Raw genomic sequence first — 1,153,433 nt, 5'->3', positions numbered from 1 at the left:
GTTAAAGCCACCTACTTGTGGTGTTACTGTTATAGTACCGCTAAGAAATTAAGATAACTTCATATGTGATGCCTACCTGGGAACAAATGGAGAAGAAAAGGAAAGAGAAACTGAATTACTTTAAAAGCTAATTCAGTCTCTAAATTTCTGTGGTCCCTTCATTGTCCTCCTTTCCTGAGATCCCACTCCCCAACCCTCTCCACCCTCCATGTCTATCACTGCCAAGGGTGAGAACAAGTGTAAACTGTAGTTTACCAAGGTCAGCTCTGTTCAGAATTTGGAAGGCGGTCTCTTCTTACCTTCCCACATCCTGCTGACTAGATATTCAGTCCTTGTCTCTGCAGCAGCCCAGGCAGCCTCCACCTCCTCACCCCTCAGCTCCCCAAACCTTTTCACCTCGCTGTCAAAATCTCTTTCTGATATCTCCTAGGCACTAAGAGATTCAACATCTGATTAATTCGCACTGAGGAAAAAATGACCTACTAGAGAATTTGCTTTATTAAAAGAAGCTTAATAATAAAAGAAAATATTTAAATGTGTTGATTTTCAAACATATAGAAAAAGGAAAGGGTTTCTGGCTACTTGGGAGAAATAATTTTCTACAAGAAACATTACACATAAACTGAGAGTTAAGGTAGCTTAGATGAAGAAACTGCTTTTACAATATCCGTACCAATACACAAGGGTTATTTTAGTCTCAGTTCTTTTGGTTGCTAGTAACAAGGCTTTACTCCAGTGACCTCCAGAGATAGCTGAGGTTGTAGGATGTGCTGGAAATATGCATTAGAATTGTAACTGTTTAGTGAATTATTTTTTAACTGATTGCCAAGCACTTTCCTAAGTACTAAGGATAAAACGATAAATGTCAGGGAAATTCCCTGTAATCGTATGCTTATATTTGAGTAGAGGAATCAATGAAAAATTAAATAAGAAAATGGGAGAGAGAGAGAGGAAGAAAAGGGAAGGCGGGAGGAAATGAAAATTTTCAAATAATAGTAGGTACCATGAAGAAAACAAGACACGGCAATAGAGAGGTTCAAACCAAAAACCAAACCCATTGCGGACAAGTCAGTTTCTACTCATAGCAACCCTAAAGGACAGGGTAAACTGCCCCATAGGATTTCCAAGGAAAGCCTGCTGGATTTAAACTGCCAACCTTTTGGTTAGCAGCCGTAGCTCTAAACCACTAGGCCACAGAGAGGTATGTACTCTAATTATGTGGACAGGCAGGTGGTTTTGAGAAGGTAGCATTTGAGCTGAGGCATGAATACCAAGAAGTCAGCAGTGGGAATATCCATCTGGAGGAAGTACACTCCAAGCAAATAAAACAGCAAGTGCAAAGGCCCTGAAGTGTGAACAGATGTGAGCTCTCTAGGAGACAGAGGAAAAGAAACTATGCAGTAGTGTTTACGGGCCAGTCAGACTGTCAGTGTAGCTGAGCTCATGGAAGAGGGAGGAGGAGTTGGAAGTGAGGTCAGAGAGGTGAGGAGGAGCCAAACAATATAGTTTTGCCTTTGTTGTACCAACCAAAGAAAAGCCATTGGCTGTATTCTGATAGTTAGCTTCAATGTGTAACTCCCCTTCTAAATTTAAGGCTTTGTATTTTATTCATCTTTTTATCCTCATTACAAAGCTTTGTTGTTGTTAGGTGCTGTCAAGTTGGTTTTCAATGACAGTGACACTATGTGACAGAGGAGAACTGCCTCATAGGGTTTCCTAGGCTGTAATTTTTACTGGAGCAGATCGCCAGGTCTTTTCTCTCTCCTGGAGCCATGGGCGGGTTTAAATGGCCAACCTCTGGTTAGCAGCTGAGTGCTTAAATATTGTGCCACCAGAGGTCCTCACAAAGCATAGTAAGAAGCATAGTATTCATTATATATTGGTGCCTGATAAATATTCATTGAATTTATAAATGAATAAATAAACTATATTCTAAAAATGATTGCCTCTAATTCTCAGTGGGTTTTTTGGTTTGTTTGCCTGACAGGATCCACTTCTCCCCTCTCACGATAGCACTCTGATTTCTTTCTTTGAGCTGTGATCCAAACTGATTCTAAGCCTATATGGGTTAATGGAGTTGGAGGTGGCAGAGGACTTAGTCCATTAGATCTACATCCTCCTGACCACAGTGGCTCAGGGATAAACATACGGTCTAAATGAGGGCAAGGAGAAATCCCCAGACTTCAGAAACAATCGGAAAAGAGGTACTCTCTTATGCCAAAGTGGCTTTGGCACCATTTAGGGAGAATCTTTCTGAGAAGAAGGCATATGTCAGTGTAGTCAAGAGGTAAAGATGGATAAATTTCTGTTGATGTTGTGTAAGTCCTTAAATACCCCTAATACAGTCATGACTAAAGCTAGATCTGGACCTGGGATGATTCACTTATATAAGCTATACCTTTTGTGGTTGGCTGAGTTTTTCTCCCAATCAACCGGAAATGTATGCATTAATACACATGAGTTTTTTCTTTTTATTGTATTTAGTATTGATTTTGAATTTAAGGAACAAGATATTGATTTCAATCTTAAGAAATTTAATAAAAAAGGCATATTTTAAATGAATCTATTCTACTTACTATTTGAAAAAAAGCTTTATTTTATAATTATTAAACTTAAAGGCATATTTTCTAAATACTACAATAAACCAGAGACTTTTCTTACAATTTTTAATATAAAGATACTTAAAAGAATGTTTTATATAAGGTTTTGATATCATATTAAATAATGAGAATGCCAACAGCTTTCTCATGGTATTATTAGAAATTCATAGGAAATATAGCCTCATAAAAAAGAGAGCTGGAAATAAGATGTTTCTATTGAGAACCCTGGTGGTAGTGGTTAAGAACTACGGCTGCTAACCAAAAGGTCAGCAGTTCAAATCCGCCAGGCGTTCCTTAGAAACTCTATGGGGCAGTTCTACTCTGTCCTATAGGGTTGCTGTGAGTTGGAATCGACTCAATGGCAATGGGTTTGGTTTTTTTAGTTTATTGGAAGTTAAGGGACTCTGATAGAAGATCACAGAGAATCTTAGAAAAATAGCTGAATGAAAGAAACACGGTTGCTTTTCCTATCAGAGATGTACTCCGTGTAATACTTGGTTTCATCGTGAGCAGGGTGGTCAGCACAGAGCTTAGGCCAAGCAACCAGCAGGTGCTCATTGACGCATAGATCCCAGAAGAGGAGAAAGTGGAGTGCCTGAGAGGTCTAAGTATAAGCGTCAGAACCCTAAACTGAAACAGCAGGGAAGCTTAAATGGAAGACCCTCCTGATCATCTTAAGTGAGAAAGCACAGCCACCCAAGTGCTGGGATTTGGCAAGGTGGAGAAAGGGGAGAAGGTTGCCATCTACAACGTCATTTTATCTGAGTTTACCTCATTTATTTAATTCTGTGTCAAATCGCAAATAGTACACAGAGAAAGAACACTGTCTGTTTTAGTATGACAGATATTCCCAGGTAAAATCTATACCAAAGAAGCTGGTGGTTTACAAAATTGTTAAACATGGTAACGACTAAAACCCTGTTTGGAAATGGAATTCCAGTTAAAATAAAATTCATGTGAGTTTTCAAAATTTTCACAAAGGTTTTCTACATAATTTAGAAGAATCTCACTCCAGTCTTCTTGCAATGACTCAATTTTGTACTCAGATCACACACACAAGCCTCTACCACAGCTCCATTCCTCCACTCAGCAATTATTGAACACCTACTGTTTGCCACACACTCACCTTGGTGCTGGGCATACAGAGCTAATTACAGCATAGTCCCCACTTCATGGAAATACAGTAAACTCTCAAGGACTACATACTACTTTATTCTGTAGTAGATGCAATTTAATGGATTCGATCTGTATTTGGAATGTATCTGAAACTCTGAGTTGGAATTGATTCGATGGCACTGGGCTTGGTTTTGTTTGTTTTATCTCGAGCTCTACTGAAGATACAGAGACGACTTCATTTAGAAGGATATCAATAACACTGTAAATAGCTGTCACCTTTGCAAGCAGAATTGCTGGGGCAGTACCGAGGTCCTCATTTCCGTCTTTCAAACCTGCCACCAAATTATAGGCTTATGGATAATTTTTGCTTATGTGATTTTTTTACTTTATCAAATATTAATAAGTATATACTAAGTTTACATTTTCACATTTTATGACAGTTAAAAGCACAATATAAAATGAAATCTAAAGAAAGGAAAATCATAGCAACAAAGAAAGTCTAGGTTACTCCTGAGGATCTAGGTTCCGTCTTGGGGTGACACTTACATGGCATCGGATTTATTTTCAAGTGATGAAATACAGCGTCGAAGACTGAAATAGATCACAGCAAGGAAGTTTGATTTCCTCCCCATCAGGGCTCCTACATAACCCATCTGTTCAAGACCAGGACTCAATCCATCTCCTTGATACAGAAGCTGATACGTTCAGTTACAACAATATTCCCAGAGCAATATTTTCTAAATCTGTTGTACTGGGTTGAAAGATTTAGTTCCACTGAGTGGCACAAATAGCCTCTGTACACAAAATGCATCTAACTACTGAAACCAGAAATTCACCAAACAAGTGAAAAGAATCATATGGCCTCCCGATGCCATGATGCCTTCAAAATGTTCTCAAAATACTGCTTTGAATACTTCTCTTAAGATGAAAATGTCCCAGTTTTCTTTATCCTTCCCATTTGTTTAACTTTTAAACAGAAAATGCACACTCTGGTCTTAAGAGTCCAGAACCAATATTTCTGTGAGCTTATTTAAGTAAAAGAGATAATCTAGTCTATATTTTTAGTTTTCTCTCCAGTCATATCAGTCCAATACTTCTACTAATTAATACCGTTAGATCTGTGTTCCCCTAAAATGTATGTCAAACTGGCTAGATCATGATTCCCAGTATTGTGTGGTTGTCTACCATTTTGTAATCTGATATGATTATCCTGTGTGTTGTAAATCCTACCTCTATGATGCTGATGAGGCAGGACTCGATCTACAGGATTAGGTTGTATCTTGAGTCAGTCTCTTTTGAGATACAAAAGAGAGAATCTGAGCAGACAGTAGAGGGACCTCATGCCACCAAGAATGAAGAACCAGGAGGACAGCATGTTCTTTGGACTGGAGGTCCCTGCACTCAGAAGCTCTTCAATCAAGGGAAGATTGATGACAAGGACCTTTGACCAATGGAAGACTGATGACAAGGACCTTCCCCCAGAGCTGACAGACAGAAAGCCTTCCTCTGGAGCTGGCACCCTGAATTTGGACTTCTAGCTTCCTAAACTAAGAGAGAATAAACTTCTGTTTGTCAAAGTTACTCACTTGTGGTATTTCTGGTACAGCAGCACTAGATAGCTAAGACAGAATTTGGTACCATGAGAGTGGGGTGCTGCTCTAACAGATACCTAAAATGTAGAAACAGTTTTGAAACTGTGAATGGGTAGAGCTCAGAAGAGTTTTAAGGTGCCTAATAGTAAAAGCCTAGATTGCCTTGAAGAGACTGTTGGTGGAATTATGGACATCAAAGACAATTCTGGTGAGGATTCAGAAGGAAGTGAGGAAAGTGGTAACACCAGAGACAGTGCAGATGAAGCAACAGCAGAGAAACGGTGGCAGCAGAGCCAGGAGACCGGTGTGAGACAGCATGGGAGCCAACCCACAAAGTGAGAGAGTTGAGTGCCTTTGCTCAGGAGGCTTCCTGGTGAGGTGAGTGCCTTTGGGCACTTATCAGTAGAGCTACACTTGCTGATCCACAGAGCAAAAGAGCTGAGTGCCTTCTGGCCGAAGTTTACTGGCAGAGTGGGGTGCCTCCAGACACTTATTAATAGAGCTAAAGAGCTTTGGAACACTTGCCCCAGCAGGGCAGATGGGCAGCGAGACCCAAGGGGCTGAGAAGCCAGGAAACCAGGAAGAAGCTGAAGAGACAAGGAACATAGGAAGCAGAGCTGCCTCAGTCTCAAAGGGTAGGGCAACAACCTCTGGGGTCTCAAAGAGAGGAGTCATGGCCTCTGAGGCTTCAAAGGGTGGGGCCACAGCCTCCCAGGTTTCAAAGAATTAGATCTTCCCAAACTCAGGTCCAAAGTGTGGGACTGCCTTTCACAAGTGCTGGCAGGATGGGGCCAGATTTACTATCCACAACTGAGGGGGCAGGGCTGCAATGCCTAAGGGGCAGAAGAATGGGGCCTGCCAGGTCCAAGGAGGTAGATCATCAATCAAACGGACTAGGAGAATCAGGCTACCTAAATGAAGGGAGCAGAGTTGCTGTTCCAGTGGGCATGGAAGGCAGAGCTGAAGCCCAGAATGTGTTCTGTTAAATTGCTTGGTGCCTCTTATCCCTTCTTTCCCTCCAATTTGTAATGGAAATGTCTGCCTTCTGCCTATTCTATTATCGTACTTTGGAAGCAAATAACCTGTACTCTAGATTTCATAGATGAAAAGGATTTTTTCCCTGGGAGAATTTGGACTTGGAATTGATTTAAGATTTTTGCTATAATAGAGTAAGAGAGCCCTGGTGATGCAATGACTAAGAGCTGGGCTGCTAACCAAAAGGTCGACAGTTTGAATCTGCCACCCGCTTCTTGGAAGCCCTATGGGGCAGTTCTACTCTGTCATAAAGGGTTGCTGTGAGTTGGAATCAACTTTACGGCACAGAACAACAACATGATAGAGTGGAATTTACATGTGGTGAGGACATGAATTTTGGGAGGCCAAAGGGTGGAATGTTATGGATTGAATTATGTCCCAAAAAGTGTGTGTCAACTTAACTATGCCATGGTTTCCAGTATTGTGTGGTTGTCCTCCATTTTGTAATCTGATGTGATTATCCTATGTATCGTAAGTTTTAGCCTCTGTGATATTAATGAGGCAGGATAAGAGGCAGTTATACTAATGAGGCAGGACTCAATCTACAGAATTATGTTGAACCTTGAGTCAATCTTTTTGACATATAAAAGACAAAGAGGAGAGGCATCTCATGCCACCAAGAATGAAGAACCAGAAGGGGAGCACGTCCCTGACCTGAGAAGCTCCTAGACCAGGGAAAGATTGATGACAAGGAACTTCACCCAGAGCCAACAATGAGAGAAAGCCTTCCCCTGGAGCCAGTGCCCTGAATTTGGAGTTCTAGCCTCCTGAACTGTGAGAGAACTTCTGTTTGGTAAAGCCATCCACTTGTGGTATTTCTGTTATAGCAGCATTAGATAACTAAGATAAAATGCTTGAATATAGCTGCTGCACAAATCAAGCCTTGTCTTGTATGAATTTCATACTAATTACCAGCGTGCATCATAATGGCCCACTTGTCTTCTGCTCCCAGCCAGAACTGAGGACAAGGATGAGATTTTCTTCATCAGTGTATCCTTAGAGTAACACAGTAGCCTCCATAGAAAAAGTAATCACAACACACGAACAGTGGGGACTCCGTAAACCACAGGTCAGAGTTTACTATGCTTCTAGGAAAATATTTTAGAATAACTCAAAGAAAGTGTGTGAAGTACTAAGAAAAAAAAAAAAAAAAAACTGCCCCGATTTCAGTTAGTCTTTTGACAACTTCTATCGTTAGATGGGAAAATGTGTTAAAATAGTTATTTAGAGTTCAGTGCTTATTAAACAATGTTCCGAACAATTCCAAAAACTATGATGTCAAGTAAAAGTAGGTAGGTAATTGATACTACTGTACTCTGCTCTTAGAAAAAGCCCTGGTGGTGCAGTGGCTAAAGCGCTTGGGTGGGTTCAAACCCACCAGGCGCTCTGTGGAAGAATGATGTGGCAGTCTGTTTCCATAAAGGTAACAACCTTGGAAACCCTATGGGGCAGTTCTACTCTGTCCTGTAGGATCGCTATGAGTCAGAATCGACTAGACAGCAATGGGTTTTAGTTATACAGTCCTGTAAAAATTGACATGGAAAGATGTCATAGAACAGTACACAAGACAATATGTATAGCATTTCACTTCATAAAATTGTACATCTATGTGTATGCATGCAGAAATGTCTGGAAGATAATGAGTAAAATCCTGACAGTGGTAATCTTCGGGGGATAAAACTGTATTTTTTCTTTATTCATTTCACTATAGATTGATTTTTAAAGTAATAAATATGTGTCATTTTTACAATAAAAGGCTTTATTTCATTTTGAAAAATATAAATGCTAAAATACAGTAAATGCTATTACTTATCAAGCTCCTACTGTGTGCAAATACTGTTCTAAGAATTTAACACTTATTTCCTCATGAATACTCACAATACCCAATGAAGTAGATTTTTAAAATCCTATTTTCAAATCTGAAAACTGAAGATCAGAGAGTTAATCAGTTGTTCAAGTTTGGACAACAAGTGGTGGAGTTGGGGTTCAGATCTCAATGGCGCTGTTCCAAAGACTATACATGTTTAACCATCAGACTATACCGTCATGCAAAGACATCAATCACACGTGCCCTCACACTTGTGCAAAACTCCTGGATCTTTTTTGATGTTAAAATTCATACAATCTAATGGATGATACAGCACCCAGGAAAGATAATTCAGTCTTTTGTTTCATAGTTTCAGGGCCAAAAATGTTATAGCTCTGCTTCCAACCTAGAAGCCAACCTAGAAGCAGTGGTTAAGAGCTTGGCTGCTAACCAAAAGGTCGACAGTTTGAATCCACCAGCTGCTCCTTGGAAACCCTATTGGGCAGGTGTACTCGCTATGAGTCAGCATCGAAGGCAGCATGTTTTGGTTTGTTTTGTTTTTTTCCAATCTAGAGAGTCTGACAACACTGAGAATTGTATTCAGTTCTGAGTGCCCCCTTGGGAAGAAACACTGACAATCTGAAGCGTTTCAAAAGAATAAGAGAACAATCATAATGGTAAAATAACACAAATGCTTGTTCTACACGAACTAAAACGGTTTAGCAGAAGAGATAAATTAAGGGAAATCACACAATTGTCTTCGAATGTGTGAAGGTCATTTGTAAGGGTGGGCTAGCTTTATTCTCTGTGTCCCCAAGGGTTTGAAATAGGACCATTAAGTACAAATCATGGAAAATAAGCACTCATCCTTACATAGGCACAAACGTTTTTTCTCAACACCTATATCACGAGAAGTGGACTGTTTGCTTCAGTTGTGTGCCTGTTCCCAGCATAAAGAAGAAGGTTGAGAGATTACTTGAAGGGGTTGAGTGTGCCAACTTTTGGATCGCAGCCATGAATGACACTGTAAAAATGACGGTGGGTTTAAGAGTAAAATTGTTCCATCTACTAGATATACCTTGAGGACACAAAGAGTCATCTGAAGAAATCAGTGTTTTAAAACTTCACCCTAGGAAATACCCGTCAGCGGACAGAAAATAATCCTCACTCTGTTCGTGATGAGAATGTCAGAAAAAGCACACTTATTTTTAGGTATTTTAATTTTTCAGGCAAGAACCACTGAGTACCAAAACTGTACTTTACTGTCTTGATTAGTATAACTTTGCCACTATACTGTTTTTATTTTATTTGATTTTTGCAACTGTACTGTTTTCATTAAATTTCTTTACTCTTCCAGCACTGCCCATGGGTTTGCATTCTACGAATCTTTGAATCTCTAACTCATCTTGCTGTTTCCACCAATCTTGAACTGTTGCATTGTGATTGTTACACAATCCTAGTCAAGTACTTATATTGAAAAACCTGCCTTAAACCTAACTTCCAAGTCTCAATAGATCTGACCTTAATTTTCCCCCTCTGAGACCCTGCCAGCTTTGCATGGTTGTTCTCCTTTGTTATGGTAGCAATAAACTGAACCTTGTCTTATCAGCAGACATTGTCGGTAATGTTTGCAGAGCCAGCTTTTGACAAAGGCACCTAGAGAAGAGTAGCACAAATAACAATGATGACAGGGAGAAGGAATTCGAAATTGATATATAAACCCAAAAAAAAATACATAAGACGAGATTAAAGTAATAAGGTATGAACAACTTGGCAACATCACAACGAAGATGGACACTAATGTTCAGAAGAGCAGTTCAGGGAGTACGTATTATAAACAGAGGAAACAAACCATTAATGTGCGCGCGCATGCGTGTTTAGAAGAAAATGGAACTAGTGATGTGGGATTTTGTTACCTAACAAATAAACAAAACTCTTATTCTTCCACATGACAAATAGAAGTACTGATATTTTAATCCTAAAATTAGAAGCTAGACAAAAAAAATCAGACATGGAACATGCCAAAGGCTGTGAATAAACTTTGGTAATGGGCCATGCCTTGACATTTACTTTTGTACTTGCTCTTTACCCTTTCTGCGTTGGCAGGAGTGCAAAGGTAGGAGTGGGGGGAACGGAGCCACAGGCCCAGGATGCTTATTGTGTCAAAACTTCATGGAATCGAGCTTCAAAAGCTTGAAAAAAATAGGAAGATGTCTAAGTGAATAAAATTTTCTTTCTATTCAATGGTAAACAAAGACATGTCTGGTCTTTCTCACTCTATTCACCATTCTGTTTTCCCTGAACTACTTTTGCTTCAAACCTTTAAAGGCCCAGATCTGTTCAGAGTTCTTAGAATTACAGCTGAATAAAACCCAAAGCCTGAGAATGTAAGATGTGTATGCTCTGGGTTTGAGGTGAGAAAGCATGGGTCAGAAACACTTGAGGTGAGGCATCAAAAGATAAGTTTCAGACAGATAATCAACAAAAGGAAACAGAATTGGGAGAGACACCAGAGAGATTCAATAACTAAAGACAAGATCAAATCACCAACAAGACGTTGGAATAACACCTGTATACAAGGCAAGATATCTGTAATGTTTCAACTAGAAACTAGAAAATAAAATTGGGAAGGGAAAAATGTCGTTATTCATTATGGGTATATTATAGAAGGACAGATAAAGTGATTATGAAACAACCCAAAGGTGTGGAGTTAGTGTAATTTAACACAGTAGATATGTATAGAGCAACCAATAAGAAATAAGATTGTAGAATATCATTGTGAAAAATTCTGGAATCTAATTATAAGATATATAATACTTCTGTCAAGGCTATTTTGGAGTATTTTACAGGAAGAATGGTCATTCCCATTCTTAGAAGAATTGTGAAGGAATAAAGAAAAATAAAGCACCAGGGCATGAAATAGCAAAAAAGATGAAAATAAAAAATTCTGGCATATTTTTCTTAGATGTAAATTTTACCATGTGATTATAGACTAAAGCTTGTTGCAGAGAAGAGAAAAAACAGACCTACCTTTAGGCAAGACCTCATAGAAAAGGGGTAATGGCAAATGCCAAGGCTGCAACTTACCATTGGCCTTGTCCTGCAGAACCACGTGCTTATGAGATGGCAACTTCCCTGGAAAAAATGGAACCCATACCCAGTTGCATCTGGCCTCTCCCTCTGTGAACAGGGAGAAAGAACTTGGAGAGTCTTCCTCAACAAACCACTCCAAAAGCAATATACATCCAGCTTCTCTTATGTATAGCTGAGTGCGTTCATTCATTAAGTATACGTTAAGTGTCTTCTATGTATCAGGCATTGTTCAAGGCACTGGGTATATAGAAATGACCCAAATAGAAAAAAATCCCTGCCCTAATGAAGCTTACTTTCTAATGGAGAAAAACAATATTTTATTAAGTAAAAATGGTGATGAGTGCTATTGAATAAAGTAGAAAAAGTAGTTGAGGGTGTTATGGACTGAATTGTGTCTCCCCAAAATGTATGTCAAATGGCTAGGCCATACTTCCCAGTATTGTGTGGTTGTCCTTCATTTTGTGATCTGATTATCTTGTGTGTTATAAATCCTAACCTCTATGATGTTAATGGGAGCCCTGGTGGTGAAATGGTTAAGAGCTAGGATGCCAACCAAAAAGACAGCAGTTTGAATCCACCAGCCACTTCTTGTAAACCCTATGTAGCAGTTGTACTCTGCTCTGTAGGGTTGCTATGAATCAAAATAGACTCCACAGCAACAGGTTTATTATGTTAGTGAGGCAGGATTAGAGGTAGTTATGTTAATGAGGCAGTACTCGATCTACAGGATTATGTTGTATCTTGAGTCAATCTCTTTTGAGACATAAAAGAGAGAATTGAACAGAGAGGAGAGGGACCTCATCACCACCAAGCAAGAAGAGCCAGAGAGGACCATGTCCTTTGGATTCAGGATCCTTGCGCTGAGAAGTTCCTAGACCGAAGGCAAGATTGATGACAAAGGCCTTCCCCCAGAGCTGACAGAGAAAAAAGCCTTCCACTGGAGCTGGTGCCCTGGTTTCAGACTTCTAGCCTCCTAAACTGTGAGAGAATAAATTTCTGTTTGTAAAAGCCATTCACTTGTGGTATTTCTGTTACAGCAGAACTAGATAACTAAGACAGTGGGTTTGAACGTGCAGTTGTAAATAGGGTAGTCAAGAGTCATCGCTGATGAGGTGATATTTTAATAATGATTAGTAATTTAGCCACCACTCAAGAGATTTGGAAACTAACCACTATTACAGGGTTTTGAAAGAGGAGTGTCCCAACTGGAATTACTTTTTAACAAAATCACTCTGGCTACAATGTTGAAAATAGGGAAGCAAGGAATCTAGTTCAGTGCCTATTGGAATAATGTAGGTAGGAGATGATGGTGATTGGGAAAGCAGGAGTAGTGGTACTCAAATTACAATTATAGTTTTGAGATGGACCCAAGAGGATTTTCTTGACGTGGGATATGAAAGGAAACAAGGAATCAAGAATATTGTTTAGCCTGAGCAACTAGAAGGATAGAATTGCCATTATAGTATTTCAGGAAAACAAAAGTAGGCCCTGAAAAAAGATCATATACTTGTTTTGTATTTCATACATACTAAGCATGAAATGTCCTTTAGAAATCCAAAGAGAAATGCCAAATAGACAGTTGGATATATGAAGATGAAATTCAGGGGAGAGATTTCAGGCTGGAGATAGAAAATATGGCACTCAGCTTGAATGTCCCAGAAAGTAAAGACTAAAAGAGAGGTTTTATGTAATATTCCATTAGGGTGTATATCCTATGAGTGAGGGGCAAGAGGAATGAAGCAGAAAAGAAGATTAAATTTATGAATATGATAGGAGGTCTGCCATCTTCAAGTGCAATGAATTATTTAATCAATGGGATGAAACCTCAGAGAACGCTGAGTCTCATCTCCAGCCAGTAGTAGCGCCCCTGACAAGTTACACAGCTGTGGGTGGCTATCACAAGCATAAGTCTCCAGGTGCCATTAATAGAGAAACCCCATGCAGGAGGCAAGAAACAAAGGGGGCAGGCTGAAGGCAATGCAGAGCTGGGACATAAAGAGTGAGTCCAAGAAGATCTGAAGGTACACAAGAAAAGCTGACGTGGACAGTATTGAAAGACATGATACAGGATTCAGTGTATCAACTCAGTGAGGGTGGATAGTAAGTTTGAATCCTGAGTCACACCATGATTTAGAGGTCAGAAAGATAAGGAACAAAAATAGTGAAGAAAAACAGCTGGGGGGTGGTAGGATGAAAACCAGGAGAGTGTGGTATCTAGAAATTGAAGAAAGGATTTCAAGGAGGAGACTGTGGTCAACCGTGTCAAATGCAGCTGATAGACCTTTAGTTGATCTAAAGATCTACTAAAGAAGAACTAATCCATTGGATATAGCAAAAATGTGAAGGTCATTGGTGACTTTGACAAGAGCTCTTGTCCTGCTTGGAGTTGAAGAGAGAATGGTAAGAGAAGAGCTGGGGAAAGTACTTACAGCAACTCTTTCCAAGAGTTTTATTGTACAAGGAAAAGGAAAATGTCTGAAAAACGTTTATAGTTAAAGGAGCTTTTTTTTTTTTTTTAAGGTGAAAGAAATTATAGCATATTTGTATGAGAATAACCCAGAAGAAAAAATTAATAAAGCAGGAGAGGAGAAAATTGCTGAAGAAATATCCTGGAGTAGGTGAGAGGAGATAGGTCCTAGCACATACGTGGGGGAGTTGCAAGAGTAGTTTACCCATATTAACTGGAGATGCAGACTAGGTGGGTAGTCAATAGTGATGGAACTTGATGAAGTCCTCTTTGGACTTTCTTAGATGTAGAAAGCAACACTGTAAAATGGAAGCGACAGAAGAGGTACTGGAAGATCAAGGAGAAATGAAATCTGTAAAACAGTCCTATAGGAGAGTAAGAAAAAGACAGTGAAGCCTGTGAGAGTCAGAACTCAGTGGAACTGCCTTGTTCTTCTGGGTCTCACGAGTTTACTGCCTTCGAAAGGGTACAGTCTTACCACTTGCCTATCACTTTTTTTTTAAACATTTGAGTTTTCCTTCTCTGACAGGTTTCCATCTTACACAGGTTCCAGCTTTCACATGTTTCACTGTAGTATGACAATGGGGTGGCATTAACAGCGCAAGGGAGGACTATATGATAGTTATAGGAACACACTCTGGAGCCCCAGAACCTGATTGTGAATCCCCAGCCTCCATCAGTTTTTAGCTATGTGACCTGGGAAAGTTAGCCTCTCTGATCCTCCCTTTCTTGATTTACAAAATGGGGATAATAATAATACATTCTTCAAAGAATAGAGGACAAGATGAATAATATAAGTGGAGTCCCTGGCTGGTGCAAATGGTTAACGGATTCAACTACTAACTGAAATGTTGGCAGTTGAAGACCACCTGAAGGCACCTTGGAAGAAAGGCCTGGTGATCTACTTCAGAAAAATTAGCCATTGAAAACCCCATGGAGCACAGTTCTACTCTGACACACATAAGGTTGCCACAAATCAGAATTAACTTGATGGCAACTGGTTCACAGATATAGATTTGTGCAGGTAACAGAGTAAGCATTTTGAATGTGTTAGCTGCCATTATCAATGTTGGAGTTAAGTGACCACGAATTTAAATTCAGGAGAAACACTAAAGTTTGACATTTATCAGAGTCTCTTAACTCATTCCTCACTCACCACCCTATACAATTAGTCTTCAAGTCCTGTTAATTCTAATGTTTAAAAAAACACACTCAACTATTAGGTTAAATCATATCAAATTTTGCTATTCAATTACTGATTTTCTATAAAATCAACATATAGTCCAACCTAATATGTTTCCTAACCTGCGAAAGAGCCAACTCTAAATGATAGAGCCAAGCCTTAATAGTCTGGGGTTCATGTAGTGTCTTAGTGACAAGTTTTTTCAAATGCCAAGGTACGACTGCCTTCATAGCCTGTTTTAGTCATCTAGTGCTGCCCTAACAGAATACCACAGGTGGAGGGCTTTAACAAAGAGAAATTTATTCTCTCACAGTCCAGTAGGTTACAAGTCTAAATTCAGGCCATTGGCTCCAGGGGAAGACTTTCTCTCCCTTTGGGCTCTGGAGGAAGGTCCTTGTCCTCAATCTTCCCCTGGACTAGGAGCTTCTCAGGCACAGAGATCCCATGTCTAAAGGACACGCTCTGCTCCCGGTGCTGCTTCCTTGGTGGTATGAGGTCCCCAACTCTCTGCTTGCTTCCCTTTCATCTCTTCAGAGATAAAAGGTGATGCAGGCCACACCCCAGGGAAACTCCCTTTACATGGGATCAGGGAGGTGACCTGAGTGAGGGTAGTGGTAGAATCCCACCCTAATCCTCTCAACATAAAATTACAATCACAAAATGGAGGACAAACACACAATACTGGGAAGCATGGCCTAACCAAGTTGACACATGTTTTGGGGGGCATACAATTCGATCTATGACACAGCCGTTCCAAGTCTTTCTCTATATCTATTCTTATTTTATACTAGAACCATATGATAGTTACACACACACACAAAAAAATCTTCTCAAAACTTTCTTTTAAAAAAATCACTAGCAAAAAAAAAAGTATATTCTAAATTGAAGGAAGAGGCATCTAAGTTGCAAGAAGAATGAGAGAGAAGCTCTCAGAAGCTGAAAGGAAAAGTGATTGGACCCACTGGGTAGAAAGATCAATTGAGGCCTAGAGGGAGAATAAGGAGCCTCGGCAGGGACCATCCCAGCCTCATGCTTGAAACTGATTTCCCTGAAAAATGGCACAAAAATGAACAACGAAGTGTAGGAGAAGCAAAGGCCTGAAAGCAAAACCAAAAAAAAAACTCTAAAAGTAGTCAACACTCATAAAAAGCTCAAGTCTGAGAAAAAATGACTTGTATTGTTTTCCTACAATGTGTAATGCAACGGGATCCACTCAATCAAACATTTGTTCCATCCTGGAAACTTCCATGTGACATTGCAATCCCTCCAAGTTTCAGCCAAAGGAGTAAATTAAAAATGAACCTAAACTCTTCTGAACAGGCTTATATACTTGCTGGATAATAATTTATGTTTTTAAAAAAATGTGGATACAGTTTCTGAAGAGGAAAAATATCATTTAAATTCAATCTGCTGCCTGAGTTGTAAGGGAGTCTTGTGTTTGCTGCATCTCATTTAAGCAGAAAAAACACGAGGAAACGTGCTGTCTGCAAACTCTCCTCAGGCTCCATGCTTAAGGGCAGCATTTCACAAACATAAAACATTTTAAAATATGCAAACTTCTGCCTCTGTTTACACAGGGACACTTCTATTTTCTAATTTAGAATAGCAAAAATAAGTTACATTTCCAGAAAATTCACCACCCAACTCCTTCCTTTCAGAGTCAAGGTACCAATATGCATAATGCATACGCAATTTATGTGATTTCCACACATTTTAATTAGTAAATTCAAAATGAGTGAACTACATTAAAGGAAACCCAAGCAGTTGCAGTAACCCTTGGCTTGATCCATATTTAACAAGCATTGACAGGCTGCTGCTGTTTTTTTTTTTTTTAGGGAGGCAATAATCACATACCATCTGCTCCCAGTTAAATGGAACTAATTCAATTGTTAAATTACAAATGTAAAGGACTGAATTATAAATAAGTTTGATTAAAATGGACCCTGGGCAGAATTTTTTTTTTTTTCTTTGTAGTGTCTGGTATAGCTATGTCTCAGTCATTGAAGGGTAGATAATTCAGTCTCTCTGCTTCCTTATCTCTCATGCTTTGCTATTTCAATAGGTTAGCACAAGAAATGATAAACATGCATCCATCCCTGCCAGGTATATGACTCCAGTGTTAAAAACAGTAACACCACACATTATTTGGACTTGTTTTTAAGCTATTAAAAGAATTACCAAAAAATCTCTACAATAGTAAGTCAACTCTATGGTAAATACAAAACAGTATATTTCATTGTACCAAATAGTTTTCAGATTGATGAATTTCTAGGGTTACAGACCTAGGTAGTAGATGGCATTATTGTTACTAATCACTGTTCCTTAACTTTATAATTCTAGTGAATTTACAAAATATCTGTTCTCCCTGAGTCAATTGATAAATATGCCTAAGGATTCTAGTTAAACATAGGAGATATTTTCTTCCATTCCTAAACCAACTAACATGAGACTAAAAAAAGATATAAATGTATAAGTACAAAGAAACTAGGAAGGAAGACAATGGCAGAAAACAAATTTTAACAAAATTTTGAAAGATGGAGAAATTATGAACAACTTAGCAGAGGGGGAGAAAAAATGTCTCCCAGAAATTCTGAGAATCTTAGTAATTGGAGACACTAGTGCCTTGGAAAGCAGAGTTGAGTTGCAGGAATTAAAACAGGTACATTCACTAGAAGCCTGTGTACAGAGATTGGACTCACAGATCTCCCCTAACCTAGTACAGCCAGACTACTGCCTTTTATTTCTAGCCCTTTTCCCTCCATTTACTCTGTAGAAGACCAGATCGACCTCCAGGAAATCGGCTTCTCTGACTGGCTCTTAGTTGTATCATTCATAAATGAGCGGCTAGCCAAGGATCACTGATACTCTAAGAAAGGCTCCGTGCTATATATTCCCCCATTTTCCTCTCCAGAACCTCCCCACTTCCTTCAATACCCAGCTGTGGGGTCCGGGAGGCTGAGCCCTAGAGAATGCATCACGCAGGCTCCCTTGAGTCCTTGCTCCTGGGTAGATGAGGTGAATGGGAGGCACTGGCCAGAAAGTCGAGGTGGACAGTGAATTCTCTCTTACAGCTAGGATCAAAGATTAGACAGGACTATACAACAAAAAATAACACATGTGAGGAATGTGCTTCTTAGTTCAATCAGATATACAAAACCAGAAGAGTACCTCCTGTCCAAAAGCAGGATGAGAAGGCAGGAACTGGTGGAAAGGATACAGGGAACCTGACGGGGAAAGGCAGAGTGTGCTATCACATTGTGGGGACTGCAGTTAATGTCACAAAACAATATGTGTATAAATTTTTGTATAAGAAATTAACTTGAGCTGTATACTTTCACCTAAAGCACAATTATAAAAAAAACAAAAACTGTAGCTTCTTTTAGACAAATCTCTTCTCCACTGCAGCTATAACTATTGCTCTCTCCAGGGCCCAATAATTAATTCCTCCCTCCCCTTACCAGAGGTTGTGACAACTCCCTGCTCTTAGTAGCCCCAGGTTTTCATCATTCCTTGTTGTTCACCCTTAGCCCTGCAAAGAAGTCTTTTCCATTGCCTTGCCTGAGGGTACAATCTTTTACCTGCCAGGATCCTAACGGATACAGCCCCTAACATGAAAGACAGAGATCAAATCAAACAAACAGAATAAGATATAATTTTGGAAACATACATAATATAGGGAGAGAGGATATATTTAAAATTATAACATCCTCAGAGAAATAAGACATTGAAATATTACATCTAATGACAGCAAAAATTGCAGAATGCTAGAGAAAACAGAGATTTTCTTGAAAATTAAAAAATTTGATTTCCTGAAATAAAAAGAGACTATAAAGCACAGAAAATCTAGCAGAAATAGAACAAAAAGGCTAGAGATTAGAAAATAGATAAAATTTGAGCATCAGCCCAGGAGATGCATTATTCCATTAATAGATGTTCTAGAAAGACAGAGTAATCAAAGAGAATGAATTATCAAAGAAACGATTTAAGAAAAATTCTCAACTGAAGAGCCCAAGTCACCAAACCAAAAAGACCCACAGATATCCCAGGATATCGTTGTATGGTTTCAGTACAGGGAGCTTTTCCAGATTAAACTGGACTAAAGAGAAATGACAACTAAATGCAATGTATGACTCTGGACGTATCCTAGATCAGGAATTTTTGTTTTCTTTTCCTATAAATTTAAGGACTCTTCAAAGGGAAAACTTTGAATAAGGTCTGTAGATAATAGGTATTATATTGATATTAATTTCCTCATTTAAAAATAATAGGAAGCATAGTAAAAGAATGTCTTTGTTTTAAGAAAATATAATTTGAAGTATTTAAGAGTAAAAGGGCATAATGTCTGCAACTTACTCTCAAATAGTTCAGATTGAACAATAACATGCATATGAATATAGAGAGGGATTGATAGAATGTTAAATAAAACATAGAACAATAGTAGCATTTGCGGAATCTGGGCAAAGGGTATACAAGAATTATTTGTATTATTTTTGCAACTCTTTTCTAAGTTTAAAATTATTTCAAAATGAAAAGTGTATGTGTATATATATATATACTCTATATACATAAATATCTATATATAAAAACTCATTTATACACACAGGCATATACAAACAGGTATATCTAGATAAGAAAAACCATGTCCAGAAAAAGGATCAGAATGGCACTGGATTTCTCAAAAGCTACAACAGAAGTTTAAAACAATGAAATAATAATGTCAAAATTTTGAAAGAAAAATATTTTCAACCTAGAATTTTGAATTCACACTGTTAATTAAGTTTCAAGTGTGAAATAAAGACATTTTGAAACTTGTAAATACCGAAAAAATTTATCACCAATGGTCTTTTCCTAAGGAAGCTAAAATGGAATGTGTTGTAACAAAATGAGGTAGAAAACCAAGATAGGAAGACATGGAACCCAGAGTATTGGCATTCCTACACACGGGCTCCCGTCAACCCACTGCTGTGGAGTCGATTCCAACTCATAGTCACCCTACAGGACAAGTAAAACTGCCCCGTAGGGTTTCAAGGCTGTAAATCTTTACAGAAGCAGACTGCCACATTTTTTACCCACAAAGGGGCTGGTGGGTTACCCGCCCCTGCCTTTCAGCTAGCAGCTGAGCACTTAACCACTGTGCCACCAGGGCTCCTCCACACAGGAGCTAGACAGTGGGAAACCCCAGGATACTAGCAGTACAGCACACCCACAGAGCAATCAGTAGAGTCAGGAGCAAGGTTAAGTTTCCAAGGAAAACAAAAAGGAAATTGTGGGTTTATTGATATGTTCTGAATATTTGGAAAATCACTGATCTACTGGAGTATTTGGTAGACAAAAGAGATAAAGAAAAAACTAAGAAAATGAGGAGTAAAAATGAGTCTGCTATTAACTCCAGAAGAAAAAAAATGTTATGATAGAAGGAAAACCATCATCAGTATTCAAATAAGCATGACAATATGAACAGTCTATTGGTGTAAATAAAAACTATGATACAATTATATCAAGACCATAGCGTGGGGAAGTGAGGTGGTATAAGAAGGCACATTATCAATCGCCATAACAGGAAGCAAATAAATAAAATCTAAAACCAATCACACACGCAATAAAATAAGACCAGACTTACTAGTCTGACAGAGACTAAAGAAACCTCGAGAGTATGGCCCCTGGACACCCTTTTAACTCAGTACTGAAATCAGTTCTGAGGTCCACCCTGCAGCCAAAGATTAGATGGGCCTATAAAACAAACCATAATGCAGGTAGTTCAACCAAAACTAAATGGGAACACCAGCCCAGAGACAAGGATAAGAAGGCAGGAGGCGACAGGAAAGCTGGGCAAATGGAAACGGAGAACCCAAGGTCGAGAAGGGGAGAATGTTGACACATCGAGGGGTTGGCAATCAATGTCACAAAATAATATGTGTATTAATTGTTTAATGAAAAATTAATTTGCTCTGTAAACCTTCACCTAAAGCACAATAAAAAATAATAATTTTTTTTTTAAAAAGCAACATTTGTATGTTATTTTTAAATATGGATGTAAATAGCAAAAGAAACAGCAAGAGTTGAAAGTTGTTACTTCGGCAGAAAGAGACCAAGGGTTGAAGGAAGTTGGGGTAGCAGATCTCTGTTATTATAGGAAGCGTAGCATTTTAATATTTGGTGCATATGTTACTTCAATGAAAATACTACTAAAATAATATAAATATAATGCCCACATATTTCATATAAAACCTACCATTTAATAGTAAACTATATCTACATTGTTTCTATAACTACAGATATATTTCATTACCTCCAAGGATCTTTACAAAATAAATGATCTAAAGAATGGAGACAGTGATGTACCTCAAAATTGCCTAGATTCAAGTTCATCTGTTCATTTAAAAAAAAAAAAAAATTGTGGTCAAGTCACTTTGGACTCATTGTGACCCTATAGGACAGAAAAAAACTGCCCCATAGGATTTCCAAGGAGTGCCTGGTAGATTCAAACTGCCAACCTTTGGGTTAGTAGCCATAGCTCTTAACGACTACGCCACCAGGGTTTCCCATCTGTTCATCTTCAGATTTTCATGAATAATCATAATTTCAAATATTAAATCCCACTATCTTGATTACCCATTGCCTTCAAATCAATTCTGACTCAGCGACCGTATAGGACAGAGTAGAACTGCCCTACAGGGTTTCGAAGGAACGCCTGGTGGATTTGAACTGCCAGCCTTTTGGTTAGCAGTCATACTTCTTAACCACTTGCACCACCAAGGGCTCCGAGTATGCTTATACTTGTCAGACAATGTGACCTAATTTTCTGATTGAAAATCATTGTCGGTCTAACCCTATCTTTAAAATATTATTAATTTAACTTAGGAATATCAAAGAACTTAATGGCGTGCTACTTTGAAACTTTTACACAAGATACAGAAAATCTATTACCTGTATCTTCAGTGTGATAAAAGGTCACTTTCAGACAAAACAATCATTGTGCTGCCTCAGCTTGGCATTTAAAGAATTACAGCTATGTTCTTGAAATACAGATCCATTTTGAAATCACCTGCCACAGTTTGTTTAACCTTTTCAGATAGCTAAATCCTAAAGTGTATTGCAAGTAAGGTGAAGATCTTTAGAACAGAAAGAATAAATGGTGGACGACGATGCAAAGGGGAGAAAATAAACAACAATACTGTTACATCCACCAGCTCACCTGATTCTTCTAACCAAGTGAAGTAGATTACCTACCTTTTACAGTCAAGGACACCGAAGTTCAGAAAGTATGTCATTTGCCAAAGATCAGGCATAAGTATCATTAAACAATTATTAAGCAACTACTGTGTACCAGATACTGCACCACTATCACACATTAGAAATATGAAAATGAAGGTTTACAAGGAACTTACAAAGTTGGGGAGAGCAGATCAGAAATCACAAATGAATAATCAGGGTGCTATGGGAGCACCTGGGAAGGGCAACTGACCCAGGAAGGCTTCCTGGAAAGCTGGCAGCTAAACTGAAACCTGAAAGAAAATTAGCGATTAACTAGACAAAATGGGTTGGTTTAATGGTGTTCCAGGTGGAGAAAACAGAATATATTTAAAACCAGGATTTAATCTGACTCCAACATCCAGGTCTTCATTTGAATGAAACTGGCATAGTTCTTTCATCCAAGTAATTTTACTTTAGTATTTGCTGAAAAGCACTTTAGGAGACACTCGATATGCATGGTTCCCATCTTTTATAAAATTCAGTAGCTACCTAGGAAAGCACGATAGAACCACAAAAAGATTAATTATTAAGTCCAAAGCAAGGCAGGATTTGACACAGCAAAAAGCACTGACTGCTATCAAAATGACCTAGTTCAATCCAAATTTTTCAAGTGACTGAGCCTCTCCAACACAGTTTTCTCATCTACAAACTAGCAGTCATACATACCTCACATTGTGAGGATTAAATGAAGTAATAAATGTAAAGTCTCTGAAAAGGGCTTAAGAAATGGTAATCATCATTGTTACGATAACAGATATGAGGAGACACCATCGGTTAGGTGCCAAATGATAAGTTAGCATAAAAAAACAAGATAAGTTTGGTGGCAGTGGTGGTTCAGTGATAGAATTCTTGCCTTCCATGTGAGAGACCTGATTTTGATTCCCAGTCAATGCACTTCATTTCATGCATAACTACCACCCATTTTTTACTGGGGGCTTACATGTTGCTATGATGCTGAATAGGTTTCAGCAGAACTTCCAGATTAAGACAGGCTAGGAAGAAAGGCCTGGCAATCTACTTCCGAAAATGAGCCAATTGGGGTGAGGGAAAATGAACTCATTTTCTATTCAGCGTCTTTGCTCTTCCTTGTATTTGGAACACCGTTCTTCCCAGACGCGATCCCTTACTATCTTTGAGATTTTCCTTTAACCTGTGAGTTGGAATCTACTCTACAGCAATGCGTTTGGTTTTGGGATGAAAAACCTTCCCTGAACTTCCCTGAGTCTCAAGAAACTTTTCCTTACCCCAACCTCAATGGGAATACATCACCCCATATTGGACTGTCTTCGAGGACTTGTCACAACATGAAACTACCCACTTCAATTGCATAATTTTGTTATCCAAGTCCTCCTAGTGGAATGTAAACTCCATGAAACCAGAGGCATTTTCTTGTTCAGTGCAAAAATATATTTCTTATCAAGTGCACGTAATCATTTTCAGCAAAATAATCTGTGGGCTGGGCCACAAAACAATGCCAGTCATTATCCCTGAAAGGTATTTTTATAGGAATTGATAATTTTGTCTCTAAAATTTATGTGGAAATAAAAAGGACCTAGAATATCTAAAACCATTGCAAAAGAAAAGTTGAAGACATACACCATCTGACTACAAGACTTACTGTAAAACTATAGTATTCAGTTTGGACTCAGCATTCAGATGGATAAATCAATCAATCAAACACAATAGAGAGTCCAGAAATAACCTGCACTTACATGGTTAATTGACAAAGACATCAAAGTAATTCAATGGGGAAAGGAAATCTTTTCAATAAACAATGCTGGGAAAACTGGATATCCAAGTGGGAAAAAAAAAAAAATAACAATATCCGCCCTATTTCACACCATATACAAACATTACTTTGAGATTCAGATCTAAATGTAAAAGCTAAAATCATAATACATTTAAAAGGAAACATCAAAAAAAAAAAGATCTTTGCAGACTGAGGGTAGGCAAAGATTTCTTAGAGAGGAAGCAGAAAGAAATAGCCACAAAAGAAAAGAAATGACAGATTAGGCTTTCCCAAAATTAAAAATTGTTCAAGAGACGCCATTAAGAAAATTAATAGCAAACAGCAGACTGAGAGAAAATATTCACAAAACACATAATTGAGCAAGGCCTTGTCTCCAGAATACATAAAGAACTCTTACAACAGATACTTCACAAAAGAAGATATATGAATGCCTAATAAGCACTGAAAAAGTGCTCTGAAAAAGTGCTCAATATCATCAGTCAGCAGGGAAATACAAATTAAAACTATAAAACATCGCTAATGGAAATGTGAAATGGTACAACTACCTTGGAACTCTCTTTGGTATTTGTTATACAGTTAACAACATACTGACCCTTTGGCCTAATAATTATACTCCTAAGTATTTATCCAAGAAAAATGAAAACATATGTTTAAAAAAAAACTCAAAAGACTTGTACAAGAAAGTATATAGCAGCTTTTGCAAAATTGCCAAAATCGTTCCTTCCAAGTGCACATAAAACACTCAGCTGGATAGACCACGTATTGGGCCATAAAACAATGGCAAATGTTCATCATTAGGAGAATGGAATAACAAATTGCCACTCACACAATGGAATGCTGCTGAACAATAAGAAAGAACTAACTACTGATACATGCAAAAACATGAATGCATTTCACGGACATTATGCTGAATGAAAGAATTTGGATAGAAAACAAGAGACCATACCATATGATTCAATTTTTATGACGTTCTGACACAGATGGTACAAAGCTAAGGTAAAAAAACCAGAACAGTCATTACCTGGTTTGCAGGCGAGGGGTCAGTGGCAGGAGAAGATTGCCCGGGAAGAGACATTAGGGAACTTTGTAGACAGATAAAAATGTTTTCTATGATGTTAGAGATGTGGTTTACTAAGTATATACATTTGTCAAAATTTTACAGGTTAGGCTTATGCATTTGAGTGTATGTAATTACACCTAAAAAAAAAAAAACTTAAAATAATAATAGTCCAGTCCCCCTCAGTTATCACTGAGTATGGAAACCCTGGTAGTGTAGCGGTGAAGAGCTACAGCTGCCAACCAGAAGGCTGGCAGTTTGAATTCACCAGGCGCTCCTTGGAAGCTGTATGGGGCAGTTCTACTCTGTCCTATAAGATTGCTATGAGTCAGAACTGACTTGATGGCAACAGGTTTGGTTTTCTGGTTTAATGGGTCAGGGAGGTTAGATGATATAAGAATAGCAGAATGAAGATTATTCTTGAAGCTGAGTGATCAGCAGAGGAGCTCATTGTACTGCTTTCATTTCTTTGTCTATGTTTGGCATTTCTCCTGATATAAATTTTAAATGTTACAATATATCAATGGAATAGAATAGAGAGTCCAGAAATAAACTCATTCATCCATTGTCAACTGATTTTCAACAAGGGTGCTAAGTCCATTCAATGGGGAAAGAAGAGTCTTTTTAATAAATGGTAATCGGACAAGCAAAAGAATGAACGTGGACCCATACCTCACACCATAAACAAAAACTAACTCAAAATGGATCAAAGACCTAAATGTTAAGAACTGCAACCATAAAATTCTTAGAAGACAAGACAGGGGTAATGCTTTGGGACTCAGTTTTTAATCATAATGCTTAGATATGACACTGAAAGCACAAGCAGCAAAAGACAAAACAGATAAATGGGACTTCATCAAAGTGAAAAACATTTGTTTATCAGAGGACTTTATCAGGAAAGTAAAGAGACAACACACAAATTGGGAGAAAAATTTCCACATAATGAGATGGACTGACACAGTGGCTGCAACAATGAGCTCAAGCATAACAACGACCATGAGGATGGCGCAGGACTGGGCAGCGTTTCATTCTGTTTACACAGGTTCACTATAAGTTGAAACCGACTCAAAGGCACCTACCAACAACAATATAATGGATGAGGGTTTACCAAACAGAATATATAAAAGATCCCTACAACTTAGCAACAAAAAGACAAAAAACCCAATCAAAAAATGGACAAATGACTTAAATAGACATGTCATCAAAGAGGATATAGGAATGGCCAACAAGCATATGAAAAGAATCTTGACATCATTAGCCATTAGGGAAATGCAAGTTATAACCACAATGAGATACCATTTCATCCTACTAGAATGGTTACGATCAAAATAACAGAAAATAACATATGTTGGCAAGTATGTAGAGAAAATGGAACCCTCATCTATTGCTGGTGGGAAAGCAAAATGTCACAGACACTGTAAAAAAACAGTTTGGTCGTTCCTCAAGAAGGTAAACACAGGACTACCTTCTGACCCAGTAAACCCAATCCTGGGTAAACACCCAAAAGAATTGAAAGCAGGACTGCAAACAGAAATCTGTACACCAATGTTCATTGCAGCACTGTTCACAATAGCCAAAAGATGGAAACAACTTATACATCCATCAACAAACAGGTGGATGAATAAAACATGTCACATATATACTATGGAATGCTATTCTACCACAAAGAGAGATGAAATTCTGGTACATGCTACAACGTGGATGAATCTCGAAAACATTATGCTGAGTGAAATAAATCAGTCACAAAAGGACAAATAATAAGTGATCCCACTTATGTGAAATACGCAAATATATAGAAATCAAAATGTGTCAGTGTTTACCAGCGGTGGGAGGGAGGAGAAACAGGGGAGTCTTAGCTTAGGCAGCGATGAGTTTCTATTAATGGTGGTAGACTAATTTGGAAACAAATAGCAGTAATGGCTGCACAATATGACGACTGTAACTACTGTCACAGAAATGCACATATAAAAAATGTTGAACGGGCAAACGTTTTGTTACATATATTTTCACCACAATAAAACATGTTATATAAGTTACTATATAATAATTCATTTGCCCATTCAACAAATATTTCTTAGTGATTTCTATATGTTGTTCTGATGAGATGGCAATTAATACAACAAACATCACTACGTCCAGGAATTCACATTCTAGTGGAGGAGGATAAACAAATAAGTAAAAAAAAAAAACAAAGTATAACAGATTTTCATAAACCCTTAAAGGAAACTAGGACAGGGATGGGGAATAGGAAGTAACAGGGCCAGATGATGCAATTTTAAATAAAGTGATAAAGGCCTCACTGAAAAGGTGACATCTGAGGCAAGGCCTGAAGAAAGGGACAGATCATGTGAGGACCAGCAAGAGCAAACACCACAAGGTAAGCACATACCTCGCATGTTCAAGGAACAGCAAGGTAGGGATGGGGGAAGGTCGTTTATGGACCTTGTGGGCCAGTATAACAACTTTGACCCTTACTGTAATGAGATGTAAAACCACTGAGGATTTTTAATGAAGTAGTGACACAAACTTATTTATGTTTTAACAGAATCACTCTGGCTCCTGTGTCAGGAATCAATTTATAAAAGGCAAGATGAGAGCAGGGAGAACACCCAGACTAGAAAAAATCCAGACAAGACAATGTTGGATGTTTGCCGGGACCAATTCTGTAGCTATGAAAGTTGTGAGAAGTGGTGAGATTTTGAGCTTATTCAGATGTTAAAGCTGCCCAGTTGTGCTAAAAAATTAATTCTGAGGTATAGGAGAAAGACAGGAATAAAGAATGACTCCCAGGTATGCTCTGACAACAAAAAATGGAGTTACCTGTTACGGAAATGAGGAAAACTGTTGGAAGAGTGGATTTGAGGATCCACACCATTCTAGGGGGGCAGGGTGAGATCCTGGGGCTTCTAAGCATTGGTCAGGGGTCCCCCTGAGGGCATAACATCAGATCTGACAGGCTTTAGGGCTTTCCAGTTCATAACAGTAAACCAACTTTTTATGTTTATCGGAAAGTTCCTTCCCAGAAATTTAGAAGGAAATGCAATTCTTCTCCACAGAAAGCAGGCAAAAGGCATCTGACATTCAAATTCTAAACTGTAATTAAATTTATTGTCCCAAATGTAATTTCGAACTCCCAGTGCATGGGGGCCGTAAATCCATTGCCGCGGAGCAGATTAGCACTCATAGTTGCCCTACAGGAGAGAGCAGAGCTGACCCACAGGGTCTCCAAGGAGCACCTGGTGGATTTGAACTGCCGACTTTGGGTTAGCAGCCCGAGCACGTAACCACTACACCACCAGGGTTTCCAATGCATGGGAAGAAGTTAATATTAAGAGAACGGTAGAAACAAAGGTATATCACTGATATAATTCAGAGGAACAGGAGACATGAAAGAAAGATGGCCAACATCTAGTCACCAAAACCGACTGCCTTCCGACTCATAGCGACCCTATAGGACAGAGCAGAACTGTCCCACGGGGTTTCCAAGGCTGTCATCTTTCTGGAGCGGCTACCGAAGTCCTTTCCGTTAGCAGCTGAGCGCTTAACCACTAGCCACCAGGGCTCCTGTCAACAGTCATAGCTTTGTGTTATTTCAAATAGCTTGTGGAAAACAAAGGCCTTTTTATAACACTCCCTGCAAGCTTGCCTCTGATGGTTGTCGTTGCCTATGCACCAGTCATTCCAATCCTTCCCCTTCTTCCTTTTTGGCTAAGATTTTCCCAAAGCTGTTGGTGATGGTGGTTGCCAGCCATTCCGCCTCATTGCAGCCTCACGTGTGCAGAGCAGAACTGCTCCAAGGGGTTTTCAAGGCCAAGGCCTTTCGGGAGCAGATAGCCAGCCCTGTCTCTCAGTTGCCTCTGGGTGGGCTCGAGCGCCAAACTTTCGCTAGTAGTCAGCACTTAACCGCCGTCCTGGGACGCCGTTCCCACAGTGGAAATTAAAAAAAAAAAAAACAATATCTTCTATCCCTCCATCTCTCGGCTTCTGAATGCTGCGGTGCTGGGACTGGATGCTTGGAGTTACTTCAGCTGTTACTTCGGATATAATGTTGAAAACACAACCAACACAATGAGGAAAGGGTGTCACAGAAGAAATACGGAAATAGTGTGGGCCCTTCGGCAGAGAAGGAAATGGGGCTGCGGCGGCCCGGTGGGCAGGGCGCCAGCATGGCTGAGCCCTCTTAGCCTTAGCCGGTGGACGGGAACGAACGAGCAGGTCCCGAGGGTCATCGTGGCGAGGAGCCCTGAGCAGCCGCCTAAGCTTGTAGGAAGCGGTGAAGACCATTGGGAGGACTGACGCCACCGAGAACTGACACGAGACTGCACCAAGATGAGGCCCGGGCCAGGTGGGTACCGGAGCCACTGCAGACGCTGGAGCTGGCAACATGGCGCCCCACAGGGAATCAGAACAGCGGTGCAGAAGGCGACCAGATAAACGCCAGCAAGGAGGAGGATGCTGGAATATGCTCCTTGGTGTCCTGAGCTGGGATATAAGCAAAACGGACCTAAAACACTATTTCACCAAATTTGGAGAGGTCTTTGTACAGTAAAAATGAATCCCAAAACTGGACAGTCAAGAGAGCTTGGGCTTCTCTTCAAAGATGCAGCAGCCAGTGTGGCCCTAGACCAGAAGGAATAGAGGCTGGATGGCCGCATCATCCACCCCAAAAAGGCTAGGTCCCTGAAGAAGGACCCAGTGAAGAAAATCTTTGTTGGGAGGTCTGAATCCTGAAACCACAGAGGAGATCAGTGAGTACTTTGGCGAGGGTGGGGAGATCTAGGCCTGCGAGCTTCTCATGGATCCAAAGTTGAACAAAAGAGGAGGCTTTGTTTTCATCACCTAGAAAGAAGAGGAACAAGTGAAGAAGGTTCTAGAGAAAAAGTTCCACACCATCAGTGGAAGCAAGTGTGAAATCAAAGCGGCTCTGCCCAAAGAGCAGCCCAGTAGCAGCAGTACTGGTGAAAATGATTGAAATGGAGGTCAGGATAGTACAAATTATGGCTAGAGCCAGAGCCATGATGGCCATCAGAATACTACAAGCCATACTGTTGCGGGGAACCACACTACTCTGTTTGGATATGAGTGAACACAAATAATTATGTACCAAATTTAACTTGACGAATGGTCTACGTCCTGTCCTGTGCACATTTTATTTAAAATTTTTTCCCTGGAAATCACTCTCTTTTTTACTATTTCCAGAGCCCTTGGAAACCCTGTGGAGCAGTTCTACTCTGTTCTGTACTATAGGGTCACTACAAGTCAGAATGGAGTCTCCTGCAATGGATTTTTTTGATTGTTTTTTTTTTTTTTTTTTGATTTAGAGGTGTCTCCGAAGACAGGCCTGGAGATCTGCTTCCAAAAGGACACAGCCTTGAAAATCTTACGGAGCAGTTCTATTCTACACATATGAGATTGCCATGAGTCAGAATTGACTCACTGGCAACTAACAACAAGTCGTACTGTTGCTCTGTACCCTGGGCCTATGGATTCTGGTGGTAAAGAGTAAGCTGTATCTTAGGAAACCAGTGTCACCCCTTTTCACCTTTTAATTTTGTATTATTTATGTCATACATTTCCCATAATAGAAGTGTTAATTTTATTGTACTCTTTGGTGCCTTTTGGGAATCTAATGTAGGGTATTTTACATGTGTCCTGGTTTTGCCATGACCTGGCTGTTGAAGCTATTCAAGCTTTTGAAATAAAAATTTGTCCCCCCAACCCCCCGCCAACCACCACCACTTAAAAAAAAAAAAAAATGGGCCTTCGATGACCCGTTGAGCCATTGAACCAACTTTGGGACCTTCTACTTCTGGATTTCCTGTTACACACAACACAATTTAAATTGTAGTCTTCGTCTGGGTTCCCTAGAGGAGCAAAACCAGTGAAACATATGTATGTATAAATATAGAAAGATTTACTTCAAGGAAATGGCTTACATAATTGTGGGGTCTAGCAAATTCCAAATCCATCATCAGGCAGCAGGTAGGAGACCTCTCCTGGCTTCCGGAATTGCTGGGGCTGGCAAATCCAAATTCTGCAGGTCAGGTGGCAGGCCAGGGGTTTCTGTAGGCTTACATCCCAGGAACTGGAGATCAGGCAACAAGAAGAGGGCAGGGTCCACAGAGAAAGAGTTTTGCGGGGAACATCCGATATATTCTGGAGGCAGGCCACACCCCCAAGGAAGCTCCCCTCTCAACTGTTTGGCTGATCACATCACGGAACGTGATTATATATTATATTACATTATGGAAGAGCAACCAGTCCAGTCTCTGCCAAACCACTGAGAATCACAATAGCTTACCCAGGTTGACACATAACATTAACCATCGCAATTGCTTAAGTCACTTCAGTCAGACGCTGTATTATTTTCAGCATATAGCATCCCACCTGAAGTGCTTCCTCTGTACCAGTGATTCTCAAAGTGTGGCCTCCAGACCAGCAACATCGGTCTCACCCAAGAGCTTTTTAGAAAAACAAATTCTCAGGCCCCATCTCAGACTTACTGAATCACAATCTCTGGGGTCAGGGCCCAGCAATCTGTTTTAACAGACCCTTCAGATGATGCTGATGTACCTACAGTTTGAGAATCACTGTTCTGCAGATGGATAGGGAAATTTTTCTCTGATCCCTCTGGCCTTTGACTGCAGAAAGCAAACTCTGTCAGGGCAGGCCTGAGAAACTGATTCATTTTAAAAGATCTGTGCTTATGTCTCACAAATCTATGGGCATAATTATGAAAACTTTGCAGCATGGTCTTTACCATGGGTTTATTCACCTAAGAATAATTATTCATGAGAAATATTGAAAACTTAGTTATTGGGAAGAAAGGAAGATATTAAGAGACCTGCTACAAGCTTGAGAGCAGCCCAGCTCCTCAACGCCTCCCATCATGGCCAAAGCTAATTTCACAGCCACTGCTAATACCCTTTCTATATTCATATTTTAACCACTTCACCTGTAATCCCCGAACTTGGTCCCTACTGCTAAATTTATATATCAGTTTCTGGCAGCAGCTAGGTTTTTTAAACATGGCCAATCACATTCCACACATTTTGAATTTAAAACTTTTGAAAATAATTTAATGGTTATGTTTGACATTAGCTGTTTTAAGTGCAGCCATAAACTTTTATTGCTTTCCTGACTGATGAAACATGTAATACAATTGCCACTGTGTATTTTGCCTGTCAAAATGACTCATTGTATCTCATATAAAACTTTTTTTTTTACAAAACAAAGAGCAGGTTATGTCGAATAATTTGAATGAAGATTTAAACCCAAGGTCACCACAGTGCTTGAGACACCTTTTAGAATCTATAGCTAATTGAAATTCAGGTACATTCTCTGAAATGATTTGAAGTCTCTTCCCAAACATATAAGTTTTCTGAAAGCAACAACTTACCACCGTGCCAACTGAGCTGTTAAGCAATTATCGGTGACAGCCGTAATTCAGGGCCAGGCCAAGCAAGACCTGCAAACAGCCAACTTATTAGTTCTTTCAGCTGACAGTTACCGGATTGAAATTTGACACAGTTCAACCAGCTCTCCTTTATTGGTGATAATGGGGCCCCAGGATTCAAAACCAACTAAGAGTCTTCTGAGTGCCAGGTGGTGGGCTACAGCAATTCACACCCATCATCTCGCACCCATCTTTCGCTGCAATTTAAAGGAGAGGAAACTAGAACTCAGAGAAGATGAGGGATTTTTCAATGACACTAGAACTAGTCATATCTGAATTCAGACATCTCTGATTCCAAAGTGCTTCTTCCTTGTACAACACTTCAGCGTTTTGTGTATAGTAGTTTACCGAATTCTTAAAAGTTTTGTGATGTGAGAAGTTATATCCTAATGTATAAGACATGCAGATATCTTCCTTGCTGCACTCTACGTTTTCAAAAGAGATGTCTCATTATAAGTCAGTTCTTAACAAAATCATTAGTGGTTGTATTACTTTCTGGGACCCTCTCACTTTCCTTTTCTGGGGGAAAGAGGGTAGAGAAAATGTAATTGGAGAAGGAAGGCAAGAACCTGATGCTCACCCATTTCCTCCTATGTGACAGACATGGAGCAGGCCCATTTTTATTTTTATGCTTGTTAACTCATTTAACAAAATTCTCCCCAATACCCAATACGCAATGGTGAAGCCAAGTCTTTGATTGCTAAGGTAACTTGCCCACAGATCACAGAGCTACTCAGAGGTGCAACTGGGATTAAAATTCAGTTCTGTTTGATCAAAAGTAATTACTTTTCCCATTACACCTGTAAGATATATGCAGCTCCTTCTCCTCCTGTTCCTGGAATAAAGCTTTAGTAAATAGAACTTCAGTTAACAGGCAACCCCCTTATCCCCCGCTATACACAAATGCCTCCTTTGGCCCCGCTGGCTTTGGTCCTGATTTATGCTGAAAAACCTATGACTGCATCACTCCAAAGCTTCATTTTTAGCCAAGTGCTTTTGCTTCTTCTGCCTCGTGGTTGCCGAGCTCTGCAGTCGAGTTTAACCACATTTGGTTTCCCCTGGGCATCTCCCTGATGGATTTACTATGAACCGGCTAAGGACTGAAAAGAGGAAAACAACTAACTGAAGAAGAACTTTATAGTTTGTGATTTGAAAATGAAATACAACTCCCTTTGTAACACATACATTTTATTCTAAATCACAAACGATAATTACAGATTGATCTATTTTAAATACTACATAGATGTTTCCAACAGGAAACTGCTGGCTTACAATCTATTCATTCACTTACCAGACAGGAACTTTTCCCAATCTAGAATGCATTAAAAGGCCTACATTATATAACAGACAAGGGAAATATTCATTGCAGTGGTATCCCTCATTTTAATGAGATTCTCAGCAGTTTTCAGTGCTGTATTTATCAGTACACATTTATCAAAATAAAAAAAGATTTAGACCTCCATGTACAGTTAATCTGCAATGATTGTCAAATGTATTCTAATTGATTTAAGGCCCATTACAATTCTATTCTGAAAAACAAAACACCCGGATATATAATAAATAAATGATCAGTCACCTAGCATAACCATAAAAATCACATTGATTATAAATTATTCAGAGCTAAATGATGTCTCAGCGAAATCTTAAGCCCTTCTCTGTCTGAGAATAAGATAAATAAGAAAGGGGAAAAATCCAAGTTTTAAATGAATTTTCATTTAATTGGTATTAAGCTTCAAATACCTAGTAATAGTTACTGGAAAATAATCACAAAGCAACCCCAATTATTAGATTACTTTTGCATCATTCAATTGGAGAAGATAAAATTTAGAATCTTCCATTAAATTATGAAAATCATGCATTTTGAGGCTATATGTTAGACCAAATACTTTTCCAGGATCCTAATATGTTATGAAATGAAACTTGATAAGGCTAAATATAATTTCAAGAAAACCAACAATATAAATTTGGCACTCATGAAAAAGAAAAGAAAGGAGACAAAGCTAAACATATTTTAAGCACTTAACTCTTTGAAATATATATTTAAAATACATATTAAATATATGTACTCATATACGTAATATATAGGTGTATGTGTAATATACACACATATATATATCCCACGCGTATATATACACAGTAAAATCTGTGAAAGCCAGAACCTGCGTAAGGGGGAAACCTGTCAGAGAAGGAAAACTCAAATAATAGAGAGTTTCCAACAATAGAGAGCAATAGATTAGCATTAAGATTGCACCCTGAAAAAAGCAGAAAACTTGCAAGACCCGGAAAAACAAGGCCGTCTTGGCAAGTTACAGATTACACTGTTGCTGCTCAGTCAGTTCTGACTCATGATAACCCCGTGTGTTACAAAGCAGAACTGTTCTCCATAGGGTTTCTTGGCTGTAATCTTTATGAAAGCAGATCACCAGGCCTTTCTTCTGAGGCATTGCTGGGTTCAAACTGCAAACTTTTAGGTTAGTAATTGAACACGAACTCTTTGTACCACATAGGGATCATAGAGGGAGAGTATGAGAGAACATAAAATCTGAAAACATAGTAAACATTTGGCATATTTGACCATGTTAACTGTGGTGAGGTCAGGTGATAATTCTCAAAACTGGTTTGGATAAATCCAGTCGCCACATGTAATGGGCTGTGTGCTTGCCAAATCGGAACCTCTGTGATTATGACTTCTCCTGGATTATGCTAAATGCCCAGGCTTTTTCAGTAAAAATCAGAAGCACAGGTTATCTGACACAGTGTATCACATATCCAGGCACAGGGATTGATGAAAAAAGCTCCATTAATGCATAGAGTTCACTGCAATTTTTTCCCAGCACATTGCTATTTCTTCAGGCAAACACACTTCCCTGGGTCCTTCAGTGGTTGCTTTACCATCCCTTGCTCAAAGAGTTCAGTCTTTGTCTTACGTCTAAGGTAATCGGTTACAGTTATTCAGAAAGGAGTAGGTGACTCATTTCCTGTCACTAATATGACAGAAAAAGATTAAAGCGTCTCCTGACAAAGATGGTCACTCACTCTCCTGCGAGAGCTCCTAAAAGACCTCTTCATCCGAATGTTTATAAGAAAATGTGTAGCCCAGGAGATGGTTTGCAGCACTATTAGTTAAATAAGGAAAATAAGGATAAAGCTGACACTGTCAAAGGCAGACTAGAGAGACACAAAGACACTAGGCCCTTGATGAGCTCAGTGAGCTGCCTTATTATCCCAGGTTCAAAGGCTGTTCCACCTCTGAATTTTCTAGATAGGTAAGTTAGTGAACTCTCATTGTTAAGGGCAGTTTGAGTTGATTTCCCTTCACTTAGAACAAATCCAGTCAAAATGATATACTCAACCTTAAAAAAAAAAAAATTTTTTTTTTTTTTTTTACCAAGTGTTAATTCAACCAAAAACTATATAGCTTCTACTCTTAAAAAGAAATTTAAAAAAAAAAAAAGATAATAGCCATACTTCTAGACTACATCTAGTCTGTAAAACAAGAGGAACCTTGTATTGGCAGTTTTCATTGTTACATGGTGATAACAAACTGCCCCAAATTCTCCAGAACTTACAACATAGATTTCTCACTTGGGTTATATGCCCCTAGTGGGTCAAATATTGTTCCACTCTATGTTGCCTTAATGCTGAGCACATTCTATTTTGTGGCAAAGGTAAAACAATCACACGGCTGCTGTTTAAAGATTTTGGGCACAAGTTGTATGGGGGAATTCCATTTATATTTCACTGGCCAAACAAATTTTTGACCAACCCTTCCACAGATAACAACAGTAAACTCTGGACAAAATATAAAATACAGCTACTTGAAGTCAGGCTAAGGTTTCAAATCTGAAGCCAACAAAAACAGTCAGACACTTACCCCTGAATTTTAGATATTTCTTATACTACGACCCACAAAATATTTAAAATTTGCCCACTAAAAAAAAGTTTCCAGTAAAAAACATGTTCAAATAAGCCTGAGAAATACTCAGATAAGCAAAGTTTCTTGATCACAGGCCTTTTCACAGTTTTAATATGCTAATTTACTTTCTTCAGCTCTAAAAGGGCATATATTATATTTCCAAACTTACTTGAACATGTTCCCTTTTTTTCATTAAATGCCTCTTATAATCTCAAAAAGCAACTTAAACATTCAAAAAATTGGGGGGGGGACTTTCTCCATAAAAATTTTAGACGATTTTTAAATTTATTTGAATTAAAAAAAAAAAAAACTGAAACTTACACTAAAAACAATTTTAAAAACATAGTATTGATTATGTTTTATTTAAACTATAAATACACACCCTTTTTCCTCCCTGGAAATTCCTCTCCTCCCATCCCTAACAGAGAGGCATATTTCCAGATACTCCAAATCTATTGAGAAGAGTAAGTGATAAGAAAACCTATCTAGAAAACCTAGAAATGTGACTTACTAAAAAGATGGCAAGTCAATATATTTGGGATACAGAAGCCCATAAAACCTATATCAATCATTTTGTGTTTAGTCATCGTTCTAAGTGCTAAGTCTATAGTGATTGCAGACTACATAACCTAAAAGACAGGATTAATTCAATAACTAGAAAAACCACAAATTCTCTATCAGTTTCTTCATTTACAAATGAAATAATTTAACTTAAATCACCAATATTTCTTCCAATCTTTAAGATCTTCTGATCCTATCATATATTCATAATAATTAACCTTTTCTTTTTCCAAATGAGGAGTATAAAAGAGTGGTTATGAACATCGGTTCTGGAATACAAGTTTAAATAACATCCTTCCATTTACTAGCTATAGAACCTTGGGAAGTTACTTTTTCCCTCTTTGCTTCTGTTTCAACTGCGAAATGGGAATTATAATGGTACTTATAGGCATATTAGGGGAATTAATGTTATATAACATTTAGAACAGTACCTGGCAAACAGGGCTAATAAGTGTTAATTTTCATTAAAGTGGCAGTATTGCATAAAAATGTATCTGAGGTATCACTATCTCCTAACTTTTGGAGTAAGAAATTACATTACCTTATGTAGTGCCCTCTTGTGATAATTATACAAGCTACTATCTCTGCAGAGAAAGTTTCTTGGCTCTCTCATTTTTTCTTATAGTAATAATTAATATTAGTTACCAGTTTTTGAGCATTTTTTACATACTAACTCTCTATTAGGCACCTCTCATTCATTTCCCATTCACTCTTTGAAATATCCTTACTATTATCACCATTGTGCAGATAACCAAATTAAGACTGAAAGAGATTAAGTAAAATATCCACAATCACAAAGCTAGTCAGCTGAGTAAAGTCAGGACTATCTTAGCACGTTGTAGAAGATTATATTTTCCAAAAATGACTTCAACAATGGTTCCTATTCCATATTCTCTTCAATGATCCCCCACCTCCGCCTAAATTTGGACTGATCTTATGGTTAAGGTGTAACGAATAGAATGTTTTAAGAGTGATGCCGTGTGGCTTCTGAGGTTGAGTTAGACAAGACCATGCACCTGCTGAACAATTTTCTTGGGACACTCATGGAGCGAAGCTAACCACTAAGAAAGAAGTTCAAAGACCTGAAGCCGCCATGCTGGAGAGGCTGAGCCCATCCTTCCAGCCACCCCCACTAAAGCTCAGACATATGGGTGTAGCCAACTCAGATCCTCTAGACCAGCCCGTTTACCAGCTAAGCACCAATTAGAGACTTCAATTGACTGCTTAAGTTGCAGAAGAATTGCCTAGATGGACTGTGTACAAATCCCTTACCTACAGAATGAGTGAGATATAATAAAATGGTTGGTGTTTTCAGTCACCAAGTTTTAGGATGGTTTCTTATGCAGCCATAGTAAGTGGAGCATACACGTATCAATTTCAACTTAAATCTGTTTTACTTAGCAGTCAATCAATATAAGAGTTAGCTTTTGTGACAGCACTTGAGCCCATTGTTCACACATGAATTCCAGTCTCTTCTAACTAAAATAAAATCTGAGTCATTTATTTTGAATTTAACATTCTGCTCTATGGCTGAATAATTAATTCATTCCCAAAATTCTGTGCTTTTACATTATTCTACCAAAATACAAAGAAATATTTCAGCTCTGAAGCAACCAGAAATTAACAAAAGATAGAAATCAAGATCTAAGTACAAAAAGAATGCTGCATCCACCCTAACAATTAACTATCATCTTTGTTCTCTTGCTTTCTAGAATAAGTTGGCTGACTGACTTTACTGCATTGACTCTGTTAGACTATTAATGAAAGAAATAGATACTTCAGTGGACTTTTGATGGTTGGTTTTTGCTAGTACATTTCATTGGAGGCACTATGAGCTGTAGAAGGGAGATTGAGAAATTTGGAGGTGAATCCTGTGTCACTCACTCTCCGCTATAAACCAAACCAAAACAAAACCCACTGCCGTTGAGTCGATTCCAACTCATAGCAATCCTATAAGGGTAACTATTAAAAGTCCATTTCCTTCTATAGTCTTAATTTTTTAGTGTCAAAGGAAATGAGGTGATCATCTCTACAACGTTCTTTATTTCACATGGACTGAGAGAATGAGTGTTTGTTTAGCATTTGGTTGAAGACGAAAACAAAAGAATAGCGAAAGCCAAAGTGCATGTCAATCAATTTTATTATCCATTCAAAACGAAACACATTAAGTTGCCATTAGAGCAATATGCTTAAATTAGAAACAATTTTATAGTAACTGATTTTTCAAACCCTGTTTAAAGTACCATCCATTAGAATGTACATTTTATTAAATTTTGGATGGAATTAGCACATAGATTAAAATAATAGCAGCATAGAAAATATTTTATATTCTGTATTTGGGACATAAGTGTTTAAACCTCTTAGTTTTACAGCTTTTGCTTTGAGATGAAGGAAAGGAAAGCTTGAACTGAACCGATCCCACGAGCCGGTACACTCATCTTTCACGTTATGATGAACAATGGGACTCAACAGTGCTGTGGAGAAGCTTAAAGAAAAAGGTCTATGATACCATTGCTAGCTTGACGAAGACTTTGAGAGACTGAAATTGCTTCCTAAGGATGTGGTAGATTTAGTGTTTTGGAAAATTGTATGCCAAGGACACATAACTTTTTTTCCCTGAAGTTTTAAGTTAACACCTTCTTAAAAGGGTTAAGATGGGCGAAGGAAACTTTCAGTTAAACAGAGATTGAACTTTATTGTTCACCTTTGCCCTAAACCAAAATCCATGCTAACATGAAGATGAAGGGATTAAAAAATTTTTTTTCACAAATACAAAGAGAGCAGGAGATAGGTTTATAACAGGTGAGACATGTCAATAGAGCATTGAGGATGGACAGAAGATGGACAAGTGGTAACTGACTCACCAGGCAGCCAAATGCTGAAACCTAGCTACTTACAGAAGTGTCCAGTAGGAAGGAAACCAATTTCCATCACAACTCAGAGCAGTATAAGAGTTAGAGGGACCAGATAACTTACTACAGAAGGTTGAAATGCAAGGTAAGTTTAAAAAGGAGACCTGGTTGAATACCTGTTGAAGAAACAGCGTAGACTCCCAGCTGATGCAGAGAGATGGCTGCCCCAAACCTCAGCCCAAAAGAAAGGAAGGTAGTTTTAGAAATGTTGAATCAGAGACTCTCAGGATTCAGGAAACCTGGAGGGTGAAGGCCGAGGTGAGGCAATAAGCTAAAGAAGGGGAATTATATGAAAGCCCACATAGGAAATGGTAAAACCTCAGCCTTTTTCTCCCTCTTGCATCCCAAATGGTTAAAATAGCCAGGTTCATACATCCCCAATTTTCTTAGTTACCTAGTGCTGCTATAACAGAAATACCACAAGTGAATGGCTTTAGCAAACAGAAGTTTATTCTCCCACAGTCTAGGAGGCTAGAAGTCTGAATTCAGGGTGCCAGCTCCCAGGGAAGGCTTTCTCCGTCAGTTCTGGGGGAAAGTCCTTGGCCTCAATCTTCCCCTGGTCTAGGAGCACCTGAGCACAGGGACCCCATGTCCAAAGGACATGCTCTTTTCTCGGCTCTGCTTTCTTAGTTGCATGAGGTCCCTTTCCTCTCTGCTTGCTTCTCTCTTTTATACTCGAAAGAGAATGACTCAAAATTACACCTGATCCTGTAGATTGAGTTCTATGTCCTTAACAAAACTACCTCTAATCCTACCTCATTAACATCATAGAGGTTAAGATTAACAACACATTGGATAATCAGATCACAATATGGAGGACAACCACACAATACTGGGAATCATGGCCTAGCCAAGTTGACACACAATTTTGGGGGACACAATTCAATCTATAACACCAATAAAGAGAATGGAGAATTTCTCTCTGAGGGAATAAATTAGTAGAAAAATAAGATCTGTAGGCGCTAACTATATTAGTCAGGGTTCAACAAGAGAAACTGTCAGTAGGAGATATATATTAAGAGATGTATTGCAAAAAAAAAAAAAAAATTGATTTATATGATTGTGTTGCCTGGGTAGGATCAAAAGCCATAGACAGAACATTGGGAAGGGCAGGGTGGGACTGAACTCCATAGGCAGAATTTCTTCTCCGGGGAATCCTCAATTCTAGTCTTAAATCCTTTCAACTGATTGAATCAGCTCTTCCTAGATTATCAAGCATAATCTCCCATATTCAAGGTTCAGCGATTATGAGTATTAATCACATCTACAAAATACCTTCACAATAGCACCTATATTAGTGTATGACTGAATAACTAGGGACTTTTTATTATGAGTCGGAATCGACTTGACGGCACGGGGTTTGGTTTTTTTTGTTGTTGTTTTTATAGCCTAGCCAAGTTGCCACATAAAACTGACCATGAAGCTAATTAGGGGAATGTACCTACAAAATGACCAGAACACCATAATACAGGCTGCAGTTAGTTAGTACAGTTCATACACACAGAGCTTCCAATCAGTGTACCAGCTGCCTCCAGGTTGATTCCAACTCATGGTGACCCAGTGTCAGAGCAGAACTGTGCTTCAAGGGATTTTTAATATCTGTGATCTTTCAGAAGTAAATGCCAGGCCTTTCTTCTGAGGAGCCTCTGGATGGATTTGAACTACAAACCTTTCAGTTAGTATCCAAGGCCTTAAATGCATCCAGATGGTGCAAACTGTTAAGAACTTGGTTGCTAACCAAAGGGTTGGAGGTTTGAATCCAACCAGAGGCACCTCAGAAGAAAAAAAGGGCCTGACAATTTATTTCCAAAAAAACAGCCATTGAAAATCCTATGGAGCACAGTTCTACTCTGAGACAAACGAGGTGCCATGAGTTGGAAATGACTCCATGGTGATCAGATTAACAAGTTTCCAATATTTAATATGAGCAAATTTTAGGTAACATTTATAGAAAGTTTATAACAGTAAAGCTAGAGATCAAAATAAACAAAAAGAAAAAACTCAATGAACAGAGGAAATACAGAAAGCAATAAAAAAAAACTTAAGTAATTATAGTGTATATCTTTTTACAGATGAGAAAATAAACTGCCTGATGAAATAAGAAAGAATTTTAAAGGAATATTTGTAAGTCTACTCGCCATTTTAAAATTTAGTAACAAAAATTAAAAGTTCAATTGGAAATTCAAAAGAAAAGATTGAGAGATTCTCCCTGAGAGTTAAACAAATCATGTAAGGAAAGAAAATAGGAAGAGAAAGGCAGGAAAATTATAAAATTGAGCCAAGTGGTTAAACGTCTAATAGAAGTTACAGAAAGAGAAGGAGCGAGAACAAAGAAAATGAAATGAATTTCAAAGAAACAATACAGAAAAATTTTCCAATACTGAAGGGCATGAATATTCAGAATAAAAGAACCCAATATGTACCCATTACGATAAGAGAAACACACACACACACACTTATCACCAGAAAATTTCAGAACACCATGAATATAAGAAGATAGAAAAAATAGGCCTAAAAGTTGTCAGAGAAAAAAATACATATGAAGGACTGGGGGTCAAAAAGGCATGGAACTTCTCAACAGCAAACACAGAAGCTAAAAGTAATAGTATCAGTGCTTTGGAATTATGAAATGAAAATTATTTTAACCTAAAATTCTATGCAATACAACTCGGTCAAGGTTAAGGAAAGAATAATGACGTGTTCAGACAAACAACAACAAAAAGGATTTCTTTAAAATCCTTATGATGCTACCTGAATTTTAAAATTATGTACAGCAGTGACTTTGATTAAGAAAATAAAAGTTAAGTTCAAATAAAAGAATATAAGGAGAACAAGTTAAATTCTTAGTTTCTTCAAAGGTTTTCATTTTATTTCAAATGAGCTTCATTTCCTGTCTCTAAGACGAGTCGGGCCAAATTATTTCTATGTTCTCTCTCCACTCTATTATTTATCTTATGAGTCTATGTGCTTATGTTGTTGTTGATAAGTTGGCTCTGACTCATGGCAGCCTCACGTACAACAGAATGAAACGTTGCTCGGTACTGTGCCATTTTCATGGTCATTGGCATGTATGAGCCCATTGCTGTGGCTGTTGTGTCATGCCCTCCAACCTAGGGAGCTCATCTTCTAGCACTATATCAGACAATATTCTGTTGTGATCCATAGTGCTTTCATTGGCTAATTTTCAGAAGTAGGTGGCCAGATCTTTCTTCCTAGTCTATCCACCATGAGTGACCCTGCTGATATTTGAAATGCTGGTGGCATATCTTCCAGCACCATAGCAACATGCAGGCCACCACAGTACAACAAATTGACAGGCATGTGGTCATTTATGTCTATGTTGTTGTTGTCAGGTGCTGTCAATTCTGACTCACCGTGTCCCTAGGGACAACAGAACAAAACACTGCCCAGTCGTGTGCCACCCTCACAATTGTTGATATGTTTGAGCCCATTGTTGCAACCACTGTTATCAATCCATCTCATTGAGAGTCTTCCTCTTTTTTGCTGACCCTGTACTTTACCAAGCATGATATCCTCCAGGGACTGGTCCCTCCTAATAACATGTTCAAAGTTTGTGAGACAAAGTCTTGCCATCCTTGCTTCTGTGGAGCATTCTGGCCATACTTCTTCCAAGACAGATTTGTTCATTCTTCTGGCATTTATTTCATACCACCAGTAAAGAAGAATTACGAATGTAGTAAAGAAACACAAATGTCGAATTAATTTTTTTGAGATGTTCTCCAGAGTTTCACTTTGTTGAGTTCATAGGTTGTTTTCAAGACCCATCTAAGCATCACCTTTAGGTTAAAATTGGTGCAAAGTCACTAATATTCATTTCTGCACCCCAACCTTGAGGAAGCAGCATTTCTTTAAAAACTGATGAATGCTAGCGAATGTCTTAATAGAAGAAGATAGCTCTCCTCGATGCCAAATAATTCTCATTTCTAAAACTTGTCCATATTTTAATTGACTTTGAAGACATTTTTTCTTTTTCTGAATTTATAGATGGAGTTTTGAAGATAAATTTGATATGAAAAGTATTGATATAGTACAAGAGAAACCTGCCTGGTGTACCACAAAGTGAATGCCAAAACCAAAGAAGTATAATTTGCTTTTTCACATTAAAGGTCAAATTTACAGAATGTTTCCAGAAGGCACACATCTACTTGTCAAGTTTATCAAATAAGATCTAGATATATTGATTCTACCATTTTGATTGGCAACCCAACCATATAGGATATGCCCTACCAGGAAGAATTTCCTAATGCTATATATTACATTCTCATAGCTAAAGCTGAAAAAAGCAGAACAAATTTGACAGAGTTGTATATAAAATCCTTTATACTGCATAAGCTTTAACACTCTTATACAAAACATCTTAGAAACCAAGATCAACTATATCTGAACCTTCCCTCCGTGACAACTAAGAAACATTGCAGGGATGATTATTTGAATTTTGCCCATAGGTTTTACTCCTGAATCAATCGACCTATTTTAACTTAATGAATGGAGATGTCAGTACTTTTTCCTCCAAAACAGAAACAAAATTTTAAAACAAAGAAATGTATCTGCTGTATATTTTTAGTCAAAGTATTCTAAAACAAGTTGAGAAGTACTGTATCTTATTTAAAATATTTTCAGGTTAAACTGCCATAACTTCAAAAAGGATTCTTCGTATAACCCGCCTATAAAAATAAATCATTGCCCTCTTGTTTCTATATCATACTGTCTTAGTTACCTAGCGCTGCTGTAACGAAAATACCACAAGTGGGTGGCTTTAAAAAACGTAAACTTATTGTCTCACAGTTTTGGAGGCTAGAAGTGCAAATCAGGGAATCAGCTTTAGGGCAGGATTCTTCCTTGTCTATAGCCCCAGGTGTTGTTGGCTTGTAGATGGACCTCACATAGCATCTTCTCCTTGTGTGTTTGTGTCTGTGTGTCGCTCTGCTCTTTTTATAAGGTACCACTCAGAAGAGATTAGGTTTAGGGCCCACCCTACTCTGCACTGACTTCATTAATATAACCAAAGAAAAACCCTATTTCCAAAAAGGGTAGCATTCACAGGCACAGTGGTTAGGACTTCAACACATCTTCTTGGGGGACACAATTCAATTCATAACATTTCCTAAGCCAAGTAAGATATGAGATTTTATCCTAAAGCATTCATCAGATCTGAAATTTGGAATTTCAACAGTTGGGTATTCATAAGTATTAAGAATGCTATAGATTGAATTGTATTCTCTAAAAATATGTTTTGTAAATCCTAACCCATACACCTATGCTTATAATTTCATTTGGGAATGTGTTTTCTTTTTTATGTTAATGAGGCTGTATTTGTGTAGGGTGTGTCTTAAATCAATCTCTTTTGAGATATTAAAGAGCAGATGGGGGAAGATAGGTGCCACACAGAGGAGCAGAAGCTAAAAAGGACAAGGACTTTCCCCCATAGCTGACAGAGAAAGAAAGCCTTCCCTTAGAGCCAGCACCCTGAATTTGGATTTCTAGCCTCCTAAACTGTGAGAAAATAAATTTCTGTTTGTTAAAGCCACCCACTTGTGGTATTTGGTAATAAAAAAATAAAAAAAAAAATTTTTTTTTAAACTGTGAGAAAATAAATTTGTTTGTTAAAGCCACCCACTTGTGGTATTTGGTATAGCAGCACTAGATAACTAAGACAGCATCTGTTACGTGTAAGAATAGAAAACGTGAATCAAATTGGCACTTTAAAAAAAAAAAGTAAATTATTGTGTATGCGACTGAAAAGTCCAGAGATAGAGCTCAGTCCAGAGTATGAAGTCCTGTCACAGGACTTAGGTTTTTTTCTCTCAATTTTGCCTTCCCCTGTGTTGGCTTTGTTCTCAGATTTTGCTGGTAACCTTTAACAGTGCCAGGTATGCATACTTCTTGATAGCAGGGGACCCAGTAGGGGAATAAAAGCACATGTTTTCCTCTCCCAACAGTACCAGCAGATAACTGCTTGACTTTGATTGGTTTCGAGTCCATCGTTAAATCAGCCTATATGGCCAGTGAAATGTGCTGCTTGGAGGGGTCAGACTTGAGTTACATGTCTACCAGCTCGGTACATAGAGTGAGACTGGGAGAAAAATGTGGTTCCCCAGAAAACAATGGGGGTATTCTCCCCAGGGAAAAATAAATGAATACTGGAGGTCAAAAACAAGTCATCCATCTTAGTCCCCATCTGCCCTTTTATTTGTTTTTTGCCTAAACTGTAAATTCCTATTTTCTCCCTATTGTCAAGGAAAGATTTTATTCATTGTTAAACTTTTGTTTGCCATTGCCATTCCAGAGGGGCTAATCATCTCCTTGGTTCACAGGTGTGATGGTTAAGGTTGTGTGTCAGCTTGACTGGGTTCAAGATTCTCAGTGGTTTGGCAATCATGTAAAGATGTAGTTTGGCAGTTATGTAATGATATAGTCATCCTCCATAATGTGATCTGATGTGATCAGCCAATCAGTTGTAAAGAGAGCTTCTGTGAGAGTGTTACCTGCATCCAATATATAGAGAGGTGTTTTGGCAAAGTTCGCTTGCTTGCTCTGGATCCTGCATACGGCTCATCATCATCTGACTTCCGGTTCCTCAGTGATCTGCTGTGTTGTCTGCCAATCTTGGGATTCATCAACCTCCACAGCCTGTAAGCCAGCAGCACTCCTTCATTAAATGGAAGTCCATATATGAGATTGGGCCTAGCAGAACCTAAAGGAGCAAGTCAGTTGCATGAGGAAGTGGCCCAAATGCCCATGGTCTCCACTCCTGTCACATTACCTGCTTCTCCCAGTCTGCACCTATGGCCTCATAGGGAAGTTTCTTATGATCAGTTGACTGAGGAAGAGAAAACTTGTGCTTGGTTTATAGGTTGTTCTGCATGATATGCAGGCAGCACTCACAAGTGGACAGCAACAGCACTACAGCCCCTTTCTGGGGCCTCCCTGAAGAACAGTAGCAAAGGGAAATCCTCCCAATGGGTGGAACTAAAAGTAATACACTTAGTTTGGAAGGAAAAATGGCCAGATGTGCAATTGTGTACTGATTCATGGGCTGTGGCCAATGGTTTGGCTGGATGGTCAAGGAGTTGGAAGGAACATGATTGGAAAATTGGTGACAAGGAGGTATGGGGAATAAAAATATGGGGAATAGGTATGTGGATATATCTCTCTGAATGGACCAAGGAAGTGAAGATATTTGTGTCTCATGTGAATCTTCACCAAACGGTGACCTCAGCAGAGGAGGATATTAACAATCAAGTGGATAGGATGATGTATTTGGTGTAAACCAGTCATTCTTTTTCCCCAGCCACTTCCATCATTGCCCAATGGGCTTATAAATGAAGCAGCTATGGTGGCAGGGATGGAGGTTTTACATGGGTTCAGCAACAAAAACATCCACTTACTTACCAAGGCCAATTAAGTTACAGCCACCACTGAGTTCCAATCTGCCATCAGCAGAGACCAACGCTGAGCCTCCAATATGGCACCATTCCTCAGGGCAATCAGCCAGCAACCTGGTGGCAGGTTGATTACATTGGCCCACTTCCATCATGAAAACGGCAGTGTTTCATTCTTACTGGGATACACACTTACTCTAGATACAGATTTGCCTTCCCTGCAGACAATGTTTCTGCCAAAACTACCATCTGTGGACTCACATAATGCCCTATTCACCATCATGGTATCCCACGCAGCATTGCCTCAGATCAAGAAGCTTACTTCATAGCAAATGAAGTGTGGCAATGGGCCCATGTTTATGGAACTCACTGGTCTTACCATGTTCTCCATCATCCTGAAGCAGCTGGCTTGATAGAATGATGGAATGGTCTCCTAAAGACAAAATTACAGCACCAGCTAGGTGGCAATACTTTGCAGGGTTGGGCCAATGCTCTCCAGGGGGCTATACAGCCTCTAAACCAGCATCCAATATATAGTGCTGTTTCTCCCATGGATTCACGGTTCCAGGAACCTAAGGGTGGAAATGGGAGTAGCATTACTCACTATTACCCCTAGGGACTCACTCACAAAATTTTTTCTTTCTTTCCCCACAACCCTATGCTCTGCAGTTCTAGAGGTCTTAGTTTCAAAGGGCAGGATGCTGCTACCTGGAGACACAACACAGATTCCATTGAACTGGAAGTTAAGAATGCCACTCAACCACTTTGGGCTCCACATGCCTCTAGATCAATAGGCAAAGAAGGGAGTTACAATATTGGCTGGTGTGATTGATCCTGACTAACAAGTGGAAAGTGATTGGTGTTCTATAATGGAGGTAAAGAAGATTATGTCTGGAATACAGGAGATCCCTAGGGCATCTCTGAATACTACGACACCCTATAATTAAAGTCAATGGAAAACTACAGCAACTGAATTCCTACGTGACTACCAATGGCCCAGACTCCTCAGGGGTGAAGGTTTGGGCCACCCACCCCAGGCAAAGAACCACAACAAGCTGAAGTGCTGGGAATACAGATTAGGTGGTGGAAGAAGGTATTTCTAAATATCAGTTACAACCCCTTGACCAGTTGTAAAAATGAGGGCTGTAATTGTTATCAGTATTTCTTCCTTGTACGTGTGCATCAAATATTTTTGTTTCTCTTATAAAATATAAGATGGAAACAGGGCTAGTGTGTTTTTGGTTGTACACACGTTAGTTGTACCATGTTAGGTGGAAGTATGATTTTGTAATTGTCTTTTTCAGAGACCGTGTACGCTTTAAGGAGATGTGCACAGGTGCCAAGGTGACAAGGGATGGACTTGACGGTTAAGGTTGTATGTCAACTTGAATGGACCAAGTTTCTCAGTGGTTTGGCAGTCATGTGATGATATAGTTTGGCAATCATGTAATGATGTAATTTTGCAGTTATGTAATGATATAGTCATCCTCCGTGATGTGATCTGGTGTGACTAGCCAATAAGGGCATTTCCTTGGGGATGTGGCCTGCATCCTATATATATATATGAACATTCTATCAAAGTTCACTCACCACTCACTTGCTCTGGATCCTGTATCTAGCTCGTCATCATCTGACCTCTGGTTCTTGGGACTTGAGCCAGTGGCCTGACATATTGCCTGCCAGTCTTGGAATTCACTGACCTCCACAGCCTGTGTGCCAATGGCCTGCCATCTGACCTGCCAATTTTGTGTTCATCAGCCCCTGCAACTACATGAGTCAGGAGAGGCCTCCAGCCTGACTTTTGACCCATGGACTTGGGACTTGCCTGCCTGTACAACTGCGTGAGCCATTTCCTTGAGATATCTCTCCTTCTCTCTGTCTAAATACTATATATATATATATATATACACGTGTCTGTATGTATGTATGCATATACTTGTTGCTGTTGAGTCAATTCTGATCCATAGTGACCCTACAGGACACAGTAGAACTGCCCCATAGGGTTTCCAAGTAGCATCTGATGGATTTGAACTGTGGACCTTTTTGTTAGCAGTCGAGCTCTTAACCACTATGCCACCAGGGCTATTTATATGTCTATCTGTCTATCCACTTCACCGGTTTTGCTTCTCTAGAGGACCCAGCCTGAGACAAGGTTGTTATCTAAAATGTAATTTCTGTGCAACTCCCCCCACCCCCCGCCCCCGCCATCCCCTTGCTATCCAAACCTTAAAAGTCATAAATGAAGTTTCTGGTTTTGATACAGCAATAATGTGGTAGATTTTAGTGAGCTAAAATTCCTGAAACAAATAGATGTATTTTGAATCTATGATCCTTAAAACTAAGAACATAATGTTATAATATCTCTGCTTTAATGGGTATAGTAAATTCATTTTTCAACTCAAATATTCATGAGACACTGATTTGGGAGCATATTTCTACTTAAAAAAAATGTAAATCAATTATTTTCTTTTCCAGAGGTTCAGAGCACTTTATATGATATCCCTATGTTCTTGATTGTATTTAAAAGGGCGTTTACAAATATTAATTTGAATTTTTACAATGAGACATGGCCAAGTTGTTTATTTTATAAAAGTATACATTATTAAAACATAAGAACAATGGCTAGGAAAAACAGCCCCAACACCTTCATCCAACTAATGATAATCCAGGGGGGCAAATGGCACCCTGTAAATTGTCGTCAGATCTCTAGACAAAGAATCAAAAGCCCTTTTCTATTTCATGACCCACACCATCCCTTACATGTGACATTCATGCATATTCCTATTGGTCAAATGACACTCAGTGCTTCTTTGTCCACTTCTTTCAAAATCATCTTTTGAAAACAAAAGATCTCACCTACTACATCAGACTGGTCCACTTAGTCTTTTTTTTTTTCTGACTGATTCCAAGTATTTTCATGAAACATGGTTTTCTGAAAAACAAAACAACACGGTTTCAGGCTTTAAAATATTGTACATGCATCTTCCTAACACCTTAAGCTTCCTCTTATAACATATTATATATCTCTTATCCACGACATTATCTGTATCCTTCTTTAACTCATTCATAATGTCCTGTTTTTCACTACCCACTATAGAGCCCTGGGGCACAGTGGTTTAATGCTGGGCTTCTAACCAAAAGGTCAGCAGTTTGAACCCATCAGCCGCTCCTTGGAAACTCTGTGGGGCAGTTCTACTCTGTCCTGTAGAGTCACTATGGGTTGAAATCAAGTGGGCAACTGGTTTGGTTTTTTTTTTTTTTTTTTTTTTTTTATGTAAACCAATATTTCCTTTTATTTGTTCTAAATTTTTTTCTCCCAAACCTTTCATAGTCATCTTTCAGTTACTTCCCTCAACTATTACTTTTAAGCTTTGAACACAATTTTGTACCCCAACCTCATTTTTGGGAAACTAGAGCAATGTTTTTAATCACTTTTGTTAATACATGACATTCTGCCTTATTCCTTTTTTTTTTGATGTCACCTGCACTGTTTCTGTATTAATAGTTCATTTCCAAACTGCAAATTGTACATCGATTAGCTGAAATTTTTAGGCTTCTCTAAAGGGGCAGCTTCCCAGTGCCTGAGGCCAGAATGAGATTTGGATGACCTTGCATTTAGATAACAGAAGTTCGCACTGAATGGAAAGCTTATTTGTAAGAAGCTGCCTTTTCCTTGTAAATCCAGACTGAAGACAGAATCAACAGATACCTGAAATGAGACAGGAGTCCAAGCAGTAACTTTGAAATGTTAAAATATTCTCCAAAATAAAGAGATCTTTTTTTCTTAACTATTTTATTTTTTTATTTTAAGACTAGGAAGAGCCACTCAACTATTACCAAAAAATAAAAACTACTAGGAACTTTTAAATTAGGTCTCAACATCCATCTCAAAACCTATTATAACTCTTTCCAACTGCCTGGGTTAATTAAAAAACAAAACAACAACAACCACAAAATCCATCGCTGTCAAATCCACTCCGAATCATGGCGGCCCCATGTGTGTCAGAGTAAAACTGTGCTCCACAAGGTTTGCAATGGCTGGTTTTTCAGAAGTCGATTACCAGGTTTTCTTCTAAGGTTCCTCTGGGTAGCCTTGAGCATCCAATTTTTCCTTTGGCAGCCGAGAGTATTAATCATTTAGACCACCTAGGGACTCCTCCTGGGCTAGTTAGGTAGACAGAAACAAGAGAGAAAATAGTTAACATCTTACCCTTTCAGTGAGAAATAACCTTGAATTACAAGCATTCTACTTTTCCTACTTACCAAATTATTTCCTTTTAAAGATTATAATAATCACTGCGTCTACAGTCTAGGTTATACATTGAAATACTGGCATTAAGAGATTTGAAGAGAAGATCCTCTGGCTGAAATGGTCTTCACAGACTTTCTCGAATTTTCTTCATAGCTCCTGACTACTTAATAGCTTTCTTTTATTCTTTTTACTCTCCCATTGACACTTGCTTTCTTTCCTGGTGTCATTTCACTTGCCACTTAGTGAGACTAAATTTCTATCACAGAGAAGGTGCAGCGTATCAAAGTTCAAATTTATGTTGCTTTATTCTTGCTCCTTGTGTCTGAACCTTGGCCTAACAAGCCACAGCACTAACTATAACCACAGGGAAGATCAAGAAGGGGATAAGGGTTGACTTAGTATTATAAAAGACAAAAGAATCAGAACAACATTGATAACAGCTTTTATTTTTAAAGTCATTGGTCTGTAGATGGTTCTTATCTAAGCTGCAGTTGACCAGTTATTAAACTTGAACTTTCTGTTGTTTTATGGTTCAATATTGGGGAAAACTAATTGTCCTCTTTGTTTGCTGTTGAAAATTCAACCTTGGATATTACTAGGGGAAAATATCTTTTCAGATTTCAAAAGTGTGGGTAAATAAGTAATATAAATTTGTAATAAAAGTGTATATTGGTCTCTGTTTATTACATAATGCATCTCAAAGCTGAAGGTACAGTACTATAAGAACAGAAAACCTAAAGAGGTCATCTCACTCATCTTTCAATCCTCACTCATATCTCCTATCTATCCTTCTAGCATCACAGGCAGACACTAAAATACGCAATTGTGCAGCTAGCAGTGGCTCACAAGACCCCGATAGTTCACATCCCTTCCCAAATCTGCCTTCAGTGACTTCATGATGGTAGTTTCAGATTATTTATGGCAGCAGAAATTATACCTCAGCAATCAGCAAACACTACAAATCAGGGCTCTTTTTCTTAAAAAGTTAGTTGTTAAACACCTGCACACCCCTGTTGAAACTTATTGTATGATTTTGAAGGGAAGGGATGTCCATTTTCCAGAGTAGCTGATTTCAGAAAAGAGCAAGAGCCATGTTTTATTAGGTGCATCTCTTATGTGATAATCCACCTCATTTTGCCTTTCAGCTGACAAAAATCACAAGTTGCCCTACAGACTAAAAAAAAAAAAAATCTGTGATGATAAATTACTGGATAGATACTGCTGCAGAGTTTCTGAGCCACATACTCCTGCTCCTTTATCTTATTGACCATCCTAAGTGGCCTCAGTCTCATGGCCCGTAATGGTAACTTCCACAGTTCAAGCTGGAACTTGAACTCGAAGGAAGAAACAAAGGAGAGAAGAAGGGCATGGATTTGACACCTCCTGGAAAGGGTCCCAGATGCTTATAACCTATATGTTAGTTACCTACTGCTGCCGTAACAAAATACCACAAGTGGGTGGCTTTTAAGAACAGGAAATTTATTGTCTCACAGTTTTGGAGACTGGAAGTCTGAATCAGGTCATTGGCTCTAGGGAAAGGTCCTTCTTTATCTCTTTCAGCTTCTAGTAGCTGTCAGAAATGCTTGGACATCATCACGTGGTATCTGTCTTCTCCCTGTGCGTCTCTTGTGTCTGTTTTCCGTTTTTATAAGACACTACTCAGAAGAGATTAGGTTTGGGACTCATCCTATCTGGTATGGAGCCCCAGTGATGCAGTGGTTAAGCATTCAGCAAAAGGTTGGCAGTTCGAATCCACCAGTTGCTCCTTGGAAACCCTATGGGGCAGTTTTACTTTGTCCTATAGAGTCACTGTGAGTTGGAATCAACTCAATGGTGATGAGTTGTTTGAGTTGTTTTTTTTTTTTTTTCTTTTGGCTACCTCTTATGGCCTCATTAACATAACCAAACGAAATCCCTATTTCCAAACAGAGTCACATTCACAGGTACATTGTTTAGGACTTCAGCGTATCTTTTGGGGGCACACAATTCAATCCATAACAACCTATTACCCCAAACTTGATTTTATTGCCACACCAAACTGCAAAGAAAGCTGAAAAAATGTACCTTTTATTCTGGGTGGGCATTTTCTGAGTTAAAAATTTTGTTATGTGGCTGTAGGAAAGAATGAATATTGGGGGTTAATACTCTATAATAGTGTTTTTCATAAAAATGTATGGTTTTGTGTCTTTTAAAACTTTACAATCACAGTGTACATATTCTGCAGCTTATTCACTCAATATTATGCTTTAAGATTTAGTATGGTTAATGCATGTATTGCTAGTTAATTCCTTTTAGCTGTCGTACATATTTCTATTTCACGAATTTTCCAAAATTTGCTCATTCACCCTCATGCGATGTACATTTAGCTGGTTTTCAGTTGTTTACTATTGTAAAAATGCTGCAATGAACATATCGATGCATAGGTCTCTTTGTACACATATCTAGCTCTCTCCAGGGTCTATCCTTAGAAGTTGTTGTTGTTGTGTGCTGTCAAGTCAATTCCAACTCATAGTGACCCTATAGGACAGAGTAGAACTGCCCTACAGGGTTTCCTAGGCTGAGAGCAGATCACCAGGTCTTTTCTCCCATGGAGCAGCTGGTGGGTTTGAACTGCCTGCCTTTCGATTAGCAGGAGAGCACCTAACCACTGTACCATCAGAGTTCCTTGTCCCTAAAAATAGAACTGGTTAAACTTTTCCATATACAAGGTCTATGTACATTTTATTCCTCTTTTTAAATTCATTTTCTGCATTTTTTTTTTTTTTTTTTTAAGATCTCCACTGCAGTAAATTGAATTACGTATGCTACTCGGTTTTTGGCACATTGTCATCATCAGTCCGGTTAAGGCTTCTCTCATCGTTTATCCCCAAGCCCACAGCCTGTCAACTTGTTGCCACCATAAGAAATTATTCTAATATGTTGTGTTTTTTAAACAGCTTTATTGAGATATGGGGGTGCAAATAGTTAACGTACTTTGTTGATAACTGGAAGGTTGACAGCTCAAGTCCGCCCAGAGGCACCTTGGGAGAAAGGCCTGGAGATCTACTTCCAAGAAATCAGCCACTGACAGCCATATGAGCACAGTTTTACTCCAACATATAAGGATAAGTCAAGAAGTATTGCTACTGGAGTTTCAGCTTGTACATGCCTGGGTTTCTTCCAAACAAAACATGTTTAAAGATGTCTCTGTGATCAGTCAATGGCTACAGACAAGTTCTCTCAGTAATACACTTATCTTAGTCTCGTCGTAACCCCAAACCCAGTGCCATAAGTCTCGTTATAGTGTCTTCAAAAAAGAAAAGGATAATTTTTGTGCCATGGAAAAAAACAATTTTGAGGTCAGGGCTAGTATCAAATTTTTAACAAAATTCAAATGGACATCTTCTGAAACCATTGAAGCTTTGCAACGAGTTTATGAGAATGCTGCCCCAATAAAACAACAGTTTTTAGATGGATCAAGTATTTTAAGGAAGGTCAGGAAGGCCTCAAAGATGAGCCAACAGAGAGAAAACCTCTCAGAAGGTTAAGGCAACTGTCATTTGGGATTCCAAAGGCGTAGTCTTGATAGATTTTCTAGGACACAGAACAATCAGAGGGGCTTATTGTGAAGAAGTTTTAAGAAAATCGAAAACTGCATTGGTGAGAAAAAAGCCAGGAAAGTTGCACCGAGGAATTTTTTTTTCCATCATGACAATGCACCTGTTCATTTTTCAAGGGTAGCAAGGACTATCCTACTAGAGTTTCATTAGGAAACCTTACCTCGTCCACCCTACAGCCCTAATCTTGCCCCATCAGACTTCATTTTGTTCCCAAAACTCAAAGAGCATTTAAAAGGAACATGGTTTGAGTCCCTCAAGGATGCCAAACTGCCATTTTCACGTGTTGTAAATAGAAGGACGCAGACTTCTTTGGGGAAGGGTTAGAGACATGGAAACACTGCCTTCAGATGTGTGTAGACCTAGATGGAGGATATGTTGAGAAACAATAGGTTGACATTTTGATATTTTTGTTTAATAAAGGTTCCTATGATTTTGTAGCAATACTTTTTGACTTACCCTCATTCATGGGTTACCGTAGATCAGAATTGACTCCAGAGCAACTAGTTGTTTCTTTTTTTTTTTTTTTTCATTTTTTTAAATCAAGATATAATTCACAGACTATATAATTGGCTCTTCTAAAGTGGACATTTCAATGGTTTAGTATATTCACAGATATGTGCAACCATTACCACCATCAATTTTAGAAAATTTTTATTACCCCAAAAAGAACCTTTTATCCATTAGCAAAGGCTTCCTATTTCCCCCACAACCCTCCCTGGTCATAAGCAGCTGCTAAAATACATCTGTCTCTATACATCTGCCTACCTTGGACATTATATATAAATGGAAACATACAATATGTGGTCTTTTATGACTGGCTTCTTTCATTTTCAGTGTTTTCAAGGTTCATCCATGTTGCAGCACATCTCAGTACTTCATTCCTTCTCATAGCCAAATAATATTACATTGCGTGGATACACCACAGTTTATTTATCCATTCCTCAGTGAATGGGCATTGGAGTTATTTCCATTTGGGGGCTATTATGAATTATACTGCTATGAACACTGGGAACATGTTTTTGATTGGGCATATGTTTTTATTTTCCTTGGGAATACCCAGAAATAGAATTATGGGATCGTATGTCATCTGTTTAACCTTTTGAGGAACTGCCAGATGCTTTTCCAAATAAGCAGCTACACCATTTTATATTTCCAACAGCAATGAAAAAGCCTTCCAAGTTGCCCACATCTTCACCAACACTTGTTATTATCTGATTTTTTTTTTCTTTACTATACATTTTTTTTTTTATTCTAGCCTAGTGAGTGAGAAGTGGTATCCCGTTGTGGGTTGAATTTATATTTCCCTAATAGCTAATGACCAGGGAGACTTGGTGGTGAAGTAGATAAAGCATTCATCTGCTAATCAAAAGGTCAGTGGTTCTAACTTACAGTCACTCCTCGAGAGAAAGATGCGGCAGTACTTCTGTAAGATCACAGCCTCGGAAACCCTATGGGGCAGTTCTACTCTGTCCTATAGGGCTGTTATGATTCGGAATCAACTTAATGGCAGCAGGTTTTTGGTTTTAATGACTAATGATTTTGAGCATCTTTTCATGTGCTTATTGGCCGTTTATATATCCTCTTTAGAGAAATGTCTGTCTGGATCATTTTCCTATTTTTCAGTTGTGTTGTCTTTTTACTATTGAGTTATAAGAGTTCTTTATATATTCTAGATACAAGTACCTTATCAAATATGATTTGCAAATATCTTCTCCCATTTGATAAGTTGTCTTTTCACTTTCTTGTTGGTGTCCTTTGAAGCACAATTTGAAGATATACAATTTATTTATTTTTTTAGTCTCATGTGCTTTGGTGTCACATCTAAGATGTCTTGGCCAAATCCAAGATCTTGAAGATTTACTCTTCTATGTTCTTGTAAGAGTTTTATAGGTTTAGCTCTTGTACTTAGGTCTTTAAAGGAGACTGTTTACTGAGGGAGTCCAGTGTGCTGTTGCTCATGGGGACCGGCTCTTGTTGGAGATCCAGATATTTCCTCACATCTGGACTAATGCTTATGTTTATGGTTCTTGAGTTGTCCACAAGAAGCAGTTCGTGTAAAATCAAACCTTGCTGTCATGTGTATGTTTTGGTGTTTGATTTCTCAAGGAAGAATTTCATAATGTTTTGTTTTCACTTGGAGTTTGAAACATCGCTACTTCTTCAGGTTGCTTAGCTTTTCTAGACTACTTCACAGACTAGGAAGCCTTTTGAGGGTCTCAGCTTTATGCAAAGTATTGGTTGGAGCTCTCTGATTAGTGCATGGCCAAGGCCATGAGCTCTGTCCCCACATGCTGGTTAAAACCACAGCCTCCTTCCCCTAAGGCCTGTTTGGCTATTGCTGTAAACATTAACATCAGCCATGATTTACCACTATACTTTGGACTTTTGTCTTCTATATCTGGAAATTTTTCCTCTACCCACCCCCCTTCTTTTTCTCTTGGTCCTGGTAATATTTAAAAATTGGCTTCTTTTATTTAATTTTATTTAATGCAGAATTTTTATACTCTACCCCATTTGCTTAACACAGAGTTCCTCTTTTATTAAAAAAAAAAAAAATTCAGATCCTTCGTTCTCTAAAACACCTGTGTAAATCAGTGGAGAGAAATATAATTGACAGACACCATGTCATATTTAGTATCACCCTCCACCCCGTGACAACAGTTTCCAGTCAGTAACCGGGCCAAGCTTCTCTGCTTGACTTGCTCTTCCTTTTGGAGCAGTATTCCTCGAGGGAACATCTCAGTCCCCCAGGCAAGCAGGATTTTGACAGGCATACCCAATCGGTCCTCAGAACTGATGTCTGAATGTCATTTCTAGATAAATCTCAGGCACTCCTATACATAGAGATCATTCCACAAGTAAAATATACATGAACGATGTCAGTAATGAGGGTCTTAAATCCATGAGTGGACATCATAGTACAGAGGAAAAGAAATACAACCCCATGGACCATAGAGGAACAGAAAGAAGAAGAAAATTGTTAAAATTGTTCCCTTAGTCCCTCTGGCTAAGTGATACCACACAATTTTCCTAGTGAGAAGGAACTAGACACTCGTAAAAAATCCAATATAAGTTCTTTATGTTTCAACCTGGTCTTCTTTCAGGTTTCCCTGGTGTTGTGATTTTGTGAACGACTCCCACACTAGATTGAATTAATCAGTCCTTGCTCATTATGAATTTATGTATGACCTTATTAATTTAACCAATTAAAAACTAATGTAATAGTCAATTTTTGTCCACTACTCAATTCAAGAACTAGTAAAATAGCAATAGCTTACAAGTACCTGTAAACTTCTCTTTCTTATTGCGCTTTTCCTGCCTCGAACCCCGCTCATTGGTAACAACCTGAATTTGTGCTCATATATTATTTACTTGTATATATGCCAAATCAGTATATTGTTTAGTGTTTCCTGATTTTGAACTTTATAACTAGTAGTCTCCTAGCACTTGCTTTATTCTTTCAAAGTTACACAACAAATACCTACGCTGTGATTTGTAACAAAAGTATTCCATGGTAGGAATATACTACAATATATTTATCCAGCATTGATGGATGGGTGGATGATTTGATGGAATTTTTTCCCATATTTTTCCTCAAGAACAGAAATATTACTTTTCATTTTTCCTTGTATATCTGAGTAAAATTTTCTCTTGCATGTATACTTAGGGTTGAAATTACCATATTATACAATATATGATTAAAATATAGGGTCATTAAGGGTTCGACTCAACAGCAGTGAGTTTTAAGGTAAGGATCCAGTTTTATGTTTTCACATGGGTAACCATATATTCCAGTTCCATTTATGGAGTAGTCTCTTCTTATGAATCTGCTTTGTCACCTCTGTCAAACATCATATTCTGAATGTGCGTGGTCTATTTATAACCTTTGTATTCTTTTTCATTGTTCAGTTTGTCTATCTCTGTTCTAACACTAAAAAAAAAAAATGCTACACTGTCTTAATTACTATAGCTACATAATAGTCTTGGTATCCAGTAAGGCAAGTAGTTTTTCTCTCTTCTTTTTTCAGAGTGTTTTTGACCAGTCTTTGTTCTCCCTGGATAAATGTTAAAAGCAGCTTCTCAAGTTCCATGAATAACTTTGTTGTGATTTTTTATAGGCCTGTAAACATGATTCTATAGACAAACTGGGGAAAAATGGCATCTTAATGATATGAAGTCCCCCAATTTGTGAATTTGGCATAACTCTCCATTCACTGAGTCTTCTTCAATGCCTTTTAATCAAAATTTATAATTATGTACCTCGCTCTTCTTTTGTTATAGTCATTCACATGTACTTTATAGTTTGACTGCTATTATAAATGGTGCTTTAAAAAAAAGCTTTTTCTGGTCAATGGAACTTGTCAATTGACTTGTTTACTGTATTTTTACGCAAATAACATGCTCCTTCTACATTTGTTTGCCAGCTGCATCCTCCTTTCCTGAAGTAATTTTGTAAGAGCACTATAATTTTTTTTTTAATTTGTTGTGTTTTAGGTGAAATCTTACAGCACAAATATGTTTTTCATTCAAAAATTTATACACAACTTGTTTTGTGACATTGGTTGCAACCCCTGCAATGTGTCAGCATTCTCCCCCTTTCCCTTTCCATCCTGGGTTCTCTGTGTCCATTTATCCAGTTTTCCTGTCCCTGCCTGCCTTCTCATCTTTGCTTTTGGGCAGGTGTTGCCCATCTGGTCTCGTATACAAGACTGAACTAAGAAGCAAGTTCCTCATGTGTGTTGCTGTTTGTTTTGTAGGCCTGTCACATCTTTGGCTGAGTGGTCACTTTGGGAATGGGTTCAATTCTGAGTTAACAGGGTATCTGGGGTCCACAGTCTCAGGAGTTCCTCCAGTCTATGTCAGACCAGTAAATCTGGTCTTCTCTTTTTTCGTGTGTGAATTTGAATTTTGTTCTACATTTTTCTCCCACTCTGTCTGGAACCTACTGCTGTCAGAGTGGTTAGTAGTGGTACCCAGGCACCATCTAGTTCTTCTGGGCTCAAGCTGATGGAGGCTGTGGCTCATGTGATCCATTAGTCCTTTGGGTTAATATTTTCCTTGTGCCTTTTGGCTTTCTTCACTCTCCTTTTCTCCAAACTTGATGGGACCGACAGATGTATCTTAGATGGCCTCTTACAAGCTTTTAAGACCCCAGGCGCTACTCACCAAAGTAGGATGTAGAACATTTTCTTTATGAACTATGTTACACCATGTGAAAATAGTGTGTGGACAGTCTGACCTTTAACTTCACAAGAGGGAAGGAGAATCAAGGTCAACAGCCCAAGGCTGATTCCTATGAGGCGGAGGTTAGACATGCCTCCTCTCTCCACCATCTTTATTAATTCTAACACCACTGACCCTCCCATGGCAGTCTCTACTTCTCTTCTTGGTTTGATAATTCATTGTAATGGCCACCACACAGAACTCACACACAATTATGGGGTTTATTAGGGAAGTTACAGGTTACAACCCAGGCTCGGAACACTCAAGGATATAGTCCTTGTATCAGGACAGCCTCTTCCCAGCTGTGCTTGCAAGCACACCTCCCCCTGGCCTAGACCTCTACCGAAAGGCACTCAGCTTTCTCACTCCGTGGGCTGGGAAGCTTATCAGGCCGTCTCCTGCAGCCAGGTCTCTGCTTGCTGGGTATCCACTGCCTGGTCTCTCCTGCCATCACTTCTCATTGTCTTCAGGGTTACAGAACTCTCTCCTTCTCTCTGAGTCTCTTGCTTCTAGGAGTTTCCCAGTGCAAGGATCCCCAGGTCAAAGGCCATGCTGGTTCCTGGCTGTTTATTCTTGGTGGTGGTGGGATCTTCTCTCTCCTGCCTCCGGGATAGCTCACATCAAGCCCAGTGGGATGGCAAAACTGACCAATCCCTTTGGTAGGCCACAATTACCACCTGCCCATCACTTGGGTGGAATATACAAGTCCATGGCTAGAAAGGCCAAGCAAAAGTGATTCATCATGCTGCATGCCAATTGACCTAGATGTCCCCAGCCTTCCGCCCCATTAACTCAGTCCCTCAAAGTGTTTGGATGTATCTAGGAAGTTTTTATGACTTTGCTTTGGTCAAGTTGTGCTGAATACCCCTATGTTGCGTGTTGTCTTTCCCTTCACTAAAGTTAACTTGTCTACTATTTAGTTAGTAATTTCCCTTTCCCACTTCTCCCCTCCCTCGTGACCATCAAAAATTATTTTTTTCTGTGTGTAAAACTTTTCTTGGACTTTTATAATAGTGGTCTCATACAATATTTGTCCTTTTGTGATTGACTTATTTCACTCAGCATAATGCCCTCCATATTCATCCATGTTGTGAAATGTTTTACAAATTCATCATTGTTTTTTAACATTGCATAATATTCCTTTGTGATATGTACCATAATTTGTTTACCCATTCATCTGTTGTTGGGCACTTAGGTTGTTTCTGTCTTTTTGCTATTGTGAATAATGCTGCAATGAATACGGGCGTGCATATGTCTATTCATGTGACAGTTCTTATTTCTCTAGGTTATATTCCTAGGAGTGGGATACCTGGATGGGATGGTATTTCTATTTCTAGTTTTTTTAAGAAGGCATCATATCATTTTCCATACTGGTTATACCATTTGACTTTTCCCACCAGCTGTGCATAAGAGTTCCAGTCTCCCTACAATCTCTCAACATTTGCCATTTTCTGTTTTTTTTTTTTTTTTTTTTGATTAGTGCCAATAATGTCAAGGTGAAATGGTATCTCACTGTATTTTGATTTCTATTTCTCTAATTACTAATGATTTCAAGCATTTTCTCCTGTGTCTGTTAGCTGCCTGAATGTCTTTGGTGAAGTGTCTGTTCTTTTCCTTTGCCCATTTTTTAATTGGATTGCTTGCCTTTTTGTTGTAGAGGTATTGGATTTTCCTATAGATTTGAAAGATTAGATCCTTATCAGATATGTCATAGCCAAAAATGTTTCCTAATCTGTAGGCTCTGTTATTACTCTTTTGGAGAAGTCTTTTGTTTAGTGTGTTTAATTTTTAGGAAGTCCCATTTACCTAGCTCATCTTCGCTATGTGTGCATTTTTTTTAGCTATATTTTGTATTCTATTAGGCTATATATTAGGGCCCCAGCATTGTCCCTGTATTTTCCTCCATGATCTTTATCATTTTAGGTTTTATATTTAAGTTTTTGATCCATTTTGAGTTAGTTTTGTGTATGGTGTGAGATATGGGTCCTGTTTCATTTTTCTGCAGATAGATATCCAGTTTTGCTAGGAACATTTGTTGAAGAGACTATCTCTTCTCCATTTAATGGACTTTGCTCCTTTGTCAAAACAAAGATCAGCTGACCATAAGTGGATGGGTTTACATCTGGGTTCTCGATTCTATTCCATTGGTCTATGTGTCTGTTATTGTACCAGTACCAGGCTGTTTTGACTACCAACGTTATACAATAGGTTCTGAGATGAGGTAATGTGAGGCCTCCTACTTTGTTCTTTTTCTTCATTAATACTTTGCTTATCTGGGGCCTCGCTAATTTTTTTTTTTTTTTTTTTTACATTAGCATGTGGAAGTGGATTGGCATGGTGGCATTTGCGAAGGTACCTTGTGGGGGGAGGACATGACTGGCAAACAAACATAGAAGGCACTTGTTATTTTTGTAAAAATGCAGTTTATTGATCTTATTTTCAGCCGTCTTGCTAACTTTCCTTCTAGATCTACTAATTTGTAATAGTTTGTCAGTAGATTATTTTAGAATTTTTCTATGTAGACAATTATATCCAACTAAATCAATAAAAGTTATAATTCCTCCTTTCCAATCCTTATGCCTTTATTTTTCTTGACTTATTGCATGGTCAAAGCCTACAGTAAGTTGTTGAATATAAATATAAATAAAGATATTTATCTTGCTGCTGATTTTTGGAGGAATGTTACTAAGGATTATCCATTTAGGAAGATACTTGTCATGTTCATACAATGAGTGTTATATATGTGTTAGCAACATTTGTTGCTGTTTTATTGTTAGCTACCTTTTCCGCCTTCACTAACTTTTATAGAATTGTATTTTTTCTTCAAATTAATTATCTTATTTTTTTATTAGTATTTATAGTGATCATCAGATATTTTTGCCTCCCTACTCCCTTTTTTTTTTTACTCCCTGTCTCTTCTTCTTCAGAAACATAACCTCTCTCTCTTCTGGAGAACACATTTTAAGTGTGGCACTAATCTGACAGCTGAAAGGTTGATGGTTTGAACTTACCTGTCATGCCATAGGAGAAAGACATGACAGTCTGCTTACATAAAGATTACAGCCTTGGAAACCCTATGGGGCAATTCTACCCTGTCCTATATGGTCACCCTGAGTCAGAATCTACTCAACAGCAATGGGCTTTTCATGTGGAGGTGCAGTTCCAACCACTCCTACCACATAAGTAGACAATCAGTCCAGTTCTTCCATGCCATAGTGATTGCCAGCACAATAAGAAGTCATCTTAGCTGGAAAATCAGAGAAAGGAGCAACATCTACTTCTGAAATCATAGGTCCTAAGAACCATGTAAACCTGAAGCTAACAGTTGCCACCTTGGGTGGGATATAGAGAAAGCCTGTCTGACAAGTAGCTAACCAAGAGAAAGCCAAGTTGAGAAATGGCAAGTGATAGGTTTCTGGTCCAGCCATGCCTGAAAAGCAGCTTTTACTTTTCAGTTACATGTGTCAAAAAAAATCTCTAACCCCAGCCAATCTTTTTGATTTCTGCTTTGTTGATTTGAGTGTGTGCGTGTTGCTTACAATTGAAAGAGTCCCAAATATTATACTTTAGTCTCTTTACGCCTCAGCACTCATAAGCTCTATGAAAACAGAAATCATATCTGTTTTTACTCACCATTGTATCCCTACCACCCACCATAATGGCTGGCCCATAGTAGATGGGAAAATGAACATTTCTTTTTTTCTCTTCCTGCCTTCTCATTTTTGCTTTTGGACAGATGTTGCCCATTTGGTCTCATATACATGATTGAACTAAGAAGCATGTTTCTCACATGTTATTGTTTGTTTTATAGACCTATCTAATCTTCAGCTAAAGGGTGAACTTCAGGAGTGGCTTCAGTTCTGAGTTAAAAGGGTGTTCAGGGGCCAGAGTCTCAGAGTTTCCTCCAGTCTCTGTCAGACCAATAAGTCTGGTCTTTGTGTGTGTGTGTGTGTGTGTGTGTGTGTGTGAATTTGAATTTTTTCTACATTTTTCTCCCACTCTGTCTGGGACCCTCTATTGTGACCCCTGTCAGAGTAGCCAGTGGTAGTAGCTGGGCACCATCTAGTTGTTCTGGGCTCAGGTTGGTAGAGGCTGTGGTACTTGTGGCCTATTAGTCCTTTGGACTAATCTTTCCCTTGTATCTTTGGTTTTCTTCATTCTCTCTTGCTCCAGACAGGGTAAGATCAGTGGAGTATCTTAGATGGCCACTCACAAGCTTTTAAGACCCAAGATGCTTCTCACCAAAGTTGGATGTAGAACATTTTCTTTATGAACTATGTTATGCCAGTTGACCTAGGTCACTCCCACGACCATGCTCTCCACTCCTCAACCACAGTTATTCAGTCCCTCAGACAATAAACATTCTTGAATGAATCAATGAATAGGCTATAAATAAGTACATAACAAATTGTATTTATTTTTCTCTATAGAGTACAAGATGATATATTTTGTCTTATTATCTAATTTCGTTTGGGAACTTAATCTTTTATCTACAACACAATAACATTGGTGAATAATTTTTTTTAATAGATCTTTTTCTGTTATTCTACAATCGTCAGCCCAATGCTTTCTCTTTTATTTGAAATGTGTAAACTCTTATCACTGTTCTTTTTCTTCTGTACTTCAAGCACTCAGTCAGCAAGCATTTATCATCTGGTCATATGACCCATGCTAGATGCTCCAGGGAATTCAAAATTGAATAAGGCAGGGTCACTACCTTCAATAATCATCCCTTTTATGTTCCTCATAAATTTAAAATGTCTTCTGTGTACATCATAGAAAAGGAGTACAAGTATGAATAGAGAATAGTGGTTACTATATGGCTTTCTGGAAACCCTGGTGGCGTGGAGGTTAAGAGCTATGGCTGCTAACCAAAGGATCAGCAGTTTGAATCCACCAGGCGTTCCTTAGAAACTCTATGGGGCAGTTCTACTCTGTTCTATAGGGTCGCTATGAGTTGGAATTGACTTGACAGCACTGGGTACTGGGTATATGGCTTTCTAGTAATCCAAATAATAAAGAGCTGAGTTACTTCGTAAACAAAATACTTTTTTTTTATTAACTTTTATTGAGCTTCAAGTGAACGTTTACAAATCAAGTCAGACTGTCACATATAAGTTTATATACACCTTACTCCATACTCCCACTTGCTCCCCCCTAATGAGTCAGCCCTTACAGTCTCTCCTTTCGTGACAATTTTGCCAGCTTCCAACTCTCTCTATCCTCCCATCCCCCCTCCAGACAGGAGATGCCAACACAGTCTCAAGTGTCCACCTGATACAAATAGCTCACTCTTCATCAGCATCTCTCTCCTACCCACTCTCCAGTCCCTTTTTTGTCTGATGAGTTGTCTTCGGGAATGGCTCCTGCCCTGGGCCAACAGAAGGTTTGGGGACCATGACCGCCAGGATTCCTCTAATCTCAGTCAGACCATTAAGTATGGTCATTTTGTGAGAATTTGGGGTCTGCATCCCACTGATCTCCTGCTCCCTCATGGGTTCTCTGTTATGCTCCCTGTCAGGGCAGTCATCGGTTGTGGCCAGGCACCAACTAGTTCTTCTGGTCTCAGGACGATGTAGGTCTCTGGTTCATGTGGCCCTTTCTGTCTCTTGGGCTCTTAGTTGTCGTGTGACCTTGGTGTTCTTCATTCTCCTTTGATCCAGGTGGGTTGAGACCAATTGATGCATCTTAGATGGCCGCTTGTTATCATTTAAGATCCCAAAAGCCACATTTCAAAGTGGGATGCAGAATGTTTTCATAATAGAATTATTTTGCCAATTGACTTAGAAGTCCCCTTAAACCATGGTCCCTAAACCCCTGCCCTCACTCCGCTGACCTTCGAAGCATTCAGTTTATCCCAGAAACTTCTATGCTTTTGGTCCAGTCCAGTTGAGCTGACCTTCCATGTATTGAGTATTGTCCTTCCCTTCACCTAAAGCAGTTCTTATCTACTAATTAATCAGTAAAAAACCCTCTCCCACCATCCCTCCTTCCCCCCCTCGTAACCACAAAAGTATGTGGTCTTCTCAGTTTATACTATTTCTCAAGATCTTGTAATAGTGGTCTTATAGAGTATTTGTCCTTTTGCCTCTGACTAATTTCGCTCAGCATAATGCCTTCCAGGTTCCTCCATGTTATGAAATGTTTCACAGATTCATCACTGTTCTTTATCCAGGTGTAGTATTCCATTGTGTAAATATACCACAATTTATATAACCATTCATCAAGCAACACCTTGGTTGCTTCCAGCTTTTTGCTATTGTAAACAGAGCTGCAGTAAACATGGGTGTGCATATATCTGTTGGTGTGAAGGCTCTTATCTCTCTAGGGTATATTCCGAGGAGTGGGATTTCTGGATTGTATGGTAGTTCTATTTCTAACTGTTTAAGATAACTCCAGATAGATTTCCAAAGTGGTTGTACCATTTGACATTCCCACCAGCAGTGTATAAGAGTTCCAATCTGTCCAAAGCCTCTCCAACATTTATCATTTTGTGTTTTTTGGATTAATGCCAGCCTCGTTGGAGTGAGATGGAATCTCATCGTAGTTTTAATTTGCATTTCTCTAATGGCTAATGATCAAGAGCATTTTCTCATGTATCTGTTGGCTGCCTGAATATCTCCTTTAGTGAAGTGCGTCTTCATATCCTTTGCCCACTTCTTGATTGGGTTCTTTGTCTTTTTGTGGTTGAGTTTTGACAGAATCATGTAGATTTTAGAGATCAGGCGCTGGTTGGAGATGTCATAGCTAAAAATTCTTTCCCAGTCTGTAGGTGGTCTTTTTACTCTTTTGGTGAAGTCTTTAGATGAGCATAGGTGTTTGATTTTTAGGAGCTCCCAGTTATCTGGTTTCTCTTCATCATTTTTGGTAATGTTTTGTATTCTGTTTATGCCTTGTATTAGGGCTCCTAACGTCCCTATTTTTTCTTCCATGATCTTTATCGTTTTAGTCTTTATGTTTAGGTCTTTGGTCCACTTGGAGTTAGTTTTTGTCTCCATGATGTGAGGTATGGGTCCTGTTTCATTTTTTTGCAAATGGATATCCAGTTATGCCAGCACCATTTGTTAAAAAGACTATCTTTTCCCCAATTAACTGACACTTTGTCAAATATCAGCTGCTCATATGTGGGTGGATTTATATCTGGGTTCTCAATTCTGTTCCTTTGGTCTATGTGCCTGTTGTACCAGTACCGGGCTGTTTTGACTACTGTGGCTGTATAATAGGTTCTGAGATCAGGTAGAGTGAGGCCTCCCTCTTTCTTCTTCTTTTTCAGTAATGCTTTGCTTATCTGAGCCTTCTTTCCCTTCCATATGAAGTTGGTGATTTGTTTCTCTATCACATTAAAAAATGACATTGGAATTTGGATCGGAAGTGCATTATATGTATAGATGGCTTTTGGTAGAATAGACATTTTTACTATGTTAAGTCTTCCTATCTATGAGCAAGGTATGTTTTTCCACTTATGTAGGTCCTTTTTAGTTTCTTGCACTAGTACTTTGTAGTTTTCTTTGTATAGGTCTTTTACATCTTTGGTAAGGTTTATTCCTAAGTATTTTATCTTCTTGGGGGCTACTGTGAATGGTATTGATTTGGTTATTTCCTCTTCGATGTTCTTTTTGTTGATGTAGAGGATTCCAAGTGATTTTTGTATGTTTATCTTATAACCTGCAACTCTGCCAAACTCTTCTATTAGTTTCAGTAGTTTTCTGGAGGATTCCTTAGGGTTTTCTGTGTATAAGATAATGTCATCTGCAAATAGAGATAATTTTACTTCCTCCTTGCCAATCCAGATGCCCTTTATTTCTTTGCCTAGCCTAATTGCTCTGGCTAGGACCTCTAGCACAATGTTGAATAAGAGCGGTGATAAAGGGCATCCTTGTCTGGTTCCCATTCTTAAGGGAAATGCTTTCAGGCTCTCTCCATTTAGAGTGATATTGGCCGTTGGCCTTGCATAGATGCCCTTTATTATGTTGAGGAATTTTCCTTCAATACCTATTTTGGTGAGAGTTTTTATCATAAATGGGTGTTGGACTTTGTCAAATGCCTTTTCTGCATCAATTGATAAGATCATGTGGTTTTTGTCTTTTGTTTTATTTATATGGTGGATTACATTAATGGTTTTTCTAATATTAAACCAGCCTTGCATACCTGGTATAAATCTCACTTGGTCATGGTGGATTATTTTTTTGATATGTTGTTGAATTCTCTTGGCTAGAAATTTGTTGAGGATTTTTGCATCTATGTTCATGAGGGACATAGGTCTGTAATTTTCTTTTTTGTGATGTCTTTACCTGGTTTTGGTATCAGGGATACAGTGGCTTCATAGAATGAGTTAGGTAGTATTCCGTAATTTTCTATGCTTTGAAATACCTTTAGTAGTAGTGGTGTTAACTCTTCTCTGAAAGTTTGGTAGAACTCTGCAGTATAGCCATCCGGGCCAGGGCCTTTTTTTGTTGGGAGTTTTTTGATTACCGTTTCAATCTCTTTTTTTTGTTATGGGTCTATTTAGTTGTTCTCCTTCTGATTGTGTTAGTTTAGGTAGGTAGTGTTTTTCCAGGAATTCATCCATTTCTTCTAGGTTTGCAAATTTGTTAGAGTACAATTTTTCATAATAATCTGATACGATTCTTTTAATTTCAGTTGGGTCTGTTGTGATGTGGCCCATCTCGTTTCTTATTCGGGTTATTTGTTTCCTTTCCTGTATTTCTTTAGTCAGTCTGGCCAATGGTTTATCAATTTTGTTAATTTTTTCAAAGAACCAGCTTTTGGCTTTGCTAATTCTTTCAATTGTTTTTCTGTTCTCTAATTCATTTAGTTCAGCTCTAATTTTTATCATTTGTTTTCTTCTGGTGCCTGATGGATTCTTTTGTTGCTCACTTTCTATTTGTTCAAGTTGTAGGGACAGTTCTCTGATTTTGGCTCTTTCTTCTTTTTGTGTGTGTGCATTTATCGATATAAATTGGCCTCTGAGCACTGCTTTTGCTGTGTCCCATAGGTTTTGATAGGAAGTATTTTCATTCTCGTTGCATTCTATGAATTTCCTTATTCCCTCCTTAATGTCTTCTATAACCCTGTCTTTTTTCAGAAGAGTATTGTTCAGTTTCCAAGTATTTGATTTCTTTTCCCTAATTTTTCTGTTATTGATTTCCACTTTTATTGCCTTGTGGTCTGAGAAGATGCTTTGTAATATTTCAATGTTTTGGATTCTGCAAAGGTTTGTTTTATGACCTAATATGTGGTCTATTCTAGAAAATGTTCCATGTGCACTAGAAAAAAAAGTATATTTTGCAGCAGTTGGGTGGAGAGTTCTGTATAAGTCAATGAGGTCAAGTTGGTTGATGGTTGTAATTAGGTCTTCCGTGTCTCTATTGAGCTTCTTACTGGATGTCCTGTCCTTCTCCGAAAGGGGTGTGTGGAAGTCCCCTACTATAATTGTGGAGGTGTCTATCTCACTTTTCAGTTCTGTTAAAATTTGATTTATGTATCTTGCAGCCCTGTCATTGGGTGCATAAATATTTAATATGGTTACATCTTCCTGGTCAATTGTCCCTTTTATCATTATGTAGTATCCTTCTTTATCCTTTGTGGTGGATTTAAGTTTAAAGTCTATGTTGTCAGAAATTAATATTGCTACTTCTTTTTTGCTTATTGTTTGCTTGATATATTTTTTTCCATCCTTTGAGTTTTAGGTTGTTTGTGTCTCTAAGTCTAAGGTGTGTCCCTTGTAGGCAGCATATAGACGGATCGTGTTTCTTTATCCAGTCTGAGATTCTCTGTCTCTTTATTGGTGCATTTAGTCCATTTACATTCAGCGTAATTATAGATAAGTAAGTGTTTAGTGTTGTCATTTTGATGCCTTTTTATGTGTATTGTTGACAATTTCATTTTTCCACTTACTTTTTTGTGCTGAGACGTTTTTCTTTGTAAATTTGTGTTCCTCATTTTCATAGTATTTGACTTTATGTTTGCTGAGTTGTTACGTTTTTCTTGGTTTTTATTTTGAGTTATGGAGTTGTTATACCTCTTTGTGGTTACCTTAATATTTACCCCTATTTTTCTAAGTAAAAACCTAACTTCTATTGTCCTATATCGCCTTGTATCCCTCTCTTTATGGCAGTTCTATGCCACCTGTATTTAGTCCCTCTTTTTGATTATTGTGATCTTTTACATATTGACTTCAATGATTCCCTGTTTTGGGCTTTTTTTTTTTTTTAATTAATCTTAGTTTGTTTTTGTGATTTCCCTATTTGAGTTGGTATCAGGATGTTCTGTTCTGTGACCTTGTGTTGTGCTGGTATCTGATATTATTGGTTTTCTGACCAAACAATTTCCTTTAGTATTTCTTGTAGCCTTGGTTTGGTTTTTGCAAACTCTCTAAGCTTGTGTTTTGTGTGTGTGTGTGTGTGCGTGTTTATCTGTAAATATCTTAATTTCACCTTCATATTTCAGAGAGAGTTTTGCTGGATATATGATCCTTGGCTGGCAGGTTTTCTCTTTCAGTGCTCTGTATATGTCATCCCATTGCCTTTTTGCCTGCATGGTTTCTGCTGAGTAGACTGAACTTATTCTTATTGATTCTCCCTTGTAGGAGACCTTTCTTTTATCCCTGGCTGCTTTTAAAATTTTCTCTTTATCTTTGGTTTTGGCAAGTTTGATGATAATATGTCTTGGTGTTTTTCTTTTTGGATCAATCTTAAATGGGGTTCGATGAGCATCTGGGATAGATATCCTTTCATCTTTCATGATGTCAGGGAAGTTTTCTGTCAGCAGATCTTCAACTATTCTCTCTGTGTTTTCTGTCCCCCCTCCCTGTTCTGGGACTCCAATCACACGCAAGTTATCCTTCTTGATAGAGTCCCACATGATTCTTAGCGTTTCTTCATTTTTTTAATTCTTTTATCTGATTTTTTTTCAGCTATATTGGTGTTAATTCCCTGGTCCTCCAGATGTCCCAGTCTGCATTCTAATTGCTCGAGTCTGCTCCTCTGACTTCCTATTGCATTGTCTAATTCTGTAATTTTATTGTTAATCTTTTGGATCTCTGCATGCTGTCTCTCTATGGATTCTTGCAACTTATTAATTTTTCCACTATGTTCTTGAATAATTTTTTGAGTTCTTCAACAGTTTTATCAGTGTGTTCCTTGGCTTTTTCTGCAGTTTGCCTTATTTCATTTCTGAGGTCATCCCTGATGTCTTGAAGCATTCTATAAATTAGTTTTTTATATTCTGTATCTGATAACTCCAGGATTGTATCTTCTTCATTTGGGAAAAATTTTGATTCTTTTGTTTGGGGGGTTGTAGAAGCTGTCATGGTCTGCTTCTTTATGTGGTTTGATATCGATTGCTGTCTCCGAGCCATCACTACGATACTGTAGTGATTTATTCTATATTTGCTCACTGAGTCTTGTCTTGTTTTGTTTTCTTCCAATATACATGGATGGGCTACTAGACTGTGCTGTCTTGATTGTTGTAGCCCTTGACTTACTTATGACCTATTACCAGCTGGTTTGGGCTGTTGCCAGATATTTATGCCTGAGTCTATTCACTATTCTTGAGTACAGTCTGATTTGGGGTCATCAAGTGTGTGCTGCACCCTAACACCTATCCACCTTGAGAAGTAGTGGTGATAGTTGTGTGCACCAGATTCTATTAGCAGCTGGGGTTCACACTCCGGGGGGGGGGCAGGATGCTGACAGGCTTCCCCCAAGTGTCAGTGAGGTAGTGTGTCTCTATTCCTAAAGCACCTTGGCGGTTGGGCTCTTCAGCTGTACCTTAGGCCCCCAGTGCAAGTACCTCTACAGATTGGTAGGTGTCATCCTCCTTACACCCCTAAGGCAGGAGGCTAGGTGGTCTGGGGGGAGCTTCAGCCCTCAGTTCCCTGTTGTGGGTCAGTGAGGGCTCTGTTGAATAAGCAGAGATATCAGACCTGGGAAACTTGTTTTTCCAGTAAATCCACTAAAGAAAAAATTCAGTCAGATCCCTATCAGAAATGCCTTTGCATTATAATAGCCACCTTGTTCCCTGTAGGGATGAAAGCCCGAGATATGGATCACATATGCTTGGCTGGAGCTGGTTTTGTGTTTTTAGTCCAATTAGGGAAGGATTTTTGGTCCCTGGCTTTTTTGTGGTTGCTTCTCTCAGGCTGGAGGAATGAGTTCGGAAAAGACCAAAAAAAGGGGCGGGGGGAGCCACGGAGCCGTTCTCCCTCTGGCTCAGGAAATTCCAATGTTAATGAAGCCACCTGGGAAGGGGAGGGGAGGGTTCAGAAAAACAGGAGAGAGTAGCACCCTGGAATATAGACAAAGTTGCTTTTCTTGCTTGGGATGACTATTTTATCTGAGATTCCTGAGGGGCGTGTCGCCTATGTGTGCTGGCTGGGTAGAGATTGCCCCCGAGGGTCTGGCCCGCAGAAGCTGCAGTCAGTTCCTCTGCTGCCAGTCCAAAGCCCAGCGTCAAGGTTCCCCAGCTGGGATGCTGCACTCCCGGCTCCAAAACCAGTCGCTGCCTCCTGGGAGCTTCTCCTCCCACCAGCCGGGTCGCCACGCCACCTGTGCAGACTGGCTGGGCCCCCTCCTGGGGTCAGTTCAGGGGGGTAGGGCTACACCCCGTGTTTGCACCTTCACAGGATATCCTGCTCAGCTCCTCTGTGCCCAGTCCTAAGCCCCGCGCCAAGGTTCCCCGGTTGAGACGCTGCACTCCCGGCTCCAAAATCAGTCGCTGGCTCCCGGCGACTTCTCCTCCCGCCAGCCATGCCGCGCCGCCCGCGCTGACCGGCTGGGCCCCCTCCCGGGGTCATTTCAGGGGGGTAGGGTTGCACCCCATGTTTGCGCCATCACAGGATGTTGTGTTCAGCTCCCCTGCGCCCAGTCCTAAGCCCGGCACCAAGGTTACCTGACTGGGATGCTGGCTCCAGGGTCCGAAAACAGTCGCTGCTTCCCCGTAGTTGTTCATTCTTCATCTCTGTCACTCAGGTCAACTCTTTAAATCTGTGTTTGTTGTTCAGGGTTCGTAGATTGTCACGTATATGATCGATTCACTTGTTTTTCTGAGTCTTTGTTGCAAGAGGGATCCGAGGTAGTGTCTACCTAGTCAGCCATCTTGGCCCCTTTCCTCTTATTGCACAAAATACTTTAGAAAAAATCCTTCCTCATTTTATACGTGGGCATACATGATCTTACCTAAGGCAAAGGCAAAAATAAAGAAGAAAAACAACAGCAAGGAAAAAAATAGTTAAAGGTAACATGAAGAGGTGAAAATGAAGAAAAATTAAGGCAGCCAGAAGCATGTAATTAGGGCTGAAACAGATGCTAAGTTGGCAGCATCATTTTTTAAATCACATTTTTCAAATAGCCAATCATTTCTAAAATCTTAATCTTTGAGCATTCTTTTTCATACAAATTTCTCACATTTAGATTTAGCTACAAAGAGTCTGTGCTTATGCCAGGAGACTCAATAAAGCCATATTTTTACAGAACATGAAGGTCGTTGTTGCTGATGTTATTATTTTGGTCATTTATATTGGTGTGGCTAAATTTTTTTTTTTTTTTTTTTTTTTAAATATCATCTGCAAAATATTGAGCCTCAAATTTCCTTGTTTAGAAATGTAAAATGTGGAATTCCCAACACCCTAACTCACATTGAGGAAACCCTGGTGGTGTAGTGGTTAAGAGCTACAGCTGCTAACCAAAAGGTTGGCAGTTCAAATCCACCAAGCGCTCCTTGGAAACCATATGGGGCAGTTCTACTCTGTCCTGTAGGGTAGCTATGAGTCGGAATCAACTCAACAGCAATGGGTTTGTTTTTTGGTTTAACTCACATTGATGTTGGGGAAATTAAGCATAAAACGCTCGTGAAAATGCATCATACACATGGTAGACCTGATGCCATTCATCAGTGGAAAGTGAGAGGTCACTACATCAAGAGAGGTATTTTCTACTAAAATAAGAGTCATAATTTATGCATACCAGATAAGACTTTTTTAGGTCTCTGTCAACCTCAGAAGCTGTTCTTTTCTTCTCCAAATCCTATAAACTCCTCCCACTGACATAGCATAGATTGGAGAGTTCACAGAGCAGAGATTGAGACAGAAATCTACAGTGGATGGAAAACCCATTCCTAGGATAATGAGCTGCAGGTACTTCTCAGGGATTTTAGTGAAGGAGAAAGAATATTCTTATGTATTATCTTTGCTCATATATTCCCAAGAGTCATCAGAACAAAGAAAATATCAAACCTGTGTTTAACTGAGTCTGGGCAACCTCCAAAGGCCCTTCACTGACCCCATTTGCCCTCTCACCAACATGTACTTCTGGGTGTCCTCATGAGATACGTTAGTGTACCCACAGACAAGTCCTTTCTCCAACTACATCTCATTAATCTTGTCCTTCCTTATGCTTCTCCCAACGTGACGCCTCCCAACTTTCCAAGTGCTACCACTGCCTCCCACCCACTGGGGCTGCCTGCCCCTCACTGCTGCCACTGCACAGGCACTGCACACCCACAGATCACCTTTACTATCCCGAGTATCCCAGCTGTGCTCCTGCCTAGTTCTCCCGAGCTCTCAGTGCACCAGGTTGTCTCCTGCCCAAGTAAGAATAATATACTCCTTGTCATCTCACTCTCTGTCCAAAGATTACCAAAGCCACATTCATCTACATCCTTATATTTTGCAGAGTTTTTTCCTTGCATCTATATCACTCCTCCTCCCACCTTTGCCGACACCCTGAAGGACTTAGTTACATGACAGAGCCAGGGGTCTTTTGCTTAGATCAGCCCTGTGCTTCCTGGTGCAAACCACCTCTCTCTATATGCCCAGATATGTTTGAATCCCAGCAGTTGAAAAAATTAAGCTAAAGCTGAGCTTTCCTGTGCATGTATTAACAGGTGACAGAAATAATGGACAATATAGTACAAAGAAGATCATCACAGAATGATGGCAGAGGATCAGGTCCAAAGAAGTGAGACCAAGATAGAAACAATACTGTGTGGCCCACTGATTATGAGTGTGTTAGACATTTGTTTTATGTGTGTGTGTGTATGTAGGTGTGTGTGTAGTGTTGTTAGCTGCTGTCAAGTTGGTCCTCTACTACTGATGACCCTGTGTACAATGGAATAAAATTCTGCCTGGTTCTCTGCCATTCCCGTGACTGGTTGTACATCTGACCATTCTGATCCAAAGGGTCTTCTTGGCTGATTTTTTAGAAATAGTTCTCCAAGACTTTCTTTCTAGTTTGTCTTAGTTTGGAAGATCTGCTGAAACCAGTTAGGTATCATACCAAAAAAAAAAAAACCAAACCCATTCCCGTCGAGTCGATTCCGACTCATAGCGACCCTATAGGACAGAGTAGAACTGCCCCGTAGAGTTTCCAAGGAGTGGCTGGCGGATTCGAACTGCTGACCTTTTGCTTAGCAGCTGTAGCACTTAACCACTACGCCACCAGGTTATCATAAAAAAAAAAGCACTTAACCACTACGCCACCAGGTTATCATAGCAACATACAAATCACCACTGACAAACAGATGGTGCCAATCATAGCTGCATTGATTAGGAATTGAACCCCGGTCTCCTGCATCAAAGGCAAGAATTCTACCACTGAACCACCAATATATAGACACACACACACAGACACACATATATACCAAAACTAAAAACCAAACCAAACCCTTTGCTGTCAATTCTGACACAAAGCAACCCTATAAAATGGAGTAGAACTGCTCCATAGTGTTTCCAAGGAGTAGCTGGTCGATTTGAACTGCCAGCACCACCACAAACCCACCAGGACTCCATATATATATATACCAAACCCAATTTCGACTCATAGCAGCCCTATAGGATGAAGTAGAATTGCCCCATAGGGTTTCCAAGGAATGGCTGGAGGATTTGAACTGCTGATCTTCTGCTTAGCAGCCAAGCTCTTAACCACTGTACCACCAGGGCTCCCCATATAAAAATACACACACACATATGTTCATATTGTTGTTGTTGTGTGCAGCTGAGTTGATTACAACTCATAGTGACCCTCCAGAACAAGGTAGAGGTGCCCCATAGGGTTTCCTAGGCTGTAGTCTTTGAGGGAGCAGATCGCCAGGTCTTTTCTTCAACGGAGCAGCTGGTGGATTCCAACCATCAACCTTTGGTTAGCAGCCAAGTGCTTTAACTATTGCACCACCAGGGTTCCATATATGTACATATATGTATATATATAAAAAAATATATATATACACACACATATTCATGTTTTAGCTAATTGATAACAATAAATAACTAAGCTAATTGATAAGTAAAAATAAAGAGTTTATTTCTTTGGGTGGCCTCAGTCATTCAAGTTTGTCTTTAAACGTCCTACATTAAAGAGCTCCTATTTTTTATATATGAAGCCCTGGTGGCACAGTGGTTAAGTGATACAGCAGCTAACCAAAACCTCCTTGGAAACCCTGTGGGGCAGTTCTACTCTGTCCTATAGGGTCACTGTAGGGTTGCTATGGGTCAGAACCAACTTGACAGCAACAGGTTTTTTGGTGTATATATATATATATATATATAAACTCGTCCTATATGCATGCTGAAATTTAAAATGCTGTGGCTGCATTAACCCTTTAGCTGTCAGATTTGGGTATTCAGGAGGGACTGAACAGCTTGGGAAGAGGAGGGGTGAGAGGTACTTAGGAGTATCAGGGAATCAGCCTTTTCGGAGTATCAGGGAATCAACCAGTCGAGAAGTATTTTAATATTTCAGCAATTGCTATGGCTCTGCCAGGGTGTACCAGCTGAGTATTAGCACACCCTATATACATTTCCAGTGAACAACTGCTAAGATCCTGATGCCCAGAGTAGACAGACCCAACAAGCAGCATCTCTTATAGCAGGGTAGCTGTAAGGTCTGCCCTGTCTATTACATGACCCAGCAGGAAAACAATACGATGTTAATTGTAAATAAATTCACACTCAATGCAAATATGCATGTGTTGCCTAAGAGTTCTGGAGAACTAAAAAATGACACCACTAACCCACCAGGATTAGAGCTTGTGTTTTGATCTTTTTCTCATAATGGTGATGCTCCAGAACAATTCCCCTTCTGTGATCACCCACATCCCTTCATGAAGTGGTCAAGAGAAGGGGTCAGCATTGTCTTGGTTTGTGGTCAACTAAAGCAGACCCTGAGATGAGGATTCAAGCGTTAGTAGTTTATTTGGGAGGAGCAGGAAATACCTGTGAGGAGTGGAGACCAGGCAGCAAAGGGAAAGCAGCCAATAGAGGCTCGGTCATCAGGCCCCAGTTACCAAGGTCGGTGATTAGAGCTTCATCCTGCAGGAAAACTCAGATAAATGATTTAGAATACATTCCAGAGTTATCCTCCAGGGGTAGGAGCCAAACTGCCATCAGTCATGGGCTGAGAGCTACAGAGGGGTCAGGGAAGCAATTGTTAATTTCTTGGCACTTCCCAGTTTGCAGGCCGAACTGCTTTTGGGGAATTCAGAGAAAGTCCTCAGGCAACAAGATGTTAATTGGGGCAATTGGAACTCAACCTGCAGGCACTGAAGCCGTCAGGCCTCAAAGACAGGCAGGGCACTGGTAGCTCAGGCTACAAGCATATTTCCAAATCCAACTTGTTGTTGTAACAGCCTGCTATGTTTTCACCCATTAACTTCTTGGCCCAACCGTACACGGTCATACCAAGATACCAACTTTTGCGTCAAGGGCAGACATGAAAATTTGCCTTCTGTAAAGCCATTAAAATCATACTTCCTCAAGAATATTTTACTTGCCATTATTCAGAAGTGGGATAAACAGAATTACAATGTTCCCAATTCCCTATGCAAATCTAAATATCATAAAATTTAAGTGGAATTAAAAAAAATTATAATTAGGGGTGAACATTGTCTTATCCTGAAGAGTATTCCTTTTTATGACAAAACAAAACTAAATAAAATATGAATGAATGTAGTTTAAATTGGAAAATCATTCACTGTATAATAGAAGCACCAAATGGATTTATAAATGGAAACTAAATGAGCTGGAAATGAAGGAGTAAGGCACTAGGGATGCTATTCGTCATGCAATACGTTTCTTGCATCTGATGGGACCTGAATTGACCACCTCTCTAATATCTCATGAGATGGAAATGCCAGCTTAGAGGGAAAAGACCAGAACTGATATTCTTATTGTCCATGGAATTCATTTCACTCTTGTCATATGCAGCCATAGAGCATCAGTTATCTTTCCATGGATAAATGTGTTATCTTTCTACAATAAAACTATAAGCCAAACTCCTTGATGATTACAGCCATATCCCAAAAGATCATATCTTTCATTTTTTTAACTGTGTAACTATTCAATACTAAAGCAATTAAGAATAAAAAATGATCACCCTTAGGTCAACCAAGCTAACAGTATTTACATTTTTCTTTCTATGCATAATCTCATACATATTAACACAATTTTTAGTTATCACAATAGCTTACGGATTTTATGTTGCTATAAAACTCATTGTCAAGTCAGCCTCCAACTCATGGCCAACCTGTGTGTTAGAGAATAGAACTGCTGTACAGGGTTTTCTTGGCTGTAATCTTTATGGGAGCAGATTGCCAGGCCTTTCTTCCATGGTGCCATTGGGTAGGTTCAAACTGCCAAACTTTAGGTTAGCAGTCAAAGACAAATCATTTACACCACCCAGGAACCTGGAAGTTGCTGTTATGTCTTTAAATATTCCATCAAGGTGATTTAACAATTTATATAATCATTTCCGTTTCCCTCATTTAGTCTTTTCAATGTTTTGCATTATAAATAATTCTGCAAAAAACTACTCCATGCAGGTGGCTTTTATTCTATCTTCAATTATGTCCTTAGGGTAACCTTCCTGGAGTGGGACACTGTTCTCTACATCCACACCAGGTCTGCTTTGTACACAGCAAGTGCATAATAAATGTTTGCTGGTAGTAGTAGTAAGAGAAATATATCATTGTAACAAATGCAAAAGTAGGCCTAACTAATTCAGTGAGGAAATGGAACTGTGTTACACAGGTAAATTGAATATAAAATTACAGCAATTATTCAGATAATTTGATGAAAGCAATGCTATAAACGAGGAAAGTGCAGCAGGACTGGCCCAAATTATTTAGCTGGGCATACGAAAAGACTCCACCTATTATTTATTGCCTAAGCTGCTACTTCACTTTGCCCAGAAGTTTCAAATGCCTGTGCAGTTTCAATATCAGATCCATTAAAAGACAATTTCTGTTCAAAGTGAAAATATTACTCCCGTGCTTTAGTGGAATGATATTTTTTAATTACACATTATTTAATTACACAATTCTGGCTCCAACAACAAAAAGGTTTTATTTGAATCTCACACATCATTTCATTTCTAAATGTATTCATTTAAGCATGTATGCAAGATCTACCTTGCATACGGTACTTCACTCTCTGGTAAAATACTGTATACAAGGTAGATCTTGAATACATGGTGAGCAACACAAGGGTGAATATGACATGGGATCCCTGCCCTCAAGACTTGCCTTATAGAATATTGAGAAGACAGAGGTAAATGCAGTACTGTATACTGGTGTTCTTGGAAATTGTGTGTATAATTGTAATGATATTTTTTGCCAATATATGAGGCACCTGGTAAGCATTCATTCTTAGGCTCCTTAGAAATATTCGTTTTTGTTGCCTGTGTTTAATGACCTTACTTAGCTCACTAAACAACACACATCTACCCTCAAGCCACAGATACATCCAAAACTTTCCCCAAAGACCTGCTACTTTCTATAATATACCTGATTTTCTAGTTGCACCAATAGCTAACAAAAAAAGATGACCATCAAGGTTACTTTGGACAACTAATTAAATGCCAACGCTTCTACCCTGTAGCCATTTATTTAGAATCAGGATTCAAGGTTTATAATCCTAGGCCTTTGGATATGGAAGTAAGAGTGATGAGTCTGGACCAAACAATGAAGTCTCAACCTGAACACTGCATAAAAATTGGGAGAAAAGGAGAAAACAAGAAGCTTATGAAAAGATAAAATATGATATGGCAGATTCCCAGTCGAAACTAGAGTTTAGGGCTATTCATGGTAGTTAAGTCCCTAGAGTGAATTCATGTCCTTTTCCCATTTTTTTTATAATTCTCTATAAAACAAAAAGTTTATGTTTTTTTGTTTTTCTTAATAATTCTCCACAAAAAAACAGGTAAATGCTTTCTGGATATATTTATATTGGAAAATAATATAATCCAACCAAACATATTTTGTTAAGAATGTTGTTAGGTGCCAATGAGTCGATTCAAACTCATACCAACACTACACACAACAGAACGAAGCACTGCACGGTCCTGCACCATCCTCACAATTGTTGTTATGCTCGAGACAGTTGTTACAGTCACCGTGTCAATCCATCTCGTTAAGGGTCTTCCTCTTTTTTGCTGACCCTTTTCTTTACCAAGCACAATGTTCTTCTCCAGGGAATGATCCCTCCTTATAATGTGTCCAAAGTATGTGAGATGAAGTCTTACTATCCTTGCTTCCAAGAAGCATTCTGGCTGTAGTCCTTCCAAGACAGATTTGTTCGTACTTCCAGCGGTCCACAATATATTTAATATTCTTTGTCAACACTATAAATCAAATGCATACATTCTTCTTTGGTCTTCCTTATTCACTGTCCAGCTTTCACAGGCATATGAGATGATTGAAATTACCATGCTTGGGGTCAGGTACACTTTGTCCTCAAAGTGACAGCTTTGCTTTTTAATACTTTAAAGAGGTCTTTTGCAGATTTACTCAATACAATACGTTCTTTGATTTCTTGACTGCTGCTTCCATGACCGTTGATTGTGGATCCAAGTAAAATGAAATCATTAACAACTTCAATATTTTCTCTGTTTATCAAGCTGTTTGCTAATTGATCCCAGTTGTGAGGACTTTTGTCTTCTTTATGTTGAGGGGAAACCCTGGTGGTGTAGTGGTTAAGCTAACCGAAAGGTTGGTAGTTTGAATCCACCAGGAGCTCCTTGGAAACCCTACAGGACAGTTCTACTCTGTCGTATAGGGTCGCAATGAGTTGGAATCAGCTCCACGGCAACAGGTTTGGGTTTTTTTTTTTTTTTTTTTGGTTTTTTATGTTGAGGTGTAATCCATACTGAAGGCTGTAGTCTTTGAACTTCATTAGTAAGTCCTCGTTGTTTTCAGCAAGCAAGGTTGTGTTATCTGCCTATCACAGGTTGTTAACAAGTCTTCCTCCAATCCTTAAGTCGTGTTCTTCTTCACATAGTCCAGCTTCTCGGATTATTTGCTCAGCATACAGAATGAATGAGTATTGTGAAAGGATACAACCCTGATTCACATCTTTTCTGATTTTAAACCACGCAGCATCCCTTTGTCCTGTTTGAATGACTGCCTCTTGGCCTGTCTGTGTACATGTTACATGAGCACAATTAAGTGTTCTGAAATTTCTGTTCTTCACAATGTTATCCATGATTTGTTATGATCCACTCAGGGTAATGACTTTGCATAGTCAATAAAACACAGATCTCTGCTCTCAGCCAAGATCCCTCTGATGTTAGCAATGATATCCCTCATTCCACATCCTCTTTTGAATCTGGCTTGAATTTCTGGCAGTTCCCTGTTGATGTACTGCTGCAACCGCTTTTGAATTACCTTTAGCAACATTTTATTTGTATGTTATATGAATAATATTGTTTGATAATTTCTGCATTCTGTTGGATCATCTTTCTTTGGAACGGGCACAAATATGGATCTCTTCCAGTCAGCTGGCTAGGTTGCTGTCTTCCAAATTTCTTGGCATAGACAAGTGAGCACCTTCAGTAATGCATCTAATTGTTGAAACATCTCAATTCGTATCCCATCAATTCCTGGAGCCTTATTTTTCACCAATGCCTTCAGTGCAGCTTGGACTTCCTTCACTGCCTTTGGTACTTGTTCATATGCTACCTCCTGAAATGGCTGAACACCAACCAATTGTTTTTGGTACAGCGACTCTGTGTATTCCTTCCGTCTTCCTTTGATGCTTCCTGTGTTGTTCAATATTTTGCCTGTAGAATACTTCAATATTGCAGCTCAAGGCTTGAATTGGCTAAGAATAGTTTAGTATGGGAAAATATGATTGTAACCATGGAAATTTATTTGTGCATGTATTATGTATACAAATAATCCAAACATTCCCAGATTCTCCTCTCTTTTAAGGTCACCCTAAAAATGTGTTTAAATAAGATGGCTCAGTCTCCCATTCTAAATACTATTGGGAATCCAACACCATTCCAAATAGTCTAAGATTTACCACACTGACTTCTTCTTACTACTGAATTTTTTCCTGCTCAACTATTGTGTTCTTTCAGCATCCCTTCATCCCACATATGGGCGCTATATTTCCACCTTCATTTCCCATATCAGCATTAAATATGGTTTTGTTTTGTCTTGTAGTTGTCAAGAGCTACAGCTGCTAACCAAAAGTTTGGCAGTTCAAATCCACCAGGCACTCCTTGGAAACTATATGGGACAGTTCTACTCTGTCCTATAGGGTCGCTATGAGTCGGAGTCAACTCAATGGCAACGGGTTTGGTTTTGGTATTTTGTTTTCACATAAAACTTTTTATTGAATTTCTATGAACCACCATATGGCACAAACAAGAAACAACTTAAATTGAATATTAGTTGTCGCTGTTCTTAAAAGTCTTCAACTGTGCCTGTTAAAGTACATTCAAGTCAAAGGATTTGGAAACTTCAATGAGGACTTTTGTCAAGTTAGACATTTTAAAGTTAATTATAGACGTCCTTGTGAAAACTACTGAACTTGCCAGAATCTTCTTATCTCCTCTCAGGACATACTATTTTCACCTATGGCACATTGCCTGTAAAACAAAAATTAAAAATACTTGAGGAAGAGCAATGAGAGAAATTAAGAATCTAGAGGGATTCACTTAGCAGAAGAGCTCAACATTGAAAGACTGTAGTGGGACCATAAGGTTCTCTTACAAGCCCTGATAATTGAACCTGCCAGATGAAAATAAATATTTTGCTCTTTTTTTTTTCAACCAAGAAAAAGATTTTAGAATAGTTGAATAAAATAAGGAAACTTAAATTTAGTTTGAAAAGCAAAAGATCACAACTTTACAGTGGATTTTACAAGGTAGCATGACAGTCCCTGGGTCTAAGACATATTGTTTGGCTGACCTGTGTCCTCTGACCCAAGGCCTGTCCCTATACAGTCATCCTTTAGCCTTGTGCTCCTGGGGCTCTGCCTCCTCTTTTGGCTCCCTGGAGTTTCCTGCAATCTTCCAGGATTAGTGACTGAGAGTCTTCTTTCAAATACAATTAAAGTTCATCCATTCATGAGAAGTTCTTTCTGTCCTTTCTTCCCCATGCCTGATTTCAAGAAGAATTAACTAACAAGATCAACTAATTTAAGAACGTTGTAATAACGTATGGTCGCTTCTGCTATTTTAGACTCTACGAATTAAAATAACAGATCAGGCAGGGTAGAAGGCAACAAACACATTGACAGGCCAGCGGGAAAAATATGTTTTGATGTGTTATCAGAGTCTCATGGGAGCTTCCAAATGCGACCTATGGGTGACTACATAGCCCACTTAATCTCATGTAAAAGAAAACTGATTTTTATTTAGGATCTATTTATATCTCATTAAAAAAAATTCAAACTAGTTGTGACAATTCCAACTCATAGTGACCCTATAGAATAACAGAACTGCCCCATAGGGTTTCCAATGCTGTAAATCTTTATGGCAGCAGACTAACCACTGACCTTTCAGTTAGCACCCAAGCATTTTAACCACTGCACCACTAGGGCTCTTTAATATACCATAAACAAATATAAACTAACAGCACAAAGTAAAAACAGAAGCCTCTTAGCCTTTTTTCTTCAGTAATTGTAATAGGCAGAATAAAGCAACAGAATAAGAAACTATCAGGCCAGGGGCTTCACGATGCCCAAAAACTTTTGAATGGTTGATAGTCTACATTCCTGAATGGTATATATTTTTGCAGCCCTTTTGGAAAGCTATCAAAAGACATCTAAAAACGTTTTTCTTATCTTTTGATCTAGTAAATTGATCTCTAAAATCAAGCCAAATTTAATAATATCATTCCTAAGAGAGCTTTATGCTCAAAAACATACCCTTTCTTAGAAAAATTTATTATAGGGAAAGTAATTATAATAAAAAAAAAAAATTTTTTTTTTTTTTTTCAGCTTAAATATCCATTTATGGGACCTGAATATGAACTTTGGTTCTACAACTTTCTGGCTGAGTGATTGTAGGCAATTTACTTTACTTCTCTGTCTCAGTTCCCTTATCTGTAAAATAGGGATAATATTACCTAATCACAGGATTGTTATAAGAATTAAATGAGTTAATAAACGTAAAAGACAAAGAGGTCATACAGATAGCAAATAAGCTCAAGAAATGCTCCTCCTCATTAGTCATTAGAGAAATGTAAATTAAAATCATGATATAAGATGCCACTCCACACCTATTAGAATGTTACATAAAAAAAAAAAATACACACACTGACATTACTAAATGCTGGCAAGGATGTGGAGCAACTGGAACTCTGATCATTGCTAGTGGAAATGCAAAATGGTACTACCACTCTTGAAAATAGTTTGGCAGTTTCTTATAAATTTAAACTCTGACTTATCATATGACTCAACAGTCCCAGCTCTGGGTGTTTACCCTAGAGAAATAAAAACTTATGTCACAAAGAACCTGCATGTATTTATCTATTTATAATCCCCCCAAAATGGAAACAATCTAAACACTCTCCAACTGGTGAATAAATTAAAAAAAGGTACAGATATACAATGTGGTCACTCAACAATAAAAATGAATAAACTATTAATCCATGCAACAAACTGAATGATAATCAAAGGCATTATGGTGAATGAAAGAAGTGAATTTCAAAAGGTTATATAGTATATGATTCCATTTACATGATGTTTTTGAAAAGACAAAACTATAGTGATGGAGAGCAGATCAGTGTTGCCAGGGGTGAAGGGTAGGAGAAGGGTTTGACTACAAAGGGTTGCACACTGGTGTTTTTTGGGGTGATGGAACTGTTCTATATCCTGATTTTGGTACTGGTTACATGCACCTATACATATGTTAAAATTCATAGAACTGTAAAATCAAAAAAGTCAATTTTCCTATAGGATATTTTTAAATTTAAAAATAGCAAAAATAATCAATGTAAAGTTCTTAGAAAAGCATCTGGCACACAGCAGGTACTAATATATGTGTTAAATATTTTAGAGCATATATCAAATAAGTTATTAGGCATTCATTTTAAATGATATTTAGAAAGACTACATGATACCATGCCAAAAGCTTATGAAATCACACTTTTAGGAAACAATTATTTAAGAAGTATAATAGCAACTACATTATTTTTAAAATGTGCTTTGAAAACAATCCTGACAGAGAAGTAGAGAAAATGTCGACAGTGTCAATGCTTGAGTGATGACACATCGCATGGTGGAGAAAGAACTCTTCAACATCAAGGGGCTTCCTATAACAGTAAAGACTGAGATGTCTTGAATTGCTCTTCCCACTACAAACAACTTGTAAAGCTGTATAAACTACAAGAATAGTCTAAAAAAAAGCAAACTAACTGAAAAGAAAAACACTAGTCAAGTTCAAACTGCAAAAAGGTTAATCCCAACACAATTATCAAATTAACTCATTGAATTGGCACCACCATGTTATGAGATCCATTACTATTATTGTCTTCGTTTTATACATGAGGAACCGAGGCACAGAAAGGTTGAATAAATATCCTGAGGTTATTTAGCTAATAGTCGACAGAGCTAAAATATGAACCCTGGCACTTTGGCTGCAAAGACCACACATTTTTAAGTGCTGCACAGTAAAACATTCTGTAGTTAATTGGAAGAACTACTCATAAAATAAAATAACAAGGGGTCTGAAAAATTAATAAAATTAATCCTTTGTTCTTGGAAAACATAAATAATTCAACTTGGTAAATATACCAGATTAAAATGATATTATTCTAAAAGCTATAAATTATTGCTTCAGTGAAAATGGAGATTTCTTAATTATACATTTTTGCAGTGTCTAATATTGCTTCTTTGATAATGGAAGTGTAGAGAGACAGAGAGAGCGAACACCAATGTAAGTGGGGGAGTAAGAGTTTACAGCTTAAGTAAATAGTAAAGAACACTCAACTCAATTTGACATAATCAGTAAAAGCCATTTATTTTCCCAGGTAACAGGAAAGAGCAGAGGTGGGCAGAGTTCAGGGTGAGGGTCAAGATCAGTTCAGTCTAGCTCTGCTTCCATGATTCCTTCAGTCCTCCCCATCATTATGCCTTTTCACATGAGAGTGAGATGTCAGCTCTGGACCTCACATCTACATCCTAGAACAGACAAAGGGGAAGATCTGTCCCAGAAGTTTCCAGCAAATCTGTCTTCGAATCTTAGTGTTTCAAATTAGTTCACAAGCCCACTCCAAGTCCTGTAGCCAAGGAATCTCATAAACTAACCAGCTGAAGCTTCCCAATCCTGAACCAATCACTGTGGCAAGAGTGATCAGATTGCCCTATTGGTGTAGATTAATAAGTATCCTCCCTTGAGATTGGGATAGTCACACATGACCTGGCTGTTACATAAACAGGAAAGAACAGAATGGGTGTTTGGAAACAACCAAATTGATAGATGAAATTCTTCATTTCTTATCTTAGAGGAAGAATACAGTCACCATAGTCCAATATTTCTGCTTTAACACATTTACCAAATAACTACTATGTTTTCTGTCTAGGCATCAAGGATGTGCATGAACGAGATGGACGCAGTACAGTCGAATGAGAGAATAAGACATGAAACATAATTATACAGGTACAAGTGATTAATTCTATTTAGGTATGTGTTACAGAGGAGAATCAGGGTAGTGTGAGAGCTTATAACTGACAGAACTTGCCTGTTCTGGAAGTCTTCTCTGGGTAATGATTTTTTTTCCCCCTGGGCAATAATTTTAAGCTGAGTCCTGCAAGGTGATAGACGAAGAGCCTGTGGAAAGACTCTGAGACACCCCCTCCCCAAGAGCTTGGCCTATTCCAGTACCCAAAGATGACCAATGTTCAGGTAGTGAGAGTCTGTCTATAATTTTCCTTCATCACAATCAACAGTTTTTCTTTAACAGTTACAGTCTGTTACTATTTATTGATCTGCATAATTTTTAAAAAATATCTATCTTCCTCATTAGATAGTGATTTTTTTTTTAATAATTGTTATTGTGCCTCAAGTGAAAGTTTACAAATCAGGTCAGTCTCTCATATAAAAATTTAGATACACCTTGCCATACACTCCTAATTGCTCTCCCTCCAATGAGGCAGCACAGTTCTTCCCTCACTCTCTCTCCTCGTGGTCCATTGGGGTAGCTTCTGGCCCCCTCTGCCCTCTCCTCCCCCCTCCAGACAGGAGATGCCAACATAGTCTCATGTGTCCACTTAATCCAAGAAGCTTCTTCTTCATCAGTATCATTTTCCATGTCCTATTCCAGTCCAATCCCTGTCTGAAGAGTTGGCTTTGGGAATGGTTCCTGTCCTGGGCTAACAGAAGGTTTGGGGACCATGGCCTCCAGGGTCCCTCAAGTCCCAGCCTGACCATCAAGTCTGGCCTTTTTATGAGAATTTGGGGCCTGCATCCCACTGCTCTCCTGCTCCCTCAGGGGTTCTCTGTTGAGTTCTCTGTCAGGGCAGTCATTGGTTGTGGCCAGGCACCATCTAGTTCTTCTGGTCTTAGGCTGATGTAGTCTCTGGTTTATGTGGTCCTTTCTGTATTTTAGGCTCATAATTACCTTGTGTCGTTGGTGTTCTTCATTCTTCCTTGCTTCAGATGGGTTGAGACCAACTGATGCATCTTAGATGGCTGCTTGCTAGCATTTAAGACCCCAGATGCCACTCTACAAAGTGGGATGCAGAATGTTTTCTTAATAGATTTTATTAGATTGTGATTTCTTTGAAGGTAGGGACTATTTCTGTATTGCTCACCACCATAGGTGCCGTCAAGTCAGTCCCGATTCACAGTGATGCTATGTACAACAAAATGAAATACTGCCAGATCCTGCACCATCCTGTATACAATTGTTATGTCTGAGCTCATTGTTATAGCCACTGTGTCGATCCATCTCTTCGAAGGTCTTTTTTTCGCTGATCCTCCACTTTACCAACTGTGACATCCTTCTCCAGGAACTGGTCCCTCCTGAAGACATGTCCAAAGTAAGTAAAACGAAATCTTGCCACCTTTGCTTCTGAGGAGCATTCTGGCTGTACATTTTCCAAGACGGATTTATTTGTTCTTTTGGCAGTCCATGGTATATTCAATGTTCTTCGCCAACACCACAATTCAAAGGTGTAAATTCTTCCTCAGTCTTCCTTATTCATTGTCCAGCTTTTACATGCATATGAAATGATTGAAAATACCATGGTTTGGGTCAGGTGCATCTTAGTTCTCAAAGTAAGATCTTTGGTTTTTAATACTGTAAAGAGGTCTTTCGCTGCAGATTTGCTTAATGCAATACAGTGTTTGGTTTCTTGACTGCTGTTGCCATGGGTGTTGATTGTGGACCCAAGTAAAATGAAATCCTTGACAACTTCAACATTTTCACTGTACCAGCATATATCAGCATCTAATCTGACACAAATTATGTGTTCCAGAAATATTTGTGAAAGGACAAAGGAAGGGAGGGAGTAATGGAGAGACAGAGGGAGGTAATAAACTTGAAAGCATTGGGATTTGAGATTTGGCCATTTGACACAATTTTCAGCAAAACTGCCACAGTGCCCAGTGGCAAAAAAAAAAAAAAAAATGATGCAGAATGAGGTAAAACTACGAACTTGGGAGATTTTGCAAATGTAGTCAAATCCCATACAGCTGCTGACATAAAGCCTTTGCCTCAAAAGCAAAGGATATCGCAGAGGGTATACCCTCCCAATGTGATCCAACACTCCTTGTCTAGCTCTTATTATAGGAATTGCCTCTTAATTCCTGCTGGAGAAATGGACCAGGAACAAAATTAGAAATTAAAACCAAATAATACCAATTTTATTTTTTTGTAATTTAAAAGGAAGACTCTCAGAAGAGAAAATAATATCCAATTAATTAGACAAATAACAAGTCAAGTCACAAGAAGACTATCTCACAACTTGTCCGTAAAACTTTTAATATAGTTTACAGATATAGAAATTACTTTGAAGGAAGTTACAAAAAAAAACCGTTGCCATTGAGCCTATTCTGACTCATAGTAACCCTACAGGACAGAATAGAACTGCCCCATAGAGTTTGCAAAGAGCACCTGGTGGATTCGAACTGCTGACCTTTTTGTTATCAGCCGTAGCACGTAGCCACTTCACAAACCAGGGTTTCCATGAAGGAGGTTAGTGAGAAGATATTTTAGCAAAGTAACTTAGCCAGAGGATACCTCTGGGTAGTCTGTGATAACACCACAAGAACTGAAGTTTCCTCCCATTTTTCTGGTCCTAATTCTACTTTGATTCCAGTTCAATGCATCGCTATTTAAATATCTCATTTGATTTTAGATTTTTTATGTCAGGATGGGTTCTCAGTGGAATTTTGCTAAGTGTTTATATAAAGTAATGTCCATTCTACAGCATTTGTGATATTTCTTCTTCTGGAACTTTAAAGGAAGGATTCATTCTGAAAATCTGTATCATTTTTCATTTCAGGAGAGCCATAAACAGATTGCTTCTTCCTTTTCAATTTCAAGTATATTCTCTCAATACCTGCTTCCATCCCTTTCTCAAGGGATACCTGGTTCAATGGTTTGAAAAAAAAGTCAATAAGTTCATGCTCCAATGGGCCTTCAAAGAGTTGATGCATTTATGAGAAAAATAGGAGTTCATGCTCAAAGTGGCAAGATCCAAGCCTTAGTTTAATTTAGGAAGTGTTACCAGAAGTTAAATAAAATTAACTGGTTGACAGAGCTCCCTGTTGGAGCTCAGTGTATACCAGGAAATTGTGTGTCTATTGGGGAATTTGATATTTCGTTCTGAACTTAGTAAATATTTTATTGATAAAATCAATGACAACGATGTTAGAAACCAGGTGGAAGATAATTCACAAATTTCCGATTGGTGGTCTTCTTGATAGTATGAAGTTTGAAGGGAGAAACACATAATAATGACAATAGCCAAGGACCAGAGAGAAAAGAGATTTTGGGCTATGTCAAAGTGATGTTAAGAAATGTGAAATGCTGAGACAGAAAAGATTCATATAGAGGAAGGGGAGATGATTGTTTTAATTAAGATGCAGGGTCAATAAGAGTGAAAGCTTATGACTGAAGCTTAGTTGAAGAATTAAAGAATTAGTTGAAGTTGTCATGATCTGTTAACTGGGCTAGCGAAGCGGAAACTTAGACTGCCTGTTCATGTTCTTCCTTTGATTTGCTCTCTCTCTATTTCAACTTTTTTTTCTTTCCCTCTGCTTTGCTATGTTTTTTTTCTTACCTTTACAACTTTGAAATTCTACTTCATTTCCACATTATCATTCATTATAATGTTTATTAAACAACATGCTATTCACTTTTGAACAACAAAAGCAGACAATTTGAATGGTACATATATCAATCTCTTTAAAACATTGTCTTTTCTGGTATAGGGCATGCCCCTAAATTTTATTTTTATTCTGTGGATAAGTCACTCTCAGTAGAGATATGATTTTCTGCCTTTCTTCTAGGTGCCTATACTAAATTTATCAATTTATAATTATTTTCTGATCACATTTTCTTCTGGCACCAAATGGAAGATGTTCTGAATCAGTATAAAATATACAGAACTGCATTATTTCTAAGAGTGTAAAACTCTAAAAATGTATCATGAAATAATTTATCATTTTGTATTAATACATTCCCGACAGTGTTTGATTCTAAGAATGAATATAACATTTACAAACTTATAAAATTATGCTTATATCAATTGCACCCACCTAAATCAAATTATTTTGAACACTTCCAAAAAAGTAAAAGCAAATGGAATTTGCAAAATCATTTAACCTCAAATTCAATAATGTTAGGTAAATTCTGAAATGTGTTCAGAGTGCCACAAGGCCAATTTAGAAGGAAATATTAAAACAACAGAACTACCCAAATTTCCCAACTACAGATTTTGTACTAGATATTTATTGAGTTTTGGCTACTCACAATCAATCTGCCTTCCTTGATAATAACAACCTGATTTCCTTTTGTGGAATTATTTCACTATTTTGATACAGTCGAATAGGAATTTTAATCATGGGATCTTGCCTTTTCTTGGCCAAAGAGTGGAAACATGACCCCAGAAGTGCCAATCTGATACTCTATTCCTGGAATTTGAATCTTGAGCAGTGTAAAGATGCAACAAGTTAACGCTTATTCATTCCAGCTGTGGTGGCCAGAACAGACTTTTCCTATCTCGTCTGATGTGTAATTGCTGTTACCAGAGCTCCATAGCTGTCCTAGTCATCTCCTGTTGGCAAATATGGTTCTCCAAACTTTCCACTAAGTCTTGTGATTTCCTTAATATACTTTTACCTTTTTATGCTTGCAATTAAAATAGGCCTGTTTGGACTAATAGTTCAAAATAGATGTTTCTATGAATTTCAATACTGATGATAAATAATCATTTACCAAATGGAAACCATGGAAATTTATCAATTTTACCTCTCCACCATAAATGAAGTATGACATTGGTTAGGGAACCCACAGTGACTACGGAAGTTATAAAGGAAAATGAACATCCCCTAAAACCCAAACCCAGTGCCGTTGAGTCAATCCCGACCCATAGCGACCCTACAGGACAGAGTAGAACTGCCCCATAGAATTTCCAAGGAGCACCTGGCAGATTTGAACTGCTGACCCTTTGGTTAGCAGCCATAGTGCTTAACCACTACAACATCCCCTAGATAACTACAAATACGTGACTCAAGTCAAGGTCTGCAGGATAAAGACCAGGCAGCCATAGGGAATTAATTGGATTCAAAGAAAATAAAAAGAACAATATTCCAGAAATGTATTATGGATCCATCATTTCTAAACTCATGCTTACCTAAAGAATAGTCAAAAGGGATTCATTTTCAAAAATTAAATGTCAATATTGCTTTACTTTTCAAGTTTACTAGTTGTCAGACCATCCTTTAAATTTTATAAAAGTAGCAAAATGTAATTTTGAATCCATTGTCAGAAAAGTAAATATATATATATGCTAAATTCATCCTTATCATAATACATTAGCTCTATAGGTATCTGTGAGAAACTGACAACCCTTGATGGCTTTCATATTTGCAGCAGTACACACAATCACAGTCATTTATTTTAATCTTCTTCCAAGAGTTTTAAAGAAAGAGAGCCAATTAATGTGCCTTAATTTTCTTTATTTTTGGTAATCAGCTTTCGCTAATGAAGCCAAGAGACATGCCAGAGGGGAACAACAAAAGTAGGAGAGCATCATAAATTCACACACTATAGAATCATCCACTGTAAACTGAGAGTTGCCTATAAAATGGCACTCGTTTGTTCAGGAAGAAAAATTAAGCACAAAAGGCAATTATTCAGATAACCTTGCATCTGCTATGACCATGTAGCCTTGTCTCCTATAAATATGGAAGTCTTTTTGAAAAAAATAATACAACTGAATGACCAGCCCTGGTTGAAGATCAGTTCCTTAGTATGGTCTGACAGAGATGTTGAGAGTTTATTTTTGGCTTTGTAAGTCTGAGTTTGTAAAGTTAAAGATTCTGAATACTCTTATTATTCAGGCACAACTTAGCTAGAACACAAATGCAATTGTTATAGTACTTTCATCTTATAGTTCCCAAAGATAATCCTTCAAAAATGCCATTTCAGTCACCTTCGGGAACGGAAAATTACGGATCTCTTATGAAACAGCAGTCTTGAGAAGGTAATGAGAAAGCAATTCTACTCAAGTCAAAGAACAGATGAGGACCCTTCTGTTCCTATGTATACACGGATGACATCAGACGATGTGCTAAAAAATAATTGGACAGAAATGGAAAAAAAAATTCTAGGACTTTGATTTAAGAATCTTTCCCTACGAATTTGTCATTTGGGAGCAGAGCTGAGATAGAAAAGCTGAGGTAATTGAGGAAGTCATTCAAAGATGTTGATCTAGAGCCAAACCCCAAAATGTTTTTTTTTTTTTTAATTTTTACAAAAATCTAGTCTCGTTATCCTAAACTGAAAACCATAATTCTTAAACTTATACAGATATACTAATGGCACAGAATTTTTAAAAAATATTTTATTTGATAAATTTTTCTGGGAAGCTCTCTCTAATCCTTCTGATTTTTCAGGCTTTTAATACATCCCAAAATGTGTTATACTATCTCACCACATTTTGGATGATCTCTACAGATTGACATTTTCAGTTCCCTTCTTTGAATTAACCAAAAACTCTCACAAACAGAAGAAACAAAACGATTCCATTTTCTAGGGTTTAGTGAGGAAAAAGCTTCAAAGTCCAAATAAATTGAGATTTTCCTTTGAAGATATTCAAGCCAAGAGATTCTGACAGAAAGGAATTCCAAGTGGATTTGATTCTTTAAAGCAGAGGTCAGCAAGGCATATATTTTTTGAAAAGGGCCAGATAAGGCATATTTTTGGCTTTGAAGGCCATGAAGTCTCTGTCACAACTATTCAATTTTGCCACTGCAGTGTGAAAGCAGTTATAGAAAATATGGAAAAGAATGGATGTAGTAGTTGGTTCCAATAAAACTTTGTTTACAAAAAAAATAGATAGTGGGCCAGATTTGGCCAATAGGCCACAGTATGCCAATCTCTATCCAAAAGTTTTATAGTTTTGCAACATTCATCATATTTGATCTTTGAAGTTTAGATGAATTGAAAATAATATTGTTATAAGAAAAAAAAGAATATAAAACTCAAAGATTTCATCTATTTTTTTCAAACAAACACTTACTTTTTAGTCTGGTTAGCTCTAAGTTATCTTTATAAAGATGTGCTATTACTTCAGATGAACAAGGAGATATTTCTGCCCTTAAAGTTAAGTCTGATGGATAAACAAATGGATATGCATACGATGAAATATTAATCAGCTGTAAAAAGGAATGAAGTATCAATACACGCTACAACTTGGATAAGCCTCAAAGACATTATGCTAAGTATGAGACCGGACACAAAAGATCACTTACTGTATGATCCCTTTTGTATGAAATGAGCTGTTGTGGTGGTTGTTAGGTGCCGTCGAGTCGGTTCCAACTCATGGCGATCCTATGCACAACAGAACGAAACGCCGCCCAGTCCTGCGCCATCCTTACAACACTTGTTATGCTTGAGCTCATCATTGCAGCCACTGTGTCAGTCCAACTCGCTGAGGGTCTTCCTCTTTTCCGCTGACCCTGTACTCTGCCAAGCATGACGTCCTTCTCCAGGGACTGATCCCTCCTGACAACATGTCCAAAGTATGTAAGACGCAGTCTCGCCATCCTTGCCTCTAAGGAGCATTCTGGCCGCACTTCTTCCAAGACAGACAGATTTGTTCATTCTTTTGAGAGTCCATGGTATATTCAATATTCTTCACCAACACCACAATTCAAAGGCGTCAATTCTTCTTCGGTCTTCCTTATTCATTGTCCAGCTCTTACATGCATATGATGTGATTGAAAATACCATGGCTTGGGTCAGGCGCACCTTAGTCTTCAGAGTGACACCTTTGCTCTTCAACACTTTGAAGAGGTCCTTTGCAGCAGATTTGCCCAATGCAATGCGTCTTTTGATTTCTTGACTGCTGCTTCCATGGCTGTTGATTGTGGATTCAAGTAAAATGAAATCCTTGACAACTTCAATCTCTTCTCCCTTTATCATGATGTCGCTCATTGGTCCACTTGTGAGGATTTTTATTTTCTTTATGTCGAGGAGTAATCCATACTGAAGGCTGTGGTCTTTGATCTTCATTAGTAAGTGCTTCAACTCTTCACTTTCAGCAAGCAAGGTTGTGTCATCTGCATAATGCAGGTTGTTAATGAGTCTTCCTCCAATCCTGATGCCCCATTCTTCTTCATATAGTCCAGCTTCTCGGATTATTTGCTCAGCATACAAATTGAATAGGTATGGTGAAAGGATACAACCCTGACGCACACCTTTCCTGACTTTAAACCAATCAGTATCCCCTTGTTCTGTCCAAACAACTGCCTCTTGATCTATGTAAAGGTTCCTCAGGAGCACAATTAAGTGTTCTGGAATTCCCATTCTTCACAGTGTTATCCATAGTTTGTTATTATTCACACAGTCAAATGCCTTTGCATAGTCAATAAAACACAGACAAACATCCTTCTGGTATTCTCTGCTTTCAGCCAGGATCCATCTGACATCAGCAATGATATCCCTGCACATGTATATGAAGTTCTATAAAGTACATATTCAAGGGTTACAGGAATATATAAGAAATGAAACAAAAATATTAATTCTATTGTGGGTGTATTTTTTTTTCCTAAGGCTACCATAACAAAATACCACAAAGTGGGTTGCTTTAAACAACAGAAATTTATTGTCTCACAGTTCTGAAGGCTGCGAGTCCAAGATCAGGGTCTCACTCATGTTGCTTCCTTCTGAAGCCTTGATGGAGAATCTGTTCCATGCCTCTCTCCAAGCTTCTGGTAGCTCTAGGCATTTCTCCACTTGTAGCTACAGCATCACATGGTATCCTTCCTCTGTCTCCCTGCCTGTCCTATTTTATAAGGACACCAGTCATATAGGATTAGGACCCACCCTACTCCAGTACAGCCTCATGGTAACCTGTTAATATCTTCAAATATTCTATTTCCAAACATGGTGACATTCACAGGTACAGGGGTTAGGACTTCAATATAATTTGCAGGGGGTGGAACACAATTCAATCCATAACAGTGGAGGTCAAAGGAAGAGGGGAGTTTAGGGGTAAGGAAACATAAGGTTATATTTCCCAAATGTTTTGAAGGGTTTTCAAGAGTTCATCTAACATATGGCAGAAGGAATAGCTTGTGCAAAGGCCCTACAGTGGAACAGAAGCCCAAGTGGCTTGCATCTCGCTCTGGGAGGAGATGAGTAGCTAAACGTAAGTCTGGAAAAGTAGACAGAAGTCAGTACAGCATTTATGTGACATTTTAAGGATTTTTGTCTATATCCTAAGGTCAATGGGAAGTCACTATGAGGTTTTATTCAGGTAAGAAACAGGATTCATGCTTCTTTTTAAATGCTCACAGTGTCTAAGTCAAGACCTAGAGTGGAGGTGAGCAAGAGTTGATGTGAGAAGACATGCGAAGAGGTCGTTGAGGGAATTCAGTTAGAGATCTTGCTGGTTTCAGCTACAGTGGAAAGATGTATAAAAGATCTTTAAAAAATTTTTTTCTTATCTTAAAATATTCACAGGTGAAATTATCAGGTATTGGAGAGTATTTCTGTATGATTATTTAACAGAATAATAAATGGAACCTTCTGGTTTTGTCTTAGTTTCCACATAGATCCAACTGTACAATCGCTATGGTCAGCTTTTATCTTTCTTTGTTCTAATTCCTTCCCCCACAGGGGTTGCTGTTTCCAACCCCTCCTCCCTGACCTTTGCCTAGGAGAGAAGGGATTAGGTGAAAAGCAAGATTTAGGGCTATGTTTAGATATAATCTCACAAACCCTCTAGTGTGGCCATGTCCAAGAAAGGCAGTTCCTTCTTCTGTGGGACATGTTTGAAGGAACACATGTGACTTCCAGCTGCAGCTCCCTTGAAACAAACAAACAAAAAGCATCTCCTCTGCTCACATGCAACTGGTGTGGTCCTTTGTCCTTCTAGGGCCCCTTGCATGAAAACTTTCCTCTCTCACACACGCACCACAACCACACATCTCACACATCCCTTCATCTCATAGATCCATATGTGCCATACACAGAGGGCCCTGTGAGGTTTATACAGTAGGTGTAACAAGTGATTATCAAGATGACACACAGGTTTCTGGTATGAACAATTGCATAAAAACCCCATGTGTGTCAGAGCAGAACTATGCTCCATTGGGTTTTCAATAGCTGTGACCTGCTGGAAGTAGACTGCCAGGCCTCTCTTCCGAGGCAGCTCTGGATGGGTTCAAACTGCCAACCTTTCAGTTAGTAGTAGAATATCTAACTGTTTGTGCCACCCTGGGACTCATAGGTGCTGCTATTATTTACTGAGACAACAAGCAATGAGAAGTAGGGAGAGGGTGAGTAGGTAAAGATGACCAGTTCAGTTTTAGATATATCAATATTGAGTTTCCAAATGCGATTCCAAGTAGGCAATAGAATATGTTGGTCTAGAACTCAAAGGAGAGGTCAAGGTAGAGGATATAATTTGGGATTCTCTGATGTAAATATAGTAAATGAAGCTGTGGACAAAAAGAGAAGAGGACTTACGATGCAGCTCTAAAGAATTTCTCCATCTAATGGTCTGGAAAAAGAGGGTGAGCCAATAAGAGAAACTAAAAAATAGTGGCTAAAACAGTGGGAAAAAGAGGAATGTGTGGTGGTCTCAGAGTGAAAGAGAAAAGGTGGTTTCAAAAATATTGCGATGGGCAGCTATGGTACATGCTGCTGAGATGCCAAGTAAGTTGAGGATGGAAAATTGCTTATTAAATTAATTCATAAGAAGGTCATTTGTGATTTCAGTCTATTTGATTTTATTCAACATTATTCATTAGGTTGACTGCAAGCCCAGGGAAGGTTGGTAATTGGGTTCATTCAGGACTGGAACTTGTGCCAGAGTTGTGGCAAAATTTCAGAAGGGAAAAGGAGTTTAATTTAATATTTAATATTATATATTGCTTGTGATGATTTCTTTTAATAGATGGGAGGGAAGGAAGAGCATAGAATCTGTGAGTTAGGGTGGAGTTGGGAGGCAAAGGGTAGAGAGTGGTGGCTGGAGGAATTTAGTGAAAATATCCACTTTCCAATTTTGTCTTAGCCTTTCCTAGAGGGAGCTCTTAATAACAAAGAAAAAGAGCAGACCGTCAAAGTTAGATCCACTACAATGTGAGCTCCCTGGAGGCAGAAAACATAGCTCTGGTGCTCACTGCTAATATACAGTATCTGGAATGGATGGCAAATATTCAATACATGTTCGTGGAATAAATCATTGAAGGTGGGATGAACATCGTATGTAACTTTTTAGGAACTTACTAAGTGAAGGCACGTATCTCTCCTCAAAATGTTTCAAAATTTAAGGGCGGAGCCAAGATGGCGGACTAGGCAGACGTTACCTCGGATCCCTCTTACAACAAAGACACGGAAAAACAAGTGAATCGATCACATACATAACAATCTACGAACCCTGAACAACAAACACAGATTTAGAGACGGAGAACGAACTAATACGGGGAAGCAGCGATAGTTTCCAGAGCCTGGAGCCAGAGTACCAGTCAGGTACGGCACAAGCACAGAGACCTGCTCCACCCCCCTGAACTAACCCCGGGAGAGGGACCAGCCGGTTCCACGGGCGGCGTGGGACGCAGCCAGTAGGAGAAGTCCCCGGGAGGCAGTGACTGATCTTGGAGCAGAAAGAGCAGCATCCGAGCCGGAGAACCGTCCCGCAGGGATTTGGACTGCACGCAGGCGGCTTCATTAACATCTGAATAGCCTGAGCCAGAGGAAGAACTCTGATAGGGATCTGACTGCAGTTTTTTTTTAGCGGATTTTCTGGAAAAACTAGTTTCCCAGTGATGGCTCGGAGACAACAATCCATATCAAACCACTTAAAGAAGCAGACCGTGACAGCTTCTCCAACCCCCCAAACAAAAGAATCAAAATCTTTCCCAAATGAAGATACAATTTTGGAATTATCAGATACAGAATATAAAAAACTAATTTACAGAATGCTTAATGATATCACAAATGAAATTAGGATATCTGCAGAAAAAGCCAAGGAACACACTGATAAAACTGTTGAAGAACTCAAAAAGATTATTCAAGAACATACTGGAAAAATTAATAAGTTGCAAGAATCCATAGAGAGACAACATGTAGAAATCCAAAAGATTAACAATAAAATAACAGAATTAGACAACACACTAGGAAGTCAGAGGAGCAGACTCGAGCAATTAGAATGCAGACTGGGACATCTGGAGGACCAGGGAATCAACACCAACATAGCTGAAAAAAAATCAGATAAAAGAATTAAAAAAAATGAAGAAACCCTAAGAATCATGTGGGACTCTATCAAGAAGGATAACCTGCGGGTGATTGGAGTCCCAGAACAGGGAGGGGGGACAGAAAACACAGAGAAAATAGTTGAAGAACTCCTGACACAAAACTTCCCTGACATCATGAAAGACGAAAGGATATCTATCCAAGATGCTCATCGAACCCCATTTAAGATTGATACAAAAAGAAAAACACCAAGACATATTATCATCAAACTCACCAAAACCAAAGATAAAGAGAAAATTTTAAAAGCAGCCAAGGAGAAAAGAAAGGTTTCCTTCAAGGGAGAATCAATAAGAATATGTTCTGACTACTCAGCAGAAACCATGCAGGCAAGAAGAGAATGGGACGACATATACAGAACACTGAAGGAGAAAAACTGCCAGCCAAGGATCATATATCCAGCAAAACTCTCTCTGAAATATGAAGGCGAAATTAAGATATTTACAGACAAACACAAGTTTAGAGAATTTGCAAAAACCAAACCAAAGCTACAAGAAATACTAAAGGATATTGTTTGGTCACAGAACCAATAATATCAGATATCAGCACAACACAAGGTCACAAAACAGAACGTCCTGATATCAACTCAAATAGGGAAATCACAAAAACAAACAAATTAAGATTAATTAAAAAAAAAAAATACACATAACAGGGAATCATGGAAGTCAATAGGTAAAAGATCACAATAAACAAAAAGAGGGACTAAATACAGGAGGCATTGAACTGCCATATGGAGAGTGATACAAGGCGATATACGACAATACAAGTTAGGTTTTTACTTAGTAAAATAGGGGTATATAATGAGGTAACCACAAAAAGGTATAACAACTCTATAACTCAAGATAAAAGCCAAGAAAAACGTAACGACTCAACTAACATAAAGTCAAACACTATGAAAATGAGGATCTCACAATTTACTAAGAAAAACGCCTCAGCACAAAAAAGTATGTGGAAAAATGAAATTGTCAACAACACACATAAAAAGGCATCAAAATGACAGCACTAAAAACTTATTTATCTATAATTACCCTGAATGTAAATGGTCTAAATGCACCAATAAAGAGACAGAGAGTCACAGACTGGATAAAGAAACACGATCCATCTATATGCTGCCTACAAGAGACACACCTTAGACTTAGAGACACAAACAAACTAAAACTCAAAGGATGGAAAAAAGTATATCAAGCAAACAATAAGCAAAAAAGAAGAGGAGTAGCAATATTAATTTCTGACAAAATAGACTTTAGACTTAAATCCACCACAAAGGATAAAGAAGGACACTATATAATGATAAAAGGGACAATTGATCAGGAAGACATAACCATATTAAATATTTACGCACCCAATGACAGGGCTGCAAGATACATAAATCAAATTTTAACAGAACTGAAAAGCAAGATAGATACCTCCACAATTATAGTAGGAGACTTCAACACACCACTTTCGGAGAAGGACAGGACATCCAGTAAGAAGCTCAACAGAGACACGGAAGATCTAATTACAACAATCAACCAACTTGACCTCATTGACTTATACAGAACTCTCCACCCAACTGCTGCAAAATATACTTTTTTTTCCAGCGCACATGGAACATTCTCTAGAATAGACCACATATTAGGTCATGAAACAAACCTTTGCAGAGTCCAAAACATCGAAATATTACAAAGCATCTTCTCAGACCACAAGGCAATAAAACTAGAGATCAATAACAGAAAAACGAGGGAAAAGAAATCAAATACTTGGAAAATGAACAATACCCTCCTGAAAAAAGACTGGGTTATAGAAGACATCAAGGAGGGAATAAGGAAATTCATAGAAAGCAACGAGAATGAAAATACTTCCTATCAAAACCTCTGGGACACAGCAAAAGCAGTGCTCAGAGGCCAATTTATATCAATAAATGCACACATACAAAAAGAAGAAAGAGCCAAAATCAGAGAACTGTCCCTACAACTTGAACAAATAGAAAGTGAGCAACAAAAGAATCCATCAGGCACCAGAAGAAAACAAATAATAAAAATTAGAGCTGAACTAAATGAATTAGAGAACAGAAAAACAATCGAAAGAATTAACAAAGCCAAAAGCTGGTTCTTTGAAAAAATTAACAAAATTGATAAACCATTGGCTAGACTGACTAAAGAAATACAGGAAAGGAAACAAATAACCCGAATAAGAAATGAGAAGGACCACATCACAACAGAACCAAATGAAATTAAAAGAATCATTTCAGATTATTATGAAAAATTGTACTCTAACAAATTTGAAAACCTAGAAGAAATGGATGAATTCCTGGAAAAACACTACCTACCTAAACTAACACATTCAGAAGTAGAACAACTAAATAGACCCATAACAAAAAAAGAGATTGAAACGGTAATCAAAAAACTCCCAACAAAAAAAAGTCCTGGCCCGGACGGCTTCACTGCAGAGTTCTACCAAATTTTCAGAGAAGAGTTAACACCACTACTACTAAAGGTATTCCAAAGCATAGAAAATGACGGAATACTACCCAACTCATTCTATGAAGCCACCATCTCCCTGATACCAAAACCAGGTAAAGACATTACAAAAAAAGAAAATTATAGACCTATATCCCTCATGAACATTGATGCAAAAATCCTCAACAAAATTCTAGCCAATAGAATCCAACGACACATCAAAAAAATAATTCACCCTGATCAAGTGGGATTTATACCAGGTATGCAAGGCTGGTTTAATATCAGAAAAACCATTAATGTAATCCATCACATAAATAAATCAAAAGACAAAAACCACATGATCTTATCAATTGATGCAGAAAAGGCATTTGACAAAGTCCAACACCCATTCATGATAAAAACTCTCACCAAAATAGGAATTGAAGGAAAATTCCTCAACATAATAAAGGGCATCTATGCAAAGCCAACAGCCAATATCACTCTAAATGGAGAGAACCTGAAAGCATTTCCCTTGAGAACGGGAACCAGACAAGGATGCCCTTTATCACCGCTCTTATTCAACATCGTGTTGGAAGTCTTAGCCAGGGCAATCAGGCTAGACAAAGAAATAAAAGGTATCCGGATTGGCAAGGAAGAAGTAAAGTTATCACTATTTGCAGATGACATGATTATATACACAGAAAACCCTAAGGAATCCTCCAGAAAACTACTGAAACTAATAGAAGAGTTTGGCAGAGTCTCAGGTTATAAAATAAACATACAAAAATCACTTGGATTCCTCTACATCAACAAAAAGAACACCGAAGAGGAAATTACCAAATCAATACCATTCACAATAGCCCCCAAGAAGATAAGATACTTAGGAATAAATCTTACCAAGGATGTAAAAGACCTATACAAAGAAAACTACAAAGCTCTACTACAAGGAATTCAAAAGGACATACTTAAGTGGAAAAACATACCTTGCTCATGGATAGGAAGACTTAACATAGTAAAAATGTCTATTCTACCAAAAGCCATCTATACATTTAATGCACTTCCGATCCAAATTCCAATGTCATATTTTAAGGGGATAGAGAAACAAATCACCAATTTCATATGGAACGGAAAGAAGCCCCGGATAAGCAAAGCACTACTGAAAAAGAAGAAGAAAGTGGGAGGCCTCACCTTACCTGACTTCAGAACCTATTATACAGCCACAGTAGTCAAAACAGCCTGGTATTGGTACAACAACAGACACATAGACCAATGGAACAGAATTGAGAACCCAGACGTAGATCCATCCACGTATGAGCAGCTGATATTTGACAAAGGACCAGGGTCAATTAACTGGGGAAAAGATAGCCTTTTTAACAAATGGTGCTGGCATAACTGGATATCCATTTGCAAAAAAATGAAACAGGACCCATACCTCACACCATGCACAAAAACTAACTCCAAGTGGATCAAAGACCTAAACATAAAGACTAAAACGATAAAGATCATGGAAGAAAAAATTGGGACAACCCTAGGAGCCCTAATACAAGGTATAAACAGAATACAAAACATTACCAAAAATGATGAAGAGAAACCCGATAACTGGGAGCTCCTAAAAATCAAACACCTATGCTCATCTAAAGACTTCACCAAAAGAGTAAAAAGACCACCTACAGATTGGGAAAGAATTTTCAGCTATGACATCTCCGACCAGCGCCTGATCTCTAAAATCTACATGATTCTGGCAAAACTCAACCACAAAAAGACAAACAACCCAATCAAGAAGTGGGCAAAGGATATGAACACACATTTCACTAAAGAAGATATTCAGGCAGCCAACAGATACATGAGAAAATGCTCTCGATCATTAGCCATTAGAGAAATGCAAATTAAAACTACCATGAGATTCCATCTCACACCAGCAAGGCTGGCATTAATCCAAAAAACACAAAATAATAAATGTTGGAGAGGCTGCGGAGAGATTGGAACTCTCATACACTGCTGGTGGGAATGTAAAATGGTACAACCACTTTGGAAATCTATCTGGCGTTATCTTAAACAGTTAGAAATAGAACTACCATACAACCCAGAAATCCCACTCCTAGGAATATACCCTAGAGATACAAGAGCCTTCATACAAACAGATATATGCACACCCATGTTTATTGCAGCTCTGTTTACAATAGCAAAAAGTTGGAAGCAACCAAGGTGTCCATCAACGGATGAATGGGTAAATAAATTGTGGTATATTCACACAATGGAATACTACGCATCGATAAAGAACAGTGACGAATCTCTGAAACATTTCATAACATGGAGGAACCTGGAAGGCATTATGCTGAGCGAAATTAGTCAGAGGCAAAAGGACAAATATTGTATAAGACCACTATTATAAGATCTTGAGAAATAGTAAACCTGAGAAGAACACATACTTTTGTGGTTACGAGGGGGGGAGGGAGGGAGGGTGGGAGAGGGTTTTTTATTGATTAATCAGTAGATAAGAACTGCTTTAGGTGAAGGGAAAGACAACACTCAATACATGGAAGGTCAGCTCAATTGGACTGGACCAAAAGCAAAGAAGTTTCCGGGATAAAATGAATGCTTCAAAGGTCAGCGGAGCAAGTGCGGGGGTCTGGGGAACATGGTTTGCGGGGACTTCTAAGTCAATTGGCAAAATAATTCTATTATGAAATCATTCTGCATCCCACTTTGAAATGTGGCGTCTGGGGTCTTAAATGCTAACAAGCAGCCATCTAAGATGCATCAATTGGTCTCAACCCACCTGGAGCAAAGGAAAATGAAGAACACCAAGCCCACATGACAACTAAGAGCCCAAGAGACAGAAAGGGCCACATGAACCAGAGACCTACATCATCCTGAGACCAGAAGAACTAGTTGGTGCCCGGCCACAATCGATGTCTGCCCAGACAGGGAGCTCAGCAGAGGACCCCTGAGGGAGCAGGAGATCAGTGGGATGCAGACCCCAAATTCTCATAAGAAGACCAAACTTAATGGTCTGACTGAGACTGGAGGAATCCCGGCGGCCATGCTCCCCAGACCTTCTGTTGACACAGGACAGGAACCATCCCCGAAGACAACTCATCAGAAATGAAAGGGACTGGTCAGCGGGTGGGAGAGAGATGCTGATGAAGAGTGAGCTAATTATATCAGGTGGACACTTGAGATTGTGTTGGCAACTCTTGCCTGGAGGGGGGATGGGAGGATAGAGAGAGAGGGAAGCCGGCAAAATTGTCAAGAAAGGAGAGACTGAAAGGGCTGACTCAAGACGGGGAGAGTAAGTGGGAGTAGGGAGTGAGATGTATGTAAACTTATATGTGACAGACTGATTGGATTTGTAAACGTTCACTTGAAGCTTAATAAAAGTTATTATAAAAATAAATAAATAAATAAATAAAATGTTTCAAAATTTAAAAATTATTAATGCTCTCGTGGACCTCTGAAGCCTTATTTTGTCTTATTTGGAGGTGAATTGAATGTAACATATAAACCATACACTTTATTTTTGTGAAGGACTCTGATACTGTGCATTCAACACACTGGTAAACCTAGAAAAAATTGAGAAGGCAATATTCTAAGATAAACTGGAACACATTTATAAAACCAAAAACCCAAACCCATTGCCGTCAAGTCAATTTCAACTCATAGTGACCCTATAGGACAGAGTAGAACTGTCCCCTAGGGTTTCCAAGAAGTGGCTTGTGGATTTGAACTGCCGACATTTTGGTTAGCAGCCGAACGCTTAACCACTGCACCACCAGGGCTCCCATTTATAAAAGCCTTCTAAAATTGGTATAAGGTTAAGATTTACAACATGCGTTGTTGGGGGACACAATTCAATCCATAACAAATGGAGTATCATTTATGTTTAAAAACGACATGTTAGTATGAATCATATGACTATCCAATCACAGCCAATAATACCAGAAAAAAAAAAATCTATCCCACTCAGTCATAATACAATGAATATGTACTACTTTGCAGAGCACTCTTCCAGGTGTTAGTTCAAAGACCAGTAAAAACTCAGTATGGCCCTTGAATTGGACATGTTATGTGCAGGTCGGATGACTGAAAATTAAAGTAACTTTAAATCTCATCTCAAATGAAGAAATCAACGCCCACAGAACTTAAGTGACTTGCCCAAGACAGATTCAGCTCTTTAACAGGTGCAAACATTAACTGGGGACATTAAGAATAAAAACTTTCCAGGTGATTTCAAATAACTTGTCCTCACCCGCTGAACCTCCACTTGGAGATCATAGGGTTTTAACTTTCTAATTTCTTTTTCCCAGTTTCACAGTTAAAATGAAGAAAGTAAAATGGCTAGGTGAGACTTCAGAAGGGTCAACAAAGACAGAAAACCAACAAATCATCAGAATTTAAAGAACCTGGATTCTGTAAGGTAGAAGTACTTCCTCCACTCTTAAATTTCTCTTCTGTTGCCATTGGCATAAAGGATATATCAGCCACTTTTTATGCCTCTGGACTGCAGAGGTAAGGCGTTATTCCGGTTCTAATGCATTTAGCGTCAGTGTCAACTAGGGTCCGTTTTGAAATGTGTGAAGCTCAGTAGACTGGAGTTGAATCCTCATTGTTGTATAGGTTGAGCATTCTATTAGGTGATGCTTCCTGGCTGTGTTAGTTTTGTAAACTTTTGTTCTTTTTTTCCTTTATTTCTGTGAGATAAGGCTTGCGATCATGATTATGGCTTTCTTGTGTGATAGTTATGGAGCATTGATGGGTTTGTTTTGATTTTTCTGTGTCATATTTGGAAAATAAGAGGTTCCCCCATGTAACCTAACAAAAAGGTGCCTGCAGTAAATTACTTTAGCTCTCATTGGTATATTGTCATATCACAGATAGGTGGTGCCAGGGTGCCACTTGCCTCATTGGTGGCTTGTACTACCAAATTATATTTCTCAAAATCCATATTACCAGCCAAAAAATTTAAGCACACTAAAATAGTAAGTATTCATTCCAATACTGAAAACACATGCCATTGTTAGAGGGCTCTGGAGGCTGAAGACACTGAAGACATCTAATTAATTAGTACTCCACCAGGTATCAGGCCACTCCTGGTCACCTCCCCACCACTTCACTCACTTCCTCTAAATTGTTTTTCAGAGAGTCTTAGAAGAGTCCAGATTTAACCGGCTCAGAGTAGCCTGACTTGCGCAGAGCAGACCATGATGACCGACAAAGCACCCCGGGCTGCCAAGCATGTTCAATAAAGCAAGACAACTCACGTCAAGGAACCAAACTCGCTGGAAATGCATCATCGACAATAGTCCAGCCCATTTTGAAAGTGTTTGCTTCCTCGGCCACTTCCATGCCGAGTTTTAGCCTCGCCTTGTAATAAATCAGTAGAAACTGTGTAGGTAAAACCTTTGATCCTGCCTACCGTTTCCCTCCACCCCTAAATGAATATATATAAGTATAAATTGTACATTGCTTGCTCAGATCAGGGAACTTAATCTGAGGCCCATACCCCGGAGTTTCTGCTTGCTAGCCTGTGAAATAAACTCTTTCTCTCAAAACCAGCATCTGAGAGTTTGGCTTCTTGCATGCTGGGCACAGACCTATTGGTCCGGTTTCACCATCCAAAAAACAAACAAAAAAAATATAGTAACAAAGTAATGGTTCAGAACTTGGAGGCTAACAGGTTGGCAGTTGGAATCCACTCCTTGGAAATCCTATGGGGCAGTTCTACTTTGTCCTACAGGGTCACTATGAGTCCGAATCGGCTAGAGGGCAACAGAGTATTTTGTTTTTTGCTTTTCGGAGGCTCCAGGAAGAAGACTTAGGAGAAGGAAATAACCCATTGCTGAGTCAACTCTGACAGAGTAGAAACTGCCCACAGGGTTTCCAAGGAAGCAGACTGCCACATCGTTCAGTTAGCAACTGAGTGCTTAACCACTGCACCACCAGAGCTTATAAGAGGACAAAATAATGGGTGCAACTATTACAACACAGCAAATAAAGAGCAAGACTCATATCCAGTAACTTCTAGCAAAGGTGGAAGTACAGGAAAATCTGTGAATTTTCCTGATTTCTTGTCAAAGAACAAAAAAAAAAAGCAGGAAATATATATCTTTGCAAGCTTTATGTTATCTTTTTAATGTTTTTCTTCAGGGTTTGCTGCTCTATATAGATTGATTAGTCAATGAAAAAGGGCCTTTATAAACACTTGAAAGTTTTCTCATTGCATAAATGTGTCTTTAAATATCACCTCACTCTTTGCAGTTTCAGCATTCTTCCCTTACCTAATCAGTATCAAAGTTCTGACAATTTTGCACAATCAGTTTCCCACACAAGAACCTGGTTCCCTTATCAGTAAGTGAATCAACTCCTGCTCCATTATTCAACCTTTATCTCTAGGGCTGAACTTCTCAGATAAGTCAGGTGGGTGTGATCAGGTCCCTTCCCTCTAGATCCTACACACACACCTAGCATTCATTTCCTTGCCCATGTCAGTTTCTTCAGCTTGCCTCTTCTGGAACTCTGTACCTGCTGCCTAGCCAGATAGGGCTTATCCTTCGAAGTAAACACCAAGCTTCCTAGTTATATCTGCCTTATGCTCCCTAACCAAAAAAATCAAACTTGTTGCCATCAAGTTGATTCCAACTCATAGTGACCTTGTAGGACAGTGTAGAACTGCCCATAGAGTTTCCAAGGAGCAGCTAGTGGATTTGAACTGCTGACCTTTTGGTTAGCAGCTGAATTCTTAACCACTGTGCCACCGGGGTCCCTTATGTTCCCTAAGTACACACTATTCTGTATTTTAATATAATGATTTTGCACAACTAGATGGTGCCTGGCTACCATGACCAACTGGTCTAACAGGGATCACGATAGAGGGCCCTGGACAGAGCTGGAGAAAAATTCAGAACAAAATTCTGACTCACAAAAAAAGACCAGTCTTACTGGTCTGACAAAGACTGGAGAAACCCTAAGAGTATGGCTCCTAGACACCCTTCGAGCTCAGTACTGAAGTCACTCCTGAGGTTCACCCTTGAGCCAAAGATTAGACAGGCCCATAAAACATCTAGTGCTGCTATAACAGAAATACCACAAGTGGATGTCTTTAACAAAGAGAAGTTTATTCTCTCACAGTCCAGTAGGCTAGAATCTGAATTTGGGGTGCCAACTGCAAAGGAAGGCTTTCTGTCTCTGTCTGCTCTGGGGAAAGGTCCTTGTCATCAATCTTCCCTTGGTCTGGGAGCATCTCAGCACAGGAACCTCAGGTCCAAAGGATGTGCTCTGCTCCCGGTGCTGCTTTCTGGGCGGTATGAGGTTCCCCCATCTCTCTGCTCACTTCTCTCTTTTATATCTCAAAGAGATTGGCTTAAGACACTATCTAATCTTGTATATATCATCAATATAACTGCCACTAATCCATCTCATTTCATCTTAGTGATAGGATTTACAACACACAGGGAAATCACATAGAATGGTGGACAATCACACAATACTGGGACTCGTCGCGCAGGTAAGTTGACAGATATTTTGGGGAGACAAATCAATCCATGACACAGCCATTTTGTTTCCTACATGCGTTTCCAGGAAAATGATGATCTTATTTTATTAAACATGGAGAATCCATTTATGTCCTTCTTCCTTATAGATAAATATAAGTTTTAAATATTTGTCTAACATGGTATTAAATTAAGAAATTGCCATTCTACTTTTCAGAACTATTTGAAATCCTCCTCCTATTTTTATTCCCAGAAAGGGGAAGTCTGACAAAAGTCTTACTTTTCTTCCCTTCATTTCTCTACTATTATTACTCCATTTTCCCTTTACATATATGTGTGTGCTAGTTGGCAAGACAGATCAAGTGTGTGTGTGTGTTGATAAAATCATTTTTATTTTCCTGGAATCCAGATTTCTGGGTTCATGGAACTGGGGTGACCCACCCGGGCCATCATCCTCCCTTAGGTGTCCTTTTGAACCTTGCAGGAACTGGTTCCCTGAGTCACCTTCAGGTCAAACAATAACTTAACAAGCAGCTTAGTGGAGACTGTTTGGCCTTAGGCATTGTGCAGCCAGCTTGGAGAAGCCAGAACTCCACTGTCTAACTATTGTTGTTAGGTGTCTTCAAGCTGGTTCCAACTCATAGTGATGCTATGTACAAGAGAATGAAACACCGCCTTGTCCTGTACCATCCTCACAATCATTGCTATGTTTGAGCCCATTGTCGCAGCCACTGCGTCAATCCATCTCATTGAGGGTCTTCCGGTTTTTCACTAACACTCTGCTTTACCAGTAGGAAACCCTGGTGGCCTAGTGGTTAAGTGCTACGGCTGCCAACCAAGAAGTTGGAAGTTCGAATCCACCGGGCACTCTTTGAAAACTGTGGAGCAGTTTTACTCTGTCTTGATAGGGTCGCCATGAGTCGAAATCAACTCAATGGCAACAGGTTCAGTTTTTGGGGTTTTCTACTTTACCAAGCATTATGTCCTTCTCCAGGGATTCGTCTCTCCTGATAACACACCCAAAGTTCATGGGATGAGGTCTCCACATCCTTGCTTCCAAGGAGCATTCCAACTGTACTTCTTCCGAAACGGATTTGTTCATTCTTCTGGCAGTCCATGGTATATTCAATATTCTTCGCTAACACCATAATTCAAAGGCATCAATTCTTCAGTCTTCCTTATTCACTGTCTAGCTTTCACATGCATATGAGGCGATTGACAATACCATGGCTTGAATCAGGCACACCTTAGTCCTCAAAGTGGCATCTTTGCTTTTTAACATTTTGAAGGGTTCTTTTGCAGCAGATTTGCCCAATGTAATATGTCATTTGATTTCTTGACTGCTGCTTCTATGAGCATTGATTGTAGATCCAAGTAAAACAAAGTCCTTGACAACATCAATATTTTCTATATTAGAGTCAGTGTTTTAGGATGTATGACACATCCTTGGTAGCTCTGTTTTGGTAACCAATAGACCCTGAAACCCTGATAGTGCTTTGATGATATCATCTGAGAAATCAACATAACAACGATCTATATAACCTGCTTTCTCTGTCCCCTCTTTGGAGCACCTTCCCAATAATAGCGTTGGTGCTGCCTGATTCGAATCATATCTATGCACAATAAATATATTCTGCTTCATTAATTTTTGGGGTTTCTGTGCATTTAGGTTTTTGACAGTGTGTGTGAGGGCATAAGTAAAATATAATTCTTTGTTGTTGTTGTTAGGTGCCATCGAGTCGATTTCAACTCATAGCGGCCCTATGCACAATAGAACGAAACACTGCCTGGTTCTGCGCCATCCTTACGATTGTTTGTTAGCCTTAAATAATTCTTTTGAGTAAATTTCACATAGATGCAAAATAACCTAAAAAAACAAATATTTAGAGTATAGATGCTGAATGGTTAACTTTGAACTGCTTTTTTCTGAAGGGAAAAAACTTTCATAGGCCTACATCTGAATATATATTTTATTATGTTATTTGTTTCTCAATTATCCATGAAGAATTTGCAAATTTTGGGGGGATAGTCTTGGGCATGTCTTTGGATACTGTCTCTAATACTGTCTCTAATAATTTCAATAACTGAAAATAGAAGAAGTGTATTAGAAATAGAAAATCGCAACTTTTAATATGAGAATAAACTACACTCATCTCAATTAATATCGTTATGGGCAATTGAGCAAAGCAAAATTAGAAGCTTCACAATACTTTTGCCCACGTTTGACAAAAAAAAAAAAAAAAGACACATAGTTTATTATTGAGAAGGATACTGAAGCTTGAAGCACATGTATTAAATTTGGGCAGTCTTGGTGAAAATGAAAACAGGTTTCCTCATTATACGATCTGACATCCTTCATCTAAAACCAAATGAGATAATAAAGTAAGAGAAAGGAGATATATTTTCTGCATAAAGGACCATATAATCCTTTACCGTATTTACATAGTAGATTAATAATTTTATTCCAGCTAAAGTTTTCTGTGAAACATGAACGTGCTTGATAATGCCGCATGCTCAAAAATACATGATATTTCTGTGTAAATATTATGTGCACAAGTACTCATTTGTTGAGACCTTTGTCTAGTCATTTTTATAGAGTTTTTCATGTGCCTTTTACAATAAATCATAAGAATGTAAGATAATTTTTCAAAAATAAGACGAATATTGCTTATACTACTGTCAATGAAACTGAACTAACAATATTTAATGTACCTATAAAAATGTTAAAAGAAATAAAGTACACTACTCCTAGAATATCTCATTTAGAAATGGGGTTTTTAGTTCCTGGAGATAGAGTTAACCCTAAAGAATAAACTCAAATTTGTGAAGATTTCACAAATATATGTAATGTATTTGTACACTAAAATATTGCTTGTTTTGCTTTATTCTTAGCTTTAAAATATTTTCCAAATTCTGAAGCAAGTTGTGGCAAGTACATGGATGCTTATTATGTTATTATTACATAAATATATTATTACTATAATATGTTTATATTATATTTTTATACTTTTCTATATCTTTGAGATATTCTATTATATAAAAATTATTTTTAGATGTTTCTTAATTCCAGAAGTACCAAAAAAATCATTGAAATTTAGAATTTTATATATGATTATACCTCAATATTCAAACATTTAATACAAAGAGTAAAGATAAATTCCACGTAAAATAGTATGTAAGGCCTGTGGTTATTGTTATTAGGTGCCATGAAGCCGATATTCAATTCATAGCGACCCCATGTGACAGAGTAGAACTACCCCATAGGATTTTCTTGGCTCTAACCTTTACTGGAACAGATCTCCAGGTCTTTCTCCCAGGCAGGTGCTGCGTGAGTTTGAACCGCCAACTCTTTGGTTAACAGCTGAGCATTTAACTGTTGCATCGCCGTGGCTCCTTATGTCATACCTACCCCATTATCATAATTTTCAATATGGACTAGCATACACATCTCAGCCCCATCAACGCTACTGATTCCTCCCTAAATATCTTAAAAACAGATAAGAACTACAGAAATCAATCAGTTTTCTAAGATTATTGTCTTAGCTACGTGCTGTAACAGGAATACCACAAGGGGGTGGTTTTAATAAACATACATTTATCACAGTTCAGGAGGCCAGAAGTCTGAATTCAGGGTGCTGGCTCTAGGGGAAGGCTCCCTCTCTGTTTACTCTGGGGGAAAGTCCTTGTCTCCTTTCAGTTTCTATTCCTAGGTTTCTTGGTGATCATGTGATGTGCATCTTCCCTCCCATTTATTTGTACTTGCTTAACCTGGTCCTTTATATCTCAAAAGAGATTGACTTAAAATACACCCTACACTAATACTGCCTCATGAACATAACAAAGAAAACCCACTCCCAAATGGGATTATAGCCACAGATACAGAGTTTAGGATATACAACACATATTTTGGGGGGACACAATTCAGTTCATAACACTAAGTGGGAAGGCTCTTCAAATTTTAGTTACCTAGTTTTTCCTTCTCTTTCTGAAGTGCTGCACCCTATAGTTTCAAACCCGTACACTCTCCTAACCTCCCTATCTCCAGACTATGCCTGGTGTCCTATCCTAGACCTGAAGGAGGCCTTCTTCTGCATTCTTTTAGTCCCCGAAGCTCAGGAAATATCTGCCTTTGAATGAACCATATTCAAGGGAAAAACAATATTGCTGGACTGTTCTCCCTCAGAGGTTCAAAAATAGCCCTACTCTGTTTGGAACAGCCCTGGCAAAAGATCTCTGAGGTCTACAGATGGCTCAGGGGTTTCCTTTAATAAGTAGATGACTTCCTTGTCCCTAGTCCTACCAAAAAGGACTCAGATAAAAACACAATTTTAACTTTGAACTTTCTAGCCCAGGCCTATTATCAAGTATCCACTGCCAAGGCTCAGATCTCACAACAAAGGGTAACTGACCTAGGTTTCTAGATTTCTCAAGGTCAGCAGGCCCTGTTGCCAGAACACAAACAAGCCATCTTCCAGATCTCCACCTCGACCACCAGGAGGCAACTTCAAGGCTTTTTAGGTCTGGATGATTTTGGCAAGATTTGGATCCTGAACTTTGGGTTAATAAAGTCTCTCTACAAAGCCACCCAAGGAAAGGACTCTGATCCTTTCGAATGTACAGACAAAGGTCAATAAGCCTTGAAAATCAAGGGAAGTTAGCCTCTGCCCTGGCACTCAGACTTCTGGGCCTCAGAAAGCCCTTCAAACTGTGCTTACATGGAATGGGGGTGGGGGAGTCCCAGCAAAGGTCTTAATAACTGGTTCCTTGGAAAAGAGCAGTTGCATATTTTTCTATACTTCTAGATCCCGTCCCTCAGGGATACCCAGCCTGTCTTAGCATGGTAGCAGCGACTTGCTTCCTTTTAGCTGAAGCTGAAAAGTTTACCTTAGGTCAGCCTGTGACTATGTTTTTGCCTCATGCAGTTCTCACCATACTGGATCAGAAAAGCGGGCTCTGGCTCACAGCAGGCCCAATGGCCCACTAACAAGCCCAGCTCTTGACAGTGCAGAGGTCACGCTCAAGCCAGCTTGCTACCAACAAACCCTGCAGGTGAACGGGTCCACGACTGCTCCAAACTACTGAATAAGTCTTTTCCAGTTGGCCGGACTTGTCCAACCAGGCCATTTCAAATCCAGACGTAACACTCTACAATTTCCAAAAACTTCCCCCAAATTACACTATTAGAGATTGTAAACAAACAGCTGAATGGAGAGCAACAATAGATTTTTGTAAATGGCCCTTGTTCAACAGAGAAAACATCAGAAGCTACAAAATGGCTTCTTAATAAAATCCTTCCTGGGTTCAGCCTGCCTACAATAATTGGAAATGACAACTGACCTCAATTCACCTCACAAATTATACAAGAAGTCTCCAGACTTTCAGAAATCAACTGGAACTTGAACCCAGTGTGGAGATAACAGTCAAGCTGAAAAGGTGAAAAGATGAATCACATGCTAAAAAAACAAATTGCCAAAATCTGTCAAGAAACAAAGATAACCTGGCCCCAAGCCTTGCCGTTAGCCCTTATTGCAGGTATTGGTTGCCCCCAGACGTAGGCTGAAATGGAGTCCTTTCAAAATTATGTATGGAAAATCATTAAGAATAACTTACCTTTCACCAGTATTCAGGGTTCTGTCACTGAGGAGCTTGCTCTCGGAAAATACATGCTGTCTGTGTCTGGTGTCCTGTCTTATTCACAGGTATACTCTCAGCTGTCTGAAAAATCCTGTTGATGCCCCCGCTTCACCCGTTCCAGCGTGGTAACCAAGTTCTGCTAAAAACCTGGGAAGTGGAGCCCCTTGAGCCCCGCTGAACTGGACCATACACTGTTCTTTTAACCACTCACTCTTCAACTAAACTCAGAAACATCAAAGCTCGGCTGTATCACACTCCATCAAACCTGAGCCCTCCCTGGAAGATCCCCTGCAAAGAGAGAAGCCTCAACAAAACAACTGGACCTGTGAGCCTGCGAGCCTGCACAGGACTGAAGACATCCGTTTCTTTAAAAAACAAACAAACAAAGCTAATGCCTAGCCTGTGACCCTCCAACCCCGAGACCTTCCATCATGATTGTGCTCTTAAAGTTTACATTGCCTTTACTGTCTTGATAATCATTGTGTTCTTCCTTCTTTTACAGCAGCAAAAATTCCGTCTGATTGGTGGTCATAGATAGCTTCCCTGATTTCCAGTTTTCGCTTGCTCTGGATCCTTGTTACTCTGCTAATAATTCTTTTACTAATCTGTCTGTTTTTGCCCTGCCTCTTAAACTATCTTACCAGGTTCATTCAAAATCGCCTAACAGCTGTGAACATCTCGATGCTGCAGCCGTCCGAGCGCATTCCCCTTAACTCAGTAAACCTCAGGTCCTACAATGCACATGCTTAGGCCAGTCAGCAAGCTCAAAAGTTCCCGAGGTTCAAGGTCTTCAAGACTGAACCCATCGCCATCAAGTGGATTCCAACCCATAGCGACCCTATAGGACAGAATAGAACTACCCCACAGGGTAAACTGCCGACCTTTTGGTTAGCAATTGTAGCTCTTAACCACTATGCTACAAGGGTTTCCTGATTGAAGACACTGAAAACAGAGGAGGGAATGTAACTGACAGGGCTAAACTGTTCCCCCTTCTCCCATCACCGCACCCCCACCTGTGGGTTCCTAATAAGACACTTTTTTTTTTTAATTAACTTTTATTAAGCTTCAAGTGAACGTTTACAAATCCAATCAGTCTGTCACATATAAGTTTACATACATCTCACTCCCTACTCCCACTTGCTCTCCCCCTCTTGAGTCAGCCCTTTCAGTCTCTCCTTTCGTGACAATTTTGCCGGCTTCCCTCTCTCTCTATCCTCCCATCCCCCCTCCAGACAAGAGTTGCCAACACAATCTCAAGTATCCACCTGATATAATTAGCTCACTCTTCATCAGCGTCTCTCTCCCAACCGCTGACCAGTCCCTTTCATGTCTGATGAGTTATCATCAGGGATGGTTCCTGTCCTGTGCCATCAGAAGGTATGGGGACCATGGCCGCCGGGATTCCTCTAGTCTCAGTCAGACCATTAAGTTTGGTCTTTTTATGAGAATTTGGGGTCTACATCCCACTGATCTCCTGCTCCCTCAGGAGTTCTCTGTTGCGCTCCCTGTCAGGGCAGTCATCGATTGTGGCCAGGCACCAACTAGTTCTTCTGGTCTCAGGATGATGTAGGTCTCTGGTTCATGTGGCCCTTTCTGTCTCTTGGGCTCTTAGTTGTCATGTGGCCTTGGTGTTCTTCATTCTCCTTTGCTCCAGGTGAGTTGAGACCAATTGATGCATCTTAGATGGCCGCTTGTTAGCATTTAAGACCCCAGACGCCACATTTCAAAGTGGGATGCAGAATGATTTCATAATAGAACTATTTTGCCAATTGACTTAGAAGTCCCCGCAAACCGTGTTCCCCAGACCCCCGCCCTTGCTCTGCTGACCTTTGAAGCATTCATTTTATCCCGGAAACTTCTTTGCTTTTGGTCCAGTCCAATTGAGCTGACCTTCCATGTATTGAGTGTTGTCTTTCCGTTCACCTAAAGCAGTTCTTATCTACTGATTAATCAATAAAAAACCCTCTCCCACCCTCCCTCCCCCCCTCGTAACCACAAAAGTATGTGTTCTTCTCAGGTTTATTATTTCTCAAGATCTTATAATAGTGGTCTTATACAATATTTGTCCTTTTGCCTCTGACTAATTTCGCTCAGCATAATGCCTTCCAGGTTCCTCCATGTTATGAAATGTTTCACAGATTCGCCACTGTTCTTTATCGATGCGTAGTATTCCATTGTGTAAATATACCACAATTTATTTAACCATTCATCCGTTGATGGACACCTTGGTTGCTTCCAAATTTTTGCTATTGTAAACAGAGCTGCAATAAACATGGGTGTGCATATATCTGTTTGTGTGAAGGCTCTTGTATCTCTAGGGTATATTCCGAGGAGTGGGATTTCTGGGTTGTATGGTTTTTTTTTTTTTTTTGTGGTAGTTCTATTTCTAACTGTTTAAGATAACGCCAGATAGATTTCCAAAGTGGTTGTACCATTTGACATTCCCACCAGCAGTGTACAAGAGTTCCAATCTCTCCGCAGCCTCTCCAACATTTATTATTTTCTGTTTTTTGGATTAATGCCAGCCTTGCTGGTGTGAGATGGAATCTCATGGTAGTTTTAATTTGCATTTCTCTAATGGCTAATGATCGAGAGCATTTTCTCATGTATCTGTTGGCTGCCTGAATATCTTCTTTAGTGAAATGTGTGTTCATATCCTTTGCCCACTTCTTGATTGGGTTGTTTGTCTTTTTGTGGTTGAGTTTTGACAGAATCATGTAGATTTTAGAGATCAGGCGCTGGTCGGAGATGTCATAGCTGAAAATTCTTTCCCAGTCTGTAGGTGGTCTTTTTACTCTTTTGGTGAAGTCTTTAGATGAGCATAGGTGTTTGATTTTTAGGAGCTCCCAGTTATCGGGTTTCTCTTCATCATTTTTGGTAATGTTTTTGTATTCTGTTTATGCCTTGTATTAGGGCTCCTAGGGTTGTCCCAATTTTTTCTTCCATGATCTTTATCGTTTTAGTCTTTATGTTTAGGTCTTTGATCCACTTGGAGTTAGTTTTTGTTCATGGTGTAAGGTATGGGTCCTGTTTCATTTTTTTGCAAATGGATATCCAGTTATGCCAGCACCATTTGTTTAAAAGGCTATCTTTTCCCCAATTAATTGACACTGGTCCTTTGTCAAATATCAGCTGCTCTTTTTTTTTCTTACGTGGATGGATCTATGTCTGGGTTCTCAATTCTGTTCCACTGGTCTGTGTGCCTGTTGTTGTACCAGTACCGGGCTGTTTTGACTACTGTGGCTGTATAATAGCTTCTGAAATCAGGTAGAGTGAGGCCTCCCATTTTCTTCTTCATTTTCAGTAGTGCTTTGCTTATCCGGGGCTTCTTTCCCTTCCATATGAAATTGGTGATTTGTTTCTCTATCCCCTTAAAATATGACATTGGAATTTGGATCGGAAGTGCATTAAATGTATAGATGGCTTTTGGTAGAATAGACATTTTTACTATGTTAAGTCTTCCTATCCATGAGCAAGGTATGTTTTTCCACTTATGTCCTTTTGAATTTCTTGTAGTAGAGCTTTGTAGTTTTCTTTGTATAGGTCTTTTACATCCTTGGTAAGATTTATTCCTAAGTATCTTATCTTCTTGGGGGCTACTGTGAATGGTATTGATTTGGTTATTTCCTCTTCGGTGTTCTTTTTGTTGATGTAGAGGAATCCAAGTGATTTTTGTATGTTTATTTTATAACCTGCGACTCTGCCAAACTCTTCTATTAGTTTCAGTAGTTTTCTGGAGGATTCCTTAGGGTTTTCTGTGTATATAATCATGTCATCTGCAAATAGTGATAACTTTACTTCTTCCTTGCCAATCCGGATACCTTTTATTTCTTTGTCTAGCCTAATTGCTCTGGCTAGGACTTCCAGCACGATGTTGAATAAGAGCGGTGATAAAGGGCATCCTTGTCTGGTTCCCGTTCTCAAGGGAAATGCTTTCAGGTTCTCTCCATTTAGAGTGATATTGGCTGTTGGCTTTGCATAGATGCCCTTTATTATGTTGAGGAATTTTCCTTCAATTCCTATTTTGGTAAGAGTTTTTATCATAAATGGGCGTTGGACTTTGTCAAATGCCTTTTCTGCATCAATTGATAAGATCATGTGGTTTTTATCTTTTGTTTTATTTATGTGATGGATTACATTAATGGTTTTTCTGATATTAAACCAGCCTTGCATACCTGGTATAAATCCCTCTTGATCATGGTGAATTATTTTTTTGATGTGTTGTTGGATTCTATTGGCTAGAATTTTGTTGAGAATTTTTGCATCTATGTTCATGAGGGATATAGGTCTATAATTTTCTTTTTTTGTAATGTCTTTACCTGCTTTTGGTATCAGGGAGATGGTGGCTTCATAGAATGAGTTGGGTAGTATTCTGTCATTTTCTATGCTTTGGAATACCTTCAGAAGTAGTGGTGTTAACTCTTCTCTGAAAGTTTGGTAGAACTCTGCAGTGAAGCCGTCCGGGCCAGGGCTTTTTTTTGTTGGGAGTTTTTTGATTACCGTTTCAACCTCTTTTTTTGTTATGGGTCTATTTAGTTGTTCTACTTCTGAATGTGTTAGTTTAGGTAGGTAGTGTTTTTCCAGGAATTCATCCATTTCTTCTAGGTTTTCAAATTTGTTAGAGTACAATTTTTCATAATAATCTGAAATGATTCTTTTAATTTCATTTGGTTCTGTTGTGATGTGGTCCTTCTCGTTTCTTATTCGGGTTATTTGTTTCCTTTCCTGTATTTCTTTAGTCAGTCTAGCCAATGGTTTATCAATTTTGTTAATTTTTTCAAAGAACCAGCTTTTGGCTTTGTTAATTCTTTCGATTGTTTTTCTGTTCTCTAATTCATTTAGTTCAGCTCTAATTTTTATTATTTGTTTTCTTCGGGTGCCTGATGGGTTCTTTTGTTGCTCACTTTCTATTTGTTCAAGTTGTAGGGACAGTTCTCTGATTTTGGCTCTTTCTTCTTTTTGTATGTGTGCATTTATCGATATAAATTGGTCTCTGAGCACTGCTTTTGCTGTGTCCCATAGGTTTTGATAGGAAGTATTTTCATTCTCGTTGCTTTCTATGAATTTCCTTGTTCCCTCCTTGATGTCTTCTATAACCCAGTCTTTTTTCAGGAGGGTATTGTTCAGTTTCCATGTATTTGATTTCTTTTCCCTAGTTTTTCTGTTATTGATCTCTAGTTTTATTGCCTTGTGGTCTGAGAAGGTGCTTTGTAATATTTCGATGTTTTGGACTCTGCAAAGGTTTGTTTTATGACCTAATATGTGGTCTATTCTAGAGAATGTTCCATGTGCGCTAGAAAAAAAAGTATACTTTGCAGCAGTTGGGTGGAGAGTTCTGTATAAGTCAATGAGGTCAAGTTGGTTGATGGTTGTAATTAGGTCTTCCGTGTCTCTATTGAGCTTCTTACTGGATGTCCTGTGCTTCTCCGAAAGGGGTGTGTGGAAGTCCCCTACTATAATTGTGGAGGTGTCTATCTCACTTTTCAGTTCTGTTAAAATTTGATTTATGTATCTTGCAGCCCTGTCATTGGGTGCATAAATATTTAATATGGTTATGTCTTCCTGATCAATTGTCCCTTTTATCATTATATAGTGTCCTTCTTTATCCTTTGTGGTGGATTTAAGTCTAAAGTCTATTTTGTCAGAAATTAATATTGCTACTCCTCTTCTTTTTTGCTTATTGTTTGCTTGATATATTTTTTTTCCATCCTTTGAGTTTTAGTTTGTTTGTGTCTCTAAGTCTAAGGTGTGTCTCTTGTAGGCAGCATATAGATGGATCGTGTTTCTTTATCCAGTCCGTGACTCTCTGTCTCTTTATTGGTGCATTTAGTCCATTTACATTCAGCATAATTATAGATAAATAAGTTTTTAGTGCTGTCATTTTGATGCCTTTTTATGTGTGTTGTTGACAATTTCATTTTTCCACATACTTTTTTGTGCTGAGGCGTTTTTCTTAGGAAATTGTGAGATCCTCATTTTCATAGTGTTTGACTTTATGTTAGTTGAGTTGTTACGTTTTTCTTGGTTTTATCTTGAGTTATAGAGTTGTTATACCTTTTTGTGGTTACCTTATTACTTACCCCTATTTTTCTAAGTAAAAACCTAACTTGTATTGTTCTATATCGCCTTGTATCACTCTCCATATGGCAGTTCAATGCCTCCTGTATTTAGTCCCTCTTTTTGATTATTGTGATCTTTTACCTATTGACTTCCATGATTCCCTGTTATGTGTATTTTTTTTTTAATTAATCTTAATTTGTTTGTTTTTGTGATTTCCCTATTTGAGTTGATATCAGGACGTTCTGTTTTGTGACCTTGTGTTGTGCTGGTATCTGATATTATTGGTTCTCTGACCAAACAATATCCTTTAGTATTTCTTGTAGCTTTGGTTTGGTTTTTGCAAATTCTCTAAACTTGTGTTTATCTGAAAATATCTTAATTTCACCTTCATATTTCAGAGAGAGTTTTGCTGGATATATGATCCTTGGCTGGCAGTTTTTCTCCTTCAGTGTTCTGTATATGTCGTCCCATTCCCTTCTTGCCTGCGTGGTTTCTGCTGAGTAGTCTGAACTTATTCTTATTGACTCTCCCTTGAAGGAAACCTTTCTTTTCTCCCTGGCTGCTTTTAAAATTTTCTCTTTATCTTTGGTTTTGGTGAGTTTGATGATAATATGTCTTGGAGTTTTTCTTTTTAGATCAATCTTAATGGGGTTCGATGAGCATCTTGGATAGATATCCTTTCGTCTTTCATAATGTCAGGGAAGTTTTGTGTCAGGAGTTCTTCAACTATTTTCTCTGTGTTTTCTGTCCCCTCTCCCTGTTCTGGGACTCTAATCACCTGCAGGTTATCCTTCTTGATAGAGTCCTGCATGATTCTTAGGGTTTCTTCATTTTTTTTAATTCTTTTATCTGATTTTTTTTCAGCTATGTTGGTGTTGATTCCCTGGTCCTCCAGATGTCCCAGTCTACATTCTAATTGCTCGAGTCTGCTCCTCTTACTTCCTATTGCGTTGTCTAATTCTGTAATTTTATTGTTATTCTTTTGGATTTCTACATGCTGTCTCTCTATGGATTCTTGCAACTTATTAAATTTTCCACTATGTTCTTGAATAATCTTTTTGAGTTCTTCAACAGTTTTATCAGTGTGTTCCTTGGCTTTTTCTGCAGTTTGCCTTATTTCATTTGTGATGTCTTGAAGCATTCTGTAAATTAGTTTTTTATATTCTGTATCTGATAATTCCAGGATTGTATCTTCATTTGGGAAAGATTTTGATTCTTTTGTTTGGGGGGTTGGAGAAGCTGTCATGGTCTGCTTCTTTAAGTGGTTTGATATGGATTGTTGTCTCCGAGCCATCACTGGGAAACTAGTTTTTCCAGAAAATCCGCTAAAAAAAAATGCAGTCAGATCCCTATTAGAGTTCTCCCTCTGGCTCAGGCTATTCGGATGTTAATGAAGCCGCCTGGGGAGGGTGGAGGAGGAAACAGAGAGATAGGAGAGTAGCACCTCAGAATATAGCCAGAGTTGCTTGTCTTGCTTGGAATGACTATTATATCTGAGATTCCCGCGGGGCACGTCACCTATGTGTGCTGGCTGTGTGGAGATTGCCCCCGGGGGGTCTGGCCCACTGGAGTCATGGTCAGATCCTCCGCTCCCAGCCCCACACCCAGCGTCAAGGCTCCCCTACTGGGACGGTGCACTCTCGACTCCAAAATCAGTCGCTGCCTCCCGGGGACTTCTAGTCCCTCCAGCCGCATTGCCGTGCCACCTCCGCGAACCAGTTGGGCCACCTCCCAGGGTTAGTTCAGGTGGGTGGAGCAGCTCCCCGTGCTTGTGCCGTGACCGAGTGTCCCGGCTGGGACGCTGTTCTCCCTCCTCCAATACCAGTTGCTGCCTCCCAGGGACTTCTCCTACCGGCTGCGTCCCACGCCTCCCGCCCGAACCAGCTGGGCCCCCTCCCAGTGTTAGTTCAGGGGGGTGGAGCAGCTCTCCGTGTTTATGCCGTACCTGCGTCCAGTCCAAATCCCGGCGGGACGGTTCCCCGGCTGGGACGCTGCTCTCCCCGTTCCAAGACCAGTCACTGCCTCCCGGGGACTTCTTCTACCGGCTGCGTCCCATGCCGCCCGCGGAACCGGCTGGTCCCCCTCCCGGGATTAGTTCAGGGGGGTGGAGCAGCTCTCTGTGCTTGTGCCGTACCTGACTGGTACGCTGGCTTCAGGCTCTGAAAACAATCGCTGCTTCCCCGTATTAGTTTGTTCTCCGTCTCTAAATCTGTGTTTGCTGTTCAGGGTTCATAGATTGTTATGTATGTGATCGATTCACTTGTTTTTCCGTGTCTTTGTTGTAAGAGGGATCTGAGGTGGCGTCTGCCTAGTCCGCCATCTTGGCTCCACCCCAATAAGACACTTTTGAGTAACAACACAAGGTGGTCTTACTGCTTCTCTGCTCACGGCCGCTTCACTACTCATCATCCTCTGCCGCTCCCTCCAATTTGGACATGAGCAATAAGCTATAAAGCTGTCCTCAGATAAACTTCACGTGTCATACCCCCAGCTGTCATATTGCACCCCTACTGCACCCCCATACATGCTCATTAGTTTCTGAAATTGCCCGCCTGTTCCCGGAAACCTCATGAATTATACATAAGTTCCCTATTCCTAAACCCTATAACTGCCCTCGAATTCCCAAGCTCAGGAAGCTCGATTTGAGATTTAGTCTCCAGGGCTCCTTGCTTGACCGGCTTGCAATACAGCCCACTTTCTCAGAGGCCTGGTGTCTCTCAATTGATCCAAGGGGTTGCACTGGGCAGGACCCATTCCCGTTAGGTTACTAATGCAAGGTCAGGAAAAAAATAAAACCTGAGGGGAAAAAAAAGGCAATTGCACAAAATGTTATATTCTGAACAATTTATCTTCATATTCATAAGCAAGAGTCCCAGCAGCTATTTAAAAAAAAAAAAATTGCCATGGAGTCAATTCCAACCCCTAGTGACCCTGTAGGACAGAGTAACTGCCCCATAGGGTTTCCAAGGAGCAGCTGGTGGGTTTGAGCTGCTGATCTTTTGGTTAGCAGCGGTAGCTCTAACCACTGTACCACCAAGGCTCCCAGCAGCTATTAGGAGAAGGTAATTCAATGAGCATTGGGAACAAACTGCTCTGCTAAAGTGAGTCTTGGGTGGGTGACTACTCACTGATGAGCAGCCCTTCAGACAAAATCCTTGTCACTTAGAATAATTGCAAAATGCTCAGCTCCTCAAAACACTGCTGACAAAACAGCACATCTAAACATGTTAACACATGTGTAATAAAATTCCATGATTAAAATAGGAAGAAAAAAAGATCTACCAATGCTTTTAAGTAGATCACTGAAAGTTAACACTATATTTGAAAACTGCTTTGGAGTGTGCAAACAAATGCTGAATGGGTGGCTATTATTCTATGAACATATCTGATTGACAGTTTATTAACTAAGAAATACTAGAAGCACACTTATTATTTTAATAATATATATTTGATAACCTAGCATTCACTCTTCAATGATTTAAGTCAGCATTTATTGACTTTCTACTAAAACAGCAACAACTTTCTGCTACGTGCTAGGAATTCTAAATAGAAAGACAACCAAAACAGTACATCAATCTTTTAAGAATTTCATGATCTAATCATTTCTTCCCTTACACAGTGGTCTCCTGTGTTTTAATTTAAGATATGGAAAAAAATGATACCCATTTCTGAAGCTTTTACATGAAGAATAGAGTTTTACTTATCTAAGAAATTATTATAACATAAAACAGAGAGAATTTATGAAACATTTAAGTATTAGTGTTAAAACTATATAGCATCAAAATAATGTGTAAGTAGATAGCAATAAGAAAATTCAGTAATCAAAATTATTCTTTGTTGCAAAAATATACTTGTAGTAAAAAAAGATTTATTCAGAAAAGTAGTATTTCCACTAGAGTGGAAAGAAAAATGATCCAGCTCTATCCCCAAGGTACTATTTGCTACATGTAAACTAGTCACTGTAAGGTACCCCAGAAAGACTAAGGCAATATTTTTATTAAAAATGACGATGATTGAGTATTATCATTTCAGAGCAAATCCATTATGAGAGATGTCTAAAACAGTGGCAAGTGCTATTCTTGCTTCTTTTCAACATCATACAAATCTTATTTTCAGTTTAAGAAAAAAGTGTTTAATGGCTCTTTACTCTCACCCCGTCTACTTTTTAAGCACAGATACATATTAGAGAGCTTGTTTCAGAAAATTGCAACTCTTTTTTGAAAAAAAGGCAAAGAAGAAAATGTGATTTTAAAGAGAACAAGATACCACCACATACCAATTTTGGCCCTCCATTGTTGCCAAAATTGAGTTGGCTTCAGTGGCATAAGAAAAGTAATACCTAGTTATTTTAAACAAGTATTTCGAATCCCTTCTACCCACACTAATTGTCAGATTTCATATAAAAAAAATCGTTTCAAAGAACAAAATAAAACACCTGTCCACACATACCTACCCATGAGTCTTTACAGTCTATGTTGCCCTTGGCATTCCTTTTTTACATGCTTTTATTTTAGATGAACTTTCAAGTTTATGTGTAAACTTAGCTGCTAATAAATTGAGTACTAACTACAAGGGTGGTTACCCAGCTTTACTGTGAATCAGTTGATCAGCCTTTGTGAGCAACTACTATGTGTTCAAAACAAATTTCATTAGGAAATAAACTAGATATCTGAAGTTGATTTATTTCACACCATGAACTGGGTAGGATACAAACAACACGTTTTGTTTGTGTGATTGTTCATGTTTTAAATATTTGCCTTCAAAAATTATTTTTCACTTTTCATTCTCAAGATAGATACCTTAATGATATCTTGGGCAGATTCCATATTTATGGTTTCTTTAGCTTATTAAAAGTCCATACAGATTCCTTTTTGAGTAATGGCAGAAGAGCTGACTCTCATAAATAACAATTATTAACTACAGACAAAAAAGAAAAAAGTTAACTATTTGAAGGCACTGAAGAGTGAGCAAAGCAGAGAGAAACTTAAGGGGAAAACACTGGGTGAAATTTGTATTTATGCAGCTTCCTGTCTGAAAGCGTTCCCTAGTTCAAACAGCTGTGGAAGGGCATTAAGAACTCAGATAATGGAGTCCATAACTACCAGGGAGGCTTAAGAGTGAGGAGAAAATCCCCAATTAAGGAATATCTTAAAGAGGAAGACTCAATCCGTTTATACACTCCGCCCAAATCCTTGGCTATTCTCTGAAATATACATACATAGAGAAGACGCCGGTGGTCCAGGCGAAAATAAAACAACTGGAAAGTAAAATGCTGAGGGGAAACTTCAGCTGCTATTCTCCAGAGGGGAGACAGAGTTTTAAGTTTGAGTTCGGCTAAGTTAACTGCGTGTTAAAAGAAAAATCCAGGTCCTTCAGTAAACAACAACAAAATCCAGAGTCCTACCCACAGTGTCCGGTACACTGTAAAAACAACTTGACATGGAAAAAAAAGTGTTCTATAGTCAAGACGAAGAGCAGTCAATAGAAATCAATGCCAAGATTACCCAGATGTTAGAATTAGCACAGACTTCAGGAAAGCTATTATTAAAATGCTCAAGATATAAATGAAAATATTGTAAAATGAATGAACAGATGGAAAATGTTAGCAGAGTTACGGAAACTATAATAGAGAACGAAGTGGAAATTGTAGAACTGAAAATTACAATGCCTTACCTTAAAATTTTGCTGGATTAATTTAACAGCAAATTTGAAATGTCAAAGGAAAGGCTTAACAAAATTGAAGAGCAATAAATAGAAATTTTCCAATCTAGAGAACAGGGAGAAAAAGAAGATAGAAAAACTTATTGCAACACAGCCTGAATGATCAATCTGTGGAACATTATTAAGCCATCTAACACTCTTGCAATGGGAACCTTAAGAGGAAAGGAGAGAAAAAGGGGGGAAAAAAAGTATTTTTGAAGAAAAAATGACTGAAATTTTCCTTAATTTGGTGAAAGTTACATCAGTGTAGAGACTTAAAAAAAACCCTCAACAAATACCAAGCATGATAAATGAAAAAACAAAAACCACATCTAAGCACATCATAGTCAAATGGTTAAAAATCAAGAGTAAAGAGGGGATCTTTAAAGCAACCAGAAAAAAATGACATGTTACATACAAGGAAACAACAGTGCAGAAGATGGTTAAGTTCTCATCAGAAATATTGAAGGTGAGAAAACAGTGTAACAATATATTAAAAGTTCTAAAAGAAAAACCTGTCCACTCAGAATTCTACATCCACTGAAAATATTCTTTAAAAAATCCAACAAAATAAAGTCATTTGCAGATATATGAAAATTGAGAGAACTTGTCAGAAATAGACGTGCATTTTAAGAAATGCTAAAGAATGCTCCTGAAGCTGAAGCAAAACCAGATGAAAAGTTGGATATATGGGAATACATGATACCAAATAATATCTCAGTATTAGCAATAGTGATGCAAAATTGTTATTTTATTTTTACTGGAATTAAGTCAGTATTAACTTGAAGTATATGAAATATATAATACACATTAGCTTCAAGTGCGCAAGGAATATTCTGCAGGATAGATCACATTCTAGGCCATAGTACAAGTCTCAATAATTTTTGAAGTATTCAAAAAACACAAAGTATGTTATCTGACCACAATATAATTAAATTATAAATCAACAACAAAAGAAATATGAGAAAGCCCTAAATATTTGGGAATTAAAGAAAATATCTTTAAATAACACAGGAGTCAAAGAAATCACAGTGGAAACCAGAAAATTTCTTGAAGCAAGCAGAAAAAAAAAAAGAACAAAACCACACAGCATATCAATACGCGTGGAACGCCGCTAAAGCTGTGTAACCTGGCCTGTGGCAACTGGGACTCAAGGACAGGTGCGATGGTTAAGATTACATGTCAACTTGGCTGGGCCATGATCTTCAGTGTTTATATGTGATCGACCCCATGATGGCATCTGCTGTGAGTAGCCAATCAGTTGAACGGGAGTTTCCTTGGGCGTGTAGCCTGCATCTGAATGTAAGTGGACTTTCTGGCTTTTGCCTGCTCTGGATCCTGCAGCTGCCTCTTGTCACCTGACCTCCAATTCTTGGGACTTGAGCTAGCGGCTTACCTGCCGATCTTGGGATTCATCAATCTTCACAGCCTGTGAGCAAGATTCCTATTCTCCAACCTGCCGATCTTGGGTTCACCAGCCCCTGCAGCTACAGGAATAAGGAGAAGCCTCTATTCTGCTCCACGGACTTGGGACATTCAAGCCTCTACAATCTTGTGAGCTGTTTCCTTGATATGAATCCCTCTCTCTCTCTCTCTATATATATATATATTTATATGCTTTCCTGGTTTTGCTTCTCTAGAGAACCCAGCCTAATACAACAGGTGTCAGACAATTATGAAATTACAGCTACTGCTGTTCCTGTGAATGATAAACTGTCCTTTATGTCTGATCCAGGAGTCTTGCATCTTCTTCCTGAATCCATAAAACTATGGCAGGTTAACTCATTAGTTTGGAGGTAGGATAAGATCTCAGACCATTCACTGTTCTTGATGTTGTTGTGTTGTTAGGTGCCATTGGGTCCGTTCCAACTCATAGCGACCCTATGTACAATAGAATAAAACACTGCCTGGTCCTGCTCCATCTTCATAATCCTTGTTATGCTTAAGCCCATTGTTGCAGCCACTGTGTCAATCCATCTCATTGAGGGTCTTCCACTTTTTCTATGACCCTCTACTTTACCAAGCATGGTGTCCTTCTCCAGGGACTGATCCCTCCTGACAACATGTCCAAAGTATGAGACGCAGTCTAAGGAATGTTCTGGTTGTACTTCTTTCAAGACAGATTTGTTCCTTCTTTTGGCAGTCCATGGTATATTCAATATTCTTCTCCAACACAACAATCCAAAGGCATCAGTTCTTCTTTGGTCTTCCTTATTCACCATCCGACTTTCACATGCATAGGAAACTGTAAACACCATGACCTGGGTCAGGTGCACCTTAGTCTTCAAGGCCACATCTTTGCCTTTCAACACTTTAAAGAGGTCTTTTGCGGCAGATTTGCCCAATGCAATGCGTCTTTTGATCCCTTGATTGCTGCTTCCATGGTTGCTGATTGTGGACCCAAGTAAAATGAAATCCTTTCCAATGTCAATCTTTTCTCCTTTTATCACGATGTAGCTTATTGGTCCAGTTGTGAGGATTTTTGTTTTTTTAAGTTGAAGTGTAACCCATACTGAAGGCTGCGGTCTTTGATCATCATCAGTAAGTGCTTCAAGTCCTCTTCACTTTCAGCAGGCAACGTTGTGTCATCTGCAAAACGTAGGTTGTTACTGAATCTTCCTCCAATCCTGATGCCCCATTCTTCTTCATATAGTCCAGTTTCTCGGATTATTTGCTCAGCATACAGATCAAATAAGTATGGTGAAAGCATACGAGCCTCACGCACAGGTTTCCTGACTTTAAAACACACAGTATCCCCTTCTTCTGTTCGAATAAATGCCTCTTGGTCTATAAACAGATTCCTCATGAGCACAATTAGGTGTTCTGGAATTCCCGTTCTTCACAATGTTATCCATAATTTGTTATGATCCACACAGTCGAACACCTTTTCATAGTCAATAAAACACAGGTAAACATCCTTCTGATATTCTCTGCTTTCAGTCATGACCCATCTGACATCAGCAATGATTCTCCTGGTCCCATGTCTTCTGAATCTGGTTTGAATTTCTGGCAGTTGCCTGATGATATAATGCTGCAGCCACTTTTGAATGATCATCAGCAAAATTTTGCTTGCAAGTGATATTAATGATATTGTTCGATGATTTCCCCGTTCTGTGGGATCACCTTTCTTGGCAATATGTATAATTGTGGATCTCTTCCAGTCATTTGGCCAGGTAGCTGTCTTCCAAATCTCTCAGCATAAACAAGTGAGTACTTCCAGCACTGCATCCATTTGTTGAAACATCTCAATTGGTATTCCGTCAACTCCGGGAGCCTTGTTTTTCAGCAATGCCTTCAGTGCAGATGGTATTCCTTCAATACCATTGGTTTGTGATCATATGCTTCCTCCTGAAATGGTTGAACATCGACCAATTCTTTTCAGTATAGTGACTTTACTTTGTCTTCTCCGACTGCCCTTTGAAACCTTCTGTTCAGCTTTTTTACTGCATCATTTCTTCCTTTTGCTTTATCTACTCAAGGTTCAAGAGCAAGTTTCAGAGTCTCCTCTGACATCCATTTTGGTCTTTTCTTTCTTGTCTTTTTAATGACCTCTTGCTTTCTTCATGTATGATGTCCTTGACGTCATTCCACAACTTGTCTGGTCTTTAGTCATTAGTATTCAATGCATCAAATCTATTTTTGAGATGGTCTCTAAATTCAGATGAGTTATACTCAAAATGGTACTTTGGCTCTCGTGGGTTTGTTTTAATTTTCTTCAACTTCAACTTGAAGTTGCGTATGAGCAATTGATCTGTTCCACAGTCAGCCCTTGGCCCTGTTCTGACGTATAATATTGAGCTTTTCCATTGTCTCTTTCCACAGATGTAGTAGATTTGATTCCTGTGTACTCTATCTGGAGAGGTCCATGTGTACAATCGTTGTTTATGTTATTGACTGAAAGTATTTGCAATGAAGAAATCATTGGTCTTGCAAAATTCTATCTTGCAATCTCCATGTCATTTCTATCTCCAAGGCCATATTTTTCAGCTACCAGTCCTTCTTGTTTCCAACTTTTGCATTCCAGTCAGCGGTAATTATCAATGTATCTTGATGGCATATTTGATCAATTTCAGACTGAAGAAGTTGGTAAAAATCTCCAATTTCTTCATCTTTGGCTTTAGTGGTTAGTGCATAAATTCAAATGATAGTTGTATCAACTAGTCTTCCATGTAGGTGTATGGATATTACCCTGTAACTGACAGCATTGTACTTCAGGATAGACCTTGAAATGTTCTTTTCGATACTGAATGTGATGCCATTCATCTTCAATTTGTCATTCCCAGCATAATAGACCATATGACTGTCCCATGCAAAATGACCAATATTAGTCCATTTTAGCTCACTAATGCCTGGGATATCTATCTTTAAGCATTCCATTTCATTTTTCACGATTTCCAGTTTTCCTGGATTCATACTTCATACATACCACGTTCTGATTATTAGTGGATGTTTGCAGCTGTTTCTTCTCATTTTGAGTCTGGCCACATCAGCAAATGGTCCAGAAAGCCTGACTCCATCCACACCATTAAGGTCAACTCCATTTTGAGGAAGCAGCTCTTCCCCACTAGTCTTTTGAATGCCTTCCAACCTGAGGGGCTCATTTTCTAGCACTTTCTCAGACAACATTCTGCTGCTATTTATAAGGTTTTCACTAGCCAATTTTTTCAGAAGTAGACTGCTAATTCCTTCGTCCTAGTTTGTCAGTCTGGAAGCTCAGCTAAAACCTGTCCACCAAGGGTGACCTTGCTGGTATTTGAAATACCGGTAGCAAAGTTTCCAGCATCACAACAACACACAAGCCCCTACAGTACGACAAACTGACAGACACATGGTGGGTGGAGGGTATAGTTGAGGAAAGACAGTGTAAAAAGCGCGTAGGCAGGATAGCTTAGGATCTGCTTTCTATAACCTGCCTAGCCCTACAGACTTATTCTGAGCACTAGGGAAAGGGATTTCAAGACAAAGCTGAAGATATATTCCTGGGGAAGCCTAGGAGATTCCACCTCACAGGTAGTGCTGTTTTGGTGCCAGATGGCACAATATGATTGCGTGGGGAAAGAGACTCAGTCTTCACACTTTAGTATAGAACACAGAATGTGATGTTGATACAACAAAACTTTGCTTTGGCATCTTGAGTAATCACACACCTCAGCACAGGTTCTCCAATGGCCACTGGCACTAGTGGCTGCACTGAAGTATCTGAGCATCTTCACAGGCAGCCAGCATTAGTGAGGTTGGGCTGGGGTGGTAAAGAAGAGTATAATAGGTGCCCTGTATTGTTGTTGTCTTTTTTTTTTTTTTTTGCTCTGAGCTGCCTTCAGTTGGCCCTGAACTTATAGGCCCTGACTCATGATAATTGCCAAGCCTTTCTTCCAAGTCTGTCTTAATCATAGTCTGGAAGCTCCACTGAAACCTTGTTCAGCATCATAGCAACACACAAGCCTCCACTGACTGATAGGTGGTGGCTGCTCTTGAAGTGCATTGGCTGGGAATTGCACCCAAGTCTCCTGCATAGACCCATTGCTGTTGAGTCAATTCTGAGTCATAACAACCCTAAAGGACAGAGTAGAACTGCCCCATGGGGTTTCCAAGGAGCAGTTGGTGGGTTGGAACTGTAGGCCTTTTGATTAACAGCCATAGCTCTTAACCACTACATCACCAGGGTTTCCAAGTCTCCTGCATGGAAGGAAAGAATTGTATCACTAAACCACTACCACCCTGTAGTGGGAAACCCTTACTTTTGATTGAGTATATCTAGGGTGGAAATGCAAATTCTCCCCAGAGGTTTGAAATGGAATGAACCAGTTTGAAGCCCAGTCCTTGAGACAGTCTGGGATCTTGCCAGTGTAATGGGGCAGGGATCCCAAGGCTCTGAATGAGCAGGTGGTACTAAGAGCCAGCAAATAAAGGATGATTATTTTTGAAGTGATCCCATTTGTGCTCTCAAGCTGGTGTGATATCAAGAAATACAAATTACATTATGCAATATTTCTATGTTTTCTAAAACAGAATATAAATTTGGATAAGCAATCATTACTTAGAAATTTCTAAATGTCTGGAATAAAATAATTTCTAAGTATTCAATATATTTGTCCACTTCGATGCACACATTTAGCGGACTGATTTATATACTGATAGTTGTAACATTCACAGTTAATGAAAGAATCTGCTTTTATGTTTTAAAACTACTTTCCAGGATGGCAAAAGTGATTGCTAATATGTTATCTTGCTTTAGACCACATTAATTTCTTGTCAGTGACAAAGAAAGTTTGCTATTTTTTATATGGAGCAGGTTTTAAAATATGTTTTCCATACTCTTAGTTGAATCTGGTGATTATGTAATCATCTCTCCTCTAAGGATGGCCAAAGGCACTGGATTTTTTTTTCCACTCTCTGAACTAAACTCTTTCAATCAAACAGAGATGAGGCAGGGCATTAAGGGTATATTCATTTATAGGTAAAATAAATTGAGCCTTGACTAATTAGAAAATGCAATTTGAGAATAGAAAAATTACTTTCTTCATATAATGGTTAACATTTCTCATCCTTGCATAAATCTCTTCCTTTTAAACTCTTAGCTTTTAGGCCTCGGCCACTCTCATTATATTTAGGAAAATTGACTTCAAATACATGACCCCAAACAAGGCCCTGGGCTCTTTATGAATCCGTTCCTAATGTGTCTATCTTTATGCTGCACCTTAAGGACTCTTATAGCTAAGTCTGAATGAAACTGCATAATGGTGGAGAATTATTATTACCAGCATCTTTGACACAGAATGAATAGTGCGGCAAAACAGAATTCTGAGCCTATGTAAAACTGTCCCTGAGAAGCTGAAAACACAAATTTCCTAGATCTCAAATATCAGCCCAGTGTCTCCTATCAAATACTCTCCATTACAGAGGACTTGTAGTCTGGGTTGCAAACAAATTTTTGACATTTATTTATTTATTCAACACAATTTTATTAAATGCCCACTGCATGCTAGGCACTGACAAATCCATGTATTAGGCTTAGAGCATGAACAGGATATGAAATTAATGATTGTATCTGTGTCAGTGTTGGGTATGCTTGATCCCATTCCAGTTGATAGCCCCCAGGAGGTAATGGCCACATATACAAATATTTTTAAGCCATAAGACAACGGTTGATATGATGTTAGTGACATCTTAAACAGAAAGGACAAAAAAGACAAAAAGTACAGTATTCACCTGACATTAAGTGCTGTTTAGTTACTTCTCCTTACAAAATCCACTTTAAACCACTGACAGGGACAAAAGAGGATGGAATTAAGCATGCACTTGGCTCTTTATGATTCAAGAGCAAGTCAAATTCTCAAGGTTCAGACACAAAATGTTGTTTCCTCAGATAAAAGACCGTGAATTTAAGCAAACAACTTTCTCCTATAATTTAAGTACGAAAACCTATGATTAGTACACACACTTCTTCTTTTCGATGAAAAAATTCTAGATTTTCTAGGAATATATTCCTATTAAAAAATTGAATGTGGGCATAAATATATGTGTAAAAGGATGGTCCTTGCAGCTAAGTTTGTAATAGTCAAAGCGAGAGAAACTCTCATTGTTTCCTCAGTTGGGGGAAGGGTTAATAAATGTTGTTACCTCTATCTTGAAAAACACTGTGCAGATTTAAAATCATGCTGTATTGTATTGTGGTGGATTATATTAATGACACCAATTTTTCATATCTCACTATATCATTGCCTTTATTAGTACATTCCCACACTGATTCTGAACTAGGCCTTCAGTCAGTGGGACTGCAGAAAATTCAGAGCTTGTGTGCTTCTGCATGAAATCTTGGGACTCTGCCTCCACCATTATAACATGCTGAGCTAGCCTGATCAAGAGATGTTAGAGATACATGGAGGAAAGCCAAGTCTGTCAGCTGAGGTCCTTGTAGACCAGCCAGTACCCAGGCTACTTGAGAGCAGGCGCATGACAAAAACAAGCAAAGACCATCCTAGACTAAAAAAACCACCCAGCCAACCTATAGAATCATGAGAAAGAATAAGTGGCTGTTGTTATAAGTCACTAAGGTTTGGGGATAGTTTGTTACACAGTTGTCATGGATCGAATTGTGTCCTCCCAAGCTATGTGTATTAATTTGGTTAGGCCATGATTCCCAGTATTGTGTAGTTTCCACCATTTTGTCATCAGATGTAATTTTTCTATGTGTTGTAAATTCTGCCTCTATAATGTTAATGAGGTAGGTGGCAGTTATGTTAATGAGGTAGGACTCAATCTATAAGGCTGGATTGTGTCTTGAGCCAATTGCTTTTGGAATATAAAAGAGAGGAACAAGCAGAGAGAAAGAGGGGCCTCATACCACTGAGAAAGCAGCACCAGGAGCAGAGTTTCTCTTCTGGACCCCAGGACTGTGCAGAGAAGCTACTAATCTGGGGGAAGATTGACGACAAAGACCTTTCTCCAGAGCCAACAGAGACAGAAAACTTTTCCCTGGAGTTGATACCCTGAATTTGGACTTCTAGCCTGCTAGGCTGTGAGAAAATAAATTTCTGTTTTTAATAGCCATCCACTCATGGGATTTCTGTTATAGCAGCACAAGATAACTAAGACAACAGCATTATCGTGGTAATAAGAGAATTGAGACATGCACTAACTAACACGTAACACTCTCAAAGGTATCGTTAAATATAAAGGCAGTAACAGAAAATTATTATAGAACAATTGAATTATGTAAAAAATAAACACACTCACATATATATATGTAAAACCGAACCAAACCTGTTGCCACTGAGTTGATTCTAACTCATGGTGACCCTATAGGACAGAGTAGAATTGTCCCATAGAGTTTCCAAGGAGCACCTGGTGGATTCAAACTGCTGACCTTTTGGTTAGCAGCCATAGTTCTTAACCACTACACCACCAGGGATTCCATATATATATATAATATATATATGTATATATATACATATATATGTATAAAAGATCTAGTCTAGAAGGATATACATCAATGTTTACATTTTTTAGAGTAAATTCACTGTGGAGGGGAAGGTAGAGTCTTACTTTCAGATCTATATAATCTTTACTGGTTTTGTAAAATTTCTCTCAGTGACCATATTTTTACGTATTACTTATGCAAAATTAACATTTTCTAGATAGAACATAGCTATAAAAAACTGCAAAGTCCCTGAGCGATGTAAATGGTTAATGTGCCCAGCTGCTAACCAAGTGGTTGGATGTTCAAGCCCACCCTGAGGCACCTTGGAAGAAAGGCCTGGTGATCCACATCTGAAAAACCAGCCATTGAAAACCCTATGGAGCACAGTTCTACTCTGACACACATGGGTAACTATGAGTCAGAATCCATTTGACAGCAACTGGTTTATAGAAAACTACCACAAAAAAATATATTTTCTCTCTCCTTTGCACATTTGTTAAAGAATAATTTGCTCTGGATGATACATAGTTTAGTGACATTTCCCCTGACTTACACAACATCTTGAAAAGCTAGGAACTTGAGTCTCTTCAAGGCAAACACAAGATAAAGAGGTACACAACAGAAGTAAGAGTAGCTCCCTGGTCCACTGAGTTGTTGATGTGATTAAATGGTGGTCTTAATTATGGTACATAGGCAACAACAGACAATATCTAGCGTCTTCTTGAACAACCTGAGAGGCTCGCCAATGTCATTACATTGGTTCTAAATGCTATTTTCTTCAGTGTAGAATTGTCCCAAGTACTTTAGTGGGGGAGATGTATCATTTTGGGTATAATTCTAAAATGTCTTTATTTTGGAAGTTTCCATTAAGAACATCATGACCTTCTTTCAAAATCCATCTAAATGCAATCAAATTAACAACAGCAACTCAAAAGATTAGATAGGAAACTTAGGGGGAAGTGAGTTTATGTTAATGCAGAGAAAGAACTCAGAAAAGGAAGGTGCGAATGGTTGCATAATTCCAAGAATGTAATTAATGTCACTGAATTGTACATGTAGAAACTGTTAAATTGGGGTATGTTTTGTCATGTATATTCCCAACAATAACAAAAAATAAATAGATTTTTTAAAAAGAAAAGAAAGGGCTTTTGAGGTATGAATTCCTTATTTGTATCCCAGTTTGGTCACTTCTTTCAATCTAAGTCTCAAAATCTTATCTATGAAAAGGGTGTAACTCTACCCTCTCACAAGACAGTTGTAAATTAAATAAGATACCCTCCACAACCATATAAATAAATGAAATCACACCATTTAAACACTTTCAGAGTCTACCAATAAAGCACACAAGCATGGGGTAAGATTTCAACAAAACCAGAAATTATTTTCCTGCCCCATAATATCACTCTTTCTCATTTATTCTGGATCAATGAAATTTTTCATTAGAGAATCATTTAATTGGTTTAGAAAATGTTTCTTTCAAAAATCTAAATCCCCAAGAGTTAATACAAGAATAGTGAATTGCCCTTTTTTGGTTATGCAACGATGACTACGATAAATAACTTACTTTGCAGATTTGCGAGAATCAGATAAGTGCCTGTGGTCTTAAAAGCTTGCAAATAGCCATCCAAACTTCAATAATTGGTCTCTATTCACCTGAAGCAACAGAGGAAGGAGAGCCATGGAAGGAGGAGGAAATGGAATGTGTGACAAATTGCCTCCATGAATAACTGCCTCCTTTGCCATGAAACCAGAAAAACTGGAAGGTTTGTGGCTACCACTACCGAACATTTTGATCAAAGATTCTATAGAAGAATCCTGATCAAAGGTGAAAAATTCAGAACAAAACTTTAAATTCTCATGGACTCCAGACTTTCTGGAGCCATAGAGGCTGGATGAACCCCTGAAACCATCTCCCTGAGATAATCTTTAAACTTTAAACCAAAAATATCCCCTGAAGTCTTGCTAATGCAAACATTAGCTTAGCTCTAACTAGTAAAGAATGACTGCCTTGAGCATTGTGCTATTTTTAGATCTATCTATATGGGATCTAATTGACAATAACAATTCAAAAGATTAGGAAAATCAGGAGGCAGTGAGTTTATATTAATGGAGGAGGGACAACTCATAAAAAAGGGTGAGGATGATTGCACAACTTGAATATAACCAGTAGCACTAAATTGTATATGTGGGCATTATTGGATTTCTGTATGTTCTGCTGTATATAGTCTCAATAACAACAAAAATAAAATAAATTATATTTAAAAAAATAATAAGATACTGAATATGATAATGTCTACCACAAAGCCTGGCTCACAGTAAGATAGTAATAAACATTCTGTTGGTCATGCCGATATGTCCAGTTATGTTATAGTAGATTCCGAAAGCCTTTATCATCTTCTGAAACAAACAATTTAGTAGGGTTGTATATATCTAAAACATTGCTGCCTGATGGACCTATTGTAGTTGCCATTAGGTGCCTGTGCAGGCAGTTCCAACTCATAGTGACCATATGTGCAACAAAATGAAAACTGCCTGGTCCTGCACCATCCTCACAATCATTGTTATGAATGAGCTCATTGTAGCTGCCACTGTGTCAATTCATCTTGTTGAGGATCTCTTTTTTGCTGATCCTGTACTTTACCAAGCATGATGCTCTTCTCCAGGGACTGCTCCCTCCTGATAACACGTCCAAAGTACATAAGAAGATGTTGCACCATTCTCCATTCTAAGGAGCATTCTGGCTGTACTTTTTCCAAGACGGATTTGTTCGTTGTTTTGGCAGTCTAGGGTGTATTCAATATTCCTTGCTAACACCATAATTCAAAGGTATCAATTCTTCTTCAATCTACCTTATTTATTGTTCAGCTTTCACATGTATATGAGGCGACTGAAAATACCATGGCTTGGGTCAGGCATGCCTTGGTCCTCAAGGTGACATCTTTGCTTTTTAACATTTTAAAGAGGTCTTTTGCAGCAGATTTGCCCAATGCAATTTGTTGTTTGATTTTTTGACTGCTTCTTCCGTGGGCACTGATTGTGGATCCAAGTAAAACGAAATCCTTGGAAACTTCAATCTCTTTTCCATTTATCAGGATGTTGCTTATTGGTCCAATTGTGAGGATTTTTGTTTTGTTTATGTTGAGATGTAACCCATATTGAAGGCTGTAGTCTTTGATCTTCATCAGTAAATACTTCAAGTCCTCTTCATTTTCAACAAGCATTGTTGTGTCATCCACATACCGCAGGTTGCTAATGAGTCTTCCTCCAATCCTGATGCCGTGTTCTTCTTCATATAATCCAACTTCTGGGATTGTTTGCTAGATGGATTGATTAGAAAAACATTTATTGAGGTTCTGCCATCTACCAGGTGCTATAATAGACCTTAACAATCCAAAATCAAATAAAATAAAAATAGTTGTCTCCAAAATGAGCTTTCTAGGTCAGGAAAAAATAAAAAAATCTAAGAAGTCATTAAATAATCTATTAAATGCAATACCACAGTTATATTCAGGAGTGGATTACCCAATATGCAAGGCAAGAACTTGCTTAGGACATCAACAAAACAGGGGCACCAGTTGTCCAAAGTAAAGACCCATAGATGTCAAGAAAACAGGATACAAGGAAAAGTGAGCACTGCAGTGCAAGGGAACTGGCAGGGCACTAAATGAAATTGATACCAGCTCCAGTGCATGAGAAAGTGCTAGCGAGAAAAAAAAAGTACATGCAGGATCATGCTGGTGCCCATGTGAAAGGTTATTTAAGCTGTGAGGCCCCTACCACTTCAATGCCTTCATTGACATCTGTCTCCTATGGTCCCTTTCCATTTAATTGAAACTCCTTATCCTGGAGGGCCTCTTGAGAGCATACTGTTTCTCTCTAATAAACAAGAAGCAAAGGTGGGCTATTGAGTCTAACTCTTACTACATTCATCCAATATAGTGGATCCAACATCAGCAGTTACTGGGCATGGATGGATTATATTAATAGATAACAGGTGTCTGGTCCATTGTGAGAGAACCATCTTGTACATCCACGTCTGCTGATCCAGCAACTCCAGCCAGGGAGGCCAGTAATGCTCTTTTTCATGATACAAACACAAGGGTAACACAAGGGTATGCTCTGGTAAACAGCCAATGGGATCTCCAGTCCCAGCTGACACGCAAAAATGAAGGAACTCGAATAAGTCAACTGTTGCAATGATTTCAGTCAAGTTACTATTTAACTGTATAGCATTTACATACAGAGTTATGACCTAAGTTTTGTAAACAATAGTATTTATAACTTTAACTTTAAAATATGTTTGGCATACATGTAGGTGCAATCTAGCATATTTAATATGATATGAACATGGATAATAATATACTGGAAATATTACTATTTATCTAACATGAAAAGTTTGAATTTATGTATCAAATGAGTTTTTTATTGTCTGTTGCTTGGGACACAGTCCTTGATACCACTCTACATATGATAATAAATGAGGTATTAGGCACATGAAGAGGATGCAAAGTTCAATATTTATTTATTGTGCAAAATGTGTTTCTGTTTTGCAACAGTGACTGTGTTTCTAAACTCATCTTCCAAGAAAGCAACAAAGGGTGTTTATCAAAACATTACATTCAAATTTTATCAGAATTTTTATGTATCTCCATGTAAGGAAATTAAACAATTCCTTAAGGAAACAAATTCAGTGAATATTTAGATAATAAAAATTATACAAATATACTTTATATTCTATTTCTCCTCGGACAGACTTTCTTTTAAGAAATTGATTGATACTGTTATGACTCACAGAGCAGACTTGGTCCTTGAGAAATGGTGCTATTATTACATTGATTATGTACATATCTTCAAATATTGGAGTTGAACAATTCTACAATAAAATAAAATGTACATTTTGTGTCCACACTAATAGTTATTTTCCTTTTCACTTTGGACTGATCAGATATAGCCTCACATTCAGTTCTACCTCATCCACAATGTAAGACTGCACCAGCGGCACTATAATCACGTGACTGTGGCACATCTGATCCTGTCCCATGCAAAGTGAACCAAAACATGTCTTCAGATTGAGCATACACTTGTATTTGAATCATGCCATTTTTTATTGCTCTCACCCCCGTCGGTTATCAGCAGCAATCCAATGACCTGGAAGATGAACCCTCAAAGAACGGAAAGTGAGTGTTCAAGTTTTTAAGTATTATTTCAAGACAAAAAGTACTCATGGAGATCTGTGAAGGGACCACCAACATCTTACAACAAATGAATGAAATTATTTCCGACTGTCTTGTGAATGCTATTTCTTTTGATGATCTCAGACCCGAAGAACAAAATTACATGTTTCAAATCAATTTTTTTACTTGCTAATTTTTAAATATAAATTTTGTGTTAATGTCCAAATTCAAATGTGAATTTTATTTTATAAATTTTACTTGTTTTATGAATTTTATTTGTTTACAATTATTCAGTTTTATTTACTACATTAGAACCAAATTTAAAAAGTGACATAATTTTATATCCAGGTAAAATGAAATGGCAATAACTAGCTGGAGCACAAAAGTGAAGTGAAAGCCTGAAGAAGCTAAAAAGAATAGGATTTATGAATCCCTGAAGACAATTCTAAAATTAACTTCCTTTTTAAAATGTAATGAATCAGAAGAGACTTCTTCCATTGAACACTCGAGTTTATTGTGTGCACATCATTGTGCTAGTACTGCTATTGCTGAAATTACTAATAGCAATATTAACATAACAGAATTTTTGTTTCAAATTCTGCATCCATTCCCTGCTGTAGTAAAAAAAAATTAATAATGGTGTAGAAAGTGAAACTATTTTATAATCTGAAATTGTCACATCTGCAGACCCAATAAATAACAGAAATACAGATCCTGCATTGTGGAATATTTTTTCTTCCAATGATGTAAATTACTGGATCGAAAGAGAGCCAAATGATTGTCAAAATCACAGTGGAGCATTTGAAAATTCGTGTCAAAAATTTCTGGATGGTAAACAATCAAGGTTCTGTAGTGAGAATATATTTCTAGGGTGCAAAGCTAATGGTGGAAGTTATAAGAGGAAGTAGCTACTACTATATTCTCCATCAGTTGGCTGTGTATATTTTGTTTGCAAACTATTTAGTCCTAAATCATTCAATTATTGATTTGCTACAGATGGATTTAGCAATTGGTATAACCTGAATATGATTGACAAACACGAAAACAGTTCAATTCACAAAGATTGGATGTTATCATATTTAAATTGAAGACATGGTTTTGGCTTAGCTCATGAACCTGAAACACAAATTAGTGAAGAACGTCAGTATTGGAAAGCTTTTTTGCAACTCGTTTTTGCTGTCATTATAACAGTCACTGAATGTGGACTATCTTTTCGAAGAAGAAATAAAATGTTTGGGTCCCCACGAAATGGAAATTTGGGAGGGTTCCTTGAACTTGTTGCTCAGTTTGCTCCATTTTTAGCAGGTCACATCTCAAAATATGGTAACACAGGAAACGGCAACCCATCATAGATGTCTAAAACAATGTGTGAAAAATTAATAAACTTAATAAATGATAAAGGTCAATCAACTATTTTCAGTGAAATAAGCACAGCTCAATATTTCACTTTGTAGATTCTATTCTTGATCTTTCTCATACAGATCATACAGAGTATTGTTTTAAGATACATAACTCCAGCAGATGGAAAACCTGTCAAATGATTTTTCACATTTACTAGCTTAAAAAGTCTTACCAATGAAGAAATCGCAAATCAAGTACTTCACTATTTATGTGAAGTTTGCAAAATTGATTTTTCTAAGTGCAGAGGCCAGCCCTATGACAATACTGCCAATATGTCAAGGCATTATAGAGGCATACCACAGAAATTTTTAGAATGTAATGAATATGTCATTTTCATATCATGTGCTGTGCATTCACTTAATTTTGTAGGATGTAGCAGCACAGTAGATTGTTGTCCGGAAGGTATAGATTTTTTTTCCTACTGCTCAGCTATTATACACATTTTGCCACCTCTACTTAAAATGCGAAGTTCTTAACACATATATAGGCAATGACTGAGTATGAAAATGTCTTTCTAATACGCACTGGGTAGTGCATGCCATAGCAACAAGTGCAGTCCTGGAATTGTACACTCAGCTTCTAGATCCCTTTAGAAAATATTACTGAAGACGAGACACAAAACGCAGATATCAAAAGAGAAGCTGACAACATTGCCAGCAAAACGCAAACAATAAAGTATGTATTCATGCTGGTTATGTGGAATAATATATGCATCATTTTCATTAGACTAGTCAAGCTCTCCAAAATTCAGAAGTAAAATAAAGACCACGCAAATCTCTACCAACTATTAACAGGGCATTTAAGAGAAGATGTTGAAATTTTTGAAAACACAACAAAACGAATACTGCCGAATACTGATTATCAAGCACTTTACTGTCACGGAAGCATTAGAAAGAAACAAGTAAATAACAGAAGTGCTCCAGAAGTATTAGAGATCAATTTCGCATAACTACATACCACACCATCATTGACACACTTGAATCTTCCATAAAAAGAAGGGTGAAAGTGTATGACATTCTTTCAAATAGATTTTCTTTCTTTAACAATGTGGATATACCCGATGAAGATTGCATGAAGGCATCCAAGAAATTAGTGCAGGTTTTTCCCAATGACTTAAATACAAACCTTTACGGAGAAGTGCGACAACTTCATTCTCATGTGAGAACTAAGTTTACAAATACAGGAAAGACAAATTTTACTTAGGTTGGCATGTATGATTCCATAACAGAAGATAAAATGCAACGCATATTTCCCAATGTTGAAATTGCTTTACACATATTTCTAACTTTGATAGTCACAAACTGCACAACAGAACCCTTATTTTCATTCCTAAAGAGACTCAAAAACACTCAGAATATAACAATGATTCAAGAGAGATTCCATTCATTATTTTTATTAAGTATGGAAGGAAGTAGATATTGTTTAGCAGCTTAATTGTGACAAAATAACCGAAAAATTTGTAAGAACAAAGAATAGAAAGAAATGTAAATTATAATATGTTAGAGATGAAAGATCTATCTAAAAACAAAATGCAGTAATTTGTTGTAATATTTTTTCTGAACATTAGATTTTTTTAAATAATTTTTATTATGCTTTAAGTGAAAGTTTACAAATCAAGTCAGTCTGTCACATATAAGCTTATGTACATCTTACTCTATACTCCCATTTACTCTCCCCCTAATGAATCAGCCTGCTCCCTCCTTCCAGTCTCTCCTTCCTGACAATTTTGCCAGTTTCTAAACCTCCTATCTCCCCTCCAGACAGGAGATGCCAACACAGTCTCAAGTGTCCACCCGATACAAGTAGCTCACTCTTCATCAGCAACTCTCTCCAACACATTGTCTAGTCTCTTCCATGTCTATGAGTTGTCTTTGGGAATGGTTCCTGTCCTGGGCCAACAGAAGGTTTGGGGACCATGACCGCCGGAATTCTTCTAGTCTCAGTCAGAACATTAAGCCTGGTCTTTTTATGAGAATTTGGGGTCTGCGTCCCACTGTTCTCCTGCTCCCTCAGGGATTCTGTTGTGCTCCCTGTCAGGGCAGTCATCGGTTGTGGCAGGGCACCATCTAGTTCTTCTGGTCTCAGGATGATGTAAGTCTCTAGTTCATGTGGTCCTTTCTGTCTCTTGGGTTCATAGTTATTGTGTGACCTTGGTGTTCTTCACTCTCCTTTGATCCATGTGGATTGAGACCAATTGGGGCATCTTAGATGGCCGCTTGTTAGCATTTAAGACCCCAGATGCCACACTTCAAAGTGGGATGCGGGATGTTTTCATACTAGAATTTATTTTGCCAATTGACTTAGAAGTCCCCTTAAGCCATAGACCCAAACCCCCACCCTTGCTCCACTGACCTTCAAAGCATTCAGTTTATCCAAGAAACGTCCTTGCCTTTGGTCCAGTTCAGTTGAGCTGACCTTCCCTTGTTAAGTATTGTCCTTTCCTTCACTTAAAGAAGTTCTTATCTGCTAACTAATCAGTGAATAATCCTCTCCCACTCTCCCTCCCTCCCCCCTCTCGTAACCACAAAAGAATGTGTTCTTCTCAGTTTATACTATTTCTCAAGATCTTATAATAGTGGTCTTATACAATATTTGTCCTTTTGCCTCTGACTAATTTCGCTCAGCATAATGCCTTCCAGGTTCCTCCATGTTATGAAACGTTTCACAGATTTGTCACTGTTCTTTATTGATGCATAGTATTCCATTGTGTGAATATACCACAATTTATTTAACCATTCATCCGTTGCTGGACACCTTGGTTGCTTCCAGCTTTTTGCTAATGCAAACAGTGCTACAATAAACATGGGTGTGCATATATCTGTTTGTGTAAAGGCTCTTATTTCGCTAGGATATATTCCGAGGAGTGGGATTTCTGGATTGTATGGTAGTTCTATTTCTAACTTTTTAAGAAAACTCCAGATAGATTTCCAAAGTGGTTGTACCATTCTACATTCCCACCAGCAGTATATAAGAGTTCCAATTTCTCCGCAGCCTCTCCAACATTTATTATTTTGTGTTTTTTGGATTAATGCCAGCCTTGTTGGAGTGAGATGGAATCTCATCGTAGTTTTAATTTGCATTTCTCTAATGGCTAATGATCGAGAGCATTTTCTCATGTATCTGTTAGCTGCCTGAATATCTTCTTTAGTGAAGTGTGTGTTCATATCCTTTGCCCACTTCTTCATTGGGTTATTTGTCTTTTTGTGGTTGAGTTTTAACAGAATCATATAGATTTTAGAGATCAGGCGCTGGTCGGAGATGTCATAGCTGAAAATTTTTTCCCAGTCTGTAGGTGGTCTTTTTACTCTTTTGGTGAAATCTTTGGATGAGCATAGGTGTTTGATTTTGATTTTTTCCCAGTTATCTCCTTTCTCTTCGTCATTTTTGGTAATGTTTTGTATTCTGTTTATGCCCTGTATTAGGGCTCCTAGGGTTGTCCCAATTTTTTCTTCCATGATCTTTATCGTTTTAGTCTTTATGTTTAGGTCTTTGATCCACTTGGAGTTAGTTTTTGTGCATGGTGTGAGGTATGGGTCCCGTTTTATTTTTTTGCAAATGGAAATCAAGTTATGCCAACACCATTTCTTAAAAAGACTATCTTTTCCCCAATTAACTGACACTGGGCCTTTGTCAAATATCAGCTGCTCATATGTGGATGGATTTATATCTGGGTTCTCAATTCTGTTCCATTGGTCTATGTGCCTGTTGTTGTACCACTACCAGGCTGTTTTGACTACTGTGCCTGTAAAACAGGTTCTAAAATCAGGTAGAGTGAGGCCTCCCACTTTCTTCTTCTTTTTCAGTAATGCTTTACTTATCCGGGGCTTCTTTCCCTTCCATATGAAGTTGGTGATTTGTTTCTCCACCACATTAAAAAATGACATTGGAATTTGGATCGGAAGTGCATTGTATGTATAGACGGCTTTTGGTAGAATAGACATTTTTACTATGTTAAGTCTTCCTATCCATGAGCAAGGTTTGTTTTTCCACTTATGTAGGTCCCTTTTAATTTCTTGCACTAGTACTTTGTAGTTTTCTTTGTATAGGTCTTTTACATCTTTGGTAAGAGGTATTCCTAAGTATTTTATCTTCTTGGGGGCTACTGTGAATGGTATTGATTTGGTGATTTCCTCTTCAATGTTCTTTTTGTTGATGTAGAGGAATCCAAGTGATTTTTGTATGTTTATCTTATAACCTAAGACTCTGCCAAACTCTTCTATTAGTTTCAGTAGTTTTCTGAAGGTGTCCTTAGGGTTTTCTGTGTATAAGATCATGTCATCTGCAAATAGAGATAATTTTATTTCCTTCTTGCCAATCCGAATGCCTTTTATTTCTTTGTCTAGCCTAATTGCTCTGGCTGGGCCTTCTAGCACAATGTTGAATAAGAGTGGTGAAAAAGGGCATCCTTGTCTGGTTCCCGTTCTCAAGGGAAATGCTTTCAGGCTCTCTGCATTTAGAGTGATGTTGACTGTTGGCTTTGTATAGATGCCCTTTATTATGTTGAGGAATTTTCCTTCAATACCTATTTTGGTGAGAGTTTTTATCATAAATGGGTGTTGGACTTTCTCAAATGCCTTTTCTGCATCTATTGATAAGATCATGTGGTTTTTGTCTTTTCTTTTATTTATATGGTGGATTACATTAATTGTTTTTCTAATATTAAACCAACCTTGCATACCTGGTATAAATCCCACTTGGTTGTGGTGGATTATTTTTTTGATATGTTGTTGAATTCTATTGGCTAGAATTTTGTTGAGGATTTTTGCATCTATGTTCATGAGGGATATAGGTCTGTAATTTTCTTTTTTTGTGATGTCCTTACCTTTTTTTTTTTTTTTTACCTGGTTTTGGTATCAGGGATATGCTGGCTTCATAGAAAGAGTTTGGTAGTATTCCATCATTTCCTATGCTTTGAAATACCTTTAGTAGTAGTGGTGTTAACTCTTCTCTCAAAGTTTGGTAGAACTCTGCAGTGAAGCCATCCGGGCCTGGGCCTTTTTTTGTTGGGAGTTTTTCGATTAATTTTTCAATCTCTTTTTTTGTTATGGGTCTATTTAGTTGTTCTACTCTGATTGTGTAAGTTTAGGTAGGTAGTGTTTTTCTAGGAATTCATTCATTTCTTCTAGGTTTGCAAATTTGTTAGAGTAGAGTTTTTCGTGATAATCTGATAGGATTCTTTTAATTTCAGTTGGGTCTGTTGTGATGTGGCCCATCTCGTCTCTTATTCGGGTTATTTGTTTCCTTTCCTGTATTTCTTTAGTCAGTCTGGCCAATGGTTTATCAATTTTGTTAATTTTTTCAAAGAACCAGCTTTTGGCTTTGTTAATTCTTTCAATTGTTTTTCTGTTCTCTAATTCATTTAGTTCAGCTCTAATTTTTATTATTTGTTTTCTTCTGGTGCCTGATGGATTCTTTTGTTGCTCGCTTTCTATTTCTTCAAGTTGTAAGGACAGTTCTCTGATGTTGGCTCTTTCTTCTTTATGTATGTGTGCATTTATTGATATAAATTGACCTCTGAGCACTGCTTTTGCTGTGTCCCAGAGGCTTTGAAAAGAAGTGTTTTCATTCTCATTGCATTCTATGAATTTCTTTATTCCCTCCTTAATGTCTTCTATAACCCAGTCTTTTTTGTTCAGTTTCCAAGTATTTGGTTTCTTTTCCCTAATTTTTCCGTTATTGATTTCCACTTTTATGGCCTTGTGGTCTAAGAAAATGCTTTGTAATATTTCGATGTTTTGGATTCTGCAAAGGTTTGTTTTATGACCTAATATGTGATCTATTCTAGAGAATGTTCCAAGTGCACTAGAAAGAAAAGTATACTTTAAAGAGATTGAAACGGTAATCAAAAAAATCCCAACGAAAAAAAGCCCTGGCCCAGACGGCTTCACTGCAGAGTTCTACCAAACATTCAGAGGAGAGTTAACACCACTACTACTAAAGGTATTTCAAAGCATAGAAAATGACAGAATACTACCCAACTCATTCTATGAAGCCACCATCTCCCTGATACCAAAACCAGGTAAAGACATTACAAAAAAAGAAAATTATAGACCTATATCCCTCATGAACATAGATGCAAAAATCCTCAACAAAATTCTAGCCAATAGAATTCAACAACATATCAAAAAAATAGTTGACCACGATCAAGTGGGATTTATACCAGGTATGCAAGGCTGGTTTAATATCAGAAAAACCATTAACGTAATCCACCACATAAATAAAACAAAAGAGAAAAACCACACGATCTTATCAATTGATGCAGAAAAGGCATTTGAAAAAGTCCAACACCCATTTATGATAAAAACTCTCACCAAAATAGGAATTGAAGGAAAATTCCTCAACATAATAAAGGGCATCTATGCAAAGCCAACAGCCAACATCACTCTAAATGGAGAGAACCTGAAAGCATTTCCCTTGAGAATGGGAACCAGACAAGGATGCCCTTTATCACTGCTCTTATTCAACATTGTGCTAGAAGTCCTAGCCAGAGCAATTAGGCTAGACAAAGATACAAAGGGCATCCAGATTTGCAAGGAGGAAGTAAAATTGTCTCTATTTGCAAATGACATGATCTTATACACAGAAAACCCTAAGGACACCTTCAGAAAACTACTGAAACTAATAGAAGAGTTTGGCAGAGTCTCAGGTTATAAGATAAACATACAAAAATCACTTGGATTCCTCTACACAACAAAAAGAACATCGTAGAGGAAATCACCAAATCAATACCATTCACAGTAGCCCCCAAGAAGATAAAATACTTAGGAATAAATCTTACCAAAGATGTAAAAGACCTATACAAAGAAAACTACAAAGCTCTGCTACAAGAAATTGAAAAGGACATACTTAAGTGCAAAAACATACCTTGCTCATGGATAGGAAGACTTAACATAGTAAAAATGTCTATTCTACCAAAAGCCATCTATACATACAATGCACTTCCGATCCAAATTCCAATGTCATTTTTTAAGGTGATGGAGAAACAAATCACCAACTTCATATGGAAAGGAAAGAAGCCTGGGATAAGCAAAGCATTACTGAAAAAGAAGAAGAAAGTGGGAAGCCTCACTCTACCTGATTTCAGAAGCTATTATGCAGCCACAGTAGTCAAAACAGCCTGGTATTGGTACAACAACAGGCACATAGACCAGTGGAACAGAATTGAGAACCCAGATATAAATCCATCCACATATGAGCAGCTGATATTTGACAAAGGCCCAGTGTCAGTTAATTGGGAAAAAGATAGTCTTTTTAACAAATGGTGTTGGCATAACTGGATATCCATTTGCAAAAAAATGAAACAGGGCCCATACCTCACACCAAGCACAAAAACTAACTCCAAGTGGATCAAAGACCTAAACATAAAGACTAAAATGATAAAGATCATGGAAGAAAAAATAGGGGCAACCTTAGGAGCCCTAATACACGGCGTAAACAGAATACAAAACATTACCAAAAATGACGAAGAGAAACCAGATAACCGGGAGCTCCTAAAAATCAAACACCTATGCTCATCTAAAGACTTCACCAAAAGAGTAAAAAGACCACCTACAGACTGGGAAAAAATTTTCAGCTATGACATCTCCGACCAGCGCCTGATCTCTAAAATCTATATGATTCTGTCAAAACTCAACCACAAAAAGACAAACAACCCAATCAAGAAGTGGGCAAAAGATATGAACACACACTTCACTAAAGAAGATATTCAGGCAGCTAACAGATACATGAGAAAATGCTCTCGATCATTAGCCATTAGAGAAATGCAGATTAAAACTACGATGAGATTCCATCTCACTCCAACAAGGCTGGCATTAATCCAAAAAACACAAAATAATAAATGTTGGAGAGGCTGCGGAGAGATTGGAACTCTTATACTCTGCTGGTGGGAATGTAAAATGGTACAACCACTTTGGAAACCGATCTGGCGTTATCTTAAAAAGTTAGAAATAGAACTACCATACAACCCAGAAATCCCACTCCTCGAAATATACCCTAGAGAAACAAGAGTCTTCACACAAACAGATATATACACACCCATGTTTATTGCAGCTCTGTTTACAATAGCAAAAAGCTGGAAGCAACCAAGGTGTCCATCAACGGATGAATGGGTAAATAAATTGTGGTATATTCACACAATGGAATACTACGCATTGATAAAGAACAGTGATGAATCTGTGAAACATTTCATAACATGGAGGAACCTGGAAGGCATTATGCTGAGCGAAATTAGTCAGAGGCAAAAGGACAAATATTGTATAAGACCACTATTATAAGATCTTGAGAAATAGTATAAACTGAGAAGACCACATACTTTTGTGGTTACGAGCGGGGGAGGGAGGGATGGTGGGAGAGGGTTGTTTACTGATTAATTAGTAGGTAAGAACTGCTTAAGTGAAGGGAAGGACAACACTCAATACATGGAAGGTCAGCTCAATTGGACTGGATCAAAAGCAAAGAAGTTTCTGGGATAAACTGAATGCTTCAAAGGTCAGTGGAGCAAGGGCGGGGGTTTGGGAACCAGGATTTAAGGGGATTTCTAAGTTAATTGGCAAAATAATTCTATTATGAAAACATTCTGCATCCCACTTTGAAATGTGGTTTCTGGGGTCTTAAATGCTAACAAGCGGCCAACTAAGATGCATCAATTGGTCTCAGCCCACCTGGAGCAAAGGAGAATGAAGAACACCAAGGTCACACGACAACTAAGAGCCCAAGAGACAGAAAGGGCCACATGAACCAGAGACCTACATCTTCCTGAGACCAGAAGAACTAGTTGGTGCCTGGCCACAATCGATGACTGCCCTGACAGGGAGCACAATAGAGAACCCCTGAGGGAGCAGGAGATCAGTGGGATGCAGACCCCAAATTCTCATAAAAAGACCAAACTTAATGGTCTGACTGAGACTAGAGGAATCCCGGCGGTCATGGTCCCCAAACCTTCTGTTGGCACAGGACAGGAACCATTCCCAAAGACAACTCATCAGACATGAAAGGAACTAGACAGTGGGTAGGAGAGAGATGCTGATGAAGAGTGAGCTAATTATATCAGGTGGACACTTGAGATTGTGTTGGCATCTCCTGTCTGGAGGGGGGATGGGCAGATAGAGAGAGTTGGAAGCTGGCAAAATTGTCACTACAGGAGAGACTGGAAGGGCTGACTCATTAGGGGGAGAGCAAGTGGGAGTACGGAGTAAGATGTATATAAACTTAAATGTGACAGACTGACTTGATTTGTAAACGTTCACTTGAAGCTCAATAAAAGTTAATAAAAAAAAAGTATACTTTGCAGCTGTTGGGTGGCATGTTCTGTATAAGTCTATGAGGTCAAGTTGGTTGATTGTAGCAATTAGGTCTTCCATCTCTCTATTGTGCTTCTTACTGGAAGTCCTATCCTTCTCCTAAAGTGGTGTGTTGAAGTCTCCTACTATAATTGTGGAGGTGTCGCTCTCACTTTTCAGTTCTGTTAAAGTTTGTTTTATGTATCTTGCAGCCCTGTCATTGGGTGCATAAATATTTAATATGGTTATATCTTCCTGGTCAATTGTCCCTTTAATCATTATGTAGTGTTCTTCTTTATCCTTTGTGGTGGATTTAACTTTAAAGTCTATTTTGTCGGAAATTAATATTGCTACTCCTGCTCTGTTTTGATTGTTGTTTGCTTCATATATTTTTTCCATCCTTTGAGTTTTAGTTTGTTTGTGTCTCTAAGTCTAAGGTGTGTCTCTTGTAGGCAGCATATAGATGGATCGTGTTTCTTTATCCAGTCTGAGACTCTCTGTCTCTTTATTGGTACATTTAGTCCATTTACATTCAGCGTAATTATAGATAAGTATGTGTTTAGTGCTGCCATTTTGATGCCTTTTTGTGTGTGTTGTTGACAATTTCATTTTTCCACTTACTTTTTTGTGCTGAGATGTTTTTCTTTGTAAATTGTGTGTTCCTCACTTTCATAGTAGTCGAATTTATGTTTGCTGAGTTGTTATGTTTTTCTTGGTTTTTATTTTGAGTTATGGAATTGTTAGACCTCTTTGTGGTTACCTTAATATTTGCCCCTATTTTTCTAAGTAAAAACCTAACTTGTATTGTCCTATATCGCCTTGTTTTCCTCTGCATATGGCAGTTCTATGTCTCCTGTATTTAGTCCCTCTTTTTGATTATTGTGATCTTTTACATAATGACTTCAATGATTCCCTGTTTTGAGCATTTTTTTCTTTTTTAAACTAATCTTAATTGGTTTTTGTGATTTCCCTATTTGAGTTGATATCAGGATGTTCTGTTCTGTGATCTTGTGTTGTGTTGGTATCTGATATTATTGAACAATTTTCTTTAGTATTTCTTGTAGCTTTGGTTTGGTTTTTGCAAATTCTCTAAGCTTGTGTTTATCTGTAAATGTTTTAATTTCACCTTCATATTTGAGAGAGAGTTTTGCTGGATATATGATTCCTGGCTGGCAGTTTTTCTCCTTCAGTGCTCTATATGTGTCATCCCATTGCCTTCTTGACTGCATGGTTTCTACTGAGTAGTCTGAACTTATTCTTATTGATTCTCCTTTGGAGGAGACCTTTCTTTTATCCCTGGCTGCTTTTAAAATTTTCTCTTTATCTTTGGTTTTGGCAAGTTTGATGATAATATGTCTTGGTGATTTTCTTTTTGGATCAATCTTATATGGGGTTCGATGAGCATCTTGGATAGATATCCCTTCATCTTTCATGATGTCAGGGAAGTTTTCTGTCAGCAGATCTTCAACTATTCTCTCTGTATTTTCTGTTATCCCTCCCTGTTCTGGGACTCCAATCACATGCAAGTTATTCTTCTTGATAGAGTTCAACATGATGCTTAGGGTTTCTTCATTTTTTTTTTTTAATTCTTTTATCTGATTTTTCTTCAACTATATTGTTGTAGATTGCCTTATCCTCCTACTTCCCCACTCTGCATTCCAATTGCTCGATTCTGCTCCTCTGACTTCCTATTGCCTTGTCTAATTCTGTAATTTTACTGTTAATTTTTTGGACTTCTGAATGCTGCCTCTCTATGGATTCTTGCAGCTTATTAATTTTTCCACTATGTTCTTGAATAATCTTTTTTATTTCTTCAACTGCTTTATCAGTGTGTTCCTTGGCTTTTTCTGTAGATTGCCTTATTTCATTTCTGAGGTCATCCCTGATGTCTTGAAGCATTCTGTAAATTAGTTTTTTATATTCTGCATCTGGCAATTCCAGGATTGTATCTTCATTTGGGAAAGATTTTGATTCTTTAATTTGGGGAGTTGTAGAAGCAATCATGGTCTGCTTCTTTATGTGCTTTGATATCAACTGCTGTCTCCGACCCATCTCTAAGATATTGTAGTGATTTATTTTATATTTGCTCACTGAGTCTTATCTTGTTTTGTTTTCCTTCAATATACGTAGATGGGCTACTAGATTGTGCTTTCTTGATTGTTGTAGCCTTTGAATCACTTATGTCCTCTTATCAGCTGGTTTGGGCCATTACCAGATACATAAGCCTAAGAGTCCATTCACTATTCTTGAGTAGAATCTGATTTTGGGTCACCAAGTGTGTGGTGTAGACTGTCACCTATGCACTTAGAGGAGTAGTGGTGATATTTGTGTGCACCAGATTCTAGTAGCAGCAGGGGGTCACACTCCAGGGGAGGCAGGATGCTGACAGGCTTCCCTCAAGTGCCAGTGAGGTAGGTGTGTCTCTATTCCTAAAGCACTTTTGTGGGTGGGCTCTGCAGCAGTACCTTAGGCACCCAATGCATGTACCTCTACAGATTGGTAGTTGTCACTATCCTCAGACCCCTATGGCAGGAAGCTACATGGTTTGGGCGGAGCTTCTGCCCTCAGTTCCCCATTGTGGGTCAGTGAGGGCTCTGTTTAATAGGTAGAGATATCAGACCTAGGAAACTTGTCTTTACAGTAATCCGCTAAAACAATTATAGTCAGATCACTATCAGAATTGCCTTTGCATTATAATAGCCACCTTGTTCCCTGTAGGGATGAAAGCCCAAGACTGTGGATCACATATTCTTGGCTGGAGCTGGTTCTGTATTTTTAGTCCAATTTTGGGAAGTCAGGGAAGGACAAAATACCTGGGTTTTTTGTAGCTGCTTCTCTCAGGCCGGGAGAATGGGTTAGGAAAAGACAAAAACAAAGAAACAAAGAAAAAAAAACCCGTAGAGCACTTGTCTCTCTGGCCCAGGAAATTCCAATGTTAATGAAGCTGCCTGGGAAGGGGAGGGGAGGGATCAGATAGATAGGAGAGAGTAGCACCCCAGAATATAGACAAATTTACTTTTCTTGCTTAGTGATGACTGTTTTATCTGAGATTCCCAAGCGGTGTGTAGCCTGTGTGCGTTGGCTGGGTCGATTGCCCCAAGGGTCAGGCCCACATCCTGTGCTTGTGCTGTCTCAGAAGCCGTGGTCAATTCCTCCGCTCCTAGCCCATAGCCCAGCACCGAGGTTCTCGGCTGGGATACCACACTCCAGGCTCCAAAAGCAGTCGCTGCCTCCCGGTGATTTCTCCTCCTGTCAGCCGTGTTGCTGTGCCACCTGCGTTCACTGGCTGGGCCTCCCCCAAGATCACTTCTGGGGGCTAGGGCTGTGTTCCAAGTTTGCACCATCTCAGGATGCCATGCACAGCTCCCCTGCGCCCAGTCCAAAGCCTGGTGCCAGGGTTTTCTGACTGGGACACTGGTTCCAGGCTCCGAAAACAGTCGCTGCTTCCCCGTGGTTGCTTGTTCTCTCATTAGCCGTGTCAGTGTGCAGCCTGCTTGCGCTGGCTGAGTCTCTGTCACTCAGGTCAAATGTTTAGATCTGTGTTTGGTGGTCAGGGTTCATAGATTGGCATGTATGTGATTGGTTCCCTTGTTTTTCTGAGTCTTTGTTGCAAGCGGGATTCGAGGCAGCTTCTACCTAGTCAGCCATCTTGGCCCCGCCTCCTCTGACCATTAGATTTTTTATGATACCTTTTCATTTGGTCATTTAGAATTATAGCATTTATTACAAAACAAGCATCAAAGTTTAAGTATAAGCCATTTAAAGCAAAATTGGTAAAGTCAGTTTTTCATTGTGGGAGTCAACAGAATTTTACATTGATTGTTGAACAACTAAGTCCGCTGACTCATTTTCTTTGTTATAGAATATAAGGAATTTTTTTTTGTAGAAAATGTGTTGTATAGTAAAAATCTTAGTACTTTACGTTCACTAAAATCTTATAATCCAGTTCATCTCATTCCACTAAAATGACATACGCCACTTTTTCATTTAATCAATAATATTATAGTTGCATTTAAAAAGAAGTTACATCAGGGATAGCTAAGACACACACACATATAAACATACATGTGTATATAGAACTCACATGTCTCATTTGAATGTGTGAGTAAGCAGAGGAGGGGGCACCACTAATTATTAGTGTTTAGGACCCTCACATGCCTTAATTCAACCCTGGTTATATTCAGGGTGCTACGGAAATAATAAACAAAATGAAGCCAGATTTTTAGAACAACTCTGTCCAATATGCTAGCCAGCAGGCAAAAGTGACTAGTGTGACTATATGACTGAAATTTTAATTTTATTTAATTTTAATTACTTTAAATTTAATTTTAATAGTGACATGCAGTTAGTGGCTACTATATAGAAAAGTACAAGTTTAAACATTTCCATTATTACAGAGATTTTTATTAGACAATACTGCTTAAACAATGGTTTGGCATACTTTCTCTGTAGAAGGCCAGAGAGTAAATAAGTAAATGTTTCAGGCTTTATTAGCCATATAATCTGTTGCAGTTATTCAGTTCTGCCACTACAGTTGAAAGCAGCCATGGACAATGCATAAAGAAATTATTGTGGCTGTGTTTCAATAAAACTTTATTTATGGACACTGAAATCTTATTTTCATATGTCACAAATCCGCCACATTTCTAACAGTTTGTCATACTATGGCTGGTTTCAGAAAAGGATGTGGAACCAGGGATATCATTGCTGATGTCAGATGGATCCCAGCTGAAAGCAGAGAATACCAGAAGAATGTTTACCTGTGTTTTATTGACTATGCAAAGGCATTCGACTGTGTGGATCATAACAAATTATGGAAAACATTGAGAAGAATGGGAATTCCAGAACACTAAATTATGCTCATGAGGAAGCTTTACATAGATCAAAAGGCAGTTGTTCAGACAGAACAAGGGCATACTGATTGGTTTAAAGTCAGGAAAGATGTGCATCAGTGTTGTATCCTTTTGCCATATCCGTTCGATCTCTATGCTGAGCAGATAATCCGAGAGGCTGGACTGTATAAAGAAGAACAGGGCATCAGGATTGGAGGAAGACTCATTAACAACCTGTGTTATGCAGATGACACAACCTTGCTTGCTGAAAGTGAAGAGGACTTGAAGCACTTACTAATGAAGATCAAAGACCACAGCCTTCAGTATGGATTACACCTCAACATAAAGAAAACAAAAATCCTCACAACTGGACCAATAAGCAACATTATGATAAATGGAGAAAAGATTGAAGTTTCAAGGATTTCATTTTACTTGGATCCACAATCAACAGCCATAGAAGCAGCAGTCAAGAAATCAAAAGACACATTGCATTGGGCAAATCTGCTGCAAAGGACCTCTTTAAAGTGTTGAAGAGCAAAGATGTCACCTTGAAGACTGAGGTGCGCCTGACCCAAGACATGGCATTTTCAATCGCATCATATGCATGTGAAACCTGGACAATGAATAAGGAAGACCAAAGAAGAATTGATGTCTTTGAATTGTGGTATTGGTGAAGAATATTGAATACACCATGGACTGCCAAAAGAATGAACAAATCTGTCTTAGAAGTACAACCAGAACGCTCCTTAGAAGCAAGGATGGTGAAACTGGGTCTTACATACTTTGGGCAGGTTGTCAGGAGGGATCAGTCCCTGGAGAAGGACATCATGCTTGGCAGAGTACAGGGTCAGTGGAAAAGAGGAAGATCCTCAACAAGGTGGATTGACACAGTGGCTGCAACAATGAACTCAAGCATAACAACGATTGTATGGATGGCTCAGGACTGGGCGATGTTTCATTCTGTTGTGCATAGGGTCACTATGAGTCGGAGCTGACTCAACGGCACCTAACAACGACAACATTCCACAAATATTATTCTTCTTTTGATTTTTTTCTGCTCTTTAAAAATGTAAAAATTACTCTTAGCTACCCCCTCCCCCAGAAAAAAAAACTGCCTTTGAGTTGATTCCAACTCATAAAAAAAACCAATGGGTTTAATTTGGCCCATAGACCTTCCAATTCCTGGTCCTGACTGATAATCAAGAAACACATCTCAGAGGGGGTTATATTTAGTTGAAACCTGAAGTTCTAGAACTTATCAGGCTAGTAACCTCCTGGAAAAAAAGTGAAGAATGAGGAAGGAGAGGACAAGAAGGACATGATGGTAAGGAGACGAAAGAGAAAGAAGAGAGGAAGAAAGGAACATATATGGAGACATAAAGACTTGAGGGATGATAACACATTCATGGAATTACAAATAAAACTGAATATAACAAGATATGAGGTTGAGAGAGGCTGGAGATCAAAGTGTGAAAGCAGGGAATAGGTGGTTTTTGCAACATCCTAAAGAAGGCAATGAATGAGGACAAAAGAGATGGAGGGAAGAATGGACCAATTCATCGAGAAAGACTAGTTTGAAAATATAATAACATTAAATTTTTTTTAAATCTGGGATAGGATGGGATCAAGACAAAATTCTACTTTGGAGTTCCGGGCACATGTAATTCCTCTGGAGGTGCAGATTGGTGCAATCACAGCCCCTTCTTAGAAGTTGTTTTTAACTTTTGCATTCCAATATCAATGCATCTTGATGGTGTGTTTGATCAATTTCAGATTGCAGAAGTTGGTAAAAATCTTCAGTATCTTCATCTTTGGTATTAGTGGTTGGTGCATAAATTTGAATAATAGTTGTATTAACTGGTCTTCCTTGTAGGCAGAATGGGTATTACCCTATCACTGACAGTGTTGTATTTCAGGATAGATCTTGAAATTTTCTTTTTGACGATGAAGGTAACACTATTCCTCTTCAATTTGTAGTTCCTGGCAGCGTAGACCATGAAATTGTCTGATTCAAAATGGCCAATATCAGTCCATTTCAGCTCGCTAATGCCTAGGATATCAATCTTCCAGTGTTCCATTTCATTTTGGATGACTTCCAATTTCCCTTGATTCTTACTTCCTATGTTCCACATTCCAATTACTAATAGATGTTTGCAGCTGTTTATTCTCATTTTGAATCATGCCAATTGGCTAAAGAAGGTCCCAAAAGCTTTATTCCTTCCACATCACTAAGGTGGACTCTACTTCGAGGACTTCATTCCCTAATAACTGTCATTCAGCAGGGAGTCAATTGTCTGCCAAGTGGCCCTACGCTGCCATTCAACATCACATCCTTCAGAAAGACAGAGTAATGTTCCAAAAGTCAAACAATTCAAGTCATGCAAACCCTGACTGGCTCCATTTCTTCCCTAACTTATCTAATTAGCAGTCTCCTTAACTGTAAAACATGAAAAAAATAATGGTTCCAAACTCATGGTGTGTACAAAATTAAAGAAGTAACTTCTGTGAAATGCCTGTTACAAAGCTTAGCACCCAGTAAGTACTCAATAAATGGCAAATATTATTACTGGTATTATTGATATCACTATAGTTATTAAATTTTTACTTAATTTCTCGCTGCCGAAATGGGAGTTAAGATTCAACCAGGCTCCAAATTTCTGAATTATTTCAAAGAAGTAATTAAAAAAACAAATGTTTCCTTCATCAAAAAAAAAAAGATAAAATTTGTCACTTCATCACTCACAAATATTCTGATTTGTTTTCCAGATAACCTCCCAGCTTGTCATGCTATAGCCAGCATAACTTGCAAATTAGTCATTTTGAAAGGAAGACAAATGGAAGTGTTTGTGCCAAGGTAAGAAAATATCAAGCATTCAGTAATAAAAAGGCATGAATATGCTACGAGGTCTTCCAATAAAACATTTAAACATCAATAAATCTCAATAAAAAAAATTATAGGATGCAGAATCTAGGTGTGCATACTGTTAGTGTGACATGTGTTGGTTTCCATTCCCAAAAGCATGAAATAATAACAAGAGGAAATAATTACAGAGTTTTACTGTGTGCCAGGCACTGTTCTAAGCCCTTCACAAGCATTTCCCAATTCCTCACAAGCAACACCATAAGGCAGGTATTTTTAATATTTACAGTAGAGAAAAGAGGGGCATACAAAAGTTGACTGACTTGTACCATTTTATAAAACCAAGATTTAAATCTATTCACTGTGACTCCAGAATCCATGCTTCTAACCATGAAGGTGCCCTGCATTTTGTGTTGGAAAGACAGGATATATGCGGCGAAGCTGGATCATAGTTGGGAACCCAGTTCTGCTGTGGACATCTCTGCGTGACCTCATTACCATATTCTCATCTTTAAAAAAAGTTTCTTCTTAGGAATTTTGGAAGAAGTAAATATTTAATTTATATATGTAAAATACCTATGATGTTTTCCTAACACAAGGCTGACATTCAATGATTGTTGCTTCCTTTCTCCCACCATGAGTAAAATCTTCTTGATTCTGTTTTCTTAAACAGGGACTGTATTAATCTACAGGTGTTTCTTCTCACCAGAAAGTGATACACTGCTATGTTCTCTAATCCTGTGCTTTTTTGATGATTTATCTCTCATGTACTTTCAAAATTAGCAATAAGCATAGAAGTGACTCAATTTTAATACCCACATTTCTGTCAACTTACATCATGTTTGCCTGGGTGGTAAAACAAATTTTCATAATTTCATTATCGTGATAAACTGAAAAAGAACTTGCATTCTGGCATTAAAATAATATACCTTCTCTAGAAAGGCTCTAACTCTAGCTTCATGAATATGACAGATGATTTTCTTATTCTAGTCACGCTTTATGTGGGAAATGAACTTGCTGTTTGAACTATATACAAATTATATTGTTCTTCATTATTTCTTAGGAGAGAGAAACTACAAAAGCTCATAAGTTTTTGTAACATTCAAATTGGTGGCAGTAGCATTAATGTTTTGTATACCTTGCATTTCTTTTCAGAAAACAACATGAGCATGCTTTGTCATCTAGAGAGTAGTCAAGAACCTACCATGGGCTTACTATCCATGCCTGAGGAAATGTCAATGTTTTTCTTCACCTTTTTAACCTGACTTGACTTCAATTTGAACTGGATATAAGCAAATGCAATTCTTTCTTTTTTAACAGGTGTATTGAGGTATAACTGACATAAAATAGACTGCACATTTTAAACTATACAATTGGATAAGTTTAGGTATATGTATATAAACAGGTTTTTTTTCTCTTTATATGCCCATGAAACACTTACCATAATCACAATTACCACATTCTAGTTAATGAACATATCCATCATTCCCAAAAGTTTCTTTGTGCCCTTTTGTAAATCTATCCCTCCCTGCTACTCTCCTTGGCCCCCTCCCATCCCCAAGAGTGGCAGACACACTCAAAATTGTCTCCAATGCTGCCTGCTTCCCGTTGTTCATGCCCTTGTTTAATTCTCTGCCCTTGAGGGTGGGCAGGATCTGTGGCTTGCTTCTAACCAATAGAATATGGCAAAAGTGAAGGGATGTAAGTGAGTGTATATATACATCATTATGCTACATAGATTATAATAAAGGAGACCGTTCCCCTTCCTGCCTTTGAGGAAGCAAGCTGCCAATTTGTGAGTTGCCATATGGAGAGGGTCATGAGACAAGGAACTGAGGGTGGCCTTTGGCTGAAAACCAGAAAGAAACCAAGATTCTCAGTCTGGCAGCCTGCAAGAAAGTGATTTCTACTAAAAGCTACATGAACTTGGAAGCTGATCCTTCCCCAGTTGAGCCTCAGATGAGAACCAGCCCTGCCTGAGACCTAGATTGCAGCCTTACAGAGAACACTGCTAAACTGTGCCAGATGCTCGACCCACGTAAAGTGTGAGGTAATAAATGTGTTTTGTTATAAGATGCTAAGTTTGTAGTAATATTGTTATACAGCAATAGATAATTATTATACCACACAATCATTGATCCACTTTCTGTCCACCTAGACTAGTCTGCACTTTCTAGAATTTTATATAAAAGAAAATAAACAGTATATACTCTTTTTTATCTGGCTTCGTTCACTCAGCGTAATTACTTGAGGTTCATCTATGTTGTTGGCTGTACCATAGTTCATTCCTTTTTCTACTGAGTGTTATGCTATTGTAAGAAAACACCATAATTTGTTTATCCACTCACCTAATGATGGGTATTTTTGTTGTTTCCACTCTTGGGCTACTACAAGTAAAACATTAGCTCTTTCTATTGACATACACTTTAGTTTATCGTGGGTAAATACGTAGAAGTGCAATGGCTGGATCATATGGTAGGTTGTACTCCCACCCAGCAGTGCATGAGGATTCCAGTTTTTCCACGTTCTCATCAGAACTTGATACACTCAATCTTTTTAAAGGTATGTAGTGGTAGTTAAATAGTGGTAGTTCAGGGTTGTATTCTTTCACCATACCTATTTAATCTGTATGCTGAACAAATAATCAGAGAAGCTGGACTATATGAAGAAGAACAGGGCATCAGGATTGGAGGAAGACTCATTAACAACCTGCATTATGCAGATGACACAACCTTGCTTGCTGAAAGTGAAGAGGACTTGAAGCACTTACTAATGAAGATCAAAGACCACAGCCTTCAGTATGGATTACACCTCAACATAAAGAAAACAAAAATCCTCACAACTGGACCAATGAACAACATCATGATAAACAGAGAAAAGATTGAAGTTGTCAAGGATTTCATTTTACTTGGATCCACAATCAACAGCCATGGAAGCAGCAGTCAAGAAATCAAAAGACGCATTGCACTGGGCAAATCTGCTGCAAAGGACCTCTTCAAAGTGTTGAAGAGCAAAGATGTCACCTTGAAGACTAAGGTGCACCTGACCCAAGCCAGGGCATTTTCAATCACATCATATGCATGTGAAAGCTGGGCAATGAATAAGGAAGACTGAAGAAGAGTTGACGCCTTTGAATTATGGTGTTGGCAAAGAATGTTGAATATACCATGGGCTGCCAAAAGAACAAACAAATCTGTCTTAGAAGAAATACAACCAGAATGCTCCTTAGAAGCAAGGATGGTGAGACTACGTCTTACATACTTTGGACATGGACTTTTGTCTTACATGTTTCCAGGAGGGATCAGTCCCTAGAGAAGGACATCGTGCTTGGCAGAGTACAGGGTCAACGGAAAAGAGGAAGACCCTCAAAGAGGTGGATTGACACAGTGGCTGCAACAGTGAGCTCAAGCATAACAATGATTGTAAGGACGGTGCAGTACCGGGCAGCGTTTCATTCCGTTGTGCATAGGGTCACCATGAGTCGGAACCGACTCGATGGTAACTAACAACAACAACAACAGTGGTAGTTATTGTATTTTAATTTGCATTTCCCTAATGACAAATGATGGTGAATATCTTTTCAAGTCCTTATTCACTATCTGTATATTTTCTTTGGTGAAGTGTCTGTTCAAACCTTTGCCTGATTTTCTTAATTGTTCTTATTATTGAATTTTGAGAGTTCTTTACATATTATAGATACAAGTCCTTTATCATAGATTTCATTTGAAAATATTTTCTCCCAGTATGTCTTTTCATTCTGTTAACAGTGTCTTTCAAAAAGCGAAGTTTTTATTTTGATAAAGTTCAAATTATCTGTTATTTTATGGAACATGCATTTCTCATTTTATCTAAGAAATCTTTGCCTAATCCAAGATCACAAAGATATTCTTTTTATGCATTTTCCTGAGAGCTTTATAGTTTGGAGGCTTACATTTACTTCAGTGATCCATTTTCAGTTAATTTTTTATATAGCATCAGGTATTAATTATTCATGAATATCCAATTGTTCAGCATCATTTGTTAAAAAGACTGTTCCCTTTCCACTGAGCTGCCTTCGCATCTTTCCAGAAAAATCAATTGTCCATGTATGTGTGGTTCTATTGCTGAACTCTCTGTTCTGTGACATTCATTTCTTTTTCTATCTTGGCCAAATTCGTTTTGCTACAAACAGATGCTTATTCTTAACAGTCTAACCTCCACCTACCTCTTCAAACCTAATTCCCATTACAGACATGTTAAACTGTTTGCTCCCATCAAAATATACTATTCATCTACAAGCTAGGATACTTTTCTGCTTATATAAACAATGTCATTATTTAAATTCTGTGTCTACCTAATGGCAGCAGACTTTCTAATGGCAATAGTCTTCAGCAATGATGAGTTACTCTGAACCTATAAAGGACATTGGCTGTTTTACATTTGTACTTCACATATACAGTTGAGTACAGTGATTACCTTAGAAATTCCGTGAAAGTAGTGGCCATGTCTGCTTTTGACCACTATTGTATCATAAGAACTTAAGGTATGTTAGGCAAGTAATAACTGATCAATAAATATTGTTTTCCCAAGTATACTATTTTTTGTATTTGTAACACTTTATCGTAGAAGGAGGTACTTAATGGTAGAAGGAGCTCAGACATTGTCAACTGTATATGATAATGATTACTAAAAAAAGAAAAGAAAATGTAGGAGAGAGGGTGATATAAAGGAAAAGAAGAGAGTGGGCCTGATGGGATAATCCAGTGACTTTTTTTTTTCTGACAACGTACATTTTCTTTTTCCTTTACTTAATGACCACTATTATCATTTGCTATTGGATTAAACCTTGTTTCATACCTGATAGTGCTAGATAATTTGTACTTGTAGTTGAACAAGATATTTCAACTCTTTTTGGTTTACATTTGACTTTTCATACCTAAACTGTTAAACTGCTTAGAAAGCTTACTGATCTCAGAACTACAGCTTGTGCTTCCCATAGGACAGATCAATAAACATCTAACGAGTAGTGACTGTATAACAATCATGTTTAGGTGCAGGAGATAGAAACAGAAGATGAATAGTGTTATAGATTGAATTATGTTCCCCCAAAATATTTGTTGTAAATCCTAACCTCTATGCCTGTGGTTATAATCCCATTTGGGAATGGGTTGTCTTTCTTATGTTGAGGCAGGATTAGTGTAGGGTGTATTTTGAATCAATCTTTTTTGAGATATAAAAGAGATTAAACAAGCAAGCAAAAGACAGATGAGATAAGATAGATGCCAAGACACATGAAGATCTCCAAGAAACCAGGAAGCAGAAGCTGAAGAGACAAGGACCTTCCCCCAGAGCCAAAAAAGAGAGAAAGCCTTCTCCTAGAGTTGGCACCCTGAATTAAGACTTCTAGCCTCCTAAACTGTGAGCAAATAAATACTAGTTTGTTAAAGCCATCACCCACTTGGTATCTTTGTTATAGAGCACTAGATAACTAAGAATTTGGTACCAGAAGAGTGAGGTGCTACTCTAACATATACCTACAATATAGAAGTGATTTTGGAATTGGGTAATGGGTGGAGGCTGGAAGAGTTTCCAGGTGCCTTTTTTTAATAGTAAAAGCCTAGATTGCCTTGAAGAATTATGAACATCAAAGGCAATTCTGGTGAGGATTTAAAAGGAAGTAAGGAGACCTACAGAGAAAGTCTTTCTTGCCTTAGAGAATACGTATGGCACCAGCAACAGAATGTTGCTAGAAATGTGGAAGTTAAATGTGCTACTGGTGAAGCTTTAAAAGAAAATGATGACCATGTGATTGGACAATGGAGAAAAGGCAATGCGTTTATACATTGGCAAGGAAGTTGCCTGAATTATGTTTAAATGTTTGGTGGAAGGTAGAGTTTGTAAGTGATGAGCTTGGATATCTGGCTGATGAAATTTCTAAGCAAGATTTTAAAGAGGCCTCATGGTTTCTCCTTGCTGCTTATAGTAAAATGTGAGAGGAAAGAGATGACCTTAAAAATGAACTGCACAAAATGAAAACAGAACTTTAAGATTTTGAAAATTCTGTTGTACAAATTAAGAACACAAGTCCTAAAATGTTCACCAAGGACGTGGCTACAGAATCTTTTGTTAAAGAGATTAAGCCTGTGGCTGATGGATCTAGCCAACTACCACAGCAGAAAACCCATCAGTTTAGACTGAAGGGGACAGAGAGAATCAAAGGAAGGAGCATTGTCTGCCTCTTGGCGTTCCATAGGAGGGAGGCAGGCCAAAGGAGCTACACATCTCTTGTCCTTCATAAAGAGAGGAGGACCATCCTTAGAGCAGCTCAGAGATTAGTGGAACTATTGGAAGGAGCACAGGAAGCAGGGCCTTCTTGGTTTCAAGGAGTGGGGCCACTTCCTAGATTGCAAAGAGTCGTATCTTTGTAGATAGCTTCCTAGATTGCAAAGAGTCGTATCTTTGCCAAACCAGTTTCAGAGTGTGGGGCTGCTGTTAAAGTGTACCAGGAGGATTGAGCTGCTGTCCAAAGTTCTTCCATGCCCAAGGGTCACAAGAACTGGGCCTGCCGGTGCTGAGGGGGTGGAGTTGCCACTCTGACGGTCTGGGAGAATGGGGCCACCTACAGCTGAGGGAGCAGAGTTGCCATCCCAGAGGACCTGGAAAACAGAGCTGAAGCCCAGGGCTGAGGGGCCTCCACCCAGAATCCAGACGGTGTGGCCAACACCCAGAGTCTGGAGGGTGAGGCAATTGCACAGTTGGTCTCAGAGAACAGAGGATTATTTTCAAGACTTGAGAGCTAATGTAAATTGCTCTCCTGGGTTTTGGACTTCCTTGATGCCTGTTATCTCTTCTTTCCCTCCAGTTTCTCCCATTTGTGATGGAAATGTCTACCTTGTGCCTGTTCCACTGCTGTACTTTTGTAGTCTAGATTTCACAGGTACACAGAGGAAGAATTTTACCCCAGGATAGAATGTGCCTAAAATCTCACCCATATTTGATTTAGATGATTCAGAAGATGAGATTTTGGACTTGGAGTTGATGTAAGACTTTTGGGATGATGTGATGGAGTGGATGTGTTTTGCATGTGGCAAGGACATTAATTGGGGAGAGCAAAGGGTAGAATGTTATAGATTGAATTATGTCCCCAAAAAATATGTGTTGTAAATTCTAACCTCTATGCCTGTGGTTATAATCCCATTTGGGAATGTATCGTCTTTGTTGTGTTAATAAGGCAGGATTAGTGTAGGTTGTATCTTGAGTCAATCTCTTTTGAGGTATAAAAGAGATTAAACAAGCGAGCAAAAGAGAGATGGGGTACGATAAGTGCCAAGGCGCATGGAAATTTCCAAGGAAGCAGGAAGCAGAACCTAAAGAGACAAGGACCTTCCTCCAGAGCCTGCAGAGAGAGAAAGCCTTCCCCTTGAGCTGGCACTCTGAATTCAAATTTTTAGCCTCCTAAACTGTGAGAAATAAATTTCTGTTTGTTAGAGTCATCCACTTGTGATATTTCAGTTATAGCAGCACTAGATAATGAAGACAAATAGGAATGGTCATTGTCCTTGAGGAAAATTTTTTTTTTTCCACTGTGGAGTGAGAGACATAAGTAGATGATTATAATACAATGTATTAAAAGTGCAATTAGATAGAAGGCACAGCTTCAAGGGTTTAGCGTCTACATAGCAGGCAAGTAGCTGTGCAAATTGATCTGTTTTCCAGGTTTTATTGAAATATTTTTGCATGATTTCAGTAGCAAAAATCTTCCACTCCTACCAGCAACAAGCTCAAAATCAAAACATGTAAACTAAAATGTAAAGGAATTTTAAAACAAACTTAGAGGGAAGAATCACCACAATTCTTTTATTACCACCTCATAGATCGCTATCTCTACATCATGTAAAAGGTCCATATATTCTGTTAAATAGTTGATAATATTAAAATGTGGCAGAGGACACGCCCTCAGATTTCTATAACGAGATTTATTAAAGGCTTAATACTGTTTTTAATACTGTAAGTAAAAAAATTACATGTGGAAATTTCATTCCCTGTAATGACAGGCCAAGCCCCCCCACCCACCACCACCACCACATAGGAAAAGCTATAAAACTGAGTTCTTTAAAGCTTTTTAAAGGTCTATATTGGCCACAAACAGCTAATGGACCAGTGAAAAATTGCATGGCAAAGGCCACAGTAAAGAAAGAAATCCAGAGATGTGAACCTAGCATGTGAGGCTGCTTTCCCCTTAGGGATAGTTTCTTATTCCAGAAGAGGCAGCTAAAAGGTGGGGAAGCTGAGAAGAGTTGTCACATATTCTTGGGCTAAGACAAACCCAAACCCTTTGCCATCGAGTTGATCCTAACTCATAGTGACCCTAAAGGACATGATGGAACTGCCCTAAAGGGTTTCCAAGGAGCAGCTGGTGGATTCAAACTACTGACCTTCTGGTTAGCAGCCAAGCTGTTAACCACTGCCTCACCAGGGCTCCATTCATGGGATAGGGAACCAAAAATTGGAGTTTAACACCAATGAGAAGGCATTGTCAACCTGAGTCCTTTTCCATGGCCTTACCACCTGCTTGCACCTCTTACAGTATGATACCTGGATTCCAAAAGAGAGTATCTCAAGTATAAACATACCAAGAGACCCAGAAGGAAGCTGCAAGACTTCTTGTGACCTACCCTCAGAAGTGAGACAGCATTATTTTTGCCATATTCTAGTGTAAAAAATGAGCTATGGGGCCAGCACAGATTCAATGGGATGGAAATCCGTAGTGCTGTGAACACTGGAGGACGTGATTAATTGGGAGGGCATCTTTGGAGACTATTTGCTATCCTGAACCCCTAGGTCTTGGAAAAACACTCAGGTGGTCAGTCCCAGCCTAGCTCACAGCTAAAAACCAGCATCAGCTGCTAACCATGAGTGAGTTATCACCTGACTATCATGTGGCTCTTGCCACAGCAACCATCTGACTACCAACCACATGACAGAAGCCAAGTGAGAACCTCCCAGCTGAACCCAGCCAACCACAGGACTATGACAGATAGTAATAAATTGCTGTTTTACAGCATTCAGTTATGCAGTAGTTTGTGAGGCACAAATAGATTTCAGAAAAACTTTGCAATATCCAGGCAATAGAATAATATAATAATGTATGCTGTAATCACTAGAGAAACAATAAAAATAACAAAGAAAAGAACGTAAAACTACAAGGTCAATAAAGGGAGGGAAAAACAAAAATGAAACCTGTTGCCATTGAGTAGATTCCCACTCATAGCAACCCTAAAGGAGAGGGTAGAACTGTCCCTTAGGATTTCCAAGGAGCACCTGATGGATTCAAACTGCCAGCCTTTCAGTTGGCAGCCTTAGCTCTTAAGCCTATACCACCAGGGTTTCCCAAGGGAGGGAAAGAGGGAATAATAAAGACCAACTTTAGTTCCTATACATAATGTACTAGATCAAAGAAGGCCAATGCTCCTGTAGCAACAACAAGAAAAAGATAAATTATTTAAATCAGAACTAAAAGGTACTAAAAAGTTGTGGAAGCAAAAAGGATTAGATGAATTAAAATTCTAAAGAGAGGAGAAACTTTCTGAGGGGAGATGATAATATCCAATTATTTTTTTCCCAGTGGAACATGAGCTAATTTCAGATGTAAAATAAAGATCTAGTTTGTCCAAGCTTCTGGCTTCCCTAAGTAGAGAGCCTGTTCTGGGAGAAAGATAAACGAAAAAAGCTTTTAATAATTACAGAAGAAGTAATGTGGCAAACTGAAAACCTGAAGGAACTGAAGCTACAGCTGATATTCTCACAGCACTTTTGCTTCACTCTGATGTTATGTAGGAGTAAAGGGATATAGATCAAATGCTTCTAGAGGAGATTGACATTTTCTGTCTCAGTGCTTGGGGAACAAAAACTTGTATCAAACACACTGTCAAGATTCCTTTCAAAACATTTGTCAAATTTTGAAGATACGTGAAGTGTGAACGTGGAGATTTGGGTTCTGATGCACAGAACTGGAACTTTATATCTGAAAGAAAAAAAAAATACCCCCAAGGCTGTCAATAAGAGGTCTAGGAAAATCACATCCTCAGAACAAATATGAACCAGAGGTTGACTATATATTACTAAAGCTCAAACTAAGCTCCAACAAGTTCAATTTTGAGTTGGATTGAGTTGATAAGACTCTCGCCCTGTCTGCTTAACAGAGAAAATAGGGACTCTTCTGATGGTAGTTTACAACATCAGGAAACTTTCTTTATATGTCCAACATATGCACAGATAGTCAACATATAATAAAATATTACTAGAATTGAAAAGAGGTAAGAAAATGTTATCAATTAAAAAATGACAGACAAAAGAAACAGGCATAGAGTTATTAGAAAAGACTTTAAAATAATTGTAATAGGCTCAAAAATAGAAAAAATATGTATCAAATTTATGAAAGAATGGAGAAATTTGATGAAAAATTAAATATATTAAAAAGAATCAAATGGACATTCTAGAACTGAAAATAGAAAAATATATAAAATAAAGAACTCAACTCCTAGATTTTAATAACAGATTGGGCACTGCAGAACATAGGATAGTAAATTGGAAAGCACATCAATAAAAATACTCAAGTGAAGCACAGCATGAGAAACTAATGTAGAAAAGAAAGAGTAGGAGAGGCAAGTGAGAAATGCTCAAAAGATCTAACACATGCATATTTGGTGCCCCAAAATGGGGAGGAGAGAAAGAATGAAGCAGAAACATATTTTGAACAGATAATGACTGAGCTAGTTCCAAAGCTGATGTGAAACATCAACGCACAAAATCAAGAACCTCTGTGAACCAAAACAGGATAAATCAAAGACAAAAAACAAGGCTTAAAAGTAAACAAAGGAGAAAAGCATTATCTTCAAATGAACAATAAGAATTACATCAGACTTCTCAACAGGATTAATGAAAATGAGAAGGAAAGGGAAAGACATTTCTAAAGAGCTCAAGGAAAATAACTGCCACCCCAGAATTCTATACTCAGGGAAATACTTTTCAAAACTGAAGGTTAACCAAAACAATTATTTGGACAATGACTCAGCTGATTTATTACCAGCAGTCGTGAACAACAACAATAACAAAAGTAACGACAACAAATTAATAAGAGTTCTTCTTCAGGCAGAAGAAAAATTATTCCAGAAAAAAAACATGTAAATATAGAAGGGAATGAAGATTACTGGAAAGAGAAAATATAAACAAATACTGGGCATATATGAATAAGTAAATATAGATAAGTAGATGTGAATAATATATAAACAATATATTTGAAAAATGAATTTGGATGAGCATAACTGAATATTGACTATAGAAGACAATGATTTTAATTTTTTTTTAGTTTGAATTATATGTAGAACAAAAATGAAAGCAGTAATTATATAAATAGTGAGATGTAAGTAAAGAGATTTTAAATATTTTAAGGTTCTATCAGTATTTGGTTGGTTTATCAGTATTAGGGAAACCGTGGTGGTGTAGTGGTTAAGAGCTATGCTGCTAACCAAAAGGTTGACAGTTCAAATCCACTAGGTGCTCCCTGGCAACTCTATGGGGCGGTTCTACTCTGTCTTATAGAGTTGCTATGAGTTGGAAGTGACTTGGTGGCATTTTTTTTTTTTTTTTGGTATCAGTATTATGGAAATAGAAAAATTAGCACTTTCTATTAGACTGTTATAAGAAAGGAGCCCTGGTGGCATAATGGTTAAGCATTCAGCAGTTAACCAAAAGGTCAGCAGTTCAAATCCACCAGCTGCTCCTTGGAAACCCCATGGGGAGCTCTATCTACCCTGTCTTACAGGCTTGCGGTAAGTCAGAATTAACTCAATGGCAGTGGGCTTTTTGGTTTGGTTATAAAAAAAAAAGGTACATGTTTTAATTTCTAGGAAAACCAGCAAAATGATATTAAAAGAATATATTAAGGGAAAATCTGATTAAAATATTTTATGATTACTAAAGAAGGAACACAAGGAAGAAAAAAGGAACGTAAAAAAAGAAGTTTTTTTTTTTTCATATGGATGGGTTAAATAGAAAATAACACTATAGCTCTAAATCAAGCTGTATCAGTAATTACTTTAAATGTAAGTGGACTAAAGGTTGTTGTTAGGTGCTGTCGGGTCGGTTTCGACTCATAGCTACCCTATGCACAACAGAACAAAACACTGCCCAGTCCTGCTCCATCTTCACAATTCTTGTTAAGCTTGAGCCCATTGTTGCAGCCACTCTGTCAGTCCATCTCATTAATGGCCCTCTTTCTCGATGACCCTCTACTTTACCAAGCATGATGTCCTTCTCCAGGGACTGATCCCTCCTGATAACATGTCCAAAGTATGTAAGACGCAGTCTCTCTATCCTCACTTCTAAGGAGCATTCTGGTTGTACTTCTTTCAAGCAAACTTGTTCTTTCTTTTGGCAGTCCATGGTATATTTAATATTCTTCGCCAATACCACAGTTCGAAGGTGTCAATTCTTCTTCAGTCTTCCTTATTCACTGTCCAGTTTTCATGTGCATAAGATGCGATTGAGAATACCATGGCTTGGGTCAGAACCACCTTAGTCTTCAAGGTGACAGCTTTGCTCTTCAACACTTTAAAGAGGTCCTTTGCAGCAGACTTGCCCAATGCAATGCGTCTCTTGGTTTCTTGACTGCTGCTTCCATGGGTGTTAATTGTGGATTCAAGTAAAATGAAATCCTTGAAACTTCAATCTTTTCTCCATTTGTCATGATGTTGCTTATTGGTCCATTTGTGAGGATTTTTGTTTTCTTTATGTTGAGGCGTAATCCACACTGAAGGCTGTGGTCTTTGATCTTCATTAGTAAGTGCTTCAAGTCCTCTTCACTTTCAGCAAGCAAGGTTGTGTCATCTGCAGAACACAGGTTATTAATCAGTGTTCTTCCAATCCTCATGCCCTGTTCTTCTTTATACAGTCCAGCCTCTCAGATTATCTGCTTAGCACAGAGATTGAACAGATATGGTGAAAGGATACAACACTGATGCACATCTTTCCTGACTTTAAACCACGCAGTATCCCCTTCTGTCCGAACAACTGTCCGAACAACTGTCTGAACAACTGACTCTTGATCTATGTACAGATGCCTCGTGAGAATTAAGTGTTCTGGAATTCCCAATGTTCACAATGTTATTCATAATTTGTTATGATCCACACAGTCGAATGCCTTTGCGTAGTCAATAAAACACAGGTAAACATCTTTCTGATATTCTCTGCTTTCAGCCAGGATCCATCTGATATCAGCAATGATATCCCTGGTTCCATGTCCTCTTCTGAATCTGGCTTGAATTTCTGTCAGTTTCCTGTCAATATACTGCTGCAGTCCCTTTTGAATAATCTTCAGCAAAATTTTACTTGCGTGTGATGTTAATGATATTCTATAGTTTCTGCATTCGGTTGGATCACCTTTCTTGGGAATAAGCATAAATATAGATCTCTTCCAGTCAGTTGGCCAGGCAGCTGGCTTCTAAATCTCCTGGCATAGATGAGTGAGGGCTTCCAGTGCTGCATTCATTTGTTGAGACATCTCAATCAGTATTCTGTCAATTCCTGGAACCTTGTTTTTTGCCAATGCTTTCAGTGCAGCTTGGACTTCTTCCTTCAGCACCATTGATTTCTGATCATGTGCTACCTCTTGAAATGATTCAAAGTTGACAAATTCTTTTTGGTATAATGGCTGTGTATTCTTTCCATCTCCTTTTGATGCTTCCTGCATTGTTTAATATTTTCCCTGTAGAATCCTGCAGTATTCCAACTCAAGGATTAAATTTTTTCTTCAGTTCTTTCAGCTTGAGAAACACCGAGCATGTTCTTCCCTTTTGGTTTTCTATCTCCAGCTCTTTGTATGTGTCGTTATAATACTTTACTTTGTCTTTCTCAAGTGGCCCTTTGAAACCTTCTGTTCAGTTCTCTTACTTTATCGTTTCTTCGTTTTGCTTTAGCTATTCAACGTTCAAGAGCAAGTTTCAGAGTCTCTTCTGACATCCATTTTGGTCTTTTCCTTCTGTCTTTCTTGTCCTTTTAATGACCTTTGCTTTCTTCGTGGGTGATGTCCTTGATGTCATTCCACAATTCGTCTGGTCTTTGATCATCAGTTTCAAGATGTCAAATCTATTCTTGAGATGGTCTCTAAATTCAGGTGGGATATACTTAAGGCTGTACTTTGGCTCACATAGACTTGTTTTAATTTTCTTCAGTTTCAACTTGAACTTGCATATGAACAGTTGATGGTCCCTCCTGAAGACAGCCCCTGGCTTTGTTCTGACTGATGATATTGAGCTTTTCCATTGTCTCCTTCCACAGACGCAGTCGATTTGATTTCTGCGTATTCCATCTGGCGAGGTAGATGTGTATAGTCGCCATTTATGTTGGTGATAAAAGGTATTTGTAATGAAGAAGTCGTTAGTCTTGCAAAATTCTATCATGCAATCTCTGGCATCATTTCTATCACCAAGACCATATTTTCCAACTACCAATCCTACTTTGTTTCCAATTTTTGCATTCCAATCTCTAGTAATTATCAATGCATCCTGATTGCATGTTCAATGCAGAAGCTGGTAAAAATCTTCAATTTCTTCATCTGTGGCCTTAGTGCTTAGTGTGTGAATTTGAATAATAGTCATATTACCTGGTCTTCCTTGTAGACACATGGATATTATCCTATCACTGACAGCATTGTACTTCAGGATAGATCTTAAATTGTTCTTTTTGACAATGACTGCAACACCAATCCTCTTCAGGTTGTCATTCCCAGCATAGTAGAGCATATGATTATCAGATTTGAAATGATCAATACCAGTCCATTTCAGCTCACTAATGCCTGGGATATCGATGTTTATGTGTTCCATTTCATTTTTGATGATTCCTGATTTTCCGAGATTCATACTTGAACATTCCAGGTCCGATTATTAACGGATGTTTGCAGCTGTTTCTTCTCATTTTGAGTCGTGCCACATCAGCAAATGAAGGTCCCGAAAGCTTGACTCCATCCACATCGTTAAGGTCGACTCTACTTTGAGGAAGCAGCTCTTCCCCAGTCATATTTTGAGTGCCTTCCAACCTGGGAGGCTCATCTTCTAGCACTATATCAGACAATGTTTCTCTGCTATTTGTAAGGTTTTTATTGGCTAATTCTTTTCAGAATTAGACTGCCAGGTCCTTCTTTCAAGCCTATCTTAGTCTGGAAGCTCAGCTGAAACCTATTTGCCATGGGTGACCCTGGTGGTATTTGAATACTGGTGGTGGCATAGTTTCCAGCATCATAGCAACATGGAAACCCCCACAGAAAAACTGACAGACATGTGGGGTACACAAAATATAAGGACCCAGAAATGTTGAAAAAAATAAAAGATGGAAAAAAGGCATAACATGTAAATACCAACCAAATGAAACCTTACATATATAAATAAATGTAGACTTTAGGGCAATAAGTAGTACTAAAAAGAAAGTAATTTTATGAAGTTTTCAATGCAAAAGATAACATAAATGTAAATCTGTATGCACCCAATAAAATAACTTTAAGGTATATGAATCAAAAAGGAGAGGCAAAAAAATTTACAATCACAGTGGAAAATTTTATATATTTTTCTTAATGGCTATTGAAACAAGCAACAAACAACCAGCAAGTATACAGAAAATTTGAACTGCATGACTAATAAATTAGATTGTATGGCTATATAAAAAATAATGGACCCAAAAGTGCACACTTTTTTCAAGCTCATGTGAGACATTTGCAAAGATTGGCTATAGTTTAGACCACAAAATGAATCCCAACATATTACAAACAATTGAAATCATACTGTGTATATTCTCTGACCACAGTAAAATTAATATAGAAACCAATAAGAAAATGGATTACTAGAAAATCTTCCAAAATTGTGGAAGTGAAGTAATACACTCATAAATAACAGGGCTCCACGGGTCACAGAAGAAATCAAATAGTGTTTTAAAAGTACTGTGACCTGAATGATAAAAGAAATATAAAATGTCAAATTTTGTGCAATGTTGTAAAGCCTTTCTTAGAAACAATATACACACTTACAATCATACTTTAGAAATGAAGAAAGTTTGAAAATTAAGTAAGCATCCTTTTCAAGAAGTTATAAAAATAGTAGCAAATTAAATTAAAAAAAAAAAAGAAAAGGATAAGGTAGGAAAATTTTAAAAGAATAGAAATTAAGGAAACAGAAAACAAACATATATTAAAGATCATCAACAGATCAATTCTATTAAAAGACAAATAGCAAAGACACATAGCTGGTGAGACTAACTAAGAAAAAGAGAAGAATCAAACATTTGAAAAGGAAGCATTGCTACAGATTTAACCAATATTTAAAGAATCACAAGAGGATTTTATGAACATGATTATTCCAATAAATTTCAATTTTAAATGAAGTATACAAAATCCTTGCAAAATTCAACCAAAAAATAATTTTATCAAGTTTGCTAGATATGTACCTAACATAGAAAAGCCTCCCTTTGTGTCAGAATCAAATATAAGAAAATAAAAGTTTTTAAAAGTCTTTTACAAAGACAGCAAAATATATCAGAAATCCACAAAAACACCTAACAAAATATGTGCAAGACAGCTACACAATTATAAAACATCAGTGAGAGAAAAGTTAAAGACCTAAATAAACAAAAAGATGTGTTGTGTTCAGAGATTAAAACCAAAAACCCAGTGCCATCGAGTTCATTCTGACTCAGAGCGACCCTATAGGACAGAGTAGAACTGCCCCGTAGAGTTTCCAAGGAGCGCCTCGTGGATTGGAACTGCTGACCTTTCTGTTAGCAGCCATAGCACTTACCCACTACCCCACCAGGGTTTCCGTTCAGAGATTGGAAGACTCAATATTAAAAGACATCAATTTTCTCTAAATAAATCTATATATTAAATGTAATCACTCAAAAAATCTTTTTTTTTTTTTTTGGTAATTAATGAATAGTTTCTAAACATTTTATTAAAGCAAAGGGCCAAGAATACTGAAGATGCTTTTAAAGAAAAAGACGAGAAGATTTCCAACGCCAGTATTAAAATTTATTATAAAGTTAAAGCAATTATAATATTGTGGTATTGGCACAAGGATGCACAAATAACTAATGGAACAGAAGAAACAGTCCAAAACAGGTTCATTCAGTTATATAGACGTTTTGTATGACAAAGGCGGCACTGAAAATTAGTGAGGAAGACTGGTCTTTTCAAAAACTAGTGCAGAGTCATTTGGATATTCATCTGGGAAAAAAAACCCCACAAGATATGAAAAAAATTCCAAATGGATTATATATCTAAATGTAAAATATAAATACTAAGGCTTCTAGAGGAGAATATTTTCATGACCTTCAGATATGGAAATATTTCTTAAATGGAACCAAAAAAGCACTAACCGTACATAATGGAAAAGGTTGATAAGTTGAACTACATTACAATTAAGAGCATCTTTATATCAAAAGGCAGCATTAAGAAAATGAGAAAGCCAAATTGCAAAGTTGGAGATAATCTTTGCAAAACACATAGAGACAAATGGCTCAAATCCAGAATATATAAAGTAATTCTACCAATTGAAAACATGTGCAAAAACTTGAACAGGTACTTCATAGAAGAGAATATTAAAATAAACAATGAAGATAAGAAATGTGGTTAATGTCATTCTTATTGATGTTAGTCATTGGAGCATGAAAATTAAAACCACGATAAAATACAACTCACTCACCAGAATGGAGGAATTATAAAACACTATCAGCATCAAATTTTGATGATGATGTGTAGGAATGGGAACTCATACGGTGCTTGGAAGAGTATAAATTGGCACAGCCGCTATAGAAAACTGTTTGGTATTATCCACTGTTATGAACTGAATTGTGTCCCTCAAAAATGTATGTCAGCTTGGCTAGGCCATGATTTCCAGTATTGTGATTGTCTACCATTTTGTGATCTAATGTGATTTTTCTGTGTTGTAAATCCTACCTCTATGATGTTAATGAGGTGGGATTAGGGCAGTTATGTTAATGCGGCAGGACTCAGTCTATAAGAACACACTGTTTTAAGTCACTCTCTTTTGAGATGTAAAAGAGAGAAGGGAGCAGAGGGACAAAGGGACCTCATACCACCAAGAAACAAGAACCAAAAGAACAGCATTTCCTTTAGACTCAGGGTCCCTGTGCTGAGAAGCCCCTGGACCAGGGAAGATCAATGACGAGGACCTTCCCACGGAGCCAACAGAGATGGAAAGCTTTCCCCCGAAGCTGGCACCCTGAATTCTGACTTCTAGCCTCCTAGACTGTGAGAGAATAAATTTGTTTGTTAAAGCCATCCACTGTGGTATTTCTCTTATAGCAGCACTAGTTAACTAAACATCCACTAAAGTTGAACATATGCTTACTTTATGATCCAGAAATTCTACTCTAAGGTATATATCCCGGAGAGCTGCACATGTATGTACAGCAAGAAACACATAGAGGAATCAGCATTACTCATGATTGCAAAAATCTGGAAACAATCCAAATATTCAGAAACGGTAGATGAGATACGTTGTGGCATATTTACATAACAATGTATGAAAAGGAATTAACCTTATCGACTCACAAAAATTTGGATGATCTCATGAGCATAATGTTGATCAAATAGAAAAAAAAACCAAACCCAAAATAATCCATGATGTATTATTTCATTTATATCAATATATAAAAGCTAACATAGGTGAAACTAAACTATATTGTTAGACGTCAAGATTGTACTTATTGTTAGGGAGGAAGTAGGGAGATTGGATGGGGATATAAAATAGTCTTCTGTGATGCTGGTTGTCTTAGTCATCTAGTGCTGCCGTAACAGAAATACCACAAGTGGATAGCTTCAACAAAGAGAATTTATTGTCTCACAGTCTAGTAGGTTAAAGTTCAAATTCAGGGTGTCAGCTCCAGGGGACAGCCTTCTCTCTGTCGGCTCTGAAGGAAGATTCCCCATCGTCAATCTTCCCCTGGTCGAGGAGCTTCTCAGGCTCAGGGATCCCAGGTCCAAAGGACACATTCTGCTCCCAGTGCTGCTTTCTTGGTGGTGTGAGGTCCCCAACTGTCTGCTTGCTTCTGTTCCCTTTTATCTCTTGAGAGATAAAAGGTGGTGCAGGCCACAACCCAGGGGAGCTCCCTTTACATTGGATCAGGGAGGTGACCCGAGTGAGGGTGGTGTTACAATCCCACCCTAATCCTCTTAACATAAATTACCATCATGAAATTGAGGGCAGCCACACAATACTGGGGATCATGGCCTAACCAAGTTGACACATATTTTGGGGGGACACAATTCAATCTATGACACTGGTAATGTTCAATTTTTTTTTTTTTTAACCTGGATGATGTTATGCACTTTGTGATAATTCACTGAGCTGAGAACTTGTAATTTTTCTTTTTCGAACGGGTGTAATATGTAATAAGTTTCACAAGTCATATAGATGAATTTGTTTTTCAGGGATAACATTTACTGGATTAACAGATGAGCTGAAATATTAAGCAATGATGTATCAAATAATTTTTCTAGTGGACAGCTTTCTAGCAGACAAATATGAGGGCAACAAGACAATAAAAAAAAAAAAGGGGGGATAAGAAAGGCATAGTTCCAAGGGAAAAACATCCAGTAGTGGAAGACACGGATTAAAAAAAGAAAGAAAAGAAGCAAATCCATGAAATTTTCCCCATATCAATACACAATGTAACAACCTGAAAATAAATTAAAATTTTAAAATAATTACTTATTACTTAAGAAAATGTGTTTTACTAAGTTGTTTTTCTCATCTAAAGAAATTCATTTGACTAACCCTGGTGCCATACATAGGCAGTTACTAAGCAAAAACAATATATATGGTTAGAAAGGAATGTTATTTTGATAATACCAGTAATTTCTAAGTAGTGATTTGAACAATTTTGTAGGAATTTGGCTTGATGAATGCTTAAGGGAGAGAAGCTTCATAGTTATTCAGTTGGAACTTTGTATAATTCCATGAAAAAGTCCTGATTACACAAATTAGGACTCCAGGACTCGAGGTCTCCAAGTCACCAACTCAGATATGTCAAACTTCTTTCATTTGCCAAAATAAGAAGAAGGAGAAGGAAGAAGTGGATAAGGATAAAAAGAAGAAGGGAAAGAAGAGGGAGACATTTACCGTGCCTAGAGCCCTGGTTTTTTAGAGCCCTGGTGGTACAGTGGTTAAGAGCTTGCTGCGAACCAAAAGGCTGGCAGCTTGAATCCATCAGCTGCTTCTTGGAAACCCTACAGGCAGCTCTACTCTGTCCTGTAGGGTCGCTGTGAATCAGAATCAACTCTACAGCAATGGATTTGGAATTTTTGGGTTTGGCACTCTGTTGTAGTCTGAATAGAAAAATGAAATACATTGCAACATAACATTATAACATGTACTATTTATTCACAGAAAAAATAAATCTGTAATATTCATGGAACTATATGCAAAAGCAATGACTACACTTAAAATTTTAGTTAATTTAAAACAGATGATATTTTTTAATCTCAATTAAGAAAGTTCCTTTTCTCCTCATCACTCTCTTACATGCACTAAGTAATAGATTACTTGTATTTCTAATACATCATAATTTCTAAATTATAGGCTCTGTCAAGTTCACTGTCATTTACCACTTTCTATTTTTTATTTGTATCTAGTTTTTTTTTTTTTAACTTTGACAAGGGAAACTTCTGTTCACCTGCATTTTTTTTATTAACTTTTATTAAGCTTCAAGTGAACGTTTACAAATCCAATCAGTCTGTCACATATAAGTTTACATACATCTTACTCCGTACTCCCACTTGCTCTCCCCCTATTGAGTCAGCCCTTTCAGTCTCTCCTTTCGTGACAATTTTGCCAGCTTCCCTCTCTCTCTATCCTCCCATCCCCCCTCCAGAGAAGATTTGCCAACACAATCTCAAGTGTCCACCTGATATAATTAGCTCACTCTTCATCAGCATCTCTCTCCCACCCGCTGACCAGTCCCTTTCATGTCTGATGAGTTGTCTTCGGGGATGGTTCCTGTCCTGTGCCAACAGAAGGTCTGGGGACCATGGCCGCCGAGATTCCTCTAGTCTCAGTCAGACCATTAAGTATGGACTTTTTATGAGAATTTGGGGTCTGCATCCCACTGATCTCCTGTTCCCTCAGGAGTTCTCTGTTGTGCTCCCTGTCAGGGCAGTCATCGATTGTGGCCGGGCACCAACTAGTTCTTCTGGTCTCAGGATGATGTAGGTCTCTGGTTCATGTGGCCCTTTCTGTCTCTTGGGCTCTTAGTTGTCATGTGACCTTAGTGTTCTTCATTTTCCTTTGCTCCAGGTGAGTTGAGACCAATTGATGCATCTTAGATGGCCGCTTGTTAGCATTTAAGACCCCAGAAGCCACATTTCAAAGTGGGATGAAGAATGTTTTCATAATAGAATTATTTTGCCTATTGACTTAGAAGTCCCCTCCAACCATGTTCCCCAGACCCCCGCCCTTGCTCCGCTGACCTTTGAAGCATTCAGTTTATCCCGGAAACTTCTTTGCTTTTGATCCAGTCCAATTGAGCTGACCTTCCATGTATTGAGTGTTGTCTTTCCCTTCACCTAAAGCAGTTCTTATCTACTGATTAAAAAATAAAAAACCCTCTCCCTGCCTCCCTCCCTCCCCGCTTTGTAACCACAAAAGTATGTGTTCTTCTCCGTTTTAACTATTTCTCAAGATCTTATAATAGTGGTCTTATACAATATTTGTCCTTTTGCCTCTGACTAATTTCGCTCAGCATAATGCCTCCCAGGTTCCTTCATGTTATGAAATGTTTCACAGATTCATCACTGTTCTTTATCAATGCGTAGTATTCCATTGTGTGAATATACCACAGTTTATTTATTCATTCATCCGTTGATGGACACCTTGGTTGCTTCCAACTTTTTGCTATTGTAAACAGAGCTGCAATAAACATGGGTGTGCATATATCTGTTTGTGTGAAGGCTCTTGTATCTCTAGGGTATATTCCGAGGAGTGGGATTTCTGGGTTGTATGGTAGTTCTATTCCTAACTGTTTAAGATAACGCCAGATAGATTTCCAAAGTGGTTGTACCATTTTACATTCCCACCAGCAGTGTATAAGAGTTCCAATCTCTCCGCAGCCTCTCCAACATTTATTATTTTGTGTTTTTTGGATTAATGCCAGCCTTGTTGGAGTGAGATGGAATCTCATCGTAGCTTTAATTTGCATTTCTCTAATGGCTAATGATCGAGAGCATTTCCTCATGTATCTGTTAGCTGCCTGAATATCTTCTTTAGTGAAGTGCGTGTTCATATCCTTTGCCCACTTCTTCATTGGGTTGTTTGTCTTCTTGTGGTTGAGTTTTGACAGAATCATGTAGAGTTTAGAGATCAGGTGCTGGTCGGAGATGTCATAGCTGAAAATTCTTTCCCAGTCTGTAAGTGGTCTTTTTACTCTTTTGGTGAAGTCTTTAGATGAGCATAGGTGTTTGATTTTTAGGAGCTCCCAGTTATCGGGTTTCTCTTCATCATTTTTGGTAATGTTTTGTATTCTGTTTATGCCTTGTATTAGGGCTCCTAGAGTTGTTCCTATTTTTTCTTCCATGATCTTTATCGTTTTAGTCTTTATGTTTAGGTCTTTGATCCATTTGGAGTTAGTTTTTGTGCATGGTGTGAGGTATGGGTCCTGTTTCATTTATTTGCAAATGGATATCCAGTTATGCCAGCACCATTTGTTAAAAAGACTATCTTTTCCCCAATTAACTGACACTGGGCCTTTGTCAAATATCAGCTGCTCATACATGGATGGATTTATATCTGGGTTCTCAATTCTGTTCCATTGGTCTATGTGCCTGTTGTTGTACCAGTACCAGGCTGTTTTGACTACTGTGGCTGTATAATAGCTTCTGAAATCAGGTAGAGTGAGGCTTCCCACTTTCTTCTTCTTTTTCAGTAATGCTTTGCTTATCCGGGGCTTCTTTCCCTTCCATATGAAATTGGTGATTTGTTTCTCTATCCCCTTAAAATATGACATTGGAATTTGGATCGGAAGTGCGTTATATGTATAGATGGCTTTTGGTAGAATAGACATTTTTACTATGTTAAGTCTTCCTATCCATGAGCAAGGTTTGTTTTTCCACTTAAGTATGTCCTTTTGAATTTCTTGTAGTAGAGCTTTGTAGTTTTCTTTGTATAGGTCTTTTACATCTTTGGTAAGATTTATTCCTAAGTATTTTATCTTCTTGGGGACTACTGTGAATGGTATTGATTTGGTTATTTCCTCTTCGATGTTCTTTTTGTTGATGTAGAGGAATCCAAGTGATTTTTGTATGTTTATCTTATAACCTGAGACTCTGCCAAACTCTTCTATTAGTTTCAGTAGTTTTCTGGTGGATTCGTTAGGGTTTTCTGTGTATAAGATCATGTCATCTGCAAATAGAGATAATTTTACTTCCTCTTTGCCAATCCGGATGCCCTTTTTTTCTTTGTCTAGCCTAATTGCTCTGGCTAGGACTTCTAGCACAATGTTGAATAAGAGCGGCGATAAAGGGCATCCTTGTCTGGTTCCCGTTCTCAAGGGAAATGTTTTCAGGTTCTCTCCATTTAGAGTGATGCTGGCTGTTGGCTTTGCATAAAAAAAAAAAAAGTTGGCTTTGCATAGATGCCCTTTATTATGTTGAGGAATTTTCCTTCAATTCCTATTTTGGTAAGAGTTTTTATCATAAGTGGGTGTTGGACTTTGTCAAATGCCTTTTCTGCATCAATGGATAAGATCATGTGGTTTTTGTCTTTTGTTTTATTTATGTGATGGATTACATTAATGGTTTTTCTGATACCTTGCATACCTGGTATAAATCCCACTTGATCATGGTGAATTATTTTTTTGATGTGTTGTTGGATTCTATTGGCTAGAATTTTGTTGAGGATTTTTGCATCTATGTTCATGAGGGATATAGGTCTATAATTTTCTTTTTTTGTAATGTCTTTACCTGGTTTTGGTATCAGGGAGATGGTGGCTTCATAGAATGAGTTGGGTAGTATTCTGTCATTTTCTATGCTTTGAAATACCTTCAGTAGTAGTGGTGTTAACTCTTCTCTAAAAGTTTGGTAGAACTCTGCAGTGAAGCCGTCCGGGCCAGGGCTTTTTTTGTTGCAAGTTTTTTGATTACCGTTTCAATCTCTTTTTTTGTTATGGGTCTATTTAGTTGTTCTACTTCTGAATGTGTTAGTTTAGGTAGGTAGTGTTTTTCCAGGAATTCATCCATTTCTTCTAGGTTTGCAAATTTGTTAGAGTACAATTTTTCATAGTAACCTGAAATGATTCTTTTAATTTCATTTGGTTCTGTTGTGATGTGGTCCTTCTCGTTTCTTATTCGGGTTATTTGTTTCCTTTCCTGTATTTCTTTAGTCAGTCTAGCCAATGGATTATCAATTTTGTTAATTTTTTCAAAGAACCAGCTTTTGGCTTTGTTAATTCTTTCAATTGTTTTTCTGTTCTCTAATTCATTTAGTTCAGCTCTAATTTTTATGATTTGTCTTCTTCTGGTGCCTGATGGGTTCTTTTGTTGCTCACTTTCTATTTGTTCAAGTTGTAGGGACAGTTCTCTGCTTTTGGCTCTTTCTTCTTTTGTATGTGTGCATTTATCGATATAAATTGGCCTCTGAGCACTGCTTTTGCTGTGTCCCAGAGGTTTTGATAGGAAGTATTTTCATTCTCGTTGCTTTCTATGAATTTCCTTATTCCCTCCTTGATGTCTTCTATAACCCAGTCTTTTTTCAGGAGGGTATTGTTCATTTTCCAAGTATTTGATTTCTTTTCCCTAGTTTTTCTGTTACTGATTTCTAGTTTTATTGCCTTGTGGTCTGAGAAGATGCTTTGTAATATTTCAATTTTTTGGACTCTGCAAAGGTTTGTTTTATGACCTAATATATGGTCTATTCTAGAGAATGTTCCATGTGCACTAGAAAAAAAAGTATATTTTGCAGCAGTTGGGTGGAGAGTTCTGTATAAGTCAATGAGGTCAAGTTGGTTGATTGTTGTAAGTAGGTCTTCTGTGTCTCTATTGAGCTTCTTACTGGATGTCCTGTCCTTCTCCGAAAGTGGTGTGTTGAAGTCTCCTACTATAATTGTGGAGGTGTCTATCTCACTTTTCAATTCTGTTAAAATTTGATTTATGTATCTTGCAGCCCTGTCATTGGGTGCATAAATATTTAATATGGTTATGTCTTCCTGATCAATTGTCCCTTTTATCATTATATAGTGTCCTTCTTTATCCTTTGTGGTGGATTTAAGTCTAAAGTCTATTTTGTCAGAAATTAATATTGCTACTCCCGCTCTTTTTTGCTTATTGTTTGCTTGATGTATTTTTTTCCATCCTTTGAGTTTTTGTTTGTTTGTGTCTCTAAGTCTAAGGTGTGTCTCTTGTAGGCAGCATATAGATGGATCATGTTTCTTTATCCAGTCCGTGACTCTCTGTCTCTTTATTGGTGCATTTAGCTCATTTACATTCAGCGTAATTATAGATAAATAAGTTTTTAGTGCTGTCATTTTGATGCCTTTTCATGTGTGTTGTTGGCAATTTCATTTTTCCACATACTTTTTTGTGCTGAGACGTTTTTCTTAGTAAATTGTGAGATCCTCATTTTCATAGTGTTTGACTTTATGTTAGTTGAGTCGTTACGTTTTTCTTGGCATTTATCTTGAGTTATGGAGTTGTTATACCTTTTTGTGGTTACCTTATTATTTACCCCTATTTTTCTAAGGAAAAAAGTAACTTGTATCGTTCTGTATCGCCTTGTATCACTCTCCATATGGCAGTTCAATGCCTCCTGTATTAGGTCCTCTTTTTGATTATTGTGATCTTTTACCTATAACATGATTCCGTGTTATGTGTATTATTATTTTTTTTAATTAATCTTAATTTGTTTGTTTTTGTGATTTCCCTATTTGAGTTGATATCAGGACGTTCTGTTTTGTGACCTTGTGTTGTGCTGGTATCTGATATTATTGGTTTTCTGACCAAACAATATCCTTTAGTATTTCTTGTAGCTTTGGTTTGGTTTTTGCAAATTCTCTAAACTTGTGTTTGTCTGTAGATATCTTAATTTCACCTTCATATTTCAGAGAGAGTTTTGCTGGATGTATGATCCTTGGCTGGCAGTTTTTCTCCTTCAGTGTTCTGTATATGTCGTCCCATTCCCTTCTTGCCTGCGTGGTTTCTGCTGAGTAGTCTGAACTTATTCTTATTGATTCTCCCTTGAAGGAAACCTTTCTTTTCTCCCTGGCTGCTTTTAAAATTTTCTGGTTATCTTTGGTTTTGGCGAGTTTGATGACAATATGTCTTGGTGTTTTTCTTTTTGGATCAATCTTAAATGGGGTTCGATGAGCATCTTGGATAGATATCCTTTCGTCTTTCATGATGTCAGGGAAGTTTTGTGTCAGGAGTTCTTCAACTATTTTCTCTGTGTTTTCTGTCCCCCCCACCCCCGTTCTGGGACTCCAATCACCCGCAAGTTATCCTTCTTGATAGAGTCCCACATGATTCTTAGGGTTTCTTCATTTTTTTTAATTCTTTTATCTGATTTTTTTTCAGCTATGTTGGTGTTGATTCCCTGGTCCTCCAGATGTTCCAGTCTGCATTCTAATTACTCGAGTCTGCTCCTCTGACTTCCTATTGCATTGTCTAATTCTGTAATTTTATTGTTAATCTTTTGGATTTCTACATGCTGTCTCTCTATGGATTCTTGCAACTTATTAAATTTTCCACTATGTTCTTGAATAATCTTTTTGAGTTATTCAACAGTTTTATCAGTGTGTTCCTTGGCTTTTTCTGCAGTTTGCCTTATTTCGTTTGTGATGTCTTGAAGCATTCTGTAAATTAGTTTTTTATATTCTGTATGATTGTATCTTCATTTGGGAAAGATTTTGATTCTTTTGTTTGGGGGTTTGGAGAAGCTGTCATGGTCTGCTTCTTTATGTGGTTTGATATGGACTGCTGTCTCTGAGCCATCACTGGGAAACTAGTTTTTCCAGAAAATCCGCTAAAAAAAAATGCAGTCAGATCCCTATCAGAGTTCTCCCTCTGGCTCAGGCTATTCGGATGTTAATGAAGCCACCTGGGGAGGGTGGGAGAGGGATCAGAGAGATAGGAGAGTAGTACCTCAGAATATAGCCAGAGTTGCTTGTCTTGCTTGGAATGACTATTATATCTGAGATTCCCGCGGGGCGCGTCGCCTATGTGTGCTGGCTGCGTGGAGATTGCCCCCGGGGGGTCTGGCCCCCTGGAGTCACGGTCAGATCCTCCGCTGCCAGCCCCATGCCCAACGTTAAGGTTCCCCTGCTGGGACGGTGCACTCTCGACTCCAAAATCAGTCCCTGCCTCCCGGGGACTTCCCGCCAGCCGCGTCGCCGTGCCGCCTCTGTAAACCGGCTGGGCCCCCTCCCGGGGTTAGTTCAGGTGGGTGGAGCAGCTCCCCGTGCTTGTGCCGTGACCGTGTGTCCTGGCTGGGACGCTGCTCTCCCCGCTCCAAGACCAGTCGCTACCTCCCGGAGACTTCTCCCACCGGCTGTGTCGCCACGCCGCCCGCGCGAACCGGTTGGGCCCCTTCCCGGGGTTAGTTCAGGGGGGTGGAGCAGCTCTCCGTGCTTATGCCGTGCCTGCGCCCAGCCAAAATCCCGGCAGGACGATTCCCCGGCTGGGACGCTTCTCTCCCAGCTCCAAGATCAGTCACTGCTTCCCGGGGACTTCTCCCACCGGCTGCGTCGCCACGCCACCTGCGCGAACCGGCTGGGCCCCCTCCCGGAACTCATTCCGGGGCTAGGGCTGGGCCCCTTGTTTGTGCCGTCTGCTTCCCTGGGCTCTGCCCCAAATCAGGTGCCGAACGTTACCTGACTGTTATGCTGGCTCCCGACTCTGAAAACAATTGCTTCTTCCCCGTATTTGTTCGTTCTCCATCTCTAAATCTGTGTTTGTTGTTCAGGGTTCGTAGATTGTTATGTATGTGATTGATTCACTTGTTTTTCTGAGTCTTTGTTGCAAGAGGGATCCGAGGTAGCGTCTACCTAGTCTGCCATCTTGGCCCCCCTTGTATCTAGTTTTTAAATAATTTTAATTGTTATAATTAGAAGTTAGCTTGTTATTGGCAAACAAAATATTTTTAACATTCCACTTATTCTGGCCACAAAAGTATAAGATTCCTGGGCACTAAGTTCAACAAAAAATGTGTTGACTTGACTTATAGATTTTTAAACCTTACTAAAACTCATTAAAAATCACCTACACAAGGTGTATACTATGTATTTATGTATGTCTCTGGGTGACACAAACAGTTTGTGCTTGATTACTAGCCTAAAGGTCAGTGGTTTGAACCCCCAGGGGTACCAAGAAAGAAAGACCTGGCAATCTTACTGATGAAACCCTTACTGATGAAGATTAAAGACTATGGCCTTCAATATAGATTATATCTCAACACAAAGAAAACAAAAATCCTTACAACTGGACCAATAAACCACATCACAATAAATGGAGAAAATATTGAAATTGTCAAGATGTTCACTGTACTTGGATCAACATCAATGCCCATGGAAGCAGTGGTCAAGAAATTGCATTGGGCAAATCTGCTATAAAAGACCTCTTCAAAATTTTAAAAATCCAACGTTGTCTCTTTGAGGACTAAGGTGCACCTGACCCAAGCCATGATATTTTCAATCACCTCATATGCAAGTGAAAGCTAGACGATGAAAAAGGAAGACTGGAGAATTGATGCATTTCAATTATGATGTTGGCAAAGAATATTAAGTATACCATGCACTGCCAGAAGAATGAAAACAATCTGCCTTGAAGAAAATACAACCAGAATGTTCCTTAGAAGTAAGAATGGCAAAACTTTGTCTCACTTACTTTGACTATGTTATCAGGAGGGACCGATCTCTGGAGGACATCTTGCATAGTGAAGCAGAGGGTCATCAAAAAAGAAGGAGACCTTCAATGAGATGGATTGACACATCGAGTCGGTTCCAACTTATAGTGACCCTATGTACAGTAGAACAAAATGCTGCCTGGTCCTGTACCATTCTCACAATCGTTTTATGCTTGATCCTATTGTTGCAGCCACTGTATCAATCCATCTCATTAAGGGTCTTCCTCTTTTCTGCTGACCCTGTACTTTACCAAGCATTATGTCCTTCTCCAGGGACTGATCCTTCTTGATAACATGTCCGAAGTATGTGAGATGTAGCCTCCCCATCCTTGCTTCTAAGGAGCATTCTGGGTGTACTCCTTCCAAGACAGATTTGGTCGTTTGTCTGGCAGTTCATGGTATATTCAATATTCTTCACCAACACCGTAATTCAAAGGCATCAGTTCTTCTTCAGTCTTCCGTATTCATTGTCCAAATTTCACATGCATGTGAGGTGATTGAAAATTCTTTTAATCAATAAAGAATTAATATCCAGAGTATATAAAGGATGCCTGCAAATTAATAAGTAAAAACAAGTGAGTCAAAAGAAATAAAAACCAAAACAAACACAGGTATTTCACAGAAAAGCAAATAAGAGACTAGTAAAGTATATGAAAGGTTCTTGAATTAATATCATGAAAATACAAATTAAGACCAAATAAAGATTTCGTTTTATACTCACTACATGGGCAAAAAAAAAAAAAGTCTACCAATATCAAATTTCAGCAAGGATGTATAATCATGGAGATTCTTATATACCGCTGGTGGGATATAAATTGGTGCAACCATGTAGAAAACAATTCAGTAATTTCTTATGTACTTGATGGTGGATGTAGCCTATCATCAAACATTTCTTCACTTAGGTATATGACCCACAGAAATTTTTCCACGTGTGCACCTGGTTATGAAGATTATGAATAAAACAACATGGTAAGTAATAGCAAAAATTCACCACAGTGTAAGTACCACATGCTAACCAATTGTGCCACTAGAACAATGGAATCAAAGTGACAACAGCAATTTGAAAGATTAGATAGAAACCTTAGGGGGCAGTGAGTTTATGTTAATGGGGGAGAAGCAACTCAGAAAAGGAGGGTGAGAATGGTTGCACAACTTAAAGAATGTAATCAATGTCACTGAATTGTACATTTAGAAACTATTGAATTGATGTATATTTTGCTGTGTATATTCTCAACAACAGCAACAAAATTAAAAAAATTTTTTGAACCAACACTTAAAAAAAGAAAGTTACAGCAGACAATTCAAACGTTCAACCACAGAAAAGTGGAAAATTATAGAAAATTCATATGAAAAATAATTTATAGCAGTGAAAATGATCTACTCAATACCATGAATGAATCTCACAAATATAATTTGAGTTTTTTTAAAGGCACTTTAATGAAGCTTAGAAACAAACAAAATGAAAAATATTAAATTTTAGGAAAATGGCAAACATCAAAATCAGACTAATAGTTACTGCTCTAGCCAAGGATGCAGGGGAAGCCTATTAAGGAACTCTACAGGCAATTTTCTAGCTCAGGGGTCAACACACTATGGCTATGGGCCTAATTTGGCCCACTGACTATTTTATAAATGTTATTGGCACACATTCATTTGTGTGTTGCACCTGGTTGCTTTTGCACTACAAAGGTCGAGTTGAGTAGTTCCAAAGTCTTTGCCTGCAAAGCTTAAAATTTTCCTTTCTGGACCCATTGAACTCGCTCTCCTTGAGTTAATTTTATAAATTTAGATGTTTCCTGTATAGCTGAAACCTTGTACTTTATTGACTGACTTCTGAAATTAGTTTATATTTTCTGAAAAAGAGTAAAGCATTCTCAGTCATTAGATATGAGTTGTTACTCCATTCTTCTAGACGGCAATGATATTTTCAAATTCACCTTTAATGAGAAATTGGAAGCTGATGTTATTATGTGATAGGTCTCAAAATTGGCTCTAGATTTTCATATTTTTCATTATCCTCACATTTTGCCATGAAACACTTTATGGATCTCCCACTTTGATTTTTGAGCTTGACCACCTAACTTGTTTTAGCTAAAGAGATGTTAGCGAAGTAATGCAAGTTTAAGTTTGAAAAGCACTTGAGCAATTAGATTTGTCCTTGCTGCTCTTGCCCCCGTCATTGCCAAAGAAAGGCATGTCCAAGCTAGCACACTTATCCCAAGGAAAGGATGAGAGAAATCAGTTGTTGTAATGAATCCAGCTGGGTCCATCTAGGACCAGACAATCAGAAGTCCACTTTCAGATTTGTGAGAAAGCTTAGTAAAGACCAGAAGCACCACCAACTCAGCCCCATCCTAAATTGCCTGCTTGCAAACTTTTGAGCTAAATAAATATTTATTATTTGAAAAAAAAATTCCTATCTAGCCTTCTACAGAAAAAGTTTGTCAACTACTGTTCTATTTCATAAGTTCGGTGATAAGTCCTTGGCTTATTACACTTCATAATTTATAGATATGCTACATAGATTTTTTTGTACATATTTTTAAAAAACACAATGTTCTTATAGTGTCCTAGTCATCTAGTGCTACCATAACAAAAATACCACAAGTGGGTGGCTTTAACAAAGAGAAATTTATTTTCTCATAGTAAAGTAGGCTAAACCTCCAAATTCAAGGTGTCAGCTCCAGGGGAAGGCTTTCTCTTTCTGTCCACTCTGGAGGAAGGTCCTGGTCCTCAATCTTCCCCTGGTCAAGGAGCTTTTCAAGCACAGGGACCCCGGGTCCAAAGGATAAGCTCTGCTCCCGGTGCTGCTTTCTTGGTGGTGTGCAGTCCCCAAATCTCTGCTTGCCTCCTTTCCTTTTAGCTCTTGAGAGACAAAAGGTGGCACAGGCCACACCCCAGGGAAACTCCCTTTACTTTGTACAAAGGATGTGACCTGGGTAAAGGTGGTGTTACAATCCCACCCTCATCCTCTCTAACATAAAATTATAATCACAAAATGGAAGACAACCACAGAATACTGGGAATCATGGCATAACCAAGTTAATACACACATTTTGGGGGGACATAATTCAGTCCATGACATATGAATATTTTGTATTAGATTACGTGGATTGACGTGTCTGTGTATTAATGTGGGTAAGAAGGCACTTCATTATGCCAGCACTCCTCTTTAAGGTCATTGCTTACTTTTCATTAAATTGACTGTGCAGTAACCTGGACCCAATTCTAGAGAAAATCAGCAGAATTGGTCTAACATAAATTAGGAAGAACGTAAGTAAGAATTATAATAATACTAATGCTAAAAAGTAGTTGGTATGCCCCAAAAGTAAGGATTATATTTCCATACTGAAAAAACAAAAAAGCCATTGCCAGAGGCAGTCTGACTCATAGTGACCCTGGAGGACAGAATAGAACTGCCCCATAGGAGCAGCTGGTGGATTCAAACTGCTGACCTTTTGGTTAGCAGCCAAGCTCTTAACCACTGCACCACCAGGGCTCCATTTCTATACTAGGACATAGAAAAATTTTTAATCATCATAAAAGAAATCATTAAATGTCTAAAGGCTGTAGACACCTAATTAATTAGTACTCTGCCAGTTATCAGGCCACTCCCAGTCATCTCCCCACCATGTCACTCACTTCCTTTAAGTTATTTTGCAGACCTCTGGAAAGCCCTGACAGGTCCAAGTCTAACCTGCTTGGAGTGGTCAGACATGTGCGGAACAGGCAAAGATGACCAACAGACAACCCCGGGCTGTCAGGCATACTCACTAACACAAGAGAACTCATGTCAAGGAACAAAGGCTCATGTCAAGGAACCAAAACCACTGGACATATGTCATCCACAGTAGCCAAGCCCATTTCAAAAACAAAGAGTCTGTTGGCCATTTCCATACCAAGTCTTAGCCCCACCTTGTAATGCATAATCAATAGAAACTATGAATAATTAAAACTCCCTGATCTTGCCCATTGCCTTCCTCCACCCCTACATGAATATGTATAATTATAAAATGTGAATGCTTCCTCAAAACAGGGAACTAAATCTGAGGTCGATACCTCTGAGTTCCCACTTGCTAGCCTATGAAATAAACTCTTACTCTCAAAATCAGCATCTAAGAGTTTGGCTTCTTACACGCTGGGCATGGACCATTGTACAGTTTCAATTACAGCATTGACAAGTATATCATACAGGGTCCATCCTGAAAGACAGAAACCACTCCAAATATTTAAAATAGAAGTAATTAGGTACAGAGGTATTTCAAAGAACAAAGAAGTCAAGCAGAAAATGAAGAGGTAACCCAAACTTTAACACAGAAGGAAGCCACTACCACTTTTAGACTGGAGAGATAAGGGCAGTGATGTTGTCGAAGTCTGGGGTTCATTATCATCCAGTAGATGCTAGAATGATTAAGTGTGTCAGTCAGAAACTAAAGCCAATGAGGAGATACAGGAGCTGCTAGACATAGGAGGGGGGACAGGAATGGAGGCGGTAATGCTTCGGCTTTTCTTCACAAAACCTGTTGCCATAGAGTTGATTCTGACTCATAGTGACCCTATAGGACAGAGTTGAACTGCCCCATAGGGTTTCCAAGGACCTGCTGGTGGATTCGAACTACCGGCCTTTTGGTTATCAGCCAAGCTCTTAACCACTGTGCCAACAGGGTTCGTTTCCTTCCCAAGGACCTCTAATTTCCTACCCATTCCTCCTGGCTGAATGCCGAAGTCTTCTGGAAAAAGCAACCTGCAAGTATTGATGCCTCCTGGGTTCAAGCAAGAACCCAGCAATGGAAAGGCCTAAGAATGGATTGGAGAACCAAGAGGCCCATGACCAGACCAGCAAATACGGAGAAATATGAAAAATGCCCCCAGATGGTAGGAATCTGGATGAAAATTAGAATCAAAAGTTTTTAGAAAGTGTGCATAGCCTCAAACATTTCCACTCTGTTCAATTTTCTCATTGACATAAAAAGTAGTTTTATTATTAATTATTGGAAAACTGACAGTTTAATAAAATTTATTCAATGGGCTTAGGAAAATCTTTAGAATAGCTGAGTGCATTTTTTTTATATGTTGACTACTGTGCACAGTTAATATGATAAATATGCTATTGGCCTGAGATTCCAAATAACTGTTTTATATGTTTATGACCTTTTTCTCAGGTTTAATTTGAGCTTACATAAGAGTGTACTCTGTATGAGCTGCCACATTAATAAAGTAAGCATAATAAAAAAAAAAAGCATAATACATGTCTTTTTTTCTTCCTTCCTCCCCATTAGAATTAAGAAAAATAAGGAGCATTAAAGTATACCGTTCCTTGGCAAAAATCACGTTAATGCTTCCACAGAACTGCAGAAAAATGTTTTCCCCATACAAGGATTTGATAAAGCATACGGAAATGTTATCGATATCTATATCTTGTGAATCATCTATAACCTGAGTAAAATACAGTATATTCATTAAGTAAAAGCTAAAAACAGCTTTGAAGAAATGGATTCATGCCAAAGCTATTAGAACTCCACATTCTGGGTAGAAGCCACCCCTTTGCTCCTTGCTGGTTTAAAATACTGACTGATAATAGCTTTGATGCAAACCCATCCCTGGAATGATTTCATAGCAAAATATTACGATTGTGGCACTTTTGCTGGACTTCAGTGATGGCAATGTCACATGCAGAAAAATTGAACAATGACTTTGTTCAGGGATTTGCAAGCTAAAGCATAATTAAGAATGTCCGGCAGATGGCAGGTCTTTGCGTGGCACAAACTGGTGGTGCAATGGTTAAGCACTCACTTCTAACGGAAGGGTCAGTGGTTCAAATCCACCAGCCACACTGTGGGAGAAAAGACATGGTGAGCTGCTTCTGTAAAGATTACAGCTTAGGAAACCCTATGGGGTAATTATACTCTCTTATACAGGATCACTATGAGTCAGAATTGACTTGATGGCACACAACAACATCTAACCAAAAGGTTGGAGTCTCAAACCTACCCAGTTGCACCACTGAAGAAAGGTCTGATGACCTGCTTCCATAAGGATTACAGCCAAGAAAGCCCTATGGAGTAGTTCTACTCTGTAACACATAGGTCAACATAGGTCAGAATTGGCTTGATGGCAATGGTTTTTGTTTTTTGGCAGATGGCAAAGAGTTCTCCAATCATCTTTGGAAAATATCAAGGGATTTATTTAAAGCTGCCCCTCAGATCCTAAAGAATCAATAGCCATCAGGAACTCAGAGGTGTGGGGTCCTTGCTAGCTAAGCTTTTGCTGATCATTCACCTCAATCTCAGAGAAAATGGTAGAATATATGCACAGATAAATGGCTAACAAATTATTTAATGATGACACTTATAAAAAGTATCAATGAAATGATTTTCAACCTAAATAAAAATTATCCAGAAAAAAAAGTCATTTACACAAATTCACTGTCAAGCCATCTTCAAGATTTTCCTACAATTTAAATAAATAATATAATTTCATGCTTTCAAACTATAAAAGAACATTTTGATCATTGCTATATGCTCTCCAAAGATATAATTGAAGCATGAACTAATGGACTTTTAAACTCAATAAATTGCTTTCTTTCCATTTTTATTTGTAAAAAGATGTTGTATTCACATTTGCTTTTAAAAAAGAATTCTGAGAGTAAGGAGAGCCAATGAAAGCCCAATTTGAAATATAATTTGTTGATCAAAGAGAAAATTTTGCTAGGCATTTAAGCACCTGGTTATATATAGCAAATAGCTAAGCATAATTTAATTATGCATTTGAGCTGACACTTTGAATTTGTAGTTGTTTTAAAGGTGGCATGCCAAGCCAGGAATAGGCTCTACAGAGGTTAGGAATACAGGCTTTGGAGTCAAGTAGATCTGGATTAGAAACTGAGCTTTGTCATCTAGTATCTGAGTGACCTCAGGAAGTTATTTACACTAAGCCTCAGTTTCATTATCTTTAAAATTGGATAATAATTGTCCCTCATATGGTTGTTCTAAGAAGTAAACGTCATAGAGTATGTAAAGTGCTTAGAACATGGTACTAAGTAATTCCTCAATCAATGATTTTACTGTTGTTTTATATTGTTATTGAGGCATGTGCTTGTAAAATCACTAGTTACTCTGTTTTCTCAAACTGTGGTCAAAACTAGTGACTTCAAATGCCAGTAGGGTCAACTCAAAACAAGACTACGACCTTAAAATATCTGGGGGGGGGAAAAAACTTTTGTGAAAGGAGAAAACCAACTAATTCTATTCCAGGAATTGTTTACTGTTCAAATTCTGGAAAGATACAGGGAAGCTTAAGTTGTATTCATCACAGGACAAGACAAGGCATCAAAACTCAGGTGGTATTTCAGCAGCTGTTGATTGGACAATTCAGGTTGAGCAAAGTGGTGGAGACAATGGGTCCGTCATCCATCACTGGTGGGAATACTGATGGAGGCCAAGGCCTTGCAAAGTCGTCAAAAAACATTTAGTCCTCCAGAGTCTTCTAGGCTTATAAATTTATGATGACAACAAGACGACTAATTCATAGCTCTGATATTTACCCTAGAAAATAACGTATAACCCAAGTTACCATTTTCTTAAACATACTGCAGTCAGGTCTATCTACACTATGGCTGTAGTTAGCGAGGTAACTCCTGCCATTCCTTCATGGTGAAGCCTTTGACGAGAAGTGATTAGGGTGAACCTATTCAGATTATTGTCCACTTAGTTTTGGGTGTTTCTTGTCAGTTTAAGAACATGGGCTCCGGAGGAAAGCACAGGAGTTTGAAGCCCTTGGACTAACCCTCTTAGCCTCAGTTTCCTCACTTGCAAACAGGAAATAATAATACCTGTTTTTCATAGGATAGTTTCGAGGGTTGAAGTGAAGTCTCTGCCAAGACTTTCTTCCCCTCTGCCGCTGTCCCCAACCCCCCGCCCCACCATCTTGCAAAGCCACGGCTTCTAACTGCGGTTTGGCCCTACCACAGTGTGGCCCTAACCGCAGTTTGAATTTGGTGCCAGAATCCCACGCATGCATGAACCAGAATTTTGAAGCATGCGCAGAACCCAAAGAGCTGTGCCCTCAATCTGTCCTTGGACCTGAACATCGCCAACAAGTTTCAACATCCAGACCTCCAAAAGAGGACATGGGAGGGCTAAGGGCAGAGAGTTCCGGGCACCAAACCCAACCCCCAGATGCCATTGGAAATAAAAAGCTCCCCAAACCCCTCAGACAGGGAGAACATGGCCTTTCAGCTGCTAAGCTGCATGTTGCTCCTTGCTTGCACAAACAATAAATTGCCACTTTCTGTTTCTCTTGCAACCGGTGGTGTGGCGTCCATCTTATTTCGATTTTTTAATAAGACAGGTTAAATGCTAGGGCTGCTAACCAAAAGGATGGCAGTTCGAATCCGCCAGGCACTCCTTGGAAACTCTGTGGGGGCAGTTCTACTCTGTCCTATAGGGTCGCTATGAGTCGGAATCGCCTAGACGGCATTGGGGTTTTTTTTTTTTTTTTAATAAGACAGGACAAGAACCATCATTTGGTTACAAAAGGATTATGAAAACCCTCACACAATTCAGTAGTCACTGAAGTGATAACTATTATTTCACTCTGTGTCAGCCATTGATGTGCTTCTGTGATTCATATTGACCCTCTAACAGTTGCATTCGAAATGAATAATAAAAGACTGTCCACCTTTTGAATTCCCTACATTCTTCAGGATAATGCAAGAGCTATTAAGAGCAAAAGTAGCTAGAAATAGCCCATTCATTTCTGTTCTAGTAATATTTCATAAGGGAACAACCTAAAATATTAGCCAAGGTTTATGTACAAAGACACGAATAATTACTTAAAAACTATGCTTACCAGGATTTTTTATGCCACAGGAAAATTCTAATAGTGCCTGAGAATATAAGACTCAAAATTTTATCTGCAATCTGAACTCAGCTATTTTAAAACGCACAGAGGAAAAGAATGGATGGAAACAAAAGTGTCCTTTAAATTGGCCTCTGCCTTCTGTACAAAGCCTCCTACCACAGACTTTTTTCTGCAGGAGGTGAAAAGTTTTCCAGACTTCCTAGCTGTAGAGAGAGACATAGTGTCTTCTGGGCCAAACGTTGCTTGGAAGACTCTCCTGCATTATTCAGAATCTCCTGGCTTCACGATTGTTTTCTGTCATATGCAATTACACATAGCCCCCCACTAATGGCTGGTATTAAAAGCGATCTGCTGCTACAATGGTGCATTGTAACATATGAGGTTGTTTTTATCCCCTGCAGTAGAATTAGTTCATCATTGTTTGGAATTCTTGAAACAACAACAAAAACCACTGCTTCCTCCCATTCCTTCTGTTTACATCCTATTTCAGTGAAGTCTCATACAACGAAATAGGTTCAGTGCTAGTGTTCCTGCTCACAAACTTCATCTCTCTCATCTGTTGTGCAGCTACAAAGAAATAAACCATCCTAAACCAAGGTTTCGATGCTGTTATTTTCACAATAGATGCCAATTTCCTGATTGCCTTCTACTTCTTGCAATTTTTGTATCAATTTTTCAGCTACCTCTTCCCTGGCACACAAAACCTCCAGTCAATCTGAATTCCTCTCCATTTCCCTGTCATAACTATATACTTTCTGACTCCAAACGTTGCTCACATTATTTCCTAACCTTAAAACACCCCTGCCATCTGCCCTCTAAGTCTTTAACATTCTGCTGGAACTCTTTCCCTCACAATTAACTTCCTAACTGTTGTCCCACCTCTGCCTCCCACCCTCCCCCTCCCCGTGCTCCCCCCTAACGTTCAACTGCCTACCTACGATTTCTCCATTTGGTGGCGTAATTCATCTTTAAAAATTAACTCCTCTTACTACCAATGGAAACCCTACTGGCGTAGTGGCTAAGAGATATATCTGCTAACCAAAAGGTTGGCAGTTCAAATTCAACAGACGCTCCTTGGAAACCATATGGGGCAGTTCTACTCTGTCCTATGGGGTCGCTATAAGTCAGAATTGACTCGACGGCAATGGGTTTGGTTTTGGTTTATTGCCAATGACTTGCATCCACCCAGAATAAAATCCAGAGGATTTCTGAAGCATCATCAACCCAGCCCCAGCCCACATCTCTCTCATCTTACTCTTCTCAGCACTCTCTCCCTGCCCACCCTTCCGTGGTGGTCTTTCTGCTGTACCTCAAGCACTTCAAGCTCATTCCCACCTCTTTACATTTAACTTTTTCCTCCACCAGAAACACTCTTCTCCTCCCCATCCACCTCCCAGATTGATCATGGCTTTCCACTTCACAGAATTCAAGTTTCTGCTCAAATGTTACCTCTTCAGAGAAGCTTTCTCTAACTACCCTGTTTAAAGTAAGATCCTGCCCACCTCTTGATCACACTTTATTCCTTTCTCCTACCTTTTTTTTTTCCTTAGTGGCACTTATTTATATTATTTATAAGACTTGTTTTCTTGTTAACAATCTATCTCAACCAAGATATAAATTCCACAAGGGCAGAGCATGTCTACCTTGTTTATCACTGATACTCCAGCATGTAGAATAACAGTGCCTGGAATCTATGCTGGATAAAAATGTGTCAAATGAATTAACGAATAAACAGATGAGCATCTTTCCTGAATACAACAGCCAGAATACACCCTCGTTCCTCTGCAATTCCATATAATCTAGCCTGTATTGCCTCTGTGGATGCTATCAGACAACTTTGTAGTATAGCTACTTATGCCCCTGTATTGCCCTCTGCTGACTGTAAATTAAGGAGCCCTGGTGGCACAACTCTGGTTGGTTGGTGGCACAACAGTTAGGCACTTGGCTGCTAACTAAAAGTTGAAGCTCCAAGCCCTCCCAGCTGCTCCACGGAAATAAGACCTGGCAATCTGCTTCATTAAAGATTACAGCCAAGAAAAATCTATGGGACAGTTCTACACTGTCAGATGGTGTTGCTATGAGTTTGAATTGACTCGACAGCACCCAATAACGACTGTAAACTAATTGAATACAGAGAATAGTTCATACAACTTTCTTCTCATGATACCTTATGTTACCCTCTAATCACGTCTCTGATTATTTCTTATGTGTCAGTCTCATCTCTGAACAGGACTACTCTAGTTCCTGCTCTCCCTTAATTTGTGATGTGGCCTTGAGTAAGTCAGAGATTCTCTGAACTGTAGCTTCCTTGTCTGTAAAATGAGACCGTGGGACCACATGATCACTAAAGCCCCTTTTAACTTCAACAAGGCGTAATTATTTTAAGACCTGAAGGTAAAGGACCAAGAGGGCAAAAGGGGAAAAAAAAAAAAATTCCAGGTTTCTAAATCCCTCATCATTTAGTGCTTTCATTAACATGCAAGTTATAAAGTAGTTGTTATGCGTTGCAGGTAAAGCTCATTTATATTCAGAGCATTGCGGAAGATTCCATGTAAAACATAAGAAATGTGTAGCATGCCAATGAAGTTTCTGTCCTTTGAGCACGATCCTACTTGAAAAACAGGACCACAAAACCAAAGAATTACTAGAGGTAAAACATGTCAGTCTTTCATGTCTTAGGGCCAAGACATTAAGGGGCTTCCTATTAGATGTATAGAAGGTCCTTTAATGCAGAAACAATTTTACAATCTCAACAAATGATACAGCTGAAGAACCAAAAGAAAATGCATTAGTATTAGATGCAGGATTTCCAAGACTTTTATGTTTAAATTTTTCTTTAAAAAGCCATCTAATATTTATTATGTCTTCAATATATATTTACTAAGTACCTACTGTACCCCAGTTCTGGGCTCTGCATTATTAGCTATGTTAACTGGCACGTTATTTAACTTCTTTGTGCCTCAGTCTCTGCATCACCTGCATAAGGATACTACCAAAAAAAAAAAAAAAAAAAAAACCCATTGCCATTGAGTCTATTCCAGCTCATAGCGATTCTCTATGACAGAGTAGAACTGCCCCATAGGGTTTCCAAGGAACGCCTGGTGGATTTGAACTGCCGATCTTTTGGCTAGCAGCCGTAGCTTTTAACCACTATGCCACCAAGGTTTCCAGTGAGGGTTATAATAATACCAATTCGCAGGATTGTTGTAAGGATTAAATGAGTTAATACATGTTAAGCCTTTAGAACAGGGCCTAGCGCATAGTTAACAACATTTAAGTGATTTATATTATCGTTGGTGTTGTTGCGGTTATTTTCTTGTTATTTTTCACGCTACACACCCAGCTAGATGTGTGGAGAATTAAAAAAGACACATCCATACCTTGCCTCTAAAAAACTTTGAAGTCATAGTGTTACTAGAATAAGGTTCTTGCCTCTCACTGGTCAAGAATGAGCAGATAAGACACGTTGTCTTCCACACAACCAAAACTTTACTGAAGAGACTTGCAAGTGGAGACAAGGAGGGCCTAGAGCAACGCATACCCCTGTCTCACTGAACAAAAGATGGCCAGGTTTTTAAAAGTTGTTCAGAGGGAAAAGATTCATGTTTATTCATAGGCACAGGTGGGGATATGTTAACTATGGTGCGCACACAGCAGCTTTCCAAGGTCGCTCCTGTCCCAGAGGTCTCTGGGACTCATAGCAGGACTTATTATGGAGTGTTGCGCCTGTGCAGCCTCTTGCTCCCTGGGTTCGATTCCCCAGCTGGGGCTGTCGCCCCTCACAGCCCCTGGAGGAAGATCACACAGCGGTCACAGGTGGATGTTCTGTGCGTGTCCCTGGGCCTGGTTTTCTCCAGCTGCTTCTGAAAGGCAACTTTGAAGAAGTTTGCAGGCTATTTTTAAATACCCTGCCCCATTGTTCTGGGAAATGGCTTTGTTTCTGCACCCTGGCCCATTTCTTGTTACTTTGTTTGCAGGGCTGGGAGCCCCTCTGTTCCTTGTCTTAATAAATCCCTAGGTTCTACACCCAACCCCCTATTACCTCCCTGATAGTATAGCCTATTTCTCTTTTACTTGCTTCTCCTCTAACCACATCAGTCTCTTCGCTGTTTCTCAAACAGGCACCCTCTGATCTCAGGGACTTTGCTCCCTGTCTTAATAAAAAAAGGTAAATGACTGTATTAGAAGGTGAAAGTCATAATACCACCTGAGAGATAAAGAATCCTATTCAAATACTAAAGTTAAGAAAAAGAATGTATTATTTCATGAACTTCCATTATAACCCTGTTATGGGTTGAGTTGCGTCCCCCAAAAGTGTGTGTCAACTTGGCTAGGCCATGATTCCCAGTATTGTGTGATTATTCACCATTTTGTGATTGAGAAGCAGCAGCAGAAAAATGGCAGTAGCAGAACCAGGAGACCAGCATGAGATAGCACTGGACCTGGCCCATGGAGCAAGAGAGCTGAATGCTCTTGTGCAAGAGTTTTCCTGGTGGAGTGGGTGCCTCTGAGCACTTATTGGTGGAGCTAGGCTTGTCCACCCACAGAGCAAGAGAGCTGAATGCCTTCCAGCCAAAGTTTACTGGCAGAGTGGGATGCCTCCAGGCACTTATCAGGAGAACTAAAGAAGCTTTGGAACACTTGCCTCAGCAGAACAGGTGTGGGAGGTGAGGTCCAAGGGACTGAGAGGCTAAGAAGCCAGGAAGCAGAAACTGAAGAGACAGGGAACACAGGAAACAGAGCTGCCTCAAGTCTCAAAGGTAGGGCCATAATCTCTGGGTTCTCAAAGTGTGGAGTTGCCACTCAGATGGACTAGGAGAATGGGGCCACCCAAATTTGAGGGGGCAGAGTTGCCGTTTGAGTGGGCATAGAAGGCAGAGCTGAAGCCCAGGGCCAACGAGCCTCCACTTCAAATTAGGAGAGTATGGCCAATACCTAAAACCTGGAGGTCAGAGCCATTGTCTAAATGATCTCAGAGAACAGAAGATTAGTTTCAAGCCTTGAGGGCTAATGTAATGTGTTCTGCTGACTTGCTTGGTGCCTTTTATTCCTTCTTTCCCTCCAATTTCTCCCATTTGTAATGGAAATGTGTAGCTAGCGCCTTTTCCACCATTGTGCTTTGGAAGCAGGTAACCTGTATTCTGTATTTCACAAATGAAGAGGAATTTTTGGATTTTGAACTTGGAGTTGATTTAAGACTTTTGCTAGGATAAGATGGGATGAATGTGTTTTATATGCAGCAAGGACATGAATTTTGGGGGAGGAAAGGGTGGAATGTTACAGATTGAATTGTATCCCCCAAAATATGTGTCAACTTGGGTAGGCCATGATTCCCAGTATTGTGTGATGGTCCACCATTTTGACATCTGATGCGATTTTCCTATGTGTTGTAAATCCTACCTCTATGATGTTCATGAGGCAGGATTAGAGGCAGTTATGTTAACAAGGCAGGACTCAATCTACAAGATTAGGTTGTATCTTGAGGTAATCTCTTTTGAGATATAAAAGAGAAAAGCAAGAGAGAGACGAGTATCTCCTACTACCAAGAATGAAGAACAAGAGCAAAGCATGACCTTTGGACCCAGGGGTCCCTGCACTGAGAAGCTCAAGACTAGGGCAAGATCGATGACAAAGACCTTCCTCCAAAACTGACATAGAAAGAAAGCCTTCCCCTGGGGTTGGCACTCTGAATTCAGACTTCTAGCCTACTAGACTATCAGAGAATAAGTTTCTGTTTGTTAAAGCCATCCACTTGTGGCGTTTCTGTTACAGCAGCACTAGATAACTAAGACAAACCCTTACAGCATCAGGTAATACTTTTTACATGTTTTTTCCCCTCATTGGACTGATCGACTACTAAATCCAAAGGGAGCTACCCAGAGGACCTCAAAAGAAAGGCCTGGTGATCTGCTTCTGAAAAGTCACAACCTTAAAAGTCCTATGGAGCACAGTTTTACTCTGACACACATGGGTCACCATGAGTGGAAACTGACTTAACAGCAACTAATTTTTTTTGACAGGAATGCCACCTGGAAGGTAAGTAACATGGCTAATTCATCTTTGACTTGCCTTGCCTTGTGCAGAACATGATATAAAAGAAGACTTCAAAAAATCTTGGCTTAATGAGAATAAAAGTGGATGAGCTCAGTTTCAGATAGATAGTGTTTGACTAGAAACTGGGCATCCAGATAGAGCTGTCTAACAAAGAGTTTGAAATAGCACTTAATGAGGTTTCTTGAGTGGAAGAAGGGCCACATAATAAGATTTTGCTTTAAGAAAGTATTTTGATCGTTGTCTGTAAGATGAATTGGGAAAAGAAAATAAGTTGAGAGAGCATATAAATTTTCCAGTGTTACTAGGAAATTTAACTCAAAATCTTTTCAATTTTCCCTAGTTTTACATCTTTAATAAGATTTAGGGAAAACACTTCAGTTCCATTACTGTAGGGTAATACTTGGTTCATTATTAAAATAAAATCAGAGCATTCTAGATGTGTGCCATTCAGCAAATGCTGAAGTTACATCCATTCAAAGATAAAGCTGATGTAGATACTGTCAGAAAGAAAGATCTTGGAACAGAAACTAGCTAAGGAAAATTTATTAGGAATTCTATGCTTAAGACTTTCTGTACATCTTTTCCTCTCTATGAAGACTTTACTATAATCTATAGCCTTTAAGAAGTAATTTAGGGCAATTTGGAGAATAAACCAAACCAAACCCATTTCTGTCGGGTGGATTCTGACACCAAATCAGAGTAGAACTGCCCTGTAGGGTTTCCATGGCTATAAATCTTTATAGAAGCAGACTGCCACATCTTTCTCCCATGGAGGGGCTGGTGTGTTTAGACTGCTGACCTTTCACTTACCAGCCAAGTACTTTTAACCACAACACCACCAGGGCTCCTACATAGAGAATAGAATTAATAAATCAATGTTCTTATCTCTGCTACAGGTATTGCGCAAGCCGTGGTTAAAGTAAAATTTCATTTGTTAGTGACACCTAGCCAGTGAAACACCCCCTTCAAATTTTAAGAGATATTTGCGACGTACCTTCCCACATTGCAAGAAAATTATCTTCCTTCCCTGGGAGCTCAAATTGAATAGAAATGTTGGTTTCTTGCGTTTCTAAAAAGATGATGAGTTTTTTTATCCGGCAGTTTGAGGTTTTATGTTCTGAACCCCCACCCACGGTATTAAAAAAAAATATATATGTAAAGTATATAAATTACAAGACCCATATTTCTAAATGTGTTGCTTATCTAAAGAGAAAGTCTGGAAAAATTATGATGATCATAATAAAAATGATAAAAAGCTAAAATTAGTGTGGTAAGGAGACCATAAAACTGGATATGCCCTGGGGGCAAATGCCAATAATAGGAGCCCTGGTAGCACAGTGGTTAAGAGCTATGGTTGCTAAACAAAAGGTCGGCAGTTTGAATCCACCAGCCACTCCTTGGAAACCCTATGGGGTAGTTCTACTCTATCCCACAGAGTCGATGTGAGTAACAGTCGACCTGACAGCAACAGGTTAGAGCTTTGGGGACTGAAGTCTCAGTATGCTAGTACAAGGATTAAGTTCTGGGCCCTCACTAGAAAGTAGACTGCTGAATGTAAGACCCCCACATAAAGAAAGAGTTCTAACAGAGTGAAAGAATGAGCTAGGCAACTCAGACTTGCAGCAAAGAGAGCTAATAAGAAAACTTGTCTGTCCCAGCCTTGGTTTCAGGGATGAATAAATAAGAAGAAACTGTCTGTCATGCAAAAATTTAACCAGAGACTTTCCACATGTGTGTCTGGGGCTTAAATTCATATTATGTGTATGATTTGTGAAAGTATAAACCAAGATATTAAATTAAAGTGGACCCAGGTAACATAAATCCTTCCTGAAGAAAAACATCCTCCATTTAATCCCCTCAGGATTTTCTCACAGTCAGATATTAGTTTGAAATAATTTTCAAATACATAAGAAACCAGGTCATCTTGAGTGAGTGTCAGTAGAAACAATAAACAACAGTTAGATCCACAAGGAAATAAAAAATTTAGATTCTCAGGGTCCTAATCTTAGAATACACAGACTGTAAAATAATCAAGGATAAATGTTTAAAGAATAAAAAAACAAATCATGGTCAAGGATTAAGAAAATATTGAAAATGGTCAACACAATAAAAATTAAATTAAAGTAAAAATTCAAAACCTATTTTTTAAAAAAAATGACCAGCAGATATAAGAAAGAATCAATTAAAACTTGTAAAAAAAAAAAAAAAAAAGTACTCACTGAAATTTATAACTCAGGGGATAGGATTAACAGCATATGAAACAAACTGAAGAGACAACTGGTGAACTGGAAACTAGATCTGAAAAAATAATCTAAATGCAAAATAAAGAAAGAAGAGACATTAAGGAGTGTGCAGAATAGAATGAGAAGTTTTAACATACATCTGATCACCGTTCCAGATAGAAAGAATAAAGAGATTGAGGTTTCGGCAATATCTTACCTGCTGATCTTGAGATTCATCGGCCTCCATAGCCTGTGACTCAGAGGCCTGCCATCTGACCTGCCAATCCTGTGTTCATCAGCCCTGCAGCTGTGTGAGTCAGGAGAAGCCTCCAGCCTGACCCACAATTTGTGGCTTTCCGGCCTCTACAACCACGTGAGCCATTTCCTTGATATAAATCTCTCTCTGTCTATGTGCACATATATATATATATACACACATATATGTTTCACTGGTTTTTCTTCTTTGGAGAATCCGGCCTAAGACAATATGTTAAGCAACATCATGATAAATAGAGAACATATTGAAGTTGTCAAGGATTTCATTTTACTTGGATCCAAAATCAATGTCCATGGAAGCAGCAGTCAAGAAATCAACACCCATGGAAACATTAGTGAAGAAATCAACCAATGTATTGCATTGGGCAAATCTGCTGCAAAAGACCTCTTTAAAGTGTTAAATAAAAACAAAGATGTCACTTTGAGGACTAAGGTGAGCCTGACCCAATCCATGGTATTTTCTATTGCCTCATATGCATGCAAAAGCTGAACAATTAATAAGGAAGACCAAAGAAGAATTGATACCTTTGCATTACAGTGTTGGCGAAGAATATTGAATATACCACGGACTGCCAAAAGAATGAACAAATCTGTCTTAGGAGAAGTTCAACCAGAATGCTCTTTAGAAGCAAGGATGATGAGACTTCATCTCACATACTTTGGGCATGTTATCAGGAGGGACTAGTCCCTAGACAAGGACATCATGCTTGGTAAGGCAGAGGGTCAGTGAAAAAGAGGAAGACGCTCAACAAGATGAATTGACACAGTGGCTGCAACAATGGGCTCAAGGATAACAACGACTGTGAGGATGGCACAGGACTGGGCAGTGTTTCTGTTGTATATAGGGTCACTATGAGCTGGAATGAACTCGATGACACCTGACAACAACAACAACAAATACATGTTTAAAAAAAAGTCTACCAAAAACAAGGAAATTATCCAAAAATCAAAACAGAATTATTGGGAAGTGGAGGGAGGAGGCTGGAATGAAGAAAAGGCATACAGGGAGATTCAAAGTTATTGGTTATATTCTCCTTCTTAATCTGGGTGGTGAGTACATTGGTATTCATTTTAATATTCTTTGTACCTTTTATATACATTTGTTTGGGGTTCAGTTTATGCAACACTCCACATCCACACACCTGCCTTGCTGTCTAGCCAGAAGAATACCCTGAGATGGTGACTCCTAATCCCTCTTTTCACCAAAATGCACGACTCATCCCTGCCACACCTCATCCCCTCACCATGTGCCTCAGCCAGCACACTCTTGACCTTCCCTGGTGCTGCTGAGGCACGAGATGATGTAGGACACAAAATGCATGTGAGTTGGCACTCTGTCAGGATAAACTTTGACCAATGGGAAAAAGAACCCAGTATATAAATTCCTCTCCTTTTACGCCCCTAGACACATGATTCATTCAGCAGTACCTTCATACAGCCTCTTTGAAGACATCAGGACACGAATGAGCAATTTGCTGCTCATGAAAGCTGGGAGCAGCTCAGTAACATGGTACTTTATATTTGTTCTCCCTAATTCCCTGTTCACACACCTTTGTTTTTCCGTTTTTTGCCAGTAAAGCATTAGTACATAAACTTTTGCCTCAGATTCTGTATTTCCAGGAAGCTCAGGCTCAAAAAAAATTTATACACAAGTACACATATAGTTTCATGAAATGCTAACAAAATTATTATAAAAAACAAATAACACACCTATGCTTATCCAAAGACTTCACCAAAAGAGTAAAAAGACTACCTAAAGACTGGGAAAAAGTTTTTAGCTATGACATTTCCAATCAGCACCTGGTCTCTAAAATCTAAATCTAAAATCTACGTCAAAAGTTCAACTATGAAAACACAAATAACCCAATTAAAAAATGGGCAAAAGATAAGAACAGACACTTCACTAAAGAAGACATTCAGGTAGCTAACAGATACATGAGGAAATGCTCACAATCATTTGCCATTAGAGAAATGGAAATCAAAACTACAATGAGATTCCATTTCACTCAAACAAGGCTGGCATTAATCCAAAAAACACAAAATAATAAATGTTGGAGACGTTGTGGAGAGACTGGAACACTTATACACTGCTGGTAGGAATGTCAAATAGTACAACCACTTTGGAAATCAATTTGGCACTTCCTTAAAAAGCTAGAAATAGAACTACCATACGATCCAGCAATCTCACTCCTTGAAATATATCCTAGAGAAATAGGATCCTTTACATGAACAGATATATGCACACCCATGTTCACTGCAGCACCGTTTACAATAGCAAAAAGATGGAAGCAACCAAGGTGCCCATCAACAGATGAATGGATAAATAAATTATGGTATATTCACACAATGGAATACTATGCATGGATAAAGAACAGTGATGAATCTGTGAAACATTTCATAATATAGAGGAATCTGGAAGGCATTATGCTGGGTGAAATTAGTCAGTTGCAAAAAGACAGATATTGTATAAGACCGCTATTATAAGAACTTGAGAAATAGTTTAAACAGAGAAGAAAATATTCTTTGCTGGTTATGAGAGGGGGAAGGGGGGAAAAGAGGGAGAGAGGTATTCACTAATTAGATAGTAGATAAGAACTACTTTAGGTGATGGGAAAGACAACACACAATACAGGCGAGGTCACCCCAATTGGACTAAACCAAAAGCAAAAAAGTTTCCTGAATAAGATGAATGCTTCGAAGGCCAGGATAGCAGGGGCGGGAGTTTGGGGACCATGGTTTCAGGGCACATCTCAGTCAATAGACATAATAAAATCTATTAAGAAAACATTCTGCATCCCACTTTGGAGAGTGGGTATCTGGGGTCTTAAAAGCTACCAAGCAACCATCTAAGATGCATCGATTGGTCTCAACCCACCTGGATCAAAGGAGAATGAAGAACATCAAGGACACAGGGTAATTATGAGCCCAAGAGACAGAAAGGGCCACATAAACCAGAGACTACATCAGCCTGAGACCAGAAGAACTAGATGGTACCTGGCTACAACCGATGACTCCCCTGACAGGGAACACAACAGAGAACAACTGAGGGAGCAGGAGACCAGTGGGATGCAGACCCCAGATTCTTGTAAAAAGACCAGACTTAATGGTCTGACGGAGACTAGAAGGACCGCGGTGGTCATGGCCCCCAGACCTTCTGTTAGCCCAGGACAGGAACCATTCCCAAAGACAACTCTTCAGACAGGGATTGGACTGGACAATGGGTTGGAGAGGGATGCTGGTGAGGAGTGAGCTTCTTGGATTAGGTAGACCCTTGAGACTATGCTGGTATCTCCTTCCTGGAGGGGAGATGAGAGGGTAGAGGGGTTTAGAAGCTGACAAAATGGACATGAAAAGAGAGTGTGGAGGGAGGAAACGGGCTGTCTCATTAGGGGGAAAGCAATTGGGAGTATGTAGCAAGGTGTTTAAGTTTTTGTGTGAGAGGCTGTCTTGATTTGTAAACTTTCACTTTAAGCACAATAAAAACTAAAAAAACAAAATACAAATAAAAATAAACAAAAGCAAACAGAAATAATGCTAGCAATATAAAAGACTAATGTAGAAAAAATATCCCAGGGATCTGGAGAACAACAGGATGCAGGGATAATTTTTGGAACAGCTACTTCAGTTTTTAGAAATGGATAGATTGAATAAGTAAAGTGAAGAATACAACCCTGGTACCTACCCTTTCCAATTTTAAACCACACAGTATCCCCTTGATACATGAGCACAATAAAGCGTTCTAGAATTCCCATTCTTCTCAATGTTATCCATAACTTGTTATGATCCATACAGTCAAATGCCTTCACATAGTAGATAAAACAAGGGTAAATTTCTTTCTGATATTCTCTACTTTCAGCCAAAATTCATCTGACGTTAGCAATGATAGCCCTCTTTCTATATACTCTTCTTAATCCAGCTTGAATTTAAGACAGGTCCTTGTCAATGTACAGCTGCAGCCATTTTTTAATTATCTTCAACAATATTTTGCTAGCATGAAGGTAACAGACTACAGTCTTCAATATGGATTACACCTCAACTTAAAGAAAATGAAATCCTTACAACTGGACCAATAAACAACATCATGATAAATGGCAAAGAAATAGAAGTTGTCAAGGATTTCATTTTACTTGAATCAACGATCGATGCCCATGGAAGCAGTAGTCAAGAAATCAAATGATATATTTCACTGGGCAAATCTGCTGTGAAAGACCTCTTTAAAGTGTTAAAAAGCAAAGGTGTCACTCTGAGGACCAAGATGCACCTGACCCCAGCCATCATCTTTTCCATCTCCTTTTTTTTTTCTATGCATGTAGTGTAAAAGCTGGACAATGAAAAAGGAAGGCTGAAGAAAAATTGATGTATTTGAATTGTGGCGCTGGTGAAGAATATTGAATATACTGTGGACTGCTAGAAGATTGAAGAAACCTGTCTTGGAGAAAGTACAGCTAGAATGCTCCTTGGAAGCAGGGATGGCAAGACCTTATCACACTTGCTTTAGACATGTCATCAGGAGGGACTAGTTGCTGCAGAAAGACAGCATGCTTCATAAAGTAGTGGGTCAGCAAAAAAGAGAGAGACCCTTGTAGAGATGGATTGACAGACACAGTGGCTGCACAGTGGGCTGAAACACAGCAATAATTTTGAGAATGTCACAGGATCAGGCAGTGTTTTGTTCTGTTATGCCTAAGGTGGCTATGAGTCAGAGCCAACTCAACAACACCTAACAACAACAAAGTGGCAATAATTGCTACTTTGGCCCCTGACAATATTCCATTTTGCTTATCGAATCTTTTTATTGGTTCAGTGGTACTTTCATCTTTAGGTTCCAGAAGTTACTTTCACATCTGTGATGGTTAATGTTATATGTCAACTTGGCTAGGCCATAATTTCCGTTATTATATAATTATCCCCCATTTTGTAATCTGATATAACTATCTTCCATTTTTTGTGGTCAGATGTAATTATCCTCCATTTGTAATCTGACATAAGGGAGCTTCCTTGGGAATGTGTCCTGCATCCAATATATATGGATGCCCTGGCAAAGCTGTTCCTTGATTTGCATCTGGCTCTTCATTACCTGATCTCTGGTTCTTGGGACTTGAGCCAGTAGCCTTCCATCTGACCTGCCATTTTCAAATTCGCCAGCTTCCAGAGCCCTTTGGGCCAACAGCGTGTCGTCTGACCTGCCAATTTGGGTTCGTCAGCCCCTGTTCACTCAATTTCTCCATTCTTCCTCACTATTCTGGAGCTGCTTAAAAACTCTGCCATTCACCCAGAGCTGATGTTCACAAAGCCTGCTCTACCCCATTGCATGGGTTGTTTTCTGGGCCTGGATTGTCACTACTACCCTTTCCTGTTGAGGGTGCTTATCAACAACACTGATAAGAGTTGTGAGAAGGTGTTCATACATGGTATATTTATGTTACAGATGGTCAAAGACTGGCCACTAGCCCTGCTCTCTACTTTCCTTTTGATAATACATTGATGTCACATTGGAAATTGCTCAGTTCCATGTTTTATTTCTCTTAATTCAAGTTGTATGTATTTTTGCGAGTGTTTTAAATACTTTTGGAAGGAGGTGACAGCAAGTAAATGGCATTTTGCTTCTGCTTTCTAGTTCTTTGTCCATTTGCTTCATTAAAACTCTTATATAAATACATGCAATAAAGAATGACGATAGATAAGGAAAAATGTAGAACTTGAAGGGAAATTCACATTTTTAAAGGGACGAAATATAGTTAATCAAAGCTTGGGCGCATTATTTACAATGATGCACAATACACATTGTCAGAAGTGCAGGAACCACCTATAGGTTACCAAGAGGAGAAGTTACACACACCTGATGAAGCTAATCCCACAAAGGAGAATAAGTAAACAGACCATTAATCCTGCTTGTATACTCAACCACACTACGTGGAGCCCTACTCAGGACTCCCTTCTACACCAAGCCAATTGAACAGGAAACTTTCTGCTCTTATGACAAGCAAAATAAAATAATTTCCTTCCAAAATTGTTAACACTCTTTTCATTGACAGAGTCCCTGAGTGTTGCAAAGGGTTAATGTGATTGGAAGTTCCAGTCCACCCAGAGGTCACTAGGAAGAAAGGCCTAAAGGCCTAATTTCCAAAAAGAAATCAGCCACTGAAAACCCTATGGAGCACAGATCTACTCTGACACACATGGAGCTGCCATATGTCAGAGTCAACTCGATGGCAACTGGTTTTCCCATTGAGAGGTAGTATCTATGTGCCCTTCCCTTGAGTCAGGGATCTGTGAAAGCTTGAAAAATAGAATATAGTAAAAATAACTTTGTGCCTGTTTCTGACCCAGGCCTTAAGTAACCTGCAGCTTCTACTTCCTATGTTCTAGGATACCTGCTTCTAGAATGAAGCCACCATGCTGTGAGGAAGTGCAAATACCCCATGGAAAAATCTAGATGGAGAAAAACAAGACTCCAGGACCCAGGACTGATTGAGCTCCCAGCCAATGGCCAGCACCAACTTGCTAGCCATGTAAGTGTGCCATTTTGAAAATGGATCCACTGCCTTAAGTCAAGCTGCCCTAGCTGATCCCCAGGAGAGATAAGCTGACCCCTGTCAAGCTCCTTCCAAACTGCAGGTTCGTGAGAAAAAGAAAATGATTGCTGTTATTGCAAGCCACTATGTTTTGGAGTGGTTTGTTATACAGCAATAGAGACTGGAACAAAGGATTTTGTAAAATACCTCAATAAACAAAAGTTAAATAAAGTTAACAAGTAAAAATAGAAGTTACATGCATATACCAGTCGTAGAGGTGTTCATGTACTCTCATTATAAATAAAAGGATGGTCATCACAAGGTTAAGGGGCTTACCCCAAATTAAGTATTTAAAGAGGAGAGTAATAGGGATTAAAATGCAAGCCTCCAGCCTCCTACTTTGATGTTTTGCCAATGGCCTGTGCCCCTTTGCACACAGCCTGTGTTTGAAAGACGTTGGTTTTCTATTGCAGGTTTGCACTTAATTGGCATTCTTCAAAAGATAACTCCAGTGCTAATCAGGACAAAAATTAAAAAAAAAAAAAAAAGACCTCACGTTGCATTGGAAGCCAAATGCTCGTTCCAGCCTTAAACACTTAATTTTGAGATCAAAGTTCCTTCCCTAAGCCTTAAGCAATAAGTAATATCTATTAATTATTGGTAACAAGACTCTATCCAAACATCTAGGCAGTACAATCAACTACAGCATTAAATGAGGAAAATAGAGTAGCATAAACTCCAGGAGTAACAAAAACAATAGCTGACTGAGTTAAAATGTTAAAGGTTAGTAAGATACATATGCCATGTCATAGCCTCGGATTGAGTCCAGGTTGAGAAGCTACAGAAAATAAATTTAAAATAGAAATACCACCTGCCATCCAAGAAAATATCACTTGATGTTTCCACTTTGATCATAAATTTACCGAGAGGGACCCTATGAAACTGATATTTCATATAGCGCTCACATCTCTTTAACACCTAGTAAATGTAAAATTACAAAAACAAAGGATAAAATTTGAGGTGGAAGAGGTTAAACGAACCTGATAAAGCTAAGCTCACAAAGGAGAAAAAGCTCAGGACTCCCTTCCACATCAAGCCAATGAAACAGGAAGCTTTCTGCTCTTATGACAAGCAAAATAAAATATTTTCCTCTTCTATCCCAGTGTTTTGGCAGATGTGAATCAAATGAATATATAAATCTAAATGATAGTTCAAGCTTACGGGCTGTTCTGGACAAGTTATCTCAGGAGCCAATAGACAATATCCAGGACTGGATGGATGACAACTCCTTTTTCATATCAGATTTCTCCCCGAAAACAACTTCTATAAGAGCAAGGGCAGATGTCTCTTTCCTGAGGGTATTGTCTGGTTTGATTTCTCTGACCCTAACAGAACTTGGTCCTTGACTTATCCAAGTAATAGTTCAGAATACAGTTTAGGCATCTGTTGGAACAAATTTTCCCACAAATTCTGACCATTGTTGTTGTTAGTTGCCATCAAGTCGATTCCAACTCATGGCAACACCAGGTGTGCAGAGCAGAACTGCTCTACAGGGTTTCCAAGGCTATGACCTTTCGGAAGCAGATCTCCAGGCCTGTCTTTCAAGGTGCCTCTGGGTGGGTTCAAACCACCAACCTTTCATCTAGTAGTCAAATGTTTAACCATTTGCACCACCCATGGACTGCTAAATTCTGACTACCAGATGTAAAACACCAGTTATGATCATTCACATATTCATAGTAATATAAAAAAAAAAATTTTTTTTTTTTTTTTAGTGGTTAAGAATTCAGGTTTGGGGTCAAGTGGACCTGGATTAGAATCCTGGCTCTGTTGTCTATTAGCACTTTGACACTGGACAAGTTACTAAACCCCTCTGGTCTGTTTTGATCTGGTTTTGTGAGTATTAAATTGAATTAAATAAGATAGCGTTTTTGAAGCTGTTCTATTTATTTGCTCATAAGAGAAGAAACAGCCCAAGTGGCAATAAATCTCAACTTTGTCTCTAAAGCTGCTACTTTGCCTACCACACAATACAGTTTCTAAAGTCATATGAAATGCACACCAAAGAGCATGGTACAAAGTCGTTACTCTTCTCAGGGATCTTTTCATCAGCATTTAAATATATCATCATTGTAAAACTTTATGAGAATTATCGCATATTCTGGGGAATATAAGTGCTTATGATGAGAAAATATCTCCTGATAACAATGACTGGAAGACAATTTTACTTGTGTCTGTCGCTCTTCTGAGTACCTTGCAAGCAAAGCACTGATTACCCTTTGTTCTAGAATACCTCTTCAAGGATGTTTGTGCTAAAAAAAAAAAAAAAAATAGCCTTAGAAGATAGATAATTTCTATGTCTGGAGCACAGGCAGGTTTGTTCCCATGGAAGAGAGAGCTAGTGTTTTCCCCCAGACCAAGGGCAGACCTGCTTCCTGTGCAGTATAATAAGACAACGTTTTCTCCGAAACGAAGGGCAGGCATGCTTACAGCCCATTATAAAAGGCTCAGGTTCTCTAAGCTCAGAGTTCCTCTCCCATACTGCTTGTGCAAGTTCCATCTGGCTCTGTTCAGATCATCCTGCGAGAATTGTGGCTCGGGGAACTGCTATAAAAAGGCTGGTTTTCTTGCTACTATTCGTGCTGTGAATAACAAACGGTCTCTACCAGTATCCATGAACTAATTTGCAATGTGTAGGCTAACTTGTGTGAAAGTAGGGTAAAATCTCAGATCCTTCACAGTTCTTGACGGCTATACACAATACATGTTTTTTAATATTACGCTTAAATTTTTGAAATTGAACTTCCAGGTAACACTAGCAAAGTTGGACTATTATAGATTTCCTCCTCATATAACTAACTGATGAAACTAATTTAAAAAAGTAGTTAGCTATCCAAAAAAAAAAAAATCAACAACAACAATTTTCCAAATTAGGGTATTCCAAGTAGGCATACCCTAAGCCCATAAGATTTCAAAAAGTCAGAGGGTTGTGGGGGAGAGAGGCAGAAGATTCTGATGCTATGTGACCACTAATTTAACTTCCAGCCCTCAGAAAGCGTAAAAAAAAGAGAATACTAAAAATCCTTATTAATAGTCTCAATCTGAAAAGAACCAAAAAAGAAAGAGAGAAATATAATTCCCAAAGAGAGAGGAGAAAAGAGAGAGGGAATTTTATTTTTAAGTCAAATTATTGCTTAATAAGTTTTTTTTTTTAAGTACTTGTTCAATTAGCTTTATTTTATGAATTTCACTTATTTTGCTCTTTCAATATATCAGTAGTCAGACCATGGTAGCAATGTCTACTTTTCCCTTACTATAGTCTAGAATGTAAGTTTTTTCTCCCTCAGAAAACAGTATTTATAATAATTCTCCTGGTCAAAATCCTAGTCAATGTCCAAAATGGAAAAAAAAAAAATTAATTCTCTACAAAAACTGATTCTATAGAACAACCTCACAAAAACATCTTTTATATGAAAAACTCATATTAGGTGATATCCAAGATTTCTAAAACTAATGCAGGTTCAACAAGTAGCTCTCTTTCAAATTTGATATTTAACCCAAATATAAAATGTATACTTTCGTGGTATTATTAAAATGTCTATAAATGTTAATTAACTCTTACCAATATTATAATAATTTTCATTCTCAAAGTCAAAATTACCTTTCTTAACTTTGATGCTCTTTAGTAACTATGCATATGGTAAAACAAACATTAATGTTTTACTATGCTTTCTTCTCATTTACGTTAACCACGTAAGGATGCATGATACTCACCCTTCAAAAATAATTTTAACAGGCATGCAAGGCAAAGAGTAGACTTTGCAATTATATTCTTCAAAATAAATCCTCATTGTATCTTCAAAATAAATCCTCATTTTTTTTTTTTAAGAGTAAAGCATTCTTCAAAGCAATGGTGTCAAACCTTGAAACTATGCAAAAAAAGATATAATACAAATGTTTGGCTCTACAATACACGGCCAGGGGGTCTGTTTTCTGTTGGGTGAAATTCCTATTGCCCAAAGTTAATGTGTAAACTTGTCAAATATAGTAATGAGCTTGACACAACCGTGTACATCCCAAGCCTAGAAAGGCATTTTCGAGTGTATAAACTGTTGGGATAAATTATTTCCTTGACTTCTTGGATTACAATGTTATTGGAACTTGGCATTTGGGGGAATTGGAACTTAATGAACTTTAGATGAACTGGGATATGGGTGGTTGCCTCTAATGAATCATTGTGACAGGGGCTGCTTTTCTTTCTTCTTCTTTTTTTTTTTTAATCAGAAGGTGAGCCTGGTGAGAGTTAGTCTATTTCCGTCAAATGCTTGATGAGAATTTGCAAGATGAGTGGGATTGTGAGACTTGTGTTGATGAATAACTACGCGGGCTCACTTGCCGAGCACTAGGTATCCAGCAGTTTGCCAAGCATCTAGAAAATATAACCTTCCAGAGAGTTTTACAAATAAAGTTGGAAGCAATTTAGAGTACAATATTTCTCCAAAACAGTCCATCAGTCAAAAGCAGCTTGATATCCCACTGGCACGCTCTGAACATCAACCGAGGGAACCACCTTTCAGTTCCCAGGCTTGGATGGAAGACTTTCTTGGATTTCTAAAAAACGAGTATCAAGGCAGAAGGGAAAAAAAAGAGCAACCACACAATTCTACACCCCAAACTGGGAGTTATAAATGCTGACATCAACTGACCCTGCTAAAGAACTTCATTTATAAGAGAAAATTTCTATATACCCTATGTCTGGCTCTTACTGTCGTGATTCTTAACGTGCTGGGTGAAGCAAAGGAGAAACGTTTTAAGCTCCACCTACTCACTTAATTTCCCTTCTTCTCCATACCAGCATTGTGACTACAAGTTCGAATCCCTATCCATTTGCCTTTGAATCGTCAGGTAACAAATCTGCTGTTTTAGTCCTTAGAGCAGGAAGGAAAATCACTGCTAATCACATAAGCAATTAATTTGAGGGTACATAATATGATATCTGAATATCCATGGGGAACAAGAAAACAAATCAAGAGGAAAGTGTTCTTCCTGGATGCAATTTTTTCTACTTTTCTCTACACCAGATAAAAGGACAATGCTTATTAATAACTGAGATATTTAATATAGCATGATGATACACTGAATATCATCTAGATAAAGCCTGGCTCATTTGAATTCAGAGAAGCTGAAACAATGTCTACCTGGCACTTTAAAAACCTCTGGTTTTATTCCCCAGAAGCCTTTTCAGAGGCTGATCCTGCCAACTCACACTAGCATGTTCAATCATACACATCATTGGTTAGCAACCTCTTATAGACAAGCAGCTAAAGAGAGTCATTAACTTCAGATTTTTCTCTTTCTTTTTGGCCTGGCTGTACAAACTACTGGAGTTCCCGGGTGATACAAACGGTTAACATGCTTAGCTCCTAACTGAAAGGCTAGAGGCTCAAGTCCCCCCAGAGGTGCCTCGGAAGAAAGGCCTGGCGATCTACTTCAGAAAAATTGGCCTTTGAAAACCCTACGGAGGACAGTTGTACTCTGACGTAAATGGGGTCACCATGAGTCAGAATCTACTCAAAATCAACTGTTTGGGTTTGGTTTTGGCACAGGCTACCAGAGAGAGAGACAGGCCATGGCGGTAATGATGACGTTGGTGTTGCCACACAAATGGTTGCTCTCCTTATCGGATGCTGTATGTGGAACTAGATATTAAACAGACAGGAGAGAGGGATGCTGACTGACTGTCGAAACCAGCCTCACAGGTTGTACCTACTGTATCCTACTAATCATTCTACATTGTTTACAGGTTGCTCTCCCTACCAGACTGTGCCAGGTCTGGAGCCAGACCACCTGGGTTAGAATTCCAGCTGCACCATTCTTAGGCAAGTCGCTTATCCTCTTTGTGACTTAGTTTCCACCTCTGTCAAATGGGTATAATAGTTACCAACCTCATAGGATTGTTGCAGCTATTGTTGTTAGGTGCCACTGAGTCAGTTCCATCTCATAACGACCCCGTGTGACAGAGTAGAACTGCCCCATAGGATTTTCTCGGCTGTAATCTTTATGGGAGATAGCCCTGGTGGAGCAGTGGTTAAGAGCTTGGCTGCTAACTGAAAGGTCGACTGTTTGAATCCACTAGGTGGTCCGTGGGAGAAAGAGGTGGCAGTCTGCTTCTGTAAAGATTACAGCCTTGAAAACCCTGTAGGACAGTTCTCTCCTGTTCTATAGGGTCTCTATGAGCCAGAATTGGAATGTAGACAGCAGTGAGTTTGGTTTTTTCATTTTTAATCTTTATGGGATCAAATGACCAGGTCCTTTCTCTCACAGAGCTGCTAGTGCCTTCAAACCTTTAGCAGAAGAGTTCTCAACCACCGCACCACCAGGGCCCTTTGTTGTAGTTATTTAAAAAAATAGCTGACTTAATTCTTAAAGGACAATGCCTAGCAAACACTTCCTGTTTTTGTTATTGTCGCTGCCGCTGCTGTTGCTGCTATTGAAAGGGAGCAGATCTTCTTTCTGTCTGCACCCCTATGACTCAGTGTTTAAACCAAAGGAGAGATTTGATAAGCCTGCCAGCTGTGTGGCCTCTGAACCTATGTGCAAGAAATGTGTATGTTTGGGGTGGAGGGAGAACATCGATGAAACAAGAATGGTGAATATCAGTAATCCTTGGTGATAGATACATGGGGTTTCCTTATATTATTATCTTTACTCTTACATATGTTTTATAATAAAATTTAAAACAAAGACAACCTGGGCCTCAGTTCTTTTTCCTATAGATTAATGATAGTAATAGCTTTCTTGGAAAGTTGTGGAAAGGATTAGAAATATATGAAGCACAATGTACAGAACATGATGGGTGGACAAATGGTAATGATTATTTTTATCCTTATTAACAGGTAAGCTAAAGAAACTGGCTTACCAGTTTGAACCAGTAATACCTAAATGCAGGCACCTCACTCCACAGTCTGTAGCTAAGTTTTGGGGAAGTCTAGAAACCAGGAGCTGAGGCTGCTAACCAAAAGGTCAGCAGTTCGAATACACCAGGCAGTCCTTGGAAACCCTATGGGGCAGTTTTACTCTGTGCTACAGAGTCACTATGAGTTAGAATTGTCTCGATGGAAACCAGCTTGGTGTTTTTGATTTTAGGAACTCCATTTTGTTAATTCACTCAAAAGAGCTTCTGAAAACCTGATGAAAGCTAACTGAACATGTAAAAGATTAATAAACCAAACTCTGCATCAATTTACTAACTTACACTGGAGGTGCTGGGGAGGCTCAATTAGTAGTTAGAGAAGCCAGAACTAAGGAGCAATATGATCTCAATAGTTGGTTCTTTCATCCAGGAGAAGCACGAAAAACTGGCGTTCTCCCTAACTTCAATTTCTCTCTCTCTCTCTGGGATAGGTGCTGGATAAAAGCTGCCAGGTTCTTAGCTTTAAATTCCCTTTTCCCCATGCTACAGATCACCTCTCTTTCTGCAGACTAGTTAATGCCAGCAATGAAGCAATGCGGTTATATTTCATTGTTCAGTCTATCCTAGAGTGGAAATAGGAAACAAACAAACGAAAATCTTACCTCAATCTCCTTCCCTTTCCAAGTATTACCCTTCACCCTCATGTCATCACTTCTTGAGAAAATTTGCTGCATGTGTCTCCATTCCCTTATCTCCAAATCATCCAATCATTTTAATCTGGCTTCCATAACTCATGAAAACAACTCTCTACCTAAGGTCACCAATGACCTCACTGCCTATTTAAATGTCAAAAATGCAATATTTAAGGAACACTGGTGGAGCAAATGGTTGAGTACCCAGCTGCTAACTGAAAGTTTGAAGGTTCAAACCCACCCAGTGGCTCCACAGGAGAAAGACTTGGCAATCTGCTCCTATAAAGTTTACAGCCAAGAAAACTCTTATAGGGCAGTTCTACTTTGTAACATGGGGTTGCTATGAATCAAAAATGACTTGACAATGCACAACAACAACAGTACAATGTCCCAGTCTTAGAATTTTATAATATTTTTAATCTCCACAGCATTCTACGCTGATGACCCCTTGTTCCTTTCTGAAGCCATATTTCCCTTGGGTTCCTTAACACCACACTATTCTGGTCACTTCTTTACTTTCCTGGTCTCTTTCTCTCATTGCCTTTAAATGTTGTAGTTTGCCTAGACTCGGTTCTAACCCAATCTTTCGGTATTACATACTCAGCTCTTAGATTTACCAGTATTTCCCAAATTGATATTTTTCGTCCAGACCTCTCCACTGAATTTTGGATCCACATCAAGTGCTTGGAGCCCTGGTGGCCAAGTGGTTAAGAGCTCGGAGGCTAACCAAAAGGTTGGCAGTTCAAATCCACCAGCTGTTTCTTGGAAACCCTCTGGGGCAATTCTACTCTGCCCTAGGAATTGAGTCAGAATTGACTTGATGGCAACAGGTTTGGTTTTTCGTATCAAATGCTTAATTCACATCTCCTTGTCTTAGTTGTCTAGTACTGCTGTAACAGAAATACCACAAGTGGATGGCTTTAACGAAGAAATTTATTCACAGTCTAATAGGGTACAAGTCCGAATTCAGGGCATCAGCTCCAGGGGAAGGCTTTCTCTTTCCGTCAGTTCTGGAGGAAGTTCTTTGTCATCAATCTTCCCCTGGTCAAGGAGCTTCTCAGCACAGGGACCCCAGGTCCAAAGGACTAACTATGCCCCAGTACTTCTTTCTTGGTGGCATGAGGTTCCCATGTGTCTCTGCTCGCTTCTCTCTTTTATATCTCAAAAGAGATTAGCCTAAGACAAAATCTAATCTTGTAGATTGATTCTTGCCTCATTAACATAACTGTCGCTAATCCCATCTCATTAACATCATAGAGATAGGATTAACAACACATAGGAAAATCACATCAAATGACAAAATGGGGGACTCTCACACGATACTAGGAATTATGGCCTAGCCAAGTTGACACACATTTTGCGGGGACACAGTTCAATCCGTGACATTCCTCTAAGATGTTAAAAAGTTAATTCAAGTGCAGTATGAACAAAACTGAATTCATCATCTAGTCTTAGCCAAACTTACCCTGCTGGTCTGCTTCCCATTTCCCCCATCAGACACCCAGTTGTACACCCCAAAGATGTGGATATTTTCCCTGACACCTCTTCTACTTTCATTTATCTCTTTATATATAAATCAGATATAAATCTAATTCATAAATATTTTTATATATATATGCATTAATTGTGTGTGTGTGTGTGTGTCTGTTGGGAGGAATGCTGGGTAGTTTTGAGTGCCTATTTGAGACTTATTACCATTAATTTAAAGTCAAATCAATCAACAGAGTTGCACAATTTACTCTAGAAATATTTAGCTGCTTTGGAAAGATCAGAGGCAGGACAGTTGAATTTATTTAGGGTTGGGTTTTGCCAGGTCATTATATGGAAGAAGAGAAAGCCAAAGGATTTGGGGATATTATAAAAGAGAGTGATTATAAGGATGTATCATGAAATCTACTGAGTTAGGCAAGAAGTTAATGTAAAAAGAAGTACAGTAATGATTGATAAAAATAATGGTGAAGTCAAAGGAAAAGAATGGAATTGATGGGAGGAGATTGAGAAGGAGATACTTAAAATCAAGGAACTGAGAGGCCAACTTTTGAGAGAGGACGAGAAATATGTCAAAGTAATTCATAATACTGATGGAGGAGAAAGGCATCACAAATCCTGCCAATTTTACTTTCTAAGTATCTCTCAAATGCATCCACTTGTTTCTGTAGTTTTATTACTACATATCAAAATGTCCAATAATGTTCACACCAGTTAAACGCAAAGTTGATAAGAATCTTTACACTTATTTCTAAAGGCAGAAGCAGAGTCACTTCTAAATTACCTATAACTAAGAGCATTTTTCTAGAAAAAAAAGATATCTACCCAGAATGAAGTCAATGTTTCCTGGAGCCTTAGATAAAAATAGATGAATAAATATGCACATTTGAGAGAAAACATCAGCTATAATAGCACATCAATAAAATGCAAAAAGTCTGCGAGAAATAACTAAAAATTTAAATTTGCAAGTTATGTTTCTGTAGTAATAACTTAAAAAGTAAATAGGAATAAGCAGCATAATATTCAATATAGTTCCTTCTACAGAACTGGCCTAAACAGCACTGCATTGTAAAAGCATGACGCCTCTTCTAAGGCAGAAAATGCAGACACTTGCATTCCATATAAATAGTCCACTGTGGCACGGGAGGATCTAGCTTAGTGCCCCGCACAAGGCAATGGAAATAATTATGACCACAATTTTTTTTTTTTAACTAAAAATATCTGAGTTGGACAAATGAATGAGTCATTTGCAGCGACTAGAAACTCTACCACAAAATGAGCCAACACATTCTGGCACGTTGTGAAGATATCCCAAGTGCTCGTGATTATATTATTCATGGTAAAGTGCTACAATCATACTTTTTAAGAAAAATATTTCAGAAACATGTTTTGTTTTGTGTGATGAACACCAACATTCAAAAAAAAAAATTTTTTTTTAAACCGCAATGCTTTCTCATCATTTCTAAAGTTCACTTAGCTCTCATACAAATATATTTGTACCGTTCAGTTATGGTAGTGTATTCCATATCTTTTTCAAAATTCTGCAAATTAGTGTTACTGTCTGAGTGTCAATACTATTCAAAATTGCCCAGCATAGCACCTAGCAAAATTGGCAGGATAAAAAAAAAAAACATAAATAAAAATAAATTTAAAAAATACTATTTTTTATTAATGGCGGTATAATAGTATAAGCGTGTGACTTGCAGACAGAATTATTGGTTTTAAACATTTGCAAAAACAGTTCCAAAGAAGGGGAATTGTTCAGCCATCCTACAAACATGATCCTTTTATGTGGAATCGTCCTTTCAAATTGCCGACCTGGACAATAATATATGCCATGCCAAGTCCCCCTGTATAGATTAACTCTTCAAATATAGTTTGCACACTCTTTAAGAAAGTTTTATTTTAATATAACTGTGACAGACCAGGGGTAGGTGTGAATTCCCAAGATGTGAGCACCATGTATTATCACTGCCTCCCCTGAAGTTTAATCACAGAAATGGCAGTGAGAGGACACAGGTTGATCTTTCCTGTTTTGGAGACTACATGAGAAAAAGGCATTTTTCTAAGGTAAATAAAGTCCAATCATAACATTTTGCATATAAATTCAACATCTTGAGTTGAAACCTGGAGGTGAATCACAAAACTGCTCTTATGCATATAAGCTTTATGTTTCTCAAGGAGAGAGAGCAAAATGGCCATTTGAAAAGTAGGATTTCATAGGATTCATAAGCCGTGGTGGTGCAGTGATTAAGAGATAGGGCTGCTAACCAAAAGGCTGGCAGTTCGAATCCACCAGCCACTCCTTGGAAACCCTAACGGACAGTTTTATTCTGTCCTATATGTTGCTATGAGTCAAAATTGACTCAATGCAAAGGGTTTTTTGTTTTTTGCGTAATCAGAAAGGAAAGCCTTATAAATACAATTACTTTGTGAAGTTTGTTCCCCCCCCCCTTTTTTTTAAGTGCTAAAAATGGGGTTTGGGAGGAAATTACACAGATTTTAGAAATGGGAAAATAATTAAGAAACTAATATTACTAGGGTATTTTATAGTTTCTATCTTATCTTCAGATGTCAGATGCAACTAGTGCTACAAAATATAAGTACTGATTATTCAAGAATTATTTTTTTAAAACATACTTTTAATTTTTAAACAGAAAAACAGCACTTCAAAAGTATGTATCACTTTTCCCCTCGTTTTGGTTATTTCAATACTCCTTATCAAATAATGGAGAGAGAAAAAGCTAAATTCCCAAATCGAATCATTTTTGCTACTTATTCCTAGTTCCCAAGGAGGTTTTGGTGGCTAGGGACAGGTGGGTTGTCAGGGGGAGTGGGGCTTATGACTGGGAATTGACTTAATGAAAATGGAGGGTTACTTATGATTCTGGCCCACACCTTGCTATCCAAGAGCCATAGAAGTATTGTTTAAAATTCTCCTCATCTGATATTTAAGGAATTAAAAAAGTAAAATGTCCTAATTAGCACACATGTAGTATAGAGTTATTGTTAGTTGCTCTGGAATCAATTCCAACTCATAGCAACTCCCTGTGACACAGTAGAATTACCCCCCAGGGTTTTCTAGGCTATAATTTTTTTTTTTTTTTTAATTTTTATTGTGCTTTAAGTGAAAGTTTACAAATCAAGTCAGTCTTTCATACAAAAATTTATATACACCTTGCTATCCTATATATATATGGAAACCCTGGTGGCGTAGTGGTAAAGTGCTACTGCTGCTAAACCAAAGGGTCGGCAGTTCAAGTCTGCCAGGTGCTCCTTGGAAACTCTATGGGGCAGTTCTACTCTGTCCTGTAGGGTCGCTGTGAGTCGGAATCGACTCAATGGCACTGGGTTTTTATATACTCCTAATTGCTCTCCACATAACAAGACAGCCCGCTCCTTCCCTCCACTCTCTTTTTGTGTCCATTCCACCAGCTTCTGATCCCCTCTGTTCTCTCATCTCCCCTCCAGATAGGAGATGCCAACATAGTCTCAAGTGTCTACTTGATCCAAGAAGCTCATTCTTCACCAGCATCTTTTTCTATCCCACTGTCCAGTCCAATCCCTGTCTGAAGAGTTGGCTTTGGTAATGGTTCCTGTCTTGGGCTAATGGAAGGTCCGGGGGCCATGACCACCAGGGTCTTTCTAGTCTCAGTCAGACCATTAAGTCTGGTCTTTTTATGAGAATTTGGGGTCTGCATCCCACTGCTCTCCTGCTCCCTCAGCGGTTCTCTGTTGTGTTCCCTGTCAGGGCAGTCATTGTTTGTAGCCGGGCACCATCTAGTTCTTCTGGTCTCAGGATGATGTATTCTCTGGTTTATGTGTCCTTTTCTGTCTCTTGGGCTCGTAATTACCTTGTGTCCTTTGTGTTCTTCATTCTCCTTTGATCCAGGTGGGTTAAGAACAGTTAATGCATCTTAGATGGCAGCTTGCTAGCATTTGAGACCCCAGACGCCGCTCTTCAAAGTGGTATGCAGAATGTTTTCTTAATAGATTTTATTATGCCAATTGACTTAGATGTGAAACAATGGTCCCCAAACCCCCGCCTCTTCTTCTCTGGCCTTTGAAGCATTCAGCTTATTCAGGAAACTTCTTTGCTTTTGGTTTAGTCCAATTGTGGTGACCTCACCTGTATTGTGTGTTGTCTTTCCCGTCACCTAAAGTAGTTCTTATCTACTATCTAATTAGTGAATACCTCTCTCCCTCTTGGAAAACCTGGTGGCGTAGTGGTTAAGTACCACAGCTGCTGACCAAAGGGTCAGCAGGTTGAATCTGCCAGGCGCTCCTTGGAAACTCTATGGGGCAGCTCTACTCTGTCCTATAGAGTCACTATGAGTCGGAATCGACTCGACGGCACTGGGTTTGGTTTTGGTTTTGGTTCTCTCCCTCTTTTCCTCCCTTCTCCCTCTTGTAACCAGCAAAGAATATTTTCTTCTCTGTTTAAACTATTTCTCAAGTCCTTATAATAGCGGTCTTATACAATATCTGTCTTTTTCCAGCTGACTAATTTCACTCAGCATAATGCCTTCCAGATTCCTCTATATTATGAAATGTTTCACAGATTCATCACTGTTCTTTATCCATGCATAGTATTCTTTTGTGTAAATATACCATAATTTATTTATCCATTCATCCATTGATGGGCACCTTGGTTGCTTCCATCTTTTTGCTATTGTAAACAGTGCTGCAGTGAACATGAGTGTGCATATATCTGTTCATGTAAAGGCTCTTATTTCTCTAGGGTATATTCCAAGGAGTGGGATTGCTGGGTCATATGGTAGTTCTATTTCTAGCTTTTTAAGGATGTGCCAAATCGATTTCCAAAGTGGTTGTACCATTTTACATTCCCACCAGCAGTGTATAAGTGTTCCAGTCTCTCCAAAATGTCTCCAACATTTATTATTTTCTGTGTTTTGGATTAATGCCAGCCTTGTTTGAGTGAAATGGAATCTCATTGTAGTTTTGAATTCCATTTCTCTAATGGCTAATGATTGTGAGCATTTCCTCATGTATCTGTTAGCTACCTGGATGTCTTCTTTAGTGAAGTGTCTGTTCATACCTTTTGCCCATTTTTTAACTGAGTTATTTGCCTTTTTGTAGTTGAGTTTTTGTAGTATCATATACATTTTAGGGATCAGGTGCTGACTGGAAATGTCATAGCTAAAAACTTTCTCCCAGTCTGTAGGTAATCTTTTTGGTGAAGTCTTCAGATGAGCATAGGCGTTTGATTTTTAGGAGTTCCCAGATATCTAGTTTTTCTTCTGCATTGTTAGCAATATTTGTATACAGTTTATGCCATGTATTAGGGCTCCTAACATTGTCCCTATTTTTTTCTTCCATATTCTTTATCATTTTAGATTAGGCTGTAATCTTTACTGAAGCAGATCACCAGGTCTTTCTCCTGTGGGGCCACTGGGTGGGTTCAAGCTACCAAACTTTCAGTTAGCAGCTGAGCACTTAACCATTGTGCCACCATGGCTCCTTACTATGGAGCCAGTAAATCCTAACTACATGGTATTGCCGTTATATAGCTATCACCAAGTATTGCAAAAAAAGGCTTTGATGAATTAATAATTTTAAAGTCAAATGTCTTTAACTTTGTTATTTTGAGATGTTCTAGCTTACCAAAATCAAAAAACCCATTGCTGTTGAGTCAATTCTGACTCATAGCAACCCTAGAGGACAGAGTAGAATGGCCTTGTAGGGCTTCCAAAACTGTAATCTTTATGGAAGCAGATTGCCACATCTTTCTCCCTCAGAGCTTCTGGTGGATTTAAACCTCTGACCTTTTGGTTAGCAGCCAAGTACTTAACTACTGTGTGACCAGGAGTCCTTTGTTCAAGCTTAATTCTTCTAAAATAATATATGCAACTAAGGAAAGGATTAATATATGAATAAAGCATCCAAACACATTTGATTCACATTCAACACCAATTCACAGAATAGGCTCCCTTTACTCACTGTCTTTTCTTTTTAAAGGGTATGCTCTGCAAAGCCACCATATCCCTGATACCAAAACGAGGTAAAGACACCACAAGAAAATAAAATTATAGACCTATATCCCTCATGAATGTAGATACAAAAATCCTCAACAAAATTCTAGCCAATAGAATTCAACAACATATAAAGAAAATAATTCACCATGAACAAGTGTGATTCATACCAGGTATGCAGGGATGGTTCAACATTAGAAAAACAATTAATGTAATCTACCACATAAATAAAAAAAGACAAGAATCACATGATTTTATCAATTGATGCAGGAAAGGCATTTGACAAAGTTCAACACTCATTCATGATAAAAACTCTCAGCAAAACAGGAATAGAAGGAAAATTCCTCAACGTATCAAAGGGCATTTATACAAAGCCAACAGCCAACATCACCCTAAATGGAGACAGCCTGAAAACATTCTCACTGAGATCGGGAACCAGACAAGGATGCCCTTTATCACCACTCTTATTCAACATTGTGCTGGAAGTCCTAGCCAGATCAATTAGGCTAGATAAAGAAATAAAGGGCATCCAGATTGGCAAGGAAGAGGTAAAAGTATCTCTATTTGCAGATGACATGATCTTACACACAGAAAACCCTAAGGAATCCTCAAGAAAACTACTGAAACTAATAGAAGAGTTCAGCAGAGTATCGGGATACACAATAAACATACAAAAATCACTTGGATCCCTCTACACCAACAAAAAGAACATCAAAGAGGAAATCATCAATCAATGTCATTTACAGTAGCCCTCAAGAAGATAAAATACTTAGGAATAAATCTTACCAGAGATGTAAAAGACTTATACAAAGAAAACTATAGTACACTTCTGCAAGAAACCAAAAGAGACTTACATAAGTGGAAGAACATACCTTGCTCGTGGATAGGAAGACTTAATGTTATAAAAATGTCTATTCTACCAAAAGTGATCTATACATTTAATTCAATTCCGATCCAAATCCCAACGACATTCTTTAATAAGATGGAGAAACAAATCACCAACTTCATATGGAAGGGAAAGAGGCCCCAGATAAATAAGGCATTACTGAAAAAGAAGAACAAAGTGGGAGGCCTTACTTTACCTGATTTTAGAAGCTATTATACCTCCACAGTAGTCAAAACAGCTTGGTATTGGTACAACAAGAGATACATGGACCAATGGCACAGAATATAGAGAATCCAGACATAAACCCATCCACATATGAGCAGCTGATATTTGACAAAGGCCCCAAAGCAGTTAAATTGGGAAAAGACAGTCTTTTTAACAAATGGTGCTGGCATAACTGGATATCCATCTGCAAAAATGTGAAACAAGACCCATACCCAACTCCATGACAAAAACTAACTCAAAATGGATCAAAGACCTAAAAGAAGAAAAATTAGACAACTGGGAGCTCCTAAAAATCAAACACCTATGCTCATCCAAAGACTTCACCAAAAGAGTAAAAAGACTACCTACAGACTGGGAAAAAGTTTTTAGCTATGACATTTCCGATCAGTGCCTGATCTCTAAAATCTACATAATACTGCAAAAACTCAACTGCAAAAAGGCAACCCAGTTAAAAAATGGGCAAAAGATATGAATAGACACTTCACTAAAGAAGACATTCAGGTAGCTAACAGATATATGAGGAAATGTTCACAATCATTAGCCATTAGAGAAATGCAGATAAAAACTACAATGAGATTTCATCTCACTCCAACAAGGCTGGCATTAATACAAAAAACACAAAATAATAAATGTTGGAGAGGCTGTGGAGCAATTGGAACACTTACACACTGCTAGTGGGCATGTCAAATGGTACATCCACTTTGGAAATCGATTTGGCGCTTCCTTAAAAAGCTAGAAATAGAACTACCATACGATCCAGCAATCCCACTCCTTGCAATATATCCCAGAGAAGTAAGAGCCTTTACACGAAGAGATATATGCACACCCATGTTTATTGTAGCACTGTTTACAATAACAAAAAGATGGAAGCAACCAAGGTGCCCATCAAATGGATGAATGGATAAATAAATTATGGTATATTCACACAACGAAATACTACACATCGATAAAGAACAGTGATGAATCTGTGAAACATTTCATAACATGGAGGAACCTGGAAGGCATTATGCTGAGTGAAATTAGTCAGTTCCAAAACGACAAATATTGTATAAGACCACTATTATAAGACTTTCAGAAATAGTTTAAGCTGAGAAGAAAACATTCTTTTGTGATTACGGGAGAGGGGAGGGAGTAAGTGTGGGAGAGGGGCATTTACTAATTAGATAGTAGATAAGAACTACTTTAGATGAAGGGAAAGACAGCACACAATACAGGGGAGGTCAGCACAATTGGACTAAACCAAAAGCAAAGAAGTTTCCTGAATAAAATGAATGCTTCAAAGGCCAGAGTAGCAAGGGCAGGGGTCTGGGGAACATGGTTTCAGAGGACATCAAAGTCAATTGGCATAATAAAATCTATTAAGAAAACATTCTGCATACCACTTTGAAGAGTGGCATCTGGGGTCTTAAATGCTAGCAAGCAGCCATCTAAGATGCATCTGTTGGTATCAACCTACCTGGATTAAAGGAGAATGAAGAACACAAAGGATACAAGGCGATTATGAGCCCAAGAGACAGAAAGGGCCACATGAACCAGAGACTACATCATCCTGAGGCCAGAAGAACTAGATGGTGCCCGGCTACAGCCGATGACTGCCCTGACAGGGAACACAACAGAGAACCGCTGAGGGAGCGGGAGAGCAGTGGGATGCAGTCCCCAAATTCTCATAAGACCAGACTTAATGGTCTGACTGAGACTAGAAGGACCCTGGTGGTCATGGCTCCCAGACCTTCTGTTGCCCCAGGAAAGGAACCATTCCCGAAGCCAACTCTTCAGACATGGATTGGACTGGACAATGGGTTGGAGAGGGATGCTGGTGAGGAGCGAGCTTCTTGGATCAGGTGAACACTTGAGACTATGTTGGCATTTCCTGCCTGGAGGGGAGATGAGAGAGTGGAGGGGGTAAAAGCTGGCTAAAGGGACACGAAAAGAGAGAGCGGAGGCAGAGAGTAATTGGGAGTGTGTAGCAAGGTACATATGGGTTTTTGTGTGAGTGACTGACTTGATTTGTAAACTTTCACTTAAAGCACAATAAAAATTATTAAAAAAAAGAATATGCTCTGCATTTATTTCTAATTCTATAGATGACTGCAATGTAACATTAAAATTAATACTTTGAAAATCTAAAGCAGTGTTTCTCAGTGGGGATACTATTGGTATTTGAGAAGGAACAATTCTTCATTATACAGGACTATTTAGCATGCCTCGCTCCTCCCTATTAATTGAAGAGTACCACCATAAATCATTACATTGGCTGAAACACCTTCATACATTACAAATGCCTTGGGCAGAGGCATCACCCACGATCAAGAACTGCCATAAAGTGACAAATATCAAATACCAAACTAAGTTTTCAGAGTGACTACCCAATAGAACTTGCAAAACAATAAGTGCCTAATATCAGACTGGACAACTCTTAAGTGCCTCCACACCCATATCTAACGTATAAAATGTTGGGGGAGAGTAAAGACTTGGAAGGAGGTTTTCCTATTTCATTAATACTGTAGGGAGGCATATAGAGGCAACTCATCTCAATTCAGGATAGGTGGCTTTCAACTTAACTACTCAGAGACCTTGATATGTATCCCCTGAAGTTAGGGGTACAAAGTGGACAGGTGTTTAACTCATACCTGAGAATAGAGTGCTCACCGCAAATAACCAGTTGCTGTGGGTTGATTCCAACTCATGGCAACTTCATGTGTGTCCGAGTAGAACTGTGCTCCATAAGGTTTTTAAAGGCTGATGTTTTGGAAGTAGATTGTCAGGAGTTTCTTCCAAGGTGACTCTGGGTGGACTCAAACCTCCAACCTTTCGGTTAGCAGCCAAGTGCATTAACCATTTATACCACCCAGGGACTCTTGCTGCACAAAGATAAACCAAAAAAGACACAAATGCCTTGGGTGGCGTGCACTCTCAGAGTTTCCCAAGGGAAAAAGATAGTCTTTTTATAGAAATGGGCCATGTCTGTGAGGAGACCTGTAGGAGGCCAACCTGATCTAACCCAAGAGAGCCAATTTGAGGATGCGAGGAAGCACACAGACAGGAGTTAGAGGTAGACGCCCAGATTCCTGATGATGTGTCGAAGGAGTAAGCTACCAGTCAAAATGGAGATGGAATCCCCCAAGTCAAGAAGCCTGTAGACGAGAAGGCCTCGGAAAGAGGAGGGGTGAACGAATGTCAGCTTTAAACATTAACCAGATCCAGAGAATGTGAAGTGATCTTACAAGATTGCAACTAAAGCATTTCCTGACCTGCTTTTCCTCCTTCCACCAGCTCACTTTCCTTTCTCAGCTTCAGTTATGGAGGCATCAAAAATGATGGTTATCAACGCTCTTATTCAACGTTGTGCTAGAGGTCCTAGCCAGAGCAATTAGGCTAGATGAAGAAATAAAGGGCATCCGGATTGGCAAGGAGGAAGTAAAGTTATCTCTATTTGCAGATGAAATGATCTTATACACAGAAAACCCTAAGGAATCCTCCAGAAAACTACTGAAACTAAATGAAGAGTTTGGCAGAGTCTCAGGTCATAAGATAAACATACAAAAATCACTTGGATTCCTCTGCATCAACAAAAAGAACATCGAAGAGGAAATAACCAAATCAATACCATTCACAGTAGCCCCCAAGAAGATAAAACACTTAGGAATAAATCTTACCAAGGATGTAAAAGACCTATACAATGAAAACTACAAAGTACTACTACAAGAAATTAAAAAGGACATACGTAAGTGGAAAAACATACCTTGCTCATGGATAGGAAGATTTAACATAGTAAAAATGCCTATTCTACCAAACGCCATCTATACGTACAATGCACTTCTGATCCAAATTCCAATGTCATTTTTTAATGTGATAGAGAAACAAATCACCAACTTCATATGGAAGGGAAAGAAGCCTCGGATAAGTAAAGCATTACTGAAAAAGAAGAAGAAAGTGGGAGGTCTCACTCCACCTGATCTCAGAACCTATTATACAGCCACAGTAGTCAAAACAGCCTGGTACTGGTACAACAACAGACACATAGACCAGTGGAACAGAATTGAGAACCCAGACATAAATCCATCCACATATGAGCAGCTGATATTTGACAAAGGCCCAGTGTCAGTTGACTGGGGAAAAGATAGTCTTTTTAACAAATGGTGCTGGCATAACTGGATATCCATTTGCAAAAAAATGAAACAGGACCCATACCTCACACCATGCACAAAAACTAACTCCAAGTGGATCAAAGACCTAAACATAAAGACTAAAATGATGAAGATCATGGAAGAAAAAATAGGGACAATCTTAGGAGCCCTAATACAAGGCATAAACAGAATACAAAACATTACCAAAAATGACGAAGAGAAACCAGATAACTGGGAGCTCCTAAAAATCAAACACCTGTGCTCATCTAAAGACTTCACCAGAAGAGTAAAAAGACCACCTACAGATTGGGAAAGGATTTTCAGCTATGACATCTCCGACCAGCGCCTGATCTCTAAAATCTATATGATTCTGTCAAAACTTAACCACAAAAAGACAAACAACCCAATCAAGAAGTGGGCAAAGGATATGAACACACACTTCACTAAAGAAGATATTCAGGCAGCTAACAGATACATGAGAAAATGCTCTCGATCATTAGCCATTAGAGAAATGCAGATTAAAACTACGATGAGATTCCATCTCACTCCAACAAGGCTGGCATTAATCCAAAAAACACAAAATCATAAATGTTGGAGAGGCTGCGGAGAGATTGGAACTCTTATACACTGCTGGTGGGAATGTAAAATGGTACAACCACTTTGGAAATCTATCTGGCGTTATCTTAAACAATTAGAAATAGAACTACCATACAACCCAGAAATCCCACTCCTCGGAATATACCCTAGAGAAACAAGAGCCTTCACACAAACAGATATATGCACACCCATGTTTATTGCAGCTCTGTTTACAATAGCAAAAAGCAGGAAGCAACCAAGGTGTCCATCAACGGATGAATGGATAAATAAACTGTGGTATATTCACACAATGGAATACTACGCATTGATAAAGAACAGTGACGAATCTGTGAAACATTTCATAACATGGAGGAACCTGGGAGGCATTATGCTGAGCGAAATTAGTCAGAGGCAAAAGGACAAATATTGTATAAGACCACTATTATAAGATCTTGAGAAATAGTATAAACTGAGAAGAACACATACTTTTGTGGTTACGAGGAGGGGAGAGAGGGAGGGTCGGAGAGGGTTTTTTACTGATTAGGTGGTAGATAAGAACTGCTTTAGGTGAAGGGAAGGACAATACTCAATACATGGAAGGTCAGCTCAACTGGACTGGACCAAAAGCAAAGAAGTTTCTGGGATAAACTGAATGCTTCAAAGGTCAGCGGAGCAGGGGCGGGGGTCTGGGGACCATGGTTTAAGGGGACTTCTAAGTCAATTGACAAAATAATTCTATTATGAAAACATTCTGCATCCCACTTTGAAATGTGGCGTCTGGGGTCTTAAATGCTAACAAGCGGCCATCTAAGATGCGTCAATTGGTCTCAACCCACCTGGATCAAAGGAGAATGAAGAACACCAAGGTCACACGATAACTAAGAGCCCAAGAGACAGAAAGGGCCACATGAACCAGAGACCTACATCATCCTGGACCAGAAGAACTAGTTGGTGCCTGGCCACGACCGATGACTGCCCTGACAGGGAGCATAACAGAGAACCCACGAGGGAGCAGGAGATCAGTGGGATACAGACCCCAAATTCTCACAAAAAGACCATACTTAATGGTCTGACTGAGACTAGAGGAATCCCGGTGGTCATGGTCCCCAAACCTTCTGTTGGCCCAGGACAGGAACCATTCCCGAAGACAACTCGTCAGACTTGAAAGGGACTGGACAGTGGGTAGGAGAGAGATGCTGATGAAGAGTGAGCTATTTATATCAGGTGGACACTTGAGACTGTGTTGGCATCTCCTGTCTGGAGGGGGGATGGAAGGATATAGAGAGTTGGAAGCTGACAAAATTGTCACGAAAGGAGAGACTGGAAGGGCTGACTCATTATGGGGAGAGCAAGTGGGAGTACGGAGTAAGGGATATATAAACTTATATGTGACAGTTTGACTTGATTTGTAAACGTTGACTTGAAGCTCAATAAAAGTTAATTAATTAAATAAATAAATAAACAATAAAAAAAATGATGGTTATCAAGATACAAGTGAACAGTAAAAACATACAATAGGAAGAAAATAGAATAGGTATCATGCGTGCGTCGGCCACTTCTTGTTGACTTCCTGCATTCAGGCACCTGGAGGAGATGTTTGCTTATTTTCACATTCTTAGTGCACAGTACAGCCCTGGTGGCACAGAGGTTAAAGTGCTCATCTGCTAACTGACGGATTAGCAGTTCAAACCCACCAGCCACTTCATGGGAGAAAGACGTAGCAGACTGCTTCCATAAAGCTGTGGAAACTCTGTGGGGAAGTTCTGACCTGTCCTATAGGGTCACTAGGAGTCAAAATTGACTCAACATCAACAGATTTTAGAGCACAGTATAGTGCTTCTCACTATTTTAATTGAAGCATCAAGTGTTTAAACATTTCTAGACTGCTTTCTGTGCAGCACAAATTCCAAAAATTCCAGAAACAAGGAAAGCACTTAGGAGTCCCTTTTTATCCAATGATGAGTCTACCAATAAATCTTTTTCTTCCCTTTGGGAACATTTTATTGCTGCAAGATAAAAAATGTTTTGACCAAAAAGGGTTCAAAGACACAGATCGGATAGGCTCAGGTCAGAGGAATATCAAATACAGTGCCTGTCTGGAGAGCTAAACTCCAGTTTGGCAGTATAGTAAAGGTTCCCCTATCTGTGATCCTGCAGAAACAACTTGCAGGGAAGAAGCCTGGTTGCATTATCCAGTCATTCTGTGAGAGCAGTAGATATGAGCAGGGTAGAGCAGGTTTCCTTTGAGTTCCAAAGAAGGCTGATGGGCAGAAAAAGTTGAGTGGAAAACCTACAAAAGAGGAAAAAATAAAATTAAAAAATGCCTCATTCTGTGAGAATGTTTTACAATTAGAGTTGAATTAAAGCAGGTTACAGTTATTAATTAACACTAATAGCAGTAAAGAATGGCATGAATGACTGAATCTCATAGTGAGGGCCATTGAAGTTTTTTCCAGTAGTTGATAACTTGTATAATGAGCAAGAACAACTTGTGCAATGAAAAGTAGTTTTATTTTTTTCTCTAGTAGTTCTTCTACATTTACTTGGTGGGACTGGTTTTTCCTCTGCCCTTGACTAAAACCTCTGGGAACCCCTATTCTATTACTTTTAGGAAATAGAAGGTCCTACCGTCACTTGGGAAGTGGGGTAGTGGCTAAGACCTATGACTGTTTGAACGCACCAGACGTTCCTTGGAAACCCTGTGGGCAGTTCTACTCTGTCCTGTAGGGTCACTATGAGTTGGAATCCACTCGACGGTAGTGGGTTTGGTTTTTGGTTTTTTCCCATCACTTTGGAGCCCTGGTAGTGCACTGGTTAAGAGCTACAGCTGCTAACCAAAAGGTTGGCAGTTCTAATCCACCAACTGCCCCTTGGAAATCCTGTAGGGCAGTTTTACTCAGTCACTATAAGTCGAAATCTACTCAACAGCAATAGGTTTGGTTTTTTTCTATTGTTTATAAACACTTCTTTGTGACATATCTCACAATCTAACCATGACTTTAACAGATTTCTGAATGTTACTGAATTTGCAATTCCTTTCACAAGGTAGATACGCATTTAAAACTATATATCAATTACACCCAAAAAGATTATTAGGCAGCTGGACAAGTTATAACTTAAAATGTCAAGAAATAGAAAATAAGTTTAAAAGAAAATTTTTAGTTTGGAACTGTAAATAAACTTCCTTAAAAATAATAAGTACCTGGTGCCAGCATATATGTCTATTATAAAACTGTTTTCTAACTGTTTCTGTTTGGGTAGATTAAAATTGGTAGCAATGAACTGCTAGGATGAAAATACTTTTAGATAGGAAATGCTTATCTCTATAAACCCCATATATACGTGAGCTTTATTTCTACTTGGAATAACCTACTTCCTCCCCATCACTTATAAAGTCTCAAAGCCCATTTTTAAAAAATGAGATTGCCTAAAGCATCCTCAGCTGAATTAACTAGCTAGGAAGAGTCGAGATTTGGGTGAGTCACTGAGTAAGCTGGCAAGCTCGGTGGCTTATTTCCCAGACCTAGCCACTGTATTCTTTAAACATAATTACCTGTTGCCGTGGAGTCAACTCCAACTCGTAGTGACCCTATAGAACAGAGTAGAACTGCCCTTTATGGTTTCCAAAGAGCGCCTGGTGGATTTGAACTGCCGAGCTTTTAACCACTATGCCACCAGTACTTCCTAAACATAATTAGAGACATTAAACATCTTTGTGAGATTTGAGGGGGTTTTATGCAGTTGCTCTTACAATATCGTACTTTGAACACTTCAAATCAATGCTACACTCTGGGCATTGAATTTTCATGTTACTCCTTAGAAAAGTCAAAGATACATTCTGAAATTTCCAGAATAAAAAGACAGAGCAAGGTTTCTGGTTTTGTGTTATTTCTTTATTTCAAGACCATGTAAGAGGATGCAGCCCAATTAGATTATTTGATCACAGCTTTATATATTTACACAACAACATTTACACTCATAGGGAAATAATAAAATGAATGTCATTACTCCAACTGCCATTCGGATTAAAAAAAAAATTTAATTCCTCCATGGTTTTACCCATAAAATACATTTTGTTTATTTGGCTATTAGTTTACTTCCATTGCTATTTCTCTCTGGAACTCTCATTTTAAAGTAAATATTTAACTTTTATCAGTTTTAGTACCACCAGAGCTATCTATAAAAACTCATCGCTGTCTAATAATTCTAGATTTGAGATATTAAAAATCACTGGGTAAAGATCATTGGGTTTCTTTTTACAGTGTTTTTTTAATTTCCCTAACATGGTCTTCTGATGAGAACTCTTTAGAATAATAAAAAAAAGAGAGTATTAAATAATAAGAAGAAGCATCATGAGCTATTTTCTCTTTAACAATTTTATAAGTGAGGACATGGCACCTATGTCGAAGAAAGCACCACAGAGCACAGGTCTAGACTGACAAACACGGGGCAGCCATGAGTCGGTATCAACTCAATGGTAACTGGTACTCTTTCTGAGATATCTATTGCCCCTTGCTATTTGCATAGTAATCTTTACAGAGGAGGTTTGGTGGCACAGTGGTTAAGTGCTCAGCTGCTAACCAAAAGTTGGCATTTCAAATCCACCAGCCACTCCTTGGAAAACCTATGGGACAGTTCTACTGTGTCCTACAGGATCTCTGTTAGTTGGAATAGACTCAATGGCAACAGGTTTGGTTTTGGCTTGTTTTTCTTAGTTTCGCTCCCACTCCTCTGTAAAGGTATCTTCTAGATCAGTTCTATTGCATTCTACAATGTAGCATGATAATAAGAAGCCTGTAGATCCGCATAGCACTAAGCATGGAATGTAGGTGGAATAAATCATGTGTTTCATAAATGCATTTGTAACTTTCTTTCAAATATATGTAGAATTTAGTGATTAATAAAATATTGATATTAAATGTTTTAAATGTTATTAAATTCTAGCATTTTGACATGCCACTCACTTATAAAATTTACAACTAATGTGAAGATTTCTATTAATTTCTTTCTTACTTTAAGAAGAACTCCTCATACTTGGACAAAGCTGGAAACCACTGTGCTAGTCCTTGAACAAAGGAGACTTGGTAGTGCAAAGGTTAAACACACTGCTTCTATTGGAAAGGTTGGGGGTTCAAACCCACCCAGTGACTCCACAGGAGAAAGACCTGGTAATCTGCTTCTGTAAAGATGACAGCCGAGAAAACCCTATAAGACAGCTCTACTTTGTCACATGGGGTCATTATGAGTCTAAAATCAACTCAACAGCATCTAAGAACAATCACGGTCCTTGAACAATAAAACCTCCATTTTACTAGCCCTATTTTTTTTTTTATGATGATTGGAGGAGCTCTGGTGGTGCAGTGTTTGAGAGCTCTGCTGTTAACCAAAAATCGGTGGTTCGAACCCACCAGCCACCCTGTGGGAGAAAGATGTGGCAGACTGCTTTAAAGATTTATAGCCATGGAAACCCTATGGATCCTTTATACTCTGTCCTGTAGGGTCACAATGAGTTGAAATCAATCCAGTGATGACTCTGGTTTGGTTTTTATCATGATTTGACTGGGCAAAGTATCTAGTTTAATAAAAACCAAAACTAGTTGCTGTTGAGTCAATTCCGAACAGAACTTATAGGACAGAACAGAACTTCCCCATAGGGTTTCCAAGGAGTGACAGGTGGATTCGAATTGCCAACCTTTTTGTTATTAGTCAAGCTCTTAACCACTGTGCCACCAATACTTTCCCCATAATTGTGCAAGCGTACAGCCTTAGACAAAAGAAACAACCCACAAGCAAAAATGAAAAGCCCACAAAATATAATACCTCACTCTGCTGCACCCAAGAAATTAATGCAGGGGCTTAAAAGAACAAAAACCTCTAATACCCCTCCCTCTTCTCTCTCAGCATAAATAATATCCATTGTTGCAGCCCTTTCATGTGAAGAATGGAGATGAAGGGTCTAAAAAGAAATGTCGCCTGCTTCCTCCCAATTATTAGCATGTGTTTTTGAAAGGCCTTAGCAGTGTAAAAGTGAAGGACAGATGTTTTAAGCAAAGTATGCAAGAACACCTCCTTAATTAACTTCACCAAAGGTACTCAAACACTATACACCAGTAATTAGAGTGTGGAGCTGTTTGCTCTGTGGTATTAAAGGATGTCAAGATTTCCATTATTTATAAAGCTGTATTTTTTCAGCCTTTCATTTCACTTGCTCAAACAGGTTCTGAAAAGACATGTAGCAGTATCTTGCTCCATCATAAAACAAAATCATTTCAAGACCCCAGTATGTTTTCATTGCTAGAAATCACCGAAATAAATAATTCCTTCATGGTCAGAAGTGATTAACCTTGATGAAAGCAGAAGTAGTGACCCAAAGGTTATTTGAGAAACAAAATGCAGCCTGCTTGACAGACCTCTAACCTACATAGTTTCCCTTTGTCTTTTATGCTACACCACTAGAAAGAAGTTGCCTTTGATACCAGATGTGTTTGTTGATCCTGGTTCAATTACCTGTCATTGTGTTTTCTAAGGTGAGTTGTTCAACTTCTTTAAATGCCCCCACCACCACAAGATTTACGTCACTGTCTCATGAGAACTACATGAAATAATGTTTATTTAGACGTGACTGCCATAAGAAGGGAAACCCCGGGGGCATAGTGGTTAAAGTGCTATGGCTGCTAACCAAAATGTCGGCCATAAGAAGGATTTCAAAAAAGATTACATCCCTCCCTCAAGGAGCCCACACTCACTTTCTTGGAGGACTTTCTATTCATCATTCTCTCCTTAGTTCTGAGCACTTCATTTAGTGTATATTCTCAGTGGCTTTGACTCACTCATGAAATCTGAGGATTGGCTAGTATCAGCTAGAAGGAGTAAGAGACAGTGAAATCCTTATCATGCATCTTGCTGGTCCCGTTTGCACAAGTTTCTCTTTGTTTTTTTAATTCCTCCTCAATAAACCCAAATCAGTTGATTTTGACCCCTGGCGACCCAACGTATGTCAGAGTAGAACTATGTTTCATAGAGTTTTCAATGGTGGATTTTTCAGAAGTAGATTGCCATGACTTTCTTTCTAGGCACCTTTGGGAGAACGCAAGTCTCCAGCTTTTTGGTTAGCAGGTGAGCCATGTTAACCATTTGTACCATCCAGGGACTCCTCATCCTCAACAGAGTGTGTTTACTTAAAAAACATATATATTTAAATAGGTGTTAGACTCACAGGACTGTGAAAATGGCACGATGGTGTCTCACCTCCTCTAACTTCACGAGAGGGAGGAGAGAGAATCAAGAACAACATCAGCTCAAGGCTGACTCCTATGAGGTGGTGGTCAGACATATCTCCTTTCGCAGACCTTTTTACCAGTTCTGACACTAGCTGTCCTTCCCATGGTGCTCTCTACTTCTTTGCTGGCTTCAATAATTCATTCCAACAGCCACACAGAACCCACAGGCCTTACTCAGAGTTATGAGGTTTATTAGGGCAGTGATACGTTACAATTCAGGATCAGGAACTACTGAGGATATAGTTCTTCCAACAGAACAGCTTCTTCTCCATCGTGTCCACAGGCAGCTATGTCCATGGCCCTTGGCCTCTCGGCCTCTCAGTCCTCATCCTCTCAGCCCTTGACCTGGCCTTTACACTGATCAGACAAGTGTTACAAAACTCTTTAGCTCCACCAATAAGTGCCTGGAGGGGCCCCATTCTGCCAGGAAGCCTTGTGCCCAAAGGCACTCAGCTTTCTTGCTCCATGGGTCAGCACACCCACTGTTGCTGCCTTGCTCCATGGGCTGGGAAGCCCACTGTGCCATCTCACACTGATTTCCTGGTTCTACTGCTGCCGTTCTCTTGCCATCACTTCTTGCCATGCCATCTTGCTCTTGCCATCTCACACCAACTGCAGTGGTACAGCTCTCTCTCTGTCACCTGGGTCTAGGAGGTTCTCAGTTCCAGGACCCCAGGTCCAAAGGATGTTCTTTGCTTCTGGCTCTTCTGATGGTGATGAAGTCCCACCTCCACTTCTAGGATCGGCTCCCTTTTAAGCCTAGTGGAATGGTAAAACTGACTAATCCCCTTGGTAGGGCTCCGTACACCTTATTTGCATGGTCCCACCTCTCAAGGGCTCCATGTACCTTATTTACATTGTTAACAACCTGTCCAACCCCATTGGTGGGCCACCTTATTTGAATAGCCCCACCAAATCATTGTGTCAGAGTCATAAAGACTATGAGTCCTAGAAGGGTCATATAAACTGATTCACAAACGCAAGGACAAAATGAAATTCACAGTTGCTTCAAATCTGGTCAAAGGGTTAAAATATGCATACATATATATATGAAACCCTTGTGGCCCAGTGGTTAAGTGCTATGGCTGCTAGCCAAAAGATCAGCAGTTCAAATCCACCAGGCACTCCTTGGAAACTCTATGGGGCAGTTCTACTCCATCCTATAGGGTCGCTATTTGGACCCGACTCGAAAGCAACAGGTTTGGTTTGGTTTAGTTTTATATATGTGTGTATATATATATATATATATATATATATATATATATATTTAATCCATAATAACATAGGTTAAATTACAAATAAAAATGTTACCAAAAATAAATGTTTCTGGAGTTCTGAGGAAAGCTAAACATTCAGTGCGCGGATGCTTTTATAGGCTGCGCAAAAAAATCATTCACAATCTTATTTTCCCTTAACTCCTTGTGTGACAGAATTGGAAAAGCTGAGATACTTTCTCATACTCTCTTCTGGATTTTAGGTTTATATTTAAGAAGGCCTATTCTCCTAATACATGCTAAAAACATGGATGGAGCTTGAACACATTATACTGAGTAAAATAAATCACAATGGCCAATCACAAAAGGACAAATATTGTATGACCTCACTTATATAAAAGACAAGAACAGGCAAATGTATAGACACCAAAGTTTGTTATTGGTTACCAGGAATGAGAGGGAAGAAGAGAGCAGGTGTTATTACTTATGGGGCCCTGAGTTTTTGTTTTTGGTGATGGAGAATTCACATCGATTAAGGGTAAAAGTTGCACATTGATTAATGTAATCATGTCAATAAGTTGCACACCTATAAAAAGTTAAACTGGTAAATGTGAGATATATATATATATTTTACAACAAAAAAATAGCAGCTATTGAGGCTGCTTATATACAACCAAACATCTCATGGGATTTGGTTTCTTCACCTGACCTATGGGTTTTGAGACACAAGACGGCAGGAGTCTCCAGCCTGTACGTGACCTACAGATTTTGAACTTCTCAGTCCCCCACAATCACATGAGCCAATTCCTTAAAATAAAAAAATAAGAAATAAAAATACATGCACATATATACACCTACATACATGTGGGTGTGGGTGTGGGTGTGGGTGTGGGTGTGGGTGTGGGTGTGGGTGTGGGTGTGGGTGTGGGTGTGGGTGTGGGTGTGGGTGTACTGTACTGGTTCTGTTTCTCTACTCTAAGAAAGTATGAATGACCTTTAATCCAACAAAGCTGCTTCTGGGAGTCCATTCTAGAGAAATGTTAGCAATGAACACCAAGAAAAACAAAAGTATTTATTGAACTCTTGCTTGTCATAGGGGAAAAAATGGAACATTTAAAATGTCCATCGGGAAAGTAATATTTAAATAAATTAAACAATACATGTAATAGACAACCATGAAGTCATTAAAGGGATGAGGATAACCATACTAAAATACAGAGCACTCAGAAATATACATATTTAGTTAAAAAAAGCAAGTTGCCTAAGAGTTTATACTTTTATTTGAAATATATACATATGTGTGAGTGTGTGTGTGTGTATACATGCACGTGTGTGTTTATAAATGCTTAGGAAAGATCTAGAAGGACACTCATCAAACTGAACAATGATTACTTCTGAGGGGGAAAATCAGAGTGCAAAGGGGAGCAAGCGAAGAGAAGCATTACTTGTTTTCATTTCTAGTGCAATATTGTCTGAATTTTTATAAGTGTGCATCAATTGCAAACATTAATATGTTTACAACAACAAAATTGGAAAATGAATCTGGGAACAAGAGAAACAAAGTGTCTTAATTTGATCATTTTAGTTAAAAAGGAATCAATAGATTATCATTCATTCTTGATACAGAAATACAGATTTATGTTTATTCTCATTTTATTAAATATAACCACTAGTATAACTATAAATAGGATGATTTTTTCAAAATGTTCTATAAAATACATCAAAGAAAACTTAATCCATACAGCAAAAATAAAACAGGATCAAAAAACGATAAAAAGAAAGAATGTATTAATGTGAATAAAGATGCAATACCAATTGTGGCAATAAATTTCAGTAGATTAAACTGCTCTTTAAAAGCAGAGTCAGATTATATCTAAAAATCCCTGTAAATGACGCACATAAAATAAAGCTAAACAAAATTAGTAAGAAAAAAGTCTTAAATCATGACAAAACAAACAAAAATACTCAGAAATGCAAAGGTAAAAAACTCTGGGGCTGCAATATTAATGGCCCATAAAGAATCAAGGAGGATTAAACGGGGTGGAGGGAAAGCAATGTAAGTGTTCAAAAATGTCATTTTCTTTTGAAAGAGGATATTGTTCACTCTGAAGATATGTTATTTGCCATACAAAATTAATATGTAAATAACATGAAATGTGTCAGAAAAAAGAGAAGTTAATAAAATATAGGAACTAGTGATACTTCCACATACTGATTTCAAATTTTTGTCAAGTATATGAAAAATATACAAGCATATATAAGATTTTCAAGGTATTTTTAATTGAATTGCTTCAACAGATCTGTAATGTGTTTCATCCACCCACATTTCTGCTTGTGATTGCAAGACCCTGGTCTCTGGCAAATTTTCACCCAGGCATCTCTGGCAATTGTCAGGGGAATTGTTCATATGAATAAGTGCATGTATTCAATCACACAGGACAACTACATTTTATTCTCCCCTTCTTGAGCTGCCCCTTTCTTGCAAAGTTCTTCCTCAACTATGAATTTTACAATCATATGGAAACTAGCTTTTACTTCCCCAGTTTACACATGAAGAAGCAGGCGGCTGCTGGTGGTGACCATCCTTCAACCATGGAGAAGCCAGGTGGAGCATGGAACTGATACACACAAGGGGGTACAACAGAAAATAAAATGTAGAAGGATATTGCTAAAGTTTTATTCAAATTATTCCTAAAGCAATCGATTTCTGCACTTGTCTGGTGCATCAGCCAATCAATCATTTTTATTGTCTAAGCGACTTTGATTAGCTCATCTATTACTAGAATTTTTCAGGCATCTTAACCAAAACAGACCTCAAGGTCCTAAAAATCACAATGTTTTATTTGGAAGTATGGAAGAATATTTTTATTCCCTTTTGTGTACTGGACTTTATCCAAGGGATTCCGAATTACTGAGGCTTATGTCTCAAAATATTGCTGAATTTTATAAAACCACTTTTTGATTTATTTATATCCTCTTCCCCCATCTCTAATCAGTAAAAAAAAGGACCCTAATATATCTGGGTAATATATGGTTGGAAGATTCGTTTGAAGCATGAGACAATTCTAAAGATAAACACAATGATGTATGCCAAATTCTAAGCAACAAGCTCATGACATATTTAAAATAACTCCTCCCTTTCATATTTCTCCATACTTTAAAATAATTTCTCTTCAGAGAGGTTCCTTACCAACTCATAAAATTCCCCATATGCCCATCCCTTCACCATGTCCTAGGAAAACATAAATATAAAGTATGAATTCCTATGATGAATACAATGCAAACCCAAAGCAAAATTGCTAAAATATATATATAACAAAGTTAGGTGGAAACTTATGTTAATTAAATATTCCTCACGAGAATAGGTAAGTAGACCCTAGTCCATGGTATCCTATCTGATAAAAAAAAAAATACAGCATGATAAATAATATCTTCATCAAGTCAACATTGCATTTAACACTACAGCCATCCTTTTTAAATTTCAGTACAAGGTAACGATGTTCACAAATGAATGTTCACTACTGTTATTTATTATATTCTTGGAAGTCCCAACCAATGAAATAAGGAACAAAAAAAATTGAATGTGCAATAAAATTATCTTTATTGGAGACATTATTGCTATCTCTCTAGAAAAGACAGAAAATACAAGAAAATCAATGAAAAGCCTATTGTAACTAATAAGAAATCCATTAATGCAGTTCAGTTATATAGTGTTTTAAATACAGTAGTTTAAAAATCAATAGCCTTCAGACCTAAATAAATAGAAGTACATTCTGTGTTCATGGATTAGAAGACTTAATATTGTTAAGATGCCAATACTATACAGAGCTGTATATGAATTCAATGCAATCAGCCTTTTTGCAGAAATGGAAAAGGTAATCCTCTAATTTCTATGTAACAGCAAGGGGCCCCAATAACTAGAAAAATCTTGAAAAAGAATAACGAAGTAGGATGACTCACACTTCCTGACTTCAAAACACACTTTAAATCTACAGTAATCAACCATTGAATTGGTGTATGTTTTGCTGTGTATATTCTCAACAACAAAAACAAAATAGGTTTAAAAAAAAAAAAAAACTACAGCAATCAAACCAGCCTAGTAATGACAGACATATTGACCAATGGAGTAGAATCAAGAGTTCAGAAATAAACCCATACATCTATGGTCAATTGATTTTAGGGAAGGATGCTAAGTCCATTCAATGGAGAAAGAACAGTCTCTAACAAATGGTGCAGGAACAACTGGATTGATTGCCACAAGCAAAAGAAAGAAGCTGGACACATACTTCACACCATACATAAATATCACTTCAAAATGATCAAGGACCTACATGTGAGACTTATAACCATAAAAGTCTTAGAAGAAAACATAGGGCTAATGACTCGGGAACCAGTTTTTAACAATGGATTTTTAAATATAACACCAAAAGCACAAGCAGCAAAAGACAATATAGACAATTTAGATTTCATCAGAATTAAAAACTTCTGTGCATCAAAGTATTTTATCAACAAAGTGAAGAGAAAACCTACAAATTGGGAGAAAATTTAGGAGAACCATGTATCAATTAATATTCAGAATGTATTAAGAACTCCTACAACTTAACGACAAAAAGAAAAACAACCCAATCAAGAAATGGGCAAAGGAATTGAATAGACATTTCATCAAGGAGGATATGCAAATAGCCAAAAAGCACGTAAAATGATTGTCCATATCATTAGTTATTGTTGTTGTCGTTAGGTGCAGTCAAGTCGATTCTGACTCACAACAACTCTATCACAACAGAACAAAACACCACCTGGTCCTGCGCCATCCTCACAATCATTGCCGTTCTTGAGCCCATTGCTGTGGTCACTGTGTGAATCAGTCTCATTGAGGGTTTTCCCCTTTTTTGCTGACCCTCTACATTACCCAGCATGATATCCTTCTCCAGAGACAGATCCCTCCTGACAACATGTCCAAGTATGTGAGACATAGTCTCACCATCCTTTCTTCTAAGGAGCATTCTGGCTGTATTTCTTCCAAGACAGATTTGTTCATTCTTTTGGCAGTCCATGGTATAATATTCTTCACCAACACCATAACTCTTCCTCCGTCTTTCTTATTTATTGTCCAGCTTTCTCATGTATATGAAGTGATTGACAACAATAGGACTTGGGTCAGGCACACCTTTAGTCTTCAGAGTGACATCTTTGCTTTTTAACACTTTAAACAGTTCTTTTGCAGCAGATATGCCCAATGCAATGAGTCTTTTGATTTCTTGACTGCTGCTTCCATGGGTATTGATTGTGGATCCAAGTAAAATGAAATCCTCGGCAAATTCAGTCTTTTCTCCATTTCTCATGATGTTGCTTATTGATCCCGTTGTGAGGATTCTTGTTTTCTTTATGTTGAGGTGTAATCCATACTGAAGGCTGTGGTCTTTGATCATCATCAGTAAGTACTTCAAGTCCTCTTCACTTTCAGCAAGCAAGGTTGTGTCATCTGCATAACACAGGTTGTTAGTGAGTCTTCTTCCAATCCTGATGCCCCATTCTTCATCATATAGTCCAGCTTCTCATATTATTTGCTCAGCATACAGATTGAATAAGTATGGTGAAAGAATACAACTCTGACACACACCTTTCCTGACTTTAAACCATACAACATCCTCCTGTTCTGTTAGAACAACTGTCTCTTGATCTGTGTACAGGCTCCTCATGAGTGTAATAAAGCGCTCTGGAATTTTCATTCTTTGCAATGTTATCCATAATTTGTTATGATCTACACAGTCAAATGCCTTTGCATCAGTCATTAAAAAAGGGAGGTACAAATAAAAACCACAATGAGATACCACTTTACCCCCATTGGAATGACTATGATTAAAAAAAAAAAATAGGGGAAATAACAAGTGTTGGTGAGGATATGAAGAAATTGGGAACTCATCCATTGCTTTTGGTGTCCCTGGTAAACACTAATGAACTTTGGAGTCTGCATTTGCCTATTCTGGATATTTCATATAAGCGGATTCATACAATATTTGTCATTTTGTGTTTGACTTATTTCACTCAGCGTAATATTTTTAAGATTCATCCATGTAGCACATATCTGAACTTCATTTCTCTTTATGACAGTAATATTCCATTGTGTATATATATATATATAGCACATTTTGTTATCAATTCAATGGATGGTATCAATACAATTATCCAATACAATGGAATGTACTACATTTTGTTTATCTCTTCATCTGTATGGACATTTAGGTTGTTTCCAATGTACAATGGAATATTACTCAGTCATAAAGAGAACGAAGTTCTAATACATGCTACAGCATGAATGAACTGTGAAAGCATTATACTGAGTGAAATAAGCCAGTCATAAAAGGACAAATATTGTATGATCCTGCTTATATAAAATAGGCAAATGTATAGAGACTGAAGTTTATTAGTGGTTACCAAGGGGAGAAGAGTCTTTGCTTAGGGGGCACTGAATTTCTGTCAATGACGGTGGAATTATTTGGAAAGGGATAGTGGTGACAGTTGCACAACATGATGAATATGACCACAAATGTCACTGAATGGTACATGTAAAGAATGTTGAATTGGCAAGTGTTTTGCTATGTATATGTGTGTGTACGTATTGTATTATATGCGTGTATGTATTGTATTGCATACGTATACGCATATATGTACCCATTGCCGTCAAGTTGATTCTGACTCATAGCGGCCCTATAGGACACAGTAGAACTGTCCCATAGGGTTTCCAAGGAGCAGCTTGTGGCTTCAAACTGCTGACCTTTTGGTTAGCAGCCTGAGCCGGTAGCCACTGTGCTACCAGGGCTCCATGTATATGTATATGTATATGTATATGTATATGTATATGTATATGTATATGTATATGTATATGTATATGTATATGTATGTGTATGTGTATGTGCATGTGCATGTGCATGTGCATGTGCATGTGCATGTGCATGTGCATGTGCATATGTGTGTGTATATGTGTATGTATATGTGTATATTTTTACCACAATAAAACAATTTTTTAAAAAACCAATAGCTTTCTTAGTGGCAATAGCCATTTGAAAAATATAATAAAAATCACAATTGTGGAAACAAATGTAAAGTACATGCATTTAATCTTTAAAACACTGCAATGCATGTATAAAGGAAAACCGCAAAACTTTGTTGAAAAATACTAAAAATTTTTTGAGTAAGTGCAGTCATTCCACATACCTAGACAACTCATACTGAGACAACTGTCAATTGTCAGTTGGCAATTAAATTTATAAAAGTGATTGATTTCTATCGAAATTCCCAAGATTTTTTCATTATAGGAAAGCAATAGAGGTGTATATTTATTAAAATATACCTGAGGTAATGGACAACTCTATGAAATAACTTTTAATGAATAATATATTTTGAATTAGCTCCAGATATATAGTAACTGGAAACCTTGGTGGCGTAGTGGTTAACTGCTACAGCTGCTAACCAAGAGGTTGGCAGTTCGAATCTGCCAGGCGCTCTTTGGAAACTCTATGGCGCAGTTCTACTCTGTCCTATAGGGTCTCTGTGAGTCAGAATCGACTCAACAGCAGTGGGTTTGGTTTTTTTCTTTAATATATAGTAACTGTTATAGGCAATATTTATGGGAACTCTTACTTTACAAAGTGTGCCTGCTTTGCATGTAATTTATGTGCTACAAAAAATTTATGCATGAGTAAAATGTGTGTGAATTAAATCACAGCAAATATACGATGTGGTTTGTGTCATTAGACATTAAAAACTTTGGAGCTGAAAGTGAATAGTGTAGATCTAGTCTACCACATATTACTCTTCATAAAGATCACAAATTGCCCTATACTAATTTTATGGTAACATGTAAAACAAAGACATCAAAAGCCAGTTTCCAAGTCTTTGAATTATCTTGACAACGTCTACATATGCCTTGTTAGATTAAGTACTCTGCATCAATTTCCCATCATTAATGTTTAAAGAAGCTTCACAAATGTACCAGTGTTCACACCTTCATTATGTTTCCAAGTATGCCTTTAACTGGCCTTTGATGTTCTTCAGCTTTATGAATTGTGTAAAAAAAATGTTTATACAATGGCATATTAGCATCAATGACAACAGGAGAGCTATTTCTTAGAGGTTTAATCAAAGTAATTGGTGCATTTTTAAAATACACTACTTTTTAATTTTCTTATTGCTGTGAAGCTAACTGGGGGAGTGGAGTAGATAGGAAATGACTCCTAATGCAGAGACAGAAAATTCATTACAGTGTTGGATTTTCAGATACGAAGAACGATGTGAACATTTAACATTCTTTTCTTGATTACAGAAATAATAAAGACCAATGTGAATTTCACTAAGCTGCCTTCAATGAGGTTGAACTCCTGAATTTTTTGACATATTAACATTTCTAATAAAGAAAGCACTTAGTTCTGAATACACCTTTTCCTGAGAAACTCTAACCACACTGTCTTCGTTTGAGTTCCTTCCTCCTGGAAGCAGAGCCTGGGACAAGAACTTGGGTGCAGGTGGTTTATGTGAGAGATGATTCCAGGAAGCAGAACTGAGGGAGTAAAGAAAGTAAACCTTTAAAGGGTGTGCTAAAGCGCTAGTCAAGGCTGTTGGCTATGCAACTCAGTCCTGCTGGCAACCCTCTGAGGAATCCTCAAGGAGCCCCAGAATTGTTCCACCAGAGGACTGAGATCTTGAGCATTTATTCATCAGCTTCCATCCTCCACTGATTGGGTTGCCCCAGTGGTGTTAACCTGTCTTTGAACTTCAGAGTTGCACCTATCTGGAGCTGAATGGTCTTATTAGTTTCAAGAAAGCAGAGCAGAGAAATGCCTGAACCTCACTTATGCATGAGGCTGACGAGAGAAGGGAACTGTCCACCACAACTGTGCTGAAAAGCCATGACAATTGATGCTGCAAGTTTCCGCCATATGAGAAAAGTAAAATCAAAGCACTTAATAACTAAATTTATCCAGCTGAATTACTCAGGGTAACCAGGGTACAAGCAAAAAACGATACATAACAATTCACTTCACTCCACCAAACCAAGCTGCCCGTCAGGTATGGTTGAGGGTGAACTATCATTTCTTCAAAACAGTCCCCTCTGGTATCCTCATGGCAGAATTCCCAGCAGCCACAAGTTGTTATATCTATATTGCCTATTCCAAACACCACTACTGCAGGAAAAATGTAAAACTGCAAATCACCTTAAGGATTGCTGAACATACGTTGAATTGCTTTCTGGGGCAATCAAATTAAGGCATTTTTCACAGTCTAGTTAGAAAGGAATGAGGGTCTGAGTTTCGAAAAAGTGAGAGGTTGTTACCAGTTATTTTGCGAAGACAACTGAATATGCAGCTAAGCCCCTTAAATTACTCTCCCTGAGTTTATTTTCTTGTCTGTAAAATGATATCAAAGATATTCCAGCTGTAATATTCAATGAGCTGATGGCCTATTACTATAAGCTTAAGAGCAACAGAGAAATTTTAAAAGCACCAGAGAAAGAGCATTCCTAAGAAAAATGAAAGTAAAACAGGGTGGGAGTGGTGAGAATGTATCTGTTAGTTTTTGCTGCAAAACAAACCACCCCAAAACTTAGCAGCTTAGAATAACAAACATTTATTATTTCTCATGAGTTTCTGGGTTGGCTGGGTGGTTCTTCTGGTCTGAGTCAGCTTCCCTGAGGCTGAATGGACTAGAGCAGGGGTCAACAAACTTCTGTAAAACACTTTCTGGACCAACAGTCTCTGTCACAACTAGTCTGTTGCTGTATCTCAAAAGCAATCACAGACAATACGTAAATGATACGCTTGGGTGTGTTCCAATAAAACGTTATTTACAAAACAAGCTGTAGGCTGGATTTGGTCCACAGACCATAGTTTGCCATTCCCTGATATAGAGGATCTTCACACTTATGTCTGGCCCTTGGCTTAGTATCAGCCAGTGTGCTTCAGTTCTCATCTTCATAGCCCCTCATCATCCATCAGGCTCTATTGTTCTAATTCACATGGTTACTTTAGACTTCCAGATGTGGCAAGACAGCAAACCCCACTGCACATCATTTTTCATGCTTCTGCTTGTGATACATTTGCCCCATTGGCCAAAGCAAGTCATATGGCCAAATTCAGAGTCAAGGATGAAGAAACAAACTCCACACCTGGACAGGAAGAATGGGAAAGTCACAATATAAAGTGTACATTCAGGGAAGGAAGAAATCTGTAGCCATTTTTATGATATACCACAGAGAATTCTTAAAAATATGTCTACCATCAATTCAAACTTCTAATCATTTAGATTTTACCTCACCTTGAGCCTATTTGAGTGATAACATTTTGAGACGGCATGAAATATACTTCATTCCTCCTTAAAAAATGATTTTAATGTTGAGATCATTTCAAGCTACTCCACATGGGAAGAAATACTATCACCTAAGGAATTCCAGAGTTCCTCTTACAATATAAACTGCCATTTATAAGGTTTGTAGCAATTAGGCCATTAAAGAGTGGATTAATAAAATCTTTCTGAGTTGGATTTTTGTTGTTGTTGCTGTTGTTTTGGCCACCTGTATATGAAAGAGATGTCTGTAGCCTCCAGCAGTAAGTAAAATAAAGAGGACATCTATCACTTGAGACGAAATATACACAATTCACTCCATCATTTTCACTACAGTTTGATATCAGTCCTCTAGGCAACAGAAGACTGCAACGATAGAGGCATCAGCCACTACAGAAATTGACTGAAGTGTTACTTTGCAGGAGAAAAGCATCTGCGACAGTGCTCTGAGAAAACCAAGAAGCACCCTTAGAAAGCCAAAGGTGAAATTCCTCCTGAATATTTTGTCAGAAAGAAAGAAATAAAAGTTGCAGTGTTTAGTCATCTGACTTGGTTTTCAAAATAACAGATGAAATATTACAGCATCTGTGGTTGAATCTGGTACTCAAACCCATTTATTTTTTTAAATACTTTTATTTGTATTAAAGTAGATTATTAATTTGCCAGCAATTGAGAAGCATAAAGACATAAGGGGTGGCATTCTGAACAAAATTACAAGATTCCTATACATGACAGAGATGATTTCTGTGTTTGGCATGCTTTTATTTGTTGTTCTCAAGACTAGCTTCTATGCAACAAACCTGGCCCCAGATGGGACAAATAAAGCTTTAAGATAATCCTTTCAGATAAGAAGCAATCAACATTCCTAAACATGAAACCAAATCCATTGCCGTGGAGTGAATTCCAACTCAGAGAGATCCTGAAGGACAGAGTAGAACTGCCCCATAGGGTTTCCAAGGAGTGGCTGGTGGATTCAAACTGCCGACCTTTTGGTTAGCACTCAAGCTCTTAACCGCTGTGCCATCAGAGCACCTAAACATGAAAATAACTGTAAATTCTCTTACTGATGAACTATTGGGAGGAGGGAAACCCTGGTGGTATAGTGATTAAGTGCTATGACTGCTAACCAAAGGGTTGGCAGTTTGAATGCACCAGGCTCTCCTTGGAAACTCTATGGGGCAGTTCTACTCTGTCCCATAGAGTCGCTATAAGTCAGAATGGACTCAACAGCAATGGGTTTTTTGGTTTATTGGGAGGAGGTCAGAGAGAGGAATAAGCTCACTGCTTAGATCCCACCCAACCCACTGCCATAGAGTTGATTTCAACCCTGTAAGAGTAGAACTGTCCCATAGGGTTTCCAAGACTGTAATCTTCTGCAGAAGCAGACTGCCACATCTTTCTCCTGTGGAGCCATTAGTCGGTTCAAATCACTAACCTTTTGGTTAGCAGCTGAGAACTTAACCACTGCACCACCTGGTTTTTCTGCTTGGGACCCTAACCCGTTGCAGTCCAGTGGATTCTGACGCCCCATAGGGTTTCCAAGGAGTGGCCGTTGGATTCCAATTGCCAACCTTTTTGTTAGCAGCCGAGCTTTTAACCACTGCGCTGCAGCACCAGGCCTCCCTGCTTAGAACCAAGACCAAGCCAAACCTGTTGCTGTCCAGCCAATTCTGACTCATAGTGACCCAAAAGGGCAGAGTAGAACTATCCCATATGGTTTCCAAGGAGCGCCTGGTGGATTCAAACTGCCGACCTTTTGGTTAGCAGCCATAGCTCTTAACCACTATACCACCAGGGTTTCCCTGCTTAGAACAGTGGTTCTTAAAGTATGGTTTCTCACAAGCATGGTTGGCATCACCTGGGAATTGTTAGAAATGCAAATTATCTGGCCCTCACCCCTTACTTAGACCCCTGGTGGCACAGTAGTTAAGAGCTAGGCTGATAACCAAAAGGTTGGCGGTTCAAATTCACCAGTGGTTCCTTGAAAACCTCATGGGGCAGTTCTACTCTGTCCTATAGGCAAAGGGGTTTGGTGTTGGTTTTACCCCTTATTTACTGAACGGGAAACTCTGTGATTGAGGCCCAGCAATCTGTGTTTTAACAAGCCATCCAATTAAATCTGATGCATGCTAATGTTTGGAAACCGCTGTATTAGAAGATACCAGAATGTAATTATTACATAAGAGGGGCCACCAGAAGTCGATTATGTCTGATGATTTTAAACTACTTATTTTCCACTAATTTCAAGTGATAGAAAGCAGTAAACTGCACACGGTCCAGGGCAGAAAACTTGCGAGACCCAGAAAACCAAGGCAGTCCCGTCGAGTTCCGACTTTCACAGGTTTCACTGTATCTGCTTTCAGCAATTGTCACAGCCCATTCATTAAAAAAAAAAAAAAGAGGTGTTTAATCAGGATTTTCTAGTTATAGGAACGGAAGTTGACTACTAACAATAATAAGCTTGACTGGTCAGTCACTGTGCGTTGAATGCCTACTCTTCTTTCTTATTCAAGTTTGATGGGATCGGTGTAGCTACTGAGGCATTAGCTAAATGAACAAAGGTAGGATATGTGAGTGAGATAAAATTTCATCTTGCTTTTTACAATAGTTTTCAAAAGGTATGTACTGTGACTCCCTGGGATCAATTTGCATGGTAAGAAGATGAACAAAGAGGCTATCATTCTGCCTTTAGAGAATAGAAATTAAACATGAGTCCAGACCAAAAAGCCATTGCTGTCCAGTCGATTCCAGCTCAAACATGAGTCTAGCATAAACAAAAGAGATTTTACCCAAAGAAGTGTAAGTGGTATTTTTCTTCTCTCAAAGAAAAAGTTAAAAGTAAACTAACACTTGAAAATGTTTGTGAAAAAGACATGGCAAAGATGATAAACTAGATGAAAAAGTAACTTAGCAGATTTGACACCAAATGATGGACGGGGTGCAAAACAAGAGTACTATAGAGAATGAGAGTGCTCAGGAAGTTCAGATATTTTTTACTTATGTGGTGGACTCCCATGAGTTTACAGTTGTATTTAGTTTTGCTATTTTTCAACTTCTTGGAAGAGGTTCCAAATAGTCAGGATATTAAAGGTGTAGATTCTATGCCCTTTTCCAACCACCAATCTATCTCCATCCACTTTCTACGTACTGGCGTTTTGGTAGAAAAACATATTTAACAGCACTTTCCAACCAAGAATTACTTCATTGTGTTGAATAGAAAAATTAGTAGCAGACATCTTACTTTGATTTTAAGGTTTTTCTTATCAAAATCAAATATTAACCACAAAAATTACCCAAACTCCAAAAGCCTCTGCCAGAAAGCAATCTCAAACCAAAAACCAAACCCATTGCCTTCGAGTTGATTTCAACTCTAGCAATATAAACTGGTTTTTATCCTGCTAGAAAAGAATAGTCAACAAACCAGTATCTCAAAAAGTCTCTTTGCTGGTGGGGTGGGGGGCCAAATTATTAGCAGACAGGCCAGAAGTAAACTGACACCAGCTGATCCTGCAAAGGGAGGGAGAAGGCAGAGTTCAATCAATCCTGTTAAGATTAACCAAGGGTTGATCTTTTGTATTTCTCCCTCCTCTTCTCTTTATGGAGCCCCGGAGGCGGAGGCATGGTGGCTAAGAGCTCGGTTCAGCATCGACCAAAAGGTCAGCAGTTCAAAACCACCAGCCAATCCTTGGAAACCCTATGGGGCAGTTCTACTCTGTTGTATAGGGTCAGTAGGAATTGGAATTGACTGTAAGGCCATGGTTCTTCTCTCTATAAACCCCATTGTACCTAGCTTCTCTGAGCCATTTGCTTTTTCTGGAATCAAACTGGCCTCTCTATATGCGTATAGAGTAACTGCTCAGAATAAAAATTCTGTTCAAATTTCAGGAAGTTTTGGTTTTCCACAATTGTAATCACTTTCCAAACACTACCTAATGAAGCATGTGGGTGACATTACTGGTGCACTAATAAGATTCGTTCCTGGTATATCCTCTAATCCCAAATGTTTGACTTCAGAGATTCCCAAGTGCATTTTCCAGCCTTTGAAAAATTAGAAACTCATGAAGGAAAAGATCGCCTTAAAAGCAGATAACCAGTCTTTTCCGTATGTACATTTTACACATGTGATTGTCTACAGCCACAGCTAATAAAGGCAGTCTCATAGATGGCTGTTCATGGAAGCATGGTTTTCTGAAACAGAAGTAGAAATGAGGGACTTTTGCTTAGTATTTAGATTCCTACAAACCTAAAGAGAAGCACTGCCAATGAGTGTTAATCTTAGCTCTTCAGATCTGAAATTTCCCTTTCCAAAGTAAACTTCTAACTTGGAAGTATTTTATGTAGAATTATTAAAGGAAGTGATCCAATCATATATGTTCCTATTATATTGCATGAAAAAGCCATATAACTTAATGCATTATGCATCCTGCATAATGGCTTGTTTTATACCTTTAAAGAACCTGTAAAACATTTACACTGAAGAGAAAGTTAGAATATTTCCTGATGCATTATACTGTATGACTAGTTTATTATAAAAGTTTGAAAAAAAATTTGCTATTTTTTGAAAGCTTTGTGCATGGGTTACAATCACCCATCCACTGTGTAGACATTAAAAGTATGATTTCCACAAAACCAATCTGAGTTTAAGAGTCAAAACCAATTGAGAGTTCATACTTAGTCTAGTAATACCTGCTTAAAATTAAAAAGCATGGGCTTCATTTTTAACTCAAACTATGGGCATGATTGGCCACTTACATGTCTATTAACAGCAATTTATTGAAAAAACATTTTATAATTGATCAGTCTTGTCTTTTGACAAATGATATCCCTGACTTAATAAATCAAAATTACATGTGCTTTCTGAGGGGGGCTTGGGAGAGAATGTTGGAAAAAAATTCAGAAAAAAAACTTTGACATTTTATTTTTTTGAAAATTTTAAGCAATGCTTTTCTTTTTTATTAATTAAATAAACCAAACCAAAACCCCTTGCCATTGAGTCAATTCCGACTCATAGCAACCTCATAGGACAGAGCAGAGCTGCCCCATAAGGTTTCCAAGGAGCGCCTGGTGGATTTGAACTGCCAACCTTTTGGTTACCAGCCCAGCTCCTAACCACTATGCCACCAGAGTTTCCATTAATTAAAAAAAAAAATTTTCCATTAATTAAGTAGATGGGAATACAATTGTTGATAACCTGAATTAACCACTGTGAATTTTAGCATATTTGTTGTCAGTCTTTTTATACTTAAGTTCTTAGAATGGTGCAGGACCGGGCAGTGTTGGTTCTATTGTATGCAGGGTCACTATGAGTCCGAATTGACTTGATGTCACTAACAACAACAACATGGTTATATTGTTTTTAAAAACAACATAAATATTGTTTTAAAAAATATTTTAAAATAATACGAAATCCCCTGGACATCAAAGCCAATTCCAACCCCATCTATCTTCTTTTTGAGTGAATCAATATGATGAGATCAATGTTTATTCTGTTAGTACTTTTATTATCATTTCCTAGGTACATTTTTTAGGTACATATACACATATATCATGAATCTATAAAAAAAAAATTTTTATGTAGTACTATTTACATAAAGCATATAATGTAGTATTAGCATCCTCCAATCTGCTTTTTCTGCTCAGTAATGTTGAAGAGATCTGTCTCATAGGTATGTAATCCAATGCTTCTGATTGACTCTCAGATATGGCATTTTGGTAGAAAAACATATTTAATAGTAGGCTCACTATGAGTCAGAACTGTCTTGATGGCAGTCAGTTTTCCAACAGAGAGTTACTTCATTGTAATCACTTTCCAAACACTTATCTACCTGACTTAGAGATGTTGATATTCGTATTTTTCCATGTAATCTTGTCTTCTGTGCCACCAAAAGGGTTGATAAGACAAGATTTATTAGAGTTCCAATCCTGTCTCCAGATTTCCTTCCAAGATACTGACGCTTATTCTGCAAGGCTTGATGCTGGTGCTTTCTTGACCTTTCCTGAAGATGTCAACAGAAAGTTTTCAGACAATAGCTAAGACATAGATTTCTTTTAAATGGTCCTAATGATTTGTTGGAAACCCTGATGGCGTAGTGGTTAAGTGCTACAGCTGCTAACCAAAGGGTTGGCAGTTCGAATCCACCAGGCGCCCCTTGGAAACCGTCTGGGGCAGTTCTACTCTGTCCTATAGGGTCGCTATGAATCGGAATCCACTCGACGGCACTGAGTTTGGTTTTTTTTTTTGAATGATTCGTTGATCGAAATATCAAGGGGTTGCCGCTGTCCAATCATGGCACCCTGGAAACTAAGCAAGTTGCATATGTGCAAATAATGGCAACTATACCACAATTGTTGCTAGCTGACACCCTCAGGTTATATGTTGCAATTTCAGAGTTGTTAAAATGTGATTAGAATGCATCTTAGAATCAATGAAACGTGGTAGTTGGCCTTGTTTTCTTCAGTGAATCTAAGATGCTCTTCAAATTGTTTTAAACTCATTTCTAATTACTACTGATATATGTCCACACATTTTTGCCTGCTTATTTTATGTGTGTTTAGAATGGTAGCAGGAAGTTTCAGCCTCTATGCTTTCCAACATCTTCAACAGGAATTTTCTAATATCCATTCCTTTTTTTTTTTTTTTAAACAACTAATGCATTCTAGGAAAAAAATTCTCAGAATACCATTTAATAAAAAAAAAACTTGTATTATAATAGCTCACTTCCTAATGAAATTCATATATTTTCTTCAGTTAGTGATGGAACTCAAAATAACCAAATAATTATTGCTGATAACACGGATGTAAAATATGCAGATGTGGGGGGACCACATCAGTCGTGCTTTCAAATGTAGATCACGCACCTTCTAAAACTAATAGATAAACCTCTCTGAATTGTGAAGTGTCTATATTAAGGTTACTTCTAACAATGAGAATGTACTCCCTGAGAAATAAAATGGATCATATTGAGTCTTTATGAGTCAGTTTAATTCAAATAAAATCCCTTCTGAGTAAAATGCTGAATATTTCGCCTCAAAATGGATTTAATTATCTGTTACCATTTTTACTTTCTGGGTCATGCCCGTGCAAAGATCAGAATTTTAAAACATTATAAAATTATAAGCCCTAAAAGGAAACTTTACTTAGGTTCAGCTTGGAGAGTAAATGCCACCTACCCACAAAAGTTATTATTATAACTATCATCTAGTGCTAGTATAATTACTATTTAAACTATGACTGCTTTTTAGGCAACTTTAGGGCAGGAAGCATTAAGTCATTTTTTTTTTTTTTTCCAAGAAAAGATGCAGCTTTGCTCTGATGGTTTTGAAACCTACTCTTTCTTCAAAAAAGACTGTTTAGGAGCACTCTGCTTTTTAAATGTAGTTCATGATTGGTTCCCAAAAGAATTCAAAGAATAGATGAAACAGGAAAGGATTTTTATTTATACTTTTATAATTGTTCCCTCTACTTATACCATTAAATGTGTAAGAAATGCAAGAACGTAAGGAGCAGTTATTAGGCAAACACAGAGAGTGAACAAACCATACTGAAAAAAAAATTCTTAGGGCAATTTTTTTCTCAGAATCAGGGTTCCATTGAAATGCTATCTACCTTTCAGACGTTTAGCAAGTTGAAAAGCATCTTTTTCATTATCTCATTATGTCTGAATGCCAAAAAGCTCAGGATCTCCTAGCATAGACAAAATCTTAGAGATCTACCATGTTTTTTTCTTCTCTACAACTATCTCAAGCAAAGGAAATGAAAAAAAAAAAGTATTAGACCAGCTTTTCTTCAAATTTTTGGCTACATTATTTGTAGAAAATAAATGGACTGCCTCTTCTAGCCTTCCGTAGAATTACTGAAATTACCTTTTCAAGCTTGGAGGCTGAGAGAGGGAAATAAGGACAAACAGCTTAACCTCACATACAACCCAGATACTAAAAAAAAAAAATTTTTTTTTGTCTCAAGTAGCCCAAATGAGATAAAACTTCTTCACTTTTGATTCATTTTTCAAAGTCCAGATTAGTCTTGATGTGAGTTCATAAATTATATAGTGACCTCTCATTAAACACAAGGGAGAGAGTTCACCAAGAACAAAACAAATAAAAGATTGCACAGCTAGCTCCTTTAAGCAAGGCTTTGTCTTGTTCTTCAGTGTATCCATATTGCCTTGCACAGAGTCAAGTTGTATATTTAGTAAATATTTGATGTCTGTTGTTTGCTGAAAGAATTTTTCAACTGAGTTGACCCAATTACATAGGAAAATGGGGGCTTCCCTTCTCTCCTCAATTTCTACCTCTCTTACACATACACACACACACACAAGCACACACACTTGCACCACTCCAAGGAAGACACGTTAGTGATAATTATTTTATTTTGTCAATTCTCTCTTCTTTTAATATACTTTTCCATTCTCCCTAACATGCAGGTTTCTACAGTTCTCTAATTAACGTCAAGAGACACCATGGGAAAGAGATTTTGATTGAGGAATACATCTGCTTCAACTATGCTGAAAATTCTCTCTGACAATGACATCTGTACTCGCCAGGACTTCAGTTGGGCAATATGATTGCTGTGACAACGTAAATTTATTTTTTATATAACTACTGATGATGGAGGAAAGATAATTGAGCTTAATACTTGATGAGAAAGGGAGAACAGTTTATGATCCTCTCTATTCTCCAATATCCCAATTACCAAGATTTGATGCTGAGTGTCACAATAAAATGAAAGAAAATAAACAACAGTGGAGGGTCTCATCAAGAATTATAACCTAGCCAGTGGGACAGATTAAGACCAGCTTAAGATAGGTAAAGAATTGGCCCAGGTATCTCAGCCTGTTTTAAAACCAAAATACACAGAATGTTCTTAAGTCACAGTCTAAACATAAGACTGAGTCTCCAGGACAGGAGGATAAGGGAACCGGGTAGTAACAGGAGCAGCCGACATGCCAAAGAGACACTGAATGGTAGTTTTGAGCCAACAGTTCACAGAAGGTTTTCATTTCTGTTTAAACGGATCACTGGCCAGTGATCCCAGTTCTCTCTGAGCAAAAGAACCCAGGATGGACACCAGGCTACTGGACTTCAAATGTGACACAATCAGCTTCCAGGCCCATAAGGGTCTGTTCTGGGCATGAGGAGACCAGGCCATCCTTGGCGTCAATGCACTTGGGCTGATTCCTCCTTGTTGCCAGTTCATTCAAGGGACAGTTTTTGTATTAGTGAAGTCTCACCTCCCAAAATAAATACCATTTTATGCACTTGCATATGAATACATATGAAGAATGCATATGCATATGAAGCAATTGAAAATACTACATTTTTTTTCACCTTAGTCCTCAAAGTGACATCTTTGCATTTTAACACTTTAAAGAGGTCTTTTGCAGCAGATTTGCTCAGTGCTATGCGTCCTTTGATTTTTTGACTACTGCATCCATGGGCGTCAATTGTGGATGGGAGTAAAATGAAATCCTTTACAAGAAGAAGACTGAAGAATAATTGATGCCTTTGAATTATGGTGCGGTGAAGAATATTGAATATACCATGAACTACCAGAAGAACAAACAAAACTGTTTTAGAAGAAGTACAGCCAAAATGCTCCTTAGAAGCAAAGATGGTGAGACTTGTCTCACATACTTTGGACATGTTATCAGGAGGGACCAGTCCCTGGAGAAGAGTATCATGCTTGGTAAAATAGAGGGTCAACAAAAAAGAAGAAGACCCTCAACGAGATGGATTGACAGTGGCTGCAACAATGGGCTCAAGCATAACAACGATTGTGAGGATGGCACAGAACCAGGCAGTGTTTCCTTCTGTTGTACATAGGGTCACTATGAGTCAGAACCGGCTTGACCTCACCTAACAACAACAATATGAACTTGTTCATTTGGTTGAGCCTCACTAGACCTTTCCAATTCTAAAATGAAGGTTTTGCTCTTACTAGATGGTGTACCAACAAAGGTAAGACTCTTGTGGCATGAAACGTAAGTTTAGAAAGAAATAAAATTTAAATATCATTATATGGTTTTGACTATAGAGACTTTTTGTTCTGAGCAAAATTATATCCCAACATACTTTTATCTAAGGACCACAAATCTGAATATGTACATATTTAGTTCTGTATCTTATAAAACCGCCTGTTTTGGTAATAGAGGGTCTGTCCATACTGAGGGCATATGGACTGATGACACAGTTACTGTTCCATTGACTCCAACTCATGGCAACCCCAAGTGTGTCAGAACAGAACTGTGCTCATAGGGTTTTCAGCGGCTGATTTTTCAGAAGTGGATTGCCAGGCCTTTCTTCAAGGGCACCTCTGGGTGGACTCGAAACTCCAACCTTTCAGCTAGCAGCTAAACATGTTAACTGCACCACTCAGGACTATGGACTGACTAGATGATGACAAATGAAAGTCTGACTAAGTCAATGAAAAAGGCTAATCTGACACAGAAAAGTTCACCTTTCCATATTTTACCCTGCTTCGCTGAGCCGTCAAAAAAAAAAAAAAAAAATTTAACCAAACCTGCAATGAAAGTGAGACTTTCTGGAAAGAGCTTGGGTTTGTTTTTGTTTTTTTTTTTAAATTGGTGATGCATTTAATTAATAGCTTCGCTGTTCCTGGATAACTATACCACTTTTTAGAAAGTAAGTCTATTCTTTGTACCTTTTTTTATCTCTTACTTACACATTTATTTTTTTCATTCACTATAGTGCCAAGGAGAGCCACAAATTCTAGTCAGTTTGTCACTGTATTTAATTCTCCCACTAGCTGAAAGTTAACTATTAAAAAAAAAAAAAAGATGTAGTACAATTATAGTGTATGTGATATGATGATGGACTCAGAACATTTTTGCCTGGCTATGTTGTGTATCTTCTTGGATATCTAACATAATATTTATATAGTGCTGATTTTTTGTATCTGCTTGATAAAAATTCGCAATACAGGGATTAAGGCCCATAAATTTCACAAAGAAGGCAGTTAGCAACTTTCTAAAATGCAACTTTCTTTGGCAAACTCAGAGACTCTAGAACACATTAGATAAATCACCAAAAAGATTAAATCCCCAAAGCTAGGAGAAACTGTTAGATAGTAACAAAGGGCTGCTAACGAGAACAGCAAAGCTGTATTATAACTTCCTGCAGTGCTTTCAAAATTATCAAATGATTTATAATGGTCTGACAAGGGAATAATAGAGCATCAAATGCAGTATTATTAACTGCAAAGCATCTAATTCTTGAACAGATGCAGTTTTCTTATTCAGCTACCTCTAGCGGCTAATTCAGACCATGGGGTTTAATATGAGGGAAAAAGAGAGAGTGCATTTTTTCCTTTTCATAGTATCACAGTTTTGGCCAGCTTTGCTGCAGTTTTAAGAACACAGAAAAATAGGGCTATTTGAGTCCCAAGCAATGAAAACACCTAAGGGGATGAATCTTTCTCATCACTTTTGTCTATTATTATTTTCAACTCAACTCTAGAGATCTGAAAATATCACTATAGAGTCTAAAGTGGATAAAAGCATGGTGAGACTGAGTTTCCAATGGGGGTGGACATTCAGCAAGAGACAAGATTCAAAACCTTTGCAGAGCTAGCTGCTAACATGGGATTCCTGGAAAGAAAAATAAGAACTTATTGGAATGAGCTCCTCAGAGCAGGGTTAAGTTGGTCCCTTTTCAGTTCACATAGAACAAACAGGAGAAATAAAATTGTCAAGTTTTATTTCGTGAAATTAGCACACCTACAAGGACAAAGAAAAATGAACTTCGTTCTGATAAGTGCCACAACATAGATGAACCATGAAAACATTATACCGAGTAAAATAACACAAACCAACAAAGACATTGTTTGATCCCACTTATATGAAATATGGGAGTCCTAGGTAGTGCAGTAGTTAAGCATTCAGCTGCAAACCAAAAAGGTCAGCAGTTCAAATCCACCAGCAGCTCCTTGGAAACCGTATGGCACAGTTCTACTCTGTCCTAGAGGGTTGCTCTGAGTCGGAATCAACTCAACGGCAGCAAGTTTTTTTTTTTTGTTTATACGAAATATGTAGGATAGGCAAATACCTAGAGACAGGAATTAGATTAGTGGTTACCAGGGACTGCAGGAGAGACGAACGGGAAAGTATCGTTCAATGGGTACAGAGTTGCTGTTTGAGGTGATGAAAAATTGGGGAAATAAGTAGTGGGATGGTTGCAAATGCTAGGAATGTAACTAATGCCACTGAATTGTACACTTAAAAATGGTTAAAATGGTAATTTTTGTGCTATACATATTTTGCCATATTAAAATTAAAAAAAAGGATGAACGGGGAGGGGGGGCATGGGCCCCACCGTTTCAATAGATGTTTTTCAGAGAAAAAGATACGTTTATTGAACAGTCATGTCTCCTTAAACATCATTAAAGGAAATATTAGGTAACAATGATTACAAGCCACAACTCTAAAAACTAATCTTTCTTGCAGGGTTTTACACTCCCAACTGTGACACAGAGCCATTTATTCTCTGCTCTTTATCCTATGGAACATATTATTATACTGACTGTAGGAATGCTATAAAAAAGGAAACAAACCTGCTGCTGTCGAGTCAGTTCCCATTCACGGCCATCCCATGTGTTACAGAACAGAACTACCTCATAGGGTTTTCTTGGCTGTAATCTTTATGGAGGGGCCCTGGTGGTGCAGCAGTTAAGCTCTCAGCAGCTAACCAAAAGGTCAGCGGATGGAACTCACCAGCTGCTCCACGGAAAAAAGGTGTGGCAGTCTGCTTTCATAAAGAATTACACCCTTAGAAACCCTGTGGGACAGTTCTACTCTGTCAGAATTGGCTCGACAGCAATGGGTTATTCTTCATGGAAGTAGATTGCCAAGCCTTTCTTCCATGGAGCCAGTGGGTGGGTTCAAGCTGCTAAACCTTTCGGTTAGTAGCCAAGTGCAAACTGCACCACTCAGGGACCAGAAATGTTGTAAAAACCCATAAAACCCATTGCCTTCAAGTTGATTCTGACTCATAGCAACCTTGTAGGACAGAGTGGAACTGCCCCACAGGGTTTCCAAGGAGGGCCTGGTGGATTTGAACTGCTGACCTTTTTGTAAGCAGCCATAGTTCTTAACCATTATGCTACCAGGTTTTCCAGAAATGTCACAGAAAAGGTTATTCCCTATATTATATAGGGTTCTCTTTATGAAGACCCATAAGATAAAGTTCTTTAGGTCCATGTGCATAGCAGAAATAGCTGCTAAATGTCTTAGCCCCATAGTGCTTAGTGACCTAGTGCTTCTTTACCAAAAAAAAAATGTCACAAGTAGATGGCTTTAAAGCATAGAAAATTGTTTTCTTACAGTTCAGGAGGTTAGAGGTCTGAATGCAGGTATAGATATAGAAGGTCCTTCTTTGTCTATTTCAACTTCTAGTAGCCAGCTGAATTCAGTTCCTGGATTTGTAGACATGTTGGCTACGTGTGTCTGTCATCATATAGCATCGTCCCCCATGTGTGCCCCTGTGACTATTCTGCTTTTTTTTATAACTCAGAAGTGATTAGGTTTAGGACCCACCCTACTCTGGGATGGCCTCATTAACATAACAAACTAAAGCTTCTATTTCCAATCAGGGTCATATTTACAAGTCCCAGTACCAAATCAGATCCATTGCTGTCAAGTCTATTCTAACTCACAGCTACCCTAGAGGACAGAGTAAAAGTGCCCCATAGAGTTTCCAAGGAGCAACTAGTGGATCCAAACTGCCTACCTTTGATTAGCAGCCAAGCTCTTAACCACATAGGTTAGGATTTCAACACATATTTGGGGGAAAAACAATTCAATCTGTAACACTAAGTAAATTATTTCTTTTTATCCTACAAGCATTAGAAAGCATGCATGTCATTTTATTTCCTACTGCTAAGTGGAGCCCTGGTGGTGAAGCAGTTAAGAGCTCAGTCTTGGCAGGTTAAGAGGAATGAGTACACCCTGCAGTAAAATCAGCTTGCTTTTGTTATAAATAAATTTTTTGTGTGTAAAATTAACCCTAACCTTCAAGTAGACCTATAGTATATAAAACCTAAAAGGCAGACAGAGTGATTTATAATTTAGCTTCTTTTAGAAAAATAAAAACTGCACAAAAATAATATTATGTCAAAAATGTGAACATCTGCACCTCAGTTCTTGTAAACCAGACATCCCTAGTTTCATCTGAGCAGAAAGCAAGAAAGTTATGAACTTCACAATGGCAGACATGAATGAAATAATATTTAACACCACTTTTTCTTCACTTTTCCAATTTCAGCCTCATGCCTAATTTCATAAAAGGGCAATGCAGAGATTCTCCTGAAAGAATGTGATTAATCCTAGGTGCCAAGGTAGATGGCACCCTTTTATAATTTTGATTTTTCAGCCTATTATAATAAACCTTTTTACATTACTTGGTCACTGGTGTGAGAAATGTTAAAGCTATTGAAAATCCGGTTAACATACTCCCTCTGCTGGTTAATAGTTTTCTTCCTCAAGCTTAAAAACATCCAAGTAAGTGTATTGTCTCTTCCTCATCTGTGTTGTTCTTTCACATGTCAGATTTTCTTTACACATTCAGATTCCATACCAGATTTGCTTCCTTATAAAGACCTAAGGGAACTACATGAGCTTTGCAAGAACAAGTAAATGAAGACTTCTTAAAAACATGGGTTTTGATATATCATTGAACCCTTATTACACGCAAAACATTCCATCTTGACAATCCGACCATTTTTTAAGAATTAGAAAACTGTATCACATTTTTACCCTATTCTCTTTCATCTCCTAGAAACTAACCTTCCGACAAACACTAACTTTTTTCTTCTTTGGTAATGAGCGCTTCTGAAAATGCTGAACTCTCCCCTGCTTCTAAGATAACTACATAATCTCAGATATCATAGAATATTTCCTGAAATATCTGGAACAGCAAATATAAAAATTAAATGAGCACAGAAATGAATTCATTGCATTTTGCCAATTAAAAAACTCATCCTCAGGTAATTAATGAGCCACATCTTTCTTTTATGGCTTTAATCTCCACTCCTATGTCTTCGTTTCATATTTACTTTCCTCTATTTCCAGTTCTTTCCTGGCTCCAATCATTCTAATTCTACTTCTACCAAGAAAATGTCTCCAAGCCCTAATGTAATAATTCCGCATACCTGCTCAAAAATTTATAGTCATTTTGAAACAACCTACTTATCCTTTTTTTCCCTCCACTAGCTTTAAGGAAGTTGCAAATCCCTAAAATTAAATGCAAAAGCTTGCATTTGTGCACACAGGCTCTGTTTTGGAGAAAGGATTACATAGATTTCATTAGATTCTTGATTTCCTCACCCAAAATATAAGAACTCATTACTTCTATGTGTGTGCATACTATGCCCCTCTGCACTACATAAAGCGTATACATGTCGTTACCACCTTTGCTCTGCTGGGCCTCACGCCTAGGATAGCTTCGTTTTTCACATCCATCAATCCAAGCTTTGTCCTTTCTTCAGGGCACAGTAAAGTACCACCTCCTCCATGAAGCTCATTCCAACCACTTCAGTCCACAATTGACCCTCTGCTGTCTGAATTCCTATTACCCTTTTAAACAGCAGCACACTATTTAGCATTTAATTGTTCCTTAATAATTTTCCAATTATAGTCTAATAACCTTGTTCCAATATTTACATCATGCACATTGGTTTTATTTTCTCAACTAAACTGCGTGTATCTGTATCTTATAGCTTAGCATCTTTTTTATCCACTCGGTTGTAAACTCACTAACGGCAGAAAGCATATATTCACACATTTGTTCTCAGTCTCAGCATTGCACCTAGCATACAGATTCCCTAAATGTGTGATCAACAATGAACTATAAAGTTTTCTGAAAACATCATAAAGTCTCCTTATGATATGAACAGACACTTCACTAAAGAAGACATTCAGGTAGCTAACAGATAAATGAGGAAATGCTCACGATCATTAGCCATTAGAGAAATGCAAATCAAAACGACAATGAGATTCCATCTCACTCCAACAAGGCTGGCATTAATCCAAAAAACACAAAATAATAAATGTTGGAGAGGCTGTGGAGAGATTGGAACACTTATACACTGCTGGTGGGAATGTAAAATGGTACAACCACTTTGGAAATCAATTTGGTGCTTCCTTAAAAAACTAGAAATAGAACTAGCATACGATCCTGCAGTCCCACTCCTTGGAATATATCCTAGAGAAATAAGCTCCTTTACACGAACACCCATGTTCATTGAAGCACTGCTTACAATAGCAAAAAGGTGGAAGCAACCAAGGTGCCCATCAATGGATGAATGGATAAATAAATTATGGTATATTCACACAATGGAATATTAAGCATGGATAAAGAACAATGATGAATCTATGAAACATTTCATAACATGGAGGGATCTGATAGGCATTATGCTGAGTGAAATTAGTCAGCTTCAAAAGGACGAATATTGTATAAGACCACTATTATAAGAACTCGAGAAATAGTTTAAACAGAGAAGAAAATATTCTTTGATGGTTATGAGAGGAGGGAGGGAGGGAGGGAGGGAGGGGGAGGGGTTTTCACTAATTAGATAGTAGATAAGAACTATTTTAGGTGAAGGGAAAGACAACACACAATACGGAGAGGGCTGCATAACTGGACTAAACCAAAAGCAAAGAAGTTTCCTGAATAAACTGAATGTTTCAAAGGCCAGCGTAGCAGGGGCAGGGGTCTGGGGACCATGGTTTCAGAGGACATCTAAATCAATTGGCATAATAAAATCTATTAAGTAAACATTTTGCATCCCACTTTGGAGAGTGGCGTCGGGGTCTTAAACGCTAGCAAGTGGCCATCTAAGATGCATCAATTGGTCTCAACCCACCTGGAGCAAAGGAGAATGAAGATCACCAAAGACACAAGGTAATTATGAGCCCAAGACGCAGGAAGGACCACATAAAGCAGAACTACATTATCCTGAGACCAGAAGAACTAGATGGTGCTTGGCTACAACTGATTACTGCCCTAACAGGGAAGACAAGAGAAAACTCCTGAGACAGCAGGAGGGCAGTGGGATGCAGACCCCAAATTCTCGTAAAAAGACCAGACTTTATGGTCTGACTGAGACTAGAAGCACCCCGGAGGTCATGGTTCCCAGACCTTCTGTTAGCCCAAGACAGGAGCCATTCCCAAAGCCAACTCTTCAGAGAGGGATTGGACTGGACAATGGGATAGACAATGATACTGGAGAAGAATGAGCTTCTTGAGTCAGTAGACACATGAGACTATGTTGGCATCTGCTGTCTGAAGGGGATATGAGAAGGTAGAGGGGTTCAGAACCTGGCCAAATGGACACGAAAAGAGAGAGTGGAAGGAAGGAATGTGCTGTCTCACTAGGGGGAAAGCAATTATGAGCATATAGCAAGGTGTTTATAAGTTTTTGCATGAGAGTCCAACTTGATTTGTAGACTTTCACTTAAAGCACAATAAAAATTATTTTTTAAAAAGTCTCCTTATTTTGCTTCATCCCATTATATTAAAAAAAAAGACCATTGCTGTCAAACTGATTCCAATTCATAACGACCCTGTAGGAGAGAGTAGAGCTGCTGGTGAATTTCCAAAGAGCAACTGGTGGATTCAAACTACCAACCTTTTCATTAGAAGCCATAGCTTTTAACCATTGTGCCAGCAGGGCTCCCATTATACAGGTATCCAAAAAATATTATATTTATGAATTTAAAAAGTTTTTGTAAAAATATTCACACAGCTTTTCCTTACTTGAGAAATAAATAATAAAAGGTTTTCACTTTAGATATGCTGTAGCATGTCTTGGGAGCTATAAGGTATAAATACTCCAGACTTTAAGGAAATCCATGGTTTGCTACAAAACATCTGGAATTAAACAAAGTAAAACAAACAGCAAATGACAACCTAAAATTCTGGATTTGTGGGGACAATATGCATATTTCCCATGCATAATGTCAGAATGGTGGTAAGCACTTCGGTTACATATATATACAAATGTCTTTATATATTGGAGTCCCCGAGTAGTGCAAATGATTAATGTACTTGACTGTTAACCAAAAAGCTGGAGGTTTGAGTGTCTCCAGAGGAACCTCAGAAGAAAGGCCTGGTAATCTATGCTGAGAAATCAGCCATTGAAAACCCCATGGAGGAGGCGGGGCCAATGTGTCAGAGTAGTCAGATGCTTCTGGTGATCCCTCTTAACACAAAGACCTGAAAAAAACAAGTCAAATGATTATATATATGAAAAGTTAGGAGCCCTGAACATCAAAGACAAAGGCAGGAAATTGGGCTGAGCAGCAGGGGTTGGGAGAAATGGTTCAGAAGCAGTGAGGAGTTGAGGGACCTGACTCAGCTGGAATCCAGCGCCCCTCAAGCATGATCTTCTGGAGCAACTAGGGTGGGGCTGGTGGTAGCATTTGAGACGCAGTTTCCTCAGGGAGAAACAGCAAGCCACACAGTCTACTCACACCTCTGGAACCAGAGAAGAATGGTGCTATCAGCAAAAGCTTAGTACTTATGTTTATTTTACCAGACACCCAGTGGCTCCAGTGGCTGTCAATTTTCCTGGGTCTGAGATAGGTTCTGCTGCATGCTCTGAGCCATTCTCCTGGCCTGGGAGAAGGAATAAATTCACAATCAGGGGAATACAATCTGCTAGCACCACTAAGCTGAGGAGTTCAGGACAGAAGCGACTCCTGTCCAGGCACAAATGGTCCACTGATTTTGAATATATTTCACCCCTACATGGACCTGTGTGGGCCCATTTCAGGAGATTAGGCCCTTGTTGGCAGACTGCAACAGTGCATGTGCTTGAGATCAGACTTCAACTATTTCAGCTGTGCGGTGGAGAGGTGGGGTTTTGATGTTTGACACTGCTTTGCCTATTAAACAGGGTCCTCACTTACCCACATCAGGGGCCTGAGGACTCGGGGCTCCACCTACATCACCTAGCCATCCAAGACAGGGGTCCAAGGATAAGTGGTACCTCCCAGTCCTAACAACCAAAAGCATTGGGTGCTCATGGTCTGGCTGCAGAACCCACGCACCTGAATGCACTACAGAATAGGGGTGCTAGCAGACACTTGGAGGAAGGTTGTCAGCCCCCTGCCTTGTTCAAAGCATGATGCCCTGCTCCAACCAGATACCAGTACCTACACCAATCACCCCTGCCTCCTAAGACTGTAGGACAGAGCCTGTATCAAACACTTGAGGATCAGCTACCTGGACACATGAGCTGAATTCCTACAAGAAAAGTGAATGGACTCCCAGACTGATAAACCTGATAACAGCTCTAGCCAACTGGGGACAGGACGTCAGAGCTCAAAAGACAAAAATAATCAAGCTAGTTCACTCAAGCAACCCATATGGGCATAACAAAACAAAACAAAGCAAGAAACTATGACACAGTAAGGAAACATAAAATAAACTAACACAATAACTTATAGCTGGCTCGGAGAAAATAGTCAATATCAAGTCACATAAAGAAACAGACAATGATCACCTCAACAAGCCCTCAAAACAAAGAATCAAGGGATCTTCTAGATGAAAATGCATTCCTGAAATTACCAGAGGCAGAATACAAAAGATTAATATACAGAACCCTTTAAGACATCAGGAAGGAAATGAGGCAATATGGAGCACAAGCCAAGGAACACACAGACAAAGCAGTCGAAGAAATTAAAAAGATTATTCAGGAATATAGTGAAAAATTTAATAAGCTGGAAAAATCCATAGACAGACAGCAATCAGAAATTCAGAAGATTAACAATAAAATTACAGGATTAGACAACTTAATAAAAAGTCAGAGGAGCAGAATTGAGGAACCAGAAGGGAGAATTAGTGAGAATGAAGATAAAACACTTGGCACCAGTATATTTGAAGAAAAAATCAGATAAAAGGAGTTTTAAAAAATGAAGAAACTCTAAGAATCATGTGGGACTGTATCAAGAGAAATAACCTACGAGTGATTGGAGTACCAGAACAGGGAGAGATAAGAGAAAATACAGAGAGAATTGTTGAAGATTTGTTGGCAGAAAACTTCTCTGATATCTTGAAAGATGAGAAGATATCTATCCAAGATGCTCATTGAGCCCCATATAAGGTAGGTCTCAAAAGGAAGTCACCAAGACATATTATAATCAAACTTGCCAAAATCAAAGATAAGGAGAGAATTTTAAGAGTGGCTAGGGATAAACAATATGAGTCGGAATCGACTCGATGGCACTGGGTTTAGGGATAAACAAAAAGTCAACTACAAAGGGGAGTCAGTAAGAATAAGCTCGGACTACTTGGCAGAAACCATGCAGGCAAGAAGGCAATGGAATAACTTATATAAAGCATTGAAGGAAAAAAATTGCCAGCCTAGAATCATATATCCAGCAAAACAGTATCTCAAATAAGACAGCAAAATTAGGATATTTCCAGATAAACAGAAGTTCAGGGAATTTGTAAAAATCAAACCAAAACTACAAGAACTGCTAAAGAGAGTTCTCTGATTAGAAAATCAATGATATCAGATATCAACCCAAGACTAGAGCACAGGACAGAGCAACCAGATATCAACCCAGATAGGGTTATCACAAAAATGAATCAAGATAAAAAAGAAAAAGCTCAAAACAGGGAATCAGCAATGTCATTATGTAAAAGATGACAACATTAAATCAATAAAACTCAGTGCCATCAAGTCGATTCCGACTCAAAAATCAATAAAGAGGGACTAAATAAATTTTTTTTTTTAAATTAGTCATAGATTTTTGATTTGGAGAGGAATTCAAGAAGATATAGGGAGATAAAAATCAGGTTTAAACTTAGAAAAATAGGGGTAAATAATAAGGTAACCACAAAGGAGACTAACAATCCTACACATTAAAATAAAATACAAGAAAAACATAAAGACTTAGTGAAAAGAAAATCAAAAGTGAAAAAGAGGAACACACAATTTACAAAGAAAAACTAAGCACAAAAACTTAAAGGGAAAAAGAAACTTTCAACAACACACAAAAAAAGACATCAAAATGACAGCACTAAACTCATACCTATCCATAATCATGCTGAATGTAAATGGAATAAATGCACCAATAAAAAGACAGAGAGTGGCAGCATGGATTTTAAAAAAATGATCCATCTATATGCTATCTACAAGACACTTACCTTAGACTTAAAGACACAAACCAACTAAAACTCAAAGGATGGGAAAAAATATATCAAGCAAACAACAATCAAAAAAGAGCAGGAGTGACAATACTAATTTCCAAAAAAACAGACTTCAAATTTAGATCTGCCACAAAGGATAAGCAAGGACACTACATAATGATTAAAGGGACAATGCACTAGGAGGATATTACCATATTAAATATTTATGCATCCAATGACAGGGCTTCAAGATACACAAAACAAACTCTAACAGTATTGAAAAGCGAGATAGACAGCCCCACAATAATGGTAGGAGACTTCAAACAACCACATTCAGTGAAGGACAGCACATCCGGAAAGATGCTCAATAAAGACACAGAAGATCTAAATGCCATAGTCAAACAACTTGACCTCATAAACATATATAGAACACTCCACCCAACAGCAGACAAGCACACTTTTTTTCCAATCCATGTGGAACATTCTCTAGAATAGACCACATATTAGGCCATAGAGCAAGCGTTAACAGAATCCAAGACATCAAAATATTACAAAGCATCTTCTCTGACCAAAAAGCCGTAAAAGTAGAAATCAATAAAAGGAAAAACAGGGAAAAGAAATCAAACACTTGGAAACTGAACAACACCCTGCTCAAAAATGACTGGGTTATAGAAAAAATTCAGGATGGAATAAAGAAATTCATAGAATCCAATGTGAATGAAAACACTTCCTATCAGAACCTTTGGGATACAGTGAAAGCAGTGCTCAGAGGTCAATTTATATCGATAAATGCACACATCCAAAAAGAAGAAAGGGCCAAAATCAAAGAATTATCCCTACAACTTGAACAAATGGAAAGAGAGCATCAAAAGAAACCTTCAGGCACCAGAAGAAAGCAAATAATAAAAATTAGAGCAGAATTAAATGAAATAGAGAAAAGAAAAACAATTGAAAGAGTTAACGAGACCAAAAGCTGGTTCTCTGAAAAAAATAACAAAATTGATAAACCATTGGCCAAACTGACAAAAGAAAAACAGGAGAGGAAGCAAATAACTCAAATAAGAAATGAGATGGGCGATATTACAACAGACCCAACTGAAATTAAAAGAATCGTATAGTATTACTATGAAAAATTATACTCTAACAAATTTGAATACCTAGAAGAAATGGATGAATTCCTAGAAACACACTACCTACCTAAACTAACACAAACAGAGGTAGAACAACTACATAAACCCATAACAAAAGAAGAGATTGAAAAGGTAATTAAAAAACTCCCCAAAAAAAAAGCCCTGGCCCCAGATGGCTTGGCTGGAGAGTTCGACCAAACTTTCAGAGAACAGTTAACACCGCTACTACTAAAGGTATTTCAGAGCATAGAAAAGGATGGAATACTCCCAAACTCATTCTATGAAGCCAGCATACCCCTGATACCACAAAAAAAGAAAATTACAGACCTATATCCCTCGTGAACTTAGATGCAAAAATCCTCAAAAAATGCTAGCCAATAGAAGTCAACAATATATCAAAAGAATAATTCACCATGACCAAGTGGGATTCATACCAGATATGCAGGGATGGTTCAACATTAGAAAAACAATCAATGTAATCCATCACGTAAATAAAACAAAAGACAAGAATCACATGATCTTACGAATTGATGCTGAAAAGGCATTTGACAAAGTCCAACACCCATTCATGATAAATGCTCTTAGCAAAATAGGAATAGAAGGAAAATTCCTCAACATATCAAAGGGCATTTACACAAAGCCAACAGCCAACATCATCCTAAATGGAGAGAGTCTGACAGCATTCCCCTTGAGATCAGGAACCAGACAAGGATGCCATTTATCACCACTCTGGAGGTCCCAGCCAGAGAAATTAGGCTAGATAAAGAAATAAAGGGCATCCAGATTGGCAAGGAAGAAGTGAAAGTATCTCTATTTGCAGATGACATGATCTTACACATAGAAAAACCTAAAGAATCCTCAGGAAAACTATGAAACTAATAGATGAGTTCAGCAGAGTATCAGGATACAATATAAACATATAAAAATCAGTTAGATTCCTCTACACCAACAAAGAACATTGAAGAGAAAATCATCAAATTAATACCATTTACACTAGCCCCCAAGAAGATAAAATACTTAGGAATAAATCTAACCAGAGATGTGAAAAACCTGTACAAACAAAACTATAAGCCACTGCTGCAAGAAAACAAAACAGGACTACGTGAGTGGAAAAACATACCTTGCTCATGGATAGGAAAACTCAACATTGTAAAAATGTCTATTCTACCGAAAGCGATCTATAGACACAATGCAATTCCCACCCAAATTTCAATGACATTTTTTAATGAGATGGAGAAACAAATCACCAACTTCATATGGAAGGGAAAGAGCCCCCAGATAAGTAAAGCATGACTAAAAAAGAAGAACAAAGTGGGAGGCCTCAAACTACGTGAGTTTAGAATGTATTATACCATCACAGTAGTCACAACAGCCTGGTAGTGGTACAACAACAGACACATAGACCAATGGAACAGAATTGAGAATCCGGACATAAATCCATCCACATATGAGCAGCTGATATGTGACAAAGGCCCAAAGTCAGTTAAAGGGGGAAAAGACAGTCTCTTTAACAAATGGTGCTGGTATAACTGGATATCCACCTGCAAAAAAAAATGAAACTAGACCCATATCTCACACCATGCACAAAAATGAACTCAATACGGATCAAAGACCTAAATATAAAATCTAAAACGATAAAGATCATGGAAGAAAAAATAAGGACAATGCTAGGAGACCTAATACATGGCATAAACAGCATACAAAACATTAGTAACAATGCACAAGCACCAGAAGAGAAACCAGATAACTGGGAGCTCCTAAAAATCAAACACCTATGCTTGTCCAAAGACTTCACCAAGAGTAAAAAGATTACCTACAGACTGGGAAAATGTTTTTAGCTATAACAATTCCAATCAGCATCTGATCTCTAAAATCTACGTGATACTGCAAAAACTTAACAACAAAAAGACAAATAGCCCAGTTAAAAAAAATGGGCAAAGGATACAAACAGGCACTTCACCAAAGAAGACATTCAGGCAGCTAACAGATACATGAGGAAATGCTCAAAATCATTAGCCATTAGAGAAATGCAAATCAAAACTGCAATTAGATACCATCTCACTCCAAAAAGACTGGCATTAATCAAAAAAACAGAAAATAATAAATGTTGGAGAGGTTGTGGAGTGACTGGAACACTTATACATTGCTGGTGGGAATGTAAAATGGTACAACCATTTTGGAAATCAATTTGGCACTTCCTTAAATAGCTAGAAATAGAAGTATCATACCATATGATCCAGCAATCCCACTCTTTGCAATATATCCTAGAGAAATAAGAGCCTTTACATGAACAGATATATGCACACCCATGTTCATTGCAGCACTGTTTACAATAGCAAAAAGATGGAACCAACCAAGGTGTCCATCAACAGATGCATGGATAAATAAATTATGGTGTATCCATCCACACATCAATAAAGAAAAATGATGAATCCGTGAAACATTTCCTAACCTGGAGGAATCTGGAAGGCATTATGCTGAATGAAATTAGTCACTTACAAAAGGACAAATATTGTATAAGAACTCAAGAAATAGTTTAAACACAGAAGAAAATATTCTTTGATGCTTAGGAGGGTGGGGAGGGAGGCAGGGAGGGAGAAGGGTGTTCACTAATTAGATAGTAGACAATAACTATTTTGGGTGAAAGGAAAGACAACACACAATACAGGAGAGGTCAGCACAACCGGACTAAACCAAAAGCAAAGAAGTTTCCTGGATACAATCAAACACTTCAAAGCCCAGAGTAGCAGGGGCGGGGGTCTGGGGACCATGGTTTCAGGGGACATCTAGATGAGTTGGCATAATAAAATCTGTTAAGAAAACATTCTGCATCCCACTTTCATAAGTGCCATCTGGGCTCTTAAATGCTAACAATCAGCCATCTAAGATGCATCAATTGGTCCCAACCCACTTGGAGCAAAGGCCAATGAAGAACTCCAAAGACACAATTACAAGCCGAAAAGATAGAAAGGGCCACATATATCAGAGACTACATCGGCCTGAGGCTAGAAGAACTAGATGATGTCTGGCTACAACCAATGACTGTCCTGACAGGGAACACAACAAAGAATCCCTGATGGAGCAGGAGAGCAGTGGGATACAGTACTCAATTTCCCTTAAAAAGACCATACTTAATGTTCTGATTGAGACTAGAAGGACCCCAGGGGTCATGGTCCCCAGGCCTTCTGTTAGCCCAAGAAAGGAACCATTCCCAAAGCCAACTCTCCAGACAGGGATTAGACTGGGCTATAAGATAGAAAATGATAACTGGTGAGGAGTGAGCTCCTTGGCTCAAGTAGACACAAGAGACTATGTGGGCAGCTCCTGTCTGGAGGAGTGATGAGAAGGCAGCGGGTGACAGAAGCTAGCTAAATGGACACCTGGAATACAAGGTAGAGAGAAGGAGTGTGCTGTCTCATTACGGGGAGAGCAACTAGGAGTACATAACTAAAAACCAAACAAAACCCAGTGCCATCGAGTAGATTCCGACTCATACTGACCTTATAGGACGGAGTAGAACTGCCCCATGGAGTTTCCAAGAACCACCTGGCAGATTCGAACTGCCGATCCTTTGGTTAGCAGCCATAGCACTTAACCACTACGCCACCAGGGTTTCCAGGAGTACATAGCAAGGTATATATAAATTTTTCTATGAGAGACTGACTTGATTTGTCAACTTTCACTTAAAGCACAATAAAAATAAAAAAAAGAAAAAAAAAAGATGGATAATGCTGGAGGATTATCTTGAAGTACGCATCCCAAACTGAGCGTTGTTGTTGTTATTGTTTGCCATCGAGTCGATTCTGACCCATAGAATTTTCTTAACTGTAATCTTTATGGGAGCAGATTGCCAGGTTGTTCTCCCTTCTAGTACCTGGTAGATTCAAATTGCCGACCTTTTGGTTGGTGGCTGAGCACTTTAACCATTGCACCACTATCCAAAAAAATCCATTGCTGTCGACTCGATTCCTTAAGTTGAAGGTGGGGAGTGTTCAAAGCTTGTGCAAACTAGAAGATGAGAGCTTAAAACCATTTTGTGCATTACACAGAGAGCATACACAGCATTGCAGGTGACGGGAGGTTCATCCTTACAAAGGCCAACTGCATGAAATCTGGAGTTAAGTGACTTGAGTACTCCCATCTCTGTCTATTTAGCTCACTTCACCCTCTGTCTTACTCTCCTAATGCCTTTATAACAGAAATACCACAAGTAAGTGACTTTAAATAGTAGAAATGTGTTGTCTCACAATTCCAGAAGCTAGAGGTCCAAATTCAGGACACCAGCTCTAGGGAAAGGCTGTCTCTCTGTCAGCTCTAGGGGAAGATTCTCATCTCTTTCAGCATCTTGTAGCCCAGCGTTCCTCAATTATTTGGCAATTCTCATGTGGCATCTATCTTCCCCCTGTTTATGCTCACTTGTCTCTGCGTCTATGCTGCTCCTTATAACTTGGAATTAATTAGGTTTAGGACACACCCTACACTGATATGACTGCATTAACATAACAAATAAAATCCTATTCCCAAATGGGATTACATCCATAGGAATAGGGGTTAGGATCCCGACACATATTCTGGGGGCATGGTTTAATCCATGAAACTTTCCTTTGCATTTGGCACCATCGGTAACCATGGAGGTGACCTGTTCCGGCAGGTCCCGAACGGTGTAATGGAACTCAATTGTTGACACTCTTCCGCTGGAATCTATAGCCTGTATTCCTGGAGACAGGTCACCAAGGCAGGCAGCGAATTTAACACTGCTGCTGACCATGGTGGTGTAGTGGGTAGGAGCAAGGCTGCTGCCCGGGGCGGGGGCGGGGGGGGGCGGCGGGGGGCGGTTCACATCCAGGAGGCAAACCTTGGAAACTCAATGGGGCAGCTCTGCTCTGTCCTTTGAGGTCGCTATGAGTCGGAATCAATTCGACAGCAACGGGTCTGTTTTTTATTTGTTTTTGCCAGCCATGTAGACCTGCTCACGCTTTTGCAAAACCATGTTGGAAATCCTCACCAGCAACAGAAAACTCAACATAAAAAGAAGGAAAATATACAGTTACCAGAAAGCGCCGTGTTAGAGTTCTTGGCATGTAGAGACTGCTCTTTCTGGCTCTCTGAGCCTCACAGTTTTCCTCTTGCCTCTCTTAATTCGAAATCAGAGGAGGAAGTTCTGTAAATACAGAGTCCTCAAGACGGCCGCGGCATCTCCAATAAATTTCCGGGGCCATTTTTCATACCATAAAGGTGGTGTCATGATCACTGCCTGGCCTGATGGCCAACTTGGGCGTTCGCAGGGTAAGAAAGGAAAAGATAAATCAACAAAGATGCAGCCTTATTGTCATGTGACATTTAAGGTAATGTATATCTAACATCATAGGCTTCTTGTTATGGAACTAGCACTGTCGCTGTCTCCTTCTTAGCCACTACCACGATGGTGTCAAGAGAATGGAAATAAATTGATCCAGTTGAAAAAAAAGAAAAGAAAATCCCATGGAGCACAATTCTACTCTGACACACATGGGGTCACCACCAGCCAGAATGGACTCCATGGCAACTGGTTGATCTTGTCACATTATTTTCCTTTTTGCCTCCATTGGGCAGGTGACCACCTCATTAGAGGCTGTCCAAATATAAGAGAAATTTTCTTTTCACATCTGTAAATGTTTGCATTAAAAAGACATGAGAAGCAATAACAAAAAAGGCAAAATGCAAAAAGTCTCAGTTCTAATTTAAAAATCTGAATGCATCAATGACAAACACAGAATAAACTAGTTATTCTCAACTCTGAAAGCCATTAGAATCAACTGGTAAATTTTGAGATTACAAATGCCAGGTTAATTAGCCTGAGGTGGGGTCTGGATATGCTTTTAAGCTTCCCAGGTAATTCTAACATGAGGTTAACTTTGAGAACCTTTGCCCTAAACCTAATCAAAGTTTTATCTAGAACAACGTTTTCTGGTTGAAATTATACAACTTAATAAACTCTCTAAATTCTGTAATAAAAAAAAAAATTGTCATTGAGTCGATTCCGACTCATAGTGACCCTATAGGACAGAGTAGAACTGCCCCATAGGGTTTCCAAGGAGCACTTGGTCGATTCAAACGGCCAACATTTCAGTTAGCAGCTATAGCATTAACTGCTGCACCACCAGAGTTTCCTGTAATATAGATAAGGCATGAATAAGAAAAGGAGAGAGAGGCAGGGAGATAGGGAGGAAAACAGGAAAAGGGGAGCTTGGAAGTATCAAGAAGGAAAAGGAAGGTAATGGAACAAATGTGATATAGTAAAACTTTACGTCAATCATCCTCGGACCAACAAAGAAAAAAAAAAAAAGAATTGGTCTAGAATTAATTCCATGGCTTCCCAGGAATTAGCATGAGGTCTACTGGCCCTTCAAAAACTCTTTTTATTAAATTGTTTTATAAATAAATTCTGTCTTCCAGATAATCCAAAGTCCTTTGTAATTTAGATCAGTGGTTCCCAAACCTAGATTTGATTCAGATTTATTTAAAAATACAGATTTCTTACCCTATTTCCAAAAGATTCTGATTCAGTAAACCTGCAATGAGTCTCTAGAGTCATGGCCAGGATTGAGAACTACTCATCTTGATTTCAAACCAAAAAACCAAACCCATTGCTGTTAATTCTGACTCCTAACAACCCAATAGGATGGAGTAGAACTGCCTCATAGTTTACAAGGAGCAGCTTGTAGATTCGAATTGCTGACCTTTTGGTTAGCAAACACACTCTTAACTACTGTGCCGCTGATCTAGATTACTAGATAATAAACACCTTGAGGGAAAGCCAGGGCTTTTTCAAAATACATACACTGAGGCCCAACCCAGGAAATACACCTTCGGCAGTCAAAGATTTAGGGCTGAGACATTTGTATGTTTTTAAGTATCACAGATAATTCTGAAGCATGTAAAGTTGACAGTCTCGAGCACATTGCATTATAAAACTTCAATGGATATTCACAGTAAATACAATGATTGAGTGCGAATCTCTGAAGTTTTTGCCCCCTTCCAATCTTACATCTCGCCTTACTTTTGATTTGTAATAATATTTATGCATCTATCTCCTGTTACAGGCTCTTGTTACACCTTCACAAGTATTGGTCTCTTATTTGCTAGGAAGACTTGATGAAACAAAGACCAATCTGATGTGCACAGGTTCTTCATGAAGCTAAGATTCAAAATGGCAGTGGACAATGTCATGCCCCAAGCCTGGCTGAAATGCGTACTTTAAAAAAAAGAAAAAAAAAATCAAGGATATAGGGGACACCCAAAAAAAAAAAAAACCTTTCCCCAATGCAATGTTTTATAATCTTTCTCTAATATGTTAACATCTCACATCACAAGTGGAGGATGAAGACATTATTGTGAGAGAGAGGAAGAATCCATGAACTTCAACCCTAATTTGGAGATGTTTAACAAATATCCCCTTTTATCATCACTTATTCTCTCACAGTTCTTGATGCCAGAAGTCTGAAATCAAGCTGTCCGCAGAGCCACACGTCTCCTAAGGCTCTACAGGAGAATCCTTCCCTGCCTATTCCAGCTTCTGGTGGCTCCTGGCATTCCTGGGCTTGTGCCAGTGTAACTCCATTTTCTGCCTCCATCTTCACATGGCCTTCTTCTCTAAGTCTCTGTGTCTCTGTGTGTTCTCTCCTCTTAAAAGACATAAGTCACTGAATTTAGTGCCCACCCTACTCCAGTAAGACTTCATCTTAACTTGATCATAGCTGCAAACATCCTATTTCCAAATAAACTTAAAGTCACATTCTCAGGTGCTGTGTGGACATGAATTTTGGTGGGGGAGGGGGCAGATAAGGATACTATTCAATTCACTACACTAAGTAAAGGGAAAATTTTGATATGTTACGTAATCTCATTGTCAAGGAGAAGAAAGCACATCAGTTCACCAGGAGAAACAAACTACTTAAATTTTAATGTTAAGAAAAATTTGTCTCAAGGATCTTTACACAAGGAGAACTGAGAATGTAATGGGCCATGAACTCCAAAGCAATTTTATGAAGTATGCTGTTCAATATATGGTTATTTTTAATATCAAAGCTTCAGTGAAAGTAAAGGGCACATTGTTAAATGATGACTTTGTAAATGAATGAGGCTTTCTGGTAACTTCTGCCAAGAGAAGAAGGATTCGCAGCAGGTTACAGCTCAGAAAATCTTGAAGAATCAAGCAATCTCTTAAATGCGTGGCTTCTTAATTGAATCACATATAAGAATCACACAGAAGCTGTTAAAAAAAAATGTAAAGTCCTGTGTTGCTCTCTAGAAACACCGAATTAGGACCAGGAATCTACACACAGAACAAGTACTCAGGTAATTGTAGAGTCAGTGTTGGACAATGACTACCTAAAATGTCACTTTCAAAAATCAGTTGTCTCTGCTGCAATTGCTGTAAATCAAGATAGAAGAAGCTGGTAAGGGAATGGCAGGTACGCTGGTTTTAAAGGTAAGAGTAGCCACAGGCTGTAGAATCACTGTGTCCAAATATGGTCCATTCCCCTTGGACACTTGCTAAGAATACATATTCCTAGGACCCACCCCAGCATTGAGGGATCCCTATCTTAGGGGTGAAATGCAGAGATCTGAATTTTGACTAGCACCCAGGGTGATTTGTCACACAATAAAGTTTGAGAAAAATTTGTTATGGCTACCAGGCATATAAATGGGAAGAAAAGTGAAGTTCTTGATTTGAAATATGACCAAAAGGGAGGCCTGCTGGAAGAGTTCTCACAAAGGGCCAAGGCTCCTTAGAGAGCAATTCCAGACCCATTCTAGATCAACTGAATGTTGCACTACCTGTGATGAGTAATTAATCTCAAGTTTCTAGCAACTTTCAGCTCTAGGAAATTTCCTAATACAGGACCAGTTGGCATCCCAGATATACACTTCCAAATATAATCATACTTCCTGCAAAATTCTTCTTAAACAACAACAGAACCAGAGGACATCCCCCAGTTCACCTAATTAAATTTTCTTAGTTTGCAGATGGGATAAACTGAAGGCAAGAGCTCGTACTCAAGATGGCATGGCTAACTTTGTCACATACATCTCAGAACCCTGGTCCCCTGATACAATAGTAACCCAGGTCCTTCTACTACAGATTCACTAATGCAAACCAAGGTTGTTGTTTTTAAATGAAATGCTCAATTTGGGGTTTATGAAAGCAAGAAGCTCATTCCTTTAATATATCAGTAATCATATATTAAGAAGATATTGGTCTATCCTCAACAAATGTGGTTTTTGGTTTTTTTTTTTTTTTTAGGGAGTAGGGGTGTTTGCTTTGGTTTTGTTTTTTATTTGTTGTTTGTTATGATGCATTTTGGTTTGAGAGAGAATGCATTTGCTGATCTACTTTCTTTAGCCCAGACTCCACACTTACAAATTTACTGCTTTGAAACTTTATGGTCTTAAAGCAGACTGACGCTAATGGTCTGCTTGTTGATCCTATGTATTCCTTTGACCTTTTTAGTGTGGTGTTTCAAAGTCACAGTCGCTATTTGTTGATCAGGAACCTACCGCTTAGTAAAACCAGTTCCTTCTTGACATTTTCTAATCGTGCCCAACTTTCCTGATGTGAATCAATCCTTGTTGTAAATAGTTCTAGCACAAATAACCTAAAGATAGATCTAAACACCGCATTACACTTTCTGACTTTATATTCAAGAAGTTCTCAGAAAAATAGTGCCTTTTCTCTAGACTCTTTAATCTGAAACTGTGTTATCTGAAAGTCTTCCTAATGACCTATAGATCTTATTTTTTTAAATGCCCTCAAAGTCAAAAATTCAAAGTAAATACTATTTTCCTCAGACATAATAGTTTGTGTGTATCTTTATACATTTTGTTTAAAGGTTTTATTACCTTCATCTGAGCAACAGCCTTGTTAGTGTTTGACTCGAAGGACTCTAAAAGCCTGCTAATGGCAGCTCTGGGGGAAGAAAAGTGGAAGAAGACAGAACGTACCCTGCAGGAAAACAGGTCTTAGCAAATAAGTTACTGCACTTACTAACGACTGAGAAGCTCTTACGGGAAGTGCTATTTTACCTGAGACTCTAGTCAAGGAAAGGACAGTTTTTACTAAAACTTAAAGTAAATAATGTTGTGAACAGGCATCTTTTGTTTAGATTTATGTAATTTAAGAAAAGTTATCAAATGAGACAATCGTAATTTAAAAATTCCTCCAAAAAACGTTGAAATTTGGTGTGATATCCACAGCATTGGTGTAAAATTTGTCAAGTCAAATACGTAGAATTTATTTTTAGGAATTTTGGTTTATTATGATTAGATTTTTAAAAGATCATTTACATTTCAGGAGACAGACCCAAAACAGACACTTTTCATTCATTCATAACTATTAATTGGTTATTTACTCCTTGTCATGCATCGTTTATCATACTACCAATTAGAAAAAAATTCTACATATTCATTCAACAAACCTTTCCTACAAGTCTTCTCTGCTTCTAGGACCGGTAATACAAGGAAAAATAAGATCTGGGCTCTTCTTGTCAATAGCCTGTCGTTCTGTAAGAAAGTAATTGCCATTCTCTATGGTGATGCTGGAAGATGTTTAGATGCTCAATGTGCCCTTGAAACAATCAACTCCTTTCCTGGGATGTGTGTTTTCCTGGCGTGTATAAAATTTTTTTTTTTTTTTTTATATGTGGGGTTGGGGGTAAGGAAGGTGATTAGGGCAGAAAAGTAGGTAGATACCAGATTATAAAGTATTTTATGATCTGTATTTTATACAATAAGTTTTTAAGCTTCATTCATTAAGTGTTGAGGGTGTCTTAGTCATCTAGTGCTGTTATAACAGAAATACCACAAGTGGATGGCTTTAACAAAAAGAAGTTTATTTTCTCACAGTAAGGTAGGCTCAAACTCCAAATTCAGGGTGTCAGTTCCAGGGGAAAGCTTTCTTTTTCTGTAGGCTATGGAGGAAGGTCCTTGTCCTCAAACTTCCCCTGGCTGAGGAGTTTCTCAGGAGCAGGGACCCCATGTCCAAATGACACACTGGCTCCTGGTGCTAACTTCTTGGTGTTATGAGGTCCCCAACTCTCTGCTTGCTTCCCTTTCCTTTTATCTCTTGAGAGATAAAGGGTGGTGCAGGCCACACCACAGGGAAGCTCCCTTTACCTTGGACCAGGGAGGTGACCTGAGTAAGGGCAGTGCTACAATCCCACCTAATCCTTTCTACATAAAATTACAATCACAAAATGGAGGACAACCACACAATACCGGGAATCATGGCCAAACCAAGTTGACACATTTTGGGGGGAAGCAATTCAATCCATGAGAGAGGGCTAGAGAGAACCTAAACTAATAAAGGAGTGACTATGGAGATAAAGAGGATGAAAAAATAGGTACAAAAAATATTTATATATGTGATTGTGATATATGATAAATAAGGAGCCCTGGTGGCGTGATACTTAAGTGGTCAGCTGCTAACTGAAATGTTGGCAGTTCAAACCCACCCAGCAACTCCACGGAAGAAGGGCCTGGCAATCTGCTCCCATAAAGATTACAGCCTAGGAAACCCTGTGGGGTAGTTCTACTCTGTCACATGGGGTCACTGTGCATTGAAATTGACTTGATGACACACAACGACAACAACAATATATGATAAAGTCTTAGTTTAACAACAAATACAACCAGGTCTCTGGAGTTAACACATTCATAAACAAAGGTAAGTTCGAGGCAACCTTTAGTGAATTTATTATAAAACTAAACTTTAGGATGTTTTAGGGGAGAACAAACAACAACTGTACTGTCTGGAAGCTAATATTTATGCATTCACTGAAATTAGGTGTTTCTATCCTTTCCTGCCTTGTAGTCTCTGTTCCATGTTTTTGTCATTTTACATTTCGACTTCCACCAGCATCCTACCACAGGCTTGAATAGGTCCTGCATCATCTTTCTTCTTTAGCATCACCTAGAGACTTCTCCTGTAAGGCAGTTCAGGTGAATGTCAACTGAACACCCATCTACAAATACATAAATATCTATTGAGAGCTTTAAAAAATGAACTGTAAACACCCAGTGCTAAAACAGAGGAGAAATATCAAAATACAATTTTGGAAGGGCTTTTCAAGGCCTAAGAGAGCTAGTTCCAATAGAATACAGATTGGTAAAAATACTGACCTCCAATCAGTCTCTTCCAGGGCTATTTCAAGTTTCATCCTATCTCACCACTCATTATACACATACACACACAATCACACACACACACACACAATCACACACACACACACACGCCACATGCATACTGTTAAGAGGAAGTTAACAGGGCCTTTAGTCAAAATTGTAATGTGAGTTGTTTATTTTCCTCCTTTATTTCATTAGTTTTTCAACATTTCCCTCTTTCACTAGTGTCTTCTCAGTAAAGAACCACCAAGTCACCTCTTTCTCTCACGCCCCAAATTATATTTGTTAGCATATTCTATTGCTCTTCCTTCCGAAGGAGTCTCTGGGCAGTGAAAATAATTAGCCACCACCTTACTAACCAAAAGGTTGGCAGTCCTAACCCATTCAGAATCACCTTGGAAGAAAGGCCTGGTGATCTGCTCCCAAAAGGTCATAGCCTTGAAAATCCTATAGCCCACAGTTCTGCTTTGTAAACGTGGGGTCACCCTAAGTCTGAGTTGTCTCGACAGCAACTGGTTTGGGTTTTTTTGTGTGTGTGCTCATTTGTGGTTTTGGGGTTGGTAACCAAAAAAAAAAAAAACCAAACCCACTGCTGTTGAGTTGATTCTGACTCATAGCGCCCTTATAGCACAGAGTAGAACCACCCCCATGGAGTTTCCAAGGCTGTAAATCTTTACCGAGGCAGACTGCGACATCTCTCTCCCATAGAGCCACTGATGGGTCCAATCGCCGACCTAACAGCCAAACCCTAACCATTGCGCCATTTAGAACATATCCAAAATCTGACCTCTTCCCACCATTTCCATTTGTACTTCCTTTTTCAGAATTTTCTGATAAAGAATCAGAAGAATGGCAAAATAGAGCGATGGCAAGAAAGGAAGGTTTATGGAGTGCGGAGTTTGTGGAAGAAAGGTATCACAAGGGGGTGGAGAATTGTTGTAAGTAGGGAAGTGGGAGATGAAAAAAGATTTAAAGAAGTTTGCTGTGTAGGAGTATACAGCAAGGTGTATATAAGTTTTTGTATGAGAGGCTGACTTGATTTGTAAACTTTCACTTAGAGCACAATAAAAATTAAAAGAAAGTTTGCTGTGTACTTTGTATCTCTTTCGTAGTATTTGATGACTTTGATTTAACGTTGGTGAACAATATGTCTCTGGGTAAGGATACTGCTTCATGCCTGGACTAGGTGAGTTCTCGCTTAGTAGAGTTATTGTGGAGTCTCCCTCGGTTATGTTCAGTCATTCCTGTGGGTTCTAAAACTCCCTTTATGTGGGCGTTTGTGTTTATACCTGTAGTTCTACTTTCTGTCCTGAGGGTGAATTTTGGATTTCACTGCTTGCGCCTCAACACAATATCCTTAATGTCATATTCACCAGTGTTCCTTCTAAATCTTCTGCTGATCTTCTGTTCTCAATCTCTGTGAAGAGTGTGAATAGCCTGCATTCACCTAGCTATACACCGTCAACTTTGCCTCCTTCCTCTCCTCCACCCCTGACCTTCAGTCAGTTGCCAAGGCCCATCATTTCTGCCTTTGCAATAGTGTATTAGTTGGGTCTTGGCAAGAACATATGGTCTTGCTTAGCAATTGGAAACAAAAAAAAATGTGGTGTCTGGGTTCTTAAAAGCTTGCGAGCAACCATCTAAGATGCATCAATTGGCCCAAACCACCTGGAGCAAAGGAGAATGAAGAACACCAAAGACACAAGGAAAATATCAGCCCAAGAGACAAAACGGCCACATAAACCAGAGGCTACATCAGTCTGAGACCAGAAAAACTAGATGGTGCTTGCCTACCACCAATGACCACCCTGACAGGGAACACAACAGAGAGTCCCTGACAGAGCAGGAAAAAAGCAGGGTGCAGAACTCAAATTCACATAAAAAGATGAGATTAATGGTCTCACTGAGACTAGAGAAACCCCAGAAGACATGGCCTCTGGACTCTCTGTTAACCCAGAACTAAGACCATTCCTGAAACCAACTGTTCAGGCAAAGATTAGACTGAACTATAAGACATAAAATAATACTTGTGAAGAGTATGCTTATTAGTTCAAGTAGACACACAAGACTAAATGGGCAGCTCCTGTCCGGAGGCAGGATGAGAAAGCAGAAAGGGATAGGAGCTGGTTGAATGGACACGGGAAACCTGGGGTGGAAAGGGGGAGTATGCTGTCACATTATAGGGATAGCAACTAGGGTTACATAACAATAGGTGTATAAATTTTTGTATGAGAAACTACCTTGAGCTGTAAACTTTCACTTAAAGCACAATTAAAAAAAAAAAGGTAATGTGATGGGAAGTTAATAAAGATACTGATTACAATAATGTGAGAAGGGGGAGGGAAGAGCCTGTTACCACTCCTAAGTCTGAAGGGTCAGCAAAGTTAATGGAGACAGAAAGGTTAGTGGTTAGTGGAGACAGAAAGCTACTAGGAGAAGGCACCTGATAGGAGCTATTGCATTGAGTCACCTCAAAACCATGACAATACTTTAGAAAAGGAGTTGGGTGGGTACAGTAACAAATATCCTCTTTCAGCCCTCTGATATCCAACCAATGAGCCTCATAGCCTGAATTTAACTGAAAGTAAGAGAGTAAGATGTACTCCAAACTGTTAAAAGCCTCTGGACAATGACACTCTGGAGAATAGAAGATTATGGAAGAAAAAATGAACAACCTTTTTCATTCCTCTTGTTGCTCTAGTAATTCAAGACCCTACTGCCTTCTACCTGGTCTCCTGTCCTCTAAGGATCTGCATCCACTCTCCTGGTACGGCAAACAATTCTCCTTCTAGCCCAGGAGAAGACAATATCCTTATTCTTCAAGGCTGTTCACTTTACAAACGGCCTTGAAAAGAGTCCAGAACAAAAATTGTCAGTGTGTCTTCTCATAAGAAAAGCACAAATGTGAGAGACCCATGGAGAATTAGCTCCCATTAATTGCCAACCAGGCCATTTTCAAGCTCTTTCAGAGTGTAGGTCCTCTCAGCAGCAATCCATTAGAGGTCTAGTCCCTAGTCTATTATGGTACACAAAAAGCCAAATTCATCAGAGGTCTAGTCCCTAGTCTATTATGGTACACAAAAAGCCAAATTCATCTCCTTTCTGAAATTCCAACTTGAGTCGGTTATGTACACAGAATTCATTGATGTAAATATGTTTTATGTTGGTTACAGAAGTGGGACTGGGTGGACTTCAGCCTTAGAAGCACGATGATTGGAGTGAGTCTATTGTCTATAATAGACTAGGGACTAGACCTCTGATGGATTGCTTATAAGAATAGGGTCTCTTTTTTTAATAAACTTAATGGAAAAGTTGGTTGTTCTATAGTCATCAAAAAAAAAAAAAAAAAAAAACCAAATCCAGTGCCTCTGAGTCGATTCCAACTTACAGGGTTGCCATGAGTCAGAATCGACTCAATGGCACTAGGCTTGTTTTTGTTTGTTTGTTTGTTTGTTTTATGACTGTAGAACAACCAGCTTTTTCATTAAGTTTATTAAAAGAAGAAACCCTATTCTTATAAGAAGACTTTGGCTCCATGACTTTCCAAGCTATACCGTCATTGGTTGAGGGCCCATAATTTTATCCCACATCTGAGGTGCACTTTTTCAAGCCCCAGGTATGATTGTACTTCTTCTCTGTCATATAAATGACGACATGGAATGAGTTAACTTCTAAAAAGAAATAGCTCTAATTTAACACCAAACCAGTGAAAAGACAATTGAGCCATCTACTTGCCCCTGGTACAAATCAGAATATAGCCTAGCACCCCTGGTACCCAACCCTAGTATATCATGCTATGATCCTGTACCCTACAGCCACTGCCGAATCTTTAGATAGCTAAGTCTTGTAAAGATAAATGGATTGTACTTCAGCACATGTAGAAGAGACTCAGTACCACAACTGATATGCCTCCCAGAAAAAAAGGAGGCCATAAATCAGAGCGCAATTTTGGAGTAGGGTTCATCTTAGCACATCTGTTCATTACGGCCCTAATAGAAGAGAACTCATTGCATTCTGCCACAAGTTCCCTTATTGCCCCCTGCCACCTCCTTGTATAGCTACCCTGTATTCCTCCAGACCCTCTAAGTTTGGACCTATCAGAAGTCTCCTTTACAGTTGCAAATTATTCATAAAAATTCCATTATAAAATACTAGGAATCTAAGTAAGATTGGAAGTTGTAAAATGGGTTTTAGAGAATTTTAAGATTTTGGATCCTACCCCTCTATCACATTCTTGCCATTCTTACTAGTAAAAACAAATTCAGTTCTGTAAATCTTCATAAACTGTTATAATTTTTTCTTGCCAATTAAAAACTGCTGAGAGCTCTTGTATACTTAACACAGGAGGCCCTAAAGTTATTGGACATAACGCATCATTTACCATCTAAGTGCACGGCACATCAGTCGATTGAATTCTTCACTGCAGATTGGAGTCCAAACCCGTTGGCATTACACTGCTCAGAACAGCTTTGTGCAAGTGATACAGGGACCTCACCTAAATCCCAGAGGTCAGTGATGTGAAAGCGGCATTGTAAAACAATTATAGAATTTAACCCTAAGTGAAATTACTCTTAAACCTACTATGTCCCATTAAGCTGTTTATAAAATACTGAACATAACTCTGAAAAGAGTTTAAAATATGCTCTGGGGAGTCAGTCAAGTGAAATAGAAAGCACTGTTTCTGGCCTAAAGCAGTATATAAATAATGATGAAAACTGAAAGAACAAATAAAAAAACTAAATAATGTATAAAAAGGAAACCAGTTAAACTGATAAGGTCGTCTGTCCTACAGCTCTCATCTTTAACGCCACAGGTTTCCTTGACCCTAATCAATTTGATTTTGCTCTCAGAACAGTGTTATAATTCCCTTCTTTGGACACATCCAGTTGTTAACTTTTACATATGTGTGTGATTATTTTATTAATGCCTACCTCCATGGAATTCCATGAAGGTGAAACCCACGCCTGCTTTTTACTCTCCATAGACACCCCGATGCCTCGCCTCATGCCTTGGAACCTAGTAGTACTACTCAATAAATAATTTTGAATAAATGGTTGAGTATAAATGTCTTGCATTCCATTATTTTTTTATTATTAATTATAATTTCGAAATAGTATAAAATGATGGAAAGAAAGCTATAACAACAAATCAGACCTACCTTTGCATATTCAACTGACACTGACTTATCAGGGGAACCTGGGTGGGGTAGTAGTTATGAGCTTGGCTACTAACCAAAGGTTCGGCAGTTTGAATACACTAGCTGCTCCTCGGATACCCTATGCGGCAGTCACTGTGTCTCTTTACCTGTATTTCCTCAGCATTAAATGGAAACTGGAGTCCCTGGGTGGTACAAACAGTTAAACACACTTGGCTGCTAACCAAAATGTTGGAGGTTCAAGTCTACCCAGAAGAAATGCCTGTGAACTACTTCCAAAAAATCAGCCATTGGAAAGCCTATGGAACTCTGTTCTACTCTATTCTACATACACGGGGTCACTATGAGATGAAATTGACTTGATGGCATCTGGTAAAGTGGGTATTAAAAATATCTGACGAAGCTACCTTTCTTTACATGGTTGCTGTTCCAGTTACTATTGCCGCATAACAAGCAACCCAAAACGTAAGAGGCATAAAACAACAATTTTGCTATGTTCTAAAAAAAAAAAGGATCCTATAAATCAGGAATTCAAACAGGACGCAGTGGCTTGGCTTGGTTGTTTCTACTCCAAGATGTTTGTAGCCTCTGTTGAGAAGACTCAAAGGCTGAAGGTGATTCAAAGACTGGGAGCTGGAATCGCCTGCAGGCATCTTCACTCATATATTTGGCCACTGATGCTTGCTGTTGACTAGGACCTCAGCTGAGCTGCTGGCTGGAAAACCTACCAGTGATCTCTCAAAGTAGTCTCTCAAGGTAGACTGGTTTAGACTTCCTCGTAGCAGATTAACTGAGTTCCAAGAGTGAGCAAACCAAGAGAACCAGGCAGAAGCTATAGCACCTTTTATGACTTCAAAAGTCACGTAGTGTCACTTCCACCATAGTCACAGCCCACCCAGGTTCAAGGAGATGGAGAGTTAGACCTTACCGCTCAATGGGAGGAGTGCCAAAGTCATATTGCATGAACAGCACAAAGGATGGGAAGTACTGTGGCATTTTTGGACAATACAGTTTGCGCTATTACTCTGATGATGGATGTACCTATTTATGTCCAGATCTCAACCCCTCGTTAACCTAACAAAACCCATGAATCATCATGCATTTCTGAAGCTTCTTCATGGTCCTATTGGCATCCTTATGCTATCGTATATATGGTTCTTAACCAAAATTCCAATCATAAAAAGAAACCCTGAAACTCTGATAGAAAAATGGATGGGCATAAATCACCACAGGAAGAAGAAAAACAAAATGAATGCCTAATAAACAGGAACACGTTATCAACTAAAATGTGCAAACTAAAAAAATAAGATGATGAATTTTAGCTACCAAAATAGCAGCTTAAAAATGATAATGTTAGCGAGGACACTCTCACACCTGCTGGTACCAAAATCCATTGCCATCAAGTTGATTCCGACGCACAGCGACCCTGTAGGAAAGAGCTGCCCCACAGGGTTTCCAAGGCTTTAATCTTTACAGATGCAGACTGCCACATCTTTCTCCTGTGGAGCGGCTGGTGGATTCGAACCACTGACCTTTACGTTAGTAGTCAAGTGCTTAACCACCCTGCCACCATGGCTACTTACCTGCTTGTAGGAGTAGGTGTTATTCATCTATTGATAGCAAATTAACCCCAAATGTAACAACAAATATTTAACAACAATTTGTTGTAAAAACAACAAATATTTATTACCTTACACAATTTCTGAGGGTCAGGAATTCAGGAGTAACTTAGCTGGTGGTCTGGCTCAGGAGCTGTCATGAGATTGCAGTCAAGATATTAGGCAGGGCTGCAGGCATCTAAAGGCTGGACTAGGGCTAGAGGTTAAGCACGATGGCTCACTCACATGGCTGTTGACTGGAGGACTCCAGTCCTTGCTGGCTTTTGCCAAGAGGCCTCAGTTCTTCACCACATGGACCTCTCTTCAGAGCCTACTTAAGTGCCCTCATGAAGGGCAGCGGGCTTCCTGAGGGCAGGGAATCCAAGAGGGAGCAAGGCAAATGCTGCAATGTCTTTTATGACCCATCCTTTGTTTTCATGTCATATTGGTTTACACAGGCTGACCTTATTCATTGTAGAAGGGACTACAAAAGGGCATAAATAGCATGAAAAAAAAAAAAAGCATGAGGTAGGTATAATTGGCATTGATCATCAATAAATTGCCAAATAAAAACTTGGCAACAAGATCATAGCTAAACCTCTGTACTTTTCTATTTAATGTTAATATTTAAATTTTAGGCACATGGAGAAACTATTTCTTAAGATCTGTAGTCACTAGAGAGCTAGCAATATATGCTGATACCTTTAATTTTATTTTAATTTTAAAAATTTATCAGCATATATTTTTCCTATCATAAACCTGGGCTGATTTTTGTTCACGTGTCACAAAAGCATTGATGGCATAGTAGTTAAGAACTATGGCTGCGAACCAAAAAGTCTGCAGTTTGAATCCACCAGCTGCTCCTTGAAAACCTTATGGGACAGTTCTTCTCTGTCCTATAGGTTCACTATGAGTCAGAATTGACTCAATGGCAACTGGGTTTTTTTTTTTTTAATTCAGGAATATCTTGCAATGTAAATCATAAAAATCACTACTTGATTGCAAACAGTTAGTGCTCCGCTACTAACAAAAAGGTTGATGGTTCGAATCCACAGAGGCACCTCAGAAGAAAGGCCTGACAATCTACTTTCAAAAGATCACAGCCATTGCAAACCCTAAGGAGTACAGTTCTACTCTGACACATAGGAATCAACTCCATGGCAACTGGTTTTGGTTTTAATACAGTGAATACCATTTCGGGACAAAGAGATCTTATATTTGTTTGTTTTTGTTGTTTTGCTTTGTTTTTTTCTTTTCCTTCCTCTATATAACTCCAGTGCTTTAAGACTCTATGAGTAATCAGTCTGACATTTTATCTCCCAGCAATTCTGAAGTTTGCTTCTTTGCTGGTTATGTCTACATAAAAAAAAAAAAAAAAATTAAGTCTTTCCCACAGAAACTCTAAATCTTTTTACAAATGGCTCATTAAGCCACATATCCCCTCATGGAAAGGAAATAACTTGTTTGCATAAGCAAGGTGAAACACAAACAAGGGTTAAATGACAACAGAACGTCCAAAGCAAATTATGAAAATCACTGGGCAGAGGCTTTTTCCTGAAATATAGGCCTCTTTCACAGAGTCTTTAATATGTTTGTCCTTCTTGGCAAATAGCCACAAATGTAAGCAAGAACTTGAACCCTTGTTCTACAATATTCAACATGTCCAAAATTTCTCAGAGCAAGAAATGAAAAAAATGCAATGTTTCTTTTAAAAGATATCACATTCTACTTGACATTAACAAATCCATTTTCCCTTCTTTAGAAGGAATTAAGGACAAGTCAACCCACATGTATCTTACTTATTTGAAATAAAATATGCTTTAAACTGAGAAAAAAGTTAAATCACAATTGGGAAAAGACCAATAAAATATTTTCATGCATTCATTATTAGGGCTTTAATTTTTTTTTCTCTCCCATAATTGAGCTCAGAACCATGTCGTTGTTGTTGTTAGGTGCTGTTGAGTCAGTTTTGACTCACAGCTATCCCTTGTGACAGGGTAGAACTGCCCCATAGGGTTCTCTAGGCTATAATCTTTGTGGGAGCAGGCTGCCATATCTTTCTCTCACAAAGCTGCTGGGTGAGTTCAAACCACCACCCTTTCTGTTAGCAGCCGAACACTTAACCACTGCGCCGTTAGGGCTCCTTGCTCAGAATCATAAGCCCAGTCAAATATGACATTAATTAAAATACTTGATACTTCTATCAGCGTTGATTAGTCATTGGTATAAAACCATTAGTATTTTTATAAAACAATTTATAAGTTTTCTCAACAAAAGATGGAAACCACATATTTAATAACAAATGCCTAATGGAAGATTGTACGTATAATTCACGTCTTAAATATAGAGTAAAAACTAGAGTTGTGACAAATACTTTTCTCTGTAGGTCTTTTTCTGCCTGAAACATAAGGACTGAGCACTCTTACTACAGTGAAGTGGAAAACAGACTATTTATTGGCACATCATTAAATCACCCAAAGCTTCCTGGCAAAAGTGTGGGTTTTGCTATAAAACCTACAATCCACTCATCTGATACGCACAGAAATCCTCCTTTGAGTTCTCTGCATTATATGAATCGATCATTTACATTTACAATTGCAATTTGCATTTGTGACAAACCAGCACCTCAAAATGTAAACTTTATTGCTGAAAAATATAAATGCCTATCATTTTAAAGACATTTGATTAAATAGAGCTAAGTTCATCTGTACTTTTTTAAAAAAGTAAGTCAGAGGAAGACATTTTAAATTTATCTCCCATCATTCTGTTTTTAAAATACATTACATCTCCTTAACTCAAACTATACATTGTGGTGAATGAACAGTTAAAAGGATAGTGTGGTGTTTCCTCTCTTTACCTACAATGCAGAGTTGGCAAATACTATTTTATCTTCCAGAGCCCTGGTGGTGCAGCAGTTAAAATTTGGCTGCTAACTGAAAGCTAGGCAGTTCGAATCCACCAGCCACTCCTTGGAAACCCTACGGGGCAGTTCTACTCTGCCCTGTAGGGTCACTATGAGTCAGAATCGATTTGATGGCAACTTTTTTTTTTTTTTTAATGTGATCTTCTACATAAACACCTGCTTCACCCACCTCAGATACAATGTGGCTCGGTGGCTAAGACACAGGCTCTAGAGGCAGGATGTCTGGTTTAAATCCAGGCTCTGCCACTTAATAGCTATGTGCCATGAAGAAGTAATTCAATCTCTCTTTGCCTCAGTTTCCTCATCTGTAAAATGGGAATGATTAAAATAGTAATATCTCACAGAGAGTTGTTGCAAGGAGTAAATGAGTAGTATGAGTAAAAGGCTTAGGAAAGTGTCTGCCAGATCATAAGTGCTATGCTATGTGTTAGCTATTATTATTTTTTCCCTGATCATTTCTGTCCTCAATGCCACAACTTTAATCCAAGAATACTGCTGCTCCAGCCTCCAAGTGGTCTCCCTGCCTTCTCTCTTTCCTACACCTAAAGCACTCTTTATTTCCAAGAAATTAGTAAGTAAATTTACCCATTCACAATTTTCCTGTTCAAAGAACTTCAACAACTTTGATAATTTCCAATTTTCTCTAAAGAGCAATTGTCTCATATCTAAGGCCTTTCAAAATCTCACCATAATATGGCATTCCAACATCATCTTTCCTCTTTCGCCATACATGTTATTTCATCCAGGCTGCCTCCCTATCTTCTAGAGGATTATACTCACTTGAGCCTCCCAAGTCTCTGCTGTGCTGTTTCTTCCTTTGGAATGTCCTCCCATTTCTACCCTGTCTGTTGCTGTTATTGTTAATTGTGGCCAGGTCAATTTCAACTCATGGTACCACCCTATCTACATGACTCCTATTCATTCTTCAAAGACCAACTGAAGTTCCAATCCATTCACAAGAACATCTTGGGAGGCGGAGCCAAGATGGCGGACTAGGCAGACGCTACCTCGGATCCCTCTTGCAACAAAGACACGGAAAAACAAGTGAATCCATCACATACATGACAATCTACGAACCCTGAACAACAAACATAGATTTAGAGACGGAGAACGAACTAATACGGGGAAGCAGCGATTGTTTCCAGAGCCTGGAGCCAGCGTACCAGTCAGGTACGGCACAAGCACAGAGAGCTGCTCCACCCCCCTGAACTAACCCCGGGAGGGGAACCAGCTGGTTCCACAGGCGGCGTGGGACGCAGCCGGTAGGAGAAGTCCCCGGGAGGCAGTGACTGGTCTTGGAGCAGGAAGAGCAGCGTCCCAGCCGGAGAACCGTCCCGCTGGGATTTGGACTGGATGCAGGTACGGCATAAACACGGAGAACTGCTCCACCCCCCTGAACTAACCCCGGGAAGGGGCCCAGCTGGGTCACGCGGGCAGCGTGGGATGCAGCCAGTAGGAGAAGTCCCCGGGAGGCAGCGACTGGTATTGGAGCGGGGAGAACAGCGTCCCAGCTGGGACACTCGGTCACGGCACAAGCACGGGGAGCTGCTCCACCCATCTGAACTAACCCCGGGAGGAGGCCCAACTGGTTCGCGGAGACGGCACAGCCACGCAGCGGGAGGGACGAGAAGTCCCCAGGAGGCAGCGAATGATTTTGGAGTTGAGAGTGCACCGTCCCAGTAGGGGAGCCTTGACACTGGGCGTAGGGCTGGAAGCGGAGGATCTGACCGTGACTCCAGCGGGCCAGACCCCCCGGGGGCAATCTCCATACAGCCAGCACACATAGGCAACGCGTCCCCGGGAATCTCAGATATAATAGTCATTCCAAGCAAGACAAGCAACTCTGGCTATATTCTGAGGTGCTACTCTCCTATCTCTCTGTTCCCTCCCCCACCCTCCCCAGGAGGCTTCATTAACATCCGAATAGCCTGAGCCAGAGGGAGAACTCTGATAGGGGTCTGACTGCATTTTTTTTTTAGTGGATTTTCTGGAAAAACTAGTTTCCCAGTGATGGCTCGGAGACAACAATCCATATCAAACCACTTAAAGAAGCAGACCATGACAGCTTCTCCAACCCCCCAAACAAAAGAATCAAAATCTTTCCCAAATGAAGATACAATCCTGGAATTATCAGATACAGAATATAAAAAACTAATTTACAGAATGCTTAAAGATATCACAAATGAAATTAGGATAACTGCAGAAAAAGCCAAGGAACACACTGATAAAACTGTTGAAGAACTCAAAAAAATTATTCAAGAACATAGTGGAAAAATTAATAAATTGCAAGAATCCATAGAGAGACAACATGTAGAAATCCAAAAGATTAACAATAAAATTACAGAATTAGACAAAGCAATAGGAAGTCAGAGGAGCAGACCCGAGCAATTAGAATGCAGACTGGGACATCTGGAGGACCAGGGAATCAACACCAACATAGCTGAAAAAAAATCAGATAAAAGAATTAAAAAAAATGAAGAAATCCTAAGAATTATGTGGGACTCTATCAAGAAGGATAACCTGCGGGTGATTGGAGTCCCAGAACAGGGAGGGGAGACAGAAAACACAGAGAAAATAGTTGAAGAACTCCTGACAGAAAACTTCCCTGAACATCATGAAAAACGAAAGGATATCTATCCAAGATGCTCATTGAACCCCATGTAAGATTGATCCAAAAAGAAAAACACCAAGACATATTGTCATCAAACTCACCAAAACCAAAGATAAACAGAAAATTTTAAAAGCAGCCAGGGAGAAAAGAAAGGTTTCCTTCAAGGGAGAATCAATAGGAATAAGTTCAGACTACTCAGCAGAAACCATGCAGGCAAGAAGGGAATGGGACGACATATACAGAACACTGAAGGAGAAAAACTGCCAGCCAAGGATCATATATCCAGCAAAACTCTCTCTGAAATATGAAGGCGAAATTAAGATATTTACAGACAAACACAAGTTTAGAGAATTTACAAAAACCAAACCAAAGCTACGAGAAATACTAAAGGATATTGTTTGGTCAGAGAACCAATAATATCAGATATCAGCACAACACAAGGTCACAAAACAGAACAACCTGATATCAACTCAAATAGGGAAATCACAAAAACAAACAAATTAAGATTAATTAAAAAAAAAAAAATACATACCACAGGGAATCATGGAAGTCAATAGGTAAAAGATCACAATAATCAAAAAGAGGGACTAAATACAGGAGGCATTGAACTGCCATATGGAGAGTGATACAAGGCGATATAGAACAATACAAGTTAGGTTTCTACTTAGAAAAATAGGGGTAAATAATAAGGTAACCACAAAAAGGTATAACAACTCTATAACTCAAGATAAAAGCCAAGAAAAACGTAACGACTCAACTAACATAAAGTCAAACACTATGAAAATGAGGATCTCACAATTTACTAAGAAAAACGCCTCAGCACAAAAAAGTATGTGGAAAAATGAAATTGTCAACAACACACATAAAAAGGCATCAAAATGACAACACTAAACACTTATTTATCTATAATTACCCTGAATGTAAATGGACTAAATGCACCAATAAAGAGACAGAGAGTCACAGACTGGATAAAGAAACACGATCCATCTATATGCTGCCTACAAGAGACACATCTTAGACTTAGAGACACAAACAAACTAAAACTCAAAGGATGGAAAAAAATATATCAAGCAAACAATAAGCAAAAAAGAAGAGGAGTAGCAATACTAATTTCTGACAAAATAGACTTTAGACTTAAATCCACCACAAAGGATAAAGAAGGATACTACATAATGATAAAAGGGACAATTGACCAGGAAGACATAACCATATTAAATATATATGCACCCAATGACAGGGCTGCAAGATACATAAATCAAATTTTAACAGAATTGAAAAGTGAGATAAATACCTCCACAATTATAGTAGGAGACTTCAACACACCACTTTCGGAGAAGGACAGGACATCCAGTAAGAAGCTCAATAGAGACATGGAAGATCTAATTACAACAATCAACCAACTTGACCTCATTGACTTATACAGAACTCTCCACCCAACTGCTGCAAAATATACTTTTTTTCTAGCGCACATGGAACATTCTCTGGAATAGACCACATATTAGGTCATAAAACAAACCTTTGCAGAGTCCAAAACATCGAAATATTACAAAGCATCTTCTCAGACCACAAGGCAATAAAACTAGAGATCAATAACAGAAAAACTAGGGAAAAGAAATCAAATACTTGGAAACTGAACAATACCCTCCTGAAAAAAGACTGGGTTATAGAAGACATCAAGGAGGGAATAAGGAAATTCATAGAAAGCAACGAGAATGAAAATACTTCCTATCAAAACCTCTGGGACACAGCAAAAGCAGTGCTCAGAGGCCAATTTATATCGATAAATGTACACATACAAAAAGAAGAAAGAGCCAAAATCAGAGAACTGTCCCTACAACTTGAACAAATAGAAAGTGAGCAACAAAAGAATCCATCAGGCTCCAGAAGAAAACAAATCATAAAAATTAGAGCTGAACTAAATGAATTAGAGAACAGAAAAACAATTGAAAGAATTAACAAAGCCAAAAGCTGGTTCTTTGAAAAAATTAACAAAATTGATAAACCATTGGCTAGACTGACTAAAGAAATACAGGAAAGGAAACAAATAACCCGAATAAGAAACAAGAAGGACCACATCACAGCAGAACCAAATGAAATTAAAAGAATCATTTCAGATTACTACGAAAAATTGTACTCTAACAAATTTGAAAACCTAGAAGAAATGGATGAATTCCTGGAAAAACACTACCTACCTAAACTAACACATTCAGAAGTAGAACAACTAAATAGACCCATAACAAAAAAAGAGATTGAAGCGGTAATCAAAAAACTCCCAACACAAAAAAGCCCTGGCCCGGACAGCTTCACAGCAGAGTTCTACCAAACATTCAGAGAAGAGTTAACACCACTACTTCTGAAGGTATTCCAAAGCATAGAAAATGACGGAATACTACCCAACTCATTCTATGAAGCCACCATCTCCCTGATACCAAAAACAGGTAAAGACATTACAAAAAATGAAAATTATAGACCTATATCCCTCATGAACATAGATGCAAAAATCCTCAACAAAATTCTAGCCAATAGAATTCAACAACACATCAAAAAAATAATTCACCATGATCAAGTGGGATTTATACCAGGTATGCAAGGCTGGTTTAATATCAGAAAAACCATTAATGTAATCCATCACATAAATAAAACAAAAGACAAAAACCACATGATCTTATCAATTGATGCAGAAAAGGCATTTGACAAAGTCCAACACCCATTTATGATAAAAACTCTTACCAAAATAGGAATTGAAGGAAAATTCCTCAACATAATAAAGGGCATCTATGCAAAGCCAACAGCCAATATCACTCTAAATGGAGAGAACCTGAAAGCATTTCCCTTGAGAACGGGAACCAGACAAGGATGCCCTTTATCACCGCTCTTATTCAACATCGTACTTGAAGTCCTAGCCAGGGCAATTAGGCTAGACAAAGAAATAAAAGGTATCCGGATTGGCAAGGAAGAAGTAAACTTATCACTATTTGCAGATGACATGATTATATACACAGAAAACCCTAAGGAATCCTGCAGAAAACTACTGAAACTAATAGAAGAGTTTGGCAGAGTCTCAGGTTATAAAATAAACATACAAAAATCACTTGGATTCCTCTACATCAACAAAAAGAACACCGAAGAGGAAATAATCAAATCAATACCATTCACAGTAGCCCCCAAGAAGATAAGATACTTAGGAATAAATCTTACCAAGGATGTAAAAGACCTATACAAAGAAAACTACAAAACTCTACTACAAGAAATTCAAAAGGACATTCTTAAGTGGAAAAACATACCCTGCTCATGGATAGGAAGACTTAACATAGCAAAAATGTCTATTCTACCAAAAGCCATCTATACATTTAACGCACTTTCGATCCACATTCCAATGTCATATTTTAAGGGGATAGAGAAACAAATCACCAATTTCATATGGAAGGGAAAGAAGCCCCGGATAAGCAAAGCACTACTGAAAAAGAAGAAGAAAGTGGGGGGCCTCACTTTACCTGACTTCAGAACCTATTATACAGCCACAGTAGTCAAAACAGCCTGGTACTGGTACAACAACAGGCACATAGACCAGTGGAACAGAATTGAGAACCCAGACATAGATCCATCCACATATGAGCAGCTGATATTTGACAAAGGACCAGTGTCAATTAATTGGGGAAAAGATAGCCTTTTTAACAAATGGTGCTGGCATAACTGGATAAACATTTGCAAAAACATGAAACAGGACCCATACCTCACTCCATGCACAAAAACTAACTCCAAGTGGATCAAAGACCTAAATATAAAGACTAAAACGATAAAGATCATGGAAGAAAAAATTGGGACAACCCTAGGAGCCCTAATACAGGGCATAAACAGAATACAAAACATTACCAAAAATGATGAAGAGAAACTCGATAACTGGGAGCTCCTAAAAATCAAACACCTATGCTCATCTAAAGACTTCTCCAAAAGAGTAAAAAGACCACCTACAGATTGGGAAAGAATTTTCAGCTATGACATCTCAGACCAGCGCCTGATCTCTAAAATCTACATGATTCTGTCAAAACTCAACCACAAAAAGACAAACAACCCAATCAAGAAGTGGGCAAAGGATATGAACACACATTTCACTAAAGAAGATATTCAGGCAGCCAACAGATACATGAGAAAATGCTCTCGATCATTAGCCATTAGAGAAATGCAAATTAAAACTACGATGAGATTTCATCTCACACCAGCAAGGCTGGCATTAATCCAAAAAACACAAAATAATAAATGTTGGAGAGGCTGCGGAGAGATTGGAACTCTTATACACTGCTGGTGGGAATGTAAAATGGTACAACCACTTTGGAAATCTATCTGGCGTTATCTTAAACAGTTAGAAATAGAACTACCATACAACCCAGAAATCCCACTCCTCGGAATATACCCTAGAGATACAAGAGCCTTCATACAAACAGATATATGCACACCCATGTTTATTGAAGCTCTGTTTACAATAGCAAAAAGTTGGAAGCAACCAAGGTGTCCATCAACGGATGAATGGTTAAATAAATTGTGGTATATTCACACAATGGAATACTACACATCGATAAAGAACAGTGACGAATCTGTGAAACATTTCATAACATGGAGGAACCTGGAAGGCATTATGCTGAGCGAAATGAGTCAGAGGCAAAAGGACAAATATTGTATAAGACCACTATTATAAAATCTTGAGAAATAGTAAACCTGAGAAGAACACATACTTTTGTGGTTACGAGGCGGGGAGGGAGGGAGGGTGGGAGAGGGTTTTTTATTGATTAATCAGTAGATAAGAACTGCTTTAGGTGAAGGGAAAGACAACACTCGATACATGGAAGGTCAGCTCAATTGGACTGGACCAAAAGCAAAGAAGTTTCCGGGATAAAATGAATGCTTCAAAGGTCAGCAGAGCAAGCGCGGGGGTCTGGGGAACATGGTTTGCGGGGACTTCTAAGTCAATTGGCAAAATAATTCTATTATGAAATCATTCTGCATCCCACTTTGAAATGTGGCGTCTGGGGTCTCAAATGCTAACAAGCGGCCATCTAAGATGCATCAATTGGTCTCAACCCACCTGGAGCAAAGGAAAATAAAGAACACCAAGGCCACACGACAACTAAGAGCCCAAGAGACAGAAAGGGCCAGGTGAACCAGAGACCTACATCATCCTGAGACCAGAAGAACTGGTTGGTGCCCGGCCACAATCGATGACTGCCCTGACAGGGAGCACAACAGAGGACTCCTGAGGGAGCAGGAGATCAGTGGGATACAGACCCCAAATTCTCATAAAAAGACCAAACTTAATGGTATGACTGAGACTAGAGGAATCCCTGCGGCCATGCTTCCCAGACCTTCTGTTGGCACAGGACAGGAACCATCACCGAAGACAACTCATCAGACATGAAAGGGACTGGTCAGCGGGTGGGAGAGAGACGCTGCTGAAGAGTGAGCTAATTATATCAGGTGGACACTTGAGATTGTGTTGGCAACTCTTGTCTGGAGGGGGGATGGGAGGATAGAGAGAGAGGGAAGCCGGCAAAATTGTCAAGAAAGGAGAGACTGAAAGGGCTGACTCAAGAGGGGGAGAGCAAGTGGGAGTAGGGAGTGAGATGTATGTAAACTTATATGTGACAGACTGATTGGATTTGTAAACGTTCACTTGAAGCTTAATAAAAGTTATGAAAAAATAAAAAAAAGCAAGTTTCAGAGTTTAAAAAAAAAAGTACATTAATTTAAGTGAATTCAGCAGAACGAAGAAAAAAAAAAAGAACATCTTGTATTACCACAAACCCACAATGATCTAAACTGCCACACAGTCATATATATTCACATTCACACACATATACACACACACTCCACAGGGTTTTCAACACTGTGACCATTAAGAAGCAGATAGCCAGCCCTTTCTTCAGAGGTTCCCCTGGGTGCCTTTCAGGTAGTAGTTGAGTGCTTAACCAATTGTCCCACGTGGTATGGGGACTCCACATACACACTCAAATTCCTTGACTGGGATGTTCATTTGTGTCTTTTGTCATATATTGTCCTGAATTTCGGTGTTCCCAAGTATAAGTCCCATGTAAACCTAAGACTACATTTTTATGCTTTTTATAATTATTAGCATTTTGCCCAAACAATTATCCTGCCTCTCTGAGGGTCAGGACCGTGCTTTACTCACCTTTTAGTAGTGCTACAGTGCAGCACATAACAAGCACTACATGGAATTGGTTTGAATATTCCTGACTCCTGTCTCGGCAGACATTATCATGTTAGCATCATTACAAACAAAGCAATGTCTTGTAGCTGAAAAAAAAGGGGAGGAAATCTCTGCTGAGAGAGCTCATGAAAAAGTGTACAAAATTAGCTAGTTGATTATCCAAGGTTTGTCTTTGGGGCAAGAGAAACATATTAGAGTCAACACAGGACCCCAGAGTACTAGCAGCTGTCTTGATCCCCTGTAGGGAATTCCAAATGGAATCAATTTCACTGAGTCATGATACTACAATTTCTGTCAAATCTGGAGGCTATATATAACTCCAGCAGCACTACTGTGACTATTTTAACTTATTCATGTCAAATGACTAGAATGGCTGATTTTTTTTTTTTCTTTCCATTAATCGGCTAGTGTTTGACTGGCTGAATTGGTTGTTTTGTTACCCTGAAGGCAGCGTCAAACCATGGGTCTCAAGTATTCAGCCTTAATCACCCCCTCCCTTTGTCCCAAAGGATGACAGGTGTTCTTTTTAATCTGCATCCTCAGGGATGACGATACAACACTTCAGTCCTCTCAGCAGGCCCCTTCCAGTTGTCTTCCCACATCAGTACCCTCAACAGCTAGTTACCAGAAAAGCTCTAATTTGCTAGAGTGGGAGGAGTCCCAGTATTCAAATTACTCCAAAAAGGCAAATGGCAGGTATGGCCAATATTAATTTTATAATTGAAAGATCTTATGGTAGAGGGTTTTGTGTAAAGGATTAATAGACATGGAATTTTAAAAATTAATTATTGTAAAATAAAAACTGTTAAGCCATAGTTGTTTTGTGTCTGTCCAGACAGTCAATGTCTCTGCATCCCTTTCTATAAGGCTTTGGAGTTACCATTTCAATTACTTAATATAGATCAAGATGGTATCACTTTACTCCTTGTAGCGTTGGTGCTCTCTTTTCATTACTGTTTTATTTTCCTTCTGGCCGTCTATCTACGCTTTATATTCTTGATTGTCTTTCAAGTCTTTAACTGTGACTTATTTCTAAAAGTCTTTTTCTGTCCAGGTGAGGACCCAGAGGTAAGTTGAGGAATGGGACTGTGTCCACCAGGTGAACAGTATATGGGAATAAGGGAGAGACTCACCCTAACAGGAGGCAGAAGGAGACCTGCAGGGAATAACAGCAGAGTGTTTTCAGTGCTGTGGTTCCAGGGGGAAGGGAAAAGAAATCAAAACTCAGTCCACACCAGATATGAAAATTCATCTAGGGGTGATGTTGAAAGCCTAAAAGGAATACAGAACTATCAAGTAACGCAGAGGCCAAGACAGGAGTAATAATAACTGTGATCATTCCAGCAGATGCCTCCAAATGAAATGACAGACTAGGACAAGAGCCCAGCTTTCTAGAAGTGGAGCTAGATAGGGATCACATAAGCTCATCCACCCTCCCAAGACATCAGGCTCAATTCCCAGCTGGGTGCTAGTGCCCTGGAGTACCTGCTCTTGCATAGAACAGTAGAAAGCAGCAGCCTGGCCACCCACAGTGGGGATTCAGGGTAAACTGCTTGAGTAATGTTCACACTCAGGTAACACCATCAAATTATCTTGAGCCTTTACCCCTATGCTTTTGCTTAAGTTGTCCCGTAGACCTGGGATTTCCAACTCTACTTCTTAAATTGAAAAAAAAAAAAAAACTGTGTTTATGTTTTAATCTCAAGCATAACCACCTGCTATATCTCATGGAAAAGGTCCTTCTGTGCTCCAATAATAACCATATCGTGGTTGGTGGTGGTGCCGTCAAGTTAATTCTGGCTCATAGCGACCCCATGGGACATTAGAACTTCCTCTGTAGACTTTTCTTGGCTGTAGTCTTTACAGAAGCAGATTGCCAGTTCTTTCTCCCACAAACCTGGGTTCAAGCCACCCCAACCTTCTTGGTTAGCAGTCAAGTGTTTAACCATTGCACCACCAGGGCTCATATTGTAGTAGGGCTATGTATTTACTCGTCATCATTCTATAGACTAGGAGTTCCTTCTGGTCAGGGATTATATCTTTTTTCATCTCTGCATCCCCATCAATGCCTCACACACTGTGTTCAACCCATAAATGCTGACGAACAAATGAGTAAATCAATGAATAAAAGAATGAAATCATGGATGCATTCTTTGGCCTTTGTGGCCTTAAACGGATAACCATTTCTGAGTCCTGCTGGGACTGCAGGCTTTGGTGAATGGGATGAACTGATGGTGCTGAATGTTGCCCTCTGGTTGACTGGGAGCGAAGGGCAGAGTTGCCTGATGACACGAAAGTGAGTGTTCAGAAAACCAGTGATGGCACTGTTACCACAAAGCATGGATTCAAGCCGCCTGCCGCAGAAGCCAGTACTGAGACAGGAGTCATGTAAGCAGCAAGAGGGTCTTTATTGTATACCAGTACACAAGAGACAGAGGGGAATGGGCTCCTCTGAAATCTGTCTCCTGGAGGCTGACTGGAGCGTTTTAGATGGACAGCGTTTGGGTCTGAAGAGCTCAAGAAATTTGTTCGTTCCCCCCTGAGGTGAACATGATGACCAAGTTCGGGACGTGTTGACCTTCTGCAAGTATCCTCAAAGACGCTCTGATGCCACCCTAGTTCCAGTCACCAGATTGGCCCTTTGTTTAGTCTCTTTCTCTTTCAGATTTATCGCTTGTTATTCTACTTCCCAAAGAGGAACATAGGTTAATTTCAAACTTTATAGGATCATGGAAAAGACAAGGGGAGTGAGTACGAAGGAAATTGCAAAATCACAAAATCCCTGGGGTATGCGAAAGTTAACTATGCAAGCTAGGTAAAAACAATACCATAATGCCCAGAATGTTAGGCCTACACACCATATACACCCTCTTTCCCACGCTGCCCCTTTCAGCACTAGCTAGTGCTGACAACTTCTCTAATACCAACACAGCTTCTCAGAGAATAAAAGTCTATTTCCATTTCTTCCAGCCCCCAGTCAGAGTTAGGGAATAAGTAACCATATACCACTGATATTTCTCATTGAGGGTATGTTATACTGGAATTAGGTAGTAAGCCTTCTGGGAAATGACGGCAACTCTACTCTGTACAGCAGTAAGCACGCTATCACCACAGAGATAATAGCAATGCCACCTCTAAGGCTACTGATAAGAAGTTAGTTTAAACTTCTCTCAAAGAACCAAGGTTAAAGACAAGAATAATTACAATCTTCAGAGGAAATCTGTTCCACAACCTCAAACGATGAAAAAAAGAAAATATCTCAAGCCATCTCTCTAAGGTTTACAAGCCTCCACAGTCAATGATTTAAAGTAGGACAATGGTGTTTTATCCTTATCGATGAAGTAATTCTTGCACAATACACAGGGCTAAATACAAATGGCTATGTTTGTTTTATAATGAGGAAAAAAGATGACTATCTCAAACTAAGTTCCTGAATCTCGCTTGCTAACTTTGCACAATGTTTCTTAGAAATCACTTTTAGAATCTTCTCATCTATGTTACTCCCCCACCTCTGAAAGTGCTATTTACTTTTTGGCTTTCAAGCCTCAATTATCAGACAGTAGCAGAAAAATCACGAAGTCTGTCAATGCTTTCAATCTTAATAATAGAACTTAACTAATGGAATTTTCACACCTTACTATCTCCATGTATTCCTTTGTTTTTCCATGAAAGAAATTGTTTTTAAAAGTTTAATGTCTTAACTTAGAACGTAAAAAAAACAAGAGCAAAGCCCAAAATACAATCCACATTCTTCATCCCCAGTCTAAAATACTCCTGAAAATGTAATAAATGCATATATCTCACTTCATTCTGGTCGATCCTGACTCATAGTGACCTTATAGGACATAGCAGAACTGCCCCATAGGGTTTTCAAGGAGTGGCTGGTGGATTTGAACTGCTGACCTTTTGGTTAGCAGCCGAACTCTTAACCATTGCATTACAAGAGCTCCTCATTTGGTTATAGCAATAGTAAATTGAGCATTTTTACCCCATTTTACAGATTAGAAAGCTGAGAATCACTAAGCAGGATGTCCAAAGTCATATCATTCACAGCTGGCAGAGCTTAAATTTAACTTTGTCCCCTGGAATTGGTGAAGTGCCGGTAAATAGGGAATTCTAGTAGGTGGATAAACCAACTTGTATTTGATTATAGACATTATTCTAATTATCTGGGTTGCTTTTATTTTTTTCCCTCAAAATGAATAAGGACATAATTTACCACAAATGTTAAGAATAGCATAATCAGGTATCTTGAAATCACTCAAAAAAGCAAGTAAGTTCAAAGAAAATCTAGGCAACAATTTAAAAAAAAGAAAGAAGGAAAAACAAATAGTAAATTCTTTTGGTCAGTACGTTCCAAACTGTGCTCCTTGGAACACCAGTTTTATAGAATGTTAAGAGATATTATATGAGAAAAAAATAGGGATTCAGTGATCAAGTATGCTTAGGAAATTACAAAATTAAACAAAGAAAAGCTATTTACTATAGGGCTTCTTGGAGCTTTAACTTGCTAATATGATTTGTGACAAGACAGAGGTATTACATACCATGTTTTTCAAGCTTTCTTTGGCCACGGAACCCTTTCTTGGGAGAGCTTTCATCTGTACTATTGTTCCATGAAACACTTTGGGAAACATTGCCTTGGGGGCTGTTGAGGGAATAGCATATAGTCAGAAAGAGAATTTTAATCCCTAAAAATGAATGTATCTCATTCCTGGCAGAATTAGGAAGATACGGACATGTCAAGATGGTCATAAAAATGATGAATGATAGGGCTGCACATTTTATTAAAGCATCCCTGAAATACTGAAGAAGAGGAAGCAGAAAGAGTCAGACTAATTCAAGAGGCTTTGGAGGACAAGATCATGAGTATGATCCCTGTATAATCCAATTAACATTGCATCATTCCGAGTGACGATTTTTATAACCGTTTCCATCTACGATTTTCTATGTGCCTTCCATCTATAACCACAGTACTAGGCACATCGTACGTAAAACCCAGTTTAATTCAGTCCTCTCAAAATCCCATGACAACGGTTCTATGATCAACATCTTCTGGATGAGGAACTGATGCTGAGAGATTTTTAGGTACCAAGTCACTCAGTTAATAAGTAGAGCGATGAACCAGCTCCATTTGTCTGACCCCAGGAGCCAGTTTTTTCATTCACCACCTCCTTGCACCTGCAGCTATAGTTAGTAGTAACATTAGCAGTCATGCATGAACAGATGTCTATACACAATGCATAACGAGGACATCCCAATATTTTATATTAATTTTTCTTAGATGTTATTGTTGTTACTGGGTGCTGTTGAGTCAGTTTCAACTCATAGAGTAGAACCACCCCATAGGGTTTTCTAGGCTATAATCTTTACCAGAACAAATTGCCAGGTCTTTCCCCTGCAGAGCCACTGGGTGGTTCAAACTGTCAACCTTTCTATTAGCAGTCAAGCGCTTAACCGTTGTACCACCAGGGTTCCTTCTTAGACAGATAGGATGAACATTGTAAAGAGGTATATATTTCTATTTTAACTACCCAACATTAGTTTCATATTGCCTGTTATGGATTGAATTGCTTCCCCAAAAAATATGTGTCAGCTTGGCTAGGCCATGATTCCCAGTATTGTGTGATTGTCTACCATTTTTGTCATCTGATGTGATTTTCCTGTGTGTTGTAAATCCTACCTCTAGGATGTTAATGAGTCAGGACTAGAGGCAATTATGTTAATGAGGCAGGACTCAGTCTACAAGATTATATTGTGTCTTGAGTCAATCTCTTTTGAGATATAAAAGAGGGAAGCAAGCAGAGAGACACGGGGGGGAGGGAGGGGCGTCATTACTACCAGGAAAGAAGCGCCAGGAGCAGTGCGTCCTTTGGACCTGGGGTGCTCCTAGACCAGGGGAAGATTGGTGACAAGGTCCTTTCCCTGGAGCCAACAGAGGCGGAAAGTCTTCCCCTGGAGCTGGCACCCCGAATTTGGACTTTTAGTCTCCTAAACTGTGAGAGAATACATTTCTCTTTTTTTAAAGCCATCCACTTGCGGTATTTCTGTTATAGCTGCACTAGATAACTACGACATTGCCATAAATGACAGGCAAGTGAGAAATTTTTCTTTGTAATGCTTCAAAGCTGAAAAACTCATCTTTGCCCTTTCCCTCAATGAAGAGATTCACCATAAAACCTAACTCAGGGATTTTGAAAGGTTGAAAATGAACATTAAGGGAGTCATTTTCCAGGTTAACTCAGCATTTGGAGAGCATAGCCAGATGAATAACAGATTCAGAAAGCCTTCAGGCCTACAAATATACGTCTTGCCTCTCAAATGTCTACTAATTCTTCTGACACTTACTAATAATTGTAGCTGCAGGATGTCTTCCTGGTGGAGGTCTTGCACAGATCTCTATTGTTTACAAGAAAGAAAGAAGAGATGGGTCTGATGCAGGACGATCAAGCAGCCTCCCCTCTCCCCAACACTTTCCTGGGCCTGAAACTGGCCTGCAACATACTGAAGGGGTGAGAATGAGATGGCTTGCTTTCAGCGTTATCCTAGTGAATGATGAAAGCAGCCACATTGTGTGCCAGCACTGAGAACCTCATGATCCAAAGGACTGGAAGGACAACAACCTGCAAGACTTGTTGGAAGTGAAGCCGAAACAGGTTAACTACAGACAAGCGCTGCTCCCCCTAGCACTAAAAAGAAAGCTGAGGCTGCCCCAGGTCACAAAAGAAATATAGGCTAGAGATGGGGTTAGTCTAGGACATGTTCAGTCACCTCAGGAAAGCTATCTATACGGAACTGTTTCATATAGAATAAAACTTTGGGGGAAGTAAAAACTCGTATGTCACCTTCTTAATGAGGCCATTTCCTATTTAAAATTACAAGTTCAATCTTATTCTCTTGATTTATTTTTTCTGCACAGCACTTATCACCATCTTATTTATATTTGTATTGCCTATTGTTCCCCTGTGGAAACCCTGGTGGCGTAGTGGTTAAGTAGTACAGCTGCCAACCAAAAGGTCAGCAGTTCTAATCCACCAGGGGCTCCTTGGAAACTCTATGGGGCAGCTCTACTCTGTCCTATAGGGCCGCTATGAGTTGAAATAAAATCGACAGCAATGGGCTTGGGTTTTTTTTATTGCTCCCCTGTAGAATGTAAGCTCCACGAGGGTAGGGATTTTTGTCTGTTCTGTTTACTGCAGTGTCTCCAGAACAGAGAACAAAAGCACACATAGTAAGCACTACATAAATACTTGACCATCGATACCACAAATAACGTTTTGTCCAAACTGAGGAACATGTTGCATTTATCCCATGGTTAAATCAATTTACATCAATTCAGCACAACTTATTGAGCTTTGTTGTGTGCCAGGCTGGAAGGGTAATCTTACTATTCCCTGCTTATCGCCTACTAAAGAAGATCAGATAAATAAACAAATAATTATAATATAAAACAAAAGGTGCAATAAGTCACAGGGGAATAAGAAACATACCCACACAGATTGGGTCAGTGTGCCTAAGGGAATGTTTTTTTGTACTCTCCTCGATCTTCATCTGAGGTTCCCCTCCTAGCTGTACCCTGCTGTCTGCACTGGAATGCTCATTTCTTCTTCCAGAGTCCTGATTACTCAGGCTGTCTTTGCTTACGGTCTTGCTCTAAGAACAGATTTGAAATATTTATATCTCTAGAACGAACATTTAAGCTTTGGGTGCATATATGAAACTATCTATGCAACATCTCTGTTTTGGATATTAATAGGCTCTTGAACGCAGGTATCCAAAACCAAGCTCTTTGTCCCAGCCACAACCATACCTATGCTCCCACCTGAAGACCTTGGCACTTGGCTATTCTTTCATCTGGAAGTTCCCACTCCCACAAACCTGCAGGTTTGTTCCCTTTCCCCCTTCAGGTCTTGATTCAAATAGCTCTGACTTAGAAAGTTCTTCTATGACCACCCTATATAAAACAGGTCCACTTAAAGTGCTTTTACTTTTACTTTAGGTTATTATTGAACATACCAAAACCTTAAATATGTATTTGTTTACTTGTATAGTATCTATCTCTCTCCACTAGAACGTAAGATCCATGAGGATCTTACTCTGTATCCCTTAGAACAGTGCCTGACACAAAGTGCTCAAATATATTGTTACATTAATTAATGAATACACATAATTACTGCCATACGTATGCACATAATTTACAATTCATGTCTTTTACAATTTACTTCATTGCTCCAATTAATTCCTTAAAATTTAGTATTGCCATTTTGGTCATAAATGGCCATAACTCTACTTACCAAACCAAAAAAACCAAACCTGTTGCCATCGAGTCAATTCTGACTCATAGCGAGAGAAGAGAACTGCCCCATAGAGTTTCGAAGGAGAGCCTTGTGGATTTGAACTGCTGACCTTATGGTTAGAAGCCGTAGCTCTTAACCACTATGTTACCAGGGTTTCCATAACTACTTTGTGAACAAATTTAGCTTTTAAATTACAATTCAGCCCACTAATGGAAAAAGAGATAATTTAACTGTTCTGTGTGTAGTAGTGCCTTACGATTTAGATGAACCTTTGTTCCAATGATGCCTTGGTCATTTGGATGGTGAAAGAGTCAAAAAAAAAAAGATGAGTTTTCCAAATCTTTCTAGGCATTGATATTTTCTTCATGATTTAATGATAAACAGTAGAATTGACAAATGCAGCAGCTCAGATATTACCGTTTCGGAACCATTGTTAGTTACCACAGTCATGCTCAAGAGTTTGGTTACACTTCTGGCCAAGTAAATTTATTATTTTTCTACCCAAACTTGACGTGCACTGTGAATCAATAACATCTCTTCAAACTTCCTTCTGCCCAAGGACATTAAAAACAAAAACCAAAAAAAAACCTAGTAGTTGTTTTATATTTATAGGTTCTTTCTACTTCTACACAGAACCAAATTTTATATGAATAATATATTTTTATGCCTCGGTAAAATAATAGGTTTTATACTGCAGACTACAGGTCTCTCTGACTTTTTGGGGAGTATCCGTTCCCACCCAAGTCTTGACTTCAGTTTCAACCCACCAGGTCTGGCCCCCTAGGTTAAGCCTAGGTTCCAGCACTTTCCTCATATCTCCTTTATTCAAAACTTTCTAATTTTTTGTCTAGAACTAATATACTAACTGATTCAGCCTAAGGTATAACGATGAATAATAATTTTACATGAAGATTTTGAAATGGGAAATAATTTCCAATACCACTCCAGTCATACTACCTAGGAAGTTATTTAAAGCTAAACATAAGCACCTTCTCAGGAAGCAAACAGAATGTGACTAAGTTTAGCAATAGAAAAGTAGTTAAGTAAATTACAGAAGTCCAAGAATATTAGGTGATCATTAAAAATAATATTCATAAAAATTATGTAGCAAGATAGGAAAATATGTATGATTTTAGGTGAAAATAATAGGTAGACATTTTTAAGTATCTAATCATTATATCTGTTAAAAATATGTATGGATTTCGAAAAGGACTGGGAAAAATATGTATGGAAAATAAACACAATTAATGTCTCAGAACTTTCAGATTTCTTTATTTTAAATTTTAAAATTAATTTCATAATTCATTATAAATTAAAAATAGTATAATTTTGTGCAATATCTGTAACAGTGTTATTGTAGTATGCTCTGTCTTCTAGGCTTTCATTTGTAATTGTATTCTTCAAAGTTAAAAGTCTTATATGATCACATTTTATCTATTCTAGCATGAGATATCCCTAATATTTTATGGTATGACACAACCTTGCCTACTAAACATGGAATACTTTGTTAATTTTTGAAAATATTTTGAAAGGATAAAATAACAAATAACATTAATTTTTACATTAATTTTATGATTTATGAAGCTCATTTGGGGAATTTAGTCTTCTTCCTGTTGTAGTATTTGTTCCATTTTGACTTTACTATCGTTGGGTTTAACCATATCTCTGTGACTGAAAGCACTTCTTATCTCAAATAATCTTTTACGATTATTTGATATTTACTTTGTAGCACTGACTGCTAGAGAAGGACATATCTTTATCAAAAATTCAACATTATCTATAATTCCTCCAATCTGAGGAGTCATTTGAAATGGCAGATTTAATTTAATTTCTGTCATACTGTATCTTGAAGAGATGTATATCACAAAAATCCTGAAACATCATGAATTTCTAGCAGTATGCCTCTGATTGACATTTTATTTTAGCTGTGAGCTGTTTTGATAAGCACAGACTATCCAATAAAATTACTGACTCCAAAGTCAAATTTGGACAATTTCTCCACAGAAGAAATACAACATATCCTTGTTTTAGAGCAGTTTAAAGCTCCATCCCCCCAGAATCCCACCATAAAATAACAAAATAATTATAGTACAAAATTAGGACCCAGAAAATAATTAGATAGAGTTGAAAATAAACCCTGCTGTTTTGATGAAGTGACCAAAGCTCTTGTACAACCCCTGGCCCGTTATTGCTGGAGTGCGTCAGATCTTCGTTGGTGCTGCAGAAGTTTACACCAACCATGTTTCTCAGCAGTAATGGGTCCATTTTCAGGTAGAACTGTAAGTAGGAAGAGACTCTTCTAGTAAAAAGCATTTAGGAGACACTCCCATTACCCCTGTAGGCAGTATGCTGATTCTGCAGCTAGACCAGCTCAGCAGAGGAACACAGAGTGATCAGAGTGAAGAGTTTTAAAATTGATTCATCTTATAGCCACAACTAGCATTTTATGGATTAAACATAAGAAAAGCAAACACTTCAATACCAAAACACTAAAAACCATTCAGTATTTCTTCCATTCCTTCATTTGACAAAACATTTATTGAACACCTGATTAGGTCAGGCACTCCTCCAACATTGAGGATATAACTGCAAACACAAAGGCAAAATCCCTGCTGTTAGGGAGCTTATATTCTACTGGAGAAAGACATCAATCAATAGGTATTTAATATTGATAAATGCTATAGAAGAAATAAAGGTAAGAGGAGAATAGCTAAATGTTGTCAGGGCCCCTATTTTTTTTTTCCAAAATTTTATTTTGTTGTTGCTGAGAATACACACAGAAAAACACATAACAATTCAACAGTTTCTACATGCACAATTTAGTGACATTGATGACATTCTGTGAGTTGTGCGACCATTCTCACCCTCTTTTTCTGACTTTTTCCTCCCCATTAACATAAACTCATTGCCTCCTAAAGTTCCTATCTAATCTTTGGAGCTGTTGTTGTCACTTTGATCCCATACAGATAGTTTTTAAAAGCACATAATGCTCAAGGTAGACCTTTTTCACTAGTTAAGCTAAACTATTATTTGGTTTTAAGAAGAGTTCGGGGGTATTTTTTGGTTTAAGTTTTAAAGATTATCCAAGGGAAATAGTTTCAGAGGCTCAGCTACCCTCCATGGCTTCAGAAAATCTGGGGTCCATGAGAATTTGAAATTCTGTTCTACATTTTCCCCTTTTGATCAGAATTCTTCTATTGAATCTTTGATCGAAATATTCAGTAATGGTAACTGGGCACTATCAGTTCTTCTGGTCTCATAATAAAGGAGGCAGTTGTTCACGGGGGCACTTAGCCACACTTTCAATATCCTCCTCCTATTTCTGATTCTCCTTCTTCCTCTGTTGCCCCAGGTGAATAGAGACCAATTGTTGTGCCTTGGATGGCCACTTGCAAGCTTTTAAGACCCCAGGCACTATACAATGAACTAGAAGGTAGAACAGGCCAATTATTATTATTAGACCAATTAATTGGGATGTCCCATGAAACCATGACCCTAAACCTCTAAACCAAGGAACCAAATCCCATGGGGTTTTTGGGTGTACATAAGCAACTTCAGCAACTACCCTTTTTCTTGTTGTTGTTGGAAGTACATCTATCACACAACTTTTGCCAGCTCAACTTTTTACGGGTGTATGATTTATTGACAGGAATTACAATAATCGGCTGTGCAACCCTATCTTTAATCAATGCTATTTTTCCATCACCATTAATCCCCCTTTTTCCCCTCCCTTACACCCCGGTAACCACTAATAAACCTTGATCTCTGTACCTTAGCCTTTTCTTGTCTTTCTATATAAATGAGGTCATACAATATTTGTCCTTTTGTGATTGGCTTATTTTACTCAGCATAATGTCTTCCAGCTCCATCCATATTGTAGCACGTATCACGACTTTATTTCTCCTACTGGCTAAGTAGTATTCCATTGTATGAAATGATAATGTGAGCCATGGGGCTATCTGAGGAAAATGCTTCAGGCAGAAGAAGCACCACGTGCCAAGGCCCACATGGACTTACCATGACTAAGGATGCCACAGGAGGCAAGTGTGACTAAAATAGGGAATGTAAGATGAAGATTGATAAGAAATAAGAAGTAAGAACCTGACAGAGGCCAGATCATAGAGGACATTATTTGCCATGGTAAGTGTTATGGATTAAATTGTATCCTCCAAAAATACTCATTGAAGTCTAACCCCTGTATCTGTTCGGAAGTAAGGTCTTTCTTTGTTATGTTAATGAGATCATACCAAGAGTAGGATGGGTCCTAAATCTAATCCCTTCTGAGTGGTGTCTTATAAATGGGGTACAAAAAAAGAAACACACACAAGGGGAGTCACCATGTGACATCAGAGGCAGATGCATCTACAAGTGGCAAGGGAATGCCATGCATTGCCAGCCATCACCAGAAACTAGGAGAGAACCACAGAAGGAATTGACATGGCTGAGACCCTGATTTGGGCTTTCAGCCTCCAGAACTGTGGGAAAACAAATTTCTGTTCTTTAAAACCGCCCACTTTGTAGTACTTTGTTCCAGCAGCGCCAGGAAACCAAGACAGTGAGCATTTGGAACTTCATTCTGAATGAAATTATAAACCATTGTTGGGGCAGAGGGCAAATGGGGAAGCTGGGAGATACTCTAGAAACTGCTGCAATAGACCAAGTGAGAGATGATAGTGGCTTGGATTAAAAATGATATGTAATTGGTAGCCCAAAATCAGGACGTATTTTGAAGGTAGAGATGACTGGATTTGCTGATACTTTGAGGCACGGGGTTTGAGAGAAAAGTAGATAACATTTGAGAGTCCAAGCCCTTAGTCAAAACGAGACAACCAAGTAAGTGAATACTGACAGAGAAGAGAAAGTATCCAAAGACTAGCTCTGAGACATGCCAATATTTGAGATCAGAAAGCAGAATAGGATCCGGGGGCCGGGGGCGGGGGTGGGAACAGAGAAGCAGCAGTCCAATAAGGTAGATAAAAAGCAAAATAATAGTAATAAAAAAACACTTTCAAGCAAAGAAAGTGTTTCAAAGAGGAAGGAGCGACCAACAATATCAAACACTGCTGTTCAGTCAAGAAGATAGGGCTGAGAACTGACCACAGGATTTAAAGACATGAAATAGATGGATAAGAACCAGTTGTGGAACAATGGGTAGGAAAGCCCTGTTGGAATGGATTCTGTAGAGAACGAGAAGACAAGTATGTGAAAAACAAGAGCATAAGAGTGTTAAAAACGATTTCAAAGACACATGCTATAAAGGGGGTAGAAAAACCAGACTAGAGCTGGTTGGATATGAAAGGTCAAGGGGAGATTATGGGAGTAGAAAATATTTCAAGCTGCTTTTGTATTTTCAAAAAGGTTAAAAAAAAAAAAAATTCACCTCATCCTATCCCTTGGCATATATCAGAGTTGCATGGTAGGGTCGCTATGAGTCGGAATTGACTCGACAACACTGGGTTTGGTTTGGTTTTCTGGTGGCTTCATTATAAAGTCATATAAAGTCAGCATGTAGCTTCACTATAAAGTCATCATAAAGTCAAAGCAAGAAAAAAACAAGCCTAATATGCATTTTCTCAAACCATACAAATTCCGTGGCAATCTTTAAGGCATACTTTGAAAAGAATTGTTAAGGTATACTTCCTTTATAAAAATGCCACATCTTTCAAAGAAAATATCTTAATAAGTTATTTTTTTGTAATAAGTCCTTGATAAAAGATCAGCAAACATAATTCAACGTTTGGCTTCCCACAAGCATAATAAAATCCATTAAACGGGAACTAAAGAAAGAAAATGAGGGTTTCTGTACTTTTGATATAAACATTTTGTTTCTCAAAAGAGAAATTGTGCTCTCTCCCACATGAACAATTTTAAACACACAAAATAAACCAGAAGTGACACAAAAATATTAATAATTTGAAGATGATAATAGGCCTAGAACAGCCCTGGTGGTACAGTGGTTAAACACTCACCTGCTAATTGAAAGACTGGCAGTTTGCTCTGCAGGAGAAAGATGTGGCAGCCTATTTCCATAAAGATTTGCCACCTTGGAAATTCTATGGGGCAGTTCTACTCGTCCTACAGGGTCGCTATGAGTGGGAATTCACTCAAGGCATTGGGTTTAATAGGCCTAGAGAATCAGTTTTTCATTCTTTCAAGTCTTGGGATATTGCTGCCTTGAAATTTTAAAATAATAATTCAAATGACTAATAGTGAGTAGAAAGCATTCTCCACTGTCTTTGCCATCATTCTCTCTCACCTGACTTTTGCTACAGCCTTCTAACTGGTCTCCCTTCCTTTAGTCTTGCCCTTCTCTATCCATTTCTACCTGCCTAAATTTTTTTTTTTAAAGGAGCCTGGAAACCCTGGTGGCATAGTGGTTAAGTGCTACGGCTGCTAACCAAAGGGTCAGCAGTACGAATCTCCCAGGCGCTCCTTGGAAACTTCATGGGGGCAGTTCTACTCTGTCCTATAGGGTCGTTACGAGTCGGAATTGACTTGATGGCCCTGGGTTTGGTTTTTTTTTTTTTTTTTGGTTAAAGGAGCCTTGGTGGTGCAAATGGTTAAACGTTCAAACTGCTAACCACAAGGTTAAAGATTCAAACCCACCCAGTGGCTCCATGGGAGAAAGAGCTGATAATCTGCTCCTGTAAAGATTACAAGGCAAGAAAACCCTGTGGGGCAGTCCTACTCTGTCACATGGGGTCACTATGGGCTGAAATCGACTTCACAGCACCTAAAAACAGCCAAAGTGACTCATCTAAAAGACAAACCAAATCCTGCTGAAAACTTTTTAATGAACTGCTATCAACTGTATGGTGCTGTCCAAACTCTTTAGAATGATTTGACCTCTCTTTTATTTATTCACAGGGAGTCCCTGGGTGGTACAAACAGTTAAGCACTCAAATGCTAACCTAAAGGTTGGCTGTTCAAGTCCACCTAGAGGCACTTCGGAAAGATGTTCTGGTAATCTATTTCAGAAAAATCACAGCTTTTGAAAACCCCATGGAGCAAAGTTCTACTTCGACACACATGGGGTCTCCACAACTAAACTGACCAAACAGAAATTGGTTTTAGTTATTTGTACATACTTATCTCTCATAAATGCCTTACATTTATGCTCTAACAATTTATAACTACATATTGATCCCCAAACACACTAACCCATTACCGTCTAATCGATCCTGACTAATAGCAACCCTATACAACAGAGTAGAACTGCCCCATAGGGTTTCCAAGGAGCAACTGGTGGATTCAAACTACCGATCTTTGGGTTAGCAACCAAACACTTAACCACTGTGCCACCAGCGCCCACCCAAACACTCTAGACATACCATATTTTCTTACTTCAAACAAGCTTCTTCTGCCCCAAAGGAGAAACCACACCAGGGATGGAATCATGGAAGCAGTCCAATTCTGGAACACTGAAATTCTGGAATATAGCAGGCCCAGAACAATCAGAAAACATCCTGGAGAGAAAATGTAAAGGCAGTTACTGGTTCATATTTTCAGTAAAAATAGGCAAAGAATTGGTGAGCTGACCAAGAAATAGGAGATCTGAGTGAAGTTCAAAGCCCAGAATTCTCAAGAGGGAATGACAGCATAGTGATACACATATATATCAAAAGTAAATGTTTGTCACAAGTAAAATGGATAGCTCAAAATCAGCTTTATCTTAGACCCCTATAATTTGCCTACTCCATACTTCTTAACCTTAGTTTTTAAAAGGAGTAAGACAGTATTAATCTACAGGTTATGACATTCTGTCAATTTAATAGGAAGAAAAAGGATTTGTTCTCAGTGATAACTGGAAATTAAACATAAAGACTGTTATACCAGATCTATGTCTGAAATGGATTTGCAATATCCCACAATAAAAGATACCAATAAGGATATAAAATATGGATAAATAATCAAAAGCTAAGAGGAAGAATAAAAAAGTAAAAAGGTAAGAGGAAGAAAGTAAAGATAACATGGTTGTTGTTAGTTGCCGTGGAATCGATTCCAACTCCTGGCAACTCCATGTGTGCAGAGAATAGCTCCAATCGGTTTTCTAGGCTATGACCTTTTGGAACTGGATTGCCAGGTCTGTCTTCTGAGGCACCTCTGGATGGGTTTGAAATGCCAACCTTCCAGGGCTTCTGGCCAACATGGCATCATAGACAGAAGCACCATGCTGTCCCTCAACAGCAAAGATCCGAAAAACTAAGTAAAACAGACAGACGTCATTCCTGGAACCTGAAGTGTCAAATAAAGAGATAAAACTCAGCCAAGCACCGGATGGAATAAGAAACTGACAGAGGACAGAGAACGAGGAGAGGTAAGAGTCCATCTTGGACTCCTGTTGGAGATCGGCTGACAGGAAACCCAGGAAAGCAGCTTCGTGGAACTCCCAGCAGGAGACAGAGCACCCGGTAACCAGTGATACACGCTTTCCCATGCACCCCCCACCCCCCACCCCCCCACCCCCCCACCCCGTCTCTCCCTGCTGCTCTACTACCTCGGAGTTTCCCGGCTGGCTGCAGTGGCTCGGCCAGCGGGGAAGTACAGGGTCCATGATGCTTGGATTTGCCCCACCCATGTCAGAGATCGGGGAACAGGGAGTAAGAGAAAGCAGCTTGATGAAGTTCCCAGCAGGAGACAGCACCTGGTAAGGAGCCATATGCTTTCTTAACACCCCCTTCTTCCCTCCACCTCCCCCACTGCCCCCCACCTCTCCCTGGCCTCCTCTGCTTCCCCCCAGCCACAGTTTCTTGGCTGGGAGGCAACTGGTTTGGCCTCAGGCTGCTGGCCCACACTGGCTGGGCCCTTGAGCTGGTGTTGGTTCTTTCCATCTCTGTTGATTTCTTCTGTGCCTCCAACCACCTCCCCCTCCTTTCTCTAGAATACCTGGCTCCATAATTTATATATATATATATATGCCATGTTTTCTTCTTCTCAAAAGACTGTGAACCCACGCTCAACTGGGGAACCACTCCCCCGGCCCACGACACCACGCCGGTGGGATCCCTGGGGCTTTTATTCCCTTGTTTTGCTTTGCTTTGTTTGTTTTCTATTTCTTCTCATAGCTTGGGAACCCATTCTAGCCAGGCTCCACTGCACGGCTTAGGAACCACTCCCCCAATCTGTGCAGCCGAGTACGTGGGATTCCTGGGGGCATTTCTTTCTTTTTTTTTTTTTTCTTTTCTCTCTTTTTCCCTTTCTGTCTTTCTCCATTTCTCAGTTCACATCTCTCTACACTTATCTTTTTTTCCTGTCTCCTGAATACCTGATGCTGTGTGACATCTATACCCCCTCTAGCCAGGCTATACCAAGCAGCCTGGGAGCCACTTTCCCAGTCTTAGCAGCCCCACCCATGGGACTCTGGGACTCCTGAGGGATTTTTTTTTCTTTTCCAAATTTTTATCTAGTTATTTTTTCTTTCTTTTTCCCTTTTCTCTCTTTCTTTCTTCTTCTTCCCCCTGCCCCTTTTGCTTTTCTCCATTTCTCAGTTTCTCATCTATCCACTCCAAAGGCAAGCTCCCTTAGCACTTTTTTTTTTCTTTATTTGTTTGCTTGTTTGTTTTTGGCTCCTCTTTCCCATACCCTTATTAGCAACACACACCACAACCTCCCTCCTCTTTCCTGCCTACCTGCACCATGCACTGGGCATCACACCCCTGAACAGCAAAGGCACAGCCAACTAGAACCTGCCCAGCACTGATTCCTGGCCAGTCCTGTTGGTCCTAGTACATGCTACAAACAACCTGTCCTAGCCCCTCCCTTTCAGCTGGATCTGCCCTGCTGCACCATAGTTGAATGACTGGCCCTGCCCATTGGACAAGGAGGTGGAAAGTACCCTGACTACAGATGAGCAAACAACGAAGAACGCATAGCCTGCCCACTCAGACATAACCAAATAAAGCAAAAAATCTGGACAAAACAAACAAATTTACAATCAAGAAACTAAGAAAATAACTACTGAATGTCCTGAAGACAGCAGACAATATCAAAACATATTAAAAAAAAAAAAACAGGACAGAATGGTTCCAGTAGCCGTCCCAAATAAAACACCAGATGACTTTCCAGTAGAAGAAAAGGCACTAGACCTACCTGATAGGGAATTCAAATCTCTAATATTCAGAGCAATCCAAGAGTTGAAGAAATGCCAACCTTCCAGCTTGTACCACTCAGCAACTCCTGAAGGTAAGATAGAGATAATTATACTAGAAACTAACCAGTTTTTGTATCCGTTGAGAATTAAATATACATCTCTGAGCTTCCTGCAAGCAAGATCAAATCTGAGGCTCAATGGTTCTCATTTTCAGGGGACAGAAAGTTTCCTTTACAGTGACTTCATTGAGAACATTTAACAACATAATAAACAATGTATCTTTGATAACAATTTTATTTTATGTGACTTTTTTATAATAATCCCCTAAAAACAAAAAGCTTCGGTCATATGTTGTAAGTTTTCTAGTTAATTTCTATAGCTAATTAATGTTATCTGAACTATCAGTCTTACTTTCTAGTGATCAGACAGGGTAATGGTTTAGGTTTTAGAAAATCCAGAAAGTGAATGGCTGACTTACCTCATGGACCAGTGCTTCTCAGACTTCTTCAGACCCTGATCCACTCATCCCTCAGTCCCTCCAAGGGGCCCTGAACAAGCCTACTTGCAACCAGAGGATGCTGTGCAGGGGTGTGGTGTTTCTGCGTACTGGCAACGCACATGTGCCAACGTCAGTCAGGAAGCTCTGCCTTAGACCAACATTCTCATACAGGAATTTTCTCAATCATCTTTTAACATAAAAGGACAGTAAAATCCAGACTGAACTCTCAGACAAATACCTGAGATATAGAGTGAAGAGATTCCATTTGCCTTAAGTACTAGATATACAGGGGACAAAGTTGGAATGTTGCTGTAAAATACTAGGAACCTGCCTGAAGGTGAGCTCCAAAAAAAGCACTTGTAGCCAAGAATAAAACTGTCCTCACATGGCAAATTGGATGGACATACATCCTGAGATTTAGTGGGCATGTTATCAGAAGGGATGAGTCCCTGGAGAAGGATATCATGCTTGGTAAAGTAGAGGGTCAGCAAAAAAGAGGAAGACCCTCAACGAGATGAACTGACACAGTGGCTGTAACAATGGGCTCAAGCATAACAACGATGGTGAGGATGGTGTGGTACCGGGCCATGTTTCATCACCATGAGTGGAAACCAACTCGACGGCACCTAACAGCAGCAACAGGGAAGCAGCGAGATGATCTATCAGTACTACAGAAAAAAAAAATTAGACCTTCTCTTCACATTTATTGTTATGTTGCCATTATTAAAATTTCTGCTTTGTGTATGTGTGTTGTACGTACAATAATCGTAATATTTAGTAGAGCCATGCATTTATATAATTTATAAATAAATGCGTATATTATAAAGGAGGTGCTCAAAACATGTCATGACATGGTGTTCAACGAAAACATACTGCAGTGACTGCATAGTAGTTTTCAAACCACTTTGGCTTGGAAGTATGTTAAGGTAAATGTGATCAGTCTACACCTTGGCTGTAAAGTAACCTCTGTGTGAGCACTCTAAAATGGCACATTTTTAAGGAAAGTCAGATACTAACATATCCACCTTAGAAGAGTGCCTGTGATTTTATGGCTTTTAAATCCCAGTGGGAACAGGTACAAGGATGCCCATGGTATTTCAACAGTTTCTATTCATATACTACTATATTCTACTGTATTTTCTAGTGTTTAGAACAGTGTCTGGCTCATACTAAGTGCTCGATAAATAATCACCTCCAAAATATATCTGAAATTATTCATTCAATGAACATTTTATTGAGGACTTACTACGTGCCATGTGCTATCTAAGTATTGGGAATAAAACATTAATGAATAAAACAGTTGGAATGGGTTATATAGCTTGGGATTCTGAACACTGATAGGTTTCTAGGAAAAGAAAACTTTTTTTTTTTTTTTGCCATAATTAGATATAGAAATATCATCTGGGAACATTTTGTCTACAGGATCATTTTCTTTTTTAAAAAAGGTCTTTTAGATTTATTTGTTCTAAACCTCAGCTCCTTGGGGATTTAACAACTGCACAGACAGAGGCGCCTCCTTAGTGATCATCTGCTGACCCTTCTAACAAAGTGATTGATGCTTATGATGCTACCTCTTTTGTTGGGCATATCAAAAGTCTTTTCAAAACAAAAATATAAAACCGTAGTGCTTTCTCTGGAATGAACAACTATTAAGCAATCTTCTTAGGGAGAGTATTTTCATTTGTTTCAAGTTTACTCTAAAATGATGCAAGTATGCCTCCTTCAGTATTTCTTCAGAAGGCATATAACAATGGGAAATGTTTTGCTTAATTTTTTGAAGTCATATCATTATTTGCAGATAGGTTTGAAGCAACAAGAGTTATCTTTATTGTATTCTATAGTGATAAAACCAAAGGTGGGCATCCAATAGAAAATAAAACCCGTTGTCATCAAGTCAATTCTGACTCATGATGACCCCTGTGTGTCAGAGTAGAACTGTGCTCCATACGGTTTTCAATCACTGATTTTTTGGAAGCAGATCACCAGGCCTTTGTTCTGAGGAGCCTCTGGATGGACTTGAACCTCTACCCTTTCAGACAGTAGCTAAGTGAGTTAACTGTTAATACCACCCCGGGACTTCAATATGAAGCAAAGCCTTTTCAATTTAATAATTATACAAAAATGAATCTAAAGAAAACCTGTTGTAACCATCTATGGTGTGGCGATGAAGCCTGTTAAGATCAGGATTCCAAAAGAAGTATCTCACTTCAGAGAACCCAGCTAATGCTGAGAAGACAAGAGAAAAAAATGAAAACTTGTCACAGAACTAAAAGCTGGTAGCACAGCCAAGAAAAGACTCTGCTGCTGAAATATAAGGCATGAGAAGGATAGAAGAAGACTGTTATTTGCACTCCTAACACAAGACTGCTGCAGCTGTTTCTAAGTCCAGTTCAGCTTAGAACACCCACAAAAATGAAATACCACCAATGCCCAGAATCTAGTCAGTGTATTTTTATCGAGTTCTACCACTCAGTGTAAAATGAACTCAGAGAGATTGCAACCCAGGCTTACATGCTTTAGATCACCAATTTTCCCAGTGCTAGGAAAGAACACATTATTCATAATGTTTTAAGTTAGAAAATTTTTATCATGTGCAGTATCTTACTAAAACCTGAGCTTTTCAATTCCTTCATTATTATTATGTGTATGTGCTGAATAGAGAAAATTACTAATAAGGAACAGTGTCTATCATTAAAAAATAAAAAAGAGACGGAGCCCCAGTGGCTGCTAGCCCAAAAGTCAGCAGTTCAAATCTACCAGCCACTCCTTGGAAACCCTTTGGGGCAGTTCTACCCTGTCCTATAGGTCACTATGAGTCAGAATCAACTTGACAGCAATGGAGAATGAGTAAAGGAATAAACATGTAAGTAAGAAGTTGATGGATAGTTTTGGTTCCTTTGTACTCACTTGGTCCCAGCCAAGTTACTCATCAGCCTTGACCCTTAGTCAGGACATAAACACAAACCAGACACACAACTTAGTATATCCAACATCACATAACTACTAAACATAAAAATCCAAAGCATTCAGGGACAACAAAAACAAAAAGATCATCTTTGGGAAATGACTCAATTCGGCTTTAGAAGTTTAATAATATGAATGGAAATGGTTTACTGCCAGAGAAGCCATTCTATTACCAGTACTATTTGCAAGGCCCACAAGTTTTTATTATCACTATTATTACGGGGATGCCTATAATAGGCCAACGCAGTGGTTGATAGGCACTGTGACTCCAATGTTTGTCCGTGTTTTAGTCATATTTGTACATCTTGTAGTATCTTGCAAAGTGGATATTCAACAAATATTTTTGAAATTGCATGGACTAAAGTCATAAACAGTTTCAAGGATCAAATTCAAAACCAAACATTTTGCCCACATTTAGTAATGTAAACACCCATGTCCTCTCCTGCCTACACAAAAATACCTTCGCAAGAAGATGCTTGAGATATGGACTTAGAACTTAGCTGTAATGGCCATGAAAAGCATAAAAGGACAGAGATGTAGAGTGGTTAGCTTAAGCCAAGACCTATGATCCCAATAATCTCTGTGTTCCAAAAGTTTATCCACATTTGGGCAGAGTTCACTCCCCACTTAAAGACAAGCAAATAATTTAAATGATATCTTTGCGGCTGATTAAGTTTATCCATATGAGCCTGTTGTGGATTGAATAGTGTCCCCCAAAAAAGATGTGTTGAGGTTCTAACCCCTGTACCTGTGATCTTGTTTGGAAATAGAGTTTGTTTTTGTTATCAGTTAACAGGCCATGCAGTAGTAGGGTGGGTCCTAATTTTAATTCTTTCTGAGGGGAGAAGAGACACACAAAAAGAGTCACACACACTGAGGAAGACAGGCACCACCTCATGGCACAGGCAGATACATCTATAAGCAGCAAAGGAATGTCAAAGATTGCAGGCAGAAACTAGGAGAGAGGCATGGAATCGTTCCTCCCTCAAAGCCCTCAGAAGGAATTGACATAGCCGATACCCTGACTTGAATGTCTAGCCTCCAGAACTTTAAGAAAATATATTTCTATTCTTTAAAAGCCATCCATTTTGTCGTATTTCATTACAGTAGTCCTAGTAATCTTAGAGTTTTTGTCTTAGGTCAAGTATTCATCTTTTCTGTCCTAGCATAATAGAATAGCCTCTCAACTAAGTTTCTTGCCATCTGCCCTTCAGTCATTCTACATACTTCATCAAGTTTGTCTTTTATACATACACAGCTGGATTCACCGTACTCTGCTTAATGGCTCCAGAGTTTCTCCACTGCCAACACAGCTCATTTCTTAAAATGCTATACACTTATCTTTTTTTTTTTTTATCTTAGGTGAAGGGAAAGACAACACACAATACAGGGGAAGTCAGTACAACTGGACCAAACTGAAAGCTAAGAGGTTTCCTGAATACAACCAAACGGAATACAAACCAAGGGACTGAGTAGCAGGGGCGGGGTTCTGGGAACCATGGTTTCAAGGGACATCTAGGTCAATTGGCATAACAAAGTTTATTAAGAAAACGTTCTACATCCCACTTTGGTGAGTGGCATCTGGGGTCTTAAGAGCTAGCAAGTGGCCACCTAAGATACATCAATTGGTCCCAACCCACCTGGAGCAAAGGAGAATGAAGAACACCAAAGACACAAGGAAAATATTTTCCCAAGAGACAGAAAGGGCCACATAAACCGGAGACTCCCATCAGCCTGAGATCAGAAGAATTAGATAGTACCTGGTTACCACCAATAACCGCCCTGAGAGAGAAAAACAGAGTCCCTGATGGAGCAGAAGAAAAGTGGGGTACAGAACTCAAATTCTAGCAAAAAGACCAGACTTAATGGTCTGACTGAGACTAAAGGGACTCCAGAAGACATGGCGCCCAGACACTCTGTTAGCCTAGAACTGAAACCATTCCCAAAGCCAACTCTTCAGACAAAGATTAGACTGGACTATAAGACACAAAATGATACTCGTGAAGAGAGTGTTCCTTAGCTCAAGTAGATACATGTGACTAAATGGGCAGCTCCTGTCTGAAGGCGAGATGAGAAGGCAGAAAGGGACAGGAGCTTGTTGAATGGACACAGGAAATTCAGAGTGGAAAGGAGAAGTGTGCTGTCACATTATAGGGAGAGCAACCAGGGTCACATAACAATGTGTGTATAAATTTTTGTATGAGAAACTAACTTGAACTGTAAACTTTCACTTAAAGCGCAAATTTTTTAAAAAATCTGGACTAACCTAACTTTTTAGCGTAATCTCCCCATTCTAACATACACACCCTTACCCATCTTCCCCCCAAAAAACAGTTGCCATCAAGTTGACTCTGATTCATGGCAACCCAGTGTATCGGAGTAGAACTGTGCTCTATGGGGTTTTCAGTGGCTGATTTCTCAGAAATAGATCTCCAGGCCTTTCTTCTTAGGTGCATCTTGGTGGACCCAAACCTCCAAACTTTCAGTTAGCAACCAAGCTCATTAACCATTTGTACCACCCAAGGACTCCATACCTCTCTCCAGACCCCGTAAACTCTTCGTTTGTTTCCCAAATACCACAGATATTTGTGTATCCAAGTCTTTGTGCTATGCTGTTCTTCCTAGAATGCCTTTCCCCTCAAGACCTGGAAAATACCTAGTCATCCTTCAATAACCAGGGCAAGCATTGTTCTCATTGACTCAAGGTCTGCATCCACCAGATAGAACTAATCACTCTTTTCTTTGTTCCCATAACTCTTGGTATGCATCTCTGTCATCTTTCTGGCTTGATTTTAAAGCCCTTAGGAATAGAGAATTCATTCATCCATTCAACAAATATTTATTCAGTACCTATTAGCTGCCCGGTAATATGCCTGGTGCTGAGAATACAGATATGAACACAAAGAACAGAACCCCTACTATTTAGGAGCTTACATCCAAAGGGGAAAGAAATAATAAATAAATAAATAACATGATAGAAGGTTATAAGGACTACGGAAAAAATTTAATTAGGGAAGCAGCATAAGGCATACTGAGATTAATTTTAATCTGGATGACCAAGAGAGGACTCGCTTGAGAAAGTGATGTTTGAGACAAGATATGAAGAACAGGAAAAAGTAAATCATCCAGATATTTAGGGAAATTTTACTGCAGACAGAAGAAACAACAAGTGCAAAGGCTTTGAGTTGGGAGAATGGCTGACACCTTCAAGGAACATGAAGGAAGCCAGTATGACTGATGAGGAGTGAACAAGGCAAAAAGTTGTAGGAAATAAAGTCGAAGAGGCAATGGCAGCCAGATCACATAGGACCCCATAACACTTTGTACAGATTGGCCTTTTTTCTGGATGAGAGCAGCAAAGAAATTTGATGATTACATTTTAACGGCTTCACCATGCTGCTATGTATTCATTGAATAATTTTATTTCTCCCTAAATATACAGCTTCTCTTGCAGTTAAGTAGGACCATGTAACTAACTTCTGACTAATAGGAAGTTTTCAGAAGTGATGCACACTACTGCCAGTCCCGGCTCGTAAGAAAACTCATACACAGTCCACACCGTACTGGAGGTAAACCAGGAGAGAATTCCAAGCTATAGGAAAGGTGGGTCCACCATATGGGAGAATCCTGGGTCCCTGGATGACCATATAGACCGTAGCCCCTCCACCCACTCACACGGTCTGTGATGTGAACAAATAATAAACATTTATTATACTAAACCACTGAGATTTTGGAATTGTTTTTTATAGCAGCACAGCAGTTAAGAACTTTGCTGCTAACTGAAAGGTCAACAGTTTGAATGACCAGCCACTCCTTGGAAACCCTATGGGGCACTAATCTGTCCTATAGGGTCGCTATGAGTTGGAATCGACTCAACAGCAATAGGTTTGGTTTTGGTTTGGTTAGTGTCATGACTAACATAGGAGGCTATTGCAATGACCTATGTATAGTATGGAAGCCCTGGTGGTGTACTGCTGAAGAGCTACGGCTGCTAGCTAACCAGAAGTTCAGCAGTTTGAATCCACTGGGCTCTGCTTGGAAACCCTACGGGGCAATTCTACTCTGTCATAAAAAAAAAAAAATTTTTTTTTTTTTTTTTGCTAATTGACTTGACAGGCAACTATACATATAATATTAAACTATATGTATAGTATAATATTAGGATGGCTTGGATCAGAATGGTAACAATCATAGGAGCAGTCAGAAGCTGGATATAGCTTGAAAATGAATCAATATGATTTGCTAATAGATTTGTATATGGAATGTGAGATTAAAGGTGTCGAAGACGACTCCAAGACTTTTGGCCTGATCAACTGGAAGGATGGAGTTGCATTTAACTGAGATGTAGAAGACCCTGAGAGCAGCAGCCGTCAGGGGAAATCAGCTCAATTTTACAAATGTAAAGTTTTATATGACTATTAGAGATTCAAGTGCAAATGTCATTTAGGCAGTTAAATATACAAGACTGTAATTTAGGACAGAGGTCTGGGCTGGAGGTTCAAATCTTGGAATTGCCAACATATTATTTAAACCATAAGACTGTAAGAGCTGTCCAAGGGAGCTTGTGTAGAGGGAGAAAAAGGCCAAGGACTAAGCTCTGGACATTCTATTTTCAAAGTTCAGGGAGATAAGAACGAACTAGGTAGGTAAATTGGAAAGGAAAGCCAGTGAGGTAGGAAAGAAATCAAAATAGAATAGAAACCAAGTGAAAAAACTGCTTCAAAAATGATGGAGTAATTAAATGCATGAAATGCCAATGATAGATCACGTGAGAATATTATCCTATTTTTTACTCTTTAGCATAGCATCTGATACACAATAAAATGAATAAATACTAATGGCTTTGGTTGAATTAAATAATAACTATAAATTTGCTTCAACCAGTGAGATAGTAGAAAGAGTGGCAGAAGGGACACAATAGTCAAGAATAAAGCTTAAGTGAGATGATCAAATGAAATTTACTTAAAAAGCTATTCTTTAAATAGTTGTCAGCAATCACCAGCAGCAAGACATATTTTGATTATCTAAATGGTAGGAGGGATTGCTGATTTGTGGAAAGGAAAGTTGGGGGATTCACTCAATTTTTAGAATTGTGATTTATAACCTCAGGAATTTTCTTTTTGTTATGTTATTTTTATTTAAAAAAAAAGCATGTTATTTTTATTTAAAAAAAAAAAGCATGGCTGTTGTTTCTTAAAGGGAGGGCTATTTTGAAATTATAAGGAACAGTGTGAATTATTTGTAAGTGAGTAATTTTTCTACTCATACCCATTTCTTCCCTGATGGGGAAATTAAGCTTCCCAGTCTTTATATACTTTCAATTTCCATTACTTCGTAATTCTCTTTAGTATGTAGAAAATAAGGAAACCCTGGTGGCATAGTATTTAAGCACTACAGCTGCTAACCACAAGGTTGGCAGTTTGAATCCACCAGGCAGTCTTTGAAAACTCTATGGGGCTGTTCTACTGTGTCCTACAGGGTCGCTATGAGTCGGAATCGATTCAGTGGCAAAGGGTGTGTAGAAAATATGATGAATTTTAAACTTAAAAATTAATACAATCCTCCATAGAAATCTTTTGATTCAATGGGGCTTAGAAAAATTACTAAAAATATTAAATTCTTGAGAACTCATTGTTTGTGTGCTGCCTTCAGTCTAACATCTCTCCTAACTTGCTGTCTATGATTGCAAATTCCTTGCAAATGGGAACTCCGCCATTTAATATTATTATGCATAGCATGGCATCTTGCAGAGACAGTGGTTTTCAAAATACAAAAATCAGATGCTAAAACTTTCTCTGACAAAAGAGTGATAGAGTGCCTTCTTTCAGCTTGTTGCTGTTAGCTGCCATCAAGCCAGCCCCAACTCATGACAATGCCAGGCACAAATGAAGGAAATGCTGCCAGGTCCTGTGCCATCCCCATGACTGAGAAACCTGTTGTGATTCATAGAGTTTTCATTGACTGATTTTTGGAAGTAGGTCACCAGACCTTTCTTCCTAGTCTGTCTTAGTCTAGAAGCTCCACTGCATCATAGCAACAAACGAGTCTCCACTGATAGATGGGTGGTAGCTGCACTTGAGGTGCACTGGCCGAGAATTTGGCCTGGGTCTCCCACATAGAAGGTGAGAAATCTACCACTGAACCACCAATGCCCTCTCCTCTCAGCTAGGTGGTTGCTTTCCTTATTGTTCACAGCTGCCTGGATCTCGTGAAGCTCTTCCACAACAATGGGAGTAGGTGCAAGAGAGAAAGATATCCTGAAATTAGCATTCTTCCTTGTGGTCCTTTAGAAAACTGCCACTAAAAGTCGCCATAATGTCTTTTTTATAGTTTTAAGGGTAAGTTGTTGACTCCTTTAGTCCTTGCCCCACAAATTTACTAATTGGAGCTGATGTGCAAAGCTGACCCCAAAATAGAAAAGCGAACTTTTTAAACTGTCTATATGAAAGTCATCACCCATCCTGTTTGACAGGTAATATTCAACTCATTTGAGAGTTGAGCTATTTAAACTTTGTAAATATAAAGTACTTTTGTTAATGCTACGTATCTAGTGAAGAGTAGAGCCAGACTAACACCTCAAAACCTATGCTTATTCCATGATATCCAATATTGCTCTCAATTTTCCAGGTTATTTTCTGTTCAGTAATTTAAAGAACTGTTTATTAAAGCAATGAATATTTTGCCAAAACTAAAGCCTGATATGAATTAATAGTCCTTCCACAATTCAATATTGCTGTCAATTCTCCAGTTTATTTTCCATCCAGAAACTTAAAGTAATGCTTATTAAAACCTGTATTTTGTCAGAACTATAGCTTGATATAAAATCACCATGCCTGTAAAATGAACGCAGAAGTAACAAACTTTAAAGTGCATTGAAAATTGATGCAAGGGGTAATTTAATTCAAAAAAATATGAATCCTTCCAGAATGATACATAATGAGATATAAATTCAAAATATCCATCCTTATAAATACTGAACAACAATTATAAATAGGACATTAATAACTTAGTAACAGAAATAATAGACATATAAATTAATTCATTACAAATAATTATATAAATTAAATGGATTAAAAATAAGAAATGCCTACTTCACTGATACATGTATTTTTGTGATCACTTTATAAGCTAGTAGTTTTGACCTTAAAGATTTGAGGAAGAGTCAAAACTAGCATTTATTGGCCAATGAAAATAGGGAAATCTGGTGCTCATCTTTAGTTAACAACAGCACAATATTTGAAATCCAAAAATGTTGTAAAATAAAGTTAAATGATTGTGAAGTCAAACTAGGCAACAAATTCCAAATATTGACAATAACTTACCTATTGAGTACACGTTTAAAATTGCAATGAGTTCAATAATAATAATAATAAAGTTAAAACCTTCTATCTGCAGGATTGGTCATTTTTGAAATATTGTTTTTCACCAACCAGAGAAAAGAAATAAATTGTTCCTTTTTCTTCAGATATCACAATTACCTCAAAAGATTTTCTTCACAGCTAATAAATTTTGCTTCGTAATTTTGGGATCATTTTGAAATGGAGATACAATTTGTAATGTGAAATGTTAATAAATAGTGTACTCCTCACAATGTAATCTCCTGTTCAATTTAAAAGGTTTTCACTTGCATTGCAATCTCATTGATCTTCAGACTGCAAGCGGACCTTAGATCATGATTCAGTAATCACCAAAACAAATGCTCCTTGGGATTTTTTGGTGTGTTTTATGGTTATAGAGTGTTTTTCAGCTTTCACAGTCTAAAACAGCTTTAGACCCTGAGCTATGTAATGATTAACGGATAATTGTTAAAAAGAAGAATTTGAACAGTAATGGATATAGCACTGTGCAGCTTTTAAATGTAGCCATCTGTACCATGCAGTTCCATTTTCTGACAGTACAGCAGACTAGGTTCCATAATTGGTCTTCTCTTTAAAAACAAATTAATTCATTAAGTATTTTTTTTTTTAATTTTCAAATACCTTTCCTAGTAAGAAATATTCAGGTGTCAAAAATTAAGTGAAAGCAGGAGCCCAGCAAGGAAAGCAGAGCGCTTATGACAGATTTTGCCTCAAATGAAGGCAATTTCCAGTATTAGGATTTTTATTTTGCTTTCATGGCCTTACAAGGTGCAGAAAACAGAAAACAATGCCCAAGGCACACCTAAGTTAAACAGTGTAAGAGAAAAAGAGGAGGAGAAAAAACACTGCATAGGCAATATTTGAAGAAATGATGTCTGAAAAGTTCTAAAACTTACAGAAGACAAATCTTTACAGATTCAGAAACTCTACAAATCCAAAGCAAGATAAACAAAGGAAAATCCACATCACAGTGAAACTGCCAAAAAAAACCCTAAAGATACAGTCCAAAATACAGCCAGCAAATATATATATGTATATATATATATATAAATAAATATATATATATATAAACCTGCTGCCATAGAGTCAATTCCAACTCACAGATATCTTCAAGGGAATGATAACATTGACAGTTGACTTATCATTAGCAACAATGGAAACAAGAAGCAATGGAATAATATAAATGCTTAAAGAAATTAGCTGTCAGAATTGTGAACCCAATGAAAAAAATTTTATCAGCTTTATTGACGTGTGATAGATTTAAAATAAACTGCATCCATTTAATGTGTACAATTAAATGAGTTTTAATAGATGATTATTACACCTGTGAAAACACTGCCACGATCAAAATACTTTTCTGTTACTTCAAAATTTTCAAGTCCTTTTGAAGCACATGAGACAAACACTGATATATTTATACTAGTATATATTAGTTTGAGTTTTCTATATTTCTATATGAATAGAATCATATGATATATACTTTATTATGTCTAGATTCTTTCACTCAGTATAATGATTTTCAGGTTTGTCAATGTATCGTGTCTAGTATGTATAGTATTTCATTCTTTTCTTTTTTTCTGAGTAGTACTACATTGTATATATGCCACATGTTGTTTATTCATTGACAGATATTAAGTTGTTTCAGTTTTTTGACTACTGTTAATAAAACTGCTATAAACATTCACCTTTGTGTATGTTTTCCTTTCAATATGTACAGTGAAATGTGTGGATCATATGGTAGATGAATGTTTACTTATTAAACAACGCAATATTTTCCCGTGTTTGCATAATTTTGTACTCTCAACATAAGTGTATGAGAACTCCCGTTGCTTTCCATCCTCACCAGTACTCGTATTCTCAATAATGTTATTATAAGCATTCAAATGACGATGATGTGTAGTGGCATCTCATTGTGATTTTAATTTGCTTTTTATTCTAAGTAATGATGTTGAGCATCTTTTCATGTCTTTACAGACCATTCTTTGGTAAAGTTTCTGTTTAAACTATTTCCCTGTTTTTAAGTTTGGTAATTTGTCTTATTATTTCTGAATTAGAATAGTCTTTATGTGTATTTTGGATACAAGTCCTTTGTCAGATATATGTGTTACAAATATTTTCTTCCATTTTATGGCTTGTCTTTTCATTTTCTTAATGGTGTCTTTGACTAGAAAAAAACTTTTTACTTTTTATAAGGTCCAACTTATCAACTTTGTCTTTTTGACTAATGTTCTTTGGTAAAAATCCAGTGCTTTGGTAAATATCTAAGGAAAATTTCCCATCCAAAGGTGCAAAAAGATTTTGTCTTATGTTTTCTTCTGTAAGTTTAATATTTTTCATTTTTACACTTTATATTCTATTTCAAGTTAATTTTTGTGTGTAGGGTGAGGTAAGGGTTGATGTTCATTTTTTCCATATGGATAGTTATTTATTCCAGTGCCATTTTTTAAAAGACCTTTATTCACCATTAAATTGCCTTAGCATCTTTGTTGAAAATAAATTTACCGTATAGATATGAGTCAATTTCTGGACTCCCCATTCTGTTTCATTGATTTCTATGTCAATCCCTTCACCAAAACCATTTTGTTATGGATTGAATTGTGTCCTCCCAAAATGTGTGTTGTAAATCCTAGCCTCTGCCTGTGGTTATAATCCCATTTAATGGATGTATCACCATGCGGTGCTTAAATGTAGTCATCTGTACCATGCAGTTCCATCTGTGAAGAGTCGTTTTTGTTATGTTAATGAGGTAGAGGTAGGATTAGGTTATGTTTATTATGTTAATGAGGAAGATTAGGGTATATCTGGACTCAATCTCTTTTGAAATATAAAAGAGATTGAACAAGCCAGTGAGAGAAGCAGAGACGGAGGAAGAGAGATGCCAAGCCAAATAAAGGTTGCCTAGGAGCAGAAGCTCAGAAGAGACAAAAACCTTTCTCCAGAGCCGACTGACCAAAAGAGAAAGCCTTCCCCAAGAGCTGGCACTCTGAATTTGGACTTCCACCCTCCTAAACTGAGATGGTCTCTAAATTCAGGGGGGTATACTCAGGTGGCACTTTGGCTGTCGTGGTCTTGTTCTAATTATTTTCAACTTCAACTTCAGCTTGTATACGAGCAATTGATAGTCTGTTCCACAGTCAGCTGCTGGCCTTATTCTGACTAATGATAATGAACTTCTCCACCTTCTCTGTCCACAGATGTCGTTGAGTTGATTCCTGTGTATTCTGTCTAGTGAGGACCATGTGTGTAGTCACCATTTTTGTTGTTGATATTAGGTATTTGCAATGAAGAGGTCGTTGGTCTTGCAAAATTCTATCAAAATTCAATCTCCAGCATCATTTCTAACACCAAGGCTCTATTTTCCAAATACCAATCCTTCTTGTTAATTTCCAACTTTGGCATTCTAATCAACAGTAATTATCAATGCATCTTGATTGCATGTTTGATCAATTTCAAACTGCTCAAGTTGGCAACAATCTTCAATTTCCTAATCTGTGACATTAGTGGTTGGTGCATAAATTTGAATAATAGTCATATTAACAGATTTTCCTTGTAGGCATATGGATATTATTCTGTCACTGACAATGTTGTACTTTAGGTATGTTCTTTTTGATGATGAATGTGATACCATTCCTCTTCAATTTGTCATTCCTGGCATAGTAGGCTATATGATTTTCCAATTCAAAATGGCCAATAGCAGTCCATTTTAGCTCACTAATGCCTGGGATATTGATCTTTATGCATTCCATTTCATTTTTGATGACTTCCAATTTTCCTAGATTCATACTTCGTACCTTCCATGTTCTGATTACTAATGGATGTTTGCAGCTGTTTCTTCTCATTTTGAGTCATGCCACATCAGCAAATGAAGGTCTTGAAGGCTCTACTCCATCCATGTCATTAAGGTCAACTCTACTTTGAGGAGGCAGCTCTTCCTCAGTCTTATTTTGAGTGCCTTCCAACCTGAGAGACTCATCTTCTAGCACTGTATCAGGCAAATGTTCTGCTGCTATTCATAAGGTCTTCACTGGTCAATTTTTTTAGAAGTGGCTTGCCAGATCCTTCTTCCTAGCCTGTCTTAGCCTGAAAGGTGTACTGAAACCTGTCAGCCATAGTGACCCTGCTAGCATGTGAAATGCCAGTGGTATAGCTTCCAGTATCACACAACATGCAACCACCACAGTACAATAAACTGACAGATGAGTGGTGGAATTACTAAAGTTAGATGGACTAAATATTCTGATTTTAAAAATAAGAAAATTATAACCTGTGTATTTCTACAATCCATCTATGTCTTGTTTATAGGTTTATAGGTAGTTTATATTTAAAACATAAAGGTATAGGAAGTGTGAAAGCAGAAGATATAAATTTATATGCTAAACAAATACCAATCAAAGGAACGTTTGTGTAATTCCATTAAAACCAATTTTTTTTTATAAACTAAAAGGATTAATAGAAATAGGTCAATTTATAAAGTTAAAAGATTCAACACACAGGGAAGAAATAACAATTCCAAGATTATATGCAATTAATAGCATAAAATTCCATGATTATAAAGCAAAAAAATATGGAAACATAAAGAGAAATTAAAAAATCTACCATCATGGTAGAAAGTTTTTAATACAACTCTCTCAATAATCAATAGATAAATCAGACACCTTGTAACAATCTAGCCCAAATGACAGTGCAAAAAGTGTTTCTGAAAACCATAGATAAAAAGACACTTTCATCTGTGTATAAAAAGTTCCAACCCAAAAATGCCATGTTGAAAAATATCTGAAGCTCTCCACCCTGATGGACTTATCATCTAATTATTTTTCTTATGAAAAATTCCAACTTTTAATACACCAGGATAGGCAAGGAAATAGGACTGCTCCTGTTTGGGTTAGGATAAATAACACAAAGCACTACAACAAATAAACTCTCATAAATCTCATGTGGCTTGACTAAATAGAAGTGAATTTTTTACTCATGTTACAATCCAACTGAAGAGTCCCTTCCAGGTAGTCGTTCAGGGACCCTGGCTTCTTCTACCAGTGGCCCCACTATCTTCCAGGGCCTTGAAATCTTCTGAAGGATCTTCTGCATCTACCCAGGATTTGGGGGAAGAGACAAAGTGAAGGGTCACAGGAGGTTTTTATGTGTCAGGCTTCAAAGTGGCATACGTAACTTCCACAGGATTTAGTCTGATGGCCAGAGAAAACTGCAAGGGAGCCTGGAAATTATCCTCTGATAGTATACCCAGGAGATAAGAAGATGTTTTTAGGAAACGCATAGCAATGTCTGCCACGATGCCTTATCATTCCACTTCACCATTGAGTATACAATTCTACTCTGGGCTCTAAAAAATGTTTCCTAACTGCATTTGTATAATATGAACGTATGATTCCTTTTGTAACTTCCTAGCCTATTTTCTACTCTATATCCTTGATGCTCTTCAGAACTCCTCCCTGAAGAAACTGAGAAGCAGTACAAGGTCAACCAAGAAAAAGCTATTGTTTAAAAAAAAAAAAAAAATTAAAGCATAATCTACATACGGTAAAATTCATTCTTTTTAGTGGACCGTGCTGTGAGTTTTGATGAGCACACTTAGTTGCCTAATCAGCACCACAATTAAGACGTAGAACAATTGCATTGCCCTTGCCACAAATTCCCTCTTCCTCCTCTATAATCAACTTTTTTCTCCAGCTCCAGGCAACTCCTGTTCTATTTTTTGTCCCTTTAGTTTTGCCTTTTCCAGAAGGGTATATAAATGGAAACATAGTATGTAAACATCTTTGTCTGGCTTCTTTCATTTAGTGCATTTGAGATTCATCCACTTGTCGTGTCTCTCAGTGGATTGTTCTGATGTTTATGGCTGGTTATACTCTATTATATGCGATACCAACAGTTCAGTCCCTAAAACAAAATATCAATAAATTGGACTTCAAAATTAAGAACTTTTGCTTTTTGAAAGACTCTGTTAAGGGATTAAAAAGACAAGTCACAGACTAGAAGAAAATATTTGCAAAAAAAAAAATCTGATAAAGAATTCGTATCTAACCTGTTGCCATCAAGTCAATTCCAACTTATAGTGACCCTACAGGACAGAGTAGAACTAGAGTTTCCAGGGAGCAGCTGGTGGATTCAAACTGCTGACCTTTTGGTTAGCAGCTGAGCTCTTAACCACTGTGCCACCAGGGCTCCAGAATATATAAAGAGCTCTTAAAACAGAACAATATTTTTAATTGTTTTAATTGGCCAAAGATTTGAAGTGCCTCAAAAAAAAGTATGAGTGGAAATAAGTACATAAAAAGATCCTCAGCGTTGTTAGTCGTCAGGGAAATGCCAATTACAACCACAATGAGATTCTACTACATATTTATTAGATTGGCTAAAAAAATTTTAAATGACAATACTCAAAAATATGTAGAGCACCTGGGACTCTCATCCACTGCTAGGGGGACTACAAAATAGGAAGCCACTTTGGAAATTGTTTGGCAGTTTCTTCAATGTTTAACCTATACTTACTATGTAATCGGAGTCACTAGTGGCACAAACAGTTAAGCACTTGACTACTAACTGAAAGATTGGCAGTTCCAACCCACCCAGAGGCACCTGGAAGACAGGCTTGGGAATCTGTTTCTGAAAGGTCACAGTCTTGAAAACCTTATGAAGCAGTTCTACTCAGCACGCATTGGGGCACCATGAGTCGGGATCAACTCGATGGCAACTAACAACAACCACCACCTATAACCCAACAATTCTCCTAGGTGTTTACTTAAGTGAAATGAAAACTTATGTTTATATAAAAACCTATATATGGATGTTTCATAGCAGTTTTATTTGTAATCACCCAAATGTCCCTCTATTGGGGAATGCACAAATGAAAACTATTGCTATTTCAATGCTAAATTAGGCAATTTATAGACATATACCAATAATCCCAAAACTTGGTATATGGACAAGCCTATTTCATCATATATTAAACTGTAATCTTGATTCTACACTATTGTTTTACAAAGTTTGTTGTTTTGTTTTCATTTTCTCATTTCAATGAACTATCAGTTCTCTAAGTAAACAGTGGAAATAGAAGAGAGCTGATGTGTGTTTGGTGAATGTGTGAGACTGAAATATCTATTACGCTAAAAAAGATTGTGCGAAAGATTATTGCAAATGAGACAGTCAGTCATTGGTGCTAAACAATTTCAGCTGTGTCCTAGATTCTACAAGCAAAGTCGATACAGTGCTTCTTCAGAAGGTCTTATTGACTATTGAGTTCACACACGGCTCTCCAAGTGCATATCCATTTCCCAAATATTGGGCAAAAGTTGTATCCAGTGTGTTCTTAGTAAAATAGGCCAATGATAATTTAAAAAACAAAATTGTATATGAACAGTTAAGACTTTCAATATGCCTAGGCATAAACTTAAAACTATTCTTGGTTCTACAGAACTGCTTGTAAAATATTATTTTTGTTACACTAAAGTTTTCATGTTATATTTTTGGTTTACTTCCCCATTTTTCTAGTTATTTTAGAACATTCCCAATTTCCTTTGCCATATTATGCTTGAAAAAGTTGGAATCGACACGCAGGCACTGGGTTTGGGTTTTTGTTTTATATATGAATAAGTAAAAAGTTTGTCATTTATGATTTTAATCAGATATGTAATAGAAGCTTTGACAAAACCTAAGTCTAAACTAAGGAGCTCTGGTGGTGTAATGGTTAAATGCTACGCTCCTAACTTAGAAAGGTAGGTGGTTCTAACCCACCAGTTGCTCCTGTAAAGAACTGGCACCTGTTCCTGTAAAGACTCCAAACCCAAATCCATTGCCTTCGATTCCGACTCATAGTGACCCTATAGAACAGAGTAGAACTGCCCCATAGGGTTTCCAAGGCTGTAATCATTATGGAAGCAGACTGCCACATTTTTCTCCTGCCCAACAGCGGGTGGGTTCAAACCTCTGACATTGGGTTAGCAGCCAAGTACTTAACCCACTGCACCATCAGGGCTATGGGGCAGTTCTGTGCTATCATATAGGGTCATTATGAGTTGGAATCCATTCCACAGTATACAACAATAACAAGTCTAATTTGTTGACAGAATTTTAGGAAGGTAGTGGACAAAAAAAAAAAAAAAAAAATTTTTTTTTTTTTAGTGGACCAGAAATATGAACAAAAGGACCAAGTTTCACAGAAGTAGGGCTGATGAAAGATGTAAATTTCTCGACCCTATTTGAGAACCATCAAAAGGGTTCAAGGACACCAGATGGTGCTGGGTGATCAATTTTACAGCCTAGAAGGAGTTTCCACAGCAGGATAAGAAAGTGAAAAGAAAGATAAAGGCCATCACCCTGCTCCAGGTGACTGAAGCCGAGGCATCTCTGTAGCTGGTCTCAGGTAACCACATGGAGGCATCTTGTCCAAGTAACATCAGCAATTGGGCTGTAGAGAAATGGCTGAGAGTATCCATAAGATTATGTGGGGCATTAGTGAAGCACTGGCATTATTTCAAGCCTTCAGATTCTTAAGGGGACTCCGTTGGTGAGCACTTCAGAAGTCTGACAGGCCCAGAATGAATTGGAGCAAAGATAAATGGCAGTGTATTATTCTGTTGTACGTGTGGTCACTATGAGTTGGAACCAACTCAATGGCATCTAACAACAACAAAACCTCAAAGGCCACCAATCCCACAAACCCACCCCCACCCCATCTCCTGGTAGAGAAAAAGACTTGCTTAGAGGCTGGATGACAGAGACCTCTTGCGGAAGGGAGTGACTGGGCTGCAGAATGACAGCTTTATCCATACCTGATGTTTACAGTCTCAAAATGTTATGGCCAGGAGAAATAGCTGTTAGAATCATAATGCTTTATTGCTATTTAGTATTCTGCAAAAAGCAGAGAGTTCAAGTTACTTCAATTATATTCATGGTAAACAGCTCTCAAAACCATCTTGCAAAGCAACCGTGGGCTTTTTCTCATAACTGAAACTCCAGATTTAAAGAGAGCATCTAGTGTTCATTTTCCTGTCATTTTCTGTAATCTTGTATTTTAAGGTTAAGGTGCACCTGACCCAAGTCATGGTGTTTTCAATTGCATGATATGCATGCAAAAGCTGGACAATGAATAAGGAAGACTGAAAAAGAATTGACACCTTTGAATTATGGTGTTGGAGAAGAATATTGAATATATCATGGACTGCCAGAAGAATAAGCAAATTTGTCTTGGAAGAAGTTCAGCCAGAATGCTCTTTAAAACAAAGATGATGAGATTTCATGTCACATACTTTGGACACATTATCAGGAGGGACTAGTCTCTGGAGAAGGACGTTATGCTTGGTAAAGTGGAAGATCAGTGAAAAAGAGGAAGACCTCAATGAGATGGACTGACACAGTGGCTGCAACAATGGCCTGAAGCATAACAACAATTGTGGAGATAGCACAGAACTAGGCAGTGTATCATTCTGTTGTACGTATGGTCACTATGGGTTGGAACCGACTCAATGGCATCTAACAACAACAATGTAATTGAAAAACAATTGCATTTTTAATAGTAAAAATCTTGGGTTACAGGCAATCAATTCCAGTTTGTCAGATTAAAATCATATTTGTTGAGGGTGCAAGATGAACAGAAAAGGTTAACATCTATTTTTATCTTTTTTAAAGATCTACCACACAGACTTAGGTTTTCCCCACAGCTAATATGACAGATGTTTTTCTACCACGGTCAATTTTCTCTTAGAACTTATTGGGTAACACACTGTAAGTAAACATAAGCAAGATTCCCTCAATGGACCAATACTTTAGTTAGAAATAAAAATGGATTGTCTCACTGGAGAAACCCCAAGAGTAGGCCCCCAGACATCCTTATAGCTCAGTAAAGAAGTCACTCCTGAAGTTTACCCTTTAGCCAAAGATTGGACAGGCCCACAAAACAAAACAAGACTAAAGGGGCAGAACAGCCTGAAGACAAGGACTGGAAGGCAGGAGGGGACAGGAAAGCTGATAATAGGGAACCCAAGTTTGAGGTGGGAGAGTGTTGACATGTCGTGGGGTTGTTAACCAATGTCATAAAACAACATCTGTACTGTTTAATGAGAAACTAGTTTGTTCTGTAAATTCTTCTTCTAAAGTACAGTTTAAAAAGGTGAAAAAAAATGGATTGTCTCAGATTGTAAGAAGAATTTGAAATTAATTCTAATTTTCATCTCTGTTGTAAAAAATAGTATTTGGAAATATGAATCAACTGAGTGAATATTTTATTTTATTGGATTAAGTCATCAGAAAAGCTACTCTATTGCATTTTGGGGAGTGTATGTATTAGTCTGCTGGTATCAAAATTTGTATTAATTTCCTAGGACTGCTGTAACAAATTACCAGAAACTTGGTTACTTCAAACAACAGAAATTCATTCTCTCATAGTTGTAGAATCTAGAATTCTAAAATCAAGGCTCTGGCAGGGTCTTGATCACTTTAAAGTCCCCTTCCTCACTTCTGGTAGCTCCCAGCAATCCTTGGTGTAATCCTTGTAGCTGCATCACTCCAACATAGGCCTTCATCATCACATAGCCTTCCTCTCTACATGTCTCTCTGTGTCTTCACATGGCCTTCTTACAAGGACACCAGTCATAGTACTTAGGAACGATAGCTCAGTAACACCTCATCTTAACTAATTACATCTGCAAAAACCCTATTTCCAAATAACATCACATTCCAAGGTTCCAGGTGGTCTTGAACTTTTGAAGGATACTACTCAATTCAGTACAGGGAGATAATATAACAGTTAACAGTAAAGTCTTTGAGGTCAATAAATTTAAGCCGAAATCCCCCCACCTACTTAATGCCTCAAACTAGGTATTTATTCTTCAGTAATTTACTTCTCTCCAAGTTACACTTTCCCTCCAACAAGATGGCAATAGTAATACCTACTTCACAGGTAAGCATACCAACGAAGCTCTGTGAAATGCAGTTCCTCCAACTGCAAAAATGGGGCCATTAGTACTGATCTCAGAGAGTTAGTCTAAGAAATAAATAAAGCTTGCCAAAGCACATCAAATGTAAAGAACTATCTAAATATCATAATTAAGTTGCTTCATAGCCTTCTGAAATATGTGATGTATAAATTAGTAAGTAATTAAATATATACACTTATTAATATAATTAATAAGTAGAATTATCTAGTCATACCAGACAGGGTCTCAGCCTCTACCCAAATTGGAAACCACATTTGAAATTGAGTGGGTTTGCTGTGGAGATAAATGTCCACTAGGCACGAACAAATAAAGTCATTTTACCTTATAACCTGGTCAGATCTAAATGTAGGTAGACGCATAAGGTTATAATTCACCTGAGCCCCTGGCACTTTCCTTGCTTCATCTGTTTTCAGCTCAGGATTCTTCAGAAAGAAAACTTATTTTTTTACTGCTTCATCTCAGTCTCTAAAACCCCAGTGTACAACATTTCTAAAGATTTCCGATCAAAAAAGAGGATTTTTTTTTCCACAAAGCAATGTCTCAGACCTTTGTTGTTGCTGTTCTGACATATTCATTACATATTTTTCTCTATTTCAGACCACCAGTACTGAACTCTAGGGTGGCTACTTAAACATGGTTTTACTCCCCGTATTAACATTGAGTCTAAATTATCCAGTGCTGTTTTTTCACACAGTTCTGTTTATGTCAGCCAGCAATATACTTTCTAGCATAAATGCTACTTTAAAGCATTTAGGACTAAGGCTTAATTGATCACAAAATTATCATTTAAAAGCTATGCCAACATGATGTAGTTGAAAGAGTAGAAGCAGAAGATATAAGTTTTAGAGCTCATGATCATTTAAAGTCTACAAGCTTCAGCTTCCTCATCTATGATGGGTTTTTTTTCTAAGATCTTATATATATATATATATATATATATATATATATATATATATAACCAGAAACAAACCCATTGCCATCGAGTCGATTCCAACTCATAGCAACCCTATAGGACAGAGTAGAACTGCCCCATAGAGTTTCCAAGGAGCTCCTGGTGGGTTAGAATTGCCGACCCTTTGGTTGGCAGCATTTAGCCACTATACCACCAGGGTTTCCATTATAGATATTAGATATAAATATAAAAAACATAAATGTGCTTTTACATACAAAGGTAAGGTTAAAAGGAGGTTGTTTATCTTTAAAATTTCCAAATTGCTCTTAAAATGTTGTGAATTATTCCCAAGTAGGCATTAATGTCATACATGCCAAAAAAAAAAAAAAAAAAAAGCCACTTGCAGCCATCAGAATTCTTTTTTTTCCCAGCACCTATAGGATAGGCTTTGTCCCAGCCTCAGGAAATGCAAAAATGAATCAGACGTCCTTCTACCTTCAAGAAGCTCACAGCACCTCAGAAATCTTCCTTTATTATTGCTGTCAATACCACAAATGTTTCCAAGTATTGAAAACAAACCACTTATTTTTTAGAGAAGCAAGATAAGCCATTACAAAGGATTTTAACAATGTCTAGAAATTTAAGGAGTCCCTTGGTGGTGCAAACAGTCAAGCATTTGGCTGCTTACCAAAAAGTAGGTGGTTTGAGTCCACCCAAAGGCACTGCAGAAGAAAGCCCTGGTTGTCTGCTTCTGAAAAATCAGCCATTGAAAACCCTACGGAGAAAAATTCTACCCTGTCACATGTGGAGTCTCCGTAAGTTGGAGTCGACTCAGTGGCAACTGGTTAACCAGCTAGGAACTTCAAAATATTTTTTCTTGACCTCTCAATTGCTGATCAATATGCACTGACTCAGAGGATTTTCCCCATGTATTGTTTGGCACATACTTTTTCCCACTCCCAGGACTGATAAAAGGCATCTTACAGATCTTTCATAGTAGATGCCAGAGAAGAAGGCACTAACCTGCCTGTTGGCATAAGCCTGGTAGCTAACATGGTGAGGCCAGGAGTAGAGAAGTGGCCTGGGATCCTCACCATTCAGTATGCAGATTGTCAATTAATCAGTTTTTTGGGTTTTTTTTTTTTTTTTTTTTGTATTCCTAATACCTACTTCTACTCTCTGCTTCTACTCTCTGCAGCTATCACTTGTGGAAGGAGCCCTGGTGGTACAGTGGTTAAGCACTCAGCTGCAAATAAAACGGTCAGTGGTTCAAACCCACCAGCTGCCCTGTGAGAGAAAGATGTGGCAGTCTGCTTCCATAAAGACTAAAGCCTTGGAAGCCCTATGGGGCAGTTATATTCTGTCCTATGGGATTGCTATGAGTCAGAATCAACTCAATGGCAATGGTTATCACTTGTGGAGTGGGGAAAGTATTTCACCAGGCTTTGAAATAAAAGTGCTCTTTAAACAGACACAAACAGTCCCCTAGTTTCAGCATCAGGCCTCATCCCACCATCCGTGGTACCTAGTGCCTTCAGTTCCTCTGGGATTCTACAAGGAAAGTAGGTGAGCTTCTCATCATTGTCCCCTTTTTGCAGGCAACTAAGTTTACTCTCTGCTAAGTCAGTTTCATTTTCATTTCTTGTGATTTGGAATTAAGGACACCGTTACTGTCATCAAAGATGAAATTCCAGTTTCTTATTCTTCTTTGGAGGTGACTTCCTAGAAAAGGGGAAACCCTGGTGGCGCAGTGGTTAAGAGCTACAGCTGCTAACCAAAAAAGTCAGCAGTTTGAATCCACCAGGTGCTCCTTGGAAACCCTATGGTGCTGTTCTGCTCCGCCCTGTAAGGTCGCTATGAGTCGGAATTGACTCAACGGCAGTGGGTTTTAACAGACCTAGAAAAGAAGGGGGAAGCTTTCCTCAGGCCCTTTCTCACAGACTCTTTTAACTTGAATTTATTTGATTATTTGTTAGGTTGAAATTTCAAATTTGTGTAGTTATTTGGTTTTCGTTTTTTTTTTTTTTTTTTTTGCTCTCTCTTTTATTTATTGGAATTTTAGTGTTTTCTTATTAATTTGCAAGAGGTCCGATTTCCTTTACCCATCTACTGTACTCTGGGCCATCAATGCATTGGAATCATTGATTTTTTTAAGCATGCAGAACTAAACTAGCAGCTTATTAACTCTAAACTGGCACATGAAGTCTTAACATTCAAGTCAGAGTGGATCACACCAATTCGCTGATCCAGTGCCTTCCAATAACAGATGAGGGCAATGAGGTCACAAGGCTAGGCCAAAGGAAAAAACTAATATTCAATGGATACTGTAAGAGATACAAATGTAATTTACTTATTTGACAAATATTTACTGAGTGCCTACTATGTGCCAGGCACTGTTAGATGCCAGAGCTTCAGACAGCCTTCCTAGAGCTTACATTCATGTGGAGAAGGTACACAATAAGCAAGTACAGAGGTAATAATATAAAATACAATATAATAATTTTAGTTTGCAATATGTGCTATGAAGAAAATTCAAGCAGACTAAAGGGAAGGAAAAAAGAGCCCTAGGGTTGCTATGAGTCGGAATCGACTTGACGGCAGTGGGTTAGTGGGTAAGTGGCACAGTGATAAAGTGCTTGGCTGCTAACCGAAACGGTGGTTCAAACCCAGTAGTTACTCTAAGGGAGAAAGACGTGGCACTCTGCTTCTGTAAAAATTACACCCTTGGAAACCCTATGGGGCAGTTTTACTCTGTCCCATGGGGTCTCCTTGCAAATCCTATGGGGTAGTTCTACTCTACCCTATAGTGTCACTGTGAGTTGGAATCGACTCGATGGTAATGTGTTTGTTTTGTTTTGGTTTTTTTATGGGATCGCTATGAGTAGGAATTGACTCGAAGGCAAGAGTATTTTTTTGTTTGTTTTTAAGAGAAAGAAAGACATTGGGGAAGGAAAATGGTATTTTAGATAAGGTTGTTTGATGACATAAGCTGATGACATTTAAGCAGAAACTTATATGATGTGACCGTCACCCATCTGTCAATTTGTGTACTGTGGTGACTTATGTGTTGCTATGACTCTGGAAGCTATACCACTGGTATTTCAAATATCAGCAGGTCAGCCATGGTGGAGAGGTTTCAGCAGAGCTTCCAGACCTAAGATATACCAGGAAGAAAGACTCGAGAATCTACTTCTGAAAATTACCCAATGAAAATCTTATGAATCATGACAGAACATTGTCCAACTCTCTTGGTTTGCACACGTCATCAGGAGGGACCAATTGTTGAAGAAGGACATCATGTTTGGAGAAGTCGAGGGCCAGCAAGGGCTAGAGCCACCCTTGGTGAGATGGATTTGCACAACAGCCACAATGATGGACTCAAACATGCCAGTGATCTTGAGGATAATGCAGGACCAGGTAACATTTTGCTCTGTTGTACGTAAGGTCACCATGAGACAAAGCTGACTCAATGGCAGCTCTCTATCGCTACATGAAGTGACCAAATAAGTCATCTCACTTCTTCTTAGAAGAAATACGAAGGGAAAAAACAAAAGCACTGACTCAGGAATGAGCACAGGGAGTTTGGGGACAGCTAGAAGGCTGTGGAGGCTAGAGCGAAATTAAGAAGAGTGGTAGAAGAAGAGAATAAAAGGAGACAGTATATAATTCACTATGTTGTTGTTGCTGTTAGCTGCCATTGAGTAAGCCCATGACTCATGGCAGCCCCTATAGAACACAACAAAACGCTACCTGGTCTTGCATCATCCCCATAATAAAGAGTTTGGGTTTTACTCAGGGGGTTGGGGACAAGCAGAGAAGTACCGTTGTTTAATTTTACTCTTTAAGTAGATAACGGGCTGCTGTGGGGAAGCAGAGGGGCAAGAATGGAAGCAGGCCAAGCACCTAGCAAGAGTTAGCAACAGTTCACGTGAAAGATTTTGGTGACCTGGACTAGGGTGGAAGTAGAAGAGATGGTGAAGCTGCCTGATTCAGTACACATTTTAAAGGTAGGGCCTAATTTGACAAAGTCCAACACCCATTCATGATAAAAACTCTCAGCAAAATAGGATTTGAAGGAAAATTCCTCAACATAATAAAGGGCATCTATACAAAACCAACAACCAGCATCACCCTAAATGGAGAGAGCCTGAAAGCATTTCCCTTGAGAATGGGAACCAGACGAGGATGCCCTTTATCACCGCTCTTATTCAACATCGTACTTGAAGTCCTAGCCAGGGCAATTAGGCTAGACAAAGAAATAAAGGGCAACCGGATTGGAAAGGAGGAAGTAAAATTATCTCTATTTGCAGATGACATGATCTTATACACAGAAAACCCTAAGGAATCCTCCAGAAAACTACTGAAACTAATAGAAGAGTTTGGCAGAGTCTCAGGTTATAAGATAAACATACAAAAATCACTTGGATTCCTCTACACCAACAAAAAGAACATCGAAGAGGAAATCACCAAATCAATACCATTCACAGAAGCCCCCAAGAAGATAAAATACTTAGGAATAAATCTTACCAAAGATGTAAAAGACCTATACAAAGAAAACTACAAAGTACTAGTGCAAGAAACTAAAAAGGACCTACATAAGTGGAAAAACATACCTTGCTCATGGATAGGAAGACTTAACATAGTAAAAATGTCTATTCTACCAAAAGCCATCTATACATACAATGTACTTCCGATTCAAATTCCAATGACATTTTTTAATGTGATGTAGAAACAAATCACCAACTTCATATGGAAGGAAAAGAAGCCCCGGATAAGTAAAGCATTACTGATATTTGACAAAGGCCCAGTGTCAGTTAATTGAGGAAAAGATAGTCTTTTTAACAAATGGTGCTGGCATAACCGATAGCCATTTGCAAAAAATGAAACAGGGAGGCGGGGCCAAGATGACGGACTAGGTAGACGCTACCTCGGATCCCTCTTGCAACAAAGACTCGGAAAAACAAGTGAATCGATCACATACATAACAATCTACGAACCCTGAACAACAAACACAGATTTAGAGACAGAGAACGAACAAATACGGGGAAGCAGCGACTGTTTTCAGAGCCTGGAGCCAGCGTCCCAGTCAGGTAACCTTGGCGCCGGGCTTAGGTCTGGGCCCAGGGGAGCTGAACACAAAATCTTGTGACGGCACAAACAAGGGGCGCAGCCCTACCCCCCTGAACTGGCCCTGGGAGGGGGCCCAGCTGGTCCATGCGGGCGGGGTGGTGACATGGCTGGTGGGAGAAGTCCCCGGGAGGCACTGACTGGTTTTGGAGCCGGGAGTGCAGCGTCCCAGCCGGGGAACCTTGGCGCCGTGCTTTTGACTGAGTGCTGTCAGGGCGCAAGAATGGGGTGCAGCCCTACTCCCCTGAACTAACCCCGGGAGGGGGCCCAGCCAGTCTGCGGGGGCAGCGTGGCAACGCGGCTGGCTCGACGATAAGTCCCCGAGAGGCAGCGACTGATTTTGGAGCCTGGAGTGCAGCGTCCCAGCAGGGGAACCTTGATGCTGGGCTTTGGATTGGCAGCGGAGGATCTGACTGCGGCTTCAGCAGGCCAGACCCTCGGGGGCAATCTCCACACAGCCAGCACACATAGGTGACATGCCCCTCGGGAATCTCAGATAAAAAAGTCATTCCAAGCAAGATAAGCAACTTTGGCTATATTCCGGGGTGCTACTCTCCTGTTTCTCTGAACCCTCCCCCACCCTTCCCAGGCGGCTTCATTAACATTGGAATTTCCTGAGCCAGAGGGAGAACGGCTCCAGCTCCGCAACGGCTTTGCTTTTCCTTTTTTTTTTTTTTTTTGGTCTTTTCCTAACCCATTCTTCCGGCCTGAGAGAAGGAATCACAAAAAACCCAGGGACCAAAAATCCATCCCTAATTGGACTAAAAACACAGAACCAGCTACAGCCAAGCATATATGATCCAAATCTCGGACTTTCATCCTTACAGGGAACAAGGTGGTGATTATAATCCAAAGGCAGTTCTGATAGGGATCTGACTGCATTTTTTTTTAAGCAGATTTTCTGGAAAAACAAGTTTCCCAGGTCTAATATCTCTGCTTATTCAACAGAGCCCCAACTGACCCACAACAGGGAACTGAGGGCTAAAGCTCCCCCCAGACCACCTAGCCTCTTGCCTTAGGGATCTAAGGAGGGTGACACCTACCAATCAGTAGAGGTACTTGCATTGGGTGCCTAAGGTACAGCTGCAGTGCCCTCCCACCAAGGTGCTATAGGAATAGAGACACACCTACCTCGCTGACACTTGGGGGAAGCCTGTCAGCATCCTGCCCCCCCTGGAGTGTGAACCCCAGCTGCTAATAGAATCTGGTGCACACAACTATCACCACTACTTCTCGAGGTGGATAGGTGTTAGGGTGCACCACACACTTGATGACCCAAAATCAGATTCTACTCAAGAATAGTGAATAGACTTAGGCATATATATCTGGCAACAGCCCAAACCAGCTGGTAATAGGTCATAAGTAAGTCAAGGGCTACAACAAACAAGATAGCACAATCTAGTAGCCCATCCACGTATATTGAAAGAAAAAAAAACAAGATAAGACTCAGTGAGCAATTATAGAATAAACCACTACTTTTTTTTTTTTTATATCTTAGTGATGGCTCGGAGACAGCAGTCGATATCAAACCACATAAAGAAGCAGATCATGACAGCTTCTACAACCCCCCAAACAAAAGAATCAAAATCTTTCCCAAATGAAGATACAATCCTGGAGTTATCAGATACAGAATATAAAAAACTAATTTACAGAATGCTTCAAGACATCAGGGATGACCTCAGAAACAAAATAAGGCAAACTACAGAAAAAGCCAAGGAACACACTGATAAAACAGTTGAAGAACTCAAAAAGATTATTGAAGAACATAGTGGAAAAATTAATAAGTTGCAAGAATCCATAGAGAGACAGCATGTAGAAATCCAAAAGATTAACAATAAAATTACAGATTTAGACAATGCAATAGGAAGTCAGAGGAGCAGACTCGAGCAATTAGAATGTAGACTGGGAAATCTGGAGGACCAGGGAATTAACACCAACATAGCTGAAAAAAAATCAGATAAAAGAATTTAAAAAAATGAAGAAACCCTAAGAATCATGTGGGACTCTATCAAGAAGGATAACTTGCGGGTGATTGGAATCCCAGAACAGGGAGGGGGACAGAAAACACAGAGAAAATAGTTGAAGAACTCCTGACAGAAAACTTCCCTGACATCATGAAAGACGAAAGGATATCTACCCAAGATGGTCATCGAACCCCATTTAAGATTGATCCAAAAAGAAAATCACCAAGACATATTATCATCAAACTTGTCAAAACCAAAGATAAAGAGAAAATTTTAAAAGCAGCCAGGGAGAAAAGGTCTCCTACAAGGGAGAACCAATAAGAATAAGTTCAGACTACTCAGCAGAAACCATGCAGGCAAGAAGGGAATGGGACGACATATACAGAACACTGAAGGAGAAAAACTGCCAGCCAAGGATCATATATCCAGCAAAACTCTCTCTGAAATATGAAGGTGAAATTAAGATATTTACAGATAAACACAAGTTTAGAGAATTTGCAAAAAGCAAACCCAAAGCTACAAGAAATACTAAAGGAAATTGTTTGGTCAGAAAACCAATAATATCAGATACCAGCACAACACTAGGTCACAAAACAGAACATCCTGATATCAACTCAAATAGGGAAATCACAAAAACAAATTAAGATTAATTACAAAAAAATGCTCATAACAGGGAATCATTGAAGTCAATACGTAAAAGATCACAATAATCAAAAAGAGGGACTAAATACAGGTGGCATAGAACTGCCGTATGGAGAGGGATACAAGGCGATATAGGACAATACAAGTTAGGTTTTTACTTAGAAAAATAGGGGTAATTATTAAGGTAACCACAAAGAGGTATAACAACTCCATAACTTAAGATAAAAGCCAAGAAAAACGTAATGACTCAACAAACATAAAATCAAACACTATGAAAATTAGGATCTCAGAATTTACTAAGAAAAACGTCTCAGCACAAAAAAGTAAGTGGAAAAATGAAATTGTCAACAACACACATAAAAAGGCATCAAAATGACAACACTAAACACTTACTTATCTATAATTACGCTGAATGTAAATAGACTAAATGTACCAATAAAGAGACAGAGTCTCGGACTGCATAAACAAACACGATCCGTCTATATGCTGCCTACAAGAGACACACCTTAGACTTAGAGACACAAACAAACTAAAACTCAAAGGATGGAAAAAAGTATATCAAGCAAACAATAAGCAAAAAAGAAGAGGAGTAGCAATATTAATTTCTGACAAAATAGACTTTAGACTTAAAGCCACCACAAAGGATAAAGAAGGACACTACATAATGATAAAAGGGACAATTGATCAGGAAGATATAACCATATTAAATATTTATGCACCCAATGACAGGGCTGCAAGATACATAAATCAAATTTTAACAGAACTGAAAAGTGAGATAGACACCTCCACAATTATAGTAGGAGACTTCAACACACCACTTTCGGAGGACAGGACATCCAGTAAGAAGCTCAATAGAGACACGGAAGACCTACTTACAACAATCAACCAACTTGACCTCATTGACTTATACAGAACTCTCCACCCAACTGCTGCAAAGTATACTTTTTTTTCTAGCACACATGGAACATTCTCTAGAATAGACCACATATTAGGTCATAAAACAAACCTTTGCAGAATCCAAAACATCGAAATATTACAAAGCATCTTCTCAGACCACAAGGCAATAAAACTAGAAATCAATAACAGAAAACCTAGGGAAAAGAAATCAAATACTTGGAAACTGAACAATACCCTCCTGAAAAAAGACTGGGTTATAGAAGACATCAAGGAGGGAATAAGGAAATTCATAGAATGCAACGAGAATGAAAATACTTCCTATCAAAACCTCTGGGACACAGCAAAGAGCAGTGGCTCAGAGGCCAATTTATATCGATAAATGCACATATACAAAAAGAAGAAAGCCAAAATCAGAGAACTGTCCCTACAACTTGAACAAATAGAAAGTGAGCAACAAAAGAATCCATCAGGCACCAGAAGAAAACAAATCATAAAAATTAGAGCTGAACTAAATGAATTAGAGAACAGAAAAACAATTGAAAGAATTAACAAAGCCAAAAGCTGGTTCTTTGAAAAAATTAACAAAATTGATAAACCATTGGCTATACTGACTAAAGAAATACAGGAAAGGAAACAAATAACCCAAATAAGAAACGAGAAGGGCCACATCACAACAGACCCAACTGAAATTAAAAGAATCATATCAGATTATTACGAAAAATTGTACTCTAACAAATTTGCAAACCTAGAAGAAATGGATGAATTCCTGGAAAAACACTACCTACCTAAACTAACACATCCAGAAGTAGAACAACTAAATAGACCCATAACAAAAAAAGAGATTGAAGCGGTAATCAAAAAACTCCCAACAAAAAAAGCCCTGGCCTGGATGGCTTCACTGCAGAGTTCTACCAAACTTTCAGAGAAGAGTTAACACCACTACTACTAAAGGTACTTCAAAGCATAGAAAATGACGGAATATTACCCAACTCATTCTATGAAGCCACCATCTCCCTGATACCAAAACCAGGTAAAGACATCACAAAAAAAGAAAATTACAGACCTATATCCCTCATGAACATAGATGCAAAAATCCTCAACAAAATTCTAGCCAATAGAATTCAACAACATATCAAAAAAATAATTCACCACGACCAAGTGGGATTTATACCAGGTATGCAAGGCTGGTTTAATATTAGAAAAACCATTAATGTAATCCACCACATAAATAAAACAAAAGACAAAAACCACATGACCTTATCAATTGATGCAGAAAAGGCATTTGACAAAGTCCAACACCCCTTTATGATAAAAACTGTTACCAAAATAGGAATTGAAGGAAAATTCCTCAACATAATAAAGGGCATCTATGCAAGGCCAACAGCCAACATCACTCTAAATGGAGAGAACCTGAAAGCATTTCCCTTGAGAACGGGAACCAGACAAGGAAGCCCTTTATCACCGCTCTTATTCAACATTGTGCTAGAAGTCCTAGCCAGAGCAATTAAGCTAGACAAAGAAATAAAGGGCATCCGGATTGGCAAAGAGGAACTAAAATTATCTCTATTTGCAGATGACATGATCTTATACACAGAAAACCCTAACGAATCCACCAGAAAACTCCTGAAACTAATAGAAGAGTTTGGCAGAGTCTCAGGTTATAAGATAAACATACAAAAATCACTTGGATTCCTCTACATCAACAAAAAGAACATCGAAGAGGAAATCACCAAATCAATACCATTCACAGTAGCCCCCAAGAAGATAAAATACTTAGGCATAAATCTTACCAAGGCTGTAAAAGACCTATACAAAGAAAACTACAAAGCTCTACTACAAGAAATTCAAAAGGACATACTTAAGTGGAAAAACATACCTTGCTCATGGATAGGAAGACTTAACATAGTAAAAATGTCTATTCTACCAGAAGCCATCTATACATACAATGCACTTCCGATCCAAATTCCAATGTCATTTTTTAAGGTGATAGAGAAACAAATCACCAACTTCATATGGAAGGGAAAGAAGCCTCGGATAAGTAAAGCATTACTGAAAAAGAAGAAGAAAGTGGGAGGCCTCACTCTACCTGATTTCAGAACCTATTATACAGCCACAGTAGTCAACACAGCCTGGTATTGGTACAACAACAGGCACACAGACCAGTGGAACAGAATTGAGAACCCAGATATACATCCATCCACATATGAGCAGCTGGCATTTGACAAAGGCTCAGAGTCAGTTAATTGGGGAAAAGATAGTCTTTTTAACAAATGGTGCTGGCATAACTGGATATCCATTTGCAAAAAAATGAAACAGGACCCATACCTCACACCAAGCACAAAAACTAACTCCAAGTGGATCAAAGACCTAAACATAAAGACTAAAACGATAAAGATCATGGAAGAAAAAATTGGGACAACCTTAGGAGCCCTAATACAAGGCATAAACAGAATACAAAACATTACCAAAAATGACGACGAGAAACCAGATAACTGGGAGCTCCTAAAAATCAAACACCTATGCTCATCTAAAGACTTCACCAAAAGAGTAAAAAGACCACCTACAGACTGGGAAAGAATTTTCAGCTATAACATCTCCGACCAGCGCCTGATCTCTAAAATCTATATGATTCTGTCAAAACTCAACCACAAAAAGACAAACAACCCAATCAAGAAGTGGGCAAAGGATATGGACACACACTTCACTAAAGAAGATATTCAGGCAGCTGACAGATACATGAGAAAATGCTCTCGATCATTAGCCATTAGAGAAATGCAAATTAAAACTACGATGAGATTCCATCTCACTCCAACAAGGCTGGCATTAATCCAAAAAACACAAAATAATAAATGTTGGAGAGGCTGCGGAGAGATTGGAACTCTTATACACTGCTGGTGGGAATGTAAAATGGTACAACCACTTTGGAAATCTATCTGGCGTTATCTTAAACAGTTAGAACTACCATACAACCCAGAAATCCCACTCCTCGGAATATACCCTAGAGAAATAAGAGCCTTCACACAAACAGATATATGCACACCCATGTTTATTGCAGCTCTGTTTACAATAGCAAAATGCTGGAAGCAAACAAGGTGTCCATCAACGGATGAATGGTTAAATAAATTGTGGTATATTCACACAAGGGAATACTACGCATCGATAAAGAACAGTGATGAATCTGTGAAACATTTCATAACATGGAGGAACCTGGAAGGCATTATGCTGAGCGAAATTAGTCAGAGGCAAAAGGGCAAATATTGTATAAGACCACTATTATAAGATCTTGAGAAACAGTATAAACTGAGAAGAACACATACTTTTGTGGTTACGAGGGGAGGAGGGAGGGAGGGTGCGAGAGGGTTTTTTACTGATTAATTAGTAGATAAGAACTGCTTTAGGTGAAGGGAAGGACAATACTCGATACATGGAAGGTCAGCTCAACTGGACTGGACCAAAAGCAAAGAAGTTTCCGGGATAAAATGAATGCTTCAAAGGTCAGCGAAGCAAGGGCGGGGGTTTGGGGACCATGGTTTAAGGGGACTTCTAAGTCAATTGGCAAAATAATTGTATTATGAAAACATTCTGCATCCCACTTTGAAATGTGGTGTCTGGGGTCTTAAATGCTAACAAGCAGCCATCTAAGATGCATCAATTGGTCTCAACCCACCTGGAGCAAAGGAGAATGAAGAACACCAAGGTCACACGACAACTAAGAGCCCAAGAGACAGAAAGGGCCACATGAACCAGAGACCTACATCATCCTGAGACCAGAAGAACTAGTTGGTGCCCGGCCACAATCGAGGACTGCCCTGACAGGGAGCACAACAGAGAACCCCTGAGGGAGCAGGAGATCAGTGGGATGCAGACCCCAAATTCTCATAAAAAGACCAGACTTAATGGTCTGACTGAGACTAGAGGAATCCCGGTGGTCATGGTCCCCAAACCTTCTTTTGGCCCAGGACAGAAACCATTCCCGAAGACAACTCATCAGACATGGAAGGGACTGGTCAATGGGGAAGAGAGAGATACTGATGAAGAGTGAGCTACTTGTATCAGGTGGACACTTGAGACTGTGTTGGCATCTCCTGTCTGGAGGGGAGATAGGAGGGTAGAGAGGGTTAGAAACTGGCAAAATTGTCACGAAAGGAGAGACTGGAAGGACTGACTCATTAAGGGGAGAGTGTTTTTTTTTTTTTTAAGTGGGAGTATGGAGTAAGGTGTATACAAGCTTATATGTGACAGACTGACTTGATTTGTAAACTTTCACTTAAAGCACAATAAAAATTATTTTAAAAAAAGGTAGGGCCTATAAGACCTGCTGATAGATTGTATCTGGAAATTAAAGAAAATTATATGGACGAGTCCTCTTCCTCATCAACATCATCCCCATCTATTATGTGTCAGGCAATATGCTAAGTCCAGTCCTTTACATACATTTTTTTCTTCCTGCTTTTCACAACACCACTTCAAATTAGGTATTATTATGATATCTATTTTATGGATGAAGAAGCAGAGTCTCAGAGAGGCTAAGTAATTTGTCCAGCTAATTAGAAGACTCAAAGTTCAAATCCAGTCCTGCCATCAAAACCCAAGTTCCTTCTGCTATACCCGCAATTGCCATCCCATTACTATGTACCACATGCTTTTCCTTCATTCAAGCAGTACATTTGAGTAATCATGAGCAATCATGTTGTCTCTTATTTAATAGAATTTTCAATGACTCAACTTAGGCAAGAGTCTTGTGATACAGTTTAGCATGTGGTTTTCATTTCAATTTCTTATTTATCCATTTATCTTGTTTCAGAAGTAAGGTTTTCCTCAACACTTAGTAGGTGGCAGGAGTCCCTGTGTAATACAATTGGTTAATGCTTAAGTCTCCCAGCTGCTAACTGGAAACTTTGGAAGTCCACCCAGAGATACCTCAGAAGAATGGCCTAGTGATATAAAAAAAAAAAAAAATTTTTTTTTTTACTTCCGAAAAAATGAGCCATCGAAAACCCTATGGAGAGCAGTTCTTCTCTGACACACATGGGTTTTCATGAGTCAGAATCGACTCCATGGCAACTGTTGTTTTTATTTTTATATTTTAATTAGTGGGCAGCTTATTTGGAAAAGTTTTCTATGTTCTACTGGCCAAAAATACATAGTTTTAAGTTGGTAAGGACAGCAATATGAACTCGTGTTATATTGTTGCTGGGTGGAAAACCCAGGTTCTGCTCAGCGTGACTTGTCACAGCCAATAAACAAAAGGCTGAGGTGGGAGATCAGAAAGATGCTTTTATTTCCTTGGTCAAGGAAAGGAGACAGCTGGGGCTGTTGCCTCCAAGACTGCTCACATGCAGCTGGAGGAGTTGGGCTTTTACAGACAGCAGACAAGGAAATGCAAATTCATCATAAATATTCAGGATTGACCTTCACGCAGTAACTCAGCTTAGGGATGTGACTATGCATTCTAAACAAGGGTCCAATCTCCCCCAGGATGAAGAAAGAGGTAAATTTTCCTTCATTAGCATGTTAAATCTCCACCCAGAGGCTGGTCCTTACATGTATTTTGCACTTAATGAGCTAATGGGTCACTTGAAGTGCTAAAATGGCATCAAAAACCTGCTAAACTGGTTGAGGCCAGCTTTGCTATGGCCCATTCTGTGGTTACCTTGTCAAGGACAATTTCAGAAGAATGTGCAGCCTCTTCTGTTAGGTGTAGGAGGATAAACCAGAGCAGGTGTCTCTTAGAAGGGTTGGGCTCTGAGGCTGTCTGCCTCAATATTTCCTTTTGCCGTCTTCTTTGCTTAATGATGCTGAGAAAGAGAAACCAAAAAAAAAAAAAAAGTTGTCATTGAGTGGCCTAGAGTAGAATTGCCCCACAGGGTTTCCAAGGAGCAGCTGGTAGATTTCAACTGCCAACCTTGGTTAGCAGCCAAATACTTAACCAGTGGGCCACCAGCATCCCTGAAATCTAGAGCTGGCCTGGTGCTCACAGCCGGGTCTTAGTGTTCTCCTATTGAACATCAACATTTCACAGGACACAACCTCAGAAGAGGCCATCCTGGGACCACAATGAATCCAGACAAAAACAAAATCCCTGTGTCTGTCTAAACACAGGCAAAACATGAACAGCAGCAAAGCTGTAGGCGTGTCTAAACATCCCCTATCCTGGCTGATACAAGCGAATGCCTTGCTCTAGTCTGATCCCCTTCTATACAAGACGTATTAAGATATTTTACCCACCCTGCCTCTCCACTTCCTGACAGCTAATCCAGAGCAAAGCCCCACTTTCTTTTTTTTTTTTTTTATATCTGAAACAGCTTAATTTTACCTTCATTTATAATAGAATTTTTATTGTGTATAGAATTTTATGTTGGCACTTATTTTCTTTTAGCAGTTAGAAATGCTGTTCTATTGTTTCTGACTTTCATCAACTCTGTTGAGGATTCATCTGCCAATGTTATAGTCAGTACTTTAAAGGTAATGTTTCCTTTTGCTCTGTCACTCTTCAGGATTTCTTTTTTTTTGTCCTTGATTTTAAGCAATGTTACTATGATATGCCTAGGTGTAGTTTTCATTGTATTTTTCCTCCTCGAGGTTAAGGTTTTCCTCATTAGAGTTCTTTGGATAGCCCTGCTTTCTTCAACCCTCCCCCAAATCACCTGACACAGGCCCAAATGCTGTAAATCCTTTCTAACACCCTCTTCCTGAAACATCCCACCTTTCTCCAAAGTGTGTGCCCCTGCCTGCAATTATAGATGTTTGGCTGAAGGGCATTGAGAACGTTTCCTTTGTTAAATACTCTCAGATCCTTGTATTCATCAGTTTTACTGATTTACAAGATATTTTATGACCTCAGTAACTCCAATGCAAGTCTAGGGGACTCACAGGTTAAGAACCACATCCACCATCCTACACTCCCACAAGAGAAAGCCGCAGCAGGGTTGCCTCACGAAAATGCCCTGGATGCTCTTTGACAGGCCCCTCTTGCTCACGTATTATGTCAGGTGCTTCATCTAACTTATCTCATTTAATAAATGTTTTTTTTTTAATAAAAGCATTTAATAAATGCTTGCCACAATCCTGTAAACCATACATTAAACAAAAAAAAAACTCATTGCCATCAAGTCTATTCTAACTCAGAGCAACCCTACAGGACAGAGTAGAACTGTCCCATAAGGTTTCCAAGGAACAGCTGGTGGATTTGAACTGCTAACCTTTTGGTTAGCAGCCTGAGCTCTTCATCAGTGCACCAGCAGGGCTCCAGCCAGACATTAGCTCTCTTAATTTTAAGTGAAGCCTACCCAGAAAATAAATGCTGAGACAGAAGTATGGCTCAGTTTTGTCTAACTCCAAAGTCTATTGGAGACTTCCTTAAGACTTTGTTAACAAAAAAAAGAATGTTCCAAGGGAAGCTCCTAAATTTATGGAGATTAGCCACTTGCTGTTTAGAGGTAATTTGTATCCTCAAGTAGTTCTAGACTGTATTGAGGAAGGAGAAAATGGAATGCAGAACATATTAAGGTCACAGTTAACAAACAAAAAGATAAGCAGTGATCCTTTGGGCTTCTTTTTTTTTTAATTTCTACGGTTGTATGTACTATTTAAAAAGCCACCATGTTTTGTGGAAGAAAGTTTTCAAAATATATTAATTGTAAAGTGCTTTTACAGATTAGATATTTAATAGATCTCAGGAAGTTTGCATACAATGGGTATTCAGTAGAATTTTTTCAAACAATGAATGAGTAAACTGTTTCACATTTCCACACTTGATCCTCACAAAATCCGTGACATAAGGAAGGGAGAAGTGGCCCCCAGAAGTGATTCTTTCTGATGAAGAGCTGTTTTCTTTCAAAAACAGCTGCCCGTTAAGTCTGCGTACTCGTGGCGACACCACATACAACTGGATCAGACTGTTTTGATCCATAGGGTTTTCACTGACTGATTTTCAGAAGTAGACTGCCAGGCCTTTCTGAGTCTGGAAGCATCACAGCAACATGCAAGCCTCCATTGACGAATGAGTTGTGGCTGCTCATGAGGTGCACTGGCTGGAAATTGAACCCAGGCCTCCCGCATGGAAGGCGAGAATTTACCACTGAATCACCACACACTGACCCCTTCAATTTTCTATGGGTAAGGGAACCAATCCTGAAATTTTTAGTTTTAGGGCAAAGGCATTCACTGTTTTCTGCTGTTTACAGCATAGTTTTATATCAAACAGGCATAAAATTTATCATTTTATAATGCAGCGCTCTTTTCTTTGGTCGGCTTTCTTCTGGGTATCTTGAAAGGAATAGAATGACACTTGGGGCATAATGAGCTACTTTGACATCAACTTCCTAATTAAAAAGAATTTCAATATCCTGTTTATATGCTTACAAAGTACACAATTATAGTGGTTTCATGACAAATTTTTTGAAAGATTAATGAGTTTTTCATTTAAAAACCTTCAAAATGAAATAACAATTGATAAGTACTAAAAAACACAAAAAAAGCCAAACCCGTTGCCATTGAGTCGATTCTAATCCATAGCGACCTTAGAGGACAGAGCAGCACTGCCGCATAGTATTTCCAAGGAGTGGCTGGTGGATTTGAACTGCCAACCTTTTGGTTAGCAACCATACCACTTAACCACTGCAAGGAGCCCTGGTGGCACAGTGGTTAAGGGCTTGGCTGCTAACTGAAATGTTGGTGATTTGAACCCATTAGCCACTATGTGGGAGAAAGATTACAGTTTTGGAAACTTTATGGAGCAGTTCTATTCTATCCTGTAGGGTTGCTATGAGACAGAATCAACTGGCCAGCAATGAGTTTGTTTGTTTGTTTATTTGTTTTTCAAGTCTTATTACTCCTTTCTGGTCCCACAGGGTACATTGTATCCTGAAAATGCTTACTGAGAGGTAAGCACTCCAACTAGCCCACTCTCCTGTGTGGTTAATCCAGGCTCCAGGGCAACAGCCTCAAGACAGAAAAGAGTCCACTTATTTTTGAGAATACCTGAGCATTTCTCTGTCTGATTCCAAATATCTTCAATAAAATTTCATGGTTGAGGGGGAACAATCAGAGAATAAATCCATGAAATTTATTCAGATATTTTTCAGGCACAATTTAAGCAATCACATGGTTCCCTCACAGATTAAGCAAACCTTGACACACACCAAAACTCTAGTTTATTAAAAGATCACATTGTAGTGGCCTGAAAGAATCACTTCAGTTTCTAAGTATGGCTAAATTATTCCCAGTCTTGACACTGAGAAGATTATAATTAATAGGATTTCATGTCTTGAGGCAGCTTAAGTATAGTTTTTATATTTATGTAGAACTTTAATATTCTTGAAAGAATTCTAAATTACCCTTAATATTCCTTTCCTTGAATTTAGTCAGGTTATAAAGGAGGGAGACATAAGTCATTAGATAGGAGGCTTCCATCTCACCCTGTCCCACCTGCTACTAGAGGTAAGCAGTTTCCACATAAAACTGTATATAAATCTAATCACATTGAGAAAGGTATTAGAAAAAGCATGAACTCTTTTTTGACGAAAGGGCTCCTAAATCCATCTAGTACCATAACTGAATATGATTTTGTTGGATGATAATTTTTATAATGAGTAAATAGATTTGCATAGGTTTTCTAAAAGTAAAAATGTTCTGAGAAGCTAAGATTGTGACTAACCCATTGCCATAGACTCAATTCCGACTCATAGTGACACTACAGGATGGAGTAGAACTGCCCATTGGGTTTCTAAGGCTGTAAATCTTTTTTTTTTTAATTGTGCTTTAGATGAAGTTTTATAGAGCAAATTGTTTCTTATTAAATAATTAATACACATATTGTTTTGTGACATTGGCTGCCAACCCCGCGATGTGTCAACACTCTCCTCTTCTTGACCTGGGGTCCCCATTTCCATTCATCCAGGTTTCCTCTCCCCTCCTGCCTTCTTATCCTTGTCCCTGAGCTGATGTGCCCATTTAGTCTTGTACACATGGTTCAGCTACATGTTTTATTGTTTGTTTTATGGACCCGTCTAATTTTTGGCTGAAGGGTGAACCTCAGGAGTGACTTCAGTACTGAGTTAAAAGGGTGTCTGGTGGCCATACCAAGGCTATAAATCTTTAAAGAAGCAGACTGCCACATCTTTTTCCCCTGGAGTGGCTGATGGGTTCGAAATGCAGAGCTTTTAGTTAGCTACACCACCAGGGCTCCTTTTAAGATTATGACTAAAACCAAGGGTACCATATTTTAAACTGACATTTTCATTTTAAAAATACATAAAGTAACTGGAGCTTTCTGATACAATAACTATATGGCATAAGCAAAATGGGTCTTTAAAATCTAGAATTCTAGATACAAATTTCTCATAAGTGGCACACACACGCACATGCACACACACAGAAATTAATCAATAGCTCTCACTCTCACCCTGTGTGTGTGTGTATCTGTCTCTCTCCCAGAGAAAAAACCAGAGTTAATAAGCAATAGGTTTGATATCTGCTCAGATTTATGATTTATAAGAAAGCAAATAATGGTTTCTTTTAAGCCATACATGATCCAGGAAAGAACACTGACAAGAGTGAAATTTCTCCGAGAAATTAATATAGGAAAGTTTAAGTCCTTGGAAGCCAAATTATTCAGATTTTGAAAACATTCCTCAATTTTTGACATCCTGGAATTCTCTGTGGGTTTGGTGAGGAATAAGGAATGAAAACAAAGCAGAGAACAGCATAGTGATGTGGACACTTGAGACTATGAAAGTGAAAAAATCTTGCTGCCTGAAGATCGGCCAAAGCCAACTGGCAATAGAGCTGCAAAACAGTAAAGCCTTGTCGTGGATCCATTTATCCAGGGAGCAGCAGCAGTGCTATTTTAGGACATGCCACAAGGCAGCAGGGACAAATTTGCCCTGCTAGAACATCCTCAAGGCTGGCTGGAAAGGAGAGCATTTGAGTGACAGTTGGCTTCTAGATGGCCGTCCTTTCTGATCAGATAATCACTTGGAGTGAACAGCCCTAGAGATCTCCACTGAAAGAATCTGTGGTGTACATTTGAAGGCGCCTTCAGGTTGGTACGTTTTCTCCCCACTGAGTAGTGTCACCTGAGAACCTGGGCAGAGGTAATTAAAAGCAGGGAGGCCCCGATGTGAGACAGTTGGTAGAAAAAAGAAACAAAGGATTTTCAGTTTCTGCTGGCTCAGATTAAATGAATTGGTTCTCTCTCTCTCTCTTTCTCTTTTATCTAGGTCATGTCATTTGATACAAACTCATTGCTTTATATATATCTTTAAAATTCTCACAAAGTACAAAAAGAAAAACTCTCTAAGCATCCAAACTGACTCTAAGGTTACATAACTCTCAGAAAAGAACAAGTGTGCTTTTCTTATCTGTTATTGAATTAGGTGTGCTGTTTTCTCACCTTATCTTTTCAGGGTAGGTAAATGATAACATCAAGTTATATTTATGGAATCTGATTCTCCAATTCTTGGGCAATTCCCTGGGAGAAGAGACATGGACTCATTCAGGCTCACAGAGCAAGACTGCTTTAAAAGACATCCTAATGATTTTAAAAGTTGACTTAGAGCCTGAAAACACCAAAACACTCACCTAATTTAAGATGCCGCAAAGGTATCTTGGTACTTTCGATTGTGAACAAGAACAAATCATTCAACTCAATACATTAAAAAAAAAAAAGGAGGCAGAGCCAACATGACCCTACAGACAGAAGGTCCACACCATCCCTCCCCAGCAAAGACCAAAAAACTAAGTAAAACAGAGACAAACATCAATCCTGGAACCCTAAGCATCAAATGAAGAGATAAAGAACTCAGCCAAGCACTGAATGAAATAAACTGACAGAGAACAGAGTGAGCAGAGATACGTGTGGAGGTCCTCTATCAGCTAATGCAGCATGGATTCCCTATCTTGGAAGCCTGTCAGAGATCGGCTGACAGGGAGTATGGGAAAGCAGCTTCATGGAGCTCCCAGCAGGAGACAGAGCACCTGGTAACCAGCGATATATGTTTTCCCACCCACCACCATCTTTCTCCCCCCACTGCTTGGCCTCTACCACTTCCTAACTGGCTGTAGTCATTCAGCCAGACAGGAAGAATAGGGTCTATGCTGCTTGGGTTCGCCCCACCCACAGTGGCTGGCTCTATCAATTGTTGATGTTGCTTCTTTCTGATTCTTTTGGTTTCCTCCGTGCCTTTACCTGTCATCATCTCCCCCTCCTTTCTCTTGAACACCTGGCTCCCTTTGCCAGCTTTGCATCTTATTTAAAGGCTGTGAAGCACCGCTCAGCTGAGGAACTGCTTCCCCAGACCGCACTGCCACTCTGGTAGAAACCCAAGGGTCATTGTTTGCTTGTTTGTTTTGCTTTGCTTTGCTTTGTTTTCCTTTTCTTTTTGAGGCTTGGGAGCCCCTTCTAGCCAGGCTGTACTGCACAGCTTGGAAGCCGTTTTCCCAGTATTTAGAGCCACTTTCTCATTCTTTGCATCCACACCAGTGGGATGCCTGGGGGCTTTTCTTTCCTAATTTTTATTTCTTTTCTATTTCTCTCTCTCTCTTTTTTTTTTTCTTTTTGCTTTTCTCCATTTCTCAGTTCTCTTCCCTCCACTCCAATGGCAAGCTCCCTTAGCACTCTTTTCATTTTATTTTATTGTTTCTTTTGTTTGTTTCTCCTCTCTCTCCTTCAGCCCATACCCATCTGAGCTCCACACATTGCAACCTCTCCCCTCCTTCCTGCCTAACTGCATCTTGTGATGAACGTCACAGCCCCAAGCAGCACAGGCATGGCCTACAAGAAATTGCCCAGCACTGATTCCTGGCCTGCCCTGGCAGCCCTACTACATGCCACAAACAACCCATCCCAGCCCCTCCCATTCAGCTGGATCTGTCCTGATGCACTGTAGTTGAAGGACTGGCCCTGCCCATTGGACAAAGAGATGAAAAGTATCATGAGCACAGATGAGTAAACAACAAAGAATGCACAGTCCACCTCCTCAGACATAACCAATAAAACAAAAAAGCAGGATGAAACAAACAAATCTATAATCAATAAACAAAGACAATAACTATTAAATGTACCAAAGACAGCAGACAATATCAAAACACATAAAAAACAGGTCAGAATGGTTCCAGCAGGCATTCAAAATAAAACACCACATGACATTCCAGTAGAAGAAAAGGCACTAGAACTACATGATAGGGAATTCAAATCTCTAATAGTCAGGGCTATCTGAGAGCTGAAGAAAAAGCAGACAAAAATGAGCAAAAAGTAGACACATTCTTGGAAAATGCAGACAAGTTCATGGACGATACAGACAAAAAATGGAAGAATTCAGGAAAACAATACAGGAAAAAATGCCAAAATAAATTCACAACTAGAAATCATGCAAAAACAACAATTAGAGATCCAAAAGACAAACAACAAGATTTCAGAAATGAACAGTGTCATAAAAGGGCTGAGGAGCATATTTGAAACAATGGAATACAGAGTCAGAGAAATTGAAGACAAACACTTGGATACAATTTTGTTTGAGGAAAAATCAGAAAAAAGAACAAAGAAAAATGAAGAAACCCTGAGAATTATGTGGGATACAATCAAAAGCAACAATTCACAAGTGTTCAGAGTTCCAGAACATGGGGAGAAAAGACAAAACACAGAAAGGATCATTGAAGAACTGCTGACAGAAAACTTCCCCAATATCATGAAAGATGAAAAGCTGACCATTCAAGAAGCTCAATGAACTCCATATAGTATAGACCGCAAAAGAAAATCACCAAGACATATCATAATCACACTTGCTAAAACCAAAGACAAAGAAAGAATACTGACAGCAGCTCAAGAAAAATGAAATTCACATATACAGGGGAAACAATAAGACTAAGCGCTGATTATTCGGCAGGAACCATGCAGGCAAGAAGGCAATGGAATGACACATAAAAGCCTTGAAAGAAAAAAATTTCCAAACAAGAATAATATATCCTGCAAAATTCTCATTCAAATATGATGGTGAAATTAGGACATTTCCAGATAAACAGAAATTAAAGGAATATGTAAAAACCAAACCAACTTTACAAGAATTATTAAACGGAGTCCTTCAGTTTGAGAACAAACAACATCAGACCACAGCTTGAATCTAGGATGAAAGACCATACCAGCCAGATAGCAACCTAGGAAATGAACTCTCAAAGGCTATCCAAAACCAAAAGAATTACAATAGGGAACCAGAGAGGTTAATCAGTAAATGACAACAATGTCAGAACAATAAAAGAGGAATAAACTGTGTAAGTATACAACATCCTAATGGAGAGGAAAGCAAGGCATTGCCAAGTAGTAATAGACTGGTTCAAACCTACGAAAATAAGGGTAAATTTCAAGGTAAACACAAAGAAAGTTAACAAACCTATTCATCAAAATAATGAAGAAAAACATAAAGTCTCAGTAAAAACAAAAGAAATGAAAAAACTCACAAACAAAAGGAATTCAGGACAGGAGAGTAAGAGGAACAAAGAAAGTGTCAGCACCACAAAAAAAAAGGACTACAAAATGACAGCAAAAACTCACACCTATCAATAATTACACTGAATGTAAATGGCCTAAATGTACCCATAAAGAGACAGAGAGTGACAGAATGGATTAAAAAAACAGGATCCATCAATGTCTACAAGAGACACCTTAGAAACAAAGACATAAATTTATTAAAATTCAAAGGATGGAAAAAATATAACAGGCAAACAAAAAAAAGCAGGAGTGGCAATACTAATCTCACATAAAATAGACTTTAAAATCCACCATAAAAGATAAAGAAGGGCACTATATAATGATTGAAAGGATGATCCATCATGAAGGCATAACCATAATAAACATCTATGCACCCAATGACAGGGTTCAAAAATACATAAAACAAACTCTAACAGCATTGAAAAGAGAAATTGACAGTTCCACAATAATAGTAGGAGACTTAAACACAGCACTCTCAGTAAAGGACAGAACATCTAGAAAGAAACTCAACAAAGATACAGGAGAGCTAAAGGGCACAATCAGCCAACTTGACCTCATAGACATATATAGAACGCTCCACCCAACAGCTGCAAAGTACATCTTTTCCAATGCACATGGAACGTTTTCCAGAATAGACCATATCTTAGGCCACAGAGCAAACCTCAACAAAATCCAAAACATTGAGATAATACAAAGTATCTTCTCTAACCTCAACGCCATTAAGGTAGAAATTAACAGCAGGAAGAGCAAGGGGAAAAAAAAATCAATTACATGGAAACTGAATAACACCCTGCTTAAAAACCACTGGGTAATAGAAGAAATCAGAGATGGAATTAAAAAATTCCTAGAATCAAAAGGGAATGAAAATACATCATTCCAAAACCTTTGGGACACAGCAAAGGCAGTGCTCAGAGGTCAACTTATAGCAATAGACGCACACATCAATAAAGAAGAAAGGGACAAAATCAAAACATTAGCTACACATTCAAACAAATAGAAAGAGAACAGCAACAGAGGCCCACAGCCACCAGAAGAAAGAAAATAATAAAGATCAGAGCAGAAATAAATGAAGTAGGGGACAGAAAAACATTTGAAAGAATCAACAAAACCAAAAGTTGGTTCTTTGAAGTGATCAACAAAATTGACAAAGCACTGACCAAACTGACAAAAGAAAAACATGAAAGGATCCAAATAACCCAAATTAGAAATGAAATGGGGACATTATAGAAGACCCAACTGAAATAAAAAGGATCATAACAGAGTATAATGAAAAACTATACTCCAACAAAATTAAAAACCAAGAAGAAATGGATAAATGTCTAGAAACACACTACCTACCCAAATTAACAGAAAATGATGTTGAAAATCTGAACAGACCCATAACAAGAGAAGAGATTGAAAAGGCAATTAACAAAAAAAAACTCCTAACCAGAAAAAGCCTTGGCCCAGATGGCTTCACTAGAAAATTCTACCAAATATTCAGAGAAGAACTTACAGCAATACTACCCAACCTATTTCGGAACATAGAAAAGGAAGCGATACTCCCAAATTCATTCTAGGAAGCCAGCATAACCCTGATACCAAAACAAGGCAAAGACACCAACAAAAAAAGAAAATTACAGACTGGTATCATGAATATAGATGCAAAAATTGTCAACAAAATTCTAGCCAATAGGATCCAGTATCATATCAAAAAAAAAAAATACACCATGACCAAGTAGGATTCATACCAGGTATGCAAGGATGGCCGAATATTAGAAAATCAATCAATGTAATCTACCACATAAATAAAAGGAAAGAATCACATGATCATCTCGATTGACAAAGAAAAGGCATTCGACAACATCCAACATCCATTCCTGATAAAAACTCTCAATAAAATAGGTATAGAAGGGAAATTTCTCAACATAATAAAGGGCAACTATACAAAACCAACAGCCAACATCAGTCTTAATGGAGAGAGGCTGAAAACATTCCCCTTGAAAACAGGAACAAGACAAGGATGAGCTTTATCACCACTCCTATTTAACACCGTGCTGGAAGTTCTAGCTAGAGCAATAAAAAAAAAAAAGAGCAATAAGGCAACAAAAAGAAATAAAGGGCATCCAAGTTGGTAATGAAGAAGTTAAACTGTCCCTATTTGCCAATGCTATGATACTATACATAGAAAACCCAAAAGACTCCATGAGAAAACTACTAGAACTAATAGAAAGATTCAGCAGTGAAGCAGGATACAAGATAAACATACAAAAATCAGCTGGATTCCTATACACCAATAAAGAGAACACTGAAAAGGAAATCATGAAAAACAATACCATGTATAGAAAACCCAAAACGCTCCATGAGAAAACTACTAGAACTAATAGAAAGATTCAGCAGTGAAGCAGGATACAAGATAAACATACAAAAATCAGCTGGATTCCTATACACCAATAAAGAGAACACTGAAAAGGAAATCATGAAAAACAATACCATGTATAAAAGCCCCTTAAAAAAAAAATACAGTACTTAGGAATAAATCTAACCAGGGAGATAAAAAACCTAATCAAATAAAACTACAAAAAACTACTGCAAGAAACCAAAAGAAATCTACATAAATGAAAAAACATACCATGCTCATGGATAGGTAGACTCAACATTGTGAAAACGACAATTCCACCCAAAGTGACTTATAAAGATTATGCAATACCAATCCAAATACCAACAACATTCTTTAAAGAGATAGAAAAACTCATCATTAACTTTATATGGAAAGGGAAGAAGCCCCAGATAAGTAAAACACTATTGAAGAAGAAGAATAAAGTAGGAGGACTCACACTACCTAACCTCAGAACCTACTATACAACTACAGTAGTCAAAACAGCCTGGTACTGGTACAATGAGAGATACATTGACCAATGAAACAGAATTGAGAACCCAGATATAAATCCATCCACCTATGATCACCTGATCTTCCACAAGGTCCCCGAATCCATCGAATAGAGAAAAGACAGTCGTTTTAACAAATGGTGCTGGAAAAACTGGACATCCATTTGCAAAAAAATGAAACTGGACCCATACCTCACACCATACACAAAAAACTAGTTCAAAATGGATCAAAGACATAAATATAAAGCCAAAAACTATAGAATTAACATTAAGGGCCCTAATAAAAAAAATAGGGCATTAATAGGATACAAACCATAACCAACAACACACAAACTCCAGAAGATAACCTAGATAACTGAGATTTTCTAAAAGTAAAACACTTATGCTCATCAAAAGAATTCACCAAAAGAGTAAAAAGAGAACCTACAGACTGGGACAAAATTTTAGCTATTACAAATCAGACAAAGGCCTAATCTCTAAAATCTACAGAAAAATCCAACACTTCTACAACAAAAAGACAAATAATTCATTTAAAAACTGGGCAAAGGAAATAAACAAACACTTCACCAAAAAAGACATTAAAGCAGCCAACAGATCCATGAGAAAATGCTCGTGATCACTAGCCATTAAAAAAAAAAAAAAAATGCAAATCAAAACCACAATCAGATACCATCTCACCCCAGCAGTATTGGCACGAATCAACAAAACAGGAAATAACTGATGTTGAAGAGGCTGGGGGGAGATCGGAACTCTTACGCACTGCTGGTAGGACGCAAAATGATACAACCATTTTGGAAAATCATATGGCACTTCCTTAGAAAGCTAGAAATAGAAATACCATATGATCCAGCAATCCCATTCCTAGGAATATATCCTAGAGAAATAGGAGTTGTCACACAAATAGGCATATGCACACCCATGTTCACAGCAGCATTGTTCACAATAGCAAAAAGACAGAAACAACCTACATGCCCATTAACAGATGAATGGATAAGCGAACTATGGTACAAACACACAATGGAGTATTAACGCAACAATAAAGAACAATGATGAATCTGTGAAGTATCTTGTAACATGGATAAATCTGGAGGGCATTATGCTGAGTGAAATAAGTCAGTCACAAAAGGACAAATATTGCATGAGACCACTACTGTAAAAACTCATGAGAAGGTTTACACACACACACACAAAAACGATCTTTGATGGTTACAAGGTAGGGGAGGAGTGGTGATGGAAGAACACTAAATAGACAATAGATAAGTGGTAACTTTGGTGAAGGGTAAGACAATACAAAATACTAGGAAAGCCAGCACAACTTGTACAAGGCAAGGTCATGGAAGCTCCATAGACACATCCAAACTCCCTAAGGGACCGAATTGCTGGGCTGAGGGCTGTGGGGACCATGCTCTCAGGGATTATCTAGCTCAACTGGCATAACATAGTTTATAAAGAAAATGTTCTACTTTCTACTCTGGTGAGTAGTGTCTGGGGTCTCAAAAGCCTGTGAGTGGCCATCTAAGATGCTCCACTGGTCTCACCCCTTTGGGAGCAAGGAATAATGAAGAAAACTAAAGATACAGGGAAAGATTAGTCCAAAGGACTAATGGACGACATCTACCACAGCCTCCACCAGAATGAGTCCAGTACAGCTAGATGGTGCCCGGCTACCACCACTGACTGCTCTGACAGGAATCACAATAGAAGGGCCCAGACAGAGCTGGATAAAAATGTAGAACAAAATTTTAACTCACTGAAAAAAAAAAAAAGCCAGACTTACTGGCCTGACAGAGGCTGAAGAAACCCTGAGAAAATGACCCCTGGACACCCTTTTAGCTCAGTAACGAAGTCACACCCGAGGTTCACCCTTCAGCCAAAGATTAGACAGGCACATAAAACAAAACGAGACTAAAGGGACACACCAGCCCAGGGGCAAGGACTAGAAGGCAGGAAGGGACAGGAAAGCTGGTAATAGGGAACCCAAGTTCAAGAAGAGAGAGTGTTGACATGTCGTGGCGTTGTTAATATCATAAAACAATATGTGTTTAATGAGAAACTAGTTTGTTCTGTAAACATTCATCTAAAGTACAATTAAAAAATAAAAAAGTTCAGTGCAAGGCTCTAGAACAATAAGCACCTGATGTTTTTCTAAAGAAATTCCAGTAAGTACTTGTGAGTTTTACTAAAGCCCTCTCTTAAACAAAAATAATTGTTACATCATTCTAAATAGCAACAATAATAAAAGTTGCAGAACCGTCTGGAACTATTTTGTTATCAAGCCACTGCACGCCTGCAATGAAATGCAGTTTCATAATCCTTTTGTGCCTACAGAGAATGTTGAGACCACTGACTTTTTTTTTAAGTAAGAGTGAGAACAAAAATATTTTTCCTGTGCTTAGAGTGGCATTAAAGAACATGGAGAAATACCACATTTTCAAAAGTGCTTTCATCACACTTTCAGCTTCTAATAGTATCATCTGTCCACAAAGATGACATGTTTTATTTGTCCCTCTGGTACAAGTTGTTTGCCATCATGATGTCAATCAAAAGCAAATTTACGCCACTGTCAGACACAAAGCATATCCTTTTCCACAGTATTCTTTTTTTTTTTAATTTTTATTAAGCTTCAAGTGAACATTTACCATTCCAATCAGTCTGTCACATGTAGGTTTACATACATCTTACTCCCTTCTCCCACTTGCTCTCCCCCTATTGAGTCAGCCCTTACAGTCTCTCGTTTCATGCCAATTTTGCCATCTTCCCTCTCTCTCTATCTTCCCATCCCCCCTCCAGTCAAGAGTTGCCTACACACTCTCCCGTGTCCACCTGATTTAATTAGCTCACTCTTCATCAGCATCTCTCTCCCCCCCACTGACCAGTCCTTTTCATGCCTGATGATTTGTCTTCGGGGATGGTTCCTGTCCTGTGCCATCAGAAGTTCTGGGGAGCATTGTCTCTGGGATTCCTCTAGTCGCAATCATACCATTAGGTGTGGTCTTTTAGTGAGAATTTGGGGTCTGTATCCCATTGGTCTCCTGCTCCCTCAGGAGTTGTCTGTTGTGCTCCCTGACAGGACAGACATCGATTGTGGCTGGGCACCAACTAGTTCTTCTGGTCTCAGGATAATGTAGGTCTCTGGTTCATATGGCCCTTTCTGTCTCTTGGGTTCTTAGTTGTCGTGTGACCTTGGTGTTCTTCCTTTGCCTTTGCTCCAGGTGGGTTGAGACCAATTAATGTATTTTAGATGGCCGCTTGTTGGCATTTAGGACCCCAGGCGCCACAATTCAAAGTGGGATGCAGAGTGTTTTCATAATAGAATTGTTTTGCCCATTGACTTAGAAGTCCCCTCAAACCAAGTTCCCCAGACCCCAGCCCCTGATTCGCTGACCTTTGAAGCTTTCATTTTATCCCGGAAACCTCTTTACTTTTAATCCAGTCCAATTAGGCTGACCTTCCTTGTTTTGAGGGTTGTCTTTCCCTTCACCCAAAGCAGTTCTTATCTACAGATTGATCTATAAAAAGCCCTCTCCCTCCCTCCCTCCCTCCCCCCTTTGTAACCACAAAAGTATATGTTCTTTTCCGTTTTTTCTATTTCTCAAGATCTTATAATAGTGGTCTTATACAATATTTGTCCTTTTGCAACTGACTCATTTCACTCAGCATAATGCCTTCCAGATTCCTCCATGTTATGAAATGTTTCAGAGATTCGTCACTGTTCTTTATCGATGCGTAGTATTCCATTGTGTGAATATACCACAATTTATTTACCCATTCGTCCGTTGATGGACATCTTGGTTGCTTCCAGCTTTTTGCTATTGTAAACAGAGCTGCAATAAACATGGGTGTGCATGTATCTGTTTGTGTGAAGGCTCTTGTATCTTTAGGGTATATTCCGAGGAGTGGGATTTCTGGGTTGTACGGTAGTTCTATTTCTAACTGTTTAAGATAACGCCAGATGGATTTCCAAAGTGGTTGTACCATTTTACAATCCCACCAGCAGTGTATGAGAGTTCCAATCTCTTCGCAGCCTCTCCAACATTTATTATTTTGTGTTTTTTAAATTAATGCCAGTCTAGTTGGTGTGAGATGGAATCTCATCGTAGTTTTAATTTGCATTTCTCTAATGGCTAATGATCGAGAGCATTTTCTCATGTATCTGTTGGCTGCCTGAATATCTTCCTTAGTGAAATGTGTGTTCATATCCTTTGCCCACTTCTTGATTGGGTTGTTTGTCTTTTTGGGGTTGAGTTTTGACAGAATCATGTAGATTTTAGAGATCAGGCGCTGGTCTGAGATGTCATAGCTGAATATTCTTTCCCAGTCTGTAGGTGGTCTTTTTACTCTTTGGTGAAGTCTTTAGATGATCATAGGTGTTTGATTTTTAGGAGCTCCCAGTTATCGGGTTTCTCTTCATCATTTTTGGTAATGTTTTGTATTCTGTTTATGCCCTGTATTAGGGCTCCTAGGGTAGATCCTATTTTTTCTTCCATGATTTTTATCGTTTTAGTCTTTATGTTTAGGTCTTTGATCCACTTGGAGTTAGTTTTTGTGCATGGTGTGAGGTATGGGTCCTGTTTCATTCTTTTGCAAATGGATATCCAGGTATGCCAGCACCATTTGTTAAAAAGACTATTATTTGCCCAATTGACTGACACTGGTCCTTTGTCAAATATCAGCTGCTCATACGTGGATGGATTTATATCTGGATTCTCAATTCTGTTCCATTGGTCTATGTGCCTGTTGTTGTACCAGTACCAGGCTGTTTTGACTACTGTAGCTATATAATAGGTTCTGAAATCAGGTAGAGTGAGGCCTCCCACTTTCTTCTTCTTTTTCAGTAATGTTTTGCTTATCCGGGGGATCTTTCCTTTCCATATGAAATTAGTGATTTGTTTCTCTATCCCCTTAAAGTATGACATTGGTATTTGGATTGGAAGTGCATTGTATGTATAAATGTCTTTTGGTAGAATAGACATTTTTACTATGTTAAGTCTTCCTATCCATGAGCAGGGTATGTTTTTCCACTTAAGTATGTCCTTTTGAATTTCTTGTAGCAGAGTTTTATAGTTTTCTTTGTATAGGTCTTTTACATCTTTGGTAAGATTTATTCCTAAGTATTTTATCTTCTTGGGGGCTACTGTGAATGGTATTGATTTGGTTATTTCCTCTTCAGTGTTCTTTTTGTTGATGTAGAGGAATCCAAGTGATTTTTGTATGTTTATTTTATATCCTGAGACTCTTCCAAACTCTTCTATTAGTTTCAGTAGTTTTCTGGAGGATTCCTTAGGGTTTTCCATGTATATGATCATGTCATCTGCAAATAGTGATAGCTTTACTTCCTCCTTACCAATCTGGATACCCTTTATTTCTTTGTCTAGCCTAATTGCTCTGGCTAGGACTTCAAGTACGATGTTGAATAAGAGCGGTGATAAAGGGCATCCTTGTCTCGTTCCCGTTCTCAAGGGAAATGCTTTCAGGTTCTCTCCATTTAGAGTGATATTGGCCGTTGGCTTTGCATAGGTGCCCTTTATTATGTTGAGGAATTTTCCTTCAATTCCTATTTTGGTTAGAGTTTTTATCACAAATGGGTGTTGAACTTTGTCAAATGCCTTTTCTGCATCTATTGATAAGATCATGTGGTTTTTATCTTTTGTTTTATTTATGTGATGGATTACATTAATGGTTTTTCTGATATTAAACCAGCCTTGCATACCTGGTATAAATCCCACTTGATCAGGGTGTATTATTTTTTTGATGTGTTGTTGGATTCTATTGGCTAGAATTTTGTTGAGGATTTTTGCATCTATGTTCATGAGGGATATAGGTCTAAAATTTTCTTTTTTTGTAATGTCTTTACCTGGTTTTGGTATCAGGGAGATGGTGGCTTCATAGAATGAGTTGGGTAGTATTCCGTCTTTTTCTATACTTTGAAATACCTTCAATAGTAATGGTGTTAAGTCTTCTCTGAAAGTTTGGTAGAACTCTGCAGTGAAGCCATCTGGGCCAGGACTTTTTTTTGTTGGAAGTTTTTTGATTACCGTTTCAATCTCTTTTTTTGTTATGGGTCTATTTAGTTGTTCTACTTCTGAATGTGTTAGTTTAGGTAGGTAGTATTGTTCCAAGAATTTATCCATTTCTTCTAGGTTTTCTAATTTGTTAGAGTACAATTTTATGTAGTAATCTGATATGATTCTTTGACTTCATTTGGTTCTGTTGTGATGTGGTCCTTCTCGTTTCTTATTCGGGTTATTTGTTTCCTTTCCTGTTTTTCTTTAGTCAGTCTAGCCAGTGGTTTATCAATTTTGTTAATTTTTTCAAAGAACCAGCTTTTGGCTTTGTTAATTCTTTCAATTGTTTTTCTGTTCTCTAATTCATTTAGTTCAGCTCTAATTTTTATTATTTGTTTTCTTCTGGTGGCTGATGGGTTCTTTTGTTGCTCATTTTCTATTTGTTCAAGTTGTCGGGACAGTTCTCTGATTTTGGCTCTTTCTTCTTTTTGTATGTGTGCATTTATCGATATAAATTGGCCTCTGAGCACTGCTTTTGCTGTGTCCCAGAGGTTTTGATAGGAAGTATTTTCATTCTCATTGCGTTCTAAGAATTTCCTTATTCCCTCCTTGATGTCTTCTATAACCCAGTCTTTTTTCAGGAGGGTATTGTTCAGTTTCCAAGTATTTGATTTCTTTTCCCTAGTTTTTCTTTTATTGATTTCTAGCTTCATTGCCTTGTGGTCTGAGAAGATGCTTTGTAATATTTCGATGTTTTGGATTCTGGAAAGATTTGTTTTATGACCTAATATGTGGTCTATTCTAGAGAATGTTCCATGTGCACTAGAAAAAAAAGTATATTTTGCAGCAGTTGGGTGGAGAGTTCTGTATAAGTCAATGAGGTCAAGTTGGTTGATTGTTGTAAGTAGGTCTTCCGTGTCTCTATTGAGCTTCTTACTGGATGTCCTGTCCTTCTCCGAAAGTGGTGTGTTGAGGTCTCCTACTATATATGTGGAGGTGTCTATCTCACTTTTCAATTCTGTTAAAATTTGATTTATGTATCTTGCAGCCCTGTCATTAGGTGCGTAAATATTTAATATAGTTATGTCTTCCTGATCAATTGTCCCTTTTATCATTATATAGTGTCCTTCTTTATCCTTTGTGGCGGATTTAAGTCTAAAGTCTATTTTGTCAGAAATTAATATTGCTACTCCTCTTCTTTTTTGCTTATTGTTTGCTTGATATATTTTTTTCCATCCTTTGAGTTTTAGTTTGTTTGTGTCTCTAAGTCTAAGGTGTGTCTCTTGTAGGCAGCATATAGATGGATCGTGTTTCTTTATCCAGTCCGTGACTCTCTGTCTCTTTATTGGTGCATTTAGTCCATTTACATTCAGCGTAATTATAGATAAGTAAGTTTTTAGTGCTGTCATTTTGATGCCTTTTCATGTGTGTTGTTGGCCATTTCATTTTTCCACATGCTTTTTTGTGCTGAGACGTTTTTCTTAGTAGCTTGTGAGATCCTCATTTTCATAATGTTTAACTTTGTGTTTATTGAGTCGTTACGTTTTTCTTGGCTTTTTTCTTGAGTTATGGAATTGATATTCCTTTTTGTGGTTACCTTTTTATTTACCCCTATTTTTCTAAGTAAAAACCTAACTTGTATCCTTCTATATCGCCTTGTATCACTTTCCATCTGGCAGTTCAATGCCTCCTATATTTAGTCCCTCTTTTTGATTATTGTGATCGTTTAGCTATTGATTTCCATGATTTCCTGTTGTGTGTATTATTTTGTTTATTTATTTATTTTTTAGAATTAGTCTTAATTTGTTTGTTTTTGTGTTTTCCCTATTTGAGTTGCGTTGATATCAGGGCGTTCTGTTTTGTGACCTTGTATTGTGCTGGTACCTGATATTATTGGTCACCCGGCCAAACAATCTCCTTTAGCATTTCTTGCAGTCTTGGTTTAGTTTTTGCAAATTCTCTAAACTTGTGTTTATCTGTAAATATCTTAATTTCTCCTTCGTATTTCAGAGAGAGTTTTGCTGGATATATGATCCTTGGTTGGCAGTTTTTCTCGTTCAGTGCTCTGTATACGTCGTCCCATTCCCTTCTTGCCTTCATGGTTTCTGCTGAGTAGTCTGAACTTATTCTTATTGATTCTCCCTTGAAGGAAACCTTTCTTTTCTCCCTGGCTGCTTTTAAAATTTTCTGTTTGTCTTTGGTTTTGGCGAGTTTGATGATAATATGTCTTGGTGTTTTTCTTTTTGGATCAATCTTAAATGGGGTTCGATGAGCATCTTGGATAGATATCCTTTCGTCTTTCATGATGTCAGGGAAGTTTTGTGTCAGGATTTCTTCAACTATTTTCTCTGTGTTTTCTGTCCCCCCTCCCTGTTCTGGGACTCCAATCACCCGCAAGTTATCCTTCTTGATAGAGTCCCACATGATTCTTAGGGTTGCTTCATTTTTTTTAATTCTTTTATCTGATTTTTTTTCAGCTATGTTGGTGTTGTTTCCCTGGTCCTCCAGAAGTCCCAGTCTACATTCTAATTGCTTAAGTCTGCTCCTCTGACTTCCTATTGCGTTGTCAAATTCTGTAATTTTATTGTTAATCTTTTGGATTTCTACATGCTGTCTCTCTATGGATTCTTGCAACTTGTTAATTTTTCCACTATGTTCTTGAATAATCTTTTTGAGTTCTTCAACGGTTTTATCAGTGTGTTCCTTGGCTTTTTCTGCATTTATCCTAATTTCATTTGTGATATCTTTAAGCATTCTGTAAATTAGTTTTTTATATTCTGTATCTGATAATTCCAGGATTGTATCTTCATTTGGGAAAGATTTTGATTCTTTTGTTTGGGGGGTTGGAGAAGCTGTCATGGTCTGCTTCTTTATGTGGTTTGATATGGACTGCCGTCTCCAAGCTATCACTGGGAAACTAGATTTTCCAGGTAGTCGGCTAAAACAAAAATGCAGTCAGATCCCTATCTGAATTCTCCCTCTGGCCCCGGGTATTTGGATGTTAATGGGGCTGCCTGGGGAGGGTGGGGGAGGGATCTGAGAGCTAGGAGTGTAAAATAAAAAAAAAGGAGTGTAGCACCACAGAATATAGAGCTGAACACCGCGTTCACACTCCGCCCCCGTTCGCCAAAATCCGGGCGGAACAGGTCCCCGGCTAGGACGCTGCTTTCCTTGCTCGAATACCAGTCACTTCCTCCCAGGGACTTCTCCCTCCGGTGCGCGGCACAGCTCGCGGGCACTGGGTGGGCGTTTCCCGCACGAACAGGTGGGCCCGCCCCCAGGGTCTATTCAGGCGATTATAACTGGGCCCCGCGGTCACGCCCCGCCCGTGCGCGTGCCCAAATCCCAGCGGGACGACTTCCGGGTTGGGACGCTGCTTTCCCCGTTCCGGAACCAGTCACTTCCTCCCGGGGACTTCTCCTTCCGGTGCGCCACACCTCTCGCACGAACTGGGTGGGCATCACCCGCACGGCCAGGTGGGCCCGCCCCCTGGGTTAATTCAGGGTAATAAAAATGGACCCCGCGCTCACGCCCCGCCCCCGCTCGCGCCCAAATCCCAGCAGGACGGCACCCCGTCTGGGACGCTGCTTTCCCTGCTTCGGGACCAATCACTTCCTCCTGGGGACTTCTCCTTCCGGTGCTCCACACCTCTGGCACGAACTGGGTGGGCGTCACTCGCACGACCAGGTGGGCCCGCCCCCTGGGTCAATTCAGGGTAATAAAAATGGACCCCGCGCTCACGCCCTGCCTGCGCATGCGCCCAGATCCCAGCGGAGTGGCTCCCCGTCTGGGATGCTGCTTTCCCTGCTTTGAGAACAGTCACTTCCGGGGATTTCTCCCTCTGGTGTGCCGCGCCACACGCGCGGACTGGGTGTGCGTCCTCCCGCACGAACGTGTGGGCCCGGCCCCGGGGTCACTTTAGGGAAATATAGTTGACCCCCCTCCCCTGCTCGCGCCCCGTCGGCTTCTCGCCTAACTCCCGGCAGGACGGCACCCCAGCTGGGACGCTGTTCTCCCCACTCCCAGATCAGTCACTGCCTCCCGGGTGCTTCTCCCTCCGGCTGCGCCTCTACGCCGCCCGCGCCAACCAACTAGACTTCCTCCCGGGATGGGTTCGGGGGGAAGGGGTGGGCCCCCTTTCTGTGCCGTCTGCCCCCCTGGGCTCTGCCCCAGATCGGGCTCCGAAGGTCACCTGCCTGGTACGCTGGCTCCTGGTTCTGAAAACAGTCGCTGTCTGCCCGTATTCGTTTTCCATCTCTAAGTCTGTCCTTGTTGTTCAGAGTTCGTAGATTGTTATGTATGTGATCGATTCCCTTGTTTTTTCGAGTCTTTGTTGCAAGAGGGATCCGCGGTAGCGTCCACCTAGTCCGCCATCTTGGCCCCGCCTCCACAGTATTCTTGAGGATAGCATGTCATTTGTCTATCAGCCAAAGTCTAAGCAGTCTTCTTCACACTCCAAAAGTAAGTCTCCTTTCAGAGTTCCTGATAGGCGGAGTTACTTTCAGCATAACAATATCATCACTTCCACCTACGCTGCCATTCACAAATTTACCAAGCTGCAGAAAGGCTATTAGTACCAATTTTGTCCCCTTGTTAGATCTAGGATTCCTCTTGATTGTTACTGCCTAAGAGGAAAGTGGGAGATTATTCTTAGAAATACTGTATTATTAGTCACAGCCATTGAGCAGAGTCTCTTAACCCGTTGGAGAATCTGAGAAAGGTTATGAACAGTTTCCTCAGACATAAATTCACAGGAGGGACAATCACAAACATCTGTGCATAGTTTCAGGCATTCACATATTCCTGAAGTTCAGGGATCCCAGGTAAAACTCCTGCCTTTGGCTTATTGAAAAAGACTCAGTTGCCCAAGGTAGCTGTTGTTTGTCAATTTCGTGTTGCCTTATCTGCACAAAGGCTCAAGAAGGTGACCAGTGGACAGAAAACATTTGGTTGTATTAGCTCCTGCTTAAAATGGCTGGCATTTCATTCCCCTAAAATCTGTCCTAACACCATACTCCATTTCTCCCCTTAATTATTATTAAGGGCAAAGCTCGAGATAGCCCCTTCCTCCTTCCACACACAACTCTCAATTTCCTTTTTAGAAACGTATTGCCCCTTACCAGGAGGACACTTACTATCTATTTTGGTCATGTTTTACTTCCTAGGCTACACACACACACACACACACACACACACACACACACACTCACTAACATTCTGTGGATTGCATCCCGAACTTTTCCTTTTGTGAAAAGTTTTCCCTTATTCAGTGTTTGTGTTGTTGTTGTTGTTACCTGCCATCAAGTCAACAGCAACTCATTGAACCCTATGCACAACAGTATTGGACTGTTGTGATCCACAGGGTTGTCATTGAATGATTTTAGGAAGTGGATCATCAGGCCTTTCTTCCTAGTCTGTCCTTAGCCTGGAAGCTCCACTGAACCCTGTTCAGCATCATGGCAACATGCAAGCCTCCACTGGCAGATGAGTTGTGGCTGTGCTTGAGGTCAATTGACCAGGAATTGAAGCCAGGTCTCCTGAACGGAAGGCAAGAATTCTACCCGTGCACACCACTGCCTTCTCACTCAGTAGTTACTGCTCGTTAAGTACCCATACTGGCTCTCTCATCGCATGCGTCACTTCACTCAGCTCTCCTGGCACAGCAAGGAGGCATCAAAGTCACTGCCAGGCCCTCTGTCAATGCCCCCTTCAGGCCAAAGACACATCTCTAGGTTTTGACAATGAGAAATAGAATTCTCATGGCTAATCTCTCACTTCTACCCTCCCACCCCAGTCAAACTCCCTCCTTAGCCCCCTTTCAAAATTTGTATTGATTGATTGACTGATGTGAAAAAATCATATTCTTAATAAACCAGTACCTTTTTTTCCCCTCCTAAACACAAAGATCTACTCTTACTAGGTCAAAGCCAGGTGAACATGATCTCCTAGGAGCCTATGATGGTAATTGCCAAACTCTCTGTGTGCATGAAGCAGTTGAAACACCTTTAGTTTATTGCTGTACAGTATTGGTGGGCTGTCAATTACCCAACCAAGAAAAGAAGAAAGAATTCATTCATTTATTCACTCAAAAATATTTATTCACTCAAAAATATTTACTCAAAACCCATTGTAGTTAAGTTGATTCTGACTCATAGCAACCCTATAAGACAGAGTAGAACTGCCCCATAGGGTTTCCAAGGCTGAAAATCTTTACAGAAGTAGATTGCCACAACTCTCTCCCATGGAACAGATGGTGGGATTGAACGACCCACATTCTGGGTAGCAGCTGAACGCTTAACCACTGCGCCAGCACTATATTTCTTCACACGCTGTTATCAGTCTGGAAATTCAGGGGGAGTAAAAAGACAGATAGTGCCCCTGCTCCCTGGAGATTACATTCTAGTGGAGGGATGACAAATAAATAAATGAATAAACAGAGGCTTTAACAAGATAATTTCAGATAATTTAAAATGGCATTTTGAAGCCAGGTAACAACTTGACAATGACCAGAGACTACGGAACCCTTAGGTTTGGAGATTAAGGAAGGCCTCCCTGGGGGAGACATTTGAGTGGCACTTGGCTGACAGTAAGCAATAACTATGCAAAAATTAGGGAGCAGAGCTTTTCAGACGGAAGGAACGGCAAGGTCAAAGCCCTAGCATAAGAATGAGCAGGAAATTCTAGGAACAGAAAGATGGGCTATTTTATTGGAGCAGAATGAGCATATGAGAAAGTACCATGAAATGAGGCCAAGAGAGAAGGGGCTCGTTATGGATTGAATTGTGTCCCCCCAGAATGTATTGAAATCCTAACCCCTGTACCTATAAATATAACCCTGTTTGGAAATTGAGTTTTTCTTTTGTTATGTTAGTGAATTCACACCAGTGTTGGGTGGGCACTAAACATAATCACTACTGAGTTTTAAAAAAGACCAGAATAGACAGGCATACACAGGAGGAAGAGAAAGATAGTCAAGGAAGATAGATGCACCCGAAAGCCCAGGAACGCCAAGGATTGCTGGCAGCTACTAGAAGCTGAAATAGACAAGGAAAGACCTTCCCCTAGATCCACGCCCTGAGCTTGGACTTCTAGTCTCAGCAAAGATGTCACTTTGAGGACTAAGGTGTGCCCTACCCAAGCCATGGTACTTTCAGTCACCTCATACGTATGTGAAAGCCGGACAATGAATAAGGAAGACTGAAGAAGAATTGATGCCTTTGAATTATGGCAAAGAATATGGAATATACCTTGGGCTGCCAGAAGAACAAACAAATCTGTCTTGGAAGAAGTACAGCCAGAATGGCTCTTGGAAGCAAGGATGGCAAGACTTTGTCTCACATACTTAGGACACGTTATCAGGCGTGACTAGCCCCTGAAAGGGCTTCATGCTTAGTAAAATAGAGAGTCTGTGAAAGAGAGGAAGATCCTCAACGAGGGGAATTGACACAGTGGCTACAACAATGGACTCAAGCATAGCAATGATTGTGAAGATGGTACAGAATTGGGCAGTATTTCGTTCTATTGTACACAGGGTTGCTATGAGTGGGAACCAACTCAACAGCATCTAACAAGTCTCCTGAACTGTGGGAAAATTAATTTCTATTCTTTAAAGACACTTCGTGGTATTTCTGTTACAGCAGCACTAGGTAACTAACCAAAAAAAAAAGTGAAACTCTACTATCAAGTTGATTCCAACTCATAGAGACCCTGTAGGCCAGAGTAGAACTGCACCATAGGGTTTCCAAGGAGCAGCTGGTAGATTTGAACTGCCAACCTTTGTTAGTAGCCATAGCTCTTAACCACTGTACCACCAGAGCTGCACAGGGTTTATTCTTTCAGGTTTATAAGAAGAGTTTGGATTTTAAGTACAAGGAGAGCCATTGGAGAGTTTGAAGCAGAAGGTGACATAATCTGATTTACAGTATAGGAAGATTACTCTAGTATTTTGGAAACCCTGTTGGCATAGTGGATTAGAGCTATGGCTGCTAACCAAAAGGTTAACTCTGTGGGACTGTTTCCCATCTTTAGCTATTATACACATGCTGAAATTAATAAGCTTCTATGTGCATCGTGCTTTGTATGTACAAGTGTATCTATAGAATAAATTCCTAGAAGTAAAATCCTGGAGTCAAATGCTGTCTTTCATGGTTTATTATTATTAGCCCATAATTTCTTGTTAAATCATTAATAAGGAAAAGCATATATATACACACACACACACATATGCACACACACACACACACACACACACACTTCCATGCCAATCTATATTGAGCAGTATTGGAATAATATATATATATCACTCAATATTGATTGGTTCTAATGATTGATTGAATGAGTGGGAGAATCGATTTCAACCATAAGTAGTGTGATAAGAGGAAGGAATAGAAACATTTGTAATCTTAATGATTTCTCAAATAACCCATGATCCCATTACCAGGCAACTCAGAAGTAGGGAAATAAATGAAAATACATAGAAAACCCTTCAGGGAAAAGGTAGAACAACGTTGATCTCTACAACAGCCCACGAGCCCCCCTGGGCTTACGGGGCTCTATGGGAGAAAGGTCCCTAGATATTTCTTTGCATAGAAGCAGTCTTGGGACAGGATGATTCAGTGTACAAATAATCTCCATCTCTTTTTATGACCAGATATAGAAACCTCTTTTAGCATTTTCACTGAAAAGAAAATTGATATTTTTAAGCTGATGTCATTGTATGACTTCTCAATCATTACCTATTCAGATAGGAAAGCTGAGGGAAAAAGTAATTAGAAACTTGATGAGTAAGTGTTCATTTGTTTTCATGTGCCTGGTACTCACCAGGATACAGCCAAACCCAATACTATGTTTAAAAAATTCTGTAACAGTAGTGATTCAGAAGGGCAAGAAATACTGGTGTTAGGGTGCTTGATTCTATTTCTGCCCATAAGATGTTTTCCTAGTGATATATTTTATTCTTTCACTGTTAGAGCCCACTGCTTTGGATTAAAATACCAGCAGCCAACTAAATCTGACAGAAAAGTTCAAGAGCAATGTTGTTCATTTCATTCACCCTTACAAATTAACACAATCTACTCCTTGCGAAGTACTGTAGGGAACACGAAGTGATATAGACCCTGGCCCCTGTCTCTGGGGTGTTTATATTCTAACAGAATAAATAAGATGTGCTGAATAACTCATGTATATCATTAGTGTCGTTACAAACAAAGTGCTTCAAGGGTACGAAGGAGGAAAAGAACATTGCTAATAATAAAGCCATTGAGACAGGCTCTGAAGGAAAAGAGAAAGAAGTGCATGTGTTTAGTTCTGACTCCATTAAACTTTAATTGAGGTACCTTCTTAAAAGGTCTAGGAAAATGAGGCTCATAAAATCCCTGAGCATAAGAAGCCAAGTCAAAATGAGCAATACCTGTAGGCCATTCGCTTCTGCCTTATGTGCAAAGCCAACTGTGTGAAATGTTCTTAGGAGGTAAAGTTCAGAGAAATGAATAAATTATTGTTAAGGTTTTATTAACCAACTCATTAATCTGAGGCTTAAGGTTTCTAGATTTAAATAGAAATTTGGAAATTTTAGGACTGTACACTTTACCTAGTCCAATAATCTTATTTACAAGTGTAGAAACTGAGGCCATGACAACCAGTTATCAGGTTACTTGCTCTAGGTCAGGCAATGAATGGCGAAACCTATTCTGGACCACAAGTTGCATCACATTTCTGTTTCCCTTGTATTAACCTCTGTTTCACAGATGTAAAATTACATCTTGAAAAGACTTTCGGCTGTTGAATGAGAAAGACTGTGCACGTATACATATATATACAGATATGTATGTAGTATTATAGTATAACATACAAATATATAATTCATTTATTTCATAAGGTTGTAACATATTACACTTAATAAGTTCCCTCTGATTTGGGTTGAATGGTTATAACCGATTTAATTTTACTTCATATTAAAAGAATAACATTTTCCTGAGTTTTCAAATTGATCTATAATAAAAAGATGTTTGTAATGCGGCACTTATTTTTAAAATAAATGAACGAAATACTCAGAAAGTAAATGAGAAAAATGTCTATAAATCTGATCTCTGTGGGGGAAAAAAAAAATCAGTCACTTATTGTGATTATTTCATCAGACCTGAACACAGTCCTTTGTAAAGTAGGTGAAGTTTACAAAACAGGCATTTATGTAACCCATAAATCTTGGTCATTTTTAAATTTTGCTTCTTATGCTCAGAGCTTTTCTCAGCCTTTTGTAATTATAAATGAAGATTTCAAGGCAGTGGGGCCTTGTGCTGGAGCCTTCAAATTCCAGTGGTGAAGTACTTGTTTTGCTGGCCCTGTTGCAGCACCAATGCAAGGGTCAGAAATCCATTCTTCTCACCTCTGTCTTCAAGTATCAACCCCATGCCAAGTTCTATGGACTGTGGTAGCTGTTATTATTGGCTGTCCAGCCTGCTTCTCCCTTAACCAGCTTTTTTCTGATAACAGACTGCGCAATATAACCCTCCTCCACCCACTCAAATACACAGAGATAGGTATTGATCCAGGCCTACCCAAAAATAAGACTTACCCCACTGGACCCAGAAATTAGTTCAGGAGCAGACCTGTTAGCTAAGCTGTGTTAACTAGAGCTCCTCTCTGGGATTAATAAGTGGACTTTAAGTGAGAGAGGCTTTCTTTCTCTTGGGGTTGCTAAGCTGGGACTGGATCTGCTGGTGACCACCATCCTTGGCCATGAGAGAAAAATTCTTTCTGCAGTGGGACAAAGTAAGACCAAACATACAAGAAAGTATCATCCAGCGATGGCAAGACAGAGCCCTGACTGTGATGTTTGAGTGCTGCAATCCACAGGAGCCTGAAACCCTTTGCTTTCTGTGTAGGTATTACAGGAGTCCAGCATGTTGTTGCCCTTGTTAGGTGCCATTGAGGCAGTTCTGACTCATAACGACCCTATGCACAAAAGAACAAAACACTGCCCAGTCCTGTGCCATCCTCACAATCCTTGCTATGCTTGAGCCCATTGTTGCAGCCACTGTGTCAGTCCATTTCGTTGAGGGTCTTCCTCTTTTTCACTGACCCTCTACTTTATCAAGCATAATGGCCTTCTCCAGGGACTGGTCCCTCCAGATAACAAGTCCTTTAAACAAATGGACCCTGACGCCCATGTACCGCCATATAATCATTTTTTTCTTTTTCTTACAAAAATACACACACACCAAAAAAAGAAAAAAACTTGTTGCTGTCAAGTCCATTTCGATTCATAATAACCCTATAGGACAGAATAGAACTGCCCCATAGGTTTCCAAAGCTGTAATCTTTATGGAAGCAGAATGCCACATCTTTCTCCCACTGAATGGCCAGTGGGTTCAAACTGCCAACCTTCCAGCTAGCAGATAGGTACTTAACCATTGTAGCACCAGGGCTCCTTCTTAAGGAAGGAATGCCAAGATCACTGTGTCCCTTCCAGAAAACAAGCTACCTATCTACACAGAGGGAGGAGAACCCGTAATATCTGCTTAACACCTCTTCGATCAGAAATACAACTTGCTTGTTCTTCTAATATATATCTCCACCGATTAGAAATTAGTGCCTTCGTGTCTCAAATAAATAGAAAAAAATATGTCAAGATTAGATGTTTTTTGAGCCTCCCATCTCAAACTTATAGAGCAGAATAAAAGAAGTTAGAATAGCCTCTTTCCTTTTCTGGAATGGTGGCCCTATTGACCCTACTGGGGCTCTGCTCAAGAAGCAGGCAAATCCCCTCTTCTTTCTATCCCACCAACCTCCGATCCCTGAGAGTACAAAGCCAGAGCTTGAGCTCAGGGTTATGGGAAAGACTGAAGGTTTGGACATCAGGCAGAAGTCTGAAAGAGTTCAAGTGATACATGGATTTTATTTTATTATTTTAGTCTATTTGACTGGGGCCTATTTTTTATAGGAATAAAAGAACTGTGAAAACTTTTGTTTGGTCTTTGTCTCTTAATATCCTACAATTCCTTCTATTGCAATCACAAGAATCAAAGAACTTTCTGGTCCAGATAGAGAAATCATCACTAATTTTGGCAAGTTCTAGAAAATTAACCAAAAAATTTTCTTTTCGGCTTGAGCAGATATGAGTTGGGTTTCCATTATTTGAAAGTAAGTGAACCCTAAATAGGTTTGGGTTCACTAGATTTAGACACAACATCTCTCCCATAAAGATGCCTTCATCCCTAGGAGTTGAACCCTTGAGAGAGGGGGAGAATTTAAAAGGTGATCCCTATTTCCCAATGCACACAGGATTCTGAGCCAGTGCTGCCAACCACTGCACTCAAACCAGTTGCTGTGGAATTAACCCTGATTCATGGTAACCCTATGTATGTCAGAGCAGAGCTGTGCTCCACAGGGTTTTCAATGGCTGGTGTAGATTGCCAGGAATTTCTTCTGAAATGCCTCTGGGTGAACAGCTGAGCTTGTTAACTATTTGCACCACTCAGGGACTCCACTGCACTCAAGGGGTCTGTCATTTTTCCTTCCCATTAAACTATTGCATTCCTTGGTCAGGTTGACCCTGGAGGTCCCCTCAGCACACCTGAATCCCCAAATCTTCAAGATCCACAGCATGAGCTCTTACTCTAAAAGCTAAGTATATTTTTGCCCTTCCCTTTTGCTTTTAGCAGATCTTTCTCCACATTTTTTGATTAGTAATGTTAATAATACCTTTTTTAATTTTTATTGTGCTTTAAGTGAAAGTTTACAAATCAAGTCAGTCTCTCACACAAAAACTTATATACAACCTGCTACATACTCACAATTGCTCTCCCCCTGGTGAGACAGCTCGCTCCCTCCCTTCACTCTTTTTTTCTTTTTATGTCCATTTCACCAGCTTCTAACCCCCTCTACCCTCTCATCTCCCCTCCAGGGAGGAGGATGCCAACATAGTCTCAAGCGACCACCTGATCCAAGAAGCTCAGTCCTCACCAGCATCCCTCTCCAACCCATTGTCCAGTCCAATCCTTGTCTGAAGAGTTGGCTTTGGGAATGGTTCCTGCCCTGGGCCAACAGAAGGTCTGGGAGCAATGACCCCCGGGGTCCTTCTAGTCTCAGTCAGACTGTTAAGTCTGGTCTTTTTGTGAGAATTTGGGGTCTACATCCCACTGCTCTCCTGCTCCCTCAGGGGTTACCTGTTGTGTTCCCTGTCAGGACAGTCATCGGTTGTAGCCGGGCACCATCTAGCTCTTCTGGTCTCAGGCTGATGTAATCTCTGGTTTATGTGGCCCTTTCTGTTTCTCCACATTTTTAAGAATTGCCTGCTGTCCAGAGCACCGCCATCCTATTTTAGTGGGTTGTTCTCACTGCTGGGAGGAAAGTAGTTACTCTAGAATTCCAGTGTTTAATACTGTTTATGATATTTTTCTGTCTTGTTAACAGGGACACTTAGAAACCCAAATGATGATGCAAAGATGTTATTCTAATGGGAGAGATTGTGGGCACCACTGAACACCCTGGAAGCACTGTGATTCAGGCCCCATACAGATCCTACCCCTCTGGTCCTCTCATCTTCCACATTTCCATCACTATCATTCCCATGCATGGAAGATGCTCAATATTAGAACATAGACTGGCTAGAGGAGAGTCAGCCAGGTGACAAACACCTCCTCGTACCTTCAAAAGATGCTACCATTGTAACTTTAAGGGCCTCTTCCTCTTAGCCAGTCTTCCCACGGATTCCCTTTTTAAAATCTCAATTCTCACTATGCCAAACACCAAAAAGCATAAATTCGCCCCTGTAAATTACTAAGCTAATTTGCTAGCTATTTTCATTATTCAGATGTGACAGGCCCAAATGAAAAAATATAATTTCTGTCTCTGATGATATATAAGAAAAGCCAAAATACAGGGGAACTGTCCATGCAATGGCTTTGTAAATGTTTAATGGATACCTCATAAAAGGAATGTCCTGATTTATTACATTTTTTCTCAGTAATCAATTGCATGCCCTCTTTTTTTTGTATTGATCTACTCTGTATTAAGACATGGAAGCACACATGAAGCCTTTCAAGTATCCATACTCATTTCCCAGTGTGCTCCAGGTGGCGATGTGCTTTTTGTTGACATTGAGCAACTGTCAGTCATCCCTGCATTTCATCAGCTCCCTGCAAAGAAGTTGTTCGCTGATGTGCTGGTCTATTAAGTAATGTATGAAGACAGCCACAGACTTGTATTTCAACGAGTCATAAAAAGCTTGAGAAAATGCAATAGACGGTGGTGAGCAAAGGAAAAATTAATTAGTTCAGGCAAAACTGACTCAGGCAAACCTGATAACTTGCTGACTCCACCAGAATCAGACGACAGTGGCTGGTTCTACTATGCTCACCTTTGACTTTTAAGCCACCTTGGTAACTATAGACTGTCAAGGCCCAGTCCTTTGGTGCCAGTGTTGGAGTGGATTTGGTAGCAGAGAGAAGTCAGGCAGGAAAGCTAGGCCTGGCTCAATAGGGGCTGTTCTCAGGAAAGGATCCCGCCATCAAGCTAAACAAGTCTCCTACTAGGAGGGGGAGTCTGTCACCTACTACCCAAGAAGTAGTGGAGAAACCACAACAGGCATGTGGCAGAACTGGTCCTAATCAGGATGCCAAATCGTCTGTCTGGGATAGTCAGTCAAACAAAAAGAGGGTCACTGTGGAGCGGGTTGTGTCCATTTTAGTCCTTGCTTGGGATGAAAGTCTTTGTTCTGCCCACATTGAAGTGATTTCAGGAAGCATTGATCAAGTGGGAACTATATTTTTGGTTTGAAGGAAAGCCTTCCTGGTACCTCTGAAACAGCACATACCTTGATAGATCCAACAGTGTCCTGGGGGCAAGCTAACAGCAGAAAACCTGAGACTCTAGGTATAAAATATAACCAACATTTGCCTAAGGTGGTTTTAAGTCTCCAAGACCAAACCCTAGGATGTCTTTATGGCCTTGTTTTCATTCCCACCTGCTGAAACATGGTTCTTAAAAACAATAGGTTACTCTTCCCCTCCTTTCCCTTCTTATGGGGAGGCGGCAGCACTGAGTCAATGGAATAAAATTGCAGACTTCGTGAGCTGAGGTGACAGCAGTGTGGTCAGGAGCTTGACATCATATAGGGGGTTTGAGCAAAAAAAGTCAATATATTGGAGTTAATGGGAGCCAGGTTTCTCACTGTCAGACCAGGAATTCACAAATATGGAAAAAGAGAAGGCCATAAAAACGCAGGTGTTGAATTGGAATGGGGGCTAACTACGTCAACTTATGACTTTTAAATGCTGCATTTGTGTGTATATGTGTGCGTATGTGTGTACATGGATAGTACTTATTTTAGATGCACGGTGGCTGCAACAATGGACTCAAACATAGCAACGATTGTGAGGATAGTGCAGGACCGGGCAGTGTTTCCTTCTGTCATGCATAGGGTCTCTAAGAGTTGAAACTGACTTGATGGCAGCTAAGCTGCTTTATAGATGAGGAGACAGGATCAGTGAGGTTAAGTAACTTGCTGAGAAGACAGAAAAATGTAGGGACAGGTAAGAGCTGGTTTTCACTTCCTGGGGAAATAAAAAATGAAACTCTCCTTAAAAATTAACTTATTTATTACTAATAGCTGTATTGGGGGATATTAAATAGAGTACTACCCATAATAAATGCCTTGAAATTTTATGTTTCTTATTTGTCGTTGTTGTTGTTAGGTGCCATCGAGTTGTGCTTATTATAGATTTGTAATGTAAGTACTCAAAAAGAAAATATTATTTTCATAGTATGCCTATTTTATGCTAATAAGCAAATACCCACTAATTAGTTTATATTATCATCATTTGCCCAAAGACAAATTTGATCGACAGTGTTTTTACTCAAAGCTAATTAGTGAAAAAACTCGTCATAAGAATATATGTTACAAAGAATGTTCTATTTGCATCTGTCACTTAGAATATGTAAATATAAGTTAAAATCACTGCTAACAGTCATCTTAACAGAGGACACTCAGTCAACCCTCCCTCCCCAGAGAGAGTTACGCAACTCTAGTGCAAGGCTGGGTTGTCAAACTGCTTTTAATGAATTAAAAAAAAAAAGATTGCCATTGAGTTAATTCCAACTCATAGTGACCCTACAGGGCGGAGAAGAACTAGAACTATCCCACAGGGTTTCCAAGGAGCAGTTGGTGGATTTGAACTGCCGGGGTTTTGGCTAGCAGCCAAACACCTAACTTACTGTACCACTAGGGCCCTTTAATGAATAAGCAACACTTTAATCAGTTGTAAAGATGAAGAAGGAACAGAAATGGAACAAAACGGAAAGGAAGAAGATATCACCAATTTTACCTGTCATTGTTCTTAATTTTGATGGCTTCTCATTACAGATAAAATAAATTTCTACTTATTCTCTCACTGATACTGAGCCTGCATTTCCAGGTATGATTCCCTACGTTCCAGCTACATAGAACTACTCAAATTCTCTAGACTCATTCTTTGCTTTCTGGCTTCATGTATTACCTCACCTTAAAATATCCTCATTCAAGAGCTAACACAAAGGCACTCTTGTTGAAAAGCTTTCCCAGATCATATTTCATCCTCTAGTTGAAATTTATCTCTCCTCCTTCGACCTGTATTACCAATGCACTTTATACAAATGTAAGAGCACTTATCACCTTCTGCCTAATGGGGCAATTAGTAGAGGTTGTCCTATCTCCTTGGTAGGGCTGTAATCTCTTTGATGGAGCCTGGTGGCGCAGTGGTTAAGCATTTGGCTGGTAACCAAGGGGTCTGCAGTTTGAATCCACCAGCCATTCCTTGGACTGGGGCAGTTCTACTCTGTCCTATAGGGTCGCTATGAATCGGAACTGACTCGACAGCAATGAGTTTGGTGTATTTTTTTAATCTCTTTGAGAGCAGAGACCACATCTTATTCATCTTGCATCCTCCTGCACACCTATTGCAATGCCTGGCACGTAAAAGAATCCTAGACTTGTCAGCTCAGAATCAGAAGAAAATTTAAAGATACTAATAAATGCCATAAGGTGCTCAAGAAATGTTTGATGCAAGAAAGATAGAAGAAAGATTTAGGGGAAAGGTTGGGAAAAGAAAACCAGAAGGGGAAATAATGGTAATCAATATTTATTAAGAACTTACTATGTGCCACATAATTCAGAACTTTTTACATAAATTACTGAATGTTCACAACAATCCAACAAGTTAGGTAATGTTGTTATTCTCATTCTAACAGATAAGCAAACCCAGAAACAGAGAGGTTAAATTATTTGCCCAAGATCAAGCAACTAAGAAATGGTGGAGTCAGAATTCAAACAGAGCCAGTTTGACTCTCGAGGCTATAAACCCGCTGCCATCGAGTGGACTCCAGCTCATGGCAATCCGTGTGCTTCAGAGTAGAACTACCCTTCATAAGGTTTTCACGGCTGTGACTTTTTAGAAGCAGATCACCCGGCCTTTCTTTACAGGCACCTCTGGGTGGGTTTGAACTGCCAACCATTCATTTAATAGCCTGGCACTTAACCATTTTGACCACCCAGGAACTCGTCTATATCCATCAATAAATAGGGTTCAGTGAAGGGGTATTTCACTCATTATCACAAGGACAAGAAACCTCCAGGAAACACAGACAAAGGAAGTGTCCTTTCCATCCTCTAATCTTTAGATTCCCACACTGAGTACCCTGGATGCAATTATCTTGAAGCTAAAATACCCAAAACGATCAACATAATAACATTACAAAACATTCATATAATATGACATTTTCAGAAAGCTCCTTTCTGTGATTTTCGGTGCACAGATCTCCATGAAAGCAGCATATTTGGTAACTACGCCAAGCATTTTAGCCACAATAGATGGAACTCAGCGAATTTAATCAAAAACATGTACTCAGCCATCAGGGCCCCTTCAGGTTATACTTGGTAGAAAAAACACATGTACGTAGTTTTCATTTTCTATCACCTGGCCTGAAAGTGGTCTTTTTTTTTTTTTTTGCTTTTAAAGCTGCTTGCCGGAAGGAACAATTTTAAAAGACTAATTTTTTATAACTTAAATCTAGACAAATTTTTTAAAATTTCCCATTCCGATCAAAGCTCAATATGATATTTACAAACCACTGAGGCTTGTAGTTCATTATGTTTCATTTTTTAACCAGAACAGAATAACACTGAGTAATAGTGTCATGTACATTCTCTGTGGTCACAACATGGGCAGGTTGTTAAGCCTGTTTGACCTTAGGGAATGTGTGAGTCAGCTCAGGTTTCAGAAACATCTTTAAACTCAGCCCAGTGTAATAGTAGAGCAAACTCAGTGTTGAGCACGAAAATGCCTTGGAGGCTGGTATAACGAGTATTTGACAAAGAAGCAAAGTTTGTCTTCGGTTCCTTTTCTTCAATTAATATACAGACATTCTTCATCCCCCCGCCCTTTCCTCCCAACCAGCGCCACCATTCACACTGTAGCCTAAGTAAATGCCCCCACTGTGCTCTCCTTTTCTTTCTGGCTATAGCCTCTTCAGTCAAGTGGCCCCGCATTGCCCCCATTTGCTAGGAAAACCTAATCTCTTGCCTTTCATTCGTATTACAAATGCCATGACAGATAGAAGGCTTAAAGATTTACCCTTCCTACATTTTAACGAGAAAAACACACACACACACTTCGAGAGGATTAGAGCTTAAAGCTTAAGGCTCTGGAATTTCAGACATAAGTTAGCAGATAGAAAAAAAGACCTGGGGATAATCAAAGCATTCCTAATAACACGTCATATTGTTGGTCTGCTAGGCCTCTCATATTAACCCAGCAAGGCTCTCTATTCTTCATGAAACTTCAGGGTGGTTAGTCCGCTGAGTTTCTGTTGTTCTGTTGGTGAACTGGAAATGTAGTTCTAGACAGGCCAGTGGAAAATCAGAAGGCCTGCTGCTAAAGTCCAGCTCCACTGCTTATTAGTAGTTCCAGCCTCGGTTTACCCATCCTTGGACACTGAATTAGTGGTTTTATTCATTCATTCAGCCAATATTTATAAAGCTGTGACTGTAAAACATGAATAATAATAATACTATCTTATAGGGCTACGGTCAGTTTTCAGTAAATTAACACATGTTCGATCACACCCAGAAGCACCTGGGAAGAAAGGCCTGGCAACCTACTTCCAAAAGCCTTGAAAACCCTATGGAGCAGTTTTACTCTTGACACATGGTGTCCCCATCAGAATCAACTTGACGGCAACTAACAACAACAACGAAAACAACACCACCACATGTAAACACTTGGCGCAATACCTGTGGCACTCAACAAATGTTAACTAGTATTACTAAATATCTATAAAGTTATATAGAATTGGATTTCTAGAGAAATTGCCCAACAGCTTTTTGCTTACAAAAGCCCACATTTACTCCTTCTTGGGTTTTCATTACTCTAACCCACCAACATGACAGGACTCCAGATGTTGTTTCTCCTTTCTCAAATTACATAACACCTTTGATGCCTCACTTTCAATCAGGTCTAATAGGCTGTAATTGCAAGCATTATCAATGCGAATGGTGCTGCTTCCTTATAAATGAGCTGCAGCCACAGGGTGTCCTGACCCAACATGTAGATGAGCCTAGGGAAAGTAATGTCATCCCACAAATCACTCCTGGCACCTAGGGCTCCCTCAATGGCACCTGGCAGCCTCCTCTTTCAGGGCACATTGCTTTGCCAGCCACTGACTGTCATTCAACAAAACACTCTAAAATTATCCTACGGTTTGATTTTGCAAAGAAATCATTTCCAAAACGGTCAAATTGATCCACTTTCAAACCACTGGCAAACACAGGCACATAGCGCAGACAGAATAATACAAGAGTTTGGTAGCTCTCACATTTTCTGGAGACTGCAATTTGACTGAAGTTTGAAAATGAGAGTTTCTAGGGTCAGAGAGCAAACACAAACGACTTCAGAATGATATTATTTGAGTTTTGAGGGAATCCTTTGATTAACATTCACACTAGAAATTTAAACATCATCTTTACCACAGAATTTATTCAAAAACTGAAGCTTGAGCACTTAACCTCTCAATTTCCCTAACACATTAATATGTTACAGATGATTGTAAACAAACAGAATGGCTAGGAATAAAGAATTTGAGCCAAATACAACAAGCTTAACCATAAGTGAAACTTGAAAAAAAAAAAAGGAAGAAGAAAACAATGTGTTTAATCAAATTCATTATTTTACAGAAAAGGGACAAAATTGAAGACAGCAACTCAAATCCAGAAAGGTAAAAAATGTCTTATTTTCCCTGTTGAACCTGGACATCTCTAGTCAGGGAATGTGCCCTGTTATGGAGTGAATTGTGTCCCCCCCAAAATATGCGCTGGAATCCTAACGCCTACACCTGTGGATGTGATTCTACTGGGAAGTACAGTTTTCTTTGTTACATTAATGAGGCCATATCAGTACAGGGTGTGTCCTAAACCTAATCACTTCTGAGTTATAAAAAGAGAAGACTAGACACAGAGGCATCCACATACTGGGGAAGACAGATGCCATGCAAGAATTGTCTACAAGCCAAGGAACCAAGGAACACCCAGGACTACCAACAAGGAACCAATTGACACAGTCAAGAACCTGATTTGGACTTTTAGCCTCCAAAACTGAAAAAAAATAGAGTTCTGTTCTTGAAAGCTACCCTCTTGTGGTATTTGTATTTTAGCACCACTAGGAAATTAAGACGTCTTCTCTCTACAAATCTCCTCTGACCAAGATAAGATACTATTGTCAAAGTTAGGCCTCAAAAGATCTACTTGCCTCCAGTCATACTGGTCTAATTTCAGTTGCTCCAACTCATTCAGCCTTTATATTCATTCTTCCCTCAGACTAGAACTTTTTCCATGCCCTCTCCCAGCCCCGGATAACTCCTGCTCATTCTTCAGTTCCAAGGTAAGCGTCACTCTCTCAGAGTTATCTCAAACACAGTCCTCCCATTCCACCTGAAGGTCTCCCTCCCTCACACCCTTAAATTGTCACTATTATTTCCATACTTCTTTTGTAACTCTCTTCACCCTTGTAAGGACTTGTTCAGTATTAGTCTTCCACATGGCCTATCTAGTTCAACATGCCTGAGCCCAGGTCTTCTTTATCTATGTGTCCCTAATATTGAACTAGGCCTGCCATATTTTAGGTACTCATTAACATTTTGTTGAATTAAGAAATTAATATAGGGATGAATGAATTCAGGCATTTTGATACACTTCTACAGAGTGAGAAATGGAAAAATGTATAGAGGCCAAAGCTTATTAGTGGTTACCCAGGATGGGAAGGAAGGGAAAAGCAGGATTCATTGCTTAGGGGGCACTAAGATTCTGTTAATGGTGGTGGAATGATTGGGAAAAGAATAGTGGTAATGTTGCACAACATGATGAATGTAATCAACGTAACTGAATTATACGTGTAAAAATTGTTGAATTGGCAAATGTTTTGCTATGTATATATTTTTACCACAATGGAACAACAACCAAAAAAAAAAAAAAGTGAATCATTAAGTCTGGTCCACATTCAAGAGAAAGGTATTATACAAGAACTTGAATATGAGGAGGTACGGGCCATCAGGGGCCATCTTAGATGCTGCCTACTGCAGATGTTCTTCCAGCCCACCTTGTTTTGGCGTATCCTATTTCAACACATTAATTTTGTTCCTTACCTTCTTTGCAAGTTCAGGCAATAAGAATCACTTTAGTGAGAATCAGGATATGTTTCAGAACCTTGGGGTTGGCATTCTTCTCATCCCATGATATTGAACACAGCCCATATGATGGAAATAGTGAAGAATCTATATATGATTCTTTACCTACTACCTAGTAGGTACAAGTTGTACAGTTATCTAAAGAGTAAGAAGTGCAAGCTTTCTTCAGATATTCAGTTGTGCATTATGTATAGGGCCATGTTTTCCTACTCAATTACGCTGAACAAATAATCTCAGAAGCTGGACTATATGAAGAAGAACACCTCATCAGAATTGGAGGAACACTCATCAACAATCTACATTATGCAGATGACACAACCTTGCTTGCTAAAAGTGAAGAGGACTTGAAGCACTTACTGATGAAAATCAAAGACCATAGCCTTCAGTATGGATTACAACTCAACACAAAGAAAACAAAAATTCTCACAGGTGGACCAATAAGCAACATCATGATAAACAGAGAAAAACTCTTTCCTAGGACTTCTTGGCTTTTTAATTCCATTTGATACTGTTCAATTAAAATATTTTGAACAAGTGAAATGGCCTATTAGCAAAACTGAGTGAGAACATGACCCTTTTTAGCAATGACAGGAAAATGATACTTTCACTCACAGTGGAACTTTGTTACCTGTGTCAGGGACTAGGCGAGGTAATGAACAACCTCAAAATTTAAATGGTATGAAGGCACCAAGGTTGATTTTTTGCTCCTGCTGCATGTCCTTCACAGCCTGGATGAGGAGGAAGAGGGGAACATTTGCTTATTGTTGTCACTCAGACACTCAGGCTGATTGAGAAACATGGTCCCAAACTTTGGTCACCATGCCAGAGAAAACAGAAAGGTTTGGAAAGTCTTGCACCAGCAGTTAAAGTCTTGGTCCAGAATTGATAGGCATAGTTTCCACTCTCAACTCATTGGTGAAGACTACTTGCCTGCCTCCTCCTCCCTGGCTACATGGGGGCAGAAAGTTCAATTTTCCCATATGTTCACAATGGGGGAAAATCAGAAACGTTTGCAACCATCACTAATGATGGCCCGCCCCTGCTTGCCAAATATCAGTATAGGAAATATTTTATCTTTATTTCCAAATTGAAGGTAAAGTAATCCTATTCATAGCTTCAAATTGGGTTTTACAATAACGATATTCTTTCTTCAACACCCCATGAGTTTCTGGAACTACCATCCAAACCGCTTGGACTTTCAAGTCTCCAGATGTAGGTTTCGTTGAGGGATAGGCATATTTGTTTTTGTCACCAGTAATCTCAAACCAATTGTGTAGAGTCTCGTATATGAGGTTTGGTACCTTAACATATAAATTTTAAAAAAGTGGTTGTTATACACTCTCCGAGTCCTGAGATGCTGTATGATATATAAATATTTGAACTATATCACACAACACAAGTAAAAGGGCTAACTAGCTTGACATTTCTTAAAAAGTACAAAAAGTTCCAATCTCTGAGAATTTTTATAATGGGGGATTTTTACAATAAGTTTTATTTCCTGATCTCCTTGCTTTCTTTGTTTTTCTCCCTGGCTTACACTGTATCAGAGTGAATATTTTAAAATAAATTCAGATCACAACATTCCTCGTTTTAAAGCCCTCCAATATCTCCCCAACACACATTGAATAAAACCCAAAGTCCTTACCATGGTCTAGTATGTGGCTTCATCTCCAGCTTTTTATTCTACCACTCCCAATTTGCTCACTGGACTTGAAACATATTGCCTTGTGTAGTCAAGAATTTAACCTTGCCCAAAAAGACACCTGGCCTTTGCCGTTGGCTTTTGGGAGGTAATCTCTAGGCCCTTGGAATGTCTTGCCTGGAAAAGTGTCCTTATTTACGTGGGAGTCTTTGGACCAAGCCAGATAGTAACAATGTGATTTATGGTGAGGGTTTTGACTCATTCCATATCAGCTCCACCTCCTGAGGGGCTGGATACAGACATCAGCCACGTTGTGTATGTGATGGAGCCCTAGTAAAGACTTTGGACACCAAAGATCCAATGAGCTTCCCTGCTTAGCAACACTCATTATGTAATAGTCACACATCTATTCCAGAGGGGTGAACGCAGTAAACTCCACCAGGAAAGGATATCTGGAAGTTCCACGTTTGGCACCCTCCTGGACTCTGCCCTATGTGCTTCTTCCCTTGGCTGATTTCAATCTGTCTTCTTTAGCTGTAATAAATTGTAACTCTGTGTATAATTTAACATTTAATTAATAGCTTTCACTGAATTCTGTGAGTCCTTCTAGCAAATTATTGAACCCAAGGTTTTAATTTTAGGACTCTCCAAATTTGCCGTTGGGTCAGATGTAAGGGCGGTCTTGTGAGGACTGTTACCTCACTTCGCCACTGGCTGACTTTCACAGGCCTCCTCTGCGTTCTGTGCACTCACCACGCATAAGCCTCATGAGCTTTGTGCTTGGTTGTCCCTCAGCCTGGAGCCTTCTTCCCATGAGTCTTCGCATCGTTCTTTCCTTTGCTTCATTCAAACCTCTGCTCAAAATTCACATCTACAGAGGGGCGTTTCTGACCAGTCTTTCACTTTCTATTACCTTCTCCTGCTCTATTTTTTTTTAATAGTGCTTACTGCTAACATTATACATTTATTTGTTTATTATTTGTCTTCTCCTAAAATGAAAGCTTCATGAAGGCAGGGACTTTGCCTATTTTATCCACTGCCATAATCCCAGCATCTAGAATAACAGCTGGCACACAGTAAAGTGGGGCTTAGAAGATCTATCCACCAAACTAATTTTAAAGGAACTCAGATCTAAAAGGAAATTCCAGAAGGGCAAGAATATTTTTTCCCCATCACTGTAAACACAGAACCTAACAATGTATCATGATGCATAATAGCTATTAAATATCTGTTGATTTAATTAATGCCTAAATTGAAAAGAATCAGTTTTGCCTTAGACCACTTCAAATGTATAATAAAATATTTTTCTGGCTAATACCTTCTAACTGCATGTGTTACCAAAAACAAACAAACAAAAAAAACGAACAAAAATCCATACAGCCACTACATACCTATTCAACCAAAAACCAAACTCACGGCTGTTGAGTCGATTTCGACTCATAGCGACCCTATAAGAAAGGCTAAAATTTAAGAAACTGGCCACACCAAATGCTAGTGAGAATGTGGAGGAACCGGGACTTTCATATACCTTTGGTGGATGTTGGGTAAAGAAGCTAGTTTTACCCTAAGTAAGGTGGCCTTATTTTTTTTTTTTTTTTAAATCCATGCAATTCTAGAGAAGCCTAGCAAAGCCTTTTGAAAGGAATAAAGAAATCAGCAACTTGAAATTGATCATCTCTGACCTAACCTATAAGCACAGGGGACCTGCAAAGATCTCTTAGTGGAATTAGTGGAGTTAGTATGTATAGTCCACATTGCTGAGAATGCCTTTGAGGAAATGAATTTGAAATCCTTCTGGGAATACAGCTGGAAGCTAAGGGACAAGGCCAATGCCTGGTGTACCTGCTCCTCATCCCTACTCCTCCCCCATGATAGAAAGTGCTTATCAATCACAGTGTCCTTTTCCTCTGAACCCAGACCTGGCCCCAGAATCCTCAGCATAGCACTCTTAGAAGCCGTAACAGTCAGTAGTCTAACAGTTGCCATTGAGTAGACCTCAATTCATGGCAACCTCATGTGTGTCAGAGTAGAACTGTGCTCCATACGGTTTTCAATGGCTGAATTTTCAGAAGTATATCTCCAGGCCTTTCTTTGGAGGCACTTCTGAGTAGGCTCAAACCTCTAACCTTTCAGTTAGCAGCCAAACCCATTATCCATTTGCACTACCCAGGGACTCTATCGGTACTCTAGATGACATTTCTCATCATTACTTATGATAGTCAGGCAAAATTATCAGAGACTGAAATAAATGCAAATTGCTGCATTTCTGTTACCTAGCTGACGTGGATTGAATTATGTCCCCCCAAAAATGTGTGCATCATTTTGGCTGGGCCATGCATGATTCCCAGCAGTGTTGCCCTCCGTTTTGTGATTGTAATTTTATGTTGAGAGGATTACAGTGGGATTGTAACACCACCCTTACTCAGGTCACCTCCCTGACCCAAGGTAAAGGGAGTTTCCCTGGGGTGTGGCCTGTACAACCTTTTATCTCTCAAGAGATAAAAGGAAAGGGAACCAAGCAGAGAGTTGGGGACCTCATACCACCAAGAAAGCAGCACCAGGTGCAGAGCGCATCCTTTGGACATGGGGTCCCTGTGCCTGAGAAGCTCCTCAACCAGGAGAAGATTGAGGTCAAGGACCTTCCTCCAGAGCTGACAGAGACAGAAAGCCTTCCCCTGGAGCCAACGCCCTGAATTTGGATTTGTAACCTACTAAACTGTGAGAAAATAAATTTCTCTCTGTTAAAACCATCCACTTGTAGTATTTCTGTTGTGGCAGCACTAGATGACTAAGATACTATCTAATGTGCTCCTATAAAAAAAAAAAAAAAATGTGCTCCTATAGGGAAATTAAAAAAAGACCTCAGATCTCAATATGGCTGAGTAAAAATCCAGAAATTAGTCATTAGTTGCTGTTGTTAGGTGCCATCGAGTTGGTTCTGACTCACAGAGTACCTATGCACAACAGAAAGAAACACTGCCCGGTCCTGAGCCATCCTTACAATCATTGTTTCCTTGAGCTCATTGTTGCAGCCACTGTGTCAATACACCTCACTGAGGGTCTTCCTCTTTTCTGCTGACCCTGTACTCTGCCAAGCATGATGTCCTTCTCCAGGGACTGATCCTTCCTGACAACATGTCCAAAGTACTTAAGATGCAGTCTCGCCATCCTTGCTTCTAAGGAGCATTCTGGTTGTGCTTCTTCTAAGACAGATTTGTTTGTTCTTTTGGCAGTCCATGGTACATTCAATATTCTTCACCAACACCACAAGTCAAAGGCATCAATTCTTCTTTGGCCTTCCTTATTCATTGTCCAGCTTTCACATGCACATGATGCCATTGAAGATACCATGGCTTGGGTCAGGCACACCTTTGTCTTCAAGGTGACATCTATGCTGTCAACACTTTAAAGAGATCCTTTGCAGCAGATTTACCCAATGCAATGCATCTTTTGATTTCTTGACTGCTGCTTCCATGGCTGTTGATTGTGGATCCAAGTAAAATGAAATCCCTGACAACTTCGATCTTTTCTCTGTTTATCACGATGTTGCTCACTGGTCCACTTGTGAGGATTTTTGTTTTCTTTATGTTGAGGGGTAATCCATACTGAAGACTGTGGTTTTGATCTCCATTAGTAAGTGCTTTGTCCTATTCACTTTCAGCAAGCAAGGTTGTGTCATCTGCATAACACAGGTTGTTAGTGAGTCTTCCTCAAATCCTGATGCCCCGTTCTTCTTCATATAGTCCACCTTCTCATATTATTTGCTCAGCATACAGATTAAATAGTTATGGTGAAAGAAAACAACCCTGACGCACATCTTTCCTGAATTTAAACCAATCAGTATCCCCTTGTTCTGTCTGAACAACTGCCTCTTGATCTATGTAAAGGTTCCTCATGGGCACAATTAAATGTTCTGGAATTCCCATTCTTCACAATGTTATCCATAATTTGTTATGATCCACACAGTCGAATGCCTTTGCATGGTCAATAAAACACAGGCAAATATTCTTCTGGTATTCTCTGCCTTCAGCCAGGATCCATCTGACATCAGCAGTGATATCCCTGGTTCCAGGTCCCCTTCTGAAACCGGCCTGAATTTCTGGCAGCTCCTTTTCAATATACTGCTGCAGCCGTTTTTGAATAATCTTCAGCAAAATTTTGCTTGCATGTGATATTAATGATATTGTTCTATAATTTCCATATTCAGTTGGATCACCTTTCTTGGGAATAGGCATAAATATGGATCCCTTCCAGTCCGTTGACCAGGAAGCTGTCTTCCATATTTCTTGGCATAGACAAGTGAGCACCTCCAGCGGTGCATCTGTTTGTTGAAACATCTCAACTGATATTCCATCAGTTCCTGGAGCCTTGTTTTTTGCCAATGTCTTCAGAGCAGCTTAGACTTCTTCCTTCAGTACCATCGGTTCCTGATCATATGCCACCTCTTGAAATAATTGAACATCGACTAATTCTTTTTGGTATAATGGCTCTGTGTATTCCTTCCATCTTCTTCTTCTTTTTTTTTTTTTCAGAGAGCTTTATTAAGGGTTTAAAATCAGTTCAAACCAGGAACTATATGGCCCATGAAAGTAAAATCACAGAGCCCAAGGCACAATAATCACCCAAACAATTTTTAGGGTTTAGACAAAGAACAAGGCTACAATTTTCTGGTTGGTTTTCAGGAAATTAGGGAATTTAGAGTCGAGCTTTCTTAAAGTGAAGGCTTGTCAGTGATTGGGGGGTAACATGTAGGTGAACTTCAGTGATTGGTGACTTATCTTAAATTGCAGCAGTAGATACAGGTCGGGGGTATATGGGGGATCATAAGACAATGGCAGGTCATGCTTTCCTGGGATCATGCTATAAAACTGCTTTCTCAAGCATGTCTTTTCTGGGGTTCATTGTAAAGGAGAGTTTTTGATAACGCTGTATGTCAAGACCCTCTGAGAAGAGGCTGTGACAACCCGTTTCTGCTTGGCCAGGGAGAAAAATTCCCATTTCTTTTGATACTTCCTGCGTCGTTTAATATTTTCCCCATAGAATCCTTCACTATTGCAACTCAAGGCTTGAATTTTTTCTTCAGTTCTTTCAGCTTGAGAAACGCTGCGCGTGTTCTTCCCTTTTGGTTTTCCATCTCCAGTTCTTTGAACATGTCATTATACTTTACTTTGTCTTCTTGAGAGGCCCTTTGAAATCTTCTGTTCAGTTCTTTTACTTCATCAATTCTTCCTTTTGCATTAGCTGCTCGACGCTCAAGAGCAAGTTTCACAGTCTCCACTGACATCATCTTGGTCTTTTCTTTCTTTCCTGTCTTTTCAATGACCTCTTGCTTTCTTCATGTACAATGTTCTTGATGTCATTCCACAACTCGTCTGGTCTTCGGTCACTAGTGTTCAATGCGTCAAATCTGTTCTTCAGATGGTCTCTAAATTCAGGTGGGATATACCCAAGTTCATATTTTGGCTCTCAGGGACTTGCTCTGATTTTCTTCAGTTTCAGCTTGAACTTGCATATGAGCAATTGATGGTCTGTTCCACAGTTGGCCACTGGCCTTGTTCTGACTGATGATATTGAGGTTTTCCACTGCCTCTTTTCACAGATGTAGTCAATTTGATTTCTGTGTATTCCATCTGGTGAGGTCCATGTGTGTAGTTGCCATTTATGTTGGTGAAAGAAGGTATTTGCAATGAAGAAGTCATTGGTCTTACAAAACTCTATCATTCGCTCTCCAGCATAGTTTCTATGACCAAGGCCATATTTCCAACTACTGATCCTTCTTCTTTGTTTCTAACTTTAGCATTCCAATCGCTAGTAATTATCAATGCATCTTGATTGCATATTCAATCAATTTCAGACTACAGCAGCTGATAAAAATCTTCTATGTCTGTCAGTTTGTCATACTGTGGGGCTTGCGTGTTGCTGTGATGCTGGAAGCTATGCCACTGGTGTTTGGATACCAGTAGGGTCTCCTATGGTGGACAGGTTTCAACCAAGCTTCCAGACTGAGACAGGCTAGGAAGAAGGACCCGGCAGTCTACTTCTGAAAAGCATTAGCCAGTGAAAACCTTATGAATAGCAGCAGAACGTTGTCTGATAATAGTGCTGGCAGATGAGCCCCCCAGGTTGGAAGGCACTCAAAAGATGAATGGGGAAGAGCTGCCTCCTCAAAGTAGAGTCGACCTTAATGATGCAGATGGAGTAAAGGTTTTGGGACCTTCATTCACTGATGTGGGATGACTCAAAATGAGAAGAAACAGCTGCAAACATCCATTAATAATCAGAACCTGGAATGTATGAAGTATGAATCTAGGAAAATTGGAAGTCATCAAAAATGAAATGGAACACATACCATCAATATCCTAGGCATTAGTGAGCTGAAATGGATTGGTACTGGCCATTTGAATTGGACAATCATATAGTCTACTATACTGGGAATGACAACTTGAAGAGGAATGGTGTTGCATTCATTGTCAAAAAGAACATTTCAAGATCTATCCTGAAGTACAATGCTGTCAGTGATAGGATAATATCCATACGCCTTCAGGGAAGACCAGTTAATACGACTATTATTCAAGTTTACGCACCAACCACTAAAGCCAAAGATGAAGAAATAGTTTTTTGTCAACTGCTGCAGTCTTCATTAGTTTTCCCCATTATTAGTAGATAACAAGTGATCTTCATTTTTGTGAAACATAAGATCCAAGTCTTTAGTGGGTGAAAGATGATCACTCTTAAAAAGAAAGATGAAATGTCAACTCTCAAGTACATCTCCTTAGATGTTTCAGATCAAAGCCATGACTTTAATCTGTATTCAAGTCAATTCAAATTCATAAGCATTTGTCGAGTGACTGCTATATGGAAAATTACTCCTGGTAAAGACAGGTTATTAAGACATGGAAGAAGGCTATCTAGATCCCCAAATGGCAGCTATAGTTAGAGATAATACTTTATAATATCATATCATAATTCTTAGAAATAAAGATTTGTTTAAATGGTCTGATATAAACCCCATCTTTCAAATGTCACTACTTCAAAATTCCTAAAAACCACGCCAGGTCTATTCTAAAGTTTATTTTTGAAATTTCAATTAAAAAAAGAAGTGTTAGTAGGCAAGTATAAGAACACACCTAGTCTACATCAGAGAATCCTTTTTAAGGGCCCTACCAACATTCACTGAATAGACAGAGATAGATAGCTGCTGTGGGATCTGCTCTAACTCATGACAACTTTACATACAATAGAACAAAATGTTGCCACATCCTACATCATCCTCACAGTTGCAAGAATGTTCCAGTACATTGTTGCAGCTATTGTCCCAATCCATCTCAGAGACGGCCTCTCTCACCCTCCTGGCTTTCTACTTGACCAAACTTGATGTCCTTCTTTAGCAATTGATCCTTTCTGATGATGTATCCAAAGCAAGTGAGTTGGACAATGTTCTGTTGTGATCTAGAAGATTTTCCTTGGCTAATTTTTGGAAACAGATTACCAGACTTTTCTTCCTAATTTGTCTTAGTCTAGAAATGCCACTAAAACCTGTCCACCACAGGTAACCCCGCTGGTATTTGAAATACTGGTGGCATAGCTTCCAGCATCACAGCAACACACAAGCCACCACAGTATGACAAATTGACAGACAGGTGGTTTATTCATTAAGTAGCAACAGTAAATGTCAATTATTAATGAGTTTTATCTGTCACTTAAAACCGATCTAGCAGGACCTACACTTTGGCAAGACAATTAGCAATTTATTCAAGATAATATAGCAACTTGAGAATATCAAATGTTTGGAATTTTTTTTAAAAAAAATTCATTATTGGGATTTTTTAACTAATGTATCTTGGCTTCTCTTTCCACTGACTTTGGACTTGGACTGCTGTACAAGAAAAAACTTTAATAAACATGTACGGAGTCTTTCTTTCAATTACCAAAGAACTAAGAACCTTTTGCAGCAGGAAAACTTCAATTAAATAGCCAGGAGTTTTCAACAGGGCAAAACGAAATCCCAGCCTGCCATCTAGAGGACACACACTAACTGGCTAGAAAATAATTTACCTCTAGATGGCTCCTGAAGCTCAAAACAAGGAAATATCTTGTAATTAAAAAAAGGAAATTATGAGAGGTTGTATATTTTTTTCTATGAGACTATATAAGATATCCTTATGGAGAAAAAAATAACAAGAAATACTTATTTTAAAAAGCAACTTTTAAAATACAGTAGATTAGACTGTACCAAGTTGAATTTTTGCCCTCCCCTCCAAATTAGCTTGGCCCCTCCAGGCCACTTGCTCAGTGAAGAACCCCAGCCAGTACTACTTCCAACACTCTCTCGGCCATCTTAAGGCATCAGCATGGCGGCCTTATTGTATCTGCCACAGTGTACTCACAGTTATTTTTGGTATCCAGGTATGGCTTGAGCAGACCCAATCTGCTAGTCCTTCAGAATTTCAGATGATGCTCTAACTTGTCTCTCCCCACCAAATGACTCATCCCAGGCTCCTTCACAGATTCCTCATATTTTGAGATTCAATTCCCCTCAGCCTTCATCTGTGTTCTTCTTCCAGTGTTACACCCACATTTAAACTCCTTGGGAGTTCTTTGTTAAATGGTAAATAGCAAAAAAGAAAAAAGAAGGAAGAAATCTCTCAGCTGTATTCTGCACCAGGGATTTACTGATCCCCCTGCCTTCCCCAGTAAGGAGCAAGAAGGCGGAGGGGTCAGGAGGGAGGAAGAATGAACGCAGAAAGAAGAGGAGAAGGAAGAAGGGAAAGAAGAGAAAGGAGAAAGGGGAGGAAGAAAGAGGATGAGGGGGGAACGGAGAATGAAAAAACCAAAACTAAAAAAACACCTAAAGCCTCTCTTTTGATTCAGCTTAAAGTGTCTCTTATCTTTACGTTATTAATTTTCAGTCCCACCTTTTAGGATTCTCTCTTTTCTTTTTTTAAGGGATGCCCAGTGTTAAACAGGAATAAGAATGGCAATGCACATTTTAAAATTTTACATTTATAAAGTACTTGATTTCCAGAGTGCACCACAACATATACATTAAAAAAATCAGGAGACAAATAGCCATCTCATATAATCAAAGACCTACATAACTGAAAGAGACATTAAAGACAATCTAATTAAAACTCCTTATCTTTCAGTAGAAGAAACCAAAATCAAGAGAGATTATATATGTACTCTGGTAAAGATTACACAAGAGTTATTGGTAGAGTTTTCACTATAAGCCACATTGCCTCATGCTTTAGTTTTCTAGCTTGTACAACTAAATAGGACATCCACTAAGATGAAAAACATTTTTGGACTCCACATTCAGAGATTCACTGAGACTGGGAAGGTGCTCAGCAATCTACATTTTGCCAAATACCCAGGTTGTTCTGATGCAGGTAGTCCATATTAAGAAGATACCGTGAAGATGGACACAACCTAACTGCCCATTAACAGATGAATGGATACACAAACTATGGTACTTACACGCAATGTAATACTATGCAATGATAAAAAAAACAATGGTGAATTTGTGAGACATCTCACAACATGGATGAATCTGGAGAGCTTTACGCTGACTGAAATAAGTCAACCACAAAAGGACAAATACTATATAAGATCACTATTGCAACAATGCATGAAAAGGTTTACACACAGAAAGAAACAATCTTTGATGGTTATGAGAGAAGGAAAGAGTAGGGAGGGAAAAACACTAACCAGACAATAAATAAGTGGTAACTTTAGTGAAGGGTAAGACAGTACATAAAACTGGGGAAGCCAGCACAACTTGACCAAGGCAAAATCACATACCCAAACTCCCATAGGGATGGAGTTACTGGGCTAAGGGCTGTGGGGACCATGGTCTTGGGGGACATCTAGCTCAATTTGCATAACACAATTTATAAGGGAAATGTTTTACATCCTACTTTGATAAGTAGTATCTGAGGTCTTAAAAGTTGCAAGCAGCCATCTAAGATACTCCACTGGTGTCACCCTGTCTGGATCAAGGAAGAATGAGGAAAACCAAACGCACGAGAGAAAGATTAGTCCAAAGGACTAATGGAACAGACTGAATCCAGCACAACTAGATGGTGCCCAGCTACCACCACCGACTGCTCTGGCAGGGATCACAATACTGGGTCCCAGACAGAGCTGGAGAAAAATGTAGAACAAAATTCAAACTCACAGAAAAAGACCAGACTTACTGGTTTGACAGACTGAAGAAACTCTGAGAGTATGGCCCTCAGACACCGTTTTAACTCAGCACTGAAGTCACCCCTGAGGTTCACCCTTCAGCCAAAGATTAGACGGGCCCATAAAACAAACAACAATACACGTGGCTGAACCATGTATATGAGACTAAAGGGACACCCCAGCCCAGGGGCAAGAACAAGAAGGCAGGCGGGAACAAGAAAGCTGGACAAATGGAAATGGTGAACCCAAGGTCAAGAGGGGAGAGTGTTGACACATCATGGGGTTGGCAGCCTATGTTGCAAAACAATATGTGTATTAATTGTTTAATGAAAAACTAATTTTCTGTAAACCTTCACCTAAAGTACAATTAAAAAAAAAAAAAAAGGACATATGAAGAAATCGGTGGATTTGCTATCAGGACACCAGAATTAGAGTTCTAATTATAGTGTAAAGATGATAACAATATCTGTCCTAATTATGGTAAGAGTTAACATTTATTGAGCAGTTACTATGTTCTAGGCACCGTGCTAAGTGCTCGGCTTAGCAGTTATGCATTGAATTGTGCCCCTTTCGCCCATCAAGAAAAAAAAAAAATGAAATGTCGAGTCCTAACCCCTGTACCTGTAAATACGACCCTATTTGGAAAGAGGGGTTTCTCTTATTATGTTAATGAGGTCATATCAGAGGAGAGTGGGTCCTAAACCTAATCACTTCTGACTTGGTGTCTTATGAAAAGAGCTGAACAGATACAGCCACTCACACAGAGGGAAGGCAGACACCAAGGAACTCGAAGGACTATCAACAAGGAAGGCTCCTCCCCTGGAGCTGATGCCTTGATTTGGACTTCCAGCCTCCCAAACTCTGAGACAATAAATTCCTGTTTTTTAAAGCCACTCGCTTGTGGTATTTTTGTTATGGCAGCACTAGATTACTAAGACAATGGTTTACCTCATGAACCTTTTCAACAACCCAGATGAAGATTTTGAGGAAACCGAGGCACAAAGAATTTAAATAACTTGCCCACAGGTACAGCCTAGTAAGTGGTAGAGGCAGAATTGAGATGCAGGTAGCTTGTCCTCTTAACCACTATAGTCCACCATACTCAGAACTGTCCTGAAGATCAGGTGAGATAATTTATTCAACAGCTCTTCATAAACTTCATACCATTATTGGGTCTCCACAACATGCTAAGAATTTTTCAATTCACAAATTCAATTTATTATTTTTCAACTTTTACTGTAATAGGAAAGATGTTTATTTTTAGTTTAGAACTGGCTGGTACAAAAGGCATTATGAATTATGAACATGTCTGTGTCAGTTACACTCTTCCAAATTGTTCTTGAATCTAGACTTAATATCCTTGAGAATTTTTTGGTGTATACAGAAGTTGCTGAAGCTGCATTCCCAACATCATACGGCATTTGCTTTCTGTCACAGTAAGCAGGAAGCATGTAGTAACAGCAGAATTTAGGGTGGTATCTGGATTACAACAGTGACTATATTTATGCAACCGCTTACTCCTGTCTCTACTCTCTTTCGGCTTCCCCCAAACCACTGCACACACCCACTACACATAAACATGCACACTCATGATCACACTCATCATACGCTTCTGGTCAAAGAAAAAAACAATAGTTGCTGACTCACAAAAACCCCATGTGTGTCCGAGAAGAACTGTGCTCCACAGGGTTTTCAATGGCTGATTTTTCGGAAGTAGATTGCCAGGTTTTTCTTCTGAGTGTCTCTGGGTAAACTCAAACCTCCAACCTTTCAGTTAACAGATGGAGAACATTAGCTGTTTGCACCACCCAGGGACTCCTACATTTCTGGTACCACGCCTTGATTCCTTGGCCATGGGCTGGCCATATGACCCATACTGGGCCAAACAGAACACTTCTCCAACATTCTCCAAGAAGTTGCTGACGGGACGAGCCTCCTTTCCTCTCTGGTCATGAAGCTGTTCAGTGTAAATCTGGAGTTGCTAGCAGTCGGGTCTCTGCTTGCAAAGAAACAAAGCCTGCCACTGGTAGGAAAGAATGAAGCAGACATGGCCAGACAGGCAGAGATAAGAAGTGAAGGAAGTCCTCCTGGTGTTTGCAACCCTGGACCTATTGTCCCTAAGGCTAGCCATACCCCTGACTTTCTGAGATTTGGTTATGAGAGCCAAAAAATGTCCCCTTGCTTTTCTTGTGCAATTTCAAATTGGGTTTCTGTCATCTTTAACCACAGATACTGACAAATGGCAAGGAAAGAGATTTCTTTAAAGACTAGCTTGTGAAAGCTAAGACTGACCAGGAAAAGTAATTACTTTAGAATATCCCGTAGCATTTGGGGAAATTTGTTTGAACAGATCACTTTGGTCAGAGACTTACAAAGATAAGCACCTGAAGAAAAGTGACCTGAAATCTGTAAAATAAAAATAATGCCAGAAAGTCCTATGGTGGCTATAGACCCAGTTCTTCTGATCCTGTAGCAGAACGTCACAGCACAACTCCACTAGCTGGCTCTAAGATGACTCTTCTTTTTAAGTGGACACGTTAAATTATGGCCACATGGAGTCCCTGGGTGGCACAAATAGTTAAGTGCTCATTTACTAGCTGAAAGGTTGGCAGTTAAAACCCACCCAAAGGCACCTTAGAAGACAGGTCTGGCAATCTGCTTCTGAAAAGTCATAGGCTTGAAACCCTATGGAGCAGCTCTACTCTGCATACATGGGGTCACCATGAGTCAGAATTGGCTTGAAAGCAATTAATGTCAACGATAATTATGACCACCAAAGTGAGGGCAACTCTTTTCAGATAGTTCTATCATTACCTCTCCTGTTGCTTCCTTCTAAAACCTTAGGTCTATTTAGGAACATGGCTTGATATGTCTTCTACTTAAAAACCATGTGTATTGCAAACAACTCTGGGGATACAAACCTACTTCCAACAAACACAGGTCTTTGGCTCCATCATACTTGTAAGTTTATGTTTGTGTGTTCATTTGACTAGTTTATATCTCCAACTAGATGGTAAGTTCCATGAGAGCATGGTGTACATTGACCATTTCTTATATGGTATTCTCAGAGCCATTGAACAAAAATGGAGCTCAAATAACACTGACAAGTACATTTTCTTTTAATTTTACTCTGAATGATGGCATATTAGATCTGATTTTGTAGATGAAGAACCTGAGGTGTGGACATTTACACAAAGCTAGGACTCGATTCGTGGACTTTGCAAGCTAAGTCTTGTGTTCTTTGCCCCGCACTCAATGGACTTCAAAAAGGAAAGGGTATGATATTCTGGGAAAGGCAAACTATAGAGACAATAAAAAGATCAGGGGTAGTGAGAGATTAAGGGAGATGGGGGAGGGATGAGTAGATGGATCACAGGACATTTTTAGGGCAGTGAAAATATCTTGTAAGATACTGTAACGGTGGACACACAACATTATGCATTTGTCAAAACCCATAAGGCTGCACAACACAGAGTGGGTAAATGATGGATTTTAGTTAATACTAATGTATCATTATTGGTTCATCAATTGTAACAAATATACCACATGAATATAACTATACCATACATAACATGAGAAACAGCATGCAGGCTCCAGGAACTAAAGATGAATGGGAGATCAAAGCCTCGTCCTTTTCTGTCAGATTTCTCCTTATCATATAAATGCACCCATCACTGGGGAATTCCGTAGGTCTTTAGGGGGAAGATCAGTCACAGTCCTAATCCCTAGGTGCTGTTTTAGTCATCTAGTGCTGCTGTAACAAAAATACCACAAGTAGATGGCTTTAACAAACAAATTTATTCTCTCACAATGTGTGAGGCTAGATGTCTGAATTCAGGATGCCAGTTCCAGCGGAAGGTTTTCTTTCTCTTTTGGCTCTGGGGGAATGCTCTCGTCTCTTGTTATCAATCTTCCCGTAGTCTAAGAGCTTCTTAGCACCAGGATCCCGGGTCAAAAGGACATGCTCCTCTCCTGGCTCTTCATTCTTGACGGTAGGAGGTCCCTGTCTCTCTGCTCGCTTCTCTCTCCTTTTATCTCCTGTCAGATAAAAGGTGATGCAGGCCATAACCCAGGGAAACTCTCCTTACATCCTGTCAGGGCTGTGACCTGAATAAGGGTGTTGCATCCTACCCTAATCCTCTTTAACATAACCTAATCTTGCCTGTTAACCACAGACAGAGATTAGGATTTACACCACATAGGAAAATTACATCAAATCGCAAAATGGTGGTCAACCACAAAATACTGGCAATCACAACCTAACCAAGTTGACACACATTTTTGGGGGACACAATTCAATCCATGGCAGGTACCTTCAAGCCAATTTTTGGCTCATAGCGACCCCATGTGACAGGGTACAACTTGTCCCATAGGGTGTCCTTGGCTGTAATCTTTAAGGGAACAGATCACCAGGTCTTTATCCCACAAAGAAGCTGGGTGGGTTCAAACCACCAACCTTTTCATTAGCGGTCAAATGCTTAATGGTTGTGCCACCCGGGCTCACAGTCCCCACCTTGGGAAGCTTTAAAGGGGAAACATGGTCTTAAGTATTCTTGAATGAGGTTGGTAACCACACAAGATGAAACTGACCATTTCCTGAGAGGAATACTTAGTAAACTAAGAGAAAGAGGATGTTAACAAGTAGTGGTACACATGTTCACCTTATTATGCATTAAATTGTATATGCATGTTTCATGAACTTTTCTATATGTAAGTTATAACTACAGAGAATAGGAAATTGTTAACTCTGCTGGGAAAGTAAACAAAATGGGTTTTACAAAGCCACTGTTTTTGCCTTTAATGTTTGTTTCGTTTTTAAGTAGAGGAATTTAGACAGTCCATATTTGCTGAGTCAGGTGTATCACTAAGAATTCCACTGGAATGCGAATCCTTCTCCAAACCCTCTCTACCTCTTCTGAGCCACAGGGTCTCTTGTTCTGAATCCAAACTGTCTTTGCTAGCCAAGGAACTTCCACCATGTTTATGCATCTGCTGAGCCTTCTTTTTTGGGAAAGAGTATCTGGAGGAAATTCTTTCATTTTCCTTTCACTCTGGTAAAACCAAAAATCAAACTCAGTACCATCGAGTCAATTCTGACTCATAGCGACTCTACAGGACAGAGTAGAACCACCCCATAGAGTTTCCAAGGAGTGCCTGGTGGATTCAAACTGCTGACCCTTTGGTTAGCAGCCGTAGCACTTAACCACTACGCCACCAGGGTTTCCTTCACTCTGGTAGTAACAGAAAATGAAGCCAGAGCTAAAGTTCCTAGAACCATTTCCATTGTAGTTAACAGCTTTAGGATCAAATATATCTGCTTTGAATCCTGGCTCTGCCACTTAAGAGCCTTACTTAACCTTGTGACTTTGGGCAGGTCATTCAGCTCTCCGAGTCTGTTTCCTCACTATAAAATAGGAATAAATACATTTACCCTCATAGGGTTGAGTTAGTATAATAGCATGGGACCTGGCATATGACGAATGCTCAAAACAGCAGATGTTATTATCTAATGATAATTCGTTATCTGATCCTTCAAACATTCTTAAAGGATATGGCTTGCATCTCGTTTATCCACTAGTCCCAAAGTAACTTGCTTTATTTAGTTCCTATCTCTAGTTGGTTAAACAAATGGATCCAAAGCCAGAAATATTCTACCTTTCACATAGGTAGAATTCAATCAGTTGTGAATAAACAGAATATGAAAATAATTCAGAATAGGATAATCAATAGATTAGTTGAATCCTACCAAGTATGAAGCATCCTGATTGAGAGTTATATTAACCTCATTTACAAAAATGAAGTGATTAAGTTGAAAGAACTTATAAAATGATGAGCCCCATTTGGAGGGCATGGACTCTCTCTCATTACAAAACTTACTTTGTGTTTGTCTCTGTTGCAGAAGACTCCTCCTGGATGACTACAGTGCCCTGTCTCTGAATCCCCACAAAAATCTCAGCCTGCTGAGATGGGAATGCAAACTTGCTTAGAATTACACCATTGTTTTCTTAGTAAGAATTTTTTTTAACCAATAATTAATATAGAAATGATGAAGTAAATCAAACCCACAGTTAATACTTTTCTGTTAGGTTTAAGAATACCAAACCAAAAACCCGTTGCTGTGGAGTCAATTCTGACTCATAGTGACCCTACAGGACAGAGAAGAACTGCCCTGTAGTTTACAAGGAGTGTCTGGCAGATTCGAACTGCCGATCTTTTGGTTAGCAGCCGTAGCACTTAACCACTATGCCACCAGGGTTCCTGTTTAAGAACAACGTATGCCTATTTGAGGGCAGTGGTGGTTCGGCTGTAGAATTCTCACCCCCCATGTGGAAAACCTGAGGCCAAACCAAACCAAACCAAACCCAGTGCCGTCAAGTCGACTCCGACTCATAGCTACCGTATAGGACAGAATAGAACTGCCCCATAGAGTTTCCAAGGACCGCCTGGTGGATTCGAACTGCCGACCCTTTGGTTAGCAGCTGCAGCACTTAACCACAACGCCACCAGGGTTTCCAACCTGAGGCCAATGCACCTCAAATGCAGCCATCACTTGTCTGCCAATTGTTGTTGTTAGGTGCCGTTGAGTCGGTTCCGACCCACAGCGACCCTATGCACAATAGAACGAAACACTGCCCGGTCCTGTGCCATCCTTACAATCGTTGTTAGGCTTGAGCTCATTGTTGCAGCCACTGTGTCAATCCATGTCTGCCAATAGATGCTTGCATGTTGCTGTGATGCCGAACAGGTTTCAGTGGAGCTTCCGGACTAAGACAGACTAAAAAGAAAGGCCTGTGATCTACTTCTAAATATCAGCAGTTGAAAACCCTGTGGATCACAACAATCCCATCCCATTGTGCATGAGGTCACCATGAGTTGGGGCCGACTCAACAGCAGCTAACAACAACAACATATTAGAATGCAGCAATATTTAAGATGGAAACCCTGGAGGCGTAGTGGTTAAGTGCTGCGGCTACTAACCAAAAAGCCGGCAGTTGGAATCCACCAGGCGCTCCTTGGAAACTATGGGGCAGTTCTACTCTGTCCTATAGGGTTGCTATGAGTCAGAATCCACTCAGCGACAACAGGGTTTTTTTTTAATATTTAATATTGGTCATATTAAGAAATCTAAAAGACTAGTTTATGACTCCAATTCAAAATGCATACATGATAATTGATTTTAGGTTTGTTGGTTTTAAGTTAAATGTTGTTAAGAAAATTTGCTGTGAATACTTAAGAAAACAAAGATCTATCACATTAATTAGGCTTACAAAAATTGTCTAAATACGTGGGAAGGTTTAGTCATAAATTTGAAGTGTTTAAAACTTTCAAATATATGCTTTAAAATTAAAACAATTTAATTAACTATGTTTATTTAATAGTGGACTAAATACTAAATGTCTCTTTGAAAATAACTTAAAATGGACTAGATTTATTAACAGGATATGATTTATAAGTTGAACTTAAAAACTTAAGGAAAAATGGGGTTTTAACATTTATAAAATCCAATTTAATATTGTAAATAGTCTTTGTCTTAGTTATCTACTGCTGCTATAACGGAAATACCACAAGCGAACGGCTTTTACAAACAGATGTTTATTCTCTCACAGTCCACTAAGCTAGAAGTCTCAATTCAGGGTGCCAGCTCTAGGGGAAGGCTTTCTCTCTCTGTTGGCTCTGGAAAGAAGTCCTTGTCATCAATCTTCCCTTGCCCTAGTAGCTTTTCAGTGCAGGGACCCCACGTCCAAAGGACGCCCTCTGCTCCTGGCACTACTTTCTTGGTGGCACAAGGTCCCTCACCTCTCTGCTCACTTCTGTCTTTTACATCTCAAAAGAGATGGACTCAAGATGCGATTTAATCTTGTAGATTGAATTCTGCCTCATGAACATAACTGCCTCTAATCCTACCTCATTAACATCATAGAGGTAGGATTTACAACACACAGGAAAATCACATCAGATGACAAAATGGTGGACAATCACATTATACTGGAAATTATGGCCTAGCCAAGTAGACACACATTTTCGGGGGACACAATTTAATCCATAACAGTCTTTTCTATGTGTAAGAGTCAGGAAAACCAAAATTGACTTCTCCTCCTCTAGTAAAATCTCTGCTAGATTATCTCTAATCCACTGGTCTTCATTAGTTTGGGGGGGAAAAATTGGTCCCTATATTTCCTGTTGCCTGCTGTAACAAATTACTACAAACTTAATGGCTTAAAACAACCAAAATTTATTGTTAATTTTGGAGGTCAGAAGTCTAAAATCAAGATAAAGCAGGGCTGCATTTCTCCTGGAGGCTTCAAGGGAGAATCTCTTCGCCCTTCTCAGCTTCTAGAGGCCACCTGCATTCCTTGGCTTGTGGCTCCTTCCTTGCATTGTTCCCAATATTATGATTCTCTCCTCTGCACTGACTCTGATCCTCTTGCCTCTGTTATAAGGACCCTTGTGATTACACTGGGCCTGCCCGGACAACCCAGGGTAATCTCCCCATCTCAAGAAACTTAATTACCCTTGCAGAGTCCCTTTACCATGTCAAAAAAACCCCAAACCTGTTCCTGTCAAATTGATTCCAACTCATAGTGACCCTATAGGACACAGCAGAACTGCCCTGTAGTGCTTCCAAGGAGCAGCTGGTGAATATGAACTGCCAACCTTTTGGTTAACAGCTGAGCTCTTAGCCACTGTGCCATCAGGGTAAGGTAGCATATTCACAAGTTCTGGGGAATAAATTAGTGCTTCATGAGAGCTAAATGTGGATCCTGAACCCAAACCATTTCTCATGCTGGCATATGGCCAATTTCTCAGTAGACTGTAATTTTAGGCACGTGTACAGTAGCAATTTTACAGTAGCAAAGGAGCCCTGGTAGCGCTTGGCTCTTCGCCAGAGGGTTGGTGGTTCAAACCCACTAGTGGTTCTGCTGGAGAAAGCTGTGTCAATCTGCCTCTGTAATGATTTACAGCCTTGGAAATTCAGTTCTACTGTCCTATAGGGTTGCTATGAGTCAGAATCAACTCAACAGCAATGGGTTTGGTTTGGTTTTGGTTTGGTGGAGTACCATCCTTCTAGTTTGGCTTCCTAGTAGCTACTGGTTGCAGCCTAGTCTCAACCATCTGCATTTTAAAATGGCAAGTTACCAGAGTTTGTTCAACACTAGTTGGCATTTCTATTGGATTTCATTGGCAACAAAAAGGGTCCGTCATTTGGCTGACTCCCTTCCCTAAATCCAGTTGATATTCCAAATTTTGATAGGGCAGGGTTTTAATCAACATGACAGGAAACTTCACTGTTCAAAAAAATTCAACCAAAACTTGGATATGAGGCAAAAAGATTATTGCATGCCCTTTCAAAGTCATACTAAGGCATTGTCTACCAAGCCTGTTTAAAGGTCATCTGACTTTCTAGGAGAAAATATAACTTTGTTTGACTTACTACTTACTATTTATTACAGCTCAGACTTTATAAGATGTAACATGTAGAAAACTGGTAAGGTTTCAAGTTTTCACATGTATCCATCCTTTGGATCAGCTTTGTAAACCTGTTGTTAGTTGCCATTAACTCACAGTGACCCCATGCACAACAGAATGAAACATGGCCTGGTTCTGCTCCAGCCCTATGTTCATTTGTAGATCGGATCACTGTGGTCCATAGAGCTTCCACTGTCTAATTTTTGGAAACAGATCACCAGGCCTTTCTTTCTAGTCCACCTTAGATTGAAAGCTTAGCTGAAATCTGCTTAGCATCATGGCTACACCCAAGGGTTCACTGACAAATGAGTGGTGACTGTGCGTGAGGTGCACTGGCCAGGAATCGAACCTGGATCTCCTACATGGAAGGAAAGAATTCTACCACTGAACTGGGCATTTGTAATTTGCAAGCTTACTTGTTCATTAATTTGTGCATTAAATAAATCTTTGACAAGTGCTCACCATATGATTTGTTTTTAACTTTATATGTTGACATCAGGCTTCTCTGTTAAGGGAAGAAAAAATCTCTTATGAAGCATGTTCCAAGAAAGCTTATGTTAGTGATCAGAAAACTACATGGAGAAAAAGGGAACAAAACATTCTATGTAGAGGCTGTACAGAAAACTGCTAGGTAAATCCCTAGGTTGTGTGAACAGTTAATACAGTCAGCTGCTACCTGAAAGCTTGCAGATTTGAATCCACCCAGAAGTGCCTCAGAAAATAGCCCTGGCCATCTACTTCGGAGCAGTCATTGAAAATCGTATGGAGCCCAGTTCTACTCTGACACACATGGGGTCACCATGAGTTGGAATTGACTCAACAACTGGTTTTCTGAGTTTAGGTAAATTTAACCATGTTATTAGCTAAAACTCATTTAATGATGCCCCTGTATTTGGCCATCTATAAATTAAAAAGGAGCCCTGGTGGTACAGTGGTCAGAGAGCTTGGCTGCTAACCAAAAGGTCAGTCAGTGGTTCTAACCCACCAACTGCTCCATGGGAGAAAGATGTGGCAGTCTGCTTCTGTAAAGATTTATAGCCTTGGAAACCCTACTGGGCAATTCTATGTCCTATAGGGTCACTATGAGTCAGAATTGACTCAACAACAGGGGGTTTTGGTTATAAATCAGAAAGCAGCATGAAACACAGCAGGATATTTTTAAAAAGCCACTGCTAAAAAAATGAAAAGGGAAGTCAGAGTGGGAGAAGAATTCAAATCAGATATTTAATATATGACTTATAGCCAGACTGTATAAAGAGCTCTCAAAACTCAATCATAAGAAAATAAACAATCCAATTTTAAAAAATTAGAAGATTTGAACATTTCACAAAAGAAGATACAAGGATGGCAAATAAACATGTGAAAAGATACTCAACATCATTAGTTATTAGGGAAATGCAAATTAAACACACAACAAGAGATCTATTAAACAAATAAAGAAAAAACAAGGCCCACTGTCATCGGGTGAATTTTGACTCATGGTAACTGCATGGGTTACAGAGTAAAACTGCTCTATCGGATTTTCTTGTTTGTAATCATTACAGAAGCAGATTGCCAGGACTCGTGGCATCACTAGGTGGATTAGAACTGCCAACCTTTAGGTTAGTAGTTGAGTGCAAAACCGTTTGCACCACCCAAGGACCTAGGAAGACCTATTAGTGTCTAAAAGCAAAGACAGACTATACCACTTGTTGGCAAGAATATGCAGCAGCTGGAGCCCTCAAGCACTGTTTGGGAATGGAAAATAGCACAACCACTTTGGGAAGTTTGGCAGTTCCCTAAAAAGTTAAATGTATACCTAACCATATTCTTAAGTATTTGGCCAAGAGAAATGAAAGCATACGTTCATACAAAGACTTATATATGAATGTTCATAGTAGCTTCATGTGGAATAGGTAAAAACCCAGGCATCCACCCTTAGGTGAGTGGATAAACAAACTGTGATACATCTATACAATGGAATACTACTCAGGAATAAAAAGGAACAAACTATTAATACACACAACAAAGTGAATAAATCTCAAAGTAATTGTGCTGAGTGGAAGCAGAGAGAAAAACACAAAAAACAAAACCAAGAAAAAAAAACGCAAATGATTTCATTCGTATAAAATCCTGTGAAATGAAAAGTAATTTATAGTGACGGAGAGCAAGTCAAGGGTTACCTGAGGATACGGGAGTGTGACAGAAGAGAGTACAAAGGGACTTCAGGAAGCTGTTAGGGGTGATGGTTATGTTCATTATCCTAACTGTGGTCAAGCTTTCACAGATGTACACGCGTCAAAGCTGATTAAGTTAGCACGCTAAATATGCACCTTACTCTGTATTAATTGTACCTCAATAAAGCTGTTAAAGTGGGCAGGATAAAATCTTACTGGATTTAAGTGTTTCTTAGAGGAAATCTGAATGTTCAGCTGTTGAAGTCCTATCAGGCAGCCTAACTCTTAGCTTGAGGTCCCTGAAATTCCTAACATTTATCTGTAACTTTGTAGGTGTGCAATTTTTCTATGGAGGTATCGTTAATCACATTCTCAAAGACATATTAAAAAAAAAAAAAAGGAGTTAAAAACCACTATTTTGGAAGAATCTAAATAATGAAAATTTGTTATCCTCCACAATAGTTCACATTTTTTTTTTTTTAAATAGAAAAACAAGTGGACACAAGGTCCAGATGATCTCTCATAATGGCGTGCACACCCACTTGGACTGCCCTCCTGGTCCACAGGAATTCCTCTTCTCTGGTAAATGTCCTCTCCCCTTGGTCAGAGTTGTTTGGACCGGGAGAATAACTGACCTGACATAGGCTAATGAACTCTTTCTCTGGGAAATATGGAATTGTAACTAAGAAGCTATAATAGTCTAAATTCTTCCTCATACAAGGATAAAAATATAGTAGCGATACGGTCGCTGTGAGTCGGAATGGACTCAACGGCAACGGGTGTGGTTTTGTTTTTTGGTTAGACTTGGTCATTATATGTCACGTGGACTGGCAAACAGAGAAAGCCAGTCTCACGAAAGATTGAGAAAGATAACTTCCTGGTTTCTTCTCAGTGCCCCCGCCTCTGGCCCCAACCTGTCCCTGCGATCCAGTTGTATCCCTGACCTTGGGTTCTATAGTCCGACCACCTTACACCTCACCCTTAAAATAAACTCCCCCTCCTTGTTAGCTTAGGAGGGTTTCTATCACTTTGCAACAAAAAGCCTGTCAAAATGAGTTTTTATCTTTGAAAGCAAACACTGGGATTCACTTCATATTGGAAAAGTAATTATTTATTATGACAAAAATAAAACTGTTGACCAAAAACAAATGAATGTTACACTATATTGCACCATGATTGTAAAGGAGCCAAAACCTGTGTAAAAGATGAACATTTCCGAGCAAATAGCATCCTTTTACTTGGGTAAGCAGACATGCAACCAACCCATTATAACATATTTGCAGAAACAAAAAACCATGAATCCCAGTAACTTAAACCTAACATATAAAATAGGCATTTTATGAAAGCAATGAGCTATTAAAATTTTAAAACATCTTTTAAACAATCCCACCATTAGAACATGCTTTGAACCATTTTCAAGTAGTGATATGTATGCATTAAGTAATTTTTTTGTTCTTTTATTAATGCTTTAAAAATATTGGACAAATAGCACACATTTCAAGGGGTTAGTTGGGGTTAGAAGCAGTTTGTGGAATGAAAGGTATTTTTTTTTTCCCTCTCTGTACTACACTAGAGGGCGGACACAGAGGTCCAATCCATAACTTTGGGCTTATTAGCACCATCTTCTATTCAACCCAGCTGATTAGCTAACACATTGTTAGAGCTTTTGCAGAAAGCCTGAAGCTTGATGAATAACATTTTGTATTTAAATATTAAGATATGAACATCAAAACGAATATAGACACTTTAGTTTACATTCCACGGCAAGAAGTCTATAGAGTACAGGGCCTACTGCTTCCTCTTTAATGATCTAAAGCACCAATTTATATTCAGATGGCAATGTGTGATTGTAACCATTATATCCCAATTAGAATAAATGCCAGAGCAAGGCTTGTAACTGCTTTTAGTTTTTGTTTCTTTAAACTGCTCCGTGGAACAGATGAACAGGGTAAAAATACAGCTCTTCCAAAACTGAAAAAAATGATAACCATCATTATATTTCACACTTTTAAGGAAATAATAGGAAAGCTCAACTTTTATTTTTAAAATAGTAATTAAAAGTTTCCACAACTACATTGAACAGTTTACTCCAAGAGAACAAGACAGGGGCTGCTGAGTCACTGAATTTCCTGAGGGAAAATGTAAGATTAAAATGATTATAGTCTTTCTTCAGAATAGGGCTAAACCATGCAAATAAACTAGATGAAATCAAGACCAACTGATAGTCATCTGATAGCTCACCAACACTGATGGAAACACAGTCACAGTATAACATAATCAAGTTTTAGAATTTTTCCATTCCTTTACTTGATTTAATTAAACTGAGCACTTGTCCGTGAGCTTTAGTGCAGACTATGTGTGACTCTGATCCACCATGTGAGCCCTGCTGGTGGTAAAGAATTAAAAACAAAACATCATTCCCAAGGAAAGCTATCTTACTGGCAAATTTTGCATATTTCAAATACAGTTTGGGTGAAGGGGGTATTTATGGGATGGTACAATCTCCCACAAACTGAACAAAGCACCTTATGGACTGAAAAATGAGGTAATTTTTCATTAAAATCTTTGTGCAAAAGAACATTTTCACTCTTTTAGAACTTTGTTTTCTATTCCAAATGTATGCAAAAAAAAAAAAATAGTTATTTCCTCATCTCCAGGGGAAACTGTTACTTTCCGAAAAAAAACCAAAAATACAAAGCTCCATCTACCTAACTACACTTCATATCCTAACAACGTTATCAGTCCTCATGTCCTGTGGCCAAATGAAAAATAGAGGCCATCCATCTGTACAGCAAAAGACTGTACTTGCTAGTAATTTTAAATGCCTTAAATGGGGAAACTCATAGTTTTCATTCAGATTTTCTATTATCTAATAACCTTCTGAAGATCATTCCATCCCATTTTTGTCTTTTGTTTCTGGGTGTGCCTCTAAACCTCCCAGTTAACATCTCCCAAACACATCACCACATCACCAAACCATATACATTTAAAGCTGTTTGTATATCTTCTGAACAAAATATTTTTGGACTTTAAGATTAAAACAGAGTAGTAGAAATATTTTTCATATTGGCCTTTCTATTTAGCTTTGGTCACCTGGAACACTTAAGAAAACACTTTTTGGAACCTAGCTTTTGGATTTTAGACTCCATATTAATACTAAACGGATAAGGATTAGACATTACTGAAAAAATTAATATTGACTATAAACCACTTTCAGATATATACAGACACTTGTAACACATACTGACATCATGACTACACTATACTTTCAATACTAGAAAGTCAAACAAAATTATAGGTTGAGGTGGTACTTAAAGCGAATAAATTGAACAAACTAACCACTTCCATCCAAGTAGTAAATGCCAGAAAAATGAGCAAGGTAAAACCCCTAGAACAGAGTATTTCCACCAACACACACTGGTATATAATAAGAAGCTTAACATAATTTTCTTAGCATATGTATGGCTTGTTTTTTTGCATTGTCACTAGCTATCAGTTCAAGTCATACCACTTACTTATACTGTAATTGATTGTATTCACATATGAAATGAAGGGATAAATGGGTGTTGTTGTTAGGTGCTGTGCAGTCAGTTCCAACTCACAGCAACCTATGTACAACAGAATGAAACACTGCCTGGTCCTGTGCCATCCTCACAATTTTTGCTGTGTTTGAAACCTCTGTAGCAATCAAATAATACAAATGAATTTAATTTCATATTACATGTCTTTTCCTACTATATTCTGGGTTTTCCAATTTTAGTAATAGTATACAAGGATTCAGGATTTTAAGACCAAAAAATATTAGAGCTCTAGTTTGCTTAGGTTCCTCAGCAGAGAGAGAGAAAAAAGGAAATACATGGACAGTAAATAAATGACCTGAAGTCAGTAAGACAATTAATGGCCAAATTAAGATTTAAATCTACTTCTTTCAAAAGCATGACATTCTTTTTAATATACCATGCTATCTTGAAATAAATTACTCGTAAAAAACATAAAATATCCTTTAAAACTGAACTATATGTGAAGTTTTCTGAATCCAAATAGATAAAATGCGATTTATCTATTTAGGCATAATACCAGCACATTTTTCTACTGATATGGTTTCACATAGATAAGGATTAAATGAGAATACTAGTCAGAAACAAGTCTGTATATAACTTTCCCTAAAATATACCAAAAAAGCCAAAAACAACAACAAAAAAGCTTTTACTGTTTTCTTTCTTCTTTTTGCTTTAGGATGTCCCATAATTCTTGGTAGCATACTATTTACAACACTGTCTATATCATTCACTATTTCCATAGAAAAATAATTATTTTCACTTTATAATATAGATACAGAAGGTTAAATTATGCTTAATCAAAATGACTATAGCTACAGAGGTGGTATGCATTTAAAAATTATTTGTAGCAATGGAATTTGAATTTATTGTCTTTCCTTTAATGAATACAGAATATAGGTGATTATATATACCTTTAAGATACTAACACAAGAGCCTAAAAGTAAAAATTGTATATTTCATCTTTAGTTTTTTAATAGATTATGTACACTTCAGATTTCAAGGAATTATATCAACAATTCAAAATATGCAATATATTCCCACGTAAAAGGGCCTGTTAATCACTAAAAGAGTTTTCGAAAGGCTTCAGTAAGAATGATTGGTTTAAAAATGAAGAAAGTAACAGGTTCAAAATTAAGATAAATGCCATATTTGAATTTACAAAGGTAGTAGTTTTATATTTAGTTATAACAATATATTGAAAAGACATCAATTAATGTTCAATTTCCTCATCCTCAAATTAAAAGCAGAATGTAGGATAATCTCCCAAGGGTAATGTGCTTACTTGCTTTCTACTACTTATTAGAAATTTTTCTAGAAAATACCTGGAGTTGAAGGGGAGGGTGAAATGCAAATGAATATTTCATTATTAAATAAATCTGCTTGCTAATCTGACCTCCAAAGAACAGGTATAGTACACAATTGGGAATTTATCTGAAAATAGGAATAAAGGCACTAATCAATTACAAATGTACATTTTTATCAGACAGTATCTTATATTTAATTGAGTTAAAGTGAATGACAATTAATGCTTCATAAAGTATTAGATACTTGATTGGGCTAAAACATTCTCTTGGAGTAAAGGATGATGGCTTTCATATTACTATAACAAAAATATCTAATGAGAACTTATAAAATATTTTTGAAAAGTCTTAAAGTTCTTAATTGAACTTTTCCCAACTGTCAGTACAAAATCTCGTTGGATGCCAAGTTCATCTTCAACACACAGCTAGCATAAGTCATTTCTAATTCAAAATAAACATGTTTTAAAAAAGCTTTAGAAAATAAATTGTATTTTAAAAATTAAATAGCAAATTTGAGTCTATACTAGTAGTTGTTTGACAAAATACAATCAACTATTAAAAACACTTTCAATATAATGCTGATGTGGTAATATAAAAAATAAGCAGATATTCTGATAGAAGAAAACTGAGCCAGCCAATCATATCTAGATACAAAAGGGCAGATAATCATTTCATAAGAATGCATACAGGAGTACTGAATATGCTTTTTTCAAAACAGACTTTGAGAATTATCCTTAGTACTTCTGGCTAACCTACATATATCCAAGACAGAAATGCAGGCAAAGTGTGCTTTAGGTAAATGGTATTTTCATAATTTTCCTTCCCTGCCTCCCCCACAAACCACAAAGTAGCCATATTGATTTAAGTCTGCTTTTTTCTTGTCTTGTTGATTAAGAAAACAAAAAAACCCTTATGTTCTATCTGCTATAGGATCACTAAGAAAAAGGTTCAAAACAAAGTCAACAACTAGTTCCCAAAACCCAGGAAACTTTACTCTGACTCTTCAGTTTTGAGATGTGCTACCACTGAAGGGAAATCAGAAAAATGTTACCACATTAATTTTAACTAAATATAATAAACCCAATACACCTGAAAACAAGATAAAATTTAAGCCAATTTACAAATAAAAAAAATTAAAATACAGCTTTTGAACAGGTATTCTGATATTCTTATGAACACTGAATCTTATATTTGACCCAAATTAAAAAAAAAAAAACCCGCAAAAATGTATTGTTCTTTAAGTATGCATTTTATCCCTTTCATTATAACAAAATCACATACTTGAAATAAACAGAATCAAAATTAGAATACTTGTCCTCCCTCTTCATTTAAGGTATGCAATGTTTAGGTTCCGTTCATATTAGACAACTGCCTCAAAAACTTTTTGATGCTATCCAATACACTTTTTATAGATCATGGCCTTTTCTTTTTAAATTTAATTTATAAGCTGTTAGTGTGCTAAGTTTGATTCTCATAGTAATATTCTAAGAACCTGGATTAAATCTGGAAGTTGTCTACAATCCAGTGAAAAGATTTTAAACACGAAATGTAACTACAAACATGGCAACTGCTTCAAGCCTATTATACTAAAACTTCACATGGACTTAAGGAAAGCCACATGGTGCTTTAAGAAATGTACTGCTGGTGGGAGAAATGCTATTACGGACACACACAATTTTTGAATTTCAAGAAACAATATGAACTACTTACACTTCTGATTTAGCTATCAGCCAAATCAGTACCTACAGTAGATGTGATAACCCTTGCAAACGGAACAACTGAACCTTTCCTGATAATAAAATTGTCTGTAATTGATAATAAAATACATCTCCCGTGTCTTGCTTTACTTTCAGTGCTGGTGTGCGATCGTGACTTCCTGCGGTTATGTGAGCCTTCAATAACGTGACGTTCCAAAAATATACGATTGAACCAACAGAACCTACCACCAAAGCTGGGCTGTCAAATAAACCTTTTACCTTGATGAATTTTTGATCAAATGTGAATAAGAAGGCCTATTTTCCCATTCCCCAATTCACAGGCAGAAGAGCGACCTTAATTCTTTTAGGTTATAACCATTTAATTTCCAAGCTAATAGTGACTTAAAATTATTCAATGACTTGCAGTGATGTGGGGAAAGTTACTCATTTAAAGGTAAAGTCTCATGATTTTTAATTTTCCTTGTGTATATTCTCTAAGCAGATTTTTTTTCCTCTGTAAATTCTGTCCAAAAGGTAAGTGGTTTATAGAGGGGGCAAATATTAAGAATAGAGAAGTCTGCAAGCAATATCTGATGGTTTTCACTACTGCTTTGTTAAAACGGTAATTATCTGGGGGCGGGAAGGTCAATAAATGAATGGAATTGGTCATCAGGGTCATTACAATATTTCAGAAAACATTAAACATATGACAAACATTTCTCACAAGGTAGTCACTGAATAATTAGAATAAGGAATCAGAAGAATTTCGTTGCTGAAAACATAGTTATACATTATGTTCATCCAACTGAAGATTAGTGCATTAAAAAAAAGGTAAGAAAAAATCTTTTACGTTCCAGTTCAGCTGCACTTGATTCAAGTGTTGCTCATAGAGGTTTGTGTTGTTATAAATTAAACATGCTGCTGCCTTAGCAGCCAACGGTACCAGAAAAAAATGTTCATGTTCACAGAATAAATAGAACAGTCTCTTTTGAGGAAAAAAGTTATCTCACACCAATCCGGGAGGTCATCCACTCTAGACCTTGACACAACCTGAAACAAAAGATAGATGTATTTTCTAAATCAGAAGCTTTGTACTTAAAAACGGACAGCATACTTATTATTTTTCAATCTTATCCAAAAGTTGATACTAAAATAATTACTTACACATTTCAGTGACAATGTTAAATGCAAGGTTTACTTAAAATTATCATAATTAGTTGGATAATGTGTGAATTGCTTCAATTTCACCTTGAAGATACAGATTTAGGAGTTTTGCCATTAAGGTTGCAAAGAGCCACCCTCTCTCCTTTTTTCTGTACATAACTAAAACTGAAATAACTATAGAAAGATAGTAGGCACTTTACCCTCCCCTCCTAAATTCTAAAGACTGGAATGTTTATGGCCCAATCTTAAAAGCAGAGGCCAAAAAGTCTATACACAGATATGATATTGCAAGCCATTTCTAGTCTAAAAAAAAACTAGGAAGGTCAGTTGGATTTGAGGAAAAAATAAATTCCTAGAAATAAACTGGGTAATCCATATATAACACACTGGGCTCTACTTGGTGTACTATATCCACACTCAAACTCTTAGGAAAGGAAAAAGACACAATGATAGCATTTGTTTCAAATGTTTATTGCCTAGAATTGTGTCCAGAAGGACCCCTAATAATAAAGAAGATGAACTCTTGAAGAAAGCTAGGATGCTTAGGCTTAAGCTTTTGTAGGAGTGAAATTTCTTTAAAGCCCCTTTTTAATTCAGGTAGCAGTCTAGTTTCCTTCTAGTTAGTAAATGAAAAAAGCAAGAAAGGAACAGCAATAAAATCTGGATTGTGAAAACTTAAATCAAAAGTTCGTTATGCCCAAAGTTTATTAAGAAAATGTTCTGCATCCCACTTTGGTGAGTGGTGTCTGGAGTCTTAAAAGCTAGCGAGTGGCCATCTAAGATACATCAATTGGTCCCAACCCACCTGCAGCAAAGGGGAATGAAGAACACTAAAGACATAAGGAAAATATTAGCCCAAGAGACAGAAAGGCCACATAAACCAGAGACTCCATCAGCCTGCCCCCCATGTGTCTGTCAGTTTGTCGTACTGTGGGGGCTTGTGTGTTGCTGGAAGTTATGCCACTGGTATAATACCAGCACAGTCACTCAAGGGGGACAGGTTTCAGCTGAGCTTCGAGACTAAGGCAGACTAGGAAGAAGGACCCGGCAGTCTACTTCTGAAAAGCATTAGCCAGTGAAAACCTTATGAATAGCAGTGGAACATTGTCTGATATAGTGCTGGCAGATGAGCCCCCCAGGTTGGAAGGCACTCAAAAGATGACTGGGGAAGAGCTGCCTCCTCAAAGTAGAGTCAACCTTAATGATGTGGATGGAGTAAGGCTTTCGGGACCTTCATTTGCTGATGTGGCACGACTCAAAATAAGAAGAAACAGCTGCAAACATCCATTAATAATTGGAACCCGGAATGTACGAAGCATGGATCTAGGAAAATTGGAAATCGTCAAAAATGAAATGGAACGCATAAACATTGATATTCTAGGCATTAGTGACCTGAAATGGACTGGTATTGGCCATTCTGAATCGGACGATCATATAGTCTACTATGCTGGGAATGACAACTTGAAGAGGAATGGTGTTGCATTCATCCTCAAAAAGAACGTTTCAAGATCTATCCTGAAGTACAACACTGTCAGTGATAGGATAATATCCATATGCCTACAAGGAAGACCAGTTAATACGAATATTATTCAAATTTATGCACCAACCACTAGGGCCAAAGATGAAGAAATAGAAGATTTTTATCAGCTGCTGCAGTCTGAAATTGATCAAACATGCAATCGAGATGCATTGATAATTACTGGTGATTGGAAAGCCAAAGTTGGAAACAAAGAAGAAGGATCAGTAGTTGGAAAATATGGCCTTGGTGACAGAAACAATGCCAGAGATCAAATGATAGAATTTTGCAAGACCAATGACTTCTTCATTGCAAATACCTTCTTTCACCAACATAAACGGCGACTACACACACGGATCTCGCCAGACGGAACACACAGAAATCAAATTGACTACATCTGTGGAAAGAGACGATGGAAAAGCTTAATATCATCAGTCAGGACAAGGCCAGGGGCCAACTGTGGAACAGACCATCAATTGCTCATATGCAAGTTCAAGCTGAAACTGAACAAAATCAGAGCAAGTCCACGAGGGCCAAAATATGACCTTGAGTATATCCCACCTGAATTTAGAGACCATCTCAAGAATAGATTTGACACATTGAACACTAGTGACCGAAGACCACACGAGTTGTGGAATGACATCAAGAACATCGTACATGAAGAAAGTAAGAGGTCACTGAAAAGACAGGAAAGAAAGAAAAGACCAAGATGGATGTCAGTGGAGACTCTGAAACTTGCTCTTCAGCGTCGAGCAGCTAATGCAAAAGGAAGAATTGATGAAGTAAAAGAACTGAACAGAAGATTTCAAAGGGCCTCTCAAGAAGAAAAAGTAAAGTATTATAATGACCTGTGCAAAGAGCTGGAGATGGAAGACCAAAAGGGAAGAACACACTTGGCATTTCTCAAGCTGAAAGAACTGAAAAAAAATTCAAGCCTTGAGTTGCAATAGTGAAGGATTCCGTGGGGAAAATATTAAACGAAGCAGGAAGCATCAAAAGAAGATGGAAGGAATACAGAGTCATTATACCAAAAAGAATTAGTCGATATTCAACAATTTCAAGAGGTGGCATATGATCAGGAACCTATGGTACTGAAGGAAGAAGTCCAAGCTGCTCTAAAGGCATTGACGAAAAACAAGACTCCGGGAATTGATGGAATATCAATGGAGATGTTTCAACAAACAGATGCAGTGCTGGAGGTGCTCACTCTATGCCAAGAAATATGGAAGACAGCTTCCTGGCCAACGGACTGGAAGAGATCCATATTTATGCCTACTCCCAACCGAATGTAGAAATTATAGAACAATATCATTAATATCACACACAAGCAAAATTTTGCTGAAGATCATTCAAAAATATCACACACAAGCAAAATTTTGCTGAAGATCATTCAAAAACGGCTGCAGCAGTATATCGACAGGGAACTGCCAGAAATTCAGGCTGGTTTCAGGAGAGGACGTGGAACCAGGGATATCACTGCTGATGTCAGGTGGATCCTGGCTGAAAGCAGAGAATACCAGAAGGATGTTTACCTGTCTTTTATTGACTATGCAAAGGCATTCGCCTCTGTGGATCATAACAAATTATGGATAACATTGCGAAGAATGGGAATTCCAGAACACTTAATTGTGCTCCTGAGGAACCTTTACGTAGATCAAGAGGCAGTTGTTTGGACAGAACAAGGGGATACTGATTGGTTTAAAGTCAGGAAAGGTGTGCGTCAGGGTTGTATTCTTTCACCATACCTATTCAATCAGTATGCTGAACAAATAATCCGAGAAGCTGGACTATATGAAGAAGAATGGGGCATCAGGATTGGAGGAAGACTCATTAACAACCTGCATTATGCAGATGACACAACCTTGCTTGCTGAAAGTGAAGAGGACTTGAAGCACTTACTAATGAAGATCAAAGACCATAGCCTTCAGTATGGATTACCCCTCAACATAAAGAAAACAAAAATCCTCACAACTGGACCAATGAGCAACATCATGATAAACAGAGAAAAGACTGAAGTTGTCAAGGATTTCGTTTTACTTGGATCCACAATCAAGACCCATGGAAGCAGCAGTCAAGAAATCAAAAGACGGGTTGCATTGGGCAAATCTGCTGCAAAGGACCTCTTCAAAGCGTTGAAGAGCAAAGATGCCGCCCTGAAGACTAAGGTGCGCCTGACCCAAGCCATGGTATTTTCAATCACATCGTATGCATGTGAAAGCTGGACAATGAATACGGAAGACCGAAGAAGAGTTGACGCCTTTGAATTGTGGTGTTGGCGAAGAATATTGAATATACCATGGACTCCCAAAAGAACAAACAAATCTGTCTTGGAAGAAGTGTGGCCAGAATGCTCCTTAGAGGCAAAGATGGCAAGACTATGTCTTACATACTTTGGACATGTCATCAGGAGGGATCGGTCTGTGGAGAAGGGCATAATGCTTGGCAGGGTACAGGGTCAGCAGAAAAGAGGAAGACCCTCAACAAGGTGGACTGACACAGTGGCTGCAACAATGAGCTCAAGCATAACAACGATTGTAAGGATGGCGCAGGACCGGGCAGTGTTTCGTTCTGTTGTGCATAGGGTCGCTATGAGTCAGAACCGATTCGAGGGCACCTAACAACAACAACAACAACAACCATCAGCCTGAGACCAGAAGGACTAGATGGTGCCCGGCTACCACCAACGACTGCCCTGACAGGCAACACAACAGAGAGTCCCTGACGGAGAAAAGCGGGGTGCAGAACTCAAATTCTAGTTAGAAGACCAGACTTAATGATCTGACTGAGTGAAAGAGCCCTGGAAGTCATGGCCCTGGACTCTCTGCTAACCCAGAACTAAAACCGTTCCTGACACCAACTCTTCAGACAAAGATTAGACTGGACTGTAAGATATATACAATGATACTCATGAAGAGCATGCTTCTTAGTTCAAGTAGATATACGAGACTGAACAGGCAACTCCTGTCCAGATGAGAAGGCAGAAAGGGACTGGAGCTGGTTGCATGGACACAGGAAATCTGGGGTGGAAATGAGGAGTGTACTGTTATATTATAGAGAGAGCAACCAGGGTCACATAACAATGTGTATATAAATTTTTGTATGAGAAACTAACTTGTGTTGTAAACTTTCACTTAAAGCACAGTGAAAAAAACAGTTTGGTAAAACATTTGTATTAAAAGTTAGTTAGAAAAAATGTCAGTAATTTTGTCTACTAAAATTATTGTAAGCCTGAGGCGCAAAATAAAAACCATCTTTGATATAAAGACCAAAGAAAAGAAAAGAAATCAGATAAAAGAGGAAGACAATTTGATCTAAAAATGTTGACAGAGTAATCTGGAAGAAGTCATCTCTCCCCACAGTTGATTAGCACTTACCCTTCTCCTGTTAAAGCACAGCAGGACTGAATATGCCATGGATGATCCTTAATAGAACTAAGGGTGAGGTATTTAGAGATTTCAGCTGCCGTCATGCACCCTTTCATATCCTGTTTATTTGCAAAGATAAGGACTGCAGCCTTTCGTAAATCCTGCAATCAATATGAACGTCACAACTCATATAAAACCACTGGAGCAGGGTAAAATATACACTCCTGGACAGTTCTAATAAAACCCTTCTGGTTTGAAATGATTAGGTACTACCAATTATTTCAAACGCTTATTGAAAAAAAATTCTAATAACCATGACTTAATGATTCAGTCTAATAAAGACAGATAAGTCAGATAATTAGGATTAATTTTTCTATTGTTGGGTCAAAGGAATCAACTAAAAAAAAATAAACTTGAATCTTAAATACTGACTTTAAACTATGTGAGCAATATTCTAATTGTAAATTTCTCCAAAATTTAAAGTATAGTAAGGGAGTGTAGGGGGGCTGGGCAATACTTTGTACTTATTCCCCTTTATATAACCTAAACTCATTGATCAATGTTCACTGCAGTATTGTTTATATTATAAAAATACTAGCAGTAACCTAAATGTTCATTAACAGAAGAACAGATCAATTGTAGTATATTTACACAGTGGAATACTATATAATTCTTAAAAGGAATGAACCAAAGGTGTATGTACTAACAAGGATAAATCTCAATGTTGTGCCAAAAAAAAAAGGTGAGTTACAGAAAGGTATGTATATAATAATACCGTTACATAAAGTTTCAAGAGCATGGAACACAATATTCTCTACAATTTAGGGATAATTAAAAATGTGGTAAAAGTATAAAAATGCACATATATGACAAAGACTACTTTTAGCATAGTGAATACCTCAGAGAACGAAGGGAAAGAAATCAGACTGCAAAGGTCTCATGTCTGATAGAGTGAATGACAAGTTCATAAGTATTTCTTATTCCCTAAGTTTTTTATATACCTAAAATATTTCAGAATTAAGAGATCTTAAACTATTCATTAAAGAATTTTCAGTTATACAACTCTTGAGGGGAAAACATTTAAGGTTTCCCCTTTCTTGACTCAATTTAATCTATCAGACTTCCTTAAAAAGGCATTTATAAGTAGTTTTAACTTTTAAACATTTTTTCCATAACAGTAGTCTATAAATTAACTTGTTAGTTTCTTTAAGTTTGAAAAAGTAGTGAAAATTCTGACTTCAAGAATCTGATCAATTCAACATATGAAATTTTGTTAATGATGAAAAAACATCCTACCACATTAATCTCTGTAAAAGAACAAAATCAGTGCACACTTTACTCCATTTTTTAAAAGATTGCTTTCAGAATTTACCTCATGAGCCAACATTCTGTATAATTCTTCTTTCGTAATAGCTAGTCGTTCCCTGTCAATGCTATCAACAACGAGAATGATGAACTAGAAGACAAGTAAAAAGAAAAAAAAAAATTGAACGGAACGTTGACAAAGTCTCAGCGAAACTATGCTCAAATAATACGACACTTTTTAAACGTGGCATAATCATTATAGGAGACATCTGTTGTCCCTTCACCGTCACCAGACACCCAACCAGCTGTCTCGGTGCTGATCCTGACTCCAGGCAACCCCATGTGCGAGCAGAACTGGGGTCCACAGGGTTGTCAGTGGCTGTGATCCTTCAGAAGCAGATCAGCAGAGCTTTCTCTGAGGCACCTGAGTGAGTTTAACCTGACAACCTTTTGATTAGCAGCCTAGTGCTTAACTGTCTACACTACCCAACGACCCCTCTCGACTCGACGGCAACTGGTTCTCTAATCGTTAGGCATTTATATAATACTGAAACACAACTTGCAAGCAAAATCCAAATGTTAATAATAAGAAAACGACAACTCATAATGTCAACAAATAAAAACAATGCCCAAGTTTATTTAAGACAAAAACAAATGTCTGAATAAATAATGCTAAGATTTGTTTGCAAATATAGGCAATAAAAAGTGATTTCAAATAACACTCTTTTACTTAAGACTTAAAAGTACTCTATAACATTCATTTAAATCAGTAATTGTCTACTTGTCTATGTATAAAACAGTCTCCTGCCTATCAGAGGCACATAAACTAGTTTGAGAAAAAAGATAAATATATTTAAAAAACCCCAAAAGCTAAAAGAAAATTTTATGTATCAATATAAACAATAAAGCTGAAGCAGAAACGTGCTGTTGTTGTTAGGTGCTATCGAGGTGGTTCTGACTCACAACCCTACGTTCAACAGAACGAAACACTGCCCAGTCCTGCGCCATCCTCACAACACTGTTATGCTTGAGCCCATTTCTGCAGTCACTGTGTCAGTCCATCTCATTGAGGATCTTCCTCTTCTTCTCTGACCCTCTATTTTACCAACCATGATGTCCTTCTCCAGGGACTGACCTTCCTGATAACATGTCCAAAGAATGTGAGACATAGTTACGCCATCTTTGCTTCTAAGGAGCATTCTGGCTATACTTCTGCCGAGACAGATTTGTTTGTTCTTTGCCAGTCCATTGTATATTCAATATTCTTCGCCAACACAATTCAAAGGCATCAATTCTTCTTCGCTCTTCCTTATTCATCGTCTAGCTTTCGCATGCACATGAGGCGACTGAAAACACCATGGCTTGGGTCACATGTTAAACTGTGTTAAACAGAATCGTGTATACTTAAATTGTGCTAAACAGAATCATATAAGGTGTTAAAAAATATGCTAAAGAAGCAGTAGGTGACATTAAAGAAAGGCGAGCACAATGAGGAATGGAGCAATCTGTTGGTGAAGGTATATATGAAAAAGTAAAATAAAAATATTTTATTAAAAATAAAAACTTATGTAAGTAAAAAGAAGAAAATATAGTTAGAAACTGTCTCCAAATTGAACAGCTTATGCAGAAGAAACAGTCAAGAAATGAGATTAAGTAGTGCTAAGGCTTATGGTAGGGAAGTAATGCAAAAGGAAACTGAGACAGGCAGGGTGGAATCAGAGTATATAGATGACCTCAAAATTAAGGAGAGTAATCAGACTATAAACTGAGAAAGGGGATAAAGGGAAAGTGAAAGGAAAGGATGAATATAAGACACATGGCAAAGGAAGCATGGACAGAATATGGGGAAGTGACTACGAGCTAATGAGAGGAAGGTGTCAGGAATTAGTCACCAGTGGTCACTACTAGTACCCTAGCAGAGGCATGTTGCTTTTGGATGACTCCTCGATGTAAAGTATTTCCGAAAAGCAAGATGACAAAAGTGAGCACAGTGATTAGTGAAGCACAACATGGATAAAATCTCTACTTGGATTCAAAAAGCGCAGTGCTATGCGCTATGCTGGTGTGCTGCAATAAAGGCCAAATGTTCTTTGTAATAATCTTGGTACTCTTATAGAAATCATTTATTAAAAGAATTGTTTCATGCAAATGGCATCAGTAATAAAGTATCTCTCTCTGGACTCATGCTAGTAAGTTTTCCAGAGTTTCAGTAATTTTATAAACTGTCCTTTTGTAATGCTTTAAGTATACATGAACCAGCTAGAATCAACTCTGAACTATTCAAAGATAATGACAAATAGTTCTTTTTATAGCTGGAATTACTTCTGAAATTTTTCAAAAAAACGGCCGCCAACAGCTATGCTATTTAAATAGCCATATGTCTAAATGTACTCTTCCCTTACTATCTAACATAATCTTGTTTTGAAATGTTATTTTACTGTAGAAATACATATTGTTAGCCTATAACCATAACCATGCCGGTGATAATGAGGATGATGCACAGCCAGGTAGCACTTCATTCTGTTGTTATGTGGGGTTGCCATGAGTCGCAGCCAACTCGACAGTAGCTAACAACATGACCCTAACATTTGCCTGTCCCTCATTTTCCCCTTCAAATAACGGTGCTATCACAACTGCTTAACATCTACGACGTGACATTCTAGTTTGACTACTCACATATTGCATCAGAGTATACAGACACATATGCATAAACTATCACAAAACATCTTAAAAGGCACATGGTTTTTATTTTAAAGAGGACTTTAGCCACCAAAAATTCCTTCCATCACACCCCTTCTATTCCCCTTGGCCAAAAAACAAACCGTCAAGTTTCAACAGGCTTTGTTTTAGGAAAAATAATTGGTTTTATAAATAATAATACCCCTTTGCAAAGAAAAATTACTTGTATGCAATTCTGCATTAGCATTCTCAAAGATAAATCCCTCTCAAGAGCAATGCGTGGTCTTAAAAATAAATTTTGCTTCTAAGAAATTAAAAACAGAAATAGGAGAGTCCAGATTTGTTCCCCAACTCTGCCCCGACTACTAAAATAATGAAATGTGACAGAGAATTCTAGGAGGTGGCCTGCAAACTCAATTATTTTTCAATTAAAATACAACCTCACCAAAGTTCTGAACGTTCAATTCATGTTAGTTTTGCATCTTTTATTAAAATTATACTTAAAATATTTTGTCTTCCCGTAACCGTAAGCTCTAAGATCTAGGTTACGGTTATAGTTTCTGTTACTGTCAGGGTTCTCATACAGCACAGATACTTTCGTATTAATATGAGGATGAACTTGAGAAAGCCTATCCAACAGTAAGCACTCAACAAATATTAGTATCCGTTACTCTTTCTACTCACCTTTTCTCTTTTATTTGAAAACCTCAAATTCCTTAACAAGCATCTTATTAAAAGGCAGCTGTCAATATGCCTTATGTACAGCCTACCTATTTTCTAGGTTTGCTCTCTGGCTCTTTTCATTAATATCCAGAAGTAATCGAAGTATACCTCTGTGTTTGAGTAGTACGTGTTCCATGATGACCGCAGTGACTCTTGACCACCAATGTCCCACATGAGAAAATGAGTGTTCTTCACAACTATTTCTTCAACATTGCTTCCTATAGTTGGAGATGTATGAACCACTTCATTCATTAAGCTGTTGAAAGATGGACACCATAAAAAAGATTTGGTAAATCTTGAAAACCCGATGCATATTTTCTCTATATATTTTTAAGATGAATCAATCTTTCCTTTTATTTGTGCCAATGATGGTAATCATAAGCATCAAAAATAATCTTGGAGACAATTTGTGCAAATAAATGTCTACACAAAAAACTTTTAAATGAGTTTTTGTTGTTGTTTTTAATGAAATAATCTGCAAACTTAAATGATCTGGATAGAAGGAACACTTGTATGGTTATGAGTTTCCATTTCTGTGGCCAAATATTCCAATACCAACAAGCCTGGGTATCGGTTAGAGCTGAAAAAATGCTCCATCCTGAGAGAACAAGTTTTTAGGTGACTGAAACACCAATACTTGCGAAGTAGCAACCAAAGCATACTGGCTATCCATAATTTCGAAGACTCTTTATGTGCAGAAAACTGAGAGCTCAGCTGTGAAAATTAGTTCAGGCCCATCAACCTACACTAGCCTTTAAAAAAGGAGCCCTGGAGGTGCAATGGTTAAGTGCTCAGCTACCAACCAAAAGGTTGGTGGTTTGAACCCACAGAGCGGGTTTTCTCTCTGGGAGAGAAAAGGCCTGGTGATCTGTTCCTGTGAAGAGTATAGCCTAGGAAACCTTATGGGGCACTTCTACTCTGCTCAGTCAGAATCACTTGATGGCACACAATAGCAACAGTCTTAAAAACATAAGGCCATGGGCAAAAATAAACTTTAATTAAAATTAATTCTAAATATATACATATATTTAAAATACTGATGCATACAGATGTGTTATCGTAATCATTGGTGAAGCTACATTACTTCATTCAACAAATATTTGCCTGTAACACGCCAGAACTATACTGTTTACGCAAATAACGTAAGTATAGTTTTTTTTTTGCCAACTGTGCAACCTCCCCACCCCGTGCTATTTTTGTAAGTGTGCTATGCTGTGTATTATATATGTGGGCATGTTATTTGTGAAAAACATGGTATGCTGGAAGAAGCTTGCAAATCTCTCTTGGGTTTTAGATATATTTTTAAATGCTATGTGCAAAATTACTTCAACAACAATGACATGATTCTTAAATGTTTATATTTGATGTTTAAAGCTGAGTCTTATTAAAATTTATAATGCCCAATGAATTAAAATGTTTTAAAGAAAAATAAGCATGTATTCAATTCTGAAATGACAAAACTTTAAGTTTGTAGCTTTTTAGTGAAGTAGCTGAAAAACGTGTTAAGCATTGCACAAGCTAAATATTTGTGGAGAGCTGTTTTTTTTGTAAGGCTGATGAACTTCTAATGAAAGATAAGGTTGGAAGACAGAAAAGTCATACAATTGTGTGCAGTATTTTGTAACCATTTATTAAAACGCTTGGGACATAAGATCCATTCCCACTGCTTAACAAGGATCACTTCATTGGCTCTGAAAGGATAATGGGAGGTACTTTGGCAAGTGAATCACTGAGCAGTAAAAAAAAATCCTTAAAATATTAATGTGTTTCTCTGAAAGTCTCAAGTCTCTTCTAGTTGTATGCTACTGAAGCAACATTTTAAGAGACGACTTTCATTTCTTTTGATTTGACAAGTCTGGCTATGTTAAACAATTCTCAAGTTATTAGAAGACTAGTAATAGCTTCCTAGAGATACCAGTCTATTTACATAGGAAGAACTAAGTGAAATCTATTTTATTACCTCACTCAGCATTATAATGCAAGCTTTATTTGAGTTTAATGTTAATTCTTTCTGTCCAGACTGAAAAAAAGATGAGTGTTTGTGAAGGCTTTAGTAAACACTGCAGTTTATTTACTTTTTAATAAATTTTGTATTTGGTAAAATACAAAATTTATTAAAAAACATTTTTTAAAATTATACTTAATGGTATATCTCATTACTTATAGTTTCAATAATTAAAATAATGAAAACTGTTAAACACCCATACTTACAACTGATAAAGAATGGTGGTTTTCCCTGCATTATCCAGTCCCACTATAATTACTTTGTGTTCTACAAAAAGAAAGCAAATCATAAACATTTAACACTGTGGCATACTATAATTACATGCTTTCAACAATGATTATTAGTTAGCGCTCTAATGAGAATCATTCACTGAATATTTATTATTGGACTGTTAAATACAGAAAGAATACCTTATTTATGATGTTAAGACTATTTCCTTCAGCAAGACTATCTGATATGATGTTCTCTAGCTAGCTACCTTGTAAAAGAATGTAGGAGATGGTTAAGAGGGGAACACAAGAGAACTTGGTCACATATTTAATGAGGGGGGAGGGGAGATACAAATATCAAACTTAACAAGATGACATGATTTAAAACATAAGTTTAAACAAGTCTATCTTACACACCTGCTTGCCTTCTCTACTAATGAAGTAACTTATCAAATTGTTTTTACAACTCTTAAACGTTTTCCCACCTACATGTACCAAGATACTTTTCTTCCTTTCACTGAAATCTAAGATAAGATCTGCATCTGAAATTCTTCCCTGTGTAAAAGAAGCACATACTCTCAACCAGGTTTTCTTTCCTTATGTTAATGTACAGATACATAAACACTACTTAGTTGTCAGTGCTTTTTCAATCTCGATTATATAATTCTTTTCAGCAGATACTGTTTCTGCTCTTGGTATAACAAAAACCCCTTCACTCCACTCCTCCTCCTGGTGCCATGTGCTTAAACAGTCACTTCTTCCACAGGTGTTTTTTAAAGACCTTCCAACTATTCTGTTGAATGCGAGACATCCTGAAACCTCCTTTGAATGTAGTAAACACTCCCGATACCTCTTTTTCTAAGATGCTTAACTTACACAGACTTCTGCCTTCTCTGGGGCAGACTCCTTAAAAACCTACTGACGAACCACAACAGGGCATGTAAGGAATTTGCCACAAGAACAACATTATCGACTGATTTGTAGCCAATAATTTGACACATTTCATATTGGAACCCTGTCCCTCTGGATAACCTGTGATGAATGCCAAAATTCTGCTAATCAAAATCAGGATATATTCCTACCCTAAAGTCTTATTACATCAGCTAAAAAAGAAGGGCCATAACTAATCAAGTTCATTTTTTACCAAGTTGTTTTTACACCTGTAAGTTTTCCCACCTACATTTACCAACAGTTTTTGAGATGACAAACCATCTTTAAATCTTCTAATGACGTGCATGCTGTTGCCACTGCCTATAACACTGCAGGACAAATAGACCTGGTCCTCTGAGAGGGTCACTCTTACTACAGAAAAGAGCTGCTTTGTAAAAAACAAAACTTGTTTGCTTATTAATTTTATAATTCTCCTCCTTTGGCTATTTTGGCTCATATTCCCTGATTTCTAATGGAACGAATCTTGAAGTGTTTCCGTTTATTCTCCCTTACTACACTACAAGGAAAGTGCTCCTACCAGTGGAGGAATAAAGACACTGTTTGACTTTAGGCATCCTGAATTTTAGGTTAATAACTCTTCACAACTGAAAACTCCAACTGCCCAGCATCTAGAGATCATGGGTTCCCTGCTTGAGAAGGAACTCCTCGGGAGTCTAAAGATAAGCTATACTTGGACACAGCTCCTCATGCTGGGAGAAGGGAAAAGGACAATACCAGATGGCTCACTGCTTAGGCAACTCAAACTGAGCACCCAAAGCCATTTTGAGGCAATCCTGCTCCTTGCTTCATATTTTGTATTATTATTATGATCACAGTATTGTAGGCTTGTGACAGTAAAATTAATAAATAACTTATAATTTTGAGAAGTTGATCGCCAATTTGACCTAAGTAGGGGTTACAAATCCTGAAGTTGAACAGGGTATGAATTTCACTAAAATTGCATAAGGTTTCAATGTTTGATTAACTTTAGATCATTTTCAGATTCCCTTCCCAACTTCCCTCATTGATGTGGAATTTCAGCAATTAAGACAAAACATAACTATGTCTTATGATGGAGGTATGTACATACACTCTTCAGGTAAGCTGAGGAATATATTGATAGTAAAATTACCATCAACCTGATTCTGTATAACAAAAACATCATCAATAAAAAAGGAAAAGCTAAATGCTTTTAAGAAGCATGAAAAAACTCTAAGTTTATTATTTTTTTCCAGCATATTTTTTTTATTTTTTAGGTGAAAGCTTACAGAGCAAATTAGTTTCTCATTCATAAGTTTGTACATGAAGTGTTCCATGATACTGGTTTCACTCCTCACAATGTGTCAGCACTCTCCCCATTTCTGTCCTGAGTTCCCTTTCTTTCTGAGTTTATACCCATTCCTGCCTTCTCATTTTTGCTTTTGGGCAAATGTTGCTCTTTTGATCTCGTATAATTGGTTGTTCTAAGGAGCATGTTCCCCTCAGGTGTTATTGTTTATTTTATGGGCCTGTCAACGGTTTGGCTGAAAGGTGGTCACTGGGAATGGCTTCAGTTCCAGTCCAGAAGGGTGTCTTAGGGCCACAGTTTCAGGGGTTCCTCCGGTCTCTGTCAGACCTGTAAGTCTGGCCTTTTTTGTGAAGTTGATTTTTTGTTCTACAATTTTTTCTCCTGCTCTGTCTGTGATCTGGGTCTATTTTTAATCTTTTCTTTGAAATATCTCTTTAACATCATCTATACAGTAAGACTGAAAATTATTTCAAAGGTCATCTACTAAAACATCAAATACTAAAAAAAGCTGTTTGTACTGTCCCATGCTGTAATTCTTCCTTCAACTGCCTTCACTGTAGTTAGCTGCTACATGAATGAAATGAATGCCCAGAGAGAGCATCTTCAGAGTTTGGGGATGGAATGCATTTCACTCATCTTTATTAGTAAGTGGTTCATCACTCCTTTATCCTTCAAATTTTATGTGTAACTACTATATTATAATCTAATATAAAAATCGATGTCTAAGGAAGAAACTGAATTCAGTTTGTATGTCAATACCAAGAACTTTAGTTCACAAATGTTAGTAAAGTTTTTACCCATTCAAGGAACAATGAAAAACAGAAAAAATGACAAACACACACGCTTCTTATTGAAAGCAGAAAACTGAATTAACATGTTGTTTTAATGCCCACAGATGGTGTCCAAATTAATAAACAACAAAGCTACTCAAAGGTATTATGGAATTCACAGTGATTTATCAAATTTTCCCATCAATAGATACCAAAAGCACAACTTACTATCATGTAATATTGCTCGATGTTAAAAGAAGCCCTCATGCTTGAGAAGCATGACTTAGGGTACTTGTTCTATGCTGCTGTCTTTTTGGTTGGCATAATCAACAGGTCATACAAAGCTCTTATTTTTTGTAATGAAACACCACAAACACACACACAACTAAACAATGTAGTAACTGTAGAAGGGATTTTCTTTGACAGCATCGCCTTGATATAATTTCCTTCATGTACCACGGCTAACTAAAGTAGATGTAGAATGATGCTTATAATTTGTACTATTTGTATTATACAGCAATAACTTTTATTATTTGCTTACCTAATAGGTTAAAAAGAAAATTTCAAAATATATCATTTGTAGTTTAAGTCTGTCTCACTTAAAAGTGATGAGATCTGTTCCAAAGATCAAATTTTGAATTGCTGCCAATCAGACTACATTAGACATTTAACATCGTTTTTACTTACCGAGTAGGGAGTATATGTTTCTATTCCACTGAAATGTCTAAAGTTATAAAGAAAAATGGAAACCCTAGTGGCATAGTGGTTAAGAGCTACGGCTGCTAACCAAAAGGTCGGCAGTTCGAATCCACCAGGCGCTCCTTGGAAACCCTATGGGACAATTCTACTGTGTCCTATAGGGTCACTATGAGTTGGAATCGACTTGACGGCAACAGGTTTTTTGGTTTGGTAAGGAAAAAAGTATACAATTGCGTATCTTCAACTGATTTTCAATGTATATAGGTAAGTATACCTTCTTTACTTCTAACTCCTCAAACCATCTTACATAAAAACTATATGTTTAGTTGATGGACTGAAACACGGTCAGTTCTCAATTAGGCTGACTTAAGCAGGGAAAATTATGCATAATACTAAATACTTTATTTAGAATAAATTCTGAAAATATAATCATAGCAAATTTACTTTCTTGTTTTTCGGAGACATTATTTATATCAGCTTGCTGTCACAGAGTATAAGCTACCCGTGCTTTAGGGTAGAAAAGTTTTTGTGGATAGCCAAATAATTTTGTGTTAAGACATTACCATAAGTATTAGAGTTAAAGTCAATCAGTATGTTTTAAAAATGTTTGTGCATACCAGGAGACAGTCACCTTGGGCATTATATTACACTAGAAATCTCTTTTATGAGACCAAGCTGCTTCTGTTTCCTCAACAAAAGGCTCAGAAAGATAAGGGTTTCCTGTATAACTTATCTATATCTCTCCGAGCCCATACAATACGTTTATTTATACTAAATGAGGTAATGGCAGAGAAGGTAGCAAGGCAGTGTTTGCTGTTGTTAGGTGCAATGATGAGTCAATTTCTGACTCATAGTAGCCCCATGTGACTTAGCAGAACTGCCCCACAGAGTTTCCTTGGCAGTTCGATGGTAAAGCGCTCAGCTGCTAAAGGAAAGGTTGGTGGTTTGAACCTACCAGTGGCTCCACGGGAGGCAAGGCCTGGTGATCTATTCCCATAAAGATTACAGCCCAGTAAACTCTATGGGGTGGCTCTTCTGTGTTCTATAGGGTTACTATATATTTTGTTACATTATATTTCTCTGAAAATTGATAACTGTACTATGTGATTAACCAAACTGCCCCAGGGGGCAGTTCTATTCTGTTCTATAGGGTCATTAAGGGCACACAACAACAAATCTTTATGGAGCCAGGTAGCCAGGGAATTTTTCCCATGGAGCAGCTGGGTGGGTTGGAACAGCCAACTTTTTTGGTTAGCAGGCAAGCACTTAACCTGTTGTACCACAAGGGGTCCCCTTTAGAAAGACCGTATTTTTTAATTTCTCAACTATGTTATTTTAAATTTTTAAAAATGCTTGAGGGTATAACATCATTATAAATACTCAAAATATGTAGTTTGTCTTCAAAAAGCTTAGAAAAAAATGTGTTCTATATCCTAGCTTCTCTTCAGTTTAGTAAATATAAAAAATATATACTTTCATTATTATTATTATTGTTTTTTTAAGTTTGGCTAATGAGCCTCCCAGTGTGATGTCTTTTCCAACATTTGGGGCAAAACTGAGTCATAATCTTATAACGATAAGAAAGAACAGTTTATCACATAAAGGAAAACCAACCTTATAATAAACAAGATGACTAAATACATAGAGAGCAAGATGATCCAAGAGCATAAGCAGGTAGAACATTCTGAAGTCACAGGCCAGGATGAGGTTAAGTGCCTAAGGAGAGACCAAAGAGCCTTACTGTTCCCCAACTGACTAAACAGAAGCAATGATAAGAAAGGCTTCAAAAAAAAAAAAAAAAAAAATACTGAATTTGAGCTAACATATTTAGCTCGCTAGGGAATTAAAAGGAGCCCTGGTGGTGCAGTGGTTAAGCCCTCTGCTGCTAACCAATATGTCGGCATTTTGTACCCACCAGCTGCTCCAAGGAAGAAGACCTGTCAATCTGCTCCCATAAAGGTTACAGCCTAGGAAACCCTTTAGGGTAGCTAGCTCTACTCTGTCCTATAGGGCTACTATGAGTTGGAATTGGGTTTGGTTTATCAGGGTTTAGGGAATTAAAATGCTGTCCAAGAGAAGGTTACAATCTGGAAGGCAAATGTTAAGGTGCACAAACACCTAATCCATGGTTTTCAAATTTGACTATGACCACAGTAAGAAATACATTTTATTTCATGACTCAGGACATACATAACCGAAACAAAAGTTTCACAAAACAATACTTACCTTTACTAAGATACATTCTGATACTACTATTTTAGAATGCTCATTCCTTTCTAAGTGCTGGTCCTCATTCAATAAATTGGCTACCTAACTTACTAATGGGTTATACTTGGGAATTTGGAAAAAAAAAAAACTGATCTGAGAAACTCAAGCTAAAAAAATGGCCTTAGTGAAATGGGGTAAGTACAAAAATGTGACAAATTTACAAATTCAAGAAGGTCAGAAAAACTTCAAACAGGATAAATACAACGAAAAGCAAAGGCTAGGTGCATCATGATCAAATGGCTGAAGACCGAAGACAAAGGGAACATCTTGATGGCTAGGCAGAGGAAAATGACATATTACATAAAGGCAGATATAGGTAGACCAATATGTTTTTGGGCACTTGGAATCTCAAAAAGTTTAAGATTCACCACTTATGAACTCCTTCTTAAGAAATTTCTGAAGGATGTGCCTCATCAAAATAAAAGTAAAGCAAGGATAAGATATATATTTTAATAGAACAGAAAAGCAAAGGAAATTCCTGGAATGATAGCAAGAGAAGTCCCGGAACAGCTATGCATCAGGTATCAAGGGAATTAAGTCCAATTTGGAGCAAGATGGAGGGCTGAAGGGGTAGGAAGGAATAAGAGATCATCTGACAGGTGTGATGTGTGAAAAATTGTACTGAGGGGATTTTGGATAGCGTGAAAAGATGTAACCAAATGTGTATACGCACACACACACACAGAAACTAAAGCAATGTGAAGATCTTGTAATTATTTACTCTAAAGAAAAAAAGTCATAGAAAAACAGGAAATGTAATCATAGCAGCTTATGGTTCTGCAGTAACAAAATCTCATAGTTACAATAATGAAAATAAAGAACGCAGTGGTTTTGGAAACCGTGGCGGCATAGTGGTTGAGAGCTACAGCTGCTAACCAAAAGGTCAGCAGTTCAAATACAGCATGTGCTCCTTGGAAACCCCATGAGGCATTTCTACTCTGTCCTTTAGGGTCACTACAAGTCAGAATCGACTCGACGGCAATGGGTTTGGGTTTTTTTTTTTTTTTTTTTTGGTAGTGGTGATGAGGGACGAAAAACTGGCGTACAAGCACTAATTTCTCTTCTCCCACAAGACAAATAGTGTTTAAAATTTCCATGTATGCACACTATTTAGACATACAGAAGTATACACTGGGAAAAAACATTAAGCAAAAAATAGTGAAGTATACACTAGAAAAATCATTAAGGAAATCTTTAAAAGAGATTTGATTGCTACACATCATTTTAAGGCTTTAACACTATTTGACTTTTTAAAAATATTATGTATATGTTACCTTAACATAAAACTTTATCTGGAAAAAAAGAGCATCTACGATGTGCCAAGCATTGGGAAAACCAATAAACAAGATCCACTGCTATCGAGTTGACTCCGACTCATGGTGACTCCATGATTTACAGAGCAGAGCTGATCCACTGTGTGTTATCTTACAGAAGTAGACTGCCAGTCCTTTTTTCTGTGGTGCTGCTGGGTGAGTTGGGACCACCAACCTTCAGGTTAGTTAGTAGGCCCGAGGAAACCTTTCAGACCACCCAGGGGCCTAAGCATTGGGAATACCATAGTAAATAAGACCAAGTCCATCCTTTCCCAAGTTTACTTCCATTGAAAGTAACAGACAACAAACAAGTAAACAGGTAAATTTACCTGATTACAGGTAATGATAAAACTGAGAAAAACAGAGCATGACAACTTGGAGCATGAAGGCTGGGGTGGTGTTATGAACTCTATCCCTGAAAATGTGTTGGAATCTTAACCCCTAGACCTGTTGATGCATTCCCATTTGAGAACAGGGTTTTCTTTGCTATGTTTTGTATCTCAAAAGTTATATAAAGGAGCAGATTAGGTAGAGAGCACAAACTGGGGAAGACAGAAGCACTTGTGAGAATCACCAAGGAACCTAAGAATGCTGGGGTTACAGAAGCTAAGACAAGGATCTCAGAGAAGGACAGAGACACAGAAGGAGCTTCCCCCTAGTGCCCCTGCCTTGAATTTGGACTCCTAGCCTCCTAAACTGTGCGAAAATAAACTTATTTAAAGCCACCCACTTGTGTTATTTCTGTTACAGCAGCACTAGGAAACTAAGACAGGTGGGAAGAGGGCTGTTTTAGATAGAGTAATAAGGGGAAGGCCTCTCTGAAGAGTGACACTTGAGCAGAAATCTGAATTAAGGGACTTAACCACGTGAACAATGTTCAGATAATAGGGAGCAGATGTAAAGACACTAAGATGATAAGCTTTAATTTGGTGTGTTCAAAAATCAGCAAAAAGGCCAGAATAAGAGCAGAATAAGCTAAAGGCAGAAAAGTGAGATACAAAGTCTGAGCAGTCGTAAGTGAATAATAACAACAAACCCATTAAAAAAAAAAAAAAGAGACCAGTGCTCAACTGATGACATGAAATCGTCATGAGACAAAAATGACTAGATAATTAAAAAGTCATGTTAGTTTTGAAAATGAACCACAATTAAAACGATTTCTTTCGTCAGTCGTTAATTTTTGTAACACAAGAAATAACTGATAATCACAACAGAGAAAAGACCAACGTACATAAAGTTAAAAAAAGAAATTTAACAAAGGAAAAGAAATGCTCAACTTTTAAGGTCAGTTTAAAGATACTGATCACACACACACACACTCCATTCCTGTTATTCAAAGTAGTTATGTTCCCTAAAGTAGCCTGCACACCGAATTAGTGAATACTAAGCCATCATTCATTGCTTCTCAGGGAAATGCAAGGTTAGGTTTCAGTTAGCTAATCAATACATAACCTTCTTTTGCGTGTGCTTCTTTTTAAAGACAACATACTTAATACATACTTTTACAAATAATTATACACAGTATAGTCATGCATCAGGTTTCATTTGCTACATTTGGTTACATCTACTACGTCCCATTCTCTGATGGGGATTTCTGAGCTCTGTTATAACCTTAGAGGTACATGCAGTTAGATGTTGCCTGAAAGGACGTTATACAGCACATGACTGTATCTCTTCGTAACAAAACACCAGCTGAGAAGGGTTTAACATTTTCCTGACTCTGGGTAATGTGACCATAAATTTCTTTGGCTTTCAGTCTTAAAACAATGCGGTCTACTATATTTATTTTCCCATCGGCTGTCATTTCACGAATCAACAAATTTAGCAGTTTCTCCCTCTTTTCCACAGCTTCATCATGCAGTATAGATGCTACTTCAGCAGCTTCCAGAGCGGCTTCATGTAAAGATAAGTGAAATTCTTCTTCTTTTTCTGGATGTACCATATTGTGGATTAACATTAAACTCAGGGCCAAGAGTCTTGTAACTCATGCCTGAATGACCCTTATTTAACATGTGTTTTCTCAGTAAGGCACATTACAGGTTTATTGCCCTGAGCAACACTAGACGCCACTTCAGCACCACGAAACGGGGGCCGCTTTCAACAGCAAAATCACTAACAAAAAGCAAAAAAAATCACAAATGTGGCATTAAATAGAAAGTGAAAAGAACACTGGTTCACAGTATGAGAGCTGAAATAAAAAGGCAGAGTTCTTCACCCTGTTCCACCTCAGCTGGAACCACGAGCTGTTGAGCGACTCAAATTTTTCGTCCCTCTGTGCGTGTCTGCCAACTAAGAAACCTTCCTGAATGCTGATTTTGGGGTTACAAATAAATTTTACTGAGAGGTGAATTTGCAAATACGGAATTCATGAATAATGAGGATCAACTGTGTGTGTACATACACACGCAAACACAGTGATGTCTGTAAAAGGAATCAGATTTTGAAATTATTTCCTTCAAAAGTTAAGTGTGTCAATGTAATCAGTCTCCTATCTTAAACAATAAAAACTCGAAGGGATTGATTATATATTTTTAAATTGCTTTATTTGGACAATACATCCTTTAGCATACTTATTCCCCAAAAGGCATCTAACTTTATGAGAAGATGCTTGAGGCCCTAAAATGCTGCAGGAAAAAAGATGAGAGTGGGGCAAATACTGGAATAAAGATTAGAGAAAGGAGTACATTAGTCAATTAGTGGCTCTCACCCTGGTGGCACAGTGGTTAAGAGCTATAGCTGCTAACCAAAAGATCAGCAGTTCGAATCCAGCAGGTGCTCCTTGGAAACCCTATGGCATGGTTCTACCCTGTCCTATAGGGCTGGAATCGACTCGACGACAATGGGTTATTTGTTGTGTTGGTACTAGTGCTGGCTGCACATTCGAATCACCTTGGCCCTAACACCCAGGCCACGTCGGCACATTCTGATTTAACTGATCTGAGGTGGGGCCTGGGTCATTTTATTCTTATACAACCAGTATTTAGTGACTGCGTGTCTCTGGACTAGATGTGTATTTGTTGTTAGGTGCTGTTAAGTTGATTCTGACTCGTGGTGACCCTATAGAACAGAACTGCCCCATAGGGTTTTTAAGGCTGGAATCTTTACGGAAGCAGACTGCCATATCTTTCTCCCGTGGAGTGGCTGGTGGGTTAGAACTACTGACCTTTCACTTAGCAGCAGAGTGCTTAACCGCTGCACCACCAGGGTTCCTTAGATGTATACAGCGGGGGAAAAAAAGGAAGAGACTGGCTGTCTTAGTTATCTAGTGCTGCTGTAACAGAAATACCACAAATGGATGGCTTTACCAAACAGAAATTTATATTCTCACAGTTTAGGAGGCTAGAAGTCCGAATTCAGGGTGCCAGCTCTAGGGGAAGGCTCTCTCTCTCTGTCTACCCTGGGGAAGATCCTTGTCTCAGCTTCTGTACCCCAGCATTCTCAGGTTCCTTGATGATTCTCACATGTGCTTCCATCTCCCCCAGTTTGTGCTCTATTGCCTCTCTGCCTAATCTGCTCTTTTATATCTCAAAATTCAGGCTCTAGGAGAAGGCTTTCCCTCTGTGTTGGCTCTCAGGGAAGATTCTTGTCTCTTGGAGCTTCTGCTCCTACCTAGGTGATCTTCATGTGGCTTGCGATCTCTTTTCCCCATCTTTGCTTCTACCTTGTGTTTAATCTCTTTTACATCTCAAAAGAGATTGACTTAAGATACATTATACATTAATCCTGCCTCATTAATATAATAGACAGCCCATTCAAAAATGGGATTATAACCACAAGCATTAAAAAAAAAAAAGAACCCAAAAAACCCCTGTTGCTTTTGAGTCATTCCAACTCATAAGGACCCTAGAGGACAGAGCAGAACTGCTCCACAGGGTTTTCAAGGAGTGGCTGGAGAAACTGAACTGCCAACCTTTTGGTCAGCAGCAGAGCTCTCAATCACTGTGCTGATTTAAAACACGTATTTTTGAGGGACACAATCCAAATTAACACTGGCAGTTAATTTTGTAGATATAGGAATAAGACAGGGATCTGATCACATTATTCTGCTGCTTAAAAAAAAAAAAAACCCACAAACATACACACAGTAACAAAATTCTTCAATGATTCTCACAACTTGCTCCACATGGTTTAAACGTCTTATGGGACATATAAGAACCTCTGTGATCTGGCTTCCCTGGCCCTCTCTCTAACCCCTTCTTCCCTAACTCCTCTACAAGTGAACTAAGATACAGCCAAACTAAACTCCTTTCAGCTTTCTAAAATGTACTGAGCAATTTCATTACTCTCCTCTTTGGACATTATTGTTCTTTTTGTTTAGGATAACAGGCCCCTTCTACTTACTCTGCCTAGCAAATTCATAGTCATCATTAAAGTCCAAGGACACCTTTTTCTGCACAGTCTTCTTGGAACCACCTGAGAAAAATTCATCATTCTTTCTTGATGCCATGACTACATTTTTTATAGATACATGCTAAATAATTCACTACACTGCACTGCATTTTTTTTTCCCCCCGTATCTGTCTTATTTACTAACCTTTGAGAGAGCAAGTAAGGCATATATCATTTTTGTTTTAAATCTCTGTATCTCTTATGCTTAACTCTGAAGACTGGCTTATGGCCTGTGAGTAAATGTTAGTTACATAAATGCGAATAAAATGACAAAATAACCCCTAGTTCTACATTTTCAACCACAAAGCTAAAGGGAAAAAAAAAAAAAACTCTAAGTAGAAATTGTCATTTAGGAGACCTGAACAATTACGTGAGTATTAAAAGTGGGCCACGAATGCCTTTCATCATCTCCTAAATTTTCCCTTTTCACCTTTCATTCCCTTCTAGTCAGATTAAAGAAGCCTCAAAAGGATGATAAACAGCAGGGATAAACAGGGAGCTGAGAAAAGGGAACAGGACAGGGTACACAGGGAGATTCCACTACTCTGGTAATATTTTAGGCTAGGGAAAGATAAACAGGTGACCTTTGAATTATCTTTATACCTTTTAGCATGTCTTAAAATACTGATTTATGTAGCAATTTACGTAACACGGATTAAAAAAGTATAAACTGCTGAAAAATAATGTGTTAAATTTGGGAATAACATCCATAAAGCGGGTAAACTGTGCCCATGCCCACTCTTCAAAATCACTTGAAAAACTGGCATCTATCCATGGTAACTGCATATATACACACATACATTAATGTCTGTGCATGTATAAATGTACGTGTGTGCACTTACTTATTTATAACTTCGAAAAACACTACTGTTCTTACAGTAATCAACAGAACAAATACACTAAAGCCATGTTATCCTCTTCGAGATTTTTTAAGTCTAACAAAATGGTACCCACAACAGTAGTAACAAATTGACATTATCATAAACATGTATTTATAAATTAAGTCCGGGTCTTAAATGCAAAATGTAGCTAGTTGAATTAAAAAAAAAAAAAAAAAAAGATTTCAACTACCAAGAAAACATTCTGTCAAAATAGTGCCTAAAACTTTACCTACTATCAGTCGTTTCTTTTTTTTTTTTTCCAGTCTAGTTTTTTGTCTCTTCAAAAGATACCACATCTTCTCCCTGACTCGGAACAGGTTTTGCAACTTCTTGTCCCTTTGGACTTGCTACTTGTAGGTGTCTCAGTAATCTGCTGTAGCCTAATTACGGACACGTAATATCCGACACAGAGCTGAAACCATTTAGTTTTCTAACATCCAAGAAGGCAATGAAGGATTTAGAAGGAAGATTTCTGGATACCTGTGTATCTGAACAAAACAACGCATTCCCAAGTACTAGAGAACGTGCGAAAACAAGAGAACACGAAATCAAAGAGATCGTGAAGGCGCAAAGGCTTAGAAGGCAGAGCGGAAAACGAAGCAACACTAGTTAAGAAAGTTGATAGGTTCCTGGGCCGACACTTATCCCAGGGCAAGACACGAACAAAAGATGCTTAATTAAAGACGCAAAAGGCCCTCGAAAATGCCTCTAAGAGCTTTTCCGCTTGGCTTCGCCAAAATCCAAAATTTCCTAGTCCGGGCGCCTCACTTTCCCCACACATCACGTCTCTCCTGCCTATTCTCGAACTCTAAGACAGTTTCTACCGACCCCTTTGACTAGGTCACTTCTCTGCGTCTCAGAATGCTTCTGTCCACCGACAGCCCTGCCTCCGGCTGTTCCCATTCGTGGCCAGACCCGCTTGCTCGGGTTCCAGCCGCTGCGCAGCTCCATTCTTCTCACCTTGGTTACAGAAGAGGCTCCACAGTTTAGCGAAGATCAGCCCCATCATGAGCACCTGGGCGGGCCGCGGGGTCCCTCAGCAGCAGGTGCCGCTGTGCCGCGCGGCCCCCACCGCGGCGCTAGCTGTGAGGAACCGAGGGAGAGCCGACTGAGAATCCCGATACGCGAGGCACTGGCCGGTCCAGACGCCTCGACGAACCACTTTACTACCCGTCGGAAGGCGCCGCGCCGAGTCCCTACCGGATAGCCCTTTGTTCTGAAACCGCTGAACCTAACGCCGACCCGTAGTCCCGTCGGTCTGAACCCACCTACCCACCAGAGCAGCAACCAGGCCCAAGCCACGCCCCCGCTCCGCCTCCCGCCCAGATCCCAGGACCACCCATCGCCGGAAGAACGGCTCATTACGTCGACGCGCTTACGTCCGCCCACGCTTTCGACGTGGCGCTTGCTTTGGTTTCACTTCCGGCGGGCGGGCTCCACGTTGGCTGGAGTCTGGACGGTTGGTGTGCGGGTGGAGTTGGGGAGTTGAGCCTTAGTAAGTCGTTCTGGTTATGTTATCGTTCAGACGACTTTGCAGGTGCCACTTTTTTGAGTTCGGTGTCTGGCAAGTGCCTTCCTGGCATCTAAGGGCGGGGAAAGACCGTAATTTAACTTAGCAATCACTGCACCTTTTTGCTGCAGAGAAGCGAGTAATGTTTCACAATTTACCTGTTACCTCGTATAGGCAGGCAGCTTTGGGGTTCTGCCGTCATTTTTCATTCTGAATATAATTGGTTGGGAGACGAGCATGGTATGTCTACAGCCACAAAGTTCAGTTATGAGATTAACTTAAAAAAAAAAAAAAAGCCCCAAACCGTTACCATTAAGTCGATTCCGACTCATAGCGACCCTGTAGATCAAGGCGCCAAGATTTTTGCCAAGCATTGCGTTTGTCCGTGGATCCCAAATACGCGTATATTTAAGCCAGTTTTCCACATCATTGTTTCAATTTCATTTTCGTTTCCATGGTTATGTTCTAACAAAATGAAAAGCTTCAAAGCCTGGGATGAAAGGAAACAGAGTGCCCTTGAAGCCAGTTTAATTGAAGAAGCCAGCTTAACTAAAAAGACTAAAGACTATAGTCAGGCGGTAGGATTTTACCCTGGCAGCGTGGCCTTTTAACTTACCCAAATGTCTATTTCACTAACTGTACGAAGAGTTGTGTATGACTTATGATGTCCTACCAATGTTGTGGTTCGAAGACCCTTCAAGACTTAGATGTGAGATAATTTGCTGCAATTTTCTGATATTAAAGGCAAGTTTTAACCTCCGATATAAAGGAAAAGGAGCCCTGGTGGCGTAGCGGTAATACAAAAGTAATTTAATATCCTTGTCTGAAGGGAGAGTATGTTGGTAACTCTGATGAAGTTATTTATATTCATAAAGAAAAGCCATATTCTGTGTTTCAAAACATCTACCCGTTTAAAATACCCTTAATTCTGTGACTTAGGTCATAATTCTGTACTTAGCCCTCAAAATGACCAGCTTTCTCACATGTGATACATGCTTTTTCCTGATAGATGGCTCAAACCATTCATGAACACATGTAATCCTCAGGGGCTCGGCTGATTCTGTCCTTCCTCAGTGAATGGTAAATTGTCCAATCACAGGTGAAATTTGAAGCTGATCCACTTTTCTGAATTTGCAGGTCCTCTCCCTGGACAAGTCCTCTAAAAAAGTAGTTTAGAAACGACTGTATCCTCCTTTGCTACAGTTCGAGTCCTTAGGGTGGTGGTACCTCTTACACAAATTTCCATGACACTTCATTTACACATCTGAAATCTTGATTCCTCTAGATAAAAACAAACAGAAGAGTTAAAAGACCAAACCCACTGCCATCCAGTCGATTCTGATTCCTATCCTAGTGGTCCCACAGGGTTTCCAAGGCCATAAATCTCTAAGGAAGCAGAATGCCACATCTATAGGTAAATTAACCCTTGACATATCAGAATCTGGGTCACTTTATTTTTTCTTACCTGAATGACTTTCCACTCTCCTATAGCCAGCCATTCATCCTACACATGGATAAAAACTACTAAATAACTTATTTTAGTTCTTGGTAAAACTATGAAAAAAAATTTTTTTTTAGGAAGACTAATCAAATTCCAGTTCTTGTACCTCAAGCAAATTACTTAAATTTTTTGGTACAGTTAGTTAACGGATAAGGGAATTGCTTAAGAAATTTGCTTGAGAAAACTGTACCAAAAAACTTAATTTGCTTGAGGTGCAATAACTGGAATTTGAAAGGTCATATTCTTAACCATTACAAAGATCTGGATCTCTGCTAAACTTCATACTCATAAATCATAACCATTTTCCTTTCCAGAACCTATGTAGTTTGTTCTTTACTAATCTCAGTCCAAGGAGCCCTGGTGGTGCAATGGCTAAAATGCTCAACTGCTTACTGAAAGGTGCACAGTTGGAACCCACCAGCTGCTCTGTGGGACAAAGATGTGGCAATCTGCTTATGTAAAAATTACAGCCCTGGGAACCCTATGGGGCAGTTTTACTCTGTCCTATAGAGTCACTAGAAACCCTGGAGGCATAGTGGTTAAGTGCTACGGCTCTTAACCAAAAGGTCAGCAGGTTAAATCCACCAGGAGCTTCTTGGAAACTATGGGGCAGTTCTACTGACCTACAGGGTCGCTATGAGTTGGAATCTATGCAATGGGTTTGGTTGATTTTTTAACCTTAGTCCTTAGATTCTTCATGTTTCAGATCTAATCGTGAGTTTCTTTAGGCAGTTTTGCCATTTGTAAGCAGGCTGAACAACGTAACTCGTATTTTTGAAAGCTGGGTTAATGGTGTTAATATCCATTAATACTCAGGTAAAACCGAAAACCAACAGATACATTCAGAGTTATAAGCCTGACGACCTCGGGCTTGGGAGGCTCTTAGCACAATCTTTCTGAGTTACAGGTGAGAAAATATATTCAGAGTAAGAGATGGAGTTTCACCTTAATTTTCCAAAACAAATCCTGAAAATTCTACTTTTTTATCAGTGTTTGGACAAGCTGGAGGTGTGAAAGTTCGATTTTCTAAATAAGGCAGGCAAGGATTTAAGCCTATTCACAACGTAAGTCAGATTTGTATGTATCATGAAATCACAGGGTGGCTGATAAGGTCTTTGGCCTCACAGGCTACTTACAAGTCACCAAGCATGACAGTAATTGGGTGACTCACCTTATTCAGGCCAGTAGTGTCTTCGACTCAACCCACACCATATCCCCATTTCCTTTTCACATCCTCTCCCTCCCCCCGCCCGCAAACTGCCTCTCTCTCCTGAAGGTCTCACTCATCTTCCGCCCTATGCTAGGAGCTTCCGCAGGTTTCGGAACCTCGGGAGACATGACGTCGTGGCGATTTCCGGCTACGGATTGGAGGGCCGGGACGGGGCGGGGATTTCCCGGGTACAGGCAGTGACGCGTACCGGAAGCAGCTTTCTGCCGAGAAGTTGGGGGCGCCGCTTTGGAAATTAGAACGGAAGGTTGAGTTCCTGAGAGAGCTAGTGCTGCCTTGGCTTTCAGTATACGCTCAGTTCTCTACGAATTCGCTGATAAAGCGTTTTCATTTGGTTCTTCCTTGCAACGTGAGTGGCGTTGCCTCACACTGATTTCCGTGAGCGACGATAAAAGAGGAAGAAGGACGGGTGCGGTGCAGGCGAGGAAGCAGCTTGTAAACTGGTTAAGGTCTAGAAAGCATGGATGTGCCCTCGCATTTCCAAATTTAACTCCGCAGGATCGGCACATTTTACTGGGCCTCTCTGGTCGTTCTGGCACTTTGTGGTTGGCCATTCGTTTGTCAAGACTCTGCTCGCTGTCGTTTGGAAAGAAAAAAACGCACCACTTTCCAGCATTTGTCTCGAAGGAAACTTAAACAATAGGAAAAATGCCTGTTTTCCCTAAAATATCTTTGAGACCTGAGGTTGAAAACTACCTCAAAGAGGGCTTTATGAATAAGGAGGTAGGTAGGTCATATAGTAAAGATGTTAGATGATTTGCAAAAATTCGAATAAACTCTCGAAAAGTGGAAAACAATCTAAAAGTAAATCTAATCTTTACAGCCGTTATTTCTTATCCTTTGTCTTTTGGAATGTAAAAAATACCATTATCTTTATTGTAGTCATGGAGCCAATTTCGGGATACGTCTGGGTGGGTTTGAACCACCAGCCTTTCGGTTAATACTCCAGCGCTTAACCGTTTGCACCATCTAGGAACTATTATTTATATACAGGTGTTACATTAATGCTTGCTGAGATAACACGTGAATGGGGTATAACTTTTAACGCTCAGGAACGAGAAAGAAGGGAAAAAACTGGTTACGTGTTGGCAATAGATATGGCACCAAACGGGTGCAAAGATAAACCAGAAAAGGTTCCAGTCTTCAAGAACTCAAGTTCAATAAAGAAGATACACAGGCTTAGATCTCTTGCCCTGGCACTCATGTGGATTGGATACTACATTTGTTGAGTGCCTCTTAAATGCTGTCAGTTTTGCTAAGTGATTTGCCGACCTTTACATTTTACAGTTCTTTGATAGAGGTTTTGTCCCCATCACTAACCCTTGTTTCCTATTCTATGAAATTGGGAGTGGTTAACCATACAAGGTTGTTTTAGGGTGTTAAACATGTGAAAGCACTGGCATGGTTCCTAGCTCATAGTAAATCTTTAACCGTGTTGATTCTGTTTGCAACCGGCCCAAGCCCGTTGCCGTTGAGTCGATTCCGGCTCAGGGTGACCCTAAAGGACAGAGTAGTACTAACCCCATAGGGTTTCCAAGGAACGCCTGGTGGATTAAAACTGCCCACCTTTTTTTGGTTAGTAGCCATAGCTCTTGATCACTGCTCCACGAGGGTTTCCCTGCTACTGGCAGTGCCCAGTGTGTATTGAAGTCTTCGGTGAACTTTGATTCTTTTCCATTGCAAAGCCTGTGTTCTTTCAGTTTTACCACGCTGCCTCTAGGCAACTTTATCCAAATTTTTGGTTTTCTATTACTCAAAATTGCTTAAACATTATTTTTGAAGATGTTACTGAAGCCATGACCTTTAGATTTGATTTTTTCATTTTATTTCCAAAGATTATGTTAAGGATCTAAATATATCTGAGGGAAGAAACTGGAAGAAAGAAAGTATCTCTTGGTTTCAAGAGACTTAAAGTATTAAGAGCATATTAAGAGCAATAGGACATTCAGCAATTTTTAAAATGATGAGCATGATTTTATAAAAGAAAATTCAAATACCTTTTTCTGACATTACCTCTGCCAACTATACGATTTGCGAAAAGAAAAGCCATCCCTTTGTAAAAGTTATCAAAGGGGAAGGAATATTTGGTTTTAATAAAATCAAACTGACTCTTGAGAAAGTACTAGTATTTGTAGGCAGGTGGATTAGTAGTATGGTGAGTGGTTCATGAAGATTCTGCTGGACAGGGTATTGTGAAAGATGAGAAAAATGGGGCACATATGTGTCTCTTGAAAAGCTTCAGTTAATTATAAGGGAACATGGTTGCATGAGTCTTTATATCTTCATTTCTGACAGGTATCTTTGTTGTCATCTTTTTGGACTGTATCTATTTGGTTACATTTAATAATACCGTATTAAAAAGCTGATGCCCTGGGGGATCTTTGGATGAAAGTATCAGCGTTACTTGTTCTTCAAACATTGGTGTTTAAAAGGCTATTAACCAATTCACTCCAGGATATGAGGTTAGCAAATAAATAGTTATACAGACATGATTTAACAGGTTATATGCATTGCAAGTTAAGTAGAATAAAATCCTGGATTTACATTAATAAGTGTAGGAGATATTAATATACTCAATGTTAATAATGTTTTGAAGTTTAGGCATTGTTTTTCTAAGCCCCTTACATCAGGTATTTTGTTGGAGCAATTTTACCCAAGAATTACCATTCCCTTAGTTTTAATAACACAAAGACAATACAAGAAAATGAAATGAAACTGAAAAATGCTAAAGGATATCTCATTAGGTAGAACAAATGTGTAAGAAACATGTTCCGCTTAATACGTTTAACTCATAGAGTGAAGTTGAAACATTTACTTGTTCTTTTCAGGTTATAACTTCTTTAGGTAAACAAGAAGCTGAAAGAAAGTTCCAAACTCTGCTACATCACCTGTCACACCCTCCATCCTTCACAACTGTCAGAGTGAATACACGTTTAGCCTCAGTAGAACATGTGAAAAATCTGTTACTTGATGAACTTCAGAAGGTTTGTGCAAATTTTTGTCATGTACATAATTACGTTTATGTGATGCTTGTCTTTTTTTTTTTTGTCGTAGTTTCTTAGTGCTGCTGTATCAGAAATACCACAAATGCATGGCTTTAGTGAACAGAGATTTATTTTCTTGCAGTTTGTTGTTGTTAGGTGCGATTAAGTCGATTCCGACTCATAGTGCCCGTACGTACGACAGAAGGAAACACTGCCCCATCTTGCGCCATCCTCAGAATCATCACTGCGCTTAGGCCCATTGTTGCAGCCACTGTGTTAATCCATCTCGTTGATGGTCTTCCTCTCTTTTGCTGACCCTTTACTTTGCCAAGCATGATGTCCTTCTCCAGGGACTGATCCGTCCTGACAACACAGTTTAGGAGACTAGAAATCCAAATTCAATGGCTCTAGGAAAAGGCTCTCTCAGTCTGCTCTGTGGGAAAATCCTTGTCCCTTTTAGTTTCCATTCCTAGGTTCCTTTGTGATCGCCACGTGGCATCAGTCTTTTCCCATTTGTGCTTCTTTCCTTCTGCACCTAATATGCTCTTTTATATCTAAAAAGTGATTGGCTTTTTAGATCAGGCTACTCTGATATGGCCTCATTAACATAACAAAGAAAACCTATTCCCAAATGGGATTCCATCCACCAGGTATGATGTTGTTGTTAGTTGCCATCAAGTAGATTCCAACTCATGTAGCTCCATGTGTTAAACAAAGTAGAACTGCTCCATAGGGTTTTCAAGGCTGTGACCTTTTGGAAGCAGATTCGTGTCTTCCAAGGCATCTCTGGGTGGGCTCCAGTTGCCATCCTTTAGGCTGGTAGTCAAGCATTTAACAGTTTGCACCACCCAGGGACTCCTTCCACAGGTAGAGGAGTTAGGATTTACAATACCTATTGTTGGGGGCAGAAACCCTGGTGGCGTGGTGGTTAAGTGCTATGGCTGCTAACCAAAGGACCGGCAGTTCGAATCCGCCAGGTACTCTTTGGAAACTCCATGGGGCAGTTCTACTCTTTCCTACAAGGTCACTATGAATCAGAATTGACTCGATGGCACTGGGTTTGGGTTTTTTTGGGTTATTGTTGGGGGCCCTGGTGGCGCAGTGGGAAAAGTGCTTGGCTGTTAACCAAAAGGTAGGCAGTTCAAAGCCACCCCACTCCATGGAAGAAAGATGTGTTACTCTGCTTCCATAAAGATTTATAGCCTTGGAAATCCTCTGGGGCAGTTCTACTCTGTCCTATAAGGTCCCTATGTGTCGAAGTCAACTTGACGCCATGGGTTTGGTTTTTGGTATGGTTGGGGGACACAATTCAGTCCATAACAGTGCTCTGTAATTTATGGCATGTTACTTCCATTAAAACCTTATAACTAATGTACAGTGGAATGTGAGAGCCAGAACTTGATGGGACTGCCTTGTTTTTCCGGGTGTTAAAGTTTTTCAACTTTGACAGGTTGCAACCTTACCGCTTTTCTGTTGCTTGTTTTAGTGGAAAGTGTTTTGAGTTTTCCTTCTCTGACAGGTTTCCACTTACACAGGTTCTGGCATTCACAGGTTTTACTGTAATACTGTTCCAACTTTACAAATAGGGAGATTGAGGATTATGAATATTAAATTGTTCAAGATTACATAGTAAGAGGTAATGCTAGAACTTGAACCTGGCACTTCTGATTCTGAATTCACTAAGTTTTAATGAATGGGAAAACCACAAAACCTCTCTGGGCCTTAGTTGCTTTATCATTAAAATGAATGAGAAGAGGTCCTTTGTAACCCTAAAAGTCTGATTTTGTAATAAATATCATATCAAGATTGCAGAATGCAGAGCTAAGATGAATACAAGGGTAGAGAGGTACCCACTGAAAACCTGTAGGATCATATTTTTAATTGACATAGAAAAATAGATGCAGATATCCCTTATTATCTTTAATAAAATTAGGAAATTAGAAAAATATAAAGAATATATTCTTTTTGTTTTTATATTAATTTTACCCAATTTTGTTATTCTATAGAGTATCTTACAGTATTCCAGGGTCATCATTATAAATATCCATTTAAAAATTTTATTGTAGTAAAATACATGTAACATAAAATTTGCCATTTTAACTACTTTTGTGTGTATAATTCAGTGGTATTAATTATACTCACAATGTTGTACAACCATCACCACTATTTTTTCCCAAAATTTTTTCATCTCCCCAGACAGAAACTCTGTACCCATTAAGCACAAACTCCCCATCCCTCCTACCCCCAGCTCCTGGTAACCACTAATCTACTTTCTGTTTCTATGCATTTGCCTGTTCTAGATAAAAGTGTAATCATAAAATATTTGTTCTTTTATCTGACATATTTCACTTAGTATAATGTTTTCAGGGTTCATCCACATCATACCATATATTAGAACTTCGTTCCTTTTTATGACAGAATATTCCATTGTAGCATACACCACATTTTTATTCGTTCATCTGTTGATGGATACTTAGTCATTTCCGTCTTTTGGCTATTGTCAATAACGCTGCATTAAATGTTGGTGCACAAATACCTGTTTGAGTCCCTACTCTCAATTCTTTCAATTCTTTTGGGTATATACCCAAGGGTGGAATATACTCAAGTAGGGCTATATAATAATTCTATATTTAACTTTTTGGAGAAGTGCCGAACTGTTTTCCACAATGGCTGCAACATTGTACATTCCCACCAGCAATGATAAGTGTTCCAATTTCTCCACATCCTTGCCAACACTTCTGTTTTCTTTTTTTTTTTTAAACGGCCACCCTAACGGGTATGAAGTGGTGTGGTATCTTATTGTGTTTTTAATTTGTACTTTCCGAATGACTAATGATGTTGGACATCTTTTTATGTACTTTTTGATCATTTGTATATCTTCTTGAAGAAATGTCTATTCAAGTCCTTTGCTCATTTTTTGATTGTTTTTTTTGTCTTTTTGTTGAATTGAAGGAGTTCTTTATATTCTGGATATTAAACCCTTTTCAGATATATGATTTCCAAATATTTTCTTCCATTCTTTTTTTTTTAGTTTTGAACATTTTTTAAAATTTATTTTATTGCTGAGAATACACACAGGAAAACATGCACCAATTCAACTGTTTCTACATGTACGGTTCAGTAACATCAGTTACAATCTTTGCATTGTGAAACCATTCTCACCCTCCTTTTCTGAGTTGTTCCTCCCTTATTAACATAAGCTCACTGCCCTCTAAGGGTCCTATGTAATCTTTCAAATCGCTGTTATCTCTTTGATCCCATATAGATAGCTCTTAAAATAATGCTCAATGCAGACCTTTTTTACTAGTTAAGCTAAACGATTATTTGGTTTTAAGAAGACTTCAGGGAATATTTTTGGTTTAAGTTTTAAAGATTATCTCAGGACAGTAGTTTCAGGGGTTCATCCATCCTCCATGGTTCCAGAAAGTCTAGGGTACATGAAAATTTGAAATTCTGTTCTGCATTTTTTCCCCTTTTGATCAGAATTCTTATTTAGAATCTTCGATCTAAGTGTTCAGTAAGGGTCACCAGGCATCATCCAGTTCTTCTGGTTTCATGGCAAAGGAGGAAGTTGTTCATGGAGGCAATTAGCCGGACATTGCATATCCTCCTCCTATTCTGACTCTTATTTTTCCTTTGTTACTCCAGGCAGATAGAGACTAATTGCCATGCCTCGGGTGGCTTGGAAGCTTTTAAGACCCCAGACACTACTGAACGAACTAGGATGTAGAACAGAAGCACTAAACATGTTATTAGGCCAATTAATTGGGATGTCCCATGAAACCATGACTTTCAACCTCGAAACCAAGGGACCAAATCCCATGAGGCTCTGGTTGCACATAAGCAGCCTTGGCAGCTACTTTTCTGCTTTTTTTTTTTAATTTGTCACTTGTTGTGAATATATTTATCACACAACTTTTGGCAATTCACCTTTTTACAGGTATACAACTTATTCACAGCAATTACATAACTGGCTGTGCAGCCCTACCCTTAATCAGTGCAATTTTTCTGTCACCGTTAACCTAGCTCTTTCCCCCTCCCTCACACCCCTGGTAACCAACCACTGATAAACTCTGGTCTCTATACATTTGCCTTTTCTTGTCTTTTTATGTAAATGAGGTCATACAGTATTTGTCCTTTTGTGATTGACTCATTTCATTCAGCATGTCTTCAAGCTCCATGCATATTGTAGCGTGTATGAAGACTTCATTTCTTCTACTGGCTGAGCAGTACTCCATTGTATGTATGTACCACATTTTATTCATCCATTCATTCGTTGATGGGCATTTAGGTTGTTTCCACCTTTTGGTTATTGTGAATAGTGCTGCAAGGAACATTGGTGTATGTCTCTGAGTCTCTGCTTTCAAGTCTTTTGGGTGTATACCTAGTAGTAGAACTTCTAGGTCGTATGTTAGTTTTATTTTTAGTTTTTTGAGGAACCGCCACACTATTTTCCACAATGGCTGTACCATTTGGATTTCCACCAGCAATGCATAAGGGTTCCAATTTCCTCACATCCTTGCCAAAATTTTTATTTTCCTTAGCCATCCTAGTGGGAGTGAAATTGTTTCTCACTGTGTTCTCCCATTCTTTAGATTGTATTTTAGCATTCTCAATAACGTCCTTTGGTACACAAAAGTCTTCCGTTCTTTTTTATTTTGATGAAGCCCAGTTTTATCTAGTTTTTCTTTTGTTGCTCGTGTTTTTGGTGTCATATCTAAGAATCCATTGCCAAATACAAGCTCCAAAACAGAGAAGCTTAACCCCTATGTTTTTTTCTAGGAGCCTTATGTTTTAGTTCTTAGGTTGTTGATATATTTTGAGTTAATTTTTGTGTGTGACGTGAGTTATGGGTTCAACTTCATTCTTTTGCATGTGGATATCCAGTTGTCCCTGCACCATTTATTGGGAAGATGAGAATATGTTTTTAAAATAAAACAATACAAAGCATTTTTTGTTCAGCGAATAAAATAGCTTTGGTGTATTACTCTATTCTACAAGTGAAATAGCATTATGAAATGGCATGTTATGAGTTCAAACAGATTTGATTTATCTTGTTTAAGTTGTCTTATTTTTTTGTTTTCAGTAGCTTTTCATTTTGTGTTTCACGAACTTTACACTGAAATTTGCCTCCAAAGAAAGGAAAGATGGAGGAAAACTGATAACCTGAGGGGGTACTTCATAATTGTACATTATAGTTGTTAAATCCCTTACAAAAAGTAACTGGTTGGTATAGCATACCTATTTCTACTCAATTTGTATTTAAATTAAGGGGCAGAGGCAAACATTGTGATTTAAGGGCTATCATTTGTATATTGGAGCCCTGGTGCCACAGTGGTTAAGAGCGCGGCTGCTGACCAATAGGTTGGCAGTTTGAATCCACCAGCCGCTCCTTGGAAACCCTGTAGGGTAGTTTCTGCTCTGTCCTATAGGGCCACTATGAGTTGGAATCAGCAACAGGGTTTTTTTTTTTTTTTTAATTTGTATGTCACAGCCTGTGCTAGTTTATTCTATGTATGGCGTTCAGAAATTTTCAGAAAATTGTCATTGGCATTGATTCATTTATTTTTATTTAATCTAAATACCTCTATGGAGTATTTGTCATACTGTCCTTAGGAACAATGCTATAAATTTCAAGTTTTTTATAGGAGACCACATTATGAGAAGAGCCACATTATCAGAAGAGCATGTAATAATATGAAAATTAATAAGTTGATCATCCCTGGCATACATAGCAGAGACTTGTTCTCAGATAATTCCATGTATTTTTTTTTTTTTCTCTGACAGGTTTACACAGTCCCTGCCATCCAGTCCTCTGTGCGTACATACATATATACGTGTTGCTGTCAAGTTGACTCTAACTCATGACAACCCTACGTTTTATAAAGTAGAACTGCACCATAGGGTTTTCTTGGCTACAGTCTTTATAAAAGTAGCTCACTAGGCCTTTTTTCTGTGGCACCACGGGGTGGGTTTGAATCACCAACCTTTAGGTTAGTAGTCAAGCAAAAACTGTTGGCTACACCTAGGGACTCTTATTCTGCTACGTGGAGTTCCCAGTTATCTCCTGCCTGCATTGTTGATACGCTAGTACATGTTTAACAGCTCATTTGTGGGAGAAAAATAGTCCTGATTGGTAGTGATTGCCAATTGCTAAGGTGTAAATACTCCCACTATGGCTGATTTCAGGCAGCCACCACGACCATGGATTTGGGAAAAGGTTCACACAGTTGGCTGTCATGAGCCTGTGTGAGCTGGCTCTAGCATACCACTGGCTCTGCACCTGTTTCCAGCCTGACAGCTGAGCAAACTGAAAATCCAAAATCTGAAAACAGAACCTCTGTTTCTCTCACCAAAACCGATAGGGCATGTAGTGTTGATAACCCATCCACCAAACCCACTGCCGTCAAGTCCATCCAACTCATAGCGACCCTATTGGACAGAGTAGATAGAGTTTCCAAGGAGCACCTGGTGGATTTGAACTGTCCACCTTTTGGTTAGCAGACGTAGCACTTGACCACTACGCTACCAGGGATTCCAAATAGTATTTAGTCATGTGTAAAATAACTTTCATGTTTACTGTTCTATTCAGAAGCTTTTCTTAAATGATGACTACGTGTGATTCTAATTCAGATATAGGCTTTCAAAGTTATGTCACTTAAGGTAAACATTGTGTTTACAAATCCAGGCAGTAAGCAAGACTGAGCTATGTAAAGAAGTCAGGATACTTCACAATCAAGTTATAGAGAAATCTTGTTGTGTTGAGATCTTTTTTTATTCTTACAGTATCCTATGGGATAAAGTGCAAGTGCCCCAAACCAAACTTGGTGCTCTGGTAGAGAATGATAGTGAAATCTCCATAAATTGAACTTTATCAGATATATTGATTGTTTCGTCTGTATGTTTACACAGCAGTCTAATGGATTAAGTGTGCCTGTTCTTCAGCATCCAGACCTTCAGGATGTCTTACTCATTCCTGTTATTGGACCTAGGTTTGTAACTATTTCATTTTCAAATTATGTCTAAAATTAGAAAAAAAAATTGTCACAGGAGTCTTTTTTACCACTTGGTGATAATTCTAAGTTTCTGCAATGTTAGCACCTTATAGATAAACAGGTGTTCACAGGTTCGTAAATGTTGATTTTTTTACTGTATCGTGGAAAATATTACCGAAAAAGAAAAAAGACTAGACATGGGTCTAAATACCTTGAGAATAGTACATCTGGGGTCCATTTAGTTCAGTGGTTGAATTTTTTTTTACTTTCTGAGAAGCTTCATTTTTTAAATTTTTTACTTGTATTTGTTATAAGGTTTCAATGCCAAATTAAAACTTTTTTTTTTTTTTAGCTACAACAAAGATGCAGACTAATAAACCTTACTTCCATTGTTGATGCTTCTAGAATTTTTTTCTTTAATTCAACAACCGTGTTAACTTACTACATGCCAGGCACTGTCCTACTCGTTTACGTATTAGAAAGACATATGTCTGAAAATTGAAAAAAAAAAAAAAGGCTTTTATATTATTATGGGAGTTCTATTTCTAAGGAACATTTTAAAATCTTTAATTATGGTACAGAGTCCCTGAGTGGTACAAATGGTTAATGCGCTTGGCTATTAATTGAAAGGTTGGTGGTTTGAGTCTACCCGAAGTTACCTTAGAAGAAAGACCTGGTGATTTATCAAAATATCCATATGTATTTAAGACCCCATGGAGCATCGTTCTACTCTGATGCACATGGAGTCACTGCAAGTCAGAATTGACTCACCTGTAACTTTCTTTTTTAATTATGGTATAATTTTTTTAACTCCTAAAATTTATAATAAGTATAAAGATACCTTTTTTATTAAAACTTTAAAGTAATTTAAAGGTTCAACAGTATAGCACTGGTTCAGTAAATTATGGCTTATTCTTTAATGTAGAAGAGCTATATGCACTGATAAGATGTTCGTGATCAATTGTTAAGTGTAAAAGCAAATTGCTGAGCAATATGGGTAAGATAATTACTTTTTGCAATTAAAAAATATATGCAACTGTATGTGTATGGATGGGGCAGTAGAGGTTCAGTGGTAGAATTATCACCTTCCGTGGGAGAGACCCAGAGTCCATTCCTGGCCAGTACACTTCATGCATAGCCACCACCCATCTCTCAGTGGAGGCTTATGATTGACCAGGTGGAAAGGCCTGGTGACCTATTTCCAAAACTCAGCCAGATTAAACTCTGTGGCTCACAGCAGTCCAGTCCGCAACCAATCATGGGGATGGTGCAAGACTGGGCAGCATTTTGTTCCATTATGCAGAGGTCCCCCTGAGGTGGGGGCTAACTCAACGGCAGGTAACAACGACATAGGTATGTACATTTATTTATTTTTATTTTAGAAAAAAGTCTGAAAGATATACTTTACAGTTAACAGTGGTTCATTCATTAGAGGTTGGCTTGGGAGAAAAGGGATGAGGAAGAAGAGGTTTTTACTTACAACAGCTCTGTTTTATTTATTATTTACTATAAACATTTATTATGTATGCAATTAAAAAATTGATTTTATAAGCTCCTTACTCTGTTCAGTTTTTTAGGTGAAGTTTGTGCACAATGAAACGGACAGATCTTGAGTATACAGTTTGCTGAGTTTTGCCTAATGTGTACAACCATGTAGACAAGATATAGAACATTTCCATCACTTCCGAAAATTCTCTCATACTCCCTGCTCACCCATCCCCTCACCCTAACCAGGAAATCACTGTTCTTCTAATTTCTAATATTTATTTAGTTTTCACTCAACCAGTTATTATAGTATATCACACTCTTTAGTCTTTTAAGGTCATGTTTCTTATGAGGATACAAAATTGCATTAGTTTAGGTACAGAATTTCAATTGTCTAGGTCCAAGATTTGTTCATTTCTCATTCTGTTAAATATCCTTTCCTTATTCTTTAGTTTTATTTAATATTTTTAAAAGATAGCATTTAGTTAGGATTTTCTTTCCTTTATAGAGATAAGACAAGTTTGTTATAAAAAATTAGAATTGTATATAAACATGAACGTAATCTTCCATTACATCTCCCATCCCACTTACCAATGCTGTTTCTCTGAGGAATGGATTTGAATTTTTCTGGGTAGTCCCAGTGTGTATACCTGCATACCTGAATGCATTTTTGGAAAACAGATTATATTATATGTATAATGTTCTGCAACTTTGCTCTTCTTTTAATTAAGGGTATATTGTTTTACCTCTTTCCATGATTTTCAATGATTATATTTAGTGCTATTTCATTCTTTTTAATACCTGCGTAGTCATATATTGTGTCCTTTATCTCAATTTTAATTTTTAGTCCTGTGTTAAGAAGCATTTAGTATTTTTTTTTTCTTTTTCAGTTTTTTATTATTAACCGGCAGTGTTGCAGTCACTAGTCTTAAGATATTTCTTTGTGTACTTGTGCAGTCATGTCTGCAGGGTAAATTGCTAAGTCATGGAATTGCTGGTTCAAAGATCTATTCTTTTTTTTTTTTTTTAGTTTGAGGTATATTACCAGATTGTTCTCTTAAAAAATTTTATTAGTTAATGTTCCCAACAATGTATGGGAGATTCTTATTCTTCATTCTTGCCGATACTGGCCATTTTGGTTCTTTAAAAGTATCTAAATGATTTAACTTTAATGGTTTACTATACCTCTTAACTTTTACCTGATTGTAATAATCCTTTTATCCTATGTTGTGTTCTAGACTACTCATTAAAACATTGCTGCTAAGTGCCTTTGAGTCAATTTTGACTCATAGTGACCCCATGTGACAGAGTAGAATGGCCCTACAGGGTTTTCTAGGCTATAATCTTAATGGGAACAGATTGCCAGGTCTTTCCCCCATGGAGCCGCTGGGTGAGTTTGAACTACCAATTTTTTGGTTAGCAGCCAACTGCTTAACTGTTACAGCACCCGGACTCCTTGTTAGTGAACTATAAATACAAACGATGAGTTACTGCAGGAAAGTATTCAAAAATCATTTAGAATTATTGATCCACATACCTGTCATTAGTTCGTAAAAGGAGCACATCATTAATTTCTAAGACATTCCCGGGTTATAAAATTGACAAGAGGCTTACTTTGCTTTTTAAACTCATCATGACTGTTAGTATCTATTGACTTTCCACTATACAAAATGAGGATATTCGCACACTTAAATTTCCTCCGTGGTCCTCACCAGCCAATTTTTATTTACTGTGTTAGTTATTTAACACTGTAAAGATTTAATAAAACATTAATATTCTGAGCATAATTCAGATGGAGTTAGTGCTTACTTTTAATCCTTCATGGTACAGTTTATTTCTGAGTTCTTTATCTTGATTAATCTCTTCGTTGATGACTATAGTCATTTAGCAGGTCCACAGCACTCCTTGTCCTACCCCAAAGTTCATCCCATACGTGCTGTATTCACTTTCTTTCATGCATAGCTCGTCCTAAATTGACCTGGTAATTGGGATAGCCACCATTGCTAATTGCCTTTATCCAAAGGAAAGAAATGAATCACTCTTGTCTTTATGACTGAAGGTAGTTCTGCAACTTGGAATCAAGTGCCAGCTGAAGTTAGGCTTCTGCCATTCTAGGAAACTGGGAGGTAAGGGTGCTGTCTTCTTTGATTGATTACATTTCAAAGAGATGGCTCCCAGGTCTTATTTAGCCTTTAAAATTATCCACATACATGTCATAGATGTGGAGAAAGAACTTAGAAGTTTTCTGAAGTAGATGCTCTAAGAAAAGGGAGGAAGAAAGTCTCCCCACCCACCTCACCCCCCCTTTTTTTTTTCCAACAGGGAGACTTAAACCTCTGGGTGGCACAATTTGTGCTTGACTATTAACCTAAAGGTTGGTGGTTCAAATACCCAGTGATGCTGCAGAAGAAAGACCTGGCAATCTGTTTCTGTAAAGATTACAGCCAAGAAAACCCTATGGAGTAGTGCTACTGTGTAACATATAGGGCTGTCGTGAGTTGGAATCAACTCAGTGGCAAAAGGTTTGACTTGTTATTTTTTCCTTTCTTCTAATTTGTTTTAACCCTTTTAGTATGTCCACACATGACTTTGAAAGCTTCCTGAATATTGATTTCGGGTTTACACATAAATTTTAGCAAATAAGCAAATTCACAGATATGAAATCTGAGTAATGAGGATTGATTTTTATCTTCAATTCTGTTTGAATATCAATGGGATTCTTATTCGTCGAACTCCAGAAACTTGGCCAGGATGTAGCTCGGTTTTGATTATTTTCCCTCAGTTTTTACTGAAAAACAGTATAACTTTTTAATCACTAGATACATGTCTTAGGAATTATTTCTTTGAATATTTTTTCTGTTAAATTTTCTGTATTCTGTATCATAAGGACACCAGTACTTTGTGTGTTGAATTTCCAGTGTAGCTACTACCTGTGTTGGGGGCCCCAGGACCACCCTCAGATTTTGTGCTTTGCTAGAGTGTACTCATAGGACTCAGCATGTAGTCATACTCCTGGTTAAGATTTATTATATTGACAGGGTGCTGTTAGCTGCCATGAAATGGCCCCAGACTCATAGTGACCCCTGCACGATAGAACGAATCTTTGCCCAATTCTGCACCATCCTTGTGAATGGTTGCAGATCGGACTGTTGTGATCCGTAGAGTTTTCACTGGCTGATTTTTGAAAGTAGATCACTAGGTCTTTCTTCCTAGTCCACTTAAGTCTAGAAGCTCTGATGAAACCTGTTCAGTATGATAGCAACGTGTGAGCTTCCAGTGACAGGATGAATGGTGGCTATGCATGAGGTACATTGGCCAGAAATTGAACTAGGGTCTCTCTTGTGGAAGGTGATAATTCTACTCTTGAACCAGCACGATCCCACATTAATAAGATAGAAGAGCAAAATCAGTGAACCCAAAGCCTCATGGGACAAAGTCTGGAGGAAACGAGGCACAAGCTTCCAAGAGGCCTCTCCCAGTGGAGTCGCACAGGACCCACTTAATTCCTCCAGCAGTGGATCGTGGCAGTGTGAAGTAGTTGTCCATCAGGGAAACTTGTGAGAGACTCAGTGCCCAGAGTTTTTATTGGGGGTAGGTCATGTAGATACCCTCTTTCTACATGTACCAAAATTCCGGATTCCCAGAAGGAAAGTAGGCATTCAGCATAAACCATATTGTTTGTGTTACCAAAATTTAAGTCCCACCCAGTGCGGCTTTGAGTCAATGGAAGTGAGGAGTGGCTAGGAAATAGGGCGTTTATTCCAAGTGCGCAGGCAAGGAGCAAGGAGGTGTATTCCTCAAATCAAGTTCTCCAAAGAAAGGGAGGCAGAACCTTTTATACCATCCTTCACAAGGCAGTACATGCAAACATCGTGGACTACATAGGTTATCATGCTGTGCAGGTGCAATAAGAAAAATTGGATTTTTTTTCTTTTAGTATGTATAGAAAATGGCAGATAAGCTCCACCTGGGGTGGGATCTTAATATTCAAGTTAGGTCTTAATGAGGCTTAGGTTACTTTAGAACGCTTTTGAAGCTAACCCAACCCAGCTAGTAAACTGATTTTGACTGGATCTTGTTTTTCTCTAGCTTCTTATTCCCCTTGTTGTCTATTGGGAAGTGTTGGAAGGGGTTTTAGCTGAGAAGCTGACTCAGATCTTCTATATCATTTATACAAACACTGTAGGCACCATGAGTCACTCCTGTTATTTAGAGAAAGTTCTATATCAGTGTTCGGAACTGTTAATCGGGCAAGTTTCCAGACAACTACTGAGGGCCAACCTTGCAGGCAGGCCTTTCTAAGAATCATAGTCTCAGGTCTGATATGTTAAGTCTTCTGCATACTAGTATCCTTTTTTTAATAATTTTTTTTGTGTGTGTTTTTGTTCTGCATTCTGTGTTTTGTTCTTAAGCCTCTCTTAGTCGTAAACACCGTTTCAGAAGTGCCAGGTTTAAGTATAAATGAAGTGCCTTTGGAGCATAGAAGAGCAAGGACTGAGTGCAAGGAAACTGATAAGAGGTTTTCTCCAAGCAGATGTTTCAGTTTAGCCAATTTGAGTAGGAACTGGGCTAATGAGGAGGTACGGTGGGCATGGGTGCACTAGGGGGTTATGTTTGGCTGTTGAACAGACTTTCAGAGAGTTGGTGAAAGATGAGGCAGAAGAAGTTGGGCGAGGCAAGCTATGAAGTGTAAGGGATATTTTATTAAGGATTGTTTCCTTTTTTGCACAGAATGTAGGAGCTAAATATTTTTTTATTAGAGTCATGATCAGATTTGTCTTTTAGAAATGTAATACTGGTAGTAGCATAAAGCCATGTTTTCCGAAATGCAGGCAGATAGTGATCCATTAGTGGATTGTGAAATCAATTTAATGGGTTTTTATGAGCATTTCTTAAAAGAAAGACATATTTTATTATAGATCATTTTGCATTACACGTAATAAAGGTATTGTCTCATGAAATATTACAAGTATAAGTGTATAATATATACACACATGCACACACCCACACACGTACATATACCTATATGTGTATAGAATTGTGATATTAAGTGTATTTCTTACATTGAGGTTACAGTAAAAAAGAAAAATTTGAAAAAAAATTTTCAAAAGAAGAATTGCAAAGTTGGAGACATTTAGAGTCTTTCATTTCTAAGAATATGGTGAGCTGGTCAACCTAAAAGTATTTCTGCTACATACACCTGTGAATGCTAAGTAAAAAATAACAATATAGGCCATAAAATGCATAGTTGAGTGATTAAGAATATAAGTGAAGTATTCAGGGGTTAGGAATGAAAAGTAAGTGAAAACAGAAGTGAGCCTGGGAGCTTATATTGGGGAAATGGGGGTGGAAGTGGTTGGTCTCCTAATAGAGGCTTTGCTTTTAACCACGGGGTGTTAATGTGAGGGCCAAGGGGCAAGAAACACCCAGCAGTCAGTGCAAGGCATTAATTAGAAAGTGAATCTCTCTTGCCTTAAGGTTTGCGTGGGGCGGGGGGTGGAATATATTTCTTTTGAAAATGTAGAACTATGGGTCCTTGCCTTAAAGGTGTAGAATTTAAATTCATACTACCCAAGTGATCTTGGAACCTGCAAACTGGGAAAGTAACGTAAAAATTAGGTTCCAAATCAGTTCCTGAGGTGCTTGGCAGAAGGCAAGCAAAACTACTGTGGAGTGGCACAGTTCAATCCAAGCCACACACTCTCCCCGTAGGTAAAAGCTACACAAGCAATCGAACCATCATGAGTGTGAATCATCAGTATATACAACAAACTGCAGGATTAGATTTCCCCCAAAACTTCAGCAAATAGAGCTATCTGATAAAAAAATAAAAAATAAATTTTTTTTTTTTGATAGAGACTATAAAAATCTATTCACTTAAAAAAAAAAAAAAAGGCGCCCCGGGTGATTTTAACCTGCACCTGGGTTTGGAAACCATGCCTTAGGGAATTCCTTCCTTCACAGGAGCAGTTGCAGCCCAGGTGCAAGGAGCAGCTTGCTGACCCAGCACCTAACAATCTCTGTGTTCTTGTAACTTAACTACCCTCCCCTAGTACCGTTACAAGTGGTTTACAATGACACTGGCAAAACTCCGTCCCAATAAACAAAAACAAAATTATAGAATTACAGTCTGTGGTGGTAATTACTTTTGTGTGTGCCTTTTTAGCCGTGGTCTTATAACTCTCACCCTGGTGATTGTGTGATAGGGTAATTGTGCCTGCCAGGGGAATTGGTCAGTTTTGCCTTAAAAGAGCCAATTACAGAGCAGAGAGGAGGAGCCCACCACCACAAAGGAAGGAGAGACACGGGAGCAGGAGGAGGCTTGGTTGTCTTACTTGCCCACGGGGAGAGAAAGCTGAGTGCTTTGGGCAGAGACTTGAGAGCCAGGGAGAGGCATGCCTGCCAGCACAGCTGGAGAGAGGCTGCCCTGAAGGAAGAACTGTATCCTGAGTGTTCTTGAGCTGAATTGTAACTGGCACTTCCCTAATAAACCCCATAATTGTTAGTATGGTCTGTGAGTTCTTTGTGGCCGTTGCAATGAGTTATCGAACCCAGCAGAGAATTAGAGAGTGCTGTGTGTAGAATGGTTGGTGTCAGAATTAGTAAAGTTGGTGGAGAGAGGAGGCTTGTCTGGCTTCCATCTCATGGAAGTCAGCCTTGCGCTGTTGATCTTGGTTCTCTTTCCCCCTTATGGGGTCGGAGGAGGTCAGACAGTGTTCCCAAGATGTTTTTACACAGTTTTTAGCATCTTTCAGTAAATTCCATTGCAGTTTGGGTGCAATTGTTCAGATTTTTTGTATGGACTAAACCATGTCTGCACCTCCAATTTAAGACTGGACATGCATATTCAATACAAAACATGAAATAAAATACGTTGGGGGACAGCCCCAGCAAGGAAAGACGCTCACTGTGCGTCCTGGCGGATAATTCGAAGAACTGACACGTAGCCACTTCCAGATTCATGAGTTTATTCAAGGAAAGTTACTGACACGGGCAAGCAGCTGCTCTCCAGTGGCGGCCAGCTAGAGTATTTTCGATAACCACCTAGCAAGGGACCCAGGCTTATATACCATTCTAGCTGGGACCAAGGCTCACTGTTTTCTGCAACATCCTTGGGCAGTCAGTGTTCCCAGGGACTTCATGTCCAGGCCCAGATGTTTTCCTTCTTGTTGCTAAGGTATTCCTCGGCCTTGGCCGCTGGCCCAGTCATGCCACTCCCGGCCTTGTACCTTAACCTGAGTCCGTCCCGAATTCATCCCCAGCATGCTTCAGGGAAGAGCAAAGCTGACTCCATCAGCGAGGGGATGCGTATAGCTGAATAGCATTACCCTATACCCTATAGTAATCATTATGTTCTAAAATGTATACAATTACATATTAAAAAAAAAAAAAAAAAAACTTCATAGTCAACTTTAAATCAACAATAAAATCTATTGCACTAAAAAAATTAATTTGCTTAAAATGATTAAAAACAAAAGAGGGAAACTAAATCTTAAAAGGCAGGAATGCTAAGAGGAAATAAAAGAATTAAAAAAAGAACCAAATAAAACTTCTAGAAATGAAAATATCTTTGAAACTAAAAACTCATTCCATGAGTTAAATTGCAGATTAGACCTAACTAAAGAGAGAACATTTGAACTAGCAGATGGCTCATAAGAGATTATCTAGAATGCAGCAGAGCTAGATAAAGAATTGAAAAGATGGAAGTGAAATTGAGTCATGGAAAACAGAATGAAAAGGCACCTGGTGTTTCTATTGAGTCTCAGAAGTAAAGAATAGAAATGATGGGGAAAAGACAATATTAAAAAATGTAGTGATGGAAATTTTACAGAATTGATGAATGATTTAAGAGGCACAATGAAACCTGAAGCCAAAAGTAAAAAATCCATGTCTAGGTACTTCCCAGTGAAAGTGCAGAGCACCAGTGACATAAAGAAGATCTAAAAGCAACCAAAGGTAAAAGACAGGAAGTTATTTCAGCAGTCAAGAGATGATGTGGATCTGATGTGTGTGGGTGCGGTGGGGAACAGGTCTAGAAGACCTACCAGAGAACGAGAGGTGGCATGTTTTTATGATTCAGTGAACGTGAAGGCCCAGGAAGAAGGGGTTCAAGATAATGCTGAGGTTTCTAGTCTGGTTATCCAGGCAGATGATGATACCATTGCTCAAGATTGGAAACAGGAGGATGAAAAGATTTGGGGTGGTGCCAAGGATTTAAGGAGCAGTTGAGAGGAAAATAAAGGACTTGCCGAGTTTGCAGTAACTGTGGGACATCTCTGGATAGCTACCTGGCAGGCAATTTCAGAGTCTAGAAGGCTAAATGTTACAATTTTGTAATTGATGATTGAAGTCATGAGATTGCTAAGGGACAGAATGCAAGGTGTAAAGAAACAGCCTGTTTTGGAACCTGGGGGAAGTGAGCCTCTTTAAGTTATGGAGTTGTTGTTAGCTGCTAGTGGTGGCTGCGTATGAGGTACATTGGCCAGGAATCAACCAGGGTTTCCCACATGGAAGGGGGGAGTTCTACCAGTGAACCACCAGTGACCCTTCTTTAAGAAGTAATCGAAGAAAATGAGCAATGAGAATGTATGGGACTAGGGAGGAGTAGTATAAAGCTGAGAAGTTAAGTGATTTTTGTTGTTGTTGTTGAATATACACAACAAAACATTTACCAATCCAGCAGTTTCTACAAGAAGTATAATTCAGTGACATTGATTATATTCCTCAAGTTGTGTGACCATTCTCACTCTTCTTTTTCAAATTATTCCCCCCATTAACATAAACTTACTGCCCCCTAAGCTTCTTATCTATTTTTTTGAGTTGTCAATTTGATCCCATATAGATGGTTCTTTAATAGAGCACAATGCTCAAGGAAGAGAGTCTTTATTAAGCTAAACTATTGTTTGGTTTAAAGAAGACTTCAGGCGGTATTTTTGACTTAAAGTTTAAAGATTATCTCAAGGCAATAATTTTCTGGATTCATCCAGCCTCAGTGGCTCCAGAAAATCAGGATTCCATGAGAATTTGAAACTCTGTTCTGCATTTTTCCCCTTTTGTTCAGAATTTTTCTATACAATCTTTGATCAAAACTTTCAGTAATGATAGCCAGGCACCATCCAGTTCTTCTGGTCTCATGGCAGAATAGGCAGTTGTTCATGGAAGCAGTTAGCCACAGTTTCCATTTTCTCCTCCTTTTCCCGACTCTGCTTCTTCCTCTGTTGCTCCAGGTGAACAGAGACCAATTGAACCTTAGATGGCTGCTTGTAAGCTTTTAAGACCCAAGGCACTACACCATGAACTAGGAGGTAGAACCCCGAAACCTGTTCCTGTTGAGTCAATTCTGATTCATAACCACCCTAAAAATGATATTAGGCCAATTAACTGGGATGTCCCATGAAACTATGACCTTAAATTTCCAAACCAAGAAACCATATCCTGTGAGGTATTTGGTTGCACATAAGCAGCCTCAGCAGCTCTTCTTTGTTGTTATTGTAGAAATATATATTGCACATCATTTACCAATTCGGCGTTTTACAGGTATCCAACAGTAACATCAATTACGATTGGCTGTGCAACCATTGCCTGTAATTAATATGACTTTTCCATCACCATAAACAAAAACTCAGTGCTCCATAGGCAATAAGTCTTTCTTTGTCCCTTCCTCCTGCCCGTGATAGCCACTAATAAACTTTGGTCCTTATACATTTGCCTGTTCTTGTCTTTTTATAGAAATGAGGTCATATAAAATTTGCCCTTTTTTGATGGACTTCTTTCATTCAGCATAATGTCTTCAAGCTCCATCCATGTTGTAGCATATATCAGGACTTCATTTCTCTTTCTGGCAGAGTAGTGTTCCATTGTATGTATGTACCACATTTCTGTTTATCCATTCATCCTTTCATGGGCATTTAGGGTGTTTATACCTTTCGTTAAGTGTTATTTGATAACTTGGGCCAGATTTTAATTGAGGAATGAAAGGGAGGTGAGAAATTGAAGGAAGCAAGACACTCAAAAAAGTTGGACAGCAAAGAAAAAAAAAATTTATCTTCATTGTTGATGTAGTTTAAAATAGTCATAATTTACCATGCAATAATCTATCACTTTAGACATTTCTTGTATGTTTAGAAATTTCTTGTTCTTAAATGTGCACCTGTTTTAGTCTTTGGAAATAGGAACTTTCTCTGTTCCTCTTCTCTCCTAATGCTGTTATGAACACAATAATGCTTGTTAAATGATGTATTAAGTAAGCGATTTTTGGTGCCACTTTATTGCCTTCCACTAGATGGACCTCTTTCTATTTTTTTCTTTTTTCTTGTGCCCATCTCCCTCCCCCCCAAACTAATTCTCTATTTTTATCCCTCTTTATTAGCTTTCTTTTTCTAACTTATTCCTTAGTGGTTTATCTCAGGACAGTTAAGATTAAAGTGTTATTTCTTTAGGGTTTAGATTAAAACGTTGAGAAGAAGGTTACTAAGCTTTGGAGATATATTACTCTGTTAAATTTCTCTTATCTTACCTCTCTAGGAAGAATATAAAAAAACAACAGTGTGAGGCTATTGTTGGAGCCCAGTGTGGCAACGCAGTGTTAAGAGGAGCCCATGTCTACGTTCCAGGAATTGTTTCAGCTTCAAAATGTAAGTATAGTGTTTTGATTTCTCTGAAAAAAAAAAAAGGGGGCTCTAAAATTTATTGTCTTTATCCAGTTGAATTATCATTCAGGATGTTTCAGATTTACTTTTCTCAGGTATTGTCAAGTTTTACCTTTAGTGTAGCCAGGCAGGGTTTTGTCTAATATGGACTAAAATATTCAGCATTATGTAAGGTTTTCTGGCAGTTTTTTACTGTCCATATAAGAGTGTGTTGGTGTTTATTTAGGGGATCTTTACTGATAAATAGAGAGGGTGGAGTCCTGGTGGCACAGTGCTTAAGAGCTTGACTGCTAGCCAAAAGGTCGGTGGTTGAAACCACCAGCCTCAGGAGAAAGATAGCGCAGTCTGCTTCCATAAAGATTACAGCCTTAGTAAACCCTATGGGGCAGTTCTGCTCTGACCTATAGAGTTGCTATGCATTGGAATTGACTTGATGGTAATGGGTTTGGTTTTTGGTTTTAAAATATCAAAGAGATTTCATTTTGTACTCTTCACTCCATTATTCTAAAACCTCAGAACTACTGTTAATCATTTGTGAGGGTAACACTCAAAACCTGGAATCTTAACATTGGGATGAAACCTAGTATTCTTAATTTATTTACCCAGTTGATAGCATATTATATAAGCTTAATAAGTTAGGTACTGTTGGTTCAGTGGTACCTTATTGTACTTAAAATCAAGAAATGTAAGTGTAGACCTATTAGTAAATTATTTAATCTCTGGGCCTTAATTACCTTGTCTGTGAAATAAATAATTTGGTCAATGTCAGGATTTGGCAAACTACTGCCTGCTAGTAGTCTGGCCCATGGTCTATTTTTGTATGACATGCAAGTCAAGATTTTTTTTTTTTTTAAGAAGCTGTAAAACAAATACAAAGAAGAATATGCAATAGAGACATTAACATGGCCCACGAAGTCTAAAATATTTACTGGCCCTTTATAAAACAAATTTTATTGACCCTTCATCAGCATATTTTAACAGTCCTTCTAACTCTAGCTAATAGGCTGCTTACTTCTATTTGTTAGGTTAATGGGCTCAACACATTCATAATAGGTTAGATTTTAAAATGTTTGTTGGAAGAGAATACAGTTTCCCATTTATTAATGTCACTGGAATTTGTTACTGAAAACAGTTTATAGAGATGATAAAAACTAGATTTAATCAGTCATAAATCAACTGTATGTTATATAATTTCAAGATATTCTAAGTTTACACACAAAAAATATGTTCTAAGTTTATACACATAAAAAATAATGTATGTGTGTGTACCTACATGTATATGAACAATGAATGTGTTCATTATTAAAATTTCTGCCTTAATAGTAATATAACTACAAAACTACAAAGAAATACCAATAGGGTTTTGGAATTTAAGAATATTTATTAGAGAGATTTTAATGGACATTTTTGAGGACTCTTTGAAGGAAATGTAGAACTTTGAGGATTGAGTCAAAATATCAAGATTTGTATGGAATCTTTTAGGGAATGTTAGATTTGGGAAAGATAAGTAGAAGATATTTATTTTCTGCTCAGCTGAAGACTTTTGTTTGAGGTAGTATGGTTTGAAGTCTATTCTATTTGATTTCCCTAAAAAAAATTCCTCAATTAGATTTATTTTTAGGGAAAATTTAAAGGTAAAAGATCAGATTTTCTGTTAAGAATTATTTAGAATAGTGAACTACTTCATACCTTCTATTGCTACCGCTACAGGTTCCTAGTCTAGCTTAGAGAATTTTCACTGTCAAATTCTTTCACAAAGTATAGATTCTCATCAAATTCACACCAAAATGTAGTCCAGTGTAATCTAATTTTGTTCTTTCTCTAGTTATGAAAGCTGGAGATGTTATTTCTGTATACTCTGATATTAAAGGAAAATGTAAGAAAGGAGCCAAAGAATTTGATGGAACAAAAGTGTTTCTTGGAAATGGAATTTCTGAATTAAGCCGCAAAGAACTCTTCAGTGGGCTACCTGAACTAAAGTATGTCATCAGGTGTTGTATGAGGGAAAACAAGCATCCTTTTTGTGGTTCAAAGAAAATTGAAAACAATTTTAAGAATGTATCTAGTTGCATTATACAAATAACATTTTTTGGTATAAATTCAACTGGTAAGAAATTATTTAGCTTGTGTTTCCATGATTTTTGGAAAAAAATGTTTTTAGGTGAAAGAGAGAAAGTGGTCAGATTGAAGAGCTCAAGTAAGCAAACAGTCATACTGTAATTGTTAAATAATTTTACTTGGCCTTTTGAATTGTGTTGAATATTTTTATATCTTTGAATAATACTATTTATAGAATATCTTCATAGAGAGTGAATTCGATGACCTCTCCAGATCTTTTCTAACGTTCTGATAATGTGAAAGGAAAACCTTGTGATAGTAATATAAATTAACAATAAAAATTTAAAAAAATGAAAAACATATTTTACCAGAACAACAAACTCCCTGAATATTTATAGTTAAAAATGTGCATTTGCATTTGTTCAAACTGAATTAAATTATAGTTAGTTCTTAATCTCTGATCGCTAGTGCATCTAAATAAACTGAACCCATGGGCCATCCATGCTTTTATTTACTTAGATCTTCCATCCTGTTTTAGGAGTTCTTTTGGACAGCTCCATTACTCCAGAGCTGGCTGCTAACATAGACCTGCTGAAAGCTGTGAGTTTATCCTTCTAGGACTGGACCACATCCTTGATTCCTAGAACAGTGTTTCATGTTGCAGCAATTTGGATTTACAGTTAAAATTAATTATTTTTGAAGAAACAGACTATTGGATTCCCCAGATCTAGCAGTACTTTCCAAATAGCCGAAACAAGGAGCCCTGGTGGTGCAATGGCTAAGCACTCAGCTACTAACCAAAAGGTTGGCAGTTCGAACCCATCCTGTGGCTCCGTGAGAAAAATACCTGGAGGTCTGCACCCATAAAGATCACAGCCTAGAATACCCTATGGGGCAGTTCTGCTCTGTTGCAGGAGGTCATTCTGAGTCGAAATTGACAACACCCCCTAACAATAGGCTTTATGAATGCAAAGATCGTATATATGCGTATGTTGTGTTTATCTTTTATTTGTGCATCTGCAACAGAAAATTGCTATTTTGACTGCCTTCTCTAGTTCATTGTTAGTGGGTCACTCTTTATCCTGTTGTCTTACTTAATATGGTAGTGCCATTTACTGTGCCATGGCAGACATTTCTAAATAATGCCTTCTTTGTTGATGGGAGTAGGAGGCAGCCTTCTTTAAAAAAAAAAAATACTGGTTTTAACTCATTTTATTCAGTTGTTCTACTGTGATTGCAGTCTCTTTCTATGTTAGAAAAAGCATGTGTCCGTAACAAAGAAATAATATTGTATACATGCTGATGCTTACTTATATTCTTTTCAGAATTTAAAACCAGCTCTATTAATGGTTTATTTAATTAGGGAACTTGCGCCTTTTGGTTTTTTGAATTCCAGGTGGATTGAATCATTCAAAGACTCATAGAGGTAGATTAATTTACTAACAATCTGTTATATAAGATCTTATACAGTATTACATAGAGATATCACATCACTACAAAAAAGCACATATGATCCCATACCTGAACAATAATTGGCTTAAATTATCTTTCTTATGTTAAGTTAAATACTGTATAGATGGACTCACTGGTGCCAGTAGACATGGTCAGAAGAGAATAGTCAAAGGGAGACCAGAACTTAGAGCGCTAGGTCGAACCTGTTGCTGTCGAGTCGATTCTGACTCATAGTGACCCTATAGGACAGGGTAGAACTGACTGACCCATAGGGTTTCCAAGGAGCGCCTGGTGGATTCGAACTGCCGACCTTTTGGTTAGCAGCCATAGCTCTTAACCACTACGCCACTAGGTAGGACAAATTAAATGTTAAAGTTTCAGTCTTTTTCAAAGGACTGCGAACCTGCAAGTCAGAAAACCATTTAAATTATGAGGGAATGGTCAAGTCTTGGAATTCAGGGCATTCGGTAATGGGTCTAGACTCTGAGAGGTGAAATATCGATCAATGTAAAAGCACCAGGTGTCTCAACAAAGGACTGACTTTTGAATATGAGGCTGTGACATTTCAGAAGTCTCCTTTTTGGGTGGGGGGCAGAGCAGGAATTATTTGGGAAGTGAATACAGTGGCTTGACTTGATCCTGCCTGGAGTAGAGAGAGAGAGGCTTAACTTTGATTAAAAGTAGGAAGCACATTCAGAGATCTCAAGAGGTAAACAAATGTGTGAAGAGGTAAAGAGGATGGGAGAGGAAGAAAAGAAGTTAATATTTACTGTGTGCTGAAGATGAGTTGTTCATAGTTCAGCTGAGGGGAGTTCATAGTCATACTCCCTGCAGTCACAGTCTACAAACATCTACAGAAATTATTTCACTCTAATGAGCAGCATCAAGTAGGGTACAAACCATCCATGTAGATGCTTCTCTGCCAAGATCAGTTCATAAGCTAGTTGTGTTGTCTATGAACTTGTCTTCCGTACTATATCTGAGGACTCTATCCTTGTTCGCCTTACTTGAACTCTCTTCTTGGCTTGCACCCTTATACCTGGCCTTGTACCTGGTCTAAATTCTGATTCTTATCCTTGCCTCTATAATTAGATTGTACTTTTTTCCACCCTTCTAAACCTGGAAACACTGCTTTGATTCCCCTTTTTCTTGCTTTCTCTGGTTTGGCTTCATACACCAGGCCATACTTGGCTTTCTCTAACAGTACTTGTGTGCTTTCTCTCCCTTTGGCAGTCTCTGATAACCTCTCTCAGATTCTGTTGTCCGTCTTCACAAGTCACTGTCTACCCTGCCATCCTGAGTCTGGATCCTCCTGTGGAAAAGATCATCTGAGGATTGTGTCAGTACCTAGCTGTTACTCTATATGAGATCAGAGGGAGAGCAGTACAGCATGTTTGTCATTGCTTAGCATCAGCGTGGTTTGAAGAGTTTTTTCATTTTTCATATGATTGCCTAGCACAGTGCCTTGAAGACTGAAGCATTTACAGAATGTTTATTGAATTAAAAGGCTAATAATGATCACAAATGTTACCAGAAAGAGTAGAATGAATAAAAAAATGAAGACTCGGGTGTTCTTTGCTTTTCGATCTATTCAAATCTCTAAAGAAACTTATTTGTGCCTAAAAGAAACATTTATGTAACTTTGTCCTTTTTTAGTTATCCTGACGGTCTCCTACACTGCTGCATATAAAAATTCAAAACAATTCACAGGAATATTTTAAGTATTTTGGTGTTGGATAAAAGAGGTTCTAAAAAGGCAGAAGACCTTATATTTGACATGCTACTTGGCTATGCTTTTAGAAACATAGCTTCATATTTCTAACTCTGTAATTTATATAGACTAATGTTAGATTTTCTACTTTTCAGAGGAATAGGCATAAGAATGACAGAACCTGTATATCTCAGCCCTTCATTTGACAATGTACTACCCAGTTACTTATTTTTACAGGTAAGTATTTATAAAAATATATTTAATGACATTAAAACATCCTTCAGTTAGTTTTTTGAAATCTGAGTTTGTTTTTAATTTATTTTAATGTATTTTTTGGTTTATTTTTTTATTTTCTGATCTGCCTTTGATTTAGCAGTATGAAACAAAACCTATTACTCTTCCTTTTCTCTTAACTGATTTTTAACTACTTTTTCTACCCTCTTTTGTCCAAGAGTGATTAAATAGTACCTTCTTATAACTACTGCTCTTTTCAGGTCTCAGAATATTAATCTTTAAATAGTGCATACACTTGATATTTGGCATACATGTAAGTGCTAATTTGTAACTTTGCATAAGACCCAAATGGTTTATTACTGTCAGTCTTTTGTCGGGTGGTTATCGATTGTGATATAATGTGTTTTACCTTGTCCAGTTTACTAAGTACTTCTGTACATTAACTCATTTGATTCATTCCATGCCACTGTCTAGATAGTGTTGTTTTTGCTGTTGTTATGACACTCAATATAAGGTGAAAATATTGAAGATTAAACCCCTTAAGCTTCTTGATCAAGTTCACACAATATGTGATAATGTCGGAACTCAGACCTAAGTCCAAATGTCATTTTCTACTTGGTCCAGTATTTAACCGAAAGGCATTTTTATAAATTCAGAGATTACATCTGGTGTCAACAAACAGAAAAACAAATTTATGTTTATTATCTAATTCTACATTAGCGATAATATAACAACAACAACAACAAAAAAACCAGGTGCCATCGAGTTGATGCCTACTTATAGCGGCCCTATAGAACAGAGTAGAACTGCCCCATTGGGTTTCTAAGGAGTGGCTGATGGAATCTAACTGCTGACCTTTTGGTTAACAGCCATAGCTCTTAACCACTTTGCCACTAGGGCTCCAATAATATAATACCTAAGGATATATAAAAAAAAAAAAAGGATATAAAGCCTGAAAATTGCTTGTAAATTATTTGGATTTTTTTGTCTAGTTTTAGTATTTTTGCTTGCTAGTTTATTTTTCTGTTTAATCCTCTTTCAAACACTTGTGAACATTTGACAGTCCAGTCCTGAGTCTTGCTACTGGTGTCTGTGCCTTCTTCACATGACTACCAGTTAGGGCAGTATTATTTTCCCTTTGGTCTGACGGTAAAGGGCCAGATGACTGCTCATCCCATTATTTAGTTTTGGCTTTGGAAAAAAAAAAAAAAAAAGCAAAATCTAGTACAGTGCAAATATTTTCTTAATTTTCTTGCTACCTATAGCTGTCTTCCTAGCCCCCAAATCAGCTTGATGCTGATTCCTTTATGAACTATAAAAGCAAGTCATTTTGTAATTCTTAGTGTCCAGACAGCACCATGGAGCGTGGTCTGCTTCCTAAGAGCAAGGGACATGAGATTCTACTGCTGGAATAAAGCTTTTATATCTGAGGGTGGAGCTTAACCTTTTGTCATTTCCCTTGTGGAAGCTGTTTCATTTTATGTGATTTATTCTGACGGCCATTGATTGGCCACTGAAACTTACTAAAGTGCTAAGTGTTTGTACATACGTTGTTTCATTTAATCCTTAAACCGTGTTGCCATGGAGTCAGTAGAGCTGCCCCATAGGGTTTCCAAGGAACAGCTGGTAGATTCCAACTACCAACCTTTTGGTTAGCAGCCGAGCTCTTAACCACTGCGTCACCAGGGCTCCAGTCCTTAAAAGCCTCCAATTTTATAGATAAGGAAATACAGACGAGAGAGGTAAAGTGCATAGGACATAGTGGGCACTTAGTGATTATTCACTGACTGAGTGGTCAGGAGCCCTGCTCCACAGTGGTTAAGAGCTCAGCTGCAAGTGGGAAGGTCTGAAGTTCGAACTCACCAGCTGCTCTGCAGGAGAAAGATGTGGCAGCCTGCTCCTGTGAAGATTACAGCCTTGGAAACCCTATGTGGGAGTTCTGCTCTGTCCTGTAGGGTCACTATGAGCTGTAATCAACTGGACTGCAACGGGTTTAGTTTTGGTTTTAAATGAGTATTTTGCTCAGTGTCACATTGATAGACATCAGCAAAACCAGTTTTGTACCTAGGTTTTTCTGACTTCAAAAGACTGTGCTCGACTTTATGCCAGGGCTCAGAATATGATCCTTAAATGACCTGCATCTGAATCACGTGCAGGGACTACTTAAAATGTGCTTCCTGGGCCCCAGTCATAAACTGAATCTGGGGGAGGGGTAGCGGGCAAATTTGTATATACAACATGCTTCCCAAATGCTCTTTTTGCTGCTTCCCAGAACTCTGTGTCAATGTTTAGTTGGTATAAGAAATTAGTTGATCTTTTTATATTAAATCTCCCTTTTCAAACTAGTTCAGTACCACCAGACTGACTCTTCATATATCTGACCTAGTAAAATCTAAATAGCCTAAATTCAACCCAGACCAGAACTAGGTGATCCAGAGCCAGGTGATATTAGTTTCCCTAAGGTGAGTTACCAAAAAAAAATGCTCAGAGTAAGTTAACTTTTAAAAAAGAATATGGAATTTTTATATTCATTATTGTTCTTAAACTCTTGGATATATGATTTTCAAAAATAATATACATTTCGCATTTACACGTATTGGAACATCTAGATTAAACAATTAAGCTGCCTTTCTTTGCAAACATACTTGAGCACTCAAATGACTACAAGGCCTGGCTGTTGATTTAAAAAGTCGCTGAAAGTACGTCAGCATGAGCGGCATCCTCCAAATCGAGCGCTTTTCCAAGGCTTTCAGTCACTGAGATAGATGCTGACACTTCAGTAACACACTGAAAGTGAATTTTTCTCTTGGAAACCAGTATCCATGCTTCACTTCTCTAAAAGCTAAGGAGCTGACGGTGGCCTCAATTTATAATTTTCATTGTGGTGTAGGGATTAATTTATGTCTAAATATGAAAGATACTTAAGGCCTTTCATAGGTCTTGGCTTACTAGGGAGCCTTGCTGTTCATTATACCAGTCATGCAGACTCTGTGAAGTAAATTAAAATCCCAAAAAACCAAACACATTGCCATTGAGTCGATTCCAACTCAAACGACCCTATGTAAAAAAAAAAATGTAGTAGGCTTCAAATCACTTGTGGAACTTAAAAAATTGTGAATACCTACATCCTGCTTCTGGAGATATTTTTTAAAATAAGCTTTTTATTTTAGAATTATTTTAGAATTACAGACCAAAAGTTTAGAACTATTCAATTGCAAAGCTAGTGTAAGAATTCCGGTCTACCCCTCACCCAGTTTCCCTAATGCTAATATGTTACTAAGGTACATTTGCCAAAACTTAGAAATCAGCATTGGTAAGTTACTGTTAAGGAAATTCCAATAAAGTTGGGATTTCCTGCATAGTAACTTACCAAATTTTATTTGGATTTTTATCATTTTTTTTTTACCCCGAGTGTCCTTTTTCCAGAATCACGTCCAGGATTCCACGCTGCATTTAGTCTTCATGTTTTCTTAGTATCCTCTGCCCTGTGATAGTTTCTCAGCCATTCCTTTTTTTTTTTTTTCCTCAGGGCATGACAGTTTTGAGACTAAGATGTTTTGTAGAATGTCCCTCACTTTGGGTTTGTCTGATGTTTTTCTTATGGTTATACTAGGGTTACTAGGCATTGGGAAGAATACAACAGAGGTGAAGTGCCCTTATCATATTATCAGGGCTTTTATATGGTATCTCCTTAGAGATTGATTCAGCAAGTCTGGAGTGGATCCTCGGAATTTTATTTGTTTTTGTTTTATTTGTATATTTTAACCTTCACAGAATATTTCCATAACATAACCAGCTGCCACAAACAAAGGAATGCCAACCTTTAAAGTTCTTTTTCCAAAGATAACAACCAATATCTTTCGAATATTACTGTGTCAGGCACTGTGCTAAACACTTGTCAGGCATTTTGTAATTTAATCCTATGTGTTTCCTTCCTTCTGGTGGATTCTCAGTTATTGTCTGTAGTCAACTTTTATTTCTTCTCATCTTGCCCCTATCTACGCTTTCCATTTTGTTTAAGTTGTGCAATAGAAATGTTCCATTTTGATAAATAGTACTTCCTGTGATGTGCTTCCACTTTTCCTTCCTTTGGAGCTGTAGGCTGAATATACTCTTTTACTGAATCCCTGTTGTGTAAGAAAACCTGCTAGACAGACTCCTTAAGATAGTATCGTATCTCTTACTGCTTCGCCTACTTGTCATTACTTATTGATGCTGTGGGTTGTTTTCCAGGTGTGGAACAACACAAAAGCTCATACACTTGTAAGCCTGAGAGTATTGCATGTGGAGTCACACAGTGCCCATCTGTCCTTCCTTGGTGATGTTCATTTTGATCACCCTATTAAGACTTCTGATATCTACACTAATTATGTTTTTCCCCCCTCAAAACTAATAATCAGTCTGTGGGGAGACACTTTAAAAATCATCCAAATGTCCTGCTTCTCATTAGAATTTCCTCCTAGATTTAGCACCCATTGATAATTCTTGCCTGAGCCAGGTTTTCTAATGTCAGCACTCCCTCCACGTTTGCCGTTTTAACATAAGCAAGGGGCCTCCCCTGTTTAACAGGATGCCCTGCTAAATTCGTATTTATAATGGCTTAAAATTCATTATTGCATTTCATTATTTTAGTGCTCCAATCCTCCCAGATTTGGCATAGTATAGACCACTACTCATGAACTTTAATGTACAAATATAATAAAAACCTTGGAAATTTTGTTAAAATGCAGATTCTCATTCTGTAGATCTGGGGTAGGTTCTGAGATTATGTATTTCTGACAGGCTCTCAGGGAATTTGGATGCTCGTAGTTTGAGGACTACACTTTGAGTAACAAAGCAGTGGGACTTCTGAAAAGTAAGACTTCGAAAAAGTAAAGCTCGTTATTTAATATTTCTTATCTTCTTATTATGCTACTGGAATTTTTGCATGAGAGAGCTGCTTACGCATAAATGTACATTACATGAATTTATTTAGACCCTACAAATATTAAAAATGTAGGTAAGATAGCTTTACGGTGATGAGATTTTTTCTGCTTCAATATCACACGCTATTTATCATTTGGTAAGTGTCCAGCAAGTTTAAGTTGAGTGTAATTAGTGCTCTGCTGCTTCTTTTGGCAGTAACTAGCCTGTAGCTACAGTTGCTGTGTATTAAATATTACTCTTACTGCTGTTATAGTAAAATAACGTGTGCAGGTCAGGAGTGCTTGGACACCCTGCTGCTTGGGAATGTTTAAAATTGGAATTTCTACCTCTTGTTTATGGTCTCTTTTATCTCTATCAGAATGTAAGTTCTAGGGCAAGAAAGATCTTATTCTTATTTATACTCTTAACTCCATTGCATACAGTAGTATCTGGTATGTGGTAGGTACTCATTAAGTATTTGTGGAGTAAATGAATGAAACCATGGGCTTACTATTTTGAATAAAAATAGCATCAATAGGCTAGGATTTACATGGAGGTGCATTCTGTCCAATGGCTGCTTCTCAGAGGCTGAGAAGAGCTGGATGATGAACACCTGCAAGTAGCTTTGACCTACCACTTTTAGCTACTTCGTTGCTGAAATGGAATAATATATAACACTAGTTAGTGGTTTTTTTTTAATGCTTGAATCATGAGCCAAATCTTGATGCAATGTAACAGTTTTTATTTATCTTCATTAATGTATGCTAATTTTCTGTTTTTAAGTTTGACATTTTGCTAGGTGCTTTGAATATATTATCTAAAGCCTGCACTAGCTTCTAACTTAAGAAAACTGATACGGTTTCTTGAATTATATTCAGTAACCAATTAATTTTGTAGTTCACAGGGCCGAGGAAGTTATACCATGAAGAAATCATATGTAGTTGTCAAACGGGTTTGAGAACTAGTAGTCTTTTTCCATTCTACGGTATTACTCAAGTTATTATACCGCATAAGTGAAATTACCTACTTTCTATTGGGAAAATCTCTGGGAAAATCTGTGCTTTTTTTTTTTTTTTTTTTAAATGCCTCTTGCCTTGGCTTTTCTTAAACATTATCCCTAAACCTATACTCTTTGTTGCTTCCAATACCTAATGCAAAAGCTTCCCATTGTGTTTTTTACAGGAAGTGGTTAGGGGAGTTAGTAAAACTATTTTTTTGCTGAAGGTCATTCAAAATCGGCTGCAGTAGTGTATCGACAGGGAACTGCCAGAAATTCAGGTGGGTTTCAGAAGAGGACATGGAACCAGGGATATCATTGCTGATGTCAGATGGATCCTGGCTGAAAGCAGTATCTGGATGTTTACCTGTGTTTTATTGACTATGCAAAGGCATTTAATGTGTGGCTCATAACAAGTTATAGATAATATTGCAAAGAATGGGAATTCCAGAACACTTAATTGTGCTGCTGAGGAACCTTTACATAGATCAAGAGGCAGTTGTTCAGACAGAACAAGGGGATACTGATTGGTTTAAAATCAGGAAAGGTGTGTGTCATGGTTGTATCCTTTGACCATACCTATTCAATCTGTATGCTGAGCAAACAATCAGAGAAGCTGGACTATATGAAGAAGAACGGGGCATCAGGATTGGAGGAAGACTCATTAACAACTTGCATTATGTAGATGATACAACTTTGCTTGCTGAAAGTGAAAAGAACTTGAAGTACTTACTCATGAAGATCACAGACCACAGCCTTCAGTATGGATTGCAACATAAAGAGAACAGAAATCCTCACAACTGGGCCAATGAGCAACATCATGATAAACGGAGAAAAGATTGAAGTTGTCAAGGATTTTATTTTACTTGGATCCACAATCAACAGCCACGGAAGCAGCAGTCAAGAACTCAATGCATCGCATTGGGTAAATCTGCTGCAAAGGACTTCTTTAAAGTCTTGAAAAGCAAAGATGTCACCTTGAAGGCTAAGGTGCGCCTGACCCAAGCCATGGTATTTTCAGTCGCATCATATGCATGTGAAAGCTGGACAGTGAGTAAGGAAGACCGAAGAAGAATTGGCACCTTTGAATTGTGGTGTTGGCAAAGAATATTGAATATACCATGGACTGCCAAAAGAACGAACAAATCTGTCTTGAAAGAAGGACAACCAGAATGCCCCTCGGAAGCAAAGATGACGAGACTGCATCTTACATACTGTGGACATGTTGTTAGGAGGAGAAGGACGTCATGCTCGGCAAAGTACAGGGTCAGTGGAAAAGAGGAAGACGCTCAACTAGGTGGATTGACACAGTGGCTGCAACAGTGAGCTCAAGCATAACAGCAATTGTAAGGATGGCGCAGGACTGGCCAGTCTGTTGTGCATAGGGTCGCTAAGAGTCGGAACCAACTTGACGGCACCTAACAACAGCAAAGACAATTATTTTTAATTCTAATAACTAAAGTTACCCAAGGATATTTTGTAAACTTAATGGAAATATTGTACCCAATCAATAAAATTATAACTGCAATATTATTTGGTTTTTCAAAATCAGAAAGGCAACTTTTGAATTGCTTAAACATAATTCACAGAATTGAAAAAAAAACTTAGATGCCATTCACAATTAATTAACATAATGGCCAATTAAAGGTTTAACAGCATAATATAACTGCTTTCAAAGTTATATTCCTCGTTGGCTGGGAGAAAAAATGGTGCTTGAAACTTAATTTTCTAGTTTTAAAAACACAGATGCCCGAAATTCTGATTTAAATGTTCTAGGTGAAGACCAGGCAATTTTTTAAAGCTCACCAGATTATCCTGTAGTATAGCCAAGATTGAAAAATAGTAGTAGAGAATGTAGTAAAATAAATTGTTTTAAGAAAACTCTACCATCCCTTGAATATTTAATAAAGTTTCTTTACTTGGACTGTTTCACATTTCCAACTTACGCGTGATGAAAATGTTCTTAATGGCCTTCCTTGCCTTGTAGATGGGTCCACATGTGGCACCTTGTCTTCCCCTGTCTCTCTCTATTCTGCTGTTTTTATAAGACAACTCTTAGAAATTATTAGGTTTAGGACCTACCCTACTCATTTAGGACCCATCCTAATGAACTCATTAACATAAAAAAAAACCTATCTCCAAACAGGATCCTATGTACAGTTACTGAGGTTAGAACTTCACATATTTTTGGAGGTTACAATTCATAATATGCTAGTACCCTGAAAACACTGTTATTGGGGAAGAAATCTCGGATTGATTGGAGAAATACATTGTATGTGTATGTGTAAGTCCTGTGAGTTACTCTAGGAGACTCTGAATTTCCTGACACTGTTGTATTTATAAAAACTGTATTGGCAGGCTTAAAGTGCTGTACTAGATTAGCTCCAAAGGTTTCTGTATGTTTTTTGACTCTGAAATTATGAAGATGATTTAGAATAATTGGCAATTGGTTGCTTTTTTTTTTTAATATATAGAATTTGCCATCTGCTGTAGTAGCCCATGTTCTGAATCCTCAACCTGGAGAGAAGATTCTGGACTTGTGTGCAGCACCAGGAGGCAAAACAACACACATTGCAGCATTAATGCATGATCAGGTGAGACTCTCTTCACAGGAAAATACTTAATGTATTACATATTTTAGTGGAGAAGGTGGGACTTGCAGACATTTATGATCTGAACATTTACAGATTCATGTAAAGTAGAGACTATTCAGAGATGTCACTCATATATTAAATTCAGTAGACAGTTATTTGCAAAGACTGTGTCTCAAGACCCTCTATTTGTTAATACAATTATAGAATACAGTTACTCCCTCATAAAATTAAGTGTTCTGAAACATTTAAGAGATCCTTTCATGTTCTTACTTATAAGACTTAGTACTTTTCTAAGCTGTTAAATTCTGCCACTGAAATCAATTTTACCGTACATCATCTAAGTGTTGAAATATATATAAATATATATAACATATATATAAAACACATAAATATGCACACACATAAATTTCTGTGTGTGTGTGTGTTCTTATCCTGGAGTTCATAAAAACTTCATGATGGGCTTGATTATAGTGTTTTCTTCATTGCCACAAAATATGAGTTAAGTCTTTCTTGGATAACTTTAGCTCAGATGTTTACTGCTTCTTCCTATGTATATAGAGTCTCTGGGTGGAGCAGATGGCTAAGTGCTCTACTATTAGCTGAAAGATTGGCTGTTCAAACCCACCCAGAGACACCTTGGAAGGCAGATCTGGCAATCTGCTTCTGAAAGATCACAGCCTGGAAAACGCTATGGAGCAGCTTCACTCTGCACATATGGGTTTCTATGAATCGGAATTAACTTGATGGCAACTAACACCACCACAAACCTATGTATATATATTCCCAAAGGTGTTTTCTTATCGGCCAGTTTTATCTGTGTTGAAAACTCACTGTAGCCTTGTAACCATTCTGTTCTTGAACTGAGATTCCTCAACTCAAAAAGAATATGGTCAATTGATGCTATCATTCCAGTTTGTTTCAAATTATGTAAAACTAAAAAGGTTCTAAAATCCTTACACATGCCAGTATCTTCACCCACAATAGCTTTCTTTATATGGAACCAGATTTTGATCACTTACTTAATTGATTAAACAGATACTTATTCAGTACCTGTTTTGTGCCAAGGACTGGGGATACAGCAATGAACCACACTGACCAAAATTCCCACCTTCATGGAGCTTATAGTCTAGTGACAGGTGACAGATAATAAATAAGTGAATGAAATATATGGCATATCAGACTATGAATAAAGGAGAGTTTGGGAAATAGAGTGTGGGGGGGGACTGAGAATTTGCATTTGTGAATAGGGTAGTCATGGAGGTCCACACTATGAAGATAATATTTGAAGAAAGACTTAAAGGAGATCAGCAATATGGAGATCTATGGAAAGAATGTTCTAGCTAGAAAAAGTAATAAGTGTAAATGCCCTGAGGTGGAGGAGTTGCTGACTTGGTTGAGGAACCACAGTAGTTTTACTGAAGTACACTAAATGAGAAGGAGGAGGGTAGATGGAAAAGAGATCAGAGATGTAGGCTAGAGAGGGGGCGTCTGGACAGAGCAGTTTTGTAAAATCTTGTAGGTCTTTGGTTTTACTCAAGAGTGATAGAAAGTCATTGGGAGATGTTTGAGCAGAAGAGTGACGTAAGCCTAATTCCTTTTTAAACTATTACCCTGGCTCTTGTGTTGAGAACAAGCTATATGAGGGTAAGGGCAGAAGTTACAGAGACCAGCTAGGAAACTAGTTCAGGGAGAAAGAGTGGAAGTGGTAAGAATTGGTCCGATTCTGGATATACTCTGAAGGTAGAGCTAATAGGAGTTGCTGTTAGATTGGATATTAGTTGTAAAAATGAGAGGGTAATCAAGAATGACTCCTTGAAGAAAGGGAAGGATGGAGTAATTGTTGGATAGGGACAAGTATGGGAGGAGCAAATTTTGCAAAGAGAAATCAGAAATTCAGTTTTGAACATATTAAAGTGAGATGTCAATTACATATCCAAGAGTTTTGAGATGTTGTGAAAGCAACTGGATATATATGAGTCTAGAATCCAGGAGATAGGTCTAAGTTTGAGATATAAATTTGGAAATCATCACCATATTGATAATATGTAAAGCCATAAAACTGGATGAGTAGGAATAGAAAATAGAAGAGGTCTGGGGACTGAATCTCACGGATATAGTATGCCAACATCCAGAGGTTGGAAAATTAGAAGGAATGGACACTGTTATAGGAAGACGACCAGGGGAGTGTGATACCCTGGAAGACATGTGAAGAAAGGAGTTAAAGAAGGATGGAGAGATTAACTATGTCAAATATTGTTGATAGGCCAAGTAAGATGAGGACTGAACTCACCACTGGGTTTAGCATCATGTAAGTCATTGGTGACCTTGACCTGAGTCGTTTTGGTAAATGTAAATGTTTGCTCGGTTTTAAGAAAGAATGAGAAGAAAGGAAACAAAGTGAGTGGAGACAACTCCTTTGAGGAGGGAGTGTTGTACATATGAGAGACATGGGGTAGTAGTTGGAGGGGAATGTGCGGCTAAGATTTTTTTTCTTTTTTTAAGATGGCAGAAATAACAGTGTTTCTGTGCCAGTGAGAAAGACATTAGAAAGAGAAAATTGGTAGCACCTGGGAGAGAAGAAAAGAAATTGCTGAAATGATATCCTTGAGTAGATGAGATGTGATGGGGTTTGGTGCACAAGTAGCAGAAATGGCTTTAGATAGTAGCATGGGATAGTTTATCCAGGGAAATAGTAGGGAAAGGAGAGTACATGGGTGCAAATGTTGGTTGGTTGGTAGATGTGGTAGGAGACTGGAAGTTCTCTTCTTCTTGTTTCAGTTTTCTCAGTGAAATAGGAGGCAAGGTCAGTCATCACATGAGAATGGAGGTGGAGGAGGAAGAGGTGTTAATAATTTTGAGAAGGTGTGAAATATTGGGAAAATAGAAGAGAAAATGGGCTATGGACACATCATAAAACTGGTTTTGTACAGAGTCCCATGAGGATAGCGATTGTGAAGTTAAAGTGAGGTTGGTGTGGTTATGTACTTCTCAGCTGCATTAGAGTTGGCAAAGAATTAGGTTTACACATGGTTGCGTTTTTGTCATGTGTATATCTGCATGGGAGTTGAGTGTGTATGCAAGAGAATGGTTATCATGACGTGCTGTGGAATCTAAGCTGGGTGAAGCGCAGGGACATTAAAAGGGTGAGGACAGTGGACCGTTGTTACTTTTCTAAATTGGCTCAGATTTATACAGCAGTAGACAATCTTACGAACCTAGGAAACTCAGCCATTATCTTTGTGGCACTAATTTATAAGTAAGAAATAATTAACCGGGGACAAGATTTTCTGGCGTAAAAATATACCTCTATAAGGCTTTTAGTAAAGCCCTTCTGCTCTAGTGAATTTACTGGGTAGAAGATAAATATCTGTGTTCCCAATCCAAAGGTGCCAGATTATTATGGATTTAACAGTTGGTCCGTTTATCAGCTATATTTGATGATTCTTAAGACCGTCAGAGGATTTATGGGAATCTTTTTCAGAAAAAAATAATAACATTTACTGTGTCAAGATGAAATTGTAACTTTTTTTCATTTCATTAGTACAAATCTTAGTTATTCAAAGACTTCTGATGAAAATTCACATTCCCCATTGGTATTTAGCTTTAATGCTATTAAAATTTCTGAAACATTCACAGTGTCAAGCAGGGTGTAGGAAAAATATAAATAAAAATAAGTGAGCGTGGGTGTTGCATGTATGTGTACACACATGTAACACACACACACTCTAGAACATTTTGCTGTGATGTACAGATGTTTTGGCTTATATTTTTGGCTTTAATTGCCTCAATTCATATGAATTTTGTTATGTGTATAGCTCAGAAAATATTGAGATGAAGATTTGGTTAATGAATTCAGCTTGAAAACTAGGGATGAGGGTGGGAATGGGGAAGACTGATTTTTCATATTAATAATTTTCATGACTGCTTTGAAGTAACACCTGATTTTTATGTAATTTTTTTTTTTTTTAGGGAGAAGTAATAGCACTGGATAAAATATCCAGCAAAGTAGAAAAAATAAAGCAGAATGCTTTGTTGTTGGGCTTGAATTCCATCAGGGCTTTTTGCTTTGATGGAACAAAAGCGCTTCAAATTGAGATGTTTGAGGACACAGAAGGTGAGTTAAATTTTATTTTAAAGACTTCTTTAATTGGCTTTCACAGACAAATTACAGTGAGATTTTTGCTATTATTGTTCTTGCCCCAAAATACCCTTAGGGTCTTGAAACTTTGGCCTGGTTCCAAGGTATTTTGCCATATGAGTTATCTTTTTCTTTTCATTTAATCTGTGGTTATCAGGTTTTTAGTAATGCACAGGCAAACAGATCCCCAAGACTTGATCAAACCTTTGTTCTTGGTTTTTCTGTGTTCATTTCAGAGTATGTATCAGAAGGTTTCTGAGATACAACATGAGCCTTTCAGACTTATGATTACTGAGCTATTTTGTTTTCATATTTTTTTCTTGAGGAAGGGGAGGGAAAACTGCCACGTACCTTGCTTTGAAATTAGATGTTTATGATACCACTATTGCGTTTATTAAATCACTATATTTCATTGTGTGTTTTTGTTTAGATTTAATTCTCCAGAAAGTTGCATATTTTAATGTACTAAGTGCCATTAATTTTCCAAGAATGTTTATTGGTTAAAGATGCTACTTTGGTTGAAGAGAAGTTATGAAAACCTGAGGGACATGGATATGACCCGCCCCCCCCTTACAGATCATCTAGTTTGCCCTAAATAAAAATATTCTTTCTCACCATCTAGTATGTCTAGATTTAAGTTATTCATAAGAATAACTAGAGGATTGGAGGTAGCTCAATATAATCTGTGATTATCACACTACTAAAATTGTTATGTCACCAATTTTTATTTCTCTTTGAAGTGAAGTGACCATCGTTCATAATAACAATAGGTTGGGATTAGGATTAGAACAGTGATGACATAGGGCTAGCCATCTTGGAGGTCAGTCTTCAGTGCTATAATGAGATGATCTATTAACTAACTTGGGATATTTGATCACTAATTTTTTTTACTCATCTGTATCACTTTATTTCCTAATAGTTTGGTTTTGGGTGTTAAACTTAGAACATCAGATGGTAGAGCCAATCTGGTAGGAGATAACGTTAGTAGTAATGTGAAAGTCAACATACCATTGAGACTCTGGAAAGTATATTCATTTTCTAGGGCTGCCAAGACAAAGTACCACAGCTGGGTGGCTTCAGGCAACAAAAATTTATTCTCTCACTGTTCTGGAGGCTAGAAATCTGAAATTAAAATGTTAGCAGGGCCACGCTATCTTTGAAGGCTCTAGGGAAGGAATCCTTCCTTGTTGCTTCCAGCTTCTGGTGGCCCCCGGTGTTCCTTGGTTCCTGGCAGCATAGCTCTTATCTCTGTGTCTTCACATGATCATCTCCCATCTGTGTCTTTATGTGGCAGTTCCCTCTCAGTCTGTCTCTTCTCTTTTTATAAGTACACCTGTTCATAGTGGATTATGTTAACCTTATGTTACCTAATTACATCTGTAAAGACACTACTTCCAAGTGAGGTCGCATTTATATGTACAGGGTGTTAGGAGTTGAGCTTATCTTTTTGGGGGGATACAGTTCAACCTGTAACAGAAAGTGAGGAATTATTTTGTAGCACCTGCCTCATACCTAGTAAGCTACGTAGGATTAAAATATATACAAACAAATGAAACACTTGGAGTGTTTCCTAGAAAAGCAGGGATTGTTCTGAGTGCCTGAACTGTATTTGTCTTCTTACAGAGCTTGGAATAGATCAGATTGAATTGCCTAATTACATGAGAGCAGCACTTTATGGTCAGTTATGATTGTGAACCCTAAGGGCTAGCAAAGGTTTTCCAGGGGATTTGTATTAGTTGGTGTATAGGCTAAGGAGCTATACCAGAGAAACCCAAAATACAGTGGCTTGGGCAAGATAGAAGTGTTGTGTTTTTGTTTTTCGTTTGTTTGTTTTATATCACCTACCAGTTACAAGTGAGCACCCAGTGCTGGAGCTTCATCTCTGTGTCCAGGTTCCAGTTCTTTTCAGAGGGAAGAGAAAGGGACCAGGAGACTACACTGCCACTCCTTCTAAGGGCAAGACCAAGAAGTGGGATGAGCACCCTACTGGTGAAAATTTGGCCATTTACCTGCAAGGGGGGCTAGAAAATATAGTCTTTAGCTGTGTGGCATGTGCTCAGTTCAAACCATTCCTATAGAAAAAGGGGAGAATGGATATTGAAGAGCAACTAACAGCCTGACAAAGGTTTGTACATAAAATTGGTGATTGTGACCATTTAAATTTATTTATTCTAATCAATAAAAGTATTCTCTTCCCTTTAAAATGAAAGATTGAAAGTCTGTGAGTATTAAGTGAGGTGTAGTATGAGGTGGCAAGCAAAAGAACATACACTTACTTCAATGAATCAAAAACTCCACTGAGAGCAAGAAGCATGGTCGTTTTGACTCCTATACAGTTGGTCCTGCTTATCTAGTGCTGTTGTTAGAAATCATCGGAACGCTTAGTGTGGCTTAAACCAACAACAATCATTTTAGTATCATTTCTCACAGTTGTGGGGGTTGATGGGTACTCAGCTAGGTGGTTGTGGTGCGAAAGATCACTTTTGGGTGGCCTTTTCTTCTCATGGTCTTGTAACTCCCACCCAAAGGATTGGGTGGGACTGTACAAATAGGGTAATTGTGGCCCACCATTGGCCAGTTTTGCTTGAAATGAGCCATCCCAGAGGCAGGAAGGAGAGGATCTCACCACCACCAAGGAGGAAGGGCCAAGAATGGAACATTCTTTTGGCCCAGGATTCCTGCACTGAGAAGCTCCTGGAACCAGGAGAGAGAGGGTGAGAGACCCAGCCCAGGGAGTGAGAAAGCTGAATGCCTTCGAGCAGGAGGCTTGCTGGCATAGTAGGTTGCCTCCGAGCACTTGGTGGAGCTGGAGCTGAGTGTCTTTGGGCTGAGGCTTACTGGCGGAGTGGGAGTGGGGTACCTTGTGGCACTTATCTGCAAAACTAAAAGAGCTTTGTAAGACTTGCCCGAGCAGGGTAGAGGCTGAGGGGCCAGAGAGAGGCCTGTGTGTGAGCATGGCTGAGAAGAGGCTGTCCTGATGAAAGAACTATCCTGAGTGTTCCTGAATTGTAACCTGTTACTTCCCTAATAAACCCCGTAATCGTGAGTTCTAGGTGGCCATTGCAGTGAATTATCGAACCCAGCAGAGAAGTAGAGTGCTATGAGAGGGGTGGTTGGTGTTAGAACTGGTAAAGATAATGGAGAGAGGAGGCATGTCTGACCTCTGCCTCACAGGAATCAGCCTTGAGCTGTTACCTTGATTCTCCTTCCCCTTCATGAAGTTAGAGGAGGTCAGACCCCACCACCTCCATGCAGTTTTTACAGTCGTTCTCACTTTTGAGATCTTATCCAGTTGTAGGCTCATGGTGGTGGAGGTAGGTGTCATTCTGAAGGCTTTCTTTTTCACAGGCATGGAGGTTAATGATAGCTTTTGGCTGGGAACTAAACATGGTCTTTCCACATGGCCTGAGCCTTCACAGAACACATTGGTTGGGTTCTTAGCGACTTGAGAGCCCCAGGCAGACGCTATATTGCTTAACTTTATATCACCTTTTTATGACCTAGTCCAGAAGTCATGGTGCATTACCGTTGCTCAGAATAAAGGAGAAGGAATGTAAACAATGCCACTTGATGGGAGAAATGTCAGTGTCGGACTATAAGAAGAGCATTTGGGGTGGAAGATATTGTGGCAGTCATCTTTGGCACAATAGATTATTAGCTGAAGGCAGGAAGAATAAGGAATACTGACTCAGAAATTCTGGAAATAAAGAAAAATTCTGCAAATTTACTAGAAGGTGGTTTTCACCTGTTTTATAAATTGCATTAATGTGGTTAAATTTCCTAGATGGCATTGCAAAAAAAAAAAAAAATCCTCACATCTGGACCAATAAGCAACATCATGACAAATGCAGAAAATATTGAAGTTATCAAAGATTTCATGAAGGATTGTGGATCCACAATCAATGCCCATGGAGGCAGCAGTCAAGAAATCAAACGTTTTGCTTCGGGCGTATCTGCTGCAAAAAACCGTCTTTAAAATGTTGAAAAGCTAAGATGTCACTTTGAGGACTAAGCTATGTCTGACCCAAGCCATAGTTTTTCCAGTCACCTCATATGTGTGTGAAAGCTGAACAACGAATAAGGAAGACCAAAGAAAGTTGATGCCTTTGAATTACGGTGTTGGTGAAGAATATTGAATATACCATGAACTACCAGAAGAACAAACAAATCTGTCTTGGAAGAAGTACAGCCAGAATGCTCCTTAGAAGTGAGACTTCATGTCAAGTACTGTGGATGTGTTACCAGGAAGGACCGGTCCCTGGAGGACATCATGCTTGGTGTAGAGTGTTAGTAAAAAAGAGGAAGACCCTCAGTGAGATGGATTGACACAGTTGCTGCAACAATGGGCTCAAGCCTAGCAACAATTGTGAGGATGGCACAGGCCCAGGCAGTGTTTCATTCTCTTTAACATAGGGGTCACTATGAATCAGAACCGACTTGACTGCACTTAATAACAACAACATAACAAGATAATTTCAATACTCTTTTTAACAAAGAAAATAGAATGAGTTATATTCAGTTAACTTCTCATTTATTAGGAATAAAAATTATCCACACCGTAAAGTTTTTTTTACAGAGAACTTTCATAAGCAGCAGATTGAATTCTGTCTTGTCCTTCAGAAATAAAATTTATAGAGAGAGCAAGTTGTTTTCTGTTACGTAATGTAAAAACTCTGAACATCAGTTCTTGAAAGCAGTTTTTCGTACTTTTTGATGCCAGTGTGATCATCATTTGAATCATTTGTCACATTTGAATTTTTTTGGCAAATTATTCTTTTCTTGCCTAATTTTAGCCTACATCAAACTGTTATCATTTGTTAAATTTGGGGAAAAGTAGTTTATCCTCCTATGTAACGAATATAGAGTTTTTTAATGAACATTACAGTACAATCTTTAATAATATCCTGATCTCATTTATTTTTTAGATTTCTTGATATATACTCCATATACCATACAGTTCACACTTTCAAAGTATACAGTTTAATGGTTGTTAGTACTCACAGACTTGTGCAGTCATTACTATAATTTTAGAACATTTCGTCATTCTGAAAAGAAGCCCCACCCATACCCACTGGCAGTCAACTCCTCATTCTCCCTACCTGCCAGTCCTAGCCAAAACCCAAAACAACCAGACTTGTTGCCATCGAGTCGATTCTGACTCATAGCGACCCTATAGGACAAAGTAGAACTGCCCCATAGAGTTTCCAAGGAGTGTCTGGTGAATTCGAACTGCCGACTTTTTGGTTAGCAGACGTAGCTGTTAACCACTACACCACCAGGGTTTCCACCTGCCAGACCTAGGCAACCATTAATTTACCTTTTGCCCTCTATAAATTTATATATTCTGGACATTTCATATAAATGGGATCACACAATATGTGAGCTTTTCTGATCAGCTTCTTTCACTCAGTATAATGTTTTCAAGGTACATCCATATTGTAGCATGCATCAGTACTTCATTACTTTTTATGGCTAAATAATATTCTAGTGTATGAATAGACCACATTTGGTTTATTCATTCATCAGCTGATGGACATTTGAATTCTTTCCACTTTTTGGCTATTATGACTAGTGCTGCTATGGAACATCTGTGTATAAGCTTTTGTGTGGGAATGTTTTTATTTCTCTTGGGTACCTAAGAGTAAAATTGCTGGGTCGTATGGTAACTATGTTTGACCTTTTGAAGAACTGCCAGACTGTTATATAAAGCAGCTGCACCATTTTTCATTCTCATCAGCAATGTGTATGAGGGCTTCAATTTCTCTACATTGTCATCACTTGTTGTCTTTTTGATTATAACCATCTTGTTGGATGTGAAGTGGTATCTTGCTGATTTTTATTTCTGTTTCCCTCATGACTAATGATATCGAGCATCTTTTAATGTGCTTGTTGTCATGTTATATCTACTTGTCTACTCAAATCCTCTGCCCACTTTTTGTTTTTTCGGAATGACAACCAATAATTTTTTTTTTTTTAATTTTTATTGTGTTTGAAGTGAAAGTTTACAAATCAAGTCAGTTTCTCATACAAAAATTTATGTACAACTTGCTTTATATGGCTAGTTGTTCTCCCCCTAATGAGACAGGACACTCCTTCTCTCCACCCTCTATTTTCATATCCATTCGGACAGCTCCTGACACCCTCTACCCTCTCATCTCCCCTCCAGACAGGAGCTGCCCACATAGTCTCATCTGTCTACTTGGTCCAAGAAGCTCACTCTTCACCAGTGTCATTTTCTATCCCATAGTCCAGTCCAATCCCTGTCTGGAGAGTTCACTTTGGGCATGGTTCCTGTCTTGGGCTAAAATAAGGTCTGGGGACCATGACCTCCAGGGTCCTTCTAGTCTCAGTCAGACCCTAAAGTATGGTCTTTTTACGAGAATTTGAGGCCTGCATCTCACTGCTCTCCTGCTCCCTCGGGTTCTCTGCTGTGTTCTCTGTCAGGCAGTCATTGGTTGTAGCTGGGCACCATCTAGTTCTTCTGGTCTCAGGCTGATGTAGTCTCTGGTTTATGTGGCCCTTTCTGTCTCTTGAGCTCATTACCTTGTGTCTTTGGTGTTTTTCATTCTCCTTTTTGCCCCAGGTGGGTTGAGACCAATTGACGCATCTTAGATTGCCGCTTGCTAGCTTTTAAGACCCCAGATGCCACCCTCCAAGGTGGGATGCAGAATGTTTTCTTAATAGATTTTATTATGCCAGTTGACTTAGATGTCCCCTGAAACCATGGTCCCCAAACCCCCACCCCTGCTACGCTGGCCTTCGAAGCGTTCAGTTTATTCAGGAAACTTCTTTGCTTTTGGTTTAGTCCAGTTGTGCTGACCTCTCCTGTATTGTGTGTTGCCTTTCCCTTCACCTAAAATAGTTCTTATTTACTATCTAATTAGTAAAAACCCCTCTTTCCCCCTCCCTTTCCACTGTCATAACCATCAAAGAATATTTTCTTCTCTGTTTAAACTGTTTCTCGAGTTCTTATCCTAGTGGTCTCATACAATATTTGTCCTTTTGCAGCTGACTAATTTCACTCAGAATAATGCCTTCCAGATTCCTCCATGTTATGAAATGTTTCACGGATTCATCATTGTGCCTTATCGATGCATAGTATTCCATTGTGTGAATATACCATAATTTATTTATCTATTTACCTGTTGATGGGCACCTTGGTTGCTTCCATCTTTTTTGTTATTGTAGACATTGCTGCAGTGAACATGGGTGTGCGTGTGTCTGTTCGTATAAAGGCTCTTATTTCTCTAGGATATATTCCAAGGAGTGGGATTGCTGGATCGTATGGTAGTTCTAGTTTTTTAAGGAAGCACCAAATTGATTTCCAAAGTGGTTGTACCATTTTTACATTCCCACCAGCAGTGTATAAGTGTTCCAATCTCTCCAACATTTATTATTTTGTATTTTTTGGATGAATGCCAGCCTTGCTGGAGTGAGATGGAATCTCACTTTAGTTTTGATTTGCATTTCTCTAATGGCTAATGATCGTGAGCATTTCTTCATGTATCTGTTAGCTACCTGAATGTCTTCTTTAGTGAAGTGTCTGTTCATATCGTTTGCCTATTTTTTACTTGGGTTATTTGTCTTTTCGCAGTTGAATTTTTGCAGCATCATGTAGATTTTAGAGATCAGAAGCTGATCGGAAATGTCATAGCTAAAAACTTTGTTCCAGTCTGCGGGTAATCTTTTTGCTCTTTTGGTGACGTCTTTGGATGAGCATAGGTGTTTGATTTTTAGGAGCTCCCCGTCATCTAGTTTGTCTTCTGGTGTTTGTGCATTGTTAGTGATGTTTTGTATACTGTTCATTCCATGTATTAGGACTCCTAGCGTTGTCCCTTTTTTTTCTTCATGAACCTTATAGTTTTAAATTTTATATTTAGGTCTTTGATCCATTTTGTGTTAGTTTTTGTTCATGGTGTGAGGTATGGGTCTTGTTTCATTTTTTTACAGGTGGATATCCAGTTATGCCAGCACCATTTGTTAAAGAGACTGTCTTTTCCCCATGTAACTGACTTTGGGCCTTTGTCAAATATCAGCTGCTCATATATGGATGGATTTATGTCTGGATTCTCAATTCTGTTCCATTGGTCTATGTATCTGTTGTTATACCAGTACCAGGCTGTTTTGACAACTGTGATGGTATGATAGGCTCTAAAATCAGGTAGAGTGAGGCCTCCCACTTTGTTGTTCTTTTTCAGTAATGCTTTACTTATCTGGGGGCTCTTTCCCTTCCATATGAAGTTGGTGATTTGTTTCTCCATCTCATTAAAAATGTCATTGCAATTTGGATCGGAATTGCATTGTATCTATAGATGGCTCTTGGTAGAATAGACATTTTTACAATGTTGAGTCTTCCTATCCATGAGCAAGGTATGTTCTTCCACTTACATAGGTCTCTTGGTTTCCTGCAGTACTGTCTTGTAGTTTTCTTTGTATAGGTTGTTTACGTCTCTGGTAAGATTTATTCCTAAGTATTTTATCTTCTTGGGGGCTACTTGTAAATGCTATTAATTTGGTGATTTCCTCTTCAATGTTCTTTTTGTTGGTGTAGGGGAATCCAACTGATTTTTGTATGTTTATCTTGTATGCTGATACTCTGCTGAGCTCTTCTATTAGTTTCAGTAGTTTTCTTGAGGATTCTTTAGGGTTTTCTGTGTATAAGATCATGTCATCTGCAAATAGAGATACTTTTACTTCTTCCTCTTACCAATCTGGATGCCCTGTATTTCTTTATCTAGCCTAATTGCCCTGGATAGGATCTCCAGCACAATGTTGAATAAGAGTGGTGATAAAGGACATCCTTGTCTGGTTCCGGATCTCAAGGAGAATGCTTTCAGAGTCTCTCCATTTAGGATGATGTTGGCTGTTGGCTTTGTTATAAATGCCCTTTATTATGTTAAGGAATTTTGCTTCTATTCCTATTTTGCTGAGAGTTTTTACCATGAATGGCTGCTGAACTTGGTCAAATGCCTTTTCTGCATCAATTGATAAAATCATATGGTTCTTTTGTTTTATTTATATGATCAACCCAAACCCAGCCCAGTGAATGTGATAGATTACATTAATTGTTTTTCTAATGTTGAACCATTCCTGCATACCTGGTATGAATCCCACTTGGTCATGGTGAATTATTTTTTTGATATGTTGATGAATTCTATTGGCTAGAATTTTGTTGAGAATTTTTGCATCTAAGTTCATGAGGGATATAGGTCTGTAATTTTTTTTGTGGAGTCTTTACCTATTTTTGGTATCAGGGATATGCTGGCGTCATAGAATGAGTTTGGGAGTATTCCGTCCTTTGCTCTGCTCTGAGATACCTTTAGTAGTAGTGGTGTTAACTCTTTGAAAGGTTGGTAGTACTCTGCAGTGAAGCCGTCTGGGCCAGGGCTTTTTTTTTGGGGGGGGGGGTGAGTTTTTTGATTACCTTTTCAATCTCTTCTTTTGTTATGGGTTCATGTAGTCGTTCTACCTCTGTTTGTGTTAGTTTAGGTAGGTAGTGTGTTTCTAGAAATTCATCCATTTCCTCTAGGTGTTCAAACTTGTTAGAGTACAGTTTTTCATAGTAATCTGATATGATTCTTTTAATTTCAGTTGGGTCTGTTGGAATATCACCCATCTCATTTCTTATTTGCTTCCTCTCCTCTTTTTCTTTTGTAAAAGTTTGGCCAGTGGTTTATCAATTTTGTTGATTTTTTTCAAAGAACCAGTTTTTTGTCTTGTTAACTCTTTTAATTGTTTTTCTGCTTTCTATTTCATTTAGTTCTGCTCTAATTTTTATTATTTGCTTTCTTCTGGTGCCTGGAGGTTTCTTTTGTTGCTCTCTTTCTATTTGTTCTAGTTATAGGGATACTTCTTTGATTTTGGCCCTTTCTTCTTTTTGGATGTGTGGATTTATTGATATAAATTGACCTCTAAACACTGCTTTATTTGTGTCCCAAAGGTTCTCATAGGAGGTGTTTTCATTCTCATTGGATTCTATGAATTTCTTTTTTCCATCCTTAATGTCTTCTATAATCCAGTTGTTTTTGAGCAGGGTATTTTTCAGTTTTTAAGCATTTGATTTCTTTTCCTTGCTTTTTCTTTTATTGTTTTCTACTTTTGTAGGCTTATGGTCAGCGAAGATACTTTAGCATTTCGATGTTTTGGATTCTGCTAAGGCTTGCTGGGGTTTTTTGTTTGTTTTTTTAAGGCTTGCTTTATGACCTATTGTGTGGCCTATTCTAGAGAATGTTCCATGTGCGTTGGAAAAGAAAGTATTCTTGGCTGTCTTGGGTGGAGTGTTCTGTATATGCGTATGTGGTCAAGTTGGTTGATTGTGGCGTTTAGAGCTTCTGTGTCTTTATTGAGCTTCTTGCTGGAAGTTCTGTCCTCCACTGAAAGTGGTGTGTTGAAGTCTCCTACTGTAATCGTAGAACTGGCTGTCTAACTTTTCAGTGCTGCTAGAGTTTGTTTTATATGTCTTGCAGCCCTGTCATTGTGTGCATAAATATTTAATATGGTTATATCCTACTGGTATATTGTCACTTTAATCATTATATGGTGTCCTTCCTTATCCTTTTTGGTGGATTTAACTTTAAAGTCTATTTTGTCAGAAATTAATATTGCCACTCTTGCCCTTTTTTGATTGTTGTTAATGTATTTTTTTCCATCCTTTGAGTTTTAGTTTTTGTCTCTAAGGTGTGTCTTCTGCGGGCAGCATGAAGACGGATTGTATTTTTTTTTTACCCATTCTGCTACTCCTTGTCTCTTTATTGGTGCATTTAGTCTATTTACATTCAGCATAATTATGGATAGGTGTGAATTTAGTGCTGTCATTTTTTGTGTGTTGTTCACAGTTTCTTTTTCCCACTTTATTTTTTGTTATGAGTAGTTTATATATTGTCTTTTCCTCTTTTTTGTTGTTGTTGATTTTGTTTCTGCCGAGTCTCTCTTTTTTTCTTGTATTTTATTTTGATGAGTAGGATTGTTAGTGTCCTTTGTGGTTACCTTAATATTTACCCCTATTTTTCTAAGTTTAAACCTAACTTTTTATTTCTTTATATCACCTTGTCTTCTCCGTATGGAAGATCCATGATTACATTTCTTAGTCCCTCTTTATTGTTTTAATGTTGTCTTCTTTTATATAATGGCATCTCTGTTTCCCTGTTACGAGCATTTTTTTATCTTGATTTAGTTTTGTGATTTCCCTATCTGAGTTGACATCTCATTGCTCTGCCCAGTGTTCTAGTCTTGGGCTGATATTATTGGTTTTCTAACCAGATTACTCCCTTTAGTATTTCTTGTAGTTTTGGTTTGGTTTTTATGAATTCCCTAAACTTCTGTTTATCTGGAAATATCCTAGTTTCGCCTTCATATTTGAGAGACAGTTTTGCTGGATATATGATTCTTTGCTGGCAATTTTTTTCCTCCAGTGCTTTGTATAAGTCATCCCATTGCCTACTTGCCTGCATGGTTTCTGCTGAGTAGTCTGAGCTTATTCTTATTGAGTCTCCTTTTAAGGTGACTTTTCGTTTATCCCTAGCTGCTCTTAAAATTCTCTTTTTATCTTTCTTTTTGGCAAGTTTGATTAGGTTTTGGTGACTTTCTTTTAAGATCTACCTTATGTGGAGTTCTATGAGCATCTTGGATAGGTATCTTCTCATCTTTCACGATATCAGGGAAGTTTTCTGCCAACAAATCTTCAACAATTCTCTCTGTATTTTGTTATCCCTCCCTGTTCTGGTACTCCAGTCACTCATAGGTTATTTCTTCTGAAATTGATTCTTTGGGTTTCTTCAGTTTTTTTTTTTTTAATTCTTTTGTTTGATTTTTCTTCAAGTATATTGGTACCAAGTGCTTTACCTTCAATTTCACCAATCCTGCCTTCCACTTGCTCAACTCTGCCGCTCTTTCTATTGAGTTGTCTATTTGCGTAATTTTATTGTCAATCTTCTGAATTTCTGATTGCTGTCTCTCTGTGGATTCTTGCAGCTTATTAACTTTTTCATCATGTTCTTGAGTACCCTTTTTAATTTCTTGGACAGTTTCATCTATGTTTCCTTGGCTTGTTCTGCATATTGCCTAATCTCCTTCCTGAACTCGTTCCTGATGTCTTTAAGCCTTCTGTATATTAATCTTTTGTATTCAGCATTCGGTAATTCCAGGACAGCACCTTCAACCAGAAGATCCCTTGATTCTTTGTTTTGAGAGCTTGTTGAAGCGATCATGGTCTGCTTCTTTATGTTTTGATATTTACTGTTGTCTTCCAGCCATCTATAAGTTATTGTATTAGTTTATATGTTTGCTTATTATATCCTAGCTTCTTGCTTTGTTTTGTTTTGATATGCCCAAATAGGTTGCTTGATTGAGTGAGCTAGCTTGATTATTTTTCCCTTTGAAGCTCTAATGTCCTGTCACTAGGTGGCTAGAGCTGTTACCAGGTATATCGCCTTAGGGGTCCATTCACTTTTCTTGTATGGATTTAGCTCAGGTGTACAGGTAGTTGGTCATGAAGGGTGTGGTACAGGCTCTGTTCTACAGTCTTAAAGAGGCAGGGGTGATTGGTGTAGGCACAGGTATCTGGTTGTAGCAGGGGGTCATGCTCTGAACAAGGCAGGGGGGTGGCAACCGTCCCCTGAGTGTCTGTGAGGAAAGCATGTCCCTGTTCCCTAGAGCACACAGGTGGGTGGGTTCTGCAGTTGGACCATGGGCACCCAGTGCTTTTGGTTGTAAGGACTGGGTGGCATCAGTTATTCTTGGACCCGTGTCGCAGGTGGCTGGGTGACCTGAGTGGAATCACCAATCCTCAGGCCCTTGATGTGGGTAGGCGAGGACCCTGTTTAATAGGCAAAGCAGTGTCAAACACCAAACACCCACCTCTCCAGCGCACAGTTGAAATAGTTGCGGTCTTTGGACGAGGGCCTAGTCTCCTGAAATAGGTCCACACAGGTCCATGCAGAGGGGAAAGATATTCAAAGTCCACGGACCCTTTATGCCTGGACAGGAGCCGCTTCTGTCCTCAGCTCCCCAGGTTAGTGGAGCTGGCAGATTGTTTTCCCCAGTTGTGAATTTATTCTTTCTCCCAGGCTGGGAGAATGGCTCAGAGCACTCAGCAGAGCCTATCTCAGGCCCAGGGAAATCAAGAACCACTGAAGCCAGCCTGGGGGCTGGGGGCATGGTAAAATATACGCAAGTACTTAGGTTTTGCCGAGAGCACCGTTCTTCTCTCGTTCTGGAGGTGTGAGTAGGCTGTGCCGCTGGCTGGTTCCCCCTGAGGAAATTGTGGCCAAAAGCTACCACCAGCCTGCCATAGTTGCTCCTGTGAGTGGTGCCTGAGGGCTACCTACGATTCAGATCTGGCAACTCCTTTTCGCTTCTGAACCGTCTCTCCCTTCCACTGCTGCTCAGTCCGTTTTCTGACTTTGCCTTTGATGTTCAGGGCTCCTAGCTTGTCATAAATACATTTTTTTTACTTGTTTCTTCGGGCCTTTGTTGAAAGAGAGTTCACTGGAAGCATCTGTCTACTCCGACATCTTGCCCCCGTCCCTCTGCCTACTTTTTAAATGGATTATTTGTCTTTTCTTTATTGAGTTGTAAGAGTTCTTTATATGTTCTAGATACAAGGCCTTTATCAGATATATGATTTGCGAATATTATCTCCCATTCTATGGGTTGTCCACTCACTTTCTTGATGGTATCCTTTGAAGCACAAAAGTTTTTAATTTTGATGTAGTCCAATTTACGAGTGTTCTTTTTTGTAATTTGTGCTTTTGGTGCCATGTCTATAAACCTGTTGCCTAACCCAAGGTACTGAAGATATCCTATATTTTCTTCTAGCAGTTTTATAGTTTTAGTTCTTACATTTAGGTTTATGATCCCCTTGGCCTTCTTCTCTGTGTGTCTCTCTGTTTGTCCTTTTCTGTTCTTACAAAGACGCTCGCACTGGTTTTAAGGCCCACCCTAATCCAGCATGATCCCATCTCAACCCTTACCTTAATCACATTTGCAAAGACCCTATTTCTAAATAAAGTTACATTCTGAGTGAAGAGCCATTTTTCAGCCCACTAGACAGACACTCTTTCTCTGCGGCTTTCTGTAACAGGAGTTACCAAGAGAAGTGCCAGCTTCCAGATTGACTTGAATTAATTCTAGATAATAGCTCTGATGACTCATGGCTTCTGAAGTTGGGGATACAGGGTCTCATTTGATTAGGCCTTGATTTGCACTAAATCAACTGAAATATCCCAAATTATCATAACCACGTTTTTTAACCTTTCTACAAAGTCAGACCTGTGTTCAATATTAAGTCAGAACTAGCTTAACCAGACACTGATTGAAGGGGAAAATTGTTTTTCTTTGTATTCTTTTCCAAATTGTGACTTTAAATTTCCTGTAATTGCCTCTATCTCAAGAGTTTTCTGTTCTTGATCAATAACCAATATGTTTACAATTCTCCTTATAGGGAATCCTCCCTTCTTACCAGAATCTTTTGACCGAATTCTTCTTGATGCACCCTGTAGTGGAATGGGACAGAGACCAAATATGGCTTGTACTTGGACTTTGAAGGAAGTGACATCATATCAACCATTACAGCGAAAACTCTTTTCTGTGGTATGTAATGATCCTTTGCTGCTAAAGAAAGTTGACCTTCACAAGTTTGATGTAAAAAAACAGAGGAACTAACTTTAAATACAGGGGGCTTTCCTTTAATATTGACTGACCCTTTAAAATATATAACCAGTAGGAGAATTTCTTCACTGTTGACATGTAATGAATTTTAAGGACTCTGCTCTATCTTAAAAAACAAAAAAACTCTCTAATTGCCAATAATTAATTAGTAATTGATATAAAGAATTGGGTATAAAGCAAAATTACTGTTTTTTACAGGACTAATTATATTTCTTCCTGGGTCATCTCAGGTAGCAAATTAGAAAGGAAAAGGCCAAAAGAGGCAAATGAATACATGGTAAAAATGGAAAGTTAGAGTGGCCAGTTTAGGATATCAAAAACCATAAAAACTTCACAAATTTAACTGCTCTGCAGTGTATTTTAGAAGAAGCCCAGATAGAACATTTGAGGGTTTCTCCTAGTCTTGCAAAAATCATTCTGTAGATTTCACACAGTGTGGACAGCATTTGATAGAAGATAAATTCATTATTTCCTCTCAGTTCTTTAATTATAAATACATGCACTATAGCAGTATTGGATATATTGATGGCACAGTGGTTAAGATCTCAGCTGCTAACTAAAAGGCCGATAGTTCGAATCCATCAGCTGCTCTTTGAAAACCTTGTGGGGCAGTTCTGCTCTATCCTGGAGGGTTGCCATGAGTCAGAATTGACTCCACAGCAGTAGGTTTGGGGCTTTTTTTTTTTTTTTGGTTCATAACTGTTCAGTCTCTAAAGTTGTCTTTGAGTACATCTCTAGTCACCACTCCTGGTTTCTCCTTAGCGTATAAAGGTAGCACTAGTAGTGGATTAGTAGTGGATTCCTTTTTTTCTTCTTCTGCACAGTCTTCAAAGAATACCTTTTGGACGTTAAAACAGCGACCAGCAAAAAAGAAGCTTTAATTATAGCGGAAGCCCACTTTGACTTGTGGGTAAAATTAGGGTAGTGTTTTAAGAGACCTGGGTTTTTTTGTTCCTTTTAGGTCATAGCAAAAAGAAAATTCAAAAAGGCCAGTAGGGGTAGGTGCATTGATTTCAGTGAAAAGGACTAGCTGACAGTATGTGAGAGAGAACTTAGAGCATAGATAGGAAGTGATTGAGAACATGGCCCTCAGAATCAGACCTGTCTTGATCTGGGTTATGGCTTCTCCACATAGTGACTGCAGTGAACTGAAAAGAAAAATGAGCTTATGCAGGGCTGTGGGTTCTCAGCAAATAATTGACATTACCTGTGGCGCGGTCACAGCTTTTATTACTGTCCCAGGGTAAGATGAGAGACCCCCTTTATGCATGCATCGCTCCTTGATATGTTGTAGGTGAAAGACAAAGCGACAAAGGACTTACATACCTTAGACCAGAGCGGTTTACGTGCTGGGGTATGTAGGAAAGCCGGAAGGGGAAGTGGAGGGAGTCACCCTTTGACACAGTCTGGGCTCAGGTTACGTGATGGCCTGGTGGTCATTATCCCCAGTCTTGATGGCATCAAAGGAAGAACATACCCTCCCCCTCAGGAGTCTAAGATTAGATCTTGTAGCATGCAATTATCCCACCACTCCGCATGCAATTATATAGTTAATCATATACCTTACTACTAAGGCGAGGGACTGGGGAGGGGAGGTCTACTTCCTGTAGAGTACATTCTTCAGTATACTTTCAGGGTAAAGGCCATGTATGTGATGAGAGAGAAACTCTGTCTACTGCCTCTGCAGTGACTTTAAGGGTATAAGTTTCCATATCTAAGAAATTGGGGTAATAACTGTACCTAATAGAGATACTCAATTGGGGATAATAGCCTTACTTCATGGTTGTTACAAGGATTAATTGAGAAAATCCATGTGCAGTGTTTAACACAGTAGCTGGCACATAGTAACAAAGTATAAATGTCGATCAGCATACTCTGGTTAAGAAAGCAGATGTATATTTTTTAAAAAGATTCTCATTAAAAATTCCTAAAAAATAAAATTTAGGAATTTGAAAAAAACTTTAGCAATTGAGGACAGACTCATTTAGCATAACACCTTCCTGACTCATTTGTTTATTTGACAAATATTCATTGAACACACCTACTACATTTAAGGCATATTCTACGGGCTGACCATACAGTAGTGAAGAAAATACACAATCCCTGCCCTTTACTGGTGGAGGTTCTATTCTAATTGGGGAGGAAAATAAACAAGTTATTTAGTGTGTTAAAAGGCGATAATATATGGACCTAGGCAGTAAACTAAAGAAAGGAATAGGGATAGGAGTGTGAGATTGAATAGTTGCAGTTTTACATAGGGTGGTCAGGGAGGGCATTGCTGAAGGGGACACGTAAATAAAGATGATGAGGGAGCAGGCAGTGCAGAGAATAGAAGGGCTTTCCAAGCTAGTGCTACAGTCCTGAGGTAGAAGTGTGCCTTGCATTTCCAGCAATAGCATGTAGGCTGTTGCTAAAACAGTGATAAAGGGTAAGAGGTGTGCAAGATGAGGTCAGACGGGAGCACAGGCCTGGTTGACGTAGGGCCTTGAAGCCACTCCAAGGACGTTAGCTTTGACCCTAAGTGATAACGGAGGGTATTTGGAGGGTTGTGGGCTGAGAAGTAACAAGTTTTAAGAGGACTGTTCTGACTGCTGTACTGGGAATAAATTGTAGGAGGGCAGGGAAGGAAGTGGGTGGAGTAAGTATGAGACTATTGTAGCAGTCCAAGCAAAAAATAATTTAAGTTTGGACCAGGACGGTACCAGTGCAAGTGGTGAGAAGTGACCAAATTTGGGGTATATTCTGAAGGTAGAGCTAATAGCATTTGCTGTTGGATGGGGAATATGAGAGAAGGAGAGGCATCAAGAATAATTAAAGTTTGGGCCCTGAGCAACGCTGAGGGTGGGAAGACTTCTGGTGCAGTAGTAGGTTTGGGAGGGAAGACAGGAGCTCAGTATAGGACATGTCACATTTGAAATGCCTTTTTAATAGTAAGTAGAAATGTTGAAAAGGCAAGTTGCACATATGAATCTCGAGTTCAGAAAAACATAAATTTGTGAGTGTTCAACATAAAAATGGTTTTTAAAGCCATGAAACTGTTTGATTGTATTTAGGAAAGTCTTGGTCTTCATGGACTATAACAGCCCCAAGATAATGAAGTGCATCTAATCTGGAAGATTATATACTCTAATTAGAGAAAGAATCCTTGTCATACAGAATATTTTATTTATCCTAAACACGTAAACTGTATCATGTATTATGCTATAAACAAAACCAAACCCATTGCCATCAAGTCGATTCCGACTCCTGGGGACCCTTTAGGACAGAGTAGAACTGCTGCATGGGGTTTCCAAGGCTGTAAATCCTTAAGGAAGCAGACTGCCACATGTTTTTCCCATGGAGTGGCTGATGGGTTTGAACCACCTGCCTTTTGATTAGCAGCCAAGCACTTGAGCGCTGAACCACCAGGACTCTTTATTATCCTATAAAGTCCCTTCAGCTGTTTGTTTGCTCTTGTAGAATGCATAGTCTCATCATACTTCTCTCTAGGCAGTTCAGCTCCTGAAGCCAGGGGGCGTGCTGGTTTATAGCACATGCACTATCACACTGGCAGAAAATGAGGAGCAAGTTGCCTGGGCCCTCAGAACATTTCCTTGCCTTCAGCTTCAGCCCCAGGTAAGAGTAGTTAGTTTTCTCTGTGTAATCTGATAAATCACAGCAACTAAGCATGATGATAAACAGTGTCACGTGAAGAAATATGTCAAGCAAAATTTCTGAAACAAATACTGCTGCAAGAGTCTGTTTTTCTAATTATAACCATTTAGACTTCCCATGTAGTCTACCTTAAATATGTAATTATATACAAGCTGTACTGTATGAAGAAGAACACATCAGGATTGGAGGAAGACTCATTAACAACCTGCGACAGGCAGATGACACAGCCTTGCTTGCTGAAAGCAAAAAGGACTTGAAGCACTTACACCTCGACATAAAGAAAAAATCCTCATAACTGGACCAATAAACATCATGATAAATGGAGAAAAGATTGAAGTTGTCAAGAATTTCATTTTATTTGGATCCACAATCAATTCCCATGGCAGCTGCAGTCAAGAAATCAAAGGACACGTTGCATTGGGCAAGTCTGCTGCAAAAGACCTCTTTAAAGTGCCGAAAAGCAAAGGTGTCACTTTGAGGATTAAGGTGTGCCTGACCTAAGCCATGGTATTTTCAGTCACTGCACGTGCATGCGAAAGCTGGACAGTGAATAAGGAACTCCAAAGAAGAATTGATACCTATGAATTACAGTGTTGGCAAAGAATATTGAATATACCATGGGCTGCCAGAAGAATGAACAAATCTGTCTTGGAAGAAGTACAGCCAGGATGCTCCTTAGAAGCGAGGGTGGCGAGACTTCGTCTCACGTACTTTGGACATGTTATCAGGAGGGACCAATCCCTGGAGACGGACATCATGCTTGGTAAAGTAGGGGGTCAGCTAAAAAGAGGAAGACTCTCAAAAAGATGGATTGACACAGCAGCTGCAACCGTGGGCTCAAATATAGCAATGATTGTGTGAGGATGCCATTTAAGTCTGGGCAGTGGTGCGTTGTACATGGGGTCGCTGTGAGTTGGAACCTACTTGACGGTGCTTAAACAATAACAAGACTGCCCATAGAGGATTTGCACTTCCTGACAAAGTTTTTTCCTGTGCTCATTCTGTAGGATTGTGTTAAAATGCCACAGAATTAAGGTATACGTTTGTCACATGTTTATTCCATTTGTCGCTATTTATGTTACTCAGAACATTGTTTCTAAAAGTTTTCTTTTTTCCCCCCTCCTAGTCCTTATTTTTCTGATACGGAAAATGTTGACCATTTTTTCTCATGTCACATCAAAGCCTAAACAGGCTTTAATAACTCTGTTGGATATAAAAAGACCAGCCAGAGGGGAAAAAGTGGTTCACATGATTGCTTTTTTATGGTTTCTTTATAAAATGTGTAACATTTAAAAAGGTTTATTTTACTTAGAGCACTGTCTAACTTTCCATTATGGTTTTTATTAAAACTACATTTAAGATTAGATTTTTAGCCTGTGACGTTTGAGATGAAGTCTGTAATAATGTTTGTATTCACTCAGATGCATTGACATCTAATTTTAGTACCTCCCTGTACAGAATTTCTTGTATAGAACTAGAATACAAAAATAAAAAGCAATCTGGAATTGGTTTTAGACCCAGAATTTTAAGATATTTGTAGATGAAGGAAAGACTTCAAAATTCACTTGGAATTTTACGTGTGTGTGTGTATACATACATGCGTACGTGTGTGTGTATATATGTATATATTCTTAGTGTATACCTAGAAGAGATTGTCTTTTTTTTTTCCTCATGGAGTAATAAAAAATATGTTTTCTTAGATATATGTCTGAAAAAATACCTTCATTAACACATATACATTGTCTGTGAAATGGTGATTTAAGTTACAATTATGGATCTTTTGCAGGTCACTGTGAAAAGGTGACTTAAGTTAGGGTTATGGGTCTTTTGCAGTAGGGGTTTGCAAGCATCACTCAATTCTTAAGATTCTGTATTCCACTAAACTGGTTGATGTACCCTTAATTTGTGTATTCCTTTCTAATATTCATTGTCCTGATACATTTCCAAAAAAGAAAAATACATTTACCATTCAGTTGGTATGGGTCAGAGACAGGCATTTAGGTGAAAAAGATGCCTAAGGAATTTCTGCCAGAGTTTTGGGGGAGTCTGGTAGATAAAGCTAAAGTTTCCCCATTGCTGTGGAGATGATAATGTGCCATTTACTGAGCGCCCCCCAATACCAGACCTAACACTGCATTCTTAAGTCCCAGGACTGAGTAAAGTATTTTATAGATGAGGAAACAGGGTTAGGTAAAGTTCCTTAAGGGCACGTAGCTAAAATGTGGCAGAGCTGCAGTTTGAATCCATGCATTCCTGACTATGAAGCTCAGGCCTTTTGCAGTGTCACAGTACTTGATGAGCATATGTGACATAATGGGTACTCATTCATGAGGTGGTCATACCTGGAAAAATTACTACCTGGAAAAACGGCATGTACATCCCACAGAAATAAAAGGTACTTGTTTTTGTTTTTGGAAGATGTGTTAGACACAACCCAATTTCTCTTTTAAATTAAATTGTACACAGACGCACTCACTAACTACAGGGACGTTCACCCATACTTAATCATTTTCTCTAAACAGGAACCCCAGATTGGAGGAGAAGGAATGATGGGAGCAGGCCTATCATTTGAACAATTGAAACAGCTGCAGCGATTTGATCCATCTGTTGTGCCATTACCGGACACTGACATTAATTCTCTTGGAGATACCAGAACAGAAGATATGATTTGGCTGGCAAATAAGGACTGTATAGGGTTTTTTATTGCAAAATTTGTAAAATGCAAAAGCACATAGGAGAAGGAGCCTCAGAAATTAAAATTCCAAACACTTGCTGTGTTGGGTATTTTTTTTTTTAAACCTATGTTGTCAGGCCAACTGACTGATGGCATGGTTGCTAAGGAGACAGAAAAGACCGCCAGCTGTTTCACCAGGGATCGACAGACACAGAGGAAGTACTCAAGAGGGTGATATAAGATTATATTTTGTTTTTAAAATAATTTTTTCTTTTTGAATTTAGTTAGAGTATAAAGAAAGAGATGCCTGTAGATGTCTAGAACACATTTTCATTTGGGGTCTTGTATTTTAATTTGTAAAGAACGCAAGTCATTGTTGCTGTTAAAAGTTAGTGAATCGAACAAAAGCAAGAAAATTGGCAATATTTAACTCTATTATAAAAAAATTCTGTTCCTGAGTTCCTAAGTAGTAGTTCCTTAATATTTCAGAGCATGGAAAATGTTTCCCATGTGTCAATAACTAAGCAAAGCATTTTATCTGAATTTTTTTCTGCTTGTTATTTGGTAACAATTTGGTTATTTGGTAAATCAGTCCTCTTTCAGACCAAGTCTTTTAAATGATAGTCCACCTTCACTGTGTTTTTTTTTTTTTTTCATAATTTTAAACTAAAAAAGTGAGGATTTTCTTCATTTCCTAGACTGAAAAAGTAAGGAAATGCTACATTTGGGTACCTTTTAACGTCTATTAGAACACATATTATAGAAGTTACTAGAAATGTGATGGTGAGAAAGAGAAAACCAGCTCCTGATGGCCAGGGGCTGGCCTGGAACTCACAGCCGGACCTTGCTGTTCTCCTGTCGAACATACAGTTTCACAGAACACCCGCATCAAAGAAGGCCACTGTGACCATGATGGGTCAAGACAAAAAAGATCACTTCATAATTAAATCTGAACTCAAACAAAAACATCATCCAAACCATAGAAATGACCTGTAGGACGTGACTGCTACATTTCATTGATTACAGACTTAGCCTTGCTTCATTCTACCTATGTTTTAGATACGATCTATTAAAATACCAAACCATGGGATTACCTCCACTGTGACAGCATCTCATCTAAAGCAGAGTCCCAAGTTCCTGAACCTGCCCCAAAGTCACCTCATGTAAGCTCCGCCCCAGAAGTTCTTTCTTTTGCTGCGATACCTTCACAGCTCCCTTGCTTTAATAAATCATTAAACCCAACTTTGTTCAACTGTAGGTGGAACAAATGCTTATGGAAGTTATGAAAGTAAACTTTCATAACTTATTCTTAACCAGACAGGAATTATTAGAATATTTTTAAAAGAAAATGTTTTGAGAGTAATAACTGCATATAGTTTTTCTGTTGTTACAACTGCTACCCACTTAAGTTTCACCCCACTGCAACCGGCTTCTGGGTTTGGGTCTCTGCAGTGTCAGAATCTGTAACATGCCCATATGATCTTCCTTGAATCACACGGTTCGGGGCAGCAATTGACTCCTTATTCCTTTAAATTTCTTGAGTGGGATGTTGCAGTTAAGTTTCCCAAACCATACTTTAAAGGCTGTCTCATGAGTTGTTGAATACCTCAAACTGTTTTGCTTAGCTTTTACTGAAATCACTCAAGTGTTCCTGGGTCTTGGACATATGACAGGGAAACAATTGCTTAACAGTTTCTTTCCTACATAGTTTTTCCTTTAGGAGTTTCTCATAACTCTTGAATCCATAAAGATCACAAGATCTCTTGAATCAGGTAAGATCTTTAGATGACCTTTTCTTTGAAGAAGCCTTTCTTGAACACTCTTCCCTGCATTTGGCTTAGGTACCTCTTTGCATTACTCTTGATGCCCATATCTACTGCTCTCCTGGCACTTATCCTGTCATTGTAGTTTACTAGCCATGTCCCTGGCCCCCACTCCCAGACTTGGGAGACATCCTGAAGACAAGAACGCTGTCTTTTCTTTCTGTCACTGCTTCGTAGTTGATAGTCACTAAATGTTTATTGAATGAGTGAAAAAATATTTCAAGCACTATAAGATTCAAATGTGACTGACTTCTTTACATCCCTCACTCTCGTAGTACATTTTGTTTGACTAAAGAGAAACACTCTTCACCTGTGGCATTTGTTTTTAGGGCTCAGCATTTTCTCAAACTTTAAATGTATTTTAAGGAAAATGCCAGAAAATTTAGTTCCTCTCACACTCTGCAAAGCCTTAAGTGCAAAGCTGAGATGAAAATGGTAGAGAACCACCCTCACAGCTGACTTGTATTGGTGTAAATTTTCTATTAATACTGTCAAGTATCAAAATAGAAGTAATACCAGCAAAAGAGAAGTATTTACATACTGAAAAAGGACTAATAAAGAATATTGTTAAAAATTTTTCCTTTAACATAGACAATTTTCAGTGGGTTTCTTTCAAAAAATAAAGCAAATTGGAAAATAAAGCATACTTTTGGGACACAAGAAATTTGAGGAAAAATACAAGAAAAAGGGAAATGTTGAGGGGGGTTATTTTAACATATTTAGTGTCAACATAGATATGTCTGTGAAACAGGAAAAGGCATTTAAATTCAACAGTGAATGCATTTTACTGCAAAACCCTGTATCACATTTTACATAGCAAAAGGGAAGTGCAAATTGCTATAAAATTTAGCAGAAATTAAACAGCTGACCAATCACCATCTAGTTACCTGTTTCTCTAATAATGTGACTTGAAGTTTTATTAAAATGAGAGTATCCAAGACTAGCAGCATTCTGTCATTGAGCAAAGGGACAAGGAGTTCAATATGTCATCAAGCTGGCTCTTCATTTTAAGGACTGAAATTCAAAATCTGAATCAGGAATTGCTGCACATGTAGAATTAAGGTAGGAGGGAGACTATGTAGCTGACATCTTAAAAAACACTTGACCTACCTTGAGCTCTCACACCTCTCCTCTTTTTATCTTTTGTTTTGTTTTGAAATCAGACATAAAAGATTATGAAGCAATTAGCATTGCCCCTAAGGAAAATGCTACAGAAGTGGGAAGTGTTGGATATTTAACATATTCTCAACTAAAAGAATCATTCCTAAGATGGCAATCAATACTACTACTAACAAACAGTGCAGAAGCCAGCTCTTTGTTTGATCTGAGTAAACTTTAAACCAGATTTATTGAACAGTTCAGTGTAGCTGATAGTGCAATGCATACCTGTTAACATGTGGCATTATCCCAAAGTACAATATGACTAAGATGTCCTACATTTAGCAGCACCCTTTTTGTAACAGTAGCTTAAGTGAGCAGTTACAGAAGAAGCGTAGGAAAAACTGGAATGGGTTGACCAAAAAAAAAAAGGTGCATTTCCAGCATTTTCTAGGTTGACTACAAAAATGATTCTACAAAAGATTAAACCTTTGCTGTGTGAAAAGACTATAATTTTACATCCCGTAAGTCAGTAAATACCCCATTGTTCTTGGAATTTCATTTGCTACTACACTAGTCATATAGCCACAATACAGTTTTTACGTATAGTTGCTTTTATGTCAAATCCTGCAATGTAGTTTTTTGAGGAATACTCTGAATGGGACTAACATGCTCCATAGTGAAGTGAACCCTCCAAAAAAAACCCAGTGCCCTCGAGTCGATTCCGAAACTATTAATTCAGGCACAAAAAAAGGATGGAATCAGCACTGCCCTTTAATGATAGCAGCAAGATAAATACCAGTTACACTTCACAAATTCAAATATTCAAAAGTCACTAATTCGGAGTAAAATATGAATGAAATGATAGGGCTGGTGACCAACATCTTACTGCACTGGAAAGTATCAGTAATATAAAAGCAATTTTAATGGGGATATGGTTTCCCAATGATGTGAAAGTTAGTGTCAAAAATGAACATACTATGACTTTTTTTATATTCAATAAAAATTTATATAAATGATACAGAGCTAATTAATAGATGACGAGGGGGAAATGTTCATATTAGCTGTGAAAACACCACTCAAATCATTTTAAAAAAAAGTGTGAGTTTTCTTGGGGGTTGAGGAAATAAAGAGTTAAAATGTAAAACACTTAAAAAGGTCCAAGAATGTTTGGCAAAAATCTGGAATAATCAAGGAAACAAAACCAAAAAATAGATGATTATTTTGTTAAGTAAGTTAATGTACAAATCTGAAGTTAGGCAATTATAGATAGGCATTTTCCCAGGACAAGCTTCAAGTGCTAGGTGCTCGCCCACCTAATACTGTTTTCCCTATCCAGTGATTGCTGGACAAAGTGTACACTGAACGACATGGAGCGTTTTTAGCCTTAACACGGTTGACAACATTGTGAGCGTCGTTACAGCAGTGTAATTGAGGCAAGGAGACAGTACCTTCTGAGTTCCCCTTCAGAGCAGATGTCTGATACAGGGAAATACTCTTGACATTTTATTCACTTTGTCACCTCATTTTGCCCTGATTACCTCTGAAGAACAGAAACTTTGGTTATAAGAAGCACTTCTGGGTTGTGACGATTGTTGGAGTTGGCGGGGTTGTGGGGGGAGGGGGGTGGGGTGATCAGTAACTGGGAGGTAAACAACAGGAACGATAGGCAAGGTTAGAAAATAAAGTGGGAGAAGTTATAAAAATTTATTTTCCCACGAAATAATTCCACAAGCTATGTAAACGTTTCTTACTAAAACAAATACTGTAACACACAGATTGTACATTTCCAGTGAAACACAGTAAAAGCCGCCTGTATCTTTCCTCTCTAGGAGCAAAGACAAGGAGCCAGCAGATGGGCTTTCCTAGTTACCTTTGGCAGCAAACTTCCTCACATTCCCTGACTGCTCAATGGATCATTAAAGCAACATATAGCACAATTAAATAACAAGCCAGCTAGGCAGAGTTTAGGTGTCAGTCTCTTTTCTTCATTAGTCTTCAGCAGTCAGATTTGCCTCAACCAGTCATCTGTGCACACTCGTACATACAGACACACACACGTGCATACAAAGAGTTCCGGCTCGTAAACTCCAGTGCTGTGACTATACAGACACTCGCTACTAAGAATGTGTTTGTCACAATCAGTGTCAACTGTATGGATTAGAACAATTTCTGGAGTTTGGTTATATTTACCATAATTTATGGTCAAAATTATGAACTTACAAGGATGATATAACATTCGGAAATCAAACCTTTTCAAGTCAAACAATCACACGTATTTACAGTATGTACACACTTGCTACTACAATGAGGAACGGTGTCTAGACAATGTTATTACAAATTTCCTGAATGTGGGCATTTCTAGTCCCTGTAATTCATAAAGCAAATCTGCTGACTTGGCATTAAGACTCTAAAATAGTGTGATCAAACTGATATATATATATATATTATATATATAATTATAATAAGAAGGTGTTTGCAGAAATAACATTTACAAACTATACAGTACACAGTACTAGTACATAAAAAATAGATTCTAACTTTATGATCCCCTTTGTGTAAGGCAAGACTGAATCTGTCCCCAAATTTAGTCAGCCAGAGGTACAAGCAAGAGACAGTGGTCCATGAATGAATGGATATGCAAATCAGGTTCCTACATATTAAAAATCTGGAGAAGCAAATTCCACTTTTTATCTGTGCTGATTCTGGCTTGCTGGATATGTCAACTACATTTCTGAAAACATCAACTATGCTTCTGAAAACACCAATACCACCTGGATGACAACAGATTTTGTTCAAGTGGCAGCTACCCAAAACAGTTTTTTAAAAGTCCAATATACAACTGGAGGACTGCAGCTGTACCAGGCTAATTCATAGAGCACTTACAAAAGAAAAAGTATATTAATACTCTATTTCATGCTATTGCTATTCAAGCAACAGCAATACAAAATATACAAGACAGATCACGTATGATTGTAATGCAGCCCCCAAAGATTTTGTCTGGGGGTGCTGTTATACAAGACTTCAAAAAAAACACAAAAGGGCAAAAGTCACTGGCGGATGTAAACATCCCTGTTCCACTCCCCAGCCTCGTTCCGTTTTTTGGATATTACTTCTCCATCCTTGTCACAATAACGATCCTTTGATTTATGACGGCTTCTTTGTTTGTTGCACTCGTTGTGGTCCTGCTCTCGATCTATGTCCCTGGGGCGGTGCCAAGATTCCCTGTGTCTGTGATCACTGCTCGCGTGAGGCTCATCTCGGTGGTTATGGTCGCGGTGTGGGGCATAGTGGTCCGAGTGTTCGTGCGAATAATCTTCCTTGGGCTCTACATAGGCAGAGTCTCGACTCTCCTGAGTTTCCGAGTCAAAAGTCTCTTGCCTGGAGAGGCCTCGACTTGTACCACTGCGATGGCTGTGGTGTTGGGCTGAGGAGGAAGAACGATGCTGGGATTTCTTGACTGGTTCCAGGCAGGGCTCTTCTTCAGCTTGGGAAGTAGAACGGGCAAGAGCAGACCGCTCAGTCCTATGGTCACCTTGAGAACCCTAGCAGGGAAGGGAGAAGACACAGGCGTTAACCAAGCCCATAGTATAGGGGATTAACTTACCACAAACAAATCCATTCAAGTTTAGTCCTTTCAAGTATCTAAAATGCTGAAATGAAATCTAACCTAGTTCAGTTACTTAATTCCTTTGCTACTGCCCAGGGGCATTTATAAAGTTTATACTACATTAAATTGGATTTTATGTTAATTTTAAGTACCTAGAACAGTACACATAGTAATGATTTTGTTGTCGTTGTTAAATAAACGAAGGAAGGAGGACATTCTTTTATATGTTCTCCGTGGTTCAGATACAGATGCCAGTCTCTGAGGTTTTTCTACACACTGGTGACCACTTAAGTACCTCTGCCTGAATACACATGGGGCGATTTAGAATCATTAGGAGGTTGACTTTGGCTTAAGATAACGATTCAGGAAAAATAAATAAATAAATACGATAAAAATATCCAATGCTTCAGTGACACTTAGTATGGGACACGCACTGTCATGGAAACCCTGGTGGCGTAGTGGTTAAGTGCTACGGCTGCTAACCAAAGGGTCAGCAGTTCAAATCTGCCAGGTGCTCCTTGGAAACTCTATGGGGCAGTTCTACTCTGTCCTATAGAGTTGCTTATGAGTCGGAGTTGACGGGACAGCCCTGGGTTTCGGTTTGGTTTAGGCACTGTCCTAAGACTTCTACATGTATTAACTCAGTTAATATAACAGCCCCATGAGGTCGATTGCCATTACTATTCCTGAGGCAGCTGAGTAGTAAAGGAACTTGCTCAGGGTGATGCACCGGTAAGAGGTGGAACCTGGTTTTGAACCTGGGCATTCTGATTCTAGAGTCTGTGCCGCTGTCTATAAGAAGCTTCCTCTCCCTGTCTTAAAGAACATGTATTCAGTGAGTTTTAGTCTGTATATGTTCATAGCTTCTTACAGGAACACAGCTCAGACTTAAGTTGGTTGAATGGCTCTTAATGTTCTAACGTGGACAGAGCTAGTAGACTGGAACAAGCACTGAGAGGATATATGGCATGGCTATGAAGCCCCGCCTCGGGGCCTAGATTCCAGTGGCGTGACTTCAAGCAGCCTAACATCTCTATGGAAATGGTGAAAAAAGAACTTGCCCTTACCTGTGAATTAGAGGCTCGGGTGGGGCTAATAGGCAGAGTTGAAGTGGCTAAAGTACGGCTAAGGAGAGGATTGGGGAGATTGCTGCTGGGAGGATGGGTGGCCTTCCAGTAGGCCTCCAGATAGTCGGCAAGGTGCTCACAGGCATCCTCGAGCTGGTTCTCATCCAAGATAACATCAAACAATTCCTGTAGAGGTAAGCATTTCATTACAACAGCTCAGGACTGACTTTCTCTCTTACCTCTAATATCAGGAAAAGGAGGGAGGGAAGAAGAGATGGAGGTACTCATGAGCTATATGTTTGCTCTTACGTATATGCTCCTACTTCCTCCTTTTTTGCTGGCTTACTATCTGTCCTATTTAATCAGATTATAAGTGTCCATCTCAAATCATTGTTTAGAACACTCAGTACTTAACTGATCAAAGTAACTATAAAGTGAACAGGTATAATAATAGTTGTTATGTACATGATATTACAGAAAAGTTATCTGTCAACAATGAAGAAAAGAAATGATACTATGGTAGAAAAGAGATGTAAAAAAGAAAGTAAGAATCTAAAGTTTAGAAAGAAGCCTATTCTGGACATAACCAACCAGTTGCCATTAATTTGATTTCAGCTCATGGCGACCTTGTTTGTGTCAGAGTATAACTGTGCTCCATAGGGTTTTCAGTGGCTTATTTTTTGGAAGTAGATCACCAGGCCTTTCTTATGAGAAGCCTCTGGGTGGACTAGAACTGCCAACCTTTTGGTTAGAAGCCAAGTGTGTTAACCATTTGCACCACACAGGGACTCTGTTCTGGATATGGAGACGGTGAAAAGCTTTATCTTGCAAATTAATGAAGCAAGATTAGGACATAAAATTTGGAGGAAGGAACTGAAACCACTGATGGTTTTACATGGTCCAAATTCCACAATACACCTACTCCTCACTTACTATCTCATCTGACATTTCACATTTATAACAATAGTAAAAAAATCTACTATCCAACTATTTTATGCAATAATGACATACGTCTGTCAGTAATGAATATTGAGGTGGGAGCTGAGAGTAACCCTGGCTGTGATGGCTAACGTTACGTGACCATTTGGCTGGGCCATGATTCTCAGTGGTTTGGCAGTTATATAATGATGCAGTCATCTTCCATTTTGTGAACTGATGTGGTCATTCTCCATTTTCGCATAACACCAATTTTCTCATAATACCAATTTTCACATAATGGCCTGGTGTTTGAAACCTAACCATGTTGATAAGTTAGAAGTGGGTGTAGTTCATTAGAAAAGAAAAAAAGTCAGTCCCTTTGACAGATTTTTTAAAAATTGTTTATCATAAATATTAACATGCACCAAGCAATCAAAAAATGAATATCTAACTCATATCTTCTGAAACATCTTCACTTAAAAAAAAAAAAAGCACTTACAAGAGATATGAAGTTCAAACGCAAGGTATGCAAAGGCACGGTATATAAAGCATGGATTAGAAGAATGTGTACAGAATTCAGAATCTGGGTATCTTATTGTTCAGACATTTGTTTTTACACATTCTCAAAATCAATTTCTCAAGTTTTGAGCGTAGGTTAACTTGCTTCCAATGATTAGACATGAATAATTAATTATCCAACCTCAGATAGATCCATCTTACAAACCAAATTTTGAAGCCACAATTTCATTTCATATATGATTCTAACTAAAAAAAAAAAAAAAACAAAAACCCAAACAAGTTGCCGTTGAGTTAATGCCAATTCATGTCAACCCCATGTGTTGTAGAGTAGAACTGCACTCCATAGGGTTTTCAAGGCTGTGACCTTTCAGAAGCGAGCTGCCAGGCCTTTCTTCTGAGGCATCTCTGGGGGCGTTTGAACCCTCGATCTTTAAGTACTTGAGCACTTAACTGTTTTTATCATCCAGGGACCCAAGATATTAACTAGGTGTTAGATATTAACAAAGTGGTGTCACCATAAAATGCCCTGGAGCTTTTTGTAAGCCATGATCATTATCTGGACTGCTCATGTACTGGAAACCTATGTGATGGTTGTGGGAAGTAAGACAGTTCACTTCTTTGAAATTAATAATATCACTGTTAAGTGGCCAAGATTCTTTTCCAAGACAGCCATTTAACCTGTTGGGTTTTTTTTGTGTGTTTGTTTTATTTTTAATATAATGCTAGGTCTGATCTCTTCCAACTGGATTATATCATACTTAGTGATAACTTACTGGAGGACACTGAGCCAGTTTATCAGCTGCTACCATCTGGACATTGAGGTGTTTAGCTTGAGATTTCCCTCGAGATTTTATTAACCTTTGTAACACCTGTAAAAGATACAAGTTTTTAACAGAGGAAGATCTGCGCTCAGGAAACTACAAGGTACATTATTCACTCCTTTCTCTGGGGCCTTTTTATACAGAGCACACATGGCTTATAATAGACTGAGTTATAAATATAATGTATGAGATTATCTGAAAAATTAACATGCTAACATAAACCTCAGTTGCAAGTTTTAAAAAAAGATAACCAACATGGAACTTTTTCTGAGTTTTTTCTCTTTGCTAAGCTAGCAGTTCTCAAACTTTTTGTCTCAGGGCCCATTTACACTTAAAAAAAATTAATTTATGTGAATTATATTTAATATTTACATTAGAAATTAATTTTTTATTAGAAATTAAAACAGACTTAAAATATTTAATTCATTTAAAAAAGCAATATACCTTTTACATGTTAACATAAGTTACTTATTTTTATAAAAATAGGCAAATTTTTGCAAATATCTCTACTGTCTGGCTGTAGAAGACAACTGGATTCTCCTGTTTCTGCATTCAATCCGCTTTATTGTTTTGGTTGAAATATGTTAAGAAAATCCAGCCTCCTATAGATAAGTAACTGAGAAAAGGAGGATTATTTTAATAGCCTTTTCAGATAATTGTGAATATTCTTCTTTGATACTACAGCAAAACTCAACAAGTGCTAATTGCTTAAAGGCTAGCTGCCATGCAGAATCTGAAACCATTTATCAATGAACTTTTTTTTTTTTTTTTTTTTACTGTTACATTAAATTCCACCAGTCTATCTTGAACTTTGAATGGACTTTTTTTTATCATGCTTGATTTGTAATATCATTCATTGATAATTTGGAAAATAATGGTTCACTAAGTTTTTCATATTTCTGAATCTTCACACATTATACAATATTAAAACATCACATTCATTGACATCATCAGCCCATCAGTATTTAACTACTGGGAAGCTGCCAAGCTCATAGAGGCAGATTCAAGTTTTCTAAAATTATAATTTTTGCCTGAAAGCTTGAATTTTATCATTGGCAACAAAAGCTGTTAGTTGTTTTCCTTGAAGTGATAGCCTCACTTTGTTCACAAAAATATCTGCCAAATACGCAAGTCTAAATAACCATGGCCTGTCAGTTGTTCATTCAAATAAAAATAGTATTCCACAAGACAAGGTGGCTAGTTCAGTTCACAACTCGAATAATCACACAAGTGCTTGTCTTTGAGACAACTACCTTACTTTGATATGCAACAGAAACACTTCAATGTGCATTTCCTGTTTTGTTACTCAGAATATTAAAAAGACCTGTACTTAAGAATCAAAGTGTAATAAAATGAATAATTTTTACTACTTCATCAGCATATTCTCCAGTAAAATTGGCTTTTTTTTTTTTTTTTGAGTGCATGGTAGTGAAGAATATAATAACTGCTAGTTCTATTTGGTACCATTGTCTTGATTCATGCTTAGACGACAACAGGTTTACCCACCATGGCTTTTGCACCATCAATAAAGTGTCAAAATGGTGAAATAGGTGAATAGTGTCTTCGTAGCATTATGTTAATAATTTTGGTGTCATGACTCTCTGAAAATGTCTCAGGGAACCCCCAGGGATCTGTGGCTTACACTTTGAGAATCACTCTTCCAAGCCACGAAACTAATAATCATGCTTTGAGTATATTAACCTCAAAAATTCTTGACTAACGTGTGTCTCCTTAAACTCTTTACATCCACCATAAGGATGTGGCCTACTATAATTGGAAAGCAGAACATAAAACACATGTTAGTAAAGTTTGATTACAGAGCAAACAGTAGCAAGGCTACTTACCTTAGGAGAAGAAATCTTCACATATACTATAATAGGGGCCAAAGAGGTTTTACTGAGTTGAGCTGGGTGATTAATAGTGTCTGCATCAAGGACTACCAGTTGTAATGTTCTTGCAAGCTCAAAAATCCTTTCGATTTCACTCTGCACTTCCGCTGTAAAGGGTTAAACAGAGTTCAATTACTTAAAGTACAATATTTTTAGACCAAATTAAGATGAAGTAAAATAGTGCACTCTTTCCACAACAAGAAGGTAGGCAGCTCAACCATTATGTTAATGTTTACAGGCAATAGAGTTGATAAAAGGTATCCATTGGAAAGATTCCTCGTGGTGCAGTGGTTAAGAGCTTGGCTGCTAACCAAAAGATCGGCAGTTTGAATCTACCAGCCATTCCTTGGAAACCCTATAGGGTCACTACAGTTGGAATTGAACTGACTCGATGACAATGGGCTTTGGTATCCTTTGGAAAGGGTTATTTCTTTACAACACCTTCAGGATTTGGGCAATTGCTCTTTCAACCAGCTATAAAATTTATTTCCAGTAGAACACTCTGTGTCCACGACAGTCAAATTTCTTGGCTTTCTCTGCTGACTTATGTTTTGTGCTATAAAACCTTATGAAATCATTTCATAGAAACATTATAAAATAAGAAATACAGGAGATAGCCTTCATGTGTTTGTTTCTGACCATTCACCCTAGCAACTGTTCCCAGCTTTCCTGTGTTTATGTGTCACCTACTAGTCTGCTGTCTCAACATGATAGAGTCTAGATCTGTTTATTAGCAAGCTGAAATATAAAAAAGGAGGGACATTATGGGTGCCTGTAACAAACTTGTCTCAAGACACACTTCTCATAGTTTCTACCAACAAAGGAGTAGTCCTGCAACATTCGTTTTGAAAGGGCAGATGTCTACCAGAGGCAGCACTACAGAAATCCAAACTATAACATTTACAGAAAACTTGTCAACAAACATCTGAAAATATACTTAGACTACATGAAAATTATGTCTAGTTCAGCTACTTCTCTTTGATCTTTTTTTAAAGGTTTGAAAACAATACTGGTGGAGCCCTGGTGGCACAGTGGTTAAGAGCTCCACTGCTAACAAAAAGGTCTGCAGCTCAAATTCATCAGGTGCTCCTTGGAAACCCTAACAGGCAGTTCTACTCTGTCCTACAGGGTCACTAGGAGCCAGAATCGACTCAATGGCAACGGGTTTGGTGTTTTTTTTTTTTTTTAATTGTGGTTTAGGTGAAAGTTTACGGCTCAAGTTAATTGCTCACTCAAAAATTTATACACATATTGTTTTGTGCCATTGGCTGCAATACCTACAATGTGACAGCACACTCCCCCTTTCCACCCCAGGTTCCCTGTGTCCATTTGTCCAATTCCTGTCCCTTCCTGCCTTCTTGTCTTGCTTTTGGGCAGGAGTTGCCCATTTGATCTCGTATATTTGATTGAACTAAGAAGCATGTTCCTCAAGTGTTATTGTTTGTTTTACAGGCCTGTCTAATCATTGTCACCTTGAGGACTAAGATGCGCCTGACCGAGGCCATGGTGCTTTCAATCCCTCATATGCATGCGAAAGCTGCACAATGAATAAGAAGACGAGGAAGAATTGACACCTTTGAGTTACAGTGTTGGCGAAGAATACTGAATATAACGTGGACTGCCAAAAGAAGGAACAAATCTATCTTGGAAGAAGTACAGCCAGAATGCTTCTTAGAAGCACAGATGGCAAGACTGCGTCTCACATACTTTGGACATGTTATCAGGAGGCATCAGTCCCTGGAGAAGGACAACGTGCTTGGTAAAGTAGGGGGTCAGTGAAAAAGAGGAAGACCCTCAATGAGATAGACTGACACAGGGGCTGCAACAATGGGCTCAAGTATAATAATGACTGTGAGGACGTTGCAGGACTGGGCAGTGTTTCGTTATGTTGTACACAGGGTTGCTAAGAATTAGAACCGGGAACTGACTCAAGGGCACCTAACAAGAATAATCTTTGTCTGAAGAGTGGGCTTTGGGAGTGGTTTCAATTCTGGGTTAGCAGAGTGTCCAGGGGCTTGTTTTTTTTTTAAACAGTACTGACAAGTAAAACTTTCTGTGATGACAGAACATTCTATATCTATGCTGCTAGCAGCCTCCAAGCACATGTGACTTGAGTACTTGAAATGTCTGTTGTTGTTGTGAGGTGCCATTGAGTCGGTTCCAACTCATTGCGACCCTTTGTACAACAGAACAAAACACTGCCTTGTCTTGTGCCATCCTCACAGTCGTTATTATGCTTGAGTCTATTGTTGCAGCCACTGTGTCAATCCATCTCATCGAAGGTCTTCCTCTTTTTCGTTGACCCTCTACCATGCATGATGTCCTTCTCCAGGGACTGATCCCTCCTGATAACATGTCCAATGTACGTGAGATGTAGTATTGCCATCCTTGCTTCTGGGAGGATTCTGGTTGTAATGTAGCTTGAAATGTAGCTAGTGTGAATGAGCAATTAAATTTCAATTTAATTGTAATAATTTAAATTTAAATAGGCATATGTGCTAAGGCTACTGTACTAGGTGGCACAAGTGTATAAAGCATATTGTACAGCTTAAAGTTGTCACCGCAATCATGGAGGGCCAATTCTATGAGGCTCCCTTAGGCCAGCAAACTTGGACTTGTTGGTGCTTTTAACTGCCATGGAGGCATTTTCAACTCATAGCAACCCCATGTGATAGAACAGAACTCTGCATTGAGTTATCTAGGCTGTAATCATTATGGAAGCAGACCACCAGGTCTCTTTCCCACAGAGTTGATCGGTGGGTTCTAACTGCCAACTTTTCGGTTAGCAGCCAAGCGCTTAACCGTTGTGCTACTAGCACTCCTTTGGACCTGCAGAATACCTTTTAGTTCCTCGTAGGCATTTGGATCCATGCCAGAAGATTCCTGGAGATAATTTTAACTAGTATGTTAGTTGAGAAAATTTTAACTAGTGTATTATTTGAGAAAAGATTCCTGGAGATAATTTTAACCAGTATATCATTAATCATCTACCTCACAATATAAGTTACTAGAGTTCTTTTCTCTAGCTGGATACCTTTAAAAAAATGAGAGCCCAAACTACCATATTTTTTATGCAAATAACATATCCCTTCTACATTTGCTGGCCAACCAGGCCCTTGTGCCTTGAGGTATTTTCATGAGTGTGCTATGCTAATTTTTTTATAGCAGCATATAAAGAAAATTGGCATGGCAGCACTTATGAAAATACCTCATGGGGCGGAAGGCACAATTGACAAACATGGGAGGCACACATTATTTGCATAAAAATACAGTACTTGAGATACTGGCTTTAAAATAACAATTGGTCGCATACCACCCCTGATATAGTCTTGCCAAAAAAAAGGAAAATCAAATTTAAATCTGATCAAGCTTCTGGATCTACTAGTTTATAAGAAACACAAGGAACGGAGTGGTGTAAACTATACCACTGTAATGCAGTTAGCAAAGTTCAGACTGGGGACCGTACAGAATAAGTGATCCAGTTGCTTCAAGCAAAACGTTACAAGGAAAAAACAATACATATAGAAAATCTATAGATTAAGAGGAACTTAAGGGACATGTGAACCAATCACAATGTATGGACATTATTTAGGTCTTGATTAAGCAAGTGGTAAAATATGTATTTATTTATGTATAATACATAAATAAACATTTTATAAACAGGCAATGAGGAAATTATACATTGCTGAATGGGAATTTAATAATATTAAGTATAGTTAATTTTTTGTTTTATAGTTAGTATCACTAAGGAATGATAATGTTATGGTTATGGTTTAAAAAGAAAGAGTATCTACTGTTTAGAAATCCAGACTTAAATATTTACACATGAAATAATATGATGTCTGGGATTTCAAAATAATCCAGGAATGTTTGGGTAAAGAAAGGGAGGGCTCTATATGAAACAAGATTGGCCACGAGTTCAATATTGTTTATAAACTTCGAGTTCCTTGAAATACTCTTTGCTTTCATATATATTTGAATTTTTTAAAAGTTTATAAAAAATGATATTGTGATAATCCCTTCCATAAAAATGCTCTGAAGTATTGCTAATTATTATCCACTCTAATTCTTCTCTATGTTGACCTTTAAATTTTTATTCCAATTATTACTTCTTCTTTGTGCCCTGTAAATGTTTTCATGGCCACTGGCCACCACCAATAAAGTTCTAACCTATATTATCAGTATTAAGAAATGTGATGAAAAAACTTCTCATCTACCTACTCTGTTAGTAACAACTACTCACACAGTCACAGAATCCCAAACTTTAACTCCTTGGTTTTTAAAGGTTTGAACACTGTAATTTTTTTTACTGATTATAAATTTAATACGTGTTCATTGTTTAAAATCTAGAAAACAGATAAACATGAAAAAGTCCATTCATTACAGTATATTATTACTTATCCAGAAATTATTTCTATTAATATATATTAATATATGTGTGTGTACACTTATCTATTTATATCCTAGTTTGTTCTCACATATACAAATATTTTACACTTCTTAAGTTATGAGGAAAAATATAAGATATTTTTAAAGGTGGTAAAGTAGCCTCCAAGAATCCTAATGCAACAGACTAGTAAATACAGCCTTAAGGAGAGATAACCAATACCTTCTCAAGACATACAGCTACCCTGGGTAATGGATAGATCAAAAGGAGGGAAGAAGTAAGATTAAAAAGATCAGCTAGTTCATAAATGCCACATTTATTCACAAGACTATTCCCGTGAGAATACAAAGCATTGCTGGAAGTAGAGGCTGTCTTCACTGGACAGGATCAGTCTTTCTGTGTTGTGTTCTACCATGTACAAATTCCTATAGAAGATATGATAGCCTTCTTTCATCAGTCCTTCCCTTTTCATAAATTACTTGCTTTCCCACTTCCCAAGAGAAGGCAGATGATAAACTAAATGCAATCTATCACTGTGAGGTACACTGTTCAATAGAAAAATCCTGGACAGCAAACTAACTGTTTGCTAGTACTGGCTTTATACCTTACCAGGTGCCTCACCTACTACACAGGTCATTTCGCTTCCTGTGCTTCTCAGATTCCTTCCTGTACAAAGATGGGCTTGAACTACATCAGCAGTTCTTCAAACTTTGGCATGCAGTAGAATTACCTGGTGGGGCTGTTAAAACACAGACTGTAGGGCCCCACCTCCAGAGCTTCTAATTTGATAGGTGAAGGGGCTGAGAATTTTTATTCCTGATGAATGCCCCCCTGATATTGATGCTGTTAACCCGGGGGCCACATTTTGAGAACCACTGAACTAGATGATCTCTCAGGTTCACCATTCAGTTCTAAAGTCCCTGGTGCTATTATCCTAAGTGGTTACTTTTTTAATTTATAGCGACCTCATATGACAGAGTACAACTGTCAAATAGGGTTTTCTAGGCTGTCATCTTGTGTGTGTGTGTGCACGTGTGCTCTTCAGGTGAAAGTTTACTGAGCAAATTAGTGTCTCATTGAAAAATACACAAATTGTTTTGTGACACTGGTTGCCAACCCCACAATGTGTCAACACTCTCCCCTTCTCCACCTTACTTTCATTTCCATTTGTCCAACTTTCCTGTCCCCTCCTGCCTTCTCATCCTTGCCCCTGGGCTGCTGTGCCCATTTAGTAATAACTACATGTGTTATTGTTTGTTTTATAAGCCTGACTAATCTTTGGCTGAACCTCAGCAGTGACTTCGGTACTGAGTTAAAAAGATGTCTGGGGGCCATGGCTCTCGGGTTTTCTCCAGTCTCTCTCAGACCTGTAAGTCTGGTCTTGTTTTTGTGAGTTTGAATTTTGCTCTACATTTTTCTCCAGCTCTGACCAGGACCCTCTATTGTGATCCCTGTCAGAGCAGTCAGTGGTTGTAGCCGGGCACCATCTAGTTGTGCCGGACTCAGTCTGGTGGAGGCTACGGTAGTTGTGGTCCATCAGTTTTTTGGATTTATCTTTCCCTTGTGTCTATGGTTTTCTTTATTCTCCCTTGCTGCAGACAGGGTGGGACCAGTAGATGTATCACAAACTTTTAACACTCCAGATGCTACTAACCAAAGTAGGATGTAGAACATTTTCTTTATAAACTATGCTATGCCAATTGAGCTAGATATCCCCTGAAACCATGGTCCCCAGCCCTCAGCCCAGTAACTCAGTCCCTCAGGGCTAAGTGGTTAACTTTTTGTTTTATAATGGTCAAATTTTTTTTTTTAATTGAAATTTTTACTGGGATAATTGTAGATTCACCTACAGTTGTAAGAAATAATACAGAGAGATCCCGTGTATCCTTCACCCAGTTTCCCCCAATGGTAACATTTTACAAAATTATAGTACAGTATCACAAGCAGGATATTAACATTGATGCAGTCTACCAATCTTACTCAGGTTTCTCCAGTTTTACATGTACTCATCTGTGTGTGTGTGTGTGGACGTGCACACATACATTTAGTGCTACACAATTTTATCACATGCATAGGTTTGTGTATCCACCACTACAGTCAAGATACAGAACAGTTCCATTATCACAAAGAATAAATGACTAACCTTTAATAAATTACATTAAGTTGGCTCTTCAATTGAGTTCAAAGTATTTACCAAGTCGTGCATGTTTTTATCTGATTGCCTATGTTGCTAATATAGAAAGTAAATGCCATTTTTTCCTCCTGGCATCCTATCAATTGCAACTGCTGCCATGTGCACAGGTAATATCTAGCTTCACTTCTTTGTTTTATTCCCTCCATGTTTTCCCACTTTTGGTAAAGTTTTTGTTATTGTGTGGTAACATGTTTTTTGACAGTATAAGACATAGATGTAACATATTTCTCTAAATTGGTCCCTGGAAAGTTGCTTGTGGTAAAACCAAACCATAATTTGAAGGCAGTATACAATTGAGCAGTTTAAAGAATGTACAAGGTGAATTCTTTCATAAAGCAGTGATGTAAATCTCTAAATTTATTATTTATAAAAGTTTGGATTTGGAACCGGCAAATTTCTGTACCACCATATTCCTTTCTACTATTTAAATTCAAGCAATCTATTTATAAGACTATGATATTCTTGATTTTCACTCTCCAGGTTTTAAAGTAGACATAATAATCATGTAAACATTTTAAATTATGATTCTTGATCAACATTACCACTGAGAAAAAAAGGTTAGGACTCTGATGAGCCTATAAAGTCATTCATACATGCACTGAAGTTCGGCATCATTCCAAACATCTGAGGATACGTTTAAGGCTTAAAAAATTTCAAACTTCTTTTCCTCCTCATACAATGATACATCAGCAAGATGAACTCTAGATATAACATGCTATCCTTTTATTTACGCAACAACCATTTTCTAAAAACTTACACGTAAAGCAAATTCCTATCTATCGAATTACATATTCATATTCAATGTACTTTCTATACCTGGACTTTGGGAGGTATACAGTTATATGAATTTAACAAAAGTACGAAAATTGTGTAATGGCACCACAATCTGGATATAGAACAGTTCCGTCACCCCCAAAACCCTCTCATGTTATCCGTTTGTACTCATACCCTCCCGTTCTTCACTATAGCTTTGGCTTTTCTCAAGAAAGTCATGTAAATGGAATCATATAATATGAAACCTTTTGAGGCTTTCACAGAATAATACCTTTTAGATCCACCCAAGTTACTGCTTGTATCCACAGTTTGTTCTTTATTTCTGAATAGTACTATTGCATTGTATGGATATACGACGGTTTATATATTCACCTACTGAATATATAATTTATTTCCAGTTTTTGTGATTATGAATACAGCGGCTGTAAGCATTTATTTACAGGTATTTCTGTGAACATAAATCTTTATTTCTAGGTAAATACCTAGGAGGTGGATTTCTGGGCCACATGGAAGGTGTTGTTTTTTAAAACACCTTTATTAAGGTATTATGGATAAACATTAAACTGCATATATTTAAGACTTACAATTTTATAAGTTTTTGTACACCCACAAATCCATCACCACCATTAAGAGAGTGAAATATCTTTCACATTCAAAAGTCTCCTGGCGCCCTTTTGTAATCCTTCCCTCCTACCCTTTTCCGCTTCCCCGCCCCTCACCTAGGCAACCACAGATTTGCCTTCTGTGACTCTTAATTAGTTTGCATTTTCTAGAGTTTTAATAAATGGACACATATAGTATGTACTCTTTAGTTTGCTTTCTTTCACTCAACATAATTTTTATGAGATTCATCCATGTGAAGAACAATAATGCATTCCTTTTTAGTGTTGAGTGATATCCCATCATGGATATACCAAAATTTGTTTACCCATTCACCTACTGATGGACATTTCGGTAGTTCCTAGTTTGGAGCTTCTGCCAGCAAAGCTGCTATGAGCATTAATGTTCAAGTCTTTATACGGATATGCGCTTTATGTGCTTTCTTTTGTCCTGGGCAAAGACCTAGGAATGGAACGGTTGGATCATATGGTAGTTTATGTCTAACTTTTAAAGGAACTGACAAACTGTTTTCCAGAGTGGCTGTACCATTCTGCATATCCAACAGCCATGTATGAGAGTTCCAGTTGCTCTGCATTCTCATTTGCACTTAGTATTGTCAGTATTATTTAAAAATTTATTTTAGCTATGTAATAAGTATATAGTGGTATTTCATCATGGTTTTAACTGAACTAGCCTTACATTCTAGGGATAAACAACACTTGGTCATCATATAGTATTCTTTTTCTATTTGGTCTGTTGTTATCTTTTTTTGTACTGTCTTTGTCAGATTTTGGTCTTAGGATAATACTGGCCTCATAAAAGGGCCTGGGAAGTGTTCTATTTTCTAAAAGAGGTTGTATAGAAATGGCGTTACTTCTGTAAATATTTGATGGATTTGTCAGTATAAACAGCTGGGCTTGGGGATTTCTTTTTTAGAAAGTTTTAAACTATGAATTCAATTTCTAAAAATAGTTATAGGACTATTCCTGATATCTGTTTCATCTTGGATGAGTTTTAATAGGTTTTAGTTTCCAAGAAATTGTCCTTTTCATCAAAATTGTTAATTTTATGTGTGTAGATTTGTATATTTTCAAGGTCTGTGGGATCTGTTATTTTACTCTTTTACTCATGGCACTGGTAATTTGTATCTTCTTTCTTTTTCCTGTTAAGTCTAGTAGAGGTTTATCATTTTATGAATCTCTTTGGAGAACCGGCTTTTAGTTTCATTGATTTTTCTTGACTAATTTTTTTTTTCAATTTCACTGGTTTCTCTTATTTCTTTTTTCTTTTCTTTTTTTGCTGTTTTCAGTTTATTTTACTCTTCTAGTTTCTTAAGATTTGATTACTGACATAAGGCATTTCTTCTTTTCATTTGAATAATTTTTCTGTAGGTTATATGTCTTTTTTCTGGTTGCTTTTAAGGTTTTTTTTTTTTTTTTAATTTCTTTTCTTTGTTTAGTTTTCAGTAGGACCTCCTGGGTGGCACAGTTAAGCGTTCAACCACTAGCTAGAGGTACCTCAGAAGGCAGGCCTGGTGATCTGCTTCTGAAAGGTCACAGACTTGAAAACCCTATGGGGCAGTTCTATTGTGCACACAAGGGGATGCCATGAGTTGGAATCAACTTGACAGCAACTAACAACAGCAACAAGTTTTCAGTAGTTTGATTATGATGTGGTTGGGCAAGAATTTCTTTGGGTTTATCCTTTTTGAGGATCACACAGCTTTATAGCTTGACTCATAGTTTTTCAGTCCTGCACTCATTCTCTAGTCCTCTGATACTTTAGTGACATGACTGTTAGACCTTTTGGTATTGTCCCACAGGTCCCTGAGGCTCTCTTTATATTATTCTAGTCTTTTTCTGTCTGCTGTTCAGATTGAAAAATTTCAATTGATCTATCTTCAAAGTTCACTGACTCTTTCTTCTGTGTCTCTGTTCTGTTACTGAGTCCATCCAATGAGGCCTGTTTTACCAGTTATTAAAATTTTCAGTTCTAAGATGTTTGTTTCTTTTTTGTATCTTCTCTTTTTTTGCTAACAATTTCTATCTTTCTGTTAATTACCAGTTGCCATCAAGTTGATTCCAAGGCATGGTAACCCCATGTGTGTCAGAGTAGAACTGTGCTCCATAGAGTTTTCAAAGGCTGATTTTTCAGAAGTAGATCACCAAGCCTTTTTTTCAAAGCATCTCTAGATGGACTTAAACAACCAACCTTTCAGTTAGCAGCTGAGTGTTAACTATTTGCACCACACAAGGACTCCTCTTTATGACTCGAGTCATATGGTTGCTTGTTAATGCATTTTTATAATAGCTGCCTTAAGGTCATTATCAGGTAACTCCAACATCTGTGTCATCTTAGTACTGACATTTGATAATTATCTTTTCATGCATGAGTTGAGATTTTTCTGTTACTTCATTTGACTCCTAATTTTGAATTAAATTCTAAATATTTTGAATATTATGAGATTCTGGACCTTGCTTAAAATCCAACAGTGAATGTTTGTTCCCTGTGAAGTAAAAACTCTGAGATAGCGAGGACTCTGTGGCCTTCATTTCTGTGTCCTCAGCTCTCAGAATGCCTGGCACATGGGTGGTACGCAAATGTTGTTGAATGAATTAATAAATGCCTAAAATCTGGATATGGGTCCCAAATGCCTTAAGGATAAAGCTCTAAACTCCTTAACAGCTTACCCCTGCCTGTCTCTATGGTGTCAACTTCTACCTCCCTTTCTTCTAAGTCATGCACTTCAGCCAAAGGGAAACACATATATTTTCCGAAAGCTACTTGTTGCTCCCGCTGTCCGATATCTCTATCACTCTCTCTACCCCTTTCTTTTTTCTTGGCTAAACCCCATCATGGAGGTCTGGTAGCGCAATGGTTAAGAGCTACCATGAGCTATGCCTGCTAACTATAAAGGTGGGCAGTTTGAATCCACCAGCCACTCCTTGGAAACCCTGTGGGGCAGTTCTACTCTGTCCTATAAGGTCGCTATGAGTTGGAATCGAGTTGACAGCAATGAGTTTTTTAAACCCTATCATGCTTCAAGTCTCAGACCAGTTGCTTAGAAAAGTCTTTCATGATGGCCTACACCCTCCTACGGCATTAGCTGCCTAGCCAGTTATGATCTCTTTAGTAACCAGTTCAAAGCACAACCACATTGCAGGTCACCCTCTACTTTAATGGGCTGTTAACATATTAGTTTATGGTTTTACCAAGCTCCTTTAGAGCAGGGACTTGATCTAATTCATGTTTTTATTCCCAGACTTTAACATGATACTTGGTGTCTACTAAATGCTCAATAATATATATGGAGTAGGAGAGTCATTTAAAAATAATATGTGTAATCAGCAGTTAAAAGGAGTCTTAACAACCTAAACAGATCTGTTATGTGATTGAGTCAACTGATGTCTAAACAAATCACTTGGCTTTGTTAATCAGTTTAATCTATGTAATGAGCATTTGATAATAATTCCTATAAGCATCAAATACAGTATGGAAAGAGATGATAAGGCGATGAAAAGAACTTACTGCAAGATAAACGTAGAATCACATTTTTTTTCCCAAATACATTTCTAAACCTATGTTACTGAAGTCAATTAGAGGTTGTTAGATGAGACACAGGACTGAGTTCTATGAAGTATCATACTCATTACAAGCTTTATTATTTTTAATATTTTTTCTATCATTGTCAGAGTAAACTACAAACTTCTATGTTAAAAACCAGCCTCCCCAAAATTTATATATTTAAGATATAAACCGAATTAACTAAGATTAAAGATCTCAAACGATCCTCAGAAAAGTCACTTTATGAAAACAGAAAACTACTGATCTAATAAGTTACATGTGTTAACAGTGACTAACCTAAACTTGAAAAGTTGTTCCCAAACACATGACAAAGAAATGAAATTATTGCTGAAGGGTCTCATTTGATCAAATTAGTACATTAATAAGCAATATCAAAAAAAACCACCCTTTACACAGATGAACTGAAATCCCTGCAATGTTTATACAAATAAAACAAAAATACTGATCTCAGTAAATGGAAAAATGACCAGAAATTGACTTCATTCTTTATCACTCTTAACACACTACACTCATCTGAACATGATTTAACTATCTATATAATTCAAGTATTAAGGGACTTAGGATAACAATAGCCATCATTTATAGAGTGCCTATTATGTTTCAATAATTCTACAGGGTAGTTACTGTGGTCTATTTTTTTAAGATGAGAATGCTGGGTCTTAAAGAGGTTACTTGCTCATAGGAACACTAATACAAAACTGGGACTCTTTAGACACCAAAGCTCACACCAGTGAAAACAAACCACAACCAAAACATTAATGCTGACAGTATGTGGAATTTTTAACTTTAAACTATCATAACAAATCCATCCATACCATGAAATCACTCAGACCGTAGCACTAGCTACTGGCAACATGTGTCCGTTTTTTCTATATTCTATGACATATGTTTTGTTTATGGAATTATTATCTAATTAGATCTCATAATCATCCTCAGGAGAGGAGTCTTTAAAATAATTTATCAGTATTGCACAGACTTACCTAAGCTTGACCTTGTGTTGGATCTTTCTATTATTGCGTGCTTACTTGGATTGTTTAATACTGAGCGTTTGGCAAGCGAGATGTCAGCAGTGACCCTTGTGATGGATATCCTGTTGGGATAAAACGTAACAGAAAACCCTGAGGTTATTAATAGAAATAAGTGGGAAATAGATGGATAAAATTTATCTAAGTATGAAATATACATATATAGTGGCCATATTTTCCAAACCAAAAAATGTTAGGACATTTAACTATTCATTTTCGTTTATCATGCACTTCCTTTACTTACTGGTTGCTTAACGAGTACCAGGCATGTACTAAGTATTTTACCTGGATTATCTCATTAAATCATCCCAAAAACTCTTGAGAGGGATATTATTATTATTATTCCATGTCTGCTGATGAAGAAAATGAGTCACAAGTAGATTCTTCAAGGCTATACATTTACTAAGAAGCCCTGATGGCGCAGTGGTTAAATGCTCAGCTGCTAACCAAAAGGTTGACAGTTTGAACCCACCAACCGCTCCACAGTAGAAAAATGTGGCAGTCTGGTTCCATAAAGATTACAGTCTTGGAAACACTATTGGGCAGCTTTACTCTGTCTTAGAGAATCACTATGAGTGAGAACCGACTCGATGGCAAGTCTTTTTTTTTTTTTTTTTTTTAGTTTGTTAATAAAGGGAAATTCATAGGGGTCACTGACATGTGTGGAATGAACCCCAAAAACAGATAAAAAGGAATAACGTGGAGATGCAGTGACCATGAATTTGCATGGAATCCCCTTTGTGACAAAGACATCTGTTAACCATTAAATTAGCTCAGAGTTTAGTTTATACGAAAAATTTAACTTCACTCAAAGTAGTCTGGTTTTCACTCTTGTTTCCTGAGAAAAAAAAACCTTTGGAGTTTTCTAAGTAATTGAGATATCTTTATTGTGCAAATGAATGAGGGGTTGGCCAGGCCACAGAGATCACCTAGTAACTAATGTCAGCTAATCTTAGAAAGGGCAGCTTGATTCAATTAATCATGTTAAGACTAACCAATGGTTATGGTTAATTTTCTACTCTATCTTCTCCTATCCTCCTTAAAGCCTTGTTGTAACAGGACAAAACGGGCCCCTCCTGTATTTTCAGAACAGAGAAATCTCCCTGTGTGTGAACAAATCAATTCCTCGAATAAACCCTATGTACTTTAATTTTTTATATTAATTTTTTTGTGCGTCAATTATTTTTTGACATCTTCCATATACTCTTTCTAAGGAAGCTATTGGAGAATGTGGGAAGGAGTAAACCAGGAATAAGAAAGTCTTGGCATCCAGGAAAGAGGGGCTCCAACGCAAAAGACAGATGAAAGGAATCTCAAGAACAATGGCATGGGTGTCCCAGAATGACAAATGTGTACCCAGCACAGAGGGAAATGGTCCCAACTACAGCAGGTTAGAAAGCTCCCAGAGACAGCTTGTTCAAAGCAAAGCTGAGAGATTACCTGATGGATCTCAACACACTGCTAGAAGATTTAGATAACTAGAGGAGAATTTGGCACTGAATTTGTGACAGATATATAGAAAAGGAAACAAATTTAGCAAGTAAAATTATTTACCTCATGAAAACCACAAAGAAAACACACCACACACACAAAAGTAATCACACTATATGACATGGTTCATTTGAATATTACTTACATGATTATAGTAAATACTGAACACAGAGTCAGCCAAAATTATGATTTAACTACTGGGATACTGCAGGATGAGATATACACAGGTTTGTGTATAGGGGAGAGAGGGGAAATTATGACTGGAAGAGCTAAATATTCTTCATGGTAGTTAGTCAGTCCCTATTGCCATCAAGTTGATTCCAACTCATAACTACCCTGAAGGACAGAGGAGAACTGACCCATAGGGCTTCCAAGAAGCAGCTGATGGATTCAAACTGCTGACCCTTTGGTTATGAGCCCTAGCTTTTAATGACTGTGCCACCAGAATCAAAAAAAAAAAAAAAAATAGATAGTGCTTAACACTGAAAACTCAAGTAGCAAATTAAGCACATTATTTAGAGACAAAGTAAATACCACAAGATACAGCTGGAATGGTTAAAAGTCTTTACCATCTAGAGAGCAGGACATTAGGTAGTATGGAAAGTTGCTATTGGCTTTTTCATAAAAAAAATTATATCTCATATTTGCATACATAAAATTCATTCTTTTTAGTACACAGTTCCATGAGTTTTGACCAATTCATGGAGTTCTATATCCATCATCACGTTTATGATACAGAACAGTTCCATCACCCCACAAAATTCCCTTGTGATTGTTCTTTGCAGTCAATCCTTCCCCCACTCTTACCCATGGAAACCATTGATTGGTTTTCTGTCCCTAGAGGTTTGCCTTTTCCAGAAGGTCAGAGACGTGGAATCATACTGTGTGTAGCCTTTTGAGTATTGTTTCTTTCACTTTGCATTCATCTACTTTGTTGTGTGTACCAAAAGTTCATTCATTTTTATTGCTTAGTAAGTCAAATAAGTCTATTTGACTTTTGAACATTTAGTACTTTGATGAAAATCTTATTTAACATTTAAAAACCAATGACCAAAAAACAAACAATGGGCCCATGAATTTAAAAAATATTTAGCATCATTATTTCACAATGCATTTACAAATGAAATTAGGGTGCAAGTAGGAACATGTAATTGCTTAGTAATTATTTGAAAACATTTTTTTTTGTTTGTGTGTTTGTTTTTATGTGTTTTTTTTTTTTTTTGTGGGGTATAGTAATAGGATAATGCAATCTGGGAAGCTTCAGTTGTAATGAATATAATAGTATTTCCTTTATGCTGAGCACCAGCATGGCAAGGAGTCATTTATTCAACACATATTTATTGAGTGCCTACTATATGTCAATCACTGTTCTGGGTACTATTATGGGGCTTATATTCTTGCCGGATTGGGGGAGAATGGAAGGAAGCAGACAAGTATATCTGATGTCAGGTCATGGTGAGTGCCACTAAACAATAATGCAGGATCATGAGATCAGAAGAACTGGATGGTGTCCAGCTACCATTGCTAAACATTTTGATCAATGATTCTATAGAAGAATCGTAATCAAAAGGGGGGATATGCAGAACAGAATTTCAAATTCTCAAGGATTTCAGACTTTCTGGAGCCTTGTATGCTAGAAGAACCTATCGCCCCGAGATAATCTTTAAACCTTAAACCAAAAATATCTCCTGAAGTCTTCTTAAAACCAAACAATAGCTTAGCTTAACTAGTAAAAACTGTCTGCCCTGAGCATTATGCTCTTTTAAGAACCATCTATATGGGATCAATTTGACAGCAGCAACTCAAGAGATTAGATAGGAAGCTTAGGGTACAGTGAGTTTATATAATGGAGGAAAAACAACTCAGAAAAGGAGGGTGAGAATGGCTGTACAACTCTAAGAATGTAATTGGTGTGAATGAACTGTACATGTAGAAACTGTTGAACTGGTGTATGTTTTGTAGTGTATATTCTCAACAACAATAACAACAAAATGAATAAAAATTTTTTTTTTAATGCAGGATAATGAGGATGGATTTGGAGTGGTGCGGTGGGCATATTTTAGGGTGTTTAGGGATGATATCTCAGATAAAGTGGCATTTGGCCAGAGATCTGAAGGAAGTGAGGGAATGAGCCATATATATATTGTGGGAAAGGTGTTCCAGGCACAAGAACCAGCAAGTACAGTAAGTACTGGGCATTATATTATTATAGCTGATTGGGATCTGAGCACTGGTAATGATCAGAGATCTGAGTCTATGGCTCCCAAGAGCCCTGGACACTGCCTGGGAGACAACGTACCCAGTGATGAGCACTGTCGTGATCATACAATGGTGACAAGATGGAACAACCCTGCTCACAAGCATCTTACAGTCTAGCCTGTGGGGAACTGGTTCCACAGAAGGGCAGTATTTTCTATAACCATCCATGTCCCTCCTTGTCTCACAATGCTTGGTCATTTCTTTCTGCACATACTATTGTGCAGCCAGGCTTCCACCCATCTGCTTACTCGGTTAGCTTTGCATGTTGTATGAAGATGGGCCACTATCCTATTTCAACTCTTAAAGCTATACTCGAGGAATTGTCAGTTCTTGGGGTTCCTTTAAAAAGCAGACCTTGAAAATCCTAAAAGCATAATTCTTGGACATAATTCAGTTTACAGTAGTGGTTTAAAAAAAAAACGTGGTTTACCTCATGGTAAATCAGAATCATTGATAAGATTTTAATGTTCCAGACCCCTAGGCCCCACCCTAGAGATTTGGTTTTATTTAGTTAAGGGTGAGATACAAAACCAGGGATTTGATGTCACAGTATCACAGGTGATTCTAATAATGCAAATAGGGCTAAAAATCACCATTTTAAAAGTTGTCTCATATCTAAGTAAGTTTCCCACACCAGAAATAAAAGTGGTATGTTTCCCAGGATTACTGACTTGCAATACAATACCCTCACAGAAGATTAAGGCAGAAATCTGGCAACACTGTACATACCCCTACAATTCAGTATGCCTTCCAAACACTTAGCTGCTGATAGCTGACATTTTCGAAGTCACTGGAATGGAAAACTGAATTCATCACACATGGTAGCTTTCTCTCCTGTCCCTGGATTCCTTGTTAATTTACCTGTCATTGTCCTACAAGGTGGATTTGAAGATTGCTTTGTTTACATGGGGTGGATCCGATTTTAAATAGGCTACTCTATTTCACACAACAGAAAAAGGATAATGGTTTATCATTTCTTCCTTGACCTGACACACTTAGCTATTTAACAACCTGCAACGTGATTCTGACAACTCTCAAGGGCATTAGTAAGAAAATTTAACTAGGTTTGAGGAATGGAAGGAATTCCTGAATGCTTTAGGCTGACTACCTAGAACGTTTTCATCACCAACATCTCCTTTCATATTTTCTCCATCTTGGGCTTAAAAAAAAAAAAAGGTTTATTTACTAGATAACTAAGAAGTAGTTTATTTTTCCCTTTTTAAAATTATAGATATATGCACATACACCCGATGCTTTTGATGAGTTTCCACCCTCTACTGCTGTCTTGGTAGTGCAAGCAATTAACATGCTTGACTGCTAACTGAAAGGTTCAAGGTTCAAGTCTACCCAGAGGTACCCTGGAAGAAAGTCCTGACAATCTAATTCTGAAAAACCAGCCATTGAAAACTCTATGGAGCACAGTTTTACTCTGACACACATGGTGTTTCCATGAATCGGAATCTAACTGATGGCAACTGGTTTGGCCTTTTTTGGTATTGCTCTCTTGGCTTGCCCAAAACAAAGCAATTAAATGAGATTCAGTTTCTCTGGATAGTCTCGTCATGGGTTAAAAAATTAAATTTTTACACGGCGTTTTGAAAGTCAATCTTATGAACCCTTATTACTTCCTCTGAGGATCTTTAACTGGCGATCACAGGCCTAGAATGTTGAATTCCAGCTCTATGACTGAAGATGAGCCAAGGCAGGTCCATTAATAAAACCATATGAAAATCACTCCTGGCCAGAAGCAATAGGTTGATACAACACTCACATACTTTATTTGTTTCTTAAATGTAATCAATCTGGATGGCTGATAATTTACAATATGGGTCCAAGATACACCCTCTGGCTGGAATCTAGCTTCCAAATTTAAAATGTACTCAGGTTTAAATAGAAGTGGTAAGTCAGGAAATTCCATTCCATTTCCCCATGTTTGGCATTAGGAAAGGGTAGTGGGTTCACTCAGTCATGGAAAGCATAGTGCTTGTCTAGCAGAATTTTTTTGGGTGTGTTTGCTCCAAACCATAATCAATGACAGAGCCAAGAATAAAGGAAAGCTAAACAGGGCAGTTTGGAGGTATGCCTTTCATATGTAGCCAGTGTCTGATAGCCTTAGACCAAGCCAAAGGCTGTGTTTCCCAGCACAAGCTAAAAACCTAATCAGGAGTACTTAGTGAGGCAGACCTTGATTATGAAGCCTTTACATACCTTGAAAAATAGTTTCTGGTTTCTTTGTTCTGTCCTTTTCAACCTTTTGCTTGATCGTTTACTAAATATTTGTCCTGCTATGAAAGTTTCCTTCCCTGCCCTTGCCTCCCCTGCCAAAAGTCAGTATAAATTAGACATGGTTGTAGGTGTAGGCATGGTCAGGAAGAAAGTACTGTATTAAGAAAGCTAAAAGAACACTGAAACCTACAGATACGATTTGTTGTACTTGTTTTGTTGGGATGAAAGCAGGAAAGGAATGTGGAGAAGAGAGACACCAAATGTACTTAAAAATACAGAAATATACATTAGCCCTATATGTTCCCTGGTTCCCTATAATCTATTCTTAGTTTAAATCTTGAGGTTTCCATTATAGCCTCTTATTGTGTCTAAAGGATGCAAGGAGACAGCTTCAATGCTCCAGGAGTTGGCTTAACCATTACTGTTGTCGTTCCTGGTTGTTGTCAAGCCGATTCCAACTCATGGCGATCCTATGCGTGCAGAGCAGAACTGCTCCATAGGGTTTTCAAGGCTGTGACTTTTCAGAAGCAGATTGTCAGGCCTGTCTTCTGAGGGGCCTTTGGGTGGGTCTGAACCACCAACCTTTCAACTAGTAGTTGAACACTTAACTGTTTACGCTACCCAGTGACTAACCATTGCTATCCTTGATTATTTAATTCAAGGCTGCCTCTAGTAAGAATATGCTCAACAAACAGTTGTTGAAGCAGGCAGGGGGTGAGGGGGGAGGCAGGTTGGAGATGGAAAGGGTTAAGTTCAAGCTCATTAACATGACATGTTAGTTATGGTCCCAGCTTTTTTACCAGCAACTCCCTGCCCAAAACCTTGCCTTACATTTAATGCAGTGTCACACCTTGATGACATCACACACTGTACACCCTCTGCTGGACACATCCTTCTTCTCCTCCTAACTCACTTGGCAAAATCTTACAAATCATTTAAAAACTCTTTGCCAACACTGACATTCCTAAGTCAGTGTTAATTACTCCTCCGTTTATGCTACCTGTTCCTTGTAGATATGCCTGTCGACTTGACTTTTCATTTATTTGTTTATATTTTACTGCTAGAAGTTTCAATTTGTGGTTTACATATGAGCTCCTCATAGACAAAGGCAATGTCTTCAACATCTCTGCATTTCTCTAGGAGAGAGTTCCACAGCAAACCTTCATTCAACAATCATCGTTTCCATACTTAGTTCTGTTCTAGGCACTGAGAACACAGCAGTTAACAAAACAAAGACTCCTACGCTCATGGGGTTTATATTGTAGTTGTGGGAGACTTAAACAAAACTAATAAGCAGAATACATCAAAGTGCTACTGAAAAAAATTCATCAAAATCACAGAGAGAGAATGTGTGTGTGCGTGCATGTGTGCTTGCACATGTTTGTATATATGCCAAGGAGAATATCTGAGGGAAGAGTGTTCCCTAGCAGAGAGAAATGCAAGTGCAAAGGCCCTGAGGTGGGCATGTATCTGACTCATGGGACAAGGAAGGAAGTATGGCAGAAGCAGAATGAGCAAAAGGGAGATTTGTTGTTGCTAGCTGCCATCAAGTCAATTTTGACTCATAGCAACCGCATGTGATGGAGTAGAACTGCCTCATAGGGTTTTCTAGGCTGTAGTCTTTACAGGGGCAGGTGGCTAGGTCTTTTTTCCTACAGAGCCTTTGGTTGGGTTTGAATTGCTGATCTTTAGGTTAGTAGTTGAGTGTTTAACTATTTTGCCACCAGGACTCCTTAAGAGGGAGGAGAGTAGTAGGAGATAAAGTCAAATGTAAGGAGTGTGGGACATGTAGAAGTGCAAACCATGGAAGGTTTTGTAGGCCACCATAAGGACTTTCGTTTTCACTCTGAGTGAAACAAGAAGTCATTGGATGGTTCTTAGCAAAGGAGTGATAAGATGCAGCTCACAGTGCAATAGGATCATCCAAGGCTGCTGAATTGAGAAGGGACTTTAAGGAAGAAATAACAGAAGCAAGAAGACCAATTAAGAGGCTACTGAAATAATCCAAGGAAAAGATGATAGTGTCTTAGACCAAAAAGATAGCAGAGGATGTATGAGAAGTGATTGGATTCTGGACAGATTTTGAAAATAGAGATAAAAACATCTGGATGTGGGAAGTAAAAGAAAGAGTCAAGGATGGTTCAATGAACTGGAATTGAAGGATGTCTAGGGAAAGAGAAAGAAAGCATCCACTGAGATAGGGAAGACTATGGGAGGAGCAGGCTTTGGGAGAAGTTTAAAGATTATGTTAAGTTTGAGAAGTCTGTTAGATGTTTTAGTGGTCATATTGAGCTGGCAGTTGGATATATGGGTCGGGAATTTAGGAGAGACCAGCATATGAAAATATTTAGAAGTCTGATACCAAATGAAATCACCAAAGGAGTGAGCACAGATAGGAGAAAGAGAAGACCAAAGGACTTAGCCCCCGGCTCTTAAAGATGTCTAAGTGATGAGGAAGAACCAGCAACGGAGACAAAGGAGTAGTTAGTGAGATATAAAAAAAACCAAGAAAGTGTGGTTTCCAGGAAGCCAGCAAATAAGGCATTTCAAAGAAGATGTAGTTGTCTATCATGTCAGTTATTGCTGATGGTCAAGTAAGGTGAGGACTGAGAATTCACTGCTGGATTCGGCAATATGATCTTGCGATGATTAGTTCTGGTGTGTGATAGGGGTGAAAACATAAATGGAGTAAGTTCAAGAGAGCGAAAGGAGAGAAAGTATACATGACCCTCTGAAGTAGTCTTGCTGTAAAGAAAAGGAGAAAAATGGGACAATAACTAGAGGGAAATGTGGAATCTGGTAGCTTTTTTTTTTTTTTTAAGGGAGAAAGAACTGCTTTTTATATGCTGATGAAATTTCCAATGGAGTAGGAAAAAATGATAGGGAGAGAGGCAAGGATTGTTACAGGGATGTCCGGGTAGGGCGAGTAGGAATCTAGTGCCCAAATGGGTGGGTTGGTTATTTCTAGGGACACAGCAATAGAAGAAGGTGTGGTGGTGGGAACTCTTGGAAGTTCTCCTCCTTTTGCTTCTATTATTTCAATGATACAAGAAGCAAATTTTTTAGGAGACAGCGAGATGAGGAGGGGGGTGTTAGAGGTTTGAGGAGAGAGGAGCTGGTATGAAAGCCTTTAAAAAGGGTTGAAAAATGAATGAAAAAGGTATATTTAGCATGATTTCTGGGTAGCATTAAGAATCCAGTTGGTCATAAATATAGGGTGAGACTAGTCAGCACAGCATGGCCAAGTTAGTTTACGGATACAGGTGCAGGAAGAGAGCGAGCTGGGCTATCCAGAGCTCAGGATGTCCCCAGCAAATATGGCAAATATTCAACCAAACAGGTTGAACTGAATGGAATTTATTTCTGGCCACCATATTGACTTCAGAGGGTAGTTTTCCCTGGGGATCACATGCCTGTCCCATCAGGACTCTGTCATCTTCAAGACGGAATCCACAAAACCCAGGGTTCTGAAATACTCACCGCCCTTCAAATCTGTGTTTTAAAAAATCAAACAATGCTTTTTGCATCATATCCGTGACCTGAAATTGAATAAACAATAAATTAAAATATGACAAAAATATTAATAATTATAATCAAAATAATTCCACTCCTATGAGGAATGTCTGAAAACTTGGAATTCACGTTTTGAAAAAGTTTAACATGGGAAGGAAGTCACCACATTTTTCTGTTTCTGAGTTCCAATATAATGAAAATTTTTTTTACAAAGTTCTCTGAACTTAGGATACTGTTTATTGACAATAAATTACGTCGCAAGTGGTTTCCGTGACTCTCTATTTGGTGCTATTTCCCTGACTGAATAAGTTGTAGCTAGCAGAAATTCCCAAAGCAACCGTCTGGAAAATTAAACACTAAGTAATATACACCACAGCTTGAAAACAACATGCTTTCTGCTACAAGCTCTGTAAGTTCTAAACTCAAGAGTTGGGAGAGGGACATGGAGTTACCAGTTCAGCATGGGAAGGTGAAGTGTGCTCAGAGGGCAGCCACTCACCTCATACCCCTTCAGGGAAGGGCCCACTAGAACCACCGGTCGCATAGAAGGCACCACGTCATAAGGAGGAGTGTGCTCTGTCTGCAGGAAGAGGAGAGGCGATCAGACGTTCAACACGCAGAAGGAATTGAACTATCCTATGTATTCGGCTCTAATTCTGAACTCTGTGATACAAGGCATTGGCTTCCCAGACTTATTTATTATTATTTTTTTACTTGCCTCTTTTCTAAATAAACCCAAAGATCGGTGGGTTTATTTTCCTAACATTTTCAAGTTACTCAGTTGTCTACAGTTTGCTTGCCCTCCTCAAGAAATGCTATTGACGTATTAGTTCCAAAAGCGGGCGGTGCTGCTTTTGAACAAAAACTAGTTGGTAGAACAGACAGAAAGATGTCTTATGCAGAAAAGGTGCTTAGGCTTGATGGCAAGTGAATATTGCTTTTCAGATTCATTTTCTGAAGAGTCAAAATGATCAGACCTAAGGCTTAATTAAAAAGGAAAGAAAGGTTTTATCACCTTTGCCTCTTAAGTATTTGTCTTACCTGGATGAAACCTAATTTCAAAACACTGTAACTCTCACTATCAAATACTTGACAAATTTAATTTTACTGTGAGAGTCTAAATTAATATATAATTAAAAAAAAAAAAAAGCCAGCTGCCATCGAGTCGATTCCGACTCATGGCAACCCTATAGGATAGAGTAGAACTGCCCCATAGAGCTTCCAAGGAGTGCCTGGTGGATTTAAACTGCCAACCCTTGGGTTAGCAGCCGTAGCACTTAACCACTACGCCACCAGGGTTTCCCTATATATAATAGATGGATTTCAATCAACATGCACACTTGTTCTAGTAAACATTAATCATAAAAAAATCATAATCACTGTTCATATTTTAGTGATTAATGCTTTTGGATTTTTGGTTTCTGTATCTTGATAGGAGCCTGGTGGATAAAAAAAAGCAAACCCATTGCCATCGAGTCGATTCCTACTCATGGCGACCTTTTACAGGCACAGCAGAACTGCCCCATAGGATTTCCTAGGAGCAGCTGGTAGATTCCAGCTGCTGACCTTTTGGTTTGCAGCCGAGCTCTTAACCACTGCTCCACCAGCGCTCCATCTTGGTATTAAACACATAAAATTTAACATTTATGTGTCTTAGGGGGAACGTGGTTAATGTCTGATAATATATTCAATCATGCCCTGGTGGCCTCAAAATGTTCATGCCCAACTTCCATATCTAATATGCTTCCCGAGAGAGATTCAGGTAGTGTTTCTGTTACATAAAGAATTTATGTCTTCCTGCAATAATTTCTTCCTTTTTCAGATGAGCAGAGGGAGGAGCTAAATTTTGTAGTGACTTCCAAAAGTTATTTTAAAACTTTTCAGCTTAACTGCTTTAATTTATTAAAATAAAACATTTCAAAAGCAATTTCGATAATAGCTAATTTTTTTTTTATATATTATAATCAGCTATTTCAGTAGCAGAGAAGGTTAAATTGACCCCAAAAAGGGTCTTTTTTCTTTTTTTTAACATGCAAAAGAGAGAGGTAGATATGGTCTTAGATACTGAGACAAATTTAGATCATTGTTATATGAATATTTATGCATCAAAGAGTATCCAAAAAAAAGGTTTAAAAAATCACTCACATAAAAAAAAAATGTTCTTTAAACTACTATAAAAATATGATAAGCTGATGTGCAAATGGGAGTGTAATTTTTGCATCTGCCTCTTGATCAAGAGCTTAAAATTGCTCATTACAAACTTTCTGGCTTTGTTTGATTTTAAGTTGCTTCAGGGGGGAATTGAAAAGCATTTCAAATTCAAAAGCTTCCATCTGAGATTGTGTCAATAGCTGTAGACAATATAATCTGAGGGTAGAAACTACTACTGTGACTGTGCTGTCAAATTTTACCGCATAAAGCTTTACCTCGTGTTCAAAATTAATTGTAATATACACAATACAGGTAGAATACATTTTTTTTGCAACAGAAAATAAAAAAACAAGACAGACATAATACAGTGACAGCACAAACGCCACACAAGCACCACTCTAAAGCAATCTAAAACATGGAGAACGATCTCATCACTGAATCTCAGGCTTTTTTCGTTTGTTTGCGTGTGACCTCTACATTGAAGTTTACCACATCATCGATAACATAAGAAGAATGAATACCAGTGCCGGAGGCATCATAAGCATATTTATGAAAATATTATATTCATACCACCTGGGATCATTCCGAAAATGATTAGAAACCAAGTCCTTATAACAATGTAGCTTTAAGAATACCTTTTCCACCATTATAATTAGGAATGGAAATAGTTTGATGCATGTGTTTTAGTAAGTACGAAAACTTTAGCTACTAAGAAATTGTATTTTAGGCCTTTAAACATTAAGTGGCTCAGTACTGGATAAGCCTTTCGTTCCTTCAATCTGTGAATGTTACCCATGCTAGTAATCAACCATCTTTTTAATCAACAGGGTAGCTACAGAAATTACCTTATTTGATGGAATATTGGTACTTCGTGCCCTATCTGACAATGATACATTCATTTTTATCTACCCTTTCCTATTAAACCTCTTTTGTTCCAGCTCTTTAGGAAAAAAGTTGTGATAAAATACACATTTATGAAAGTTTTAGAAGAATAAACAAATGTCAAAAAACTATTCTGAATATACACTGTGGTTTTAGTTCATGTTACTGCTTGGTAAAGTCCAGAAAGGCTGAGAGATGCTTATTTTCGAAGCTTCTGAACTCTGAATACTGTTAGTAACTTGGCTGAAAGTTTCAGCTGTGACAAGATGGCGTCAGAGAGACTGGTTCACTGTTATGGATGAACGTCAAGTGGGACTTTCTGTACTATCACAAAAATCCAGGTTAGTTTTTGCCTGGAATATGGAAGTCTTCCGTTTAAAGTAACCATATGTATTTCAAAAACAAAACTTCACAGTTCAGTATGTGACACTTCATTAATGACTTCAGAATTCTCTAACAGAGCAAAATATTTATTTGCAGAGGAAAAGAGTTCAGTATGTTGAGAGTTTAGGGAAGAGCCTACACTTTACAAATGTGTGTCAGAATACACCCATGATTGTGCCAGATTTATACCATTAGAAAGTGTAACTATAAAAGACCATCTACTAGCTATGGAAGGTGGTGTGTACAAGAAAGGAAAAAAAAATGGAAACTGGGAGGTTCCTTAAAAATAATGTCCTGAATCTACAGAACATGCTGAGAGGAAAAAGACTTTAGTCTGGAGGAAAGACAGCTCACGAATATCCTACATTTTCCAGTCAGGGGACAAGTAGTAGCATCCCTATGTTGCACCTTGGTTGGCCAGTGGCAAAGGCTCTACGCATGCCCACCAGTCCCAGGGTCCACGAGGTGAGATGCTGAAATCTGACTGATGGAGAAGGCAAGAACATCGGGAGAGTATTTATATATGACAATAGGAAAAACTCACAGTAAACCGCCAAAACAAGCCTGCAGTTTTCCACTGGTCTTGTTCATCTGCAGATTTTGCACCTAGTGGATTAGAAGTTTAAATACTGACTAAATTAAAAATTGAATTTTTTTTTTTTAGTACAAGCTATGTATCTGGATATCATAAATCAGCATCTAATAATTGTTCTAGTATGCTTGATTATAAGTTAAAATTGGGAAAAAAGAAAAAGACACAGACAGACAGAATAAGCATGCACAATAGAGGTGCATTACATGGCGTTGTCAGTGTTCGACAGGCTTGAACGTTTTAACAAATTCCCTTGGTGGTATATATTATTCCATCAAAAAGGATAAGTACTGTAATGGTGCTTTAACAGGTCACTCGCTGTATTTAGTTGGTTTGAAATGCATGGACTCAATCAGCTGTTTGGTAGGTTCTTTTCTTAGGGCAGAAATGATTGTATTTAATAAAACTGTGGCAATTAATGCTAATGATGCCAGTGGCAGGATAGACACAGCTTATGTCACTGTAAAACTTACCGATTTCTGCTTCTGCTTAGCTACAGCGGCATGGAAAAGAAACAAAGAATAACAGAGCATGCACGTTATTGGCTTGTCAAAGGACGCAGACAGTCAACAGGACTAGAAATGTGACGCAGTGCAGTTGAGCAGGTGGACAGATGGGAGCTTGGAAGCTAATGTTACCTTCTTAAAGAAGGGCATTCTTTTCTCTTTGGAGTGGGGTGACGTTACACTGTTTGCACTGGGTTTAGGGGAGCGGTGGTTTGCTGGAATATCATTTTCTTCTGCATCTAAGCCAGTAGCATCTATGTCTATAGCTATATACAGACAAACAATTCAAAAATCATCAGGGGGACAGGAGAGGAGAAATAGGTTATCAAGAAAATAAAATGAAATCAAACAAAACTAACCATCACAAAAGATCTACCATGAGTGTTCAACACGGTACATCAATAAAGTAAAATTTAAAGGCAAAGCACATTAAGAATGCAATGTAGTCAAATTTAACAAAACAAAAAGATACCTCATGATATCTGTTTGCTTGCACAAACCAGTTGTATGCTGTATCTTTTCAACAATAATATTTCGAGAAACATGTTTTTAATTAGTTGTTTCAAATATAATGTTATTTTCCGTGCCAACTGTATAAGAGTCCAGTGCAGGATATTTCACTTGACTTCTTACAATATCTGAAAACCAACTTTTAGATAATAAGCAACTCCATTGGAAACTTTTGTCACAATGGGCCTCAGATTTCTCATCCTGCCTGGTTTTGCATGAAAATAAGGGCAATGCGAAAAGGTTTGCTAAAAATGCAACAGGCATTTGAGGGAAACAGAGTATAGAAAAATCTAGATCCAGTCAACACAAGGAATCCTACAGAAGGCAAATGATTCAGGGAAGTTCCAGAATAGACAGGATTAAAATGATTTCAAGATGGTGTATGTACCCTTAGACAGAACAGACTGAAAACTAATTGTAGAATATTGTATCCAATGATACCCAAATAATATTAGTCTAATAAAATGACATAACAAGACACATGCTGACTCATATACAGACACTGGGTTTCACATGAGAGGCAGAGTGGATGGGTGGCAACGTCCCAAGTGGATATTCCGCTAGTGTTCTTATCTGTAAAATCAGGGCTTTAAGCTTGTGGCTCAATGTGCTTTCACTTGTAAAATCTTCCCAGCACTTGAAAGTTATGTTTTAAATGAAAAAAAAAAAAAGAGAGAGAGAGATTCATAATCTTATTTCACAGTTTATAAAATGCATCCACATGCATTTTTTTATAGAATTTCATCTCCTGTGAAATCAAAGCTGGAAAGTATTTTAAAGATCAGCTTCAACTCTCTTGTTTTAAGATGTAAAAGATGAATTCTGAGAGGTTAAGGGACTTGTTCTTGGTAAACAATCTGCAGAGTCAGGATTCAGAAAGCCAGGTCTCCTGCCTCTGTGTCTCCTTATCCCTTCCCCGTTCCATGCTGCCTCTCCAGCTGGGGTCCCTTCTCAGTCCCTGGGCACCCTTTCAGTCCCCTTTGCTTCCTGAATGGGGTCGCGTCCTCAGAGTCAAGAGATCACAGAGCTGAGCTCACCAGAAAATTATTCTACAGTTTAGATGGGGTAGAGTAGAAGAAAAGAAGAAAAGTTACTCACCACAGGAAAGCATCATATTATACATGTTAGCTCTCTAACAAAAACCACAGTACATTCAGATTTAAGGAAGAAATGACCATTTTGAAATTACAGACAGCTAGGTATTGAAATACGGCCACGATTCCCTGTGATGTACAAGCTGAACTGGCGCTCTTAGCAGCTACTTCTAACCTTTTCAAATGACTAGAGATCATCTGACAGGCATCACATGATTTTTCAGTTTTGAAATGATTATGGCTCAGCCTTTTGAAAACTAGGGTCTCTTATTTAATTGTTCCTTTCATTTGATTAGGTAGAAAACCTGTCATGGAGCGAAAACCTGGCACTGTTTGCATAATATTGCAAATATCAGCTATTGCTTGCATAATAGATGAGGTATGATTTTCCCTCAAGTGAAGGTACTAATGGATTGAATTAATTCCAGGTATTTAGTTAGACTTACCTAGTAAATACGTCTTCCCCCTTGCTCCGTTTCTATGCATACTAATGAGCTCAAAGTTTCAGCACATGTAGCGTGGCTGAATCGCTAGAAGATGTGCCCAGGGGTTTGGCACGATGCTGAATTGTTATACTTTCCTATCACTAACTCTTTGCTCATTTAGCACAGTTTCTTATGGGAGTTTTAATATAAGCTTGGGAAGAGTCTGAAGAAACTCTTGAGGGATGCTTTCCTTGAATCCCAACTTAGGAGGCGTATATTAGTGCCTTCCTGGATATGAAGGAGAGGCTCCGGGTCAGTATTTCATGATCCCTGTGAATATGACTTAATCAGCATCAAATGAGTTTCTCTTTGGGTGGTAAATTCCTAGATACTTTTATCTTTCTCATCTTTTATTGGGCTCCTAAAGGCCATATTCAGGGAACAGTAGCCCTGAGGCATTCGGAAATTGAGGATAACTACCTAGATGTCGGGGTCCCTGGATAGTGGAAATGGTTAACAAGCTCAGCTGCTAACGGGAAGGTTTGAGCTTCGAGTCCACCCAGAGGTGCCTCAGAAGAAAGCCTAGTAATCTACATCTGAAAAAATCAGCCATCGACAACCCTATGGCGCACAGTTCTACTCTGCACTCCTGTGGTCACCATGAGTCGAAGCTGACTCCACGGCGACTGGCGTTTTAGTTGGATGTCAGAGTCAACAGAACCCTGAGGTGGCAAAGTTAATGAACTGCACTTTTATGATTTGTCCATTGAATCATGTCCGCTGTCATCACTGAATGGATTTTTTTGTTTTTGTTTTTAAGGGTGGAAACAAATAAAAAGTTCAGCTCTGACACTGCCCAGATGTTTGGCTACTTACATACACACAACCTGAGTCAGGTTTGAAATTAACCTGGACTGGGACATGCAGGCTCTAAATCCCAAATCAGGAATTTCCTCATTTATTCAGTTTTGACTTCAATACAATGAATATTTTGGTTAACTTAAGTCTAAAGCATCTGAATTTATTCTGAAACACAGAGAATTCTAAAACATTTGGACACTTTCAGAATACACTAAAGGAACCTACTAACACAGCTGAGAAGCACTTCAACTCTTCTCAAAGTTCCGCACACTTAATTCGACTCAGACGGTTCTCTTATACTGAGAGGTGGTACTCCTTTTTTGCTTTTTATTTCATACTTGTATTTGGATACCTTGGTAAACATTAGTATTCACCTGGGAAAAACTGCTTCCACATAGCTGAAAATAGATTTTTCTTTTTTTTTTTCCATTCTTCATCACGAGCATGCATGCCTCCCCCTTTTGTAGAGTTTGGAAACATTTTCTGAAATTTTAATTTCAGTTTAATTTTAGACAACTGAGTCAAGCTGAATGGTGGAGTTAAGAGGTGACACATGTGTGCACATGTGGAGGGGTCGGGTGTACTTGTGCAGCTACCGCCTCAAGACACAGATGTGAATTGCAGCTCTTCCTTTCACAAATCCTTGAAAACACCCAAGTACATCTGTTTTAGGCAGATGCTTTTTTTCTTTAGTCTACTAACAGGTGAGGGGTGGGGATTGTAGACAGGGCCTCTGGGCAATGCTAAGATGAAAATCATCATTGCAGACCAATCCCAATTTGATCGATTAGGCAGTTTTCCTATAGAGGTGGGTGGGAAACCTTTCTAGAATTTTCTCAACTTTTCCTTTAGATCAGTTGAGCTATGGATATGAAAACTACATAGCAGGGTCCTGATATGCCTATTATACATTTTGTAGCTGGTTAATGTCTCCAAATTCCCTTGATCACAGATTTTTCTAAATTTATTTTGCAAATCTTTGTATTCAGAAAAGCTATTTCAAAACCCTGTATCTGTATACAACTTTAGTGATCCACAGTACATTCCGTTTTAAATAATCTTATTACATTAAACTCTTAATTGAGCTTTTAGTATGACAAACATCCGGCTACAAAAAATGAAATGTTATAATAAAAATACGCTAGCTTGTTTTTCAAAATGTACGAGTCTTCTTTCATTACTGCCAAATGACTGGGAGGCTGGCTACAGCGTGGCTAGAGAAAAAAAAAAAAAAACTAGCGCCATTGTAGTTTTGTCCCGGTCTACAGAGCTGGGGCTGGTAGCAGTCGGTCTGCGACTCTTAGCACAAAGTGATAGAGCATTTTTCCTTTTCAAGAGCCTGGGAAGTGTCCTCAGTAGTCTCTGGGACGGTCTTTAAGATACATGGAAAAAGTATAAGGTTTATTTAGTAATTCTTACAACTTAAAAAATTTGAGATGGAGCAGGAATAAGGCTCCTTTCCCTACACCTTCAGGGAATATCTACCTCCCAGTGATGAAGGGAAAAAACAAGCTTCATAAAAGAGTCAAAAGACTTCAGTTTTCAATTCATTACATACTATTGTATTTAACTTTGAGCAGCTTAGGATTACTGCAAGTTTTAAATACACAATTTTTGTAATCAATACGCACTCTAAAACAATTTACAGGCAGTCCCCGGTTACGAATGGACAACTCATACTTGCCCTTTAATGTTATGAAATTTGTCCTCACTTTGAAAGGACTGAAACAACTCAAGCTGGCAACAAATTCTTCTTCACAGTCACCTTCAGGTGCTGCAGCTTTTAAATCAATGAAAAAGCTTCGAACCTTTTTTTTGCACTAAAATAAGGCTAAATAAGAACAGTAAGCACCTTACTAAGTTACTGACTGAAAATTTGACTTAAAGGCACAGTCAGGAAAGCATCTCATTAGTATCTCAAGGACTGCCTGTGTTTCTTAGGTGCTTATATTTTGCTCACTTAAAAATTGCTCTAGTTTTTGTTAAGAAGCCCTTGATTTGGTCTCTAAAAGCTGCCAATGCTCAGGAATGAGATGGGATCTCTAGTAACTGGGAAATCATGTTCTTAATACACACTAATCACAGTGCAACTGGTTTCTGAATTTCTCCACAGATACATAATTCTTTATGTTTTGACCTCTTCCCACTTCCAAATTCTTATAAATCACACACAGAATCATTTTGCCCAGAAGCTCCACTGATAAATCCCCTATAATCTCACTCTGACTCCCAGCTACATGTCTTAGCCCACTAAGATACTGATCACTGGCTTTCATGCAATCCAACCAACTGGTCTCATTCTATTGATGTAGAGGTACAGGTTCTACACACAATGAAAGGGTTGCCAGACTTAACAAATAAAACTTCAGTTAAATTTGAATTTCAGATAAACAAAAAATAATTTTTTTGGTATGTCTCATAATTTTTTTTTTTTTTTAGTGCAAGTATATCCCGTGCAATATTTACTTAGACTAAAAATTTTTTCATGGTTTATCTGGAATTAAAATTTAACTGGGTATCCTTTATTTTTTTTATTTACCCACCCTGAGAATGAACCTACTACTTTGAAAAGAGAACAGTAGTTACTGTTCTCTTTTTATTTAATATTTGAAAGCTGTATCTCACATTGCACTGTAGTTGTGAGTGGACATTCATCCATTTACTGCCCGTAAGAATGTGCTGGGCATCAGGGTGGGCAGAGGGATAAAAAGTTAAATATGTTCATCACGTTGGTCATCTATCTACAGCAACTTAAAGCAAACACATCAATAGACTACCCTTTTGACAAGGCCAGAGAAAAATTTCCCCATATTATTCCTAACTCCATATGGGTACTCTTATTTCTGATCCCTTTTAACATTTATAGGGTACCATCCCAATATCATGATTCAGTGTATGTCAATTCACAAAACTAGTGAAGGCCAAAGAAAGCGTGAAAGGCAGTATGTACTGTTCAGCACTTATCACCTACTTACCAGATGATGGAGGTGTAGATTTTCTGGAACTAGGTACTATGTCACCCAAACTGGATAATGAATTTCCTCCTGATTTACTAGAGTAAAGCAAAAATTTACATTAAATCTGACACTTATTTTAGATCTTAAAATATATCTCTTGCTCAATAAACCTGACTATTCAGTTTGTCTTTATTGAACTAAAAAAACTGTCTTTCCTAAAACCAAAAACCAAACCCATTACATCAAGTTGATTCTGACTTACAGCAACCCTACAGTACAGAGTAGAACTGCCCCATAGGGTTTCCAAGGAGTGGCAGGTGGATTCCAACTGCTGACCTTTGGTTAGCAGCAGACCTCTTCACCACTGCGCCACCAGGGCTCCGCTCTGTCTTTCCTACAAAAGGGCAAACAGTAATTTTCCAATGGCGATTTCTGGAGTACTTTAAACAGCCATGTGATGGTCTTAGTTTTCAAATTCAAGGTTTAATTTTAAAAGGCCTAGGGAAAATGGAAGGGATCTAGGGTAATCTCTAAGAAAAAAAAAAAAAAAAAAAGGGTAATCTCTGCAGCCTTCAAATTCTCTGCCAGGGTCACAGATAGCTAAAGAGCAGTGATCTTCTTTGCTTTTTATTTTAGAGGCCCTCAGAGGCAATGTATACAACTTAAAGGCTAACACCAAAACTGAACGTTTCCTTCTTATTTGGTTACTGCACCTCTGCATTAGCTTTTTTTTTTTTTTTTTTTTTAAAGTGTGCTAGGATTGAAAGCAGGAGCCCTGGTGGCACACTTCGCTGCTAAACAAAAGGTTGGTGGTTTGAACCCATGGAGCAGCTCCACAGAAAAAAGACCTGGAGATTTGCTATCATAAAGATTACATTCAAAATATTTATGAATTGTGACAATTATTGCAAATAGTCCAAATGTTCAGGGTACAAATTTGTCCTTAACTTTTAATTCTATAAAAATGCCAAGTTACTGAACAGTGCCCCACTTCTATCGCCTTTGATTTCTGTAAATTTTTATAATGTATGTATCAGAGTTTTTAAAAAACCATAAGACTGCCAAGTTCTGGTTATGTCCTCAACATAAACCTACATTTAAAACGCTAAGAGACAAACAAAAACATCTGCAAGCAAGTAAAAACATTTTCACATACTACAGCAAAAAGCTTGGGTAAAGAGATAGAACAAAAGAAAATCAAAGGAAAAAAGGATATGTTATAGGAAAAGGTAACTCAGTTCCCTAGAGTAACTTACAAAATGTCACACTGCACAATATGAATAATTTGTAGCCCTTTAAGAAAGAAATGCAATACCAAAATGAATATATGTAACATAATACATATATTCATTTTGGTATTGCATTTCTTATTTTAATACATAATAGCAAAGGACAATACTAATACCAATCAGTTCTGTGCTTACTCTGTGGGGGCCCTGTGCTCCATGATTTGCAGACTAGCATGGTAGCCCATCTGAGGTCAGTCTACCATTAGACTGATCAGGTTTTAATCCTGGTTCTACCATTTACAAGCTGTGTGACCTGGATCAATTTCCTTAACTTCTCCTAGCCCATTTCCTCTGTGAAGAGGAATCAAATCAACTACATCTGTGAAAAGAGACAATGGAAAACCTCAATATTATCAGTCAGAAAAAGGCCAGGGGCTGACTGTGGAACAGACCCTCGATTGCTCATATACAAGTTCAAGTTGACAATGAAGAAAATTAGAACAAGTCCAAAAGAGCCAAAGTACAACCATGAGCATATCCCACCTGAACTTAGAGATCATCTCAAGAATAGATTTGATGAGGTGAACACTAATGATTGAAGACCAGATGAATTGTGCAGTGACATCAAGGACATCACACATGAAGAAAGCAAGAGGTCATTAAACAGACAGCAAAGAAAGAAAAGACCAAAATGGATATCAGAAGAGACTCTGAAACTTGCTCTTGAACATCGAGCAGCTAAAGCAAAAGGAAGAAATGATGAAGTAAAAGAGCTGAGCACAAGATTTCAAAGGGCGGCTCGAGAAGACAAAGTATTACAATGACATGTGCAAAGGCCTGAAGATAGAAAACCAAAAGGGAAGAAGACACTTGGCATTTCTCAAACTGAAAGAACTGAAGAAAAAATTCAAGCTTCTAGTTGCAATACTGAAGGATTCTATGGGGAAAATATTAAATGACCCGGGAAGCATCAAAAGAAGATGGAAGGAATACATAGAGTCATTATACCAAAAAGAACAGGTTGACATTCAGCCATTTCAAGAGGTAGTATATGATCAGGAACTGATGGTACTAAAGGAAGAAGTCCAAGCTGCACTGAAGACACTGGTGAAAAACAAGGCTCCAGGAATTAACAGAATATTAATTGAAATGTTTCAACAAATGGATGCAGCTCTGGAGATGCTCGCTCGTCTATGCTAAGAAATTTGGAAGACAGCTACCCGGCCAACCAACTGGAAGAGATCCATATTTGCACCTATTCCCAAGAAAGGCGATCCAGCCAAATACGGAAATTATCGAACAATATCATTAACATCACATGCAAGCAAAATTTTGCTGAAGATCATTCAAAAAGGCTGCAGCAGTATATCGACAGGAAACTGCCAAAAATTTAGGCCAGGTTCAGAAGAGGACGTGGAAGCAGGGATATCATTGCTGATGTCAGATGGATCCTGGCTGAAAGCAGAGAATACCAGAAGGATGTTTACCTGTGTTTTATTGACTACGCAAAGGCATTCGACTGCGTGAATCATAACAAATTATGGACAACATTATGAAGAATGGGAATTCCAGAACACTTAATTGTGCTCATGAGAAAACTGTACATAGATCAAGAGGCAGTTGTTCAGACAGAACAAGGGGATACTGCATGGTTTAAAGTCGGGAAAGGTGTGCATCAGGGTTGTATCCTTTCACCATACCTATTCAGTCTGTATGCTGAGCAAATAATCAGAGAAGCTGGACTATATGAAGAAGAATTGGGGATCAGGATTGGAGGAAGACTCATTAACAACCTGCATTATGCAGATGACACAACCTTGCTTGCTGAAAGGGAAGAGGATTTGAAACATTTACTGATGAAGATCAAAGACCACAGCCTTCACTATGGATTACACCTTGATATAAAGAAAACAAAAATCCTCATAACTGGACCAATAAGCAATATCATGATAAATGGAAAAAAGATTGAAGTTGTCAAGGATTTCATTTTACTTGGATCCACAATCAACACCCACAGAAGCAGCAGTTAAGATATCAGAAGACACATTGCACTGGGCAAATCTGCTGCAAAGGATCTCTTTAAAGGGTTGAAAAGCAAAGATGTCACCTTGAAGACTAAGGTGCGCCTGACCCAAGCCATGGTATTTTCAATTGCCTCATACGCATGCGAAAGCTGGACAACAAATAAGGAAGACCAAAGAAGAATTGAAGCCTTTGAATTGTGATGCTGGCAAAGAATATTGAATATACCATGGACTGCCAAAAGAACAGATAAATCTGTCTTGGAAGAACTATAGCCAGAATGCTCCTTAGAAGCAAGGATGGTGAGACTGCGTCTTACATGCTTTGTACATGTTATCAGGAGGGATCAGTTCCTGGAGAAGGACATCATGCTTGGCAGAGTACAGGGTCCACGGAAAAGAGGAAGACCCTCAATGAGATGTACTGACACAGTGGCTGCAACAACGGGCTCAAGCATAACAACTACTGTGAACGTGGTGTAGGACCAGGCAGTGTTTCATTCTGTGGCACACAGGTTCGCTATGAGTTGGAAACGACTTGACAGCACCAAACAACAACAACCGTTTCCCTAGAGTTATTATAAAGCTGAGGTGGGCACTAATGCTGGACCAGCGATAGGAGGAAGAAGAGAACCTGTCTCCCTAAGAGTTCTGGCAAAGACTTCTGCCCCGTTCCTACTCTTTATGGAGTAGTTTTCATTTCTCAGTTTGTAGATGAAGCAGCGAACAAAGGTAAACAACTCTATCTGCAAAAATCTATCACAAATTTTCCAAAATGCATTCTACAGAATGCCATTCCTAAGACATAAAACAATAAAAGTTTTTATGATAAAATTATTTTAGTAAATGGATGAAAAGCAGCCCCATCCCTCCACCCAGATTCACAGTGCATGTTAACATATTAAAGGCTCTGAAAAACCCTAAAATAACTTTCTATTACCTACTACGGTCCTGAACTTCACTGACCATGGGACCCTTTTCTCAAATGGATCAACTGGAAAACCCCAAAAAATGTGGAATTATCTTTAACAAACTAAAAACAAAATGCTTCCCATCTCAACAAACTGTATCCTACCTCATGGACGCACCACATCTATAATCCTTGAAAATGAAATTTTCTACAACAAAGCTAAGTAGCACACTAGGGATTGAAAGAATATTATCAGGTCTTCAACATTTTGCAGGTAAAATGCTCATGTTGTTTTTATCTACATACCTCTACTTTTACATGACTAAAAGCACCCCACAATCTGATAACCCTGAATAACCCAAGGATTAATAAATTCAAATAGGGGGTAGAAGTCTCAAAACATGGAGGAATCCATGTGAAGTAAAAGATCTTGATGGTTGTAGAATGCTAGTTAACAGAGATAGATATTCCAAACCAAAAAGCATATTCTATTTCACTCATTTGCTGACACCTGAAAAACATGCTTGCTAACAATATATTATGACTGACAAAGGAATTTACATCATTATATAAATGGATACAATAGAAAAGAGAACCCTAGATACATTAAAGACTTGCCCATAGCACATCCTTTCACATAGGGAGAGGTATACCATGTCCATGAACTTGTCCGCACAGGTTCAATTTAAAATTCACTACATGTATGAGTGGGAGTCCCTGGATGGTGCAAATGGTTAAGAAGCTCATCTGATAACTGAAAGCCTGGTGGTTCCACCCAAAGGAGCCTCGGAAGGCAGGCTTGGCAATCTATTTCTGAAAGATCAGTCACTGAAAACCCTATGGAGCAAAGTTCTACTCTGACACACATGGGGTTGCCATGAGTTGGAACTGACTCTACAGCAACTGGCCTATGTATGAGTAGTCCTTCTCCTGATTCTTTTAGTGTAGAGCAAACAACCTCAAGAATCCTAACCCAGTGCCATTGCCGTTGAGTTGATTCCGACTCATAATCCTAGGAAGGGTTATTCAGCCCCAGGCTATTACATAACTCATCCAACTGCTATCTGCAAGGGCAATTTTAATCGTTTCATATTTAAGTTTCCCTTTTAATGTTCGACAGTAGGTAGAACAAAAATTTGAGTTTCTCAGGTGAAAATGAAACTAACTGACAAGAGCTGCTATTTGCCAATGATATTTTTGGTTGTCATCTCAAAAATTCTTCCACGCCTTGCCAGGCAGCTCGGACACCAGGATTCAATTCCATGGCTGCTCAGGGCCAGAGTATTTTCAGTAAGAAATAAGGACCTCGGGATCTCTTCTGCACTGAGTTCTGAATTTAATACTCCATGACCTTGTCGTTAGGTGCTGTCAAGCTGATTTTTGACTCACAGTAACCCTGTGTGTTGCAGAGTAGAACCCTCCTTAGTGATTTCTAGGCTGTAATCTCTACAGAAGCAGATTGCTAGGTTTCTCTCATGGAGCTGACAGGTGGGTTCGAACTGCCAACTGTGGCTTAGCTGCTGAGCACTTAACTGCTGCACCACCAGCACTCCTTCTATGACCTTATCTGTTTTTACTGATGATAATTAACTTGATTGTCTCTAAAACAGGATGAAAATCAGACTCTGAGATGATGTTTTTAAAAGGCAGGGCATGTGATGCTATCAGTAAACTGTATCACTAGTCTACTTTTAAACGCATGATGAAGATTGGAGAATACAACCAACCACAGTACGTGAACAAATGGCATAATCTGAATTTTTACGCAAACACTTGATATTTTTCTCATACCTGGAGTAAAATTTCCCTTGCTTGGCTCTCTGTTCATGCTGAAGCCTCATGTTTTCTAGTTTGACTGGGCTTGGAATGAATCCGATTTCACAACCTTCTTTAACCAATCGTCCTATCCACCAGTCATTGTTAAATTTCTGGACACAAAACAACATTATTAAAATCTGCATACAGAACTTCAATTCTTCAAAATAATCCTTTCTTAAATTTTCTTCTATATAACCTATTTTCAGTGGAGGGAAGTATTATGACAATCACAATTAACTCTGTCTGAAATATCACAACTCAAGAAACCATGAGGTTCATGGGTTTAGCATTCAAGAGCGAAGTATTTTTAGTGTGCTCAGCAATCCACTGGAGGCTTTACTCTTCCCTTTCCTTCATCATGCTGCCTTACTTAGTACCAGCCTGAGTCCCACTTCAGCTGCTGCTGTCACCACGAGTAGGGTAAGCTCTCCTAGTTCAAAGATTAATAACCTTTCCTAGCTTGAGATAATTAAGAACCGGGAAGCATTACAGAGCTCTTCCTCTTATACAGTCAGATTAATTAGAAGTAGTAAAAGTCAGAGGTATATATTGAAATCTAAGAGAAATATTTTGTGTCAGAACAAAATTGACCTCTGTGCAGTTTTATAATTATCACGATACAGTCTTCACAGTTTACTTCCCTACTTATGTTGATTTTCACAATGTATGTCTTGTGGAGGGAATATTTATCCTCAATCTATATAATCTGATTTTCTGCAACCAAACAGTGTTTTTCAAGTCTGCTCTCAAATACTTCAAAACAGAGTCTCCATTCTGTTTTTCTGTTCTTTCCATGGTAGAAAGAGATCCTTCTCCAAGCACCAGCCATTGGAGGAAAGAGGCCCTATGATTCATCTAACTCCCCAGTATAAACTGAGATTCTGGGCAGGCCATCACTTCTGAAACCTTTTTCTATCTTTCCTTTCCAAGAAATGTTTTGCACCTCTTTCTAAAAGTTAACGAAATGGCAGGCTCTAAAATTCTCTAGGCTCTTCTATTTGGCAGTCACCACAGACTGCGCTCACAGTCTTTGGTGCAGTGAGCGGTTACATTTACACATGCTCCCCAGAGATATCACCCCCTAGATGGAAGTGCTCCAACTGGAAATTCCTCCAGATCCAAGGAAGCCTCGTACTCACCCACGGAGAACACTATGGGGCGGAGGGGTGAGTTTCTGGTCATTTAGTACGGCGTTCTGCACAACAGGCCTTTGATAAATGTTGACTCAAAACAAACCTTAATGAAGGGTGAGTTTTTCCAATTTACAGACTAAGTCATTGTTAACAGAAAGGTGGAGACTTTTGGCAAGGAGGAGAAGGAATTTTCCTGATTATCTGTTTCTGGCCTTGTTGGCTCCAACTCCTAGCAGTCCCTTTTCCTATGCAGAAATCTCTCATCTAAGAAGGAGAAAGGGCACGGTGGTCTGAGGTTATAAGTTGTCAGCAAAAAAGAGAGGTCATGAATTCTAGATATTATTATTAAACCCATCCCACATGGTTACACTTCAGACGTGAGAAAAAACTATAAATAATCAAGGTCAAACAGTAACAGAAAAAGCACAGGTTAGGCATAAAAAAGGATCATCTGGTCTAGTCGTTCCCAATTTCTGGGCCAGAGAGCCCAGGGGAGCCCTGAAGTTATTGCAGGAGGCGTGTAGCTCCTTTTGACTTTAAGGAGGTATATTTATATTTGAAAAGGTTGAGAGCCATCGGTTTAGACTGTATGTTGTATAACTTACAGCTACACACAAGGCTAGTTCACAGCAATGAGAAATACAAAATGATGTGTCAAGGTGAAAAGTCAGGCAGGCAGAAACTGAAACTATCTTCCTTACTTCCTTAACATGCAGAAAATCTTTTGCTTCGAATGAGATGGCCATGCCTGGCACTGGAACGTCATCTTCGTGGGCTGCACTGTAGCTGACGTTTGTTCGAACTGCAAATGCAACGGGCTTTGTCTACAGAGGGAAAAAGAAGGGAGACAAAAATAAGGGGAGAAATAACAGTGTTCCCTCCTTTTCCCCCCAGAATAAAAAGATACACTGCATGAGTGTCGTCATGGTTGCTTTTTCCACATTGGTTCTTTATCATGAATCGGCTTATTAGTATTCAGAACACACAAAATCTTCCCGCTCAATCTTCCCGCTCTCAGTTACAGACCACCCATTTCCTTCCTAGAAAAAGGCCATTGTTCTCTTTGAAAGCACTACAAGCAATTTAGGTGTGTTTACAGCACAACACACCCTGTAGCCACTGGAAATCAGAAAACTCAAACCTGAATAAAATGCCTAGCTCTTTTGTTTCGGTGGCAAAGGCTTAGTCCGCACCACCTGCCCCCAAACATCTACTTTAATTAACAATTAGTGACAAAATTTCAAAAGGTACAACTTTTTTGGAGGAAAAAGAACCGGGGATATAGCTTACAACACTAGCAACTATTATTCACAGCTGCAGTGACATATGAAAGCAATGACCTTTCATTCTATTATTTCTCCTTCTTGAGCTCACTCAGCCTCCAAACATGATAACGCTAATTAAGCTATCCATGATCTGGTGCTTTGCAAAACTTCAGATAAACATTTTTGTCTTCTATTCAGGCCATCGGAAACCCTGGTGGTGCAGTGGTTAAGTGCTACGGCTGCTAACCAAGGCGCTCCTTGGAAACTGTGTGGGGCAATTCTACCCTATCCTATAGGGTCCCTGTGAGTTGGAATCGAGTCAATGGCAACGGGTTTGGTTTTGGGTTGATCTAGGCAATACCTGTTTATCCACGAGGTGAAAAAAAAAAAGGCACACTTAGAAACAGTGAAAAAGAGGTATTATTCTAACTGGCTTTGTATTTCTTACACATTACAGGCAACAGATTCCTTCTGAGCAGTTTCTCCTCACTCAGCGAGCTCTTCACCGGGCCTTGTCAGGGAGGACAAGGGAATTGGAATAGAAAGATCCAGTCTTCATTTCCTAAGCTCTGTACAGTTGACCCTTACTACCTGACTGCTCTCTAACAGCCTCAAGGTTACTCAGATCCATCCACAATTTGCAGATGGGGAGAGGTGGACAAAAATTTGGGTACAGACACAGTATATGTTAAGCTGGAATTACCTATCTGAAACCATTTCTTGGTATCCACTATAATGTTTGATCATACAAGGGCCATTGGAAACAGGGAAAATTTAAAAAAAAAAAAAAAAAAGTAGAGATGAAATTTGGAAATGAAGAGTGGTGAGGTTTGCACAACATGATGAACATGATGTCACAAAACGAGGAAACAGCAAATATTTATTTAACACAATTAAGAAAAAGGTATAGAGAAAAGCTGTCCAGAGCTTGGTTCCTGAAACACAATCTTTGACAGCATGATGGTGTTCCCATTTTTTAATTGGATTTTTTCAACATGTGATTTTAATTCCCACAGCTAACATCATAATATATGTGATTTTATTCCGTTTTCTTAGTAATATAGTATCCTTCTGTGATAATATGATTTTTATCCACAATTTATCTTAAGTTAAAAAGTTATTTCAACCAGTAATCACTGTTTGACATGCATATTTACAGTTTATTCACTATGATATTCTGCTTTCAAAGTCTTCATGCAAAAGTCTGTTTCTATTTAGAATTCTTTCCTTAGGACAACATGAGCAAGCCAGGATTTACCAGGACCTTTTTTTTTTTTTTAAATTGTACTTTTGATGAAGGTTTACAGAGCAAACAAGTTTCTCATTAAACAATTAATACACATATTGTTTTGTGATGTTGGCTGTCAACCCCATGACATGTCAGCACTTTCCCCTTCCCGACCTTGGGTTCCCCATTACCAGCTTCCCTGTCCCCTCCTGCCTTCTCTATCGAGATCTTTTAAATTTTATTCTACACTACTGCCCAAATGAAATATACTATTTACAATTACTAGCACTGTATGGGAAACCCTGGTGGCATAGTGGTTAAGGGCTACGGCTGCTAACCAAGAGGTTGGCAGTCCAAATCCACCAGGCGCTCCTTGGAAACTCTATGGGGCAGTTCTACTCTGTCCTATAGCGTCACTATGAATCGGAATCGACTCGACAGGACTGGGTGGTGGTAGCACTGTATGATGATATCCTTTCAGTTAGATGTAGTCTTAAACAGACTTGATTTTACTGCTAGAAATAACATTTCCCTGAGTAGAGCCATCCATTTTCAGGAGAGTTTCTGATCACTAAAATACAGGTCCAAGAATTTTTCTTTTTTTTTCCTCTGTTAAAAAAAAATGTTTAATTTCCTTCAGGGTCTTTCCTTTATTCCTTGGAGGATACAGAAAATTTAAGCACGGCATATATATTTTCTTCAGTGGATGGTATTAGCTTTAAATGTGCAACTCTACAGAGGACCCCACAGAAAATCTCATGTCTTTTACATACTAATCACTTTTTCAAATATTTGAATATCTTTCTAGAGGAGGCACTGAATAAAAGAAAAAGAAATCAAAGGGGTGATATGACTCTAGGGGCCACAGATAATAACTGTATGTTCTTAGATTAAGATGCCAAGTACAGAATGTGCCTACTTTCTTGGCTTACCTATAACCAAAAATCTCTCCTTAGATGCAGAGGTTTCTGTGGGAATTGCCTTTACAGCATATACAGGTGGGAAAGAAGCACAGCAGAGTCCTCTGCATCAATATCTTTATTTCAGAGACACTATTTCTACAATTAGAATGGAAAGTAGTTAAAGTGGGGCAAGGAGGGGGTGGCAGAGATACAGTCAGGAGAAGAGAGCTTATCAGTTTGAAAGATGCCAGGATGCTAACCAAAGGGGCCAAATGACAATCTCACTTTCGATTCCCTAAACTCATTTCAGCTCTACCTAGCTCAAGCAGTGGGTCTAGAATGAGGAATGCCAGTCAGGCTGGGTCCAGGGGAGTGTTTGAGGCCGGCTCTGTGGCCACAGGACTTAAGCTGTATTAGCTCCATAGAGGCCAGCCTGTAGAAACCCACAGACTACAGTCAGAGATGCATTTTAGGATTATAAACCCATTGCCATTGAGTCGATTTCGACTCACAGCGACCCTATAGGACAGAGTAGAACTGCCCCATAGGGTTTCCAAGGAGCGGCTGGTGGATTTGAACTGCTGACCTTTTGGTTAGCAGCCGTAGCTTGCTGTAGCTCTTAACCACTGTGCCACCAGGACGCCTCCAAAGGATTATAAAAGGAGTGATTTTTACTTTCTCACAACCTTTCAGGAATTACCAGGTCTAAGTGTGAGCCTGTCCTATAGGGTCGCTAAGAGTTGGAATCGACTACAGCAACAGGTTTTTTTTGCTTTTTTTAATGTGTTACAAAACAGTTATTATCAAGTAAGGGATAAATAACTTTAAAAAATCTCTTTGTTCATAAAGTAGAATAAAGAGATTATCATTAATTTGGTGATACTATTGCTGGCTTTTTTCCGTACTGACTTAATGAAGTAATAGTGAAACTAATAATTTTCATGCATACAACAAAATATACAGTTAAGTTTACTAAAAATATGCCAGCGACAGAATAAGTACTATTAAAAATAAAAATAAAATTCACTCAATAAGAATAAAATTAAATTTCTGATTACGATTAACAGTTACATACATTTTTATGCATCAATTTTTTAATTTCTTAACACAAAAGATGCATTTTAAGTAACAAAGTTATGTTTTTTCCATCTTCATGATGGAAAACCATCAATAGCTGATCATTTAATAGAAAAACGTATAGCTTATGTTTCAATGTCTCCGATAAATTTGTCTTCAGCATTAACTACTCCCAACTTTCAATAGTTTTCAAGGAAATTGAAAAAAAAAAGTATAACCCACATTCCTAATATAAGAGACTATGGAAAAGAGATTAAAAGTCTAATCAGCTTTTGATCTACTTTCTTGTAATATACACTAATTTCCTACAAAACTAAACTCTTCCACAATTTTAAATACCTTAATAGGACTATATCATCGAGTCTAATACAGGAAACACTCAGGAAGCAGAGATGGCCATTGACTTTTGAGAATAAGATCAGGATCCCCTGGTTTCATTACCACATGGTAATACTTTAGTTCCCGGCTATCCATCTCTGGTTACAACTTCTCAGTATCATTTTTCTACTTTCAGTGATAATCAAGAATCTTTCCAGATCAAATAAAGTTTTTTAACTTTATTTTAATCCTCATATATAGACAAAAATTCTGTAACATATTCTGGAAAATCCTGCCATGAGTCTTGCCAATCTTTGAACTTTAAAAAAAAATCTTTGGTTAATTGATTACAAGCCATCAAGGGTAGTCTGAGAATTCTTTTAGTAGCAAAACATATCAAACCATGGTGATAAAAAGAAAGTAACAACTGATTATATACTCTGCTGACTGAACACTGAATCAGGCTGAGTAAGCAAACAATCACAATTTGTCATCAGATTAAATTTAAATATGCAATTTAACTGATTCCAGAAATGTAAATTTCCTCTCCAGAGCTGATTCATTTAATATTTATTAAGTAATGTAAAAGTAACTAACATGCCTACTATCTTAGGCCCCTGACCTCACAGAGATTATATTCTAGTGGAGGAGTTGCTATCAGTAAGATCATTTCAAATAATGAATAAAATAAAGAGATTAATGAGAGTAGAGAGTAACTGTGGGGCAGGAGGGTGGGCGGGGAGGGGGAGCAGGGTGGGTGGGGAGGGGGAGGAGGGTGGGCGGGGAGGTGGAGGAGGGTGGGCAGGCAACAGGAAATGGGGTGGTCCGGGAAAGCCTCCTTGGCATTCTCAGTGAACCACCCATCCGTTCACTCATTAATCGTGTGTCAGGTACTGTTATAGACGAAATACACCAGTGAACAATAGAAACTAAGATTCCTGCCCTCTAGGAGCTTACATTCTAGAAGGGAGTAAGATAATAAAAAATAGATAAACAGAGCCCTGGTAGAGTAATGGTTAAGAGCTCAGCTGTGAACCTAGAAGTTGGCAGTTTGGATCCACCAGCCGCTCCTTGGAAACCCTATGGGGCAGTTCTACACTGTGCTAAAGGGTCGCTATGACCCTGTATAAATAAAATACCTTATATGTTCCTGTTACTAGCTGTTGGCCAGTCAGCCCCTGGCCCCATGTCCAACAGAATGAAATGCTGCCCAGTCCCTAACCATTCCCAGGATTGGTTATGAATCAGACCGTTTTAATCCACACAGTTTTCATTGGCTGGCTTTGTCCCACTTAGTACAAAGCTCAGGTGAACCTGTTCAGCATCACAGCAACACACAAGCCTTCACTGACAGACAGGTGGTGGTGGCTGTGTTAGGGTACACTCGCTGGGACTTGAACCTATGTCTTCTGCATGGAAGGTAAAAATTCTACCACTAAACCACCAAGGTGACAAATACTATGGAAAAGGAAAAATCAATACAAGGTAAGGAGAACCAGGGTGCAAGATCACAGGGCAGGTACAATTTTAAATGGGGAGTACAGGTAGCCTACATAGAGAAGGTAAAGTCTGAACAGAAATGTGAAGGGGGTCAGGGAATTTTGATATCCAAACTCCACACAAACGGAATAGCCACTGCAGAGGCCCAAAAGTGGGAGTGAGCCAGGTGTGTCTGGGGAAGAAAAGGAAGTCAAAATGGCTGGAGTGAACAAAGGGAAAGTAATAAATGATAAGATCAGAACGGTCAAGTCACCTGTGGCTTGCAGGTCACAGTTAAGACTTCTGGCTTTTATTCTAAGTGAGATGAGAAGTGATTGGAGGGTTTTCAGCAGAAAAGTGATGTGCTCTGAAATATTAAAAGAACTATAGTGGCTTCCATATTGAAAAGCCTTTGGGGACCAGGTTGGGGAAACCAGGACACCAGTTGTAGACTAACACAATAATCCAGGTAGAGAGAGGGTGGTGGTTAAACCAGGATGGCAGCAATGGAGGTAGTACAAAATGGTCCAATTCCCACACATTTTTCAAAGTAGAACCAACAGGACTTGTTGACAGATTTGATGCAGGTGGGAAAGAAAGAGAGCCAAGGAGGATGCCAAATGTTTTGGGCCTAAGCAATTAGAAGGATGGTGTATCCACTGAGTGATATGAAAAGGCTACAGGTAGGTAGGAGGCAACAGAGTAAATCAACTAGAGAAGTAATGTACAACAGTCAGAGTTCAGTTTTGAAGATGAAAAAATTTGAGGTATGCATAAAACATCCAAGTAGAGTTCGGAAAAGTGCCCACATTCTGGGAGTCTGAGGGAGAGATCTGGGCTCAGGAAAATAAGTTTGTAAGTCTCAGGAATGTAGATGACATTTAGGGCCAAGAGTCTGGATGAGATGGCTGAGGAAATGCGTGTACATGGGGGCACTGTCACGGGCAAAAGGGACTCAGAAGGATGATCAACAGAAAAGAAGGCAGACTGCTGAGACTGCACTTTTCAGGAAGTCAAGTAAAGAGGATGCTCCAAAGACAAGGAAGCGATCAGCTGTGTCAAACACTGCTGATTGGCCAAGTAAGACAAGGGCTGAGCACTGACGTGGATTTTGCAACCTAGAGGTCACTGTTGACTTCTATAAAAGCCAATTCAATGGCTTACTGGAGTGATAGCCAGATTGGAGCTGTTTAAGAGAAAATAAAAGGAGAGGAATTAGACACAGTGGATATACGCAATTCTTCCAGGAAATTTTGCTGCAAAGGAAAGAAAGAAACAGGGCAATGGGTGGCAGGGGAAGTGCGTCAAGATCCTTTTTTTTTTTTTTAAGATAGCAGAAAAAATTGCTTGTTTCTGTGTTGATGTGAATGAACCAGTGGAGACCAAAAAGGTGACTGATCACGTATGAAAAAGTACAAAACAAAGAAGAGCCATGTCCCTGCTGAGGCAGGGGAGGGACGAGGATCCAGTGTAAAGTAGAGGATTTGGCCTCCTACAGAAACAAGGAGTTCAACTTTGGTGCCAAGCAAGAGGAATTCCTGGGTGGTACAAACGGTTCATGTGCTCAGTTGCTAACTGAAAGTTTGGAGGCCCAAGTCCACCCACAGGGACCCTGGAAGAAAGGCTGGGTGATCTACTTCCAAAAAATCAGCCACTGAAAACCTTAGGGAGCACAACTCTGCTCTGACACACATGGGGTCGCTGTGAGTCAGAGTCCACTGCATGGCAACTAGTAACAAGCAGGAAGGCAGACTGTCTGAGTGTAGATGCTTTTGGCCAGTGGCTGCGGTAGTAGGCAATCACCTTCCAACTGCTGCGGTTTCTCAGTGGAATAGGAATGTGGGAGTAAAGATGGGGAAGAAGGTATTAGAGACTTGAGGAGAGAGGATGTGTGTGCGATACGGTCATCCAAGAGAGAGGAAGACAAATGAACTAGGGAAGTAATGTAGGATTGCCTGGCAGTGTTAAAGGTCCACTTGAGGGTCAAGGTCCTCAATTTCTAGTGAGCTAGCAATGTCACACTAGAGCATAACGGGCATCATTACACTGCAATAAAGTTAAAAACAAAATTCCTCACCAAAGTATCGTGGCTTTAAAATGACCTTTCTCATCTTTTGAATTTCTACAGCAATTTTATAGAAGCGTATATTAGAGTATACATACAAATATATTCTGTATACGTTTGGAGCATTCTTATTGACTTCCAGACTGAGCTCTCCATTAAGTTCCAGCCCTTTTCAGCCCTATTTATTTTTTATTCCAGCCTCCAAGCAGTTACCACAGTACTAAAAAAAAAGATACCATCGCGTCAAATCTAACTCATGGTGACCTGAAGTGCATCAGGAGCAGAACGATGCTCCACAGGGTTTTCAGTGGTTATGGTCTTTTGGAAGCAGATCACCAGGCTTTCTTCTGAGGCACCTCTGGGTGGATTTGAACCACCCACCTTCCAGTTAGTAGTCAAATGCTTAACCGTTTGTGGCACCCAGGGACTCCTTAAAACCAGCTGCAGTTGAGCTGATTCTTACTCATGGTGGCCTCATATGTGTCAGAATAGAACTGGGCTCCACAAGGTTTTCAGTGGCTGAGTTTCTGAGAAGTTACGTGGCCAAGCCTTTCTTCCAAGGTGCCTCTGGGTGGACTCAAGCTTTTAACTTTTCGGTTGGTTGCCAAGCAAGTGAACCATTTCCATTACCCATCGGCTCCAACATAGTACAAAAAAAAAAATTAATAACTGTCAAAAGAATTAATTCAGGATTTGATTCTGCTAGAATCATCGGTAACAGGTGTTTACTCAGCATCTAGTCTATGGAAGGCTGTTATCACAGCTCCAGGGCCTGCAAAAATTGAATTTTTAAATTAAGGTTGGTCTCATCAGGACTTTGTTTTATATAATTAATATGCATATATTAAGTGTAAGTGTGTTTGTATGTATATGTAATTTAAAATAACTATACTAATCAAAATTAAGCAAAGGGGTAAATGTTTTAAAACAGAATTTGAAGTCTTACCATGCTAAAATCTTTTGAAACTGCTAACAATCCCAATATAATTTAAAATTGCATATGAAGCAAAAATACACGGAATATTCCCTTTTTCTTTTTAAATAGATTAAAAAGTAGATCAGCTCTCATGAAGATGTTTTTGGAAGTAAATAATAATAACCCTTACAATCACCCTAAAGAGGTTATTTAAATGCAAAATTAAATAAAGGCAACATTTATGAATACAGAAAACAAGAGAGCGTAGAAAGTTGTAGAATCAATATGCTAGGTGACATAAGACTGGTATAATAAGACAGTTATATGGGGAAACATATTGCAACCCTCTGCTTTTGCTCATCTGAAGAATTGGTCACTTTGGATCTGAGATCTTCAACTAAGATGTGCAAAGGATTAATTACCAGTCATCAGGGACAGCAAACATCCATAGAGGAATTTACCCAGTGAGAAACCTCATATGTAATAGAAAAATTCAATCTGTGATTTCAGTGACATACATTGTCACTTAGTATTAATAAAGCACGGTAGATCCAAACCGCTGACCTTTCGGTTAGCAGCTGAGTGCTTTAACCACAGCTCCACCAGGGCTCCTCTCCTTTAAGAAGACTGTTGTTGTTGTTAGGTGCCATCGAGTCAGTTCCAACTCACAGTAGCCCTATCTGCAATGGAATGAAATGTTGCCTGGTCCTGTGCCATCCTCACAGTCATGACTGTGCTTGAGCCTGTCATTGCAGCCACTGTGTCAGTTTATCTCATTGAGGGTCTTCCTCTTTTTCCCTGATCCTCTACTTTACCAAGCATGATGTCCTTCTCCAGGGACTGATCCCTCCTGACAACATGTACTGGTTTCTATTTTCCTCAGTGGCAGTGTCTCTTCCTAAAGTATCTTCAGGAGGTATAGCAACTCCTCCAGGCCACTGGGAAAGGAACCAATACTTGAAAAAAGTGATTGATTTTATTTATCCTGGGATGTGAAATGTCTCTTGGCCTTAGGAAAAATGAGATGTCATCTTCAGCAAAGCCAAAAACTTAAGAAGAAAATAACTTTATATTTTAGTATTGATTAGTCTTACCAAAAACAATAACAGTATCTCTCAAGTTATTTGGAAGCTAGTGATATAATTTAGGAGCAATTAATTTCTACTTTGAGATTGTCCTGAAAAAAAGAAGAAAAAAACAACTTGCTTTTTCTTCAGTTATCTTAATTAGACCAACATGATGCTTTGTATTTCTGCTGAGAAACGCAACTTAAATCTACGTTATTTTGATATCGAAGTCACTAGTAACCAAAGATTATTTTTTCATCCAAAACTTCAGTACACTTTTTAGAGAAAAATTAAGAAAATGTCAAGCCAATAAAAAATCACTTGTTTCTGTCAAGACACATTCACTTAGCACTTATTTTTTTTAAATTCAGCATTGCACAGGTCAAAGGATATGATGGTGAAAGACACATAGTTTTATTCCTCAAGCTCATTCGGATCCTATTAGGGGAGCTTGTGCTTATGCCAGACAAAAAACTTTAGCTTAGGCAGATGGCAAGTTTGGGTTCCTGTGTGGCTGGGTCACAAATTGTTCACCCTCTGCTTCTACTGGTTGGCTGCCTTTTTTGTGTAGTTACAACTCCTAGGTGATGACTTTACATTCGTGTCTCTTTCTCCTTGCTTATCTGTTATATTTCACCCACTCAGCTGTGCGGTTTGTAGCTGGTTTCCTCAAAATTACACTGAGTGTTTCTGTTCTTCTTAAGACACAAAAATTAAAAATCAAAATAAAAAGCATGGTGATGAAGTGCTACCTTGAAGAGGACTAAACCAAAAAAACCCAACCTGTTGCCACTGAGTCGATTCTGGCTCATGACAGCCCTACGAGTTACATAGTGGAACAAAGTGCTCCATAGGGTTTTCTTGGCTGTGATCCTTATGGAACCGTATCAGCAGGTCTTTCTTCCACAACGCCACTGAGTGGGTTTGAACTAGCAACCTTTAGGTTAGTTATTGTTGCTGTGTGCTGTCAAGTTGATTCCAACTCACTGTAGTCCCGTAGGTCAGAGGAGAACTGCCCAAAGGGTTTCTTAGGCTATAATCTTTACAGAAGCAGATTGCCAGGTCTTTTTTCCTGTGGAGCCATTGGTGGGGTCGAACTGAGACCTTTTGGTTAGCAGCTGAGCACTTCACCACTGCGCCACCAGAGCTCCTTTTAGCTAGTTGTTGAGTGCAAACTTTTGCACCATGATAGGGACCAGGGGCACCTTTCTTTGAAGAGTCTCAGTCCATGGAGTGTGTGGCCCAGCAAACATCCAGAACCTTAAACTGAGCATTTGACATTGGCCTTCATGGTTCCACTCAACCCTTATATTCCATGGCAAAGATAGGAATGAAAGAATTAAGAGGAACCCCCAGTGGTGTCGCTTTTAAACTACTGATTTACTTTTAAACTGCTATAAAAATGTCTATTCTGTCCTTATTTAGAAAATTATACACTACAAAGAATTTCCAAAGAAGCACTCTAAACAAATGCAAGGAAAGCCTTTACAAAGTATATGCTGACAAACATGTGGAGACACATTATATTTTGTTTTTATTCAGTAATCTTCACTTTCTTACCAACTCCAACAGCTGCAGTTTCAGCTAAATCCACACAGTGTTAGCAATCAAAAGCTAGGCAAGTTTTTGTGTGTTTATTGTCTTATTGTTTGTCTCATAGTGAGTGTTTTGTTTTTCTTATATCGAGAAAACTGAGCAGAGTATTTCCATGACCAAAACAAATATTTTGGCAGGGAATAATTAAATGTAGGAGTTGTGGGTCACAAGTTCTGAACACGAGAGCTTGTCTGAGCACTCGTTCTCCATAAACTTTGAAAACCTTTCTTGCTACTTTTACTTCAGTGTTGTGAGCCTTTCCAAAGTAAAGCTTTACAGCTGATTGACACTCAGTCCAGAGGACCAAACAAGGCCCAATAGAGTAGACACTGGAGGAAGGCAGATATCAGCTTAATATATGAATAAAGAGTGTTCTAATTACAAGTGCCAAACAATGACTGGGTTGTATTTTTAGATGCAAAGTTATCATTTGAACATCTTCAAATAAACTGTAATAAGCTGAAATTAAATGTCCTTACTAAACGCATTGAAAATATTTGCTCAAGGTATCTTCAGTCAGTCAAGTCGGGGGGTATTTCTACCTTCCTCACGTCCTCCAGTGAGTCAAGATTTCAGAGAGAGCTGGTGGCTACTGGGTGCAAACCTAATAAGTGTCACCTTCATCTTATTTGGGGCATATCTGTGGTGGTATAAAGATATGACTTAGCTTGGTAAACAGAATTATTTTTCAATTTTTATTGTTTGTGTTAGTTGCCATTGAGTTGATTCCAACTCATGGTGACCCCATGTGTGCAGAGTAGAATTGCTCCATAGGGTTTTCAAGGCTGTGACCTTTCAGAAGCAGTTCACCAGGCCTGTCTTCCAAGGCTCTTCTGGTTGGGTTTGAAACCACCAACCTTTCGTAGTTGAGTGCCTACCTGTTTGTGCCACCCAGGGGCTCCTTCAAATAGACTAAATAATTAATTGCCTTCATTTATTAAGTACTTACTATGTAGAAACTGCTGCTTTTAAACATATCTCATAAAAACGTCTGTGAGATATGCTATTACTTCCCTATTACTGAAAAGAAAAGTTGTGGCATAGTGGTTAAGAGCTCGGCTGCCAACCAAAAGGTTGACAGTTCAAAACCACCAGCTGCTCCTTGGAAATCCTATGAGGCAGTTCTACTCTGTTCTATAGGGTCACTATGAGTTGGAACTGACTTGACAGCACCTAACAACAACAGCAATTAAGTTGCCATGGTCATGTGTCAAGTAAGTGGGAATCTAGGATTCAAATCTAGGTCTTTTTTGACTACAAAAGGACATGCTTTTTTATAGCTGCTAATGTTGTTGTATGACAAGTCTGTTTTGACTCACAGCAACCCTGTAAGATAGGGTAGAACTGCCCCATAGGGTTTCCTAGGCTGTAATCTTTACAGGAGCAGATCGCCAGGTCTTTTCTCCTACAGAGCCGCTGGTGGGTTTGAACTGCCAACCTTCTACTTAGCAGTTGAGCACTTAACCATTGCGCCACCAGGGCTCCTCCTTCTACTGTACTATAAGAGAGATTGCATTTATTTCTACTCATTCTCTAACTTTTCCAAAATTTCTATTTTATTTCATAATACCTCATGGAAATACTGTAAAGTTTACATACTTCATAACTTCTCATAAAGTTTAAGTAGTTCATATTTGTAACTTTCAAATAATTTAAATTCACTTTTCTATGATACAGCTTTTACGTATGTTCTTTGTATATTTCCAAGTTGAAATTCTCATAGAAAATATAAACTGAATTTTCTCTTGAAAAAAATTTACAAAAGTAGGAAATTTAGAAATTGTAGGAAACCAAAGAAAATAAGTCATCCACAACTCCACCTCTAGCTAATATTTTAGAAGTTATACTGTGCTTTTTTAATATATAAAAGTCATATTAGATATAATTTTTTTGGCATACAATTTTTTTAACCAGCTTATTTCATTTAAAGAGCTATTGTCTTACTGGTTTCAACCCACCTGGAGCAAAGAAGAACGAAGAACACCAAAGACACAAGGTGAATACGAGCCCAAGAGACAGAAAGGCCACATAAATCACAGACTATATCAGCCTGAAACCAGAAGAACTAGATGGTGCCTGGCTATAACCTATGGCTGCCCTGACAGGGAACACAACAGAGATCCCCTGATGAACAGGAGAGTAGTGGTATGCAGACCTCATATTCTCGTGAAAAGACCAGACTTAGTGGTATGACTAAGACTAGAAGGATGCTGGAGGTCATGGTCCCCAGACCTTCTGTTAGCCCAAAACTGGAACCATTCCTAAAGCCAACTCTTCAGACAGGGATTGGATTGGACTATAAGACAGAAAATGATACTGGTGAGGAGTGAGCTTTTTGGTTCAAGGAGACACATGAGACTATGTGGAAAGCTCCTGTCTAGAGGGGAGATGAGAAGGCCAAGGGGAACAGAAGCTAGCTGAATACAAGGTGGAGAGAAGGAGTGTGCTGTCTCATCGGGGGAGAGCAGCTAGGAGTATATAAATTTTTGTATGAGAGATTGACTTGATTTGTAAACTTTTACTTAAAACACAATAAAGAAAAAACTGTTGTCTTTCCACGTCATTTTTAATGGCTGTACATATTTATATTCACTGAATAGATAACATAGCCCGTTCAGCCAATGAGATAACTTGTCAGTTCACCAGAAAGCAGAGGCTAAGATATCAGTTTATGAGGGAGTCCAATCCCAAGGAACAAAGGAATGAAGGAAGGAGGAAGAGAGAGAGGCAATATGAGGACAAGTTATTGACTTGGCTGACATAAATATAACTGATTGCTTAAACCTCAAACAGGGTATCTTCTGAGAAGTTCTATAAACCCCTAAGAAGTCAAACTAATCACGTCTCAGAAAGCCAGTTAGGGGGAAGGTGTCACTTAGCAGCTTCCGTCATCCACTAGCCAAATGTGTGCCCCATTGGTTTGTTATTTCCCTGATCTTCCTTGTTACCCAAGGACGATGAGCAGGGTCCTGAACCACAACACCTCAAAAGGTAGCAGGGAAGACCTGGAGTGGAGAGTGAAGTGAATGTGAGGAGAGATGTTAGGGTCCATGCAGATTGCCACACAGATGTGTGGAATGAGCCAGGTGAGGCTGAAAATATCTCAAGAGGGCACAGAAGATATCTGATACATCTATTGCCTTAGTTTCCTAGTGCTGATGTAACAGAAATACTGCAAATGGTGGCTTTAAAGAACAGAGTTTTTTTCCTCACAGTTCTGGAGGCTAATAGTCCAAATCAGAGTCTTGGCCATGTTGATTTCCTCCTTGCAGGCAGCCTTGATTTTTAACCTGACTCTAATCCATATGGTAAGATATTCTATAAAATAAACATGTCTGTATCACAAAAGACCGAAAAAGGGCAAGAGCATTGTTCTAGATTAAAAGAGAATAAAAGGACATGGCAACTTAATACAACGTATAATCTTTGCTTAAGTTTAAATTTTGGGGTTTATTTTGCTTTTTTTTTTTTTTTGGTATTAAGAAAAAACATGTATCTAAAACATCTTATCCATAATTATTTCCTTAGAAAAATTATTAGGTCAAAGGTACATCCCAAAGGATTTGATACATATTGCCAAATTTTACTTCAGAAAGATGTGCTAATTCACATACCCACCAGCAGAGGAAGAAATGACCTATTTTCTCTTAGCCCTGACCATTAGTTCTACTAAGCCCAGGAGTCAAGATGAGAGGCTGGAAATATGTAAGTTCTGGATATTGTTTTCTGCAATTGAACCAGTTAAACTTGGTAGAATTAGCTCAGTGATCAAATCATTTTCTCTTTCAGTCATCAAGTATTTATTGAGTGCTTTATTTGTGCAGGGCACTTTCTTGGCAATGGAAACACAAAGCTCAGCAAGGGAGTTATGGTTCTTGCTCTGTGAGGTTTATATTCCAGTAGGAGAGAAACATATTGAACTAATAACAATAGTACTCATTGCACTTGTGCTAAGTCTTACAGAGAAGATACACAGAGTCTATGGTAGTTACCATAGTTAAACAGAGGGACTTATTCTCAAAGGCTGGAGCCTTGGTGGCACAGTAGTTAAGAGTTCGGCTGCTACTCAAAAGGCTGGCAGTTCAAATCTACCAGATGCTCCTTGGAAGCCCCAGAGGGCAGTTCTACTCTGTACCATGGAGTTGCTAGGAGTTGGAATCGACTCGACGGCAACTGGTTATTCTGAAGGCTCAAGAAGAATCAGCCTTTCAGTAGCCAGGTTGGCAACCAAAAGAGAAAAAAAAAATCCCACACCTCTATATTAAAAAAAAAAAAGGTAAATTACAATCTTCAAATAATTTGAGTAAGTTTTCAAAAACGAGCATATACAAGCCTCTCCAAGTAAGTGTTAATGCCTTCAAAAAAGTATATTTGGGGAAAAAAATGTCCATTTATTCCAGAGTCGCCTCTACTGTTTGAAAATTAATTAAAATTAATGTGTCAACAGAACCAAAAGTCTACTATTTTGTATGTCTTTAATATTGGTAGCTCATTTTCCTTTGGAGACAAGTTAGCTTTTTTGACCAGCCCAGAGTCATTCAAAGTCCAGTTTAATGGATAAAGTATATGATCAACCTGAGAGATAAAGCTTTTAAATGAAAAACATCACTGGACTCTAAAAGTAATGGCCTGTCTTCTTTGTGGACTTCATATTCTGTCTTGAAAGACAGCCCTATCAATTTGTCAACGCCTTCTGAAAGAACGTCAGTCCTACTAGTGGTCCCAGAAGTTTTCTTAACTTTTCATTGTTCCCAGAAGTTGTCTTCCTAGATTTTTTATTAAGGACTCCAGTATGACTGACTGCAGTAAGTTCTAGCATAGATCTGTCAAGAGATGGGATCATACATTCTGTGGCAGGAAAAAAATCAAGGAAAGGGCTTTAGGAATACATCTTTCTCTCTTCACACACATATACACACAAATACACACACCCATACAAACATATCTTACACAAAAACAAATCTTTCTACTTTTAAAAACTAAAAGCAAACCTGCTGTCATTGAGTTGATTCCGACTTATTGTGACCCTATAGGACAGAGGAGAACTGCCCCATAGGATTTCTAAGGCTGTAATCTTTACAGAAGCAGACTGCCACATTTTTCTCCCTCGGAGCAGCTGGTGGGTTCGAACTGCCGACCTTTCGGTTAGCAGTTGAGCACTTTCCCACATAATAAACACAATTTTAAAGACTCAAGCAGTCATGGATTTATAAGATTTTTTTTTTTCCTCCACTGTGTAAGAAAAGAATTTGGGGGAAGTAGTGACAAAGGCTGCCAACCAAAAGATGGGCAGTTTGAATCCACCAGGCATTCCCTGGAAACTTTATGGGGCAGTTCTACTCTGTCGTATAGGGCCGTTTGGAGTGAGAATCTACTCAATGGCAAAGGGTTTGGGTTTTGTTTTTTTTTTTTGGTTTAGCAACAAAGGAATGATCTACAAATTACTTCTCTCATTCTGTCTATCTTGTTCCTTTTATTTAAATTCAGCTATCATGCTAGGTTTCCCATCACTGTTGAGGCTGATAAGCATAGCAATTTGTAGTGCATCCAGGCAGGAAGAAGCCTTGAAGAGAGGTTTTCTCTAAACAGCTCTGCTTACTGGGTAGGGCCCACTATGAGCACCAGAATAAAAAAAAAAGAATAGCTGTTGATAAAAGAGAATAAAAGGACATGACAACTAAATATAATGTATAATCTTGGTTAAATTTAAATTGGGGGGTTTTAAACCACGGGAACGTTTAATCTAGACCTTACTGAAGACAACAGAAGGATTAAGAAAAATGAAATCCCCATTATAGAATGAAAAATATGTACAACATATCTTGCTGCAGTGTAAGCATAACTGTATGTAAGTAAATTATAAATGCTATATAAAAAACCCACTACCGTCAAGCTGATTCCAACTCACAGTGACACTATAGGTCAGAGTAGAGCTGCCCTATAGGGTTTCCAAGGCTGTAACTCTTTATGGAAGCAGACTGCACATCTTTCTCCTAAGGAATGGCTGTTGGGTTTGAACTGCTGACCTTTTGGTTGGCAGCCAAGTGCTTTAACCACTGTGCCACTAGGGCTCCTCTCCAGGTTTTATATTAATTGTCGCTTATTCCTTCCCATAGCTGGCTGGCTCACAAACCCTCTGTCCTGACCCAATATACTGCTTCCTTTTCTCACATGTCTTAGCTCAGCTGATACATTTCTCCCCGAGAATGGCAGCTCTTATCTGTCTGTCAGGGCCTTATTATTAATGGCAACCTGTCTGAATGCTTGAAGGTCATTATAAATACACACTTTATCAAACTTATTCAAAGGAGGGTAGTTTTCTCTAGTGTTCTCTACAAAAAAACTGATGCCAACTACTTAGGAACCTGAGAACATCCTGCCTTTCTAACTGTGCCTCTTTGCCCTCTGTCTGCTGCTTTATTCCATATTCCACAGTCTGTTTCAAACTTAAAAATGGCTCGGTTTGTATCTGTACTCTGCTCCCCTCGGTGGAAAGAGGAACTTTCCAACTGGATCACAGATGAGTAAAAACACGTTGGTCTCCCTGCCAAAATCCTCTCCCCCTGGTGACAGCAGCTTAAGGAAGTTACTACTTAATTTCCATATGTAATATCAAGTGGCTACGCCCAATACACCACATATTTTTCTCTGTACGCATTTTAAATATCTTAACAAGTTCTGAAGAATGTCATAGTAGAAACTGTTTCTACAAGAAAATTAGAATCACAAAATGGATAAGAATTCTGAGCTATGGCCAAACAGAAGTGAAGGCTCTGCCCAGTGGTTCTATGGGAAAGCAGAACAGGATGCCATCACTGTATTATTGAGAAGGCCTGGGTGAGTTCAGCATTAGTCATGAACTGGCTGTGTGACCTGGCATGCTTATACCTTTCTAAACCCAGTTTGCACATCGTAAAGCAAGTTTTATGAATCTCAAGTGAGCTGGAACAAAGCTGTGAGCACAGTGCCTGGCACAGGGGATGCACTCAAAAACTGGTAGCCATCAAATCATTAAGTGTCAACAAATCCTTCCTAGCCAATCTTGAGTTCTGCTAGTCTGGTACTTTTTTTTTTTTTTTTTGTACTAGTGGATACACAGTAAGGTTTGCTTTTTTTTGGGGGGGGGGGGGCGTGGTGCAAGGCTGTGTATGAGCCAATTCGGCATCTCTTGACCCAAAGACTGGAGTCTCTGGGTGGCACAAAGAGTTAAGCACTCATCTACTAACTGCAAGTTTGGTGGCTTGTATCCACCTAGAAGCTCTGGTGGCACAATGGTTAAGAGCTCAGCTGCTAACCAAAAGGTCGGCAGTTTGAATCTACCAGCCGCTCCTTGGAAACCCTATGGGGCAGTTCTACACTGTCCTATAGGGTCTCTATGAGTCAGAATGAACTCGACAGCAACAGGTTTTGTTTTTAGAGGCTCCCCGGAAGAAATGCCTAATGATCTACTTCCGAAAGGTTATAACCAATGAAAACCCTATGAAGTACAGTTTTACTCTGAAACATATGAGGTCGCCAAGAATCAAAATTGACTTGATGGCAAGTGGGTTGGTTTTGCTTTGACCCAAAGATCGCTAGTTATAGCCACACTCTCAAAGTGTGGTCCACAGCTGAGCACACACTCAGAAGGCAGTGTGGTTAACAAAGCCAATGCTGAGTTTGCTCTTTCAAAAGGCAAGTTAGCCCCTTCACTCTACTTCCCAGCTACAAGCTTATCTACCAGGCCTTCTGTCCCAGAATGCGCACCATTAACTGGGTGAGGAGGAGTGCTTGAATGAGGAGGCCATAACTCCTAGGGAAACAATTCATGAGCTGGCACCCTCAGCCCTGCACAGCCTAATAATCCACACTGACTCATGGCATCATAGTTTATGAGCCTGATCAAGCACCTGTCAGGAAGTGATGAGGGAACCAGAGTTCATGGTCCTGGGAACTCTTTTTCTAGCCTTTAGCTTCCTCGTATATTAGGTAATAGAACCAGATCTTAAGGTCTGCAGGGTTCCTTTCAATTCTACCATGTTATAATCCCATGATCTGTGTTCATGTTCAGCTTTGCAGTGGTCCCCTACTCAGCCATGAGAGAGCTCCTTCCTACCAAAATGTGTAATTATGTATCTTTAAAAGTCCCTTTTTCTCTATATTTCAGTAAAGTATCTTGAAACAACTTTTCATCATCTTGAACCAACTATTAGAGCTAAAAGATCCCTCAGTGAAAAGATCCAACCTTCTCATTTTAAAAATGAACACTGAAGCCCAACAAGTTTGTGTCCCACTCAAGGTCATGGATTGCAGTGTGGCAGGGAATTGAACCTGGGCCTTCTAGCTTCTTGCTCAGTATTTTCTCCAATTACACCCTGGCCTTGGTTTTCATACATGAAAATCACTAGTGAAACCTCAGAAATTATTTCTAACTTTAAATGGTATTTTCAACTGTCATTTTACAGCCAGAAAAAAAAAAAAAAAAAAGGTAAGTATTTTTAAGACGCAAGAACAACTGTGAAATCAATCTCTTCCCTACTTTGGCTATTTAAAGCGGGTTACGTTAATTCTCTGTGTGACTGATAGGAGAAGGCACACATTTCTGGCATCACTTACTAACACACCAGTGCACTAGATGAGTATTGACTGATGGCTTCAGACACTAATAAAGTCCAGAGTCTGTTCCTAGGAAAATGCTTTGTATGCGTCATTACGGCTATTTTAGGGCTTGCTGTCTTGAAGTGAATGTAAACTAGCACTGGTGATTCTGAATTTAAATGTGATTTTATTGAGGGAAGGAGAGAGAATAACATATTATTTTCAAGGATTGGCTATTAGTGGTATTTAAAAAAAAAAAAAAAAAACCTGGAGGTAGATCTATAAATCTATTGGCTTTTATAAGATAATACTTGCTTATATACATTATTTGAATAACAGCTCAAATATCGCCTTTATATTTATTAATGTATATTAACTAAAACCAAATTGAAAGACTGCTCTCCAAAACATGTATTTATCTTCATTGCAGATGCATTATACTACCAAAACCAAAAAAAAAAAACAAACCCACTGCCATGGAGTCAATTCTGACTCATACTATACTACAGAAAATAGAATCACCTGTGATACTTTTAAGACAATATAGGTATTGGCCCCTTTCTAAAAGTATTTGTACTGATTCACCAGTGAGTGGACCCAAGGCATGAATATTTTTTATTGACCTTTCAAATCACCACCACTGATGTGCATCCATGTCTTCCATTAAAAACAACTGACACCACAGAATAGCCATGCAAATTTTTCTGTACCACTTTAACATCTCCCCCTGGTTAGGAATCGGAATCTCCATTTAAAGAAAGAGAGAACATATTCTTTAGCATTGATGCTCCAATTTTGTTTTGCATCAGACTCAGCTGCCGGAGTTGGCAAAACACAGATGGAAAGTCTCACCCCAAATCTAATAAAGTGAAATTACTATATTAAAGTGGGCTCAGGTAACTGCATTTTTAACAAAGCTAGACAGAATATTCAGAAGCAAAGTTTGAGGACAAGAATTTTCTGGAAGGTTTCCTAAAACACTACTTCTTTCCTAAAAATTGAACTTAAAATAATAAACCAGAACCATTATTAGAAAGATGCAGTTATATTAAACCAGACCTAAATTTAAACTAATTATCCCTAAAGATTTTGTATCAACTCCCCAAACTCCCACTCTTTATGTTAACATTAGGCTAAGATGGTGGCTTATATCATGGAACCAAGATGGTAGTAAGCAAGTAGGGTAAAAAAGTGCACTGGATGGCAAGGGAATTGAGACTCCTTATGAAAAAATGGTTCAGATGCTCAACCACGGGATACAAGAAAGATAGAAAAGGAAGTGAAGCCAGGAAGGGGTGATCAACCAAAACAGAATGCAGGAACCTAAACCTCTAAAGTGCTCATAAAATCCAAGAGCAAATGGAATAGGAATGAGAATTGTGAAGGAGCTCTACAGAGAGAAGATGGCAGTGAAAAAGGGGGATACTGGAGGTCAACGTTTCTGAGTTGGGACATATTCATTACTTTATGTGAAAGTACTCTGAAAACAATTAAGCAGAAAACAAACGTATCAATGTGTGTGTGATGTTGGATGGCTAATGTATAATATTTGTATAGTGATTTATAATTTACAAAACACCTTCACAGACATTTTGTCATTTATTATATGCATCTCTCTATTTCTTTACCTCAATTGTAAAATGAAATGCTAAGGTCCCTTCTGAATCAGAACATCAAATAATCTAAGTAGGTAAATTAAGGATTATTACTCCCACTTTGCATAAGAAAAAAATTAGATGGTTGGTCCCAAACCACATGGTTCTATGTGGTAAAGGCTGGACTCTAACCCATGATTTCAATTCCATTACACCATAATCTTGCTCCAATTTTAGGCTTTTGCTAACGGCTTTTGGAAAATCTGAAGGCTTAAACCAAGGGCAGTTTAACAAAGACCAGTGGCAGCAGGATAATGGCTTCCTATCTTAGAGAAAATAACACTCACTAAAACCCCCAAAACCAAACCCACTGCTGTCGAGTTGATTCCAACTCACAGTGACCCTGTAGGACAGAGAAATGCTCCATAGGGTTTCCAAGGCAGTAAATCTTTATGGAAGCAGACTGCCACATCTTTTTCCCATGAAGAGGCTGGTGGGTTCAAGCCACTGGCCTTCCAGTTAGTAGCCGAGCGCTTAACCACTGTGCCACCAGGGCACCTAGAACACTTACTAATAACAGCAAATTTTTTAAGGTCTTAAAATTACTATTTTAATAAAATTCTGTTAGGAAAAGTTAATTATATTTATTATATGCAAATAATTTCTTAATTTAAAAATCTCCCATAAACTCTCATTTGACACTCTTGCCATGCCTGAGTTTATAACTTACATTTGACCACTCAAAGGGTTCATGGTTTAAGAGGCACCCACCACCGCATTAATGATTCTCTTTGGAACCAGAAGGTTGGAAACACACATTTGGCTCACGCGCCCTTCTCGCTTTACATGTCTGTCTTCTCCACCAGACTGAGCTCCTTTAAGGGCAAGATGATGTTTCTTTATCTTTTTATTCTGCCACCACCACCCTTCTCTGCACCCGGCATTCAGCAAAGATTTCAACAAACATTTGAGAACCTACCACTTCCCAGACATTGAAGATACCGAAGCTAAGTGGTTCTGAAAAATCGATTTAAGAAGTAAACAGACTGAGTGTAATAGAATTTGGTGAACTGTATAATTCAGATGTGAACTGAAGCAGATTCACAGAATATAAAAATTATTAATTATATTATTGGTAAGGAGCTCTACCGGAGCAATGGTTAAGTGCTCAGCTGCTAACCTAAAGGTCACTGGTTCAAACCCACCAAAGGCTCTGTGGAAGAAAAGTCCTGGTAATCTGCTTCCGTAAAGATTACAGCCTACGACAAACCCTATGGGGCAGTTCTACTCTGTCGCATAGTGTCATGATGAGTTGGAATCAACTCGACGGCACACAACAACATTATTGGTATCGATACAGCCTTTGCCACACTTGAGAAATTTACATTTAATGAATATACATACATATATATCATTATATATTACACGTACACGTAATATACATACATATGCAGAAATAGAGATATTTTTAAACACATGAAACAAAAATAATGAATATTTATTAAGAAAAAACAACTCATCAGAAGTACATTCATATCATATTTAATTTCCTAGGTATACTACTGGCATTTTCCCCAAAAGGATGCTATTTTTCACTAAAAGCCTTAAGCTATTTTTTTTTGTATTTATAATAAACCCATTCATATAATTCTGAAGTTATTCTCCCACATACATTATTTTTAACTTGGAATCTTTTGGCTAGTACAGCATCTGGCTTTCTTACAAAAAGTTGAAAATGTATTCCATAAATATATTTCCAGGTAGCAATTCCTAAGTTGAATACTTCATTTAGAATGTTTGTTTATTAATTTGGATATACTTTCTTGATTGCAAAATGGATTTGTAGCATGACAAGACAATAAATATTGAGCACATTCTATGTTTGTTGAGTTAGCATCCAAAGGTGAATAGAATCAGGTCCTAAACCTTAGGAGACCTGTGATTTGTCAGGATGGAAAAAACTACACAAACAGTCATAAATGTTAAAACACAGGGAGATTTCAGAGAAATTGTACCAACAGTTAAGTTTATTCTGATTAATTACCAGATGTGGTTAAGAGTTCAGGCTGCTAACCAAAGGGTCAGCAATTCGAATCCACCAGCTGCTCCTTGGAAACTCTATGGGCCAGTTCTTGCTATGAGTCAGAATTGACTTGACAGCAATGGGTTTGGTTTTTTTGGTTTTACCCCTGGTAATTACTATTCCATAGATGTAGTTACTATTCTAGATGTAGTGACTGTTGGTTCAAACCGTGCCAACTCTGTTGAACTTATTAACAGTAACTTTCCATGTTAGGAAGTCATTAAATCACTTTGAGCCTCAGTTTGCTCAAACGCAAAATGAGGGCGCTAGAACCAAACTGTTTGTGTTCTCTTCTAAATAAGTTCTTCTATGAATTCCTTTCTTAGACGGAAGATGTCTAGGTTTGGATGTGTTTTAGAAATTTTGCCAGAAGAAAGCAAAAGAGCCTTGAAGCCCCTAAGAAAGCTTTTTACAAAGTTCCTCAAGTCCAGGAGGTTGATTTTCATTCAAAATACATTTGCTGACAAGTTAGGATATCTGCTGTGCTAGCCAAAAAGCATCTCAGAAGCATTAAGTAGAATGACGTTAAACAGGCTAGAATATCTGTAATAGAACAGAGATGTCAGAAGATGAGCTAACCGATAGACTGCCATAAAAGAAGGAATGAGAAAAACCAGACAGTCACAATCTGTGTAACCACACAGTCCAACGACGGATGTCAGTGTGAACCTGAACCACAAAGGTCAACACCAAACCATGCTCAGGGATTTTTGTTTAAGAAGGAAGGAGAGCATTTTACATACACTTCTATCAAAACGGTTAAAAGACTTTTAAAAAATTTGCTTGTTCACAGCAGTCAGGGCAAGTTATCTATAAAACAGTGTGGAGTGCCTTGTCCCCACAGATACCAAGGTAAAGGAAACATTCTCATCTGTTAGTGGTTCTCAACCTTGGATGCACCTCACTATGGAGGTTTTAAAAAATTCAGATGTCCAGGCCTCAGGCCTAGAGATTCAGATTTACTAAGCTTGGGGTGGGCTCCATATTCTCTGTATATTTAAAAGTTTTCAAGTGACTCTAAGACACACTGAGGTTTGAGAACCCCTGTTCTATGAGCTTCTTAATTTTCTTTATTTCTAATTATCACCTGTCTAGTGAAGGTTTTTTGTTTTATTGATTTAACAATGCAGGGTTGACTACAAAAAAAAAAAAAAATACAGACAGGAAAAGGACCAGTGGTTAACAGGGGTTAAAGGGTGGAATGGAGGGATGAACAGGTGGAGCACAGGGGATTTTTAGGCCAGTGAAACTATTCTTCACGATACTGCTGTGGAAGATACATGACATTATGGATTTCTCAAAACCCACAAAACTGTACAACTCAAAGGGTAAACCTTAAAGTAAGCTATGAATTTTAATTGATAATGATATATCAATATTGGCTCATCAATTCTAACAAATGTGCCACACTAATATAAAGAGTTAATATAGTGGATACTGTGTGTGCTTTCTGATCAATTTTTCTGTAAAACTGAAACTGCTCTAAAATAGTAGTCTGTTAATTAAAAAGCAAAAAGGGTTGCAACTCACCTTCGGGGCCCAACTCATACTTACAAGTGTATTCATTTCTTTATGCAATCATGCAATAAATGCCTTTTGGGCACTAAGAATGTTCTAGGTACCATATTAAACAAAATTCATTGCTGTTGAGTTGATTTCAACTCTTAGTAACCCTATATTAGGTAATAGGAATTCAAAGACGAACACTCTCACAAAAATGAGAATCATGTACTGGAGACAGACATACAAACAATTGCGATGTATTGCATAGCTGCATCAATATAGTTACTTAAGAACAAAGAATGGGCATGTCACAAAGAATGGACATGTCACAAAGAACGGGCCTGGGGAAGGGTTTAGAAGCAGGCAAGTGAACAGAAAAGCTCCACTGGGAGAAGACATTTGAGTTAGGTTGGGAAGACAAATAAACACGGCGCAGGTTCTGACTGCTCCTGTTGAATGAGTAGCAATAAAGTATTCTCCACTCCCCATTATTACAGCCCACCAGATTCTCCCTCCCCTGAAATCCTGCAGCATTTAATGTATATGCTACTCAATCGGCATCTGACGTCTACCATTTGTATTGCTCTGTATCTTTTATTTTGGTTTTATCTTACTGGATTGTAAATTCACCAAACTGTAAGTTTATCGAGGGAGGGACCACCTCTTCTTCATCGTTTTCCCAGTGCCTGGCATGTACTAGTTGTTGTTGCCATCAAGTTGGCTCAACGCATGGAGACCTTTGTGTATAACAGAATAGGATGCTGACCTGTCTTGTGCCATCTTCATGATCTTCGATATGTTTGAGTCTACTGTTGTGGCTTATTGTGTCAATACACCTCATTGAGAGTCCCCTCATTTTCCCTGACCTTCTACTTTACCAAACATGACGTCCTTTTCTAGCAATTGGTCTTTCCTCACGACATGTCGAAAGTAAGCAAGATGAAGTCTCGTCATCCTAGCTTCTAAGGAACATACTGGCTGTATTTCTTCTAAGATAGATTTGTTTGTTCTTTTGGTAGTCCATTGTTGCTGTTGTTAGGTGCCGTTGAGTCAGTTTTGACTCATAGAAACCCTATGCACAACAGAATGAAACACTGCCCGGTCCTGCGCCATCCTTACAATCATTCTTATGCTTGAGCCCGTTGTTGCAACCACTGTGTCAATCTACCTCATTGAGGGTCTTCCTCTTTTCCACTGACCTTATACTGTACCAAGCATGATGTTCTTCTCCAGGGACTGATGCCTCCTGAGAACATGCCCAAAGTATGGAAGACACAGTCTCGCCATCCTTGCTTCTAAGGAGCACTCTGGTTGTACTTCTTCTAAGACAGATTTCTTTTTTCTTTTGACAGTCCATGGTATATTCAATATTCTTCACCAACCCCACAATTCAAAGGTGTCAATTCTTCTTTGGTCTTCCTTATTCATTGTCCAGCTTTCATGTGCATATGATGTGATTGAAAATACCATGGCTTGGGTTAGGTGCACCTTAGTCTTCAAAGTGACATCTTTCCTTTTCAACACTTTAAAGAGGTCTTTTGCAGCAGATTTGCCCAATGCAATGTGTCTTTTGATCTCCTGACTGCTGCTTCCATGGGTGTTGACTGTGGATTCAAGTAAAATGAAATCCTTGACAACTTCAAACTTTTCTCCGTTTATCGTAATGTTACTTATTGGTCCAGTTGTGAGGATTTTTGTTTTCTTTATGTTGAGGTGTAATCCATACTGAACGCTGTGGTCTTTGATCTTCCTCAGTAAGTGCTTCAAGTCCTCTTCACTTTCAGCAAGCAAGGTTGTGTCATCTGCATAATGCAGGTTGTTAATGAGTCTTCCTCCAATCCTGATGCCCCGTTCTTCTTCATATAGTCTAGCGTCTTGGATTATTTGCTCAGCATGCAGATTGAATAGATATGATTAAAGGATATAACCCTGATGCACACCTTTCCTGACTTTAAGCCACTCAGTATCCCCTTGTTCTGTCTGAACAACTGCTTCTTCTTGATCTATGTACAGGTTCCTCATGAGCACAATTAAGTGTTCTGGAATTCCCATTCTTCATAATGTCCATAATTTGTTATGATTCACATAGTTGAATGCCTTTGCACAGTCAATAAAACACAAGTAAACATCCTTCTGGTATTCTCTGCTTTCAGCCAGGATCCATCTGACATCAGCAATGATATCCCTGGTTCCACGTCCTCTTCCGAATCCCGCCTGAATTTCTGGCAGTTCCCTGTCGATACACTACCGCAGCCGCTTTTGAATGATCTTCAGCAAAATTTGGTTGCGTGTGATATTAATGATATTGTTCGATAATTTTCGCATTCCTTTGGACCACTTTTGTTGAGAATAGGCAAAAATAATGGATCTCTTCCTGTTAGTTGGCCAGGAAGCTGTCTTCCATATTTCTTGGCATAGATGAGTGAGCACCTCCAGTGCTGCATCTGTTTGTTGAAACATCTCAACTGATATTCCGTCAATTCCCAGAACCTTGCTCTTAGCAATCCAGAGTATATTCAATACTCTTCACCAATTCCACAGTTCAAATGCATCAAGTCTTTTCGGTCTTCTTTTTCAACAGCCCAGCTTTCATATGCATATGAGGAGACTGAAAAAACAGGGTTTGGGTCAGGCACACCTTAGTTATCTAAGTGTCATCTTTACTTTTTAGAAATTTAAAGAGTGCTTTTGCAGCAGATTTTCCCAATGTACTGTGTTGTTTTATTTCTTGAAAGCTGCTTCACTGGCGTTGATTACTGATCCAAGTAGAATGAAATCCTTGACAACTTCATTTTCTCCATTGATCAAAATGTTGTTTATTAGTCCGGTTGTGAGGGTTTTCATTTTCATTATGTTCAGATGTAATCCATACTGAAGGCTGTATTTTTCACCCTCATCAGTAAGTGCTTCAAGTTGTCTTCATTCAGCAAGCAAGGTTGTGACCTCATAGTTAAGCTCAATGCTCTCTGAGAACAGAGGTGGTCTTGAAGTGGGAAGCACCTAACACTGTAGTTGGAACACCAGTGCTGACCACAAGTAGTAAACATTTGATGTGTGTGACAAAATGAGACTGCAAAGTGAATTTTTCATTTTGATTTTAGAATTGATTCAGACTTTTTCAAAAACTAAGAATGCCTTTGTATTTCATACTACTCTGTCTTAAACATTATTTCACCACTGTCAAGACATTACTTAAATTTCATATTTTGTTTAGATTTGCTTCAATATGGGGCACAGTTTATGCATTTCTAATATGTTGTGTGTTCTAATATATTTCTAATGGTTACTGGTGTAGAATCTGTCCCACCATCACTGAACCAGAATTTTTAGATGAAGGACCACAAAGCTCCACAAAAGTAAAAGTCTATTAATTCTTCAGAAATTGCTAATATCCAGAACGAATTATCAAATTAAATGGCTACAAAGGAATCTGATTTTCTTCTTTCCACCAAAACAACAGGACACAACCCTCTATGTAGAACTTTAATACAATTTAACTATTAATAGGCAGTTAGAAAACCAAGCTCATTAGAAGAACACAGAGGGAAATTAGACTCCAGTTTTTGTGCCTAGATGCTACAAGTCTGCTTTGATGGCTGAAGGGCCTTGTTTGCTGCTTTGGGGTTTTTGGCTTCGTGTACCATAACTGGAATGGCAGATAAGTAATCTGGCTGGAGAGGTGTGACTGTATTTGTTGTCAAGTGTTGTCACTTTCTTGCTAGGTCTAGATAGTTGAAGATTATCAAGTGCCAAAATGTTTGGTGACAAAACCTTTATAAAGAAAGTGGACGTGTACATGCTTATCTTTGTAAACAGCAAGACTGAAAAAGGAACATGGTACTCTGTGCTTCATTTCGCATGCATTTTGGGGAGGTAATACCTAGGGTTAAACGTGAGAAGAGGAGGAGGGTAGGCTTGGGTATGGGAGAAGAGTTGAAAAGGAGCAAGAGTAGATACAGAGTTCAAATGAGAGATGATGGTGGCTTAGACTAGTGTTATAGTGATGAAGGTAGATAAATTCTGGAGCTAGAAACAATAAGATGTATTGATGGCTAGGGCCATTATTGACATGGAAAAGCCTGACAGAACAACATGTTGTGGGGTAGAAGTGAGCAATCAAGTGCTCTGATTTGGACAAGTTTGAATATCTAAGTAGAGATGTTATAGATATACAAAACAGTTACAATAGAGTTGACTCATGGTGACCCCATGTGTGTCAGAGTAGAACTATGCCCCATACGGTTTTTATTTAAAAAAAAAAATTATTTTTGTTGTTGTTGTTGAGAATATACACAGCAGAACATACACCAATTCAACAATTTCTACACATACAATTCTTCGAGTTGTGCAACCATCCTCTTCCTCCTTTGCTCCATAGGGTTTTCTATGGCTGATTTTTCACAAGTAGATCACCAGTTTCTTCTGAGGCATTTTCATCACCCAGGCACTCCACAGATGCTATATACCCATTGCCATTAGGTCAATTCCGACTCTTAGTGACCTTTAAGACTAAGTAGAACTACCCCATAGGGTTTTGAAGGCTGTAATCTTTACAGAAGTAGACTGCACCATCTTTCTCCCACGGTTGGTTCCCACTGCTGATCTTTCAGTTACCAGCCGTGCACTTTGAACACTGTGCTACCAGGGCCTCTTAGATGCTATATCGCTAGTTGGAAATATAAATTGGAATCCAGAGGCGGAATGGGTAGAAAGAATAAAAAGTAGAGAATAGCGAAGAATCCTTTTGAGAGGTTGAGTAGAGAAGGAGGAGCCTACCCCATTCCAAAAAAAAAAAAAAAAAACTGGCAAGGGATGACCAGAGAACATGGCCACAGAAGCCAAAAACAGAGAAAGTCTTACATTGGAGGGAGTGAGCAATGATTCTGAATGCTGCTGACAGCTTGAGTAAGATTAGACAAAGCTTACAACTTACTTGACAGCACAGAGGTTGTTGGTGACCTCAGAGCAATTTTGATGGCTCTGTGGAGGTGGAGTCTGGATTGGAGAAAGCTGAGGTGAGGAGGGGAGAGGTCAAGGGCAGACCACACACTTAAGAAAGGCTGGCTGGGAAGGGGAGTGGTTATCTGGGGCTGTAGCTAGAGAATCTGGGATATAGGGATTTTAGGATTTTAGGATGGACAATCCCAGAGTATGTCTTGCTAATGGAATGATACAGTAGAAAGGAAGAGACTAGATGCCAAAGTAAACAGAAGGTGACTAAAGGCAGGGAGCCCTTGGAAAGGTGAGAAACAGAGGAAGGAGGGACTGGATTCTCACAAGAGAAGACAGGTCTCTTTTGTTGTAACATTAAAGAAGGAGGAAAATATGGGACAGGGATGAAGACAGCTTTACAAATTGGTGGTGGCAAGATGAGAATATTACTGTCTATGAACTTTTGTTTTCTCAGTGAAGTATTAGGTAGGACCAAATAAGCTAAACAAGTGAAAGATATAATAAGTTAAAAGTGAAAGAAAGAGAACAAGAGGTTTAAGGAAGGAAGGCAAGGCATGAAAAATATCTCAGATTAGATGAAAGTGAACACTCTTCTATGTTTGCTTAATAAATACCTCCTTTTTTTTTTTATTTGCTATATCTTGGGCAGTGTGAGATTCTGTTCATTATGACACTTCTGTCCCAGGATACTCAGACATTTTGAAGGGCTCTGGTGAAAGGATGCAAAATCAAGGCTCCTCCAAACGTCGTGCAACTAGTTTCTGTATGGGAAAAATGACAAAGATGGAGTATCACTCCCCCGGAACTGGATGAGTTCTTGACTTGGAGAGTAGAGAATTATCTCCTTTTGGAACAAGTGAAAATCCAAGATGGATAAAACGGAACCTTGGATATCTCTCCAGAGCTCCAGAAAGATTTTAGTACACTGAGGCAGCTATGTCTTACCAGATGCTGGATGAACTCCCTCCTGGGGAACAAAGGCCAGATCAGGAGCCATTGGCATTTTCCAATCATGCTCACGACTTGGGTAGAGATGCAATGGCCAAAAAAATAGAAAGTTTATCAAAATATTTAAAGCAAAGAATATGTAGTCTGAAAACAGAAATTTATCTAGGTAGAATCAAGGGAAAAATTGTAGATGCTGGATTTGAAGGGATATGGTGAGGAAGAGTGCTATCAAATCTGAAAGTTAAAGCTAAGAAAATGGCCAGTCCAGAGGGTTGGCCTCTATACCAACAGAATCATTCTGGACAAAGGTAAAAATATTTAGGTGGACGATCCTCCAGCATGAGGATAGTGGTCTGTAGAATTGAGTGTAATTAAAGAAGGGACACTGATGTAGAGAAGGAGAGCAACAAGGGGAATCCCTTTTCTATGAGAGCACTTCAATAACATTTAATTAGCCAAAAAGAAAAATTTCCTTGGAGCAATCACTGAACTCAACCTCCACACCTGTACACATCAGAACTCCTACAGAAAAAAAAAAATAATAATTTTGAAATATTTATGCATATATAAAAACAAATCAGTCCTTCTACAGAAGAATCTGACCAAAAAGGGAAAAAAGTGTAACATATTTTAAAATTCTCATAGAATCCAGACTTCCTGGAGCAACTGAGGCTGGAAGAACCCCTGAAACTATTGCTCTGAGTTAACCTTTAAACCTTAAACCAAAAATATCCCCTGAAGTCTTTAAACCAAACAATACCCAGAAAACCAAACCCACTGCTGTCAAGTTGATTTCAACTCATAGTGATCCCACAGGGTTTACAAGGCTGTAAATCTTTACGGAAGCAGACTGCCACATCTTTCTTTCATGGAGCTGCTGGTGGGTTTGAACCACTGACCTTTTGGTTAGCAGCCGAGTGCTTTAATCACTGTGCCACCAGGGCTCCTTGAGCCAAGCAACAGTTTAGCTTAATTAGTAACAAACATTTACCTTAAGCACTATGCTCTTTTCAAGGACTATCTACATGGGATGAAATTGACAACAGGTTAGATAGGAAGCTTAGGGGGCAGTGAGTTTATGTTAATGGTGGAGAAACAATTTGGAAAAGGAGAGTGAGAATGTAACTTGAAGAATGTAACTAATGTCACTGAATTATATATGTAGAAACTGTTGAATTGGTATATGTTTTGCTGTGTATGTTTTCAACAACAATAAATAAAAAAGCAGTCCTACTTAAACATCAGACCTGTGACATAAATCCTATAAAGTGATGAATCTGGGAAAACCTTCCTTCAGATCTTATCCCTACCCAACCTCTGGGAGGTCATCACTGAGATAAAGACTATAAATTTGTAAGCAAAAGTCTAATATGTTGGGCTAGAAGACCACCCTTAGTTCTTTATATTTATTGAAAGCCACATAAGGTGCCCTGGTGGTGCAATGACTAAAGGCTTGGCTGCTAACTGAAGCGTTGACAGGTCAAACCCACCCAGTTTCCTTCCTGGGGGAAAGACTTGTCTATCTGTTCCTGTAAAGATTACAGTCTACAAAACCGTATGAGGCAGTTCTACTCTGTCACATAGGATTGTTATGAGTTAAATCAACTTGATGGTACATAACCAGGGCTTTGAACTGATTCTTCCCAGTTTAGTCATGACTGAGGAAGTAAAACCGGAAGAGACCTGAAATTTTTTAAATTTGGGTAAGTCGGAATGAGAAAAATTATAGGTCGAAGCGCTGCCAGAAACCTAATCTCCCTCTTAGAAAACAAGGGCAGCGTACATGTTGCATAGCAACCAAATCTCTTGCCCATCAGATTTTGAGCAGTTGGAAACAGTGGTGCCCCACTCAAAGATGGCAGCCAACCACGCCAATTTGAATGTGTGTCTCTCTCCACAGTCCTGCCAATAATCCAATCTCACACATCAGGCTCCTGAAAGGACTCAATATGCCTTTTCTGAGTCTCCCATTCTAGGGGTTCAACTTGTAATTTTTCCCATTCAGGTTACCATGCAGGAGCACCCAAAATGTAAAAATTCAGTTCTCTTTCGGTTTCCCTTCATCTGCCATAACTGAACCAGCTCAAAGCCCTGCTAACAACAACTGAAAGCCACAAATAGGGAGGTAAAACATGAATTAAAACAACACTGCTAATTTCTCCCATGCCCTCCTTTTATTGTTAGATTACCATTATTTTGTCATTTGAGAATATATATACTATTTGATTTTCTTAAAAGAAACCCAAAATATTTTACTACTTTACTTTTTAAAACTGCTAGAGAATAAGCACTGCACCATATATTGCATATAGCACCTAGAACACTATGGACATTTTAAATAAACAATAACAACATAAAATAGATAACAATATAAAAAAGATACAAGATGATTTGCTATGTTTTGTCACACTGTGAATCTCATTCTAGCATGGGTCATGCCATGAAATGCCACCTAAATGAAGAATTTTTAGTTCCTGACTAGAAGTGCCATTCTATGACTTCCTGACATCTGAAGTATGTGATACGGCCACAGCACTGTGGTGGTCTGAGGGTTGGTGGTCATTTCCATGGGTCTTTAATAGAATCGCCATACCATGTCAGACTGAATTATCTGTCACCTCATTCCTCCAGAACTATTCCAGAGGACAGGGACATTTCTGCAGAAGAAATACAGCAATGAGAGGGGCAAAAGCCAACTGGCCCAATGTTTCCAGTGCCACCAGTACATGGTATCTGAGTGTTCACAGTTATCTGTGTGAATTTGAGGCAGCAATAAGAGCTCTTTTTTACAGAAGACAAAATTATGTTTTTTAACGCAAAATAAAAATTCATAAAGAGAATTATCTTTAATATTGAGTTAAGTTCACCTTTATTTCTTTCATAGTAGCACATGTAAGCAAAAGGAGAGTGGAAGCAGGTCTTTGAATTACCAGGTCATTAAAGCTAGAATGATATAAAAAGTGAAAAGATCTCAATCTCATTGGTATTATTATTTACGCCCTTTGGGATTTTGTTTTGGGGCTTATATGAGACAATTCTTAAAATTCTGTTTGTTAGTTTCATTTTAAGGGATGAAGGAAGTGTGTGGAAAAGTTTCCAAAGGATTCTTTCATGATTATTCATTTATTAATTGATTCAGTGTATTCATTCAAGATCTACTGAGTAACTACTGTGTACAGGAAACACACCAGACAAAACTCCCATCCTCATGCAACTTAGGCCGCCTCTGAGAATCAACATCAGTAGAAATTCTTTACATGCAAATCAACAACGAAGCATGGAAGTAAATCAGAATAAAATTTTCACACGTTTTCTAGACTTACACAATATTAGATTTGGCCAATTTGTTTCCCAACTAGGAGCTCAATATTTTTCTCTTGAATCGCTACTGCTTGGGAGGATGTGAATTCATCCACAACTGAACACCTTCGTCGATTTTCACGATTTCTTTTCAGACAGAGAGGTCTGCCTAACTTAAAAAACTCAAATGTAATTAAAGGGGATGTATCATGAAAGCTAATAAGGTAACAGAATTGGTTAAATTCTGTGTCATCAAAATATTAAAAAAGAAATTGCTGGCTTAAGGAAATTGTATGTGTAGCCCCAGGTTGACAAGTACCTAAAATAATTAGCCATGTTGAGAGTGAAGATATTCTACTAAAAATAAACTGATTTTTGGTTCTCAAAACATCTTCTTTTACTTAAAAAAAAAGTTGTCATAGAAGATCGCTTTTCTGCCAAGGAGGCTTTGTACATATTTAAACTGATGAAGTCCTATCACTCAACAGCATTTTTAAATGAAACATTACACAGTGTAGGAGGAACTCGATTTATGTCATATAATCTAAGGCAATCATATAAGTTTTCTGAATATAACTAAGAAAGTTTCTTTTAAAATTGGAGGTAGATCACTGTGGTAATAATCTACGAACTTGTAAGCATGGGGAAATTTTTCCTAAGGGACAAATTCTGTGTCTGTACGCTCATTCAAACAATAGACATCCAATATCCTTTCTCAATTGTTGGTTAAGTGCTCAAATAACAAGTGAAATCCATGCATCATCCATTTATTTAGTACAGCAATCGTTACACATATCTAGTGTGTCAAAATATGCAGCAGGAAGTCATCTTCAAAGAGAAAAAGCTTTAGTGAGATTTGAACCCTGGTTGGGTAAAAAGTCTTACTAAGTCCTAAAGGAACTCACAAGATTAATTTACAGCAGTATCGAAGGAAGAGTGAAATAGGGTGACAATTGTATATCCCAACATTGATAAAACTTAGAGAAGGGAATGTTCACTATGTTATACAGTTAGTATGGAAAGGGTTCAATTATGTATTTAAGTCATGGGTTTTTTTTTTTTACATATAATATGTTTAATAAGTCAAAGGCAGAGAAGTAGAAATAGAAAAACATACAACAGGAGAGAGGGAGAACTGTACCGGAAGGCTCGGAAGCAGTTGTAAGCATGAGACAGGGAGAATTTGAGAGGCAGATGAAGGCAACAGGCATTAAAGAGAACAAACAGACTAAAGTTTGGGGTTGGTGTTTGGAAAGAATGAGGAGGAAGGTTGGAGAGTAAGGTGGGTTAGCCAGTTAATAAAGGAGCTTCGGCAATCTGGAGGCAACAGAGTGGTAGGAAGTTTCTTAAGAGAGAGTTATCATAAAAGTGAGGATTTACACTAATCTGACAAGAAAGTGAAGATTACAGGAAGAACAATTGACAACAAGGAGGCTTGTTAAGTGGGAAATGGGATGAAAGTAAAGCCTGTACATGTCCGTAAAACCAGGAAATAAATCTTGTCTCTTGTGTAACCGCAAAAACTATCATTGGTATAAATAACAACGTCAGCTTCAAAGGAACTAAATGTCACCCTCGCTGAGCATCCTTCATGGACCATCAAGCTAAGTCAAGCCTCATTTCACCGCACATCAGTAAAGCTCAATTTTACTTGGCTAATGAAAACAAATTCTGCTAAAAGTATAGAATTAGAAGCGTACGGCTTTTGGGGCTTATGCCCTTCTTATTGTAACACTGTAGCAGAATCAATCTGCAGCTGCAATATAACAGCCAAAATACAAATGGGGTCTATGGGGTTAAACAATCTAACAAACCCTAGGGCTTTAACCTTCTTAAAATTCCTGACAGATAAGCAAGTGGGAAGTGTTGAGTGATACACAATTTGCCCTTGGGCTAGCTTCCACTACAAAAAACTCCTTCACCAGCATTCCCCACACCCATGCTGCTTACTCCTTAACTCCCAAGGGACAGACATTTGGAATTTACCTGTGTTAATGCACGTGTTCCAAAGAGAACATCGAGAAAGGTTGTTAGCTGCTGTCCAGTCAGCCCCTGATTCATGGAGACCCCCTGGACAACCGGATAGGACTCTTGCGACCCGTAGGGCTTTCACTGGCAGATTTTTTGGAAGTAAATCACGTCTGCTGAAACCTGCTCAGCATCATAGCAACACCCAAGCCGCCACTGACAGATGGGTGGTGGCTGCAAGTGAGGTACACTGGCTGAGAGTCGAACCCAGGTCTCATGCATGGAAGGCGAGAATTCTACCACTATGTGCCAGGAGTTGATTCCAGCTCACAGCATGTGACAGAGCAGAACTGCCCCATAGGGTTTTCTAGGCTGTAATCTTTATGGGAGCAGAGCAGCAGGTCTTTTCTCCTGGAGTGGCTGGGTGGATTTAAACTACCAATCTTTCAGTTACCAGCTGAGCACTTAACAACTGTGCCACCAGGGCTTCTTTCAACAAGGGTTGTTCTTGTATGCTGTCAAGTTGTTTCTGATTCATAGTGACCGTATATGACAGAGTAGAACTGCCCCGTAAGGTTTCCTAACCTGTAATCTTTACAGAAGCAGATAGCCAAGTCTTTTCACCCAGGGAGCCTTTGATGGATTCGAACTGCCTGACCTTTTGGTTAGCAGCCATGTGCTTAACCTTTGTGCCACCAGGGCTCCTAGCAACAAAGGTTGTAGGATGAAAACCAGAGTTACTATTCCTGAAAATGTTTTCTTATGTCAATCAATCTTTCAGCATAGCTCTCCTACCCCTAATTTGTCCAGGCAACTTTATCAATATTCATTTACCTAATCATTTAATTGCCATTTCTAAATTGCCTCCCAGGCAACACCTTCTACTAAGTCACCTTCCCAATATATCACCAAGTACTCACAGAGTCACCCAGCCTCCATGTCCCTTTCTAAATTGTGCCATGATTACTGTGCCCTTGTCTGTCACACTTTTTCCTAAAAATACGAGCTCCTCTAATGCATCTGGTAAAGCTCTTTTTGCTATACATGCAACATCACGTATTGGTGGATATAATTATGTGAATTATTATCATGATTTTGATGATGACCTTTCAATTCAAAGAGCACATATATCCCATTTTTAAAAAGCAATTATCATCTTTTTCTCCCCAGTGGAGGAAAAATCACTTTTCTTTTTTTTTTTTTTTTAACAGTTCACAGTCCATTGGCACTTAAAGAACAAGTACTATGAAGGTGTGTCAAGGGCATTTTCTTCAAAACTTGCCCTTATGATTGATATTAAATGTTTCATGCACGCATCCCCAATAGGATTAATTCTTATGGGGTGAAAAAATTTTAACTCTAATTATGGAGCCTTGGTGGTGCAGTGGTTAAGTGCTACCAGCTGCTAACCAAAAGTTCAGCAGTTCAAATCCACCAGCTTCTACTCTGTCCTATAGGGTCGTTATGGGTTGGAATCAACTCGACGGCAACGGGTTTGCTTGGTTTGTTTGTTTGTTTTTCTTTTTCTCTTTTTGGTTTTCTCTAAGTACACAGATATACATAGAGTCCATAAAAAGATATACAGTACATTGTTGTTGCTGTTGTCTTGTGCCACTGAGTCAATTCTGACTCGTGATGACCCCATATGTTACACAGTTCAATCAGGTTTTCCTGGCTATAATCTTTATGGAAGCAGATCACTAGGCCTTTTCTTCTGCAGTGCCACTGGGTGGGTTTGAACTGCCAACCTTTTGGTTACCAGCCGAGCACAAACCATTTGCACCACCCAGGAACCTATACAGTGTATTAGCAGTACTAAAATTTCCTTGCAGGGGTGATTAGGGAAAAAAGTCTAGAAAATGCTCCTTAAGGGCATGATGACAATTTTAAAAAAAGGTTGTAAAACACTGTTTTAATGTACAACTTATCAGAAATTAAATGCTAATGCTATAATATAAAAAAAAAAAAGCAATACAATTATTTATTAGGAATCTTTGAAATCTCTGTATATCATTCCCAGAGTATCTGGGGAATACTTCTCCTGGATGCTCCTAAGGGGCTGAGTCCGCCTCCCATCATATCATGTACACCATATAGTAAAACCTGAGATAGCCAGAAACCTGTATAAGGTGGAAACCTGTCAGAGAAAAAGAACTCAAATATATCCCACTAACAGAGAATGATAGAAAAGACCAAAATGGATGTCAGAAGAGACTCGGAAACTTGCTCTTGAATGTCGAGTAGCTAAAGCAAAAGGAAGAAATGATGAAGTAAAGGAACTGAACAGAAGATTTCAAAGGGTGGCTCGAGAATACAAAGTATTATAATGACATGTGTAAAGACCTGGAGATAGAAAACCAAAAGGGAAGAACACGCTCGGCATTTCTCAAGCTGAAAGAACCAAAGAAAAAATTCAAGCCTTAAGTAGCAAGAGTGAACTATGGGGAAAATATTAAATGATGCAGGAAGCTTCAAAAAAAAAAAAAAAAGATGGAAGGAATTCACAGAGTCATTACACCAAAAAAAACTGGTCGATGTTCAACCATTTCAAGAGGTGGCATATGATCAGGAACTGATGGTATTGAAGGGAGAAGTCCAAGCTGCTCTGAAGGCATTGGCAAAAATGCTCCAGGAATATCAGTTGAGATGTTTGAACAAACAGATGCAGCACTGGAAGTGCTCATTTGTCTATGCCAAGAAATTTGGAAGATGGCTACCTGGCCAATCGACTGGAAGAGATCTATATTTATGCCTATTCCCAAAAAAGGTGATCCTGCCAAATATGGAAATTATTGAACAATATCATTAATATCACATACAAGGAAAATTTTGCTGGAGATCATTCAAAAGCGGCTGCAGCAGTATATCGACAGGGAACTGCCAGAAATTCAGGCTGAATTCAGAACAGGATGTGGAACCAGGGAAATCATTGCTGATGTCAGATGGATCCTGGCTGAAAACAAAGAATACAAGAAAGATGTCTACCTGTGTTTTATAGACTATGCAAAGGCATTCAACTGCGTGGATCATAACAAATTATGGGCAATGTTGCAAAGAATGGGAATTCCAGAACACTTAACTGTGCTCATGAGGAACCTGTACATATATCAACAGGCAGTTGTTTAGACTGAACAAGGGGATACTGTGTGGCTTAAAGTGAGGAAAGGTGTGCGTCAGGGTTGTATCCTTTCACCAGATCTATTCAATCTGTATGCAGAGCAAATAATCTGAGAAGCTGGACTATATGAAGAAGAACAGGGCATCAGGATTGGAGGAAGACTTATTAACAACCTGCGTTATGCAGATGACACAACCTTGCTTGCTGAAAGTGAAGAGGACTTGAAACACTTACTGATGAAGAAGATCAAAGACCACAGCCTTCAGTACGGATTGTACCACAACATAAAGAAAACAAAAATCCTCACAAGTGGATCAATAAGCAACATGATAAATGCACAGAAGACTGAAGTTGTCAAGGATTTCATTTCACTTGGATCTATAATCAACGCCCATGGAATCAGCAGTCAAGAAATCAAAAGATGCATTGCACTGGGCAAATCTGCTGCAAAGGACCTCTTTAAAATGTTGAAAAGCAAAGATGTCACTTTGGGCCTGATCCAAGCCATGGACTTTTCAATAGTGTCATATGCATGCGAAAGCTGGACAATGAATAAGGAAAACAGAAAAACTGATGCCTTTGAATTGTGGTATTAATGAAGAATGTTGAATACACCATGGATTGCCAAAAGAACAAACAAATCTGTCTTGGAGGAAGTACAACCAGAATGCTCCTCAGAAGCAAGGACGGCAAGACATCTTATATACTTGGGACATGTTGTCAGGAGAGATCAGTCCCCGGAGAAGGAAATCATTCTTGGTAAATACAGAAAGACCCTCAACAAGATGGACTGACACAGTGGCTGCAACAACGGGCTCAAGCATTACAAGGATTGTGAGGATGGCGCAGGACCAGACAGTGTTTCATTCTGCTGTATGTAGGGTCGCTAATGAGTCGGAACTAACTCGATGGCACCTGACAACAACAACGGAGAATGACTGAAAAGTGGTTTAAGCCTGCACCCTGTGAAAGGCAAACAATTTCAAGTCCTGGAAAAACAAGACAATCTCATCAAGTTCTGGCTCTCACAGGTTTCACTGTATAAAAAAGGCTCTCACAGGTTTCACTGTATGGTAACTGCCTATTGGACTTTATCCTACTAATTCCAGGAGAATAGGGACTGTCTTCATTCATTCAACATTTATCAAATACCTGTTGTAAGAAAGGCACTGTGCTCAGCCCAGGTAGTATAGGGAGAAACATATCCACTGAGAATGCTGACCCCCGGCACTTACATTGTACTTGTGACAAAGATAGACAAGAAATAGGTAAACAAAAACATGAAACAATCTATAACTATTTGTTATAGTTCTGTGGAGGAAATAAACAGGGTGATCTGAAAGACAGCATCAAGGTGATCACTCTGAGGAAGTGACAACTAGCTGGGCCGTGGAGGATGAAAACAAGTCAGCCATGGAACAGCCAGGAGGAGGGTATTCCACAAACACAATGGACAAACAGAAAGGCCTCGAGGGAGCAGGCCTGGGGAGGCAGCGAAGAGGGCCAAGAGGGGGCACTAGGTAATGAGTTGAGAAGGAGGGTTTGAAGGATTGGCAGAAGATGACACCAGAAAGCAGGCAGATGGGAGTCAGTTCATGTGCTGCTTTTTTAAACCATGGTAAGGAATTTTGATTTCTAAGAGCAGTGGGAAGCCACAGGAGGGTTTTAGACAGAACAGAGACAGGATCTAATTTAAGTGTTAAGAAAATAACTCTGCTGTTATGTGTAGAGAAGATGGGGAAGCAAAAGTGGAAGAAGGGAGACAGGTCAGAGGCTATTTTAGTATTACTGGTAATACTCTGGGTGAGGTAGAGGTGGGGCTTGAACTCGTCTGGCAGCAGCAAAGGTGGAGAAAAATAGATTGGTACAAACAACCTGACCTGCTGAGGGATGAGTATAGAAGAGATGGACAGACAGAAACCGAAGATGCTTTTGGTTTTAGCAACTGGGTGGGTGCTGGTGACATTTACCAAGATAAGATTTTATCTTGGTTTTATCCCCAGCACATTGCCTGGCACATGTAGCTAGTATTCAATACAAATTTATTGAATAAATGAAGCATTATGTCATGTGATCTTTGCAATACCCCTAGAGATAGGTATTATTTGTCATGCTTTAAAAATGAGGAAACCGAGGATCTAAAAATAAGTAACATCTCTAAAATCATGCTGACTTTCTTCCAAAAAAAATCAGTCATTGAAAACCGCCTGAGTACAGTCTGACACACATGGGGTCGCCATGAATCAGAATCAACTAAACAATTCTGGTTGTAGATTGTGTAAAATCATACTAGTTAGTTAGTGCCAGAGCCAGAGTTACACCCAGGACTGTATATCCCCATGCTGGGCTCCTAACAATGGCCAATCTCTCTTCCCCAAAGAGCCAACCAATGCACTGAGGTATTTATGGCAGAGCTGAGTCTCTGACAAAGGCTCTTGACTGGGTAGAGTTGGGCATATTTTGTAAATTCTGGGCTTCGCTACCAGGCTTTGAGTTCCTCTAAGGCAGGCACTTATTTATCTTTGTACCATCAATAAAAGTTGACTGAATGAATGTGACAAAACTCTCTTCAATCATAAGAGAGTTTATCAGATAAATTCTAAATTTCTCACTGGGTCTTAGGTTATATTTTCTACTCATTATGCCCATTCTTGGGGCCATGGTGGTGCAATGGTTAAGAGTTCATCTGTTAACCAAAAGGTTGGCAGTTTGAATCGACCAGCTGCTCCTTGGAATCCCTAAGGGGTAGTTTTATTCTGTCCTATAGGGTTGCCATGTGTCGGAATCGACTCGATGGCAATGGGTTTTATGCTCATTCTTAATTTTAAAAGAGAAGAGCTAAAGGCTTGAGTAGAATCTGATTTTTCAATTAATTGAAAGGGGATTCCAAATGTAAATTTTAACTTCCCTGATTACATGCTTTGGTTCATCCAGGAATTATTCTCATAATAATTCTTACTTTGGGAAACTTCTCTTGTCTTTAACCTAGGCACTTTCTGACAAGAAAATCCTCTTTAATTTGGCATTTTAAAATAGTATCAGCAGAAATGTGTGTGCTAAGTGACTGGGATTATTTGAAACGCCATAATTTAGTATTTGGCAGAAAAATCTCATCTTTCTCCCCCCTCTCCCAACTACTAATGTAAATTCCTTACCAATTCATTAGGGAAATAAATCACTGACAAAACTTGTAGGAATTGATCTCCAAGGCAAGAAGTGAGAAAGATACCTTTAAGTTTGAAAATTTGATTGTTTGAGGTGGTGAAGCAAAGGTTAAATTTTAGAAAGTGATGAAGGCCACACTTATTAAAGATGATGAGGAATAGAAGAGATACAGGGCAGATGTTTCACTGGAGAAGTGGTTCTCAAACTGGAGTGGGGATTAGAAACACCAGTTGCCACAGAGTTGATTCTGAGTCATGGGGACCCTCATGTGTGCCCACAGAGCTGTGCTCATAGGGTTTTCAATGGCTGGTGCTTTCTGGAAATAAATTGCCAGGCCTTTCTTCTGAGGAAACTTTGGATGCAGTCAAACTCCAACCTTTCAGTTAGCTGCTGAGCTAGTTAACTGTTCGCACCACCTGGGGACTGCAGGACCACCTGGAGGGCATGTTCAAACACAAGCTGTGGGGCCCCACTCCAAGTTTCAGACTCAGCAGATCTGGGTGGGTTCTAAGAATCTGCATTTCTAACAAGTTCCCAGGTGATGCTGATGCTGTTGGTCTGGGGGCCATGCAGTGAGGATCACAGTAGTGGAGAAAATATTAATTTGGAGAAAAACATCAATTGAACTAACTGTTTTGATTTGATCAAAAAAGGAAAATTGCCCAGAAAACTAAAATTCAGTATTACAGAGTTGTTTGAGCAGAAAGTCCATGTATAAATGAAAAATCCACACAATTTCTAATTTTCTAAATATTATTTTTTGAAAGTATGGTCTACAATAAAGGAAGGGAGATAAAAAGGGCAATTTCTTATTTTTCTTGAGATTACCTATGGTTCACAGCATAGAGTTTGACAGCCTTTTTCCCAGAGTATAAATTTCTGTGACATCCAGACCTGATTTTAACCTAAGTTGTGGACAAACAAATTTTTCTGGCAGTCTTGGGCTCTGCTTTTTCTCGGCCCCTAGCCCAAGCTCTGACTCAGGGACAGATAGTACAACCCTCACCTGCACTAAGGTATAAATCAGTAAGGCTCTCCCAGGTATATGCATCCAAGAATGACTAAATAAAAAAAAAATTTTTTTTCTTTATTTTATCCAAGAATGACTAGATTCAGCAAAAAGCAGCCAGGGTGTCCTGGTGGGGGGGGGACCCTTTTGGTGAACAGAAATACAGAAATCACACTAGGTAGCGAGTACCTCTATTTATAAGGCCAACCTTGTTAACCTCCATTGCTGCAAAGAACAATGGAAGGTACAACATGACCATCTTAACTACACACTCTCTCTCTTTTTTTAAGAAAAAAAACTGCTCCTTTCTATTTTGCTTATTTTTATTTACCAGTACCTTGATCTGTTCCAAAAAGGACTTAATTTACTGAGATAGAAACGATTCAGTAAGATGCAAATTTTATAGGGGATGGCATTGGGGAAAAGAGAAAGGAAAGGTGTCTATGTGTGTGGAGGAGACGGAACAGAGCCAAAGTGAGGTTGGGCTGCCTCTTTCACCTTTGCCAGAGGTGACCTGAATTCATACAGCTGTTAAAAAGCTGAGCTGAAAACCACAATAGATGATGAATAGGTAATAGCTAATAAGTTAAGCCCTTAACATTATGATCTAGCATTTGCTTCACTCTATACATGCCTTCCAAGTTAAATGCAATGAAAATGCAAGTTTAACTAGTAATTTTGTCTATATTTGTTGTGCTGATATTGAACTGTGTGACTATTGGTGATTGTGAGAAGCAAAAAGTATCGCTAACAGACAGAGCTATGCTAGAGAACAGGTCGGGTAGGGAACTATGGGAGTAAAAAAAAAAAATCCATTGCCACTGAGTCGATTCCGACTCGTATTTCTGAAAAGCCTCTCTCTTTTGTGTAGTAGTAATGAAGAAAATGGCCAAATAGAGGAAAAGTATATTTCAGTGCAAGAATACAGCTCTAAAGCCATTTGGTTTCTTATTAAATACATAATCAAGAAAATGTCACACTGAGCCAATTCCACCATAATCGGGCTCAGAACAGTGCTAAATCAACGTAATATAGACTTAATGTATCTTGATGACAAAACAAACAACAACAACAAAAAAAAAACAGTTGCTAATGAGTCTATTCCCACTTATGGTGACCCCATGCGTGTCTGAGTAAAACTACTTTCCACAAGGTTTTCAATGGCTGCCTTTCTTCTGAAGTGCCTCTGAGTGGACTAGAATCACCAAGCTTTCAGTTAGCTGCCAAGAGTGTTAACCATTGACACCATCCAGGGACTCCATCCTGATGATAGAAACATTCTATTCATGATTGCAATGTATATGAACAAAATCTAAAGCAAAACAGGAGTTGGTGGGAACTTCTGAATCTATTTGGTCCAGTAATACCAGACTTGCTACAATGATTCTAAACTCTTTTTTACAATTGCAACTGGAAACTTACAAAGTCATACTACCCCTTGGATGCCTCTTTATTTCTGTGCCTTTCATTAAGTTGGTTCTTTTCTCACACCCGGCAGGCTGAGAAGCAAGAAGAAATGCAGGAGCCACAGGGAAATGCTCAAATGTTTCCAAGTCCTACCCATCCTTCAAATGTCAGCCCTATATTAACCACCACCGCCCCCCCATTTAATCCAAGATGTAAGCGATCTACTTGTCTTGAACAAATTTTATCACGCTTACGGTTAAGATTAAGGAGGCCTGGTGGCGCAGTGGTTAAACTGCTAGGCTGCTAATGAAAAGCTCGGAGGTTTGAACCTACCAGCTCCTCCACAGGAGAAGGATGTGGCAGTCTGCTTCTACAAAGATTTACAGCCTTAGAAAGCCTATGGGGCAGTTCTACTCTGTCCTATAAAGTTGCTGTGACTCAGAATTGACTTGACAGCAAGGGTTTTTTTTTTGTTTTTGTTTTTGTTTTTTTGGTTTATGGTTAAGATTACAAAATTTACCATTTATTCCCTAATTATGTATTGTAATAGCTAAAGTATATTCCAAATAATATGTTAAAAGATCAATGGTGATCTTTTTCTCTTTATTAAAAAAGCAAATTAGAGCAAGGGAGGACTATTCTTAAACCATTTAGCTTGACAGTACAGCTGTTGGCTCTACAGACTTCATAACTTGAGAATTATATAGGTCCAAGGAATATATGGAAACCCTGGTTGCATAGTGGTTAAGTGCTACAGCTGCTAACCAAGAGGTCAGCAGTTCAAATCTACCAGGAGCTCCTTGGAAACTCTATGGTACAGTTCTACTTTGTCCTACAGGGTCACTATGAGTTGGAATCAACTCGACGGCAACGGGTTCTTTTTGGTTTTAAGGAATACAGAGACAAAACAACAAAACCTTTATAAGAAAATCTCGCTGTCATAGTGTCCAGCAGCACAGCAACATGCAAGCCACCATAGTATGACAAACTGACAGACTCTCTACAGCAGAGGTTCTCAGATTGTGGTACCCAGATCAACAGAGTCAGCATCACCTGAGAATTTGTTAGAAATGTCCATTCTTGGCCTCTACCTCCCCATGCCCCACCCCCTCCAAAAAAAAAAAAAAACCTTGCCGTCGAGTCAGTTCTGACTTTTGGCAACCCCGTGTGTTTAAGGAGTGGAGCTGCTCCATAAGGTTTTCTTCATGGGAGGAGCCCTGGTGGTGCAATGGGTAAGTGTTTGACTGCTAACTGAAAGGTCGGTGATTCAAACCCACCCAGAAGCTCCTCAAGAGAAAAAACCCATGACTACAGCCTAGGAAACTCTATGGGAAAGTTCTACTCTGTCCTATAGGGTCGCTATGAGTGACAAATGGCTCAACAGCACCCAATAACAACAATCCTTATAGAAGCAGACTGCCAGGCCTTTCTTATGCAGTGCTACCAGATAGGTTCAAAACAGCATGTTCAGGTTAGTAGTTGATCACTCAGGGACCTACTGAATCAGAAGCTCTGGGCGTGAGGCCCAGCAATCTGTGTTTTAACGTACCCTCCACATTATTCTAACCTGCACTAACATTTATAGCTGCTCTGGGTTTCTTCGATTCCAAAAATCCTTAAGTATGTTTGTCTCTAATTCCTTCATAAAATTTAACAGTCAAGCAAGTATCCCTCCTGTCTCTCTGTGTCTTATCACCCTCCTCCTGCTTCTTCTAATTAAATATGTTCAGGTCTCCCATGCCCTTTAAAAGGAAAAAATTCTCAATCTTATCCTCCTATAAACTTCTATTAAATATTTATTTTCCCTCTTTGGCAACATTCCCTAAACAAGGGCTATGCCATACTTTCTGCTCACACTTTCTCTGAAAGTCACTCTAAGACTCCTTGTATCAGGCTTCCAACCTATCATATTCTATTAAAGGTATTCTTTTTTTTTTTCCCAAGGCCGGTGATAACCTCTTATTTTCTAAACTTTAAAGCTCTACTCCTCCTCGATCTTTACGCAGCATCTGACACTGCTGAACATCCCATATTCTCAGTTTCCTAAAAAGAGCAAGATCCCAGTTCTCCTCCTTTGTGATCACCCTTTCTCAGACACAGGGACAGATTACCCAATAAGCAAGGTATGCATGGGCGTAATCGTGTGTCCTTACAAATCTGTAGTGCACAAGTTCACTTGGTTTTCACCACGTCAAAGTATGCTTGTGCGTGCCTTGCTTCTTGTAAGCCAGTACATACCGTGTTTAATCCGCCCCTGCTCAGACTCACTTGCCAGTTCCTCTTTCTTCCTCTACCTCACCCAAATATCTCCCAATGTTCTCTCATTAGCTCCATTCACACTTTCTGTTCCCCACTGATCTCACCTTTATGGATTCAATTATCACTTCCAAGCAATAATTCAAAATTCATCTTTCTATCCAAACTTCTCATCTTCACTGTAGATTAGTAAAAGATGTTGTTAGGTGCCGTCGAGTCAATTCCAACTCATACTGACCCTATGTACAACAGAATGAAACACTGCCCCATCCTGCACCATCCTCACAATCGTTGCTATGTTTGTGCCCACTGTTGCAGCCACCGTGTCAGCAAATGAAGGTCCTGAAAGCTTGACTCCATTTACGTCATTAAGGTTGACTCATAGTGCAACCTGAGGGGCTCATCTTCCGGCACTATATCAGACAATGTTCCACTGCTATGCATAAGGTTTTCACTGGCTAATTCTTTTCAGAAGTAGGCCACTGGGTCCTTCTTCCTAGTCTGTCTTAGTCTGGAAGCTCAGCTGAAACCTGTCTGCCACGGGTGACCCTGCTGGTATTTGAATACTGGTGGCATACCTTCCAGCATCACAGCAACACACAAGCCCCCACAGCAAAAGATACAGCCTTGAAAATTGTCCAACTACATGGTCCATGGTACCTCAAGTTCAACACATCCCAAACTCAACTTATCATCTTTGATCCAAACCAAGTTCTAATTTTAATTTCCCAGGATTTAAAAAAATTAACTACACTATCATTTCCCATAGTGCAACATGTCCCAATCTAGTATTCCCCCAAATTCTTGATTGTTTGGAAATACTTGTTTCTTTTTTTTTTTTGAAAGACGTTTCTGTGGACAAATTAAGTTTGGGAAAAGATGCAGCAATATCTTCTTGGAGATTCACAGTCCATGTGCGCATATTAGAGGCTCTGAGAAACGCTGCCCAGAAAAAAAAAAAAAAAAAGGCATGAAACTCCAAATTAATTCGAGCAAGGTCTCAATCTCTTCTGTAAAACTAAGTAATGTCACTCAGAACATCTACCAAGTCACCTTAGGGAGTGTTGCCTTCATCATTCATTTCCCCTTTTGCCTCATATTGGATTGTTTCCCCAGGCTGGCTGGTCATTCCCTGCAGGCATCCTTTCCTCCTGCCCTCTTGTTTCCTTCCTACTCAAGGCCCTACTACTTCTTGCCTGCATGTTCCAATCAATCATCTCCCTTTCATTCTCTTGTCCCTTCAATCAAGCCTATTAGTCTGAGGCCCAATTAATTTGCCTAAAGTACAGCTCGGATAATTTCATTCCCTGCTTCAAAACTGTAACTAAAGGGTAAATGTCACCATTCAGAAAGTAGCATTCAAGGTCCTTTCTAACTCAGCTTAACCTCTGCTTATCATCCCTTTCTCTCCCTCCATCCTTCTGCACCCTATGTTTCATCCAAAATGGACTCCTTGCCCTCAACGTTCTTCGTATCCCTGCTCATGCTATGCTGTTCCCTTGCTTCATCATGGAAAGCCCTCCTCCAGCATCGCAACATCTCTAAATCTTACCTATCCTCCACAGCTCAGTTACACCACCACCACCGCTATACAGCTTCCTGACGGCCCGGGTAGCAATCCTATCTGCCTCTTGGAATGTCATAACACTCTGTTCATGGTGCTTGCTACATCTGGCCTTCTGTCTTCAGAATGAGGCATGGTGAGGGTACGAATCATCTCTCCTGCCTCTTTATCTCTCCAGCTGCACCTAATGTAGACCCTTGCTCAAAGAGCTCTAGAAATAACCTGGATAATGAATAAGGGTCAAATTATATTAACCTGTACAAGAAAAGGAAACTAATGCTTTTAAATTCAGAACCAATGACACTGGAAACTCCTTTTACCAAAATGTGATCAATCCATGTGTGACAGGAAGAAAATCCTCCGTATTCTTCCTGAAAGTGCAAGCCTCTTAAATACTAAGTGCTGTGATTTTGTTAAACTGATGCTCTATTGGTGGTTATAAACACCCAGTTCAAGATATACTATGAGACACAGTAATTCGCGCCAGTTTCCAGAGCCCCAGCTGCCAGACAGTCTCCTCTCTTGTTCCTGAGAGGAATCAGATGTGCCCAATTTGCTAATAAAACCTTAATACTAAACTGAAAAATAACAGAGTGATATTAACATATTCGTTATTACCAAAAATGCAACCAGGAGTGGCAAAATATGCAATATTCCCTCCTCTGTCCTCACTACAAACACTTCTGATCAGGAAAAACTGGCGCAAATTCAATTTGTTATGTAACAAACAAGCCACATATACTTGGGTCAAAACAAAAACTTGGAACAAAACAAAAACTTTGTTTAACAACAGTTTTTAATCTTTTTAAAAAGAGAGGGTAAACCCTTGAAAATTAGTAAAACTCCTAGATGAAGTTCAAAAACATCTACCTTTTTCATTTTCTTGCTTTTCTTCATTATATCACTGTTTATTCTTTGCTCCCTCAATTTACAACTTGAATTGCCATGATCTGTCACTAATACTTCAGCCAGTATATTTACCACTTTATCCTCTAAACGTTGCTTACCTACAAGTCTTAACTCTCCAAAACAGATTAAAGAGTTGAGTGCAGGATTATATAAATATAATAAAATATATAACACAATTCTATGCATATAGGTGTATAATACATATATTTTAGTTTAACTGTTTTGAATAGCTAATACAGTCAGTGGGGTTGTCATAAGCTGGAATCAATTCAACGGCAACCACCAAACCCAAACCAAAAACCCACTGCCGTCGAGTGGATTCCCACTCACAGCAACCACCACCACCGACAATAATACACTGACGTGGCCCCAACTAAAAATAACTATAAAAGGCATACATTGAGAGATCTCACTCCCACCTCCACCTACCTTCTTTCTTCTGCACGTAACCACTCTCATTAGTTTCTATGTATCCTTCTAGTGTCTCTTCAAAAACAGAATCAAATACAAAACCATATTCTTACTTTCTCCCATTTCTTACACAAAAGGCAGCATAATTTATCCTTTGTTCTGAACCATGCCTCTTCGTTCCATAAATCCACGTAAATCAGTATGTAAAGCATGACCTCACTCTTTTTTAGAGCTGCCTAATATTCCACTGTTCCGAGGAGCGCCTGGTGGACTTGAACTGCTGACCATTTGGTTAGCAGCCATAGCACTTAGCCGCTACACCACCAGGGTTTCCTTTTAATATTCCACTGTGTAGGTGAAGCACAGCTTACTCAATCGCTCCCCTATAGATGAACACTGGTTATTTCCTGACATTTGCTTTACCAAGAAATTCTGAAATAAACAAGCATGTGCAAAGTTTATTTTACATTTGTGCAGGCATAACCGCAGGTTAAATAAAGATGCACGGATATGACCAAATCACCCTCTCTATCGGGGTTCAACCATGTTATACTCCTACGAGCAATGCATAAAAGTGCCTGTCTCCTCATGGCAGAGCTAACAGAGGGAACTGCTATCCTCCTGGATATCTGCCAGTCGGCTTAGGAAAGAGATGGCATCTCTGTTTTTGTTCATTTGTAAGTACTCAAAAGTGCTCAGAAGAAAAAAACGATCACTAGGAGTCCAGCAAATGTTGACAAAAAACAAACGCCATCAAGCAAGCCTTCTTCCCTTTTGGATGACTATTAAATGGACGGATCAAAGTACGAGGTAAACATAACATGTCTGTACTACTGGTTGCCTAACTCATCTTCCTGCTTTCACGCTTCCACCCCACAGCCACTTCACCACGAAACAGCCAGTGCTTTTTCTTTATTGCGAAGGCTCTTATAATTAAAGGTTAAATCACAAACAATGGTAACTAGTAAAAAATGTGTCTTGAGCATTATGCTCTTTTAAAAACTATCTATAGGGGATCAAATTGACAACGGCAACTGGAAAGATTAGATAGGAACCTTAGGGGGTACTGAATTACGTTAATGGGGGAGGAACAACTCAGAAATGGAAGGTGAAAATGGTTTCACAACTTGAAGAATGTAATCAATGTCACTAAATGGTACCTGTAGAAACTGCTGAATTGGTGTACGCTTTACTGTGTATATTCTCAACAACATAATAAATAAAATTATACATGTACATGTATATAACGAAAATCTTATGGAACACAGTTCTTCTCTGACATACATGGAGTCACCACCATGAGTCAGAATCAACTCAACAGCAACTGGTTGGTTTATTAAGATGTTAACGTTAGAGAAAGCTGATTGAAGGGTATCTGGGAATTCTCTTTATAACTCCTCTGTAAATCTGATTGTATTTTATTTCAAAATAAAAAGTTTTAAAAAATTAAGGTTAAATCAAATCACTCATGTCATTCTCCTGCTCAGAAACCTTCCATTGGCTTCCCCAACACACCCTTTATGGTGTGTCTTCCCCATGGCACACAAGTCCTCATGCAACCTGTGCCTGCCTCCCTCTCCTCCTAGCCATCACCTCACTGCCGGGGCTCAGACACACTGGTCCCCCGGCTGCTCCTAGATGGTGCCTCCAAGCCTTTGTATGTATCGTTGCCACTGCCTGGAATACTCTGTCCTCCACATAGCCACATGTGCACACTCTCACTGCATTCAGGTTTCTGCTCAAATGTCAACACCTCTCCAGAGAAACCATTTCTGATCACTCCATACCCGCCACCCCCTTGCCCTTAATTTGTTTTTTAGTACTTACCACTATATCACATTATATATGTACATATTTGAGTGTGGCCTGCTTTCTCCACCCAAAAACCCACTTCCTCCAACTAGATCATAATTCACCTGAAGGCAGGGCCTTTGTTTTGTTCATTACTATTCCCAGTGGCTGGGATAGCGACTGGCAGACAGTAGTCTGAACAAATTAAGGAATAAATGCAGATTTCAGCAGAGTATCAGATTAGGCTTTTTATTCTTGTGGAGAAGCTGATAGGAGCTGAATGACTGAAAAATTAAGCCAATTTATAATTTCATAAACAACCAGACCTCAAAGATCCTGATTCATGATGTGATAATGTGAAGAAATATTTAGAGCATGGTCTTCAAGACGGTGGAGCTCTAGTGGCACAGTGGTTAAGTGTTTGGCTGCTAGCAAAAGGTTGGCAGTTCAAATCCACCAGCCGCTCCTTGGAAACCCTATGGGGGAGTTCTACTCTGTCCTATAGGGTCCCTATGAGTCGGAATCAACTTGATGGCAATGGGTTTCAAAACGGTGGTGGGAGGTAGGGTACTTACACCCTTGGAAGAAAGTAAGTCAAAATAACTGGAGTAGGGGGGCAGGTATCAAATTATACCTCCATCTCACTGCCAAGCCACATGTTTTCTCTTCCATCTTATTCAGTGCTTAACCAAGATAACAGCTAAAGTATGTAATTCGATGTGTGTTCTTTTTTGTAAGAGCTATATTTATAGCACATTTAGACAGAAGGAGTCAGGTAAGGGGACATAAAAACGTGTCCTATGAGAACTTGGAGATTTTTAGCCTGGAAAAGAAAGCTCTAAAGAAAGAAGAGATGCTCATATACTCTATAACCCAGAAGGGACAGAACTGGGATCAAAGAGTCGAGGCTAAAGCAAGGCAGACTTTGTTCTATATAAATCAGAATGCTCTCACTGAGCTGTTGGCAGAGGGCACAGGCTGCCAGCCAAGAAATGAGACAGCCTTTTTGGAGGGATGCTGTGCAGGAGAGCAGATGGATAGCGGGCCTGGATCACGAGTGGTGATGCGATGTAAACACAGCCATGCACAGGTGGTCTGGGACCACGGGTTCTCAGCCACCACCCACAGCTGTGGGGCCTTGACTGCCAACTGGCAATTCCGAGCATCAGGTCACTCATCATTAAAGTAGGGTGGATTAAATCAGTGACTGGCAAGCCCAGTTCCTCTGAGCTCAGAGTTCAGAGGAAATGCTTTAGTGGTGGTTGGGGAGGCAGAGCCAACTGGGCCAGGCTCTGGGACACCTTCTCTTGAGTCTACCAATACAGCTGTGTTATCTGTTTCACGAATGTTTCATTTCATTTGGGGGAAAAGTGCTCTACTAATAAGAAGAGTTTAAAAACCACTAGAGGAGGGATGAGTAGGTGGAGGGCAGGGCATTTTTATGACAGTGAAACTATTTTGTGTGATACGGTAATGGTTGGCACATGGTATCACATATTTGTCAAAACCCATAGGACTGTACAACACAAAGACCAAACCCTCATGTGAACTATGGACTTTAGTTAATAATAACATATTAATATTGGTTCATCAATGGTAACAAATGTACCACAGGAATGCAAGATGTTACCAACAGGAGAAATTGTGTGCAGAGAATAAAGGGAGAGGGGTATATGGAAAATCTCTACTTTCTGCACATTTTGTTGTTGTTGTTGTTAACCTAAAAGTTCTCCAACAACAACAACAAAGCACTAAAGTAGATACATGCTCCTTGCAGTTCTAAAATTCCATACTTGCATGTTATTAGCTATAGTTATTAAAACAAAAAACACCACTATGGAGTTGATTCTAACTCATAGTGGCCCTATAGGACAGAGCAGAACTGCCCCATAGGGTTTCCAAAGAGCGGATGGTGGATTTGAACTGCTGATCTTTTGGTCAACAGCCGAACTCTTAACCACTGCGCCACCAGGGCTCCTACACAGAACTTAAATAATTAAATTTTGAAAATTGAACTTAAAATAATTAAATAGGCATCCACTCTTTATAGAAATAGATTTAATCCAACTCTATTGGTGGGAAAGTCAGTTGCCACTGAGTCAACTCCAACTCATAGTGATTCCATGTGTGTCAGAATAGAACTGTGCTCTGTAGCGTTTTCAGTGGCTGATTTCTCGGAATTAGACTGCCAGGCCTTTTTTCTGAGGTATCTCCGGATGGATCCAACTTTTCAGTTAGCAGCCAAGCGTGTTAACCGTTTGCACCACCCAGGAACTCCCGGGTAACACATAAACAGTCCAAACTAAGATTGACTGAGATCACTCAGGCTAATGTAGCTTCAGCAAACAATGCATTGTTGTTCAAGATAAAGTAATTAAAAGTGTGCTCTCTACACTATGAGAGATTCTGTGCACATTCAAATATAAGGTGGCTCTTTTCTGAAGAATTTGGGGGGGGCAGAAAAGAACTCATTGTATATTCATACGTGGTAATCCTTGGGAAATGTATACTTCTGGACATTTATTTTTGCATATTTTCTTTCTAAGTACATATGGAAAAAATAAACATGCTTTATTTTTGTTCAGTTGTATCAGCTTTTGGCTTTGGCATCCACACGGAATGGGAACCCAGTAACATTTTGTGTGTTTAAGTTTCCTTGATTATTTTTTCAGGTGCTTTTGGGTTTAAAAAATACCAAATATGCTGTGCAAGCAACAGCACTTCTGATTATAAAGCCATATTTAAGTCAAAGAAAATTTAAGCCACACATACATATAATCCAAGCAGATCTTTTCAAAGGCCAGTTTTCACCCCAAAATCCTTTTCTTATTTTTATTTACTGGCAGTGAAGGAGAAGGAGGAATGTGGCAATCATTAATAGAAAGGAAACAGCATTTGTTTGGATTGGTTGACTGATTTGTTGTTCTCCATTTTGTTCCATATGAATAAATCAATCCAGAAAGTTCAAGTTTATACTTGACTGCCAAAATGGCTCCTTAAGCAAAGTATATTTGAAATGGCTTCTAAGGTGTTGTTAAAATTTGAAATTAAGTCACAGTTTCTAAGCTTCTCTGAGGAAAAACTTTTATTAGTAGACTAACCACTCATGAACATACACTTTAAATTAATTAATTCTTGTGTTTCATTCTTTTTTATTGTACCTAGCTTAAGAATTCTGAAGGTAATATCTGCCTGAAATAGCTTTTATCTTCTAAAATATTTTTTATAGAAGGTAGGATATTAATTTTTGTTTTAGAGTTCTCTTTTATTAACCATATTATATCTCTAAAAATTACCTAAAAACACTCTATAGATTTTTATAAACCAGTTGCCATCGAGTCAATTCTGACTCACGGCAACCCCAACGGACAAAGTAGAACTGCCCCATGGGGTTTCCAAGGACCAGCTGGTAGATTCAGACCGCCATCTTTTTGATTAGCCATTGAATGCTTAACCACTGTGCCCTGAGGGCTTCCTAGATTTTTTTTTTTTTTTAAAGTTGTACTACTATCAAGGCCTGGTCTCCATGACAAATATTAACATTCTGGGCTCACTATGTTGTTGTTAGGTGCCCTCATGTCGGTTTCAACTCATAGCAATCCTGTAGGACAGCGTAGAACTGCCCCATAGATTTCCAAAGAGTGGCTGGAGGATTTTAACTGCCAACTTTTTGGTTAGCAGCCAAGCTTAACCACCAGGGTTCCACCGATACTATGGTCTCCCTAAACAGGACCAGAATTTGTCAGGTTCTGAGATCTCAGCAGAGTTTCAGGATAGATAAATCTATTGAAATTTCTGGGGGAAAGCAGTCATAGATTTATTTGGTAGTTATTTCATAGTGTTTTTACTGTCAAAGGCTGAGGCAAAGAGGTGGTAAGTGGGAAGGGTAGGGGGAAGTTTACGGAGCCCTGGTAGTGCAGTGGTTAAGAGCTGGGCTGTTACCTGAAAGCTCAGCTACCCACCAGCAGCTCCTCCAGAGAAAGACGTGGTGATCTGCTCCCATAAAGATTAAAACCAGAAAACCAAATCCATTGATGTTGAGTCAATTTTGACTCACAGCAACACTATAGGACAGAGTGGAACTAACTGCCCTCATAGGGTTTCCAAAGCTATAAATCTTCACAGAAGCAAGCTGTCAACATCTTTCTCCTGCAAAGCAGCTGGTGGGTTTGAACTGCTCACCTTCTGGTTAGCAGCTGACTGTTTACCCACTGGACGACCCAGGAAACCCTATAAGGCAGTTCCATTTCATCATCTAGGGTTGCTATGAGTCAGAATCAACTCAACGGCATAAGCAACTGGGAAATTTAAGGAATAGCAAGGACCCTACCCTCTAAGAAATTTCACTCTTCACATATTTTTTGTTTTTAACAGTTTTACTGAGGCACAAGTGGCATGTGGTTTTATTTATAGATGTGTATGTGCACATATATGTATATATATATTTATGTATATATACACATATACATATGTGTACATACATAGTGTGTATGTGTGTGTATATATACATATATATACACACACATATATATACATAGAGAGAGAGCCCTGGTGGCTCAGTGATAAAAAGCTACTACAGCTGCTAATCAAAAGGCTGGCAGTTCAAATCCACCAGCTGATCCTTGGAAACCCTATGGGGCAGTTCTACCCTGTCCTATAGGGTTGCTATGACTTGGAATTCACTTGATGGCAACAGATTCAGTTTTTTATGGAAAATGGAGAGAAAAAGAGAGAGAATGATTAAGTTTTGATATGCACCTACCTAAGAAACCATCCCCACAATCAAGGTAACAAACATATCAGGAGAGGTGAGAGGAAAGGATTACAAAGTAGCACAGGGAAAATTTTGGGAGTGTGGAGATGTTCATTAGGAGCCCTGGGAGTGCTGTGGTTAAGTGCACAGCTGCTACCTGAAAAGCTGGCAGTTCAAATCCACCAGCCGCTCTGCAGAAGAAAGATGTGGCAGTCTGCTTCTATAAAGATTACAGCCTTGGAAACCCTATGGGACAGTTCTATTATGTCCTATAGGGTCGCTATGAGTTGGAATCGACTCATTGGCAACGAGCTGGTTGGACATGTTCATTATCATACTTAAAATTTTAAAATCTTGCTTCAAATAGAATATGATAGGTAGTGTTTTCAAGCTTCTGCTAGTTTCAAATCAAGAGAAAATCTTAGCAAGTAACATGACATTTTGTATTATTAAAAAGTTTTCATTTTTTTCCCACAAAGCCTGGAACCAGAACTGTTTCTAAAATTAACCCATTCTTCCTAAAAATATAAATAATAGTCTGTGACAGATGCCTATCTTTATGATGAAAATACAATGTAATCAACAAAAATATCATTGGAATTTATTCATTTTCATGTTTTAATTTATTTTATTAGATGAGAGGGCAGTAATTTTTTCTCTCAATTTCCTTGCTTTTTTTTTTGCTTTTCAAGGAGCAAAATATTGCTAGTTACATTTAAAGCTTTTAAACAAGGGGAAAAAACTGGTAAGCTCTTCAGCTGTTCATATCATGGATTGTCAGAGGTAAATCCTACGTTTAAACTGACATTTTCACTAACTCTGCGGGAGACCATTCTTAATTTAAATAGGACATATTTGCTCTTATCAGCAATAACCACAGGAGAAGTCAAAACAGGTTTTTGGTTTTTTAGATAATTTTTATTGTGCTTTAAGTGAAAGTTTACAAATCAAGTCAGTCTGTCACATATAAGCTTATATACACCTTACTCCATACTCCCACTTAAAAAAAAAAAAAAATTTTTTTTTTTTTTTCCCACTTACTCTCCCCCTAATCAGTCAACCCGCTCCCTCCTTCCAGTCTCTTCTTTCAGGATGGTTTTGCCAGTTTCTAACCCTCTCTACCCTCCCATCTCCCCTCCTAAAACAGGTTTTTTAGGCAGTCCTGAGAAATGTTTAAGAACTTAAGGCCCACTTTCGGCATCAGAAGAAGAGTGGATTCATTCTATTCCCATCTCCGAATGTGAATGGAAAATAGAGAAGGTAAACAAGCCAGTATTGATGGTGTGGTTGCTTGAAGAATTATCAAAGTATTGTAAAATCTCTATATCCTTTATAGAGGAGATACCACTTATAAACACAAAACCATCTAATCAAACCCGAATATAAATAACTAAGAAATTATGTAAATTATCCAATCAGTTGACACATTGAGTGCAAATACATAAATGCTTTGAGTGTGGAGAAACAGGACAGGAGCCCATATGTACTTATTAGCCTTCGCCCAGCTCATTTTTATACCAGAATCACATCCACTGCTCCTGTAATCTCTTCTTTGGAATCTACTTCAACAACACAAATCACAAGTCAGAGCACTTCATATTACGTAGTTGTGCACTGAAAGGCTGAACTGTAATGAGCCACTACTTCTAGATGTTAACCTGCAACCCCTAAAAAAAAAAAAAGAATGAAAAGAAAAAAAATCCTTATATTTAACTTTAGCTAAAGAGTGTAAAACTAAATGCCTTCTCTCTCTTTCCCCCCTCTCTCTATGCACCACGAAGATATAGAACGTAAACATTCTGTGTGACTATGAAGTTATAACACAATTTGTATACTTAGGCTCAGTCTCATTACTCTGGAGTAGGCATGTTTTCTGTTGACACTAGAGCCGTCCCACTTAAAAATACAGTTTCTTCTCTTCTATTACTTTGGTCTATATGACCCTTTAAAACATATTCTTGATTTTCTGTTCAATTGAGTAGTCAAATAATTATAAAGCAAATAGAGGGTCTATCAAAATTCAGATGAAATAGTGCAGTATAAACTTCATTAATGTATCCCCCAATTCTGGCAATGTGGTAGACTTGGTATAGTGGACAACCAGTCCAATGAAGACTAGTTAACAATGCTGGATTAATTTAATTTTTTAAAACTTCTAAGAGATAATGGTTGAGAATTTTCTAGCATTGATGAACTACTCAAATCCTCAGACTGAGGAGGCACAATGGATCCCAAGCAGGATAAATAAAAAGAAATACGCGTCCTGACAAATGGAAGTGAAACTGTAGAACACCAAAGATGGAGAGAGGATCTTAAGAGCAGAGAGGAAGAAAAGAGAGATTATATATACAAAGAATTGATCCTCAACAGTCAGAAGCCAAAAGACAATAAAATACCATCTTCTCAGTGCTAGAAAAAATAACTAGCAACCTAAAATTTATTTCAGTGAAACTACCATTCATAAATATTTTTTCAGACAAATAGACTTTACCATAAAAAATATTCTCACAAAAGAAATGGGACACTCCTATAAACTAATAAGAAATGGACAATTTAATGGAAAATTAGTCCAAAAGCATGCACAACAATATGAAAAATCTACAAAATCATAAGGAATCACAGAAAGGCAAATGCAAACTTGATGAGATTCTATATTTTACACCTGCTGGATTGGGAAAAGAAATTAAATCTGACAATATTGTTATAGAGAATGTGGAACAAAATGATCTCCAGACCATGAAGGTATGAATATAAATAAAGACAACTACTTTAAAAATGAATTGCCATTATCTAGCAGAGGTAAAGATACACATATATTAAACCAAACCAAACTCATTGCCATTGAGTCGATTCCTACTCATAGGGACACTATAAGACAGAGTAGAACTGCCCCATATGGTTTCCAAGGAGAGCCTGGTGGATTCGAACTTCTGACCTTTTTGGTTAGCAGCCATAGCGCTTAACCACTATGCCACCAGGTTTCCACACACATATTGTTGTTGTTAGGTGCCACTGAGTCAGTTCCAACTCATAGCGACCCTATGTACAACAGAACGAAACATTGCCCCGTCCTGAGCCACCCTTACAATTGTTGTTATGCTTGAGCTCACTGTTGCAGCCACTGTGTCAATCCACCTCGTTGAGAGTCTTCTACTTTTCCGCTGACCCTGTACTCTGCCAAGCATGATGTCCTTCTCCAGGGACTGATCCCTCCTGATAACATGTCCAAAGTATGTAAGACACAGTCTCGCCATCCTTGCTTCTCAGGAGCATCCTGGCTGTACTTCTTCTAAGACAGATTTGTTTTCATTTTTTTGGCAGTCCATGGTATATTCAATATTCTTCACCAACACCACAATTCAAAGGTGTCAATTCTTCTTTGGTCTTCCTTATTCATTGTCCAGCTTTCACATGCATATGATGCCATTGAAGATACCATGGCTTGGGTCAGGCGCACCTTAGTCTTCAGGGTGACATCTTTGCTCTTCAACACTTTAAAGAGGTCTTTTGCAGCAGGTTTACCCAATGCAATGCGTCTTTTGATTTCTTGACTGCTGCTTCCATGGATGTTGATTGTGGATCCAAGTAAAATGAAATCCTTTCAACTTCGATCTTTTCTCTGTTTATCTTGACGTTGCTTATTGGTCCAGTTGTGAGGATTTTTGTTTTCTTTACGTTGAGGTGCAATCCAGACTGAAGGCTGTGGTCTTTGATCTTCATTAGTAAGTGCTTCAAGTCCTCTTCACTTTCAGCAAGGAAGGTTGTGTCAACTGCATAACGCAGGTTGTTAATGAATCTTCCTCCAATCCTGACGCCCCGTTCTTCTTCATATAGTCCAGCTTCTCATATTATTTGCTCAGCATACAGATTGAATAGGTATGGTGAAAGAATACAACCCTGACGTACACCTTTCCTGACTTTAAACCAATCAGTATCCCCTTGTTCTGTCCAAACAACTGTTTCTTGATCTATGTAAAGGTTCCTCATGAGCACAATTAAGTGTTCTGGAATTCTCATTCTTCCCAATGTTATCCAAACTGTGTCTGTCAGTTTGTCGGACTATGGGGGCCTGCGTGTTGCTGTGATGCTGGAAGCTATGCCAATGGTATTCAGATACCAGCAGGGTCACCCATGGAGGACAGGCTTCAGCTGAGCTTCCAGGCTAAGACAGACTAGGAAGACGGACCCAGCAGTCTACCTTAGAAGAGCATTAGCCAGTGAAAACCTTATGAATAGCAGTGGAACAGTGCCTGATATAGTGCTGGAAGATGAGCCCCCCAGGTTGGAAGGCACTCAAAAGATGACTGGGGAAGAGCTGCCTCCTCAAAGTAGAGTTGACCTTAATGACGTGGATGGAGTAAAGCTTTCGGGACCTTCATTCACTGATGTGGCACGACTCAAAATGAGAAGAAACAGCTGTGAACATCCATTAATAATCAGAACCTGGAATGTATGAAGTATGAATCTAGGAAAATTGGAAATCATCAAAAATGAAATGGAATGCATAAACATCGATACCCTAGGCATTAGTGAACTGAAATGGACTGGTATTGGCCATTTTGAATCGGACAATCATACAGTCTACTATGCCAGGAATGACAACTTGAAGAGGAATGGTGTTGCATTCATCATCAAAAAGATCATTTCAAGATCTATTCTGAAGTACAACACTGTCACTGATAGGATAATATCCATACGCCTACAAGGAAGACCAGTTAATATGACTATTATTCAAATTTATGCACCAACCACTAGGGCCAAAGATGAAGAAATAGAAGATTTTTTATCAGTTGCTATAGTCTGAAATTGATTGAACACGCAATCAAGATGCACTGATAATTACTGGTGATTGGAATGTGCAAGTTGGAAACAAAGAAGAAGGATCAGTAGCTGGAATATACGGCCTCATGATAGAAACAATGCCGGTGACCGAAGGATAGAATTTTGCAAGACCAATGACTTCTTCATTGCAAATACCTTCCTTCACCAACATAAACGGAAACTATACACATGGACCTCGCCAGGTGGAACACACAGAAATCAAATTGACTACATCTGTGGAAAGAGACGATGGAAAAGCTCAATATCATCAGTCAGAATAAGGCCAGGGGCCGACTGTGGAACAGACCATCAATTGCTCATATGCAAGTTCAAGCTGAAACTGAAGAAAATCAGAGCAAGTCCACAAGAGCCAAAATATGACCTTGAGTATACCCCACCTGAATTTAGAGACCATCTGAAGAAAAGATTTGACGCACTGAACACTAGTGACCGAAGACCAGACGAACTGTGGAATGACATCATATATAAAGTAAGAGGTCATTGAAAAGACGGGAAAGATAGAAAAGACCAAGATGGATCTCAGAGGAGACCCTGAAACTTGCTCTCGAACATCGAGCAGCTAAAGCAAAAGGAAGAATTGATGAAGTAAAAGAACTGAACAGAAGATTTCAAAGGGGGTCTTGAGAAGACAAAGTAAAGTATTATAATGACGTGTGCAAAGAGCTGAAGATAGAAAATTAAAAGGGAAGAAAGGCTCGGTGTTTCTCAAGCTGAAAGAACTGAAGAAAAAATTCAAGCCTCAAGTTGCAATAGTGAAGGATTCTATGGGGAAAATGTTGAACGATGCAGGAAGCATCAAAAGAAGATGGAAGGAATACACAGAGTCATTATACCAAGAAGAATTAGTCGATGTTCAACCATTTCAAGAGGTGGCATATGATCAGGAACCGATGGTACTGAAGGAAGAAGTCCAAGCTGCTCTGAAGGTACTGGCGAAAAACAAGGCTCCAGGAATTGACGGAATATCAATTGAAATGTTTCAACGAACGGATGCAGGGCTGGAGGTGCTCACTCGTGTATGCCAGGAAATATGGAAGACAGCTTCCTCGCCAACTGACTGGAGGAGATCCATAATTATGCCTATTCTCAAGAGAGGTGATCCAACCGAATGTGGAAATTATAGAACAATATCATTAATATCACACGCAACCAAAATTTTGCTGAAGATCATTCAAAAATGGCTGCAGCAGTATATGGACAGGGAACTGCCAGAAATTCAGGCCGGTTTCAGAAGAGGATGTGGAACCAGGGATATCATTGCTGATGTCTGATGGATCCTGGCTGAAAGCAGAGAATACCAGAAGGATGTTTACCTGTGTTGTATTGACTATCCAAAGGCATTCAACTGTGTGGGTCATAACAAAGTATGGATAACACATATATTATGCACCATCAATGCCACTGCTAGTTATTATATATACCCTAGGTGAAATCCTTGTACATGCAGGCCAGCAGACATGCACAAAAACTTCTATAGCAGAAACAGCTGTTCACAATCTAGCAGGATTTTTTTGCAATAGTTCAAATGTCCACTGGCAGGAAAGATGAATTGTGGCAAGTCCTAAAGTGGAGTATTTTTGTTGCTACTTTGTTAGGTTCTGTTGAGTTGATTTTGACTCCTACTGATTCTGTGTGAAAGAGCAGAACTGCCCCATATGGTTTTCTATGCTGTAATCCTCATGAGAACAGATTACCAGGCTTTTCTCCCACATAGCCTCTGGGTGGGTTCAAACCACCAACCTTCCAGTTATGAGCCGAACACTTAACCATTGCATCACCAGAACTCCTCCTAGGCTATTGCACATCAGTACGGTGTTATTCGTGACTAACTTTTTTTTGCTCAACACTATGTTTGTAAGATTCACCCATGTGGATTTCTGTCACAGTAATACTAGGCATTAGTAAAAGTGAATACATTATTGTGACAAAAATCCACATGGGCGAATCTTGAAACATAGTGTTGAGCAAAAAAGCTAGTCACAATAGAACACCTTAGTATGATTCTATTTAAATAATAGCTCTGGTACACAAAAACTGAGCAATATAATGTTTGGAATATAAATCTACACCATGAAACAGACGATAGTGAAAAGGCAGGGAATGAGGAGCACCAACTTCAGCTTACCAGTAATCTTGGATAGAGAGGGATGGGAATGGAGAGGGCTTGGGGGCCTTCAAAGCTGTGGATAATGCTAAACATCTTTAACCAAGGTATGGGTACATGGCTTTTCGTGTTACTGTTAGACTCTTTTAAAATGTGTTATTGCTGAGAAATGTAATTAAGAAGGCAAGCTGACATCTTATTTTCAATAAACTTTTATTATATTATAATATATTTTAGCCAACACCTACAGAAAAATGTTATTATTACATACCAGTGTTCATTTATAGCATATTTATACTCAATTATAGCATATATACATTAGAGAAAAACTGTTTGTAATGATCATAATTATACAATTTTTTTTTCCTTCAGCTCTACTGCCATGTTACAAAAGCAAACTGAATGATCTGAAAGTCTACATAGGGTCATATGCTAGGCATTGTTATATCTTATGCTTGAGTCCTTTGTGTTACTATCTCTCCTATTCCCTGCTTTTTTTCCCCAAAATGACAATAATAAAACCTTACAGGGACCAAGAATTCCAGACATCTGTTTATGAAATCCTGGTGGCATAGTTGTTAAGAACTATGGCTCCTAACCAAAAGGTCGGCAGTTCAAATCCACCAGGTTCTCCTTGGAAACCCTATGGGGCAGCTCTACTCTGTTCTATAGGGTCGCTATGAGTGGCAATCAACTTGATGGCAACGGGTTTGGTTTGGTTTATGAAATACACACAATGTAAATTACATATAGACCTCAATTTACCTGAAAGATATCCCAATTTATTTATAATCTCCAATTTATATCACAGAACAGATACTCACAGAAACTGCTGGAAGGGAACCCGCCCACAGTAGGGAACAGGAAGCCTTGGCAGCTGCTAATCAGGAATCTGGCCACTCAAGGGGCACCCCTTTCTCACGGCAGAGACATCTCTGCTCAGATGTGGTTCCCTACTACGTCTTCCCCCAGCCCATGCCTCAGGTAGCTAAGCAGCATGAAGGACAGGAAGCCCTACTCTGCCAGAGAGTGTTTTGAAAAGACCTCTTCATGTTATCTTAACCAAAAACTACTCAGTAATTATTTTTTGCTAAAAAATAACTGAAGTAGCCAAAAACCATTCGACATATCACTCACTGCACTGGGCATGGGGGGAAATACACATGAATCCTGATCCCTCTGTCTGAGGTTACGTATGGCTACGGAAGCGAGGCAAAAGCTTTCAAAAAAAGTTAAAGACAAAGATGGCAAAATGGGACCAAATCCAATGGTTCAGGATTCCATTTGCACATTCCCTATCACTCAGCAGATCACATGACTCATTCAGTCCACAAATATGAAGGATTTAAATTTTAAGTGTTGAGAGAACAAGTCTCAGTCCAAGTTGCTCCCAGTTTACATATCTGGGGAGAGAAATAATCCCAAGTGGTATGAGGAGGGCTGTAAGAGATCACAAACAAGCTGTTGGGTGGTAGGAGGTGACCAATGAGGAGAAAGGGAGGGCTAGTAGAGGACAATGGTGCACGCCAACCCAGGCACATGGATGCTGAATGATAGGGATATTGAATGAGTGGAGCCCTAAGCTTTGGGCAGAAAAAAATCCTGCTGCTGGAAATAGTTAATGTTTCACTTATTTTATGAAGCAGCCAGAAAGACAGCAGGTGGTCTCTGACTGGGAAAAAGGACAATTAGACATTAGGAATCCCTGGGTGGTGCAAACCGTTAACATACTCTGCTGCTAACTGAAAGGCTGGAGGTTTGAGTCTACCCTGAGGCACCTTGGAAGAAAAGTCTGGCAGTGTTATCTCTGAGAAAATCAGCCACTGAAAACTATGGAGCATAGTCCTACTATGACACGGGGTCTCCATGAGTCGGAATCAACACGATGGCAACTGGTTAGCCTTACAGTTCTGTAATCTACAGTCAAGACCCCCTCGTAACAGCCTGTCAGAGTCCTGGTTACCTATACTGAGCAGATAATCTAGGCAACAACAAATACATAGATCACATTTTATGGGAGTTAACACAAGATAACTCAGAAGCTCACAGACAAGTGAGCCCACCTAAGGCACACATCCACACACATCAAGCACTGAAAAGGTTAGCTTCTACTATCAATTAAACTTGAAAGGGTCTTTCAGTTTTGTTCAGTTTCATACAGGCCACTGAAAAATCTAAACAGAACAAAATATCAAAATCACTAATCATTGACAACTGTTTAAACTAGAACCCCCTTAACACCCATAGCTCATGAAAGTATTTAGAGTATTGTACATTGGCCCACTCTTCCCTTCCACACTAGACTAAACATTATAGCTAAAACCAGAACTCTAAGAATTTATGTGTAATCCCCTCAAGTATCTGAGAGCAAAGGAAAATACTCCCCATACTCAGGGCAATGTTCTATAGTTCCTCAGTCATCAATCATTCTAACTGGAGGAAGGTTAATAAGCGGTTCTTATACTTTGCATACCCTTAGGTATATGGACTTGTTCCAGGGGTCTGCGAAGGCCCTGGAAATACAAGCCAAGCTGCGTGGATGTACATCTGAACATTTCACTGGGGAAAGCCCACAGATTTCATCATATATTGAAAGGCATTGTATGACTCAGAAGAGATAAAGAACCACTGTTTAAAAAAAAAAAAATCCTTAAGTAAAGGGGTGGGGCGCCACGTGGGTGATGTTCCAAAGAACATTTTTCAGCCAAACAAATAGCACACGTAATTTCAGGGAAATAAAACAGGATTAGTTCATTGGAAAATTATTAGGTACCCTGTTTTTCTAACTGAAATTAATAGTTTTTCTTGAGTCAGAGTTAACAATGGCTAACTGACTTACACTAATATAAAAATATTTTCCACACATATGAATCTTTAAGGGAAAAAAAATTATTCAAGCTCTTCTCTTATAAAGATACTACATCTTACCAAAGGCCTGATTTTTTTTTTAAATCATATCAAGATATTTACCTAAAGTATAAGAAATAAATGGGCCATGCTTTGAAAAATTCCCAGAAAATCTAGGAGAAATTTCAAGTATCATTCTGAGGTATAAACATGATATGTTTTAAAATAATGATAACAATAAATCTTTCAGTTCTCGTATTTTCTGGAACCCAAATCTCTTTGGATAGGGTCAAATTCAAATGGATGTCAAACTAAATTCTAGATTGCAGATGGCTATATCAGCATCGTGAAACTTGAATTAACAGATCCATGCTCAAAGAATATACATGGCTTTATATCAAAAGATTAGTGCCGAAACACACATTTATAAAGGGGCTGAGGTTAAATAAAACATTTAAGATTTGAATAATATTTGAATTCCTTTATCTGACTTTGGCCAGATAATCCATCAACCTGATCACTTCAGTAAGAGGGTGCTAGGTCCCTGGGTGCACAAATGGTTAACCACTTGACTATTAGCCAAAAGGCTGGCAGTTCAAATCCACCCAGAGATGCCTCAGAAGACAGGCCTAGTGATCTGCTTCCAAAAGGTCACAGCCTTGAAAACCCTACGGAGCAATTCTACTCTGCGCACATGGAGCGCAATCAATCAGAATCAACTCTACGGCAACTGAGAGCAAAAACTCAGAGGTAGACCATGTAGTAAAAAGGGCACTGTTATGGATTGAATTTGAATTATGTTCCCCAAAAATGCATGTCAACTTGGCTAGGCCGTGACTTCCAGTATTGTGTGATTGCTCACCATTTTGTCACCTGATGTGATTTTCCTCCATGTTGTAAATCCTAACTCTATGAAGCTAATGAGGCAGGATTAGAGACAGTTAGATTAATGAGGCAGGACTCAAACTATAAGATGAGGTTGTATCTTGAGTCAATCGCTTTTGAGATATAAAAGAGAGAAGTGAGCAGAGAGACATGGGGACCTCATACCACTAAGAAAGTATTGCCAGGAGCAGAGCGTGTCCTTTGGACCTGGGGTCCCTGAATTGAGAAGCTCCTAGACCAGGGGAAGATTGATAACAAGGACCTTCCTCCAGAGCCGACAGAAGCAGAAAGCCTTCCTCTGGAGCTGGCGCCCTGAATTCAGACTTCTAACCTCCTAAACTGTGAGAGAATAAACTTCTGTTTGTTAAAGCCATCGGCTTGTGATATTTCTGTTATAGCAGCACTAGGTGACTAAGACAGGCACTAAACATAGAGTAGTGCACAGACCTTAGCTCTCTCTCTGAAACACAGATGTGTGACCTGGAACCACATCCCCTGTGCCTCAGTGCTACTGACTTTTCTTTCTCTAATTTTTAAGCGAGGAGTTGAATAAGACAGTATTGTACACGTGGGTGTTACAAATGGTTAACACGCTCAGCTGCTAACCAAAAGGCTGGCAGTCTGAGTCCTCCCAGAGGCACCTCAGAAGAAAGATCTGGCACTCTACTTCTGAAAAATCAGCCACTGAAAACCCTACGGAGCACAGCTCTTCTCTGACACACATGGGGTTCCAATGAGTCAGAACTGACTCACAGGCAATTGATACATTACCACACAGTTACTTTTAAGATGTCCTCTTAGACTGAGCTCCTTGAGAGCAGGAACCAAAGCTTCACAATTTTTCATCCCCTAGTATAACACACACCACAAGGCAGGTGACCAATGTAAGTGTGGTTAATGACTAAGGCATTAATATAGTATGTGGAGATTTTTATCTTTCAAGAATTTCCATTTTGTATATCCATGATATGACCAATCTGCTTCATCCTACTTAAACTCACAGTATAAGCAAATAGTGGAACGTGTAGAGGAAAAGCAAGTAATATTGTGCCTAATCTGGCTACAGTCATTTTCCTGGTTCTGTCAGTGGCAGCCAAAGCTCTGCTTTAATTCCTTGTGAATGTGTAATGCTGGTTTGCCTTGTAAACAAACTTGTAACTTGAATCCTATCTGTAAGGAATGTAGGGTAACCCAAATGTAAGGTTACAATTGGTCCAAGAAGTATTTCATTCAAGGATGACTGTACTTCCCCTAAGATGACGAAAGAAATAGTTGTTTCAAATCCAGGGAATTGTAACTGGGAAACCATGGAATCCAAAGCAGGGAAAACTAAAACTACATTTTTACTTATCTCCTGCCAGGAGAAAGACAATTTCTAGGACATCACTGGAATATCAATAACGTTGACAGCTAATTTCACAATGCATCTTTTTCCCTAAGAGCAGGGTTTAGTTAAAAAAAAAAAAAAAAAAAGCTACCTAATTTCTTCAAAACTACCACTAAAGCAATTTCTAAACCTTCCTTTACAATGCGTTCCCATCTCTCTCCAGTCAGTCGTAACATCTCACTTCACATTTTGGCTGCTATAATTTTAAGACCGTTCTTTTCATTCAGTCTCTTAGAAGCAGACAACACTTACGAAATCCCTTTTCAAATAGCTGCATTGTAACTAACTGGGTCCCCTTCTAATCTTCTCTCCCTTGCCCTAGTTAAACTTTGTTTCTTCAGCATTCCTCCTACAACCTATTTCCTGGATATTTTATTCTTTTTCCCTTTCCGTACAGAAGGGTCTATTCAAATATTTCCAGGCACACTCCATTTATATATTCTTTTAACTAAGAATATAACACACATGCACTTCCTGGGAGAGCTTAATTTAACCAAAAGCTTATTCCATTTAATGAATTTTGGCTCAAGATTTTCAACGAGTGTTAAAGTTTTAAAGTTCAAAAACACAATAAAATCAGCAGTGTAAGGGGGAAAAAGTAACTTATTTTGCTTTTGAGTTCTAGCTGTGTTCTGTATACTCAACATAAAAAAAAAAAAGCAGAGGTAGTATTTTTACTTTTAACATCATTTTAATAGTTGCCCTGTTTTGTTTTTGCTCGTACAGTTAAAGAAAAAAAATTCCTTATTCGTTTAATCCTCCAAAAGCATGGAGCATGTCATACAGCAAGAGGATAATAAAGAGGTGGCATCAGTGCCTTTTTGGTTTACATCTTTCCAAGAGGGGCTCATTGAACACAGAGCTGAATAGATCCTTTGAGACAGAAGCCTGGACTCTTGTCCTAATTCTGCCACTTATGAGCTAAGTGACCCTCCCTGGGCAAGACATTTCAGTACCTACCTTCAATTTTCTCATTCATAAAATGAGGGTAAGTGTTTGTGCTCCCTTCCTCACTGAGTGGAAACCCTGGTGGCGTAGTGATTAAGAGTATGGCAGTTAACCAAAAGGCTGGCAGTTCAAATCTACCAAGTGCGCCTTGGAAACTCTATGGGGCAGTTCTACCTGTCCTATAGGGTTGCTATGAGTCTACATCCCCTCAGCGCCAATGGGTTTGGTTTCCTCACTGAGTAATTGTAAGGACCAAGCAAAATAACACAATGGGAAGGCAAACAATAAGATACCACACAAACATACACTATAATTATTACTTGCTGATGGTGCATCTTAACAGGATCATTGAGAAAAAAAAAATACTTCAGTGAGGTTATTATAAGGTAAGTTGAGAATTAATTGAAGTGTAAAACAAAATTAAACCAAGATAATAGCTTTTGTTGGACCCTTCAGTTGACAATCCATCTTGCTAACCTTAAGAGAAGCACATGGTTAGTTAGTAAAGACTCTGGTCCCAAAGAGACAGTCTCATAACAACAAGGGCATCTATAATCAGAAGTGCCCTCCTTCCCTTTCTTTCAGCCCTCCCCTCTCCTAGCAGCATCAAGGTCCCCATCTGACAGCATCTGGCTCACACTGCTGTTGGTCTAGCACCACATCGCTCTCTGTGAGTGTCACACATTTCTGGGCTCTCCATTAGACTGTGAGCTTCCTGAGGGCATACACCACATCTAATTCATCTTTAATTTCCCTTCTCCTATCCTTTAGCTCACAGGTGGCATACTGATTAAGAGCTTGGCTACTAACCAGAAGGTCAGCGGTTTGAATCCACCAGTTGCTCCTTGGAAATCCTATGGGGCAGTTCTACTCTTTCCTACAGGGTCACTCTGAGTTGCAATCAACTCGGTGTTAATGAGTTTTTTTTTTTTTAATCCTCTAGCTCAAGACCTGGTGGTGCAATGGTTAAATGCTCAGCTGCTAACCAAAAGGTTGGCAGTTTGAACCCACCCCGCTGTCCCTAGAAGAAAGACCTGGCAATCTGCTTCTGTAAAGATTACAGCCAAGAAAACCCTACGGGACAGTTCTACTCTGTCACACCTGGGGTCACTATGAGTCCAAATCGACTCGATGGCATCCAACTAACTGCAACAACATCCTCTAGCTCAACAGCACAACACTACTCATCAAATGTTTGTTAATTAAATAAATTCTGCTCTCTCACAATTTTCGACATCTTTTTTTTTTTTTTTTCTATTCAGCCATTGGTGGACAAAACTCAGAAGTAAAGAAAGAGGATGACTATTTTAACTGCTGTATAAAAGTCTTTGTGAGGTTCCCATTCATGTCTGGTAGAGAAAAAAGAGGGGAAGAATTGTGTGTTTATAGCTGTGTTTATAATGATACAACAAAGATTTTCAGTTAACAGCTGTCTAAGAAAAAAAAAGGTAGGGCTTGAGCTGCAAGGTTTATAATAATTCCTTCCCCAATCCATTTATGGTTTTAAAATAGCCAGATCTGTATTATGTTAGCAGTCCTTTTAAGGGTTCTTACCCAAGAATGCAATTTTAAATGTGGGCCAAACTCAGCCATCTAGAATGTTCATTAATAAAAACCATAAATCTACTGTCGAAGAGTGTTGAGTTGGAGTATCAGGTTCTCTTTAAAATACACGAGTCTTACCCAAAAGAAACTTAAAACTTACTCATCGGTGGACTGCCAAAGTAAACATAATCATAAAGAAATAAATAACAATCTGTAATTTTCCCCCCAAATATTCAGGTGTTACTCAGACAAAAATGCATATGAAAAGAGCAAGAGAAAGTGTTAAACCACTCTTGAATAACCGGGGCAGGGAAATGTACCAGCAGGACTAACAAGTATAGAGCACGCCTTTAATCTCCAGAGGCTCAAAATCTACTTCAGGATCCAGGACATGTGCCTGGGTAACGCGGATGGGGATGCAGCCTGACCAGACAGTGAGCTGCCGAGATCAGGTAACAGTGTAAATGCCAGCCACATCCCACTCAGGTCTACAGCCACTGGGTATTACAGATTTGCCTTACAGCACTTAACCACTGAGCTAGAAATGAATAACTTTTAACATAGTAATGACTATACAGAGTAGTTTACGGTCACTGTGTATAACTAAAGAGGTAACAAGAACAGTTGTTTATACCTTCTAATATGAACCCCCCATTAGACACTGGGCTCCTTGACAGCAGGATCTGTATGGTCCAGTTGCCTGTGCCTATCATGAGGGTCCTAGGCAGGGGGAGAGGAGACCATGAACCCCACCAAACCTGATACATACCAGTTCATTCAGTCATCACTAGAACTCTGTGAGGCAGGTGTTATTTTCATTTTGCAAATGGCAAGCCTGAACTTCACACACAACTTACCGAAAGGCCCAGCAGCCAGTACACAGCAGAGATGGAATCTGAATTCTGGTTTCCCGGACTTGAATAATTGCAACAGAAACCACATGACTGACAAAGCCTAAAATATCTACTATCTGACTCTTAGTAGAAAAAAAATTGCCAACCCTAAACTGAGGCCTCAAACTTGGGAGGATGGATGAAGGTAATGGTGATAGAAATAGGAAACTGCAGAGAAGAAAGGTTTTGAGGGAAAAGATGAGGAGCTTAATTTTAAGTGGGTGGCAGAACTGACAGAGATGGAGGAAGAGGAAGGCATGACGTATCAACACTGGAGAAAGGTCAAGACCAGGGTGCAGGCTTAAAGTGATGGCTGAGGCCATGAGAGGATGAGAGAGTAAAGGGAAAGATGGCAGTGGTTTAAAACTTGTTATGGAGGTGACACCCAAAACTCAAAGGCAAACTTACAAGGAAGTCCCAATACATACAATGAACGGAGAGAGAGCTGTGTTGGCTGAATCCCAGGTGGACCATACAGAGCTGCGATGTGATTACTTACTTTTGTCTGTGGCCTTTTTAGCCATGGTCTTCTGACTCCCACCCAGGTGACTGGGTGGAGCTGTGCAAATAAGATTATAGTGGCCCACAAAGGGGACTGGCCAGTTTTGCCTTAAAAGAGAGCCAATTCCCAGGATAGGAACCATTCCCAAAGCCAACTCTTCAGACAGGGATTGGATTGGACAATGGGTTGGAGAGGGATGCTGGTGAGGAGTGAGGTTCTTGGATCAGGTGGACACTCGAGACTATGTTGGTATCTCCTGCCTGGAGGGGAGATGAGAGGGTAAGAGAGGGTTAGAACCTGGTGAAATGGATATGAAAAGAGAGAGTGGAGAGAGGCAGTGGACTGTATCATTAAAAAGTATCATCAGGGGGAGAGTAATTGGGAGTATGTAGCAAGGTGAATATAAGTTTTTATGTGAGAGGCTGACTTAATTTGTAAACTTTCACTTAGAGCACAATAAAAATTACATATTTAAAAAAAAAAAAAAAAAAAACAGAGCCAATTCCAGAGCAGAGAGGAGGATCCTACCTCAACTAAGGAAGAAAAGCCAGGTGCAGACAGTGCATTCTTTGGACCTGAGATTTCTGTGTGTTGAGAAGCTCCTGGAAGCAGGGAACCAGGGAAGAGCTGTAACCTTGAAGACGGTGAGAAGCAGTGGCAGAAGAGACACAACAGCAGAGACCCAGCAGCAGGAGATGGCATGGTGGGCTTACTGAGAAAGCTGAGTGCCTTTGGGCAGAGGCTGAGGGCCAGGAAGAGGCATCCCTTCGAGCACAGCTGGGGAGAGGCTGTCCTGATGAAAGAACTGTATCCTGAGTGTTCCTGAGCTTGAATTGTAACTATTAATTCCCTTATAATAAACCCCATAATCGTGAGTATAGTTCTGTGTGGTCACTGCAATGAATTATCAAACTCGGTAGACAGTGCTGTGGGAGGGACGGTTGGTGTCAGAATTAGTAAAGATGGCTGAGGGAGGAAGCTTATCTGACCTCTGTCTCACAGGCATCAACAGCCTTGGGCTGTTGATCTTGGTTCTCCTTTTCCTTTGTGGGATTGGAGGAGGTCAGACGCTGCCCCCAAGCCATTTTTACAAGAGCGCAACCTGTTGGGCACCCCTCTGCCATCTGCAGCAGGTCCTGAAGAGCCCATGGATTCCCTTGGATTCTACAGAGCTCAATGTGAAAACCAATGGTGTGTCTAAAGCAGTAAAGTCAATAGGTCCAGATCTGAGAACGTGGTTGTACATCCACATGTCCATTGAGGGACTGAAAAAATAGCAAAAGAAATTGAAAAGGAACAACCAAAGAGGTAGGAGGAGGAGGCTCGTGTTGTAGTTGTGTTACCGGAATAAGGTTCTTGCCTCTCACTGGTCAAGAATGAGCAGGTCAGGCGCATAGTTTTCCGCACAAGCAAAGCTTTATTGAAGAGGCTTGCAAGCAGAGATGAGGAGGGCCTAGAGCAACGCTTAACCTCATCTCACAGAACAAAAGACAGGCCTGAGTTTTTAAAAGTTCATGGGTGGGAAAAGATTCATGTTTATTCATAGACACAGGTGGGGATATGTTAACTAAGGTGCACACAGCAGCTTTCCAAGATGGCTCCTGCCCTGGAGGCCTCTGGGATTCGTAGCAGGATTTACTATGGGGAGTCGCACCTGCGCAGTCTCCCACTCCCTAGGTTCGATTCCCCGGCTGGGGCCGTAGCCCCTCACTGCCCCTGGTGGAAGGTCACATAGCGGTCACAAGTGGATGTTCTGCGCATGTCCCTGAGGCTGGTCTTCTCCAACTGCTTTTGAAAGGCAACTTTAAAGAAGTTTGCTGGCTATTTTTAGATACCCTGCCCCATTGTTCTGGGGAATGGCTTTGTTTCTGCACCCTGGCCCATTTCTTGTTATTTTGTTTGCATATTTGGGGGCCCCTCTGTTCCTTGTCTTACTAAGTCTCTAGGTTCCACACTCAACCCCTTATTACCTCCCTGATAGTATAGTCTATTTCTCTTTTACGTATTTCTCCTCTAACCACAGCAGTTTCTTCACTATTTCTCAAATAGGCACCCTCCCATCTCAGGGCCTTTGCTCCATGTCTTAGTTGCTGTAGCCAGCACCTGCAAGACAAAACTGAGTTACGAGAGGAGAGAAACAAGGTTCAGGTTTGCAGAGAAGTGAAGGGAAAGCTTGATAAACAGTCAATAAACATGATTATTAGAAAGTCACTAGAGATCATCAGTAAAGAAGTAGAGACAAATTAGGTTCAAGATGCTAAAGTCTAAGTGGGAAGAAATGAGAGAAATGGAAGCAGGGGAGAAAAACTTGGTGTAAGAAGGTTGGCAGTAGAAGGAATGGAAAAGATAGGATGGAACAGTTGACAGAGTTGTTTGCTTTAAAAGGCAAAGGGGTAAGGAGGAAAGATCAGTATGGCAGATTGTTTGCGAAAATAGCTGCAACAATTCCCCTGCCTGAATCCAGGTACTAGGTAGTTCTCTCCTACAATGACTGGGGCTTAGCCGTGTGACTTGCTTTGGCCAATGGGACATTAACAAACATGACACAAGAGACTTTGACATTGTTTGTTGAAGGCTGTTCTCTCTTGATGTGTTTGAAACTCTGCAACCAGCATGTGAACGAGCCCTAACCAACCTGCTGGAGGATGCAAGAGCACATGGAGAAGAATGAAATGTCAAGCTGACAAACGCCAAATTCTAGACACAGGCACAGAGCCATCCCAGATCATCTAGTTACCAGCTAATCTGCCAGCGTCACTGATGAATGGGAGGGAATCATGACCTACATGAGACAGTGACTGTTTTAGCCACAAGTTGAGAGTGATTTGGTCTGTAGCAAAAGCTACATCAGTAAAAAGCAATACAGAAATCAATGCCATATGTATTGTTACGATCGATCATAAATTTTCACAAATATTTCAAAAGGCTATATAAAGACACAAAACTTTTATTTTTCCTCTTATAGCTTCCAAATTTTCTATGAATAGTAACCAGGTAGTGATTTTTTTTAACTATTATTTTTATTACTATTATTGATAACTAACATTTGAGTGCTTAATTCTGACTCAGAGTCCCTGGGTGGTGAAAAGGGTTAATGTGCTCAGCTGCTAACTGAAAGGTTGGAGGTTCGAGTCCACACAGAGCCTCCTCAGAAGAAAGGCCTGGCAATCTACTTTCAAAAAATCAGCCCATGAGAAATCCTGGAGAGGCTTTACTCTGACACACATGGAGTCTCCATGAGTCAGAATTAACTCAATGGCAACTGGTTTTACAGTAGGAAAGGAAATAGGTGAGCAGAAAATCACCATTCAAGCTCTCAAGTTTGTTTGTAATTGCTGCTGTTGATTTGCTTAGCTTCACACTTCTGCTTAGTACTACAAGATACACCGAAGGGAGCAGGCCCAGTGTTTCAGATGGTCAGGTAAGTGGGCAAATTACAGTATAAAAGTGTGTGTCTGTACCTACTCAGTCACACCTATGAGCTGGCATAGATGTCTATCCCAGGTGAAGGGACCTTCACAGACTTTTTATTCCTTAGAGGTAGAACAATACAATCTAAACTAATGTGATCTGGGCAACAAACTGACCTACACTGCTAAAAATTAAGATGTATTTAGCCACTTTACTAACTCTAAATATTTGGAAGGTAATGTTTTGAGTAAAACAGAGTGGACAATTTTTCACTGCAAGAATTGAGAGACAGCATTGAAACTAACATTGGGAAAATAATTTTAGCCTAAAATACTTTCATAAGAATGCCTGTCATATGTTGTGGTTGTCACGATGAGACACCTCTGTTGGATTTTTTTCTCTTACCATTTAAATGAAGTTGTTTTTCTATGAGTTCCTCTCTAGTTTCGTACCTGCCACATGTTCTTTGTACTCTAATAGTCTGTTCTGTGGATTTCAGAATGTGTACAATATAGGCATAAACATGTACTCCTCCCTTACCACCCATGTATTGGTGGTGAAATAATTTGGAAAAGGATAGTGATGATGGCTGTACAACACGATAAATGTAATTAATGCACTGAATTATAAATGTAAAACTTGCTGAGTTGGCAAAAGTTTCATGTATATACATATGTGTGTGGAAGCCCTGGTGGCGTAGTGGTTAGGTGCTACAGCTGCTAACCAAAGAGTCGGCAGTTCGAATCCGCCAGGTGCTCCTTAGAAACTCCACGGGGTAGTTCTCCTCTGTCCTATAGGGTTGCTATGAGTCAGAATCAACTCGATGGCACTGGGTTTTGGTTTTTGGTGTGTGTGTGTGTATCCACAATTTAAAAAAAAAAAAACATTTAATTAGAGAATAAATCCAGGTTCTCAAATGTCTAATAAACTGGAGAACCTAAAAAAGAGCAAAATACAGGAGGAAGAGATTATCAAAGAAAAAAAAAATTTAAATCATAGTAAAAAAAGAAATAATAATAGAACTTGCCCTTCTGAAGTGATGGCCGTTCAAAATGAAAGCATGAGAAGCCAAGTGAAATAAATACCTAGGCACATTGTGGTAAAATTTCAAAATGCCAAAGAAAAAACAGTTCCCAAAATATTAGAATTAAAAAAAATAAAACCAGACTCAAAGACAGAATGACACTCGCAATCACAACAGCAATGTTGGAAGCTAGAAGACAACAAAATATAAAAGACGACAACTTGAAGGAAAATATTTTCCATCCTTGAATACTATACCCAGCCAAACTATTAATTAAAGGTGAAGGTAGAATAAAGACATTTTCAGTCTGGCAAGACATCAAAAAATTAAGTTTTCTCTGGAGGGTTCCATGCATTCTTGCTGCCAAGGCTTTACTTACATTGTAACCCCAGGTCTAGGGGGCACTTCCCTCTTCTCCACTCCCCACTTTCTACTTCATAAGCTAAACTCCATCTGCCTATCCTATAAAGTCCAGTTTGAAGCCACCACCTCCTGCAAGAAGGTTTTTCTGTCCCTGCCAGCAGGGTGTAATCTTTCCCCTTGCATGGCCACAGCCATCTCTACTCAATCCCAAGTACTTTTATTAAAATGATTTAAAGTCAAGAACTTTCTCCTCCAACCAAGCAATGAACATTTTCTGCAGGCAAAATACCTGCCTGTTTATCTTTGTGGATCTGGCTTTGCAGTCAGGCCTACCTTCCAACTGTGCCTAATATAGTTTCGTTAATATAGTACACATTCAATGACAAGGGAACAATAGGCTTAATATGTAATGTTACCTATTCTACTGAGAATACACACTAAATCTATTTTTTATCTCTGCTCCAATCCCTACCACATCCAGGTCTCCCAACTCAAAGTCTTGGCCTATAGGAGAGAAGGAATCTGTTTTGAAGAATGAGTGGAGGGGTAGAGAGATATTCTTTCAATCAAAAGAAAATGATCATATGATCCAGCAATTCCACTCCTAGGTATACACTTAAGAGAAATGAAAATATACATCCCCCGCAAAAAAAACTTGTACACGAATGTTCATAGCAGCATTATTTACAACATGCAAAAAGTGGAAACAACCCAAATGTCCATTAAGTGATGAACGAGTAAATAAAATGTGGTATGCCCATGCAATGGAAGGATATTTGGCAATAAAAAAGGAATGAAGTACTGATACGTGCTGCCATAAGGATGAACCTTGAAAAGATGATGTAAGTGAAAGTAGCCAGTTCTAAAAGTCCACCTACTGTATGAGTCTACTTATATGAAATATCCAGAAGTGTCAAATCTACAGGGACAGAAAGCTAATTAGCAGTTGGCTAGGGATGAAGAGGTTGGGGAGAAATGGGGAGTGACTGATAATGGGGACAGGGCTTCTTTTGCACAGGGTAATGAAAATGTTTTAAAATTGCTTGTAGTTGATGGTTGCACAACTCTGAATATACTAAAATCTACTGAATTACACATTTTAAATGGGTAAATAGTATAGTATGTGAATTATATCTGAATAAAACTTTTTTTTAACTTTTAATGTGAGAATAAATTAAATTCACCTATTACTTTCTTTAAGGCAATATCAAAAAGCATCAACTTAAACTAGGCAGGATCTGCAAGGTATGCCAAAACTGAACAGGGCTGAAACACTCATCTGGAATCAGAAAGCACGAGTTAGAAAACAAGGTCACGTCAATGGATATTTATTTTCTTCAAAATTAAGATTTAATTCTGGTCACTGTACAGGTCACTAGTTTAAGAGACACCACAACAAAGTAGTGGAGAACGTTGGATTTTATTCTTGGAAGCAAAGAGTGCCTCATTATGTAACCCTCTGCAGGCCACACTTTTTAAAGGCAATTTCTCTAGTTTCACTACTTGCCAATCTATTTCACATATTGTAAAGACAATTAACGGATAATGTAGTTCATATTTATATAGTACCAGGATCTCGAAGCACTGCTGAAGTTTAACCCAGTTTTACTACAACAGATCTGCAGGGGCACTGAGTAAAAGCACTCACTTTTTGTATGAAGAGTGCTATGATGGTGACAAAACAAATGGAGAAAATTTTGGATTCTTCCACAATGCATGTGCAAAGTGGTTTACTGCCTAAAATAAAAGATGAATTCATGTATTTTTAAACTTTAAGGCTTCATTTTGAAACAGGTCCCAAAAGAGCATGATGATATACTGACAGATGGGGATAAATAAAATAAACCCTGGTAGAGTAGTTAAGAGGTACAGCTGCCAGCCAAAAGGTTGGCAGTTCAAATCCACCAGGTGCTCCTTGGAAACTCTATGGGGCAGTTCTACTCTGCCTGATAGCATCACTATAAGTCGGAATCAACTCAATGTCAACGGGTTTGGGTTTTTTTTGTTTTGTTTTAATGAAGAACTAGCCATCTATAATCCCTCTCTTGTATTTCTTCCTCAAGAATATCAGAATTAATAACCCAAATCTACCACACCATGATTTAAATATAAACTTAAATCTTAGTCCTTTTCTATCTCCTTTCAGAACATATTCAAATTCTAATTTGCCCAAATGTGACTTATTTGAACACATCAAAGGTTTAAGATCTTGACCCAACTGTAAAGAAGGAAGATGGATGTCATTAAACTATTTTCATTAGATGTAAAAAAAATAGCCCTTCAATTGTCTTGCATTTGTTTTAAATTCACATTTCCTTTCATCTCCTACACCGTTTATAACTATAAACTTTTTAGGCTGTATGACAAGTGATATGAACATGGTTTGATGTAGGATCAACATTCTGAGCCACACTAGGTTGAAAAGACATTTAAAAGAACCCTGGTGGCACAGTGGTTAAGTGCTATGGTTGCTAACCAAAAGGTCAGCAGTTCGAATCTGCCAGGCACTCCTTGGAAACTCTATGGGGCAGTTCTACTCTGTCCTATAGGGTCGCTATGAGTCAGAATTGACTCGACAGCAGTGGGTTTTTGGTTTTTGTAGCTGTGTCCCTTACCCATGAGCGATAACAGGCAGAGTCACAGATAAAAATGTTCTAATTGGGTAACTGAAGGCTTTGAAAAACAAACCTACGGTGTATTGGGTTATGATATGAATCCAAGAATCTGTTCAATTTTTATATGTAAAAATTACATGAATAAATTTGCTACAAATAGAAAAATCTTATTTCTGTACTACAAACTGTTTTATTTTCCTTAACTCTGCGCCCTGAGCAAAATACACAAAGTAGAATTCAGATTCTAAATTGCAACACATATTAACTACACTGCTAATCTGTGGCAACTAATTCTACGGGGCATATGTTCATTATTTATTTTTTTCATTATTTAATTTCATCCATCATCTAATTTTGACTTAGTAATGAGATCCTGTGTGGTACAAATGGCTAAGCGCTCAACTGCAAACCTAAATGTTGATGGTTTGAACCCACCCAGAGGTGTCTTGGAGGAAAGGCCTGGCAATCTGCCTCTGAAAGGTCACAGTCTCGAAAACCCTATGGAGCAGTTCTACTCTGCACACATGGGGTTGCCATGAGTAGGAATCAACTTGATGGCAACGGGTTTGGCTTAATGTTTTAAAAATGCACTGGGTTACTGGGTTGGGTAACTTCCATAGAGCAGATCGGCTTATGGCAAAGGGGCCACACTTTGCTTTATCAGCTTCCACTGTCACAAAACCCTTCCTGTGGCTGCTGTTTATGAGTTGTCTCACAGTTAAGACAGTGTCAGACCTGGAGACGATTTCTCTGCCAACTAAGGTGAGAACATTGTTTTGATGTACAGAAATACTGCTTTTTAAAAGTCAAGGTCTCCTGGCAGCTCCTTTGTGAAGTACTATGGCAGCTGTGCTAGAGGTCATGAATATTACATAAGAACCGTCCTTGCATTCAAACCAGCATCTCCAAGCCACATTCCCATAGCAACACACATAGATTTCACTCCTCTCAGACATGGAGCAGCCAGCAGAAATGTTCTAATGCTACCTTTATTTTGTAGCAGGCGAATGCAGTACTTACTCTTTTCAAAGCAGTAATTTCTTTCCAATGCAAACCAACAACCTTGTTAAAATATGTTCTCTCAGAAGTTACCGCATATCACACAAATCAAGGGACCTTAAACTTGAACATTAGATGCTTTAGAAATAGCTGCTATTCGGAATGACTGCATAGAAAAAAGTATTCAAATCATGACAATTAGGTAAACAAAACACACCCTGAACTAAATTTTCTAGCTATATATTTCACAGCTGATTTTCGGAATCGACTCGACAGCACTGGGTTTTCCATATATATAAGGAGCTCCAGTGGCATAACGGTTAAGCACTCAGTTATTACGCAAAAGGTCAGTGGTTTGAACCCACCCAGCAGCTCTGAGGAGGAAAGACCTGGATTTCTGCTTCTGTAAAGATCACAGTCCAGGAAACCCTATGGGGCAGTTCTACTCTGTCATGTAGGGTCATAACGAGTCGGAATCGATTCAACGGCCCACAACAACATCCAAATATACACACTTCATTATGATGGGATGGAAGAGTTCCAAGGGGAGGAATTGTTTTTTGATTAATAAAATCCTTCATTGCTTTATTTTTTAAAAGCATAATGCAATCCATTTTTTTTTTAATGCAAGAAAATACTATTAAAAAACACCTATGGAATAAAATTTGGGGGATAAATTGTTCAAGTGTCAGAAAATACACAGTAGCTTGAAAAAAGTTTTTGCTTTTTCTAAAATGGAGATATGGTTTACTGGAAAAATGAAACAAAATCATTTTATTATAAGATAGAGTTTTTCCTCTTCATATATTCAGGTATCCTTTGTAAATTCAGGATTTATTTGTGTGTGCAAATAAATCACCCATTCATGGAAACAGGTTGCTTGGATAAAACATAAAATTGAAGACGACTCATATAACTCACTTCCTTTTTCTTGCAAGGAGAAAAAAGTCCCATTTCTTATACCTCTTTTAAACCTGACCATGGAATGCTCTCGTAGACCCAACACAAGCTTGAGGACAAACTTCCACAGGTGGCCCATCGTGGGCAGGGCACAGCACAGTTTGCAAAGAAAGATCATGGCAGGAAGAGATGCTTTTAATTTTACCTTTGCTTTTTCCAACTGTGCCTGGGCCTGTCGCTCTGCTTCTCTCCGCACTGCCTCCCGGTCTTCCTCCAAAGATACATCGGAATCGGATGGACGGCTGGTGTAGGAGTCTGCCGAACCCTGGAGAGGACAATTTATATTTTAGAATAGATTCAATTTATGGTGTTTTCATTGGAAACGTCTCCTTGACACGGCAGTTAGCTTCCTAGCTTGTGCTATGAATTCCTGAAAGGACAAAATAATCCATTTTGTAGCAAACCATCTACAAAATCACACCCTAGTCTGCAGTTCATTCAATAATAGGGCAATTCTAGCTACCAAGTTACCATTCCCTTCCAAGCTTCAGATTCCAATTACTATCCTTTCTGGAAGCCAGACAAGTTATTTTTACATTAAACCAACTCCATGGTGCAGTGCAGGGCTGAAGGGCACAGATGGGTTTCAAGGATAGCTTCCGGAAAAACAATCTACACACTAACGCAGGTATTCAGAGCTGGAAAGAAGATAAGTCTAACAATAATAATTAAAAAAAAAAAAAGTCTAATGAGTTATAAATTGAAGCTCTCCAAACTGCCACTACCATGATATGACTCCCACTTTCATCTTAAATACCACTTGGTACCTTTCTATTCTCCAGGTACCTTCTAAGACAAAACTGTAAGGTACTAGCAGCTAGCTTCACTCAGTCTTTAAGCAAGACATTTTGAAATACTTTAAATAGATACTGAATAAGAGATGTTATAGAAAACGCCCGCCTGGGATATTTCATATGGCAATCCATCATAACGCAGGAAAAGGAGCCCAAAACATTATAGAATCTCCCGGGCTCCCTCTCTCTCTCTCAACCACAATCATATTAACTAAATCGAACCAGCCTCTGCCTTCTTCACTCACTGCAACAACAGCAGAAGCAATGGCAAAATCACAACTCCCTCACATGAAAACCCTGGAGCTTACACAGATGTCAGAATTCTTCAGCCTTCCTCCCTTGGCTCTTTTCAGAAGCCTGATCCAGGTGGCCTTCATTAGCCAGACAGCGCCTTTATCGTCCGCAGCTGCAGCCCCAGGCACAGATCCTCAGAAGGCATGTGCACGCCGCCGAGCCCTGGAGAACCCCGGCTCCTTTCCTAGCCATGCTCTGTGCAAGTCCCTCTCCCCTGTCCCTTTCTGCCCCCCGGGCTTTCACTCCCTGCCCGGAGGACCCTAATTCAAGTGGACTCTTATTTTCCCATGGGGGGGGGTAAAAAAAAAAAAAACTCAAATGCTTTCTATTGCTTTAAAAATAAAGAACACTTCAAGTGCATGCAAAGAAAGGCAGCAACTCATTCTAAACTTCATGCATTTTACTGCCCTAAATGTTACCTTCCCTGCTCTTGCGTTGTCAAAGGAAATTAGTTGTAAAAGAACCTTTAAAAAAAACCAGTGCAAAACGTATGCAGTGACATTTGCAAGTGCAAAGTTCAAGCCTTATCTTCAGAGATCTGGAGGGGGAGGAGGAGGACGCACTCATTGCACTGGGCATGCTCAATGTGTAGCCTTTTTACGCAGATGCTCACATCACACTGTTAGTCTATGTCAAATTGCCATTTTACATCTGAAGTGTAAACAGCTGGAAAGGTCTTTCGATTCTATAGTAACGGACACAAATGGTATATGTTTATCATGGTTTTGTTTTAGATGAAATGTTCTCTCAAAGAAAAAGCACGTAATCTTTTCACTGAATGATCACTTTCCAATACCCTGCTACAGAAAGTATATTTTAGTCAAGAGACAATTCACAGATAATGGATATTCTATACAATGCTGGACGGCAAAAATCAAATCATATTCATCAACCATCACATAACACCTCTCTTCATTGTTTGTGACTTCTCAAACAAGATGCAAAAGATAGATGTGTCCAGTTAGTAATTGGGACATACCAAGTAATCACAGCTCTCTAAAGCAGTGATTTTAACCGAGCTCAAAATTACTTTGAACTGCTCCTCCAACTGAGAAACTACCATCTGAAACAACCCATTGCCATCCAGTTGATGCTGAAAGTCACTGGAATAAATAAGTGTGGGCTGTTATAGCACAATATAACATTGTGCTATAATATAACTTTTGTGCTATGAGATGATATAACAATAAAACCGCGAAGACATTTCAAATCTTGGCTGATTTATTAGCTTGAGTTAAGATTTATAGAATAATTTCAACCTCTTCTTTCATATAAGGTAACTGAGGCTTGAAAGGGAAAGATACTAAAGTTACTAATTTCCCGTACTAATGAAAATATTTTTTAAAGTACACACCTCCAGATTTCTTGAAGTAAACATAAACTTCCAACTATCACTGTGCTCCAAACCACATTTATTTGAACGTGGTGAGGATTATTTTGTAAATAATCTTACGCAAATGAAAGAAAGGTCTTCTTAAGAAAATCTCCCTCTCTTTCCTTCCTCCATTTCTTTTCTCCCTCCCTCCTTCCTTCTTTTTTTGTCCTCCCTTCCTCTGGGCTAAGACCAATCTTCATGACATAAGCCCTAGACAATACCACGGAATGTTGTTGTTAGGTGCTGTCGAGTTGGTTCCGATTCATAGCGACCCTATACACAACAGAACAAACACTGTCTGGTCCTGAGCCAACCTTACAATCATTGTTAGGCTTGAGCTCATTGTTGCAGCCACTGTGTCAAATCACCTCGTTGAGGGTCTTCCTCTTTTCTGCTGACCCTGTACTCTGCCAAGCATGATGTCCTTCTCTAGAGACTGAATACGGGCTTCAAAATGAAAGCTATAGATCGAATGCACCTTAATTGTGGTATCATAACATAAATTGATTTGACACATTGAACACTAATGACCAAAGACCAGATTAGTGCTGGCAAAGAATACCGAATATACCACGGACTGCCAAAAGAACGAACAAATTCGTCTTGGAAGAAGTACAGCCAGGATGCTCATTAGAAGCAATGATGGCAAGACTTCGTCTCACACAATTTGGACATGTTATCAGGAGGGACCAGTCCATGGAGTAGGACATCACGCTGGGTAAAGTAGATGTTCACCAAAAAAGAGGAAGATTCTTAATGAGATGGATTGACACGGTGGCTGCAACAATGGGTTTAAGCAAAATAACGATTATGAGGATGGCGCAGGACTGGACAGTGTTTCGTTCTGTTGTACACAGGGTCGTTTTGAGTCAGAATCAACTCAACACGCCCAACAACAACGATATAAATTAATAAAAAAAAAAACCCATTGCTGTCAAGTCAATTCCGACTCATAGCAACTCTATAGAACAGAGCAGAACTGCCCCACATAGAGTCAAAGGTTCAAGTCACACCTTAATACAAAATTTCTGTCATTAAGAATCTCATAATGACAGGAAGAATATAGCACACACCTAATTTTGTGTGACTGCATTCCCTTTTAAACAAAAGGACATTTTAAAAAAATCTATGCTAATAATCTATGCACTGGGTTTTTCTGGGTATGCTAATAATCAAATATATCTTTTACCTTGGATAGTCATTTTAAGACCCATTTCTAGGTTTACATAATTAAATAGTTTAAAAAAAATCTCCACATTGACTATTGGCAATGATGTTTCTAATTATTTGCAACAACTTATTAACTTTTGACTATTTTACAATATGAAATATGACTATGAGTTGATTTTCAGTGTGGTTTATAGAAGGAGCCAAATTACTTTCATTCCTTGTATCTATACTAGTGTATACTTTCCATGTAGTTTTTATAGAAGTTATATGCACCTATTATAGAATCGACTCGATGGCAATGGGTTTATTATAAAAAAATAAAACCCACTGCCATCGAGTCGATTCTGACTCATAGCAACCCTATAGGACAGAGTAGAGTTGCCCCACAGGGTTTCCAAGGAGCAGCTGATGGATTTGAACAGCCATAGCTCTTAACCTCTATACCACCAAGGTTCCTATAAAAAGACAAAGACACATAACTATCACTTTAAATTCTCACAACCAAAGATAAACCCAAAACCATTACCCTCAAGTCGATTCCAACTCATAGCGACCCTAGAATAAAAAAATAGCCACTGCTAAATAAAAAGCATCATGCTTCAGCCTCCAGAGTTCCAGCGTTTTTGAAAGTCACCCTCCCAACACGAGCATTACAATTAATCTCCTTCCTTCTGGGAATGTGGATGTATGCAGCTGGAAGTGATATATCTAATTAAGCTGTTGCCTTTGGTGCCATATGGACTTTCTGGGTCATCTTGCCTCAAGTAGTCTTCAGTCAGGAACAGCTGGCAGTCATCTCCATAACTCCAGAATAGGTTCATTACAAGATGTACCCTGGATCTCTCTGGTTCCTGTAATGCGATCAGTTGGTCTTTTGTAGTGTTTGTCCTCGCAGGTACATCCCATTTTCAGCTAACCGTATTTCCCTTTCTACATCTTAATATTGTCATTCCTGACTGTACAGTTGTGAAATGCAACTCGCAACTAATGCCTACCACTAGTTCATCTCAGGATTTTCTAATTTTATCCTCAGATCTCTCACTCTGAATTTGTGATCTCCACTTATTTAAAAAAAAAAAAAAACCTAAAAGCAACCCACTACCGTTGAGTCCATTCCAACTCATAGCAACCCTGTAGGAAGGTTAATTTTAACAAGATTTACTTTTACTTGCTCTTTAATTTGTCTTTCCCACTTTTGTGTTGAATATTTGTATAATAAAGCATCACCCTTTTCTTCTAACAAATGTTTTTATCTGCCTAATATATTTATAAAGTTTGTTTTTCTGATGTTGTACTCTATTGCTGCCAGAGTCATATATATATTTCCAGGATCAGTTTTTTTTTTTTTTTTTAAGTATTATTATATTTTTCTCCTTTAAAGCAAAAAGGATAAGAGTTGTAAGCCTACTCAAGAATAGCATCTTGGATTGCAAATTGTGTCATCCACTTCTGAAGGAAATCTTCATTTGAAGTCTAAATACTTTTGGGCAAAATCAATTTCTCACAGTGTCCCAAGAATACCCTGATTATAGACAAAGCTATGACCTGTCCAACATTCTCAAGACTTCAAACCACTTCCTCACAGACAGGACTATGCCAACCTAAAGGCAAATTTGACTTCAACTGTTTCCCCTGACTTACCATGGGACAAACGTCCCATTGCCATGCTTATCAGGCCCAAACTCCTGGAGTAAAGCAAAATGGGACAGACTTCTGAGGCTAAGAACCAAGGGGAAAGTGTTTTGTCTTTCATGGTCTGCTGGCCAGGGAAGTGTGGAGGAGATAATTCTTTCACTTCTCATATTGTGGTCTCTTTTTTCACAGATTAGAAGAATAACTTTTGTTCTGAGAAGAGATCTGGATCTCTGAATTGCTACCTCACTGCTTTATTGGTTAAAAGTCCTGGTGGCACAGTGGTTAAAGCACACGGCTGCTAACTGAAAGGCCGGCGGTTCAAACTCACCAGCCGCTCTTTGAGAGAAAGATGTGGCAGTCTATTTCCACAAAGATTACAGTCTTAGAAGCCCTGTGGGGCAGTCCTACTCTTTGCTTACAGGGTGGACAAGTTGGAATCAACTTGATGGCAATGGGTTTTGGCTTTATTAGTTTAATTATAATTTAACTACTGTTCATTGATAATGAGAGTTATTGACTCTAAACATTAAAAAATGACATAGGTTGGTGAGATGAAACACATTTTCATTAATATTGTATACTTCAGTTTGCAAATGTCATGTCATTACTATTCAAATTCATATAATAATGGAAATATCAAATGCAATTGGCCTACCGTTGAGTTTAATGTCAAAATATTAACAAAGGTGATGGTAACGAATATGTGCAGTAAACAGTGATACTTTTATGTGTGAGACTTTTATGAGTACATCAAAGTTAAAATGTTAGCTTCAATTTTATCAGTAGCATAAGAAAATTTATAAATGTTTGTAGCAATTGTGGGTACTATAAAAACTAATGAGATTAAATTAAAAAATTATTTATTGCATACTTATGATTTGGGAACTGTACTAAAGGCTGGGAACACAAGTGTGAAGACTAGATATTCCTTGCATCACAGAGCTTGATATTCTAGTGGAAGAGACTGATTTAAAAAATATTATCAGAAAAATTATTGCTATTAAATAAGTAAAATAGGCTGAGATAAGAGACTAATGGTGAGGAGCAATGCGGCTCTATTTAGGGTGATGAGATGACACTGAGGTAGTAATTAAGCTGAAATACAAAGAATTAAAAAAAAAAAAAAGTTAGCCCTGGGATGTGTTGGGAAAAGAGAAATATAGGCAGAGGGAATAGCATATGCTAAAGGCCCTGAGGGCAAGAAATGCTTAGCATGTTTGAGGAATTAGAATGGGGTCAGTGACATACAGAGAACAAGCTAGAATTTGGTGGAAAGGGAACTTGGAGAGAATGGCAGTGGTGAGGTAACACTGAGGTGTTACAGGCTATTACAGAGGCTCCTACTTTAAATTTTATTCTAAGTGTGAGGGGCAGTTACTTAAGTATCTAAGCAGAGAAGCGTTGTAATCTAACTTAGATTTCAAGAAGATCACGTTGCTGCTTTGCGGAGAATGGATTAGAAGTACACAAGAGTACACACAGGGGCACCAATTAGGAAGTTGTTTCAGCTTCTAGGTGAGGGATGATGGTGGCAAGGATCAAGGTATTAATGGTCCAGATGAACAGAATTGCCAGGACTAGAGATGGGACAACAGAACCAATTCTTCCTTATAAGTTATTAAAAATTAAATCTAATATAGAAGAAAAACCAAGTTAATTCATCAATAGTGAAAAAGGAAAACACTGCCCTTTTGCTACCATAGAGGAAGATTTATTTAAGGTCTCTCTCTCTCTTTCTTTTTTCCCACACAGAAACATATTTCAAGCACACTTGGAGCCTGGGACTCCTTCATTTGTATGGCGTGACCTCTCAGAAAATCTTCTTACACGCGTTCAATTATCTTAGTTAGGAGTGGCATTCAAGTTGTTGTCAGGAAACTCCGTGTTATTGGAAAAATCATGTCTTGGATTTAAAGAGTTCTCTGATTTCCTTCCTTCTATATCCAGCACTTTTAAAGTCTAAAGACAGTCTATTTTTTAGATTGTTCTATATTATTATGTTAATAAAGCAATTAACTTGTTATTAAGATTAGACTAATTAATTAATTTTTAATGAATGCTTACACTGTGCCAGGCACTGTGCTACTAACTGATTCACAAGCATTACCTAATTTAACTCTCAAAACAACCGAAGGAGGTAAATACTCTTATTATCTCTATTTTTATTGATGAGAAAACTGAGGTATAGAAAAGTTACTTGGCCAAGGTTACAAAGCTAATCATCAATGGAGTTAGGAGTCAACTTTTGGCAATCTGAATTCAACTCCCATGCATGCATCAGTTCATAAAAGTAAAGAATAAATCTTCGCATGGAACAGACATTGCTATTAATTGAAAATGTAACTTTTCCTGTCCACCAGCCACAGGTACAGCCATTTCTATTGGTCATGAAATGTCATCATGGTAAGTTCTAAGTTCTCAGCTCTATCTTTGCTAAACTTGGCTTTTTAGACCCATAAAGAAACAGTCTCTCTCTCTTTCTTGCTCACATATCACATACCTACCTTCACAGATTTTCCGATTTTACCTTTCTAAAAGGCACAATGAAAGTACAATGGGGGTACAATGAAACAGATAATTTCCACTCATCAATGTAATGCTGTTTTGTGGAAAGAAAGGTTCTAAGAGTTGGCTGCTACCCTGAAATTTTCGTCACTTCAGAGTATCTCAAAATTATAAAGCATTCTCTTTCATTACTTATCTACAATGGAAAGTAGATAAGTAGAATAGGAAAACAAAGGAAGTCAGGAAGCCAGCTATTTAAATTTTTCTCTCTTCTCTAAAAATGAATATAACATTGGCAAGCTGGCCTTCAGTAGCCTCCTTGGCAGCTAGTTAATCCTGCCTGAAGCTGGCTAGAATCCAAGTGTCTTCTAGATAACCTTACATTTCAACAGGAACAGTTGCTAGTTTTCAGCACTGAAGCTGAAATTATGAAAAAGTACAACAGTAGGTCTAAAGCTCAAAGAAGTGGCAGCTAACTTATTTTTAAGAGTAATATTAAAACACTGTTATCACCAAATTATTCCTTAAAGTGAGGGTAGGACGGCTGTTTATATCTTGTAGAAGAGCCTCTGTCCAATATTTGCGAACTCTGACATTGTCAAAAAGAACCATTTGGAATAAGTTAAAATTAGATGGCAAATTTTAATATTATTGTGAGTTCTGGATTTCAGGCACGGACTAAATACTTCCTTTCATAATTATAAAACCATTGTGTGTGTGTGTGCGCACATGTGTGTGGAGAGGTGTTTCTCAGCTTTTAATATACAGTTACTGATGGTAATGGGTGGTAACAATTTTTCATGCAAATATAATTCCTAATGAAAAACTTTAACTTTTTAACCATAAGAATGAAAATGGGTAGGACAAGAAGCAGAAAAAACAGATTAGTGGTCTGGGGGAGCTGTATTTTTTCAAAATATTGCTGAAAAAAAGTGAATTAAATGCAGAAAGGAGTGAATAAATCCTAAATTAGGGAACTCCCTAAGGCGATTCATTGTGCGTATAGATACTACCAGAAATTCTATGTGAACAGCACTACCTTTTCTTTCGCTACTGAATCATGCCGATCAGCGTACATGCATGTTATTGTTTTTCTCTAAGAAAACCTTTCATTGATTTCATTTTCTCTGCCAGCTCCCTCCCCCTGTCTTTGCTCTCCTGTGCAGAAAAATTGCCTAGAAAAACTTGCCTATACTCACTATTATACCTCCCCTCTAATTCTCTCTTAAACCCACTCATCCCGCACCACTCTACCGAAACTGATCATCAAGTTCACCAATGATCTCTGTGTGGCTAAACCCCATGACCAATTCTCAACTTACTTAACCTTTCAGAAGCATTTAGCGCAGCTGACCACTCCCCATCCTTTATGCACATTCTCAACTTAGCTTCTAGGTCACCTTTCTTGGCCTTTCTCTTATCTCTCTGACTGTTCCTTCTAAGTCTCCTTTGCTAGCATATCCTCTTCCACACAAGTTCTGTACTATCCCCTTAACAGCTACTCCCCACCACCAACACACACAACCTCATTCTCTCTGCTCCAACCTCACTGGCCTCCTGGCTGCTCCTCAAAGGAACCAGGACCACTCCTCACTTAGGGTCTTTGCAGTGGCTCTGCCTGGAATGTTTTTTCCCTAGATTTCCATACAACTAACTCTATCATCTCCTCCAACTCTTTGCTCATATGTAACCTTCTCAATGAGGCCTTCCCTGGCCACACTGTTTAAAACTGTAATCCCAGTGTTCTGTAGAATTTCTAATTTTGCTTCTCCTTTTCTGTGTTTTCAAAAATAGTGTTTTTACCTTCTAACATACAATATAATTTACTTACTATGTTTATTGTTTAGTGTCTGTCTCCCTCATAACATTCATGAGGGCATAGACTTTTCTCTGTTTCATTCACTCACATATCCCAAGTGTCTAGAACAGTGCTTGGCACAGAACACATGCTCAATGAACATCTGATGAATGAACAGAGCTGACAGACAGCCTGTTCTCCCCCACATCCTGCATCTTAAAGCTGCTCTATGGAGTCCTCTTTAGTATATAAATATTCTCATGTCTCTTCCATATTAAAAGTATCAGTAGAAATGTGACCTACCCAAAGTGGTCAATAAACATTTGCCATAATGAGTATAAGAATAAAACAAAGATTTCAGCCTGAAAATGTACCTGGTATTTTATCACAAACCTCAATAAATACAAGTTCACTGTTGTTGTTATTGTTGGGGGCCACGGAGTTGATTCCAACTCATAGCAACCCCAGGTGACAGAGTGGAACTGCCCCATAGGGTCTTCTAGGCTGTAATCTTTACGGGGAGGGAGCCCTGGTGGCAGAGTCATTAAGAGCTCGGCTGTTAACTGAAAGGTCCACAGTTTGAATCTAGCAGTCAGTCCTTGGAAACAGACTATGAGTTGGAATTGACTCAATGGCAATATATTTTTTCTTTTTTTGGGTAGGGGGGGATTTAATCTTTATGGAAGCAGATCGTCAGGTCTTTCTCTGGAGGAGCTGCTGAGTGAGTTCAAACTGCCAACCTTTCACTTAACAGTTGAGCACTTAACTGTTGTTCCAACAGGGCTCCTCCCAAGTTCACCACCTTGGTATAAAATGTCAACTATAGGTCAGCTGGTTAAGTAAACATGTTCCATGACAACCAAAGTACTTTTTAAAAAGCGACTATACTTGAAATTTATATGGCATCCCTCTTCCAAGGAATTTAAGGAAAATTTTATATTTGTAATCTATGATTAAAACTTACTTTCTGTGATGCCTCTGTTTTCATTAAATCCCACGATTTGAACCCACCAGCCACTCAATGGAAGAAAAGACCTGGCGATCTGCTCGCATAAAGATTTCAGCCTAGAAAACCCTATGGGGTAGTTCTACTTTGTCCTATAGGGTCACTATAAGTCAGAATTGATTGGATGGATCCTAAACAATCCTAAAATTTCAAGTGATTCATTGTGTCCCAACCAAGCCAAATAAAACCTGTTGCCATTGAGTCAATTCCAACTCATGGCAACCCTGTAAGACAGAGTAGAACTGCCCCATAGGGTTTCCAAGGAACAGCTGGTGGATTCAAACTGTGGACCTTTTGGTTAGCAGCTGAGCTCTTAACCACTGCTCCACCAGGGCTCCACTCATTACACAGCCATGGGCAAATCATGTAAATACCCCCCAGACTAATTTCCCCTTTTGTAAAAAGAATATACTAAATGGAACCTACTAGAAAACACGTTTTTGATAATTTTCTTACAAATACACTGTGAACATGACATATTATGAGTGTTTGATGACTGGTACTTCTCCTGCACTACCCCTGCCATTCCCTTGGGGACAGAATTTAAACTCACACCAGAAAACATAACTATACATATAACTTCTAGCAAGACAGACTGTTAAACACATACACACACACACACACGCCAATGAAGGAAAGATATTTTCTTTAAGCAATTATGAGTAATACATTTCAAAGGAATGCAACCGATAACTGGACAAATATAAAATTCTGGGACATAATACTGGGGCTCCTTAATACTAAATAAAGATCACATCAACAGAGGACAGGCCCAAGCATACCTTTGCTCGAGTGTTAGAGCAAGCAAACAAATTAATTTGGCTTTTGCCTTCCAGGGAGTTTTCACCCGGGTGGCAATGAACAATCGATCCACAGACATTACTGGATAGCCACTGTCTTAGCTATCTAGTGGTGCTGTATCAGTAAGTGGTTTTAAGGGAGGGAAATTTATTTTCTCACAGTTTAGGAGTCTAGAAGTCAGTGTTCAGGGTGCTGGCTCTAGGGGGAGGCTCTCTCCGTCTGCTTTGAAGGAAAATCCTAGTCTCAGCTTCTCTAGCATTCCTCTCTGAGTTCCTTGAAGATCTCCATACGACATCTCTTCCCGCCCCCACCCTTGTGCTTGCTTCTGTGTCTAATCTGCTCTCTTTATATCTCAAAACTGCTTAGGTTTCAGACACATCCTACACTGATATCCCTCATTAACACAACAAAGAAAACCTATTCCCAAATGGGATTATACCCACAGGTATAGGGTTAGGATTTACAACACATATTTTTGGTGGGGCACCATTCAATCCATAAAAGTCACCGCATGTATCTTTCAGGAAACTACCCAGCTGTGAAAATGGATATGTCTGTAGTCCTTAAAGCTTTACCATCAAAAATTTTCTTTGCAAATACTGAAGTCATACTAATTGATCAGAAAAACAGAGATCAACAGATATAGACAAAAGTTATGAATAAAAAATTCACAAACAAAAAAATCAGTCATAAGCATCTGGCAAGTGTTCAATCCCACTAAATTAAACAGAATGCCATTTTCAACATTAACTTAGTACTCTTTACAAAGTGCCCATTTATAATGTTGTAAGGCTACATTAAAACTGATGTTTTCCCACCTTGTTGATAGTTTTTGACATTAATACAATTCTCGAGTAAACAATTTGCTGTATCTATCTAGAGTAATAATTTCACATCTGGCATCTATTTTAAGAAAAATTAACACAAGAAAAAAACTATACACACAGAAGTGTTTATATCAATATTATAGAGTGGTGATGACAGTAATAATAACCATCCAAACATCCAACAATGTGGCGTTCTTAAATAAATTATGATCCATACAATTAGTAGACTATTGTTGTTAGTTGGTGTTGAGTCGATTACTACTCATGGTAACCCATGTGTGCAGAGTAGAAATGCTCTATGGAGTTTTTAAGGCTACGACCTTTTGGAAGCAAATTGCCAGGCCTCTGGGTGGGTTCGAACTGCCAACCTTTCAGCTAGTAGTCTAGCACTTAACCGTTTGTACCACCCAGTTTACCGTATTAGCAGTAGTAGACTATCATATAACCTTAAAAACAGTTACAAAGACTAAGTAGCATTATAGGCAAATGTTTATGATGACTGCATTCGGTAAGGAAAATATTATTTCTACACATGCCTGTATTCATGTATGCACAAATACTGGAAGCACACAAAATAACTGGGGAGGCAGCGTTTGCAAACACGTATTTGCTCTCATTGGTTGATTTAACCTTAATACCTTTCTTGCATGTGGGGAATGGGGGCAAGCTCTAGGTTTCCTGAAAGACTTTTTCTGCACATTAAAATAAAAGGTAGGTAGATGCAGAAACTAAGTCACATAAGCAACTAGACAAAAGGTACTTAGACAAAAAATACTAACCAAATCTTTCAAAGTATTCAATTTCTCTGTCAAAAATGTATAAAAATTATTATTATTTCAAGTTTCCCACTAAAACATAAGATTTTTCTCATATGAGGGCTCAAATAATTTGTTGCTACTAGGTTAGGTATTTAAGCAGGCCAAATGACTCAGTAATTTGGTAGTAAATTATTTCTATACTGCTCTAAAAGTCTAACCTTCCAGAAAGATACGATTGTGGTTCAGAGAGATTTAATATTAAAAATAGGCTACGCGATCAGGGATTTGGCTGGAAAGGCGCCAGTGGTATGGAGCATTTAGTAATAAAGCACTGCAAAGTACCCTACTGACCTAAAATAGTTAATGCATCCCTTAAGCAACTAACCTACCTTCAGAGGGCGATTTAAGAACTGGAGACTATCTGGTTCATACGAATCTATGTTTGGAAATAGGCTGCAGATTTTAGATTTATATAGCAGGAAATGTGCCATTTGCATATAATATGAACCTTAGAAAACCCAGGCTATATTAGGAATGTTTAATAAAACACTGGACATATACAAGTTGGTAAAAAGCAATTAATATAAATATTTCCCATCACACAAGTGAGAAAGCATTTTTTATTGCAAATATTCAATACATAGAAACATACCCTTTGTTTTACATTTGAAAGTATAATGAATTTTAATGTTAATAAAACTTCCATCAAGCTGAGTAAAAAAGGCTTGACAGTTTGGTAAGAAGACTGCAGAATTAGAAATGGCCTGGCAACTCCAGCTGGCCACTTCTTGGTGACTACTGCTCTATGGCCTGGTGACTGCTGGTTAGGGCAGATACCAAATACTTCTACTATTAAAACACACACCACAATCAGGAACTCCAAAGCAAAGATACACCTACCAGGTCTTCCACTTCATTTAATATTATGCACAGCTAAATGTTATTTTTCTCACCCCCCTCCCCAACACACATTTACTTTAGACTGTAATACCCATGATGAGGGCAAGGGAGTTTGTCTTTTTTGTTCAGTCCTGTATTCTCAGTCCCAGTGCATATCTGGAAAGAAGATATATAGTCTAATGAGGTGAGGCAGATATTACCAAGGGAATAACACAAAAGATTACTTTATGACAGTTTTGTTAAGTACTATAAAGGCATTCCTGGTGGCATTAGTGGTTAAGTGCTACGGCTGCTAACCAAAAGATCGGCAGTTTGAATCTACCAGGCACTCTCTGGAAACTCCATAGGGCAGTTGTACTCTGTCCTATACTTTGCTATGAGTTGGAATTGACTTGGCAGCAACTGGTTTGGTTTGGTATTGGGGTTTATAAAGGAAAAGCATAAGGTGCTTTGAAGGAAGATGGCAGGGGGGATTAAGCTAGAACTCAGACGAGACTTCCAAAAAGAAAAAGGGGTAAAGCGACACCATGCCAAGGTTGAAGAGCCAACTTGGAGAGGAATCTTTTTATGTTTCAAGACAAAAATTTGGTGGCTAGAACTTTGTGAGCAAGGCGAAGGCCTTTGAGATAGCTCAGTTGGATATACCCTTTGGTTCTTAGTATAAGGAGCCCTGGTGGTACAACGGTTAAGTGGTTGGCTGCTAACCGAAAGGTCAGCAGTTCGAACCCACGAGCCACTTCACAGGAGAAAACACCTGGCAATTTGCCCCATAAAGATTACAGCCTAGGAAACTCTATGGGGCAGTTCTACTTTGTCACATGGGGTTGCTGTAAGTTGAAAATGGACTCAATGCCACCTAACGACTTCAGGTATAAATTGATGTATTTAATTACAAAAGAAATTAAATTAAGGTCATACTATTAATTTCTTGATTCCTCTGGACTAACACACGGAATCACCTTTACTGTCTTCATCCTCATCACTTTACTTCTAACCATTCTTCCAACAAGTAACTACCATGTGCTGGGTCCTGAGCACATACGAGTAGATAACAAATAATCTCTGTCTTCAAGGAGCTTACAGAACCTACATCTACTAGCAATCAATATTTTCAAACTTCAAAACATAAAAGCCATAAATTTTACTACATAAAATTAAAAATCATAAGGAAAACAAAAGACCAAAAACAGAATTAGAAAAAAATATTCATCAGTGTTGAAAGATGCATTTCCGTAATATATTAATAAACCCCAAAAACCAAACCTGCTGCCAGTAAAGTCGATTCTGACCCATAGTGACTGTACGACAGGATAGTGCTGCCCCACAGGATTTCCAAGGAGTGGCTGTTGGATTCGAATTGCTGACCTTTTGCTTAGCTGCGAAGCTCTTAACCACTGCATCACCAGGGCTCCAATATATTAATGTTGTTGTTGTTAGGTGCCATCGGAGTCGGCTCTGACTCATAGCGACTCTATGCACAACAGAACAAAACACTGCCTGGTCCTGGGCGATCCTTACCATCATTGTTATGCTTGAGCCTATTGCTGCAGCCACTGTGTCAATCTACCTTGTTGAGGGGTCTTCCTCTTTTCTGCTGACCCTGTACTTTACCAAGCATGATGTATTTGATTTTTTAAATCAACAAGAAAAAGTTCAACAACCCAGTGGAAAAAACAGGCAAAAATATATTAAGAGATATTTTATAGAACAAGAAATCGTTTTAAGCATACAGAAAGTGATGTTACAAAGGGAAAAAATCAAAGGAAACACAGGTTTATCTTGGCAAAGATTAAAAGCAAAGATAACGGACTGTGTTAGTGAGGTGCTCTTACGCCCTCTGGGATTAAACGAATGATTTCTTTAGTAAGAATCAGCCAAGCTGGTTCCTATGAGGCAGAGGTTAAGATGTCCCACACGTCCAACTTCTCCAAGCTACTGTACCACTCCATCATCTCTAACACCTCAGTACTCTAACACCTCTCTTCAGTACCGTTCCCTCCATTTTGGGGTCGGTAATTCGATGCAACATCATATAGAGTTCATAAACTAATATTTACAGTTCAATGGTTTATTGGGGGAAGTAGCAGGTTACAACTCAGGGTCAGGATTAACTTGGAAGTAACAGGAACAGCTCACGAGACAGGATACAGTTGTCATTCAGAACAGCTGCCAACCCGGACAGCTTTCAGCTCTTTTCCTGCTGCGCCTGCAGGCAGGCCCTTCACTCTGGCTTACTGCTGTTAAGCCTCACACTTGGGCTCTGCCCTCTTTTGGCTGCTTCTTGCCATCTTGTGCCATTTCTTGCCATCTTCAGTGTTACAGCTCTTTTTCCTCTCTCTCTCTAAAAACCTCTGTTCGGTAAGCTACCTGTAGAGCAAGTTCCTTATCAATTTCAAGGCCTGGCTCCCTCCAGCAAGACCATGAACTAAACAATCCCCTCAGTAGATCAAAGGCCACCCACTTTGCATAGTAATCAACGAACCCCTACAAGAGTCTTAAGCACCTTATTTGCACCATAACCTAACCAATTCCTTGCAAGACTGTGGCCCAGACAATTACTTTGGTGGAATTATAAACCCAAGGCCAGAAAGGCCATATATAAATATATATATATATATAAAGAGAAACAAATTGCACCACACAGATAAAATTTGGTCATGTTCATCACAATTGAAAATTCACTTACCCTTTGACCAACAATTCTAGTTCTGATTCTAGTACTTTTATCTCAGACCCAGAACCCAATGCCGTCAGAGATGCATACAAATGTTCACGTAAGAATGTATACGTATGCAAGGACGTTCATTATGGCACTGTGTTAACGTATGACTATAAATAATACATATGGTCATCAGTAGGAGACAGGTTAAATAAATTATAATGCATCCATATGATGGTATATTATTCACAAATTAAAAATAACAAGGTATATCTAGCTGTATGTGCTAACATGGAACAATCTCCAAGATGTATTTTACAGGTAAAGGAAAAGAAAAAGCAGGAGGTCAAACAGTGGACACTGTTCTGTCATTTGTGTAAATACATTTTAAAGAATATAAACCAAAAACCAAACCAAACCAAACCAAACCCAGTGCCATCGAGTCGACTCCGACTGATAGCGACCCTATAGGACAGAGTAGAACTGCTCCAAAGAGTTTCCAAGGAGCGCCTGGCAAATTTGAACTGCTGACCCTTTGGTTAGCAGCCGTAGCACTTAACCACTACGCAACCAGGGTTTCCTTAAAGAATACATATATATATATTAGTATTTGGGCTATTTCTATAACATTTTGGAGCCCTGGTGGCACAGCGGTTAAGAGCTATAGCTGCTAGCCAAAAGGTCAGCGGTTTGAATCCATCAGTCACTCCTTGGAAACCCTATGGGGCAGTTCTACTCTGTCCTATAGGGTCGCTATAAGTCAAAATCAATTCGATGGAAACAGGTTTGGGTTCTATAACATTTCAGTGGCTGCATCATAAAATAAACTGGGGAAGGGTATTAAAAATTCCTACATCTGGACTATACCCAGACTAATTATATCAGAATCTCTGGGAATGGAACCAGGCATCAGTACTTTTTAAAGCTCCCAGTGGGATTCTACTGTTCAGCCAAGGTGAGGAGAATCACTACACCACACACAGGAACTGGTAACAGTGGTGGCCTGTGGGGACAAACTGAGGACTCGAGGGCCAGAGGTAGGAGGAACATACTTTTCACTGTGTAACTTCTGTCATGCTTAAATACATATGTTTTTTAAACTATGTTCTTTTTACTTAAAAAAAAGAGATATTTAAAAACAAAATTCCTAACTCATTTTCTATAAGAAAATTACAATATTTTTCCCTACTGTCAATTTTTGTGGGACACTTTATATATAGAGCCATTACTTTGGCTTTTTTAATTTGAGAAGAAGTGCACTTTGTTTTTATGATGAAAAATATTCAAGTTCCTTTCAATACTTGACTATTAATATTGGCAATACTTTCCACAGGCGGGAAGCTGATCCTATTGACTTTGCGTGTCTTAGTGCTCACTCTGTATATGGCCACAGGACTTCTGGGAAACACGGTGCCTCTCTGGCCCTGTCAACTCTGCTTCTGGACACACGTTTTTCTTTTCCTTCAAAATGTCTTTGTAAACCTTCAGTGTCAAAACCTACTGCCATCAGGTAAATTCCAACACAGAGACTTTTAATGTCAAAGGTCATATACTTGAAATAAATATCTGTAGCATTTAAAATTGTAATCCGTCAGCTACTCACTGTTCCCCTTCCTTGCTTTATGTTTCTCCATCATCTTACCTTCTGACATATCATTTATGTATTTAATTATGGTCTATCTAGTCCCACTGATGTGTCGGCTCCAAGAAGGCAGGGATTTGTGTCACATTTGTTCCCTGCTGAATCCCCGGTACCTAAAGCACAGGGCCTGCTGGCACTCAAAGTTTCTTGGGTGAAAATGAAGCTGCTTTGTTATTCATCTCTATGAAAATATCATTGTCTTTAACAACTAAAATGATTAAAGGAAATTAGAATTTTCTCTTAGAAGACATAATGATGCTGTATCATAATGCAAGTGGATGGAGAATCCTACAGAAGAATAGGTTTGTGGGAATGTAGTCTATCACCAAACTGAGATAGGAGATGTCTGTACAAATCTCTCCATTTCACTACCACAACCGTAGCCAAATCACTAATCCATTAAGTATAGAGCAGAGCAATAGCTTTTAATTGGTCTTTCTGCTTCTACCTTTATCTCCAATCCTTCCACATCCAATGGCCAGATTAACCCTCTTAAAATCTACCTCAGATCACATCACTCCTGTGTTTTAAAGACTTCAATTTCTTCCCATTCCTCTTAAAATAAAATCCAATCTCCTTGCCTATAAAATGTGGCCTCTGCCTACGGCTTCAAACTCATTTTGGACCACTCTTGTCTACACACACGACCCTCCAGACATAACGGAGACCTGATTTAGTTCCTTGCGCACACCATGCTCTTTTTGCTTTAGAACTTTTGCTTTTCTCACTGCTTGCAACTCTTCTTCTATCTCTGGCCACAGTTCTATGTCACATCACCTAGTTCATTTTCTTTGTATATTCCTTCAGAGTATGAAAACTTTTGCTTAATGATTGTTTACTTTTTAATTGTCGGTCTCCCCACCCTTGTCCTCCCTTCCATATAACCCAAGCTTGGTAAAATAGTACTGCCCCTAGATCTAAAGAGGAACCTCTGCCCAAAGCTCCAAGCTTTAGAAGGTCCTGCTCTGGCTCTTTTCCAGCTATATCCCTCCTGATGGGGTAAAGAGTCTGTGTGTGCAACACGACAGTACCACTAGAGCACATGTATCTCCTTCTAAACCAATGCTATTCAACGAAATTTTTTGCAATTAAAGAAATGCTCTATATCTGAGCTCTCCAACAGGATAGCCTCTAGCCAATACCCGGCTAGAAACATTAAAAAAAAAATTGCCATCAGATTGATTCTAACTGATGGCGACACCATGAGTGTCCGAGTAGAACTGTGCCCCACAGAGTTTTCAGTGGCTGTGACCCTCAATGAAATGGATTCACACAGTGGCTGCAAGAACGGGCTCAAGCATGACAATGATTGTGAGGATGGCTCAGGACTGGGCAGCGTTTCATTCTGTTGTACATGGGGTTGCTGTGAGTCAGAACTGACTCCATGGCAGCCTTCAGAACTGTAGCCAATAAATTTCTGTTCTTATAAACCACCCAATTTGTGGTATTTTGTTACAGTAGTCTAAGTAAACTAACACACACATAAGAATTTTTATCTTTCATCAGTGAATGGAAAAATGGAAATTAATACCAGAGCCTCACTGTATTATCATTTTTAATAGACAATTTACATAACCAACAAAAAAAAAAATTTTTTTTTTTTTTTTTTTTATATAACATATAGAGTCCTCGTGGTGCAGAGGTTAAGCTTTTGACTGCTAACTAAAAGGCTGGCAGTTCGAATCCACCAGCCACTCCTTGGAAACCCTGTGAGGCAGTTCTACTTTGTCCTATAGGGTCTCTATGAACCGGAATTGACTCGATGGCAATGGGTATGTAACATTTAATTTTAAGATGATGTGGTTAAGATACATGAAAATCTTACTTTATAATGGAAGTTCAACCCTTCTCAAATTATCCTTTTGTTACTTTCATGACAAATTAAGTAAAAGAATGTTTCCACATAAAGTTCAGAGAGATTCCTAGAATGGGTAGACCCTAGCTGCCTATAATCGCAGGATTTTGGAACCCTAGGTAAGCCGTATCACATATGCAGCACCTTCTTACTGAACAATATTTTTCAGGACCTATTTCTGTCTGTGTGTACTACATATTTCATGAACACGCCACTCACTAATACAACACGATTCCTCTACATTTCAACGTCTGTAGCCAATTAAATCATATGAAAGCGAACCTTTTATTAGGTACGAGAGGTGGAAATTTCTACCTGTTATTATTGACAACAGAACCAAGGGATAGCAGCCAGGAGTATAATTTGCCCACCTGGCACTGCATCTGAAGACTTGGCCTCAGCAGTTAGTGTTAACAACTCTGACGTTCTCTCTTCCTTCTACTTTCAGGAAACCCGCTGCTTCCATTCTTCCGAGGACCTCGTATTGATACTTACAGGCAAAGCAGCCTACCCTGGGTGTGTGTGGGGGGATGGGGGGAACCATGAATAGTTTTCCTAAAAAGCCCTAAGGGGGAACTGTGCTAATAAACACAAAATTGGGATTGCATGGGGATTGAATGAATAAAAGTCTATATATTTTTTGAAAAGCAGGATCCTCCAGCTGTGATATTTATTTTGATTCCCTATTCTTACTTTTTTTAGTTGTCTGAAAAAATTAAGAATATTAGAATGCAGCTTTCTCTAAATATAACCTTCAAAAATTAGTTTTTCCTAACTAACAATTTCCTAAGTTACTTTAGGAAGTCATTTAAAGCAAGACTTTCCTCAAAACAGTTCTTTACCCCATCACACAACGCACTTCAGTTCTCACAGTTCGACTGTAATACTCAGGGCTTTTCTACCAATCAAACCTTTTTTTTTTTTGCTAAGGCCAAAACAAAACTAAAAGGTTCATTGGTGACTCCATCAGGGTTTTAAAATAATTTGTTTAAAGGAGTTAGGAGCATTGTTGATTCTTGAGATATAAGCTCTCATCTCAATGAATTAAAACAATTAATTTCAATTTTTTGTAATATAACCCTCTAAAAAAGCATTGTTTCTGGTAGAGAAATTAGAGTAAGCCTCCAAAGTTAAAAAAAAAAAAAAGTGACAGAGAGAAGGAGAGAAAGAAATACTCTCTATTAAGGTAACAAATGAATTATATATAATAGACAAATGCATTATAATAAAAGGAAGGTTGTCACTGCATCGTTCTCTACTGCCTCCCCAGCACCTGGACTGAGCAGTCGCTCAACAAATATTTGTTCTAGAAAGTAGGGAGCGAAGACTGGAGGTTTTTTTGTTTGTGAAATTGAAGCTCACAATTCCAAATTGTTAGCCGTTGTCAAGTCACCCGGATTCATGGTGGCACCATGCGTAAAGGAATGAAACACCGCCTGGTCCTGCACCTCCACCCTGATGGATGTGGCTTGGACCCTTGTGATCCATAGAGTTTTCACTGGCTTATTTCCAGAAGTAGGTCGCCAAGCCTTTCTTCCTAGTCTGCCTTAGCCTGGAAGCTCTGCTGAAACCTGTTCAGCATCATAGCAACTCAAAAGCCTCCACTTTCATACAAGTGGTAGCTGTGTCTGAGGTGCATTAGCTGAGAATGGAACCCGTATCTCCCACATGGAAGGCGAGAACTCTACCACTGGCCCACCACTGCCTCATCACAATTCCAACTACACCGCTTTAATGTCCTGAACTGTGAACAGGCTGATTCAGGAAGACTTCTATATCAGGTCACTATGGAGTCTAATAATTACAGTTCTGAATTATTAATTCACCTAAACTGTGTGCCTCAAATACGATTTGTAAAAGCAATCAAGTCTAGAGAAAGAAATTCTGTATGTGCTATATAATTATAAAAATCAGAGAATTTCAGGTCATGTCAGTGTTTTAGGTAACAAATAATTTCAGCACTAAAATACCCAATTAGGATTCATTCAAAATTAAAATGCTGACATATCACCAAGTATACTTTTTTAGTGGAATATAATTCAAATGTAAAACCCAATGCAGCTCAGAATTTGTATTCAGGCCTAGTGAGAAGTTTACTGTAATTATAGGATGGGTTTTCTTTGTTGTTGGTCCCTGTAATTTCACCATCACAAGTTTCGTAGTCCTCCAGGCCCTGTATACTGCTCCCTGAACTCCAGGTACAAACTCTTGATTAGACCATTTCTCTAATGATAACACCTTCCACCAGCAGCTGAAGCATAATTCTCCCATCTCTTAATTAACATAAAGACAATGATCTTCCAAAACATACAAAAGAAAGAGTTCAAGGTCCTTATGATTTCATGGTAATCATTTTTAGCCAATTCCCTGGTCTGGACAGAAATACCTTAATTTGGGAGAGAATGTTAATGTTTGTGTCAGCAAGTATAATTTTTAGAAACTTTAATAAAACAGCTTTTGACAAAGGGACATCCATAGTGCACCCCCAAATGTTATAGCAAGCACATTGTTGTATGCTGTCAAGTCAATTCCAGCTCATAGCAACCCTATATACAGAGTAGAACTACCCCATAGAGTTTTCTAGGCTGTAATCTTTAAGGGCCCCCATGTGTCTGTCAGACTGTCGTACTGTAGGGGCTTGTGTGTTGCTGTGATGCTGGAAACTATGCCATCGGTATTCAAATACCAGCAGGGTCACCCATGCTGGATAGGTTTCAGCTAAGCTTCCAGACTAAGAAAGACTAGGAAGAAGGACCCAGCAGTCTACTTCTGAAAAGATTTAGCCAGTGAAAACCTTGTAAACAGCAGCAGAACATCATTTGATATAGTGCCGGAAGATGAGTCCCTCAGGTTGGAAGGCACTCAAAATACAACTGAAGAAGAGCTGCCTCCTCAAAGTAGACTCGTCCTTAATGATGTGGATGGAGTCAAGCTTTCAGGACCTTCATTTAGTGATGTGGCATGACTCAAAATGAGAAGAAACAGCTGCAAACATCCATTAATAATTGGAACATGGAATGTATAAAGTATGAACCTAGGAAAATAGGAAATTGTCAAAAATTAAATGGAATGCATAAACATTCAACATCCTAGGCATTAGTGAGCTGAAATGGACTGGTATTGGCCATTTTGAATCAGACAAGCATACGGTCTACTATGCCAGGAACAACAACTTGAAGAGGAATGGCACCAAATTCATCATCAAAAAAGAAAATTTCAAGATCTATCCTGCAGTACAACACTGTCAGTGATAGGATAATATCCATAAACCTACAAGGAAGAACAGTTAATATGACTATTAATCAAATTTTTGCACCAACTACTAAGGCCAAAGATGAAGAAATTGAAGATTTTTACCAACTTCTGCATTGATAATTACTAGGGATTGAAAGCAATAGTTGGAAACAAAGAAGAAGGATCAGTAGTTGGAAACTACAGCCTTGGTGATAGAAACAATGCTGGAGATCGCAGGATAGAATTTTGCAAGACTAATGACTTCTTCATTGCAAATACCTTTTTTCACCAACATAAACGGTGGCTATACATGTGGACCTTACCAGATGGAATACGCAGAAATCAAATCGACTATATCTGTGGGAAGAGACAATGGAACAAGGCCAGGGGCCAACTGCAGGAAAGACCATCAACTGCTTATATGTAAGTTCAAGTTGAAACTGAAGAAAATTAGAACAAGTCAACGGCAGCCAAAATATGACCTTGAGTATACCCCACCTGAATATAAAGACCTTCTCAAGAATAGATTTGACACGTTGAGCACTAAATACCCAAGATCAGGCAAGCTGTGGAATGACACCAAGGACATCATGCATAAAGAAAGCAAGAGGTCATTAAAAAGACAGGAAGGAAAGAAAAGACCAAAATGAATGTCAGAAGAGACTCAAACTTGCTCTTGAACATTGAGTAGCTAAAGCAAAAGGAAGAAATGATGAGGTAAGAGTTGAACAGATTTCAAAGGGTGGCTTGAGAAGACAAAGTGAAACATTATAATGACATGTGCAAAGACTTGGAGATGGAAAATCCAAAGGGAAAAACATGCTCTGCATTTCTCAAGCTGAAAGTCCTTCAATATCGAAGGACTCTATGGGGAAAATATTAAATGACACAGGAAGCATCAAAAGAAGACGGAAGGAATATACAGAGTCATTATACCACAAAGAATTGGTCGACGTTCAGCCATTTCAGGAGGTACCATATAAGCAGGAACCAGCAGTACCGAAGGAAGAAGTCCAAGCTGCACTGAAGGAATTGGTGAAAAACAAGGCTTCAGGAACTGACAGAATACCAACTGAGATATTTCAACAAATGGATAAGGTGCTGAAGTATTCACTCGTCTATGCCATGAAATTTGGAAGACAGCTACCTGCTCAACTGGCTGGAAGAGATCTACTATTTATGCCTATTCCCAAGAAAGGTGATACCACCGAATGTGAAAATTATATAAAAATCTCACACAAAAGTAAAATTTTGCTGAAGATCATTAAAAGCGGCTCACAGCAATATATCGACAGGGAACTGCCGGAAATTCAAGCGGGATTACGAAGAGGACATGGAATCAGGGATCATTGCTGACGTCAGATGCATCCAGGCTGAAAGCAGAGAATACCAGAAAGATGTTTAACTGTGTTTTACTGACCATGCAAAGGCATTCAACTGTATGAATCATAATGAATTATAGATAACAGTATGAAGAATGTGAATTCCAGAACACTTAATTGTGCTCATGAGGAACCTGTACATAGACCAAGAGGCAGTTGTTCAAAGAGAACAACGGGCTACCGCGTGGTTTAAAGTCAGGAAAGGTGTGCTTCAGGGTTGTGTCATTTCAGCATACTTATTCAATCTATATGCTGAGCAAATAATCTGAGAAGCTGGGCTATATGAAGAAGAATGGGGCATCAGGATTGGAGGAAGGCTCATTAACAACCTATGTTAAGCAGATGACACAGCCTTGCTTGCTGAAAGTGAAGAGGACTTGAAGCGCTTACTAATGAAGATCACAGACCACAGCCTTCAGTATGGATTACACCTCAACATAAAGAAAACAAAAATCTTCACAACTGGCCCAATAAGCAACATCATTATAAACAGGGAAAAAACTGAAGTTGTCAAGGATTTCATTTTACTTGGATCCACAATCAACACCCACGGAAGCAGCAGTCAAGAAATTAAAAGACACATTGCATTGGGCAAATCAGCTGCAAAAGACCTCTTTAAAGTTGAAAAGCAAAGATGTTGCCTGAAGACTAGGTGTGCCTGACTCAAGTCTTGGTATTTTCAATTGCTTCATATGCATGTGAAAGCTGGACAATGAATAAAGAAGACCAAAGAAGAAATGACGCCTTCGAATTGTGGGGTTGGCAAAGGATACTGAATATACCATGGACTGCCAAAAGAATGAACAAATCTATCTTGAAAGAAGTACAACCAGAAAGCTCCTTAGAAGCAAGGATGGCAAGACTATGCCTCACATACTTTGGATATGTTGTCAGGAGGGATCAGTCCCTGGAGAAGCACATCATGCTTGGTAAAGTAGATGGTTAGCGAAAAAGAGGAAGACCCTCAATGGGATGGACTGACACAGTGGCTGCAACAATGGGCTTAACCCACAATGACTGTGAGGATGGTGTAGGACTGGGCAGCATTTTGTTCTGTTGCACATAGGGTTGCCATGAGTTGGAGCCAACTCAGTGGCACCTAAAACAAACCCGAGGACACATAACAAGTAAGGAAGAAAGAAATTTGGCTAAAAAACTATAAGAAGTATTTAACCTCAATAATAGTTAGCATAGAAATATGCAGATTTAAAACAATATGGTACCATTTTTATCTATGAAAATAACCATTTAAAAAATGATACCAAATATTGCAGTGAAATGAGCTCAAACACCACTGGTGGATGTCTAAATTAGTACAACCTTTCTGAAAACTAATTTGGGGATACAAGTCATTCGTTTAAAAGTATACATTCGATAATGTTTATTTTTGAATCTATATGAACGCAATAATCAAAGATGCAGAAAAATATTTATTTACCAGGTTGTTCACCATGGCGTGATTTCATATATGTGTGTATACGTATATATATATATATATATATCCACACACACACACACCAAAACCAAACCAAATCCACTGCTGTCACCTCCAACTCACAGCAACCCCACAGGACAGAGGAGAACTGCCCCACAGGGTTTCCAAGGCTGTAAATCTTTAAGGAAGCAGACTGCCACATCCTTCTCCTGCAGGGAGGCTGGTGAGTTCGAACTGCTGACCTTTTAGCAGCCGAGCACTTAACCACTGTGCTGCCAGGGCTCATATACAGATATGAATATATATACATATGAAACGAATGCCCAACAGCAGGAAAATGTTTAAATTATAAAAAATACTTTAAAATTATATAATTAATCCATAAAATTATGGATTATTTTTTAGTGCAAAAAGAATGACAGATTTAAAATAAGCATAACTACAATTTTTTTTTAACTAGGACGCTGCTCTCCACCGCCACTGGGATTAGCTCCCTGATAAAGTCTTGTTAAGAAGATGAACTTGTGACTTGAGCTTGCCCAGGTTCATCCTTTTTAAAAGAGAATTTACTGAAAAGGGACATCTGGCTGCCTTCGAAAGGTGAACTGCCACACATACTCATTTGCATCTTGTAACCAGAACAGCCAAATTTCACTTTTCTATGCCCCTAACTATGAGTTACAGAGAGAGGCAAAATTTGAAAGACATCTGCAGCTGACTAGGGGACTCCATAAACTTTAGTGCAGTAAAAGCAAAGGGGAATTTAAATGCAAAGAAGTTTCTGTACGCGTTTAGATCTCCAATTATGAGATTTTTCACGGTTCAACGGAGCCAAGTCATTATTTCTCACTTAAATCATGCAACTAAATTCAAACCACAGGACTCCACATTCTGTTTTAAGACAGGCAACCATTATTTCAGACTTTACAAAGCCAATTTCAATTTATAAGAAAAAAAACCCCAACCATCCAACCCTGCCAAGTTATTGAGGGTTTACTATGTGTGTCTTTCAGAAGAATGAATAGATCAGTCTTCACAGAAATACAACCACAATGCCCCTCAGAAGCGAGGGTGATAAGTGGCTTACTTACTTTGGACATGTCATCAAGAAAGGCCAACTACTAGAAAAGGACATCATGTTTGATAAATCAGAGGGTCAGTGAAAACAAGGGAAATCCTCTATAAGATGGAAACAAAATGGCATGGCCACAACAATAGACTCAATCATACCAACACTCATGAAGATGGCATAGGATATCTCGCTTCGGTTATACGCACAAGGTTGCCACGAGTGGGAGCTGAATAGATGCCACCTAACAACAACTGTGTGTGTAAACACTTTACCTACATTATTTCAGTTAATCAGTGAGGTACGTACTATTTCATTAGCATCCCCATTTTACTGAAGGAGGAGTGAGCATCAGATTGATTCGTCCAAGTCATGCAAAGCTAGTAAATGGCAAAGCTGGGTTTAATCTCCAAGTTTATGTCCTTAACCAATCTGAAAAGCTCAAAATTCTCTGAAATGAATAAAGTATAGAAAACTCATCTCAGCTAACCATCTATTCTGTGTAAGAATCCCTTTTAGACCAGGATTTTTCAACCTACAATGAGCAAATGAATCACCTGGGAATCTTGTTACAATCATGATTCTAATTCAGTAGACCTGGGGTTGGATCTGACAGTCTGCATTTCTAACAAGCTACCAGGTGAAGCTGATACTACTGGTTCATGAAGCAAACTCTGATTACTAAGGAGTCTAGCAGGTCATACGTGTGGACATTTAAGTTAATTAAAAATCCAATTCTTCAGTTGCCACATTTAAGGTGCTCAATACCCATATGGGCTTGTGGCTGCCATACTGGACAGCATATATAATTGTTCCACTATCACGGAAAGTTCTCAGTTCGACTGTACAGTACTGGCTAGAGTATGTGAAAATCAGGATAGAATACTTCTAAGGAATGGGAAGTTGGCGGCCCATTTTAGGGGCTCAGTTATTATTTCCTAAACTGAAAAGAGACATACCTTCTCCCTTCTTATAACTTCCATTACTGGCTCCAGTTCCAAGGAAACATATACCTTCTTAAATAAGACAGTTCTTTTAAATGTAGCACATTTTTATATATTTCTTTGTCATATATTTCTTATTAAAATCATATCAGTGATCTTAGGTTGAAAAATTGTGATTATCTTCCCACAAAAGTAAAAACTCTGATCTAGATGGATCGAAAAGAGCCAAGTGTAGGCTACTGCTACCTATGCTACAGAAAACCACGTGATATTTCAGATATTCAATAATAAATGACAAATCAAAAACAAAAAATTAGTGGCACAGGCAGAATATTTGAGTCAGGAGGGAGTAAAGCAGAAAAGGGATTTTTGGAAATAAATGAAAAAAAAAACTTTTTAAATCAGTGTCTACAGCTGTTCTTTATGAGGAGTAAAAGTAAGAGTTCTGGCAAATTACACGAAACAATCTAAGAGAATTCTGCATTTCTATTAGGGTCCCAGAAATACAATGCAACTCGTTTTAAATTTAAACTAGTTATACAGACCTCATCCTACAGAACAAACTCAGGTGTAAGCACTCAGTAAATATCCTGATCTGGTTTTCAGGTTTTAATTTAATTTTAATACCTACCCAAGAAACTTTCCAAATTTGGGCTCAAACACTGGAATGACCTAAATTAACAGTCATCTGAATTCATCACACACTTCGGATGAGCATCACATCCTCTAAGTTTCTGTTGTCACACACGGGGCAGCACATTTTTTTTAGTGCAGTGACTCACGCTGTAACTGTTTAACATGAGTGCATACTTTAAATATTTTTCTTCATTACAGTGCATATGGTTTCTCAAATTATGTAAAAATATGATACAAATTATTCATTAAAAAAACGGGCTCCTGTGCATAATCATATAGATCAGGTGTGTATTTTACACACATGGGGGCTCATTAATGACAGTGTCCTCCTAAAATACTCTTTGGGGTGTATTTTAGGAAATAGTTTCTGCACTTGCTCATCCAATCATAGTCTTCATTAAAAAGATAGGGAAAACCTGGATCTCATTTTCAGGACTGCTTTCTTTAAAATGTTCACACTCTTCCTCAAAAGCCCTTCTCCTGTTTGACAAGATATGCCTGAATGTAACTCTTACATAGTTTGAAAATTCTGCATGAGCCACACACAATGCCAACAGTAACAACAAAGAGCAAGGTTTAAATATCAGAAGCATTTCCGTGTATTTACTGAGTATTAGTTTCACCTGTGTTATTCTGAAAACTTATAATTTTGCAAACCTTTTAATTCCTGGGAACATTCAGAGTCCTATCCTAGTCTTTTAAAAATTTTTATTCATCTTGACAATGACTTGAGGCCAAAGGACAGGGCAAAAAAAGCACAGCTTAAAAAAAAAAAAAAGCCATATTAGCAGACTAAGGCCAGTTTGAAATTTATAACAAAAACTTTCATCTCTCCTGCTGGAATTATATCTATCTTCCATAATCTTATTCCAATGGTAGAAATAAAATCAAAGAGGAAGCTTAACTTAGTGAGCTCAGTTGCTTTGGGTGAAATTTCTTTTCTGGTGGCCACATAAGTGAAATGTTGCCGCCTTCTATTATGCCCCTACGCACACCTAAAAAAATGGAATTTGGTTTTTAGCGGAATATGTCCAGAAAGCCAAAATTCATTCTTTAATACAGACTCATTTCTTAATAATTAAACTGTGATATCATTTACCTAATTCAGAGGTTAAAAATCTTTCCAAAATCAGAACAAATTATCATCTAAATTCATCAAGACATTAAGGAATCAGAAATGGAATTACTACTGAATTTGAATTGAATGAAACATTATTTCAAAGGAATACAGTGGTTTAAAATACCTTCTTAGAATTAAAAAATGTATTAGTTTTTCATCATTTGCATATAAAAAGATGGCTATATCATTCACTTTGTAATACCCAGTGCAATATGTATGGATTAATATGAATTTTTATATAATTTTATGAATTGGGAACAATTTGATATCCTAATTTATTACATATTCTTAATTTAAATACTCTTTTTTAATGTTTAAGAAAAGCATCCCTTAGATGCTTTTCTTAAACATTAGAACATGTGTAATAATTTACACATGTTCTAAAGAAGTTTTAAAACGTATAAAAAAGTCTCAATTACTTTCAATTATATTTGATAGATATAATTTCACCAAGGAATCAAGATTACTTTTTAAGAAATTCAAATTGTCATAGTTACATCTACAAGGATTTTCTAAAATGCCTTTTCAAAAGATGTTGAAAGATACTGAAAACTATTTCAAATCCCAGTTCAAGCACAAAAATAATATCCAATACAACAATAATAAAATTACCAAATGTGTTTGCTAATTTCACACTCTGTTTCCAAGCATTTCAACATCTGTGCTGGCCCCTCAGAAACATGCTACTTGCATTGTATCACTGCAAGTGACAGCAAGCACTAGATAGGAAACTTTAAAAAGAACTTTGAAATGATTTAAAACACTGATGAATAATGTTAGACTAAGTCAGTGAGCTTTAAAAGAGTTTCTTACCACCTCAGAGTGCTTCCTGCCATCCTGGTACATGTTTCTCACACACCTTAATCTTGTTTTTCAGCACATCCATAAAGAAGTCCAAGCACCCGACAGCTGACCGAGAGGTCAGCCGTTGGAACCCACAAGTGGCTCTAAGGGAGGAAGATGTGGCAGTCTGCTTCTGTAAAGATTTACAGCTTTGAAAACCCTACGGGGCAGTTCTACTCTGTCCTATAGCGTCGTGGCTGTGAGTCAGAATTGACTTGAGGGCAGTGGGTTTTGGTTTGGGAAAGTGCATTATCATAGTGATACTGTTTCCACAGCTGGAATACAGTGCTATGAGTTTCCCACGCTTGGCAATGCTCTTAAAATATGCTCTCAGACACTGAAAGACAAAGAAACGATTATTTGCAAGCATTTCAGGAAATGATGGTCCGGCAAACTGAGTGAAAATTCCACAACAATAGCAATTTTTGATGTAATGTATTAATTGATTATAAAAAGCAAAGCTGACCAGTGAAGAGGTTGGGGCAGGAACACACACTCAAATCCCAATAAGTGGTTTAATTACATGACCCAGACCTAGACATTGAGCAGCTCCTAGAATTCAGTGGAGAACCAGCAGTAACCCACCGAGAGGCGTTCCTGGGTGGTACAAACTGTTAAAGTGCTTGGCTGCTAATGGAAAGGCTGGTGGTCCTAACCCACCCAGAAGTGCCTTGGAAGAAAGGCCTAGTGATCTCCTTCCAAACCTAACACAGGTGGGGTCACCATGAGTCAACTTGACAGCAACCGGTTTAACCCTGGTAGATGTGGAAAAACCTTACTGAGCAAGATTAACTTCCTCTTTATTTAAATGAGAGGAGCTCTGGTGGCACAATGGTTAACCGCTTGGTTGCTACCCGGAAGGTTGGCAGTTCAAATCCACCGACTGCTCCACAGAAGAAAGATGTGGCAGTCTGCTTCCGTAAAGTTTACAGCCTTGGAAACCCTGTGGGGGAGTTCTGCTTTATCCTATAGGGTTGCTATGAGTTGGAAACGACTCCACAGCAATGGGTTTTTATTTTATTTAAATGGGTAGAAAGATTTTCTAAGAATTTTAAGGGAATTTGAATTAGAATATGAAAAGTTAAAGGACATAGTAACTTGCTAGATTTTGTATTCTCACAAGTGAATTTTACACATTTCTTTCTTCTGCGTTTGCTTCAAATTGTGAATAATTTGTGTAGGAAGGTATACAAAGAAATCTGTGAATGGTTAATACCGCACCAGTCCCCAAATGAAGAATGATGTGGCTCTTTTGTCAACTTTCAGGTAGTGTATAATAAAAATGTCACACTGTTCTGTCTCACAATTATGATTCAGAGAAAATATTACAACAACATATTTCATTTTTCGGCAGCCTTTTTAAAAATGATAACAAAAACCTTGCCAAACATCCTCGTACTACACAGACAGGATTTCCGCCAAGGAAGCTGTCATGTTTTAATTGGGAATAATTTAACCAAATACTGGACAAGCTTAAGAGGTAGTATAAATTAGAATACATTCATGTGGCAAAAGAGCCCTGGAGGCACAGAGTTTAAGTTATGGCTGCTAACTAAACGGTCAGCAGTTTGAATCCAACAGCCACTCCCTGGAAATTCTACGTGGCAGTTCTACACCGTACTATCGGGTCGCTATGAGTCGGAGTTGACTCAACAGCAACAGGTTTTAATACGGCAAAGAAGGTTAACCTTGGGTAGCATTTGGAATGAAAGCAAACCGAACGCAAGAGTCTAATGCACCTCATAGGAGCTCTGGTGGCGCTGGTTAAGCACTCAGCTGCTAACCCAAAGGCTAGTGGTTCAAACTCACCCAGTATTCTGTGGGAGAAAGACTTGACAATCGGCTTCCGGAAAGGTTACAGCCTAGAAAACGCTATGAGGCGGTTCTACTCTGTTACATGGGTTACTATGAGTTGAAACGGACTCAACGTCACCTAATAAGCTAAATTCACCTGGTAAATAATAGGCCATTAAATAGTTGTTAAATATGGATGAAGGAAGGTTGAGAATTATAAAGATGCCTTAAAGAGTATCTGGTCCTCTCATTTTCTGATGTGAATCTCAAGGCCGAAGAGGTTAAATAACTTACCCAAAGCCAATCAGCTAGACTGCATGCTGGGAAACAAACTTCCAGAGAGTGTCCTTAACCAAACTCTGTGCTGAGAAACACAATATCATGGATACCAAAAGTGAAAACAGCAGTGGGCTGAGCCCTGGAAACAGTCTTAAATATCAACTCATTCAGTCATTAACTTTGAGATCCAGGGCAGTCCTTTTACTCCTTGTGATCTTTGCTTTGAACCTTAAACCAAGTGAATTGGATTACAATTTCTACAACTTTTTCTGCCTCTAATAATCAAAAATTCTGTGCATATATATAAAACAGCACTTCCTGAAAATTTACCATGAAAAAAATTTAAATTGTATAGGCTTCTGAATTCTATGAGGATTCTTTCTCTTCCATTATTTTAAAATCCTATAGTACATAATGGAAACCCTGGCGGCGTAGTGGTTAAGAGCTACGGCTGCTAACCAAAAGGTCGGTAGTTTGAATCCACCAGGTGCTCCTTGGAAACCCTGTGGTGCAGTTCTACTTTGTCCTATAGGTTCGCTATGAGTCAGAATCGACTCAACAGCAACGGTTTTTTTTTTTTTTTTTTTTTTGCATAGTACATAATACCACAAAGTAACTAGAAGGAAAGCTAAGTAACAGTGAAGAAGAAATACTGCATTGGAAGGGGGATTTTGACAGAAAGAGGGAAACTGGGAAAGAACAAAGAGATATAAAGCACGGAGAAGAAAGTAGGTAGGTGCACGTGAGAGAAATGGTGGGAAGAGACACAGGTCAGGGTAACGGCATGTACAACAGGCAGAAGAAAAAGCAGAGGGAGGGGTGGGGAAAGAAAGAGGAGAAGAAAAGAATGGAAGGATAATTACATTACACCGAAGCCTCCATTAATATCAGCATTAGTAAAAATGCGACTAGTAGTAACATTCTTATAGCAGTTTATGATTTAAAATGTACTTCCCCAAATAATTCATTTGTTCCCAAACCAAGGCCATTTGACTGGTATTATTATCATTACTATTTTATAAAAAAAAAAAAAAAAAGGAACTGGTATCCAGAGATGTTAGATGTCACACCAGTACTATGAGTACATAAGGCAAGGCTGTGAATTCAAACCCTGTAATCAAATACTTGCTTTTCTCAACCACAACATACTGCTTGTCTACTTGTATCTCAAAACAACAGCAACAACAAAAGATGCTACTAAATACTAGCTTTGCACTTACTAGGAGACTACAGGGAGTAAAAAACTGGCAGGCTCATGCCCAACCTGTGGAGTGTATGCGCTCTAGGAAAAAGTAAGATAGAGACATGTCAGTAAATAACCAGCAAGACAGACACTAAACAGTACAGGGCATCAGTGAAAGAACTTTCCATGGGGAACAAGGAAGGTCCTATGGAGAATGGGATTTGAACCAGGCCTAGAAAGAAAGCTAAGGTGGTTAGGCACAAGGCATTCTCAAGTGGGTAGACCTGCCTGGCAGTGGCAAACAAAACAAAAGTGTGTCTATGAAAGACAGATGCTACATCTGAACAGGGAAGGCTGAACCATCCTGAGGAGAGGGCATGGAAAGTCAGGCTAATAAGTCTGAAATGTATCCTATAAATAGTAAGGAATCATCCAAGATTTTAAAACATGGGGCTGAGACATTGAAATCTTGATTTAGAAAATTTATTCTGCTGTTCATATGATGGTCTATGAAGAAGACCAATTAGGAGACTTTGAGATGTTTGAGAATGTAGGGGAGGAGAGGTAATATGTGAATGTGAAGGACAGAGGGCACAGAGCAAAGGTCTTCAACACAGATGAATGGGCCTTTCATTCAAAGGCAAAACCAATTAACACAAAAGTTACCAACTCCCTTAACAATGAGTCCACCTGACATTCTATTCTCAATGTCTACATCATTTTTTTCAGGGCAAGGGGGGAGGAGTAGTTTTACTTTTTGTGGACTTTAAAGTCTATTACTTCACGGGTTATGATTTTTTCTATCTTTTTTATATTTAAAGAGTTTTATAATTAATAAACTTGGAGTACTTATGAGTTCATTCTCTAAAATGACTAAAATGAAGACTCCTTATATGATCACTCAGGGTAAAAATAATAATCACACAATGTACATGAAGTCAAATTTATAGGAAATTCACAAGTATTTACTGTTACTAACAAAACATTTTGAAGAAAGGATCTTTAGATAAACATTCTTCAAGTAGTTAAAACTAAAACAAAAATGTTTACAGTTCTTTGAAACAAATTTGATCATTACTTTTTAGAAATACAAATTAAGTTCAAAGTGTTGACAAGTATGTCTAAGAAATCCTCAAAAAGTAAAAAACAGGGCTAAAAATAACCAGACATCTGGATGGAATAAAAATACTCAAAAGAGGCTTAAATCATTAGGTGAACCACCTCTAGATAAACCGATCATTAGACAATTTGTTATTAAACAAACTGACCTAGAGCTGGGTAAATATGTAGCAGTAATAACAATAATAAAAAGCTGTTGCCATAGAGTCAATTCCAACTCATGACAATCCCATGTATGTCAGAGTAGAACTGCGCTCCATAGGATTTTCAGTGGCTAATTTTTCAGAAGTAGATAGCCAGACCTTTCTTCCAAGGAGATTCTGGGTAGACTGGAACCACCAAGCTTTCAGTTAACAGCTAAGCGCATTCATCATTTGTACCACCCAGGGAGTCCAGCAGTAAAAAAAGGTAGTTAGGAACAGTAGTTGGTTTTTGGAAAGAGCAATGAAGAATTTTACCTTAGACATAATAATGGTGGTAGAGCAACCATGCAGAAATATACAAGTAAGCTGATTTACGCAAGTGAAATTTCTTTTTATGGTAGCGTAGTGGTTAAGTGCTATGGCTGCGAACCAAAGGGTTGGCAGTTCAAATCCACCAGGCGCTCCTTGGAAACTCTATGGGGCAGTTCTACTCTGTGCTATAGTGTCGCTATGAGTCAGAATCGACGGCACTGGGTATGGTTTTTTTTGGTTTTGTCTATTTAAGGATGACTACATACAGGTGAAGGAACCCTGGTGGCTCAGTGGTTAAGTGGCTGCAAAACATCAGCAGTTTGAACCCACCAGTGGCACCATGGGAGAAAAGACCTGGTGATCTGCTTTGGTAAAGATTAAAAAAAAGGAAATCCTACGGAGCACTTGTACTCTGTTCCATAGGGTAGCTATAAGCCGAATCGACTAAGAGGTACAAAACAACAACACAAAAGGTGATGGTTGAATCCAGGAGGTAGATAAGAACTCCGAGAGAGGGGTTCCCTCAGTAGATACAATAATAGAGAGAATTTAAGATAAGCAATCACATTTAGTAGATGGGGGAGGTGGGGTGGAGATGGTCAGCCAAGAATGTAAGGTCATGTTCAGAGAAGTAGGAGGCAATAAAAAAATGGAATTTGATGATGAAGAAATGAGCAATGAATTTAAAGAAAGGTCAAAAGGAATTAGGACTGTGGACAACGATCCTGTGGCTTTGTTAATTAGGAAGGTGTTAATGTTTCTTTCTTCCTACTACTAGTCCAGCATTGCTGGTGCAATGGTTAAGTGCTTGACAGCTAACACAAAGGTGGGTGATTTGAATCCTCCTAGCAGCTCTGAGGGAGAAAGACCTGGTGATCTGCTTCTGTAAGGATTACAGATGTAAACCCTCTGAGGGCAGTTCTGTTCTGTCACATGGGGTCTCTATGAGTTGAAAATCTACTCAATGGTACCTAACGACAAAACTAGTAGGGAATACCACTGGGTTTGCAGCAAAGGGTGGGGCAATGGCATGGATTTTTGAGATTAGACAAGTATGCGTTCAGCAGATCCCCTCACCAGACATTCAAGAGGCAGAGCAGATCAGAGGAAAAGCCCTGGAGCCTGCTCCCTGGTTCATTTCCTATCACACTAGTGTCTTAGCTCTCTGACCCAAGCTATCACTTAAAAGTTCTATGCCTCAGGGTCCTAATCTATAAAATGGAAACGATATTCACACAGTTCACATAACTCCCGTGAGGAATAAATGAGTTATTTTAAGCACATATTAGTTAAAAAAAAAAAAAAAAAAAACTTTTTGAGAGTCTATTTCCTCCAAAATATCACCTATTTCTGAGGCTGTCTGAATAGCTGATGCTAAAGAAATTTCAATTTTTCATTCCTCTATTCTTACAAATTGATTCATCATCAATTTGTTAATTCAATAAATCCTTCCTAAAGCCTACTCTGTTAGGCCACTCCATGCTCCAGCATTTTTATTACCCCCAGTATAAGAACATCTTCCTATATTATGGCTTAGTTTAAACAAAGAACAGTTTTCTTTTTGTGCTGGAGACTCAAATTTACAACCCAGGGCTGTAAAAAGTGTAAACGTCACTCTTAACATTAGAAAAAGTCAGAGAATAACAATTAAAATTTAAGAGTTGCGGCCAATAAACATGCCAGTTTAAGAAGAACTTTACTTGTAAACTCCAAACACCATCTGAAACCACATCCATTCTGGGGGTGGATGAGGGAACAGGCTTCTCAGAACTGCACTTATGGTTTTAGTTTAGGGTTGCGCTTGCAAAACTTGCCTCTACTTAACTTAGAAGTGAAAACAAGGAACTGGCAGTAAGTGTTTCAGTGATTATTAAGGGCCTTTCAAGACCCATGGGACGTAACCCACCCACTTTTTATGCCTCAAAGTGGGGGCCTTTTGAAATGCTTGAAACTCAAGAATCCTGATTTGGAGCCTCTTTTTTTAGGTGATGCCTCCCAGATGGGTGAATTTTCTAAACTTTTGACAGGTTTGCCTTTATTTCTGTGAGGTAAGCCTCCTTACTATGTTTCCCAGTTACCATGTACTTATTGTAGAATAAGCTATTGCCACTCTTCATTTAGTCACAGTGGCCATTTTCTTCTTTACATCATTCATTGTTTCCAGGTGTTACTGGCTGCCTTCTATTTCAGCTTCTGAACAGTAAACAATGACTTTTCAATAAGGAATAATGCATTGCAGTGGTACTTTCAAAGAGATTGGAACTCCTCTAAGTTATTCTTACTCTGCATTCAATCGTAGGGCTCAAACATTGCCTCCATGTACAGCAAGTGGAATGACCACTGTGAGCAGTTCCGCAGTATTTCAGGGCAGCTGTTTCTGCTTCTTAGCTGTTAGTGTTGCTTTTGTTATGATGAGGAATACATAGTAGTGGTTATTTTCCTGAGATTCAAATTCCTTTACTTTTATTTATTTTGCCTGTAAGTACTGCTTTTGCAGTAATGAAGAATGTACTGCAGTGGCAATTTTCCTGAGATAAAAAAAAATCCCTTAGGTTTATTTTTTTGGGCTGTCAGTACTGCCTTTCTCAGTAAGGAAGAATGCATTGTACCAGGTTTTAAAAAGTTTCACAAAATATAATAAAAAGGCTAAGGAGACTAGAATAAATGTATATGCAGTCATTGCCAGGTGCCTTCATGTTTCACCTCGTTTTGCAAACTTTCAAGAAATAAACAAACACACAAAAAAATTTTATCATTGACTGATATCAGCAGGATTTACATTGTTTTTTTTTTTTAGGGTCAGCTGGGACACGTGATCCCAGGTAATAGATATCAAAATCCATAACTCATAACAAAAATTCTGAATTGGTCCTTTAATCAGCATGCCTTCATTAGTGAAAACACATAACCCATTGCCATAAAGTCAATTCCAACTCATATCAAAAAATTCGAAGGAGAAAATAACTGGGTCTCGAAAAGGTTAAGACCGCTAAAATGTTCCATTTCAGTCATGACCATTTGCCTTGCAGTTTTTCAGTTTCATTAAGCATATATTGACGCTGCCATATCTCCCACTGCAGCTTCCAGGATTACAAGCAAGAACGTTCAACTTCTAACACCCACTTTTAGCTATCACCAACTTCCTTTAGCCCCTTTTGGCAACCAGATCAATAGATTGACCCCAGATTTGGCTGATTGCTTAAACTAAGGATGGGGTGATTCCAAAATCAATGCCATTGAGATGTGAAGACATTTATACTAATTGCAAAATGCTTGAATGGGTGGCTTGAACAGTGTTACAATCTAACCTGATTTCAAGAGGGTAAATCCATTGCACTCAACACGTTTACTACGTAAAAGGGATTGCAACGGGGGGAAAAGCCACTTACAGCATTTCCATTGTTGCTGTGTATATGAGAACAACAACAAAAACAAACATGATTTGGATTTAAATGTTTTGGCTCGTGATACTGTATAGACAGACATAAGGAATCTACAAATAACTAAGTTATTTTCAGTCTCATTTTAATATTGTTTCTTAAGTGCAGTTCACACCTCTTAGTCACCAAATCAACTTCCACTGCTTTTTATTCCCTATATAGCTTTCTCTATCATAATCAATTGATTTAACTATATATGGTGAGTATTATGAATTAAAGAAAACTTGACAGTATAAAATTACAGTTGCCTTATATGTGAAATCTCCACTGCCTGTCTGTCAGTTTATTGTTCTGTGGTGGCTTGTGTGTTACTGTAATGCTGGAAGCTATCCCACTGGTATTTCAAATACCATCAGGGTCACCCATAGTGGACAGGTTTCAGTAGAACTTCCAAACTAAGACCAGGAAGAAAAGCCTGATGATCTACTTCTAAAAACTAGCCGGTGACAACCCTATTGATCACAACAGAACATTGTCTGACTTGCTTGCTTTGGACACGTCATCAGGAAGGGTCAACTGCTGGAGGAGGGCATCATGTTTGGTGAAGCAGAGGGCAGTGAGGGCAAGACGGATTGGCAAAACAGCTACAACGATGGACTCAAACATGCCAGAAATCGGGAGAATTTCACAGGACCGGGCAGCATTTTGTTCTGTTGTATATAAGATTGCCACAAGTCAGAGTTGAGTAGATGGCAGCTATCTATCTCTATAAACCAAAAAAACCAAACCCGTTGCTGTTGAGTCAATATCTAGGAAATCTAGGTGTAGGAAAACTAGGTGTCACTGGGGTCACAAAGAATTCAAATATGTGGAGAGAAAGCACACTCTTCAGAGCAGGGAATTTGTCTCATTGATTCCTTGGACCTATAACAGCACCTGGTACATAGTAAAAAAAAAAAATTTTTTTTTTTTTTTTGTAGGTGCTCAAAAAACATTTATTCATTAAATGGATGCATGTGTTTCCCTGTTTCCATGTATTCCCTTTCATTAATTCCACGAGTATTTGCTAGGCACTGCAATGATCCAGGCAATGCTCTGACTGTCGGGCTGCTATGGTGGGCAAGGCACACGCAGTCACCATTCTTAATGGTCCTTATAGTCTAGATCGGTGGCTCCCAAAAAAGGCATATCAGAAATTAATTGCAGCATTTCTGGTTGTCTCAATGGTTGAGGGACATTACATGCTGTTAGTGGGCAGTGGCCAAGGATAGAAATGTCCTGCATTGTCAAAATCCCATATAATAAAAAAATAGGTGCGTATCCCTCATGACCTTTGAATGTCCTGCCAGAACTCATGTAGATGAAACATCTGTTTACAAAAATCTATTTTGCATACAGACACAAAGTATTTTTTCCGTTTTAAAACATACTGGATTTTCTAGAAATGAACCAAAAACCCAAACCCACTGCCATCAAGTTGATTCCGACTCACAGAAATGAAGGCACTGTGTAAATTGATCGGAGATTGTACTCTGTTTCCCCAGAGTTTTAACTATTTTAGAAAATTAAGTCCCCAATGGCCATGACACTGGTTGTATTTGAGTTGCCAATCTCACCCACCACTGTTAATCTGCATTTATAGCTGTCCCGTCCCTGGTGATTCCCTATGGGTAGGGGCAGTTGACTACTTCCTCATTAGGCACAAGGTTATTTGACTTCACGTTGACAAACTGAAATATAAACAACTCAACAGTAAATTAATTTAAACTTTTCATTAGTTTAGAACAGTATATTGAGTTTTTTAAAATATAATTTATTTTATTTTTGTTCTTGTAATTGAGAAAATACACAGCAGTACACCAACTTGATAATTTCTACATGTACAACGCAGTGACACTGATTACACTCTTCCAGTTGTGCAACCATTCTCACTCCTCTTTTCCGAGTTGTTCTTCCCGCATCGTCATGGATTGAATTACACTCCCCCAAAAACCGTCTGTATCAATTTGATTAGGCCATGATTCCCAGTATTATGTAGTTGCCCTCCATTTTGTGATTGTAATTTTATGTTGAGAGGATTCGGGTGGGATTGTAACACCACCCTCACTCAGGTCACCTCCCCGATCCAAGGTAAAGGGAGTTTCCCCGGGGTGTGGCCTGCACCACCTTTTATCTCTCAAAAGATGAAAGGAAAGGGAAGCAAGCAGAGAGTTGGGGACCTCATACCACCAAGAAAGCAGCACCAGGAGCAGAGCATGTCCTTTAGACACAAGGTCCCAGCACCTGAGAAGCTCCTTGACCAGGGGAAGATTGAGGACAAGGACTTTCCTCCAGAGCCAACAGAGAGTGAAAGCCTTCCCCTGGAGCTGACACCCTGAATCTAGACTGTAAGAAAATAAATTTCTCTTTGTTAAAGCCATCCACTTGTGGTATTTCTGTTACAGCAGCACTAGATGACTAAGACACCCATTAACATAAATTCACTGTCCCCTAAGTTTCCAATCTAATCTTTCGAGTTGCTATTGTCAATTTGATCCCACATAGATAGTTCTTAAATTTGTGTGTTGGTTGTTTACATTAACTATGAATTTCATTTCAGAATCATAAATGGGACATACTGAATCACTTGTAAAAGATAAGTCTGATAGAAATATGAATTGTTGGTCTAGACAATAAATAAGCAAAATAATTATACTGCTATGAAGCACATAAACTAGGTGCTGGAACCAAGAATAATGGGAGGAGCCCCTCTATACAGGGTTGTTGTTGTTAGGTGCTATGGAGTTGATTTTGGACTCATAGCAACTTCATGTGATAGAGCAGAACTTCCCCACAGGGTTTCCTGGGCTGTCATCTTTACAGAAGCAGATTGACAGGTATAATGGATTGAATTCTGTCCCCCCAAAATATTTGTCAGCTTGGTTTGGCTGTGTGTGGTTGTCCTCCATTTTGTGATTGTCCTATGTGTTATAAATCATAATCTCTGTCTGTGGTTAAAAAAGATTAGGATGGGATGTAACACCCTTACCAGGTCACATCCCTGATCCAATGTAAAGGCAGCTTCCCTGGGGTGTGGCCTGCACCACCTTTTAAAAGGAAAGGGAAGCAAGCAGAGAGCTGGGAACCTCCTAACACTGAGAAAGCAGTGCTAGGAGCAGAGTGCGTCCTTTGGAACTGAGGTTCCTGCCCTGAGATGCTCCCAGACTGATGCATCACAAGGACCTTCCTCCAAGCTGCGAGGGAGAAAGCCTTTCCTGGAGCCGGTGCCCTGAATTCAGACTTCTAGATTGCTGGACTGTGGGAAAATAAATTTCAATTTGTTAAAGCCATTCACTTGTGGTATTTCTGTTACAGCAGCACTAGATGTCTAAGAGAAGAGGTCTTTTTCCTGCGGAGCCACTGGGTGGGTTTGAACCACCAAACTCTTGGTTAGCAGCCCAGTGCTTAACTGTTGCACCATGAAAAGGATAAAAAGAGGGGCCAGCCAGAGAATATTCCAGGAAAAAGAACAGTAGTGCAAAGGCCTTAAAGCTAGAAAGATCTTGGCTTATTGGAGGAACTGAAAAAAAAAAAATCAGTGAGTTTGAGCTGCAGTGAGTCAGAGGGAACCTGGCACCCCAGGTGATTAACTTCCTGGTGATGCCCAGTGTCAGTGTGGCATGAAGTGGCTGTTAGACTGGCCTGGGATATTTGGATGAATCAGGTATGAGTGCAGTGGGCAAAAAGTGGGGCAGAGGCCCAGACCATGGTGGTCCCCATGGTGTTCCAGGAGCTCCAGCCTACCAAGGAAGAAAATGCACAAGCAACCCCACAGGTATGGGTGGTTCACAACCCCAGGTCTCCTGGTCTCCTAGGATCCAGAGGCATCACTGTGACCTTGGTGTGCTGGAGTCTTAGTGAAGTGACCCTTCTACAAACCTTCCAGAGAGGTTTTTGGCATACTTAGCTGTGAGTTAGCTGACTGAGACAGCACAGATGAGAAAGGAAAACACATCCGACTTGAGGAGTCTAATAAGCTGGACTTATGCCAGATGCTTCTTTAACTAGGGCTCTTGGCTTTTGCAGAGGCTCTGCCACAGCATTAAAAAAAAAAAAAAAAAAAAGGCTACATTTATTCCACGTTATAAACATTCATGTGATATCACTTATCATCCTGAGGACAAATTGTATATAAAATTAACAACAAATGGTTGGTCACATGTGGAAAGCTTTTAAAAAGAAATCTAGACTTTTTTTTTCAAACATGATGATTTTTTTTCTAACTAGGTTCATACCAGGAAAATAACAACTGCAAGAAAGGTTTACAAAAGATAAGCTCTTTATCCAGAACTCCAAATCTAGAAAGCTCGAACAACAAGCAGTGTTACAAGTACTATGTTAAGCAGCCTGAAACGCTGTAAAATGTTTGCATCACAAATGACTTCTGATGAAAGGCACCACATGTAGTTCTACGGTTGCATTATATTTTAATTCTTGGAACTCTGGCAATCCATGGGTAGAATATTATATAAGGAACATATTTTCAGGATCAAAAAAGCTACCTCCTACTGTTCGCTCTGCCTTACTTCTCATAAGTGTCCCATTCCTCTGCTATTGGGCCTTTGGTCCAGCCGTGTCCCGGAACTGTTCTAAAAAGGGCCCTTCCCTCCACTCACTAACTCACTGAAAAAACAAGCAAAGAAACAAAAATAAGAACAAAATGCAAACAAAAAGATCTTAGCTTTCTTTTCAGCCTTCACCCTCTGTGACCTCCTAGCATCCGACATAATTGACCACTCTGTTCCACCACTGAGTTCAATGACGTCCTCCTTTTAATACCCCACTTCAAATGCCCTAGACAGGTCACCATCATCCTCTCCCCAGGACTCTCCGGGCAGCCTTCTGGGCATTTTCAAGGCTAGAACAAGATGGCAGAGAGGGCAGAGGATGTGGAAAGGTGGGTTGGAGGTTGGAACCAACCACAATGGGAAGCCCTGATGGCACAACCAGTTAAGCACTTAGCTGCTAACCAAAACGTTAGCAGTTCAAACCCACCCAGTGATCTGTGGGAGAAAAGACCTGGCAATCTGTTCCAGTAAAAATTATAGCCTTGAAAACCCTATGGGGCAGTTCTATTCTATGACATGTGGTCACTATGAGTTGAAATCAACTGGATATCACCTAACAACAACATTAGGATCTTGCCCAAGGAGACTATTCTCAAGAATATTGCTAGGTAAGCAGTTTAAGGGCCCAAAGTCAGAAGGAGAAAGATATGCTAGCGCTAAACAAATGCTTCTTAATGAGTAATGCCTTATTATCATACAGTGCTTTACTATTTTCAGATTTTCGTATATACTATATTTGATCCTGGAGGTCTGTAGGGCTCATATCATTATTACTTCAATTGTAAAGACAAGGAAATTGACTCTCAGAGATGATGAGTGATTTGTCCAACATTACTTGGCTAATTAAGACCTACTCAGTTTTATTGAGGCACACAAGTTCCATTTCAATACTCATCAAGGACTCAATAAGCTACCAGCTACTTGCTGGTATTGACAGGTATCAAGAGTTTTCAAAATATTCACCAGAATACTTAGATTTTGACCAATGCCTAGAAAGATTTATTGCTTATACCGGGTAATGTTTCATTCTGTTGTACCTAGGGCCTCTATGAGTTGGAGCTGACTCAAGGCACCTAACAATAACTAACAACAATAACTAGAAATAAAATATTGCTCACAATATATCATTATAATGCCTTTGGAGAAAGAAATAGACAACGGGCATTGTCAGAGTTAGTAGACTAAACAGATATTCTAGGATAAATATGATAAACATAAAGGTCTCAACTGCCATAGAACAGTTTAAGGAAATTTTTGAAGAGCTAAGGTGGAAATCTTAACTCATACTCTCAAACCAGATTGTAATGAATAAGAAATGTCAACAGCTCATAATCCACAGAGCATGACATTTTCTCTTACCAAGTATTTTCTTTCTTTTCCTTCAATTCGTTTTTGTAGTTTTGGTTAAACACTCAACTACTAGCTGAAAAGTTGGCAGTTTGAAACTACCCAGGGGTGCCTCAAAAGACAGGCCTGGCAATCTGCTTCCAAAAGGTCACAGCCTTGAAAACCCTAGGGAGCAGGTCTACTCTTCACGCCTGAGGTTGCCATGAGTCAGAACTGGCTCCACGGCAACTAACAACCATAACGTACTCACACTAAATCAACACAAAGAAGTCAACTGTAAAGGAAGGAAAGCTTATACGCTCAGTTCATATCACAAAGTTACTGAGCTAGAAATGGTTAAAAAGACTCATGTCCTCAACCAAGATTTTTCCAAGTATATAAAAATATAGAGTTTATAAAGAATCATAAATTTTTTAAGTGAAATTCTAATTTAAAACAGGATTATCTAGAATTAAAATTCAGGCCATACCATTATTCTTTAGGAATCAAATTTCTCTTAAAGACTATAAGAAGATTTTCAGTTTCATTATCTTTTCATTGAACAGATTACATTTTCCTGCTACCACACATTTTATAGCATTTCATGAATAAGAAAAACAACTTTATTAAAATATTAATGTAATTTACAGCTTGACTAGGGATGATACAGTCTCTTCAGTAGATTTTAAATATGCCCTCACATTCTGTTCTTAGCTTTTATTGACACAAATACATATATTCCTTCATTTGCTCAGAAGATGAGAAAATCCAGTATACTAGCTAATGATTTCAAACGGTGGTAAATATTACATGGAAAACATTCCCCCTTAAAAACTTCATACACAATGAAATGCTATAAAGAAATGTTTCCTTTCAGTATTTCTTGAAAAACAGTTCTGCAACTAAACCTACGTATTCCCTTGTTAGAAATTCAAGTCAGATTCAGAAGAAGATGTGGCACCAGGGATATCATTGCTGATGTCAGATGGATCCTGGCTGAAAACAGAGAATACCAGAAAGATGTTAACCTGTGTTTTACTGACTATGCTAAGGCATTCGACTTCATGGATGATAACAAGTTATGGATAACATCGCGAAGAATGGGAATCCCAGAATACTTAATTGTGCTCATGAGGAACCTATACATAGATCAAGAGGCAGTCAGTCATTCAAACAGAACGAGGGGATACTGCATGGTTTAAAGTCAGGAAAGGTGTGCATAAGGGTTGTATCCTTTCACCATACCTATTCAACCTGTATGCTAAGCAAATAATCCAAGAAGCTGGACTATATGAAGAACAGAGAATCAGGGTTGGAGGATGGCTCATCAACAACCTTTGTTATGCAGATGACAAACCTTCCTTGCTGAAAGTGAAGAGTACTTGAAGCATTTGCTGATGAAGATCAAAGACCACAGCCTTCAGTATGGATCACACCTCAACATAAAGAAAACAAAAATCCTCACAACTGGACCAATAAATAATATCATGATAAAAGGAGAAAAGATTGAAGTTGTCAAGGATTTCATTTTACTCAAATCCACAATCAACAGCCATGGAAGCAGCAGTCAAGAAATCAAACAATGCATTGCATTGGGTAAATCTGCTCCAAAAGACCTCTTGAAAGTGTTGAAAAGCAAAGATGCCACCTTGAAGACTAAGGTGTGCCTGACCCAAACCACGGTGTTTTCAATCACCTCCTACGCATGTGAAAGCTGGACGATGAATAAAGAAGGTCGAAGAAGAATTGACACCTTTGAATCGTGGTGTTGGAGAATACTGAATATACCATGGACTGCCAAAGAATGAACAAATCTGTCTTGGAAGAAGTACAGCCAGAATGCTCCCTAGAAGCAAGGATGGCAAGACTATGTCTCACATATTTTGGATATGTTGTCAGGAGAGATCAGTCTCTGGACAAGGACATCTTGCTTGGTAAAGTAGAGGCTCAGCAGAAAAGAGGGAGACCCTCAATGAGATGGACTGACACAGTGGCTGCAACAATGGACTTCAGCATAACAACGATTGTGAGGACGGCACGAGACTGGACAGTGTTTTGTTCTGTTGTACATAGGGTCACTATGAGTCTGAACCAACTCCACGGCACCTAACAACAACAACAACATTCCCTTGTTAAAGAGGCAGTGGTAGTTCAGTGGTAGAAGTCTCACCTTCCACGAGGGAGACCAGGGTTTGATTCCTGGCCAATACGCCTCATGTGCAGCCACCACCTGTCTATCAGCAGAGGCTGGCATGTTGCTGTGACGCCGACATGGTTTCAGAGGAGCTTACAGACTAAGGTGAACTAGGAAGAAAGACCTGGTGATTTACCCAAAAATCCGCCAGTGGAAAACCTATGGATCACGTTGGTCTGATCTACAACCGATCATAGGGATGGCGGGCAGTGTTTCATTTCATTGTGCGCAGTGAGCCCACTCTAAGGCAGCTAAAAACAACATTCTATTTTACTAATATAACATATTAAGGATATACAAAATGATACGTCTATTAAGAGAATCTCTTCCAAAGCAATAGAAAGGTGGCAAAACAAAGTAAATAAAATCTCTTGTAAATGGAACTCCTAGAATGCTTTTAAGCCATGTACTTGCTTATCATTTACTGATTATTCCTGGTTACTCTTCTCTTTCACAATTTATCAGCCCTACTGTTCTCTATTTTAGTACGCTTCCACGATAACGTTGGTCACTAACCAAATTCCACAACCTAAGAGCATTCGTACAGAGGTGACATGTTCTATCTACAGGGCCCCAGATGATAAAGCAATTATGTTCTCCCAGCACTGTAAGAATTAACAGGACCAGATGCCATGTTTTTTCTGCTCTCCAGAGGAGCCCTGTAATGGGACATGATGTGTAAAAGTCACCTCAATTCATGCAATCTGAAGATAACATGCATATCAAATAGAGAGGCACCACCTTTTATAAGAGTAAACACAAAGTATAACGAGGACAAGGTGGGTGTTAAAATGTACTTTCAGGCTGAATACTCCTTCAGTGACTAAGGACGATCTCGCCTGTTCAAGCAGACCTGTGAAAATATCACCCATCAGGCCTTGCAAGCAGGTCAAACCCTGCCCTTTTTAGGAGGAACTGAACTGGCCTAGGAAAAGCAACAGGGAGGTGGAAAATTTGAAATTCTGTACGTCTGTATTCATATTTTAAATGTCATAGCCATCTATTTCCCCCAGTTTATAAAAACCAGTAGCCATTTTGACTTGTTGAATTTGATGAATTAATCAAGAAAAAGTATCAAATAAAAGCCACATTTTAAAAGGGCCATTAAACCTTGAAAGAAATATCACATGGAATCGTAAATTATGTTAAAAATTTTTCCTAATTCTGTAATTAAGAGCTTCATTTAGTTCATTATTGTGGTGTATTATTATTTTTCTTTGTTCTAGATTAAGGGCAGAGAAAAAAACATGCAAATATACTGGGCTGGAAATTATTTCTCTCAGCCTGTACATGGTTTTCCATGGTAGAATGAAAAAGGTAGAAAATGGTAACAGTGGAATAGCCTGTGTTTCCCCCCAAAATTTTGCAAGAACACTTTGACATTTCTGGATGTACCAAACAGCCTTCAAGTTCATCATTTCACCCAGCTAAAAAATAAAGGGAGAGAAATACAAAGAAATATACTGCACAATCAGTGTGCAGTATAGTCAGCAGAGGTCTCTGACCCAGTTCGATTCTCCCAAACACCTTCTTGTTGTATGACACTTGTTTTTCCACAGAATGAACTGTCTTCTAATCGATAAACCAACAGGATGAGATGCAGCATAAACTTGGTCCAAAGCCTATAACTGCAAAACAAATATACAAACACAAAAACCTGGTGATAAACACAGGTTTTAATAATAAAAAGGGAGTGGGGTGGAAATGGCATACACCCAGCCTTTACCAAAAACATTTTTACTTTGTTTTTACATACACTCCCTTGTGGGAATGATTCCCTGTTCCGGTTTTTTCTGAAAAGTAGCTGGGACATAAATGAGAAGAAAAAGACGCTCATTTTTTGTTTCTAACTGATCATTCTAGAAGACAAAAAAATTTTTTTTAACAAAAATGGCTCATTTAGAGGAGATTAAAAATTATTTTTAAAAACTTGAGTTACTTTTGAGATGATTACGGAATCAGGTCTGTTGGGTGATTTTCATGAACTCTCCCTATAAAGCAAGTAGGCAGTGACCTTCAGATTGGCTTGAGTCCATTGTTGTGGCCACTGTGTACTTTGGGTACCTTCCAACCTAGAGGCTCATCTTCCGGTACTATATTGGACAATATTCGATCACTGGGTTTTCATTGGCTGATTTTTGGGAGAAGGTTGCCAGGCCTTTCTTCCTAGTCTGTCTTAGTCTGGAAGCCCTGCTGAAATCTGTCCACTGTGGGCAACCTTGCTGGTATTTGAAATATCAATGGCATAGCTTCCAGCATCATCATAACACATAAGCCACCACAGTAAGACAAAAGGACAGATTAGTGGTGGCTCATTAGCTTTTTTTTTTTCATTAGCTTAGGTAGCATCATTAAACTGGAGCTCAGTGATACCTGTTCTTTTTGGGTCTCTTGGAACAAGCAACTTTCAACTTTCCCACCAATGAGCTGTTTCAGATACACCTTCACATCCCTCAAAGTTATACAGAAGCAGTCAAATGACAGATCGCATGGAAACACTGAACCCTCTCATACCTCTTACAGTGTCCTTTGTATTTCTAGCTTACATATGAAATACAAAGAAGAGAGGACAGGTTTGAAATCTGTTTAAAATACAAACTTTTTACTGAGCTCAAATTTAGCCATGTAATCATCTTGGGTCTCCATACTCCAGCCACAGTCAAAACATACATAATTTAACTAAGTCATATTAAAGAGACGTTTGACACATCTATCCTTTAACATGGAGCCCTAATGGAGAAGTGGTTGAGGGCTCTGGCTGCTAACCAAAATGCTGGCAGTTGGAATCCACCAGCTACTCCTTGGAAATGTTATGGGCCAGTTCTACTCTGTCCTATAGGGTCAGTATGAGTCAGAATTGACTCAACAACACACAACAACGACATCCTTTAACTGTTGACACTCAGTAAATATATGTTCAGTGGAACTGAATTCTACAACTTCCAAATTTTTAACCAAATTTTTGCTCCGGGAATTCTCTAAATATTTATTATTGTTGTTGTTGTTAGTTACTGTTGAGTCAATTTCAACTCTTGGTGCCCCCATGTGTGCAGAGTAGAACTGTTCCACAGGGTTTTCAAGGCTGTGACCTTTAGGAAGCAGATCACCAGACTTGTCTTCCAAGGTTCCTCTAACCCACGGCTGTCAAGTCGATTCCAACTCATAGAGACTCTATAGGACAGGGTAGAACTGCCTCATAGGGTTTCCAAGGTTGTAATCTTGATGGAAGTAGACTACCACATCTTTCTTCCCAGGAGCAGCTGGTGGGTTCGAACTGCTGACTTCTGGTTAGAAGCTGGGTACTTTAACCACTGCACAACTAGGGCTCAAGGGGCCTTTAAACCAAACCCATTGCTGTTGAGTCTATTCCAACTCATAGCAACCCTACAGGACAGAGCAGAACTGAGCCATAGGGTTTCCAAGGAGCGGCTGATGGATTCAAACTGCCGACCTTTTCGTTAGCAGCCTGAGCTCTTAACCACTTCGCCACCAGGGCTCCAAGGTGCCTCTGGGTAGGTTCAAATCACCAATCCTTCAGACAGCAGTCAAGCTTTTAACCTAAATACTTATACTGCCTACAATATTTATGATTCTTCATCCTTTTATTCATGACTATTCTTTATACTTGCACAGTTGAGTTCATATTTTTTTATCTTGTTGTTTTATCTGAATAAATGGTAATTTCCTCCACAATAGAGAACACATTTTAACTTCACCTGGGTCGTATTCAACACATATCATGTGTGGGCGATTAACAGTGTTGACAATAGTAGGAGGTCACCTCTTTTCACACTATTATATTTGGGCACATACGAAGCTTTTTTTAAAAATACCCAAACATCAAATTAGCACTAATTGTTCACAGCCCACTGTAGAATCCTTGGCCGCTGCGCTGTGAATGATGCTTGAAACCCCCTGATGTGGAGCTCAGCCTTGAAAGATTCTAAACGTGTTTTCACCTAAGTCATAAAAATGGCCATAAACCACGCTTACTAGGTTTCATGATGTAGAAATATCTGCGTTGGTGCCAAGACAGGAGAGGCCCAGAAGAAAAAAACAAAATACCTGATGTTAAAAAACATGATTTAATAGATATTGACATCGAAGGTGCTTTCTTCAAGCAATTTCAGGCTTTGAAAGGAAAACAAAACTACAGATAGCTATTGAAATAGGCTTAAAGTATATTGCATCTATCACCCTATAAGCCTTTAAAACCTCCCATATAGAGAAACAGGGAGTTAAGAATTATTACCTTCATTGAACAGAAGATAAAACAAGACTAGAGATGTTAATCAACTTTCTGCCCAAACCAAGAAACCAGCACTAGAATCAAGAATAAAACCCTGTTGTTCTCATCTCAGTGTTGTGCTGTGAGATATGACCATCCTATTATGGAAACCCTGGTGGCGTAGTGGTTAAGTGCTACAGCTGCTAACCAAAGGGTCGGCAGTTCAAATCAACCAGGCGCTCCTTGGAAACTCCATGGGGCAGTTCTACTCTGTCCTATAGGGTTGTTATGAGTTGGAATCGACTCGATGGCACTGGGTTTGATTTGGGTTATTATGCTCTCGAATCAAAGCCATTGTTCATCTGCAAACAACTATGAAGAAGGAGGACTGGATGGTACAAAACAGACTTTGTAAAGAGGGCATTTGTATCAGAGGCTGCAGAACCTTCTGCACAGTGGTAGATCTATTTTATATGTTGGTAGCATTGATAACAATCTTAGATATGATTTCAGGGGTCAGATTTTTCTCTTCTTTGATGCCTAAAATGCTCCTAACAGGGAACAAAGCTATATAAAGCTATATAACAAAGTTACATCTACAAAGATATATAATTAGAGCAAGGCTGAAGGATGGCACAAAGAGTCAGCACACTCAGTTGCTAACTGAAGGGTTGGAGGTTTGTGTCTACCCAGTGGCACCTGGGAAGAAAGGCCTGGCAATCCACTTCACAAAAATCAGCCATGGAAAACTTTAGAGAGCTCAGTTAGCACAGTTCTACTCTGAAACACAAGGGGTCCACAAGTCAGAATTAACTCGACAGCAATTGGTACAGCAATAAGTACCATTTATAGAGTTAAACAAGTGGCATAATATTACATTACAGTCAAAATGACAGACAGCAGGTCCCTTACCAAGAGAGAAAAGGTATATACAAAATTTCAGTTTTCCACCCTAAGGTTAACTGCTATGGCTGCTAACCAAAGGATCAGCAGTTCAAATCCACCAGGTGGTCCTTGGAAACTCTATGGGGTAGTTCTACTCTGTCCTACAGGGTCGCTATGAGTTAGAATTGACTCGATGGCAATGGGTTTGGTTTTTTTTTTTTTTTTTAAAGGCAAGAATGGAGAAGACTTGAATAGTCACTGGAGAGGGAAATCCACAGGAGACAACTACTCAGGTCCCTGTGGGCACCAACTGCCCTGCATCAAAAACTCAAAGAGCTACTGGCTCATGTTGCCCTTGACAAAATGCAATTTATGAACCTAATGGGAAAGAAAATAAACTTTTCATATTAACTACAGCTTGAGTCAGATGTGCTTATTTTGTATAATAGGCCATTAGCTTTCTGCTGAAAATAAGTTAGATATCTGAATAAAGCAAAAAGCTTCTTGTTCCACTTTCCAAAACTAAGGCTTAATCTTTTGACTGGTCTAGTGTCTATTTCTACTTAAACTAACATTCCTTTTTCCTCAACGTACCCTTAAGTGATGTCAGCAGCACAATGTAATGTAAATTTAAAGGAAATTTATATTAATGGAAATATTTTGATAGCTGGGACTAGATGGGGAAAAACTTGTTTCAGTTTATTCTGTAAAGAGCTATCCTTAATATATAACAAATAAAAGTAACATTTGAATCTAAATATGTGAAAACTAATGATTTATACAGAAATACAAAGAACAAAAAAATTCAGATATCCATCTGTGCTAGTAATTCAATATACAGAAATTAAAGCAATATTGTATAATTACTTATATTTAAAGCAATTCTTAATATTTAATATTGGATATATTGCAATGAAAGAAGTATATTCCTAAATTTATGTTGGTATTGTGACTTGCCGCTATGCGTCTGTCAGTTTGTTGTACTGTGGGGGCTTGTGTGTTGCTGCGATACTAGAAGCTATGCCACCGGTATTCAAACTCCAGCAGGGTCACCCATGGTAGACAGGTTTCAGCTGAGTATCCAGACAAAAACAGACTAGAATGAAAGACCCGGCAGTCTACTTCTAAAAAGAATTGGCCAGTGAAAACCTTATGAACAGCAGCGGAACACTGTCGGATATACTGCCAGAAGATGAGCCCCTCAGGTTGGAAGGCACTCAAAATACGACTGGGGAAGAGCTGCCTTCTCAAAGTAGAGTCAAACGTAACGATGCCGGTAAGAGTCAAGCTTTCAGGACTTTCATTTGCTGATGTGGCATGACCATCAATTGCTCATATGCAAGTTCAAGACGAAACTGAAGAAAATTAGAACAAGTCCATGAGAGCCAAAGTATGACCTTGAGTATTTACCACCTGAATTTAGAGACCATATCAAGAATAGATTTGAAGTGTTGAACACTAATGACCGAAGACCAGACAAGTTGTGGAATGACATCGAGGGCATCATACATGAAGAAAGCAAGAGGTCATTAAAAAGACAGGAAAGAAAGACAAGACCTAAATGGATGTCAGGAGAGACTCTGAAACTTGCTCTTGAATGTTGAGTAGCTACAGCAAAAGGAAAAAATGAAGTAAAGGAGCTGAAAAGATTTCAAAGGGTGACTCTAGAAGACAAAATATTATGATGACATGTGCAAAGACCTGGAGATAGAAAACCAAAAGGGAAGAACACGCTCAGCATTTCTCAAGCTGAAAGAACTGAAAAAAAAAAAAATTCAAGCCTCGAGTTGCAATATTGAAGGATTCTACGGGGAAAATATTAGACGACACAGGAAGCTTCAAATGAAAATGAAAGGAATACACAGAGTCACTACATCAAAAAGAACTGGTTGACATTCAACCATTTCAGGAGGTAACATATGATCAGGAACTGATGGTCCTGAAGGAAGAGGTCCAAGCTTCATTGAAGGCATTGGTGAAAGACAAGGCACCAGGAATTAATGGAATACCAACTGAGATGTTTCAACAAAGAGATGCAGCGCTGGAAATACTCACCTGTCTATGCCAAGAAATTTGGAAGACGTCTACCTGGCCAACCGACTAGAAGAGATCCATATTTATGCCTATTCCCAAGAAAGGTGATCTGACCAAATGCGGAAATTATCAAACAATATTAATATCACATGCAAGCAAAATTTTCCAGAAGATCATTCAAAAGCAGCTGCAGCAGTATATTGACAGGTAACTGCTAGACATTCAAGCCAGATTTAGACGACAACATGGAATCAGGGACATCACTGCTGATGTCAGGTGGATCCTGTCTGAAAGCAGAGAATACCAGAAAGATATTCACCTGAGTTTTATTGACTATGCTAAGGCATTTGACTGTATGGATCATAACGAATTACAGATAACAATGTGGAGAATGAGAATTCCAGTACACTTAATTGTGCTCAAGAGGAATCTGTACATGGATGAAGAGGCAGTTGTTCAAAGAGAACAAGGGGATACTGCATGGTTTAAAGTCAGGAAAGTGAGCATCAGGGTTGTATCCGTTCACCACACCTGTTCAACCTATATGCTGAGCAAATAATACAAGAAGCTGGACTACACGAAGAACAAGACATCAGAACTGGAGGAAGACTCATTAACAACCTGCGTTATGCAGATGACACAACCCTGCTTCCTGAAAGTGAAGAGGACTTGAAGCACTTGCTGATGAAGATCAAAGACCACAACCTTCAGTATGGGTTACACCTCAACATAAAAAAAACAGAAATCCTCACAACTGGATCAATAAGCAACATCATGATAAACGGAGAAAACACTGAGGTTGTCAAAGATTTCATTTTACTCGGATCACAATCAACAACCATGGAAGCAGCAGTCAAGAAATCAAAAGACGCATTGCATTGGGAAAATTTGCTGAAAGAGATCTCTTTAAAGTGTTAAAGAGCAATGATGTTATCTTGAGGACTAAGGTGTGCCTGACCCAAGCCATGGTGTTTTCAATGGCCTCTATGCATGCAAAAGCTAGACAACAAATAAGGAAGACCAAAGAAGAATCGATGGCTTTGAGTCGTGGTGTCAACGAAGAGTATTAAATATACCATGGACTTTCAAAGAATGAACAAATCTGTCTTGGAAGAAGTACAACCAGAATGCTCCTTAGAAGCAAGGATGGTGAGACTATGTCTCATATACTTAGGACATGTTATCAGGAGGGATCAGTCCCTGGAGAAGGACATCATGCCTGGTAAAATAGAGGGTCAGCGAAAAAGAGGAAGACCGTCAATGAGATGGATTGACACAGTGGCTGCAACAACGGGCTGAAGCATAGCAACAATTCTGAGGATGGTGCAGGACCGGGCAATGTTTCATTCTCTTGTGCATGCAGTTGCTATGAACTGGAACCGACTCAATGGCACCTAACAACAACAACAACCACATTGTCCACTCGTACAATCATTTTGGAAAGAGATATGGAAAGGTATACCTACATACATGAGAACATTCAAGTCCACTCACTATCCAAAAAATTCTACGTAGGAGAACTTATCCCAAAGAAATTATTTTACCGAGTCAAAAACTATTGCTCAAAATTGTTATTACAGATGTATTTATCTATACAAATTTCTAGAATCAACCTAAAAATCCAACAATTAATGACGATTTTGTTTAGATGAACTATGGTAGAGCATACAATATATTGTTGTTGTTAGGTGCCCTCAAGTGGATTTCAACTCATTGCGACCCCATGCGACTGAGCAGAACTGCTCCACAGGGCTTTCTAGGCTGTAATCTTTAAGGGAGCAGATTGCCAGGTCTGTCTCCTGCAGAGCTTCTTGGTGGGTTTGAACCACCAACCTTTAGGTTAGCAGCCTAAGGCTTAACTATTGAGCCACCAGGCATGTCACCTCAAAATAAGGTTGTAGGAAAACAGGAGAACCCAGAATAGTCTATATACTATAGTTACAATTACAGAAATATGTATGCCTGTAGAAAAGGACTGGGATGAAACTTGCTAGAAGAAAAGTATTTGACCAAGAGTGGGGAAATTATGAGGCACTGTTACATTCACACCATTTCCTTTAAGATTTCTTCTATTTCAGGTAGTCATCAACTATTCTGACATGCCAAGCTCTTTTTCACAGTTTGTCAATTTTAGTAATGAAGATGACTTTGCAATTCCTATGTCAGGATTGCAGAAAATCATTGTTTTCACAAACTGTCTGCTTTATGGGGCAAGGTGAAATCAAAAGTGCTGGCGTCTCCAGGAGATAAAGCCAGCACCCCCATGTTCCCTCCTCATAAACATGTTCCCTCCTTATAAACAAGCTTTATTAACCTTGTGCTCCCAAAAACCAAAAAACCAAACCCGCTGCCATCAAGTCGATTCCGCCTCATAGCAACCCTACAGGACAGAGTAGAACTGCCCCACAGAGTTTCCAAGGAGCACCTGGTGGATTCGAACTGCTGACCTCCTGATTAGCAGCCGTAGCACTTAACCAGTACACCACCAGATGAAAATCACAAATAAAGATGAAGCAGAAATCTGTAACCTTAGTCCATTATTTCTTTTGTGATTTTGTAATTCACATTATTTCTTGTGAATTCACTGGCACATGTTAACCTCCTCTACTTTTGTTCAACTGCTGTGGCAATATAAATGTAAGGAGAAAGACTAATAATCCAAAAACTACTAGACTAGGAGTATTTAACTTCCATTGCCTTTTTTAGTTCTCTCTGGCTTATTCCCTCTCGGGAGCTCTGGTTCTTTGCCATTTGAGAATTGAGGACCACCTTGAGAATACACTAAAGCTAGATAATCTCATATTACACAGACTCAAAGATTTGCATTTAATTTCAAAGGGCTCACAATCATCTCTCCCTCCCAGCCCTCTCACAGAGGATTCACAGACACCCAATCAGGGGTCTTGCTTCACAGAGTTATTTACTTTAATCCCTGCTCTCCCTCCTCCCATATGCAAATAATAAGCAATTTACAACTCTACCCTGCTGCCTCTCATAGGTATCATAGCTTGGGACTCCAAGGCTAAGTTCTTTCATAGTATTAACCATTTGCAGAAAATGGAAGCTCAGCTGCTAACCAAAAGGTTGGCAGTTCAAACCTACCAGCCGCTCTTGGAAACTCTATGGGGCAGTTCTACTCAGTCCTACAGGGTTGCTGAGTTGGAATCGACTGGACGGCAACAGGTTTGGTTTTATTTGTGTGTGTGTATGATACAAGGTAAAAAATTATGTACAACAATTCTGAGAATGTTAGAATTTCAAATGACTGTGCTGCATTTAAGAAGACCTGGTGGCACGGTGGCTAAGCACTCCACTGCTAACCGAGAGGCTGGCGGTTCCAACCCACCAGCTGCAACCTCAGGAGAAAGATGTAGCAGTCTGTTCCTCTAAAGATTTACAGCCTTGGAAACCCTATGGGTCAGTTCTACTCTGTCCTATTGAGTGGCAATGAGTTGGAATTGACTTGAGAGCAACAACTTTGTTTTTTCAGGTCTTATTGCATTTATGAATATTTATTACATTCACAGGGTACTGTGATTTTTTTAAAAATTGTCATAACTATCCTGAAAGATGTCACTATTCCCAGTTTTACAGATGACGAAGTCAGGGTTCAAGAAGTCACTTGCCAAAATCATACAGTTTTTCAGGGTATGCTCTGGTACTCAAATTCAAGTCTGACTGGATCCAAATACTTGCTCTTAACCACAGTCAGGAAAAAAAAAAAAAACTACAATCATGGGTAACATCCTAAGCAAATAGCGTAAATTTTTATTTGAAGGAAGGAAGAAAAGGAGGCAGAGGGAGTGAGCATCTTAGCCTAAGAACAATGGCACACAATTGCAGCCATACAGGAAGCAACAATACCAGAATTCATAAAAAGACAACAAGGGTACTGCATACTCTTCAGACTCTTTTTTTTTTTTTTTGCCCTTGGCAGTGAAAAAGTAATTATCTATACCAAATTCCATTTGCTTATTAATTTTATTTTAAAACAAGATGAGAATTAAGTGATTAATTTCCAAATGTACTTTCCTGCAATTTGCAGTTTGGAGTGACTTAGAAAGTAGAACTGAAATAACAACCGAAATCATACCTGATTTGAACACGAATAAAGACCACATAGTTTATTCAGTATCCTAAAAAGCTATTGAATAATACATACACATGCACACACATAAATATACATATATATGTATGTATTTAAAAAAATTCTTTCCATGTGTATTAGAAACCCGTTGCCATCGAGTCGATTCTGACTCATGCTGACCCTATATATCGACTCGATGGCAATGGGTTTGGTTTGGTTTTATTTATATTAGTGTCCAAACTTGAAAGAAAAAAAAAAGTCATTATTGGAGAAATTGGAGAATGACCAGATGAAAGTGTTAAACGGGTAGAGAATAACGTCTTTATAAAAATCTATTTTAAACCTTAACTATTGATAAGTCTTATTCAAACACATGTGTGAGCTAAAATGAGACGAAGTCAGGCCATAATAAACAAAAAGTCTAAGTTGGGGAAGGGGAAGTAGTTTAAGGTGATATGTGTCCACATACGCATGCAGATTTCCCAGAATACTTCAAGACAAAACTGAAATTAACCATAGGATAAATTATTCAAGTGCCTATTTTGGAAACATACAGATTGACATTCTAATTAAATAGCTGTGACATTTTTTGTACCCAATTTCACTGCTGGAAATATTCAAAATGGCCAATGGAAAGTGTCTGGCAATTTGGGTATCTGGCAACTTGTGTTTTGGATCATACATTTTCCTTATTCACAGTAAAATTCCTCTCTAGCAAAAAATATAGAGGCTACTCTGTGTCTAATAATATTCTTAGACAGTAGGCAATTTTATGGGAGATGGTGATTCTACGGTGTCTCTCGACACAAACAGGTATTGGACAATTTCTGGGTTCAATGTGAGAAGCATTTCAAAGTTGAGAAACCTGTGTGATAAGCACAAATTCTTTAAATTAGCATACACCTTGCTAGCATGTCAGAGTCTGAAGAATATAACTGCAGTATACAAAATTCAATAGAAGCCAACACGAGCAAGGAACTCTCCGTTAACTTTTAAAAATGCAAAATAAAATCTAATAAAAGATCATTGAAATCACATAGATTGAGCAGAATATCTCACTGAATGCCGCTTGTGATAATACTTTCAGATGCTACAACACAGAAAAATGGTTACAACACACAGATATTTCTAAGCAAGTATAAGGTCACTATGCGTTGCAATCGACTCGATGGCAATGGATTTGGATTTTTTTCGGATTTTTTTTTCTCTGCAAGACTAAGTTCAGTGTAGGTGGGAATAACTGGAAACAAAAGAGGTAACTTAGACAACCTACATTTTATTGGTTTTAAAATAATACTAATATATTCGCGTTCTATTAATACAGATCTTTGAAATCTTAAAATTTTTATTTTTACAGACTATGTTTAATTTTAGGTCCTGGGATTATTTTATTTATTTATTTTTCTCCTAAAGCTTTCCCTAGAAGGGGCACCAACAATGATATGACCTTTTCTTTAAAAGCTCTAAACCAAATCCAAAGACCCAAACAGCATCTTTGTGTGGTAAAAGCTCTGTGCTTAAATATTTTAAACACCAGACTCTCATTTCTGTACTTCATTAAATTCACAATTTAAAGAGTGACAAACAATCTTAATTTGCAGTAACACAGGAAGTCAAATCATTCTGATTACATAAAGGCTTCAGATACAAAAAAGTTCAGCAGATCGCCTGTCAGCAGGATCCGCAACGCAACAAGTGCTCGTCTGCGGTTGGAAAAAACATTTTCATTTTCCGCTAGATTTCTCTGCCGCTCCTCTCCCTCTCCCCACTACTAAGTTGATGTCAGTAAGATACAGACAGTTTCACTTCCTTAAGCCACCTCAGCATTTATAGGTAATAACCTTGCAGATGACAACAATTCTAGCCCGATGAGAAAAACCTTATAAAAAGTAAAACAACTAAGTGTTTTTAGTTTGCGTTCATTAACGGTGGAGTACATTCCTTTGTTTTCTTTAAAACCACACCGTGCATCTGGTCAGCCTCCCTCACCGTAGGCTTACCCCGAGAGTCAACCATTTAGTTTGAGGAGACATCAGGCGTCTGTCAAGCATGCTAGAGCAATTCCAAATGGGCCCAGCACTCCAGCACGAATAATCCTCACTGGGGCAAGAAGTCAGCAAAAGCTACAAGCAGCCAAGTCTTGCTTTTCTGAGCAGCATAGCAACTGCTTTCCTTTTTCTTACTGGCTTAGGGTGTGTAGTTTTAGCCAGGTTGACTTTCTAAAGTCCTTCAGAGTGCAACAGTTCTCTCTGTTCCAGAACCACTTAGCGCTGCCGGGGAGCCCATCAAAGTCAATTAACAGACACAAATGGGAGGGTCTTTTCCTACTTTGAATTACGTCAGCTGGCTTGGAAGAGCAAAGCCTACAAACTTGTCAAAGCAGAGTAACATTTCATTAACGTCAGATGCATGGCTTCCAGCAGCACCAGCCCCAACACTGCTTAAACAGACTTTCTTCAGTATAAAACAATGGGCTGCACAACTGGACATCCAAGGAAGCTAGTGTCCTGAAAAACAGTCTGGAATAAAAGTGAAAATATTCTTCTCCTCCCACCCTGTGAAGAAGTATTTTCCTTTTACAGACACAAAAATGATGCCTTTACCTTTTTGTCACCTTTCAGGTTCTCAATGTGTATGGAAAAATCTAAAAATTTTTTGCATAGTCAAATAAGTATCACCTGGATATTTAATTTAAATTAAAAACTTGTTTTCATTAAAAAAAAAAAAAGTCCTTTAAAAAGTGAAATGATAACCACAATACTCTTAAGGCCATGTCTGCATATAACAAAGGATTGTTGTGGTTGGGTACCATCCAGTTAGCTCCAACTCTGAGTGACCCTATGTAAAACAGAACGAAACGCTGCCCAATCCTAGGCCATCCTCACAGTCGTTGCTATGTTAGAGCCCATTGTTGTAGCCACTGTGTTAATCCATCTCATTGAGGGTTCCCCTCTTTTTCGATAACCCTCTATATTTTCACAAGCAACAAAGGATTACTATTCAGAGAATATAAAGCATTCTTATACACCAATAAGTAAAAGAGCCACAATCTAAAAGAATAAGAAAAAAAAAAGACATGGATAGATAAAATCTTACTGGCCAACAAACCTAAGATAAAATGGCTGACTTCACCACTAATTGGGATGGCTGACTTCACCACTAATTGGGAAACACAGATTAAAATTACAATTTACCATTTCAGGCCTTTCAGAGTAAAGCATTTAAGAAATATAAGAATGCCAGTGTCTTAGTCACCTAGTGCTGCTGTAAAAGAAATACCACAAGTGGATGGCTTTAACAAAGAAAAATCTATTTCCTCATAGTAAAGTAGGCTAAAAGTCCAAATTCAGGGCTTCAGCCCCAGGGGAGGGCTTCCTCTCTCAGTTGGCTCTGGAGGAAGGTCCTTGTACTCAATCTTTCCCTGGTCAAGGAGCTTCTCAGGAGCAGAGACCCCAGGTCCAAAGGAAACGCTCTGCCCCCGGTGCTGCTTTCTTGGTGGTATAAGGTCCCCCACTCTCTGCTTGCTTCCCTTTCTTTTTCTCTCTTGTAAGATAAAAGGTGGTGCAGGCCACACCCCAGGGAAACTCCCTTTACATTGGATGAGGGCTGTGACCTTAGTAAGGGTGTTCCAATCCCACCCTAATCCTTTTTAATATAAAATTATAATTACAAAATGGAGGACGGCCACACAATACTGGGAATCATGGACCAGCCAAATTGATACACATATTTTTGGGGAGACACGAGGCAATCCATGCCAGCCAGATCTTGGTGAGGATGTGGGTCTACTATGGCCCGCCAGCCAAATCAAGCTGGTTGCCTCTTTTTGTATAACCTGCAAGCTAAGAATGTATTTTGCATTTTTAAATGGTTGAAAAAAAAAATCAAAAGAATGATCTTTTGTGATGCATGGAAATTATATAAAATTTAAATTTCAGTTTTATGAAATAAAACTGTGTTAGAACACAGTCAAGCTCATTCATGTATGTATTGTCTATGGACATCTCAGCACTACAATTGCGCAGTCGAGTAGTGGTGACAGAGACCATATAGCATTCAAAGCCTGAAGCATTTACTACCTGGCTCTTTAAATAAAAGGTTTGCCAGTGTCTGATGTAGAATAATCAGACTTTCATACAATGTTGGTGACAGTCCAAACTGGTATAACCACTTTAGAGATTTAGCAGAATATAGTGAAGATTGTAAATGCACACGTTCTTTGTCTTGGCTGTCTCACTCCTGAATACATACCCAGAGAAAGTCTCACACAAGTACACAGGGAGATATATGTACAAAATGCTTCTTGCAACACTGTGGGTCATAATAAACAATTGGAAACAAGCTAAATGTACATCAACAAGAAAGCAGACAAACGAAGTCTGGAATTGTATTCAGCACTGACAGTGAATCATCTAGAGGTAATGCAGCTACACAGATAAATCACCACAAACAAAACGTTGGTAGAGAAAAGCGAGAACCTTGAGGTACCTTAAGAACCTGTGACACAATCTGTATAAAGTTGGAAAATATGCAAAAGTACTATATGGGTATGTATGTAGCAAAAGTATAAAGGTAAATATGAAACAATCAATACCAAATCCAGGATAGTTGTTACCTATCTGGAGTACAGTACGTTTGGGAGAGTTATGGGGGTAGAACCCAAACCAAACCCACTGCCATCGAGTCGATTCCAACTCATAGCAACCCTACAGGACAGAGTAGAACTGCCCCATGGGGTTCCCAAGGGGTGCCTGGTGGATTCGAACCACTGACCTTGTAGTTAGCACCCCTAGCTCTTAACTACTACGCCACCAGGGTTTCCCTCATGGAGTAGGGGGGAGCAACCTTATTAGTGATATCTTATGTCTTAAACTAGCTACATCATTGGTCATTATTTTATTCTCTGTGCTTTTTCATATATCTGAAATAATTCATAATACATAAATGTCTAAAATTAGTAAACCAGTTAAATCAATCAAGATATGACAAATGCCAGATCGTTATGATGTTATTGATATGTTTAAGGGGCCCTTTCACAATATAACAAAGTAGATATGATATATAGAATTAAAAAAAAAAGAATGGCAATTTTTTTTTTTTCACAGTAAGAATCTCCACTGTTTAAAATACTTAGAAAAAAAATCTAGAAGGAGATATGTAAATTATATTTACAGTGGCTGTGTTTGGGTAGTGGCTTGAGGCTTTCGGGTTTTTTTCCCACCTTTCAAAAAACTTAGCCCTTTTCAAATTTTCTACAGTAGGTTTGCATTAATTTTTCAACCTCAAAAGTTTGTTGAATAGCTAAAAGACAACTAAGGATGATCAATTTTCTAGGGACATTTGCCTTTGTTTGACTCACTGTTTACTATGGATTATGATACTGACCTTAACATGTGGAAAACTGATAGCAATGCAAATGAATTTTGTCTAGTAGAAATGCAAATGATCTGTCTTGTGGAAAAGAAAACCCACAAAATTAGTTTTATTGCCCTGTAGAACATTAACTCATTCTACACCTAATTTTTGGAAACCCTGGTGGTGTAGTGGTTAAGAGCTACAGCTGCTAACCAAAAGGTCAGCAGTTCGAATCCACCAGGCACTCCTTGGAAACTGTACAAGGCAGTTCTACCCTGTCCTATAGGGTCGTTATGAGTCAGAATCGACTTGATGGCAACGGGCTTTTTGGTTTTACATCTAATTTAGCAATCTTCGCTTAGCATTCTTTTTTTCATTAACTACAGATAATCACATTTCAGCTATAATCTTTTGAATTGGCTTTACCACCCTCCCAGTTCCCTTATTCATGGATTCGATATTTTGGGGGGCACAGTTCTATATTTATTTGAGAGATACGTTCTCAATTTTTTGAAAAATCATCATTTTAAAATACAGTTTCTTTCTCTTCAGACTATGGCATATATGATTGCTAACTTTCCGAGCCCAGCCCACATTAATTTATAATACTACTAAAGTATATTTCAATGGAAAAGTGTCAATAAACCACAGAAACAACCAAACAACCAAGCCAGTTGCTGTAGGGTCAATTCTGACTCAGAGCAACCCTATAGGACAGAGTAGAACTGCGGCTGGTGGATTTGAACTGCTGACGTTTTGTTTAGGTTTTTTTTTTTCTTTTTTGAAATAGGTAGCTAATATTAATTTCAGGTAAACAATAAGCAATTGGTGTTTGAAGAAGAAATAGATGAGGACAGAAATTCTGAATAGAACATATGGGAAGTGTAATACTTTCCATAAACTCTCTAACTCCATTACTAAAAAAAAAAAAGCCAGTTGTCGTGGAGTTGATTCCGACTGATAGCTACCCTATAGGACAGAGTAGAACCTCTCCATACGGTTTCCAAGTTGCAGCTGGTGGATTTAAATTGCCAACCTTTTGGTAAGCAGCTGAGCTCTAACCACTGTACCACAAACAACATTATTTTCTTGTTACAGTTGCATCATTCTTTTCACACATTAATTAGGGTTTTTTCTTTGCTCTCAGATAAGCTGAGGAACGCTTTCTCCAGGTGCCTGAGAAACCGCATGACGAGAAATTGAAGAAGAGAGATTAAAGAAGTGTATGCACGAATAAGAAATAGACAATAGAGAGTGAAAAACAGGAAAGGGATAAAACCAAGGTATATGCAAGACAGGAAGGGATGGATTTTAGGTGAGAAATGACAAGCTCAAGACAATGTGGCCACTTTCCATTGTTAGGAGACCAGAAAGGGAGGACACCCTAATTTAGGTGGTAAGTCAATATCCAATAACAATTTTTGGTTTTTCATACTTTTGACCTATTTTCAAGGTAAGTGTTTGTAATTTAGGCATGTCTAAAACACACGTCAAGCATCACAACGACTGTATGGATGGTGCAGGACTGGGCAAAGTCTCATTCCGTTGTGCATAGGGTCGCTATGAGTCGGAACCGACTCCATGGCACCTACAACAACAAAAACACGTGTCCATGTAATATGAATAAATATATTAAAAATAATGTATTTTTCTTTATTTCCCCCACGTACATAATAAGTTTTCTGTTTATAATGCATATTCATTGTTAAGCATTGGAAGATATTCAAAGAAACAAAAACACTGCCCTTGTCATTTCTCAGGAGCCTAATCTGTATAAAGGGGGTAAGGCTTCACAGGATCATTGTCAAGATTACGTAAAACATCTAGTACACATCTGGCACCTCAGAGATGCTCAATAAATGTTGGTTTCTCTTGCTGCAACTCAGAGAGTGGTTCTTAACTGGTGGTGATTTTGCCTTCCGTTCTGCAGGGATCATACGGCAATGTCTAGAGACATTTTTAGTTATCACAGGCGGTAGGGATAGGGTTTACTGGCATCTTCTGGGTAGAGGCCAGGAATGTTGCTCAACTTTCTGCCATGCACAGGGCAGGCCCACAACAGATTTATCCATTTCAATATGTCAATGTGTTCAGATTGAGAAACCCTGACACAACTAACCAAAACCAAAAAACCACACCCGATGCCCTTATATCAACACTGTCGATGTGACGTACTTTTATAACCCAAGATGACATGATGTGAAATTCGAATCCTTTCTAGTCCTCTTTTCGGTTGCCGGAACATAGACGAGGGAATTGGAGAGGCAAAGGGGAGGAAGAGTAACACTAGACCACAGTTCCTTTCAAACATCCCAGAAACAGCCTAGCGAAGTGCTTGGTTATTCCTATGGGCCACTGTGGTAGACTCGGTATCCAATGTGAGGTAGAAAGACCTGAGGTTTCTGCAGTACCAATGGGCATTCACACCAATAACAGTTTGCCTTTGTTTCCCATCCTCTCCCACCCCACCCCTACTCCACTCCCAAGCTGTCTTGCTAAACTGTGAAAAGGGCTTCATGAAAATAACATTATAACTACAGAACCCCTGGAGAGCTAGGGTTTTCTTTTGTCTGTTTTGTTTTTTTAAACTGCAGATCTATGCAGCTCACTAATCGGGGGTGGGGAGTGGAGAAGGGTTGTTTTTACTATTATATCTGCATTCAGAATTGTTGTTATCTGTCTACATAAACAGAAGGCAGGAAGGAGGGCTCCAGTAATACTGAATCCTCCATCTGAGGCGACTTTCCCATTTGTTGTTTTAAACTTTAAAACAGCAGCAGATCTTCTGGATGGGGAGGCAGTGGCCAAAGTATAAATATGTTATGTTGCCAGGAGACAACAACAACAAAAAAAGGCAGAATTTTGGAGGTCACATACTTTAAGTGGCCACTCCAGACATCAAAGTCCAGACTGTTGATCTCACCAGCAAGGACTGTGAAAAAATTTCCTTGATCACACCCCAGCTCAGGGCTTATGCCATCAATAGTGTCATCTTTGATTACAAAAGACCATGACATGTATACGAATATGAATAATTACCATATGCATTAGCCAGACAGTGAATCATAACAGCAGAGCAAAACTCTAGCGTGTGTGTACTCATTAAGCCTCACAAGTGTTTTTGGTAAATAACAGCCAAACACATCGTTTGTCAAGAGAAATAAAAATAGGAAACAATTTCAAATGACCTCGTAAAAAATAAATAAAACAGAAATAGTCACACCCACAGGAGCCCATCTACAGAAAATAGCGCCTACAGCAATTAGTTTTACATTACTGAATGATATCTCACAGCTGGCAATGGAAATGACCATGGCCAAGAGAAACTGCTCATTAGCGTCACTCTTCAAGCAGCACCCAGGGCACGCCCTACTTGCCATACCTTGTTACGCCTCTGCATACACAATGGAGTTTTCTTTCACATAACAATCTATGTTAGTGATTATAACAAATTTAATTTTTTTTACTTCATCTAAAAGGAATTCCAACAGAGTTATTGGTTACCAACTAAGAAGGATATGGGAAAGAGTGAAGCAATTTTATCCCAAAGCTGTATACACTGTCTAATCCAAATCGCTGTACTACTGAACTTTCTTCCAAACATCTTATTCCTCTAAGCAGCCTGTTATCACCGCCCTCTCCCCCAATTCATATTCAGCTATAGATGAGGCCAGAATCTTCATTTAAATTAAACCTACCCTTTTTATTTCATAAAAATTTGTCATCGTTGTTGTCAGGTGCCTTTGAGTTGGTTCTGACTCATAGCAATCCTATGTACTACAGAATGCAACATTGCCCAGTCCTGTGCCATCCTCAAAATCATTGTTATGCTTGAGCCCATTGTTGCAGCCACTGTGCCGATCCATCTCATTGAGGGTCTTCTTCTTTTTTGCTGACCCTCTACTTTACCAAGCACAATGTCCTGCTCCAGGCACTGATCCCCCCCGATAGCATGTCCAAAATATGTGAGACATAGTCTCACCATCCTTGCTCCTAAGGATCATTCTGGCTGTACTTCTTTCAGGACAAATTTGTTTGTTCTTTCACGGGTCCATGGTATGTATACTCAACATCCTTCACCAACACCGCAATTCAAAGGCATCAATTCTTCTTCGGTCTTCCTTATTCATTGTCCAGCTTTCACGTGCATATGAGGCAACTGAAAACACCACGGCTTGGGTCAAGCACGCCTTAGTCTTCAAGGTAACATATTTGCTTTTTAACACTTTAAAAAGGTCTTTTGCAGCAAATTTACCCAATGCAATGTATCTTTTGATTTCTTGACTGCTGTTTCCGTGGGTGTTGATTGTAATCCAAGTAAAATGAAATCCTTGACAACTTCAATCTTTTCCCCGTTTATCATGATGTTGCTTACCGGTCCAGTTGTGAGGATTTTTTTTTTTTTTTCTTTTTGTTGAGGTGTAATCCATACTGAAGACTGTGGTCTTTGATAAGTTAAGTGCTCAAAGTCCTCTTCACTTTTGGCAAGCAAGGTTGTGTTCTCTGCATAGCACAGGTTGTGAATGAGTCTTCCTCCAATCCTGACGCCCTGTTCTTCTTCGTATAGTCCAGCTTCTCGGATTATTTGCTCAGCATACAGGTTTAATAAATATGGTGAAAGCTTACAACCCTGCTGCAAACCTTGCCTGACTTAAGCCATGCACTACTCCTTTGTTCTAACGACTATCTCTTGATCTATGTACAGGTTCCTCATGAGCACAGTTTTCTGGAATTCCCATTCTTCACAATGTTATCTGTAATTTGTTATCATCCACACAGTCGACACCTTCACACAGTCGAGAAAACACAGGTGAACATCTTTCTGGTATTCTCTGTTTTCAGCCAGGATCCATCTGACATCAGCAATGATATCCCTAGTTCCACGTCCCCTTCTGAATCTAGCTTGAATTCCTGGCAGCTCCCTGTCCGTGTACTGGTGCAACAGTTTTTGAATTATCTTCAGCAACTTTTGCTTGCATGTGATATTAACAATATTGTTTGATAATTTCTGCTTCAGCAGGATCACTTTCCTTGGGAATAGGCATAAATATAGATCTCTTCCAGTCAGCTGGCCAGGTAGCTGTCTTCCAAATTTCTTGGCATAGACGAGTGAGTACTTCCAGCGCTGCATCCATTTGTTGAAACATTTCAGTTGGTATTCTGTCAGTTCCTGGAGCCCTGTTTTTCACCAATGCCTTCAGTGCGGCTTGGACCTCTTCCTTAGTACCATCAGTTTCTGGTCATATGCTACCTCCTGAAATGGTTGAATGTCGACCAATTCTTTTCAGTACAATGACTCTGTGTAGCCTTTCCATCTTCTTTTGATGCTTCCTGTGTTGTTTATTATTTTCCCCGTAGAATCCTTCAGTATTGTTACTTGAGGCTTGAATTTTTTCTTTGGTTCTTTCAGCTTGAGAAATGCCAAGTGTGTTCTTCCCTTTTGGTTTCTTATCTCCAGGTCTTTGCACGTCTCATTGTAATACTTAACTTTGTCTTCTCAAATCAACCTTTGAAATCTTCCGTTCAGTTGTTTTACTTCATCATTTCTTCCTTTCATTTTAGCTACTCTACGTTCCACAGCCAAGTTTCGGAGTCTCTTCTAACATCCATTTTGTTTTTTTCTTTCTTTCCTGTCTTTTCAATGACCTCTTGCTTTCTTCATGTATGATGTCATTCCACAACTTATCTGGTCTTCAGTCATTAGAAAAATTCAGTGGTGAGGAAAACTAAGGTGGCTTATTTGTCTCTCTTCTCTCCTTGACAAAAGAGCTGCTTTTTTTTTTTTTTTAACTCCTTCCATGTGGGAGACCTGGGTTTGATTCCTGGCCAATGTACCTCATAGGCAGCCACCACCCATCCATCAGTGGAGGCTTTTGTGTTGCTATGGTGCTAAATAAGTTTCAGTGAGCTTCAAGACTAAGATGGACTGGGAAGAAAGGCCTGGTTCTCTACCTCCAAAAATCAGCCAGTGAAAACCGTATGGATCACAAAAGTCCAATCCACAAATGATCATGGGATGGCGCAGGGCCAGGCAGCATTTCATTCCATTTTGCATGGGTCGCCATGAGTTGGGGAGGCCAACTAAAACAACACCATTAGTGAAGAGCTCACATTGGATAAACAACTTCCTTTTTGATAAACCAGACCAACCAACTATAAGAACTGGTAAAGACTCCTCTCACTCCCCCATTGTTGGATGAGAAATACTTGAAAAAGAGTATTGTTACTAACTACATAAACCCACTGCCATTGAGTCAGTTCTGACTCATAGTTATGCTATAGGACAGAGTAGTGATGGAGGCAGAGTAATTTCATCTAGTCAAGGCTGCCATGTCAAACAATTCTAGGAAAAATAGAAGGAGAAGAGGGCATGAGGGGAATCCTATGACCCTATAATCCGCCCCACCTCCACGGATCTGTTCCATTGGAAATTTTACCCTGAAAGACATAGCTTCTAATTTTTCGGTGCTTGTAACCTGTATTTAAAATGGTCATACATCTTTTCCATACCACCAAAACTAGCAAAACATCTTTCCAGCATTAACTATAAAAGAAAAATACTGATTACTTTCTATAGTAGTTGAATGAGTCTATAAAATTAATATATTTTCTTTAAGTTTCAATATCTCTCATTAATACAACTGCCACTGAATTATTCAATATGAGGTATGTGTTAGAGATTACCCACAAAAAACCCAGTGCCATCTAGTCGATTCCGACTCAAGGGAGGTTAAATAAAATGCTGAGTTTTTTCCACTGTGTTTTTGAGATACTCCCTCTCCTCCCATTTTCTACTTCTCGCAGCCCATCTCTATCCTGCTATCTGAAGGATTTTCCTCCTGAAATCTTCACTTCTCACCTGTGTTGGGTTCTTCCCTAGTCCTGAATTCCCTACACGCTCCCGAAGTCTCAATACTCAGTTTCCGTCATGGGACTGTTCTAAATTTTCTAGGCCTCTGAGTTCCAGACTCATGCATTTAATACCAACTAGCCACCTCCCCATGGAGCCCTGGTGGTGTAGTGGTTAAACAGCTCATATGCCAACCAAAAGGTCGGCAGTTCGAATCCATCAGTTGCTCCCTGGAAACCCTCTGGGGCAGTTCTGCTCTATCCTGTAGGGTCACTATGAGTCAGAACTGACTCGTCAGCAACAGGTAGCCACCTCCCCATGGATTTCCAATAGGCTTCTCACACCTTACACGCCCCCAAAGTACTACAGATTCTCTCACTTACACTCCAGTCTTCTACACTACTGCCACCCCCGTTTTCTAGACCAAAAACTTATCAACAAGATCCTGTTCACTATAGTTCCAAAATATTTCCCAAGTCTAACCCTTACCACCTCTCTCATAGCTACCCTCCTCAACAATAACCCCGAATTTGTTTCGTTGTTGTTCAATCTCTAGAGAGCAGCCAAAGTGATCTTTTTGAAAGCATGAATTAGCTGCTACCATTCTATCGCTCTGCTATTTAAAATTCTCTGAGAGCTTCTCACCACAACCGGAATATCTGTGGCCTGCAGGGCCTGCTGAGATTTGGCTCCTGCCCACATGTCTGACCTCATCTCCCCTCACACTGCCCCGTCATCTCCACGCTGCAGCCACACTGGCCTTCCTTCTGTCCCTGGACTGTGCCAAGAGCACTCCCGTGTCAGGGCCTCTGCACTTGCTGTTCCATCTCCTAGGAATGCTTTCTCCACAGACACTCAAATGGCTGCCTCCTTTTTACATCATTCGAATCCCATCTCTTCTAATGGGCCCCCCAGACCAAAGTGGACTTATTCTCCATCAAACTTCCTCATTGTACTTCCTTTACATCATGTAGCAATAGTAGCTGTTGCTGTTAGTTGCCATCGAGTTGATTCCGACTCATGGGGACCCCACGTGTGCAGAGTAGAACTGCTCCATAGGGTTTTCAAGGCTGTGACCTTTTGGAAGTGGATCACCAGGCCTGTCCTGTGAGGTGCCTCTGCTTGAGTTCAGGCTGCCAACCTCTCAACTAGTAGTCGAGTACTTGCTTAACCGCTGGCACTACCCAGGGATTCCAGCAATACTTGAAAGTATTTTATTTATTTTCATATCATCTTGCCTTCCCCACTGAGTATGAACCTGCACCTTGTTCGCCATGCTTGTTTCAGCTTTACTGGTACCACCATTAACACACTCTTATTGCTTTTACAGCAATACAATGTGCACACAATCCAGCAAAACCGCCAAGTATATTCAGTAAAGTGAAGAGTAAAGTAGACTTGGAGTGAGGAGATCCGAGTTAGTCCAGGATCTGTCGCCATTAACTAACTGGTTAAGCTAATTTAATGTGCTTGAGCCTCAAAGTCTTTCAACATAAAAAGAGGATTTTTTCCCCTGTTGCTTGTCTCTAAAGCCCCCTTACTTCTAAATCTACTATTCCATTAAACACGTTGAAGCAAAGAGGCTTTTTGCAAAAACCTCAATCAGAGCTACCAATCATAATCTCTAGGACATTCACAATTAATATAGGTAAATTTAAAAAATCAACTAGAATAACTGACACTTGCTTGGTTAACTGAATTTTTCATGTAATTTTTGGTTAAAACTAAAGCTTGTTGACATGTTGAGTCCTGGAAGTATACCTGATACCTTTCTGCATTTGTGCTTGGTTACTTAAGTACGTAGATTTTATACTCCTGGTGGTACAGTGGTTAAGTGCTCAGCTGCTAACCAAAAGGTTGGCAGTTCTAACCCACCAGCCACTCCCACAGAAGAAAGATGTGGCAGTCTACTTCTGTAAAGATTACAGCCTCGGAAACCCTATGGGGTGCAGTTTACTCTGTCGTATAGGGTCACCGAATCAGAATCGACTCAATGGCAACGGGTTTGGTTTTTGTTTTTTTTTTAACAGATTTTATATGACTAATACACAATTGCTTAAATGAAATCTGTAATCCCTTTAAGTATTAAATAATGAATGTGATTTTATGATTACTTGTGTTATCTTTAAAAAGAACATCTAAGTTTTAAAGGCATGAATTTATAAATCTAATGAAACAGACAGATAAATATGTCTAGGGAAGCAATGGGTTTGGGATAAAGGTACTATAAAAATGGCATAAGATTAATGGCATGTGCTAAAATGTAACGGTTGTCATATGATTTTCTTTTGCTAATTTCTACACCAAAGTATTAAACCTAATCCTACTTTCTGGATTTAAATTTACTGTAAATCACAAAAATATAACTGTCTACTCCCTGACACATGGACATTTTTTAAAATTTAAATATTTTTTTCCCCCACACTTGGATGGCACCGAACATTTTTATTATAAGATGATACAGGAGTTCCAATTCTGGAAAAAAGGACTATTTACAACCACATTTTAGAAACACTATAGGTATGATACACAATTTGGTTTTTTTAAGAATAAAAACTTGTGACTAGTTTTTTTTTTAATGTTTGTGGAACTTTTAAATACATTATAAGCAAAAGACTCTTGTTCCTGCTTATGTATGCTATTCATAAATCCTTGATACTTTATTGGAGCCCTGATGGTGCAGTAGTTAAGAGCTCGGCTGCTAACCAAAAGGTTGGCAGTTCAAATCTACCAACCGCTCCTTGGAAATCCTATGTAGCAGTTCTACTCTGTCCTACAGGGTCGCTATGAGTCGGAATCGACTCGATGGCAAGGGGTTTTGACACTTTATCGGGAAAATATTTTTCCAGAGCATTTGTCATTCTTTTTGTAAGACAACTGAGCATCCAAACCAATAGTATTTATTCATACATGGCCATATGACACACATTTAATCTGAATGGATCATTTACCACAGCTGAGTGAAGAAACGATTAAGGAGGCAATTAAGAGAACATAACTAAAAAATGAAATCATCGAAAGCAGATGACAGAGAGCATAGCTCTACCACAAGAGAAAACTGAAAAATCAGGAAAATATATACATCTGTGGATTTGGGGTTCTAACTTCTTTGCACATTCTCCAGGTCAGCAGTTAGAATTTGATCCGAGGACCCTTGAGATCCTTGAGTCCGTTTCAGGGGACCTGTAAGATTAAAACTATTCTGAGTATCAAATGAAAAATATTTAGGAGATGTGAAGGGTTTTTGTCTCTAAATGAAATCATTAATACAAATGAAATCATTAATACAAATCTCTAACCTAAGGTTTGGTCCATAGAAATGGGTCAGGAGCCCTGAAGTTGGCTTAACCCTTGATAATACAGTAAAACTTGTAAGAGCCAGAACTCGATGGGATTGCCTTGTTTTTCCAAGTCTCACAAATTTTGACAGGGTGCAGCTTTATCACTTTCCTCTCCATCTCTATTAGTGGAAAATATTTGAGTTTTCTTTCTCTGACAGGTTTCTGCCTTACACAGGTTCCAGCTTTCACAGGTTTTACTGCAGGGTGTTTATTTAATGGAGTTCCAAATTTTTGTCTGTTTAAACGGACAATCTCTTAAGAAGCCATGGTGGCACAGTGGTTAAAGTGCTTGACTACTAACTGAAAGGTCAGCAGTTCAAACCCACCAGGTGCTCCATGAAAGAAAGCAAGATTTAAAGCCTTGGAAACCCAATGGGGAAATCCTACTCTGTCCATAGGGTCACTATAAATTGGAATCAACTCGATGGCAACAGGTTTGTTTTTTTGGTGGCACAATGGTTGGGGGTTCCAATCTACCAGTGGCTCCATGGAAGAAAAGACCTGGTGATCTGCTCTCGTAAAGGTAATGGCCTAGAAAATCCTAAGGGACAGTTCTGTTCTGCCATATAGGCTTGCTGAGTTGAAATCAACTTGATGGCACACAACAACAACCTTAAGTTAGGGCAACTGAGTGAGCTGTTTGCTATGGAGGTTCCAGTGTGTATCTGATGATGTGTATTGAGTCCTGGAAAACAGGACCCCTCAATTTTCTGTGTAGGCTATACAACTGTGGTTAATCTGTGAATTTTCTTTTTTTTTTTAATTGAACTTTAGATGAAGGTTTACAGAACAAACTAGTTTCTCATCAAACAGTACACACATTGTTGTATGACACTGGTTAACAACCCCACAACATGTCAACACTCTCCCTTCCCAACCCTGGGTTCCCTTAATCTGTGAATTTTCTACTTAGGAATATGAGGTATACTATACACAAGTGGTTACCCCAGGCGAAAAGTGCTCAGATAAACATTTCCACTTGCTTTATACCCTTGGTTTTCAGCCTTGCTGCACACGGGACTCACTGGGGAGCTTTAAATTACACTGCTGCCTGAATTCTACCCCTGAGATTCTGATTTAATTGGTCTGGGATGCAACTTGGGCATGTGGAGTTTTAAAAGCTCCCCAGGTGATTCTAAAGCGCAGCCAAGGTAGAAAACTATTGCTTTACCCAAAACCCAAATCCACTGCTGTCGAGTCAATTTTGACTCATAGCAATCCTACAGGACAGAGTACAACTGTCTCACAGGGTTTCCAAGGAGCAGTTGGTGGATTCAAACTGCTGACCTTTTGGTTAGCAGCCAAGCTCTTAACTACTGTATCACCAGGACTCATAAATTCTCCCCTTTTCTCTGCAGGTTTCCTCACTGTTTAGTCTCTGAACTATGAATTCTTGTGGTCTCAGATGTATGCTATGTAACCTAGCATTTGAGGCTTGTTCTAATATTCTTATTTTGTTTCATGGAAGTTGCCATGATACAACCCCTCTCCAGTGGCCTTGGATCTTTTCATAGTCTCCTTCCAGAGCTGGCTGCACAGGCTTACCAGTTCCACCGAAGGCAGCTCTTCTTTTCATATCCAGTCCTAACTCTCTTTCTGCTTTCAGATGTGTCCTCTCTTCCCATTCTACTTGCACTCAGCCCTGTGACACAAGGTCCTCTTTCCACAAAGTCTTAAACCAGTTCTGCTGGCCCCTCACTCAGTCCTGGCTCGGAAGTCCTAGCCTGGCTTGCATGCTGAGCCCTGCCCATTCACAATCAGTTAGTCAGAGTTATGTCTTAGACTTCTGCCCTCAGCAGCGTACAGGGCATATGTTTGGTCATTAAAAACCCTACTGACGCAATTTACTACATCCAAACCAAAACCAAACCCACTGCCTTCGAGTCGATTCCAACTCATAGCGACCCTGTAGGACAGAGTAGAACTGCCCGATAGAGTTTCCAAGGAGTGCCTGGCAGATTCGGACTGCCAGCCTCTTGGTTAGCAGCCGTAGCACTTAACCACTACACCACCAGGGTTTCTAGATGTGCATATTTCACAAGATAGAATTTCAGTAGATCTGGAATTTTTAGAGGCTGAAGAAATGAATCAAGAGAGACTTATGTTGCTTTTACCATGAAATTGTAATGGATATACTTATGAAAAACACATTCTTTATAGGATAGATATGTCTTTTGTGGTCGCCTGACTTGGACCCTGAAATCCACAGGTGCTTTGGAATAACATAAAGAACATTTTTCAAGACATTATCTTAAACAGAATGAACAAATCGGGAATATGCTGGAATGCCATTCTTTAATACCATGGAAGTTTGACTTATTCGTCTTCAAGGAGGGTGGTTTATTTAAGTGCTTTTTAAAATCATGACTTTCTACTAATTGAATTAACACGAAGAAACATCAATAAAAACATTAAGAGGTTCCCATGGCCAGAGTAGAAAACTGCCACATTTGAAAGAAAAATGAGAATATCTTAAAATAAAACTTGCTCCAAGTGAGCTGTGCTTATTAAGCATCAAATGGGATCTGATTTATTCACAGTATTTAATCGAATGCAGTCATAGTAGCACCAACGTCTGGTGAAGGAGCTGTTGCGTGTCTACCTCCAACTGCTCCTTCCCCCTGGATTAAAGCGCCATGACTTTTCTGCTCTTGACTTTTCTGCATAAACTGTCAAGAAAGAGCAAAGCTGGGCAAACACCAAATTGCACTTTGGATAACCGAGATTGAGCAAATTTACCTCGGAACATGCCCTTGAATTTGAACCTTGCTTACTCCAGAGAAAGGTACTTTATTTACATTTCCTACATTATTTATTTTGGACTTCCACATTTAACACAAGGTTGCATTCAGAGAACCATGTTTCATTTACTCCTAATCGATTTTTTCCTCTCCTCTACAGCTCTTTTTTTTTCTTTCTTTCTGATTCAGTACACTAACTCTGATTAACTGTAGTTGCTTCTATCAACTGTTAATTCATTTATCATGAAAACTGAGGACAAAGGAGTCAGGCTAGCAAAAGAGTTAAGATAGAAGGATTCAGCACCAAGAAGAACCAGGCTCGAGTTTTCACTCTTCTACTTAATAACTGTGCAACCTAGGGCAAATTACTTTATCTTGATTGGACCTGCTTTGTGCAGCAAAAAAATGGGGATGCCCAGGATTGGCCATATAATTTGAGGGGCCCATTGCAAGAAGAAAATGTGTGGCCTCTTGTTAAAAAATGATTAATATTTTGAAGACAGCAATGTTGTTATGTTGTTAGGTGCCATCAAGTCAATTCTGACTCATAAGTGACCCTTTGTACAACAGAATGAAAAACACTGCCAGGTCCTGCACCATCCTCACAATCATTGCTATGTTTAAACCCATTGTAGCAGCCACGGTGCCAATCCATCTCATTGAGGGGCTTCCTCTTTTTTACTGGTCTTCTACGTTACCAAGCATGATGTCCCCCTCCAGAGGCTGGTCCCTTCTGATAACATGTCCAAAGTATGTGAGGTGAGGTCTCACCATTCTCGCTTCTAAGGAGCACTCTGGCTGTACTTCTTCCAAGACAGACCTGTTCATTCTTCTAACGGTCCATGGTATATTCAGTGTTCTTTGCCAACACCATAACTCAAAGGCATCAATTCTTCTTCAGTCTTCCTTATTCATCACCCACCTTTTGTATGCATATGAGGCAACTGAAAATATCACGGCTTGCGTCAGGTGCACCTTAGTCCTCAAAGTGACACCTTTGCTTTTTAACACTTTAAAGAGGTCTTTTGCAGCATATTTGCCCAGTGCAATACAGTGATAGCAGATCATTAAACCAAGTGCAGCAGGGCCCTTCTAAGCACAGGACCCTTGTGACTACGCTGGTCACATGCCTATAAAGCTGGATTTGGAGACATGAGCGATACATCTTTTATGAGCCTAACGTGAGGAATAAATGAGGTACATATGCAAAGTGCTAAGCACAGTCTGCCATAGACAAGTTCCCAACAAATACTGTTTTAAAAATATTATTTGTCGTTCTGTGTTCTACATTACTGGCTTTCTACTTGGCTTACTTACTTACTGAATATTCCTTTACCACTACCATTTATTCATTCAATAAGTTATTTACACCTGGCAATGCTAGAAACATTTCTGCATTCTAGGATGGTCCACCCTCTCTGTCTCCCTAGCAAAGTCCAATTTGAAGACCAACTCCAGCTTCCCTGCCTTTCAGAAGCCTTCCCTGGCCTTCTCCTTCCCTTCATTGTCCACTGCATATTCCTCTGTCATAGCACCAATCCCTCCACATCTGCAAACACTTGTCTAATACGCCTCTTTCCTGTGTAAGTGTGTAAGTTCCTCATGAACAGGCACTGTGTCATTTCATCTCTGCATTCCTAGGGTCTGACACATAGATAGCACCTAACAAACATTTGGTGGATGGATGCATGAATGACCAGCCTGTCAATTTTTATGTGGGTTTTGACAATTTAACATGTACTTTAGGTTCACAAATGTAGTCATTATTCCTTTTACTTTCATTCACTTCGAAATCATAGATTAATATGATGTTGTTAGGTGCCACCTAGTTGATTCCAACTCATAGCAATACCATGTGATAGAGCAGAACTGCCCCATAGGGTTTTCTTGGCTGTAATCTTTACTGAAGCAGATCACCAGATCTTCCTCCTGTGGAGCTGTTGAGTGGGCTCAAATTGCTAACCTTTAAGTTAGCAATGAACTTCGAATGCCACTGTACTTTCTTTGGCAGAAACAATATTATATAGTTAGAGATACTTCATAGCCCTTAGATCATTGTTTCTGTTTATTTTATCCCATCTAAGGTAACTCTGTAAAATTAAGGATATATACAATGTTTTTTGTAGGACAAAAAAATGTTACATATATTGACAAAAAAGAAAAAACAAACACTGAGTTGGCAAACAGTTAAGAATCTTAAAAATCAACAAATACTAACCACAAAATACCAGCCCACTGCCTGCTCATTATAGGTTAAGAGTTTTTGTCCATGAAAATTGATCCACATTTTTCTAGATGTTACTCAGCTTATTCCAAGTATTCTTTCCATTAGCTATGCTCTCTTGTAAATCACAGCTTATTAGTCTCAAGAGGCTCTAGCATCCTAGAAAGGTTCCTTACTGTTGACAAACCTACCAAGTCAAGAAGAAATCCAAAACAACTGCCATCAAGTCAATTCTGACTCCTGGCAACCCCATGTGTCTCCCAGAAATTCAAAGAGAGGACAGAGAATAAATGGTGTTCCATTTTTTTTATGAGTGTAGAACCTGATGTGAGGCCATGGTTCCTGTGACTGTCACTCACCTGAACTGCTGAGGTGACAAAAACACCAAAAAATAACTGCCTTCTGAATCATTAATTATCGTATGTGGAGCCCTGGTGGCGCACTGGTTAAGAGCTTGGCTGCTAAACCAAAAGGTCAGCAGTTCAAATCCACAAGCTGCTCCTTGGAAGCCCTCTGAGGCAGTTCTACTCTGTCCTATAGAGTCATATAGACACACTCCTGGTAGCTAGCGGAAAAAATTAAGGAAGTCCTCAAGGTACTGTACCATTCTTGAATGCATGCAAAGAGCAGAAACATATGTTGATAAAATAATTTCCCAAAGTCTTATTACACCAACCTTACTTATAATCCAAGTTGATTCACTCAACGAGTACCACAGGTGAGGGGAGGGGAAAGAGGATATGAAGGGTATGTCGAAGCTCAATACCAACTTCTCACATGTCTGAGAAAATGACTCTGCCCACAGAGATGAATCAAAGTCCTTGCTTTACCTACGAAGAACTATTCTTACTTTCCCAATTTCCTCTGTTCCTAAGAGACAATTTCCTCCTGGCTTGCTCTTTAGGAATACTTCAGTTTGTGGTGTGTGGAGTGAAGAGTTTACTATTGATCTTCTTATCAGGAAAAAACTGAGCTTTCTGCTTCCCTTCAGCATTGTCAACAGGAGCTCTAACCACAATATCAAGTAAATTAAGAAAGACAGTGTGATTTTTTGTTGTTACTGTTGTTGGTTTTTTTTTTTTTTTTCTTCAAACGTTTAGTTTCTTGGCTGTGATTTTTCTACTTTAACTAAATGACTTTTGAGGTTATTCCAAAATTGGCCAAAAATCAAAGAAGGGCTGCTTGACACCTGAAAATCAAGTACACTCGGTTTATAAATAATTACAGAATAAATTAAGAAGAGCCAATAGTTGGAGTTCTCACTATGATCTTTTTAAGTACTTTACATGCATTAATTTATTTAACCTAATAATAACTATCCCCATTTTACAGATGAGAAAACCAATGCAAGAGAGGTTCTATAACTTGCCCAAGGTCACAGTTAGTAAGCGAGGAGGGCTCGGAACCTTTTCCAGGCCTGGTGCTCTCAAACATTATATTCTACTGCCTCTTATGATAATGTCCTTTTTGTATTCTAAATAATATGTTCTAAACACTAGTTCTTTTATATTTTACTAGGACATTCATTAACTATATGTTCACTTATTCAATTAAACAACAAAAACATTTATTTTGTATTTACTGTGCCAAAGAACCAAAAACCAAACCAAACAACAACAAAGTTTTTGCCCTCGCTGATAGACAGGACAAGCTCTCCATGCTCAAGAAGCTTCCAGGCTGGTAGAAAAATTGAAGAGTACATAAGGACTGGGTATAAAAGGGCCAACAGTATGTTATATGAGAATCAAATGGGAAGAAATGAATTCTGATGCATGAGTAATTAATTTACTGAGGACGTGATGGTTTGTTGGGGACCGAGCATAAAGAATAGGACCAGGGGCCAACTGTGGTGAATGACACTTGGTGGGAAGGTACCTTTGGAGAAGACTGAGGAGCAGAGTTGTGGGTGAACACAGTACCTGGCCCTGCCTACCTGTCTGACCTCATGTGCTGCCACTCCCTACCACTAGCTGTTTACTCAGCTACACTAACCTTCTATCTGTTCCTGAAACAAACCAGACTCACTTCTTTCTAGAGCCTTTGTAATTGCCTCTGCGTGGAACACTCTACATTTTACATCATTGTGTGTGTTCCTCCTTGTCATTCAGGTCTCAAGTCAAAGAGGCCTTTCCTCCATTACAAAAATGCCTGTCCTTTTCCTTAATTTGTTGGTTTGTTTTACCTACTTTCTATCTCTCTCCATTAAAAAAAAAAAAAAAGATTCTTTAAGAGAGCCAAGACCCTGTCTGTCTTATCCATGACTGATTTCCCAATGCCCAGAAAGATGCCTGGCCCAGAGGAGAACTCAATAAATGTTGAATAAATAAGTGAATGAAAAAACGCGTAATTAAAAGTGAGAAATTTTCAAGGAAGGATGGATGGTCATTATGGTAATTACAAGCTATGAAAAGTTTGGCAGCATGAAGAAGATTAAGCAAGAAGAAGGTTCTTGGAGAGCTTTGAGAGGACAGTTTTAGTAAAGCATGTCACGAATGGGGTAAGAAACAAAAAGCAAATTGCTGTGGATTTAAGAGTGTTTGGGAGGTGAGGATGTGCTTTGTTCCATGCTCAAGAGATTGAGGAGGTGGCAGAAGTAAACACCAGCATTTATTCCTGTAAAAGGAGCTCACCTTTCCTCTTCTCCACTATGTTAAGCAAGGTTGGCTTTCCTTGGTGGACCAACCAAACCCATTGCCGTCGAGTCAGTTCTGACTCATAGTGACCCTATAGGACAGAGCAGAACTGCCTCATAGAGTTTCCAAGGAGCATCTGGTGGATTTGAACTGTTGATCTTTTGGTTAGCAGCTGTAGTTCTTAACCACCATGCCACCAGGGTTTCCTCCTTGAGGAAAACACAGCTAAGGATGAAACAAGTTCAGAGGGTCTTCTAGGAACAAGAGTATCCTTAGACTCTGTGTGATCCTAGTCAGGAAAAGGACGAGTGAGGTGGTGGTCATGATAGGGCTCTTACTTATTCTCACAGGATTCTTATGCAAACTTAGGTATTTTCTATTCATCAATACGGGTTTTTAACTCTCCGAATTTGAGATAACACAAACAGGGGCTAACTGAACTTTACTTTGGTTTACCCACTGCCGTCAAGTCGATTTTGTTTACCAGGCCTGTTTTACATTATTGAGCTTAGCTATTCATACTTACTAAGAACGTAGCAAGTTCCAGCTCCTGTTTTAGGCACTAAACCTACAGAAGTGAATAAATATATACTAACAGTGCAAAGAAATTACTTTAAAATATTTGGGAAATACATGTTTCAAGTACCTATTAACCTTTTAGGAAATTTACATGTAAGTGAAAAAAAAAATCAGTGGTGTGCTGGTGCTGATTTGGCTGACTGTTAAAGTTTCAGGGAACTTTTAAGAGCCAGTTGTCAAATACAGCCATTAGTAAAAGTTAAATTAGAAACACAATTAAACAAATTATAGCAAAAACAAAGATGATAAATACAAAAAAAAATAATAATTTCCTAATTATTTTACTACACTTTGCTATTATCTGTACTCTGGAGACTATTTATGTCCATTGTAACGACATGGTGGAAAGGCTATCTGACGGTATGGTAGTGAGCATCTCTTCCCAGCTCTGCATTCAGTGAAGTCAGACTGTAGGCTGAAATTGGCCACAGGTGGGTGCATTTATAGCATGTAAACTGGCAGATGCTACAAATCAGAATTTTTTTTTGACAGCTGAATGTTAAACATCAGCACAATATTGTTTGTATCTATGAATTAGAAACTACTAGATGCATGTCTTTAGCTAGCTTGTTAGGTTAGAGTTAGTATATGAATTTCCATGGTCATGGTTTCTTAAAAAACAAGACAAATAAATTAAAAAAAAAAAAACACTAGAATTTCAAATGGCTTTCCCATGAGTTGTGAATTAGTAATGTTTTAATGCGTGGGAGTTTTAATCTCTTGGTACAAATTTTAAGAGGTTTCTGGGATGAAGTCAAATTCTCCTGTTTTATTGGAATTGTTATTATATTAAATAAATATATCTTACATTGGAGCTAGAAAAGTTTTTTATTATATAGTAATTTTTGCTGTATTTGGTTGGTCCGCCAAGGAAAGCTGCACAGGGTTTATGTTTATAGAGAAATGTTTTACAGTATGGTAGAAAGTACTTGACAGGTAACTGAGAATGATTGTAATAGATAGGTTTGGTTATTTTGGATGAATGTTTAGAGTGGTTCACATTTTTCTTCATGAACCTGGGAAGATGAACTGTGGAACTTCAATTGCCTAAGTATGTTTGTTTCCCCAACGGCACCTAACAACAAGAAGTATGTTCCCACCCCGTGCAAGTAATTTTTTAGATTTGAACAAAGTGGAGTTAACAGAAAAAAATAAATAACAATGTTTACTGAAATAACAAAGAGTGTGTCCTTGGTTTTGGAGGCTTAGGGTCATGGTTTCACGGGACATCCCAATTAATTGGCCTAATAATGTGTTTAATGCTTCTGTTCTACCTTCTAGCTTGTTGCGCAGTGCCAGGGTTCTTAAAAGTTTGCGAGCGCCATTCAAGACATAACAGGTGGTTTCTATTCACCTTGAGCAACAGAAGAAGAAGGAGAGTCAGGAATAGGAGGAGGATATGGAATGTGTGGCTAAGTGCCTCCATGAACAACTGCCTCCTTTGCTATGGAGACCAGAACAGGATGGTGCCTGGCTACCATTACTGAATATTTTGATCAAAGATTCAGAGAGGAATCCTGATGAAAAGGGGGAAAATACGGAACAGATTTTCAAATTCTCATGGTCTCCGGACTTTCTGGAGCTATGGGGGTAGATGAATCCCTGAAGCTACCGCCCTGTGATAAACTTTAAACTTTAAACCAAAAATATTTCCTAAAGTCTTCTTAAAACCAAATAATAGTTTAGCTTAACTAGTAAAGAATGTCTGCCTTGAGCATCATGCTCTTTCAAGATCTAGTTATATGGGATCACACTGACAACAGCAACTAGGAAGATTAAATAGGAAGCTTAGGGGACAGTGAGTTTATGTTAATGGGGGAGGAGGAAGAACTCAGAAAAGGAGGGTAAGAATGGTTGCACAACTCAAAAGAAGATAATCAATGTCACTGAACTGTACATGTAGAAACCACTGAATTGGTATGCTTTGCTGTGTGTATTGTCAACAACAGCAAGATAAATAAAACTACAAAAAAAGAAAAAAAGACTCAAGACACAAATAGTGCAGTCTTGTTGAGCATATCTGTAGTCTCCTTATCCAAAATGAAGATTTTAACTAGAATTCAAATTTATTAACAACAGAAATAATTCCTTAGGGTTATTTTTTGATAGGTTGACCAATTAAATGGTTCTTTCTTTCCCCAAATCCCATGTTTTAACAATGATACTTCATGGTTTTATAACAACTCTGTTCTGTGAAGTTGATCATCTCTATTAGCTACAATACTGGGATATACAGAATTTTCATGCAACAAAATTCAACTTGCACTTATGCTCAATCATTCACTCACTTGGAAAATATTCATTGATCATAAGAAGCTATTAGCACTCTGTGGTTACTGTATAATTGCTTAGTGTTTCACACTTCAAGTCAAAATGTTTATTGATTGTCCAGAAGCCACTAAAAGATTGATTCATTTAATCAAAAGCCTACAATATTCCAATGGAGAGGAATTAATTTTATCATAAATGGATGACCTACAAGCCAATGCATTCATTATTTTTGTAGTAACCACAAATGGAAACAGCTCTTTGAAAATGATTAAATAGAAGAATACAATGTTTTGCATTAGTATGGGAACATACCACATTCCTCAATGGGATACATCTGCAATTCTCTTAATCAACAACAAAAACCTAAGAAGCAAACATCAGGCTCATAAGAAGGAGCTATATTTGATGAGTCATATGAAACATTTTTTCCTTAATAGGTTGATTATTAATTTAAATAGAGCTTAGAATTTAAATTCGATTACATTCTTATCTTTAGACCCTGAGCTTGGGAGAAAAGGGATGTGATGACATATTCAATGTGCTTTTAGGACAAAAGATAGAAACCTCCAAAGATAAGAACTTAGTTCAGATACGTAAAGAGAAAAATAATTTCTTTCTCTTTTATTTTTTTTTAAAGTACAAATTATTATAAAGCAACAGTTTCCAAAAAGGAGTGATTCTGCCCTTCCTAGGAACATTTGGCAATGTCTGGGGACAGTCACAACTGGGGAGGGGTGCTACTGGCATCTAGTGGGTAGCGACACTGCTCAATGCCCTAAAATGCATAGGACAGCCTTCCACAATGCAGAATTAAGTAGCCCCAAATGTCATTAGTGCTAAAGTTGAGAAACCCTGCTATCAAGCTAACCTATTATTAATACTAGATTGCAGTGCGATTAATTACTTTTTTGTGTGGCCTTTCTAGCCACATTCTTGTGACTCCCACCCAGGTGATTGGGTGGGGCTGAGCTAATAATTGTGGCCCACCGAAGGGACTGGTCAGTTTTGCCTTAAAAGAGCCAATTCCAGAACAGAGACAAGAGCATGCCACCACCAAAGGAGAGACCCTCAGCAGAGGCCCACAGGAGACTCGCAGAAGAGGGCACAGTGGGCTTTCCAGGCCCACATAATAAGAAACCTGAGTGCCTTTGGGCAGAGACTGAGGCCAGGGAGAAGTCTACGCCTAACCGAGGAATTTGGGACTTGCCAGCCTCCACAACCATGTGAGCCATTTCCTTTATAAGGTTCGTGAGTTCTGTGAGATGTTGCAGTGAATTAGGGAACCCAAAGACAGGAGGCAGAGTACTGAGGGGAGAGGGAGTAGCTGATGTTAGAGATGACAGCATGGGACAGCAGCTTGGAAAAGTTAGACATTTGGGACATCTTTAACCTTCACCTTATAGGAACCAGCTTTGTGCTGATCCTTATAAAAGAAACTGTTTGTTTATAGATTATAAAATATAGCTCAAAACAAAGGAAAAGATACCAGAGATCTAAAAGAAAAGAAAATACCTATCATCAAAGCAAATGCTTATGATTTCTCCTTCATTTAAATATGAATAATTTTTTATTGACAGTTCTTTATCTACCTAGTGCAGTCAAAATAAATGACCATAGTCACTGAGTCTTTACTACGTGCTAGGCACTGGGCTATGCTCTTTACTTGTATTATCCCAATTCAATTTCATTACAACCATATGATCTCAGTGCTATTATTGGTACAGAGATGTGATCAGTTATTACATCAAGTAACCTCTAGAGGTCGGCAGTCACTTACTTGCTCTGTCTCTTGGTCTGTCATTGTCAGTAGCATGACCTTGAATGCTGTGACAAAGAAGTCAAAGTTGTGAAAGCTATGGGAACTCAATTAGATACCATTTTAATGCCCCTCAAGAGTTGTGTAGCCCTAAGCTTTTGGAAATACATAAAAAGGAGGAAGGACTTTAAAAAAGTATTTAGAATTAGATGAAAAAGGCATGTATAAAGCTTAAAGTTAAGGAAAGTTAAAATCCAGTGCAGTGCACACAGGAGGTAGGCCCAGGAGCAGATCAGGGACTTGGACAAACTGGGATCTCAGGTCTCTCCCTCCATCCACACACAGACATCTGAAGCATATCGATAAAGGAACCTTAAGAGAGCTCAGCATGTGTCACAAGGATTCATTCAGCATCCAAGTCAATGTTCCTGGTCATTAGGCAACCTTAGCTGGCTGAGAGGGGGTGATATAAATTATGCCGTTAGTGTATAAGCCCAGAAAAATTTGTACTAAAAAGCAGAAATGTTTCAATGACTAAACAAATATCTCATGTAAATGAGCCTGTACATATTTCATATTTTATGCATTTTTATTATTTAAGAGAATTTGGCCCAGAAGAAACAGATCAGCCTTTTAATTCCAACTTAAAATATGCTATTTTAAGCTGAAATTTTATTTAGCTTAAATACTACACTGAATATAGGAGACCTTATCCTTCATCATATTTTATAATTATTTCATAAATTTTACTTACTTGGGAAGTTTTGCTGGTTGGGCAATTTACATGATTAAAAAGGACAAGAAATGCATTAAATGTATAAATGCATTTTTAAAGGTATTAGGACCAAAAGACAAACAAAACAGTGTAAGGTAAATACTAATATCCTCAAAAACACTAAAGGTAGATAATGTGAGAGAAGAAAAGGAAGAACTAACCAAGAGTGAAGAAACTGAAGTGTTCCATCCCCAAGAATCACAGCTCTCCTCACAGATGATTGTGGGATTCCTGCCTGGCTGCTCTCCAACTACACACCCTACGGGGAAGTCTGACTGCCATTTAGTCCCATCCATCTACACAGAATTACAGCTGGTCCTCCCATTCGGATATGAGGGACCTACCGGAGCCCTGGTGGCACAATGGTTAAGAGTTATGGCTGCTAACCAAAAGGTCAGCAGTTCAAATCCACCAGGCATTCCTTGGAAACCCTATGGGGCGGTTCTACTCTGTCCTATAGGGTCACTATGAGTCGCAACCGACTCACAGCAACAGGTTTGGCTTTTTGGTTATTGGAGAAAAAGAACTAGAAAATTACACAGAAATCCATGCTAGCTACTATATAAACCAGTACAGTCAATTATTCACAGATATGAATAGACAAGAAGGAAAATCAGACATTTAAAAATAAAAAGAACAGCATGAAATGCCCCAGTAAACCCAGTGCCGTCAAGTCGATTCCGACTCAAAGCGACCCTGTAAGACAGAGTAGAACTGCCCCATAGAGTTTCCAAGGAGCACCTGGCAGATCGTCAGGCAAACTAACCCTTGTGGAAACAGAATTAAGAAAACTTAAATAAAAACAAATCAAAATCACTATCTTCAGAGAGTCAAGAAATTATTACATTTATAAAACAAGAACAGAAGGCTATGAAAACATACTAATAAGGCAATAAGAATGTCCTTGGAAAGGAAAATGTATTTACCAACGAAAAAAATTCAATGGCTGTGAAATTTAATAAAAGAATGTATTTGAAGACTAAAGTGGAGATACATAAAACAAAATTTAAAAAATGATGGAAAATATGAAAGGGGTTAATAAATATGGATAGCACCAGATGTTTTAACATTTATAAGAGAACCAAGAAAATATAAGAAAAGAAGGTGTACTTTGGTCGAGAGTTTACTCAATGCTAACCAGCATGATCAAGAAATAAAATCACACTTAGACTTGTCCTGGTGAAAATTTGGAATTCAAGGATAAGGGAAATATGACAAACTGTCAGAGTGGACATATGCATACCTATGTTCACTGCAGCAATATTCACAATGGCAAAAAGATGGAAACAACCTAAGTGTCCATTGATGGATGAATGGATACACAAAATGTGGTATATTCGTTCACACAATGGAATAATACTCAGCCATAAAGAATACTGATGAGTTCTCAAAACATATCATAACATGGGTGAATCTGGAGAACACTGTGCTGAGTGAAATAAGTCATCACTCAGTTTTATAAGAAGACAGGAATAGGTATAAAAAAGACCAATCAATGTTCATTAGCAGTTATGAGGAATGTGTGGTGGGAGAAAGGGACTCTAGATAGGAGACACCTGCTATTTTTTCTTTCTGCTTTGTTTTTGTGGTTTCTGGAGGGAGGATGGGAAAGGCAGCACCGAATGCGAGTGAAGAGCGCATAGCTTGACCAAGGCAAATAATGTCACTAAGAAGTACATAAGGAAAATGAGTGTTTTTGATAAAGGCTATGACACAATTTTGCAACAATACCAACAACCAAAAAAAGTGTACATATACATATATGAGTATGGGTACGCACATGTGTGCACATACAGATGTAGCTATATGTATGTGTGGCACAGTGGTTAAGAGCACGGCTGCTAACCAGAAGGCTGGCAGTTCGAATCCACTAGCCACTCCTTAGAAACCCTATAGAGCAGTTCCACTCTGTCCTATAGGATCACTATGAGTCAGAATCGACTCAAGGGCAATGGGTAAGGTTAAGGTATATGTATGTGTATATACATGTATGTGTGTGTGTGTGTGCATGCATACTCATATATATAATATACCGCATAGGGGGCACAGTCACAGACACTTCTTAGACTTAACTAAACACCTCGTAGGGTTGGTTTTCTTGGTTTAAAGGATCAGGACCATAGTCTCATGGGACAACTGTGTCAATTGGCATAATGTAGTTCATAAAATCTGTTCTACATCCCATTTTGGTGAGTAGTGTCTGGGGCTTAAAAGCTTATGAGTAGCCATCTAGGATATAACTACAAGTCTCTTCTTGCCCAGAGAAAACAAGAAAGAAGAAAACCAAAAACTCAGAGAAGAAACTTGTCTACAGGACTAACAGCCTACGTGAACTATGGCCTCATCTACTCTGAGACCAGAAAACTAGACGGTGCCCAGCTACCACTAACGACTGTTGTGATCAGGGCCACAAGAGATGGATCCTGACAGAATGGGAGAAAAATGTAGAACAGAACTCAAATACTTAAAAAGTGAGTCACACTGGACCAGTTGAGACTAGAGAGCTCCCCGAGCCTATTGCCCTGAGATACTCTGTAAACCTTGAACCAAAACTACCTCCTGAGCCACCTTTTATTTAAATAACAGATTGGCTCACAGAATAAAGAACAGTATCCATAAGTACGTCGCATCTTTAAAAAACCATCTATGTAAAACCAAATGGTCAATAATTACTCTAAAGCAAATGTGAAAGGGTAAAGGGACAAGGAAACCAGATTACTGGAAACAAAATATCCAGAACAGAATGAATGAAAATGTTGACACATTGTGAACAATATAATGAATGCCACTGAATAATTTGTGTAGTAATTGTTAAGTGGAAAGCTAATTTGATGTGTAAACTTTTACTGAAAACACAATAAACATTATTTAAAAAACTATCAGAGTGGGAAAAAAAAACAAAGAAACAAGTCATACACAAAAGAATAGCACCAAACTATACATTTTTTTTTTTACATTAGGTTTCTTGTCAGCAGCCCTGCATGCATGCTTGAAGAAAGACAATGAAGAAACATTTTCAAAGTTTTAAGGGAAAAACGTATTTTGAAACTAGAATTCTGCTCCAAGATAAATTAAGTGTTAGATCAAAAAGAAAAAAAAAAATTGGATGTACAAGAATGCAGGAAATTTACTAACCACACATCCTACATATTTTATTTTTTAAATTACTGAAGGCTTTCCAGCAAAACAAAAAAGAACCCAAGAATAAAGAATTCATGGGATATCAACCACAGTATCAGGTGAATATGACTGAGAAGAAATAGAAAAAACTAGAAAGAAAATTAAATAAGTTCCATTGGATGGAAGTTTTGGAAGAGTCATTATTGAGTGGTAACTTATTTAATCATTTGGCAACTTGTTTTAATCACATATAACTACATTGTGACAAATTTATGTTACTACATGTGAACTTGCATAAATTTTTACTTTTAAAATTACTGAAATATATGCAAGTTTCAGCTCATGTGATTTAAAAAAAAGCAATGCTTTTTTATTATGGTAAGTATATCTGTAACAAAACATTTGTTATTTGAGTATTTTTAAAATTTACAATTCAGTGACACTAATTTTGTTCATCATGGTGTCTAACTATCATGAGTGGCAAGTTTTAATGATATCAGAATATGTTTCCTTCTCCATGGAAATGATATTTTCATAATCATGATGTTGTGAACACTGTTTATTAGTTTTCAATTAAAAAAACTGTACTATAAAACAAAGCTAAGGGCTTAATTCCAATTTCATAATAGAATATAACTGATAAAAATAAAATAACAAAAATTGGAGGTTATGAGAGGTGAGAGATAGTGTATTTCAAATTCCTCATCTTTCAAAGTATCTAAAGTTAGTCAATTATTAAATGGGGATGAAGTAAGACATATAAATTTATACTTGTAATGACCATATGAATCAAAGCTTATCAACTCTTTTTAACAGTGGTTTCCCTCAGGAGTAAAGTTGGAGAAGGTGCTGGAGAGTGCAGGAAGATATTTACTTTTCATTTTATACATTTTTCTTTTTGAACAATGTTTTTGCCACATGCCCACATTATGGCCATTCTAAAAAATAAATAAGGAAAAAAATGCAGTGAAGAAAAAAAAAGTTGAAGGACAAATAAAAATGCCCGGAAAAAGACTATCAGGTAAGTAACCTACATATTTTATATATCAAACTTAAAAAAATTAAATACTCTTTCTTGTATGCCTTCACTGGCTTACCAACATAGTAAATGTAAATATCAAAGCAGGCCTAATTTTAGAGGGGCTGAAATGTTGTTTAAGAACTACAAAACCCAATCTTAATTCTAGAATTTCAAAGACTGAGTTTTAAAACACATTTCTGAAACTATAAGAGAAAAACAAAAAAGCTGTATTCAAAGTTGGAAATAAACTACTTGAAAATAAAACAAATATTAGAAACTGTACAACTAAGTGTCTAGAAACTGGCTTGGAATCAACAGCACTTATCAGAACGTACACACAAAGTCTAGCTTCCTGGAACATGCATTCATGTCCCCGATCAAATGTTACCTTAGCAGAGAGGCCTTCTCTGACTACCCTTTAGAAAAACGCATCCCAGTGCTCAACCTGTCATTGTTCTTTACCTCCTTAACCTGCTTATTCTTTCTTTATGGTCCTGATCATCCAACACCTGACATATATTTATTTGTTTATTTTGTACCTTCCTCTACCGTCAGTAAGATGTAAGCTTTTTGAGAACACAGACTTTGTCATTGATTCCCCAGTACCCATAACAGATACTCAATACTCAGTAGTTGAATGTTCAGTTAAGTCTTCTTGTGATTTTTCTTCACATAACAACTGGTCTCAGAAACATCTTTGTGCTTCATTTGTTTCAAATTGGCAAAATCTAATGTTCTTTTTTATTATTTTGCTGTTTTCCATTCTAATTTTCTAATCAATAATCCATTCATTATATGCATGTTTAAAAATACATGCCTTCCTAATTCTCAGTGCACTGTTTTTCAGGATATTCATTCTAAAAGACATAGAAAGTTGCTGAATCAAAAAAAAAATCAACATCTTTTTTGGGGTTTACAGTCTTAGAAGAAACAGCGAGAAAGCTCCTTACAAGTAAGGATGGTGAGACTTCAGCTTGCTTGTTTTGGACATGTCATCTGTAAAGCCCCATTTCTAGAAAAGGACGTCATGAATGGTGAAGTAGAGGGTCAGTCAGTGGAAACGAAGGAAAGCATCAGTGAAATGGACTGGCACAACAGCCACACCAGTGAACTCACACATACCAAGAATCACGAAGGTGGCGCGGGACCGAGCGATGTTTCGTCTTGTTATACATAAGGTTGCTGTGAGTTAGAGCCAACACAATGGCAACTAATAACCACAAACAACTATGTGCAAGGTCCTGGGATGGGCAGAACGGATGGTTATGGCTCTGACCCAAGTGCTCGTCTTCTGATTCCAGGGAACGCCTTTCCTCTGGTGAAGTTCTACCATCGATATCAAAATTCTTGACAGCCTGGTACTTAAGAAACCGCTAGGGAGGTTTTGACTCTGTCTTCCTTTCTGTTTCTGAATTGTCCTCTATTCTCCCCCTTGTTACAGATCCAGGAGCTACTCCTACTACTCCGTTTTACACATACGGAGTATAACAGGTTTATTCCAAAATATTACAATCCTCTATTTTAAACTTTTAGCAGTTTGTCAGCTTTACTCTTAATGCCGAAAATAGTAGCTTTAGTGAAAAAAGTGGTCACAATGAGAAAAATTGCAATTATAACACAGGGCAAAAACTAAAAAAAAAAAAAAAACAGAAAACAAAGGGGGGAAATTCTAGAATACAACCAAACCAAAATGAGAATTGGAGTAAGTTTATATTCCAATATTACTGTTTTAAAATGACATTTTTGAAAGTGCTTCATTTCTGGCTGACATCAGCAAATGAGTTGATGATATTTTATACAAAAGGGACAACTTGTTCACCAAAAAAAGTTGTCAAGTCATACCCTTGACTCATTTTGCCAAGACCAAAGGTGTTATGCCTTCAAAATTCTGCTGGCTCCTGTACTTGGCACATTTAGGGTTGTTTTTGGCAAGCAGGTGTGCATCCAACTTATTATTCCTTATGACCCCAACACCAAGATTTCATGAACTATTGAAAGTGACCTTGTGGGGAAACTAAATAGTAACCCAAGAAATCACTGTGATTACTTTTAGGGAGTCGCAATTTGAAAATATACTTGCCATTTCACAATGATCTTTCAGACACTTGAGAAATATTCAATTTAGGTGTACAGGATTTGGAATTAAACCAATCACATTTTCGGTTTGTACAACTGAAGCAGTGTGATACACTCATGCTTCTAGAAGAAAAATTAAGCCAATTTCTCCTTTGTCTCCTGAAAAGTAGCAAAGGTTTGAATTATTTATATTCTTCTTGGTATAATTGTTTTGAAAATTTTAATCGTTTATCAAGAGACAAGCTCCTTATTGCTTCTTCCAGAACATTTTTCCGCTCATTTCATTCAGTGATTTTACATTTTTTTAAGCTCTTGAAATCAAATTACATGACCCCCTCCCTATCCCTCCTGCTGTCATTCAATTCACACAACAAATATTTACTGAACATGCCTACCATGAACCATCATTGTGCTGAGGACTAGGTATTCAATGCGGAAGAAAATAGATAAAATGTGGTCTTTGTTTCCATAGACTTTACAAGTTAGCAGAGGAAGAGGGACACCAGAAAGGAATAATGGGTACACAATTGTAAATTTAAGTGCCAGGAAGTAAAAGTGCAGAGTCATTTAGTAATTTTCGAGGTATTTATCCAGATTTTTCAAACACAATTTCACCTGGCTGCATTTTCCTCTCTTTTATGTTCTCTGCCATCATTCAGGATAAACCAAATCAAACCAAACCTGTTGCCGTCGAGTCGACTCTGACTCATACCATTCAGGACGGCACATAAAAATCCTGTCCTTGCGCTTAGGCCCCTGGCTCTTCTAGAGATGTTTTTACTTTCTCACCAGGAACTCTGGTGCATAACTACTTCTTGCCTTTACCCCAAATTGGAAACTCTAAAACTTTTCTCTGGTCACAATTTCTTCTATTTTTAACTTATCTGTTCTTTCTCTTACAATAAGCCTATGCTTAGCCTTTACCATGACTTCCAGTCCTCTAACACCTCTGCAATATCTTCTACCTCATAACCTCCTGGAATCACTTTGTTTTCTCCCTGGCTCACTCCTCAGATCCAACATTTCAGCAGTGCGTCCTTTAGCAACCCAGAAGCCCTCACTCCTTAATCATCATCTTAAAAAAAAATCATCTTTAGCTCCTACCATATTAACTGTAAAGAAAATTTCAGCCATTTTCTCCAAGGTTACTTGAGAATTGCTGGAAATTTTCAATACATGTCACTCTAGGCAATTTCACCATGGCTCTCAATAATGCTTGCAGTTATTTTATAATAGATCTTAAAAAGCATTTCCCATTTTCTCTCGCTCCCTCCGCCTTCCTCATTTTCCAAAGATCTCACCTTCTACTCCAAACAATACTGATGTCAAGCAAAATGGAATTTACTCAAAATTCATGTCGTTAACCAAAAAAAAAAAAAAAAAAAAACTTCATATATTCATCTATGTGTTCTACTTTCCTTTAAATTCTTACTTCTCTCAAAGGCTAACCCTAGACCTCTGTATTTGGTCTCACCTTCTCCCACTTCCTCCAGAATTTGTTCTTCAGCTATCTCTGCCGGCACCTTCTTGGTCTACAAATAGGATACAATTATCTTCCCTCAACTTAATTCCCCTCAAGTGATTGTGGTCCTACTTCCCCCTTCAGGAAAGTGTAATCTGCACTGTGCATGTTTCCACTTTCAGCACCTACTCCTCCCAACGCATTGCATCTGTGCCTGACTTCCACCAATCCCTTGAAATTCCTCTTATGAGATCACCAATTAAATGGCAGTTTTGACCCAATGGATACCCTTTTTATCTTCCTGCAATCTCCTCCCTTAGTTACCATGGTGTCAAGCATGACCCTGTTCCTCCTCCTAATTTCCCGATAGCTCCTCACCTTCATTTTAGGCTTGTACCATGTGAGACTTCCTCAGGATTTCTCCATCAACCCTCTTCTCTTCTCCCCCTACACCAGGGGTCACAAATGGCAACAAGCATATTCTGCTTTTGAGGCATGTTTTGTTTGACCCACAGAGCAATGTGGTTGTTACTTTTTATTTAAGCCAACACTTAGAAATTAAGAGATTTTACATAAAATCTGGACATCCAGTTTGTCTCGAAAAAACTGCAACTCATACCAAAAATGGAATAAGGATAACAGGAAGTAGAATGTCAAATATATATAAATGGCTATTTGACAGCAAAGTAATAATGAAAGAGTGGCTTCATCCATCATGTAGGAACCAAAGATACGTTCACTACAGATTTTGAGGATTCATGCTGGTCATCACAGATATCACTGAGTTAATTTCATCAGCGTTCTCTTCTCATCCTTGGCAGATGTATCTACTTCTTTACTTCAATCATCCCAGTTATTTATCTTATCTTATATCCCAATCCTACTTCAAAAGAGATTTGATTCAGAGCCCTTTATTTTACTTTTCCTCTGAATATTGGGCTTACCTAAGAAAATCTGAACTATGAAACAAGTGAGATAATAAAATGTGAGCTTTAAATCCAAATTGTGTTCCGGCCCTTGAAATTCATCTTACAAGATCACCAATTAAATGGCAGTTTTGACCCAATGGATACTCCTTTTTCTCTTCATATTATCCATGCAGTACATATTATCCATGCCGTTATTTTTGTTGTTAGGTGCTGTCGAGTCGATTTCTGACTCACAGCGATCCCATGTGACAGAGTAGAACTGCCTCATAGGGTTTTCTAGGCTGTAATCTTTACGGGAGCAGATTGCCAGGTCTTTCTTCCAAGGATGGGCTGGGTGGGTCCGAACCACCAACCTTTCAGTTAGCTGCCGAGCACTTGACCATTGTACCACCCAGGCTCCGTGAAGTAGATTATAATTATTTTCTTTCATCTAGAGGCTTCTTTTATTCTTAATTTTGAGGTGATAAAGTTTCCATGGGAGAGAATATAAGAAAAGAAATTACATAAGGATGGGAAGGTAGAGAAATCTGCACAAGAAAAGCCATTTTAATGCATTTCTCTTTTTCCCTCCCTTATATAAGACACAAAAAATATATGCTTGTCATTAATTAACCCCAAACTTCTATTTCTCACTGTTGACATTTCAATTTCCATTACATCTTATTCCAAGAATAATACCTAAATCTCTCTGCACAGGAAATAAAAAGTGAGCCTGAAAAGTACAACATGACCTACAAGGAAAAGAACTGCCCCCGTTTTAATTAAGGAGGAGCAGAGAAAGGTTTTCCTTCATATTATTCAACTATGCCTACATGTTACCTAACATACCATAATTTTAAACTCCTAAGAGCAATGAGCTAACATTTTGAAGGATTTACTTGTGTTCTGAAAATAAAAAATAAAAAATCCATCCACAATACAGGAGAATGAATTTCTGTCCCATGGCAGCATAAATCAAGGTTTTGTTAGCAGCATTTGATTTCTTGCCTTGGTGCCTTCCAAACCCACTAAGACTGGTTGCCAGGCAACCATGGCAGCTTTGCTGAATATAGATATTAGCAGGTTTAGGTTACACTAAAAAAAAAAAAAAAATGCAATGAAAACGAGCAGAGGCTTATCCTTCACCTGAAAATTTGGGGAAACCGACAAGCTTTTTAACTCAATATTTTAAAACCGTTGTACTTAATACCTTTTACTAAGCTCCACAACTCTTAGGTGGTAAGGGTAGTCATTTCCACAGTTGTATTTTTTTTATTGATACACTTGCCCACTGCCACCATGACTTGCAATTCTGTGTTTAAAACCACTGGTAGTTTTTCTAGGAACTGAATGAATTTCAATCTCATTTTGATGAAACAAGAAAAATATAAAACTATAATGTCTCATATCCCTAAAAAAAATTCCTCAGTGGTACAAACGGTTTAACGCGCTTGGCTGCTAACCAAAAGGTTGGTGGTTCAAGTCTACCCAGAAGCGTCTTGAAAGAAAGGGCTGAAAATGTACTTCCAAAAAACCAGCCAATGAAAACCCTAAGGAGCACCATTTACTTTGATGCTTGTAGGGTCGCCATTAGTAGGTGTCAGCTCAACAACGACTGGTTATAGTTCCAAAACCCTCTCACTGAGGCCATTTTGTTTTCTCTTCACTCTACGGGGTGAATAGGACAGGTATAACTTTCTCCACTGAACAGATCAGAAAACTACTTCACGAAGGTGTGGGCAGAGATGGCCAACACTTACATTACAGTATTTTTATATTACTTGACAGTATTTTTACAATACTACTGAGAAAGTGACAGAAAATGAAAATCCTCATGGGTGCTCCCAAGACTTCAGGACTGACTCTTACGAAGAGAAGCAATTGTGACATCTGTGATATGTGGCATTGAAATGTGTTTTTTCTTTATTTTTTTCTCTCTCTCAGAAATCTTTCACACCCCAGCCTTTCTCTCTTTATTCCCACAGAGCCTTCAGGGACAAAACAACAACAACAAAACAAACTCTCTCTATTCCTTTATCTCTGAAGGTTACACCTGTAGCAAACCAGGCTCTCTCTTGACCTTTTTCACTGTGAGTTACACCCAGAAGACTAATGACTCCAGAAAGGCTACCATGAAGTTCTGGGGTTTAAAGGACACCTGTGTACAGGTATGAACCTAAAAGTGCATGCTGTCTCTGTTCAGCCCAGATTGCCTGAAACTGCAATCTTCCCCTAAGTCTAGAAACATCTACCCTACACCTGACTGTCAATTCCCATTTAAAGATATCTGCTATTTCTACTCCTGCTGCTGTTCACATCTGTAAGCAGCTGAGAAGATTGCTGTAGCAAAAGGGACCTCGGAAAACTACTCAGACTGCTGCTATTCAGGTTCTGGGGATCATTGTGACAATATCACAGTGTCTGTTCAACAAGAGTCTATTCGTAAATGGTTGACTCTCTTTCTGATTTCTCTGTGTCAAGCTGGGATGCCTGATGCTGATAATTTTGAGATATCTATTACAATGCTATTTCTCCTTTCTGCAATGACAGGTCATTAAAATTTTTACTTCTGGCCTTTCCTAATTCCTAAGGCTATGCTAATTTCAGTAGCCTGCATAACTTGTGCTATTTTCTTGAGTCCCAGAAAATGTTAGATATTCATTTGTTTCCTATGCACGAGCAGGAGGCTTGGTGAACTTGCCTTGTGGAACCTGCTTAACAGGCAGAATGGACTGAAGTACCACCTCTTGGTGCTTTCTTTCATGCCACCAAAGAGAGCTAAGTCAGCTCATTTCACCCTCCTGAATTGACTTGGGAAGTTAATAATGATCAGAAATTTAAGAGCTGAAAACTAGCAAATCATGCCCTCCTCCCCCAAAATATCAAACTTAGCAGTGAAAGGAATACAGATACCTTTGCATTCCTGAGCAAATTCCCTTTTTTGAAGAAGTAGGGGCTTGCTCTGCAACTTGGTATTTTCCATCTCTCTTTGATCCGTGGGTAGAACTCAAGTTAAAATAGAGCTCTTTCCTCACTAATTGTCTTATTTTCTTGGGAATTAGCACCAGTCCTTCAGAGATCCCATCTTTCTTTCTTCCCTAGAGTATTTTGAATATTCTGTTAGTTTTCTTCCCCCAGAAGTCATCTTTGTTGATTATAAAAACTAACAGATCTAGATGGCATTTTAAAGGTGCTAATTATCAACGACATAATAAACACCTTGAATTTTAAAATGTATTGTGATATGTTCCGTTAGGTTTAATAATATAAATGCAAATTTACTTCACACAAGGGCTAGACCTATATGCATGGTAAGGATAATCCAGTGATTTCTTTTATTTCACATGACCTTTCCTGTATGACTTACTTTCCACCTTGGCTTAGAAGGAGGAGTAGCAATTAAATTTCAAGGGTGTTTGAATCAACTCGTTAGCCAAGCAGTGGGAGTGGAGCCACAGAGTTGAGGATCACAGCATGTGTTCAATAAGGCAGAGATTCTATCTGTGGAATGGTGGGGGACTGGGCTGGAAACACAGATTGAGGCTGGTCTGTAGACACTCTGGAAAGCCAGGATTGGCACAAGAGGTGACCTGAAGTAGCACAGCCAGGAAAATCCTTGCCTAAATGTACTTTCTTATGACATCACTTGTCCCCAGTGCATATACTCTTTGCATCCTTCTGATTAATCTTCACAACTACCATGTGACCTGAGTACATAATGACCTTCATTTTGCAGGTGAAGAAAGTGATCCTTAAAGCGATTAATTAATTTGCCCAAAGTCACAAGGCTCGTGCTTCCCTGCCTAATGCCAGATTTGTCCACGTGTGTATCCAAACCCTCTCTGGGGAAAGGTCGCACCTTCCCCACCCTTCCCTCTCCCCACTCCTCTCCATTGTAATCATCCATTTATTCTCTGTTAGAGCAATTAAAGCGACTATGTAATTTATTGTCCAAACCAGGACACTTTTGAGGGTGAAAGGAGACACTACTAATAGTTATGGTGGGGAAACAGGCATAATATGGGACTTATGGTTCTCGATTCCCACTCATAGTGACTCTATAGGACAGAGCAGAACTGCCCCACAGGGTTTCCAAAGAGCAGCTGGTGAATTCCAACTGCCTCCCTCTTGGTTAGCAGGCAAACACTTAAGCACTGTGCCACCAGGGCCCCATGGTCACTTCAGTTTTAATGAATTCCTATAAAGAAGCTAACTTTTATTTGGTAACTTTATTTGAAATATCTCACAGGGAAATTCCACCAAACCTTTATCCAAAGGTAGTATCCCTGAACTCATCTTCCTCCAAGAGCTCAACAAGTTCCCACCGTACAGCCTCCACAGCAGTCTTCTCAATATGGAAGGAAACACCCTAGCTCTGCTTCACGTTCTGCTTAGAACGGAGGACCACCACACCTGCCTCTGCCCTTCTCCAAGGCACTGGAACCACAGGGGTGTGGCATGTTTTCCTGGAAAAGTTTGCTGACCCTGCTGACCAAGGAAGTTAAGTGCCCACAGGGCTGTTGCTCACAGTCCGCCTACACTAAGCCTGGAGTCGTTTGAATTTAATTTCCACGCTGGGCACCGACCCAGTTCCCTCTGAGCAGATTGTGATTTGATAACTCATCACAAACTGAACCACCTCTTAATTTTAGCAACGATTCACAACTGGTTCTCCCTGGACCATTCCTGGGACATCTCAGAGGGGACATCTAACATAAACTATAGCATAGATCAACTCCCTCTCCCAGAAATGTCACAGTGTACCATTCCCTTCATTGTTTCATCTGGATACAGTGATTTCAAGTTTAAATTTTAAATGCTATCTTTCCTGCACCAGCTTGAGCTCCCTCTGTTCACCTTCACCCAGGTAGAAAATGGGAAAGAGCTCAGCAGAGCACTTATGGTAGGGATATTCAGTGACTTGAAGAGAACTATTTGACTTTCCTCACCCTTCCTTATTCACATTCCTTCAGCCTTCAGTGCATCATGCTCAGTCCCAGGAACATCCAGGCGGAGATGCTAGTCCCAAGGGGAAACATGTTTGCATCCCGGTGTAAAACCCCTTCATGAAACAATGGAGAAGTATCTGCCATTGAGTCTGCCCTGGCTCATGGCAGGTGAGCTTATGCACAAAAGAACAAAACGTTGCCCAGTTCTACACCATCCTCACAATCACCATCATGTTCAAGTCCATCCTTGTGGCTACTGTGCAAATCCACCCCACCAAGGGTTTCCCTTGCCCTTGCTGGTCCTCTCCTTCACCAAACATGATGTCCTCCTCTAACAATTGATCTCCCCTGATGATGTGTTTAAAGCAAGCAAGTTGGAAAATGTTCTGTTGTGATCCCTAGGGTTTTCACTGGCTAAGGCACTGAGTTTTTTTTAATTTACAAAGGTAGATCACCAGACCTTTCTTCCTAGCCTGCCTTAGTCTGGGAGAGCCACTAAAACCTGTCCACCATGGGTGACTCTGCTAGTATTTGAAATACCAGTGGCACAGCTTCCAGCATCATACCACCACAGTATGACAAACTGACAGACAGGTGGTGGTCACAGAACAACTGAAAAAAAAACATTGCCGTCAAGTCCACTCTGACTCCTAGCGACCCTAAAGGACTGAGTAGAACTGTCCCATAGGATTTCCAAGGCTACAATCTTTACAGAAGCAGACTGCCACATTTTTCTTCTGCAGAGTGGCTGCTGGGCTAGAACCACCAACCTTTCAGCTTGCAGCCAAGTGCTTAACCACTATGCCACCATAGGTAGTACAGAGACTACAGGTAGTCTCCGACTTATGACGTATTCGAGTTACGACGAACCACGCTTACAACCATCAGTGTATCTGGAACATTGTACCTTCCTAGGAGGAAGTTATGGGAAAATGCATGCAGGAGATATGGAAAAAATTGCTGAGTTATGTGAACAGACTCCAACCATTTGATCAGGATAATATGATGGAAGAGATCAGTGGAAAAATTCTCCATATGTCAAGAATGCTGAATTTAGAACTTGATATCGCTGATATCGAACGGCTCAGAGGTCACAAAAAAGGGGAATTGACAGATCAGGACTTAATGGATTTTGAAGAAGAAACAAATAATGAGGGAGAGGAAAGAAAGAAATTGGCAAAAAATTTTACTGTGAAAAGATTAGCTGGAGTTTTTTCTAAACTAAATCGGGGGCTTCAGTTGCTTGAAGCATGGATCCAAATGCTGATCACTTTGCTAAATTCAATAGGCAGATTTGGGAAGCAGTGAGATGTTACTGAGAAAAACATGAAGAAAAAAAGAAAAGAACCATACAGACGACTCTCACTAACTCTCTGTCTAGAAACCCCATCCCCATTCCCAGGGATGATTCAGAACCTTCCACATAGTAGAGTTAATACCGACACTGACAGAACGCCAACACTGTCCAACTCTTCTTCACTATTAGGGTAAATTTTTATGATTTGTGCATTTTTTTATATATGTATGCATTTATGTATTAAAATACATTTGTAAGTTTATATGTAATATTTCCAACCCCAAAAGACAAAGATCAGATTTATAAAGATACTGATAGTAAAAGGCAATAATAATGGAAACTAAAAAATACAAAAAAAGAGGTATTTGACTTACGTCAGAACCAACTTATGACGGAGTCCTCAGAACAGAACCCCATTGTAAGTTGGGACTACCTGTATTTTTAGTTTCCATGTTAGTCAGTTTTTTAACCAATCCGTAGCAACGTTTACTTTATAACAACACACATACTTAATGTATTTGCCAGGAGCCTCTCTATCAACAAATAGAAAGCAAGCCCCAAAGTTCTGAGTTCTTATTCAACCTCTACCACCTTTTATTATGTGACTGTAACTCATTTATGTTCTCCATAGCTTCATTTTCTTAAATTTTATTAGTCCCTTATGAGGCATAACAAAAAATGAAAAACCAGCTATGGAAACATTCTACACACAAATAATAATTATTATATATCATATATGCAAGGAGCCCTGGTGGTGCAAACTGTTAAGTGCTCAGCTGCTGCAGGAGAAAGACTTAGCAATCTGCTCTCATAAAGATTACAGCCTAGGAAGCCCTATGGGGCAGTTCTACTCTGTCACATGGGGTTGATATGAGTTGGAATCGACTCGACAGCACCCAACAACATACACATATGTGTATGATTATATATATATATATGTGTGTGTGTGTATATATATATATATGACTATAAGCCAAAAACTAGTTGTTGTGGAATAGAACCATGCCCCACAGGGTTTTCGATGGCTGATTTTTTTGGAGGAGATGCCAGGCATTTCTTCTGAGGTGCCTCTGGGTGGACTAAAGCCTTCAACCTTCCAGTCAGCAGCCAAGCACTTAGGCCAAGCAGCCAAGCATTTGTATCACCCAGAGACTCCATATACAACTACAGTTTTGAAATACCAGAGGGTCTGACTAATTTTACTTCTTGAGAATTGAAAGAACAGCAAGGGAGTTTCCACAGCAACAGGATTTAAAGTAAGGGCCTTTACTTACGTATTTTCAGAGTAAATTGACTTTTCAACAAAGTAGGTCAGTTTGGCATAAAATCAGATCTGCAGCCTTAGTGGTTTTATACAGCTTGCACAGTGTCCGCAGAATCGTGTCTCAAAAAAAGACTTTTGGAAGAGTGTTTATCGTTCAAGAATATGTGGAGATTCTATAATAAAGTTTTGTATTGTGTACTTAACTATATCCTAAAAATTATGAATTTTTTGAAAGAACTGAGTTCCATAAATACAGATCCTTACCCCAAATTCATCTTTTTCAATACTATATTTAATATTAGTTAAAAACTTCATCTAATTTCTGTTACTCCAAAAATATCATCATAATCCTTTAGAAAAGTGTCCCAATAACATTAAATAAAAAAAATCTGGACTTCTCAACTCTTAAGGCCCACAAACATTGTAAAGCCTGAACATGTCGTGATCCTCAGCCTGTAGAAGGGGCACTTCCTCTGCTCTCTCCTCTGCTTCCCGCTCTCTGTCACCTTACTTGGCAAGAGGTGGGTGTGTGCTGTCCTACGGTGCCTCTGACAACCAATAATCTCTAGAGATTTGACTAGAGGGATGTAGGTCTGTCTTGAAGTCCTCAAGGAAACAATTACCAAAGATAGATAAGTACATATAAGACACGTAAGAAAATCTAAAGATTTTCCGAAGTGTAGCTACAGTCTAGCTACACTGGCCTTCTTGCCATTCCTCAACACTTCAGGTGCACTCCTGCCTCAGGGCCTATGCACTGAACATTTCCTTTGCTGGGAAAGCTGGATTCTGACATTTCTTCAGGCTGACTCAGTTACCTTCTTCAAGTCTTTGTTCATGTAGGTTTGATCAACCTATTTGCAACACCTCCTCTCAATTCCTGGCACTTGCTAATCCCTTCTCTTGCTTTATTTTGCTTACCCTCTTACATACCACTTAACCAGCTGCTGTTGAGTTGATTCTGACTCATGGTGACCCTATGTGTGTCAGAGTAAAACTGTGTTCCATAAGGTTTTCAATGGCTGATTATCTGGAAGTAGTTTGCCAAGCCTTTCTTCAGAGGTGCCTCTGGGTAGACTCAAACTGTCAACTTCCCTATTAGCAGCCAAGCATATTAACAATGTGTACCACCCAGGGACTCCCACTACCTTACATACCAGTTATGTATTTGTGTTTTGTCTGTCTCTCTTCACCCAAGTGCAAACTACATGAAAAGAGGGATTTTTAAGTGTCTTCTCCACTACTGTATTCCCTGTGCCTAGAATATCACAGAGGAGGCACTCAATAAACATTTATTGAACCCATATATCAAGATGACCTGACAATCCTCAACACATCTCAGACAGATGGGTAGTTACTACTTTCTTCTTCATTTTACAGACAGAGAATCTGTCAGGTCTGTTTTAACAAGCTGCCCACATCCCACACCTATATAGGGATGCCCCAGGAAGAGAAACGTGGTGTTTTGAGGCTTGTGATGTTCAGCAATATGTGTTTGCGTATCGTGAATGTCTAGGGAATGTGCCAGAGGAACCAGGGATGGAGAGATACAAGATCCACTCTCCGCACTGTGAGGGTTACTATATGGTTAAAGAGCCAATATGAATCATTTCATTCTCTTCATGAACTTAAGTCTAAATGGATGTCCAGATGGAACCTGGCCAATGGCAGAAGCAGGCATACCAGATACAGTTCACTCTACATAGCCAAAGAACTCAGAGAAATGCCTTTTAATCCCCAAAAGAACCATGACTGACTACAATTGAAACAATGGTCAATGTTTACACATGGCTCTCTATGTCCTATATTCAAGAAAAGGAATTTTACGATATTAATATGACTTACTGGTTAATTGCACAATTAGCACACAACCAACCAAATTACTGTATTTCCCATAATGCAACAGTAATTAGTAACTAAACTGTGTTTACTTCTGACAGACTCTGGTACAGAGATATTTGTAATAAAATGGAATACACTGTGAAACTTTAACCTAAGAAAATACAACTACCCTTGCTCTGTTAAAATAAGTCCTTCCCAATTTTTAGGCAACAACTTGAACTTTTCCAAAAAATTAGCATAATTGAGCCTGAAGTAAACCAAACCCATGGGGATTCTCAGCTTATGAAATGTTTCAAGTTTTGTCCTTAAGGCAAAAACACTCCCATCAGCCAGGCACTGCCTTGGGAGAACTAAACTTTTAGGAGGGTTAATCAGATGAATGAGGGGATATACTTTTGAAACTCCTCCTTTCTTCAGTGTTTATGTGCTGGGAGAAAGTGATGGACGCTCATTTGGACAATGGAATTAGCCACTGGAGCCATATGTACAGAAAGGGAAACAAACTGTCCCTGAATCATAGTCCTCAGTTATAGTAGGAGGTGTGAAAAACCAATGACAACAATTGTATCAAGACAAAAAATATCCATTATTAACAATGATAATTTCAAAAGATATTTGTCAATTTTTCTTAAATAATTTTGAGTATTTTAAATTCAGATGCATTTCTTTTCATTAAACACTATCAAGAATAACTGTCCATAACAGGAAAAAAAAAATTACAATCACTATTTTCATATAAATATTGTGCCATTTCATATAAAGAATAACCTACTTAGTGAATTTTCAATTAAAGTAGCAAAACTGATATCTAGATAGAAAATATGGAAAGATTCTTCTAGCATTATCTTAAGAAAACCATATCATAATCTAATAATAAACACTGTAACAAGTATGATTGGGTTGCACGTGCTGGTGCTGGCTAAGAAACCTGGTGTTAGAGACATACTTTATGTGGCCGGTAGAAGGGAGTTCATTTGCCTATTAATTTTTATGTATGAAGCTTACTAAACATGATAGCAAAAAACTAAAGCCACTTTTTTTTTTATGAGTTCACAGATGGCTCTCATCATTATGAGCTCAATCTGATAAATTTCCTATTTTTGTTACAAAACTGCTTTCAAATAATATTAAAGAGTCAGATTTGATTAGGATTAACATGTCATTGCTACTCCTGGAACGTCAGGCTTTCATTATACATGTCTATTATTGATTGCAGGAAGTTACTTAAACGCATAAAATCAAGAAATATCTATTGCTATACAGTATTTAAGAAGAAAAAAAAAGGATTAAATAAACAATATCCCCATATAACAAAAGCTTTGCACATCCTACTCTTAAAACTTGACTTAATACTCCAAAAAGAAATCCCCACTACCTTTATGCAACACAAACAATTCAGAACTAAAGACATCTGAAATCATAACCCTGACTTTGTATTAATGCATTTTAAATTCTGCACATATATGCAAATATGAAGCAACTTAAAAACTGCAGAACAAACCTAGAGTCTGCATATCTTATAGCTCATAGTTTAGCAGGCACAACATCACAATTTTGCCAAAGGTCTGGAACACTTAAAAAAGATATTTATATGTTTTTCTAAGGCCAATAGAAGGTGTTTGAAGGTTTTCCAAACACTTTCACTAACATGAAACCACTAGATGTCCTTAAATTTTCAATTATGCCATTTTGCTCAAAATACGTTTTTAGGAGCTACAAAAAAAAAAATTGTCTACTTACCCAGGAGACATTTTTACCCTTAGGTGTTTTTAGCATGGCAACATGCAGTGCTGAGATTACCAACAACAGTTTCACCAACATGGAAAATCCAACGGAGAATATTCCAAATGCCTTTGTTACCCAAACGCATAAAGTTCCCTGCTTTGCCAGACACAGATATCATAAGTAATGACGAAGATGACCCTCAGATAACCCATTTTTCTTCTTGGCATTAAGCATACGAGTCCAGTCAGTGGTATAATCACACAGTATATGGCGGCAGAAGTTGCAACACGTGTATCTTCTATGTATCCACAAAATCCAAAGCGGATTATTTCCTTAAAAAATAAGACTTGAATCTGTGTGTAAATATCCAAAATCACAGAGGTATTCCTCCTTCGGCTGTTGAACTGCAATTGCCATCACTCGCCAAGCTTTACCACAAAGCGTGGTAGCTACAGCTCACAATTACTATCAAGAAAAATAATGAAAGTCAAATAGCACTTAGAAGACCTTGTAGGTTAGCTGCTGGTGGCATCCATTTTAGGAGGTAGCAGACTCCAGGTCTGCCCGGAAGGATAAAGAGAATGCAGAGCTCAGTTTCAATAAATAATACATAGTCTCAGGTACAATGTGTACCTGTAAGTACCTTCCGTGCAGCCTCACAACGTAGGTATTGCTCTAACTGCAGTCCCAGAGACTCACAGTGCACCTGTTGTTGATGAAACTGCTCCGTGAAAGGCTGGTATCCTAACAACCAATAACACTGGTGTATAAGGCAAGAAAACTAGAAGTCCCAAAGAGGAGCAAATTAGAAACCCCAGATGGAAGAGCAAGGCTGGGAATCAGTGGTGGCTCCCTTTGTTTCTGTGCCCTTGCGTCCCATTACTTTTACCTCCTGTCACTCTAGATTAACTAAGAAGATCCAGGCTAAATTTTGCAACTATCAGTAGTGATTAGCGTGAGTTGATGAAATCGGATTATACAGGCGGACTCTGCCTGCTCCCTCAGCAAGCAACACTGTGCTAGTGGAAAACCAGTTGTTCTTCTCTTCACTGTACGAAGCTTTCTGAAAGGTCTGCTGGATAGAATACCTGAACAAGAGAAAACCTGGCCCCCTGAAGCTGGTCAGACACGAACAGAGGTGGAAGGAACCTTCTTTCTATACTTCACTTTTTACTGTTTTTCTTCCAAATTCTAATACTCTCTCAGGCTCAAAGTCAAATTACTATAGGAGAAACGCAAAACATTTTTCCATTTCATTGAAAATTCTTCTTCCTCTTAGGGTGACCACTTTGGCCAAGAAAATGAGATAGTGGATGTTATAGAGGGCTGAGTACTGAAATCACTTTTCTTAAGCATTATGTATTATAATACATAGTCTCACGTACTATATATATATACATATATATAACTACATACTATGTGCTATATGTTATTGTTGTTAGTTGCTGTCGAGTTGATTCCGACTCATGGAGACTCCATTTGGGCAGAGTAGAACTGCTCTATAGGGTTTTCAAAGCAGAAGCAAATTGTCAGGCCTGTTTTCTGAGGCACCACTAGGTGGACTCAAACCACCAACCTTTTGGCTACTAGTTGAACGCTTAACCATTTGCCCCACTCAGGCTGCCATATACTATACACTACATACAATATTGTATATTATATGCCAAGCACTGCTCAAGGGACTTCACAGCCCCTCAAGCAACTCTGAAGTAGGGATTGATGTCAACAATTTAAAAACAAGCAAATTAAGATTTATAGATATTAAATACCTCCCAGCCAATACTGGGCCAGAGCAATGCTTTTTAGACTTCTCTCTTACTGAAATCAAATCGCCTCTGGAGTTTTTCTTTGGGTCTTTTCCAAACTACTCTAAATAAAAGAATTACTCATATTTTTTCAAAAGGATCACATATTGCCCGCAGGTATCTAAGAATTCTCTGGAATTACAGTTCCAGCTTAATTTTAAAATAATAACATTCCAGAGCTCCTCATAAAGAAATATTTTGAACTAAAATTTTGTAAAATAGAGAATCGCTGAAGTGAGGCTACACAGCTAACAGTACGAAAATCGGTGCTGTTGGCAAAGGGCCCAAAACACTCACAATTCTGTGCTATACATTCAGCACCTATATTCAGTAATTATAGATAACATATTGAAAATTTTCTATGTAGTATTTTATCTTTTTTATCTTACTTCAAACAACCCCATGAAGTTGATTTGAATAATTTTGGTTGTAGCTGTCATGTGCCATGGATTCAATTTTGATGGATAGCGACCCTGTCCGACAGAGTAGAACTGCCCAATAGGGTTTCCTAGGCTGTAATCTTTATGGGAGCAGATTGCCAAGTCTTTTCTCCCGTAGAACCACTGATGGGTTCAAACTGACAACCTTTCGGTTAGCAGCTTAGAGCTTAACCATTGTGCTACCAGGGCTTCTTCTGATTTTGGTAGAGGCAGTGTTAGTATTAATTAAAAAAAGAGAGAGAGAGAGAGAAAAAAAAGCCTATATGACAATTAAAATGAGAGATATGAACTGAATTTTTAACCACTCGAAAATCTGAAGGGTTTTATTAAGCACAAAAGTGGGAATTTTTTTTAAAAAAAGGACTTTTTAAAAAAATCACTCTTTTACTTTATTGAGTTTATTGTGAATATCCTGAGTGTATGTATTGTCTTAGTCATCTAGTGTTGCTATAACAGAAATACCACAAGTAGATGGCTTCAACAAAGGGAAATTCATTTTCTTATAGTCTAGTAGGCTGGAAGTCTAAATTCAGGGCGTCAGCTCTAGAGGAAGGCTTTCTCTCACTGTCGGCTCTGGATCAAGGTCCTTGTTCTCAGTCTTCCCATGGTCGAGGAGCTTCTCAGGCGCAAGGACCCCATGTCCAAAGGACGCGCTCCGCTCACGGTGCTCCTTTCTTGGTGGTATGAGGTCCTCAACTCTCTGCTTGCTTCCCTTTCATTTCTTGAGAGATAAAAGGTGGTACAGGCCACACCCCAGGGAAACTTCCTTTACGCTGGATCAGGGAGGTGACCTGAGTAAGGGTGGTATTACAATCCCACCCTAATCCTCTTAACATAAAATTACACAATCACGAAATAGATGACAGCCACACAGTACTGGAAATCATGGCCTAATCAAGTTAATACGCACATTTTGGGGGGAATATAATCCAATCCATGACGTATTTATATGTGTGTGTCTGTGTGTGTTTAAGTCTCATCTGCCTCATTACGCTATAAGCTCCTTAAGGACATGGCTCACATTTATTACTCTTTTTCTCTTCAGGGAATGTAATACTCATGGTTGCTTAATAACTGTTGTTGCCTAATTGGTGACATTTCCATTATAAATTATATGTTCTTTGAATGTAATTTTCAGTTAAAGATTTCTGCAATACAATACTACTGAAAAACTAATAAAGCATTTTGGAGGATGATGTTTTGACTAAAATGTAAACACCAGGGATTACTTACTTAGATTTATATTTTTGTATTTCAAGTTTCCCTGAAATCATGAAGGAATATCCAGGGCAAGGTTAGTGTTCTAGAGAAGAGTTAGTATGAAAGTGAAAACTAGATCATATAATATTTATGGAATATATTACATTCAACAGACACATATTAAATTTAAGATCCTTTAGAAATATTTAGTTTCACACTACAACTAAATTTTTGTTCCTTTGAAGCATAGTGGTCTGATGTCAAAGAAATAATTCTTTGTTTTTCTTTCCAATGACTTTTTAGAGCACACCAAGCTAATTTCATTAATTTGGCTATAAAATCCTAAGATAAAAGTGCCAGAATTTATTTCACCTGTATTACTTATGTTAAAAAAACAACCAAACTCGTTGCGTCGAGTTGATTCCGACTCATAGCGACCCTATAGGACAGAGTAGAACTGCCCCATAGAGTTTCCAAGGAGCACCTGGTGGATGTGAACTGCTGACCCTTTGGTTAGCAGTGGTAGCACTTAACCACTATGCCATGATTTAAATTGTAACTTAATTCATGGACTTTCTACACATTTCACATGTTGGGTCTCCTTAACCTGGACTTCCTGGACCCCAGGTGTCTACAGACAGAATTCAATGGGTCAATGAACTCGGATGAGAAAAAATTACATCGTTACTTTCAGTAATGTCTGACTAAAAGTTAGCTTTTTTCCCCCAATTATTAATGCTAGCAACAAATCATACTAGTATTGTCAGTACTTGTGACATCAGCAACAGAAATCACAGATATTTTCATACCAAGTTATAATTGTTTCTAAGATCTTGAAATATTATGTTCACTCTCTAGTTAATGACATACATGCTGAATTATTTACGGGAAATCTGCCGTTTACTTTGAAATGCATACAAACAATTTTATATTCCCACTTTTGTGTCTGTTTTAAAGTTTTCCTTCTGATTTTCAAGTGGTTAAAATAAGATGGTTTGATGATGGCTAGATGGAGGGAGGGAGACAGGAAGACAGGGAGGGATAGACGGACAGATAATGATAAAGCAAGGATGGTAAATGTCAACAGAAGAACCCAGGGAGTAGGTATAAGGGTGTTCTCTGTAACATTCTTCGAAATCTGCAGCATGTTTGAAAACTTTCATAATAAAATACTGTAAAAATATGTCCATGGATACTTCAAAATTACGGTAATTTTATCCATCATTAATCTTATTATTTAATGCGTTAATAAGAAGCACATATATTACTATATCACAGATTTGGTTTTATCATTTTGGAAACTATTCTTCAGTATGATATTTTCCTTTGTAACTATATATTTCATATTATGCACTTAAAAATATTACTCAGAGAAAGGGTCCCCTAAGCTTTACCAAACTGCAAAAAGGCTCATGGCACAATAAATTTAATAATCTCATCTATAAGATTATTATGAAAATGTCTTTAAAATGTCATGTAATAACAATGTACAATTTCAAAACTTTGTTGATATTTAAGAAATGATTGATGTATACCCTGTGCCAGTTATCTATTGCTGTGTTACAAACTATCCTAAAACTTAACATCTTAAAACAACAATGTATTCTCTCCTGGAGTTGTGTTGTCTAACTGGGCTAGCTGGTCAGTTTTCATTTGGTGACTCTAATGTGGTTTCAGTGCCCTGGTGACTCAGTGGTTAAGAGCTCAGGCTGTCAGCCAAAAAGGTCGGCAGTTCAAATCTACCAGCTGTTCCTTGGAAGCCCTATGGGGCAGTTCTACTCTGTCCAGCAGGGACAATATGAGTCAAAACTGGCTTGACAGCAATGGTTTTTTAAATGTGGTTACCGTCAGATAGTTGCTGGGGCTGGAGTCATCTTAAGGCTTGACTGTGTTGGACATCCTGGATGGCAACCTTTCAAGGTCAGCAGTTGATGCTGGCTGTCAGCTGGGGGCTCAGCTGAGGTTGTGACTAGAGCACTACATGTGACCGCTCCATGGGTCTTAAGCTTCTTACAACATGCCATCTGGGTTGCAAGGAGTATCCCAAGAGCAAACATTCGAAGAAACCTTGGTGAAAGCTGCAAAGCTTCTTACCTAATCTTGGAAATCAGACAACATTACTCCTGCTATATTCTACTGGTCGAAAGCAAGTCCAGAGCCAGCCCAGATTCAGAGAGGAAACGCTATACAAGGGCATGAACACTACAACGTATGAGTCATTGTGCATGGGGGTGGGGGAACATCTGTGGGCACCAGATACACACATCCATTATACCACCATGCACATCTAGGTAAAGAACTGAGTGTCACACTGTATTTGAATAGCATGGCACTTCTGATAGCTAATCACGTTCATATATGTTTGCAATATACTTGGCTAGTTATTATTTTTCAGAGAGCCCCATGTGAATTCTGTTCTCTTTGAATTTCTATTTTGGCCTTGGATAAGTAAAATGGGGCCAAAGATGTGATTCAGTACTCCCTAGTTCCCTGTTCTCTCTAAAAGTTCAACTGCTCTCATTCAATCCCTTCAATTAGAACTGGTCTTCTTGAAGACAAGAAATGTATTATGTTTTTCATCTTTATACCCCTCCTAGCTCAAGGGCCAAGTATAATACCTAGTTCTTAATAGTTTCCCAAAATAATCAAACACTTTTCATCATCATGAAAATAAGATGTGTAAAGCTGCCTTTGGAAGTGGGTTGGAGGAATAAAGCAGAAGTTGTCATCACTGTGAATTCACAACATAGAACATAGGAACCCTCCTGTGTTTAGTTTTTGGGCAAAGAATGGAAGTCAGTTTTACACGCATCAATGTGATTCTGCATTTTCCTCTCAGTGCACATGTTTTCAACAAAGGAATTGATTTTTGTGATAATTTTATCATGTCCAACTAGATATGCCCTATTGATCTAGGATATTTCAGCATCTCTCTTAATCGACTTTTCAGTGGAATTTTAAAAACTGGAAACGCATAAGCTAATTGGATTAACAACAAGTCAGGCTATAAAGAAAAAAAAGCACTTAAAAGAATAAGTCCTTGTCTGGTCAATATAAGCCTTTCGGGGTCTCTGTTTCCTAACAGATGGACTGCCAGGCACAGTGCTAAGTAACTATAAAATATTACGTCAGTGAGTCATCCTAACAATGTGTAAGGCAGGTACTATTGCTCTTTCCATTTGACAGGAAATGGAGACCAAGAGAGTTTTAGTGACCACTGGCAAGACTCAGATTTGACCCCCTGCAGTCTGATGTCAGATCTGTACGCTTGCTTGATCTCACTTTCAGGTATAACAAGAACAGCTGTCCAGTCAGATGCTTTCTTGCTACCACCCATTGGGGCGCCTGAAACTGCTTTGTAGCAGACACCTCGGTTGTTCTGTGGCCCATCTTTCACACCACCTCTGATTTCTGCCACAGCTGCAGTGTCCTCTGTGTCTCACCTCAAGCCCAAGCCATGCAACTCTCCACTCTGCCCCAGGGTCTTATGACACTGCAAAACTCACGCAGCTCGCCAGCCAGCACAACTCAAAAGTGTCAGGGAGTTACTGCCCCTTGAGACAAATCTCAGTAAATGGAGTTGAGGGGGAGGGCAGGGAGTAAGAGCTAGTGAACAAATGTCCCAGCCTTCCATCCTTAAAACACAGGACTCTGAGAAGCTTCTGCATACTTCTCAGGAGGGCCTGGTAGAATTTAGCTCCGTCTGCCCACAGAGGCTACCTTGAGACTGCTACTTCATATTTTTTTCCTTTCCTATCTCTCTTGAAATCATCACCCCAATAAACTGACCCCACTGAGTCTCAGGCTTTGGTTTTGGGCAAGAAGGTCTTCTATTACTAGACCCAACCCAGACATACCCAACAATATGCAGCAGCCCACTGTTCAATGGAGAGCATACAGTAGGCTTTTGCCCGAATAACCAGATGCCATCGAGTTGATTCCAGCTCATAGCAACCCTACACGACAGAGTACAAGTACTAAACAGGGTTTCCAGTGAGCGGCTGGGGGATTTGAACTGCCGACCTTTTTGGTTAGCAGTCGAGCTCTTAACCACTGCAGCACCAGGGCTCCTTTGTATGAATAAGACATTCCAAATCTGTGAGCGCTTCTTCTCTGAACTCACTAAATGAGCCCCTATTCAAAGAGCTCCCTAAAGATTTCTGGGTAGCTGTAGTTCTCACATTCAGGACCCTTAGTTACCTCACTAATTAGACTGTGATTCCCTTGAGAATAAGAGCTTTGGCTTCAGTGTTGTTTCTCACACGGTACCTAAATGGCTGCCTGGCATTTAATAGACGCTCAATAAATACACATCGATTAAGTAAATGGTTCTTGCTCTTACATTAAAAAGATAAGAGGTACCTTTCCTAGTGTACCCTCCACAGGCAATTTTCTCAGATGAACCAGTGCTTTATCTCAAACTCCAACTATTTAACACTATGGGCATGTCTTAGAAACCCTGGTGGTGTAGTGGTTAAGTGCTACAGCTGCTAACCAAAGGGTCAGCAGTTCAAATCTGCCAGGAGCTACTTGGAAACTCTATGGGGCAGTTCTACTCTGTCCTGTAGGGTCACTATGAGTCAGAATTGACTTGACGGCACTGGGTTTGGTTTTTTTGGTATATGGACATGTCTGAAGGGGTCCTGCTGGCACATCGGATAAGCACTTGACAGCTAACCAAAAGGCTGACAGTTTGAACTTCCCAGCCCCTCCATGGGAGAAAGATGTGGCCATCTGCTTCCGTAAAGATTTACAGCATTGGAAACCCTATGGGACAGCTCTCCTCTGTCTTATCAGGTTGCTATGAGTACAAACTGACCTGATAGTAATGGTTTTAGTTTTTTTTTTAGCTCTGTGGACATGTCTACACCTAACAATTAGATCTATGCAAACTGAGATTAGAGCAAGTAAAGCAGGAAGAGCATAGATTGGGACGCAGACAGACCTAGGTTGAATGCTGACTCCTCCCTTTATAAAGTATGGAAATGCAAGGACAGGAACAACACACAGATTTATTGAGCCTGATAAAACAGTAGACTTTAGGGACAGATTCAAATCCTGGCTCTGACACTTACTATCTGTACAACCCTGGGCAAGTTATTCAATCCATCTGTGCCTTAATTTCCTTATCTATAAAATAAAAGGTGTTTACAGCACTCACAGGTTATGAGGATGAAGTGAGTAAAGCACTGAGGATAGCACCCGGCATATACTAAGTGCTGAATAAATAATTATAAAAAAGAACCAAACTCGTTGCTGTCGAGTCAATTCTGACTCATAATGACCCTACAGGGCAGGCTCATAGGGTTTCCAAGGAGAGGCTGGTGGATTCTACCTGCCAACCTTTTGGTTAGCAGCCTGAGCTCTTAACCACTGTGCCACCAAGGCTCCACTCATGGGTAATTATTAATAATTATTCTATCCTGGTGGCGCAGTGGTCAAGAGGTCAGGCTGCTAACCAAAATGTTGGCAGTTCAAATCCACCAGCCGCTCCTTGAAAACCCTATGGGGCAGTTTTATTTTGTGCTGTAGGGTTACTATGAGTCGGAATCGACTCGAGGGCAAGTTTGTTTGTTTGTTTGTTTTAATAAGTCATTGTAATCCAAATGAAGGCTTGTGGCAAAACAAAAGACAGTATTAATAACTCAAAACATAACTTAGGTCTATCTAGGTATACTCATGTTTTTGAATGAGGCCAATTAACAATGCATAAATTTGTTTTTCTTAACGTTTGATGAATATAATACACAAACTGAGGAACGCCACTGAAAGAACTTCTACAACATACAGTTTATAAAAACAGCTTGAAATCAGCTGTCTGAATTTTTGTTTTGTTTTCCTGGAGAGGAAATTGTTTTGCTTAGCTCAAGCCAGGGCTGTTAGTACCAATGACTTTGACCAATTGAGTTTAGACTCATCTGAACATGGCTGACAAAAAAAAAAAAAAAAAAAAAAAACCCATTGCCGTCGAGTCGATTCCAACTCATAGGACCGAGCACAACTGTCCCATAAGGTTTCCAAGGAGCACCTGGTAGATCTGAATTGTCAACCTTTTGGCTAGCAGCCGTAGCTCTTAACTACCATGCCACATACGTCACCTAAAATTCAGTCTATAGGTCATGATACTTCTTGTCTGTCTTTTGTTTCTTATGATGATTTATCATCTTTGATGATTTATCAACAAATGCTGACCCTTGTTGGAATAGAAACTCTTCAAGGGCAAGGACCATAATTATCATAAAATATACTACTATGACATATTAGGTACAAAAAAATGTTGGCTGAAATGGTACTATAACTGTCTGCCAAGTAAGCTTCAAAAGACACATCCCAGTAGAACATGCTGCAGTAATATAACCCGAAATGACAAGGACATGGATAATGTTATTAAACAATAATGGCTTCTTAAGCAAGGGTCTAACCACAGCATCCTGTCCCCTTGGACAGAGTCATCAACAATGACTCCTCACTATTTATAATAGTCACAAAGCCACTTCCTGGTTTTTTCTGACAGTGAACACTGGGGAGGTGGGGGGAAAGGGAAATGGGGGAGGCCAGTGAAGGAAGGTGAAGCTCTGTCATTGGCCTGTCTGAACTTCTTCCAGGAAGAACAGAGCTATTTGCTTTACCAGTTCTGGGACAGCTTTCAAAAAGACAGCAAAACTCAGTTAGATTTGATTAATTTGGCCAACGAAGTAAATTAAAATGTCCTTGACTAAAGAAAAGGGTGAAGGAACATATTTAAAGTGAGGAACATGAAATTTCCGGTGTTTTCAATTTCAACCAAAAGTTCCTAGAGATTTAAAAAAAAAAAAAAAAAGTGAAAATCAGAATGACTATCTTTGGCTATTTTAGCTATTTTCCATTTCCATTTCTTTTATTACAAGTAAAATTTTGGTCAAGATAAGTCAAGCTTTATGAGTAAAAATAGGAAATTAGAATTACCATCATATTGATTCATTTTCTTTTCCTGCTCTCAACAGCCCCTGTTCTGCATTGAATTGTGTCCCCCCAAAACACGTGTTATAAAAACCTAACCTCTATGCTTGTGGATGTAATCCCATTTGGGAATAGGGTTTCCTTTGTTATGTTAATGAAGCCATGTGAGTATAGAGTGTGTCATAAGCCAATCACACCACAGATATAAAAGGAGCAAATTAGGCACAGAAGCAAGGGAAAAGACAGATGCCAGGCCATGTGAAGATCGCCAAGGAACACAGGAATAGAAACTGAAAAGGGACAAAGATCTTCCCCCAAGGCCGACAGGGTTAGAAAGCCTTCTGCTAGAGCAGATGCCCTAAATTCGGACTTCTAGCCTCCTGTGAGGAAAAAAAAAAAAATTCTATTAAATTCATTACAGCCACCCACTTGTGATACTTCTATTACAACAGCACTAGATAACTAAGACAGCCCCTATCACTGAGACTTCTCTTAAGGTTTCATCACCTCAGGGCAGGACAAAAGGGTGGTTTCCCTAACTCTCTCCATTCTAACCCAACTGCCTAAACTGTCAGGAGAGTCTTCTGTAAGTGCTACTCTATTTGCATCAATGCTTTGTTTACCAAACAGCAGATTTATGGTCACAACTGGGGCACCTATTTAATCAAGTGTTGATCCAAATCCTGCATCTCTTTGGCCATGAGGTATGCATAACAGTTCTATGATTAGGCTGAAAAGTAATCTCTATAGTAATAGCAGTATTAATAAAAATCTGGTCCTTCTTTTTAGATATATTAGTATATAGGTAAACGTTTAAATATGAGCCAGAAAATATCGATTTCTGGATAACATCAAGCTACCCACTTAAATCCGAGATTTGACCCAAAACTTATGTGTAAATAAACACATTTTGTAGCACCTATGAAGAACGTGGCTCCAAGACAAATTCCCATAAATGATCTGTCCAAGTGAAGGGAACAGTTGGAGTCAGGATTCAAAAGCAACAAATTTAATAAAAGAAGAAAAAAAAATGGAAGAGATGTCATTTTATCTATCTACTAAACTGTGAGTTCCCTGAAGCAATGGACTATCTTATTTTAACTTTGTATCCCCCCAAGAATAACTGGGTGCCTGGCATATGCTAGTAAGTATTGAATAAATGAATAAATCTAAACATTGTTAAGTTAAAGACTGAATGTTTAATTCATGATATATCCTCTTTTCATTATCTTTGTTACTTTAGGAACCTCTGCATATATATTTCATCTCTCCATTGATACGTCATGTTATATCATTTAAATTCATTTCAACACTCGGCATTCATTCCTGACTCATCAGTTGATCATGCTTCTGTCCTTGTGTTATTAGAGTTCAGATCATTTGGTTAACACGAACAGAGATCACTGAAGTCTCCATAACTGTCAGGGCCTTATTTAAAAGCTATACATTTGTGGGGACTCAAAAAAGTTGAACAATCAGACTGCAGAAAGGCCAGGAACCACATTAGGTATTCACGCTCATGGTGTGCCATTAACAGAACCCTAAACAGTGAACGTGCTCTGTTGCCAACTGAAAGGCTGGAAATTCAAGTCCACTCAGAGGTGCCTTGGAAGCAGGACCTGGTGATCTACTTCTGAAAAATCAGCCACTGAAAACTCTGCAGAGGACAGTTCTACGCTGACACACACGGGGCTGCCATGAGCTGGAGTCGACCAGTTGGTTTGCCGGCTATTCCCTGAGCGCTGGCCTTCCACACACACTTCCTGTGAGCTATACTTTTGGACCTTGTGCTGTTACTGATGACTCTCTCCCTTTCCTCTGTATATTCTTTATCTCATGGCTTTTTTTTTTTTATTTTAAATCTCATAGCTCTTGTTTCTTCATACTATTTTTACTAAAACTTGAGTTTGCCATGATTCCTGATGATTCCAACTCTCATAAGGCCACCCTGCAGCTCCTGCTTCTTTCTGTGAATTTCCCCTTTAAATTCCTGAGCCAAAGTACTTACCTAACCAAATAAATCTCGGCTGCTTGGTTTGGGGGTGCAGAGGTGTAGATCATGTAGTTCACACAGGGCTGCCTTTTGGCAGTGACTATAGGTTGGACAGTTTCACACAGTCAAAGGCATGGGCTGGCAAGTGTATAGCTGACATTTCTAGTAAGGTTGTTGAAATAATTATTTACTTCTTTATATTGTTTATATTGGTTTCAGTCTTTGCTTCAAAGAATTATTATGAAATTGTCTGAGGTCACTGTTTTTACGGCAAGTTTGCAATAGTTGCAATCTTTCATATTGTGAAAATGAAAACAATACATAGTATATAAAAAAATGCTCTGTATTTGCTCATTTGTTATTTATTTGATATTACTATAAAATATGTTTTAATACTTTAATCTATTGAAATTTATGGAAGATTGGCATGGAATGAAGAAAAGTTGACTCATAAATTCCTTATTTAATATGTATAAAGTTTCACTATTCTGGTTGCAATTAAGTCAGATATTTTGAAACCAGTAGGTTCATATTACTAATAAAAACTGACGGTAAAGCTTTAATTTGGAATGTAAAATTTTTTGTCTCCTTGGGTTGCATGGTAATCTAGAAACTGTTAAACAATTTGTTAGTCTATGCTTTACAAAAAGCAGAGGTATTGATAAGCAAACACCATTATTTAAAATAAATATTTTAAAACCATGATGAGTTTTATTGGAGAATATGAATAGGCCTTATTCTCTTCATGTACCAATTTATTTAATATGAGAATAATTCTCTGTGCACTCCCTTCCATCAGCTCCTGGAAGTTGATATTCAAGAAAATATGTGTATTCTGTCTCTTGTATCTATTCCCTTATTATGAAGCCAAACCTTTCCCCTTCAGACAGAAGTACCGGCATTCACACGGTATTATTGAAAAATGAGTTCTGAAAGCTAGAATTTAGATGGCACATCAGTACCTCTATCTGACCCACCAGAGGTCTGGCAGTTAACTGAAGCCTCTAGCATGAAATTTAATCATAGATTAAACCATAACGACTCCAAGTTACTGCCATTTTCTCCAGATATAATGGAGCAGAGCTGTCAGAGTGAAATCCTGACTGACTCAATGATTGTATAAAATGCCATGGAGAAGTGCCTGTCTCTTCGATGGCTTAAGAAGGCAGAGTAAACACGGAGCGTTAAATCAACTCAGAAAAAAAGTCAGATTGCCATCACATTTTTCATGCAGCAAGAAGGTGAAGAGAACTGAAATCAGTGTCTTTTAGCAGGGTATTCTTTAATCTAATTGTACTGTCAATCATGGCTCAAGAGTTAAGTGCTATGGGAAAACAATACCATGAGAAATCATACAGGAAAAAGATGAAAAATCAGGAGTACCCTCCAGCAGTCATGGATTTGTCCTGTGACATGGAGGCTCATTTCAAACTTTTAAGTGCTTTTTGGTCTGAAGAAATAAGAACTCTATTATTTTTAAAATGGTAATGAGCGCATTATAATTATAGTTCAGAAATGAACATTTTATGAAATTCTTTGCTTTTGGGGGGGTACTGACCAAGAGTTCTTTAAAAAAAAAAAAAAAGTAAGCTTTTTAAACCCTAAAAATTAAAATAAAGGGAAGTCTGCACAACTACTATGACCAGATGCTGTCATGTTGATTTCGACTCATAGTGACCCTATAGGACAGAGTAGAACTGCCCCATAGGGTTTCAAAAGCTGTAAATCTTTTCGGGAGCAGACTGCCACATCTTTCTCTCAAAGGGAGTCTGCACTAAATAAAATGACACACAGATTTCTCTTTTTAAATGTTTGTGAAACTGAAGGACGAGAGGTTGCAACATGGGGAAACTCTGACCTTCTCGGCGCCCACCTTTGATCAGGCAAAAATTCACAGGTAAATCTTGCTTAGAACCCTTACCTTATGATATGAAATTACGAGCTCTAGAGTCTGCCTATATTGCTAACATCTCGGGACTTATTCTGATGTGAAGGATCAGCAACAGGTAGACGTTGGGAGCTGCTTGGGGAATCTTCTCGCGCTTTATTGCATCACTTTTCAAGGTATTTCCAGTGCTTACTCAGAAAAAAAGAGCAAGGAGTGCTGAGGTGCTAATAGGCATACAGACTTTGAAACAATTCGTAAAACATCTTTCTCAACCCTTTCCACTTCAGCAGCCTTCTCTCTCCCGTCTCTATATTTCTGGCACTTAAACTTATTTTCATCAAAAAAGTGGGTATGTTGATTTATTTCAGCCAAATTAACCTTGCTGTAAGGAAAGCTGCTAATAGACTTTACCAAAGTAGCTCATCACACACAAGATTCCCTACATCTTCTGTGGCAGCTACAGTGATTTCAGTTAAGGGTCAGCAAGACCCTTAAGGAGCAGGAATTTCTGGAAATACAAAACCTGCTTCTATCTTTCATGTTGTTCTCTTTGGCATTCACCAGAACTGTGTCTTCTCAGACTCAGAGTTCCAGCCAGGCAAATTGACAGGGATGTACCAGGAGAGATAAACAGCATCAACTAGATCTAGCAGTAAGAGTTGCAACTTGAAAATATTTAAGGAGTACATGATATTTTATTTTAGTTCTTCTATGCACAGTGATTAAGAGCACAGGCTGCTAACCAAAAGGTCAGCAGTTTGAATCCATCAGCTGCTCCTTGGAAACCCTATGGGGTATGCTATAGGGTCGCTATGAGTTGGAATCAACTCAACGACAACAGGTTTGGTTTGTTTTTTGTTATCAACAGGCTATTCAAATTGTTGTTTAGCTGATCACGTAACCTTCTATGCCACGTAATTCAATAAGTTGCCAATGATTACAGAATCACTGAAAAACATTTTAACTCAAATATTTATTGAGTCTTTCTACAAGTTTTTGCCAGGCATTAATTCTACTGGAAAGGCAATTTTTGGATTTTTCCTTAAAGTGTCATTGCTATTAGCTACCTCCTCCATAATCCCCACTTATGTAACTTAGGAACATCAGCACTGCTAAGCTAAAATATGTTAATACTTAAACACAGGAGAGCATGGTTCATTTAAAAAGCTATGTCACCCTGTTCTACACATGTGCAGAAACACCTGTGGGTTTTGCCTCACCAGGATTCATTTCCCTCTTTCTTTTGAAATAACATTTGGATTTTCCTTAGGGGAATTCTCCTATTCCATCATATGCAGTCTAGACGAGAGGGTTAGTTAAGTAGCCCTCCCCTCTCCTGACCTGGGAGATCCAGCTGGGCACTCTGATCCTCCCTCCCAGGAATCTGAACCTTGAGTAACTTGTCACAAGTTGACTTGGGGTGAGCTGACTCACCTCAGAGGAAGGACTCAAAGGAGTCTAGCCACAATTCCTGACACTCATATCCCCAGAGCAGCCCTGACCCTGACTTTCAAATTTCCTTTGATTCTCTGAACTCATCTATAGGCCAGTAGGCCTCAAGCAATGATGTGCATAAAATTGACATTGAGAGCTCATTAAAAACTAAATTATCAGGACCCACCCTGAGATTCAGATTCCCCAGGTCTGGGATAGTTTCCTAGGAATGAATGAATCAATCAATCTATGTATCATCTATCTATCTATCTCTATGTATCTATCTATCTCTACCTATCTATTTATCCATCTAATCTACCTACCTACCTATCTAATCTATTTTTATTTTTTGACAAACACCTCTCATTATTATCATGCTAATGACCCAAAGAACACACTTTAAGAAACACTGCTATAGACCTCTAATGAATTCCATTTTTTAAACCAGAAAGAGTTGATTTCTGTTGTGCAACACCAAATAACCTTATTTTATCCACCCTCTATAAAACTTTTTTTTTTTTTATAAAACTTAGGAGAGTTATTAGTAACAAAGAGGCATATACCCTTGATGCAGAGGTCCCTGGGTAGCGTAAGCAGTTTGCTCTTGGCTACTAACCTAAAGGTTGGTGGTTCAAAGCCACCCACTGGTGCTGTGGAAGAAAGGCCTGGAGATCTTCTTCCATAAAGATCACAGTCAAGAAAACCCTATAGAACAGTTCTACTCTGTCATACATGGGGTCACCATGAGCCAGAATTGACTTAATGGCAATGGGTTTGGCTGTTTTGTTTTTGTTTTTGTTTTTAACCTGGGTGAGGAGGGAGGAGGAGAGAGATTACAGATCTTCCAAGTTAATTCTTTTTTTTTTTAACTACTCTTTACCTCCTTTAGCCAGGGCTCTTGGAGATCATTACAGAAGCCTCAATTACTGATGAGAGTATATCCCACTCATCTTTGTTGAAAAAAATTAGAGACGGACCCCTTTGAATTAGTGTCACTTTGTTTCCTATCTGCCCCAAAATAAACCTGATTCTCCTAATAATGCAACTGCCAAAGGGGAGGCACTGAGGCATTTGGGGATGTTTCAGGGACTCACAGAGACCATCCCATCTCACCCCCCACAAAAAAAAGAAAGAAAGAAAGGTAAGAAAATGGAGCCAGAACAAGCCTGATCCCTTAGTCACAGCATGGGAGAAGCTGCCTTGCCCCTCATTCCCTTTATTTGGGTTTGTTGTTTGGAAATCAGTATGGATTACATAAATTCTTTATTTCTTTGGTCGAGAAATGGGGCTATGCTCATCACAAAAGTGCAAGAAAAAAGAAATCCCACTAAACAAAAAATGAAACTTCTTCTGATGATTCAAACAGAAGAGAATTGGCTGTTATTTCAATGTAATAGCAAGAAAGAAAGGAACGGAGGAGTCCTGCTCAATGGGAAGCGGATCTATTCAGCAGAAAGGTCACCTGGCAGCTGAGGCCTCCACACCTACAATACAAAAGGCTGCAGCAGAAACCGGACACCTCATGTGCTTCAAGGAGGAGGCAGGGAGGGACAGCACATCTCCTAAAATAGGACCCCCTACTTTCGTATCTGGGAAAGATGTTAGGGCAGCTTTAGCTATAGCTGCTAAAGCCTTTAATTCAAAGTTTTAACAAAATAATCTGGTGGCGTTATTATTTTTAAATGATTGAGCTTAAAAATACTTCTATATATATATATTTAACTAAAATTACATTTGCCTACTTTGTAACCACTGCTTTTAAATGAAGTTAATTTGTGGTTTTTGGTTAACTTCATTTAAATTAGGACGAAAATCTCTTCTACACTTGAGCAGGTACTACTTGCTAGGGGTAAATAAGCTCATTCTGGCCTTAGAGCCTCAAAAGAAATACACACGAAACGTAATCTAAACAGAGAAAAGAGGGCTAAAGAGCAGTTCTAAACTCTAGCAACAAAATTCACCTTCTTCTTTATAAAACTGATGAGACCATGGAACCAAACTTTATATCATCATAAAACTCTGTGTGCATGTGTTCATATACACACCACCCAACACACACACAGAAGAATATAATGAACTATACAGAAATATATGTACAGAGTCCTGGTGGCACAGTGGCTAAAAGCTCAGCTGCTAACCAAGAGGCAGGCAATTCAAATCCACCATCTGCTCCTTGGAAGCCCTATGGGGCATTTCTACTCTGTCCTACAGGGTTGCTATGAGTCAGAATTGATGGCAATTATTTTTTATACATAAAAAAAATACACACACGTAATAGAAATTGCATATCATAATGACAAGTGAAAACAGAAGGGGGTAGTAGAAAAGTAAGAATTTGATATTATTTCTTCAGCACTATTTATTTATTCAGGAGCTCTGGTGGCACAGTAGTTAAGTGCTCAGTTGCTAACCAAAAGGTCGGCAGTTCAAATCCACCAGCTGCTCTATGGAAATCCTATGGGGCTGTTCTGTTCTATCTATAGTGTCACTATGAGTCAGAATCAACTCGACAGCAATGGGTTATTTATCCATTCAACAAATACGTCTGGAGCATCTGCCATGGACCAGGCATTCTTGCTAGACAATAGGGATTCAAAATCCAAAAACCAAACCTATTGCTGTCAAGTTGATTCTGACTCATAGGGATCCAATATGACAGAGCCGAACTGCCCCACTGGCTTTCCAAGGAGGGCCTGGTGGATTCAAACTGATGACCTTTTGGTTAGCAGCCTGAGCTCTGAACCATTTCACCACCAAGGCTCCAGACAATAGGGATACAACAAGGAAAAAGGGGTCCAGGGAACCCAGAATTCAATGGGAAATTAAAAGGCATAATTATGACAAAGTAAACTAAGTGTTAATGTAGGAAAAGTTTAAGACACCTAACCCAGTCTTTGGAACAGCCCCATCTGAGGCACAGAGGCAAACAAGAGCACTGGAGGTTTGGTGGACTGAATGACATTCAATGCCATTAGGAGTTCAGAATGTGAAGGTGCTGAGTTAAGGCTGAGAAAGCAATCAGGAGCTTGATCAAGAATGGTCAAGTACCATGTTGATCAGTTTGTTCTTTGTTGTCAGAAAATGGAAAGCAACTGAGGGTTTTAAGCAGGGAAATTACATGATTACGTTTGAGAAAAAATCTCAGCGGCAGCTATACTAAACCCAAAAACCCAGGGAGAGTGGAATGTTGGAAGAATTGAGACTAAGGCAGGGAGACCAGTCAGGAGTTTAATACAGTAATTTGGAAGGGAAATAATAGGAGCCTGCATTAGGGTTAAGGAGCCTTGGTGGCATAGTCGTTAAGAAGTTTGGATCCACTATCGGCTCTTCAGAAGCCCTATGGAGCAGTTCTACTCTGTCCTATACAGTGGCTATGAGTTGGAATTGACTCGACGGTAATGGGTTTGGTTTGGGGCATTAGGGTTAAGGAGCCCTGGTAGCATGGTGGCTAAGTAAATTTGGTTTCCTGGTTTGCATTAGGGGTGAGATAGGTGGAATATGGAGAAGAGAACAGACTCTAGAGCTACTGGGGAGGTAGAAGTGACTGAACTGATGAAGTGATGACTGATTGGATTCAGAGTAAAGGGGAGGAATAGTGATTCTGTTTCTGGCTTGAACAATTGGGACTATAATGATGACATTTACTGTGACCAGTAAGGTGGGAATAGGTACAGGCTTTGGTGGGAGAGTGGACAAGAAGGGTGTAGGTGCCATAGGAAAAGCACCAAGACAACTAAGTTCAGTTTTGCATAAACCCTGTTTGAGGTGGCTATGGAGTTCCCAAATAGAGATGGAAGCTTTTGGATGGTTATACGTATCTAAAACTTGGAAGAAAGAGCTGAGCTGGGCATATAGATATTGTAGCCATCAGCATATACACAGAATAATTTCCCTTCAGTTTTTCTGAACATTCCTTCTAAGTCTACTTTCTAGGTTTTCCTTCTCCTAAGCGTTCCTCAAATGTATGTTGGGTGTTCATCAGCTTCTCAAGAGCTGAAGACAGGCTTATGACCACCTGAAGGAACAACAATATAGACAGAAAAAAAAAAATTTTCAATGTAGACGAGAAGGGATGGTAAGAGAAATATGAAAACAGGAGAATGTGGTATCACAGCATTGAAAGGAAAGGTGTCTCAAGACAGTGGAATGGGGCCAGGGCCAATGGATATGAATATTTGATCATCTTCGCTGGTGTGCACCTTTAATGGAGGAGAATGACTCACTAGGCCAGGATAAATTAATGAAAATATCCCTCACGATGATTTACCTTCCTCTGCTTAGATCCTGTACATTCCTTCTGATCTTCAGTTACTTAGGAAATGTGCTAAAAGCAAAGACATTTCAGAGTATAAAATAATTCGGTAGGATTTGATTGCCCTTTGGGAAACAGGTTCTTAGCATGCAAAGCCAAGGACTCAACCCTGACCAATATAGTATAGCCCATCTACAGACAACACCCAATGAAGCTCAGACCTGAAGAGCAAATCAGAGCTTGCCTTTCTTTATTTCAAAACACTTTAAGTACAAGTTCTACATTAACAAATTCCACAATTTACAGATTATTTTCACTGACTGTATTTTAAGTTCAGTGATTTCTAATGAGATCAGGTACCCTGGTGGCACAGTGGTTAAGAGCTCAGCTGCCAACCAGATCAGCAGTTCAAATTCACCAGGTCCTCCTCAGAAACCCTATGGAGCAGTTCTACTCTGTCCTATAATTCTACTCTGTCTTACTCTGCCGCTATGAGTCGGACTTGGCTTGATGGCAATGGGAGGGTACATATATATAAATTTATAAGCCTTTCTGGAAGAAGGTGAGGGATAAATTAAGGCATCACATTAAATATTTATTACAAAAATAAAAATGTTCTTATTATAAAAAAAGTCTAACTATATAAAGTAAAAAGTAAAATCCCACCTGTCCCCCTATAACCCCTCTTCCTTGAGCTATCACACACTGGTATAGCCTTCTGGGCATCTTCTTATGCAAATACCAACAAAGACATAAACATATATAGAGTAAATGCAATCGTACTCTATTCATTGCTCTGCAACTTATTTTTTCTATAACTTATTATCAGAATATAAACCTCTGTCTATGTTAGTCTATACACATCTAGCTCATTTCCTTTAATGCCTGCATGGTATTCCCTACTACAGGTATACCATTAGTTTCTCCTATTGTCAAATATTCCAGTTATGTCAAATATATTTTAATGTTCCATAAAATGGTATATCTCTCCCACTAGGCTAAGTCTTCCTGAGGGCAGGGCTTAAGGGTCCAATTCCTCTCTCTATTCCTAGATTTTGCAATCAAAAAAACTAGATGTTCTTGAGTCAGTTCCAGCCCTGGGCAAAGAACAGGTGCTGAGTAATTGCTTCTTGAATGAATGGATGGATAATGACTTCTGCAAAAAACAAAAAAACAAAACCAGTTGCCGCCACGTAGATTCTGACTCATAAAGACCCTACAGGACAGAGCAGAACTGCCCCATAAGGTTTTCAAGGAGTGGCTGGTAGATTTTGAACTGCCAACTATTTGGATGGCAGCCATATCTCTTAACCACTGCACCACCAGGGCTCCCCATAATTAGACTACACAAAAACTTTCTTTAAAACAATCAGTTCCCCTTTCCAGAAGTGATCGCACCTTTCTTGCCACAGAAGAAGTGATACTCAGATGCAGATGAAGGTAGGAATAACAATCCTTTAAAGGGTTAAAAGAGTTAACACTTTATTGAGTACTTACTATGTGCGGAGTGTTTTCATAGTATAACACATGTAATATTCCCAGGAAACCTACGAGTATGATTTTATTATGCCCACTTAACAGAAAGAGAACTTGAGGCCCAGAACGATGAAGTGACTTGCCCACAACATGCAAACTCTAGGACCCTTCTGCAGAGTGTGTTGTCATTCACATATTAAACTGCCTCTTCAATGGAAAGGGAAAAAAAAGGAGTGATCACAAGAATATGCGGAGGCGGTGTTAAGGCAACTAGTGGACCCCTGTTGCATGCTGTCAAGTCAATTTCAACTTATGGAAACCCTACAAGACAGAGTAGAGCTGCCCCATTAGGGTCTCCTAGGCTATAATGTTTAGACCATATGGCCAGGTCTTTTCTCACGTGGAGTCGCTAGTGGGTTCAAACCACCGACCCTTTAGTTAGCAGCCTACGGCTTAACCATTGTACCACCAGGGCTCCTTAGAAGACTAATACATTCCCCAAAATGGAATAGAGTAGCTTTTCTGATGGAAGACCCTATGCCCCTGAAAAATCAGCAACACGTTCATCCTCTATACGTGCCCAGCGGTTGCCTCCCCTAACTGAATTCTGTATTTCCTCTCTGTGCTCTTACTTAACATTTATAGGCATCTTCATCTATCTCATTTTCTATTAATAAAATGTCATTATGTAATGAAGCTTATAATTAAAGCAAAACGTAAAACTCTGAAAAATTTAATTAAACCATTAAGTGGCCTTTTTCTCATAGAATACTTTAAATAGTAGTGTTTGTTATTTCCAAAGCTGAGGTGTTTTGCTCTAATGTAGGCATATATCTTTTGAAGAACATTTTCACATCCTAGAGAGATGAACACGAGTTAGAAGAAACATTTAGGACTTTATGGGCACCTTAAAAATTTGAAGGACTTTAACAGCCAAAGTTAAAGCTATTAAAAACACACGCAGTCCCAAATCTGCCAAGTCAGTAATCTCTCGCTCAAGCAGAGATCCCCTGCCGAAAGGACACAGAAATTTGACTTAAAGAAAAAAATACAGGTTTTAAAACCCAAATATCATTCTCAAAGGACATCTCAAGACACATCCGGAAAGCTCCAAATTATAACCACCATGGGTATGAATTTTATTTATTTGTGGAGAAATAGAATTATGCCACCAAAAACTAAAAAAAAAAAAAATCATTTCAATGAAAAGATATTTTTCAAGACAGAGGAAACAAATCTATAGCTTAAACTTATTCTATGTAATAGAATAATTCTGATAATTTGGAAAAAGTATGAATTTTGAGAAAAAAAAAACCCATAACTTAAAAAAAAAAAAAAAACCTACCATTCTACTAGCCAGAAATCTCTATTAACTGGCACTTGGGCATATCTCAAGTTCAACGATGACTATTTTTTTCTTTTACTCAGAAACATTATAAAATTTTAGCATTAATTAAATTTAATTGCAATCCAAATATTTAAACTTAGAAATACATTCCAAACAAGATGAACAAAACACTGAACTTGGACTAAGAATAAATTTCAGTTTGAATCTCAGCTTGGCCACTATCCAGCTTTGGGGCCTTTGGAAATACAGTTAATTTCTCTAATTCGAAGTTTTCTCATTTATAAAATGGCAATATATGTCATCGTACTACATACAATGTTGCAGCACTTAATTTGCTGATGTTATTTATTATTCTCATGCCAAACCCAAAAGACAAAGATTGGATTTATAAAGACACAGATAACAAAAGGCAATAATAATGAAAACTAACCAAAAAAACCGAGGTATTCAACTTATATCACAACTGGTTTACAATGGAGTCATTGGAACAAGACGCCATTGTCAGTCAGTCAGAGACTACCTGTACCTGCACCAGGTCATTCTCCAACATTTAGCTCATTTACCAAAGCTTGCCATGATTACTGGCATGAAGCAACTAACACAGCGAGAGCACTGGTAGTTCCTTGATAGAATTCTTGTTTTTATATGGGAGACCAGAAACCCTGGTCGCGTACTGGTTAAGTGCTATGGCTGCTAACCAAAGGGTCGGCACTTCGAATCTGCCAGGTGCTCCTTGGAAACTCTATGGGGCAGTCCTACTCTGTCCTACAGGGTCGCTATGAGTTGGAATCAACTCGAAGGCACGGGGTTTGGTTTGGTTTGGTTTTTATATGGGAAACCTGGGTTCAATTCCTGTCCAATGCACCTCATACGCAGCCACCACTCGTCTGTCAGTGGAGGCTTGTGTATTTCTATGACGTTGAACACGTTTTAGCACAATTTCCAGAGTAAGATGGACTAGGAAGAAAGGTCTGGCAACCTATTTCTGAAAATCCACCATTGAAACCCTATGGATCACAACGCTCTGATCCTCAACCGGTCATGGGGATGGTGCAGGACCAGACAGAGTTTCACTCTGTTGGACAGTTAATAACAAGAATCAAGACAATACGGAGAGCGACTGTCGAGAGCCAGCATCTACCACTTCCCTCTCTACCATTCTCCTTACTGTGGTTTCTCTGTCTTTCGACCTCATTTCATACTGGCTACCAGTTTTTGAAAAATAACTATGTGTCAGGAAATACGCTAAATGCTTGACAAACATTATTTCATTTTGACTCTCAAAATAAACCTTTAAGGTTTTACTATTATCCTAATTACACAGAAAAGTATGGCTCGAAATGAGAAAAGAGCTTCCCACTACCACACTATAAATAAATGATAACATCAAGATTCAAACCCAGGTCAGTCTGATCTCATTTTCTAACTATGTCCACATATACTACTTGATCTTCATTCATTTTATTATTCTAATTACCAGTTGGAAACCCTGGTGGTGTAGTGGTTAAGTGCTACAGCTGCTAACCAAAAGGTTGGCAGTTCAAATCCACCAGGCGCTCCTTGGAAACTCTATGGGGCAGTTCTACTCTGTCCTATAGGGTCACTATGAGTCGGAATCGACTCGACAGCAATGGGTTTAATTATCAGTTGCTTTTGTCCTTGTTAGCTCTTTTTTGAACAAAAAAACCCTCAAAAGACAAGATACCCTAAGAGAAAAAGAGGCAAGAGACTTGAACACTTCACAATAGAGGATTCCCGAATGGCCAATAAATATACGAAAAAGTGCTTGACTTCATTAGTTATCAGGGAAATGCAAATTAAAGCCATAACACGGTACTTCTACACACTCTCCAGACTAGCTAAAATTTAAAAGATAATACCAAGTCTTGGTGAGGCACTACTAATGGTACTAATGGGAATATAAACTGATTGAACCACTCTGGAAACTGTTTAGCAGTATCTACTTACGCTGAATATATGCATACCCCATAACTTGGCAATGTCTTTCTTAGATTTATATCCCACAGAAATACATACATATACATTCACAAAACGACACATCACAAATGTTTATAAGAGCACTATATGTAATAATCCCAAACCAGTAACTATTCAAGTGCCCATCAACAGTAGGATGGGATGATTAGATCAGCCACACAATGGAATACTATACAGGAATGAGCATGAGCAAGCTACAGCTACTTGCAACCACATGGCTCAATCTCATAAATATAATGAACAGCTACATAAGCTGGACCAAATACAGTATATGCTGTATGAGTCCATTCATATGAAACTCAGAAAAGGAGAAAAACGAATACACGATATTAGAAGTCAGTAGAGTGGGTACTGGGGGGGCGGGGGTGGGCAGGCAACTGGCAACTGGAAGGGGATATAAGGGTGCTGACAATGCTTGGTTTCTTGATTGGGTGTTAGACACTTGTGTTCACTTGTGAGCATACATCAAGCCCAACACTTAGGATTTCTGAACTTTAATGCATGTAGACTGTATTTCAATAAAAAGTTTACCAAAAATAGTATCGATCTCCACTCCTCCAAGCATGGAAATGACAATATTTTAGGTGTTTTACAGAAATGTACACATTGTATGCCATAGTTACGTATTCTTTAAACATAAGAATATTTATTCAGCTGACGGATTTTCATGTCATTTAATAAAATAAAATTGCAAAAAAAGTTCAGGTAAAAACAGGAATTACTTCTGAGATATAAAACTGGGCTCTAAAATAATGATGATTGAGTATAAGCAAAATAATGAAGACTAGATCTAGAAAATATGAATAATAATGTCAAAAAGAGAGGGTTATGCATTGCAGTCTTATAGAGAAAGAGTGGGACCACTTTCTACAGAGAGGGCCCATTGCTCACAGAACAACTTTAAATAAGAAAGCAATGAGAGCAACATTCAACAACTAGGGGAGGAAATCTAAGTGAGGTGACAGCTATGGAAGGTGAAAAGCTAGAAATGAAGAACTATGACATATACATATAACTTAATTTGATGCCCACATCACTTTTATTGCTGAGAGACAATGTTAGAGTAGGAGGAATCCTTAACAAAGCTGTCATACTTTCTTTAAAAAAAGGTATGAGAACTAGTGGAGGATAATATATATATATATATAAATCAGCCTCTAACTCCTAAGCTTTAAAAAAAAAGCTTTAGTTGGAATTTAATACTGGTCTGACCTGAGTCTCTCTCCCCTAACACAGGCAATAGACTGGAGAAAAGCCACCAAGACAGCCCATTTGATTTGACTGCCCTGCCCCCACCACTAGCATCACTTAGGGTTTGGGCTGCCCTTTGCCTTGTTGTCCACCTGAGTTTTCAGTGAGCAGCCTCCAAACTCCACTCCTCATCTGCTTCGCAGGCAAGTTAGGGAGCTTGGTGACAGATAAATAGATAGTGCACTCTTCTTCTCCAAGGAAATGAAGTAGGTTCCAGATTTAACATATCTATAGCTTTTTTTTTTTTTTTATAGCTTTGAGTTGGCCACCTATAAACAAAACTGCAACCCATATATTCATGTGTCAAAGAAAAGAGGCTAAAACAGCAGCAGGTGGGTGACAGGTTAGAGTCCCCAAGAGACAAATGTTCTAAAAGAAAAGAAAATTTATTTCTAGTGACCAAGGTGTAGAAATTTCTTATTGTCTTCAAAATGTATTTTCCCTGGCTCCTTAACAAAAATACAGGGTAAAAAAGTTTGAAAATTAGCATACGAATCAAACCTCCATTCCTTTCAGTGAAGATTCCAAAAAAATGCAGATTACATTGTATCCTCTTCCTATTTATTTACATGTTCAATGTCACGAAAAGGACAAAAATAAGTAGGGTAAAAATTACTGCTTTGTTTGATGCCTTATTGATAAATTCCTCTATCTAATTGGCTACATAACTACAGACTTCTAATTCATTACAAAAGAACCAACAGGAATGCATAAAGCTCTCGAGTTATCAGTCTCCACTATTCTATAAAAACATAGATTTTAAATTTCAAATTATTTTTATTTTGAATTTAAGATTTCTTTATGTGGATAATTACACTCTCTAAAAACTTTGTAACTCTTATTCTCACATCTTATTAAACAGCAATTAATTTCTGTGTTGGAAAAAAAAATCTATCCCTGCAGATGTCATCTTTAAAAAATTTGTGCTTGCTACCTCACTGCTACATTTATTCCTTAGATATCAACTGTTGCATTCAGGAAACAAGCAGCACTGAATGTTTAACAATTACAAAAACCAGTAAGCCAAATGCACTTTTTAGGCTTTTAATTATTTAACAAAATTGAATATTTTCTTTAAAATTTAATAGGAATGTAGTTGTCCTTTCCCCACCTTCCCACCCTCAGTCTTCAACTTTATTATTTAGATCAGATCAGATCAGATTTTGACCTTGTTGGTCTTGCAACTGTCACATATATCTCTCCTAGTGGCCAATTTTCCAAGGTCACAGATTTCTTCACGTTATACCCTTACAGACTGATTAGCTTTCTTCGTAGATTTTCTATTTATTTTGAAGCCATGGACCTCAAACCAATGTTAAGCAGTTCAGCACTGCAGTTTGGCCAGCCTGCATAAACCTCCTGCTAGCTCTCACAGCGCTCCCTGAAAATAAAGTGGCTGCATGGAAAAGGAGTATGAAAATAAAGCAAGCACTTGCTCGGAGCTTGTCGGCTAGCATACTGCACACCATATTTCAATTAGCATCCAATCATTTTAAGTAGTGATACTTCAGTGTTTCTATAAGCTATCGTTATAGAATTTAATACTCAGACAGCCATTTTGCAAAACACAGCAGGTCCATGAAATAAGGGGCTATTTCAGTCTTCAGTGAAATAGTCACAGGATGATAAAGCTGTTGTAAATGCTGGCGTTACTGCAACAGCTGTGTCATCCATCAAACGATTATCAGCTACTATTTTACTGAAACTCTCCAAAATAGGATTCACTGTTAGCTTCTGTGGCTATGTGTAATCTGACAACCTCTCCAGAAAAGATTTTTTTTTTTCATGCCATAATTCCAAAATGAAGACAGAAGTACTCTAGGGAAAAAGAGAATATCAACTGGTTTGCACAGATACAGATCTCTGAGACAATGGACTTCCCAAACAGCCCCAGTGCAAGTTATCTGCAACCTTATCAAAGTAACAAGGCACTAAAGAGAAATAAAACAATGTCTGGAAAATCTCAGAAGCTTATATACCTCAGGTGCCTGGAAATCTCCTTGTGCAAATGATTGATTCTCTAGCTGGTCCTCAGCACAGGGATTAAAAACATCTGAAAGAGGCAAAACGCACCATACAGACACGAATGGTATTTTCAGCTCCTAGCCACAATTCAACAGCCATAGAAACTTACATAGGACACCCGGACTCGCCTCCGATGCACCAGCCCACAGCACTGCATGAAGAGGAGTGCAGAACGCAGTCAGCGTCTGGCTTCACCAGGCTGCGCTGTGCCTTGTCTTCTCATCAGAGCCACTGTCCATTTCTTCCCACCTTCTACTCCCAGGTAAGAGGCATGGGCAAATCAACCCTTTGCTTCTGCCTCCTAGGTAGTTTCTTTTTTTGTGTGAAAAACAACAACAGTTCCTGCAGGCATGCCAAAACTTCGTTTTCCCTTTTTCTTTTTCGGGTAATTTGATCTCTTCTTCTTCAAGGTGTTGTCTATTTACAACATCTACAAAGAATATCACTTATTTCCCTGACAGAACTATTCCTAACACAGAGTTCTGGCTGTCCAAATAAACAGAGTTTTGCGGCAACATTTTTACAGTAGCCATTCTCAACTCGGGAGATATTCAAACATCAGAGACCCTTGCATTTCACAACACTGCAGTCTCTTGCTTTTTTACAAAGAGGGGGCCTACTCTGGATGCTGTTTATGTTACTGCATCTGAGAGTGATGCTGCTCCCGCGGCGGCTCTGCTATTATTGCCGTCCTCACAGTGCACAGCCTGGCAGCCGGCATCCCGGATTCAGTGCTATCTCTGCCCCAGAGTGGGCATCTCGGATTTGCTGTTTCCCCCTCCCCCCTTTACCCTAAAAAATTACAAGAGTCGAGTCTTTAATTCACTCTGGGTTTCTAGGACTACAAAACCCCCTTCAAATTGTCAGACGCTTTGTCTTGCAGTACGTGTCTCACATGAATTGGAGAAGGATCGCCGGAGTGGCCTTGGTACCTGACTCACTCAGCCACTGGAGCTACACTGCTTTTTTTGCTCACTGCCAAATATTCATTTTCTACATTAAAGCACATTAAATAAACATAACTCTGGCAAGCCAATTTAATCAGCACAGACCTGATTAATCAGATAACATATCACCTATGATTTAGATTCAATATACTAAATACGGCTACCTAGAACCATGAAATCTTACAAGCGCATACTCCTTAGAAGCTATTATTTGCATCCTTCTCTAAAGACCCAGTATTCAGAGCCTGAGCTTATCATAATATTCTTCCTCAAAGGCCTTGCATATGTCACACCTAAAAAGATGAATTGTTAAGGCACTTGGGGATGCAACGATTAATTTGTATGCTATGAGCCATTCTAATAAGCAATGATTCATATAACCTTTTAGCGTGCCACAGCTATCGATCCAAATGTGCCCCCTCTGTCCAAGTTGCTAAGCAGCCCTGGTGGTGCAGTGGTTAAAGTGATCGACTGTTAACTGAAAGGCTAGCAGTTCGAAACTATGAGCAGCTCCTTGGAGAAAGATGGCGTGGTCTGTTCCATAGAGATTTACTGCCCTGAAAACCCTATGGGGTTGCTGTGAGTCAGAACCAACTCAATGGCAGTGAGTTTGGTTTTGGTTTTGGTCGAAGTCACTCCATATACTGTTATGACTAAAGAATATATGTTAACTATTTCATGACAAGACAATAACCTAAGTGAGCATCACAGATTATGATCACCCACCAACGTGTTATTTTGGCCCATGGAAAATGAAAACCTATTAATCCTCAACACTTCATCAATATTTTCTTAAAACTTGAGATTTAAAGTACTAACTCTGTATTATCGTGAATTAACTGGGAGGCTATTAAAGCTGAATCCCTCCCCACCACTTTTTCAGATAAGTATCTGAGGCCCGAAATGGTTGAAGTGCTTTGTCTATCAGTAATGCAAGCAAGAGTATTATTAATACACAGTCATTTTTATAATTTAAATAAATAGTCTGTGAAAACTCTATAGCTTTATTATATACTAATCAAACTTGTAATCAATAAACCACAGGTAAACATCTTTCTGGTATTCTCTGCTTTCAGCCAAGATCCATCTGACATCAGCAATGATATCCCTCGTTCCACGTCCTCTTCTGAATCTGGCTTGAATTTCTGGCAGTTCCCTGTTGATGTACTGCTACAACTGTTTTTTAATTATCTTCAGCATAATTTTACTTGCATGTGATATTAATGATAGTTTGATAATTTCTGCATTCTGTTGAATCACCTTTCTTTGGAATGGGCACGAATATGGATCCTTTCCAGTCAGCTGGCCACGTAGTAGCTGTCTTACAAATTTATGGCATAGACAAGTGAGCACTTCCAACTTCGCATCCATTTGTTGAAACATCTCAATTGGTATTCCATCAATTCCTGGATCCTTGTTCTTCTCCAACGTCTTCAGTGCAGCTTGGACTTCAGATCTTGATCATATGCTACCTCCTGCAATGGCTGAATGTTGACCAATTCTTTTTGGTACAGTGACTTTGTGAATTTCTTCCACCTTCTCTTATAAATATTACCTTCTTATGCATATTATCTGAATTGTATAGTATGATCTTTTATCTAGTAGGAAATGTCTTTTATTCTTATTCTTCTTTTTTTCAAAATGAAATGTCTGCCCTCAATAAGTTAATTTTCCAGATGTGCCCTAGAATTATTTTGCCAGGGTCCAAATAATCTCTACTAGTGTTTTGCTTGAAACTATATTCAATATACCTAATTTTGAAGTTGCCAAGGATTTCATTTTACTTGGGTCCACAATCAATGTCCATGGAAGCAACAGTCAAGAAATCAAGCAATGTATTGCAGTGGGCGAATTTGCTGCAAAACGCCTCTTTAAAGTGTTAAAAAGCAAAGATGTCACTTTGAGGACTAAGGTGCGCCTGACCCAAGCCACGGTCTTTTCAATCACCTCATACACATGTGAAAGCTGGACAATGAATAAGGTAGATCAAAGAAGAACTGATGCATTTGAGTTATGATGTTGGCAAAGAATACTGACTATATCGTCGACTGCCAGAAAAATGAACAAATCTGTCTTGGAGTAAGTACAGCCAGAATGCTCCTTAGAAGCGAGAACGGTGAGACTTTGTCTCATGTACTCTGGGCATGTTATCGGGGAAGAGGGGGGGACCTATCTCTGGAGAAGCACATCATACTTGGTAAAGTAGAGGGTCAGTGAAAAAGAGGAAGACCCTCAATGAGATGGTTTGGCACAGTGGCTGCAACAATGGGCTCAAGCATAACAACAATTGTGAAGATGGTGCAGGACCGGGCAGTGTTTCATTCTCTTGTACACAGGGTCGCCATGTGTAGGAACTGACTCGACAGCACCTAACAAAGGTGATACTAATGCCATTACCTCTTTGGAAATAGCACCACCACCCCTCTCATGGCCATGCCCAATCAATGACATCTACAGAGCTCCCTACACAGTTTAATAGTTTGAGAAATATGTTGCCTATAGCAATTGAAATCTGTCTTGGAAGAAGTACAGCCAGAATGCTCCTTAAAAGCAAGGATGGTAAGACTACGTCTCACATACTTTGGACATATTATCAGAAGGGATCGGTTCCTGGTGACGGATATCATGTTGGTAAATAGAGGGTCAGCAAAAAGAGGAAGACCCTCAAAAAAATGGATTGACATAATGGCTGCAACAATGGGCTCAAACATAGCGACAACTGTGGGGATGATGCAATAGCGGGCAGTGTTTCATTCTGCTGTACACAGGGTCACTATGAGACCGAACTCACTGGATGGCACCTAATAACAACAACAATAATTCAACTTCCATGTATTTGAAGGTCTAAAAGGGAAATGATAGATAGATGATAGGTTGACAGTCTAGAATATGATTTTATGATTAAATCAGAAACTTAAGAGTTAAGAAAAGAAATTCTTCATTATACTGCAAGTTAGCTTTTGAAATAAGTCCTGGAAAAAACTCAACACATTCTGGACCATACAATATATATTTCTAGTAGGTAGGATTTAAATTTGATTTTTTTTAAGATACTTAAGTGGGAAATAGAGCAAGTAAAACAAGAGAACATGTACTTCCAATTCAAGCTTTTTCTTAAGGACTCTTCACTGCTTCTACCTCCACATGCTTATTAGAATAACCAAACAGAAATAAAGAATAAGAATTAATTTAAAGTCGGCATAAGATGAAAACACTAGGGAAATGATCTCTTTTATGGTTCTGAACTGGATTTCGAATTCACTTAAGTTTCTATCAACTATGATTTTATAATACACAATACATAAAAATATCTAGTTCATTAGAAATCCTACCTACCTTGCCATTCAGGAGCCCATGAAAGGATGCCAAGCACCAACTGATTTGATTCAGCAAACATTTACTGAGCACCATCTATTTTCTTGGCACTGTGATAGGTGTTGGAAATACGACATGAATACAACACAGTCCACGCATGCTTCCAGTCCCTTATAATACAGCAGAGGAAAGACAGCATAGTGTTTAAGTGCTATGGAAACACAGAGGAAGTAACTTATAACTATCCCTGGAAAGAACATAAAAGATTCACAGGAGGGGAAACACTTTTGCTAGACTTGAAGGACAGGTAGAATTGCACCAATTGGAAAATGGCAGAAGAATCCCAGGCAATAGGGCAGCAAAAGCAAAAGCACGGAAGAATAGATACAGAAAGTATTCTGTTTATCTAGAATGTATACAGAATAAATATTCACATTCAGACAAGAGGGCTAGATCCCAGACCCCTCAAACTAAACCAACTACTCTCACCAATTCAGTCCTTATTCACCTCTATATTCACAACACTTAGCAGAGGAATCTTTGTCACATAGTAAGTGTGACAAAGGTTCCTACGTCCTCTCATTAGCCATTCTTTACTTTTTCTAAGATGACAGAAATGGGCACTTGGCTGTTTGGCTAAGATAAATTTCCCAGCCTCCATTGCAACTAGTTATGTCCATATAACTAGATTCTGAATAATGGGATATGACTGGAAAGGATGTCTACCAACATCCTAGCCGTGTTCTCAGAGGGAATGGAGTATGCTTTCCCCTTCTTCTTTTTACCTTTCTTGCTGGCCAGAATGTAAACATACTGTTAGGACCTGGAGCAGCCATTTATATGAAAAGGATGCTTCATGTCAACGAGAACAGAGCAACAAGATAGGAAGAGCCTGAGTCCCTAGGACCGAGGAGCTACCATATCAGCCCTATATCACTTATATTTGCGTGTCACCAACATGCAAGAGAAGCCCTGGTGCAACCAAAAGGTCGGTAGTTTGAATCCACCAGCCACTCACTCCTTGGAAACCCTATGGGGCAGTTCTACTCTGTCCTTTAAGACGGCTATTAGTTGGAATCGACACAACGGCAATTGTTTGGTTTTGGATTTTTAACATGCAAGAGAAGTAAACTCCTATAGTATGTCCTTTTTCCTTTGACCTCAGAAGCTGTATTTAAATGAATACAGTAAACCCGCTGCCACTAAGTCTATTCCAACTCATAGCGACCCTATAGGACAGAGTACAACTGCCCCATAGGGTTTCCAAGGAGCGCCTGGTGGATTCGAACTGCCCACCTTTTGGTTAGCAGCCGTAGCTCTTAACCACTAAGCCACCAGGGTTTAGGCACCTAAAAATGTTTCTGGAATGAGTGATTAATTAACAGAATCCAAGACTGTGAAAAAGGTGGTGGAATGGGAGGGAGAACAGGTGACAAGAGGGCAGAAGGTGAGAAGACCAGAGTGGGTCTGGACTGTGAAGTATCTTGACTATCACAGCAGAGTTTACACTTTATCTTGCAGGACATTAAAAATTATGAAGACGTGAATGTTTTATTAAGAGATATGAAAAAAACTTCAGATTATTTGGTTCTAAAAACTGGTCAGTAGTCCATTATCAGTGAGAAATTTGAATCTTTGAGTTTCTGCAGTTGTCTGCAATAAATGTATACTTACTAAAAAATAAAATTTAAAAAAATCACTAAAACTAGATGTTTGGTTCATGAAGCTAAATCACTAACCTAATGAATTGTTAAATTCACCATTTTGTTATAATACCAGATACATAACAATACTAAAAAGGAACAATGAGAGGTAGATTGATAACAGCAGCAAATTAAAACTAGTTTTAGATGAATGTATACAATGTCAGTGCCAGTACCTTTGTCATCTAGTGTTGCTGTAACAGAAATACCATGAGTGTACGAATTTAACCAACAGAAGTTTATTCTCTCACTGTCTAGTAGGCTAGAAGTCCAAATTCAGGGCATCAGCTCCAGGCGGTGACTTTCTCTCTCTGTTGGCTCTGGAGGAAGGTCCTTGTCATCAATCTTGTCTTGGTCTGGGTGCATCTCAGCACTGGAACCTCAGGTCCAAAGGGCACACTCTGCTCCTAACACCGCTCTCTTGGTGGTATGAGATGCCCATGTCTCTCTGCTCCCTTCTCTCTTTTATATCTCAGAAAAATTGGCTTAAGACACTAGCTAATCTTGTAGTTCTCATTAATATAACTGCCACTAATCTATCTCATTAATGTCATAGTGATTGATTTACAACACATAGGAAAGTCTCATCAAACGACAAAATGGTGGAAAATCACACAATACTGGGAATCATGGCCTAAACAGAGTTGACACGTATTCTGGGGGGGCACAATTCAATCCATGACAGCTAAATATTTTTAAAAGTCCAGGACATTTACTTCTGGGCAATGCTTGTAATTCCGAGAATTAATGTTGGTTTACTATTCCCTTTCTGTGTTGTTACCAGTTAGGAATTATACAGAGTGGATGTTGAACATTGGATGAAGTACCTGTTTTGAGAAGAAAATTCTTTGATAACAAAGAATAAAACCAGAAATAGAGAAGCCTTTCGTGGTAGAACTGAAGGTTCCTTGTCAGGGCTGACTGGGCTTGAGTGCTTATGGCTCCTTTTGTGGCTGTGGTTTCAGGAAAGAAGTGTTGCTCCTCAACAGACTCTCCAGTCATGCATTCATTGTGCTCTTCCTTCATAGTATGTTGTTATAACTGCAACCACTCAGAGCCTGGCATTCTTAAGTTCACCAAAAACTTCTTCACTAATTCAGTGAAAACAAAAAAGGACCAACTCTCTATTATTCTTCTATTCAGTCAACAGTATCAGCTGAGTGCTACTTACCATGTGCATGCAATCTGCTAGGTCCTAGTAATAAAAACAAGTAAAACAGCCATGGTTCGTGACTGACTACCATACCATACCAGTTGCCATCGTGCTGATTCTGACTCACGGGGTTTTTAATGGCTGATTTTTTTGGAAGTAGATTGCCAGGCCTTTCTTCTAAAATGCCTCTGGGTAGACTCAAACCTCCAACTTTTCAGTTGGCAGCCAAGTGCTTTAACTGTTTGCACCACTCAGGGACTCCTCCTTGACTACAGGGAGCTTAAAGTCTGGGAGTCAAGACCATTTGAATCAAATAATTACACAAACATATAATGAAGAACTTATTCACACAAACATATAATGAAGAACTAGTAAGTTCTTTGAAAAAAAGCATAGATTACTATAGCAATGTATACAGGTAGACATGTTCTAGAATTATGGGAGTTAGAAAAGGCTTCCCTGATGAAGTGAGATTTGAGCTGAAGGCTGAAGGGTGGAGAGGAGTTAAACAAATGAAGGTGAGATGAGGCAGAGAGATGGAAAACAGTAGCCCTTGCAGGCAGATGAAACACTAATTACAGGAAGGAGAATGCTGCATTTAAGCATCTGGAAGACAAAGTAAGGGAGAAAGAGAGTAGGGCAAGATGAGGTTAGAGAGGCTAGTGATTGCCAGATCATAAGTACCATGCCGAAAATATTTACCTTTATAGAAAGAGCAGTGAAATTCAATTACAAGAGTCAAGGTCAGATTTTTATTATTTAAAATTCACTTTGGCAGTGGAGTTGGAGCTAGTTTGCAAGTTGCATAGACAAGAAGCAGGGAGACCAGGTAGGAAGCTGCTGTATTTATGCAGGTGAAAGATGATGGTAATCTGTATTAAGCTGGTGAAGGTGGAACATAAAAGAAGTGAATTCATCCATGACATACTTAAACCAAAACCAAACCAAACGTAGTGCTGTCGAGTCGATTCCGACTTATGGCGACCCTATAGGACAGAGTAGAACTGTCCCATAGAGTTTCCAAGGAGCGCCTGGCGGATTCAAACTGCCGACCCTTTGGTTGGCAGCGATAGCACTTAAATACTATGCCACCAGGGTTTCCATGACATACTCAGGAACTAGAAATATATAATTACAGGTATAGAAAACAGAAAAAGAAACCAATGTACGAGCTATGTTTTCCCCAATTTTCTCATTTCTGGATATTTCCATCCATTAGTGAAGTTTAGTTTCCTGTAGCACAATCCATGACAAATCTCGATTTTCACATCAGTTCCAATTTGCTACTATTCTTTACCCAATTCTCATCTCTCTCCTCTAGCATCCTGAACAGAATCCTCACCTGGTCCTTTGCATCTTCCATGGAACTACACTTCTGTAGCCATCAAAAAATATCACTTTATTTTATTCTAGCTTCAATAGAACTCACAACCTCCCTTTTTCTCTACTTGTCTTTTATTTCTTACCAGGATGTGTGGGCTCCCTTTCGATTTACTGGTTTTACTTCAGACCAACAACCAAGCATGTCTTTTCAGGAGTGAGAGTGGCATCACCTGTTTATTCACCACCTATACACACAGCCCTGGTGGCACAGTGGTTAAGAGCTAACCAAAAGGTCAGCAGTTTGAATCCACCAACTGCTCTTTGGAAAACCCCATAGGGCAGTCCTATGCAGTCCTGTAGGGTCGCTATGACTGAGAATCGAGTTGATGGCAACAGTTTTGGTTTTATATACAGATAGCAGCAGAAGTAAATAAAATAACCACATGAAATAGAGCACATACAACTGGTAGGCAAGAAGTCACACTTCCAAAAATTACAATGATCATGAAATGTGTACCAGAGATCAGTGATAAGTTTAAAACATATTTTATTTTACTGAGTTAGAATATATATACTCCACCACTTGTCTATCAGTTTGTTGTACTATTGTTGCTTGCATGTTGCTGTGATGCAGGAAGCTATGCCATTGATATTTAAAATAACAGCAGGGTCACCCATGGTGGACAGGTTTCAGCGGAGCTTCCATACTAACACTGACTAGGAAGGACTTGGCGATCTAGTTCTAAAAAAACTGGCCAATGAAAATCTTAAGAATAGCAGAGGAATATTGTCTGATATAGTGCCAAAAGATGAGCCTCTCAGACTGGAAGGCACTCAAAATACAACTGGGGAAGAACTGCCTTCTCAAAGTAGAGTGACCTTAATGACCTCAGGACCTTCATTTGCTAATGTGGCAAGACTCAAAATAAGAATAAACAGCTGCAAATGCCCATTAATAGTTGAAACATGGAATGTACAAAGTATGAATCTAGGAAAATTGGAAGTCATTAAAAATGAAATAGAGTGTATAAAGATCAATATCTTAGGCCTTCGTGAGCTGAAATGGACTGGTATTGGCCATTTTGAATCAGACAATCACGATATGGTCTATTATGCCCAGAATGACAAATCGAAGAGGCATGGTATCACATTCATCATCAAAAAGAACATTTCTAGATCTCTACTGAAATATAAAAAATAAAAAATCTTTTTTTTTTTTTTTACTGAAATATAATTCTGTCAGTGATAGGATAATATCCACATACTTACAAGAAAGATCAGTTAATAAAACTGTCTTTTAATAAAAAATACCTTTTTTCAAAAATGTAAATGGCGACTATACACATGGACCTCACCAGATGGGATACACAGCAATCAAATTGGCTACATCTATGGAAAGAGATGATAGAGAAGCTCAATATCATCAGTCAGAACATCAACAGGCTAGGGGCCTACTGCAGAACAGACCATCAGTTGCTCATATGCAAGTTCAAGTTGAAGCTAAAGAAAATTCAAACAAGGCCACAAGAGCCAAAATACAACCTTGAGTACACCTCATCTGAATTTAGAGACCATCTGTAGAAGAGATTTGACACATTGAACACTAATAACCTGAGACCAGATGACTTGTGGGATGACATCAAGGTTATTACATGAAGAAAGAAAAGGTCATTAAAAAGACAAAGAAGAAAGAAAAGACCAAAATGGATGTCAAAAGAGACTATGAAACTTTCTCTGGAACATAGAGTAGCTAAAGCTAACAGAAGCAATGATGAAGTAAAAGAGCTGAACAGAAGATTTTAAAGGGGGGCTTGAAAAGACAAAGTATTATAGTGAAATGTGCAAAGACCTAGAGTTAGAAAACTAAAAGGAAAGAAAACACTCAGCATTTCTCAAGCTGACAGAACTGAAGAAAAAACTCATGCCTTGAGTTGCAGTATTGAAGAATTCTCTGGGCAAAATATTGAACGATGCAGGGAACATCAAAAGAAGATGGAAGAAATACACAGTCACTGCACCAAAAAGAATTGGTCAACATTCAACCGTTTCAGGAGGCAGCATTCAGGAATTGACAGAATACCAACTGAGATTGCAATACTGGAAGCACTCACTCATCTATGCTGACAAATGTGGAAGACAGCTACCTGGCCAACTGACTGGAAGAGATCCATATTTGTGCTCATTACAAAAAAATGTGATTCAACAGCATGTGGAAATTATCAAACAATATTGTCTTAGGTTGGGTTCTACAGAGAAACAAAACCAGTAAAGAATACAAATATATATACGTAGAGAGAGGTTTATGTCAAGGAAATGGCTCACACAGTTGTAGAGGCTGGAACATCCCAAGTCCATGGATCAGGCTTCTTCTGATGCATGCAGCCATTTGGGGCTGTCGAACCCAAGATCAGCAGGTCGGTGAGCAGGGCTCTTGTTCACAGGCTGTGAAGATCGATGAATCCCAAAAATTGGGAGGCAGGGCTGCAGGTAAACTGCTAGCTCAAGTCCCAAGAACCAGAAATCAGATGCACAGGAGCCAGCTGCAGGATCCAGAACCAGCAAAAGCCCACAAACCTTGCCAGAATATCTACTTATATTCAATGCAGGCCACACACCCAAGGAAACACCCTTTCAACTGATTGGCTACTCACAGCAGATCCCATCATGGAGATGATCACGTAATATCAACTCTCATCATGGAAGTAAGTGATCATGTCATTATATGACTATCAAATCACTGAGGATCATGGCCCGGCCAAGTTGACACACAATCTTAACCATTACGAATATCATTAACATCACATGCAAATAATATTTTGCTGAAGATAATTCAAAAACTGTTGCAGCAGAACATCGCCAGGGAACTGCTAGAAATTTAAGCCAGATTCAGAAGAGGATGTAGTATGACGGAAATCATTGCTAAAGTCAGATGTATTTTGGCTGAAAACAAAAAATACCAGAAAGATGTTTATCTGCGTTTTATGGACTATGCAAAGGAATTGACTGTGACTCATAACAAATTACAGATAACATTGTGGGGACTGAGAATTTCAAAACACTTAATTGTGTTCATGCGGAACCTGTACATAGACAAGAGGCAGCTGTTCGAACAGAAAAGGGGATACTGTATGGCTTAAAATCAGGAAAGGTGTGCATCAGGGTTGCATCCTTTCACCATACTTACTCAATTTGTATGCTGAGCAAACAATCCAAGAATCTAGGCTATATGACGAAGAATGTAGCATCAGGATTGGAGGAAGACTGCAATATGCAGATGACACAACCTTGCTTGCTAGAATTGAAGAGGACTTGAAGCTCTTACTGATGAAGAACAAAGACCAGAGCCTTCAATATGGATTACACCACAACATAAAAAAAAAATAAAATAAAAATAAGGAAAGCAAAAATCCTCCCAACTGGACCAATAAGCAACATCATGATAAATGGAGTAAGTACTGAAGTTGTCAAGGATTTCACTTTACTTGGATTCACAATCTACACCCATCGAAGAAGCAGTCAAGAAATCAAATGACATATTACATTGGGCAAATCTGCTGCAAAAGACCTCTGCAAAGGGGTAAAAAGCCAGGATGCCACTTTGAAGCCTGAGATGGGTCTGACCCAAGCCATGGTCTTTTCAATCGCCTCCTATGCATGTAAAAGCTGGACATTGAATAAGGAAGACAGAAGAAGAATTGATGCATTTGAGTTATGGTGTTGGGGAAGAATATTGAATATATCATGGACTGCCAGAAGAATGAACAAATCTGTCTTGGAATAAGTACAGCCAGAACATTCCTTAGAACCGAGAATGGTGAGACTTCGTCTCCAGTATTTTGGACAGATTATCAGGAAGGACCAGTCCCTGGAGAAGGACATCGTGCTTGGTAAAGTAGAGAGCGTCAGTAAAAAAGAGGAAGACCCTCAACAAGATGGTTTGACACAGCGGCTGCAATGATGGGCTCAAGCATAGCAATGATTGTGAGGGTGGTGCAGGACAGGGCAGTGTTTCTTTCTGTTGTACACAGGGTCAGTATGAGTCAGAACTGATTTGAAGCTACCTAACAACAACATATGCTACATTCATGTGCGTAGAAAGCTATGTAACCTTAATAAATCACTAGTACCTCACAGCCCAGTCATATTCAAGGAACAACAATCCAGCAATGAAAAGCAGTTTAAAACTGAATGCCAGTCTTTAATGGTGCACCTCAAAAGGACATAACAAAGAATTCTATAACCAGAGCAATATTTCTCAAATACCACTTTTTCTCCCCTTCTGGTTCTCTTATACACCAAACCTGCTTTAGAGCCTGGCCGTACTTTCCCACACAAACAAAAACATTAGAGAACAATTCTCCCAGGCACCCAGCTCCCTGGCTTTCTCTCCCTCAACCCGTCCCCCAGCTTTGTACTGGATAGATTTGCTTCATTTCTGTACCATTTTTTTTTCTTTCAATTTTCTCCCTTTCACCCATTACTGAGACTCTAAACAAGGGCAGCCAGCAAACCTGTTTCTCTTTTATTCTACATCTCCAGGGCTCTCTCTCTAGACAAAGTTTAGGTTTTACATTGCAGAGTGGCTGGCAATGACAGATCATTGTGAGCTGCTGATGGAAGAAAGAACTCTGAATAGACAAAGACAAATTTTTCCTTATTATGGGGGGAGCAGTAAATAAGGTGGGAAGAATGCCCAAGAATATCCACCAGTTAAAGTTCTTCATGCCACAATATTTTTTTTTCCAGAAAATCCATTTGATCAGTTCATTACATTTAGGAAATGCAACATGTATATACAAAGAAAAAAAGGCAAAATATACTTTTCATAGTGTAATATTTCATGAACAAGTATATAACAATAACAGGATAAAATGTTTTGTGGCAGCTATTTTGATTTCCTTTTTGTTTAGAAAGATCAAGAAACAGAAACAGACATTTTCTCTAAAGTTGCTATGAAACACTGCTGACAGATTTCAGAATTCTGTTACATTCCTATGACCCATATGTATTTTTATTAAAATCCTTAGTGTCATAAAGATCACCATCAGCATCACCCTCTATGACAATCTGATTAACTCTGTCACACAATTCATTTTCAAAATTGACACTGCAACTTCTCTTAAAATCCATGGGCTCAAGTAGAAAGGGTAAATATGAGTAACAGCTAACATGTATTCAAGTTCCAGGCACTATTCTAAGCACTTCACATCCTTTGATACCCATGAGAACTATATGAGGTAATAAGTACCATTATTATTCTCATTTTACAAAGGAGGAAACTGAGGCAGAGTGAAGTTAAGTAAATTGTCCAAGGAAATGGGACAGCCAGGATTTCTATTCAGAATTTTGGCTCTTGAGCCTGTAGTCTTGAAAACCTTGCTATCAGCAGTTCAAATCCACGAGCTGCTCCTTAGAAACCCTATGGGGCAGTTCTACTCTGTCCTATAGCGTCGCTATGAGTCAGAATCAACTTGATCAACCGCAGTGGGTTTGCATTTTGGTTATGCTCTCTGTGAAAGGCAAAAAAATTAATTTTTTGTCACCTGACCATGGAAGAGTGCTCAATCATTATTAATGAACAAATTCAATCATTCAACAGACACTTTTTCTTCTCTGAGCCTTAGTCAGCCTGTCTTTCACTGATTTCCTTTCTTCTCACTTCCCAAATCACCCTTAACTATCTATAAGCCATTCTCACCCCTGAAAAGTTTGGAATATTACCAATTGGAAAATTAATGTTATTTAATAAGTATATTCTTATAAGAATTCAAATATCTCTTAGATATAGAAGCTATAAGTCACTTAAACATAAATTAAACTAGTAAGAGCTTATTTTATCTATCTCTATTTATGTATCTTCCCACCTTGTTTCCGAAATACTTTAAGTCGATTTATAAGAATTAAAAAATAATTTGTGGAATAGCATAAAATAAACAATAATTAAAAGAAAATACAATAACAAAGATCAGAACATAAAGCCTGAAATGAGACTTAAAATGTATCCCATAATAATCAATACACTTCCTACAGATGAGCCATATATTTGCCTCTGAGCTTTCTAGCAGCCAACTCAAAAAGGGAAACTCAGTCAGTTATATAATTTACTATCTATACGCTTAAAATACACCAAATGCTCAGAAGAACAACTCAGCTTGGCACAAACAACAGCCACTGAATTCTCCTGGAGGGCCTCACAAAAAGGAACATTGTGTAAAGTAATAAACACCATTCCTGACAGTATCTTTTCAGGAATTGCCACACTGGGTTTTAAAAAGCTGTTTCTTAGACGTTCACTGTCAGATAAAAATGTCACACCATAGCAACATTCAATAAAATAATCTGGAGGGTATGAAAGGGGTGGGATAGACAAGGTAACTCTTTACAGATTTAGCTAGATCCAAGAGCAAAAACAACAACAACACACTAATATTTACTGATTGATGCAGGCACTGAGTAAAAATGCTTTACATGGCTTTTCATATAATCATCATAAAACCCCACTGTCGTCCAGTGGATTCTGACTTATAGCAACTGTATAGGACAGAGTAGAACTATTCCATAGAGTTTCCAAAGCTGTAAATCTTTGCAGAAGCAACCTGCCACATCTTTCTCCCACAGAGTAGGTTGGTGGGTTCTAATTGCTGACCTTTTGGTCAGTGGCTGAGCGCTTAACCACTGAGCCACCAGAACTCCTTATAATCCTCATAAAATCCTCGTAACAGCTATGAGAAAGGTACTGTCATTATTCCTCCAAATAGACTAAGTACCCAGGTTACAAAGGAGTAAGCAGACTTAAAGAGTTTAGCTACTTGTTTAAGGCCACACAGTAGTAAGGAGCAGAAACAGGATCTGAATTCAGGTATGTTAGACTCCAAAGCAGTTGTTCCAAAGCAACACACCTCAAGAATTTTAGACAATGAATGGCACTCAAACATCCCCCCTAATACTGACTCTCATCAATGAATATCTGTTAAATATCGGATAGCAATGACCTCATGACTGATTTTATATGGATAGTTCAACACACAGCCATGTATTTTACCAATAATTAAGCTGGAAATACAATGAAACACAAAAGGTCTTAAGAGAAGGTCATCCCACATTATTGGCTAAAGCACACTGCTTTTCCTCCAAACACCTAAGCACCAGAAGGAGTTCAGAGAATGGAAGGTATCGTTGGGAAGAAGAGGAGATAGGTAGCTTCAGTGCATGGATGCTTTGGGAGTAGGAACAGACATGTGAGGTATTGAATCTCTGGAAAGGAACTTACGATAGTCGAGATGGGGAAATGGAAGTGGAGGAAGCCAAAGTCAATGTTTAGTTCAAAACCAATTTGCCCTGGGCTTGGCTTTGCACTGGGCTCCTATATGGTCATAAGTATCTGGATAGCTTAGATCTTGAGTTTGAACGAAGGCTAAAGACTTTCTTCCATAGTCACTGCTTGTTGAAGTGCTCCCCACATTTAAAGTAGATAACCTCAAAAGAGGTGAGATACACTGAGGGTAGATAGACTAGTAGAAGAACTGCTGACCTGCGAGGCTCGTTAAATTAGGAAGATGTGTTACAATGGTCAAACACAAACTTGTCTTTGGTGGCATGTCACCAAATTAGTCAATTTTTAAACACCTTTAAAACTGCTTTTAGAAGATTAGACATGAGTAGGAGCTGAAAAAGAGTCAGCAAAGCATACGTATGTGTGTAATGTTATATATATGCATGTATATATATATATATATTTTATATATGTGTGTATATTCATATATAGAGAGTAGAGGAACTGAAATTACATTAAAAATTACTAAACCTCTATATTAGGATAGATGCTCAAAGTCGCTTAGCAAATTATTTAAGAGAAAATAGGTTACTATAGTTGTTGGTATTAATGTCCCCTTGTGATTATTTTAAATTTTTAACGGGTTTTTTATTCATCTTATTGTCAAACAAAAGCACGTATATTGTTTTCAATCCTAATATAAAATTAACTGTTATCAGATTAATCACTTTAGAAGCTGAAAGGATTTCTCTGGTAGACCCCATTCAATTCACCAAGATCATTGAGTATCTCCTGTGTACTGAGCACACTAGTGGGTGTTATTCAAAGAGAGTTGAGAATTAGCCAAAAGGACAGCAAAGATCTTTTATACATTATACATTATTCACTTCGCTATGAGTGGGAATTGGCTCGACGGCAATGGCTTTGGCTTGGCTTTTTTGACTGTGACTTTAGATACTTTAATAGAATCTAAAAATTTCTGCCTAGGAATAAAGCAAGAAAATGTCCTTCAGAGGTAAATTTGGTAGAGATTCTATTAAGAATCTGTTGAGACTTTCATTTAAATCTTCTCCCAGATTACTGTACTTCATAATGCATCCTGCTTTTTATAAGATCAAGTCTGAAAACAAACTGATATTTTTATTACTGTTGTGTTCTTTTCAAATTATCCTTTATACATAATAGCATTTCAACACTGGTTGTTTGATTAAATAAATTTAATAAATATTCTTACATAATTTCTTGAAACTGGAAATATATACCTGGTCAAAGTCTAGACATTAAAAATAATAAAACAGATTTTGTGGAGATAACCATCTCTTTACAGAAAATAAATGCAAAAGAAAAAGAAGAAGGAAGAGGAGGGGGAAGTGGAGAGAAGAAGAGAAAGAGGAAGAAAAGATAAAGAATAAATGTTTACACAAAAATAATGGAGAATGAGCAGAAGAGGAATTAGCAATAATAGAAAATTTGACATGTAGTCTATAAAAAATACAGGCAAAATATATCCATTAAGACAATTGGTTAGACATTCTTCTAATGCTGAGTTTTCTAACTGAAGGAAAAAAAGAAAAGAACCTGGAGAGAGATACAGAGGCAATGCAAAGTTGATTAAAATGTTAAAGAATAAGGCCTTGAGGAAGGACAAAATAAGTTGGGGTTACTAGAGTAAGCTAAGACTTAATTGCTGTCTTCAATTATTTGCTAAAGAAATAACAAGAATTGGTTAAATTTTCCATTTATTCAACAAATTTCTTTTAAGTACCTTCTATGTAGTGGGCCATGTGACACTTCAGAAATTTCACGGACCAATTCAATATCTCTGCTCTCACAGAACTTTCTTTGCTACTAGGGTAGGCAGGCAATAGAAACACAAGCAAATACAAAAATCTGTCAAATTGCAATGAAGAAAATCAAACAGGGAAAGGGGGTAAAGACTGATGGGGCAGTGAGGGGTAAGTTTCTATTTTACATATGTGGAGTTGCAAAGAAAGGTGTCAAGGATAAGCCCCATTTGGGGTGGCAGGGAAGCTGAGCTATAATGTAAATTATAGTTCCATTTATTGAGAAGAACAACCCTTAGAGAGGAGTAGGCGTGGAGGAGACCAAAAATGCTTTGAGGGAGATAGGAATTTTGAGAGGCCTATAGGACATCATGGAAATCCTGGTGGCACAGTGGTTAAGCGCTATGGCTGCTAACCAAAAGGCTGGCAGTTCAAATCTGCCAGGTGCTCCCTGGAAACTCTATGGAGCAGTTCTACTCTGTCCTATAGGGTGGCTAAGAGTGGGAATCGACTCGACTGCAGTGGGTTTGGTTTTTGGTTTATAGGACATCACTGTGGAGATGTCAATAACAGTTTAGATTATGAGTTCAGAAAAGAGGTTTGGGTTGAGATGGTTGAGATGACTAGGCAGTCTGCATACAGCTGATCTTTAAAGTCATAAGCATTAATGAGATTCCCTAGAGATGTATAGATAGAGAAGAGGTCTGCAGACTGAATCTGGAGCAGTTCCCCACTCAGAGGTCAGAAGAGGAAAAGGATCCAGTAACACAGCAACCTGCGAAGTAGAAAGGCAACTAGGAGAATATGGTGTTCTTCAAGACAAAGGGAGTGATTCACTGGTCCAGTGCCAACAAGAGGTCAAGTAAGGTGAAGAATGAGAATTAACCATCAGATCTGGTAAGGTGGAGGCCACTCATAATCATGACTAGAGTAGATGTAATGCAGGAATTGGGCCGAAAGTCTGATTGAAATGAATTCAATAAAGAGTGGGAGGCAATCAATTTGATATTGTGAGTAGAGACAACTTTTCAAGGAGATATTCTCAGAAAAGGACAGAAAAATGGAGACATAGCTGTAGAAGATGTGGGAATAAGGTAATGTTTTCTTTCAATGGCAAGTGTTAACAAGTAAGGGGGGAAAAAAGATGCATCAAGAGAAAAAAAAAGAGAGAGAGCATGGATAATTGTAGCAGCAAAATCTGCTGGATGGGAATGGAACCTAGTGCACAAGCAGAATGGTTGGCTGAGACGGATTCTTAGTTGGTTCCCCCTCCATAATAGGAAGAAAGGCAGAGGATTAGGGTATTAATGGTAGGAGGAAGAGGCAGGTCTTTCTGGGTGGTTGCTATTTTGGAAGGAGAAAGTGTTGGTGATTTGGGAACAAAGAAGCAGCAGTCAAGTGGGCTGACCAGGAAAATGCAGTAGAAATAATAGGTAGTATTGAGTGTGACTTGTCATTTTGTGGTCATAAACTTAAAGCAAAGTAGTCTTTATAATTTTGGGGTTTTCGTCACCAGCTTATTCAGATGCTCAAGTTTAAGGGCAAAGTGAATAAGAATCAGATTTAGCCTGGTTTAGAATTTTCCAAGAGTACTGGACAGACGAAGAGAGGAGCAGAGTTGAGAATATATGCATGAATGATGGAACCTAAATAGAGTAAAGAGGAAGGTGAGGATATGGGTGTGGGGCAGTGGGAATGGACTATGAAATGATGTTGATCACAAAAATATGTAATTACAGAATAGAATGACAGGCAGAATTTTCAGAAAGTGGTATCAGATATAATAAAAGAGACCACAGGCATTCTTTTCTAAGATGTCTTCAAAAGAAATTCATCTTGTAACATTGCACTAGCTATGGAGCAACAAGGAAGCAAAAGAATGGATGAGATACTAATCTCAATTTTCCGTTTCCCATCTGATTTAATTAGTTGAGAACACCACAAAGATGACAGCTCACACACCTAGGGAAAGTGGAACAGCACTTCAATCCTAGCGAGTCTGAATGGGAAGTTGTGTGTTCAACCACTAGAACATAAAGCCTTTCTTCTTTTGTTGCTCAGGGACCCAGTGGGTCATTGCAGGTTGTGACCTAGAGCTGCTTTCTAGATTCCAGGTTTGGGAGCAGCCAACAGAGAACCCTTTCTGATCATCCGCCCCCAGTGCCATAGTTAGTGTTCTTATTTCACGTCTTCTCCCCCAGGATCTACCCAATGATGTCTATGGATTGCTCCCCCACTCCTGATTCAAGCGAAAACTATGCATATTTAAAAGCAAGATCAGAAAAAAAAGAAATGAATGGTCTCTTTCTATAAAGGAAAGTAGGAACACTTTGAACCTCATACCTTCACCTCCCAGGATTCTGAATCTCTCTTATATTAGAATTCTGTGGTCTGACCTAGAATACATCTTGCTACAGAATACCTGGTAAGAGTTTGTTTTCTCTGTGTGCTGGGTAAGAAGCCATTCCTTTTATAAAGATGTTTTGCTATCAAACTCTAACATGATCTTTCCTACATAAGGATGACAAGGAATCAGGAAGGCTGTTCGGAAATTTGAAAATAGCAAATGAAATAAAAACTCCCAGACAAAATTGCTGAGGGGCACTTGTCAGGCGTCTGTGCTAGAGGCAAGAACAGATTACATCCCACCTGAATATATCATTTTTTTATGAGATTATGCAGCACCTTAGTCAGAGTCGCATCCTTCGGGGACCCCCAGAGTCACTGGCAGGTGGGATTTGGAAAATGATACTCATTTTTAAGTGGTTTTTGTTCAAAGTTCAAATTTTGATGTTTGAAATTCGCTGCTGAATCCAGTGACCCTATCATATCTAAATCATGGCAAAGAAACCAGACCTCTGTGATTCCAAAACTGACTCTTTTTGATGGGATTTTTTAAAGTCTTGAAATCCAGTTGGACTGAAGGTCAAGGTTATTATGGCAGATAGCAAGGACACTGTCCTATGGAGAAGTCATTCTGTGCTCTATCTGACCGAGCGCTTTTAAATAGTCAATAGTAAAAGCTGGCAACTACAGCCTGACCAAGCCAGGGTATTTTCAGCCGTCTCATATGCATGCAAAAGCTGGACAATGAATAAGGAAGACCGAAGAAGAACTGACACACTTGAATTATGATGTTAGCAACGAATATTGAATATACCAAGGACTGCCAGAAGAATGAACAAATATGTCTTGGTAGAAGTACAGCCAGAATGCTCTGTAGAAGTGAGGATGACGAGACTTTGTCTCGCTTACTTTGGACATGTCATCAGGAGGCACCAATAAGAAGGACATCATGCTTGGTAAAGTAAACAATCAGCAGTAAAGATGAAGACCCTCAATGAGATGGATTAACACAGTAGCTGCAAAAATGGGCTCAAGCGTATCAACGATTGTGAGGATGGAGCAGGACCAGGCAACGTTTCGTTCTGTTATGTGCCTAAAGTCCCTATGACTTGGAATCGCCTCGACAACACCTAATAACAACTGTATAGCGTGCATTATGTCATTTAGTTCTCCCCAGCAATTCAGCACTACAGTTAGTTAGTAGTAGCTCAGTTTCACAAATGAGGGGTTTTGAGAGTTGAAGTGAATGTTCAAGGACACACTGCTGGTGAATGTCAGAGCTAGGGTTCCAGCTCAAAGCCATCTACATCCAAGTCCTTGCTCTTTAAACTTTGGCAGGCTTTCTTGAAGAAAAAAAAAAAAATTTTTTTTTTTTTTTTTTGCTGTCTTGAGTTGTGGTTTTATTCACCATTCTTCCTACTTCAATATTCCGGAATGATCTCATCAAGCAGTCCTATCCTTAAACACAAAATTTTCGACCCCACTACATCCTATCTATCTAGGAGTCCTTTGAATATGAATATTATATACTTCATGCTTGTTCTTTAACATATTTAATACAGTGAGTCTAGACTGCTGTTGAAATCTAGAAATTTTGTGTCATCTTTGCAGCACTGCAGGTTCTACAATAGTTTCTTTTTAAGTCTACCAGGATGTTTGATAAATGTTTTAATTTTATTAAAAATATAATAATGGTGAAACAGACAAGTATTAGTCTTTATGTAATATATTAATTCAAGGATTTTTTGCAAATTTGCTTTCAAAGTTTAGTTGTTCTTACTTAATTGCAATTATATACGCTTTTGAATTCAATTTCTTCATTGCTTTTTTCTTAACCAATTAGTAGCCACACTGTAGGCCATATTTTGACTTTTCATTTATACATTCAATTCAAATATTTTCCAGGCTTATTATTCATTTTAGTTGTTATCTTGTTTTGTAATTTAATATTTTTAAATAATCAGATGTGTTTTTCTTTGTGAATTTGTTTCTACCACATCAAAACTCAGAAGTCTTTTGTACCTTTCTACTGTCCTGATAAATCAATACTCTTTTATTCTAATCTTGATTTGTTTTATATACAACTCTTTAATCACTTATATACTAGCTGCAAGGTTCGTGTTTTGAACACACACAGTGACACCTCGAAAGAAACGCCTGGTGATTTGCTTCGAAAAGGTTACAGAAGCAGGTCTACTCTAACACACGGGGTTGCCATGAGTCGGAACTGACTGGACAGCAACGAGTTTGCTTTTTTGTTTCGGAGTCAGGGACATGTATTATTTAAGTAACTGGTTTTAAGACAATTTATGGATCTATTTTTTTTTTAAGTAGCTAAATAGTTACCAAACTTTAATATTATTTCTTAAATAATTCTTATTCTATTACTGTTTTATTGTGTTCTTTCTTTATATATTACATAAATCGGAGGCCAGTTTGGGAGTTTTCCTGAACGTTTTAACGCATTCCTCTTTTTTTTTATTGTTACTAGAAAGTAGTGTAATAACCAAAAAGATTAGTCTGCTTCCTCACCACTCTTTTTCAAAATACGACATGACATGGAAGTTCATTTTAGCTATTACTATATGTATAAACAGTTCAAAAATCATTTTTCTGGCTTTTCAGTAAAATAAGCACACAAAGGTTAAAAATTCAGTGAAAGTAGATAAAAATAAGGATAATTCAAGCATCCTCTAAACTGCCCAAGTTGATGACCAAATCTAGTTAGCTAACCACAGAACTCTACCAAGAAGTACGTTGGACGACCACCACCTGTCTGCCAGTTTGTCATACTGTGTTGTTGCTATTATGCTGGAAGCTATGCTACCAGTCTTTCAAATACCAATAGGGCCACACATGGTAGACAGGTTTCAGCAGAGCTTCTAAACTAAGGCAGACAAGGAAGAAAGGCCTGGCAATCTACTTCAGAAAATTAAACCCCAAAAACCCAAACCCATTGCCTTCTTGGATTCCGACTCCCAGCAACATACAGTCAATGGAAACAGAATATTATTTCACATAGCACTGGAAGAGAAACCCCTAGGTTGGAAGGCACTCAAAATATACAGTGGCTGCAACAATGGACTCCAGTATTGTCACCGCAATTTCGTGAGTTAGAGCCGCCTGTTGCAAACAGTCAATTCTTGAGACGGGGTGAGGTGGGCAGCAAGAGCTTTATTAGATATACCAGTATATGGAGACTGAGGGGAATGATCTCCTCCTAAACTCGTCTGTCTCACCAGACTACCAATCAGCTCAGGTTTTTAAGGGAAAAAGGGGCTGTAAGTTTTTGGGACTTGTGAAATGTGCACTCTCTTTCTTCTGTTTGGTTTCGGTGGTTGTATCTCGAACATGTTAATATTTTCCTGCCATTATCCCATCAGCTCAGGGGGTAGCTGGCGCCATCCTTTGTCTTATTTGACAGGCTTAGATCAATATCACTTGTTTTCCACAGTCCTAGAGGAAACATTGGTTAACACTTAACCATTGGGGAGCTAACATTAGGATCTTCTGGAGGCAGGGATGGACTAGGGGAGGGAAAGGAGAGAAAGAAGAAAGAAGAGAAAAAAAAATGGCTCAGGTACTGTTCAAGATATGGCTGAGTACCTGTTTCAGTATGACGAAAATCATGAAGATGGCACAGGACCTGGCAAAATTTCGTTCTGTTGTACATGGGGTCACTGTGAGTCACAGCAAACTCCAAGGCAGCTAACAACAAGCTGGACAAACTTCTTTTTGTATTTTGGCTAGATATAAACCTACTGCCATCAACTCGATTCCAACTCATAGCGACCCTATAGGACAGGGTAGAATTGCCCCCACAGAGTTTCCAAGGAGCACCTGGTGGATTCAAACTGCTGACCTTTTGGTTAGCAGCTGTAGCATTTAACCACTATGCCACCAGGGTTTCCACTGGTTACTGTATGTGATATGTTACGTTGTAAAGCCTGCAGTGCCTGTCTGACTGTAGGAAATTGCACTGCAAAATCAGAGAGGCCTGCACACGTCAAGTACACAGCAATAAACACTGCTAACCAAAAGGTCAGCAGTTCGAATCCACCAGTCACTCCTTGGAAACCCTATGGGACAGTTCTATTCTGTCCTATTGGGTCGCTATGCGTCAGAAACAACTCGATGGCAACATGCACTAATGAAACAAATTAGCAGCATGAGCTTGTCATTTCCTATTCCATTACCTTAATATTTTCATATATCTAAACATTTTAATTTTTCAAAGATCATTTTGTTTGGCTCTATGAAAAATCTCACTGCAGTTTTTATTGAGATGTAGCTAAATCTATGAATCCACTTGTATGAAATACAACACTTCTATATTTAGTATAGAGTTTCTGGGTTAACACACTTGGCTACTAATCGAAAGGTTGGAGGTTCTAGTCCACCCAGAGGCACCTCAGAAGAAAGGCCTGGTGATCTACTAAAAAAAACCACCATTGAAAACCCTATGGAGCACAGCTGTACTCTGATATGAACAGGATCGCCATGAACTGGAATCGACTTGACGGCATTTCGTATCCTCACCTAGGTTCTTGTGAATACTTCTCAATTTATCCAAGTCTACATATAAATATTTGAACGTTTTTATTTCTGTGATTAAAAAAGAATAAAATAACAACTATCCATGTTTTGATCACCCAGTTAACCTTGGCATATTTACTTCCAGTCTCCTTTATTTATTTACTTGGATAAAATTTCCTCCATTTTCCTCCACTGTTTTTGTAAAAATCATATAGACTCATTGAAAAACAATTTAATAATGCAAAGTATAATGATGACAGTTTTTTAAAAAAATTCCTCTAAATACTGCTGTTAACGTTGTTATATGTTGTCGATTTGATTCCAACTCATAGTGAGCAGCCCTATAGGACAGAACTGTTCCACAGAGTTTCCCAGGCTGTAATCTTTACAGGAGCAGATCACCAGATCACCAGGTCTTTTCTCCCTCCAAGGGGCTGGTGGGTTTCAACCACTGATCTCTCAGTTAGCAGCTGAGTGCTTAGATCAATAGGAAGAAATGGATTTATAAAAATGGGATCAAACGATCGAAGCTATTTTTAGTAGAGTTTTAAATCGTACTTGCTTTAGTAAATTAAGAAACAAATAAAAATAAATTAACCATTGAACTTCAAATAATGATTGCTTCACACGCTGGATAAGAAAGCCCCTGCCGACGAGTCGATTCCACCTCGTAGCAACCCTCTAGGATAGAAGAGAACCGCCCCATAGGGTTTCCAAGGCTGTAAATCTCTACAGAAGCACACTGCCACATGTGGGGTCAAATCGGCACCCTTTTGGTTAGCAGCCAAGTACTTCACTTCCTAAATGACCCCTTTAAAATTAAGAAAGGAATAGGAGAAAGATAATGCATTAGAATCATTATTATTGTTTTTTGTTTTTCTTTTTCAATTCTGGAAAGCAGAGATTATCTCCCAGCCATATGTTATGAGGCCATTAGTACTTTCGTACTTCCTATTTTTCCTTCCTTCTCTTCACTTTTTTTTTTTAATATTATTCTAGCATTTGAAAAATACTTCCCTTTATATAATATAATTCTGTTTGGTATCAGTTCTACATTTAAATGGATTCAATGTTTACTATAGCCTTTTTCTCATAATGTCTTTTTTCTTGCATTCTTTCTTTTGATTCAAGCATTAAATGGTTGGATTTTGCTGATGATACGTTTTCCAAAAAAAGGATCATGGAAGGCAGAGCCAACACGGCACCGAGACAGATGCACCATGCCGTCCGTCTGCAGCAAAGACCCAGAAAACTAAGTAAAACAGAGACAAATATCAATCCTGGAACCCTAAGCATCCAATGAAGGGATAAAGAACCAGATTAAACACCGAATGGAAGAACAAACTGACGGAAAACAGAGAATGGGGGAGGAGATACAGAGTGGAGTTCCCCGCCAACTAACATGGCTCAGCATCGCCATCTTGGAACACAGCCAGCAACAACCCCAGCCAGGATGCTCATCAGAAGCAAGATGGTGAGAGAGATTCTCACATACTTTGGGCATGTTATCAGGAGGGATCAGTAGTCCCTAGACAAGGAAATCATGCTTGGTAAAATACAGGGTCAGTGAAAAAAAGGAAGGCCCTCAACAAGATGGATTGACGCAGTGGGTGCAACAATGGGCTCGAGCATAACTACCATCTTGAGGATGGTACAGGACCAGGCAGTGTTTTGTTCCCTTGTACATAGAGTTGCTATATGAGTCAGAACCAACTTGACAGCACCTGACAACAACAACTATCGCCTCCAGAGCTGTGACAGAATAAACTTCTGTTGTTTTAAGCCACCCAGTTTGTGGTACTTCGTTATTGCTGACTGACGAAACTAATATAGACCCCTTTCCCATTTTTTGGAGAATTTCTTCAATTCATTATGTAGGTTGAAGCTTTCATTTCTGCAGAAAATGTTGGTTCCACTATTTACTTTCTGTTTCACCTGTTTCTCAGTAGTTTCCACTACTTCTTATTTTCAGAAGGAAAAAATAAGGGTATCTGTGGGAATTCTCAAGGTTGCTGAGTTGTTAGAATTGAGCTGCGCACCCTTCTCTGACCTACTGCAGGATCTTCTCTCCTTCGATGCCAGTTTTTGATGATTATTGCCTTAGATCACATTGCCCCTTTCCTTATCTGGTTGACGTTGATAAAAACTTTTTGCCAGTTTTTTTCTTTTTTTTAAATGTACTTTTTGCTTATTTCTCTAGGCATTAGGAAAAGTGGATATTCTGTGATGGGGTTTCAAGACATCATCATAACACCTAATAGAGTCTGTTCACTTTCTACACACATAATAGCTGAAAATGAAGCTCTGAGTACTCTAGAGCAAGTCACCTGTGACAGCTGACACCACCATGTCTGATGAAGTTGATTCAATCCATCTGGCCTGGAATCCAGAGGTCCCATCCTCCCTCAATGCCTTATGTCCATCCGTCCTGGAGAGAAGCCTTGATGGAAAACGATTATCTTCCTGGGTACCTGAGGTCACCTCTCTTTAAGTTTATCCTTGGGAATTTCAAATACATCTTAGATTTTACATTTATCTTCCTTAGCCTCATTTTGTGCCTACCGTTAATTATTATTTTTTGTATGCCTGCTTTCCAGATGCCTTTCTTTTTAGGTCACCTGTACAAAAAAAAAAAATTTTTTTTTTTTTTTTTTGTACCTTTAATGGAACAGGGTAAGAAACACATTAGAAAAAAAAGTAAGCATTTTTTATTGTTATTCTGGATGTAGTCTCCTCAATGTACTTTTAAACTCTTTAGAGGTTTATCCTGTGTGTTTTTCTTATATCTGCCTCTGTTGAAATATTTCTTATTCTAAGTGTCTTTTACTTGACAGGTCTGATTTTTTTTTACTTTTACATTTGATAGGATCATCCATTTCTTATCAATATTCATTTTTATTTATATTCCATGTCTTGTTGCACTGTCCTGGATTTTGAAAAACAATAGGAAAAAATAATGATGATTATGGGTGGTTTTAATTTTGTCTTGCACACAACAGTACAGGTCCAAACCCAAGCTACCTGGGTTCACATCCCAGCTCGAACCCTTACAAGTGCTGTGGCCTTGCATAAGTTACTTTTATCTGTAGCTCAATATTATTCTTATCTCTTAAATGGGTACTAAAATAGCACCTACCATACATGCTTGTTACGACTGGTTCATTTTATTTTCTCTTCTTCCATTTTGATAGCAAACTCATAAAGTTATTTCAAGAGCATTGGGTTTGTTGTCAGGTGTGGGTTTTAATCCAGGCCCAGGATAAATGTAGAAAAATCATGAGTTAACTCACGAGACTGTCTTATGAATGAAACAGCATGACCGACACCCATAGTAACGACAAACTGGCACATTTGCTAAACAGTGTAATACTCAGTATTCATTTCAATCCCCAGAAACCGCTGACTTCTGCTTTCTTTGGGCTCCACAAGTTCTGATATATAATAGTTTTATTTGAAGTGTTTTCTAAATCAGAATATTCCAGCTGTGGAATTCTGCAATGAATCTTTGAGAGAAAACAGGTAGAGGTGTAGCTGGCAGGGGAACTGCCCAAACCTTTTATACAAACAACCTCCACCGTGGTTACCGCTGTTGATTAGAGTGTGCTCAGTGTACCTGCTCTCCTGGCGTCTGTCACAGGAAAAATGCAGACACTGTTGAGAAAAGGAGTCTGATACTGTAATGTTGGCTTCCTCCTCAATCAGATTTGCATTTATTAGAGAGTGCTACAGATTTCTATTTGATTTGGGTCATCTGCTCTACACACATCATTTGTTTTAAGTTTGAGTGTGCTGTGGTAGGAGAATGTCTCCTATACATACATCTGAATTATGAGTATCTTCGGCACTCAGTATAAACCAGGCACACCTAGAGACTCACTGGGGAGTAAATACAGAGTCCATCCTCATGAACAGTACAGTGAAATCACAACTGTGACAAGGGACTCAAAGAAGAAATTTAGGTGCAGTAAGAGCTTATGAGGGTGTACTGGGAAGAGCTTATGAGGGTGTATTGGGAAGAGCTTATGATATAGACTTTCTATTTCACGTGGTCAAGGAATTGAAAGAAGACTTCCCTGAGGAAATGAGACAAAATGTGAGTTCTGAAAGATGATAATGTTAACTACATGAATGAAAGGGAGAAGGGAACAGCATCCTAGGGAGGGAGACCACCATGCGGCATGTGTGGAGACTCCGTGGGAGGAAGCATGAGGCTATCAGGCCAGAGGAGAGAAAGCAAAGGAGTGCGGTTCTATGGAGACTAGAGAGGAAAGTCAGCACCAGACCCTGCAAGGTTTTCAGGCTGTAGTAGTCGTTGTTGCTAGCTTTAGTAGTCGTTGTTGACTCATGGCAACCCCATGCACAACAGAACAAAACACTGCCTGGTCCTGCACCATTCCCATGATCAGCTGCACATCGAACCTTTATGATACATAGGGTTTTCCTTGGCTGATTCTGTAAAGTAGGTTGCCAGGCCATTCTTGCTAGTCCATCTTAGTCTAGAAGCTCTGCTGAAACCTGTTCAGCATCATAGCAACATGCAAGCCTCTGCTGACAGATGGTGGGTGGTTACACACGAAGTGCACTGGCCAGGAAGAGAGCGCTTCCATTGAATCGCATGGAAGGGGAGAATTATACCACTGAACCACCACTGACCCGTCCACACAGTATGGAAGGGTTTTGTATTTCTCACAATGCTGGCAAGTGAATGAGGGATTTTAGTAAGAGAGAAATAAGACTAAACTTTCATTCTGAAAAACTCACTCTGGTAACAGCATGAAGAACGAACTGGAAGGAAGGCAGAGTGGAGGTCAGTTGACCACACAAAGGTCCAGACAGGGCCATGGTAGTTTAGGTTGGCAGAGGAGGGCAAGATTATGAGACTTATTCAGGAGACTTGTATGATAAAACCGAAGGAATGGATGCTAGGCTGGCTACTGGGTCCGTGGGAAAGGAAGGTTATCAAGGATGACTCTTAGGTTTCTGGTCTGTGTAATCAGTTAGAGAGAAATGTCATTTGCTAAGGGGTGGGGAAGAATGCAAAAGAACCATGTTTGGGGGAGAGAGGATCACAAGATCAGTTTGGGACATGTTGAGTCTGAGGTGTCTTTGAGAAAATCAAGAGAAGATGTCAAGAAAGCATTTGGGTTTGTATCCCAGATAAAAGATGGATAATGAGTTATCTAAATAGCCCCTCCATTTTCTCATTATCTCACGGCAGACAAACTGCCAAGATGCAGTGCAGCGTAGTACTCATTTCTGAGTCCACCATCACATGCCACACTGCTGCGAAACCTCATCAACTGTCTCTAGAAGACTTTCATCAAATTTTTGGTTAGGGTTTATGAACACAAGAAAAGATGTTTAGCTATCTGAGTCCCTGCAAATCTTTTGCAACATGCTCTTTGGACTGTAGACTAATATTATCCAAGACAGAGTCCAAGTGGAACCGAACAAAATGTCAAGTAGAATATGTTTCTAGGCACTTGTCTAACATCAACAGAATATCCATATTTTTTGTTAGGCTAGTTTCAGAGCGTGACCTATTCCTATCACTCCAGTCATTTAAGATTTTTATGAAAATAATATTTAAACTCTTATCTCAAGATTTTCAGTATTTAAAAAAAATTAGGCTACTCAAAAGCCACGTGAGGCTGTTGCAACAGATAAGGCAGAGGGACAGCTACCTATGTAAGACTCAAAAGGAATCAGAAAAGCTCAGGTAATACGCACACGGCCTGGCATATGACTCCAGGTCTCAGATCCCACAAGAAGGTCATGAATTCCTTCTCTGAGACAAATAAATCTCTTACTGCTTTATCAGGCTTTTTTGGGGGGAAGGGCACCTAGAAAATTAAAATTAATAATAACCCACTGCCATCGAGTCAATTCTGACTCACAGACATCCCATAGGACAGAGTAGAACTGCCCCATAGGGTTTCCAAGGAGCAGCTGGTGGATCTGAACTGCAGACCTTTTGGCTAGCAGCTGAGCGCTTAACCACTGCGCCACCATAGGAACTGGAAAAGTTAAGGTCCAAGATTAACTGGTAATTAGAACAGTTCCCTTCTTTCAAAGTAGAATTTTTAAAAATCTAATTAATATAATAATTATATTTAATGATCAATTAAACGTAGTTAACCAACCAGTTGCCCTCGAGTCAATTTCAACTCATGGTGATCCCATGTCGGTCAGAGTAGAACTGTGCTCCATAGGGCTTTCAATGGCTGATTTTCCAGAAGGAGATTGGCAGGCCTTTCTTCAGAGGCACCTCTAGGTGGAAATGAACCTCCAACTTTTGGGTCAGCAGTCAAACAGGTTAACCATTTGCACCACCCAGGGACTCCAAACTTGTTCAGCTGTTTAAAGCAAAGCCATGTTATAGTCCTTGTGGCCACTAGGTGGCAAACTTTACTCACGAATACTGCCACCATTGAGAAGATTTTTGTAAAATGCAAATCTTAGTAAAAGCCTTTGGGTTAGCTGCCATCAGATGTTGAAATACTTCTTCAGAGTGCACATTGCCTTTGTAATTAAAAAATAAATACACTATTGCACAACTGTAGACTTCAGAAGTAATCTAACCTGACCCTCTTCTGTTTTCTGGAAAACTGAGGCCGAAAATAAATGAATGGTTTGCTGCCCTCGTACTTAATGGCAGAGATGGGATTCAAACTCTGGTATCTCCACTTAGTATTTTTCCACACTGTGTTAAAAAAAAAAAAAAAAAAAAACTGTAGCACTGTCACAGTTCCTATTATCTGAATGAAGCCATTCTGGCAAATATTAAGTCATTCTTAAAGAGTAGATCACAAATACATTTTGAATCACTACGACCCCATTCTATTTGGCAGTCAACTAACCCACGTTACACTATTTAAAGCAAGCTAGAAGCTCAAAAGATTTAAAATGATCCTTTAAGAAAGTGTAGCAAGTAGCTTCTTATGTTGGCTTAAAGATATATTTTAGGTTCATATTCAGTAGAAAACATATTAGTCCAGAAAAGATCTGGAACTACCATTAATCAAATAATGAGAAAAATGAAAAGACTGAAGCAGGTTTGTGATAAGAAAATACGAACTGAAAAGCTGAACGAAGGTAGACCTCAAAACTCTGGGTTTTTACCAATGCAGACTAAGTACATATGTATGAAGGCAGTCTGAATACTAGCTATCAAAAGTTTTGGTTTTGCTAAGTGAGGATCAGACTATAATTGGACGAGTTTCATGAAATGGAGCCAAGAATCTGAAAAACAAAACCAGCTTTAATCATGTTTTGGATCCAAGCACACTATATGCCAATCAAAAGTTTATGTTTGGGGTGGAGATGGGAAGCTATATAAAACCAAATGCCAAGTGCAATGAGGGGAGATGTTTGAGAAAATAGTCTCCATAGTTCCCATCCTAAAGCCAGCCCGCATCTGGCCAAACCTTCTGTCTGGAAGAACTCCAGAGGGCAAGACAACATCAGGCCCTTACTAGGATGTGCTCGAAGCTACAGAGAGAGAGCTTAGAGCTGAGTATGTGAGACTGAGTTCCTTCACAATTCTTCAACCCTGAAATCCTCAAGTGAATGAAGTCGTGACTTCTTAGCAGAGCATAACCATCATTTCCAGCCACAACTCTGTCCTCCGTGTACTGGGATACACCACACTGGGTCCAAGCTCCTTTCTTAACAGCTTGGTTTCTTCCATGTGATACCACCCCAGCCTCACCTCTTTCTGTCTCTGCTTACCTACCTGAAGAACCACCCTAACATCAAGACTGGGCTCAAACAATGATGCCTTTCTCTAGTGTCCCTCCCCAATCCTCCTCCGGAGAGTTAGCAGTTACTGCTTTGCACGTAGCCTTTATTCATACCTCTCCAGTGCGCTAACCGCATCGGAGGCCCGTGTTACCACGCCTGGCTCATCCTTCGGAGGTCCTGGGTAGTACAGTGAATGCGCTCTGCTGCCAACTAAAAGGTTGGAGGTTCGAGTCCACTCAGATTTGCCTCAGAAGCAAGATCTGGTGACCTAAAAATAACCTTATGGAGTACAATTCCACTCTGATACACACAGGGTCGCCACGAGTTGGAGCTGACTTGATAGCACTGGTGGTTGTTTCATCCTTCAGCCTGCCTGACCCTGGGGTAAGCAGGCCCTCTTTCTTTTCCATATTCTATTCCTGTGTCTGCCTTGCTTGGCCCTTTGCCTGGCACGTGGTATTTTGGACCCATGGATGAACACAATTCTCTGCAGTTTAAGTCTGGAATACGTCCAGCTTGTTGGCATTTTCCTAACAGTGGATAGCCTGTAGATAAGCTGGACCATCAGATGAAGCAATCCCCTAAAGGAGAGCCTCACCTCAAAGGAGGCTTCAGCTTTAAAGTTTTGGATGAAAAAGGGTAGGGTAGGGAGATAATGTTTGGGTCAGCAGAAGCAAACATTTCCAAAGGTGTCAATGGCTGCTGAGAGTGGGGGGTGGGGGTAGAGAGTGGGTGGGCTCTTTTCTTTTGCAACATAAGACATCTAGGAGGATATGTCTTTTCCGAAGTAGCTTAATGCAAAACCAGTACATTTTATTCTCTCCATTCTATGAGCTGGCAGCAACTCAATGGCAGCAGGTTTGGTTTTTGTTTGTTTTTTCTCTCTAAAGGCTTTTACTAATTCTGACATCTGACCTTTAAGCCTCTGTAGAAAGTAGTCCCTTACCTCCTGGGCAGAACTGTTAGATGGCTCTAAACACAAAGATACGATAAAGGAGGTTCAATTGTCCAGGGAGTGAAATGGAAAGCTATAATGTACCTGCGGTAGCCTCTTCTTTTTCTCGGTCTCTCACCTGTCCCTCCTGTTTCACCTGTGTTGGTTGGTTCCTCATCTCATACTCATGCTCATATTCCACCCCCCACCCCCATTTCAGGGATGTAGGTGGTAACATAGCAACTGGTCTTACCTCTGTCCCTTGTGTGTGTCAATGGTGAGCGCCCCTGCTTGTAATTAGACTGGGTGATGTAATGCTGTAGGCCCAGGCTGGAGTCCAGGTGAGGCTGCAATCAAACTGGAGCTGTCCTATCAGAAGTTCCCACTGGTGCAATATCTGACCAATGAAAATCTCATCATCCTCTGTGCTGAATGAGTCATTTTTTCAGCAAGGCAAGCAGAGGTCTGGGGACAGGACCAAGCTGGCCCAGCCACTGGCTTGCCCCAGCAGATGACTTGCCTCTTTGGCTGTGAGGCTGGCAGAGAACCGTGCAACCCCCAGCCTAAATGGGCACCCAATCTTCGCCATTTTGTTTTAGGTTCTTTTAATTTAATCAAATAGACCCCTCCTTCCTTCTGGAAAAGAAGCTGCATTCTTTATTCTCATTTTAAGATATATTGAAGAGAAAAAGTGACCCAGACATGTCCATTCAGTGCAAAGCACATCAGAGAACAGGACTGCCACCGTGTCCCCTGATGACCTTGGGCCAAGGTGGAAAAGCGCGTGCTTCTCCTAGATAACGTGTCTCGGTCATGAACCCACCTCCGAGGCAAGAATTGGACTTTGCAGCCTGCCAACCGCTGCCTGCCTCACACCCTTGATGTGTCTTAGTACCAGGAAACAGGAATCACTGTTCTCCCCTTTTGGATTGCAGCCTTATACTTATAACAACATCCTAAACTCTGAGCAGGAACATACTGGCGATTTGTGGGATTTCAGCTGGTCTGCACCTGATCAGTACCTGTACTTGCAGCAGCCGTCCCCACGTGGCCCAGACACAGGCCGGTCCTCCTAAGCCCAGCCGCCCACAGGGCATCAGCTGGCCACGTTTAATACAGTGGAAAAGGCAGAAGGAGGGGGGTATATTTTTTTCTAAAATCAAAGTTACTACTGTAATGAATTTTCAAATAAGACTTATTGTAATACAGGTGGCCCACGTATAGGTGAATAAGCTCTCGGGAGCAAAGACCTTATTTTATACTCTTTTGTGCCCCACAAAGCCTAAGGCAGTACTTCTTTCACACATGGTGGAAGCTCCAAATATACCTGCTGATAATGCACTTAGCACAGCAACTACCAGCTAAAACCAGGTGCCATCAAGGTGACTCCAACTCACGATGACCCACGTGTGTCAAAGTAGAATTGTGCTCCGTAGGGTTTTCAATGGCTGATTTGTTGGAAGTAGGTTTGCCAGGCCCTTCTTCTGAGGTGCCTCTGGGTGGACTCAAACTTCCAACCTCTCACTTAGCACCACCCAGGGACTCTGACTACCAGTTTGTGCTCAATAATTGGTTGGCTACTATATGGGGTCGCCATGAGTTGGAATCAACTCAAAAGCAAGGGGCTTGGGCATTTTAACAAGGAGGCTCAAAGAGCTAGCATGACCTGCTGAAAGTCAGTTTTGGCAAAGCCTGGGTGTAAACTCCAATCTTTGGCTCTCGGTGCAGTACCCCTTCTTCATCTTTTTTTTTTAGGTCACTACGGTGATTTTCCTTTTTTTTTTTTTTTTTAAAAAAGAAACCTAGCTAGTCATAGTAATGGAATAAAACAGATGTTCCCACTAGCGAGTAGATTCCAAATCTCAAGTGCTTACCAGTTTTAAATGCGATACAGACACCCAAAAAAAATGACAGACAAGGTCACCAAACACATAGAAGTGGCCACATTGCTAATGAATGAGAGAGCGACTCCAGTGCTCCACCCTCAGGTGTAAGCCCCAGGGCTGGAAGCTGCCGCCTGCGACTTCACGTTGTCTAGAATGCGGCAGTCCTCAGAACCTGAGAGCCAAGGTTAATGCAATGCCTAGACTCAGCTGCTGGCCCAGACTCTCCACAATTCCATGTCAAAAGCATGCGTGATGCTGATTTGGCAAATATTGTGTTATACATATTTTTTACAATTAAAAAAAAAAAAAGCATGTGAAGAACATACCTACATGCTTTCCCAAGCTCTCTAACCCATTTAAAAGATACTGGGAAACCCAGGCTTATTGCTTTTAATAAATACATACACACACACAAATACTTTTAATTATAAAATGCTTTTTCTAAAAATTGCAATAACTTTACATACAGAAGTTCAATTTTTGATGATAGCAAATCCTAGGCAAAGCTGACACAACAGCTCTGGTATACCATCTAATGACTCAAATTCACTCTGGGACCAGCAATTAAAGGAAGATTAAAATAAGTCTGATCCAAGACAAGCATATTCTTAAAGATTCACGTATGATTCAATACACTTTTTCCCCACTAAAACCATCATTGTAAACCATGGATTTGAGATTTAAATGATTCTTTTCCTAGACCTTTCCTAAGGAGCTCTGGTAGCGGAAGAGTTAAGTGCTAGGTCACCGGCTGAAAGGTTGGCGGTTCAAACCTACCCAGCAGCTCCGAGGGAGAAAGACCTGGCAATCTGCTCACGTAAAGGTTACAGGCTAGAAAGCCCTTTGGGACAGTTCTACTCTGTCACATGGGGTCGCTATGAGTCAGAATCAACACGACAGCACCTAACAAAAACGATAATACCTTTTGTAAATATCAAAAGGCTGCACAATGCAGTGGTTGATCACACACCCTCCATTCTTGGCTGAGTAACCTTGGACAAGTTCCTTGACCTCTTCCTTTTCCTAAATTCTCTCTTCTGTAAAATGAGACCAATAATAATGATAATCTTTATTACTATTTTTGTACATATAAAGTGCCATGGGCAGTGTTAGTGGTATCATTACTTCTTCCCAGAAGGCAAATTTTTCTTATTATGCCTTTAAACTTTCCTTAAATTATCAACCCTAAAAGAAACAAAAAATCACAAAGTATATATCATTGTTATCTTCAAAAGAAAGTTCAAAATGTCTTGTATAAATACTTTTGTGGTCATTTTTATGTGCTTGGGCAAGAGAAGTGAAATAAAACCACTTGAGGACAACTTCCAAAATAAGACATTAGTATATTTTAGCTGGGGGTTTTGGTCCATTCCAAATATGTACTTATGCAGATATTATCAGTATTACTTTGAAGAGTTTTACAAAAGAAAAGCAGTATTTCTTGTTGCTTACAAAGAGGTTTAGGCTAGGGAAGTAACTCCTACTTTGAAACCTATTCCCAATGTGAACCCTGTATCCTGGATAAGAGAAAGAGAAAGCAATCAGGACTTTCATTCAGGGAGAGTCTGTGAGGAAAGCAGGAAATAATCTGATTTCGAATTATCTGTCTTTATCAGCCTTTCCCTCTGAATCACATAAAGAAGCTCAAGAGTTTCTATTTTACAGGTGTAGGTAACAACCAGTCACTAACTGTACCACCAAGTTTTTATGAAGTACCACTCAATGTGCCAGTTCCAAGGCAATGGATAAGAAACTGACTATGGTATACGATATGTGCCCTAAAAGAGACCACGCTCCAGCTGGACAGAGGATTCAAAGACATAAAAGGTATATACAAGACATACATAGTTAAATGTAACACCAAAAGCCATGCATTTTTAAGCAACCAAATACCTAGGATTTTGGACAAGATTTTTTAATTTGCATTTAGATAATTCCTAGCAAGAGCTATTTCCATACACGTGGTTAAAATACACAAAACTGGATTCTGTGGGGTCTTCTTCCACTTCAGCCTACTACCCTTCCTTCTGTTCCTTTCCCAACTAACTCAGGATGCATGCTGCCATCGAGCAACTTCTTGTTCTTGGTCTTGAAAGAACTTATGGTTCACTTTAATCCCCTTCAAGTACATTACTGTTGATGAAAAGACAAGAAAGGGTAACGTGACTTACTCCAACCCTGGACCTCCTTCTGTTGCTGGTTCAGTTGCAAGTCACGTGGGACTTGAAATGATAATTCTTAAAAAAATTTAATGAAGGAAATAAAAAATATTTCCCCACTTATGAAGATGAGAAAGCTGGACTAAATGACCTTTAAGATTCCTTCTAGATCTAAAGATCTATGTGATTCTTTAAAAATGGCGTATTTGCTTCAGTCATCATTTTATAGATTTTTCAGAAGAAAACTAGTTTTATTTTCTGCTTTCAATCTCCGTTTCTTACTGCTAAGTGCCATATGTCTTGGTAATGGAGTCCCTGGGTGGCGTGGACAGTTAATACACTTGCTGCGAACTGAAAGGACGGAGGTTAGAGTCTACCAACAGGTGTCTCAGAAAAAAGCCCTGGTCATCTACTTCCACAAAAATCAGCTGTTAAAAACCCTGTCGGGCACAGTTCTTCTCTGACACACAGGAAGTGGCCATGAATTAGAGATGACTTGCCAGCAACTGGTTATTGTGATAATGTTTAAGTTACTGGTTGTCTTGACAATGTTTTTAAATCTTGAAAGGCTACCACATGAAGCCACCTACCTCACACTAGTGCCATCAGATGCCTTCATTGTCTGGGAACAGTTCCCCATCATTGTTCCTGCCTCCAGTCATACCATAGCCTAAACTTCTTCTCATATTAATTTAAGTTCATTTGTTTGTTTAACAACAGCATGAAAAAAAATGATTGAAGGTAACTGACAGGTTGACCCTGACAGAGGAAGGATGGTCTCTCCACAAGGTGAAATTCATCCTTCATGCTTTCGTTTTCTAGCTTCAAGGAAAACTTACACTATTTTAGCAATATATGTTCTTGATTTGAGCTGTTTTGAAAGTTCTATCACTTTTTTTCCCCTAATAATTCCATTTGGAAGGCTGGGGAAAGGGGGAATGGGACTGCTGTGCCCATCTCTTATCTTCTCCTTAATGATGAGTTAACCCTTTTGAACCTACCACACTAAATATTATGGCAATAATTTTCTCTGTTAGGTATTATAATTTTTTTTTATTCTTGGAGCAAGATCCATGAACTAAGAATCAGTCATCGAATAATTCAGGTTAAAATAATTACAGTCACCTAAATTCCATGTACTCCAGGAAGGTTTAAAGCTGACTTACAGAGGTATAGATCACAAGGTTTTTCTCTGATTCTGCTTTGCCAACGGGGGTTTACTTTCAATTCTAAGAGTTACATGCCATAATCCAGTTTCTACAAATGGTAGGAATAACACTATATCTAATTTTATCAATTTTTTTTTTATTGTGCTTTAGATGAAGGTTTACAGAGCAAATTAGTTTCTCATTAAAAAATTAATACACATATTGCTTTGTGGTATTGGTTGCCAAAGCTGCAATCTGTTAATACTCTTCCCTTCTCAACCTTGGGTTCCCCATTTCCATTTGGTCAGCTTTCCTGTCCCCTTCCTGCCTTCTTGTCCTTGCCCCTGGGGTGGTGTGCCCATTTAGTCTTGCATACATGGCTGAGCTACGTATATTACTGTTTGTTTTATGGGCCTGTCTAATCTTTGGCTGAAGGGTGAACCACAGGAGTGACTTCAGTACTGATTTAAAAGGGTGTCCGGGGGCCATACTCTCGGGTTTCTCCAGCCTTCCTCAGACCAGTAAATCTGGTGTTTTTTGTGAGTTAGAATTTTGTTTGACATTTTTCTCCAGCTCTGTCTGGGACCCTCTATTGTGATAGCTGTCAGAGCAGTCAATGGTGGTAGCCAGGCACCATCTAGTTATGCTGGACTCAGTCTGGTGGAGCCTGTGGTAGTCGTGGTCCATTAGTCCTCTGGACTAATCTCTCCCTTGTATCTTTGGTTTTCTTCATTCTCCCTTGCTCAAGATGGGATGGGACCAGAGGAGTATCTTAGATGGCTACTCACAAGCTTTCAAGATCTCAGATACTACTAACCAAAGTGGGATATAGGACATTTTCTTTATAAACTATGTTATGGCAATTGAGCTGGATGTTCCCAAAGACCATGGTCCCCAACCCTCAGCCCAGAAATTCAGTCCCTCAGAGAGTCTGGATGTCTATGAAGCTTCTATGATTTTGCCTTGATCAAGCTGTGCTGACTTCCCCAGTATTGTGTACTGTCTTACCCTTCTATTTGATTAAATCTTAATTGAAATTTACTCAGCTGCATAAAAAGAATAACCCAACCATAAGTATCCTTTTAAAAAGTAATCTAATAACTCAGCTTTAGTACTAGTGATTGGCACACAGGAGTTCCTAGGTTGTACAAACGGTTAACACACCTGGTGTTAACTGAAAGGTTGAAGTCTACCCAGCAGTGCCTCAGAAGAAAGACCTGGCAATCTGCTTCCAAACAATCAGCCATGGAAAACTCTATGGAGCACAGTTATACTCTGACACACATGGGGTCTCCATGAGTCAGGACTGCTTCGATGGCAACTGTTTGTTTTATTAGCACACATAACTACAAAATAATCGATAATAGATTAAATGTGTAGCTAAGAGTTAAGAAATTTTACCACAAAAAGAAATGTGTTCCTTTGATGTAACAAATACAATATTCACTAAAAAACTCTTTTCAAAACCTCATTTTATTAATATTTGATACATTTTTATGATGCCAAATATTTTAATTTATTATAAAAATGTAAATGCATTCCTTAAATAATTTGACATCTTACCAAGCAAAACCAAAAAATGTTTAAAAGCACATTTTCTATTTGCTTTGTACAGTGCTGCTTTGAACTATTTAACTTCACGAACTTTAAAATCCCACATTACATTTGGCTGGGTGCATCTCTGGCCTTCTAAGACTAATTTTAGATCTCTGCTATTTTCCCAAGCAGAAATACAACAACTCAAGTTTGGAACTTCTGCCTCAATCCCTGAATATGGGAATAATGATTCTTGTTTTCCAAGAATAAATAAATAAAATCATGTAACTGAAATTATTAATTGAGTCTTTGAACTGACAAATTCTGCTTGTCTTTTCTTCATTAATCTATCAATATTGCCCATAGTAATGAATAATACTAATTTCTCACATTAGCATGACTGACATGACTATATTGAGATATTTTATCTTACTAATATACATGGTCACTGTAAAAATCGTTTTTTTTTTTTAATTTATCAAAACAGAAAACGAGAAAAGGATAAAAATTAACCACTCCATTTAAAGCAAAACTAGCACCGCATTTACTGCAAGCAAAGACTGATTGTGCTGTGCACCATTCCAAGTGTTTTACCCATAGTATGTAACCTGTCCAAGGCCCCATGTCCTAGGACATGACAGAGCTGGGATCCAAATACTTAAGGGGTCATATCCTTTACCCCTGCTCTATGCTGCCTTGTAGAACAATGCAATGTTTCCCATCTTTACCTAAAAAGAGTATAGTATTTTTAAATGAGTTGTGACATAATCAATCCTTTTGATTTTGAGGTTTTTCATTTGTATACACAAATTCCACACTCTGTTGAAAAGGTATTCTTCTCACTTGAAAGAGTGTAAAAGTGTTAACTGTTAATTTTTTCTCCTTTCAAAAGATAGATTAAAGATCCCACTTGCTGCCTCTCACTGTGTTGATAAGCAAGTTTATTATAAGCACTGACTTAAAAGAATATCAGTAGCCCTTTCTCTGAGCTCTCCTGGCCTGTCTTAGTTGCTGCTATAACAGGAAAACCAAAAGTGGACAGCTTTAACAGAGAAATGTATTCTCTCACACCCAGGAGGTCAGAAGTTTGAATCAGGGTGCCAGCTCCAGGTGAAGTCTTTCTCTCTCTGGTGGCTCTGGGGGAAAGTTCTTGTCATCAATCTTCCCCTGGTCTAGGAGCTTCTCAGCTCAGCATACTCTTGGCTCTTCTTGCTTGGTGGTAATGAGGTCCTCATTCTCTCTGCTCAATTCTCTCTTTATATCTCAAAAGACATTGATTCAAGATACAACCTAATCCTGTAGATTGAGTCCTGCTTTATTAGCATAACTGCCTCTAATCCTGCCTCACTAAAATTATAGAGGTTAGGATTTACAACGCACATCAGACCACAAAATGGTGGACAACCACACAATACTGGGAATCATGGCCTAGCCAGGTTATACACATTTTAGGGGAACACAATTCAATCTATAACTCTTCCCAAGGCAGTCCGTCCTCCACACCGGGTTACCAATCTCATACAGGTCTTTGACTGTATCACCTCGCTTCCAGTGGTTCAACCATTCTCCTTGTGTCTCCCGCCCTGCTCAGCACTCACAGTCCCTGAAGTGCCATTGTCTGTCATATCTCTGGGTTTGTGCTCTTAGGACCCTTTTTACACTGGACAAATTCTTACTCACTTACCAAGACCCAGTTCCCATGGCATCATCTCTATGGAGTCTTACTGACCCTATGATATAATTTGACGTAAAATTCTTACTATAATTTCAGGAAATATATCACTGTTTTATCAATGTATTTTATCACTACTGACTTTTCAGAAGTAAGGCTTCCTTTTCTGCCTCTAACAAGGCTGCTAACAGCATCCTTAGAGCTATGAATGAAGAAACAGTTTCATTTAAGTGGACATCCTCCTTGTTTTGAAACTTCAGGTACTAAATGGCTCTCTTTCCCACTTCATTTCTTATTCCCAGGCTGGACAGCAGCATCACCTGAAAGAAACCGCAATAACACCGGAGCTGTGTAGTATCATAAAACTTGAAGTTAAAAGACAGGTGTGTCTTGATCCCACTAGAGGCTCTGTTCTTGCATCTGTACCTGGATTGTCTATGATATTCCCTGGCCTACCTATTTTGCACTGGGCAAATCTGCTGCAGAAGACCTCTTTAAAGTGTTAAAAACCAAAGATATCACTTTGAGGACTAAAATGTGCCTGACTCGAGCCATGATATTTTCAATCACCTCATATGCATGCGAAAGCTGGACAATGAATAAAGAAGGTCAAAGAAGAATTGACACATTTGAATCATGGTCTTGGCAAAGAATAGTGAATATACCATGTACTGCCAAAAGAACGAACAAATCTGTCTTGCAAGAAATATAGCCGGAATGAGCCTTAGAAGCAAGGATGGTGAGACTTCGTCTCACATACTTTGGAGATGTCCTTTCCTGGAGAAAGATATCCTGCTTGGTAAAGTAGAGGGTCAGCAAAAAAGAGCAAGACCCTCAATGAGATAGACTGTCACAGTGGCTGCAACAATGGGCTCAAACATAGCAACAATTGTGAGGATGGCACAGGACCAGGCATCATTTAGTTCTGTTGTGTATGGGGTGGCAATGAGTTGGAACTGACTGGATGGCACCTAACAACACAAACAACAACAACAACCTCTTTCACATGTTCCTTGGATGAGATTTAAATGCGATTATAGTTGTAAAAACTTTTATATCACCCCTATTAGAATGACAGTGATAAAAAAAAAACACACAACTGAAAACAACAGGTGCTGGCGAGGCTGTGTAGAAACTGGAATTCTCATCTATTGTTAGTGGGGATGTAAAATGGCACAGCCACTGCAGAACCAGTTTGGTAGTTTCTCAAAGAGTTGAACATAGAACTACCATACAGCCCAGCAGTCCCAATCCTAGGTATAAAACTGAACGCAGGAGCACAAACAGAAACCTATACGCCAATGTTCATTGCAGCACTTTTCACAAGAGCCAAAAGTGGAAACAACCAAAATGTCCATCAATAGACGAATTAATCAACAAAATGTGGTATATATACACAACGGAGTACTATTCAGCCATAAAGAGAAATGAAGTCTAGATGCATGCCACAACATGGATGAACCTTGAAAACATCATGCTGAGTTAAATAAGTCAGTCGCAAAAGGACAAATACTGTATGATTTCACTTATAAGAAATAAGCAAATATCTAGAAACCAAAGGTTATTTTTTGTTACCAGGAGCAAAAGGAAGAAAGGAAGGGGGAGACTTTGCTTACTGGAACTGAGTTTATGTTAATGGTGGAATGACTTGGAAAAGGATAGCGAGAATGGTTGCACAACTTGAAGAATGTAATCAATGTCACTGAATTGTACATGTAAAAACTGTTGAGTTGACACATGTTTTGTTATGGATATTTTCACCACAATTAAAAAAAAAACAGCTGTATGACATTCAATAAATGTTTGAGTTAGTTTATCAATGATCATTTGACCACATACTCATCAATCTCCAGAAATACTGGCAGATGGTAGAAGCAAAGTACACAGAAAGATTGGGTTTTAAACCTCACTTCTGCCACTTACTAGCTGTGTGGCCTACAGTCAGAGCAAATTAAGGAGCAGAAAGCAGCATACTAGTCTATAAAAAAAAAAAAAAAAGAGGCATTAAAACATCACTAGAATAATTTGGGAAAAGGCACAGTTGACTCAGGTTTCTTTGCAACTTACAAAGCTGACAAAATGTATACTGGGTCAAACTCCTGATGAGACAGCCAACGGCAGTGATGGAAATTTAAAAAGCATTCCTCATCATTGCCAGCCTGATCCCTACTAAAAAAAACTTTTAAATATTTGAATGAAGACCAAAGCATAGTCTATCTGTTGCGTCCACAAATCCCGGTTCAGTCCTGACTCAGACCATATTAATCAGAGCCCCAGTTTCCTGTTCTGTAGAGAATATAGAATTTATCATGAAAGATTATTGTGATACTTTGAGATGATACACATAAAATGTTTGCAAAGAGTTAAGGACTTAATAAAACGGAAACTAATAGAGTGGTTTTCAAGCTGTATAGCCCTTTCACTATCGTCTTGACTCTCCCACACTTATCTGCCAGGGATTTTGTAATTTCCAATATTAAGAAGGTCTCATTGAGGGAGAGGAGGGTGAGAAGGGCTGTACAACTCGAAGAATGCAATAAATGTCACTTAATTGTGCATGTAGACATTGCTGAATTGGTGTATGTTCTGCTGTGTATATTCTCAACAACAACAACGAGAAATAAAACAAAGGTCCCGCTGACTCCTCAACCCCATAGAACATAGGAAAATACAAGGAATCACTGGATAAAAATTATTACACAGAGTCAGAGGCCTGAGAAATAGCAGTTCATGTGCAGGAAGTGGATGAAATGTCTGCGCTAAGTAATCCCGTACCCTTGGCCTTGAACCAAGGAGGGTCAGCTGATGTCGGAAGGAAGACCTCGGAGAGCATGATAACAACATGCAGACATTTTTGGTGCCCAAACTAAGCTAACCTGGAGAAAGGTAGTGAGAGGTGATGTGACAGGGGGTGCAGACGAATGTTTGCAACAGGATGCAAGTAGGACAAGGTAAGGTGGGAGGGCTGAGGCCATTTAATCTACTTCTGCTTCTACAACCAGGGGACACAGCTTGACTTGAATTGGGCTCTGCAGACCATGGAAGCCTACAATAAAGTAATTAATCTGAAAGACTGATCCAACAACATCAGACTGAAGGCCAAGAATCACTGGGCTGGTCAGGGTTTGTGGGCATACACCCCACTCCCAAGCATAACCTCCTAATCTCTGCTGCAGGAGACTTTGGGCAAAGGGGCCCAGTCCTAGGTGAGGCTCTGTCAAGGGCTAGCTTTTAAGTCTGATCCCAGTTGCTCAGACTAAGTCTCACCAAATGAGAATATTACCACCTGCTCCATCCCTCACGGTTAGAGCAAGAAATTCTTTGGGAAGAATAAAGCAATTACCAGATAAGGGACTGTAAGGAGTCATGGAATTTTATCAAATACACTGTGATACAAAATTATTTAATTTACATTATTTAATTTTGTATATAAAACTCAGTTCTCAAAATTGATTTCATGTCAATTTGGGTAAATTTCTTTACTCTTAGCATGTTGAGCTTTATACCTAAAAAGCAGCTGCACATTTCTTTTGAGAGAAAAGTTGGGAGAGGGAGGAAGAGGGACTTAAACTGTATTGAAGCCCAGTAGGACTGACTTTAAAAATTTCACTGTGTTTAACGTAAAAGGAGTATGACTGCTTGATCCAGGTTCTAGTGGACATTCTTCTACGCAAAGATGGCAAAATACAAATTTATATTAATTAAGAGAGGTTTAGGGAACGGAAACACTGCAAAGCAGTAATGCTTTATCTCATGAGTTGGAATCCACTCAATGGTAACGGGTTTGTTTTGTTTTATTTGTTCTTAATGCTATCCCTAAGTCTATCTAAAAGTAGTACTGAGCAAATTAAACCTCACTATTTCCAGAAATTAAAACAGCCCCATTGTTCTTGGGAGGCAAAAAAAAGGCCCTTTCTTTTAAGATGCAGCGATATGTTACCGCGAGGTGTAGGCTGTGCCTATTGTCTACCTTTTGTATACACTTCACTGGACCAAAGAGTTCATATTTTCTAAAAAGCCTAGAAGTCCCTGTTTTATTAGAGAATAACATCACCATTAGAAACAAACAAAATCTTTGCAATGTGTGGGATTCTCTCTAAACTTAAAGACAATAATGTTTCTTAATATGATTATAGCTTTATTAAACAAAAAACTAAAAAAGAAAAAATGTAAATAGTGGTTGCATCTGGGTGATGGAATACAGGTTTTTTGATACTTCCCAATTTTTCTTTAGTGACCATATAATAATTTATAAAGGTAATAAAAACTGACTGCAAACTTACTACTGACTATAAAAAAAAAACAGTGCTGTCGAGTCGATTCCGACTCATAGCGACCCTAGAGGACAGAGTAGAACTGCCGCATATATACACTAGTCTCTATAAAAAAAAATAGTGCCATAGAATTCTGATTATTTGAATCAAGTATCAATATTCAGCGTTAAGTTGAAGGCGTTAGATATATGATTTAAACTAATCTGAAGGTCAGATATGTACAGATTAAGCTACAAGCACCAAAGCCAAAGACTACTTGCAAAATCAGTAATTCTAAGCCTCTTAGTGGCCTAGTGGTTAAGAGCTACAGCCGCTAACCAAAAGGTTGGCAGTTCGAATCCACCAGGCGCTCCTTGGAAACTCTATGGGGCAGTTCTACTCTGTCTTACAGGGTCGCTATGAGTCAGAATTGACTCGACGGCAATGGGTTTAAGGCTCTTATTTAAATGGTTTATGTATGTCATATGTCATGTCTATAACACATACATATGACTGACAGTAAAACACCAGGCATTCTCAAGTTACATCAGATTTATGAATCATTTAGGTGACACAGAACGCACAAAGAAAATAACAGTGGTGATGAAAGCGTAATTTTGAAACAAGTTTCATGTTAGTTATATCCAATGTATTTTTAAACTTCAATACTACTTTTTCCATTTCATCCATAAACACTTCAGTATGTACTTCTAAAAGATTTGTACTACTTAAAATAACCTAATAACAAGAACTATTATCATTACCTAAAAAACTAACAGTAATTCTTCCTTTCTTCTTTTTTAAAAATTTTATTTTGTTGTTGTTGAGACGATAGACAGCAAAACCTACACCAATTCAACAGTTTCTATACATACAATTCAGTGACACTGATTATATTCTTTAAGTTGTACAACCATTGTCAACCTCCTTTTCTGAGCTGTTTCTCTGCCGTTAACATAAATGCACGGCCCCCTAATCTTCTGAGTTGTTGTTATCAATTTGATCCCATACAGACAGATCTTAAAAGAGTGTAATACTCATGGCAGACGTTCTTTACTAGTTAAGCTAAACTGGTTTTAAGAAGACATCGGGGGATATTTTTAGTTTAAGGTTTAAAGATTGTCTCAGGGCAACAGTTTCAGGAGTTCATCCAACTATAATTCTTTGATATCAGGAACTATTCAGTCTGTGTTCATATAGTTCCCCTCTTGTCTCATTAAGTTTTTTTTGTTTGTTTGTTTGTTTGTTTTGCTTTTTTATCACCGGTTGTTTAAATCAGGATCCAGATAAGATCGATACATTGCAACTGAGGGGTAGAGCTCAAGTTTCTTTAAATCTGCAGGTTCCTCTCCATCTCTTCCCACCATCTCCCTTAAAATTTGGTCAGGGAAGAAAACCAGTCATTTGTCCTATAGAGTTTCACACAATCTGAATTTTACAACCATGTACACCCACTCCTCATTTATCAACATTGGTTAGGTTCCAGAGACCAGGTCGTTATGCAAAAATCAGCACTATGTAAAAATGGAGGATGACCGCATCAGATCACAAAACGGAAGATGACTAGCTCATTACATAATTACCAAATTCCATCACTACATAACTGCCAAACCACTGAGAATCATGGTCCAGCCAAGATGATACATAATCTAACCATCACAGCCCGCGTTACTCTTGCCTCATACCTCAGCACTTGTTACTCCCAGATATATGCATTAATGCACAAAACAGTCGAACAGTAGATTTTTTACTCTTGTCATAAATGTGAAATGTTGGACAATGAGATAGTTGATTTTTTTTTTTTTTTAAGTGCATTGTCGTTTAGGATGCTCCACTGTAGACTGCTGTTTAGATTCAGAGCAAGGACACTTCATAAATGTGGGTGTACTTCCATAGGAGGTACATAACGTCAGGTTCCTTCTTTCTTTTGAAGTCAGCATCTACTAGTATCACTGCCTAGAGCCAATAAATCATTAGAAGGGCAGAATGACAAAATCCTAATTCTCTGATCCCTTTTTCATTTATTATTTGAAGTATTTCTACATAGAGAAACTCTACCTCAACAACAATTCAGTCAATGCTGCTTTTAAAAAGTAAACATTGCAAGCTTTAGATCAAGATATAACACAAAATGCAGTCCAAGATTCTGGACTGGCTTCAAGAGGCAAACAGAAAACTGTATTAGGGGAGAAAGACATACCATTTTCAAACGTCTTACTTCCTTTTTAATGGATTTATAAAGGTCTTTTACAATGCTTTTAAGTACTCATAAGCCAAGTTTCTCTAATTGAACTTTGTGAAATATGTAATGAATTCTGAAAGAAAAAGCAATAGTTCCAGGAATTAGCTGATTTGGGTGCGGTACTCACCAAAAACAAAAAAACCCAGTGCCCTCGAGTCAATTCCGACTCATAGTGACCCTATAGGACAGAGTAGAACTGCCCCATAGAGTTTCCAAGGAGCGCCTGGTGGCTTCAAACTGCTGACCCTTTGGTTAGCAGCTGCAGCACTTAACCACTATGCCACACCCTGGTGGTGACACACTAGTAACAGTAAATTCTTACCCTTTGTATTACTTCATGGAGCAATAGATATTACTATTACTTAGCCTTGGAATGAATTTATATACTTGTGATAGACTATAAGCAGAATTGCATTCTGAAAATTCCTAAGACTTAAGGAAAAAGATGAAGACCTTTGTGAAGAGCCTCTTACAAGGGTCGTAAAGTTGCCTGGCTCACTTCGCCCTCCTTCCTCTCCCCTCTCTCTACTCTAGAGACCCTCCATCTAAAGCCAAACAGTCACCCAAGCAGATCTTAGCTGAGGAACCTCAGACAAGTTACTTGACCTCTTTCTTTTCCTAAATTTCCTCTTCTGTAAAGTGATTCTGACTCATAGTGATCCTATAGAACAGAGCAGAACTGCCCCATAGGATTTCCAAGGTTGAAATTTTTATGGAAGCAGATTGTCACATCTTTCTCCCATGGAGTGGCTGGTGGTTTGAACCACTGATCTTTCGGTTAGCAGCCAAGTACTTAACCACTGTGCCACCAGGGCTCCTTTATTTTCCTATACAAGTGGGAAATTCAAACCTCTTCCCATTAAGAGCCTCTAGACTACGGAAATAAAGATATAATGATATCCACTTAGTTACTTAAGAAGAGAAGCTAAGATGGAAAGTAAAATTTACCACAAGGTGAGAAGCCACAAGGTGAATAAGAGTCAGAAGTGAATTGTACTTTAGAGAATGTAAGCAAACGTAGAGAATGATTAGAATATAATACCTGAATTTCCCCCACATTTTTATATTTCAAATGATGCCTCAACTGGCTATTTAATCTATAGGTCATATATAAAAACCAAACTAAACCAGTTGGTTCCAACTCATAGCGATCCCATATGTTTCAGAGTAGAATTGTGCCCCAAAGGGTGATCTAGTGCTATAACTAGACAGAATTTCTCATATGTCTTCTGTGCTAGTCCATTTCTGCCCTAGACAACTTGACCCAGGGCTGCGGACATTAACATGGACTTGGCAAAATAATTAGGAAAAGCATTCTCTAATACTATATTAAAAAGTTAAGAATATCTAGTCTTTAGAGACGTATTTTCTGAGAAGGTCAAATGTTTGCCAACAGCACCTGGCAACTGAATTGCTATCAGGTCATCTCATTCTCTCCCTTGATTTTCATCACCAGCTCAAATCATTTCTTTCCTCCCCCTCAGAGAACAATGACTGCTGAGTCATTTTGTATTTCAGGAGGAAAAAAGCAACACGTTATACCAGCAAATCTCTGAAATTTACTTGTCTTCTTGTAAGGACAAGGATGGCAAAAGACCATTCTGAATTTTCAACAGGGCACAAACATAGCTGACAGAATGGTCATACTACACATCAGATATTAAAAAAAAAAAAAAAAAAACCCTGGGCCTCCATTTTCTCATCTCCAAAATCAAAAAGTTACAACAGAGAATATGTAATGTCCCCTTGAGATCTAAAATTTGAAGAATCTACATTTTTATCATTTAAAATTAATTGAACTGAATTAGATTTAATGGAGATCAATATCGTGGGAAAACAAGTTAGTTCTTCTGACTTCTTCACTAGGTTGTTTAATTGAACTGATTTGTCAAAATGGTATAGCATCACATCGTCTAATGGTTGAAAGAGCTTCAGAGTTCAGTAAGACAAACCAATAACAAAGCTACATTTGCTACAGATTAGGCAAAGAAGAAATACTTCTGTTGAATTGGTAATACCCTCTTAAACAAAAAGTGGTCAGCATCCAGCCTCACCCATCAAAGCCCCAGTGTGTATGGCCCATTAGCATTCAATTTATCTCTAAAGCCTTCTGAATGTCCTGCAAAATGCAATGTGTGGAATAAAAGGTGCATCAATCATGACACAATATGATACCAAAGCTACAGGGGGCTCTGTATAATAGTGTGAGCTTGCTACTGAGGAACTAAAATATGTGCAAACATCTCAAGCACGGAAAGATCATTGCACGTAAATCAGAGACAGGCATTTCCTGGGGAGGAGACAGAGTAACAAGAAATGATTTCGCATCTGTGCTGAGCTGGTCGCATCTCTCACCTCATCTCTTACACTCTGTATCCCTCACTCTCTCCACTTCAGCCACACCAGCCTCCTTGCAATTTTTGTAACACACTAGGCAGTCCCCTCTTTATACCTCTGCAATGGCCATTCTCTCCACGTCGAATGTTCTTCTCCTAGATGTCTGTGTGGCTTATTTCTCACAAGTTCCTCTCTGTTAGGACCACCGTGACCTTCCTATTTAAAATTGAAATTCACGCTCCCAATGTCCCTAACCTTGCTCTACGCTTTCTTTATTTACATCACAGTTATAAACTTCTGCCATATGAAATAACTGACATATTTTTATGTTTATTGTTTATAGCTGTTCCACCCCAACTAAAACATAAGCCTGATGGGGGCAGGGGAGAAGACAGGATAACAACAAACGTTTGTTCACCCATATCTCCCAAGCACCTGGTTCACACAGCACGTGCTAAGAAAATATCTGTTGAATAAATGTATGGATGCACGTATGAAGGGACAAACACAAAGGTTCTATATACAACCCAGAGGGGATATTTGGGTTATCTCTGGGAAGTTGGTCAAGCTGGCCCAAATACATGGACTGGTTAAGGAAAGGTTTATAGTTTCCCCATCTTGAGTTGGGTCTACCAGTTCTACATCGACGCTGTCATTGATCCCACCACCTTTATTTGGCAGAAGGCTATCGTCAAATATATTTATTTATGCTTGCTTTTAAGAAACCTTTCTTGATGCCTCTGTTTTGGAATTTGGAGAGGTTAAGGAATGGCTGAATTTCATATAATGGTTTTTTTTTTTTTTTAACCACCTGAAGAGTTATAGGGAGAAGAGAAGGGACCAACAGATGGCGTTCCATCCTCTGTTCCCCTAACCTCAACAAACAGAATTAAACAAACAGAATTAGATACCTTTATTATTCTGCACAAGCATGAATTTAGAAAAAAATGTTCCATAACAAATGTTTTTAAACTACAGATAAGGAGGCATTCTAGCATCGCAATAAGAGTATCAAGAACCGATGGAAATAAACAATAAAAGCACCTACTGGCCATCAACATTAAACTAAAAACAGAAACAAAAAACGTAAGCTGCTCTTAAACACTAACATGGCCTCTGGGATGGCCAATGGAGGGTTATGAGTGAGGGGTGGGAAGGATTTTCAGCCACCTAACAGAATCTATCTCCTTTCTCAAACCCATTCAGTTCTTTAGTGTTGCTCACCAAAATGTATTCATGAAACAATTCAGGAAACCTATGCATAAAAATTATCTGATAAAGAGCAGCAAAATGAGAGCAATACTGAAAAAATTTTGGTGAGTTCTCATTTTTATTTCTTAATAGCTTTCCAATCACATCTAATTGACAATGATCTTTTTGTCAAAATGTGCTAGGAGGAAAGGCTAGGCTTGTGCTCCCTTTTCATTAAACGTAGTTCTGTGCTTACTTCAAATTCTCTGCAAATCCTCAGATCGGTCCCAGAAATGTCTTATTCCCAAGGGGCCTCTGAGCTGAGTACTACCTGGAGTTGGGCCAGAATACAAGCAAAATGTCTGGCCTCCCAGTGCAGACATGCCTGAGTGGTTATGAAAATCTGGGACACACCAGGCCCCTAGACTTAGATTAATGTGATGTGCTTCAAAATGGTAAAAGTCAGACCCTGGATGAAGTAATCAAGTTTGTAGGCTGCTCCTGGAATAAACATTTACTTAGCTGAGTAACTAACTGCTGTCTTGGGAATGAACACTAGGTGTCCCTGGTCCAGTGAAATGCCATATGGGAAATCTGAAAGAAATGTGAGGGAACACTAAGTTTACCTTTTACTCCAATTGTCGTATTTTGGCGTTGTAGGGTTAGCATTTCATAAACAATAAAGCCCAAGGATTTTTTCCAATTTTTTTCTTAAAAAAATTGAAACTACTTGAGTAATCAGTATTACTTTCATTGTAATCATCAATAATAAATACCACCTTCACAATCTGGAAAAGTAATCCATGAAGTAGATGGGACAGGGCTGACATTCAGCCAGTACACATAGGTACAGCCATGTCAGTCGTTACAATACTGAAACACTTCCTTACTGGCTCATAAACAGCCACTGCTCCAAGCCCTCAGATGTCTCCCACCACGTCATATATCCTGATTCTCCCCAAGCCAAACCAAGCCATGTGCTCTTCTATCAATTCCAACTCATGGCGACCCCATGCATGTTACAGTAGAACTGTGCTCCATCGGGTTTTCAGTGACTGATTTTTCAGAAGTAAACAGCCAGAGCTTTCTTTCTAAGCAGCTCTGGGTAGACTTGAACCTCCAACCTTTCAGTCAGCAGTTGAATACTTAACTGTTAGAACTATCTGAGAAATGCCAAACTCTCCAAGACCCAAGAATAAACCCACCCAAAAAACCAAGCCCACTGCCATCAAGTCAATTCTGACTCATAACGAACCTATAGGACAGAGCAGAACTGCCCCATAGAGTTTCCAAGGAGCGCCTGGCAGATTCAAACTACTGACCTCTTGGTTAGCAGCCATAGCACTTAATCACTACACCACCAGGGTCTCCCCAACAACTAAATGCACTGTTATTACAACTTGTTCCGGCAAGGTTATGGTGGGCAACCTTCCTGAATGGTTGTTGCCTGCACTACAAAACTGTTAAATATTTTTAATATTCCTGTGTAAGGTCAACATGGATGCAGAAGTAGATAGAGGTCCTCTGTTTTTAATCCAATCCAGGCAGAAACACTTGTCAGCTCCAGGATTCTCTGCAACTTTTTAAATATTAATTTGAAATAAAGTCACAGAAACTGAATATTGCCACATCTTTATCCCATGGTACCTTTAAGGAGGTTGAATACTGCCACAGAAATACTCAATTAAAAAGTTATGAGTGTGAAATCAAAGCTCAGTTATATAACTCATTGCTGTAGAGTCAATGCAACTCCCTGTGTTACAGAGTAGAACTGCTCCATGGGGTTTTCACGGCTGTAATCTTACCAGACCCCCAACTGTCAGTTCGTCATACTCTGGGGGCTTGCATGTTGCTATGATGCTGGAATCTATGCCACTGGTATTCAAATACCAGCAGGGTCACCCATGGTGGACAGGTTTCAGCTGAGCTTTCAGACTAACACAGACTAGGAAGAAGGACCCGGCAGTCTACTTTTGAAAAGAATTAGCCACTGAAAACCTTATGAATAGCAGCAGAACATTTTCTGATATAGCACCAGAAGATGAGCCCCTCAGGTTGGGAGGCACTCAAAAGACAACTGGGGAAGAGCTGCCTCCTCAATGTAGAGTCTACCTAAAAGATGAGGATGGAGTCAAGCTTTTGGAACCTTCATTTGCTGATATGGCATGACTCAAAATGAGAAGAAACAGCTGCACATATCCATTAATAATTGGAACCTAGAATGTACAAAGTATGAATCTGGGAAAATTGGAAATCATCAAAAATGAAATGGAAGACATAAAGATTGATCTCCTAGGCATTAGTGAGCTGAAATGGACTGGTCATTCTGAATCGGACAATCATATGGTCTACTATGCCAGGAACCACAACTTGAAGAAGAATGGCATTGCATTCATTGTCAAAAAGAACATTTCAAGATCTATCCTGAACTACAATGCTGTCAGTGATAGGATAATATCCATACGCCTACAAGGGAGACAATACAACTATTATTCAAGTTTATGCATCAATCGCAAAGGGCAAAGATGAACAAATTGAAGATTTTTACCAACTTCTGCAGTCTGAAATTGGCTGAATATTCAATTAGATTGCACTGATAATTACTCATGATTAGAATGAGAAATATGGAAACAAATGAGGATCGGTAGTTGGAAAATATGGTTTTGGTGATAGAAATGATGCTGGAAATCCCATGACTGAATTTTGTAAGACCAACGACTTCTTCACTGCAAATACCTTTTTTCACCAACATAAACGGCAACTATACATGTGGACCTCACTAGATGGAATCAAATCAACTACAACTATGCAAAGAAACGATGGAAAAGCTCAATATCATCAGTCAGAACAAGGCCAGGGGCCCACTGTGAATCAGACCATTAATTATTAAATGAAAGTTCAAGTTGAAACTGAATAAAATTAGAACAAGTTCACAAGAGCCAAAGTACGACCTTGAGTATATCCCACCTGAATTTAGAGACTATCTCAAGAATAGATTTGACGCATTGAACACTAATGACTGAAGACCAGACGAGTTGTGGAATGACATCAAGGACATCACACATGAAGAAAGCAAGAGGTCATTAAAAAGACAGGAGAGAAAGAAAAGACCAAAATGGATGTCAGAAGAGACTCTGACACTTCATCTTGAACACTGAGTAGCTAAAGCAAAAGGAAAAAATGATGACATAAAAGAGCTGAACAGAAGATTTCAACAGGCGGCTCGAGAAGACAAAGTATTATGATGACATGTGCAAAGACCTGGAGATAGAAAACCAAAATGTAAGTACGCACTCAGCATTTCTCAAGCTGAAGAAAACATTCGAATCTCAAATTGCAATATTGAAGGATTCTATAGGGAAAATATTAAATGAGGCAGGAAGCATCAAAAGAAGATGGAAGGAATACAGAGTCACTATACCAAAAAGAATTGGTCAATGTTCAACCATTTCAGGAGGTACCATATGAGCAGGAACCAATGGTATTGAAGGAAGACGTCCAAACTGCACCAAAGGCTCTGGTGAAAAACAAGGCTTCAGAAATTGATGGAATACCAATTAAGAAGTTTTCAAAAACAGATGCAGCACTGGAAGTGCTCACTCGTCTATGCCAAGAAATTTGAAAGACAGCTACCTGGTCAACCAACTGGAAGAGATCCATATTTATGCCTATTCCCCAAAAAACTGATCCAATCAAATGTGGAAATTATTGAACAATATCATTAATATCACATGTAAGCAAAATTTTGCTGAAGATCATTCAAAAGCAGCTGCAGCAGTACATCGACAGGGAACTGTCAGAAATTCGAGGATTTAGAAGAGGACGTGGAACCAGGATATCATTGCCGATGTCAGAAGAATCCTGGCTGATAGCTGAGAATATCAGAAAGATGTTTACCTGTGTTTTATTGACTATACTAAGGCATTCGACTGTGTGGATCATAACAAAATTATGGATAACATTGCAAAGAATGGGAATTCTGGAACACTTAATAGTGCTCATGAGGAATCTGTATATGGATCAAGAGGCAGTCGTTTGAACAGAACAAGGGAATACTGCATGGTTTAAAGTCAGGAAAGGTGTGCGTCAGAGTTGTATCCTTTCACCATACTTATTCAGCCTGTATGCTGAGCAACTAATTGGAGAAGCTGAACTATATGAAAAAGAATGGGGCATCAGAATTGAAGGAAGACTCATTAACAACCTGTGTTATGCAGATGACACAACCTTGCTTGCTGAAAGTAAGGAGGACTTGAAGTACCTACTGATGAAGATCAAAGACCACAGCCTTCAGTATGGATTATAACTCAACAAAAGGAAAACAAAAATCCTCACAACTGGACCAATAAGCAACATCGTGATAAATGGAGAAAAGACTGAGGTCGTCAAGGATTTCATTTTACTTGGATCCACAATCAACACCCATGGGAGCAGCAGTCAAGAAATGAAAAGATGCACTGAATTGGGAAAATATGCTGCAAAAGATCTCTTTAAAGTGTTAAAAAGCAAAGATGTCACCTTGAGGACTAAGGTGCACTTGACCCAAGCCATGGTGTTTTCAATGGCCTCATATGTACGTGAAAGCTGGACAATGAATAGGGAAGACCAAAGAAGAATTGACGCCTTTGAATTGTTGTGGTAATGAACAATATTGAATATACATACCATGGACTGCCAAAAGAACAAACAAATCTATCTTCGAAGAAGTACAACCAGAATGCTCCTTAGAGGTAAGGATGGCGAGACTATGTCTCACACATACTTTGGACATGTTATCAGGAGAGAGCAGTCTCTGGAGAAGGTCATCACACTTGGTAAAGTAGAGAGTCAGTGAAAAACAGGACGACCCTCAAAGAGATGGATTGACACAGTGGCTGCAACAATGGGCTCAAGCATAGCAATGACTGTGAAGATTGCACACGACCAGGCAGTGTTTCATTCTGTTGTGCACAGGGTCGCGATGAGTCAGGGCCAACTTGGTGGCACCTAACAAGAACAACAACAATCTTACTGGAATGAGATTACCATACTGAAACACTTCCTTACTGGTTCTTTCTTCCATGGTGCCACTGCATGGGTTTGAACTGCCAACCTTTAGGTTAGTAACTGACCACAAACCACCATGGAACAGTGCCAGTACCAAGTGTACATGCAACAGAAGTTGAACATTTGGAAATCCATTTGTCTGATTTCCTGTGTATTTGTGTGTATTAAAAAGAGTGGTAGAGAGAAAATAAACTCTCAATCTTGGTTCCAATCCTATAAGTAATTTTTTTGGCTTGCTCATTTTAAAGTTTTTGAAATTAAAAGGCCTAGCCAGCCAGATATTTAAAAGACGTCTATATGTACACCTACAATTTTATCTGAAAAAAAAAAATGAACAATTTCCTATTTCAATTTACCCCTACACACTTGAACAACAGAGGGTGAATTTTCATATATGTATAAATATATAACAGGAAAAAATAAAAAGTACTAGGGATATTTAATGAAAGAAGTATTTTAGAGTTAGATGCTGAGTCTGGAATAATGCACCTCTATCTTTTTTTTATCATTAATTAATTCTTATATGTGTCCATATATTCCAAACATACAATATTCTACAACTTACATAAAGCTAAAAACATGTAGACATGCCTTATATGAAAACACGTAACAATATTCAATACTATATATACAGCTTAGAGACACATACATATGTAATAAAACATGTACAGTGCATGAGCATAGGTTATTACTGCCTTTGTAGCTATTATATTCTTATTAACAGAAATTAAAAGAATACTTCTTGTTCAGGAAAAAAAAACACTTATAGATAATCTGAGGAAATAATAAGGAACTAATCCTCTATTTAAAAATATTCAATATGCAGTCTTTTATGTATTTTAGTAAAAACACAATAGGAAAAACGCCTCATAAAAATGTGGTATTGAAAAAAAGAGCTTAGAATAGCATGGCTGGACAGAAAATATGCAAATTTCATGGCAAAGACTGTTCACTTGCTAGATAAATCCAGTACATAATTTACTGTGCTTCAGAATGTGCAATTATTAACAACCACAATTGTTTGCACATGCAAATGAGTTAGAGTGGACCTGTTATCAGAGTAATTCCATTAATGTGGGCTGCAAATCGCGAAAAATTCATGTAACAAAATTTTTTATCTTCAGTGTCGGAACTCTTGGCTTTTTGTTCTGTTTTGATTTGGGGCTGCATGATGTGAATAACAACTACTTCCTTTTCCTGTATAGTCAAGGGGCATGCCTGCCCAGCCCATCAGACTTCTACCAGACACCCGTGAGATTCTTACCTGTCTACTCTGTTGCCTGGGCCGGAAGAAGACAGGGTTGTGAGAACCAGGATGAAGTCTTTTTTATAACTTTTTTTTCTTTAAGAGATAGAATCTCCTTTATAACTCATAAGTTAAAACATGTCTTCTGGAAATTCAACTTCCTAAAAACTTTCTTGTATGATATTATGAATAAAAGTAGATGAGTATTACAAAAGGATATTTAGAAGCGCCTCTATTTTTACAGTCAGCTTTTCACCACATGTAAATGGCAAAGAGAATAGATTTTTTAAAGTAAAATCTGATCCAGATCAAATAAGCGCTTAACTGCCAAAGGGTGGCAGCTCGAGCCCACCAATGGCTCCAAAGAAGACCTGGTGATCTTCTCCCATAAAGATTACAGCCTAGGAAACCCTATGGGGCAGTTGTACTGTCATACAGGGTCTCTACTAGTTGGAATTGACTCACAGCAAATACTACTAAGTCTACAAACAAAAATTTAGCATATTGGGAAATAAATTAGGGAAACTTTGTAGCCAGTGAGTTTGGAATGAGTTGGATATATAAGATAATTCTTAAGAAAGATAAATTCAGAATTAGAGAGTACATCAGTAAGACCGATAGCCAGCATGTATTGACTAGTTACTATGTGCCACAACTTGGCATTTTATGTGCGTTATCTCATTAAGAATTCACAATCATGTGGAAGAATTATTCTTATTATTTCCATTTCCTAGGGGGAAGAAACGACCCAAGCCAAGGTGTTTTCCGTTGCCTCATATGTATATGAAAGCGGGATGATGAATAAGGAAGACCAAAGAAGAACTGACGTCTCTGAATTGTGTTGGTGAAGAATATTGAATACACCATGGACTGCCAAAAGAACTAACAAATCTATCTTGGAAGAAGTTCAACCAGAATGCTCCTCAGAAGCAAGTATGGCAAGACTACGTTTCACATATTTTGGACATGTTACCAGGAGGGATCGGTCCTTGGAGAAGAACATCATGCTCGGTAAAACAAAGGGTCAATGAAAAAGAGGAAGACTCTTAACGAGATGGACTGATACGGTGGCTGCAACAATGGCCTCAAGCATAGCAACGACTGTGAGGATGGCGCAGGACCCGGCAGTGTTTGGTTCTGTTTCACATACGGTTGCTATCAGTCGGAACCAACTTGATGGCACCTAACAACAACAACAAGAGGGGAAAAACTGATAACTAATGTTTAGAGAAGTTAACTTCCACATTCTCCTGGATAAACTTCTGCACATTTGCATCAGAATTCACGCACTTGAATATTCACAGCATCGTTGTTGATAAAACCAAAAAAAAAAAAAACCTACCTAAATGTTCATCAACAGAAGAAGCAATAAGTAAATTGTGCTACATTCACACAACAGAATACTGCATGAAAATTAGTGAACCACATTATGGATGAATTAAAACCATAGTGTTTAGTAAAAAAAAAAACGTTGTTGAAGCATACATATAGCATACTACCACTTATATAAAGCTGAAAACACGTAAACATGCCTTACATGAAAACATGTAACAATATTCAATACTATATACATTGCTTAGAGATAAATACACATGTAATAAAATATAAATGGAATCTCTGGGTGGTACAAATGGTTAAATGCTCTACTACTAGCCGAAAGGTGGCAGTTAGAACCTACCCAGTGAATCCTTGGAAGACAGGCCTCGTGACCTGCTTCCGAAAGGTCACAACCTTAAAAAAACCTTATGGAGCAGTTCTACTTTGCACACATGGGGATGCCATGAGTCAGAATCAACTCGATGGCAACTAACAACAGCAACAATAAAATATAAAAATTGATGTAAATGATTTACAAAATCAAGGGTTGTACATACTGCCAATGATGAGCCTTGGTGACCCAATGGTTAAGAGCTTGATTGCTAACTGAAAGGTTGGCAGTTTGAACTCACCAGTGGAAGAAATGACCTGGTGATTTGTTCCCATAAAGATTAAAACCAAAGAATAAAGAAACCAAACTCATTGCCACCGAGTCAACTTATATGGTAGAGCAGAACTGCCCCATAGGGTTTCCAAGGCTGAAATCCTTATTGAAACAGACTGCCACATCTTTCTCCCGTGGAGCAGCTGGTGGGTTCAAACCACTGACCTTTTCGGTTAGCAGCCAAGCACTTAACCACCATGATATCCGCCTAGAAAATACGTGGAGCAGCTCTACTCTGTCCTATAGGATCTCTATGAGTTGTAATTGACTTGACAGCACACAACAATACAAATTAAGAGTGGGAGAATGAGAGTGCACTATACAAGTGGAATCAAAGTGCTGACAATTTATTGTTTATGAGGCTGGGTGATGGTACACAATATTTTATTTCATTATTCTTTATAACTTTCTGTATGTCTTAAACATTGCATGATAAAACTTTTAAAAATAGAATCAGACAAGCTCTTTACTAATAAATGTATACATAAAGCATAGGAAATTACACATTTCAAACACTAATAGTCCACAGATTATACCAATGTGTAAGTAGAGTGCCACATGTACAGCAACTCCTATACCTTAAAACCCAGTGAGTTCCATCACTTTCTCTTGTATATTTTTTCTACAGTCTTCTTTTCCATCTTCCTCTTTCCTCCACTCTTGTTTCTCACTTCCTCTACCGCTCACCTTCAAACCAATGTACTGTGCATTTCTCTGAACCTGTTTATGAAATCAGCAATAATAGTAGCTAGTATTTATGGAGGTCTTATCATGATCTAGGTTCCATTCTAAGTGCTTCTGATGCTATCTCATTTAATTTTCACAACAATTCCATGAAGTAGTTAACCATAATGATGTCCATTTACAGAAGAGGAAGCAGATCTAAGAAAGGTTGAAAAACTAGTCACTAGTCCAAAGGTACACAATTAGGAAATGGTAGAGATGTGATCCAAACCCAGACACTGAGTCCAAAAGCCATATTCTCACCAATTCTACTATTTCACTTTCCAAAACATGAACCAAAAGCATGGCATCCCCAACTTATGATGGGGCTACATTTCAATGACTCCATCATCAATCCGTTCTGACATAAATCAAGTAATCTGATTTCTTTTTTAGTTTTCTTTATTATTGCCTTTTATTATCAGCATTTTTATAAATCCTATCTTTATTTGTCTTTGGCGTTTGGGAACATTACACAGAAACTCACAGATATGTTTTAACACATATACACATACATAAAAAATACACAAATCATAAAAATTTACTTCAACAATGAGGAAGAGTTGGGTGATACTAGCATTTTATCAGTTGGGTAATAACTCCACTTGTGGAAGGTTTTGGATCACCTGGATTATCCCTGGGGATGGGGAAGGCTTTTGTTTTTTGTTTGTTTTAACAAAGCTTTTAAGTTCCTTGATCTCAATTACAGATCGAAAGGAAAATTAATTAAGTCACTTTTAAATTTTGGGTCCCTAGAGATAATATCCGACTCGACAGCACTGGGTTAGAGATAACATCAAGGAGCCCTGGTGGCATAATGGTTAAGCATTTGGCTCCTAACTGAAAGGTCAGTGGTTCAAATCCACCAACAGCTCCATCGGAGAAAGGACCTGGTGATCTGCTCCCGTACAGGAAACCCTGCAGGGGCATTCTACTCTGTCATATAGGGTTGCTATGAGTCGAAATTGACTTGACGGCACCCAACAACAAGAAGTGATAATATCAGAAGCCCTGGTGGCACATCTGCTAAGCAAAAGGCCCGTGGTTCGAACCCACCAGCTGCTTTGCAGGAGAAAGATGTGACAATTTGTTTCCATAAGATTATAGCAGTTCCACTTTGTCCTGCAGGGTTGCTATGAGTTGGAATCGACTCTACCGTGATGGTTTTAGTGATAATACACTAATGTTACTTCATATAATGCTAATAACAAATCTAGGAAGTAGACTCCTTTATTACAATCAATTTCAGACAAGGAAACTGAGGAAAGATAAGTAAGATACTCAAGATTTTATAGTTGCAAAGTGACAGAGCCAACGCTCAAACCGAGGTCTTCTGTACAAATCTAAAGCCGATCTTTGATCAAGGAGGATTATATAGAAAGCAGTGTATAGTTTCCAATCTTAATCAACTAGCATGCTACTGCAACTATTATAAAATTGTTATATATGTATACATACATATACACTTAAACGTATGTGTGCACATGTGTGTCTGTGTGTGTGTGCACGTACTTCTCTGTATTCTGGAGCTGCATTATCCCTTGGACATAGACAGGCTTAAAATTGACCTTAGTCACCAACCTGAGTACATTTTAATAAAATCTAAAAACATAATTTGTCACCTGGTAGATCCCAGCACCACCCTACCATGCTCCCAAATGGAGTTACCAGAAACGTGGCCATGACGGGAATAACAGTCCACTTATGGATGTCGCAATAGGCCGTTCTCTCCTCTTACGTAAATCTATAGGGGGCTTTTCGTTTGTTTGTTTTCCATCAAATTAAGCAAAGCTTCCCCGAGACATCAGCTTTAAATGCCTGATGGCATTGAGAAAGACATTTTTTTTTTTTTTTCCTATCTACAAGCAGTCCCCAGATTACCAACAAGTTCTGTTCTTAAATCTGTCTTTAGGTCGAATTTGTACGTAAGTTGAAACAGTTAAGCACGGTTCGTATCTACCGTCACTCAGTCAAACGTTTGTCTTACTATATAGTATACAGTGTACCTTTCTATGCATAAAAACGTTAAAGAAACACTTCCAGGTAGAGTAAAACATCTTTAACATAATAATACAGTAATAATAATGTTTTGATGCCTGTTGAAAAGTTGCACCCACTTGTTATTAGAAACTATTGTAGGTACCTCAGATTTCTGATATAATAGGATTTACAGAAGTTAGTTCCTAATTACGGGTTGTACATAAGCCAGATATTTGTAACTCTGGGTACAGTCTGTATTTTAAAAGCTAGACGTTGACCAAAGAGTTTTTTACTTTTGTCAACGCCAAAATACTGTCTTCTCATTTGTGTATCCAAACTAACCTCATATTTTTATCTTCAGAAAAAAGATAGGTCTTGAAAAGTTTTTTTCAGCTTATGTTTCATCTCCCTTGTTCATCTGTCTGGAGTAATATTCAGCACATAAATTCCTCAAGGAAACTAATAACTTTGGAAATAGGTGGTGTAGTGGTTAAGAGCTATGGCTGCTAAACAAAAGGTCGGCAGTTCGAATTCACCAGGCGCTCCTTGGAAACCCTACAGGGCAGTTCTACTCTGTCTCGTAGGGTCGCTATGAGTCAGAATCTACTCGACAGCAACAGGTTAATGTCAAAAAGACTGTATTGTGTTGTCCTTAAAACAAATACGTTAGCATTAATAAAACAATATAATGCTCAAAACCAAGTATGAATATGGTATACATAGCAATGCATATCAATATCCAACATCTCTATCGATTTTCTCCAACCCAATAAAGCATATACAGTGAAACCTGTGAGAGCCGGGACTCAAAAAGGCTGCCTTGCTTTTCCGGGTCTCAAAAGTTTTCTGCCTTTGACAGGGTACAGTCTACCAGTTTTCTATAGCTCTCTATTAGTGTGAAATATTTGTGTTTTCCTTCTCTGACAAGTTTTTGCCTTACACAGGTTCCAGCCTTCATAGGCTTACTGTATAATTTTAAGTGAAAAGATGGAAACGTGTTTACAAATTTTCAGATAGACCCCCTCATTGTCAGTATACTACAGCTTAGAATTATTTCAAACTTAGTTATCAACTTATAAAACACTCGTTGATGAAAAGCAAGCTGGAACCATCTGGAAAAGCACATTCTTATTTCAGTTTCCTGCAGTAAAAGTCTGAAAGCATGTACACTTCAAGACTTAAGAGCTTCCTTGAAATTTTAATCACCATTTGTAAGTTAAAGCAAAAATTCCCTGGAGAAAGACATCCATCTATCAAAGAAAATTTTTAGTGCTCCATGAAGTTAATCTTATCATTAACCTGTTTCTTGCCTAAGGCATGTAATTTTTTTTTTTTAATTAAGCCACATTTTTGTGCATGTGATGAAAAGTTTTTTAAGGCAGATCTTCCAGGTAGCAACAATAAATCATAACATTTACATTGTTTTTTCACGTATTTTCTCAAAAAAGGGGAAGGAAGGTTGCTGCAGATAATCGAGAAGGTGGCTAATCTGGAAAATACTGTATTAGTTTTGCACTGAATATTCTATTCATTTTCCATCTGAGATGCAGTGATTGCACAGTCATTAATGTAAACAATAGTGCACACCACAGAATCCTATAGAGGAGAAGCTTGCCGTCACCCTGGGTTAGTATGCAGACGTTCATTTACCAATTCTTTAAAATTTTTTAGGACTAGCCTGTCCTCATTACTCACTTAGACCTTCTGTAAAATATCTAGTTTAGAAGTTGCCTCTCCTGGTAGCTGAAGTAACTGTGGGAAAGGACTTCAGACCCTCCTACTTCAGGACGGGCTCCAGGGTATCTGCTGATGAAAATTTAACAAATGAGGTGATCAAGCAATAAGGAACAAGGAATAGCAACAGATCCATTCAAGAGAACTGTCATTAAAACCGCTCTGTAAAGTCAGGCATCAAATGGCTAAGAAAAGGGCTTGTCAGCCCATGGACATGTTGTCATGTCTAGGCCTTAGCACTTATGTTGAACTGTTATTTTACAATCCCTCTGATTAGAAAGAGGCACCTAATATTTGCATCTTTTTAAAATTCAGTATTTTAAAAAGAGCAGATGATTATATATGTATATATATATATGATATATATATAAAGAGACACACACACACATAAACTTATATTATTTAGTTTTCTATATCAAAGCTCTATTAACTTGCCTTTTTTTTTTTTTTTTTTGCTCTGCTGGTACAACGATAAATATTTTTCATAATAATAATTCTTAAGGAACAAAGGAAGCTAAAGTTCCTTCTAAATAATATAGAACATAATAAGTTATGTTCATTAAAAAAACTTTTTTTTTTTATCATTAGAAGGCACATATTAAATATGTGTAGATAGAACACTGAATGAAGGGTCAAAAAATAAATGAATGTGTGCAAATGATTTTCTAGTCTTTGTGGTACTGCAGGTGCTCAATATAAATTATAGATTTAAGTACCATATGACTTCTGTATATGTTTCACATTTTAATTTTTGGAAAATGATTAACAGTATGTGTTGTAACTCTCTAACCAAAACAAACCAAACCCACTGCTGTCGAGTCGATTCCGACTCATAGCGACCCTACAGGACAGAGTAGAACTCAGAGTAGAACTGCCCTGTAGAGTTTCCAAGGAGTACCTGGCAGGTTCAAACTGCCGACCTCTTGGTTAACAGCCGTAGCACTTAACCACTACGCCACAAGGGTTTCCTGTAACTCTCTAGGACATGTTTATTAACTTACATACGCCAAGCCCTGCCCCATACTGAATTTAAAAATTTTCTTAAATATACCCTGGTGGTGCAACGTTTACGTGCTCAGCTACTTATCGAAAGGTTAACGGTTCAAATCCATCCAGCTGCTCCATGGGAGAAAGATCTAGTGATCTACTCTTATAAGGATTACAGTCAAGAAAACCCTATGGGGCAGTTCTACTCTGTCACATGAGGTCGCTGTGAGTTGAAATCAATGCAACAGCACCTAACAACAACATACAGGTGAACATTTCCTATTTTACCTGCCTGGAAGGAATGGCAACTGGCCTCTCCCTCCTCAGCCTTTGCTTGCTGAGTGTCAGCACCAGCAGGTACCACCCCCACCCCACCTGATGCTACCTTTGGAGAGGACCAGAGCATGTTAGGGAGTTCGTGGAGAGCCTGGATGTGCCCCCTTGAGTTTGGGGGAAGTGTGTGGACACAGCCTGTGTCTGGCTTCCTGCTTGGAAATGTCTGAAAGCAGGAGGAAGGCTTGTTGGAGCAGATGGTGTCAACAGGGAAAGGAGGGATCACAGCATAGTGTTGGGGAGAAGAAGAGAGGAAGAATGGGGCTGCAGGACTTAGGCATTTTCCAAGGCTCCATGTGACCTAGTACACAGGGGGGGAAATGGGGCAGGAGCCATGTGAAGCCTAGGCAGCAGCCCAAGTAAGCAGTAAGCAGATGTCCAGGGCACTAGGAGGGTAAGCTGGGTGAGACAACTGCCTGTAGGAGTCACAGGCAAAGCTGTACTTCCCTGAGAGTCCTTCCTTGTGGATGGGGGGAACCGGGGAACCGGGGAACCATGCATACCCTTTCCCTGGAACCCTCCCACAGAGGTCAGCAGCAACCAGATGGAGGAAACAGGGGAACCGGTGAACCATGCATACCCTTTCCCTGGAACCCTCCCACAGAGGTCAGCAGTAACCAATGGGACCAGACCAAACCAGAGCAAGCACAAAATGTCTTCCCACCACTGAGAGGTGATAAAATCTTTGAATTCTTGATTTCTCATCTAAATCACAGCACCAGAGGATTCAGGCTTTGATAACTTCCCTGTAACTCCAAGGAGCTGTAGTGGGAGAAAGAATCCATGAGCAGTCCAAGCCTCCATCCAATTCCAAGACCCAGGAATCTGGTCTAGAGGTGGTGGGGATCAGATTTTAAGCATATTTGCAATTGCAATTTTAAGGTGAATAAGATTTTTTTTAATAACCCAAAATGACTGGTAAGTTGCAGAATATACTGAGTGTTATTAAGAGATCCTCACCCATCGGGAAACTAAGAATGGCACAACACAGAGGCGCTGGATAGAAACATAAGATCCACAGATTTTAGACTATTCAACAAACTCGAGAGAAGCACATTATTTGAGCATACATAGACAACAATAGGAGTCCCTGGGTGGTGCAAACAGTTGACGAACTTGGGCGCTAACCAAAAGGCTGGAGTTTCGAGTCTACCCAGGGGCACCTGGGAAGAAAGGTCTAGAGACCTACTGGGAAAGATCAGCCATTGAAAACTCCCTGGAGCACAGTTCTACTCTGACACCCATGTGGTTGCCAGGAGTTAAAACTGAATGAACAACTGGATGGATAACAACAACAGCTACCATCTGTGGAGCTTTCATTCTGTGCTAATTGCTGTGCCTAGACTTTATAAATTCCACTTAATTCTTACAATAGCTATATGAATGCTGTCGAGTCAATTCCAACTCATAGCAACCCTATAAGACAGAAGAGAACTGGCCCATAGAGTTTCCAAGGAGTGCCTGGTGGATTTGAACTACCGACCTTTTGGTTAGCGGCCACAGCAAGTAACAGCTACACCACTAGGGTTTCCAAGAATGAGACAGGTACTATTATCTCTATCATATAGATGAGGAAACTGAGGTTAGAAAGAGGAAGTAACCTTTCCAATGCTGCAAAACTAGTAAATTTACAGTCGAGTTTGTCTGATTCAAAGGCTCACACTTTTCACCACTGGATAGCACACTTCCTTGTTAATAATGTACCTTGAGTGGATAGATCAGGTAATTTATATTCAAGGATGCATACTTTAAGATGTGAGAGAGAAAAACTGAGATCTGCCAATAAGTAATGATCAGAGAGTTTGGAATGCAGAGTCTCAAGAACATAAACCCAATCGTTTTTGGTTTTATTTTGTAAAATGTAAGAAATCCAGCAAGAAGTTCAGTATTTTATAACTATGAGCCAGAAGCAACACAATGGCAACTGGCAGTCGCTCAATAAATATTCGCTGAATTAAGACGAAATGAATCCTACTCTTGAAATTGATTTAACACGGAGACTAGAATATGCGATCCCTGTGTAATCGAAGCAACAATGTCTATGTTCATTCACTCCACAAGTATTTTTACTATTTTCTGGGATCTTTATCCAGACACTGTGCCAGGTTCTGAATGTATCAACCAGTTGCTGCCGAATCGATTCCAACTCATAGTGACCCTATAGGACAGAGCAGAACTGCCTCATAGGGTTTCCGAGGAGTGGCTAGTGGATTCGAGGTGCTGACCTTTCGGTTAGTAGCCATAACTCTTAACCACCGCACCACCAGGGCTCCAGAACTGTGCACAGGGACGAACAAAACAGGCAGTGTACTTGCCGTTATGGGGCTTACCATATATAGATCTATCATCCTTAACTTCAGTATCTCATTAGAACCCAAGGTTAAATGATTTGCTTAAATCCATGCAGCAAACATCAGAAGAAAAATTACAATGGAGAAATTCTGGACCTTATTACATACCTAACTTTCAGGAGATCCTAAATCCTTTCAAGAAAAACCAACCACAACCAAAACAATATACCTAAAAAAAAAAAAATCCTACTTTGATCAATTAGAACATGAGTTCTTTATCATATTTATTATGATTCCAAATATGCTGGTTAACAAATGTCCAGTACCTGCCTACAAATATAGGTTCACCTATCCTATTTAACAACTGACGCTTAGCAGTAATGCATAATTTTATGCTACGCTTTGTTGGTTAATGCATAATCGATATGCTTCATCAAAATGTCAGTCCTGAAAAACATAAATGACACTTTATACAAAAATTTACATGCAGCAACCTCAAACACACCATAGCAACAGAGAAAGATTGATGAAAAAGGTTTCGTTTCTATAGAAACTATCACATGGACCATCTGTAAGCAGAACCACAGTGATGGAAGCAAAAGGCGCATTTTCAAAACTTGCAGTAGGTCCCTTTGTCTATTAAACAAGTTAGTCAAATTTAATATTTTTTTCCTTCTCTAAGGATAAGCTTCTCCCTTTATTTGCCATTGCAGAACCTAATTGCTTTTTTGTTTCAATGAGCCTTGTCTTACTGAAGTTTATAAATCTACCCTTTACAAAAATGACTGTTTTCCTCCTGAAACTTCCACACTCATAAACTCAGTGGATAATCAGTATAAGCAGAGAAACTTAGATCATGAATATTTTTATTATATTTTAAGAGACAGATACTATAAAAGGTAATTATAAAACTACAGTTCTTTGTTTATTTAGTGTTTTTCCTCCAACAACTTGCTTTTCATAACAGCTGTCACAGGAAAAAAATGAGTAGGGAAATTACGACACAATTATTTTCTTCCTTCTTCATTACCATAATACACAATCGAGTTGCTCACATTCCAGGCTTTTCTAAAATAATCAACTATCATTTACATCTAACTAGTCAACTTCTCTCTCTCTCTAAGTGTGTCCGTATTTGTTTATATTTGTCCTCTCAAGTTATCTTTTTTTTAAAGGTACTGGTTGACATAACGTAGGACAATAAAAAAACATTTTCATCTTGAACAAAATTACTACCTTTATAAGAAAAGTTTGTCTTTTTTTTTTTTTTTTGGCAGTCATTCATGGTGTGTTACTCTAAATATACACACAGGAAACGAGAAAGCCATAAACATCAAAGGAAGAAAAATGGCTAACGACCAAGCAAGGTGCAAAACCCTTTTTCAGTCAGGGGTTTACACTTCACACTGTCTGTGCCAGACTGGCTTGTAAAGATGATGTGCCTCTAGCCATGGTCTGGCTGCTGCTCAATGGCCCCTTGATATCATTCTGTGACAATTTATACTCCCCTTTTTTAGTGTGGCGTTTTTTTTGTAGTGTGGCGTAGTGGTTAAGAGCTTGGCTGCTAACCAAAAGGTCAGTAGTTCAAAGCCATCAGCCGCTCCTTGGAAACCCTATGGGGCAGTTCTACTCTGTTGTATAGGGTCACTACGAGTTGGAATCAACTCGACCGCAATGGTTTTGGTTTGGTTTGATTTTTAGTGCCTGTCTAAGGAGCTCTGGTGGCACAATGGTTAAGCTCTCAGCTGCTAATCTAAAGATTGATGGTCTGAAAACACTTAGCAGCTCTGCAGGAGAAAGACCTGGCAATCGGCTCCCATAAAGGTTACCACCTAGGACACCCTAGGGGGCAGTTCTATTCTGTCACATAGGGTCTCTATGAGTCGAAATTTGAATCAACAGCACCTAACAACAGTGCCTGTCTATTTCCAGTTGGTTGAGTGGAATGCAAAAGAAGAAGGAACCAAGTTTCCACTGAGAATGGGACATAGATGCTATGGCAATAGAAAATCTACCCATTTCCTTGTGTCCCCTTCGTACCCAACCCATAAGGTACTGAAGAATATTGCAAAGCCTGCTCCAGAGCTATAAACTCTGATATTTCCACAAGGTGAGTGACAGAAGCTCAAAGCATTAATCAGAGAAAGGTTCAGTGAAGCTCAGTTAAGTACCTGTTAACAGAGCTTTCTAAACAATGAAAATGTGGTCATGCGTAATAATGGAGATAATATGAAACTGACTAACTTATACAATGCCAGTATACATGTCACAAAAGTGAGTTTCAGTGTAAATATCACAGATTACAAAGTACACGCCTCCTGAAACAAAGATGGCAAGGGCAAAGAACTTTCTGCTCCTGTAGTCTACGGCATTACAGACGAAGGTTACCGTGAAGGCACAACACAGAATGAATCAACATCCCAAAGGGAATCTGAGATTGATTTGAAAACTGTAGATTCTAGTACAGTCTTCTAAATTCTCTCAATTTATTTAGGATTTACTAAGTAACTACTCTGTCCCAGGCACTATGCTAAGTCCTTAATCCATATTATCTTTCATTTTCTTAAACTGGTACAGAGTGTATTATTACCCCCACTTTACAGATGAAGAAATGAAGGTTTCAAAGAAGGGAAGAAGTGACTTCTGAAGTAAGTGGTAGAGCTGATATTTGGATTTGGATCTTTCTGACTCCAAAGCCCCGTGTTTGCACCACTCAAACATTTGGTCTCTCATTTAAGACATAGAGAAAGTGAGGTCCCAAAGAGCCAGAGAAGGAACTAGAAATGGGATCTGTTTACCCCAGAGAACATCTGTCTTCCAAATCAATGCATGGTGACCTTCTTCACAGGTTCTGTTTGTCCCCACCCAAAGAAAGATCAACAGAGGTATTCAAGGCAATATTGAGGCACCTTCCAAGCTCACCTTTGGTGTTGTCAGCCAATTTTTTCACTGGTTTCCTTCATCCAGCAAAGATGAACCTAGCTTTTATTTCATGGGTTCAAAGCCGGTCCTCTTCTCTTTCTAGCCAAATTATTATCAAAATAGGGAAACATCTATTTATACTGAACTGGTAAAATTTTGGTCAGAGTCTTCAACTGACACTTAAAAAAAGAAAAAAACTGTCGCCATTAAGTCAATTCCAACTCATGATGACTCCACAGAGTAGAACTGCTCCACAGGGTCTTCTTGGCTGTAATCATACAGAAACAGATCGCCAGGACTTTCTTTCACAGTGCTGCTGGGTGGGTTCGTACCACCAACCCTCTTAGTTAGCAGTCAGACACAAACTGTGTGCCACCTAGGGACCTAACCAACATCAGTATATTAATCATTTTCTCTTGAGCTAAGTCATGAAAGATTCTGTCTCTTGTTTAAAAAATGCTGAGAATCAAAGCAGATGAGAAAATACAGAGCAAGAAGGCTTGAATGTCCTCCTGTTGTTTTTGGTCCTCAAAGTTGTACAAGATGTTTAACACGAATACTGGTATTCTGTTATGAGGAAAATGGGTGAGACATCTAACAGGACTACCGCTTTGACAGTTCTACTGAACAATCATCCACAGTGTTAGAAAAGAAGTAGTGTCTGATACAGTTCTACTGAGCAAAGAAATGAATAAAATTTTAATATACAGGTAAATCGTTCTAAGCAGTGAAGTTAGTAAGTTATTAAGTAATAAACAAATAAATAACAACTCTCCTAAAAGGACATCGGTGGTTTAGTGGTAGAATTCTCAACTTCCATGCAAGAAACCCAGGTTCAATTTTCAGGCAATGCACCTCATACACAGCTCCACCTCAGTGGAGGCTTGCATGTTGCTATGACGATGGACAGGTTTCAGCAGAGCTCCCAGAATAAAACAGTCTAGGAAGAAAGGTCTGGCAATCTACTTCCAAAAATCAGTCAATTAAAGTCCTATGGATCTCAATGGTCCAATCTGCAACCCATCTTGGGGATGACACAGGAACAGGCAGCATTTTGTTCTGTTGTACATGAGGTTGCCGTGTGTAAAAATGGAGTGGAGTTGGCGTATAACCTCCTCTCACTTCACAACGGGGAAGAAGAATCAAGATCAACAGCTCAAGGCTGATTCCTATGAAGCAGAAATCAAACATGCCTCCTTTCTCCACCATCTTTACCAATTCTGACACCAACTATCCCTCCCATGGCACTCTCTACTTCTCTGCTGGGTTCGATAATTCATTGCAATGGTCACACAGAACTCATAGGCGATACTCACAATTATGGAGTTTATTAGGGAAGTAACAGGTTACAACTCAGGTTCAGGAATGCCCAGGATGCAGTTCTTCCATCAGGACAGTCTCTTCCCAGCTGTGCTTGCTGGCATGACTCTCTCTGGCCCTCAGCGTCTGCCCTGCTCGGGCAAGTGTTACAAAGGTCTTTTAGCTCTGCCGGTAAGTGCATGGAGGTACCCCACTCCACCAGGAAGCCTCTGCCCAAAAGGCACTCAGCTTTCTCGCTCAGTAGAACAGGAAGCCCACTGTGCCATCTCTTGTCGGTCCCTCCTGCCACCATTTCTCTGCCACCACTTCTCATTATCTTCAGTGTTAAAACAGCTCTCTCTCTCAGTCTCTTAGCTCCAGGAGCTTTTTAGAGCAGGGATCCCAGGCCTAAAGGATATGCTCCACTCTTGGCCCTTTTTCCTTGGTGGTGATGGGATCCTCTCTTGCCCTGAAAGTGGCTCTCTTTTAAGCCTTGCAAGATGGCAAAACTGACCAATCCCCTTAGTGGGCCACAATTACCTTATCTGAACAGTCCCACCCAATCACTTATGTGGGACTTACAAGACCATGGCAAGAAAGGCCACACAAAAGTGATCCACTGCATTGCACTGCACCACGAGTTGTGGGCCGACTCGATGGCAACTAACAACAACAATGATTTAAAAAAAATTATCATCCAGCAGATTGAGTTGGGCCATAAAACTGAAGCCAAGTATCATCAGCCCTACTATAGTACTAAAACCAAATTTTTACTCCTTCATGTAGAGTCAGTATAAATGTCACAGTGGTAAATTTCAATCCAAAAAAAAAAAAAAAAAGTACACAATGCAAAACCCTGCTGTTCCCAGAAGCTGAGGCATTCCAGATGGAGGTTACCTCAGGCTTGGAGGCATTAGAAAACAACTTTTCAATAGCAATTACTCCCTATCTTTTAAATTTTCTCCACTTAATGAATAAGGACAACAAATAACTGCCACTTGATAATTATAAAACTATTGTAAAAAATGAATGAATTTTGTAAAGTTCTGAATTTCTCTTAAAAATCTAGTATAAGAACACTAAATACCTCAATTTTGTAAGAAGCACTTTATCAAAGAAAAAAAAAAAGTGGAGCAATTCATTTAAATAGATGAAACAATGAACAATTAAATAGTACAGAAACCATGCCTAACAGTCATAGAAGCGAAGGGTCGTTTTTACCAGGAGTTGTTACTTTTATTATTTTAAAGTACCTGTGCTCACTCTTATGCACTAATTGAAGCAAACTTCCCCTTCATTTTATCGTTGGGAAGGAGACATATTCAAATTCCAGGCAAGTCATATGATACAGCAAAAATGATAAGAAACAAAATAAGTTTTTTAAGTCAGTACAATATATGGATTACATAAATCAAAATATTCCCAACTTATTCATGACTCCCACTCTGAAGGTTTGAACACAACAAAATAAGTAGTATAATTAATGCAATATCTACAAAACAATGGCTAAATTACTGTGAGTTCAAAATGGCAAACTTAATTCCACAAATTGAAATGGTATCTCTAAGTGTCCTCTGATTTTATTATTTTGTCATTCATTTAGTATTTTTAAATGATCTTGGGGCTTTTTAATAATAATGTTTTTAAATTTCCAGTGTTAAAAGATGTTTATTTTTAAACAAAAACAAAAACTAAGTAATCTATTTGAAAAGACACTATTCTCTCACTTCATTCTTTTATTCATCTTCGTTTACAATGGTACACACACACATACACACACACACGCCGTACATTCAATACATCAGCAAATCCTATTGACTCTACCTTCAAATATGTACAGCAACCAACCCTTCTCCCAGTTCCACCTCCACCATTCTAGACCAAGCTACCATCATACTTCACCTCTGTCACTACAATAGCCTCTTATCTAGTCTTCCTCCTTCCAGTTTTGCTCCTCAAAAGACTCTTCTCTGCACATAAGACAATGTAATTCTGTTAAAATGTGAACCAGGTCAGATCACTCTCCTGCTCAAAATCCTTCAAAGGCTTTCTACCTCAGAATAAAGCTGAAATTCTTCACATTGTCAACAAGATTCTACCTGATCCAACCCATCTAAGTCAACAATCTATCTCCTATCACTCTTTCTCCATCTGCACACTCCAACCATGTTAGCCTTCTTGCTGTCTCTCAAGCACACCAAACAAGCTTTCTCCTCAGAACTTCTACCCCAGGGATCCCCTCTACCCTGTATGGTTTCATGGCCCTCTGTCGGTCAGGTCTCCTCTCACAAGTATTGCCCGATCACTCCACCTTTCGATTAAGCCCACAGTCTTCCTATCTTCGTTTTTCTTTCTAGCAGCTGTCATCTGATATTTTATTTCGTTCTTTTTTTACTGTGTGTCTCTTCACTACAAATGTAAACTCTTTGAGATAAGGGACTTTGTTCATTCGCAGTTGTATTTCCACAATCTTGAATAAGTACCTCAATGCATAATAGTTTCCCATTAAATATTTGTACTACTAATTTTCAAAGACCTGAATAGAACCTTGACATTTTCAATGCTACCTAACATGTTCTTTTGCTACCGTTTTTCTTGGCTGGCACATAAAAACATATTTATTGAGTACCTACCTAGCAGTTGGAAACCCTGGTGGTGTAGCAGTTAAGAGTTCAGCTGCTAACCAAAAGGTCGCAGTTTGAATCTACCAGGCACTCCTTGGAAACCCTATGGGCCAGCTCTACTCTGTCCTATAGGGTTATTATGAGTCAGAATCAACTTGAGGCAATGGGTTATCTACCAGTTGCAAGGCAGTAACTTAGACATTATGAAGATCAAGAATGCACATAAATCTTTAACTTTACCATTAGGGAAATTAGAAAAAGGTGAATTAAAGTGAAAAAAACTAACCAACATTAAAAAAGGGCAGCAAATGGTGCTAAAGTAGTTAGCGTACAGTCAGATTGGTTCAAAGTAGAATGGTCATGACGTATTTCAGAGAGAAGAATTTAAGCTGAATCTTGAAAGTTAGCTTAAGACTTTGATATGCACAGACAAGGAAGACAGTCCATTCTGGGTGGAGGTGCAGAAGACAAGGTATTACTGCCATTATCTGGAATGAATACTAAACTGGTTTGGTCAAAACCCAGCTTTAGTATGCAAAAGATTGCAATTTGGAGCTACAAGATTAAAATGGGATTGTTTCCAACAAGGGCTCAAATATCAGAATATTTCCCAGTAGGCAACGGAAAGTCAGAGCTGCATCATAGAAGTATGTTTCAGAAAGATTAATTTATTGGTGCTCTACAAAATTTTTTTCTACAAAAAGGACTAGGCGGGGAAGTGTCCACATGCAAGAATCCAACTGCAAGCAATTGTTGTTAAGTGCCATCAAGTCTGTTCCAATTCCCAGCAACCCTATGTATGACAGAACAAAAATCTGCCCAGTCCTGCACCATCCTAACAATTGTTGCTATGTTTGAGGCCATTGTTGTAGCCACTGTGTCAATCCATCTCATTGAGGGATTTCCTCTTTTTTCCCCTGACCCCTCTACTTTACCAAGCATGATGTGCTTCTCCAGGAAATGGTCCTTCCTGATAACATGTCCAAAGTATGTGAGATGAACTCTCACCATCCTCACTTCTAAGAAGCATTCTGGCAGTACTTCTTTCCAAGACAGATGTGTTCATTCTTCTGGTAGTCCATGGTATATTCAATACTCCTTGCCAGCACCATAATTCAAAGACATCAATTCTTCTTAGGTCTTCCTTATTCATTGTCCAGCTTTCGCGTGCATATAAGGCAATTGAAAATAAATACTGCAGCTTGGGTTAGGCACACCTTAGTCCTTGAAGTGACATCTTTGCTCTTTAACACTGCAAAACAAATCTTTTGCAGCAGATGTGCCCAACGCAATGCATCATTTCATTTCTTGACTGCTGCTTCCATGGGCACTGATTGTGGATCCAAGTAAAATGAAATTCTTGACAGCTTCTAAATTTTCTCCATTTATCATGATGTTGCTTATTGGTCTAGTCGTGAGGATTTTTGTTTTCTTTATGTTGAGGTATAATCCATACTGAAGGCTGTGGCCTTTGATCTTCATCAGTAAGTGCTTCAAGTCCTCTTCATTTTCTGCAAGCAAAGTTGTGTATCTGCATATTGCATGTTGTTAATGAGTCTTCCTCCAATCCCGATACCTCGTTCTTCACATAGACCAGCTTCTTGGATTATTTAGCCAACATACAGATTGAATAAGTATAGTGAAAGGATACAACCCTGATAGATATTTTTCCTGATTTTAAACCACACAGTATTCCCTTGTTCTGTTCGAACAACTGCTTCTTGGTCTATGTATGTTTCTCGTGAACACCGTTAAGTGTTCTGGAATTCCCATTCCTCAAAATATCATCCATAACTTGTTATGATCCACAGAGTTGAATGCCTTCGCATAGTAAATAAAACACAGGTAAACATCTTTCTGGTTTTTTCTGCTTTCAGCCAAGATCCATCTGACATCAGCAATGATATCCCTCATCCAAGTCTTCTGTATTGCTACAACAATTTTTGAGTTACCTTCAGCAATATTTTACTTGCATGTGATATTCATGATATTGTTTAATAACTTCTGCATTCTGTTGGATTACCTTTTTCGGAATGGGCATAAATATGGGTCTCTTCCAGTCAGTTGGCCAGGTAGCTGTCTTCCAAATATTTTGGCATAGATGAGTAAGTGCTTCCAGTGTTGTATCCCTTTCTTGAAACATCTCAACTGGTATTCCATCAATTCCTGGAGAGTTGTTTTTCATCAATGCCTTCAGTGCAGCTTGGATTTCTTCCTTCGGTGTCATCAGTTCTTGATCATACACTACCTTCTGAAATGACTGAATGTCAACCAATTCTTTTTGGTACAGTGACTCTGTGTATTCCTTCCATCTTCTTTTGATGCTTCCTGCATTGTTCAATATTTGCCCGTAGAATCCTTCAATACTGCAATTTGAGGCTTGAATTTTTTCTTAGTTCTTTCAGCTTGAGAAATGCTGAGCTTTTTCTTCCCTTTTGGTTTTCTAACTCCAAGTCTTTGCAGGTTTCATTAAAATACTTTACTTTGTCTTCCTGAGCTGCTCTTTGAAATCTTCTGTTCATCTCTTTTATGTGATCATTTATTCCATTTGTTTTAGCTATTGTACATTGAAAAGCAAGTTTCAGAGTCTCTTACGACATCCATTTTAGTCTATTCTTTCTTTCTTGTCTTTTTAATGACCTTTGCTTTCTTTATGTATGATGTCCTTTATGTCATTCCATAGCTGGTCTGATCTTTGGTCATTAATGTTCAATGTGTCAGATCTATTCTTGAGATGATTTCTAAATTCAGCTGGGATATACTCAATGTTGTGGACCTGTTTTAATTTTATTCAACTTCAACTTGAGCTTGCATATGAGCAATCTATGATCTGTTCTGCAGTCGGCACCTGGCCTTGTTCTGAGTGATGATATTGAGCTTCTCCATCATCTCTTTCCACAAATATAGTCAATTTGATTTCTGTGTATTTCATCTGACAAGGTGAACATGTATAGTCCCCGTTTACGTTGCTGAAAAAAGGTATTTGCAATGAGTAAGTCCTTGGTCTTTTGATTATTAGGCAATTTTATCATGCCATCTCCAGTGTCATTTCTATCACCAAGCCCATATTTTCCAACTACAATCCTTCTTTGTTTCCAACTTTTGAATTCTAATCACCAGTAATTATCAAGCAGTTAGCACATGGCAATTCTTGGCCCCAGGAATTTGTTCAGGAACAGGCATGTGACCCAATTCAAACAAATGAAATACAAAGAGATGTTTCCTACAACCTGTGAGGAAAAGCGCTTCTTAAGATGCATCTTGGATGTCACTGTGGCCAAATGTAAGGGTCAGAAAGCCTGTAACCATCTCATTGTTGGCCAAATGAAAACAGAAACAAGAAAATCACAAGGAAGCACAATGGAGTGCTTGGATTAAGTCCATCTGGAGGTCTGCTTTATCTTTAGACTTCCAGTCCTGTCAGCCAATAAAACTCCTTACTGCTTAAGCCAGGCTGAGTAATCTGTTCTGTGACTTGCATGCAAACACATCCTAACTGATATACCTTAAGTATGAAATAATAATGAGTTTCTGGAGTAGGTTATTGGCTGTGAAAAAGAGGGAATGGAAAGGAAGGGATCTGTTCATTCAGTAAATATTTACTGAGCATTTTGCTATGTGCCAAGCCCAAGGCTAGGTGCTAGAGGAACAAGAAAATGAATAAGACATGGTCCCTGTCATCAAAGAAATCTTTATCTGACCATTACTGACCAATGGTATGATCATTATGATAAAGAAATGTCACAGATCTCTGAGGTAAAATGGAATGTCCTGTAGAAAGTGAAGGGGAGGAAGGGGCCTCAAGAAAGGGAGAGAGAAAGAGACCGATGTAACAGAGCGTTCTAAGTTTAGGAATAGCAAGAAAAATTCAGAACGTGATAGAATTAAAAGACATTATACTGGAAACAACAGGAGTATAGGGAAAGCGACTACCATTTTAGCTTAGTTGCACGGTAGACAGTTGTTCTAAATTATTTTTAGGACAAAGCAAGACATGCAGAAAATGCATTTTATTCATAGTGACGGCATTAAAAGAAAAGATGAGGAGCCGTTTCGGAAAGATGATGAGTTTGATTTATATACCAATGAGACCAAAGGACATAATAAAAGTGATTGTGACATAGGGCGCACTCAATACATATTTCGTTGTTGTTGCTATGTTGTTAAACAGCTTAGTAGAGCAGGTTAAAGTCAACCCTGGAGCCACATACTGGGTACAAATCCCATGACTTAGTATGTGATCCTAAGCAGTGTACTTAATCTCTCTGTATCATCCTTATAAAATATGGATGCCAATAATAATAATTCCCTTCTCATAGCATTATTTTGAGGATCTAATGAATTAATGGAGTACCTGGGTGGTGCAAATGGTTAGTCCACTCAGCTGCAAGCCAAAGGTTGACAACTTGAGTCCACCCAGAGGCACTTAGAAAGAAAGGCCTAGAGATCTACTTCCCCAAAAAAATCCGCTATTGAAAATCCTATATAGTTCTACTCTGACATACATGGGGCTGACATAAATAGGAATTCACTCCAGGACAACTGGTTAACAAGTTAGTATATGTAACCCAGTGCCATCGAGTCGATTCCAAGTCATAGTGACCCTATAGGACAGAGTAGAACTGGCCCATGGAGTTTCCAAGGAGCGTCTGGCAGATTCGAACTGCCAACCCTTTGGTTAGCAGCTGTAGCACTTAACCACTATGCCACCAGGGTTTCCAGTATATGTAAAGTACGTGCAAAACAAACCCTGGCACACAGTAAACAGCAAGGTTAGCTATTACTAGTGTTGCTATTGCCACTGCTATCCACATGATGAATGAGAGGAGCTAGAAATAAGGAATTCCGAAAAGATGTTGCAAAGGTCTAGATCAAAGCTTGTCTTTAAGAATACAGATATATTTAGTTCATGCAACAATGAACAGAATGCACAGTCCCAAAGGGTTGACTCTCATGACCAAGTCAAGTTCCTGGATGTTAACACAGAAAGCAACGCCAGCCTTTTACCCGTTTTCTTCCTTCTTCAACAGGCGCTGAGGGGGAAAGCTGACAAGGATCAGGGCCACTCACCATATTTAGGGATAAGCGCACCATCTTACCACCACAAGCAAGTGCTTCACCTGTCACGTTGAGGAAGAGCTGCGCTGACAGTCGGCGCAGAGTACATTCTTGGCACGTGTGCCCCAGACTCGCTGCGCATCCCTGTGGCGGGCAGCCAGCAGCTCATACTCCACACGTTCTTGATGAATGGAATGCATTTATGAGACATTTACCAGGGTCTGGGATGCAATCCGTATCCCCAGAACAGAGGGAATCTAGCTGATCCACACAGAACTGGAACCAGGACCTGGCCTCTTGGGCCCCACTCACTGCTGACAAGTAGAGATTAATAAACCCCGAGGCTCTTTAACTGCTGGGCTGAGACGACTTGTGTTTGTGTGCTTGTATTTGTAAGCATTTCATCCACTGGAATGAGGTAAAGTGCTGGGTACAGTGCTGGGCGCTTCCGTTTGAAGCACTGATTCTGGCCTCTTCTGTTTACACTGGAACTTCTCCTGTGGCATTTAAAACCTCAAAATATGCAGTTTTATATAAACTTACTAAACTGGCTAACAACTGTTTAATGACTGCCTAAAATAACTCAAGTGAAAAAGAGCAAACCCCATTACATTTCGGAAAAGTATTCCCGAGAAGTCTTCCTTGAAATAGCTGGATATGTAAAGAAATGTCTTGGCTTAATTATACTTAATCATGCACTTTAAAATTCCAAGAAAAAACATGTAGAGACCATAAACAGATACGAATAATCCGTATAAGTGCAGCTCTCCAAGTGCTGTATATTAAAAAAAAAAAAGCCACTGCATCGATTCTGACTCATAGCAACCCTATAGGATAGAGTAGAACTGCCTCATAGGGTTTCCAAGCAGTGCCTGGTAGATTTGAACTGCCGACCTTTTGGTTAGCAGCTGCAGCTCTTAACCACTATGCCACCAGGGTTTCCAGTGCTGTATATAGAGCTAAAAATTTTAAAACAGAAGCAAGTTTTCTTCCCAACAAGAGTCATAATCAGACCAAGTCAAAATCATCATTGTAAAGTGAAAGGCTATACGATGTCTGAATTATGTTCCGGTGGTGTAGTGGTTAAGAGCTACAGCTGCTAACCAAAAGGTCGGCAGTTCAAATCCACCAGGCGCTCCTTGGAAACTCCACGGGGGCAGTTCCACTCTGTCCTATAGGGTCGCTATGAGTCGAAATCGACTCGATGGCAATGGGTTTTGGTATTTTACACGACTGGGGCTGCTAACAGCATAATTACAGGTCTGTTCATTTTATAAAACGTAAGCTTTAACACCAAATAGCAAAAGGCCTGCAAAGATAAGATCAAATCTACCTGGGGTCTCAGTGTCAAAATGATTCTGGTTCTCCTCTTTTAAGTGGACGTCTCCTAACTGGAGACACTAAGCAAATCTATCTCCCCTATACCTGCCCACGCTTCAGCTGAGGTGTCTGTTCCGAAATGAACAGCTCTGTATAAGAGAAGATTACAAAGAGGAACCTGGCCAATTAAAGGCCTCTGCTGGGTGCTCTCAGGACACAACACCAGAGGTACAGGGATTACCTCAGAATTATAAAAACTGGTAGAATTGTTGCCTTCCATGTGGGAGATCCGGGTTCAATTCCTGGCCAATGCACCTCATGCATAGCCACCACCTGTCTGCACTGGAGGCTTAGGTATGGCTATGATGCTAAATAGGTTTCAGCAGAGCTTCCAGACTAAGACAAACTAGGAAGAAAGGCCTGGAGATCTATTTCTGAAAATCAGACAATGGAAGTTCTATGAATCACAATGGTCTGATCTACAATCAATCTTAGGGATGGTGTAGGACCAGGTAGTAGGACCAGGTGTATTTTGTTCCACGGTGCATGGGATCACCTGAGTCAGGATGGACTCGGCAGTAGCTAACAACAACAACGAAAACTGTAAAGATGTTCAAAATCCTCTAAGGGCCTCTTTTAAAGGAGAGGGTAAGGAAAAATTCCTCACAAACTGAGCTGTGACCTACAGGTCTTTACAATTTGAATTTCAACCTCAGTCAAACTGGAAGTTTTTGTTCACTCACAGCTAGTTTCCTTGACTGCAGGAGCCCTGGGTTGCATAAGACCCTCAAGTGTCTAATTTTCACCATTCCTAATCAGGCAGTCACAATTCAAAAGATCTCTTTGTATAGTAAGCAAAAGCAAAGCCGACAAAAGAGCATCAGAAGATGACATGGAAAATTAAAACCTAAAAACGTAGGTAATAAAATGAAACTTACTAAGGAACCACTTCCAAACTAAGACAGACTAGGAGGACAGGCCTGGTGATCTACTTCTGAAAATGGGCCAATGAAAATCCTGTGGATCACAACAGGATATTGTCTAATATAGGGGCTGCAAGTTGAGTCCCTAGGTTGGAAGGCACTCAGTTACACAGTGGCTGCAACGTCGGACTTCAGCATCCCAACGATGATGAAGATGGCGCAAGATGAGGCAACGTTTTGTTCTGTTGTACACGGGCAACTAATAACAAAGGAACCACAGGAGGGACCTTCGAGTTGCACTGGAATCTCTGACTGTTTGAAGAAGCTTTTTGAAACGGAGACTCCCTTTATGTCGAACTCTCAACTCTGTGCTCAGATCTTATCTTCTCCAAAAGGCCTACCCCCTGCTTTATTTAATACTACAAACTGCTCCATCCAAGAACTACGGACCCCTCTTACACTGCTCTACTTTTTCTTTCTTCCATAGCACATAACCTTCTAACATACTATATAGTTTATCTATTACGGAAACCCTGGTGGCATAGTAGTTAAGTGCTATGGCTGCTAACCAAAGGGTTGGCAGTTCAAATCCGTCAGGCCCTCTTTGGAAACTCTATGGGGCAGCTCTACTCTGTCCTATAGGGTCACTATGTGTCAGAATCGACTCAACGGCACTGAGTTTTTTTTTTTTTTTTTTGGCATTATGTTTACTGGTCAATGCCAGAATAAAACCTCATGAAAGCAAGGAAATTTATCTATTTTGGTCACTAAAGTATCAAAAGCACCTAGAAGAATGTCTGGCATGTAATAGATTGCTGTCAAGTTGGCTCCAACCCATGGTGACCCCATGTATAACAGATCAAAACATTGTACAGTCCTGCACCATCTTCACGATCATTGGTGTATTTGAGTCCATTGTTGCAGCTGTTATGTTAATCCATCTCATTGCCTTCACAGGCCCTCTGTTTCACCAAACATGATGTCATTTCCCAGCGAAAGGTCTCTCCTGATAAAGTGTCCAAATTAAGTGGTCAAATTCTCAGATGATATTCTGTGATCTATAGGGTTTTCATTGGCTAAATTTTGGAAGTAGATCACCAGGCCTTTCTTCCTCAGCTGTTTTAGTCTGGAAGCTCCACTGAAACCTGTCTATCATGGGTGGTCCTGCTGGTATTTGAAATACCAGAGGCATGGCTTACAGCATCATAGCAACACAGAAGCCACCACAGTATGAAAAACTGATAGACAAGCGGTAGACGTAATAAAAAAACTTCATAAATATTTATCAAATAAATGAGTGAATCTATGACCTTAACTGTCTGCCGAGGAAGCTTAGGCTTCCTCTCTACAAACCCTCCTCCATAACCTGCTAGCTCATCGCACCTTCAAGGCAAGGGGATTGGGGTGAGTCATCAAAGGTAAGGAAGTCAGTAAGCCACCATGCTGGAGTGGGGAGACCATGAGGCTAGGTCAAGAGATTAAAGCCTTGAGTTCCAGAAGGAAGCTCTCTCTTTGGAGCTTCTTCTGGAATCTACCTCTTTGGAGATTTCTTTTTTTTGTCTTCTTACTACTTGAAAAGAACTCCTTTCTCAAGGAGAAATGAGGAATGGCTCAATAAAAAGAAGCCACTTAGCCCCTCCTGGTCTAGGCCAAGAATTCTTTAGGGTCCTGATGGTCAAATCCACAGGGGTTTTGATGCAAAACCCAACTAAGTAATGCATATAACAGTAGCACCCAACCTACTCCAGTATGACCTCATGTTAACCTGACTGGTAACATCTTCAAAGACTCTATTTCCAAGTAGGGTCAAATTCACAGGTATGGGGGTTAGGACTTCAACATACCTTTGTGGTGGACACAATTCAATCCATAACACCATCCAATGACTTATCTATGAGAAAATGGCAATAAGACCCAGCCATTTCAGCCCAACCTGAGACAACTCTGACAGGACATTTTAGCATCACAGCTCCCTATGGGATCATGGAGCCTGTTGTCGGTCCTGCATTGCATCTCAACTCTCCCTTCCAGTCCTGCTTCCTTTCCCACCCGTCCCCCTTTTCAACAGTGTCGATGCCAAAGACACTTCTTAATAAAAATGCTGCCTGCTAACCTCTGTCTCAGAGTTTGCCTCCAGAGAACACAACCTGCAACACTGACAACAGCCCCATTTCCTCAACTCATGAGCTTGTTTGGGAAGAGTACAGTACCCAGCAGTATAGGTTCAAAGCCCAAGCAAACAGTTAATTTCACATAAAGAAAAACCTTATTCAAGCAGCACAGGTTGAAACCTCAATCATAGAACAATTATTCTTCTCAAACTATCTCATTCTCATGAACACACATACCTCTTACCAGCAGTGAGTCAGGACCATCAACAAATACCATCCTCATGTTCAGACAGCAGTACAGTGTCAGGGAGGAACACATTAAATGTAGGGAAATAGAAGGAAAAAATAAATGTAATCTCTGACTTCAAAAAAACTTACAGAATTTTCAAAATTTTTCAAAAATGTAATTCTTAGCTAAGTGCGGGGAGGGGGGAACTCAGGAAAAGGAAAATATTTTAAATATGGTGGTATATAAAAAAAATATTTCCACATGGGTCTTCTTCATGCTCCACTCCCCAGCTCCAGAACCACCTCCACTTACAAGGACTTTTTAAGCTTTTTCAATCGTTCTGGTCTAAAGACTGTTTCCACCTTGGGCACATTTGTATTGTAGTAAAGGAGGAACAAACATCTCCCCCTTGCAGGTGTCCATGTTCAGCTACAAGAAGTAAGGAGAAGGCACTAGACCACCAAACACGTTCTTCCAGAAGCTCTGTGATTACTTCTGTCTTTGGGCGTGCCGGTTTACCCTTTTATGTCTTGGATTTCAAACAAGTGAAATACTGGACAAAATGTCCTAAAATTCCCCTGTTAGAGGAGTCTATGTTCCTTGAAAATTAGCAAAAAGTTCATTTTGGAAATTGAAAAATTTTACATAATATTTAACTTAAAATCTTTTTTTTGCAAGTCACAGAATCTTCCAAAACTCAAATAATTGGTACTAAATTTATATGGAAATATTAATTGTTTTTTGTGTATGATGGAGATACACCCTCATGACAAACAAATTTTTGTTTTGTACATGAGTGGCATGTACAGCTACCATGAAGGGAATATAAGTTCTGAATTCCCAAAGCTCCCTTACCCATTGGGTAAAGTCTAAATGTTACTGAAAGATCAAAATCTGAAGTCACTGCCATCTTTTTGGTTACACGTTCTTGGGATCAACATTTCTGTGCTGATATTTAACAGAAAATGCTTAAAATTTTTCCATGAATACTTGTGAATTAAATTGTCTACAAATATGGTATCCTAAAGGTGGCCACGGTATAAGGGAACAAAGCAAACAGACACATCTCTTTGCCTAGTAGATCGACGAGGATTTGAAAGAACGACAACCTCCTGGGGGAAAGGTGGTGGGAGGGTAAACCTGTTTCAGGAGGGCAAGCTTCAAAAATAGTCATACTATTATGCTGAACAGCTCAACTTCTAGAAATGTGTCTTTAGACAATAATCAGACAAGGATGTTCACCACTGTGCTGTTTTTAATAGTGAAAAAAAAATGAAAGCACCAGATTTTTACATAAAAATTCATTTAAATAAACTAATAAAATAAATTTTTTTTATGGTGCTATCATAAAATCGAACACTACACCAGTGGAAATAGTAATATAGAATTATGTTGGCCAAAATGGAAAAGAAAAAAACTGTTCACAATATTCAAGAGGAAAATAAGCTACAGAACTGTGCAAATAATATGAACTCATTTTCCATTAAACACACACACACTTACATATGCATTCAAAATGCCTGAAAGGATATAAAAGTACCATATCTGGAAGGTTGTTTAATACACATTTACCTCCTTTTCATTATATTTATTTTCTGATTTCTCTTCAATATGAATTATTGGTTAAATAAATTAGTAACTCCTTTTTAAATGGCATGTTCCTTAGCATTAATTTCTCATTTGAAATAAGGTCCTCAAAGCCACAACTGAAAACTATGAAATAAGCCAGTTTGTAGGTATCACAACACTAATTATTTTAGGTGCTAAATAAATAATATTTTCCCTAGAACGAGGCATTTCAAAATGTGAAAGCCCAAGATTTTTAAGAAGTAGCTACTTTAAAAAGTTTTTTTTTTTTTTTGCAGACATTCCTTTAAAGGGTATTCCTTATCTTTTCCTAGAGTCTATCCTGATACTGCTCTGCTTTGCAGTTTTATAATATGAAACACACACACACAGCAGATACAGCCCAAAATCTTGAACAGTGGTTATCCCATTGGATATTGTTTCTTTTTCCTATGTTGTTATTGTTAGGTGCCATCGAGTCGGTTGCCACTCATAGCAACCCTATGTACAACAGAAGACACTACCCAGACCTGAGCCACCCTCACAATCGTTGTCACACTTTAGCCTACTGTGTCAGTCCATCTCATTGGGGTTCTTCCTCTCTTTCACTGACCCTCTAACTAAGCATGAAGTCTTTCTCCAGGGACTGGGAACCTCCTGGTAACATGTCCAAAGTACATGAGATGAAGTCTCGCCATCCTTGCTTCTAAGGAGCATGCTGGTTGTATTTCTTCTACAACAGATGTGTTTGTTCTTCTGGTAGTGCATGGTACATTCAACATTCTTTGCCAATACCACAATTCAAAGGCAGTCAATTCTTTCGTCTTACTTATTCATTGTCCAGCTTTCGCATGCATATGAGGTGACTGAAAATACCACGGCTTGGGTCAGGTACATTTTAGTCCTCAAAGTGACATCTTTGCTTTTTAACACTGCAAAAGAGGTCTTTTGCAGCAGATTTGCCCAATGCAATATGTCATCTGATTTCTTGATGGCTGCTTCCATGGGTGTTGACTGTGGATCCAAATAAAATGAAAGCTTTGACAACTTCAATAGTTTCTCTGCTTATCACGATGTTGCTTACTGGTCCAGTTGTGAGGATTTTTGTTTCATGTTGAGGTATAATCCTTCATCAGTAAGCAAGGTTGTGTCATCTTCGTATCACAGGTTGTTAATGAGTCTTCCTCCAATCCTGATGCCCCATTCTTCTTCATATAGTTCAGCTTCTTGGATATTTGCTCAGCATACAGATTGAATAAATATGATGAAAGGATACAACCCTGACTCATATCTTTCCTGATTTTAAACCACGCAGTACCCCCTTGTTCTGTTTGAATAACTGCCTCTTCATCTATGTACAGGTTCCTCATGAGCACAATTAAGTGTTTTGGAATTCCCATCTTTCATAATATTATCCATAATTTGTTATGCTCCACACAACTGAATGCCTTTGCACAGTCAATAAAACACAGGTAAACATCTTTCTGGTATTCTCTGTTTTCAGCCAAGATCCATTTGACATCAGCAATGATATCCCTCGTTACATGTCATTTTCTGAATACAGCTTGAACTTCTGGCAGTTCCCTGTCAATGCACTGCCGCAACCATTGTTTAATTATCTTCAGCAAAATTTTACTTGAGTGTGATATTAATGATACTGTTCAATAATTTTCACATTCTGTTGGGTCACCTTTCTTTGGAATGGGCAGAAATATGAATCTCTTCCATTCAGTTGGCCAGGTAGTTGTCTTCCAAATTTCTTGGCATAGATGAGTGAGCGCTTCCAGCGTTGCATTTGTTTGTTGAAACATCTCATTTGGTATTCCATCAATTCCTGGAGCCTTGTTTTTTGCAATGTTTTCAGTGCAGCTTGGACTTCATCCTCCAATACCATCATTTCTTGAGCATATGCTACCTCCTGAAATAACCTAACCAAACCCATTGCTATCAAGTTGATTTCGACTCATTGTAACCCTATAGGACAGAGCAGAACTTAATGGTGTCATTAGGAGTGGTTTTACCCAGTGAGGTAACCCGGGGTGAGTGGGGCCACACAGGGCCAAGAGCTGTGCCACGCAGTCCAGCCCCTCCCAGTCCCTCTCCTCGAAGCTCCCTAAAGCTCCCCTCCTCTCCCATTGGCCAAGGCAGAGACCCTCCTCTTTGACTGGTGGGCAGGGGTGTGGTGGTGGTAATGAGTCACCGCACTGCAAAACACCAACCCTAATGACTGCTGGGTGATAGGGAGAGGGTGGTAACAAGTTACTAAATTGGGTGACAACAATGCTTGTGACTGGCAGGTGATGGGTAGGCTGTGAGGAGTTATTCCACTGGGTGACACCAACCCTATTGACTGGCGGAAGATTGGAGGGTGACGAGTTACTACACTGGGGGATGGATACTACCAACTGTAGTGATGCCACTATCTTGGCACCCCCTCCTTCAGCAGTGCTGGCCCGTCTGTTGCCACAAACCCTGGGGTCATTTTGGTGTCACCTTCCTGACATACTTCCTAATGACACCACTGACAGAACTGCCACATAGTGTTTTCAAGATTAATTTTTATGGCAGCAGATTGCCACATCTTTTTCCCACAGAGTGGCTGGTGGATTTGAACCACTGACCTTTTGGTTAGCAGCCAAGTGTTTAACCACTATGTCACCAGGGCTCCTTTCTTTTTCCTATACTAAGTATATATTATTTGTATAATCAGAGAAAATAATAAAGCTACTTTCTTTTTAAATATCCATTTCATATGCTCTAGGGAGATGATTTAGGCAGGTGGTAAGATTAGACATTTGTCTCTAAGTTCCTGTATTTCCCAATTTTTCTAAAATAAGCATATATGGCTCTCATAATAAAAAAAGTTATTAGAAAGGCAAGAGCAAAATCTTCTTAAGTTTTCAAAATTTTATAAGGATTTCAAAGCTCTGGAAAGAAGAATTTAGACAATACGTGGGATTTTTGTTATTGTCGTTGCTGTTAATTAACAGAAATATGAAACTCAATATGCAGATGTCACCAAATGGAGCCTGCTATCTACCTCTACTCCACTCAACAGTCCAAGCAACCTGCACCACCACCATCGCCCCGGCATTCTCTACCACCACTGCAGTCAGTCCTGCATTTGAGTCTACTCCACAATTGCATCTCGTATTTTCCTAAAAAGGCAGAAACATTTTAAAAGCCAGAGATTAGGCATTTCTGCATCATTAGAAGAAGTGTTCAGCCTGTAAAAAGTCATATAACTCCGAGCATATCCTATGAAAACACTCTTAAAAGATGATGCACAGCATTAAGTAACTGAATGTACTAGAGGAAAAGCTTTACACAAAGATAATTAATTTTATTAGATTCAGAAACATTCCCTGAAGGACGTTTTGCCTCTCAGAACCATACTGTATAATACAATTAAATGGCTCTCCTAAAACCTCACTTTATCACATCTGAAAAATAAAACATGAAAAATATAAGGACACCCATGCTTTGAGTTAAAAATCATCTCGCTAAAAAGAACTCATATTTTTTTTCTTATTAACACGATCATTTTGAAAACACTCCATGCTGTTTCTTCTAGTTTTTGGCTATCTGAACAAAGTATCAGAAACGTATTTTATACATAATAGTACATTCTATCTTTCTTTCCCCACCCGTCTGTCAGTTTGTTCTACTATGGTAGATTGTGTGTTGTTATGATGCTGGGAGCTATGCTACTGGCATTTCAAGTACCAGCAGAAGTCACCCATGGTGAACAGGTTTCAGGTGATCTTCCAGACTCAAACAGACTAGGAAGAAAGGTCTGGCAAACTACTTCTAAAAATTACCCAATGAAAATCTATGCATCATAACAGAATACTGTCCAATATAGTGTTGAAAGATGAGCTCCCTATGTTGGAAGGCACTCAAAATACACAATGGCTGCAATAATGGACTGCAGCATTCCAACAACTATGGTGAAGATAGGGCAGGACTGGACAATGCTTTGTTCGGTTGTACATGGGGTCACCAAGAATTGAAGATGACTCAACAGCAACCAATAACAGCTTATCTTAGCAAAATCTAACATACACTCTACACCAAAAAACCAAACCCGTTACCGTCGAGTCAATTCTGACTCATAGCGACCCTACAGAACAAAGCAGAACTGCCCCACAGGGTTTCCAAGGACAGCCAGGTGGATTCAAACTGCCAACCTTTTGGTTAGCAGCCATAACTCTTAACGACTACACCACCAGGGTTTCCAATATACACTCTAAATTCCAAAAATGGCAAAGCAAGTTAATTGAATGATCTTTTGTAGATTAAGTTATTCTCGTTCACTACCATTTCCTGAGCATTTATAAGGATAATAAGTATATCCATTTCCAAGAAAAGGCAGGCGCCAAATGATTAGAAGTTCCGCTCACCATAACTGACATTCTGTTAGCTACCACCGTCACTGTAGGCTCTTCTCACAGTTCTCCCTCTCACTCTGGGTGCCCCAGGCCCCTGGCCTTCCATCTGACCCCTCTTCACCTGTAATAACTCCAACTCCTCTGTGGGTTCTCAGCTGAAATGTCTCTTCCTCCAGGAAGCCTTCCCAGACCACCAGGTGAGACTGACTCCCTTCTAACATCTCTCATGACTCAGGTCTCCCTGTGCTCTCCCTTCATTGCACATTTAAACTGATTAACACCCAGGGACCACGTGCCTTGCTGACAATTAAACTTCCAGAGCACTGCACCATCATAATTGTATAAAAGTTCCTGAATAGTTTTTATTGCTTTTGAATGAATGAATAATACTAAAATTATAGTATTATTCCAAAAGAGAGTATAATTATACTATAAAAAATAGTATAATTCCAAAGAGACCATCCACGTCCTAGGTATGTTTTTATTCAAATATTTATCTACATCTCTGCTCAAATGTCAACTCAAAGAGGCCTTTGCAGAGCCCCTCTCACCATGGTTCTGTGTGTTCTTACCTCCATTTATGCTTCCCCAAGCCACTTATCACCACGAATGCACACTTATCTACTTACTGTCTGTTTCTACCACGTGAACTTCAGTGCCATGACAGCAGGGTTTTGACTGCTTCTTTCCTTGCTGTGTTTCGAGCATTTTCTGGCACATGGTAGGCACTGAACAAACATTTGTTGAATGAATGAACATGCCGGCTATCCAGCCGCACAGATGGGGAACCCACTCACACACCCTGACTTCTGCTCTCTGGTCATCTCTGCCCATCCAGCTGTACCAACCAGCCTTTCCTTGAGAGAAAAGATGTATTTCCATTTTCCTTTCTGTTTTCCAAATGCAAGCAACTCTGACATCAGTACTATTTCAGTTAGTATATAAAAACAAGTACCCTGCTAGAAACTGTGTCCAAAACAGTCCAAGATGCCAGAACAAATTCATTCCTTTCAACATTTCCAGAGCAACAGCAAACCCAAGACGACCTTCAGGTTCCCTTTTTGCCAAAATGCATTGTAACCCTGTTCAAAGAAATGCTCACCAGAAGCAGCTCAGCTCACCACATAAATGGAATTTAAATAATACATTTCCCATCTGGAAGTAGTCTGCATATAATTTAAGTAATCAGGTTGTGTCAATAAATTTTAGGTTTCACAAAATCAAGCTACCAAACAAGCATTTTAAATTTAGTTTGCTATATACTTTAAAAGCTTGACTTTTATGGCAGGTGAATTATACTTCAATTAAAATAAAATCCCAACTGAGGGGCACTCTACAAAATACCTGTCTGGTTGTTGTTAGGTGCCGTCAAGTCGGTTTCAACTCATAGCGACCCTATGCACAACAGAACAAAATACCGCCAGTCCTGCGCCATCCTTACAATCATTGTTATGCTTGAGCTCACTGTTGCAGCCACTGGGTCAATCCACCTCGTTGAGAGTCTTCTTCTTTTCTGCTGACCCTGTACTTTGCCAAGCATGATACCCTTCTCCAGGGACTCATCCCTCCTGACAACATGTCCAAAGTATGTAAGATGCAGTCTCGCCATCCTTGCCTCTAAGGAGCATTCTGGTTGTACTTCTAAGACAGATTTGTTCGTTCTTTTGGCAGTCCATGGTATATTCAATATTCTTCGCCAACACCACAATTCAAAGGTGTCAACTCTTCTTCGGTCTTCCTTGTTCATTTTCCAGCTTTCACATACATATGATGCCATTGAAAATACCACGGCTTGGGTCAGGCGCACCTTAGTCTTCAGGGTGACATCCTTGCTCTTCAACACTTTGAAGACATTCTTTGCAGCAGATTTGCCCAATGCAATGCATCTTTTGATTTCTTGACTGCTGCTTTCATGGCTGTTGATTGTGGATCCAAGTAAAATGAAATGCTTGACAACTTCAATCTTTTCTCCGTTTATCATGATGTTGTTCATTGGTCCAGTTGTGAGGATTTTTGTTTTCTTTATGTTGAGGTGTAATACATACTGAAGGCTGTGGTCTTTGATCTTCATTAGTAAGTGCTTCAAGTCCTCTTCACTTTCCGCAATCAAGGTTGTGTCATCTGCATAACGCAGGTTGTTAATGAGTCTTCCTCCAGTCCTGATGCCCCATTCTTCTTCATATAGTCCAACTTCTCGGATTATTTGTTCAGCATACAGACTAAATAGGTATGGTGAAAGAACACAACACTGACATACACCTTTCCTGACTTTAAACCAATCAGTACCCCCTTGTTCTGTCTGAACAACTGCCTCTTGATCTATGTAAAGGTTCCTCATGAGCACAATTAAGTGTTCTGGAATTCCCATTCTTCGCAGTGTTATCCATAGTTTGTTATGATCCACACAGTCGAAGGCCTTTGCATAATCAATAAAACACAGGTAAACATCCTTCTGGTATTCTCTGCTTTCAGCCAGGATCCATCTGACATCAGCGATGATACCCCTGGTTCCACGTCCTCTTCTGAAACCGGCCTCAATTTCTAGCAGTTCCCTGTCAATATACTGCTGCAGCCATTTTTGAACGATCTTCAGCAGAATTTTGCTTGCGTGTAATATTAATGATATTCTTCTATAATTTCCACATTCGGTTGGATCACCTTTCTTGGGAATAGGCATAAATATGGATCTCTTCCAATCAGTTGGCCAGGAAGCTGTCTTCCGTATTTCTTGGCATAGACGAGTGAGCATCTCCAGTAAAGCAACTGTTTGTTGAAACATCTCAACTGAAATTCCAACCACTCCTGGAGCCTTGTTTTTCACCAATGCCTTCAGAGCAGCATGGAATTCTTCCTTCAGTACCATCGGTTCCTGATCATATGCCACCTCTTAAAATGGTTGAATATCGACTAATTCTTTTTAGTATAATGACTCTGTATATTCCTTCCATCTTCTTTTGATGCTTCCTGCATCATTTAATATTTTCCCCATGGAATCCTTCACTATTGCAACTCGAGACTCGAATTTTTTTTTTCAGTTCTTTCAGCTTGAGAAACATGGAGCATGTTCTTCCCTTTTGGTTTCCCACCTCCAGCTCTTTGCACATGTCATTATAATACTTTACTTTGTCTTCTCGAGACACCCTTTAAAATCTTCTGTTGAGTTCTTCTACTTCATGAATTCTTCCTTTTGCTTTAGCTGCTCCATGCTCAAGAGCAAGTTTCAGAGTCTCCTCTGACATCCATCTTGGTGTTTTCTTTCTTTCCTGTCTTTTCAGTGACCTCCTGCTTTCTTCATGGATGATGTCCTTGATGGCATTCCACAACTCGTCTGGTCTTCGGTCAGCAGTGTTCAATACGTCAAATCTATTCTTGAGATGGTCTCTAAATTCAGGTGGGATATACTCAAGGTCATATTTTGGCTCTCGTGGGCTTGCTCTGATTTTCTTCAGTTTCAGCTTGAACATACATATGAGCAATTGATGGTCTGTTCCACAGTCGGCCCCTGGCCTTGTTCTGACTGATGATATTGACCTTTTCCATCGTCTCTTTCCACAGATGTAGTCAATTTGATTTCTGTGTGTTCCATCTGACGACGTCCATGTGTATAGTAGCTGTTTATGTTGGTGAAAGAAGGTATTTCCAATGCAGAAGTCGCTGGTCTTGCAAAATTCTATCATTCAATCTCCAGCACTGTTTCTATCACCAAGGCCATATTTTCCAACTACTGATCCTTCTTCTTGTTTCCAACTTTCACATTCCAATCACCAGTAATTATCAATGCATCTTGATTGCATGTTTGATCAATTTCAGACTGCAGCAGCTGATAAAAATCTTCTATTGCTTGGGCGGGGCCAAGATGGCGGACTAGGTGGACGCTACCACGGATCCCTCTTGCAACAAAGACTCGGAAGAACAAGTGAATCAATCACATACATAACAATCTACGAACTCTGAACAACAAGCACAGACTTAGAGACGGAAAACGAACAAATACAGGCAGACAGCGACCATTTTCAGAACTAGGAGCCAGCCTACCAGGCAGGTGACCTTTGGAGCCTGATCTGGGGCAGAGCCCAGGGGGGCAGACGGCACAGACAAGGGGCCCAGCCCTACCCCCCCGAACCCATCCCGGGAGAGAGTCAAGCTGGTTGGCGCGGGCGGCGTAGCGGCACAGCCGGAGGGAGAAGCACCCGGGAGGCAGTGACAGATCTTGGAGCGGGGAGAGCAGCGTCCCAGCCACGGAGCCATCCCGCCGGGAGTTTGACGGGAAGCGGGCGGGGCGCGAGCGGAGGGGCGCAGCTATATTTCCCTAAAGCGACCCCGGGGCTGGGCCCACACGTTCGTGCGGGTGGGACGCCAACCCAGTTTGCACGTGTGGAGTGGCGCACCAGAGGGAGAAGTCCCAGGGAGGAAGTGACTGGTCTCGGAGCGGGGAAAGCAGCGTCCCAGCCAGGGAGCCGTCCCGCTGGGATTTTGGCGAAAGCGGGCGGGGCGAGCGCAGGGTCCAATTATATTCTCCTGAATAGACCCTGGGGGCGGGCCCACCCGTTCGTGCAGGAGACGCCCACCCAGTTCGCGCGAGCGGTGCCGCGCACCGGAGGGAGAAGTCCCCGGGAGGAAGTGACGGGTCTCGGAGTGGGGAGAGTAGCGTCCCAACCGGGGAGCCGTCCCGCCTGGATTTTGGCGGACGGGGGCGGAGCATGAACGCGGTGATCAGCTCTATATTCTCTGGTGCTACACTCCTAGCTCTCTGATACCTCCCCCACCCTCCCCAGGCGGCTCCATTAACATCCGAATACCTGGAGCCAGAGGGAGAATTCAGATAGGGATTTGACTGCATTTCTTTTAGCTGATTACCTGGAAAATCTAGTTTCCCAGTGATGGCTCGGAGACAGCAGTCCATATCAAACCACATAAAGAAACAGACCATGACAGCTTCTACAACCCCCCAAACAAAAGAATCAAAATCTTTCCCAAATGAAGATACAATCCTGGAATTATCAGATACAGAATATAAAAAACTAATTTACAGAATGCTTAAAGATATCACAAATGAAATTAGGATAAATGCAGAAAAAGCCAAGGAACACACTGATAAAACTGTTGAAGAACTCAAAAAGATTATTCAAGAACATAGTGGAAAAATTAATAAGTTGCAAGAATCCATAGAGAGACAGCATGTAGAAATCCAAAAGATTAACAATAAAATTACAGAATTTGACAACGCAATAGAAAGTCAGAGGAGCAGACTCGAGCAATTAGAATGCAGACTGGGACTTCTGGAGGCCCAGGGAATCAACACCAACATAGCTGAAAAAAAATCAGATAAAAGAATTAAAAAAAATGAAGAAACCCTAAGAATCATGTGGGACTCTATCAAGAAGGATAACTTGCGAGTGATTGGGGTCCCAGAACAGGGAGGGGGGACAGAAAACACAGAGAAAATAGTTGAAGAACTCCTGACACAAAACTTCCCTGACATCATGAAAGATGAAAGGATATCTATCCAAGATGCTCATCGAACCCCACTTAGGATTGATCCAAAAAGAAAAACACCAAGACATATTATCATCAAACTTGCCAAAACCAAAGACAAGCAGAAATATTTTAAAAGCAGCCAGGAGAAAAGAAAGGTTTCCTTCAAGGGAGAATCAATAAGAGTAAGTTCAGACTACTCAGCAGAAACCATGCAGGCAAGAAGGGAATGGGACGACGTATACAGAGCACTGAAGGAGAAAAACTGCCAACCAAGGATCATATATCCAGCAAAACTCTCTCTGAAATATGATGGACAAATTAAGATATTTACAGATAAACACAAGTTTAGAGAATTTGCAAAGACTAAACCAAGACTGCAAGAAATGCTAAAGGAGATTGTTTGCCCTGATGACCAATAATATCAGGTACCAGCACAAAACAAGGTCACAAAACAGAACGCCCTGATATCAACGCAACTCAAATAGGGAAAGCACAAAAACAAACAAATTAAGACTAATTCTAAAAAATAAATAAATAAACAAAATAATACACATAACAGGAAATCATGGAAATCAATAGATAAATGATCACAATAATCAAAAAGAGGGACTAAATATAGGAGGCATTGGACAGCCAGATGGAGAGTGATACAAGGCAATATAGAAGGATACAAGTTAGGTTTTTACTTAGAAAAATAGGGGTAAATAATAAGGTAACCACAAAAAGTAATATCAATTCCGTAACTCAAGAAAAAAGCCAAGAAAAACGTAATGACTCAACAAACACAAAGTTAAACATTATGAAAATGAGGATCTCACAAGCTACTAAGAAAAACGCCTCAGCACAAAAAAGCATGTGGAAAAATGAAATGGCCAACAACACACATGAAAAGGCATCAAAATGACAGCACTAAAAACTTACTTATCTATAATTACGCTGAATGTAAACGGACTAAATGCACCAATAAAGAGACAGAGAGTCACAGACTGGATAAAGAAACACGAGCCATCTATATGCTGCCTACAAGAGACACATCTTAGACTTAGAGACACAAACAAACTAAAACTCAAAAGCTGGAAAAAAATATATCAAGCAAACAATAAGCAAAAAAGAAGAGGAGTAGCAATATTAATTTCTGACAAAATAGACTTTAGACTTAAATCCACCAAAAAGGATAAAGAAGGACACTACATAATGATAAAAGGGACAATTGATCAGGAAGACATAACCATATTAAATATTTACGCACCCAATGACAGGGCCGCAAGATACATAAATCAAATTTTAACAGAATTGAAAAGTGAGGTAGACACCTCCACATATATAGTAGGAGACTTCAACACACCACTTTCGGAGAAGGACAGGACATCCAGTAAGAAGCTCAATAGAGACACGGAAGACCTACGTACAACAATCAACCAACTTGACCTCATTGACTTATACAGAACTCTCCACCCAACTGCTGCAAAATATACTTTTTTTTCCAGTGCACATGGAACATTCTCTAGAATAGATCACATATTAGGTCATAAAACAAATCTTTGCAGAATCCAAAACATCGAAATATTACAAAGCATCTTCTCAGACCACTAGGCAATGAACCTAGAAATCAATAACAGAAAAACTAGGGAAAAGAAATCAAATACTTGGAAAATAAACAATACCCTCCTGAAAAAAGACTGGGTTATAGAAGACATCAAGGAGGGAATAAGGAAATTCATAGAATGCAACGAGAATGAAAATACTTCCTATCAAAACCTCTGGGACACAGCAAAAGCAGTGCTCAGAGGCCAATTTATATCGATAAATGCACACATACAAAAAGAAGAAAGAGCCAAAATCAGAGAACTGTCTCGACAACTTGAACAAATAGAAAGTGAGCAACAAAAGAAACCATCAGGCATCAGAAGAAAACAAATAATAAAAATTAGAGCTGAACTAAATGAATTAGAGAACAGAAAAACAATTGAAAGAATTAACAAAGCCAAAAGCTGGTTCTTTGAAAAAATTAACAAAATTAATAAACCATTGGCTAGACTGACTAAAGAAATACAGGAAAGGAAACAAATAACCCGAATAAGAAACGAGAAGGACCACATCACAACAGAGCCAAATGAAATTAAAAGAATCATTTCAGATTACTACGTAAAATTGTACTCTAACAAATTTGAAAACCTAGAAGAAATGGATAAATTCTTGAAACAATACTACCTACCTAAACTAACACATTCAGAAGTAGAACAACTAAATAGACTCATAACAAAAAAAGAGATTGAAACGGTAATCAAAAAACTTCCAACAAAAAAAAGTCCTGGCCCAGACGGCTTCACTGCAGAGTTCTACCAAACCTTCAGAGAAGACTAAACACCATTACTATTGAAGGTATTTCAAAGCATAGAAAAAGACGGAATACTACCCAACGCATTCTATGAAGCTACCATCTCCCTGATACCAAAACCAGGTAAAGACATTACAAAAAAAGAAAATTTTAGACCAATATCCCTCATGAACATAGATGCAAAAATCCTCAACAAAATTCTAGCCAATAGAATCCAACAACACATCAAAAAAATAATTCACCATGATCAAGTGGGATTTATACCAGGTATGCAAGGCTGGTTTAATATCAGAAAAACCATTAATGTAATCCATCACATAAATAAAACAAAAGATAAAAACCACACGATCTTATCAATAGATGCAGAAAAGGCATTTGACAAAGTTCAACACCCATTTATGATAAAAACTCTTACCAAAATAGGAATTGAAGGAAAATTCCTCAACATAATAAAGGGCATCTATGCAAAGCCAACAGCCAATATCACTCTAAATGGAGAGAACCTGAAAGCATTTCCCTTGAGAACAGGAACCAGACAAGGATGCCCTTTATCACCGCTCTTATTCAACATCATACTTGAAGTCCTAGCCAGGGCAATTAGGCTAGACAAAGAAATAAAGCATATCCAGATTGGTAAGGAGGAAGTAAAGCTATCACTATTTGCAGATGACATGATCATATACATGGAAAACCCTAAGGAATCCTCCAGAAAACTACTGAAACTAATAGAAGAGTTTGGCAGAGTCTCAGGTTATAAAATAAACATACAAAAATCACTTGGATTCCTCTACATCAACAAAAAGAACATCGAAGAGGAAATAACCAAATCAATACCATTCACAGTAGCCCCCAAGAAGATAAAATACTTAGGAATAAATCTTACCAAGGATGTAAAAGACCTATACAAAGAAAACTATAAAACTCTGCTACATGAAATTAAAAAGGACATACTTAAGTGTAAAAACATACCCTGCTCATGGATAGGAAGACTTAACATAGTAAAAATGTCTATTCTACCAAAAGCCATCTATACATATAACGCACTTCCAATCCAAATACCAATGTCATATTTTAAGGGGATAGAGAAACAAATCACTAATTTCATATGGAAGGGAAAGAACCCCCAGATAAGCAAAGCATTACTGAAAAAGAAGAAGAAAGTGGGAGGCCTCACTCTACCTGATTTCAGAACCTATTATACAGCTACAGTAGTCAAAACAGCCTGGTACTGGTACAACAACAGGCACATAGACCAATGGAACAGAATTGAGAACCCAGATATAAATCCATCCACGTATGAGCAGCTGATATTTGACAAAGGACCAGTGTCAGTCAATTGGGGAAATGATAGTCTTTTTAACAAATGGTGCTGGCATAACTGGATATCCATTTGCAAAAGAATGAAACAGGACCCATACCTCACACCATGCACAAAAATTAACTCCAAGTGGATCAAAGACCTACACATAAAGACTAAAACGATGAAGATCATGGAAGAAAAAATAGGATCAACCCTAGGAGCCCTAATACAGGGCATAAACAGAATACACAACATTACTAAAAATGATGAAGAGAAACCAGATAACTGGGAGCTCCTAAAAATCAAACACCTATGCTCATCTAAAGACTTCACCAAAAGAGTAAAAAGACCACATACAGACTGGGAAAGAATTTTCAGCTATGACATCTCAGACCAGCGCCTCATCTCTAAAATCTACACGATTCTGTCAAAACTCAACCACAGAAAGACAAACAACCCAATCAAGAAGTGGGCAAAGGATATGAACACACATTTCACTAAAGAAGATATTCAGGCAGCCAACAGATACATGAGAAAATGCTCCCGATCATTAGCCATTAAGAAATGCAAATTAAAACTACGATGAGATTCCATCTCACACCAACTAGACTGGCATTAATCCAAAAAACACAAAATAATAAATGTTGGAGAGGCTGCGGAGAGATTGAAACTCTCATACACTGCTGATGGGATTGTAAAATGGTACAACCACTTTGGAAATCCATCTGGCGTTATCTTAAACAGTTAGAACTACCATACAACCCAGAAATCCCACTCCTGGGAATATACCCTAGAGATACAAGAGCCTTCACACAAACAGATATATGCACATCCATGTTTATTACAGCTCTGTTTACAATAGCAAAAAGCTGGAAGCAACCAAGGTGTCCATCAATGGATGAATGGGTAAATAAATTGTGGTATATTCACACAATGGAATACTACGCATCGATAAAGAACAGTGACGAATCTCTGAAACATTTCATAACATGGAGGAATCTGGAAGGCATTTTGCTGAGCAAAATGAGTCAGTTGCAAAAGGACAAATATTGTATAAGACCACTACTATAAGATCTTGAGAAATAGAAAAAACGGAGAAGAACACATACTTTTGTGGTTACAAAGGGGGGAGGGAGGGAGGGAGGGAGAGGGCTTTTTATTGATCAATCTGTAGATAAGAACTGCTTTGGGTGAAGGGAAAGACAACACTCAATACAAGGAAGGTCAGCCTAATTGGACTGGACTAAAAGCAAAGAGGTTTCCGGGATAAAATTAAAGCTTCAAAGGTCAGTGGAGCAGGGGCTGAGGTCTGGGGAACTTGGTTTGAGGGGACTTCTAAGTCAATGGGCAAAATAATTTCATTATGAAAACATTCTGCATCCCACTTTGAATTGTGGCGCCTGGGGTCCTAAATCCCAACAAGCGGCCATCTAAGATACATCAATTGGTCTCAACCCACCTGGAGCAAAAGCAAAGGAAGAACACCAAGGTCACACGACAACTAAGAACCCAAGAGACAGAAAGGGCCACATGAACCAGAGACCTACATCATCCTGAGACCAGAAGAACTAGTTGGTGCCCGGCCACAATCGATGTCTGCCCTGTCAGGGAGCACAACAGACAACTGCTGAGGGAGCAGGAGACCAATGGGATACAGACCCCAAATTCTCATGAAAAGACCATACCTAATGGTATGACTGCGACTAGAGGAATCCCAGAGACAATGCTCCCCAGAACTTCTGATGGCACAGGACAGGAACCATCCCCGAAGACAAATCATCAGGCATGAAAAGGACTGGTCAGTGGGGGGGAGAGAGATGCTGATGAAGAGTGAGCTAATTAAATCAGGTGGACACTGGAGAGTGTGTTGGCAACTCTTGACTGGAGGGGGGATGGGAAGATAGAGAGAGAGGGAAGATGGCAAAATTGGCACGAAACGAGAGACTGAAAGGGCTGACTCAATAGGGGGAGAGCAAGTGGGAGAAGGGAGTAAGATGTATGTAAACCTACATGTGACAGACTGATTGGAATGGTAAATGTTCACTTGAAGCTTAATAAAAATTAATTAAAAAAAAAATCTTCTATTTCTTCACCCTTGGCTCTAGTGGTTGGTGCATAAATTTGAATAATAGTCATATTAACTGGTCTTCCTTATAGGTGTATGGATATTATCCTATCACTGACAGCGTTGTATTTCAGTATAGATCTTGAAACGTTCTTTTTGACGATGAATGCCTGACTGGTACTCCTCAAAATTGTCACGGTCATCAAAAACAAGGAAAGTCAGAGAAACTGTTACAGCCGAGAGCAGCCTAAGGAGACATGACAAATAGATGTAATGCAGTGTCTCGGAAATGAGCCTGGGTGACACAAGTGGTTTGTGATCAACTGTGAGTCTAAGGGTTGGTGTTTTGAACCCACTCAGTGGCTCTGTGGAAGAAAGGCCTGGCAAACTGCTTCTATAACGATTACAGCTGAGAAAATCCTATGGAGCTCAGTTCTTCTCCGTAATACATAGGGTCACCTTGAGTCCAAACTGACTCAACAGCAATGAGTTATCCTGGATAGAATTCCAGAACAGAAAAAGGACAATAGGAAAAACCTGAAGATATGTGAATGAAGCATGGACTTTAGTTAATAACAATGTATCAGTAATGGTTTAGTCCACAGGAGAAAGATGTGGCACTCTGCTTCCATAAAGATTTACAGCTTTGGAAATCCTATGGGGCAGTTCTACTCTGGCCTATAGGGTTGTTATGTGTCAGAATCGACTCGATGGCAGTGGATTTTTTTTTTTTTTTGGCATTTCATTGGTGCATTAATTGTGATAAACGTACCATGCTGATGTAAGATATGAGTATTAGGGAGAACTGGGTGTATATTATACGGGAATGCTCTGTAATGTTCTCACAATAATTCTGTCTCTATAACTGTTCTATAATAAAAAGTTAATTAAGAAAAAAATAATAAATTAGCTTACTCTTTTAAATCCAGGTGCATAATACTTCTAATATCCCTAAGTCTTTAGCAATAAAATCTTAGGTTTGCCATCACCTCGAAAAGCCCTGCCTTTCTCTTACAGTTTTCAGTACAATGAAATCAAGTTTCCCAAATGAAGACTGACATGCACCACAGGCCTGAAACTCTGTTAGGCTTACAGTGGGTACAAATAAAATGTGGATACAGTGGATACAGATAAAATCCATGCCCTCCTAAAAGATGAATGCAACACCCAAATCGAGAAGCTCTGTGTAATAAAAGCTATGTTCTGTGTAACGACAGCTATGATTCACTGGGCACCGTCTTAAGCATTTTTCATGGGTTACCTCTGGAATCCTCTCAACAACCCCATGAGGTACTATAATCATGGCATCTCACAGGAATAAACTGAACCTCAAAGTGATCAGTAATTCTCCCAAGGTCACACAATGTTATGGATTGAATTGTGTCCCCCAAAAATGTGTGTCAACTAGGCTAGGCTATGATTCCCAGTATTGTGCGATTGTCCACCATTTTGTCATTTGATGTGATTACCCTAAGTGTTGCAAATCCTACCTCTATGAAGTTAATGAGGCAGGATTAGAGGCAGTTATGTTAAGGAGGCAGGACTTAATCTACAAGATCAGGTTGTGTCTTAAGCCAATCTCTTTTGAAATATAAAAGAGAGAAGCGAGCAGAGACACATGGGGACCTCATACCACCAAAAAATAAGAACCAGGAGAACAGCGCGTTCTTTGGACCTGGGGTCCCTGTGCTGAGAAGATTCTTGGCCAGGGGAAGATTGATGACAAGGACCTTCCCTCAGAGCCAACAGAGAGAGAGCTTTCCCCAGGAGCTGACACCCTGAATTTGGACTCCTAGCCTCCTAGGCTGTGAGAGAATAAATTTCTCTTTGTTAAAGCCATCCACTTGCAGTATTTCCGTTATTGCAGCACTAGATTAACTAAGATACACAGCTTTCAATGCAGGGCATTTAGCAAAGCTTCTGTTCTCCTGACCACTTTGCCACAAAACCTCTTGCTTACGTAAATAAGGGTATAGCCCTCTAAGGGCACCTTGAGGCTCACATCTAGGAGAATCCACCATGTTTAGAAAGTTATCAGAAACATGACAAAATCTGAGTTGACCTTAAATGATCAGTAGGATTTTTAAAAAAAGGACGGACAGGCAGAGAGAGGGGACAGAATAAGCAATGTGACAGAGGCAGGAAAGCCTGGTGATGTTTGTTGCTTGGGTTACTGCCTAGAGAACCTGGGCTATATGCCAGGCAATACCCGAAGCACTTTACATATAACCTCTCACATAATTCTCAGAATTCCACAATGTGTGGGTATCAAAATTTAGAGATGAGGAAATGGAGGCTTGAAAAGTATTTGAACTGTCAAGTAATACTTTCTGGAGCAAGAATTTAAACACAGGTCTGTCTGACTCAAACAGACAGTGCTCCTAACCACATTGTTGCTTTGCCTCTCATTAATGCAAAAAAAAAAAAAAGGTGCTACAATTCTATTTGTATACTGTTTTCTCAACTACTAAATATGTGTGTAATGATTACATATATGTGAGTGTATGCACGTTAAAGAGAAAGAAAAAAAAAAGGTTTGGGAATAAAGGCACCAAGATATTAACAATGGTTAAAACTTTAGAGGGAGGGAATTAGGAATGATTTTATCTGTGTCTTTGTCTTGGTCATCTAGTGCTCTTATAACAGAAATACCACAAGTGAATGGCTTTAACAAAGAGAAATTTATTCTCTCACAGTCTAGTAGGTTAGAAGTCTGAATCCAGGGTGTCAGCTCTAGGGAAAGGTTTTCTCTCTGTAGGCTCTGGAGGAAGGTCCTTGTCATCAGTCTTCCCCGGCTGAGTTGCTTCTCAGTGCAGGGACCGAGGGTCCAAAGGATGTGCCCTGTTCCCTGCACTGCTTTCTTGGGGGTATGAGGTTCCCATGTCTCTTGCTCACTTCTCTTTTTTACATCTCAAAAGAGACTGGCATAAGACACAATCTAACCTTGTAGATTTCATCAACATAACTGCCACTAATCCCTCTCATTAACATCATAGTGACAGAATTTACAACCCTCATCACCTCAGATGACAAAACGGTGAACAATCATACAATACTGGGAATCACGGCATAGCCAAACTGATAGACATATTTTTTGGGGACACAATTCAATCCATGACAGTCTTTAAGCTTTTCAACATTTTCAAGTTTTCTATTATGAGTACATGTTACCTCTGTACACAGAAAAAAGGTATATAAAAAAAAAATAGATATTATTAATTGCTCTTAAAATTTTAAATTATGAATTGCTATAAAATGTTAACTGATTACTGGCTTATTATTTTTACCTCTTATACTTATTTTCAAAATGGTAATACGGCACCCAATACACAAGTGGGTAAAAGGGAAGGCAGCCCCCAGCCTGCTCAAGAGAGGCAGCTTCCCCAGCTCCCTAGTCAAGCCCCCACCAACTTCCTACAGCCTTCCATTCCACCACAGACCTACCTACTCTTTGACATCAAAGTCAACCTGCACAAAAAGGTTACAAAAGAGGAACACAGAAATTGTTATAAAAATGCCTACTGGTGTCATTAATTATCCTTTGGATTCGTTTGGCTGCTGTTTAAAGTCAACCTCGAATTTCAAACCTCTTTTACTCTAGTAAAAGATGACTGTGAATAGGTTATTCTCTCTAAAGGCTAAACCTTAGCAGAGCTCTCTAACAAAGGACACCAAATTCCTAGAGGGTCTATCCACTTATCCCATTGCTGTCAAGTCAATCCGACTCATAACAACACTATAGGACAAAGTAAAAGTGCCCCACAGGGTTTTCGAGTCTGTGAATCTTTACAGAAGCAGACTGCCACATCTTTCTGTCTCAGAGCTGCTGGTTCTAACCGCCCGTCTTTCAATTAGCAGCTGAGCACTTAACCACTGTGCCACCACGGCTCTTTCCAAGAGGGTAAAACCAGAACCAAACCAGTTGCCATCCAGTCAACTCCGACTCATAGCAGCCCTATGGGACAGAGTATAACTGCCCCCACAGGGTTTCCAAAGCCGTAAATCTTTAAGGAAGAGTGGCTGGTTTGTTCAAACAGTCGACCTTCTGGTTAGCAGCCAAACGCTTAACCACTGCACCTCCGGGGCTCCTTCCAAGAGGGTAAGGAGGTCTAATCAGGGCTTTGGACTTACATCTACTCACTGTTAAAATTACCTTACTGATTTGTGAAAATTAAATTCTCAGCTTTGCTTTTACCAGGAGGGAAGGTTTATGGGAGACAGGAAGAGATGTTAGGCGAGGTCATTTAGGTCCATGCGTTTATTCAGATGGAGAGTCTTAGAGGGCAAGACAACCCCAGTCAACGGATGTCAAGGGTGGAGACAGAGGAAAAGGGAAATGGATATCAAAGATATACTTAACCTCTTTTCTTTTCTTTTGGCTTCAGCCTTAATGCAACTCTTTGAGGAAAAGACTGCCTGTGTTCTATTTCCTTTTATTACTTTTCTGAGCTTTCAGGAATTGATCACCACCTGCTCTGTGCCAGACATTTTTTTGTGTGTGATTTACATTATCCCTAATCCTCATAACTGCCCTGTGGCGGGGAGGGGGCATAATTTTCCCACTTTGCAGATGAGGGTAATGAAGGTCAGAGAAGTTGACCATTGCCTGATCACTCAACTGGTGACTGAAAGACCCAAGATTAAAAACCAGACTTATTTGACCCATGTTCTTTCCATCACATCACCCTGACTCCCTTGACATCATAATGGGAAATCACTGGTCTCAAGGAAAATATCAATGCCTCTGGTAATCAAAGAAAAAGACAAGGACATTGAGGTATTGCCTACCTACAAAAGAAAGATTTTATCTAGTGCAACTAAGAGCAGCTTCAATATCTGAGAAGTTCCTTGTGACAATTCTTCTAACTGTGTGGACTCTGCCTCCCCCCCAGCTGTGTCACCTTACAGAGCAGTGGTTCAGAGAGGCCAGAGTGATACATCTTGTCACCCCACTCCATCCTATTGCATGTTTATGTTGGCCGAATATAATATCATTCTTCTCCCTCCACAGAGCAAAAGGCAAATGAGGCTACTAGGTTTCTAAACTACAGTCTTATATGGCCTCAGAGTTCTTCCTTGCATAAATACACACTGATATGCTAACTAGGAAGCCAAGAAAACACACTATAAATAGCCCCAGTTTCAACCAGCAGAGGAAGCGGACCTCGTAGTCATGCCAACTTGTACATATAAGCATAAGGATGGAATCTTTAGCGCATATCTTTAAAGCCTCATCTACACACAAGGGGAATACTATGAAGAACAACACCTTTGTCCAAGATGAGCTAAAGTGTTTCTATTAAATTCCACAAGTAAGAGAAAGGTAAAATCCACAAGTTGGACTGCTGGAGGAGAAATTTAGTTTTGGTGGCATATCTGAACTAAAATAATTTTAATATCATTCTTTTATTGCAAAATATATTTAAACATTTATTTATTTAAAGATGTATTTATAATAATACATTTTATTATACAACAAATTTACTAAGGAGCAAAAGGAAATAACCAGCATGTAATAGGACATCATAACAATTTTTAACACAAACTGTTAAACAAAACACTTTGAAGATATCCTTGAATTATATCTTCAAAATCTACCGATTTGAGCTTACCTCAAATCTTAAAAATTTTAATGAAGAGAGACAAACATGGCAGGACTTATTACGGTACATTCAGAATTACCAGATTCCAAGACACATGAATCTGAACACAAAAATCAGAGTTATGTTCAACAACAATGATCAGGTCTCTTATATAATAAATGGAAAGAAGGTGGTGTCGGGGGTGGGGTGCAGGGAGAAAGGGCAACACCAGCCCACTGTAGATAAGCTTAGGTGATCACCCTCCCTCCTACTCAGGGGTAGGAAATACCCTTATTAATGACTGTTGGATAGATATCAACTCTCTACAATAATTAACCAAAAAGTATGGGATACTAAGGGGGCAGTGGTGGTTCAGTGGCAGAATTCTTGCCTTCCATGCCAGAGACCTAGATACGATTCCCAAAAAGGCACCACATGGACAGCCACCACACAAATGTCAGTGGGGACTTGTGTATCGCTATGATGCTTAACAGGCTCCTGTGGAGTTTCCAGAATAAGAGGAACTAGGAAGAAAGGCTTGGCGATCTACTTCCAACAGTCTGATCCACAATGGACCATCGGGATGACACAGGACCAGGCAGCATTTGGTTCTGCTATGCATGGGGTCACCATGAGTGGGGGGCCAACTCGAAGGCACCTAACAATAACAATGGGATATGATCCCCACTATTTCTCTCTCCAGACCTCACAGTATGATTACCGTGTTTTCTGATATTTTGCTAAAAAATGGTGGAAAAAAGTTAAGGTTACTGACATCTATTGCATTGCATTCAGCTCACACTTCGAGGTCTAGAAAATTAACATTTGTCCATGTGAATGTATCAATTGGAACATATACCTGCTGGGAGGACCCTGTCTCTCTCTCTTTCTTTAAAAAGAGACATTCAAGTGCTCTAGGTAGGCTCAGTGGCTACTCTAAATTTTGGTCATTTTCTGCCCTTTCCCTGCAGGGTGGCAGCTGAAATATCCAAGGATCCTCCAGGTGTCCATTACCAGGTCTACCTAGCATCATCTCTCTGCAGCTCTAAGGTTCTCAGAGTTTCAAACAGATTTGCTAATAGTAGTAGCTCCTTCTAACAGTCCCTATCGCCATGGAAATACCATGGTGAGTTCCTACACACTCTTACTGAATTGAATACTCTAAGAGCAGAAACACTGATGCAGATTTCCCTAAATTTCTGCTAGACTTTACATCTAAAGGATATACGCACATAAACTGTCCCATTCCCACCCCTAATATTCTTATTTTCAATCAAAGATGTTTCTATCATCTAAACTAGATGAAACAAGAGAGAAATACCCTGCCCATACGGGTTGAACAGGATCCCCAAAAACATGTGCTGGAATTCTAACCCCTATACCTGTGGATATAATCCCATTTGGGAATAGGATTTCCCTTGCTATGTTAATGAAGTCAAATTAGTGTAGAGTGTGTCCTAAAGCTAATCACTTCTGACTGATATAAGCAGCAGCATAGACACACAGACAAGCAAGCACAAATGGAGGAAAGAAAGATGGCACATGGAGATGGTGAAGGAACCGAGGAACACAGGGGCTAGAGAAGCTGAGACAAGGATTTTCCCCCAGAGCAGAGAGAGCTTTCCCTTAGAAACGGTACCCTGAATTCAACCTTCTATCCTCCTGAACTGTGAGAAAATAAACTTTTGTTTGCTAAAGCCACCCATTTGTGGCATTTCTGTTACAGTAGCACTAAGAAACTAAGACACCCCAGCCCAAATCACTCTCTTTCGGTGCCCTTATCTTACCCTAAAGAAATAAAACTCATTTATCAATCAAAAAAGAAGAGATTCTGCTGATGAATCAGATCCTTAAGGACAGGGCCAATGTCTGATTAATCTCTGTATGCTTTGCACTGTATTCAAATCATGATCCACATGCACAACTCAAGCATTTGACAAATATTTCCTGAGTGGCAGAATGAATCTGAGAAAGTCCATTACTATTTAAGCTGTAACAAAGCCTCATAAGTTATCATTTTTATAGCTAATGCTTAAAGTATCATTTTAAATCATTTTAACATATTAGTCTGAAAATTACTAACAGCAAACATGACCCCCTAAAAAGGGTGCATGCACTGGCATTACAAAAATAAAGTCCCAGACCCTACTGACTTGCTACTTAAAAAGATACCAACACAGTAAAGTCACGTCATACTGCTCTCTATATTACCAAGTTCGACTCTACTTCCTCAGCAACAATCACCAAGGAGCAGAAGAACTGTGCCCCAGTGTAAATATCTGAGAGGGGAGACGAGCCACTGCCACCCTATAGACAGTCTCATTCCTGTGTCCTTCTCAGGGTGATCATCTTGCCACTGGATGGGAGTCTAGCTTCAAAATACATGCAATATGGCTCCTAAATAATAATTTAAAAAAGAAAAAAAAAATTGCCATCAAGGTCAATTCTGACTTATACCAACCCTCTAGGACAGAGAGAACTGCCCCATAGGATTTCCAGGGCTGTATATCTTTAGGGAAGCAGACTGCCACATTTTTCTCCCAAAAACACAGCCGGTGGATTCCAACTGCCAACCTTTGGGTTAGCAGCCAAGCCTTTAACCACTGTGCCGCCAGAGCTCCTTGAGTGTCTTGTATAGGTGGTCATAGCCCCCCAAATTAATTGGTGCTTATTCTGTCCTTACCCTGTTTATCAAAGCCAAATACACATATACGTCATGTGCCTGCTCAGTAAACACCGTGTGTCCTGGTGGTACAGTGTTTAAGACCTATGGCTGCTAACCAAAAGGTCAGCAGTTTGAATCCACCAGCTGCTCCTTGGAAACCCCATGGGGCAGTTCTACTCTGGGTCGCTAGGAGTCGGAATCAATTCAGTGGCAACAGGCTTGGTTTTTGGGGGTTTGGTGTGATCATGAGTTGAAGTGCAGAATTTTCCTTCACATACTAGAAACGACTCTGATAAAGAAATAAAAGGTCATCTCGTGTACAATATGCTGAATTCAGAATTCAATCAAGTCTTAACATTCTGAAAGTGTCTGCTGTGAGGAAAAGGGCAAGAGCTCACTTCACCCCAAGTTTCTACTGTAAAAGCACAAAACGTGCTTTGTTTCTACTGTAACACTGAAGTAATTCTAGGGGAACAATGTCTTGAATCTAAAGTGCCAAAAGACTGGAGGCTCCTGCCCCCTGGCAGTGAGTGTGTGTTTGTTTGTGTACAGATTTCTGAGACCTGATGAACAGAAGGCTGTGAACTTTAACGAACATTCCACATAAAGCATTTTGTTCCTAAGGCTGATTTACCAGTTTAATAATTCTCACCTGTTTTTCATATAAAATTGCTTTATTCTGACCCAACAGGCATATCAATTTTGCTTCCTTAGTATGCAGCAAAGTAAATCAGTAGAGAAAAGGTGGCCACGAATGTGTTCGGGGGCGCAGACCTATCTTTTTTATTTTCTGCTGTTTCTCTGTGGCCTTTAATTAAAGGAAATGCCTCAGTACCAAACTAACACTAATATGGAAAATGACGGCAACAGTGACCAGCTGATTCTTTAGACAGGTAATTCAAACAACAGGAGTCCCCGTGTGGTGCAGACAGTTAACACGCCTGGATGCTAACTGAAAGGTTGGAGGTTCCTCGGAAGAAAGTCCGGGGGATCTACTTCTGAAAAATAGACTTGGAATTGACTCAACAACAACTAGTTATTGGTAATTCGAACAACACTGTGCAAATTTTGACTCTGACCAATATAACTGCATTGTGTTAAGAAACATGAAAAACCTTAATATTTATTCAAAAGCACTACTCAGGTAAATTCTCCTCAGCCACCGTAACGGCCTCATCAATCTTTAAATGAAAGTGGTTAATGGAACAGTTGTAAAGGTTATTTTATTTACATATATTGATATTTTATTTATAATTGGTCTGTCACTGAAGCTGCAACACTTCAATTTTGTTTCTAAATTTATATCTTATTTCTATTTTTAAAGGCTTAGAGCTAAAGAGAAAAATAAGTCTCAAAAATACTGAATACTAAATGGATTGTTTAATACTTTTTTACTAGCAAAAGTTTAAAGGCCATACTTAATAAATCTAAATTGCATTTAAATTTGAATTGATGTTGGGAAAAAACATACCTAATACGGTACACAGACTCCTCTGTAGTGCCTGAATCAAGCAAATAAATAAAGCCATTTGGATTCAGAGATATAAGTGTCTCATCTTCAAAAGTGTTGGGTATTTAACATCTCTAACAATGCCAAGGAGTCCTGATGGAGCAGTGGTTAAGAGCTCAGCTGCTAACCAAAAGGTCAGCAGTTCAATTCTACCAGTTGTTCCTTGGAAACCTTATGGGGCAGTTCTACTCCACTCTGTAGGGTCACTATGAGTCGAAATTGACTCCAGAGCATATAAAAATGGGGACTTTTAAGGAATTGCAAGGACCTACCCTCTTCACACATTTTTGTATTTTTGTTTTTAACAGTTTTACTGAGGCACAAGTGGCATATGGTTTTATATAAATAGACAGACGTGTCTGGAAACCCTGGTGACCTAGTGGTTAAGAGCTACGGCCTGCTAACCAAGAGGTGGGCAGTTCGAATCCACCAGGCAATCCTTGGAAACCTTATGGGGCAGTTCTACTCTGTCCTTTAAGGTTGCTATGAGTGGGAATAGACTCGATGGCAGTGGGTTTAGTTTTTTTTTTTTAGTATATATGTGTCCCGCGGCTTGAACCCTCCAGCCACTCCGCGGGAGAAGAACGTGGCAGTCTGCTTCCATAAAGATTTACAGCCTTGGAAACCCAATAGGACAGTTCTACTCTATCATATAGGGTCACTATGAGTTGGAATCCACTCAGTGGCAAGGGGTTTATATCCCAGTGACCCAGTGCCGTCGAGTATATATATGTACATATATGCATGCATACATATAGATATATATGGAACCCTGGTGGCACAGTGCTTAAGAGCTACAGCTGCTAACCAAAAGGACTGCAGTTCAAGTTCGCCAGTCACTCCTTGGAAACCCTATGGGGCAGTTCTACTCTGTCTATAGGGTCGCTATGAGTCAGAATCAACTCAATGGCAATGGGTTTTGGTTAACAATGGCAAGATTAAGCAAAGACAAAGAAAAATCTTTATTTATAAGGTAACTACTATAGAACAGCCTCTTTTTGATTCTCCAGAGTTTCCTACTAGATTTTTACTTTAAAAAGTACTCCTTTAATAAAAGCCATTCAAGACTCACCACCTCAGCTTTCTGCTGGCACACTACCCCTGCAACCACCAGAACCCCCTGAACTCGTTAGCTTGCAAGGCTACTTACGGTACTTTTATAGAAATGCAAAATCTAAAATCTAAACAGTTAAGTCTCAGTGAATTGGGAAGCATTTTACAGCCCTTCCAAAATAGAACAAGACTTTACACAGCCCCATCGCCTGATACAAACTTCTTAATACCAACGAAACATATAGCATCTTTGCTTCTCATGGTAGGGAAACATGTTATATTAAACAGTGGAAAGGCATGTCTCTTTAAATGTAGTTCATTATATAATGTCAATTCTAAGTGCAGAAAATAGTCATAATCTTAATATTCTAAGGAAACTTAAATCCACCCCAAAAAAAGTGAAAACAGTGCACAAAGTTTCCAAGACCTATGGTTCTTTAATATGTTCCAGAATCTCTCAACTATGAATACATCTCTCACCCACGGGAACCCTGTAAGAATAGACACTGTCCTAAAATAAGCCATTGGCCTGAATGTTCTATTAGCACCACTCAAGTAAAGATAGCCAATAATTATTATGACTTTATCACGTGCCCGGCAGGGTGCTAATGTAGACCATAGTACTTGGCGCATTATCTTTACTCCATCCACATCATCTCATTTCTCACAATAGCTTTATAAGATAGGCCTTACTATTTGCCCCATTTTTAGACAAAAAAGCTGAAACTCACAAGCATTAAGTAGCCTTACCCCAAGTCTGACAACTAGAAAGTCTAGGAATATGGATTTGAATTCAGACGTCTGCACTGAGAACAGCTAGGCAACTCTGCCTCTAAACGTCATGCTAGCCTTATACATGTCAAGGAACTAAGACATACATTGGCGGTAAAGTAAAATCACTGCAGGCTTTTAGCACTGAATACTGATTTACCGATATTAAAATAAAACCCCCTCCAAACAAAGACAGCCTGATGGGCACAGGACATCAGGTGTAAATCTGGCTTTTGTCTTTTCCTAGCCTGAGACCTTGAACCTAATTTCTCTGAACTTCAATTTCCACATTCTCACCTATGTTGTATAGTTTAAAATATATCTGAGAATTGTATGGAAAACTCAAAAACCCAATGCAAATGCATTCTAAAGAAATGTGAAGATTCATTTGGTGAAGGGTAAGACAGTACACAATACTGGGGAAGGCAGCACAACTTGTCCCAGGCAAGATCATGGAAGCTCCATCAACACGTCCAAACTCCCAGAGGGGCTGAATTACTGGGCTCAGGGCTGTGGAGACCATGGTGGTGGGGAACAACTAGCTCAATTGGCATAGTAGGGTTTATAAAGAAAATGTTCTACATTCTACTTTGGTGAGTAGCCTGTGAGGTCTTAAAAGCTTGAGAGTGGCCATCTAAGATACTCCACTGGTCTCACCCTGTCAGGAGCAAGGGAGAATGAAGAAAGCCAAAGGCACAAGGGAAAGATTAGTCCAAAAGACTAACGGACCACAACTACCACAGCCTCCACCAGACTGAGTCCAGCACAACCAGATGGTGCCCGGATACCACCAGTGACTGCTCTGACAGGGATCACAATAGAGGGTCCCGAGCACAGCTGGAGATAAATGTACAACAAAATTTTAACTCACAAAAACAAAACAGACTTACCGGTGTGACAGAGACTGAAGAAACCTCAAGAGTATGGCCCCCGGACACCCTTTTAACTCAGTAATGAAGTCACTCCTGAGGTTCACCCTTCAGCCAAAGGTTAGACAGGCCCATAAAATGAAATGAGACTGAACGGGCACATCAACCCAGGAGAAATGACCAGAAGGCAGGAGGGGAGAGGAAAGCTGGCAATCGGGAACCTAAGGTCGAGAAGGGAGAGAGTTGACATGTTGTGGACTTGGCAAACAATGTCACAAAACAATATGTGTACTAATTATTTAATGAGAAGCCAGTTTGTTCTGTAAGCCTCCATCTAAAGTATAATAAAAAATAAATAAATAAAAGAATTTTAAAAAAAGAATAGAATTTTCAATTCATTATTCAGATGGAAATGCTAGCTTTTCATACCTTGGAAGATGTTGGTCTTATACCGTACTGGAGACCTTTCACCCTCCCACCTTCCACTATCCTTTATCTAGATGTATGCATAAATGATGATCAATTACTTCATGGGGAAGACACAGGAGGTTATAAAGGACCCACAGGATCTATGAAACGTCTGCCTTCCCTCTGTCCATTGTATACGGGGCAAAGTGGCAAATAAGTGAAAGTCAGTTATTTCCACCAATAATGTGTTTGCCCAGCACCCCTTGTTGACTTCTTACAATGCCCTTCACCCTCCTTTCTTGTCCCCTACTGTAACTACGCTATCTCCACACACACACAGAGGGGTTAGCATTTGATCCAGGCTGGCCCTTCACCGTGCTTCATCCTTGTCCACAGAGATTGGTCTGAGAGGGGGCACATGAACTACAAAAGCAAAATAAGAGTCCTCTGGAGTTTTTTTGAACTGAAATTAGGAAGGCTGAAGAGAAAAAAAAAAGGCTTTCCACCCCCTCCCCTCCTGCTATCAAAACTGGGAAAAAGGGACCCTGGAGCTTCTGGTTGCCATGTCCCTGTATGCTTGGAGAAACCTTGTCTGTGATAGGCTACTGTCAGCCATCTCCAGTAACATCCCTTCCATGCCTTTTACAGCTATGGGTGACAATAAATCCCCTTTTGCTGATATGAGTTTGAGATAAGATTCTGGCAATTACAGACAAAAAGTCCTATCATGTCATAATCCCCTTTTTGAAGAACAAAAGAAACAAAAGTTTTTCCTTCCTGGAAAAACTGAGGGAAACATATGCCAGAAGGACCCCTAGTGCCTGGCAGAAGACAGGACAGGATTGGGTGTCCTCAACAGGTCTGGCCAATTCTGCTTGCAAAAACTCTTGAGCTATCAAACATAATGGATGATTCTCTACAAAGGTCTGAAAACAGCAAGAATAACAATTGTCTCTAGATGTGTGCCAAGTGTGCTTTTAATGAGGAAGCCAGTACTACCAAACATAACACACACAGTGCTGAACTCCTCACAAACTGCCAAATAGTTCTTTTCATGGAACGAAGAGTCCAAGCAAAAGTTATCATTATCACTGAGAAAAAGGAAATACAATCTAAATCTTACTAAGCTCATCTTTCCCATTAGTAAAATTCTCAAATATTGTATTAAATTTCCCTAAGATATCTAGTATTGTGATAAAACCTGACAACACGATATTTAAGCTAAAATAAATCATTAAGTCAGGAACACTACTCAATTTCTAAAAACAACCTAACACTGTGTTCTGTCTCCAGTGCGTTGGTGCTACTCAAATATTATTAATGCCATAATTATTAGATTTAGCTCACCTTCTTGTGCACACAAGGGCTTCTGCGAAACACATATATAAAAGATACATCCAACATTGAAACATTCTAATTTTATACTGGCAATCTGAGGTGGTTTTACCACAAAGACAAAGTCTTGATGATTTAAAAAATACAGAGGAAGCACATATGACTGTGGATATATACCCACAGATATTCATATTTACACAGAGATTACCAGGAAGATATATTTTCACGAACAGGCAAACTCACCTCCACCATGAATCCATTTACTACTAGACAGAAAAAGGCACAGTGCAGTCTGAAGAAGGCTTGCAGGATTCCAGGGATTTAATAGTCCACCTGCACCCTGGGTATGGTATTGCCTGAAGCCATCCCTAGGAATCGGAGAACTCATAGGTCAACAGGCTTTATTTACTCTCTGAGGCAGACATCAGTTCTTTTTGTCAGTATCTTGTATTCATTCACCCCTCCTCTGATAACGGCCTTCTAATAATATTTCCCCTGGGGAGTAACCATCTTCCTCACTCTTAGCCCATGTGCCTTGAACTAAGACCCTTAGAGCTGGCTTTACTCCCATCTCCGGAGTGAGCACACAGCACAGGCTTCGCCAGTCGGTGGGTCACAGACCCCAAGCTTGAGTGATTAATTCATGGATGTGCAATCAACAATCAGAGTCAATGAGATACTACAGGACATGAACTCAGAAGGATGTCGGTCTAATTAGTTGGAAACCATCTTGCCACCACCAGAGTCAAGAACACAACAAACACAGAAGAGACCAGGAGCCAACATCACAGGAGCCATGCCAGCATCCCAGGCTGACTCCTAGGCTTTGTAGTTAAGTGAGTCTATAGATTTCCTTTGTGCTTAAGCCAGCGTGAGTCATGTATGCTTTCTCTTGGAACAGGGAATTCTACTTGATGTTTTCCCTTTTTTAGAATATCAGCATAGGAAATCACTGGAGGGAGGATGTGAACAAGTGTGAAAAATGGCTCCATAAATATAAGTGATAGGCATGGAGACAAAACTGTGGCCCAGGAAGTAAGACTGCCCAATAAAAAAGTGAATCTACATTACCTAGTCTGAAATACTCAGCTCATGAAAAATACAGTGAAACCTGTGAGAGTCAGAACTTGACAGGCCTGCCTCGTTTTTCTGGGTCCGGCAAGTTTTATACCTTTGACAGGGTACAGTCTTACCACTTTTCTATCACTCTTTTTAGTGGATAATATTTTGAGTTTTCTTTCTCTGGTAGGTTTCCACCTTACACATGTTCCAGCTTTTGCAGGTTTTACTGTACAAGCATTTGTCCAAAGGCCCAAAAATTGGCTGAGCAAAATACTCAAAGTGAAGTTGGGCCCTATTAGAGAACTTTATTCACTGTTTTTTTACCACAGAATTATACCTTTTGTCACTAATTTTCTACATTTTAAAATGTAAATACATCTGGGTAGTATGATCATGTGCAGTATTTCTTTTCTGAATTATTCTTAAATGAGCATATAATGCTTTAATGTCCAGAAAAATTATTTTTAAATGTAAAACAAGAAAGATATTTTAAGTTGAATCTCCTAGTAAACTTCTACAGATGTCCCCCTGTACAGCAGAACTGCTCATTGCAAACAGATTTTTCTAGCCCTACAAACCCATGGCCACACCACTTATTCCTGAGCACCTTCAAATCAAACTTATTTTTTCTAATACATGCCAGACATATAATCAAGCAGAAGAACCAGTTTCTCTCTCCTTTTTTTTTAATCACCACCAATGCAACAGTGCTATCATTCCTGCTTTTCTTTGAAATGCTACGCGATTTCAGCTGTTGTTGGTATAAAAAGGTTATTTAGGCTAGTTTGGGTACCCAGTCACCATTTATTAGCTATACATAAAAAGATGAGGATTATGATTAAACTAAGCACAAGAACAGAGTTGTTTTTAAAATATTGTGGCTGTTAATAGACTGTATAAGAAAAGAGGGTCTCTAGATTCTGCACATTTTATAAGGTCTTGGCAGGAAAATGCAAGCCCTGGCCAAATTAACATCATGGGCTTATGGAAAGGGTGCCACAGGTAAAAGCATTCACAGGGGGCTTATATTCTGGGGGGTAATAATACTCTTTCTTTTCAAAATGGATTGTTCCATTAATTTTCCACTAAATCACCCAGGCCAATCTTCCATGCCTCCACAGCTCCAGAACAGAAAAGAATATTGATAAAAAGAACCTGAGGCCTGGTTTTCAAACATCTGTGTAAAATGTTTCACTGAAAGAAGAAAACGGATCTTCTAGCTTCTGTTAGAGAATGAAAAAAAAAATGGCACTGTCCAGTGATTAATGTATTTCATATTTAGCTCCTCCTTACTCCAGGAAACAAAACAACTAAAGAATGGGGGCTGGATGGGAAGGGATGATTTATAGCTAGACTAAGATATTATCAAGAAATCATATTTGTTTGCTGAATAAAAGCCATTTGATGTAAAATACTTTGTTCCAAATCAATGTCTAGGTGCAAAAAGTCACTAATTCTCTGGATTAAAGAGTCTCCTAGTGGCTGGTCTTTTCAGCAGCGGGGCCTTTCAACTCGATCAGCAAGGGACTTCCAAGGGTTCTTTTGCAAGGGAGGTGAAAAAACACTAAAAAAAAGAAAAAGAAAAATCAGCTATATGGAATAGGGCATGTCTACAACATTACTTCTTAGGACATGGAGGTATCGAAAGTGGCTCCTCCGGAATTTTGACAGCTGAAGGATTTAGAGGCACCAAACTGCCTGGAGTGGGGTTGAGGGGGAGAGTCTAGGGTTACTTGCCTAGAATCTTCACTGGCTTGGTAAAGCTGTGGTTTTCACTCAGACTATAGATTTGTTTGATGTGGCATCTATCTTGAAGCTGCTTTCACCTAGAGAAAGTGCTGTTTTCCTTTAGATTAAAGACTTGTTTGTGGGGGCTCTGGGGAAGATCTCATGGAGGTTATGAGCAAGGCAAGCTACTTCTGCACCCACCAGCCTTCCCCTGTGTCGTTTTGTCTTATTAGCCTTACTTTGCAGAGTCACTGAGAATATGCATGACTTCCCTCAGATCGCAGAAGTCCTGAGTAGCAGAGTCCCAAATACAATAAATATTATTTTTCTGTAGTCAGTTGAAGCATTTCTGAGATGAGTTACAAGGCTGAATAATCCAAACAAGACAGAAAATTGTGAATGTGCCCCCCATAAATTGTATTATTGTACTTTCACCATAAAAGGCTGGGAACTACTCTAGGCTTCCCCTTCTCGTCACTTCACCTGAGGAACAGGGTGGGTGTGGAAGGTGGCAGGAGAGGCCCAGGGCTGACCTCCAGGCTCTAGAGACATCCCAACTTTATTCTCAAAAATTGAGTTGGAAGGTGGAAAGGCTTTGTGAATCCACTCCAAAGCACTTTCTTGCTTTTCTCTTCCACTCTGGAGAGATCTGGTGACCTCAACACATTTTTCACCCCATGCCACTCTGGGAAACCCTGGTGGCGTAGTAGTTAAGTGCTATGGCTACCAATCAAAGGGTCGGCAGTTCAAATCCACCAGATGCTCCTTGGAAACTCTACGGGGCAGTTCTACTCTGTCCTATAGGGTCACTATGAGTCGGAATCGACTCGATGGCACTGGGTTTGGTTTTTGTGGGTATGCCACTCTGGACTATGCCTCACAAACAAAAAGAACTGGTGTACAACTAACTATTTTCAAAATAATGAAGTGTGTTTAATCTCTCAAGCATATACCTAGAAGACTTATGAGTTCAGAGGTTAAAACAAAGAAACTCATATATTTACTTATAGTATTTATAATAGTAATACTTGCAACCTTCATAATGTCAAATTGCATATATTCTCTCTGAAATTATCTATATACATACATAGCTATGCATCTATCTATATACAGATACTTATATCTATATACACAAAGCTATCTATCTGCATGTATACATACACACAGCTATCTATATTTTTTTATGTATATATACATAGCTATCTTTCTACATCCATATACATAACTATCTACCTACATCCATATACATAGCTATCTATCTATATATATACATAGCTATCTATATATATACATAGCTACCTATGTATATATACATATATTCACATAGCTATCTATATATACACATAGCTATCTAACTATATACATACAGTGATCTATCTATACATGTATATACATAGCTACCTATCTATATATAAATACATAGCTACCTATATATACATACACATATATATACAAACACACATATACACATGTGTTGTTGTTGTATGCTGTCGAGTCGATTCCAACTCACAGCGACCCTATAGGACACAGAAAAACTGCCCCACAAGGTTTCCAAGATGCAGGTGGTGGATTCATGCTGATGACTTTTGGTTAGCAGCCATAGCTCTTAACCACTGTGCCACCAGGGCACCTATACACACATGTATAATATTAATTAATTCAGCTATCTGCCTTGATTTCTAAGTTTTCCCACTGTTAATTTATAATAGTAATACCTGCAACCTTAATAACGTCAGATTCTATGTATTCTCTCTGAAATCATCTATCCAAATGAAACATGTATTTCTTTGTACACATATGTGCATGTATAGTCATATGTATTATCAGCGTAAGATCGATTTATATTTTAGAGCCTGTTTTTTAACATACAGAACTTTCTCAATAGGCCAGTTTGGACTTTAACCTAACATAAAAACATAAGAGGGGTCGAGGAAGCTGTGAGGCTGGAGCTTAAGTCAGGGAGGGATGGAACACTGAGCCATTAACATCTGCCAGGCTGTCTGCCTCAGTACCTGTTACTGCTGCCACCTCCTCGTTTGACACCTCCCTGGTCTCTCGATTTTAGAAGAAATACCTGTAACAAACATGACTGAGTTCTGGCTTATGTTGGCTCCTGGGGTGAAAACATGTCAGCAAACTTGAGAGAAACTACAAAGAATAACCTTTCTATTACTTCAAAATTCAACATTCCTGATTTAAAGGTTGGCACACTATATGTCTTGGTTGGTTTGTCAGATGAACTAGCTAAACTGGATGCCTTTGTAGAAGGGGTGGTTACGAAAGTGGCTCGATACATTGCTGATGTGTTAGAAGACAGTAAAGATAAAGTTGAAGAGAATCTGTTGGCCAATGAAGTTGACTTGGTTACATACTTAACAAGATTCCAGTGGGACTTGGCCAAATACCCAATCAAGCAGTCCTTGAAAAATACATCTGAAGTAACTGCCAAGGGAATGACTCAGATTGACGATGATCCAAAATCTCGAGCATCTGCACACGATAACCTGAAAGGTAACCTTCAGACTCTGGAGCAAACGAATGCAGGAAGTTGGCTAACTCTAAGTCTAGCAGAAATTGTGAAGAAGGATGACTTAGTTCTTGATGCAGAGTATCTCATCACATTATTGGTGGTAGTTCCAAAGTTAAACCACAGTGATTGATTAAGCATTCTGAAACACTAGCTGAAATGGTAGTTCCAAGGTCTAGCAACGTTCTCGCAGAGGACCAAGACAGCTACCTTTGGAATGTCACCTTGTTTAGGAATACAGTTGATGACTTCAGACACAAAGCCAGGGAAAACAAATTCATTGTTTGTGACTTCCAGTATAATGAAGAGGAAATGAAAGCAGATAAAGAAGAAAAAGCAATTTGCACCACTTGTACGGTGGCTGAAAGTGAGTTTCAGTGAGGCATTTATTGTTTGGATTCATGTGAAGGCGTTAAGGGTTTTTGTAGAGTCTGTTTTAAGGTAGGGCTTGCCAGTGAACTTTCAGGCAATGCTACTTCAACCCAATAAGAAAACAATCAAGAAACTGAGAGAAGTATTATATGAATTGTATAAACATCGAGACAGCAGTGCAGCAGCTATTATTGATGTTTCTATGGATATTCCAGGCTTCAACCTCAGTGGACAGAATACTACCCCTATGTATACTACAAGACTGATTACAACTTGCTGGAATTCAAGTATAAATGAGCTCCTCACCAGACAAGCTTGTCCTTGTGTTGGTATATGGTAACAGATACACATTGCCACACAACGGTACTTTAATTCTATTACCCTTGGCTTGTTTCTGGCCCCCTTCCTGGGTGACTTCTACCATAGTGGTCCATTTCTCAACATTTTCTTCTTAAAGGAAAATAAATGTATTGTTTCTTTTTATTGATCAGGTCTGTAGATGTGTACTAAAAAAAAAAATCTGAGTGTATTTATAAACAGAATAGTTTATTTAAAGAGAAGGTCTTTCCTCATTGATATTGTGGTATCATCAATCCCATTTGTTACTACTGTGCACAAAGACTGTGTTTACAAGGGCATGGTGTAAACACTTACACCATTTTATTCACTGTATTTAGTAGACAACTGCTTAATATTTATTGAATCGTGATGTAAAGAAATGTGACAATATTCATGTATGTGCTTTCTGAATGTTTCAAATTACAATGTACAAGCACTGTCAACACCCACAGGTGAGAATAAAATGACTTGGACAAAGGTGTACCGTGGCATGCGTAACTTCGGAAGATTCCAGTTCAGTTCAAGTGTAATAAATGATGTCATAGCTAAAAATAAAATAAAACATATTTTTGACCCAGAAACCCACAGCTCTTTGAACCACAGAAATATAAACATCTATTTTCAATCTAATGTTAGTTGGAAGGAGAATAAAAAGGCATGCGGCATTTGGCCATAAACATAACACCCTTAAAAATGCTCCACACTAATGGAGAGAGCTACGAAAATAAATCCTTACTTGATTTTTTGTTAAGAGAGAGTAATTTCTCAACAGCTTATTCAGAACTGATGTCCTAGACTAAAGTGTTTTGAAGGATGTGTGAACATTCCCAGATATAGAAGTAGTCCTGACAAGAAGAGTGAGACCACATCACAGTCATATACTTGGGGGGCACAGGTGCAGCGATGTAGTTTCTCTTTTACAATTTCACACACCTTCAGGACTTGGCCACACTGCACTTGTCTGGCTCATCTTCCAGCCACCCAGCCATTAAAAAAAAAAAAATTAGCCACACCAAATTGGAAGATGCCACATTCTATCCCTCCTGCCTCCCTGCTCACAGGATGATCTCTCTCACCTTGGCACATCCCTTCTCATTTTCTTCTCCTGGGACACTTCTCCTCATCCCTGTACATCCAGCTAAAATATTACTTCCGCTGTGACACTCTCTCCATTTCCCCATGATAGAGTTAATCAATCCCTTCCCTGTATACCCACCACACCCTGCACTCTATTACAGACTCGTAACAACGGATTTTTAAAGTATTGATATACTTAATAGAAGCCCTGGTGGCACACTGGTTAAGAACTACAGCTGCTAACCAAAAGGTCTGCAGTTTGGATCCACCAGCTGCTCCTTGGAAACCCTATGGAGCAGTTCTACCCCGTCCCGTAGGGTCCCTATGAGTGGGAATCAACTCAACAGCAATGAGATTGGGATTAGAATACATTTAATACTTTCATATTTTATCTAGGAACTCTGTTATTTTATTCTATATCTGGCTGAGTGCCTGGCAAAGGCACTTGGCATGTTGGTGAATAGATGAATGAATGAATAAATAAGAACTAGTAAAGATAACTTAGTCCAAATAAAGTCTCGCAAAATCACAAAGTACACGCCCACTTGGTCTGTTTCCAATGAAGTCTCACACTCAAAACAAATAAAAAAATGTGTCAGAGAAATTGTTTCACAATAAAATATGTGACACCTTCAAATCCTGAATCCAGAGTTACTCTTCTGCTTTGAATAGGAAAGGCTAAACACAGATGTGTGGTACTGAAATGACAGTATTTGAAAAGCCGGCTACATTCAATCATTTTGTCAATCATTAAAATGCAGTTTATTACATCTGTATTGTATATCACATCTTCAGGAGGCTGATGGTTCCTACATTAAATATGATAGAAAGAAACCATGGAAAACGCTTGTAAAACAGCTTGAGCTCTTCAACAGAAATACTGTTAACATCTCCCAGAAGACTATTAGCATGCAGAGTTGCCTAACAAATACTAAGCTATATTATTCAAAGCCAAGAATCTTCCAAAAGAGGTGATTAGATAGAATAAAGGACAGTGTCTCTTGGTAACCAAATAACCTAATTTTCTCAAACAACTGCTCTGCCACCAACGAATGGCCTGAGGCAGAGAGAGGATGGCTGATTTTCAACTTATATGACCACTAATGACTACTATGCAGGGGAAAATGTCTGTTAGTCAGTGGCAGTAGTTCAAAAGAGGTTTACTTTTTCACTGAAAAAGCCACAAAACGTTATTAAGATAAGCAGCTGTTTGGGGCTATAAATGCCTTAACCTTCTCCAACTTGACATCTGTGTAGAAAAATCTGTGGAAATTTGTGCATTTACAGTCTTTTATCTGTTGAAAAAGTTTTAAAAGATAAAAAAAAAATGCAAGACCCTGTAGCAGGGTTGCTCATAGAAAATGTCATCCTCCACCCTCCAGCTCTACCAGTCAAATCATAGAGGCTCTTCAGCCCCTGGAATGTCTCTAATGAGAAAGGCAGACAGGCAGGGCATTGCCTAAAGAATTTTTCACACAATCCCCTCTCCCACCCAACTATTGCACTCCACAGTAAAAACTAAACACACTGCTGGGTGGGTTCGAACCACCAACCTTTAGATTAATAGTAGAGTATAAACCTTTGCACTACTGATAACCTCCACCTCAAGAGCAGGAAATTACTCCTCCTCTGTGTGCCTAGGTGGGGTCAGATGCTCACAGATGTGCTTGCACAGCCCTCCTAAACCTGCTCTGTGGTCCTGTCCCTCAGACATAACTGCCAAAAAGTAGAAAAAAAAAAAAAAAACTTTTTTTTTCCACTTTTTTTACCTAGCACCCTGTCCACTCCCCTGCAACCTACCACTTCCTCCTGTTCCAAATAACTTCTTTTGAAAATTTTGAAACCTGTATAAAAATTCAAAGACTGATACAATTAATAGCTGTATAGGGTCTCTATGAGTTGGAATCAACTTGAAGGCAATGGATTTGGTTTTTTGGGGTTTAACCTTCACTAAAATTCACGAACTGTGAACATCTCTCTTTCTTATATATAATCAATAGTAAAAGGTTCTTTGATTGTGTTGGAGCACTGCCTGTGGCTAACTCAGCTCTTGGCGACCCAACACTTCGCTTAGCTCTTGTCAGAGCCCTGGCTTCAGGTGGCTGGACCCTGTGCCTTATACCTGCTATCACAGTCTGTCTTTGGCCTAATGACCCAGAACCACCACACCACTGTCTACTACCAGATTCTGAGCATCACTGCTGTCTAAAATCTCTCACTGCCCAACAAACACCTAAACATTTCCAAGAGTACAGCAATTTGATATAATAAATACCACGTACTTTTAAGTGTGTGAACTTAGGGACATTAATTAGCCTATCTTGGCCTCAACTCATCATCTGCTCAACGGGGATACTAATAGCACCCACTTCGCTGACTTACACTAATGATTAAATCAAGAGTTTCTGGGACATTGTCAGCACTCAATAAATGTTAGCTATTATTGTCATCTTTATTCAAATATTTTCTTTGACAATAATTGATATTCCAATTAGCTGACCCATCTTTCCTTATCCCTGATGCTTCATCCTAACCCATCACGGCACGGAGGCCCTCTGTGATCTGGTGCTCTCCTTCATTTCAAACCTCACCTCCCATCCATCTCTCCACGAACCTGATTCCAAACACGCAGAAGACTTACCATCCCAGAAATGCATCGACTTTCACATTAAAATATATATATATTCTTGGGATAAATGCTCAACTGCTTTCTATCCTCACTATTCAGAACAAAACACTACTTCCTCACGGTTCATACAGGACTTTCTTGTCCTCCTCTACTAAAACACATACTTCATTCAAGCTCACAAATGGTTGTTTATATGTTAGTATGCTACGCCTGGAGCCTTGGTGGCACAGCAGTTAAGAGCTTAGCTGCTAACCAAAAGGTAGGCAGTTCGAATCCACCAGCCACTCCTTGGAAACCCTATCGGGTTTCTGTCCTACAGAGTCACTGTGAGCTGGAATTGACTCGAAGGCAACAAGTCTGGTTTGATCTGGAAGCTGCACTTTGGTGTCCTACTTCTCTGGTAGCTAGTTTCCACCTTATTGTTTTCTTTATGACCCAGACTGACCCTTCAATCCCTTCCAGGCTGTAGTGCTTAATCATCGGTGAGCATCAAAATTCTTTGGGGAACTGTTTCCAAAATCCACATATCTCTCCTTCTGATACAAATCATACACTTGACTGTGAAATATTTAATATAGATTTCTAGACTTCAGTCCTTAAACGCATTCTGCTTAGTAATGTGACTTGCAATCAGACCTTAAAAAGAAAAAGTAAGATCCTTCAGTATATTCCTCATCTTGGTGAACCATTTCACATCATCAAATACATAAGCAAGGGAAGAGGGAGGTGACACATAAGCTTTTATTTTTTATTTTTTTGCACAAGTAATTAAAACATAGTTGTGACTCACCATGTGGTTTTTCTCCTTGCTACAGTTCTCCTTGTAATTGTCAGAGAGAAGGATTAAGTGAGGGCCTTCATTCTTCATTCTTTTGGTATTAAAATTCGGTAAGCTTGAAGCAATAATGGGAAGAACTTAACAGACCTAATAAGGTACTGTGAAAAGTGGAAGTATACGAATTATTTTTTAATCGAAACTCAAACGTTGGCACACTACAAAGGATGTGGACTTAAGTTTATAAGTACATTTTAAAATACAGCCCTGTTTTTAAATGAGAGGGAAAAAGACAAAAGGGAAACATAAGAGTCATAGAATACATGTAAACATACACCTATACATATATGTATACGCATATACCTATACATACATTTACACACATACACCTATACATACATGTACACGCATATACCTATACATACATGTACACACATATGTGTATTCATAACTGTCATGAAGCTAAGTGCAAAGGGCAACAGTTCATACGTATTTGACCCATCGGATAGATTATGATAGACAGTAAGCCAGATTCTGGGTTATAATGATGAATTTAATATTTAAAAAACCCAAGCCTTTTAAACATTTTATAAATCCCTGACATGTCATTAGTTACAAGTTATCAAGGCTTTAGGAAGAGATTTTATACTCTGAAGCAACTGAATAGTCTAAAGAAAAATTCATATGAGAAAATTAAAGTAGGTTCATAATTATGGTATTAGTTAACTTTATTAGATTGAGTATAAAAAGAAATTAAGTTATTGCATTTCTCTATGAATCATACTGACACATATGGTGAAAATATACCTTTTATTCCTTCATTATATTAGCAAAAGATGTTTTTCTTTCTGATATATACTGAGTTTTTGGTTCAACGCTTTTTAGTGTAAGTCTATCTTCATGTTAAATGCTTACGTTATAAAGAAACTATATATATACATATATATACAAAGCTCACTGTAACAGTCACCACATTTACATAATTATTTATTTTTTTAATGAAAGATCTGTTAATTGGTTGCTTTTTTTTTTTTTGGTTGCAGGAATGCTAAAGAAAAAAAAGGAGTTGATTATTTTTACAATAAAAAAGAAGGCCCTTAGTGCAGAAAAGATACTGCTTTCCAAGAAAGAAAAACCGGCAAAGTCACGGCACTAACTCCAAGCCAGGGTTGAGAGAGGAGAGCAGGAGTCCAAACAATCAGGCTGACCCCTATGCTCTCCTGTCACCAGGTACAAAGTAGAAGAAGGAATGGAACTCTTCTACATACCCTAAGGAAATATGAAGGGAAATGAAAAGCCCTAAGCCGAGATAAGCCTCTAATCTTGATGAAAGTTTTGAAGGGCTGGCACAGATGGTGAGGTGGCGGCGGGGGACACGGATTTGTTGAAGAACTTTAACTACATTTTTCCGGTTATGATTAATGAAAGACTCTGCATAAGGTTCTTCCCTCTTCCTGGGCTCCCTGTCTTCTTCCCTCCTTTACCCTTAAGCTCAAAAACAAGCAGATGGTGGAAAGAAGCACGACAAAATCTGAAGAGGGGGCTCAGTTCCATTTTCCCCACCTCAGGTCCTTGAACTAAACACACACACACACACCCGGTCATGAATGTGGAATAATGATGAGACAAAACTAGAATACTTGTTGAGCTAAACTGCAGTTTGAAACATAAGCCAAAATCTCAAAAATTACTTCTTTAGCAGCTGATAATCATCACACATGAAAATTTCCAGAAACAAATCAATAGGGAGAGGAACTGACGATATTTACATCTGTAAAAGACAGAATAGGGAAGAGGAAACTGTTCCTTGGTCTTACCAGACTACTATCTTGGGTACTATGCCTGTGAAGACCTGTGACATATGAATAATTAACCCGAACAACCTAAGTAACTGATCACCACTGTCCTCCTAAAAGTTTACGGTTTAACTGAAACACATGCTTTTTGTAAAGTCAGTGTTCAATGAAATTCTACTTTGTTAGTCATACTAATTTCTCCACATTAAATTACCTATGAATTTTCAATTTATCTAGTGGAACTCATTCAGTCTGTGACTTCTAAGACTTTGCATGTCTTGGCTGAGCAAATGAACAAAAATGGAATAAAATGGGGCATAGGTGGAAAACATATAATTCAAAACATACCTGGTAGTCTAAGAAACTAAAAACACCTGCCCACATAATTCCGGGTTTTACAGTGATATATTTATCTCAGTAGGAAAATGAGAAGCAAAAATGAAAGTGTCTCAATCCAAAAAATTATTTTAATAATTAGAGAACTTAACAGAGCCTGCTTTATAGGGAGGAGCCCTGGTGGCACAGTTAAGCACTCAGCTCTTAACCGAAAGGTTGATGGCTCAAACCCACTCAGCAACTCCTTGAGAGAAAGATCTGGAGATCTGCTTCCACCAACATTGCAGTCTAGAACCCTATGGGGCAGCTCTATCCTGTCATATGAAGTCATTATGAGTTGGGATCGACTTTATAGCACCCAACAGTTTACAGGGTAAAAAACCCAGTGACCCAGCACCGTCGAGTCGATTGGTTTACAGGGTAGGCACACCAAACACATGAAGTCTGAGAATAAGGACAATTTCTCACATAATCATGCCCTCGTTCCCCCTCAAAAATTATGTTCAGATAGACACAATAAAACAATGACAAGATGAAGAACAAAATCCAAATTTTGTTCTAATACTTTCTGAAGTCCCTAAGTCTCCAAAGAAAAAAGAATTAAAAGTTCTTCGTAGTACATACGTTTATACCAGAGAAAGAACAACGGGCCTTTTTTATTGAAAAGCTCAGTATCTTTATACTGATATATTTCAGAGGGGTTCTTAAAAGGACAATAAACAGATTATGCCATTCACAAAATCTAAGTGAATGCCTAATAAGATAGAACGACATTTACAGGAAATAACAGTGGCAATAAATCTATGGCATTATTATTTATAGTTATGTTTGTGATGAATACAGCATAACAAGGCAACAAGCCAGTATTTAAGGGCCAAGAGATTTATCAAACCTTAAACATATCAGTCTACACAGGCCTGGAGTCTGTAATCATTATCGCAGTTTAATCTGTCTTTGCAAAACAAAATTAAAAAATAGACTGTGTGTCTCTGTGATTAATCATTAGTATTTAAAGCCAATCTGAACTAAAAAAAGGTCCAAAAAAGCAGCACCAAGAACATGGCACTAGGAGACAATGGAATTTGTTTAGAATACCACGTTCTGAAAGTGTCATGCAACCTTCTGTTAAATATTTAGTTCATTCCATCTTGTCATTCTGATTTGTACTCTGGAAGCCCTTAGAAGCTACAGGATTATTTCGTTACAACCACAGCCTATGTTGTTGAGCAGAATCTCAGATCAGTTGGAGAGTTCTTCCCTGTTAACCCCGAAGAATAATGGCATCTGAAAATTCCAGTAAGAGTTACTGATTCTTAAGCCTCAACTTTCTGCACAAAGAACACTATCTGGTACAACACGTTGACTTATAAAAGGGATCCGTGCACAATTTGTGCGTTGTGGCCATACATGGAAGGCACATATACTAGAGCTCAGATTACACTGTACTCTGAATGAAAGCTGCCATGCTGTGGAATTGTCAAAATAGAGCAAAAACTGGCAGAAATCCCCTTAGCATTTGATGTTCATCTTAGGAATACTGCTAGGTACATAAAAGTAGCCAGGAAGAACACATGTCTTTAAGAAAATGAAAGAAAAAGCGAGGGCAAGAAAGAGAGAGAACAAGAACTAACTTGCCTAAATAAGCAAGCCTGCCTCTGCCCCCCACAAGTTGCTTTAACTCTGATGACCAGGACTTACTTGCAAATGCACATAGTTTTCTCTGACCTTGGCAGTATCAGAGAATTTATACAGCTAGCCATTCTTGCACAATCTCTCAAAACGAACTGCACAAATATTCTATCCTTCAATGCCAGGCAGGCCAAGTTACTCCTGTCCACCTATTTTCCGTCTCGTAAATTAATTTACCCTCTTAGGTTCTGGCATGAAAGTAAACTTCTTTTTCTTTCTTTCTTTTTGACTTTAGGATTTTTCTTTCTTCTATTTTTTTAATGAAGTTGAAGAAGAGCTGAATTATGTGAAAACTCATTTTCTTACAAAGCACTAAATGTGAAGGATTTCAAGAAACAGCTTTACCAGATTTATTATCATGATAAGTTAAGTTCTCCATATATCTGGAATCCCTGGTGGTGTAGTGGTTAAGTGCTGTGGCTGCTAACCAAAAGATCAGCAGTTTGAATCCACCAGGTGCTCCTTAGAAACTCTGTAGGGCAGTTCTACTCTGTCCTATAGGGTCGCTGTGAGTTGGAATCGACTCAACAGCAGTGGGTTTTTACTCATGTTATCTATTGACAACCCACAACCAAAGAATTATACCAAAATGAAAGGATCAAAATCAACAATTAGCTTAAAGATAAGTTCAAGATAACCACAGTTTTATCTATTAAATACAGTGAAACCTGTGAGAGCCAGAACTCGATGGGACTGCCTTGTTTTTATGGGTCTTGAAAGTTTTCTGCCTTTGACAGGGTTCAGTCTTACTACTTTTCTATCACTCCCTATTAGTGGAAAATATTTGAGTTTTCCTTCTCTGACAGGATTTCACCTCATACAGGTTCTGACTTTTGCAGATTTTACCGTACTCTTCAGTACATAAACAATTTAAACAATATTCCTCATTAATTCTAATTAGAATGCCCAGAAGTCATATTTAACACTTTCTGCCTGTTAATAAATTAAAATTAAAATGTCTATTTCCTAAGCAAAAGCCTCCAGGAACTGAAAAACAGTTCCTAAGGGGGTCTAATATAAAACCAGGGACTGAATGTATACCTAACTTTACCCAGGCTCCACAATATGGATGATTCAAGGGCCCACATCAGCCTCAGCCAAACCTCAACATGCTGCAGCTGATTCAGACTGGAGTATACTTTCAAGTTTTTGTTTTTTTTTAAAAAGACTTTTCAGACTCAAAAAGTTTGTGTTCCTCTGCCTTTTGTGAGAGGAAGAAAAAGATAAAACATTCTTCCAATTCTACTTCTCTATTTCTCATTACCAAAAACAGTCATGGAGTATGCTGAAATGGTAACACACACAGGAAATCTAAGCAACTTTTGATGAAAGACATAGGAGAATGATGCTGGTATTTTGTAAAACCATGATGTCGGGGGAAAACTTACAGAGCTTAAACAGCCTCACTTTCCTATAAGGAAGGAAGTTAAAAGAAGAAGACTAACTTTGTATGCATCATCCTAAAAACACTGGTAGAAATCCTTCTACATGTCTTCCTTAGCCCAAAGAGTTAAACACTTACTGATTTTCTTTTTTCCATTGCCTGTTGTTACAAGGGGGTGTAGTATAATAAATAAAAGCAAGAATTAGCTACCTGAATTCAAATTCCGACTCCAATTGTAAAGTGACTATGTAATGTACATCTCGAGATGCCTTGATTTTCTCATTTGTAAAATGGAGATGATACAGATGGAACATATAGTAAACACTCAATAAATGTTAACTATTATTACGTGGTCTGTCACTGTCTATTTCTGACTCAGGTTTTAAATAAGGTTCCAAACAGGCAGTAATACTTATACATAATAATGGTACTCTTAAAGAGTACTGGGTCCACCACACCTCTGTCAGTTTGTCATACTGTAGTGGCTTGCACATTGCTATGATCCTGGCAATTATGCAACTGGTATTTCAAACATTAGCACAGTCACCAATGGTCGACGGTTTTCAGCAGAGCTTCCAGACTAAGACAGTCTAAGAAGAAAGGCCTGGAGATTTTTCTCTGAAAATTAGCGAATGAAAACCCTATGGATCACAACGGATCACAACAGGATCTTGTCCAATACAGTGCTGAAAGGTGAGCCCCCCAGGATGGAAGGGACTCAAAATACATAGTGGCCACAACAATGGACTCGGGCATACTGATGAGCATGAAGATGGCACAGAGCTGAACGATGTTTCATATTGTTGTACATGGGGTGGCCATGAGTTGGAGCTGACTGGACAGCAACTGACACCAACAGCATGTACCACGAACTCTTCTAAGTAATTTATAAACTGTAACTCATATAATTCTTACCACTAACGTTTGAGGCTGGCATTATTTTCTAGATGAAAATGCCGAGGTACAGAGAGATTAAGTTACTTCCCGAAGGTCACAACTAAAAAGTGGTGGAGCCAGGATTCAGACTCGGGTAGCCTGGCTTCACATTCCATGCCCTTAACCACCATCCTTGTGCTTTTTGAAGAAAGCAATTTTAAATAAATCTCATAATATCATAGTTTACATAAAAGAGAACTTTCTACATAAGTTCAGTATATCGTGAACATGTATATAGGTTACATTTTATCTGCAACCTAAAAAGATGAGACAAAAAAAAAAGATTAAACCACAATTAACTTTTCCTGGAACTAATATTTTAGGAAATTGCAGAAAGAAACAAGTTCTGTCTTTGAAATTTTCCATGTATAAGGTGACCTAGGCCATCACTTCACAATAACCGTATATCAAGTAGAACCAAAAGCAGCCTCATTTCCACAGCCCATGAGAAATCTCACTCATATCTGCCACACAGGTAACAACCCCTGTGGACAGTGGCCACAATACGGCACTGATCAGTTTTCAGGCCCTATCACAAAACTCTAATATGGAACCAGATGTCCTGCCTGGGGGGGATGGGAGACTGTAACTCCATGAGGGAAGTCATCTTCCAAGCCCCATCTTTGGAAATATCACTGACTTCAATTAGGCTGGTGATGCTAAGGGCTAGAAGACCTGTTAACTGGTGGATAGTAAACCGGTTAATGAAATAAAACTTTTGTCTATCACTATAAAACTTTTTTCATGACTAGTGTTATCATGCTTCAGGGCCTAAAAGCAGAAACATAGATTTAAGAAGTTTTTCCTTAAGATTAATGTTTGTTCTTTAAGAATAACTTTAGTTAGATGGTTGAAAATATTCAACTAAAAGTTTGGAAAAAATAAAACCACAGGTAAATAAATGCCTTTTACCCTTTTCCTTTATAGCCTTTTCTCATGCTCATGTTCCAAAATATTGCAATATATTTCAACATATTATATTCAAGAAAATGTAATAAATAGTTAGGATATAATTTTCATCAAATGGCCATGGACCTAATTATTATGACAAATGGGATATTTACCACAGAGAGTGATAGAATACTCCCATAAGATCTTTCAGATTCTAAATTGTGCTAAAACCAAAAAAAACTCATTGCCGTTGAGTTGATTCTGATTCACATCAACCCTATGGAACAGAACAGAACTGCCCTAAAGGGCTTCCAAGGAGTGGTTGGTGGATTCGAACTGTGGACCTTTTGGTTAGCAGCCGAGCTCTTAACCTCTACGCCACCAGGGCTCCCTTGTTACAACCCCATAAACTTGCTGATTTTTCATTTATACACATGTAGCAAACAAAAACCAAAAACCAAACCCATCGCCGTCAAGTCAATTCCAACTCAGGGCAACCCGACAAGACAGAGTAGTACTGCCCAAAGAGTTTCCAAGGCTGTAAATCTTTACAGAAGCAAACTGCGACATCTTTCTCCTGTGAAGTGGCTGGTGGGTTCAAACCCATGAACTTTTGGTTAGCAGTCAAGCACTTTAACCACTGTGCCACCAGGGATCATTGTGGCAAACAATATTCCTTAAATCCAGCCTCAGAAAACTGTAGCTTAGTTATCAGGGAAATGGAAATTTGTACCACAATGAGGTACCACTAACACTCGCATCAGAAGAACTGAAATGAAAAAGATTGACAACATCAAGTGTTAGCAAGAATGTGAAGCAACTGAAACTATCATATACTGCCTGTGGGAGCACAAACTGGAACAATCACTTTAGAAGACTATTTGGCAGTATTACTTAAGTTGAACATATACTTACCATATGATCCAACATTCCACTTCATGCATTCAACAGAAATGCATATATATGTGTACGAAAGATACATGCAAGAATGTGTATAGTAGCATTGGTCTCAATAACCCAAACTGGAAACCACCCAAAGTCTATCAACAATAGAGAGGATAAATCAACCGTGCAAATTCATACAAGAGAATGCTATACAGCAAAGGAAACGAACCAACTACTGAAACATACAAGATGAATATAACGACCATAAGGTTGAGTAGAAGATTCCAGACACGAAATGACTCCACTTGTATAAATCTTCAAAAACAGGCGAAAGTAATCTAGGGTATCAGAATAAAGGATAATGGTTACCTTTAGTGAGAAAGGACGGGACAGTGATTGAAGAAGGTCAAAATGGGGGTCTTTGGGGTACCCCATTACCTATTTCTTGACCTAGAGTGTGTGGCAACACAGGTACATTTACTTTGTGAAAACTCATCAGACTGAACACTTAAAATTTGTACAATTTTTGGCACACATGTTGCATATCAACAAGAAAGTTTATTTTCAAAGTTAAAAAACAATTATGCCTACTTTAAAGCCTAATTGTATATGACTCTGACAGACTCCCATTTGTTAAAACAATAAACATTCTTAATTCCTTTCATGTACATTTTCACATTTTCAACTTCTAAAACTTTTAAATCTCAACATTATGAAAGCTACCTAAAAGTACCCAGTGTTTTTCAGTTTTCTGTTGTTGTTGTTGTTGAGAATATGCACAGCAAACCATACACAAATTTCAACAGTTTCTACGTGTACAATTTAGTGACACTGATTGCATTTCTAGTTGTGCAACCATTCTCACCCTCCTTTTCTGAGCTGTTCTCTCCATTAACATGAACTTACTGCCCCCTAAGGTTTCTATCGAATCTTTCCAGTTGCTGTTGTCAATCTGATCTCATATCACATAGTTCTTAAAAGAGCATAATGCTCAAGGCTGACCGTTTTTACTAGTTAAGCTAAACTATTCAGTTTTAAGATGACTTCAGGAGGACATTTTTGGTTTAAAGTTTAAAGATCATCTTAGGCAATAGTTTCAGGGGTTCATCCACCCTCTGTGGCTCCAGAAAGTCTAGAGTCAATAAGAATATGAAATTCTGTTCTGTATTTCCCCCTTTTGATCAGAATCCCTCTATAAAATCTTCGATCAAAATGTTCATCTAATTCTTCTGGTCTCATGGCAAAGGAGGCAGCTGTTCAGGGAGGCAATCAGCTGCACATTCCATACCCTCCTCCTATTCCTGACTCTCTTTCTTCCTCTGTTGCTCCAGATGAATAGAGACCAACTGCTGTGCCTTGGATGGTCTCTTGCAAGCTTCTAAGACCCCAGACACTACGAAACAAACTAGGAGGTAGAACAGAAGCACTGAACACATTATCAGACCATTTAATTGGGATGTCCTATGAAACCATGACCCTAAACCTCCAAACCAATGAATCAAATTCCATGAAGTGTTTGGTTGTACATACGCAGTCTCAGTAGCTACTCTTTTTTTTTTTTTTTATTGTTGTAAATATATCTATCACACGACTTTTGCCAATTTAACTTTTTACTGCTGTACAACTTATTGACATCAACTATTATACAATAATCAGCTGTGCAACCTTACCCTTAATCAATGTGATTTGTCCATCACTGTTAACCTCCTTTTTCCCCCTCCCATTCACCCCTGGTAGCCACTAATAAGCTCTGGTCTCTGTACATTTGCCTTTTCTTGTCTTTTTATATAAGTGAGGTCATAGAATATTTGTCCTTTTGTGATTGGCTTCTTTTGCTCAGCATAATGTCTTCAAGCTCCATCCATACTGTAGCATGTATCCAAACAGTTTTTAAAGTTCTTATAGAAACATACTGTTCATAAGAATATAATCTTAAGGTTTTCAAAGTTACATGTCATCTTGTGTTGCTTTATGGCACCTACTATGCATACCAAGAGCTTGTATTTTTTTTTTTCTGTATCATGTCCCACAATGTTCAGCCCTGATATGATGACTCAGAGTTGTGGATTCTAGTTCCCCAGGTTCGATCTTGTCTCAGAGGCAGGATAAGCATGGATGCTTAAAATGGAAAACGCCTTGGGTAACTTTCCTTTAACTGACTCAGCTAAGCTAAGTAACTATTTCTCAAGGCCCTTCATCCATACTGAGGCCCATGACGCCTGCATTTTGCCCATGGTAACATCAGGCCAGCGCACACATCTTCAGTTCCTCAAACAACCTTCCGCACTCCTTCTGACGTTAGAACATGGCTCTAAGGCTGGGTGTCACTTGGCTTTATCTTCTTTTTTTCCTCTCTAGATGTTTCTTGGCCAAAAAGCTCCACTCTTTCTTAACTAGTGTTCTTTTTTCTAACTTCCCACCACGAAAACAATTCTCAGTTGGCATATGACCAGAACTAAAATTTTTACTAGTCACCTCAGAGGGACACCATTTGTGGACTCAAATGTTGCATACGGGGAACTGAGGGTGGAGAGGGATCATCGTTTGTCTGTGTAAGGAAAGACTAAGCAAGCGGCAACCAGCTAATAACAAAATCTCAGTGATGCAACAGGGGAACGAACAAGTTTAAGCCCAAATGCTGCTACTGTGGGGGAGAAAGAGGGAAGGGAGGCTCTGAGAGAGTGCCACAAAGAGCAAACAGAGCTAAGGAGAGCCAACAGAAAGCAAGGCATACTGTCCCTGACAAAAATAAAGCCCAAAATGTTATAAAGGATTTATAGAAGACCCTCCTTCCACAGAAACAGGGGCAAAGTGGGACCTGAGGCCATGGTGAAATGCACAGGAAGCAACAGGGAAAAATGGCATCCGAAAGACATGCAGCAGCTTTTCCAGTTGACAACCAGCATTTTGGGGAGCGAGCTGTCACTGAGAAGAGATTATGATAACGTTGGCCAGATACTGGTCGTAGTTCATTCAGCTAAGAACAGGTTCTGCCCTGTACTCTCCTCCCAATTTTGCCTCTCCACTGAGAGGTGTTCGATGAAGATACATGTTCACCTGAACCTGGGAAGACTTTAGTGCTGACATAGAACCCTCAGCAGTCTGGTTGCCTGTGTTCTTCCTCTGTTAATTTGAGTCCTTTCTGTTACATATAGAAGAATGTTTATATGTTAGGGAGCAAGACACTGACTGTTTAGTCTAGGAGATAGTTCCAGACTGCAGGGCAGGAGTATGTCACACATTACTGAAATGAGGCTACATCTCCAAAGGCAGCAATAGTTTAAATCATGTCTCAGAGACATCGCATGTTCTCGTCCACCTTAGCAGCCTCGACCATTTCAAAACCAAGAACAATTTTTTTTTCTTTTTCCATCCAAGCCCAAAGTGGGAAACAGAAGAAAACTCAAGCTAGAGGAAACCTAGAGAAACACTATTATCTGAACTTCATAGTTGGCAATATAGACACTTCCCCGCCCCCTCATCCAAATAAAAGCCTGTGAACATTTCTTCAGGAGTTCACTTATTCTATTATAAAGAAATCTTTGTAATGGACTTCACACTTGCCTTTCCCCAAACTGCCAAGAGCGTCATTATTCAGAGTCTCACTTCGTTAAAATATCTTAGTTATGGCATTGAATGGCACAATTTTCACCTGAACAAAAAGTAAATATAATAATAACAATATGTAAACCTAAAGCTTGAGGGTGAAAAATCAACTTAACAACAACAAAAAAAAAAACTAAATTGATTTTAATACGCATCTCAAAGCCGTCAACTTAAGAGCCACTTTACCTGCCGAACGAAGCTATTTGAGGTAGTGTCAGATGAAGTGCTGCCATCAGAGCCTTTAAATCTGTTTTTCCTTCTAGCTCCTTTTCCATACGACTACAAAAAAGACAAAAACAAAGACAAATGAGATTACTATTAGATTCTTTCACAGGCTCTAGGCTTAGTTTGATAACATGCCAAAAACCAAAATAAGGACCAAACTGCCATCATAAGGGCATCCTTAAAAAAAAACAAAGTTATTATTGGGATCACAAAATTTTATCTCAAACCAGAGAGTATATAGAGAGAAGAAGTTTCCAGACAAAGAACTGATGAATTAAAACAACTTATGGTATTCGTAAATATGTTAGCAGTCACAAGGCAAAAGCCACTAAAGATCAAGCATTTCAAAATACGCATTTAAGAACAGAAAGTTAAAGGCCAGGTGAGTTGTTTTACTAATAAGAGTAGGGTAAACACAAGCATCGACAAATGAACTTGTTTTTTCTATTATATGCACAGTTTACAAAAAAAGCACTGAGAATAAACTACGCATCAATCTGTGTTTAAGTCCAGGCACAAATAAAGTTACTGCAAATATTAAACATTAAAATAAAGCTGAGCTTTAGAGATAAATATGCCTAGGTTTGAATCCTGCCTATAGCAAGCCATAAGCAAATTTCTTAACCTCTCCAAGCAGCAGCCTTCTTATCTTTAAAGTTGGGATATTAGCACCTGACAGGGTTGTTGGAAGTATTATATGAAATATATAACAGGAACAAGGTTGGACAGGAGGGGATAAATTGGTCTAAAGTGTACAATATGCTTAGAATTATTAAGAGTCACAGAGATTTTCTTACATTATCAGAATTTATAGAATTTATTTTTTTTAAACAAGCACATTCGGGTTTTGAAAATGCTACTTTGTTATGTTTTACATATTCACATGGTTTTCATTAAAATGGAAATATCTTATAAACCATAATATACATAGCATTTGGACAAGTTAAAATCTATTACAAACATTTGTGTCATGAGTAATTTAGAGGAATTTGCAATCAGTGAGAGAATGATACAATCTTAAAGCAAAAAAAAAAAAAAAATTCTTAAATAAGTTTGTTCTTCTCCAAGGATCTAGGGGATTTATACAATGCAAATGTGTTTCCATGGTATTTAATTAAATTTCAACTTCATAAAAGGAAAGACCATCTAGGCTTGGCTTTCATAATGTACAAGGTTCTCCTCACTTAGCAGCTTATTCTTCTTACTTATGTAAACATTACTCAGTAAACTGCTGAAAAATAACATTCTTTCAACATCTTTCTTTCTTGTCCAATTATGTAAAGGTTTGGACAGAAGTGTCTTCCAAGGCTTAAGAAATTGAAAATAAAGTATGAAAATTTTCTTCAGGTATAAAAAGTTTACATTGTTCCATATGAAAAAATATCATTACCTTGAAAGCAGCTTTGAGACCTATCGTGTTCCTTGCTGGGGTGGGGGGTGGGGGGAACAAACCTATGTTAAATGCTTTATTTATCTTCATGAGAAAAATATATTATCTCTGAGAACAAAGACAAGACACCTCATTACTGGATGACCCGTTAATGGGTCATTCCAGTACCATTTTGAAATGAGTGAAGAAGAGTGTCTTTGAAACTCTATTACTGTAATTGGTTTCAGCTTTTTTAAAAGTGTATTTTACCATTCAGCTGCTTTGGTGTGTAAGCTTTTTCATGGCTGCTCACCACTGCACACATGGGCACTGTGAGAGCCACACAACGTTTAAAACGTTCATTCCCAGGTGAAGCCATAGTCCTCGGTAGGAAGTTAAAACCCACTGGAGTAGAGTGGATTCTGACTTAAAGCAAACCTATGTATGGTATAGTAGAACTGCGCTCCCTCCATTGGATTTTCAATGCCAGCTAAAAGGCTGGCGGTTCTAACCTACCTAGCAAGGCCATGGAAGAAAGGTCTGGCAATCTGCTTCCATAAAAAAAAAATAAAAACCAAAAAACTAAACCCACTGTCATCGAGTCAATTCAATTCCAACTCACAGAGACTCTAAAGGACAGAGTAGAACTGCCCCATTTGGTTTCCAAGGCTGAAATCTTTAGGGAAGCAGACTGCCATATCTTTCTCCTGATTGAATCATCGCCAACCTTTCGGTTATCAGCCTAGCGCTTTAACCACTCTGCCACCAGGGCTCCTCCATAAAGGTCATAGCCAAGAAAAGCCTATGCAACACGAGAAAACACGTGGAGTCGCCACAGTTGGAGTTCACTCAACAGCAACGGATTTGTTTTTTTTGGGGGGGGGACGGGAGGTTGTTTAATCTTACGAAAGTAGATTGTCTTTCTTTCACAGCTTCATGGGATGGATTCAAACAGCCAATTTCTGGGTTAGTGCAAACCATTTGGACCACCCAAGGACCTAGTTAGAGACATTTAAAAGGTCTCATCAACACTTTCAAGTCCTTGGGGACACTGTACATAAACATTTTATTGCAGGTGTACTTAGCAATATCCTATGCAATGATTAGATGATAGAACTATTACAGTTTTCAACTGTACTAGGACATAGTTTGCACACTAAAAATCTATAGCACACTGAATGGCACACAAAGTGGTGGTCGTTTTGAGGAAAATAACTCAAGAAAAACATATTATCCTTCAATCACTTAAATTTGTGAGGGATAGCACACTCATACCCATTGCTGTCTGTTACTTTCGACTCACAGCGACCCTATGCGGGGTGTTTTTTTGAAACTTTAACTTGTTCGTGCTTTAATTGTGTCCTAGCAAATCCCTATTCGTCATGTATCAGATATATTAAAAACCAAACTAAATAGATAGACTTATGTATGCCTCAGAAACCCTGGTGGCATAGTGGTTAAGTGCTACAGCTGCTAACCAAAGGGTCAGCAGTTCAAAACTGCCAGGCGCTCCTTCGAAACTCTATAGGGCAGTTCTACTCTGTCCTATAGGGTCGCTATGAGTCGGAATCAACTCAATGGCACTGGGTTTGGTTTTTTTTTTTTTTTTTTGGTTTATATATGCCTCTATTCTGCTACTTCACTAATTTCAACAATAATTTATCTTCCATAGTCTTCTTTTTTTTTTTTTTTTAGGTATAGACAATGACTAGTTATTTCTTATAATGATATCCTGGACCAAAATAAAAAAAAATTAAGCATCTTTTGGAACGCTAACAGCTCATTTTTATGTACTTTAAAAAATGGCAGTGAAAAGTTATACTGTCATTACAAAATTAAGATTCCTTAAACTAAATGCATATTTAAAATTAAATCCATTTTATGGTACTGATTTGTTATTTTAGTTACTTTACATCTTGGAAAATAAAGACTAGAGTGTTTCATCTGAATGAAAGAAAAACAATGTGAAGCCAAACATCCTCTAAATGAAAAAAGATGGGTAAGATAAAGTATTCAAATGGTAAGGTGACTAAATTTGGAAAAGAAGTATTTGTTACTTCGAAGCAGCTCCTTTAACGATCAATGGTTTTTCTGAGTATTTCTCAACAACACTACCCCTTTTTTCCCAATATACAAAACAGATAACAATCAGAGCTGCCCAGGAAAAGGGAGAGGAGGAAGGGGCTTTGGCTTGGCCCCAGTGCAAAGCTTTACTGTAAGAGTCCCCCTGACACATGCAGAACCCTGGTCTTCCTCAGAACCCAGTCCAAAAAGTCATTAATTCCCATTTATCGCCTATTAGCTATATGAAATAAGGAGCCCTGGCAGCATAATGGTTAAGCACTCAGCTGCTAACCAACAATTGGCTGTTCAAACCCACCCAACTGCAGAGAAAGGTCTAGAGATCTGCTCCTGTAAAGGTTACAGTCAAGAAAACCCTAGGGGGCAGTTCTATTCTGTCACATGGGGTCGCTATAGGTCACTGTCACACAGTGCTCAGGAAAAGGCTAAGGACAAACCTTGCCTTCTGCACAATTTACCTCCTGCCAGACATGGAAAGATCTCTAAGCCAGGCCCAGTTACTTTAAGTGTTGTAATAATTAATTTTATCTCCCCACAATTGTGAAAGTTAAATGCGTGCCATATACCATTTGTAGGGTGTAGAAGCATCCCACAATAACAAAATTGAACATGCCAACACCTCCCTTCAGGGTTAACATACTTTGTTCATCTTTTCTTGAAAAGGCCAAGGCTACACACAATATACAACTCAAAGGAATTGAATAAGACTGTAGGCAAAGAAGTCTTCACATAAAAATCAAAAGTATGAAAAGGTACATAAAACTACAAGACCAGCTAAACCTCAAATCACCTATCAAGTCAGATACCACATTACCAATTTTAAAACACACCCAGAAATTGATTGGCATATTTTTAAAATTCTCCCATACCCAATCAAGGAAAAGAAATGAAAATAGTAAAAATACCATTTAAGAGGAAAGAGATGGTGGTTAGGTTTTAGCAAAAGAATCAAGTACAGGACCCCGTGACAACTGTTTGGAGACCACAAAAGCCTAACTTGAAATACAGACATAAGAACATTTCTGGAAACCAGTGTTGATTTGGTCAAGAGCCACGGGAAAACGGCTGCTGCTCTTTTTAGATAAAGCTCCTTGCTACGGCAATTCAGGATGTTGCCATTACCAGGCTGTATTACTACAACATGCTTAAATAGCATCTGGCAAACTCAGCTGGGGTGGAACCAGCTGGGATCTGTTGCTAGGAGCAAAACAAACAGGCCCTCTGGTTGCTGTCTGTTCATTTTCAGGTATGACTGGAGGGGCCAGTTACAATCTCTTTGAGGCCTAAATTGCTGAGATACTGCCCTTGTTCCTCATGCATTTCCTCTTCTGTCCTCATCCTATTCTCAATCCCTTGCACCTGCTTCCCATCTACCCAGCCTTCATACGCCATCCATTCAACGCCTCCCCGTGAACTGCTAGTGCTGTAATTCACAGCATTGCTGCCCAACAGCGAGAAGACGCAAGCCACACACAGGGAATCTTCATTTTCTATAGCCATATTATAAAGGTAAAAAGCAATGGATGAAACTAATTGTAACTACATATTTTATTGAACTATACATGTTACCACTTAAACATGTAATAATATAAAAATTATTAATGAGATGTTCTATATTCTTTCTTTCATACTCAATTTCTATGAATATTTTATATTCATAGTCCGTCTCGATTCGGACTAGCCACATTTCAAGTATTCAACAGCCACATGTGGCTAGTGCTACTGTATTGGACAGTGATGATTTAGAGTTTTAGGTAGAGACTCCTACTTTTGTATCTTTTCTTTGGAGGTAGACTGAGTCCGAGGTTGCACCGAAACTGTTCAATAAAACCAAAAAACCAAACCCACTGCCGTCGAGTCGATTCTGACTCATAGTGACCCTGTTCAATAACCAAAAAAAACAAACCCACTGCCATCAAGTCGATTCCAACTCATAGCGACCCTGTAGGACAGAGTAGAACCGCCCCATAAAGTTTCCAAGGAGCGCCTGGCGGATTTGAACTGCCGACCTCTTGGGTAGCAGCTGTAGCACTTAACCACCACACCACCTGTTCAATAGGTTACCTAAAAAAGCAATGCAATTTGCTCAAACCAGAAGTTTCCTGAATTTGCAGTTAGATTGCTCTGTACTTCTCACATAAGAATTGTATTTCATGCCCTTTTTGACAGAGTGCTGGGGGGCTAGGCGGGAATGTATAGGGTGCCCCATCCCTAGGCGGGAGTATCCATGCAAAAAAGGAAAATGGGTAGAGTATGTGACTCTACATGTTTAGCTTTAATCATACAAAACTTGCAACATAATCCGGAGATGAAAGAGAAAAGATTCTTAAAATCCATGATTGCTTAGAAGTTCCATTTGTAAACGAAAATTTCATTTCCCAGTGGAATTACTATCACTTAGGGCCACAAAAAAGGTGGCTGCTCCTGAGGCAGCCTCCTTTTTTTCAAGCGGTTTCACTGCTGGTCTGTCTTGACCAAACAGAGATGAATTAGATGGCTTTGCCAAGTTTCACACAGCCCCATGATGCTCTGATTTATTAGCTATAAAATAAACAAGGCAATGTTTCCCTCAAATAACGAATGTGATATAAACACAATTCAAGTAAAATTGCTTTCATTTTTGGAAGGTAGAGAAAGCAAAGAAATGGATGCTGATACGGCTGAATGTTTACACTTATCTCTTTATAAAATCCAGCCTTACTTTTCTCCTCCTCCCTTACCTATGCAATTCCTTTCCAGTCCCTGTGAATTGAGTCTCTGCAATGTCTCATGCATACAGCCCTCTTACCTATTATTAGTTTAGGCCTTATTATCTCTCTTGCCTACCCAAACTGTTATAGTGATCTTCCCTCTGGCAGCTCCAGCGCTAGATTCCAAAGGCTCTGAGCCACCTTACAGGGCATCACCAGGCAAATCCTCTGAATTAGCCGTTATGTGGTTCCAATGTGGAACACCTTCCATGGTTCTCTTTTGTCAAGAACACTGCTGTTGTCAGTCGCTTTGAGTCTATTCCAACTCATAGCTACCCCATGTGCACAGTGTAGAACTGCTCCGTAGGGTTTTCAAGGCTGTGCCCTTTCAGAAGCAGATCGCCAGACCTGTTTTCCGAGGTACCTAGGCTGAGTTCTGAACCACCAACCTTTTGGCTAGTAGTCTACAGCTTAACCATCTAAGCCACCCAGTGACTCCTACTAAGAATACCAGAGGCTCTAAAGCCTCCAAGATGTGGCCTCAAATTATCTTGTCAGCCTAAGTGTGCCCAATCCGTATCTTTCTCTTTGTGTGCTACAAAACTTCCAACTGCTGTGACACTGCTTCATGTATGGCCCCTCAGTACCTCTAAGAATCTCTCCAGAAATCTGAACCTTTCTCTAAATCTCTTCTCAAATGTCACCTCTTCCATGAAGTCCTAACAAACTACTCCAAATAGAATATGCATGATCCCTGGAAACCATGTAACATTCTGCACTTCTCTTATAACCTCATGTCATACAAGCATTCCATATTTTTCATATTTGCAGCTACTGGAGCATAAGTTCTTTGAAGGCAGGAATTACGTCTTCTCACGTCTGAATCCATTCACATTGCCGCTGTACAATTCATATGTGCTGACTTACATTTAATTATATAAATCACTAGGTATCTCCTATCTGAACACAGTCATACCTATTATATCTTCCCTAACTTTGACCGCCATGAATTCAGAAACTCTACTTTTACATCAAGAATAAAAACTTTACAAATCTCTTAAGGAAGATTTAAAAAAAAAAAAAAAAAAAGGTCGGGGAGAGAGTCTAAAAGACCTTTCCCCCTGTCGTCAACATTCAAGACCTTCATCTCGGAATAACCAAGGTTTCCAAGCACATGTTCCATTCTCATTTAACCTGGCAAGCATCTAGATAAAATCAGAGGTCTAGAACAAATGTGAAATATTTTGGTAAGAATTCAGATCCTCTGGCAGAGCTAGATATGGAAATGGAGGTGGTTAGTTAAATGTCCCCACTCTGATGGTGACGCTAAACAGCCCAAGGCAAACTAAAATCTAGCTGTTTTACCTCTAAGAAAGAAATAGATTTCTGAGTATACAAGCCTTGGTTTCTACATTCTTCCTCCATCCCAAATCAAGGTGGATTATATGTTTTAAGTTCGCATGTTGATTTTCCAGTGGTAAAAGGATTTTTGACAAAGCTTGGCTATTATGCCACCGAAACTACCAGAATTACGGTATCAAAATATTTAGAGAAGTTAATTTCCATCACCTATCAAAAACAAACAAAACAAACACATGTAATTTTATTTCATTTTCTCACCCCTGTGCCAATTACTACAGTAAGTGATATTGTAACATGCTCACTCTCTGGCCGTCTTAACACAGGTTTTACAATCCGGCACATGTAGGTTTGAAATCAACAAACCAATAACGTTGAGAAGAGACATTTCTCCAAAAAGATGATTGTAATGTAACCCTAACTTGTTCACATCACTGGCCATTCAGCCCACAGCTTGGAGTCTTTAGTCATTTCCCTGCTAGGATAAAAGTTGAGGAGTTGATTACGCTGAGACCTTAAGGTGTCTGTAATCCAAACTGTACCTGCCAAAGCCTTACGTAAAAGCCACCTTATCATTGCCCAACGCCTACAACTGACATCTCGTTTCACAAAGACCAGCAAGCCTGAATTTCTTCCAGAAACCGTGAATTCTCACCAGAAAGGAAGGCGCCCTGGACCCTGAAATGGCTAACATTTCAGGAATAAATACAAATCAAAAAACTTTCTCCTCCCCAACTTGCACTTGTTTTAAGGAAAAAGAACGAGGGGTCCAGGCAAACCCTGGCAAGTGCCCTGAGGGTCCAGGAGCGCTGAGGAGAGCTGTCACAGCGGCGTATCTATAGCCCCAGGTGCGGGGGAGGCTGTTCCAGACAGAGGGGCAGAGCGCCCCCACCCACCTACCCCCACCCACTTCTACCCCTTCATCCCCCTTACACACACACCAAAAAAAAAAAAAAAATGGAACCCCCACCCCAAGCCCCAGAGCCTATCCAAAAAGGTCCGCGTTGGAGAAAGAGATGCAGGAAGCGGACCCCCTCACGCCCATCCCGGACTCACGATCTTGAGCAGGTCCAGTCCACTCGCCTGGTTCATGTCTCTCCATGTGCCTCTCCCGGGAAGGGGCGAGGAGAGCTGCCGAGGAGCAGCCCCGTAGAAGCCTCTGAAGACCGGGAGGTCTTCCCCGCCCCTTCCCACTTGCTTCGCAGAAGCAGCGAAAAATGGAAGCCGGAGAAGAGCGAAGGAAAAACGAAAAAGGGCAGGGTCACCGGCGCCAGGAGAGAAGGTGGCAAATGGTGAGGAAAGAAGGTGGCGGCGGAGGAGACCCAGGCAGGAGAGAGCTGCAAGACTAGAGATCTTAGAAGAGCAGGCGCTGGGAGAGATGGAGGTCAGCACCCGCGCGTCTCACAAAGAAAGGAGAAAGCGCCGCGCTCTCGCTACCTGTGCCGCGGCTCCGAGCGCCCCCGCGGGAGCTGCGTTATCCAGCAGTTCCATCTGTATCTCCTGCGCCACCGCCGCCGCCGCTGTGGGAGGCGACTTGGACATGTCGCTTTGGACCATTGGCGAAAAGTCGGATCGAAGAAAGCTGCCAGCCCCTCTCCGAGGCTCTCCTCCTCCTTCTCTCTCCCCAGCCCCCCCTTCCCCCCGCTCGGGGTGCAGCCTCAGGCTCGGCCCAGCCGCGCAGCGCAGCGCTGCGCAGCGCCCCGCAGCGCCGCGGTGCTCCGCTCTGCGCTCCCTCGCTCTCAGAGCGCGGGACAGGGCTGTGCCATTTTGAAAAGCGAGAGCCTGGGGACCCGAGAGGCGGTGACTCGAGGACGCGGTTTAGTGGCTAGTCAGGGGGGTCTCCGTCCGCTTGGCAGCGGTGGCCGGGAGCCTGGCTAGCTCCGTAGCGGGCAGAGTGAGCGCGGAGCGGCGGCGGCAGAGCCCGGCGGCAGAAACGGGAGCTGCCGGCGCCGGGGAGGTCCTCGCCAAGAGAGGAGGGAGCAGGGGGAGCGTGAGCCCAGGGGGAGGCGCGTCGGAAAACCAGAGTGACAAGGCAACCGAAACGCCGCGGAAAAGTTCGTCTCAAGAGGCGCGGGCTGCATGGGCTCCTACCCAGCCGCTGCGCGTCGCCGTGGCACACGCGTTGGAAAGTTGTTCAAAGCCACGAAAGCGCAGCCTTGCGCCGGGGAGGTTCTTTCTCAGGCTGCACTGCTGAACTCCCATTTCTCCAACATCACCTCTACCAAACTCTCTGAGCTTCCGGGCGAGAACTAGCCGCTAACTTCCGAAGGGGGCCAGGGTAGAGTGATTGGAGAAGCTCCGCTCGTGAATTGAATGTTTTAAATCTATGAAGGCCTACCATAGCACCGGAAAGCAAGTGCCGACAAAGAATGTCCCAGCAGCAGTCGTAGGCACTTGATTATGTTAATAACGAGGAGCCAGAAAAGGAATGGGAAAGATGAACTAAAGATTGGGATCCTGCTGGAATCTGGAGCCGACCTCTTGAACTCGGTCCAAACTGAACATTTCCAAATCCGACCTCGCATTTTTCCTTTAAGACTGCTGTTTATCTCATCTTTGCCCTGGTGCCAAACAGCACTATATTGCTCGCAGAGCTGGACTTTTCTATAGGGTTGAGAAGTCTGAATATCACATTTTGGACAAAATAAGCATTCCCTTAAGGGAACATTAAAATTAGGACCAGGAGCTTTTGATGAGGGGTAGTGGCTATAAAGAATGTCTCATTTAGAACATTCCACTCAGATACTCTTAAGAAACATATTTTTATATTACAGAGTGCATCTCAATTCAAAAAGTTCTACTAGTGGAAATCTCTGTACAAGTTTCCCAGGTTTTAGGTTTGTTTTATAAAAACACACACAAAAAAATTTTTTATACATGTATACTGACATACACATGCAGAAATTTAATACAGTAGGCTTCAACTGCCTTTCGTACTTTACCGTGATATATTAAATTATTAGAGGATACAACATGTGATCTCAAAGATAATTACAGATATTTTAAATGTATGGTCACCATACACTGATTTGACCAGGCTTTAAGGAATAGTCTTGGTACGGTTAGAGATTTAGGCACATCCAAAGTACCATTGATTTTCCTAAGTTTAATTGAAATTGCCATTTTTATTTAAATCTTACTGAATGTTAAACAGAAGCATTGAAGTCTTTGTAATAAAAACAAAGTGCCATTTTGAAAAGTCACAGACTGCAGAACTGGGAGACCTTGGCTTGGGTTGCGGGTGGGTGGTAGACCAGCAAATAGGAGGGGTGGGCTCCCTCGTTTAGCAGTCATGGCTGAGTGCCTCCCCAGCACCCTGGCAATGATTTATTTTTTAAAAAATTCATTTCTAATAATAATAAGCATGTGTGTATGTATGAAAATGGAAAAGAAATTATATTTGAAGGTTTAGAATTACAGTCTATTTTAGCTCCATGATCTGTTCACAGAATACGATTTTGGGCGTATTCTTTTAATTAAATTGTTGAGGTTTCACTATAGTGTGTTTACATCTGAGAGATAGCATTAAATCTAGTTCTAGACTAGACTGTAAACTCTGTATGGGTAAGAATCACATTTATTCACCTGGGCACACTCAGGAGTTCTTTCAATATCCATTCAATAAAGTGTGAAGCCAGCTTCTATTTGTGTGCCACTGGACTAGCACAGACAACCAAAACCAGGTCAAGGCCCTCTTGGAGCCTACAGTCTAGTTAGTAAACACTTACAAGCCAATCAACACACAATTGTGGAATGAAGGAATTAATTAATGAATGACGAATTCTAACACAGTTAAAAAACACCAGTCCTTGCTCTGACAGGGACCACAGTAGAGGGTCCCAGACAGAGCTGGAGAAAGTGTAGAACAAAATTCTAACTCACAAAAAAAAGACCAGACTTACTGGCCTGACAGAGACTGGAGCAACCCTGAGAGTTTTGGCCCCTGACACCCTTTTAGCACAGTAATGAAGTCACTCTGGAGGTTCACCTTTTAGCCAAAGATTAGACAGGCCCACAGGGCAAAAGGAGACTGGAGGGGCACACCAACCTAGGGGCAAGGACTAGAAGGTAGGAAGGGATAGGAAAGCTGGTAATAGGCAACCCAAGGTCAAGAAGGGAGAGTACTGACATGTCATGGGGTTGTTAACCAATGTCATAAAACAATGTATGTACTAACCTTTTAATGAGAAGTTAGTTTGTTCTGTAAACCTTCGTCTAAAGTACAGTAAAAAAAAAAAAAAAAAGTCATAATGAAACAGTGTTTTCTTATGACATCTGTCTGATTTCTTAAAAAAAATTTTTTTTTTTTTTTTTTTTTTAGAGCATACTTAATTATTTGTTGTAAAAATGGCATGACAGGAGCATCTCACCTCTTCTAACTTCACATGAAAAAAAAAAAACATGAGGGAAGGAGAATCAAGGTCAACAGACCAAAACTGATTCTTATGAGGCAGAGGTCAGATATGCCTCCTTGCTCTGCCATCTTTACCAGTTCTGACACCAACTGTCCCTCCCATGACGCTCTCTACTCTGCTGGGCTCAACAATTCACTGCAATGGGCCACACAGAACTCTCAGGCAATACTCACGATTATGGGATTTATTAGGGAAGTAATAGGTTACAACTCAGGTTCACGAATGCTCAGGATACAGTACTTACTTCCATCAGGACAGGTTCTTCTCAGCTGTGCCGGAGGCAGGCTGTCTGGCCTCTGCCCTGCTCGGGCAAGTGTTTCGAAGCTCTTTTAGCTCTGCCAATAAGTGCAGCAGCTCCCCACTCCACCACTAAGCCTGAGCCTGAAAAGCGCTCAGCTCTAGCTCCACGGGTTGGCAAACCTAGCTCCGCCAAGTGCCCAGAGGCACTCTACACTCCCAGCAAGCCTCCTGCCAGAAGGTTCTCAGCCGCCAGTCTCCTGCCTCTGCTGCTGCTCTCTGCCACCACTCTCAACAGCTTCAGTTTTACATCTCTCTCTTGGTCTTCTGGTTCCAAGAGCTTCTCAGCCCAGGGATCTTGGGCCCAAAGGATGTGTTCCCCTCCTGGGTCTTCTTTCTTGGTGGTGAGACCCTCTCCTCCCACCTCTGGGATGGCTCCTTTTAAACCTAGTGGGATGGCAAAACTGACCAATCCCCTCGTTAGGGCTCTGTATACCTTATTTGCATAGTTCCACTCAATCACTGTGTGTGAGTCACAAAGACAATGGCTAGAAGGACCATATAAACTAATTCATTATACCGTGTTTGTACATTCACTTTCAATTATGACCATTTGGGAAGTGGTGGACCAGCAAAAGGGGGGCGGGGGGGCTCTGTCTGCTTTGCAGTCATGGCAATTTTATCTTTAATCAGATTTTTTAAGAGACTATAAAATATCAAAACAACTTTGAAAATCATTTGTATTTGTATTGTAGGCAAAGGGCAAGTAAGGTTTGAATTATATGTTATATGAATTATATGCTCCACAGGGTTTTCAAGTATATCATATTCACTTCATACAATTTATGACACTGAACTCTTTGTTTTTATGTTTCTCTGTGCCACTGGGAAAGCGCTCTGGTGGCGCAGTCCTTAACTGCTTGTCTGCTAACCCAAAGGTCTGCTGTCTGAACCTACCAACCACTCCGTGGGAGAAAGGTGTGGCAGTCTGCTTCCATAAAGATTACATCCTTGGAATCGCTATGGGGCAGTTCTACTCTGTCCTACACTGTCACTGTGAGTCAGAATCAAATCAACAGCAACAGGGTGTTTTGTTTTTTGTTTTTTTTTGGTATGCCACTAGAGAGAGTTCCTTATTCATCTTAGTATCCCCAGCACCAAGAATGGTGTCTGGACCTAGTTGTAGCTTGAAAATGTTTGCTGAATAAATGAATGAATGATTGTGTGTCTTCATGTTTCTTAATATATAGCATATAGCTTTATTAGTTTTAACATACAATGGTATTTATCTAGTTATGACTCCCATGAAAGTGTTACATGAATTCTTTCTTTATACCCATGCTAATTTAATTAGCGTGTACGGAACATTAACACCGTACAGTACAGTATACCCATTCAGACTGCGGTCTGTCTTCCAAACAGTTTCAAATAAAAAGTAACAAAATGTTACCTGTAAAAAGGGGAGCAATGTCATTATAAATATAGACGTAGAAGGCCTGAAAAACATATCATTGATGCAGTCTACCATGGTCAGCTTTCTTGTTTTTAACATACCTTGATTTGTGCAGTATTTAAAATCCACAGTTGAAAGTAAAAAATTGATAAGTAAAGCCTAATTCTTTAAATGTTAAAAGTTACACAGATGCAAGACACCCCAGCAATAATGGATGTACAGTCATCAGCGGAGGCATTCAAATGCAGATGACTAATTTGTTCAAGCTGTAAGTATGCTAGCTTCAGCGTGCTCATTAGTTGTAACAGACACGCAAATTCTGAGCATTGCTAATGCTCTGAAATGAGAACAGGGCCTGGTAAGAGACCTTGGCCAAAGAAGCCAGACATTTTAAAGAGGTTTTTGTTTTTGTTTGTTTTGTTTTTTTGTTTTTCCTGTAAGTGGAAGAAACATTGACTACAATTACTTTATCCTTCTTCTCCCTCTTGCAGGAGCAAACCAGTTGCCTCTGAGTGGATTCCAGCTCAGGGCAACGCCATGTGTGCAGAGTAGAACTGCTCCACAGGGTTTTCAAGGCTGTGACCTTTCAGAAACAGATTTCCAGGCCTTTCTTCTGAGGTGTCTCTGGGTGGGTTCAAACCACTAATTTCTGGATAGTTATCAAGTGCTTAACAGTTTGCACTACCCAGGACTACTGTATATTTGCGACTATGTTCAAACCCTCAGTATAAGAGCACTTTAGGACAGATATGCACCATGGGTGACTTCATTTTACTTAGTAAGTCATTTTTTAACCTCACCTATGGTTCTGGATCTCTGTCATTATTAATAGTATTTTCATAAGAATATAATATCTATATTGGCCACTGGCTTGACTTGGTATGATGTACTCCACTAAATTACACATTTACTTTTTATAAACTCGCACTATGAAATGAAGGCCGTAAGTTACAGATTGTTGTTTAAACACATATAAAAAGTCAAGCAGCAGTAACAATACCTGGAATATTTTATCGAGTTTAACAGGGCTGTGTGTGTGTGTGTGTAGTGAAAGGTTAAAACCAAAACGTGCAAGTGTTTAGGGAAAGATTAATTTCACTTCCGGAGGAATGACTTTATAGAAGTAAGATTTCATGAATTTTTAGAACTACGCAAGAGAGAGACGGCTCTAGAATACTCAATATTTTATAGCACTTTTAGATGACAAAGCACATTCATTTATCTGAATTATTTCTTATCCAAGTCCAGTAGTAACTTTTGTTTACTAGGTGCCAGGCTTTGTGCTAAGGATTTACATATGTGACTTCTCATCTGTAAGGTAGATATGATTATCCACTATGTTCAGTAGTAGGGAGCATTGGTGGTGCAGTGGTTAAAATACTCGGCTACTAACCTAAAAGATATGTGGTTTGAACCTACCAGCTGCTCTGAGGGAGAAAGATGTGGCAGTGTGGTTCCATAAAGATTACAGCCTTGGAAACCCTATGGGCAGTTCTGTTCTGTTTTACGGGGTCCTGTGAGTCAGAATTGACTCAACTGCTGGGCTTGGTTTTTTTTATGTTAGGTAAACCGAAAACCAAACCCATTGCTGTCGAGTCAATTCTGACTCATAGCAACCCTACAGGACAGAGTAGAACTGCCCCACAGGGTTTCCAAGGAGAAGCTGGTGGATTCGAACTGCTCACCTTTTGGTTAGCAGCTAAGCTCTTAGCCACTGTGCCACCAGGGCTCCTTTATGTTAGGTAAGTCAAATGGCTGTAACAAATAAACCTTGGATATTTAGTGGGTTAGAGAACAGGAAGTGTATTCCTTTGATACTGGAATATTGGATTTGATGTTGGCATAATGTCTTAGTTATCTAGTGCTGCTATACCAGAAATACCACAAGTGGATGGCTTTAACAAAGAGAAATTTATTCTCTCACAGTTCAGGAGGCTAGAATCTGAATTCAGGGCACCACCTCCAGGTGAAGGCTTTCTCACTCTGTCGGCTCTGGGGGATTCAAACTGCTGATCTTTTGGTTAGCAGACAAGCTCTTAACCATTGAGCCATCAGAGCTCCCATTAACATCATAGAAGTTAGGATTTATAATACACAGGATAATCACATTAGATCACAAAATGGTGGACAACAACGCAATACAGGGAATCACAGCCTAGCCAAGTTGACACACATTCTTGGGGGACACAATTCAATCCATAACAGGTGGGTCATGGTGATATTTAGGAATCCAGGCTTGAGTGACTATCCTGCATGTTCAAAATGTTGGTTCCAATGTCACCATGTTTATTTCCAGCTGGGTCAGTCAGAGGAGGAAAAAGGGCGATATAGCCTGTGTGGTGGTGGATAGTGGAGCACATGAGTTATTATTGTTCAAGCTTGGAAGTGGTATACATCCCTTCCACTTGTATTTTATTAACTAGAACTATGTCACATGGCTAAACCTTCAACGTAGGCTGCAAAACATAGTCTAGTGTGCCTTAGAAAGAAGAAGAGAGTGGATTTTCATGAACAGCTAGCAAAAACTAACTTGACCGAGCCTAAATAGCTGACAGGTGGCAGAGGCAGGATTTAACTATGTCTTTTAAACCCCAAACCCAAGACTCATTTCCAGTGAACCGCAGTACCTCTCTGGTATCGTTCCAAGTGTTCTATCACACAGGTTAAGTCTAGGTTTTATGGATGGAGAAACATATTTACATATTTCTCTTGTTTGCATATTGTGATGACTACAGCAATATATTTACTACGAGTACAGCTGATTTTACAAATAGCTATCAAAAGCAGAAATGTCATTAATTGACACCATTGTGCTATAATCCAGTAATCCAGAACAATAGAGATAATAGTATTGAATAAGATAGTACTCCTATACTCACAGAACATAGAGTAAAGCAGGCAAAACACAGATAAAATATGAATGGGAGTGTAAAATACTATGGGAGAAAATAAAAAAGATCAGAAAAAAATGTTTCAAGCAAAAGGAACAGAATGTAGAAAGATGGAAGGCAAAGAAATTTAGTACAGCTTGAAAGTAAAGCTGGAAGTTGAAGGGGCAGGCAGACAATTGACAAAGAAAAATATCTAACTTACTCTACCTCTTGCTCTCCTAGGGCCCCAATCTATCATCTGATGTGAATGTCATATTTATAAGCAAGGCCTTTGGCCTCCCATGCTTTCCCTTTCCAAACCATCTTAATTTTTTTTTTAATGGGAGATACATACACACATACACACACACCATAAGACTATAGACTAATGAGACCTCCTTTATCAAGAAACACATCTGAATTTACATATTGACACCTTCGTGTTTCCCAGCCTCCCTTGCAGCTATGTGACTACATAGCATAGAGTGTAAGCAAAAGTGTGATGAAGAACTTCTGGGAAGTGTCTGTAAAAAGGAGAGGTCGTGGTTTTATTGCTCCCCTTCTTCCTTCATACCGACCAGACTGTGAGTGTATAGATTAATCCACATGTGGACATTTTAGAAATAAAGCCCCGTAGAAGTCACAAGCTGAAGTTGAAAGAGGGTAAAGAAGAAAACCTGGGTCATGGATGGTACCGTGAAACCACCATACCGGTTTGGGATCACCAACTTCCAGACAACTTTTAAGTGAGGCAGAAATAAGCAACACGTGGCTTAAGGTTTTGATCTTTTAGGTTTCTTGTTTTTGACAAACCTGACCACACTTAACCATTCCTAAGGATCATTTCACTACTCAAAACATTGGCTTTTTCTTTTAAAGGAAGCTTCCTCAAGGAGTCTCTGGGTGGCACAAATGGTTACGCACTGAACTACTAAATGAAATGTTGGCAGTTCGAACCCACCAGAGGTGCCTGGGGAGAAAGACCTGCTATCTGCTTCTAAAATGACAGCAACTGGTAAGGTATAATTTAACTTACCTTGAAAAAAAAAAAAATTTTGGTTTTTTTTTTTTGGCCTATACATCAGGAAGAACGCTGGCCTCATAAAACTGAATAGGAATTTCTCTTCTTCTAGCCTCTGGAGGGATTTGAATAGAATTGATAAAATTCATCAGTGGATCTGGAGTTCTCTTTTGGGAGACTTTTTAATTATTAATTCAGTTTTTTAATAGATACAGTGATATTCAGCTTATCTGTTTGTTCTTCAGCCTTGATATTTTGGGTTTTTCAAACAAGAGTTTAGGGAGACTATATTGCACCTTTCTTGCCTTTCAACTATAGGGTTGCCATCAGTTGGAATGGACTTGATGGCAATGGGTTATGGTTACGGTTATAATATTGCAAAAATAGGATTTCTTGTCATATTCAGGAACAGCCTAATACACACTGTAGGGATCAACAAGCAGGTGGAGTTATGGAACAAAAAATGGTCCCTCCTGAACTTAAGCACCACAGAATTCTCTTTGTGTTATGATTTTTCAGTGCAATTTTCAAGAAGTTTTGTATAGTGTATCTAGCCAGCTGGGCTGAGTAATAGCACTTCGTTTCCTGTTTAGTTAACTACTCTCAGAAAATATATTCTATTTTTGAAATCTTACATTAACGGTGACAGCATTGGATTATTTATATCAATATGCGGAATATATATATCCAAGTATTCTAGTAGCAGTAGGCACCTTTTATCAGAAGCTTAATCTATACTAAACACTATACTAAACACTATACTAAACATTTTATATAGATTATTTCAATTAATCAACATAACTGAAATGTAAGTATTCTGTAATTCTGAGATGTAACTATTATTGTTCCCATTTGATGGAAAAGGAAGCTTAGGATCAGAGAAGTTAACTAACCTCATAAGGTCACACAGGTAGTAACTGGCTAAATCTTCTGGATTACACAGTTGCATCTTCGAAGTTCTTGCTTATGACTGGCAGTTACTCGCATCTCATTGTTTCACGCTTGGTCAGTCTGCCCTCTATTTGAAATGACATACCAATATCTTCCGTTGGCTGTTGCTACTGTTGTTGGCCTTGACTCATGGTGAACCCATGCGCAATGGGATTGGACTGTTGTGATGCATAGAGTTTTCATTGGCTGATTTTCAGAAGTAGATTGCCAGGCCTTTCTTCCTAGTCCATCTTAATCTGGAATCTCTACTGAAACCTGGTCAGTATCATAGCAACACACAAACCTCCAGTGACACACAGGTAGTGGCTGTGAATGAGGCACACTGGCCCAGAATCAGTCTCAGGTCTACTTCATGGAAGCTGATGATGCTACCACTGAGCCATTTAACTCTGTCCCAGGAAGCTTACCCTAACCACCCACTTATTCTATTGCGCTTACCAGACTTTATGGCAGCCACAACTTGTCTGTCTTCTGCACTAGACTGGCAGGACAGGGAACCTCTTTTATTAATCTTCATATTCCTGGCTACCTCCTGCAGCACTCATTAAATATTCATTAAATTAATGTAAACTTATGTAAACATAGCTCTTTAGATGCAATTAAAAGAGAACATTTCACATTGATCAACCACTCTCAATAACCTGTTACCATACTATAAATGAAGTCAATATTTGATTTTAATCCTTTGCCTGCTTTTTTGCATAAAATATATGGTTTAATCTTTAGGGCATTGTGCTATAAACAGGGGTGTGAAAAGGATTACTTGGTAAATATGATGTTCAAAATCTGATATTCCCCAAAAACGGGGGAAAGAATTTTGTTTCGCCTTAGGATATGGTGATATAAAGATTCAAAAGCACCAAGATAAACTCATATTTTTATCCCAAACACAGATGCCTGTTTGTTAACTTCTCTTTCACCACCCCTGCAAAAAAAAAACATTGCCGTCGAGTCCATTCTGACTCCTAGCGACCCTGTAGGATGGAATAGAACCGCCCCATAGATTTTCCAAGGATTGCAGGTGTAATCGACCTGCTGGCCTTTCAGTTAGCAACCAGTTTTTAACTGCTTCACCACCAGGGTTCCCTGCTCCCTCTCCTCACTCCTTGATTACTTCGCCTCCCCACCTAGACATAAACAAAACATCTCAGAAGACAAACCTATCTTTGTTTTCTCTTTTAGGTCCAGAAACAGGTATTCTCTGGGTCTCTGGATTTCGTAAACCGTTTTTTCATTGCTAGTTAGTCACATTACCAAATTGAGGAAAATCTTCTAAGTAAGTTCCCTCAGCAGTGGTTGACCAGAAGAGTTTCAGGTGTGCCTACCTTGTGTGGGGAGTTATTTCTCAGCTCAGCAGGTCCATTGCTCTGGGGCAAAAGGAAGCATCCTAGAACTGTGCTGTATGATTGAGGAGCCACTAGCTGCATATGGGAAACCTTGGTGGTGTCGTTGAGAGCTACAGCTGCGAACCAAAATGTCAGCAGTTCGAATCTACCAGGCACTCTTTGACTCTACAGCAATGGGTTTTAATGGCCTTCTTATTTTTTTTTTTTTTCAGTTGCATACGCCTATGGGACACCTGAAATGTGGCCAGTGCCACCTTTAAAATTTTTTAAACCAAAGCAACATACGGGAAAAAAGACTGTCGAATAAATCATTAATAATTTTTAAAATTATGTATTTGGAATGTATTGTGCTAAATAAATTTTATATTATTCAAGCTAATTAAAATTATTTCATCATTAAAATTAATTTCACCTGCTTTCTTTTACCTTTTTAGTGTGGCTACTAAAAAATTTAAAATTGCTTATGTAATTACATGTGTGGCTTGCATCATGCTTTGGGCATTGCTGCTCTAAAGGTTTGCAGATTGTGTGCTTCGAGTCCTTAAGAAGGGCTGACATTCTTGAACTAAAAATTATAGTTTATTGTGACTTTTCACTACTTTTTTATTGTGATGAACCAGTTAGTGTGCACATCCAGTGTCTTAAGTATGAAGAAAGTACTGCAAAAACTCTAAGGGTGGTGACCATGTAATTTTTGTGGGTGAGAAGAGATCATATTTATTATCTGAGAAAAAGATATATAGTTATTATTGGACCAAAATTCAATACCTAGGAAATTACCTAAAGTCTTTGTTTCTCTCACCATTCTCTAGTTTTAAGCAATTTGAGCTACTGACAAATTAATAATGTAAAACTTGAAGAAGCACAACTCATCAAAACTAAATTGTATTAGTTCAAGGAATCCACAAATATGGGTATTAAAAATAAATATCTTTACATTTCTATGGAATTCATGATCTGAATTTTAATAATGCCTCAATTGTTGATTATTCACCCATCTGATTTTATAAAAATTTGGATTCTAAATTGACTGGATTTTCCCTTAATGACATCTTCCACAAATAAAACAATTTCAAAATGATAAAACTTCATGATATGTTTTCAATCCCTTTATAAACCTCCGTTTCAAACTATTGAAAAAATACCAGTTCTCACATTGCTCCCAGGAGGTAATTGAGTCTTTCCTTCATTATACAAACAAAAGGAGTCCACTGAGGCACCAAGACCTCAAATGAGTTGTGCACAGGGAAAGTACAGAACTTTGTATTCTCAATCTTATAGTACTGCAATCTCCTTAGATGATGAAATAATTAGAAAATTATATCCATGAGAAACAGTGATAGGCATGTGGCTATTCGGAAATGACCCGTGAGGGTGATCTTTAACTATCCAAAGGATCTTATGTGGAGTGCATGGCAGTCATTCTCTCTTAAAACATAGAGAAAGGTTCATCTTTAGCCTCAAAGCTCTATGGTATCCTTTCATAGAAGAATTGCATTTTTTAAATTTAGTATTAGAAAGAAAAACTAAAACATGGAACAAATATTAAACAAAAACGTTATCTGAATGACTTCAGGGTACACAGGGTTTTCTTTTAACAGGCAAACTAATGTTTAATAACTGCTTACTCTGTGCCTGGTAGTTTGTTTTACAAACATCATCTCATGCCATTCTTCCCACACACTGGAGGAGGGTGCTGTTATCTCCATCTCAGAGTCGAGGACACTGAGCCTCAGAAGCTTAAATCACACAGGATCAGAGCTAGATATGAGCTTTCAATTCCATGCTTAGCCAATACACATTATCTCCAAATATTTAGTTAGTAACAGATAAAACTCATACATTTAAGCAAAATATTAATTTTGACTTCATTGGACCGGAATAAATATGAGTGCAAATGATGAAAAGAACTTACTTTTCTAACTCAGCCTCAATCTTATTACAGATGTGTCTCTAGCTTTTGTTATGATTCTTTCATTGTGTCTATTTTTAACTGTTCCCAGCATTTCAGGGGCAGGCAGATACACAGTGAAACGCCACTCAAGCTGCCAGAGTAACTAACAGTCTTAGTTCTTCTGTTAAGTTTCTACTTTTAGGTCTTGTACTTTTAGTGCCTTTAGCTGATAAGTCCTCACTTAGTTAGCCTCGGGCTTTTGTCTTTGTGAAAGAACATGGGAGCAAATACTTACGTTTTCTAAATTTCTAAGTCGTATTTAGAACAAAAATTTTCCAGTCCTTCCTACAGTATTTAGTAACATATTTCTGAATCTCCCTTTTTTTATTCTAGGTTACCAAATAATCTGGTATTTTAATTATTCTCAAAGTTATAGCTGTTTCAAGGTCAACCTGTAATAATATTGCTCTACTCATCCACATCCTGAAGTCCTTTCTAAGCCACTGTCTTTATCATTTAAATCTCAGTTTATAATCTGGGTATCCTACTAGGGGTATGGAACTCATAGGATTGAGCTGTATAACAAGGTGGAAAAAAGTTTAAAAACTGCTTTTCTAGCAAATACCTCACATAATCTTAATATTTGAAGACAACTTCCTTTATATAGCTTGAATATTCTGAACAATTCTTTTTCTTCTTCAATATCGCCTATGTTGTAGCATAATGCTTATATTATCATACTGGTATCGTTTTCTGTTAAAAGTACCTAAAATAATCAACATAAATAAATGCATATAATTAATAAATGAGCATTCATTAAGAATTTTGATGTTACTATGGAGGGGCAAATTATGCTAACCATTTAAAACCAAGACACATGATTTTAGAACTGGGAATTGCTAAATTATTAGCTAAGTTTGTGGTGTTTTGCTTTCATTCATCTTGCCAAATAAGACCATATTTCAGCTAAATCTAGTCATTGTCTTTTTTTCTTGGTCACAGAGAAATTTTATACAAATGAAATTTCTAAGATTCAAGTTTCCCAAATAGCTGAGGTGTAGAATATTCCTATTAAGTCAGGAAAGAGTACTTGGCTATTATAGAAGCTTTGGCTTACTGAATATAACATTCGATGCATCATTCTTACAACTATCACGGATTTAAAACAGATGCAAAGTTAACATTTCAAAGGATACTTTGGGGGAAAAAGGAATTTGGGTTTATTGGCACCGCCGTCAACTGGAGCACTGGTCTGATTTTCCTCTCAGCCCTGACGCTAACCAGCTGTGATGCCATAGTAAGGCTCTTACCTTCTCATACAATAGGGGTGTGGTTAAGATGATTTAAGACCTACTTCAGATTCCAGGTTAAAAATTAAATTAAGAACATAACCTAACCTGTTGCTGTAGAACTGATACCTACTCATGCCAATCCTATAGGCCAGAGTAGAACTGCCCTACAGGGTTTCCAAGGAGTAAATGGTGGATTCCAGCTGCTGACATTTTGGCTAGCAGCCATAGGTCTTAATCACTGTACCACAAGGGCTCCAATTTAATATAAAGAAATTATTTACGATCAATTAAACCAAAAAACAAACAAACCCATTGCTGTCTAGTCGATTCCAACTCATAGCAACCCTATAAGACAGAGTAGAACTGCCCCACAGAGTTTTCAAGGAGTGGCTGGTGGATTCGAACTGCCAGCCTTTTGCTTATCAGCTGTAGCACTTAACCACTATGCCACCAGGTTTCCTGTGATCGATCAGCAAAAGTAAAAAAAAAAGTTAAGGTTCAATTATCCGTTAGACCAGTGGGTAACAATGGCAAGATAATTTTTCATGCATTTCTTTAATATATATTAAAATAAAGGATGAAATTTTGAAAATAAAAAAGCCATTGTCAAAACCCTCTATTAAACAGAATTCTCGGGTAATCTGATATTTTTGTTCATTGAATTTAGAGGAAAATGGAGGAGACTTATTGAAAAAAATTTCAAAACATTTTAGTTCAGCCAAATATTTAGTGACTTTTAAGCCCCAGGAACTATAGGTAATTTGATGTATTTTTGTAATTTTAAATAAATGCCCTGAATTGATTCTTCCACATCCCCAGAGTTTTCTTCCTTTTCCTAAAAAACTTTGGAAAATGTATCCAGTTAGTTGAGGATTCTAGATACTAGGGGTTTAAAAGGAGTAAGTCCAAGTCACAAAACATGACGGGCAGTTTCCCATGAGAGCCTAAATAGTGTCCCTAAAAGAATAGTGCCAAAAGAGTTCAGAAGATTTACAAACCAGTTCTAGATATAAACACTAATGATCTATGCTACTCAGCCTCCATTTGCATCATTTTCAAAGAAGGGAGTTACAATACACTTTTATTGCTTTTCAGTGTTAAACTCAGCTCCACAATTCTATGATTTTACAAAGAGAAGCTGAAAGCAAGTGAAGTACTCTTTCACAGTTACTAAATGTTCCCTTCTTATTCTTGTTTGGAGATGTCCTCTTCAAAGGAAACACGGAGTCCCTGAAAAAGGATTACAGATCATCCAATATCTTTATGCTGTTTTCCAGGTAAAGTAGCAGAAGGACTCTAAAGCTTGCTATGTGATGTTCAATGAGATTCACATGCTGATATGTTTGGGAATATGAGAGAAAGTTTTCTTTGGCCTAGTCTTCTTTTACTGCAGATTGTAATGAAAAAACTCTTCAGCACATTTAGAAATATTTTATGCTCTTCTAATAAGAAATCCAGATGTCAGAATTACTAGCTCTCTGCTTTGCAGGCTTAAAGGAAGTGTCTTAACCATACTTAAAGAGGCAGCTAAAAAGGCTTAATAATTTGGGTCCTAAAATAGTACTTTCTACCAATATGGTACATTAAATCCAAGTGTTTCAAAGAACTTTCCAAATTAATGAAGCCTTAACAGTATTCTGGCAAATAGGTTTCAGACTGCATACTGAGAACTTTGGAGGAGGGATATACTGTCGTCACATAAGCCATAGACATAAACCAGGCACAAAATACCATATGGCAATAATAACATAGAAAATGCCTTTCTTCCATACTGAAAGATCTCAAAGGATTTCATAAATGTAAAAGAATAAGCTTAAGCACAGGCCTCTCTAGAGAGAACAGAAGTGTGTCTTTAATCACATGCGTTAACACCAGATAACGGTTTAGGGACAGGATATGTTCACTACTGCAAACTGCAGTAATGGAATCCTTAACAACAGTGAGGTAAGGACAGGCTTGGGTTGTTAAAAGATAATAGCTTAAGAGATAGTAACTATTATAATAATAACTACTATAATTAAGAGATAATAGCTTTTAAAAAGAAAACAGGTAGGCAGATCAAACCCTAAGCAACAGAAATATATTTCTATGAAATGTGTGCATAATTCCAATTTTTTAAATCATGTCTTAGATCTTTAGTAGATACCAGGAACTGTGTATTTCACAGATTAATTAATCAATCTTCTCAATATTTCTGTGAAGTGGGTCCCATTATTATCCCCACTTTATAAAAAATGAAATGGATGCTTAGCAAGGTGAAAAACTTGACCAAGCCTAAACAGCTAATTAGTGACAAACCTTGATAAGATATATGGGTCAAGATATATACACACACACATATGCATACATATTGATTGGAATATAATCATTTATGCTGTTGGTATGAGAGATCTTAGAATCATCTAATTATAAAATGGATAAACAAACAGTAATTCAAAATTGTGAAATTATGCCACTATCTAGAAGTGTGATTGGATTTTAATTTACAAAGCAAAGGTAATATTTTAAGAAAGAAATAAAGGATGAGGAAAAGGAGGGATCAAGTCAACTATATAGCTTCGTTATGAAATAACCCTGGCTCTAAACAGCCCAAGTAGTACAAGACCTTACATCTGAATGAAACTGTACAATTTCCAAAATGCTTTAATGCTTATGAGTACTGGCTATATAGTATCACAGTGGCCTGGATTTGAGTACCCATTACTACCATCCTGTTCTGTGTGGCCTTGAAAAAGTCCTTGAGCCTTTCTGAAGATCACGTTTCTTGTTTGTAAATTAGAAAACATAATCTCTACTTCTTAGAATTGTGAAGATTAAATGTAATGATGAGTATAAAGAGTTTAACGAATGGCAACTTGTTGCCAATTGAGTCCGTTATGACTCATTATGACCCCATGTGTGTCAGAGTAGAAGTGCTCTACAGGTTTCAATGGCTGATTTCTGAGAAGTAGATCACCAGGTCTTTCTTCCAAAATGCCTCTTGTTGGACATTTCAGTTAGCAGCCAAGCATGTTAATCATTTGCACCACTCAAGGACTCTTAACCGATGGTAAACTGTCCATAAATATTGACCATTCTCCTCTCTCATGTTCCCATTGGCAGAGGGAGAATGAGCAATATTCTCCAAAGTTTCTTTGACTCACACTCATACGTGGCAGCAGTAAAGAGATCACAACAGTAAGTGTGAAAGAAATTCAGCCTAAGAGTTTATATTAATAGTAATTCTAAACTTACTTGTTTGAAGCTCTTTTCTGGAAGTATAACTATAGCTATGAATTCTTTAAATACTGGGTCCTTTATCTAGTGACTCTGATGCCTATTTGCTGGTCACTTACAGAGTAAGGGCTCTGCTTCTTCCTTCATGCCAAGTCCTGAGTTGTGGTTATCCAAATGAGACACAAACACACACACATATATCATCATCATCATCATCATCCTGGAGGATGAGAGAAGGAAAAAAGACATTCACATAAAATAGAGGACTGGTAATCTAACATTTTTTCCTCCACACAGCAATAGCACAAAGGCAGCCATCAAGTAGTTCCTAATCGATAACATTCATTTTAATTAAAATATTATCACAGGAGCTCTAGATTCAGATCATAAAATATCACATTTATGTCTTCTTGCTGATAAGCTGTCTAGGCATGGACTAAACCAAAATCATTGCAGTCAAGTTGATTCCAACTCTCAGCGACCCTACAGGAGGGAGTAGAAGTGCCCCATAGAGATTCCAAGGAGTGGCTGGTGGATTTGAACTGCCAACCTTTTGGTTAGCAGCTGTAGCATATACGCCACTGGGGTTTCCAGGCACAGACTAGTAATGTAAATTTACCTACAAAAATGGAGAACGCCAAGAGACCAAAGAAAGAGATGGGCAACTCCAGAGTGGCAGCAAAAGAATTTATTAGGGAGACTTACAGATGAGGCAAGTCCTGGGCAGCCACAGAAAGAAAGCAGATCTCTGTACTCTGCAGTGGGAGGGCAAGGGTTTTATAGTGATGGTAGACAATAGTGGCTATAAGCCAGGGGCTTACATAAGAATGCCTCAGCAAAAATTTCCCTTTCTTGAACAAATTTAACACTGATAAAAAAAAAAAAAATTTTATCAGTGCAATCAAGACAAAATAATACAAAAAACCTAAATATAACTAAAACAAAATCTTGTCCTTTCTCCACAATAGAAATACTATTCTCTTAATTGCCTCAGCTTGAACCCTCACTGTTATCTTTCTTCTCCTTTGTCTCTCCAGCCAATCAAGTAGGAAATTATATTAATTCTTTCTTTGCAAATATCTTTCAGAGAAATTCTATTTTTCCCTTCTCACTATAACCATCCTAGTCAACAACACCAAATCTGGTTTTCTTGCTGTCTGGAAACCTCTGCAGGCTGGTAGTCTGGAGGTTTCTGTCTCTCCATCCACATCTAAACACTGCCAACAGGTTCATTTAAAAAATAAAATGAAACACTGCTTGTGCCCTGTCTCTCTGGTTTTTAGAAAACTCTTAAGTCCTCCCTTGGAGAACCTGGGTGATGCAAATGGTTAAAACATTCAGCTGCTAATCAAAAGGCTGGAGGTTTGAGTCCATTCAGAGGCAGCTTGGGAGACAGGTCTGGTTATCTACTGCCAAAAAATCAGCCATTGAAAACTCTGTTGATGAAAGTTCTAATCTGACACACATGGGGTAGCCATGAGTAGGAATGGACTCCACAGGCAGCTACTTTGGCTCAATAGGACCTTATGCTGCCCTGAGTGTCTGCTGCTGCTTCAAGGGGAGCGAGGCCCTTTGCTGCTGACGTTGGTATTTTTCCCCAAATTCTCTTGTGCTCCCTAACCTTGGAACCTTTACTCCCCCACTTCCCTGCCTCTCTGCTTATTAGTTTTTGGCCTCATGTCTGCTACGTAGTAGTCCCACAGTATATATTGGTTTATGAATGAATAATTAATCCATCAAGTCCTCTGAATAGAAAGAACAAAAGTCTTTGAAGTTTTCCTCAACTTACAACAGCTAACTTCTCACATAGTCACCACATGTTCATATGTCCATACTTTAACTTAACAAGTGTGCAATTTTTTGGCAATGATATGATGACTGAAAAACGTTTGGGTGTTAATTTTTTTTTTTTTTTTTTTTGCCTTGATAAATCATGTTCTATTTCTTCGGGATTTTTTTAAGTGGATAGCTTGTAAAAGTAGATGCATAGAGTTTAAACATGTGTTATTAATGAAGTACTTTAGAAGTGTCTATCATTATTAATTAATCTCTGTTCTAGTAAAAACGAAACAAACAAATGAACCAAAACTCTGGCAAAAAAGAACAGATACATCCTTATAAAAGACAATCAAATGGGTTTCAAAGAGTTAAGAAATGTGTCTGTTACCACCATGGCATGTTTGATTCATGATTCAAAGTTCATAAAACAGATGGTTTCCACTTGTACAGCACATAAAACTTTGGGTTTGCAAGGGAAATTTTTAAAGATTACTTAATCCTGGATGGGCCTATTTTGGATGTCTTCCATTAATTTCAAAACAAACCTGTTTTGAAATTTGTTTTATTACTTCAGGTAAATTATCCATCTCTTGACTTATGCCTTGCTGTGTAATTTAGTAAAAATTATCTCAAGACTACTTTTTTTTTACATGATAATTTTCATACTTAGTCTCAAATTATTTCATTTTTTATTTTTAAAATCTCAGAAAAAATTAAAACTAAGAATTAAAAATGTATATGAAGAATTTTCCCTACTCTGTCCCCACCAAAGGCAAAAAGGATAGTTTTCAAGCAGCACATCGGAATATATCAGTGTTATAAAAGGCGTAGTCACTGTTGTTTCTTTGTTATTAATTAATGTCATAATAAATTTTAATCTCAAAAAAGGCTGTTTAAAGTGAGTCCATTAATCTGAGTTTTTGAAAAGCCTTTTACAGGTAATTCTGTACTACACACTTTGACAAACTTACGTTAACTTTTTGTGCTATTAGCATAATTTAACACAAACAATTATTATGAGTAACCAATCTTTTTTTTCTTTCTTTTCAGTTTTGCAAATTTTTTTTTTCCTTCAAGGCTTTATATATGTCATTCTGTTGCCTTCTTGCCTGCATGGGTTCTGCTGAGTAATCCGAGCTTAGTCTTACTTGTTCTCCTTCATAGATGACTTTTTGTTTATCCCTAGCCACTCTTAACATTCTCCTTTATCTTTGGTTTTATCAAGTTTGATTATATGTCTTGGTGACTTTCTTTTAATGTACCTTGTGCGGGGTTTGATGAGCTTCTTGGGTAGATATCTTCTCATCTTTCACAATATCTGGGAAGTTTTCTGCCAACAAATCTTCAACAGTTCTCTCTGTATTTTCTATTATAACCCTGTTTTGGTACTTAAGTCAGTCATAAGTTATTCTTCTTGATAAAGTCCCATATAATTCTTAGGGCTTCTTCATTTTTTAAAAAATTCTTTTATCTGATTTTTCCTCAAATAAATTGGTGTCAAGTGCTTTATCTTCAGTCTCACTAATTCTGACTTCCATTGCTGCAATTCTGCTACTATGACTTTCTACTGAGTTGTCTAATTCTAAAATTTTATTGTTAATCTTCTGTATTTCTGTTGGCTGTCTCTCTATGGATTCTTGCAGCCTGTTAAATTTGTTATTATGCTCTTATATAACCTTCTTAAGTTCCTCTGTTGCTTTGTGTGTTCCTTGACTTGGTCTGCATTTTTTTCTGATCTCCTTCCCGATTTCATGAAGAACTCTGTATATTAATCTTTTGAATTCTACCTCCAGTAATTCCAAGATGTTCTCTTCCTCTGGAAAGTTTGTCAGTTCTTTGTTTTTGTCTCTTGCTGAAGCCATCATTGTCTGCCTTTTTATGTGATTTGATATTGACCGTTGTCTCCGAACCATCAATAAGTTATTATATTTATTTATTTTATGTTTGCTTACTGTGTCTTAGCTTCTTCTTTTGTTTTGATATGCCCAAATAGGCTGATCACATGAGCTAGCTTGGTTATTGGTGTCTTTGAAGCCCTAACTTCCTGTCACCAAGTGGTTAGAGCTGTTACTAGGTATATGAGCCCAGGAGTTCACTTACTTTTGTGTGGATTCAGCTCAGGTGTCCAGCTCACCAGTCACTGAGTGCATGCTGTAGCCTCTCACCTACAGTCCTAGATGGGCAGAGCCACGTAGGGGTGATTGGAGTAGGCCCAGTATCTGGCTGTAGTAGGGGGTTATGTGCTGAGCAAGGTATGGGGCTGACAGCTGCCCCTGAGTGCCTGGGTAGAAGGCATGTCCCTGTTCCCTAGAGCACGTAGGTAGGTAGGTTTTGCAGCTGGATTTGGGCACCCGGTGCTGTTGGCTATAAGGACTGAGAGATACCACTTAGTCTTGGAGCCCTGTCATGGGTGGCTAAGTGGAGTGGGTGGAGCCATCAGTCCTCAGGTCCCTGATGTGGGTAGGTGAGGACCATGCTTAATGGGCAGGGCAGTGTCAAATGTCTCAAACCTACCACTCCCTGTTAGCTGTTGTAGTTGAAAATAACCTTCAGGTATATATCCTGTTGTACTGTGCTAATGAGGGGTTACGATGTTGAAATAGGCTTACACTGGTCTAGGCTGGGGTGAAGGCATTCAAAGTCCAGAGACCCCTTATGCCTATGCCTAGGTGAAGGGGCTGTGCCTGCCCTGAGTTCCCAGTTTAGAGGAGCTGGCAGATTATTTTTTCCTTTTTGTTAATTTGTACCCTCTCCAAAGCCAGGAGAATGGCTCGGGGTGTGCAATGGGTCCCACTTCTGACTCAGGGGGCACAGCAATCACTGAAGCCAGACTGGGACCAGAGCAGAGTGGGGAGGGTGCAGGTAAATGGGAGAGAGGTACTCCCCAGAGCAGGGAAGGTTTTTTTTGATCCTGTAAGGTAGGTTAGATGTTTGCACTTACCTTGTGCAGATTCAGCACTGCTTCTCCCTGATTTTGGAGGCTTGAGCAGACTCTTTGCTGCTCAGTTTCTCCTGGTGTGGAAAACGGATCCCAAGTCCTACTGCTTGCCTCAGCCTGCATGTGCCAGCCAATTCAGCCTTCAGGGTGACGGCCAGGTCAGGCTTGGCAAATCTTCACTGCTTCTGAACAGTCTCTCCCTCCCCTGCTGCTCAGTCCAACTCCTCAACTTTGTCTTTGATATTCAGGGCTCCTAGATTGCCATATATAACCGATTCACTTGGTTTTTTTGGGTCTTTGTTGTTAGACCACAAAAAGCATCTGACTACTCCGCCATCTTGGCCCTACCCAGCTAACATGTATTGGCTGGTCATGTTCCAACCACCCAAACAAAATAGAGCTCAGGTATGGGACTCGTCATTTGAATTTGGATTGGTAACAGTTGGGTATCTTGATTCACCAAATAAAGTACATATTTATATGGGGCACATATTTTACAGGTTTTACTATGTTTACTTGGGAAAAGGATGGTTTGATTTATTTGTTCAAGCCAATTTTCAGTTAAGGAATTGTTACAAATAGGCAACTATTGTAATCTTAGTCAATTCCACATTTGAATACAAAAAGGGCTTCTGTCCTTGGAGGTATGCTGTTAAATTTCCTGTAAAAGCTGCTTTCCAAAATCTGGGAGGAGCATTATGTGAAATTGAATACTCATTTTTACAGTCTGAAGGGTTCCAGATCACTTTAGAAAAATTCTTAATTCTAATCTGGGTTAGATTGAAACACAGAATCTGAGGTTGAGCTAATAACTAGGTGGAGGGGAGGGAATGTCACAGTCTTACACATATGGCATGCCTAAAGATGATATTAAAGTTGATGATAGCAGGCAGTTGGGGGAGGGGAAGCAGGGGAGGGGGGGAGGTACAAAACTGTAATTTCATATGGGAGGAACTAATGGATTTGAATTCATAAGGCCAGATTTCAGAATCTGATGACAGATTCAACAGTCAGACAAGTTACTAGCACTAGCAGCTGAATGGGCTATCCTAACAAAGGCAATTTCCAAGCCATGTACTAATGGTGGTTATGGGGAAGAGCCCTGGTGGTGCAATGATTAAGAACTACAGCTGCTAACCAAGAAGTCGGTAGTTTGAATCCACCAGCTGCTCCTTAGAAACACTATGGGGCAGTTCTACTCTGTCCTATAGGGTTGCTATGAGTCGGAATCGACTTGATGGCAATGGGTTTTTTGGGTTTTGTTGTTGTGGTTGTTTTTATGGGGAAGAGTAAGAAAATACTTAAGAAAACCTCTATAATATACTAAAGCAACGGTCGTAAGAATTATGATTCCAAAATAAATTCCTCCCTCAAAGGCATATATACTGTTTCTATATACTACAGTTGCTATTATGATTATTCAAATAACAAGGATTAACTTAATGTTATCTAATAATTCTAGCATAAAAACAATCAGCTAAAATTACCAATCTATGAATCCTAATTTATAGAATAAGGCAACTTTAAATGCTATCAATATTAGGCAGGGGCAACTAAGGAAAATTTCCTGATAAGGCAACCTAAATGCAATCCCATAAGGATCACCCATGCCAGTAGGAATAGAAACCCAAGGACTTCAACAACTTGCATATGAATGGAAAAAAAGGAGTGGATGTAAATCAGAAAGTAACAGGTGGAAAATCACAAATCTATAAATCTCAGCTGATAAAACATGCCATTTCTAAAACTGTACATATCAAACAAAGAGCAACTACTTCAAAGGTTCCCTTATAAAATATTCTACCATAGGAGTAGACCTATTTGGTGAAGAGCAAATAAGATAAACAGAAAAGCAAAGATTATACAGTCCAAAAATCTCAGCTGCCAGCATGCAGTCTTGTGTGATCTTGGGCAGAGCTGTCTGCTTCTGTTGCAGTCATTTGCTTCTGGCCACCAAGGCAGGTGAATTGAAGTTTGGATATCTTAGTTGGCTGGTTAGTCTAAACAGGAGCCATAGTCTTCTTTAATTGGGAGAGGCATATCCAGGTCTTAACTCCCTGTAATTTAGTGGCACAAGGACTAGTAAGGAGAACTTCATGTGGTCCTTTTTAATGAGGCTCCAGGGAATCTTTTGGCTGATGCCTTTTCTAATATAGATGGTCCCCTGGAATAATATCAGGCAGATTTTGGGATTTTGATTTTCAGTCATCAAGGGTTTCTTTTACCTGTGAAAACATTCTTTAGAGTATTGAATTAAATACTGACAATATTTAACAATATTAGGGTTGGTATAAGCAAAATAACGGAGTGCCATTTGGTTTTGAAGAACAACTTTCCTTATCATAATCATTTCAGCCTTCATTTTATTGGAGTCTGTAGGTGGAATCATTTAAAATATTCTAAATATACTTAGAACTTTAACATGTGTCACAATATCTTTTAATCTACAGAATATTCTGTAACTACTGATTCTTATATCAAAAGAGGGAAAGGAAAATAAATATGGTTTCCTATAACTAGAAATTTGAACATTGAATATCAGCAATATTTTCATAAAAACCTCCAGTAATTCTTCCAGTTTACTCAGTCTTATGTAGTTAATTTTGGTTTCATACTACAGTAGTACCCCCTTATCCACAGGGAATATGTTTCTAGACCCCCGTGGATGCCTCAAACAGCAAATAGTACCAAACCCTATTTATACTATGTTTTGACCCATACATACATACCTATGATAAAGTTTAATTTATATATTACGCATAGTAAGAGATTAACAAGAATAGTAATAAAATAGAGCAATTATAGCAATAGACTGTAATAAAAGTTATGTAAGTGTGGTCCCCACGCAGGATAGAGCAGAAAGGTGTGAGATTTCATCACGCTACTCATTTAATGTTTTGGGACCACAGTTGACCATGGGTAACCAAAACCTCAGAAAGCAGGGAAGGTGGGGGCTACTGTATTCTAGATCAGCAGTAACTTGAAAAACCCTGTCAGTTTTTAAATAAGAGTTCTGAAAATCTTTATTTAGTCCAATTGTATCCATATTTAAAATATTATAGTCCTATATAGTCCATTCTTGTTGCATTTTCAGTGAATCTGCCAGGTGAAATTTATCTGTGAATGACAGACTTAAAATGGGTATGGTTAACTTATAATAATAATTCTTAAAAGTTAAAAGACCTGATGGGAATTAACAAAAAGGTAATGCAAAATTAAATAAAGTCAAATAAAAACTTTAGACAAAAATATTTCCAATCATAGTGATTAACCTTATTTACAAAGGGCTTTTTATATAACACATAGTAATTGTCATGGATTGAATTGTGTCCCCCAAAAAAGCATCAATTTGATTAGGCCATGATTGCCAGTATTGTGTGGTTGTCCGCGATTTTATGATTTTCCTATGTGTTATAAATCATAATCTCTGTCTGTGGTTAAAGAGGATTAGGGTGAGATGTAACACTCCTGCTACGGTCACATCCCTGATCCAGTGTAAAGGGAGTTTCCCTGGGATGTGGCCTGTGCCAACCTTTTATCTTACAAGAGATAAAAGGAAAGGAAGCAAGCAGAGAGTGGGGACCTCATACCACCAAGAAAGCAGCGCTGAGAGCAGAGTGTGTCCTTTGGACCTGGGGTCTCTACGTAGAGAAGCGCCTAGTCCAGGGGAAGACTGATGAGAAGGCTGACAGAGAGAAAAAGCCTTCTCCCAGAGCTGATGCCCTGTATTTGGACTTCTAGCTTACTAGACTGTGAGAAAATAACTTTTCCTTGGTTAAAGCCATCCATTTGTATTTCTGTTACAGCAACAGTAGATAACCAAGACAATAGTCTTGAGACAGAGTACCATATAGTTAGGATATATCAAGAACATATTGAAGTTAAACATTTGAATGGTAATAAAAACTTTATGGGTGATATGAATTTCCTAGTTAAAACCATTGGCTTTGATGATGCTAGATTTAAAGGAAACAAAGTTGCAGCCAAGTTAGCCATTGAAATAATAAATTATGACACAATATCATGTGCTTGTTAAGTATCAAGAATATAAATTTTTAACTTAAAGAAAATTTGGCATTTCTCTTGATTTGACAACACATTTCATATAATTCAAATCATATTAATAAATTCTTTTTGCTTTTTTATAAAACAGAAACAATTGCTTTGCAGCTTTCCATGAAGCCTCAAAGTTGTCAGGAGTTTGTTACACATTACCGAGAAACAATATGTTAAATTATTTAAGGCAAAATTTGTAAAGGTAAACACCTTAGTTTTTTCCAAAAATATGCAGCTTTGTTTTGACTTAGGAATTTTATTCTAATGAGAAGCCAAACTCTTGTTGTTAAGACAGATTACACAAGAAATAGATTAACTCTTTAACCCAGTAATCAAAGAAAATTTTGTTATTTTAACAGCAAGGATTTCAATTCTTTTATATGTTTTTGATATTAAAAGTTCTAAAAATTCTTATGAATTAACCCATCAACTTTTACTTACAATAAATAAGAACTTTGATTATATCAAACAAAAGTCTTTAATAAGCTTTTCAAATTTCTTTGTTACATATTTTGTTAGGACAAAATTACTAATTTTTGTCTTTAACAAAATATATTTGATACAGTCAATTCAGCATAAGTTACTTAGAAAGATTTTTGAAACTGTTTTAGGTTGATTAAAAAATAAAAAACTCTACCAGAGCGAATCCACTTTTATTAATTCTTGGGAATATTAAGACTATTTAATTTATATAAGCACTTATCATTAAGATAATTACAGTAAATTATTTGAAGAAATGTTATAATCTAATATAATAATACCAGCCAGAGGTAGGCTATTATCATATTTTCATACCTTTATCTTCTGCATGTTTTATAGGACCCTTTAGAGAAACAATTTATCCTTTTTTAGCACTTTTTAAAAATATATCGATTTATGTTAAAGTTTTTCAAAGTAGCTATTAGAAGCCTATGCACCCTAAGAAATTTCTCTAAGACATAAAAGTCTGCCTCATGAGGGGGAAGAAAAAAAGACACACAAAAACTTAAACATAAAATGAGAAAAAAATTACATAAATTTACTGTCCTGAGGGGCTAGCTCAGAAACCAGGCTTATATAATACCATACAAGACAAACATATGGGGCATTCTTTTTGAACCTGATTTGTTTTGCCAGCTAGAGAGCTATTCCCTTTAAAAATATTAGTCTTTCTAATTGGAAAGCACGTAAAAGTGACTACTAATTTTAACAATTGAGTATATACATAGAGAAGGAATTTACTAAGTCATAGTAAATGCTCAGCTTTAGTAGACACTGTCAAAAAGTTTTATAATGTTGTACCTCTTTCATTCTCAACAACAGTGAGAGTTCTATTTCACATCCTTTCTAACATTTGGTATGGTTAGCCTTTTTAATTTTTGTCATTCTAAACAGTGTGCCATCAAGAACTGTAAAGAGCCTGAGATTTTACCCTAATCTTAAACTAACAAGTTAGCTTGCCCCAATTTCAGGGATCCTGATAGAAGACTCAAGACTCCTGGATCAGAGATGAAGGATAGTTTATTACTTCACAGCAATAGCATAATCAGCCATAGCATCACAGTAACTTTGTGATGTCTCTCCAAGCCTTAATTTCAACAGAAGAACATAATGAAGACCATGACACTTGTACACATTATGGGTTGCATTACAGGAGCAGAATCTTGAGTTTAGGGAACCCAAATCTTTTACAGTGTGCAGTAAGCATGCCAGCCCTTTGTTTCAGAGGGAGACAATATCCTATCTTCTGAGACAATTTACTGTACAAATATCTTTCAAAGAATAATTCAGAACAAAAGGCAGCCTAGCAGAACAGGCAGAGCTTCTGCTTGCAAGACACAAAAGCACAAGAGACCTGTGGAGAATTATCTTTCAGTGGTAATGGTAGTGTATTACAATTTCAATTTGTATTTTACTGATAACTATTTAAGATGAGCACTTTTTCATATTTATTGATCATTTGTATATTCTTTTTTTTAAGTACATGTTTGAGTCATTTGCCAAAAGTTTGATTTTTTTCTCATTTATTTCTAGAAATTCTTTATATATTCTAGATATTAGTGCTTTGTTTGACCTAAATTTTGCAAATATTGTCTCTCACTCTGTGGCTTGCCTTTTCTTTCCCTTAACATGTCATTTGATAAATGACAATAATATAGAAGTTTATAATTGCAGCACTGGTCCCAGAACATACAAATAAAACAATGAAAACAAGTAGCCCAGAACAGACTATATTTATATGATCATCTGATTTTTTGATAAAGTACAGTGGGGGAAAATATGGTCTTTTAAATAACTGGTTTCAGTCAATTGGATATGCATGAAAAAATAAATGTAGGAAAAAAATAGCCTTGATCCCTACCTCATATCACATACATAAATCAATTCCAGAAAAACTATAGATATAAATATGAAAGGTAAAACAAAACATTTTTAGAAGAAAAATAGGAGAATATCTTCACCATCTGGGGATAGGCAAAGATTTATTTAAAAGGACCCAATACAACTACATTAAAGTTAAAATCGAGTCTCATATAATCATAGACTTTAAAGAAAATGCATTCCTACTGATACATTTTTTCTATATCTTTCCCTCTAGGCCCCTTTCTAACACCACACCAAACATAAGTTCTGAAAGAATAAAGAATGTGTAAGAAGCAATTTGTAGCCTCATAATGTAATCCTAATAGTCTAGAACTAGGGCATTATAATGGTGGAGATGTTATCAATATACCTTGCTAATGGGAGAGAAAACCTAGATAGTTTTTATTATGGATTGAATTGTGTCTCCCAAAAATATGGTTGTAAATCCTAACCCCTATATCTGTGGAAGTAATCCCACTTGGGAACAGGGTTTTCGTTGTTATGTTAATACATAATGACATCAGCGCAGAGTGTGTTTTAAAGGAATCACTGTTGAGGTATAAAAGAGCAGATTAGGTAGAGAAGAAAGCACACACAGGGGAAAGACCAACAGTATCTGAGGACAATGGAGGCAGACCAGTCCACAAGCCCAGAAACTTCAAGGGTGGCCAGCAGCAGAAGCTGAGATACAGAGTTTTCCCCAGAGCTGCTGCCCTGAATTTGGACTTGTAGCCTCCTGAACTGTGGAAAAAAAAAAAAAATTTTTTTTTTAAACACACCCACTTGTGGTATTTCTGTTATAGCAGCACAAAGAAACTAAGACAGGTTTTCATTAGTGAATTCAGTATTTTTTTCTGTTGCCACGTGATCAGACAAATAAATATACTAATGTGCCTACCTCTTGTTAATTTAGTTGATATGCACATCACATGTTTTAATCTGGCTTTTTGTTGTTTAAAAAAAAAAAAGACTCACATGAGTTAAATGGTGTTTATTTTAAGGATATTAACCACTATGAGAAATTAAGCCCATTTAGTGATTAGCAGGCTTGGGTTTTCTGAGAACCTAATAAAGCTTAAGCTTCAGGGCCCATGGCTGGCTTGGATCTTAACCAAGAATCTAGAGATTCTCTAGAGATTTTATATTTGTAATTGTGTGTCTTTTTTCTCATAAGATCCTTAGAATTATGTAAATTTCAGGCCCTATATACCTTAATCTGGTGCTGGTGGGCAGTTGATCTTTTCATGTCTAGTCAGCAAGGTGTCTTCTTTGTATGTTCATAGTCCTCTCTCTATCAGTTGGTTGTCTATGAGTACCCATAATTTCTGCTTCCTCATGAACTCAGTGCCCACGACCCATGATGGTTTCTCTGGCTCCTTTTGTTTTCATAACTTCTTCAAATTCCACTTGTTAGTAACCATCTACTATGCTCAATAGTTTCCAGTTCAAATACCAGAGTGGGACAGGGATTGGTCCAGCCTATCCTTTTGTACCAGCCCATATAATAAATCACTGATCACCCTGTGGAAGAATTGCCATTGTAAGGTGTCCAGTCCTGAACAGCTATCAGGACTATCCCGTGGGATGCAACACCACACCCTATACTTACTCCTTCAACAGGGGCTCTAATTGCCGTCTCTAATACCCACATAGGGTGTCAACAGTTAAGTCAATAAAGAGCATCAGTTTTTGGATGAAAGTTCAGAGGCTGAAATATGGAACATGAAAGCCTCATTGCATGAATTTAGATAACTTTTAAGTGTGTAAGAGAAAGTTCCAGATCCACAGAAGTTAGGCATCGGTTACCCAAAACAGGTCCTGCTTGGTGCAGCTTCTTATCAGGGAAAACACACCTAGAGAGGAGGGAAGAAGAGCGTTTATTGCAAGCGTGCAGGCAAGGAGCAAGCAGGTGTATACCTCAAATAAAGTTCCCCGAACAAAGGGAGGCAGGACCTTTTATACAGTCTTCCACAAAGAAGTACATACAAAAATTATGGACTACATAGGTTACCATCGCGGGCACAGTAAAACAAATTGCATTTTTTTCCCTCAGCATGTAGGCTAGTAAACTGGGTTTGACTGGCTCTAGCCATACGCAGGGTGCTTTGAGGACAATGGAGAGGAAGGGGCAGCTTCTGCTTGGTTTGAGCAGCTGCTAATTGAGCCACACCCAGCGCTATCACTTAAGGTTTTGTTTGATAATGGCTAAGCAGCTCCTGGCTGCATTGTCTGGCATCAGCTTGTGTTCTCTGAGCTGATTGTTGGTCTCAGAGGCCCTGGCTTAGGGACGCCTTAAAATAGTCCCAAAGCAGCTCTACTGAAGAATTCTTTGCTAACCATGTACTCTTGACACGGAAGGCCCAGGGGAATCATGACTGTCAGGGAGCAGCCAGGTTTACAATGTGAGTCATTCATTACTGAGCCCAGACTCATCAAAAATCAAGCATATTTATAGCAAGTAAGACATACCCAATTATTAATAGTTTTAAGGTAGTTCAGCTATTGTCTGATTTGATTCATTGATATAGAGTCTTAGAAAAAAATGATAATAAGGATACATAGTATAAAATGTTAGGAAGGGAAATTCAGAGTGCCTTTCTGTACTGAGTCAGTTCTCACCAATGTTTAGAACAGACTATCTAGACATGGAGAGGAAAGAGAACCAATTTAGCAACACAGAGTACATTGAAGTTTTATAAGGAAAATAGAGTTTGTCCCACAGAGGAAATCAGTCCCTGTGTGTGTGGGTGGAGAGACAGTTGGGAACATAGGAAACGAGCCAAAGACAGGAAAGCACTGCAGCATCAGAGAAGGGGGGAGGAAAAGTGGGGAGGAAGATAGTTCCTCTCCATTAGCAATGAAGCTGCAGGAGACTGAGGACTTGAGGTTGATTCATGACTAAGTTGTCCTGAAAACTGTCTATCTACATGTCAGGCAGGGACAGGTTACACAGGATTTCTCTCATTGTTTGTGGCTTTCATTTGTCAGATAATTGAATAATAAAATTCCATGAAGTTTCATGGGTAACTTTCTCTCTTTCTGCTCCTGTCCTCCATCTCTCTCTCCTTTCTACCCTCTCTCCCCTTCCACTGTCTCTTTGCCTATCCTTATGAAATGCTGGATGAACCAATGATGTAGTATATTATACAACAGAGAATATAATGAAACCTATTGCCGTTGAGTCAATTCCAACTCATAGCGACCCTACAGAACAGAGTAGAACTGCCCCATATGGTTTCCAAGGAGCAGCTGTTGTATCTGAACTGCCGACCTTTTGGTTAGTGGTCGTTGCTCTTAACCACTGTGCCACCAGGGCTCCATAGACAGTATACCAAAAACCAAACCCTTTGCCATGGAGTTGATTCCAATTCATATTGACCCTATAAGACAGAGTAGTACTGCCCCATGAGGTTTCCACGGAGAGGCTGGTGGATTCAAACTGCGGACCTGTCGGTTAGCAACCATAGCTCTGAACCACTGCACCAACATGGTACCAAAAAAAAAAAAAAAAAAAACCGTTGTGGTCGAGCCCATTCTGACTCATAGCAACCCTAAAGGACAGAGTAGAACTGCCCCATAGAGTTTCCAAGGAGCACCTGGTGGATTCGAACTGCCGACCTCTTGGTTAGCAGCCGTAGTTCTTAACCACTACATCACCAGGGTTTCCCATCAGGGTACAGTATAGTATAAATAGATTAAAATGGGGGGGGGGATGTAAGAGAATGTGCATTCTTTTCTTCTATTCATTAATGAAACAATAAATACACATTTATTGAACACTGATCATGCAGAAGGCATTGTATTAGTTCAGGAAAACAAAGAAAAACGATTCTGTTAATATAGGTGAACTAATAAAGCCACTGCCTCTGCTTATGCATTAGATCCTATATCCTCTCACCTTCTCAAAGTCATTGGTTCAGGAATTTTTTCATTTCTCTCTTACTTTTATTATTCTTCCCCCAGCTGTTTTTGGATCATTCCCATCAACACACAAGGAAACAAACCAACCAGCAAAAGTCTCTCAACCCACTTTCATCCAACTCCAGTTTCCAACTGATTTCTCTGATCCACTTAGCAAAATTCCTCAAAGGGTTGTTTACACTCATAGCCTCCAATTCCTCTATTCCCGTACTCTCTTAAGGCCACTTCAATCAGGTTTTTACTCCTACCACTCTACAGAAATTGTGTCTCATCTTCATCTTTCTTGATGGATGATCAGCTTTTGATACAGTTAAATCACTTCACTTGGCCCCCAGGACACTACACTCTTCAGTTTCCTCACATCTTACTGATCGCTTCTCAGTCTCCTCTGCTGATTCCTTCTTGTGTCCTGACCAGTTAATGGGGGAGGATGTCAGGGCAAAGTCCTTGGTCCTCTTCTCTTCTCCATTTGCTCTCAGTCTCATGGTGATCTCCTCTAGTTCACATGGTTTTAAATATCATCTACATCTGATAATCCTCATATTTTCATCTCTAGTTCAGTTCAGCCTTCTTTCCCATACCCCAGTTTAAATACTCAACTGCCTAGTTGATACATCTGCTTGGATGTTGAAGAAACATCCCTAACTCACAATGTCCAAAACTGAACTACTGGTAGTCCGTTCAAATTTGCTTCATCCAAATCCTTCCCTATATCAGCTGATAAAAAGTCTATCCTTTTAGTTACTCAGGTCGAAACCCTAAGATTTTGTCTCCTTCTCAATTTCCTGCTGAGTGAACCCTCAACATACATCCAGAATCTTATCATTTTTTACCATTTGAAATTCTAGTAGGTGATGCTGACAATGGCTGTTTCTTACCTGGATTTCTATAATAACCCCCTACTAGATTTCCCTGTTTCTTATCCTAGGATCCCTAATGTCAATTTTCAACACAGGAGCCTGATGGGTCCTTTTGAAATTTAAGTCATATCTGGGTTTTCTGGGTTTTTCATGTCAATACTATGCTTAATACTCTGCAATGACTTCTCCTGTCACATTGGTAACCTCTCCAACATCCTCTCCTGCAAATCCCTACCCCCGCCCACTCACCCTGCTCCCTCCACACCAAACTCCTTGCCATTCTTCCAAAATGCCAGGTGAGCTCCCGCCTTGGGGCTTTACACTGACTGTTTCATCTTCCAGGAATGATCTTCCCCTAGGTATCTCCAAGAGTAACTCTTCCACCTCTTTCAATTTTTTGCTCAACTTTCACCTTCTCAATGAGCCTACCTTAGCCACCAATCTAAAATTGCCACCTTCACTTCCAGCACTCTAGATCTCCCTACACGCTTCCATTTTTTGACTTATGAGCTTCTTATGTTAAGGGATCCGAGAGGCTGAATCACCTACTTAATCAGTTCTCTGTCAAACTATCAGGCCACGATCCAGTCACCTCCCTTGCTAAGTCACTCACTTACTAAAAGTTGTTTTTCGTTTTTTCTGGAAAACCCCGGCCAAAACCAGCTCAAACCAGCCCAAAGCTGTTAAGCATGGGCAGAACTGATGGAAGTAACCGACAAAGTGATCCAGGGGAAGCCCCAGCTGCTGCGCATGCCCAGTGAGGGAAATCCAGCGGAACTGTCAAACCACGCCCCCAAGCAGATGCTCTGGGTTTCACGGAACTCTAGTTCTCAATCACTTCTGTTGCGCTTGCGTAGTAAAATAAAATTGCCAGTACCTTTAATTCGAGGGGAGTGAAGCATTTCCAATCAGCAACAACACACCCCTTAGCCACCCTTATATGAATATGTATAACTCCCCCAAATCAAGAAACCTATAAAATGTAAACGTTTTTTTCAAATCGAGGAACTCAATCTGAGGTCCATACCTCTAATTTCCCGCTTGCTAGCCTGCAAGATACTCTTTCTCTCAAAAACAGCGTCTGAGAGTTTGGCTTTTTTCATGCTGTGCACAGGCCCATTGGTCCGGTTTCACTTACATATGCTTGCATAGAATGCTTATTTACTGCCCGTGTTCCGTGACCAGAGTCTAAGTTTCTTGAAGGGCAGGGATTTTCATCTTTTTTACTCGCTGATGATTTCCAAGCATTTGAACATAGCCTGGCACATAGTAGAAGCCCAATAATCATTTACTGAAGTTATGGATTCCTATCCTTGAGGAACTTACATTTTAGTGGGAGTGGCAAGCATAATAGGGTGCTTGAAGCACTTTGAGAATAAAGGGAGCCTTTAACTGTTGGGAGTAAAGGATTGGTGAGAGCTTCACGGAAAAACCAAAAATGACTTTGAACTAAACCCTAAGGAATGAATAAAAAGGTCAGGCAAAAAACCTGGAGTGGAAGCCTATGGAAGGCGTAGGGTGTTCAAAAAAGCACAAAGGTATGAAGTTATAAAGTATATCGTGTTAGCGGGGCCAAAAAATTAAACATAAAAATTTATAGCCTATGTCATCTTTATTTACTATCCTCATCTCCAGCAACTCTGCCTTCTATCTTCTTTTTCATTTGTTTTTCTGCTTAGATACTAGCTTCTTTTGTGTTGACTGGTTATAATTGTAATTCCTGAATTGAAGAAGTGCTGAAAGGCCAAAATTCACTGCATGAGATAAGACGAGGAAAGCACTCAGAAGGAAAGATCCAGAAGGGTGAATGAGGCTGAGGGTGATGATAGAGAGAGAGAGCCCAAAAGAGGAAAATGGAGACTCTGGGAGATTTCTAGCAGCTGTCATAAAGCTGGAAGTTTTAGAGACGAACTATTTTTCTGAGTGATGCAAAGTGACTTCTTTCTCCTCCAGAAAATTTCAGTAAATAATAACATTGATGTCAATGTTTCTTAGAATCAATTTGTTTACTTTCAATGAAACACTGATCTGAGACTGACCTCAAGGTAACTCAATATACTTGTGTTGCATTGGAGTTCAACAAAGGGTGGTTGTAGGTAAAGTACAGATTACATGGGAAGGACAGAGAGTTGGGAAGAGACTAGAAAGATAGCCAGGAGTAAAGAGCTTTGTATGCTATGCTAATAGTTGTGAATTATATGTTACAGACAATGGGGAGTCATTTCCATTTTAAAGAAAGGGAGTTAATGAGCAGATGCTGGGTAAATCTGGTGAGAAGTACAAGATTAATTGGTTAGAGATAGGCTGGTGGAGAGAATTAGGAGATTCTCCAACAGGAAAGGAGAAAGATGGTGAAGATTCTAAACTAGGGAAGGAGAGATGGATAAGAGAAGCTATGCAAATGTTTCTTCAAAAAGAGTCCATCTCGTCAGTACCAAATTACTACCACTAAGAACTTCTACAATGAGATGAGAAATTAATTTAGAAGTGGAGTTGGTAGGTAAACTGACTTAGGAAATCAGATTCAGAATGAGATTATTAAGATAGAGATTTTGCGTAGGTAACCATGCTGCTAACCAAGAAGAGGAGCTCAAGAGGAGCAAGTTCGCAGCTGAGAGAGGGGTTAAAATTATGTGTTCAAAACATGATGAACATAATCAATGTCACTGAATTGTTGTTAGGTGCAGTCAGTTCCGACTCATAGCGACCCTATGTACAACAGAATGAAACACTGCCCGGTTCTGCACCATCCCCACAATCACTGTTATGCTTGAGCCTATTCTTGAAGCCACTGTGTCAATCCATCTTACTGAGGGTCTTCCTCTTTTTCGCTGACTCTCTACTTTACTAAGGATAATGTCCTTCTCCAGGGACTGGTCCTTCCTGATAACATATCCAAAGTATGTAAGATAAAGTCTCACCATCCTTGCTTCTTAAGGAGCATTCTGGCTGTACTTCTTCCAACACAAATTTATTCATTCTTTTGGCAGTCTGTGGTATATTCAACATTCTTCACCAACACCATAACTCAAAGGTGTTAATTCTTCTTCAGTCTTTCTTATTCATTGCCCAGCTTTCACATGCATATAAGGCGATTGAAAACACCATGGCTTGGGTCAGGCGCACCTCAGTCCTCAAAGTGACATCTTTGCTTTTCAACACTTTAAAGAAGTTTCTGGCAGCAGATTTGCTCAGTGCAACGCGTCTTTTGATTTCTTGACTGTTGCTTCCATGCGTCTTGATTAGAGATGCAAGTAAAATGAAATCCTTAAAAACTTCAATCTTTTCTCCATTTATCGTGATGTTGCTTATTGGACCAGTTGTGAGGATTTTTGTTTTCTGTATGTTGCGGTGTAATCCATACTGAAGAATTTGATCATCAGTTAAGTGCTTCAAGTCCTCTTCACTTGTAGCAAGCAAGGTTCTGTCATCTACATAACACAGATTGTTAATGAGTGTTCCTCCAAACCTGATGCCACATTCTTTGTATAGTCCAGTTTCTCGGATTATTTGCTCAGCATCCAGATTAAGCATGGTGAAAGGATACAACCGTGACACACACCTTTTCTGACTTTAAACCACGCAGTATTACCTCATTCTGTTCGAATGACTGCCTGTTGGTCTACGTGCAGGTTCTGCTTGAGAACAATTAAGTGTTTTGGAATTCCCATTCTTTGTAATGTTATTCATAATTTGATATGAACCACAGAGTCAAATTCTTTTGCATAGTCAATAAAACACTGGCATTCTCTGCTTTCAGCCAGGGTCCATCTGACATCAGCAATGATATCTCTTGTTCCATGTCCTCTTCTGAATCTGGCTTGAATTTCTAGCAATTCCCTGTCGATGTACTGCTGCAGCCACTTTTGAATGACCTTCTGCAAAATTTTACTTTCGTGTGATTTTAACGATATTGTTCGATAGTTTCCACATTCTGTTGGATCACCTTCCTTTGGTCTAGGCATAAATATGAATCTTTCCAGGCGGTTGGCCAGGTAGCTGTCTTCCAAATTTCCTGGCATAGACAAGTGAGCATTTCAGTGTTGCATCCATTTATTGAAACATCTCAATTGGTATTTTGTCACTTCCTGGGACCTTGGTTTTCACTGATGTCTTTGGTGCAGCTTGCACTTCTTTCTTTAATACAATCGGTTCTAGATCATACACTAACTACTGAAATGATTGAACATCGACCAATTCTTTTTGGTACAGTAGCTCTGTGTATTCCTTCCATCTTCTTTTGATACTTCCTGTGTTGTTTGGTATTTTGCCCATAGAATCTTTCACTATTGTAACTTGAGGCTTGAATTTTTTCTTCAGTTCTTTCAGCTCGAGAAATGCCGAGCATGTTCTTCCCTTTTGGTTTTCTAATTCCAAGTCTTTGCCCATGTCATTATAATACTTTATTCTGCTCAAGTTACCCTTTGAAATCTTTTCAGTTCTTTTACTTCATCATTGCTTCTGTTCCCTTTAGCTATTCTACGTTCAAAAGCCAGTTTCAGAGTCTCTTCTGACATTCATTTTGGTCTTTTCTTTCTTTCCTGTCTTTTTAATGACCTCTTCCTTTCTTCATGTATGATGTCCTTGATGTCATTTCACAATCCGTCTGATCTTCGGTCATCAGTGTTCAATAAGTCAAATCTGTTCTTGTAAATCTTTTGAATTAGAATTTTTTTAAATAAATATATTGTTGTGTGCTGTTGAGTTGATTCCAACTCATAGCGCCTCATTATGACAGAGTAAAACTGCCCCATAGGATTTCCTATCCCATAATCTTTACAGGAGCAGTTTGAGAAGTCTTTCTCCCATGGAGCTGCTGGTGGGTTTGAACCCTGACCTTTTGATTAGTAGCCAAATGCTTAACCATTTCACCACCAGGGTGCATGCGCCTGCACACACACACACACACACATGCTCTCTCTCACTCTCTCCCACTCTTTTTCTCCCTCTCTCCCTCTGTCCCTCCCTCTCACTCCCTTCTCTCTCTCTCTGTATATATATATTTACCACAATAAAAAAAAAAAAATGTGTTCTGATTTAGAAACACTGAATTTGAGAAACCTTGTTGTTGGTACTGTCAAGTTGATTTTTGCCTCACAGAGATTCCATGTGATAGAGCGGAACTGCTGTAGTTTTTACAGGAGTAGATTGCCAGGTCCTTCACTTGTGAAGCTGCTGGTTGGGTTTGAACCACCAACCTTTTGGTTAGCACTAAGGTACCTCTAATGGGTACGTCTAAGAGAAAGATGCCTGATGAGCCATTGGGATACAACCTAAATAAAGCTCAGGAGAGCTGGAAATAGAGATTTTGGTGCCATCACCAGACGTGTGAAAGATGAAACCACGGGCGTGGATGTGATCATCTAGGGGGAATGTGGAAGAGGAAAAAGAGATCTAAGGACAAACCAAAGAGACATGGGCAGAGAAAGCAAAGCCCGTGAGAACAATGGAAAGAGCAGCATAAAAACTAAAAGGATACCCAGAAGTAGTTGTGTCACAGAAGTTAAAGAGAAGTTTCAAGATTGTTTCTCTCCCTCTCTCTCTCTTTCACACACACACACACACACACTCTCTCAGACATACACACACACATACACACTCCCCTCCTTTTGTGGTGAAATGAGATCCAGAGTCCAAGGACTAGAAGTGCAAAACAGAAAACTCCCTGTTTTTGCCTACTCACCTTATACCTTCTTAATGTTTTAACCTATCGCACAGTGCCAGGAAATAATAGTAGCAACAAAAATTAACCTTTGTTGAAGGTCAGGTACTGCACTAAGGTTTCACATAAATTTTCTCATCCAAAACTTATAACAACCCTACGTTGTCGTTGTTAGTTGCCATTGAGTCATTTCCCACTCAGAGCGACCATGTGTGTGCAGAGTAGAACTGCTCCACAGGGTTTTTAAGGCTGTGACCTTTCAGAAGTAGATTGCCAGGCCTGTCTTCCATAGTGCCTCTGGGTGGGTTTGAACCTCCAACCTTTTGATTGGCAGTTGAGAACTTAACCTTTGCACCACCCAGGGACCTAACAACCCTGTATGGGTTTTCATTTCCTATTTAAATATGTAAAAACTGAGGCTGAAAAACTTAATGTCTGTCTTAGTTATCTAGTGCTGCTATAACAGAAATACCACAAGTGGATGGCTTTAACAAACAGAAGTTTATTCTCTCACAATCTAGTAGGCTAGAAGTCCAAATTCAGGATGCCAGCTCCAGGGGAAGTCTTTTTCTCTCTGTGGGCTCTGGAGGAAGGTTGTGATCATCAATCTTCCCCAGGTCTAAAAGCTTCTCAGCGCAGGAATCCGGGCTCCAAAAGTCCCATTCTGCTCCTGGCACTACTTTCTTGGTAGTATGAGCTCCCCCGTCTCTCTGCTAGCTTCTTTCTTTTATATCTCAAAAGAGATTGGCTCAAGATACAACCTAATCTTGTAGATTGAGTCCTGCCTCATTAACACAACTGCCTGTAACCCTGCCTCATGAATATCACAGAGGCATGATTTACAGCACATAGCAAAATCACATCTGATGATAAAATGGTGGACAATCATGCAATACTGGGAATTATGGCTTAGCCAAGTTGACACACATTTTTAGGGGGCACAATTCAATCCATAACAATGCCCCAAGGTCAAAGACCTAGCAAATGGCAAAACTGGTTTTTACATCTAAACAGTCCATCTGCCTTTGTCCCTGCTGTACATTCAGCCTCCATCGGCTACTACATTCCATTTTGAGTATTCACTTGGATGGGAAAGATTAAAAATCTCACTTAATATATTTTTTGTAAGAAAGGTAGATCTAAAAGAAAAATTTGCAATCCACAGCGATAGAAGAAGGCAATGTTGATGATTGAGAATGAACCCGACACTAATAAAAGAGATTAAAAAGCAAGAGAGGAATACCAAAGGGCTCATAGGAATATAAATAATCTCAAGTGTTGGAGAAGGTTTATTTATTTTATTAGAGAAATAGAGATGAAAAGTTTTGCAAAACACTAAAAAAAAAAAAAAAAAAGTTGGGCTTCATTCCTATCCTGTAGATAATTTCTGCCACACTGCTTCCTCTCTTTCGCTTGTCGAACTCTTAGGTCAGATAAATGTTTAGTCATTTTGGCTTTATCAGAGACTGGCAAAGTACCTGCACTTAGGCCTTCACTGAATGTCCAAAAAAGGCTGTCATTTCCCGTCTTATGCAGCCTATTTCTGATAGCAGAATCTTCAGATACATTCTTTACGGTCCCTGTGCTCCAAGTCTGTTTCTAGAAGGACATTTTTCAGTTTAAATAAAGTAAGAGCAATTTAACTTCATCTGTTTTTAAAGATTCTCAGGTTATTTTTTTCAGCATCAAAACAACACCTTGTTTATAAATATTTTACCTTTCAAGGCTAAATTGAGTTGTGAAGTTATGAGTGTCCTTAAATACACTAACTGTATTCCTGAAAATCAAATCTTAATGGGGTAAAATTAACAGAGGGAAGGGCAGTACAGTGGCATCACTAAGGTTGGTGTCTCCCAGTGAGGTAACTCATAGGATCACCCCCATGGACCTCCTCCCATACCAGACCATACAGATTTCTTAGTAATGTTTTTTGCACTCATGTTACTTGTAAATCATAATTCTTATATCACTGGATGTAATGGCAAGAGCAATGACATAAACAACTGGCAAAATTAAAATTACACCTTTAAATTACAATATCATATGCATGGCCTAAATGTATTTACATTTGCATAGTTTCATGTGGTTAAGGAGAAAATTTGGTAAGAAAATAATAGAATTAGAAGTAAAAACATCTAAGAACTAAATCAAAATTATGTTCACTGTAATGTTAAAATTTACCATTACATGAGACACATTAATGGATTAGGTTTACATAATCAATAACAACCCAAATACTGTAGACATAGTAGACAAATGCATAAGGAAATATATCCATAAATGAAATAATACCATAAAAATAAAGAGGAACAAGGACACAAGCATTTCAGCACTTAGTGAACATCTTGAATAAATCAGAACTTTCCTTTCCTGGCCTTCAAAGCTTTGAACTTGTGAGTGGCTTCATTAAAATCAATGCCTTTCACCAGCTCACTTTTTAATGTGTCACTATTTTTTATACCATAATTCAAACTTAAACCCTGAAAATTTCATTAAAGTCTGGTGTGTATATATATATATATAATATGAATACTAACAACAAAATCATTTTGTAAAATCCACAATGAAGTACAACATTATTAGTAATTGAGTGGAAGCCTTTTTTGATTTTTTTCCTCTAATCACTACTTCCTTCTCAAAAATGTTGTTGATATAGATTCACAAATACTAATTAGCACAATACCAAAACCAAAAACCAAACCCAGTGCCGTTGAGTCGATTCCGACTCATAGCGACCCTATAGGACAGAGTAGAACTGCCCCGTAAAGTTTCCAAGGAGCACCTCGCGGATTTGAACTGCTGACCCTTTGGTTAGCAGCTGTAGCACTTAACCACTGCGCCACCAGGGTTTCCAATTACCACAATACTATAGCTAAAACACCAGAAAATTTGACAGAATCAGCAACTATAAGAACACTGGCACAACGAAAATAACAGCTTGTTCTTGTAGTGCATGCAAATGAAACCACTGATTCGAAGTGTCATTGTAATTGGGTAATAATGACAGCTTTGACTGGAACACATTATACCTGTTGCCATCAAGTTGATTTCCACTCAGAAGGTTCAAAAAGTAAATTAGCATAGTTTTAACCTTGTAGGTATATTGATACCAGGTTTTCAAAATGGCTCAAACCAGTTCAGCCCTGGCCAATGAAGCGAAACAGGGATAGACCTGACATTTCACAATTTGGCAGATTCGACAGGGTACCCGGAATAGAAAAAATTATGAGTTGAAGCCCTGGAATGGGAGACTCAGAAGAGGCATGGTGAGATCTTTCAGGAGCCTGATGCATGAAACTGGATTATTGGCAGGACTGTAAGAGAGTGATACACGTTCAAAGTGACGAGGTCAGTGATCATCTTTGAGCGGGATACCGCCATCTTTGAGCTGGGTGCCACCATGTTTGAGCAGGGCAGTGCTGCTTCAGGCTGTGCCCAAGATCCGAGGGCAAGTGATTTGGTCGCTATGCATTGCGTATGATGCCCTTGTTCTCTAATAGGGAGATTAAGTTTCTAGAAGGCTTTGACCCGTAATTTTTCCCCTTCCGGCTACCTTTCTGGTTCACCATAACTTTGAAAATTTGGGTCTGTAAGGGCTGAGGACCATGGCCTCGGGGGACATCTGGGTCATTTGGCATAATATAGTCCATAAAGAAAATGTTCTATACCCTACTTTGATGAGTAGGCATCTGGGGTCTTAAAAGCTTGCCAGTGGCCATCTAAAATACACCTGTTGGTCCCATCACATTTGGAGCAAAGGAGAATGAAGAAAATCAAAGATACAAGGAAAATATTAGTCCAAAGAACTAATGGACTATATGAACAACAGCTTCCACCAGCATGCCCAGAACTAGATGGTGCCCACCTACCAACACTGACTGCTCTGACAGGGATCACAGTAGAGTGTTCTGGACAGAGTGGGAGAAAAATGTAGAACAAAATTCAAATTCACAAAAAAAGATCAGGCTTATTGGTCTAACAGACTGGAGGAACCACAGAGATTATGGCCCTCAGACACCCTGCTAACTCAGAACTGAAGCCATTCCCGAAGTCCACTTTTCAGCCAAAGATTAGACAGGCCTATAAAATAAACAATAACACATGTGAGGCATCAAATACAGGAGACCAAATGGGCAACACCTGCCCGGTAGCAAGGACAAAAAGGCAGGAAGGGACAGAAAACCTGGAGGAATGGACACAGGGAACCCAGGGTATAAAGGGAAAGGGGAATGCTGACACATTGTGGGACTTGTGACCAATGTTGCAAAAAAATTTGTGTACACATTTTTTAATGAGAAAATAATTCATGGTGTAAACTTTCACCTAAAACACAATTAAAAAAAAAAAAAGATTGGGTCTGTTCCAGTGATGCTTCCTTGAACAAGACTGAATTGGGCAGAATCAGCTTGAAGCCCTGATTGATACACGTGAGCTGGGCTTACAGAAAAAATTTTTTTGTTCTTATAACTAACTATAAAGATATTTCTTATAAAAAAATAACATATTTCTACTGAAACATTGCACAAAATTTTGTAGACAGTCATTTCGGTGTCACCCCCTCTGACAGTGTTCCTGGTGCAGCCTGCACCTCCTCCCCGCCCACAGCACCACCTTAATGATGCCACTGGGTCGTAGTTACAAAATCTTCTCATTTCCGTATTTCAAGATGTCTAAAACAGCTCTACGTTTTATGGTATAGAAAATATGGTAAAATTTCAAATTCCTCTTAAATACAAGCCCATATAAGGAATACATTTATGTAGTTTCACTGGTTTTTAAATCCCTGGCTCTCTTAATGTCTACCCTTTTCACTGTTTGCTTTCTTATTAAATCACAATAGGTTTTAAAAAAACACAAAATGAAGATGCCAGTCATATACCAATGTACTCTATTACTCTAATATGACTGTGAAAGCAGACAAAAAAGGGGCTGAGTGACATTCTGTCCTAAGCATTGTAGGTGGGCCATAGAGTGGGGACACATTTGCTGGAAGTCAGGATACAGGACTTCAGCTCTGGGTTTGTTCAATAACTGGTTGCGACATGTTGGGCAAGTGACAGCTCTTGGTTACAGAGTACAGTAATATATTTACTCATTTTTTCATTCAACTATCAACAAACAGTTTATCACCTAAATTTTTTTTTATGTGCTAATTATAGGGGCAGTGGTGGTTCAGTGGTAGAATTCTTGCCTTCCATGAGGGAGACCTGGGTTTGATTCCCAGCCAAGCACCTCAGGTGCAGCCACCACCCATTATTCAGTGGAGACCTATATGTTCCTACAATGCTGAACAGGTTTCAGCAGAGCTTCCAGACTAAGACAGACTAGGAAGAAAGGGCTGGTGATCAACTTCTGGAAACCTGCCAATGAAAACCTTATGAATCACAGCAGTTGGATCCACAGCTGATCACGGGGATGGCACAGGACCAGGAAGAGTTTGTTCTGTGGTACATGGAGTTGCCATCATCAGGCAGCTAAGAACAACATGTGCTAATCACTTTACTAGAAGTCAGCAGTAAGTTTTGGTAAGTTGTTGATGCATCTATCTATTCTCAAGCCTGACATTTCCTTCACAGGACAAGTCTTGTTTCTCAGTCTCAGCCTGTCCTAATACCCAAGCTTTATTTCTGAGACATAGTGAAAGTAATCTTAATATTTCTGCATATGTATATTTCTCTAGTGGTAAAAATAAATGATAAAAATGAATAGTAATAACTAAATTATCATAAGGATATTTTTCCAAAGTTCTCTCTTACCTCCAACTAAAAAAAAAAAATTATTTGGTATAGGAAGTGAAACAATAAACAGGCATCAAAAGGAACACAACAGAAAATTCCAGAACTCAGAACTATTTAAGAGTTTTGAGAAAGCAAATTAATACCTTCTCTTTCTCATTAATTTGGAAGTTACTGAGTTCTTTGCTTAAGAAAAATCCAGAACCAGACAAAAAGTTGCAATGTGATATTTTTATGAAAAGATATCTTGCCAAGTATGTGCTAAAACAAACAGAAACCAAACAAACCCCCCAAAATCAGAGCAAGTTAGGTAGGTGTGTTTTACCAAAATATAAGAGAAAAATAGGTTAGACTAAGCAATGATTAATGCAAGTTAATGACTATTGAGAAAAGATTCCTAAGTACTCTTATTCCTCTAGTCTTGCTTTAAATTGTCATTTTGGATACTGTAAGAGATTTGAAGAATTGCTTATAGTTTTTTTTTTTTTAATTATTGTACTTTAGATGAAGATTTACAGAACAAACTAGCTTCTCATTAAACATGTAGTGCGCATATTGTTTTGTGATGTTGGTTACCAATCGCACGGCATGTCACCACTCTCCCATCTCGACCTTGGGTTCCCTATTACCAGCTTTCCTTTTCCCTTCTGCCCTTCTAATCCTTGCCCCTGGGCTGGTGTGCCCCTTTAGTCTCATTTGTTTTATGGGCCTGCCTAATCTTTGGCTGAAGGGTGAACCTCAGGATTGTCTTCATTACTGAACTAAAAGGGTGTCCAGGGGGCTATACTCTCAGATCTTCTCCAGTCTCTGTCAGGTCAGTAAGCCTGGTCTTTTTTTGTGAGTTAGAATTTTGTTCTACATATATCTCCAGCTCTGTCCAGGACCCTCTCTTGTGATTCTTGTCAGAGCAGTCAGTGATGGTAGCCGGCCCCATCTAATTGTGCTGGACTCAGTCTGGTGGAGGCTGAGGTACTTGTGGTCCATTAGTCCATTGGACTAATCTTTCCTTGTGTTTTTGGTTTTTTTCTTTCTCCCTTGCTCCCCAACAGTCACATATCTTAGATGGCCGATCACAAGCTTTCAAGGCTCCAGGTGCTACTGACCAAAGTAGAATGTAAAAAATTTTCTTTATAAACTATATTTTGCTAATTGAGCTAGATATTCCCCAAGACCATGGTCCCCGCAGCCCTCGGCCCAGTAATTTGGTCTCTCAGGGAGTTTGGATGTGTCTGTGGAGCTTCCATGACCTTGTGCTTATAGTCTCTTAATTGAAGTTTTTTTTTTAATTGAGTTCTATTATCATAGAACAAGCCCAGTTGAGTGGAAAACTATGGAAGTTCTTTGTCTCAATTAACCAATGTCTTTGGACCATGATTCCATTGAATAGCAATTACCCTAACTTGAGAAAAGTAAAATAATCAGGAGAGAACATTAATCTAGGATTCTGATCTTGCAGTCCAACAAACCAGCAAAATATGGTTAAAGATGAAGACTTCTCTCAGTCATAGTCTCACATCTTTGCTTACTTACTTTCTCAGTCTCAACCTTCACTCTAACTTTATACCACCTGAATTCCTAGATTTACCTCTAAGATTTTTAGATTAAGTTATGGGTACTTCAGATGTAATAAAAAAACAGACCAAACCCAGTGCCGTCGGGTCGATTCTGACTCATAGCGACCCTATAGGACAGAGTAGAACAGCCCCACAGAGTTTCCAAGGAGCGCCTGGATTATTTTCCTTACTTTTTTAAGCTTTAGCCAGCCAAATTATATTGTTTAAATGGCTTGTGTAAGCAAGTAATATTGATCAGAAGATGGAAAATACCAAACCAAATATATTAGAACTTTGAATTGCTCTTCCAGACACATCTTAATAGTTTAGATTGTATCTATAACTGTGAAGGAGCCCTGGTGGTTCGAACAGTTAAGCGCTTGGCTGCTAACTAAAAGGTTGGCAGTTCGAGCCCATTCAGCTCCTCCACAGGAGAAACACCTGGTGATTCGCTTCCATAAAGATTACAGTCAAGAAAACCCCATGGGGACAGTTCTGCTCTGTCACATGGGGTCACTATGAGTAGAAATGGACTCGATGGCACCCAACAACAACTATAACTGTGGACTGAAAAATTTGGTCTAAACAGCCACCACATTTTATCTGCATGTTGTAATTGCTGGGGGCAGGCGTCCTTAAGCGTTGATCTCCCAGACAAACAGTAGAACTGGTCTATGCCTAAAGGAAATCCCAAATCTATGATAAAAAATATTTATGGCAAGTGCATTGAGACGAAGATATGGTGTTTATCTTACACCCACAAAGTACGTAGGATCTACAGCCACAATTAGGAAGACCACTAGCTGTGTCCTTACCCAAATGTGGGCATTTTCACCCCATAACGTTTTTTTTTAACGGTTTACCTAACCAAGTCTTCTGCTGGACTGAAAAGGTCTTCAGAGCAGGGAGTAAAGTTCGTTGCTGTATCCTCAGTGTCTCTACTGCCTGGCAAAAAGTAAGTGCTCCATAAATGTTTAATAGATGACATTTTTCTGAAAGACTTGTGGATTATACTGGAAGAGCTGTAATCGATGGTCAAATCCACAGAATTTTGAGGTTTCCCTTCCTAACATCTTCATCTAAGTTTTTCATTTTCTGTATTAGCAAGCACAGGCCAGGCCAGCAGAGGGCAGTACAACAGATTATGGAAGGCGCCTGTGGAGGCCTTGCACATAAAATACACTGGTATAGCAGAGTTTTGGGGGTGAGACTTTAGGTTGCTATCATTTCCTTGGTACTGAATATATAGTATTCATTCATTTTTCTAAAGTTTTGACACATTGCACCAGTGTGTGTTCACATGTCCAGTAGGATGTTCAGAAAAGAAATAGTCCCCAGTTTCTGGCTGAGTGCCAATTCAAGGGGAGGAAGTCACTTTTCCAAAGTGATTTGGGTCCTACAAGGCCGTGGAAAGCACATACAAATGGCCATCACAAATTAACATATTGTGAGTGTAGCTTTTACGCAGAAGGTATTAGTGTGGTTTTTTTAAAATTCATTTCCCAGGTTCAAAGGAGAGATTCCATGCTCATGAAAACAGGTCCCAAAATAGATGAAGTTACTTCAAACAATCCTGAAAGATTTAGTGTGTTTTCAGTGAGGGGAACAACAAAGGACATTTCTTTTCCCCTGCCACGAATACCAGAAAGCTTTAACATTATTTTTGGGAACAGGGAAGAAAATGCAAATCATGGCTATAGTTCATCCTCAGAACACTACATGGGATTTTGTTTTCTAGAACATGTGGAAGTATTTTGATTGTCCTTGTTGGAACAAAGTACCAAAGGTCATTCTGTAAGTAACTTTGTGCCTGAGAGTATTATTAATTTATAATAACTTCTAATGATAATTTTTTTTCTTTTTTACCACCTTATTTTAATAATTACGGATTTTTATTTTTTAATAATCTGTTGTGTTAGAGACAATGTCCCTTTTAGTGCAGTCCTTACCTTCCTCAACTGAATAAATATTTATTTATTATCTACGTTGTGCTATGCAGTCAGCTGGCCTTGTTTGTCTCTCCCCTCAAGGAGCTCTGTCTAGTTTCTGAACATCTACAATGAATGTACAGAAAATAAAAATATAGCTGATAAAGTCCATTGTCATATTCCTCCTCCCTCAATGTTTACTGTCCCTTGTACTTTTTTTAAAGATTAATTTTAACAACACTTATTAATTCCTTGTTAAGGGACCAGCACTGAGAAGTACACAGAAGGAACTTATGACTTGTCAGCCTTGGGGAAACTATACAAACTTGGGGGCTAAGAATTAGGAGATTTGGAGTCTAAAGCTGCATCAGTCCAATACTGAGAGTATATCTAGGCCAAGACTGAAGGGATTAGGCCACCTGATCAGGAAGAACTCAGCATCTAGTTTCAGACTGAAATTGAGAAGGGTAATGACTTGGGAAAAGAGGATAAAGTAATCTACCTCCCATAACCACTATAATGAACTTACTTTAAAGGTTGAGAATGCCATGTACCAAAAATTCAATCAGATTTCCAGAGCTCATCAATAAAACAAAGGAGATTTTGGTCTATTAAAAACTAAATAGAGTAGAAATGAAGGTAATCCGGCTTTAGAGTTTTGTTTTTTAAACCAACACAGATTTTAAGAGGTTGATATTCTACCTTTTTGCTAAATGTAGAGAATTTGATAGCCTGAGTTCAAGCTAGTGAAATAGAAAAGTTGGCGAAGTGAATGCATTTTACAGAACAGCTGATGTCCCCCAAACCAACTACGCTCTCAAAGCCACTCATGTCCCCAAATCAGTTATGCCACCGAAATCAGTTTGCCTAAAACAAAACTTGGGCTTGACACCTAAGAAAGAGACTGCGTAGGTGTGTGTGTGTGTGTGTGTGTGTGTGTGTGTGTGTGCAAATACATGTGTGTAGTATGTGTGCATGTGGGAATGAATGTGTGTATGTTGGAGCAAAGAAGGTATAGGAAGATTTTTCTTTGTTCAATCAGCAGTTCTCTCAAGAATGATGAAGACACAAAGAATTATTAGTATTTACACATTCTCTGCTTGTTACTGAAATGGTCACAGTTTTGTCCCAATTCTCAGTGCTCTCTTTATGGTCTTCTAAACTGTAAGAAACATAAATTATCCATGTTTTGAGAAGTTCTAGCTTTCTAAACTCTTATTAAATGTCAAAGTACTTGAGCAGACATCATGTATCTGCTAACAATTTTGAATCTTGAGAAATTTCCTTAATTGAAGGAAGGAAGTCTAGGCAGTGAGAAGATGAGTTTGGGAATTATACAGACCTGGATCTTAATCCCGGCTCTATTGTTTACTGACTGTGTATGCTTCAAGCCTACTAGACTATGAGAGAATGCACTGTTTGTTGAAGCCATCCACTTGTTATACTTCTGTTATAGCAGCACTAAATAACTAAGGCAGAAAGTTTGTTAACCTCTCTGAGCCTCAGTTCCTCTCCTGTAAAATGAGTTTATAATAGTACCTACCTCACAGCATTTGTTACAAGAAAGAATTGAGATATTGTATGCTACATATTTAGTATAGGAACAGACAGTAATCTGTAATGATGACAATGGTCTTGTTTGCAAAATAAAATGTACACAAAATAACAATTAGACAACATAACAATATGCCACAGTATATGGTTTTCCTCAGTATTTCCTTAACTTCAGAAGTCACCGACCATATTCTCAACTTTATTGTCATTTATTTAATATTTTCAATTGATAAATAAATTTAGCTTTGTCGTAAACAATAAGACTTGTGAAATCACAGATTTAATGTGCTAATTATGTTTTTCTAGTAAATATCTACATAAAACTAAAGCTTTTAAAAATGTTTGTATGTCACTTAAAACTATCTCATGTATTCCCAGGAGTATACACATCACATTTTGGGAATAACTTGCTGCCACTGAGTCAGTTCTGACTCATAGCAACCCTGTAGGACAGAGTACAACTGCCCCGTAGAGTTTCCAAGGATCGCCTGGTGGATTCGAACTGCTAACCTTTTGGTTAGCAGCTAGGCTCTTAAGCACAACGCTACCAGGGTTTCCATTTGGGAATGAAGGAATGACAAATAAGTGAGCATACATAAAAAACAAAAAACAAACAAAAAAAGATAAACATAAACTGAGGAAGGCTTTAAGTGTGAGGTAGATTTGAGCAGGGGCTTGACAGGGGAATAAAATTGGAAGACTCACATAAGAAACAATTTTTACATGAATGAATTAATCAATATCTCACCAGGTCAATTATACCTTTTTGCGTCAGTGGGGCGGGATAATAGAGCGCCAATTCTTGCTGACATTCTTGCCTTGATCTGTGGTCCCATAACTGATCCAAAGGGGACTAACACGTAAAGAAAGTGGACAAACATTTTACTCTGTCCTTTTATGTCAAATCATTGAAAAAACAAAATCCACTAATTATTGGTATAAATACCACTTTCTGATTGTGTGTACTGTGTAAGTTACTTTCCCTCTCTAATTCATTATATCCTCATCTGTAAGATGGGAATAACACTTGCTTCACCATCATTGTGAGGATTAAATGAGATAATGTTAGTAAAGTGTTCTTCAATGTGCTGTCACATTCTCAATAAATAGTTATCATAACTCATCACATTAGTACTTGTAAAGTTTAACAAATAAGTACTAAGAAAAATACAACAGGACCTCCAGGTATGACAAAAGAAATACTCCTGTTGATCATATATAGGTCCTCAGGGATGAAAGTATGAAAGCTCAGTCATCCCTGAAAGAAGAACAGAGGGTTAATCTTCCCGATTCTGATGCATCAATGAAATGAGACCCCTATTTCTACTCTCTTCTCTAAAGGACGCTGGGCCCTTTCAAATGGAAATCTTGCTTACAGAATAACTGGGTATGCGATTAAATATATTTATATTTGCTTTGCATCTACTTCCTATAGCAGAAAACCCATTCATCAATTCATTCATGGGTAGAGCAAGATGTAGTTGGCTCCCCACAACTTCTAAGAAGTTGATAAACCTGTAAGAAACTTGAGTTACTCACATGAGCTCAGGTGACAGTTTCTACTGTGCATAATTTCCAGCTCTATGTCCATTTGTTAAAAAAAAACAGCAGACGTATTTGGAATTCACTTGGGTGTTCTGGATTTTCACAAAATACCATAAACATGAAAATTTACTTAAGGAGAACTAAGAGAGTAAGATCTTAAAATCTGAGAAAATCTACATGTGCATATTGAGTTTACAGGAAAAAGAGTATTTACCAACATGTTTCTTAAAACAAACAAAAAAATTTCTTAGTATTTCCAGAGCTTATCTCACTGGAACTCAAAATATTTTATGGAAAACAAAACAAAACAAAAACTTCTCAATATTCCTGCCAAACAGGTATGAACACAATACTTCCACTTCCATTTTGCAGAGAAGACAAGGTTCAGATTAGTTACGTGATTTTCTGCAATGTTCACCTCCCTCCACAGTTTAATAGTTTGAGAAATATGTTGCCTATAGCAATTGAAATCTGTGTTGGAAGATGTACAGCCAGAATGCTCCTTAACAAGGATGGCGAGATTACGTCTCACATACTTTGGACATATTATCAGGAGGAATCAGTCCCTGGAGAAGGACATCATGCTTGCTAAAGTAGAGGGTCAGTGAAAACGAGGAAGACCCTCAACGAGATGGATTGACACATTGACTGCAACAATGGGCTCAAGCATAACAATGATTGTGAGGATGGCACAGGACTGGGCAGGGTTTCATTCTGTTGTACATAGAGTCGCTGTGAGTCAGTCTGACTTGACAGCACCTAACAACAGCAACAACAAATAGCAACTGTTTGGAGGCCTGGTGGTGCAGTGGTTAAGAACTCAGCTGCTAACCAAAAGGTTGGCAGATTGAATCTACCAGCCACTCCTTGGAAACCCTATGGAGCAGTTCAACTCTGTCCTATAGGGTCGCTATGAGTCCGAATCGACTTGATGGCAACAGTCTTATAGCAACTGTTTAAATCTCAGTGATTTAAAATATTCACCAGCAGAGACTGAACAGAGAGCTATCGCCTCTTAATATAAAATCAGAGCAACTTTTGTGGTCCTTCCTATAATACACAACAGCAGCCAATCTCTTCTCAGTCTCCTACACTCACTGTGTTTGTGAAAGACCTATTCTCAGGGAAACCTTACTTAGCCCTCCTTTTTAGTTTTTCTTCTTTTAAAAGCAATGCCATTCAATATACCCTGTGACCACAAATCACTTACTTTTTTAACAGATGAATGACTAGTGTGTAAAATCAAATAATATTAATATATCACAGTGTTTAAAATATTGCATTAAAATTTACACCTTCCATATCGGGGTATTTCATGTTTTTAGGAAGCATGATACATATTCTGCAAGGTGGGAAGTGCTTGCTGCTTGGTGCAAAGTCTATCCCATGGAGTCCAGTCACTGGCGTCTGGTACAGAACACTTCCTGGAGAACAGGCTGGAGCAGTGTTAGTACTGGTCTGTCAGCAATCCATGTCGGATGCTTTCTTAACCGCCACGGGTAGATCCTACACCCGTTACCTATGTGTACCCTGGAATGTGTGACTTGGCTTGTGTTTGTGGACATAGAAGGCTATTGATCCAGAACCTCTAGGTAGAAATGGTGCCTCAGTCATACCTTGCTTGGCTTCTGTCTCTAGCATTTAACGTGTAATCGAACACGGAACAGTTCCTGTCCCGTGAAACAAGCCACAATTTAATCTAATCGGTTCATTTAGGTCATGTAAGTATAATCAAAACAAGGTATAGAAATAATATTCCATTCTTAATTCAGGCTAATAGATAGTATATGCCTTCTATAAATTGCTTTATCCTTTTGAGTGACTCACTTTATTCCTGCTCAAGAGTCTGATAAAGGAAATTGTTAGTATCATTTTGTGGAGTTCAGGATTTTTTAGTAAAGTGAACCATCCTCCTTGGTGATAGACTCAGAGTGATGTTACTAAGAATGTGGAAGTGAGGAAAGTCACCCTCCAAGTGTTTACCTGTGAGATTAACTAAGAGCAGAGATACGCAAACCCCCTTTAAGAATCTGATTAATTCTCTAGCATGGCAACCACACTGAATATAATAATGTACCTAAAGAAAAGAAAATCTCTCATTTTGAAGCGTTGGGGAAGAGAAGTTAGCTAGCTATTGTTATTGTTGTTAAGCACCGCCGAGTCAGTTTTTGACTCATAGGGAACCCATGTGACAGAGTAGAACTGCCCCATTGGGTTTTCTAGGAAAGCAGATCACCAGGTTTTTCTCCGTGGAGCTGCTGGGTGGGTTTGAACAGCCAACCTTTTGATTAGCAATCAAGTGCTTAACCTTTGCACTCCTGTAGCTAGCTGTAGGGACACAGGAAATGGACGGTCAAGGCTGGCAGCGCTTATATAAATGACCTGGTCATAGAATCCACCAGAGCATGAGGCATTGAATCTGTAAACCCAACACCCAACTGTGCCTGCTCAGACTTACGCTCACCAGTGATCTTCAGAAAATTTTTACAGGAACTGAAACATTGCCTAAGCCGATGTGACTATTGAATCTTTTTGGCAGTTATTTTTCTCTTGTTGTAAATCAATAATTGTCTTCTAATTTTATACATCGATCACTTACGAATTTTTTTTTTTTATTGTGCCTTGGATGAAGGTTTACAGAGCAAATTAATTTTACACTAAACAATTAAAATACATATTGTTTTGTGACATTGGTTGCCAACCCCATGACATGTCAACACTCCCCCTGTCTCCACCGTGGGTTCCCCCATTACCAATTTTCCTGTCCCGTCGTGCCTTCTCATCCTTGACGCTGAGCTGGTGTGCCCATTGAGGGCCTGCCTAATCTTTGGCTGAAGGGTGAACCTCAGGAGTAGCTTTGTTACTGAGCTAAAAGTGTGTTGGGGGGCCATACTCTCGGGGATTCTCCAGTTTCTGTCAGACCAGTAACTCTGGTCGATTTTTGTGAGTTAGAATTTTGTTCTACATTTATCCCCAGTTCTGTCCAGGACCTTCTCTTGTAATCCCTGTCAGAGCAGTCGGTGGTAGTAGCCGGGCACCATCCAGTTGTGCTGGACTCAGTTTGGTGGAGGCTGTGGTAGTTGTGGTCCCTTAGTCCTTTGGATTAACCTTTCTCTTGTGTCTTTGGTTTTCTTCATTCTCTCTTGCTCCATACTGGGTGAGATAAGTGGACTATCTTAAATGGCTGCTCGCAAGCTTTTAAGACCCCAGATGCAGCTTACCAAAGCAGGACGTAGAACATTTTGTTTACAAACTATGTTATGCCAATTAAGCTAGATGTTCCCCAAGACCATGGTCCCCACAGCCCTTAGCCTAGTAATTCCCTCCCTCAGGGAGTTTGGATGTGTCTCTGAAGCTTTCATGACCTTGACTTGGTCAAGTTGTGTTGGCTTCTCCAGTGTTGTGTACTTCACCAAAGTTACCACTTATCTATTGTCCATTTAGTATTTTTGTTCCCCAGCCCTCCCTTCCCTTGTAGCCATCAAAGTTTCTTTTTGTGTGTAAACCTTTTCATGAGTTTTTATAGTAGTGGTCTCATACAATATTTGTCCTTTTGTGATTGACTTATTTCACTCAGCATCGTGCCTTCCTGATTCACCCATGTTGTGAGATGTTTTACAGGCTCATCACTGCTCTTTATCATTGCATAGTATTCCATTGAGTGTATGTATTGTTTATCTATTCATTTGTTGATGTGCTTCTAGGTTGTTTCCATCTTTTTGCTATTGTGAACAATGCTGCAGTGAACATGGGTGTGCATATGTCTATTCGTGTGACAGCTATTTCTCTAGGGTATATTCCTAGGAGTGGGATTGCTGGATCCTATGGTATTTCTATTTCTAGCATTTTAAGGAAGCACCATATCATTTTCCAAAATGGTTGTACCATTTTGCATTCCCACCAGCAGTGCATAAGGGTTCCATTTCCCTGCAGCCTCTCCAACATTCGTTATTTTCTGGTTTTTTTTTTTTTTGATTCATGCCAGTAAGGTCGGGGTGAGATGGTATCTCATTGTAGTCCTGATCTGTGTTTCTGTTATGGCTAGTGATTGTGAGCATTTCCTCATGTATTTGTTAGCCATCTGAATGTCTTCTTTGGTGAAGTGCTTGTTCATGTCTTTTGCCCATTTTTTAATTGAATTATTTGTTTTTGTTGTAGAGATGTTAGATTTTCCTGTAGATTTTAGAGGCTAGACCTTCATCAGGTTTGTCATAGCTGAATATTTTTTCCCAGTCTATATGTTCTCTTTTTACTCTTTTGGTGAAGTCTTTTTTTTTTTTTTTTTAATTTTTATTGAGCTTTAAGTGAAAGTTTACAAATCAAGTCAGCCTCTCATACAAAAACTTATACACACCTTGTTATATACTCCTAATTGCTCTCCCCCTAATGAGACAGCGCACTCTTTCCCTCAACTCTCTGTTTTCGTGTCCATTCGGCCAGCTTCTGACTCCCTCTGCCCTCTCATCTCTTCTCCAGACAGAAGAGGCCAAAATAGTCTCATGTGTCTACTTGATCCAAGGAGCTCATTCTTCACCAGTATCATTTTCTATCCCATTGTCCAGTCCAATCCCTGTCTGAAGAGTTGGCTTTGGGAATGGTTCCTGTCTTGGGCTAACAGAAGGTCTGGAGATCATAACCTCTGGGGTCTTTCTAGTCTCAGTCAGACCATTAAGTCTGGTCTCTTAATGAAAATTTGAGGTCTGCATCCCACTGCTCTTCTGCTCTCTCAGGGGTTTTCTGTTGTGTTCGTCATGTATTTGTTAGCCATCTGAATGTCTTCTTTGGTGAAGTGCTTGTTCATATCTTCTGCTCATTTTTTAGTTGAATTATTTGTCTTTTTGTTGTAGAGGTGTTGGATTTCCTGTAGATTTTAGAGACTAGACTTCTGTCAGGTTTGTCATAGCTGAATATTTTTTCCCAGTCTGTAGGTTCTCTTCTGGTCCCGGGCTGATACAATCTCTGGTTTATGTGGTCCTTTCTGTCTCTTGGGCTCGTAATTACCTTGTGTCTTTGGTGTTCTTCATTTTCCTTTGCTTCTTTTTTTTCCAGGTGGGTTAAGACTCATTGATGCATCTTAGATGGCTGCTTGCTGGAGTTTAAGACCCCAAAAGCCACTCTCCAAAGTGGGATGCAGAATGTTTTCCTAATAGATTTTATTTTACCAATTGACGTAGATGTCCCCTGTAACCATGGTCCCCAGACCCCATCCCCTGGTATGCTGGCCTTCGAAGTGTTTACTTTATTCAGGAAACTCCTTTGCTTTTAGTTTAGTCCAGTTATGCTGACCTCGCCTGTATCGTGTCGTCCTTCCCTTCACACAAAATAATTCCTATCCACAATCTAATCAGTGAAAACCCCTCTCTGTCCCTCCCCCCTTTTGTAACCATGAAAGAATACTTTCTTCTCCGTTTACCCTATTTCTCCAGTTATATAATAGTGGTCTTATACAATATTTGTCCTTTTGCAACTGACTAATTTCTCTCAGCATAATGCCTTCCAGATCCCTCCATGTTATGAAGTATTTCACAGATTCATCGTTGTTCTTTATTGATGCATAGCATTCCATTCTGTGCATATACCATAATTTATTTATCCATTCATCCATTGATGGGCACCTTGGATGCTTCCATCTTTTTGCTACTGTAAACAGTGCTGCAAAGAACATGAGTGTGCATATATCTGTTCATGTAAAGGCTCTTATTCTCTAGAATATATTCCAAGGAGTGGGATTGCTGGATTGTATGGTAATTCTATTTCTAGTTTTTTAAGGATGTGCCAAATCAATGTTCAAAGTGGTTGTACCATTTTACATTCCCACCAGCAGTGTAAAAGTGTTCCAGTCTCTCCACAACCTCTCCAAAATTTATTTTTGTGTTTTTTGGATTAATGCCAGCCTTGCTGGAGTGAGATGGAATCTCATTGTAGTTTTGATTTGCAGCTCTCTAATGGCTAATGATCACGAGCATTTCTTCATGTATCTGTTAGCTACCTGAATGTCTTGTTTAGTGAAGTGCCTGCTCTTATCCTTTGCCCCCTTTTTAATTGGGTTATTTGTCCTTTTGCAGTTGAGTTTCCAGTATCATGTAGATTTTATAGATCAGATGTTGGTCGGAAATGTCATAGCTATAAACTTTTTCCCTGTCTGTAGGTAATCTTTTTACTCTTTTGATGAAGTTTTTGGATAAGCATAGATATTTGATTTTTAGGACCTCCCAGTTATCTAGTTTCTCTTTAGCATTGTTAACAATGTTTTGTACACTGTTTATGTCATGTATTAGGGCTCCTAGCATTGTCCCTATTTTTGCTTCCATGGTCTTTATCGTTTTAGATTTTATATTTAGGTCTTTGATCCATTTTGAGTTTGTTTTTGTGCATGGTGTGAGGTATGGGTCCTGTTTCATTTTTTTGCACATGGATATCCAGTTATGTCAGCGCCATTTGTTAAAAAGACTGTCTTTTCCCCATTTAACTGACTTTGGGCCTTTGTCAAATATCAGCTGCTCATATGTAATGGATTTATGCGTGGCTTCTCAATTCTGTCCCACAGTCTATGTATGTGTTGTTGTACTAGTACCAGGCTGTTTTGACTACTGTGGCTGTATAATAGGTTCTAAAATCAGGTAGAGTGAGGCCTACTGCTTTGTTTTTCTTTTTCAGTAATGCTTTACTTACCCGGGGTCTCTTGCCCTTCCATATGAAGTTGGTGATTTGTTTCTCCATCTCATTAAAAAATGTCTTTGGAATTTGGATTGGAATTGCATTGTATCTATAGATGGCTTTTGGTAGAATAGACATTTTTACAATGTTAAGGCTTCCTATCCATGAGCAAGGTATGTTTTTCCACTTATGTAGGTCTCTTTTGGTTTCTTGCACTACTGTCTTGTAGTTTTCTTTATATAAGTCTTTTACATCTTTGGTAAGATTTATTCCTAAGTATTTTAGCTTCTTCGGGGCTACTGTAAGTGGTATTGATTTGGTGATTTCCTCCTTGATGTTCTTTTTGTCGGTATAGAGGAATCCAACTGATTTTTGCATGTTTATCTTGTATCCCGATACTCTGCTAAGCTCTTCCATTAGTTTCAGTAGTTTTTTGAGGATTCTTTAGGGTTTTCTGTGTATAAGATCATGTCATCTGCAAATAGAGATACTTTTACTTCTTCCTTACCAATCTGGATGCCCTTTATTTCTTTATCTAGCCTAATTGCTCTGGGTCGGACCTCCAGCACAATGTTGAATAAGAGTGGTGATAAAGGGCATCCTTGTTTGGTTCCCAATCTCAAGGGGAATGCTTTCAGGCTCTCTCCATTTAGGATGATGTTGGCTTTTGGATTTGTATAAATGCCCTTTATTATGTTGAGGAATTTTCCTTCTATTCCTAGTTTGCTGAGAGTTTTTATCATGAATGGGTGTTGAACTTTGTCAAGTGCCTTTTCTGCATCAGTTGATAAAATCATGTGATTCTCGTCTTTTGTTTTATTTATGTGATGGATTACATAAACTGTTTTTCTAATGTTGAACCATCCCGCATACCTGGTATGAATCCCACTTGGTCATGGTGAATTGGGTTTTTTTGATATGTTGTTAAATTCTATTGGCTAACATTTTGTTGAGAATTTTTGCATCTAAGTTCACGAGGGATATAGGTCTGTAATTTTCTTTTTTTGTGGTGTCTTTACCTGGTTTTGGTATCAGAGATATGCTGGCTTCTTAGAATGAGTATGGGAGTATTTCTTCCTTTTCTATGCTCAAAATACCTTTAGTAGTAGTGATGTTAACTCTTCTCTGAATGTTTCGTAGAACTCTGCAGTGAAGCCGTCCAAGCCAAGGCTTCTTTTAGTTGGGAGTTTTTTGATTACCTTTTTAAACTCTTCTTTTGTTATCAGTCTACTTAGTGGTTCTACCTCTGTTTGTGTTAGTTTAGGTAGGTACTGTTTCTAGGAATTCATCCATTTCTTCTGGGTTTTCAAATTTGTTAGAGTACAATTTTTCATAATAATCTGATATGACTCTTAATTTCGATTGGGTCTGTTGTAATATTGCCCATCTCATTTCTTATTCAGGTTATTTGCTTCCTCTCCTCTTTTTCTTTTGCAGTTTGGCCAATGGTTTCTCAATTTTGTTAATTTTTTCAAAGAACCAGCTTTTCGTCTTGTTAGCCCTTTCAACTGTTTTTCTTTATTTTTTTATTTCATTTAATTCTGTTCTAATTTTTATTATTTGCTTTCTTCTGGTGCCTGAGGGTTTCTTTTGTTACTCTCTATTTGTTCAAGTTGTAGGGATAATTCTTTGATTTTGGCCCTTTCTTCTTTTTGTATGTGTGCGTTTATTGATATAAATTGACCTCTCAGCACTGCTTCTGCTGTGCCTCAAAGGTTTTGATAGGAGTGTTTTCATTCTCATTGAATTCTTTGAATTTCTTTATTTCACCCTTAACGTCTTCTACAATCCAGTCTTTTTTGAGCAGGGCATTGTTCAGTTTCCAAGTGTTTGATTTCTTTTCCCTGCTTATTCTGTTGTTGATTTCTACTTTTATGACCTTATGGTCAGAGAAGATGCTTTGTAATATTTCAATGTTTTGGATTCTGCTAAGGCTTGCTTTATGACCTAATATGTGGTCTATTCTAGAGAATGTTCCATGTGTGTTAGAAAAAAAAGTATATTTGGCTGCTGTTGGATGGAGTGTTCTGTATATGTCTATGACATCAAGTTCGTTGATTGTGGCATTTAGATCTTCCGCATCTTTATTGAGCTTCTTTCTGAATGTCCTGTCTTTCCCCTGGTGTGTTGAAGTCTCCTACTATAATTGTGGAGCTGTCTATCTCACTTTCCAATGGTATTAGTTTGTTTTATGTACCTTGAAGCCCTGTCACTGGGTGCATGAATATTTAATATGGTTATATCCTCCTGGTATATTATCCCTTTAATCATTATATAGTGTCCTTCTTGTCCTTTGTGGTGGATATAACTTTAAAATCTATTTTGTTAGAAATTAATACTGCCAGTCCTGCTCTTTTTTGATTGTAGTTTGCTTTATATGTTTTTTTCTGTGCTTTGAGTTTTAGTTTGTTTGTTCTCTAAGTCTAAGGTGTGTCTTTCATAGGCAGCATATAGAAGGATCATGTTTTTTTAATCCATTCTGCCACTTTCTGTCTCTTTATTGGTGCATTTAGTCCATTTACATTCAGTGTAACTATAGATAGGTAAGGGTTTAGTACTGTCATTTTGATGTCTTTTTGTGTGTTCTTGACAGTTTTTTTTTCCCCGCTTAATTTTTTGTGCTGAGTAGTTTATCTTTACATATTGCCTTTTCCTCTAATTCATTGTTGATTTTGTATCTGCTGAGTCTCTATTTTTTTCTTGTATCTTATTTTGATGAATGGGGTAGTTAGTCTCCTTTGTGGTTATTTTAATATTTACCCCTATTTTTCTAAGTTTAAACCTAACTTTCATTTCTTTATATTGCCTTGCCTTTCTCTCCTTATGAAAAATCTGACTACATTTTTTAGTCCCTCTTTATTGTTTTAATGTTGTCTTACATAATAACATCAGCATTTCCCTGTTGTGAGCATTTTTTTTATCTTGATTTATTTTTGTGATTTCCCTGTTTGGGTTGACATCTGATTGCTCTGTCCAGTGTTCTAGTCTTAGATTGATACCTGATATTATTGATCTTCTAACCAAAGAACTCCCTTTAATATTTCTGATAGTTTTGGTTTGGTTTTTACAAATTCCCTCAACTTGTGTTTATCTGGAAATGTCCTAATTTCACCTTCATATTTGAGAGACAGTTTTTTGTTTTTTTTTTTTTTTTGGTGGCTATATGATTCTTCGCTAGCAATTTTTTTCCTTCAATTTTTATATAAGTCATCCCATGGCCTTCTTGACTGCATGGTTTCTGCCGAGCAGTCAGAGCTTATTCTTATTGGCTCTCCTTTGTAGGTGACTTTTCATTTATCCCTAAAAAAATTTATCCCTAGGTGCTCTAAAATTCTCTCTTTATCTTTGGTTTTGGCAAGTTTGACTATAATATGTCTTGGTGGCTTTCTCTTAGAATCTACCTTAAGTGAAGTTGGATGAGCAACTTGGATAGATATCTACTCATCTTTCACGATATCAGGGAAGTTTTCTGCCAACAAATCTTCAGCAATTCTCTCTGTATTTTCTGTTGTCCTTCCCTGTTCTGGTACTCCAATCACTTGTAGGTTATTTCTCTTGATGGAGTCCCACATGGTTCTTAAGTTTTCTTCATTTTTTAAAATTCTTTAACTGATTTTTCTTTGAATATATTGGTGCCAAGTCCTTTATCTTCAAGCTCACCAATTCTGCCTTCTACTTGCTCAATTCTACTCCTCTAACTTTCTATTGAGTTGTCTAATTCTGTAATTTTATTGTTAATCTTATGAATTTCTGATTGCTGTCTATGGATTTTTCCCGCCTATTAAATTTTTCATTATGTTCTTGAATAGCCGTTCTAATTTCTTCAACTACTTTATCTGTGTGTTCATTGGCTTGTTCTGTGTATTGCTTGATCTCCTTCCTAATTTCTTTCCTTATGTCTTAAAGAGTTCTGTATATTAATCTTTTGAATTCTGTATCCAGTAATTCCAGGAAGGCACCTTCATCCAGAAGATCCATTGATTCTTTGTTTTGAGAGCTTGTTGAGGTGATCACGGTCTGTTTCTTTATGTGACTTGATATTGACTGTTGTCTCTGAGCCATCTATAAGTTATTGTATTAGTTTATTTTATGCTTGCTTACTGTATCCTAGCTTATTGCGTTGTTTTGTTTTGATATGCCTAAATGGGTTGCTTGAGCTAGCTAGCTTGATTATTTTCACCTTTGAAGCTCTGATGTCCTGTCACCAGATGGCTAGAGCTGTTATCAGGCATGCTAGCCTAGGAGTCCATTCACTTTTCTTGTATGAATTCAGCTCAGGTGTCCAGGTAGTCGATCATTAAGTGAGTGGTACAGGCACTGTCCTACAATCTTAGAGGGCCAGGGGTGATTGGTGTAGGTACCGGTATCTGGTTGCAGCAGGGGGTCACACTCTGAACAAGGCAGAGGGCTGAGAACCATTCCTCGAGTGTCTTTAAGGAAAGCGTGTCCATGTTTTCTAGAGCATACAGGTGGGTGGGTTTTGCACATTGACCATGGGCACCCAGTGCTTTTGGTTGTAAGGACTGGGAGGTACCAGTTATCCTTGGACCTCTGTCGCAGGTGGCTGGGTGGCCTGAGTGGAGCCACCAGTCCTTAGGCCCCTGATGTGAGTAGGTGAGAATCGTGTTTAATAGGCAAAGTGGTGTCAAATTTCAAACACCCACCTCTTCACCACACATGTGAAACAGCTGTAGTCTGCCAACAAGGGTGTATTCTCCTGAAATAGGCCCACACAGGTCCATGCAGCGGAGAAAGGTATTAAAAGTCCACGGACCTTTTACGCCTAGACAGAAGCCATTTCTCCCTGAGCTCCCCCGGTTAGTGGAGCTGGCAAATTATCTTTTCCCCCAACTGTGAATTTATTCCTGCTCCAAGGCAGGGAGGATGGCTCTGGGTGCCCAACAGTGCCTATCTCAGGCCCAGGGAAATCAACAGCCTCTGAAGCCGACTTGGGGGTAGGGAGGTGCAGTAAAATATATGCAAGTACTTAGCTTTTGCAGAGAGAGCCGTTCTTCTCTGGTTCTGGAGGTGTAAGTAGGCCGTCTGGCTGGCTGCTTCTCCATGAGGAAACAGAGACCGAATGCTACTACCAGCCTGCCAAAGACAGTCTTGGGAGTGGTGCCTGGGGGATCCTGGCAATTCAGTTCCAGTAACTTCTCTCACCTTCTGAACCATCTCTCCCTCCCCCTGCCACTCAGCCTGTTTTCTAACTTTGCCTTTGATGTTCAGGGCTCCTAGCTTGTCATAAATATAGTTGTTTCACTTGTTTTTTCGGATCTTTGTTGTAAGAGGGGTTGCAGGAAGCATCTGGCTGTTCTGTCATCTTGGCCTCACCTCTGGTGAAGTCTTTTGATGAGCATAAGTGTTTAATTATTAGAAGATCCAAGTTATCTAGCTTATCTTCTGGTGTTTGTGTATCGTTAGTCATGGTTTGTATCCATTTTGTTTATGCAGTGTATTAGGGCCTCTAGCATTGACCCTATTTTTTCTTCTATGATCATTATAGTTTTTGGTTTTATATTTAGGTCTCCAATCCATTTGGAATTAGTTTTTATGTATGGCCCTTATGAATTTTTTAAGTGCAAGTCAGCATTGGCATCTGATCAACTTTGAGTCACTGATGAGAATTGACCTGTGACTAAAAGGCCAAGTCAGAACCAGACCCAAGTTAGTTGGTGAATTTACCAAGAAGAATGTCCCTCAAGGGACACTGCCTGGGCCACCTCCCAAGTCACACTCACTTCACGTCTTCTAAATTCACTTTTTTTCTTGCATAGTGGATTCTTATGATGAATCATCTCCTTCCAAGCTTTTAATTTGTTTATTTCTCAATCTAACATATTAATTTTTTTAGTTATTTAGGAGAAAACAGGAATAAAATACCAATTAAAAAAAAATTCTTTTACTTAATAAAATAGAATTAAGGAAGTAACATGGTGGATGTTTCTTTATCATGTTTTGATCCTTATAAGTTTAAATGAAATAAATTAAAAGCAGTTCTGACATGCTTAGGAGCCAGGCTACTTCCAACACTTATTAGCTGTGTGACCTTGGGCAACTCAATTAACTTTTCTGAGTTTCAGTTTCCTGTCTGCAAAATGCAAATGATATTTCACACTCAGGTTGCTATAGAGATTAAGTTATCAAAGGCTTGTATAGGCTTAACCTAGCCTCTTGTATATTCTAGTAAGATCTCACCACATGGTAGATAATGCCAGTTTTAAAAGTTGGTGTTGTTCCTCCTGAGGCTTTGTTCTGGTGATGGAGCAGCAACATACCCTATGCCTGGCAAAAGAGAGCTTGAGGCCATGAACAGGTTTTTATCAGCTCAGTAACCCCAGGTGTCTTTCCTCATCTGACCCTGCTGCTACTGGCCATTGGCATGTTCTTCACCACCTTGTTCTTCATTTACAAGGTAACCTCCACCAAGTACACTTAGGATTTATAAAGTGCTCCTCATGTCCTAGGTGGCCTTGCTCTTTATGGGCTTTGGGGTCCTTTTCCTGCTGCCCTGTGACAGCATCTATGTATTAGCCCCCAAGAGTAACAACCAGGCCACTCCACTGAATCCCTGCTTTTGTAAATTGTTTCTTTACAATAGCTGGAAGTGTCTCACTTGCTGCTCACAATAAAAGTGGATGTGTGACTCTTCTTCCCCTAAAAAATGTTGGTGCCGAAATAGTTTTGTAAAAATTATGTGCATAAACATAGTGCTGTGGGAATAGTCTGAGAAACAACCTCTCTGTTCAACAAACAGGGTTTGTCACAACTCCAGTCTGCTTGGTCTCTTCTTATCCTTCCACAGAAGACAGGCAGAACATTCTAGCAAGGAGTGTTGACATGAAGGATGAATGGAATTGAAACACGGAGTGCTCCTGACCATGCCTTAAGACCCTTTTAAAGTGCAACCTTCTCACTGGCATTCTGGAAACTCTTTTCCTAGCCTTGGCTTTGAGATGCCACTCTCTGAAATAACAATCCATTTGCAGCTGGTACTATGATGAGAAAAAGAATGTTACCAAAGCCGTGGCAGTACGCTATGTTAGTCAAAACTACAGGAAAATAATCAGGGACAAAAAACTCTGAGCTGAGTCATCGTTGCCAGTTAGGAGGAGCCATTATTTCTAGCTAAAGGCAATTTTGTGGGTAGGAGTCAATCTGATGACTAGTTGAGGGGGTGACAGAGTCTTGAGGCTGAGTCTGCCTGCCATGAACATTTAGAATGTACTGATAATGAACAGTGAGTGCGAAAGTCAGCACTTGCCTCCCTCATTGTTTGAGATTCTCTCACATAGATGCTCAAAGGTTAGAATTAAGTCATCCTAGAACCCTTGCCAAGGAGTCAATCAATCTTAGGAGTTGAATTGTTTCCCAAAAATAATATGTTGAAGTCCTAACCCCCGTACCTGTTAATATGACCTTATTTGGAAATAGGGCCATTGCAGATATAGTTAGCTAAGAAGAGGTCATCAGGTTGGGCCCTGATTTCTTTTATGACTGGTGTTCTAACAGGAAGAGAAGAGACAGACATAGGTGGAAGACAGCCATACAGAGACAGAGGCAGAGATTGCAGTTATGTTGCCACAAGCCAAGGAACGCCAAGGACTGCCCTTATCTCCAGAAGGTAGGAGAGAGACATGGAACATATTCTCCCTCAGAGCCCTCAGAAGGAATCAACATGGCTGACTCCCTGATTTCAGACTTCGAGCTTCCAAAAGTGAGAGAATAGATTTCTGTGACTTTAAGTTACTCAGTTGTGGCATTTTGCATACCAGTCCTAGGAAACAAACACAGTCAGTAAACAATGGTGAGCAGACTATTGATTAATCAGGATGCTTTGTTGCTGCAATAGGGCCAAAGGTTAGAAAAGAGGTAACCAAGTCCATTGTCACTGAGAACTACATATCTATTCCTGGATAGATGTAAGTCTAATTACAGAAAGACAGGAAACCCAAGCTCCAAATCTTTTCTCTTTTTTAGGTCCCTAAAAATATATTGTTTGAAATCACCAACTTCATACGGAAGGGAAAGAAGCCCCAGATAAGCAAAGCATTACTGAAAAAGAAGAAGAAAGTGGGAGGCCTTGATCTACCGGATTTCAGAACCTATTATACAGCCACAGTAGTCAAAACAGCCTGGTATTGGTACAACAACAGGCACATAGACCAGTGGAACAGAATTGAGAACCCAGATATAAACCCATCCACATATGAGCAGCTGATATTTGACAAAGGCCCAGTGTCAGTTACTTGGGGAAAAGATAGTCTTTTTAACAAATGGTGCTGGCATAACTGGATATCCATTTGCAAAAAAATGAAACAGGACCCATACCTCACACCATGCACAAAAACTAACTCCAAGTGGATCAAAGACCTAAACATAAAGACTAAAACAATAAAGATCATGGAAGAAAAAATATGGACAATGTTAGGAGCCCTAATACAAGCTATAAACAGAATACAAAACATTACTAAAAATGACGAAGAGAAGCCAGATAACTGGGAGCTCCTAAAAACCAAACACCTATGCTCATCTAAAGACTTCACCAAAAGGGTAAAAGACCACCTACAGATTGGGAAAAAATTTTCAGCTGTGACATCTCCGACCAGCACCTGATCTCTAAAATCTATATGATTCTGTTAAAACTCAACCACAAAAAGACAAACAACCCAATCAAGAAGTGGGCAAAGGATATGAACACGCACTCCTCTAAAAAGGATATTCAGGCAGCTAACAGATACATGAGAAAATGCTCTCAATCATTAGCCATTAGAGAAATGGAAATTAAAACTACGATGAGATTCCATCTCACTCCAACAAAAAAACAAGGCTGGCGTTAGTCCAAAAAACACAAAATAATAAATGTTGGAGAGGCTGCAGAGAGATTGGAACTTTTATACACTGCTGGTGGGAATGTAAAACGGTACAACCACTTTGGAAATCTATCCGGCATTTCCTTAAAAAGTTAGAAATAGAACCACCATACAACCCAGAAATTCCACTCCTTGGAATATATCCTAGAGAAATAAGAGCCTTTACACGAACAGATATATGCACACCCATGTTTATTGCAGCTCTGTTTACAATAGCAAAAAGCTGGAAGCAACCAAGGTGTCCATCGACCGATGAATGGATAAATAAATTATGGTATATTCACACAATGGAATACTATTCATCGGTAAAGAACAGTGATGAATCTGTGAAACATTTCATAACATGGAGAAACCTGGAAGGCATTATGCTGAGTGAAATTAGTCAGTTGCATAAGGACAAATATTGTATAAGACCACTATTATAAGATCTTGAGAAATAGTTTAAACTGAGAAGAACACAAGTTTTTGTGGTTATGGGAGGGGGGAGGGAGGGTGGAAGAGGGTTATTTATTGATTAGATAGTAGATAAGAACTACTTTAGGTGAAGGGAAGGACAATACTTAATACAGGGAAGGTCAGCTCAACTGGACTGGACCAAAAGCAAAGAAGTTTCCTGCATAAACTGAATGCTTCGAAGGTCAGCGGAGCAAGGGCGGGAGTTTGGGGACTATGGCTTCAGGGGACATCTAAGTCAATTGGCAAAATAAAATCAAAACTGCATCCGACTTTGAAGTGTGGCTTCTGGGGTCTTAAATGCTAACAAGCGGCCATCTAAGATGCATCAATTGGTCTCAACCCACCCGGATCAAAGGAGAATGAAGAACACCAAGGTCACAAGATAATTATGAGCCCAAGAGACAGAAAGGGTCACATGAACTGAGACCAGAAGAACTAGATGGTGCCCGGCCACAACCAATGACCGCCCTGACAGGGAGCTCAACAGAGAACCCCTGAGGGAGCAGGAGAACAGTGGGATGCAGACCCCAAATTCTTATAAAAATACCAGACTTAATGGTCTGACTGAGACTAGAGGAATCCCGGCGGTCATGGTCCCCAAACCTTGTGTTGGCCCAGGACAGGAACCATTCCCGAAGACAACTCATCAGACATGGAATGGACTGGACAATGGGTTGGAGAGAGATGCTGATGAAGAGTGAGCTACTTGTATCAGGTGGACACTTGAGACTGTGTTGGCAACTTCTGTCTGGAGGGGAGATGGGAGGGTAGAGAGGGTTAGAAACTGGCAAAATGGTCACGAAAGGAGAGACTGGAAGGAGGAAGCAGGCTGACTCATTAGGGGGAGAGTAAATGTGAGTATGTAGTAAGGTGTATATAAGTTTATATGTGAGAGACTGACTTGATTTGTAAACTTTCACTTAAAGCACAATAAAAATCATTTAAAAAATATTGTTTGAAGATCTCATCTCTCCTTTTTCTAAAATTCATTTGTGGAATCTCAGATCTAGTTTGTTTTCTTGAGCTGGATAGATAGGACAACAGAACTAACAGTTACTGAACATGTACAATATGTCAAGTTCTGTGTATTATCTTATTTCTCAATAAAGCTTCAAGGTTAGCATAATCTTCTCAGCATTTTACATATGAGAAATCTCTAGCGAAGTTAAGAAATTTACTACAGTTTCAACAGCCAGTAAGTTGTTCATGGTGCTAGGTGAACAGGCAGGTCTGTTTTACTTCACACTTCTATTACTTTTACTTTGTCACATGCGCACCTCTGATTTTGGTATTTGTGGCTGAGATCCTTCTAGTAAGGGCTCCATAAAGTTGCCCCTCTGGTAAAGTCAATTTGAACTGGTAATTTCAGTGAAGACTAAGTGTGACAGAAAGGGTTGCAGGAACAAAAGGAGATAATACTGCAGACTCCAATCAAGAACTAAGGTTTTCATCTGCAAAGCAATGAATACATTAACCCCCACTTCTCTAGTACAGACTCACTGGAGGGATTCAGGATCCTTGGATAACAGAGAGACCTTCTTCCTCCTTTCCACAGTTGTTACTTCAATCCACACATTGTTTTATTTGTGGGAAGAGGCATCTTTTCCCCTTTTGACATAGGACAGATATTGCTATTCTATTCCAAAAAGATCCTCATCACACTGGGCAAGGAAAGGATTCTCAGTTAATCTGACATTGTTGGACTATGCCTGAGAGCAGTTAGTAGTCCTTCCATCAATCTATGGAGGGAGTTATTCTGAGAAGAAAATTCCCTTAAAAATATCTGTGTTATTGATGTCATTAAGTTGTATACCTGCAAAAAATTGAACTGACAAATGTGTGATATACATTTTTACAAAAAAAAAAAAGAGAGAGAGAGAGAGAAGCTGCTGAGGCTGCTTATGTATAACCAAATACCTCATGGGATTTGGTTTCTTGGTTTGGAGGTTTAGGGTCATTGTTTCAAAGGACATCCCAGTTAATTGGCTTAATATTGTGTTTAGTGCTTCTGTTCTGTGTCCTAGCTCCTTGTGCAGTGCCTGCGGTCTTAAAAGCTAGCAAGCGGCCGTCCAAGGTACAACAATTGGTCTCAATTTGCCTGGAGCAACAGAGGAAGAAGGAGAGTCAGGAATAAGAGGAAGAAATGGAATGTGTGATTGTCTCCATGAACAATTGCTTCCTTTGCCATGAGACCAGAAGAACAAGATGGTATCCGGCTACCATTACTAAATATTTTGATCAAAGATCCTATACGTGAATCTTGGTCAAAGGGGTAAAAATATGGAACACAATTTCAAATTCTTATGGAATCCAGACTTTCTAGAGCCATTGGGGATGGATGAATCCCCAAAACTATTGTCCTGAGATAATCTTTAAATCTTAAACCAAAAATATCCCCTGAAGTCTTCTTTAAACCAAAAAATAGTTTAGCTTAATTAGTAAAGAATATCTGCCTTGAACATTGTGCTCTTTTAAGAACTAACTGTACAGAATCAAACTGACAACAGCAACTCAAAAGCTTAAACAGGAAACCTAGGGGGCAGTGAGTTTATATTAACAGGGGCAGAACAATTTGGAAAAGGAAGATGAGAATGGTTGTACAATTTAAAGAACATAATCAATGTCACCAAATTGTACACGTAGAAATGGTTGAATTGGTGTATGTACTGCCATGTATATTTTCAATGACAAAATAAAATTATTAAAAATATATGTGTATGCCTAGAGACAGAGAGAGAGAGAAAGAGAGACAGAGAAAGGGAGATATTCATGGTTTTACTTCTAAAAACTTAATTTAATTTTCAAATTCTAGTGGAAATTAAAACGTAAAGACTGAGTGATACAATCAGATTTAGGTGTCCTTGCCTATGATTTCGTGAAACTTGTAAATGTCTTCAATCTGACAATTATCAAACTGTTTTAATTATATACCTTTGTTACTTGTTAGTATCCAGATATTCTACCTTTCTGGGATTGCACTTTCTCCAAATATTAAAAAAAAATGCCTTAAGACACCCCTCCCCCTGTGAAAACTCTAACACATTCTTCAGGATTTCTGTGGAACCTCTGGATGGAGAAAGATTATTTTCCTGGTCCTCTCTTCCTTTGAATTCTAACTCCTGGTATACTTTCAGTCCCTGCTTATTTTCCTTTCTCCGTTCACAGTCTGTAAAGCTTGTCTCAAAGCATAGCTCCCATATTTCCTCATATGTTCTTCCTCCTCTGCCGTCTCCTTCATTAAAGGAAAAAAAAAAATTTTAAAGATTAAATGATGATGCTGTACAAATATAAAATGAACACATGACAAATATTTTATTTATTAATTAATAAAGGAGCCATTAAGATGTTACCACTGATTCAAAGAAGAAATTTTAAAACTAATACATGTAGAGGCGAATAGGGATGCTGAAAAAAATTTATAGATAGATACATAACAGACAGACACGTGGGGATCCAGCATCACAGCAACACACAAGCACCCACACAGTACGACAAACTGACAGACACGTGGGGACATGTGCTGAAGATCATTCAAAAATGGCTGCAGCAGTATATTGACAGGGAACTGCCAGAAATTCAGGCTGGTTTCAGAAGAGGACGTGGAACTAGGGATATCATTGCTGATGTCAGATGGATCCTAGTTGAAAGCAGAGAATACCAGAAGGATGTTTACCTCTGTTTTATTGACTATGCAAAGGCGTTCGACTGTGTGGATCATAACAAACTATGGATAACACTGCGAAGAATGGGAATTCTAGAACACTTCATTGTGCTCATGAGGAACCTTTACATGGATCAAGAGGCAGTTGTTTGGACAGAACAAGGGGATACTGATTGGTTTAAAGTCAGGAAAGGTGTGAGTCAGGGTTGTATTCTTTCACCATACCTATTTAGTCTGTATGCTGAACAAATAATCAGAGAAGCTGGACTATATGAAGAAGAACGGGGCATCAGGACTGGAGGAAGACTCATTAACAACCTGCATTATGCAGATGACACAACCTTGCTTGCTGAAAGTGAAGAGGACTTGAAGTGCTTATTAGTGAAGATCAAAGACCACAGCCTTCAGTATGGATTGCACCTCAACATCAAGAAAACAAAAATCCTCACAACTGGACCAATGAGCAACATCATGATAAATGGAGAAAAGATGAAGTTGTCAAGGATTTCATGTTACTTGGATCCACAATCAACAGCCATGGAAGCAGCAGTCAAGAAATCAAAAGACGCATTACATTGGGCAAATCTGCTGCAAAGGATGTCTTCAAAGTGTTGAAGAGCAAAGATGTCACCCTGAAGACTAAGGTGCGCCTGACCCAAGCCGTGGTATTTTCAATGGCATCATATGCATGTGAAAGCTGGACAATGAATAAGGAAGACCGAAGAAGAGTTGACACCTTTGAATTGTGGTGTTGGCAAAGAATATTGAATATACCACAGACTGCCAAAAGAACAAACAAATCTGTCTTAGAAGAAGTGCAGCCAGAATGCTCCTTAGAGGCAAGGATGGCGAGACTGTGTCTTACATACTTTGGACATGTCAGGAGGGTTGAGTCTCTGGAGAAGGACATCATGCTTGGCAGAGTACAGGGTCAGTGGAAAAGAGGAAGACCCTCAACAAGGTGGATTGACACAGTGGCTGCAATAATGAGCTCAGGCATGGCAACGATTGTAAGGATGGCGCAGGACCAGGCAGTGTTTCGCTCTGTTGTGCATAGGGTCGCTATGAGTCCGAACCGACTCGATGGCACCTAGCAACACCAAATCAACAGACACAAAACTAGTCAATAATCCACACGGCAGTAAATTACTGCATTTCCACACAGTTTGCATTTTTATGAGCAAGCTGCCAACATTCTACATTATGCAATTGTAAAATTGCTCAATGGGTGTGGAGTGAAATTACCTTACAGAAAGGCAAATTGGCATTTTCGTCCTGGTTTCTGAGCACCACTCAGTCTGACCTTTACCAGGATTGGCTGGGGGCCCTGCCGAAATCTTACCTTTACCCAGATTGGCTCTGGGACCTCATCCAGTAGTTGACCTTTACCCGGATTGGCGGGCCGCCCAGTGACTGATAAAAACCCTAGAACACAGAGGCTCAGACACAGCCTCTTGAGCCTTGGGAGCCATGACAGAGTGTGAAAGTGTCCCTGCATTGAGAATCTTCCAGACTGGGTAAACCTGCAATGGCAATGGCGACTGAGGCAGTGGCTGCAAAGGTATCAGAAGAGGCGGAGACAAGGAGTGGACCCAGACGGTGGCAGCAGAGTGTAAAATCCAAACCTCAGCCGAGAGCTTAGACGAGCGACCAACAGCTGAGACTGTCAAGTGATGTCATTGAGTTTTCTGTTTGATAGTTTCCTAATGGGCACGAATAAACATTGGTTTTTGGCAAGGATAAGCAGGTCCCCTTTGAGATGTCAGTGGGTCTCCTTGAGATGCTGAGGTCCCTGCTAGGGCCCCTACAGAACCTTTCCCTGTGTATATCTTTATTTCTATTTATACCTTTGTTTACATGCTTATCTGTCATTACAGCTGATTTCACAGATACGGTGTTTCTGTGAGTTTTCTGTGACTATTGCAATGAATTATCAAACCCAATAAAGAAAGAGTGATGTGCGGGGAATGGCTAGTATTAGAAGTGGTGGAGAAGTTGGAGAATGGGGGTATTCTGCCTCAGAGGAACCAGCTTTGTGCTGATTCTTGTAGACAAGCCAGGTTATTTCACTTGGTGTCCAAGAAAGTCCACATATTTCACACAAAGGCCACGAAAGAGAACGCTGAGAAGAGTGCACTGGACAGGACACCCAGTAATCTTTTTTGACCATAAAGTCTTTCATAATTTTTCTTGATACCTTTTCCTCCTTCATTCTCCAAAAACAATAGCAACATGGAAAAGGAGATAACTTGAAATTGAATTTTGGACATCATCTTATGTCCTGCCGCTCAGTCATCGATAACGAAGAGACTTTTTCATTGGCCATCTTTCTCCTCAGAGAACCTGTGCTGTTTTGTGAGGTCCTCACGAGCCTGTGCATTTCACTCTATTCAGACATTTCCCCACTTTTTTTTGCCAGGAGGTCAAGCTCTCTCCCTTTCTTATCCAGGCTAGCTCTGAAATTTATTCATTGAAGCTAAAAGTCCTGTAGGTGTTTTTCCACACAAAGAGCATATTTCTACCGAAGTAGTATTCTGCTATCACTCTAGGGCAGTCTGTTCCAAACTATGGCAGCATCTAGAATAAGAGCATATTTCCTCTGCTTACACAAACATTTAAGCTTTTTGAGAATATTCTTGGAATTCACAACACTTAGCACACAGTGATACTTCAATAAAATTCTTTTTACAGCTTTGATAAACAAGTTCGTAAGCATGCACATTGAATCAGAAGCCTCCTTTCCTAATACTCTACCCCTTAGCATTCAACACCAAGATCTGTCTCATAACTCCCTTTCTAAAGTGTGTGCAGGGTGCGTTCTCTTTATGGAGGGAAATTTAACGTGGAAAAAGACACCTTCTACTCCCATCCCAAGTACTCTTTCAACAGACCATCTTCTTCACTTAGCCTGGTGAGAATTAGATATGAAATCTGGAAGATTTGAAATAATGACAGTTGGAAAGCTAGAAAAAAATTGAAACATAACGTTTCTTGTACTTTAAATCAGAGCTATTTGATGCCTTTCCAGAACATAATAAACACTCAACCTTCTTACTGAGGAAGTTAAGGTTTCTATTTTTGTAAAGAAAAATAAAACTCACTAATGAAAAGATTAATTTATTTACAAGATAATTTACAGTAATTATAGAGCCATGCTTGATAAAAAAAAAAAAAAAGGAGGGCCAAATCAAGGTACGGTAAAAAGAAGGTCCACTGGGAAGCGGGGAGTGTATTTGCTCCTATGTTATGTAAGTGTGCTCTGCCTTTTTTTCTTTTTTTAATGTTGGAAACTCAAATATCTACAGAGAGTAGGCAGAAAAAGTGAAGTAAGGCTGCTGGAAATGTATTTGTATAGATCGTGTAAGTAGTGAAGATGATGGCATTGCCTCCTGAAAAGTCTGTGGCTATTTGGCAATCTATGGTCTATGACCTTTTTTTTAAATTTCTAAAAGCAAGTATGTCACTTAATGACTAAGATTTGCTGGACTCAGGCAATGATCTTTTCAATCACCTCATACGCATGTCAAGGATGGACAATGAAAAAGGAAGACAGAAGAAGAACTGATGCATTTGAATTGTGGTATTGGTGAAGAATATTGAATATGCCATGGATTTCCAGAAGGATGAACAAACAGTCTTAAAAGAAACACAACTGGAATGTAGGCCTGTATGGCTAAACCATATATATTCTTTATATTTTCTGGTATATCATGCTGTTGCTAGTAGATCGGTCAAAATGGATATAATCTTAAAAGTGCTCAAGAATTCAGAAAACATTATGCAACAAGATATTTGTTGTTGTTAGGTGCCGTTGAGTGAGTTCTGACTCATAGCAACCTATGTACAACGGAACGAAACAGTGCCCGGTCCCGTACCATCTTCACAATCATTGCTATGTTTGAACGCATTGTTGCAGCCACTGTGTTAAGCCATCTTATTGAGGGTCTTGCTCTTTTTTGCTGACCCTCTACTTTACGAAGCGTGATGTCTTTCTCCAGGGACTGGATCATTAAAGCACAAAATTTTAGGAAGAAGAGAAAACAAGAATAACAATTGATAAAACTAATTTCCAATTTATTTTCCTTTCAAATGTTTCAATTACCTGACCTCATTCTCCATTCCCATTGTCATCACCCTAGTCCAAGCTCTAATCACTATATAAAAGTTGCTATAGCAACTTTTCCCTGGGCTCCATGACTCAGCTCAGGTCAACCCTTCATGCCACCCAACCCACAAATGACACACATTACCCACCTCAGATTGCTAGATGACGCACCATAAAGCATCATTTAAATTCTCAGTTGTTTTCTTGTCTTCTTGTTTGACTCCTCATCTTACAATATTCAAGTTTTACCTGCTCCAGATAAGCCTATCCCTCCTGAAGACCTCTCTCCTTTGAATTCCTGCAGTACTTAGATCTTCCCTATATTAGTTCAATTTCCCTAGTTAGATAATAATATCTTTGAAGGGACTGAATCTCAAGATATAGCATATAGTGTGGTCTCTACAGTATCCAGCAGAGTGCTAAGTTCACTACATGATGATGGACTCATTGATTGGAGTAAAAATATTAACAGAGGCTTAAAGTTTTTGAAAGAAGCTCTGGTGCAGCAAAGGTCAAGAGCTCAGCTGTTAACCAAAACGTTGGAAATTCAGACTCACCCAGTAGACCTGGTGATCTGCTCCCATGAAGATTTGTTGTTGTTAGGTGCCATTGAATCAATTTCAACTCACAGCGGCCCTGTGTACAAGAGAATGAAACACTGCCCTGTCCTGTGCCATCCTCACAATTGTTGCTATGCTTGAGCCCATTATTGCAGCTGCTGTGTTAAGCCGTCTCTTTGAGGGTCTTCTCTTTTTCACTGACCCGCTACCAAGCATGATGTCCTTCTTCAGGGACTGATTCCTCCCAATAACATGTCCAAAGTATGTGAGGTGAAGCCTCTCCATCCTCGCTTCTAAACAGCATTCTGGCTGTCCTTCTTCCAAGACAGATTTGTTCGTTCTTTTGGCAGTCCCTGGTATATTCAATATTCTTCACCAACACCATAATTCAAAGGCATCAACTCTTCTTTTGTCTTCCTTATTCATTTTCCAGCTTTCACATGCATATGAGGCAATTGAAAATACCATGGCTTGGATCAGGCACACCTTAGTCCTCCAAGTGACATCTTTGCTTTTTAACACGTTGAAGAGGTCGTTTGCAGCAGATTTGCCCAATGCAATGCATCTTTTGATTTCTTGAGTGCTACTTCCATGGGTGTTGATTGTGAATCCAAGTAAAATGAAATCTTTGACAACTTCAATCTTTTCTCCACTTATCATGATGTTGCTTATTAGTCGAGTTGTGAAGATTTTTGTTTTCTTCATGTTGAGGTATAATCCAAACTGAAGGCTTTGCTCTTAATCAGTAAGTGCTTCAAGTCCTCTTCACTTTCAGCAAGCAAGGTTGTGTCATCTACATAACACAGGTTGTTAATAAGTCTTCCTCCAATCCTGATACCACATTCTTTTTTATATAGTCCAGCTTCTTGGATTATTTGCTCAGCATACAAATTGAATAAGTATGGCTATGGTGAAAGGATGCAACCCTGATGCAAACCTTTCCTGATTTTAAACCATGCAGTATTCCCTTGTTCTGTTTGAAAGACTATCTCATGGTCTATGTACAGGTTCTTCATGAGCACTATTAAGTGCTCTGGAATTCCAATTCTTTGCACTGTTATCCATAATTTGTTATGATTCACACAGTTGAATGCCATTACATAATTAGTAAATCACAGGGAAACATCTTTCTTTTATTCTCTGCTTTTAGTCAAGATCCATCTGACATCAGCAATGATATCCTTTATTTCACGTCCTCTTCTGAATCTGGCTTAAATTTCTGGCGTTCCCTGTTGGTGTACGGCTACAACCACTTTTGAATGATCTTCAGCAAAATTTTACTGTTGTGTGATATTAACGATATTGTTCAATAATTTCCGCATTCTGTTGGATCACTTTTCTTTGGAATGGACACAAATAATTGATTTCTTCCAGTCGGTTGGCCAGGTAGCTGTCTTCCAAATTTCTTGTCATAGATGAGTGAGTGCTTCCAAAGTTGAATGAGTTTATAGAAATATCTCAAATTATATTCTGTCACGTCCTGGAGCCTTGTTTTTCACCAATGCCTTCAGTGCAGCTTGGATTTCTTGATCTTCTTCAATAAAGGTTACAGCCTAGAAAACCCTATGGTGCAGTGATACTCTGTCACATGGGGTCGCTATTAGTCGAAAGTCTACTTGACGGCACCTAACAACAACAACGCTTTTGAAAAGTGAAGAAATGCCTTATATGTGACATAAATGGGAAGAATCAGAAATAGAAATGGAGAGACCAATATTGGTTAAATTGTACAACATATGAAAATGATTTTTTAATCACTGTTCCAACTCTCAAGTTTGTTAGTATAAAACATTTCAGTAAATTCCCCTTTAGAATATTGTTTTTCCAAATACTTAGTTGAAGGCTCCTTAGACGTCATACTCTACCAGCCCCACTGTCCTCCTCACAGTTCCCTCCACCAAGACACGAGCAGGCCCCACAGTGTAACTCTGGCAGATCCGCATCCTCCATGCATGTACAGACATCAGGCCTAAAACTTACAAGGTGCTCTCCAGGTTGTACCAATTCATGAAGCCTTAGTAATGCCATCTTTCTTGGATGATCATGGACCCAAGTGGGTCACAATACAGTAAATAATGGGTGATAAGTGAAGTGGCCAGACTCGACCTTGCTGTTGCTGTCTCCACAAGGAGACTCATTCACACTGGCAGGTGGGACATTAAGCAGGACTCAGGCACCTGCTGGATGGAGGTCCACACCAGGTTGCCTGGGCTGTAGTCCGTTTGCAGGCACTCAAACAATTGATGCTGCCGGTTCAAACAGGCATGGTAATAAAATAGCAGATGAGAATGCAAGGCACAAACCTGCCCAGGCTCAGGAAACTGGTAAAGGTAAGTTCACTTTCCGGGGATTATGGGGGAGCCTTATCTAGGGCCTTGAAACTTAAAGATATATTGGACTAGCCCCTAATGTGTATTTCCGTCTATATTTGACAGGGGCAGTCTATGAAATTATACTCGCCTTATCCCAATTTTATTTATTTAGGAACTCTCAAAAATTTCCTGTCATAAAATACCGTGTAGTTGCTCACAACCCATCCAGTTTCCTGTTTCTTGTGTGACTTAAATGGACTTTGACTCAAACTATGTCGTGTTCCGCATTCTCTTTCTCCTCGAGCCATAACCAGTTTTCCTACCGGCCCACAGAGTTATTGGATAGTTTCTCCAAAAGTAATTTCAGTTATCTAAACTTTCCAAACACATAGCTTTTCCAACGTTGTTTCAAATAACCTTAAGAATTTCCTGTCATGGACCCGAAAAGATTGAACAGATTCAATTCTAAAAAAATCAAATCCTTAACATTTATTGATTAATTCACTCAACAAACATTTACTGAGCACTTACAATGTGCCAGGAACTGTGATAGGTTCTGGAAAAACCACAAGACATAGTAATTTCCCTCAAGGAGATTACACAATACCTATTGGAGGACAAAGTTTTCAGATGTCTCATGTTCTTTCATCTTTATTGATACACAAAGACTCACTCTTATTCTCTCTCATGTAACCTCGATGCTGCTCATAGATTTAAAACCAAATACTGAATGATAATAGATTATTACTGTATAATGTTCATCTTTAAAGGAAGGTTGCAAGTTAGGAGGATCTCGTAAGATATCAAGTTAAGTTTGAATGAAGACATTTTAGTTTGTCCCCACACAACTGGATGCATTTTAAAACCAGTAATACAGTCTGAAATCTGCATATGCCCCAAGTCAGAATCCTATCATTTGGGGTAACTTACATTCTGGGAGTTTATATACAACTGCTTCTTTCTACATAAAACCTTCTAACTACTCTGTAATTTCTAAAGTTATTATATTTCATCAAGCCCATCCCCAAAATACAGTCTGGGAAAAGCTGATGATTAAAGGCAATAGATATGGATAATAGGTACAGGGAGACCAGCACATCCTGAAATATTTCAGGATCAGGCCACTTGGTAAAAGCACCCCTAGTCTTTTCTAAAATGACTATGGCCTTTTATCCACCGGTATTCGGAATCTGTTCAAAAAGGGAGCTTTGAACTTTTGTGTTGGGCATACTTCCCAGTTGTTCCACATATCATCCTCTGGCCATTGACCAACAAATGACAGCTCAAGGATGAGATGGGGCTTTTGTTTGTTTGAAGTACTCTCTGTATTCTGGCTTCATGTGCTGGGATTTCCGCCATGCTTCAAGTCAAGTCCTTTTTTCAGCCAATCTGAGATCTTTCTTCTGAAACACTTTTGGCCCATGAGCCAGAGTTCAGGTTCCAATTCTGCCACTTTACCTTCCTTAAGAGTTACCGAAAGTTCCAGAGAAAGTAACAGCTGGGTTTCCACATTAAATTAAGTGCCTGTGATAAGTTGTCCTGCCTTGTGGTTAAGCATTTCCTTTAGGAACAGAACATATCCTTAAGGCCATGATAATCAAACTTTACACTTCGAAACTAATGAGCAGTCTCAGTCAGAAAAAATGCAGGACTGGGGCCCCACTCAAACACTACAGTATTGACTTTACGAAACTTATTACACTTGAAAGAATATACATGTGAAATGTGAAACAGAATAACAGTATTTGGGGCATGTTTCTGTTAAAATTTAAGTATAGCAACACCTTACATTTTACGGCACTTTTCAAAGCAACTCCTCACACATCACGGTTTGTTCAAATCTCGAAAGTAAGGCATTCACTTGCTGTGATATTTTGTGATGTCATCAGACTGTATCCCAAAGGAAGCCCCAGGTCCCAGCAAGATTCTTCCAAGTCGAAAACAGCTTTCCTATACAATCGACCAGTTAAGTATTTGTTTGAATTAATAAGCTCACCTTTTAAGCAGCAAACAGCCTGTGAGAGGAGTAAACATAACATAAACATAACTTTTTACCTTATGTGTCCAGAGATTTAATACATTCAGCAAATTCAGTTGTTCTGAGGAAAAGGAGGCTGTGATGGGAGGGTGGGGACACAGCACGTTCTGATCATGAGGTCCCGGGAGGGGGCAGACCCAGTGAGCTTTGATTGCTCAGAGGGAAGCATCAGCAGACCGCATGGGTTGCCTCACAAGTGGCTTCCTAAGAGTGGGGGAAAGGAAGGCCTGACTGCCTTGAAATTTCTGTAGGTCCCTGGTGGCTGCCATCTCCTGCCTTAACACTACAGGGTATCCTCTCTGATTTTTATCTATAACTAGAGAAGTTATTCTTTTAAGTTTTGGGACTGACATAGAGCTTCTTAAAGTTTACTGAGAAAGTAACAAAGCTGGAGTGAAGGAGGGTGAGGGAGTGAGCTACGTGGCTCTCTGGGGGAAGAACTTTTCAGGCAAAGGGAACAAGGGCAGAGGCCCTGGAGGGAGAAAGTCTGGCATGTTCTGGAGAACAGGAAGAATAGAGATATTGGGTTAGAGAAGGAAGGTGGGGTCTTATAGGGCCCTGAAGGCAATTGTCAGGGTTGGGTTTCTATTCTGCTTGAGATGAGAAGCATTGGAGGGTTTTGAGGAGAGGAGAGCCATGATCCAAGGTAGATTTTAAAAGGTCCTGGCTGCTGTGTTGGCAATAGTCCTAGTTTAAGAGCTGCTATTTGTGAGGAATTATTTTTGTCTATAAAATCCAAAATCATCTTACTGTACCTGTGGAAGATTTATTCTTTAGCCACACCAAAAATATATTTTTTGAAAGCTCTCAAAATTAAGTACAAATCATGTTATATGTTTTATTTGTATATATTTATACTTATAGCAGTTGTCTAAATAGAGCTGGGAAAATTAAACACCTATCACTTATAAATAAAACCTGGTTTTTTTTTCACTGCACAAACATGGAAAATAAACTTGCCTCAGTTTCCTCATCTATCCAATGAAGCATTTGAACCAGTGCATTCATTCACTGATTTCTATTAACTGTTTATTAATAAATACTTCTATTAAGAGCCAGAAATTACGCTGGGGAAACAACAGATATGTTTATCTTCAAGGAGTTCGTATTTTACCAACGAGAGACTGTGAAGAGTCCAAAGCAGAGGATGGGGTTTTTGTTTAGCTTGTGTGAGTGGAACTGAATATTTTTCAATTATGACGGAAAGGAGCTATCTGAGAGGAAGAAAATCCATAGACTGAGCTCTCTGTGAAAGAGGGAAGATGGTACCCAGATCACAAGGAGAAAGGACCAGGTCTTCTTTTGATAAAAGGTTTAATGAAGACACGTGACGATCATAGGTTTTGGGGTTGGAAAGTGAGAGAATGTCATTGAAAGGCTTTGATGATTTTCCTTCTCAAGTAGGAGGTGAAGTCATCTGCTGAGAGTGAGGAGGACACTGTGGAGTGGAAGGATTGAGAAAAGCAGTGAAGTTTTGAAATAGCCACTGCGGAACCCAACCATAAAACCCACTGCTGTAGAATCAGTTCCAACTCATAGTGACCCTATAGCTGCTGAGGAGAACTGGAGAATGAGATCATGGGTATTACCTTCTTACTAATCTGTGCTTTTTGTGATTTTTTTCCCCAGAGGGTAGAAGGAGTGGAAAATACAAATACTTCAGTTGTTTCACAGTTGGGGAATAGCTGCAAAAGTATGATGCAGAGACAATGGAAGACAAGGATGGAGGAAATTGGTAAAGAGTAGTTGGAGTAAAGAAGCATTTGCCTTTGGCTGAATGAGTGGTAAGAGATGACATGAGGAGTCCTCATGAGTATTAAGTCAGGAGTAGAAGTGGCGGGGTTAATGGTAATGACAGGTGTGGTTAAATGAGTTACTTTATGCGGCCTTTTGCCTTGGTTTTTTTGAAAAACAGCTTGAGAGATTTTTCTCCTAGTCTTGAGGAGTTACCTTTGCCCTAGTTTTGTACCCCAGAGGGTTTGTTACCTTTGTCTAGATTGACTGACATTTCCTGGGTAAGCTGTAAACAACCCATGGTTTGGTACTTTTTGTCTGGCCCTGGGCTGCAGCCCTCCCTGTGATTAGTCTATTTTATGAACTTTGCATGGATTGGTCATATACTTATGCAAATGAAGTGACAATAGCCTACTATGCAAATGAATTTTCTTTGGCTTACTGAGAAGGGATTGGTCAGTTCACAGCCCTGGTGGGAGGGCCATGCCTTGAGATTTACGAGGAGTTTGCCGTCAACCCCACAGAGGTTGACATATAGAAAGAGAAGGCAGACAGAAAAAGTAGTAAGCAGCAGAAAGGAGAGAGGCAAGAAAAGAGAAGAAGAAGAGCAGGCAAAGAACCTCCTCCATGGGCTGTAACATTGAAAACAGTGAGAGGCCTGGAAGAGGCCTTGTGGCAAAATTGGTGGTGACGGCAGAAACCCGCTGCTAGGAATGCAGCTAAGGGAGCTGAACAAAACTGCTACACTGGCTATGAGCTGGATCAGTTAGCAGTGGGGAAGCTGAACCCAGAGAGGCATGTCCTGAGGGGGTTGAGAGGAGGCCTGTACTGAAGCAGCTAAGAGAAACCTGTCCTGAGGGCCTAGAATGAGGTCTGTCCTAAGGGGGCTGAGAAGACTGTCCTCAAGTGACTGAGAAGATACCTGTCCTCAGGCAGCTGAAAAAAGGCCTGTCCTGAGGGGGCCAAGAGGATGCTTGTTTTGAGATGGTTGAGGGGAAGCCTGTCCTGAGGGGGCTGAAAGGAATCTGTCCTCTTGGGGCTGAGAGAAGCCTGTCTTCAGGAGGTTGAGAAGTGGCTAAGAGCGAGCAAGCATGGCAGAGAGAAGGGCCTACTTGCTTGCATGGCGCAGAGGAGCTGAGAGAGCTGTCCTGCACTGAAGAAGGGAGGGATTTGCTCTCTACTTCAGGGTAGCCAACTAGACTTTACCTATATGCTTCCTTATCCTGATCCTGATTCTGAGTTGTAGCCTGTTGATCCTGATCCCAAGTTGTACCCTGTTACTTCCTTAATACACCACTTAACTGTAAGTATGGTCTGTGGGTTCTGTGTAGCCATCGCAATGAATTATCCAACCTAGCAGGGAAGTAGGGACTGTCATTGGGAGGAGAGCTGGTACCAGAACTGGTAAAAAGTTTGGAGAATGGAGGTATGGCTGACCTCCACCTCATAGGGATCAGTCTTGGGCTGATGTTGATTCACCTTATCCCCCCTGAAGTTAGACAGCTTCTGATGCTACTACTACTTGCATTTTGCAACAGATGTAGCAGAAATAACTGAGTGAGAGATTTGGTCAGAGATCACAATCTTTGGATTTATGATTATTAAAAAGGAGCCAGCTTGGGTAATATATTATCTAAGATACAGTGATGAGAGTGGAAAGTGAGAGAATTAGGAGTTTATTGGTATTCAAGTAATCCCAGAGTTGAGAAGTTTGGGTGTAGGCCCAGTTGCTTACATCGTTATTAAAGACAGTTGGGGTTCTGGTAGAGTGTAGGGTGACAGGATCATGTCTCAAGGTTCCTTAAAGGTCTAACATCAATCACATTGTTGGATTTTAAAGGTAACAATTAGGCAAATAATGACTTTTAGTGAATTCAGTGTGTAATAACTATATAACAATGGATTAAGAGATCCTTTAATTTACTAAAGCAACTCAATGTTCATGTCTATCCAAACTTTGTTGTGTCATAGTGAAAAAGGGATGTATTTTGATTCAGAAGTTGACCTGACTTGTCATTTACCTTCTGTGCGGTTTAACTTCTCCAAGACTCTTTTCTTATTTCTAAAGTATTCATAGTAATATTGAGCTCATATGATCGTTGAGATTGTTGAATACTATGACATATGTGAAATATATACCTAAATGACCTGCCCAATACCACTTTTCTGGGGCCTGTCCTTCCCTGGATCCATATGGGAGCTAAAAACATTAATAAAACAAGCCCCTGCCCCTGGTCACAACTGATAAGTTCCAGTGTGGGCACCTGGCCCTGGTGAAGCCAACATTCCATCCCCCAGCATCTTGTACTTGAACCAGAATGATTTGGGTCAGTCTCTCTCCCATGACTGAAATACTGGGGTATAAAGTACAAAAGGTGTTAGCTTTTTGAGAGAAATAAAGCTGATCTGCAGATATGAGCCAGTAATTTCCCTCTTTTTCTGAATGGCAGGGTTGGATTTCTAAAAGGTTCTTATCAAAAACAATATGTGATTGTTAATAGCAGAGTCCCTGAAACGTTTCATAGGCTTTGTAACTGCTCATATTTTTTTAAGGTGTCATTACATAGGATAGGAATTGGGTGTCAAAAGTAATCTACATGCCTTAGATATTTTGGACTGTGTGTGTGTGTGTGTGTGTGTGTGTGTGTGTAATAGGGGAGGACGATTAGAAAGGCAGGCAGAACAGAGAGGGATGAATACGAGAAATAACAAATGATAATAGTCCAGCTATACAAGTCTATCAAATCATCAAAAGAACCAGAAAATACTTCCTGTCTTCATCTTCTACTTCAAGCCAAAATTTGAAGTGCTCCTGGGAAGAAGGAAGCAAAACATGAAATATCTTAAAACCAGAAGGAAGTGAGAGAAGAATCATGGTGATCTGGAGCTGAAACATAGCTACAAGGAGCCGGAAAACGGAGGAGGGTGACTATTCTGCTGGAGAGTGTACCTTACAATGCAAAATACTTAGTCACCAGACTCTGAGAACAGCTAATGAGAGTGGGAGGAAGTGCTGAAGAACAGCAGTGGGGAAATATTTAATAAAGCTCTGCAGTCCCAAAGCATTAGTTGCAATGCTCTTGACAAACTCCCGGCCTTATGGAAACTTTAGAAACTAAAGAACCAATGAAGGGGAGAAAGCAAATAGATGCATGCTGTATTTTGAGGTGCAAATCCAACTAACACCCACCTGACTGAGGTTGCTAATGTTGGAGACTACTCAAAAGGAATCACCTACCATGTGGCATGATTATATTCAATCCTTATTAAAATCTGTAATGGGTTGCCCAGTTTCAAAAGTGATCATTTCATGTCTAAATGCCCTTTTTCAAAAAACTTGCTCCAGTATTTCATTCTGTAACCACAAATTTAAGAAAACTGCACTTTTTTTTTTTTTTAACTAACTCTATAGGGTGCTGTCCCTGGGTAGTGCGAATGGTTAAGGAGTTGGGTTGTTAACTGAAAGGTTGGAGGTTTGAGTCCACCCAGAAGTACCTCAAAAGAAAGGCCTGGGGATTTATTTCTGAAAAGTCTGCAGCCGTCGAAAACCCTATGGAACACAGTTCTACTCTGACACACATGGGTTGCCATGAGTTGGAATGGGCTAGATGGCACCTGGTTTTTTTTTTTCTAGGGGAACTAGCAAACACAAAAAGAAATGTGGGTGCTGAAATTGCCCATCAACATTAGGCTATAAGCACCTAGATTATTCAACCCTTACATTAGTTTCGGAAACCCTGGTGGCGTGGTGGTTAAGACCTACGGCTGCTAACCAAAAGGTTTGGCAGTTCAAATCCACCAGGCGCTCCTTGGAAACTCTATGGGGCAGTTCTACTCTGTACTATAGGGCCACTATGAATTGGAAACAACTCGATGGCAATGGGTTTCATTTTTTTTTTTAATGTTAATTTCATACCTTATCATCAAAATGCAAGATTTAAAAAATGCTCATACAGAAATTCACAGATCCCTGAGAAGATGTCTCAAAATCCCTCAGGGCCTGTGAACCCCAGTTTATGGGGAGGTCATTTGTCATTTTTGAGCCAGAGAGTCCTCATGGTCCGATTATTTCCTGTTGTCACTAACCAAAATATTGTCGGTTTGAGTCCACTCAGAGATGCCTCAGAAGAAAGGCCTGGCACTCTACCTCTGAAAAATTAGCTACTGAAAACATTGTAGAGCACAGCTCTACTGTGCCACATACAGGGTCGCCATGAGTCGGAATCAACTTGACGGAAACTGGACTGGAATCAGAACTAAGTCATACGACCATAAGTTACTTTGTACAACCAATTAAACAAAAGTCTGTAAAAGAGATATTTCGTCCCATTTTAAGTGGCACTTGTAATTAGAAGACTTGGGTCCTCTTCTGAACTCTGCTAGCCATAGGACCTTGAGCCAGTCATTCTCTGTGTCTCCATCTCCTTGTCCATAAAATAGTGGTGGAAAGTCTAGAGCGGGTAGACTAGATGCTCACAGAGAATCACAGACAAAAGACTCAGGAAAAAAAAAAGGTAAAGGATAAAAATTAATCCTGGAAATCCTTTCGTAGATTGTACAAGCTAAAATGAATGGGGCCTTTAAAAGAAAAAACGATGAAGTCAGGGAAGAGATTTTGAAAAGTAATTTCAAATAATTGCTACATTCTCTGCCAACAGGAGTGAGCAGCTTGGCTTTCAAAATAAATGGCCATTTATAGCTGTCATCACCTGACAGATCCACCTGCACAACCACCCCAATTGTATTAGGGTTGTTGCCATTTTGCCCACACAGTGCAGTCTGCACAAAGACACAGAAAAAAGGGGTGGGGGGGAGGGGAACACAGAAAGAATTTTCATACAAAAGAACCTTTCTTCTGGCATTAGCAGAAGTTGAGTCACACAGATCGTGATTAAAGATCAACAAATTTATATTATGGTCACCCTGAGGTTTGATTTTTCTACTGGCACGAAGTATTCTAAAAAAGAATGGAAAATTACTCCTGTTTGCTTCAAACAGCCGTGCTGATTGCCTCGAAATGTGTGGCATTTTGGTGTTGCTCAGGGCAACTGATTTAATGTACACAGATCCTGCCTTTGATGGATATCTTAAGAAAAGTAAAGTTTATTTATAAGAGGGTTGGGCTTGGAATATAATAGGTATGCAGAAAGATATCAAGCAGTTAGGAAAATAACACTAGATTTTAGGTATGTTCAGCTCGTAAAGAAAGGGCTGTTACGTAAGTCTGAGTTCTTGTGAGAGTTTGCAAGCAAGTTAGTGGATAACTTCTAAGAAAAAGATTGAGCGGAGGCATAGAAATAATCAAAGAAATCCAACTGAGGCGTTTTCACACAGAGAACACATGTCACTACATAAAATCAAATTGAAACACTTTATCAAAGGGCTCCCAGACTGAAGTACACCAGACACACGTATCTGGGATACATTAGTTGAAATAGAGGAGCCCTGGTGGGGCAGTGGGTAAGAGCTCGACTGCTAACCAAAAAGACTGGCAATTCGAATCCCCTAGCAGCTCTTTGGAACCCTTTGGGGCAGTTCTACTCTGTCCTATACGGTCGCCATGAGTCAGAGTCGACTGGACAGCAATGGGTTTGGTTATTTATTTATTTATTTTTTGAGTCTAATAGACAGTCTGAAGTAGACTTTGGGAGACTTCACTGAGTCCTCCAAAACCTCAAATTTTATATTTTTTTTACAGTGATCTATTACTAGATATGGGTATAATTACTAGCATTTTGTTGGTTTACTTTCCTTTTGAAGAAAATAAGCAACTGCTACAACTTTCAAAGATATACATGTTCCACCAAAGTAATGTCTCAAATTGAATTGTTTATTGAGCACACCACTGCTTCCGGCAAATACTAATTTACCAGCTAAGTCTGCTGTTTGACAGTACTTATTACTGAGTCTGAGACTGACTCCGATTTCAAATTGCAGTCAGAGCTTGTCAGAAGCCATGGAAAATAACTGCAACATTCATAATTTCAGGGTTGTATTATATATCTTCTCAGACAGAATAGACAATTCACCCAGTTGTGTTCTTTTTGTATCATGTGCATGCTTATATTGCCGAATCTATGACTGCCCTCCACTTCCTTGGCTTCCCGTACCTGTCTACTACCACTAGCTTGAAAGACTCTGATGGCAGAGAACGTGCTTCATCCCTTTCTGGATAGTTTAGCTCCTGGCCAGATGCCTATCACAAAGGAAGCACTCAATAAATGTGCAGTGAATAAGTGCTTTCTTTGATTTTTGTTAATCTTTACACTTCAAGACCTAATAAAGTTTTGGAGCGTCCATCACATTTATTGTTATGTCTTTCTATACCTATCAAAGAAATCTTTGTCTCACCTGCATTCATGTTATTTCTTGTCCCTTCTTTCCTCTCTTAACATGTGAAAGTATGGCATAAAAGGAACAAACTTCTACATTGACTACATCGGACTCTTTAAAAAAAAATTCCTGCTTGTTAATATGTTAACTCAGGAAAGAAACTCAAAGGGTTTCCACTTCTTTGTTGTTGTTGTTAGTCGCCGTGGAGTCAGCCCGGTCCTACATCATCTTCATGAATGTTGTTTGGTATGTTTGAGTCCATTATTGATGCAATTGTGTCAATCTATCTCATTGAGCATTTCCTCATTTTTGCTGACTCTCTACTTTACCGAACATGATATCCTTTTCTAGCAATTGGTCTTTCTTGATGATGTGCCCAAAGTAAGCAAGCTGAAGTCTCACTTCTGGTTGAATTTCTTCTAAGATTGACTTCTTAGCCCCACACACAAACCGAATCTGAACCTGTTGCCATCGAGTTGATTGCAACTCACAGTAACCCTATAGGACAGAGTAGAAATGTCCTACAGGGTTTCCAAGGAGCAGCTGGTGGGTTTGAACTGCAGGCCTTTTGGTTAGCAGCTGAGCTATTAACCACTGCACCACCAGGGCTCCAGCCTTTATTATTTCCTCCATTTTCCACAGTCAAGAACTGCAAAGCACGTTTTCACTCATATATTACCTTTGTCTGAGTCTGTCAATTTTTACTAACTTGAAGACTATTTGGTTATATATTTGGTAAAGCAATTTTCTTCTTTCCAAAGCCTACCCCAAACTCTCATTTTTGTTTAGGTGTAGAGGGGATCGGTATCTCAAAAATCCCCTCTCACTTTGCCCTGCTAAAATATAATTTTGCAAAAAGTTGAAAACACGACTCCTCTTCTTCATCATCCACCTGACAAGGATCACCAAATCGACGGTAAAACTAAATCTCTAACTGTTACAGCAACCAGTGGGGAATAAGCACTATAACATGCTTTATGAACTCAGAGGTGAAACTATGTCTAGGTGGGGTGATCTGTAAAGGCTGCAGACAACGTTGGATAAGACTTCGAACTTGCCAAGGTGTCAGAGAAAGGTATTCCAGGAGGAGGGAGCAGCATGGCAAAAGTGAGGAGGTAGGTAGGTGCAAAGTGCAGGACTTAAGGAGTTGTCCTGATAGACCAGAGCACACAGTTCAAATAGGCTATATAGGAAATCTCAAACTAGAAAGGAAAGGGCTTGGAAAGAGACTGTAACATCATTTGAAAATCACTTAAGAATTTGGAACTTCCTCCTATAAGTTACAGGAAATTATTGAAGACTTTACCCTGCGGGTGACATGATCAGATTTTTATTTTAAAAAGTCATCCTGAAGACAGTGTGAAAAATGTGTTGGAAGGCAGTGGGACTTACATTCAGGATATTGGTTGGAAATCTGTTCAGATCATCAATGTTAGAGGTAGTAAGAGTCTGTGTTAGAACCATGGTAGCCAATAAGATGGGGTTACATGCACTTGGAATTGCTCTTGCAGGTGCGTGTAACCCCATCTTATTGGCTACCATGGTTCTAAGGCAGACTCTTATAGGCTCAATTTTTTATAAATATAGATGGTAACGTGTGTGTGTATATGTGTGTCTGTATATGTGTATATACGATAACACACATTTTTCAAATGTTTTTTAGGCAGAATGGTAATTAAGGGGCAAATTTAGACATGGCAACTCTGGCTCTGACCATAAAGAAGTAAAAGGAAGAATTACTTTAGGTTCTAAATCTAGCTCTGTGAGTCTCACTATGATTTTACGAGCAGGTCTTTGATGGTTTTACAGGGTCAACCCTGGCAAAATTGCGAAATAATCTTTTTTTTTTAAAAAGTATTCAGTATTTCTTTTCTCTATTTACCTTGCAAAACTAAGACCTTTATTTGTTGATAACTTATTATATATTTGGCACTTCACTAGGATCTTTAAATATTGTGTTAGTTTTCCATTACTGCTGTGACAAATTACCGCCAATACAGTGACTCAAGACAACATGAATTTATTATCTTACAGTTCTACAGGTTAGAAGTTCGACATGGGCCTTAAAAGGCTAAAAACAAGGTGTCAACAGGGCTTCATTCCCTTCTGGAGGATCTAGGGGAGAATATGTTTCCTTGCCTTTTCCAGCTTCTAGAAGTTATCTACTCATTGCCTCGTGGCCCACTTCCTCCATCTTCAAAGCCAACCATGGAGGTAGAGTTCCTCTCACATCACATCGAATCACTCTGACCTTTTCTTCTGCCTCCTTCTTCCATTTTAAAAGGCCCTTCTGATTACATTGGGCCCACCCAGGTAGATCAGTATAATGTCCCTATTTTAAGGTCAGTTCATTAGCAAACTTAATTCCTTTTTTCCATTTCCCCACCTCCTTAATCTTAATCACATATACAAAGTCCCTTTCAACATGTCATTGTTGGGTGCTGTGCAGTCAATTTCTACTCACATGACCCCCATGTTACAGAGAGGAACTGCCCCATAGGGTTTTCTAGGCTGTATTCTTTACTAGAGCAGATCACTGGGTCTTTCTCCTGCAGGGCCACTGGGTGGGTTTGTATTACCAACCTTTTTGTTAGCCCTGAGTGCTTAACCACTGCACTACCAGAGCTCCTTTTTAACGAGCAAGGTAACATATTCACAGGTTCCTGGGATTAGGACGTGAACATCATTCAGGGTCATTATTCTGCCTGCCATAAATACCTCATTTAATCCTTATCACGTTATTACTATTATTTCCATTTTGCAGAGCCGCACAACACTATTATTATTCTAGTTTAGAGATATTGAACCTGATACTCAGGGAAGTTTAATGCAATCACCCATAGCTCTCACAGGTAGCCCAGTGGCAAAGCGTGGATTTGAACTTTTGTCTATCCAGTGCTTAATCTCTTAGCTACTGAACTGTGCTAATTCTTAAAAGATGTCACTTTCCTCTGCCTACCCCTTTCATCCCTCAGAGTATTATTCTTTCTGTCTTTCGCCAAACAAACATTATACCAGAAAAAGACAGGAAACGTTAAAATTTTAAAGTCTTGTGGCTTAACCGGTGCCCTTCCAACAGGTATTTGCCTTTGCCAAGTGTAATAACATTGAAGGAAAGGAATAAAACTCAAGCTGGAGAACTTGAAGGATAAACCAGCAAATACAGGAGGAGGATTTTGAACTTAAAGAGCCCTGGCAGTATAGTCGTGAAGCACGGCGGGGCTGTTAGCTGAGAAGGTTGGCAGTTCGAACCCACGAGCCGCTCTGTGGGAAAAAGATGAGGCAGTCTGCTTCTGTAAAGATTACAGTCTTGGGAACCCTATGGGACAGTTCTACTCTGTCCTACAGGGTTGCTATGAGTGGTAATAGATTAGATGGCCAAGGGCTTGGGTTTTTTTGGTTTGTTTGCTTTGCTTTGAGCCTGAGGAGCTCTCAGCACTTCCTGTCTACTTTGCTTGCTTTAGGGGGTAGACTGGAACCCAGGCAAACGCTTTTGAGAACAGGGTGTGACAAGATTTTGAGACTGTTGTTATCTCAGAACAAGGTCAGCTGACACTTAGCTGCACTTCTTGTCCTGAAGCCATCCATTTACAATATCAAAAGACAAACTGGCCACAGATATTTAAAATTAGCTTCGATTTAATAAACCGTTAAGCCTATTTTTTAAGAAAGAAAGAAAAGCTAAAGGGTTGCTATAGGGGTGTCAGGCTTCTTTCAGTGGAAGCCCATTTTTTATAAGATACAATCTTGCCTTAAGCTAAAAATGAATTATTCTAGTACCTACTTACTCATTTCCTTGCCTTGGCTTTCCTCATCAGATGAAAGTGCATTAGAAACTCGCTGGGGTCTTCAGGGCAGAGTTCAGTTTCCTGATTCCAACACTGGCTATGCAGGTGTGTTTACGTTGTAAAAGTTTATTGATCTATACACTTAAGTTCTCTGTGCTTTTCTGCTGTGTGTTATATAAATAAAATGAAAAAACAAGAGTGACTCAAAACAAACCTTATTGCAGAGAGTGGGCACAAGTAAGCCATTCTGATAAAGGCATTAGGACTGCTGGGTGTGAGAGGACATTTTATCCTGAAGTTAATGAAGCTTATTAAGCTCCTGTGAGTGCTGGGAGCTACTGAGTACTCTGGGTGGGGAAGAGAAGGCAGGTTGTGCTCAGAAATTGCCTAAAGAGATCTCGGAAGAAAGAGAACTGAATCTCTAAGAATCCAATCATTTGCTGTGATTTCTTAATCTAAAGAAAGATTCATTTTTCTATTTTAAAAAGTAAACAAAAACAAATGAACCAACCACCTGCCCTGGTGGCCTTTGCTGTGTTATGCCCAGAAGAAACCCTGCACAGACAATGAGAGGCCATTACTTAATCCATGCAAGGCAAGAAAAAAGAGTCCTTTGGTGAATTGTTGCTGTATCAGTTGCCAATCAGTGGAGTTTCAAAAGGTCCTGGGTTCTTTGTGAATTTTCAGGTCCTTTGGACATTCATTCAACAAATCATTATCCAATACCTACTCTGGGCTGGCAGTTCTGGATTCTAGTCACTAGGAACTAAGGCAAAATAAATAGACAAAACCCCTACCCTCATGGGACTTCCTTTCTAGAATGTGGGTGGAAGGGACAGACAAAAAAGAAGTATGATATACAATATATATATAGAAGGATAGAGTCCTATGGAGAAACATAAACCAAGGAAAGAGGAAAAGAAAGGCCACGGTGGAGGTAGCAGAGACAAGGTGTGAATTTTCAGTAAGGTAAACAGAAAAAGCTGCAATGAGAAGATGACGTAGAAAATGTAGAACCCTGTGGTTGTCTGATTCAAGGTGATGCAGTTGCAAAGGCCCAGAGGTGAGAGCCTTGAGGCGCCAGTGCGGCTAGAGCAGATTGATTGGAGGTGAATGGTGGGAAAAGAGTTTAGAGAGTGGGGCAGTCTTGGTAGGTGGCCTAAGCCACAGTGAGGAGCTTGCTTGTACTCTAAGTAAGATGAGGAGGACTTGATCAGAGGAGTGGTATAATCTGAGCTAGACTCTAGCAGGATCACTCTGGTGCTGTGTTGAGGAGAGACAATTGAAGGGTAGGTGTGATGATAAGGAGAAGAATTAGGAAGCTGTACAACATCCAGATAAAAGATGATAGCATGGTTGGAGGCAACAGTGGATGAAAGGAAGAAAACGTCAGATTCTGTTTATATTTTGAAGGTGGAGCCAATAGAACTTACTGCCAGTTTGGAGGTAAGGTAAGAGAAAGAGGAGTCAAGGATGACTCCAAATCTCTTGAACTGAGCGATGGTAAAATAGTTGCCATTAACTGACATGTGAAAGACTTCAAAAGGATCAGATTATGGTGGCCTTATCACAATTTGTTTTTGGATATGGTAAATTTGAGGTTTCTATAGGAAACCCTGGTGGCATAGTGGTTAAGTGCTACAGCTGCTAACCAAAAGGTCAGCAGTTTGAATCCACCAGGAGCTCCTTGAAAACTCTATGGGGCAGTTCTGCTCTGTCCTATAGGGTCGCTATGAGTTGGAATCGACTTGGCGGCAGTGGGTTTGGTTTGGTTTATAGACTATCAAAGAGGAGATGTTGAACAGACAGTTGAAAATGAAAGGCTGAACTTTGAGGGAGAGGGCCACACCAGAGGTACATATAAAGGAGCTGTCAGGTTTTTAAAACTGAGGTCCATGTTCTTGGATATTAACATTACAAAAAAAATTATCTCCCGATCGATCTTTAAAAATTAAATGCAACTGCATTTGAAATTTTTGAGAAGCTCATCAAAATTATTCCAAAATTTACAAGAAAGAATGAAGTAAACAAAATAATCTTGAAAAGAAAAAAGTTGGAGGACTCACACATTACAATTTAGAACATATTACAAAACTATAGTAATCAAGACTGTAAGGCACTGGAGTAGGGATAACAACAACAACAACAAAAAACCCATTGCCGTTAAGTCAATTCTGACTCATAGGGACCCTACAGGACAGAGTAGGGTTTCCAAGGCTGTAAATCTTTACAGGAGCAGACTGCCACATCTTCCTCTTGCAGAGCGGCTCATGGGTTTGAACCAGCAATGTTTCAGCCAGCAGCCAAGGGCTTTAACCACTTGCCCCCAGAGCTCCTTGGTATAGGGATAGACATACAGATAATGGAATAAAATTAAGTGTCCAGAAATAAATCCGTACATTTCTGATCAGTTGATTTTTGACAAGGATGCCAAGACAATTCAATAGAGATACAGAAGTCTTTTCAACAAATAGTACTGGGACAATTTGATAGCTACATACAAAAGAATGAAATTGGACACATACCTCACATATACCAAAATGGTATATACACTAAAGAATAGAAAACACATGTTCACACAAAAACTTGTACACAAATTTCATAGCAGCACTATTTATGATAGCAGAAAAGAGGGCACAAACCAAATGCCCATCAACAGATAAATAGATGAACAAAATGTGCTATGTCCATACAACACAATACTATTCCTAAAAAGGAATAAAGTACAGATATCTGCTACAACACGGATAAACCCTGAAAACATGCTAACTGAAAGAAACCAGAAACCAAAACCAGACCCATTGCCATCGAGTTGATTCTGACTCATGAAAGACCACATATTGTATGATTCCATATAAGCGAAATGTTCAGAATAGGCAAATCCACAGAGACAGAAAGTAGATTAGTAGTTGGCAGGATCTGAGGGAAGGGAGAAGTCAGAGGGTGACTGCTAACGGGTACCACGTGCTTTTTGTGGTGATAACAAGGTTCTGATTAGATAGCAGTGATGGTTGCTAATATACTAAAAACCACTGCATAAAAAAAAAAAACCACTGCATAGTACACTGAATTTTATGGTATGTGAACTATAGCTGCATTTTTTAAAGAGAGTGAAGATTTTGAGAAAAGGATAAGTAATTCTTAACAGATTACTTCTCATGGAAACATGTCCTGTCAATTCTTGCTGTTGTTGTTAGGTGTCCATTGAGTTGGCTGTGACTCAGCCAGAGTCAACAGAACAAAGCACTGCGCTGTCCTGTTTCATCCTCAAAATCATTGCTGTCTTTGAGCCCATTGCTGCAGCCATTGTGTCAATCCATCTCTTTGAGGGTCTTCCTGTATTTGACTGACCCTCTCCTTTACCAAGCATGATGTCTTTCTCCAGGGACTGGTCTCTCCTGATAACATGTCCAAAGTATGTGAGACGAAGTGTCTCCATTCTCACTTCCAAAGAGCACTCTGGCTGTACTTCCAAGACAGATTTGTAAGTTCTCCTGGCAGTCCATAGTGTGTTCAATATTCTTCACCAACAACATAATTCAAAGGCAGCTCTTCTCCAGTCATATTTTGAGTGCCTTCCAACTTCTGGCACTATTATCAGACAATGTTCCGCTGCTATTCATGAGGTTTTTACCGGCCAGTTTTTTCAGAAGCAGATCGCCAGGCCCTCCTTCCTAGTCTGTCTTAGCCTGGAAGCCCCACTGAAACATGTCCATCATGGGTGACCATGCTGTATTTGAAATACCGGTGGCATAACCTTTAGCATCACAGCAACATGCAAGCCACCACAGTACCACAAACTGAAAGATGCATGGTGGGCCTTAAGAATAGCTAACTATTTCTGCAAATATGATTTGCCTGAGCCTATTTCTCATTATAACCACAGAGAATATAATTTTTTTCTTGAGTCAGAGCTCACCTACCCTACACGTGCCTTAGCTTGCCAGTAAGTTATCTAAAACCTATTCTCTCCTGAGACTCTTAGGTCATAAAAACTATGCCTTTGCATTGCCAATAGTCTAAATTCCTAGTTCAGAATCAAGCCATTTCCTCTAGTTGTCCTGTGAGTCCTGAATCCACACTTGGCTCTTCTCTGTGTTCCTTCCTAGAGACTAGAACCTCCCTCTAAATCAGTTTGAGCAAGATGTCTGGTCCTGTCGATAGGTTCCCCATGGTGGTTGCCCACTGGGCCTTCAGAACATCAGCCATCTGGATCCCTACCTTCTTTTCTTCCGACCTTGAGACCCTTGTAATTTTAGCTGGGATCCCTTGCCACCTCTTGACTTAGATCATGGTGGGAGTCTGCTGAGTTCTGATATACCCCGAATTTTGCTGGTGAAATGAAGTCTATCTGGCACCTGAGAGCATTCTCCAGGACCCTAACCTAGGTGGTCCACCTATTTTTTTTCAGGTCCTGGCCACCCCTATCTGCCTTTCCTCCTCATTTGAAGAGTAAATCACAATACCCAATACGGTAGGCTGAAAAATTGCCTCCCAAGTATGTCTACTTCCTAACCCCGAACGTGTGAATGGCACCCTGTTTAGCAAAAGGAACTTTGCAGATGCAATTTATTTAAGGATATTTAGATGGGGAGATTATCCTGAATTATCCAATAGGCTCAACATGATCACAATGGTCCTGATAAGAGGGACAAAGGAAGAATCAGAGGGAGAAGAGAGGGCAACGTGATGATGGAAGTAGAGACTGGAGTGACGCGTTTTGAAGATGGAGGAAAGGGTCACAAGCCAAGGAATACAGGTGGCCACTAGAAGATGAAAAGAAAAAGGAAATGAAGTCTCCCCTCAGAGCCTCCTAATGTTAAAGTGACACCTTAACTTTAGCCCTGTGAAACAGATTTTGGACTTCTGACCTCCAGAACAATAAGAGAATAAATTTGCGTTGTTTTAAGCCACTAACTCTGATAATTTGTTACAGCAGCAACAGGAAACTAACACACCCAATAATCACTCTTACAATATTTTACCAACACCTAGTCATAAAACCCAATGGTCTTTTTCTTCTCCCCTTCCTTCTTCTCCTCTTGGGAGGCTGCCAGATATGGCAGTGAAAAGAACATGGATTTTTAGGGAAAAACACCCAGACCTGGTTCTAATTAGTGTTTCCATGCGAGAATTCCTTCCTGGCATTCCTCAGAAAATTTATGTTTTTCCAAATCCTGACAAAAATAAGTCCATAAACTGGGAAAACAGAAAAAGTATTATGATTCTCTAGCAAGAATTAAAGCTTAACAATAAACATAGGAGAGAAATAGATATGATCTAATCAGTCAGTCTTGCTGTTGTCTGGTTATAAGTGTATTTGTGGCCCTGTCTACTGTGAACAGTGAGTCATTCTTGCAAATAAAATAAGTATTAATAAGTTTATACACATGGTATGCTTTATTTAAATCCTATCAGTGGCCTTCCAAGAAATAATAAGTTTTGGAAGCAAATAAGTCCTTAAATTGGCAATTTCTACACAGGATTCTGAATGTAAACCTTTCTAGGAGATCTGAATGTTACATTATTCCAACTTTTTTTTATCCAATAAGGCTCGCTGGCATTTTCCAGTGTTTGAATATTTACTGCACTTCTTAAATACTACTAAACTTCATATCTCTTATTTATTAAGCAAAAATTTTTAGATACCCATAATGATGAGTAAAGTGTATGGAAATTGTTGAAAATATTTTAAGAATACTTACGAGTTTCTGAGAAATCTTGTGAATGCTATATCTTGTTCCCGAATGCCGAAAATTACTGTCTATAAGGAATTTGGAAACACTAGTTCAAATCCCTGCCCTATCATTTTGCTAGTTGTATGATCTTGGGAAAAAATGACTATTTTCAAGCTTAAATGCCCTCATCAATCAAAAGGGGACAAAAAACCCACATAGGTTTTTTGCAACAACTAAAAAAGTTTATATATAAGAAGTGGCTGTGAGAGAATACGTATTTAAAACCACAATTCAATAGCCTCATCAATTCAAAAACGCAACTTGGAACCTGTTTATCATTCTCGCTGTAGGACAGAGTCATAAGTCCCACGGGTCTTAGCCTGGTTTTCAGAGGGAAAGCAGACCCTGAGACAAGGGTTTGCTCAAAGATATTTATTTTGGGAAGTGATCCCAGGGAACAGGAGGAGAACATTGTGGAAAGTGAAACAGAGAATGAAGTTCAGCCAACTCCAAAGTACATCCTGGGCTCAATCCTGCTGGAACACTCCTAGGAGCTGTGTAGAATGCTCCTGAAAGTTGTCTCCCCGAGAGACAGGTAGGCTTTATCACCTGGTCTCCTCCGCAGTTCAGGCAGGGTTGCCCTATGGGGTAACATGCTGACGTGTCCGGCTGTGCAAGAGTGAGGGTCAGCTACGATGGGTCTGCCTCAACCCAGGCTGCAGCATCAGAGAAGTACCAGGCCAGAAAGTGAAAAAGACACCAACACAACTGGAGCAAATGCAATCGGGTGACATCTGGAGTAAAAGTGACCCAAGAGGACTCAGAGAGGGGTGCAAGAGATGCCCGGCGCCTGAAGAACCGTAATCTCGCCTACACAGCAAAGCTCTTGTCAGGGAAGTCTGATCATATTTCACTCAGAAATCTCTGGTAACTTCACACTATCTATTGAATGAAGTTTAAAATTATTGTCTTAGTTTCCTAGGACTGCCTCAACCAAATATCATAAAGTGGGTGCCTTACAAAAATAGAAATATACTGTGTCACAGTTGTGGAGTGTGGAAGTCAAAATCAGGGCATCAGCCATGCTGATTCTTTTGAGGGCTCTGAGGGAGAAACTGTTCCATGCTTGTTTCCTAGCTTCTGGTGATGCCAGCAATCTTTGTTGTCCTTGGCCTGTAGATACATCTTTACCTGGCATCTTCCTCCTGTGTTTACCTGTGTCTGTTTTTCTCTTTTATGAAATGCCATTCAGGTGGGTTAGAACACCCCCCACTTATGTATTACTTCATGTGAACTTAACTGATAACATCTTCAAAGATCGTATTTCCAAACAAGGTCACACTCACAGGTACAGGGGTTAGGTCTTCAACATATCTTTTTTGGAGAGCATAGTTCAATCCGTGACATTATTTTTTTTTTTCTGTTTATTTTATTATTTTTTTATTGTGGTTTAGGTGAAGGCTTACAGAGCAAATTAGTTTCTAATTAAACAATTAATATACACGTTGTTTTGTAACATTGTTTGCCAATCACACAACATGTCAACACTCTTCCCTTCTCCACCTTAGGTTCCACGTTTCCATTCATCCAACTCTCCTGTCCCCTCCTGCCTTCTTGTCCTTGCTCCTGGGCTGCTGTGCCTATTCAGTCTCATATACATGGTTGAACTACATGTGTTACTGTTTGTTTCACAGGCCTATCTAATCTTGGGCTGAAGGGTAAACCTCAGGAGTGACTTCATTACTGAGTTAAAAGAGTGTCTGAGGGCCACACTCTCAGAGTTTTCCAGTCTCTGTCAGACCAGCAAGTCTGGTCTTTTTTTGTGAGTTTGAATTTTGTTCTACATTTTTCTCCAGCTCTGTCCAGGACCCTATATTTGTGATCCCTGTCAGAGCAGTCAGTGGTGGTAGCTGGGCATCATCTATAATTTGCTGGACTCATCTGGTGGAGGTTGTGGTACTTGTGGTCTATTATTCCTTTGGACTAATCCTTCCCTTGTGTCTTTGGTTTTCATCCTTCTTCCTTGTTCCAGATGGGGTGGGACCAGGAGAATATTTTAGATGGCCACTCACAAACTTTTAAGACCCCAGATGCTACTCACCAAAGTAGGATATAGAACATTTTCTTCATAAACTATGTTACGCCAATTGAACTAGATGTCCCCCAAGACCATGGTCCCCAGCCCTCAGCCCAGTAATTCAGTCCCTCAGGGAGTTTGGATGTGTCTATGAAGTTTCTGGAAACCTTGGTGACTTAAGATCTATGGCTGCTAACCAAAAGGTTGGCAGTTTGAATACACCAGGCACTCCTTGGTAATCGTATGCGGCAATTCTATTCTGTCCTAAAGGGTCACCACTAGTCGGAATTGACTAGAGGGCAATGGGTTTGCTTGTTTTTTTTTTTTTTTTTGAAGCTTCTATGACTTTGCCTTGGTCAAGTTGTGCTGACTTCTTCAGTGTTGTGTACTGTCTTACCCCTCTCCAGAGTTACCACTCATCTATTATCTAGTTAGTGCTCTTCCCTTCCCACCCCTCCCCTTAGTCATAACCGTCAAAGATTTTTTTCTGTGTGTAAACCTTTTCATGAGTATTTATAATAGTGGTCTCATACAGTATTCATCCTTTTACGACTGACTTATTTCACTCAGGACAATGCCCTTTGGATTCATCCATGTTATATTTCATAGATTCATCATTGTTCTTTATTGTTTCGTAGTATTCCATTGTATATATGTACCATAATTTGTTTATCCGTTCATCTGTTGATAGGCACTTAGGTTGTTTCCATCTTTTTGCTATTGTGAATAATACTGGGATGACCATGGATGGGTGTGCATATGTCTATTTGTGTGACAGCTCTTATTTCTCTAGGATATATTCCTAGGAGTGGGATTGCTGAATCATGTGGCGTTTCTATTTCTAGCTTTGTAAGGAAGCGCCATATTGTTTTCCAAAATAGTTGTACCCTTTTGCATCCCCACCATCAGTGCATAAGAGTTTTACTCTCCCTGCAGCCTATCCAACATTTATTATTTTCTGTTTTTTTGATTAGTGCCAATAACGTCAGGGTGAGATGGTATCTCAATACAGTTTTGATTTATTTTTCTCTAATGCCTAGTAATTGTGAGCATTTCCTCATTTGTCAGTTAGCCATTTGAATGTCTTCTTTGGTGAAGTGTCTGTTCATACACCTTGCCTAGTTTTTAATTGGATTATTTGTCTATAGATTTTAGAGATCAGACCTTTGTCAGATTTGTCATAGCCAATTTTTTTTCCCCAGTCTGTAGGTTCTTACTCTTTTGATATAGTTGCTTGATGAGCTTAAGTGTTTATTTTTTAGAAGATCCTAGTTATCTAGCTTATCTTCTGGTTTTCGTGTATTGTTAGTTATGGTTTGTATCCTATTTATGCTAGGTATTAGAGTCTCTAGAATTGACTGTAATTTTTCTTCTATGATGTTTATGGTTCTGGGTTTTATATTTAGGTCTTTGGTTCATTTTGAATTAATTTTTGTGTCTGTTGTGAGGTATGGGTCCTGTTTCATTTTTTTGCAGGTGGACATCCAGTTTTGCCAGCACCATTTGTTAAAAAGACTGTCTTCCCCATTTAATAGACTTTGGGCTGTTGGCAAAGATCAGATGACTGTAGGTGGATGGATTTTCATCTGGGTTCTTGATTCTGTTCCATCGGTCAATTTGTACCAATACCAGGCTGCTTTGACTACTGTAGCTGTATAGTACCTTCTGAGGTCTGGTAGTGTGAGGCCTCCTACTTTTTCTTCTTCAATAGTGCTTTACTTATCTAGGGCCTCTTTCCTTTCCATATAAAGTTAATGATTAGTTTTTCCATCTCCTTAAAGAATGCCCTTGGTGTTTGGATCAGGATTCCATTCTATTTGTAGATTGCTTTGGTAGAATTGATATTTTCACAACATTGAGTCTACCTATCCATGAGCATGGTATATTTTTCCATTTTTGTAGGTGTTGTTTGGTTTCTTGCAGTAGTGTTTTGTAGTTTTCTTTGTATAAGTCTTTCACATCCCTGGTTAGATTTATTTTAAGTATTTTATCTTTTTAGGGGCTATTATAAATTGTATTGCTTTCCTGGTATCTTTTTTGTAATTCTCTTTATTGGTGTATAGGCATCCAACTGATATTTCTAGGTTTATCTTGTATCCTGCCACTCTGCTGAATAGTTCTATTAATTCCAGTAGTTTTCTCATGCAGTCTTTTGGGATTTGTATGTATAGTGTCACATTATCCACAAATAGGGACAGTTTTACTTCTTCATTATCAACTTGGATGTCTTTTATTCTTGTTCTTGCTTTCTTGCTCTATTGCTGCAGACTTCCAGGATGATGTTAAATAGGAGTGGTGGTAAAGGGCATCCTTGTCTTGTTCCTGTTCTCAAGGGGAATGTTTCCAGCCGTTTTCCATTAAGAATGATGTGGGCTGTTGGTTTTGTTTAGATACCCTTTATTATATTGAGGAATTTCCTTTCTGTACCTATTTTATTGAGAGTTTTTTTTTTTTTTTTTTTAATCAGGAATGGGTGTTGGACTTTGTTGAATGCCTTTTCCATGTCTATTGAGATGATCATGTGATGCTTTTCTTTTATTTATGTGGTGGATTATGTTGACTGATTTTCTAATGTTGAACCATCCTTGCGTACCTGGTATGAATTTCACTTGGTCATGGTGTATTATTTTTTAGATATGTTGCTGAATTCTAGTGGTTGGAATTTTTTTTTTTTTGAGAATTTTTGCATCTATATTCACGAGAGATATTGGTCTGTCTGCAATATTCTTTTTTTGTGGTGTCTTTGCCTGGTTATGAAGGTTATGCTGGCTTCATAGAATGAATTTGAAAGTATTCCTTACTTGTGTATGTTCTGAAATAGTTTGGGTAGTACTGGTGTAAACTCTTCTCTGAATGTTTGATAGAATTCTCTAGTGAAGCCATCTGGGCCAAGGCTTTTATTTATAGGGAGTTTTTTTTTTTTTTTAATCTCTTCTCTTGTTACGGGTCTGTTCAGATTTTCAGCTTCAGTATGTGTTAGTTTGGGTGTTATTGTTGTTATTATCAGGTGCCGTCCAGTTGGTTTTGACTCATAGTGACCCTATGTGCCACAGAACAAAACACTGCCTGGTCCTGCACCATCCTTACAATTGTTATTATGCTTGAGCCCATTGTTGCAGTCTCTATGTCAATCCATCTTATTGAGGATCTTCCTCTTTTCCACTGATGCTGTACTTTATCAAGCGTGATGTCCTTCTCCAGGGACTGATCCCTCCTGACAACATGTCCAAAGTATGTTAGACACAGTCTTGCCATCCTTGCTTCTAAGGAGCATTCCTGTTGTATTTCTTCCAAGACCGATTTGTTCATTCTTTTGGCAGCCCATGATGTATTCAATATTCTTTGCCAACACCACAATTCAAAGGCGTCAGTTTTTCTTTGGTCTTCCTTATTCATTGTCCAGCTTTCACATGCATATGATGTGATTGAAAACACCATGGCTTGGTTGAAGCGCACCTTAGTCTTCAAGGTGACATCTTTGCCTTTTAACACTTTAAAGAGGTGCTTTGCTGCAAATTTGCCCAATGCAATACATCTTTTGATTTCTTGACTGCTGCTTCCATGGGCATTGATTGTGAATCCAAGAAAAATGAAATCCTTGACAACTTCAATCCTTTCTCCATTTATCATGATGTGGTGTATTGGTCCAGTTGTGAGGATTTTTGTTTTCTTTATGTTGAGATGTAATCCATACTGAAGGCTGCGGTCTTTGATCTTCATCGATAAGTGCTTCAAGTCCTCTTCACTTTCAGCAAGGAAGGTTATGTTATCTGCATAATGCAGGTTGTTAATGAGTCTTCCTCCTGTTGCCCCATTCTTCTTCATATAGTCCAGCTTCTTTGATTATTTGTTCAGCATACAGGTTGAATAGGTATGGTGAAAGGATACAACCCTGACACATAACTTTCCTGAATTTAAACCACTCAGTATCCCCTTGTTCCATCTGAACAACTGCCTCTTGGTCTATGTACAGGTTCCTCACGAGCACAAGTGTTCTGGAATTCCCATTCTTCACAATGTTAGCCATAATTTGTTATGATCCACATAGTAGAATGCCTTTGCATAGTCAATAAAACACAGGTAAACATCCTTCTGGTATTCTCTGCTTTCAGCCAGGATCCATCTGACATCAGCAATGATGTCCCTGGTTCCACATCCTCTTCTGAAACCAGCCTGAATTTCTGGCAGTTCCCCGTCAATATACTGCCGCAGTCACTTTTGTATGATCTTCAGCAAAATTTTACTTGTGTGTGATATTAATGATATTGTTCAATAATTTCCACATTCGGTTGGATCACTTTTCTTGGGAATAAGCATAAATATGGATCTCTTCCAGTCAGTTGGCCAGGTAGCTGTCTTCCAGATTTCTTGGCATAGGTGAGTGAGCACTTCCAGTACTGTATCTGTTTGTTGAAACATCTCAATTGACATTCTGTCAATTCCTGGAATCTTGTTTTTTGCCAATGTCTTCAGTGCAGCTTGGACTTCTTCCTTCAGTACCATCGGTTCCTTATCATATGCTACCTCTTGAAATGGTTAGTGTCGACTAATTCTTTTTGGTATAATGACTCGATGTATTCCTTCCATTTTCTTTTGATGCCTCCTGTGTCATTTAATATTTTCCCCATAGAATTCTTCCCTATTTCAACTCAAGCCTTGCATTTTCTCTTCAGTTCTTTCAGCTTGAAAAACGCTTTGCATATTCTTCCCTTTTGGTTTTCTATCTCCAGCTCTTTGTACACATCATTATAATACTTTACTTTGTCTTCTTGAGCCACCCTTTGAAATATTCTGTTCAGTTTTTTACTTCATCATTTCTTCCTTTTGTTTTAGCTGCTTGAAGTTCGAGAGCAAGCTTCAGGATCTCCTCTGACATCCATCTTGGGCTTTTATTGCAGTTTGTTTTACCATGGGGGTTTGCATGTTGCTGTGATGCTGGAAGATATGCCACCAGTATTCAGATACCAGCAGAGTCACCCATGGAGGACAGGTAAGTTTGGGTAGGTAGTGTGTTTCCAGAAATTTGTACATTTCCTCTAGGTTTTCAAGTTTGTTGGAGTATAGTTTTTCCTAGTACACCATTATGATTCTTTTGTATTTCAGTTGAGTTTGTTGTAATGCCCCCCGCCCCATTTCATTTCTTATTTGGATTATTTGTGTCCTCTCCTGTTTTTCTTTTGTCAGTTTGGCAAATGGTTTGTTGATTTTGTTGATCCTTTCAAAACACCAACTTTTCGTTTTGTTGTTTCTTTCTATTGTTTTTCTATTCTCTATTTCATTTATTTCTGCTCTGATCTTTATTATTTTCTTTCTTCCGGTGGGTGTGGGCTTCTTTTGCTGTTCTCTTCCTATTTGTTTGAGTTGTGTAGCTAATGTTTTGATTTTGTCCCTTTCTCCATTTTTGATGTGTGCATCTATTACTACAAATTGACCTCTGAGTACTGCATTTTCTCTGTCCCGAAGGTTTTGGTACGATGTGTTTTCATTCTCATTTGATTCTAGGAATTTTTTAATTTCATCTTTCATTTCTTCTGTTACCCAGTGGTTTTTAAGCAAGGTGTTATTCAGTTTCCATGTATTTGATGTTTTTTCTTGCTCTTCCTATTATTAATTTCTACTTTTATGGCTTTGTGATCAGAGAAAACACTGTAATATCGCAACGTTTTGGATTTTGTTGAGGGTTGCTTTGTACCTTAGATGTAGTCTATTCTGGAAAACATTCCATGTGCGTTGGAAAAGAATGTGTACTTTGCTGCTATTAGGTGGAGTGTTATGTATATGTTTATGAAGTCGTGTTGGTTGATTGTGGCCTTTAGATCTTCTGTATCTTTGTTGACTTTCTTTCTAGGTGTTCTGTCCTTACCAAAACTGGTGTGGTAAAGTCTCCTACTGTTATTGTGGAACTGTCCATTTCTCTTTTCGGTGATGTTAGAGTTTGTTTTATGTAGTTTGGAACTCTGTCATTGGGTGTGTAGATGTTTATTATGGTTATGTCTTCATGGTGGATTGTCCCTTTAATCATTATGTAATACCCTTATTTGTCTTTTATGGTGAATTTTCTTTTAAAATTTATTTTACCAAAGATTAGCATTGCCACTCCTGCTCTTTTTTTGTTTCTGTTTGCTTGATATATTTTTTCCATCCTTTGATTTTTAATATATGTATGTATTTTTTTTCTAAATTGTGTCTCTTGTAGACTGTATATTGATGGGTCTTTTTTTTTCCCCGTTGTTTCTCTGTATGCATGCATTTAAGCCATTTATGTTCAGCGTGATTATTGGTAGGTGTGAATTTATTGCTTTCATTTTGTAGTACTTTTTTTTTTGTGGTGCTGACATTTTCTTTGTTCCTCTTACTCTCTTTTGCTGAATTCCTTTTCTTTGTGGATTTTTTTTTTCAATTCTTTTGTATTAGATTTTGTGTTTACTGAGATGTCATGTTTTTCTTCTTTATTCAGATGAGTAAATTTTTAAACTTTCTTTGTTGTTATCTTGAAATTTACCCCTACCTTCCTAAATTTGAACCTGTCATTTATTGCTTGATATTGCCTTGACCTCCCCCCCCCATTTGAAAGTTCTATACTTCACTGTTTATTCCCTCTTTTATTGTTGTGACATTGTTGTCATTTACAGATTGACCTGTTGTAAGTTTTTTTAGTTTTTTTTTTATTCATAAGAGTTCAATAACTAGCTTAGTATCTGGCTGATGTTGTCTTGCATCCTAGATTCAGGCTGTTACCTGATATTATTGGCTCTCTGAGGGACTACCTTTAATAATTCTTGTAAGTTTGGTTGGTTTTTACATTTTCTTTAATTTCTATTTATCTGGAAGTGTCTTAATTTGGCCATCATATTTGAGCCAGAGTTTTGCAGGGTATATTATTCTTGGTGGGCAGTTTTTTTTCTTTCAAGGTTTTATATATGTCATCCCACTGCTCTCTTGTCTGCATGGTTTCTGTTGTGTAATCAGAGCTTAGTCTTACGGTTTCCCTCTGTATGTAACTTTTTGTTTTTCTCGAGCTGCTCTCAGCACTTTTTCTTTGTCTTTAGTTTTAGCAACATGATTATATGTCTTGATGATTTCCTTTTGGGGTCTATCCTATATGAGGTTCATTAAGCTTCTTGAATTGTCCACTTTTCCTCTTTCATGATATTAGGGAAGTTTTCTGTCAACAATTCTTCAATGATCCTCTCTGTGTTTTCCATTTTCTCCCCCTATTCTGGAACTCCGATCACACGCAAATTTTTGCTTTTGATTATATCCCACATCATTCTCAGGGTTTCTTCATTTTCTTTATTCTTTTCTCTGCTTTTTCCTCAAAGTGTTATGCAAGGATTTGTCTTTGATTTCACTGATCCTGTCTTCCATTGCTTCAAATTTGCTCCTAAATCCTTCTATGTCACTGTTTCTGAAATCTTATTATCTTTTGGATTTCTAATTGCTGTTATTTTATGATTTCCAGTTGCTTGTTTATTTTCACATTTTGTTCCTGTATTTTTTAAAATTCTTTTATTGTTTTGTTTGTGTTTTCCCTGATTTTGTCTGTATTTTCCCTGATTTTGTCTATTTCTTCCTTATTTTTCTCTCCATTTTCCTTCGTCTCTTGGAGAGTCTCTAATATTATAATTTTTAATTCCCTGTCAGGAATTCCAGAGCCTTTTTTTCTCCTGGATGGTCACCTGGTGTTTTATTTTGGATGCTATCTGGAGCCATTCTTTGTTTTTTAAATATATTTTGATATTTTATGCTGTCTTCAGGACATTCAGGAATTATTTTCTTCATTTATCGATTGTAGATTTGTTTGCTTTGTCCTGCTTTTTAATTTTATTTGGTTATGTCTGGGCATGTCCGCTGAGCCTTCTTTGTTGTTTGCTCTTCTGTGGGCATGATATGTCTCACCACCTTTTCTAGGTGGGAAGAGCTGGTCACTCAGCTGTGGTGCAGCAAGGCAGGTCCAGCAGGCGGAAGGGCAGAGATGGGTTGTTTATGGCACATACTGGAGCCAACAGGGCAGGGCTTGGGGTGGTATAAGGGAGGTCTAGTCGTCCGCACCTGTGCTGCTTGGTGGTGTGGTGCTCAGCACGCAGCACAGTTAGCCAGGCGGGAAGCGAGGTTGTGTATGTGTGGAGCTAAGTGGGTGTAGACAAGAAGAGAGAAAAACAGGAGGCAAAAAAACAAACAAATAAAAATGATGCTGAGGGAGCCTACCACTGCAATGGTGCAGAGTTAGGGAAGCCATGTTTCAGTGGCTTTCTAGCTGGGTGGTGTGGCACAGCCCACCAAAAAGGGGCAGAGATGTCACACACGGCTATGTGAGCAGGAGAAAGGAAAGGAAGGAACGGAGAGGTAGATAAGAAACTGAAAGAAAGAAAAAAGAAAAAATAAATAAAGGCATACATGGCCAGGTTATCAGGAGAAAGGAAAGGAAGGAAAGTATAGCTAGACAAGAAACTGAGAAAAAAGAAAAAAAAAAAAAGGCCCCAATGGAGCCCACTGGCATGGCAGCAGAGACCGTGGAAGCCATGTGCTGGCAGTTCCCCAGCTGAGCAGTGTGGCACAGCCTGTCAAAAAGTGGTGGAGATGGCACATGCAGCCAGGTGGTCAGCAGAAAGGAAAGGAAGGAAGGTAGAGAGAGACAAGAAACCAAGATCAAAATAATAATAATGATGATGATGATGCTCCAAGGGAGCTTACCAGCATGGTGGTGCAGACCTGGGAAGCCATGTGCTGTTGCTTCCCAGTGGAGTGGTGTGGCACAGCCTGTCAAAAATTGATGGAGATGGCACACATGGTCGGATGGTTGGGAGTAAGGAAAGGAAGGATAGTAAAGAAAGACAAACCATGGAAAAAAAAAAAAAAGAAAGAAGAAAAAGAAAAAAAAATGCCCCAAGAGAGTCCACCAGCTTGGCAATGCAGACCGGGAAACAGTGTGCCGGTGGCTCCCCAGCCAAGTGATGTGTCACACCCTGTCAAAAAGTGGCAAGGATGGCACACACAGCCAGGTGGTCAGAGAAAGAAAAGGAAGGAACATAGACAAGAAACTGAGAATGAAAAAGAGAAGTCCCAAGGGAGCCCACCGGCATGGTGGCACAGGCGGGTGAAGCCGTGTCTATGGTTCCCCAGGCTAGCAGTGTGGCACAGTCCATCAAAAAGCTGTGGAGATGGCATGAGAGAGACAAGAAATTGAGAAAAAAAAAAAAAAAAAAGTCCCGAGGATACCCACTGGCATGGTGTTTTGGACTGAGGTAGCCATGTGGCAGAGGTTTCCTAGGTAAGCAGTGTGGCACAGCAACAGAGATGGCATCTGGAGAAAGGAAAGGAAGTTAGAGGGGCCAAGAAACCAAAAAAAGAAAAATGTCTTGAGGGGACCCACCAGTGTGGTGGTATGGACTGGGGAAGTGTCTCCTCAGCAGAGCTGCGTGGCTTGCCATCAAGGAGGAGTGGAGATGGCACACAGCACCAAATAGGTGGGAAAATGGAAAGGAAGGTGAGAGAGAGAAGAAACAAAAATAAGCCAAAAAAGAACAGTAAAAAAAAATGGCATTGAAGGAACCAGCTGGTGGGGGTGGAGCAAATCCAAGCAGTTGGCGTCTCTCTGGCCGAGCAAGTACAGCCTGCCAGAAAGTGAAAGAGGAGGAGGCTGTGCAGAAGGAAGGATGGGGGGTGGGAAGGTGTGTTTCCCTGGTTACTGGGTGCTCTGTCTCATGCTGGGAGCTCTGTGACGTTGCCTTTCCTTACTCTCTGCCCACCGTTCATTGTGGCTGAGGGGTCCAAGGTAGCATATCTGTGCCATGTTAGCTGCTAGGGAACCTCCACTCCATAGCTCTCCTCTTTCTCTGTTCTCTGTCAGTTTCTTTTTCCATTTGGTGCTTGGTTAAGTTCTCTATCCCTTCATTTGGTGCTTAGAGTTCAAGATTGATGATTTATCTGTTTTACTTAGTTTTTTCGGTCTTTGCTGTAGAGGGACGGCGTGGTGCTTTTTTCTATAGCATCATGTTGCTATTCCCTTAGTTTGTTTATCTGCAAATGTCCTGATTTCACCGCCATATTTGAGTGAGAACTATGAAGGATATATTATTCTTGGTTGGCAATTTTTTTTTTTTCTTTAAAGGTTTTATATACCCATACGTCATCCCATTTCCTTCTTGCCTGCATGGTTTCTGCTGAGTAATCAGAGCTTAGTATTATTGTTTCCCCTTTGTATGTGACTTTTTGCTTCTCTGGAGCTGCTGTCAGAAGTCTTTCTTTGTTTTTGGCTTGTGTCATTATGATATGTCTTGGTAACTTTTTTTTAGGGGGGTCTATCCCATACGGGGTTTGCTGAGATCCTTGGATGGTCAGGTTTTCATCTTTCATGATATTATGGAAGTTTTCTGTCAGCAAATCTTCAATGACCCTCTGTGTTTTCCATTTTCTTCTCATATTCTGGAACTCTAATCACTTGCAAATTTTGGCTCTTGATTGTATCCCATGTAGCTCTTAGGTTTTCTTGCATACTTTTCTCTGATTTTTCCTCAAAGTGGTATTCAAGGATTTGTCTTCAAATTCACTGATCCCATTTTCCATTGTTTCAAATTTGCTTCTAAATCCTTCTATTGCATTGTCCATTTCTGAAATCTTGTTATTTATATTTTGGATTTCTAACAGCTGTTTTTGTATGATTTCTAATTGTTTATGTACTTTGACATTTTTCTGGTATTATTTTCCTGAGTTCTTCCATTTCTTTGTGTTTTCCCTGATTTTGTCTGTATTTTCCAAGATTTTGTCTATTTTTTTCTTTAGTTTTATCAGTCTTTTCCTTCATATATTTCCTAAAACCTTGGTAAGCCCAGAATGTCAGACTGTTGAATTTCCAATGAGGTAGATCCAATGCCTTTCCTTCTACTGAAAGGTCATCTGATGTTTTATTTTGGTTGCTTACTGGAGCCATCCTGCCCTTTCTTTAAAAAAATATGTTTTGCTATTTTCTGTTGTCTGTAAGATATTCAGGAATTATTTTCTTTGTTTATTGATTTTAGGTTTGTTTGTTTCATTGTGCTTTTTTATTTTATTTGGTTATGTCTGAACAGGCGGGCTGTGCATGTTTTGTTGCTTTCTCATATGTGAGCACAATAGTTCTCACCACCTTGTGCAGGGGTACATGGCTGGTCACTCAGCTATGGTGCTGCAGGGCAGATTCTGCAGCAGGGGAGGGATGGGGATGGATCATTTGTGGCATGAACTGGGGCCAGCGGGGTGGGGCTGGGGGGGCAGTGCTGGGCAGAGCTTGGGGGTCTGGAGGTCCTTGCAAATGCCGCTTGGGGCGTGGCACTCAGCATGTGATGCAGAGAGTCAGGAGGGAAGGGAGAGTATGTGATGTGCGGAGTGGGTGCTCTGTCTTCCGTTGGAAGTACCGTGAAGTTGCCTTCCCATACTCCCTGTCTGGGGCTGCTGGTGGCTGCATTCCAAGATAGCAAATTCATGCCATGTTTGCTAGCAGGGGACCTCCACTCTTCATTCTCTGTTCTCTGTCAGTTTCTTCTTCCATTCAGTGCTCTATCTACTTCTTTACCCCTTCATTTGATGCTTGGGGTCCCAGGATTGACACTTGCATCTGTTTTACTTAGTTTTTCAGTCTTTGCTGCAGAGGGACAGCTTGGTGCTTCTGTCTATTTAGTGCCATGTTAGCTTCCCTATGACATTATGAACTGAGATCTCCGAAGCCTCCATAGTTTTACCTCAACTTATCTTTTCAGCATTATCTTCAATGTATATCTCCTATATGTTCCAGCCCCACTACTCAGCATTTCCCAAACATGTTACAATAACCTGCCTTCATACCTTTGCTTAGACCATTTTAACCATTTAGAAGTCACCTCTATCTTTTGAAATTCTATTCACTCTTAATAGAACAGGTCAAATCCCTTCTCTACCAAAAAACCTTTCCTGAATACTCTCTGTCAGGGATGAATCAGGGTATAGTCAGCCAGGCAGGTGTTCTGGAGCTGGGACAGAGAATAAGAGAGAACTTCGTGTCCATTTCCACACACTGTGTAAAGTCAGGGAGCTGAGATGCCATGTTCTGAAGAAGAACAAGGGCAGACATGGGAAAATGGCTTAAAACTGGATTTGGAATCCAAGAGGGTGAGTGGAGAGCAGGAATGAAAGCACAACATTAAACAAACTGGAGAAACCAGAAGATATAATAAGTAAGGAATAACAGGCCAAAGAATAGGGCTCATACTGGGTGGGCCAGTGCATTTAAAGGACTTGACCCAGAGCTGAGTCTTCCACCTGGAAGTTGCCTCTCCCTCCTCTGGATCCCCAATGCAATCCCTACTTCTCATACGTCTTTCAGCAAACCTTACATCATGACATAGCTATTGGCATACTTGCTTTATGTCCCCTGACCAATGGTAAATTCCTTGAAAACTAGGATCATGCTTTTTTGACACTCTTTGCAGTAAAAGGAGCCCTGGTGGCACAGTGGTTAAGAGCTTGGTTGCTAACCAAAAGGTCAGCAGTTTGAATCTACCAGCCACTTCTTGGAAACCCTATGGGGCAGTTTTACTCTGTCTCATAGGATCACTATGTGTTGGAATTGACTCAGTGGCAAGAGATATACAGTAAAAGGCACAAGTGCCTTTACAAAATGGAAGTTCAATACAGATTTGTTGAATTCGTCTAACATTACAAAGTGACATAATTTTGGCAAAACAAAACATAGAGTTATATTCATAATCTCTGCACAAGTTTCAATTAGTCATACAGAAAACATCATAAATCGTATTTGCCTGGGATATTTAGGAGATGACAAGGAAAGAAACTAATAATTTAAGTACCACCTATATGTCAAACTCTGTGCCCTGTGTGTTCACATATATCATTTCATTTAATCCTTGTGATTATTCTGTTTTGCAGCTGAGGAAACTATGCCTTAGGCAGATTGTCCAAAGTTACAGTGTTAGACAGTGGCTATCTGTCCCCAGAGCCTCTGATCTTATTATACTCCAAAGTGACCTGAAGTATATACACTGGGGATTATTTGTCAGCCTGGCCGAGTGTACTCAACAAAAATCTGTAGTACTTAGGGAGTTAGGAATTTCAAAGGACAGATCTATTTGTATGAAGATGTTCGTTGTAGCACTATTTATGTCAGCAAAAACTGGGAGGAAATCTAATACTCTAATACTGATGGGCTATTTTACAAATATTAAAATGATGATTATAGAGTAAATTTTTTTTTTTTAATTTCATGATCAAATGTCAATTAAAACAGGCATTGAACTAAATGTCTTCCAACTTTGTAAAAATCATGTAACTGAACTATCTCTGAAACAGAAAAAACAAAATATCAATGTTTATAATATTAGGATAATGTGATTATAAAAAACCAAAAACACCCGATGCTATTGAGTCAATTCTGACTCACAGTGACCCTGTGGAACAGAGCAGGCCTGCCCCATAAGGTTTCCAAGGAGTGACAGGTGGATCTGAAATGCCGATCTTTTGGTTAGCAGCTGAGCTCTTAATCACTGTGCCACCAGGGTGAATAAAAAAGTATAGGTGAATAAAAAAGACATTGAATAAGTGTCTTCAAAGTTTGTAAAAATCATGTAGCTGAGCTAACTCTGAAACAGAAAAAAAAAAAAGATTAACGTTTGTAATATTAGTTCAATGTGATTATAGGTGATTTTGTGAAATACATTTTCCAAACATTCTGCAATTTTGTTGTTTTTCTGGTGCAATGGGATGTAAAAAAGAGGTCAAAGGCAATCGTCTTCATCAATAGTAAAATGTCTTGTGTGGTTTTGTTTTATTTATGAGCCAAGCAGCAACAAGAACATCCAATGCAAGGCCTTTGAGCTTCATTTTTCAAAGCTCTGCTTCCTTTGCTTTGAGGACCTATTGCTGATGCTGCAGCTCACTCCAGCCTAACACCATTTTAACAGGCATAAGAAGCAGAATCATAAAAGGGGTTTAATATTATACAGCCACAGTAGTCAAAACAGCCTGGTACTGGTACAACAACAGGCACATAGACCAATGGAACAGAATTGAGAACCCAGATATAAACCCATCCACATATGAGCAGCTGATATTTGACAAAGGCCCAGTGTCAGTTAACTGGGGGAAAGATAGTCTTTTTAACAAGTGGTGTTGGCGTAACTGGATATCCATTTGCCAAAAAATGAAACAGGACCCATACCTCACACCATGCACAAAAACTAACTCCAAATGGATCAAAGGCCTAAAAATAAAGACTAAAACGATAAAGATCATGGAAGAAAAAATAGGGACAACGTTAGGAGCCCTAATACAAGGCATAAACAGAACACAAAACATTACTAAAAATGATGAAGAGAAACCAAATAAAAATCAAACACCTATGCTCATTTAAAGACTTCACCAAAAGAATAAAAGGACCACCTACAGACTGAGAAAAAATTTTCAGCTATGACATCTCTGACCAGCACCTAATCTCTAAAATCTATATGATTCTGTTAAAGCTCAACCACAAAAAGACAAACAACCCAATTAAAAATTGGGCAAAGGATATGAACATGCACTTCACTAAAGAAGACATTCAGGTGGCTGACAGATACATGAGGAAATGCTCTTGATCATTAGCCATTAAAAAAAACCAGTGCTGTCCATTAGAGAAATGCAAATTAAAACTACGATGAGGTTCCATCTCACTCCAACAAGGCTGGCATTAATCCAAAAAACACAAAATAATAAATGTTGGAGAGGCTGTGGAGAGATTGGAACACTTCTACACTGCTGGTGGGAATGTAAAATGGTACAACCACTTTGGAAATTGATCTGGTGTTTCCTTAAAAAGCTAGAAATAGAACTACCATATGATCCAGCAATCCCACTCCTTGGAATATATCCTAGAGAAATAAGAGCCTTTACACGAACAGATAAATGCATAAAAGGGGTTTAAAGTTAAAAGGCATCTTGGTGAGTAGCAAGCTCAAACCCCTTATTTTACAGATGAGGACCCTGAGGTCCAGAGACCCCCCAAGGGAAACAGGAGCCTGGAGTTAATGACAGCTGAGGCCACAGATAATTGCTTCTGATGTTGGTAAAACATCTAAGCCCTCCCAGGCTTGTGCAAAGGTGCTGTGAGGCTCTCCGACCTTATCTACTTCCACTGCTTTAGACTCAAGCTACCTGTCCCAGCTCTAGCAAATCGTGGTTACATCACTATCTCTAGTACAGTCCTTGCTTTTTTTTTTTTTTTAATGAAAAGATAAAAGAGAAAATGAAGGCAGAACAGAGAAAAATAAGCTACAGAACCTTACATGTGAAAGGTTCTATAGAGACCCCAACCAAAATATAAAAAAACCCAGCCTGTAGCCGTTGGGTTGATTCCGACTCATAGCAACCCTGTAGAACAGAGTAGAACTGCCCCTTAGGGTTCCCAAGGAGAGCTGGTGGATTCAAACTGCCGACATTATGGTTAGCAGCTGAGCTCTTAATCACTGCACCACCAGGGCTTCACAGACCCTGGAGGGGGAAAAAGACAGGAAATGTCTTAGTTGACTGACCTGTAACATAGGGTATGGCTGGGAATGTGGTGAGACTCCAGCTAGAGTCTCTTCAACTTCAGCTGGAGTCTCTTTGACTCCGGCTGGAATCTCTTCTCTTGGTGATCCAAAATGAGGTGGGAAATGGAGAGGAGAGGAAGGGAAATAACAAACAGAATTTTCTACTGTGGCTTCTCTGTACTTCTTCCAATTACTACTAGTTGCCAACCAGCCGACTCCAAGTCATGGTAACCCCATGTGTGTCAGAGTAGAACTGCGCTCCATGGGGTTTTCAATGACTGATTTTTCAGAAGCAGAACTCCAAGTTTTTCTTCTGAGTCACCTCTGGGTGGATTAGAATCTCCAGCTTTTCATTAAGCAGCAAGCACTTTAACTATTTGCACCACCCAGGGACTGTACCACTCCTGATATCCTCTTTGCATACCTAATCAACCAGTAGGCTCTCTGATTACCAGATTGATCCCTGCACACTATTCTCATCTATAGCACCCACCTACAGAGAGAAAGCCGGCCTAGAAGAATGAAAGGACTTGCTCAATACCATTCTAAGAGATTATAAATGACTCGGAGCCAGAACCCTGGGCTGTATGTTCCTCTTGCTTCCAGGTGGTTTGCCAGCTCTGTTCCCCAAAGTCTCAGGTGTTTCCTAGGGGTGCCGTTCACAGGTGCTCCAAGCCTCCGGACACCCTCCTTTAACCGGAAAAGTCTCTTGAGTTGGGGCTTCCTTGTCAGTTTTTGTGTGAGGCAAGGGATCCATGGCTGGAAGACTTGGAAGCCATGTTCTCATACTATGCTCCCCCAGGAGTCCTAAGTATTCCCTGTCTTAACCAAGGTGTAGTTTTGCTTCATCAAATGAAGCTTCTTTTTGCTTTTGTTTTTCTCATAAGGAGACATGCCAAAAGAACATATAGGAAACCTCACCCACTCATACCTATAAGCATCCTTATCTAACATTCCACCCACAGAATGGACTCAGAGAACCCCCTCCCCTGCTCTCAGTCCTACATTATGAGGCAGAAGGAAGGGGCACACCAGACTTCTGAAAGCTGAGAAGCATGAGACAAGATAGTATCCTCAGTCATACTTGAAGTGCAGTAGTTAAGCTTGTAGAAGAAGAAGGATGCCTGAAGGAAGCACGTTACCTCTTTCTTGGCTTTCCCTTCACATTCAGAATTCTTTGGAAGGCCCCGGTTAGGGGTGGGGTAGAAAGGAGTGTGTGCGTGTGTGTGTGTGTGTGTGTGAGTGTGTGGGGGGGTGGGGGGTGTTGGTTGATGTTAAGAAAGCAAAGGAGCCAAGGCCCCAGGTCAGCACCTTTGAGGTAAGGGTGCCCCCCGTGAGGTGAGGGTGCCCCCTTGGCTGGTTGACTTTCCTGTCAGCTTTTCTTCACAACAGACTCATTGCAGCAGAAGACTCCCAGCCAGCATATCTGTCACCATAAAACACTAACACGAGGCAGAGCCTACTGCAGCATTGAACTTATCTGAAAGGCATTATGTGATCAAGGGAGACTTGGCAACCTTCGTTTGCTCTGCTCGGCAGAAAAAGCTGAAGTGCTGATTTTCACTTCTCTAGCTCGTTTCAACTCAGCTAAACGAAGGAATAGCAAACACAGTGTCAGTGTGATGACTGAAAGGACACAAACCAGAGCCAGGCTTGCTAAGTTAAGTACATTCAAAGGGGAAATATTTATATTTTACATTTTAAATAGTCCCTGAGGGATGTGCAATATGTTTTTCATCTCACTTGTGTTTAAGAACTTATCATACTTGAAAAGCAAAGCAGGCCCCTCATGTTGTTGTATATTCAAATGATAGTGATTTTCTTATTGTACAGATCAAAATAACAGACTTGGAATACAGATGAGGCTTTCTGTGCAAAAACACGAAATATAGAAGAAAATGTAAACAACTGTATGAAGCACAAACATGCATTTCGTCACACCTCCTGGCTCGTGGAAGGCAGGGAGCTAAAAGGTTACGTCCCTGCACTTCTCCTGAACAATTACGTAACTCGAATGCACATTTTCAGAAATGGGTTTCGTAGGACACTGGGGAAATGATATACAGATTTGTGCAAAAGGGGAATTAGGACCATGCTGGGAACCACACAGAAGGGGTAAGAAGCAGGAATATTTCTGATTTGGGCTAACCTGTAGCATACAGTGTGGGGGTTATTGTAAAATGTAAATCTCTGGAGAGAGAATAGAGGGTTTTAAAAGCCGTATGTGGTCTTAAAGAAGAAAGAGACCTGTCGTGGTTGAGTTGGTCTCTGTGGAAAGAGAAGACCACCCAAGCAGGTGAAGAAAGAAAACTGGGTATTAGGTGACTGGAAGACATAATTCTTTAAGGAAATAAGGGAAAGAGATAACTTACAGGACAACTGAGCAGGTGAGTCACACTCCTCATTTCCTTCACGGGGCACAACCTTCTATTCTGTAGGAAATATCAGGACAGCTTGATGGGGCATTTAAGTGTGAGGGACGCAGGAGTCAGCCTACCAGGGTTTGAGTCCTGCCCTCACTTCTTTCTAGCCACATGACTAGCCATGTGACTTTGGCCACAAGTGACTCCGTTTTTCCATCTGATAGGTGGGGGAAATAATAGTATTTATCTTTTTTTATCTTAATAAACACTATACAGCATTTACTATGTGCCAGAAAATAGTCTAAGTCTTTACAAATATTTACTCATTTATCCTCATAATGACACTGTGAAGTATGTAGTGATGGTTGTTGTGAAGATTAAATGAGATAGTACAAATACTACTTATAAGATGGTACCTAAAATATAGACAGTACTTGACAAATGTTACTATTGCTTTTGAATGAACTCAATTTAGACTTTACGCTCTGTCACATGGGCTTGCTATGAGTCAGAATCAACTCAATGGCACCTAATCAAACATTTTCTGGTAACCAGGCTGATAAAAATATATTAGCAGAAGCAACAATACAATGAGAGCTATCATATACTGACTTTATTATAAGTCAACCTTTCCTACAAAACTAGGCTAATAGTATTTAACCAACTTGTGACACTGTTGGGATAATAACAAAAAGTTTTTTTTTTTAAATGATCTACCCCCCCCAAAAAAATAATTAATTAATGTTTATATAATTTTGAGTAAATACTTTAAATATCTTATTTTGATCCCATCCAAAAGATTAGGCTGACATTTCATTAGATCAGTCTCTTCTTTTAACTCAACAGGTTTCAAATATATCAAAAAAAGGCCCAAACCCAGTGCTGTCGAGTCGATTCTGACTCATGGCGACCCTATAGAGGAAGATATATTTATACACACATATATGTGTGTGTGTGTATACCAAAAACCAAACCAAACCCATTGCCGTCAAGTCATTCCAACTCATAGCAACCCTATAGGTATGTGTGTATGTATATGTAGTCCCTGACTTTTGATGTACTCACGTTACGACAAGCTGCACTTACCACTGTCATTTCCCCCATCTCACCCTGAGTAACATGTACTACGTACAATGTTGCAGCACATAATTTGCTGATGTTATCATTCTCATGTCAACCCCCAAAGATAAATAAAGATCAGATTTATAAAGACACTGATAATAAAAGGCGATAATGAAAACAAACAAACAAAAGTGAGGTATTTAACTTACCTTAGAACTGACTTATGATGGACTTGTAGGATTGGAACCCTGTCTTAAGTTGGGGACTATCTATAAATTGTAGGCCAGGAAAAGAACTTGAAGGATAATCTTAATCTTCTGTTCCCTAAAAGGCCTGCATTAAAACAATCCTAAAAAGACAATTATATATCCTTTCTTTAAAAACCTCTAGGAAGTAGTTCTTTGTAATTTAAGGATTTACAGAACTCTACCAGAGATCAACCCCCACGTCTGTCAGTTTGTTGTACTGTGGGGGCTTGTGTGTTGCTGTGACGCTGGAAGCTATGCCACCGGTATTCAAATGCCAGCAGGGTCACCCATGGGGGACAAGTTTCAGCTGAGCTTCCAGACTAAGACAGGCTAGGAATAAGGACCCGGCAGTCTAATTCTGAAAAGATTTAGCCACTGAAAACCTTATGAATAGCAGCAGAACGTTGTTTGATTTAGTGCCGGAAAATGAGCCCCTCAGGTTGGAAGACACTCAAAAGGCAACTGAGGAAAAGCTGCCTCCTCAAAGTAGAGGTGACTTTAATGATGTGGATGGAGTAAAGCTTTCAGGACCTTCATTTGCTGATGTGGCACAACTCAAAATGAGAAGAAACAGCTGCGAGCATCCGCTAATAATTGGAATATGGAATGTACGAAGTAGTAAAAAATAAGAATCTAGGGAAATTGAAAGTCATCAAAAATGAAATGGAATCCATAAACATTGATATCCTAGGCATTAGTGAGCTGAAATGGACTGGTACTGGCCATTTTAAATTGGACAATCATATGGTCTACTATCCCGGGGACGACAACTTCAAGAGGAATGGTATTGCTTTCATTGTCAAAAAGAACATTTCGAGATCTATCTTGAAGTACAACACTGTCAGTGACAGGACAATATCCAATCGCCTACAAAGAAGACAAGTTAATATGACTATTATTCAAATCTACACACCAACCACTAAGGCCAAAGACAAAGAAATTGAAGATATTGATCAACTTCTGCAGTCTGAAATTGGTCAAACATGTGATTAGGATGCACTGATAATTACTGGAGATTAGAATGCAAAAGTTGGAAACAAGGAGAAAGGATAGTAGTTGGAAAATATGGCCTTGGTGATAGAAACAATGCTGGAGATTGCATGATTGAATTTTGCAAGACTGGTGACTTCTTCATTGCAAATACCTTTTTTCGCCAACATAAAAGGTGACTATACACATGGACCTCACCAGATGGAACACACAGGAACCAAATCGATTACATCTGTGGGAAGAGATGGTGGAAAAGCTCAATATCATCAATCATAACAAGGCCAACTGCAGAACAGAGCATCAATTGCTCATATACAAGTTCAAGCTGAAACTGAAGAAAATTAGAACAAGTAGATGACAGCCAAAGTTTGATCTTGAGTATATTCCACCTGAATTTAAAGGCCATCTCAAGAACAGAGTTGATATGCTGAACACTAACGACTGAAGACCAGACACGTTGTGGAATGACATCAAGGACATCATACATGAAGAGAGCAAGAGGTCATTAAAAAGACAGGAAAGAAAGAAAAGACAAAAATGGATGTCAGAAGAGACTCTGAAACTTGCTCTTGAAAGTCGAGTAGCTAAAGCGAAAGGAAGAAATGATGAAGTAAAAGAACTGGACAAAAGATTTCAAATGGCAGCTCGAGAAGACAAAGAAAAGTTTTATAATGACATGTGTAAAGACCTGGAGATGGAAAACCAAAAAGGAAGAACACGCTCAGAATTTCTCAAAGCTGAAAGAACTGAAGAAAAAATTCAAGGCCCGAGTTGCAATATTGAAAGGTTCCACAGGGAAAATATTAAACTTGTCAGGAAGCATCAAAAGAAGATGGAAGGAATACAGAGTCACTCTGCCAAAAAGAACTGGTCAATATTCAACCATTTCAGGTGGTACCATATGAGCAGGAACCAATGTTACTGAAGGAAGAAGTCCAAGCTGCACAGAAGGCATTGGTGAAAAACAAGGCTCCAGGAATTGACGGAATACCAATTGAGATGTTTCAACAAATTGATGCAGTACTGGAAGTACTCACTTGTCTATGCCAAGAAATATGGAAGACAGTCACCTGGCCAACTGACTGGAAGATCCATATTTGTGCCTATTCTCAAGAAAGGTGATCCCACCGAATGCGGAAATTATCAGACAATATCATTAATATCACACGCAAGTAAAATTTTGCTGAAGATCATTCAAAAACAGCTGCAGCAGTATATTGACAGGAAATTGCCAGAAATTCAGGCCAAATTCAGAAGAGGATGTGGAACCTGGGATATCATTGCTGATGTCAGGTGGATCCTGGCTGAAAGCAGAGAATACCAGAAAGATGTTTACCTGTGTTTTACTGACTATGCGAAGGCATCCCACTGTATGATCATAACAAATTATGGCTAACATTGTGAAGAATGGGAATTCCAGAACACTTAAACGTGCTCGTGAGGAACCTGTACATAGATCAAGAGGCAGTCATTTGAACAGAACAAGGGGATACTGCGTGGTTAAAGTCAGGGAAGGTGTGTGTCAGGTTGTATCCTTTCACCATACCTATTCAATCTGTATGCTGAGCAAATAATCTGAGAAGCCGGACTATATGAGGAAGACCGGGCAACAGGATTGGAGGAAGACTCAATACCAACCTTGGATGCAGGATGACACAACCTTGCTTGTTGAAAGTGAAGAGGACCTGAAGCACTTACTGATGAAGATCAAAGACCGCAGCCTTCAGTATGCATTACAACTCAACATAAAGGAAACAAAATCCTCACAGCTGGACCGATAAGCAACACCCTGATAAATGGGGAAAAAATTGAAGTTGTCAAGGATTTCATTTTGCTTGGATCCACAATGAACATTCATGGAAGCAACAATCAAGAAATCAAAAGACGCATTGCATTGGGCAAGTCTGCTGCAAAAGACCTCTTTAAAATGTTGAGAACCAAAGATGCCACCTTGAAGACTAAAGTGCGCCTGACCCAAGCCATGGGGTTTTCAATCACCTCCTATGCATGTGAAAGCTGGATGATGAATAAGGAAGACCGAAGAGGAATTGACACCTTTGAATTCTGGTGTTAAAGAAGAATATCTAATATACCATGGACTGCCTAAAGAACGAACAAATCTGTCTTGGAAGAAGCACAACCAGAATGCTCCTTAGAAGCAAAGATGGTGAGACTGGGTCTTACATACTTTGGACATGTTGTCAGGAAGGATCAGTTCCTGGAGAAGGACATTATGCTTGGTAAAGTAGGGGGTCAGCGAAAAAGAGGAAGATCCTCAATGAAATGGCTTGGCACAGTGGCTGCATCAATGGGCTTAAGTGTAACAATGATTGTAAAGATGGAGCAGAACCAGGCAATGTTTTGTTCTCTTGTACATAGTATTGCTGTGAGTCAGAACCAATTCAATGACACCTAACAACGACAACAACGACCAGAGATCATATTAGCGTTTGTCACTTTGATTAAAACAGAAATAGCTTTTTAAAACAATACCATACTTCTAGGCACATCTCAGCTATTCAGATACGATCTATGAATCTATAAAATAACCTGATAATTAGTTTGAAGCAAATAATGACAGTTTCTACCATCTCCTTCATTTATTCCTTTCATTGTCATTTAGGCGAATTAGATCTGCTTCATATTTGCAAAGACAAAGCAATTCAGAGCATCTTGGAAATCTTTATTTTCAGATAGATTTGAAAGTAATATAAATTCTTGCTGAAATAACTCATATTGATCGAATAGCTTTAATAATAATTGTCAAAGCATTTTGACTGATTTATTCAGTCATTCATCAAATATTTTTTGACCGCCTTCTATGGGCCAAGTAAAGATGATGATTCTGGAAATACTGAGATGAAGATAATTTACTATCTGTCCTCAAGAAGATTGCAGTCTGGTGGGAAAGAGGGCCACCTAACCAATGATATAATACAGAGCAATAAGTGCCCTGATATAGGTTCTATAGGGGCATAGAAGATGGTGATGTTGTTTTTCGGGGTTTGGTGATTCCTGTGAGAGTTAAGGAAGAATTTCCAGAGGAAGTCAGACCTGAGGCAGCCCAGAGGGGATCACTACAGCAAATACACAGAGGTGAGAAACAGCAAGTGTGCAAGGAAAATAAACAAGCCATCTGATTTGGTTAGATTATAGCATACAAGAAAGAATGGGATAGAAATGAGACAGAAAAAGTAGAAAAGGAACAAATTATGGAGAGTCTCACATTCCATGTTAAGTAACTTGGACTTTTTTTTTTTTTTTTAAGGCAATAGGATATAACAAATATTCTGAATAGGCGAGTTGTGATGGTTAATTTTATGTGTCAACTTGGCTCAGCTACAGTTCCCAGTTGTATGATTAATATTTACAATGAGTTGACTGACTTTAAAGACGATTACCCGTGATAGCATGGGGTGGAGGGGGGGCACTTGTTACATCAACTGAAGGTCTTAAGAACAGAAACTGAGGTTTCTTAAGGGAGAATTCTGCCTCAAGGCTGTAACAAAGATATTCTGCTGGAGTTTACAGCCTCCTGGCCTATGGATTTAGGACTCCAGGCTGCCGGAGTTCTCAGTCTGCTGCCTGACCTACAGATTTTGGACTTGGCAGTCGCCAAAATCACACAGACCAATTCCTTAAAATAAATTTCTCTCTCTCCCTATCCTATTGGTTCCATTTCTCTAGAAAGTCCTAATATTCGAGTGATATTATCCGATTTGTTTTTTAGGTAGTTCATTTCAATAAATTTTTTCTTAGCATCTTCTGGGCAATACTGTAGATACTAAGATTATAAAAATGAGTAAGAGAATTTTACTGTGAAAGAGCTAAAAGTCTAGTGGAAAAGATAGCCAAAAAAAGAGTTAACTTCAAAACTTTTATTAAGTGCTATGATAGTGACCTGGATGTTTGGGCAAAGAGCAGCCAGATATAGTTGGCAAACCCAAATCAGCTCCAAAAATAGATGGGAATGTGCCTCCCTTCCTGAATTGTATGTAGTGCAAAGTTTGAGTCTTTGCAACATAAATATATTGCCATCCTCTACTCCTTCCAGCAAAATGCCTTTACAAAGGCATCAGCTCCCCTGATTTGGTGGGTGCCTTGGAAGTCATCTAGTTCAACCTCTCTTTAACAACAGCCCTTCCCGCCTGGGGTTCCATCTCAATCTAGGCAGTTTGTCCCACGGTTTGGAAGCAGATTTGTTAAAAGGTCATTCTTGCATAGTGTTTCAGAGTCTCTTCTTTTGGATATACTTTTCAGTTCCCTCAAACATTGTCTCGGCAATGTGGTGTAATGGAAAAGATCTGGAGCCAAGAAATCAGTGTCTCTGCCATTTACTAGCTGTGTGATCCTGGGTAAGTTAATTAAACATTCTGACTCAAGTCCCTGATCTGTCAAATAGGTTGATCCAAACCAGTTGCCATCGAGTCAACTCCAACTCATGGAAACTCATATGTGTCAAAGTAAAACTGTTCTACATAGGGTTTTCAATGGCTTATTTTCAAAAGCAGATCATGAGACCTTTCTGAAGCACCACTGAGTGGACTTGAACATCCAACCTTTCAGTTAGCAGCCAAGCACATTAACTCAGAGACTTTTATGGCTTAAATAACAGGAGAAATAATATATGTAGTGTACTTACCAAGTGCCTTGTGTATTGAAGTTCAATAAATGATAGCTATTATGATAACTGAACTGACTTGATGGCAATGGGTTTAATATTGTTATTAAGGCATATCCTCTAGAAATGCCCCTGCTTCTTTAAAAATATATATGTATATATCACTTCTATAAACTGTCTCTAAATGTTTCTCCCAGTATTGAACTCAGAACCCAGGATATGGTCTAGCCAACAGAGAATGCTTTAGAATTATTGTCTCTATTGATCAGAATGATACTTAGGCAATTCCTAACATCCGCTCTGTCCTGTGGGCTCACTATGAGTTGGAACTGACTCAACAGCAATGAGTTTTTACTCCATTTTAGCATGTCTCTTTTTTGTGACAGCTGATCTGGGTGAGTTAGTAGCCACAAAAGCCTCCCTCTCCTCCAAGCTGGCCTGACAACCACGTATTTCCCCCGGCACTTTTTTTAGGGTGATTCATTTAAAACTCCAAATGACTGATACGCAGGTGAGTTTCTAAACTACAGCCCATTCTGAGGTTAAGAACATTCCTACTATTAATTCAGCCCGAGTTTGTGTAAAGTTTTCAATAGATGCATCACATTGTTTAATCATCTTGAGCTTGTGACCAATACAATAAACAAACTGCAAAATGTTACACGTGGAAGAAATCTTAAGTGATCACTCAAGTCTCCATTACCGGTAAAGAAACTGAGTCTCAGAATTGTTGTCAGCTCAGCCATGTCTCTCCATCCGTATATTCACGTAACAGACTTTTAAGTGCAAATGTAATAACTCACTCCTATCATTTTAAAATTTCAGGTTGCTGATATTGCCCCAATGTTTCAGTTTTCTTACGTAATTAAAAAAAAAAAAACTTCTATTCATTTCTTATTTCCAAAGTTATATATAATGTAGCTATGGCAGAAAAATTAGTAAATATAGGCTTTTTTAAAGAACAACAACAAAAACAAATGTAATTTTTAATGCCCTAACACTCTCCTTTAGAAAAGAACCATGATCTACACCTCAGTGTAGAGTCTTCCAGAGATTATTCTATATGTATACATGTGTAAGATGTAAAATATGTACTGTATAGTCACAAAACCAGACTTATAAGCTCATTGGTAAATCGCTATTTTTACTCAATGAGTCATGAACATCTTTTCTTATTAATAAATATTTGAAATATTTATTTATAGCACTGCCCTTTATCCTTCCAAGAAGCCCTTGTAAGGATCCCTCAGAGACTTCTGTAGGCAGGGAAGGGGGAGGCCGAGACAGCAGGGCTCTGTTCCCTTTCCTTGGTTTCCACCAGGGCAGTTCCGGTGATATATGCTGAGTTTCCACATAAGTGTTCCTTTAATAAAAAAGTTCAATTGCTTAAAAAATAAAAACAACTACTGAACTAGAGCATCTTTCTTATTTTAAAATTAAAAAAAAAAAAACTTTTTAGCAACCAAAAAAGAAACAGATATGATTCTAACAAAATATATGCAAGTCATTATGCAGCACCATTCTTGCTGGCTGCTTCCAGGCTTGCTTAACCTTCCCATCCAACATCTAAGTTGTTTCCAGCTTATTGTCATATTTTGGAGCCCTTCACTGGGTTTTTTATTCTATTAGACAGACAAAGTTGTATGTCTTCCTGCTTTGTGTCATCCACAAATTTCCTAATCATGTTTTCTTTGTCTTCATCCAGTTTGTGGATGAGAATGCTGCGCTGATCAAACCCAAAGAGGGAAACAAAACAGCTATTGCTGTCAAGTTGATTCTGACTTATGGCGACCTGTAGGGTTTTCAAGGAGCAGCTGTGGATTTGAACTGCTGACCTTTTTGCTTAGCAGGCAAATGCTTAACCACTGTGCCACCAGGGACCCCCGAAGAGGGAAGGATCATTAATAACTCTTCTGGTTTGAAGTCAGTCCTTAACCTGGGCTTTTTGAATACAATTCTTCAAACATTTGTGCTGAGTGCTGATGAAGGCCACAGGGGCTTTAATGGTTGGGAATTTTCTTCCATGGTGTCTATATTAGTTTCCTTGGGCTACTGTAACAAATAACCACAACCTGGGTGACTTAATACAACAGAAATTTGTTCTCTCACAGTTCTGGAAGCCAGAAGTCTGAAATCAAGGTGTCAATAGGGCCATGTTCCCTCTGAAGGCTCTGGGGAAGAACCCTTCCTTGCTTCCTCCAGCTTCTACTGGTTGCCAGCAACCCTTGGCATTCCGTGGTTTGTGGATGCATCACTCCAATCTCTGCCTCCATTTTTACATGGACCCTCTGTGTGTGTCTCTGAGTCCAAATTTTCCTCTTCTTACGTGGACACTAGTCCTATTGGATTTAGAGCCCACCTTATTTCAATTTGACCTTAAGAACCCTGTTTCCAAATAAGGTTACATTCTCAATTTCCAGAGGGACATGAATTTTTGGCAGGACACTATTCAACTGAATACAGTGACTTCTACAAGAATAGCAGACACCTACCCTAAGCTGTGTGCTGTTTGATATGCTGTGGTGATCACAAACATCACTTCCATCAGGGAGAGAGTCCTTAAACAGAATAACAGTGTTATTGCTCAGGAGATCTAAAGAGATCTTGTCATCTGATCTCCTCATTTCTCAGACTAGGAAATTGAGGCCTGAAGACTCACACACAGTGATGGATCAGGGCCTAGATCCTCTGAGCGCTTTCTTTACCCTTCCACACATTCAACAATTAGAAAACCAAGGAGGCAGGGCCAACACTTGCTGCATAGACAGTTGATCCTCACAGGGAGAAATGAATATGAACTAGAATAGCAAAAGCAGCCTCAGAGAGATTGAAACTTGATTGAGACCTTCTACATGAGAAGGTTGGATTGGGAAAGACGAGGAAAGATTGTAAAGATGGTAAAGATTGCTGGACTAGAAGTTGGAGATCTGGTGTACAGTCCTAGGTCAACACCTTTTCAGAGATGTGAGCATAGGTCATCACCAAACCTTGGTTCCTTTCTGTACAGCTAGTGTGCGGTAGGGATTAAGATTGCAGACTGTGGATTCAGCTTGTTTTACCTCTGTAATCTTGGGCAAGTTAGCTGACCCCTCCGAGCCTCAAATTCTTTGTCTATAAAATGGGAATGAAAACAGTATTACACTTGCCTTCTCGGTACCTAAGAGATTAAATGGCTTAATATATATAAAGCACTTTGTACAATACCTGGCATATAGTAAGTGCTATAAAGTGTTTGCTATTACATCATTATTAGAAAATTTAGGAGTTGAATTAAATCTCTGAAATTAGTTCCAGCTCCAGTGCTATGTGACGTTGTGTGCTGAGTCATGGGTACTCAGTACAGCCTGATATTTAAGGGGAAAACACAGAGACCATGAGACACACCTAATTCACAAACCAGGGGTCCCAGATAGTTTCCAAGGCTTTGAGTCAAGCCAAGGATGTGGATAGGAATCAGAAGGAGCCCACCATGGGTGACCTGCTGGTATTTAAAATACTGGTGCCGTAGCCTCAAGCATCAGCAACATACAAGCCACCGTACAAGTTAGTCACATATATAAGTATGACAAAAAGACAGATGAATGGTGGATTGGCTTCTTAGACTCCCTAAATTTTCACTGGGGTCTTAAGAGGTATGGATGAAGCTTGGCAACTTGGGTTTTATCCCCCCACATTGAGGGGTGCTAGACAGGGCATGTCCAATCCCCACTAAGACAGAGCATCATTTGTCCACAGTGCCCTCCCTCACTGGGAGGAAAGGCTGTGTGTGCTGCCTGCTGGGACATCCTCAAAGGGGCATTGCCTTGTTTAAATAGGCCAGGCCTCCAGCGAGCAAACTCTTTTTCTACCTTGACAGCACTGCATTCTTCACAGGGCTGGTTTTGTTCCCTCATCAGGTGCACTGGTGACGGGGGGAATAAGTTTTGACTTTTCCTGAGTTGAAATCAAGTTGTGACAATAACCATGGCCTCAGACAGGTTCTCTGACATGTTGCATTATTCATATGCACATCCCTGGAAGCAGGACTGGAGTGGAAAATAAGTTTGCACTTTTTATGGGAGATAAAGAATAAGAAACTAACTGGTCTGACAGAGAATGGAGAAACCCTGAGAGTATGACCCCCAGACACCCTTTAACTCAGTATTGAAGTCACTCCTGAGGTTCACCCTTCAGCCAAAGATTAGACAGGCCTATAAAACAAACAATAACATGCGTAGTTCAACCATGTATATGAGACTAAATGGGCACATCAGCCCAGGGGCAAGGATGAGAAGGCAGGAGGGGACAGGAAAGCTGGACGAATGGAAATGGGAACTCAAGGTCAAGAAAGGGAGAGTGTTGATGCTTACCAGGGTTGGCAACCAATGTCACAAAACAATATGCATATTAATTATTTAATGAGAAATTAATTTGTTCTGTAAATCTTCACCTAAAGCACAACAGCAAAAAAAAAAAAAAAAAGAAAGAATAGGAGACTGTGGTGCACACTGAGTGTGGGCATCGTTACCTGTGGATAAAGCCTTCCTAGGGAGAATGGGTAGAGTGGGGCAAACCAGAAGGGCCCTGTCTTTTGGTTCTGGAGATGAGTCAAGGTGAAAAGAACATTAAAAACAATTTGAAAGACTGGTGGGAACTGGTTTGGAAGCTTCTATAAAGGATCACAGATACATATAGACTTACGTCCGTTGGTACACCCTGAGAGATAACCTGTCAAATTATGATGAAAGAAGGGTATACTAGTGATGATGATGATGATGATGATGATGGTTTGGTATTTATTGAATCATTAGTATGTTCCAGGAACCATGCTAAGTATTGCATGAGCATTATCCCATTTTGACCTCAACACAACTCTGTGAGGTGGGTTCTATTTTTAGCCCCATTTTACAGAGGAGGAAATAGATGTTCAAAGAAGTTACAAGGCTTCTCAGTGGCATACCTGGAATTTGAGCCAGATTTCAATTTAGAGCCTGAATTCCTAATCACCACTCTGGAATCTCAACCTGATTAGCCCAGTCTGTTCTAATAGCAACCTCATGACTGAGCCCTCCCCTTTCAACTTTGAAGAGGACAAACCAGTTGCCTTCGAGTCGATTCTGAATCACGGTGACCCCAAGTGTGTCAGAATAGAACTGTGCTCCACAGGGTTTTCAATGGCTGATTGTTTGGAACACCAAGCCTTTCTTCCCGGGAGCCTCTGGATAGACTCAAACCTCCAACCTTTCCATTAGCAGATTACGTTAACCATTTGCACCACCCAGGGACTCCTTGAAGAGGAAGTTGCAAATACACAGCACACAGAGAGGTGTGTCTCATAGGGAGAGGCACAGTCTCAACTCTGAAGTCTAGGTTCTGGGAGGAGTGATAGGGAGTAGCAGTCATAACTTATGGGTACCTTCAAATAAAGCTGATCCTGTGGAACCATCTTCCCAGGCCCTGTACTCAGCATCACAGAAAGATGGTGCCAATTCCCTTTTCCCTAAAGATAGCTCTGTCAGTGGATGATGGATGTTTCAAATGTTTCAAATCAGATTCCTGTACAATTTGCTCTTTGATTTTTCCCCAGGAGTATTTCTAGTTCAGTGACTCAAAGAAAAATCCATCACCAAGTAGAAATACAGTAGAATCCTAAATTTAGGCCTAGTAAACAGACATACTGTAACATTATTGAGAAATCTGGTTTCAAGGAAAACACCATTTACCAGAAGGTTCAGTGAGTAACACATAACTTAAACAACTTAGAAGGGACAATGATGTTGAGCCATCCCATATTTACGGTCTGTCCATATTTAGAATGAAAATAGTTGTCATAATATTTTTATAATTACTACTCGATTTTGAAGTAAAGAAAAATTCTAATCATTCTAAGATTGCTTGTGGCTGGAGGTCCATCTCAGGCTATAGGTGTGCTGCCTAGAAACTGATGTGGGTTAGAAAAGAGCCAATGTTGATCGTAGACCAGGGGAGGAATGATGGGCCTAGAAAAGTGCCCTCTAAAGCCACTCCACCTCACTAGCCTTGGGAAGACTCCTGCAGATGACTCCTGAATGACCAGGTCTCTGCTTACAGGCAGGGAACACTGGACAAAGACTTGGAAAATACTCGCTGAGGATGTTGCTCTAAGTCTTCCAACCTTAGGCTGGCTCCCCTCAAGCCCTTCTGCATCCTACTCCCAAAAACAAACAAACAAAAAAACCCAAACCAGTTGTCATCAAGTCAATTCTGACTTACGCGATCCCATGTGTGTCAGGGTATAACTGTGCTCCATACAGTTTTCAATGGCTGGTCTTTTGGAACTGGGTCACCAGGCCTTTCTTCCAAGGCACCTCTGGGTGGACTAGAACCTCCAACCTTTTGTTTAGCAGCCAAGCACTTAATGTTTTGCACCAACCAGGGACACCCAACCTCACCATAGGGCCAAATTAAATTCACTCTAACTTGAAGGTTATGGTACAGCTCACACCAAAAAAATTGATTTAGTCAGCCCCAAAATTCTCCAAACTTGAACTTGGAACAAAGTCATCCATCAGAGCTTTTCTAATTAAATTGGCTTAAATTAAGGCTTAATGTCAAAATCAGAACCTGGACATAGAAACCCAAACACAGATGGTGCCAAGTTCTTCTTGCATGTGATCTCCACACTGTGTTTACCTTCACAAAGGGGTTTTTTGTTCAGCTATAAATTATTCTCTAACAAAATAAGGGCAAAGCTCTGAGTGTCAGATCTGTTTATCCTTCAAGGTGAACATGAATTAAAGTACTATCTGCTGGCTCCTCATCCAGTAATTCCTGGAACTGATCCTATGCTCCAAGGCAAGAGGGCAAAGAGAAGGGATTTCAACCTAGGAAACCATGTCTAGAAAGCGCCAACATTCCTGAGGTTTGCAGAAGTGTTAACCAACTTGGTCAAAAGCACTCAGCCTTCCAGCAACAGAGCTGTGTGCCTACTCTCTTTTGAAGCCACGTGTGCCTGATCCTACAGTGTAAGTGGTGCTCATGCTGGTGGCTCCACCAGCGGGCACAGCAGCAGCACCTGGAACTCGTTAGAGATCAAAGTCTCTGGCCCCACCCCAGAACCGCAGAATCAGAAACTCCAGGAAAGGCACCCAGCGATCTGTGTTTTAACATGTCCTCCAGTTGATTCTGACATGCACCAACGACTGCATTACACTGAGATGTCCCCTTAAATCAAGCTCTGAAGACAACTGAAGAATAAACCACCTAATTTTGAAATTAAAAAAAAAAAAAGTGACTGAGAAAGATTGTTATTGAGTGGGGCATGACAAAGAGTACCTACCTCTCGTGGGTCGGGGGTAGAAGAGATGTATTTCAATTAATACAGGGAGTCATTTTGCCGGTAAAATGGGCTCCCCCTCTTCCAAGATCTATCATTAAAAAAATAAGAAAAGTACTAAGAAAATGGCTAAAGCCTGGGTTACTTCCTATTTTTTAATAATTCTGCTAGTTTATCAGTAATTTTGCTTATTCACTTCATGAACTTACCCGTGGAAATACAGCTGAGAGCTCTGTGTTTCCTCAGAGGTATTATAACATAGATTTCACTTGTCAGTAAGATTATTCCCATAAATATATTCTGCTAGATCTGTAAGAGTTTGGGCACTAATCTACTGCCTGACTCAAGTTTTGTTATTTTTCCAAATTTTGAACTTCATCTTTGGTTTCCAGCCCTCTTTGCCTGGAACAGATTCCCTTTGGTGACTGTATAGAAGAATGCTGACGTATTTACCCTTTAGGCTTTCCAAGATTGCTTTCTGAGCACTTAGGAGGCAGTGGGGAATGTTTTCAGGTGAACTCCACTACATCAGCTGTGGGAGGGATGATTCAGAGACTGACAGTCGGCAATGGAAGATGACATGAACTGTTACATTATAACTAGACTTTATTGCATTTGTTTGTAATTTAGTTTGCTTATGGCTTATAATCTCACAGAAAAAGATATATATATATATATATTATTGCATCAAAGCATTTACAGCTGATTTTATTCTTTTAAGTATCTGTCCACTTCAAACACTACAAATATTCTTTATTAGGGAAGCAATATGTTTTTGAAAGCTTACTAGAATTAGTTCAGTGTTTACTAATTACTGGAAGCAGTATGAGTTTCATCACAATGATGGAAACCAAAAAGTCTCAATTAAGGACAACCTGATCTTTATGTGTTTATCAAAACAAAATTGCATTATAAAATTAATACATTAATGGATTAAAATACACACACATTAAGATAAAATATACTTAACTTACAAACCACTGTATAGTACAATGAAACAGGGTGAGACCATACAAGTTTATTATAGAAGAATTTTGAGAATCCAAGCCCTAGTGGCACAGTGCTTAAGAGCTACAATTGGTAACCAAAGCTCAGCTGTTCGAATACACCAGCCACTCCTTGGAAACCCTAGGGGACAATTCTGCTCTGTCCTATAGGGTCGCTATGAGTCAAAATCGACTCAATGGCAATAAGTTTAACGGTTTTCATATTTTAATATTATCTTCATATATAGCCAACAGTAAGAGAAAAAGCCAGCCTAGGATCAATCCAAGGTTCTGCAGGAGAAACATCAACCAGGGTCGCCGCGCTTGAACATGAGTCATTTCAGGAAGCTAAAAAAAGAACGATAAACCAGAGTAAGATCCAGATATATTCACTGCTGGGAAAAAGTTTGGTGGGAAAACATGAGATACTCCGTTATTTGGAACTTAGTAACCTTTAAAATTCCAAAAACAGTTACAAAATCCTTACTACCTACTCTTAGCATAATTTTAAAATATAAGAAAAATTAAGCCATTTGATTGTACTTTTCAAATAGGAAAAAAGTTATAAGGAGCCAAGCGTTGCTGGAAGCCTTTAAAAGACTTTATTCATTAACTGAAAGTAAACCCACAGTCCTTTTGTTTTCAGCAAGTGTTTAAATGTGAGATTGATATATACATAGAAAGTACTATATTTGACTGTTCGGTTAGGTTTATGAAGCTTTTTAACGTATGGGTTGCTACAAAGCATTTGTTTTATTTTTCTTTTCAAAGAGATGGCCAAGGTCTCCCTGACCTTTGTAGCAGTAAAAGCATGATCTCCTACGGCTATTTTTTATCCCCAGAGAGATAAGTGGGATGTTTGTGAAATGCCATACCACCATTTAGAGGGAAATGCTCACTCAAGAACCTGTGTGAAGTACCCCAAGGTGCTTCTATCTCACATAATTTCAAATCCCTCACCCTGAGTACATCCCCTCCAGGATATAGTCATTTTTATTGGACCACAGGCTCTAGATCAACACAGATAAGAGAACTAGCTCTGCTAATTCAAAAAAATTATCCCAGAGTTTCTCAATGTCAACATTAATGACATTTGGGTGAGATAATTCTTTTGTTGTGGGAGGCGTGCCTATAGGATTTTTATTAGCATCTCTGGCCTTTATTCACTGGATGCTAATAGCACCCCAAATCTATCCTGCCGCCCTCCCCCAGTCGTGATACTAAAAAAGTCTCCAAACATTGCCAAAGGCCCTTGGGAGCAGAGAGGACAAAATCATCTCCAACTGAGAACCATTGGATAATCTTATCCAGTAAGAAATGTTCAAACATATAAAATATGCAAGGACTTTAGAGTTATGGACTCCCTGGATGGTATAAAAAGTTAACAAGCTCTCTGCTAACTGAAAAGGTGGGGTTCAAGTCCACCCAGAGGTACCTCAGAAGAATAGGCCTGGCTATCTCCTGAAAAATTAGCTATTGAAAACCCTATGGAGCACAGTTCTACTCTGTCATATATGGGGTCGCTGTGAGTCAGAATCGACTCGACGGCAACTGGTAAAAGTGGTAATTAGATTTATGGCAACAGAAAACAGGTTGACATACTTTTAAATGCCTTAGAGGACCATACTGAATGTGCCATTTTGGTGTGCTGGACATGGATATATCCTCTTTCAATGAGCTAAATTCATGGAATGAACATTCGGATTACTGTGACCTGCCATCCACCCACCCATCCGTCCATCCAACATCTTAGCATGGAGTAGTGGGCAAAGTAGGATCCAGAGCTGCTATCATGAATGGATGGCCTTAAACACTTTTGGTGTTTTCGTCATGTTCAAATATGAGGTTCATTATACTACTTTAGAGAAATATTGTATGATTCATTAGTTATTAAAATGTAAAAATCCCAATTTAAAAATCCATAGAATGTGGATAAAACAACCATATGTTCCAAATCTTGTAGTAAAATGACTTAGCAAAAGGAAATGGAAACAATTAAAATAAATGTTTAAATTCAATGCAATTGTAGCAAGTTGCTCGTATAGTTACCAATGGGTTTATGACAAACTTTCCCTATTTTCTTCTACTTAGTACATGAACCTTTACTATTTTGGAAGCTCTTATAAACACATGTATTCAATTTTATCATGTGTTAGACACTACAAGCAAACAACAGAACTATAAGCTTAGGCTAGCAAGAAAAATAATAGATTAAACAATTGTTTTTAAAAATTGTGGCATTTTGGGACTTCGGTAGGACTGAAACTGCTTGAGATATTATAATAATCCCCAAGACACTAATTCTAGCTCTGTGTTTTTCCATCTAAAACTTTTGGCTATTAACTCTCTCAAACCCTGGTGGCATAGTGGTTATGTGCTATGGCTGCTAACCAAAAGGTCAGCAGTTCAAACCTGCCTGGTGCTCCTTGGAAACTCTATGGGGAAGTTCTACTCTGTCCTGTAGGCTCGCTATGAGTTAGAATCGACTCAACGGCAACTGGTTTTTGGTTTAGTCAGGGACCAGATTTTCCTCAACAAGAGACTCTGAGTAGAAGTTTTAGGCAAAGAAGAAAAGTAGAAAATGAGCTTTCTAAAATGTAAGTTCATTAAAATATTGATTATTTGAAAACTTATCAAGTTCCATCTGCTGAACCAGAACCATTTTCACCACTACTTTTATGTTTTGTCTGAAATATTTTTCTCCACAAGAATCCATGCAAAATCATCATGAGGGTTAAATAAATAATCCATATTTTTAAAATCTTTGCTAAGAAAAGTTTTTCTAGAAACCACGTCTACGGATTTATCAAAGCTGAACGACAGCCAGGTAGCACTGCTAACAGTAGAGATAAGACAAACTGTTAATCCAGCCACATCTTGTAAATGAGCACTGATTATCTTGTTTGAAAAACAAGGAGATGAAGAACTAAACAATGTTTTGTTCCAATAGTTGGAAATAAGGTTAGTCAAAGTTTGAGCCTTTAAGTGACCAGAGATTGTATAATTGTATTTCCAGATACAGTCTGAGATACAGCCTACTGAGGCAAAAGGAAACCAGTTGCATTTGTTATCTGGCCTGAGAATAAACTATTGAAAATTACTCACAAACTACTGAAAATCAGAGTATTGGACACTCTGAAGCATGTATCTTGTTAATCCCTCAAGAGCGTACCATCAATTGCAAGCTCTCTGAGAACAAATAACGTCCCTTTCCCACACACGCAAATTTTTTTATAACTTAGAATGCTGCCATGCTCACCGTGGATTTTGGATTAATGTCATTATGGTACTGGATATATAGGTCCTTAGGTGATGTAAACAGTTTACGCTCGACTGCTAACCTAAAGGTTGGTGGTTCAAATCCACCCAGCAGTACCTCAGAAGAAAAGGCCTGACAATCTGCTTCCATAATGATTACAGCCAAGAAAACCCTATAGAGCAGTTCTACTCTGTAACACATGGGGTTGCCATGAGCTGGAATTGACTCAACAGCAACAACAACAGTTAACAGAGACCTACATATGAAGACCAGATATCTATCTAAAATTTATCCTTGTCTATTATGACCAATACATTTCTACCTAATTAGAAAAAAACAGAAAATCCCAGTGGGAAAAAAAAAATGTCCAATATGGCATAAAATAGTCTCTGCATACAAATATATGATGAAAATACATAATACAATATGTGGATATTATACTGCCTTTGTCATAAAAGATATCAATCACATCACTGGTTCTATGTTTTTAAGACATACAATATGCACTTGAAAAAAAATCTATAAAAAGCCTATAGAAATGGTCAATGAAAAAAAAAGTATAATTAAGGAGGTGCTCATCCTGATATGGAAGCTTTAATCTTGATTTGGGTGGCCTATCTGAACTTTCCACGTCTACATAAAAATTGGTTTGGTAAGAAAACCTAGCTAAGCTAGTTTTTGAGGTAATACTTGGCTCTTTTTAGCATGATTATAGATGAACATATGAACCATAATATCTCTTGGATACATACCAAAACACCAGAGAGTACCACACAAAATCTTTCCAAAAGGTACAAGTGTGATATAAAATACCAAAGTACAAACCACAACTGATTACAGCATTCCACCTCCTCTGACTCTTCTCATGTTTTTCACCTCCTCAGAGTCAGCAAATTTTGAAAGAAAATAAAGGTCCATATGAGTTAATTTTCAAGGGTACATATTTTTCAGGTATTATTATTTTTATGTTTTAAAAATTCCAAATGAGAACTTAAGTACCACCAGTTCCCCCTGGATTTCAAGAAAGAAAAGTCCCTTTTTTCCTCTAAACCAAAAATCAAAACCAAACCTGGTGCCATTGAATCAATTCCGACTCAAAGTGACCCTATAGGACAGAGCAGAACTGCCCCATAGAGTTTCCAAGGGCTGTATATCTTTTCGGAAGCAGACTGCCATATCTTTCTCCCGTGGAGCAGCTTGGTGGGTTCAAACAGCCGATCTTTGGGTTCGCAGCCGAACACTTAAGTACAGTGCAACCAGGGCTCCTTCTGTTTCTTCTAAAAAAAATTCTGTTATTGAACAATTTTACTGATCTTGATTTATATACTAAAACTAGAGGGGTTGAAATGCTGGATAGAGTATGTTGACACTGAAGTAATGAGACAGGAAAAAGAGAAGAAATGTTAGCAAAGAGCCTTGCCCAGAGAGAGTGTTAAGAGAAATGTTCTTAAGATTTCAGTCAAAAAAATGGGAAATGTTGGAATAGGTAAATCACTTCCTTTCTTACCTCCACTCTTAGCAAATTCTTCAACTAAAGCCGGTGATGGCTAAGACACAATAGTCAAGGAGTTCTAATTTTAACAAAGAAAAAAAAAGTCTTTACCTAAAATGCAGTCCTTAAGCCTACAGTTACTACATTCTTTTTTTCAACTTTGAATCAAGGCACAGGTAAGAAATTCCCTAAGGTGCACCAGAGTCCATCCAATACTGACAGTGACTTGTCTACAGATTGTGGCCCCTGCAAGGTCTGTTACCTAATTGAGACGTAGTTACCATGGTCAACTGCTAATTAGGATTTCTGAACATTTTAGAAAGTGATATTAGGTAAGTGTGTTACACTTGAATCGCTGCCCATATTGGCATTCCTAGTCAAGCTGAAGCTTTAAAATGAATGCTCATAGAGAATGTTAAGAGGACACACCAGGAAAGAAAGTGACAGATACCAGCGATGCCACTGTTGTTGTTGTCGTTGTTGTTGTTATTAGGTGCCGTCGAGTCGGTTCCGACTCATAGCGACCCTATGCACAACAGAACGAAATACTGCCCGGTCTTGTGCCATCCTTACAATCGTTGTTATGCTTGAGCTCATTGTTGCAGCCACTGTGTTAAATCACCTCTTTGAAGGTCTTCCTCTTTTCCGCTGACCCTGTACTCTGCCAAGGATGCCACTGTACTATGTGATAATTAGACGCTAGGATCGTCACGGAGAAGGGTGATCGATAAAATATGCTCTAGAACAAAGATTTTGTCCCTCCTTGGTGTATATCTAAGCTACCTAAGCTTCGAACTCTTTTGCCAAGCAAAGTCTTCTTTGTCCACTTCTATCTGAACTTGGCTTCTTATTAATGTCATTAAAGATCTGTTAGTGAATAGCTCAACATTTACCTTTAGTTTATTGTTCATAAGGAGTCCCTGGATGGTGCAAACGGCTAATGTATTCAGCTGCTAACCAAAAGGTTGGAGGTTCAAGTCCACCCAGAAGTGCCTGCTGATCTCCTTGTGAAAAATCAGCCACTGAAAACACTATGGAACACAGTTCTACTCTGACACACATGGGGTTGCCATGAGAGTGTCAACGGCAACTGTTTTTTTTTTTTTTTTTAATGCTCATAGATATACATACTAAAAAAGATCAGCTTCCAATACTTCTACAATAGTCTAAACATATCAAAGCTCTTTCATTATTAAAAATTGTTTTTGTTGCTGTTAGGTGCCGTCAAGTAGGTTCTGACTCATAGCGACCCTATGCACAACAGAACGAAACACTGCCTGCTCCTGCGCCATCCTTACAATCATTGTTATGCTTGAGCTCATTGTTTCAGTCACTGTGTCAATCCACCTCGTCGAAGGTCTTCCTCTTTTCCGCTGACCCTATACTCTGCCAAGCATGATGTCCTTCTCCAGGGACTGATCCCTCCTGACAACTTGTCCAAAGTATGTAAGACGCAGTCTCGCCATCCTTCCTTCTAAGGAGCATTCTGGTTGTACTTCTTCCAAGACAGATCTGTTTGTTCTTTTGGCAGTCCATGGTATATTCAATATTCTTCGCCAACACCACAATTCAAAGGCATCAATTCTTCTTCGGTCTTCTTTATTCATTGTCCAGCTTTCACACGCATATGATGCAACTGAAAGTACCATGGCTTGGGTCAGGTGCACCTTGGTCTTCAAGGTGACATCTTTGCTCTTCAACACTTCAAAGAGGTCCTTAGAAGCAGATTTCCCCAATGCAATGCGTCTTTTGATTTCTTAACTGCTGCTTCCATGGACATTGATTGCGGATCCAAGTAAAATGAAATCCTTGACAACTTCAATCTTTTCTCCGTTAATCATGATGTTGCTCACTGTGTCTAGTTGTGAGGGTTTTTGTTTTCTTTATGTTGAGGTGCAATCCATACTGAAGGCTGTGGTCTTTGATCTTCATTAGTAAGTGCTTCAAGTCCTCTTCACTTTCGGCAAGCAAGGTTGTGTCATCTGCATAATGCAGGTTGTTAATGAATCTTCCTCCAATCCTGATGCCCTGTTCTTCTTCATATAGCCCAGCTTCTCAGATTATTTGCTCACCATACATATTGAATAGGTATGGTGAAAGAATACAACCCTGACACACACCTTTCCTGACTTTACCAATCAATATCCCCTTGTTCTGTCCGAACAACTGCCTCTTGATCTATGTAAAGTTTCCTCATGAGTACATTTAAGTGTTCTGGAATTTTGGCAATGTTATCCATAACTTGTTATGATCCACACAGTCGAATGCCTTTGCATAGTCAATAAAACACAGGTAAAGGTAAACATCCTTCTGGTATTCTCTGCTTTCAGCCAGGATCCATCTGACATCAGCAATGATATCCCAGGTTCCACATCCTCTTCTGAAACCAGCCTGAATTTCTGGCAGTTTCCTGTCAATGTATTGCTGCAGCTGTTTTTGAATGATCTTCAGTAAAATTTTGCTTGCGTGTGGATATTAAGGATATTGTTCTACAATTTCCACATTCGGTTGGATCACCTTTCTTGGGAATAGGCATAAATATGGATGTCTTCCAGTCAGTTGGCCAGGAAGCTGTCTTCCATATTTCTTGGCATAGACGACTGAGCACCTCCAGTGCTGCATCTGTTCATTGAAACATCTCAGTTGATATTCTATCAATTCCTGGAGCCTTGTTTTTCGCCAATGCCTTCAGAGCAGCTTGGACTTCTTCTTTCAGTACCATCGGCTCCTGATCATATGCCACCTCTTGAAATGGTTGAACATCAACTAATTCTTTTTGGTACAGTGATTTTGTGTGTTCCTTCCATCTTCTTTTGATCCTTCCTGCGTCGTTTAATATTTTTCCCATGGAATCCTTCACTAGTGCAACTCGAAGCTTGAATTTTTTCATCAGTTCTTTCAGCTTGAGAAACGCTGAGCATGTTCTTCCCTTTTGGTTTTCCATTTCCAGCTCTTGGCACGTGTCATTATAATACTTTACTTTGTCTTCTCGAGCCACTCTCTGAAATCTTCTGTTCAGTTCTTTTACTTCATCAATTCTTCCTTTTGCTTTAGCTGCTTGATGTTCAAGAGCAAGTTTCAGAGTCTCCTCTGACATCCAACTTAGTCTTTTCTTCCTTTCCTGTCTTTTCAATGACCTCTTGCTTTCTTAATGGATGATGTCCTTGATGTCATTCCATAACTCATCTGGTCTTTGGGCACTAGTGTTCAATGCGTCAAATCTATTCTTCAGATGGTCTCTAAATTCAGGTGGGATATACCCAAGGTCATATTTTGGCTCTCCTGGACTTGCTCTGATTTTCTTCAGTTTCAGCTTGAACTTGCTTATGAGCAACTAATGGTCTGTTCCACAGTCAGCCCCTGGCCTTGTTCTGACTGATGATATTGAGCGTTTCCATTGTGTCTTTCCACAGATGTAGTCAATTTGATTTCTGTGTGTTCCATCTGGTGAGGTCCATGTGTATAGTCACCGTTTATGTTGGTGAAAGAAAGTATTTGCAATGAAGAAGTCATTGGTCTTGCAAAATTCTATCATTTGATCTCTGGCATTATTTCTACCACCAAGGCCATAGTTTCCAACTACTGATCCTTCTTCTTTGTTTCCAACTTTCTCATTCCAATCACCAGTAATTATCAGTGCATCTTGATTGCATGTTTGGTCAATTTCAGACTGCAGCAGCTGATAAAAATCTTCTATTCCTTCATCTTTGGCCCTAGTGGTTGGTGTGTAAATTTGAATAACAGTCGTATTAACTGGTCTTCCTTGTAGGCATATGGATATTATCCTATCATTGTACTTCAGGATAGATCTTGAAACATTCTTTTTGACGATGAATGCAACACCATTCCTCTTCAAGTTGTCATTCCCAGCATAGTAGACTACATGATTGTCTGATTCAAAATGGCCAATACCAGTCCATTTCAGCTCACTAATGCCTAGGATATCGATGTTCATGCATTCCATTTCATTTTTGATGATTTCCAATTTTCCTAGATTTTATACTTCGTACATTCCAGGTTCCGATTATTAATGGATGTTTGCAGCTGTTTCTTCTCATTTGGAGTCATGCCACATCACAAATGAAGGTCCCAAAAGCTTTACTCCATCCACGTCATTAAGGTCGACTTTTTTTTGTTTTTTCTACTTTGAGGAGGCAGCTCCTCCCCAGTCATCTTTTGCGTGTCTTCCAACCTGGGGGCTCATCTTCCAGCACTACATCAGACAATGTTCCGCTGCTATTCATAAGGTTTTCACTGGCTAAATCTTTTCAGAATTAGACTGCCGGGTCCTTCTTCCTAGTCTGTCTTAGCCTGGAAGCTCAGCAGAAACCTGTCCTCTATGGGTGACCCTGCTGGTATCTGAATACTGGTGGCATAGCTTCCAGCATCACTGCAACATGCAAGCCCCCACAGTACGACCAACTGACATGTGGGGGTTATTAAAAATAAGTAATTCAAATAAAGAAATTCAATATTCGACTATTGAAGACATTTGGTGATGTTCCTTATGAAGGCCAAATTGAAATTCAAATATTTTTCTCTCTCAGGAATGCTTAATTTTTGCCATCATCAATTTTTAAGGAAAGCGACTTACTTTTCCCTTCATAAATCTCACCTGACAACTGATTTTATGTCCTCTGTCTTTCAGAAGAGACTTCAAACCCACCATGCACACTGAGGTAGGATTTGAAGCATTTGGATTTGATAAGCGGAACCAATCTCATTCCTATGAAATAACGATGAGGAAGAAAACTCTAGAACTTATTTGGGAGGACTTCCTAATTATGCTTAATCTATCTAGGGGGGCACATTCTAACTCTGTCCCACTTGCAAATGCCTTAATTTTGTCCTTGCAGAGGGTATGCATCTAAGAATAAAATGGAAACTTGTTGGTGCAAGTCACCATTTGGCTTGCAAATCTGCAACCAACTGTTTGCATGTGCAAACTACAGACTTTAAAACTTGAATAAAGTAATCTGACTCTTAGGGTAAATTAAAGAAACACTCTCATCTTTGCAAGAGCTGCAGGGCTGCCTGGAAAAGAGTCATTATGGTTATGGGCCCATCTATATTTCTTCTGTTCCACCCACACATTCCTATTACTCCAAAAAGAAAAAAAAGAAAAAAAAGAAAAACTAAGGCATATTCTGAGTGACTGGAGTGTTTGCTGTTTAAGACCAACAACCAGACTGTGCCATTTGGAAGTCTTCTATTTATACCCAGGACAGGAGGAGTCAGTCCAAATGTTTTCCATAGTCTTGTACCTCTTATACCACCAATATACCTAGATGACTCTTTTCAGATGTTGATCACTTCTATGAAAAGCCACTGAAATATCTCCTTATTGTCACACATGGAGAAAAAAATGAAAGTTAATCTTTTGAATATCCCCTTATACACATATTTAGAGAAATGTTAACAAAGCATTCAACTAATTTTTATATTGACTCTTTGAAGGGTCACGTAATGATTATTCATTAATGACACGTTACCTTAAAAAAATGATTGAAAAGAGATATGTAGGAGTCTTTCAGTTAAATAAATCAATTTAATATGGTTCTTAATGACACCTAAAAGTTTATTTCTGTTTATAAAACCTGAACACTCAACCTGTATAACCCATTATCCACGCACTGTCTCCAAGAAAATTTGCTGAACAAGTCATCTATGAGACCACAATATGTTGAAAAAATTGGTAAATTAGGAAGACTGGCCTTGATGAATCCTAAAACAGACTGAGTGGCTTTTATGTGTGTTTCTTTCTACCCATGCACTGGTTGTTTTAGAGCTCCACCACAAAAGACATCACCCTTGCTCTCTTGGCGACCGTTTCCCAAACACATGGGCATGAGGCTACTCACTCAGAATAATCTTCCTGCTTTTCTTCTAGATAGTTGAGAACATGGAACTTTACATATGCTGTGTCTTCATAGCAGTGCCTATCTTCGGCACTCAGTAAATGAGCTGAATTGAATTTGTAAACAGCCTATGTTAGCCCTAATGAGTAAACCAGCTGCATTTGGTATTCACTGTGGCAAACTTTATGAAGCTTCTCTAGTGAATGAAAAATCACACATGGATGGTGCCAAGCAAAGCCTTCTCTATCTACTTCCATCTGTCCCACAGCCCAAGTTAAGAATTTAAAAAGACATCATTCCTTCTCATTTTGAGAGCCAATGAAGACTTCTTTGATTTGCTCATTCTCATCGATGCATATTTTTCTATTCATGCAATATAGAATCAGTGAATAGAAAAACCCATACTGAGGGAGCTAAGCCCATTGCAGTCGAGTCTATTCCAACACACAGCGACCCTGTAGGACAGAGTAGAACCACCCCGTAGCTTTCCAAGGCTGTAATCTTTGTGGAAGCAGACTGCCATATCTTTCTCCTGCGGTGTGGCTGGTGGATTCAAACCACCAAACTTCCAGTTGGCAGCTGAGCATTTTAATTGGTGTGACACCAGGGCCCTTGAGGAAGCTAAATCCCTGCTGATTTTTATTTCTAGTGAGATTAAAGAACAAAAGGGTTTATGTGATTGTTGGTGGAATCCTTTTGACTTGTTTGACTTGTTAGTGTGCCTTTAATTAGTTTACACATTTTTATTCACCATGGCACTTTTATTATATAGGTCCTTGGGTGGTGCAAATGGTTTTCATGTGACTAGTAACCTAAAGGTTGGCAGTTCGAACCCACCCAGTGGCACCACAGAAGAAAGGCCTGGTAATCTGTTCCTATAAAGACTATAACCAAGAAAATCCTATGGAGAAGTTCTACTTTGTAATACACAGGGTTGTCATGAGTCAGAATCAGTTTGATGGCAATGGGTTTGGGTTTTTTTTTTGTTTGTTTGTTTTTAATGGCACTAGATTTAAAAATATTTCATATAGAACTTGTCCTTCTGTTAAAAAAAAATCTGTTAAGCAGTACCTATTCTTTTTTACTCCTAAAATTTTAAAACATAATCCAAGTTTTCACAAGCTTTAGCTCTTTAGCATATTGTTACATTACATTAAGCATTTAGGTTCAATCTAAGAAACTTTGCAATAATAAGAGACGTCATTTAGGCCTGGTAGGGTTCCTTGTCATCCCTTTCTATCAAGAAACTTGAGGTTCTCGGTTATGTTTAGATCTTGAAGTTCCAGAGCATAAAGTCAGCCCTTACATCCTCAGGGTTCATCGTCGTTGTTAGCTGCCATGAAGTCGATTCCAACTCATGGCGACCTGTGTGTTACAGAGGAGAACCACCTCAAAGGATTTTCTTGGCTGTGGTCTTCACAGAAGCAGATCACAAGGTCTTTCTCCCATGGAGCCTCTGGGTGGGTTTGAACCACCAATCTTTTGGTTAGCAGCCTATCACAAACAATTTGTACCATCAGGGTTCCATTAGTAACCATAGAATAACCAATTTCTGGAGGGTAGAAACTTTTTTTGTTACTGTTGTCTTTGCAGTGTTGACTACTTCTCAGAAATTTTTTGTGATTACTTGCTGTAAACACCGTGGAGGGAAATGTAGTCTTCTTTCCTTTTTGGAACCTGACTGTACCTGTGACTGGACCAGCTGCCTGTCCATAGAGATGAAGTAATAGCCACTGAAAAATCCCAGGAGGGCCTGCTGGATTTCTCTTTCCACCATTTTCTGGAGAATGAAAATTTGCTCTGAAATATTTGCTCAAAAACATCATATCACTTCTTGCTTTTAACAGTCTCCCAAGAGTTTAAATCAACAAATTTAGGTGCAGACTACAACATAATCGATCCTGTGTTTATTATTTATGCTTTTCCCTTTTTTTATTGAATTCCTTTTCTTGGCTATCCTTTTTGACATCAACGAAAAGGGGTGTGTTAGAGTGTGTTCTATTTTAGAATCATATTTGATTATTAGTGTATGTAGACTCAAAAATACTCTGAAATAGGGAGATTTGTTCCAATTGACCCAGGTTTTGGCTTGTTCGTTTGATCTGTTTTTAATTTTATTGTGGTTGTATATGTGTGTGTGTATATATACATATATACATACGAAAAATTTTGCCATTTTAACCACTTCTAGGTATACAATTCAGTGACATTAATTACATTCACCATGTTGTACAATCATCACCATTATCTATTTCCAGAAGTTTTCTACTACCCCGAACTGCAACTCCGTATCTTTTCCACAATAACTCCCAACCCCTTCCAGCCCCAAGACAGGTCATCTTTTGGGTCTAGATTTTTTTCAGTTAGTAGCTATGTTCATAAAACAACTTAATGCAGCACTTCTAATTTTCCTTTTCAACCACAGCTCTTGGTGCATCTGTGATGGCCAAACTGGAGGCTTCACTCAAGGCTATTTTTAGAAATTCAGCATTGGAAATGTTATTTCCTGAATATTCAAATACAGGATATTATAAGCCTATAACTTCCCAGTGGTATTTTCCCAAGGCAATTTATGAAACAGTTTGCAGCAGAAGATAAATGAAAGTGTCTGTTTTGTAAACCATGAGTCATAAACTGTGGCACTGATGTCACTATGATGGTCGTTGTTACTCAAAACCAGGAGAGACAAAAATGTTACCTGCTTTGAAGCTTCATTTAACAATTCACTTGTCCATTTCTTCCTTCAGGGAAAGGACTGAGTTAGACAAACAATATAGCTTTTATAGCTCAGCAAAGAAAGCTGTCAGCCAGCTTTTGTATTTTAAGAAATGGATGACTTTGAAAGATATGTTTGTATGCAGAGGGCGAAGCTTGGGAGAGGAACTAGAAGAGAGATGTGAGGAGCAGAAATGAACCGAACAGTTCTGGTGGGTTTTCTTTTTAAATTACAGAGAGAGTTCAGCAGTCATCAAAGCAGAATCTTAATCATGTTCTCAGTAGAGAATTTCTAAGTGTAAGCTTTGACTGATTTTTAGAGAAAGAGAATAGGAATCTTTCAAATTCTTATAAGAATGATTCATACTTCTTGCTTTTGTGAAGAAACAATTGTGAATATTAAATTACATTAATTTTTGCTGCCTGAAATGGTTTGCAAAAGCGTACCTTTTTTCTTTTCAGCAAAGGAACATTATTTAAAATGATGCTGGTTGCCCTCATTGTTTTCAAGTACACCATTTGTTGAAAAAAACACATACATCGAGGTTAATTTTTGTGTCTTTTTCAAAGAAAATATCCCCTTCCTGTGGGTGGGTATTAGTTAAGGGCATTACACTCAGATATTGTCAAAGTTTGAAGAAGGGATAACTTGCTCGTTTTTTGAATGGAGAAAGGACCCATTTACAAGAGCCAAGTTGGTAATTGCAGACTATTGACTAAATAGTACTGAATTTATCTAGATTTCTTTAGAAAGAAAGACTCAGTAGATCGAAATATAAAGAAAGAATTGTTGGGAAATAGAAAGGGGATCAATCTTCTAAAAGCATAAGATTCTATTTTAATGTAATTTTGTAATCATATGATTCATACAGGAAAAGCCTGGCTACAAAGGTGGCTCTTTCATGAGCTAATTTGTTATACCCTTTTTTCACTGTCTTGAAGCTGTTACATTTACTGGGCTAAAATAATTGTAGGGAAGCCAAAGGATGCTTTTAACTTGGACTATTCATAATGCTGTTTATTGACTGGGCTTAATACTCACGTTCTTGTTGAAGTTGCTGTCAGGTCGGCTTCAACTCATAGAAACCTTTTGTATAACAGAACAAAAACATTGCCTGGTCCTGTGCCATCTTTATGATTGTTGTGTCCACTGTTGGGTATATTAAGTCTATTGTGTCAGTTTCCCTCGTTTTCATTGGCCCTTTAGTGTACTAAACATGATGTCTGTTATGGGTTAAATCGCGTGCCCCCAAAATGCGTTGTAATTCCTAACCCCATACATGAAAATGATACATGATACAGGATACATGATACAATCCCATCGGGGAGTAAGTTTTTCTTTATTATGTTAATGAGGCCATATCAGTATAGGATGTGTCTTAAGCCAATCACTTTTGAGATATAAAAGGAGCAGATTGGGCACAGAGGTGGGCACAAATGGGGAAAGATTGATTCCAGTGGAGATCACCAAGGTACAGAGGAAGAGAAGCTGAAAGAGAAGGATTCCCCAACCCACCCCACCCCACAGGGTGGACACAGAGAGACTTCCCCTAGAGCTGGTGCCCTGAATTCAGATTTCTAGCCTCCTAAACCGTGAGAAAACAGGTTTGTTTGTTAAAGCCACCCACTTGTGATAGTTTTGTTACAGCAGCACTAAGAAACTAATCATTTTCTAGCCATAGGTCTTTCCTGATGACATGTCCAAAGTAAGTGAGCTGAAGTCTCACTATTCTCAAATCTAAAGAGTATTCTGGCTGTATTTCTTCTAAGACTGATTTGTTCGTTCTTCTAGTAGTCCATGGTACATTACATATCTTCTCCAACACCTTAGTTTAAACATATCAATTCTTCCGTCTTCTTTTTTCATTACCCAACTTTTGTATGTATTTAATATTAATATTCAAGTCTTATTTTTTGCATTTGGAAATGTTTTCAAGGCAGTGGATCTTAAGTTCAAATACTCTTTCCCCTGCATTTCATATAAGGAAACTTATCTGGAAATTGGGAAATGCTCCAGGCAAAAGCCTGGCCCTTGACATTTGCCAGAAGCGAATGGATATGCAAATGGCTCTAAGTGACTGCTTCTTTCTTGCTGTACAAACGAGATCAGGGCTAAAGGCACATCACTAATAATCTTTAAGACGAAAAGAAGCTTTAAAAGAGCATCCAAAAAAGTACGTGTACGGGGGGAACTGAGGGGACTACGTGGTAAGGGAGATTGTGGCAGGGGCAAGTGTTGGAAACAAGGTATATTCTCAACTCATTTGCCTTGGACATCATGGAGGGGGCACCTGAGCTTTGTTTTGTTTGGGCGTGCATTGGTGAGGCACTTCCTTCTCCACTGCCTGTCTCCCTAATTTACAACTCATCTGCCAGCAACTTGGGTTCTATTAATGTCCTGGGCAATTGTCCAGTTCCCCCAATTCTGAGGACATCTCCAGTTACATCCGTAGTGTAGCCCCTTGAGGTTTCCATGAGTTTGTTGCTATGGAAATAGTTTCACAAGATCTAAAACCTTAGGAAAAATGCCTAAAGGTTTGAAACATTGTTTCAGATCCAAAATAAATCTTCCTTTGGCACAACCTTTTTTTTTTTTTTTGATTAATTGATTCATTTTTAAATAGTATGTCATATTAAGGAGCCCTAGCAGTGCAGCGGTTAAAGCGCTCAGCTGCAAACTGAAAGGTCAGCGGTTTGAACCCACCAGCTGCTCTGCAGGAGAAAGATATGGCAGTCTGTTTCCATAAAGGTTTACAGCCTTGGAAACCCTGTGGGGCAGTTCTACCTGAGTTAGAATTGACTCAACAGCAGTGTTTTTTTTTTTTCTTCTTTTGGTTTATTATGTTAGTTAGAAATAAAGTCTCTTTTATCCAAACTGCTCTGAAAAAAAATTTGGGGGGGGGCGTATCTTTTCCTTCTATTTGAGGAATTTTATAAATGTTAGAGAAGGTAAATATGAGAAATTCTGAAGACTTCCAGTTCTGATAATTTTCTCAGAAGAAACTTTAGGCTCTCAGACAAAATGAGATGCTCCTACGTAACTGCCTCCATTCCCAACCACATCTAAACCAAGGTTAGTTACAAAGAGAATGTATTAGTTTTCTATCACTGCTATTAGCAAATTACCACAAACTTGGTGGCTTAAAACCACAGAAATTTTTTATCTTACAGTTCTATAGGTCAAAAGTCTGATATACGTCCCACTGGACTAAAATCAAGGTGTTGGCAAGGCTGCTTTCTTTCTGCAGCTTCTAGGGGAGAATCTGTTTCCAGGCCTTTTCCACCTTCAAGAAGCAGCCCATATTCCTTGGCTCTTGGACCCATTCCTCTATCTTCAATGTCCAAACCAAACCTGTTGCTGTGGAGTTGATTCCAACTCATAGCAACCCTATAGAACAGAGTAGAACTGGCTTATAGAGCTTCCAAGGCTGTAAATCTTTATGGAGACAGACTGCCACATCTTTCTCCTGTGGAGCAGCTGATGGGTCAGAACCGCTGATCTTTCAGTTAGCAGCCTAGAGCTTAACCACTGTATTACCTGGGCTGCTTTCTTTGATGTCAGCAACCTAGAATCTCTAATCTTTTTTCTGTCATTATCATCTCTTTCTCTGACCATAAAAAAAAAAAATTTTTTTTTTTTTGACCATAGCTGGGAAAAATTCTCCACTTTTAAGGTCTCATGTAGTTAAATTGGGCCCACTCAGATAATCCAAGCTTATCTCCCCACCACAAGGTCCTTTAACCTTAATCATATCTGCAATGTCCCTTCTGAAATGTAAGGTAACATATCCATAATTCACCTGACTAGGACATGGACATCTTTGGGTATGGGAGTGATATATCTATAGGGAACATATTTCATGAAATCTTTGTAGCCAATATGAGACTATGAGGAGGACAGAAAACCAATAGATCCAGTTATAAATAAGATTTAGAGGAAGCGGATAAACAGGGTAAAGGAATACTAATCCATTAATCAAAGAGGTTGCTGATTCTTTCAGACACTTCTCCTGTGTAAATCTGAACATTCTATCTAGGCTCCATCACTTACTTTCCACAGGAAGGTGGAAAGTAAAAGGATAGAAAAAGATGTTACACGAAAAACTACGAGCAGTAGAGTAGATGTGACTATATTAACATCAGGCAAAGGAGACTTCAAGAAGTTTAATCAAAGGCAAAGAGGAATCTTTCAGCATGACAGAAGTATCAATTCATCAGAAGATACGGCGATTCTAAACGTGCATCCATGTAATAACAGAACTTCAAACATAGGAAGCAAACTTGAGAGAACTAAAGGAAGAAATAGGCCAGTCCACAAGTACAGGTTGCTATTTTAACACCATGTCCTAAATAATTAACAGAATATGTAGAGAAAAAAAAACAACCAGTCAGAAATTTGAAGATATAAACAACAGTATCAACCAACGTGACTTGACTGACATTTATAGGACCTCACACCCAACGACTGCTGTATTCATGCATTTTCCAAATGCACGTGGGCCATTCACCAAGACAGATCATATGCTGAGCCATAAAACAAGTCTCAAAACATTTCAAAAGACTAAAATAATGCAGAGCATATTCTTTGATCAAAAAGCAATCAAGTCAAAATAAGCAACTAAAAGATACCAAGAAAAACTTGAAATATTTAGAAATTAAGCAACACACTTCTATGTAGTCCATGTATCAAAGAAAAAAAATTATGTGGGGAATTAAAAAACATTTCAAAATGATTTATATTTAAAACACAACATAATAAAACATATGGGGTTCAGCCAAAGCAGTACTTAGAGGGAAATTTATAGATTTAGATATTTCTATTAGACAATAAAGGAGACCCGGTAGCCTTAAGTGGCAAGATGTGACAGTCTGCTTCCATAAAGATTTATAGCCTTGGAAGCTCTAAGGGGCAGTTCTACTCTGTCCTATAGGGTCACTATGTGTCAGAATGGACTCAACAGCAACAGGTAATAGAAAAGAAACAGGGGTCCTTGGATGGTGCAAATGGTTAGGCTCTTAGCTACTAACTGAAAGACTGGCAATTCAAATCCACTCAGAGGTACCTCAGAAGAAAGGCCCGGCGATCTACTCCCAAAGTTGAACATCACCTTGGGGGCTTTATCACACAAGATGTTCTGAGGAAGCTTATGAAATATGCCTTATAAAATCACAGCCATTGAAAACCATTTATGGAGCACAGTTCTACTCTGACATACATGAGTTAGAATTGACTCAATAACTGGATTTGTATTTTACTAGAAAAGAAACAGGGTTTAAAATCACTGATATAACCAGAGCTTCAAGCCAGTTCATTCCAGTTCAAACCCCTACTGTGAAATTGCATTTCCACCTGAGATATACTGAATCAGAATCTACATTTTAACAAGATCCCCAGGTAATACACTGAATCAGAATCTACACCTGGGGATCTTGTTAAAATGTAGATTCTGATTCAGTATATCTCAGGTGGAAATGCAAATTTTCAGCAGAGGGTATAACCAGACAAACTAGTTCTAGACCTGATATAACATTCCACCTTATTAAAAAAAAGGAAACCTGTTGCCATCGAGTTGATTTCCTACTGAAAGCAACCCTATAGGACAGAGTAGAACCGCCCAATAAGGTTTCCGAGGAGTGGCTGGTGGATTCGAACTGCCGACCTTTTGGTTAGCAGCCATACCTCATAGCCACCATGCCAACAGGGCTCCATTCCACCGTACTGAGCAAGAAAATTAAATGGAAAGTAAGCAGAAGGAAGGAAATAAAGATAACAGGAAAAAAAGTACAGAAAATTAAAAAAAGCAATGATACAGAATCATTACCAGTTTTTTATTTCTGGAACTTGTCCTTCCTATTCCTGCAAACTAGAGATCCGTGTCCTTGGAGGGAGAATGTTTTTGCCAGAGAGTATAATAAGCTCCACTGAACTTGAAGCTATGACTACCACCTGGTCATTTTGGCCTCCTCATGTTTTGTGGATCAGGTGATAAAGGAAATTAACTAACTAGCAGGAACAATTGTCCTCATATAATCAATTGTCACTGATTGCATAAGGAACCAGGGTTGCGGATGCACAATGGAGAAGGAAGGAGCACATCTAGAATGTAGGGGATTCCCTGGGGCATCAATTGGTGCTTCCATGCCTGGTGACAACGGTGAATAGGCAACTACAGAAAACATGGCCTGACAAGGACAAAGCAACTAATACTCAGGCCCGTCAGTGAAGATCTGGGTTGCGCCACCGGAAATGAAATCTTAGGTCAATAAAGTGAGGGTGAGAAGAATGGAGACTGGGTGCTAGAAGACAGAAATGATAAATATCAAATATGCCTTCAAGACCAGCAGCGTTACGGAGCTTGTTGCACTAACTCCTTTGTATTAAGCCCTTCTTGTAGGATTTTTGGCTGGCTACCATTTTTTTTTTTTTTTTTTTACCATCATGAACCGGCTTTGGAATAGATGACACTTAAATGTATTTGAGACTTGTGTGCTCTTTCAGACTCCTTAGGTCATGCAAACAGTTAACCTGTTCAGCTGCTAACTAAAGGTTAGAGGTTGAGTCCACCCAGAGATGCCTTGGAAGGAAGTCCTGTCTATCTACTTCTAAAAAGTCAGACGTTGAGAACCTTGTGGAGCACAGTTCTGCTTGGACACGCATAGGGTCTCCATGAGTCAGAGCATAAATGACAGCACCTGGAACCGGTGGCGTGCTGTTACAAAATCTCTTATCCTCTAACCCCAGACATTGCTGCAGAAACCAGTTGCAAGAGGATTTGGATTAGTTTTTGAAGAGCCTTGCTTCAGGCCCACACTGCATTTTTCTCCCTGAAAAACCGGCATGGGTCCCCCGTGGGAACTTATCCGGCACTCAAGCATGCATAACGTGGAAGCATGGAGAGATAATGCTGTGGAAGCAGCTTTGAGCAATGGCGACAGCACCCGTGGAGCAATCCCCTTTCATTCCCCAGGTGAACAATTCTGAGATACATTTCATAAGCCTCCTAAGAACGCCCTGTGTGATGAAGCCCCCATAGTGACAGTCAACTTACTAAAAATGCATTGTTATATTGACTTTCTCCTAAATAAATTCCCTGCACACAAGCCTTTGTCTCAGCCTCTGCTTTGGGGAAAACCCAGTCTAGGACACTGATCTTTATAACAGAGAATTCATTTCCTCTGGCCACCCAGAGCTGCATTCATTCTTAACTTCCTTTAGAAAACGATTCAATGCAACTGGGAGTTCATGTGCTTGGATAAAGCAATGCCACTTTGGAGAATTTATGCTGGCAGTTTCCCAAGAGAAGGCTTTCTCTTGTTGGCCTCATTGCTAGTGGCTCCATTTTTTGCCCCTAGTTCTTTTTCTTTTAGGAGTTTGAAATAACACACCCAATTTCTTTGAAACAAACAAAGCAAATATCTACTAGCTTTTTCACATTAACTCAGCTCAGAAGGTGCCTGGTAAATCTCCAGAATTTACTAGTATGGAACCAGTAGATTAAAGTTTTCCCCTTTACCCTTGAGTTGCTGTCATTTATTTTCTTTGCTATTTTACAGAGTCCTGAAACCTTGTTTTCTTCCGTTTAAATGACAAAAGACTGTTTTCTTTGGCATAGTCTCAGGGTACAGCAACAGTTAAACTTGCTGCGTGCGAAGTGAAAGAGGCGTGTTTGTTTAGAAGAAGTTATTCAGAAGGCCGTGAGAGCAGGCGACCTGGATTAAAGGAAGTAGCCCCAGGAAATTCAGAGTATTTTCTTCCCTGTCTTTTTGCCAGGATGCTGGTTTTTCCTTGGCCAATAGTAATTTGCAATAAGGTCAAGATTTATGCTAGTTGGAATCTCATATGATATCAGCCACATTGCTTTCACACAAGACCAAGAGAAGAAACATTGATGGGAAAATGAAGTATTAGCCTAGGGTTCTATATGACAAATGGTTCTTGATAATCTTCCCAGATTACTTTTGGGAAAATAGACCCTGAAGAAAACAAAAATGATTGACTACATACGTACACACCCATCATACTTGAAGAGAGATCCAGACTATGGCAAAAACAGAATACACTTCAAAAGAATACAGAAACTTCACCCAATTGACCCATAAGGAAGAATGAAATTAGAAAGTCAAAATCAGGAGGCTCAAGAGTGAATTCAAGGACTGATATGTAGACATTTTAAACTAATGGGAGCTCACATCCTTAAATGATTAGTGACTGTGTGCTTTGGAAGTCAGGGAAAGCTAGAAATCCAGATTTCTCAAACTGGAAAGGTCACAGGACTCTGTCACCCTGACCATGGATTGGGAAATGGGGTTCAGGAAAGGGGGGTAGTGTTTGCCCCCTTTGGAGCTATCTTTACTATTAAAAGTAGGAATTTTTCTGAGTATCATAAATAGTCTGTAAGAACATTTGTAAAAGTGGAAGTACCTTTGGTGTTTATGTCATCTACTAGAATCTCAGGAGAATTTAGGAAAAAAAAACAAGGAAGTCAGAAGACTGGACACTGGGATTTAAAAAGATGTGGCCTTTCCTTTGAGAATACCCTGACGAAGTCTACTTCATGAGTGCGCTGTTACTCTGTTTGTTTAAGCATTGGTGCCTGTTTCTCAGATTTTTTTCCTTAGGAAACTTTTGATTTATTTCCAGGACAATAGGTGGATTCTGCTACAGCATTAGTCAATCCCAATGGGCCTATTCTACATATTAATTAAGTTTGCTTATTTTATTTCACCTGCTTCATGATAAATGTAATTACATATTTTACTTCCATTCAGATTGGTTTTCTATAAATTTTCAGTGCTAGATATTTCTTTTGTTGGTTCGTGTCATTTTTATTTGTCTTATTCCAACAAGAATCATCGTTATGTCATTCACTTTGCAACATTTAAATTATGAACAAGTCCAACAAAGGATGTCCTTAACAAATACTGGTTTATCTTGTAGAGATCAGAACTTCAAGAGGCAAAAAAGTTTGGAATTTCCCAGATTTGATTTCTTCATAAGATTACAGAGACTGAAAAGTGATGACTGAGTTATTATCAGTTATTTCTTTAAGAGATATACATCATATTGTGCTGGAAGTCCTTGCCAGAACAATTAGGCCAGATAAAGAAATAAAGGGCATCCAGGTTGGCAAGGAAGAAGTAAAAGTATCTCTATTTGCAGATGACATGATCTTATACACAGAAAACCATAAGGAATCCTCCAGAAAACTACTGCAACTAATAGAAGAGTTCAGCAGAGTATCAGGATACAAAATAAACATACAAAAAACACTTGGATTCCTCTACACCAACAAAAAGAACATCGAAAAGGAAATCATCAAATCAATGCCATTTACAGTAGCCACCAAGAAGATAAAATACTTAGGAATAAATCTTACCAGAGATGTAAAAGACTTATAAAAAGAAAACTACATTACACTTCTGCAAGAAACCAAAAGAGACTTACATAAGTGGAAGAACATACCTTGCTCATGGACAGGAAGAATTAACATTATAAAAATGTCTATTCTACCAAAAGCAACTCTATACATTTAATGCAATTCCGATCCAAATCCCAACGACATTCTTTAATGAGATGGAGAAACAAATCAACTTCATATGGAAGGGAAAGAGGTCCCGGATAAACAAGGTATTACTGAAAAAGAAGAACAAAGTGGGAGGCCTTACTTTACCTGATTTTAGAACCTATTATACTGCCACGGTAGTCAAAACAGCCTGGTACTGGTACAACAACAGATACATGGACCAATGGAACAGAATTGAGAATCCAGACATAAATCCATCCACATATGAGCAGTTGATATTTGACAAAGGCCCCAAAACAGTGAAATGGGAAAAAGACAGTCTTTTAAACAAATGGTGCTGGCATAACTGGATATCCATCTGCAAAAAAATGAAACAAGACCCATACCTCATTCCATGCACAGAAACGAGCTCAAAATGGATCAAAGACCTAAATATACAATTTAAAACAATAAAGATCAGGGAAGAAAAAATAGGGACAACATTAGGAGCCCTAATACATGGCATAAACAGTATGCAAAACATTATTAAGAATGCAGAAGAAAAACTAGATAACTCGGAGCTCCTAAAAATCAAACACCTATGCTCATCCAAAGACTTCACCAAAAGAGTAAAAAGACTACCTACAGACTGGGAAAAAGTTTTTAGCTGTGACATTTCCTATCTGTTCTCTAAAATATACATGATACTGCAAAAACTCAACTACAAAAAGACAAATAACCCTATTAAAAAATGGGCAAAAGATATGAATAGACACTTCACTAAAGAAGACATTCAGGTAGCTAACAGATACATGAGGAAATGTTCACGATCATTAGCCATTAGAGAAATGCAGATCAAAACTACAATGAGATTTCATCTCACTCCAACAAGGCTGGCATTAGTCCAAAAAACACAAAATAATAAATGTTGGAGAGGCTGTGGAGAGACCGGAACACTTCTACACTGCTGGTGGGAATGTTAAATGGTACAACCACTTTGGAAATTGATTTGGCACTTCTTTAAAAACCTAGAAATAGAACTACCATACAATCCAGCAATCCCACTCCTCAGAATATATCCTAGAGAAATAAGAGCCTTTACATGAACAGATATATGCACACCCATGTTTACTGCAGCACTATTTACAATAGCAAAAACATGGAAGCAACCAAGGTACCCATCAACGGATGAATGGATAAATAAATTATGGTATATTCACACAATGGACTAGTATGCATCGATAAAGAACAGTGAGGAATCTGTGAAACATTTCCTAACATGGAGGAACCTGGAAGGCATTATGCTGAGTGAAATTAGTCAGTTGCAAAAAGACAAATATTGTATAAGACCACTATTATAAGAACTTGAGAAATAGTTTAAACTGAGAAGAAAACATTCTTTTGTGGTTACAAGGGGGGGGAGGGGGGAGGGGCATTCGCTAATTAGTTGGTAATAGGAACTACTTTAGGTGAAGGGAAAGACAACACACAATACAGGGGAGGTCAGCACAACTGGACTAAACCAAAAGCAAAGAAGTTTCCTGAATAAGTTGAATGCTTCGAAGGCCAGCGTAGCAGGGGCAGGGGTTTGGGGACCATGATTTCAGGGGACATCTAAGTCAATTGGCATAATAAAATCTATTAAGAAAACATTCTGCATGCCACTTGAAGAGTGGTGTCTGGGGTCTTAAATGCTAGCAGGCAGCCATCTAAGATGCATCAATTGGTCTCAACCCACCTGGATCAAAGGAGAACGAAGAACACCAAGGACACAAGGTAATTACTAGCCCAAGAGACAGAAAGGGCCACGTGAACCAGAGGCTACATCATCCTGAGACCAGAAGAACTAGATGGTGCCCGGCTACAACTGATGACTGCCCTGACAGAGAACACAACAGAGAACCCCTGAGGGAGCAGGGGAGCAGTGGGATGCAGACCCCAAATTCTCATAAAAAGACCAGATTTAATGGTCTGAGTGAGACTGGAAGGACCCTGGTGGTCATGGCCCCCAGACCTTCTGTTGGCCCAGGACAGGAACCATTCCTGAAGCCAACTCTTCAGACATGGATTGGCCTGGACAATGGGTTGGAAAGGGATGCTGGTGTGGAGTGAGCTTATTGGGTCAGGTGGACACTTGAGACTATGTTGGCATCTCCTGCCTGGAGGGGAGATGAGAGGGTGGAGGGGGTTAGAAGCTGGCAAAATGGACATGAAAAGAGAGAGTGGAGGGAGAGAGCGGGCTGTCTCATTAGGGGGAGAGTAATTGGGAGTATGCAGCAAGGTGTATGTAAGTTTTTATGTGAGAGACTGACTTGATTTGTAAACTTTTACTTAAAGCACAATAAAAATTATATATAAAAAAAGAGAGATATAAGTTGTAGTTTTGGAGACCCAATACTATAATAATCTTCTCTTTCATATCTCACGCATGATGGCCCTTTGGCAATAAAATTTAAGGATGAAATCATTACTCTTTAGAATACAGTTGGTTAATTAAGTCAGACAATGATTGAATTCAATGACAAATTCAGTCATACTGTTTTGCATTGTATAAACCACATAGCTGGCTGTTTAACAGGACATTTCTTTTCCTTTTTTTTTTTTTTTTAGTATAGTTATATATAGGTGAAAGACTGAACAGAATGAGCTATTGATCACTTTTTGACAATTCTAAAGGTCTCATTCATTCCACTTAAATTCACTGAAAAAAAAGTTGGTATTTTCTGTGTCTAAAATTATGTTCTCTCTACCTACAACTTTCCCTCTTAGATTTCACACAGGATTTCCTTAGTCTTTTTATATTATGGCCTATATTCTTCTTCTCTTCTCCCCTATCTATCCTTCTATTTTACTGTTTTTTCTCTGCTTTACATTTTCAGTGTTTAGAAAAATAAAAACCCATAAAGCTTACCATCTCCACCAAGGATAAATATAAGAACATCCCAGCAGTAACCGTTAAGATCCAGTTTTGAACACATGGATCAGTTGATACTGAAAGGCCAATGTAGAGTCCTATGAAGGCAGTTAGAGCACTCATAAAATTCACGAGAATGGCAATCTTAACAGAAAGTCCAGAGCTCAAGAGCACAGCAAAGTCACCTGAAGTTTAAGGGAAAAAAAATGTATAATTAACATTTAACTGGTGATGCCAATGGTAAAGTAATGTGCTATTTAGATTAGCTCAAATTTCAGAAACTGGAACCAATTTTATAAGTAAAGTTGAATAACTGGTTAACAAAGTACTTTCCTATATTTCTCTAGGGTTCATAGCCAACTCATTATACTGTGAAACCAAAAAAACAAACAAAAAAACCCAAACCCACTGCTATCGAGTCGATTCTGACTCACAGCAACCCTATAGGCCAGAGTAGAACTGCCACATAGAGTTTCCAAGGAGCGGCTGGTGAACCTGAACTGCCAACCTTTTGGTTAGCAGCTGTATTTCTTAACCACTATGCCACCAGGGTTTCCATTATACTATTAGGAAGTTACATTTCAAATGTTCTGTTTCTTATGCGTCCCTGGGTGGGAGAAACATTTAACACTCTCAGCTGCTAACCAAAATGTTGGAGGCTCAAATCTGCCCAAACGTACTTCAGAAGAAAGACCTGGTGACCTACTACTGAAGAATCAGCCACTGAAAATTCTGTGGAGCACCGTTCAGCTCTGACACACCTACAGGGTTGTCATGGGTAGGAACCGACTGGATGGCAACTGGTTTTCCGTTTCTTATGCTGCTCCTAAAGTTAGCATACACACAGAAACCTATGGCACACTCTAATTCCTGATGTCTGTGACATCTCCTGGAAATGTCTGGAAATTTGCCTGGTGAAATCATGAGGCAGTAAACATTATATGGGCTTATAATCTGCTGATGCAGGTACTACTATGGGGAGAAAACACACACATACACACACTTGACACAAAATTTTAAAATCATTGCAGAAGTTGGTTAGAAAAAAAAATATTCCCTTTAGAAAATGATTTTACTGCCTTGATGTGTATAGGAAAATTATTATCCTCTTCACATCTTTCTTCCAAAAGAAGAACGACCTATTAATAAATTATAAAGCCTCTTTTTCTTAAAGCTTTGAGGACTGAGAAGAGGCCGAAAATCAACAGAGATAGGTGGGGACTCCACTTCCTAGTTCCACAGCATAATTGGTCCTATGAACAGGTCTTAAACATCCTCTTTCCTGGCCTACCACAGACTGTCACACTACATGTGGTGATCCACTGAGAATCAGGTGTTACGTGATTATTGTAGTAGCTAAAAGCAGGAGCACAGGAATATGGCAGCCACACCAGGCACATTTTAATGGGCTCAAGAAGGACCTTAGATAAACTACTCCACAAAGGATGGGTCAACGATGAGGGAGAGAAAGGACTTTGGGCCATGGGCATTGAATGGGATGGGTGCAGGTGTGGCCCAGGGGCGCTGTAGGCCTGAAAGTAGAAGTAGAAAGAGTGACTCTAAAATTCCACTCCCTACTGCTTATGTGTACCTGGGCCAGCCTGTACTTATTCTGGATCTGTTTCAGAAATGTCTGTTCTAGCCCTTCTTGATTCCTGGGAATTAGGGTTTGAATTACAGGGCTATTAAGATTATCCAGAAGAAGAGTCGTATGTGCATCTGCTACCATACGCCTGTCATTTCAATTTTATGCTTGGTTTTAAACACTTGGCATAAATCAGGTTGATGAAATGCATGGTTTGGTTTTAATTTAAATGCTATTTTATCTCATTGTTCTGTTTGCTAACATAAAGGGTAAAATTCCCCTCTTAATGTTTTTCCCATATTTAATATGCAGGTTTTAAAGGCCTTGTCAAACTTCTTTAAAAGAGGGTTTCTCTGAATGGCTTTCTCCATATAGAATGCTCTGAAACCCCAAAAAAGTCACTTCTGGCCCTGGGAAATACTGTCTCATCGAATTTTACCCTGAGGTACAGGAATTTTTTTCCTCTTCCTTTTATGGTTTAAACAAACCATGAATGGCAAGTATTCATCTTTCAATCATATGTTTGAAAAAGAAGCCTATTAACTATAGCTAGAAAGATATCATGACTTTCTCAACAAGTGGAAACCAATTCTACTGTCATACTTACCCATTTCATGTGGAATTTCATGACACAAGATAGCAATTGTTGTGGTTATTCCCGACTCAGATGAAGATGAGAAGGCTGCTCCTATCACTAGGCCATCTGCAAAATTGTGCAGGCTATCCCCAACCAGTATCATTATTGCTAACAAGCTCATGGTGTTGCCTAAAGAACCAAATGAAGGTGTGAGAAGCATTAACAGGGCACTACAAATTTCATGGAATCCTTCAAACACAACCATCGTTCCCATCCACTACTGACAATCTTAAACTATATCTCATTAAATAACCTTGCTTTGTTTCAGTGTTCAAAACAAGTCACCTCGAGATGCAAATACGGTAACCAAAATGCTTGGATGGAGGATCACTGGTTTTCTATCTGATCTAATAATGAAATAAGTTATGCATGGCCACTCATTATTTTATCACGTCATCCAGATATGCCAAAAGAAGAAAATGAAAATAATATTGTTATAAACTCCCCAAATACCACTTTTGTGCCTTTTGTACCACTTTTTTGTGTCTTTTGTAAAGAATTATAAAATAAATTAAGAACCTCCACATGGCATGTCATTAAAATGGAGTCTAACTTCCAAAACTGTTCCCTCTGCATCAGATTGTCCCCAGTGTCATATGGCTGCAGTGCACTTTCTGGGTTGTGTGATCATTGTGTTTCCTTCAATCGTTGGTGCTAATGAACCTCCCTAAGTGCCTCATTTATTCCCCAACCGTGACTGCAACAGGCAGTACCACTACCAAACTCTTCTGACCCCAAAGTTAGTTTTGAAACAACTGTTTAATGTTCTTGCCTTTTTGAAAAATAACTTTCAGTACTAGACCAGCTAGATGTTGAACAAAATAAAGAAAAGCTTATGTTTTTGTGGAATTCTATCACATAAGATATATTATCTAATTTGGAGAGAGCCAATGAAATATTTAGATCATAATGGGCTTAATTAAGATTTGATTTTTTGATGGTTCAACAATTAGAAAATCAATCAATGTAATACACTATGTCAATAGAACAAAGGAAAAGAACCACATGATCATCTCTGTGCATGCAGAAAAAGCATTTGATTAAATCCAAAATACTTTCTTGATAAAACCCTAAAGAAGACTGGAATAGAAGGGAATTTCCTCAATATGATTCAGGGCATATATGAAAAGCCAACAGCCAACTTAATGGAGAAAGACTAGGGGCCTTCTCCTTGAAATCAGGAACAAGACAGGGTTCCTGCTCTCATCACTTCCATTCAATATTGTAGTAGAAGTTCTAGCCAGAACAAAAAGACAAGAAAAAGAAATAAAAGCTATCCAGATTAGAAAACAAACAAACAAACAAACATGTTGCTGTCAAGTCAATTCCAACTCATAGCGACCCTATAGGACAGAGTAGAACAGCCCCATAGGGTTTCCAAAGAGCACCTGGTGGATTGGAACTGCTGGCCTTTTTGTTAGCAGCCAAACTCTTAACCACTACACTACCATGGTTTCCAGATTGGAAAAGAAGTAAAATTATCTCTATTCACAAATGATATCATCCTATATATAGAAAACCCCAAAGAGTCCACAAGAAAGCTTCTAGAGCTAATAGAGAAATTCAGCAAAGTTACAGGGTACAAGATCAACAACAACAACAAAAATCAGTTGGGTTTCTATACACCAGCAATAAGAAATCTGAAGGGGAAATTAGGAAAACAATTTTATTTACAATAGCATCTAAGAGAATAAAATACCTAGGAATAAATATAACCAGGGATGTGAAGGCCTTATACAATGAAAACAATAAAACACTCCAGAAAAGAAAAAAGAAGACTTAAATAAATTGAAATAACTTCCACGTTCATGGATTGGAAGACTTAATATTGTTAATGTGTCAATACTACCCAAAGCAATCTATAGATCCAATGTAATCCTGATCAAAATTCTAACAGCCTTCTCTACAGAAATAGAAAAACCAATCCTCTACTTTATATGAAATGGCAAGAGGCCCCGAATAGCCAAAACAATGTTGGTATAACAATAGACACATATACCAAACCAAAAAAACCAAACCCACTGCTGTCGAGTCGATTCCAACTCATAGCGACCCTATAGGGCAGAGTAGAACTGCCCCATAGAGTTTACAAGGACCGCCTGGTGGATTTGAACTGCCGACCTCTTGGTTAGCAGCTGTAGCACTTAACCACTATACCACCAGAGTTTCTGACACATACACCAGTGCTATAGAATTGAGAATCCAAAAACAAACCAACACATCTGTGGTCAATTGATTTTTGACAAGGGATCTAAATCCATTTGATCAAGAAAGAAGAGTCTCTTCAATAAATGGTGCTGGAAGAATTGAATTTCCATGTGCAGAAAAATGAAACAGGACCTAGGCCTCACATCATACACAAAAACAAATTCAAAATGGATTAAGGATCTAAATGTGCAAATTAAAACTATAAAATTCTTAGAAGACCAAGTAGGAGAAATACTATCAGGCCTAGCTTTCAAAAATGGATTATCTAATGTAGTAACAAAAGCACAAACAGCAAAGAACAAAATAAATAAATGTGACGTCCTAAAAATGAAAAAAACTCTGTTCATCAAAAGATTTTACCAAAAAAGTGAAAAGAAAAAGCTACCAACTGGGAGAATATCTTCAGAAACCATCTATCCAACAAGAGTCTAATAACCAAAATACATATAAAACTTCGACAACTTAACAACAAAAGACAAATGACACAGTCATAAAGCGAGCAAAGGACTTGTAGACATTTCACCAAAAAGGACATTCAAATGGCGAACAAACACATGAAAAGATGCTCAGCATCATTAGCTATCAGAGAGATGCAAATCAAAACTAAAATGAGACAGCGTTTCACTCCTGTTAGGATAGCTTAGAAAAAAAAAACAAAACAGAAAATAACGTGTTGACAAGGATGTGGGGAAATTGAAACCCTTGCTGGTGGGAATGCAAAATGTACAGTAGTTGTGGAAAAAGAGTGGGACGGTTCCTAAAAAACTAAAAATAGAACTACCATATAACCCAGCAATTCCACTCCTAAGTATATACCCAAAAGACTTTAAAAGGGGCTCGAAGAGAGACTTGTACACCAGAGTTCATTGCGGTTGTTTAGCGGAAACAATCTAAATGCCCATCAACAGATGAATGGATGAACAAAATGTGGTGCAAACATACAATGGAATACCACTCAGCCAGTAGGAGAAATGAAGTCTTGATACGAGCTACAGTGTGGATGGAGCTGGAAGATATCATGCTGAGTGAAACAAGCCAATCACAAAAGTACGAATATTGTATGACCTCTTTTTTCACTTATATTAAAAAAAAAAAAAAAAGGCAAATATATAGAGATCAAAGTTGATTAGTGGTTACCAGGGTAGGAGAGAGGGGGAAAGGGGAGGATTAAGGGTGATGGAGATTAAGGGTGGGGTTGCACAGCTAATTATTGTAATTGCTGTCAACAAGTTGTACACCTATAAAAAGTTGAATTGGTGAAAGTTATGTGATAGATACATTTACAATAATGGAAAAAAAAAAAAAAGAGCGGCTGCTGAGGCTACTTGCATGGGATTTGTTTCCTTGGTTTGGAGGTTTAGGGTCATGGTTTCATAGGACATCCCAGTTAATTCGCCTAGTAACGTGTTTAGTGCTTCTGTTTCACCTCTTAGTTCATTGCATAATGCCTGGGGCCTTAAAAGCTTGTAAGCGACCATCCAAGGCACAATTGGTCTCTATTCATTTGGAGCAACAGAGGAAGAAAGAGAGTGAGGAACAGGAGGAAGATATAGAATGTGTGGTGAATTGCCTTCATGAACAACTGCCTACTTTGCCATGAGATCAGAAGAACCGGAGGGTCCCTGGCTATCGTTACTGAACATTCTGATCAAAGATTCCATAGAAGAATCCTAATCAAAAAGGAGAAAATGTAGAACAGAATTTCAAATTCTCATGGACTCTAGACTTTCTAGAGCCATGGAGGGTGGATGAACTTCTGAAACTATTGTTTTGAGATAACCTTTAAACCTTAAACCAAAAGCAATAATCCTAAAACCTAGCAATAATTTAGACAATAAAAAAGGTCTGACTTGAGCATTATGCTCTTTTAAGAACTATTTGTATGGGATCAAATTGACAACAGTAATTTGAAAGACTAGATAAGAAACTTAGGGGGTAGTGAGGGAGGAACAACTAAGAAAATGTGGGTAACAATGGTTGCACAAGTCGAAGAATGTAATCAGGGTCACTAAATTGTACATGTAGAAATGGTTGAATTTGTGTATGTTTTCCTGTGTATATTCTCAACAACAAAATAAATAAAATTTAGGGAAAAAAAAGTTCTAATTTTTTTAATTAGCAGAATTTCTGTTTTAAAAAACCTAAAATTACATGTTAATATAAACCAACTGTGGAGTTGAATGACCAATAAATGTAAAAAGTGTTTTGAGTACATTTATTTTGATAGTAAACTGCCCTAGTATACAATTTGATAAGAACAGTAATTAACATACATTACTATATCCGAAAACTTCATCAAATATTCAGTTGAGTGTATTCTATGTGACAGGTGTAACTAGGGATGGTCATTACGGTTAGAATTGAACATTAATTATTGTACACTCAATAAAAAATGGGAAAAGGTTACCTTCTGGTTTCTAACTGCTACAAGGTCTAAGACTTTGGGGGACTGTATGATAATATTATCTGCTATTTTATTTTGGGAGTATGATTTGACACATTTCATAACCCACACTGTAAAACAAGTAACTCCAGTAGAGACCAGGTATCATTCAGACTATAAACCAGGAGATAGCTTATTGCCTGAGTTACAAAGGTGTCCAATGCATTTTTTTTCTAAAAACCATGCTTATTTAGAAATAACATTGTAGGAATGACTTATGTCTTTCCAGTGGTTTACTGATTCATTTTATTCTTCGTGAAAAATGAGCAGATTCCAGGCAATAGTCACAAAAGCACAGAGTAAAGATTGAATTATTGAATTCAGAGAGCTCTTATTGGCCTTGCCTGGGAGCACTCAGAATCTAATAATTCTACCAGTATTTCCTGCCAATTTTCAGAAATAAATGTTGTTCTTCGTGAAAGGTAAATAAAAATTTTAAATAATACACTTGCCAATATTGAAGCATGCAAATAAAATTGGAATTTCCGTAAGTCAACACGTAGTTTTGATATTAATAGCCTATATTCAAGTGAAGGATTTTTACCCAACATATATTCTGCTGGGAAACAGTGTGGCCTATTTTCTTTGTCTATTATTTTATTATCTCTAATTATGGGTTCCATTTGTCAGATCATGGATATGTAATAAGCCACAAGCAAATAATGCATATTTGCATGTCAGCCACAAGGAACACACTGTACATAATGTTTAAGATCATTTAAGTGTTATTCAGTGGAAGAGAATGACGAGTATTCATTGGTAATTTAATATGCTCATTACAAAATTATCTATAATATTTTACCTTGTGTACCTGGCAGTCATATTGAGTGTCATGCTGTTAAACTATCAGATGTTTGCCATGGTGAAACATGGGCTGGAACTTGTATCATTTTGCTTTTTTTGTTTATTTAAATCAGACTGTGGACAGAATTCTCAGAGCCTGTCTTTTGAAACACAAGTTCAGTTCCACCAATGAGGTAATATGAAACAAGTAATCAAATATTTGAAGCTAATTCAATATGTCCCAGGCAAAAGGGCAGTTGAGTAATCTAATTTGGACTTCTTCTCTATTCATGCTGTATGCCAAGCTTGATATCTGAAGTGGAAAGATATCAGACCCACAGGATATTTGAATAAGGCAAACATCACTCCCTGATCTAGCATCCAGTCCCTGCTTCGAATTTGACTTGGCATATCCTTCCTTCCCCTTCCTTTCTTTCAAAGACAAAAACAAAAAAGTCTACTGCAGACCTACTATGTGCCAGGCATTCTAAAATTACTCCAAAACGTAAAAATTTAGAAGAAAATGTATTATTAATAACATCCTGAATGCAGAATTGGACTGAATACATAATTACAAAATTTGTGTTGAATAAATAAATTACATGAGTTAATATATCTAACACATTTAGAATAGTGATGGTTATAAAAGTGTTTGTCCTTCTCAGTATCTATATACCCAACTACAATGCAAACTAGGATAAAATCAGTGTTATTTTACTCTTCAATATATAGACATGTGCTGAAACATTTCTGGAACAAATGAAAAAAAATTTAACAGGATGCATGAATAAATGATCACAAAGAAATAGTTGGTGCATTAGCACTTCTTTGGTCCCCCAATGCTGTAGGTTACTAGCTACGTGATCCTGGGCAGTTAGCTAACCTGTTTAATAACTGGTTTATTCATTTGTATAATTTGGGTGATAATTAGCCTTACTTCATGAATTTTCTAGGAGAATTCAAGGAGATAATCCACGTCAAGTGCTTTGCATTGTGCCTGGCATAGAATAAGTATTCCATAAATGGTGGCGATTTTTATTATTGGGTAACTAACTTATTATGGTAGAATGGTAGTCGCTAATCATGACTGCTTAACATGAAAACGTTGAGAAGTTTGTTACAAAAGAGAAAAAAAATGGGGAGAAGACTCAGGAGCAACTGATGAAAACCAAAACAGACCAAAAAAAATTCTCAAAGAACTATCTAGAAACACGAACAAAGAAAAATAAAGGTATAGTTTTAAAAAACAAACTAGTAAATTGAATTCTGAAAGAAGGAAAATTCCAGAAAGGAAAAATTTGATTGAAAATTACTATAAACAACCGAGTTCTTGAATAAGATGTAAATAATGAAATATCACTGATTTAAACTCCACTGTCTTCAATGACAGTGTCATAAATGAGACAAACATTGTGAGGAATTTTCAGCAGACTGTGATAGAAAATGAAAAACCAGTGACTGCCTCCATACTTCATAAAGAAGCAAAAGCTCAATCATCATGTCAGCCTCATTTAAAAGAAGCCTGAATAACCACATATGTATTTCTACGAATCGAAAGTTTCAGAGCATCAGTTTTAAACAACTGGGAAAAACATCATTTCTCCTTTTTAGGTTTGCTTGTATTTATTTTTTATAAATGGAATGCTAATGGAACCTCGGATGATTTTCTTGTACGCATGATATTATGCGTTTGTCAAAACCAGTAAGACTGTGCAACACAAAAAGTGAGCCCCAATGTGAGCTATAGACTTCCGTTAATAATAATGGATCAATATTTATCTATCATTTGTAACAATCAGACCACACCAATCCAAGATGTTAATAACAGAAACTGAGTGCAGGAGATAGAGAGGGTATATGGGAACTCTGTACTTTCTGCACAATTCTTCTATCAACCTAAAACATCCCCCCACCCCCAAATAAAGTTTATCTTAAAAAAAGGAAAACATTTTTAAAGAATATAGTTGATATCAATCAGTAGTATATTTAAAAAATTGATAGAAAGTCTTTATTAACAATTTTATTGTGAAGTTTTAATGAAATACAAGCCTAATATAAAATCTATATGGTTTTGACATATTTATTTTAACATTGGCTTGACTTTTTTCTACGGCACTTTCTACTGTGAAAGTTTAGCTTAAAAAAAAAAAAAAAAAAACTACTCACATTTCCGGTTGAAGGCTGTCTTACGGCGTATAGGAATTTCAGCTGCCTGTGAATCTTCTGGGCTTTTCTATTTCAAATTAAGAGATAACTGATGAAAAATAAGCATTAATCATTTTGTTGAAAAATAAAAAACACTTAAAGAGTTGTGCTGGATTTTAAAAGGCATATTAGTACTCTAAACGTGTATTACCCATTGCCACTGAGTCAATTTTGACAAACAGTGACCCTATAGAACAGAGTAGGACTGCCCCATAAAGTTTCCAAGGCTGTAATATTTACGGATAGGAGCCCTGGTAGCAGAATGGTTAAGTGCTTGGCTGCTAACTGAAAGGTCGGTGGTTCAAATCTACCAGCAGCTCTGCAGGAGAAAAGACCTGGTGCTCTGCTCCCGTTAAGATTACAGCCTAGGAAACACTAGGAGACAGTTCTACTCTATCCTATAGGGTCACTGTGAATTGGAATGGACTCTACAGCACATAAGAACAACAATCTTTACAGAAACAGACTGCCACCTTGTTCTCCCTCAGAGTGGCTGGTGGGTTCAAATCGCCCACCTTTCAGTTAGCAGCCAAGCACTTAACCACTGCACCACCAGGCCACCTTACTTGTATGTTAGAACTTTTAAATTCAGAGAGAAACCTAGAAGGTAGGGCTGAAAGTCTGGGAGGAGAGCATGTTTTTTATACTACCTACATTTAGATGAAAATAACACTCTCATGTAGTTCAGAATCTTCCATAGAGAACAAGACAGTCCCCTGCTTCAGACTCTTAAATTATGAAAGCCTTTATGAAACTCAAAAGCAGCAAGGAAAAAACCATTCTTGACCTAATTTGACACCACTTCTGTGTGGTGGATCATAGATCTGGGATTTGTTTTCTGACCTTAGCAGATGGTGTATTCTGGATGGAGAAGAAACACACACAGCACCTCATTCCACTCATAGTAGCATAAATAGTCTGTTTTGTTGCTTTGCCAATCAGTAACAGAATGTTGCCAATTAAGAAACAAACATAATAGTTAAAAAATTTTTTTTCATCCTCTCATATGCCAGAGAAGTGTTTGAGACTGGCTCCTATATTATGAGTTAAGGTCATGTGGTTTTATTTCAGAGACTGACTCATAGTTCAATTCCAGGGATGTCATTATCCCTCTCCTTGCCTCAGATTCTTATTCTATTATGTTAAAATAGTACTTTTCACCTGCCTATTGAACATGTCCTTTTAAAAGAGTATTCACACAATTCTATCACAAAATTGTAAAAACTTTGAGACAAATTTATTGTGAGACATAATCACCTCTTTTTACCTAAAAGAGAGAAAATAAAGTTAAAGTTCACATGTTTTAATAACAGCAATTATTCAAAAGATATAATGAAAGGCTATTTTTGGAAAAGGATGGTTGTGAAGTTGAGGGAACACTAAATTAGGGCTTGGAGGAGACAGGGTTAGTAGAGCAGGTAGGCAGGCCTCTTGCTTGAAATGGTTGGATCTAGAAACAAAGAGTTCATGACAAAGAGGAAGGCCCTCAATGAGATGGATTGACACAGTGGCTGCAAGAACGAGCTCAAACATAGCAATGATTGTGAGGATGGCACAGGACTGGGCAGTGTTTCATTCTGTTGTACATAAGGTCACTATGAGTCGGAACCAATTATATTTAACAATAACTGAACAGAAACAAAGAAAAACAATGTGATGCCTTTACATTCCAAATTATAATCAAAAGCCGCTATAGTTTCATTAAAAGACAGAAGTTCCAATATTTACTCCAGAAGTTGCTTTTTTATTTTTTCCAAAAAAAGCTATATATTTTCACAGTAAGGCAAACATCCAAGACAAGTTGATCATTGGAAAGAATTATGAGTTCCCCTCCTTCAATCTCTACTGTCCTGAAAAAAACAGGAAATTGAATCCATCAAGCAATTCTAAAATTTCACATCATATAGGTTGAAAAATTTCACCTTTAGTCTGAACTTGCAGCTTAAATATCAAAATGAATAGTGAATATACCAGAGAGCTAAAAACCAAAAAAACTTATTGTCATGGAATTGAATTCCAACTCCTAGCGATCCTACAGGACAGAGTAAACTGCCCCATAGGGTTTCCAAGGCTGTAAATCTGTATGGAAGCAGATTGCCACATCTTTCTCCCACTGAGCAGCTGGTGGGTTCCAACACCAACCTTTGGGTTTGCAGCCAAGTGCTTAACAACTGTGCCACCAGGGCTCATTAGCAAGCTAGAGTGTTAAAATAGTTCAAAGCTCATTCCATTAGCTTCAGAGATTCTTTCATCTGTATCTTGGGAACTGCAGACCCTTCATTCAAACTGAAGTCAGAATTAAAGTGATTTTAAAACTAATTCCAGCGTGAAGTTATTGTCTTATGTACCACATTTAAAATAATTAAACAACAAATACAATAAGGCTTTTAAAGCATTTTTTAAAAGGAGTGTTTCTGGCTCACATTTCTGAGTTAGCTCTGGATCTGAAATCTACCACAAGACTTCTATTTTGCTATGCTAACATCCAAGGAATGGCTTATTTATCAATACTTAGACTTTAGGAGGAGTCCTGGTGGTGCAATGGTTAAGCATTTGGCTGGTAACCAAAAGGTCAAAATTTGGAAGCCACCAGCCGCTCCTTGGAAACCCTATGAGACAGTTATACTCTGTCCTAAAGGGTCACTATGACTCGTTGGCAATGGGTTTCAGATGTAGGAATCTATCCTTGAACTGTAAACCCTCTACCCCAAGGCCAGGGTTACAGGAGGCAAGTTTTCTAACAAAATTATATTTGACTTTCATTTTTTTTTTCACTTTACTTTTTTTTTTAGTTACCTTAAGAATTAAAATATCATTGTGAACCTGGTTGGAGGTTGTGTATTGAGAATTAATATGGGAAATTCTGTGGAAAATTTAATACAGCAGAAGACACTTGCTATGAAAGATTTCATTGGTCAGAATAAGTCCCCCCTGCATTCTGAAATGAACACCCCACCTCTAGACGCAGCCACCTAGCCACAGCTAAGGATCACTCAATAGAAAATCTAAAGGTCAACTGGTTTGTGAAAATCATAAAGAAAATGATTAAGGAAATGTATAGTCTGTCAATCTGATCTACACGTGTTTCGAGTTGGTGCAGATAGCAGTGATTTGAATCTAGGGAAAATACGTTTTACTTTTTAAAACAGCTTTCAGGTGCTTTTAAAACAGCTTTCAGGTGTGTGACACAGCTTTCCAAACAGTAGCTATCACAATCAAGAGTAGGCAAATAAGGAGCGAATTCTCTGTATCTACTCTACTGTTGTTCATCTGTTTATTAAGGAATAAAGGAAAGAAGAAAATCAAATCAGTAGAATGCTTCAGATCAGTAACCTACCAACTGGATGGTTGACGTAGATTGGCCCCCGCCTGACTGGTCACTCAACTCAGAGTCCAGTGCAAAATGGTGGGAGTGTCCCACATGGCCATTAACCAGAGACGCGTCCTGCTGGGTGAGAATGGTCTACAATTAGTGCTGAAGCCAGAACCCCACAATTTTAGCCTTTGTTGATTCTGTGAATCTGTTTTGCATTTGCTCCCAGTCCAAAATAAGGGAGGCACAAAAAGAGTACTCGGAAAATCTCACTGTGGTTAAGAGCTCGGTTGCTAACCAAAGGCTGGCAGTTCAAATGCATCAGTCACTCCTTGGAAACCCTACGGGGCAGTTCTACTCTGTACTCTAGGGTCGCTATGGTTCGGCGTCGACTCCACGGCAACAGGTTTGGTTGTTTGTTTTTTTTTAACGTCTTATCTTGCAGAAGGCCAGGACTGCTCTGACAGATCATGAATGTTCAGAAAGATTAAGAATTCAACTTCAAAGAATGTCTAGCTATATTTAAAAAGAGGCCTAATGGATGGTAGTACTCTGTATCGTCTTCAAGACAATAAAAATTATATTTACTGAAAAAACTATATTTACTACAAAATTATAATTTGCATTCTTCCTCATGGAGTTACAAAAATAACAACTGAAATTGTGTTTCACATTATAACTACAAAAATAATATCTCCAAAAATTAAAAGCACTGTATCTAATAAAACGTAACCATTCTTTTTATTTTGCATGTATCACGAATCTTGAAATTACGTTCTTAAATACTCATTTTTAGTATCCTAAAAGCCACAAGAATAACCTGAATAAATTCTACCTTTTTGAGTGTTCTGAATTACTTTCACCATTTCATCCTGGTTACATATTTAATATTTATGTATAGGCAGATGTGTTGGCTTTCTTTTCCCCAGCCCATGAATGATAATTTGCTATGTATAGATGGGGATCTCTGTCGTTTAGGCATATTGAGATTAGAACTCTTTTGTGGATATTAAGTTTCTAAATCTTAAGGGTAAATGCTATAATAGAAGCCAATATACCTAATTTCCAGGTTTTCTATAGATCTTAGCTTGTGCCTTAGGCCAAAGAACAACCCTACTTTGTTCAAACACAAACGTTTATAAGATTTTACTACAAAAGGCTTCAAAAATACAGAAAAATGGAAGGAATTTTAACATGAATACTCATATACCTACTTCCTAGATGCTACCATAACATTTTACTTATTTGATCACTTATCTATTATGCTTTTATCTGTCCATCGATCTTACTTTTTGATGTATAAGATAGAATCTGCAGTAAATTTAGGAATAATGATAAAAAACCAATAATGATATTTTAAAGGGCTATTTTTAACCTTTGCCATAGGCACAGGCACTCTATATCTGGGCTTCCAGTTGTCATATGAACAGATAAAGAGCTAGGGAATAAGTAGAAATCCATGCAGCACTACAGGGCTGCAGGACTCCAGGATTTTGGAAAGAATATTCACTTTATTTTAATCTCCTGGAATTAACCTATTTTTCTTATACAATACTGTGCAAGAGCAAAGAAAAATGATCCATAATAAACTACAGTGTTGATTAACACAGCTATCTTTAAAATACGAGTTTATGCCTAAATATATTGTGCTTTTCACTTTTCATGATCTACTTAGTTGTTGTTGTTAGGTATTATCAAGTTGGTTCCGACTCATAGTGACCCTATGCACAACAGAACGAAACACTGCCCGGTCCTGCGCCATCCTTACAATAGTTGTTATGCTTGAGGTCATTGTTGCAGCCACTGTGTCAATCCACCTCATTGAGGGTCTTCATCTTTTCCGCTGACCCTCTACTCTGCCAAGCATGATGTCCTTTTCCAGGTACTGATCCCTCCTGACAACATGTCCAAAGTATGTAAGATGCAGTTTCGCCATCCTTACCTCTAAGGAGCATTCTGGCTGCACTTCGAAGACAGATTTGTTTGTTCTTTTGGCAGTCCGTGGTATATTCGATATTCTTCACCAACACAACAATTTGAAGGCGTCAATTCTTCTTCGGTCTTCCTTATTCGCTGTCCAGCTTTCACATGCATATGATGCAATTGAAAATACCACGGCTTGGGTCAGGCGCACCTTAGTCTTCAAGGTGACATCTTTGCTCTTCAACACTTTGAAGAGATCCTTTACCGCAGATTTGCCCAATGCAGTGCGTCTTTTGATTTCTTGACTGCTGCTTCCATGGCTGTTGATTGTGGATCCAAGTAAAATGAAATTCTTGACAATTTCGATCTTTTCTCCGTTTATCATGATGTTGCTTATTGGTCCAGTTGTGAGGGTTTTTGTTTTCTTTATGTTGAGATGCAATCCATACTGAAGGCTGTGGTCTTTGATCTTCATTAATAAGTGCTTCAAGTCCTCTTTACTTTCAGCAAGAAAGGTTCTGTCATCTGCATAACGCAGGTTGTTAATGAGTCTTCCTCCAATCCTGATGCCCTGTTCTTCATATAGTCCAGCATCTCGTATTATTTGCTCAGCATACAGATTGAATAGGTGTAGTGAAAAAATACAACCCTGATACTCACCTTTCCTGATTTTAAACCAATCAGTACCCCCTTGCTCTGTCCAAACAACTGTCTCTTTATCTATGTAAAGATTCCTCATGAGCACAATTAAGTGTTCTGGAATTCCCATTCTTTGCAGTGTTATCCATAGTTTGTTATGATCCACACAGTCGAATGCCTTTGCATAGTCAATAAAACACAGATAAACATCCTTCTGGTATTCTCTGCTTTCAGCCAGGATCCATCTGACATCAGCAATGATATTCCTGGTTCCACGTCCTCTTCTTGAACGGGCCTTAATTTCTGGCAGTTCCCTGTCGATATACTGCGGCAGCCAGTTTTGAATGATCTTCAGCAAAATTTTGCATGTGGTATTAATGATATTGTTCTACAGTTTCCACATTTGGTTGGATCACCTTTCTGGGGAATAGGCATAAATACGGATCTCTTCCAGTCAGTTGGCCAGGAAGCTGTCTTCCATATTTCTTGGCATAGATGAGTGAGCACCTCCAGTGCTGCATCTGTTTGTTGAAACATCTCAATTGATATTCCACCAATTCCTTGTTTTTCACCAATGCCTTCAGAGCAGCTTGGACTTCTTCCTTCAGTACCTGATCATATGCCACCTCTTGAAATGGTTGAATGTCGACTAATTCTTTTTGGTATAATGACTCTGTATTCCTGCCATCTTCTTTTGATGCTTCCTGCATCTTTTAATATTTTCCCCATGGAATCCTTCACTATTGCAACTCGAGGTTTGAATTTTTTCTTCAGTTCTTTCAGTTTGAGAAACACCGAGCGTGTTCTTCTCTTTTGGTTTTCCATCTCCAGCCCTTTGCACATGTCATTATAATACTTTTTCTTCTCGAGCCAGCCTTTGAAATCTTCTGTTCAGTTCTTTTACTTCATCAATTCTTCCTTTTGCTTTAGTTGCTCGAAGCTCAAGAGCAAGTTTCAGAGTCTCCTCTGACATCCATCTTGGTCTTTTTTTTTCTTTCCTGTCTTTTCAGTGACCTCTTGCTTTCTTCATATCTGATGTCCTTGATGTCGTTCCACAACTCATCTGGTCTTTGGTCACTAGTGTTCAGTGCATCAAATCTATTTGTGAGATGGTCTCTAAATTCAGGTAGGATATACTCAAGGTTACATTTTGGCTCTCGTGGACTTGCTCTGATTTTCTTCAGTTTCAGCTTGAACTTACATATGAGCAATTGATGGTCTGTTCCACAGTCGGAACTTACAGATGTATCAAATATAGCACAGTGAAAGAAATTACTCAAGCTGAAAAAAGACCTGCCGAAAATCCTACCTATTCCTGAACTTCTCATTTTTATCATTTTAAATGCTCCTACGATTGAAAGTGAAATGTAATTTTGTGAATTTTCAGGTTTTTTTTCTTTGTCTGGTTGTTTGTTTTGTTAGTAAAGACATCCAAAACACTGAGTATTGGCCAGCTCATTGGCCAGGACATGCAATAGTCTCCTGCTTGTGAGCCATTTGGAGGCCAAAAGGCAGGTGGTAACAATTATATTAACTGGCCAGCAACAGATGGTAATTTACAAAAAAAATAAAGGAGCCAAATTTTTGGTGAACCTGCCAGTTAGGTTGATCTGAGCATTCTAGGAAAAGGAGATCTATCCCTTACTCAGACTACTTCATGAAAATGTCAATTACTTTTAAAGAAATACTTTTCAAATAAAAGATTATTACAAAATCCTAAAGCAACAGAGAAACAAAATCTAAATATACCTTGGCATTTGGTGATACAAGAAGAATAAAACATTTTTCTATTAAGAAAAAGCCATGGATGCCTCCAATTAGTCCCAACAGTTTCCAGATATGACCCTTGCTTTCATGGAAATGTCCAAATCCTGAGGCTTCTTGCTTATGTAAACCAAGAATCTAAAAATAAAATAAAAAGCAACAGCAAAAAAACAAATATTAGAGTATTGTGGAATATATTCAACTTTTGTGCTGGGGACGTCCATGACTACTCTTGAAACCATTCCAAGTCTAGTTTGCTTCTGAGTGTGTGAATACTTCCATGATATGGTTTAATTAGAGTCAAACAAAATGTGTGCAGTAGGAAATAAAGAAAAGCTTTGAACAGCTTGGACTAATGAATAAAATGAAGCCTAAGCTTTACTTCAGCAAGTGACCTAGATTCTCATACACTCTCGTTCCTTTAGCCGAATCCCTCTCCACCCAGGAATTCAATCCACATCTGATTGCACAAAGCAATGCTTTACATAAAATCAACGTATTTTATACCTTGAACAATAAGGATATATTTCATCAGGGTTAATTCTCCCCACACCCCATTGCAAGTAAAGCAAACTTTAATAAATATTGAGATAAGTAAGAAATCACCTGGAAGACTTTCCGCATTGGATGCATAGTAAATGCATTAAAAAAAAAAAAAATCCCATTGCCGCTGAGCCAATTCCGACCCATAGCGACCCTACAGGACAGAGTAGAATTGCCCCCATAGAGTTTCCAAGGAGCACCTGGCGGACTCGAACTGCCAACTTTTCAGTTAGCAGCCCGTAGCACTTAGCCACTTCGCCACCATGGTTTCCAGTATAGACATTGAGAACATAATATATTATTACCAATATTGTCAGCCCTCTGGGATACAAAAGGATACAAGGTATGCACTAGGAATCTTCATTCAGTTGACTCATTCCACTAGTTGACCTCACGATTTCTTGAGAGCTAGTAAATCATATGTAACACGTTGCCTCCCCAGGAGAAGGCAGTTTGTGAAATAGCTCGGTGGTTGGCAGATTTGGAATGCTACTGACCAATAAATTAAAAAAAAAGAAATTATATGCGTATATAAGTCAGAACCTACTCGACGGCACTGGGTTATATTGTACATATATATGTTATACATATACATATGTAGGTATTTATGTGTGTCTATTTTTTATGTATATGTATACACAGAGCCCTGGTGGCACAGTGGTTAAGAGTTCAGCCGCTAACCGAAAAGTCAGCAGTTCAAATCTACCAGGAGCAACTTGGAAGCCCTATGGGGCAATTTAACTCTGTCCTATAGGGTCGCTATGAGTTAGAATTGACTTGATGGCAACTGGTTTGGTTTTTGTTATATGTATACACATATGTACATGCAAGTATATATGTGGGTGTACTTATTTGTGTATGGCTATATGGATATGGATATGAGGCCCTGGTGCCGCAGTGGTTAAGTGTTTGGCTGCTAACCAAATGACTGGAAGTTCCAATACACTAGCCGATCCTTGGAAACCCTATGGGGCAGATCTACTCTGTCCTATATTGTCGCCACGAGTGGGAATTGACTCCATCACGTTTTGTTTTGTTTTTTTGGTATATGGATATAACTAAAAACCAATATATGTTAGCCAACTTTTTCTTCTGATGGGACATCAAATGAAATCCACCTAATTTTGTGATTACTATTATAAAAAAAAAAAAATTTTTTTTTTTTTTATTATTACTATGAGTCGGAATTGACTCACGGCAATGGGTTTGGTTTGTTTTTTAATTACACAGAATAGAGGATATTGTAATATCAGAAAATAAAACAAAATTTTAAAAAATAAGCAGAAGACTTAAAATCTGAGAATGAAATATAGACCTTTAAAAAAATATAAGTTGAATAAATTCAGGTAAGGAACAAAAGTCATTACAGTGGCAGTTTTCTCATTTCCGTGCAGACCTTTGAAAACTTGCCATGGACCACATTTGGGAACCACTAATTGACCAAGCTCACCACCAGGCTTGTCCCCTACAATGCTGCTTCTTTCTTCGTCTTTCTGTTATCGTTTTTCCTTATCTCTTTTCTCAAGTACAAAGACAGACTTCTAGATCCCAGGAAGCCCAGCTAGTCTAGGCTCACCTCTGGAACATATTTGTGCAATGCCTGCTGATAGCCCCAAGCAGTGCAGTCCCCCATTAGGGAAGACTCAGGCAGCTTTGAGATCCTTTTGCCGTTTCCCAGGAACCTGGGCATGTACAGCTCTGTAGCCATGGTGGTGACCTAGAAAGTGCCTCTGCCACTGCCGCAAGCCAATAAGCCCTGAAACATTTCCAGAAAATTAGATTACGAGGGAAATTAAAACTAATAAATGATTTGTTTTAGTTCTCCAGTGCTCACTTTGTGATTTCAGAATATTTGATCATTATTGAGCCTCTAAGCAGTAAGAGTGACCCTGGAGGAAGTTGCCAGAGGCTTGTGGAAAATTTTAACATCTCAGGCTTTGTGAGAGGGGAGGTCATTTGTCCATTGTCATTATTCATAGTTAGAGATTTCACGGAGAAAAGATAAGCTCATCTGAAGACCCTTCTGCCAGGACTCTACACCTCAGGCCTTAATCTTTTCATTTCTGACAAATAAAGAACCTCAGAAAACTTCAGCAAAGGGCTGCCTTCTGTTTTTCTTACGGGAAATCTAAACACTATTAGGCAGGAAAGAGATGTCCATTCAGGTGGTTCAAGTGAAGAGACTTTAATAACTCGACTGTTACAGAGGTGTGGGCAGGGTCAAGGGTACACCCAAGGGGTACTGAGGCTAGCAAGCCCAGGAAGCCATTAGCACCCACAGGCTGAAAGGGCAAAGGGAGGGAATAATGTGATTGGAGCCCAGTGAGAGCTGAAGCTGGGGAGGACAGGCCGCCCATGGGAGCATCAGGGATGGAGAGAACGAGCTACTCCTAGAGGCAGGTGCCAAAGATAGGAGGGATGGGGAGGAAATACCCCTACCTCTGTCTCCTCTTATCCTGGGTTTTCTGTTGTGCTGCCTGTGGGTCGAATCAAAACAATGACCCAAGAGGGGGAGTGTTGATATGTTGTGGGGTTGACAACCAATGTCACAAAATATGTGCATTAATTGTTTAATGAGAAACTAATTCGCTTTGTAAACCTTCATCCAAAGTACAATAGAAATAAATACATACATAGAGCAGTTTAAAAAACAAACAAACAATCCAGCCTGTAAGGGTGATGCAGCTCCTGGGAGATGCAGCCCTTGCAGGCCAATCTTCTAGGGCAAAGAGAGTACAGAGAAGGGCCCAGAGTAGACCTGATGAGGGTGGGGGGCAGGTGGAGAATAACCAACACAATGTCTCGTAACCCAACGGTTTTAATTTATCGATAGTTAATATGTTGTTGTTAGCTGCCATTGAGTTGGCACCTCGACTCGTGATGACCCCTTGCACAAGGGAACAAAACACCGCCCACTTCTCCACCAGCCCCATGATCAGTTGCAGACTGGATCATTGTGATCCATAGAGTTTTCATTGGCTGGTTTTCAGCAAGTAGATCACCAGGCCTTTCTTCCATGTCCAACTTAGTCTGGCATCTCCGCCAAAACCTGTTCAGCATCATCGCAACATGCAAACCTCCAGTGACAGAGGGGTGGTAGCTGCACATGAGGTGCATTGATTGGGAATCAAACCTGGGTCTCCCAAATGGAAGGGGAAAATATTACCACTGAACCACCATTGCCCTCCATATAATTAGTATATGCTTCCTGAATTTTTCTTAGTATGGCTCTATATCTGTTCATCTTTTTATTTTTATTTCAAAAATAAGAATAACATGTGGTGGACCTAACATCTGGTCATCTCTTTTCTCCTCCGAGTGCAGAGAGAATTTGGGGAAATAACACTTTCAAGGAAAACACCAGTCACTGTGTTTATTCATCAATGTTGCTATAGAAATATGCATAAATACCTCCCGTGGCTAATGTAAGGAGAAATCAGAAACACTGCATTTGAAATGGAAAACAGCAGGTTACCTGAGGGATAAGGTGGAGCAGAGCATCCCCAGAAAGTGTCCCAACAGCCAAGCCCACAAACAGCTGTAAAATAAGCCTGTAGTTCTCCTCACAGCTGCTGAAAAGGATCAACGTTGTCCCAAGCATGGAGCCCAGCGTGATGAGTGTCACAGCCACTGTGCTGTAGCCATATTCTAAGTCAATGGGAGATTACAAAACCTGTTAGTGCTTGTCATCCTTCACTAATGACTCAACTAGTGAAGCTGTCAGGGGAAGAAGCCGCCTTACTGGAACAGCTAACACCAGTTGCCATGGAGTCGGTTCTGACTCATGGTGACCCCATATGTGCAGAGTAGAACCACACTCCCTCTGACCTTTCAAAAGCAGATCTCCAGGCCTTTCCATTTGCCCCACCCAGGGACTCATAACAGCTAATAAAGTTATGGAATTATTTTTTAAGTTTTACATTGGGTAATATATTTTGTTTTAGTTTTTAAGAAAAAGAATGAACAGGTCTTCACCAAATGACCCTATGTTGCTTTTACGTCACCCTGACTTACTAAGACTCACTGTGGCAAGCAAAGACATAGCTCAAAAGATCCCCAGGTTACTCCCCCACCCCCAAAGAAATAAAATTTCTCTCACATTACACTACAAAATCCACTGACAGACACATTGGTCATGATTTCCATCTAATCACATTTAAACATTTTGAAGGCAAGAAGGCCCTGTTTCAGAGGGGGCATAAAGTATGGGCTTGTGCCAAACCTAGGTCTGTGTGCAAAATGATGCATATTTTGGAAAAAGTTTCTCCTTAAAATTCTTAAAGTTATTCGTAATGTTGAAAGTGTTCATGATTCTCAGGGTCTAAAATGAGCAATTGTATTGCTGAAAATTCATCAGAGAATGTGTAATAGTTGATAATAAAAATTTGGAGTGCCTACATTTTGGATCATTGCAATAATTTTTTTTATAACTCTAAAAACTTATACCATGTTTGTACGCTTCCTGGGTTTCTTTTTTAAAATATCTCAAAAGTATAATTTAAAAAGGTTATTCAAAACTGTACATGAGGAGAGGAGAAGGAAAGAAGGAGAGGAAAAGAAAGATTAAAAAAAAGATGGGGAGAACTAATGGCTTCTAGAATCAAGTATAAACGATATGGGGGCATTCACACCATGTTCTCCTTTGGTTACACTTATCAGAGCAAATACCAGTTTCCACTTATTTAAAAATCATTAGTGAAGCTGTCAGAGGAAGAAGTCTTACTGTAACAGCTGATACCAGCTGTCATGGAGTCGATTCTGACTCACGGGTACTCCATGTGCGCAGAGCAGAACTGCTCCGCTGGGTTCTCAAGGGGCTGACCTTCTGGAAGCAAATCAACAAGCCTTTCTTCCGAGGAGCCTCTGGGTGGATTTGAACCACCAACTTTTTGGTCAGGAGTATAAATGATATGGGGATAAAAGGGATATTCACATCATCATTTTCTTTTAGTTGCATGTATCAGAGCAAGTACTTGGTTTTCCACTTATTTAAAAATCACTAACAAGTCATGGAAAAATGGTTTGCTTAGTGAGGAAAGATAATTACAAAATTAAACTATCATTTCCTTTAGTGACTACAGATGAATAATAAGTTAAATCAAGCAATTCATTTACCATAATACCATAATACTGAAAGCCCATTGTAGTTTTTAAGAAACTATCATTTAAAGTTTGTTCTTACAGAAAATGTTCCATTCTCACTACTGTACTTTTCTGGAAGGTTCACCCTTTGCATTAGACACTACCTGATAACACGGTAACAGGCTTGCAATTTTGAGAGTCCCTCTGTTGAATTGTAATTTTTTAAATTATACAAAGTGTAATATTAAAATAGACTTGGTACTGAGCTCAAGGAGGCAAAAAACTGTCAAACTTGGATTCCTCACCCCCTACTCCCATCCCTTCACTACTACGGAACCTCTCTATAAAATGGCTTACAATGGGCATATGCTTGCATAGAGATTTATTTTGTTCTAATTTAATAAAATTCCTATGTTATCAAAACATCTATACAGGTCTTCAACCAAGTTTCAGACCCCTCTCCTCCCAGGATAGACTCTAAGTGGGAATATCCTTCTCATCTAATAAACAAAGATACTTGACATGAGCACCTCCATGTTGAACAAAGTTCAAAGTTGTCGTGTTTTTATGGGTATATACAAAAGACCATAAAATGTCAAGAATTCACAAGGAAAATTTAGGATCTAAGATTTCCCAGGCAAAAGGCAAAGCTTCAAGTTCTTCAATTCTTTTTCTACTCCTCTCTGCTTTGTTGTGGGCAGCTACAGTGTGATTTTGGAGGAGGATGGAAGTTGCATAATTTTAGAGATCACGAAATCTTTTTTGAGTCTTCTGTGAGTCAGGTTTAGCCTGCTCTCATGTGGGAAGGACATCCCAAAATCCATAAAACCTCTTACTTTTGTGGCCATGTATGTGTGTTGTCGTGTGCCATCGAGTCGACTCTGACTCACACCAACACTGTAGGACAGAGTAGAACTGCCCTATACGGTTTCCTAGGCTGTATCTTTATGGAAGCAGATCACCAAGTCTCTCTCCCTTAGAGCCACTGGTTGTGTTTGAACCGCCAACCTCTGTCTGGGTTAATAGCCAAGTGCTTAACCTTTGCACCACCAGGGCTCCTGTTGTGGCCATAGGACTCTGCTAATTTACTTCCAGTCCATACATAGGTGCCATAGTGTCTTGATGGGAGTCAGGCATCTTGAAGGCAGGTTCTATGTAAATCATTTTCCATCCTTAAAATAGAACCTGACCAACATATTAAATTCGTAGCTGCTCCTGAGATGCTACTTAGAATACGTCTGAAACTTGATTTTTGCATGACTAAAACAGGAAAGGCTGTTTTTTTTTAAAACAGCCTTTCCTGGAATCGCAATTGAAGGTGGTGCTTATGGGTTGAGTTCCAGCATGCTGCATGAGATTTTCTTAATAGTGCCTCCCTGGGTACTCTTTAATGTAACCTCCTACAATTCTGTAATTTCAAAAGGCCTTCCTTTAATGACATAATGAAACATTTTAAATTGAGAACAGTAATGATTTCCTAGGTTCTTTAGTGAGTGTGAGTTTTCTGAGTTTTTCTCAGGAAGACTACTCTCTAGAAGGGTCTAGAAATAAATTATGAAGGGAGTAAAATTTTTCAAGGATCTTTAGTTCAAAAACTTTTTTTCCAAGTGCCGCCTAAGTGCCAGGCAGTGGGCTCGGTGATGGGAATATAGACATGCCCTTGGAAGCTCAGAGGCGCCACAGCCCTGTCTTCCTCGTCCACTTTGTGTGCCTCGCTGACCACCAGCTGCTGAATTATTTAGCTGCTCTCTTTTAATAAAGCTTTTTTTTCCCTTAATGAATGTGAAGACTTAAATATTTAGACCTGTTATGTTTTTGTTTGCAAAAATCTTCAAGTGAATCGCTTGATGCTGCAGGATCTACCGTAAGTTAGAGATGAGTCTCTGAACAACTCAGCAACTGGAGAATGTTGCAAACTACCTCAAAGAGAAAGCAAAGCAACTCTGAAAAAAAAAAAAATACAAGACCTCAGATCAATGATAGTACTTTAAGAGTAGCATGTATCAACTGTCAGCATTTTTAATGTGCATCTTAGATGTTCTTAAGTCATAATTTTGTTGTTGCTGTCTTTTAAATATACAGTATTTAAATTTTTTAGAACAGATTTTTGTACACATTATCCCACTTGAAGCTCACAAGTATCCTGTGATTTCTTAGGGTAGAGCTCATCCACTGCCATGTCTCAATGGGACACAGACGAGCTGCCCATATGGATTCCTTCACTTCTTGGGACTGCCAGCTGGGCCTGGGAGGCTGGTACCTTGCTCACTGGATTGGTCACCTCCATCCCAGAGCAGCCTTTTTGGGTTACCCCATTGTGTCTTTCTATGTGTTTCATGATGTGTGAAAGAATGCGAAGCCCTGTAGGCTATTACTGTGTAGAAAAAAGAGATACACTCAGGGAAATAAAGAGATTGCTTAAGATCACAGAGTTGGCTAGTGATCAAAGACAAAGCTCAACCTGGGTTTCTGATTCTACTGTTAATGTTCTTTCTCTTATGCCATGTCATTTCTCAATTATGGGCTTTTAAGTTGGTCCACGATTGAGGCAGATATAGGGAACTAAATCAACATAAGTAAATCATATATAAAATATTAATTGAAAAGGAAGTATAGCATAAAAGTTAAAAAACAAGGCTCTGAGGCTAGTCTGCCTGGGTTTGAATCCCCAACTCCATCACTTACCATATAGACATTCTCATGCAAGTCACATCACCTCTCTGTATCTCAATTTTCTCATGTGCAAAACAGGTATGAGAATAATATCTTGCTCATAGCAGTTGTTGTGAGGAGTAAATGAGCTGATAAACATAAAATGCTTAGAACGGTGTCTGCTATATAGTAAGTATCCTGTGTTCACTGTTATTATGACACACATCCTATATTTGGCACTTAGTGTTCCGAGAGAATTAATATAGTATTGAACCTCACCTTGAGGAAACAAAACTTACTCTCCAGAGTGGTGGGTGGCGGCTTTGCTTGTGGGTCCTTGGGCAGCTGACAAGAGCAGCTGAGAAGTTGCTGGAGGATCGCTGGACTCATTTGCTTAAAGACCTCCTTAGAAATGGGCAAACGGCTGTTCTGTGAAAATATCTCCACCAGCTGCCTAGCAGTGAAGCAAGTCTGTACAGGAAAACATACCTTGTTACCAACCTCCGCACTGAACCGAACTCACCATCCATTGCCGTTATTGAGAACTAAATGGAATGGCAAAAATGGGCGAAATGGCAAAAATGAAGCTATTATGTATGTTTTCCTGTAAACTTCCACCCATAAATAATTTACAAATTTTATTCTCTGATCAGAAGTGGGCTATATCTCACCTTATGATGAGTATTATTTAGTATAAGTTTTGCATACTTTTTCTTTTCCTGAAAAGACACACTGTGATTTAAAACATGTTCAATAGTGTTGTGACCAGCAGTCTAAGACTCCATGCTTGTATTTTTTTCAATGGTGATAGCTTTGTATCTACAAAGCTAAGACTTCATATGATAATTAGGAGCTTTGTGGTAATGAGGTCACTGTCTTTAGAATTGTGATGCTAATACTGTGTTGATGGTAGCAGTGGTGGCTGTTGAGTTGATTCTGACTCATGTAGACCCCAGATGTGCAGAGTAGACATGCTCCATAGGGTTTGAAGTCCATGACCTTTCAGGAGCAGCTTGCCAGGGCCGTCTTCCAAGGAGCCTCTGGGTGGGTTTGAACAGCCAACCTTTCAGTTAGTAGTCAAGCACTTAACTGTTTGCCACACCCAGCAACATGTATTTTCAAAAGCAATAAAGGTAAACGTAGTGTTTTAAAAAGAGAATGTTGTGTCCACTCAGTGGTGTGCAAAAAGTAAAGGATATGACTACCTCCATCGATTGACACCCCTTCTCCACAAAAATGGTTAAAATCATCATTTCCTACTAATTTTGCTGTTTGTACCTACATTTTTCATATTGTGTAGGCATATTTATAAGAGATGAGAACTGTAAACAATAAATGCAAGAGGTCTCTAAAAATTGCCACAAGTCATTTGCCCATCTCAGGAGTACTGAGGGCTGACCTTGTATGTAGAAAAAAGTACATTAAGTTTTAATATGTTAACGAGAATGGTATATAGCTTCAAGAGCACAGATGGATGCCGTCTATTGAAATAAAATCCCAGTGCAATGTCTTTGTGATCTGTGGTCATAATCAGTATTTTTTAAAATCAGTAATTTAAGCGGCTTATCTGATTTACAGTGATGGAGAACAGGCATTTCTAACAGAGACACACTACTCATCAGAGAATCATGGTGACATGGGTCTTTTGGCATGATTCTATGGATAATAAAGATTCTTAAGCAGGAATTGTTTGGTTGCATGGAACAGAATCCATTCAAACCAGTAAAAATCAAGAGGACATTGTATTGGAAGGGACTAGGGTATTTTATAGAACCCAGGGCGATAGGCTGAGTAACGGCCCCCAAAGATAACTAGGTCATAGGCCCTGAAACTTGTGACTGTTACTTTACATGGCCAAAACCAAACCTGTTGCCGTTGAGTTGATTCCAACTCATACCGACTCTATAGGACAGAGCAGAACTCCTCCATAGGATTTCCAAGGCTGAAATCACTACAGAAGCATGAGCCACTGACCTTTCATTTAGCAGCCAAGGCTCCTTCCTCACACAGCAATAAGGGATTTTATACATGTGATTAAGGATCTTGAGAAAGGAGAAGTTATCCTGATTATCCATATGTAATGGGCCCTAAGTATAATCAAATTGTCCTTATAGGTAGCTAGAGGGAGATTTGACTACAGAAGAGAAAAGGCAATGTGACAATAGAAGCAGAGAGTGGAGCGATGTGGCCACAAGTCAAAGAATGCCAGCAGCCACCAGAAGAGAAGAGGCAAGGAATGGATTCTTTCCTGGAGCATCCAGAAGGAACCAGCCCTGCCCACACTTTGATTTTAGCCCCATAAGACTCATTTTAGACTTCTAGCCTCTGGAACCGTTATTATAAGCCATTGACTTTGTGGTAATTTGTTACAGCAGCAATAGGAAACAAATACACTCACAGATTAAAAGGATAGCCACACCTCACGAGGAACTGCTATTGAAATCTACAAAGTCAGAGCCAAAGATGCTCTGGGGCATTTTCTCCCTTCTATTTCTCTCTGCATATATCTATTTCCCCTCACAGCCTGGTCTTTTCTTTTTAGTAAATGAATGGCCACATAAGCCTCAATTCTAAAATCTTGTCTCAGTCCAAGATTCCAGAATGGGTTGAGCCTGCGACAAAGCCACTAGCTGGCGCTCCTTGAGTCAGGTTTTCATCTTATTCAATCAGTTTTGCCCACAGATGTGAACAAACATGGCTGGTATTGTCACCCCTCTGGGTGAGGAAGGCTTTTCTCAGAAAGGCATTGGGAAAGAACTCCAAAAGCTTTCTACTACAAATAGCAACCGCAAAAAGATAAACATGTGATTTTTTTCCCCTGTAACAAAATAATTTGTGCCAAAGACCACATTACCTTTTGCATTAATTGTCACTAAAGAAACATAAATACATCATTTAAAAGTACTGGCAAAAGTAAAGGAAGACTAGCAACAAATTTTTGATGATTAATCCTTTCTAATAAATATTCTTATTGGGAAATGCTTGACCGCGAAGTCAGAGTGGAGAGATAAACATGCACAGAATGTCATGCCTCTTTACCCAATTTGTTGTCAAGAAACAGAATAATTTCTAGCCTTAAGGTACCTTCTTGTAGGGTAAGGTTATTCTATTATAAGCTGCTGTGTCCCTGACCTTTACTTGCTGATCCTGTACTATTTTGGTCACTGCTGTTTTTCATTTCTTCTGAAATCACTAATCCAAACGTCCTTAAAGGTGGTTCATTATATTCTACAAAACTTTGAATGCAAACCTTTTTGGTGAAGAAGAAATTAGAAGGAAATTTTAAATTAGCCAGCCAATAATCCTTATCTTTAAAATCTCTTTATTGCTTTACATGAAACTTCAAAATGTGCATCCACGTTGTGCTGATGTAGCCAGGAGGTATGGAAGCTTTACAAGTGTATATTCTAAAGAGGTGGCTCTCAAATTTTAGTGTCCTTCAGAATCACTTGGAGGGTGGGTAAAACACAGCGTGCTGGGCTCCATATCCTGAGTTTCTGACGCAGTAGGTCTGGGGTGGGATCTGAGAATTTCATTTCCAACAAGTTCCCAGGGGATGCTGCTGCTGCTGGCCACAGACCATACATTGAGAACTCCTGTTCCAAATAATATGGACAGGGTCCTCAGATCTGCCTCCCATCTCTAGGGGCCAATCAAGAGCCACAAGGAAAGTGGCATCTTGGGACAGAGAAGAAGAATCATGGAAGAGGTGATTTGGTTTATTTTGGCCAGGTAGCACAGAAAATGATCATTACGACTTGTAGAAAATGCATGCCTTACGCAGGTAATCCCTGAGCTTTATGAAGTAACCTCCACTCTTTCTGCAGATAGGGTCAGTCAGTATTAGGCAAATGTGTTCCACTCCTGAGAACTGGCCCTGAGGAGGCACTTAAGGGGACTTCACAAACAAGGATTAACATGGGAAGGGGAGTCATTATTGTCACTTTCATTTGAACACAGTAAGCATTGGGTTTGAAAGAATCAATCCTCAAAGATATCCTTTATACATGGCAGAAATAACAAATTCACTTTTCTAAAATACATATTAACAAAAATATGTGATACTGCCCAACCGTGATATTCATAACGTGGAAACAACGTTCAGTGTTGTTCGGAATACGTAAGAAATTACTCTTTTTAAGATCTAGATTATGCTTTATGGGAGTATTGCTCATCTAAGATACAAGTAACAAAAATAATTTTAATTTATTTAAATCAACATTTTCCAAACAATGCCACAGTAGTCAGGAGTTCAGAATCTGCTATCCGGCAACCCACATATATATTCCCAGCTTCCGTGAATTAGGTGATTACTTATCAGCTCTATGCCTCCATGTCCTCATTTGTAAGGTAGAATAATAAACCCCAACCTCATAGAGTTGCTCTAATAATTAAACGAGGTAATACAGGTGAAGAGCACGGTGTTTGACATGTAGTGAGTACTCAGTAGGTGTAAACCATGTCGTGCAGTGTTAATTTCTGAGGATTTTAATTGACTAGGGCAGGGAAGGTTTCTATGGTCAAAGTTTGAGAAATGCTGGGTTCAATAAGACTAAAGAAGTTTATTCACTAAAAGGCCTCCTCAGAGACTTTAATATGCTACAACGTAATGTAAATCCCCAGTATTTCCCAAACTCATTGGACCATTCCATCCCTTTTCAAGAAGAAGTGAATGTACTGTAGAACACAACTTTAAGATATATGGATACGGCTATGTCTATAGGTACACAGATCAGATTTTCTCAAAAACCTCCCCAATGCTACTTACTCTACAAATATTTCTCTGTTGCGGACAGCCCAAAGTAATCTCTTCCTAATCTAATTTAAATTTGCAGTGTTCATTCATCAGAGTGAGTATTTATGTAATGACCCTGTAAACTCTACAAGGGTTACACCTCTTTTTGCTACACACTGTATCCTTAATGCTCGGGGGTACAACATGGTGGCTTACACATAATAAATACTCAATATATGTTTATGGAATTAATTATTCATCCATTCAACATGGACTTAGAGAAAAGAGCAATGTATATCATTCTCCTAAATATCTTGGCCTTGTGTTTATGTCTAGAGAGATTACTCATAAAAGAAGAAAACCATGACCACATTATAGAAATAGTTTTACATTTAAGGGAACACACATTTTCCTTTAAATTTTATACAACTCATAAAACTTTCACAACTTGTCTTTGTCTAATAGTAGCAAATGATGGTGTAAGAGGATTAATAATAATACCTGATCCCAGGAAAATGGACCAACTTCTGACTCTTTGTCCACGGATACAGATAAGTTAGGGTAGCCCCGATCCAGGGTTGGTATGTTGTTTTGTTTTCTCTGAAGCTGGTAGATTTTATCCCTTTTGTAACAGGTACTTTTGGTCCAGAGAGTGTTGAGGAGTTGGTCTAGTTCTAGAAATTTCACACAAAATCTGGTGTCACATAGAATAAAGACAGGTCAATTGCAGAATAGTCACAATTTCACAAGGCCACAGCATAGATATTTTACAAAGTAAATTTGATTCTAATAAAAAGTCAAGGTTTTATCCCGAGTAAATAAGTAACTGTGAAAGAAAAAGAACATTTGCTTAGGGTATTCATTGTAGAGCTATTTATAACAGCAAAAGACTAGTAGCAATCCAAATTTCAATCATAGCTGAATAAATTATGGTACTTTCCTACACTGATGTACTATGAAGCTGCTAAAAGAATTAAGAAAAAATCTCCATATACATTATGGAATAATATTCTGGATTATTATTTTTAATCTTCCCCACTAAGAAGAATCGGGATCATTGGAGAAATGTCTGATGAAAGGTCTGGGGCAGGAAATATGCAAGATAAGTCTGGAGTTTGTTTACCAATTGTCTGCCATATGACTTTCTAGTAAAATTCTTCTTTGTGTTCAGTTAAAAAATAAATAAGTAAAAAAACAAAACCAAACCCATTGCTGTCAAGGTGATTTCAACTCAGTGTTGAATATATTGTACTGGAAAGCAAGGAAAATATAAAATATTTTAAGAGTTTATTCAAAAGGACTTGGGAGCCAACTTAAAAATGGTCAAAGGTGGAACAATCTGAACATCAGTGAAGATAATACTGACAGTAGACTGAGCTATATGAAATAACAATGATATGAAAAAGCTCACTGGTCTCCTTTGAAGGAGCAAGGGAATTATATTATTTTGAAAACTGGTAAAAAAAAAAAAAAAAAGAATCCATAATGTATCCTCATTTTCCTTTAAGAAGCTCAATAAAATGAAATACTGATGAGGGAAAGTTTTTCCGTTATAGAATTACTACACTAATAATGAAGAAGAAATGAGGGAATTAAAATATCACAATTTTGTTAAGCCCTAAATAACTAACCAATCTAGGCCACAATCATCAATAGCTTATAACATCTTAAAAAGAGAGAGATAATCAGATATTATATGCCTTGTGATGGAAGGTACCCAGCTATAACACCGAATCACCAAATAAATAAACCAACCTATAACTAAAACAACCAAAATACATGAAATACAGGGCACAGAAAAACATATTAAATGCCTAGGAATGCAATCAGCAAAACTGAGACAGGACATACAACTCCCCCTTTTTATTTCCAACAAAAATTTTTGAAGAAAAGAGAGAAAGGGGTCATGGTATCTATAAAAGAAACTCAAGAGGGAGACCAATTCTTTGTATTTTATGGATGTTTATTTGGATCACGATTCAATAAAAAATGAAAAAAAGAATTTCTTTTAAATCAGGAAAAATGTGAACATTGACTGAATTTTTGAAGATCTTAAGGAAAGCATTATTAAGTTTTTTTAGTTGTGATAATGGTAATGCATTTTATTTTTTAATCTTTCTCTTTTAGGAATTCATACAAAAATATTTATAGATTGATTATTTGCTTTATAATAAGCAAGAGGTGCAAGAGGGTGGAAATAAATATGAAACAAGGTTATCCAATCACTGGTAATTATTGAAATTACACGTTGTGTACGTGGGGATTATACTATTGTCTCTACTTTTGTTTACATTCAAGAATTTCCATAACATAAACATTTTTCAAGAAGCCCTTGCATCAGTATTCTTTTTTCTTCCTACCTGAAAATACAGTGACGGTCTCAGAAGGAGCCGTTACAGGAGATGCCTTGTGGCTTCTGGAATAAGCACCTAGTTGTATGGAGATGGAGTTCTGAGTTGTCAAATGCTAAAGTGGCTGATTTTTGCCCCAGTGGGTAACACTGAACATCTCTCAGGAGTAATAATACGGGTTTTTAAACCAGGGTCCATGACGCTCTGTATACAGACAACTTGCCTTGATCAGATAGCACATCTTGCCTCTAATGCCCTCTGCACATCTCTTCATATTTCTTAGGGTAATCGAGCTTTCAGGTGGCAAACATTCTTACAATATTTAAAAAGTGAAATCAGATGCAAGCCTTCAGTTGAAAATGAAGCTGTACCGCTAACGCCCAGTCACTTAAGGACTAAATTTCCCAACTCCTGTTTCCCACATGGAAATGACTGTCAACATAACATGTCTTTCCCTTGTTTATTTTCTAGTTAAGACAGCTAGGTGACATGACACAATTGCATTTCAACAGAAAAACATAAGTGAATTGTAGTAAAACATATCCATCATTCAATTTGTTGTATAAACAAGTCCACAGAAGGTTCAGCCAAAATATAATGACTCTGAGCTCCCAATCCCTTCTTACAGAGTTGGAAGACTTCTGCCAGTTCGTAAGGGCCTGCTGGCCTCTTGGTAAATTCAGAGGCCTAGAAAAAAAAACCCTTCGCTGTCCAGTCAGTTGCGACTCATAGCAACCCTGTAGGACAGAATAGAACTGGCCCCTAGGGTTTCCAAGGCTGCAATCTTTAGGGAAGCAGACTCCCGTGTCTTTCTCCTGAAGAGCAGCTGGTGACTTGAACTGCCAACCTTTCAGTTAGCAGCCGAGCACTTAACCCACTGGACCATCAGGGCTCCTTCAGAGGCCTAGACCTTGTCCATCTCTCCCTCTGTGTGTGGCTTCCCATGAGAAAGTACTGTCAGCAGCAGCACCAGCTGTTATGCAATGCTCTAGGACCCATTGGTGCACAAAGCCGGGCATTTTGATGCAGATAAAAAAATAATTCATTTCACTTTCTATGGTCTTATGAGGTACAAAGAAATATGCATAACAAACATCCTGATTTTACAACTGACATTCATTTTCTCTTGGAGCCCAAAAGTTTGGCAGTGGTCACGAACGTGGCAAGAGTGGATATTTTCACATTACTTTTATTTAAAATTAAATGACTTGCCTCTATGGTTATAAGCAAACTGCTACCAAACCTCCTGTACCATTTGGAATACTGTTCCATCTTTCTGTACACATTGCTACCTGGCCCAGTGCTATGTATCATGTAGGGAAGTGTTTAATCAGTACTCATGGTAGATCATAAAAATCACCCCACTTGGCTCTACAGCCACAATTTCACAGTCATTGCCGAATAGGTGGGGTCCATGATTTTGTCTCATCACCACACAGATATCATAGCATGTTTGCCTTGAAAATGCCACCTCAGCTCTCTCGCTGTTGCTGATAGCTGTCACAGAGTCGGCCCCCAACTCATGGCAGCCCTGTGCACAATGGAACAAAATGCTGCCTGGTAGTAGTCTGTAGAAAATGTTGGCACAATTTTAACTTTTTAGTGGCTTGTGATATTATGGAAACCCTGGTGGCATAGTGGTTAAGTGCTAGGGCTGTAAACCAAGAGGTCGGCAGTTCGAATCCACCAGGCGCTCCTTGGAAACTCTACGGAGCAGTTCTACTTTGTCCTATAGGGTCGCTATGAGTCGGAATCGACTCGATGGCAGTGGGTTTGGTTTTTTGGTTTGTGATATTATATATTATATGTACATATATCTTTATAATATTTCTGTGTTTGGTAGTATAAATATTCTGGGCCAGTTTTAATATTTCAAATGCCTTTGGATACTCTGAAGCCCTGGTGATGCAGAGGTTAAGAGCTAGGCTGCTAACCAAAAGGTCAGCAGTTCGAATCACCCAGCTGCTCCTTGGAAACCCTGTGGGACAGTTCTACTCTGTCCTGTAGGGTCGCTATGAGTCGGAATGAACTCGATGGCAGTGGGTTTGGTTTTTGGTTTGGCTGGATACTTTTGCAATAAAGACAACATGTTCTGCAATAGAATTTCTTACTTGCTTGCTATTTTGACACTAAGATAATCCATAACTGAACACAATTTCCATTTTTAAATGTTACAGAAAAATGAAAGAAAAATAAATTCGTGAATTGTGGTTCTATTTATGCCTCTTTAGGCAAGACCGATTATTTATCGTATGGATGGTAACACCAGCAAATACTTGCTTCATCTGGTCTCTTACTATTAATTAAAATCAAGTTTTCCAAAAACATGTATTTTAATCTAAAAGTATAGCAAATATAAGTCAGGTTTGATTTTGGTCACAGAAATTAAAAGCTCCAATCAAGGAAGAACCTTGTGTTTTCTACTAATTTATTTAACGACACAAGTAGTAACAGAGCCACAATTCATCGCTTCACTTATTATTTGTCCCTAACTGTGAATTTTAGTGATAAATACACTTGAACAACTTAGAAAACATATTTTGACACATCACATATTCAAAACAGTGAATTGATAGTGTCAGCTTTAAAATAGTTTTGTGTTTAAAATTTCTGGCTTTCAGGATTTGATGGTAGAGATTTTGAAATTTGTAAGGACAAATTTTATTCACAAAAAAAGAAAAAAACTTGCTCTAGTTTTGTGACCTTGAGTACTTTTGAAATAAAACCAAGAAAGCAGTTTACTGCCTCACAAAAAAAAAAAAAAAAAAGACTGCCTGGTCCTACGCCATCCTCATGACTGATTGCAGATCACACTGTTGTGATCCATAGGGTTTTTACTGGCTGATTTTCAGAAGCAGACCACCAGACTTTTCTTCCTAGTCTGTCTTAGTCTGGGAATTCCATTGAGACCTGTTAAGCATCAGAGCAACACACAAGCCTCTGCTGACAGAAGGGTAGTGGCCGCACACGAGGTGCACTGACCTAGCATAATAAATATGAAGGGCTGGAAGAAGGCAAGAGTTGGAGCAGATGGAGTGAGTGGGTGCGTAGTGCAAGTTGACGGTTTATTGGCCATGTAAAAGGAGTTCCACCTTTATCCTAAAATTGAGCCCGGGACTCCCGCATGGAAATCAAGAATTCTACCACTAAGTCACCAATGCCTCTGCTTCTTACTACATGCCAAGAAAAAATCATGTTTAAGACACACCTGAGCATACCTGACACGCGCCAGCCTTGGCTTTTGGCACAGTTTACATACTAGGTGTGACATGGAAGTAAAATTCATGACAAATATTCTTACCCGATAGATGGAGGGTATTTGTGCTATTCAAGGAACTGAAAATATATTCTGTAAAATAGTCTGAGGAAGGCACATTTACTTGTCCCAGACAAACATTTTGGAGGGACAAAGCAACGATTGTCGCAGCCAATGGAGGAAGTGTATTTTCATCAGCACCTTTGCTGCTTAGTATTCCAGATTTTTCCTGCAGCATTTTGGTTTCCATACACTGAAATCCAGATGCAAAGTGGGGGAAAAAAAAGTTAGCCTCTAAAATCATTTTGATTAAAACATCTCTAGGATTTCCCCCCAAAGACAAAGAACAGTTCTTCATCTTAAAGAAGATTGAACTGTTGGTAGTAATATGGCTGTCATCATTCTTTAGTCTCAAGTGTAAATCTATTTGGAAAATAATTATTTCTTTTATCTGCCATGTGTTGAACTTTCTAGCCCCCACTCCACTGGTCCTTGTTTATCCAATCTTTCTCAGTATCCCCTTAAAGGTGTGTTTTCTTCGAGAAGACCACCTATTCTTACTTTTGACATCCTTTCCCTTGGTGAATTGTTTCGCTCCAGCTTTCACTATAGCAGACTTTGACTTTATACTGGCTCTGCTCCCTTGTAGCATCACAGAGTAACTCCACTTGAATAGTTGGTTGCCTTTCATCTCAAGTTCCATGTGTGCTAATTGCAAACCAAAGCTAAATGCACTAGTATCTGTGTTCTTTGATCTCCCACCTTTTTTATACATGTATGTCAACTTTCCTCTATTAAATTACGAGCACCTGAAAGGCTGCTACCCTTCCATTAGTATTCCCATTCATTTATTTAAACATTTGTTGATTGCCAGGCAGTATGCTAAGCCAATTACATATACAGTCTCATTTAATCTCTCAAAGCTCTATGAGATTTACACTCTTCTCCCATTTTACAGATCACCTTGCCAAGGAAGGGCAGAGTCCAGATTTGCACTCAGATCTAACTCTACAGCTTAGCTCTTAAATGCTCTTCCTCTTGTATGTGGAAGTAAATTGAAACACACTATGGTGATGGCATTTTCATATCATCAAAGTGAGTTCCATAGCATAGAGTTTGGGATAGGTAGCTAAGGCTTTAATACCTACCACCTAGTAGCTGGGTGACCTTGGGCAAAATGTTTAACCTTTATATTCATCATCTGTTAAAGGGGACAATACCACCCACCTCAAAGGTTATTAAGATTAGATAAGGTGTGTAAAACACTTAATACAGTACCGGGCACATAGGACACTGTCAGTAAATCTTAGCTACTATCATATTGCTCCCAGTGTCTAGTAGTGTGCCTGATAGGCTGGAGAAGGAGGCGAGATCAAAGACAGCTTATCTTTAATGCTATGAGAGAAATTTCCTGTGAAGCCTCTGAATAAGCCACAAAAAACTATAAACGAAATACTCTAATTGGTATGCTATAGAAGTATTACTCTGGCAGAAAAGTAAATGGATTGACAGGAGTATAATTTAAGGCCAAGGAGTCTGGTTAAGAAGTTATTGATGTATTCCAAGATATTTCTTGACCTAAGAATTTGGCACCAGAGGTGGAGAGAAGTGGATGCATTTGAGGAATATTAAGCACATGTAGATTGAATAAAGGACTTGGTGGAAAATGTGAAGGGATGCAAAGAGTTAAAAATGACCCAGGTATCTGGAATGGACACCTGGATAGTGGAAATGCCATCCATCTTTCCCAAAAAATGTTTACTGAACACCTAGTATATGCCTGGAGCCCTGGTGGCGTAGTGGTTATGAGTTCAGCTGCTAACCAAAAAGTCAGCAGTTTGAATCCACCAGCCACTCCTTGGAAACCCTATGGGGCAATTCTACTCTGTCCCATAGGGTTGCTGGGAGTGGGAATCAACTCAACAGCAACGGGTTTAACATGTATCCAGGACTTTCCTAGGAAGTGGAGATATAATGGTGATCAAAAACAAAAGCATTTCCTGTTCTGGAGCTTGTAGTTCAGTGTTGCTAATAGAACAATAGTGGAACCAAAGATAAGATGACAACTTTAGCAATGGCTTTGAATAAGAGGTACTTGGTACCATGGGGGCAAAAAATAGACACCTATTCTACCAAGTCAGGCAAATGAGGGACAGCTTCCTTGAGACTGTGACGCACAGACAGATCTGAAGGTAGGTGAGAAAGGAATATTCCAGACAGAGGGAACAGTGTGTGCAAAAAGTTTCTGTGGCAGAGGGAGTGTGACAACTATGAAGGGCTGGAAGAAGACAGTAGTTGGAGCAGATGGAGTGAGTGAGAGCATAGTGCAAATTGAAGGTCTATTGGCCATGTAAAGGACTTCCACCTTTATCCTAAAATCAACGGGAAGCCAAAGGAGGCTTTCAAGCAAGGGACGGAAATGGAGGTTATACAACTAGATTTATATTTTGACAAATTCACATTGGCTACATGGTGGAGAGCAAATAGTCTGGAAAGAAGCCCTAACTGGTCACTAGCAGTGCAATTTAAAGGTTTTGAAGTAGCCCAAGTAGAAGATAGCGCAGTGGTTAAGCTCTCGGTTGCTAAATGAAAGGTTGACAGTTTGAACTCATCAGCTGCTCTGTGGGAGAAAGATGTGGCAGTCTGCATCTGTAAAGATTACAGCCTTAGGAACTCTATGGGGCAGTTCTACTCTGTCTTATAGGGTTGCTATGAGGTTGGTGAACTGATGTAAAAGATGGTGGTGATAATAATGGAGAAAACATAATAGGTTAGGAAATCTTTAGGAGGTAATAATAATAGGACTTGCATATGGATTGGATATGGAGGGGGGATTAGGAGCCAAAGTGACCTCTAAATTTCTAGTTGGACTAATGCCATTTGCTAACATATGGAACAAGATAAGAGATGGTGCCGGGTTAATTTATGACCTTAACTATGGATATGCAAAGTGTGAGGTGGCTTTGCAACTCTTAAAAATGATATCATACAGAGGTGGAGCCAAGATGGTGGAATAGACAGATGCTTCCGTCGAGCCCTCTTTACAACAAAGACCCGAAAAAACAAGCGAAACGAGTATATTTATGACAAACTGGGAGCCCTGAGCATCAAAGGCAAGCTTAGACAACAAACTGAGGGGCAGGGGAAGGAAGAGACCGTTCAGAAGCGGAGAGGAGTTACTGGACCTGAATCGCGGGGAGCCCCCAGGCACCACTCCTGGAGCCGCAGCGTCAGGCTGGTACTAGCCTTCAGCCGCAGTTTCCTCAGGGAGAAGCAGCCACACAGCCCACTCACACCTCCGGAACCTGAGGAGAAGGGCGCTCTCGGCAAAAGCTAAGTATTTTTGTATATTTTACGGTGCTCCCCCGCCTCCACCCCCCAGCAGCTGAATCCCTAGGCCTGAGATAGACTCTGGTGAGCACCTGGAGCCGTCCTCCCAGCCTTGGGGAAGGAAAAAATTTGCAACTGGGGGAAAAGATAATTTGCTAGCTTCATTAACTGGGGGAGCTCAGGACAGAAGTGGCTCCTGTCCAGGCATAAACTGTCTGTGGACCTTGAGCACCTTTCCCTTCTGTGTGTACCTGTGTGGGCCTATTTTGGGAGAATAGGCCCTTGTTGGCAAACTCCAACCATTTCAGCAGTGCAGTGGAGAGGTGGATGTTTGATGTTTGACATTGCTTTGCCTATTAAACAAGGTCCTCACCTATCCACAACATGGACCTAAGAACTGGTAGCTCCACTCAGGTCACCCAGCCACCCGCGACAGGGGTCCAGGGATAACTGGTACCTCCCAGTCCTTACAACAAAAACTTTGGGTGCCCATGGTCCCTCTGCAGAGCCCACCCACCAGCATGCTCTAGGGAACAGAAGATATGTTTTCCTCAGAGACACTTGAGGGTCGGTTCTCAGCCCCCTGCCTTGTTCACAGCGTGACCCCCTGCTGCAATCAGATACGGGTATATACGCCAATCACCTCTGCCCCTCTAAGGCTGTAGGACAGAGCCTGTACCACACACTTGATATCAGCTACCTGGAAACTTGAGTTGAATTCATACAAGAAAACTGACTGGACGCCTAGGCTGATATACTTGCCAACAGCTCTAGCCTGCTGGGGACAGGACACCGGAGCTCCAAAGGTGAAAATAATCAAGCTAGCTCACTCAAGCAACACATAGGGGTATACCAAAACAAAACAAAGCAAGCAGCTGCGACACAGTAAGCAAGCATAAACTAATACAATAACTTATAGATGGCTCGGAGACAACAGTCAATATCAAGTCACACAAAGAAACAGGCTGTGATCACCTCAACAGACCCTCAAAACAAAGAATCCAGGGATTTTTTAGATGAAAGTACATTCCTGGAATTACCAGATGCAGACTATAAAAGTTTAATATACAGAACCCTACAAGACATCAGGAAGGAAATGAGGCAATACGCAGAGCAAGCCAAGGAACACACAGATAAAGCAACTGAAGAAATCAGAAAGAGTATTTGGGAATATAATGAAAAGTTTAATAAGTTGGAAAAATCCATAGACAGGCACTAATCAGAAATTCAGAAGAATAAAAAAAAAATTACAGAATGAGATAACTCAATAGAAAGGCAGAAGAGCAGAAATGAGCAAGTAGAAGCTAGAATTTCTGAACTTGAAGATAAATCACTTGGCACTAATATATTTGAAGAAAAATCAGATAAAAGAATTTTAAAAAATGAAGAAATCTTAAGAATCATGTGGGACTCTATCAAGACAAATAACCTATGAGTGATTGGAGTACCAGAACAGGGAGGGATAACAGAAAATACAGAGAAAATTGCTGAGGATTTGTTGGCAGAAAACTTCCCTGATATTGTGAAAGATGAGAAGATATCTATCCAAGATGCTCATCGAACTCCACATAAGGTAGATCTTAAAAGAAAGTCACCAAGACATATTTTAATCAAGCTTGCCAAAACCAAAGATAAAGAGACAATTATAAGAGCAGCAAGGGATAAAAGAAAAGTCACCTACAAGGGAGAGCCAATAAGAATGAGCTTGGACTACTCGGCAGAAACCATGGAGGCAAGAAGGCAATGGGATGACATATTTAAAAAATTGAAGGAAAAAATTGCCTGCCAAGAGTCATATATCCATCAAAACTGTCTCTTAAATATGAAGGTGAAATCAAGACATTTCCAGATAAACACAAGTTGAGGGAATTTGTAAAAACCAAACCAAAACTACAAGAAATGCTAAAGGAAGTTTTTTGGTTAGAAAATTAATAATATCAGGTATCGACCCAAGACTAGAACACTGGGCAGAGCAACCAGAAGTCAACCCAGACAGGGGGAAAAAAAAAAAAAGCAAAGCAAGATTAAAAAAAAAAAAAAAGCCCAACACAGGGTAACGGCGATGTTGTTATATAAAAGAAGACAACATTAAAATAATAAAGATGGACTAAGAAATGTACTCATACACCTTCCATATGGAGAAGAAGATATGGCAATACAAAGAAATAAAAGTTAGTTATAAATTTAGAAAAATAGGGGTAAATAATAAGGTAACCACAAAGGAGACAAACTATCCTACTCATCAAAATAAAATACAAGGGAAAAATAGAGACTCAGCAGAAACAAAAGCAACAACAACAAATATGAGGAAAGGACAATATACAAAGAAAATCTACTCAGCACATAAAATCAAGTGGGAAAAAGAAGCTGTCAACACATAAAAAAAGACATCAAAATGATAGCACTAAATTCATACCTATCCATAATTACCCTGAATGTAAATGGACTAAATGCACCAATAAAGAGACAGAGAGTGGCAGAATGGATTAAAAAACAAGATCCGTCTATATGCTGCCTACAAGAGAAACACCTTAGACTTAGAGATACAAACAAACTAAAACTCGAAGGATGGAAAAAAAATATATCAAGCAAACAACAATCAAAAAAGAGCAGAAGTGGCAATATTAATTTCTGACAAAATAGACTTTAAAGTTAAATCCACCAGAAAGGATAAGGAAGTACACTATGTAGTGATTAAACGGACAATACACCAAGGAGATATAACCATATTAAATATTTATGCACCCAATGACAGGGCTGCAAGATACATAAAACAAACTCTATCAGCATTGAAAAGTGAGATAGACAGCTCCACAATTATAGTAGGAGACTTCAACACACCACTTTCGGTGAAGGACAGGACATCCAGAAAGAAGCTCAATAAAGACACGGAAGATCTAAATGCCACAATCAACCAACTTGACCTCCTAGACATATACCGAACACTCCACCCAACAGCAACCAACTATACCTTCTTTTCTAGTGCACATGGAACATTCTCTAGAATAGACCACATATTACGTCATAAAGCAAACCTTAGCAGAATCCAAAACATTGAAATATTACAAAGCATCTTCTCTGACCATAAGGCCATAAAAGTGGAAATCAATAACAGGAAAAGAAATCGAACACTTGGAAACTGAACAATACCCTGCTGAAAAAAGACTGGGTTATAGAAGACATTAAGGATGGAATAAAGAAATTCATAGAATCCAATGAGAATGAAAACACTTCCTATCAGGACTTTTGGGACACAGCAAAAGCAGTGCTCAGAGGCTAATTTATATCAATAAATGTACATATCCAAAAAGAAGAAAGGGCCAAAATCAAAGAACTATTCCTACAACTTGAACAAATAGAAAGAGAGCAACAAAAGAAACCCAAAGGCACCAGAAGAAAACAAATAATAGAAATTAGAGCTGAACTAAATGAAATAGAAAACAGAAAAACAATTTAAAGAATTAACAAGACCAAAAGCTGTTTTTTTGAAAAACTCGACAAATTTGATAAACCATTGGCCAAACTGACAAAAGAAAAACAGGAGTGGAAGGAAATAACCCAAATAAGAAATGAGATAGGTGATATTACCACAGACCCAACTGAAATTAAAAGAATCGTATCAGATTACTATGAAAAACTATACTCAAACAAATTTGAAAACCTAGAAGAAATGGATGAATTCCTAGAAAAACACTACCTACGTAAACTAACACAAACAGAGGTAGAACAACTAAATAGACCCAAAACAAAAGAGATTGAAAAGGTAATCAAAAAACTCCCAACAAAAAAAAAGCCCTGGTCCAGACGGCTTCACTGCAGAGTTCTACCAAACTTTCAGAGAAGAGTTAACACCACTACTACTAAAGGTATTTCAGAGCATAGAAAAGGATGGAATACTACCAAACTCATTCTATGAAGCCACCATATCCCTGATACCAAAACCAGGTAAAGACACCACAAGAAAAGAAAATTATAGACCTATATCCCTCATGAATGCAGACGCAAAAATCCTCAACAAAATTCTAGCCAATAGAATTCAACAACATATCAAAAAAATAATTCACCATGACCAATTGGAATTCATACCAGGTTTTTTTTTTTTTTTATGCAGGGATGGTTCAACATTAGAAAAACAATTAATGTAATCTACCATATAAATAAAACAAAAGACAACAATCACATGATTTTATCAATTGATGCAGAAAAGGCATTTGACAAACTTCAACACTCATTCATGATAAAAACTCTCAGCAAAATAGGAATAGAAGGAAAATTTCTCAACATAATAAAGGGCATTTATACAAAGCCAACAGCCAACATCACCCTAAATGGAGACAGCCTGAAAACATTCCCAATGAGATCAGGAACCAGACAAGGATGCCCTTTTCCACCACTCTTATTCAACATTGTGCTGGAAGTCCTAGTCAGAGCAATTAGGCTAGATAAAGAAATAAAGGGCATCCAGATTGGCAAGGAAGAAGTAAAAGTATCTCTATCTGCAGATGACATGATCTTATACACAGAAAACCATAAGGAATCCTCCAGAAAACTACTGAAACTAATAGAAGAGTTCAGCAGAGTATCGAGTTACAAGATAAACATACAAAAATCATTTGGATTCCTCTATACCAACAAAAAGAACATCAGAGAGGAAATCACTAAATCAATGCTATTTACAGTAGCCCCCAAGAAGATAAAATACTTAGGAATAAATCTTACCAGAGATGTAAAAGACTTATACAAAGAAAACTATGGTACACTTCTGCAAGAAACCAAAAGAGTCTTACGAAAGTGGAAGAACATACCTTGCTCATGGATAGGAAGACTTAACATTATAAAAATGTCTATTCTACCAAAAGCGATCTATACATTTAATGCAATTCTGATCCAAAACCCAATGACATTCTTTAATGAGATGGAGAAAAAAATCACCAATTTCATATGGAAGGGAAAGAGGCCCCAGATAAATAAGGCATTACTGGAAAAGAAGAATAAAGTGGGAGGCCTTACTTTACCTGATTTTAGAACCTATTATGTGGCCACAGTAGCCACAATAGTCAAAACAGCCTGGTACTGGTACAACAACAGATACATGGACCAAGGGAACACAATTGAGAATCCAGACATAAATCCATCCACATATGAGCAGTTGATATTTGACAAAGGCCCCAAAACAGTTAAATGGGGAAAAGACAGTCTTCTTAACAAATGGTGCTGGCATAACTGGATATCCATCTGCAAAAAAATGAAACAAGACCCATTCCATGCACAAAAATGAGCTCAAAATGGATCAAAGACCTAAATATACAATCTAAAACAATAAAGATCAGGGAAGAAAAAATAGGGACAACATTAGGAGCCCTAATACATGGCATAAATAGTATAGAAAACATTATAAAGAACATAGAAGAAAAACTAGATAACTGGGAGCTCCTAAAAATCAAACACTTATGCTCATCCAAAGACTTCACCAAAAGAGTAAAAAGACTACCTACAGACTGGGAAAAAGTTTTTAGCTATGATATTTCTGGTCAGCACCTGATCTCTAAAATCTACATGATACTTTAAAAACTCAACTGCAAAAAGACAAATAGCCTAATTAAAAAATGGGCAAAAGATATGAATAGACTCTTCACTAAAGAAGACATTCAGGTAGCTAACAGATACATGAGGAAATGTTCATGATTATTAGCCATTAGAGAAATGCAGATCAAAACTAAAACGAGATTTCATCTCACTCCAACAAGGCTGGCATTAATCCAAAAAACACAAAATAATATATGTTGGAGAGGCTGTGGAGAGACTGGAACACTTCTACACTGCTGGTGGGAATGTCAAATGGTACAACCACTTTGGAAATCGATTTGGCGCTTTCTTAAAAAGCTCAAAATAGAACTACCATACGATCCAGCAATCCCACTCCTTGGAATATATCCTAGAGAAAGAAGAGCCTTTACACGAACAGATACATGCACACCCATGTTTACTGCAGCACTATTTACAATAGCAAAAAGATGGAAGCAACCAAGGTGCCCATCAACGGATGAATGGATAAATAAATTATGGTATATTCATACAATGGAATACTTCGCATCGATAAAGAACAGTGATGAATCTGTGAAACATTTCATAACATGGAGGAACCTGGAAGGCATTATGCTGAGTGAAATTAGTCAGAGGCAAAAGGACAAATATTATATAAGACCACTATTATAAGATCTTGAGAAATAGTATAAACTGAGAAGAACACATACTTTTGCGGTTACGAGGCGGGGAGGGAGGGAGGGTGGCAGAGGGTTATTTACTGATTAGTTAGTAGATAAGAACTACTTTAGGTGAAGGGAAGGACAATACTTAATACAGGGAAGTTCAGCTCAACTGGACTGGACCAAAAGCAAAGAAGTTTCCGGGATAAACGGAATGCTTCAAAGGTCAGCAGAGTAAGGGCAGGGGGTTTGGGGACTATGGCTTAAGGGGACTTCTAACTCAATTGGCAAAATAATTCTATTATGAAAACATTCTGCATCCCACTTTGAAATGTGGTGTCTGGGGTCTTAAATGCTAACAAGCAGCCATCTAAGATGCATCAATTGGTCTCAACCCACCTGGATCAAAGGAGAATGAAGAACACCAAGGTCACACGATAACTATGAGCCCAAGAGACAGAAAGGGCCACATGAACCAGAGACTTACATCATCCTGAGACCAGAAGAACTAGATGGTGCCCGGCCACAACCGATGACTGCCCTGACAGGGAGCACAACGGAGAACCCCTGAGGGAGCAGGAGATCAGTGGGATGCAGACCCTAAATTCTCAAAAAAAGACCAGACTTAATGGTCTGACTGAGACTAGAGGAATCCCAGTGGTCATGGTCCCCAAACCTTCTGTTGGCCCAGGATAGGAGCCATTCCCGAAGACAACTCATCAGACACGGAAGGGACTGGACAATGGGTTGGAGAGAGATGTTGATGAAGAGTGAGCTACTTGTATCAGGTGGACACTTGAGACTGTGTTGGCATCTCCTGTCTGGAGGGGAGATGGGAGGGTAGAGAGGGTTAGAAACTGGCAAAATTGTCACGAAAGGAGAGACTGGAAGGGCTGACTCATTAGGGGGAGAGTAAGTGGGAGTATGGAGTAAGGTGTATATAAGCTTATATGTGACAGACTGACTTGATTTGTAAACGTTCACTTAAAGCTCAATAAAAATTATTAAAAAAAAAAAAAAAACCCTTGCTGTCGAGTCGATCCCGACTCATAGCGACCCTATAGTTTCCAAGGAGCGCCTAGCGCATTTGAGCTGCCAACCTTTTGGTTAACAGCCATAGCACTTAACCACTGTGTCACCAGGGTTTCCACAAGCCTCTTAGAAATGTGTTTTTTATGAAAGTTGTAAAAGAGTAGCAGCCTTAAAGTAGCATTGAGGATAAAGGACAATTTCTACCACGTTTTCCATCCCTGAAGTCCTTAGTATATGGTCAAGAATGCCCATCCTCCTTACAAGAGCCTAGTAGGGTTTATTTACCATGGAAACAGCAAATAAAGAACTGAGAGGGGAGGAAGCATTACCAGATTGAGTCAGGAAGATAGAGCACAGAGTAATTTGTAGCCAACTGACTGAAAGAGATCCATATTTGTGCCCATTCCAAAGAAAGGTGATCCAACAGAATGCAGAAATTCTCGAACAATGTCACATGCAAGTAAAATTTTGCTGAAGATAATTCAAAAGTGGTTGTAGCTGTACATTGACAGGGAATTGGCAGAAGTTCAAGCCAGATTCAGAAGAAGATGTGGAATGAGGGATATCATTGCTGATACCAGATGAATCTCGGCTGAAAGCAGAAAATATTGAAAAGACATTTACCAGTGTTTTATCAGCTATGCAAAGGTATTCAACTGTGTGGAATTGTGCCCATGAGGAACCTGTACATAGATCAAGAGGCAGTCGTTTGAACAGAACAAGGGAATATTGTGTGGTTTAAAATCAGAAAGTGTGTGTGTGAGGGTTGTATCCATTCACCATACTTATTCAATCTGTATGCTGAAGCAATAATCTGAGAAGCTGGACTACATGAAGAACGCAGGATCAGGATTGGACGAAGACTCATTAATAAGCTGTGATATGCAGATGATACAACCTTGCTGGCAGGAAGTGAAGAGGACTTGAAGCACTTACTGATGAAAATCAAAGACTACAGCCTTCAGTATGAATTGCACCTCAACATAAAACAAAAATCCTCACAATTGCACCAATAAGCCACATCATAATAAATGGAAAAAAGATTGAAGTTGTAAATGATTTCTCTTTACTTGGATCCACAATCAACGCCCATGGAAGCAGCAGTCGAGGAATCAAACAACGTATTGCACTGGGCAAAGGTGCTGCAAAACACCTCTTTAAAGTGTTAAAAAGCAAATATGTCACTTTAAGAACTAAGGTGTGCCTGACCCAAGCCATGGTATTTTTAAATGCCTCATATGCATGCAAAAGCTGGACAATGAATAAGGAAGACTGAAAAAGAATTGATGACTTTGAATTGTGGTGTTGGTGAAGAATTTTGAATATACCATTGATTGCCTTGGTGAAGAATTTTGAATATACCATTGATTGCCAAAAGAACAAACAAATCTGTCTTGGAAGAAGTACAACCAGAATGCTCTTTAGAAGCAAGGATGGCGAGACTACATCTCACATACTTGGGATGTGTTATCAGGAGGGGTCAGTCCCTGGAGAAGGACACTATGCTTGGCAAAGTAGAGGGTCAGCCAAAAAAAAAAAAGAAGACCTTTAATGAGACGGCTTGACAAAATGGCTTCAACAACGGGCTCAAACAAATCAATGATTATGAGAATGGCACAGGACCGGACAGTATTTCATTCTGTCGTATGTAGGGTTGCTATGAGTTGGAACTGACTGGTCAGCACCTAACAACAGCAAAAGTTTGGAGGAAAGAGAATGATAGAATGGAGGGGTATTTACATACTGGGCAATTAAGGAAAATGGCTGCATTAGGATATTATGGTGGAAAGTTGTTCTCTCCTGGAGTTGATTGAAGACCACCTGGCATGGCCCTTAGTGGCTTGGCCTCTGGAGGCTGAGTCCTGTGCAGGTCAAAACCTAGAAATGGTACTAGTGATAGGCCTGGATATCAGTATCTTAGGTGGCTTTACACCCTCTCGTTGGAAATAGCAGCAGCCTGGAGTGAGGTCCAACAGGCCACCTTCAGAAGCCTGGATTGATTGACTTCCTAGGGTAACCCTAGCCTAGGTGAATGTGCTAAAGGCCCCTTGGCAGAAACTAGAGATAGTAGTGTCCTCCAGTAGATGATTGTACTAATGCCTAGCAAAGGGCTATGACTCTGCAGGAGTTAAATTCTTGTTAAATGAATAGATGGATAAAGGAGTTTTACACAATAATATTGGATTATTTTATTCTGTTCTGGGAATGTTTTATCTCACACTCAGAAGCCCAGGTATTTGCAGTATGTGTTGGATAACCAGAAAGCTGGGTTGACGATATACACACCGTCAGCTTTTAAGTGCTGTGATTCCATTCCTGTCTGTAGCAAAAGGCAGCAACAGGTAAAAAAAAAAAAAAAAAACAGTGGGTGCTGTGAGAGATGAGAAGACTTCTTGCACACAGGCAGCATGAATCAAAGGTCACAAAAGGGATATGGTCTGTGCTGATTGTCGTGAATAATGCTTTCTTCAAGCGCTGCCTTCTGCCAGTAGGGTTCAGTCCTTGGAGCCTGGTCAAAAAACCTTGAGTCACAGTGACTTCAGTGCTGAAGGGGACTCAGCAGAGGGTTGCCCTGTCACCTGGCCTGTACACCCACCCACCACCTAGCTTCTGGCCCAAACTCATCTGACAATTGTTGTTGTTGTTAGGTGCCACTGAACCAATTTTCAACTCATAGCCACCCCATGCGACAGAGTAGAACGTCCCCATAGGGTTTCTAGGCTGTAATCTTTATAGGAGAAGATCTCCAGGTCTTTCTTCTGTGGGGCTGCTGGGTGGGTTCGAACCTCTAACTTTTCCGTTAACAGCTGAGTGCTTAACTTTTGCACCACCAGGGCTCCTTATCTGGCAATTAGCAGTGAGTGAAACAAAAACAAAACCAGTTGCCACCATGTTGATTCTGACGCATGGCAACGCCACATACGTCACAGTAGAATGGCACTCCACAAGGTTTTCAATGGCTGTGACCTTTCAGAAGTAGATCACCAGGTCTTTCTTCTGAGGTGCCTCTTGATGGATTCGAACCACCAACTTTTCAGTTAGTAGTCAAGTACTTAACTGTTTGCATCACCTGGGGACTCCTAGTAGTAAAATATTACATTTCCACTGTGAGACTCAGAAGTTTAAATGATGTCACTTAACATCCCATAACTGAAAACCACAAACACTTACCTTTCTCAGAAGTCTTTTAATGTATTAGGAATAAATAAGTGACTAAAAGGAGGCTATGAGTCTGTATCAGAGAAGCAGAGCCAGTTAACAATTCTGCCATTCTTACCTGGCTCCTGGAAGTGTTAAAGTACTGCCTGGTGAAAGCCAAGATATCTTCGGTTTCGTTCTTTGAAAGGAAGTGGGAGTCTTCATCCTGCCTGAGGCTGAGGAGGCTGTGTAGGTAGAACGTATACTCCGTGTTACTCATGCTGAGCTTTGAAGAGCAGATCTCTTCCTGGTGGACAATGTAATAGAGGAGGAGAAGGGAAATCCTCTGGAACACTTCCTCTCTGAACTGATCTTCAAAGTCTGCTCCAGCTATCAGTAACAGAGCATCTGGTTCAAAGCACTGCTCGAAAAAAAAACAAAAAACAAAAAACAAAGTTTTACAAAGAGTCCCAGAACACTAACGACCCCTGAGTCTCCACTGCCTATTACTTTATAAGTAGTGAGGAAAAGGTAGGCAGGCTCAAAAGCCAGATTCAACTAAGACAGCTGTACTCGGACTTGTACATAATGATGGTGTCCTTCTAGGGAACCCTTTTTCACTAAGAGTAGTCCCTCTGTCTCTAGCTACAGTGGCCAGAAGTTATCCATTTGCCACCATGAGTAAAACCAGTGACCCTTTGACACTTAAAGCGATGCCCCATGGCACTTACCATCAAGTCCAGACTCCTTACATTTTCCCACAGTTTTCTCCATGGCCTAGCTCCTACTACTCTCACTAAAATTCTACCTCTAGGATTTTCTGTCTTCCACCAAGCTCTTCCCCCCATCTTTCAGGTCTCCTTGTTCCTCTCATTTCTCGGGGCTCAGTTTAAAGCACCACCTTCTCAGGAAAGCCTTCCGGAATACCCTGTCCAGAGCAGAAAGCATAGTGAGCACTGTACAGTAGCAATATAATACAACCCACACCTGGGAGCCACACGTGTCATTATTAATCTTCTAGTAGGCCCTTTGGAGACTCTGGATGGTGCAAACTGCTAACATGCTCAGCTGCTAACTGCAAAGTTGGAGCTTCGAGTCCACCCAGAAGTGCCTCAGAAGAAAGGCCTCGTGATCTACTTCCAAAAAATCAACCACTGAAAAGCTTTTGGAGCACAGTTCTGTTCTGACACACACAGGGTCACTACCTTTGAGTCAAACTCATCTCAAGAGTACCTGGTTAGTAGCTACATTTAAAAAAAATAATAAGAAACTGGTGAAATTAATTTAAATAACCTTTTTATCTAATCTTGTATATACAAGATATGACCATTTCAACACATAAGCAAAATTTAAAAATCATCAGTGAGATAGATGTCTTATATTCCCTTTTGTTGCACTAAGTCTTCCAATTCTGGTGTGTATTTTACACTTTCCAGCATATCTCAGTTTGGACTAGCCACATACCAAGTGCTCAACAGCCACATGGAGTGAGGGGCTACCATGTTGGACAGTGCGGTATCTTTTTATTTTCTTCAGAGCACTAATATCCTAAAATTACTTTGTTTATTGACTTCCTCTATTCCGTGTGAGAACACGGACCCCACTAGGTTAATGTCTCATCTGCTTTGTGCAAGGTTCTGTCCCCAGCACCTAGCACAATGCTGGGCACTTAAGAGGTGTGAGAGTTGAATAAATGAATGAATGATTGAATGAATGAAAGCCACTTCCCCGTCTTCTATGCCACATAAGAGAATTAATAAGACAATGTTTCTGCATACATATTTGCTTCACCAAAACCAAAGGTAGGTCTCTGGTTCTTCTAATCTGAGAAGATTACATGGCAGAAGAAAGTATTTGCGGTAACGTGGTGAGACAGTGAGAAAAAGATGGGCACAGGGTCGTGGACGGGAACCCCTCTCAGCAAGGCAGAAGCTGCCTTCCTTCATAGACAGTTGGGCGATCTCAGGAATTCTCAAAAGATCAAAGCAGCAGCTATTCTGCAGCCACACCACCTCAGAGCGTAGGCATGGCTGTCTTGAGCCCCAAGAGATTTGTTCCATGGTGAAGACAACTTACTACAATCTCCCTCTGTCTGTCCTTCTCTGAGGTGGAAGTTTCTGGAGCTCTAACTCCATGTCTGCTGTGCAGCCCACTGAGTAACAGCTGGTACATACCGTCTGAGTCAGGAAGAAACAAATGTCATCCATATCCAAAGCAAAGCATTAATCACGTTCTTCCCAGAGCCAGGCAGACTCCACACCCTCCCCACTCAACTGCAGCGGGGAGGGGGGAGGTGAACTCAGAAAACAGACACAGGTTTCACAGTGCCGGCTCTTAATGCGGAGGTTTAGCTCCACCACCCAAATCTCAGCAGCCCTTCTCTGTTCCCTAAGTAACCCATGAGAAAAGTCCACGGCTTGGCAGCCATTGGCAGGGCTGACACCAAGACCTAAGGAAGTGAATCAGTTGAAAACAAAAATGTCATAAATTCATTCTTTGTAGGAAATGACCTCCTGAAACCAAACTATTGGTAGTACCAGCTACCCTTTACTGACAGTCCTGTGCCCAGCATCTGCTAAACACCTTATCTATTCAGGCTTTTCTCACTGTATGAATCTAATTGGTTGTAGAAAACATAAAGGATAATAAAATTTTTTGATAGAAGGAACCTTATATCACGACTTTAGGTGGGAAAAATAAAATGTCCCCAGCTTATATAATAATCTAGCAAATATGTCTGCATAATAGAAAGCATTTAGAATGGCAATTACCTAGTTATTTCATGCATAATGTGTTAATTAATTGGTACATCTGTGTGTAGTATGCTGTAAGGATTCTGCGCAGGATAAACATGCATTATGTTTTTCTTCAAGGAGCCCTGATGACACCGTGGTTAAGTGCTCGAGGGCTAACTGAAAGGTCGGTGGTTTGAACCCAGCAGCTGCTCCATGGAAAACAGATGTGACAGTCTGCTTCCATAAAGATTTACAGCCTTGGAAACCCTATAGAGCAGATCAACTCTGTCCTATAGGGTCTCTATGAGTCAGAATTGATTCAGTGGCGATGGGTTTGAGTTTTTTTTTTTTTTTAATGTTTTTCTTCTAAGATGGACCCATCTATATACTTGATGTTCAGCACCTTCAACCAGTAATTTTCTCTGCCTCATATTTGATAGGAAAAGGGGTCAGTAAGGAGGATTGAGGTTTTCAAAGACTCTTATGTCAATCAGAATGAGAACATAATACAATCAAAGTGTTGAATAAGTTCATATGGAGATATTTTTAAGCATTTCTCAAGTTGCTTAATGGGGCTGGGTAACTAAGAAGAAGGATATCAACAACGCAAGGAGTAGAATGCTTAAGAGGCCACCAGACCATGCACATGTGACTGGGGCTCAGCTGACCAGCACACAGCACTGGACTTGACCATGCCCCATCCCACCTGAGGTTCCTGAGTCTCCTGCCAATTCCCAGCTCTTCCCCAATGTTTTTGCTGTGCACCTTTCTAGCACTGGGATAGAGGGATGTGGCATAGGACAGCAGAGAATTGGGTAAGAAGCGGGTATTCATTCCAGAGTTGGTTTGTAAAAACATACAATGTGGAAGGCAAAAATGGTACCTGACTCTACAAAGTTTAAGGTAGTTACAGAAGCATCTTATTTTGTCTGGATAGAGATTTCCATCATTTTGAATAAGCAGTTCTTTGCTTAACCCTTGCTTTAGTTTTTGAGGCCTCCTAGACTGAAGCTTAACTGTGAATTAAATGACTAGGGGCTGAAAACTTTGTACTATTTTATGAGATTTGTGCCTTAGAGAAGTTACCTTAATAAAGAGGACTTCGGCTTCCAGAGCTATCCTAAGGAAATGTTCACTCCTACACTGGGCATACACAGCCATTTGCCGTGGAGCAGACTCTGACTCATGGTGACCACATGTGTGTCAGCACAGAACTGGGCTCCGTGAGGTTTTCAAAGGCTGATTTTTCATATCCGGACTCCCAGGTCTTTCTTCTGTGGCACTTCTGGGTAGACTCAAACCTCCAACCTTTCTGTTAGCAGCCAAGCGTATTAACCATTTGCAATACTCAGGGGGAAACAGGATTAAAAACACTATGGGGGTTGGTGGGGTGGGCTGAAATTTTAAGTTAATCACCACTAGATTTGCTTTTGTTTTTAAAGTCTTTAGCAGGGACTCAATTATATTTGAGAGACAGTGTTCAGAAAAAGTTTGCAATGAGTCCCCCCCTCCCCACAAATAGGCATCAAGTTCCATCCAGACAGCTGACTGTTTGGTAAAGTGACTCTTTGTTAAAGAAGAATAGACTCATTCAGGAATAATCCATTGATTTTCCTTTTAATCAAGTCAGGTGGGGGCATAAGGTTTAAAGGAAAAAACCATGGATTTCTGAGAATTAGTTTTAAATATTTCATAAGGAAATAAACTTGGGGGGGGAACCTGAATAAAATATGAGGACAAGTCCTACCAAGTTAAATGAAATATCCAGATACCAACACCAGTTGCCATTAATTCCAACACCTAGCAACGCCATGTGTGTCAGAGTAGAACTGTGCTCCATAGGGTTTTCAGTGGCTGGTTTTTCAGAAGTAGATCCTCGTAAGAAAGGCCTGGTGATCTGCTTCTGAAAAATCAGCCATTGAAAACCCTGCAGAACACAGCTCTACCTTGATACACGTGCAGCTTCCATGAGTCAGAGTTAATTTGGGGGCAACTGCTTTGGTTTTTTTGACAGGTGCTTCTGAGGAGGGCGGTTCACAGTGCCCTGCAGACCCTGCTCCATTGTCCCTGGAAAAGGAAGGATCAGACATTACTGTGAGGTAGAGGGAACCAAGAGTCCCTGGACTCCCATGCCATATGTGTATGGCCATGTGATCTTCGCCTAATTCTCTGTGAGGAGGAACTCACTACCTCAGACTTATGATGAGGTAGCTGAGGTTGAGCATGTTCTAACAGTCGGTAGGTGCCAGAACAGGGATTTAGGCCCATTGCTAACCGACCTTTTCGCTTCACCATGTCAGGAACCTAGGTAGGGCCATGATTCCCATCTTTGCTGAAGCAGAATTCGTTCTCTTAGGGTTACTTGATCCTTTATTAAGTTCATTGAAACTCCCTTCTAACATTTCTCTTTTAAAAAAAACAAAATAAAATAAAAAAGAAGCCATGATCAGGAAGAACTATCCACTTTCAAAGGCACAGTGGTCTGTCTCAGTATGATTTAGATTGATTTTTAAAATTTCTGGTTTTACCCAGACCCAAAATAAAATTGGGAACATTTATTCCCTCCCACAAATTCAAGACACCACCTCCTCCTTTTTTCAGACATTCAGGGGTATGGAAACACCCCTGTTGCCCTCTTTTTACCACAGGATTTCTGCGTGAGCCCTGCCTCTCAAGCACAAAGTCGCTAAAAAACCAAAAAAGACTGAACAACAAGCTGAAGCCTTGCGGTGTTTGTGAAATCATTAGAACACAGTTTCCCCCGGCTGTTCTTAAGTGACACGGAGACATTTGTGGGTTCCTCACTGATGGGTGAAGCTCTCGGTGAACTGAAGTCCTCAGAGCATGTGAGGCCAAGATTCGGCCTTTGTTTCATCTCAGTCTCTTTCACAGAAAAAAAAAAAAAAGAAAGAAATAGTAGCAGCAAGAGGATGAAACCATTAAAGGCAGCGTTTCACTTTCTGGGAATGAAATCAATTCAAATTGAAGACAATTTGGCCAAACTAACAGAAAACAGTAAGTGCAAGACAGATACCCCCCCTAAAAAAATGAAGAACGATTTGGCATGTTTACATTCCCCCTAACAAAACTAGTATTCGACCAGCCTTAATAAGGCCCTTCAAGTTGTTAGCGGAGAACATTCCCCTGAAGCAAATTCTTAGAGACCATGAATAAGATATGACTCCTAGTTACTTCCAGTGAGAAGTCATTTTTTTCTTAGGTTGCTCTCTATATAAAATATTGTCATCACAGAGGAGTTACCTACTGTAACACATGTTTTCTCTAAGAACCACCGGGAATTTTAATAATTATTATATTACTTATTGTTTCTACAGAATAGAGAGAAATTCTCTCCATGAGCAAGACCCTTCTGTCGTAAAATTTAAAAAAATGAAAAAAAAAAAAAAACCACTTGGCCAGTAAATATTTTCCCTAGAACTACGCATGAGGGAGAAAGTCTGCCAAAATTTATTTTGGGGTAGTTACTTGCTTCTGTTTCATTTATTTATTCATTCATTCACTTATTTATTCACGGGTTTATTCTGAAAAAAATCTAGTGGGTCAAAAAAGGGAGGATGAAGAGCGTTTTCGGTTTGCAGCTATTTTAAGACATGGCCGCTGGGCGCTTACCTCCTGTGCCGCTGTTCCTTGTAATCCCACCTTCCTTCTGCCATACCACCCACCTGCCCTCATGGTAACCTTCTCAGTCCCATCTGTTCTTACATTAAAATGGCCTGGCAAAAAAAAAAACTGTTGCCATAGATTCTGACTCACAGCGACCCTATAGGACAGAGTAGAAAAGCCCCATAGGGTTTCCGAAGAGCTGCTGGTGGATTTGAACGGCCAACCTTTGGTGTAGCAGCCATAGCTCACTGTAGCTCTTAACCACTGCACCACCAGGTTCCCAAATGGCCCGGAGAGCTTTGAAAAAATCCCTCCTTAAGCAAGTGACATCTCGATCTCTGGAGGACAAGCCCAGCAGGGGTGTTTTGTGAGCCCTGCCCAGGTGATTCTGATGTGCAGCCAGGACTGAGATTCACAGCATAGGCCAGGAAGAGGCTGTGAGTCAGGACTCACGCACTGCAGCTCCAATTTTAGGTCCACCTCTATCATTTCCTTCCCCCAGCCCCAGATTCTTCATTTTTAAGATGATTATCTAATTCATTAACTCCCCACCACACAAGATACTAGCAAAAATCAATATCCAGCAGAAAGTACTTAAAATTCAACTTCAGACAATTATCAGAATAATATTAACACAAAATAATACAGGAAAACCTGCAAAAACTGGAACAAGTCTAAGGCAGAAACCTGACAGAGAGGGAAAACTCAAATATTTTCCACTAAAATGAGCAATAGAAAAGTGGTAAGACTTCACCCTGTCAAAGGCGGAAAACTTTTGAGACCTGGGAAAACAAGGCAGTCCCAGCAAGTTCTGGCTCTCAACGGTTTCACTGCATTAGCAAAATATTACTATTATGCTACAGAAAACAAATGGCATCTATTTGTGCAATCCTGTGAAAGTTCACTGCAGGCAAAAGAAAAGGATTAGTAAATCAGAAAGAAGACTAAAAGTTCACATTTGCAAATAAGTATCTCTAAACATGTCGCTATGAGTCGGAATCGACTCGACGGCACTGGGTTTTTGCAAACATGCAGAAGGGCTATGGAATGGCTTACTTAAACATTTCCTTTTTAATGATGAAATGTTCTGTCTTTACCTGTTATCCACAGAATGCTGAATGACTGGTTATATCCCAGATATGGGAGTTATTTTACCACAATGCATTGCCTGCCTGGACATTGAAAGATCTAAATGACTATACAATCCATTAACCTCTTTCAAACGTGCCCTGCTAATTGATCCTAGTTCTACTGCACTGACCAGATTGCAATCTTCTTGCATTCCATTTGTCCTCCGTGGGCACCCAGTTTCCTGCAACAGTCTTTTCATGAGGCTTTTTGACTGGTTCAGAGGTGGGTGGTCACCAGCGGAGAGAATTCGAAGTACATCTGTCAGATGGCCTGGACTCCAGGTGCTGTTGTTGTCCTGGGTTGAAGGGTTTTCTGGCTGAGTTTCTACCATAAGGCTGAGTAGAAGCAACAATGGCATCCAAAATATTGAAAACTTTGTCCAGAAACACATTTCTGTTCTTCCTTTTACTTGAGTCTGTCTTGGATGGAGAAGAAGAGGGGAATGCTGTTCACAGTGTAAACTTGCAACAGGAGAAATTTCTGTGGTGAAGGGGAAAAATAAAGGCCTCAATTATTTCGCCTGCAACATGTTTGAAAGGATTCATTAATTGGGTGGCTAAGCTGATTTGTAATGACAAGCTGTTTCTAAACAACAGGGGGTCTGTAGGTATTTCATAACCCTAAACACCAGGAAAACTACCATGGCTGTAGACATTCAAACTGTAGCAGGTTAGCTAAGAAGCTTATTTTATTGTCTTTCTGTGAACTACACATGCAGTTGTTGTTATGTGCTGTTGAGTCAATTCCAATTCATAGGACCCTATATGACAAGGTAGAACTGCTCCATAGGGTTTCATAGCCTGTAATCTTTATAGGAGCAGATTGCCAGGTCTTTTCTCCAGAGGAGCGGCTCTGGATTCAAACCACAGACCTTTCAGTTAGCAGCTGAGCACTTAACCATTGAGCCACTGGGGCTCCTTGAACTAAGCATAGAGTCAGAAAATTAGGAAGAATACATTTCTCAGTTTATCCTGCACATGGTACAAGTTCTAAGACTCAACAGAGGAAACACTTGCATTTTATCTCATAGTAAAGTAGAATTGCAAGTGATCTGTGCTCCTAATCACTGAAGTAAGGGAAAATAATGTTTACTGAATTACCAACATAATGTTGAATTATAAGGCTTTAGACAAAGTAGTGTACTGGAGGAAAATACCCACTTTCAGGCATTCACTTCTGAGCTCACTGATAATTTTGTTGGTTTATTAAGAATCAAGATTCTGGAGTACAAAATGTCTTAGGAAAACAAGAGAATTTCAGGACCTCACCAGTCACGATGAGACCAATCACTCACCGGTCACTGATGGGGGGGTGCAGATTTTAGGTTAATCAACGTTCTGGAAAAAAATTAATCTCTCCAGCCAATCGCTTAAGACACACAAAATGTTAACAGCATCTCACGTCAGATCCTGGCCGAGAGATGAGCTGATAATGACTGTGGGGTAGTCACAAAGACGAGGGATTACTTTTACTGTTTAAAAAAGAGTTTAAGATTCTTACGCTAGCGTTTAAAAACGGCGGAGGATGATACAAACATTTCTAAACCCAGTGCTTACCTTCAGAAGATAGATAAATGGTTATTTATCTGGAGCTCTGCGGCCTTTTAAATCTTGGAGAGTAATTCGTGGTTACAAAGTCCTTCGTTTTTAAAATTCCTTGATGGTGCACTGGGAACTCGAGGGGATTATTCAGCCTGGAGAAGTTTCCAGTTGCTATGGAGAGAGCGGCTCTGAAGGTAACAATGAAGGTGGACAAAAGTGAGAACACTTTCTGTCTGGCAGATTTTCAGGATAATTAAATAAATGTGGCTAATGAATCAGACTCTTTGTATCAATATTTACCAATTTACTTAGAATCATCTGCAGTCACTTGCCTTTTAAGGGATGGAATCTAGGTCAAAGGATCTCACCTTGCAGAAATGGAAAGACTGCAAAATCAAGATTTCTTTCTCTCCAGTTGATTCTTTGATAACTGTTTTATCCAGACTTAAACCAAGCATTTGCTGAAAAGATGTGCTCTTTAGAAACTTATTTATTTGACAAGGTACAGAAGTTTAAAAAATTAAGGCACTTATAAATGGATTTTTCAGACAAAAAGAGGACAATAAAACCTGGGAAAGCTGGAACCTGTGTAAGGCGGAAACCTGTCAGAGAAGGAATAAAACATTTTCCACTAAAAGGAGCTATTAAAAAAAAGCGGTAAGACTGCACCCTGTCAAAGGTGGTGAACCTTCAAGACCCAGAAAAACAAAGC

General features: G+C 38.9%; 4 protein-coding genes and 2 pseudogenes across 9 annotated transcripts; 3 read left to right on the top strand and 3 right to left on the bottom strand.

Moving 5' to 3' along the window:
* Nucleotides 1–29,308: 29,308 nt before the first annotated feature.
* Nucleotides 29,309–30,036, top strand: LOC100672523 (heterogeneous nuclear ribonucleoprotein A/B-like; annotated as a pseudogene).
* A 394,520-nt stretch (nucleotides 30,037–424,556) lies between these two features.
* On the bottom strand, nucleotides 424,557–456,346 carry ARL5B (ADP ribosylation factor like GTPase 5B). 2 transcript variants are annotated; one of them, XM_010590696.3, is made up of 6 exons: nucleotides 456,021–456,346; nucleotides 442,520–442,580; nucleotides 440,417–440,564; nucleotides 436,974–437,057; nucleotides 435,611–435,762; nucleotides 424,557–430,606 (listed from the first exon to the last, which is right to left on the bottom strand). In XM_010590696.3, exons 1-6 carry the CDS (start codon nucleotides 456,067–456,069, stop codon nucleotides 430,558–430,560), a joined length of 543 nt encoding a protein of 180 aa, XP_010588998.1. In that variant the 5' UTR covers nucleotides 456,070–456,346; the 3' UTR covers nucleotides 424,557–430,557. The 2 variants fall into 2 exon arrangements, with proteins under 2 accessions (XP_010588998.1, XP_010588999.1); XM_010590697.3 differs by lacking the exon at nucleotides 456,021–456,346 and adding an exon at nucleotides 447,824–447,925.
* A 3,184-nt stretch (nucleotides 456,347–459,530) lies between these two features.
* Nucleotides 459,531–520,595, top strand: NSUN6 (NOP2/Sun RNA methyltransferase 6). Of its 2 annotated transcripts, XM_003410559.4 has the most exons (11): nucleotides 459,531–460,022; nucleotides 462,128–462,283; nucleotides 469,196–469,275; nucleotides 481,288–481,397; nucleotides 483,238–483,391; nucleotides 486,789–486,870; nucleotides 495,244–495,363; nucleotides 499,333–499,477; nucleotides 513,942–514,090; nucleotides 517,658–517,783; nucleotides 520,345–520,595. In XM_003410559.4, exons 1-11 carry the CDS (start codon nucleotides 459,948–459,950, stop codon nucleotides 520,555–520,557), a joined length of 1,410 nt encoding a protein of 469 aa, XP_003410607.1. In that variant the 5' UTR covers nucleotides 459,531–459,947; the 3' UTR covers nucleotides 520,558–520,595. The 2 variants fall into 2 exon arrangements, with proteins under 2 accessions (XP_003410607.1, XP_023404654.1); XM_023548886.2 differs by lacking the exons at nucleotides 459,531–460,022; nucleotides 462,128–462,283; nucleotides 469,196–469,275 and adding an exon at nucleotides 473,091–473,285.
* A 3,813-nt stretch (nucleotides 520,596–524,408) lies between these two features.
* Nucleotides 524,409–935,770, bottom strand: CACNB2 (calcium voltage-gated channel auxiliary subunit beta 2). Of its 2 annotated transcripts, XM_064284899.1 has the most exons (14): nucleotides 935,621–935,770; nucleotides 926,645–926,737; nucleotides 654,462–654,581; nucleotides 572,470–572,592; nucleotides 570,609–570,745; nucleotides 564,676–564,752; nucleotides 558,943–559,076; nucleotides 554,795–554,875; nucleotides 554,263–554,321; nucleotides 544,762–544,871; nucleotides 532,197–532,348; nucleotides 530,305–530,400; nucleotides 528,095–528,280; nucleotides 524,409–526,962 (listed from the first exon to the last, which is right to left on the bottom strand). In XM_064284899.1, the coding sequence occupies exons 1-14, from the start codon at nucleotides 935,738–935,740 to the stop codon at nucleotides 526,468–526,470; spliced, it is 1,983 nt and encodes a 660-aa protein (XP_064140969.1). In that variant the 5' UTR covers nucleotides 935,741–935,770; the 3' UTR covers nucleotides 524,409–526,467. The 2 variants fall into 2 exon arrangements, with proteins under 2 accessions (XP_064140969.1, XP_064140970.1); XM_064284900.1 differs by lacking the exons at nucleotides 926,645–926,737; nucleotides 935,621–935,770 and adding an exon at nucleotides 655,419–655,487.
* On the top strand, nucleotides 909,302–910,498 carry LOC104845965 (V-type proton ATPase subunit C 1-like; annotated as a pseudogene).
* Nucleotides 935,771–1,068,343: 132,573 nt separating the features above from the next.
* On the bottom strand, nucleotides 1,068,344–1,151,594 carry SLC39A12 (solute carrier family 39 member 12). 3 transcript variants are annotated; one of them, XM_003410560.3, is made up of 12 exons: nucleotides 1,151,311–1,151,594; nucleotides 1,143,830–1,144,111; nucleotides 1,130,030–1,130,237; nucleotides 1,124,879–1,125,051; nucleotides 1,119,942–1,120,113; nucleotides 1,115,384–1,115,556; nucleotides 1,111,351–1,111,503; nucleotides 1,107,064–1,107,174; nucleotides 1,103,688–1,103,754; nucleotides 1,096,058–1,096,216; nucleotides 1,093,863–1,094,050; nucleotides 1,068,344–1,068,472 (listed from the first exon to the last, which is right to left on the bottom strand). In XM_003410560.3, exons 1-12 carry the CDS (start codon nucleotides 1,151,569–1,151,571, stop codon nucleotides 1,068,344–1,068,346), a joined length of 2,076 nt encoding a protein of 691 aa, XP_003410608.1. In that variant the 5' UTR covers nucleotides 1,151,572–1,151,594. The 3 variants fall into 3 exon arrangements, with proteins under 3 accessions (XP_003410608.1, XP_010589000.1, XP_010589001.1); XM_010590698.3 differs by having other exon boundaries at nucleotides 1,107,064–1,107,171; XM_010590699.3 differs by lacking the exon at nucleotides 1,107,064–1,107,174.
* Nucleotides 1,151,595–1,153,433: the final 1,839 nt, after the last annotated feature.

Source organism: Loxodonta africana, chromosome 4 (genome assembly GCF_030014295.1).
Source record: "Loxodonta africana isolate mLoxAfr1 chromosome 4, mLoxAfr1.hap2, whole genome shotgun sequence".
Classification (NCBI taxonomy): Eukaryota; Metazoa; Chordata; class Mammalia; order Proboscidea; family Elephantidae; genus Loxodonta; species Loxodonta africana.
Note: the sequence above shows the minus strand (reverse complement) of the source record. Positions and strands in the feature narration are given on the sequence as shown.

Coding starts and splice junctions, on each gene's coding strand:
- ARL5B (XM_010590696.3), bottom strand. CDS start 456,069: ATGATGGGGCTGATCTTCGCTAAACTGTGGAGCCTCTTCTGTAACCAA. Junction 437,058..440,416: donor CGTACTACTCAAACACAGAG/GTATACTTCGAT, acceptor CTTGTCTTCTAG/TTCATCATTCTCGTTGTTGA. Junction 435,763..436,973: donor ACAGAATGTTGGCTCATGAG/GTAAATTCTGAA, acceptor TATTGATTGCAG/GATTTACGAAAGGCTGCAGT.
- NSUN6 (XM_003410559.4), top strand. CDS start 459,948: ATGCCTGTTTTCCCTAAAATATCTTTGAGACCTGAGGTTGAAAACTAC. Junction 462,284..469,195: donor TACTTGATGAACTTCAGAAG/GTTTGTGCAAAT, acceptor ATGTTTACACAG/CAGTCTAATGGATTAAGTGT. Junction 495,364..499,332: donor CAGCATTAATGCATGATCAG/GTGAGACTCTCT, acceptor TTTTTTTTTTAG/GGAGAAGTAATAGCACTGGA.
- CACNB2 (XM_064284899.1), bottom strand. CDS start 935,740: ATGGTCCAAAGCGACATGTCCAAGTCGCCTCCCACAGCGGCGGCGGCG. Junction 570,746..572,469: donor ATTTTCTGCATGTTAAGGAA/GTAAGGAAGATA, acceptor TTTTGTGTCCAG/AAATTTAACAATGACTGGTG. Junction 532,349..544,761: donor CAACACAAGGTCAAGCTTAG/GTAAGTCTGTGC, acceptor AACCCTTTACAG/CGGAAGTGCAGAGTGAAATC.
- SLC39A12 (XM_003410560.3), bottom strand. CDS start 1,151,571: ATGTGTTTCTGGACAAAGTTTTCAATATTTTGGATGCCATTGTTGCTT. Junction 1,125,052..1,130,029: donor AAATACCCTCCATCTATCGG/GTAAGAATATTT, acceptor TGAAATTTCTAG/AACTAGACCAACTCCTCAAC. Junction 1,107,175..1,111,350: donor TTGTATCACCAAATGCCAAG/GTATATTTAGAT, acceptor ATTCTCACCCAG/CAGGACGCGTCTCTGGTTAA.